Source organism: Pristiophorus japonicus, chromosome 2, assembly GCF_044704955.1.
Source record: "Pristiophorus japonicus isolate sPriJap1 chromosome 2, sPriJap1.hap1, whole genome shotgun sequence".
NCBI lineage: Eukaryota > Metazoa > Chordata > Chondrichthyes > Pristiophoridae > Pristiophorus > Pristiophorus japonicus.
The window spans coordinates 271,683,562-272,741,133 of NC_091978.1; the positions used below are offsets into that span (position 1 = coordinate 271,683,562).

Consider the following 1,057,572-nt stretch of genomic DNA (forward strand, 5'->3'; position numbering starts at 1 on the left):
GAAAAAGAAAGTTGCTTGCCCAATCACATTGAGCATGGTCGTAATGTACTACACGATGTTGCAATATTTAGTAACATGCATTTTTTTGTGTTGTGAGTCTGATATAAAGACTGGAGACTAACCCCAGGGGGTTACAGTCCTGTCAGAGTTCATTGACCAGTGTCTGTGAACTGCTGCCTTCAGGAATAGGGCAGCCTACAAATGGTCAAAAATGTTAATACTGTTGACCTCGTGCTGCCTTTTTGAGGTCTGATTGAAGTAGAATAGTAGCTCATAATTTCGAATGATACATCTATTATATATTAAAAACGGTGAGTAGTCTCAAGATTCCAACGATATCTAACTCTGGCCTCTTGTGCATCCTCCGCTTGCTTTGCTCTACCATCGGGGAATGTGCCTTCAGCTGTGCAGGCACTAATCTCTGGAATTTCCACCCCAAACCTCTCCACCCTCTCCTTTAAGATGCTCCTTAAAACCTAACTCAACAACAACTGCTTGTATTTATATTGTGCCTTTAACGTAATAAAACGTCCCAAGGCACTTCCCAGGAGTGTTATTAGACAAAACATTTGACACCGAGCCACACAAGGAGAATTTAGGGCAGATGACCAAAAGCTTGGTCAAAATGGTAGGTTTTAAGGAGCGAGTTAAAGGAGGAATGAAAGGTAGAGAGGCAGAGAGATTCAGGGAGGGAATTCCAGAGCTTAGGGCTAAGGCAGCTGAAGGCATGGCTACCAATGGTTGAGAGATTAAAATCAGGGATGCTCAATGTCATGTATGCAACCTTTATTGTGTAAGGACTTTACACTCAAGAGGATAGAATTAGAGGAGCGCAGATAGCTCGGGGGTTGTGGGGCTGGATGAGATTACAGAGATAGAAACATAGAACATAGGTGCAGGAGTAGGCCATTTCAGTACTTCATTCCTGTTTTCTCTCCATACCCCTTGATCCCTTTAGCCGTAAGGGCCACATCCAACTCCCTTTTGAATATATCTAACAAACTGGCCTCAAACTGGTAGAGAATTTCACATGCTCACAACTCTGAGTGAAGAGGTTTCTCTTCATCTCGGTCCTAAATGGATTACCTCTTATCCTTAGACTGTGACCCCAACATCGGGTACATTCTTCCTGCATCTAATCTGTCCAATCGCGTCAGAATTTGATATGTTTCTATGAGATCCCCTCTCATTCTTCTAAATTCCATTGAATATAAGCCTAGTCGATCCAGTCTTTCTTCATATGTCAGTCCTGGCATCCTGGGAATCAGCCTGGTGAACCTTCGCTGAACTCCCTCAATAGCAAATAGCACAGAGTGCAGCAGCATAGGGTGGCATTCGTGAGTTTGGTAAGTGGCTGAGTTTTAAGGGTTATTCTCTTTAACCATTTGGAGGCTGGAGTAAATTGTTAGTGGCAATTGCCAGTAGCTTCTAAGTAAGTAGCAGTTTAATTGAAAGGGAAAAGTTAAAGAGTTGGGAATCTTTCAGGTTTAGGCAGAGAAAAACAAGGTAACTCTCCAGTAGGAGGCAATTAGCAGCTAGTTAAAACCAGTTCTGTAAACGACTGACCAGTAGTGAATCATCTGACCTAGATACAGTTTAAAAAGAGGCAGCTCGTGCAGAGCACAGAGTGCAGCAGCATAGAGTGGCATTCGTGAGTTTGGTAAGTGGGTGAGTTCAGGCAAGTGGGGGTGGCAGGCGCTGTTTTGTCTTGTTTTTCCTACCAGTGCTGACACTAGAGCAGCTGATAAGGAGTGTGAGAGTAGGAGATGGAGGCCCAGAGACCAGCCCATCCTGCTGCAGACAAAGATAGAGGGGTGCGAAATCGAGAGGTGACGTCACAGCCAAGCTGCTAAGTGGTTGGCTGTTCGACTGGTAAGTATAACTCTCTTTTAGACTGCCTTTTAGATTGGTTTAATTGGCAGCGAACTACTAAGTAGCTGTTTGGTGTTTAAGTAAATTTTAGTAAGTAAATTAATTTAAAGATTAAGTCATGGCAGGAGAGCTCGGACCTGTGTCATGCTCCTCCTGTGCCATGTGGGAAATCAGTGTGCGATGTGTTCCAGCTGCAGTTCCTGACAGACCGCATGACGGCACTGAAGCTGCGGATGGACTCACTCTGGAGCATGCACGATGCTGAGAATGTTGTGGATAGCACATTTAGTGAGTTGGTCACACCGCAGGTAAGGGTTAGGACAGATAGTGAATGGGTGACCAAGAGACAAGGCAAGAGCAGGAGGGTGGTGCAGGAGTACCCTGTGGTCATCTCCCTCCAAAACAGATATACCGTTTTGGATACTGTTGGGGGAGATGACTTGCCAGGGGAAGGCACCAGCAGCCAGGTTCATGGCACCATGGGTGGCTCTGCTGCACAGAAGGGCGGGAAAAAGATGGGAGAGCTATAGTGATAGGGGACCCTATTGTAAGGGGAATAGATAGGAGTTTCTGCAGCCGCAACCGAGACTCCAGGATGGTATGTTGCCTCCCTGGTGCAAGGGTCAAGGATGTCTCGGAGCGGCTGCAGAGCATTCTGGAGAGGGAGGGTAAACAGCCGGTTGTCGTGGTACATGTAGGTATCAACGGTATAGGTAAGAAGCGGGAAGAGGTGCTACAAGCTAAATTTAGGGAGCTAGGAGTTAAATTAAAAAGTAGGACCTCAAAGGTAGTAATCTCTGGATTGCTACCAGTGCCACGTGCTAATCAGAGTAGAGGGAGCAGGATAGTTAGAATAATTACGTGGCTTGAGCAGTGGTGCAAGGGGGAGGGATTCAAATTCCTGGGACATTGGAACCAGTTCTGGGGGAAGTGGGACCTGTACAAAAGGGACGGTCTGCACTTGGGCAGGACTGGAACTGATGTCCTGGGGGTAACATTTGCTAATGCAGTTCGGGAGTGTTTAAACTAATATGGCAGGGGAATGGGAACCTATGTAGCGAGACAGGCCGAAGTAATATGGAGTCAGAAACAGATGGTAGAAAGGTAAAAAGCAATAGTGGAAGGCCGAGTAAACAAAGGCAAGAAACAAAAAGGGCCACACTACATCATAATTCTAAAAGGACAAAGGGCGTTAAAAAAACAAGCCAGAAGGCTTTGTGTCTTAATGCAAGGAGTATCCGTAACAAGGTGGATGAATTAACTGTGCAGATAGATGTTAACAGATATGGTGTGATTGGGATTACAGAGACGTGGCTCCAGGATGATCAGGGCTGGGAACTCAACATCTAGGGGTATTCAACATTCAGGAAGGATAGAATAAAAGGAAAAGGAGGTGGGGTAGCATTGCTGGTTAAAGAGGAGATTAATGCAATAGCTTGGATGATGTGGAATCTATATGGGTAGAGCTGCAGAACACCAAAGGGCAAAAAACATTAGTGGGAGTTGTGTTCAGACCTCCAAACAGTAGTAGTGATGTTGGGGAGGGCATCAAACAGGAAATTAGAGGTACATGCAATAAAGGTGCAGCAGTTATCATGGGTGACTTTAATATGCATATAGATTGGGCTAACCAAACTGGAAGCAATACGGTGAAGGAGGATTTCCTGGCGTGCATAAGGAATGATTTTCGAGACCAATATGTTGAGGAACCAACTGGGGGGGCGGGGGGCATCTTAGTCTGGGTGTTGTGTAATGAGAGAGGATTAATTAGCAATCTCGTTGTGCGAGGCCCCTTGGGGAAGAGTGACCATAATATGGTGGAATTCTACATTAGAATGGAGAATGAAACAGTTAATTCAGAGACCATGGTCCAGAACTTAAAGAAGGGTAACTTTGAAGGTATGAGGCATGAATTGGCTAGGATAGATTGGCGAATGATACTTAAGGGGTTGACAGTGGATGGGCAATGGCAGACGTTTAGAGACCGCATGGATGAACGACAACAATTGTACATCCCTGTCTGGCATAAAAATAAAAAAGGGAAGGTGGCTCAACCGTGGCTATCAAGGGAAATCAGGGATAGTATTAAAGCCAAGGAAGTGGCATACAAATTGGCCAGAAATAGCAGCCAGGGACTGGGAAAAATTTAGAACTCAGCAGAGGAGGACAAAGGGTTTGAATAGGGCAGGGAAAATAGAGTACGAGAGGAAGCTTGCAGGGAACATTAAGACGGACTGCAAAAGCTTCTATAGATATGTAAAGAGAAAAAGGTTAGTGAAGACAAACATAGGTCCCCTGCAGTCAGAATCAGGGGAAGTCATAACGAGGGACAAAGAAATGGCAGACCAATTGAACAAGTACTTTGGTTCGGTATTCACTAAGGAGGACACAAACAATCTTCCGGTTGTAAAAGGGGTCAGAAGGTCTAGTAAGAAGGAGGAACTGAGGGAAATCCTTATTAGCCGGGAAATTGTGTTGGGGAAATTGATGGGATTGAAGGCCGATAAATCCCCAGGGCCTGATGCACTGCATCCCAGAGTACGTAAGGAGGTGGCCTTGGAAATAACAGATGCATTGACAGTCATTTTCCAACATTCAATAGATTCTGGATCAGTTCCTATGGAGTGGAGGGTAGCCAATGTAACCCCACTTTTTAAAAAAGGAGGGAGAGAGAAAACAGGGAATTATAGACCGGTTAGCCTGACATTGGTAGTGGGTAAAATGATGGAATCAATTATTAAGGGTGTCATAGCAGCGCATTTGGAAAGAGGTGACATGATAGGTCCAAGTCAGCATGGATTTGTGAAAGGGAAATCATGCTTGACAAATCTTCTGGAATTTTTTGAGGATGTTTCCAGTAGAGTGGACAAGAGAGAACCAGTTGATGTGTTGTATTTGGACTTTCAGAAGGCTTTCGACAAGGTCCCACACAAGAGATTAATGTGCAAAATTAAAGCACATGGGATTGGGGGTAGTGTGCTGACATGGATTGAGAACTGGTTGGCAGACAGGAAGCAAAGAGTAGGAGTAAATGGGTACTTTTCAGAATGGCAGGCAGTGACTAGTGGGGTACCGCAAGGTTCTGTGCTGGGGCCCCAGCTGTTTACATTGTACATTAATGATTTAGACGAGGGGATTAAATGTAGTATCTCCAAATTTGCGGATGACACTAAGTTGGGTGGGAGTGTGAGCTGCGAGGAGGATGCTATGAGGCTGCAGAGTGACTTGGATAGGTTAGATGAGTGGGCAAATGATGGCAGATGAAGTATAATGTGGATAAATGTGAGGTTATCCACTTTGGTGGTAAAAACAGAGAGACAGACTATTATCTGAATGGTGACAGATTAGGAAAAGGGGAGGTGCAACGAGACCTGGGTGTCATGGTACATCAGTCATTGAAGGTTGGCGTGCAGGTACAGCAGGCGGTTAAGAAAGCAAATGGCATGTTGGCCTTCATAGCGAGGGGATTTGAGTACATGGGCAGGGAGATGTTATTACAGTTATACAGGGCCTTAGTGAGGCCACACCTGGAGTATTGTGTACAGTTTTGGTCTCCTAACTTGAGGAAGGACATTCTTGCTATTGAGGGAGTGCAGCGAAGGTTCACCAGACTGATCCCCGGGATGGCGGGACTGACATATCAAGAAAGACTGGATCAACTGGGCTTGTATTCGCTGGATTTCAGAAGAATGAGAGGGGATCAAATAGAAACGTTTAAAATTCTGACGGGTTTAAGACAGGTTAGATGCAGGAAGAATGTTCCCAATGTTGGGGAAGTCCAGAACCAGGGGTCACAGTCTAAGGATAAGGGGTATGCCATTTAGGACTGAGATGAGGAGAAACTTCTTCACCCAGAGAGTGGTGAACCTGTGGAATTCTCTACCACAGAAAGTTGTTGAGGCCAATTCACTAAATATATTCAAAAAGGAGTTCGATGTAGTCCTTACTACTAGGGGGATCAAGGGGTATGGAGAGAAAGCAGGAATGGGGTACTGAAGTTCAATGTTCAGCCATGAACTCATTGAATGGCAGTGTAGGCTCGAAGGGCCGAATGGCCTACTCCTGCACCTATTTTCTATGTTTCTATGAATGTCCTTCCTCAGATTTGGAGACCAAAACTTTACACAATATTCAAGGTGTGACCTCACCAAGGCCCTGTACAACTGTAGTAAGACCTCCCTGTTCCTATACTCAAATCCTCTCGCTATGAAGGCCAACAGGCCATTTGCTTTCTTCACCGCCTGCTGCACCTGCATGCCAACTTTCAATGACTGATGTACCATGACACCCAGATCTTGTTGTACCTCCCCTTTTACTAATCTGTCACCGTTCAGATAATAATCTGCCTTCCTGTTTTTACCACCAAAGTGGATAATCTCACATTTATCTACATTATACCACATCTGCTATGTATTTGCCCACTCATCTAACCTGTCAAAGTCACCCTGCAGCCTCTTACCATCCTCCTCACAGTTCACACTGCCACCCAGCTTAGTGTCATCTGCAAGGAATAGGGAGGGGTGAGGCCAATGACTGTTTTGAAAACAAGGATGAGAATTTTAAAATCGAGGTGTTGCTTAACTGGGAGCCAATGTAGACCATCAAGCACAGGGGTGATGAGTGAGCAGAACTTGATGCGAATTAGGACACAGGTAACCGAGTTTTTGAGGACCTCAAATTTAGGTAGGGTAGAATGTGGGAGGCCAGCCAGGAGTGCATTGGAATACTCAAGTCTAGAGATAACAAAAGCATGAATGAGGGTTTCAGCAGCAGATAATCTGAGGCAGGGGCAGAGACGGGCAATGTTACAGAGCTGAAAATAGGCGGTCTTAGTTATGGGGTGGATATGTGGTCAGAAGCTCATTTCAGGGTCAAGTATAACCCAAGGTTGCGAACAGTCTGGTTCAGCCTCAGACAGATGCTAGAGAGAGGGATGGGGTTGATGGCTAGGGAATGGAGTTTGTGGTGGAGACTGAAGACAATGGTTTCGGTCCTCCCAATCTTTAATTGGAGAAAATTTCTGCTCATCCAGTACTGGATGCCCAAGCAATCTGACAATTTAGATGCCAAGCAGTTGTTGAGACAAGTGGTGAGGCAGAGCTGGGTATCATCAGCATACATGTGGAAATTGATGCTGTGTTTTCGGATGATGTCACCGAGGGGCAGCATGTAGATGAGAAACACGAGGGGGCTAAGGATAGATCCTTGGGTGATATCAGAAGTAACAATGCGGGAGCAGGAAGAGAACCCATTGCAGGCGATTCGCTAGCTATGATTAGACAGATAAGAATGGAATCAGGCGAGTGCAGTCCCACCCAGTTGGATGACCGTGGAGAGGTGTTGGAAGAGGATCAACTGTGTCAAAGGCTGCAGACAGGTCGAGAAGGATGAGGAGGGATAGTTTGCCTTTGTCACAGTCACAAAGGATGTTATTTGTGACTTTGATGAGAGCCGCTTCGGTATTGTGGCAGGGGCAGAAACCTGCTAGGGTGATTCAAAAATGGAGTTCCGGGAAAGATGGGCAGGATTTGGGAAATGACAACACATTATGGACTTTGGAGAGAAAAAGGGAGTTTGGAGATGGGATGGTAGTTTGCAAGGGTGAAGTGGTCAAGTGTTTTTTTGAGGAGAGGTGTGAAGAAGGCAGATTTGAAGGAGAGAGTGACAGTACCTGAGGAGAGAGAACCGTTAACACAGTCAACTAACATGGGAGCCAGAAAAGGAAGTTGGGTGGTCAGCAGTTTAATGGGAATAGGATCAAGGGAGCAGGAATAAGAGATAAGAAACAGTAAGGGAAAGAAGTCACTGATGGGAATAGTCTATAGGCCCCCTAACAGTAGCTATACTGTAGGACAGAGTATAAATCAAGAAATAATGGAGGCTTGTAAGAAAGGTACGGCAATAATCATGGGCGATTTTAATCTTCATATTGATTGGACAAATCAAATTGGCAAAGGTAGCCTTGAGGAAGAGTTATTGGAGTGTATTCGGGATGGTTTCTTAGAATAATACATTGTAGAACTAACCAGGGAGCAGACTATTTTCGATCTGGTAATGTGTAATGAGACTGGATTAATTAATGATCTCATAGTGAAGAATCTATAAAGTACTATATAAATGCAAGTTGTTCTGTTGCTTCAGTAGCTGGTGCTGTAAGCGTAATGTTGCATGGCAGATTGAAAGCAATGTGGTGCCATCTAACATTGCATGGCAGCCCAAATATTTTCCTTTTTGTATATTGAGGGTAACACCAAAAATATAATGGCCGTTTCTAGCTCTGGCCACCAAGTGTCAATGTGGAGTAGCCTTAAGTTTTTGAAGCAGCAGCCATGTTGGTACAGCTATGGAAAGAAAGTTAAGAATTTTAGTTTGTAATTAAATATTACATTTCATGTAAAGTAATGTGGTCCTTTAGAGCACTCCTTGGACTGCAATCTTCCACCTTGACCTCCCACCTCTCAGAATTGATTTTCATCACATGGACCTTTGGAAGCCATCAAATGTACGCAACACATTCAAACTAAAATCCTATTGGTGGTCCCGGGCCCTCTTGAAACAATGCTCTTCCATTTGCAACCACAACACACCATCCCTTCAGAACACCATTGCAGAACACCCACCTCCCCATTCACCAGCAGCCCCCTACGAAGCAGCTTTTATGGGAGTCTCTCTCCCCGCTGAGCACCATCTTGGGCCCTGTGCTTCCAAGTAGCAGGTTCCATACCTTAGTAACACCCCATACTAACCGCTATTTCATTACTTTGGTCCACGTTTGCTACACCCCCAACCAAGCAGCCCTATCTCCCATGAACCACACCATGGAAGATTGACTACAATATAATTATACATCTGTGTGTACTTCCTGTCTGTGACACTTGACTTACTGTTGTCACAATTTCAGTCACGCTCTTTGGCAACTTTTTCCCACTTGGCTAGAGAAATGGTTTAATGCCAGAAATCAAAGGATAGGGCAAAAGGAAGTTTCTCAGACTGTAAAGATGTAGTGAGCAATGTTCCACTGGAGTCTATCTTGGGGCTGCCCAAATCACTATGTAGTTGAATGATCTAGACTTAGGAATTGAAGGAATGATATTGGCGTTTGCTGATGACACCAATTGGGAGCTATTGTCAATTGTGACAGTGATTGTAACACCAGGGATGAGGGCTTAAAGTTATGAAGAAATACTTAAGAAGTTAGAGTTTTTCGTTGGAGTAGTACAACATTGAGTGGTGACCTGATTATCTCTTCACAATTATGAAGGGTTATGATAGGGTAAATAGTAATAGGCTGCTTCCATTGGTCGGTAACAAGTGGGTATACATTTAAGATGATTACAAAAAGAATAGTAGAGGTTAGGAACAAATTCTTCACAAGGAAAGGGGCTGAAATGTGGAATTCTCTGCCACACAACTTATGTTGAAGTAAAGTACATTTTTAAAAGGGGGATTAGACAATAGCTTAAAAAAATAAATATCAAAGGGCATGGGGAGCAAGCAGGTGCAGATCCTGCTGCTGCTGGTACTCACCTTGGTCCTCATCTGAGGACCAAAGTTACACAGTGTAAGCAACACCTATGTTGATCTGCAAGATTAGAGCTTCAAAGTGCAGATCAGACCTCCGAACCTCCAAATTGTAGATGACACCTCCAAACCATGTAAAGTATCCTCCAAAGTGTGTAAAGTAACCTCTCAGTACAAGTAGTATGAACAAACCCTTTCACACAAGCAGGTAAGAAACCAGCTGTGAGTACTTATTGGCATATTTCCCTGTCTTGTCTTCAGCTCCCTCAATTGCTGCTGTGTTCTCACCTTGCTTTCACTGGTGAGTTCCAAGATGCCCGGGAAACCAATGGACTCAAAGTTAAGCTGCAAAACCCATGTTGATATCACTCTAATTAAACGATTAACATATTGAAATTGACAACCTGCCTCTCCCAAGGGGGTTGCTTATATGCAGCCTAACACATTGCAATGAAATGCAGAAGTCGGTGGTTTGAAGTCGGCTTCTCAATATGCTCATATTTTTCTGTTTTCACCCCCCATCCCCACCCAATCCCACACACTCACCCACATTAAAATTTCCCCCACATATCCAAAGATTTGTTGCAATCCTTTTAGTTTTATACATAATTTATTTTAATATGATTAACCTGTACTATCTATTTCAATATTCTGTATTAAACTATTTAGAAAAAAAGCACTGGATTCCACTTGCAAGCCATTACTCTTTTTGAAGTCAGTTCCCACCATTATTGTCTTTTTCCACATATCAGATTATCCTAATTTATTGAAATATCACTAAATGGAGGATGACATTAAAATCTCCACAAACTCCAGGAGCAGTCATTGCCCCAATTCTCTTTCAACATTAGTCCCACACCTTACCTTCCCTCTGTTACTGACCATCACAGTGTCCTCTTGGCCACAATGCTGAAATAAAAGCCACCACAAAGTAAACTTTCCAATCCAACTTTATACATATATGCATCCAATATTGCATCAAAAAATCAACTAATCACCCTTTTGCATTCCCTTCGTGAGTGTCTTGCCATTGCCTATCCTACTGATGTCACGCAGTGCTCCCTCAGTGACTATAGCATGGCTGGTGGAAGGCTGCTGACTGCAGATGGCCTTGCACGATGATCTGAAGGAGCTGGAGACTGGGAGTGTCAAATCGAGAGTGGTGGTTCTTCCTCTTCTTCACTCTCCTCTCCCTCTTCTTGGAAGAGATTGTGGAATGGGGGAGAAGTGGGAAGTGAGAAGGAGGATAATATACATATTCCTTCAACCCCGCAGCTGGCCAAGGACATATCCATGCCCCCGCCAAGAATGGCCAGGACCATCTCCCCCAAGGGGGTGAGGTGAAGCTAGGAATGTGAGGTGTGCCTCGTGTTTGGTAGAGAATGTCGGTAAGTGTGTGATCGAGGCAGGGGGGGGGGTCGTGTGTAAGGTGTGTAAGGCTACTAGTGCAATTGGTAGGAGATGGCTTTTGAAGTTGCATTCACTGACCTTGACCACTCATCTGAGGTCATGAGACTTCTTTGGGCACTGGAGCCGCGTTCTGGGGGCAACATTGCTGGCAGTGATGGCCTCGGCAATGTGATCCCCAATCCTTCCTTCTGGAGGGCCCCCTGCCCCTGTGGGTAGAGGACCTCTGTTGCAGTCTTGACACCATACACAAAGTGTGAGTGCTGCGTCCGAAACCCTGTTGAACCATTTGTGATAGTACTGAAGCACTTTTAGCATTTTTTATGTGCAGAAGGCAGTTCAGATACTGCCTTGAAAACGAACAGCCTTGCTTTAAGGAAAGGCAGCCTCGTTCCAGCGATGCTAACTTGGGCCCCCAGCAAGGCAGTCGCTAGGCTGTGCGCTCCTGTCATGTAAAGTAGCAAATTGACATGCTGCCTGTGCTTTTTGAATGGGTGTGGGCATATCTCACATCGCGGTGCCCACGCCCGTTTTCTTGCATTATCGAATTTCCCGGCCTTTATTTTTGTTAGCTACCATTTTCCATGTATTTTGTTCCCACATATCTGGTATTCTCTACAATGTACCTATCTCCAGTTGGAAGAATGAACAGTGATCTGCTCCCTAACTCTGTCAATATTGCTTTCTAACCAGACTGAGGGAGGGGTTATAAACAAAGGTTAACAGATCCCTTTTCTGTTTCTTTCCTCTTTTAGGGCAAATGCCTCTTGTACACTCAGGGCTTGCCCAGAGGACTTCAGATGAAATCCAGAATTGAACAGAAGGCGAATCAGATCAAAGTCAGGGTAGTCCGATAGAGGATGTAAATAGATAATTCGGGTACATTGATTTCCTCACTTTTCCCCCAATTTTCCTGCTTGCTTATCTCCCGAAGCCACTGTTTTCTGCTGGAGTATGGTTCCATGGGTGGCAGTTATCCTCCAGTAATTCATCCAAATGTGCGCTGGGTAAACTTTTGCAGGTTCCACACTGCCGTCAGGGCCTCCCACACAGCCAGCAGGGATCACAAAATTGCAGCATTCTGCCGGTGCATTTGTTGGTAGGTGCGTGAGGACTCACCAGCAGTGCGAGATCTTGCAAATTTTACCTGAGTAGTAACAGACTGAGCAACATGGGGGGCATCACAGTTAAGCCTGATTGTGTATTCAGTCAATACAGGATTTTCAGTGGGAATCACTGCGTAGCAGTCAGGTGGGGGGATTCGGGCTGATTTCCACCCTCCCTAGCTCAAGGGTGCTGAGGCCAGTTATCATATCCCCTACTGCTACTATGTAGCTAAGTCAGCACAGTCTGGGGATCAGACATCCTAGGCTTGAAAACTCAGTTACATGATGTTTTTACCTAGTGACTGGGGGAGCTTCAGAGGGTCCCTTTTTAAACTAGAAGTGATGCAAGCCAGTTTTCAGAATACAGGGTACAACTGAATGACTGAATGCCAGCTTCAGAAACGTTGTTCTCTTTGATAAAAGAGGGACAGCAATCTTCAGCGACCATATGATTTACCATAATTATAATTAGGGAAGTTATCCTTTGAACAATGCTTTCTCTTACTCGGTCTTAAAAAAAATGAACTCCACCTCCCAGCACTGCCGAACTGACACAATGTAATCAGTGAAAATTGGTATAATCGTGTTGACTTCTGAGATTGCTCAGCAGTGTTCTCATGACCAGAGTGTAATTCGTTTTTGATGCTGAACTGTTTTGTGTTTTAAACTCTGGACAAACTTTGTAAATGTTTATATGTTGTTTACGGGTTTTATGTTTGGTCAAGTTTTAAAATCACTTTTCTTCCCAATTTAGTTCCTCCCAAGTTGAGTAAGATCCCTGGGCCAAAAATGGACACGTGACCTGTTCAAAGTCACATGCCAATGCAAGTCTTCAGACAGCCATAGGGAGAAGCACATGAAGGATCGGAGATGGAACAGCTACTGATTTTACTTTCACTGTGGGAAGTTGCTGGCCTCTGCTCCATGCTTTCTCAATGCCATAATCAACAATATATAAAGATCCCCATTTCTAGTGTTTTTACCGCTGCAGTGATTGAAGTAGCCTCTTGAGCGAAATTTCACTCTTCGGCTTTTTTTTAGGCGGATCGGAAGTCGCTCATAATGGGGGCAGTAGTGCAGCGGTGAGCACACTAGAGGGATGGAAGTTGGGGCGAGGAGGTATAGTGGCTGCCGCTGTCAGTCATCAACGTAGCCTGCGTGATTTTAAAAGTTTGGTCCACTGGGCCACCAGGGAGAGTGTTGGCCGGGTCAGCGGCCTGGCACTCAAGAGGCCGACAAAACAAAAAACATGGCGGCAGCGCGTCCGCCCCTTTAATGGGAGCCGCACCCCCATTTCAGAAGGCCACAGAATCGCTGCACCATTTCAAAAAAGCAGCTTTTGGCACCGTCCGGCAGGAGGAAGATTTACTCGGTGGAATTTCGCCGCCGGTGGGGCAACATCGGCGGTGTGCACTCTGATGACACACTTAGGCAGCTCAGCAGCAGCGGAGCAGTCGGGATGGGAGCAGTTCACTGCTGGGATGCTGCAGGAGCAGAATTTTGATAATGGAGGCCATTACACAAAAAGTCGGCGGCCATTGCACTCCGCAGCATGACCGCCGATTTCCGGTGGTAACAGGCCTTAAGGAAAGGGGCAATTTCAGTCCCTTAACTCTCCTGCCTTCCATCCTATCACTGACCTTCACTTTTGTTCTTTCCTCCCCTCCCCCTTTCCCTGCCTCTGCACTTGCTTAAAACCCGTTACATCTCTAACGTTTACCATTTCTGATAAAAGGTCATCAACCTGAAACGTTAACTCTGCTTTTGTTTCCACAGATACTGTCTGACCTGCTGAGTATTAACAGCATTTTCTGTTTTTATTTCAGATTTCCAGTATCTGCAGTATTTTGCTTTAATATAAACTTAGGTCCCAGCAGTCTGTTGCAGCTCATTTAAGTGTTATCAAATGTATTCCCAGCTAAAACTTTTATAACAATCATTGAAAATGAATGTCATTCTTTTTGGCTGAGTGTGGCTGGGTTTTCCACAGTCTAAATTTTTATATATGGTCATGTTAAAATTAGGCAATTGTGAGAGAGAAGGAATGTATTCATTATGGTTTATAATATTTGCAGGATCACTTTCGCAGAAAGTGAAGCTGAATATTGAAACATAGAAACATAGAAAATAGGTGCAGGAGTAGGCCATTCGGCCCTTCTAGCCTGCACCGCCATTCAATGAGTTCATGGCTGAACATGCAACTTCAGTACCCCATTCCTGCTTTCTCACCATACCCCTTGATTCCCCTAGTAGTAAGGACTTCATCTAACTCCTTTTTGAATATATTTAGTGAATTGGCCTCAACAACTTTCTGTGGTAGAGAATTCCACAGGTTCACCACTCTCTGGGTGAAGAAATTCCTCCTCATCTCGGTCCTAAATGGCTTCCCCCTTATCCTTAGACTGTGACCCCTGGTTCTGGACTTCCCCAACATTGGGAACATTCTTCCTGCATCTAACCTGTCTAACCCCGTCAGAATTTTAAACGTTTCTATGAGGTCCCCTCTCATTCTTCTGAACTCCAGTGAATACAAGCCCAGTTGATCCAGTCTTTCTTGATAGGTCAGTCCCGCCATCCCGGGAATCAGTCTGGTGAACCTTCGCTGCACTCCCTCAATAGCAAGAATGTCCTTCCTCAGGTTAGAAGACCAAAACTGTACACAATACTCCAGGTGTGGCCTCACCACGGCCCTGTACAATTGTAGCAACACCTCCCTGCCCCTGTACTCAAATCCCCTCGCTATGAAGGCCAACATGCCATTTGCTTTCTTAACCGCCTGTACCTGCAAGCCAACCTTCAATGACTGATGTACCATGACACCCAGGTCTCGCTGCACCTCCCCTTTTCGTAATCTATCACCATTCAGATAATAGTCTGTCTCTCTGTTTTTACCACCAAAGTGGATAACCTCACATTTATCCACATTATACTTCATCTGCCATGCATTTGCCCACTCACCTAACCTATCCAAGTCGCTCTGCAGCCTCATAGCATCCTCCTCGCAGCTCACACTGCCACCCAACTTAGTGTCATCCGCAAATTTGGAGATACTACATTTAATCCCCTCGTCTAAATGATTAATGTACAGTGTAAACAGCTGGGGCCCCAGCACAGAACCTTGCGGTACCCCACTAGTCACTGCCTGCCATTCTGAAAAGTCCCCATTTACTCCTACTCTTTGCTTCCTGTCTGCCAACCAGTTCTCAATCCATGTCAGCATACTACCCCCAATCCCATGTGCTTTAACTTTGCACATTAATCTCTTGTGTGGGACCTTGTCGAAAGCCTTCTGAAAGTCCAAATATACCACATCAACTGGTTCTCCCTTGTCCACTCTACTGGAAACATCCTCAAAATATTCCAGAAGATTTGTCAAGCATGATTTCCCTTTCACAAATCCATGCTGACTTGGACCTATCATATTACCTCTTTCCAAATGCACTGCTATGACATCCTTAATAATTGATTCCATCATTTTACCCACTACCGATGTCAGGCTGACCGGTCTATAATTCCCTGTTTTCTCTCTCCCTCCTTTTTTAAAAAGTGGGGTTACATTGGCTACCCTCCACTCCATAGGAACTGATCCAGAGTCAATGGAATGTTGGAAAATGACTGTCAATGCATCCACTATTTCCAAGTCCACCTCCTTAAGTACTCTGGGATGCAGTCCATCAGGCCCTGGGGATTTATCGGCCTTCAATCCCATCAATTTCCCCAACACAATTTCCCGACTAATAAAGATTTCCCTCAGTTCCTCCTCCTTACTAGACCCTCGGAACCCTTTTATATCCGGAAGGTTGTTTGTGTCCTCCTCAGTGAATACCGAACCAAAGTACTTGTTCAATTGGTCCGCCATTTCTTTGTTCCCCGTTATGACTTACCCTGATTCTGACTGCAGGGGACCTACGTTTGTCTTTACTAACCTTTTTCTCTTTACATATCTATAGAAACTTTTGCAATTCTTCTTAATGTTCCCTGCAAGCTTCTTCTCGTACTCCATTTTCCCTGCCCTAATCAAACCCTTTGTCCTCCTCTGCTGAGTTCTAAATTTCTCCCAGTCCCCGGGTTCGCTGCTATTTCTGGCCAATTTGTATGCCACTTCCTTGGCTTTAATGCCATCCCTGATTTCGCTTGATAGCCACGGTTGAGCCACCTTCCCTTTTTTATTTTTATGCCAGACAGGAATGTACAATTGTTGTAGTTCATCCATGCGGTCTCTAAATGTCTGCCATTGCCCATCCACAGTCAACCCCTTTACTATCATTCGCCAATCTATCCTAGCCAATTCACTCCTCATACCTTCAAAGTTACCCTTCTTTAAGTTCTGGACCATGGTCTCTGAATTAACTGTTTCATTCTCCATCCTAATGCAGAATTCCACCATATTATGGTCACTCTTCCCCAAGGGGCCTCGCACAACGAGATTGCTAATTAATCCTCTCTCATTACACAACACCCAGTCTAAGATGGCCTCCCCCCTAGTTGGTTCCTCAACATATTGGTCTAAAAAAACCATCCCTTATGCACTCCAGGAAATCCTCCTCCACCGTTTTGCTTCCAGTTTGGTTAACCCAATCTATGTGCATATTAAAGTCACCCATTATAACTGCTGCACCTTTATTGCACGCACCCCTAATTTCATGTTTGATGCCCTCCCCAACATCACTACTACTGTTTGGAGGTCTGTACACAACTCCCACTAACGTTTTTTGCCCTTTGGTATTCTGCAGCTCTACCCATATAGATTCCACATCATCCAAGCTAATGTCCTTCCGAACTATTGCCTTAATTTGCTCCTTAACCAGCAATGCTACCCCACCTCCTTTTCCTTTTATTCTATCTTTCCTGAATGTTGAATACCCCTGGATGTTGAGTTCCCAGCCCTGATCATCCTGGAGCCACTGAGGTGCTAAACTACATAGGCACAAATCATTAACATTTAGTCATGGTTTTTTTTTTAAAAGGCTTCCATATAATTAATCATGTCATTACTTTGATTTTATTCAGCAGATCTAATGCTGAACAGGGAAAATGGGGAGAAAAATGAATCAGCTAGCTTATTTAGAAGTTTATAATAGTTCTTCACCAGTTAAAGCCCTCCTTTAATCTTAGTCATTAAGTGGTTATTTTAATTAAGCGGTTACTTTATCCTGTATTGGTAAGGCCACATTTAGAACTGGCAAGATTACATATATTGTGTGTTGTTTTTTTCTTACTTTCGAAAGAACATTGATAGATTGGAGAAGGTTCAGAGAAGAGTGACAGGACCATTTTGGCACTTAATGTGACTCTATGTTATGAAGGAGATGCACAAAACTGAACTTGTTTGTACAGGAACAGAAGGACATAATCCAGATATTTTCAATAGTGAGTAACATTAATAGTGTAGACGTAAGCAAGTTATTTAACTTGGACAGTGAACATAGCAATTGAGGAAACACATTTAAAAAAATGATAAGCCTCAAGGGAGATTAAAGATTACAGAAATTTTCTTCCACAGAGTATTAGGTACATGGGACAAACTCCCGGTAAAAAAATCTAATGGGTTATTAAATAACCCTTTAAATATAATTGGATAAATATTTGACTAGGAATTAAATTGTAGGTTATAAAGATAAGTATTGGCAGAAATTATGGAATGCTGCACAATATTTCTTGTGATTTCAGGAACCATCAAAATATTTTCTGGAGGCAGCAATTGGCTAGATTTAAATAATGTTGCTTGTAATGCTATTTTGGAGTTTCAGTCATCTGGCAATATGGACTTGTATGAACTTGTAATAAACTTGCATTTATATAAGCGCCTTTCACAACCTCAGGACATCTCAAAGTGCTTTACAATGAAGTACTTTTGAAGTGTAATCACTGTTATAAAGTAGGAAATGCAGCAGCCAATTTGTGCACAGAAAGGCTCCACAAACAGCAATGAGATAATGACCAGATATCTGATTTTGGTTTTGATTGAGGACAAACGTTGGCAAGGACAAATCTCCTGCTATGTGCCATGGGATCTTTAATGCTCACCTGAGAGGGCAGACAGGGTCATCGCATCCAAAAGATGGCATCTCCGACAGTGCAGCATTCCATCAGTACTGGATTGTGTGCTCAAGTTCTGGAGTGGTGCTTGAACCCATGACCTTCTGACTTAGATACAAGAGTGCCATCACTGAGCTGTGGCTCACACAACACTAAACATAGGGAGAAATTCAGAAGAGCATTCCCTCAGAAGTTGAGTCGAGTCCATGATTGGACAAATTGCACATATTCTTTGGAAGGAACTGGCTTGTTAAGTTAGCTGGCATTTCCATGTTCTGCGCTTGGTTATTTTGGGCTCAAAATTGGCCAGGAGTTGCTCTGTTTTTTTTGGAGCAACTTGATTTTTCTGGAGTATCTTAAAAATCCCATTTTGCACATTCAATTTGCACCAGTGTAAGTGAGTTAGTCACGATTTTTTTTAGTTTAGTTTAGTTTTTCTCAAAAGAAGGCGTTACCAGCCACCTATGCCAGTTTTGGCCATTTAGGCCACTTTGGCCAGCTAATAGTTACTCCAAATCTACTGATGCCAGCGTATGTGGCCACTTCAGAAAACCCTTACGGAGAGTTAAGAAATCAGCGCAGGTAGGTACATCGGAGCCCAGCAGAACTTAATGACTTGACTAAAGAATGTGAATAGGATCAAATGAATGTGAATAGGATGTGAATAGCTATACAAGACATCATATGACAAACTTCACAAAGTTAATTTACTATACAACAGAAGTATTCATGGAAGCTTAAACTACAAAAATAAAAGAAGTAAAAAATAGTTGAATTAAATTGCCCTAATCTCACAGCTAATTTAAACAACTATTTGTTTGCAATGATTATACTGAGCCAAAATTGAGCCCATATTATCTAAATAAAGTCTACTTCAATAAATAAGATATTCTCTCAGTGTTCCTCCGTTACTTATGTTCTTCTTTCGCAATAGTGAATAGGCTTGACAAGAGACAAAACATATTTACATAATTTTTTCAAAATATCCAAAAGTACAGGAAAATGACAAGCCATTAAGAAAGTTCAAAAATAGCTACAGTGCATAAAATTTCAAACCTGAGGTCGATCGCACCGGGACGCCACTCGGCCAGGGGCGGGCATCGGGTCCCACACACACAGCGGCTGCAGCACACACACATAGAGGCCGGGGGCGAGAAGCTACTGCACATATGCGCACACTCCACTACACATATGCAGACGTCCCGGCACTGTTTTTAGCGCAGGACGCTGGCTCTTCCCCCGACTCAACTGGCCACGCTGAGCGATGACCGAGGAGAGGCCGGACAGCGGCCAAAGTGGGAAGCGATTTTTTTTGGCGCACTTATCAATGGAGAAAAGCGTTGCATCTCCGGTAAGTGCGCCAAAAAAAGGGGTGGGCCAAATTTGAACCCATTCTTACTAAAGTTGAAGGAATTCCAGTTATGCTCAGGATATGGCACTGTGAACTTGAAATTCATTTGGGATCCAATGTCTGCCATAACATGCAGGAGAACTTCTCTCCCACCACTTAACATACATGCGGTTATGACATTTATGTTTTTGTACGTAACGTACCAACGTGCCACAAGGAACATAATCGAGCAAACCATCGGGCTGCTGAAGCAATGGTTCCGGTGCCTTGACCACTCGGAAGCAGCACGCAAGTACTCTGCGAAGCAGGTGTCCCATTTCGTGGTGTTCCCATTTTCAGTGGTGGTTAACACGCATTGCCGGTGACACTGGCAATTCTCATGGCGCACACAAATTTTTCTCCCTATACCCCTAAAAATAAATCCCAGTTCTCTGTTAGCAGTTTACATTGCTTTGTTGAGATGCGATGCTGTTTTTATTTATTCGTTCACCTATTTCTTTGGATCCCTTTGCTCTTCTACCCCATTCAGTTTCTTATTTGCTCAGGTGAAGGGGATGTTTCTATTTTTCCTACCGATTCACCTCACATTTATCTATGTTAAAGTTTATTTGCCACTTAACTGCCCAGTCTACAGGTTTTCTAATGTCTTCTTGTATTATGTTGCATTCTTCCTCAGTGTTAGCTGTACCCCCCGCTCCCCGCCCTCCCAGGTTGGTATCATCTGCAAATATTGATTGTGAGTTACTTGTTCCAAAGTTGAAATCATTAATGTAAATTATGAGTATCAGTGGTCCCAGCACTGATTCTTGTGGAATACCGCTTTCTATCTTCCTCCAATCTGAATAACTACCCATTACCCCATCTCACTGCTTTCTATTTTTTAGCCAATTTGCTACCCATTCAGCAATTTGTCCCTTGACTCCACATGCCCTAACCTTTGTCACGAGCCTTCTGTGTAGTACCTTAAAAAAGCCTTCTGAAATTCCAAGTATATGGCATCTACTGCATTACTCTTGTCTACTCTACTACCTTTTCAAAGAATTCTATCAGCTTATATAAGCATGATTCAGCCTTTTGGAATCATGATGTCTATTTTTTATTATATTTTCTGTCTCCTATCACTTCTATCACTTCCATTCCAGTATCGCTCCTATCTCTGACGTTAAGCTGACTGGTTCGCAGGTTTTGTTCTATCTTCCTTTTTATATATAGGGACAACATTAGCTGTCCCCTAGTCCTCTGGCACTATACCCTCTTCTAAGGAACTTTAATATATGTAAACTAGTGCCTCTGCTATCTCCTTCGTCAGGGCCAAAATTGCCCACTGTCTGAAACGAGGCGCACCTACTGGTTTCGATGTGTTCTGGCCATCCCATGCATTGGGTGGCTTAACTGTCAAAATTCAGCAGGTCTGTCTTTTTGTTCGAGTGGGGCGGAAGTGGCCTCATCATGGGGGTGGAAATGGAGATGGGGTGCAGTGGCCATCACGAGCAGGGGGGGAAGTGGGGGCAGGGTGGAGTATCCGAGGCTGCCAGTCATCAGTGCAGCACATGTCATCGCGCTGGCGCATCACAATGTCTCTCCCCTTCAGTTGAAAGGGAGGGCCACTGTGAACTCTGCAGCCACTTTAGTGGCAAGCACTGGGCCACCAGGGAGGATTTCAGCTGGGCCAGCGGCCTGGAAACCAAGAGGGGACAAAAAAATTTAAATGGCGGCCGCGGCAGAGCGCTCTCCCCTTTTAGGGCGCCCGGGCCGCCATGCTACAGAGAGTGTACTGACAGCAAAAGCTATTGAGAGCACTGATCGGTGGTGGTAATACTGGAAAAGGGGCAATTTCCCGAGGGGCAATTTCATGAGGGGGACCCTGCCGGTCCGTAAAGGGTTGGTGTGTGCACACCACGGCAGGAAAATGGGCGGAGCGGTCCCGGACACTGCTCCAAAAGTAAAGGAGGGCCATTCCGCGCCGCACAGTGGCCGCCGTTTTTCAGGCGGCCAGAGGCCTTATTGGAAGGGGCAATTTCGGCCACCTAATTTCCTTGAGTATGTGTGGGTGAATACCATCTGGATCTGGGGTTTTATCCTCTTCTAGTTTTCCTAGTTTGTCAATTATTTTCTCTCTTTCTATCCCAACTGTATTAATCTTTTTAAGCTCACTTTCTAGTGAAGGGTTTATTTTGTTATTTTCTTTAGTAAAAACTGATTTGAGATAGTTATTCAATATGTCTGCTATTTCTCTGTCAATATCTGTTCATTTATCTTATTCATCCTTTAGTGACCCCATTATAATTTTCCTTTTGTTATTTATGCGTCTACAGAATACTTTATTATTTCTTTTTATATTCTGTGATAATTTGATTTTGTATATTAAATATTGGGAAGACTGAAGCCATTGTCTTTGCCCTCGCCCCCTCCGCCCCCCCCCCCACCCCCACAAACTCTGTTCCCTAGCCACCAACTCCATCTCTCTTCCCAGTATCTGTCTGAGGCTGAACCACACTGTTTGCAACCTAGGTGTCATGGTTGACTCTGAAATGAGCTTCCGACCACATATCCGCGGCATAACTAAAACCGCCTATTCCCACCTCCATAACATTGCCTGTCTCCGTCCCTGCCTCAGATCATCTGCTGCTGAAACCCTCATCCATGCCTTTGTTATCTCTAGATTTGACTATTCCAACACACTCCTTGCTTGCCTCCCACATTCTACCCTACGTAACCTTTGGACATCCAAAACTCGGCAGCCTGTGTCCTAACTCACACCAAGTCCCGTTCACCCATCACCCCTGTGTTCGTTGACCTACATTGGGTCCTGGTTATGCAATGCCTCAATTTCAAAATTCTCATCCTTGTTTACAAATCACTCCATGGCCTCGCCCCTCCCTATCTTTGTAATCTCCTTCAGTCTCCCAACCTCCCACTCTCCCGAGATATCTGCATTCCTCAAATTCTGCCCTCTTGAGTATCCCTGATTATAATCGCTCAACCATCAGTGGCTATGCCTTCAGCTGCCTAGGCCCTCATCTCTTGAACTCCCTCCCTAAACCTCTCCGCCTCTGTATTCTTGTTCCTCCTTTAAGACGCTCATTAAAAGCTACCTCTTCTGCTGTAATTTCTTATATGGCTCGGTGTCAAATTTTTGTCTTATAACACTCCTGCGAAGTGCCTTGGGATGTTAAAGGTGTGATATAAATACACGTTTTTGTTGTAATTTCTTTTTGCCTTCTTGATTTTTTTTTTACTACTCTCCCAAGTTCCCTTTCATCCTCTCCTTTTATATCTAAGTACTTCTTATGTTTCTTTTTCTTTAAATTCAGTTTTCTGTTTAGTTCTTTCGGGCCGATTTTCATCAAGGCCTCTGCATGCCCAAGTGCCACCCAAAGTGCCGCCGATGGTCGCCGAGGTACCGGACGGTACTTTGGGTGGGATATTCATCGCCGAGGTCCCTCGAAGGTCGGCAGGTGGCAAATGGATGATGTATGCTGCCAATGTGAGCGGCAGTGGGCAGGAGTACCGCCGAGGATGGAGTCGGGCCTACGGAGGGTTGAAGACCTGAAAAAAAAATCATCAGTAAAAAATGTTTAAAACTACCGGAAGACCTTCAGGGGACCCCTGTGGAAAAAAATATATAAAATGTTCACTAACCTTTTTTTTCAGGTTCTTCATCCTTACCGTCAGGGACAGACTAGCCTCCTTGCAGCGGTCCACCCCCATTCTGGTGCCGACTTGCGCCCGCATCAATATGGGAGCTCGGTGGGCGGGCGCTCAGTTGCGCCACTTGCCCGTCTGCTGATGTCAGCGGGCAGTTCCTAGCAGCTCTCCCCTCCTGCCCGCTCCAGGCCATTTCCAAATACAAGAGCAATGTCGGCAGTGAGTTGATGAATTTCAGCCCCTTTATTTATCCACAGTGCCCCATAATTAGCTTGCTTATTTTGGGAATTTAGTAGAATACATTTCTCTTGAATTCTGATTACTCTTTTAAAGATTTCCCACTTTTTTTTGTCTCTTTGTTTTTCAACATTTTCACCTAATTTACCTTTTTTAGTTCCACCTTCATTTCCTCAAAATTTGCTCTTTTCCAATCTATTACCTTCGTCTTTGTCCTACTTATGTCACTCTGGATCCTAATCTTGAACCTTCCTATGTTGTGATCATTACTACCAAGATGCTCTCCTACTCTTCTCCTATTTGTTCTGGTTCATTACCAATTACAAGATCTAGCAGTGATTATTTTCTTGCTGGACTTCTTACGTACTGAGTAAGAAAGGAGTCCTATATACACTGTAAAAACTCAATTCCCTTTTCTCCTTTAGCCATTTCTTCCTGCCAGTTTATTTGGGGGTAGTTGAAATCTTCCATGATTATTATTATATGCCTGTTACTCACTTCATAGATTTTCCTACATATTTCTTCCTCCAATCCTTTTCCACTATTTGGTTATCTATAGCATGACCCTATTAGGCCCCTCGCACCTCTGTCAAGCCCAAATGGTGACTGGTGTGCAACGGCAACCACACATTAAAAAAAATCCTCGCTCAGGCATCTTCCACCCTTCAAGATGTAGTTGGGGATCTGGAATATTAGGTCCTTCATTGAAACATCTGTGAACTCATCCTTTTTTGGCATGGAAGTAAGTCATCCTCACTTTGAGGGACTGCCTATGATGATGATAGGGTGAAGAATCCCTCCTTACCTTTTAATTCAATCAATATGGATTCTGTATCTATCTTACTGCTAGTTATTTCCTTTTTTCTACTGCCATTATGTTATTTTTAACTTGTACAGCTACTTCACTTCCCTGTCTTCCTTTCCTTTCCTTTCTAATTGTGTTATATTCTGCAATAATTAGTTGCCAATCCTGTCCTATATGCAGCCATGTTTCAATTATCTCCACTATATCCGGATTCTCTCCACAAATGATTGCCTCCAGTTCATCCATTTTGTACATGGTTGTATCAACAGTTTAAATTGTTTTTATTTATTATTCCTCGCTCTGTTTTTAGTAGTTATTTTACCTTTATGCTCCATGACTTCATCGGACTTCTGGCCATTCATGTTATCCTTATTCCTTCCTTTACTCTCTTTTCCTGATTCTGTTTTACCCACAAACATTGTGAATTCTTAATCGCAACCATTATTTTTTTTTGCTCACTCACAACCAACCACAGAAAGAAGGAGATCAACATGGCTGAGGAGTTAATGGTTTATTAAATAATAAACAAGGTACTTTATATGCAGTTCAAAAGAAGAAAACAAATCTGCAAAAATAAAATAACCATAATACAGCAGGTATACAGTGCTACACATAGGTATATTCGTTATAGATGGGGTGATTCTGTGATCTGGTGCTCCCAATGAGGTGTGGCACTATCAGGCTGTGCATCCCAGGAAAACATGGGCTGTGGGTCTGTGATTTCCTGAGGTACGTTCCCTTCTTGGAGTGCTGCATCACAAAATTACTCCTACACTTTCAGAAATACCAGAATTAGTGACCAAAAATACAATCATAACTAGTTTCAAATAAAATGAACAGTTAAATAACATTATGTTGTATTGGACATATATTCAAGGCATTATATGCATTTCATTACATTTGAAGCCATCAACACTAGAACAGTTACTTTAAGCACAGCCTTTCTCTCGCAATACATCCTGGTTAGTGTGATTGTAGTTTATATATCTATTACATATAGCGAAATAATCTGGTAACAAAGAAAATCTATCACGCACTGTTGTTATAAAATGGACAACAAGGGAAACAAAGAATGCATAAATGTTAATAGTTTTACAATTGAGCATTTATCTGAAGCCGTCCATTTCATGTAGCCCTGTTGGCTGGTCAGTATGACACCAGTGAGCTATTTCAAATTAGCTCTTGCCATTTGATTGATGCCCCTACCAGCGTGATAAAGCCTACATACATATTTGAAGTCACAATACATAATAACATTCGACAGTGCATATAGTGATATACCATTTCACCCACTAATTTTAGACATATCAACAGTCAATTTGTCCATAAACTGAATACCGACAATTTCCATGTTTAAAAATAAAAGAAAAGACATCAACTAAATGTTACCAGTATGTAACTGGTATAAATACCACAGGATGCCTGTCAGTGAAACACTACTTTTGTCCCATTTGTGCCCAGTGCCTGGAGAAGCCACTTTCTAATCAGTTGCTAGCAAGGTTTCAGGGCTCAGTTCTGCCATACAAAAGTTATGTTTGACTCAGTGACATTGTATTCGCATCCACGTCCATAGGAGATAGAACATTTTTCCGATATTCCAATGTCCTACACGCCTAAGTAGTTAAGACTAACTAAACAACTAAACAGTTCTGTATGCCTCCTACTCACTCAGTGATTTCTTACAATGTGTCTGGATCTTTTCTAGAAATGTCATGGAAAACCTGATTTGGCATGAAAGAGAATATTATGTAGATACTATTTTTTTGTTTGTGATTATATACAGCTTACAAGTATGTAAAGTGGGCCAACAAAGAGCTCACTGTACTGCAAAGCTATTTGTCTGTATTCTACATGACTTACATTTTTCCAATTTATCTTTTTCCCTTTCCCCCCATTTTTCATTCACTTCCCTGATGGTAGCATAGAAGTTATGAATTATATTTCAACTGTGTTTACTAAATAGAACCAAGATACATATTTAAAGCATTTTCTTCAAAGTAAAATTAGCAAGTTATAAAAATTATCTGTTAAGGTTACAGGATATTAAAGATCACAAATAAGTACCTATTCAAAACTTGAAGAGGCTTATTTTCGATTAGACACTATTTAAACAGGCAGAGATGCACAATATAGTCATCGTTCTAAAAACTGATGAAGTCTTCACTGCATATGGCAGCTAACAAAAACCGTATAAGTAAAAAAACTCACTCAGCCATGGAAAAGTTAATTTAAAGGAGTGGTAATTATCTCAAGATAATATTTTTCATGAAATTAAAAGTACTTGTAGAACTCTTAACGTAGGGTCTGTAATTTGTAAATGCTGTATAATGAATAAATTTGCTATTATTATCAAGTCCTCAAGCTTAGAACAAATAAACACTCGTATGTATATATATGTTGACTGAATGAAGTGCGGAGAATGAAAACAAGAGCGAAAGGCAAATATCTACCAGTGTTTAGATTGTCTTTATTAATTTATATTAAACCTGACTGGGTCTAGGTGCAAAGGAAAACACAAGAGTTATTAAGGCTAAAGTATTCTATTTAAGAAAATATTGCCTGAGAGAATCTGCATGTGCTGCGCATCCCGGCATGAGTGCCAGCCTGTGTCCTCCACCGCTAACCCCCCTGAGGTTCGCAGGGTCAGTGGACAGAACCATGACTAGTGGTGTCTTTGGCAAATTTGGGGCACATCTGAGGTGAACCATCTTATTGAAGAAGCTGGAAACAGCAGCTGGAACTTTCTGGGCCGGGTAGATGCAGGGTTTCCCCCCTCAGAAAGAGGCTGCCTTTAACACTAGTGTCAGGGGCAACGTAATAGAATCATACAGCACAGACAGCCATTCAGCCCATCGTGTCTGTGAAAGAGCTATCCAATTAGACCGACGTCCTTGCTCTTTGCCCATAGCCCTACAGATTTTTCCTTTTCAAGTATATACATCTAATTTCCTTTAGAAAGTTACTATCTTCCACCACCCTTTCAGCAGTGCATTCCAGATCACAACATCTCACTGCGTGAATCATTTCCCCCCCTGGATTTTTTGTCAGTTATCTTAAATCTGTGCCCTCTGGTTACTGTTCTTCCTGTCAGTGGTCAGTGGAAACAGTTTCTCCCCATATACTTTATCAAAACCCCTTATAATTTTGAACACCTTTATTAAATCTCTCCTTAACCTTCTCTGCTTTAAATCCCACCTTCTCTAGTCTCTCCACATAACTAGTCTTTCCCTTGTCCCTGGTATCATTCTGGAAATCTCCTCTACACCTTCTCCAAGGCCTTGACATCCTTCCTGAAGTGTGGTGCATAGAATTGGATACAATACTCTAGCTGAGGCCTAACCAGTGATTTAGAAAGGTTTACTGTAATTTCTGTACTCACTGTCTCTATTTATAAAGCCAAGAATGCTTTTTGAACAACCTTATCAAGTTGTCCTGCCAGCTTCAAAGATTTTTGTACATTAAATATATATTTTTAAATGCATCCCTAAATGTCATGGATCCAGGCCTCATCCATTTTAGTGAAGCACACCTGGTGAGACCAAGCATACCTGCACCAACCCAATGCCGGGTCCTGATTATGAGCAGGGGTGAAGGAACTCCTGATTTAGGAAGACCCCAACTTGCTTATGTCGATGGCCTTGAAGAAGCAAGCAGAGTCTCCCAATCCAAATGGCCATCCTGGATACTTTGATCCATGGCTGGAACCTAATGTGCCCGCAGGAATCCACTGAAAAAGCTGTGCATTTTCTGTCCCACTGTATTTAAAATAAATTATGACTGATAATACTGTTTCCACAATGAACATTACAACATAGACAGAGGTGACTAGGATTCAGCCAATTGGTAGAGCATGTTTGTGTACCAGAATACTACTTTATGCAGTGTAGGCTTTCCTCCATGATGCAGAACAGATTTAATTCTCAGCTGAGCCACCTGGGGAAGGGTTGAGTATTTTGCCAAAAAGAAGAAAAGACAGAAGGAAAATCAGTAAATGAGTCATCCTAAATCCTTCTTGTTCTGTCCCTGGTGGCTGAATCTAGAATTGCAATTGGTGTAACCCTGGGAAGAGATTATGAACAGAATTTTCTGAGGCTCCACAGCAGCGGCCAGGCCTCACACAAAGTGAATGGCTTTTGGAAAATTGTGTGTGTGTTGCCCACAATTTTTCATTAATTAATATCAACAGATAAAAAATAATGGACAAGGCACCCACAGTTTTCCACTGAGTCACTCACTGAGTGTGAAGCCCCATCGGTGGTACGGGAACTTGGTAATTCCACGACCAGTGCCTACCTACTTGTTTTGGAATTAAATGTGACATGGAGGGGCATTTTAAAAATGATCAAAATATTCCCAAAAGAGTAAATTTTAATTGTTTACTTATAAAAATCCCGTGAAAGTATGCCGAACTATGACTTTTATTTTGTGGAGAAAGCTAGATTGTAATATTCTATTCTTCACTACAATTGAAAAAGTGGAGGAAACTTTGGGGTAGCTTTTCATCTTCCTATTAAGTATTGCCTGGGCAGAGCACAGAAAGAAAACAGTTAATGGAGCCTCCTTTTAAATTAATGGTGGAAAATGGGCTTCCTTACATGCATGTGATCCCCTTAGCCCAACTTTCCTTTCTGCGTCCGCCCAGGTGATGCTTAATGTCCAGACAGTAAAGATGAAAATCTATCCCATTGTATTTAAGTCCTGCAATGCATTCTGAGTAGGATGATGTCATTGTTACCAGCTGTAGCACACTAGTTAAAGCCATCTAGTTTCACATGGCAGCGTTCTACTTTAACAGCACTGGCTGAATTCACTAAAAGATACTTTGTGCCCTTATCTAAAATAAAAATGTGGAGATAAATCAAACATATAAACTGAATACTGACAATTTCCATGTTAAAAATAAAAGAAAAAGCATTGACTAAATGTTACCAGTATGTAACTGGTATAAATAGGTATTCGGAGCATTTTTCAGATGTTTAATTACTATCTCTCAAAGCACTTTAACTGTGTTGACATTCTCTGCTCTAACAGTAGCAAAAGCAAGATTAGCAATTCATTACAGCATCTGCCAGACAGGATTATTCTGCAAATAGATTGTTCAAACTTTGTCCATTTAATGATCATCGACATGATCAGACACATGATCCACTTGTCTACTTTTATGTATAGAATAGGACAATCGTGTGCTCCCTACTTACATAAATAAACACATTTCTGATATTCTCTCATTAAATTAGATACCACAACAAAAGAAACGTAGGGATGCGTCAGAGGAGCAGAAACTCTTAAAGCACTGAGCGATAAAGAGTGTTAAAGAATCAATTAAGACACAGCGCAGCATATTAGAGCCTCAAGACACTGCTATGGAATGGCAGGACAAGTTGATGCCTGCAATTTTAGTGTGTTGAAATTTGAAGGTTCTGCAATATAGGGATACACCAAGCAAAAGCCAAGGACCTCTGCACGGGGTAGGAAGAGCCACCTCAGGATGCTCTGTCATGCCTTCCTCTGGCTAGTTTCAAAGCTCTCCTGCCTATATAACCATCTCAATAACTTAATAAATAAGCAGCTGTGTTATATAAATTGGAATATAACTTTTTCTCATAAGTAAAAGAAATGCAGTACAGATATATATTTTTTAAATGATTCAAAATTCTGTGGACATTCGACAATGCCATGCTACTCAGAAAACATTGCAAGGAAAATAAATGGTTGGTTGTGAGAAATATACTGTTCTACAAGTTGGATTTCACCACAACAAAACAGCACAGAATTCACAACATTTTGCAAAAAACTGAGTTTACAAGTAAACCATTGAAATTTAAGATTAAAAAAAGCTAGAGTCTCCTTTACAAATCCCAAGAAACAAAGGTGCAGTTTAGTAACTTGGCTTCAGTTTCAAACTCTAATAGTATTGCAGAAAAATACTTTTATAATGAAAGTGATTTGTAATGTTTGCTTCTAGACGTTACCTCCTTGCCACTTGGGTAAGTACAACTGATTAGGGTCACCACTTCCCTTTAAAGGGCAGTTTTCATTGCCATTTGAAGGGAGTTAGACTTGTGGAAAGGGGAGGAGCTACATGGCTGACTTTTGAAATCTTTAACTTATACAATTTTTGTCTGAGAAATGCATACACATTTCAATCTATTGTGATAAAATTTGTGTTGAGGGTAATCTAATTGTTTTTTTCCTTCTTATAATGAACTTATAATTCAGATTTTATAGCACATATAATATTGATATACACTGTAGCTTCCATCTCCCAAATAGTGTTAGAATTGCAAAGGTACTGTTGTTTTGACGAGCTACAGAATCATTTTTCAACCTTTCTTTAGATATTTTCTATTTTTTATTATGTACTGCAATTCACATAAAAGACTGATTTTTAATACCATCAAAAATGAATGCACAGAATGAATGCTGCTATATAATATTTATAGTTTTGTTGCATTTAGTAAATAAAGTCTAAGTTTTATTGGAGCTATGATTGTTGTGTTGAGAATAAGTAGCTCCTCACCTCAGAGAATCTGTATGAGGCATTGGAGGAGGAAGCAGACTGCAGCAATTCATCATTCATCTTACCACAGGGCTCAGCATCCATTAATCTTACAAAGGGCTGCTATTGTAAAGTAAACAGTTTCAAAATATTCAATTATCCACAGCTTGCCATAAATGGATTTCTACTGCGTATTCAAACCAATTTTCTAGTTTTCAGTGCAAGCCGACAACTAATAACCAAAGTGCCGCAGGTGGAAACAACTGAAAGCTACGAAAAGCATACATTCTATTGTCTAACATTTACTCCACTGTAGTTTATACAACTTAATATACATCATGTGAAATACACCTTGCAGTACATACATCATTCACTGAAAATCTTCTGTAAATATTAATTAATTAATGTGCAACTTTGGACATGTGGCAACCTGTGCCATTATGATCCATTTTGGACAATTCTAAGCATACTTGTTAATGCTTTACTATTGCAACATTAGAGAAGTAAAAATTCTGGGCTTTAAAGTACAATTATAGCTCAGTTTACTACTACATCAGCTTCATTATTAAATACCAAGAGCCAAACATGACTTTTAATTGGAGATTACATGAGCATTATGGCTTAGAGGAAAATACACCACCCACACACACACACACACACACACACACACACTGAGTACTGCTGAGGTGAAGGTGACTGATTTGCATCCTGTTAATGCCATGAAACATGTAATTCTGTATATTCATCTCTCCTGACCTACTCAAAAACCCATAGCATTTGTGATGTGTACTTGTTCACAATTGCTCTTGAATTAATGATAGATGTTAAACAAAAAAAGCGCAGGTACATTGTTGGGGCTGGACCTTTGTTGTCATTAAGTGGAAACTTCAAACATCCAAAACTCATACATTTCCTCAAAAATAGACCCTGTGTAAAACAAAATGCTTGCGGATTAAACCAATAAAAGTTGGCTACAAATTATAAACCTTTACATAAGGGCTCATCAGCGTCAATGCAAAAAGTTCATCCAAGAATGACCAAATACTTGGATAAATATTTTCTGTAAATTATTTTTTTAAGTATTGCTAGTTCATTAACGTAACAATCATTAAAAAAAACTTAAGATAAACGCAGGCACTGAAAATTGAAAGCAGTTGCTCCATTAATAACGGCTCTGTAATCCAGGCTGGTGGTAAAATGTTTGCATTGTGTTTACAGATTTTGTTTCTTTCATTTTTTTAAAATTTGTTGCAGACTGAAATAAACACCAAAGCACGACTTACACACATGTATGGTGTTAGTGTTCATTTTTATATGCTCTGTAAATATAAATATTTCAAAGCAGTTATAAAGGGGTAATTTTACGAGTCCATTTTGCTAGCTGGGAGCCTCTTAATAATCAGAACATCATGGGTAGTGTGCCCGAATTTCCAATGTGTGTTGTCAGTGGGCCACCACCAGCACAGATTTGTAAAAATTATCCCCCTCCCCCTACAGACTACAGAAGTTATATTTTTTCTTTGTTGTCACTTTTAGGTAAAGTACTAAATATTTTGTAGCGAAAGGTGCAACTTTTAAAAGGATTTATAACAAATCCAATCTTTTCTGCACTAAACTGTAGGTTATGAAATCGGACGTGTAGCAGTTCTGATTTTGCACAATAAGCTGTTTCAGTATTCCTGCTGTGCTAATTGTATGCACTGATTTGAAACAAAAATAATTTATAAACTAAGCTCCTAGAATGATTTATTTTACAGTTACAATAAAGTATCTGAGCATTTCATGAGTCATTGAAAGATTTAGGCCCACATACACCTCATCACCGAATGTTGTTATCTTTTTTGTTCATTAAGGTGAGGGATGTTTGAATTGGTAAATGGAACTATTTCCCATTTTAAGCACTCAGTGTCAGCATCAAGCACTTCCAGGTCAGGTATAACATGGTTAGATGCAAAATAAAGGTTTCTTAGTACAACCTTAGTTCAATCCTTAAAAAAATAGCCACGACTGCACTGTTTTCAACACCATTCAACCTGTGGCCTCTGTCTGATAGATTGCTGGTTTTGTGCTGTGGGCCCACACCCAGTGGAAAATTTCACTTACGATGTGGACAGCCAGCAGACACAGCAACAGCATTTACTTGCATTTATATAACATATTTAACACAGTAAAACGTCCCAAGGCGCTTCACCGGAGCATTATCAAACAAAATTTGACACCAAACCACATAAGAAGATATTAGGACAGGTGACCAAAAGCTTAGTCAAAGAGATAGGTTTTAAGGAGTGTCTTAAAGGAGGTAAGAGAGGTGGCGAGGTTTAGAGAAGGAATTCCAGAGCCTGAGGCTGGGGCAGCTGAAGGCAGGGCCACCAATGGTGCAGCGATATTGGGGGTGTGCAAGACCCAGAATTGGAGGGGAGGGATGCAGATCGCAGGTTTCGGGGGGGAGCAATCGGGGGCGTGAGTTGTGTCAGCTGGCAGTAGCCTGTGGGATCGGAGTCTGGAGGGTGGGGGTTGGGGCCTGGGCGGGGGGGCAGAGATCAGGGTCGGGGGCAGGGGCGGGGGGTGGGGCGAAGATCAGATGTCGGGGTCGGGAGCAGGGCCTGAAGTTTGAGGATCTCGGGAGCGGCAGCGAAGTGCTGCTTTATAGGTAAATAACTTAGCTTTCGTGTTGCAGGCATTCTGCAGGGTTGGTTTCTCGAAGTGCAGCGAGTGCTGTCGCTGGCTGCCTCAGGACAAACCAATGTTGCTGTGGGGATCTGAAGCAGGCATTGGGCCCCTTATTTGCATATGCAAACAGCTTAATGCCTGCTTTAGGCATGGGTAAAAGCGTCTCTTGTTTGTCCTTACCCAATATCATGACACTTCCGGTTCGATGTGCACGTGCGTTTCCTGGCCGGCAATTAGGACATTGAAGAGGCTGCATAGCTCCTTGAAATATTGGTGTTGTAACCCAATTTCTAGGCCCATATATTAGTTTGGGGCAAGGGGGACATTCTGGCAAAAATAAACCCAAACATTTTCCAGGTCAATACATCATTCAAATTGGTGGGTTATTCAATGACAATTTCAAACTAAATGCAGGAGTCACTATCAGTAGAATGGGATTGGATGTTCCACCAGTGTACGGAAAAAATATATCAAACTGGACGACCTCAGTCATCATTTACAGAAACAGCAACTGGGTCCAAGCTTGGGCTGATTGCAAATAAAGCCTTACAACCAAGCAATGGTAAGCTAGCATGTAACTACCACAGACATAATGCATTACTCATTTCTATGCCGTATGTTTAAATGTAGTTGCTGTGAGTGGTATAGATGTTGCACATTTAAGAAAATGTTAGTGACATATTAATGGACACTAATCTAGGTAATTGCACATGGTGCCAGCATCTTGAGTATATGCTTGAGTATACTTGAATAAAGTGCAGTATTAACTTTGCTTCTTCTCCTGCTTCCCATCAAGCAAATTTTCCACAGGTGTCAGTGAGAAGCAGTAATTATACCCATATCCATTTCCCTAACTGATCTCAAGCTTCCTTCCTCCCAACGAGCCTATTAGCAATAATCTACTATTGTACCAGAATCATTGTTTAAGGACCTGGACCATTCATAGAGATGATAAAAAATTATTGCCATGTGGAAAATATTAAAGAGTTTTTTTTTGACCAGGATAAAATGCACTTTGGACACTAAATCCTGAGCTGCCCCTTTCCCTCCCTCCTTTGTCAAGCAGTCCTATTTTGCTATGGTTTAACTAGACAACTATTTCTTACATGTTTTCAGCAAACAACAGTCTAAGCTTAGAGCTTAATGGCTACAATACTTAGTTTTTCATGCAAGATTAGCAGAAACACAACCTCTAGGCCTGCACACATTCTGCAAACTGTTCTCATAATTAATCCGGGGATGAAATAACTTATAAGTTGTTCAAGTCGTGAGCACAGATTTTATTTTTCCTGGTAGGATTTTCATTGCTAAGGAGGACTTTCCCTGATGAAATTTATATATTTTTTCTGGTTAAAAGAGGCGTGCTTTTTTCTTCATGTCATTTCTCTTCCATAATGCAAGCCGATTAAATTCTTCTATAGTCAAACCAAACACCCGATAGAATTCCTCCGGAGACAAGTGCCGCTGGAAAAGAAAAAATATTACTGTATTTATGCCAAAAGGAGAATAAACATTTTTCTTCACAATTATTACAAATTACAAACAATAAATATAGAACAGTTCTAAATAAAACAGCAATTTTATTTAAAAACGTTCTGATGAAGGATCACATCTGTAGCATTAATCTATTACTCCCAGATATTGATTGATGTGCTGTACATTTCCAACAATTCCCATGTTTTAAGAACATAAGAAATAGGAGTAGGCCCTACGGCCCCTCGAGCCTGCTCCGCCATTCAATAAGATCATGGCTGATCATCGACCTCAACTCAACTTTCCCACTCAATTTCCATATCCCTTGATTCCCCTAGACGCCAAAAATCTATCTATCTCCACCTTGAATATATTCAGAGACTCAGCATCCACAGCCCACTGGGGCAGAGAATTACAAGATTCACAACCCTCTGAGTGAAGAAATTCCTCCTCATCTCAGTCTTAAATGGCCTGCCCCTTATCCTGAGACTGTGCCCCCTAGTTCTAGACATTGCAGCCAGGTGAAACAATCTACCCTGTCAATCCCCTTCAGAATCTTGTATGTTTCAATGAGATCACCTCTCATTCTTCTAAACTCCAGAAAGTTTAGGCCCATTCTACACAATCTCTCGTCATAAGGCAGCCCTCTCATCCCAGGAATCAATCTAGTGAACCTTTGTTGCAATACTTCCAAGGCAAATACATCCTTCCTTAGATAAGGAGACCAAAACTGTGCACAGTACTCCAGGTGTGGTCTCACCAAGGTTCTGTACTACTGCAGCAAGACTTCCTTACTCTTATACTCCAACCCCCTTGCAATAAAGGACAACATGCCATTTGCCTTCCTATTGCTTGCTGTACCTGCATGCTAGCTTTCTGTGTTTCTTACACAAGGACACCCAAATCTCTCTAAAAGCCAACATTTAAAAGTTTCTCACCATTTCAAAAATATTCTGGTTTTTTATTCTTCCTCCAAAAGTGAATAATCTCACATTTCCCAACATTATACTCCATCTGCCACCTTACTGCCCACTCACTTAGTCTATCTATATCCCTTTGCAGACGCTTTGTGTTCTCCTCACAGCTTACTGTTCCACCTAGCTTTGTATTGTTTCTATATTTGGATGTTGCTTTATATCTCTTAACATATCTGTCCAATCTGGAAATAGTTGGTAACTATTAGAGATCACTAATTTTAAACCCTTCCTGATTAAAGCTTCTCCTAAAACTACAAAAGAGGACGATCTCTCTCGCGCTCTCTACTAAAATGCATCAGTATTGTTGCTGGGTTTATTACTACATTGGTTCCAAGATATGATAGGAAAGAATAACAGTTATGCCAATATGCTTCAATATTAGTGGAAATTTTCACCTTCATCATTATAGAATCCGCTCAATTTAAAATTGAGGGTGACCCGCTCCACTAATTTACTAATAGAACTCCCTATAGGCAACTCACTGATTGGAAGGGCAGGAGATCTAGCAGAGTGGCTGCTTCTTAAAGGCAGCCTGCAGCACCTGAAAGGGAAGCTGCACTTACTGATGGTGATTGGGGTAAGTGATTTTCTAAAGCAGCAGGCAGCTTGACTTTGTCCAGAGGCCCCAGATTCTCCAATGCAGCTGTGATGGTAGTGATAGAGCAAGTGAGTAGCAGGAAGGAGGTCCCTTTCCCTTCAATGGATGACGGATGGCCAGGCAAATTAGTCAGCAGCAAAAGAGAGAGGTGGTAGAGCAAGCCAATGCTACCAGCATTGTTCCCAGGACTTGGCTGCAGTGCAGGAAGAGAGACCGCTGGGGGGGGGAGGCGGAAGAGAGGTGGAGAGATCCTGAAAAAGGAGGCTGGACTCTTGCTGTGGCCCATGTTTAATCCTTGCTTTGAACTTTTTCTAAATAATGGAAACATGCTAGCAATATACATCAGGTTGGTTAGTATCTGACTGAACGGAAGATAGGTAAACATTTTGGTATAATTCTTCATCAAAATTTACATCCAAAACTCTAACCAATTTTCCTTTATCAAATACAGACTGACATTCTGTACATTTTCAGCATAATTCGGTTGTTAAAAAAAATTTCCAGCACTAGATTCTATTTTAATCACTTGTTTTACTGATTGTTTATTGTTTCAGCTGCCAAGTAAGTTCAAGAGGACAACAGAATATGTTCAACAATAAGCTGATCTGGAGATGTGCAATAACATCTTCTGGCACAAGGCTGAATGCACAATCTCTTTGCTTTACAGTTAGGACTATTATAAACTGTCATGCTTCGGACAGGAAAATGCTACAATTTCTTTGGTTCTTAAGTAATAAAATGCAGGCTACATTCTATCACTGCCAAAAAACATGTTGTTTCATGAAAGAAATAAACTCAGTTATTCTGGCCCATATTTTCCACTTGCTGGATTTTTGGCACCCGCGCAAGTTAACGTATGATTTTTGTGTACGACCGCACCAGAAAAAAAAAAATCGGGGCTTTCACCAAAAAAATATGTGAATTTGGTGTCACGCTCTCCGAAGTTAGTCTGGGGGGCGGAGCTTCGAGTCTGCGCTAAAAACACTCTGGGCATGCGCGAAAAGCTGAAGATGCCAGGGCAACCAGAGACGCTGAAGCAAGCTGAAACCCGCTCCCCCGAAAAGACTGCTACCCCACCGCTGCCGAAAGGGTCACAAAGGACCTCACCTCCTGCTGGATGTGCGGCCATCGTTTCTCCCCCAGCTGGACCCACTGCCACCGCTCCCCCACGGCTGGATCCGCTGCCACCGCTCCCCCCCTGGCTGGACCCACTGCCACCGCTCCCCCCCTGGCTGGATCCGCGGCCACCGCTCCCCCGGTTGGATCTGCAGCTACCGCTCCCCCTCTCCCCCACTGGACCTGCTGCAATCCCGAGCCGAATGGCCCTCCTGCTCCCAAACTTCAACTTGCAGGGGGAGCGGGACTGAGCAGAGTAGGCCATTCGGCCCTGGATTGCAGCGGGTCCAGCTGGGGGAGGGAGCAGTCCTATGGCTCGGGGTTGCAGTGGGGGGGAACAGTCCTTTCGGCCCGGAAATCTTCTTCCCTTGCTCCAAAAAGAGTTCCCTGTGAAAAAAAAGTATTTTATTTTGTATTCTTATTGCCTCGCTCCTGTTCTCTTGTGCGCTGCGTCGATCCCTTAACTTCACAAATGCTTTTCTTTTGCGTTGCTTTTGGCCAGTGTGCGCTGCGCTGAAAAAAATCATGGACGGCCAAAATTGATTAAGTGCACAAAAACGGCGCCCGATTCCGTTTTGACTTAGGTCGGCTCCAAAAAATGCTATGGTAAAAAATACTGGCACACACAGTCAGCACTGATGTCCAAACGTTGGCGAAAGTTGGAAAGGGAGTATTTCACGCCAAAAAAGTTTGGACGCCAAAAAATGCGCACAATTGTGGCGAAAATAGGGGCCTATGTCTTTTTCATTTGCTAATGGCACATCTGTTCTGTGCTGCACGGTGAAGTGGTTGGAGATTGATTTAATGTGATGCCCAGAAAGCAATTAAGCAATACTGTTGCTATGAAGGCAGATTATCTCTTATGAGTTCTGCACTGTACAACACTTGGGCTAGATCATAAATACTTCATTGCTTGAATACAGTTTTTAATGTTTAATCATGAAAAAGAAGTCACAGCATTCACTTTGCCCAAACAAGACCATTTTCTCTCTAATGCTTCTCTGGAATTCTGGTGTACTGATATGGAAGCATGGCAAAAGCCAATTTGGTTATTATTAGCAATACCAGTTCAACGCTTTGCCAGATGGAGATTAATTAATTTCTTTGATTATCTGTTGTCCAGGAAGTGTTCGCTGCCAAATAACAGCCTAACAGCTATTCCCAATATACCATTGGTGAATTCCATCATATGGTCTTCATTTGACATCTGACTTTATGACCTTTTCAATATAAGATTCTGGAATTTGTTTAATTTTGGATTTTATTATTTTGGGAGAATAATTTTTTTAATTCATTCCTAGGATGTGGGTTTCGTTGACAAGGCCAGCATTTAACACCCTTCCCTAATTTCCCTTGAGAAGGTGATAGTGAGCCACCTTCTTGAACCGCGGCAGTCCGTGAGGTGAAGGTACTCCCACAGTGTTGTTAGGGAGGGAGTTGTAGGAGTTTGACCCTGTGATGATGAAGGAACAGCGATTTATTTCCAAATCAGGATGGTGTGTGACTTGGAGGGGAAATTGCAGGTGATGGTGTCCCCATGCGCCTGCAGCCCTTGTCCTTTGAGGTCGTAGAGGTCGCGGGTGTGGGAGGTGCTGTTGAAGAAGCTTTGGCAAGTTGCTGCAGTGGATCTTGTAGCTGGTACACACTGCAGCCACGGTGGAGGGAGGGAATTTTTAAGGTGGTGGATGGATGCCAATCAAGCGGGCTGCTTTGTCCTGGATGGTGTTGAGCTTCTTGAGTGTTGTTGGTGCTGCACTCATCCAGGCAAGTGGAGAGTATTCCATCACATTCCTGACTTGTGCTTTGTAGATGGTGGAAAGGCTTTGGGGAGTCAGGAGATGAGTCACTCGCCACAGAATACCCAGCCTCTGACCTGCTCTTATAACCACAGTATTTATGTGGCTGGTCCAGTTAAACTTCTGGTCAATGGTGACCTCCAGGATGTTGCTGGTGGGGGATTCATCAATGGTAACCACATTGAATGTCAAGGGGAGATGGGTAGACTTTCTGTTGTTGGGGATGGTCATTGCCTGGCACTTGTGTGGCATGAATGTTACTTGCCACTTATCAACCTAAGCCAGAATGTTGTCCAGGTCTTGCTGCATGTGGCACGGACTGCTTCATTACCCGAGGAGTTGTGAATGGAACTGAACACTGTAATCATCTGCGAACATCCCCACTTCTGACTTTATGATGGAGGGTAGGTCATTGATGAAGTAGTTGAAGATGGTTGGGCCTAGGACACTGCCCTGAGAAACTCCTGTCGGGATGTCCTGGGGCTGAGATGATTGGCCTCCAACAACCACAACCATGTTCCTTTGTGCCAAGTATAACTCTAGCCAGTAGAGAGTTTTCCCCCTGATTCCCATTGACTTCAATTTTACTTGGGCTCCTTGATGCCACAGTCAATCAAATGCTGCCTTGATGTCAAGGGCGGGTATTCTCACCTCGCCTTTGGAATTCAGCTCTTTTGTCCATGTTTGGATCAAGGCTGTAATGAGGTCTGGAGCCAAGTGGTCCTGGCTGGACCCAAACTGAGTATTAGTGAGCAGGTTATTTGTGAGTAAGTTCCGCTTTATAGCATTGCCGACGACACCTTCCATCACTTTGCTGATGATTGAGAGTAGACTGATGGGGCTGTAATTGGCCAGATTGGATTTGTCCTGCTTTTTGTGGACAGGATTTGCCCGGGTAACTTTCCACTTTGTTGGATAGATGCCAGTGTTGTAGCTGTACTGGAACAGCTTAGTTAGTGGTGTGACTAGTTCTTTCACCATCTGCCGCAAGCCCAGTCTGGCAGCTATCTCCTTCAGGACTCGGCCAGCTTGGTCAGTAGTGGTGCTACTGAGCCACTCTTGGTGATGGACAATGAAGTCCCGCACCCAAAGTATATTCTGTGCCCTTGTGTTCACCATGGAGGAGTACTGATTCATCAGCTGAGGGAGGGTAGTAGGTGGTAATCAGCAGGAAGCATCCTTGCCAATATTGGACCAGATTCCATGGGATTTCATGGGGTCCGGAGTCAGTGTTGAGGACTCCCAGAGCCACTCCTTCTCGACTGTATACCACTGTGCAGCCACCTCTGTTGGGAAGTCCAGCCAGTGAGACATGACATATCCAGGGATAGTAATGGTGGAGTCCAGGACATGAGTTGAAAGGTATGATTCTGTGAGTGTTATGTATGTAAACCTGTAAATACCATATCTAACCACAAGAGGGCTTATCCCCTGCACTTGTATCTAAGGAGGCCTCACAGGCTGGAGAGGCACTCTGCGATCTGTAATAAGGGACAGCGGTCACACCTTACTTTGAGCTTGCAGTATCTGGTCTGACTCTTTATTCAAGACATAACAACTGGCGACGAGATACAAATGACGAACTCAACCACAACAATGCAGAGAACTGTGGACCTCCTGGAGAAATTTTCAGAGGGAGATGATTGGGAAACCTTCGTGGAGCGACTCGACCAATACTTCGTGGCCAACGAGCTGGAAGGAGAAGCGAATGCTGCCAAATGAAGGGCGATCCTCCTCACCGTTTGCGAGGCACCAATGTATGGCCTCATGAAAAATCTGCTTGCTCCAGCAAAACCCACAGACAAGTCGTATGATGATTTGTGCACCCTGGTCCAGGAGCATCTAAACCCGAAGGAAAGCGTTCTGATGGCGAGGTATCGGTTCTACATGTACAAGAGGTCTGAAGGCCAAGAAGTGGCGAGCTATGTCGCCGAGCTAAGGCGCTTTGCAGGATATTGCGAAATTGAAGAACACTTGGAGCAAAGTTCTTTGTACTTGGCATTGGCCATGAAGTAATAGTTCGCTAACCCTGTAGAGTCCCCAACATTGAGTAAAGCCATAGCGATAGCCCAGGCGTTTATCGCCACCAGTGATAATACCAAACAAATTTCTCAGCACACGAGTGCTGCTGCAAGTACTGTAAACAAAGTAACGTTGTTTTCGATCAAAAGGTACAGGGCAGGACTTACACGCCTGCAGCTGCACTTCCGCAGATGACTCCGATTCCACCATCAAGGGTGGTGAATACAAGGCCATTAACACCTTTTTCGTGCTGCGGAGGTGATCATCATTTCCACTCATGCTGCTTCAAAGGATACGTTTGCAAGGACTGTGGAATAATGGCGAGCTGCAAACCCTGCTAATCCTGCAAACCACCATGTTGCAGAAGAGGACAGATCCACGGTCGATCACGACGAACCAGAGCCTCAGACCGAGGAGGCAGAGGTATATGGGATACACACATTTACCACAAAGTGTCCCCCGATAATGCTTAAGGTTGAATTAAATGGAGTCCTGGTGTCCATGGAGTTGGACACGGGCACAAGCCAGTCCATAATGAGCAAAAAGACTTTCAATAAATTGTGGTGCAGCAAGGCCTCAAGGCCAGTCCTGACTCCCATTCGTACTAAACCGAGAACGTACACAAAGGAACTGATTCCCATAATCGGCAGTGCTCTTGTAAAGGTCACCTACGATGGAGCGGTGCATGAGTTACCACTCTGGGTAGTACCGGGCGATGGCCCCACGCTGTTCAGCAGGAGCTGGCTGGGAAAGATACGCTGGAACAGGGATGATGTCCGAGCGCTTTCGTCCGTCGACGACACCTCATGTGCCCAGGTCCCCTCGCTGTTCGAACCAGGCATCGGGAAGTTCCAAGGAGCAAAAGAGCAGATCCATTTGATTCCGGGAGCTCGACCCATCCATCACAAGGCAAGAGTGGTACCTTACATGATGAGAGAGAGGGTGGAGATCGAACTGGACAGGCTGCAACGAGAGGGCATAATTTCTCCGATCAAATTCAATGAGTGGGTCAGTCCGATTGTTCCAGTCCTCAAGGGAGACGGCACCATCAGAATCAGTGGTGATTACAAAGTAACTATCAATCGTTTCTCACTGCAGGATCAATACCCGCTACCGAAGGCAGATGACCTATTTACGACGCTGACGGGAGGGAAAACGTTCACGAAGCTGGACTTGACCTCGGCCTACATGACGCAGGAGCTGGAGGAATCATCGAAAGGCCTCACCTGCATCAACACGCACAAAGGTCTCTTCGTTTACAACAGATGCCTGTTTGGGATTCGATCGGCTGTGGCGATATTCCAGAGGAACATGGAAAGCTTGCTGACGTCGGTCCCGCACACCGTGGTCTTCCAGGACAACAGCTTGGTTACAGGTCGGAACACCGTCGAGGAGGTTCTTAGTCGGCTTAATCTGTGGGGCTCAGGTTAAAACACTCGAAGTGCGTTTTCCTGGCACCTGAAGTGGAGTTCCTGGGGAGAAGAATTGCGGTGGACGGCATCAGGCCCACCGCTTCGAAGATGGAGGCAATCAAGAATGCACCGAGACCATAGAATGTGACGGAGCTGCGGTTGTTTCTAGGACTCCTGAACTATTTTGGTAACTTCTTACGGGGTCTTAGCATATTGTTAGAACCCCTGCACTCTTTATTGCGTAAAGGAGATGAATGGGTATGGGGTAAAAGCCAACAAAATGCCTTTGAGAAAGCTAGAAAGCTGTTATGTTCAAACGAATTGCTTGTGTTGTACGATCCATGTAAACGTTTGGTACTAGCATGTGATGCGTCGTCGTATGGGGTCGGGTCTGTACTGCAACAAGCTAATGAATTTGGGAAATTGCAATCATTTGCTTATGCATCCAGAAGTCTGTCTAAGGCCGAGAGAGCTGTCAGTATGATCGAAAAAGAAGTGTTAGCGTGTGTTTACAGGGTAAAGAAAATGCGTCAATATCTGTTCGGGCTCAAATTTGAATTGGAAACCGACCATAAGCCGCTTATATCCCTCTTTTCAGAAAGCAAGGGGATAAATACAAATGCATCGGCCTGCATCCAGACATGGGCGCTCACATTGTCTGCATACAATTACGCCATCTGCCATAGGCCAGGCACAGAAAACTGTGCCGATGCTCTCAGTAGGCTACCATTGCCCACCACAGGGGTGGAGATGGCACAGCCCGCAGATTTAGTCGTGGTAATGGAAGCATTCGAGTGTGAGCAATCACCTGTTACCGCCCGACAGATTAGAACCTGGACAAGCCAAGACCCCTTACTGTCCTTAGTAAAAAACTGTGTGCTCCACGGGAGTTGATCAAGTGTCCCGTTAGAGATGCAAGAGGAAATAAAGCTATATCAGCGGCGCAAAGATGAAATGTCTATACAGGCAGACTGCCTCCTATCGGGTAGTGGTGCCAAAAAAGGGCAGGGACACTTTCATCAGTGATCTTCACAGCACCCACCCAGGCATCATAATGATGAAAGCGATAGCCAGATCCCATGTGTGGTGGCCCGGTATCAATGCAGACTTAGAGTCCTGCGTGCACAAATGTAATACATGTTCACAGTTAAGCAATGCACCCAGAGAGGCACCACTAAGTTTGTGGTCCTGGCCCTCCAAACCGTGGTCCAGGGTCCATGTCGACTATGCAGGCCCATTCTTGGGAAAAATGTTCTTCGTGGTTGTAGATGCGTACTCCAAATGGATTGAATGTGTGATAATGCCGGCAAGCACGTCCGCTGCCATCATTGAAAGCCTACGGGCCTGCCTGATGTCCTTGTAAGTGACAATGGGCCGTGCTTTACCAGTGCTGAGTTCAAGGAGTTCATGACCCACAATGGGATCAAACATGTCACATCTGCCCTGTTTATATCAGCGTTCAATGGCCAGGCAGAACGAGCAGTTCAAACAATCAAGCAGAACTTGAAAAGGATAACTGAAGGCTTACTGCAGACTCGCTTATCCCGAGTCCTGCTTAGTTACCGCACAAGACCCCACTCGCTCACTGGGGTCCCTCCCGCTGAACTGCTCATGAAAAGGGCACTTAAGACAAGGTTCTCGTTAGTACACCCTGATCTATACAATCTGGTCGAGAGCAGACGGCTTCAACAGAATACATATCATGATCACGCAACTGTGTCATGCAAAATTGAGATAAATGATCCTGTATTTGTGTTGAACTATGGACAAGGTCCCAAGTGGCTTCCTGACACTGTGTTGGCCAAAGAGGGGAGTAAGGTGTTTGTGCTCAAACTTTCAAATAGACTCACCTGCAGGAAACACTTGGACCAAACCAAACTCAGATTTACGGACTATCCAGAACAACCCACAATAGACTCCACCTTTTTCGACTCTCCAACACGCACACATGTGGCAACCAACCCAGCAGTTGACCACGAAGCAGAACCCATCACCCGCAGCAGCCCAGCAGAACTCACCACCCCCAGCAACCCAGCAAGGTCAGCTGCACAGCAGCCCAGCAATGGCCCAACAAGCCACTCATTTGCACTGAGACGATGAACCACGGAAATGAAGGCCTCAGATTGACTCATATTGTAAATAGTTATACTATTGACTTTGGGGGGAGGGGGGGGAGTGTTGTTATGTATGTAAACCTGTAAATACCATGTCTAACCATCAGAGGGCTTATCCCCTGGAGTCCCAAGGGATCCCACAATCCTTTGGGAGCACCTGTATATAAGGAGGCCTCACAGGCTGGAGAGGCACTCTGAGATCTATAATAAAGGACTACGGTCACACCTTACTTTGAGCTTGCAGTATCTGGTCTCACTCTTTATTCAAGACATAACAGTGAGTATGACAATTTACAGTTATAAGGACTGAATTTTGATGGTACCAATCTAATTTAAACAAAGTTTTAAATAAAAGGTGCAGTGACTCTGATACCGGCCTCACTGTTTCTATTAATTGCTCACAAAGCTAGTTCCCAGGCATGACGTCTACATTTGAAGTTCTATAAATGACATTCTGCCCTTCAGATTGGATCGCTGTTGAAGATCAATGGCTGAGATCAAGATTTGTGATTTTTTATGGTGTGTTTATGTGGGGTAGTGCTGAAAGCTGAATATTTTATTTACTTAATTCGTAAGGTGTCAACTGTGGCTCAGTAGATAGCATTCTCACGTCTGAGAGAGATTGCGGAGAAGAGATTGCATGGAAGAGATCAACAACAACCTGTATATATATATAGCGCCTTTAACGTAGTAAAACATTCCAAGGCGCTTCATAAGTGTGTAATAAGGCACAAATTTGACACCGAACTTCATTAGGGCAGATGACCAAAAGCTTGGCCAAAGAGATTGGTTTTAAGGAGCATCTTAAAGGAGGAAAGAGAGGTGGAGAGGTTTAGAGGGGCAATTCCAGAGCTTAGGGCCTAGGCAGCTGAAGGCATGGCTACCGATGGTTGAGCGGTTATAATCAGGGAGGCTCAAGAGAGTAGAATTAGACGAGTGCAGATATGAGGGTTGTGAGGCTGGAGGAGGTTAGAGATAGGGAGGGGTGAGGCCATGAAGGGATTTGAAAATAAGGATGAGAATTTTAAAATTGAGGCGTTGCTTAACTGGGAGCCAATGTAGGTCAGCGAGCACAGGGGTGATGGGTGAACGGGACTTGGTGTGAGTTAGGTCACGGGCAGCTGAATTTTGGATGACTTCCAGTTTATGTAGGGTAGAATATAGGAGGCTGGCCAGGATTGTGTTGGAATAGTCAAGTCTAGAGGTAACAAAGGCACGGAAGAGGCAGGGGGAAGAGGGATAGCGGCGAAGAGATCATGTGGAAGAGATATCACAGGGAAGAGACCCACTCCAGAAACTTGAGCACATAATCCAGGGTGACACTTCAGTGCAGTACTGAGGTAGTACTAAACTGTCAGAGGTGTCTTTTGACTGAGAGTCTGCCCTCACAAGTGGATGTAAAAGATTCCAGGGCACTATTTGAAAAAGAGCAGGGGAGTTACCCCTGGTGTCATGGCCAACAATTATCCCTCAACCATCATCACGAAAACAGATTATCTGGTCATTATTCCATACCTGTTTGTGGGATCTTGCTGTGCACAAATTGACTGCCACATTTCCTACATTACAACAGTGACTACATTTCAAAAAGTACTTCATTGACTGTAAAGCGCTTTGGGACTTCCTAAGGTTACTAAAAGTGCTATATAAATGCAAGTCTTAAAAATTAAATTCTGATAACAGCACTAAAACTCTCTCAGCTTCAGTGTCACATACAGTTGGCTTTAAAGGGGTAACTTTACACAATGACATTCCTGGCACAGAGCTTCACTCACTGGGAATTCAGGCATATGACTTCCCCTGCACCTTCCCTTGCCCTGATTAGGCTCACATATTAGGTCTAGTCACTTTGTTGAGGTGGTGGAGGGCAGACAATACCCGTTGGAACCATATTGCAGTAAGAGTTGTCAACTTCAGGAAAGGTGGGGAGAAAATTGATGGGAAAATGTTAAATACCATCCACAGAGGTTAGCTGAATTGGAATGATAATCAAGGCTAGGCTTCAGGCTAGGTTTCTTCACCGCTGGAGTCAAACACTGTAATTTCTGGAGTTAGCAGACTACACTTTAAATTGCTGAGTACAAGCTGCAAAAAGTTTACTTCAAACAGTGCGCAAAACAACATAATGGAAGAAGATAGTTCTTCTGTTGTGAAGATTGTTGCTTAAAGAGCCCACGATTCCGTTGAATTAGACACAATCATTAACTGGCCATTTAAGTAATCTTTCAACTTAATTGTAATTAGAGTTGAGAAGCCTTTTAAAACCAATAAGTAGGACTGTTAAATTCTATGAGAAGGACTCCCAATTATAATGCAACTACCTTTATAATGAAGTGTTTATAAAGTCTTGTTAGTTACAATTATTCAAACCTAAGTATTGATATCATTACAATGAAAACTTGACCAAGCAGATACCATTATTACAGATGTTCCATTGTCCTGGACTAATCTGAAATATCAAAAGTTCAGATGGTTGAAAACTCAGAATCGGGAATGCAAAGAATTGTGACTAATTAAAACAGAATGAGTTACTTGTAGAAAGACCAACCATACATCATATCAAATTCAACAGCATAAGCACTGACACGTGATGTCACAACTGGGATTTAAGGCAACAGCTGTGAATTAAGATTCAATGAAACTCCCAAGCTGATATACATTTTCATCAAAATGCCCCAACTCTGCAATTTCCTTCTTTGTAACAAGTTCGTACAAATGTTATCCCTGCAAAATTGTGGTTGAGTGCCATGTTGATGATTAAACCACAAAATTTCACATATTACATAGTATAGATATTCTAATCATTAACTGTCTAGGACCATTGCTTGGACCAAAGTCTGGCTGTTTAAATTCAGAGCCAATTCAACATCTCCTGTCCATGCATGAGCTCCTTATTGATACTGTTTTACCCCTGTTTATGCTGGGACTATTCCTTTGGGAATTAGCAGCCCAAGCTAGCACCTGGTTAAGTATAACACAGATTGATTCTGATACGAAAGAAACAGCATGCACAGCTGGGGGTTATGTATGGTTCATTGTTGACAGCTGCCATCTTATTCCATATCTCATTCAGACAGGCTAAAAATCAAATGAGGAAGAAAAACTGACCTGCCATTTTCATTTATATTTCTCTTTGGTTCAAGAATTTAAAAAAATATATTTATATAAAGCCAAATTTTTCAATCACTTCATCTACTTTCAAGTTATTTCAGACTTTTTATGATCCATCTCTGTTCTATGCAGTGTACCAATTTACCCCAATTAAAAGTAACATTGAACGTTGCCAATGTGAACAGATTCAGTTATCAGCAACTCGAGCTCCGTGTTTTGGAGCTTGAGCGGCAGCTGGGGTCACTGCGCTGCATCCGCGAGACGGAGAGCAACGTGGATAGCATGTTTCTAGAGGCGGTCACTCCAAAGCTTAAGGGTGTGCAGGCAGAGAGGGAGTGGGTGACCGCCAGACAGAAGAGGAGGACTAGGCAGGTAGTGCAGGACTCCATTGAGTCCATCTTGCTCTCCAACCAGTACTCTGTTCTGAGTGCCGGTGGGGGTGATAGTGGCTCTGGGGAGTGCAGCTAGAGCCATGTCTATGGCACCACGGGTGGCTCAGCTGCACAGCGGGGGAGGAAGAAGAATGGAAGGGCTATAATGGTAGGGGATTCAATCGTCAGGGGAGCAGACAGGCATTTCTGAGGCCGCAGACGTGACTCCAGAATGGTATGTTGCCTCCCTGGTGCCAGGGTCAAGGATGTCACTGAGTGGCTGCAGGGAATTCTAGGGGGAGAGAATGAACAGCCAGAGGTTGTGGTCCACATCGGTACCAATGACATAGGTAGGAAAAGGGATGAGGTCCTGCAGGCAGAGATTAGGGAGCTAGGAGAGAGATTAAAAAGCAGGTCCTCAAAGGCAGTAATCTCCGGATTACTCCCAGTGCCACGAGCTAGTGAGTACAGAAATAGGAGGATAGAGCAGATGAATATGTGGCTGGAGAGATGGTGCAGGTGGGAGGGCTTTCGTTTCCTGAGGCATTGGGACTGCTTCTGGGGGAGGTGGGACCTGTACAAGTTGGACTGGTTGCACTTCAACATCCTTGCGAGGGGGTTTGCTAGTACTGTTGGGGAGCGTTTAAACTAGCTCGGCAGGGGGATGGGAACCTGAAACTAGATTGAGTAGGGAGGGGAGTAAAGCTGGAATTAGAAAACAAAAATAAAGAAAGTGAGTTTGAAGGAGAGACGAAACAAGCAGGAAAAAAGGGTAAAAAAACAAACTTAAAGGCACTTGGTCTAATTGCACGTAGCATTTGTAACAAAATAGATGAGTTGACACCACAAATTGAGACAAATGATAGTCATTACAGAGACGTGGTTGCAAGGTGACCTGGACTGGGAATTAAATATTCAGGGGTATTTGACAATCCGGAAGGACAGACAGAAAGGAAAAGGAGGTGGGGTAGCTCTATTGATAAAGGATGGAATCATTGCAATAGTAAGAAATGATATTGGCTCAAATGATCAGGATGTTGAAACAGTTTGGGTGGAGAAAAGGAACAATAAAGGGAAAAAGCCACTGGTGGGCGTGATCTATAGGCCCCCTAACAGTAGCAACTCTGTTGGTCGGAGCATAAACGAGGAAATAGTGGGGCCTTGTAAAAAAGGAACAGCAATAATCATGGATGATTTTAACCTCCATTTTGATTGGACAAATCAAATTGGTCAGGGTAGCCTCGAGGAGGAGTTCATAGAGTGCATAAGGGACGGGTTCCTTGAGCAGTATGTAACGGAACCAACCAGGGGGCAGGCTATCTTAGATCTGGTCCTGTGTAATGAGACAGGATTAATAAACAATCTCCTAGTAAAGGACCCCCTCGGAATGAGTGATCATAGCATGGTTGAATTTCAAATTCAGATGGAGGGTGAGAAAGTTGGATCTCTAACCAGTGTACTAATCTTAAATAAAGGAGACTATGAAGGTATGAGGGCAGAGATGGGTAAAGTGGACTGGGAAAATAGATTAAAATGTAGGACGGTTGATGAACAGTGGTGTACATTTAAGGAGATATTTCACAACTCTCAAGAAAAATATATTCCAATGAGGAGGAAAGGGTGTAAGAGAAAAGATAGCCATTCGAGGCAAACTAAAGAAATAAAGGATGGTATCCAATTAAAAACAAGGACATACAAAGTGGCCAAAACTAGTGGGAGGACAGAAGACTGGGAAGCTTTTAAAAGAGCGACTAAAAAATGATTAAGAAAGGGAAGATAGACTATGAAAGTAAACTAGTGCAAAATATTAAAACAGATAGCAAGAGTTTCTATAGGTATATAAAAAGGAAAAGGGTGGCTAAAGTAAATGTTGGTCCATTAGAAGACGAGACCGGGGAATTGGTAATGGGGAACATGGAGATGGCAGAAACTCTGAACAAATATTTTGTATCAGCCTTTACGGTAGAGGACACGAACAATATTCCGACAGTGGATAGTCTAAGGGCTATAGGGGGGGAGGAATTTAACACAATCACAATCACTAAGGAGCTGGTACTCAGTAAGATAATGGGATTAAAGGCAGATAAATCCCCAGGACCTGATGGCTTGCATCCTAGGGTCTTAAGAGAAGTAGCGGCAGGGATTGTGGATGCATTGGTTGTAATTTACCAAAATTTCCTGGATTCTGGGGAGGTCCCAGCAGATTGGAAAACTGCAAATGTGACGCCCCTATTAAAAAAAAAGGCAGACAAAAAGCAGGAAACTATAGACCAGTTAGCCTAACATCTGTAGTTGGGAAAATGTTGGAGTCCATTATTAAAGAAGCAGTAGCAGGACATTTGGAAAAGCAAAATTTGATCAGGCAGAGTCAGCATGGATTTATGAAGGGGAAGTCATGTTTGACAAATTTGCTGGAATTCTTTGAGGATGTAACGAACAGGGTGGATAAAGGGGATGTGGTGCATTTAGACTTCCAGAAGGCATTTGACAAGGTGCCACATAAAAGGTTACTGCACAAGATAAAAGTTCACAGGGTTGGGGGTAATATATTAGCATGGATAGAGGATTGGCTAACTAACAGAAAACAGAGAGTCGGGATAAATGGTTCATTCTCTGGTTGGCAACCAGTAACTAGTGGGGTGCACAGGGATCAGTGCTGGGACCCCAACTATTTGCAATCTATATTAACAACTTGGAAGAAGGGACTGAGTGTAGCGTAGCCAAGTTTGCTGACGATACAAAGATGGGAGGGAAAGCAATGTGTGAGGAGGATACAAAAAATCTGAAAAAGGGCATAGACAGGCTTAGTGAGTGGGCAAAAATTTGGCAGACGGAATATAATGTCGGAAAGTGTGAGGTCATGCACTTTGGCAGAAAAAAATCAAAAAGCAAGTTATTACTTAAATGGAGAAAAATTGCAAAGTGCCGCAACACAGCGGGACCTGGGGGTACTTGTGCATGAAACACAAAAGGATAGTATGCAGGTACAGCAAGTGATCAGGAAGGTCAATGGTATCTTGGCCTTTATTGCAAAGGGGATGGAGTATAAAAGCAGGGAAGTCTTGCTACAAGGTGTTGGTGAGGCCGCACCTGGAATACTGCATGCAGTTTTGGTTTCCATATTTACGAAAGGATATACTTGCTTTGGAGGCAGTTCAGAGAAAGTTCACTCGGTTGATTCCGGGGATGAGGGGGTTGACTTATGAGGAAAGGTTGAGTAGGTTGGGCCTCTACTCATTGGAATTCAGAAGAATGAGAGGTGATCTTATCGAAATGTATAAGATTATGAGGAGTCTTGACAAGGTGGATGCAGAGAAGATGTTTCCACTGATGGGGGTGACTAGAACTAGAGGGCACGATCTTAGAATAAGAGGCTGCCCATTTAAAATAGAGATGAGGAGAAATTTCTTCTCCCAGACGGTTGTAAATCTGTGGAATTCGCTGCCTCAGAGAGCTGTGGAAGCTGGGACATTAAATAAATTTAAGACAGAAATAGACAGTTTCTTAAACAATAAGGGGTTATGGGAACTGGGCGTGGAAGTGGAGTTGAGTCCATGATCAGATCAGCCATGATCTTATTGAATGGCGGAGCTGGCTCGAGGGGCCATATGGCCTATTCCTGTTCCTATTTCTTATGTTCTTAAATGCTATGAACAGCATCTGCATTTCTGAAGTCAAAGTGATTACTTTGTTAAATATCATGCCATAATTGTGAGGTGGGGGTTGAAAGAGCTAGGGCCAGTTTCCACTGTCCAGCTTATTACCTATTAATGCCAGATGTTGCATGGCCATTGGTCAGTTATCACTTTTACCCAGAGCACCCTAAAAATATTTGTGAATACATATTTTGAATATCCAGAAACATCCAGACCCTGAAACGGTTCAATAACATACAATAGTTACATAGGGTGGGAAAGTAAGTATTATCATGGTAACAAATTGAAATAGCCAAGCATAATACTGCAGCCCTGGGACTTTAACCAATAAATCAAAGGTGGCAGAATATGTAGGTCTACAGGCTTCTTTGCAATAATATCTAAGGAAAAAACATATATGTGCTGACATTACACTCTGGGATACTAGTTTGTATGTGTAATGTGTTCATGAGTTTCCCCTGTGCTATTTTAATGTGTGAAATAATTGGGTTAATGCTTTTGTTAAAATAACAGGCAAGGGAATTTCAAATGAAGTGTTCAAAAGTTAATATTCCAGAGCATAATATCAGGGCACTAATTTTTAATCAACTGAACACTGTGAACATCATGCTCTTAAATGTACTGAAAATTTGTCTCTGTAAAAATATTGCATTTCGATTGTCAGTTTTAATTGTTTATGATATCCATTCGTTACAAATTCTGGGGTTGGAGGAAGATTTGGAGGGCTTTAATCAGACATGTAAAGGATGACTCTGCTTTAGATTAATGGAAATAATGTGCACCATTTTAGATTAATAGAATTATCTTTTAATTATGAAATGATCACTCAAAAGCAATTCACAAAACTATTAAAACTTACACCTCTGTTTTTCACAGCTCCTTTGGGATATCCAGTATTCCCAACTGTTTACTTAAAAGTATTCCCTGAAAAAGCTGGTGTGAATACTGTACTCAAATTACAATTTAAAACCTTCCGGGAAAAATAATGTCAATGCTTCTTCACTCAAAGAAAACAATAACTTGATATAAATTATGGTTTTGACATTTAATCAACTGTAATCCATAGATCTTTAAATAATTATTACAAAGCACAAAATGAAAGAAGCATCAGCTGCCGAAGTGTTAATACAATAAAATCACAACAGCTTTGGCCAAATGATCTCTATTTACACTGAATAAATCCTTCTCGATCATTGTGACACTTTTCCATTTGGAATGATAAGAGCAGAAGAACTAGGAGCGGGCGTAGGCCATATGGTCCCTTGAGCTGCTCCGCCATTCAATATCATGGCTGATCTTTGACCTTAACTCCACTTTCTCGTCTGATCACCATATCCTTTGATACCCCTAGAATCCAATAATCTATCTATCGCAGCCTTGAATATACTCAACAATTCAGCACCCACTGCCCTGTGGGATAGAGAATTCCAAAGATACAGAACCCTCTGAGTGAAGAAATTCCTCTCCTCATCTCAGTCTTAAATAGCCGACCCCTTGTTCTGAGACTATGCCCTCTAGTTCTAGACTCTCCAGCCAGGGGAAACAACCTCTCAGCATCTACCTTATTAATCCCCCTCAGAATCCTATGTTTCCATGAGATCACCTCTTATTCTTCTAAACTCCAGAGTGTGTAGGCCCAATCTACTCAATATCTCCTCAAAGGACAGCCCTCTCATCGCAGGAATCAATCTAGTGAACTTTTGTTGCACTGCCTCTAAGGCAAGTATATCTTTCCTTAGATAAGGAGACCAAAACGGCCAACACCGCAGGTTTTTAGGGCCATGTGGGCAGAGGTGGCCGCGGAGGTGTCGGCCAGCACTGTGGTCGACAGAAACCCAACATAGTGCCGGAAGAAATTCAATGACCTCAAGGTGAGTACATGTTTGCACAACCCTTACATACCAGCCTCTGAGCCTCTGTCTGTGCACACTCTGCAAACCAGCACTTAACCCAGCAGGCAACCACCAAGCATCTGTACCTACTCACAATCACATCCTTATTTCACACCTACATTTACAGTTATTCAACCACGGCAGACATATCTGGACACTTACTCACACAGGTTGCTTTCTTTTGCAGGCCAAGATGGCATATAACTGAAGGGAGCAGCAGCGACTGGAGGGGTGGAGGGGGGTGGGGGGAAGCTGAACTGCGCCAGCTGACTGACTTGGAGGAGTGAGTGCTGCGACTCATTTGACCGTAGGTGGTGGGCGCAGTGGCCAGGAGAGATGTCGAGCTCGCTGGGGGCAACAATGGTATCTTTATCCCCTCTTTTCATCCCACTTCCCATTAAACCAGAAGGCCTTATCACTTTCCAGCTCCTCATACTATCTGTTTTCCTTGCTCCATTCTTGCCCCCCAGCCCTCACCTTAACACGACTCTTATGCCATTTATGCTTTGTGATGACCAGCCTGTCCTGAGCCCTCCCAACTGAGTCACGAGGGAGAAGAGGGAGAAGAGGGGGATGAGGAGGAGGAGGAGGAGGAACCAAGCTTCTCTCACCTGCAGGCACCAGCTCAGATACTGGCACTACACGGTCCTTAGAGGTTAGTTTAGAAGAGGGGTCTGCACTGTATGATGCAATGGGGCCTAGCGTGCTGCAGCACAGTCAAAGGGAAAGGGAACCTCGGGAGCCATCTCCCTGGAAGGAGAGTTTGCACACGAGTTCTGCTGCACGGGACTCAGATGTGGACCTCGATGGGGAGGCGTTCACACAAAGGGTGATGGCCATGCACTCATACATGATAAGTGCAAAGGCAAGGGTGCCAGAGAGCCTGTCAGCAGTGGTAAGGAGCGTGGTGGAGTCCACCTCCCACATTGTACTGAGCTCTGCGCACACCATGGAGCCCATCAATGCCAGTATGCAGATGATGGTGGACTCCCAGAGAGACCGTGTGGATCCAGACCTCATGACACGTGTCATGAGCGATGTGGCGGCATCCATTGCGGCACAGGCGGAAGCAACACGTCTTAGTGCTGTAATAGAATCACTGGTTGCTTGCATGGAAGCTCAGACTGCTCTCGTGTAGTCTCAGCTGCATGCCGCGCAAGCTCTGACTGCTGCCATCGCTGCTGGGTCTACCTGCTATTTTGGATGTCCCTCATTCATTCAGCTGCACGAGGCACTATATAAAGGGATACATCCAACTTGCAGGCAAGTTGATTATTGCTTTTGTACTGGCTCTTGCAGTATGAGTTCTGGGTTGCTGGAAGACACTTAAAACATTGAAGTGCGTAGGGAGTCCTGCTAGATGTTGGGAAGGCATTGGTCCTGCTGGAAGGTCTCTGAGTACACCACTTGCTTCCAGTCATGGGGGCTCTAGTGGCAGTTCCCCATAGCGCTGCAGAATGACAGGGAGATGGAGCAGCAGCACCAAAGAAGACAAGCTGCTCGCAGAGGGAGGAGAAGGACGGGGAAGAGGGCTCCTACCCACCTAGTGTCTTCAGAAAGCACTTCTCCTACCTGTACCTAAGCCATGGGCAAAGTATTCGGGGCTCCACTTCAGCAAGGAGGTGGTCACAGAACTTTGCCACCTCTTGGAACCAGATCTGTAGCCTCAGAGCAGGGCTATCCACTCTACACCTGGCTAATGACTCCCTTTAACAACCCCATCACTCGTGGCAAGCACTCATATAATTATAGCCATATTTCCACGAGAAACATCATTGAGCAATCCATCAGGGTGCTTAAGCAATGGTTGCGCAGCTTTGGCCGCTTGGGAGGATTCTTCAGTACATGCTGGAATGGGTGTCCCAATTCATGGTGGTCTGATATATCCTCCACATCATGAGGGTGCAGCCCTTGCTGTTATGTTTTCAGAAGCTCTAATAATGACTCCACGAGACAATGTGTTGTGCTTGAACTGTATTGACCTTAGTCCATTTAATGTAACTCCAGAGTGAGGATCACACATGGAGGCCTGCCTTTTATACTAGGCTTGGCACACCTGTACAGGTAACCAACAAGTCTCCCACTGCAGTGCCCCCTGGTGACACACCTTGTAATAGTACAAGCAGTAACCATGTAGGATACATGACATCACACTCCCCCAAGTCTTTAGTGCAAATCGCCTTTGCATTGAGTGTGCTCTGGACTTAGCTCTATCTGGTTGACCCTTGGAGAGTCATTTCCATCTTGGGTGAGTAGGTGGTGTTTCGTTGGCAGTAGAGTTGCTGTTTGTGCGTCCATGACCACTCCATTCTCTCCCCCCCCCCCCCCCCCACATACAGATTGTGCCGTTGGCTCATTACATTCATATACATTCAAGTCCCCCAAAAAATTTGCATTTACAGTATTGCATTCGTGGTACCATGGTGAGGTAAGTACATTTGAATGGTGAGGTACATACTTGGAATATGCTTGGAGTCAGTGCTGTGGTCAGCACCGGTGCGTGAGGACAAACTAGTGCCAGAACTGCTGGATGGTGTCCAGGTAGTCTGGTGGCGGCGCGGTGCCCAGTGCTGGCAGTGGGAACCCGGTTGGCTCGAGTTGCGTACTCTCGGGGCTTTTTCCGTTGCTTCTAGCGTCGGGCAGGTTCACAGATGCCTGTGTCCTCCCTGTCCTCTCCTTGAGCCCTGGGTCGCTGCTGCTCCCTGAGGAGCAGTCGTCTAACAGTGCACAGGGAGCTGCTGACTCACTTGCCTGGGCGTTATTTGGTTTGGGATCCTGACTGGTCCCAGTCCCATTTGGTAGAACCATTGCAGGTGACCCTTCGTTCCCGGGTGTAGCCTTGGTGGTGATAGGGTCTGGGGGCTGCGCCTTAACGCAGTTTGCTCTTTCAGGGTCGTGGTGGTTGATGCCATCGGGTGCCTGAGAGGTGGAGTCGATCGTGGGCGGGGTATCGATACCATTGCCGTTGCCCTCCTGAGATCGCTTGCTCTGCAGCTTTATATATTAGCTGCTTGTAGCCACACTCCGTGGTGCATCACTCTGGTCCCAGGGACGCAGGCTACAGCACTGGGTAGCTCGCTGGACCTGTGTGCTCCGATGGGTGTTTGCCCACTGCATAGACTGTCTGGAGTTGAAATCCTACATCGCACAAGGTTTCATTACTTATTGTAAATAACCTGTAGCTCTGATCGCAATCGCACGACTTTTCCTTGCTTATTGCATGTACACAACTCTGATCATCAATTACACATTTTACATCTGACTCACAGTTGCTGTTACATTGATTGAGAGTGTGGAACTGTCCCTTTAAGTGGTGAGTTGTGGGCCTCCTTTAAGAGAGCCTTGCTACCTTTACCCCAATCCTCTTCTTCGATTGGTGCCATGTGTTGCTCCATCAGCGCTACACCTCGTGGTCTGGCCGCCGCCATCTTTTTCTTCAGCACTTCACCTCGTGGTTTGGGCGCCATCTTTCTTCCATCCACGATGTCGACTGCTGTGATCCTTTTCTCCCTGGGTTCTGCCACCGAAGTCGCCTCTGGGTCCGATTTTCTTCCTCCGGAGTCCTGCCACTGGAGCCTGGAAGGTGCGTTCGGGTCGTTTCAGCTGGATCATCTCCGCGCAGTCTTACTGAGCGGTCTGTGCCTCGGGTGCTGTGCTGGTCTGCTCTCTGGTGCTGGATCCAACTTCAGGTGGGGGTTTGCTTTGCCTCTGAGTACGGGGGATGTCGACCGCTGGAGGGATGAAATCTTCCCAGCTCCAATGGATCTTCTCCATCCACCTTCTTCCGAGTAGCATTGGTCCATCTGAGTTAAGGGACTCGGGGGCCTGTTCACTCTCCCCTGAGAAAATTCACGTTCTACAATCCAGACTCTAAAAAGCGCCACTCTGTGCACAGTACTTGCCGGGTTTGAGTCCTGAGAATGAGTCATCTGTCTAGAGCCGCAGGTTGAGGTCATGAATGCTTGGCTCACGGAGATGGCCTTCTGCAGTGTGACTGTGGTATCCACAGACAGTAGCTTATGAAGAAGGCCGATTCCGATGACAAAGATATCCCGCAGCACCTCGGTGAGGTGGGCGCCAAAATCACACGGTGCTGCCAGCCTCCTGAGGTCTGCAGTATATTTCACAATCTCCTGGCCTTCGGGCCGTCGGTGTGTATAAAACCGGTGTCTGGCTGCGAGGATGCTCTCTTTGGGCTTGAGTTGTTCTTGGATCAGTGTTACAAGCTCCTCGTACGTCTTGGTCGTTGTCTTCGCTGGTGCCAGCAAGTCCCTGACGAGGCCATAGACAGTGGGCCCACAACTGGTTAGCAGGATAGCTCTGTGCTTATCAGCCAGTGTGGCCGGATTGTCGCCTGCCAGGTCGTTTGCTGTGAAGAAATGGTTGAGCCTCTCCACAAAGACTTCCCAATCATCACCATCTGCGAACTGCTGCAACGTGCCAAGGTTAGCCATTTTCGCGTGGAGGTCCATAATCTCGTCGCCAATTGTTATATCTTCAGATGCTCTAATAATGACTCCACGAGACAATGTGTTGTGCTTTAACTATAGTGACCTTAATCCAGTTAATGTAACTCCAGAGTGAGGATCACACATAGTGGCCTGCCTTTTATACTAGGCCTGGCACAACTGTACAGATAACCTATAAGTCTCCCACTGCAGTGCCCTTTGGTGGCATACCTTGTAATAGTACAAGCAGTAACCATGTAGGATACATGACACTTGCCATCACGGGTTCTGCGACCACATCAGGAGAAGGAGAAGGAGGAGGAGGAGGAGAAAGGGAGGAGCCAGCCTGCAAATCCACGTTCCAGATGGGCTGCCTGTGAGTGCATCATCAGACTCCACGTTTTCTGAATGAAACCTCAGATCCTCGTTACTCAACAGTTCCCCACCTGACCATTCCTCAGTCATGGAACATCACAGCGACCTCTTGGCCACAATGCTAAAATGAAAGCCATACAAAAACATTCCAAACATAATTTTAAAATAATGCAATCCAATACTACATAACAATGTCAACTTATCACCCTTGTGCATGATCTTAGTGCTTGTCTTCCATGTGCCTTTGCCTGTCCTAGTGCTTCTATGAAGCGCTACCGCAATGGTTGCAGGATGGCTGGTGGAAGGCTGCTTACTTTCAATGGGGTAGATTCCAGATGGCCTTGCGTGACGACTTTGAGCAGCTCTGGGCCTAGAAGGCCCGACTATAGATTGCACCACCTCGCATGGACGGCAGCAGTCTGGGCTAGCTGGCTGACAGGCGAAAGCAAGGGCACCGGCAGAATGGCACTAGAGGTAGTACAAATGCTGTCATCCCGAGAGAGGACAACAGGTCCGTGCGCGTGCTTCACAGAGCCACTGGCACTCCCCCGGAGCGGTGCCTTAGCAGTCCTAGTAATCTGTTGGAGGACAGATTGCTGGACTGCTATGACACCCTGCAAGCCCATTTCCACACTGGTAAAAGCAGCCACAATGGCAGCAGTCTGAGCTTGGGGAGCAGCAAGCTGAGCCTGCATGAGAGAAGTCTGAGCTGCCACTGCAGCATTCCGACGTTGGGCCACTTTTGCTTGTGCTGCAATGGAAGCTGAGACATCGTCCATCAGACCCTGCAGCCTGGTTGGGTCCACAAGTACTCTAATGGAGTTGCCCTTCTTTTCTATCCTGGAAATCATGGGCTTCAGGCTCTGCGCATAGCTCTGTGCAAGTTTGGAACCTGACTCCTCCATGCTCCTTGACAGTGACAAGAGGCTCTCTAGCAGGCCTGTTATTGCACCAAGCATTTCTGTGTGCATGCATATCACCCTTCTCCCGAAGGCTGCGTCATCGAATTGCTTAACTAAGTCCTCTGCAGCAGTACTCATGTGTGACCTCGTCCTCCAGGGAGCTGGCACCTGCGCTACCCTTTCACCCTGCCCTTGCTGCAGACATACTACGTGCAGATCCTGCCTCTATACTACCTTCTAAAGTATGCTCAGTGCCTATTTCTAAGCTGGTGTCTGCGAGCGTCAGATCAAGTGACTGTATTTATTCTTCTCCATCACTCTCCTCCTGTTTTTCCTGTACTGACTGGGAAGCTTGAGATTTTTGAGTACCTGAAAGAAGAAAGGCACAAGGGTAGGGTTGTGGTGAGGGGAGGGGCAGGGGAAAGCAAGATGTGCATGCTTGTAAGTGAGAATAGATTGTGGAATGAGGGGGAAGTGGGGTGTGAGAAGGAAATTAGTTATGAGCATAACGGCTATAAGGGGGGAGGAACTTAACACAATCACAATCACTAAGGAGGTGGTACTCAGTAAGATAATGGAACTAAAGGCAGATAAATCTCCTGGACCTGATGGCTTGCATCCTAGGGCCTTAAGAGAAGTGGCGGCAGGGATTGTGGATGCATTGGTTGTAATCTAGCAAAATTCCCTGGATTCTGGGGAGGTCCCAGCAGATTGGAAAACTGCAAATGTAACACCCCTATTTAAAAAAGGAGGCAGACAAAAAGTTTGAAACCATAGACCAGTTAGCCTAACATCTGTAGTTGAGAAAATGTTGGAGTCCATTATTAAAGAAGCAGTAGCAGGACATTTGGATAATCAAAATTTGGTCAGACAAAGTCACCATGGATTTATGAAGGGGAAGTCATGTTTGACAAATTTTCTGGAGTTCTTGGAGGATGTAACGAACAGGGTGGATAAAGGGGACCCAGTGGATGTGGTGTATTTGGACTTCCAGAAGGCATTTGACAAGGTCCCACATAAAAGGTTACTGCACAAGATAAAAGTTCACGGGATTGGGGATAATATATTAGCATGGGTAGAGGATTGGCTAACTAACAGAAAACAGAGAGTCGGGATAAATGGTTCATTCTCTGTTTAGCAACGAGTAACTAGTGGGGTGTCTCAGGGATCAGTGCTGGGACCCCAACTATTTACAATCTATATTAACGACTTGAAAGAAGGGACTGAGTGTAACGTAGCCAAGTTTGCTGACGATACAAAGATGGGAGGAAAAGCAATGTGTGAGAAGGACACAAAAAATCTGAAAAAGGACATAGACAGGTTAAGTGAGTGGCCAAAAATTTGGCAGATGGAGTATAATGTTGGAAAGTGTGAGGTCGTGCACTTTGGCAGAAAAAAATCAAAGAGCAAGTTATTATTTAAATGGAGAAAGATTGCAAAGTGCCACAGTACAGTGGGACCTGGGGTACTTGTGCATGAAACACAAAAGGGTAGTATGAAGGTACAGCAAGTGATCAAAAAGACCAATTGTATCTTGGCCGTTATTGCAAAGGGGATGGAGTATAAAAGCAGGGAAGTCTTGCTACAGCTATACAAGGTATTGGTGAGGCCACACTTGGAATACTGCGTGCAGTTTTGGCTTCCATGTTTACGAAAGGATATACTTGTTTTGGAGGCAGTTCAGAGAAGGTTCACTAGGTTGATTTCGGGGATGAGCGGGTTGACTTATGAGGAAAGATTGAGTAGATTGGGCCTCTACTCATTGGAGTTCAGAAGAATGAGAGGTAACCTTATTGAAACGTATAAGATTATGAGGGGGCTTGACAAGGTGGATGCAGAGAGGACGTTTCCACTGATGGGGGAGACTAGAATTAGAGGGCATGATCTTAGAATAAGGGGCCGCCCATTTAAAACAGCGATGAGTAGGAATTTCTTCTCTCAGAGGGTTGTAACTCTGTGGAATTTGCTGCCTCGGAGAGCTGTGGAAGCTGGGACATTGAATAAATTTAAGACAGAAATAGACAGTTTCTTAAACGAAAAGGGGTAAGGGGTTATGGGGAGCAGGCAAGGAAGTGGAGCTGAGTCCCATGATCAGATCAGCCATGATCTTATTGAATGGCGGAGCAGGCTCGAGGGCCGTATTGAAAAAATGGGAGCAGTAGTAGGTCATTCGGCCCTTCAAGTCTGCACCGTCATTCAATATGATCATGGTTGATCCTCTATCTCAACACTATATTCCTGCTTTTCCCCCATACCCCTTGATGCCTTTTGTTTCTAGAAATCTATTTCCTTCTTAAATATATTCAGTGACTTGGCCGCCACAGCCTTCTGTGGTAGAGAATTCCACAGTTCACCACCCTCTGAGTGACGAAATTTCTCCTCATCTTGGTCCTAAATTTCCTACCCTGTATCCCGAGACTGTGACCCATTGTTCTAGACTTCCCAGCCAGGGGAAACATCCTCCCCACATCCAGTCTATCCAACCCAGTCAGAATTTTATACGTTTCAATGAGATCGCCTCTCATTCTTCTAAACTCCAGTGAATACATGCCGAGTCAACCCAATCTCTCCTCATACAACAGTCCTGCCATCCCAGGAATCAGTCTGGTGAACCTTCGCTACACTCCCTCTATGGCAAGTATAACCTTTCTTAGGTAAGGAGACCAAAACTGCACACAATACTCCAGGTGCGGTCTCACCAAGGCCCTGTATAACTGTAGTAAGACATCCTTGCTCCTGTACTCAAATCCTCTTGCAATGAAGGCCAACATATCATTTGCTTTCCTAATTGCGTGCTGCATCTGCATGTTTGCTTTCAATGACTGGTGTACAAGGACATCCAGGTCCCTCTGTACACTGACACTTCCCAACACATCACCATTTAACACGGGTATACAGCACTGGTGGATACAGGTCTGTCACTAACACTGTAGTACAGTACTGGTGGGTACAGGTCCGTCACTGTATAACACTGGGGTACAGTACTGGTGGGTACAGGTCCGTCACTGTATAACATTGGGGTACAGTACTGGTGGGTACAGGTCCGTCACTGTATAACATTGGGGTACAGTACTGGTCGGTACAGGTCTGTCACTGTATAACACTGGGATACAACAAGCTCCCCCACTGGAGTGGAACTAAACTACAGAACCAGTGGGAAGCTGTTTAACCTACGCCGCCTCCAGGCCAGGTCCAAGATCACCCTAACCTCTGTCGTTGAGCTGCAGTATGCGGACGACACCTACTCCTGTTCCTATTTCTTATGTTCTTATGTCATCATCAATGGTTTTAGCCTCGCTGATCGCCACGGCCTCAGTGACAGCCCTCCAATGATATCTAGCAGTCTCGTCCAGGTGAGACAGGTTCTGCAGCCCTGCCTGTCCCCCGCCGGTTAGCTGCTGCTATCTCCTGTTATGAGCCACCTTAACCTACAAGAAAAAGGGAAGTGTGTGTGGTGTAATGTGTTTGGGTGATGTGCCTGCCATGGTCGAATAGCTGGCAGTGCATGGAAGCTGTGAGATGTGGGTGAGGCTTGCAGCAGTGGTAAAAATGTGATGGTGAAGTGAAATTATGATTGTGAGGTATGAGTCATGATTGGTAGAGATTGTTGGTAGGTGAGAGATGAAGGTATGGTGCATTGAGCAGTGTGTGAGGATAGTGGTCCTGTTGGTGGTGGGATAGGCATTTGAAGCTGCATTCACTAGCCCCGACCGCTTGTGAAAAGTCATTAAACTTCTTTTGGCACTGGATCTAGTTCCTCGGGGAAAGATTGCTTGCAGTGACCGCTTCAGGTAGCTGCTCTCGCTGTCTTCTTACAGCAAGTCCAAGGGGCGTCCTGCTCCCTGCGGATAGAGGACCTGTCTCCTCCTTTCGACCCCCTGCACTAAGGCCGCCAGTGCTGCACCCAAGAACCTAGGTGCCCTGTCTCTGCCGTGCTGAGTCATAGCTACCTTACAGTTGCCTTGACAACAATTACAATCAGGTGCTTATTTCAGAAAGCACCTCCTCTTTAATAAGTGCAGACTCAAACTGAAGGCAGACTTTAAATACAGATCACTTCCCATGAACTTGGGCCACCTGCTGAGCGTTCAGCCACTCAGCAGTGCTGGGCTGAGTGCATCAATCGTGTTAATTAGCAGGTAGCACGAATGTCGCGTGTTGTCTGCATTACTTTCAACGGTCAGATCCCTGTGCCCGTTTTAGGCCTTATGGAATTTTTAGCCCTGCATTTTTGTTGATAACGAAAATAGCTAAACAATTTGCTTCACTCATGCAAACCCGGTTGCTTCTCATTTTGATCATCACAATATTACTGATAAGCCATAATAAAAAATTATGTTCTTCAGGCCCAGACTTTCGGCTTCATTGTCGGCAATTTTCTCGGCGTTAGAGCTGGTTTTTCGCCCGGCGAAAATTTCCACGTAAGTTTTTGAATGTTATCGGCCACATCTGAAGTCGCTCGCCAAGACCAAACCGTCCATGTGCAATGGCGAGAACAACCATCAGGGCATAAGTTTGGCCTCAACTGCCGACGTCCAGATCGCTGAGAGACCCACCCTGTAAAAGCTGCTTTTACAGGGCGGTAAGGGGGGACCCTGAAAAAAAAATTAAAGGTTCTTTAATTATTTTTTTTTTAATTTTAACACGGCGATTAGGGTTAAAACTGTCTTGGGAATGGTTTGTACATGTTTGTTTTTTTTTTATTACATTTTTTTTTAAAGCTTTCCCCCCTCCCTAGGCCCAGCCGCAGCCGTAGTACTTACCGTCCATTCCGGTAACGACCGCCCATTTGCACATACCCGCCGAGAAAACCGCCGAGAATGAGTGTGCAATGTCCATTTTCTTGCCAGGCGATCAGTTCTACTTACTTTTACCTTCAAAATGGAAATTCTCGCCAGCTTTTTTCGCTGAACATTAGCGGTCCTTCTCAGCAGGCAATCGGGCATTGAGGGCCTTTATAGAAAGTCTGGCCCTCAGAGTTTTTTTATTTATATATAAGTGTGCACGTGCGTACATAAGCGTAGGTGGTAGTTTCCGGCGTTTTATTCATTTTAAATTTTAAATGAATAAAACTGATATAATTGGTCTTGAAAGTGACAAAATCTTAACTATCAGAGGAATGACAGATACTTCTTGGATGTTGTTCACTTTACATAGATTGGTGAATTGTTGTGCTTATTCGGATGAGTTGTGTTAGGGTTGAGGAGTAGAATGTTGAATTCACTTTTGGGACCCAGTGTAACTATCAAGCACACTCAGGTCAGATTTTTTTAGAGTGTAAAGCATTCTGTATGCTTTTCAATACACTGCCTTATCCCAATCTCAAAAAGACCAACACCATTGCTCCAATGTGATATATTTTCCCACTTCCATTTCAATATCTTATGTGGCCTCTGTAAGGTTGTCATATTATACTGATTAATGAACACTTTTGAAATCTGGACCACTCCTTAGTATGAACTGAATTGTGACTGCCCAAAACATTTCACATATGAGCCTCACAGCCAACAAGGGAAAGTTGTTTGTGGGTTATTTGTATGTATGAGCTGAGCCACAAATTGGAAATATAAGACAAAAAATCAATTCAGAGGGCCAGGCAAACTGGTAATATTTATTAAAGAAAGAAAGACTTGGATTTAATTAGCGCCTTTCATGACTACCGGACATCTCAAAGCGCTTTACAGCCAATGAAGTACTTTTGGAGTGTAATCACTGTTGTAATAAGAATGTAAGAACATAAGAATTAGGAGCAGCAGTAGACCTTTCGGTCCCTCGGGCCTGCTCCACCATTCAATAAGACCATGGCTGATCTTCTAATGCAACACTCCTGCACTGTCCCCATAATCCCTTGATTCCCTTAATATTCAAAAATCTATTGATCTCCGTCTTGAATATACTGAAAGACTGAGGGTTGGATTTTCGGCTTTTAAGATTTCGGGGTATTAATGATGGCGGGGCAGTTCTGATACTGCCTGGAAAATGTTTGCGCCTCATTCAGTAAAATTGGGCAGCTGGGCCCTGAGTGTGGAGCGGAGCACTAAGGGAGGCATTGCACACCTCTCTTAGGGCACTAGGGCTGGAGAGGAAAAAAAACCTGAAAAAAAAACCACCATAAACATTCCCAACACATAACTCACGCCACCACAACATAAATCGCTAAAAAAACCAATCACACTTACTTGAGGTCGACATTACTTATCTCACTGCAGCCGCTAAAGGTTAGACCGCCCGTTTTCACAGGCGTTCCCAGCAGGGCGCTCCTATGCAGCGCTATGGGTCGGGCAGGAGGCAAAATTCAAGCCGGTGTCGCAACCAGGGGCGTTGCATACCTGCTCGCCTCTTCCGAGTGTTAATGCTCCGCGCCCCGCCGAAACCAGCCCCGAAAACCCCGGCAGGGCGCTGGAAGCTGGCCACCCGCCCAGAGGAGCGTACCGCCACCATTGCCGCTCCTCTGAAGCTAAAACAGAGGCAGCCAGGATCCAAAAGTCCAGCCCTGAGCCTCCACAGTCCTCTGGGGTAGAGTATTCCAAAGATTCACCACCTTCTGAGTGAAGAACTTTCTCCTCACCTCACTCCTAAATGGCCGATCCCTTATTCTGAGACTGTGACCCCCTGGATCTAGACTCCCCAGCCAGAGGAAACACCCTCCCTGCATCTATCCTGTCAAGCCCTGTAAGATTTATATAGGTTTCAATGGGATCACCTCTCATTCTTCTAAACTCTAGAGAATATAGGCCTAGACTACTCAATCTCTCCTCATAGGACAATCCCCTCATCCCAGAATCAGTCTGGTGAACCTTCGTTGCCTCTATGGAAATATATTATTCCTTAGGTAAGGAGACCAAAACTGTACAAAATACTCCAGGTGCGATCTCACCAGGGCCCTATATAATTGCAGCAAGACATCTTTACTCTCATACTCAAATCCTCTTGTAATAAAGACCAGCATACCATTTGCTTTCTTAATTGCTTGATGTACCTGCATGTTAACTTTCAGTGATTTGTGTACAAGGACACCCAGGTCCCTCTGAACACCAACATTTCCCAATCTCTCACCATTTAAAAAATATTCTATTTTTCCTAATGTAGAAAATTGGTGTATTATACCCACAGCAAGTTTTCTGGGTAGTGGGACATGAGTTTTAGTGAAAGAGGGTTGTGCCCTATGTCTCACCTCCTTAATTTGATCTTATGCATGTGAATCCTGATTTCGTTCTTCATTAGATGCATTCAAACTCACGTCCCGGAGGACAAAGTATTAACCCACTATACCACTCATTTCCCTCATATTTTATAGTTTTTAATATCCTAAACAATGTGTAAAATTTGTCTAATCCAAATGGTTTATTGGTGGAAGAAATTGTTTAGGGGTGTGTTTGTTTCTATTTATTACTTTATGTACTACATTTAAAAACAACTTTTCATGGAGCATCGGATGAAGTTTATTGGCTACATCTAAAACTACTGCCCTCAACTATAATACAACCAACTCCAAAAAAAAATGGTAAGTGAAGACATTCCTTTAGAGGAGATCTTTTTATCAAATAGAAATTGGTTCTCTGCGTAATTAAATCAGGACCGAATTGTTTTGCATAATAAAAACAATATTACATGTCGATATATTTCCTGTGTGCCACTAAAATACATTATTTGTGCAATTCCCGACTCTTCCCTTTGAAGACTGGAAATTTTCAAGCTTTAAAAAGAGAGAAATTTGGAGTCACGTAGAGGAACAAAGTCAGAGGGAAGTGGGTCATAGGGAATAATTGCCTTTCACCAAGGTTACTCAGAAATCTTGGCATGAGGTAACTCTTTGCCTACATTTCCAAATTCTTGGCTCAGCTCCCACTTACAAATAATCCACTGAATAACAACAATGTGTGAGACAGCACAAATAAATTAGCATTTGGCTTGCAGTTGCACTGTTTTCATTTTGCTGACAATGTTTTTGAAAATAATTCAATTTTCTATCCTCTTTAGGTCCCCTATATTAGTCCTTGGCTGAGAGGGGCAATACTGCCCAGGTCTGTTCTTGAGGGGGTCACCAAAGGGTACCCAAGAATGGCTTAAGATTATCACCAGTTAGATGTTCTCTTCCTGTCTGTTGGGAGGTCTGTTGCCATCATTTACATGATTCCTAAATGCCCCAAATGTTCTCGTTCAGATTGAGAGCTGACTCACTATGGGGTAAGACTTCCTCTGTGTTTTGTGTAGTGATATCATAAACCCATTCTTCACGTGTCCAACCAAGGCAGAGCAGGAATCAATAAAGCCAATAGCTGAATGTAATGTCTGTAAGCTTGTAATGTTTGTAGCTCCACACTGTGGATGTGGACGTATTGTGTACTGCAACTGCAGAGTTAATAATAAACAGAACCAGGTAGATTCCGGAGGCTTCTGAGAGAGCTGCCTGCCATGTTAGGAGCTTTGTGTGCTTGTGCTCTGTGAAGATATCACATTTGGTGATGAGATGGGATTTTTTCGGACGATTTAAAGCTTAAATTTTGTTGGTGAAGGATTCAGCCAGCTGACAGAGAGACTTTGGAAGTTTCTGTCTTTGGAAAAAAGCTACAAAATCCGAGGTAAAATAGAGCACACGGTGTGAGCAGCTAGAGATTAAAATGGCAGGTGTAATCGGACATTTGGGGGAATATAGACACGACAGGGAATGTTTTAAAGCGTATGTGGATTGGCTAGAAATGTATTTCACTGCAAATAACATAATCAAAGTTGCAGACAATGCAGTCCAGAACCGGGCTGTGTTGGAACGTAAGAAAGCGATCTTCATATCAGAGGCGGGTCCGGCAATGTATGAAGCCCTTGTAAATCTGCTTGTGCCTGACGAGCCAAAGGACACAACGCTTAAAGAGATTTTAACGAAGCTGGAGCAGCACTATAACCCCAACCCGTTAGAAATTGCTGAAAGCTATCGTTTCGGGATTCAGATTCAAAAGGCTGATGTAGTATCAGTGATTACATCGTAGCATTAAAAAAGCTATCGATGCACTGTAATTTTGGAAACTTTCAAAACCGAGCATTACGGGATCATTTTGTGGGGTGAAAAATGATGCGATCAGAAAGAAGTTATTGACAACGGATGACTTGACTTTTGAGATTGCTTGTCAGACAGCGAGGTTGACGGGCATGGCCGAACAATATTCCCGAGAATTAAATAATGATTACGGTCGTCAGTCAACCGAGGTAAATCACCTGCAGGTTCAAAGTAAAAGACGGTGGGGGCCCAAAATCTCAGAAACTGGAAATTCTAACAGAGCGTCAAAATCGTGCTATAGGTGCCTGGGACAACACATTGCTCAAAGTTGTCCATACGTGAAGGTAGAGTGTTTCTTCTGCAGGAAGACTGGGCATCTTGCGAAGGCATGCCAACTGAAGGGTAAACCAGTTTTCAAAGCTATGAGTCCAGCGTTCAAAGCTATGAGTAGAAATCCCAAGAGACTACATAGCATGGAAGCACAACAACAGGACGAGGAGATGTTAGAGTTACATGTAATCAGGAGCACGAGGTTAACAGACAGCGATTCGGAAAGCATCAAAATCCACATAGATGTTGCGGGATTCAAGATACCAATGGAAATTGACACGGGTGCATCCGTGAGTGTAGAACTGGAGTTGTTGTACCTCGACAAATTGCATGATTTCCAACTGGAGAAATCCAAGATCAAGCTGCGAGTCTACTCGGAAGAGAAAATGCCTGTGGTAGGTTGTATCACTGTACCGGTGAAATATAAAGATCAATTTCAGAACTTGTCTCTAATAGTAGTGAAAGGAGACAAGTCTGCCTTGCTAGGAAGAAATTGGTTGAGCTCACTGAAGCTGGATTGGAGTAAGATTTTCTGTGTGGAAGCGAGATTTTCATCAAAGGATGAGGTTATCAAGAAGTATCTGAAGGTGTTCTGCGAAATGGGCAGTCCGATCCAAGGCTTCAAGACGAGTGTCAGGGTACAGAAGGACGCTGGATCGGTTTACTACAAGCCACGTTCTGTACCATATGCACTCAAGGAGAAAGTTGAGCAAGAACTCCAAAGATGAGAGACTTAGAACATTATTTGTAAGATAGATCGATGTAATTGGGCTACACCCATTGTTGTTGTACCTGAGTCCGATGGTAAGGTAAGATTGTGTGGTGATTATAAAGTAACCGTAAACCAGGTTCTAGAGGGTAATGTCCCCAATACATTGCCGAATATAGAAGATTTGTTCACAACACTGACAGGCGGTCAGATCTTCTCAAAACTGGATCTTACGAATGCCTACTTACAGCTTGAACCAGATGAGGAGTCCAAGTCATGTTTGATTATAAATACTCATCTAGGCCTATATCAATTTAATAGGCTACTGTTTGGAGTGTCTTCCGCCCCTGCCATATTCCAAGGGATGATGCACCAGATTTTGCAAGGTATTGAAGGGGTAGTATGTTATTTGGATGACATACTAATTTCAGCACCAAATAGGCAAATTCATAACATATTGAATGAAGTCCTCAAATGGCTAGAGAAGCACAGAGTATGAGTGTCTGCTCATAAGTGTGAGTTAATTAAAAACTCAGTGGAGTACTCAGGGTACCGAGAACACAAAGATGATTTACATCCAACCATGGGAAAATTGGATGCAATTAGAAATGCACCCACTCCCAGGAATGTCACTGAACTTCGTTCATTCTTGGGTCTTTTGAACTATTATGGGAAGTTCCTACCAAATTTGGCTACAGTATTACATCCACTGAATGAACTATTGAAAAAACAGGTCCATTGGAAGTGGTCCAAAGAATGCGAGACAGCATTCAAGGAGTGTAAAAGCAAATTGGTCGAGAGCACCATGTTGGTTCACTATGACATATCTAAGGAGATTAAGCTAGCATGTGATGCCTCTCAGTTTGGAGCTGGGGCAGTAATCTCTCATGTATTAAGTAGTGGGGAGGAGAGACCAATTGCTTTTGCTTCACGCACTCTCAGTGCCAGTGAGAGTACTTATGCGCAAATTGAAAGGGAAGCTTTGGCATTCATTTTTGGGGTCAAGAAGTTTCACAAATACTTGTATGGTCGTAAGTTTACCATCGCTATGGACCATAAGCCCCTAACAGCAATCCTCCATCCAAAGTCCCCAGTTCCAACATTTAGCTGCAGCCCGAATGCAGAGATGGGCTTTAATTTTGTCAGCATATACATATGATATTGAATACACATGATCAGCTGATCACACTAATGCTGATGCAATGTCTACATTGCCTTCCCCATCACAAGTTACACCCGATCGGGAAAAAGTGTTTTATTTTTCATACATTGATGAACTGCCAGTCACAGCTGAAGAGTTTGGTAGAGCAACCAAACGTGACCCAGTGATGTCAAAGGTGTATGAGTATATTGCAAATGGATGGCCAAATCAGGTAACAGATAAAGATACACATGCATTCTTCATTCGTAGGAATGAATTATCAGTCGATAAAGATTGTATCATGTGGGGTGCAAGAGTGGTTATAGCAAATAAATTCAGGTCCAAATTATTAGGAGACCTCCATGACCAGCACCTGGGAATGTGCTTGACCAAGAGTTTTGCACGCAGTTATTTATGGTGGCCAGGTCTTGATAAAGATATAGAGTACATCGTGAGTCAGTGTACGACATGTCAATCGGTAAGCAAGCAAACACCACCAGTACCATTACAGCCATGGAAATGGCCTCCCAGGGTGTGGCAAATGCTACATATTGATTTTGCTGAGTTAGAAGGACAACAATTGTTCATTGTGATTGATAGCCATTCGAAATGGGTTGAGGTGTTTCCAATGTGGAAAATAACAACAAGTAAAACATTAGACATTTTGCGAAAATTATTTTCTTCATTTGGCCTCCCTGAAGAAATTGTTTTGGATAATGGACCACAATTTCGTTCAGAAGAATTTGCACAATTCACAAGCAAAAATGGTGTGAAACATATCAAGGTTCCACCATACCATCCTGCTTCGAATGGTGCAGCAGAGCGCACTGTACAAATTGTAAAACGTGCCCTCATAAAACAAATGTTAGATCCAAATCCAAGGAAACGACAGTTGTCACTGGATCACAAGTTGGCTAATTTTTTGATTACATATCGAAATACTCTTCATACAACTACAGGTAGAATACCAGCAGAGTTGTTTCTCAAATGACAGCCACGAACCAGATTCTCGTTGTTAAAACCAAATTTGGCACAGTCCGTAGAAAAGACACAATTAAGACAGAAAGAGAATCATGATAGAGGTAGAGTAAAAGAGAGAAGTGTGAAATTAAACCAGAAGGTGAGAGTGAAGAACCATCACCATAAATGGTTAAAATGGTTACCAGGAAGAGTGGTGAAGATATGTAGTCCTCGCACATATTTGGTAAGGTTGTTTGATAATGGACAGGTTAGGTTTGTTCATATTGATCATATTTTACCTACAGACATGGAAGGAGTTGAAGGTGGGAATGATTCAATTATTTCTGACTCATCAGATAGTTTTGATACACTAGTAGCAAATCCGAAATCCAATGTACTGGAAACAAATCCAGAAGAGAATCAGAATGAAAGTCTGAGTCTGAGTCAGGAAAACAAAGAGCCTGAAGTTAGAGTGAGTTCAAATGAAAATCAAGGAAATTCCGTGGAGAAAACGTTCCAAAGGATGAGCCTCAAATGAGTTTAGATTCGACACCATGTTTGGAAGATTCTGTTCGAGAGTGAAGGTATCCTCTTCGAAACAGAAAACAAGTGGTAAAGTTAAATTTGTAAATGGGGAAAAAAAAAGTTCATATCCTCTGTTATGTATAAACATGAAAGTTATGTATGATGTTTGTTATAATAACTTTTTCAATCAGGAGGGAGAAGTGTAATGTCTGTAAGCTTGTAATGTTTGTAGCTCCATACTGTGGATGTGGACGTATTGTGTACTGCAACTGCAGAGTTAATAATAAACCAAACCAGGCAGATTCCGGAGGCTTCCGAGAGAGCTGCCTGCCATGTTAGGAGCTGTGTGTGCTTGTGCTCTGTGAATATATCACACTGAACAATATATCCAATAGAGTACAAGTTAGAGGAAGTCATGATCAAACATTCAAGCACTGAAGGTAGTGTTGAGAAGAGCCAAGAGGCTGATCCATATTCTCACAGGTCTAAGTTATAAGAAAAAACTGCTTTGAAAAGAGGAGTATGAGAGGTTATCTAATGGAAGTAAGTCTATAAAATGGATAATGGTATGCAAAAGGTAAATATGTAAAATTAAAACTAAATTGCTAGAGTTGAACAAGGGGACACAGTTTCAAATTAGTAAAAGGTCAATTTAGGAGATCAGGACGTTCAGAATGGACTCCAGGATAAGTATTGGAGCAAAAATCAATTTAGAAACTATTGGATGCTGCAGTAGGGGACCTTCAGTATTTTTTTCTAGATGATTATATTGAGATCTTGTGAAAATGAATTACAACTTTGTAACTCAAAGTGAAGAGAGGGAATCATCTCCCAGGCTTAGAATGGTGGATATGTAGCCATGTTTCGTTTGTGTTTGTCGAATTGAGATTTTCTTGTTTTTTCCTTCTGTATATACAGGTCTCTTTTGTTTCTACTTAAAGTATCTGGTTGGTTCAGTTGCTGGCATGTTTATTTCACTCCAAGATTTCAGCATATAATCTATATGGAAACTTCACTGCAATACTGAGAGAGTACTGCATTCTCAGAGGTACCATTTTTGGATGAATGCGAAACTGAAGCCCCAATTGCCTGTTCAAGTGGATAAAAAATATCCAGTGGCACTATTCGAAGAAAAGCAGGGAGTTATTCCAGTGTCCTGACCAACATTTATCCCTCAACAGAACAGATTAATAGACCAGTTATCTAATTTGATGACTGTGAACTTTGGTGTGCATAAATTACCTGCCATGTCAGAAAAGTGATTAATTGTCTGTGAAGCACTTTGAGACACGAGGATGTGAAAGGCCCTATATGAAAGCAAGTTGTTTTTTTTTCTTTCTGAAATAGCTGCTTTTTTTACTATATTGTACCAGAGGCAGGAAATTAAAAACAATCTAAATGGCTAGTCTAATCAGTTACCGAAGTACAGTGGGTACAAACATTTTAGAGATTGATTTTTCTCCAACCATATGTGAGCCAGTGTCATCTGCATTTCATTGCTGTTGATTGGTAAAGGTGAATTTTATAAATTAGCTTTTAAATAGTTGTTATCTGACAGTATTTTATAAAAGCATTAATTAAACAAACATAATTACCTGTCCCTAGTAAGGGTTATTACAATAACGGAGATAAAGCTGGAAATTAGTTTCAGTGTTCTCCTATAATGGGACCGAAATTCATCAACTCACCGCCCGCTGCGCCGACTGTCGCCGACATTCCTCGTGAAGATCTGCCCAATGCCACTTTGGAGGTGGCCTGGAGTGGCTGGGAGGGGAGAGCCGCCGGGAACTGCCCGCTGACATCAGCGGGCAGCCGACTGGCGCAACTGACCTCCCGCCCACCGAGCTCCCATATTCCTGCAGGTGGGAGTCGGCGGGACTCGGCGGCAGAGCGGGGGTGGACCTCTGCGAGGAGGCTGGTCTGCCCCCAACGGTAAGTATGAAGAACCTGAAAAAAAGGTAAGTGAACATTTAAAAAAAAAAAAAATTCCACAACTACTTACCTGGAAGGAGTCCTCTGAAGGTTTTTTTACTTTTTACTGTTGATTTTTGTTTCAGGTCTTCGACCCTCCGTGGGCCCGACTCCATCTTCGGTGGCACTCGGGCGGCAAGCCGCCGAGAATGAGACCTCCCGCACGCTGCCGCCGAGATTGGTGGTGTACGTCGTCCATTTGCTGCCCGCCGACCTTCGAGGGACCTCGGCGATGAATAACCCATCCAAAGTACCATCCGGTACCTCAGCGGCCATCGGCGGCACTTGGGCAGGTGGAGGCCTTGATGAAAATCGGCCCCAACGTGTTCAGTTTGGCTGGCTCCCAATTAGTGTGCTATTAAGAGTTTTAACTATATAGGGTAGTGTTACTCACTAACTTTTTGTTAAGAGCCACAATCCAACAAATGTTGTTTTCCAGGGTTATGAATACCTCAACATGTTGCACCACAGAGTCTGTGCCTGCAGTTCCCAAAATAATGAGCTCTTGATTTCAATCATGGCAGTGTGATCAATTGCTGTGTGGAGGCCAGGGTACTTCCACAAGGGAAGGAATAATACTGTAGGACTGAAGTTGTATTTTTAAAAGGATCCATTCACTCGCTGTAACAAAGCTGGGGTAATCTGCTTCCTAATAGTGCTCACTTGCCTCTTTTGCTGGAGGGAAAGAAAAAGAAAGGAACCAACCCTAAATTTCAGCTCGGTCAATATCCCACAGCTAGTCACATTGGGCTGAAGTTTCCCCCCCACCCTTTAAATCGGTGCATCTCACAGAGGTCCGCCGACTTCCTGGAAGAAAAAATGCACCGAAAAGATAACCTGCAATTCTGGCCGATCCTTGGGGCGTCTTCAGCCGCAGCGTGGCGCAGTAGAGTGAAAGGGGGGGGGGCGGAGCAAGCACATGCTGGCTAGAGAGAGCCGGCAGGGGGGCGGGGCTAGGGTTCAGCGTCGGTTTCAGTGCCGGCAGCATTGCGTATGCGCGATGGAACGATCGCACGTGCGCAATGGTCTATTAACATTGGCAATCGGCCATTTTTAAAGGGAAAGCTTTGAGAGTGAGTTTTGGTGCCTGCCTGCCGCTTTGAGCATTCTCCCTTGCCCCACCCACTGCCTGCCAATTTCAGCCTTCTCCCTCTCCCCCCACCGCATCTGCCGATTTCAGCCTTCTCCCTCCCTCCACTTCAGATGCCGCGTTCAGCGTTCAGCACTCCCAGCCCCACCTCCCCTGCCTGCCGCGTTTGGCGTTCTCCCTCTTCCCCCCCCCCCACCCCCCCGCCGCCTGCCGATTTCAGCCTTCTCCCTCCCTCCACTTCAGATGCCAGCACCTACCACTTGCAGCCCCCCCACCCGCAGCCTGCCACGTTGAGCATTCTTCCCCCCCTCCCTTAGGATGCCACGTTCTCCCTCCCCTATCCAAGGCCGAATGGACTCCAGCATGGACAGCCGCTGCCGACTTTATTTCAAGGTAACATTTACTTCAGTTCTTTACTTGTTAATTTAATTATTTACTTCAGTTCTTTATTTCCTATTGAATGCTTATTACTTTTTGTGCTTTGTTTGGTGCTTGGTGGTATTTTAAATGTAGTTACTTGTGCCGATTCCTTAACTCTAGGTAAGGTTTTTCTGTGCGGACAGAAGTGGCAACATACGCTGGCCTAAGTTAGTTTAGAGCAACTATTTGCTGGCCAAATGCCTAAAACAGGAGTAAGTGGCTGGGAACGCCCCCTTTTGAAAAAAAAAACGGAACTAAAAAAAACCTAACTAACTCACTTACACTGGTGGAAATTAAATGCAGAATTGCAACTAAAAAAATAGTCCAGGAAAATCAAGTTGCTTCAAAAAAAGGAGCAACTCCTGGGGAAACTTGGGTCCATTGTGATTGGAGGTCAAGAGGCACAGGTCGCAGAAACTCCACCAAAGCAGCTCTGAATTGCCCTTCGGGCTGCAGGATGCGTACTGATAGAAGACAGGGTAGATTTTCATTTTCACTACCTGAGCGGAAATCTGTCAGGGCAGATCATCCACCCCTTACAAAACCTGCCTGTTTTTTCATTCCATTCATTTCAGGTTCTGGAAAGGGTATGTGAACTGCCCTGCCAGATTACTACCCAGGTAGTGAAGATGAAAATCTACCACAATAATTTAGTTTCTAATAAAATATTACTATTAAAAAACTCTTCACTTGTATACATTTCTTTACCTTTAGTTTCGTATTCATTTTCCTTGAGTTTAAAGGTACTTGCATCATTTTCCACTGGATTGTACTTTAGAAAGTAACTCTCCAGTTTGCTCTGACTGTCATGTATGTAACCTTTATGTAATAATACTGCAATACTGTATATACGTAAGAAATGCACACCTTGACCACAGGGGGTGAACTTGTGGGAGACACTCCTCACTTAGTCATCCAGGTATATAAAGAAAGGTCCCACGCAGGGTCATCACTTCTTGGTCCTGTGAATAAAGGTTCAGGTCATGGAGTGACTTGTCCATAGAATCTGCCTCGTGTGGATTTGTGGTATTGTGTAAGGACTTTACATTGGCGACGAGAAACGGGAATCAACGACCCACGAGAATGGCCACTGGCAGATGAACGGTACTGTGTTGGAGAGGACTGGGACGATTCCATTGAGAGGCTCCAGCAGAGTTTTGTCACGAAGGACTGGCTGGGAGATGCAGCGGCCGACAAGCGAAGGACTCATCTGCTGACCAGCTGTGGACCTAAGACTTAAGCGCTCATGAAAGACCTGCTAGCACCCGCGAAGCCGGCAGACAAAACCTTTGAAGAGCTCAGCAAACTAATCGGTGAGCACCTCAAACTGGCGAGCAGCGTACACATGGCCCGACACAGATTCTATACCCACCGACGTCGGGAAGGACAGAGCATACCGGATTTCATTGCGGACCTCCGGCACTTGGCCAGCCTCTAATTTCACAGACGCCTGCAGGGGGGAGATGCTAAGGGATTTCTTTATTGAGGGCATCGGTCATGCTGGGATTTTCAGAAAGCTAATTGAAACCAAGGACTTGACCTTGGAAGCAGCGGCGTTAATAGCTCAGATTTTTATGGTGGGGGAGGAGGAAACCAAGATAATATGTGCGCGCAATTCTGCCTCCAAAGTGGCGATGGATCAGGGAGTCAATATCATAAATGCGACACAGAGCCCTGCAGGCAGGCAAGGGCAGTTCAACACACCCCAGGCAGCAATAGACCCAAGAGTAAGTCTCCAACAGAGACAATGGCAGGCTGAACGGACATTTACGCCACCCCAGCGGACAATGCGGCCCGGGATGGAGCCACTGACACCCACTAACAGGGTGCTCAAGAGCAGTCAAAGGGACAATCAGCGAGCACTGCCTTGTAACAGCTCTTTTGTTCACAACAATGGGAATCTCAGTTCATGTTGGAGGTGTGGGGGCAGACATGCTGCCAGGATTTGCAGGTTTCAACAGTTCGTCTGCAGAAATTGTAACCTCAGTGGCCATTTGGCCAGAATGTGCAGAAAGCCTGTAACCAGGCTAATATACGAAGCGGATGAACCAAATGAGGGGTCTGTGAGGCAGGATGACACTTGGGGCAAATCAATGGACGCTGAAGTTCAGCGGTTCATGTGGCAAACATTCACAGCTCATATACCAAAACGCCACCTATGATGATGAAAGTCCTTTAAACGGCATCCCTGTGCGCATGGAGCTGGACACGGGGACCAGCCAGTCACTCATGAGTGTTCAACAATTCGAAAAGCTGTGGCCACTCAAAGCCAGCAGATCCAAACTAGAACGCATTGAGACACAATTACGGACGTACACCAAAGAAATCATTCCAGTGCTAGGCAGTGCAATGTTGGCGGTCATACACAATGGATCGGTGAACCGGCTGCCGCTCTGGATTGTCCCGGGCAATGGTCCCGCACTGTTGGGGAGGAGCTGGTTAGCTGAGATGAACTGGAAATGGGGGGATGTGCACGCCATGTCATCTGTGGAGTGAAGTTCATGCTCACAGGTCCAACAGCAATTTGAGTCACTATTTCAACCTGGCGTCAGGACGTTCAAAGGTACCAAAGTAGTGATACGCATCACCCCGGATGCCAGACCAGTGCACCACAAAGCCAGAGCTCTGCCGTATGTGATGCGGGAGAAAATTGAGAGCGAGTTGGATCGGTTGCTGAGAGAGGGCATCATCTCGCCTGTTGAATTCAGCGACTGGGAGAGCCCCACCGCTCCCGTCCTAAAAGCGGATGGATCTATGGCGACTACAAGGTCACTATCAACCGGGTGTCCCTACAAGACCAATACCCGCTCTCGAGAGAAGAGGACCTTTTTACCACGCTGGCAGGTGGCAAGCTGTTCACCAAGTTGGACCTCACTTCAGCCTACATGGCCCAAGAACTGGCCGACGAATCTAAACTGCTGACCACCATCACCACGCACAAGGGACTGTTTGTTTACAAGAGGTGTCTGAGTGGCATTCGATCAGCGGCTGCAATTTTTCAAAGAAACATGGAAAGCCTTCTCAAATCCTGGAACAATCGTATTTCAGGACGAGATCCTCATCACCAGTCGTGACACCGAGGAACACCTCCACAACCTGGAGGAGGTGCTATGCCGACTGGACCGGGTAGGCCTGCGACTCAAGAAGTCTAAGCGTGTGTTTCTGGCTCCTGAGGTCGAGTTTCTGGGCAGGAGGGTTGCTGCAGATGGGATTCAGCCCACCGAATCCAAAACAGAGGCGATTCGACGAGCACCCAGGCCCTGCAACACCTCGGAGCTGCGTTCATTTCTGGGACTCTTGAACTATTTTGGGAACATGCTGCCGAACTTAAGCACATTGTTGGAGCCGCTACACGTGCTCCTGCGTAAGGGTTGTGATTGGTTTTGGGGGGACTGTCAGGAACAGGCTTTCAATTGGGCGCGCAACCTATTTTGTTCGAATAAGTTATTGACCCTGTTCGACCCCTGTAAGAAATTGGTTCTGACATGTGATGCATAGTCCTATGGGGTTGGGTGCATGTTGCAGCAGTGTAATGCTGAGGGCCAACTCCAACCTGTGGCTTTTATGCCTCCAGGTCGCTTTCTCAAGCTGAACGGGGATATGGGATGGTTGAGGAGGAAGCACTTGCATGTATCTATGGGGTGAAAAAGATACATCAGTACCTTTTTGGCAGGAGGTTCGAATTAGAAACGGACCACAAGCCGTTAACATCCCTGCTGTCAGACAGCAATGCTGTCAATGCCAATGCGTCAGCTCGCATACAGCGATGTACGCTCTCACGCTCGCTGCGTATGACTACACCATCCGGCACTGGCCCGGCACTGAAAATTGCGCTGACACGCTCAGCAGGCAGCGGAGCAAAGCGCTGAGATGGTCATGGCTGTCGATGCCTTTGACAGCGCAGGCTCCCCCATCACAGCGTGCCAGATCAAAATCTGGACCAATAGAGATCCCCTCCTATCCTTGATTAAGAAATGTATCCTGACTGAGGATTGGGCGCCCGCACACGGAGCATGCCCCGAGGAGGTCAGACCGTTTCACAGACGGATGGATGAGCTCTCCATCCAAGCCGACTGCCTACTATGGGGCAGCCGGGTATTCATGCCCCAGAGGGGCAGGGAAGCATTCATAAGGGAACTCCAAGCGAGCACCCAGGCATCGTGCTGATGAAGGCCATTGCCCGGTCACATGTTTGGTGGCTGGGAATTGATTCAGACCTGGAACACTGTGTTCGCAAATGTATGACGTGTGCCCAGCTGGGTAATGTCCCCAGGGAGGCCCCGCTCAGCCCGTGGCCCTGGCCTACCAGGCCATGGTCACGTAGACTATGCGGGCCCGTTCATGGGAAAAATGTTTCTCATTGTGGTTGATGCGTATTTGAAACGGATCGAGTGCATCATTTTGAATTTGTGCATGACATCCACCACCGTGGAGAGTCTGCGCGTGGAGTTTGTGACCCACGGCTTGCCAGACATCCTTGTTAGCAATAATGGCCCATGTTTCACAAGCTACGAATTCCGGGAGTTCATGTCGGGTAATGGCATTAACCATGTCAGGACAGCACCGTTCAAGCCGGCCTCCAACGGCCAGGCGGAACGTGCGGTCCAAATCATAAATCAAGGCATGCTCTGGATTCAAGAACCCTCCCTTCAATGCCGCCTATCGCGCCTCCTGCTGGCCTATAGGTCCCGACCGCACTCACTCACGGGGGTCCCGCCCACGGAGCTACTCATGAAATGAACACTCAAAACTCGGCTGTCCCTCATTCATCCAGTCCTATCCGACATTGTTGAGGGCAAGCGCCAGTCCCAAAATGAGTACCATGACCGAAATTCAAGGGGGAGCTGAATAGAAATTGATGACCCGAATTTGTTCTCAATCACGCTGTGGAGCCCAAATGGCTTGAGGCTACTGTAATAGACAAAGAGGGGAATAGGGTTATCGTGGTTAAACTTAACAATGGGCAGATTTGCCGCAAGCATCTGGACCAAGTCAAAAAAAGGTTCAGCATGGACACTAAGGAACCTGAGGAAAATCATGAGATGGTATTCACACCACCGCCAGTGAACGAGCAACAAGAACATTCAGCAGCATGCACAGTCCCTGCGGTCAGCCCAGACAGGCCGGAATCACCACAGGTGACAGACTCGCATACCAAGGCTCAACAACCAGAGACCTAACTGCGGCGCTCCACGAGAGAGCGCAGACCACCCGAGAGACTTAACCTATGATCCCAATAAGATGTTGAGGGGGAGGTGATGTCATGTATGTAACCTTTATGTAACAACACTGCAATACTGTATATACGTAAGAAATGCACACCTTGACCACAGGGGGTGAACTTGTGGGAGACACTCCTCACCTGGTCATCAGGTATATAATGGGAGGTCCCACGCAGGGTCATCACTTCTTGGTCTGTGAATAAAGGTTCAGGTCATGGAGTGACCTTGTCCATAGAATGTGCCTCGTTTGGATTTGTGGTATTGTGTCAGGACTTTACACTGACAACTGTTTCAGGAAACCTCAGCAAACCTTTTATACTGCTTTATGGCACAGTGCATAGTTACAGCAGCATTCTGCTGCATCTATGTATCCTGTATATTCTTCATCTCAATGTATCACACTAATATAATCATGGTGGGTTTGACAGCTTTCTGAGGAGATTCCCAACTTATTTACTAAACTCTGTACATTTTGTGCTGTTTATCATCAATGAAATTGATTATCAGCACTTTGATTTTGTTGTTACATTTTTCTCTAGTGCTCATTCTCCATTTCTCATCCTCTGCCTGCTCCATGACGACATGTAGGCCGTGATCCTTACCAATGGATCCATTACAGGCTCAATCCACATCCGGACTGGGGTCAAACTGGGCTGCGTTATCGCCCCAACCCTCTTCTCAATCTTCCTCACTGCCATGCTCCACCTCACAGTCAACAAGCTCCCCGCTGGAGTGGAACTAAACTACAGAACCAGTGGGAATCTGTTCAACCTTCGCCGCCTCCAGGCCAGATCGAAGACCACCCCAACCTCTGTCGTCAAGCTACAGTACGCGGACGACGCCTGCATCTGCGCACATACAGAGGCTGAACTCCAGGACATAGTCAACGTGGACCTTACGCTAAACATCCGTAAGACAAAGATCCTCCACCAGCCTGTCCTCACCACACATCCCTGCCTCCGAGTCATCAAGATCCACAGCGTGGCCCTGGACAACGTGGACCATTTCCCATACCTCGGGAGCCTCTTGTCAACAAGAGCAGACATTGACGACGAGATTCAACACCGCCTCCAGTGCACCAGTGCAGTCTTCGGCCGCCTGAGGGAAACAGTGTTTGAAGACCAGGCCCTCAAAACTGCCACCAAGCTCATGGTCTACAGGGCTGTAGTAATACCTGCCCTCCTGTATGGCTCAGAGACATGGAACATGTACAGTAGACATCTCAAGTCGCTGGAGAAATACCACCAATGATGCCTCTGCAAGATCCTACAAATCCCCCGGGAGGACAGACGCATCAACATTAGTGTCCTTGACCAGGCCAACATCCCCAGCATTGAAGCACTGGCCACACTTGATCAGCTCCGCTGGGCAGACCACATCGTTTGCATGCCAGACACAAGACACCCAAAGCAAGTGCTCTACTCGGAACTCCTTCATGGCAAACGAGCCAAAGGTGGGCAGAGGAAATGTTACAGGGATACCCTCAAAGTGAGACAACCCCACTGACACCTGGGAGTCCCTGGCCAAAGACGGTCCTAAGTGGAAGAAGTGCATCCGGGAGGGCGCTGAGCACCTCGAGTCTCATCGCTGAGAGCATGCAGAAATCAAGCGCAGGCAGCGGAAAGAGCGTGCGGCAAACCAGTCCCACCCACCCCTTCCCTCAACGACTATCTGTCCCACCTGTGACAGAGACTTTGGTTCTCGAATTGGATTGTTCAGCCATCTAAGAACTCATTTTAAGAGTGGAAGCAAGTCTTCCTCGATTCCGAGGGACTGCCTATGATGATGATGTGTCACACTAATATAATCATGGTGGGTTTGACAGCTTTCTGAGGAGATTCCCAACTTATTTACTAAAATCTGTACATTTTGTGTCATTTATCATCAAGCAAATTGATTATCAGCACTTTGGTTTTGGTGCTACGTTTTCCTCTAGTGCTCATTCTCCATTTCTCCCAACATGTTGAATCATACCTTGGCCTGGGGGACGGGGCAAGTTATTGCTCTCGGGCCTCTGCCAAGGTCTTTTTATAGCCAGCTAGAAGGAGGTGCACAACAGTGGATAGAGGTGACATGACAGAGAATTCACTGCATGAGCAATTATGGGTATGACCCTGTGTTCTCCTGCTTCGAGGCATGGCACATTGGAGTTCCAAACATGGTTTAACAGGTTGTACATCTTTCAAGTGGACAAATGCCCCACTGTCTTTTCTTCCCACAGCCCAATTCCTTTCAAAAGATGGCATTATTTTTATCTCATATTACCTTTTGACGTTCTTAATGCTTAAAAGAATCAAAGAACTTGGGCTGGATTTTCCGGGCCTATGCGCTCCGGGTCTCGCGCAGAGCGGCGTGAAATGGGACAGCGAGGTCTCCTGCGTCCTGTCGCGAACTTAAGGTCGGGTTTTGTGGCAGTGCTCAGCACCGCCAGGAAGAGCTGCGCTGGATGCGCAACACCTCTCGTTGTGACACCATCCGAGTTTTGACTCGAACCTGACCCATACACCAGGAATTGCACCTCGCAATGACCGCCTGGGAGACCAGAGCGGTCCAGCCATGCCGGCGGCAGTGAGGAAGGTAAAGTGCTGTAAAGCTAAGTGCGAGTGTTGGTTCTTTTCATTCTTTTAGTGATTTGTGTTGTGGTGGTATATTGGGAATTTTTTTTTTTTTTTTTTAAGGTCCCCGCACCCCCCCGCCCCACAACATCACTAAAAATGTCCATACATGTTCAGTAGCAAGAGGTTTATATTATCGGGCTGATTACAAAATAATCGCTTCCTTCGGAGGTAGTGCTGTAATACAAACAAGGCAATGTGAGTTCTTCTGGAGGCATGGAGATGCATCTCACAAGATCGACAACCAATAGAGCATCCTGACCATGGAAAACATAAACCTGCGACATTGGATATCATTGGCTGCCATTTTATTCTGGCTGCAGATGGGTTGAACACTCCACCTGCCCTTACAAGCCTGTGGGGTACATTTTTACATTGCTGTCTATTACTGCACTTTGCGTAGCATTGGGGAAAACTTCTGGCCAGAAACAAATGCCACTTTTAACCAAAGCACATTGCTGCTGGTGCTGCGAATCTGCCCCATAATCTAAATGGTGAAAGTTGAGAACACCAGTAGCCTTTCCATTTTGCACAGCCACTTCCACTCATTTTGCAGTATAAATATGCGCTCTACTCTAAGGGTAACATCATCACTTTTGAACAAAACCATGGTATTGTTAATTCAACTTGCAAGTTACTTTTTCAGGCAGTGAATGGAAATTGGCACCCAGTAAACAGATGGTGCCAGGCAAGATAATTATAATTGAACATCTGTTTTTTCTTTTGAAAGCAATTACTCTGACTGCTGAACTCAGTGACATCCAGTGTAAATTAATATCAGTTTCCTACTCATGATTTTTCTGGCTGTATGACATGTCAGCAAAGGGACAGCAAGTGGAACTGCCAGCTGTAAATTATCAAATACATTTCTGGCAACAAATAGCAGATTATAAACATTGGTATTTGCTCATCTCTTGGTAATCATTTGTATTGAATTTCTCTTGAACGTAAACCGGTGAAAATCAAGAGTGAAAAAAATCACATGAAAGCTGTAATGTTAACCTCTAGTTCGGATATTTTAGATCATTTACGTGTCAAGCTCCGGTCAAGCCTCAGAATTCAAACACAGCACAAATTTACTTGGCTGCTGCTTTGGCAATTTACCTAAATGTTGTATGATTTACTTGCAAGAGATTATCTATTTTTGACTTGGCAAAGAGGTTTTTGTGAATGCTACAGCAATGGAAATGAATTTAAAATAAATTGAATAGAGCAGTAAAATGCCCGTCAGTACCCTACATTCTCTCATAGGATGAGTTTCTGATCTCAGCCTCAGGATTAGGAGGAAGTGTCCAGTGGAGGCCAAGCAATTCTCCATAGGAGGAAGAAATTGGTGGGTTCAGGAAGGGCAGAAAATATTAAAACAATTTGCAATCCAAAGAAAATAAAAACATGAGTTAAACAGTTGTTAAACCAATGACATTATTATTAAGACAGCACTCAGTCACAAAATGTTTGAGCTTTTTAAATAACATATGGAGACAATTCTTACCAGATGTTGAGTAAGCTTATATGTCCCCTTCAACATTGTCAGCACATCGTTACCATGCCACACCTCGGTTTGGCCACAACCTTTATATCCCCACCCGTAGAATAAAACTCCATTACATTATCAACCTAGTCCTTCCATACTTTACATTATTAGAAACTGCTGCACTCGGACAAGTTTATCCCTCTGTAGATTATGTTCAAGTTGGATCAGAATCAATTTGAATTGAATGTAATGTCCCTGGTTTTATATTCAGGGATGCACAAGTTTAGATAGTGGTGGGAGTGCTATTAAATAACCAGCAACACATACAAAGAGCTTTCCTTTCCCAAAGATCGGGTAGTACACTCTATTCAGCTGTTGATGAGTCTAATAGAAATTCTGTTTCACAGCAAAGCCAGCTCTGAAATTGTGAACTGGATCTAGATTTATTATGTGAAAGGGTACAAAGCACCATTTGCATGTGGTGTGATGTCTGGAAACAGCAGCACAATTCGAGAGCAAGAAAGCAGCTCTACAGACATCTGAAGGCCAAGGTTCAACAGAAAATCCGTGACCTAAAGAACAGATGGTGGGTGGAGAAAGCACAGGAGACCCAGCAGCTAGCCGACAACCATGCTGTACGAGGATTCTTTAGCGCAGTCAAGACCACCGACGGCCCAAGCACCCAAGGTCCTACCTCAATGCTAGCCAAGGTGCTCATCAAGGACAGAGGGGCAGTCAGTGCCCGCTGGAAGGAGCACTTCGAAGATCTCCTTAACCGAGACTCAGTCTTCAACGTGAGGGTCCTCAACTCCATCCCGCAGCATCCCACCTGCCACCACCTCAGCACAACCCCAATCTGGCACGAGGTAGAAAAGGCCATCCGACAACTGAACAACAAGACATCAGGAGCAGATGGAATCCTGGCTGAAGCACTAAAACATGGCGGAGAAGCATTATTGGCGCGAATTCATGACCTCATTTCTCTTATCTGGAAGGAGGAGAGCATGCCAAGAGATCTCAGAGACGCCGAAATCATGACCATCTTCAAGAAGGGTGACAAGTCCGACTGCGATAACTACAGGGGAGTCTTCCTGCTGTCAGCCACAGGGAAAATCATCACAAGGATTCTCCTCAATTGTCTCCTCCTCGTGGCTGAAGAGCTCCAAGTCAGCATGGATTTATGAAAGGGAAATCATGCTTGACAAATCTTCTAGAATTTTTTGAGGATGTAACTAGTAGAGTGGACAAGGGAGAACTAGTGGACGTGGTGTATTTGGTCTTTCAAAAGGCTTTTGACAAGGTCCCACACAAGAGATTGGTGTGTAAAATTAAAGCACATGGTATTGGGGATAATGTACTGATGTGGATAGAGAACTGGTTGGCAGACAGGAAGCAGAGAGTCGGGATAAACGGGTCCTTTTCAGAATGGCAGGCAGTGACTAGTGGGGTGCCGCAGGGCTCAGTGCTGGGACCCCAGCTCTTTACAATATACATTAATGATTTAGATGAAGGAATTGAGTGTAATATCTCCAAGTTTGCAGATGACACTAAGCTGGGTGGCGGTGTGAGCAGTGAGGAAGACGCTAAGAGGCTGCAGGATGACTTGGACAGGTTAGGTGAGTGGGCAAATGCATGGCAGATACAGTATAATGTGGATAAATGCGAGGTTATCCACTTTGGTGGCAAAAACACGAAGGCAGAATATTATCTGAATGGCGGCAGATTAGGATAAGGGGAGGTGCAACGAGACCTGGGTGTCATGGTACATCAGTCTTTGAAAGTTGGCATGCAGGTACAGCAGGCGGTGAAGAAGGTAAATGGTATGTTGGCCTTCCTAGCTAGGGAATTTGGGTATAAGAGCTGGGAGGTCTTACTGTAGTTGTACAGGGTCTTGGTGAGGCCTCACCTGGAATATTTTGTTCAGTTTTGGTCTCCTAATCTGCGGAAGGATGTTCTTGCTATTGAGGGAGTGCAGCAAAGGTTCACCAGACTGATTCCCGGGATGGCAGGACTGACATATGAGGAGAGACTGGATCGACTGGGCCTGTATTCACTGGAGTTGAGAAGGATGAGAGGGGATCTCATAGAAACATATAAAATTCTAACGGGGCTGGACAGGTTAGATGCAGGAAGACTGTTCCCGATGTTGGGGAAGTCCAGAACCAAGGGACACAGTCTAAGGATAAAGGGTAAGCCATTTAGGACTGAGATGAGGAAAAACTTCTTCACCCAAAGAGTTGTTAACCTGTGGAATTCTCTACCGCAGAGAGTTGTTGATGCCCGTTCATTGGATATATTCAAGAGGGTGTTAGATATGGCCCTTACGGCGAAAGGGATCAAGGAGTATGGAGAGAAAGCAGGAAAGGGGTACTGAGGTGAATGATCAGCCATGATCTTATTGAATGGTGATGCAGGCTCGAAGGGCCGAATGGCCTACTCCTGCACCTATTTTTTATATTTCTATGTTTCCTCCTCGAGACGCAATGCAGATTCCGCCCACTAAGGGGCACAATGGACATGATCTTCACCGCGCGGCAAACACGAGAAATGCGGGGAACAGCACCAACATTTGTACATGGCCTTCTTTGACCTCACAAAGGCCTTCAACTCTATCAACCGTAAGGGATTATGGAGCGTCCCCCTCCGATTCGGATGCCCTCAAAAGTTTGTCACCATCCTCCGCCTGCTTCACGATGACATGCAAGCCGTGATCCTGACCAACTAATCCACCACAGACCCAATCCACGTTCAGATAGGGATCAAGCAAGGCTGTGTCATCGCAACAACGCTCTTCTCGATCTTCCTTGCTGCAATGCTCCATCTCACCCTCAGCAAGCTCCCCGCTGGAGTGGAGCTAAATTACAGGACAAACGGGAATCAGTTCAACCTCCGCTGCCTCCAGGCTAGATCCAAGGTCGTCCCATCCTCTGTCATTGAATTACAGTACGCAGATGACGCTTGTGTCTACGCACACTCGGAGGCCGATCTTCAAGCCATCGTTAACATCCTCACCGAGGCATACGAGAGCATGGGCCTTACACTAAACATCTATAAGACAAAGGTCCTCTACCAACCTGTCCCCGACACACAGCACTGTTATCAAAATCCACGACAGGGCCTTGGACAACGTGGACCATTTTCCATACCTCAGGAGCCTACTGTCAACAAGGGTAGACATCTATGACGAGGTCCAACACCACCTTCAGTGTGCCAGTGCAGCCTTTGGTCACCCGAGGAAAAGTGTGTTTAAAACCCAGGACCTCAAACCCTGCACCAAGCTCATGGTCTGCAGAGCAGTAGTGATACCCGCTCTCTTATATGGTTCAGAGACATGAACTACATATAGCAGGCACCTCAAAACACTGGAGAAGTATCACCAATGCTGCCTTTGCAAGATCCTGCAAATCCATTGGCAGGATAGGCACACCAACATCAGTGTTCTCGCTCAGGCCAACATTCCCAGCATCGAAGCATTGACCACGCTCGACCAGCTCCATTGGACGGGCCACATTATTCGCATGCCTAACATGAGACTCCCAAAACAAGCGCTCTACTCGGAGCTTCAACACTGCAAGCGAGCCCCAGGTGGGCAGAGGAAACGCTTCAGGAACACCCTCAAAGCCTCCTTGAAAAAGTGCAACATCCTCACCGACACCTGGGAATCCCTGGCCCAAGACCGCTCAAAGCGGAGGAAAAGCATCCGGGAAGGTGCTGAACACCTTGAGTCTCTTCGTCGAGAGCAAGCTGAAGCCAAGCATCGACAGCGGAAGAAGTGCGCGGCAACCGAGGCACCCCACCCACCTGTTCCTTCAACCAATATCTGCCCCACCTGTGACAGAGACTGTAGGTCCTGCGTTGGACTCTTCAGTCACCCGAGAACTCATTTTTAGTGTGGAAGCAAGTCATCCTCAACTCTGAGGAACTGCCAAAGAAGAGAAGGTGTGATTCATCAGTGAATTTGAAAGTACCAGATTGAGCTATAGGAAAAAGGTAGCTCATGATCACAAGTATGCTCAGGTAAATGAATATGTAATGATTACATGAAAGCCTCCCTTCTCTGCTGGTTGTAAGGGTCCTTAGTGAAATTGGTTTGAATAGCCTCAACTCAATTCCTCGTGTGCACGGGCCCAAAGCAGAAAACTAGCACTAATTTGACACTGATTGGCAATTTCACTGAGAGGGGCCACAAAAGTGGCTGGTGTAAGAGAGGGAAAAGTAACACATTAGTGCAGTAGTAGCTGCTCTTTCGATGTTGTTGTGGCTGAGCAGAGCTAGCTTTACTCTGCATCTAGCCATTTTATAACTGACTTGGGAGGTATGTCTGTAATAGAAAATGTTTCTGTTCCTGACCATGAATATTACTCACCTGAATGAGCACAAGAAACATACCAAAGAAAGTTTAAATTGTTCAAAATTAATGTTACCGCAACAGCATCCTTGAGCTAGCTTTTGATCTTCATCTAAAGCAAGCTAATTCATCTAATCATCTGTTCCAATGTATAATTTAGTTGCTGACTACTATTATTCTGCAATGATAACGCAACACTCTTACATTCATCAGTGTAATCTACTTTTAACTGTCATCAACACTATTTTAATTTTATTGAGACTATGTCCACAATATTAACTCCCTCACATCAGTCAGGAGAGGGCCCAGGAGAGGTGGGGCTGGTTAAAAATTTAGAAAGCACGGAACGTGACCCCAACCCACTGTATACGTGTCGGTTTCTGGGCCGGGCCGAAGCACGCTGCTCCCTCTAATGGCCCCGGCCTGCTGATGGTCTTGCCATCAGCAGGTCGGAGCCATCAGAGGTAGTAGTGTGCGGCGGCGTGCTGCTGCAGGAGGGCGACGGCTGACTGCAGTGTGGGCAGGTACAGCAGGAGCGACGAGGTTGGGGTGAAAGAGCGGCAAGAGTTCGTAGAGGGATGTGATCGGGGCCCAGAAGAGGCGAGGGACCAGGGGCAGCAGAGGCCAGCCCACACTGTGATAGGTGTGCATACTAGGTCTGTGCAACAGAGCTGGTTGCCAGTCGTTCTGGTTAATCCTTGCCATTGGACCAAGACCTAGCTCTGTCAAGCCTGTGCAATGGCCACCACTCGTTAAAAAAATCCACACACAGGCATCTTCCACCCTTCAAGATGTAGCTCAGGATCCAGAATATTAGGTCCATAGAAACACCTGTGAACTCATCCCTTTTTAGCATCCTCGTTTCGAGGGACTGCCTATGATGATGTACATGTCTGTTGCTGGTTTTATGTGGTACGGGTGTCCCATCTGCGAGAGATGGGGCACTTCATAACATGTTTAAATCAGGCTCCCAGTGCAATTGGTAGCCTGATTTAAATTTAACAGTTTAGGGATCGGGAAACCTGGCCGTAAAAGGGAGGCGGCAGCTACCGGCTTAAGAAGGTAAGTGCCTTTTACAGCACTCCTTGCGGGCCAGGAGGAGCAGAAGTGTTCCCCAGCCCCTCACATTTCAACAGTGGCTATACTCCAAAAAAACTTCATTGGCTGTAAATGGCTTTGAAATGTCTGGTGGTCATGAAAGACTTTCTTTCTTTTTATTCCTCACAGAAGCCTTCGGCCTTCTCTTTTTTCCTCTCTCTCACTCCGACTGCAATCGCCAACATCCCCTGCCCCTCAAAAGCTCCGATCTCTTGCTCCCTCCCTCCCATCACCACCACCCCCCCACAAGCCCTGATCCCTTCCTCAATCTCCCCTACCTATTGCCAGGGTTATCCCCAATGATCGCTGGCTGCGACCTCCTGCCAGCCACTTGTTTTCCTGCCCAGCAGCTGGTGAGCCTTTTAATTTGGCCAGCTGCCAGTTGAGAAACGGAAGAAAGAAATTACGAGGTCCTGCTATTAACACGGCAGGACTTTCACACCCCCAGTCTTGCTGGGTTTTCCCCACTCTACCATGCTTCCCCGCATCCTCCCCGCAAATATCTGGGCCTATGTATCACATATTATAGCCATAACTCATTTTATTCTTATTTTGCTGAGCACCTCAAAACTATGTACCTCCTTACTTCCCCCAGTCTTCCCTGCCTCCTATGATCTAAAATCAAAGCTTGGCATCAGTAAACCATAGCCTTGTCCTCTCTCCTGTTCCACCTACTGTGGTATTTCAACTACTGATGTACATAATAAAGGATCATGTGGCAAGGTCACATGAAGACAGTTTCTGTATTGGAGCCATCTTGTAGAGTGTTTGTTCGCGAAGTAGTAAGAATATATCACATTGGCGATGAGGATAGGATTTCTGGATTCCCTAGTTGAAATTTTTGTTGGTGGATGTTTCTGCCAAATGATGGAGAGACTTTGAGAGGTTCTTTGTTTTGCAGAACAGCTAAAAATCCACGGTAAATTACAAGCACACTTGGCTGAACTGTTGCCGTTGCCAGAGTCCAGATGGCTGCGCCAATGGGAATAATAGGGTGCTTGTGTGAGTTCCATCATGACCGAGAGACATTTGGAGTGTATATGGAGCTGCTAGAAATGTTTTTCACTGCGAATAATATCATCGAAGTTCCTGATGATGAAAACCGTAACTGGGTGGTTTAGAAAGAAAACGGGCTATTTTTATTTTTACTGAAGCAGGCCCCAAAGTGTATGAAACCCTGAAAATTTTTCTTGTCCCCTGGAAATTGCTGAAAGTTATCGTTTTAGAAAACAGAATCAATTGACTGATGAGAGTATCAGTGAGAACATTGGGGGCTGGATTTTTGGCACCGTCGCGCTCCGGGTGAGCGGTGTGAAGCAGGGCGGTGAGGTCTCCGTTGGGAGCTTCGGGTTGGGTTTTGCGGCGGCAGCACCGCTGGGAAGAGCCGCGCCGGGTGTGCAACGCCTCTTGTTGCAACACCAGTGCGAGTTTTGACTCGCACCCGACCTGTATGCCCTGGAGCGCGCCCCGCAATGACCGCCAGGTAAACCAGAATGGTCCAGCCATGCCGGCGGTGGTGAAATAGGTAAAGTGCAGAAAAGGTAAATGCAAGTGTTTTATTTTTTTATTTTATTTTAGCGATTTGTATTGTGGTGGCGTGGGCAATGTTTTTGTGATTCCACCCCCCACCCCCCCCACCCCATTCCCAAGGCCTCTCTCGGAGCGCTCCTAGCCCCGCGCTTTAGTTGGCGAGGTTCCCATTTTTGCGCCACGAAAGTAGAACAATGCCTTCCTTCAGGCTGCGCCACTGGCACAGGGCCCAGGTGGCAAAAATTTCTCCCCGGAGCGCAGACTTTTCCCGGCCGGTAACATTTTCGCCATGAAAACGGCAAAACTGAAAATCCAATCCAGTAGCTTTAACAAAGCTATCCATTCACTGTCATTTCAGAAACTTTCAGCACTGAGCATTGCATGACCGCTTTGTTTGTGGGATGAAGAATGAAGAAATCAGAAGAATTTTGTTGACAACTCCGAACTTGACTTTTGATTTAGCTTGTCAGACAGCTATGTCGATGGATATAGCCGACCAGTGTTCCCGAGAATTACACACCATTTCTAGTCGTCAGACAACCGAGGTGAATTGCCTGCAGGTTAAAAGTAAAAGGCAGTTGGGCCCCAAGGCCTCAGCATCTGGCCAAGTTAACAGAGCATTGAAGTCATACTATCGGTGCCTGGGACAACACATTGCTCAAAACTGTCCATATGTGAAGGCAGAGTGTTTCTTCTGCAAGAAAACTGGGCATCTTGCGAAGGCATGCCGACTGAAGAGTAAACCGATCTTCAATGCGAGAAGTAGAAATTGCCAGACACTACATGGCATTGAAGAGAAGCAACAGGACGAGGAGGTTCTGGCGATACACGTCATCAGGAGCACGAGGGTACCTAACAATGATTCGCGAAGTATCGTCATCCAAGTAGACAAAGATGGTTTACATCTAACCAAGAGAAAGCTGGATGCAATCCGAAATCCATCCACTCCCAAGAATGTCACTGAACTTTGATCATTTTTGGGTCTTTTGAATTATTATGGGGTGTTCCTACCAAATTTGGCTACAGTATTACAGCCACTGAATGAGTTGTTGAAAAAACAGGTCCTTTTGGAAGTGGTCAGAAGAATGTGACACAGCATTCAAGGAGTGTAAACGCCAATTGGTAGAGAGTACCATGTTAGTTCACTATGATGTATCTAAGGAGATCAAACTAGCATGCATCACCTCTCTGTATGGAGTTGGGGCAGTGATCGCTCATGTACTACATAGTGGGGAAGAGAGATCAATTGCTTTTGCTTCATGCACTTAGTGCCAGGAAGCATAATAATGTGCTGATCGAAAGGGAAGCTTTGGCATTGATTTTTAGGGTCAAGAAGTTCCACAAATACTTGTATGGTCGTAAGTTTACCATCGTTATTGACCATAAGCCCCTGGCAGTAATCCTACATCCAAAGTCCCCAGTTCCAACCTTAGCTGCAGTCTGAATGTAGAGATGGGCGTTGATTTTGTCAGCATATAAGTAAGATATTGCGTACAGATGATCAGCTGATCACATTAATGCTGATGCTATGTACAGGTTATCAACCCCATCTCAAGTTACACCCAATAGGGAAGAAGTGTTCTATTTTTCATACATTGATGAACTGCCAGTCACAGCTGAAGAAATTGGTAGAGCAACCAAACGTGACCTAGTTATGTCAAAGGTGCATGATTACATAATAAATGGCTGGCCAAACCAGGTATCAGAGGAAGATATTCATCCATACTTCGTTCGTAGGAATGAATTATCAGTGAATAAAGATTGTATCATTGGGGTGCAAGAGTGATTATCCCAAATAGGTTCAGGTCCAAATTGTTAGGAGAACTTCACGACCAGCACCTGGGAATTACTTGACCAAGACTTTTGCACAGAGTTACTTAAGGTGGCCAGGTTTAGATAAAGATATAGAGTATGTCATAAGTCAGTGTACACCATGTCAATCGGTAAGCATGAAACTACCATTACAGCCCTGGAAATGGCCTCCCAGGGTGTGGCTAAGGTTACATTGTAGATTTTGTTGAGCTAGAAGGACAACAATTGTTCATCGTGATTGATAGTCATTCGAAGTGGGTAGAGGTGTTTCCGATGCGGAAAATAATGTAAAACACTAGATAATTTGCGAAGAGTGTTTATTTCATATATCCTTCCAGAAGAAATTGTGTCTGATAATGGGCCACAATTTTGTTCAGAAGAATTTTCACAGTTCATGAGCAGAAACGGTGTGAAACATCCCAAGGTTCCACTGTATCACCCTGCGTCAAATGGTGCAGCAGAGCACAAAGTACAAATTGTAAAACGTACCCTCATCAAGCAAATATTGGCTCCAAATCCAAAGAAACGGCAGTTGTCATTGGACCACAAACTGGCAAATGTTCTAATTATGTAATACTCATCATACAACTACTGGCAGAACACCGGCAGAGTTGTTTCTCAAACAATAGCCACGAACCAGGACCTTGTTGTTAAAGCCAAACTTGGCACAGTCAGTAGAAGAGAAACAATGAAGACAGAAAGAGAGTCATGATAAAGGTAGAGTAAGAGAGAGAAGTGTGAAATTGAATCAGAAGGTTAGAGTGAAGAACCATCACCACATATTTGGTCAAGATGTTTGATCATGGAAAGGTTAGGTTTGTTCACATTGATCATATTTTACTGTCAGATGTGGAAGGTGTTGAAAGTTGGAATGATTTGATTATTTCTCATGAGTCAGATAGTCTTGTTACAAGTAGAGTACCAGTAGCAAATCCTACATAGGATGTTCTAGAAAGAAGTTCTAAAGAATGTCAGAATTTAAGTCTGAGTCTGAATCAGGCAGACAAACAGTCTGAAGTTGTAAAGAGTCCAAATGTAGATCAAGGGTTGCCCATGGAGAAAAACTCTCCTCAGGCTCAGGCTCAATAGAATGATTCTAAGTTCAACACGAAGTTTGTAAAGTTCTGTTCAAGAGTGAAGGTATCCTCTTTGAAACAGAAAACCAGTGGTTAAGTTTGATTTATAAATATGAAAATAAAGTTCATATCTTTTGTTGTGTATACCATGCAAGTTATGTATAATCATTATTTTGTTATGAATACTTCTTTAATAAGGAGGGAGAAATGTAATAGAACTTCCCATAGTGGACGACTGCTCCACATGGTGGACTACTATGGTAATGCAACTACTGATGTAAATAATAAAGGATCATGTGACAAAGTCATATGATGAAACATTCTGCATTGGAGCCATCTTGTAGAGTGTGTTTGTTAGTGATGTCATAAGAATATATCACAAATCTTGACGTTATTTCAAGGTGGCAAGGACCCTTCATTTAAGTTTTTAAAAAAATGACACAGACCAGCAGTGAAGCTAGCCAAAAAGCCCTTGATTGCACTGAAGCATTTAAGGTTGAAATTGGTCTTCATTGTGCTCATTTTACAGGTGTAAAATGGGCACAAAAAGGACCAATTTTTGGGTGCAACATCTAAAATTGGGTTGGGCCATTTTTCAGATGTCTAGGGTCAAAAACAGTCATTAGGTTCGTGTATATGCTAATGAAGGGTCTACTGCCTGTTTAAGGACCCTCACGAGAAATTGGAGGCCTGCTCTGCTTCGGTGCATAGATGTCGCATAGCCAGAGGCCCTCACAAAAAATGTAAGTGACTTTTCACATTTCTGTGGAGCCTGGAAGAGCAGGAGTGCTCCTGCGGCTCCACCGTACTTCCGCCAGCCGTGGTCACCCTCCCCACCCACTGATATTCCTTCCTCTCCCAAGACTTACCTGAGGGCCACTGCCATAGGCGAGCTGCCTGTGGAGGTGTGATAGATGCTGGCAGCTCACCCTGAATAGTTAGATGAAGCTTGAGGATCAATTTTTTTACAATCCTCGGGCCTCCACCTTTGGACGTAGTGATTGCTCCCTGCATCCATTTGGCACCTTATACATGGTTAAAGGAATCTCTAAGCGTTTGTCTTCCAGTTATCTATAGTTTTTACCATATTCCACATATCATTTCAATGATGTGATGGAGAGGAATGCAACACTTCTTATAACATAGAAACATAGAAAAAGAAAATAGGTGCAGGAGTAGGCCATTCGGCCCTTCGAGCCTGCACCACCATTCAATAAGATCATGGCTGATCATTCTCTCAGTAACCCTTTCCCACTTTCTTGCCATACCCCTTTAGCCATAAGGGTCATATTCAACTCCCTCCTGAATATATCCAATAAACTGGCATCAACAACTCTCTGCGGCAGGGAATTCCACAGATTAGCAACTCTCTGAGTGAAGAAGTTTCTCTTCATCTCAGTCCTAAATGGCCTGCCCCTTATTCTAAGTCTGTGTCCCCTGGTTCTGGACTTTCCCAACATCGGGAACATTCTTCCCGCATCTAACTTGTCCAGTCCTGTCAGAATCTTACACGTTTCTATGAGATCCCCTCTCATCCTTCTAAACTCCAGTGTATAAAGACCCAGTTGATCCAGTCTCTCCTCATATGTCAGTCCAGCCATCCCTGGTATCAGTTTGGTGAACCTTCGCTGCACTCCCTCAATAGCAAGAACATCCTTCCTCAGATTACGAGACCAAAACTGAACACAATATTCCAGGTGAGGTCTCACCAAGACCCTGTACAACTGCAGTAAGACCTTACTGCTCCTATATTCAAATCCCCTAGCTATGAAGGCCAACATACCATTTGCCTTCTTCACCGCCTGCTGTACCTGCATGCCAACTTTCAATGACTGATGAAACATGACACTCAAGTCTCGTTGCACCTCCCCTTTTCCTAATCTGCCGCCATTCAGATAATATTCTGCCTTCGTGTTTTTGCCACCAAAGTGGATAACCTCACATTTATCCACATTATACTGCTTCTGCCATGCATTTGCCCACTCACCTAACCTGTCCAATTCACCCTGCAGCTTAGCATCCTCCTCACGGCTCACACCGCCACCCAGTTTAGTGCCATCTGCAAACTTGGAGATATTACACTCAATTCCTTCATCTAAATCATTAATGTATATTGTAAAGAGCTGGGGTCCCAGCACTAAGCACTCCACTAGTCACTGCCTGCCACTCTGAAAAGGACCCGTTTATCCCGACTCTCTGCGTTTCCTGTCTGCCAACCAGTTCTCTATCCACGTTAGTACATTACCCCCAATACCATGTGCTTTGATTTTGCACACTAATCTCTTGTGTGGGACCTTGTCAAAAGCCTTTTGAAAATCCAAATACACCACATCCACTTGCCCACTCTCCTCAAAAAAGTCCAGAAGATTTGTCAAGCATGATTTCCCTTTCATAAATCAATGCTGACTTGGGCCGATCCTGTCACTGCTTTCCAAATGCGCTGCTATTTCATCCTTAATGATTGATTCCAACATTTTTCCCACTACTGAAGTCAGGCTAACCGGTCTATAATTAACCGTTTTCTCTCTCCCTCCTTTTTTAAAAAAGTGGTGTTACATTAGCTACCCTCCAGTCCATGGGAACTGATCCAGAGTTGATCGACTGTTGGAAAATGATCATCAATGCATCCATTATTTCTAGGGCCACTTCCTTAAGTACTCTGGGATGTAGACTATTAGGCCCCGGGGATTTAACGGCCTTCAATCCCATCAATTTCCATATTTATAACAGTTTAATCCTGGATTTCTTCTTAAAAGTTATTATTTTACGGTTGACTTTTCATTTTGCACTGTACTTATGTTTTGAAAATTAAGATTTTTAACAAACTAAATCCTAAAATAAACTAATCTTTAAAAAAAACCAAAGAAGTTTATAAAATTGAAAAGAAATAAAATATATAGGGTTGGATTTTCGGTTCTGGCCATTTGGCGGCGTTAATCATGGCGGGGCGGTAAATATAGCGCCGTATAAAAGCTTGCGTCTCCATCCAGGAAATTTGGCCAAAACTCAGTTACGTTGATCAGGGGCGCTAAATCAGGCGTTACACCTGTGCTCAGCCGCCCCAACCGAAAACCGCAGCGCAAAAACAAAAACCAACTTTATTTGCACATGTGCAGAGGTCTGCTATAGCTCCCGAGCCCAGCCAAATGTTTAGAGCGCGGCACTATATGTTTGTGCATGCGCAGTTCCAGCTGTGCATTTTGAGCAGAGCAGGAAAATGGAGGAGCAGGAAGGGTGCCAAAGAGCATGCCGCTTCTCATCCACGGCCGCTGATGCACTGATACAGGCTATAGAGAGGAGGTGGCCTGCCTTGCATTTTACTGGAGGAAGGAGGCCCGTGCCAAGGGTGTTTCGGAAGATTTGGAGGGAGATAGCACAGGAGGTCTCTGAGAAATACAGTGCCTCGAACTATGACCCAATGTCGCAAGAAGTTTAACGATCTCACGAGGGTTATCAGGGTGAATACCCTTTACATTAATGCACCCCTGTCATGGTTGCAAGATCACTCAATTTAAAGTCTTTAATGAAGCTGCCCTTTCTCTATGTGTTCCAGGCCATGGTGTGGGTTGTTGAAGCCACCAGAAAGCTGGAGGCTCAGTTCACCAGCCATGCCCTGCTTATTCAGGCGGTGCTGACCCTCTTGTCCCCTATTCATAAGAACATAAGAACATAAGAATTAGGAACAGGAGTAGGCCATCAAGCCCCTCAAGCCTGCTCCGCCATTCAACAAGATCATGGCTGGTCTGGCCGTGGACTCAGCTCCACTTACCCGCCCGCTCCCCGTAACCCTTAATTCCCTTATTGGTTAAAAATCTATCTATCTGTGATTTGAATACATTCAATGAGCTAGCCTCAACTGCTTCCTTGGGAAGAGAATTCCACAGATTCACAACCCTCTGGGAGAAGAAATTCCTTCTCAACTCGGTTTTAAATTGGCTCCCCCATATTTTGAGGCTGTGCCCCCTCGTTCTAGTCTCCCCGACCATTGGAAACAACCTCTCTGCCTCTATCTTGTCTATCCCTTTCATTATTTTAAATGTTTCCATAAGATCACCCCTCATCCTTCTGAACTCCAACGAGTAAAGACCCAGTCTACTCAATCTATCATCATAAGGTAACCCCCTCATCTCCGGAATCAGCCTAGTGGATCGTCTCTGTACCCCCTGCAAAGCTAGTATATCCTTCCTTAAGTAAGGTGACCAAAACTGCATGCAGTACTCCAGGTGCGGCCTCACCCATACCCTATACAGTTGCAGCAGGACCTCCCTGCTTTTGTACTCCATCCCTTTCGCAATGAAGGCCAACATTCCATTCGCCTTTCTGATTACCTGTTGCACCTCACCCCTCCTCGCATTAGCCTTTGACTCTTGATATGCATTTGCCAAACGTCTCGCTAAACTGCAAGCCTAGCAGGCTCTCACCTCCTCCCAGCCTTCCCACATGCTCTGTGCAGAGCCACGCAGATTATAATGCACATCTTTACACTTCCAGACAGTAGCAGCAACTCTACTATGGAAGGCAATGTGCGACACGAGGAGCTGCACACTCACTCACACCTTCTACTTGTTCTTATTGTAGGCAAAATTGACTCATAATCACCGGGAACTGCAGCGTACCAATATGGAGAGCCTGATCTTCAGGACCTCATTGAGGTGGAGCAGCGAGTGTCGGCCCTCATGGGCACTCCAGTTCGCATGGTGGCTGGTAGTGACGGTATGTGAACGGCATTTGTGATTTATGTGAGTTCCTTGACCCCTCCCGAAATCAAGTGGCCTAACAGCTTTACATATAGATGGTCAAATGCCACCTTCCTCTTATCTCCCTGCTCCTGAACCATCAACAATCGGGCGACGGGGGACATTACGAGGGAGGGGACGTCAGTGCTCACTGAGCGGGAGATGCCATCAGTCGCACCGAGTGTGAACACCACAATCTGTGGAGGAGCTTGAATTTGAGGGATTTGCGGAGCCTGAGGCTCCTGGCCTCAGTGGCTTACAGCGGATGGGGAAGTTCGGAGCCCAGCTCCCCGGAGGGTGAGTCGGCCCAGGAGTCCCGCTGAGAGACAGGTAGACATAGACCTGGACTTGGTGGCTATGTCCAGGGAGACGACGCAAATGCACTGCAAATTCCACACTTGCTGTGAGTGTGGCGGAGGCAGCCTCAAGCATTGCCTCACAGGAGCCCATCCTTGCCCGCTCACAGAGGGAGATGGGCTCAATGAACGATAGTGGAATCCCAGAGTGGATGGTGCGTGCCATGGTTGACATGGCAGCAGCAATCGCACCACAGGCCCAAGCCACGCAAGAACTTTGTTATGTGATGCAATCAGTAATTGCTGGCATGAACTCGCAGACTGCTGCATTTCAGGCTTAGTGTGCTCTGAGTCAATCTTACTGTGATGCCATGGAATCACTGCAGGCATACAATGATGTGATGTGGCGAATGCAGCGATGTGCAGCGTAATGAGAAATGCTGCATATGTCCCCCATACAGCCTGGAAGGAGCCGGAGGCATAGAAGGCCAGCGCCACAGTAACCTTCACTGCGACGGGCAGCGCAGTCCTGGTGCCGATATGAGGTTGCAGGTCTGCTTGTAGGACATGGCATATCTCTGTCAGGACTTTCTTTTTGAAGCGCAGCCCTCACACACACTGCTCCTCAGAGAGCTGGAAGAATCACACACTGCTCCTCAGAGAGCTGGAAGAATGAGCGTTGCTGCCTGCAAACCCGTGCGGGGTAAGGCCTCCTGCCCAGACATCGTCTGCCTCTCCCCATTTGTGGGCCGACATGGCCAAGAGCCCTTCTATCTTGATGCCGCCTAGCAATAGCATGAAGCATGATACGTTGGCGAACTAGTAATGTCCCCATTAAATTATTTCACTGAAGTTGTAAGGACAGTGTAATGGCAGCTAAATCTACGGCTTTAAAGTCTGAGCTTCACGCAGCATGCTGTGCGGAAACGTTACACTCAATGTGACCTCCGAATTCGGATCCTCCTCCCTCACTTTAAATACGCTGCAAACGGCGCCTAATTGACCATGGGACCACCTGGTTTTCCAGGCATGAGTTGGGCGGATGTTAAATGTGACGTTACCACCTAATTTAGCAACTGGGGCACTAGTGGGATGTTGCTCGATGACTGATGTCATGATCTGAATGAAACTACAGGGCAAGGCAGCAGCATTGTGCACTGCCACAAAACTGGCAGCAAATTTCCCGGTGGGTGCTGGAAGCTGGCTGCCCAGGCAGTAAGCATTTTGACACCCTTTACCATCCGTCTGGGGCACTAACAGAGGTGCAATCCAAACGAAAATTCAGCCCAATCTGAGTTCCAATTTCCAGAAATAAGTTTCAGTGATTTGACGGTAAAATGAACCAAAACCAAATATCTTTCTCCTCAACTGACTCTAAAAAATTGTTAAGATACTGGGTGCTAAAATTGCTGCTCAACACAGATTGCAAAGCACACAATATAGTAACAAACGCCTGTGCAACATACCTTCATCGGCTATTTTAATGAAAGTATTAACCTTTCATTATTTTAAATGGGTTAACCCTTCATTAATATAGTAGATATAAACATTGTATTGGAACTTGTTAATGTATTAGTTACTCCCTCATTTCTGCAACAAAATTGCAACTTAAATCATAGGAACATAGAAAAATAGGAACGTGAATAAGCCATTCAGCTCTTCAAGCCTGTTCTGCCATTCAATTGGATCATAGCTGATATGTATCTTAACTTCATTTGTCCACCTCTGCTCCACATCCCTTGATACCTTTACTTAACAAAATCTATTGATCTCAGTCTTGAAAATTTCAATTGACTGAGCATCCACAGCCTTTTGGGGAGAGAGTTCCAGATGTCTACTACCCCTTATTTGAAAAAGCGCTTTCTGATTTCATCCTAAATGGCCTTGATTTTAAGATTGTGCCGTCTTGTTCTGGGTTCTCCCACCAGAGGAAATAGTTTCTCAATATCTATCCTATCAAATCCTTTTATCATTTTAAACACTTTGCTTAGATCACCCCTAAACCATCTAAACTCAAAGGAATACAAACCAAGTTTATGCAACCTTCATAATTTACCCTTTTAAGCCCTGATATCATTCTGGTGAATCTGCATTGTATCTCCTCCAAGGCCAATATATCCTTTCTGAGGTTCGGTGCCAAAAATTGAACAGGGTATTTCAGACGGTATCTCACCAATGCTCTGTAAAACTGAAACATCACTTCCTCACCTTTTGAATTCCAAACCCCTTTAGATAAAGGCCAACGCTCCATTTGCCTTTTTGGTTACTTTTTGCACTTGTTCACGCGATTTTAGTGATTTGTGTATATGGGCACCTAAATCCCTTTATTCATCCACAGGTCCTAACCTCTCACCATGAAGAAAATATTGCGATTTGTTTTTCTCGGATCAAAAGTGGATGATCCCTCACTCCCTAACATTGAACTCCATCTGCCATAGTTTATTCCATTCACTTAGTCTGTCTATGTCCCTTTGTAGCTTACTGTCTGCATCTACACTTGTCTATAAAACTTTTTATTCTTTCATCCAAATCATATATATATATGGTGAAAAGCTGAGGCCCCAGTACAAATCCCTGGGGAACATCCCGCTAATCAGAGAGCATTCCCTTTATCCCTACTCTCTCCTATTTCCCAGCCAATTACCAACCCATGTCACAAGGTTGCCTCCAATTTTGTGCGTTTTCATTTTTGCCAAAAATCTCTTGTATGGAACCTTATCAAATGCCTTCTGGAAGCACAATACAATGTTCTAACACAAAAAATTTGTATTTCATTTTGGGATTAATAAAATAAATTACATTTTGGAATATTTTCAGTTGACCCTTGTGAAAAAAACAGTGGATATTTTACCAATCAGGTGTGCAGTCAAACATATAATTGGCACAAGACTGGAAGAGCAGCAGTGGAGTGTTCAAGTGCCAGATGAGAGTGCCACCTGCTGATAACACTCTATCAAACAGTCAGGCTCTTCCACTACCAAGCCAGGTTCTTCAAAATAAATATTTGTTAAATTGAGCTGACATGGACACTGGAGGAAGAAGGATGCTGTCATGTGAGGCTGCTTCTAACCCTTTAATATTTAACCCCAAATACCATGAGTAGAGATCCAGTATTTGGTTTAATTGGGGAAACATAACTAGAGAAAGGCAAAAGGTGATGGATGCATACGGCTGGCCTCCCTGCCGAGAGCTACAGCTTTCCTGATATCAATGCTGCTTGAGACTGGACTACGGTGATAGGAAATTAGACTCATTTAAATCTTGCATTAACCAGAGGCCTGGTAATGTTAACCAGAATTATCTCAATGAAGAGCCAGAATCAATAGACAAGAAAAGAGACTGCTTGTCTAAAGTTGTCTTTGTGTTTAAAAAGCTGGTTGCTCCAGCACACAGAAACAAAGAAAATAGGTGCAAGAGTAGGCCATTCGGCCCTTCGAGCCTGCACCACCATTCAATAAGATCATGGCTGATCATTCACTCAGTACCCCTTTCCTGCTTTCTCTCCATACCCCTTGATCCCTTTCGCCTTAAGGGCCATATCTAACTCCCTCTTGAATATATCCAACGAACTGGCATCAACAACTCTCTACGGTAGAGAATTCCACAGGTTAACAACTCTGAGTGAAGAAGTCTCTCCTCATCTCAGTCCTAAACGGCTTACCCCTTATCCTTAGACTATGTCCCCTGGTTCTGGACTTCCCCAACATCGGGAACATTCTTTCTGCTTCTAACCAGTCCCATCAGAATTTTATATATTTCTATGAGATCCCCTCTCATCCTTCTAAACTCCAGTGAATAAAGGCCCAGTCGATCCAGTCCTGCCATCCCGGGAATCAGTCTGGTGAACCTTCACTGCACTCCCTCAATAGCAAGAACATCCTTCCTCAGATTAGGAGACCAAAACTGAACACAATATTCCAGGTGAGGCCTCACCAAGGCCCTGTACAACTGCAGTAAGACCTCCCTGCTCCTATACTCAAATCCCCTAGCTATGAAGGCCAACATGCCATTTGCCTTCTTCACCGCCTGCTGTACCTGCATGCCAACTTTCAATGACTGATGTACCATGACACTCAGGTCTCGTTGCACCTTCCCTTTTCCGAATCTGTCGCCATTCAGATAATATTCTGCCTTCGTGTTTTTGCCACCAAAGTGGATAACCTCACATTTATCCATATTATACTCATTATGCCCACTCACCTAACCTGTCCAATTCACCCTGCAGCCTCTTAGCATCCTCCTCACAGTTCACACTGCCACTCAGCTTAGTGTCATCTGCAAACTTGGAGATATTACACTCAATTCCTTCATCTACATCATTGATGTATATTGTAAATAGCTGGGGTCCCAGCACTGAACCCTGCGGCATCCCACTAGTCACTACCTGCCATTCTGAAAAGAACCTGTTTATCCCGACTCTCTGCTTCCTGTCTGCCAACCAGTTCTCTATCCACGTCAATACATTACCCCCAGTACCATGTGCTTTGATTTTGCACACTAATCTCTTGTGTGGGACCTTGTCAAAAGCCTTTTGAAAGTCCAAATACACCACATCCACTGGTTCTCCCTTGTTCACTCTACTAGTTACATCCTCAAAAAATTCTAGATTTGTCAAGCATGATTTCCCTTTCATAAATCCATGCTGACTTGGACCGATCCTGTCACTGCTTTCCAAATGCGCTGCTATTTCATTTTTAATAATTGATTCCAACATTTTCCCCACTATCGATAGCAGGCTAATCGGTCTATCATTACCTGTTTTCTCTCTCCCTCCTTTTTTAAAAAGTGGTGTTACATTAGCTATCATCCAGTCCATAGGAACTGATCCAGAGTTGATAGACTGTTGGAAAATGATCACCAATGCATCCACTATTTCTATGGCCACTTCCTTAAGTACTATCAGGCCCTGGGGATTTATTGGCCTTCAATCCCATCAATTTCCCTAACACAATTTCCTGACTAATAAGGATTTCATCTCGCTAGACCCTCGGTCCCCTAGTATTTCCCAAAGGTTATTTGTGTCTTCCTTAGTGAAGAAAGAACCAAAGTATTTGTTCAATTGGTCTGCCATTTCTTTGTTCCTCATGATAAATCCACCTGATTCTGACTGCAAGGGACCTATGTTTGTCTTCACTAATCTTTTTCTTTTCACGTATCTATAGAAGCTTTTGTAGTCAGTTTTTATGTTCCCAGCAAGCTTCCTCTCATACTGTATTTTCCCCCTCCTAATTGAATCCTTTGTCCTCCTCTGCTGAATTCTAAATTTCTCCCAGTCCTCAGATTTGCTGCTTCTGGCCAATTTATATGCCTATTTCTTGGATTTAACACTATCCCTAATTTGCCTTGTTAGCCACGGTTGAGCCATCTTCCCAGTTTTATTTTTACTCCAGACAGGGATGTACAATTGTTGAAGTTCATCCATGTGATCTTTAAATGTCTGCCACTGTCTATCCACCGTCAACCCTTTAAGTATCATTCGCCAGTCTTTTCTAGCCAATTCACGTCTCATACCATCGAAGTTACCTTTCCTTAAGTTCAGGACCCTAGTCTCTGAATGAATATGTCACTCTCCATCTTAATAAAGAATTCTACCAGCACAGCTTGAGCACACAGCTTGGAGTCAGCGCTGGGTGAACGCAATCAGTGTGGATTGCAAGCAGAGTGGAAGATTTTGGTGATAGCAGGAATTGGTTGAGAGGACGTAGGTGGTTGAGATGTCTAACTGAAAAGGAGGAATGGAGCCACAGAACCCAAGGACTTTTTAAGTTAGTTAATAGTCTATTAAATAGAGGCATGACAGGACACCTCAGTCCCGTGAAATGCACATCTTGTGCCATGTGGGAACTCCAGGACACTTCCCGTGTCCTGGACAACCAAATGAACAGGAAGTGTTGTCAATTGGAGGAGCTCAAGCTCTGCGTTTCGGAGCTTGAGCAGCAGCTGGTGCGACTGCGGTGCATCCGTGAGACTGAGAGCTATGTGGCTAGCACATTTCAAGAGGTGGTCACCCCGCAGCATAAGAGTGTACAGGCAGAGAGGGAATGGGTGACCACCAGACAGACAAGGAGCACCAGGCAGGTAGTGCAGGAGTCCCCTGAGTGCATCTCACTCTCTAACTTGGAGAGGGCGATGGTTCCTCTAGGGAGTACAGCCAGAGCTAAGTCCACAGAACCATGGGTGGCTCAGCTGTACAGGGTGAGAGGAGGAAGATCAGGAAAGCAATAGTGATAGGGGATTCAATAGTTAGGGGAACAGACAGGCATTTCTGCGGCTGCAAATGTGATTTCAGATGGTATTATGTCTCTCTGGTGCCAGGGTCAAAGATTGCACTGAACGGCTGCAGAACATTCTGAGGGAGGAGGGTGAACAGCCAGAGGTTGTGGTCCATATCAGTATCAATGACATAGGTAGAGAGAGGGATGAGGGCCTGCAGGCAGATTTTAGGGAGCTATGAAAGAGATTAAAGAGCAGGACCTCAAAGGAAGTATTCTCCGGATTACTCCTGGTGCCACAAGCAGATGAATGCGTGGCTGGAGTGATGGTGCAGGAGGGAGGGCTTTAGATTCCTGAAACATTGGGATCGTCTCTCGGGGAGGTGGGACCTGTACAGGCCGGACAGATTGCACCTCAACAGAGCCGTGACCAATAGCCTCGCGGGTGGGGTGGGGGCGGTGGGGGTTAAGGTTTGCTAGTGCTGTTGGGGAGGATTTAAATAAATTTGGCAGGGAGATGGGCACCAGGATGTAGCATTAGAAAGGAGAAACAAGGTGCACAAAGGATTGGGAGAGACAGATAGCACTAGAGTAAGAAATAGTATGGTATTAGGTGGGGTCAGACTAAGAGAGAATACAAGAAGGTCTAAGATAGATTTACAGTGCATGTGTCTAAACACATGAAGCATGGTAAATTAGGTTGGTGAGCTGCAGGCAAACTGCCACATGGGAATTATGGGCTGGATTTTCGGTATTGATGATTTCAGGGTGTTAATCACGGCGGGACAGTACTTGTAGTGCCTGGAAAAAGTTTGCACCTCCGTCCGGAAAATTCGCCTAAAACTGAGGTTCAATGATCGGGGGCGCTGCATAAGGCGTTGCGCACCTGTGCTTGGCCGCCTCAAACAGAAAACCACGGCACCAAAAAAGCTCTAAACTCTGCGCATGCGCAGATGCACTTGAACCTTCCCGAGCCCAGGCGAAAGTTTAGGGCGCGCCAATTTCGTTGGCGCAAGCGCTGATCCACCGGCCCACTTTGTACAGAGTGCAAGATATGGCGCTGCAGGAGGGATGCCAGAGAGCACGCCACTTCTCTGCAACGGCTGCTGAGCCCCAAGTTCAGGCCATTGAGAAGGGGTGGCCTGCACTACAACTCGTGGGAGGAAGGAGGCCCATGCCAAGGGTCTTCAGGAGGATTTGGAGGGAGATAGCACTGGAGTTGTCAGCGGCAGACACGATGGCTAGAACTGCCACCCAATGCTGCAAGAAGTTTAATGACCTCACGAGGGTCATCAGGGTGAGTACCATTTACATTTATGCAGCCCTGTCATGGTTGCAAGATCACTGTCTCACACAATGCAAAGTCTTTGACGGAGCTGCCCAGGCCATGGTGTGGGTTGGTGAAGTCACCTGAAAGCTGAAGGCTTAGTTCACCAGCCATGCCCTGCACATTCAGGCGGCGCGGACCCTCTTGTCCCCTAATTATTCTCACCCCTTCTCGCGCAACCCTTCGACTCTTGGTATGCATTGGCCAAATGTCACCCTGAGCCGCAATCCTACCTGCCTCTCACCTCCTCCCAGTCTTTCCACATGCTCAGTCCACAGCCATGCCGATTATAATGAACACATTTGCACTTCCAGACAGTAGCAGCTATTCTACTATGGAAGGCACATGTGGCACAAGCGAAGCTGCATACTTATTCAACCCTTCTTTTTGCTCTTATTGTAGGCCAAGCTAGCGCATAATCGCCGAGAGCAGCAGCGGACTGGAAGCGGAGAGCCTGATGTGCAGGACCTCACGGAGATGGAGCAGTGAGTTTCGGCCCTCATGGGCACCCCCGATCGCGTGGCGGCCGGTGGCAATGCAGAGCCCCCTATGGGTAGTGATGGTATGTGAATGGCCTTTGCGATTGATGTGAGTCCCTGGTATCAAGTGGCCTGGCCTCTTTACATATAGGTGTGCAATGCCTCCTTCCTCTTGTCACCCTGGTCCCTCCCCTATTGCTAACCACACGTCTGTTGCTTTGTGCATACAGATGACCAGCCAGAAGCGCAGCAACCTTCCCACGAGCTGTTGACATCTGGGTATGGGGTAGATAACGAGGGCGGGAATGACAGTGTGCTCCCTGAGGGAGACCCCATCAGTCCCACCGAATGGGGACACAACATCGGCGGGGGGGGGTAGGGGAGATGGATGACATGTCGTTTGAGACGTTTGATGACTCTGAGGCTCCTGGCCCCAGTGGGCTACAGCAACACCGAGCAGGAGGGGAAGCTCGGAGACCAGATCCCCGGAGGGCGAACTCGGCCCAGTAGTCCTTCTCAGAGGCAGGCAGATGTGGACAAGGATTGGTGGCTATGTCCAGGGAGAACGCGGAAATGCACCGCAACGTCATGGGTGCATTGGGTAGGGTCCCGCAGAGCATCAATGCAGAGGCAGCCTCAAGCATTGCCCATGTATCTCAGGGGACTAGTGAGCACATTCCTGGCCACTCACAGAGACAGATGGGCTCCAGCAGCGATAGTGGAGTCCCAGAGGGGATAGCCCATGCCATGGGTGACGTGGCAGCACCAAGCCACGCAACAACTAGGTGATGCCATGTGATCATTGACTGTGTTCCCCACAGTCCGACGGCAAAGTGACGGTACAGAAGCAGGCCAGCAAGTTGTGCTCACACATCGTGCTCTGGATGCTGAGGCTCCACCCCATATGAGTAGCAGTGGTCCCCTGGAAATGGAAGGTGCTGTCCTTCCCCCAGTTGTCAGTATTCCGGGTCCCACCACAGCCGACCTTGCACCTAACGTGGTTCATTCCCGAGCCATCACAGACTGCTGCCGCTGATGCTGAGGCTGAGGAGTCAACAGCCTGGCCTTCCACGCCCAGAGCTGGTCCAGGGCGTCGTCGTAGGCCATCTGCACTCTCTGGCCCACACACACAGCATCTCTCAAGCAGCCTTGCTGTAGGTACTAAGGCTTCATTGAGGAGGAGCAGTAGGCATGGGAGGGGCATAAAGGGTAGGGAGGCGGAAAGGTCAGGCCAAGTCTGATTAAGGACTAGCATCACGTTTGGGACATGTACTTATAATTGTTAATCAGGCCTGTATAGGTTACACTGCTACACTTCATTGTGGTTGAGTGTGTTACAACAGTACATTGTATTTTGTTTGGTTATTTGGGGGAGGGGGGGTGGGTGGGTGGGGTTTGTTTGTTTGAGTAAAATGTTACTTTGACCGTTTGCCATTGGCGTCTTGTGTATCATTGTACACTTAACTGGAGATGCAGTATAGTATTAGGCAGTCCTTTGTGTCGAGAATGACCAGGCCATGATGGTGGCACAAAGTGCGACCAGAAGCTGCATCCCTCAGCTTCCTCCATTCAAGACAACCAATCCATTATGAGCTGCTGACATGCAGCTTTTGGTTTGGCAGCATCACCATGCTGCCTCCCCCGTGGATGGTGCCCCTCCGAGTGTGGCTGGCCATTTGGGGCCTTGCCAGGCTCCTGTTTGTCATCCTCCTCCTGTGGTGGGGCTGCAATCCCCAGTGTCAATGCCTGGCACTTCATGATGGCCAAGTTGTATAGCATGCAGCACACCACAATGAATTTCGAGACCTATTGAGGGGACGATTGAAGGCTGCCTCCAGGGCAATCCAGGCATCGGAAATGCTGCTTCAGTACCCCTATTGTCTGTTCGATGATGTTGCAGGTGGCCGCACGGCTCTCATTGTAGCGCTGCTCTGCTTCTGTGATGGGGTTGCGTTGCAGGGTCTTTAGCCAGGTGGCTAGGCCATATCCTTTGTCTCCGAGCAGCCAGCGCACCATTCCCATAGTGGCCGAAACAATTTTGAGAGTGCTCTCATGCAGGATGAAAGCATCATGTGTGCTCACTGGATAGCGTGCATTCACTGCGAGGATGCGCTCTGTGTGGTCGCATGCCAACTGCACGTTTAGAGAGTGGTATCCCTTTCAGTTTCTGAATACCTCTGCGTTGTGTAATAGTGCTCGCAAGACCACGTGTGTGCAGTCAATGGCTCCTTGAACCCTCGGGAAGCCCGCAATTCTGCCAAACCCACCTGTCCGTTCATTTTGGGTCTCCCTGCTCATTAGGAAATGTTATGAAGTCAATTCTGCGGGCGTACAGAGCATTTGTGGCGTGGCGAATGCAGCATATTGAGAGATGCTGCATATGTCTCCTGCTGCGCAGTCCTGGTGCCGATGTCAGGCTGCAGCTCTGCCTGTAGGAAATGGCATATCTCTGTCAGCACTTTCTTTTGGAAACGCAGCCTTCTCACACACTGCTCCTCAGAGAGCTGGAAGTATGAGCATTACTGTCTATAAACCCAATCGGGGTAAGGCCTTCTGCCCAGACATCTTCAGCCTCTCCCCATCCGTTGGCCGACATGGTCAAGAGCTCTTCTATCTTGATGCCGCCTAGCAATACCATGGAGTAGGATATGCTGGCGAACCAGTAAGTTCCTCATTAAATTCACTCACTGAAGTTGTAATGGCAGATAAATCTGCTGCTTTCAAGTCAGCGTGCTGTGCGGAAATGTTGCAGTCAATGTGACCTCCGATTTTGGATCCTCCTCCCTCAATTGAAACATGCGACTAAAAGCAGCTACTTGACCGTGGGATTGCCTGGTTTTTCAGGTGTCACTGGGGCGGACGTTAAATGCGGCATTAGTACCTAATTTAGCAACTGGTCCGCTAGTGGGACATTGCACGATAATTGACGTCATGATCTGAATGAAACTACAGGGCGGGGCGGTAAGTTTTTGCACCACCGGAAACCCAGAATCGAATTTCCCGCCCAGGCAGTAAAAGCTGGCCGCCCGGGTGTAAGTATTGAGACACTCTTTACCGCCACTCCGGGATGCTAACAGAGATGCAAGCCAACCAAAAATCCAGCCCAAGATCACTTGGTGATAACAAAGATCTGGCTCAAAAAAGAGCAGGATTGGATGCAAATATTCCTGGAGATAAGGTGTTCAGGAAAGGTAAGGAAGGAAAGAAAGGAGGTAGGGTGGCAGTATTGATTAAGGAGAATATTACAGTGCTGGATAGAGAGCATGTCCTGGAGGGGTCAAGGACAGAATCTATTTGTTTAGTTAAGAAGTAAGAGAGATGACATAACACTACTAGGTGTAATCTACAGGCCACCAATTAGTGGGAAGGATATAGATGATCAAATTTTCTGAGAAATTAGAGAGGTGCAAGAACTATAGAATAGTGATAATGGGGGTCTTCAACTATCCTAATATAGACTAGGATCATCATCATCATCATAGGCGGTCCCTCAAACAAGGAAGACTTGCTTCCACATAAATGGCTTACCCCTTATCCTGAGACTATGACCCCTGGTTCTGGACTTCCCCAACATTGGGAACATTCTTCCTGCATCTCAGAATTTTAAATGTTTCTATGAGATCCCCTTTCATTCTTCTGAACTCCAGTGAATACAAGCCCAGTTGATCCAGTCTTTCTTGATATGTCAGTCCCGCCATCCCGGGAATCAGTCTGGTGAACCTTCGCTGCACTCCCTCAATAGCAAGAATTTCCTTCCTCAGGTTAGGAGACCAAAACTGTACACAATACTCCAGGTGTGTCCTCACCAAGGCCCTGTACAACTGTAGTAACACCTCCCTGCCCCTGTACTCAAATCCCTTCGCTATGAAGGCCAACATGCCATTTGCTTTCTTCACCGCCTGCTGTACCTGCATGCCAACCTTCAATGACTGATGTACCATGGCACCCAGGTCTCGTTGCATCTCCCCTTTTCCTAATCTGTCACCATTCAGATAATAGTCTGTCTCTCTGTTTATACCACCAAAGTGGATAACCTCACATTTATCCACATTATACTTCATCTGCCATGCATTTGCCCACTCACCTAACCTATCCAATTCACTTTGCAGCCTCATAGCATCCTCCTCGCAGCTCACACTGCCACCCAACCTAGTGTCACCCACAAATTTGGAGATACTACATTTAATCCCCTCGTCTAAATCATTAATGTACAATGTAAACAGCTGGGGCCCCAGCACAGAACCTTGTGGTACCCCACTAGTCACTGCCTGCCATTCTGAAAAGTACCCATTTACTCCTACTCTTTGCTTCCTGTCTGCCAACCAGTTCTCAATCCATGTCAGCACCCCCAATCCCATGTGCTTTAACTTTGCACATTAATCTCTTGTGTGGGACCTTGTCGAAAGCCTTCTGAAAGTCCAAACACACCACAGCAACTGGTTCTCCCTTGTCCACTCGATTGGAAACATCCTCAAAAAATTCCAGAAGATTTGTTAAGCATGATTTCCCTTTCCCAAATCAATGCTGACTTGGACCTATCATATCACCTCTTTCCAAACGCGCTGCTATGACATCCTTAATAATTGATTCCATCATTTTACCCACTACCGATGTCAGGCTGACCGGTCTATAATTCCCTGTTTTCTCTCTCCCTCCTTTTTTAAAAAGTGGGGTTACATTGGCTACCCTCCACTCCATAGGAACTGATCCAGAGTCTATGGAATGTTGGAAAATGACTGTCAATGCATCTGCTATTTCCAAGGCCACCTCCTTAAGTACTCTGGGATGCAGTCCATCAGGCCCTGGGGATTTATCGGCCTTCAATCCCATCAATTTCCCCAACACAATTTCCTGACCAATTAGGATTTCCATCAGTTCCTCCTTCTTACTAGACCCTCTGACCCCTTTTATATCTGGAAGGTTGTTTGTGTCCTCCTTAGTGAATACCGAACCAAAGTACTCGTTCCATTGGTCTGCCATTTCTTTGTTCCCCGTTATGACTTCCCCTGATTCTGACTGCAGGGGACCTACATTTGTCTTTACTAATCTTTTTCTCTTTACATATCTATAGAAGCTTTTGCAGTCCATTTTAATGTTCCCTGCAAGCTTCCTCTTGTACTCTACTTTCCCTGCCCTAATCAAACCCTTTGTCCTCCTTTGCTGAGTTCTAAATTTCTCCCAGTCCCCGGGTTCATTGCTATTTTTGGCCAATTTGTATGCCACTTCCTTGGCTTTAATACTATCCCTGATTTCCCTTGATAGCCACGGTTGAGCCACCTTTCCTTTTTTATTTTTAAGCCAGACAAGGATGTACAATTGTTGTAGTTCATCCATGCGGTCTCTAAATGTCTGCCATTGCCCATCCACTGTCAACCCCTTAAGTATCATTCGCCAATCTATCCTAGCCAATTCACGCCTCATACCTTCAAAGTTACCCTTTTTAAGTTCTGGACCATGGTCTCTGAATTAACTGTTTCATTCTCCATCCTAATGTAGAATTCCACCTTATTATGGTCACTCTTCCCCAAGGGGCCTCGCACAACGAGATCGCTAATTAATCCTCTCTCATTACACAACACCCAGTCTAAGATGGCCTCCCCCCTAGTTGGTTCCTAGACATATTGGTCTAGAAAACCATCCCTTATGCACTCCAGGAAATCCTCCACCGTATTGCTTCCAGTTTGGTTAGCCCAATCTATATGCATATTAAAGTCATCCATGATAACTGCTGCACCTTTATTGCATGCACCCCTAATTTTCTGTTTGATGCCCTCCCCAACATCACTACAACTGTTTGGAGGTCTGTACACAACTCCCGCTAACGTTTTTTGCCCTTTGGTGTTCCGCAGCTCTACCCATGTAGATTCCACATCATCCAAGGTAATGTCCTTCCTAACTATGGCATTAAATTGAGGGGGTGGAAGATGCCTGTGCATGGATTTTCTTTAATGTGTGATGACCATTGCACATCAGCCGCCACACAGGCTTGACAGAGCTAGGCCTTTATCCAATGGCAAGGGTTAACCAGGACGACTAGAGACCTACTCTGCTGCACGGATCTAGCGCGCAAAAATATCGCAGTGTGGGCTGGCTCGTGCCCTCGGCTCTTCTGGGCCCCGAACTCTTGCCTCCCCTGGGCCCCGAACTCTCGCCTCTCCTGGGCCCTGTACCCTCATTTGCCGCACTTGCGCCATGATCTTTCGCCGCTCCTCCGCCACAAACATTTGCCGCAGCTCCGCCACAAACTCTCGCCGCACCTCCGCCACAAACTCTCGCTGCTCCTCCGCCACAAACATTTGCCGCGCCTCCACCACGATCACCCACCAAATCTCAGCCACGATCCCTCATCACTCCTCCGCCCCGATCACTTGTCGCATGCTATACTCATGCTGTATAAGAGCTGGAGTGCCGGGCCCCTGCAACATCGTGGGCCACCCTGACCTGCGAGAGGATACTACTGCAGGTCGGGAGTATAAGAGCTGGAGCGCGCCACTGCAGCTTCTAGCGCGAGCCGACACAAATGTGCGACAGCTTTGAGGTGGACGGCTGGGTGTCGTCATCAGGACCCAGGTCGCCGTTTGGAGCATGGGCAGAAGCATCGGTGGGGCCCTGGTGCAGCGGAGGAGCAGGAAGGTCATGGCGAACTTGCGACGAGTGATCAGACTAGGATAGTAATAGTATAAAGGGCAGAGAGGGGGAAGAATTTCTGCAGTGTGTTCAGGAGAACATTCTTGATCAGTACGTTTCTGGCCTAAGAGAGAGGGAGATTCTGGGGAATGAGGTGGGTCAAGTTGAGCAAGTTTCAATAGGGGAACATTTAGGGAACAGTGATCATAGTATCATAAGGTTTAATTAGCTACGGAAATGGACAGGGAGCAATCTAGAGTAAAAATACTTAATTGGAGGAAAGCCAATTTCAGTGGGTTGAGAATGGATCTGGCCCGGGTAAATTGAAATCCAAAACTGTAATCATACAATGGGCTGCCTTTAAAGAGGAGGTGGTTCGGCTATAGTCGAGGTATATTCCCATGGGGGTGAAAGATAGGGCAACCAAAGTCAGAGCTTCCTAGATGACGAAAGAGATAGAAAGTAAGATGAAGCAGAACAAGGGGCGTATGACAGAAGTCAGGTTGAGAATACGTGCGAACCAGGCTGAATATAGAAAGTTCAGAGGGGAAGTGAAAAAGGAAATAAGAGGAGAAAACAGAGATTCTGAGAATAGATTGGCAGCTAACATAAAAGGGAATCCAAAAGTCTTCTGTAAGCATATAAATAGTAAACGGGCAGTAAGAGGGGTGGGGACGATTAGGGATCAAAAAGGAGAGCTACGCATGGAAGTAGAGGGTATGGCTAAGGTACTAAATGAGTACATTGTATCTATCTTTGCCAAGGAAGAAGATGTTGCCAATGTCATAGTGAAAGAGGAGGTCGTTGAGATACAGGATGGGATAAAAATGATCAAAGTGGAGGGGCTAGAAAGGCTGGTGGTACTAAAAGTAGATAAGACACTAGGACCAGTCAGGATGCATCCTAGGATGCTGAGGGAATTAAAGGTGGATATTGCAAAGGAACTAGTTGGATACGGGGGTGGTGCCAGAGGACTGGAGAATTGCAAATGTTACACCCTTGTTCAGAAAAGAGTGTAAGGATAAACCTAGCAACCAGAGGTCAGTCAATTTAACCTCAGTCGTGGGGAAGCTTTTAGAAACGATAATCAGGTACAAAATTAATAGTCACTTGGACAAGTGTGGATTAATTAAGGAAAGTCAGCATGAATATTTAAAGGCAAATTATGTTTAACTAATTTGAACGAGTTTTTTGATGTGGTAACAGTGAGGGTTGATGAGGGCAATGCGGTTGATATGCTGTACATGGATTTCCAAATGGCGTTTGATAAAGTTGAAGTCAGCATGGATTTGTGAAAGGGAAATCATGCTTGACAAATCTTCTGGAATTTTTTGAGGATGTTTCCAGTAAAGTGGACAAGGGAGAACCAGTTGATGTGGTGTATTTGGACTTTCAGAAGGCTTTCGACAAGGTCCCACACAAGAGATTAATGTGCAAAGTTAAAGCACATGGGATTGGGGGTAGTGTGCTGACATGGATTGAGAACTGGTTGTCAGACAGGAAGCAAAGAGTAGGAGTAAATGGGGACTTTTCAGAATGGCAGGCAGTGACTAGTGGGGTACCGCAAGGTTCTGTGCTGGGGCCACAGCTGTTTACATTGTACATTAATCATTTAGACGAGGGGATTAAATGTAGTATCTCCAAATTTGCGGATGACACTAAGTTGGGTGGCAGTGTGAGCTGCGAGGAGGATGCTATGAGGCTGCAGAGCGACTTGGATAGGTTAGGTGAGTGGGCAAATGCATGGCAGATGAAGTATAATGTGGATAAATGTGAGGTTATCCACTTTGGTGGTGAAAACAGAGAGACAGACTATTATCTGAATGGTGACAGATTAGGAAAAGGGGAGGTGCAACGAGACCTGGGTGTCATGGTACATCAGTCATTGAAGGTTGGCATGCAGGTACAGCAGGCGGTTAAGAAAGCAAATGGCATGTTGGCCTTCATAGTGAGGGGATTTGAGTACAGGGGCAGGGAGGTGTTGCGACAGTTGTACAGGGCCTTGGTGAGGCCACACCTGGAGTATTGTGTACAGTTTTGGTCTCCTAACCTGAGGAAGGACATTCTTGCTATTGAGGGAGTGCAGCGAAGGTTCACCAGACTGATTCCCGGGATGGCGGGACTGACCTATCAAGAAAGATTGGATCAACTGGGCTTGTATTCACTGGAGTTCAGAAGAATGAGAGGGGACCTCATAGAAACGTTTAAAATTCTGATGGGTTTCGACAGGTTAGATGCAGGATGAATGTTCCCAATGTTGGGGAAGTCCAGAACCAGGGGACACAGTCTAAGGATAAGGGGTAAGCCATTTAGGACCGAGATGAGGAGAAACTTCTTCACCCAGAGAGTGGTGAACCTGTGGAATTCTCTACCACAAAAAGTTGTTGAGGCCAATTCACTAAATATATTCAAAAAGGAGTTAGATTAAGTCCTTACTACTAGGGGGGTCAAGGGGTATGGCGAGAAAGCAGGAATGGGGTACTGAAGTTGCATGTTCAGCCATGAACTCATTGAATGGCGGTACAGGCTAGAAGGACCGAATGGCCTACTCCTGCACCTATTTTCTATGTTTCTATGTTTCTATGAAGCTCATGGAATAAATGGAACATTAGTAGCATGGATATGAAATTGGCTAAGTAATCGGAGAATAGTGGTGAACGGTTGTTTTTCGAACTGGAGAAAGGTACACAGTGGTGTCCCCCAGGGGTCGGTACTAGGACCCCTGCTTTTCTTGATCTATAATGACTTAGACTTGGGTGTATAGGGCATAATTTCAAAATTTGCAGATGACACAAAACTTGGAAGTATAGTGAACCGTGAGGAGGATAGTGATAGACTTCAAGAGGACAGAGACAGTCTGGTGGAATGGATGGTCACATGGCAGATGGAATTTAACGCAGAAAAGTGCGAAGTGATGAGTTTTGATAGGAAGAACAAGGAGAGGCAAAATAAACTAAAGGGTACAATCCTAAAGGGGTACATGAACAGAGAGACCTGTGGGTATATGCGCACAAATTGTTGCAGGTGGCAGGGCAGGTTGAGAAAGTGGTTAAAAAAGCATATGGGATCCTGGGCTTCATAAATAGAGGCATAGAGTACAAAAGCAAGGAAGTTATGATTAACCTTTATAAACCAGTGGTCTGACTTCAACGTAAGTATTGTGTCCAATTCTGGGAACCACACTTCAGGAAAGATGTAAAGGCCTTTGCGAGAGTGCAGGAAAGATTTACAAGAATGGTTCTAGGAATAAGGGACTTCAATTACATGGATAGGCTGAAGAAGCTGGGGTTGTTCTCCTTAGATCAGAGAAGATTGAGAGGAGATCTGATAGAGATGTTCAAAATTATAAGGGATCTAGACAAAAAGATAGAGAGAAACTTTTCCCATTGGTGGAAGGGTCGAGAACCAGAGGACAGATTTAAGGTGCTTGGCAGAAGAACCAAAGGCAACATGAGGAAATACTTTTTTACTCAGCGAGTGATTAGGATCTGGAATGCACTACCTGAGAGGGTGGTGGAGGAAAATTCAATCGTGCCTTTCAAAAGGGAATTGGATAAGTAGCTGAAGGAAAAAAATTGCAGGGCTACAGGGAAAGGCCGGGGGAGTGGGACCAGCTGAAATGCTCTTGCAGAGAGCCGGCATGAACTCGACGGGCCAAATGGCCTCCTTCTGTGCTGTAACCATTCAATAATTCTATGACGTATAACAAAGAATACAATAAATGACAAATAGGTCATGATCCCGCGCGATCAGCAGAGTGCCGGGCTGATCGATTACAGGCAGGAACCCACGAAAACAGCTGCAAGAGAAAAGGTACTTTTTTTTTTTAACGTCCCTCGGCCACCTTGCCTTTAAGCAACGCCCCCAAAGCAGCTGGCCATCTGATGTATGCTTCCTGCAGCTGTCGGTGTTTTTGCCCGGCGCTGCTACAAGGGGCGGAAGGCAATTTTGGCAATCATAGGCAATCATGATCTTCGGGCAGAGGAGATCAGGGCGCAACGCCATAGCACTGCTGCAAAACTCATGTTATTGCCGTGCCCGATCACAAAATCATTGTGCCCCATTCGTGCCCCCCGAGGTGCTAACGGGAGGCACAAAGGCACTCAATTTCACCCCCCTAGACTTTCAGATAATAGAGGAGAAATAGGGAGAAGAATTAAAGGGAACATTCATAGGAACATAAGAATTAAGAGTAGGAGTAGGCCATATGACCCCTCGAGCAATAAGATCATTGACCTGAACTCCACTTTCCCGCCTGATCTCCATATTCCTTCGTTCCCTTCGAGTCCAAAAATCTATCTCAGCGTTGAATATACTCAACGATTTAGCATCCACAGCCCTCTGGGGCAGAGAATTCCAAAGGTAGTCAACCTTCCGAGTGCTGAAATTCCTCCTCATCTAGTCTTAAATGGCCGACCCTTTATCCTGAAATTATGCCCCCTAGTTCTGGACTCTCCAGTCAGGGAAAACAACCTCTCAGCATTTACCCTGTTAATCCCCCTCAGAATCTTATGTTTCAATAAGACCACCTCTCATTCTTCTAAACTCCAGGGTGTATAGGCCCAATCTACTCAAACTCTTCTCATAGAACAACCCATCATCCCAGGAATCAATCAAGGGAACCTTCATTGCACTGCCTCTAAGGCAAATATATCCTTCCTTCGGAGGTTCTTTGTATCCTCCTCACAGCTTACTTTCCCACCTAGCTTTGCATCGTCTGCAAATGTGGATACATTGCACTAGGTCTCTTCATCTAAGTCATCAATATAAATTGTAAATAGCTGAGGCCCAAGCATTGATCCTTTTGGCACCTCACTAGTTACAGCCTGCCAACCCAAAATTAGCCTGTTTATTCCTACTCTCTGTTTTCTATCTGTTAACCAATCCTCTAACACTGCTAATATATTACCCCTAACCCCATGAGCCCTTATCTTGCATAACAACCTTTTATATGACACTATATGGAATGCCTTTTGGAAATGTAAAATATACTACATCCACTGGTTCCTCTTTATCTACCCTGCTAGTTGCATTGTCAAAAAACTTTAATAAATGTGTTAAACATGATTTTCTTTTCATAAAACTATGTTGACACTGCCTAATCATGTTATGATTTTCTAAGTGCCCTGTTACCACTTCCTTAATAATGGATTCCAGCATTTTCCCGACATCTGATGTCAGGCTGACTGGCCTGTAATTCCGTTTTCTCTTGCCCTCCTTTCTTGAACAGTGGGGTTACATTTTCTACCTTCCAAAACGCTGGGACCATTATAGAATCTAGGGAATTTTGGAAGGTTACAACCAATGCATCCACTATCTTTGCAGCCACCTCTTTTAGAACCCTTGGATGTAGGCCATTGGGTCCAGGGGATTTGTCAGCTTTTAGTCCCATTAGTTTCTAAATAATTTTTTCTCTACTGATCTTAATTACTTTAAGTTCCTCACTCTCATTTACCGCTTGGTTCCTCACAAGCACCACCAGCAGCAGTATCTTGAAGGGCTTACTGTTATAATGCAGACCTTATGTGGTCCAGGTACCATTTTTTGATTATATGATCATTTAAAATGCAGTGGTTTTCTATTATTGTTACTTACAATTTTCCTTTTCTCTGAAGCAGTACGTGCCAACTGACAAAATAAATTCCCATTTATAGCTAATGAGGGAAATGGAAATGCCACTCTGTTGGAATAGAGAGGTAACCTACATTATCAGGGCAGAGTAGAGAGAATTTTACTCTGCAGCAAACCACAGCTATGCTTAAATTGGGAATGCTTCATGTAACTCTGAGTGCCAGAAGTCAGAAAGTTCCCAGCATCACTCACCTTGATGCCCAAAAAAAACAAACAAAAATTAAATTGTAGAAGAATATAATTGTGGCTTGATGAAAAGGGTCAATAATAAGTTGAAAGTAATTGTAATCTATTCAAATTTCAGAACCTTAGGGAGGAATTTTATCCCCCAGAATGGGTAAGAGGGTTGAAAATGGGAACCGTGACGATGTCTACTTCTGGTTTAATCAGGCTGGGTTGGGGGCTGAAATATATATAGCTCCACCTGTGGAACTGCAGCCAGTGCTGTTTATAATAAAGAGGGAACAGGTCACCAGACTAGAGTTCCGGAGTGTTCTGCCATTTTAAGGCTTGTGTGTGTTTGTGAGTTGTACTGAAGATATAACAATGGCGACGAGGATGGGATAATCGGGGAAAAAAAAGCTGCAATTTTTGTTGGTGGAGGATTCAGCCAACTGACAGAGAGACTTTGAGAGCTTCTCTGTTTTGATTAACAGCTACAAATCCAAGGTAATTACAAGCACACATGTCTGAAACGCCAGAGTCCAGATGGCCGCGCCTATGGGAATAATAGGGCGCTTGGGGGAGTTTCAATGTGACCGTGAAAGTTTCAGAGCGTATGTGGAGCGGCGAGAAATGTTTTTTACTGCAAATAATATCATCGAAGTCCCCAATGATGAAAACCATAACCGGGTGGTGTTAGAACAACAAAGGGCTATTTTCTTAACTGAAGCAGAGCCCAAGGTTTATGAAACCCTGAAAAATTTGTTGTGCCTGTCAAGCCAAAGGACACAACTCTTAAGCAGATTCTAAGTTAGAACAGCACTACTGCCCTGAGCCGCTGGAAATTGCTGAAAGTTATCGTTTCGGAGTTCGAGATTAGTTAACCGAAGAAAATATTGGTGAGTACATTGTAGCATTAAAAAAGCTATCTATTCACTGTAATTTCGGAAACTTTCAGGACCGAGCATTGCGTGACCACTTTGTTTGTGGGATGAAAAATGATGCGATCGGAAGAAAGTTATTGACAACTCCGAACTTGACTTTTGATTTAGCGTGCCAGACAGCTATGTCAATGAACATGGCCGATCAATATCCCCGAGAATTTCATACTATTTCCAGTCGTCAGACAACTGTCGTGAATCGCCTGCAGGTTAAAAGTAACAGGCAGTTGGGCCCCAAGGTCTCAGAAACTGGCAATGGTAACAGAGCATTGAAGTCCTGCTATCGGTGCCTGGGACAACACATTGCTCAAAGTTGTCCATATGTGAAGGCAGAGTGTTTCATCTGCAGGAAAACTGAGCACCTTGCGAAGGCATGCCGACTGAAGAGTAAACCAGCTTTCAAAGCTATAAGTAGAAATCCCCAGAGACTACATAGCATGGAAGAAAAACAACAGGACGAGGAGGTTTTAGAGCTACACATCATCAGGAGCATGACGTTAACTAACAGTGATTCGAAAAGTATCATAACCCACATAGATGTTGCAGGAACCAAAATACCCATGAAAATCGACACTGGTGCATCCGTGAGTGTAGTATCGGAATCACTATAGCTCGACAAATTGCACGATTTCCCACTGGAGAAATCCAAGATAGAGCTGTGAAGCTACTCGGGATGAGAACATTTCTGTGGTAGGTCGTATCACCGTACTGGTGAAATACAAGGTTCAATTTCAGAGCTTGCCTCTATTAGTAGTGGCAAGAGGCAAGCTTGCCTTACTAGGAAGAAATTGGTTGGGATCACTAAAGCTGGATTGGAGTGAGATTTGCATCAAAGGATGAAGTCATCAAAAATTATTCGAAGGTGTTCTGCGAAACAGGCAGTCCGATCCAAGGCTTCAAGGCGAGTATCAGGGTACAGAAAGATGCTAGATCGGTTTACTACAAGCCATGTTTCGTACCATATGTGAGTGCATATGGTACGGAACATGGCTTGCAGTAAACCGAACTGCGTGCAGTTTGGGTTTCCATATTTAGGAAAGGATATACTTGCTTTGGAGGCAGTTCAGAGAAGGTTCACTAGGTTGATTCCGGGGATGAGGGTGTTGATTTTATGAGAAAAGATTGAGTAGGTTGGGCCTCTACTCATTGGAATTTAGAAGAATGAGAGGTGATCTTTTCGAAACATGTAAGATTATGAGGGGGCTTGACAAGGTGGATGCAGAGAGGATGTTTCCACTGATAGGGGAGAGTAAAACTAGGGGGCATAATCTTAGAATAAGGGTCCACCCATTTAAAACAGAGATGAGGAGAAATTTCTTCTCTCGGAGGGTTGTAAATCTGTGCAATTCGCTGCCTCAGAGAGCTGTGGAAGCAGGGACATTGAATAAATTTAAGACAGAAATAGACAGTTTCTTAAAAAATAAGGGGATAAGGGGTTATGGGGAGCGGGCAGGGAAGTGGAGCTGAGTCCATGATCAGATCAGCCATGATCTTATTGAATGGCGGAGCAGGCTCGAGGGGCCGTATGGCTTACTCCTGTTCCTATTTCTTATGTTCTTATGTTCTTAAGGAGAAAGTTGAGCAAGAACTCAAAAGACGAGAGACTGAGAACATTACTTCTAAGATAGATCTATGTCATTGGCCGACACCCATTGTTGTTGTACCTAAGTCCGATGGTAAGGTAAGATTGTGTGGTGATTATAAAGTAACTGTAAAGCAGGTTCGAGAGGGTAATCTCCCCATTACATTGCCAAATGTAGAAGATTTGTTCACAACACTGACAGGTGGTCAGATCTTCTCAAAGTTGGATCATACAAATGCCGACTTACAACTTGTACGAGATGAGGAGTCCAAGTCATGCTTGACTATAAATACTCATCTCGGCCTATATCAATTTAATAGGCTCCCATTTGGAGTGTCTTCCGCCCCTGCCATATTCCAAGGGGTGAGGAACCAGATTTTGCAAGGTATTGAAGAGGTAGTATGTTATTTAGATGACATACTAATTTCAGCACCAAATAGGCAAATTCATAATAACATATTGAATGAAGTCCTCAAACGGCTAGAGAAGCACAGAGTACGAGTGTCTGCTCGCAAGTGTGAGTTATTTCAAAACTCTGGGGAGTACTTAGGGTACAGAGTAGACAAAGATGGTTTACATCCAACCAAGGGAAAGCTGGATGCAATCAGAAATGCACCCACTCCCAAGAATGTCACTGAACTTTGATCATTTTTGGGTCTTTTGAAATATTATGGGAAGTTCCGACCAAATTTAGCTACAGTATTACAGCCACTGAATGAACTATTGAAAAAACAGGTCCATTAGAAGTGGTCAGAAGAATGCGATACAGCATTCAAGCAGTGTAAAAGCAAATTGGTAGAGAGCATCATGTTAGTTCACTATGATGTATCTAAGGAGGTCAAGCTAGCATGTGATGCCTCTCCGTATGGAGTTGGGGCAATGATCTCTCATGTATTACATAGTGGGAGGAGATACCAACTACTTTTGCTTCATGCACTCTCAGTGCCAGTGAGTGTAATTATGCGCAAATCGAAAGGGAAGCTTTGGCATTAATTTTTGGGGTCAAGAAGTTCCACAAATATTTGTATGGTCATAAGTTCACCATCATTACAGACCATAAGCCCCTGACAGCAATCCTGCATCCAAAGTCCCAAGTTCCAACATTAGCAGCAGCCCGAATGCAGAGATGGGCTTTGATTTTGTCAGCATATACATGATATTGAATAGTGACGATCAGCTGGTCACAGTAATGCTGATGCTATGTCAAGACTGCCTTCCCCATCACAAGTTACACCTGATAGGGAAGAAGTGTACTATTTTTCATATATTGATGAACTGCCAGCCACAGCTGAAGAGATTGGTAGAGCAACCAAACGTGATCCAGTTATAGAAACATAGAAACATAGAAACATAGAAAATAGGTGCAGGGGTAGGCCATTCGGCCCTTCGAGCCTGCACCGCCATTCAATGAGTTCATGGCTGAACATGCAACTTCAGTACTCCATTCCTGCTTTCTCGCCATACCCCTTGATTCCCCCCAGTAGTAAGGACTAAATCTAACACCTTTTTGAATATTTTTAATGAATTGGCCTCAACAACTTTTTGTGGTAGAGAATTCCACAGGTTCACCACTCTCTGGGTGAAGAAGTTTCTCCTCATCTCGGTCCTGAATGGCTTACCCCTTATCCTTAGACTGTGACCCCTGATTCTGGACTTCCCCAACATTGGGAACATTCTTCCGGCATCTAACCTGTCTAAACCCGTCAGAATTTTAAACGTTTCTATGAGATCCCCTCTCATTCTTCTGAACTCCAGTGAATACAAGCCCAGTTGATCCAGTCTTTCTTGATATGTCAGTCCTGCCATCCTGGGAATCAGTCTGGTGAACCTTCGCTGCACTCGCTCAATAGCAAGAATGTCCTTCCTCAAGTTAGGAGACCAAAACTGTACACAATACTCCAGGTGTGGCCTCACCAAGGCCCTGTACAACTGTAGTAACACCTCCCTGCCCCTGTACTCAAATCCCCTCACTATGAAGGCCAACATGCCGTTTGCTTTCTTAACCGCCTGCTGTACCTGCATGCCAACCTTCAAATGACTGATGTACCATGACACCCAGGTCTCATTGCACCTCCCCTTTTCCTAATCTGTCACCATTCAAATAATAATCTGTCTCTCTGTTTTTACCACCAAAGTGGATAACGTCACATTTATCCACATTATACTTCATCTGCCATGCATTTGCCCACTCACCTAATCTATCCAAGTCACTCTGCAGCATCATAGCAACCTCCTCGCAGCTCACACTGCCACCCAACTTAGTGTCATCCGCAAATTTGGAGATACTACATTTAATCTCCTCGTCTAAATCATTAATGTACAATGTAAACAGCTGGGGCCCCAGCAGAGAACCTTGCGGTACCCCACTAGTCACTGCCTGCCATTCTGAAAAGTACCCATTTACTCCTACTCTTTGCTTCCTGTCTGCCAACCAGTTCTCAATCCACGTCAGCACACTACCCCCAATCCCATGTGCTTTAATTTTGCACATTAATCTCTTGTGTGGGACCTTGTCGAAAGCCTTCTGAAAGTCCAAATACACCACATCAACTGGTTCTCCCTTATCCACTCCACTGGAAACATCCTCAACAAATTCCAGAAGATTTGTCAAGCATGATTTCCCTTTCACAAATCCATGCTGACTTGGACCTATCATGTCACCTCTTTTCAAATGCGCTGCTATGACATCCTTAATAATTGATTCCATCATTTTACCCACTACCGATGTCAGGCTGACCGGTCTATAATTCCCTGTTTTCTCTCTCCCTCCTTTTTTAAAAAGTGGGGTTACATTGGCTACCCTCCACTCCATAGGAACTGATCCAGAGTCTATGGAATGTTGGAAAATGACTGTCAATGCATCCGCTATTTCCAAGGCCACCTCCTTAAGTACTCTGGGATGCAGTTCATCAGGCCCTGGGGATTTATCGGCCTTCAATCCTATCAATTTCCCCAACACAATTTCCCGACCAATTTGGATTTTCCTCAGTTCCTCCTTCTTACTAGACCCTCTGACCCCTTTTATATCCGGAAGGTTGTTTGTGTCCTCCTTCGTGAATACCGAACCAAAGTACTTGTTCAATTGGTCTGCCATTTCTTTGTTCCTAGTTATGACTTCCCCTGATTCTGACTGCAGAGGACCTACGTTTGTCTTTACTAACCTTTTTCTCTTTACATACCTATAGAAGCTTTTGCAGTGCATTTTAATGTTCCCTGCAAGCTTCCTCTCGTACTCTTATTTTCCGTGCCCTAATCAAACCCTTTGTCCTCCTCTGCTGAGTTCTAAATTACTCCCAGTCCCTGGGTTCGCTGCTATTTCTGGCCAATTTGTATGCCACTTCCTTGGCTTTAATACTATCCCTGATTTCCCTTGATAGCCACGGTTGAGCCACCTTCCCTTTTTTATTTTTTCGCCAGACAGGGATGTACAATTGTTGTAGTTCATCCATGCGGTCTCTAAATGTCTGCCATTGCCCATCCACTGTCAACCCCTTACGTATCATTCGCCAATCTATCCTAGCCAATTCACGCCTCATACTTTCAAAGTTACCCTTCTTTAAGTTCTGGACCATGGTCTCTGAATTAACTGTTTCATTCTCCATCCTAATGTAGAATTCCACCATGTTATGGTCACTCTTCCCCAAGGGGCCTCGCACAACGAGATTGCTAATTAATCCTCTCTCATTACACAACACCCAGTCTAAGATGGCCTCCCCCCTAGTTGGTTGCTCGACATATTGGTCTAGAAAACCATCCTTTATGCACTCCAGGAAATCCTCCTCCACCGTATTGTTTCCAGTTTGGTTAGCTCAATCTATATGCATATTAAAGTCACCCATGATAACTGCTGCACCTTTATTGCATGCACCCCTAATTTCCTGTTTGATGCCCTCCCCAACATCACTACTACTGATTGGAGGTCTGTACACAACTCCCACGAGCGTTTTCTGCCCTTTGGTATTCCGTAGCTCCACCCATACTGATTCCACATCATCCAAGCTAATGTCTTTCCTTACAATTGCATTAATTTCCTCTTTAACCAGCAACGCCACCCCGTCTCCTGTTCCTTTCTGTCTATCCTTCCTAAATGTTGAATACCCTTGGATGTTCCCAGCCTTGGTCACCCTGGAGCCATATCTCCGTGATGCCAACCACATCGTATTCGTTAATTGCTATCTGCACAGTTAATTCGTCCACCTTATTCCGAATACTCCTCGCATTGAGGCACAGAGCCTTACGTCTTGCCTTTGACCCTTTAGAATTTTGCTGTAAAGTGGCCCTTTTTGTTTTTTGCCTTGGGTTTCTCTGCCCTCCACTTTTACTCATCTCCTTTCTGTCTTTTGCTTCTGTCCCCATTTTGTTTCCCTCTGTCTCCCTGCATTGGTTCCCATCCCCCTGCCATATTAGTTTAACTCCTCCCCAACAGCACTAGCAAACACTCCCCCAAGGACATTGGTTCCGGTCCTGCCTAGGTGCAGACCATCTGGTTTGTACTGGTCCCATCTCCCCCAGAACCAGTTCCAATGTCCCAGGAATTTGAATCCCTCCCTGCTGTACCACTGCTCAAGCCACGTATTCATCTGAACTATCCTGTGATTCCTACTCTGACTAGCACATGGCACTGGTAGCAATCCCAATATTACTACTTTTGAGGTCCTACTTTTTAATTTAGCTCCTAGCTCCTTAAATTCGTCTCGTAGGACCTCATTCCATGTTTTACCTATATCGTTGGTACCAATGTGCACCACGACAACTGGATGCTCACCCTCCCTTTTCAGAATGTCCTGCACCCGCTCCGAGACATCCTTGACCCTTGCACCAGGGAGGCAACACACCATCCTTGAGTCTCGGTTGCGGCCCCAGAAACGCCTATTTATTCCCCTTACAATTGAATCCCCTATCACTATCACTCTCCCACTCTTTTTCCTGCCCTCCTGTACAGCAGAGACAGCCACGGTGCCATGAACTTGGCTGCTGCTGCCCTCCCCGATGAGTCATCCCCCTCAACAGTACTCAAAGCGGTGGATCTGTTTTGCAAAGGAGAAGTTTCTCCTCATCTCAGTCCTAAATGGCCTAGCCCTTATCCTAAGACTGTGTCCCCTGGTTCGGGACTTCCCCAAGACTATTTTGCAGGACTAACAGCCTTTTGTTGCAACAGTAACCATGGCAGACAAATGCCCTTTCATCCTCCTTGTGTTTAATTTCTTTCATGGTTTTCCCTCTCTCTATCTGTGTAACTTCATCCAGTGATGTGCAATGGGACATTTTTCCAAACGTTCAAGGCGCTATATCGATGCAAACTGCTGTTACAACTATTGAACAGTATGATAAATCAGTCGCAAAAAATGACATTTCTTCCTCCACTACTTTAAACAGATTGACACGTTTATTAAAATAGCAAAATGAATTTGTGCATTTGTTGTCAGTATCGCACAGCAGTTTCAACCCACACGTTATTCGGGGTGCCTGTAGGTGGACACTGCAACTATAAAGGGCTAGGACAAAGAGGTCATGGTCCATGTGCTACTGCTAAGTCAAGGGTAAAGTCAACACTGAGGGCAAGGGTAGGAGCATGGGCTAGGGTCAAGATCAAGGGCAGGGGCTGTGACAAGGGCTACGTCAAGGGGGCCTGTATCTGAAGCTCCCTCCCTCCAGATTTGGTCCCAGTTGACTGGCGTCTCTCTCGGTCTGTCTGTCCCCGAGGTGTTAGCCTCTCTTGCTGTCGCTCACCTGAAGGAAGCAGCTCCCCGGGCCCGTGTGCTCCCGCACGACCGTGCTGTACAATTGCCGCTCGAAGACTGGCTCGTTGTCGTTCACATCCTCGATGTGCAGCAAGACGGTGGCGGCTCCCCCAGGTCCTGGGCCACCACCACCAAGCGGATAACCTCCTGGATCTCCCGGTCCAGCCAAGCCGAAGCCACCGCCGGGCTGATGAACCCCGTCAGCGGGTCGATTTGAAAACACCGCTCGCCGCTCGCCAAGGGTGTATGATTATATTGCAAATGGCTGGCCAAACCAGGTAACAAAGATATTCATCCATTCTTCATTCGTAGGAATGAATTATCAGTCGATAAAGATTGTATCATATGGAGTTCAAGAGTGGTTATACCAAATAAATTCAGGTCCAAATTATTAGGAGACCTACATGACCAGCACCTGGAAATGTGCTTGACCAAGAGTTTTGCACGCAGTTACTTATGGTGGCCATGTCTCGATAAAGATATAGAGTACATCATCAGTTAGTGTACGACATGTCAATTGGTAAGCAAGCAACCACCATGAGTACCATTACAGCTATAGAAATGGCCTCCCAGGGTATGGCAAAGGCTACATATTGATTTTGCTGAGCTAGAAGGACAACAATTGTTCATTGTGATTGATAGCCATTCGAAGTGGGTCGAGGTGTTTCCAATATGGAAAATAATAACAAGTAAAACGTTAGACATTTTACGAAGATTATTTTCTGTATTTGGCCTCCCAGAAGAAATTGTTTCTGATAATGGATCACAATTTTGGTCAGAAGAATTTGCGCAGTTGACGAGCAAAAATGGTGTGAAACATACCAATATTCCACCGTACCATCCTGCTTCAAATGGTGCAGCAGAGTGCACAGTTCAAATTGCAAAGCGTGCCCTCATCAAACAGATGTTGAATCCAAATCTAAAGAAATGACAGTTGTCATTGGATCACAAATAGGCTAATTTTCTAGTTTCGTATCGTAATACTTCTCATACAACTACTGGTAGAACACCAGCGGAGTTGTTTCTCAAACGACAGCCACGAACCAGATTCTCGTTGTTAAAACCAAACTTGGCACAGTCCGTAGAAGAGAAACAATTAAGAAAGAAAGTGAATCATGATAGAGGTAGAGGAAAAGAGAGAAGTGTGAAATTAAATCAAAAGGTGAGAGAGAGGAACCATCACCATAAATGGTTAAAGTGGTTAGCAGGAAGAGTGGTGAAGATATGTGGTCCTCACACATATTTAGTCAAGATGTTTGATCATAGACAGGTTAGGTTTGTTCACATTGATCATATTTTACCGACAGAGATGAAAGGTGGGAATGATTCAATTATTTCTGACTCATCAGATAGTTTTGATACACCAGTAACATATGTTACATCCAATGTACTGGAAACAAGTCCAAGAGAAAGTCAGAATTTAATTCTGAGTCCGAGTCAGGCAGACAAACAGTTTGAAGTTAGAGAGAGTTCAAATGGAAATCAAGGGCATACCCCTTGGAGGAAAACTTTCCTCAGGATCAGCCTCGAATGAGTTTAAATTCGACACCATGTTTGGAAGGTTGTGTTCGAGAGTGAAGGTATCCTTTTCGAAACAGAAAACAAGTGGTTATGCTTGATTTGTAAAAATGGCAAAATAGGTCCATATCTTTTGTTATGTATAACCATGCAAGTTACATATGATGATTATTTTGTTATAATTACTTCATCATTAAGGAGGGAGAAGTGTAATATATATAGCTCCACCTGTGGACTCCTGTGGTACTGCAGCCAGTGCTGTTTATAATAGAGGGAACAGGTCACCTGACTTGAGTTCCAGATTGTTCTGCCATCTTAAGGCTTGTGTGTGTTTGTGAGTTGTACTGAAGATATAACAGGGGCGGGCGAGTAAGCTGCTCTCAAGAGGCAGGTCAGTAATTATAATATGTTAATGAGGCTGCATGGCTCAGATTTTAGCCACCATTTGGATTTAATGCCTGTGGGCCGGGTTTTCCAGGGATCTGGAAACTCAGCAGCTGAAGGATGGAGATACTAGCCGGCCACAGCAGGTAAGTGCTTTTCCAGCACTGCTTATTTGCCAGGATCAGCAGGAGTGCTTACTCCCGGTTCAAACTAAACTCCTGCGATCTGCCTCCCCCACTCCCTGTGATCATCGAACCCCCACGATCTCTATCCCTCCCCCATGACCTCTGCCCTGACCACGTTCTCTATCCCTCCCCCACGACCTCTACCCCCATCACAATCTCTGTCTCTCCCCCACGACCTCTGCCCTCACTGCGAGCTTTGCCCCCCCACCGCGATCTCTATCCCCCACCTCAATCTCTATCCCTCCCCTGCAACCTCTGCTCCACCACAATCTCTATCCCTCCCCGCGACTTCTGCCCTGACCACGATCGCTAGTCCTCCGCCACGACCTCTGCCCCCACTGCGATCTCTATCCCTCCCCGCGACTTCTGCCCCCACCGTGATCTCTATCCCTCCCCAGTGATCTCTGCCCCCAGCTCAATCTCTATCCCTCCCCCCGCAACCTCTGCTCCAACACAATCTCTATCTCTCCCCCGCGACCTCTGCCTTCACCGCGAGCTCTGCCCCCACTGCGATCTCGATCTTTCCCCGCAACCTCTGCCCCCACTTTAATCTCCATCCCTCCCCCGCAACCTCTGCTCCACCACAATTTCTATCCCTCCCTGCGACCTCTGCCCCGATCTTGATCCCTCCCCGCGACCTTTGCCCTGACCACTATCTCTATTCCTCCCTTGCGACCTCTGCCCCCACTGTGATTGCTATTCCTCCGCCACGACCTCTGCCCCCACTGCGATCTCTATCCCTCCCCGTGACTTCTGTCCCCACCGCGATCGCTATCCCTCTCCCGCGACCTCTGCCCCCACCTCAATCTCTATAGCTCCCCCGCATCCTCTGCCCTGACCACTATCTCCATCTCTACCCCACGACCTCTGCCCTCACTGCGATCTCTGCCCCCACTGCAATCTCGATCCCTCCCCGCGACCCCTGCCCCCCGACCGCGATCTCTATCCTTCCCCCGTGACCTCTGCCCCCACCTCAATCTCTATCCCTCCCCCGCAACCTCTGCTCCACCACAATCTCTATCCCCCCCCTGCGACCTCTGCCCCGACCACGATCTCTATCCCTCCCCCGCGACCCCTGCCCCCCGACCACGATCTCTATCCCTCCCCCGCGACCATGCCCCCACCACGATCTCTATTCGTCCCCCGCGACCTCTGCCCCCACCACGATCTCTATCCATCCCAGTGACCTCTATCTATTTATCAACTGTAAAATATCAGATAAATACTAATATTCCAAGACAGCTGTAAGTTCTACAGAAGAATCATTGGTGCTTGCGCAAAACATAAAAACAGATAAGTAAAAGCTTTTACCAATATATAAAATGGAAAAGAGTGACTAAAGTAAATGTTGGTCCCTTAGAAGATGAGAAGGGGGATTTAATAATGGGAAATGTGGAAATGGCTGAGACCTTAAACAATTATTTTGCTTCGGTCTTCACAGTGGAAGACACAAAAACCATGCCAAAAATTGCTGGTCACAAGAATGTGGGAAGGGAGGACCTTGAGATGATCACTATCACTCGGGGGGTAGTGCTGGACAGGCTAATGGGACTCAAGGTAGACAAGTCCCCTGGTCCTGATGAAATGCATCCCAGGGTATTAAAAGAGATGGCGGAAGTTATAGCAGATGCATTCGTTACAATCTACCAAAATTCTCTGGACTCTGGGGAGGTACCAGCGGATTGGAAAGCAGCTAATGTAACGCCTCTGTTTAAAAAAGGGGGCAGACAAAAGGCAGGTAACTATAGGCCGGTTAGTTTAACATCTGTAGTGGGGAAAATGCTTGAAGCTATCATTGAGGAAGAAATAGCTGGACAACTAGATAGGAATAGTGCAATCAGACGCAACATGGATTCATGAAGGGGAAATCATGTTTAACTAATTTACTGGAATTCTTTGAGGATATAACGAGCATGGTGAATAGAGGTGTACCCGATGGATGTGGTGTATTTAGATTTCCAAAAGGCATTCGATAAGGTGCCACACAAAAGGTTACTGCAGAAGATAAAGGTACGCGGAGTCAGAGGAAATGTATTAGCATGGATAGAGAATTGGCTGGCTAACAGAAAGCAGAGAGTCGGGATAAATGAGTCCTTTTCGGGTTGGAAATCGGTGGTTAGTGGTGTGCCACAGGGATCGGTGCTGGGACCACAATTGTTTACAATATACATAGATGACCTGGAAGAGGGGACAGAGTGTAGTGTAACAAAATTTGCAGATGGCACAAAGATTAGTGGGAAAGCGGGTTGTGTAGAGGACACAGAGAGGCTGCAAAGAGATTTAGATAGGTTAAGCGAATGGGCTAAGGTTTGGCAGATGGAATACAATGTCGTAGAATGTGAGGTCATCCACCTTGGTAAAAAAAACAGTAAAAGGGAATATTATTTGAATGGGGAGAAATTACAACATGCTGCGGTGCAGAGGGACCTGGGGGTCCTTGTGCATGAATCCCAAAAAGTTAGTTTGCAGGTGCAGCAGGTAATCAGGAAGGCGAATGGAATGTTGGCCTTCATTACGACAGGGATGGAGTACAAAAGCAGGGAGGTCATGCTGCAACTGTACAGGGTATTGGTGAGTCCGCACCTGGAGTACTGCATGCAGTTTTGGTCACCTTACTTAAGGAAGGATATACTAGCTTTGGAGGGGGTACAGAGACGATTCACTAGGCTGATTCCGGAGATGAGGGGGTTACCTTATGATGACAGATTGCATAGACTGGGTCTTTTCTCGTTGGAGTTCAGAAGGATGAGGGGTGATCTTATAGAAACATTTAAAATAATGAAAGGGATAGACAAGATAAAGGCAGAGAGGTTGTTTCCACTGGTCGGGGAGACTAGAACTAGGGGGCACAGCCTCAAAATACGGGGGAGCCAATTTAAAACCGAGTTGAGAAGGAATTTCTTCTCCCAGAGGGTTGTGAATCTGTGGAATTCTCTGCCCAAGGAAGAAGTTGAGGCTAGTTCATTGAATATATTCAAATCACAGATAGATAGATTTTTAACCAATAAGGGAATTAAGGGTTACGGGGAGCGGGCGGGTAAGTGGAGCTGAGTCCACGGCCAGATCAGCCATGATCTTGTTGAATGGCAGAGCAGGCTCGAGGGGCTAGATGGCCTACTCCTGTTCCTAATTCTTATGTTCTTATGTTCTTATGTGTTGATATAAGCTTATGAGTGCAAACTTCTATATTTGAAATACCCATCACTTACTCTGATACAAACCCATCTATCCAAAAAATAATTAATTTTTAAACTTAAATGCATTTGAAGATACACTTACAAAGTTAGAAAAAAATTGGAATAGTTTTCAGAGACAGACTAAAGCTGTCCTACTATCTTTGATGATGATGAAACCACTTATTCTATTGAAGGGACAAAAACTGCTGAATGGACAAAGGATATTTCAGGCTTTCTCGCCTGGCAGCCGGCCAGCCTCTCTAAACTAGGCGGGAAACTAAGTACAAAAATTCTAATGAGGTCTTGCTGTCAACTTTGGGTGGACCTCTGCCTTTCCTGTAATTCCGCATTTATCAGCCACTGATATTTGCCCCTGCTCCCTTCCTCCCTTAATGTCTCATTGGAGACGGAGGGGCGAAATTCACTTGCGCAAGAATGCTGGCACACCTTCCGACTTTTTGGGGCCATCACCGCCGAAATTTTTTTGCCGGTGCCCCGATCAATATTCAGCCAAAAAAGTAAAAAAATGGGTTCCTGGGCTAACGAACACCTCCAAACTGCACTTTGCAGCGGTGGTGAAGTGTTAATTGAAACGGGCTGAACATGTTGAAATTCAGCATGCTGGTAATGTGCATCTAACGAACCAGCTGCTCCCAGGCCTTCTTAAAGGTCAGGGTTTGCAGCTAGGCCCGGAGAAGGGAAGGAGTTTACTTTGAGGATGGCTGGTGTTAGAGGAGCAAAGAGGGCAAGCTGCTTTACCGATGCAGAGCTGGAGACCTTTATGCAGGGTGTCGAGGTAGGAGGAGACTGCTATATCCTGACATGGGGAGACCAACTCAGGAGGTCTTGAGTAATGCATGGAGGGAGATAGCAGAGGCGGTTCTCAGGCACCTCGATTTATCAGAGGACTCACATGCAGTGCAAGAAACGATTCCACGATATCATCCGTCTTATGCAAATGAGTCCCTCTTCTATCAACTGCTGACCTTGCATCTGTGAGCTTTTCCTTCAACGTTCTCTTATTTCCCATCCTCACTGTTTAGTCACTCAAACAGCATTTCAGTGTTCATGCCTCTATACATGTGTGTGCTGGCAATGAAGGCTCCCTTTCATCTCACACTTACAGCTGCATTTCAGGGACAAACCTTGTGCACTAATTTCTGATGCGTCATCACAGTGGTACTCACTAACCATGCTTTCTTTTACAGACCAAACTGGTTCACAGTAGAGCTAAGCAAAGGAGGACCGGTGGTGGTGAGGCAGACACGCAGGTCCTCACACCTTTGGAGGAGAGGGTTGAGGCGTCGTCGGTGGACATGGTACCTTCCCTGTGGACCAGGGTAGTGCTGACACCGATGTGGGTAAGTGAAGGCCCTCCTTTAAAGTGCTCTCTCCTTGAATGCGCCAGTGCCTACTGTTCCTTTCCTGAATGGAAGTCTGCTAGTTGCATCCACCATGCATTCATCCCCCCACCTTCCCCTCACGGCAGCCCTTCTCCTATTTATGCTTGCAGATGAGACGCTCCCTGTGGCCTGCGGTACTGGTGACGCCGATGTGGGCAGCATGGGTATGAGGCCGTCCTTGAATGCGCTCTCTACCTGAATGCACCAGCGCCTACTCAGCCTTTCCTTCTGGAAGTCTGCTATTTGTAGGCTCGATGTGTTTATCCTCCACCTCCCGTTCACGGCAGCCCTTCTCCCATTTATGCTTGCAGTGTGTTGCGTTCATACTCTATTTGTTGGTTACACGAACCCTCACCAGACAGGCATGAGGACCCTGTGGGGGCTATTCATGCCTGCTGTAAACATGCTGGTTTTGGACGCCATTTTGAGAGTTGCTATAAAGGACACTGTTAGTTACACTACTCCTGGTTCAGTTTGTCTGTTATTTACATACACAACATAATTTGGCGACGAGGATGAATCAAATTAACCTCCCTATCCCGCCCTCCCACCTTTCCTCTCCACACCCGGAGATCCTCCAATCCCGTGGCCGAGATGGATATAAAGCTTTTCTACATACATCATGGTGAGTGGGTTAGACGGCGACAACATAACACCAGCTTGCTGCCTGCAATACTTATCCACTGCCTTGGCACTGAAGGCCAACGCATCTTTGGCCAAATTGAAGACACGGAGTCCTACGACAAAGCGGTAAGCGTCCTAGAAAAATATTTTGGGCCAAAGAAAAGTATCATGTTGGAGAGATACAAATTTCGTCAAAGGGGGCAAGGGAACGGTGAACCAATCAAACAGTATATCATTTCATTAACTGAACTGGCCGCTACGTGTAACTTTGGAGCACTCACAGAGGAAATGATCAGGATCAAATTATTGAGAAAACAATGATCCCCCACATTCAGGAACGCTTGCTAATGGAGGATGACAAATTGACTTGGACAAAGCAACTAATTTGATCATCCAAATTGAATCAGCGCTTTCTGATTCAAAAGCAATCAGATCCCCTGCTCCCCCTGTGCAGCAGACTTCAGCTCCAGCCCATGTGCAAGCCGGTTGGCCAAAGCGGAAATCACAGCAGAGACCCAGGTCTAGTAATAAGCCACCCACTACAGATCGCGGACCTAACTTCCACTGCTTTAACTGTGGGGACTGTTATATATGTAAACTTGTATATACTTTGTACAGCCACCAGAGGGCTCATCTCCTGGAGTCCCAAGGGATCCCATAACCCCTTGGGAGCACAGGTACTTAAGGAGGCCTCACAAGCTGGAGAGGCACTCTGGAGACCTGCAATAAAAGACTAAGGTCACACTTTACTTTGAGCTCACAGTATCCAGTCAGACTCTTTATTCATGCATTACAACTGGTGACGAGATACAAATCACGAACCCAACGATGCAGAGAACAGTAGGCATCCTGGAGAAATTCTCGGAGGGAGATGATTGGGAAACCTTCGTGGAGTGACTCGACCAATACTTCGTGGCCAACGAGCTGGAAGGAGAAGCAAACGCTGCCAAACGAAGGGCGATTCTCCTCACCGTCTGTGGGGCACCAACTTATGGCCTCATGAAAAACCTGCTTGCTCCAGCGAAACCCACAGAGAAATCATACGATGATTTGTGCACACTGGTCCGGGAGCATCTGAACCCGAAGGAAAGCGTTCTGCTGACGAGGTACCGGTTCTACACCTACAAAAGGTCTGAAGGCCAGGAAGTGGCGAGTTGTGTCGCCGAGCTGGGACGTCTTGCAGGACATTGCGAAAATTTGAAGGACATTTGGAGCATATGCTCAGAGACTTTTTCGTATTTGGCATTGGCCATGAAGTGATACTTTGCAAACTGTTGACTGTAGAGACCCCAACTTTGAGTAAGGCCATAGCGATAGCCCAGGCGTTCATTGCCACCAGTGACAATACTAAGCAAATCTCTTAGCAAGTACTGCGAACAAAGTGATGTTGTTTTGAAATCGCAATGTACAGAGCAGGTCCCACATGCCCGCAGCTGCATGTCCGCAGATGTCATAGAGTCCACCATCAAGGATGATGAATGCAAGGCCATTAACACCTTCTTGGCGCTGCGGGGGTGATGATCATTTCCATTCATGCCGATTCAAAGAGTACGTTTGCAAGGGCTGTGGAACAATGGGACACCTCCAACGTATGTGCAGGCGAGCTGCAAATCCTGTTAATCCTGCAAACCACAATGTTGCAGAGGAGGACAGATCTACGGCAGATCATGACAAACCAGAGCCTCAGACCGAGGAGGCAGAGGTATATGGGATGCACACATTCACCACAAAGTGTCCCCCAATAAAGCTGAAGGTTGAACTAAATGGACTCCCGGTGTCAATGGAACTGGACACGGGTGCGAACCAGTCCATTATGAGCAAAAAGACTTTCGAAAAATTGTGGTACAGCAAGGACTCAAGGCCAGTCTTGACTCCAACTCGCACAAAACTGAGAACTTACACAAAAGGAACCGATTCCCGTAATCGGCAGTGCTACTGTAAAAGTCTCCTACGATGGAGCGGTGCACAAGCTAGCACTCTGGGTGGTACCGGGCAATGGTCCCACGCTGCTCGGCAGGAGCTGGCTGGGAAAGATACACAGGAACTAGGACAACATCCGAGCGCTCTCATCTGCTGATGACACTTCGTGTGCCCAGGTCTTAAACAAGTTCCCTTTGCTGTTCGAACCAGGCATCGGGAAGTTCCAAGGAGCAAAAGTGCAGATCCACCTAATTCCGGGGGCGTGACCCATCCATCACAAGGCAAGAGCAGTACAATATATGATGAGAGAAAGGGTAGAGATTGAGCTAGACCAGCTGCAAAGAGAGGGCATCATTTTGCCGATCGAATTCAACGGGTGGGCCAGTCCAATCATTCCTGTCCTCAAGGGAGACGGCACCGGCAGAATCTGTGGTGATTACAAAGTAACGGTCAATAGTTTCTCCCTGCAGGACTAATACCCACTACCAAAGGCCGACGACCTTTTTGCTACGCTGGTGGGAGAAAAGACATTCACAAAGCTGGACTTGACCTCGGCCTACATGACGCAGGAGCTGGAGGAATCATTGAAGGCCCTCACCTGCATCAACATGCACAAGGGCCTCTTCATTTCTAACAGATGCCCGTTTGGAATTCAATCAGCGGCGGTGATATTCCAGAGAAACATGGAAAGCTTACTGAAGTTAGTCCCGCGCACGGTGGTCTTCCAGGATGACATCTTGGTTACAGGTCGGGCACAAGTGAGCATCTGCAGAACCTGGAGGAGGTTCTTAGTTGACTCAACTGCGTGGGGCTCAGGTTAAAACGCTCGAAGTGCATTTTCCTGGTGCCTGAAGTGGAGTTCCTAGGGAGGAGAATCGCGGTGGCCGGCATCAGGCCCACTGATTCGAAGACGGGGGCAATCGAGAATGCACCGAGGCCACAGAACGTGGCGGAACTGCAGTTGTTTCCAGGACTCCTGAACTATTTTCAGGAGTCCTAGAACGGGTCTCAGCACACTGTTAGAACCACTGCATGCCTTACTGCGTAAAGGAGACGAATGGGTTTGGGGCAAAAGCCAAGAAAATGCCTTTGTAAAAGCTAGAAAATTGTTCTGCTCAAACAAAGTGCTTGTGTTGTATGATCCATGTAAGGTTTTGCTACTAGCATGTGATGCGTTGTCGTATGGTGTCGGGTGTGTATTGCAACAAGCTAATGATTTTGGGAAATTGCAACCAGTTGCTTATGCATCCAGGAGTCTGTCCAAGGTTGAGAGAGCCTACAGCACGATTGAAAAAGAAGCATTAGCATGTGTCTATGGGGTAAAGAAAATGGACCAATATCTGTTTGGGCTAAAATTTGAATTGGAAACTGACCATAAGCCACTGATATCCCTGTTTTCCGAGAGTAAGGGGATAAATACTAATGCATCAGCCCGCATCCAGAGATGGGCGCTCACGTTGTCCGCATACAATTACACCATCCGCCACAGGCCAGACACAGAAAACTGTGCTGATGCTCTTAGTAGGCTGCCATTGCCCACCACGTGGGTGGAAATGGTGCAGTCCGCAGATTTAGTCATGGTTATGGAAGCATTTGTGAGTGAGCAATCACCCGTCACAGCCCGACAGATTAGAACCTGGACGAGCCAGGACCCCTTACTGTCCCTAGTTAAAAACTGCGTGCTTCACGGGAGCTGGTCCAGTGTCCCAGTGGAAATGCAGGAAGAGATAAAGCCGTACCAGCGGCGCAAAGATGAAATGACTATACAGGCAGACTGCCTTCTGTGAGGAAATCGATTAGTGGTTCCCAAGAAGGGCAGAGCTTCATCAGTGACCTCCACAGTACCCACCCAGGTATTGTAATGATGAAAGCGATAGCCAGATCCCACATGTGGTGGCCCGGTATCGATGCAGACTTAGAGTCCTGCGTGCACAGATGTAACACATACTCACAGTTAAGCAATGCACCCAGGGAGGCGCCACTAAGTTTATGGTCTTGGCCCTCCAAACCGTGATCTAGGATCCATGTCAACTATGTAGGCCCGTTCTTGGGTAAAATGTTCCTTGTGGTTGTAGATGCGTACTCCAAATGAATTGAATGTGAGATAATGTCGGCAAGCACACCCGCTGCCACCACTAAAAGCCTGCGGGCCATGTTTGCCACACAAGGACTACCCAATGTTCTTGTGAGCGACAACGGGCCATGTTTTACCAGTGCCGAGTTCAAAGAATTCATGAACTGCAACGGGATCAAACATGTCACTTCTGCCACGTTCAAATCAGCATCCAATGGTCAGGCAGAAAGAGTAGTGCAAACTATCAAGCAGGGCTTGAAGAGGGTAACTGAAGGCTCACTGCAGACTCGCCTATCCCGAGTCCTGCTTAGCTACCGCAAGAGACCCCACTCGTTCACTGGGATTCCAGCTGCTGAACTGCTCATGAAAAGGGAGCTTAAGACAAGGTTCTCGTTAGTCCACCCTGATCTACATGAACAGGTAGGCGGCTTCAACAAAGTATAGATCACGATGGCGCAAATGTGTCACGCGAAATTGAAATCAATGATCCTGTATTTCTATTGAATTATGGACAAGGTCCCAAGTGGCTTCCTGGCACTGTTGTGGCCAAAGAGGGGAGGCAGGGTATTTCGGGTCAAACTTTCGAATGGACTCATTCACCGGAAACACTTGGACCAAATCAAGCTCAGATTCACGGACTATCCTGAGCAACCCACTTTGGACCCTACCTTCTTTGACCCTCCAACACCACACGTGGGATCCAACAGTTGGCCACGAAACAGAACCCATCATCCGCAGCAGCCCAGCAGGACTCACCACACCAGGCAGCCCAGAAAGGCCAGCTGCACAGCAGCCCATCGAGGGCCCAACAGACGGTTCATTAATACCAGTATCTGCACCGAGACGATCAACCAGGGAAAGAAGAGCCTCAGACCGTCTCACCTTGTAAATAGTTACACTGTTGACTTTGGGGAGGCGGGTGGGGGAGTTGGGGGGAAGTGTTGTTATATGTAAACTTGTATATCCTTTGTACAGCCACCAGAGGGCTCATCCCCTGGAATCCCAAGGGATCCCATAATCCCTTGGGAGCACAGGTACTTAAGGAGGCCTCACAGGCTGGAGAGGCACTCTGGAGACCTGCAATAAAAGACTAAGGTTACACTTTACTTTGAGCTCACAGTACCAGTCAGTCTCTTTATTCATACATTACAGGGACAAATCACATTCCGCAAAGAATCATAACTGCTCTGCACATGGGAAGAAATGCTCTGCATGTGGTAACATTAACCATTTTGCTAGTGTCTGTCGCTCATTGCAGCACATTCGACATGTGGACAACCCCAACAGTGATGAACCCAGTATGGTTTACACTGTTAGTGACATTTCACACATTGGTTCGGGCAAATTCAAGGATTGTGATGCAAACATTGATGGTCAGTATCGACGCATGACCTACGGACTATCTTCTGCACCATGCATTTCAGAAGATTGTCACTACTATGCTAGCAGGCATAGAGGGAGCCCTCAACCTGCTTGACGATATTGTCGTCCATGGACGGACAATGCAAGAACATGACCAGCGACTTCACGCAGCTATGGCTAGACTTGCTACACATAATGTCAATAGTGTACATTCGCTGCTGGCGAAATAAACGTTCTGGGCTACAGAGTCACAGCACAAGGTGTCAAGCTGACACTTGGCAACATTGACGTGATCCAGCGAATGCAGTAGGCTTACAACGTCAAAGAACTTTAATCATTCCTCGGCACTTGCAACTTCTATCTGAAGTTCGTCTTGCACTATGCGCACATTGCCAAACCACTTCACAAGTTGCTGCGTAAGGACATCCCTTGGGAATGGACAGATTCCCAGGCTCAGGCATTCACCACACTTAAGGAGAAAATCAAATCCTCTCCTATCCTCACGCACTTTGATCTGAATGCCAGTACGTACGTCACCACGGAGGCATCATGGGTGCTGCGCTTTTGCAATGAATTGATGGCCTGGAATGCCCAGTCATCATCATCATACAGTCATCATCATCATAGGCAGTCCTTCGGAATTGAGGAAGACTTGCTTCCACTCTTAAAATGAGTCCTTAGATGGCTGAACAGTCCAATACGAGAACCATAGTCCCTGTCATAGGTGGGACAGATAGTCGTTGAGGGAAGGGGTGGGTGGGACAGGTTTGCCGCATGCTCTTTCCGCTGCCTGCACTTGATTTCTGCATGCTCTCGTCAATGAGACTCAAGGTGCTCAGCGCCCTCCCGGATGCGCATCCTCCACTTAGGGCGATCTTTGGCCAGGGGTTCCCAGGTGTCAGTGGGGATGTTGCACTTTTTCAGGGAGGCTTTGTGGGTGTCCCTGTAACATTTCCTCTGCCCACCTTTGGTTCGTTTGCCATGAAGGAGTTCCGAGTAGAGCGCTTTGCTTTGGGAGTCTCGTGTCTGGCATGCGAACGATGTGGCCTACCCAGCGGAGCTGATCAAGTGTGGTCAGTGCTTCAATGCTGGGGATGTTGGCCTGGTCGAGGACATTAATGTTGATGCATCTGTCCTCCCAGGGGATTTGTAGGAACTTGCGGACACATCGTTGGTGGTATTTCTCCAGCGACTTGAGGTGTCCACTGTACATGGTCCATGTCTCTGAGCCATACAGGAGGGCGGGTATTACTACAGCCCTGTAGACCATGAGCTTGGTGGCAGTTCTAAGGGCATGATCTTCAAACACTGTTTCCCTCAGGTGGCCGAAGGCTGCATTGGTGCACTGGAGGCGGTGTTGAATCTCGTCGTCAATGTCTGCTCTTGTTGACAAGAGGCTCCCGAGGTATGGGAAATGGTTCACGTTGTCCAGAGCTGCGCCATGGATCTTGATGACTTGGAGGCAGTGATGTGCGGCGAGGACAGGCTGGTGGAGGAACTTTGCCTTATGGATGTTTACTTACGGATGCCTGCTTCACGACGACATGCAGGCCGTGATCCTTACCAACTGATCCACTACAGACCCAATCCACGTCCGGACCGGGGTCAAACAGGGCTGCGTCATCGCCCCAACCCTCTTCTCAATCTTCCTTGCTGCCATGTTCCACCTCACAGTCAACAAGCTCCCCGCTGGAGTGGAACTAAACTATAGAACCAGTGGGAACCTGTTCAACCTTCGCCATCTCCAAGCCAGGTCCAAGACACCCCAACCTCTGTCGTCAAGCTACAATACACGGACGATGCCTGCGTCTGCGCACATACAGAGGCTGAACTCCAGGACATTGTCGACGTATTTACTGAGGCATACGAAAGCATGGGCCTTACACTAAAAACCCAGTAGCCTTGGCCACTCAGACGCTCTCATCTGCAGAACATAAATACTCTACAAGGAAACGCGAAGCACTCGCTTGCATCTACGCATGTGAACGCTGACACATCTACCTCCATGGCAGAAAATTTACCCTCCGTACAGATCACCAAGCGTTAACTACGTTACTCGCTACAACTGGATCTGGGCACAGACCACTACGAATCAGCCGATGGTCAGATTGCCTTCATCAGTATGACTTTGATGTTTAGTACATCGCTGGCAGTCGCAACCAAGTAGCTGCCATGCTCAGCCATTCGGCACCCGTTTCGAATTCTGGTGCTGATTTGTTCACAGATGATATCACATATGTCACGCCGATCATCACTCAGTCCATCAGAAACCTTGTCTCCTGTGATAAACTCAAAACTGAATCACAGAGTGATGCTATGCTCCAGCACGTGTGCCACTTCCTCCAGACTGAGTGGCCGAAGCAAATTCCGGAAGAGCTGAAAACCTTCCACAGACTTCGCGATGAATTTTCCATTTGGAACGATGGCTGCCTAGCTCGTGGTGATAGAGCAGTAATTCCCAAGTCGCTTCAACAGCGCATTCTCTCACTGGCACACGATGGACACCCTGGAATTGTCCGAATTAAGCAGAGATGTCGCAATTCAGTATGGTGGCATGGGATTGACACTCGCATCGCGGAGTTTGTCTCACACTGCGAAGCATGTTGTCTGAGCGAAAAGGCCACAAGCATCCGACCAGCGCCAACGAAGCCCATTCCATGGCCACAAAGGCCATGGCAACAACTTCAGTTGGATATCTTCGGTCCAGTTGGGGCACCAGCGGTTCCTTGATGTAGTACATGACTTACATTCCAAATGGCCAGAAATCGCTACAAGTTTAGTGACCTGATCAGCGATCGTCACTATTCTGCAGCATATGTTCATGAAGTGGGGCCTCCTAGAGCTCATAATCACTGACAATGAACCACAGTTTGTGTCTGAACAGTTCACGGATTACCTTATTCGTCATGCTAGCGAGTATTGTCTTACTGCTCGGTACAATCCCTAAAGCAATGGAGGTGTGGAGCAATTAAACCGCATTATCAAAGAGGGTTTGAAAGCCAACCTTGCAGCAGGCCAAACATTCAATGAAGCGGTAAAAACCATTCCACGCACATACCGTTCGACAAAGCACTCGCTAACGGGGAAGACACCCGCTGAGCTCATGATTGGACAGAATCTTCGCTTGCTACTGGACATTCTCAGACCCCCAACCAAACCTTGTGTGAAGATAACCACACTCGCATCCCAGATTTCGGAACGCCAACGAAAAGCGAAGTCGTACACTGACACAAAACGACGCGCTCTAAGCTCCAACTGAAGAACGGAGATTGGGTCAGAGTTAAGTGCCCAAACCATAGTCATAAGCTCGCATCCTCACTTTCACCTCCAAAACAGATCGGGCGAAAGTTGAGCCCTCCCTTCTTCTTTGGCGGTCCCTCGAATCGAGGATGACTTGCTTCCATGCCAAAAAGGAATACGTTCAATGATTTCACAAGTGTTTCAATGAAGGCCCTAATATTCCAGGTCTGAGAACTGCATATTGAAGGGTGGAAGATGCCAGGGCGTGGATGTTTTAATGTGTGGTGGCCGTTGCACACCAGCCACCACATGGGCTTGACAGAGCTTGGTCTTGGTCCAATAGCAAGGGTTAACCAAGACGACTGGAGACCAGCTCTGACGCATGGACATAGTGCGCACACATATCGCAGTGTGGGCTGGCCCGCACTGCCCCTGGACCCATGCCTCTTCTGGGCCCCGATCACATCGCTGAGCAATCTCTCGCCACTCCTTCGCCCCGACCTCGCCACTCCTGCTGTACCTGCCCACACTCCAATCACCGACCTGGGTTATGGTGACATCCAATCCAGTCGCCCTCTTCACAGCCGTCGCCCTCCCAGACCAGCTTGCGCTGTACCCTGCAGTAGTATCCCGCCACGCTGCTCCCAGGCCGCCACTCGCTGCTCCCTCCAAAGCCCCGACCCGCCACTGATGCTCCCCGCCCTGAGTGAGAACATCAGCGGCAGGCCTGGGCCTCAAAAGGAGCGGCAATCAGCGGCCTGGGAGCAGCATGGCGGCCCCGACCTGCGTGGGAACATCAGCGGCAGGCTGGGGCCTTAAAAGGAGTGACGAGCGGCGGCCTGGGAGCTGCATCGTGGCCCCTACCCTCAACATCCTGGGAGTCACCATGAACTAGAAACTTAACTGGACCAGCGACATAAATACTGTGGCAACAAGAGCAGATCAGAGGCTGGGTATTCTACGGCGAGTGTCTCACCTCCTGACTCCCCAAAGTCTTTCCACCATCTACAAGGCACAAGTCAGGAGTGTGATGGAATACTCTCCACTTGCCTGAATGAGTGCAGCTCCAACAACACTCAAGAAGCTTGACATCATCCAGGACAATGCAGCCCGCTTGATTGGCACCTCATCCACCACCTTAAACATTCACTCCCTCCGCCACTAGCGTACCGTGGCTGCAGTGTGTACCATCTACAAGATGCACTGCAGCTACTCGCCAAGGCTGCTTCAGCAGCACCTCCTAAACCCACGACCTCTACCATCTAGAAGGACAAGGGCAGCAAGTAGCCCTCACACCTACAAGCTCAATGATGGAATTCGATGGAACGCTCGTAGACTGATTCCAACTCACAGGCCAACAGACCAGCAGAATGGAACAGAGGCACCATTCTGTTTCCCAACCGAAAACCTTAATCAAACATCACAAGCTCCACGCTGGTCTCAGCATATCAGAACACAGCCTGACTATCTCAAGGACTTTGACTGTTCATAGACTGTGTTTTTCAGAAGGGGGGAAAAGATGTTGTATTTTCATACTCTATTTGTTGGTTACATGAACCCTCAGTAGACAGACATTAAGACCCTGCGGGAGCTATTCACGCATGCTGTAAACATGCTGGTTTTGGATGCCATTTTTAGAGTTGCTATAAAGGACACAGTTAGTTACACTACTCCTGTTTCAGTTAGTCTGTTTATTTACGTACACAACACAGTGCTCGATGATGCACCTGGTGCCAGAATGAGTGTTGTTGTAGGCATGCTCTGCCGCTGTCCTGGGGTTCCACAATGGAGTGAATAGCCAAGTGGACAGGGGATATCCCTTGTCGCCAAGCAGCCAACCACAATCCTGATTTGGGCCAGTGACAAGGGCGGGCACACAGGTCTGGCGCAGAATGAATGAATCATGGTTGCCGCCTGGATACCCCTCAACAACTACCAGGATCGGACGCTGGTGGTCACACACAAGCTGCACATTGAGGGAGTAGAATCCCATGCAGTTGACAAAGATCTCGGGGTGGTGTTGTGGCGCCCTCAGCCTAACATATGTGCAGTCAATTGCACCCTGCACCATCGGGAACCCTGCAATGCGGGCAAATCCGGCTGCCGATCCACCTGTTTGTCCCTTGTCATCGAGAATGAGGTGTCGTTCACTCTTCTCCTGAACAGTGCATCGGTAACCTGGCGGATGGAGCAATGTGCAGAGAATTGAGAAATGTTGGAAAAAAATCTGCAGTCATAGACTGGAAAGACCCCGTAGCATAAAAGTTCAGAGTTATGGTAACCTTGGTCTCAACAGTCAGAGTGGTCCTGAGCCTTGTGTGAGGCTCCAGATCTTGGCGCAGAACATTGCAGAGCTCCATCAGTACCTCCTTTCTGAATCTCAGCCTTTGCAGACATTGCTCATCACTGAGCTCAAGGAAGGAGAACTGACATCTGCAGACTCTTTGAGGGTAGGGCCTCCTTCCTCCAGCTCTGTGTTGGCCACCTCCCATGGCAGCTCGATGATGGACATCTCCCTGCTCCTCCTCATGTTCGGGCGCCACTGCAGGGTGTTGCTGACAAGGCTCCTGGCCCAGTATGTGATTGGGGGGGTGGGTTCAGCGAACCCGACCCTCCTCCTGGACACCCTCTCCACATGCAGGTCTGCACATATCTACAGGCCCTTCTGGATGTTGGGCAGGCATGACTGCTCCCTCCCTTGCCAACTGCATCTTTGCACATTGCTGATGGCACCACCTTCTCTTGTGTGCCGCCCTGCGTCTGACAAGGTGTACAGGATGTTCCCCTGCCAACACTGATCCCATTGTGTGTTTAGGCTGCACCCCGACAAGCAGGCCTCTGGAGTACAGAATGAGGCCTACAGGCCTCCACTAATGAGTCAGAGCTCAAAGTCCGGAAAACTCTCCAAAAAATATGAAAGAGCACTCAGCAGGTTAAACAAATCCACAAAACCAACCCAAAAGGTTTGCAGCAAAAATAGCCCCATATTGCGGGAATCCTCCGTTTTCCTGCCCCAGCGGTGTCGAGTATCACGGCAAAGTGTACCGACCCAAAAAGCTGGCGGGGGCACTGACCAAAAAAACCCCTCTCTTTTTACAGATGAACATGGGTGGCGTGGCCGCGTAGCAATGGTGCCCACCCTGATGATGTCACCCCAGCCGGAAGCCCCTTACCGCGGCGGCCGTTGGCGGATTTCGCCGGAATTCCTCACCGCTGAAACCCCCCCCCCGCCCCATGCTGAATATGCGTCAAGGGGGCCAATCAACCAGAATGCATCGGTCAATCGATTTTGACAATTGGCCATCGAAAACCCGCGGTAATGGTCCTTCCCGGGGCCCTGAATTTCAGCCCTGGAGTTTTCCATTCAGAATGCCCCAAATAGATTTCAAAATGTGTAGGAAAATAGAAAGTGCAATGAGACGAATTAGTCAGAAGAGGACAGCAGTGGGCTCCACTGCAGGGAAATAACACTCAAATTCTCAGAAGCCAGGGAAACCCTAAGGGAAGTCAGGAACTAATAGATCTCCCTTTCCTTAGATTTGAGTTTAAAATGTGGTCTATTTTGGTGCACATCACTGTTAAAAGTAAAGTACAGCTTCTTATGTGTCATGTATGTACTTTTGGCATCACCAGCCACTAGATAGCATCACTGTTGGAGGCCACTGGGCTGCACGCACGTCTGTGCAGCCCAAGTATAAAAGGCCAGCCATTTTGTATATTAGTCACTTTGGGCCTCAATAAAGCAGAGCCAAGGTTATACCTCTTGGAGTTAAACAGAACTCAGTCCAACAGTTATTGCATACACAACATTATGTTTGGTCACTCTTATTGATCATGTCACTTTTTACTGGCTGGGGTATCAGATAGGCAGACATAAGCGAGAGAGATTTGACAGACCTTACATGCTGAACAGATTAGAAGGACTCATAAATGCGACTCCCAGGGAGATTGAATGAATGCAGAACTATATTTGGTACGGTATGGTCTAAAGGAACTCATTGATGCCCACAACAAATAAAAACTAGGCCGAGAAATTGGCCTTTTTAGCGCCTCCCGTTATTGCCTCCGGGGGACGATAACGGGGAGCTAGGCACTTACCGACCAGGCATGGCGAGATGATTGACTCCCGCTAAATTTGGTGGGAGTAGGACGTCATCGTCGTGACATCATCGCCGTGCGCATCACCCTGAACTCGAACTTCAGTTCCGTCCCCTACAGCATCGACAGGCGAAGACACCAGCAGCTGCAGGAGGCATTGATCGGGAGGCCGGGTGTTTCAGGGGTGAAACTTAAAGGCGAGGTGGCCGAGGTAAGTAAAAATGTTTTCCAAAATGGTGTTTATCATTTTTTGTGCTTCCTCTTCAGCCACGATCGATCAGATCAGCACTCTGCTGCAGTTCATCAGGCTGATCGGGCCAGATTGCGGCTGCCATCCGGGACCAGATAATTGTTTCCATTGCCGAGCCTGCTGTGATGGCCCTTCCTTTTAAGGGAGGGAAGGAGCCTCCAAATGTGGCAGCACTGCTCGCCCGTCTGCGTCCTGTTGTGCTCCATGAAGGAAGTGGAGTGCTTGATTGAGTGCAAACACCGAATTCTTTAAAAGTTGAAAATCATTAGCGCCTGGCTAGACTACATAAATTAGAGCTAGGCCATTCAGGAGTGAAATAAAGAAACAGTTTTGCACAATGGGTAGTGGAAATCTGCAATTCTCTCCCCCAAAAGTCTGCTAGGTCAATTGAAATTTTAAAAACTGAGATCAGCAGATTTTTGTTAGGTATGGGTATCAAGACATTTGGAACGAAGATGGCTAAATGGAGCTGAGGTACAAATAAGCCATGATCTGATTGAATGGCAGAACAGGCTAAAGGGGCACAATGGCCTACTCCTGTTCCTATGTTTTGAGGCAGATGAGGAACTGCTACCACAAGTGCACTTGATAGGCGCTAAGGAAATACACCCTCCTCCAATTTCCCCACCATCATTTTTCAAACCCACATTAGCTTTTGTAGTTCCTCCATTTACTACTTGGTACCATTGTGCCACCCTCTTACCACCACCCACAGAGGCAGATTGCTGTGGCACCCAGATTCCTGTTTGGGGTGCTACTGCCATTCCAGCTTGGTACAGCAGCAAAAGGACATTCACAGTGGGGGTAGGCACAGTAACACAATCGGAAACAAGAGAGACTTTCAAATTTTTACTTCTGGCTGACATAATGGACTACATCACTCTCAGATATTCATAGCTCATTGACAGTATAAAAATCAAGCTTCCATTAACAGTAAAATACAGCAAAATCAATCCACCTCTGGCATGGAGCTTTTACTGTACCTGCCCCTTTAATGGTGCTGCAATCTTTAAGGCCCCAAAAGTATCTGAACTTTCTATCCCCGTGGGTCTTCCACCAATAATGCACCTCCATGTGTATCCAATGCCAGCTTTCCCGCCCTCCACCTCATAGCTTTATAATGAAGTCCCTCAGGAAGATCACATGAAAAGCTGACCAGCCCGGGGGAGTGCACTTCTGGCAGACTCCACTGAATTTCCCCAGGACAATGCTTGCCCAGGAAAATCGACTTTCCTTTCTCCAATACATCTCACCACAGCATGTGATGTACACACTGTTATGACTCCCTTGTGAACATGCACCCTCTCATGAAATTCCCCTTGTTATAGTACGCATTTTGAACAGCTCACAAACAGTTATAGGCAGTAATTGTATAATACTGTTTGCTATGTAAGTTACTTTTCAATTACATTTTCTGTTGTTCATTTAAAACACCCTTTTACAGTTTTCTTGGGGCTAAAAATAACTGAAACCATAACAATTTGCTTCACAAGCTTGTCATGATGCAATGCAGATTTCTGTTCTGAATCATTGATGTACTCTATTATCAGCAACATCTGTCCGGATTTGGCTAGACAATTTTATAATGTTTCTAATCATAATCTACCTGCTAATTTGCTATTCTGTTATGCATGACAGCAGTGCTAATTAAGTGGAAATATTATTTTGAGTCGTGCTTCTGTTGATTGCTATGATTATCACAATTTAGGATTACCAAACAGAATAATATTATTAAAGAATGCACCAGTTTTTATGATAGAAAATCAGGTGGTATTATCTTTCCTGTTGAAACATAAACTGTACAACAATCAAACATGTGTGTGTCTATTTGCAAAACCAAATTTCTGATCGGTCTCCTTGGAGGACAAACGCACGCAACAGTTTGTCTGAAATGTGTAATTTGATCCTGCTGCTGGAGTAATCAAGGTCTTTGCAATGTGTAATTTGATCCATTCATTGTGACAGCCAAGCTCCTGCTTTCAGAGAACAGACAGGGCTCACCCTCCTGGGTAAGAAGCACTCACACCCCTCACACTGCCACGTGCAGAAGGGGTGAGGCCATGGAGGGAGTTTAACATGAAGATAGAATTTTAAAATCAAGGTGTTGATGGATAATGCTCCCCTAATTTTGTTTTGAGTGCGCGTTTCCTTTAACGGGCTGCGCGGCTCATACAAAGTGTCATACCTGCGCAAAATCTCAAATTCAAAAGCTGGTAAGCGCCCTGCGCAGGACCTCCAGACAGCTGCTTGGCTGCGTAGCTTAGAGGGAACATTGTTGGTGAACCACCGTAGGTCAACGAGCACAGGGGTGATGGGTGAATGAGACTTGCTGCATGTTAGGATATGTACAGCAAAATTTGGATGAGCTCACGTTCGTTCAGGGTGGAAGATGGGAGGCTGACCAGGAGAACATTGGAATAGTCGAGTCCGGCAAATAACACATAATTGTAATTTTATCCATGTTGTATGACATCATCGCCATGCACGGCGACCCCCTTTCGCCTCATGGCGGCCTCTTTCTGCCGGTCGGGCCGTTGCCCGATGCTTTCGCGGGGTCCAGGCCACGATCGTGCAGCCTGGCACTCTGTTTCGTTGCCGGACTGTGGCCACAGCACCCCACATCCCTGGTGACCCAGTGGAGGCCATCAAAGGGCCTGCAGAGCTCACAGCATCCCTTCCCTTTAACAGAAGGGGAGTGGCGGTGAAACGCATCAGCACTATGCAGAGAGGCCGCATAGCGCTCCGTGATGTGCCCGAGTAGCGGTCCCAATCTTGCCCCGAGAGGAAGTGGAACACGTGACATTGCTCTCCACTTCCTGAGAGAGGTGATAACTTCAATTTCGCTTCCGGGACGGGACTTCAGAATGTCCGGCCTCGAAAAGGTTACAGCCCCTAACCGGGGTGATACACAATTTCGACCGTTCAATTGTTAACATTTATTTATTTATTGCTCATCGCTAGTTGCTCTTGAGAGGGTGGTAATGAGCCGCTTTCTTGAACCACTGCAGTTTGGGAGGTGGGAGAGGAGAGGGCGAATGTGGTGCAGCTGTAAAGGGGATATGGATGGAAGAGCGTGATCCAGGCCTAACAGAGGGTGGGAGAACCTGATCTATCTTCCCATTTGGATCATGTTCTTGCTCTCATCTCCCCTTCCTTTAGACCTGGATCATGTTATTCCCCCTCCCCATTGTTCTCACTGTGCTCTCCACCTACCACACCCCCGCACCCCCCAGTTCCTGAGCCTCTCGCCCCCCCTCCCTCTTCAATCCCCTCTCCTTCTTCAATCCCCTCTCCCCTCAACGCCCCCACCCCCCAACCCCCTGACTTTTTCCACAAGTTGCCGAGGAAAGCGTGGCGTTGCAAGCCACAGCCACCACATTGTTTGGTTCTGCGCATGTGCGACTGGATCGAGTGAGCATGCGCAGTACCAAACGGGCCGCAGGCACAGAGGGAGGCAAAAAACGACAGGCCACTAATCACTCCGCTCAAAACATACATTTAAGCCAAGGAGATTTAAGAAAACTGCAAATTCTGAATATCTGAAATAAATTAGTGGAAATACGCAGAAGGTTAGAGAGCACCTGACAACCAAGAATAGGTTAAGAATTTTTCAGAACAGGTTTAATGATAGCCTGTCTGGCTGTTTCAGATATGGACAGACTTTTTTTTTAGTATTTTCTATCTTTTACAGCTCAACGTTTAGCACTTCACACAGTGAACCCCACACAAGGTCAAACATGAGAGAAAGATATTTAAGCAGCAAAAGTTCTAATTGCAAAAGTATTGCCACGGAAATGTCTCAATTCACCACAAACATTCTTACCTCCAGCCTGGTCCTGTCCACATCCTTTGGTAGCTTGACACGAGCTTTCATTGTAACAGCTAACATTTCGTAAGGATAAATCTGCAATAGGTAAAAGTAACTCAACAATAGGATAAATTCAACTGTACTTCTTATGTTTTCATTTCCGATGCCAAGTTTGAATCATGGGAAATCTTAAGGCCGGAAAAGATTGATCCATCTAGTCCACCTGCTTACTGTCCAATTAACCCAACATCCCACTTTCTTTCTTAATAAAAGCCAAACATTGGCTTGATGTTTTAAGAGATTGATCGAGTTTCTTCCTATTTTGTCTTTGTCAGTATTTTGCTAATAATCCTATAATTTCACTGCTTATTTTGTATCCTAGGTGCATGACTTTACACTCATCTACACTAAACTGAATCTGCCAATTATTGGCTCACCTCACCATAAAGTCTAAATCCCCATGAATGTGGTTGAGAGTCTATGGGGCCGAAATTCAGTAGCGCAAGAAAGCTAGCGCACCTATGCTTTTTTCCTCTGTACTTACCGCACGGATCCTTGATGTGGTTGGAAGAGTCATTTTCAGGAATTTGAAATTTTTTCAAAGTCCCAGAGCAAATGTGTCATAGTGGGGGCAGGCATAGACTCAAAGGCAGGCTAAATGGCTGAATATGGGTCGGACCAGGACTCCGCCACTGTCAATCAGCTGTGGAGTAGTGGTGACGTCACAGCGCATGTGCGTCACCACGCTCTCTCCCCTCTGTTAAAGGGGAGAGAATCTGTCATTTTTTATCTTCGGCCACTGTACCACCAGGGAGGGTTTCGGCCGAGCCAGAGGCCTGGTATCCAAGAGGGGGTGCCAGGCTGCCCAGGCGAACCTGGGGGCATTATTTTGCCAGCCAATTCGGAAGTTGGCAAAAATAAATGCATGCCGGCCGCAGCAGTCGGCCTCCCCTTGTTGGGCCGCCGCACTGCCGGGCCACACACGGTCATCACGGCGGGGATCGATTTATGGAGGTGAATTTTGGTCGGAAGATTAAGGTGAGGGAAAGCGGCGGTGAGCATTCTGATGAAGCGCTATCAGCGGCCATCAGCATTAGGCGGTATCGGGTCCAGGCCAAAAAATCCCCGACCTGAATTTGGGTCGGGTCGGCTAGTTGACCTCAAAGCGGCAGCCACTAGATTCCGATGCATGGTCGCCGCTAACGGACACTTTGGGTCTTTGAGACCCTGAGTTTCGCCCCCTATATGTAATGAGTTTGGGTGAGGACAGGGAACTGGAGATGTCAGAGGTGCACGAGCAGGGGGAATTTATGTGGAGGTTGAAATCACTGCGAATAAGGAAGCATTCAGTGCAGAAGCTGAGCGAGCGATGACAGCAGAGATGATTTCACTGAGGAAGGCAGCTGTGAGAGCAGCAACAATTAGATCTTTGAATGAGATGCGAGAGAAGTGGTAGAGAATGAAAAACTCAAATAGGGTGTAAATGCCAGAGGAATAAGGGGTCAGAGCAAGGTAGGAGTGCCTTGATGCTAGCAAAGCAGTTTTTGGAGGATGCAACGCGGTGGGACGTGGACCTAGGTGGGGTGGCCTCGGTAAGAGGGCGGGGGGAAAGTTATCATCAATGTGCTAGGTTTCAGTCAGGCCTAGGATATCAATGGACTTCTCCAGGATGAGGTTATGAAAATAGGTCTTGTTTGCAAGGGAGTGAAAGTTTTGCAGGGTAATAGAGAGGGGAAAGGTAGGAGACCAATTAAGTGGTTCAAAAGGGTTTGGGGAATGGAAAGAGGGATGGAAGGAAGATGGTGAGATTTACCCTCTGGAGAGTGAAATGAGCCAGCTGTACGTTGGGAAAGAAAATAATCTTTTCACATCAATTCTACAAATTGCTTTTGGTGAAAGGGTGAAAATTCAAAATTACTTGCCTTTCTTTTTTCCTATCAATGACACTTGATAACTGTTCATTAGGAATTGCAGGATGGGAGCTTAAAGATAACTTTTAATCTGATGTTCTTTCTGTCTATGTGGGGAGACACCATTTGTCCTTTATACCTCTTTGATGGGATTGCTGACATCAAGAGCTCATTGTGTGGGAATCAATAGCTTGGCTCTTGTTGTACAATCATGTTTGACAAATTTGTTGGAGTTCTTTGAGGATGTAACGAGCAGGGTGGATAAGAAGGAACCAGTGGATGTGGTGTATTTGGATTTCCAGAAGGCATTTGATAAGGTGCTACATAAAAGGTTACTGCACAAGATAAAAGTTCACGGGGTTGGGGTAATATATTAGCATGGATAGAGGATTGGCTAACTAACAGAAAACAGAGAGTCGGGATAAACGGGTCATTTCCCATTTGGCAAACAGTAACTAGTGGGGTGTTGCAGGGATCAGTGCTGGGGCCTCAACTATTTACAATCTATATTAATGACTTGGATGAAGGGACTGAATGTAATGTAGCCATGTTTGCTGACGATACAAAAATGGGTAGGAAAACAACTTGTGAGGAGGACACAGAAAATCTGCAAAGGGATATAGACAGGCTAGTGAGTGGGCAAAAATTTGGCAGATGGAGTACAATGTGGGAAAATGTGAGGTTATCCACTTTGGCAGGAAAATAGAAAAGCAAATTATAATTTAAATAGAGAAAAATTGAAATGTGCTGCAGTACAGAGGGATCTAGGGGTCCTTGCGCATGAAATACAAAAAGTTAGTATGCAGGTACAGCAAGTAATCAGGAAGGCAAATGGAATGTTGGTCTTTATTGCAAAGGGGATAGAGTATAAAAGCAGAGAAGTCCTGCTACAACTGTACAGGGTATTGGTGAGGCCACACCTAGAGTACTGCATACAATTTTGGTCTCCGGAGTTAAGGAAGGATATACTTGCATTGGAGGCTGTTCAGAAAAGGTTCACTAGGTTGATTCTGGAGATGAAGGGGTTGACTTATGAAGATAGGTTGAGTAGGTTGGGCCTATACACATTGGAGTTCAGAAGAATGAGAGGTGATCTTATCGAAACATAAAAGAAAATGAGGGGGCTCGACAAGGTGGATGCAGAGAGAATATTTCCACTCATAGGGGAAACTAAAACTAGGGGACATAGTCTCAGAATAAGGGGCCGTTGATTTAAAACTGAGATGAGGAGAAATTTGTTCTCTGAGGGTTGTAAATCTGGAATTCTCTGCCTCAGAGAGCTGTGGAGGCTGGGTCATTGAATATATTTAAGCAGAGATAGACAGATTTTTGAGTGATAAGGAAATAAAGGGTTATGGGGAGCGGGCAGGGAAGTGGAGCTGAGTCCATGATCAGATCAGCATCTTATTAAATGCAGCGCAGGCTCGCGAGGTCAAATGGCCTACTCTTGCTCCTATTTCTTATGTACCATTCTATAGCCTAGCATGCCCCATGTTAAATACTTTTACTATTCAATACAGCATTGAATAAATCATGAGGGAAGAAAGACCGAGCTCTTAACCTGGTCAGATGCAGTTGGTGGATGGAAACCGGGAATTTAAGATGAGAAGTTAACTTCTTACCTTGTATTCTGTAAAAACAAGAGCACACTTCAGTGAGATTTGAGGAATGACTTTAAAGAATTAGAACAGATTACTGAAAATTAAAATAGTTCTATTTGTAGATTATGATGTTGATACAGTATGTGAAATGATTCCTCACCTCGCATTCCCCAGCTGGTATCATGATTTGATTCAAATTCTGAAGTCTAATAGAGAGGAAATAACAAATAAATATATTGGAGCAGCTTTTATTAATGCCAAAAAGTGCTCCCTCCACTCCAATGCATGGGGCGGACAATCAGGGAAATTCAGCTCTTAGGTTTTGTTTTAGAGTTGGGTGGATGTGGTGTCATCAGCGGGGCGGAAGTGTGGGTGGGTCAGAACGGCCATTGCTCCGAGTCATCAGCACCACACTGATGATGTCAGTGCGTCGCTGATGTCAGCGTGATGCGGACATGCCACGTCGTGCTGATGCATCACAACGTCCCTCCCCTTCAGTTAAAGGGGAGGGCCGCTGTGAACTCTGCAGTTATTTTAGTGGTAAACACTGAGCCACGAGGGAGGGTTTCGGTCAGGCCAGCGGCCTGGTACCCAAGAGGCATGCCGGGCTGCCTGTTGGCGGTCCAGACGAACCCGTGGCCACCATTGTCGGGCCAACCTGGCAATCAGCCGTCAATTAAAATAAATTGGCGGCCGCAGCAGTGTACCCACCCCTTTAAGGGCGGACACGCCGCACAGCCACAAGAAGCTTCCCGCCGGGAAAAGTCGTCGGGAGCACTGAGTGGCAGCCGATCTGCTCCCACGGGGCAATTTCCCGCGGGGCAGTTTTCCACGCGGGGCGGAAAGGGGGTCGGCGCCAGATGGTGAAAGGTCGACGGGGCGGCAACATGGGCGGAGTGGTGACGTTCTCCGCCGGGAAAATCCACGAGGGCAATTTGTAAAATGGCGGCCCCTCCGCGCCGACCGAGTGGTGAGTGCTTACTGACCCGTGGCCGCCGCTGTGAGGTGGTCACGGTCTTATAGAAAGAGACAATGACGGCCCCCTTTTGTCTTTTTATTTACAAGGCTTTTTTCTTAAATTTTATTTTGGGTGCATAGATAATTCATTAAGGTTAAGGATGTCAGATGCCAGAAGCTGATTTTTTTTAAAAACATCAAGCTCCCCATGAAGTGTAAAGCTCACTTTAGTCTGGCTTGTCAATATACAATCTGTATTCATCATCATAGGCCGTCCCTCGTACGAGGATGACTTGCTTCCATGCCAAAAGGGATGAGTTCACAGATGTTTCAATGAAGGGCCCAATATTCCAGTCCTGAACCCCAATTGAAGGATGTGGATTTTTTTAATGTGTGGTGGCCGTTGCACATCGGCCACCACACAGGCTTGACAGAGCTAGGCCTTTTTGCAGTGGCAAGGGTTAATCAGGATGACTGGAGACCTGCCCTGCTGCACGGACCTAGTGTGCATTAATTCAGATTATGGGAACATTAATCTGTATTAATGTTCCAATGTCAACAGAGATGGTTAGTTTTAGAGAGTTTTAGATCTGGATTCTATGGGTTGGCACAAAGTTTGGATATAAATATGAGCAGGCTGGTGGTGAAGCAGAAAAAGCCAAACACTAGCTAACAATCTTTTGTAGACAGTGATCAGGCTTTAAGTGATTCTGTATGAAAGAAAACACCTGGGAGGATAATTTGTGGAGAGAGAAACAGAGTTAATATTTCAGGTCAATAGTGAAGGTGATTGACTTGAAACTTTAAGGGCTTGATTTTCCGGTCCTCTTCGCCCTGTAGCAGCGTGAAAGGTCTCCAGCCCCCGCCGCGATCCTTCAGTCGGGTTTTGCGGCGGCTCTGAGTAACACTGCCAGGAAGAGCTGCGCCGGGCGTGCAATGTCCCTAGTTGCGACACCGGTGTGAGTTTGAGATCCTGCCTGACCTGTCCGCCTAGACGTGCGCCCGCAATGACGCCTGGGAAGTCAGAACGATCCAGCCATACTGGCATTGGAGAGGAAGGTAATGAACTGAAATGTTACGTGCGAGTGTGTTCTTTTAATTTTTTTTGCGATTTGTGTTGTAGTGGCGTGGGCAATGTTTTGGGATTCTTTTTGTGGGTTCCTCCCCAACCACCTCCCCACCGCCCCAACCCCTCACCCCACAGGTCTCTCTCAGAGTGCTCCCAGGCCAGCACTTTAGTTTGCGAGTTTCTCATCCTTGCACCAAGAGGGTCTAGTAAGGAAGAGGAACTGAGGGAAATCTTTATTAGTCGGGAAATTGTGTTGGGGAAATTGATGGGATTGAAGGCCGATAAATCCCCAGGGCCTGATGGCCTGCATCCTAGAGTACTTAAGGAGGTGGCCTTGGAAATAGCGGATGCATTGACAGTCATTTTCCAACATTCCATTGAATCTGGATCAGTTCCTATGGAGTGGAGGGTAGCCAATGTAACCCCACTTTTTAAAAAAGGAGGGAGAGAGAAAACAGGGAATTATAGACCGGTCAGCCTGACCTCAGTAGTGGGTAAAATGATGGAATCAATTATTAAGGATGTCATAGCAGTGCATTTGGAAAATGGTGACATGATAGGTCGAAGTCAGCATGGATTTGTGAAAGGGAAATCATGCTTGACAAATCTTCTGGAATTTTTTGAGGATGTTTCCAGTAAAGTGGACAAAGGAGAACCAGTTGATGTGGTATATTTGGACTTTCAGAAGGCTTTCGACAAGGTCCCACACAAGAGATTAATGTGCAAAGTTAAAGCACATGGGATTGGGGGTAGTGTGCTGACGTGGATTGAGAACTGGTTGTCAGACAGGAAGCAAAGAGTAGGAGTAAACGGGTACTTTTCAGAATGGCAGGCAGTGACTAGTGGAGTGCCGCAAGGTTCTGTGCTGGGGCCCCAGCTGTTTACATTGTACATTAATGATTTAGACGAGGGGATTAAATGCAGTATCTCCAAATTTGCGGATGATACTAAGTTGGGTGGCAGTGTGAGCTGCGAGGAGGATGCTATTAGGCTGCAGAGTGACTTGGATAGGTTAGGTGAGTGGGCAAATGCATGGCAGATGAAGTATAATGTGGATAAATGTGAGGTTATCCACTTTGGTGGTAAAAACAGAGAGACAGACTATTATCTGAATGGTGACAGATTAGGAAAAGGGAAGGTGCAACGAGACCTGGGTGTCATGGTACATCAGTCATTGAAGGTTGGCATGCAGGTACAGCAGGCGGTTAAGAAAGCAAATGGCATGTTGGCCTTCATAGCGAGGGGATTTGAATACAGGGGCAGGGAGGTGTTGCTACAGTTGTACAGGGCCTTGGTGAGGCCACACCTGGAGTATTGTGTACAGTTTTGGTCCCCTAACTTGAGGAAGGACATTCTTGCTATTGAGGGAGTGCAGCGAAGGTTCACCAGACTGATTCCCGGGATGGCGGGACTGACCTATCAAGAAAGATTGGATCAATTGGGCTTGTATTCACTGGAGTTCAGAAGAATGAGAGGGGACCTCATAGAAACGTTTAAAATTCTGACGGGTTTAGACAGGTTAGATGCAGAAAGAATGTTCCCAATGTTGGGGAGGTCCAGAACCAGGGGTCACAGTCTGAGGATAAGGGGTAAGCCATTTAGGACCGAGATGAGGAGAAACTTCTTCACCCAGAGAGTGGTGAACCTGTGGAATTCTCTACCACAGAAAGTAGTTGAGGCCAATTCACTAAATATATTCAAAAGGGAGTTAGATGAAGTCCTTACTACTCGGGGGATCAAGGGTTATGGCGAGAAAGCAGGAAGGGGGTACTGAAGTTTCATGTTCAGCCATGAACTCATTGAATGGCGGTGCAGGCTAGAAGGGCTGAATGGCCTGCTCCTGCACCTATTTTCTATGTTTCTATGTTTCTATGAGAGGTGTACAACGCCTCCCTTAGCGCTCCGCCCCTGACGCAGGTCCCAGATGCCCAAACTTAAATACCAAGACGCAAACTATTCCTGGTCGGTAACTTTCCCACCCGCCTCCGTTTTTGCCTCGAAAACAGAAAAGCCTAAAATCCAGCCCTAACTCTCTCTCTCCACAGATGCTGCCTAACCAGCTGAGTGTTTCCAGTACGTTCTGTTATTATTTCAGATTTCCAGCATCCGCTGTATTTTGCTTTTGTGGCAGGATACTAAGGGAATCAAGGGATATGGGGATAAGTGTGGGAAGATGGAGTTGAGTTACAGGATCAGTCATGATCTTATTGAATGGTGGAGCAGGCTCGAGTGGCCGAATAGCGTATTCCTGCTCCTACATCTTATGTTCTGAGGATAATTTGTTTGGCTACACCTAGCAAGGTGCCATCTACCGTATTTACTTGACCTTCCAGACCGACCTGCCAATGACTATTTTCACAGGCTTTGGCTCAGCAGGGCCATCTGCTGCAAGGGTTCTTGCAGTTAACATGCAGCATTGGACTAGCATAGCCAATGAGACAAGGCTCAAACGTCTGGCAGAAACTGGGCTGGATGGCAGTTGAAATGAGGGCATTTCCCCCTCTGATCCCACTGCTATACCACCAATGATAACTTGCTCTCCTGAGCAGATGAGAAGGACATCCCCAAGCAGGCAGTGGTGTCCTCTTTAAATATGCTGATCAGGTCGCAATCTGAAATTTTAGTTGGAGGCCTGAGCTGGTCTCTTTAGTGGTGTGCAGTGGCTGCTGCACCTGGTTCACGCCGGAATTTGGGCATGATCCAAGTCCTAGGCTGTTATTTCTGAGGAACCACATTCCTGTACGTGTGAGGTTGTTCCATTGAGGAATGAAATAATCTTATTGTTAGAAGTCTATTGTTATTTTTCTGTTGTTTAAAAAGTACAATCATACTTGCAGGATCGTAAGATTTCTATTTTTATATTACAAACTGTTTCTATGATGGTAATTTTTTAAACAAGGATAATATATATTCCACGTTTACAGTTTACAAACTATACATACATCTCAAACTTGTGTAACAAGCAATGAAATAGCAAAGGACCCCTCTGCTTTTAGTGTTTCTTCACTATCTCATTGAAACCTGTTGTTCACTACTATTACATACAGACCAGTTATAGTCACAAGGATCATTTCAGAAAGTAAAATACAGTCAGAAATGATTGACTTGGTACCGCTCAGTCTCAGCCGTTCAATGGGTAATGGTCTCATGGGAGAGAAATTCCACTAACAGCCATCCAGTTTGCACCTGGAAAACTGAAAACCGGAGGTGGGGAGGGGGGAGGGGGCGGGGGGGGAAGCGGCCCTCGACTATTCGATTCATGATCCCTATGCTCACTTGATGCAACATTCATGATGACCTGTAAATAGGCAAACAGCCCGCTGCTGATTTTAGGATCTTGATTGTTGCAAAATGACTTCTGTTTACACTTACTTAACGGTCCCAGCATCTCAAAATAATGCATTGTGTGAGACATTTCTTGGAGACATGGTAAGGTGCCAAATAAATGCAAGTTTCTCTTTCATGCTATCCTGGTTCAACTGGCCTCATAAAATTAAAGGACTACCTGTGGAGAGCGTGAGCAGACACAAGGGCCCAGAGTTTCCTCAGAGCTGTTCCTGTTCTGCAGCCATGTACACATGTAAAAAAGTGTTCATCGCACTGATGGCGAAGTTATGGCGGTGGAGTAAGAGCAACACCGAGGAAAGGCTGGGACATGGTGTTTTCCCCAAAAACTAGGAATTTAAAAAATGAGTTAACTCATACAGACTCTCTACAGGCTGAGGAGCAGGTAACAGCTTATTTATTCCAAGGGATTGAACAGGGGATGGGAGACCCAGTAGAGGACAATGCATGAAAAATACAGGCATAAAGTAAAGCAGAATATTTGAATACTGATGAGAAAATAAATGTACAGCATTATAGTTATCTCACTGTATTAAGTTTATCAGTGTAACTATTTGTACTGCACTTTTTTTTTGACAGACAAGTGTCTGTCAAGTCCCATCTCCATGCCGTGTCTGTCAAGCTCTGACCCCCTGTCAAGCTCCGCACCCACCCCTCCTGGCCTCGAATTATTCCCTCCACATGGTGCCGAAAAGCAGGACCTGATGCCTGAGACTCCTCTCTCCCCCGCCAGACTCTCTTCGACCGCTCAGGCCCCGGCCCCGACTCTCTCCCCCACTCCGACCCAGTCCCTCTCAGGGGGCAGAGAGTAGCGGCCGAGGGGCCGAGAGGGCCTGAGAGCAGGGGTGGAAGAGAGAGAGACTGGGGGGAGAGTGAGAGAGAGGCTGGGGGAAGAGTGAGAGAGAGGCTGGGGGGGGGGAGAGTGAGAGAGGCTGGGGGGGGGAGAGTGAGAGAGAGAGAGAGAGACGGTGGGGGGGGGGGGAAAGAGACACAGGTTAGGGGGGGAAATCGGAGGGGAGAGAGGGAACACAGGGAAGATGGATCACATTCTTCTAACCCCCTATAAGGGACATTGTTGGAGTGGATGATATCCCGAAGTCACGACACTGTCACTATTCACTTCATACCCAATAAACCTGTTAACAATCCGTACACAATGCCTGCCCCATCTATGGTGGGGTGGAGAGGGGGGGGCGGGGAGAAGGATGCACTTGCGCTGGGGTAAGGCACTTTGGCTGGGGGAGGCATGCACTTGGACTGGGGATAGGGCACTTCAGCTGGGGGAGGCATGCACTTGGACTTGAACTACTTCTTTGAGAGGCGGGGGATAAAATTGGTGCAAAAGCTGAGAAAAGAACACAAGAAAAGTTTAGAGCTCTGAAATTCTGGTTGGCTCTTATGCCAAGAGTTCCCCCTTTCCCAACTCAATCGGAACCAAGTACATGTGGGAGGCGTGAGTCTCATTATGTGGGGATTGGGTGAGGGGAAGGGGTAGCTGGCCTTGCTGTCTTCTGGGGAGTTCTGTCCTCTGTCGCTTCAGGAAGGCAAAGTGGATCGAGTTATAATTTGCAAAGTCCGTGAGACCCTGGGATGGACGGTTCCAGTTACACATTCCTGTGAAAATTCAGCGAGTGGCTTATCCTCCAAGGGGACCAATCATAGACAAAGGATGGAGCATGGTGGCCATTTTTGCAGTACAAATAAGCGCATCCTAAGTTTATTGGTTGTGAAATCTTCTGGATGCTGGCATCACACCTGTGGCGCTCACCCCAGTCGAGTTTGTAGGGTTCGTGTGAGGACACCTAATTTGCATGTGACTAGAAGGTACACCCGCATGTAGCTAGAAGTGCATCTCTGGTGCATGCCTGAACAACCCAGCTGGAAAATCCGGTGTCTGGACGTTTTTATGGAAAGGTTGCCCAGGACCCCTGCAGACATTATGGAGATTTCCCTAAGCCACCTACGTAAGGGTACTGATCCTGAACTAAAAAAAAAACTAGTCGTTGGTGACTTCCGAGGCCTGCACTACCCCTTCCCCCTACCCAACCCCCACATAATGAGACCCACATCTCCCACATGTACTCAGTTCCGATTGAGTTGGGAAAGGGGGAACTCTTGGCATAGGAGCCCACCAGAATTTCAGAGCTCTAAACTTTTTTTGTGTTCTTTTCTCAACTTTTGCACCAATTTTATCCCCCTACTTCTCAAAGAAATATATATTCAGAAAAGGCCTCTATTATATATTGATCCAAATTAGATTTCGCTCTTATTCAGACATTTCAGTTGATTATTATACAACATGTGTGCTATTCCATTAACATATTAGTCATTTAAAGAAAATCTTAAACATTAAACTTCTTTACCTTGTGTGATCTATTTTTTCCATAACCAGGAAGGGAAGCCGATTTGGAATGAGGAATTCCTGTAACAAAGTAATTACGATTTAGTTAATGAGGACATATCTAATTGGTTTGATCTACATCTCAGAGGGTTAAACATTATCCTCTAATAGACATAACATTCAATGTTTTCCAGTTTAATGAATAAAACGATCAGTTTGTCAAACAACTTAAGTGGGGATTACATTGTCAATGTGCAGAATGCACTTACTTGTTTGAAAGAGTGATTCACTGCTTGATCTTTGTAGCAGTTCTCTATCAGCAGCAGGGCTTCGAGATGATGATTTAGGGTCCAGATCAAAGGAGTCAGCTGTAGCCTCCATCTCCCCCTTCAGTATCAGCCAACTTGTCCTCACCTAGGGCAAGTACAGACACATGGAAATGATTTCTACAGTCAATGATTTACTCATGGCTTGAGCAATGAGACCAAAAAACAGATGCAATCTGATGCAGTTTCTCTTGTTTTTAATTGTTACCAATGTCTGAAGCAATACCAATCTGACCTTTTAAGTAATAGTTGTATGGTTTCAGTCCAGCCGGCTCACATTCTCACATGATAATTACAGATGAGGAAAGTCATTCAGTTCATCTAAATCAGAGAGATCCTAGAGAGCCACAATTTCAATATCCAATTGTTTGCTGAAAGATTCCTGGGTTTTCACATTCACTGCCCAATCTGGAAGTTTATTCCATTTGTTGATCATTCTTTCTGAGAAGAATATTCTGACACCAGAACTGAATTTAACTTTTGTTAGCTTGAATATGTGTCCCCTAGTTCTACTCTCACAATTTAATTTGAAGTAATATTCTAGATTTACCTTTTCCATTCCATGAACTGTCTCATATACCTCTATAAACTTGCCACTCAGATCTTACTATACCAGTCTGAAAAGTCAAGTTTTTCCAGATTTTGTTCAAAGTTCAGCTCTTTGCTCAGTCTTGTGGATCCTCTCTGCACTGCCTCTAGATGTTGAATGTCACCATTACATCTCAACCAGTAGAAGATGCAATCTGACCAGAGCATGATAAGTTTGGTCATGACGTCCTCTTACTTTCATTCTACTGTTTAATCTATGTAGTTCAACATTCTATTAGCTTTGTTGATTGCTGCTCTGCATTGGTTCAACACGTTGAATGTCAAATGTATGAAGACTCCTAGTTCTCTTTCAGCTTCATCCTTGGCTATTTCAACCCCATCCTTTGAGTATGTGTATTGCTTATGTTTTCTTCCAATGCATCGTACTTTATACTTGTCTACAATAAATTTCTGCCACTTACAAATTTTATGCAACTACTTCTTTAATTTATGAGCTGCCTCTCTGTTGTGTATGCATGCCTGTTTACTGTGTGATGTCTGTAACACTGTATGATTGTTACAAGTTCCTCATAGCTCTTGGTGGTTGTCTTCTCTGGGGCTAGTAAGTCCCTGATGAGACCGTAGATGGTGGGCCCACAACTGCAAAGCAGGATGGCCCTGTGTTTGTTCGGCAGTCTGGTCGGTGTGTCCCCGTCCAGGTAGTTGGCTATGAAGAAGTGTTCCAATCTTTCCACAAAAGCATCCCAATCTTCCCCCTCCGCAAATTGCTGAAAGTTGCTGAGGTTAGACATGTTGAGCGTGTAGTTCGTGATCCCGTATTCCCGTCGCCAGTTGTGGTGTATGTAGGCACCTTTAGGAATGACTCCACGAAGCAGGGTATGGTGCTTAAACTCTGTAGACCTGGAGAGTGAACAGTTCCTGAGTGTGAACAACAAGCTGTGAGTTCCCTTTTTTACTGGGTTTCCTGCCGTGTGCAGGCAACCCTTGGGTCTCCAGCAACAGCACCCTCTAGTGTACCGGTAAGGTGTGTACAGTACAAAGGTACATTCAATGTTGCATACAGTGTTACAGACATCATACAGTAAACAGGCATGCATACACAACACTCTCCTAGTTTGGCATCATCTGAAAATTTGACCATAGAATCCTAGAAATTTACAGCACAGAAGGATGGAATTCAGCCCATCATGTCCATGCAGGCCGACAAAGAGCTATCCAGCCTAATCCCACTTTCCAGCTCTTGGTCCATAGCCTTGTACGTTACGGCACTTCAAGTGTATATCCAAGTACTTTTTAAATGCGACGAGGGTTTCTGCCTCTACCACATTTTCAGGTAGTGCGTTCCAGACTCCCAACACCCTTTGGGTGAAAAAAATTCTCCTCAATTCCCCTCTAAACCTCCTATCACTTACTTTAACCCCTGGTTATTGACCCCTCTGCTAAGGGAAATAGAAACATAGAAACATAGAAACATAGAAAATAGGTGCAGGAGTAGGCCATTCAGCCCTTCTAGCCTGCACCGCCATTCAATGAGTTCATGGCTGAACATGCAACTTCAGTACCCCATTCCTGCTTTCTCGCCATACCCCTTGATCCCCCGAGTAATAAAGACTTCATCTAACTCCCTTTTGAATATATTTAGTGAATTGGCCTCAACTACTTTCTGTGGTAGAGAACTCCACAGGTTCACCACTCTCTGGGTGAAGAAGTTTCTCCTCATCTCGGTCCTAAATGGCTTACCCCTTATCCTTAGACTGTGACCCCTGGTTCTGGACTTCCCCAACATTGGGAACATTCTTCCTGCATCTAACCTGTCTCAACCCGTCAGAATTTTAAACGTTTCTATGAGGTCCCCTCTCATTCTTCTGAACTCCAGTGAATACAAGCCCAGTTGATCCAGTCTTTCTTGATAGGTCAGTCCCACCATCCCGGGAATGAGTCTGGTGAATCTTCGCTGCACTCCCTCAAAAGCAAGAATGTCCTTCCTCAAGTTAGGAGACCAAAACTGTACACAATACTCCAAGTGTGGCCTCACCAAGGCCCTGTACAACTGTAGCAACACCTCCCTGCCCCTGTACTCAAATCCCCTCGCTATGAAGGCCAACATGCCATTTGCTTTCTTAACCGCCTGCTGTACCTGCATGTCAACCTTCAATGACTGATGTACCATGACACCCAGGTCTCGTTGCACCTCCCCTTTTCCTAATCTGTCACCATTCAGATAATAGTCTATCTCTCTGTTTTTACCACCAAAGTGGATAACCTCACATTTATCCACATTATGCTTCATCTGCCATGCATTTGCCCACTCACCTCACCTATCCAAGTCACTCTGCAGCCTCATAGCATCCTCCTCGCAGCTCACACTGCCACCCAACTTAGTGTCATCCGCAAATTTGAAGATACTACATTTAATCCCCTCGTCTAAATCATTAATGTACAATGTAAACTGCTGGGGCCCCAGCACAGAACCTTGCGGTACCCCACTAGTCACTGGCTGCCATTCTGAAAAGTACCCATTTACTCCTACTCTTTGCTTCCTGTCTGACAACCAGTTCTCAATCCACGTCAGCACACTACCCCCAATCCCATGTGCTTTAACTTTGCACATTAATCTCTTGTGTGGGACCTTGTCGAAAGCCTTCGGAAAGTCCAAATATACCACATCAACTGGTTCTCCCTTGTCCACTTTACTGGAAACATCCTCAAAAATTCCAGAAGGTTTGTCAAGCATGATTTCCCTTTCACAAATCCATGCTGACTTGGACCTATCATGTCACCATTTTCCAAATGCACTGCTATGACATCCTTAATAATTGATTCCATCATTTTACCCACTACTGAGGTCAGGCTGACCGGTCTATAATTCCCTGTTTTCTCTCTCCCTCCTTTTTTAAAAAGTGGGGTTACATTGGCTACCCTCCACTCTATAGGAACTGATCCAGTCAATGGAATGTTGGAAAATGACTGTCAATGCATCCGCTATTTCCAAGGCCACCTCCTTAAGTACTCTGGGATGCAGTCCATCAGGCCCTGGGGATTTATCGGCCTTCAATCCCATCAATTTCCCCAACACAATTTCCCGACTAATAAAGATTTCCCTCAGTTCCTCCTCCTTACTAGACCCTCTGACCCCTTTTATATCCGGAAGGTTCTTTGTGTCCTCCTTAGTGAATACCGAACCAAAGTACTTGTTCAATTGGTCTGCCATTTCTTTGTTCCCCGTTATGACTTCCCCTGATTCTGACTGCAGGGGACCTACGTTTGTCTTTACTAACCTTTTTCTCTTTACATACCGATAGAAACTTTTGCAATCCGCCTTAATGTTCCCTGCAAGCTTCTTCTCGTACTCCATTTTCCCTGCCCTAATCAAACCCTTTGTCCTCCTCTGCTGAGTTCTAAATTTCTCCCAGTCCCTGGGTTCGCTGCTATTTCTGGCCAATTTGTATGCCACTTCCTTGGCTTTAATACTATCCCTGATTTCCCTTGATAGCCACGGTTGAGCCACCTTCCCTTTTTTATTTTTACGCCAGACAGGAATGTACAATTGTTGTAGTTCATCCATGCGGCCTCTAAATGTCTGCCATTGCCCATCCACAGTCAACCCCTTAAGTATCATTCACCAATCTATTCTAGCCAATTCACGCCTCATACCTTCAACGTTACCCTTCTTTAAGTTCTGGACCATGGTCTCTGAATTAACTGTTTCATTCTCCATCCTCTTTACATACCTATAGAAACTTTTGCAATCTAGGTCCTTCCTATCCACTCTACCTAGACCCCTCAATTTGGTCTCCCTCAGCCTCCTCTGTTCTAAAGAAAACAACCCCAACCTATCCAATCTTTTCTTATAGCTAAAATTTTCCAATCCAGGCAACATCCTCGTAAATCTCCTCTCTAGTGTAATCACATCCTTCCTGTAATGTGGTGACCAGAACTGCATGCAGTTCTCTCGCTGTGGTCTAACTCGTGTTTTATACATGACAAGCATAACCTCCCTGCTCTTATATTCTATGCCTCGGCTAATAAAGGCAAGTATCCTGTGTGCCTTCTTAACCACCTGTCCTGCTACCTTCAGGAATCTGTGAACAAGCACTCCAAGGTCCCTCTATTCCTCTACACTTCTCAGTGTCCTGCTATTTATTATGTATTCTCTTGCCTTGTTAGCCCTCCCCAAATGTATTACCTCACATTTCCACAGATTGAATTCCATTTGCCACTATTCTGCCTACCTGACCAGTCCATTGCTATCTTCATGCAGTCTACAGCTTTCTCCTTCATTATCAACCACACGGCCAATTTTAGTATCATCTGCAAACTTCTTAATCATACCCCCTACAATCAAGTCCAAATCATTGTTATATATAACACAAAAAGCAAGGGACCTAGTACTGAGTCCTGTGGAACCCCATTGGAAACAGCCTTCCAATCACAAAAACACCCATTACTCTTTACTTCCTGCCTCTCAGCCAATATTGGATCCAACTTGCCACTTTGCCTTGGATCCCATGGGCTTTTACTTTTGTGACCAGTCTGCCATGCGGGACCTTGTCAAAAGCCTTGCTAAAATCCATATCTACTACATCAAATGCACTACCCTCATTGACCCTCCTTGTTATCTCCTCCAAAAATTAAATCAAGTTAGTTAGACACGACCTTCCCTTAACAAATTCATGCTGACTGTCCTTGATTAATCCGTGTCTTTCTAAATGAAGATTTATCTTGTCCCTCAGAATTTTTTCCAATAATTTCCCCACCACCGAGGTTAGGCTGATTGGCCTGTAATTACTCAGTCGATCTCTTTCTCCCCTTTTAAACAACAGTACAACGTTAGCAGTCCTGCAGTTCTCTGGCACCACACCTGTAGCCAGAGAGGATTGGAAAATGATAGTCAGAGCCTCTGCTATTTCCTCTTTTGCTTCTCTTAACAGCCTGGGATACATTTCATCCAGGCCTGGGGATTTATCCACTTTCAAAGCTGCTAAACCCCTTAATACTTCCTCTCTTACTATGTTTATTTCATCTAATATTTCACACTCCTTCCCCCCATTATTGCAATGTCTGCTTTGCCCCTCTCTTTTGTGAAAACAGATGCAAAGTTAATAACCGTACCCACGTCTTTCTCCTCCACACACAGGTTACCTTTATGGTCCCCAACAGGCCCTACTCTTTCTTTAGTTATCTTCTTGCATTGAGATTCTGAATCAAACTCATTTACATAAAATAGAAATAATAATGATCCCAACACCAAATCTTGGGGCATTCCATTCAGTACTTCCCCCACTTTGCATAACTCCTTTAAAGGGTATTCATTTTTTCTACCCAGCAGCCAATTTCTTATCCATTCCTAAGGTTTATCCCATATCCCTACAGCTTTGAGTTTAACTGATAGCAATTCAAGTGGAACTTTGTCAAATGCCTTTCGTTATTCTGGAGCTTACGTCACAGAGCTTATTACAATCCAATTGGATTGTCACTTTCTCACAGAAGTGGAAGAGGATGGTTAGGCAAGATCTTCCATCTCTGTATCCTATGTTGACTGCTGTTTACTTGGGCACTGTTGTATAAATCAAGTTTACTCCTGATAATCAATCCCATTATTTGTACAGAACAGACGGGTTTGCAGTTGCCCATGTCGATATATACCCTTTTTACATATGGGCACCACATTAGCTTGCTTCGGGCCAACTGGTACTTCCTCAGTGTCCAGCGAATCCCTAATAATGACTGTCAGTGCCTCACAAATCCCCTCACTAATGTCTCTCAGCATTCTAGGATAAATGCCATCTTTTGCAGGGATTTTTTTTGTTTCACGCCCATTTAGCCTATATAGGAATTCTATTTAATTGATATTTTATGTTCTTGCTTTTACTTGGGGTAATTCCATTTGGGGAATGCATGATGTTTATGATTTTCCTTATGAATATTTGGCGAGAAACAAAATCAGAATATTTACTATTTTGTGTTGATCCTCAAATTCAAGCCAATTTGCGCCTTTTCTCTGGCAGCTCTTTTACTATTGGAGTGCTGAAAGAATGTTTTACTCTTACATTTAGACTCCATTGATTTTTTTTCCCCAGGTCCATGTTTGTCCTTCTGATCGCCCTTTTAATCTGTATCTGCATTTTCTTATATTCAGCCGAATGAATCCATTCCTCTTTCTTCCTGCAGAATTTGTTTGTTGATCCATTTTTGCTCATGTTTGTTCAGTTTGAGCTTATTAATTCTAGGAATATATGTATCTTGCATGCTCAGCATTATTCCTTCAAGAGCATAAGAATTAGGAGTAGGAATAGGCCATTCGGCCTTTTGGGCCTGCTCCGCCATTCAATAAGATCATGGTTGAACTTCCACCTCTACTCCACTTTCCTGCACTGTCCCCATATCCCTTGATTCACTTAATATTCAAACATCTATCGATCTCTGTTTTGAATATACTCAAAGACTGAGCCTCCACAGCCCTCTGGGGTAGAGAATTCCAAAGATTCACCACCCTTTGAGTGAAGAAGTTTCTCCTCATCTCAGTCCTAATTGGCTGACCCCTTATTCTGAAACTGTGATCCCTGGTTCGAGACTCCCCAGCCAGAGGAAATATCCTCCTTGCATCTACCCTGTCAAGCCCTGTAAATATTTTGTATGTTTCAATGCGATCACCTCTCATTCTTCTAAACTCTAGAGAATATAGGCCTAGTCGACTCAATCTCTCCTCAGAGGATAATCCGCCTATCCCAGGAATCAGTCTGGTGAACCTTGAAAATAATTCACTTGTCCTCTACTGAAGTATTATTGAGCAAGCTAGCTCATTCCATTTATTTTAGTTGTTCGCTCATTTCTATGAATTTAAACCTTTTAGGGGACTAAATTGGATAGCTTCTGAAAACGAGCGCAAGGATCGCAATGCACGATTAAATCGCACTCGTTGGATGTAATGTAGGCAGGATGCCATCTTTGTTCTGCCTGCTCATTAACATGATTTCTTGTGCAACCAACAGTAAACGCACTGCTGATTGGCTGCACATATTAGCAGGGGGCCCAAAACCGATACTTGCTAGCACTACTTAAAGCTAGCCTGCACTGCTTAAAGCTACCCTGCACCTCTTAAAGCGGAGGTACATTGTGGCTGGAGCAGGTGCTGAGAGTCCTGTGGAAACTTCATCTGACCTGGAAAAGACCGAAGAATGGCTGAATGGAAGAATGAGAGAGAGTGGGCACCCAGGTTTTTCGACACTGCACTGGAGGTCTTGGTGGAGGAAGTGGAAAGGAGAAGAGACATCCTGTATTTGCAGGAGGCCAGGGCCCTCCAAGCACACGATGAAAAGGCAGTGGGAACAGATAGTCATGGAGGTCAATGGCAAGAGTCTAGCCATGAGGACCTGGATGCAGTGCTGTAAGAAGTTTAATGACCTCACACAAGTGGTCAAATTCAGTGAATGCATCTTCAAATGCCATATCCCACCAACTGCACAACTAGCCTCAGCCACTGCTCAAATCACTACACCCCCATTACTCACCTACCAGCAATCTTTATCAATCAGGACTCATACCTAACATGCATATGCGTCACCTTACCCTCACACACTTAGTACTGTTGCAAGCTCACACCCACATCTCACACTGTCAGCTATTCAATCATGACAGTCACATCACCCAAACATATTGCACCACATTCACTGACACACTTCACTCTCTCTTGCAGAAGGTAGCACACAACTGAAGACAGCAGGAACTAACTGAAGGGTGGGGGGGAGGCATGCCTGCATACTCTAACCCGCTATGGAGGATACAGTGCTGGTCTTTATTGGAACAGCCATTGCTAAAACCTTGGCCAGTGGCCATGCTGAAACCATTGAAGGTGATGGTATCCTCATACCTAATCCTCCTCCTCAAATCCCACTTCTTCCTCATCCCACAAACTCTTCTGACTCACTTGATGGTGTAAGCATGCACCTCTTACTTTCCCTCTCTTCCCCCCCCACTACAACCTCGCCTTTGGGAATCGAGGAGAAGGAGCAGGAGCAGCTTTAAGAAAATTTTTGGCCCAAGTAATTATAATAAAGTTACAAACAACAAAAGGGAAATGGATGAGGAACCCATTGTGTTTTATGTTAATTGCTTAATACTTTCAACCGATATAATTGCAATGGTGTTACATACAGAACTTTGAAATGTCTGACATGAAATGAATTTGATCAGAAATTGAATTGAAGGATCCCAGATGAGACTGATCACAGGTAGAGGGTGGCCAACAGTTGGATATGGAATAAGCAGACACTGAAGGACATGAAAGTGTTATATATGTAAACCTGTCATTACCATGTCTAACCACCAGAGGGCTTAACCCCCTGGAGTTCCAAGGGATCCCACAATCCCTTGGGAGCACCTATAAATAAGGAGGCCTCACAGGCTGGAGAGGCACTCCGAGATCTGTTATAAAGCACTACGGTCACACTTACATTGAGCTTGCAGTATCTGGTCTGACTCCTTATCCAAGACTTAACAACTGGCGACGAGATACAGATGACGAACCCCAATGCAACAATGCAGAGAACTGTGGGCATCCTGGAGAAACTTTCAGAGGGAGATGATTGGGAAACCTTCGTGGAGCGACTTGACCAATACTTAGTGGCCAACGAGCTGGAAGGAGAAGTGAATGCTGCCAAATGAAGGGCGATCCTCCTCACCATTTGCGGGGCACCAACGTATGGCCTCATGAAAAACCTGCCCGCTTCAGCTAAACCCACAGACAAGTCGTACGATGATTTGTGCACACTGGTCCGGGAGCATCTAAACCCAAAGGAAAGTGTTCTGGTGGCAAGGTATCGGTTCTACATGTACAAGAGGTCTGAAGGCCAGGAAGTGGTGAGCTACGTCGCTGAGCTAAGGCGCCTTGCAGGACATTGCGAATTTGAAGGACACTTGGAGCATATGCTCAGGGACTTCTTTGTACTTGGCATTGGCCATGAAGTAATACTTCGCAAACTTTTGACTGTAGAGACCCCAACCTTGAGTAAAGCCATAGCGATAGCCCAGGCGTTTATCTCCACCATTGACGATACCAAACAAATTTCCCAGCACACTAGTGCTGCTGCAAGTACTGTGAACAAAGTAACGTTGTTTTTGAATCGAAATGTACATGGCAGGACTTACACGCCTGTAGCTGCACATCCGCAGATGACTCAGAGTCCGCCATCAAGGGTGGTGAATACAAGGCAATTAACACCTTGTTGGCGCTGCGGGGGTAATCGTTGATTCCATTCATGCCGCTGCAAAGGATATGTTTGCAAGGGCTGTGGAACAATGGGACATCTCCAACGTATGTACAGGCGGGCTGCAAACCCTGCTAATCCTGCAAACCACCATGTTGCAGAGGTGGATCATGACGAACCAGAGCCTCAGACTGAGGAGATAGAGGTATATGGGGTGCACACATTTACCACAAAGTGTCCCCCGATAATGTTGAAGGTTGAATTAAATGGACTCCCGGTGTCCATGGAGCTGGACACAGGCGCGAGCCAGTCCATTATGAGTAAAAAGACTTTTGATAAGTTGTGGTGCAACAAGGCTTCAAGGCCAATCCTGACTCCCATTAGTACCAAACTTAGAATGTACACAAAGGAACTGATTTCCGTAATTAGCAATGCTACCATAAAGGTCTTCTACGATGGAGCAGTGCATAATTTACCACTCTGGGTAGTACCGGGCAATGGCCCCATGCTGTTCGGCAGGAGCTGGCTGGGAAAGATACGCTGGAACTGGGATGACGTCCGAGCGCTTTCATCCACCGACGACACCTCATGTGCCCAGGTCCTAAGCAAGTTCCCCTCGCTGTTTGAACCAGCCATCGGGGAATTCCAAGGAGCAAAAGTGCAGATCCATTTGATTCTGGGGGTGCGACCCATCCATCACAAGGCGAGAGCAGTACCTTACATAATGAGTGAGATGGTGGAGATCGAACTGGACAGGCTGCAACGAGAGGGCATCATTTCACCGATCGAATTCAATGAGTTGGCCAGTCCGGTTGTTCCTGTCCTCAAGGGTGACGGTACTGTCAGAATCTGTGGTGATTACAAAGTAACTATCAATCGTTTCTCACTGCAGTATCAATACTCACTACCAAAGGCAGGCGACCTATTTGCGATGCTGGCAGGAGGGAAAACGTTCACGAAGCTGGACTTGACCTCGGCCTATATGACGCAGGAGCTGAAGGAATCATCGAAAGGCCTCACCTGCATCAACACGCACAAAACTCTTTGTTTACAACAGATGCCCATTTGGAATTCGATCGGCCGCGGCGATATTCCAGAGGAACATGGGAAGCTTGCTGAAGTTGGTCCCACGCACCATGGTCTTCCAGGATGACATCTTGTTTACAGGTCGGGACACCATCAAGCACCTGCAGAATCTGGAGGAGGTTCTTAGTCGGCTTAATCGTGTGGGGCTCAGGCTAAAATGCTCGAAGTGCGTTTTCCTGGCACCTGAAGTGGAGATCTTGGGGAGAAGAATCGTGGCGGACGGCATCAGGCCTACCGATTCGAAGACGGAGGCAATCAAAAACGCACCAAGACCATGGAACGTGACGGAGTTGCGGTCATTTCTAGGACTCCTGAACTATTTTGGTAACTTCTTACGAGGTCTCAGCACATTGTTAGAACCCCTGCACTCTTTACTGCGTAAAGGAGATGAATGGGTATGGGGTAAAAGCCAAGAAAATGCCTTTGAGAAAGCTAGGAAGCGGTTATGTTCAAACAAATTGCTTGTGTTGTACGATCCATGTAAACGTTTGGTACTAGCATGTGATCCGTCATCGTACGGGGTCGGGTGTGTGTTGCAACAAGCTAATGAATTTGAGAAATTGTAACCGGTTGCTTATGCATCCAGAAGTCTGTCTAAGGCCGAGAGGGCCTACAGTATGATCGAAAAAGAAGCGTTAGCGTGTGTCTAAGGGGTAAAGAAAATGCTCGGGCTCAAATTTGAATTGGAAACCGACCATAAGCCGCTTATATCCCTCTTTTCTGAAAATAAGGGGATAAATATGAATGCATTGTCCCACATCTAGAGATGGGCGCTCACATTGTCTGCATACAATTACACCATCTGCCATAGGCCAGGCACAGAAAACTGTGCCGATGCTCTCAGTAGGCTACCATTGCCCACCACAGGGGTGGAGATGGCACAGCCTGCAGATTTAGTTATGGTAATGGAAGCATTCGAGCGTGAGCAATCACCTGTTACCACCTGACAGATTAGAACCTAGATGAGCCAGGACCCCTTACTCTCCTTAGTAAAAAACTGTGTGCTCCACGGGAGTTGGTCTAGTGTCCCGTTAGAGATGCAGGAAGAAATATAGCCGTACCAGCGGCGCAAAGATGAAATGTCTATACAGGCAGACTGCCTCCTAACAGGTAATTGGGTAGTTGTGCCAAAAAAGGGCAGGGACACTTTCATTAGTGATCTCCACAGTACCCATCCAGGCATTGTAATGATGAAAGCGATAGCCAGATCCCACGTGGTGGCCCGGTATCAATGCAGACTGTGTGCACAAATGTAATACATGTTCCCAGTTAAGCAATGCACCCAGGGAGGCACCACTAAATTTATGGTCTTGGCCCTCCAAACCGTGTTCTAGGGTTCACGTCGACTATGCAAGTCCATTCTTGGGAAAAATGCTTTTAGTAGTTGTAGATGCATATTCCAAATGGATTGAATGTGTGATAATGTCGGCAAGCACGTCCGCTGCCAACATTGAAAGCCTACGGGCCATGTTTGCCACGCACTGCCTGCCTGATGTCCTTGCAAGTGATGTGCTTTACCAGTGCCGAATTCAAGGAATTCATGACCCGCAATGGGGTCAAACATGTCACATCCTGCCCCGTTTAAGCCAACGGTCAGGCAGAACGAGCAGTTCAAACAATCAAGCAGAGCTTGAAAAGAGTAACTGAAGGCTCACTGCAGACTTGCTTATCCCGAGTTCTGCTTAGCTACCGCACAAGACCCCACTCGCTCACCAGGATCCCTCCTGCTGAACTGCTCATGAAAAGGGCACTTAAGACAAGGCTCTTGTTAGTCCACTCTGATCTACACGGACAGATAGAGGGTAGGCGGTTTCAACAGAATAAATATCATGATCGCGCAAATGTGTCACGTGAAATTGAAGTAAATGATCCTGTATTTGTGTTGAACTATGGACAAGGTCCCAAGTGGATTGCTGGCACAGTTTTGGCCAAAGAGGGGAGTAGGGTGTTTGTGGTCAAACTCGCAAATGGACTCACCTGCAGAAAACACTTGGACCAAACCAAACTCAGATTTACAGACTATCCAGAACCCAATAGACTACCTTTTTCGACCCTCCAACACACACACACAAATGGCAACCGACCCAACGGTTGACCACAAAGCAGAACCCATCGCCCGCAACAGCCCAGCAAGACTCACCATCCCAGCAGTCGAGCAAGGTCAGCTGCCCAACAAACGACTCACCAACACCAGCATTTGCACCGAGACGATCAACCAGGGAAAGGAAGGCCCCAGATCGATTCACATTGTAAATGGTTACACTATTGACTTTGGTGGGGGGGGGGGGGGGCGGGGCGGGAGTGTTGTTATGTATGTAAACCTGTAATTACCATGTCTAACCACCAGAGGGCTTATCCCCTGGAGTCCCAAGGGATCTCACAATCCCTTGGGAGCACCTGTATATAAGGAGGCCTCACAGGCTGGAGAGGCACTCTGAGATCTGTAATAAAGGACTACGGTCACACTTACTTTGAACTTGCAGTATCTAGTCTGACTCCTTATCCAAGACTTAACAGAAAGGACATACATTTATAATAAATATATACACAAATGATAAAGGCCCTAGGCTGATGTTGCAGTAGGAAACTGTGACATGGGGGAAACGTTGCTAAATCCAGAGAATGGAAATAAATATAACATTCAGGGACATTGAGTGTTCAGAAAAAACCAAGTGGACAGAGCGATGTTGAGTTCTACTTGTGCTGCAATGGAAGCTAAGACATCAGCCATCAGATGCTGCATCACGGCTGGGTCCACAAGTGCTCTAATGGAGTTGCCCATCACTTCTATGCTGGGAATCATGGGCACAAAACCCTGTGCAAGGTTGGTGCTGGACCCCACCATGCTCCTTGACGTTGCACTCAGGCTTTCTGGCAGGCCTGCCAATACACCAAGCATTTCATTGTGCATACCCATCAGCGTTCTTCAGTAGGCCGCCCCATCAAAGCCATCATCTGAGTCCTCTGCAACAGAATTCATGTGCACCCTGGTCCAGCAGGTAACTGGCACTTGTGCTATTCTTTCCTCCTGCCTGGCTGCAGGCCACTTGTGCCTGGTGTCTCACCATGTACAGATCCCGCCTCTAACCCATCATCTAAACTACATGGAGTGTCAGTATCTGAGCTGGTGGATGCAAATGTGAAATCGAATGACGGTGCTGTGTCTTCAACAACAGTGTCTTAGTGCTCTTCTATTTCATGCTCCTCCACCAGTGCCTGGCCAGGTGTTAGTTCTTGGCCATCTGGAAAGAGAAAGGCACAAGGGTAAAGTTGTGGTGAGGGTAGGGTGGCGGGGAGGTGGGGGAAGCAAGAGGTGCAGCTTGTAAATCAGAAGGGATTGTAGGATGAGGGGGAAATGGAATGCGAGAAGGAGGATTACGGATGAGGATACCGGCATCTTGTATTCTTTCAGCCCTGCCGTTTGCCACGTGTTCAGCGATGGCCCTCCTAATAATAGCCAGCACCATCTCCTCCATCAGGGGTCAGGTTGTGCAGGCTCCACTGTCTCCCGCCAGTCAGGTCCTGCTAGTGCCAATTGTCAGCCAGCTTATCCTGCAAGAGAAATATGTCAGTGAGTGTGGTACAATATGCCTGTCATGTTTGAATAGCTGACAATGTGTGCAAGCTGTGAGATGTGGGTATGAGGCTTGCAGCATTGGCAAGTGTGTGAGGGTGAGGTGAAGCTATGAATGTGAGGTATGAGTCATTTTTGGTAGAGATTGTTTGTAGGTGAATGATTCATATGTGGTGCATCAAGCAGTCTGTGAGGTTGGTGGTGCACATGGTGGGATCTGACATTTGAACATTAATTCACCGACCTTGACCACTCGTTTGAGGTCATTAAACTTCTTCCTGCTCTGCGTCCAGGTCCTCGTAGCTATACTACTGCCATTCACCTCAATGCGTATCTGGTCCTATTGGTTTTCACGCATTTGCTTGGATGGCTTCCTGGCCCCCTGTGGAAACAGGACCGCTCTCCTTGTGTTGATCTCCTGCACCAAGGCCTCCAGTGCTGCACTGGAAAACCTTGGAGCATGCTTTCTCCACTGTTGTGACATCATAGGTTTTTTCTCTTCTCTCACTTTCTTCTCCAGACAGTTGAATGAGCTGTTGTAGGCAGAATTCACCTCCCCTTTAAGAGCTACAGGCTGTTTTTAAGAAGTACAGGCTAACTTTAATTAGTGCTAGCCTCACATGAACTTGGGCCTCCTGCTGAGCGTTCAGCCACTCAGCAGCACATTCAGTGCTGGGCTGAAACTCTTTTAGAGTCTACCTGTAAAACAAAAAACATTAAACCGTGCCACCCCCCTAGATGACACAGCAGACATTTACAAGGCCCCTTTTTTTTTTCCTTTTTTGTGGTTTTTTTTTTGTGTTTTTCTTTTTCTTTCTTTTTTTTTTGGGCACTAAAATCACATTTTTCCCCAGTGCCCCTATAAAAGGGAAGGGGGACACTAAAAGCACCGGCAATTAAAACAAATTAAACTTTAAAACGTAAAATCAAATTAAAATTTGGTTGCCGGGCGTGATGATGCACTCCAGTCCCTCCGGTGCCCACCTCTCGCGGAAGGCCGCGAGCGTACCGGTGGACACCGCGTGCTCCATCTCCAAGGACACAGTGCTGGGCTGAATGCCACAATCATGGTGATCAGCTGCCTGCATTACGATGAACAGGCGTTTTCGGGAGCAAACAAAAATTTTGCCCTTTCTGTGTTTATAGGGTGCAGAGAAGACCTAAGCCATGTTCATGCAATGGACATAAAATAGGATAAATAAGTTCATTCATGTGGCTGACCCTTGCCACCTGATGATTTAGTTTTGTATGCTTCACCTGCTCAGCCTTCTGTTGTGAAGACATTGGCAATTACTGACTATGACACATTTTCAAAATAATACACACAGGATAGGTAATTTTTGTTTAAATCACCATGATAGCAAGTAAGGTTCTGCAGGAAGTCAAGCATATATTGTAAAAACCTATGTCACGTACCAATCCTGTACTTACTGAAGACACCTTGCAAAGACAAGTACTCATGGATGCACTGGAGGAAGGTGCTCTCGAGCAGGAACATGATTAGGCAGACGATCAATAGCAGTTGCATGAAGAGGAGCCAGAGGATATACATTTCCTGGTACTAGACAAACTGGTGCAAATCTCATGCCGGAGATTATCACCATTAACTACCAATTGAACAATCGTGGCATATCTTCGCTTTTCCCACTGCAAAGATGCATTTATGTATAACCCTTTTCTGCAGATGACTCCCATTCTAACGACCTCATCAATACCACTTCCAATATAACCAAAAATCATGGCCTAGGAATTGGATGTGGCCACGAAACGGGCATCGTTAAGGCCCAACGATGTTAAGCTGCGTAACTTCAAAATGGTCCAGGTAGCATGAAAAATTCGTGCTCAGTTCTCATTAACATGATTATAGCCTTGATTTCAGTGTTAAAATTGTGGCTCATTGGCTTAATCCTTAACAAGTGGACCATTAGGTCCAGTCTAATTCCCTATCACATGTGGCACAGGGTTTATGTAGTAATTAAATGGGAGGTACATTGATGCGACAGCACCTCATTGTCAAGCCACTCACAAGTTCAGCTGGAAGAAGAAGGTAGTGCAAACACATGGCAGACCGTCCGGACACGCCATGGCGCAACATCTTGCCGTCCGGAGGAGGCGGGGGTCCCCGATGGAGGGCACTCTACGCGGGAGTCCCCCAACTATTTATCGGGGACTTGGCCTGAGGGTGGTGCACGGAGCAGTCCCGTGCAACAAATTTTTAAGCCGGTTCACGGGCTCCCAGGCTGCCTGCAATTTCTGCGGTCTGGAGGAGTCCGTGTTCCATGTTTTTATGGAGTGCACGAGGTTGCAGCCCCTGTTCCACTATTTGAAGGGGCTGCTCCTGAAATTCTGGCTGCACTTCAGTCCCACTCTCCTGATCTTTGGGCACCCTGTGCGGAGGGGAGCGGGTAGGTCCGAAGGCCTCCTCGTAGGACTGCTCCTGGGCACGGCCAAGGGTGCCATCAGCCGGTCCAGGCAGCGGGCGGTCGAGGGGGTCGTTCAACCTGACTGCCTGCCTCTCTTCCGCTCTTACATCCGGTCCAGGGTGTCCTTGGAGATGGAGCACGCGGTGTCCACCGGTATGCTCGCGGCCTTCCGCGAGAGGTGGGCACCGGAGGGACTGGAGTGCATCATCACGCCCGGCAACCAAATTTTAATTTGATTTTACGTTTTAAAGTTTAATTTGTTTTAATTGCCGGTGCTTTTAGTGTCCCCCTTCCCTTTTATAGGGGGCACTGGGGAAAATTGTGATTTTAGTGCCCAAAAAAAAACCAAAAAAAAGAAAAACACATGGCAGACCGTCCGGACACGCCATGGCGCAACATCTTGCCGTCCGGAGGAGGCGGGGGTCCCCGATGGAGGGCACTCTACGCGGGAGTCCCCCAACTATTTATCGGGGACTTGGTCTGAGGGTGGTGCACGGAGCAGTCCCGTGCAACAAATTTTTAAGCCGGTTCATGGGCTCCCAGGCTGCCTGCAATTTCTGCGGTCTGGAAGATTCCGTGTTCCATGTTTTTATGGAGTGTGCGAGGTTGCAGCCCCTGTTTCATTATTTAAAGGGGCTGCTCCTCAATTTCTGGCTGCACTTCAGTCACACACTCCTGATCTTCGGGCACCCTGTGCGGAAGGGATCGGGTAGGTCCGAGGGCCTCCTCGTAGGACTGCTCCTGGGCACGGCCAAGGGTGCTATCAGCCGGTCCAGGCAGCGGGCGGTCGAGGGGGTCGTTCAACCTGACTGCCTGCCTCTCTTCCGCGCCTACATCCGGGCCAGGGTGTCCTTAGAGATGGAGCACGCGGTGTCCACCGGTACGCTCGCGGCCTTCTGCGAGAGGTGGGCGCCGGAGGGACTGGAGTGCATTGTCACCCCCGGCAACCAAATTTTAATTTGACTTTATATGTTTTAAGGTTTAATTTGTTTTAATTGCCGTGTTTTTAGTGTCCCCATCCCTTTTATAGGGGGCACTTGTATATATATCTCTGGTTTTACTGCCCCAAAAAAAAACCCCAAAAAAACACAAAAATCACAAAAAACAACACATGGCAGACTGCCTGCCTCTCTTCCGCAGCTACATCTGAGCCAGGGTGTCCCCGGAGTTGGAGCACGCGGTGTCCACCAGTACGCTCGCGGCCTTCTGCGAGAGGTGGATGTCGGAGGGACTGGAGTGTGTCATCATCCCCGGCAAGCAAATTTTAATTTGATCATTTAAGTTTAAAGTTTAATTTGTTTAAAGAGGTGCGAGAGGTCATCCTGCAAGGCTATCTCCTGTCTTCCCCACTGAAAGTCAACAACCTTCCACCAGTCATGCTGCAACCACTGGGATAGCACTTCATAATATCACTAGAACAGACAAAGACACACGGAAGACAGGTACCAAGGGAATGCACAAGGGTGATCAGTTGACTTTGTTATGTAATGTTGGATGGATTGATGTATAAAATTGGATTGGAATGTTTCTTCTGTGGTGGCTTTTAGTTCAGCATTGTGATCAAGAGGACGTTGTGATGATAAGTAACAGAGTGAAGTTAAGATGCGGGTCTATTGTTGATTGGGGAATTTGGTTTGCGTTCACTGGTACTGCAATCGCATGAGCCAATCACAAACAGCCCAGGCAGAAAGGGCCCTCCTCCCTTCCATTTCCTCCTTTTTCTTTTCCTCTTCCACTTCCTCCTCCTCCAACTCCCCCGCCCTTCCTCAGCTAGTCACCATATACCTGGTGGCAAGGACTGTGTCCTCATGATAGTGGAGCATTAAAACAGAGCACGATGAATCGTGAAACGCACTCTGGTGAGTACTGCAGGGCTCCTACAGTGCGATCCAGGCAACAGAAATGTTGTTTAAGGACAGCAATTGCCTGCTCTTTCAGATTCCATGTGGCCGCATGGTTTTTGTTATATGCATGCTGCCCACATGTGTGTGGGTTGCGCAGCAGAGTCATAAGCCAGGTGGTCAGCAGATAACCCTTGTCGCCCAGTACCCACCTCTGATTTGTCGTGGTGGATCAAAGATTGAGGAACAATGGACTGGTGCAGAATAAAAACATCATGGCAGTTGCTCGGATACTGGGCATTCACCATCATGATGTGAGAATGGTCACACACCAACTGCACGTTGAGTGGTAATCTTTGTGGTTGTGATACATCTCAGCATTTAAATGCGGCACCCGCAAAGCCACATGCATGCAGTCAATGGCGCCCTGTATTATGGGGAAGCCCGCTATCCTAGTAAAGCCATATACACGCTCCATCTGCTTCTCTCTATTGAGAGAGAAGATAATGAACTCCCCTCTCCTAGCATAAACAGAGATTTAGGTGTTCTCGTACAGGAAGCACAGAAAGTTAGCATGCAGGTACAGCAAGTAATTAGGAATGCAAATGGCATGTTGTCCTTTATTGCAAAGGGATTGAGTTCAAAAGTAAGGAAGTCTTACTACAATTGTACAGGGCTTTGGTGAGACCACACCTGGAGTACTGTGCAGAGTTTTGGTCTCCTTATCTAGGAAAGGACATACTTGTCTTAGAAGCGGTGCAACAAAGAGTTCACTAGATTGATCCCTTGGATGAAAGGATTGTCCTATGAGGAGAGATTGATTAGTGTGGGCCTATACTCTCTGGAGTTTAGAAGAATGAGAGATGATCTCATTGAAACATATAGGATTCTGAGGGAGATTGACAGGGTAGATGCTGAAAGGTTGTTTCCCCTGGCTGGAAAGTTTAGAACTAGGAGGCACAGTCTCAGAATAAGGGGTCGGCCATTTAAGACCGAGATGAGAAGGAATTTATTTACTCAGAGGGTTGTGAATCTTTGAGCTGTGGATGTTGAATCGTTGACTATATTCAAGGCTGAGATAGATAGATAGATAGATTTTTGAACTCTAGGGGAATCAAGGGATATGGAGACTGGGTGGGAAAGTGGAGTTAAGGTCAAAGATCAGCCATGATCTTATTGAATGGTGGAGCAGGCTCAAGGGCTCCTAATGCTTATGTTTTTATAAAAATCATCTGTCACCTCTCTTATGTCGCAGTGGACGGTGAACTGGGATATGTTACAGATGTAGCTTAGAAGGATCCTGAAGCGAGGAAATTCAGGGCCACTGTCTCCTTCACAGCTGCTGGCAGTGCTGCCCTTGCCCTGAGTTCTGTGAGCACCTCCTTCATAAAATGCAGATGCCACACACTCTGCTCCTGGTTCAGGCTGAGGTAAGAGAATTGCTCTCAGAAGACACAAGATGGTCCCCCTCCTCCTGCTCCTCCTCTCTTTGCAAGCAGCTTGTCCTCTTCTTTTCTGCTTTTGCTCCATCTCCGTCAGGCTGGAGGCCAAGGGGGATGACTACTGCAGCACCTATGACTGGCAGCAAGTGCTCTGACGAGAACCCTTGTAGTCAGAAGCAGGGCCTTCTCCACTCACAGCACCGCTCCCTGTTACCTCACCAACATTAAACAACTCTAGAAAGCTCCAAACGCTTCCACAAACTTTCACAGAGCCAGTAGAAAATAATCAGCAACTGACACGAGTGGTTGCTGATCCCTTTAAATATTGCTTTAAATAAATACATGTTCAGCTGTGCGAGATTAACAAGGTGTTAGTTCGAGTGTTGAAGATGAAAATAGCAGCGTTGGCGTCAAATCAATTGACATCATGATCTGTCCACTCAACGTACTTCCGGTGCATGCTCCAAACATCCACTCTACCACCTTCATCAAAATGGCATAGTTTAATTGTGCATTAGAAATTGATCCAATGAGAGTAGCCATGGGAAAGCATATTTACTTTTCAGCTGTTGTTATTAACTGTTCCAGTAAGCCATTTGTTACAGTTGAAATGTGAACCTACCCATGACATATATTTCCATGTACAGGTGTAGCATCAAGAATTTGGAGTTCCAGACTCCAGACTGATCTGTGGCAGCGTTGGCCGGAATCCGTAAAATGTTCCGGAATCCGGACCTGCCGCTGCTGCCGACCTCAGGCCCCCGCCGCTGCCTGAACTCGCCGCTGTTCACTTTGCCCCGCTCGCCGTCGCTGCCCTTACCTCGGGGCCTCCTCGCCGGCCCGCTCGAACAGCTTCTCAATGCAGCCTCGCCCGAACACCTCCTCGACGGGGCCCCGCCCGAACACATCCTACTCGCCGCGACTGGCCGGCCCGAACACCTCCTCGACGGGGACCCCCCATCCCCCTCTCTGTCATTCTGAAATCCGGAAATACCCACACCTGGGCTCGGGTGTTTCCGGATTCGTGACATCAGAAAGACGATCGAAAGTCCGGAAAAGCCTGAAATCTTGAATGGCCTTGATCCCGAAGGATCTGGATTCTTGACATTGCACCTGTATTCAAATTATCTACATCTAATTTTGCTTCTAAGCCCTGTCTGACAAGATTCATAGAAGTTTGTTCTCCACTAAAAAATTGCACGTGTGGATATAGTAGCTGACACCTTTCTAACTTAAAACAGATTGAAAACATTTATGCCTGCAATTTTCGTGAGGATTCTCCCAATCGTCCACCATAACTTTGGCTTAAGTTCAACGGAAACTCCAGAAAAATGATGGAAATGGCCATTTATGTCGTTTCTCCAAGATTTCTATTGAAATCATGACAATCGGAAGAAACTTGGCGGATAGTTTACACGGTACTTAAACTCATGCTCTAAATGTATACTTTTATGAAACACTGATCTGTCCCAAATGCAACATCAGAAGCTGGTTTTCAATTGAGCATTGAGTTGCAGGATGTACATTACATGGTGTAGAATTTCTGTGGGGAGTTCCCAATCTCCTGCCATATCTGGTGATGGAAGATCAGTAAAAATTCTGGAGAATTAGAAGAAATCGCAATTTTCCCCTTTTCTCCAAGGTTTGTGCTAATTGTCCGCCAAAGATTTCTGCGGGAGATCGATGGACCTCCATGGAAATTCCAGGTGCTTATATACCTCAAGGATGTAGGAGTAAGGCATGATACAGCACAGTGCTCCCATTGCACAAAGCTGTCTGTTGAGAGAGCTAATTTGTAGAATCTACCCCATGTTACAAAAACACATTGATACAAAAGTGATTGGATATTTAAGTTGGCTTAACCTAATTGGTCTCAGCATCCCTGGTCACTGATGATGATTATCCAGTGACATATGCTTGGCAGTAGAAAAAAGTGCTTCCCCACAAAAGGAAACACCGTCATAATTAAGTTGCTATAGCATTCTTCCCAGCGGCCTAAAGGGACGCACTTTTCTTTGCCTTTTATGGTCATTAAGAGGTACAGAGCTGGGTGGCTTAATGAATAAATGGATATCTGTCAGCACACAGAAATAATAGAAACTTACAGCATGGAAGGAGGCCATTTCAGCCCATTGTGTTTGCACCGGCTGACAAAGAGCTATACAGCCTAATCCCATTTTACAGCTCTTAGTCCGTGTTGTGTATTACTCTGGTACATTAAATGTATGATATAAGTACAATGGTGCACCAGAGAGGGCGCTGTGGTGGGAGACCTGAAAGTATCTGCACGAGGCAGTATAAAAGGCTGCCCACCACACCTGGAGGCCACTCTGGAGCTGTTCAATAAAGGACTAAGGTCACAGCAGTTAGATCAACACCAGACCGTGTGGAGTCAGTGATTTGTATGTTACACAGTCCGTAGCCTTGTAGGTTACAGCACTTCAAGTGCATATACAAGTACTTTTTAAGGGCTCATTTGCCCAAGCCCGTTTTCTGGCATATTGCCAGAATTACCCCCGTTTTTCTAGGCCAGAAATGCGCCGGAAGTATTTTACCAGTTTCCCCGATCTATCATTTGAATTTGACGCCGCGAAGCCTGTCCAGTCGCCGGGGGTGGGGGTGGGGGGCCTGCTGTCTGCGCTGAAAAAGCGATGCCGCACCTTCTGCGTATGCACGACAAAAAAAGTGCTGTTTTTGACGTCGTTGCAATGGACGCGCATGCGCAGTGCAGCTCTGAGTTGGCAATCGGCCATTTTTAAAGAGCCAGTTGTGTGTGTGAGGAGTGCTGTGTGAGAGCATTGGAAAAATCGCAGCTGCAGCAGTGCAAGATGCAACGCGGTGCAAGGACCAAAAGTTTCTTGCAGGATGAAGTGGAGGCACTAGTTACTGTGATTGAGAACAGATGGCAGGAGCTGGACACCAGCAGAGGTCACATAAAAGTTCCACCCAAAGAAATGAAGAAACGCTGGAACCAAGTTGCAGAAGATTACTGCGCAGTGGTGAACACCATGATATCTGGAAGCCAGTGTAAAAAGAAGTGGTAGGACCTTGGTCAAGTAGTTAGTGTAAGTAATAAAAACAGAAAATGCTGGAAATCTCAGCAGGTCAGGCAGCATCCATGGGGAGGAGGGGAAGGAGAGCTGGACCACGCTCTCCTGAGATGCAGGATCTAACAGATGTGCTTTTGATGATGGCAATGAGTGGGGAAAGCATTGAACTTGCGCGATCACTCCTGGACTCCATCAGTGGGGTGGGTGACGAGGTGGCGGGACTATCGGGAGATGTAACAGCAATCTCACGAGCAATGGGAAGGATGTCAGTGACCATGAAAGGAGGGAGTGTCACAGGTAGCTGATGCGCTGTTAGTGAACATCAGGGAGGGAATGTCAGAGATGCTGCAAACACTATCACTGAACATGAAGGAAGGAATGTCACAGGAAGTTGAGACAGTTTTGCTCAACATGAGGGAGGGAATGTTGCAGGTCACTGAGACACTGTCAGGGCTCATGAGGGACGGCATGTTGGAGTTAGCTACTGCAATAAGGGAACATGCACAGATCCCGCGTCCATTGACAGAATCAACTGCTACTTTCTCCTCTCCGCCCCCTCCCCACCCCCATCGAATTCATTGCAGTCTTGTGACTTCTCCTCCCCCCCCCACCCCAACTAATTGTAGTCTTGTGACTTCTCCACTTCTCCCTCCTCACCTCCCCCCTCCTCCCCTAAACTCATTGCTGATACACTCATAATAAAGGATGAAACTGAGTACTGTGAACAATGAGCAAGTGTGACCTTAGCTCCTTTAATAAGACTCCAGAGTGCAGGTACCTCATGGGTGGCCTGCTTATATACAGTGCTCCCAAGGGATGCTGGGATCCCTTGGGACTCCAACAGGTAGGCCCTCAGGTGGTGATGTGATCCAGGTTGCCAAGTGTCATGTTTGTAACCTTCACATAACTGTAACCTTTATGTAACAACACTGTATACTGTATACACCTGAGAAATGCACACCTTGACCACAGGGGGTGAACTTGTGGGAGACAATCCTCACCTGGTCATCCAGGTATATAAAGGGAGGTCCCACACAGGGTCATCACTTCTTGGTCCTGTGAATAAAGGTACAGGTCACAGAGTGACCTTGTCTCCAGTATGTGCCTCGTGTTGATTTGCTGTAGTGTAAGGACACAACACTAAGGGTTAAAAACATAACATCACTCCCTCGTAAAGTTAATAGTACACTTATTTACAAGGTGAGATGATCTGGGACTTTTCACTCTCTTGTCGATTGTCTTGGTACAAATGCCGGTGTGGGTGAGTTGCTTAGTTCTTCATTGGGCTGCTGGGCAGTCGGCCTTGCCGGGTTGCTGGGGATGGTGAGTTCGGCTTCGTGGTCGACCATGATGTCGGTTGCCACGTGTGTGTGTTGGAGGGTCGAAGTTGGTGGTGTCTTCTTCGGGTTGTTCGTAGCTGTTGGTGAACCGCAATTTGATTTGGTCCAAATGTTTTCTGTACGTTAGTCCATTGGCCAAGTTGACCTGAAACACCCTACTCCCCTCTTTGGCTATGACCGTGCCAGCGAACCATTTGGGACCATGTCCATAATTGAGCACAAACACAGCGTCATTGACCTCAATATGGCGTGACAAATTGGCGCGGTCATGGTACATGCTTTGTTGATGCCGCCTGCCCTCCACTTGATCATGGAGATCAGGGTGGACAAGAGAGAGCCTTGTTTTGAGCGCCCTTTTCATGAGCAGCTCGGCTGGGTGAATCCCGGTGAGTGAGTGGGGTCTGGTGCAGTAGCTGAGCAGCACTCGGGTCTGTAGGGCGCCTTCCGACACGCGTTTCAAGCTTTGCTTGATGGTCTGAACTGCCAGTCCTGCCTGGCCGGGCTTGAACGGGGCAGATGTGATGTGCTTGATCCCATTGCGGGTCATGAATTCCTTGAATTCAGCACTGGTGAAACACGGCCCATTGTCGTGACTAGGACATCAGGCAGGCCATGCGTGGCAAACATGACTCGTAAGCTTGCAATGGTGGCCGTGGATGCGCTTACAGACATTATTGCACATTCAATCCATTTTGAGTAAGCATCCACAACAACCAAGAACATTTTGCCTAGAAATGGGCCCACATAGTCCATCATAGGCAGTCCCTCGGAATTGAGGAAGACTTGCTTCCACTCCCTAATCAGTTCTTTGATGGCTTAACAGTCCAATACGAGAGCCACAGACTCTGTCACAGCTGGGACAGACATTCGTCGAGGGAAGAGATCGGTGGGGTTGGTTTGCCGCGCACTCCTTCCGCTGCCTGTGCCTGACCTGTTCACGCTCCTTGTGTTGAGATGTGAAGAGCTCAACGCCCTCTCGGATGTGCTTTCTCCACCTCGGGCGGTCTTCGGCCAGGGTCTCCCAGGTGTCAGTGGTGATGTTGCACTTTGGAAGGGAGGCTTTGAGGGTGTGCTTACAACGTTTTCATTGCCCTCCTTGGGTTCGTTTACCACGAAGGAGCTCCGCATAAAGCATTTGCTTAGGGAGTCTCGTATCTGGCATGTGAACTATGTCGCCTGCCCAGTGAAGCTGATCAAGTGTGGTCAGTGCTTCAATACTGGGGATGTTAGCCTGGTCGAGGACACTGATGTTGGTTCGCCTGTCCTCCCAGGGGATTTGTAGGATATTGTGGAGACATCGTTGGTGATATATCTCCAGCGACTTGGGGTGCCTTCTATACATCATCCATGCCTTAGATCCATACAGGAGGGCGGGTATTACTACAGCCCTGTAGACCATGAGCTTGGTGGTAGATTTGAGGGCCTGGTCTTTAAACACTCTTTTCCTCAGACGGCCGAAGGCTGCACTGGTATACTGGCGATGTTGAATCCCTGCATCAATGTCTGCCTTTGTTGATAAGAGGCTCCTGAGATATGGGAAATGATCCACGTTGTCGAGGGTCGCGCCATGAATCTTGATGATTGGAGGGCAGTTCTGTGCGGTGGTGACAGGCTGGTGGAGGACCTTTGTCTTACGGATGTTAAGCGTAAGGCCTATGCTTACATATGCCTCAGTGAATACATTGACTATATCCTGGAGTTCAGCCTCTGAATGTGCGCAAACGCAGGCGTCGTCCGCATACTGCAGCTCAATGACAGAGGTTGGGGTGATCTTGGACCTGGCCTGGAGACGGCGTAGGTTGAACAGCTTCCCACTAGTTCTGTAGTTTAGTTCCACTCCAGCGGAGAGCTTGTTGATTGTGAGGTGGAGCATGGCGGCGAGGAAGATTGAGAAGAGGGTTGGAGCAATGACGCAGCCCTGTTTGACCCCGGTCCGGACGTGAATTGGGTCTGTAATGGATAAGGATCATGGCCTGCATGTCATCGTGAAGCAGGCGAAGGATGTTGACAAACTTTTGGGGGCATCCGAAATGGAGGAGGACGCTCCATAGACCCTCACGGTTCACAGTGTCAAAGGCCTTTTGTAAGATCGAAAAAGGCCATATATAAGGCTCCCTCCATTTTCCCTGCAGCTGTCGCGCTGCAAAGATTATGTCTGTTTTGTCCCGTAGGGGGCGAAATCCGCAATGTGATTACGGGAGGAGCTCCTCGGCCACAGGGAGAAGTCGATTGAGGTGAACTCTAGCGACAACTTTCCCAGCGGCTGATAGCAGGGAGATTCCCTGTAATTGCCGCAGTGGGACTTGTCCCCTTTTTAAAAATGGTCACAATCACTGCATTTCTGAGATCTCCCGGCATGCTCTTCTGCCTCCAGATGAGAGAGATGAGGTCATGTATCCGCGCCAACAGTGCCTCTCCGCCATACTTTGGCGCCTCAGCAGGGATTTCATCCGCACCCGTATACTTGTTATTCTTCAGCTGTTTTATGGCTTTGCCTCCCTCGTGCAAAGTTGGAGTTTCACTGAATTGGTGGCGGGTCGCATGCTGCGGGATGGAGTCGAGAACACTCGAGTCAAAGGCAGAGTATCGATTGAGGAGATCTTCGAAGTGCTCCTTCCATCGGGCCCTGACAGGCTCGGTGTCCTTGATGAGTGCTTCCCCGTTCTTGGCCAGGAGTGGGGTGGGACCTTGGGAGTTTGGACTGTGGGTGGCCTTGACTGCCGGGAAGAATCCTCACATCGCATGGCTGTCGGCCAGTTGTTGTATCTCCTGTGCTTTCTCCATCCATCACCTGTTCTTTAGGTCCCGGGTTTTTTGTTGGACCTGAGCCTTGAGCCATCTGTAATGTTGTTTTGCAGTTCCTGAATTGGGTGGTTGTTTGAGGCTCAGAAATGCTTTGCGCTTGTGATCTATTAGTTCTTCGATCTCCTGATCATTTGCATCAAACCAGTCCTGATGTTTTCTGGTTGAATGACCAAGTGTCTCTTCACAGGCACTGGTTATAGAGGCCTGCAGGGCAGACCAAGCGCTGTGGGCATTCAGCATCTCGGGGTCATCAAGGCACGCCGGATTGGCTGTGAGGCGCTGGCTGTATAGGGCTCTCTTAGCTGGGTCTCTAAGTGCCCCAGCATTAACTTCTTTTAGAAATGGGCCCGCATAGTCCACGTGGATCCTCGACCACGGTTTGGAGGGCTACGACCACAAACTTAGCGGTGCCTCTCTGGGTGCATTGCTCAGCTGAAGCAAGTGTTGCACTGGCGCACGCATGACTCTAAATCTGAGTCGACCACCGCACATGGGATCTGGCTATGGCTTTCATCATTACAATGCCTGGGTGGGTGCTGTGCAGTTCACAAATGAACGTATCTCTGCCTTTCTCGGGCAAGACCCTGCGATTACCCCACAACAGACAGTCCGCCTGCAGGGACATTTCGTCTTTACGCCTGTGGAACGGCTTAATCGCCTCCTGCATCTCTGCTGGGACGCTAGACCAGCACCCATGGAGGACACAGTTTTTTTTTATCGTAAAGGATCCTGACTGGTCCAGGTTCTGATCTGGAGGGCCATAACGGGTGACTTTTCGTTTTCAAATGCATCCATTACCATGAGCAAGTCCGCAGGCTGTGCCATTTCCACCCCGGTGGTGGGCAATGGTAGTCGAGTGAGAGCATCAGTGCAGTTCTCTGTGTCCGGTCTGTGGCGGATTACATAGTTGTATGCCGACAGCATGAGCGCACATCTTTGGAGGCAGCCTCTTGTGAATTCCCTCATACCCAGTTGTCTCCCTTGCGCAGTAGCGCATGTAGGGGTTCTAGCAGGGTGCTTAACCCAGGTAGGAAATTACCAAAATAGTGAAGGAGTCCCAGGAACGACCGCAGCTCCGTCACGTTCTGTGGTCTCGGCAGAAGCATTGGTGTTAATCCCTTTGCTCTCCGAGTACAGCAATATGAGTGGCTTGTGGTCAGTTTTAAGCTCAAACTTGAGGCCAAACAAGTACTGGTGCATTTTTTTTAACCCCATAAACGCACGCCAGAGCCTCTTTTTCAATTATGCTGTAGGCCCTTTCGGCCTTGGACAAACTCCTGGACGCATAAGCGACCGTTGCAAAATCCCCGATTCATTAGCCTGTTGTAACACACACCCGACCCCATATGACGACGCATCACAAGCTAGCACTAATCGTTTACAAGGGTTATACAGGACAAGCAGTTTGTTTGAACATAACAGATTTCTGGCTATCTCAAAGGCAGCCTCTTGTGAATTCCCCCATACCCAGTCATCTCCCTTGTGCAATAGCACATGTAGGGGTTCTAGCAGGGTGCTTAACCCGGGTAGGAAATTACCAAAATAGTTAAGGAGTCCCAGGAACGACCACAGCTCTGTCACGTTCTGTGGTCTCAGCACGTTCTTGATGGCCTCCGTCTTGGCATCGGTGTGTCTGATGCTGTCTGCTGCGATTCTTCTTCCCAAGAACTCGACCTCTGGTGCCAGGAAAACACTCTTTGAGCATTTCAACCTGAGTCCTACGTGATCCAACTGATTAAGAACCTCTTCCAGATTCTTCAAGTGTTCAATGGTGTACCGACCTGTAACCAGTATGTCGTCCTGGAAAACCACAGTGCGAGGAACCGACTTTAGCAGGCTCTCCATGTTCCGTTGGAAGATTGCTGCGGCCGACCGAATCCCGAATGGGCATCTGTTATAGATGAACAGACCTTTGTGCGTGTTGATGCAGGTGAGGCCTTTCGAAGCCTCTTCCAGCTCCTGCGTCATGTAGGCAGAGGTCAGGTCCAACTTAGTGATCGTCTTCCCCCCAGCCAGGGTCGCAACTTTGTCGCCTGCCTTGGGTAGCGGGTACTGGTCCTGCAGCGAGAAACGGTTAATTGTTATTTTATGGTCCCCACAAATTCTGACCGTGCCGTCCTCTAAGTACCGGGACAATCGTATTGGCCCACTCGTTGAATTCCACCGGCGCGATGATGCCTTCTTGCTGCAGCCTGTCCAGTTCAACTTCCACTTTCTTGCGCATCATATACAGTACCGCCCGTGCTTTGTAGTGGATGGTCACATACCGGGAACCAGATGGTTCTGCACTTTCGCCCCCGAGAAGCTTCCAATGCCTGGCTCGAACAACGGTGGAAATCTGCTCAGAACCTGGGCACATGAGGCGTCATCGACAGACGAAAGCGCTCGGATGTTGTCCCAGTCCCAGCAGATTTTTCCCAGCCAGCTTCTGCCATTGGCACGATCCACAGCAGGAGTTTGTATACTGCTCCATCATAGGAGACTGTGACATCTGCACTGCCAATTACGGGGATTACTTCCTTGGTGTAACTCCTTAGTTTGGTTTGAATAGGGCTGAGCTTGGGCCTGTGTGCCTTGTTGCACCACAGCCTGTCGAAGGCCTTTTTACTCATTATGGACTGACTCGTACCCGTGTCCAGTTCCATAGATACTGGAATTCCATTCAGTTCAACTTTCAACATTATTGGTGGACATTTTGTGGTGAATGTGTGTACCCCATACACTTCTGCCTCCTTGGTATGAGTCTCCAATTCAGCCTGATCCACAGTGGATCGATCTTCCTCTGCAATGTGGTGGTTTGCAGGGTTTGCAGCTCACCTGCACATTCGCTGGAGATGTCCCATTGTTCTGCAGCCGTTGCACGCATAGTGCTTGAAGCGGCATTGATGGGCCCGATGATCATCTCCACAACGCCAACAAGGTGTTAACTGCCTTGAATTAATGATTCATGGCGGATTCTGGGTCATCTGAGGTCATGCAGCAGCAACGGCATGTCCGTTCTGCCATGTATATTCCCGCTCGAAAACGACTTAATTTTGTGCACAGTACTGGCCGAAACCTCTTTACTCTGCGAAATCTGTTTGGTGTTGTCGCTATTGGACATAAATGCCTGGTCTATTGTTATGGCTTTGCTTAGATTCGGAGTTTCAACATGCAACAGTTTGCGAAGGGTTACCTCATGGCCAATGCCCAGTACAAAAAGGTCTCTAAGCATTTGTTCTAGGAATCCCTCAAATTCGCAATGTCCTGCGAGGCGCCTTAGTTCGGCAACATAGCTCGTCACATCCTGGCCCTCCAACCATTGTAGAACCGATATCTCGCCATCAAAATGTTTTCCTTAGGATTTAGGTGCTCCTGGACCAGCGTACACAATTCTTCATAGGATTTAGTTGTTGGTTTTACTGTAGCTAGAATATTCTTCATGAGGCCATAGGTTGTTGCCCTGCAGACAGTAAGGAGGATCACCCTTCATTTGGCAGCATTCTCATCCCCTTCCAGCTCATTGGCCACGAAGTATTGGTCGAGTCTCTCCACGAAGGCCTCCCAATCATCCCCTTCTGAGAACTTCTCCAGGATACCAACTGTTCTTTGCATTTTTGCGCGGTTGTTCGTTACCTCATTGCCAATTGATACACTCATAATAAAGGATGAAACTGAGTATTGTGAACAATGAGCAAGTGTGACCTTAGCTCCTTTTAATAAGACTCCAGAGTGCAGGTACCTCGTGGGTGGCCTGCTTATATACAGTGCTCCCAAGGGATGCTGGGATCCCTTGGGACTCCAACAGGTAGGCCCTCTGGTGGTGGTGTGATACAGGTTGCAAGGGGTTAAATACATAACAATTGCAGTCTTCAGAAGCTTTTCGATTGGCACCTCCCTCTCTTCCCTAAACCACCACCACCCTCCCCCCACCCCGGGGCTTGTTTTCTAGCCGAGCCCTTGTGTCCGGATGTGGCGTGTAAGTAAGAAAAAAAATGAAAACTTCTGAAATCCAAAAAACTTCCATTTACTACATTGACAGGTAAAAAATAATTGAAATTTATTATTGATTTTTAGAGTGTTCTTGAATCCCTCCAAAATCTTCAATTAAATACAATGATGTCTTTCAGCAGCGATTTGTCAATGTGCGCTGCTTTCTGCTAACTCATCAGAAGGTTTTTCAGGGGCGGAAATTTTTTTGGCCAAACCGCAAAAAATTATGAAAATCGGCGCTGACATGAGGGAACATCATGTCAAAATAAACTCACCTAGAAAAATCGTAACTAGTGCAGATCGCAGTGGGAAACTTTGAAAAACATAAATATGCCAGAAAAAATGATGCCGCCAAAAAAATTGCGAAAATGACGTGAGAAAATTGAGCATTAAATGTTGAGGATTTCTGCTTCTACCACCTTCAAACCCCCTCTAAACCTCCTAAAAAAATTACTTTAAATTTATGCGCCCTGGTTGTTGATCCCTCTGCTAAGGGAAATAGGTCCTTCCTATCCATGCTATCTAGGCCGCTCATAATTTTATACACATCTAAGGTCTCCCCTCAGTCTCTTCAGTTCCAAAGAAAATAAAACCAGCCTGTCCAATCTTTCCTCAGAGCTAAAATCCTCCAGTCCAGGCAACATCCTCGTAAATATCCTCTGTAACCTCTCTAGTACAATCACATCTTTCCTGTAATGTGGTGACCAGAACTGCACGCAGTACTCTAGCTGTGGCCTAACTAGTGTTTTATACAGTTCAAGCATAACCTCCCTGCTCTTGTATTATATGCATCGGCTAATAAAGGTAAGTATGCCTTCTTAACCACCTTATCTACCTGGCCTGTTACCTTCAAAGATTTGTGGACATGCACTCCAAGATCACTTTGTTCCTCTACACTTCTCAGTGTCCTACCATTTATTGTGTATTCCCTTGCCTTGTTAGACTTCCCCAAATGCATTACCTCACACTTTGCTAGATAGAATTCCATTTGCCACTGTTCTGCCCACCTGACCAGTTCATTGATATCTTCCTGCATCTACAGCTTTCTTCTTCATTATCAACCACACGGCCAATTTTTGTATCATCTGCAAACTTTTTAATCATACCACCTATATTCAAGTCTAAATCATTGATTTATACCACAAAAAGCAAGGGATCTAGTACCGAGCCCTGCGGAACACCACTGGAAACAGCCTTCCAGTCACAAAAACACCCATGAACCATTACCCTTTGCTTCCCGCCTCTGAGCCAATTTTGAATCCAACCTGCCACTTTGCCTTGGATTCCATGGGCTTTTATTTTTGTGATCAGTCTGCCATGTGGGACCTTATCAAAAGCCTTGCTAAAATCCATATACACTACATCAACACACTACCCTTATCGGCCCTCCTTGTTACCTCCTCAAAAAATTTAATCAAGTTAGTCAGACATGACCTTCCCTTAACAAATCCATGCTTGATTAATCCATGTCTTTCTAAACAAAAACTTTTCGGTGTTGAAATTGCCCCTTTCCTTAAGGTTCTTAACACTGGAAAGCGGCGGACACTCTGCGGAGTGCAATGGCCACCGACCTTTCGTGAAATTGACGCCATTATCAAAATTCGGCTCTAGTTTTATCCCGGTGGTGACCCGTTTCTCCCCTACAGCTGCACTGCTGCCGATCCTTGTTAAGTGCTTCAGCACAGTGTGCACCACCGATCTACCCACGCGATGGCGAAATTCCGTCGTGAAAATCTTCGACCCGCCTGGCGGTGCCAAAACCTATTTTTTCCCTGTGCTCCAGTGAGGCTGAGGCTTTCTGCAATGGCGTTGCAGCTTCCCTTAAAGGGGAGGATGCACTGCTGCTGCCGCCATGTTGTTTTTGTCGGCCAATTGCCATATCGGCCCGACAATTATGCCCCCCGGGTTCAGCCGGGTTGCCAACAGGCAGCCTGGCACCCCCTCTTGGGTGCCAGGTCACTAGCCCGGCCGTAACCCTCCCTGGTGGTCCAGTGAAAGGGAGAGCCGTGGTAACGCGGTGCCATGATGCCATCATCGTGGTGGCCACTTCACACCGCCCCCAACTTCTGCCCCTCTAGTGTTGCCACCACCACATAACCACCCCCACTAAGAGTGACTTCTGGATCCGAATTTAAAAAACACAACAAAGAGCAGAATGTCGCTCTTTTCCCACTACCGAGGTTAGGCTGACTAGCCTGTAATAACTCAGTCGATCCCTTTCTCCCTTTTTAAACAATGGTACATCATTAGCAGCCCTCCAGTCCTCCAGTCCTCTGGCATCATCACACCTCTAGCCAGAGAGAATTGGAAAATGATGGCCAGTGCCTCTGCTATTTCCTCTTTTGCTTCTCTTAACAGCCTGGGTACATTTCATCTGGGCCTGGATATTTATCCACTTTCAAAGGTGCTAAACCCCTTAATAATTTCTCTCTCACTATGTTTATTTCATCTAATATTTCACACTTCTCCATGATTGCAATGTCTGCTTCGCCCCTCTCTTTTGTGAAAACAGACGCTAAATGCTCATTAATAACCATATGCACGTCTTCCGCATCCACCCACAGATTACCTTTATGGTTTTCAGTAGGCCCTACTCTTTAGTTATCCTCTTGCTCTTAATGTATTTATAAAACACATTCAGAAAGAGAAGTTTGAAACAAAAGCAATTTTGTAAAGAACCTTTGCTGTGATGAGACACAACTACACCTCTGAATGATCCGAGATGATGACGATATGCACCTGCATTGTCCATTCATAAATGGGATAACTTAATCACATCACATCACAGTTCTTCTAACAATGGTGTGATTGTTCCTTCCCATTTGGCTTGGTGAGACATAACACTGTATCTGTGCATGCCCCGAGGGGGCAGATATACACGCCGCTACTGTCAGGAATAGAAAACTTCACAAGAAAAAGGTTGTACTGACAAGCAAACAGATGAAAATGCTATCCTTAACTGTATTGGCTACTTGTGTTTCAGATAAGGAGTGAAAACCAAAGCTACAATTTAGTATTCCTTTCACTTTCACTAAGATACACTTTCAAATTGCAGCAAATACCACTATTCTACACACCAATGAAATCCTCGCAAGAATCTAGCTAACTATCCATAAATGAATGTAGCCTCTGAACTTATGCCACGGCATGCATGCATATGAATGTTTAAAGTATTGATCTTAAATTGCTCTTTCCACTATATTAACAATGATGTTATCCCTCACTTTTACTGGGTTAGTGTCTCCACTAAAATAGCGGAGAGGGCAATTTCAGACCAACATACTTTCTTACAAAAGCATGACTAAATTTCAAGGCCCTTTGATCTGCATGTCTATTACAGATGAAGGAATTTATGTATTTATATGGTGCATTTATATCGTGCCTTTCACCACCTCAGGCCATCTCAAAACCCTTTACAGCCAATTAAGTACTTTTGAAATGCAGTTACTATTGTATTGTAATATAATGTAGGGAATGTGGCAGCCGAGGTTCCACAAACAGTAATGAAAAAAATGCCCATATTATTTGTTTTAGTGATGTTGACTAAAGAAAAAATATTCCCCAGGACACCAAGGAGCACTCTGCTCTTCTTCAAATAATGTCATAGGACCTCTTACGTCCATCTGAAAAGGCAGACGGGCTTTGGTTTAACTTCAAATCTGAAAGCTGGCACCTCCGACAGTGCAGCATTGCATTAGTACTGGACTGAAATGCCAGTCTAGTTCATGTGCTCAATTCTCTGGAATAGGGTATGAACTCACAACTTTCTGGCCTAGAAATTCAGGTCATTTGCATCTCCCGTAAAGGGGTGCAAATAACTTTTTACCTGGGCGTCGCTAATGACTTCCGCTGAACTCCGTGCAAGTTTAACGGCAGCAGTAACCCGTAGCGCCCCGCTCCACTCCGCTGTGTCGGCCATGACGACGTCATCACCGTGCGCAGAGCCCTGTAATTGCCCCATCATCGATGCCAGCGACAGTTTCAGGGAACGTATACCAGGTGGCAGGCCGCTCGTGGGGCGATACTTAAAGGGAACAATGAAAAGAAATCTGCTGACTTTCTTCTGTGCTCCGTTGGTGCTTCGATCACGAGGTTCTGGCCGCGATCGATCAGCCCGGCACTCTGCTTGAGTGCCGGGCTGTTGGCATGGCACCCCGCTCAATGGCAGCCCAGGGAGGCCCATTTCTTCACTGCAGAGTTTGCAGCTTCATGCCCTTCCCTTTAATGAAGGGAAGAGCCCCTCCTACGCGGCAGTGCTACGCGGTCCGTGCATAGCGCTGTGCCTCGCTCCCGACCCATCCACCCCAGAAAGGAAGTGGAACGTGTTATTTTGTGAGCGGGGTGGGACTTCTGCACCTGTTGCAAAATCTCCCACCTCCTGGATGTTACCACCCCCAAACGGGGCGCAATGGAATTTTTCCCCCTGATTCAGAAGTGAGAGTGCTACCAAATGAGCCAAAGCTGACACCACAATGTACCTGCAATACTGTAATGATCCTCAAAGTCACTAATTGATCCATGTTACTTATGTAACACCACAGGCCAATTAAATCTCAACACTGATCTATGAAAACCATGTGATATCATGGATCAATAACATCTCCACAAGAACATATCGGAAATCATTTTTGAGATTAATACTACTCTCAGGATACGGTCAGGTCAACGTGTGCAAATAATTTATTTCGATAGTTGGTATAAGAAAGGAATTAGAATGAACATAGTGAAAACTTCACGATTTCATTTCTTACCTTTTTGCCATCTTGATCCCAATAAATATGACCTCCTTCTCCATCGTTGTCTTCACTCCAAAATCCTCTGCTTCGCCAATCACCTACTATAACACAATACTGTTAGTGTTAGCACTGAAAATTGAATAAGACTTCTAAATTCCATTTTTTTAAACTGATGACATGATATACAAGTCCCAAAATATCTGGGTGTCATTTCAGCACAGTTAGAACAGAAATCTGTAATGCTGTTTCCCAACAGCAATTAGTCTAAGCGAGATGAGTAGCAAACCAGCAAGCGATCAAGGATTGAACCAAATATTTGTTTTGCTCCACTGGCCTGTGCCCCTTGATGGATAAGCATGACATCAAACTGAAATCCTGCTGGCTTCCTGGGCTGAGTGCCCCAGTAACGCCATACTGGTGCAGGGGCCTGCCACTATTATTCATGGAATATGGGACGGAGTCAAGGCAAGGGCAAATAGATGGCACTTCTAGTGGCAAAGGTAGCCTCCAGGATTTGTACCCCAGGGTGTTTTGCGAACAGTTGTGCTCCTGGGGCCCTGTGAATGGTATTTCTTGTGAAAATCAATAAGGTGGGTATTCCATAGAAACATAGAAAATAGGTGCAGGAGTAGGCCATTCGGCCCTTCAAGCCTGCACCACCATTCAATAAGATCATGGCTGATCATTCCCTCAGTACTCCTTTCCAGCTTTCTCTCCATACCCCTTGATCCCCTTAGCCATAAGGGCTATATTTAACTCCCTCTTGAATATATCCAATGAACTGGCATCAACAACTCTCTGCAGCAGGGAATTCCACAGATTAACAACTCTCTGAGTGAAGAAGTTTCTCCTCATCTCAGGCCTAAATGGCCTACCCCTTATCCTAAGACTGTGTCCCCTGGTTCTGGACTGCCCCAACATCGGGAACATTCTACCCGCATCTAACCTGTCCCATCCCGTCAGAATCTTATATGTTTCTATGAGATCCCCTCTCATCCTTCTAAGCTCCAATGTATAAAGGCCCAGTCGATCCAGTCTCTCCTCATATGTCAGTCCAGCCATCCCGGGAATCAGTCTGGTGAACCTTCGCTGCACTCCCTCAATAGCAAGAACGTCCTTCCTCAGATTAGGAGACCAAAACTGAACACAATATTCCAGCTGAGGCCTCACCACGGCCCTGTACAACTGCCCCATAGTGGCACATATCTATGTTGTGAATTAATGAATCATTAAATGAGGTCCAAAGTTGTTGACTGCCTGCCCGATAATGAATCTGTTTACAAGATTCCCAGTTAATATACTGGTATTGTATCTGTAAAATCTTAATTGCATAAATCGGCGATGAGCCTTTTGATTTTACCCATTTTATCACTGAAACTGCAATTGTAAAAAGACCATCTGAAAAAACTCAATTATTTTGACCACTTAATTTTAAATAAATTAATTACAAATTTGTTTAAATTTTTTTTTCTACTTAACACAATCTAGATAAAAGAAACTAGGCTTCAATAAATATTATTCATAAAAAATAGCTGATCTTGCATTGAGTTCCCTACCTTAACTTACATTGTACATCATATTTGAAGAACAGCAGCATTACAGCATGAAATGTATGACACAGTTACCTTCCTGTAGTATTTTTCACAGACAAAAAGTAAGAAAAAATATTGTTTCTTTTTTTCCTGTAACTGTTTCCTCAAATTCTTTTTGTGCTGAGCTCTCTTTGGGCTTGTCTCATACTATTTTTCTCTCTTTCTCTTGTTGCCTCTCCTTTCTCCCTTTCCATATGTTTGTCTCTTTACCTTACATTTCCTACTTTCTACATTTATCTGTCCTAAATCTCAGATAGCTGCAGAAATGATCTAGGAATTGGTGCAGATGGGGATGCTGAGGTGTGCGTTATCTTATTGTAATTTTGTGAGGAACCTAGAATCCAGGGCGTGGGTTGGGATGAAAAAGGAAATTAAAGCTTGGTTTGGGTTAGGTTGGGACAGAATGGGATGAATCTGGAGCTGTAGTTCTGGCTGTGTTGTTAATGCAGTTGTACTCAGTTATGTTGACATGTTGGGGACCATTCTAGTTTGTCAATATAAACCAATTGCGTCCTGCTGTGACTCTTCTTTTCAGTTTTATAGACCCGGATAGTCAGTCATTCAAGGCTTTGCTTTCTTGCCACAAATGCAGTTCTTAATATGAGAAAAAGCACCTACTAATCAGGATCCATGGTTTATGGGGGTAATTTTCTGGTGGATCAGTGGGCACAATCGGTGGCTGGTCGGGTGGGGAAAGTCTTTTTTTTTTGACAGCGGATCAGGACCCCACTGTCAACCAGCCGCCATGCACCTTTCCCAAATGTTGGGTTTGTCAAAGTTGAGCAGAGCCAACATGCAGCGGTAGCGGAGGCAATTGAAATCATTAGTACAGCCAATTAATAATGCTTTTACCCAGCTTTTTGAATTTGACAGGCTACCCACCTGTTTCCCGCTGTGCCTAGACCTTGTCAGTGAAGCTGAGGTGGGAGGTCACTTGTCATTGTTTCAGTTGATGAGCTGACAGCTTCAAATGTCAAGTCAAAGTTCCCAGCTGATTCAGATATCTTCCCTTAGTCATTAGTTTCTCTAAACTGCATTTCCACTACCAGATTCAGAATGCTGCAAGTCTTTACACAAGTCTCCATCCAGTCTGACCTCATTACCTCTCCCTCCATTGACAGATCACTTCTGCCATCTATTCCATTAGCATCGGTGCCCTTTAAAAAAAATCTCACCTTGGTCCTCAGAATCCCACCATGATCAGCCCCAACACCAGCAGCACCAGGCAGACCAGCAGCACCAACAACAACACCAACCTTCTTCACAATCAACTGATGCTGCACAGGACACAGGTCATTAGCACCCAAACACATTGCTGCCTGGAAGGCCAGGGATGGCCTCACCATGGCCAGATTTAGTTCACTTGACACTACACATCCTGGCTGCTACATAATGAGTTAGGTTGGCACCACCCCACACCAACACCTTAAAGCATCCCTACAATGCCCAAGCCATTCTTTTTACACTCATCACCATTGCGGGGGTACCGTTATGTCTCACCATTCACTGCAACTCACTAAGAAGCCACTTCCAATGGTGCACACAAATCTGTCCAAGAACACAATAGTGAAAATAAAGATTTCAATGTTTGACATCACATTAACAGAAACTTTACATAAACATTGCTTAAAACACCCACGTGCCTACCCTTGTGTGTTGTTAGTTGGTATTAGGATGAGGGTGAGTGTGAGGGGTGGCTAGAGAGATGGGGAAGTAATAATGTAGATAGAGCAGGATAAGAACATAATGTAAGAAATAGGAGCAGAGTAGGCCACCTGCCCCCCCACCCCCCCGAGCCTGCTCCGCCATTTAATAAGAGCATGGTTGATCTGATCATGGACTCAGCTCCACTTCCCTGCCCGCTCCCCATAACCTTTTATTTCCTTATTGCTCAAACATCTGTCTATCTTCGCCTTAAATATATTCAATGACCCAGCCTCCACAGCTCTGTGAGAAGAGAATTCCATAGATTTACAACCCTCTGAGAAGAAATTCCTCCTCATCTCAGTTTTAAATGGGTGGCCCCTTATTCTGAGACTATGCCCCCTAATTTTAGTTTCCCCTATGAGTGGAAATATCCTCTCTGCATCCATCTTGTTGAGCACCCTTATTATCTTATATGTTTCGATAAGATCACCTCTCATTCTTCTGAACTCCAATGTTCAGAATGGGTGGAATGGAGGTGGAGGTGTAAGGTAAATTGGTGTGAGCAAGGATGTGCAAGAGTAGGGTAGGTAAGGCAAACTGATGGGATGTGATGAGTGGCACAGCAGGATGAGGTTGAGTGTGGCTTTGCAGTAACATTTCGTATCTACTGAGATTATTGAAGGGTTTGTGCCACTGCAGCCTGGTCCTCCTGACATCCCTGCTTGTGTCCCCCTGTGCAATCAGGCTGTGATGGTCTCCTGGGGAGGTCTCCTCCGCCCATTGGAAGGGAAGAGACCTACCTGTGTGCTGTGGAGGGAGGGAGTCATGGGAGAGCCTGGGTGCAGCCATGCACCTCTGTGCAGTCCTTGTCAGTGTCTGCAGCACCTCAATGCTGTAGAACACTAACAGCACAAATGTCAAAATAAATTTGCGCATAGTCCCTTTAAAGAAACCGGCTGATAACGTGTCAACAAATGACATCATCAGACCCACTTCCTTCAGTTGGCCGACAAATGCACTGGGCAGACTTAACAAGCCCAATCAGGGGAAAATCATTCTACACAGCGGGCTGGAGCCAGCAGCAAGACCGGGACCTGCCACCAATGTCGCCTGTCATGGACCTGCCAAGGCTGGTAAAATCCAGCCCTAAGTCTCTATCCAGAATCTGTTTGACAAGAAATATTGTTCGCTTGAAACTACTACATGCCAACTGCCTTTTTTCAAAGGATAATTGAAGCCAGAAAGACTACAATCTCAAAAGACAAAGTGACAATAACACTCTTCATGGTTCTCCTCCTCCTTGTTTTGGCAAATTTACCCTCATCAGAAAGTGAATATAAAGGTCTGTGAACATAAGTGGTGATAAAAGGCCATTAATACTGTTAAGGAACAGGTTTGTTGAATTAAGCATGCCAGAGTTTATGCTGACGTTGATGTAAATTTATAAATGCATTAATGTGCAGAGAAGGGACTGGGACTTCACTTTTTTTTGTCGAAATAAGCAGGATGCCAACATAAATGGGTTTGAGATATGCGGGTAGGACTGTATGATAAATACTGCTGTTATGTGCTGTCTATATTTAAAATTTAGAAGTAGTGGGCTGCAGTTTTGACTATGAGGCTAGAAGCTGAGAGGCATGAAATTGCTGATTAAATAAAGACAGGAGATTGTTTGTTATAGCTTTCTTTCTTGTGGCTGTTAACTTTAAAACAAATTCATACGAGTCATCAGGGTGGTGAAAAATACATCATCATTTGTTCAGTGCAGCCACACCCAGTTCCACACAATTTCCATTAATTACTACCCATAAAGTCTACCCAAGCAGGACTCATGCTGGTAAGCCAAACAAGTCATAGTCAATGTATTTACTGAGGGTACGAAAGCATAGGCCTTACGCTAAACATCCATAAGACAAAGGTCCTCCGCCAGCCTGTCCTCGCCGCACAGCTCTCCGCCCCCCCCGCCCCCCCCCCCCCCCCCCAAGTCATCAAGTTCCACGGCGCGACCCTGGACAATGTGGACCATTTCCCATACCGCGGGAGCCTCTTATCAACAAGCGCAGATACTGACGCCAAGATTCAACACCACCTCCAGTGCGCCAGCGCAGCCTTTGGCTGCTTGAGGAAAAGAGTGCTTGAAGACCAGGTCCTCAAATCCACCACCAAGCTCATGATCTACAGCGCTATAGTAATACCTGCCCTCCTGTATGGTTCAGAGACATGGACCATGTACAGTAAACACCTCAAGTCGCTGGAGAAATACCACCAACGATATCTCTGCAAGATCCTACAAATCCCCTGGGAGGACAGATGCAACAACGTTAGCGTCCTCGACCAGGCCAACATCCCTAGCATTGAAGCACTGATCACACTTGATCAGCTCCGCTGGGCAGGCCACATCATTCGCATGCCAGACATGAGGCTCCCAAAGCAAACGCTCTACTCGGAACTCCTCACGGCAAGCGAGCCAAAGGTGGGCAGAGGAAACATTACAAGTACACCCTCATAGCCTCCCTGATAAAGTGCAACATCCCCACCGACACCTGGGAGTCCCTGGCCAAAGACCGCTCTAAGTGGATGAAGTGCGTCCGGGAGGGCGCTGAGCACCTCGTGTCTCATCGCCGAGAGCATGCAGAAATCAAGCGCAGGCAGTGGAAAGAACGTGCGGCAAACCAGTCCCACTCACCCTTTCCCTCAACGACTATCTGTCCCACCTGTGACAGGGACTGTGGTTCTCATATTGGACTGTTCAGCCATCTAAGGACTCATTTTTAGAGTGGAAGCAAGTCTTCCTCGATTCCGAGGGACTGCCTATGATGATGACACTTGCTAGCAACTGCCAGTAGTGCAGACAATACTTGCTAAAAGGCTAAACACAGCTAACTAGTCTAATTTTGCTAAGGTGTAGCTTGACTAACTTTCTTTCCTACTTTCTTTAGTGGAGCCACACAGAACTGTATTTACTGTAGAAGTGGTGAATGAGGTTTTGTCAGGAGTATGATTTTACCAAATGTAAAAATAGGGACCTTCCTAAATGGCACAGGCTGTAAATAGAGCATGCTAAATGCTTGAGAAATATTGGCAGAAAATCTATTGCAAGTACTGAAAAGCTAACAGCAATCTGGTCGCAAGCCTTAGGGACAGAGGCCAGCCTGTGCACAGGAAAGTTTTCACAGGGATTTTAAAGATCATAATAGATGGGTTTATATCTAAGTTTAGAGATTTCTTTGAATATTTTTTAAATGTGCTCTTGTTACAAATTAAATTTTCAGGCCTATTTAGTCAGTAACATGGCTGCTGAAAGAAGTTGTACAAAAATTATTGAACAATTTGATTTGGCTGATTTTTGGTACTTGCTTGTTGGTGAATAGTAGCTTTGCAAAAATATTTGATTAATTTGATTGCCTCATTTTGTGTTGGGTTACTTGCCACTCAATGTCATCTTGTGCTACCTGCTTTTGTTTTATAAAACATTACGTACATTTGGTTAGGGAATAGTGTTATTGGAGCCAATCACTTTAAAGTTATACAATGCTTTTGAGGTGTAATGCTTTTGATATGAGATGCCCTTGAAGGGCCACAATTTGAAATGTGACCCTATTTGAAATGTGTGATGTTGTGAATTTGCACGAGGCACAAGACTTTTAATTATATAGACAACTGTAAACACAACAGAATAGTTATGAATGGGTGGGTGGTTTAGTAATGAGCTTTGCTTTAATAAATACATTGTGAGGGTTCTTTGTATACATGATTACAATTGCAAGTGATTGTTACTTGTATCGTACAAGCATAAATATTTACGTATCAAACATCCTATTACAACACTTCGTTTCACGTTCGAGTCTTTTCTTTGTTTCTTTCGCTAGATGTTTTGACAATGTGTTCTGGGCTTTTCTCATAGCTGAACCTTACTAATGTGGATAAATGTGAGGTTATCCACTTTGGTGGTAAAAACAGAGAGACAGACTATTATCTGAATGGTGACAGATTAGGAAAAGGGGAGGTGCAAAGAGACCTGGGTGTCATGGTACATCAGTCATTGAAGGTTGTCATGCAGGTGCAGCAGGCGGTTAAGAAAGCAAATGGCATGTTGGCCTTCATAGCAAGGGGATTTGAGTACAGGGGCAGGGAGGTGTTGCTACAGTTGTACAGGGCATTGGTGAGGCCACACCTGGAGTATTGTGTACAGTTTTGGTCTCCTAACCTGAGGAAGGACATTCTTGCTATTGAGGGAGTGCAGCGAAGGTTCACCGGACTGATTCCCGGGATGGCGGGACTGACCTATCAAGAAAGACTGGATCAACTGGGCTTGTATTCACTGGAGTTCAGAAGAATGAGAGGGGACCTCATAGAAACATTTAAAATTCTGACGGGGTTAGACAGGTTAGATGCAGGAAGAATGTTCCCAATGTTGGGGAAGTCCAGAACCAGAGGTCACAGTCTAAGGATAAGGGGTAAGCCATTTAGGACCGAGATGCGGAGGAACTTCTTCACCCAGAGAGTGGTGAACCTGTGGAATTCTCTACCACAGAAAGTTGTTGAGGCCAATTCACTAAATATATTCAAAAAGGAGTTAGATGAGGTCCTTACTACTAGGGGGATCAAGGGGTATGGCGAGAAAGCAGGAATGGGGTACTGAAGTTGAATGTTCAGCCATGAACTCATTGAATGGCGGTGCAGGCTAGAAGGGCCGAATGGCCTACTCCTGCACCTATTTTCTATGTTTCTATGTTTCTATGTTTCTAATCTACAGCCTTGATATCTTTACTGACTCTGATAATGATCTAAATTTAATAATGAACGCAGAGTAATAAACAGAAAACCTTCCTTGAGCTACTGGATCTGCCTTGCATCTTTATAAGATTCTCCCCTCATGTCTCCCAAGAAGCAGAAGAATATCACGCTAGAACTAGGGGGCATAATTCTCCAGCTCCCAGATTGGGGGCAGTAACTGCCCCGGCCGCGAAATTGCGGTTACCGCCCCTCATGCACTCCACTTCCTGTTGGGGTGGGTTCCGGGGCGCATTCATCAGTGTTACGCAGCCACTCCACGTTGCGCTGATGCGTTTCAACGCTTCGCCCCTTCGGTTAAAAGGGAGGGGTACTGCGCACTCTGCCGGGCATCTGATGGTCTCCACTGAATCACCAGGGCAGCATGATAGTGGCCCAGAGCACACAACGGACGAAGTCGGGCCAACCGGTGAGATGACAGTGCGGGGCGCTCCCCATCTCCCCTTTAACTTCTACCCCGCGAGCGGATGTTGGCTCGGTTCACGACCTGCAAGTCTGGCGCTGACACTGCTTGCAGCAGTCTTGCGGGGAGCTGGGCAATTTCCGCCACGGGGCGGAAAGGGGTCTGCATGCAGTGCTAAAGGGTCACCATGCATGGTGGTGATGTCATGCTAACGGGCGTCACAAAACAGGGCAATTTCAATCCCCTTGTTTCATGGTGTAACTGCCAAACAAATTTGATGAACAATAGATGAACAAGTGAAAAAATAACAACAATTTTTATATTCATTAAAAACCTTACATTTGCATACATGTCCTGTCCAATTTTACTATTATAAATTCCTATATTTTTAATGGCAACTATCAATGCAAACTTGTCATGCTGTATTTATATCCTTTCCCTGTGGAGGTGGTGCACTGCCACCTTTGGCAGCAGGATATAATCACAATGTGACAATTTTACATAAGGGGCTGAATTTTAATGAGGAAGGCGGGTTAGGGGCATTGTCTCCGATGTGGTCGGAAAACACGGGAGGCCTGCCGACTTTAACGGCATTGCCTGATTTGCATGTGAAGCCTCTGTTTCCCACCCGCAGCCAGCCAGATCGAGAGGCTGGCTGGCTCCGGGCGGGTAGACCTAGAGGAAGGAGGGAGGGATCTCGGGGAAGGCCTGAAAGTGTCCGGAGGAGCATGGGGTGGGGGTCTCACCAAGATCACGGGTTGTGAGAAACACGGGGGTGGGGTGGGTCTCATCAAGATTGCAGAATGGGGTTTGTCTGCAGAAGATTGGGGGCTGCGAGTAGCACGAGGAAGGCCGGAGGAGCGGGCGATGGGGGTGATTCATGGAGACATTGGAGGCCTTGGCTGGGAGGGAGGGGTTGGTGGCCTGGGGAGGAGGGGGGGGGAAATCGGAGACCCTATAGGTCAGTCTCTCCGAGCGTGGGGGGTAGGTTAGGCTGGGACCCTGGATCCAGGCGGTAGGTGTACCTTTTTGTAGCTGGTGACTTTTACAAAGTGTGTGAAGCTCGATCAGCTACAGTTAAAAACAAAATGGAGGTTAAAGAAGAGGTTTCCAGTCTCATTGCAATATTTAAATAGAGGACCCTTCACCTGACAGCAGGTTGGCTGCTTGCCCCGTTATGTCTCCTGTCCCACCTCCATTAAAAACAATTGTGGGCATGTTGTGGGCAGGTTCCGGTCGGGTTTCACATTTTTATCAATACCTACACTCACACTCCCATTTTGTTTGGTTAAAATTCCCCCCAAGCAGTGAACATTGGAATTTTCATGACAATACTTCTGAATGCCCTGGTCCAATTATTTGATGGCCTCTAACCTTACTTCATCTGAAGACCAAGTATAGGTAATTTTGACTTTGTGCGATAGTGTAAAATGGGTGATAGTGAAACCGCAGCCCGTTTTACACCTCTTCCTATTTTTATTTCCATTAATTAAGAAGTGAACAGGGCTGCAGATTTGTTATCACCTGTTTTACACTATCGCACAAAGTCAAAATTACACCCTATACTCAGTCTTGACTCCTGGGGTAACTTTCAATTTACCACTGGGTTGTAAAACATTGGTAGCGGTCAGTAGCCCATGATTGAAACCACCCAATTTTCATTAAATTTAAATCAATAAAGGTTAGGTGCAGTTTCTGTAACAATCGCCTAACTTACAATGTCAGTTTTACACTCAAGTGATAAAAATACGTGCATTTATATAGCGCCTTTCACGACCACCGGGCGTCTTAAAGCGCTTTACAGCCAATGTAGTCACTGTTGTAATGTGGGAAGTTTAAAATGATTTCCCACCTGCCTCCACCCCCCAACACAAGAGATCGACTAATACGTAATGCATTGTTTGCGATCTCTAAAATGAGATATCGTTATATATTTAACTTAACCATAAGTAGTTATTGTTTTTCTTTTAACATTATTAACAGGAAGAGGCCTTACGGCCCATCAAGCCTGCTCTTCCATTTAATAAGATCATGGCTGAACTTCTACATCAACTTCACTTTTCTGCCCTATCCCAATATCCCTTGATTTCCTTAGTGCCCTAAAATATATGGCCGACCCCTTATCCTGAGATTATGACCCCTAGTTCTAGACTCTCCAGCCAGGGGTAACAACCATTCAGCATCTACCCTGTCAAAACCTCTAAAAATGTTATATATTTCAATGAGATCACATCTCATTCTTCTAAACTCCAGGGACTATAGACCTATTTTACTCAATCTCTCCTCATAGTACAGTCCTCTCATCCCAGGAAGCTAATTGATCTGACTAGTATCAGGCTGACTGATTTGAACAATCCAAGCACATTTAATACTCCCAGAACAGTTGTTGGTACTTCATGGATTTGAATAAATTCAAAATGAGCTGCATGTCTTGCACATAACTGAACAAATAACATAGTTGTTTGTGCTTGCATTGTAGGCTCATAGACCAAACCAACTAATAGTTCTCGCAGCATTGTAATAAATCATCTGATGTAGATAATTTTTAACTCCTTATGCATTGTGACAATTAAAGGAACTACTATGAAGCTAAAAGTAGATAAAAATGCTTATCATTTGTCATATACATATTAAGAAGTCATTTTATTTAGCATGGGGTAGTTTAGGAAACTTCATAATCACTTTCAGAACCACAAGTTTTGTTATTTCAATTAATGTCACAACATTCATTTATAACAAAAAAAATTACATGTTCATAGCAGGTGGATCAACACCGGGGATAACTCCCCTGCACTTCTTCAAAATGTGCCATGAGATCTTTTACATCCACCTGAGAGAGCAGATGGGGCCTTGGTTTAACGTTTACATTCAAACGACCGCACCTCTGACACTCCCCCAGTACTGCACTGGAGTGTCAGCTAGATTTTTATGCTCAAGTCTCTGGAGTGGGACTTAACCCACAATCCTGTGACTCAGAGGCGAGGGTGAGCTACAGATAACACTATGGCAGCATGTTTCAATGTAGTTTAACCCTTACTAAAATTTGGAGAGAGTGGTATGCTCCTATAACCATCAGGAACTGCTTTTCATTGTTTGGCTGTGCACTGTCATTTTTAAAGGCTGGGGTGCTGTGAGGTCAGCTGACCTCTTGTTGCAAGAACCCTCACCAATTCTGGATCGGCAGCAGCAATATAGGAAGAGCTTGCAATAAACAAATTGCATCCAGAATTCTTTCCCAACATCTAAAGTAGAGGCTGCTATGGATTGTGGCTGTGCTTAGCTTTTGTTCAGTATTGTATTGTATATCTATAAAAAGAATCATTCTGGTTGTTTATATATTTGATAATACAGCAGGAAAATTGGCAGATGCTAATAAATAGTCTGTATTCACAACTGCTGATTAGAAAATGCCCTCTTTTAAAAAATTTGAGTTCAGAAAATATTTATTACATTTTTGTCATGTAAAAACTGAAATGCGAACAGCCTTGATATGGATCTTGATAAAGATGTGGTTTGTGTGAGAATTCTAGTGCCATCAACTGGCCATAAAGGGAAAGCAATAATGCAACTCAACCATACAAATCTTTATAGCTGCACAAGACATTAGAAGTTAGAATTTCTTGGGGGTTCTCCCAATCTTCAACATAACTTTGGTGGAAGATCAATGGAAACCTCGAACAAATGGTGGAATGTCCGGTTCTGCCATTTCTCCGGGATTTCTGCCAAATTTAAAATGAATGGAATTTCTAACCCTAGACCAACATAATGACTATTCTTCCATTGGACGGCTTGATGGAAAAAAAATAGAAGACATGTGACGGAGATTTTAAAGAAGCATATAGACGAGACATCAGCGCCTGATCTCCTGCTGTGTAACTGCAGTGGAAATTTTGCAGCAACAGCGTAAACAACCAAGCCAGGTAGGTGAAGCTCATTTTTGCCTCTGCCTCCCAAATTACCATCAGTTCCTGCTCCCTCCCACCAAACATGAGGCTGAAATCGGGAGGTGGCCGTTTTGAGTTGTCATTAAAGGGAACCTCAGCTGCAGTCATTTGTGGCTTTTGAAGCTTAAAGGCTTCTCCCTTTAATAACCTTGTGCTCTAGGTGCTGCAAAAACTTTCCTATAGCTTAAAACTGATGCTTCCTTTCACTCCTGAACCTACCCTTTAAGGCGCTGCTGCTGCCTTTCAAAATTGCCCACCCTGCCAGGTTTCGTGCCCTTCAGATGGTTGAAATGACCGTACAAAGTATGTTTTGTGCTTGTAGCTCTGCAGGTCAATGCAAGCAAGACCCAGGTATGAAAATGGTCCCATGTAGACTCCTTCAGGCCAGCAGTTCATGCCACACCTCTGCATGCCCGATCTGTGCTCAGATAAAAAGCCTTCCCTTTTTGCTTAACCTATCAAATATTTTATTCTTTCCAAAATTCCCCAGCTTCACTTCTAAAGGCCCCAAAGCTCTACTAGAATAAGGTAATCAATTCCAGAGGGGACAGATTATCTCCTCGAGTTAGAGTCGCTCTGGTGGGAGCTGGAGAATTGGAAAAAAAACATTTATTTTGGCCTGCGGGAGTTTCTATCAGTTGATTTTGAATTTACTGGATGGAAAATCCTTACCTCCATATCTGAATTCCTAATGTATTCCTGGTAGACAAAGCTCTGTCCCGGTAACATAAATTTATAAAATTATCATGCAAGATTAGAAACGAGGCAGATTTCTGATCAATGTTAACCTGATATGTGGGTGTATAAGGCCCTGTCAAGTTGCAGAGGGGGAAGCTGAATAATGAGAAGAGAGAAGCTCCATTATGCACAATGCAGAGGGTGACCCTATTGATAAGGAAGAGAAGAACCCTGTTGAAAAAGAGTCAAAATCTTGGTGAGGCAGAGGGAAAAGAGAGTCTTGATCTGGGGAGAGAAAGGAGAAAGAGACATAAACCTTGTTTTGACTCTACTGCGAGTGAGAGGGATGTTTTCTGCTGAGGCTTAGCAGGCCCACATTATAAAACAGCATATTCTTGCCACAACTACCACCACGGGAGATTCACAGGTACATATACAAACTAATGCACTGGTATAAACTTAGAGCAAATCTCCCTGTACATCACTATAAGTGAACATTGCGGAGCTGAGTTTGAGTCAGCCTGACACAGTTTGAAAACTGCCGTCATAACAGATTTGTCCAAACAATTGTCTTGACATCTTTTAAAAGACCGAAAGCTGATGTGTGTAATCTCTTGAGACCATACAAGGTTAACAACAAAAATTTACTAAGTAAATTTAAATGGCAGTCTATTTGAAAATAAGCTCCCATTTTAAAAGGTATTATACTGACAAACTAAAATACACTTTAGGATTTCTTAACTATGACAATTATTGCTTGGCAACAGTAGAAGTGAAGTTTTAGGACAAACATTCACCGTTGAGTTGCAACTGTCTCCCCACTCACTTCCAGTAAGTTGGGACAAGCCACTGACTATTCACTAAAAGAAGTACATCAGGCACTTCTGTGTTGCTTTCTATATCGTCGCAAAGATGACTGAAGAAAAGCTAGCTAAAAGTATACCATAAATGGTAAACATACCACTACAATGTAATATTGTGGGATTTTCAAATGTGCCAAAACAACTGCAGCTGTTTTTGACAAAGACCAATGTCATTGCAGTGATATTTGTGAAATGGGTTAATGGTTTCTATGCAACACTAGTTTTAAAATTTCAGAGATCAAAAAGATTCCGGAGGCTACCCCTATGCTTTATGGGCAAATATAAGAAATGTGTGGCACTGAGTCAAAGAGACCAGATTAAAGTTCCAGTTTCAATCTCTGGCCAGGCAGTGGGAGTATCAGTAGACCTCAATATTCCTGTGGTACGGAAGGTGAAAAGTAAAATGAACCAACTTGTTATCCAGAAACTCATTGAGGGTAATTTTAACTTTTATTGCCGGATGAAAAATGGGTGCTTGCAAACCGGCAACCCATTTACACCTTGCCCAATTTTCTTTTTCATCAGTGTGTGCGCGTGTGTATAATAATGGGTGAAGACAGGATCAGGCTCAGCTGTGGAGGACTAGCTGGTTAAGACCCAAAGTCCAAGCTCACTCAGGTAAGTGGCCATTTCTGTGAGATGCCAAAGGTTTTGGTCTGTGTAAGTATACAAGCCATGCTTTCAAATCAGGGAGAAAAATACAAAACTTTTGGAGGCACTTTCTTTTTTGAACACATCAGGAGCTGTTTTGTATTTTATTTATTGCAGTTCCTGTATTCTATATTTTATCTTCATTGCACACAGTTTTGTTTAAAGGTTTTTGCATAGAGCAATTTTCAGGCTATTTTTTGTGTGGACTGTCAGCATTATCAGGAATGTTCAAGGTCCAGGGAAAACTGTTTTTTGTTGTTTGCAAAGAAGATTCACGGACAATAGGGAAGCTGCTGGGTGTGTACCTGAGTTTCCCCATTAGTTTATCAATCTTCATGTGTAACTTCAATAAAATACTGTAACAAACCGTATATAATAGGAAAATAAATCACTAAAAATTGATTAAATTCCTTCAACAACAATGCTCTAGTTAACTATTGCTCAAAGTTCTGACAATTAAGGTAAAGGTGTAAGTAGAAACTTACATTTTTTGTGATAGGGGATTACACAAGGGTTTCCCCGAGTGTAACTGCAATGATTGCATTTTTACATGTAATTAAAAAAAGGACAGCTCTTAATGCATCTCTGTAAAGTCAGGTGCAGTCAGCATGGTATGTAAAAGACTACCAAGAATAGGAAAGTTGCAGAATGTTTTGAGACTGAAATTCCAATTGACATTTATGTAGTAAAATAACAATTTAAGTCCTGTGTCAGCTGTGGCTCAGTTGGTAGCACCCTCACTTCTGAGTCAAGAGGGTGTGGATTCATGACCCACGGCAAGGACTTAAATACAAAAAAAAGTCTAGGTTGACACTTCAGTGCAGTACTGAGGGGGAGGTGCTGCTCACTTAGGTGGACAAAGAAAATCCAATGGCACTATTTTGAAAAAGAGCAGGGGAGTTATACCTGGTGTACTAGCCAAAACTTTATCCCTCAATCAACATCACTAAAACTAGTTATTAACATATTGCAGTTTGTGGGAACTTGCTGTGTACAAATTGGCTGTCGCATTTCCTACATTACAACAGTGACTACACTTCAAAAAGTACTTAATTGGCTGTCCGGTGGTCGTGAAAGGCGCTATAGAAATCCAAGTCTTTATGTTTTGTGTCCTTCCAAATTACAGCACACAATGTTGAAACTTCATAATCATTCCATTATGGGTCACACCTGAACTCTATATGTACCGAATTTACATGTACTTACCAATTGAACAGTCTGATTAGGAATTTGTGCAAGAAGAATAAAACATTTAGCTCTAGATTTTGGGGCATTTACTGTCACAGTTCTAGCGATGTTTCAGTGAACAGTTTTCACTCTGGATGTTTTTGCTGAGTCGCCTTAATGCCACTCTCTCTGGAATTCCCTCCCTGAAATGCTCTGCCTCTCCAATTGCTTCCCGTCCTGAAAACCTGCTTCTGAGAGAAAAACTTTGGTCAACTCTCCTGATCTCTCCTTCTTTGACATCTCATCCATTTATCCCTGGCCTCTGTGAAGCACCTTGGGAGATTTTCTACACTAAGGTCATTGACCCCCAAAGTCCCTTGGGTCACTATGCTAGCGATTATGCCGGGATCATACCTGATGGTGCCTTCGAGAACTAACCCTGCTGGAATTTGCGGGGTCAGTAGAAGGAGACCTTATTTGCATGGATCAGGTGGCCACTACGGGTGCATCTCTGGTGCCAGCCTGCAGAAAACGAACTTCTGTCTGCCTGTTGGGGAGAGGGGAATTGTCTATGCCCCCTTTGACCCCAGCCATAGCTCTATCAGTCCCCAAGCAAAAGGGCCAATCTAGAAACGTTTTTTTTTTAAACTCACTCAGTGTACTGGCCACCACTCATCTATCAAATCCCAATCTCACAAGCAGGAACTTCTGACTTAGGGTGTACTTATCCCTTGGCCATCATTTACTTTGTAAGTGGTCGACAGAAGTTCTATTCCTTACAAGGCAGCATGGAAACATATATAGATGTGTGTGTGTGTATATGTACACACATACAAGTTGTTGTTACTTACTTCCAATATGTTTATTTTTTTTTATTCCTTTCTATTATTTAACTGTCATTTAATTCTGACATTTTAAAAAAAAGAAAACACTCCATTAGGAGGCAAAGATGAATAAACTGTTTTTAAATGGGAGCTTTTGCCAATACCAAATGTTAAGAAGTGCCCTGAACAGACTTAACAATTTTCAATGGCAAAACCCGAAATGCAATTCATTCAGGTGCCTGTGATTTAAAGCCTATTGAGTTAAGGATGCAAGAGCAATCACAAGAAATATGAGTGAATTCACTTAACAGATTGGAAATAAGATATAAATATTACAGACAAGGGTGTGTGTAAATTGTGGGATGTCAATCTCAGTAAACAGTGGACTTTCTACTTTTACAGAATTAGCCCTGATTAGGATTAAGGGGTAGAAATTCGGGAGTGCCCCAGCGCGGAAGTCCCGTCCTGACCGCGAAATTGGGGTTACCGCCTCGGAGAGAAAGTGGAGCGCACGTCCTCTCGGGGGCGAGACCAGGCCGGTAAGTGTGCAAATTTTCCAGTGCTACGCAGCCCCTCCGCAGCCTTTTGCCCATAGGATTTTACACTGCAAGGTCCTTTCAACCAACCATCCAAAAAGCACAACGCCCTCTATAGAGCAGCCGGGACCTGTGTGAACAGGGCAAGCAAATGTGTATCTTCTTAACCAATCAGATTGAAAATCATTAATGAGCAGCGCAGGTTCTGAACCAGGAAGTGTCAGTTAGAATATTTAATTCAACGTCAAATCAGATACAAAAAGCAAATTAAAGAGAGGGAAAGAAAGATTGGATTAAGAGAGAGAAAAGAGTTAGAAGGAAAAAGTTTTTTTTTTAAGGTTTTAATTAAAAAAAAATCTCCAATAACTAAAAGCTGAAAGAATAAGACTCCACACGTGTAAAAGTTAATACAGACTAACAGAGACATTAGTTTTATGCACTTCTGATTATAGGGAAGATACTTAGGCTGGAATCTTTTCCTGAGTGTTGGGTGGGTACATACAGGTAGTGAAGTGGGCCACCATCCCGAACCTTTCAGCGACCTGTTCTGCACTGTGCGTTTAACTCAATTGCATCAATTGAAAGAGTCATGCGGGTTCCCAGCCCCATTAAATGGAGTGGGTCTGCTGGTGTCACCGATGATCCGTTTTCAGTGTGAATATTTAAAGCAGCTTTGCACAAATCGTAGTTGAAGGTTGTTGTAGGAAAGTTACAAATTGCTGCATATCACTGATATTTCTGTGGGTCATTGAGTTACACAGACAGAAGTCTGTGCCAAGATTCCCTGATGCCTCCCTGAAAATGCTGGTCCAGGAAGTCAGTGCATGCAGGCAGGCTCTCTTTCCTGTGGATGTCCACAAAATATCTGACAAAGCCACTAAGAGGGCATGGCTGGAGATCGCAGGGGAGGTCAGCAGCAGGGATGTCATGAGGCGGACGTGGATCCAGTGCCGCAAAAGATTTAGTGATCTCATGAGGTCAGGAAAGATAAGTGCAATGCCACACTCACCTACATCCTGATGTGCGTGTCACCCCAACCACATTACTCTGCCTTCCCAAGCTTACTCCTGCACATCACTCCTCATACCCACCTACCTTGCAGGTGCACCAAGCCCTCTATGCAACTACTAACATCCCCATCTGATTAACCACCACTGACACTCCCCCTCATCCTAATGCAATCATAGGAAGTAACAGCACAGAAGGAAGACATTTGGCAATGTCACGCCACTCCCTCATAGTCACCTGCTACAGATATAGCTCATCCATTCTTTATACTCATTCCATCGCTCTCACTCAGTTATCTTCTTTCCCTCCTTGCAGAAGAGAGCCCAGAGGCAGCAAACGGAAGGTAACCCTCCAATATTCACCAATTTGACTCCAGCAGAGGAGGAGGCGCTTGAAATCTCTTGAGTTGTAGAGCTGCTGGCGGTGTGAGATGGTGAGAGGGGTACCTCCCAGCAACCTGGTGACAGAATTAAATCTCATACAGCTACATGGCATTCAACAGTCACTCATGGTGAGCAGCCAGTGAAATGTCATCATGTTCAAAATGGTAACATTACACATTTTTATCATAAGATTTCTAATTCATCTCTTTACTCTCGCACAGGTCCATCAAGTGCCCGCCCCTACGCCGACTGTCCAGCTGAAGGAGGAAGATGACTCTTCAGAGGGAACTCCAGTCTCTGAGGATGCACCTTCACCAGACCAATACAAACACAGCACCAACGCAGATGCATACACCTCGGTGTGTCCTGTGAGAGATAGAGTAGTGTTGTCACCTGGTGTCTCACATTTCACAAGTGAGCAAGAGCAGATGGTGGAGACAGGGACAGCAGTGGAGAACCCTCGCTGGAGGGCTGAGTTGCATGCAGATGCTGAACTTTGGGGACCATTGTGAAAGAGGATGATCTTGGAGGAGCTGCAACAATTGTGTGAGGCTCTGGCAGCTTATGCATCTGCAATGTGTGCGATTGCACTGAGAATGGAGGAGTCCATCTCCTACATGAACACCACCATCTCGCAGGAGATGGTGACGATTGAAAGGATGGCCATCTGCATGGAGCAGCAAAGGCTCCAGCCCAACGAGGACCTGCTTGCTGTGAACAACCGATCGCAGACACTCATTAGCCTCATCTCAAGGAGGGATATTAATGTAGACTTGGGCGTTCATCGCCCCACTGAAGTACAGCAAGGTGCTCTCCAGCTCCTTGCTAGCAGGGAAGTGCGGGTGGCACATGAAAGGGATGATGGTAGAAGCACTCCCACTTCTCCCCATTGCCTCCCCCTCTATCTGAGCCCCCCATGCTGCCTCAGATTTTGATGGTTGAGTCTGCCCTGCACTGTTGCAGGAGGAGCTGTCTTTTGCAGGGCCATCACAAGCTCCAAAACACAGAGGACATCTGCCAAAAGTGTCAAAGCAGTCGCAGAGGGGAAGTGAGCAGCCGGCCTCTACCACTGTTGAAGCCACAGGGATAGATAGCACCTTGTAGTAGCATGCGAAAATGAAAAAAAGACACAATTCTAGATGCACAAGTATATGCATGTGGATGTTTGTCAAAATGTTAATGTTAAATTTCAGTTACATTTATGACACACATAAATTTATTTATTTGCACAACTTGTCCATTTTTGCCTGCTAGCTAGGAAGTGGCGATTGGGGGCGGGGGGGGTGGGGTCATGTGGAGAGTGGGAGGGAGAGTTGGAACAGCATCTGGGAGCCATATGGGTGCACTGATGCAAGGTAAGGACCATTATGCGTCCATCCTAGGCCTCTCGGGCAGCAATGTGCGTTGCTGCTGGTGCCATCTCCACCTCAGGTTCCTTCTCCTCCTCCTCGTGATCCACCTATTCCTCCATCTTTTCCTCCTCCTCCTCTAAAGAGTCTGTGTGCTCTGCGCCTTGCCCCTCCTTCTGCTGCAATCCTCACTGCTACATTATGTATGCAGCACACAGCATACAATGATGCTTCTGGAGACCTTGGCTGATGTGTACTGAAGGGCTCCTCCAGATCTGTTAAAGCATCTGAAGTGCATCTTCAGCATGCCGATTGCTTGCTCTATGACACATCAGGTGGACATGTGGCTGTCATTATATCGCTCCTCGGCCTCATTACTTGGCCTCCATAAGGATGTCATCAGCCATATCATCAGTGGATAGCTCTTGTCTCCAAGCAGCCAGCCGGTAAGTCTGTTTGGAGGTGCGAAGAGATGAGGGAGGGTGGACTGGCACAGGACGAAAAGAGTTATTGCAGCTGCCAGGGAATCTGGCGCACAATCCATGATTTATTTTGATTGCAGATAAGCTGCACATTGATGGAGTTGAATCTTTGCAGTTCACCAATATTCCTGGGTGATGTGGGGGTGTCTTGATGGCCACATGTGTGCAGAAAAGTATTCCCCGCATCTATGGGAAGGCCAGCCTAAGTGACAAAGCCGAGTGGCAGCTCAGTAACACTGGCTGCATCAGTGGCAAAGTTTACATAAGTGGCTGACTTGTGAAACATGGCATCAGTCACCTGGGTGATGCATCTGTGGACGACCAACTGCGAGATCCTGCAAATGTCTGCTGCAGATCCCTGGAATGAGCCTGAGGCGAAGAAGTTGAGGGCGGTGGTGACTTTGACAGCCTCTGGTAAGGCGTGTACACTAGGTCATCTGGGCAGCAAGTCTGGTTCCAGCAAGCTACAAATGTCTGCAATGGCCTGGTGCATTGGGATTGCTGCTCAGTCATTTTTAGGAAGCTCAAAATCTGTCTGTATACCTTGTGTTGGGAGTATCGGCTCCAGTGTGGTGCTGACCCTCTATCTCCTATGGAGCATCAGGTCATTGAGGAGAAGGCTGCTGTTGAGGTTGCTGCTGCTGCTAGTATTGTGGCTGCTGCTGCTGGTGTGGCTGGCATTGTTGGTGCTGGGGCTCATCTTGGTCCGATTCTGAGGTCCAAGGTGAGACAGCATGAGCAGAACCCATGCTGATCTAATAGATAACAGGTAAAGTGGAGATCAGAGGCACACATTCTTCAGTGTTCTGATAGTGACTAGCAATGTGGTGAGAGTGGCTTCCGCGGTTGCAAAAATGACCTGCAAACTGCGAAATCATTGCACAAATGGAGTCCATTAAACAAGGAAGCAGATGTAATGTGAGCGTATTTATGTGTTTTTCCAGCTGCCACTTAATGGACTCACACAATGGCCACTGAGCTTCTGCCTCCACTTCACAGGCAAGGTTCCCGAGGTGTGTGAATCCAGTGCGTAAAAGTTAAAGCCAAAACCTGATGTTAAAAAGCCTCTTAAGGGTCTCTCAACAAGCAGTTAAGTACTTCAATGAGATCACCCGCCTCTCCAGAGCGGGTCCATGATGCGCTGGGAAATGCACCCGAGTTAAATGCGGAAGTTGGCAGGATGACAGTGCGTTCCTGACGTGCTGGTAATTTTTGCGATTTACTGCCGACCCACCCCAAATCTGCATGCTGAGCTTTGGGAAAATTCCGGTCTTACTCTGCAGTGTGCTGTAACTGTCTAGTTAATTTTTAAGTTCTGTTCTTTTAATAATTACCAATAAAGTACCACTATCTAGTTTGAACTAACTATTGATTGCTTAATGAGATTTCAAGCAGAAAACTAAAACTAAATGATAATGGTTTAAAGCTAAAATGATAGGGTAAAAATTGATTATGGTACCTTTCGGATGCATAACCAACGGTGCACGTCCAACGGGAAAGCCCAAGCCTGCTTTCTCATTGCTCACCAATTTAGTGCAGGGGTCCTCATTTACATATGTAAGGGGTTTAATGTTTCAAGCAGACACCAATGGCAGCTGTCTATGCCAATATAAAGGAACCTGTATCCCTGGTGCAGATCAGATGCAGGATGATCCTCCCCAAAATTGGTTCACCTTGTGTCAGTTTTGTCATGTATGTAACCTTCATGTAACTGTAACCTTCAAAACAACACTGCATACTGTATACACCTAAGAAATGCACACCTTGACCACAGGGGTGAACTTGTGGGAGACACTCCTCACCTGGTCCTCCAGATATATAAAGGGAGGTCCTACGCAGGGTCATCACTCCTTGGTCCTGTGAATAAAGGTTCAGGTCACAGAATGACCTTGTCTGCAGAATGGGCCTCGTGTGAATTTATAGCAGTGTGTAAGGACATTACATGTGGCGACGACAAACGGGAATCAACGACTCACGAGAATGGCCACCTGTAGCACAGAGGAACGGTACTGTGTTGGTGAGGACTGGGACGATTTCGTTGAGAGGCTCCAGCAGAGCTTTGTCACGAAGGACTGGCTGGGAGGTGCAGCAGCTGACAAGCGAAGGGCGCATCTACCTGACCAGCTGTGGACCTAAGATGTACGTGCTGATGAAAGACCTGCTTGCACCCGAGAAGCTGGCGGATAAAACCTTTGAAGAGCACAGCAAACTGATCGGTGAGCACCTCAAACCAGCGAGCAGTATACACATGGCTCAACAGCGATTCTATACATACCGACGTCGGGAAGGACAGAGCACACCGGACTTCATTGTGGACCTTCGGCGCTTGGCCAGCCTCTGTAATTTAATAGGCGCCTGCAGGGGGGAGATGTTAAGGGATTTCTTTATTGAGAGCAATGGTCATGCCGGGATTTTCAGAAAGCTAATCGAGACCAAGGACTTGACCTTGGAAGCAGCAGCGTTGATGGCTCAGACCTTCATGGCGGGGGAGGAGGAAACCAAGATAATATACGCGCGCAACTCTGCTTCCAACGTGGCGATGGATTAGGGAGTTAACATTGTAAATGCGACTCAGAACCCCGCAGGCAAGCAGGGACAATTCGACACCACCCAGGCAGCAACAGACTCTAGAATGGGTCATCAACAGAGACAATGGCAGGTTGAACGGACATTCACGCCATCACGGTGGACAATACGTCCCGGGATGAGGCCATTGACACCCATTAACAGAGTGCTCAAGAGTAATCAAAGAGACAATCAGAGAGGAATGCCTGGTAACAGCCCTTTTGTTCACAACGATCTCAGCTCATGCTGGAGGTGCGGGGGAAGACATGCTGCAAAAACCTGTAAGTTTCAACAATTTATCTGTAAAAATTGTAACTTCAGCGGACATTTAGCCAGAATGTGCAGGAAGCCCGCAGCGAGGCTAATTTACGAGGCAAATGAACCAGAAGAGGGGTCTGCAAGGCAGGTTGATGCTTGGGACAAAGCAATGGACGCTGAAGTTCAGCAGGTTCATGTGGCAAACATCCACAGCTCATAGACCAAAATGCCACCTATGATGATGAAAGTCCTATTAAACGGCATCCCAGTACGCATGGAGCTGGACACAGGGGCCAGCCAGTCACTTATGAGTGTCCAACAATTTGAGAAACTATGGCCACTCAGAACTAGCAAACCCAAACTAGAACACATTGACACGCAACTATGGACGTACAGCAAAGAGATCATCCTAGTGCTAGGCAGTGCAATGTTGGTGGTCATACATAATGGATCAGAGAACCGGCTGCCACTCTGGATTGTCCCGGGAAATGGTCCCGCGCTTTAGGGAAGGAGCTGGCTAGCTGAGATGAACTGGAAATGGGGGGATGTGCACGCCATTTTATCTGTGGAGCCAAGCTCATGCTCACAGGTCCTACAGAAATTTGAGTCACTATTTCAACCTGGTGTCAGGACTTTCAAAGGTATCAAAGTAGTAATACGCATCATCCCGGATGCCAGACCAGTGCACCACAAAGCCAGAGCTGTGCCGTATGTGATGTGGGAGAAAATTGAGAGTGAGTTGGAAAGGTTGCTAAGAGAAGGCATAATTTCGCCCGTTGAATTCAGCGACTGGGCAAGTCCCATCGTCCCTGTCCTAAAAACGGATGGCTCGGTCAGGATCTGTGGCGATTACAAGGCCACTATCAACCGAGTGTCACTACAAGACCAATACCCGCTTCCGAGAGCGGAGGATCTTTTTGCCACGCTGGCAGGCGGCAAGCTGTTCACCAAGTTGGACTTCACTTCAGCCTACATGACCTAGGAACTGGCCGAAGAATCCAAGCTACTGACTACCATCACCACGCACAAGGGGCTGTTTGTCTACAATAGGTGTCCCTTTGGCATTCGATCAGCGGCCGCTATCTTTCAAAAGAACATGGAAAGCCTGCTCAAATCCATCCCTGGAACAATCGTATTTCAGGACGACATCCTTATCACGGGTCGTGACACCGAGGAACACCTCCACAACCTGGAGGAGGTGCTACGCCGACTGGACCGGGTAGGCCTGCGACTAAAGAAGTCCTAGTGTGTGTTTTTGGCCCCAGAGGTTGAGTTTTTGGGCAGGAGGGTTGCCGCAGACGGAATCTGGCCTACCGAATCCAAAACGGAGGCGATTTGTCGTGCGCCCAGACCCGGCAACACATCGGAGTTGCGTTCATTTCTGGGACTCTTGAACTATTTCGGGAACTTTCTGCCGAACTTAAGCACATTATTGGAGCCGCTACACGTGCCCCTGCGTAAGGGTTGTGATTGGTTTTGGGGGGACTGTTAGGAATGGCTTTCAATCGGGCGTGGAACCTGCTTTGTTCTAATAAGCTGTTGACTCTGTACAACCCCTGTAAGAAATTGGTTTTGACATGTGATGCATCATCCTATGGGGTTGGGTGCATGTTGCAGCAGAGTAATGATAAGGGCCATCTCCAACCTGTGGCTTATGCCTCCAGGTCGCGCTCTCAAGCAGAACGGGGATATGGGATGGTTGAAAAGGAAGCACTCGCATGTGTCTACGGGGTGAAAAAGATGCACCAGTACCTTTTTGGCAGAAGGTTCGAGTTAGAAACGGACCACAAGCCATTAACATCCCTGTTGAGATGGTCATGGCCGTTAAAGCCTTTGACAGCACAGGCTCCCCCATCACAGCCCGCCAGATCAAAATCTGGACCAACAGAGATCCCCTCCTATCCTTGATCAAGAAATGTGTCCTGAGGTCAGACCGTTTCACAGATGGATGGATGAGCTCTCCATCCAAGCCGACTGCCTACTATGGGGCAGCCGGGTAGTCATGCCCCAGAAGGGAAGGGCAGCATTCATCAGGGAACTCCACAGCGAGCACCCAGGATCGTGCTAATGAAGGCCATTGCCCGGTCACATGTATGGTGGCCGGGAATTGACTCAGACCTGGAACACTGTGTTCGCAGGTCTGGGCAATGCCCCCAGGGAGGCCCCACTCAGCCTGTGGCCCTGGCCCACCAGGCCATGGTCATGTATTCACGTAGACTAGGCGGGCCCGTTCATGGGAAAAATGTTCCTCATTGTTGTTGATGTGTACTCGAAATGGATCGAGTGCATCATATTGAATTTGTGCACGACATCCACCACTGTGGAGAGTCTGTGTGCGGTCTTTGCGACCCACAGCTTGCCGGACATCCTGGTTAGTGACAATGGCCCGTGTTTCACTAGCTATGAATTCCGGGAGTTCATGTCGGGTAATGGCATCAAACATGTCAGAACGGCACCGTTCAAGCCGGCTTCCAATGGCCAGGTGGAAGGTGCGGTCCAAATCATAAAACAGGGCATGCTCCGGATTCAAGGACCCTCCCTTCAATGCCGCCTATCGCGCCTCCTGCTGACCTATAGGTCGCGACTGCATTCGCTCACGGGAGTCCCGCCCGCGGAACTACTCATGAAACGTACACTTAAAACTTGGCTGTCCCTCATTCATCCTGTCCTGTCAGACATTGTTGAGGGCAAGCGCCAGTCCCAAAATGAGTGCCATGACCATAACTCAAAGGGGAGATGTATAGAAATCGATGACCCGGTATTTGTTCTTAATCACGCTTTGGGGCCCAAGTGGGTTGAGGGTACTGTAATTGGCAAAGAGGGGAATAGGGTCATCGTGGTCAGACTTAACAATGGACAGATATGCCGCAAGCATCTGGACCAAGTTTAAAAAAAGGTTCAACATGGACACTGAGGAACCTGAGGAAGATCATGAGATTTTGCCCACACCACCACCAGTGAACGAGCAACAAGAGCATTCAGCAGCATGCACAGTCCCTGCGGCCAGTCCGGACAAGCCGGAATCACCACAGGTGACAGAGATGCATGCCAAGGCTCAACAACCAGAGCCCCAACTGCGGCGCTCCACGAGAGAGCGTCGACCGCCTGAAAGACTTAATCTTTGACCCCATAAGACGTTGGGGGGGGAGGTGATGTCATGTATGTAACCTTCATGTAACTGTAACCTTCATAACACTGCATACTGTATACACCTAAGAAATGCACACCTTGACCACAGGGGGTGAAACTTGTGGGAGACACTCCTCACCTGGTCATCCAGGTATATAAAGGGAGGTCCCACGCAGGGTCATCACTCCTTGGTCCTGAGAATAAAGGTTCAGGTCACAGAGTGACCTTGTCTGCAGAATGTGCCTTGTGTGAATTTATAGTAGTGTGTAAGGACATTACAAGTTTTATACCTCTAAAATGGGCGTAATGAGATCCAATTTTCACTTTTAATTATGAACTAGAATTCAATTCCAGAGTGTTCGAGCTCACTGTAACAGTACAAGAACATCTTGTAAAAAATCATAGGGGTCGAAACTGAACTTTGACAGGGGAGACATATGAGAAATGTTCACCCGTTAAAAATTCGCTTGATTTTCCATTCCATTGACTACAAGGGAAAGGAAAATCGGGCAGGGTGTATTACAGGTGGCCAATTAGGTACAGCCCTGTGCACTCCTACTGAAGTTGAAATTCACCCCATCGTCTCACATTCCTGCCATTGACTGTGATTATACTGAGCTGATGCTGCCACTATCGCAACAGTTCACAACATTCTACATCATTAGCACAATCTCACTATTTCTACCCACATATCATCCCTTAAGTGTGAGGCATTAGCAGTAACATGGACACAACTGTGTCCAAATTAAAACAACTTGCATTTAAATAGTGCCTTTAACATGGTAAAATGTCCCAAGACACTTCACAGAAGCGTAATCAGGGAAAAATTGCCACTGAGCCAAAGAAGGAGACATTAGGAGAAGTGACCAAAAATATGGTCAAAAAGGTAGGTTTTAAGGAGCATCTTAAAGGAAGAAAGAGGGGTAGAGAGGTTTAGGGAAGGAATTCCAGACCTTTGAGCTTAGATGGCTAAAAGTACAGCAACCAATACTAGGATGAAGGAAGGAGGGAAGTGCAAGAGGCCAGAGTTGGAGGAACGCGGAGTTTCCAATTATTTGTAGGGTGGGAGGAGGTTATAGAAATAGGGAAGGCTGTGCCATGCAAGGATTTGAAGACGAGGATGAACATTTTTAAATTGAGGCATTGGTGGACCGGGAGCCATAAGAACATAAGAGGATAAGAACATAATAGGAATAGGAGTAGGCCATTCAGACCCTCGAGCCTGTTCCGCCATTCAATAAGATCATGGTTAATCTTCTAACTCAACTCCACCTTCCCACCCGATCCCCATATCCTTTGATTCCCTTAATATCCAAAAATCTATCGATCACTGTCTTGAATATACTCAATAACTGAGCCTCCAAAGCGCTCTGGAGGTAGAGAATTCCAAAGATTCACCACCCTCTGAGTGAGGAAATGTCTTCTCATCTAAGTCCTAAATGGCCAACCCCTTATTCTGAGACTGTGACCCCTGGATCTAGACTCCCCAGCCAAGGGAAACATCCTCCTTGCTTCTACCCTGTCAAGAATTGTGTATGTTTCAATGAGATCACTTCTCATTCTTCTAAGCTCTAGAGAATGTAGGCCCAGTCTACTCAATCTCTCCTCATAGGACAATCCCCCCATCCCAGGAATCAGTCTGGTGAAACTTCGTTGCACTCCCTTTATGGCCAATATATCCTTCCATAGGTAAGGAGACCAAAACTTTACACAATATTCCAGATGTGGTCTCACCAGGGCCCTATATAATTGCAATAAGATTCTCAGGGCTGGATTTTCGGCTTTTCTATTTTCGGGGCGATAATGGCAGCGGGGCAGAAAAGTTAGTAGCCGGGAATAGTTTGCACTTTAGCATGTAAGTTTGGGCCTCTGGGCCCTGTGTCAGGGGGCGCAGCTCTAAGGGAGGCATTGTACAGCTTTAAACCCGGGCCGTGAGCATTCCGAGAGAGGGCTGGGGAGGGGTGGGGGCGGGGGGGAATCTAAAAAACCCCACAAAGACATTCCTAAAACATTGCTCATGCCACTGCAACACAAATCAGAGAAAGAAAATGAAAAACACTCGCATTATTTTTGTTGTACTTTATCTTCCTCTCTGCCACTGGCATGGCTGGACCGCTCTGATTTCCCAGGCGGTCATTGCAGGCATACTTCTGAGTGGACGGTTCAGGCAAGAGCGCAAACTAGTGCCAGTGTCGCAACCAGGGGTATTGTATACCTGGCGCAGCTCTTCCCGGCGGTGCTGCTCAGAGCCGCTGCAAAACCCGACCGGAGGATTGCAGAGGAATGCTGGCGAAACCCAGAACGCAAAGGACCGGAAAATCCAGCCCTTATACTCAAATCCTCTTGTAATAAAGGCCAACATACCATTTGCTTTCTTAATTGCTTGCTGTACCTGCATGTTAACTTTCACTGATCTTTCTCCATTTAAAAAATACTCTACTTTTCTATTTTTTCTACCAAAGTGGATAACTTCACATTTCTCCACATTTTTTCTATTTGCCATGTTTTTTCCCACTCACTTAGCCTGTCTATATCCTCGTGAAGCCTCTTTGCATCCTCCTCACAACTTACATTCCCACCTAGCTTTGTATCATCAGGAAACTTGGATATATTACAATTGGTCCCCTCATCCAATCCATTGATATAGATTGTGAATAGTTGAGACCCAATCATTGATCCTTGCGATACCACACTAGTTACAGTCTGCCAACCCGAAAATGACCCATTTATTCCCACTCTCTGTTTTCTGTCCATTAACCAATCCTCAATCCATGCTAGTATATTACCCCCAATCCATGAGCCTTAATTTTGTTTAATAACCTGTGTGTCACCTTATCGAATGCCTTCTGAAAATTAAAATACACCACATCCACTAGTTCCCCCATTTATTCTGCTAGTTACAACCTCAAAAAACTCAACAAATTTGTCAAACATGATTTTCCTTTCATAAATCCGTGTTGGCTCTGCCCAATCCTATTATTATTTTCTAAATGCCCTGTTATCATGTCCTTAATAATAGATTCTAGCATTTCCCTACTACTGATGTCAGGCTAACTGGTGTGTAGTTCCCTGTTATTGCTCTTCCTCCTTTCTTAAATAGTGGTGTTACGTTTGCTACCTTCAAATCCATGGGAACCATTCTAGAATCTATGGAATATGGAATTTTGGAAGATGACGATCAATGCATCCACTATCTCTAAAGCCACCTCTTTCAAAACCCTAGGATGTAGGCCATCAGGTTCAGGGGATTTATTGGCTTTCAGTCCCATTAATTTCTCCAGTACTATTTTTTTTTTACTAATACTAATTTCTTTCTGTTCCTCATTCCCTTGATTTTCAACTATTTCCAGGAGGTTTTTTGCATCTTCTTCTGCGAAGACAGACATAAAGTATTTGTTTAATTTCTCTGCCATTTCCTTATTCCCCATTATAATTTCTACTATCTCAGCCTGTTGGGGACCCACATTTACTTTCACTAATCTTTTCCTTTTTACATACCCATAAAGCCAAGCTCAGTGAGCACAGGGGTGATGGGTAAATTGGACTTGGATGGTAGGATACAAGCAGCAACATTTTGGATTACATACAGCATCCAAAATATTTCTACCATAGAGAGAATTATGAAGAAAGTGTGTGTCATTAACTATTAAAGAGGATTTTGCCATTTTAAGAACATAAGAAAGCATGGGACAAGAAAAGTCTATTTGGTTCATCGACCCTATTCCTTTTGTTGCGTATGTAAACATTACCAATATGTAAGACTTGCCACCAGGGGGCGCACCTGTGGGAGACCCAAGGTTCACCTGCACACACTGGGCAAGCAGGTATAAAAGGCAGTCTATCATGCTGCTTCCCCGCTCTGGAGTTACAATAAAGAGACCAAGGTCACAACAGTTTGAGCTTAAGATATACAGTCTTGTGGAGTTATTCTAAACGTAACAATTGGCGATGAGTAACAGATCTCGAACTTTCACGCAGTTATGGCTGCCTTTGGTATTCTTGAGAGATTTGCTGATGGTGATGATTGGGAAGCCTTCGTTGAGCGTCTTGACCAGTACTTCATGGCCAACGAGTTGCAAAAGGAAGAAACTGCGGTCAAGTGCAGGGCCAGACCTAGGATGATTCAGAGTCCGCCGTGGGGCGTGAATGCGGATCCATTAGCACCATGTTGGCGCTGCGGGGTAATCATCGAGCCCATCAATGTTGATTCAAGCACTACGTGTGCAAGGGCTGTGGAACAATGGGGCACCTCCAGCGAATGTGCAGACGTGCTGCGACTCACCACGTGGCAGAGTCGGCAGAAGATGACCGCTCCGGCGTGGATCACGCTGAACGAGTAAGAGAGGCAACTCAGCCCGAGGCTGAAGAGGAAGTGTATGGGGTACACACCTTCACCACCAAAAGCCCTCCAATAATGTTAAAAGTCAAATTAAACGGCATTCCAGTTTCCATTGAATTGGACACGGGGGCGAGTCAGTCAATTATGAACCAGAAGGCTTTTGAGGGCAACTAGGCACAAAAGCCAAAACTAAGCTCGATCTACACCAAGCTGTGCACTTACACCAAAGAGCTCATATCAGTCATTGGCACTGCGGCAGTAAAGGTATCATAGGATGGAGCTGTGCATGATTTACCACTATGGATTGTACCAGGCGATGGCCCAACGCTGTTCGGCAGAAGCTGGCTAGGAAAGATCCGATGGAACTGGAACGACATAGAAACATAGAAAATAGGTGCAGGAGTAAGCCATTTGGCCCTTTGAGCCTGCACCACCATTCAATAAGATCATAGCTGATCGTTCTCCTCAGTACCCCTTTCATGCTTCCTCTCCATACCCCTTGATCCCTTTAGCCACAAGGGCCATATCTAACTCCCTCTTGAATATATCTAATGAACTGGCATCAACAACTCTCTGCAGTAGAGAATTCCACAGGTTAACAACTCTGAGTGAATACATTTCTCCTCATCGCGGTTCTAAATGGTTTACCCCTTATCCTTAGACTGTGACCCCTGGTTCTGGACTTCCCCAACATCGGGAACATTCTTCCTGCATTTAACCTGTCCAGTCCCGTCAGAATTTTATATCTTTCTCTGAGATACCCTCTCATTCTTCTAAACTCCAGTGAATACAGGCCCAGTCGATCCAGTCTCTCCTCATATGTCAGTCCTGCCATCCCGGGAATCAGTCTGGTGAACCTTCGCTGCACTCCCTCAATAGCAAGAACGTCCTTCCTCAGATTAGGAGACCAAAACTGAACACAATATTCCAGGTGAGGCCTCACCAAGGCCCTGTACAACTACAGTAAGACCTTCCTGCTCCTATACTCAAATCCCCTAGCTATGAAGGCCAACATACCATTTGCCTTCTTCACCGCCTGCTGTGCCTGCATGCCAACTTTCAATGACTGATATACCATGACACCCAGGTCTCGTTGCACCTCCCCTTTTCCTAATCTGCCACCATTCAGATAATATTCTGCCTTCGTGTTTTTGCCTCCAAAGTGGATAACCTCACATTTATCCACATTATACTGCATCTGCCATGCATTTGCCCACTCACCTAACCTGTCCAAGTCACCCTGCAGCCTCTTAAGCATCCTCCTCACAACTCACACCACCAGCCAGCTTAGTGTCATCTGCAAACTTGGAGATATTACACTCAATTCCTTCATCTAAATCACTGATGTATATTGTAAATAGTTGGGGTCCCAGCCCTGCGGCACCCCACTAGTCACTGCCTGCCATTCTGAAAAGGACCCGTTTATCCCGACTCTTTGCTTCCTGTCTGCCAACCAGTTCTCTATCCACGTCAATACATTACTCACAATACCATGTGCTTTAATTTTGCACAACAACCTCTTGTGTGGGACCTTGTCAAAAGCTATTTGAAAGTCCAAATACACCACATCCATTGGTTCTCCCTTGTCCACACTACTAGTTACATCCTCAAAAAATTCTCGACGATTTGTCAAGCATGATTTCCCTTTCATAAATCCATGATGACTTGGACTGATCCTGTCACTGCTTTCCAAATGCGCTGCTATTTCATCTTTAATAATTGATTCCAACATTTCCCCCACTACTGATGTCAGGCTAACCGTTCTATAATTACCTGTTTTCTCTCCTTCCTTTTTAAAAAAGTGGTGTTACATTAGCTACCCTCCAGTCGATAGGAACTGATCCAGAGTCAATAGACTGTTAAAAAATGATCACCAATGCATCCACTATTTCTAGGGCCACTTCCTTAAGTACTCTGGGATGCAGACTATCAGGCCCTGGGGATTTATCTGCCTTCGATCCCATCAAAGCACTGTCTTTGGTGGATGATGCCTTATATGTCCAAGTGCCAAACAAATTCCCATCGTTATTCGAGCCAGGCATTGGCAACTTCACAGGCGCCAAAGTGCAGATCCATCTAGTCTCTGATGCATGACCAGTTCATCACAAGGCCCGAGCGGTTCCATACATGATGTGAGAGAAAGTCGAGATCGAGCTGGACAGACTTCAACGAGAGAGGATCATATCGCCAGTCGAGTTCAACGAGTGGACCAGTCCAATTGTTCCGGTGTTGAAAAGCGATGGGATGGTCAGAATCTGTGGGGACTACAAGGTAACGATCAACCGAGTCTTGTTACAGGACCAGTACCCACTACCCAAAGTGGATGACCTGTTTGCCACGCTAGCAGGGGGGAAGTCGTTCACCAAGCTGGATCTAATCTCTGCTTACATGGCACAGGAGCTGGCTGAACATTCGAAAAAATCGACGTGCATCAACACGCACAGAGGACTGTTCATATACCACAGATGTCCCTTTGGGATTCATTCGGCGGCGGCCATCTTCAGAGGAACATGAAAGGTCTGCTGAAATCGGTTCCGCGCACCGTGGTGTTCCAAGACGACATCTTGATCACTGGCCGCAACACCACCGAACACTTGCACAACCTGGAAGATGTTCTCAAGCGACTGGACAGAGTGGGACCTTGGCTGAAATGCTCCAAGTGTGTTTTCCTGGCACCAGAGATTGAATTTCTGGGGAGAAAGATTGCGGCGGACGGCATCAGACCCACGGACTCCAAGACAGAGGCCATCAAGAACGCACCCAGACCACAGAATGTGACGGAGCTGCGTTCGTTCCTGGGACTCCTCAACTATTTTGGTAACTTTGTACTGGGGTTGAGCACTTTGCTGGAACCATTGCGTTTATTGCTACACAAGGGTGATTACTGGGTTTGGGGTAAATCTCAAGAGACAGCCTTTAACAAGGCCAGAAACCTGCTATGTTCTAACAAGTTACTTGTATTATATGACCAGTATAAACATTTAGTACTAGTTTGTGATGCATCTTTGTATGGGGTCGGTTGTATGTTACAGCAAGCCAATGGGTCAGGCAAACTGCAACCGGTTCCATATGCGTCCAGAAGCTTATCTAAGGCTGAAAGAGCCTACAGTATGGTTGAAAAAGAAGCATTAGCATGCGTATACGGGGTTAAGAAAATGCACCAATACCCATTTGGGCTCCGGTTCGAGCTTGAAACCGACCACAAGCCGCTCATTTTGTTGTTGTCAGAAAGCAAAGGGATTAACACACATGCTTCGTCCTGCATCCAAAGATGGGCACTAACGTTATCTACGTATGATTATGTAATCCGCCACAGACCAGGCACTGAGAACTGTGCGGATGCCCTCAGTCTGCTACCATTGCCCACCACCGGGGTGGAAATGGCGCAACCTGCAGACTTGCTTCTTGTAATGGATGCTTTTGAGAGCGAGTGGTCACCCGTCACAGCTTGCCAGATCAGGACCTGGACTAGCCAGGACCCTGTGCTATCACTAGTAAAAAGCTGCGTCCTCAATGGGAGCTGGTCGGTGGTCCCAGGGGAATTGCAAGACGAAATTAAGCCGTTTCACCGACGCAAGGATGAAATGTCCATCCATTCGGACTGCCTCCTATGGGGGAATCATGTAATTTTGCCAAAAAAAGGCAGGGAAACGTTTATTCGCAACCTTCACAGTACCCACCTAGGCATAGTCATGATGAAGGCTATCGCCAGGTCGCACGTTTGATGGCCCGGCACAATGTAACACTTGCTCACAGTTGAGTAATGCACCAAGGGAGGCCCCACTGAGTCTGTGGTCATGGCCCTCCAAACCGTGGTCAAGGGTCCACGTAGATTTTGCTGGCCCCTTTCTAGGAAAGATGTTCCTAGTAGCAGTGGACGCTTACTCTAAATGGATTGAATGTATAATAATGTCGTCATGTACGTCCACTGCCACCATTGAAAGCCTCCTGGCCATGTTCGCCACCCATGGTTTGCCCGACGTCTTTGTTAGTGACAATGGACCAAGCTTTACCAGCTTGGAATTCAACGAGTTCATGACCCACAATGGCATCAAGCATGTCAGGTCTGCACCATTTAAGCCCGCATCCAATGATCAAGCGGAACGGGTAGTCCAAACCATCAAGCAGAGCTTGAAATGCACGACGGACGGTTTCCTGAAGACCCGGTTATCTTTGATTCTACTCAGCTACCGCACGCGACCCCACTCGCTTACTGGGGTTCCTCCTGCAGAATTGCTAATGAAGAGAGCACTCAAAACCAGGCTCTCCTTAGTCCACCCGGATCTCAATGATCATGTAGAAACCCAGCGTCACCGGCATAACATGTACCACGATCGCGCGGCTGTATCACGTGACATTGAGTTTAATGACCCTGTGTTTGTTCTTAATTATGGTCATGGTCCCAAATGGGTTGCTGGCACTGTGTTAGCCAAGGAGGGGAATAGAGTGTTTGTTATCAAACTTTTGAATGGACAATAGTGCAGAAAGCACTTGGATCAGACCAAACTGCAGTTCACTGACAACCAAGAACAGTTGGAAGAGGACATTGCCATCATTGATCCACCCACACACACCCAACCAGCAATCGACCTCGCAGTCAACCACGAGGATGAACCCACCATGCCCGACAGTCCGATCAGACTAGCCACACCGCAGTGCAGCAATGATCCGACCGACTCACCCAGGCCAAGACTTCAACTCAGGCGATCAACCCGGAACGCAGAGCCCCGGATCGCCTCAACTTTTAAATGACTTGTACATTAGACTTTAGGGGGTCGGGGTGGGGGAATGGTGTTATGTATGTAAACATTACCAATGTGTAAGACTTGCCACCATGGGGTGCACCTAAGGGAGTCCCAAGGGTCACCTGCACACACTGGGCAAGCAGGTATAAAAGGCAGTCTACCATGCTGCTTCCCCGCTCTGAAGTAACAATAAAAAGTGCAAGGTCACAACAGTTTGAGCTTAAGATGTACAGTCTTGTGGAGTTATTCTAAACATAACACCTTCTATAGACTATATACTTTGTACAGTACCAAGGGCTCCACTCCACATTTAATCTCCTGAAAGAAAATCTCTGAATAAATAGGCTCACATTCCCAAAAGTAATAAAATAACATTCTAGAATACTCATCTGCCAAAGTGCTTAAAGAGTGCAGTATCATTTTTCAAGAAAATATCATGCACAAATAATATGGCAATAATTTTTTTATATAAATTGCAGCAACATGAATTAAATTATGTCATGGTATCACATTTTGATAAAGAGAGAGAAGAATTTTCCAAACACTTTACACAGTATGATGATGCTCCTTTAACATTCACGACAATCCAAATTTCTGTTTCTGTAAACTGAACTATAGGAACATAGGTACAGGAGTAGGCCAGTTGGCCCCTTGAGCATGTTCTTTTATTCGATGAAATTATGGCTGATCTGCGACCTAACACCATATACCTGCATTTGCCTCATATCCCTTAATATCTTTGGTTAAGAAAAATCTATGGGCTGCATTTTTCACTTGTTGCTGCCTCTGTTTTCGCCCCGGAGGGGTGGCAATGGCACTGGTAAGCTCTACCAGGCAGGCTTCCAGCGCCCTGCTGGGATTTTCAGGGACGGTTTTGGCGGGGCGCAGAGCATTTCCTCCCGGAAGAGATGAGCTGGTGTGCAACACCCCTGGTTGCGACACCGGCTCGATATTTGGCTCTCGCCCGATCTGTAGCACTCCATAGAGCGCCCTCATGAGACCGCCTGTGAAAGCGGGCGGTCCGAGCTGTAGCAGCCGCAGTGAGGTAAGTAATGGCAACCTCAAGTAAGTGTGATTTGTTTTTTTATTTTATTTCTTTTGAGATTTATGCTGTGGTGGCATGAGTTATTTATTGGGAAGGTTTTTGGTGTTATTTTTTCTGGGTTTTTTTTCTCCCCAGGCCTCTCTTTGAATGCTCCGAGGTCGGCTGCTTCGCTCGGGATTTTCACATGCTCAGCCGGCCTAGCATCCTAAGAGAGGTGTGCAACGTCTCCTTTAGTGCTCCGCCCCACACTCAGGGCCCAGCTGCCGACATTTGCTGACTGAGGCACAAACTGTTCTCAGGCGCAAAACGTACCGCCCTACCACCATTACTGCTCCGAAATGGGCAAAGCCGAAAATCCAGTCCTTAAAATATTAGATTTAAAATTAACAATTGATCTAACATCAATTGCCATTTGCGGAAGAGAGATCCAAACTTCTACCAAACTTTGTGTGTAAAAGTGTTTCCTAATTTCACTCCTGTAAGGTCTGGCTCTAATTTTTGGATTATGCCCCCCAGTCCTAGATTCCCTAACCAGTGGAAATTGTTTCTTTCTATCTACCCTATGTCCCACAGTACAACAGTGACTAAACTCCAAAAGTACTTCATTGGCTGTAAAGTGCTTTGAGATTGCTGGTCGTGTAAGGCACTATATAAATGACCCGAATGCCTCATTTAACGCCCGCCCCAGAAAACGCCTGAAAAAAACAGGCGATCCCAGAGTGTGGCAGGATGTTTTGACAACACTCGGCCCTTCGAGCCAGCACCGCCATTCAATATGATCATGGATGATCATGCAACTTCAGTACCCCACTCCCGCCTTCTCTCCATACCCCCTGATCCCCTTAGCCGTAAGGGCCACATCTAACACCCTCTTGAATATATCCCAACGAACTGGACTCAACAACTTTCTGTGGTGAAAAAGTTTCTCCTCATCTCGGTCCTAAATGGCTTACCCCTTATCCTTAGACTGTGACCCCTGGCTCTGGACTTCCCCAACATCAGGAACATTCTTCCTGCATCTAACCTGTCCAATCCCGTCATAATTTTATATGTTTCGATGAGATCCCCTCTCATTCTTCTAAATTCCAGTGAGTATAAGTCTAGCTGATCCTGTTTTTCTTCATATGTCAGTTCTGTCATCCCGGGAATTATTCTGGTGAACTTTTGCTGCACTCCCTCAATAGCAAGCATGTCCTTCCTCAGATTAGGAGACCAAAACTGCACACAATACTCAAGGTGTGGCCTCACCAAGGCCCTGTACAACTGCAGTAAGACCTCCCTGTTAATTTACTCAAATCCTCTCGTTATGAAGGCCAGCATGCCATTTGCTTTCTTAACTGCCTGCTGTACCTGCATGCCTACCTTCAGTGACAGATGTACCATGACACCCAGGTCTCGTTGCACCTCCCCTTTTACTAATCTGTCACCATTCAGATAATAATCTACCTTCCTGTTTTTGCCACCAAAGTGGATAACCTCACATTTATCCACATTATACTGCATCTGCCATGCATTTGCCCTTTCACCTTACCAGTCCAAGTCACCCTGCGGCCTCTTAGTATCCTCCTCACAGCTTACACTGCCACCCAGCTTAGTGTCATCTGCAAACTTGGAGATATTACATTCAATTCCTTCGTCTAAATCATTAATGTATATTGTAAATAGTTGGGGTCCCAGCACTGAACCTTGCGGCACCCCACTAGTCACTGCTTGCCATTATGAAAAGGACCCGTTTCAACGGTTGCACACATAACGCTGCGTGAAGCTTCGACTTGCAAATTTCACTTTTATCTGCCATTACAGTGCCCTTACAACTTTAATGGGGCATTACTAGTTTGCCAGCATATTATGCTCCATGCTATTGCCAGGCGGCGTCAAGCTAGAAGAAGGGCTCTTGGCCATGTCGGCCCACAGATGAGGAGAGGCCATAGACATCCAGGCCTCACCACCATCGGGTTTACTGACACCGAAGTTCACACCTCCAGCTCTCTGTGGAGCAATGTGTGAGAAGGCTGTGCTTCCAAAAGGAAATGCTGTCAGAGATATGCCATCTCCTACAGAGAAACCGATGCCCGGACCTCTCTGGAGACAGCCTTCAATACTCTCCTCAACAGGTATCCGAATTCATTGTGGTGTGCTGCATGCTGCACAACTTGGTAATCATGAGGGGCCAGGCATTACCAGTGGGGATTGCATGCCCACCTCAGGAGGAGGAGGATGACGAAAAGGAGCCTGGCGAGGCCCCCATTGGAAAGCCACCCCATCCACGGGGGAGGCAGCGTGGAGATGATGGCGAACCAAGAGTCGCACATCGCCAGCTCATAATGGACCAGCTCTCCTAAATGGAGAAAACTGAGGGATGGAGCTAATACTGGATGTGCTTTGTGCCCCCATAAAAGCACATCTCCGGCGAGCATTGGAATGATGCACAAGACACCAATGCCACAGTTTTGCCCATTTACTGTGCTTAAATGTATCCCCATAGCAGAAAAAGATAGGTGAAGTTGTTTACGGTTTTATCTGTTTAATTTGTTATTAATAAATAATAAAATCAGGTGCACTATAGGAGATATATTCATGGCGAAAGACCATTTGCTAATTAAGTAATGCACAGTGTACACTAGTGTTAATTATAAGTCTCTGGTACAAGTCTACCACACCTTGGCTTGCAACTTTTCCATGTTGACTTTATATGGTATGGAACCTTCTGTCTGAAAATGTAACTTGTTTCAAAATGCACACATTACTTGCAACTATACCAATAGGGTGATGTCTATTTAAAAGACTAAAGATAAACATTGAACTATAAACAATAAAATGTAACCAAACACTTGAAAAGACAGGTTATTTAAATCTCATAATGTACCTTTAAAAACTAGATATCATTTTGCAGAACTTTAATTATACTTAAAAAAGCAAAATTACCCCTTTGCTCTGCTACCAGTTATCACTTGTAAATTGTTCTCTGGAATTTTTTTTCACTGAAATGAAGAGCAAAGTGATGATGGACTAAGGAATATTTAAAGAAAGTGGAACAAAAATAGTTTGACACTATGTTTATATATTATTAAATTATTTCCACTCATTCCCCCATAGTATTTTCAGTTCTTTTTCTACCACATGCCAACACTATTCCTGGTCATGAAGATCGAAAGTGACCATCACTTTGCCACTCTGTGACCATGTTATGATGAAACAGTGTTGTGATGTTTAATATCATTGGAAAGAAAAATAGCCTATTAATTATTTTCGATATGATCCTTTTTGCCAAAGCAAACCTGTCATAAGATCCTGAATATACAAGAACAAGACACTCACTTCAAATAAACTGAACAAAAATCTGCAAGTTAGGAAAATGCTGAAAAATTAATACAGGCACATATATTAATTCCAAAATATTTACTCTCAGTCAAACTCTTTACTATTACAGTATTTATTTAGCAAAATTGTTAATAGATGTATAGTTCTTATTTGTACATTTTCCAACCTGTTTGCTTTTGAGAGAATAAAAGTGGCATTATATAGTTACTGTATATGACAATACAGGGCAATAGTAAACAGCAGGATAAACACCAAAGTGAAACAGGTATTTATTTTTCCATGTGTGGCTAGATAATGTCAAGGATCAACCTATCAATCCATGGGCTAGCTCCGATTATACTGTACCCCATTTCCAGGGTCAGCCAGCAGGAGATGACAAGGGAGGAGACAACAATGTAACAATAAGAATGCTCTAAATATTGCACTGTTTATCCTGTTAGTAGTTTATCACATTAAGTGTAGAAATGATTGCGCAGTGAGCTGCAGATGACACTTTGGTGTCTTTAGCATGTTGAAATAGTTTTCATATGACAAATATTAAAAGAATATATGGTTTTATGAGCAAAGAGTGTGGTACAATTGCAGTCATTTTGAAACCCAAGTATGGCAACACCTAACCACTACTTCTTGATCTGTTTGCTCTTCTATTCGTTTGAACTAAGGGGGTGTCTTACATTATGATTATGGAGCTTGTCTCCTCACCTTTGTTTCTCAATATAAAAAAACACAATGAAAATATAATCTGATGAACGTGAAGTAGAAAGAACTAAACTGCATTTTTTCCTTTTTATTTAAGGGAAATATCACATTGAAAAGGCACAGCTCTTAAACCAGGATAACCAAAAGCTAGATATTGCTAGTTTAGTAGACAGTCCATGGAACAACATCCTCGTATTAGAATAACATGCAGAGTGGTAGTAAAGCATGAAATAAGCAGACTGTACCATGCTGCCTGTAGACAGGGGGCTTTCTATAGATGTTATCTGCTTTCCCATCAGTTTCTGAAGGAAAAAAGAAAGAGAAGCAAAGACGATTTAGCATGAAGCGAATCTGTCTGTTAAAATAAAGTATACAGAACAAAGGTGTTAGTCAGAAGCTATTTCTCTATGCACCAACAGAACCAAGGTAATTATATTCCACCCCGGTTGTATTTTATTGTTTGAAAATCCAATAGTATACTAAATTACTGCCCCTGACTTGGAAGAGTTTTGCACGAATGTACTGCGCATCACAGCCAAAATATCAAGAGACTGTTGTGATCTGTCTGGAGTCTCTGGTTTAATTTCTATAATCGCAATTGTTCAACTCAGTATGGCATTATTAAGTAAATACCTGAACACTGCAACAATACTTACATTTCACTTTGCATAAATACATGACATACTACTTACGTATGCATAAACCTCTTTTACCCGAGCTGATGACTGTACTAAAGCACACTTGTGTGTTTATTTTCAGACATATCATCTGTTGAACAGTATTCTTAAACTAAATTCACAGAAGATTTTCAGTGTTTCACTTACTTAGAACTCAGATTAAGGTTTATGCAACCATACTGTTAAATAAATGAGTTTGTGTATGTGTGTGAGAAAGTGAGAGAATACATGTGTTCATGTGTCCATTTGTGAAATGGAACTTTCTCCAACCCATGTGATAGAATGGTCTGGATTTTATCTGAAGCTGAGCAATTTTTATGTCTCTTACTACTGACCAGGGTTTCTCCCTGAACAACTTGAATGCACTGGAGCACAGTTTTGAGTTTCAGTGAACATTAAAATAATTGTTTAATGTTATTTCAGTACAGCCCTGACAACACAACCCTGCTTCAGAAATAAAGATTGAAAATACAATGTCAGAAAACTTGGACCCATACAGTGACCTGTTAAATGTGAACCATTTTTGGGTACTCGTATTTGCTTTGTAAAGCATAGATGTTAGGTAAATGGTTTCATTACTATTATATCTCCATACCAAGAGACACTAATATTGATTGAATCAGTAACAGAGGGCAAGTGAATGGTTCACATTTAACAGGTCACTGTATGGGTCCAAGTTTTCTGACATTGTATTTTCAATCTTTATTTCTGAAGCAGGGTTGTGTTGTCAGGGCTGTACTGAAATAACATGAAACAATTATTTTAGTGTTCACTGAAACTCAATACTGTGCGCCAGTGCATTTAAATTATCATAGAAACATAGAAAATAGGTGCAGGAGTAGGCCATTCGGCCCTTCGAGCCTGCACCACCATTCAATAAGATCATGGCTGATCATTCACCTCAGTACCCCTTTCTTGCTTTCTCTCCATACCCCTTGATCCTTTTAGCCATAAGGGCCACATTTAACTCCCTCTTGAATATATCCAATGAACTGGCATCAACAACTCTCTGCGGTAGGGAATTCCACAGGTTAACAACTCTCTGAGTGAAGAAGTTTCTCCTCATCTCAGTTCTAAAAGGCTTACCCCTTATCCTTAGACTGTGTCCCCTGGTTCTGGACTTCCCCAACATCGGGAACATTCTTCCATCATCTAACCTGTCCAGTCCCGTCAAAGTTTTATATGTTTTTATGAGATCCCCTCTCATCCTTCTAAACTCCAGTGAATACAGGCCCAGTCGATCCAGTCTCTCCTCATATGTCAGTCTTGCTATCCCGGGAATCAGTCTGGTGAACCTTCGCTGCACTCCCTCAATAGCAAGAACATCCTTCCTCAGATTAGATCAAAACTGAACACAATATTCCAGGTGAGGCCTCACCACGGCCCTGTACAACTGTAGTAAGACCTCCCTGCTTCTATACTCAAATCCCCTAGCTATGAAGGCCAACATACCATTTGCCTTCTTCACCGCCTGCTGTACCTGCATGCCAACTTTCAATGACTGATGTACCATGACACCCAGGTCTCGTTGCATCTCCACTTTTCCTAATCTGCCGCCATTCAGATAATATTCTACCTTCGTGTTTTTGCCACCAAAGTGGATAACCTCACATTTGTCCACATTATACTGCATCTGCCATGCATTTGCTCACTCACCTAACCTGTCCAAGTCATCCTGCAGCCTCTTAGCATCCTCCAAACAGCTCACATTGCCACCCAGCTTAGTGTCATCCGCAAACTTGGAGATATTACACTCAATTCCTTCATCTAAATCATTAATGTATATTGTAAATAGCTGGGGTCCCAGCACTGAGCCCTGCGGCACCCCACTAGTCACTGCCTGCCATTCTGAAAAGGACCCATTTATTCTGACTCTCTGCTTCCTGTCTGCCAACCAGTTCTCTATCCACATCAGTATATTACCCTCAATATCATGTGCTTTAATTTTGCACACCAATCTCTTGTGTGGGATCTTGTCAAAAGCTTTTTGAAAGTCCAAATACACCACATCCACTGGTTCTCCCTTGTCCATTCTACTAGTTACATCCTAAAAAATTTGAGATTTGTCAAGCATGATTTCCCTTTCATAAATCCATGCTGACTTGGACCGATCCTGTCACTGCTTTCCAAATGCGCTGCTATTTCATCTTTAATAATTGATTCTAACATTTTCCCCATTACTGATGTCAAGCTAATCGGGCTATAATTACCCGTTTTCTCTCTCCCTCCTTTTTTAAAAAGTGGGGTTACATTAGCTACCCTCCAGTCCATAGGAACTGATCCAGAGTCGATAGACTGTTGGAAAATAATCACCAATGCATCCACTATTTCTAGGGCCACTTCCTTAAGTACTTATCATCATCATAGGCAGTCCCTCGGCATCGAGGAAGACTTGCTTCCACTCCCAAAGTGAGTTCTTTGATGGCTGAACAGACCGATACGAGATCCACAGACCCTGTTACAGGTGGAACAAACATTCGTCGAGATAACGGGTCGGTGGGGCTGGTTTGCCATGCGCTCCTCCCGCTGTCTGTGCTTGGCCTCTTCATGCTCTTTGTGTTGAGACTCGAAGAGCTCAACACCTTCCCGGATGTACTTTCTCCACCTCGGGTGGTCTTCGGCCAGGGTCTCCCAGGTGTCAGTGGTAATGTCGCACTTTACCAGGGAGGCTTTGAGGGTGTCCTTATAACGTTTCCGCTGTCCTCCTTTGGCTCGTTTACCATGAAGGAGCTCCGCATAAAGCATTTGCTTTGGGAGTCTCGTATCTGGCATGCGAACTATGTGGCCTGCCCAGCGAAGCTGATCGAGTGTGGTCAGTGCTTCCATACTGGGGATGTTAGCCTGGTCGAGGACACTGATGTTGGTGCGCCTGTTCTCCCAGGGGATTTGCAGGATCTTGCAGAGACATCGTTGGTGATATATCTCCAGCGACTTGAGGTGCCTTCTATACATCGTCCATGCCTCAGATTCATACAGGAGGGCAGCTATTACTACAGCCCTGTAGATCATGAGTTTGGTGGTAGATTTGAGGGCCTGGTTTTCAAACACTCTTTTCCTCAGATGGCTGAAGGCTGCACTGGCGCACTGGAGGCGAGGTTGAATCTGCCTTTGTTGATAAGAGGCTCCTGAGATGTGGGAAATGGTCCACGTTGTCAAGGGCCACGCCGTGAACCTTGATGATTGGAGGGCAGTGCTGTGTGACGGGGACAGGCTAGTGGAGGACCTTTGTCTTACGGATGTTAAGAGTAAGGCCCAAACTTTCATATGCCTCAGTGAATACATTAACTATATCCTGGAATTCAGCCTCAGAATGTGCGCAGACACAGGCATCGTCTGCATACTGCAGCTCAACGACAGAGGTTGGGGTGTGCTCCAGTGCATTCAAATTATCATCATCATCATAGGCAGTCCCTCGGAATCGAGGAGGACTTGCTTCCACTCCCACGTTGTCCGGGGCCGCGCCGTGGATCTTGATGATTGGAGGGCAGTGCTGTGCGGCGGTGACAGACTAGTGGAGGACCTTTGTCTTAAGGATGTTAAGCATAAGGCCCATGCTTTCATCTGCCTCAGTGAATACATTGACTATATCCTGGAGTTCAGCCTCTGCATGTGCACAGATGCAGGCATCGTCCGCATACTGCAGCTCAATGACAGAGGTTGGGGTGATCTTGGACCTGGTCTGGAGGTGGCGTAGGTTAGACAGCTTCCCACTGGTTCTGTGGTTTAAGTCCACTCCAGCGGAGAGCTTGTTCAATGTGAGGTGGAGCATGGCGGCGAGGAAGATTGAGAAGAGGGTTGGAGCAATAAAGCGGCCCTGTTTGACCCCGGTCCGGTCGTGGATTGGGTCTGTAATGGATCCGTTGGCAAGGATTACGGCCTGCATGTCATCGTGAAGCAGGCGAAGGATGTTGACAAACTTTTGGGGGCATCCGAAACAGAGGAGGACGCTCCATAGACCCTCACGGTTCACAGTGTCAAAGGCCTTTGTAAGAATGAAAAAGGCGATGTATAAGGGCTGGCAGTACTCCCTGCATTTTTCCTGCAACTGGCGCACTGCAAAGATCATGTCTGTTGTGCCCCGTAGGGGACGAAATCCGCATTGTGATTCCGGGAGGAGCTCCTCGGCCACAGTGAGAAGACGACTGAGGAGAACTCAAGCGACGACTTTCCCAGAGGCTGAACGCAGGGAGATTCCCCTGTAGTTGCCACAGTCGGACTTGTCCCCTTTTGTAAAAATGGTCACAATCACTGCATCTCTCAGATCTCCCGGTATGCTCTCCTCCCTCCAGATGAGAGAGATGAGGTCATGTATCCACGCCAACAGTGCCTCTCCGCCATATTTTAGCGCCTCAGCAGGGATTCCATCAGCACCCGTAGCCTTGTTATTCTTAAGCTGTTTTATGGCTTTGCCTACCTCGTGCAACATTGGAGTTTCACTGAGTTGATGGTGGGTTGCATGCTGCGGGATGGAATCAAGAACACTCGAGTCAAAGGCAGAGTCTCGATTGAGGAGATCTTCAAAGTGCTCCTTCCATTGGGCCCTGACAGCCTCCTTGATGAGTGTTTCCCAGTTATTGGCCAGGAGTGGGGTGGGGCCTTGGGAGTTATATATTACAGTTTACAACTTTTCCAGGTCTGAAGCAGACAATGTCTCTATTGTCTGCTACTGGTTAAAAAGCTATTTCTATTTTCCCTTGGGTCCTTTTTCATTTTTGTATCAACCCTGCTGCCAGAATATTTTAAAATACCAACAATTAGTGGTATCTTATCGTAACAGAGGCAAAAATATGATTTTATTAATGATGATGATGTTAAAAAGTCACTGACTTCGCTGTGAATTAATGCACGGATGTGGCAATGAGATCTACAGACCTGGAAGACTCCAGTTTCAGTAACTGATTTGTGCTGATTTAACTAATCTGAACTAGGCCAATGGTAGATATTCTGTAATTGTCTCAGTATCTCCAGGATAGGCAGAGAAGAAAATTAGCCAGGCTTCCTATTCCTATTCAAAATGGCTGAAGACAGGACTGAGCTCAGCTATGATTAACCTTCCCAGTCAGAGGAGGAAGAGAAAGAAGACAGTGAAGAGGAAGAGACACCATCACTCAATCTTACACTCGCAGCCAGCAGCTCAGAGTTGACACTGCGGGTATTTTAGAGGGATCTGCAAGTGATAAGATTCCGGGCACAAGTGTGCAGAAGCCAAGGGCTGGGGTTAAAGGTAGCTCAGGTGCTACCTTGTCAGAGGGAGAGGTCACACACTAGTTCTGCTGCAGAGGACTCAGATAATGGCTACAGAACAAGGCTGAGGGATGTACACAATCAAATGTTCAATGCACTGGAAAGCCTGCTAGAAAGCCTGTGCATAATGTCAAGGGGCATGGAGGAGTCCTGCACCAACTTTGCACAGGGCTTTGCACAGAGCTTGGACCCCCCTCCTTTCCAACATGGAATGGGTGGTCACCTCCATCAGCACACCTGTGGAGTCCACCATGGTGCAGCATCCAATGACCGATCTTTCATTGCAGCACAAACGGCTTCCATCAAAGGTCTGAGTGTTGCAGTGGAAGCTGTTACCTTACAAGCTCAGACTGCTGCCATCATGGCTCTGGATGCCACTGATGAAAGGGGCTTCCAGAGAATCACAGCAGCCCATCAATCAGTTCCCCAACAGACCAGCAGGATTGCTGAGGCATCGCCCCGGAAGAATGGCAGTGGCTCCATGAAACATGAGCCTGCTGTCCTCTCTCAGGATGACAGCAGCTTGCTCTCACCCCTGTCATGCCACCAGTGCCTTGCTGTTGCCTGTCGCCTGTCAGTCAGTCAGCACCGACTGCTGCAGTCCAGTCCAAGATGATGCCGTCTGAAGCCATGCCCTCTAGAACCAGAGCTGCTCGAGGTCAGCCTCCAAAGCCACCTGTAGTCTCCTCAATTGAAAGACAGCACCTTCTACCACCCATGCTGCAGCCATTGGGGAAGCACCTTGTAGGAGCACTAGGATAGGCAAAGGCAAATTGAAGACAGGCACTATGGGAATGCACAAAGGTGATTAGTTTAAGTTTGTATGCATTATGTAATAGGTGAATTTATAAAATTGGATTGGAATGTGCATTTTCCGGTGATCTTTATTTTTGTGTTGTCGGAAAGAGGACGATGTGATGGTCAGTGATAGAGGAAAGGTAAGGAGTGTGGGATTGTTGATGAATGGGGAGGTGTGGCTGAGGTTATTAGTATCGCTCATGAATTATCTGATCACTTCGAGCCCGGGCAGAAAGGGACTGTCTCTGTTTTAGTCTCCTTTCCTCTTCCTGTTCCTCCACTTCTTCCTCCTACTCCTCACCTTCTCGCCTGTTGGATAGTGGAAAGGACTGTTCCCTCATAATGGCCAGGTTGTGCAGCATGCAGTATACTATCACAAATCTTGATACCCGCACAGCTGAATGCTGCAGGGCTCCTCCAGACAGCGGAATTATTGCTTGAGGATACCGATTATGTGCTCTATAATATTCCTTGTGGCAGCATGTTTCTCAATGTATGCCTGCTGTGCAGGTGTGTGGGGGTTCCGGACCAGAGTCAAGAGGCATGTCATGAAGGAATAACTCTTGTCGTCCAGTAGCAAGTCTTTGACTTGCCGTGGTGGGTCAAATACAGATGCCACAGAAGACTGCCGCAGAATGAAGGAATCGTGATTGCTACCAGGATACCAGGCATTGACCTGCATGATGCGCTGCCTGTGGTCACACATCAGCTGCACCACAAGCGAGTGAACCCCGTTTCGGTTCATGAAAATGTTTCACATGAGGCGCATGCAAGGCAATGTGCGTGCAATCAATGGCACCCTGCAACATGGGGAAGCCTGCATTTGTGCTCACTCTGCCTGCTTGTCTCTGGCAAGAGAGAAAAAGATAAAGGTATTTCTCTTGGTATACAGAGCCTCAGTGACCTCACTTAGGTAGCAGTGTATTGCGAGATGTTACTTATATCTCCAGCAGCAGCCTGGAAGGAGCCACAACAATATTTCCTTTAAGCTGCATGGCCATGCAGTGCTCTGGCTCTCCCGCACAGCCAGCTCACCGGCTTTTCAACGGGGAAAACTGTGCATGCGCGGTATTTTAAAGGGGACCGCGCAATCCCTTAAAGGGGCCGTGCACCCCTAAAAAATGGAAGGAAACATTGAGCTGGACATATAAAAGTTCAGAGCCATGGTCACCTTCACAGCCACAGACAATGTGGTCCTTGTCCTGCTTTCAGGCTGCAGTTGTGGCTGCATTGGTCTCTGCTGAAGTTGAGGTCAGAGAATTGTTCCCTGAAGACCCTCAGCAGATATAGCCTCTCTCCTTTCTCCCCTTCCCTCTCCTAGCAGCTTATCCTGCTCTGTGTGGCCTCTCTTCATTCATCCAATCAATTCAATTCCCGGAGGAAACCCTACCCATGTCTGGAAGCAACTTGTTTCAGCACAAGATTTTAAATAACCAAAAACTACTTCAAGACCAGCCAGCCCACTCCCTGTAGAGTATTTAAACTTTAGCCAAGTACAGGAAAGGTCCAAAAACATGTACAATTGCATCAGCAGCCAGAATAAATAATCCATCAACTAAGCTGTAAGTAATTCATGATCCCTTTACATAGTGCTGGCGGGGGAGGTCCTTCATTCTGTCTAACATTGTGTTCAGCTGTGCAATATTGACACAGCGTTGGTTGGAGTATTGAGTTTGAAAATGGCAGTGCTGGTGTCAAATCAGCATTGCACATGTTGCCAATGGTCATTAGGCATGCGCGCACAAACTTATTTACCAAGATGACGTCCTGCGCACTTCCCGTTGTAGATGCATTTTCAAAGTGGATCGAATGCACCATTTTAAACTCGAGCACAACCTCCACCACGGTGGAGAGCCTCGCAACCATGTTTGCAACGCATGGAATCCCTGACATATTGGTCAGTGACAATGGTCCGTGCTTCATCAGCGCAGAATTCCAAGACTTTATAATTGACCACGACATAAATCACATCAAGACGGCACCGTTCAAGCCGGCCTCCAACGGCCAGGCGGAGAGAGCAGTGCAAATCATTAAACAAGGCATGCTTAAAATCCAAGGTCCCAAGCTGCAGGGTCACCTGTCGCGACTGCTGCTGGCATACAGATCTCGTCCGCACTCATTGACTGGGATCCCCCCCCGCGCAACTGTTAATGAAAAGGACTTTAAAAACAAGGCTCTCATTAATCCTCCCAGATATGCACAAAATTGTTGAGGCAAAGCGCCGTAAGCTGACTGAGTACCATGACAGAAATTCGAGGGGGAGATGGAATGAGATAGGGGACAAAGTGTTTGTACTAAACTATGGTAGGGGTCCCAAATGGCTTGCAGGGACAGTAACAGGCAAGGAAGGAAACAGGCTACTGGTAGTACAAATGGACAATGGCAAAACCTGCTGGAGGCATGTAGACCAAGTCAAAAGCAGATTTACCAACAACACTGCAGAACCAGAGGCAGACTACAATGTGGAACTCGCACCACACCTGGTGGACAGACAGAGGGAACAACCTGAGGAAAGGGCAATCCCAACAGACAACCCAGGTGAGTCAACAACAATCACACCAATCGAAACAGACAGCTCAGGCGAGATATCAGCAACCACACCCAAGGAAAAAGAGACACCAAGGCAAACAACGGAACCACAACTCAGACGCTCCACGCGAGAGCGTAGACCACCTGAGAGACTGAACCTATAAAGATAATAAAACCTTGGGGGAGGGTGATGTCATGTATCTTACATTATTATATATAACTGTATCCTAACATGCTATACATGACTGTAATAAGATATGACCTGTAACTACCAGCATACCTTACCACCAGGGGTGCACTTGCAAGAGACAGGTATATAAGGACAGGTCTCAGGCAAGTGCAGCATTCCAGAGCTGTGAAATAAAGGTGCAGGTCCAGAGTGACCTTGACTTCGCTACATGCCTCGTGTGAATCTGTACTGAGGGGACAGGACTTTACAGGGTGCGAATCAACTGATCTGCTTTGTCCTGGATGGTGTCGAGCTTCTTGAGTGTTGTTGGAGCTGTACTTATCCAGGCAAGTGGAAAGTATTCCATCACACTCATGACTTGTGCCTTGTAGATGGTGGAAAATCTTTGGGGAGTTAGGAGGTGAGACACTCGCTGCAGAATACCCAGCCTCTGACTTGCTCTTGTAGCCATAGTATTTATGTGACTGATCCAGTTATATTTCTGGTCAATGGTGACCCCCAAGATGCTGATGGTAGTGATTTCAGCGATTGTAAGGCAGTTGAATGTCAAGGGGCGGTATTTAGACTCTCTCTTTTTGGAGATGGTCATTGCCTGGCACTTACGTAGCGTGAATGTTACTTGCCACTTATCATCATCATCATAGGCAGTCCCTCAGAATCGAGGAAGACTTGCTTCCACTCCCAAAGTGAGTTCTTTGATGGCTGAACAGTCCGATATGAAAGCCACAGACCCTGTTACATGTGGGACAGACATTCATCGAGGGAAGGGGTCGATGGGGCTGGTTTGCCGCGCGCTCCTTCCGCTGCATGCGCTTGGCCTCTTCATGCTCTTTGCGTTGAGACTCGAAGAGCTCAACGCCCTCCCAGATGGGCTTTCTCCACCTCGGGCGGTCTTCGGCCAGAGTCTCCCAGGTGTCAGTGGTAATGTCGCACTTTACCAGGGAGGCTTTGAGGGTGTCCTTATAACGTTTCCGCTGTCCTCCTTTGGCTCGTTTACCATGAAGGAGCTCCGCATAAAGCATTTGCTTCGGAAGTCTCGTATCTGGCATGCGAACTATGTGGCCTGCCCAGCGAAGCTGATCGAGTGTGGTCAGTGCTTCCATACTGGGGATGTTAGCCTGGTCGAGGACACTGATGTTGGTGCGCCTGTCCTCCCAGGGGATTTGCAGGATCTTGCACAGACATCGTTGGTGATATATCTCCAGCGACTTGAGGTACCTTCTATACATCGTCCATGCTTCAGATCCATGCAGGAGGGTGGGTATTACTACAGCCCTGTAGACCATGAGCTTGGTAGTAGATTTGAGGGTCTGGACTTCAAACACTCTTTTCCTCAGATGGCCGAAGGGCGCACTGGACGCGATGTTGAATCTCCGCATCAACGTCTGCCTTTGTTGATAAGAGGCTCCCGAGAAATGGGAAATTGCCACTTATCAGCCCATGCCTGAATGTCGTCCAGGTTTTACTGCATACGGGCATGGACTGCTTCATTATCTGAGGAGTTGCGAATGGAGCGAAGATCTCCACGTCTGACCTTATGATGGAAGAAAGGTCATTGATGAAGTAACTGAAGACGGTTGAGCCAAGGACAATGCTGTGAGGAACTCCTGCAGTGATGTCTTGGGGTTGTGATGATTGGCCTCCAACAACCACAACCATCTTCTTTTGTGATAGGTATGACTCCAGCCAGTGGAGATTTTTCTCCTGATTCCCATTGATTCAATTTTACTAGAGCTCCTTTATGCCACACTTGGTCAAATGCTGCATTGATGTTAAGGGCAGTCACTCTCACCTCACCTCTGGAATTCTGCTCTTTTGTCCATGTTTGGACCAATGTTGTAATGAGGTCTGGAGCATTGGTGAGCAGTTTAGTTGTGTGTAGGTGCCACTTGATAGCACTATCGATGACACCTTCCATCACTTTGCTGATGATTGAGAGTAGTCTGATGAGATGGTAATTGGCTGGATTGGATTTGTCCTGATTTTTGTGGACAGGACATAGCTGGGCAATTTTCCACAGTGTCGGGCAGATGCCAGTGTTGTAACTGTACTGGAACAGCTTGGCTAGAAGTGCGGCTAATTTTGGAGCACAAGTCTTCAGCACAACAGCAGGGATGTTGTCGGGGCCCATAGCCTTTGCTGTATCTAGTGCGCTCAGCCATTTCTTAATATGATTGGAGTGAATCGAATTGGCTGAAGACTGGCTTCTGTAATGGTGGGTCCCTCAGGAGGAGGCCGATATGGATCATCCACTCAGCACTTCTGGCTGAAGATGATTGCGACCGCTTCAGCCTTGTCTTTTGCACTCATGTACTAGGCTTCGCCATCATTGAGGATGAGGATATTCATGGATCCTCCTCCTCCTGTTAGTTGTTTAATTGTCCACCATCATTCACGATTGGATGGTGCAGGATTGCAGAGCTTAAATCTGATCCGTTGGTTGTGGGATTGCTTAGCTCTATCTAGCATGCTGCTTCCATTGTTTAGCATGTAAGTAGTCCTGTGTTGCAGTTTCCCCAAGTTGGGACTTCATTTTTAGGTACGCGTGGTGCTGCACTTAGCATGCTCATCTACACTCCTCATTGAACCAGTGTTGGTCCCCTGGCTTGATGGTAATGGTAGAGTGAGAGATATGTCAGGCCATGAGGTTACAGATTGTGGTGGATTACAATTCTACTGCTGCTGATGGCCCACAGCACATGGAAGCCCAATTTTGAGCTGCTAGATCTGTTTTGAATTTATCCCATTTAGCACAGTGGTAGTGCCACACAACACATTGAAGGATGTCCTTAGTGTGAAGATGGGACTTCGTATACGCAAGGACTGTGTGGTGGTCACTGCTACCAATGCTCTCATGGACAGATGCATCTGCAAGAGATAGAATGGTGAAGACGAGGTCAAATAGGCTTTCCCTCATGTTGGTTCTCTCACCACCTGTTGCAGGCCCAGTCTGGCAGCTATGTCCTTCAGGATTTGGCTAGTTCAGACAGTAGACCTTGTAACCGAGCCACTCTTGGTGATGGACATTGAAGTCCCCAACCCAGAGTACATTCTGTGCTCTTGCTACCCTCAGTGCTTCTGCCAAGTGGTGTTACTCAAGCACTTGGTAGCTTCAGTTGTTGAGCTTCTAATCAAGTTTCAGGATAGTTTCAGGATAGAGCTGCAATGCTAGTTATTCCCATACGGTTGTCTGAATTAGTTGAAATACATTAGCCGTCAGATAAAGCATCAAGCAGAAATTAGCTATTCTATGTAATGTCTAGTGCTACAGATTGGAGAAAATGAAGAAAAAATATGGATGACTTGACCAATCACAGAAGGCTATAGTCATAGAGATGTTTTATGTGCCAGACTGTTCTGGTCTATCATGTTGATTAAAATGCAAGATGGTGAATGATTTGTAAGATAAAAAAGTAAATAAAATGTACACATTAAATTTTTGTCATGGTTCAGTTTTATGTCTTAAAGTTTTATGTTTAAAGATTGTATTTTAGGCCCAACTTATGGTTACAGATCTGATTTGTGTATACATGCCCATATCAGTTAGGAACCATTTTATATTTACTTGCCTAGCTGATGTCATGTCTGTGTACAAGAACACACAGCTACCTCAGGACTCATAGAAAATGTTAAGAGCCTGCAGATGTAGACTGAAGTGATATCCATAAACTTTGAAACTGTATAGGCGGTACAAACAGTAGCTTATGTTGGTGAAGAACAGAATTATTAATAACCTGGGAATGATTACAAGGCAATAATCTAATTGAGGGTTTAAGTGAGCTTATAAAATCTCACGAGGAAATATTGAGACATTTATAACACCTAAGCCTTGAAATCACTTCCGAATATCTACACTGTTCAAGGCAAGACATTGTAGCCTATAACCTAATTTCTTCCTCTGTATTTCTTTTGAAATTAGCCACATACATTTGAATGAGAAATCACCAAAAAAGTATGATAAATCATCAAAAAATTTACAATCTATGCAGCCTACATATAAGAAATTCTACTAAGGAAATAAAGGATGGTATAAAATTGAAAACAATGGCATACAAAGTGGCCAAGATTAGTGGGAGGTGAGAGGATTGGGAAACTTAAAAAACTCAGCAAAGAACGACTAAAAAAATAATAGAGAGGGAAGATAGATTATGAAAGTTAACTAGCATGAAATATAAAAACAGATAGTAAGAGTTTCTACAGGTATATAAAAAGGAAAAGAGTGGCTAAGATAAATGTTGATCCCTTAAAGGATGACACTTGGGGATTAATAATGGGGAACAGGGAAATGGCAGAGACTTTGAACAAATATTTTTTATTGGTCTTCACAGTAGAAGACACTAAACACAAAACAATAGTGGATATTCAAGGGGCTATAGGGAGGGAGGAACTTAAAGCTGTTATAGAAACATAGAAACATAGAAACATAGAAAATAGGTGCATGAGTAGGCCATTCGGCCCTTCTAGCCTGCACCGCCATTCAATGAGTTCATGGCTGAACATTCAACTTCAGTACCCCATTCCTGCTTTCTCGCCATACCCCTTGATTCCCCCTAGTAGTAAGGACCTCATCTAACTCCTTTTTGAATATATTTAGTGAATTGGCCTCAACAACTTTCTGTGGTAGAGAATTCCACAGGTTCACCACTCTCTGGGTGAAGAAGTTCCTCCGCATCTCGGTCCTAAATGGCTTACCCCTTATCCTTAGACTGTGACCTCTGGTTCTGGACTTCCCCAACATTGGGAACATTCTTCCTGCATCTAACCTGTCTAACCCCGTCAGAATTTTAAATGTTTCTATGAGGTCCCCTCTCATTCTTCTGAACTCCAGTGAATACAAGCTCAGTTGATCCAGTCTTTCTTGATAGGTCAGTCCCGCCATCCCGGGAATCAGTCTGGTGAACCTTCGCTGCACTCCCTCAATAGCAAGAATGTCCTTCCTCAGGTTAGGAGACCAAAACTGTACACAATACTCCAGGTGTGGCCTCACCAATGCCCTGTACAACTGTAGCAACACCTCCCTGCCCCTGTACTCAAATCCCCTTGCTATGAAGGCCAACATGCCATTTGCTTTCTTAACCGCCTGCTGCACCTGCATGACAACCTTCAATGACTGATGTACCATGACACCCAGGTCTCTTTGCACCTCCCCTTTTCCTAATCTGTCACCATTCAGATAATAGTCTGTCTCTCTGTTTTTACCACCAAAGTGGATAACCTCACATTTATCCACATTATACTTCATCTGCCATGCATTTGCCCACTCACCTAACCTATCCAAGTCGCTCTGCAGCCTCACAGCATCCTCCTCGCAGCTCACACTGCCACCCAACTTAGTGTCATCCGCAAATTTGGAGATACTACATTTAATTCCCTCATCTAAATCATTAATGTACAGTGTAAACAGCTGGGGCCCCAGCACAGAACCTTGCGGTACCCCACTAGTCACTGCCTGCCATTCTGAAAAGTACCCATTTACTCCTACTCTTTGCTTCCTGTCTGACAACCAGTTCTCAATCCATGTCAGTACACTACCCCCAATCCCATGTGCTCTAACTTTGCACATCAATCTCTTGTGTGGGACCTTGTCGAACGCCTTCTGAAAGTCCAAATATACCACATCAACTGGTTCTCCCTTATCCACTCTACTGGAAACATCCTCAAAAAATTCCAGAAGATTTGTCAAGCATGATTTTCCTTTCACAAATCCATGCTGACTTGGACCTATCATGTCACCTCTTTCCAAATGCACTGCTATGACATCCTTAATAATTGATTCCATCATTTTACCCACTACCGATGTCAGGCTGACCGGTCTATAATTCCCTGTTTTCTCTCTCCCTCCTTTTTTAAAAAGTGGGGTTAAATTGGCTACCCTCCACTCCATAGGAACTGATCCAGAGTCAATGGAATGTTGGAAAATGACTGTCAACGCATCCACCATTTCCAAGGCCACCTCCTTAAGTACTCTGGGATGCAGTCCATCAGGCCCTGGGGATTTATCGGCCTTCAATCCCATCAATTTCCCCAACACAATTTCCCGGCTAATAAGGATTTCCCTCAGTTCCTCCTCCTTACTAGACCCCCCGACCCCTTTTATAACCGGAAGGTTGTTCGTGTCCTCCTTCGTGAATACCGAACCAAAGTACTTGTTCAATTGGTCCGCCATTTCTTTGTTCCCCGTTATGACTTCCCCTGATTCTGACTGCAGGGGACCTACGTTTGTCTTTACTAACCTTTTTCTCTTTACATATCTATAGAAACTTTTGCAATCCGTCTTAATGTTCCCTGCAAGCTTCTTCTCATACTCCATTTTCCCTGCCCTAATCAAACCCTTTGTCCTCCTCTGCTGAGTTCTAAATTTCTCCCAGTCCCCAGGTTCGCTGCTATTTCTGGCCAATTTGTATGCCACTTCCTTGGCTTTAATACTATCACTGATTTCCCTTGATAGCCACGGTTGAGCCACCTTCCCTTTTTTATTTTTATGCCAGACAGGAATGTACAATTGTTGTAGTTCATCCATGCGGTCTCTAAATGTCTGCCATTGCCCATCCACAGTCAACCCCTTAAGTATCATTCGCCAATCCATCCCAGCCAATTCACGCCTCATACCTTCAAAGTTAGCCTTCTTTAAGTTCTGGACCATGGTCTCTGAATTAACTGTTTCATTCTCCATCCCAATGCAGAATTCCACCATATTATGGTCACTCTTCCCCAAGGGGCCTCGCACAACGAGATTGCTAATTAATCCTCTCTCATTACACAACACCCAGTCTAAGATGGCCTCCCCCCTAGTTGGTTCCTCGACATATTGGTCTAAAAAACCATCCCTTATGCACTCCAGGAAATCCTCCTCCACCGTATTGCTTCCAGTTTGGTTAACCCAATCTATGTGCATATTAAAGTCACCCATTATAACTGCTGCACCTTTATTGCATGCACCCCTAATTTCATGTTTGATGCCCTCCCCAACATCACTACTACTGTTTGGAGGTCTGTACACAACTCCCACTAACTAAAGAAGTAGTACGTGGTAAAATAATGGGACTAAAGGAAGACACGTCCCCTGGACCTGATGGCCTGCATCCTAGGGTCTTAAAAGAGTGGCTGCAGAGATAGTGGATGCATTGGTTGTAATCTACCAAAATTCCCTGGATTCCGGGGCGGTCCCAGCAGATTGGAAAACCGCAAATGTAACGTGCTTATTTAAAAAAAGAGACAGACAGAAAGCAGGAAACTAAAGACCAGTTAGCCTTACATCTGTTGTTGGGAAAATGCTGGAGTTCATTATTAAGGAAGCATTGGCAGGACATTTGGAAAAGCATAATTCAGTCAAGCAGAGTCAGCATGGTTTTATGAAAGGGAAATCATGTTTGACAAATTTGCTGGAATTCTTTGAAGATGTAACGAGCAGGGTGGCTAGCGGGGAAACAGTGGATGTGGTACATTTGGATTTCCAGAAGGCATTCAATAAGGTGCCGCATAAAAGATTACTGCACAAGATAAAAGTTCATGGGGTTGGGGATAATGGGCTCAAGTTTTGGACCCCCGCTAGAACGGCGCGCATCGGAGAGGCCTGCCTAATTTATGAAACTGAAAAACGGCAAATACTTACCTCGCGATTCTCCGATAGCTGTCGGCCTGTTTGCAGCTCAGCACAGCGCAGCAGGAGCTGCTGGGGCGGACCTACAGCCCTGCACTAAAAAGAGTGCCGGCAGTTGCGTGCATGCGCAATGGAGGCTGCGCACGTGCGCAGTAGCTCCTGGCCCTCCCAGCACATCCTGTCTCCGGGCAATGACCCTATACCTGGCTGAAGGGATCTCGCCCCTATTCTGGGCTGAGTGGCCTGACTGCCCTTACCTCTTCGGTGGCGGGGCCCGCCTGACCGGCATCTCGTCAGGGGCGGGCCCTGCCCAAACTCCTCTTCGGCGGTGGGGACCGCCCAACCAGCATCTCGTCAGGGGCAAGCCCCGCCCAAACTCCTCTTTGGTGGTGGGCCATGTGAGCAGTTGGTCACAACACTCTGTGATTATCAAGCAGGCTTACACACCATTCGGAGGGAAGCGTCCTTTTGGTGTTTCGCTGCTCTACATGGGATGGGATAAGCACTATGGCTACCAGTTGTATCAGAGTGATGCCAGTGGAAACTACGGAGGGTGGAAGGGCAGCTGCATCGGGAATAACAGCACCGCTGCAGTATCTATGCTGAAACAAGACTTCAAAGAAGGAGATATGACTTTGCAGTCAGCACTTGCATTGGCAGTTAAAGTGATGAATAAGACTATGGACGTTCGCAAACTATCGGCCGAATAGGTGGAAATTGCAACGCTAACCATAGGAAATCAGAAAACGCGCATAAAGGTGCTGAAGCAGAAGGAAGTGGAGGTTTTGATTAAGTGACATGAGGCAGAAGAAGCGAAATCTGAACGTGAGAAAAAGGAGAAGGAGCAAAAAGAGAAGGACAAATAGAACTGCAAATGAATAGTTGACTGCAGGTTCTCAATTTATAGAATTGGCCGTACCAAATACCATCCAGCCTTGCTCTTCAGCAGGCTGTTGGAGGGCTCCCAGTGCTGCAGTAGGTGAATAGAAACTTTTAATTTTTTATTTATTGATTGATTTTTTATTTATTTTTAATTTTTAATTTTTTTTGGATTGATTTATTGGTTAATTTATTGATTTATTTATCATTTATTATTTATTACTCTTTATTGGTAAAACTGAAGTGTTTAATGCTTTGTAAAATCCCCTAACTTCCCTCTAACTTCGTTTTTCCCCCCATCTCTCGCTATCTGCGCCTAATTTATAAAGTGTAGGCAAGGTTTTTCTGAGCGTGCAAAAATCGACGCTTACTCTGCAATAAGTTAGTTTGGAGTAACTTTTCGCTGCCTAAACTTGCAAAACAGGCGTAAGTAGCTGGTAACGCCCCCGTTTGAAAAAAAAACTGTACTAAAACAAAACTATTCTCACTAACTAGAACTGGAGCAAACTAAATTTTTTTAGTTTCACAGGGCTCAAGTTTCCACACGCGCCTAGAACGGCGCAGTCCCGACCTGGACGCCCGTTTTTCGCGCCACAAAGTGCGCCTAAAAAAATCCTCCGTATTCTTCACCTACCTGCAGGTCCTCTGGCCCTCGGCGCAGCCAGCACGAGCTGTGGGGGGGCGGAGCCAGGTCCCTGCGCTGAAAACAGTGCCGGGACCTCTGCACATGCGCGCTACAGTGGGCACGCAAGTGCAGTAGCTCCAGGCGCCGAACTGTGTGGGAGGGGCCCGAAGCACGCAGCCCCTAGCCCTGGCCCAATGGCCTCACTGGGGCTGCGTGAATAAGGCTCCTCCCATGGCCAGCTCCTGCTTCCCCCCCCACCCCCCTCCGACCAGACCCGACACCCGCTCCCCCCCCTGCCTCCGGACCAGACTCGACACCCGCTCCCCCCCGACCCGACCCGACCCGCGCTCCTGTTCCTGCTCCCCGCCTCCCCGACTGGACCTGACCCGACCCGCGCTCCTGTTCCCGCTCCGCCCCCCCCCCCCCCGACTGGACCCGACCCGACCCGACCCGCGCTCCTGTTCCCGCTCCGCCCCCCCACCCACGACTGGACCCGATCCGACCCGCGCTCCTGTTCTCGCTCCGCCTCCCCCCCCACTCCCGACTGGACCCGACCCGACCCGCGCTCCTGTTCCCGCTCCGCCCCCACGCCCCCCTCCCGACTGGACCCGACCCGACCCGCGCTCCTGTTCCCGCCCCCCCGACTGGACCCGACCCGAGCTCCTGTTCCCGCTCCGCCCCCCCCCCCCCGACTGGACCCGACCCGACCCGACCCGCGCTCCTGTTCCCGCTCCCCGCCCCCCCGACTGGACCCGACCCGCGCTCCTGTTCCCGCTCCCCGCCCCCCCAACTGGACCCGACCCGACCCGCACTCCTGTTCCCACTCCCCGCCCCCCCGACTGGACCCGACCCGACCCGCACTCCCAACCCGACCCGACCCCCCCTCCCCCACTGGACCCGACTCCCGCTCCCGGACTGGATCCGACCTGACCTCCCTCCCTCTCTCCCCCCTCCCTCTCTCCCCCCCCTCTCTCCCCCCTCCCTCTCTCCCCCCCCTTTCTCTCCCCCCCTCTCTCCCCCCCTCCCTCTCTCTCTCTCCCCCCCTCTCTCTCCCCCCTCCCCCCCTCCCTCTCTCTCCCCCTCCCTCTCTCCCTCCCCCCTCTCTCTCTCTCTCTCTCCCCCCCTCCCCTCCCCCCCCGCAAACCGAACCGAACCTCCCCGACCCGACCCAACCCAACGCCACCTACCTGTAAATCTGGTGCTGAGGACGGGCCCTGCCCGAAGTCTCGGGCCGGCCCGTTCAGCCTTCGGTACCGAAAGGCCTGCCTGAAGCACTTTCACACAGGTAGGAAGATGGTTTATTTAATCTTTTCTTTGCTTATAAATGTTTATTCAGGTTGGATTTATTTGTATAATATTTGTATAAGTATAAATAAGGATTTATTATAGAATTTAATGACTTCTCTTCCCCCCCCCCCCTCGTTCTGGACGCCTAATTTGTAACCTGCGCCTGATTTTTTAATGTGTAGAACAGGTTTTTTCAGTTCTACAAAAATCTTCACTTGCTCCATTCTACTTTAGTTTGGAGTACGTTTTCACTGTGGAAACTTTCAAATCAGGCGTCAGTGGCCGGACACGCCCCCTTTTGAAGAAAAAATTCTGTTCCAAAGTAGAACTGTTCTACCTGACTAGAACTGCAGAAAAAAAAATGTGGAGAATTGCGATTTCTAAAATAGTCCGTTCTCCACCAGTTGCTCCTAAAAATCAGGCGCAAATCATGTGGAAACTTGGGCCCTAAGATACTCCATACTAAACTAGTTGCTCCAAAAAAAAGGAACAACTCAAGCCAAAACTTGAGCCCTACATATTAGCATGGATAGAGGATTGGCTAACTAACAGAAAACAGAGAGTCAGGGTAAATGGGTCTTTTTTTGGTTGGCAAACAGTAACTAGTGGGGTGTCACAAGGATTGGTGCTGGGGACTCAACTACTTACAATCTATATTAATGACTTGGATGAAGGGACCAAGTGTAATGTAGCTAAGTTTGCTGATGATACAAAGATGGGTGGGAAAGCAAGTTGTGAGGAAGACACAAAAAATCTGCAAAGGGATATAGACAGGCTAAGTGAGTGGGCAAAAATTAGGCAGATGGAGTATAATGTGAGAAAGTGTGAGATTATCTACTTTGGCAGAAAAAATAAAAAAGCAAATTATTATTTAAATGGAGAAAAATTACAAAATGTAGTGCAGAGGGACCTGGGGATCCTTGTACATGAAACACAAAAAGTTAGTATGCAGGTACAGCAAGCAATCAGGAAGGCAAATGGAATGTTGGCCTTTATTGCAAGGGGGATAGAGTATGAAAGCAGAGAAGTCCTGCTACAACTGTACAGGATATTGGTGAGGCCACACCTAGAGTACTGCTTACAGTTTTGGTCTCCTTATTTAAGAAAATATATACTTGCATTGGAGGCAGTTCGGAGAAGGTTCACTAGGTTGATTCCGGAGATGAGGGGGTTGACTTATGAAGATAAGTTGAGTATGTTGGACCTATACTCATTGGAGTTCAGAAGAATGAGTGGTGATCTTATTGAAACATATAAGTAATGAGTGTCTCGACAAGGTAGATGCAGAGAGGATATTTCCACTCATAGGGGAATCCAGAACTAGGAGGCATAGTTTCAGAATAAGGGGTCACCCATTCAAAACTGAGATGAGGAGGAATTTATTCTCTCAGATGGTTGTAAATCTGTGGAATTCTCTGCCCCAGAGAGCTGTGGAGGCTGGGTCATTGAATATATTTAAGGCAGAGATAGACAGATTTTTGACCGATAAGGGAATAAATGGTTATGGGGAGTGGGCAAGGAATGCTGATTCCGTGATCAGATCAGCCATGATCTTATTAAATGGCGGACCAGGCTCAAGGGGCCAAGTGGTCTACTCCTGCTCCTATTTCTTATGTTCTTAAATCACTAAGGAGATACAAGAAAAATATGTAGTATATATGAAATGTAGCTTTTGCATCACTTTTCTTTCTCTCTCATCTTGATTTGCTTTTTCTATGACCCAGATTTGTTTTCCTCGTTCCTGCAGTGATTTTATTTTGTCTCTGTATTTTAATTTTATTCTGTCTCACCTTATTGTTTAATTCTATCTGGTTTCTTTCACCTGTCTTTTGCTTCTTTTGTCTCTCTTATTGTCTTGTTTTTTTCCCCAGCTTTTTATTTAATTTTATCTATTTTGTTTTATTTGTCTCTTTCCAGTTGATATTCTCCTTGTGACTATATCCTCATGTGCCAGGATAACCCCTTGTACTGCTTCTCCAACTGTAGAGCACAGTGCAAAGAGGAACAATCAGGTCTAATGAGAATATTGGTAATTTTCAAATGCAGGCAAGGCAAATCCCTATATTACTGGAGTTTGTTATTTGCTTGCTTGTATGTTAGACTTTCTACCAAATATAGAAAACAGTGTAGATCTCTATTATTTAATAATATCACTTTGTTTTTCTGCTGGCAACACGAACAGCTACCATCAGTGCGCTTCCTGTCCATGTGTTATAATATTCACAGAAAAGGATTAATGATGGTGATATAATTATTACACGTTGCCAAGATATAATTTGCAGTTAACTATCAGGAAATTTGAACCTACTATTGAATCAAATGTTCCATTAGTGGGTCCCTAATAAATGAAAGAAAGCATGTTCTGTCCAACAGTGTATTACAGGTTTCTCAGTTGACTCATTTTAAATCAACAAAGTTGAATGCTAGAACAACTAATTTATCTTGATAATGTGTGATAGATTGAAAGTAAAGTGTTGGTTTTATTTTTAAATATTTGCTGAGCTGAACTTCCATTCTGTTTGTTCATTAAACCTGGAATGCAATGATTTAAAACAGACACAGTCAAGCAACCTGCATCTGTTGAAGGTCTGAATTATATCTAAATAATCCTGATACAAAAAAATCACAATACCAATTCACCTGAAGGGAAAAGATAGGTTAACATTAACCATGAACCATTAACATTTGAGATGGGATTCCTCACCAGAACAGAGAGATGTTTCTCATTTCAAATGTTAACTTTTTCTTTCAGGTGCTGATAGGTGTGCTGTGTATTTCCAGTAAGTTTAAAAAAAAATCTCTGTGTAAATAACTCTCCTTCAACAAATCTAAAACAATGCACATTGCATGTGTATTATGTCAAATTGACAATAATACCCCAGAAATGGTTTACAAAAATCCTGATGGTATCTACAGTTTTGAACCAGACATACAATAACTATTTCATGTTCACAATAACAATATTGTACCACGCTAGATGCACATGTGTCGCATTCCTCTCAGATATTTTAGCTGAGATCTTAAATGGTTTATTTTAAATGGGTTAATAGCTCAGTTAAAATAATGAAGAGGAATTTGGTACAAGTTAAATGATAATATTGCCAACAGTAATTTCTACCTTGTGTCACCTTTTGACACAGTCATCTACTCCATATCCTCAAAATCAAAACAATCAATACAAAATTACCATTTCAATGGCAGTGAGGTTTTGCAGAACACAAAATACTCTTGTATAAAAGCCAAAATTATAAAAGAGGCAAAGAATGTTTGTGCAAAAACCAGCAAAGCACATGCAGCATGTTCCTACCTGGTACATGGAAATGTCTAGGAGCCTGGACATAAGATTTGCTGTCTAGCTGTATGGATAAGCTGGGAGTGCTCCGACGACTTTCACTGCCTCCAAAGAGAAAAGCAAAGAAGGTAGAGAAAAGAAAGTGGGAAGCAGAGTAATATAGTTATATGCTCAGTGATAAAAGCATATAATGCCATAGTGAGATTCAAGCAGTTGCATGGTCAGTTCTTTTAAAGCCAAAAATTAATATCCAGGTTTTCAGGTGCTTGTAGAGTGAAAAACACCATCCTGCAAGAGATTTAGATTTTGATTTTGATCAGTTACTAAGAAAATGTTATTTATGCTGTATTTTGTTAATTTTTTAAAGAGAAGCCATTGCAAGTGATTCTATGGCAATGGCTAGAAAGGAACCAGGCGAGTACAGTCCCATCCAGTATCAATAATTTATTATTTTTTAATTAATTAATTATTTTTTGATAACGCTTCTGTGAAGCGTCTTGGGATGTTTTATTACGTTATATGCACTATATAAGTAAAATGTTGTTAAGGCCCTCAGGATTGGAGTTGGCAGTAAAAATCCAACATTGTCTATTTTCGTTTCTGAAAGAGTATTCTTATATTTTAAATCCAGAAGTCAGATTTATCTATGGCATTATATAAAGTTATACTAAGCAAAAGTATTGATTATTGGTAAATACTGCTTTAGGTTTTGGTCTTTAGTTTGATTTTATAATTGAGCATCATTTACCAATAATTGGAATATTTCTGATACGTTATTGCATCAGTATTTGAAGCCAGGTTACTGCAAAGAATCATAATGTTGCACATAAATACTAAAAGCCTTGGTCCATCTTCTGATAACTGGTTGCATGGCTTGACTCTCTACTAAAGTTCTGTTAAATGAAAGATTGCAAAGCTACATAAATATTTGTGCATACAATATGTCATATGCCAACTTTTATGAGGTCTGAGCATTTTAAAGCAATATAATTTAGAAAAGGAAGACATTGCAATAATCAGGGATAATCAAAGCAAAGCATCACTTTCCAAGGGTAGGAGTGTGTTTCCAAATAAAGATGTTTTACTTGACCATTTTACATATTTTACCAAACTACATACATTGTGCCAAGAAAGAAAATATTGCACATAACCTAAGTTTAGTAAAGTTATAGTATAATTTTGAAACAGAGATGAACTGTAACAATATGCAGAACAAGGAACAAGTGCACATATTCTGCGACTAGTTCGGAGCTTGTGTAGAAAGTAATCTCTGAATGTTAAATGATTTATGTGATTACCATCACCACACTATACGCCAAGAGGTATAGATTGGCTTGGATTTTGCGGTGGTAATGACGGCGAAACTATAAGTGTTCAGTGTAGGAGCGCAAGCCCACATTTCTGAAACACTTTGCTTCGGCGCGATCTGGAGATATCGAAAGAGTTAAAAGTTGGAAGATTGAAGTTTGGATTAAAACAGGATGATTGGATCAAAACAGGCTGCTAGGCGATATGGAGCCATTTAGCCATTGAAATGAGTAGCTGGTCATTTATCTGTATGTTAAGTATTTGAGTGTACCTTTGTTACTATGATCTGGTTTGTGTATAGTAGTTCAGAAAGCAGTTAGTTGTGATTTCAGGACAATGCCATTTGGATTCTACATCGTCTGCATGTTAATTGTCTAAATGTACTATGCAAAGAAACAAGAGTTCAAAGGCTTTTTTGGTATAAAGATGAGAGTTTGACATACACACATTAGACACTAGACACTGGACATTCGGAAGGTGTATGCTTCACAAGCAGCCATGGAAATCGGAGCAAGCAGAAAGTTGGCTTGTGAAGTGTTTGTGTCTCAGTAGCTTTCATACTTGGTTTGTATAGTATGAATGTCTAAATAAAAGACCTGATCCTGCCATTACCACAGCTGAGTGTGTGTGTAATTCGACGTTTCAAACAATGAAGCGAAAAAAGCAAGAAAGCTGTACAACATCCAGCGTCATCACTCCTTTGAAAATGACAGCAACTTCGGGATTCAGCGCATGCAGATAAATGTAGGAATCCAGAAGTTACTATTAGTCATTCCCTGCTCCACCACAGGTTGCACTGTGGAACTCTCCGGAGCCGGCAATCAATTCAAATCACTCTGAAATGTAGGTCCTCATGAAAACTTCCCCTATTACGCTGGAATATTGCTGCTAAACCACCACCATCCTACACCCCCCTCTCCCTCCACCACCCCGCTGAGAAAGTTGTTAAGTATGTACTGACTAAGGCCTGTTCGGGCCTTGAAAAACAAATTTTATATTTATGGCATGTCAAGTTTTTCCATTAATAAGTTAAGAATCACATCGTTTTTAACATAATAATGTTTAAGTTTGTTTATGATATTTCAGCTTCTACCTTAATCCTGTGTATATGTCCCAATCCTTATTTCGGTCTGTGTAAAATTTATCAAAAGTAAATTATAATCCATGCCTTTTACTTCCTGGTTTGCAGTCTGTGAAAATTCTTCAATGTGATTGGCTGTTTAACCTGCTTGATGACAACACTGTTGCTGGATGCTGGCAATTCGATTGATTTGGTGCCAGATTCAAACTAATGTCAGGATAGCTGAAATTCATGCAACAGAGATCGCTAATATTCTCCTGAACCAATACTGCCATTCCATCTCCTTTCTTTTCTCCCCTATCTTTCCTGAATATCATATTCCACAATATCATATTCCCATGTGACTATTTGTGCCTGCAGCTCACCAACCTTATTTACCACACTTCGTGCATTTGCATGCATGCATTGTAAACCTATCTTAGACCTTCTTGTATTCTCTTAGTCTGACCCTACTTTACCTTTTTTGGTTCATCTCAGGCCGACCTCCTGCCGATAAAGCAAGAGCTAGTCAACATACAGCCATGTTCGTGACCTTAATTTAGTGTAATTTTTATGGAAAGAAAAATACTTGCATTATTGAATAGATTTTAAAGTATCATTAGTATTCTCCTTTTTAAATTTTAAAAAAATTCTTAAAAATTTGAGTTTGCATTTAAAATCTGATATTTTGCAGGTGAAAATTTGAGAGGATGTAATGTTACAAAAAAAAATCACTAAATAGTTTTGCACACTTAACTTAATTAGTTGTTTTGGCTGATTTTGTAATTTAAAAATACCCATTTTCATTTTAATTGTATTTCTTCATACTGCACTGGGTGGAAGATGAGAGAAAACACTCTAAACCATGCCAAATTCCATCTACCTGTGCACCTAAAAAAATGCTCAGAAATAATCATGACATTCATGACATTTCAGAAATTACAGAATTGGGAAATCTGTCAATTTGCAGGAAGAAAATCAGTAGAATATGATTGTAAATAATTTTATTTACTGCCAACCATTCTTACAAATATGGCTTTTACATTTTTCTTTTGAATAAATATGAAATGAGAAAGATAATTTGTTCCATCAGGCTTGCTCTTGCCTTTTAATTTAACAGACAACCCAATAGATGTAATCTACATGAATCACTATGTTAAGGACTCTACATCTGAAAACCAAACAGTGTATGAGGAGTTTGATATAAGTTTGGAATATCATCTTTAGAGAATAAACAGCTTTAGAGGAAAATGTTTATCACTGTACTATATGTGAGCTCACATACACAACAAAGTATGAATTGGTTAATTATCGTAAAGCTTTCACTATTAACAAATGTTCTTAAAATGTTTTATGTATTATAAATGAGTAGATGTTCATGAAGCTCCATGGAGGTTTGTTATTTCAACATTTCCAATAGCTATACAATTTCATCCATTGTGATCCTTATCTTTTAGCCAAAATAGAATGTGGTGACCATGTAGAAACCGATTAAAATAAATGCCTTGTGGAAAGTTCCTAAAACCAGTGGTTATATAAAATTAAGTGTGTGCTGGATGGAATCCTTATGGGACAGTCATTGATTAAATGTTCTTCACAGAGTTTGTCAAACTTTCAGATTCATTATCTAACAAGCTTTAATCAGTTTAATCATAGAGTAAAAAACCAAGAAATTGATGGTAAACCTTTATGAATCACCAGTTAGACCTCAGCTGGTGTATTTTGTCCAATTCTGGGCACCACACTTTTGAGAGGATGTCAAAGCCTCGGAGAGGGTGCAGAGGAGATTTACCAGAATGGTACCAGGGATGAGGGACTTCAGTTATATGCATAGACTGGAGAAGTTGGGTTTGTTCTCCTAAGAGCAATGAAGATTAAGCAGAGATTTAATTAAGAGGTGTTCAGATTTGAGGGATTTTGATAAAGTAGATAGAGAGAAATTGTTTCCACTAGCGGGGGGGGCAGTAACCAGAGGAGACAAATTTAAAATAATTGGCAAAAAAGTTAGGGGGGAGTTGAGGAAATTAGTTCTTACTCAGCGAGTTGTTATGATCTGGAATTTACTGCCTTAAAGGGTGGAGGAATCAGATTCAATAGTAACTTTCAAAAGGGAAGTGGATATATACTTAAAAAAAAACAACAATAGGGATATGGGGAAAGAGCAGGTGAGTGGGACTTACTGGATAGTTCTTTCAAAGAGCTGGCACAGACACAATGGGCCAAATGAGCCCTTTCTGTGCTGTAAGATTCTATACTGTCAATATATAACAGTGGGTTAAACTACTTCTGCTCCATCAAAAAATTCATTGATATTTTAAAGGATTTTGCCTTCTATGTTATTCAAATTCTTCCAAATAACCATTTATGGTGCAAAACTAAGTATTTACATTTGAACAAGACAATCTTTCCTTGGCAGTTTTACATCCAATGAATTGACTCATAATAAAATGATGCTGCTGAAGCATAGGACTACATACACCAAATGGACATAAAGCCATTTGACACTTAACTAAAACTAAGCAAATGATGCTGCAAATATATTAACAGGCAGGTCAAATAAACACTTAAGTTTTGAGATAACAATGGCAACACTGGACACACAAAGACAATCATGACTGTTTTGATGTCAGCTATTAACATGGGACAAATTATTATGTTCCCATCAATAACATTCTTTAAGTAGTCGGAAAAAAAATGAAAAAGAATGCAATCATTATAGCATTACTGCATAATGACAAGTTTATGTTTTGATAAGTGAGATTTCAGTCTGCTTGAGGGACTAAGATTTGTAAGCATAAATGATGGATGTATCCTTTAATTTAACTTCCTGATTTGAAGGATTTCCCAAGATCAAGGACTTCCATGTTAAATTAAGCCAATGTGTTAGTAGTGCTGTTATTAACATGTTTCATATTTACTGTCATTCACAGACTGAGCACTCATGGGCATGTTTTTATATATTTTTTGCAATATTCTTTCCCATTTGCACATTGTGATGCAGCACTAATAAATTTATTTCTGCTGCATGTTTACACCATTATAGTTCACTTTTGTTTTGTGAGCAGTGCATTTGAAGTGCAAAGCAGTTTTACAGGTCTTGTACCGTACCATTTATAAAGACCACTGGCCCTAAATTCTAGAAGTCCTGTTCTGCTGGTACAGAAGTTACAATAAAAAACCATCCCAATTCCTAGGGAAAAAGGCATTTGCATACTGGCACTGTAAAGATGCATTAAAGGCACCCACCCCAATAGAGGGCCCAATAATTGGAGCAATGGCATGTAGCTCCAAGGACAGAACAAAGGCTTGAAATTGGTTCAATGATCCAGGTACATTTTTTTCCTTTTGGCTCCCAATGGAGCCTGCTGTGCTTCTGGGATTGATTATCAAAGCCTTCTCAGGATTTAGGGCTTTTCAAAATCCTCAATGATACCTCCTGTATCTGTAAAATGCCCTTTCCCTCTTCTCGTCCTTTCTGGTCTTATCTGTGGTCTCATGTTAATTGTGCAATAGTTTGCTTTATCCTTTTATTACCTCCACCCCTTCCCCATATTTTCTGTTGATTTATATGCAGATTATGACTTGTTGCTACAGCTGGTGTTAATAACACCCTTATGTAAAGAAGGACGTGCCATATTGCACTGGTGGAAAAAAAGTGCAAACCTCAATATATTAGCACCGCTGCACACTGCATTTATAAAATCATGCCCAGCATGTTACAAACGTCTGGAGCAAATTAATCAGATACTTCAAAGCAAATAATGACCAGCAGAGGTATCAACTGGTCTTTTCTACAGATAATTTGGAAATAATTTAAATCACTGGAAAATCCGGTGTGCTACAAACTTGGTGGACTGATTTCTGTGCTTAATTCTCTGATGCCTAAATGAGGCCACATGTCAAAGAGTGGAGCCTCATAAAATTTACCTGAATACAATGAGAAAAAATATTAGTTATGTCAGTTAGAAGTTTAAAATTGGGTTTCAGTAATGACTCAAATTTACTTAAAAATGTTACATGATTTTTTAAGGTTAAATATACGCAGCACTAATAGTGAAAAACAGCTCTGCAACGCTACTTTGGTTTGCCACATACCTGCTGAATTAAGTGTGTTAAAAGGACATTATGATGCAAGATACATTACATGTGCAATAATTCCTGAGACAATACTGACATCAAGTTTGCTACACAAACATGCATAGACCCTATCTCTTTGGATAGGCACAGAGTGGTACATCTTGACAAGCTCAGCACGTGCATCTTACCTTTAAAATAAGGAACATAGTTAGGTGTGAGAGTGGATGGAGGGCTGGAGTGTGTTGACAAGGAGCTGTAACTACCAGTATGCAGGGAATGAATACCAGCAGAGGTGAGCTCTGAGCAGAACAAAAAGGATGAAAGTAAAGAAAGAAAATTGTTTAAATGTATTTGGTAATAAGGATTGGTAGTGAGATTGGTTCTAATCTCCCACACCCTGCTTATATAACATTAATCCCTTTCAGATCTTCTTCTGACACATACCATTCCTTAGAGGGTGAATAAATTGATCTTACCCCTATCATCTGCCAAAACTAATACCATGGAAATGTGTGTCAGACTCTCCCTCTGTCTTCCTCCTTCCCCTGAAGAAACATCTCACCTCCATTTGATGTCTCCCCCAGTGACCCTGGCTGATATTAGGAATTGTAAAGAACTTGCATTTATATATAGCACCTCATCATGTCTCTGAATAACATTTCATGGCACTTCACAAACAATTAATTACTTTAAGGTGTAGTCACTGGTGTCTTGTAGGCAATACAACTGCAATTTTCCACACAGCATGATTCCACTAATAGCATATGAGAGGAATGACCATTTGTTAATTTTTTTTTGGTGATGATAGTTATAGAAAGGAATGTTGACCTTGACATTGAGTGAACTCCCTGCTCTCCTTTGAAAAGTGCTATAGGATCCTTAACATAACCTGAATCAATGGAACAAGCAGACAGGGCCTAGATTTAATGTTTTATCCAAAGGACGCACCTTCCACAGTGCAGAACTCAGTACTGCACTAGTGTGTCAGCCTTAGGCCCTCAAGTCCTAGATTGTGGCTTGAACTCACAATCTTATTGACTCAGAGCCAAGAGTGCTACAAGCTGACACAGTAGAGAATATGCGTTCTACCCCAATGTGACAACAATATGCTGTACTGTAAGATTGCCCTGTGATGGAAAGGATAAATTAAAGAGGATAGATATCCAAATGTATTTTGCTTTTGATACATATTCCCAGAGGAGATCGTTGTCCTGGGATTAGTTCTTAGTCTTTCTAAGAGGCTCTGAGGCTGGAACTCTGAGAAGTTAATGGGCCAGAATTCAGTGTAGCTGGCGAATGAACTACGCCTGCTGTTCGTTAGACTTGCCTTTGTCCGTTTAATATCCATGAGACTTTGTACTGGAAGAAGCTGTAAGTAGGAGAAATAAATGGTGTGCTGCCCTCTACAGGGCACCTGGGACCTGTGTGAACAGGCCAAGCAATGTTTATCTCCTTAACCAATCCGATTGAAGAATTGTTGATGAGCAGCGCAGAGTCGAAACCAGGAAGTGTCAGTTAGAATATTTAATTCAATGTTAAATCAGGTACAGAAAGCAAAATAAAGAGAGGGAAAGACAAATTGGATTAAGAGAGAGAGAAAAGAGATAGAAAGAAAAAGTTAAAAAAAATCAATTTTAAATCTCTAACAATAACTAAATGATGAAGAAATGAGACGTCACACATGTAAAAGTTAATTTTCAGAGCGAGAGAGGTTGTTTGGCAGTAATGAAGACTTACCACACCATTAAAAAAGGTACTTAGACTGAAATGGACAAGCCCTAAATTTTGTGGCAAGTTTAGTCCATATCTACGATGTAAGTACAGGAACTGTCATGCAGTTTAAGGATCAATGGCGCAACTCGGACAGCAGCTTTCGGATTTTTGCATTTAACTGCGCATCTGCAGTTGCCTGAAATTGCTGTCTGATTTTCGCATAAATAACGGTGACTACTATTAGCCTCACCGTTATTTTTAGTGTAACTTTGGGCCTAATGTGTCATCAGTACATAGGATATACGGCACAGAAACAGGCCATTCATCCCAACCAGTCCATGCCGGCAGTTATGCTCCACTCGATCCTCCTCCACTCTTTCTTCATCAAACTCTATCAGCATATCCCTCTATTCCCTTCTCCCTCATATTCCTATCTATACTCCCCTTAAATCCATCTCCCTGTGGTAGCGAGTTGCACATTCTCACCACTCTTTGGGTAAGGAAGTTTCTTCTGAATTCCCTATTAGATTTCTTGGTGACTATCTTATATTGAAGGCCTCTAGTCATACTCTAGCCCACAAGTGGAAACATTCTCTCTCTATTCACTCTTTCAAAACCTTTAATAATTTTAAATACCTTTATTAGGTCACCCCTCAGCCTTCTTTTTTCAAGAGAAAAGAGACTCAGCCTATTCATCCTTTCCTGATATGTATACCCTTGCATTTCTTGTATCATCCTTGTAAATCTTCTCTGCATCCTCTCCAGTGCGTCTATATCCTTTTTATATGGCAACCAGAACTGTACATAGTACTCCAAGTGTGGGCTAACCAAGTTTCAATACAGGTTTAGCATATCTTCCCTATTTTTTAATTCTATACCCCTAGTGCTTGGTTTATTTTTTTATGGCCTTGCTAACCTATGTTGAAAATTTTAGTGATTTGTGTATTTGTACTGTGAGATTCCTTTGTTTCTCTACCCAACCTAGACTCTCATCCTCCAAGTAATAAGTGACCTCCCTATTCTTCCTACCAAAATGTAATATTTATGTTGAACTTAATTTGCCAATTATATGCCCATTCCGCAAGTTTATTAACGTCCTCCTGTAATTTGTTCCAGCCCTCCTCAGTATTGATTATCCCCCCACAATTTGGTGTCTTCCGCAAATTTAGAAATTGTGCTTTTGATTCCAAAATCTAAATCGTTAATATAAATTATGGAGGACAGTTGGTCCAGCACTGATCCTTGTGGAACACCACTACCCACCTTCTGCCACTCTGAATAGTTACCTTTTACCTCTACTCTCTGCTTTCTTGAAGCCAGCTAGCTATCCATTCTGCTACTTGTCCCCTAACTCTGCATTCTCTGACCTTGTCCATCAGTCTATTATGGGGTACCTTATCGAAGGCTTTTTGAAAATAGATAAATTTAGATAAATTACATCTTCTGCATTACCATTGTCTACTCTACCTCTTCAAAAAGTTCAACGAGGTTGGTCAAGCAAGACTTTTCCTTTTGAAGTCCAAGCTGACTATTTATTACTATATTTCTAGTTTCTAGATGTTCTTCTATTTTCTCCTTTAGTAGGGATTTCATTATTTTTCCTACCACTGATGTTAAGCTGACTGGACTATAATTCCCTGGACATGTTCTATCCCCTTCTTAAATATAGGTATTACGTTAGTAGAATCTGCATTTCATGTTTAGGAGTGAAAGGGATTGTCTAAGTTATTTGCACTCACAAGCTCTATTTGTTTATCCGAATATACAGATGTACGTTGCCCAGTGAGATGCCACGACTAATTTATTTTGGAGCTCTTGAGTGTAACAGAGATAAGTAATATCTTGAATTTAAGTAATCTTTAATTTGTTTCAGCTTTGAATGCCTATGAAGTTAAGATGCTAATAATAGTAATTTCACACAGATTTAGTGTGCTGGAATAAGTAGAGGATATGTGACAGGACAGAGGCTGCAGCCTGTATAATACTGAGTCGTAACTGTGATCATTGGCAATAAATGCACACAGTGACATTGTTTTAAACTCAGAAATACTTTTGAGGATGGCATATTATGATGACAACATCAACTATCAAGATATTGACTGTGGCTGCCTTGGTTCTATTTGATTGTTGAGCTGAATATGCATCCTAGAAAAGTAACATTGCAATGACCACATGCAGCAAAGCTTTAGTGAATAATTGGTATCCATACAGTGTGAAAATAGCGTACCAATTTTTATCCCTGGTGCACTGTTGACGACAGAGACTAGTTCTGCTGTGATGTTCCACACAGTAAAAATAGCTAGCCAACATTTACCTTCAAGGCACACACACATAAGAACAGAAGAGCATAAAACATAGGAGCAGGGGTAGGCCATTTGACCCCTCAAGCCTGCTCCGCCATTTAATAAGATGATGGCTGATCTGATCAAGGACTCAGCTCCACTTCCCTGCACGCTCCCCATAACCCTTTATTCTCTTATCGCTCAAAAATCTGTCTATCTCCACCTTAAATATATTCAATGACCTAGCCTCCACAGCTCTCTGAAGAAAAGCCATTTGAATAATTTAGTGATAGGAAACTCTCAGATTAGATTATCCTTTGGTGCCGTCCCATTGTCGGAGGTGTCCTGCACATGTTATAAGAAAAGTGCACTCAAATTTCTTGTCCCAGACCACTTGCATGACCTATCCACACCCGAGGCATCAGCCTGTTCCCTCGTTGGATCTACCATCAAAAGGCGTGGCAGGAAACAGAAGCAGAACTGTCAGCCTTAGAGGTTTGCAGTTCACTCCTGCCCATTGGCATCAGTACCCTCTGGCTGCTACAAAGATCATCCTGGAGTTCAAATATTTTAAAGGGCTAGATTTTCGTTTCTTGGCGAAAACGTTAGTTTTACGCTAAAATTACTGTTTTCACTGTTCTACGCTTTTTGGGCCGAACTTTCAGCCTTTACATATGCACCAGGAGGCATAGCATGATGATTCGCGGCACAAACCGCGAGTTTCGGCAACTTTAGTCCGGGGCCAGAAGCGCTGCAAGAGAGACCTTGGAAAGGGGGGAGAAAAATAAAAAATAAAATTCCAAAAAACATTCACAAAACCCTTAGCCACTAAATTGCTGAAAAATAATTAAAAAATAAAAACTTTAACTTACTTTTTTGCAGGTTTTCAGACTTACCGCTGCTGGTAGGGCTGCACTGACAGGTTTGACTTGTCGATATTCTGGGCGCGGAGTACAGGTCGGGAGAGTGCCGGAGGTGCGCCAACGTGCAAACGCACCTCTCCCCGGCGGTACTTGGCCGCGCCGCCGCAAAGAGGTACCCGAGGATCCCGCCGACCGGGTTTTCGTCATGGAGGGTCAAATCGTGGTGAAAACCCAGTCGTAAACCTGCCGAAAATCCAGCCCGAAGAATCCGCTTGCCTGGCAAAATCTTCCAACTGCCTCTGGTATCTCTGTAGACCCTCCAGTTTGTGGGGTGCAAGTCCTAACAGCAAGTTTCTTCAGGCCCCCCTCCAGTTGGCGGAAGAGGAAAGTGAGGCAAACAATTAAGAACGCCCTATCCTATCTCATTACCCATCATCATCATCATAGGCAGTCCCTCGAAGCGAGGATGACTTGCTTCCATGCCAAAAAGGGATGAGTTCACAGGTGTTTCAATGAAGGACCTAATATTCCAGATGCCGAACTACATCGTGAAGGGTGGAAGATACCTGTGCGTTGATTTTTTTAACATGTGGTGGCCATTGAATACCAGCCACCACACGGGCTTGACAGAGCTAGGTCTTGGTCCAGTGGCAAGGATTACCCAAGACTAACTGGAGACCAGCTCTGCTGCACAGACCGAGCGCGCACATATATCGCAGTGTGGGCTGGCCTGTGCTGCCCCTGGGCCCTCGCGTCTTCTGGGCCCCAGATTCATGCCTCTCCTGCGCCTCGGTCACTTCCCTCTACGGATTCTTGCCGCTCCTTTGCCCCTCCTGCTGTGCCTACCCGCACTGCAATCAGCGACCTGGCTTCGTAGCCGTCACCCTCCTGCAGCAGCATGCGCTGCTCCCTGCAGTGGTATGCCGCCGCATGCTGCTCCCTCCAATGGCCCCGGTGTGCTGATGGTCTTGCAGGTCGGGACCGCACCAATTTCCGGGCCGGGCTGCCGCACACAGCTCCCTCCAGTGGCCCTGGCCGGCCACCTCATTACCATTGTTACACTGGGCCTGTGCCGATGTTAGGCACAAGCCAGTGACATAACCTCGGGATCCCCAGAGAATCCACGAGTTGTGCAATGGTGTGGCAGGGGTAAGAGACCTGGCGTAAGGGTTTCTGCCACTTTTACTCAACTGCACCTGGGAACTAAGTGTTCCTCAGGTACAAAAAGGAAGAAAATACACCCAAATAAACCAAGTTAATATGCGTAAGTCTGTGTAGACCCTGCAGGTTTATACAGCACAAATGATGAGTTAAAGGCCAACGGAAATAGGATTGTTTGAAAATAAATCTCTGCCTACCATGCAATGAAGGTAAAACTAATTCATATTCCATATTCAATCTTTTTACTTTCAAATATGACTTTCAGATGGTGAGCAAATTTGGAAACTGCTGTGTTTTGCAATTTGACTTTATGTTGAAGTGAATAAATTTGGAGTAACAAATTATTGATCCCAGAACATGTTATGAATTGGGTTCCTCAAAGACTGAGGGGGTTAAATTGGGGCAGGTATGCTGCTGCTGACAATGGACTCCATGGTGAGAGCTATCTCCCTGCCCACACCAAAGACATGGGGAGTTAAATTAGGTGGCCCCCAAAATGGCGGGCAGGAAGCGTGCTCACACTTCTGACTGCCAGTGCGCCACCCACCATATTGGGTAAGAACAAACAAGAGGCTCCTTTATCCAGGACTGAAGCAGATGTTAGGCACTTTGCATATGCAAATAGGGGGCCTGACAAATGCTTCAGGTCCCCACTGCTGCATTGGTTAACCTTGGAGCAGCAAGCAACAGCACTCACTGCACTCAGGAAAAAAAAACCTAAAAACCAACTACATAAAGAAAGCTCAGTTACTTACCACAATTACCATCCAGAAGGCTGCTGCAGCTGGCCCAGGATTCTAATTTCCAGGTACCCCGATCTCCCTCCCCCCAACCACAATCCCGCCTTCACTGACCCCCTTCCTTACCCCGACCACCAATCGGGATCACCCACTCCCGATCTCCCTCGTCGACCACCGAACATGAGCCCCACTCACCCGATCCCCACTACCTCAATCCCGAATCTCCCTTGCCACTGATCGCGATCCCCACTCTCCCAATCTCCGATCTCTCTCCCCCAATCACCGAACAGGATTCCCATTTCTCTGAACACTGATCTCCCTCTCCCCGATCGCGATCCCCATTCCCCCTCACCCGATCACTGAACACGATCCCCAATCCCCCGCCTCCTGATCCCCTTGGCCCAACTACCGATCACAATCCCCACTTCTCCCAAGTGCTGTGGCGCTAGCAGTGGCCCAAATATCCAACAACTTAATTGCGTGGCCTCCTCCCACAGTGACGTTTCTATGCCAATGAGATTATAGACCAAGTATCTGGGGCTTCTCAGACCCTACCATATTTAGCATGTGATAATTACCCTGCGCGGGCGGGGAGGGGCCATGCTCCCTAATTGCTGGCACTGAGTTCTCAATCTTACCTATGATACTGAGAGGTGCCGAGCAGAGGTTGAGTCTCCCTCATTGCTGAGAAACAGAAAACCAACATGCAAGTCCTTTGAATTGCTTTTTACACCTCCTAGTAATGGGTTGTAAAGTGGTATTGGAAGAGCCTGGAAAAAGGTTGCCATTTTGACAGTTAATTAAAATAAGTACCTTAGATGTTCCAAAATAGCAGCTCTGTAGTAAAAGCTAATTCTTTGCATGCTTCTCAGCGACTATTGCACTGAACCTATTAAAACTAGATAGCAATGAAAATCAATACTTTTGAAACGGGTGGGTTGGGGTGGGGAAAGATACTTAATTTTTTAAAATCTGAACCTCGATACCACACCACAACTCGTCCAACATCCGGGTTTAAAGGAGGCGGTATAAGGGACAGGCAGTCAACCTGCTCCCAGGAGGTGGGTTGGTAAGTTAAATATTTTAATGAAGCTGGCAGACATTGATTTAACCTTCTTTGCACACTTTACCGTGGGCGGCTGGGTCTCCCATGCCTTAGGAAAGCAAGCAGCTCAAGGGACATGAGGACAGCTTCGGGGCGAAGGAAAGTGCTTTCTCTCTGCCCTCCAAGCACCACCGTCAGACCCTTCCCCCATATAAAGACCCCCAGGGTCGGAACCTACCCCCGCCGGGGTCAGGGATCAGACCCCTCCCAGGATTGAACCCTCCCTTCTCCACCCGGGGTCAGGGATCAGACCCTCCCCCGGGATCGGACCCCACTTCCCGGGGTTTGGAATCTGAACTCCCTCCCGACCCTGAGGAACAGATATGGTAGATAAACTATTTCCGCTGGTTAGGGAGTCCAGGGGCATAGTCTAAGAATTAGAGTCAGACTTTTCAGGAGTGAAATTAAGAAACACTTCTACATTCAAGGGTGGTAGAAATTTGGAACTTTCTTCCGCAAATGGCAATTGATGCTAGATCAATTGTTAATTTTAAATCTGAGATTGATAGCTTTTTGTTCACCTAAAATACTAAAGGATATGGGCCAAAGTTGGGTATATGTAGTTAGATCGAAGATCAGCCATGATCTCACTGAATGGCGGAACAGGCTCGAGGAGCTAAATGGCCTACTCCTGTTCTTGTGTTCCCCCTGAGGTCGAGGATCGGACTTTCCTCCCCAAGGATCGTACCCACCCCACCATCCTGGAGTTGTGAATAGGACCTTCCTGCTCCTGCGGCCTGAGTTCTCCCCGCCTGACTAGAACCCAAGCCGATTAATTAGACTGACTTCCAGGCAGGAAACTTGTCAATGACAGGAGGCGCTTGCTGCGGAGTTAAAACTCAACAGCATGCGGGGAAACCCGGACTTCTGTGATTCCCATCCTAAAGCCCATCCCTGCCTATGTAACCCACCCCTGTTAATATACAGGCCTACATTTTTAATGCCTACAATGCCATGTACCAGAACATAAACAAGAAATTACATTTTAAACTAATGTATGGTAATATATATTAACTAGCCTGTGAAAAAGGTGCGGGTTCATTTTCTCTATACATTCATAGAAGCGTTCAGCACAAAAGGGAGCCATTCGGCCCATCATGCCCATGTTGGCCCTTTGAAAGAGCTGTCCAATTAGCCCAATTCCCCTGCTCTTTCCCCATAGCCCTGCAAATTTTTCCTTTTTAAGTATTTAACCAATTTTCTTTTGAAAGTTACTATTGAATCTGCTTCTTGGCAGTGCATTGCAGATCATAACAACTTGCTATGTAAAAAAAATTCTCCTCATGTTGCCTCAGGTTCATTTGCCAATCATCTTAAATCTGTGTCCTCTGGTTACCGATCCTCCTGCCATTGGAAACTGTTTCTCCTTATTTACTCCATCAAAGCCCTTCATAATTTTGAACAGCTCGACTAAATCTTCCTTTAATTTTCTCTGCTCCAAGAAGAACAATCCCAGCTTCTGTGAGGGATATTTTAACCCCCAACAATGGGGGATGGGGGCGGATGGGCAGTTAAAATAATTGATTTTTGGATCGCGACTGCAACCCGGCTCCAACGTGCCCATTTCCAGGTTTAACGGAAGATCGTTTGGATGCGTGCGAGTAACTCACTCGCCGCAGTCAGAACCTTAATTAAAGAAGGCAGGCGAATAGTTATCGCAGCAAGTAACGTCCTTATGTGATGTTAATTAACGTGATGTAAATTGAATATCACTGACTTTTAAATTTAACATCTTCAGCATGGGTTTCTCAGGGCTCAGGAAACTTGACAGTTGAAGGGAGGTGGGATGACTGAATGGAACAGGTAAGTGCCTTTCTAGCACTGCTTTTTGGCCAGGAGGAGCAGGAGTGCTTACCCCCAGCCACTCAAGCTACCCTCTAAACTACCCCGCAATCTGACCCCCTCAATTGGCTGACCCCCATCCCCTGAAGTTCGACCCCCAATATTCTACTCACCTCCCGACCTCCGATGTCGAACTCACCTCTGCCACCCCAACCTCCCCCCTTGTGTCCGACTCATTACCGCTCCGCTTTCCAGCTGCCTACCCACCAGCCAGCCAGCCAGCCTCTCAAGCTGGGCTGACTGCGGCTGGGAAACCGATTCAAAAAATTAAAATTAGGTCCGTGCTCCCAGGCTGCTAAATCTCTCCCTCCCCCACCACTTTCTTCCCGCCTCGCAGTTATTATTGGGGCCCATATATGTATTTATTTATATATCATATCTATCTATCTATCTGTATACAGATATATATATATATACTTACATACATTTCCACCAATCTTGCCCGGCCTCTCTAATCACATCACCTCAATCACAGATAAGACTATTTCAATGCATCCCTCACCAATCATATCACACTTAACCATTTCAACCAGACTTCCTCTGTGTCTGTCCCTGGATAAAACTCTCCCCCTGAGTCACTTAAATGCCACATTTAATTTCTCAACTGTCTACCTTTGGTCCTTCATTCGCCATTATACTGCTGACCACCTAACTTCCCTTTCTGGCCCCCATGTTATCTGCAATGTTCCAATTAAGCTTCACGGCCGCATAGCTGTCTGGAGCACCCACACAGTCAGTGTACCGGCTTTTAAATAGAGAAAACATGTATACACGAGAATGTGAATGGGCCGAGCAGCTCGTTAAAGGAGCCCAGCACCCAAAAGATTTAAAGGGAACATTGGTTAGCTGATATTGTTAACAGTTCCCTCTCCTCTGGTACTGTCCTCCTCCCTTTCAAATCTTCCATCGTCACCCCACTTCTCAAAAAAAACACCCTTGACCCTCTTTCCTTGCAAATTACCGTCCCATCTGCAAGTTCCCTTTCCTCTCCAAAGTCCTTCAACATGTTGACACCTCCAAAATCTGTGCCCATCTTTCCCGGAACTCCATGTTTGAATCTCTCCAATCAGGTTTCCAGCCCTGAAATACCCCTTATCAAAGTTACAAATGACATCCTATATGAATGCGACCATAGTACACTATCCTCTCCTTGTCCTTCTCTACCTGTCTACAGCCTTTGACATGGTTGACCACACCATCCTCCTCCAATGCCTCTCCTGCATTATCGAGCTGAGTGGGTCTGCCCTTACCTGTTTCCATCCTTTTCTATGCAGTAGTAGTCAGAGAATCATCAGCAATGGCTTATCTTCCTGCTCCTCTGGAGTCCCCCAAGAATCTATCCTTAGCCTCCTGCTATTTTGTATCTATATACTACATCATCTGAAAACACAATGTCAGGTTCCACATGTACGCTGATGACACCCAGATCTACCTCACCACCACCGCTGTCAACCCCTCCAGTGTCTCTAAATTGTCAGACTGCTTGTCTGACATCCAGCACTGGATGAGCAGAAATTTTTCTAATTAAATATTATGATGATCCAAGCCATTGTCCTTGGCACCAGCCACAAACTCAGTTTCCTAGCTATTGATTCCACCCCCTCCCTGGCCATTGTCTCAGGCTGAACCAGATTGTGCACAACCTCAAAGTCCTATTTCGCCTTGAGTTGAGTTTCCTCTCCTTCACCAAGACTGCCAACTTCCATTTGCAGAATATTGCCTATCTCTGCCCTTGCCTCATCCCATCTGCTGCTGAAACCTTCATCCTTCCCTTTGTTACCTCCAATCCAGTCTCGACTATTCCAATGCTCTTCTGGCTGGCCTTCCACCTACCATCCTCCATAAGCTTGAGCTAACTGAAAACCCGCACCTAGACCCATTCTTCCATTACCCCTGTGCTTGCTGACCTACATTGGCTCCCAGTCTACAAATGCCTCGATTTTAACATCCTGTGTTCCAATCCTTCATGGCCTCACCCCTTCCAATCTCTACAACTTTCTCCAGTCCTACAACTCTTAGAGAACTCTACGTTCCTCCAATTCTGGCTTCTTATCCCCGACTTCCTTCACTCCACCTTTGGCGGCCATGCCTTCAGTTGTCCCTAAGCTCTGGAATTCCCTCCCCAAACTCCTCCAATTTTCCATCTCTCTCCTCCTTTAAGATGCTCCTTAAAATCTACCTCTTTGACCAATCTTTTGGTCACCTGTTCTAATGTCTCCTTCTCTGGCTCGGTGTCAATTTCTATCTGATTACACTCCTCTTAAGCTTGGGATGTTTTACTATGTTAAAGCCACTATATAAATGCAAGTTCTTGTTGCTGTAATATTATTACTATCCTGGTAGACTCAGATAGCCCACTAAATAATGTGATCAAATTACTCACAGTTCTCAAAATATTTCAAGTAGAAAGCTTGGTGCACTTTTTTGTTTTTGCTTTTCCACAGGAGGCACTATAATAAGGGTAGTTATTACCTGGTTTATGGAAATGTTGAGGTGAGCGGGACCATGTTGGGGTGTAACGCCCATAACCAACAGACCCAAAGGATCCAGGACTGGAGGCTCTGCGCTGTCTGGGTCCTTCCTGTTCATCCTGCAATGCAAAAAAAAAGAGAGGATTCCAAAGTCATGTGCTGTTTAGCAGACATCAGTATCTTGGTTATTGGTTCAGAGCAATCAGTGACCAAAACATTAGTTTTGTTTAGGGCACCTTCGAGGAGCAAGGCAAAGATTTATCTTCACCATTTTCTGCAGTGGTCATAGTGAAACTGAATCTGTCAGTTTTATCTGAGAGTGTGCTAGATTAATTTCATAGTCGCTCAGTGGTAGCGCTTTCGCCTCTGAGTCAGAAGGTTCTGAGTTCAAGCCATGTTCCAGAGACTTGAGCACGTAATCTAAGCTGACACTCCAGTGCAGTGCTGAGGCACAAAACTCATAAGGCTCAATTTTCACCACCGAAGAGTAATGCCCGTTTTTTTGGGGGCCCAAGTACGGCAAAAGAAAATGTTCTAAATTTCCTCGTTGGATTTCTTCATTTTGGCGCATCCTAACCTGTCCTTTAGTTTTGGGGGTGGAGCCTTGATCTGCGGCAAAAAGATCAGGTTGCTACAGTAACCAGGGATACAATGCAAGCTGAGGCTGGAAAGTGAAACATACAGCCAGCTTGCAACACATTAAAAAACATTGCATCAACTTAAAAACACATTAAAATATATTGCAGCAAGTTACCTCCAATTATTAAAGTCCCCCCCTCCCCCCACCTCCACTGATGCCAGTGCCGATCCCTGCCCCTATCCCTGGCCGAAGGGCTTGCCGGTCTGCTTCCCTAGCCCACCCCGAGCCCCTTGCCAGTGCCAGTCCAGCTCCCCCACCCGCCCCCCCCACCACCTCCAACCCCGAGTGCTTCGCCGATTCTCCTTTCCCCCTCCCCCAGCCCCGAGTGCCTTGCCGGTCCTGTCCCTAACCCAGGCCGAATGGCCTCCTGGTCTGCGCCCCCGCCCCTATCCCAGGCCAAATGACCTCCTCCTTCCCAGTCCCTACACCTAACTACACCCGAAAGGCTTCCCCCCACCCCGCCTCTCTCCCCACTCCTCTCTATCTCCCCCCTCTCTGTCGCCCCCTCTCTCTCTCTCTCTCTCTCTCCCCCCTCCTCTCTCTCTCTCTCTCTCTCTCTCTCCACCCCCCCCTCTCTCTCTTCCTCCCCACCCCCCTCCCCACTCTCTCTTACCTTTCCTGCTGCTGCTGTCCAGGCATCTGCTGCATCTACTTGCGCCGATTTCTTTAATTCTCCAGAGGCCACATACACTGGCCTGAGAAGAACTGGAGTAACTCTCAGCTGGCCAAGCTTGCCTAAATGGCTAGAATTGGCGCGGGTGGCAGGTTACGCCCCCTTTGGCTGAAAAAAAAACTTACCTAAAAAAATCGTCACTGAGTTACGCTGGTGTAAATTGATTGGGGAAACTGTTTTTTTTAAAACTTAGGCCAAAAAAAGCAGCCTGCTCCAAAAAAAACGGTGCAAATCACTGGGGAAAATTGAGCCCTAGAGTGGAGAATGACAATGCTGAGGAATGGATCAGTGGGAACTCTGACTTTTTAATACCGTGCAGACCAATCGTGATTAGATCAAGTAACCACAAACACCTGCTAATCTCAATTCAGATGGCAATTTTCTGGATGTATTTATCAAACAGACCAGTTATACTGCAGTATATAGAATATTTGATACAATATGATTTTAGCACTGTATCAACACGAATTGTGTAATGAAACTTGCAAAGTCACCAAAAGCTCACTCGAGACAAAGATGGAAGACCACCTCCAAGGTGCAGTATTGTATATTTTTGGTTTTGTGTACCTTGCAATATAACTAATTAATTAATTAATATTGTAGCAACTCTATTTCTACAATTTTTAAAATAATTCTTTGAAATTTAGATGAACATTCTTTAAGACTAAAGTTTGCATGTTTGTTCATTATGTCCTCTGAAAATAAGAATATTCTATGCTTTGGGCTTCATAGCTTTTTGAAGCCTGTAAGATTATTTTCATACAACATATATTAGTAAAAAATTAAATGAAAAAAATTGATTTTTATTCCCCAATATCTGGGATCTTTACTGACAGAAATCAAAGTTCTATCACAACTATTAAACTACTGTGCATGTGCAGTTTCTTTTGTGTTACTACTGGTGCTGTGGAATCCATCTTCCCATGTAAACAGGAAGCCAATATATAGCACTGTAATTGAAATGATTATTTATAATCTAAACTGCCCATAAATTAAATTGGCTTTATTTAATCAGTTTAGGATGACATCACATCTGCCTATACTCACTGTAACTATCACTCTAAATTTGGCTAGCAGTTTAAATGGGCAATTTCACAAAACTGTCCATTTAATCTTTATTTTAAAATACTTCCTCTTATTTTGAAAGAAGAAATCTATTGACTGTATTGATAATGAATCTTGTTGACACTGATAGCACTTTCTTCACTGAATTAACCTAATAACTATTTATACACAGCTGTAAATATTTAGCATAATTTTGTTTTCAAGTTCTGTGTATTCAGAAAATACAAATCCAATAAATATAGATAGCATTTTGTCAAATCTGTCATAAGCTTTTCAAAGTGCGTCACCTACAGTGAATTTGAAATGCACTGATAATTATGTAGGCAAAGGTCACTAATGGAACAAATATAAATATATTGTGAAATGTATGATACATACATGTAAGTCATAGTAGACTGTAGGGAGTTTAAGTAACATGCCTACATTGTTATAAGTTGTCTGTGATTATTTATAGCAAACTTACATGCTACAATAAATCTTTTTGCAAATCATACCAAGAACTAAGGCCCCGATATTGGTGGCCTTAGCTCCTACTGCCGCCTGCTGTTGCCGACTGCCGCTGAGTTTTGCTGCCATTTTCCTCTCTCTGCTATTTGCCACTTGGGCTGGAGCGGGCAGGAGGGGAATACCGCCGGGAACCACCCGCTGACATCCTCTGGCGGCCAAGTAACGTAAGTGGCCTCCCGCTCGCCGAGCTGCCAGATTGGTGCGGGCGGGAGTCGGTGGGAGCTGGCAACAGCAGGGGAAGGACCGCTGTGTGGAGACTGTTCTAACCCCGACGGTAGGTATGAAGAACGGAAGAAAAAGGTTAGTGACCATATTAAAAAAAATTAGTTTACAGTGACTTACCTGGATGGGGCCCCCTGAAGATGTTCCTGTGTTTTTTGTTTCTTTGCCATGATTTTTATTTGCAGGTCTTCCACCCTCCCTAGGCCTGACTCCATCCTCGGTGGCACTTGGATGGCAAGAACCTTTGCCGCCGAGATTGAGAGCTCCTGCCCACTGCCGCCCAGATTGACGGCGTAAGTCGTAGTTTGGCTGTACCCGGGCGGTACTGCCACCTCTTTTAGAGGAATCTTCCAGGCAAAGTACCGCTCGGTCTCTCGCCGGCCATTGGCAGTCCTTTGGGCAATTCACCAATTTCAGCCCCCATGAATACTAAAGTTTTATTGATATACATTTCCAATTCACAGGGTCAAAGTTTGGCATCTAAACTAAAATCTGAATGAAAGTGTTGTAACTGTAGTTGCATTACAGTATTATACTTTGAAAGGGTCGATAACATATTTACTGTCTAATGTATGTTGTGGGTGGTTAATGAGAAATCTAAATCTTTAGTACATAGCGACTGTCAAAAAATGAATCCAGAACATGTCATCTAATTTTGACCTGTTACCTTTAAATACAGTATATGCATGGAATGTTATTGGATATTGTTTTATCAATGTGTTTGGCATTCTTTTAACACCACAATATAATATTGCTCAAGAAGTGCATTTGTGTGACCATCGATGCACTAATCCTGTTCTGTGTATCCTTTGACTTTTAAAATCTATCAAATCTATAAAGCATTCATGCAGCTGTAATTCCAAAGTAAATAAAGCACAAAAGTTTGAAACAATAATCTTTGTAAAAGCACTTCACTTGCTGCCCTAGTTTCCAACTGACCTAACACAAGGGTATATATACCCTTATTTCCATGATGAAAACCTACATCTCAAAGTATAGTCTTTTGTAATCATAGAAGCTTCTGCAAAAAGTTCAACTGACTATACCTATGTCTCATTCTATATAATCCTCATATATTTGAGCCAAAATTATTTGTTGGGACGTAGCTGACAATAGCAGTCAGGACATTTCAGGTGGACTGAATGGTTTCTTAAACCAGGAATGAAAGTGTGGTGTTGTAAAGAAAAATGAATGCATTATCACTATAGCATAATAGCATTAAATTGTGCTGTGAGGTTCAGTACCTCACTACTTTTTCTTTTAACAAATGTAAAATGTTATGAGTCCCAGACAAAAAAGTCCTATGTGCATAATGTAGTGCCTCATTAGGTTGCCAGTACATCTTGTAAATACATAGACTCTCTGGGGTAAATTTTCATCTTCACTGTCTATGTGGTACTCTGGTGGAGCAGATCACCTGCCCATTGTAGAACCTGCTCGATTTTCATTATATTGATTACCCCTCTATCTCCAGTGATGCCTTTCCACTTTCCCTTCTTTGAACAGAAAAACTAAAATCTGGTAGAAACCAACTTTACAATGAAGAAAGAGATGTGAAGTTAAATGTTTTGATCTTGCTTGATAAAACTCAACACAAAATTTTTGCAAGTGTACTTAACATTTGTACAGTGTTAAGTTAAACACTTTTCCATCTTAAGCTTCAGGTTATTGCTATAAAATAATTTTCTCTAATTTATATGACACAGAATTTCCTTGGATTGTCTGGGAGGCAACCATGTAACAGATGCAGTCAGAACAATTTACTGTTCATCGAAAAATATACAGAACGTGGTATCTGACTTGAAGAAAACCGACAAAATAACCAATGAAAATCAATGTAAATGATCTCTCACTGCTCTACATGGGTATGACTGCCAGTTATCCTATAATGGTAGAAAGCTTATCACTGCATGAGACTGGTGTCAATCATGTTTGCCTGAATAGTTAACTATTGTTAATCCAAATTTAGCCAGCACCTTGCTGGAAGTGGAACGAAAAAACATAAGAACATAAGAAATAGGAGCAGGAATAGGCCATTTGGTCCCTCGAGCCTGCACCGTCATTTAATAAGATCATGTTTGATCTGATCTTGGGCTCAACTCCACTTCCCTGCCCGATCCCCATAATTCTTCACTCCCTTATCGTTCAAAAATCTATCTATTTAAATATATTCAATGACCCAGCCTCCACAGCTCTCTGGGGCAGTGAATTCCACAGATTTACAACCTTTTGAGAGAAGAAATTCCTCCTCAGCTCAGTTCTAAATAGACGACCCTTTATTCTTAAGCTATGCCCCCTAGTTCTAGATTTCCCCATGAGTGGAAACATCTTCTCTGCATCTACCTCGTCAAGCCCCCTCATTATCTTATATGTTTCAATAAAATCACCTCTCATTCTTCTAAATTCCAATGAGTATAGGCCCAACCTGCACAACCTTTCTTCATAAGTCAACCCCTTCGTCTCAGGAATCAACCTAGTGAACCTTCTCTGAACAATGTAAGTATATCCCTCCTTAAATAAGGAGTCCAAAACTGTACGCAGTACTCTAGGTGTGGTTTCACCAATACCCTGTACAGTTGTAGCAGGACTTCCCTGATTTTATACTCCATCCCCCTTGCAATCAATAAAGGCCAATATTCCATTTGCCTTCCTGATTACTTGCTGTACCTGGATACTAACTTTTTGTGTTTCATGTACAAGGACCCCCTCGGTCCCTCTATACTGCAGCATTTTGTAATCTCTCTCTATTTAAATAATAATTTGCCTTTTTATTTTTCCTGCCAAAGTGGATAACCTCACACTTTCCCACATTATATGCCATTTGCCAAATGTTTACTCACTTAGCCTATCTATATCCCTTTGCAGATTTTATGTGTCCTCCTCACAATTTGCTTTCATCAACAAACTTGGCTACATTATACTCAGTCCCTTCATTAAGTTCATTAATATAGATTGTAAATAGTTGAGGCCCCAGCACCGATCCCTGTGGCACCCCACTAGTTACCATTTGTCAACCAGAAAAAGACCTATTTATCACAACTCTCTGTTTTCTGTTAGTTAGCCAATCTTCTATCCATGCTAATATATTACCCCCAACCCTGTGAGCTCTTACCTTGTGCAGTAACCTTTTATGTGGACCTTATCGAATGCCTTCTGGAAATCCTAATACACCATATCCACTGGTTCCCCTTAGCAACCCTGCTTGTTCCATCTTCAAAGAACTCCAGAAAATTTGTCAAACATGATTTCCCTTTCAAAAAACCATGCTGACTCTGCTTGACTGCATTATGAGTTCCCAAATGTCCTGCTACTGCTTCCTTAATAATGGACTCCAACATTTTCCCAACGGCAGATGTTAGGCTAACTGGTCTATAGTTTTCTGCTTTCTGCTTTCTGTCTCCTTTTTTAAATAGGGGCGTTACATTTGCAGTTTTCCAATCCGCTGGGACCTCTCCATACTCCAGGGAATTTTGGTAGATTGCAACCAATGCAGCCACTTCTTTTAAGACTCTAGGATGAGGTCATTAGGTCTAGGAGACTTGTCCACCTTTAGTTCCATTATTTTACCGAGTACTTTTTCTTCAGTGATAGTGATTGTATTAAGTTCCTCCTTCCCTATCGCCCCTTGATTATCCAGTATTGGGATGTTATTAGTGTCTTCTACCGATAATGCATGATGCACTCAAAATATTTATTTATACATTTAGGAGTAGAATTTCCGTGGGGATTTCAATGTCTCTTAATACAAAAGTTCCCCCCTCCCTATAGCCCCTTCATTATCTATTTTTGAGATGTTTTTAGTATCTTTTACTGTGAAGACCGATACAAAATATTTGTTCAAAGTCTCTGCCATGTCCCTGTTCCCCATTATTAATTCTCCAGTCTCATCCTCTAGGGGACCAACGTTTACTTTAGCTACCCTCTTCCATTTTATAAACCTGTAGAAGCTCTTACTATTTGTTTTTATATTTGCTAGTTTACTCACATAATCCATCTTCTCTCTCTTTGTTAATTTTTTAGTCATCCTTTGCTGGTTTTTTAAAGTTTCACAATCCTCTGGCCTTCCACTAATCTTGGCTACATTGTATGCCATTGTTTTCAATTTGATACCGTCCTTTACTTCCTTAGTTAACCACGGATGGTTCTTCCTTCTCTTAAAGTCTTTCCTTCTCACTGGAATATATATTTGTTGAGAGTTACAAAATATTTCCTTAAATGTCTGCCACTGCTCATCGACCAGCTTACACTTTAATCTATTTTACCAGTACACTTTAGCCAACTCTGCCTCCATACCTTTGTAATCGCCTTTATTTAAGATCAGGAGACTGGTTTGAAATTCAACCATGCTATGATCATTCTTTCCTAGAGGATCCTTTACTATGAGATAATTTATTAATGCTGTCTCATTACACAGTACCAGATCTAAGATAAGGGGTAAGCCATTTAGGACCGAGATGAGGAGAAACTTCTTCACTCAGAGAATTGTGAACCTGTGGAATTCTCTACCACAGAAAGTTGTTGAGGCCAGTTCATTAGATATATTCAAAAGGGAGTTAGATGTGGCCCTTATGGCTAAAGGGATCAAAGGGTATGGAGAGAAAGCAGGAATGGGGTACTGAAGTTGCATGATCAGCCATAATCATATTGAATGGTGGTGCAGGCTCAAAAGACTGAATGGCCTACTCCTGCACTTATTTTCTATGTTTCTATGTTTTTATCTTTCTAAGATAGCCTGCTCCCCGGTTGGTTCCACAATGTACTGTTCAAGGAAACCATCCTGGATACACTCCATGAATTCTTCCTCAAGGCTACCTTGGCCAATTTGATTTGTCCAATCAATATGAAGATTAAAATCACCCATGGTTATTGCCGTACCTTTCTTACAAGCCTCCATTATTTCTTGATTTATACTCTGTCCAGTATTGTAGTTACTGTTAGGGGACCTATAGACTATGCCCACCAGTGACTTCTTCCCCTTATTATTTCTTATCTCCACCCAAATTGATTCTACATCTTGATGTTCTGAGCCAATATAATTTCTCACTACTGCTCTTATCTCATCCCTTATTCACAAAGCTACCCCACCTCCTTTTCCTTTCTGTCCATCCTTCCGAATTGTCAAAGATCCCTGAATAATCTGTTCCCAGCCTTGGTCACCTTGCAACCAGAGAGAGAGGTATTAATTCAGAAGTGTTACAACAGGCTGGAAAAGACAGATGTACTAAATGGTAGTTGAAAAAAAGTTTAAAAACTATCCTAATGCACAGCAGGAACAGCTAAAAGAACCCAATTTAACTTTTCCACCCCAGGGAATGTCACATTTCATTTTACTACACATGGCAATACATACAATATCATGCACCCGTAGCTTCTCTCTGCAAAATCATACCCCAAGTACATCAATTTTCATCTTTGTCATTTGTTATTGTGCTCAAGTTTATGGGGTTGAATCCGATCGACCGCAGTAATTTTGGCGGAAGCGCTGCGGAAAACCCAGAGAAACGGCATAAAGAGTATTTATCTTGTTTCTCCGGGATTTCCACAGATCGTCTGCCACTGTTACTGCAGTTGGTCAGGAGAACACACAAGGAAATTAAAGGCATATGATATTTTTTCCAATAGGAACATAGGAACAGGAGTAGGCCATTTAGACCCTCAAGCCTGTTTGCCATTCAATGAGATCATGGCTGATTGGCGACCTAAATCCAAATACCCGCCTTTGCCCCATATCCCTTAAAACATTTGGTTAACAAAAAAATCAGATTTAAAATTAACAATTGACCTAGCATCAATTGCCATTTGCAGAAGAGAGTTCGAATCTTCTATCACCCTTTGTGTGTAGAAGTGTTTCCTAACATCACTCCTGAAAAGCCTGACCCTAATTTTTAGACTATGGGTCCGAAATTCAGTGTCCTGATTAGCCCATTACTGCCGGAATGTGGCGAACAGGCGGCAGAATCCAATGGCCGTGGATTTCTGGTCGAATGGCCGCCGCCAGCCAAATTCAACAGGGGGGTTTGCTGGCAGTCCCCACTTCCACCCTGCCGTTGCCGAGCGGCTGTAAGTGCATCATCAGTGCGCGCACCGCTGGGACCTCCCACCTGAGTCGATATTCAGGCTGAAAGATCTAATGCCCGCCGAGCGGTGCCCCAGACAGCTTTTTCTGTCGGTGCACCTTTCATTCCCTCTGTGAGCTCTGGCTGTGCAGTGGCCATTAAAGGCAAGGCCCCAATGCCGCCGCACCCATTTTTATTTTTGCAGGCCGACTTCCATGCCGGCCTGTCTATTGTGCCCCCTATTTCGGCCGGGCCGCCAACAGGCAACCTGGCATCCCTATTGGGTGCCAGGCTGCTGGCCCGGCCGAAACACTCCCTGGTGGGCCAGTGGCCGATCTTAAAGATTAGCCGATTCTCTTCCATTTAAAGGAGGGACGATATGTGGTGACGCAGATGCGTAATGACGTCACCACTCCACTGCTGAGTGACAGCAGTGGGGAATCTGTCCTGGCTCCACTTCCGCCCCTCACCAACACTTACCGCCGCACTCCCTCCCCCATTATGACCGACTTCCGATCCGCTCGAAAAAAAAAGACCAAGACCTGAATATCAATCAAGAGTCGACTTCTTCTGAGACGGCAGTAAAAGCACTTTAAAAAACGGTAAGTGCGCCAGCTTTCTGGCGGGCCTGAATTTTGGCCCCTATATCTCTTAGTCTTAGACTCCCCAACCAGCGGAAATAGTTTCTCTCTATCTACCCATTCAGATCCCCTTAATATTTTGAAAACTTCGATCAAATCTCCTCTTACCTGTCTAAATTTCAGGGAATACAACTCTAGTTTGTGTAATTTCTCCTCATAATTTAACCCTCAGAGTTCAGGTATCATTCTGGTAAATCTACGCTGTATTCCCTCCTGTGCCAATATATTCTTCCTGAGGTGTAGTACCCAGAACTGCTAACAGTACTCCAGGTGTGAACATAAGAACATAAGAATTAGGAGCAGGAGTAGGCCATACGGTCCCTCGAGTTTACTTCGCCATTCAATAAGATCATAGCTGATCTTCGACTTCAAATCCACTTACCTGCTCTATTCCCATATACCTTGGTTCCTCTCGAGTCCAGAAATCTATCTATCTCAGCCTTGCATATACTCAACGACTAAGCATCCACAGCTCTTTGGGGTAGAGAATTCCAAAAATTCACAACCCTCTGAGTGAAAAAATTCCTCCTCATATCAGTCTTAAAAGGCCTGACTATGCCCCCTGGTTGTAGACGCTCCAGCCAAGAGAAACAATTTCTCAGCATTTATCCTGTCAACCCCCTCAGAATCTTACATGTTTCAATGAGATCACCTTTCATTCTTCTAAACTCCAGAGAGTATTGGCCCAACCTACTCAATCTCTCCTCACAGGACAACCCTCTCATTCCAGGAATCAATCTAGTGAACCTTCGTTACACTGCCTCTAAGGCAAGTATATCTTTCCTTAGATAAGGAGACCATAACTGTGCACAGTACTCCAGGTGTGGTCCCACTAAAGCCCTGTGCAATTCCCTAGAGTTTAGAAGAATGAGAGGTGTTGTAATTGAAACATATAAGATTCCAAAGGGGCTTGACAGGGTTAATGCTGAGAAAATGTTGCACGGCTGCGGAATGTAGAACACAGGGTCACAATCTCAGAATATGGCATCGGCCATTTAAGACTGAGATGAGGAGAAATTTCTTCACTCTAAGGGATGTGAATCTTTGAGTTGTGGATGCTCAATCGTTGAGTAAATTCAAGACTGAGGGCGATACATTTTTGGGAACTAAGGGATATGGGGATAGTGCGGGAAGCTGGAGTTGAGATAGAAGATCACCATGAACTTGTTGAATGGCGGAGCAGGCTCGAAGGGCCAAATGACCTACTCCAGCTCCTATTACTTATTATCCCTACTCTCTGTTTTCTGTCTGTTAACCAATCTTTATCCATGCATTGGAACCGGTTCTGGGGGAGGTGGGACCAGTACAATCCGGACGGTCTGCACCTGGGCAGAATCGGAACCAATGTCCTCGGGGGAGTGTTTGCTAGTGCTGTTGGGGAGGAGTTAAACTAATATGGCAGGGGGATGGGAACCAATGCAGGGAGATAGAGGGAAACAAAAAGGAGGCAAAAACAAAAGACAGAAAGGAGATGAGGAAAAGTGGAGGGCAGAGAAACCCAAGGCAAAGAACAAAAAGGGCCATTGTACAGCAAAATTCTAAAAGGACAGAGGGTGTTAAAAAAACAAGCCTGAAGGCTTTGTGTCTTAATGCAAGGAGTATCCGCAATAAGGTGGATGAATTAACTGTGCAAATAGATGTTAACAAATATGATGTGATTGGGATTACGGAGACGTGGCTCCAGGATGAGCAGGGCTGGGAACTCAACATCCAGGGGTATTCAACATTCAGGAAGGATAGAATAAAAGGAAAAGGAGGTGGGGTAGCATTGCTGGTTAAGGAGGAGATTAAGGCAATAGTTAGGAAGGACATTAGCTTGGATGATGTGGAATCTATATGGGTAGAGCTGCAGAACACCAAAGGGCAAAAAACGTTAGTGGGAGTTGTGTACAGACCTCCAAACAGTAGTAGTGATGTTGGGGAGGGCATCAAACAGGAAATTAGGGGTGCGTGCAATAAAGGTGCAGCAGTTATAATGGGTGACTTTAATATGCACATAGATTGGGCTAACCAAACTGGAAGCAATACGGTGGAGGAGGATTTTCTGGAGTGCATAAGGGATGGTTTTTTAGACCAATATGTCGAGGAACCAACTAGGGGGGAGGCCATCTTAGACTGGGTGTTATGTAATGAGAGAGGATTAATTAGCAATCTCGTTGTGCGAGGCCCCTTGGGGAAGAGTGACCATAATATGGTGGAATTCTGCATTGGGATGGAGAATGAAACAGTTAATTCAGAGACCATGGTCCAGAACTTAAAGAAGGCTAACTTTGAAGGTATGAGGCGTGAATTGGCTGGGATGGATTGGCGAATGATACTTAAGGGGTTGACTGTGGATGGGCAATGGCAGATATTTAGAGACCGCATGGATGAACTACAACAATTGTATATTCCTGTCTGGCATAGAAATAAAAAAGGGAAGGTGGCTCAACCGTGGCTATCAAGGGAAATCAGGGATAGTATTAAAGCCAAGGAAGTGGCATACAAATTGGCCAGAAATAGCAGCGAACCTGGGGACTGGGAGAAATTTAGAACTCAGCAGAGGAGGACAAAGGGTTTGATTAGGGCAGGGAAAATGGAGTATGAGAAGAAGCTTGCAGGGAACATTAAGACGGATTGCAAAAGTTTCTATAGATATGTAAAGAGAAAAAGGTTAGTAAAGACAAACGTAGGTCCCCTGCAGTCAGAATCAGGGAAAGTCATAACGGGGAACAAAGAAATGGCGGACCAATTGAACAAGTACTTTGGTTCGGTATTCACAAAGGAGGACACAAACAACCTTCCGGTTATAAAAGGGGTTGGGGGGTCTAGTAAGGAGGAGGAACTGAGGGAAATCCTTATTAGCCGGGAAATTGTGTTGGGGAAATTGATGGGATTGAAGGCCGATAAATCCCCAGGGCCTGATGGACTGCATCCCAGAGTACTTAAGGAGGTGGCCTTGGAAATAGTGGATGCGTTGACAGTCATTTTCCAACATTCCATTGACTCTGGATCAGTTCCTATGGAGTGGAGGGTAGCCAATGTAACCCCACTTTTTAAAAAAGGAGGGAGAGAGAAAACAGGGAATTATAGACCAGTCAGCCTGACATCGGTAGTGGGTAAAATGATGGAGTCAATTATTAAGGATGTCATAGCAGTGCATTTGGAAAGAGGTGACATGATATGTCCAAGTCAGCATGGATTTGTGAAAGGGAAATCATGCTTGACAAATCTTCTGGAATTTTTTGAGGATGTTTCCAGTAGAGTGGATAAGGGAGAACCAGTTGATGTGGTATATTTGGACTTTCAGAAGGCGTTCGACAAGGTCCCACACAAGAGATTGATGTGCAAAGTTAGAGCACATGGGATTGGGGGTAGTGTACTGACATGGATTGAGAACTGGTTGTCAGACAGGAAGCAAAGAGTAGGAGTAAATGGGTACTTTTCAGAATGGCAGGCAGTGACTAGTGGGGTACCGCAAGGTTCTGTGCTGGGGCCCCAGCTGTTTACACTGTACATTAATGATTTAGATGAGGGGATTAAATGTAGTATCTCCAAATTTGCGGATGACACTAAGTTGGGTGGCAGTGTGAGCTGCGAGGAGGATGCTGTGAGGCTGCAGAGCGACTTGGATAGGTTAGGTGAGTGGGCAAATGCATGGCAGATGAAGTATAATGTGGATAAATGTGAGGTTATCCACTTTGGTGGTAAAAACAGAGAGACAGACTATTATCTGAATGGTGACAGATTAGGAAAAGGGGAGGTGCAAAGAGACCTGGGTGTCATGGTACATTAGTCATTGAAGGTTGGCATGCAGGTGCAGCAGGCGGTTAAGAAAGCAAATGGCATGTTGGCCTTCATAGCAAGGGGATTTGAGTACAGGGGCAGGGAGGTGTTGCTACAGTTGTACAGGGCATTGGTGAGGCCACACCTGGAGTATTGTGTACAGTTTTGGTCTCCTAACCTGAGGAAGGACATTCTTGCTATTGAGGGAGTGCAGCGAAGGTTCACCAGACTGATTCCCGGGATGGCGGGACTGACCTATCAAGAAAGACTGGATCAACTGGGCTTGTATTCACTGGAGTTCAGAAGAATGAGAGGGGACCTCATAGAAACATTTAAAATTTTGACGGGGTTAGACAGGTTAGATGCAGGAAGAATGTTCCCAATGTTGGGGAAGTCCAGAACCAGAGGTCACAGTCTAAGGATAAGGGGTAAGCCATTTAGGACCGAGATGCGGAGGAACTTCTTCACCCAGAGAGTGGTGAACCTGTGGAATTCTCTACCACAGAAAGTTGTTGAGGCCAATTCACTAAATATATTCAAAAAGGAATTAGATGAGGTCCTTACTACTAGGGGGATCAAGGGGTATGGCGAGAAAGCAGGAATGGGGTACTGAAGTTGAATGTTCAGCCATGAACTCATTGAATGGCGGTGCAGGCTAGAAGGGCCGAATGGCCTACTCCTGCACCTATTTTCTATGTTTCTATGTTTCTATGTAATACATTGCCCCCAACTGCACATGCCCTTATCTTACTTAACAATCTTTTAGGTGGCACCTTATCGAATGCCTTTTGGAAATCTGGTCTAACCAGGGCTTTGTACTGCTGTAGCATAACTACTACGCCCTTATATTCTAGTCTTCTAAATATAATAACCAGCATTCTATTCGCCTTTTTGATTATTTTCTGCACATGTCCATGACATTTTAATGATCTATGTACATGGACCTCCAAGTCTCTTTGGGCCTCCACTGTTTATAGTTTTTTACCATTTAATAAGTACTCTGTTCTATCCTTTTCAGGTCCAAAGTGGATGACTCACATTTGCTTACATTGAAATCCATTTGCCACAGTTTTGTCCATTTGTTTAATCTATTACTATCTTTGTAATTTTACGCTTCCACCTCCACGGTTTACAATTCCACCTTTGTGTCATTGGCAAACTTGGATATGTGGCATTCTATCCCATCATCTAATTTGCTAATAAATATGGTGAATAGTTGAGACACCAGCACAGATCCTTGCCGGACACCACTCATCACATCCTGCCAATTAGAGTACCTGTAAATTATCCATACCCTGTCTCCTGTCACTCAGCCAATTTCCTCACAAGGTCAATAATTAGCCTTCAATTCCATGAGCTTCAATTTTAGTTAACAGTTTCTTATGAGGGACTTTGTGAAATGCCTTCTGGAAGTCCATGTAAATAACATCCATAGACATTCCCCTGTCTAGTACTTTAGTCACCGCTTCAAAAAATCCAATCAGGTTCATCAGGCATGACTTACCCTTTGCACATCCATGCTGATTCTCTTTGAACAGCTGAAAATTTTCGAGATGTTCAGTCACTCTATCCTTAATGATTTTTACAGCGCGACAGCTGCAGAAAAAATGCAGGGAACAGCACCAGCCCTTATACATGGCCTTCTTCGACCTCACAAAGGTTTTTGACACTGTCAACCACGAGGGTCTATGGAGCGTCCTCCTCCATTTCGGATGCCCCCAAAAGTTTGTCACCATCCTCCTCCGCCTGCTCCACGACGACATGCGGGCCATGATCCTTACCGGCGGGTCCATTACAGACCCAGTCCACATCTGGACCAGGGTGAAACAGGGCTGTGTCATCACCCCAACCCTTTTCTCAATCTTTCTTGCTACCATGCTCCACCTCACAGTCAACAAGCTCCCCGCTGGAGTGGAACTAAATTACAGAACCAGTGGGGCCCTGTTCAACCTTTGCCGTCTCCAGGCCAGGTCCAAGACCACCCCAACGTCTGTTGTTGAGCTGTACCCGGACGATGCCTGCGCCTGCGCATAAAAAGAAGCTGAAGTCCAAGTCATAGTCAACGTATTTATGAGGCATACGAAAGCATGGGCCTTACACTAAACATCAGTAAGACAAAGGTACCCTTTGCCGTACAGCACTCCCGCCCCCACCCTGCAGTCATCAAGATCTACGTCGCGGCCCTGGTTAACGTGAACCATTTCCCATACCTCGGGAGCCTCTTATCAACAAGAGCAGACGTTGACGATGAGATTGAGCACTGCCTCCAGTGCGCCAGCGCAGCCTTTGGCCGCCTGAGGAAAAGAATGTTTGACGACCAGACCCTCAAATCTACCAACAAGCTCATGGTCTACAGGACTGTAGTAATACCCGCCCTCCTGTATGGCTCAGAGACATGGACCATGTACAGTAGACACCTCAAGTCGCTGGAGAAATACCACCAACGATGTCTCCGCAAGATCCTACAAATCCCCTGGGAGGACAGATGCACCAACGTTAGCGTCCTCGACCAGGCCAAATCCCCAGCATTGAAGCACTGACCACACTTGATCAGCTCCATTGGGCAGGCCACATCGTTCATATGCCTGACACGAGGCTCCCAAAGCAAGCGCTCTACTCGGAACTCCTTCACGGCAAGCGAGCCAAAGGTGGGCAGAGGAACCGTTACAAGGACACCCTCAAAGCCTCCCTGATGAAGTGCAATATCCCCACCGACACCTGGGAGTCCCTGGCCAAAGACATAGAAACATCGAAAATAGGTGCAGGAGTAGGCCATTCGGCCCTTCGAGCCTGCACCACTATTCAATAAGATCATGGCTGATCATTCCCTCAGTACACCTTTCCTGCTTTCTCTCCATACACCTTGATCCCCTTAGCCGTAAGGGCCATATTTAACTCCCTCTTGAATATATCCAATGAACTGGCATCAACAACTCACTGCGGCAGGGAATTCCACAGGTTAACAACTCCCTGAGCGAAGAAGTGTCTCCTCATCTCAGTCCTAAATGGCCTACTCCTTATGCTAAGACCATCCCCTGCTCCTGGACTTCCCCAACATCGGGAACAATCTACCTGCATCTAACCTGTCTCGTCCTGTCAGAATCTTGTATGTTTCTATGAGATCCCCTTTCATCCTTCTAAACTCCAATGTATGAAGGCCCAGTTGATCCAGTCTCTCCTCATATATCAGTCCAGCCATCCCGGGAATCAGTCTGGTGAACCTTCGCTGCACTCCCTCAATAGCAAGAACGTCCTTCCTCAGATTAGGAGAACAAAACTGAACACAATATTCCAGGTGAGGCCTCACCACGGCCCTGTACAACTGCAGAAAGACCTCCCTGCTCCTATACTCAAATCCCCTAGCTATGAAGGCCAACATACCATTTGCCTTCTTCACCACCTGCTGTACCTGTATGCCGACTTTCAATGACTGATGAACCATGACACCCAGGTCTCGTTGCACCTCTCCTTTTCCTAATCTGCCACCATTCAGATAATATTCTGTCTTCGTGTTTTTGCCCCCAAAGTGGATAACCTCACATTTATCCACATTATACTACATCTGCCATGCATTTGCCCACTCACCTAACCTGTCCAAGTCACCCTGCAGCCTCTTAGCATCCCCCTCACAGCTCACACCGCCACCCAGTTTAGTGTCATCTCAAACTTAGAGATATTACACTCAATTCCTTCATCCAAATCATTGATGTATATTGTAAATAGCTGGGGTCCCAGCACTGAGCCCTGCGGCACTCCACTAGTCACTGCCTGCCATTCTGAAAAGGACCCGTTTATCCCGACTCTCTGCTTCCTGTCTGCCAACCAGTTCTCTATCCATGTCAGTATATTACCCCCAATACTATGTGCTTTGATTTTGCACACCAATCTCTTGTGTGGGACCTTGTCAAAAGCCTTTTGAAAGTCCAAATACACCACAACCACTGGTTCTCCCTTGTCCACTCTACTAGTTACATCCTCAAAAAATTCCAGAAGATTTGTCAAGCATGATTTCCCCTTCATAAATCCATGCTGACTTGGACCGATCCCGTCACTGCTTTCCAAATGCGCTGCTATTTCATCCTTAATAATTGATTCCAACATTTTCCCTAAGTGGAGGAAGTGCATCCGGGAGGGCGCTGAGTACCTCGAGTCTCATCGCCGAGAGCATGCAGAAATCAAGCGCAGGCAGCGGAAAGAGCATGCGGCAAACCAGCCCCGCCCACCCTTTCCCTCAAGGACGATCTGTCCCACTGCGACAGGGACTGTGGTTCTTGTATTGGACTATTCAGCCACCTAAGGACTCATTTTTAGAGTGGAAGCAAGTCTTCCTCGATTCCGAGGGACTGTTTATGATGATGATGACCTTAATTATAGGGGGAAATTTTAATTGCAGGAACAAGTGGATTTGGGCGTGAGTGGGTGGCTAAAAGTGTTGAAATTGGCAGCGTGTTGGGAAGCCAGCTCCGACCCACCAACTTCTGCATTTAACTGCAATGCATAAAGCCTCTAAAGAGGCAGGTTGTCAATTTTATATGTTAATTGCTCATTAAGAGTGATATTAACATGGATTTTGGGATTTAATTGTGGGTGCACATGTTTCACGGGCTTCCTGGAGTTCACCAGTGAAAGCAAGGTGAGAACACAATGGCAATTGAGGGGGTTGAAGACATGATAGGTAAATATTCCAACAAGTGCTGAAAGCTCACAATTGCTTTCCTGCCGAATTGTGTGAAAGGCCTTTGCTCACAGTATTTGTGCTTAGAGGTTACTCTCACTAATTTACAGTTAGTTTTACTACTTTAGAGGTTTGTACGTCTGATCTCCACATTACAGCTGTGATCTATCTGATTAGCATGGATGCCGCTTATGCTGTTTAACTTTGGACCTCCAATGAGGATCAAGATGATCAGCAACATATACAGCACCAGCAACAGCATGAAGGACACCAGCAGTGGGAGCACCATCAGCAGCACCAGCAGGAGCCTGCTCCTCACAGACCTGCTGCTCCACAGGAGGGGAGGAACAGAGACGTGCAGCTCACAGGAGGCGATACCCGCAACACAGGTGAGCTTCCTGGACATGTCGGAACTCCACTATCTCATGAGGCTCAGGATCTTGCGTCAGGTGGTGACAGACTTTTGAAGCTTGTTGGCAGAAGACGACTGCATATTGGACCTGGTGGCAAAGTTTTACCACTGGCTATCAAAGTTACCATCGCTCTCAACTTTTTTGCCTCTGGCTGCTTCTAGGGCTCTGCCAGAGACATTTGCAGGATCTCACAGTCGGCGGCATATAAATGAATACGACAGGTGACTGATGGATTGTTTGCCAGGACCAGCAATTATGTCAACTTTGCCACTGATGATGCCAATCACAATGAGCAGCCACTCGGGTTTGTGGCTCTGGCTAGCTTCCCACAGGTGCAGGGCATTATCGACTGCACGCATGTGGCAATGAAGACACCCTCAGATCACCCAGGAGTATTCATCAACCACAAGGGCTTCCACTCCATCAATGCGCAGCTGGTTTGCAACCACAAAAAGATGTTTATACAGGTGTGCGCAAGATTCCCAGGCAGCTGCAATGATGCTTTCGTCCTGTACCAGTTCACCCTCCCTGACCTCTTCGTACACTGAAGCGAACTTACCGGCTTGCTGCTTGGAGACAAGAGATGCCCACTTCAAACATGGCTGATGGCACCTGTGAGGAACCTAACCAATGAGGCCCAGGAGCATTAGCTCGGCGATGTAGCTCGCCAGTTCCTGACCTTCAGATTGCTGGCACGTGTAGAACTGATACCTCGCCATCAACACGCTCTCCCTCGGGTTAAGATGCTCCCGAACCAGTGTACACAGCTCCTCATATGACTTATCTGTGGGTTTCACCGGAGCCAGAAGATTCTTCATGAAGCTGTAGGTTGGTGTCCCGCAGACTGTGAGGATGACCGCTCTCCTTTTTGCAGCGTTTCCTTTTCCGTCCAGCTCGTTGGCTACAAAGTACTGGTCTAGCCATTTGACATAGGCTTCCCAGTCCTCACCCTCTGAGAACTTCTCCAGGATGTCCACAGTTTGCTGCATCTTTGCGTTGGATTCGTATTCTCGTCGCCAGTTATTGTGTTCCTAACACAGATGAGGCTGCACACAGAGAGGTTAAAGTAACAGTGACCTCAGTCTTTAATAAGACAGTCCAGAGTGATGAACAGGCCTTAGGGGCCGGCTTATATACAGCGCTCCCAAGGGATGCTGGGAACCTCTGGGACTTCAGAGGATGAGCTCCCTGGTGGCGTAACATGGGAGTGCATGCTTTACAGATACACAACAGCGCCCTTCAATACATAACAGCCAGGGTCTCCAGAATGGTCGTGGTTTGCTGCGCTCTGCACAACATTGCACAGCAGCGAGGTTCAGACCTTCAGGAGGAACAAATTGCAGAGCACAGAGTCTCTTCGGAGGAGGAGGAATGTAATGCAGCCAATGTACCAGCAGCAGCACACATTGCTGACCGGAACGACCTCATTATTGCGAGTTCATTTTGCTTCCACCAGTTCATCCATCTGTCAGCCACATGCAATACCCACTCTTCCGCAATCACCACCCCACCACCCCCCCCCCACCTAACTTCACATTCTCCCAACATAAAGCAATCCTGCAAACATCAATGCATCCCTGTCACAATCCCCATTGCTCAGTGTTAATTCCTATCTTCCCATTCATCACAAGTGAATAGGCCACTTGCCAGGCAGCAGCCAAAAGTGGGCAACACAGAAAAGTAGTGTAAACAAATAATATTTATGTAGCTCAAAAATTAAACAGAAACTTAACAATCTAACATTAGGTAACACACCATGTGCATACTCTTGTGCAACTACAAATCCTTCCACTTCCTCTTGCCAGTACTTCTACGTGGTGCAACTCCTGTGGCTTGAGCAGAGGTAGAGGCAGGTTGCTCAGATGCTCTTGGCTGCCATCCTCTTTGTTTTGGAGCCCCGCCAAAGACTGCTCCACTCGGACCTGTGCAGGGGCAGACTCAGCCATCGGGTCATGAGACAGCATGTCAGGTACTGACCGAAGGTAGGACAACGGTTCAGAAGTCGAAGTGCTTTGAGCCGAGTCCCCAATTCCATGTGCCTTTTCACCATCATCCCTCTCATTGCCCAGCCACACTTCCCTGAGCTGGAGAGCACTTTACTGCAGATTAGTGGGGTGACGAATGGCCAAGACTTGGGTATCATTCATCCTATTTAAGGTGGCATTCAGAGTATGCAAGCCACTAGTGAGAGCCTGCATGCATTAATTTGATTGTCATGTTTGATGCTCCATGCAGGTCGCCACTCTTTCCATGGATGAAGACATCATTGCAAGGGGCCGAAATTCAGGATCTCGATAAGACCCGTTACTGCCGTTTGTGGCGGCCATGTGGTGGAATCCCATGGCCCGCACTTTGTGGTCAACTGGCCGCCCCAACATAAATTAGGCCCGGGAGATTTTGCGGTGGTGTGGGCCACCGCCCCACTCAATGGACTTTTGTGGCACTGTGTGGCTTGCGGCAGTGATGACGCGCTCAAAGTGCGCACCGCTGCCGCTCTGCCCCCAAATGCATTTTCAGCTTTAAAAAGCCGGCCCTTTTGCTGACAGTGTCCCCGCCAGCTTTTAGGGTTGGTGCACAGTGGGAGAGCGCTAGCTGGTGTCTTGAGAGGTTTTCTGCTGATCAAAATTTCTCGGAGCTTTTTGGCATTTAAAAATTTCTTGCAGCTTTTCGTCTTGAAAAAATTATCGGAGCTTTTTGTTCTTGAAAAAATTCATGGAGCTTTTTCTTCCACATCTCAAAAAGGGCAGCAGGATTCAGAAAAGTCTTGTTGAGTGAACATTTTTTCCCCTGTATCTAATTAGTTGTATCTGGTGGGGGTACATCTCTGCTGCAACAGAGGGTCAAGCCTCCACCCATAATTGGCTCAGTTTTGGCAGGGGAACGCCTGCTCCAAATTGTCAGAGGCAGGGAGACACGCAGGAGGAGGTGTCGCCGTCACTAATGAGTCCTCAGGCAGCGGGTAAGGGAGGCAGCAGCCATGGCTGCTCAACATGCAGAAGGGCCTGCAGGTGTCCGCAGATGTCAATGTGCAGAGGCTGGAGAGCAGGGACATGGCGTGAGAAGGACGGTGAGCTACGCTGACCCCCCTCACCAGATAGTGGGTGAGGAGCCTTGCCAGCAGGAGCCTGCGGAGGCTGTGCATCATCATGAGGAAGAGGGAGAAGGTGCTTGTAAGATAAATTTGGCATTAGGGGTACCAGCGGGACAAGGGTTAAAGTGCTGGTTCCGCAATGGCCCATAAGGAGGTAAAAGGCTCCAGAAGTTATCAATTTAACAATATTCCGACAGGATACGATGTGAGAACCTAAACAGATATTGATAAGACATTGCGAAGAGGCTCGAGGTGACTCACAGGCACCAAGGAAATGTATAACAAATTCCGACCTAATGAAGCCATTCTAGTCACGGCCTAAAGCGGTCACGAGGGTCTTTGCCTGTCAATCCAAAGTAGCACTAATAAGATAGTCCAATTAGAAAAGTAGCACTAATAAGGTAGTTCAATTAGAGAAGTAGCACTCATAAGGTAGTTCAATTAGAAATCTAGGGAGGTCTTGTCCGGGAACAGAGGGGTTTTGAAATGTATAAAAGTTGTATGATTGTGCTGTTCGGGGAGCATCTCCACTCACAGGCGACTGTGATAAGAGGTGTTCCCGGACGTTCGTAATAAAGATCGTTATACTTTGCCATCCGTCTCTGTCTGCTAACTTCGAGAATTGCTACGTGGGCTGGTGCGAGCGTCGACCCTCTATATCAGTGGGCCCGCTCGTGGGAGAGGAAGCCTTCCCATCTCCCCCTTACAGTGCTCATCCAGCTGGCATGGGAGGGGCCCAGCACTTACCTCTGCCAAGGAGGCCCTACCGTGCTAGAGTCTACCCGCGTCGATTCTTGTTTCTTCAGCTCAGCAACGAGCAATGTGTGCGGGAGGTTGAGATTCAGGAAGGACGTCATGACCGAGCTTTGCAATGTCCTGCGGCCAGATTTGGAGCCTCACACAAAGCTGAAGACAGCGCTCAACATGGAGACCAAAGTAACCATAGCGTTGAACTTTTACGCAATGGGCTCGTTCCAGTCTGCAAGTGCAGACATCTTGAACATCTCACAATTCTCCGCCCATCGTTCCATCAGGCAGGTCACCAATGCGCTGTACAAGCGAAGAGTGCAATATATCTCCTTCCCCATGACCAAGGAGAAACAGGTGGAGCGCCAGGCAGGATTTCTGCGGATTGCAGGATTCCCCAGGGTGCAGGGAGCCATCGACTGCACACATGTCGGACGGAGGGCACCACAACACCATTCCGAACTGTTTATCAGCAGAAAGGATACCACTCCCTGAATGATCAGTTGGTCACCACCAGCGAAGGATTCTGGCAGTTGATGCCATGTATCGAGGCAGCTCCCATGATGCCTTCATCCTGCGCCAGAGCAGTGTGCCCGCCCTCTTCCCCGGCCCTAATCACAACTGTGGGTGGCTGCTTGGGGATAAGGGATATCCCCTGTCCACTTGTCAGCTCACTCCACTTCAAAACTTCAGGACTGCGGCCAAGCATGCCTATAACGATGCTCATTCTGGGCCCAGGTGCATCATTGAGCACTGTACTGGCATGCTTAAACAAAGATTCCGTTGCCTTGACCGCTCTGGTGGCGCATTGCAGTGCTTGCCTGAACAGGTCTCCATCTTTGTGGTCATCTGCTGCATGCTGCATAACCTGGCTGTCATGAGTGGACAGCATCTGGAGGCCGAACCAGCAGTACCACAGCAGGTGGAGGCACAGCAGCAGGAGGAGGAGGAGGAGGAGAAGGAGGAGGAGGAGGAGGAGGAGAAGGAGGAGGAGGAGGAGCGCCTGAGCCACCCAGGAGGCGTCATCGTCATCGCAACCCTGCAAGGGAAGTCCAGACACATTTGATTGCTGCTCGATTCCGATAATTTCATCCCCACATGACCCATCAAATTCTACTTTCCATGGCCATCCCAATGAGTGCCTTGATACATCATTGTCCACCATCTCATTATACAGCAGCCCAGATATAGGTGCCAAAAAAAAGATTTAGTACATAATCAATATAACTCCAAACAACAGAACAATAAAGAGTGCAGGAACATAACATATAAACATCATTTGCCACCCTTGTGCAATTCCAAATAACCCCACTTACGCGTGCCTATCCTATTACTTCACCTCAGTGTCTCCCCTGTGGCTGCCTCTGTGAAGGCTGCTGTCTTCTCTATGTGGAAGCTGCAGATGTCCTTCTAGGACGCCTTCGAGCAGCGTTGGGCCTGGAAGGCCAGGCTAGAGACTGGTCATCACCCTCCTGGGACGGTTCAATTTGTCTTGGCTTGGGCGAGGCTATGCGTGGAGGCACTGGCAGAGTGATAGGTCTGGGGCCAGGAATGCTGTGATCCTGAGAGAGCATCATCCTGGCCCGAGGAGCCTGAGTCACTTTTCGGGGCCAGCACATTACCACCACCACCAATCTGAGGGAGGTCAAGTCGGTGCTATGGTGTGACACCGGAAGTTCCCCGTGGCCCGTGGTGGACCTAACCATGATAGCAACACTGAGGTCTCGGGGGGCATCCAGCTGAGACTGCATGAGAACAGCCAGAGCGTCAAGGCCACCAGATACAACAGCACTTCGATGCTCCATCGACTCTTGCAGAGCCGCGACCATCCTCTTCAAAGCAGCACCAATACGCTCGTTCCCTCGCACCTGTGTTGCAATGGCAGCTGCCACATCACCTACAGGTTGTAGCATCACAGCAGGATCCGCACGGACATTCTGGGAGTCCACCATCGCCTGCACACTGGCAATGATGGGTTCCGTGGAGTGCGCAGAGCTGCCAATAATGCGGGAGACGGACTCCTCCACACTCCTCGCCACTTCCGACAGGCTCTCTGGCACCCTTGCCAGTGCCCCCAACATCTGGGAATGCCTGGCCTCCACCCATGTCTCGTAAGCCGCAACATTGATGGGCTCATCTGAGTCCTCCTCAGCAGAACTCCAGTGTGGACTCGCCCCCCCCAAAAAGGTGGCACCTGAGGTTGTCGAGCCCAGTCACCATGCTGCAGCCCGCTATTTCCTGGTGCGACACCCAGTGCAGACCCCTCTACTATACTAATTACATCGGACCGCGCACACCCAGTATCTGAACTGGTGCATGTGGGTAGAAGCAGTGATGCGGTGCTCTCAGCACCATCCTTCTCTTTCTCTTCCTCATCACTGAGGTCGCCAAAAGATGGAGTGCGCTCCAGGGTGTCAGCAATGCTGGAAAATTCAGTGTTCTCAATGCTGTCAGTAAGCTCTTCTGACTGGCTTTCATCAAGGGTCTCGTGCAGGCCTGGCGACGGTCCTTCAGCAGGATCCTCTCCCTCGCCTCAGCTGCCACTCGGCCTCTCATCTGCAAGCATCAATGGGGGAAGGGCTGCTGTGAGGGGAAGGTAGGTGATTGACACATGGAGCCTGCAAGTGGCAGACTTTCAGAAGGAAAGGTAGAGTGTGAACTTTTTCTTTCAGGGAGAGATAGCATTGAAGGAAGGCCTTCACTTACCAATGCTGCCCTCATCGGCATCGCCAGTACCAGAGCCCACAGGGGGGTTCACATCTGCAAACATAAATGGGAGAAGGGCTGCTGTGAAGGGGAATTTAAGCATGGAGCCTACAAGTAGCAGACTTTCAGAGGCAACGGCACAGTAGGTTCTGCAACATTCAGGGAGCGATAGCATTAAAGTAGGGCCTTCACTTACCCTCATCGGCATCGCCAGTGCCCTGGGCCACAGTGAAGGCACCATGTCTGCCCATGATCGCCTCCATCCTCCCTCCAAGGGTGTGAGGACTTGTATGTCGGCCTCACCACCACCAGTCCTCCTTTGCTCAAAGCGATTATAAGCAAATTTGGCCTGCAAAACAAAGAATGGTTGGTTTGTAGCACCGTTATGATGCATCAGAAATGAGAGCACAAGTATGTGTCTGTGACATGCAGCTGTCAATGTGAGATGAGAGGGCCTCCATTGCAGACACACACACACACACACACATTATATATATATAGGCCTGAGCAATGAAATGCTACATCAGTGACTAAAGAGTGAAGGTGGGAAATTAGAGAAGGATGAAGGGGAGGCTTGTGGATAGAAGGTTAGCATTTGGTGGAACAGGTACTCACTTTCATCAAACAAATGATGTCGTTCATCCTTCTTTGACATTGGGTCGCTGTCCTATTATGGATGGAGGTCCTCGACACCTCTTCCACTATCTCCCTCCAGGCATTAGTAAACTGTTGGCCAGTCGATCTCCCTATATCTGGGTAGAGGGCTCGCCTCCTTCCTTCCAAACCCTGCATCAGGATCTCCAGCTTGGTATCCGAAAATCTCACAGCCCGTCTTCCCGCAACAGCACCAGACATCCTTCCACACCACTTCTTCCCTCCTCAGGGCCTAGCTGAAAACCCTGGCCTTTAAGAAGGCCAGGAAGCAGCTGGCTCGTTGGTTACCAATCACCCTAACGGTGAATTTCCCCGTGGGAATATCGCCCCAATCAACCCACCCACACCGCTGTAAACTATAAGTTTTGAGGCGGTATTAGCGCTGGAGGATTTTTTTGGGGTAAAAAAAATGAATTTGGATCCAATGGCTGCTGCAACCATTGCGTCGCGAATCGGGGATCAAAGGCCTTAACACCGTCAGCTTTCTGGCGGCACTGAATTTCGGCCCCCAAATGTCTGTGGCATCATGCCACTTATGCTTGAGATGGACTCCTCGAATTTCTCTGCAAGCATGCACGGTGCGGCTGGAACACCTGCCAGTACAAGTTTGCAGATGACACTAATCTGGGTGGCAGTGTGAGCTGTGAGGAGGATGCTAAGAGGCTGCAAGGTGACTTAGACAGGTTAGGTGAGTGGGCAAATGCATGGCAGATGCAGTATAATGTGGATAAGTGTGAGGTTATCCACTTTGGTGGCAAAAACAGGAAGCCAGATTATTATCTGAATGGTGTCAGATTATTAAAAGGGGAGGTGCAACGAGACGTGGCTGTCATGGTACATCAGTCATTGAAAGTAGGCATGCAGGTACAGCAGGCAGTAAAGAAATCAAATGGCATGTTGGCCTTCATAGCGAGAGGATGAGAGTATAGGAGCAGGGAGGTCTTGCTGCAGTTGTACAGGGCCTTGGTGAGGCCAAACCTTGAATATTCTGAACAGTTTTGGTCTCCTAATCTGAGGAAGGACATTCTTGTTATTGAGGGAGTGCAGCGAAGGTTCACCAGACTGCTTCCCGAGATGGCAGGACTGACATATGAAGAAAGAGTGGATCGACTAGGCTTATATTCACTGGAATTTAGAAGAATGAGAAGGGGATCTCATAGAAGCATATAAAATTCTGACGGGATTGGACAGGTTAGATGCAGGAAGAATGTTCCCGATGTTGGGGAAGTCCAGAACCAGGGGTCACAGTCTAAGGATAAGGGGTAAGCCATTTAGGACCAAGATGAGGAGAAACTTTTTCACCCAGAGAATTATGAACCTATGGAATTCTCTACCACAGAACGTTGTTGAGTCCAGTTTGTTGGATATATTCAAAAGGGAGTTAGATGTGGCCCTTACGGCTAAAGGGATCAGGGGGTATGGAGAGAAGGCAGGAGTGGGGTACTGAAGTTGCATGATCAGCCATGATCATATTGAATGGTGGCGCAGGCTCGAAGGGCCGAATGGCCTGCTCCTGCACCTATTTTCTATGTTTCTACATCGCATATTCTTTGCTGCTGCTCCAGAAGTATCCTCTTCACCGACGGCATCTGAGGTTCAGCATCTGTGTCCAGCTGAGCAGAGTTTGGAGCATCTTACAGCCTTAGGCTTTCCACTGCTGCCCCTGTCTCCAACATCTGCTCTTGCTTACTTGTGATGTGTGAGTCACCAAGTGAAAACACAACTAACTTCTTTACCAGTCCCACTGAAGTGTGAGTATCTGAGCTGGTGCATGGTTTGCATGAGTCCTATGATGGTGCATCTTTAGAGTGAGTGATCTCCTCTGAGGAGGAATCGTTGTCCTCCTGCACCACTTCCTGTGGGATACTTGAAGATTAAAGACATGGGACTGGATTTTAAGGAGGAAGGTAGGTTGGGCTGGGGGCACTCCGAGGCAGTCGGGAAACCCGGGAGGCCGGGATTCCCTTAGCCCCTGCCAACTTTAACAGCAGGGTCTGATTTGCATGCAAGGCCTCGGTTTCAAGCCTGTAGCAAACCAAATGGTGGGGGATGGTGTAAAGTCCTGTCCCCTCAGTGCAGATTCACACGAGGCATGTAGTGAAGTCAAGATCACTCTGGGCCTGCACCTTTATTTCACAGCTCTGGAATGCTGCACTTGCCTGAGACCTGCCCTTATACACCTGTCTCTTGCAAGTGCACCCCTGGTGGTAAGGTGTGCTGGTGGTTACAGGTCATATCTTATTACAGTCATGTGTCGCATGTTAGGATACAGTTATATATAATAATGTAAGATACATGACAGATGGTGGGGTGGTGGCGATGAAAGATCGGGGGCATCGTGGGACCGTGGGAGCTGGCGGGAAGAGATCACTTTGGAGCTGGCCTCAGGATGATCGGTGAGGGAGGAAGTGGAGAACACTTTGGGGCCAGCCATCAGAGGATCGTAGCCAGCCTCGGGATGATCACTGGTGAGGGGGGTCTCCGATCTCAGCGTTCTGTGTTAGGCAGGGACCCTGGATTCAGGAGGTAGGTGTAAAGGCACTTAACTCCTGGATGCAGCAGTCCATGCCTTGCTGCAACTGGCAGCTTTTACAAAGTGTGTGAAACCTGACCAGATGCAGTTAAAAACAAAATGGAGGTTAAAAAAAAAGAGGTCTCCTGCCTCATTATATTTAGATTGATGTCCCACCTCCTGGCAGTGGGTTGGCTGCCCACCCCCCCCCCCCCCTGTCCCGCCACCCTTAAAACCGGAAGTGTGTGGGTTTGAGTTGTGTTCGGGTCAGGAATCCGAATTTTAACAGTTTAACTACCCCCACATTCCAAGCCCATCTGTTTTGTTAGGTTAACATTCCCTCCATGAATTCGAACTGTCAAGGTAAGAATGTTTTAAATAATCATTATGTACATGATCATATTTCACTTGCTGCTGACATCAAGTCAACATGAGTCTTGTATGCCATGTGGCTGTGATATTTAATTCTGTCACCAGGTAGCTGGAAGGCCCCCATCTCCAATAGCCAAGCACACCGAGACTCCAGCGTCTCCTTCTCTGCAGCTGTCAGTTGTGAGATTGATAGAGGGCCACCTCCGGTTCTCTGCCTCTGTCTGGTGTTCTGTGCTCTCTTCTCCTGCCAGGAGGAAAGAAGAGACCTATTGTCGACAATAATGGCATGTGTTGAACAGATGGAGGCACATCATTTGTTGAGGGTGACGATGAGGGTGACCATAACATTGCATAAAAATGAGGGTGAGTATGAATGGACAGATGGGGATGTGAGGAAGTACATCGACAGAAAAGGAAGGGTGCATCTATAAGGTAAGTTGGTGTGAGGAGTGATGTGCTGGAGTAGGCTTGAGGATGGCCGAGTGAGGGGATTGGCTTGATACACAATCAGGATGTAGTTGAATGTTGCACTGTACTCACCTTTCCTGCCCTGCTTAAGTCATTAAACTGCTATCGGCACTGAATCCAGGAGTGTGGCACGCTCCTGCTGCTGCCCTCATGAGCACCACCAGCCACACCTTCCTTGTTAAAGCTGCAGACTTCTTCCTCCCATCAGTACAGGACATTACCTCCCTGCAGGCCCTTACAGCGCCCAGAATTACATCCAGGGAGGAATTCCTAAAGTGAGGCACAAACTTGGAATGCTGGGACTCCATTCTGACTGTTCCTTCTTCTGTTCTCCCACCTCCAGGGTCCATCAAATGTCATCTTTGCAGTGTCGCTTTAAATAGTGGAGTTGAAATCGACTCAGGCAATTTATCATCACGTCCGCTCAACCTAATTAGTCAGGAAATCTGGAAGTCAGATATAAATGCAATGGCTGGGTTAAAGCGCCATTGACAGATGTACTGCACTTATTTTCGGGTTTCTAATGCGCTACTGGACACACCACCACATCCCCGTCACCCTGCCCCCACCCACCATCCCCAATGTTCATCGGCAAGTAAAATTTCCCCCGTAGACTCAAATTGGTTATTTTCCATTTTTATTTTTCTCAACTAAATTATGCCAAAACATTTTACTTATTTTCAAATGTCTCCCCAATGACATTCCAGAATCTGATTTATAGCTGCCATGGCAGTTTCTCACCCACTCCTACCTGAAAATAAAATGTATCACTTAACATAAAGATTCACACATGAAAACAAATTCACAAAATATAGACTTACCCTATAAATTATGCTCTGACAACAATCCCCTTTGCAATAGCATCAGGCTTCCGGCCACACATTCTCATTCATACAAACCACAAGGAAAGCTGGTGTGAGCACTGGAAAATGTAACACTGGTGAAGTTGCTTTTCTAAGGTTGGGACTGAATGGGAAAGCTTCCCTCTGGATCTATCCCTTACAGTACCTGATCTATGAGCGCTTCATTTTGACACGGGAGCTCCGAAATTTAGTGTTAAGTGCCAAGGTGCCCACGCCTCGGATCTCTGCCACTGGTCCCATCAAAGTTTATAGGGTCAGGGCAAGGTCACTTTATTTCCCTACCATTAGTGGATGCCTGTGTCACCAGGGGTGCATTGGATGTGGCTACCATTGCAGGAAAGATAGAAATTCTGGCTGTAGATTGCTGGACTGGAGGTATGCTACCACTGCCATGCCCCCACAGGATCATGTGGGTGCCCCCTTACAAAGGGGGCTGCTTTAAAAAATGTTTTTAAAATTTCTGCACAAATCTTCAGGGATCCATGCCTCGATCTTGTCTTGAACACAGAGCTGGCTCCCAAATCCAATTATGAGTTGGCCAGTACACAAGGCATATATCTGCTGACCATACGTCATGGACTAATAAAGGTCTAGGATGAGAGGACTCCAATGCTTGGAGTCTCTGTTCCCCCAATATTATCACCTCCTTATGTTGATGAGCATGTTTGGGACAGACTTAGCTCTGTTCTAAAAGGACATCCAATAAACTTTGGTAGTAGATGAGGACTCAGTATATCCAAGTTCCAGTCTAGTTTCCAACCATTCTGGAGTCTTCCTGCTAAAGCTACAGCAAGAGTAAAGCAGAAAGAATATGTATTTTATAGTCTGGGTGCCTGAAATAGGAACATATTTATTTCCCAGTGCTAACATTTCTCACTTTGCTGAACATAAAAATGGCATAAAAAAGAAGAATCTAATCATTACCTCAGTTGGTGTTGTGTACAGCAGCCGAGGTGACTGGAAAAAGAAAGAAAGGAATAAATACATTTTATTAACTTTAAGATAAACACACACATTATCTGCAGGAATGCAGGACTGTACCAGCTGTAGACAGATGAAATAATACAACAGCTTGCTTTTTGCCAGATCCAAAACAATTGTGACAAAATAATTGATCTGGCGCAAACTGGCCTCTGTCTTAAAACAAAAGATAATCAATCAAAAAAAAGGAACCTGGTCTAAGGAAAGAAAGATGGATGACTAAACTAAGTTCTGTAGTGTAAAGTCCTGTCTCCTCAGTACAAATTCACACGAAGCATGTAGTGAAGTCAAGGTCACTCTGGACCTGCACCTTTATTTCACTGCTCTGGAATGCTGCACTTGCCTGAGACCTGTCCTTATATACCTGTTTCTTGCAAGTGCACCCCTGGTGGTAAGGTATGCTGGTGGCTACAGGTCATATCTTATTACAGTCATGTATAGCATGTTAGGATACAATTATATATAATAATGTGAGATACGTTACATCACCCTCCCCCAAGGTCTTATTGTCTTTATAAGTTCAGTCTCTCAGGTGGTCTACGCTATTGCGTGGAGCATCTGAGTTGTGGTTCAGTTGTTTGCCTTGGTGTCTGTTTTTCTTTGGGTATGGTTGAAGGTATCTCGTCTGAGCTGTCTGTTTCGATTGGTGTGATTGTTGTTGACTTGCCTGGGCTGAAAGTTGGGATTGCCCTTTCCTCAGGTTGTTCCCTCTGTCTATCCAACAGGTATGGTGCGAGTTCCACATTGTAGTCTGCCTCTGGTTCCGCAGTGTTGTTGGTAAATCTGCTTTTGACTTGGTCTACATGCCTCCGGCAGGTTTTGCCACTGTCCATTTGTACTACCAGTAGCCTGTTTCCTTCCTTGCCCGTTACTGTTTGGAACCCCTGCCATAGTTTAGTACAAACACTTTGTCCCCTATCTCATTCCATCTCCCCCTCGAATTTCTGTCATGGTACTCAGTCAGCTTACGGTGCTTTCGTGCATGTCTGGGAGGATTAATGAGAGCCTTGTTTTTAAAGTCCTTTTCATCAACAGTTGCGCGGGGGGGGGGGATCCCAGTCAGTGAGTGCGGACGAGATCTGTATGCCAGCAGCAGTCGCAACAGGCGACCCTGCAGCATGGGACCTTGGATTTTAAGCATGCCTTGTTTAATGATTTGCACTGCTCTCTCCGCCTGGCCGTTGGAGGCCAGCTTGAACGGTGCCGTCTTGACGTGATTTATGCCATGGTCAATTATAAAGTCTTGGAATTCTGCACTGTTGAAGCACGGACCATTGTCACTGACCAATATGTCAGGGATTCGGTGCATTGCAAACATAGTTGCGAGGCTCTCCACAGTGGTGGAGGTTGTGCTCGAGTTTAAAATGGTGCATTCGATCCACTTTGAAAATGCATCGACAACTACGAGGAACATTTTGCCCATAAATGGGCCCGCATAGTCTATGTGCATCCGCGACCACGGTTTGGTAGGCCAGGGCCAGGGGCTCAGTGGAGCCTCCCTGGGGGCATTGCTGAGTTGGACACAAATGGTGCACCTTCGGACGCAGAGCTCCAGTCCGCGTCAATACCAGGCCACCAGACCTGGCTATGGCCTTCATGAGAACGATCCCCGGGTGCTCGCGGTGGAGCTCCCGGACAAATGCCTCTCTGCCTCGCAGAGGCATGGCTACTCAGCTGCCCCACATCAGGCAGTCTGCTTGTAGTGATAGCTCATGCATGCGCCTGTGAAAGGGTTTTAATTCCTCGGGGCAGGCATCGCGAGCCTCTGCCCAGTCACCGGTTAGGACACATCTTTTTACTAAGGATAACATGGGGTTGCTGGCCGTCCAGGCTCTGATTTGGCGAGCCGTCATGGGCGAACCTGTGGACTCAAAGGCATTGATTGCCATGACTATCTCACAGTCCTGTTCGTCAGACCCTTCCGTGGTCGCCAGGGGTAGCTTGCTGAGCGCGTCGGCACAGTTGTCTGTGCCTGGTCTGTGCCTTATTGTGTAGTCGTAGGACGCCAGCATGAGTGCCCACCGTTGAATACGCGTCGAGGCGTCGGCGTTTATTGCCTTGCTCTCGGATAGGAGGGACGTGAGGGGCTTGTGGTCAGTTTCTAACACGAACTTGGCCCCGAAAAGGTATTGGTGCATCTTTTTGACACCGTACACGCACGCGAGCGCTTCCTTCTCTACCATTCCGTACCCACGCTCCGCCCGCGAAAGTGACCTGGAGGTATAAGCTATGGGTTGTAATTTGCCCGCACTATTGACATGTTGCAAAACGCACCCGACCCCATACGCTGACGCATCGCATGTGAGAACTAGCTTTTTATCTGGGTCAAAGAAAGTCAAAACACTGTTGGAACACAGAAGGTTGCGTGCCTTATTGAAGGCGCGTTCCTGGGCGTCCCCCCAAAACCAATCGCACCCCTTTCTGAGTAGCACGTGGAGAGGCTCCAGCACAGTGCTCAAGTTCTGTATAAAGTTCCCAAAGTAATTGAGTAGCCCGAGAAAGGCGCACAGTTCTGAGACATTCCGGGGCCTGGGTGCCAGGCGAATTGCTCTGTTTTGGATTCTGTTGGGCGGATTCCATCAGCGGCAATCCTTCTGCCCAAAAATTCAACCTCGGGTGCGAGAAACAGACACTTGGATTTCTTGACTCGTAGGCCTACCCGATCCAACCGCTTTCGTATTTCCTCCAAATTATGGAGATGGGAGTCGGTGTCCCTGCCCGTGATAAGTATGTCGTCTTGAAATACAACCGTCCCCGGGATGGACTTGAGCAGACTCTCCATGTTGCGCTGGAATATGGCAGTTGCCGACCTGATGCCGAATGGGCATCGATTGTACATGAAAAGGCCTCGATGTGTGTTGATGGTGGTGAGTAGCTTGGATTCCTCGGTCAATTCTTGCGTCATATACGCAGATGTGAGGTCTAATTTTGAAAAAAATTTACCTGCAGCCAATGTGGCAAATAAGTCCTCCGCTCTGGGCAGCGGGTACTGGTCCTGTCGGGAGACTCTGTTTATGGTAGATTTGTAGTCCCCACAGATTCGTACGGATCCATCAGGCTTCATGACTGAGACGATGGGACTTGCCCAGTCGCTAAATTCCACAGGTGATATAATGCCTTCTCGCAGAAGCCTGTCTAGTTCATGTTCAATTTTTTCTCTCATCACATAGGTTACAGCTCTGGCCTTGTGATGCACCGGTCTAGCATCCTGTGTGATGTAGATTTTGACTTTGGCCCCTTTGAAAATGCCTACACCTGGCTGAAAGTGATGTTGAAATCGCTTTATAACTGTTGAGCTGAAGGTCCGTTCCTCTAATGACATGGCATGGACATCATCCCATTTCCAGTTTAGTTTTGCCAGCCAGCTTCTCCCCAGCAGTGCTGGCGGGTCTCCGGGGACAATCCACATGTCATGTAGAATTTGAAAGGAATACCCAGGACAATGGTCTTAAACCTTGAGTATTCAAATGTTCTTATTTAAAAAAATATATATATTTATTTCCAAGTTAAAACTGCTCATCAGTTTACCATGGGATATGATGAGCTGAACTCTCAATCAGGTCATGATGTTCTCAATGTTTTCAAGAATAACCCAGATGGATCAAATGGTCTCCCTCAGCTGCACATATCTTTATGATCTTTGTAGGTTGGTAGCAGAAATATGATGTTCCATCACCTAGCTTCAGCTTCCAGCTGTCTCCACTACTCACTGCTTAAATTCGTAACATAGGGCCCAAATTTGCCCAGAAGTTGCTACATTTTTTTTGGAGCAACTTGATTTTTCTGTTGTATCTTAAAAATCCCCATTCTGCACATTTAATTTGCGCTAGTGTAGGTGAATTAGTTAGGATTTTTTTAGTTTAGTTTAGTTTTGTTCAAAAGGGGGCGTTACCAGCCATCTATGCCTGTTTTGGCCATTTAAGCCAATTTGGACAGCTAAGAGTTGCTCCAAACTTACTTAGGCCAGCATATGTGGCCACTTGTGGCCGCACAGAATACCCTTACGGAGAGTTAAGAAATCAGCGCAGGTAGCCAGAGATAGCGGGGGGGTGGGGGGGAGGGTGGCGGGGGGTGGGGGGGGAAGGGAGCAAAGAGGACCTTGCAAAGCACTAAACACCTTCTCAACAACATTCATGAAGCATAAAAACCATCAATAATAAATAAAAAATAAATAAATAAAACATAAAAAATAAAACTTAAGTCCAATTTTCTTACTCGGCCTGGGAAGTCAGCAGGCCGGGCCAGCCGGTGCAGGAGGCCACTTGGCTGGGAATAGGGGCGGGAGAACTCACCGGCAGGAGAATGCACCGACAGACAGGAGAACTCAGAGAACACACCGGCAAGAGAACGCACCGGCAAGCCCTTTGGCCAGGGCTAGGGGGCGGGAGAATGCACCAGCAAGAGAACGCACCAGCAAGCCCTTTGGCCAGGGCTAGGGATGGGAGAACGCACCAACAGGAGAACGCACCGTCAAGCCCATTCCAGCCGCGGCCGCACCAGACAGCGATAAATGGCCGATCGAAGTTTTCCACCTGCTGGCTGGCTGGCTGCTTGCTGCTCCACTTTTAACTGGCCGGCCAAGCTGGCATCCAAAGAAAGGCTCTCGGCTTGCCAGCCCCCCCCTTCCATCCAGCAACAATGACTGCCCGGCATCGAGTCCCATGCTGCAGAGGAGCGACTGCGCATGCACGACACCTCCACTGCGCATGCGTTGAGCTACTGGCACTTTTTTGAGCGCAGAGCCCTGGCTCTGCCCCCCCACTGTGACTGCCACACCACGCCAAGCACTAGGACGGCCCACAGGGCGGGGAGAATACGTGAGATATTTTTGGCGCCGTTTTGAGAGCAGAAAGTTGGTGCACCTCAGGTAAGTGCGCCGAAAAAACCGGAGGGCCAAATTTGGGTCCATAGGGTGGTGGTAGCTAATACCAGTCGCTGAACATCATAGATCTGATATTAATGTGGAGGGCAGGGGGGGGGGGGGGGGGGTGATGGCGAGGTAATGCAGTTTCAGGAGAAACCTGGAAATCTCAGGAATGCAGAGATCCTGCCAAATTTAATGGCAGGACCTCATTATCACTTTTTTTACTCTGCTTCTGGCCTGGCAGCCAACCAGATTAACAGGCAGGCCAGTTGCTGAGCAGGAAAGCCAATAGTAGAAGGGCACAGCCGGGGACTGTTGGGAATGAAGCATAGAATTGTTGCAGTGTGGAAGAAAGCCATATGCCCCATCGAGCCTGTGCTGGCTCTCTGCAAGAGCACGGCAACCAGGAAAGCCCGGGAGTTGGTGGGCGGGCACCCGACCAGGTGAGATTGTGGGGCAGAAGAGAGGTTTCACACTGGCAAACGAGAGGGAAGAAGAACTGGGAGAGATCACGTGATTTGGGGGGGGCGGGGGAGGGGGAGGCGGCAGTCAGCTAATCGCAGCAGAAGATTTACTTCAGGGGCTGGGGCGAGCACTCCGGCTTCTCCTGGCTCAAAAGCAGTGCGAAAAAAAGCTCTTACCTGCTTGATCCGTCTGCTTCAGTCTCCATTTAGCTGTCCGATTTCCCGAGCCCTGGGAAACTCAGCCAACCAGCGTTAAATTTAAATCAGCCACCCAACTGCATCGAGGGTGCCTAATTTAAATATTATGAGTTGTCCTTCCTTTTGAGAGCAGGACACAGATACGGACCGCAACCCGCCGCCGCAAAAATTGGGGCAGGCACATACATGGCGGGTTATGGTCACCTTTCGTGAATTTTTATTTTTAACTTCCCCTCCGACTCTCTCCTGCCCATCATGGTGGCAGCTGGGGTGGGGGTGGGGGGAGGGGTTTAAAATTCCCCCATATATCTACATCTCAGCCTCAGAAATGCCAAGAACTTTATGCTGAGTTGTGTGTGGTTGTCACAGAAATCATTAGACACTGAAAAAAAGTAAACTTTACTGTTTGCAATATTTTAAAGATACAAAGAGGTTTCTTGGGGTATTATTAGGTGGAATTCTAAAAGAATCACCAGATCCATCATATTGTGCAAAATGTCCTATGTAAATTTACGAAAAATGCTACCAATTCCCACAGTTGTCAGATATCCAATGAAATAAAATCTAAAATAATAATTAAAATTTCCTATTTATTTGCATACACATTGTGTGCAAAACTTGTTGGTCACTGTACTCATATGCAAAATTCAAATTTCTGTATACCTGTAAATGATACTATATTTTACATAATTTTATCATTAGCTCCGCATTAGTAAGTATTGTAGCCATATCAGATACTATATATGCAAAAACTGGCCAGATGTCTGTGCATAATTTATTCAAATTGAATAAATTCCATTTATTAAAAAAACACCTTTGATCATTCCTTATTTGGAGTGGAAAAGATTTCTCTTACAGTTCAAGAATTCCTGTTTTGACAAAAGTGCATTTTTGAAATAGTTTTATTTTTGATAGAGAAAAATAGTGGCCCACTATGCACAGATAAAACCCATAATGAATAAATCTTATCACACAAAAATATAGGTACATTTTGAGGCTACGGTGAAGTTATGCAGGTACTGAAGTCCTGCCCTGGTTTCCGCTGATAAGCCTCTTCAGCTAGTCAAGGAATGGCTTCCTAGAATTTGCAGCCACAGTGGGAAAATATGAAAAGTAGCTTCAAATCTAACTGTTTGCTTATGCAATATCTACACAAATAGCAAACAGCATCTGATCCACATACAAGAAGGACAATTTGTAGTATGTAGAATGATGAGCTAAACAAGTAATAATTCAAAAGGTACATAATGAAGAACTAATTTTAGGTAATAGTAGCACTTAGATAGAACAAAGAGACACTTTGGCCTGGATTTTTCTCTGGACAAGTAGTGAAAAGGAATGCAGTGGTAAATTTAACTACCAAACATGTGGCGCACTTTACACTATGGATGGTAACTTTCAGAGCAAAATATTCAATTAATCATTGGTCAATGTTTGGACAGAAATATAACCAACATACAAAGCAGGGGCCAGGTTGCATCAAGTAAGGTTTATCATGCCAATCCCCACAGAATTCCATTTTAACATAGTGCCTAGATTCCCTTGAAGAAAAGAGAAGCTGGTACTTTAAGGAAAGTTAGCAGATGAGATGCAAATTCATCCTTACCTCCATTGATATAGTTCTATTTTTAAAACTCATGAGACGGATATCTCTGCTGTCCCCAATTATTGTATTTAGCCCTTTCTGTGGTAAATCATCGTCACTGCAATATTACCAGCAAGAAAACTACTTTATCTACTGGTAAGCATTATCGTGAGTTAATCTCCAAAATAAGTGGCACCAAGCTGTCCAGTATAAAAATCCAGACCTCATCTTTAAATTCAAGAACTTTTGAGGATGGCTGAGTTGTTCAGTACCTCCCCCATGCTACGCCTGTCAATAGTGGAGTAATTGATATACGGTGTATAGGAGATCATGTCAGGACGATCAATATTGTAAATGGCCTTAACTTTGGGCAGAGCGGCCAAATCCTTGTAGTCAAGAATCTCATCATCCAGCTTGGCCTAAGAGAGGAAGAACAAAAGAAGGATGCAAGAGATAATGAGCAGGGAACAAAGAAAACAGAGGAACAAAAGTATATAGATAACTATTTCAAATATTGGAGCACTGATGTTTCCTTCAGGAAAGTTTAGTGTATATTTCAAAAGAAAAACTCATTGAAATGAATAGCGAAGAGTCATTTGGGTATATATCACAAACATAATTTCATACTTTACCATGTAAATCATGGCCGGTAATTTCCTTGAAGTTGCTCCCGTTCCATTCTAGTAAATTTGCTGGAAGTGTGGCAGAAGCCTTATTTATGCATGTAAACAGGATTTCACCGCACTTCTGACAAAGTTATAGCGGCAGAGTGGGAACAGTTCTGAGGAAATTCACATCCTGTGTCTCTATAGTTAATATACTCATCGAAAATTCAATATTGGAACATAGTTACAGGGTTCCATTTATTATAAATGAGGAACACATCCAGTTTAGACAAAACAAAATTGTATTTTTGAGCTGCTTTTGAATTTTATACTAAGCTTCCAGTGTCTAAAATGGTGCCAGGAGTTGTGGATGTCACTCAAATTATGACATCATAGTGTTAAGTATTTTTAAGACCGGATTGTTCTATTATTTAGCAAAGTATCAGAGCAATTTCACCATTACTGGAATGTTTTAATGATAGATGTATACAAGAAAACATACTGGGGTAGAATACCTGCAGAGGCTCCCTGATCTCCCACCAGAAGTTTGTTTGTTTATGCCGCTTCTACAAGGTTACAGTGGACAATCAGGAGAACTCCAGTGGAAATTACTGGTAACTATGTATTATTTACAGTTTTAAACAAACGCTGCTCTGAAATTACGGAAATGCTAATGTGTGCTTAATGGAACTTATCTGAAATTCTTCTACTTCAGCAAAGGCATTGACTCATTTAAAATAAATGGGTTAACATCACTATTAAATTATCTGGAAGGCAGATTAAAGATAAAGATGTTAAGCTTTGTACGCTAGTGTCACAAAGTGTAATTTAATAACATAAGAAATAGGAGCAGGAGTAGGCCATACAGCCCCTCGAGCCTGCTCCGTCATTTAATATTATTACGGCTGATCTGATCCCTGCCCGCTTCCCACAACCCCTTATCCCCTTATCGTTTAAGAAACTGTCTATTTCTGTCTTAAATTTATTCAATGTCCCAGCTTCCACAGCTCTCTCAGGCAGCGAATTCCACAGACTTACAACCCTCTGAGAGAAGAAATTTCTCCTCATCTCAGTTTTAAATCGGTGGCCCCTTATTCTAAGATTATGCCCTCTAGTTCTAGTCTCCCCTATCAGTGGAAACATCCTCTCTGCATCCACCTTGTCAAGCCCCCTCATAATCTTATACGTTTTGATAAGATCACCTCTCATTCTTCTGAATTCCAATGAGTAGAGGCCCAACCTACTCAACCTTTCCTCATAAGTCAACACCCTCATCTCCGGAATCAACCTAGTGAACCTTCTCTCAACTGCCTCCAAAACAAGTATATCCTTTCGTAAATATGGAAACCAAAACTGCATGCAGTATTCCAGGTGTGGCCTTACCAATACCCTGTATAGCTGTAGCAAGACTTCCGTGCTTTTATACTCCATCTCCTTTGCAATAAAGGCCAAGATTCCATTTGCCTTCCTGATCACTTGCTGTACCTGCATACTATCCTTTTGTGTTTCATGCACATGTACCCCCAGGTCCCGCTGTACTGCAGCACTCTGCAATCTTTCTCCATTTAAATAATAACTTACTCTTTGATTTTTTTCTTCCAAAGTGCATGACCTCACACTTTCCAACATTATACCCCATCTGCCAAATTTTTGCCCACTCACTTAGCCTGTCTATGTTTTGTGTGCCCTCCTCACACATTGCTTTTCCTTCCATCTTTGTATAATCAGAAAACTTGGCTACATTACACTCAGTCCCTTCTTCCAAGTCGTTAATATAGATTGTATATAGTTGGGGTCCCAGCACTGATCCCTGCGGCACCCCACTAGTTACTGGTTGCCAACCAGAGAATTAACCATTTATCTTGACTCTCTGTTTTCTGTTAGTTAGCCAATCCTCTATCAATGCTAATATATTACCCCCAATCCTGTGAACTTTTATCTTGTGCAGTAACCTTTTATGTGGCACCTACAGGGCTATTAACCTGGATTTCCAGCTTGTTGCTGCTTCTGTTTTCACCTGCAATGCCTCCCTTAGCACTCTGCCCCACACTCAGGGTTCAGCTGCTGAATTTTGCTGACTGAGGCGCAAACTGTTCCCGGGCGCAAACTTTACTGCCCTGCGCCATTACAGCCATAAAATGAGTAGAACCGAAAATCCAGCCCATAAGCCCTGAAATTACTTTATGTGAAACAAATATACAAAGCTTAACACATTTATCTGAAATCTATTTTCCATTATCAAAGTAGTCTGTAATCAATAAATAAACAAACATTCCAGTTGGCTTCAACTGTGTATTACATGCTTAAGGAATTAAATAATTAAAAGTAGTGCACATTTGCTGTTTTGATGAACTCCTGTTTTTCCTTCAAGGCAACCCCACCCCACCGCTTTCCCACCCCGCAGTCTAAGTCAGATAGGCAGGCAGAGAATGGCTTAGCTTGAAAACTTCTCCATCAGTGCTGCTCTTTGGATTGCCCCATTAGGAAATGTGTGTGATCCTTACATACAGGGTGCATGATTTGCTCAACCTTTAAACCTCTGGCAACTATCCAAGCTGAGATTGATGGCACTCCCTATGTGGCAAACCACACTGTTAACTACAACCAACACTTTGATTCAATTCAGATCTCTTTATTGGAAGCTAAAATTTCTGGTCCTGCAAGTACTTGGTTTACCTACCCTACCATACTCGATGTGTAGAAACATTCAAATATTGATTCATGTCAATTTTGTAAGATTTTTACAGCAGGAATATTTGAAAATGTCTAAATATTTTTGAGGCATTACAGGAGATGATATATCTAATAGTTTAAAAAAAAGTGCTGAATAAACTTACATATATTATACGGCTGGGGGACCCTGAAGTACTTGAGGCTGGAGCAGATGTGATACTCTCAGAAGAAGTGCGGGTGATCTAGAGGTAAAACAACAATACATATATAGATTACCTCAGATATCAAAATTAAAAGCTATAGCCATACCTCTAAATATCTGGAAAATCTATACCCAAAACACAATGCTTTCACTTTTCATATAAAGTAGTTCTGTGTTTCATGATTTCACCAGTGTTCAAGTTCACATCCTGACTCTGATAATTCTTTGAGGTCTCAGGATCATGTCAGTCTCAAGTCCTGATCCATTATTCTCTTATTCCAAAAATCACACTGAATATTTTATTGGTGAAGCAAGAACTTCCTAACAATACTTTTCTTCCTCCTTATTTTCTGCACATATAACTTTTGAGGTGTAATATTTATTTAAATTTGAGAACTATGAAAGTTTACAGCACAGAAAAAGGCTATTCAGTTCATCATGCTTGTGCAAGCTATTTACTAGTGCAATGGGAAACTAATTCCACTGCTCTGTATCCAAATATTATCCAATTTTTCTGTAAATTATACTACAACCTGTATCAACCACTACTTGTGGCAAAGCGCGTAAGTATGGCATCATAGTGGTCATGTTACTGGATTAGTAATCCAGAGGCCTGGACTAATGATCCAGAGTCCAAATCCCACCACAGTAGCCAGGGAATTTAAATTCAGTTTATTAAATAAATCTGGAATAAGAAGCTAGCATCAGTAATGGTGACCATAGAATTTGCACTCCATCGCCGCCCGGTTTATCGACAGTATTGGCCGTTTTGGGCGAGAACCGGGTCGGCAAAAAATTCCCTACTTGAGGCACACCGGCGGTTTCGAAGTACCGCTGGGGAGAGGACCGCCAGCGTGCAACGTCCACAGATCGCCCTGGTGCAATCTTTGGCTAAGCGGGGACCCGTAGGTAAGTATATGAAAAAAAAACACCCACGAGGATCTCTGGAGTTGGACGGTAGGTAAGTAGGTCTGCAAGAAAAAGGTAAGTGATTGGTTTTTTACTATTTATTTTCAAAATCTGTTGGGGTGATTTAATTTAAAAATGTCTTGGGAATGTTATGGAGATTTTTTAGTTAGGTTTTTTGAAAAATTATTTTAATTCTTTTTTTTAGTGTTAGGCCCAACCCGCAGCCTCAGTGTAAATTTTTTATAGATTTTAACATTTTTTGGCCATTTTCTTTAGGGGCCGCCCAATCTAGGCAAAATTGCACTTTTCCACCCAGCTGTGGGGTGTAAGGCCCACAATCGTCGCTGGGCGGATTTTAATAATTTTTCCGGGAAGTTTTCGCTGCCGATTATCTTCCCAGCCTTAGCGGTTTTTTGGGTGGCAATCAGGTGCTGGCAGGCTTTGGGGAAATTCCAGCCCCACTACTGAATTGTCGTAAAATAACATCTAGTTCACTAACTGCCTTTAGGGAAGGAAATCTGCCATTCTTACCTGGTACCTATGTGACTCTAGACCCACAGCAATGTGGTTGACTCTTATCTGTCCTCTGAAATAGTCTAGTAAGCCACTCAGTTGTACCAAAACCTGCTATAATGAAGTATACAACCCTCACCACATGGACTACAGCGGTTCAAGAAGGCAGCTCACCACCACCTCAAGGGCAAGTAGGGATGGGCAATAAATTCTGCCCTTGCCAGCAATGCCCACATCTCTTAAATGAATAAAAAAAATCTTGTGTAACGAAATTTCTCCTACTCACTCCACACATTCGTAACTAACGACCTGAATAAAGGAAATAGGCTTTCCCTATTCACCTTTTGAACATTCTCACTTCATGCTTGCATTAACTCATTGGTTTCTGCTCAAGTGAGGCTGTATATAAAGTCCATTAGTTTGCCCTCAAATTGGTTATTTGCATCTGATGCAGAGTTGATTATTGCCTTCTATTCAGTTATTCCTTGCAACCACTTACGAATCAAATATGTATGATTATTTATGTGGAACATTTTCCCCTTATGTTTATTAAGTGTTATGTGTGCACAGTTGTTTGTTGGATGCATATGGACATGTGGATGTAATTTTAATTTGCTTTCCCCTCAACCCTAAACACGATACAAAAAAAACTGTTTAGCTCAGTAACAGAGAGACTGACTGGAAGTTTTAACACTCAATAATAAACCAACACAATAAATCAGTGTGTTTAGAGCCCAACAGTACAGACTTCATTTTAGAAGCTTATAAATCAAATCTGCAATGTTGCAAAAAATAAAAATTTGCAAAAAAGCAGTTCTACTGGAATTTACTAAGAGCTATGAGATTATCTGAATTTGAACAATCATGGTAGAGTTTAAGGGGCCGAAATTGATGGCATTGCTGCCCACTGCCGCCGATTGCCGCCGACATTCCTCTGGTCGAACCACTCAGTGCCACTTTCGGCGTGGTCTGGAGCGGGTGGGAGGGGAGAGCTGCCGGAAAGCACCCGCTGACGTCAGCGGACGGCTGATGCGCGTACGTACGCCCCGCCTGCCGAGATGCCATATTCATGTGGGCGGGAGTTAGCTGGAGTCGGCGGTAGGACGCCGGTGGACTGCCGAGTGCAGGTAGCTCTGTCCTTAACGGTAAGTGTGAAGATGCTGTAAAAAAGGCTAATGAAGTTTATTTAAAATATTTCTTTACAGGTACTTACCTGGATGGGGTCCCCTGAAGGTTGTCAGATGTTTTTTGTTTTTGTTTTTGATGCTTTTTCTTTTTAGTTCTTTGACCCTCCGTGGACCCGACTCCATCCTCGACGGCACTTGGGCGGCAAGCGTCTTTGCCGGCAAGAATGAGAGCTCCTGCCCGCTGCCGTCCAGATTGGTGGCGTATGTCGCAAATTTGCCGCCCGTCAACCTTCGAGGGACCTGGGTGATGAAAACCCTGCCCAAAGAACCGTCAGGGACCTCAGCGGCCATCGACGGTCCTTTGGGCGGCACTTGGGCGGCGGAGGCCTTCATCAAATTCAGGCCCTTAAAATATTGATACTTAGGTTTTTAACTCTCCTCATGCTTCTTTCGTCTTACCTTTTGTTTTTCTTCTGCCCTGGCAGCCTGTTTACAAACTGGGTGCCAGATTGAAATACCTGCAATAAGTAAGAAACAAATAATAAAAAGTAACAGTAAACATTGGAAAAAGGATTACAAATTCTCAAATATATTTAAATAAAATAGATACTTTAGTTATTTATATTCAAATTCACATTTTTCTTTCACCTTTTATATAGTTTTCTTCATTCTGTGACTGAAGGGCCTAAAATCAATAAGGGGATATGATTGCCGGTGCTGATGAAGGGTTATGGACCTTAAACGTTAACTCTGTTTCTCTCTCCACAGATGCTATCTGACTTGCTGAGTATTTCCAACGTTTTCTGTTTTTATTAAGGGGATTAAGGTATCTGAGAAAAGCGTTAACGGTGCCAGTATAACAAATTAGCATTATGCACGAGGACTAGGGAGAATGTGTAAGCAGTAATTTTGTCTGTTTTATTGTTGGGTCCAAGATACTGCACAACGTGATGGGCTATACAAAACTGGAGGACTACAGTGTATGAGTGAAAGTATATGGTTATTATTTTCTTGGAACCTTGACTATGTTGTCACTTAATGGGAAGTAGAAACAAATAGAATGAGTTCCAATATGATAACAAAAATAAAATATTATCTGTGCATATAAAAACATTTTGGGCTAGGATGAAGGGCTTTATCAAAGATTTCTCTATATGAGATCTCTAAGTTATTAACTATATCTAATACTTTCCTCTGTGTGACTGTTCATTAACATTTTTACAAACAATATGTTCATAGATTTATCAAAACAAACTCATGGACAATAATATTAGCATCAAAGTTTAATGAAGTAAAGTTGTGGAACCTGAAAATCTGTGGCACTTCCAGCACACACCTGCAGTAATCTACCGGAAGGCTGCAGATTAGGCTGAGACCAAAATACATCAGTCTTAGCATTGCACTAGATTTTCTGGAGCCAAAAAAGGCATCAGTGTAAGAGGGGACAGGGCAGAGACTGAGGGGGAGAAATTCCCCAGCACCCCGACTGGGGGCAGTAACCGGCTCGGGGTGCGACTTCCTGCCCCCGGTGCGGGAGTCCCACCCTGGCCACAGAATTGCGGTTACCGCCCCATAGAGGAAGTGGAACGCAATCTCGCGCACTCCGATTCCTCATGGGGTGGGTCCCAGGGTGATGCATGATGGGGGCCCGGAACACGCAAGGGGCTAAGAAGTCAGGCAGACCGATGAGTCGGCAAAACCGCCAAGATAGCGGCGCGAGGCGCTTGTGATCTCCCCTTTAACTTCCGCCCCGCAAGCGGATGTCAGCCCGGTTGGTGACCTGCAAGGCTGGCGATAACACTGCTCATGGTAGCCTCGTGGAGCAAAATCCACTGCGGAGCTGAAAGGGGTCACTGCACACGCGAAGAAGGATCACCACGCACAGCAATGGCATCATCACCGGTTGCGCGGTGGCCTGGGGCAGTACCGGCGGGGCGTGGCTTTACTGTGGCAGCGCAATTTTGCGGGAGCCAGTTTTAATGTATTTGCTTCAGGGGTTCTTGCTTAAGAATTCATAGCAACACATTGTTATTAAGAACTAGTTGGTTTATTAACAAAGGTTTAATAATCACACTACACATTACCAATTTATCCACTAGGCTCACAACCGCATGCCTCATTGTGGATCCCCTAAACCCAACTGACTGGGGTTTTATTGAGTCTTGTGAGTATCATGTGACTGGCTAAGCCACTCACAATTCAACAGCTCTACAAACCTGTGAGCATACTTAGAGGTGCATACATTACACCGGTAGCCCCCCCTCCCCACCCCCGGATGAAAACTGTTTTGCGCCCCTTTAGCGCAAGTGTGCTTTCTGCTTGAGTGCCGAATCGCCGTGGCCTTGGTGGTCCAGATAGGTGACTTTTATTATGCAGAACCTGAAGAGATGGCCGTTCCCTTTAAGAGAGGGAAGGGCCTTTTGAACGTGGCAGGGCTGCACTCCCGGTGTGCAGTGTTGCTGAGGTCTCTTCCTTGCCTGCGTCCTTTTTTAAAAATTCATTCATGGGATGTGGGCATAGCTGGTAAGACCAGCATTTATTGCCCATCCCAAATTGTCCTTGAGAAGGTGATGGTTGCTGCCTTCTTGAACTGCTACAATCCTTGTGGTGATGGTACTCCCACACTGCTGTTAGGGAGGGAGTTCCAGGAATTTGACCCAACGACGATGAAGGAACGGCGATATATTTCCAAGTCAAGAAGGTGTGCGACTTGGAGGGTAACTTGGAGGTGGTGGTGTTCCCAAGCACCTGCTGCCCTTAAAGGGTTGATGATGGATAGGCAATGGCAGACATTTAAAGATCATATGGATGAACTTCAACAATTGTACATCACTGTTTGCGTAAAAATAAAACGGGGAACGTGGCTCAACCGTGGCTTACAAGGGAAATTAAAGATAGTGCTAAATCCAAGGAAGAGGTATATAAATTGGCCAAAAAAGCAGCAAATCTGAGGACTGGGAGAAATTTAAAATTCAGCAGAGGAGGACAAAAGGTTTAATTCGGAGGGGGTAAATAGAATATGAGGGTAAGCTTGCAGGGAACATAAAAACTGACTGCAAAAGCTTCTACAGATACATGAAGAGAAAAAGATTAGTGAAGACAAATGTAGGTCCCTTACAGTCAGAATCAGGTGAAGTTACAATGGGGAACAAAGAAACTGAACAAATATTTAGGTTCTGTCTTCACTAAGGAAGACACAAAAACCTTCCGGAAATACGAAGGGAATGAGGGTGTAGCGAGAAGGAGGAACTAAAGGAAATTCTTTCTTAGTCAGGAAATTGTGTTGGGGAAATTGATGGAATTGAAGGCCGATAAATCCCTAGGGCCTGATAGTCTGCATCCCAGAGTACTTAAGGAAGTGGCCCTAGAAATAGTGGATGCATTGGTGGTCATTTTCCAACATTCTATAGACTCTGGATCAGTTCCTATGGACTGGAGGGTAGCTAATGTAACCCCACTTTTTAAAAAAGGGAGAGAGAAAACAGGGAATTATAGACTGATCAGCCTGATATCGGTGGTGGGGAAAATGTTGGAATCAATTATTAAAGATGTAATAGCAGCGCATTTGGAAAGCAGTGACAGGATCGGTCCAAGTCAGCATGGATTTATGAAAGGGAAATCATGCTCGACAAATCTTCTCAAATTTTTTGAGGATGTAACTAGTAGAGTGGACAAGGGGGAGCCAGTGGATGTGGTGTATTTAGACTTTCAAAAGGCTTTTGACAAGGTCCCACATAAGAAATTAGTGTGCAAAATTAAAGCACATGGTATTGGGGGTAATGTACTGACGTGGATAGAGAACTGGTTGGCAGACAGGAAGCAGAGAGTAGGAATAAACGGGTCCTTTTCAGAAAGGCAGGCAGTGACTAGTGGGGTACCGCAAGGTTCAGTGCTGGAACCCCAGCTATTTACAATATACATTAATGATTTAGATGAAGGAATTGAATGTAATATCTCCAAGTTTGCAGATGACACTAAGCTGGGTGGCAGTGTGAGCTGTGAGGAGGATGCTAAGAGACTGCAGGGTGACTTGGACAGGTTAGGTGAGTGGGCAAATACATGGCAGATGCGGTATAATGTGGATAAATGTGAGGTTATCCACTTTGATGGTAAAAACAGGAGGGCTGATTATTATCTGAATGGTAACAGATTGATAAAGGGGGAGGTGCAACGAGACCTGGGTGTCATGGTACATCAGTCATTGAAGGTTGGCATACAGATGCAGCAGGCAGTGAAGAAGGTAAATGGTATGTTGGCCTTCATAGCGAGAGGATTCGCATATAGGAGCAGGGAGGTCTTACTACAGTTGTACAGGGCCTTGGTAAGGCCACACCTTGAATATTGTGTACAGTTTTGGTCTCCTAATCTGAGGATGGACATTCTTGCTATTGAGGGAGTGCAGCGAAGGTTCACCAGACTCCTGAGATGACAGGACTGATATATGAAGAAAGACTGGATCGACTAGGCTTGTATTCAATGGAATTTAGAAGAATGATAGGGGATCTCATAGAAACATATAAAATTCTGACGGGATTGGACAGATTAGATGCAGGAAGAATGTTCCTGATGTTGGGGAAGTTCAGAACCAGGGGTCACAGTCTAAGGATAAGGGGTAAGCCATTTAGGACCGAGATGAGGAGAAACTTCTTTACTCAGAGAGTTGTGAGCATGTGGAATTCTCTACCACAGAAAGTTGTTGGGGCCAGTTCATTAGATATATCCAAAAGGGAGTTAGATGTGGCCCTCATGACTAAAGGGATCAAGGGGTATGGAGAGAAAGCAGGAATGGGGTACTGAAATGCATGATCAGCCATGATCATGTTGAATGGTGGTGCAGGCTCGAAGGGCCGAATGGCCTACTTCTGCACCTATTTTCCATGTTTCTATGTTTCTATGTCATTCTAGGCTTTGGAGGTGGTGCCAAAGAAGCCTTGATGAGTTGCTGCAGTGCACCTTGTAGATGGTACACACTGCAGCCACGGTACGCCGGTGGTGGAGGGAGTGAATTTTTAAGGTGGTCAATGGGTTGTCAATCAAGCGGGTTGCTTTGTCCTGGATGACGTTGAGCTTCTTGAGTGTTGCTGGAGCTGCACTCATCCAGATAAGTGGAGAGTATTCTATAACATTCCTGAACTGTGCCTTGTAGATGGTGGAAAAGCTTTGGGGAGTCAGGAGGTGAGACACTCGCCGCTGAATACCCAGCTTCTGACCTGCTCTTGTTGCCACAGTGTTTATGTAGCTGGTCCAGTTAAGTTTCTGGTCAATGGTGACCCCCAGGATGTTGATGGTGGGGGATTCAGCGAAGGTAATACCGTTGAATGTAATGGGGCGATGGTTAGACTCTCGCTTGTTGGAGATAGTCATTGCCTGGCACTTGTGTGGCGCAAATGTTACTTGCCACTTATCGGCCCAAACCTGAATGTCATCCAGGTCTTGCTGCATGCAGGCATGGACTGCTTCATTATCTGTGGATTGCGAATGACACTGAACACTGTGCAATCATCTGACCTTCTGATAGAGGGAAGGTCATTGATGAAGTAGCTGAAGATGGTTGGGCCTAGGATATTGCCGTGAGGAACTTCTGCAGCAATGACCTGGAACTGTGATGATTGACCTCCAACCACCACAGCCATCTTCATTTATGCTAGGTATGACTCCAGCCAGTGGAGAGTTTTCCCTCTGATTCCCATTGACTTCAGTTTTACGAAGGCTCCTTGATGCCACACTCAGTCAAATGCTGCCTTGATGTCAAGGGCAGTCACTCTCACCTCACTTGTGGAAATCAGCTCTTTTGTCCATTTTTGGACCAAGGCTGTAATGAGGTCTGGAGCCGAGTGGTTCTTGTGGAACCCAAACTTGGCATCGATGAGCAGGTTTGTGTGAATAAGTGCCGCTTGATAGCACTGTTGACGACACCTTCCAACACTTTGCTGATTATTGAGAGTAGACTGATGGGGTGGAAATGGGCCAGATTGTATTTGTCTTGCTTTTTGTCGCCAGGACATACCTTTTCCACATTGTTGGATCGATCCCAGTGTTGTAGTTGTACTGGAACAGCTTGCTTAGAGGCACGGCTAATTCTAGTGCACTAGTCTTCAGCATGACAGCCGGAATATTGTCGGGGTCCACAGCCTTTGCTGTGTCCAGTGCACTCAGCCGTTTCTTGATATCACATGGAATGAATCGAATTGGCTGAAGACTGGCTTCTGTGATAGAAACATAAAAACATAGAAAATAGGTGCAGGAGTAGGCTATTTGGCCCTTCAAGCCTGCACCACCATTCAATATGATCATGGCTGATCATGCAACTTCAGTACCCCATTCCTGCTTTCTCTCCATACCCCTTGGTCCCTTTAGCCATAAGGGCCACATCTAACTCCCTTTTGAATATATCTAATGAACTGGCCTCAATAACTTTCTGTGGTAGAGAATTCCACAGGTTCGCAATTCTCAGTGAAGACGTTTCTCCTTATCTCGGTCCTAAATGGCTTACCCCTTATCCTTAGACTGTGACCCCTGGTTCTGGACTTCCCCAACATCGGGAACATTCTTCCTGCATCTAACCTGTCCAATCCCGTCAGAATTTTATATGTTTCCATGAGATCCCCTCTCATTCTTCTAAATTCCAGTGAATGTAAACCTAGTCTTTCTTCATATGTCAGTCCTGCCATCTTGGGATTCAGTCTTGTGAACTTTCACTGCACTCCCTCAATAGCAAGAACGTCCTTCCTCAGATTAGACCAAAACTGTACACAATATTCAAGGTGTGGCCTCGCCAAGGCCCTGTACAACTGCAGTAAGACCTCCCTGCTCCTATACTCAAATCCTCTCGCTATGAAGGCCAACATGCCATTTGCCTTCTTCACCCCCTGCTGTACCTGCATGTACCAACTTTCAATGACTGATATACCATGACACCTAGGTCTTGTTGCACCTCCCTTTTTCCTAATCTGTCACCATTCAGATAATATTCTGCCTTCTTGTTTTTGCCACCAAAGTGGATAACCTCACATTTATTTACATTATACTGCATCTGCCATGCATTTGCCCACTCACCTAACCTGTCCAAGTCACCCTGCAGCCTCTTAGAGTCCTCCTCACAGCTCACACTGCCACCCAGCTTAGTGTCATCTGTAAACTTTGGAGATATTACATTCAATTCCTTCGCCTAAATCATTAATGTATATTGTAAATAGCTGGGGTCCTAGCACTGAACCCCACTCGTCACTGCCTGCCATTCTGAAAAGGACCCATTTATTCCTACTTTTTTCTTCCTGTCTGCCAACCAGTTCTCTATCTACGTCAATACATTACCCCTAGGTAATGATAGTGGGGACCTGAGGAGGAAGCCAATATGGATTATTCACTCGGCACTTCTGGATAAAGATGGTTGCTTCAGCCTTGTCTTCTGTACTCGCGTGCAGGGCTCCGACATCATTGAGGATGGGTATATTCATGGAGCCTCCTCCTCCAGTTAGTTGTTTAATGGTCCACCACCATTCACGACTGGATGTCGCAGAACTGCAGAGCTTTGATCTGATCCGTTCATTGTGAGTTAGCTTAGCCCTGTCTCTAGCATGCTGCTTCTGCTGTTTAGCATGCATGTAGTTCTCTATTGCAGCTTCTCCAGGTTGGCACCTTATTCTTAGGTACACTTGTGCTGCTCCTGGCATGCTATTCTATACTCTTTATTGAACCAGGATTGGTTCCGTGGCTTGATGGTAATGGTAGAGTAAGGGATATGCCGGGTCATGAGTTTACAGATTGTGGTGAAATACAATTCTGCTGCTGCTGATGGCCCACAGCGCCTCATGGATGCCCAGTTTTGAGATGCTAAATCTGTTCTGAATCTATCATTTAGCATGGTGTTCATGCCATACAACATGATGGAGGGTGTCCTCAGTGTGAAGACGGGACTTCGTCTCCACAAGAACTGTGCGGCGGTGACTCCTATCAATACTGTCATGGACAGATGCATCTGCGACAGGTAGATTGGTGAGGACGAGGTCAAGTATGTTTTTCCCTCGTGTTGGTTCTCTCACCACCTGCCGCAGGCCCAGTCTGGCAGCTATATCTTTCGAGACTCAGCCAGCTCGGTCAGTAATGGTGCTACCGAGCCACTCTTCATGATGGATATTGAAGTCCCTCACCCAGAGTACATTCTGTGCCCTTGCTACTCTCAGTGCTGCTTCCAAGTGGTGTTCAACATGGAGGAGTACTGATTCATCAGCTGAGAGAGGGCGGTAGTTGGTAATCAATAGGAAATTTCCTTGCCCATGCTTGACCTGAAGCCATGAGACTTCATGGAGACCAGAGTTAATGTTAAGAATTCCCAGGGCCACTCCCTCCCGACTGTGTACCACTGTGCCACCACCTCTGGTGGATCTGTCCTGCCAGTGGGACAGGACATAACCAGCATATTCTGGTGTAGTACTTCACCCTTACACATTGAGATCTCTCTTCTCGGCTGAGTTAGCGGATATCAGCAGCAGAAATGGAAGCAGCACAATAGGCTTCACAGTACTTGGCCGAGGGAGGGAGAAACAATTTGGCTAAGGTTCCTACTGCTGACCAAAAGCCAGCCATTTTTACCGGAAAGTGCACAGCATTGCACTGACTGTAGATAGGATCAGGCTTACATGTGATGCCTCTTTCCCTCCTCCCTCTGTCAAAATGCCTACTGTATAGGTTCATGGAAGAAGAATGGCCATTTCAATTAGCTGCTACCAGCTGTGGAACCATATCCCATTATGAGTTAGACACCAAGAGAAGAGACGAGAAGAAAGTGAATTAGAAGGACAGAGGAAACAAGGGGTTGAAAGTAGGCAACAAGGGGTCTGGCTGTACTAAATGGTATATACTTCAATGCAAGGAGTATAGCGAATAAGACAGATGAGCTGAGACCACAGGTAAACACTTGGGAGTATGATATTCTAGCTATTACAGAGACATGGCTAAAAGAGGGGCAGGTATGGCAGCTCAACATTCCTGGTTACAGGATCTTCAGATGGCATAGAGAGGGGGGTAATTGATTAAAGAAACAGTGAGGAGAGATAATATGTTAGAGGGATCATGAAACGAGGCCATATGGGTCGAACTGAAAAACAAAAAAGGGGCAATCACACTGCTGGTAGTGTATTATAGACCCCCAAACAGTGAGATGGAGATAGAAGAGCAAATATGTAGGCAAATTTCTGTGAAGTGCAAAAACTATAGGTCAGTAATAGCAAGGGATTTCAACTATCCTAATATTAACTTGGACAAAATTAGTGTAAAGGGTATAGAGGAATTTCTAAAATGCATTCAAGAGAACTTTTTTAGCCAGTATGCAGCAAGCCCAACACGGGAGGGGGCAGTTCTGGATTTAGTTTTAGGGAATGAAGCTGGGAAGGTGGAAGGGGTATCAATGGGAGAGCATTTAGGTGGTAATGACTATAAATCAATTAGATTTCAGGTAGTTATGGAAAAGGACAAGGATAGACCAGCAATAGAAGTTCTAAATTGGAGAAAAGCCAACTTTGCCAAGCTGAGAGGTGATTTGGCCAGTTTGGACTGGAAAAGGCTACTTGAAGGTAAATCATTGTCAGAGCAGTGGGAGGCATTCAAGGAGGAGACCTGGAGGGTTCAGGCCAAATATGTGCCCTTAAAGAAAAAGTGTGGGACTAACAAATCTAGAGTCTCTTGGATGTCGAGGGACATACAGGGTAGGATAAATAAAAAAAGGGAGGCTTAAGACAGATATCGGGGACTAATTACTACAGAATCTCTAGAGGAGTATAGAAAATCCAGGGGTGAAATTAAAAAGGATATTAGGAAGGCAAAGAGAAAACATGAAAAATTCTTGGCAAGTAAAATCAAGGAAAACCCAAAGATGTTTTATAAATATATTAAGAGCAAGAGGATAACTAAAGAAAGGGTAGGGTCTTGTAGAGACCATGAGGGTAATCTGTGTGTGGAGGCAGAAGATGTGGGTATGGTTCTTAATGAATACTTTGCGTCTGTTTTCACAAATGAGAGGCGATGCAGACACTGCTATCGAGGAGGAGAAGTGTGAAATATCAGATGAAATAAATATAGTGAGGGAGGAGGTATTAAGGGGCTTAGCAGCTTTGAAAGTGGATAAGTCCCCAGGCCAGGATTAAATGTATCCCAGGCTGTTAAGAGAAGCAAAAGAGGAAATAGCAGAAGCTTTGACCATCATTATCCAATCCTCTCTGGCTTCAGGTGTGGTGCCAGAGGACTGGAGGACTGCTAATGTGGTACATTTGTTTAAGAAGGGAGAAAGGGATAGACCGAGTAATTACAGACCAGTCAGCCTAACCTCAGTGGTGGCAAAATTATTGGAAAAAATCCTGACCAACAGGATAAATCTTCACTTAGAAAGACACAGATTAATCAAGGACAGTCAGCACAGATTTGTTGAGGGAAGGTCATGTCTCACTAACTTGACTGAATTTTTCGAGGAGGTAACCAGGCGGGTCGATGAGGGCAAAACGTATGTAGTGTATATGGATTTTAGCAAGGCTTTTGATAAAATCCCACATGGCAAACTAGTCACGAAAGTAAAAGCCCATGGGATCCAGGGCAAAGTGGCAAATTGGATCCAAAATTGGCTCAGTGGCAGGAAGCAAAGGGAAATGGTTGATGGGTGTTTTTGTGACTGGAAGGATGTTTCCAGTTGGGTTCCGCAGGACTCAGTGCTTTTTGTGATATACATCAATGATCTAGACTTGAATATAGGGGGTATGATTAAGAAGTTTGTAGATGATATTAAAATCGGCTGTGTGATTGATAATGAAGAAGAAAGCTGCGGACTGCAGGAAGATATCAATCAACTGGTCAGGTGGGCAGAACAATGGCAACCAGAATTTAATCCAGAGAAGTGTGAGGTAATGCATTTAGGGAGGGGTAACAAGGAAAGGGAATACCACATTAAAAGGTAGGTCACTGAGAAGTGTGGAGTGCATGTCCACAGAACCCTGAAGGTAGCAGGCCAGGTAGATAAGGTGGTTAAGAAGGCATACAGAATGCTTGCCTTTATTAGTCGAGGTATAGAGTACAAGAGCGGGAGGGGGGGCGGCGGTTATGCTTGACTGTATAAAACACTGGTTAGGCCACAGCTGGAGTACTGCATGCAGTACTGGTCACTGCATTGCAGAAAGGACGTGATTACACAGAGGAGATTTACGAGAATGTTGCCGGGAGTGGAGAATCTTAGTTATGAGGACAGATTGGATAGGCTGGATTTGTTTTCCTTGGAATAGAGGAGGCTGACGGGAGACCTCATTGAGGTGTATAACATGATGAGGGGCCTAGATATAGTGGATAGTAAGGGCCTATTTCTCTTAGCACAGGGGTCAACAACCAGGGGGCATAAATTTAAAGTAATTTGTAGAAGGTTTAGAGGGGATTTGAGGGGAAAATTCTACACGCAGAGGGTTGTGGGGGTCTGGAACTCACTGCCTGAAAGGGTGGTAGGGGCAGAAACCCTCACCACATTTAAAAAGTACTTGGATGTGCACTTGAAGTGCTTAACCTGCAGCTTTATAGACCTAGAGTTGGAAAGTGGGATTAGGCTGGATAGCCTCTTGTTGGCCAGCATGGACACGATGGGCCGAAACAGCTTCCTTCCGTGCTGTAAACTTCTATGATTCTATGAAGAAAAATATAATTATTTTGATGTAGAATATATGCTTCTGTAATACACGGGGCTCAATTTTGCCCAAGGCTGTTTTCTGACGTATTTCCAGAGTTACACTGGGTTTCTAGGTCTAGAAATGCGCCAGAAAAACATGTCCAATCTTTATACTGCTATCCAGAGCCACGCAGCGTGGTCAGTCACCTCGGGGGGGTGGAGCCTGCTGTCTGTGCCGAAAAACGCAGCCAGGCCTTCTGCGCGTGCGCAGGAAAAAAAACGTACATTTTTGACGTCACTGCAACGGACGCGCATGCGCAGTATAGCTCCGAGTTGGCAATCGAAAGGCCTCCAGACCGGGACCGGGATCTCAAGCGGGCGCAGCAGCTTAAGGTAAGTGCACATTTTTGTATTTCTATTCTACGGGGTTTACAGAGAAGCGCTCCCTCCCCCACGGACCCTGGCCCTGAGTGCCTTCCCGGTCCGCTCCGCTCCCCGCCCCTAGCCCAGGTAAGTAAATCGGAGGCCATTTGGCCTGGGCTAGGGGCGGAAAGCGGAGCGGACCGGGAAGGCACTCGGGGCCAGGAGCGGGTTGGCGGGGGAGGGAAAGGACTGACCTGCAAGCCCTTCGGCCTGGGCTACGGGCGGGGAATGGAGCAGACCGGGAAGGCACTCGGGGCCAGGAGAGGCATCCCAAAAATGGCATTTCACCTATTGAATTGTATTGAACAGCGTGAAGTTCCTGTATTAACATCGTAGATGCGGACTAAACTCACCAAAAAATGTTAGGGTTTGTCCATTATAGTCTTAAGTATCCTTTTAATGGTGTGGTAAGTCTTAATTACTGCACAACAACCTCTCTGGCACTCTGGCCAAAGGGCTTACCGGTTAGTCTGCTCTCTCCCCCGCCGACCCTCTCCTGGCCCCGAGGCTTCCCGCTCCTAGCCCAGGTCGAATGGCCTCTGATTTACTTACCTGTACCGATTTCTTTAACTCTCCGCAAGGGTTTTCTCGAGAGGCCACATACGCTGGCCTAAGCAGAAATGGACTAACTATCAGCTGGCCAAAGTTCACTAAATGGCCAGAATTGGCATAGGTGGCTGGTTACGCCCCATTTGGATGAAAAAAAACGTACCTAAAACAAAGTAACTAAATGAGTTACGCTGGTGCAAATTGATTGAGGAAACTATGGATTTTAGGCCAGAAAAAGCAACCTGCTCCAAAAGAAATGCACAAATCATGGGAAAATTGAGCCCATTGTCTGCTTTTTTTAAGACTGTATAATAATTAAATGAATAGATTAATGAGCTGTGATATACAACTATGCAAATTGTCTATTTGTACTTGAAGTTGATATGAATATAATCCATGTGTTTATTTTTTATTGTAATTCCTATGCACTTCCATTATTGTGCAACTGCAATCTTCTGACAGGAATGTTGGGAGAGGATTATTTCTCCTCTCATTTGACTTTGTATAAATTTCAAAAGTTGATGCAAAATTAATAATACAGTTCATGGCTAATTCTTATGGAATTATGAAAATGGTGTAGTGCTTGTGACTATTTAACCGTAAAAATTTGTACCTCTGAAGCAGAGGTCAACGTAATGAAGAGAAATTAGGTTGGTGTAATTGGAAAGCTGCATGTACACTGATGACCCCTTTCGCATCCACACCCTTCCCTGAATGGAAGAACACAGATATCCAGTGCAGCAACAATGGGGTGCATAAGACTGGATTTATGTTTGCATATGACACAACTAAATCTAGTTCATGCCAGGCCAAAAAACACACACAAACCTGTCCAAACTTTTGATTGTGGTCTTAAATACCCAGAAAAGGAGAGACCTGCAGATTCTACTGCTAAGATGAATTGACCAGCAGGATTGAAATCATTCTCAAAATCTGAAACTGTGCTGACTAGAGTGGAGTTCATTTCTGAGTGGAAATCTCTTCCATATTCCATGAGTTATGTTTCAAAATAATTACTCCAAACTGTTGAAGCATTTTGATAATTAGGCCATTCTTATAATATCAAATGACATTTCCTTATGTCAGCTCAGTACCTTGCCCACAACAAAGACATGTGGTGTTAAATTGGGCCATGTAGTGACTGAATTTGGGTGCTATGCAGCCCAGTTTAATCCCCCATGTCTTTGTTGTGCCTCCTAAGGCATCAAAATAGTGGCCAGAAGGTGTGCACACATCTGACTGGAAGTGCACCTCCAGCCATATTGGGAAAGGACAAAAAAAAGGCATTGTTTATCTACATCTGAAGCAGGCGTTAGACCATTTGCAAATGCAAATAATGGGTCTGACATCCATTGCAAATCCTTGGTAGAATGCAGGTTTCCCTTGATCCCATCCCAGGAAAAAACAACTATAAGCATTGCGCAAATAAAACAAAGGTAAGTACTGACCATCGTCGCTCCAGGTCCCGAGTTCCAGGCATCCCCCCCACCCCCCGGCCCTCCACACCCACCCCTCGACCTGCCCCAAACCTCCAATTCTTGTCTACGGCCCTGACTCCATCTTACACCCACCCCCCCATCCCTTCATCCAAAACTGGACTCCATCTCCTGACCGACACTCCCTTCACCTCAAACAGATTTCCAGAACCCGACCCTTCACCCTGGCCTCAACTGCAAAGTGCAACAACTTAATGCAAGAATTTGAAACACCTACCATGTGCTGCCGGCTTCTGGAGCACTGTCCTTATTATGTAGTGGTCCAGGGCCCAATATCCAGGGTTCCTTGTTAATGTTCCCTCTAATTTTGGGGGGGGTGTGGCCCCTTTAAGGGGCTGTACGGCCCATTTGAACTTCTGTGCATGCGCAGTTTTTCCACTGAGAAATCAGCAAGCGTCCTGCGCGGGAGATTCAGACATCTACACAGCCGCGCGGGTAAATGGGAACATTGCGCCTCGTACCTCACCATTTGTGTGTTATGTTAACACTGTACAGGGGGGTGCGTCCAAAAATGGAGCTCTCAAATTTAACCCCATGGTCTCAAACCTAAACTCCTGGGTCCCTGATGAGGCAGTGTGGTGGGATGAGACACACGTCTGCTGAAGACAGAAGAGGCCGACACTGTTCAAAGTCCCAGAGTCATGTCATTTCACAAGGGCACAATTCTCATCGGCAGGAATTCTATATATGCCAGTGGGGTGCGGGTGGAGTGGAAATTCGGGAAGGGAGCAGAGCACGGGAACAACTTTCTTATTTAAAAAGCTGCATGTAATTTAAAGGGCTGAACAGGATATCGGAATAGAGTGAAGTGGCTGCTGCAACAGAAGGGAAAAAGGGAGCATCTAACTTTTCTGAGGCTGGTGTGGAAGTGCTGTTGTCCCAAATTATAGAACAGAGGGATGCCATTGTTGAAGTCCAGAGGACAAAGCCATTACATTCAGCAGCACAGACCACATCTAAACAGATCGTTATGGCTGTGAGTAGGATCTCTATAGCCTCAAGGACCCCTTACAGTGTTGGAAGAAGTTTAATAATCTCATTTGGTCAGCAAAGATAAGGGTCTTTTCAGAAGAACAACAGAGCAAATAGTTGAATAACAGGGAGAAGTGCATGGGTATTCCCTGACAAAAAAAATCAAGCATTGCCCTTTGGGGTAGCACATGGAACCATCACTTGTCACTACTCATGTGGTGTCTTATATCTTGTAATGTGTGCTAGCATATCAAATTCTCACTTGACACCTCCATTAGGTCACCCCTCAACCTTCTCTTTTCAAGAGAAAAGAGACACAGGCTGTTTATCCTTTCTTGTTTGGTATAAACTCGCACAGTTCTGGTTTCATCCTTGTCAATCTTTTTTGTATCCTCTCCAGTGCTTCTATATCAGTTTTATAATATGGCGACCAGAACTGTACACAGTGCTCCTAGTGCAATCTAACCAAGGTTCAATACAAGTTTAACATAACTTCTCTACACAAGTTTAGCATAACTTCTTTACCAGAATGCAACAGCCAATCAACACTATGTATTCCTCCTGCAAAAACAGACAAAATAAATGCCACGGAATGCCAGGCCACTGGACGTGGATTTGCAAACATTCAGCATTTAACACCATATAGCAATCATTGGCTTCAGCTCTTACCTGGCAGTTGGAGATGAAGATGTGAGAGTCACTGTGCCTTCAGTGGGCTTGTGATAACATGTACCTTTTCTTATTTACTGTTACTATGTATTCTTCAATCTCTCCATCAGCTACCACTTTTCTCATAAGAGATCCTTAAAGTTGCTCATTAAGACAGAATGCTGCTTATGCACACCCAAGTTAATAGATTGTTTATTCCTCCAGAAGCTCAAGCCACGAGAAAGCTGAGGAAGATGCTGAGGTGCAAAACACTGTGGTCCCCTCTAGCTCTGGCAACACTGGAGACCACTTACTCACCCCGTCATTCACCCTCTCCCTTGCACTCAGCAGCCTAAAAACAACCAGTTGAGGGGGCAAAGTTAGTGTATATGAGGAACTGACACATGGTGAGACACATAGCACCAGGATGCAAGATTTAGAGCCTGATATGGTTGAGCAGAAGCATGACATTTCAGCTCCTGGCTGCAGAGCAGAGATTTTGTCATGAAGGAAAGGATGCAAACAGAAGATCAGGCACATGTGGAGGTTCTGCTTAGCGTCTCTAAGCATGTGTGGCAGATGGCTGGTACAGCAGTGGAGTCTACTGTCCTGCTGTTTGCCAACAGTCCAGAGGGTTTTAATTCACTACATGGCAGCCTGGAGAAAATGGCAGCTGCAAGAGCATCAGTAAACCTGCCTCTGTTTCATGAGAGAGCCAGGCAAGTCAATTAGCTCAATGTGGAGGCACTGATTGAAGGACTGCAGGTCTTGGGGGAACTATCTGAAGGTGTCAATGTCAACTGGATTACAAAGTATACAGGGCAGCATCTTAGAGGAACGCTGTCTTAGGGATTTAAGGATCGTTCTGATTCCAGGCAGTCTCTTCTCCCACTGATTACCAGTAACCAGTGGAAGAGCTGGTGTGCGTGTCTCACATGATGCGTCCATTCATGGCAGCAGCACAAAATGAGCACTCCATCAGCTCCCGGAGATGCCTTCACCTCAAAAGGATCAAACTGCCATGCCTATGTTCTCTCTGTAGTGTATGTAGGCACCTTTAGTAATGACTCCACGAGGCAGGGTATGGTTCTTTAACTGTGCAGACCTGCAGTCCTTTATTAGCAGCTCCTGAGAGCTGACAACAAGCTGTGTGTTCTTTTTTATACTGGGTTACCTGCCGTGTGCAGGCAACCCCTGGGTCTCCAGCAACAGCACCCTCTAGTGTACCAGTAAGCTGTGTACAGTACAAGGGTACATTCAATGTTGCATGACAGTGTTACAGACATCACACAGTGAACAGGCATGCCTACACTACAAGACTCCCCCCTGAGCATTTTTCATATTCTAACTGTCATGACCAGGGGAGGTGATCAGTGGTGGGCTATGGGAGGTTGTGGTGAGGGTTGTGTGGTTGCCAGGTGTGACCCCTGTGCTTGAGGCTGGCCTTGTACGTTTCCCCTCCCTCACACACAGACCATGTGGGTGTCACTGTTGTGGGATCCCTCGAGGAGGTAGCCACAGCAGCAGTGGGTGGTGTGTATACACTGTGATGTGGGTAGTTGTGGGGTGGTGGGCAGGGCCACAAGACTGGGTGGGCTCCTTGTCCACCAATGGGGATGAGGGTCGGGTCATCCCAGGGTTTGCCAGGGAAGCTGGAGGGTATTGGCCTCTTGCTTCTGGTGTTGGCCCTGATGGCCAGGGACTGTAGGACTGGTCTGGTGCCGGTTGCCATTGGTGGTGGCTGGGCTGCCCATTGACCACTGTCTTGTAGTGGGTCTGCTCCCACTGCATGTATGTGGGGCATCACATTAATTCCAAAGGTCCAGGCTACATGGTCAGGTAGCCTGCTGGACCTGGGGGTCTCCCACAGGGGGATTCCATTAGCATTAGCATGCTCCCTGTAGGACCCAATGTCCTTTGGCCGTGTCCTACCGGTATACATGACACCTTGGTTCTGATCACACATAGTCGAGCCTGCATTATACATTCTAGCACTTGCATCACTTTTGGGTGTTTTGGTTTCAACAGACATAGTTACATTAGGCATTTCACAATCTCTATCATTATTGTTAAGCATAATAAACTTGTTCTTAATCTTACTTACACCTGCATTCATCTCATTAGTCACATTAGTTAAACCAGCATCACAATCCATGGTTACATTGCATACATTTTCATACTTGCACTCTTTAATTGCATCTTTAGCTTTAAAGTCCGTGTACTCAAATAGTTGGAACTTCCCCTTTAAATGTTTTTGGTTACCGGTCTCCTTTAAGGGAGCTTTCAAATCCGATTGGCCGCTCGATGTCACATGATGCTCCTCCATGTTGACTCGTGGCATGGAAGAGGCCATTTTGAATGCAGGTCTGCTGCTTGGTGTGCTGCAGCCATTTTGTGGTGCTCTTTTCTTCCACGTTCTTGTGGTGCTGCAGCCATTTTGTGGTCTTGTTGCAGGCAGGCTGTTGTGCTCTTTTCTTCCACATGCTTGTGGTGCTGCAGTCATTCTGTGGTCTTGCTGCAGGCAGGCTGTGGTGCTCTTTTCTTCCACAGCACCACTTCGCCTGATGTGGACTTGGTTCATCCAATTCCTGCCCAGCAGCGTGGGACCATCGGCAGCTACAATCCACAGGGAGAGTTTGTGCAACACGCTGCCCTGGGAGACCTGGACGTTCTCACTGCCAATGATTTGGATTTTACCTTTGGTATAGGTGAGCAGCTTTGCCTGGACAGGAGACAGTTTTGGTCGAGTGGCAGGATTCCTCCAAATTTTTTCAAAGGTCTTTTGGCTCATCACAGACTGGCTTGCCCCTGTGTCGATCTCCATGGAGACTGGGACCCCGTCGATGTCCACTTCCATCATCCACGGAGAACTTCCAGTGGAGCAGGTAAAGATTCCATACTCCTCTCCCAGGATTAGAGCAGCTTCATCTTCATCAGTGTCGGAGCCCCGGTGATTAGCCAACTCATCAAAGACACAGTGAGTACGGCTTTTTCTGCACATTCTCTGAAGTTGCCCTTTTTCTTTGCAGCCTTTGCATGCATAGTCTTTGTAGCGGCACTGGTGGGCCTTGTGGTTTCCTCCACAGCGCCAGCACGGGGCCATCCGGTTTGCCCCATGTGGCGGACTCAGGATTATGGAACTCGGGGCAGCATTTCTGCCTTTAGAAGTATCCATGCGGTGCACTGCGCTCGCCGGTTTAGAGTCCTGGGTCAGTATTCGCCTGGAGTCGCTGCCGAAACCATGTAGGCCTGGCTCACTTGAATTGCTTTCTGCAGGGTGACCATGATGTCAGCCGAGAGCAATTTGTGTAGGAGGCCTTCGTGGCCGATTCCGATGATAAATATGTCCCTTAGTGTTTCATTAAGGTGGTCGCCAAACTCACACGGTGCAGCTAGTCTTCTTAAGTGTGCAGCATACTTGGCAATTTCTTGGCCCTCAAGTCACCGGTAAGTATAGAACCGGAGCCTGGCTGTGAGGATGCTTTCTTTCGGTTTTAGTTGTTCCTGTATGATTGTTACAAGTTCCTCATAGCTCTTGGTGGTTGCCTTCTCCGGGGCTAGTAAGTCCCTGACGAGACCATAGATGGTGGGCCCACAACTGCTAAGCAGGATGGCCCTGCGTTTGTTCGGTAGTGTGGCCGGTGTGTCCCTGTCCAGGTCGTTGGCTATAAAGAAATGTTCCAATCTTTCCACAAAAGCGTCCTAATCCTCCCCCTCCGTAAATTGCTGAAAGTTGCTGAGGTTAGACATGTTGAGCGTGTAGTTCGTGATCCCGTATTCCTGTCGCCAGTTGTAGTGTATGTAGGCACCTTTAGTAATGACTCCACGAGGCAGGGTATGGTACTTTAACTGTGCAGACCTGCAGTCTTTTATTAGCAGCTCCTGAGAGCTGACAACAAGCTGTGTGTTCCTTTTTATACTGGGTTACCTACCGTGTGCAGACAATACCTGGATCTCCAGCAAAAGCACCCTCTAGTGTATCGGTAAGGTATGTACAGTACAAGGATACATTCAATGTTGCATGACATGTTACAGACATCACACAGTGAACAGGCATGCCTACACAACACTCTCCTCCTAATTTTCTTCCATTTTTCTGATCAATGACCTTTTCCTCCTTGCTAAACATTCTAATACATCTTTAGAACTTGCCTTTCATGTCCTCAAGATGCCCAAAAGCACTTCACAGTCAATGAAGTACTTTTGAAATATAGTTACTGTTGTAACATAGGCATATACAAGAAGTGCAATATAATGCAAGTTTTTGTTGATATCTTGGGGCAATTATATGGCCGAGAAATTCTGTTGTAACCCTTTTGGGGATGGTAACATCTGCGAGGTGGTACATTTTGTGCCAGGCCCTACTCTAAAAACTGGGGTTACCACCATCGAGAGGAAGTGGAGTGCAATAAAAAGGGGCGGACAGGTCGGGAGCGGGGCACAGCGCTACGCACTGGGCCATGTAGCGCTGCCACTTAGGAGGGGCTCTCCCCTTCATTAATGCTCAAACTGTCAACTCTGTGGGGCCCTACCTGGACTACCGGGGAATGGGGTTCCGTGCCACCAGCCCGATACTCAAGCGGGCTGGCAGTTTGCAGTACGGACGCCGCGTTCAAAGCGGCAATGGGCTTATTGAGCAAGTAAGTCAGCACATTTTTTATTGACCCACTCACAACCTCCCCTCTAACTTGCGCCCCGCGAACCACCTGCCACCCCATTCACGTCCCCTGAAGCTGTCGCTGTCACCGCTGTTTCAAGGGGCTGGGACCAATTTTAGTTCTGGGGCAAAAATAGGGTGCTGTGCTTGAAGATGATGTCACCATTGCTGGCGCAGCCAGTTACCGCCGCTGCTAAACTCCCACAGAATTTAGCGGGAATAGTTAGCGGCGCCACACCTGGGCGAAAAGTCATTTGCGTCCTTTGTTAGCGCCCCCCCGGGAGGCATAAATGACCCCAATTTCTCCCCCTTTGAATGTAATATCGACTGTGAGCAACACACAAGACACATACCAAATAAAAGCAATAATTGAACATGCTAATATCAGCTACATTTACCAAATGTAGAAACTGTTGTCAACAGTGATAAATTCAAAGCAAGAAAACTCTAAAAAGTTCCACAAGCAAATGAATTAAAAACCATATGGGGCATAACTGGATCTTGGTGTACCCATTTTTCAGATGGAAAATGGATGCAAAGGGATCTTATTTAGGGGGCTCACCTCCACGTCAGAAACATGTCCAATGTCATATTTTTTTTTGAAGTTACAAATAATCTTTAATAAATTTGATTACAAAGCCAAGTGTCAATCGTGCTATTCACACCGGTTAAATGTGACAAACTATTGCGTTGGATCGTTTTTTTTAGTTCATGTCAAGCACGAATTCAGATCGTTAATTTCGAACAGAGTTTTCTGGCAAACCCGTTAAGTTCTTTAAAGTAAATCGGAAGAGAATGTGGATGAAGTTCTTTAGAAAGACGAGGTGGGCGCATTTTAGAGAGCCTTTGTGATTTGTTGCATTGATTTGATCGGATTCTTGTGGTCTTCAGGTGTAAACCTTGCTGACGCGTCCGGTTTTCTTGGGCAGCAGCACTGCCTGGATGTTGGGCAGGACCCCGCCCTGGGTTATGGTCACCCCACCCAGCAGCTTGTTGAGCTCCTCGTCATTGCGAATGGCCAGCTGCAGGTGGCGGGGAATGATGCGGGTCTTCTTGTTGTCGCGGGCCACGTTGCCGGCCAGCTCAAGGATCTCGGTGGTCAGGTATTCGAGGACGGCGGCCAGGTAGACTGGGGCTCCGGCCCCCACCCGCTCGGCGTAGTGACCCTTGCGCAGCAGGCGGTGGATGCGGCCGACCGGGAACTGCAGGCCGGCCCGGGAGGAGCGGGTCTTGGACTTGGCGCGCCCTTTGCCGCCGGTTTTACTGCGACCCGACATCTCGCTCAATGACCCTCAGTGACTCTGACAGACCGGCCGCCTGAAACAGGTGTTAGACCCTTTGAATTTGTTAAAAAGGGGCCTAACGCCTCGTTAAGTTGGTTTACCCTGAACACAGCAGGCACAGGCCCACTGTTTTCAGGAGTACCTCGTCTACATGCAGCCTAACCAGCGGTCCTTAAAGTAAACAGTTGGTGGCCGTCACGAAAAAAGTAAGTGGTCCTCCCAGCTCCACATTAAAACCACGGGCTGCTGCTGGCCACTGCTTGCCATCCTCTCGAATGCCTTCCAACCCCCAGACCCACCTGTCCAGGCCATTGAATTATATAACAATTAAGTAGTTTAACTGCTCATTTAAACCTAACAGTCCAGAATTGCACTTTTCATTTTTAATACCTCTTTGAATGGTTCCTTTTCGTGCTTCTGTTTTGATTCTACTTTCTTTCAGTTAATGGTGTTCGTCCAATCACAGGGCTCAATTTTGGCCGAGCCCATTTTTTAGCGTACTTACCCGAGTTGCGCCGCTTAAATACGTCCGGAGATGCTCCGGAAAAAAATGTTCCAACTTTGAACGCTGTCTAGCCTCTTCACTGCAGCCGCGCAGCGAGGCCAGTCGCCTCGGGAGGCGGAGCCTGCGTTCTGCGCTGGAAAATGTGCCAGGATGTCTGCACATGTGCAGTGGAGAATAGTGATGGTCGCACATGTGCGGTAGTGTTGCGAGTTGGCAATCGGCCATTTGCAAGTTGATGCTATTGTAAACGGGGTTTCCACTGCACTTTTGGTGAAGTTACAGGTGCGAAGCAGGAGCAGCTCCAAGGTAACTCCTGCCTTACAGCTCTTTATAAAACTCTTTTTCTTGAAGTTTCAATTGAAATGTTTGTTACTTAAGGCTCAAGTTCATCAACACCAAAAGAGAAATACCACAGTTTGTGTCTTAAAACATCTTGCAATATTTTTTTCCATGTTTATGTGAATGGAGTGCTGTACAATGTCAAAATCTTTATAAAAGTCTTTTTCTTTAATTTAACTTGCAAGACAAATTAATGGAGTGGGTTTAAGTGCTTCCTATTTTTACTTCCAATGTGCATTTGTCCCCATTGAACCCCCGATCACCAACCCTATCCCTGCCCTATTTCAACCATGCTTCCTTTTGTAACCCGATGCCAGCCAGTTCGATCGCTCCAGCCCCTAGCCAGGCCGAGTGGCCTCCCTGTTCATTCTCCTTCCCCTAGCCCAGGCCGAATGGCCTCCCGGTGCGATCTCTGAGTTCTCCTGCCTGCTGGTGAGTTCTGTGAGTTCTCCTGTGTGCGTTCTGAGAGTCCCGGGCCGAGTGCAGAAAGGTGAATTGCAGTTTGATGCTGAAGCTAGGACTTTAATTTTTTATTTCTTATTATTTTAATTGTGCGAAGGAAGGATTGTTTTGCAAGTCTGTTCCCTAAGGCTTGGTTGGTTCAGGTCCAGGTCCTCTCTGCTTCCCGCCCCTATCCCAGGCCGAATGGCCTCCGATGTACTTACCTATGCCGATTTCTTTAATTCTCCGCAAGAGTTTTCTCAAGTGACCACATACGCTGGCCTAAGTAGAAATGGAGTAACTATAAGCTGGCCAAAGTTGCCTAAATGGCCAAAACTGGTGTATGTGGCTGGTAACGCCACCTTTTGAGAAAAAAAAACTAACCTAAAAAAAATTTAACTAAGTGAGTTACGCTGGTGCAAATTGATTGGGGAAACTGGGGATTTTTAAGTTAGGCCAGAAAAAGCAGCCTCCTGCAAAAAAAACAGAGCAACTCCTGGGGAAAATTGAGCCCATATTATCTAAGTAGGATTTGTTCAGTTAACCTGGCTTTTTGCTGTCAGAACTCTGACCATGGTACTGAGTTGATCGCCTCTGTGGTAATCATATTCATCAACAGCTTCACATGATCGTGCAGAAATATGTCGACACAAGATATTTCTCATTACGGGCAGGAAGCAAAAGTTTGAGTTTGCTTTGAGCAGCCTGATTATGCCCTAGGCACAATAAGTAACAGGCCATGATGATCTCTCAGGAATATTAGTTAGTTAGTTTTTGTACCTTGTAGATACATTTCTTCCCCTTCTGCAAACATCTCTTCGCACCTGACACATCGTGCACAGTCTGGATGGTAATGTTTTTCTCCTGCCTGAAAAGAGAAAATTAGGTGGAACAGCATCAGTTCAAAATGTTAAAGTTTTTCAGATTGGTTCAATTGTCTAATAATATTCAGAAAATACTACTAGCAGAAATTTTCTCGGGGGTTCTTGGTCGTAATTTCAGTAAACACAGTTTCCATCAATCTTCTGACTGGCCACTGTAACTTGAGAAGGAGAATCTCCCCCCCCCCCCGGAAATTGGCGGCACATGCCTAAGGGTAAATTTGAATTTTAACTTCCTTTGTGACGTGTTCAACCTCTCTGCCCCGCAACAACTCTCACATAAATTCTAGTGCTGTCTTCTATAGCGCATTACCAGTTATAAATTAAATCTGGGGACTGGGCAGTAGACCGAAGGATGGAAAATAACTTACAAATAAGAGGACAAAAAAAAAAGTTATATTTAGAGTTCAGCAAACACCTGTTGACATTTGCTCAAATCTACTGAAATATTTTTGTGATACTTCTTTGTTTTATCCACTTCTTCCAACCCTCGAAGTTTCTCAACTGATTTGATGATTATGGAGACCCTTGTTAATGTTGTGCTGTCCTTATTACTGGGAGGTACACAGAGTGTCCACCAAGACTCTCCCTCTGAGTTTCCCTCCTTCACTGTGTGGCAGTGCCTCACCTCTACTCAGTTATTCGCCAAAGCAATACAACTGGGATCAGGAGCTAACTGTAAGGGGAAAGCATAGTCTTAAGCTACTCCATGCTGCATCTTATTTCTAAAATTCCTTCCTTGATTGATTGGTAAACATACAATAGAATATTGGGGTATAATTTCATCAGAGCAGTGGATTTAGAATTTGCCACTGTGGGAAAATCTATGAATATTAAATAATTCTTACAGCTTATTCTTCATGTTATTTTCGTGTCTCTAAAATGGGATTGCATTGCCTCAGCCCTTGATCTGCCAATTTTGATATATGCAAGTGTTTTTTTTTAAAAAGAGATCTCAAATGATCCTGCTCTCTTTTGAATTCCATCCTATGTTGAATAATCAAACAAGAATAATTCCCAACAGCATATACTAATTTCCCACCGACAAGTAGCATTAGTTGTGAGCTACCAATTGGTTTCGAATATTCTCATATCTATGTCCCACTAGTTGGAAGCTACAATTGAGATTCAGAAAAACCTCAGGTTTGAGGGCAGTTGGCATCATTATCAATTCTTCAAACTACTTTCTTCCCCTAGAGTTTGTTGCTACCACCAGCAGAGATTGTATTAATTAGAAGCTGCCCTTAGCTTTATAGCCACTGAAACGAGAGGGCAGAGATTTAAGGTGATTGGCAAAAGAACCAGAGGCAACATGAGGAGAAATGTTTTTACACAACGAGTGATTAGGATTTGGAATGCACAGTTTGATAGGGTGGTGGATACCAATTCAATAGTAGCCTTCAAAAGGGAATTGGATAAATATTTGAAGGAGGAAAAAATTACAGGGATATGGGGAAAGAGCAAGGGACTGGGACTAACTGGATTGCTCTTTGAAAGGGTCGGCGTAGACTTGATGGGTTGCATGGCCTCTTTCTGTGCTGTACTATTCAATGATTCTATGAAACATTTGCCTTTGATCAAATAGTTACATACTAGAGTCCCAGTCTTTGTGAGACAAAAGCTCTGTGCCCACTTAACATGAAACAAAAAAATCTTATTCTACACACACACAATTATTGTCTGCTGCTCCGATTAATCCCTAGCAAATACAAATGCTACAGCATATGAAATGTACTTATAGCATATTTTTGAAATGTATGCTGTCATGTATTCAACTATTATTGTAACCCATGTATACGCTGACCTAAGTTGTACACCTTGAGAACATTGACCACAAGGGGGTGAACTTGTGGGAGACACTCCTAACCTGGACTTTCAGGTATAAAAGGGGAAGCTCCACCCACCTTCATCACTTGTGATCTTGGTAATAAAGATAACTGGTCACAGAGTGACCTTCTCTCAAGTATGGGCCTCAGGTGCATTTATACTGTATAGTAAGGACATATCATTGGCGACGAGAAACTGGGATTTAAACCACGCGAGCATGGCCGCCAGCAGCACAGAAGAGAGGTACTGTGTTAGTTATGATCGGGACGACTTTATTGAGAGACTACAGTAAAGTTTTGTCACGAAGGAATGGTTGGGACAGATTCGGCTGACAAACGCAGGGCTCATCTCCTGACGGTTTGTGCATCCAGAATGTACTCCCTGATGAAGGACCTTCTAGCGCCAGAGAAGCCGACGGACAAGACGTTCGAAGAGCTCAGTAAGTTGATCGGGGAACATCTTAAACCGGCGAGCAGCATGCACATGGCGAGACACCAGTTTTACACGCACCGGCGGCGAGAAGGGCAAAGCGTTCCAGACTTCGTGGCAGACCTCCGCTGACTGGCGAGCCTATGTAAGTTCCCAGATGCATGCTGAGTAGAGATGCTACAAGACTTTTTTATTGAGGGCATCGGACACGCTGGGGTTTTCAGGAAACTGATTGAGACCAAAGACTTGACCTTGGAAGCGGCGGCTCTGATAGCCCAGACATTTATCTCAGGGGAGGAAGAGACCAGAATGATGTTTAACAAAAATCTTGTCTCAAATGCGGCAAATGATCAGGGAGTCAACATTGTTAATGCGGCACACAGTTCTCTAGGCAGACAAGGGCAATTGGACATGCCCCAGCATGTAGTCGAACCCAAAGGGGGAATTCAACAGAGACAATGGCTAGCTGAATGGCGATTCATGCCATCGCAATGGACAATGCGGCCAGTAATGGGGCCATCAACACCTGTTAATGGTGTGCTTAAAGACAGTTACAGAGACAGTCAGAGACAATTGACTGGTGATGGACCTTTTGTTTCCAACAACGGGGCCTCCAGCTCATGCTGGAGGTGTGGAGGCAAACACCCAACCAGAGCTTGCAGGTATCAGCAATATACCTGCAGAAACTGCAACGTCAGTCACTTGGTGCATACGTGCAGGAAGCCTGCAGCCAGGTTGATGTACGAGGAGGACGGGCCCAATGTAAGCCCTACGAGGCCAAATGAATACTGGGGGAAATCGCTGGAAGCTGAAGTTCAGCGAGTTTATGTGGAGCACAGATACAGTTCATATACCAGGACGCCACCGGTAATGATGAAAGTGTTCCTCAATGGCATCCCAGTACTAATGGAGCTAGACACGGGGGCCAGCCAGTCCCTGATAAGTATCAAACAGTTCAACAAGTTGTGGGTGTCCAAGGCCAGGAGGCCAAAATTATTGCCGATTGACGCACAGCTACGGACATATACAAAGGACATCATTCCGGTGCTAGGCAGCGCCACGGTAGTCGTGACCCACAAAGATTCGGAGAACAGGTTGCCACTCTGGATTGTCCCGGGGGACAGTCCCGCACTACTGGGGAGGATTTGGCTTGCTGTCATGAACTGGAAATGGGGCGATGTCAATGCAATTTCTTCTGTGGAGCGAATATCATGCTCTCAGGTCCTGGACAAATTTGACTCATTATTTCAACCCAGAATCAGCACTTTCATGGGGGCCAAGGTAGTTATTCACATAAACTCAGATGCCAGGCCAGTACATCACAAGGCCAGAGCGGTGCTGTACGTGATACGAGAAAAGATAGAATGCGAATTGGACCGCCTGCTGAGGGAAGGCATCATCTTGCCAGTCGAATTTAGTGACTGGGCGAGCCCGATCATGCCGGTGCTCAAGGCAGATGGGTCGGTCAGGATACGTGGTGATTACAAGGCCACCATCAATCAGGTGTCACTCCAAGACCAGTACCCGCTACTGAGAGCGGAGGACCTCTTTGCGACGCTATCCAGAGGCAAACTTTTTTCAAAATTGGACCTGACCTCAGCTTACATGACCCAGCAGCTGGCGACTGAGTCGAAGAAGCTGACCACCATCACTACACACAAGGGGTTGTTTTGAGTACAACAGATGTCCTTTTGGGATTTGTTCGGACGCCGCGATCTTTCAGCGAAATATGGAAAGCCTCCTCAAGTCGATTCCAAGGACTGTGGTTTTTCAAGACAACATCCTTATCACGGATCGCGATACTGAAGAACACCTGCACAACCTGGACCAGGTAGGGCTGCGACTGAAAAAGGCGAAGTGCGTTTTCTTAGCTCCAGAGGTAGAATTCCTGGGGAGGAGGGTAGTAGCAGATGGGATCAGACCTACTGCGTCCAAAATGGAAGCGATCCAGAGAGCACCCAGATTCTGTAACACGATGGAGCTGCATTCGTTCCTGGGACTCCTGAACTATTTTGGTAAATTTCTTCCCAAATTGAGCACGCTGTTAGAGCCGCTACACGTGCTCCTATGCAAAGGTCGCGATTGGGTCTGGGGGGACAGCCAGGAAAGGGCTTTTGATAGAGCATGCAATTTGTTATGCTCCAACAAACTGTTAACCTTGTATGACCCGTGTAAGAAACTTGTTTTAACGTGCGATGCATCGTCCTATGGGTTCGGGTGTGTGTTGCAGCATGTGAATGCCAATGGTCAGTTACAGCCGTTAGCTTATGCCTCCAGAAGTCTGTCCCAGGTAGAAAGGGGCTATGGGATGGTAGAAAAAGAAACGCTAGCATGTGTATATGCAGTAAAAAAAATGCACCAGTACCTGCTTGGCAGGAAATTTGAGCTGGAGATAGATCACAAACCCCTAACGTCCCTTTTGGCCGACAACAAGGCCATAAATGCAAATGCATCGGCCCGCATACAGATGTGGGCACTCACGTTAGCCGCCTATGACTGCACAATTCGGCACAAACCGGGCACTGAAAACTGCGCCGATGCACTCAGCAGGCTCCCACTAGCCACCACTGAAGGGGCAACTGAGCATGATGCTGAAATGGTTATGGCTGTTGAAGTTTTCGAAAGCGAAGGCTCACCTGTGACAGCCCGTCAGATTAAAGTCTGGACCAATAAAGACCCGCTACTTTCTTTAGTTAAGAAATGTGTCCTGAATGGGGACTGGGTAGCCACGTACAGGGCATGCTCTGAGGAATTTAAACCGTTTCATAGGCGCAAGGATGAACTCTCGATTCAGGCCGATTGCCTACTGTGGGGAAACCGAGTAGTCATGCCCCAGATGGGAAGGGAGGTGTTTATCAGAGAACTTCACAATAAGCACCCGGGCATTGTCATGAAGGCGCAATTGCCAGGTCACACGTTTGGTGGCCAGGGATAGATGCAGACCTGGAACTTTGTGTTCGCAGGTGCAACACGTGTGCTCAGCGGGGCAACGCACCCAGGGAAGCCCCCCATAGCCTCTGGTCCTGGCCCGCCAAGCCATGGTCATGCATCCATGTGGATTACGCAGGTCCTTTCATGGGAAAAATGTTTTTGGTTGTAGTAGACGCCTGCTCCAAGTGGATTGAGTGTGCCATTTTAAATTCAAGCACATCCTCTGCCATGGTAGAAAGTCTACGGGCAATGTTCGCTGCCCATGGTCTACCGGACTGAATTCCAGGACTTCATGGCAGGCAATGAAATCAACCATGTCAGACCGGCACTGTTCAAGCCGGCCTCAAACGGCCAGGCGGAATGAGCAGTGCAGATAATCAAACAGTGGATGCTCAGAATCCAAGGGGGTTCCCTACAAAGTCGCTTATCACGCCTACTGTTGGCCAATAGATCCCGACCACACTCACTCACAGGGGTTCCACCCGCAGAGCTGCTAATGAAAAGGACGCTCCAAACCAGCTTATCCCTTATACACCCCACTATGAAAGAAATTGTTGAGAGCAGGCATCAGTCAAAATGTGACGACCATGACAGGAATGCGAGGGCGCGATGTATTGATGTCAATTACCCTGTTTTTGTCCTTAATTACGCTGCAGGGCCCAAATGGCTTGCAGGCACTGTGATTGCCAAAGAGGGGAATAGGGTTTTTGTAGTTAAACTTACCAATGGACAACTCTGCCGGCAACATGTAGATCAAACTAAAAGGAGGTTCAGCAACCCCATAGAAGAAGCTGGGGAAGGACACAATGTAGAGTTTACTCCACCACAGGTGACCGAACACCGGAACCAAGTGGAGGAGAGCCCAGTCATTGTGGGCAATCCGGAGAGGCCTGAGGCACCGCAAACAGCGGACACTCAGACCAGCGCCCAACAACTGGAGCCCCAACTCAGGCGCTCTACAAAGGAGCGTAAACCACCAGAGAGACTTAACCTGTGATCCCAATAAGACTTTGGGGGGGAGGTGATGTCATGTACTCAACTATCATTGTAACCCATGTATAAGCTGACCTAAGTTGTACACCTTGAGAACATTGACCACAAGTGGGTGAACTTATGGGAGACACTTCTAACCTGGACTTTCAGGTATAAAAGGGGAAGCTCCACCCACCTTCATCACTTGAGGTCTTGGTAATAAAGGTAACTGGTCACAGAGTGACCTTCTCTCAAGTATGGACCTTGTGTGCATTTATACTGTATAGTGACATATCATATGCGTATATCAACAAAAAGAAAAAATAATATACTCTTTTGTAGCTGCTTAATAAATGGCAAAAAAAAATACATCTGTAACTGCCCAACTTGAGGAAAACATAACTCTTATTTATCATTTCAAACAAACTGAAGGCACAAAAATGCTAAGTGATACTAACTGAATATCAAGGGGGATTTTCACTCTCTTCACCTGACAGAAACCAGGCATAACAGGAGTTAAGATCAAATTCAATGGAAGCTGCTGGACCAAAAGTGGAAGCCCCCCAAGGTAAGCTAAATTTTATTTTTGTGGAACCAGGAGGAGCAGCCATGCCACTCTTGGCCTCACAAAATATTTTGGGTCGCTGCTGCCCTGCAATTCACCTTCCATGTTCCCAAAGCCCTCCTGAACCAAATAATTAAAGCAAACAAAAGCAGAATGGGTAAATAGGGAGGTGGAAGGCTTTAAACTAGGAAAATGGGGGTGCAGGGTAGAGGGAGGTGGGCAGCTGGTGTGAGGGAGGGATCTAAACAAAATGAAACAAACATAAATATGAACGAAACAGGAGTATATGTGACAGACCAAACTAAATGGGGACATAAATGGCCAGGGAATACATCGAGTTGTAGACCAGGGGTGTAAAAAGATGGTTAAAAATAAAGTAAGAGGAACTGTTATCAAAAATGAGTTAAACTGGCTGTACAGCAATATGGACAGGGTCTGCAATAAAACAGGGGAACTAGAAGCAATAATACATTACGAGGAACCAGGTATGGTTGGGATTACTGAGACATGGCTACAGAAAAGTCAGGACTGGAAACTAATCATTGCAGGGTATAACATATTGAGAAATGATAGAGTGGGGAAAAGGGGAGGTGGGGTAGTTGTACTTATAAGATAATGGCAATAGAAAAAAAGTAATGCAGCCAACAGTAAGACAGAAATAGAATCCATGTGAATAGAGAAAAGAGATTAAAAAAAGGTTCAATCACAGTGGAAGTGGGAACCTAAGAACATAACAAATAGGAGCAGGAGTAGGCCATGCTGCCCTTTGAGTCTCCTCCACCATTCAGTAAGACCATGGCAGAGCTTTTATCTCAACTCCGCCTTCCAGCCCTATCCCCATATCTCTTGATTCCCTTATTATCTAAAAATCTATCGATCTCTGTCTTGAATATACTCAACGATTGAACTTCTACAGCCCTCTGGAGTAAAGAATTCCAAAAATTCGCAAACCTTTGAGTAAAGAAATATGTCCTCATCTCAGTCCTAAATGGCCAACCCCTTATTCTGAGACTGTGAACCCTGTTTCCAGACTCCCCAGCCAGGCAAGTATTTCCTTCCTTAGGTAAGGAAACCAAAACTGTACACAGTGCTCCAGGTGTGGTCTCACCAAGGCCCTTTATAATTGCAATAAAACTTATTTACTCTTACACTCCTATCATTTTGTAATAAAGGCTAACATACAATTTGCTTTCCTAATTGTTGCTGTACCTGCATGTTAATTCTCAGTGATTCATGTATAAGGGCACCCAGGTCCCCCTGAATATCAACATTTCCCAGTCTCTCATCATTTAAAAAATATTCTGCTTTTCTATTTTTCCTACCAAAGTGGACATCTTCACATTTCTCCACATTATATTCCATCTGCCATATTCTTGCCCACTCACTTAACCTGTCTATAACTCATTACAGCATTTTTACGTCCTCCTCACAACTTGCTTTCTCATCTAGCTTTGTATCAACAGCAAAGTTAGATACAGTGGTGGAAGGAAGAAAATCTGCAAACAAATTAGGAAAATGTTTAACAAACATAGATTAAAAATCATGGGGGATTTCTCAATTATCCTGAAATTAATTGACCAGAAGAGGTAGGTAAAAGGGATAAGGGAATGGAGTTCCTACAATGTGTACAGAACTTCTTTCTAACCCAGTATATAAGAAGCCCAACGAGGGAGGATTCTCTATTGGATCTGGTAATGGGGAATGAACCAGAGCAGATAAGTGAAGTAAAAGTAGAGGAATGTCGAGGCAATAGTGACCATAATATAATACGTTTTAGGATAATAATTGAGAAGGACATAAGCATGACAAAGACTAGGTAATAGATTGGTAGAAAGCTGATTTTGAGGGGCTGAGAATAAAACTTGGGAATATAAAATGGACAACAATATTGACAAACAATGATGTAGAACAGCAATGGAAAACATTAAAAACGGTATTCAGCAGAGCCCAGGAAAAATATATTCTGCTAAAAAATAAGAACAAACTAAACATTAATGTGACACCATCAATTAATAAAGATATAAAGGAAAAATTGAGGGCTAGGACAGGGACATACATTCGGGGCTAGACTTTCCACTTGGTGGCTAAGGCTGAAAAAAATGGGCCTTGTTCCAGCGATGCGGGACGTATCGCCCGTGCTGATCACTGGCTCAAGGTCCATTTTTTTTTTGCGATTTTCCACTCGGCCTTACCCCAGCGATGTCAAATGGGCGATGTGATTTCTCGGCGATCACACGATCGCCCAAAGAAAATGAAGTGAATGAAAAAAAAAGCTTCCCTAGCAACGCATTACTGCGCATGTGCAGGTTGATTTTTTTTTTCAGGTTGATGCTCTTTCCCGCGTTTTGAGGGGTCAGGGGTCTTCACACATGCTCAGAAGCTCTGTGTGGGTCTGGAAGAGAGAGAGAGAGAGAGAGAGAAAGAGAGGAGAAAGGAAGCAGGGATTTGACAAAGCCTTAATTCATATCAATTGAAAGAATGGAGGGATCTGTAGAAAGGCGAAGGGCCAAGCCCTTCAGCGAGGAGTCCAATGAGGCCCTAGTTAACAGTGTTAGCGCTAGGTGGGAGGATCTGACACGGGATGGGCATGGGAAATCTCCACCCCGTGCATATTGGAGGATTTGGGCAGAGATTGCCGACGTGGTCACGTCGGCATCTAATGAGGCGCGGACATCGGACCAGTGCTGCAAAAGATGGAACAGTCTACTGGCGGCTGCAAGGATAAGTTGAAATTTATATTTGAAATCATCCATATTTATTATTTAATGATGTATGGAAATTCTAATTAGAATCTGCAATGTTATCTCGTAATCTTTAAGCATAACTAAATAACTAAATTAGGATTAAATGATGATTACATTTATGCACCGCAACATAAATTTGAATGTTACAGTATGAAATATCTTATTCCTATGCAATGTAATACAAACTTGTAATTGAACTTGTAAATCTGTCAGTCTTAAATGTTTATTGCCAAATCCATTTGCTTATGCCGTGCAATGTTACCTTATCTATTACAGAAGAAGATGTCTATCAACCAGCGCGAGCAATGCAGGACGGGTGGGGGCTGTGCCATGTTGCAGTCTCTCACCGCCTACGAAGAGCTTGCAGTGGCCTTGGTGGGGCCAGAAAGCCGCTCGGTCACAACCCGTGGTGTGGCCGAACCCACCCTAGAGTCAGGTGAGTAATGAGAACTGTGCATTGTGCAATGTGTGAATCAATAGTAAATATTTGTTATGCAGGTAATCCTATGCAATGATACTTTAATTTGATATATAATTGAGTTATACTATTGAGATGTACTATTGATCTTCAAATGAGGTTATGTTAGGCCTGGTGACCGCTTGTGCATATGGGCTAATGGTAATGTTTTGAGTTCTTGAAAAATTGAGATGAATTGATATGAATTGTTAAACGTTGTTTATAACTTCCATTTGTCTTTCAAAGGTCAACAAGTATTACTGGAGTCAACGGACATGTCCACTGAACATTCAGGAACCTCCCAGGAGGAAGAGCCAGAGGAGGAGGCAGTGCAGACTCTTGCTGCTGCTGTGCGTGAGCAGGAGGAGGAGGAGGAGGAGGAAGAACAGGAGATTTTTTTTTTGTGGGGGTGGGGGGGGGAACAACCTGCGGCCATCTCTTTTGAGATAGATGAGGCACCGGGACCAAGCGGTGTGCAGGTGGTGACGCCAAGGCGCGTGACATTGCAGACGCCGACCCCACAGCGGTCCGCTCAGCATGATATGCACTCGCCTGCTACGGAGGACCAGATGGAGAGCTTACTATCCCTGTGCAGGGAGACAATTGCGATCGGTCGCGACCTTATCCAGGGGTTCGCGGGTTTCTCAGCCAATTGGAGCCAGGTCTCCACAACCTGGAGCGAGTTCTGCTCGCGCTTCTCCACCTAGTCTTCTGAGCAGTCACAGACTGCAAGGGAGATGTTGGAGGCAATCAGGGAGCAGACAGCTGCAACAAATGCCCTATGACATGCGTTGCTGGCTGGACATGGCGCTGCACCGCAAGGTGTCATGTCCACTTGCAGTGGGACCCCAAGCACACAAGTGAGTAGGGAGGACACAGTTCCTCCTGACTTGGAAGTAGAGCCTGAGGCTTCTGCTTCCGCTCCGTTACCTCCACCACGGCAGGAAGTCTTGCCGTCGCATTCTGCACGACGTCTTGGTGTCGGTCTGCGCAGACCAAAACGGACGGGTGGGGTGCGAACACGGGGTGGGACAGGATCTTGAGGGAAACATGGCCGTAGGTAGGGAGGGGAGAGTGCTTTTCAATAGTTCACTTGTTTCATAAATGTTCACTTGTTATTATCACTTTATTATTCTCTTATTATTGTTACTAAATTGGGCACTTGTTATCAATACTTAACTGTTGACTTGCCATTCTTACTGAAGTGGTCACTTGTTATTATTGCCTAAATGGTCACTTGTTATCATCATTGAAATGGTCACTTGTTATCATCACTTAAATGGTCACTTGTTATTATTACTTAAATGGTCACTTGTTATCATTACTTAAATGGCCACTTGTTATTAATACTTAAATGTTCAATTTCTTCTTCAAACGTTTTGGGGATTTTGAGGGAAGGGTGGGTTGGTGCGGGGGGTGGGGGGTTGGAGGGAGGGTGTTGTTCATTAGTTCTTAAAAAAAAATTTGTATCTTAATAAAAAAAAAATTTTCTACAACTTTTGTACCTACTCTTTTAGTTACATAAGCTTTACAATGTACAGTTTTTCATGCATATTTGTTTGTTTATTCTGTTTCCCTACGGAAATGAAACTTTTGATTAACTGTAACTGTAATTCAACGTTTGAATATCAACAATAATAGTTCATGCAAAGCATTCATTAATGAGCTGCTGACGCAAAAGCTTAGCGGCCGTGTGACTGCCACTGGCTACTGGTATTTGGGAAAGGTGTGGTGGTACCGGTGTTAGATCGCCAGGCTGATTAAGCTCCCCTATGTCCTCGCCCGCATCCTCTCCCACCTGTTCCTCCTCTTCATCCTCGCCGGCTGCCTCTTCTGTCTCATCTCCTTCTGGAGGTGGACCTGCAGCATGATCTGGCATTATTTGTCCTCTCTTTATAGCTAGGTTATGCAGCATGCAACACACCACAATAAACTCTGCTACCTGATCAGGGTGGTACTGGAGGCTGTCTCCGAAATGATCCTGGCATCTGAAGCGCTGCTTTAGGACTCCAATTGTCTTTTCAATGATGTTGCGAGTCGCTATGTGACTTTCATTATACCGTTTCTGTGCTTCATTGACATGATTACGCAGAGGGGTCATGAGCCAACTGGCAAGGCCATATCCTTTATCCCCCAGCATCCAACCGTGACCTTCTGGCTGATTGGCAAACAGGTCAGGGATAGCGCTTTCACGTAAGATGTGCGCATCATTGATGCTGCCAGGAAATGTAGCATTTACTGTCATAATTTTTTGATTGTGGTCGACAACAAGCTGCACATTTAGTGAATGGAACCCCTTTCTGTTATGAAACACCTCCGCATTCTTTAAGGGTGCTTTCAAGGCAATGTGCGTGCAGTCTGTTGCTCCCTGCACCTTGGGGAAGTCTCTATTCTTGAGAAACCCAAAGCCCTCTTGGTCTGTGCCTCCCTGGTCACTGGGAAGCTTATGAAGTCCATCCTGCGAGCGTAAAGGGCTTCAGCCATCTGTCAAATGCAGCGTGCTGAGAGATATGGCAGATGTTGCCAGCTGAAGCCTGAAAAGATCCCGATGCATAAAAGGCTAAGGCAGCAGTAATCTTCACCTCAACGGACAATGCGGTTCTGATGGTGTTGGAAGGTGCAGATCATCCTTGACGAGTTGACATATCTCATCGATGACCTCCTTCCAGAATCGCAGCCTCCTAAGACAAGCATTTTCAGACAAGTTCAAGTAAGATTGCTTTTCCAAGTACCTTCGTTGGCTATACGGTCTCCTCCTCTGTCTTCGTCTCCGTCTACGCATTACCGTGCCACCTCTTCGATTGATCCTTTCAGTAACCAGTGTGTGAGCAGTGGCAATTAAAGAAGGGAACGCATAGGCCCCATAATCACTATCAATAATTACTTTCACTAATTTTAATAATCTCTCTACTCGATACTCTCTGATCACTGTAGTCTGCCCTCTCTGAACTCTCTAAGCTGTACAGCAGTCAGTTTGTAAAAGCTATTTACAAAATAATTCCAATATATGAGATCTATTTAGCATAAATAAGTTGCTAATACCTATTTATATTCCCTGTCCCAAATTTCTGAGTACAATTTTCTTCAATTTTACTCTCTAAGTGACTCACAACTAATTCTCCACCATTCCTTCGAAGTTAAAGATGGCGCCCGTAGTGCCCATTTCCTTCTCTTAGGCCCTGAAAAAGCAACTATTTTTCAGCACTCTTTTGGGCCTTGCATCGGCCCAGCGAAGTGCGTGCTAGGTGCCGAAACTTGGGATGGGCCTTGTGTGGGCGATCATTTGGACGATCATCTCGGCGATCAAAGTGGAAACTTAGACACCTGTTTTTCCGGCGATGTTTTGGGCCTAGTTTCCACTTCTTGCTCAAAATGGGCGATAGAGGTCCATTTTGGGCGATAGATGGGCCATAGATGGACGATGTGAAGTGGAAAGCCTAGCCCTAAGTACATAGACAGCAGAGCAAAGCATGACAAAGGAGAACACGAAGAGACAAGGAGAGAAGTAAAAAAAAACAACAATGAAGGCAAAGAGGAACTATGAAATTAAATTATCAAGGAACATGAAACAATAAAGTAAAATATTCAACAGGCACATAAATACAAAAACAAAAGTCGGGGTGGGAATAAGGGACGGCCAGGATAAATTCACAGGCAGCGATAGCGAAACGGCAAAAATATTAAATAACTATTTTGCTTCAGTATTTACCAGGGAGACGGATCAGGTAGATATGACATCAGAAGATGAGATGAGAAATTATTTAACTGCATTTAAAATAAAAGAGGAGCAATATTAAATAAAATAATCAAACTCAAAGAGGATAAAACCCCTGTTCTGAAGGGAATGCATCCGCACATTTTAAAAGAAACCACGGAAGAGATATCAGAGGCACTATTCATTCATTTTCATAGGCAGTCCCTCGGAATCGAGGAAGACTTGCTTCCACTCCCAAAGTGAGTTCTTTGATGGCTGAACAGTCCGATACGAGAGCCACAGACCCTGTCACAGGTGGGACAGACATTCGTCGAGGGAAGGAGTCGGTGGGGCTGGTTTGCCACGCGCTCCTTCCGCTGCCTGCGCTTGGCCTCTTCACGTTCTTTGCGTTGAGACACGAAGAGCTCAATGCCCTCCCGGATGCACTTTGTCCACCTCGGGCGGTCTTCGTCCAGGGTCTCCCAAGTGTCAGTGGTGATGTCGCACTTTACTAGGGAGGCTTTGAGGGTGTCCTTATAACGTTTCTGCTGTTCTCCTTTGGCTCGTTTACCACGAAGGAGCTCTGCATAAAGCATTTGCTTCGGGAGTCTCGTATCTGGCATGCGAACTATGTGGCCTGCCCAGCGAAGCTGATCGAGTGTGGTCAGTGCTTCCATACTGGGGATGTTAGCCTGGTCACTATTACACATTTTTAATAAATAGTTAGAAAAAGGTGTAGTGCCAGAGGACTGTCAGATAGCTAACGTTATACCTATATTTAAGAAGGGATAGATCATGTCCAGGGAATTATAGACCAGTCATCTTAACATCAGTAATAGAAAAAATAATGGAATCTCTACTAAAGGAAAAAATAAATAAAACATCTAGAAAACAAAAATATAATAATGATAAGTCAACATGGATTCAAAAGGTGAAACAACGATTTACTTATACTTCTTTCTATTAAGTATACTAAATTTGCTGCTAACGATGTGGTTTCCTCGACATTGGGGAGACCAAACACAGATTAGGTGACTGCTTTGCCGAACACCTCCGCTCAGTCCGCAAGCCTCACCTGAGCTTCCGCTCACCTGTCATTTTAATTCTCCGCCCCACTCTCACTCTGATTTCTTTGTCTTCGGCCTCCTACACTGTTCCAGTGAAGTTCAACGAAAGCTCGCAGAACAGCACCACATCTTACATCTCCTCTAGACCCATTTTTTGTTTCCTTTCTTTTGCATTACCATCTCCTTTCATCTTGCACTATTACTTTTGCCATTTAATCTCTTCTGCCTTCCACCCTATCACGGACCTTCCCTTTTGATCTTTCCATCCCTTCCTCTGCCTCTCTACTAGATTAAAACCAATTACATCTCTACCTTGTTCCAGTTATGATGAAAGATCATTGACCTGAAACGTTAACTCTGTTTCTCTCTCCACAGATGCTGCCCGACCTGCTGAGTATTTCCAGCATTTTCTGTTTTTATTTCAAATTTCCAGCATCTGTAGTATTTTGATTTTGTTTCAAAAGAGAAAGTCTTGCTTGAACAATCTCGTTGAATTCTTTGAAGAGATAACAGAGAAAGTAGAAAAGGATAATGTGTTAGATGTAATGGGGCCGAAATTCAGGTCTGCCCAAACGGGGTGCAGCTACCGCTTTTTGGCTGCCATTCATCCATCATCATCATCATAGGCAGTCCCTCGGAATCGAGGAAGACTTGCTTTCACTCTTAAACTGAGTTCGTAGGTGGCTGAACAGTCCAATATGAGTGCCACAGACTCTGTCACAGGTGGGACAGATAGTCATTGAGGGAAGGGGTGGGTGGGACAGGTTTGCCACACGCTCTTTCCGCTGCCTGCGTTTGATTTCTGCATGCTTTCAGCAATGAGACTCGAGGTGCTCAGCGCCCTCCCGGATGCAATTCCTCCATTTACGGCGGTCTTTGGCCAGGGACTCCCAGGTGTCAGTGGGGATGTCGCATTTTATCAGGGAGGCTTTGTGGGTGTCCTTGGAACGCTTCCGCTGCCCACCTTTGGCTTGTTTGCCGTGAAGGAGTTCTGAGTAGACCACATGCTTTGGGAGTCTCGTGTCTGGCATGCGAACTATGTGGCCTGCCCAATGGAGCTGATCAAGTGTGATCAGTGCTTCAATGCTGGGGATGTTGGCCTGGTCGAGGATGCTAATATTGGTGCATCTGTCCTCCCAGGGGTTTTGTAGGATCTTGCAGAGACATCGTTGGTGGTATTTCTCCAGCGACTTGAGAGGTCTACTGTACATGTTCCATCTCTCTGAGCCATACAGGAGGGCAGGTATTACTACAGCCCTGTAGACCATGAGCTTGGTCATTCATCCATCATCATCATAGGCGGTCCCGCGCATTGAGGATGACTTGCTTCCGCGCCAAAAAAGGATGAGTTCACAGTGTTTCGATGAAGGACCAAATAGTGTAGGTCCGAACTATATGTTGAAGGGTGGAAGATACCTGTGCGTGGATTTTTTTAATGTGTAGTGGCCATTGCACGCCGGCCACCATTACCGCCGCAAGCCATTCGATCAAAATTCAGCGATTTATTTTTAAATGGCATTCAGTGGTGTTGCCCAGCTGGAATCGGGATTTGCAAAGGTATGCGTGGGGAGCATGGAACGGAGTTTGGACAGGCAAATTCATCTTCTGGTGATTAGTTGTTAACGAGCCAGCTGGTCCCTGGTGTTATGTCTGTAATGTACCTATGAATGACTCCACGAGGCAATGTGTTGTACTCAAACTGTAATGACCTTGGTTCTTTATTCCTAACTCCAGAGTGAGGCAGCCACATGTGGCTACCCTTTTATAAAGCCCCTGCACCAGGGCAGGAAACCTCGGTGTTCACCAGTTGCACCCTCTAGTGATGCCAGCATAGTAGATACACAGTGTAAACCTTATTGATACTACGTCAGGTAAACAAGTCTCCATCTTATGCAACTATACAGTGACTACACAGAGTATATCTATAGTCTGCACATATAACATCACTCTCCCCCAAGTCCTTTGTGCCAATTACCTTTGCACTATGTGCTCTGGCTTAGCTCCCCCAGACTTAAGTGCCAATAGTCCTTGCATCTTGGCTGTGCTTTGGCTTGGCTCTCTCCCTGTTAACCCCCAAGTCCTTTTGCCACAACGTTGGTAGTGGTTACCAGTTTGGATGGTTCGATGATGCAGTGGAGGTTCCAGTGGATTGTGGGTGTGATCCATGTCATGTATCTTACATTATTATCCAAGTGCCTGTTTCTTGCACTTGAGGTTGAATTTTTGGGCAGAAGGATTGCCGCTGATGGAATCCACCCAACAGAGTCCAAAACAGAAGCAATTCGCCTGGCATCCAGGCCCCGGAATGTCTCAGAACTGCACGCCTTTCTCAGGCTACTCAATTACTTTGGGAACTTTATGCAGAACTTAAGCATGCTGCTGGAGCCTCTCCACATGCTACTCAGGAAGGGGTGCGATTGGTTTTGGTGGGACGCCCAGGAACGTGCCTTCAATAAGGCACGCAAGCTTCTGTGTTCCAACAGTGTTTTGACTTTCTTTGATCCAGGTAAAAAGCTAGTTCTCACATGCGATGCATCAGCGTATGGGGTCGGGTGCGTTTTGCAACATGTCAATAGTGCGGGCAAATTACAACCCATAGCTTATGCCTCCAGGTCACTTTCGCGGGCGGAGCGCGGGTACGGAATGGTAGAGAAGGAGGCGCTCGTGTGCGTGTACGGTGTCAAAAAGATGCACCAATACCTTTTCGGGGCCAAGTTCACGTTAGAAACCAACCACAAGCCCCTCACGTTCCCGCCTATCCAAGAGCAAGGCAATAAACGGCAATGCCTCGGCGCGAATTCAACGGTGGGCACTCATGCTGGCGTCCTACAACTATACCATAAGGCACAGACCAAGCACAGACAACTGTGCCGACGCGCTCAGCAGGCTACCCCTGACGACCACGGAAGGGTCTGACGAAGAAGACTGTGAGATAGTCATGGCAATCAATGCCTTTGAGTCCACAGGTTTGCCCATGACGGCTCGCCAAATCAGAGCCTGGATGGCCAGCAACCCCACGTTATCCTTAGTAAAAAGATGTGTCCTAACCGGTGACTGGACAGAGGCTCGCGATGCCTGCCCCGAGGAATTAAAACCCTTTCACAGGTGCATGCATGAGCTATCACTACAAGCAGACTGCCTGATGTGGGGCAGCCGAGTAGTCATGCCTCTGCGAGGCAGAGAGGCATTTGTCCGGGAGCTCCACCGCGAGCACCCGGGGATCGTTCTCATGAAGGCCATAGCCAGATCCCACGTCTGGTGGCCTGGTATTGACGCGGACTTGGAGCTCTGCATCCGAAGGTGCACCATTTGTGCCCAACTCAGCAATGCCCCCAGGGAGACTCCACTGAGCCCTTGGCCCTGGCCTACCAAACCGTGGTCGCGGGTGCACGTAGACTATGTGGGCCCATTCATGGGCAAAATGTTCCTCGTAGTTGTAGATGCATTTTCAAAGTGGATCGAATGCACCATTTTAAACTCAAGCACAACCTCCACCACTGTGGAGAGCCTCGCAACCATGTTTGCAACGCACGGAATCCCTGACATATTGGTCAGTGACAATAGTCCGTGCTTCACCAGCGCAGAATTCCAAGACTTTATAATTGACCACGGCATAAATCACATTAAGACGGCACCGTTCAAGCCGGCCTCCAACGGCCAGGTGGAGAGAGCACTGCAAATCATTAAACAAGGCATGCTTAAAATCCAAGGTCCCACGCTGCAGGGTCGCCTGTCGTGACTGCTGCTGGCATACAGATCTCGTCCGCACTCATTGACTGGGATCCCCCGCATGCAGCTGTTGATGAAAAAGACTTTAAAAACAAGGCTCTCATTAATCCTCCCAGACATGCACGAAATCATTGAGGCAAAGCGCCATAAGCTGACTGAGTACCATGACAGAAATTCGAGGGGGAGATGGAATGAGATAGGGGACAAAGTGTTTGTACTAAACTATGGCAGGGGTCCCAAATGGCTTGCAGGGATAGTAACGGGCAAGGAAGGAAACAGGCTACTGGTAGTACAAATGGACAATGGCAAAACCTGCCGGAGGCATGTAGACCAAGTCAAAAGCAGATTTACCAACAACACTGCAGAACCAGAGGCAGACTACAATGTGGAACTCGCACCACACCTGGTGGACAGACAGAGGGAACAACCTGAGGAAAGGGCAATCCCAACAGACAGCCCAGGCGAGTCAACAACCATCACACCAATCGAAACAGACAGCCCAGGCAAGATACCAGCAACCACACCTAAAGAAAAACAGACACCAAGGGAAACAACTGAACCACAACTCAGACGCTCCACGCGAGAGCGTAGACCACCTGAGAGACTGAACCTATAAAGACAATAAGACCTTGGGGGAGGGTGATGTCATGTATCTTACATTATTATATATAACTGTATCCTAACATGCTATACATGACTGTAATAAGATATGACCTGTAACCACCAGCATACCTTACCACCAAGGGTGCACTTGCAAGAGACAGGTATATAAGGACAGGTCTCAGGCAAGTGCAGCATTCCAGAGCTGTGAAATAAAGGTGCAGGTCCAGAGTGACCTTGACTTCACTACATGCCTCGTGTGAATCTGTACTGAGGGGACAGGACTTTACAATCCATGTGTGTGTCCATGGCTATATACATCCATTTCCCCTCCCCCACCCCCCCAACCTCACAGCGAGATCATACAGCAAGCCCGTTACATTAACATACAGGATCAGACACAGTGCAAGTACAAGGAAAGAAAAAAAACCAATTTGTATCATGACACCTTGGTTCAGTGACTTACATTCGTTACGTTTTACGGTCGTGCGCCAGGATTGGGTAGATTGCATTCATGGTTCAGTCATGGTCAGTGCTGAGATAGCATTACAGGTATGTGAGGACGCTGGTTCCAGAGTACCGGATGGGATCCTAGTCGTCTGATGGCGGCACTGCGCCCCCTGCTAGCTGGGTGGGCTTGGTTCGCTCACCTTGCCAGGACTCAGGGCCTTTGCCGTTGCCTAGTAGCAGGCAGAGCCACAGATGTGTGTGGCCTCCCTGTCCTCCTTTGAGGGCAGCAGAATCTTCTATCTGCTCTCTAACAGTGTAGAGAACCTGGCTGTTCCAAGTCCCGTTTGGGGAGCTCGTTGGTTCTGACCTTTTGCTCCCGGACATGGCCGAGGTCGTGACTGGGTCTGGGGGCTGTGCAGTCTCCACCCAGGTGGTGAGCAACGGTGGCTGACTGCGTGTATTGGTGCCATTTTTGTTTCCAGGTCCGTGGCGAATAGTGCCATCGGGTGCCTGCAGCATGGGATAGACCTGGAGCAGGATATCAGGATCAGCGCCTTTACCCTCCTGAATTTGCTCTCTTGCTACCTTTGGGGACACTCTATTCCCGACATCTTGCAATAACCTTTTGTTCTTTACATTAGGAATAGTGACGACATCTCGCAACAACATTTTGTTCACAATCCTAATCGCTTCGTTACATTGATTGCCATGCAGACAATGTCTCTTTAAGTTCAGTTGGTTGCAGGCCGTTTAAAGAAGCGAACTCTGCTGGCTTTACCCCAATCAAATCCTTTGTTAGACACCTTGTGTTGATCCCTCAGCGTTGCACCTCATGGTATTGCCGCGGCCATTTTTTTTTTCAGCCACGCTGCACCTCGCTGCAGCAGAGACGCCATCTTGCCTCTGTCCTCGAGGGTGACTGCCTTGATCCTTCTCTCCCGCGATTCTGCCACAAAAGCTAGAAGAGTGCCTGTGAATTCGATCTACCTCCCCAGGAGTCCTGCCACTGGAGCCGGGAAGGTACTTTTAGGACATTCCGGTTGGATCATTGCCACGCAGTGATGATGGACGGTCTGTGCCTCAGGTGCTGCGCTGGTCTGTTCTTTGGTGCCTGGCCCAAGCAAAGGTGAGGTTTTGCTCTGCCTCTGTGCATTGGGGGACATCGATTGCTGGAGTGAAGAGGTCTTCCCATTTCTACTGGATCTTCCCCATCCACCTTCTTCCGAGTAGTGTTAGACCATCACCTGCAACAATCCACAGAGGTAACTTGTGCACCACGCCATTTTGGATTACACTTACATCCGCACTACCAAGGACTGGGATCAGCTCCATGGTGTAGGTGCGCAACTTTTCCTGTACTGGAACCAGCTCGGGTTGTTTTTCGTTCCATAGCCTCTGAAAGGCATCCTGGCTCATCACTGACTGGCTCGCTCCCGTGTCCACTTCCATGTAGACTGGAACGCCGTTTATCTCGACTTCCATCTTCACTGGAGGACAATCCGTGGTGCAGGTATACACTCCATACACTCCTTTTTGGCCTGAGCTGCCTCTCTGACCAAATCATCATACTCCCCGCTGGATTCAAAGCCATCTACTGGCTCCTCTGCTAGACGGTGAATCGTATTTCTTTTACACATACGCTGGAGGTGGCCCTTTGTGTTACAGGCTTTGCATAAGTACTCAGCAAAGCGACACTGGTGAGACCTGTGATTTCCTCCGCAACACCAGTATGGTGCTACTCGATTAGCACCACTCGGCGGACTCCGAGTTCTGGAATCCTGAGGTCTGTGCTTTCTGCCCAGGCAAAGCCACGTTCTGCAGTCTTGCTTGTGAAAGGCACCATTCTGTATACAGTACTTGCTGGGTTTGAGTCCACAGGATGAATAATTTGCTTGGTGCTGCAGGTCGAAGTCATGAACGCCTGACTGATGCTGATGGCCTTCTGCAGGTTGACTGTGGTGTCAGCAGATAATAGCTTGTGAAGGAGGCCAATTCCTATAATGATGTCTCGCAATACTTCGTTGAGGTGCGTGCCAAAATCACATGGTGCCGCAAGTCTCCTGAGGTCAGCAGCATATTTTGCAATCTCCTGGCCCTCAGGTCTGCGGTGAGTGTAGAATTTGTGCCTGGCCATGAGGATGCTCTCTTTTGGTTTTAGTTGCTCGCAAATTAGTTCAGTCAGCTCATCGTATGTCTTATCCTTGGTCTTCGTGGATGCAAGCAAGTCCCTGACGAGGCGGTAGACCTCGGGCCCACAACTGATCAGCAGTATAGCCTTGCACTTTTCCGCCGATGCGTCAGTCTCCCCTGCCCGGTCGTTTGCCACGAAATATAGCTCGAGCCTTTCCATGAAGGCATCCCAATCATCACCTTCTGCAAAGTCTTTTAGTGTGCCAAAGGTAGCCATAATATCGCGTGAAAGTCCTTATTTTCATCGCCAGTTGTTATGTCTGTAATGTACCTATGAATGACTCCATGAGGCACTGTGTCGTACTCAAACTGTACTGACCTTAGTCCTTTATTCGTAACTCCAGAATGAGGCAGCCACATGGTGGCTACTCTTTTATACAGCTCCTTCCACCAGGGCAGGAAACCCCGGTCTCCACAAGTTGCACCCTTTAGTGGTGCCAGCATAGTATATTCACAGTCTGAACCTTATTGATAGTACATCAGGTAAACAAATCTCCATCTTATGCGACTACACAGTGACTATACAGAGAGCATATCTATAGTCTGCATATATAACACCTGGCTGTCTTAAAGGCCAGGGTTTGCAGCTTGGCCCTGAGGAAGGAAGGCCTTTCAGTGAAGGCCATGGCTGCTGCATCTGTAGAAAGGACGGCAACCTGTTTCTTAGATGGCGAGCTGGAGACACTCATGCAGGCTGCGAGGGGAAGGAGGCGAGTCCTTTACCCCCATGCAGGTAAACCAACTCGGGAAGTTTTTACTAATGCCTGGATAGAGAGATCGCTGTGGAGGTCTCAGGGACCCAATGCTGGAAAAGGCTGAATGGCATCATTCCTCTGATGAAAGTGAGTACCTGTTCCACCAACTGCTGACTTTCCATCATCCTTCATCCTTCTCTCATTTCCCACCTTCAATATATAGTCACTGAAGCAGCATTTCATTGTTGAGGCCTGTATGTGTGTTGTTGCAATGGAGGCTCCCTTTCATGTCACAGTTAAAGCTGCAGTTCAGTCGCCCTTGGCTCGGGTGACTCCATGCTTGGATGCAATGGCGGAGTGAGGGGTCTGGGGCCAGGAATTGTGATCTTGAGAGAGCACATCATCAGGATCCTGGTCCGAGGAGCCTGTGTCACTCCCCGAGGACAGCACATTACCACTGGCACCAATCTGAGGGAGGTCAGGACGGCCCGAGCCAAGGGCGACTGAACTCTCCAAGGAGGGTGCTGCCCAGTCTCCTGCCGGCCCTTCCAGGGACAGAGCCAGTCGAGGACCTCCTAAAAGGACATCTGTAGTTTTTACACCTGAAAGGCAGCAGCCTTCCCAGACCCAAGAGGCAGCCACAGGGGAGACACTGCGGCATAGCAGCAGGATAGGCTTGCATAAGAAGGGTTATAAGGAGATGTACAAGGGTGAGAAATTATTATGTGTATGTTTTTTGCACCTTGCTTTATTATGTAGTCAATCTTTATTTTGTGTTCCTATATCTGGGCAGGTGTATCATTTGACGGTGAGCAATGATGTATGAAAGGACTCATTGGGATGGCCATGGAAAAGCAAAGATGAAGGGTGATATGGGTATTAACTCAGCAGAAATGAGCAGCGATGAGACGGATCTGCACTTCCCTTGCAGGGTTGGGATGTCGACATGCATCCTGGTCCTCCTCTTCCTCCTGCTGCTGTGCCTCCTCCTGAGGTGCTACTGCTGGATCGATCTCCAGCGGCTGGCCCCTCATGATTGCCAGGTTGTGAAGCATGCAGCAGATGACCAGGAGTACTGCAGCACTCCACCAGAGTGGTCCAGGCAACGGACTCTCTGGTGCTGGAATGAGCGTTGTTGTAAGCATGTTTGGCAGCAGTCCTGGGGTTGCAAAGGGGAGTCAGCAGCCAAGTGCACAGATATCCCTCGACACCTAGCAGCCATCCACAATCCTGGTTTGGGTCTGAGAACACATCAGGCACACTGCTGGGGCACAGGATGAAGGCATCGTGGCTGCTGTCTGGATACCGGGCATCAACTGCCATGATCTTGCTCTGGTGGTCACACACCAGCTGGACGTTGAGGAAGTGGAATCCCTTTCTGTTCATAAACATCTCAGCATGGGTTTGTAGCACCCTCAGTGCGACGTGTGTGCAGTCGATGGCACCTTGCACCCTGGGGAACCCCGCAATTCGCACAAATCCAGTCTGCCGCTCCACTGGCTTCTCCCTGGTCATCGGGAACGAAATGTATTGCAGTCTTCTCCTGTAGAGAGCATCTGTGATGAAGGATGGAGCGAAGAACTGATATATGTTAGATATATCTGTAGTTGCAGACTGGAAAGAGCCAGTTGCGTAAAAGTTTAGTGCAATGGTCAGTTTGGTTTCAATGCTCAGAGCTGTACTCAGCCTTGTCTGAGCCTGCAGATCTGGGTGCAGGAGCTTTCCCAGCTCCCTGAACATGTCCTTCCTGAATCAGAGCCTTCGCAGACATTGCTCATCTGTGAGCTCCATGAATGAAAACTGATGGCGGTACACCCTTGGACAGCAGAGCCATCTTCCTCCAACTCTATGCTGGGCCCCTCCTATGGCAGCTGGCTGATTGCCTTATCCCTCATCCTCTTGATGCTCCTCAGCCTCTGCAGGCTGTTGCTTGCAAGCATCTGCCTCATCGCCCACTATCTGGTGCGGGGGTGGGGTCAGCGTACCTGAACCTCCTCCTCACGCTAGCTCCTTCCTGACCAACATCTCTGCCTTGAGGTATGTGGCTATCTCCAGGCTCTGCTCTATGTTAGGTAGCCATGTCTGCTACCTCCCTTGCCCGCTGTCTCTCGTCCCGTTGCTGTTGGCGCTGCCTTCTCCTGCGTGCCTCCTTGCCACGCACAATGTGCACAAGGCGTTCCCCTGCTAACATTGAGCCTATTGCGTCTGCAGGCTCAACCCTCAATATGAGGCCTCTGTGGAGTACAGATTAAGGCCCTCAAGTCACTAGTAATCACCGCCTATGTCAAAAGGGCGAGTGAAAAACTTTTCACAAGTAAGCAAAGGTGTTCACAAGTCCGCAAAAGTGTTCACAAGTACGAAAAATTTTGATCAAAAAAATGCTGATTCAACCAAAACTGCTTTCTCCTCCGCTGGTGGTCTCAAGTAGCCCGGCACAGTGCTTTGACACAACAGGCTGCTGGGGGCACCATCAGGCAGCAGGTTGTTTTTTTTATAGTGAATATAGCTTCCAGGGTGGAGAGGCAGCGGTGCGCGCTCTGATTGTGTCATTAAGGCCACACCCACAATACCGTGGCGGAAGTGGGAGGAGTGGGGTGGAAGTGAGCACTGCTGCAGAAACCCCCGAAGACCATGTCGCTTGTGGCGGCCATTGGACCGGAAGTCAGCGGCCTCTCTACTCCGCTGCTTGGTCGCCACTTTCCGGCGGTAAGAAGCTTTTTCAAGCAGCTGAATTTTGGCCCGATATATCTAGATTTCCAAAAGGCCTTTGAAAAGGTACCACTAAATAGACTGATGAATAAGGTCGGAGCATTAGCGTCAGTGGACATAATCCAGGTCCTGTTCTGCCTGTTCCAGCTGCAGATTTTCAGGGATGTAATTTTTTAAAACAATTTAGGTGCTTTTTTTAATCTCATAATACTCCTGTGAAGTTCCTTGGGATGTTTCACTATGTTAAAGGCGCAATATAAATGCACGTTGTTGTTGTTGTTGTGCAATGTATATGTTTTTATTCTTTGTTTTAGACTATTTGCCAAAAACATTTTTGTCATAATGAGGGTGTAAAGTAGATAACAGTTTGTGATTTGATATAGCAGCACAACCAAAAGCCTAAATCGCTATTTATGCAAATAGCAACAAAAATAAAACCTTGTTCAAATTCAATTAAGCTTCTCTAGGGTAAACATGATACTGAAATTTTCAGATCAGCATTTACCCCAGAAAATTTTACTGACTTTATACAGACATTGGCTAATATTCAAACAGCTTTTGCTAATCTCTTAATTTTGCAATTGTCATCAATAACCATAAAATCTTACATTTTGGTAGATCAGCACATTCCTTATGACCTGGCACTTCCTGCAATGTTTGAAATTTGAACTACTGCTTTACTCCAGGATGTTACAGAACTACTACAACGTAAACAATATTTAAGACAGTTAAACCCAAGTTGCTTTAACGCTGGATTTAGTGGGGTGGTAGAGCTGCCAACTCCAGACATGCAGGTGTCACATGGCAAGTGGCAACCTCAAAGCAAACTTGCCATATTCAAGGGCCAAGGGTTGGGAAGCCCTAATAAAAATGGGCCTAGCATCCAGACTAAAACCAATATAAAAACATCTGGAGATACTCCTTGGTACTGTGACACGTCTACGAGCAATCTGAGTTTAGAAATTCATTATCCTGAGAAATAAGTCACAAGAAGACAGACCCACTTAGAATTACATATAAATTACAACATTGAAACGGGCCATTCAGTCCAACCAGTCCGTGCTGGTATTTAACCTCCATGTGAGCACTAAATGCAACATCACAGAACAAGAGCAGCACACTGCAACAAATCTAAATTACTCTCCTGAGAATGACTGCAGTCACAAAATACAATCTTCTGTATCTGCTTTTGATTTTAAATATTTTTTTTAATTCATTCATGGGATGTAGGCATCACTGCCAAGGCCATCATTTATTGTCCACGCCTAATTGCCCTTGCGAAAGTGGTGGTGAGCCACCTTCTTGAATTGCTGCAATCAATGTGGTGATGGTACTTCTACAGTGGTATTAGGGAGGGAGTTCAAGGATTTTATGACCCAGCGACAATAAAGGAACGGCAATATATTTCTAAGTCAGGGTGGTGTGTGACTTGGAGGGAAACCTGGATGTGGTGGTGTTTCCATGCGCCTGCTGCCCTAGTCCTTCTTGGTGGGAGAGGTCCCGGGTTTGGGAGGTGCTGCCAAAGAAGCCTAAGCGAGTTGCTGCAGTGCATATTGTAAATGGTACACACTGCATCCACGGTGCATCAGTGGTGGAGGAAGTGAATGTTTAAGGTGGTGGATGGGGTGCCAATCAAGCGGGCTGCTTGTCCTGGATGGTGTCATCAGGCAAGTGGAGAGTATTCCATCACATTCTTGACTTTTGCCTTGTAAATGGTGGAAAGGCTTGGGGAATCAGGAGGTGGGTCACTTGCCGATGAATACCCAACCTCTGACATGCTGTAGCCACCGTATTTATGTGGCTGGTCCAGTTAAGTTTCTGGTCAATGGTGACCCCCAGGATGTTGACGGTGGTGAATTTGATGATGGTACTGCCATTGAATGTCACGGGGAGGTGGTCATTGCCTAGTAGTTGTGTGGAGCGATTGTTACTTGCCACTTATCGGTCCAAGCCTGAATGTTGTCCAAGTCTTGCTGCATGTGGCATGGACCACTTCATTATCAGAGGAGTTGCAAATTGAACACTGTCCAATCAAATGCGAGCATCCCCACTTCTGATCCTATGATGAATTGAAGATAATTGATGAAGCAGCTGAAGATAGTTGGGCCTCGGGCAATTCCCTGAGAAACTCCTGCAGCAATGTCCTCATCATAGGCAGTCCCTTGAAATCGAGGAAGACTTGCTTCCACTCTAAAAGTGAGTTCTCAAGTGACTGAACAGTCCAATACGGGAACTACAGTCTCTGTCACAGGTGGGACAGACAGTCGTTGAAGGAAAGGGTGGGTGGGGAGTCTGGTTTGTCGCACGCTCCTTCCGCTTCTTGCGCTTGTTTTCTGCATACTCTCGACGATGAGACTCGAGGTGCTCAAGGCCCTCCCGGATGCTCTTCCTCCACCTAGGGCGGCCTTTGGCCAGGGACTTCCAGGTGTCAGTGGGAATATTTCACTTAATCAAGGAGGTTTTGAGGGTGTCCTTGAAAGGTTTCCTCTGCCCACCTGGGGCTCGCTTGCTTTGGGAGTCGGGCATGTGAACAATGTGCCCGCCCAATGGAGCAGGGCGAGTGTGGTCAGTGCTTCGATCCTAGGGATGTTGGCCTGATCAAGGACACTAACGTTGGTACATCTGTCCTCCCAGGGAATTTCCAGGATCTTGCAGAGACATCGTTGGTGGTATTTCTCCAGCAATTTGAGGTATTTACTGTATATGGTCCACGTATCTGAGCCAAACAGAAGAGTGGGTATCACTACAGCCCTGTAGACCATAAGCTTGGTGCCAGATTTGATGGCCTGATCTTCGAACACTCTCTTCCTCAGGCAGCCGAAGGCTGCACTGGCGCACTGGTGGCAGTGTTGAACCTCGCCGTCAATGTCTGCCCTTGCTGATAATAGGCTCCCGAGGTATGGAAAGTGGTCCACGTTGTCCAGGGCCACACAATGGATCTTGATGACTGGAGGGCAGTGCAGTGTGGTGGGGTCAGGTTGGTGGAGGACCTTTGTCTTACGGATGTTTAATGTAAGGCCTATGCTTTCATATGCCTCGGTGAAGATGTTGATGATGACTTGGAGTTCAGTGTCTGAATGCGCGCAGACGCAAGCGTCGTCCGCGTACTATAGTTTGACGACAGAGGATGGGAGCAATGTCCTGGGGCTGTGATGGTTGGCCTCCAATAACCACAACCATCTTCCTTTGTGCTAGGCACAACGCCACCCAGTGAAGAATTTCCCCCGATTCACATTGACTTCAATTTTACTAGGGCTCCTTGAAACCACACTCTTCTGCTGACACGGACAGTTTTGTTTTAAGAAAATGCAGACATTGTGCATCCTGCTGAGTGCACAGCCTGAAGATAGTCACTGGGCTATGCACTAAAATCATTTAAATTAGCAGGCGGTAGCAAATTGACATGTTGGCTGCACTTTCTAAAAGGGAAAGAGTAAATCTCGCCCGCAATGCCTCTGCACATTTTCGGGTCTTATCGAATTTCATCCCCTGCTTATTTGGGCAGCATAGCAAAAATAAATCCTTATAAGCCACTCTGGGCTCTCTCTAGCTAGCTCAGCTTGTTAAGCGAGAGAGAAGCTAATCCAAACCGACCATAAAGACAACAAGTTCAACCCCCAGTCTATGTTGAGTTAACTTTCAGTCAGAGCAGCAATAGGGGCACAACAAATGACCTTCCTGACCTTTAGAGTTGCCAACCTTCCAGGATTTCCCTGGTGTCTCCAGGAATTAAAGACTAAGGTTTTTGAGGCAGTGTCACTGTATGAATAGAGATTTTAACGGCGGACGGCAGTTGCCGCCTCCAATCGCAAACTTCAGTTTTTCTGCCTGAAGAGGGGATTGCAGCGTTAAATCAGGCGTTGCACGCTACTCTGGAGGCAGTAAGTGGGGCGGCAAGTAAGGCGGCAACATCCGGCCGGCAATCGTCATTTGTAATTGCACCACAGACATACTGTCGCCACCTAGATTCAATTGAGGTAGTGATTGGGCGCAGCACCGCCTGGTGCTTATCACCATCCTACCCACTCACTGACAGGGTGAAGATGACAAATGCAGCAACAGCTCGCCTGCATGCTCACTGCTTTTCCGACACCGCCCTCGATGCACTGTTTGATGCCCTGGAGAGGCGTTGAGAATTACGCAACAAGGAGGCTGGAAGGAGGCCACAGGCTCGAAGGCTCTGGTGAGATGTCACTGAAATAGGGTCAGCGACTGACACGGTGCCCAGGACAGTGGCCCAATGTTGGCAGAAGTGGATCAACATGACTCTGTTGCTGAGGGTGAGCATATTTTACATTAACCTGACCATGCCATGCTCTGAGCTCAATGTACAGTCTCTCCTCAATGTGAATGTGCCTGATCCCATGCTATACGTGGACGAGGCCAGATGCAAGGTTCATTTTTGCAGTCTCGCCCACTCCAATGGCCTGCATGCGCTGTTAACCTTCCTAATCCGTTGTTGAGACCCACCCCTCATCTTGTTACCTCGTCAGTCTTCATATGTATCTGGAAGACACCATCCTCACAGTAACTGTTCGGTCCTCACCCCCTCATTCAAGCATTGCCACACCAAGTACTTGCAGCGAATGGAAGTTACATTGACCTTTAAAGACCCACATGTTCTGAACTATGTAAGAACATAAGAAATAGGAGCAGGAATAAGCCATTTGGCTCCGCCATTTAATAATATCATGGCTGATCTGATCTTGGGCTCAGCTCCACTTCCCTGTCCGATGAGGGGGTTACCTTATGATGATAGATTGAGTAGACTGGGTCTTTACTCGTTGGAGTTCAGAAGGATGAGGGGTGATCTTATAGAAACATTTAAAATAATGAAAGGGATAGACAAGATAGAGGCGGAGAGGTTGTTTCCACTGGTCGGGGAGACTAGAACTAGGGGGCACAGCCTCAAAATATGGGGGAGCCAATTTAAAACCGAGTTGAGAAGGAATTTCTTCTCCCAGAGGGTTGTGAATCTGTGGAATTCTCTGCCCAAGGAAGCAGCTGAGGCTAGCTCATTGAATGTATTCAAGTCACAGATAGATAGATTTTTAACCAATAAGGGAATTAAGGGTTACGGGGAGTGGGCGGGTAAGTGGAGCTGAGTCCACAGCCAGATCAGCCATAATCTTATTGAATGGTGGAGCAGGCTCGAGGGGCTAGATGGCCTACTCCTGTTCCTAATTCTTATGTTCTATGTTCCCCATAACCCTTCACTCCCTTATTTTTCAAAAATCTGTCTATCTCCACTTTAAATATATACAATGACCCAGCCTCAACAGCTCTCTTCGCAGAGAATTCCACAGATTTATGACCATCAGAGAGAAGAAATTCCTCCTCATCTCAGTACATAATGGGCGACCCCTTATTCTGAAACTATAGCCCCTAGTTCTAGATTCCCCCACGTGTGGAAACATCCTCTCTGCATCTACCTTGTCGAGCCCCCTCAGTATCTTATAATTTTCAATAAGATCACCTCTCATTCTTCTAAACTCCAATGAGTATAGGCCCAACCTGCTTAACCTTTCTTCATAAATCAATCCCTTCATTTCAAGAATCAACCAAGTGAAACTTCTCTGAACAGCCTCCAATGCACGTATATTCCTCCTTAAATAAGTAAACCAAAACTGTAAGCAGTACTCTAGGTGCGGTCCCACCAATACCCTGTACAGTTGCAACAGGACTTCCCTGCTTTTATACTCCATCCCCCTTGCAATAAAGGCCAACATTCCATTTGCCTTCCTGATTACTTGCTGTATCTGCATACTAACTGTCATGTATTTTACATTATCATATATAACTGTATCCTAACATGCTATACATGACTGTAATAAGATATGACCTGTAACCACCAGCATACCTTACCACCAGGTGTGCACTTGCAGAGAGAGGTATATAAACAGAGGTCTCAGGCAAGTGCAGCATTCCAGATCTGGAAAATAAAGATGCAGGTCCAGAGTGACCTTGACTTCACTACATGCCTCGTGTGAATCTGTACTGAGGGGACAGGACTTTAAGTGGCGACGGGTTACGGGATTACAGAATCCACAGAATGGCGAACAACTGGTCAGATGAAAAGTACAATACGGGAGACAATTGGGAGGACTTTATAGAAAGGCTCCAGCAAAGCTTTGTAACCAAAGACTGGTTAGACGACGGTAAGGCAAACAAGAGAAGAGCCCATCTCTTGACCAGCTGTGGCTCGAAAACATACGCTTTAATGAAGGATCTGTTGGCACCCAAGAAACCAGCAAGCAAGTCGTTTGAAGAATTGAGCACACTGGTAAGAGACCACCTGAAGCCGGCGAGCAGCCTACACATGGCCAGACACAGGTTCTACAACTACAGACGCTGTGTGGGCCAGAGCATACCCGACTTCGTGGCGGAACTTCGGAGGTTGGCCAGTTTATGTGAGTTCTCCGATGAACTGAGGAGAGAAATGCTGAGAGCCTTTTCATTGAAGGAATAGGCGTATTCCAAAAGCTCATAGAGACTAAGAACCTGACCTGAGAGGCAGCAGCACTGGTTGCACAGACATTCTTGGTAGGGGAAGAAGAAATTAGGTTGATTTACAATGCAGGTACGACAACTAACGAAATAATGGAACAAGGAGTTCACAGCATTAGACAAGCTGCTACCCCCACACACAGACAAAACCGGGAGAACAGGTTTTCGACAGCAAGCAGTGGCAACAGAAGCAATGAAGGGCCACAGGAACGGCCGTTCACACCTCATCAACCCACAATGCGAGCAATCAACTACAAACTGAGAGAAGCTCAAGAGAGATCAGCCAGACGTAGGTCATTCTTTGTAAGCAGTCTGTGCTGGAGGTGTGGGGGTGAGCACTCATCAAGGGGATGTCGATTTCAGCAGGCTGTTTGCAGGAACTGTGAATATACAGGGCATTTGGCCGCATGTGCAAAAAAACGGCAGCTCGGCTGGTATACGAATCGGATGGGTGGGAAAGCGGACCAGAAGACGGTGGGGACAGTATCCAGGACACCGATGTACAGCGGGTCAACACGATCAATGGCCACTGCTCCTACGACAGGACGCCTCCAATAATGATGAAGGTCCTATTCAACGGAATATCTGTCAACATGGAGCTGGATACGGGAGCGAGTCAATCTCTCATGGGCGCTCAACAATTTGAACAACTGTGGCCGCATAAAAGAGACAGACCAAAACTCACAAGGGTCGACACCAAACTAAGGACCGATACCAAAGAAATTGTACCAGTCCTCGGCAGCGCCATGCTCTCTGTCACACACAAAGGGACAGTGAACCGACTTCCCCTGTGGATTGTCCCCAGAGACCATCCAGCACTGCTGGGGAGAAGCTGGCTGGCAAAACTAAACTGGAAATGGGATGAAGTCCATGCCATGTCATTAGAGGAACGGACCTCCTGCTCAACAGTTATAAAGCGATTTGAACATCTCTTTCAGCCAGGTGTGGGCACTTTCAAAGGGGCCAAAGTCAAAATCTACATCACACAGGATGCTACACCGGTCAATCAGAAGGCCAGAGCTGTACCCTATGTGATGAGGGAAAAGATTGAACACGAACTAGACAGGCTTCTGCGGGAAGGCATTATATCACCTGTGGAATTTAGCGACTGGGCAAGTCCCATCGTCCCAGTCATGAAGCCTGATGGATCCATATGAATCTGTGGGGACTATAAATCTACCATAAACAGAGTCTCTCTACAGGACCAGAACCCGCTGCCCAGAGCGGAGGACTTATTTGCCACATTGGCTGGAGGAAAACTTTTCTCAAAACTAGACCTCACATCTGCGTATATGACGCAAGAATTGACCGAGGAATCCAAGCTACTCACCACCATCAACACACATCGAGGCCTTTTCATGTACAATCGATGCCCATTTGGCATCAGGTCGGCAACTGCCATATTCCAGCGCAACATGGAGAGTCTGCTCAAGTCCATCCCGGTGACGGTTGTATTTCAAGACGACATACTTATCACGGGCAGGGATACAGACTCCAATCTCCGTAATTTGGAGGAAGTACTATAACGGTTGGATCGGGTAGGCCTACGAGTCAAGAAATCCAAGTGTCTGTTTCTCGCACCCGAGGTTGAATTTTTGGGCAGAAGGATTGCCGCAGATGGAATCCGCCCAACAGAGTCCAAAACAGAAGCAATTCGCCTGGCACCCAGGCCCCGGAATGTCTCAGAACTGCGTGCCTTTCTTGGGCTACTCAATTACTTTGGGAACTTTATGCAGAACTTAAGCAAACTGCTGGAGCCTCTCCACGTGTTACTCAGGAAGGGGTGCGATTGGTTTTGGGAGGACGCCCAGGAACGCGCCTTCAATAAGGCACGCAACCTTCTGTGTTCCAACAGTGTTTTGACTTTCTTTGACCCAGGTAAAAAGCTAGTTCTCACATGCGATGTGTCAGCGTATGGGATCGGGTGCGTTTTGCAACATGTCAATAGTGCGGGCAAATTACAACCCATAGCTTATGCCTCCAGGTCACTTTCGCGGGCTGGGCGCGGGTACGGAATGGTAGAGAAGGAGGCGCTCGCGTGCGTGTACGGTGTCAAAAAGATGCACCAATACCTTTTCGGGGCCAAGTTCGCGTCAGAAACCGACCATAAGCCCCTCACGTCCCTCCTATCCGAGAGCAAGGCAATAAACGCCAATTCCTCGGCGCGAATTCAACGGTGGGCACTCATGCTGGCGTCCTACGACTATACCATAAGGCACAGACCAGGCACAGACAACTGTGCCGACGCGCTCAGCAGGCTACCCCTGGCAACCACTGTGAGATAGTCATGGCAATCATTGCCTTTGAGTCCACAGGTTCGCCAATGATGGCTTGCCAAATCAGAGCCTGGATGGCCAGCGACCCCACGTTATCCTTAGTAAAAAGATGTGTCCTAACCGGTGAGGATGTGTCCTAACCATGTCCTAAGAGGCTCGCGATGCCTGCCCCGAGGAATTAAAATCCTATCACAGGCGCATGCATGAGCTATCACTACAAGCAGACTGCCTGATGTGGGGCAGTCGATTAGTCATGCCTCTGGGAGGCAGAGAGGCATTTGTCCGGGAGCTCCACCGCGAGCACCCGGGGATCGTTCTCATGAAGGCCATAGCCAGATCCCATGTCTGGTGGCCTGGTATTGACGCAGACTTGGAGCTCTGCGTCCGAAGGTGCACCATTTGTGCCCAACTCAGCAATGCCCCCAGGGAGACTCCACTGAGCCCCTGGCCCTGGCCTACCAAACCGTGGTCGCGGGTGCACGTAGACTATGCGGGCCCATTCATGGGCAAAATGTTCCCCGTAGTTGTAGATCCATTTTCAAAGTGGATCGAATGCACCATTTTAAACTCGAGCACAACCTCCACCACTGTGGAGAGCCTCGCGACCATGTTTGCAACGCACGGAATCCCTGACATATTGGTCAGTAACAATGGTCCGTGCTTCACCAGTGCAGAATTCCAAGACTTTATAATTGACCACGGCATAAATCATGTCAAGACGGCACCGTTCAAGCCGGCCTCCAACGGCCAGGCGGAGAGAGCAGTGCAAATCATTAAACAAGGCATGTTTAAAATCCAAGGTCCCATGCTGCAGGGTCGCCAGTCACTGACTGGGATCCCCCCCCGCGCGACTGTTGATGAAAAGGACTTTAAAAACACTGCGGAACCAGAGGCAGACTACAATGTGGAACTCGTACCACACCTGGTGGACAGACAGAGGGAACTACCTGAGGAAAGGGCAATCCCAACAGACAGCCCAGGCGAGTCAACAACAATCACACCAATCGAAACAGACAGCCCAGGCGAGATACCAGCAACCACACCCAAAGAAAAACAGACACCTAGGCAAACAACTGAACCACAACTCAGACGCTCCACGCAAGAGCGTAGACCACCTGAGAGACTGAACCTATAAAGACAATAAGACCTTGGGGGAGGGTGATGTCATGTATCTTACATTATTATATATAACTGTATCCTAACATGCTATACATGACTGTAATGAGATATGACCTGTAACCACCAGCATACCTTACCACCAGGGGTGCACTTGCAAGAGAGAGGTATATGAACAGAGGTCTCAGGCAAGTGCAGCATTCCAGAGCTGGAAAATAAAGGTGCAGGTCCAGAGTGACCTTGACTTCACTACATGCCTCGTGTGAATCTGTACTGAGGGACACAGTGGCCTGCAGCCATGCTATGGGAAGGGGAAAGCAGAGGGCCAGCTCCCTGGAGGGTGAATGCATGCCTGAGTAATGTTCAGCAGCACTCTGATGATGAGTCTGAATTAGAGGATCTCACAAGACAGTCATTGCAGATGTGCATTGTCAAGGGTGCCCGAGAGTGTCAATGCACTAGCTGTGAGGATGGAGGAGTCTGCCGCAACCTTTGCATTTGTGTCTCAGCAGCCCATCGAGCCCATCCTTTGTAGATACCAATGGATGTTGGATGCTTCATGTGACCATGGGGTCCCAGATATGGTGGCATGGGCTATGGCTGACGTTGCAGTAGCCATTGAGCAGCAGGCCGATGCTATGGTGGGCCTGTATACTCTCATGTCGTCAGTGTGTGGTGGCATCAATCAACTCTGTGGTGTGCTGCAGTTCTCAAACTGGGGTCTGTGGAGACTATCCAGTGGGTCCGCAAAACAATGTGAAAATGCTTACCGAGCAGGGAATTTATTTAAACTGCAATTTTTAAATAGGGCTGGTCTGGAGGTTTGGAAGTTTGGATCTCCTGCAGCAGGTCGACAGACTCCTCCAACCAATGTTAAGCAAAGATTTCACCCATTCCCACTCGAGTACCAATCCCACCCTTCCTCAGGATCTAAATACTCAGATTTCTTATTCTAACTTTAAACAAGGTAACTTTGCACAAATATATATTGGAGACTTTGCTGATAGCAAATAGCAAATAACAAAGAACATGGTTGCTTCAGATGTGTGATGTCAAACTATTTCATGTCATTGATAATCTGATCCGAACATTTAAACTCAGGAAGAAAATCCCTGACTCCTGTGAAGTGAAAGGTGAGAAATAACGATCTCTGAAACCTGACAAATTCATTTAAATATACAATGACAATAATCATACATTGCTTTCAAAAACAGCTATACAAAGGACACCAGTTAGTCACCATCTCCTTTTAGCATTGATGCAAATGTTTATTGTGAAATCAAAGTGAATAAGCACTATCCAGAATTTGTGTAGCCAGCACTGTTGTGAAATAAAATACATTTTTGGAGGTTTATTAATTTTATCATATGTCACTTGTAAAATAGGTATCTTGGCATAGTTTGTGCTTTTTTTAATCTCTGCATTTCGGGTTAGGGTTAGGTTTCTGCATTTCTTCCTTTCTGCTCCTCTGTTATACTTATTTCAAGCTCTCTTTCTAATTCCAGTACCACCCCATACACAACCGAATCTAAGTTGAGTATTGCGTACAATTCTGGGCACCCCATTATAGGAAATATATTAGAGCCATAGGAATGCTGTAGCTAGGGTTAACTAGCATAATTCTAGTTATGAAGAAAGGCTTGAAATATTCGGACATTTTTATTGGAACAGAGATTGGGGGGGAGGGAATCTAACAGAGGTTTTGAGTATTATAATTTAGATGAAGGGTCCGTGATTACTAATCCACTGAAAAGGAGTCCTTCAACCAAAAAAGTTTGGGAACCAGTAGCATAGTGGTATGTTACTGGACTAGTAATCCAGAGGCCTGGACTAATAATCCATGAGTTCAAATCCCACCATGGCAGCTGTGGAATTTAAAATCAGTTAATTAAATAAATCTGGACTAAAAAGCCAGTAATGGATTCTCGTAAAAACCCATCTTCCTTTCAGGAAGGAAATATGCCATCCTTATCTGGTCTGGCCTCTATGTGACTTCAGACCTACAGCAATGTGGTTGACTCTTAACTGCCCCTCTAAAATAGCCTAACAAGCCACTCAGTTGGAACAAACTGCTACAAGAAACAATAATAAAAATAATACTGGACTGACCACTTGGTACCGGCTTCGGCACGATAAAGGCACAACCAGCCCAGTCCTAACTAATTTGTGCCACAATTGGGAGAGCTGACCTACATACTAGTGACAGTCACACTCACAGAATCATAGCCAATGTCCCAAACTCCTCCATAACCATCCCTGGTGGCAGCACAGTGGTATATAGTCAAGGAGTCCTCAACATTGACTCTGGACTCCATGAACTCTCATGGTATCAGGTCAAACATGGGCAAGGAAACCTTCTGCTGATTACCACCTATTGCCCTCCTTCAGCTGTGGGACTAGCTGAGAGTTGGCATGGGCTCGATGGGCCGAATGGCCTTCTTCCGTGCTGTAACCATTCTATGATTCTAATCACTGTTCTATAGCCATACCACTGGTCAGTCAGGAAACTGCAACGGCAGGAATGACTTTCTGCATTCTCCTTTTCTACTGCAGTTCCCTGACTTACCAGTAGTGCCACTGTGGAGCAGTCATAACATGAAATTAAGCCCACCAACAGAAGCTTAATTGCACTAAGACAAGGTTATTTGGCCTGTCAAACCAGATCCTTCCATAGATTATGTACAATGGTGCTGGTGCCTTTAAGGCTCAGGATGCTCCGAGACTTCCACTTCTCGTTTTGGCTTGCACCTCGTAGTGTGCTCCCATGTGCATCCAGTACAAGCGCTTCCTATTTAAATTATGTCCGCCAGGTAGTTCAGGCTCTGTGGCTGTGCTCTATGCACAACGTGCCCCTGGTGTGCTATGCTCACAGTTCTTCCCGTCAGTACCGGGAGAGGAAGATCGCCCCATATCCATGGCGCAGGCTCACATTAGTAATAGCACAAGGTGAATGGTGCCAAATTGTATAATTTGGTGTCTCTTCTCCTAATATTGATAGGTTACTAGCACATGAGACACTTCCCAAGACTGTTTGTTCTATAGCACACTTGGCTGAGAAGCGAAAATATGGCAATGCGGCAGTTCTTAAACGATTGCAGCTTTCCATAAGAGAGCTGTGGTTTTGCCAGAAAAGAGAACTAATTATTCACAATGACACAGCAGAAACACATGTGCAACTTCTCTCACTTTGATTCTGAAGATTTAGTGATCGTACTGCAGGTGATGTACCAAAGGACGGTGGACAATTTAGGGCTAAAGACCATCCTCCAGGAAAGCACAGGAGCCAGGTGAATGGACAGAGATCATCTACCACCTCAGGAATGACATTGAGGTTCTTGAGAAGGTGCCCAGAAGGATAACAAGAATAATCCTAGCCTAAGATTACTGAACTATGTATAAAAACTTGAGACTTTGGGCTTGTATTTTCTGAAGAGATGTAGCATTAGAAGGGATCTGATCCAGTTATTTAAAATTATTACAGGCAAAGACAACATGCAAGTAAATAGTGTGTTTGAGGTGATGAGCTGGGTAGAACTAGGAGCCACCCTGTAGTAGGTTAAGGAATTATCGACAGATTATATGTAAAATATATGATAGGAAAATTAATCTTAACTTTTGAAGGAATATATAGAACAATTTATGTGTTTAACTCTTAAAGAATGTGGAGCAGGCTGAGAAAGCCCATAAAGTCAAACCTGTAGAAACAAACACATTCTGAGAGGCAGAGATAACACATTCAAAGAAGCCAAGAGGGGTGCAGATGCTCGGGAAGATGAAGGGATTAGCTCATATAGCAGGCAGTCTGATAAGGGTTAAACCAATGTTTAACTGAACTAAATTCCCGTCTTTCATGTTAACAGATGTTTCTGTGCTTTGTGAACTAAATGTTTCCTATGCTGTAACAAATTTGTCTCTGCCTTACATCTGTGTTATGTGTGGCAGTTAAATCACTGTCACTTCAAAAGATCCATTATAGGCCGGCCCACTAAAATCTGTATAAAGACCAGAGAGACTTTTGGATTTTTGAAGATTCTGTCTTGGGTGACTAAGAACAGAACTTCCCCTGCATGCTAGAATAAAATCGTTTTGAACCTATCTCTTTGAGTCTGTCATTGATCAAGAGCGCCAATCTATTATCTCAGTGGATCCGCTAGGGAGAAAGGAGGATTTCTCCTCAACAACCCCAATAAACTAAGAAAGCAGAGAGTGAGTTTCAATGTCCCAAGGTTTTACTTTGCTGAGACGGTGCTCAACATCCAGCATTATAATTTTATTTAAATTTTATTTCATTTCTGCCACAGTATTTGAGTGGCATCTGCACCCACTGGCGTAATATTCAGTGGAAAATGGAGAAAGTAATTTTCAGGGTTAGGGATCCATCTCAACACTTCCCAGCCCCCATTTTGTGCACCTGAAAACCACCAAAAATTGGGTGTAAAAAATATGGAAAATCCAGGCCTGTGTATTCTGAAGAGGAGGGGAGAAAAGGGGGAAAAATGGAGAAGAAGGAAAAACAGAAGAGCTGTAAAAAAATTTGTAATGCACCATATTAGTTCTTACCTCCAATACTCTGCCAGTAATGAATTTTGTGCAGCGTTCACATTTGATACCAAACTGAGAATGGTAATCAGCCTCACAGTACGGAGCCCCATCCCTGAAAAAGGGAGACATATTAATACATCACTTATAATATTACCATGCAGTATAACTTGCAACCAAAAACTTAGAGGTAATTTCTGATACTTTTCAGCTGTAATTATGGTATTTATATTAGTTGTACAAATAGTAAGAGAATTCCTCAACACGTAGGACAAGTGGTTTGGTGTGGCACAACTTCTTCCAACCCTACATCCCAGCCCATGCTAGTCATCTACTTCTCCTCTGTGAATTTTATTACATTAAAGGCACTATATAAATGCAAGTTGCTGTTGTTGACCCTTACTGAAACTTCTTAAAACTAACAGTTGGAGGATGGAAGTCTTACTTTTAATAAGGTGCGTGATTTGTGGCACCAAGTAATTTGTTATCAAATAGATCTGCTCAAAAATCAACAATATTCTGAGTGATTTTTTTTTTATAGAAAACTGTCATACAACAAAGTGTACTTCGAGCATAAAGATTAGACATGTGTAGTACCAAATCATTAGCTTTACCTATTGAGGACTTCTGTTACTATTTGCATAACTAACATTAATGACTATAATCACAACTGAAGTGTGTGCAGCAGTAAGTTCTGTCCTCAGATATGCAGAAAGCAAACTCAATATTTATATACAAGTGTGTATTAGAAGCCAGATGATTACAGTTCAAATGTACAGCAATGACCATGAAATTAGTTATCTGGTCCCTCAGACTATGTTGCAACTCTGGATCACTCTCCTACACCACCATCCCTTAGATATTTTATATTTACTAACTCACAAATATCATACATAGCTTATATCTGGTACAATAGTATTTTATATAAACTCAGGGTGGTGGCTACTGTTTACTTTTTAACAGCGGTCTCTCATTAATCTTAAAACGCTGCCCCCAACTTATTTGTCTGCATAATGACACAAATCACAGAAGTATTTCATAGTACAGTGAATATAAAGATAAAACCACTGGGCACTGCTAGAAATGGGTATGACAGCACATAATCCAGACAAAACATGATGGATTGCCATCTTTATATTCAGCCAACATTGTATTAACACAATACATCTCACAGCACTCGAATTTTAGAGTTGAATCTAGGAATTATTGTTTTACTCGATCAATATTCTTCTTTCTCATGGGCCAGTTTGCTTTCCATCACATTCAGCACTTGGGGAAGCTTTTGATGGTGCATTTGTGCATGAAGTTGCAACATTCTGATGAAAAATTATTGCACAATGTGTACTTGAAAGACTAAGTTTATATATGATTACACAGGATTACATAGTCTATACAGTACAGTACAGAAACAGGCCATTCGGCCCAACTAGTCAATGCTGGCATTTATGCTCCACTCAAGCCTTCTCCTGCCTTTCCTCATATAATTCTATCAGCATGACCTTTGATTTCCTTCTCCCTCATATGCTTATCTAACCTCCCCTTAAATGCATCTATACTATTCACTTCAAACACTCACTATGGTAGCGAGTTTCACATTCTCACCACTCAAGAAGATTCTTCTGAATTCCCTATTTGTTTTCTTGATGACTATCTTATATTGAGGCCTCTAGTTATGCTTTCCCCACAAGTGGAAACATTCCCTCTGTATCTACTCTATCAAAACCTTTCATAATTTTAAAGACCTCTATTAGGTCACCTCTTAGCCTTCTTTTTTTTTTTAAAGAGAGAAGAGACCCAGCCTGTTCATCTTTTCCTGGTAGGTATACCCTCACATTTCTGGTATTATAAATCTTCTCTGCACCCTCTCCAGTGTCTCTACATCCTTTTTATAATATGGCGACCAAAATTGTATGTAATACTCCAAGTATGGTCTAACCAAGGTTTGAAGCAAGTTTAGCTGAACTTAACTACTTTTCAATTTTATCCCTCTAGAAATAAACCCGAATGCTTGGTTTGCGTTTTATGTGCTTGTTAAACTATGTTGCTACTTTTAGCGATTTGTGCATTTGTACTCAGAGATCCTTTTGCTCCTCTACCCCATACAGACTCACAATATCCAACTAATGTGACCTTCCTATTCTTCCTACCAAACTGTAATACCTCACAGTTATCTGTGTTGAAATTAATTTGCCAATTATGTGCCCAATCTGCAAGTTTATTAATGTCTTCCTATCATCTGTTGCACTCCTCATCAGTTTTGACTATCCCCTCCAATTTGGTGTCATCCCCACAAATTTAGAAATTGTATTTTTGATTCCAAAGTCTAAATCGTTAATATAAATTGTGAACTACAGTGATCCCAGCATTGATCCTTGTGGAACACCACTTCCCACCTTCTGCCATGCTGAACAGCTACCCTTTACCCCTACTCTCTGCTTTCTGTCTCGAAGCCAGCTAGCTATCCATTCTGCTACTTGTCCCCTGACTCCGCATTCTCTGACCTTATTCATTAGTCTGCTTTGTGGTACCTTATGAAAGGTCTTTTAAAAATCTAGATAAATTACATCTACTGCATTACCTTTGTCTACTCTCTCTGTTAACTCTTCAAAAAATTCAATGAGGTTAGTCAAACAAGATTTTCCCTTTTGAAATCTATGCTGAGTATTCATTATTATATTTTTGGTTTCTAGATGTTCTTCTATTTTCTCCTTTAGTAGAGATTCCATTATTTTTCCTAATACCGATGTTAAGCTGACTGGCCTATAGTTCCCTCAACATGTTCTATCTCCTTTATTAAATATAGGTATTATGTTAGCTATCCGCCAGTCCTCTGGTTCCTCTTGTTCCAACGAATTGTTAAATATGTGTAATAATGCCTCTGCTATCTCCTCTCTAGATTCTTTTAAAATGCACGGATGTAATCTGTCCGGACCAGAGGTTTTATCCTCTTCGAGTTTGATTAGTTTATTTAATATATCTCCTCTTTTTATTTTAAATGCACTTATATCATTACTAATCTCATCATCCGATGTCATGTCCACCTATTCTATCTCCCTGGTAAATACTGAAGCAAAGCAATTATTTAATATTTCTGCCATCTCTGTATCGCTGCCTGTGGTATTATTTTGTCCATCCCTTATTGGTCCTATTCCCGACCGTCCTTTTTTATTTTATGTGCCTGTAAAATATTTTACTATTTTGTTTTATGTTCTTTGATAATTTAATTTCATAGTTCCTCTTCACCTCCCTAATTTTTTTTTTGACTTCTCTCCTAATCTCTTTGTATTCTCCCATGCTGTCCATGTACTTAATGTATGTCTCGTTCCTTATCCTCAATTTTTCTCTTATGGCTTTATTCATCCATGGTGTCTTATTAGTGTTCAGCTTATTCTTGTTTATTAGCTGAATATGTTTTTCCTGGACTTTGTTGAACAGATTGTGTCACATACTGCACATACAGCTAGAAATAAAATCTACCCGAATAACAGCACTTATAGCCGGAACCAAAATCGGTTGCTAATCCTGGAAAGATTTGAAGAGTAAGGCAATAATGCATAATTTTAGGGTGTTGGTTTTTTTTAAATTAAAAGCTCTCCAAAAAATATGATACTTGATATATTGGAAAAAAATGCTGCAAAAAAAATGAATTTTCCAAGATGAGTTATTCCCATCTTGTGTGAATAAAACTGGAAATGATCAGAGTAATATTCAACTTCACTATTTGGGCAGTAACTTGGTGGTGCTGATTACCCACCCATTGTAGATTGATTTGAATGGGATGAAAATGGGTTCTGGAATAGGTGGACAATTTGCTTCGCTAGTTTATCATCCAAGTGGTCAAGTTAAAAATTACTCCCAAAGAGTTTGATATCTCTTAGTACCATATGTTTATTTAAATGTGATTCATGTAGCCACCTCATTACTCTATCCCAAAGTTGTGCCAGTTATATAGATATATCCCCAACACCAGCTTGTGATCACAACCACCTCTAAAATTCATGCACTGTGACTATCTTCTATTTTATATTAATCTTAATCCATTATAATATATAACAAATCTGACAAAATTCTGATGAAGGGGTTATACATTTGAAACATTAACTTGTCTATTCTTTCCAGAGATGCTGACTGACCTGTTGGGTGTTTCCAGCATTTCCTGTTTGTGTTTCAAATTTACAGCACCCACAGTTTTTTTTGCTTTTTGTTCCAATTAAATACTAGTTTTGAAAACATTCACCCCTCCTCTTAGTTTATCTCCTTATTTTTGTCTTTCTTCTCATGCCATGCACCATTACCCAATCAAGGGAATAGATTTCCACTGTGTATCATGTGTAATACAACTGTAGCCATATTCTTTGTGAATGGGTCGATGATTTTATTTTTAACAAATAGCACACAGAAGAAATCTCCCAATAGGGTAATGTAGATTTTTTAAACCTTGAAGCAACATTTCACAATTTAACATTGCCAGTGCTTAAAACCAATAAGAAAGGCATGTCACTAAAATGTTCAGATGCATTCAGCTTGTTGTTTTCAGTCCTCTGACAAAGTTGCTCTGTGACGGAGTTTAAAAATGGCATGAGTTGAAATGCTTTCGAACCTTATAAATAAGGATAAGAAATGTGGATATTATCTCTTATATTTCTTGGTAGCATTTTTGCAGTTCTCTCCTAAAAGCTTTTTATGAAATAATTGTTTTTGCTGGGATTGATGGCATGGACTGCTCATTTTTCTATGGCATTATGTAGGCACTTTCCAAAGCTTGTGGAAATACATACTAAATTCAATGTCAGCACAAAAGCAGAGCAAATGATTTTTTGTGTATCTCGCATTTCCAAAAAAGTAACATTCACTGCTGCTCTTTAGAACACCAGCCATTGGCTCAGACAGGAGTATGGTAGCATAGTGTTATGTTACTGGACTAGTAATCCAGAGGATTAATGATCCAGAAAAGTGAGTTCAAATCCCACCACGGCAGTTGCAGAATTTAAAATCAGTTAAAGGATTGTCATAAAAACCCATCTCGTTCACTAATGTTCATTAAGGAAGAAAATCTGCTGCCTTACCTGATCTGGCCTATATGTGACTCCAGACCCTCAGCAATATGGTTGACTCCTAACTGCCCTCTGAAATGGCCTAATAAGGCATTCAGTTGTACTAAACTATTACAAAAAACAATAATAAGAATAAATCAGATAATAAGAATAAAATCAACCTTGGCACCGGCTTCGGACACGAATAAGGCACACCCAGTCCAGTCAACCCTGCAAAATCGTCCTCACTAACATCTGGGGACTTGTGCCAAAAATTGGGAGTGCTGTCCCACGACAGCATGACATAGCAGTAAAGTGGACAAAGGAGAACCAGTTGATGTGGTTTATTTGGACTTTCAGAAGGCTTTTGACAAGGTCCCACACAAGAGATTAATGTGCAAAGTTAAAGCACATGGGATTGGGGGTAGTGTGCTGACGTGGATTGAGAACTGGTTGGCAGACAGGAAGCAAAGAGTAGGAGTAAATGGGTACTTTTCAGAACGGCAGGCAGTGACTAGTGGGGTACCGCAAGGTTATGTGTTGGGGCCCCAGCTGTTTACATTGTACATTAATGATTTAGACGAGGGGATTAAATGTAGTATCTCCAAATTTGCGGATGACACTAAGTTGGGTGGCAGTGTGAGCTGCGAGGAGGATGCTATGAGGCTGCAGAGTGACTTGGATAGGTTAGGTGAGTGGGCAAATGCATGGCAGATGAAGTATAATGTGGATACATGTGAGGTTATCCACTTTGGTGGTAAAAACAGAGAGACAGACTATTATCTGAATGGTGACAGATTAGGAAAAGGGGAGGTGCAACGAGACCTGGGTGTCATGGTACATCAGTCATTGAAGGTTGGCATGCAGGTACAGCAGGCGGTTAAGAAAGCAAATGGCATGTTGGCCTTCATAGCGAGGGGATTTGAGTACAGGGGCAGGGAGGTGTTGCTACAGTTGTACAGGGCCTTGGTGAGGCCACACCTGGAGTATTGTGTACAGTTTTGGTCTCCTAACTTGAGGAAGGACATTCTTGCTATTGAGGGAGTGCAGCGAAGATTCACCAGACTGATTCCCGGGATGGTGGGACTGACCTATCAAGAAAGACTGGATCAACTGGGCTTGTATTCACTGGAGTTCAGAAGAATGAGAGGGGACCTCATAGAAACGTTTAAAATTCTGACGGGTTTAGACAGGTTAGATGCAGGAAGAATGTTCCCAATGTTGGGGAAGTCCAGAACCAGGGGTCACAGTCGAAGGATAAGGGGTAAGCCATTTAGGACCGAGATGAGGAGAAACTTCTTCACCCAGAGAGTGGTGAACCTGTGGAATTCTCTACCACAGAAAGTAGTTGAGGCCAACTCACTAAATATATTCAAAAGGGAGTTAGATGAAGTCCTTACTACTCGGGGGATCAAGGGGTATGGCGAGAAAGCAAGAAGGGGGTACTGAAGTTTCATGTTCAGCCATGAACTCATTGAATGGCGGTGCAGACTAGAAGGGCTGAATGGCCTGCTCCTGCACCTATTTTCTATGTTTCTATAGTCATACTCACAGAATCACACCTTTCAGCCAATGTCCCAGACTCATCCACCACCATCCCTGGGTATGTCCTATCCCACCGGCAGGACAGACCCATCAGAGGGAGTGGCTCTGGAAGTACTCAACATTGATTCATGGCTTCAGGTCAAGCATGGGCAAGAAAACCTCTTGCTGATTACCACCTACTTCCCTCCCTCAGCTGATGAATCAGTGCTCCTCCATGTTGAACACCACTTGGAAGAAGCACTGAAGGTAGCAAGGACACCTGGGTGGGGGACTTCAATGTCGTTCACCAAGAGTCACTCGGTAGCACCACTACTGACTGAGCTGGTTGAGTCCTGAATGACATAGCTGCTGGTTTGGGCTGAGGTAGGTAGTGAGAGAACCAACACGAGGGAAAAACCTATTTGATCACGTCCTCACCAATCTACCTGTCGCAGATGCATCTGTCCATGACAGTATTGATAGCCCTGACCACCGCACAGTCATTGTGGAGACGAAGTCCCATCTTCTCACTGGGGACACCCTCTATCGTGTTGTGTGGCATGACCACCATGCTAAATGGGATAGATTCAGAACAGATCAAGCAGCTCAAAACTGGCCATGCATGAGGTGCTGTGGGCCATCAGTAGCAGCAGAATTGTACACCACCACAATCTGTAACTTCATGGGCCGGCATATCCCTCACTCTACCACAACATTAATACCAGGCGACCAACCATGGTTCAATGAGGAGTGTAAAAGAGCATGCCAGGAGCAGCACCAGACATACCTAAAAATGAGGTGCCAACCTGGGGAAGCTGTAACACAAGACGACATGCATACTAAACAGCAGAAGTAACATGCTACAGACAGAGCTAAGCAATACTACAATCAACGGATCAGATCAAAACTCTGCAGTCCTTCCACATCCAGTTGTGAATGGTGGTGGACAATTAAACAACTAATGGGAGGAGGAGGCTCCATGAACAACCCCATCCTCAATGATGGCGGAACCCAGCATGCGAGTGCTAAAGACAAGGCTGAAGAATTTGCACTATCTTCAGCCAGAAGTATTGAGCAGATGATCCATCTCGGCCTCCTCCCGAGGTCCCCACCATCACAGAAGCTGGACTTCAGCTAACTTGATTCACTCCATGTGATATCAAGAAACGGCTGAGCGCATTGGATACAACGAAGGCTATGGGCCCTGACAGAATCCTGGCTGTCGTGCTGAAGAATTGTGCTCCAGAACTAGCTGTGCCTCTAGCCAAGCTGTTCCAGTACAACTATAACATGGCATCTACCCGATAATGTGGCAAACTCCACAAAATGCAGGAAAAATTGGATACCGCTCCATCAGTTTATTCTCAATCATCAGCAAAATGATGGAAGGTGTCATAAATAGTGCTATCAAGTGGCACTTATTCACGAATAATCTGCTCACTGCTGTTCAGTTTGTGTTCTGCCAGGACCACTCAGCTCCAGACCTCATTACCAAACATGGACAAAAGAGCTGAATTCCAGAGGCGAGGTGAGAGTGACATCAAGGCAGTATTTGACCAAGTGTGGGATCAGGCAGCCTCATAAAATTTAAGTCAATGGGAATCAGGCGGAAAACTCTCCACTGGTTGGAGTCATACCTAGCACAAAGGAAGATAGTTGTGGCTTTGGAGGCCATTCATCTCAGCCCCAGGACATCGCTGCAGGAGTTTCTCAGGGCAGTGTCCTTGGCCCAACCATCTTCAGCTGTTTCATCAATGACCTTCCCTCCGTCATATGGTCAGAAGTGGGGATGCTCGCTGATGATTGTACAGTGTTCAGTGCCATTCGCAACTCCTCAGATAATGAAGCAGTATGTGCCCGCATGCAGGAATACCTGGATGACATTCAGGCTTGGGTTGATAAGTGGCAAGTAACATTAGCGCCACACAAGTGCCAGGCAGTGACTATATCCAACAAGCGAGAGTCTAACCACCGTCCCTTGACATGCAACGGCATTACCATTGCCAAATCACCCGTCAGCAACATCCTGGGCATCACCATTGACCAGAAATATAACTGGACCAGTCACATAAATAATGTGGCTACAGGAGAAGGTCAAAGGCTGGGTATTCTGCGGCAAGTCTCTCACCTCCTGACTCCCCAAAGCCTTTTCACCAAACTACAAGGCATAAGTCCGGAATGTGATGGAATACTTTCCACTTGCCTGAATGAGTGTAGCTCCAACAACACTCAAGAGGCTCGACACCATCCAGGGCAAAGCAGCCCGCTTGACTGGCACCCCGTCCACCACCTTAAACTTTCACTTCCTCCACCACCGGCGCACCGTGCCTGCAGTGTGTACCATTTACAAGATGCACTACAGCTACTCGCCAAGGCTTCTTTGACAGCACCTCCAAAATCCACGAGCTCTACCACCTAGAAAGACAAGGGCAGCAGGCACATGGGAACACCAGCACCTCCAAGTTCCCCTCCAAGTCACACAATATCCAGACTTGGAAATATATCGCGTTTCTTATTTGCTGCTGGGTCAAAATCCTGGAACTCCCTCCTTAATAGCACTGTGGGAGTACCTTCACCTCACCAATTGCAGCAGTTCAAGAAGGCGGCTCACCACCACCTTCTCATGGGCAATTAGGGATGGCCAATAAATGCTGGCCTTGCCAGTGACACCCACATCCCAGAATGAAAAACAAAACATACAGGCAGCAGTGGAAAAAGATTGATGGTCACCTTGATTGTTACAGTAAAATATTAGGGCTAAAAATCCAGACAGAGGCTTCCTTCAGTCGAACGCCATTGACCCAAAATTTTTTTGCAAAAGTACCTGGTGGTCCCGGAGGCGCCTTCGATTCCGGTCAGAGGCCTTTTTTCAATGTGCAGTATACAGGAAGAGGACTTCCCCGTACGCACGAAAAAGCTGGAGTCACGTTGGCCTGGACCACCAATCACCCTGCAGTATTCTCATTGATAATAATGGGAACTCCGTTTCTCCGAGTTCCCATTATTATCAATGAGAATAAACTCCTAAGGCAAGAAACAGAACATAATAAATAAATAAAACACCTCACATATTTAAAATTAATTGAAATTAAAGTTAATTATATGTTTTAGAGAAAAAAGTATTTTTAGAATGATTTTTTAATGTATTTTAATACGGTTTAAAATAAACTTACCTTAATGGACAGAGTTTTTAACATAAAAATGTGATTTTAAATTGAATTTTTCTATGTTTTAAAACTCTTACTCTGGTAAAAGTAGGCCATGCACCTGCTTTCACCAGGCATAAGAGTTTGAAGGACATTCGTTGGGCAAGAAATAACCCAATCTCACCCATGCAAATGTCCTTCCTGCGCATTGCGCCCAAAAACTAGCTTTTTGTGAGACCTTGCCGGATCCATCCGCACTTCGTACAGACCTGGCCAGGCCAGAATTTCAACCTCAATAAAATCTGACCCTGATCTGACACATCTTTGATTACTGATGATGTCTCATTATAAACATTTCAGCATGCAGTAGCCACTCTTTTTCTAATTATTTTCCAAGTCTACAAATGATTAATGTTGATATGCAAAAGAGGGTACTTTTGTTGACTATGGTAATTTAGAAACACCTATTTAAAAAAAAAAATTCTTCAATTTATGCTGAAAAATAATCAGCCTGTCAAAATACTTTTATCCATCAGGTCACAATAGTAATCCAAGGATGTTTCTATGGGAGACAAACCCTTCAGCACAGCAGGGTCATTTGAGGTTCATTTTTCAACCAGCTAATTAGTAGTCATAACTAATTCAACTGTATGGTTTAGTCATCAATCATTAAGGTTTTTATGACACAATTAAAAATTCAACCATGATGTAGAGTATTTGGATATACTGCTCTGTAATTTTATAAAAAATTCTAATTACACTGTACCAGGAGGCAATACAAGGAATGTTTTTTTTGGGGGGGAGGGGGTGGGGGGCGATTAAAATGCAACTTCCCTTTCCAATGACATTTGTACCCCCAAAGTTAAATTTTATCCCCAATAAAATTTGATTCCAAACAGACTCCTTCAAAACATTGGTCCAGAGTAATGAAGCACCAACATAAAATATACACCATTTCCCCCCCACACACATCAATGACCATATCTTTGGAAAAACTATTCTTTCTCTAACTTCTAATTTTGTAAATATTGAAATGAGAAGAATGGACTTTATCTCTTCTATTTCTTGGTGACATTTTTAAAAGCCTTTACTAAAAGCTTTTATGGAATGCTTTACCATGCTGGGATTAATGGCATGAACTGTTACTTTTTTTCAGCTCTTATGGTTCACTGTCCAAAGCTTGCAGAAATATATACTCGAGTAAATTCAACCTCAGTGCAGGGCAAATTTTTTTGGGGGGTATGAACATGCTTTGTGCTAGCTCCACTAAATATTAAATCAAATCCACTATGTGTCAATAATTTTGTCATTAGAAATGTTTCATGTCTTCATGCACCGAGACAGAAATTGCTCAATTCACTTTTCTACCAGAAAATAATTTGTAAGGTATTGTCATCTTAACCTTTACAGTATTTACATTTACCTAGAATTTCTGTGGGGATCCACCTGTTCTTAAAAGGACATAAGAAATAGGAGCAGGAGTAGATCATTTGGCCCCTCGAGCCTGCTCTACCATTCAATAAGGTCATGGCTGATCGGATCATTAACTCAACTCCACTTCCCTGCCCGCTCCCCATAACCCTTGACTCATTTATCGTTCAAAAATCTGTCTATCTCACCTTAAATATATTCAATGACCCAGCCTCCACAGCTCTCTGGGTAGAGAATTCCAAAGATTCACAACCCTCCTCATTAATCATTAAGGTTTATATGACACAATTAAAAATTCGATCATGATGTAGAGTATTTGGATATACTGCTCTGTAATTTGATTAAAAATTCTAATTACACTGTACCAGGAGGCAATACAAATAATGTTTTTTTTGGGGGGCGGGGGGGGGGGGGTGGTTGGGATGTGGTTAAAATTCCTCCTCATTTCTGTTTTAAATGGGCAACCCTTTATTCTGAAACTATGCCCCCTAGTTCTCAATTCTCTCTGTATTTACCCTATCAAGCACCCTCAGAATCTTATATGTTTCAATAAGATCACCTCTCATTCTTCTAAACTCCAGTGAGTATAGGCCCAATCTGCTCAACCTTCATAAGACAACCCCTTCATAGAAACATAGAAAATAGGTGCAGGAGTAGGCCATTCGGCCCTTCGAGCCTGCACCGCCATTCGATGAGTTCATGGCTGAACATGCAACTTCAGTACCCCATTCCTGCTTTCTCGCCATACCGCTTGATCCCCCTAGTAGTAAGGACTACATCTAACTCCTTTTTGAATATATTTAGTGAATTGGCCTCAACAACTTTCTGTGGTAGAGAATTCCCCAGGTTCACCACTCTCTGGGTGAAGAAGTTTCTCCTCATCTCAGTCCTAAATGGCTTACCCCTTATCCTTAGACTGTGACCCTTGGTTCTGGACTTCCCCAACATTGGGAACATTCTTCCTGCATCTAACCTGTCTAAACCCGTCAGAATTTTAAATGTTTCTATGAGATCCCCTCTCATTCTTCTGAACTCCAGTGAATACAAGCCCAGTTGATCCAGTCTTTCTTGATATGTCAGCCCCGCCATCCTGGGAATCAGTCTGGTGAACCTTCGCTGCACTCTCTCAATAGCAAGAATGTCCTTCCTCAAGTTAGGAGACCAAAACTGTACACAATACTCCAGGTGTGGCCTCACCAAGGCCCTGTACAACTATAGTAACACCTCCCTGCCCCGTACTCAAATCCCGTCGCTATGAAGGCCAACGTGCCATTTGCTTTCTTAACCGCCTGCTGTACCTGCATGCCAACCTTCAATGACTGATGTACCATGACACCCAGGTCTCGTTGCACCTCCCCTTTTCCTAATCTGTCACCATTCAGATAATAGTCTGTCTCTCTGTTTTTACCACCAAAGTGGATAACCTCACATTTATCCACATTATACTTCATCTGCCATGCATTTGCCCACTCACCTAACCTATCCAAATCACTCTGCAGCCTCATAGCATCCTCCTCGCAGCTCACACTGCCACCCAACTTAGTGTCATCCGCAAATTTGGAGATAACTACATTTAATCCCATCTTCTAAATCATTAAATCATCTCAGGAATCAACCTCGTGAACCTTCTCTGAATTGCATCCGATGCAAGTAAATCCCTCCTTAAATAAGGAGACCAAAACTGTACGCAGTAACTCCAGGTGTGGTCTTACCAATGCCCTGTACAATTGTAGCAGGACTTGCCTACTTTTATACTCCAACCTCCTTGCAATAAAGGGCAACATTCCAGTTGCTGTCCTGATTACTTGCTGTACCTACATACTAACTTTTTGTGTTTCATGTACAAGGATCCCCAGATCACTATTTACCACAGCATTTTGTAGTCTCTCTCCATTTAAATAATAATTTGCTTTTTTATTTTTCCTACCAAAGGGATAACCTCACATTTTCCCACATTATACTCCATCTGCCAAATTTTTTGCCACTCATTTAGCCTATCTGTATTCCTTCATAGAATCTTTGCATCCTCCTCACAACTTGCTTTCCTACCTATCTTTGTATCATCAGCAACCTTGGCTACATTACACTCGGCCCTTCATCCAAGTTATTAATATAGATTGTAAATAGTTGAGGCCCCAGCACTGATCCCTGTGGCACCCCACTAGTTACAATTTGTCAACCTGAAAATAACCCATTTATCCCGACTCTTTGTTTTCCATTAGTTAGCCAATCCTCTATCCATGCTAATATATTACCCCCAAACCCGTGAGCTCTTATCTTGTGCAGTAACCTTTTATGTGGCACTTTATCGAATGCTTTCTGGAAATCCAAATGCACGACATCTACTGGTACCCCTTTATCCACTCTGTTCGTTACATCCTCAAAGAACGCCAGCAAATTTGTCAAACATGATTTACCTTTCATAAAACCATGCTGACTGCTTGATTGCATTATGATTTTCTAAATGTCCTGCTACTGCTTCCTTAATAATGGACTCCAGCATTTTCCCAATGACAGATGTTAGGCTAACTGATCCATAGTTTCCTGCTTTCTGTCTCCCTCCTTGCTTGAATAGGGGCATTATATTTGTGCTTTTCCAATCCGCTGGAATTCTCCAGAATCTAGGAAATGTTGGAAAATTACAACCAATGCATCCACTATCTCTGCAGCTACTTCTTTCAAGATCTTAGGATGCAGACCATTTGGTCCAGTGGACTTGTCCATCTTTAGTCTTATTAGTTTATCTAGTACTTTTTCTCTATTGATAGTGATTGTTTTAAGCTCCCCCCTCCCAATAGCCCCTTGATTATCAATTATTGGGATGCTTTTAGTGTCTTCTTCCGTGATGACCGATACAAAATATTTGTTCAAAGTCTCTGCCATTTTCCCGTTTCCCATTATTTATTCCCCAGTCTCATCCTCTAAGGGACCAATGTTTACTTTAGCTACTCTCTTCCTTTTCATATACCTGTAGAAGCTCTTACTGTCTGTTTTTATATTTCTTGCTAGTTACTCACAGAAACTATGTTCTTTCTCTTTATTATTTTTTAAGCCATCCTTTGTTGGTTCCTAAAAATTTCCCAATACTCTGGCTTCCACTATTCTTCACAACATTGTATGCCTTTGTTTTCAATTTGATATCATCCTTTACTTCCTTAGTTAGCCACTGATGATTCATCCTTCTCTGAGTCTTTCTTCCTCACTGGAATCTATCTTTGCTGAGAGTTATGAAATATCTCCTAAATGTTAAACTTCTTAAATATCTCCTGCTGCAACTTTGACAGAAGATTGGCAGAACTGGAGAAATGGTGTAATTGGCTAAAAATATCCATATATGCTGTTTCTACAGGGATTCCATCAATCTCCCAAGAAAGACTTCAAAATTCTCATGCTTGTTTTCAAATCCCTCCATGGCGTCACCCATCCCTATCTCTGTAATCTCCTTCAGCCCCACAACCCCTTGAGATATCGGCACTCCTCTAATTCTGCCCTCTTGAGCATCCCTGATTATAATCGCTCAACCATTGATGGCCGTGCTTTCTGTTGCCTCGGCCTCAAGCTCTAGAATTCCTGCCTAAACCTCTCTGTCTCTCTACCTCTCTTTCCTCCTTTAAGACTTTCCTTAAAACCTACCCCTTTGACCAAACATTTAATCACCTGCCCTAATTTCTCCTTGTGGGGCTCGGTGTCAATTTTTTTGTCTCATAATACTCCTGTGAAACACCTTGGGACGTTTTACTATGTTGGAGGCACTATATAAATACAAGTTGTTGTTGCCGAAAGTTACAATGGGAAATTGGGAGAACCACATGCAAGTTCCCATTCCCACCCCCTCCATGTCGAAGTCCAGACTTTCTGCTTTAAAACTAAAATGTAGTTTGTGGTTTCTCAAGACATGGAGGTAACTTTCAACTTTGTTGGGAGTGTAAAACGGGTGCTATCAAATTTACCACCTGTTATTCACCTCGGCCATTTTCTTTTCTACTGAAGTCAGTGGAAAGGAAATTTGGGCAGGCGTATAACGGGTTGCCGACTTGATACCGCCAGTTTTACGGCTCCAGTGAAGTTGATATTTACCTCCATTGTCCCTGCATTCTTTATATAAACTGTACTTACTTGCAGATATACTCAGCAGATAGGGCTTTCCCACAAGTGTGACACTTAAAACAGCCCAGGTGCCATTGCTTGTCCAGAGCTACCAAGGATTGTCCATTTTTAATTTCCAGGGCACAGCCTCCACACTCTGCAAAAATAGCAGAATTAAATGAGTTCATTCAATTTCTGGTAAAAAATATATCAGAATTCTATAATCTAGTTATAACAGACATATACATATAAAGAACATTTCATGAATGAAAACTAAAGCAATTTACTATAGTAGAACATCACATAGTCATTTTCATGGTGTAGCAGAGCCGGAGCACAGCTTTGCTCTTCCATCCATTAATCATTACTGGCAATGTACTCTCTTGTTTGTTAATAATAGTTAACTACTCAATATCCAAATTAGATGTTTTGATTGCTGGTTTATATTGGTCCCCAAGGGTATGTTAATAATGAATGATAGTTTATTTGCTCTTCACACACGGAGCAATTGATAAGGGAATTTTCTAGGCAAGGTCAATTCTTCCTTGGTTGATGAACTTTTTCCAAATATTCTAGTACTTAAAATGACATCACCTCTAGAAGGTAAATGCTGCCTTTGCTTAATAACTTTTCAATCGCCAGTGACACATTCTCCTCATCTGGAAGTTCAACTTCATCTGATTAACTGAGCTGATTAAAAGGTCTAGAAATTTGGGGGTTTAGCGCCACCTGTTACCACCAGATTCGAGCAGTAAAGTAGTGGCCGCTGTTCTTCCACCCACTCCGGGTCCCTCAGCAGCCGCCATTTCCGGATATCTGCACTCGCTAGAGATATGTAGATTATGCAGATTGTGACGTCAGTGACTTGATACCTGATCTGCGAGCTTTAACTTCGCCGCTGTACCTATGGCATGCCTTAAGTGCGACAAGCTGAGCAAGCGTTGATAAGCAGGAAGTAAGCTGCAGCAGCATGATTTAATGGGATCATCAGCAACAACTTGCATCTGACGTGTTTTTGCAGTTTGACCGGCTCTGTGCAACTATCTGCAACTCCAACAGCTTTATAAACTTCTTTCAAGGTTGGGAGTATTGTTGCAAATGGAGAACGCCTTCATTCTTATTTAATGGTTTCTGCTCATAACACTTGCTCGCAGTCATGGAAGTTCTACTGGCAGTCCCTCTCGTGTTCGAGTATCTTCGGGAAAGGGAGCAGAGGCAGTGAAGAAGATGAGAAGATGTGTGCAGAAGGAAGAGGACGGGGGTCAGAAGGGCTTTCGACAGGTGGCCTTACCACGGGTCTTCTGAGAGAACTTCTCTTATATCCACTTAAACGAGGAGCAGTTTATTAGGAGGCTCCGCATCAGCAAGCAGGTGGTCACAGAACTCTGCCACCTCCTGCACCCAGACATTGCTGCTCGAGACCAGGGCAACCATGGCTCTCCCAGTGGCAGTCAAGATCACCGTGGCCCTCAATTTCATCAACAGCGGATCCTTCTAGTCTGCAGCAGGAAACATAGGTAACATCTGCCAGTTAGCCATCCATCGCTGCATCTGGGATGTCACTGAGGCTCTCTACACCTGGAGAAGGGACTTAGGGAGCAAAATCCGGTAGCGGCCCATTGGAGGCGGTAACTTTTAACGTTTTGAAAATTTAATGCCCGGCGAAATACCTTGCAAATTTGTGGGAAATTGGGCATTTTCAGCCCAGGAGTGAAGGGCGGGTAAATGAGGTTCTAATGGCCTCAGACGGGTGCTGCAGGGGTGCTATTGACAGAGAGTTACCCAATTTCAGCTGACTTGCATTAAGCAATCAGCCTTCAATCCTTGCCTCCAGCTCAATCTAGCTCTTAAAGGAGTGGTAATTTCAACTGCTGCTGCTCATTTTCAGTATTGCTGCACTTGAGTCAGATATCTCAGCAACTGCGACCTTTGTGCAATGCCTGGTGTGAATCTTGCTTCAAGGGAGAGCACCACACGGGAGACATTGGCAGGAGAGAAGGAGGGAGTCTCCACAGGTTTTTAGCGCCATATGGCGAGAGGTGGCCGAGGAGGTGTCAGCCAGCATAGTGGTAGACAGAACCCTCATATAGTGCCGAATGAAATTGAACCACCTCAGTTGGGTGATGAAGGTGAGTAAAAGCTACCACACCTCCTGCATACCAGCCTCTGAACCACTGTCTGCACATTGTGCAAAACAGCACTTCCACACCACTCAACCACCAGGCATCTGCAGCTACTCACATCACATCCTCATCTCATGCCTTGCCTACATTCACAGCTATTCCCACCAGGGTAGGCATATCTTCCACATACATAGTTGGACTCTTACTCACATTATTAAACCGTGTGGTGCTCTCCCTTGAAGCAGGCCAAAATGGCACATAACAGGAGGGAGCAGCAGCGGACTGGAGATGGGGAACCTGAACTCCGCGAGCTAAGAGACCTTAAGGAGCGAGTGCTGCGGCTCATTGGCCCGCAGGTGGTGGGTGCCGTGCCCAGCGGAGACGTCGACCCCACTTGAGGCAACAACGGTATCTTTATTCCCTCTCCTTTTGTCATCCCACATCCTCCTCACATTAGAAAGCTTTCTCACTTTCCAGCTCCTGATACGGTCTGTATTCCTTGCTCCATCCCTGTCCCACTGTGCTCACCTTAATGTGAGTCTTGTGCCATTTATGCTTTCAGATAATCAGCCAGCAGATGTGGAGCCCCCCCCACTCCAACACAGTCAAGAGGAAGAGGAAGAGAAGGAGGAGGAGCCGAGCACTGCAGGCAATGGTGGACTTCCAGAGATCGTGCGGATCCAGACCTCATGACGAGTGTCATAGGTGATGTCGCAGCTTCCATTGCAGCACAGGCGGAAACAACGCAATGTCTTGGTCCTGTGATGCAGAGCATGATTGGTGCTATCGAGTCTCAGACTGCTTTCATGCAACCTCAGCTGGATGCCACGCGTGCTCTGACTGCTGCCATCACTGCTGGGTCCACCACAGTCCACTGGTAATCTCAGTGTCACAGCAGCCCACGAAACTGTGCTCCGGGGGAGTGAAGCAGGAACCTGCTGTCCTCTCTCACACTGAGAGCATTCCTGAGCCCACTGTTACATATGTAATAAAGGTTCAAACTGAGTACTGTTTAACTAAGCAAGGTACAACCTTGGCTCTGCTTTATTTGGGCCCAAAGAGCCTGACTCTCAAAATGGCTGGCCTTTTATACCTGAGCAGCACCATGTGCATGCTGCTTAGTGGCCTCCAACAATGACGCCATCTGGTGGCTACAAACAGAATGTATATCCATGACACCCACTATTCCCACTCCGCCATTGCACTTGTCGAAGCCTGTCACCCAGCCAGCCCGGACTGCCATCACCCAGCTTGAGGAGGTGCAGTCTACAACCGAGCCTTCCAGGCCCAGAGCTGATCGAGGGCGTCCTGCAAGGGCATCTGGCCCTGACACATAGCAGCCTTTCACCAGCCGTGCTGCAGCCACATTGGACACATTGTGGAGGAGCACGAGAATAGCTAAAGCAAAGAGGGGATATAAGAAAATGCACTTGGGTGATTCTTAAATATATTATCATACAGCTTATTGTTGTTATGTCAATTTTGATTGGAATGTTTCATCTTTGCTGTTGTCTCTCATTTCAGCTTTGGGGCTTTGGTATGGAAGGGCAAATTGATGTGGTGATGGGGAAGTCCAGAGGAACCGGGTAGTGGGATGGAATTCATTGAAACTGACGTCTGACGAGACGGTTGTGGGCCGCCCTTGCAGAATCACGATTGACTGGCTGCCTCCTCCGTCGCTGTTGTTGCTGTTCCTGCTCCTCCTCCTTGTCCTCCCCCTCCTGATCCTCAGGTGGTGCAGCTATGCCTTTTGGCAATGGCTGTGCCCTCATGATGGCCAGATTGTGCAGCATGCAGCAACGAATAGAGACAACCGCTCAGGCGAGTACTGGAGGATTCCTCCCAAGCGGAGCCATTGATTGAGCACTCCAATGGTCAGCTCAATGATATTCCTAGTGGCAGCATTGTTGTCATTGTATGAGAGCTGGGCAGGGTGCTGGTGTTGCGGAGGGGAGTCATGAGCCAGGTGAAAAGTGGATAGCTCTTGTCTCCAAGCAGTCAGCCGCAAGCTTAATGTGGTGGCTGGAAGAGATCTGGTGCAAGATGAAGGCATCGTGGCTGCTGCCAGGATAGCGGGCATTGACGGTGAGGATTCTGTGTGTGTGGTCGCACACTAACTACACAGTGAGTGGTAACCATTGCGGTTATGGAATACCTTTGGATTGTGGTGCCCGCAAAGCGACGTGGGTGCAGTCAATGTCACCCTGCGCCATGGGAAAGCCCACTAATTTGATGAAGCCATATGCACACTCGTGCTGTTTCTCTCTGGTCATCGGGAAGGAGATGAAGCCCCTCCTCCTTCTGAACAGAGCATCTGTCACCTCACGGATGGCAAACTGGGAGATGTTGGAGATGTCTCCTGTTGCACCCTGGAAGGATCCATTGGCATAGAAATTGAGCGCGGTGGTGACCTTGACTGCGACTGAGAAGGCTGTCCTCACCCTGGTCTGAGGCTCGAGGTCTGGTTGCAGCAGATAGCAGAGCTCTGTGATCACGTCCTTGCTGTGAAACACAGCCTTCGAATATGCTTCTCCTCAGTGAAATTGATATAGGAGAACTGCTGCCGGAATACTGGGAAGGTAAAGTCTCCCATTGCCAGCACTGTTGGGCCTTCTCCCTCCGGTCACATTTTACTGCCTTCCTCCCTGCCTTTCTCCCTATCCTGCTCCCTGTCTTTCTCTCTGCCGAAGTAGCCTCCGATGGTGATGTTGCAGCAGGAGGTCGAGTGCCAACACAGCCCCCATGAAACACTATAATTCTTGTCATTTCAAATATGCCCTCAATGAAACAAGGGAATAGTTAGGAGGCAGAACAGTCCTTGAAGTTAAAATCGCTAAAATCTCTCCACCAGCCATGCTGCCTATGTGTTAGCAAGCTGCACAGAGTGTGGCCGACAAAAATTGTTAGTTAGGATGGCGCATTTAAATAGCGCTCTTCCAGCCGCCTCCCGACTGCAACTCGACAGCTGAAGCTGTCGTTGTCAGCGCCAGGTGGTAAGTGAGAGTGCGAATTCGAATTTCTCTTCCGGGGCGGTAATGGGGCATTGCGCACGGCGATGCCATGTGCAGCTGAGTGGGGCGCTACCGGCAGGAGTGAGATGCTACCCTTAGTGCCTCCCGCACTAATGGAAGGCACACAGGAGTCCAATTTCGGCCCCTACATTTTCTTCCCTCTGAGCAGAGAGAAGCTGGACGAGTGTGCATGTGGCTTTGCCAGGATAGCGGACTCACCCATGGTGCAGGATTCCATCGACCACGCCCACGTGGCCTTGCGGGCGCTGTATAACATCCTGAGATCTTGTGTAACCGCAAAGGCTACCGCTCACTTAATGAGCAGTTGGTGTACACCACGCTCAGCGATTCCTGATGGTAAATGCTCGCTATCCTGGCAACAGCCATGATGCCATCATCCTGCATAAGTCTGGTGTGCCAGCAATCTTCCAGCTACCACATAAAACTTGAGGGTGGCTGCACGGACACCAGGGCTATCCACTCTACACCTGGCTGATGATTCCCCTCTGCAACCCGACCACTCATGCATTGCACTCATATAATGAATCCACGAGGAACATCATCGAGCAAAGCATGAAGCAACTATTCCACTGCCTTGACCACTTGGAATGAGTCCTCCAGTACTCGGCAGAGCAGGTGTCCAATTTCATGGTGGTCTGCTGCATGCTTCACAATGTGACCATCATGAAGGTGCAGCCCTTGCCACCAGGGATTGTGGGACCACCTCAGGAAAAGGATGACGGAGAGGAGGAGGGGGAGGAAGTTGAAGAAGAGGACGAGGAGTAAAGGAGGAGGCAGGCAACCCAACTCCCTTTCAAATGGGCTGTCTATGAACGCCTCATCAGAATCCGATTCCAATGAATTAAACCCCAGATCCCCGTTGCTCTCCAAAGTCCCATCATACAATTCCTCTGTCACGGAATATCAGTGTCCTCTTGGGCACAAACATGGAAACATAGAAACATAGAAAATAGCTGAAATGAGAGCCATCGCAAAAGATTCCAAACAAAATTAATAAATTCATCCAAAATTAATTGTCACATACGATATGAACTAATTGCCCTTGTGCAATCCCTTAGTGCCTGTTGTTCGGGTGTCCTTTCCTGATCTAGTCATCATCATCATCATAGGCAGTCCCGCGGAATTGAGGAAGACTTGCTTCCACTTTTAACATGAGTTCTTAGGTGGCTGTACAGTCTAATACGAGAACCACAGTCCCTGTCACAGGTGGGACAGATAGTCGTTGAGGGAAGGGGTGGGTGGGGCTGGTTTGCCTCACATTCTTTCTGCTGCCTGCGCTTGATTTCTGCATGCTCTCGGCGATGAGACTCGAGGGGCTCAGTCCCCTCCCGGATGCACTTCCTCCACTTAGGGCGGTCCTTGGCCAAGGACTCCTAGGTATCAGTGGGGATGTTGCACTTTAGCAGGGAGGCTTTGAGGGTGTCCTTGTAACGTTTCCACTGCCCACCTTTGGTTCATTTGCTGTGAAGAAGTTCCAAGTAGAGCGCTTGCTTTGGGAGTCTCGTGTCTGGCATGCGAACTATATGGCCTGCCCAGCGGAGCTGATCAAGTGTGGTCAGTGCTTCAATGCTGGGGATGTTGGCCTGGTCGAGGACGCTAACGTTGTTGTGTCTGTCCTCCCAGGAGATTTGTAGGATCTTGCGGAGATATCGTTGGTGGTATTTCTCCAGCGACTTGAGGTGTCTACTGTACATGGTTCATGTTTCTGAGCCATACAGGAGGACGGGTATTACTACAGCCCTGTAGACCATGAGCTTGGTAGCAGTTTTGAGGGACTGGTCTTCAAACACTCTTTTCCTCAGGCGGCCGAAGGTTGCACTGGCGCACTGGAGGCGATGTTGAATCTCGTCGTCAATGCTTGCTCTTGTTGATAGGAGGCTCCCGAGATAAGGGAAGTGATCCATGTTGTCCAGGGCCGCGCCGTGGATCTTGATGACTGGGGAGCAATGTTGTACGGCGAGGAAAGGCTGGTGAAGGACCTTTGTCTCACTGATGTTTAGTTGTACTGATCTAGTACTCCTATGAAGTGCTCCCCCAGTGGCTGCAGCATGGCTGGTGGAAGGCTGCTGAGTTTCCATGGAGAAGACTTCAGATGGTCTTGCAAGATGACCTCGACCAGCTGTGGACCGAGAAGGGCCGGCTGTAGACTGCACCACCTCGGCATGGGTGGCAGTAGTCTGGGCTGACTGGCTTACAGGCAATTGTGGAGTGACAGTAGTGGGAACAGGAATGCTGCCATCCTGAGAGAGGACAGCTGGGTCCTGCTCCACTGACCAACTGTCATTCCTCCAGTGCAGTGCCTCTGTATTCCTAGCAATCTGTTGGAGGACAGATTGCTGGACTGCTGCAACACCCTGCAAGCCCTGGTCAACACTGGTAAACCCAGCCACGATGGCAGCAGTCTGAGCTTGGGTGGCAGCAAGCTGAGACTTCATGAGAGCAATCTGCACTTCCGCTGCAGCACTAACACGTTGGGTCGCTTCCGCCTGTGTTGCAATGACGGCCGCGCCATCACCTGTCACACACAGCATCCTGTCTGGGTCGACACAGTCCCTGCGTGAGTGTAACATCATTTCCAGCCTGCAAGTCCTGGGATCCAAGAACTGCACAAAACCCCATGCAATGTTCAAGGTAGACTCCTCCACGCTCCTTGACATTGCCAAGATACTCTCTGGCATGCTTGCCATTGCATCTAGCAATTTGGTGTGCATGCCCATCACCCTTCTTCTGACGGCTACCCCATCATGGTCCTCATGATTCCTGATACTCGCTCTCTGGGGAGCTCGCCCCCAAGCTACCCTTTCCCCCTGGTCTAGCTGTAGCCCAACCTGTGCCCGGTGCCTCACCCTGTGCAAATCCAACTTCTACACTAAACTCTAAAGTATGTGCAGTGCCAGTTGTTGAGCTACTGACTGCAAATGACAGATGCAGTGACGCTGTATCTTTTTCTCACCCCTCACCCGCCTGTATCAGCTCGGGGACAGGCTGCTCGGGTGCTTGTTCTCGATTAGCTGAAAGCAGAAAGGCACAAGAGTTGGGTTAATGGTGAGGGAGCATGGGGGAGGCAAGATATGCATAGATACAGCATCAGCAGCTTGAAAGTGAGAAGAGATTGTGGGATGAGGAGTAAGCGGGATGTGGGAAGAAGGATTAAAGGGCTTCAACTTTGGCGATTGCCATGACCTCCATGATCTGCCGCCCAATGATATCCAGCACTGTCTTCTCCAGGTTGGTGAGGTCCTGGATGGCAGCTTGCCCCCAGCTGTCTGGTGCTGCTCCCTCCTGTTATGCGTGACCTTGGCCTGCAAGGGAAAGGGAAGTGTGTGAGTGAGCGTGGTGCAATGGATTTGGCTGATGTGCCTGCCATAGTTGAATCGTTGCCAGTGTATGCAAGGTGAGAGATATGGGCGTGAGTGTTGCAGCAGAGGTAAGGTTGTGAGGGTGAAGTGAAGCTATGATTGTGAGGTCTGAGTGGTGATAGGTGGAGATTGTTGGTAGGTGAGTATGGAGGTGTAGTGTATTGAGCAGTGTGTGAGGCTTGTGCACAGATGGTGATATATGGCATTTGCTGAAGCCATCACTCACCTTGTCTTCACTCACCTTGACTAGCCGTGTGAAGTCATTAAACTTCTTTCGGCACTGGATGGCCGACCTGGGGACCACAGTGCTGGCCGTCATGTAGGCGGCTATCTGCTGCCAGAGCCTTCGAGATGTATATGGCGAAGGCTTCCTGCCAGTCAGCAGAAAGAGGACAGCCCGCCTCCTCTCCACGGCCATGCCCAGTGACTCAAGAGCTGTGTCTGAGAATCTTCGTGTTCTCCCCCTGTCCTGAGGCTTAACCATATGCTTCCACGGCCGTCTTCTTCCATGAAGTTGTAAATGGATTGATAATGAGGTGCTGAGGCATCAATGCACCTCCTCTTTAGTACTGAATAAAGCCTGTGCCAAACATGACTGACAATTAGACTGGACCCAATATTGGCCCACCTATTGAGCGGTAAGCCAATGAGCAGTGCTTTTAGCGTTGATATCATGACTACAGTCATGTTAATGAGGATTGAGCACAAATTTTGTATGCTAACTACACCATTTGTATCTGGCACAGCTTAACATTGTTGGACCATAATACTGCCTGTTTTGTGGCCATACCCAATTTCTAGACTCTCGGATCTCCCCCCAAGTTTTAGAGGCTGAATCATACAAATCGCTCCAAGCGATTCTATTTGAGTGGAGACTTTTCACATTATCTTCAAATGTGCCTTTACCTAGCTTCAGAATCATATGATGAATCATATCTCCCTGATTACTCTTTTTACAATCTGATAGACCACTTGAATTTCATAATATTTTCTTCCGTGAACCATAGGAAAACCCATTCTGGAGCCATGGCAGAGCCTTCCCGAGGAGGAATTACAGCCTTTAAGGTAACTATTTACAGTTGCCTATGGAAAGGTCACCTTAAGATCCTACATCAGACAAATTTCACCCTAGCTACATGCCATAGAAATGCATCGGAGAGTGTAGTGTATGTATATAAGGTCTGCCCACCACCAGGGGACACTACCGTCGGGGGTCCTAGGGTCATAGGTACACTCGTGTTGGGCCCGGTATATAACCTGAACTTCACCTTTATATCTTCACTTCTGGAAGCCATTAAAGACTGACCAGGTTGCCCTAGTCACTGGCTCACATTACGAAGTTCATTGTTTATTTCATACATGAAACTGGCGACAAGGCAAATACGGACCCACGCAAAAGTATGGCGAGCAGAGCATGATCGAGTACTGTTGGAATTCTTGAGAGATTAAATGAGGGAGAGGACTGGGGAGATTTCACGGATCGTCTTGACCTGTATTTCGTGGCAAACGACGTAAACAAAGACAAGGATGCAGAGAAGTGCAGGACAGTTCTTCTCACCATCTGTAGCCCCACGATCTATGCACTCATCAAGAATCTGCTCTCACCCACTCTTCCTACAGAAAAGGATTACAAAGAATTGTGTGCTCTAGTTCGGGAACACCTTAAACCCACGGAAGGAATCCTCGTATCCAGATATCGCTTCTATACGCACATTCATCCAGAAGGCCAGAACGTAGCAGTATTTGTTGCTGACCTGAAATGTCTTGCAGGGCCTTGCAAATTTGGGCCTGTGTTGGAATACATGCTGCGTGACTTTTTCGTGATTGGGGTCAACCACGAAGCGATCTTAAGTAAGCTGCTGGCTGCGGAGACGCCGGACCTCAGCAAAGTCTTCACCATCGCCCAGGCTTGCATGTCCACGCAGAAAAGCATGAAGCAGGTATCGCGACAAAACAGGAACTCCACGGCAAGTACTGTGTACAAAATTGTATCGACGGCCGGCAGAGCTGCACATGGCAGGGCCTACTCCACTGCGTCTGCAAGACCAGGAGCCGCTCAAAGCCCGCCATTGGGTGCAAATCCGAGCTCAATGTGTTTGCCCCCACAACGCCATCACTGATCCCATCAGTGGCGCTTCAGACGGTATGTATGCAGAGGGTGTGCGAAGATGGGGTATCTTCAGCGGACGTGTCCACAGCAGAGCAAGCGAGTTGCAACACACCATGTGGATGATGATCAATTCAGCGTGGATCTGGCGATGCAGCCCGAGGCATTTGCGAGCTCCAAGGAGGAAGTGTAAAGCTTACGTGTGTTCCTAACAAAGAGCCAACCGATAATGGTGGAGGTTAAGTTACTAACAAAGAGCCAACCGATAATGATGGAGGTAAAATTAAACAGCGTGCCAGTATCCATGGAATTAGACACGGGTGTGAGTCAATCGATAATGAGCCAGAGGACTTTCAAAAAGCTGTGGGAGACCAAGGCAGAGAGACCCAAACTGAGTCTGATAAATGCGAAGTTGTGTACCTACACCAACGAGCTCAGACCAGTGATCAGTAGTGCAGCAGTAAGAGTGTCGTATGAGGGAGCGGTTCATGATCTACCATTATGGATTATCCCGGGCAATGGCCCATTGTTATTCGGCAGGAGTTGGCTTGAGAAAATAAAATGGAAATAGTACGATATCAAAGCTTTGTCATCGGCGGATAATGATTTGTGTGCTCAAGTGCTGAGCAAATTTCCCTCGCTGTTTGAACCGGGAATTGGCAGCTTCAAGGGAGCCAAGGTGCAGATTCACCTAGGCCCAGATGCAAGGTCCATCCATCACAAAGCCAGGGTGGTCCCGCACATAATGAGAGAAAAGGTCAAGCTTGAATTGGACAGGCTACAACGTGAGGGGGTCATCTCACCAGTCGAATTTAATGAATGGACCAGCCCCATTGTTCCGGTGTTAAAGAGCGACGGCGCAGTCAGGATTTGTGGAGACTACAAGGTCACGATCAACCAAGTTTCGAAACAAGATCAGTACCCGTTACTGAAAGCTGATGACCTGTTTGCAATGCTAGCCGGGGGTAAATAGTTCACTAAATTGGATCTAACGTCGGCCGACATGACACAGGAACTGGTTGAAGCATCAAAGAAACTTAGGTGCATCAGCATGCACAAAGGACTGTTTATTTACAACAGGTGCCCTTTTGGTATTCGTTCGGCAGCAGCCATATTTCAGAGAAACATGGAGAACCTTTTGAAATCCGTCCCCAGGATCGTGGTATTCCAAGACGACATCCTAGTCACAGGTCGTGACACTGCCGAGCACCTGCACAATCTGGAATAGGTTCAGCACCGTTTGGACACAGTGGGACTCAGGCTGAAATGTTCGAAGTACGTTTTCATGGCTCCAGAGGTCAAATTTCTTGGATGAAAGATTGCTGCAGACGGAATCAGGCCTACAGATGCGAAAACAGAGACCATCAAAAATGCGCCCGGGCCCCAGAATGTGACGGAGCTGCATTCGTTTCTGGGTCTTCTCAACTACTTCGGTAACTTCTTACCCAAATTGAGCACAGTATTAGAGCCTTTGCACAAACTGCTCAGGAAAGGAGACGACTGGGAGTGGGGTGAACTTCAAGGCAGAGCCTTTGAGAAGGCTAGAAATCTGTTGTGTTCCCACAAACTACTGGTACTGTATGACTCATGCAAGCGTCTAGTTTTGGCCTGTGATGCGTCGTCCTATGGGGTCGACTGCGTACTCCAGCAAGCCAATGAGTCAGGCAAACTACAACCAGTTGCATATGCGTCTCGAAGGCTGTCAAAGGCGGAAAGAGCGTACAGCATGGTAGAGAAAGAGGCTTTAGCATGTGTTTATGGGGTAAAAAAATGCACCAGTACCTGTTTGGACTTCGCTTCGAGCTGGAAACCGAGCACAAGCCATTTATATCATTGTTCTCAGAACATAAAGGTATCAATACCAACGCGTCATCCCGCATCCAGAGGTGGGCACTGATATTAACTGCCTATGATTATCTCATTCGTCATAGACCAGGCACCGACAACTGCGCTGATGCATTGAGCCGATTACTGCTCCCAAACCAGAGGTGGAAACGCCAATGCCCGCAGAGTTACTCATGGTCATGGATGCCTTTGAGAGTGAAGGGTCGCCTGTCACTGCTCAACAAGTTAAGACCTGGACCAACCAGTATCCGACCCTATCGGTTGTAAAACGTTGTGTTCTTAACGGGGACTGGTTGACCATCCCCAAGGAAATGGGTGATGAAACCAAACCGTACAGCCATCGTAAAGATGAACTTTCCATCTAGGGTCCAACTGTTTACTGTGGGGTAATCGTGTTGTAATGCCCAAGAAAGGCAGGGCGAGAGTTGTATGGAAGTTACATAGTACGCATCCCGGTATTGTCATGATGAAGACCATTGCCACGTCCCATGTTTGGTGGCCTGGCATTGACTCGGACTTAGATTCATGCGTGCATCAGTGCAGCACTTGCATGCAGTTAAGCAATGCCCCAAAGGAAGCTCCGCTCAATCTGTGGTCATGGCCATCCAAACCGTGGTCTAGAATCCACATCGACTTTGCGGGTCCCTTCCTCGGTAAAATGTTTTTTGTGGTGGTGGATGCATACTTCAAATGGATAGAATGTGTGATCATGTCATCCAGCACTTCCACTGCCACCATTGAGAACCTGAGAGCCATGTTTGCTACACATGGACTGCCAGACGTCGTTGTCAGCGACAACGGACCGTGTTTCATGAGCCTGGAGTTTCAAGTGTTCATGAAACGTAACGGCATAAAACACGTGAGGTCAGCCCCGTTCAAACCCGCATCCAATGGTCAAGCGGAGCGAGCAGTTCAAATCATCAAGCAGAGCCTGAAACGCGTAACTCACGGTTCCTTGCAGACACGTCTGTCACGCATATTGCTCAGTTACAGGACAAGGCCACACATGCTCACCGGGGTCCCGTCTGCGGAACTTTTGATGAAGCGAGGCCTCAAAACCAGGCTCTCTCTAGTCCATCCTGACCTTAACGATCATGTCGAAACCCGACGTCAACGCCAGCAGTGGTATCACGACCGCACCGCAGTGTCACGCGACATATCTGTAAATGTGTATGTACTTAACCATGGTCAAGGGCCCAAGTGGCTCCCGGGCAATGTTACGGATAAGGAGGGTAACCGGGTGTATATGGTTAAGCTCAAGAATGGACAGATGTGCAGGAAACACATTGATCAAATCAAGCAATGACACACTGACGAACTGGAACAGTTTGAATAAGACATCGCGAGCTCAGACGACCAACCAACTCACGTCCAGCCATCAGAAGAACCCACTGTGATCAACGGGCAGCCCCAAGTCGTGAGAGACACGGAAAGCACTGGGATTGTACTGAGACGGTAAACCAGAGAGCGAAGGGCTCCGGACCGTCTGAACTTGTAATATGGACTTGTGCCAAGAACTGGGGGAGGAATAATGTAATGTATGCACATAAGGTCTGCCCACCACCAGGGGGCACTACCGTCGGAGGTCCTAGGGTCATAGGTACACTCGTGCTGGACCCGGTATATAACCTGAACTTCACCTTTGTATCTTCACTTCTGGAAGCCATTAAAGACTGATCAGGTTACACCTAGTCACTGGCTCACAGTACAGAGTTCATTGTATCATTTCATACACCACAGAGAGGATGCCTGAAAGTGGATTTCCCATCTTTTTGTCATGTCCAGATGTTCAGAGATATAAAGATTAAACCCTGAAATAGAATAAATAAATGATGGACTTTGATGTTCTGCTAAGTTTGGGGGTGGGGTGGATTGAACCCAATGTTGAATATAAATATTCCACATAGATTGTAGGACATCTCTATGAAATAGACTGGATACCCCCTGACTTTGGAGAACTTCAAGAGCAATAACATAAATTTATACAGTGATTTTAATGCAAGAAAACATCCCAAACCAAAAAAAGGTCAATGTCCTTAGCAGTGCATTTCGAAAGCAGTGACAGGATCAGTCCAAATCAGCATGGATTTATGAAGGGGAAATCATGCTTGATCAATCTTCTAGAATTTTTTGAGGATGTAACTAGTAGAGTGGACAAGGGAAAACCAGTGGATGTGGTGTATTTGGACTTTCAAAAGGCTTTTGACAAGGTCCCACACAAGAGATTGGTGTGCAAAATTAAAGCACATGGTATTGGGAGTAATGTATTGACGTGGATAGAGAACTGGTTGGCAGACAGGAAGCAGAGAGTCGGGATGGCAGGCAGTGACTAGTGGGGTGCTGCAGGGCTCAGTGCAAGGACCCCAGCTATTTACAGTATACATCAATGATTTAGATGAAGGAATTGAGTGTAATATCTCCAAGTTTGCAGATAACACTAAGCTGGGTGGCGGTGTGAGCTATGAGGAGGATGCTAAGAGGCTGCAGGGTGACTTGGACAGATTAGGTGAGTGGGCAAATGCATGGCAGATGCAGTATAATGTGGATAAATGTGAGGTTATCCACTTTGGTGGCAAAAACACGAAGGCAGATTATCTGAATGGTGGCAGATTAGGAAAAGGGGAGGTGCAACGAGACCTGGTGTCATGGTACATCAGTCATTGAAAGTTGGCATGCAGGTACAGCAGGCGGTGAAGATGGCAAGTGGCATGTTAGCCTTCGTAGCTAGGGGATTTGAGTATATGAGCAGGGAGGTCTTACTGCAGTTGTACAGGGTCTTGGTGAGGCCTCACCTGGAATATTGTGTTCAGTTTTGGTCTCCTAATCTGAGGAAGGGCGTTCTTGCTATTGAGGGAGTGCAGCGAAGGTTCACCAGACTGATTCCCAGGATGGCAGGACTGACATATGAGAAGAGACTAGATTGACTGGGCCTGTATTCACTGGAGTATAGAAGGATGAGAGGGGATTTCATAGAAACATATAAAATTCTGACAGGACTGGGCAGGTTAGATGCAGATAGAATGTTCCTGATGCTGGGGAAGTCCAGAATCAGGGCACATAGGATAAGGGGTAAGCCATTTAGGACCGAGATAAGGAGAAACTTCTTCGCTCAGAGAGTTGTTAACCTGTGGAATTCTCTACCGCAGAGAGTTATTGATGCCAGTTCGTTGGATATATTCAAGAGGGAGTTCGATATGGCCCTTGCGGCTAAAGGGATAAAGGGGTATGGAGAGAAAGCAGGAAAGGGGTACTGAGGTGACTGATAAGCCATGATCTTATTGAATGGTGGTGCAGGCTCGAAGGGCCGAATGGCCTACTCCTGCACCTATTTTCTATGTTTCTAAGGCAGTTAATGGGAATAAATGCCAAGCAAGCGAGAGGGATAAATTAGGAAATTGTGGAAAGCTTGGCTATAGAGATGTGTTGTGAAAGGATTTTTAAAGGTTGAAAGAAGATAGAGACGAGAAGAAGACGAGAGAGAGTGAAGATCAATGTGTAGCTGCCAAGATGCACCTGTCTGCGACCTCTGGCACTGATTCTGCCAAAGTTCACAGGGCCAAGGGATGCCCCTTAATTAATATGCCAATGTCAAGAAGCCATTCCACCAGGGGCACATGTAGGGCAGCCGCCTTCTCCCCAGATCAGATAATTTGGGTGTGCAGACCACATCCCTCTGGTTCACTACACCATCATTCTGCAGCCTGGCACACCTGGCCACCGTGTCAGCTGAGACTCAGTGGGTAACATCCTTGCCTCTGAGTCAGAAGTTCAAGTCCTACTACAGGGACTTGAGCACAAAAAAAATCTAAGCTGACACTTCAGTGCAGTCGTGAGAGAGCGCTGCACTATTGGAGGTACTGATTTTCAGATGAGACGTTAAACCGAGGCTCCATCTACCCTCTCAGGTGGACATAAAAGATCCGATGGCACTATTTTGAAGAAGAGTGGGGGAGTTATCCCTAGTGTCCTGGCCAATATTTATCCCTCAATCCACATTACTAAAACAGACCATTTGGTCAATATCACAATACTGTTTGTGGGAGCTTGCTGTGCGCAAATTGGCTGCCGCATTTCCTACACCAATGACCACACTTCAAAAAATGTACTTCATTGGTCGTAAAGCACTGTGGGATGACAAGTGGTCGTGAAAGGCACTACCTGTATATAAATGCAATTCTTTCTGCAGGCATACTGATTGCTGATAATCCACCTGCTGATTGAAATCGACATCATTGGAATTCCTGGCATTGGGAGTCACTGCCCCTGATCTCACTCATTCCTACATTAATGGCCTTCTTTGAGGCAGGCAAAGCTCCATCCTTACAAGACCCATAGAATCCTTGACGCGAGCTTGGGTTCCATTGTATCTGGCTACCAATCTCATGTTTCCGGTGTGCTCCTCTCAGAGTTACAAATTTGGATCCACTGGAAGGTCTGTGAATTTTTGACTCCTCTGCCACATGTTCTTTTTACTGTCTGATATGTTAATATGTACTCTTAATTTAATATTCAACGTAGGATGGACCTGCTTGGTCATTGAAGGGTACTCATTCTGGTGTTAATTTTTGTTAATATATTGTAGTTATATAAAAAAGGAACTTCATTACCATGTTTGTAAATATCTTTGCACATTTGTAAGATTTGTTGTGTAGAAATGTGCAACTTTGGAAGCAACTGTACAGGCATGGCAAATGGGTGTCAATTACTCCAATTGAATTAATGGTGTCTGTTGTTAAAATCAAAGTAGGATGGCCACAGGTGGTAGTTAACTTGCCATGCTCCCACTGTTGCAGCAAAGTTAGTTGACATTGTAATAGAAGGTTACCACAGAGATGTGGGCTGTGGAGACAAATCTTTGAGGCTGTTGTTTCTGTACTAATGTTGTATGTCTTTCTCTTCCTCCCTTCCCCACCCCAACAACCATAGCTGAAAAATCAAGCAACTTGAAAACTGTTGATCTGATAACAGCATAATAAGAAATAAGTGCAGTTGCAGTTAGTTCCCTATAAGATTTATAGTAGGAAATAACTTGCATTTATCATCATCATAGGCAGTCCCTTGGGATCGAGGAAGACTTGCTTCCACTCTTAAAAATGAGTTCTAATATGTGAACCACAGTTCCTGTCACAGGTGGGACAGACAGTCGTTGAGGAAAAGGATGGGTGGGATTGTTTTTTACCGCACACTCTTTCCACTGCCTGCGCTTGGTTTCTGCATGCTCTCGGCGATGAGACACGAGGTGCTCAGCGCCCTCCCAGATGCACTTACTCCACTTAGGGCGGTCTTTGGCCAGGGTTTCCCAGGTGTCGGTGGAGATGTTGCACTTTATCAAGGAGGCCTTGAGGGTTTCCTTGAAACGTTTCCTCTGCCCACCTTTTGCTCGTTTGCTGTGAAGGAGTTCTGAGTAGAGCGCTTGCTTTGGGAATCTCGTGCCATGCATGCGAACAATGTGGCCTACCCAGCGGAGCTGATCGAGTGTGGTCAGTGCTTCAATGCTGGGGATGTTGGCCCGGTTGAGGACGCTAATGTTGGTGCATTTGTCCTTCCAGGGGATTTGCAGGATCTTGCGGAGACATCGTTGGTGGTATTTCTCCAGTGACTTGAAGTATCTACTGTACATGGTCCATGTCTCTGAGCCATACAGGAGGGCGGGTATTACTACAGCCCTGTAGACTATGAGCTTGGTGGCAGATTTGAGGGCCTGGTCTTCGAACACTCTTTTCCTCAGGCGGCCGAAGGCTGCACTGGCACACTGGAGGCAGTGTTGAATCTCGTCGTCAATGTCTGCCCTTGTTGATAAGAGGCTCCCGAGGTATGGGAAATGGTCCACGTTGTCCAGCGCCGCACCGTGGATCTTGATGACTAGAAGGCAGTGCTGCGCAGCGGGGACAGGTTGGTGGAACACCTTTGTCTTACGGATGTTTAGTATAAGGCCCATGCTTTCGTATACCTCAGTGAATATGTAACTTTGACTTGGAGTTCAGCCTCTGTGTGTGCCATCATCCGGGTACTGTAGCTTGACGACAGAGGTTGGGGTGGTCTTGGATCTGGCCTGGGGACGACGAAGGTTGAACAGGTTCCAACTGGTTCTGTAGTTTAGCTGCACTCCAGCGGGGCGCTTGTTGAGTGTGACGAGGAGCATGACAGCGAGGAAGATTGAGAAGAGGGTTGGCGCGATGATGCAGCCCTGCTTGACCCCGGTCCAGACGTGGATTGGGTCTGTAATGGATCCGTTGATAAAGATCACGGCCTGCATGTCGTCGTGCAGCAGGCGAAGGATGGTGACGTACTTTTGGGGGCATTTGAAACGGTGGAGGACGCTCCATGGACCCTAGCGGTTGACAGTGTCAAAGGCCTTTGTAAGGTCGAAGAAGGCCATGTATAAGGGCTGCCGCTGTTCCCTGCATTTTTCCTGCAGCTGTTTTGCTGCAAAAATCATGTCCGTTGTGCCCTGTAGGGGATGAATTCCACACTGCCACTCCGGGAGGAGCTCCTCAGCCACAGGGAGAAGATGGTTGAGGAGGACTCTAGCGACGACTTTCCCAGTGGCTAATAGCAGGGAGATTCCTCTGTAGTTGCTGCAGTCGGACCTGTCCCCATTTTTAAAGATGGTCATGATCACTGCATCTCTAAGATCTCCTGACATATTCTCCTCCCTCCAGATGAGAGGGATGAGATCACTAATACCCAGTAATTTCCATGAGGGTTTCCTGAATTTCAGTGAAAACCCAGAGAAATGGTATAAATGACCAGTTCTGTTGTTTCTCCAGGTTTACGCCGATGTTACAGAAAGAGACATTGGAATCCCCACGGAAATTCTACTCCTAAATGTATAAATAAATATTTTCAGTGCAAGATGCATTATCGGTGGAAGGCACTAAAAATATCCCAATAGTGAATAATCAAGGGGCGATAGGGAAGGAGGAACTTAATACAATCACTATCACTAAAGTAGTATACTCGGTAAAATAATGGGACTAAAGGCGGACAAGTCCCCGGGACCTGATGGCTTGCATCCAAGGGTCTTAAAAGAAGTGGCAGAGATAGTGGATGTATTGGTTGTAATCTACCAAAGTTCCTTTGATTCTGGGGAGGTCCCAGCAGATTGGAAAACCACAAATGTAACCCCGCTATTCAAAAAAGGAGGCACACAGAAAGCAAGAAACTATAAACCAGTTTAGCTTAACATTTGTCATTGGGAAAATGCTGATGTCCATTATTAAGGAAGTAGTAGCAGGACATTTGAAAAAGCATGATTCAATCAAGCAGAGTCAACATGGTTTATGAAAGAGAAATCATGTTTGACAAATTTGCTTGAGTTCTTTGAGGATGTAACGAGCAGGGTGGATAAAGGGGAGCCAGTGGATATGGTGTATTTGGATTTCCAGAAGGCATTCGATAAGGCGCCACATAAAAGGTTACTGCATAAGATAAAAGTTCACAGGGTTGGGGGTAATATATTAGCATGGATAGAGGATGGGCTAACTAACAGAAAACAGAGAATCGGGATAAATTGGTTATTTTCCGGTTGGCAAACAGTAGCTAGTGGGGTGCCGCAGGGATCGATGCTGGGGCATCAACTATTTACAATCTATATTAATGACTTGGATGAAGGGACTGAGTGTAATGCAGCCAAGTTTGCTGATGATGCAAAGATGGGTGGGAGAACAAATTGTGAGGAGGACACAAGGAATCTGCAAAGGAATTAAGTGAGTGGGCAAAAATTTGGCAGATGGAGTATAATGTGGGAAAATGTGAGGTTATTCACTTTGGCAGAAAAAATAGAAAAGCAAATTATAATTTAAATGGAGAAAAAGTGCAAAGTGCTGCAGTACAGAGGGACCTGGAGGTCCTTGTGCATGAAACACAAAAAGATACAGCAAGTAATCAGGAAGGCAAATGGAATGTTGGCCTTTATTGCAAGGGAGATAGAGTATAAAAACAGAGAAGTTCTGCTACAACTGTACAGAGTATTGGTGAGGCCACACCTAGAGTACTGCGTACAGTTTTGGTCTCTGTATTTAAAGAAGGATATATTTGCATTGGAGGCTGTTCAGAGAAGGTTCACTAGGTTGATTCCGGAGATGAGGGGGTTGACTTATGAAGGTAGGTTGAGTAAGTTGGGCCGATACTCATTGGAGTTCAGAAGAATGAGAGGTGATCTTATTGAAACATATGAGATAATGAAGGGGCTCGACAAGGTGGATGCAAAGAGGATATTTCCACTCATAGGGGAAACTAAAACTAGAGGTCATAGTCTCAGAATAAGGGGCCACCCATTTAAAACTGAGATAAGGAGGAATTTCTTCTCTCAGAGGGTTGTAAATCTGTGGAATTCTCTGCCCCAGAGAGCTATGGAGGCTGGGTCATTTAATACATTTAAGGCAAAGATAGACAAATTTTTGAGTGATATGGGAATAAAGGGTTATGGGGAGCAGGCGGGGAAGTGGAGCTGAGTCCATGATCAGATCATGATCTTATTAAATGGTGGAGCAGGCTCGAGGGGCCAAATGGCCTACTCCTTCTCCTATTTCTCATGTTATGTTCTAACATAGAGCTATCGATTCGAATCCAATTTGTAAATATCTTTCCTTGTACCCGTTTAATATGTTTCCTCTTCATCAATCCCATGTTTTATCTATCACAAGTTCAATATACAAAAATTATGACAATTATCATGGATCACCAAAGAAAATGAATTATTGAGATGATAGCAAGATCTAGGAGGTGGCATCTCAAACAAATTACTGTCGTAATGTTTTCAATTTCCATACTGTCAAAAGGCATACTTGTTCAGACCTACTATCAGTCATTCTCACAAATAATCTGTGACATAATTAGACATAGATTGTGCCAGTCATGTAAAACAGAGTGCGATTCATTTTTACAGCAATTTCAATCTCAATTTGCTAGTGGTTACTATTTCTATAATTAAGGTATGATCCGTCCCTACCCAATGACACTTACTTGTCATTTATTTAACACTGGATGTTAGTGTCTGTAAAGGGATTCTGTGATTTCTCACATCATAGGCAGCATGCAGGTTGGCACAGTGATATTCATATTGCTCAGTGCTGGGGATGTTGGCCTGGTCGAGGATGCTAATGTTGGTGTGTCTGTCCTCCCAGGGGATTTGTAGGATCTTGCGGAGACATCGTTGGTGGTATTTCTTCAGCAACTTGAGGTGTCTACTGTACATGGTCCATGTCTCTGAGCCATACAGGAGGGCGGGTATTACTACGACCCTGTACACCATGAGCTTGGTGATAGTTTTGAGGGCCTGGTCTCCAAACACTCTTTTCCTCAGGCAGACGAAGGCTGCACTGGTGCACTGGAGGCGGTGTTGGATCTCGTCGTCAATGCCTGCTCTTGTTGATAGGAGGCTCCTGAGATAAGGGAAGTGGTCCACGTTGTCCAGGGCCGCACCATGGATCTTGATGACTGGGGGCAGTGCTGTGCGGCAAAGACAGGTTGGTGGAGGACCTTGTCCTACTGATGTTTAGCGTAAGGCCCATGCCTTCGTACGCCTCAGTAAATACGTCGACTATGTCCTGGAGTTCAGCCTCTGTGTGCACAGACGCAGGTGTCGTCCGCGTACTATAGCTCGACGACATAGTTCGCATGCCAGAAACGACACTCCCAAGGCAAGCCCTCTACTCGGAACTCCTTCACGGCAAACGAGCCAAAGGTGGGCAATGGAAACGTTACAAGGACACCCTCAAATCCTCCCTGATAAAGTGCGACATCCCCACTGATACTTGGGAGTCCCTGGTCAAAGATCGCCCTAAGTGGAGGAAGTGCATCCGGGAGGGCACTGAACTCCTCGAGTCTCGTCGCCGAGAGCATGCAGAAATCAAGCGCAGGCAGCGGAAGGAGCGTGCTGCAAACCACTCCCCGCCCACCCTTTCCTTTAACCACTGTCTGTCGCACCTGTGACAGAGATTGTGGTTCTCGTATTGGACTGTACAGCCACCTAAGAACTCATGCTAAGAGTGTCATGTATTTAACTGTCATTGTAACCCATGTATAAACTGACTAGTTGTACACTGTGAGAACACTTGTGGGAGACACTCCTAACCTGGTCTTTCAGGTATAAAAGGGGAAGCTCACCCACTTTCATCACTCCAGTGCTGGAATCACAGAGTGACCTTCTCTCAAGCATGGGCCTCGTGTGCATTTGTACTGTATAGTAAGGACATATCATTGGCGACGAGGATGGGACTTAAACCACGTGAGCATGGCCACTAGCAGCACAGACGAGAGGTACTGTGTTGGTGATGATTGGGACGACTTTATTGAGAGACTACAGCAAAGCTTTGTCACTAAGGAATGGCTGGGACAGGATTCGGCCGACAAACGCAGGGCTCATCTCCTGACGGTTTGTGGGTCCAGGACATACTACCTGATGAAGGACCTTCTAGTGCCAGAGAAGGTGGCGGACAAGACTTTTGAAGAGCTCCGTAAGTTGATCGGGGAACACTTTAAACTGGCGAGCAGCATGCACATGGCGAGACACCGGTTTTATATGCACCGGCGGTGAGAAAGGCAAAGCGTTCCAGACTTCGCGGCAGACCTCTGACAACTGGAGAGCCTATGTAAGTTCTCAGATGCATGCAGAGCGGAGATGCTGTAAGACTTTTTTATTGAGGGCATCGGGCACGCTGGGGTTTTCAGGAAACTGATCGAGACCAAAGACTTGACCCTGGAAACAGTGGCTTTGGTGGCCCAGACATTTATCTCAGGGGAGGAAGGGATCAGAATGATGTTTGACAAAACTCTTGGTTTAAATGCAGCAAATGGACAGGGAGTCAACATTGTTAATGCGGCACACAGTTCCCCAGCCAGACAGTGGCAATCGGACATGCCCGAGCATGTAGTCGAATCCAAAGGGGAAATTCAACAGAGACAATGGCTAGCTGAACGGCGATTCACGCCATCGCAAGGGACAATGCGGCCAGTAATGGGGCCATCAACACCTGTTGATGGTGTGCTTAAATAAAATTACACAGACAGTCAGAGACGATCGACTGGTAATGGGCCTTTTGTTTCCAACAACGGCTCATGTTGGAAGTGTGGAGGCAAACACACAGCCAGAGCTTGCAGGTATCAGCAATACACCTGCAGAAATTGCAACGTCAGCGGTCACTTGGCACGTATGTGCAGGAAGCCTGCAGCCAGGTTGATGTACGAGGAGGACGGGGACGATGTAAGCCCTACGGGGTTAAATGGACACTGGGGGAAATCGCTGGAAGCTGAAATTCAGCGAGTTCATGTGGAGCACATGTACAGTTCATACACCAGGATGCCACCAATAATGATGAAAGTGCTCCTCAATGGCATCCCAGTATCAATGGAGCTAGACATAGGGGCCAGCCAGTCCCTGATGAGTATCAAACAGTTCGACAAGTTGTGGGTGTCCAAGGCCAGGAGGCCAAAATTATTGCCAATTGATGCACAGCTATGGACATACACAAAGGAGATCATTCCGGTGCTAGGCAGCGCCACGGTAGTCGTGACCCACAAAGATTCGGAGAACAGGTTGCCACTCTGAATTGTTCCGGGGGACGGTCCCGCACTGCTGGGGAGGAGTTGGCCGGCTGTCATGAACTGGAAATGGGGCGATGTCAATTAAATTTCTTCTGTGGAGCGAATATCATGCTCACAGATCCTGGACAAATTTGACTCACTATTTCAGCCCGGCAGTGGCATTTTCATGGGGACCAAGGTAGTGATTCACATAAACCCGGACGCCAGGCCAGTACACCACAAGGACAGAACGGTGCCGTACGTGATGCGGGAAAAGATAGAAGGCGAATTGGACCGCCTGCTGAGGGAAGGCATCATCTCGCCAGTCGAATTCAGTGACTGGGCGAGCCCGATTTTATGGGTCGATCAGGATATGTGGTGATTACAAGGCCACCATCAATCGGGTGTCACTCCAAGACCAGTACCCGCTACTGAGAGCGGAGACCTCTTTGCGACGCTATCCAGTGGCAAACTTTTTTCAAAATTGGACCTGACCTCAGCTTACATGACCCAGGAGCTGACGAGTGAGTCGAAGAAGCTGACCACCATCACGACACACAAGGGGTTGTTTGAGTACAACAGATGTCCGTTTGGGATTCGCTCGGCCGCCGCGATCTTTCAACGCAATATGGAAAGCCTCCAAGTTGATTCCAAGGACAGTACTTTTTCAAGACGACATCCTCATCACGGGTTGTGATACTGAAGAACACCTCCGCAACCTGGAGGAGGTGCTACGCAGACTGGACCGGGTAGGTCTGCGACTGAAAAAGGTGAAGTGCGTCTTCCTAGCACCAGAGGTAGAATTCCTGGGGATGAGGGTAGCAGCAGACGGGATCAGACCTTCTGTGTCCAAAACACAAGTGATCCAGAGAGTACCCAGGCCCCGTAACACGACGGAGCTGCGTTCGTTCCTCAGGCTCCTGAACTATTTGGTAACTTTCTTCCCAAATTGAGCACGCCGTTAGAGCCGCTACATGTGCTCCTACGCAAAGGTCGTGAATGGGTCTGGGGGGACATCCAGTAAAGGGCTTTTGATATAGCACAAAATTTGTTATGCTCCAACAATCTGTTAACGCTATATGACCCATGAAAGAAACTTGTTTTAACATGCGACGCGTCATCCTATGGTGTCAGGTGTGTGTTGCAGCATGTTAATGCCAAGGGTCAGTTACAACCGGTAGCTTATGCCTCCAGAAGTCTGTCCCAGGCAGAACGGGTCTACGGGATGGTAGAAAAGGAAGCGCTTGCGTGTGTATATGCTGTAAAAAAAATGCACCAGTATCTGTTCGGCAGGAAATTTGAGCTGGAGACGGATCACAAACCCCTACCGTCCCTTTTGGCCGACAACAAGACCATAAATGCAAATGCATCGGCCCGCATACAGAGGTGGGCACTCACGTTAGCCGCCTATGACGATACAATTCGGCACAGACCGTGCACTGAAAACTGCGCCGATGCACTCAGCAGGCTCCCACTAGCCACAACCGAGGGGGCAACCGAGCATGCTGCTGAGATGGTCATGGCTGTGGAAGCTTTCGAAAGCGAAGGCTTACCCGTGACAGCCGGTCAGATCAAAGTCTGAATGTTCAGCCATGAACTCATTGAATGGCGGTGCAGGCTAGAAGGGCCGAATGGCCTACTCCTGCACCTATTTTCTATGTTTCTATGTTTCTAAATAGAGACCCGCTACTGTCTTTAGTCAAGAAATGTGGCCTTAATAGGGACTGGGCAGCCACATACGGGGCATGCCCTGAGGGATTCAAACCATTTCACAGGTGCAAGGAGGAACTCTCGATTCAGGCCGATTGCCTACTATGGGGAAACCGAGTAGTTATGCCCCAGATGGGCAGAGCGATGTTCATCAGAGAACTCCACAATGAGCACCCGGGCATTGTCATAATGAAGGCAATTGCCAGGTCACACGTTTGGTGGCCAGGGATAGATGCAGACCTGGAACTTTGTGTTCGCAGGTGCAACACATGCGCCCAGCTGGACAATGCGCCCAGGGAAGCCCCCCTTAGCCCCTGGTCTTGGCCCGCCAAACCATGGTCATGCATCCATGTGGACTATGCAGGTCCTTTCATGGGAAAAATGTTTTTGTTTGTAGTAGACGCCTACTCCAAATGAATCGAGTGTGACATTCTCAATTCAAGCACATCATCTGCCACGGTAGAAAGTTTACAGGCAATGTTCGCCGCCCATGGTCTACCTGATGTCTTGGCCAGTGACAATGACCCGTGCTTTACAAGCATTGAATTCCAGGATTTCATGGCAGGAAATGGTATCAACCATGTTAGAACGGCACCGTTCAAGCCGGCCTCAAATGGCCAGACTGAACGAGCAGTGCAGATAACCAAACAGGCGATTCTCAGAATCCAAGGGGGTTCCCTACAAAGCCGCTTATCACGCCTCCTGTTGCCCAATAGATCCCGACCACACTCAGTCACAGGGGTCCCACCCGCAGAGCTGCTAATGAAAAGGATGCTCAAAACCAGGTTATCCCTTATACACCCCACTATGAAAGAAATTGTTGAGAGCAGGCGCCAGTCACAATGTGACTACCACGACGGGAATGCGAGGGCACGATGTATTGATGTCAATGACCCTATCTTGGTTCTCAACTACGCTGCAGGGCCTAAATGGCTAGCAGGCACTGTGATTGCCAAAGAGGGGAATAGGATTCTGGTAGTTAAACTTACCAGTGGACAAATCTGCCGCAAACACGTGGATCAACAAAAAGGAGATTCAGCAACCCCATAGAAGAAGCAGAGGAAGAACACGATGTAGAGTTCATTCCTCCACAGGTGGCCGAACACCGGAACCAAGTTGAGGAGAGCCCAGTCACTGTGGGCAATCCGGACAGGCCTGAGGCACCGCAAACAGCAGACACTCAGGCCAGCGCCCAACAACCGGAGCCTCAACTCAGGCGCTCTACAAGGGAGCGTAAACCACCAGAGAGACTTAACCTGTGATCCCAATAAGACTTTGGGGGGGGGAGGTGATGTCATGTATTTAACTGTCATTGTAACCCATGTATAAACTGACTAGTTGTACACTTTGAGAACACTGATCACTTGGTGGTGAACTTGTGGGAGACACTCCTTACCTGGTCTTTCAGGTGTAAAAGGGGATGCTCCACCCACCTTCATCACTTCAGTGCTGGAATAAAAGTTGCTGGTCACAGAGTGACCTTCTCTCAAGCATGGGCCTCGTGTGTATTTGTACTGTATAGTAAGGACATATCAAAGAGTGGAAGCAAGTCTTCCTTGATTCCGAGGAACTGCCTATGATGATTTTGATGATGATGATTTATATTGTTAATTCAAAAGCCAAACAGACACAACCTGGGTGACTGCAGTCCTGGAGCATCTGCATTCATCAAAGGCGTACAAGTAGTTCCATGATGGTACTTTGCAGTAATCTCAAGATACCACTGGAATTTTACAGCTGATCTATCTGTTCAACAAGATCCCACTACTTGTATTGTTGTATATGTGAAACTTGCCAGTGCATAGGCTGCTCCTATTTGGGTTTTTTTCAATATTTAAAATATTCCACAGGGGTACCTCACCAAGAATATCTGCATTTAAGGATGTATTTTAAATGTTGCAAAATGAAGATAAATGACCAATGAAAAATAAGTAACTGGACATAAGCTGATCTTCAGAATTCTGTTGTTGATGTTTAGAGGCAATCAAAGATACTTACTTCGAGGAGAATGTGCTGGCACATATTTAGGACTGGAGTTCAGAGGCTGAGAGCACTTTTGGCAAACGCATTCCTTCCCATTAAAAGTCACACGGTCCCCAGGAGGGAAGGGCTGTCTATAGAGTAAAAAAAATACACGCTTTCAGTACAGTTTTACAACGCTAAATTCAATTTAAGTATTAACATTCATTAGAATCCCCCATGACAACAGTCAATTACAAATCTTGTCATCCAACCCTTCATAATTCTTGCATTGAAGATTCTTTTTCCGAACAGATCATCTTTTCACTTCGGAAGTTAACTTGGAGATCCTGGGACTGGGTTCTGGGCCACCCAATCTTATGGGAACAATGGACGCAATCACTGAGGTGGACCTAGAAGACAAATGCCTGCACCCCAATGAGGAAGGACTGGCTCATACCTTACAAACTCCTAAAATTTCACTTGACCATGACAGATGAGTACTGGCAGAACTGTGATTAAAAGGTAATCCTCTCCCAAACATTTTGCTCCTACCCCAAATTCCAGCTGTTCTGGACCAAGGTCTCAGAGGTCACCAAAGCCATTACAGCACTTACCATTCCCCTAATCCCAGGTCCATGTTTACTTGTCAACAGTTCCCATTCAATTTTGCTATGTCAACATCACAATGTAGTTCCAGCCACTGGAAACAATTTACAATGGGATTCCGCATTTATAATTTATAATTTGAAAGCCATATTTATCTCATTGAAACATATAAAATTCTTACAGGGCTTGACAGGGTAGATGTTGGGAGGATGTTTTCCCTTGGCTGGAGAGTCTAGAACTAAGGGTCTCAGTCTCAGAATAAGGGGTCGGCCATTTAGGACTGGGATAAGGAGAAATTTCGTCACTCATACGGTGGTGATTATTTGGAATTCTCTACCCCAAAGGGCTGTGGAGGCTCAGTCGTTTAGTTTAGTCAAATCAGAGATTGATAGATTTTTGGATTTTAAGGAAATCAAGGAATATGGGGACAGTGCGGGAAAGGGGAGTTGAGGTAAAAGATCATCCATGATCTTATTGAATGGCGGAGCAGACTCGAAGGGCTGAATGGCCTCATCGTGCTCATATTTCTTATATTGTTATATGTAAACATTTTACTACCATGGTTTATTGATGAACCAATCGAGTCACTCAAATGCTTTTTGAAAAAATTACAACTGCTATTTTTACCTCAATAACTGAAATATGTAACGTTCAAAATATGGCTTGCATTAAAAATAAAATGACGTATTTCATAAGAATGTGATAAAATTTCAGTTTTGCTTGACTGTCTCAGCCTGTCTCAGAAGCTTGGGCTCAGAAAAGGGATGAAGTCGGCAGAGCAGCTATGCAGCCTGCCCAAGATCAATGCCGGGAAGCACAAACCATTTTCAGCCTCCTTTAACTGCGAGCAGTTTGGGAGCCTCAGACAGGCTGGCAGTTGACCAAAGTCTCTTGTCGGCCCATGGAGAGCACCTCTGCTCCTTCTGGCTCCACAAAAATAATAAAAAAAACATTCTGCCGTTTATGATTGACCTCTAGAAGTGCCTTCAAGACCATCGGTTAGGCCACACAAAGTCTGGTACAAATGGGTGGAGTTTGCACAGTGCACCCTTGGCCCATTTCTATCTGTAAATCATAAACAGGGTCTTACAACCAGTGTGGGACACCGATTTGCATATTTAAGCAATCTCCCATTGGAAATAGGAATGAGGCAACTCACCCACTAAGGGCCTGCCTGAAAATTACATCAGGTGAGTCTTCGGCATTAATTGGGTGTCCCCTTCCCTCGCCTTTCAACTGCTGGCCATCTATTTTCAGCTGAGAAATAAGTAGCCGGCAGTTGAAAATCATCCCAATATATTTGTCTAAAGCAGTCTCAACTAAAAGCAGATTCTGCAATCTGAGCATGTGTAATATGTACAATTTCCCAGTAAGATAGTCAAATTAGACAATGCTTCTCTTTGAGTTTCTAACAAAACCTATTGGTTGTTTGTTAAAATTAGCGAGGTAACAAATTTCAAAGCCAAGAATTTCTTCAGGTACAATTTATGTTGGGTATTTTCAAAATAGAGAAGCTGTGTCTATTATGTCTGTAATGTACTTATGAATGATTCCATGAGGCAATGTGTTGTACTCAAACTGTAGAGACCTTGGTCCTTTATTTGTAACTCCAGAGTGAGGCAGCCGCATGGTGGCTCCCCTTTTATACAGCCCCTGCCACCAGGACAGGAAACCCTGGTCTCCACCAGTTGCACCCTCTAGTGGTGCCAGCATAGTCTATACACAGTGTAAACCTTATTGACAGTACATTAGGTAAACAAATCTCCATCTTATGCAACTATACAGTGACTGTATAGCAAGTTTATCCATAGTCTGCATATATAAGAGTCAGCATGAGAGAAAAACGTACATTGTATTTATTGCACACCTGCTGCAGATTGAGTTAGTATTTGAATTATACTCTGTATACTTTAGAAAGCATATTAAGCTGAGAGAGATAATGGGAGTAAAATTCAACTTTGGCGAGGCGCAAAACAGGCGGTAGCGGATCGGCTGCCCGTTATCGACCCCCGCCTATTGAATGATGTCTTCGCAAGATCCTACAATTCCCTGGGAGGACAGACGCACCAACATTAGCGTCCTCATCCAGGCCAACATCCGCAGCATTGAAGTACTGACCACACTTGATCAGCTCCGCTGATAAGGCCACATAGTTCGCATGCCAGACACGAGACTCCCAAAGCAAGTGCTCGATTCGGAACTGCTTCATGGCAAACGAGCCAAAGGTGGGCAACGGAAACGTTACAAGGACACCCTCAAAGCCTCCCTGATAAAGTGCAACATCCCCACCGACACCTGGGAATCCCTGGCCAAAGACCGTCCTAAGTGAAGGAAGTGCATCCGGGAGAGCGCTGAGCACTTCGAGTCTCATCGACGAGAGCATGCAGAAATCAAGCGTAGGCAGTGGAAAGAGCATGTGGCAAATCTGTTCCACCCTCCCTTACCCTCAACGACTATCTGTCCCACCTGTGACAGGGACTGTGGCTCTTGTATTGGACTGTTCAGCCACCTAATGACTCATTTTAAGAGGGAAGCAAGTCTTCCTCGATTCCAAAGGACTGCCTATGATGATGAGGGCAGGGTGTAGAACAGGCAGCAAATCCACCACCGCTCATTTTGTGTCCCTGCTAAATTTCTATAGATTTTGATAGCAGACCCTCCAAACCTGCCCTCTGTGCACTGGCAAAATGCAGGGCAGAGGGACAGCTAGAAACAAACACAAAAGCTATTATTTTAAGGGACTAACTATTTGTACTGCACTTTTTTTGACAAAAAAGCGTCTGTCGAGCACCCCACCCTTCCCGCCCGCCCCCCGCCTGTACTGCACTTTTTTGACAGACACCCCATCAAGTTCCGTCCCTCGCTCCCGGCCCAATCATTCCATGCACATGGTGCCGAGAATCAGCACCTGGGGCTCCGATTCTCTCCCCCCTCCTGCCGGCCTGGGCCTGGTGGCGGCGGGAGGGGGCCGATAGTGGTGGGAGGGGGCTGATGGTAGTGTGCCTGGACCCGATGACGGTGGGAGGGGGAGGGTGGGCCTGGGTCTGATGGTGGCAGGAGGGGGCTGATGGCGCCGGGCCTGGGCATGGTGAGAGAAAGCCTGGGAGGGCAGGGAAAAGAGATAGAGGCGCAAGTGGGGCCCCGAATCGGAAGTGGGACCCTGTGACCAATCTGACCACATTGTTGCTCCATGGGTTCTTCGACCGAGCTACTGCTCCTCCGCAAGCCTGCTCCTCCGAACGACCGACCGCCGACCGGGTCTCCTGCGGCGCTGCGAGTCCCGAGCAGTGGTGGTGGCAGTGGGAGAGCGGTGGTGGTGGCGGGTGGCGGGTGGCTGTGGCGGGGAGAGAGGCTGATGGGGCAGAGTGAGAGGCTGGGGGTGCAGAGTGAGAGGCTGGGGGGGTGCAGACTGAGAGGCTGGGGGGGGAAGAGTGAGAGGCTGGTGGGGCAGAGTGAGAGGCTGGGGGTGCAGAGTGAGAGGCTGTGGGGGGGGGGCAGACTGAGAGGCTGGGGGGGGGAAGAGTGAGAGGCTGGTGGGGCAGAGTGAGAGGCTGGGGGTGCAGAGTGAGAGGCTGTGGGGGGGGCAGACTGAGAGGCTGGGGGGGGGGGCAGAGTGAGAGGCTGGGGGTGCAGAGTGAGAGGCTGTGGGGGGGGCAGACTGAGAGGCTGGGGGGGCAGAGTGAGAGGCTGGGGGGGCAGAGTGAGAGGCTGGGAGGGGGCAGAGTGAGAGGCTGTGGGGGGGCAGAGTGAGAGGCTGTGGGGGGGCAGAGTGAGAGGCTGGGGGGGGCAGAGTGAGAGGCTGGGAGGGGGCAGAGTGAGAGGCTGGGGGCTGCAGAGTGAGAGGCTGGGGGGGGGCAGACTGAGAGGCTGGGGGGGCAGAGTGAGAGGCTGGGGGGGCAGAGTGAGAGGCTGGGGGGGGCAGAGTGAGAGGCTGGGGGGGGCAAAGTGAGAGGCTGGGGGGTGGAGAGGGAGGCTGGGGGGTGGAGAGGGAGGCTGGGGGGTGGAGAGGGAGGCTGGGGGGTGGAGAGGGAGGCTGGGGGTTGGAGAGAGAGGCTGGGGGGTGGAGAGAGAGGCTGGTGGGGAAAGGAAGACTGGGGAAGAGAGAGGCGGGGGGGAGGAAAGAGAGGCTGGGGGGGTGGGGGAAGAAAGGCTGGAGGGGGAGCGAGAGAGACGTAGAAACATAGAAAATAAGTGCAGGAGCAGGCCATTCAGCCCTTCGAGCCTGCACCACCATTCAATATGATCATGGCTGATCATGCAACTTCACTCCTGCCTTCTCTCCATACTCCCTGATCCCTTTAGCAGTAAGGATTACATCTAACTCCCTTTTGAATATATCCAACGAACTGGACTCAACAACTTTCTGTGTAGAGAATTCCATAGGTTCACAATTCTCTGGGTGAAAAAGATTCTCCTCATCTCAGTCCTAAATGGCTTACCCCTTATCCTTAGACTGTGACCCCTGGTTCTGGACTTCCCCAACATTGGGAACATTCTTCCTGCATCTAACCTGTCCAATCCCGTCAGAATTTTATATGCTTCTATGAGATCCCCTCTCATTCTTCTAAATTCCAGTGAATATAAGCCTAGTCGATCCAGTCTTTCTTCATATGTAAGTCCTGCCATCCCGGGAATCAGTCTGGTGAACCTTCGCTGCACTCCCTCAATAGCAAGAATGTCCTTCCTCAGATTAGGAGACCAAAACTGCACACAATACTCAAGGTGTGGTCTCACCAAGGCCCTGTACATCTGCAGTAAGACCTCCCTGCTCAAATCCTCTCACTATGAAGACCAACATGCCATTTGTTTTCTTTACTGCCTGCTGTACCTGCATGCCTACTTTCAATGACTGATGTACCATGACACCCAGGTCTCGTTGCACCTCCCCTTTTCCTAATCTGTCATCATTCAGATAATAGTCTGTCTCTCTGCATGAGCAGGAGTTCGGCGGCAAGAGGCTGCAGCCAGGAAGCCATGGGAACTGTCTCCAACAGTCAGTGGGATGAGGGTTCTTAAGATCAGGAATTAGGAGGGGAGGTTTCACTGCAATCGGAGGGAGACCAGAGCTGGGGGGAGCACTCCTGCTCCTTCTGGCCCACAAGAACTTATGACAGAAGTAATTTTGAAAAACTCACAGTGGTTTGTTCTGGCCAGACGGTGCCTCCTGCCATGGTTCTGCTGTCGGGCTCCAGACACAGCAGGACTCCCTCAGACTTTTTGTTAAGATCACATTGTGGCATCGATGACACTATTGGGCAGCAACGTTTGCATTTAAAGTAGGCCCTGAAAGCTGCCGAAGACGAAATGGTGCTGGGTGGGAACAGAGTGGCCTCTTGACTCGGTCTTAATTTAACATCTCCCACACACCATTCTTACTGGGCGAGGGGGGTTAAAATTGAGGTCAAGGATACACATCCAGGATTCAAGAACAAAATACCAAATGCAATGTTTGCCAAGATGTCAGAGACCTATGCTGCCAGACCTAAAAGACATCCCCCACCCAGTTCTATAAGACCTGGGATGCTCCTCCGGCCCATGCCTTCCCCTCCCCCTCATTACCAACAGGTGCGAGAGATCCACCAGTGAACCAAAACTCACATTCCACTCTCAAGCTATAGATTCCTCTTTCACAATACTGCCTGAACTGAGCTTCCTCTTCACAGTGTTTCAAATCTCCAGGACCCTCTGCCCAGTTCTACCAAAGATAAGAACTGTCATGTATGTAACCTTCATGTAACTGTAACCATCATGTAACAACACTGCATACTATATACACTTAAGAAATGCACACCTTGACCATAGGGGGTGAACTTGTGGGAGACACTCCTAGCCTGGTCTTACAGGTATAAAAGGGGAAGCTCCACCCACCTTCAGCACTTCTTGGTCCTGTGAATAAAGGTTAGATCACAGAGTGACTTTGTCTGCAGTATGTGCCTTGCGTGAATTTATAGTAGTGTGCAAGGACACAACATTTTGCCGACGAGAAACGGGAATCAACGACTCACGAGAATGGCCACTGGTAGCACAGAGGAACGGTACTGTGTTGGTGAGGACTGGGACGATTTCATTCAGAGGCTCCAGCAGAGCTTTGTCACGAAGGACTGGCTGGGAGAGGCAACGGCTGACAAGCGAAGGGCGCATCTACTAACCAGCTGTGGACCTAAGACGTACGCGCTGATGAAAGATCTGCTCACACCCGAGAAGCCGGCGGACAAAACCTTCGAGGAGTTCAGCAAACTGATCGATGAGCACCTCAAAACCGGTGAGTAGTATACACATGGCCCGACACCGATTTTATATACACCGACGTCGGGAAGGACAGAGCATACTGGACTTTGTTGCGGACCTTCGGCGCTTGGCCTGCTTCTGTAATTTAACAGACGCCTGCAGGGGGGAGATGTTACGGGATTTCTTCATTGCGAGCATTGGGCTTGCCGGGATTTTCAGAAAGCTAATTGAGACCAAGGACTTGACCTTGGAAGCGGCAGCGCTGATGGCTCAGACCTTCATGGCGGGGCAGGAGGAAACCAAGATAATAAACACGTGCAATTCTGCTACCAACGTGGCGATGAAGCAGGGAGTTAACATAGTAAACGTGACTCAGAACCCCGCAGGCAGGCAAGGGCAATTTGACACCACCCAGGCAGTAACAGACTCTAGAGTGGGTCATCAACAGAGACAATGGCAGGTTGAATGGACAATTACACCATTACACGTCCCGGGATGGGGCCATTGACAGAGTAATCAAAGAGACAATCAGAGAGGAATGCCTGGTAACAGCCCATTTTGTTCACAACAATCTCAGCTCATGCTGGAGGTGCGGGGGCAGACAAGCTGCAAAAACCTGCAGGTTCCAACAATTCATCTGTAGAAATTGTAACTTCAGTGGACATTTAGTCAGAATGTGCAGGAAGCCCGCAGCGAGGCTAATTTATGAGGCAGATGAACCACAAGAGGGGTCTGCAAGGCAGGGTGATGCTTGGGATACAGCAATGGACGCTGAAGTTCAGCAAATTCAGGTGGCAAACATCCACAGCTCATATACAAAAACGTCACCTGTGATGATGAAAGTCCGATTAACCGGCATCCCGGTACGCATGGAGCTGGACACAGGGGCCAGCCAGTCACTTATGAGTGTCCAAAAATTCGAGAAACTATGGCCACTCAGAGCTAGCAGGCCCAAACTAGAACGCATTGACACGCAATTACGGACGTACACCAAAGAGATCATCCCAGTGCTAGGCAGTGCAATGTTGGTGGTCACACATAATGGATCAGAGAACTGGCTGCCACTCTGGATTGTCCCGGGAAATGGTCCCGCGCTTTTGGGGAGGAGCTGGCTAGCCAAGATGAACTGGAAATGGGGGGGATGTGCACGCCTGTGGAGCGAAGTTCATGCTCACAGGTCCTACAGAAATTTGTGTCACTATTTCAACCTGGTGTCGGGACTTTCAAAGGTACCGAAGTTGTGATACGCATCACCCCGGACGCCAGACCAGTGCACCATAAAGCCAGAGTTGTGCCGTATGTGATGCGGGAGAAAATTGAGAGTGAGTTGGACAGGTTGCTAAGAGAGGGCATAATTTCACCCGTTGAATTCAGCGACTGGGCAAGCCCCATCGTCCCTATCCTAAAAACGGATGGCTCAATCAGGATCTGTGGCGACTACAAGGCCACTATCAACCGAGTGTCACTACAAGACCAATACCCGCTCCCGAGAGCGGAGGATCTTTTTGCCACGCTGGCAGCTGGCAAGCTGTTCACCAAGTTGGACCTCACTTCAGCCTACATGACCCAGGAACTGGCCGAAGAATCCAAGCTACTGACCACCATCACCACGCACAAGGGGCTGTTTGTCTACAACAGGTGTCTGTTTGGCATTTGTTCAACAGCCGCTATCTTTCAAAGGAATATGGAAAGCCAGATCAAATCCATCCCTGGAACAATCGTATTTCAGGACAACATTCTTATCATGCGTTGGGACACCGAGGAACACCTCCATAACCTGAAGGAGGTGCTACGCTGACTGGACTGGGTAGGCCTGCGACTAAAGAAGTCCAAGTGTGTGTTTTTGGTCCCAGAGGTCGAGTTTTAGGGCAGGAGGGTTGCCGCAGACGGCATCCGGCCTACCGAATCCAAAACGGAGGCAATTCGTTGTGCGCCCAGGCCCGGCAACACATCGGAGTTGCGTTCATTTCTGGAACTCTTGAAGTATTTCAGGAACTTTTTGCCGAACTTAAGCACATTGTTGGAGCCACTACATGTGCTCCTGCGTAAGGGTTGCGATTGGCTTTGGGGGGACTATCAGTAACGGGCTTTCAATCGGGCGCGGAACCTGCTTTGTTCTAATAAGCTATTGACCCTGTACAACCCCTGTAAGAAATTGGTTTTGGCATGTGATGCATCATCTTATGGGGTTGGGAGCGTGTTGCAGCAGAGTAATGCTGATGGCCAACTCCAACCTGTGGCTTATGCCTCCATGTCGCTCTCCCAAGCAGAAAGGGGATATGGGATGGTTGAAAAGGAAGCACTCGCATGTGTCTACGGGGTGAAAAAGATGCACCAGTATCTTTTTGGCAGAAGGTTCGAGTTAGAAACAGGCCACAAGCCGTTAACATCCCTGTTGTCAGACAGCAAAGCTGTCAATGCCAATGCGTCAGCTCGCATACAGCGATGGGCTCTCACGCTGGCTGCATATGACTACACCATACGTCACCGGCCAGGCACCGAAAATTGCGCTGACGCGCTCAGCAAGCTTCCACTGGCCACAACTGAGGGGGCAGCGGAGCAAAGCGCTGAGATGGTCATGGCTGCCGATGCTTTTGGCAGCGCAGGCTCCCACATCACAGTCCGCTAGATAAAAATCTGGACCAACAGAGATCCCCTCCTCTCCTTGATTAAGAAATGTATCCTGACTGGGGATTGGGCGCCTGCACACGGAGCATGCCCTGAGGAGGTCAGACAGTTTCACAGATAGATGGATGAACTCTCCATCCAAGCCGACTGCCTATTATGGGGCAGCCGGGTAGTCATGCCCCAGAAGGGAAGGGAAGCATTCAGCAGGGAACTCCACACCAGCACCCAGGCATCGTACTAATGAAGGCCATTGCTCGGTCACATGTATGGTGGCCGGGAATTGACTCAGACCTGGAACACTGTGTTCGCAGGTGCACGACGTGTGCCCAGCTGGGCAATGCCCCCAGGGAGGCCCCACTCAGCCCGTGGCCCTGGCCCACCAGGCCATATATTCAAAAAGGAGTTAGATGTAGTCCTTACTACTAGGGGGATCAAGGGGTATGGCGAGAAAGCAGGAATGGGGTACTGAAGTTGCATGTTCAGCCATGAACTCATTGAATGGCAGTGCAGGCTCGAAGGGCCGAATGGCCTACTCCTGCACCTATTTTCTATGTTTCTATGTTACTCAAACCAAGAATCATACACGATGTCATCGTCAACAAAGAAAGGAACCATGCCAAACAAGCACAATACTACAAAAGAGGTGCTACAGCACTTCTTATGCTGCAGGAAGGAGAAACAGTGAGACTCAAACAAACGTGAGAAAGCAAAGAGTGGCAAAAGGCTCAGGTTCAGAAACAAGTCGGCATTCAGTCGTATCAGGTCACTACAGAAGATGGCCATGAGTATCGCAGAAATAGGAAACATCTGAGAAAGAGCGCTGAGACAGTCATCGAAACTCCAGAGATCTCAGTGACACCCACACACGATCCACTGACTACACAGCCAACTAACACGCGAAACAGCACTTCAACGACAACACGTGAAAACAGGGATATGTTGCCTGATATTTCCCCCAAAGCACTGATAAAGGGATTAAAGCAATCAGTGCACAGAACACCACTGAAACAACCAGTTTGAGGCGAAGCAACAGAATCCGCACAACACTAAAATACCTGGAAAACTATGTACAGAAATAAGAAATCATGGACACTGGACACTTGGATAAAGAATTAAAAAGACAAGAATTTTGTTGTTTGTTAAACTTGCAGTTGTTTAATATCTGTATCCATAAGAAGTTAACTACCCATTTATATTGAAGCTAACTTTAATTCATTTTTGTTTCTTATGAAAGGAAAGGTGTAACGAGATAATGTATACTGTCCTCGAGCTAGGAGGTATCGATATAATGTATAGCGCCCTCTAGCTAGGAGGTATAGGGAGCTGTATTGAGAGAGAGGGTCTTTGAAGGAACGGCATCTTAAGCTCCACATGGCTCTCTCAGATCTCTCAAATAAATAGAGTGTTCAAGAGACTATAAAATACAGGGCATACGCAACAGAAGGCATGGCCACCAATGGGTCAGCAATTATAATCAAGGAATGCTCTAGAGGGCAGAATTCGAGGAGCGCAGACATCGTAAGGGGAGTGGGGGGGGGGGGGGGGATGGGGCTGGAGGAGATTATAGAGACTTTGAAACATCGTCTTTTATGTCATTGTTCAGTCCTGACCAGTAAATGGATCCTTTGGCACATCGAAGAGTGCTCTCGACGCCAGTGTGAACAGCATGAAGTTGCTGACGAATGTCGGATCTCGGGAATTTTGGTATGACACAGCGATAACCTTTGAAGACTATGCCATCCTGTGTTGTGAGTTCGTCACGAACTTTGAAGTATGCATACGTTTCAGGCGAGCATTAATGTTTCGTTTCTGGCCATCCCGTTGTGACCAATTGTATAACCAGTTGTAGTGTGGAATCGCTTGCAGTTGTGCGTTGTATGGTAGTCAGTCCTTGTTTGGAGAATGGGAGAAAGTCCACCATGTTCCACTGCAATTTTTGTCTGTGGTCTCTCCATGTTTTTGAGGTATGCACACGAGAAGGTGTCTGCTAGATACATTTCTTTTCCTGGTTGATACTTTATTTCGACTTCATTGGTTGAGCCGAATGAGCAGATGTTGTAGTCGCTTGGGTGCTGCAGATAATGGCTTATGGTTTGTCCATAGCGTGATCTTGCGACGGTATACATATTGATGGTTTTGTTCCATTCCGAAGACTTAAGCAAGCAGCTCCTTTTCGATTTGAGAGTATCGCGTTTCTGCTGGAGTGAGCACTCGGCTTGTGTACGCGATTGGTTGTCCCTGTTCCAGAAGGACAAACCCAAGACCATTGCTCGAAGCATCTCCTTGACCTTCGGTTGCAAGTTTGTAGTCAAAGTGCCTGAGCATCGGAGAATCTGTCACGCATTGTTTGATAGTTTCAAAAGCTGCGTCTTGTTCTTCAGTCCATTTCCAGACCATGTCTTTAGGAGTAAGCCTTTGCAGAGGCTCGCTGAGGTCTGAAAGATCTGGCAAGAATTTTGCAAGGTACTTTGTCATGCCGACAAATCATTGTACACCTGCGACATCCTGTGGTTTCTGCTTTTCGTTGATTGTGACCACTTTGCTTGGGTCGGCTTTGAGTCTATCACTAGACAGTATGTGTCCCATGTATTTCACTTGGGAGCTCTTGTATTCGAACTTATCGATGTTTCGGTCTCTGCATCGCTGCATGAATTTGCGTAAGTTTGCGTCATGATTGTGATTGGCCTCTTTAAGTGTCTCACTTCGTCCAGTGATCAAGTTATCATCTGCAATCTTGTAGCCTCCATCTAGACCCTTGAGGTACTGCTCTAAATTCTGATGGCAGATTTCCGGGTCAGGACTGATGCCAAATGGCATTCTATTATATCGATATCGTCCCCATGGAGTCTGGAGGGTCGTGAGGTAGGAGGACTCTGTGTCTAGTTCACATTGCAGGAAATCCTCCTTGCAGTCTGCTTTAGTGAAGACCTTTACATTTGACCTCTGTGGCAAGATGTCATTCGTCATAGGAAGTGGATAGTGTCCACGTTTCAGGGCATTGTTTCGATGTTAAGGGTCGATACACACTCATATCTTTCCATTTGGTTTTTGTACAGTCACTAGATTGGATACCCAGTCCGTCGGTTCAACCACTTTCGTGATGATTTGTCGATTTTCCAAACGATCGAGTTAATCTTTGAGTGTTTATTTGATCGTTATTGGCACCCGTCTGGGTGGCATTGTAGCTCGTGCCGCTGATTCATTAAGTTCAAAGTGAACTGTCCCTGGCATTTGTCCAAGTCCCTTAAACACATCCGGATATGCATTGTTGACATCAATTTTTGACACTAGCAAGACGTTTGCCTTGCTCGTAGTTTGTGATTCATTTACCACTGCGATATTCTGATGCAACACTTTTCAGTTGTAGCTGTTAAGCAGTGCGTGAAACAATCAGTGGTGCATTTGGCCCTCAATGATGATCACAAAGGGCACAATGTACTTTTGCTTGTTCTTTGTATTTTCCAGTGGCACATTACAACCACTGAAATGGTTGTCATATAGTGACAGTATTGTCTTAGATTATTTTATCTTTAAGACTTTAGGTAAGTATCTAAGAGGTAGCACATTGTATGTGGCCCCACAATCTATTTTGCATTTTTAACATTTGATGGAGAAAGTAGCCATAATCTTGTTAGGATACTTTCTGTCAGCTTTATCCTTGATTGTGCGATCAACTTTACCAAGCATCTTTACAGTCTATTAAAAATTAGAATCTTAACTCTCTTCATATAGTGCATAAACTTTTGGCTTGCCCTTATATTTAGGGTTATGTGTAGACTTCTGCCTCGATCCACTCTGCACTTTTGAGAAAAGTGATTTAGTTTGCTGCAACTTGAGCAGGTCTTCCCATATGCTGGGTGTTATGTATTTAACCCTTGTATTACACCTGACCACCAGAGGGCCCACTTGTTGGAGTCCCAAGGGATCCCAGCATCCCTTGGGAGCACAGTATTTAAGCAAGCCACCCAAGAGGTACCTGCACTCTGGAACCTTAATAAAGGAGCTAAGGTCACACTTGCTCATTACACACAGTACTCAGTCTCACCATTTATTGTGAGTATAACAATTGGCGACAAAATAACGAACAATCACACGAAAATGCAAAGAACAGTCGGCATCCTGGAGAAGTTCTCCAAAGGGGACGGTTGGGAGGCCTTCGTGGAGAGACTCGGCCAATACTTTGTGGTCAACCAGCTGGAATGGGACGAGAATGCCACCAAACGAAGGACTATCCTCCTAACTGTCTGTGGGGCAACAACCTATGGCCTCATGAAGAATCTCCTGGCCCCGGCAAAACCAACAGTGAAATCCTACAAAGAATTGTGTACGCCGGTCCGGGAGCACCCAAATCCTAAGGAAAGTGTTTTAATGGCGAGATATCGGTTCTACACCTGTCAACGATCGGAGGGCCAGGAAGTGGCGAGCTACGTCGCCGAACTAAGGCGCCTCGCAGGACATTGTGAGTTTGAGGGATTTCTAGAACAAATGATCAGAGAGTTTTTTGTACTGGGCATCGGACATGAGCCAATCCTTCGCAAACTGTTGACTGTAGAAACTCCGAATCTAAGTAAAGCCATAACGATTGCCCAGGCATTTATGTCCACCAGCGACAACACCAAGCAGATTTCACAGAACAAAGACGTTTCGGCCAGTACTGTGCATAAAGTAATGTTGGTTTTGAGCAGAAATGTACACGGCAGAAAGTACATGCCGGCTGCTGTGGCCCGTCCTCAATTGACCCAGAGTCCGCCATCATCTATTAATGCAAGGCAGTTAACATCCTGTTGGCGCTGCGAAGGTGATCATCAGCCCCACCAATGCCTCTTTAGGCATTATGTGTGCAATGGTTGCAGAACAATGGGACACCTTCAACGAATGTGCAGGCGAGCTGCAAACCCTGCAAACCACCACGTTGCAGACAAAGATCGATCCACAGTGGATCAGACTGAGTTGGAAACTTGTACGGAGGAGGCAGAAGTGTACGCTGTACACATGGTCACAACGAAATGCCCACCAATAATGTTGAAAGTTGAACTGAATGGCATTCCAGTAGCTATGGAGCTGGACACGGGAGCAAGTCAGTCCATAATGAGTAAAAAGGCCTTCGACAGGCTGTGGGGAAAGAAGGCACACAGGCCCAAGCTCAGCCCCATTCACACTAAACAAAGGACTTACACCAAGGAACTAATCCCTGTAATTGGCAGTGCAGAAGTCAAAGTCTCCTATGATGGAGCAATACACGAACTCTCGCTGTGGATTGTGTCAGGGGATGGCCCCACGTTGTTTGGCAGAAGCTGGCTGGGGAAAATCCACTGGAACTGGGATGACATCTGAGCGCTTTCGTCCGTCGACGACGCCTCATGTCCAAGTTCTAAGTACGTTCCCATCATTATTTGAGCCAGGCATTGGAAGCTTCTCGGGGGCGAAAGTGCAGATCCATTTGGTTCCCGATATGCGACCCATCCACCACAAAACTTGGGCGGTACCGTATATGATGCGTTGAAAAGTGGAAATTGAGCTGGATAGGCTGCAACGTGAAGGCATCATCGCACCGGTGGAATTCAACGACTGGGCCAGTCCGATTGTTCTGGTACTCAAGGAGGATGGTACGGTTAGAATTTGTGGGGACTATAAAGTAACGATCAACCGTTTTTCGCTGCAAGACCAGTACCCGCAACCCAAGGCAGACGACCTATTTACGTCCCTGGCTGGAGGGAAGATATTCACCAAGCTGGACCTGACCTCAGCCTACATAACGCAGATGCTGGAGGAGTCTTCGAAAGGCCTCACCTGCATCAACATGCACAAAGGACTGTTTATCTACAACCGGTGCCTGTTCAGGATTCGGTCGGCCGCGGCGATCTTCCAGCGGAACAGAGAGCCTGCTAAAGTCGGTTCCTTGCACAGTGGTCTTCCAGGATGACATATTGGTGACAGGTCGGGATACCATGGAACACTTGAAGAATCTGAAGGAGGTTCTTAGTCGGTTGGATCGCGTGGGGCTCCTAGTATGTTTTCCTGGCACAGGACATCGAATTCCTAGGAAGGAGAATCGCAGCAGATGTCATCAGACCCACCGACGCCAAGATGGAGGCCATCAAGAACGCGCCGCGACCACAGAACATGACGGAGCTACGGTCGTTCCTGGGACTCCTTAACTATTTCGGTAATTTCCTAACTGGGTTAAGTACCCTGCTAGAACCCCTACATGCGCTACTGTGCAAGAAGGATGACTGGGTATGGGGGAATTCACAAAAGGCTGCCTTTAAGAAAGCCAGAAATTTATTGTGTTCTAACAAACTGCTTGTCCTGTATAACACATGTAAACGATTAGTGTTAGCTTGCGATGCATCGTCATACAGGGTCGGGTGTGTGTTACAACTGGCTAATGATTCGGGGATTTTGCAACCGGTTGCAAATGCATCCAGGAGTTTGTCCAAGGCCGAAAGGGCTTACAGCATGGTTGAAAAAGAGGCTCTGGCGAGCATTTACGGGGTAAAATAAATGCACCAATACTTATTTGGCCTCAGTTCGAGCTTGAAACTGACCACAAGCCGCTCATATCGCTGTTCTCTGAGAGCAAAGGGATTAATACCAATGCTTCTGGCCGCATCCAAAGATGGGCGCTCACGTTGTCGGCATACAACTATGTAATCCGCCACAGATCGGGCACAGAGAACTGCGCAGATGCTCTCAGTCGGTTACCATTGCCCACCACTGAAGTGAAAATGGAACAGCCAGCGGATTTGCTCATGGTCATGGAGGCATTTGAAAATGAGAAGTCCCCCATTATAGCCTGCCAGATCAGGACCTGGACCAGCCAGCATCCTTTACTGTCTTTGCTAAAAAACTGTGTCCTCCATGGGAGCTGGTCCAGTGTCCCAGTGGAGATGCAGGAAGCGGTTAAGCCGTTCCTCAGACGCAAAGACGAGTTGTCTCTGCAGGCGGACTGTCTTTTGTGGCCCAAGAAAGGCAGAGACACATTTATTTGCAAACTGCACAACACCCACCCAGGCATCGTAATGATTAAAGCCATACCCAGGTCTCACGTGTGGTCGTGGCCTGGCATCGACTCAGATTTCGAGTCATGCATGTGCCAATGCAACACTTGCTCTCAGTTGAGCAATGCACCCAGAGAGGCACCGCTAAGTTTGTGGTCGTGGCCATCCAAACCGTGGTCGCGTATCCATGTAGACTATGCGGGCCCATTCCTAGGCAAAATGTTTTTGGTTGTCATGGACGCTTACTCGAAATGGATTGAATCTGCAATAATGTCTGTAAGCACATCCACAGCTACCATTGAAAGCCTACGAGCCATGTTTGCCACGCACGGCTTGCCTGATGTCCTAGTCAGCGACAATGGGCCATGCTTCACCAATGTTGAATTCAAGGAATTCATGACCCGTAACGGGATCAAACATGTCACATCTGCCCCGTTCAAGCCCGTATCCAACGGCCAGGCAGAACGGGCAACTCAGACCATCAAGCAAAGCTTGAAACGTGTGTCGGAAGGCTCCCTGCAGACCCGGTTGTCCCGAGTGCTGCTCAGCTACCGCACCAGACCCCACTCACTCACCGGGATTCCCCCAGCTGAGCTGCTCATGAAAAGGGCGCTTAAAACAAGGCTCTCTCTTGTCCACCCTGATCTCCATGATCACGTGGAGGGCAAGCGGCATCAACAAAGTGTGTACCATGACCGCGCAAATTTGTCACGCAATATTGAGATCAATGATTCTGTGTTTGTGCTCAATTACGAACATGGTCCCAAATGGCTCACTGGCACGGTCACAGCCAAAGAGGGGAGTAGGGTGTTTCAGGTCAAAGTGACCGATGGGCAAACGCACAGAAAACATTTGGACCAAATCAAATTGCGGTTCACCAATAGCTACGAACAACCTGAAGAGGACACCACCAATTTTGACCTTCCAACACACACACAAGTGGCAACTGACATCATAGTTGACCACGAAACCGAACTCATCATCCCCAGCAGCCTGGCAACAGCCCAGTGAAGAACTGACCAACCCACCCACACCAGCATTTGTACCGAGATGATCGACAAGGGAGCGCAAAGCCCCAGATCTTCTCACCTTGTAAATAAGTGTACTGTTGCCTTCATGGGGGAGTGATGTTATGTATTTAACTCTTTGTAACTTGCATTACACCTGACCACCAGAGGGCCTACCAGTTGGAGTCCCAAGGGATCCCAGCATCCCTTGGGAGCACAGTATATAAGCAGGCCACCCACAAGGTACTTGCATTCTGGAACCTTAATAAAGGAGCTAAGGTCACACTTGCTCATTACACACAGTACTCAGTCTCACCATTTATTATGAGTATAACACTGGGCAATTAGTTTTTGACAGCTCATGCCTTTTGCCACAATATCTTCAATTGTTTGTGAACTCTTTGTGAATTCTTTCTTTATGGGTTGGGGTTTCTGTCTGATAGCTTTGACATCTTCAGAGTCTGTTTTACTGAGATTCATGGATTTAATTTGCACAACTGTGACCTCTGTCGCTTTACAGAGTATCATACATTTATCGAGTGTTAGGCTTGATTCTTGCAACAGCCTCTTACGCAAAGTGTTATCAGATATTCCGCAGACTATGCGGTCTCTCTTGAAATCATCCCTCAAATTCCCGAAATCACATGACAATGCTAGCTCTCTCACTTTCACGAGATATCTGTCAAACCGCTCGTCCCCTTGTACACAGTTGTTAAACTGGTACCGTTCATAGATGATGTTGGTTTTACCTTTACAGTGCTCTTCCCAGAGCTTCAAAATAATCTCAATTTCTTGCTCGACTTCCTCGGATTTGTAGGGAAGATTATTGTGGATAACTAGGGCATCGCTGCCAATGGCAGTGATAAACGTTGCAACCCTAACTCTCTCTGGTTTTTCCACAATATTCGTGATAATTTCATAGCTGTCCCACAGCTGTTTGAATTTTTTCCAGTTGGCTTTCAAATCGCCAGTCACCTGCAGTGGAGGTGGGAGAGGAATGTGCGCGGGAGTTGGCACCGTGGTGGTCATGATAGCTCGCTACAGTTTTGAACTTTGAGTTTGTCACATATCTGTGTACAGTTCAAATACCCAGAGGACTAGAACAAGTCTAATAGTAAAATATCGGGCCATGTAATTGTAGAAATACTTTTTCAATCAAGGCTCTACAATAACTTATGCCACTTTAAGTTTACTTTACTAATGCCTCTAGATTATTTTACAAGCTTATGACTATTTATCACCCTTCACAGATCCACGCGCGATGTGTCGGAAGCACACTCTGCACTGCACTGCTTAATGTCAATTTTGATCAGCTTGAAAAAGTTTTCCAATATTTTGGTGATAGATGCATTCAACGAATGATCGGAAGTCTCCGCTTCTGACACCATGGGCTGGAATTTCCAATGGCTTACCACCCAGTTTCTGGGCAGTATTGGCCATTGTGGCCGCTAATCAGGTAAGCGGAAAATTCCCTACCTGAGTTACACCGGTGGTTTCGAGGTACTGCTGGGGAGCAGACCACCGGCGGCACGGTCCTGAGATCACCGTGGCGTGATATTTGGGTCAGCAATGACCCGTAGGTGAGTATGAAAAAAAAACGCCCACGCAGATCAGCGGAGCTAGGCTGTAGGTGAGTAGCTCTGCAAGAAAAAGATTAGTAATTGTTTTTTTACTAATTATTTTAAAAATCTGTTGTGATTATTTAGTTTAAAAGGGTCTTGGGAATGTTTTTTTTGATTTTTTAAGCTGATGTTTTAAAAAAATATATTTTTATTGTTTTTCTGCTGCTAGGCCCAACTTACAGCCTCGGGGTAAATTTTTATTGATTTTTAAAATTTATCGCTCATTTTGTTTAGGAACTGCCCATTTGACCCTAAATTGCACTTTTTCACCCAGAATGGGGGTACAACACCCATGTTTTTCGTTTGGCGGATTATTTTTTTGGAGGGGGGAAGTTTTCGCTGGTGATAATCTTCCCAATCGCAGTCTGGTGGGTGGCAATCGGCCACTGGCGGGCTGATAGGAAATTCTAGCCCCATGTATTTTATAGTCTCTTGAACACTTTTAGTTCAACTTAACTCTATTTATTTTGGAGATCTCAGACAGCCATGTGGAGCTTAAGATGGCGTTCCTTCACTGACCCTCTCTCTCAATACAGGTCCCTATACCTCCTAGCTAGAGGGCGCTATACATTATATTGATACCTCCTAGCTGGAGGGTGCTAAACATTATCTCGTTACAGGCCCCAAACTCTGGAACTCCCTGCCTAAACCTTTCCATCTCTCTTTCCTCCTTCAAGACGCTTCTTAAAACATATCTCTTTGACCAGTCACCTGCGCTAAGTTCTACTTATGCGGCTCGGTATCAAAGTTTTATCGCATAATACTCCTGGTAAGCGCCTTGGGACATTTCACTATGTTAAAGGCGCTATATAAATGTAAGTTGTTGTTGCTGTAACTTTGGTGGAATGTTGGCAGAAACCCTGTAGAAATGGCTTATCTGGCTATTTACGCAGTTTCTCCGGGCTTCCTGCCGACTTTCCACTGAAGTTATAGCAGCAATGCTGTAGAACCCCATGGAAATTCTACTCCAGATGTCCAAGTCCAACTAATACATAGTGCATACCATTTTGCGGTTTATTCTCAGTTTTAAAACTAGAAAAGGATAAAAATTAAACACATAGGTAAATGAATATATGGCTAATTAATTTATGATTTTCACAGAATAGACAGAGCAGTGGAAATAAAACCCCATAGCACCAGCAAAAATTGCATAATACCATTTAATGAAATGTGGAATTTGCCTTATTCACTCACTGTCAATCAGTTGTCTCCTCCTACATGGCATAAACATTTCTATTGTTATACAACATTGAATCCTCTGACTCACACTAGGAATAATGCCATTAGCTAGTAATACATTAAAACTAATTAGAATTGAGTGAGATTTCACAGTTCAGTTAACCCAAAACAAATTAGTTAGATGCACATTTTTAATAAAAGCAAATGGAGATTTATTTTTATTTATTTTTCAGATAATTGTTAAATCACTGAAATAATGCTGATCTTTTAGAATAAATCATCATCACATAGACCTCTGCCAAACAGATTAGAAATGAGAATGATTTTTAAAGCAAGTTTTGAAATAGCAATATGCCTTTCTCAAGGTCTTTGCTAGAAATTAGAAATTATACATTGAAAAGAAGTTATCCTATTTCAGTTTCTGTCATTGTTATTGGTTGCACGGACCTGCCTTCACATTCCTAATTTGAAACAAATCTCATTCCCTTCCAACCATTTTCTTCCACTTTCTTGACTGCAGCAGTCTCTATCTGCCATTAAACTGACCGTGAGACTTTCAGTTCTGCACAGGGATTATTTAGGGCTGAATTTGATCACATTAATGAGCCACATCATTGATGTGATAAGGTCACTTGTCAATAGTACATTGTAGAGGGAAAATTAAAAATGTAACAGGAATAAAGTATGTGGCACTTTCTGAAATAAATATCAACCCTCTCCAGTGAAATACTAGGCCAGTACACTAATTTGTATTAATTTCTGAAGCCAGCTGTTACATTCTGCCTGTGCTGGCTTCATCAGTTATTACACTTGGAAAGGGCAATAAAAGCAATAAATCTTTCTATATGTGTTACTTAAAAGTATGCAAAGACATTGCAGTAATCTGCATCAATGTCATCCTTCTCGAGTAGCTCCACAATTGATGTGCACACTAGGAGCCCAAGTTTCCACACGATAAAAAACGGGCGCCCCGCCGAGCTGGGCACCCGTTTTTCGCGCCGTAAACGGCGCCGGAAAAAAAACATGTGATTCTGGAGCGCCCTGCAGCTCCATGTCTGCTTGGCGCGGCGCCCAGGGGGGCGGAGCCTACCACTCGTGCCGATTTTGTAAGTGGGAGAGGGCTGGTACCATTTAAATTAGTTTTTTTCCTGCCGGCAACCCTGCGCTTGCGCGTTGGAGCGTTCGCGCACGCGCAGTGTGAAGGAAACATTGGCACTCGGCCATTTTTGTAGTTCTTTGAGCGGTTTAATTTTTGAACATTTTTTAATAAAAGCACATTGCCATCAGCACTGAGGCTTCTTGCAGCAGTGAGAAGGCTGCAGGAAGCCTCAGAAGTTGAGGCAGCCGTTTCCCGACGGCCTCCCCCCACTGCCGTCGGGAATGGCTGCCTCAACTTCTGAGGCTTCCTGCAGCCTTCTCACTGTCTCCTCCCCCCCCGCCCGCCGTCGGGAACGGCTTCCTCCCCCGCCGCTGCGTTCGGTCGGTCAGTCGGTCGGGCCCGCACTCCCGCCCGCCGTCTGGAATGGCTTCCTCCCCCGCCGCTGTGTTTGGTCGGTCGGACCCGCACTCCCTCCCTCCCTCCCTCCCTCCCGCCCGCCGGCCGTCTGGAACGGTTTCCTCCCCCCCTGCTGCATTCGGTCGGTCGGTCGGGCCCGCATTCCCTCCCTCTCTCCCCCCCGCCCGCCCGCCGTCTGGAATGACTTCCTCCCCCCCGGTTGCGGTCGGTCGGTCGGGCCCGCATTCCCTCCCTCTCTCCCCCCCGCCCGCCCGCCGTCTGGAACGGCTTCCTCCCCCCCCGTTACGGTCGGTCGGTCGGGCCCGCATTCCCTCCCTCCCGCCCGCCCGCCGTCTGGAACGGCTTCCTCCCCCCCCCGTTGCGGTCGGTCGATCGGGCCCGCACTCTCTCCCTCTCTCCCCCCCGCCCGCCCGCCGTCTGGAACGGCTACCTCAACTTGTGAGGCTTCCTGCAGCATTCTCCCTGGCTGAAGCACTTTCACACAGGTAGGAACATGGTTTATTTAATCTTTTCTTTGCTTATAAATTTTTATTCAGGTTGGATTTATTTGTATAATATTTGTGGAAGTATAAATAAGGATTTATTATAGAATTTAATGACTTCCCTTCCCCCCCTCCCCCCCCCCCCACCTCGTTCTGGACGCCTAATTTGTAACCTGCGCCTGATTTTTTAATGTGTAGACAAGGTTTTTTCAGTTCTACAAAAATCTTCACTTGCTCCATTCTAAGTTAGTTTGGAGTACGTTTTCACTGTGGAAACTTTGAAATCAGGCGTCAGTGGCCGGACACGTCCCCTTTTGAAGAAAAAATTCTGTTCCAAATTGAAACTGTTCTAACTGACTAGAACTGCAGAAAAAGAAAATGTGGAGAATTGCGATTTCTAAGATAATCCGTTCTCCACCAGTTGCTCCTAAAAATCAGGCACAAATCATGTGGAAACTTGGGCCCTAGATATTGAAATAAAGAAGCTTGCTGTCTCCTTGTAGCTTTCCACTGATAAATAAATGATGAGATGTCATTATTTTACTTGTGCATACAACAGATGAATAAAAACTACAAAAGAGCAATGATCAGCACAGTACAGGAGAGCAGAATTTCTGCTATTTCCCCAAGGCACTATTTGCAGAAAGAGGACTTCTACAGGGAAGAAATCATTGTCTTCTCTAACAAGCTCTGATACTAAGATATGCTAAGCTACTCAGACTGACAAAATTGTTACTCAGACTGGGAAAAGGTAGGAAGAGGTGTTCCACAGGAATCGGTTGTTCACAATTTATATTAACAATTTAGACTCGGGAATTGGAAGTATAATTTCAAAATTTGCCGAACTGAGAACAACTACTTATCGGGAAAGGCTGGACAGCTGGGGCTCTTTTCTCTAGAAAGATGAAGGCTGAGGGGTGACCTGATAGAGGTCTTTAAGATAATGAAAGGGTTTGATAGGAGAGATGTATAGAACATTTTTCCACTTGTGGTGGAGTCCAAAACTAATGGTCATGAATATAAGATAGTCACAAATAAATCCAACAAGAAATTTAGAAGAAACTTTTTTATTCAAAGGATGATGAGAATGTCGAACGTGCTACAATAAGGAATAGTTGAGGCAAACAGCATAGTTGCATTTAAAGGGAAGCTAGATACGCACATGAAGGAGAAAAGAATAGATGGATATGCTAATAAAGTTAGATGAAAGGAGTGGGAGGAGCCTTGTGTGGAGCATAAACATCATCATAGACCAGTTGGGCCAAATGGCACGTTTCTGTGCTGTAGACTTGGTGCAAGAACGGGTCTGTGCCCAAGTGCACTAGATGACCTGGTTACTACAAATATTGGTAAATCTGTCGGGTAAAGGAACCCATCTGATTTTCTGATATTCACTGCACCTAGCCAATTTAGCGTGCCTGGGCACAGTGAATATCATGTTTTGAATGATGCTACGTCAGGAGTGTGGGCTGTACTCTCATATCTGCTCTGGCACTACACAGTCACTCAAGATAATGTATAAAATTCCACAAGCCCCTCAACTGGAAGTTAAAATATCTGTCGTAGATGAAGGTGACACTGAGTTCTCAATACCAAATATACTGGCATCTTGCTAGTCCGCGACTGTATATGCTTGTAGATAAGTAAGCTTATGTACTTTTCCTAAACTTGCTAAACTTGCCTTCACAGATACTGGGCCTGAAATTCCTATGGATGGGGGGGACATAAGCTGCAATTATGCCTGGTGTGGTGCAGAATATAGACCAGCAACTAGGATTCCATCATATTTGGATTGGACTTTTAAATTCCAGTCCGCTGGGGAAGAACCTATGAGTGGAGGTGCTACGAGGAACTCCCCAGGCTAAGCCAAGAATTTCCTCACTTTATAAGAACATAAGAAACAGGAGCAGGAGTAGGCCACCTGGCCCCTCGAGCCTACTCCGCCAATAAGATCATGGCTGATCCGATCATGGACTCAGCTCCACTTCCCTGCCCGCTCCCCATAACCCTTTATTCCCTATCGCTCAAAAATCTGTCTATCTCCACCTTAAATATAATCAATGACCCGCCTCCATAGCTCCACAGGGCAGAGAATTCCATAGATTTACAACTCAGAAGAAATTCCTCCTCACCTCAGTTTTAAATGGGCGACCCCTTATCCTGAGACTGTCCCCTAGGTTTAGTTTCCCCTATGAGTGGAAATATCCTCTCTGCATCCACCTTGTCGAGCCCCCTCATTATCTTATATATTTTGATCAGATCACCTCTCATTCTTCTGAACTCCAATAAGTATAGGCCCAACCTACTCAACCTATCTTCATAAGTCAACCATCTCCGGAATCAACCAAGTGAACCTTCTCTGAACAGCCTCCAATGCAAGTATATCCTTCCTTAAATATGAAGACCAAAACTGTATGCAGTACTCCAAATGTAGCCTCACCAATACCCTGTACAGTTGGAGCAGGACTTCTCTGCTTTTATACTCTTTCCCCCTTGCAATAAAGGCCAACATTCCATTTGCCTTCCTGATTACTTGCTGTACCTGCATACTCACTTACTGTGTTTCATGCACAAGGACTTATAGGTCCCTCTGTATTGTAGCACGTTGCAATTTTTCTCCATTTAAATTATAATTTGCTTTTTTATTTTTTCTGCCAAAGTGGATAACCTCACATTTTCCCACATATATTCTATCTGCCAGAACTTTTGCCCACTCACTTAGCCTGTCTATATTCCTTTGCAGATTTTTTGTGTCCTCCTCACAACTTGCTTTCCCACCCATCTTTGTATCATCAACAAACTTGGCTACATTACACTCAGTCCCTTCATCCAAGTAATTAATATAGATTGTGAATAGCACCGATCCCTGTGGCACCCCTCTAGTTACTGTTTGCCAACCGGAAAATGACCCATTTATGCCGACTCTCTGTTTTCTGTTAGTTAGCCAATCCTCTAACCATGCTAATATATTGCCCCCAACCCCGTGAACTTTTATCTTGTGCAGTAACCTTTTATGTGGCACCTTATTGAATGCCTTCTGGAAATCCAAATATATCACATCTACTGGTTCCCCCTTATCCACCCTGCTCGTTACATCCTCAAAGAACTCGAGCAAATTTGTCAAACATGATTTCCCTTTCATAAAATTATGCTGACTCTGCTTGATTGAATTATAGGCCTCAGCAGAAGTCCCTTTGAGGTCTTCTAAAAGCCCGAACCTTTACTGGAGTAAGGTAATTGATTCCCTCCACTTATAGTGGCTCCAGTGGGAGTCAAAGGATTTAAAAAAAAATGGCCCTGATGGTCCAGGAGTTATGGAGATTCGCGGTCCTGGGCCTCTCCAGGTACCCTCAGGTAGAGGCCCACGTATCCCAGGGGCACATGCATTTTGTAAGAGTCCCTGGGATCATGTGAGTCAGCCCAACCAACAATAGAAAGGAATCCCCATTCATGATTATGGGGCTTCCATATGTACGGAAACCCCATAAGCATGAATGGGAATCGGAATCCCCCCCAAAATAAATAAAACATTACATATTTAAATTTAATTTAAGTGCAATTTAATTTAATGTTTAAAACAAAAATGTGATTTTTTTGAAAAATAAATTTAAAGGAGCAAAATTGCCCCTTTTTATAGCCCAGTGGCAGCCACCAAAGGGCCTGTAGAGTGTGCAGCAGCTCTCTCCGTAAAGGGAAGTGGGGGTGTCACGCATTAGTGCTACATGGAGTATCTGCATAGCGCTTGACTCAGTGCCACATTACCCCCACGAGATCGTGGCGGAGGTGCGGTGGCGAGTGTTTTGTGGCGGAGGAGCAGTGAGAGATCTTGTCAGAGGTATGCCGAATGTTTGTGGCGGAGGAGCAGCGAGAGATCGTGGCGGATGTTCGGCAAATGAGGGTATGGGGCCCAAAAGAGTCGATGGCCCAGGGGCAGCACGGGCCAGCCCACACTACGATATGTGCGCGCACTAGGTCCATGCAACAGAGCAGGTCTCCTTCGTCCTGGTTAACCCTTGCCACTGGATAAAGATCTGGCTCTTTATCCCGTGTGGTGGCAGATGTGCAATGGTCACCACACATTAAAAAAATCCACGCACAGGCATCTTCCACCCCTGGCGTTCAGGACTGGAATATCGGGTCCTCATTGAAACACTTGTGAACTCATGTGGAAGCAAGTCATCCTCGTTCGAGGGACCGCCTATGATGATGATGAGCCCCCCAGGACCTACCACTACAGGAAGCGATGCACCGGAGATCGTGCTCTGCTTCCTTGGTAGGCCTAATTCAACGTCGGAGCTGGGTCTTCTGCACTGGGCAATAACATTTCCGGCCCGGGAAGGTTACTGTCCCCAATCAGGGCGTGGGGTAATTTTGCCCCCTAAATGTTTTAAAGGGGCTAAAAATATTGTGTAAATGTATAAATGATGGATAAAAATGTATTTGTAAGTTTTTTAAACTCTTACAATGATAAAAGCTTGAACCAGGCGTAAGAATTTCACGGGCATTTGCTGGGCAGACGTTGGACAAATAGCCCAACTCTCCGATCGCGAATGCCCTTTTCCCGAGGATGTGTTGGATCTGTCAAGAAAATTCTTGACAGATTGCAAGTTCCGTGCTTTCACGCAGGAGCTTCACGCACGGAAATCCGAAATTTGCGTGGTCTTTATGGGTGCGTGCGTACCTTGTATGCGCCCGTAGGTTCCGCAAATTACGGCCCGATGCTTTGCTTTAGTCTCTGGAGGGCTCCACTCTGCCTTAGAAGAGTGAATTGGCTCAGACTGGGGTCGCCACTGCTGATGCACCCTTGCAAGTGACCCACCCAGGAAATGTAAATAACTTTTCCTCAGAATTTGGAATGGGGTCTCCAGGCATGAAAGCGGGTACTTGGGGGTTCCACTCTGTGGCTGAACAGGATCCAAGAAAGTTCCTCGCTACTGTTTGTTATTTGAGCCTGTTTCCCATTCTACAGGACTCTAAGATTTTGCTAGGAGTCCTTCGCTGAGTGGCAAGTTGAGAGATTACAGCCAGAATTTTACCGGCGCTCAGAGGGCGGGTTCGGAGGCATGCCTGCTGTCAAAATATGATGATGTGTCATCAAATGACTTCATCAGCACTGCTTCCTTTTATTTGGCCGGGAACCTCGCAAGGTTGGCTCAACTAGCCCCATCAACGTAAATTCTTTTTACAGAGTGGGATGGTGCCGGGAGCGGGGTCGTAACCAGCCACTTACCTCGGCCATACTGTGCCTGCCTTGATAGGTGAAATCGCGGCCTACAGATGCAAATACCTCCAATTGACATTGTAAAGTTGTGTTAACATGTTAGTCTAATCATTACATTTTGAATATTTGATTGACTAGAAAGTTGATTTTTAAAGTAAGTTTTCAGACAATGATAGCCTTTAAAAAAAAACTGCATCCACTTCCAAAATGAAGGCTGTGAGCAGAAAACTGCTAAGTAAAAGTTTAAAACTTAATTATGACCCATAACGTTCTGTCACTCAAGTCGGTGAACATTGTTGAATTCAACGAAACCCTTATACAGAAAAAAAAATCCCAGCCAGGCATCGTGCTCTTCCAATGTTGGAAGAGCATTTTCCTCAGGAAGCTTCAATGGAATCAGGAAATCATACATGCACCCTCATGATCGTCAAGACGTCATTAAAACATATTGCTGAATATCCCTTCATTTTATGCTTCCTATAGAATAGAATAATGTGGCAGAAGGAGGCCAGGAGGTGAGCATCCACCTGGGTGTGGGTAGGGTTGGTGGAAAGAGGACTTGGGTAGAGGCACTGCAGGAAATTCCTGGCGGTCTAAAGCTGTCCAGTAGAAAATACGATGCTGGATACCTATAATGTAGATGAGGATGTGCAATGCTTCGGCACTGTGCAGCAAGCTTCTTTGTACTTGCAAGGACAGCTTTTATTATGAGACCCACTCTCTGGAATGCTGACCTGATGTAAATCAATTTAAAACCAAGACCAAAGGTCATTTGGAGAAGGTGATGCAATGGCCTTTTAGCTGAGCTTAAAAAAACAAGGCCATTGTAAGGAATTTAGGGGAAGACCCAAGGCCTAATCCCCTGCAACCAAACTCAGCAACTCTACATCTCCTGCAGCCTTCACATCATTGTATGTGTTATCTGTGAGTATCACATCTTCTAATAAAATCTTCAAAACTAAGACTTTGTATTTAGAACTTTAATTCCTGGCACAGACCAACAGCCCCAAGCTGGTTTCTCTAACAGTAGTAATTAACATTAAGAAAAGACAAGTGGTAGTTATAGAGAATTCTATTATCAGATGGTTAAGTAGCCTTTTCGACAGCTGAGACTGGGAGTCTTGATTTGTCTTTTACTTTCCAGGTGCCAGGATAAGGGACATTACAGAGCAGGTGGAGAAGATTTTAGAATTGGAGCAACCTGAAGGGAAGGAGTGGAGGGAGTATGAAAGAAGACTGGTGGTCCTCATAAAAGGAAAATAACAGAGCTAGAATTTCCAAAAAATCCGCCAGCGCCAGATTGCTGGCCAAAATACCATGCAGATTTTTAAATTAGCACTGGTCAAAAATTCCACAAAATAAGGAAAAGATTCCGCCCGGCGAAAAAAAATAGACCTTACTCCCCGATTCTTGGGCGGTTCTTAAAAAAAATGGGCGGTAATTACTAAAATTTAGACCGAGTCTGCGGATTGGGCCTAGTAGGGGGAAAACACAAAAAATATTTTTTCCAAAAAACATAAAATAAAAAAATCAGAAAACTTTTGCATGACCCTTTTCCTACAGTCTAGCGACTCTGGATCAGTTCCTATGGACTGGAGGGTAGCTACTATAACACCACTGTTTAAAAAAAGAGGGAGAGAGAAAACGGGTAATTATAGACCAGTTAGCCTGACATCAGTAGTGGGGAAAATGTTGGAATCAATTATTAAAGTTGAAATAGCAGCGCATTTGGAAAGCAGTGACAGGATCAGTCCAAGTTAGCATGGATTTATGAAAGGGAAATCATGCTTGACAAATCTTCTGGAATTTTTTGAGGATGTAACTAGTAGAGTGGACAAGGGAGAACCAATGGATGTGGTGTATTTGGACTTTCAAAAGGCTTTTGACAAGGTCCCACACAAGAGATTGGTGTGCAAAATCAAAGCACATGGTATTGGAGGTAATGTACTGACGTGGATAGAGAACTGGTTGGCAGACAGGATGCAGATAGTTGGGATAAACGAGTGCTTTTCAGAATGGCAGACAGGGACTAGTGGAGTACCGCAGGGCTCAGTGCTGGGACACCAGCTCTTCACAATATACATCAATGATTTAGATAAAGGAATTGAGTGTAATATCTCCAAGTTTGCAGATGACACTAAACTGGGTGGCGGTGTGAGCTGTGAGGAGGATGCTAAGAGGCTGCAGGGTGACTTGGACAGGTTAGGTGAGTGGGCAAATGCATGGCAGATGCAGTATAATGTGGATAAGTGTGAGGTTATCCACTTTGGGGGCAAAAACACGAAGGCAGAATATTATCAGAATGGCGGCAGGAAAGGAGGAGATGCAATGAGACCTGTCTGTCATGGTTCATCAGTCATTGAAAGTTGGCATGCAGGTACAGCAGGTGGTGAAGAAGGCAAATGGTATGTTGGCCTTCATAGCTAGGGGATTTGAGTATAGGAGCAGTTGTACAGGGCCTTGGTGAGGCCTCACCTGGAATATTGTGTTCAGTTTTGGCCTCCTAATCTGAGGAAGGATGTTCTTGCTATTGAGGGAGTGCAGCGAAGGGTTCACCAGACTGATTCCCGGGATGACGGGACTGACATATGAGGAGAGGCTGGATCAACTGGGCCTTTATACACTGGAGTTTAGAAGGATGAGAGGCGATCTCATAGAAACTTACAAGATTCTGACGGGACTGGACAGGTTAGATGCGGGAAGAATGTCCCCGATGATGGGGAAGTCCAGAGCCAGGGGATACAGTCTTAGGATAAGGGGTAGGCCATTTAGGACTGAGATGAGGAGGAACTTCTTCACTCAGAGAATTGTTAACCTGTGGAATTCCTTACCGCAGAGAGTTGTTGATGTCAGTTCATTGGATATATTCAAGAGGGAGTTAGATATGGTCCTTACGGAATCAAGGTGTATGGAGAGAAAGCAGGAAAGGGGTACTGAGGAAATTATCAGCCATGATCTTATTGAATGGTGGTGCAGGCTCGAAGGGCCGAATGGCCTACTCCTGCACCTATTTTCAATATTTCTATGTTTCACCTGAATCACTATAAAGAATTTAAAAATAATTATTAAACCCATTAACATATCTTTATTTGCAGGGCTACTTACCTGCCACCCAGCACCTCCCAGCTACGGCTGCTTCTCGTGGGCGTTTTTTTGCTACTTACCTACAGTTCACCGCTGAGTCAAAAATCGGGCGATAGCAGTCTTTGGACGGGGTGGTCTGCTCCCCAGCGGTATTTCGAAACCGCCGGCGGAATTCTTTATGGAAATTTTCGCCAACCCAGTTTTCGCTCAAACTGACCAATACCGCCAAGAAACCGGGCGGAGATGCAGTGCAACTTCTAGCCCAAAGCCTTTTATCAGCAATTAAAAACAAAAAAATAGTTAAATATGGTCGGATCTTTTCGTGTAAAAGGAGTCATCTTGAATTTAAGATTTAGGGAATAGCAGTGATACTCAATAAGTATTCTGCATCAGTTTTTACAGATGAAGGTAAAAGTAGGAATAACAGTACAGCATTGAAAGAGTACTCATGGAGATAAATAATCAAAAGTATATTGCATTAAAAGTGTGACTAAAAATAAAAAAGCCACCAGGTCAAGATGGTATACGTGATGAGAAAAATATGGAACGACGTTGAAATAGAGACAGCAGAGGTACTATCTTTGAAAAAAAATTGTGCCAAAGGCCTGGCAAATTATACACCCCTGTTCAAAAATGGTAAAAGGGGTGAACAAGGAAATTGTAGGCAGATTAGTCTTTCCTTGGTCATGGGTAAACCTCGAACGGGTAATTTTCTGACTTTGCACTGCCGGTGGAGAGCCTCAGCTGCTGGTTGCACATATTGTAATCTTTGGGCAAGCACTACACACAATTTGCCAATCTTTATGGTGGCAGAAGCAGTTCATTGTACAGAAATGTAAAATACATAGTACACTTTGGGATAAAGACCAGTGAAAGGTATTCCACCCTAATTAAAAGTGGAGGAACAGCAAGATCTAAGGGTACAGTAAAGCCTCCCTGATAAAGTGCAACATCCCCACGAACACCTGGGAGTCCCTGACCAAAGATCATCCTAAGTGGAGGAAGTGCATCCGGGAGGGCGCTGAGCTCCTCGAGTCTCGTCACCGAGAGCATGCACAGGCAGCGGAAAGAGCGTGCAGAAAACCAGACTCACCACCACCTTTTCCTTCAAGCACGGTCTGTCTCACCTGTGACAGAGACCGTGATTCTTGTATTGGACTGTACAGCCACCTAAGAACTCATGCTAAGAGTGGAAGCAAGTCTTCCTCGATTCCGAGGGACTGCCTATGATGATGATGATGCCCATGTAGCGATGGAACTCCTTGATAGCACAATGTGAGATGGCACTGCTCACATCATCTTGACCAACTCCATCCCCTCAGCTATAAACTGAAATGTTGTCCTCTACTTGCAGATGGTGAGTCGGACAGCACCGAGCAATGCGCACCATCTACCTCTGGCACACAAAGGAGTGTGACCCCAACGTCTCCCACCTTGACGTTGTCACCAGCCCAAGACAGTGCTCCTTCCTCCACCTTCCCCCCCCACTGCAAGATCACCTATATCCACTGTGCCCACTTCTGCCGCCCAGAGTCAGGAAGACCAGGAGGGAGAGGAGGGAGAAGGGCCCGTGTTGGAACCAATTGAGCTACAGGAGCTGGAAGAGGAGGACACCAGCCTCCTGACATGTATGCCACCTGTCCGGAGAGCCTCGGTGTTGGGATCCGAATTCATGGGCTTTGAACCGGATGAACCAGCAACAAGTGGCAGGTGTAGAGGCCGTCGCGTTTACCCAACCAAGTCGCATGCACCCACACAGACCCAAGAATCACCTGAGGATGCAGGACAGCTCACGTCTATTCAGGAGATAGTCCAGCTGTCGAGGACCAACACTGACCTAGGTCACGATCTGCTGCAGACCATCACTGGGATAGCTGCCAGTGCAACCTTTGCTCAGCATGGACAGCATGGAGCAGTTCATTATTGTGGTGGAGCGCACCACCAAGAGCCCTCCTATCATGCTGAAATGTGGCATTCCGGTATCAATGGAGTTGGACACGGGGGCGAGTCAGTCAATTATGAGCCAGAAGGCTTTTGAGAAACTGTGGGGCAACAAGGCACAAAGGCCCAAACTGAGCCTGATTCAGACAAAGCTGCGCACCGACACCAAAGAGCTCATACCAGTCATTGGCAGTGCGGCAGTTAAGGTATCGTGCGATGGAGTTGTGCATGATTTATCACTGTGGATTATACCAGGCGATGGCCCAACGCAACTCGACTGAAGCTGGCTGGGAAAGATTCGATGGAACTGGGATGACATCAAAACACTATCTTCAGTGGATGATGCCTCGTGCACCCAAGTGCTGAGCAAGTTTCCATCACTGTTTGAATCAGGCATCGGCAACTTCACAGGCGTCAAGGTGCAGATCCATCTAGTCCCCAATGCAAGGCCCGTTCATCACAAGTCTCGAGCGGTTCCATATATGATGAGGGCAAAAGTCGAGATCGAACTAGACAGACTTCAACGAGAGAAATCATATCGCCAGTTGAGTTCAACGAGTGGGCCAGTCGAATTGTTCCGATATTGAAAAGCGATGGCACGGTCAGAATTTGCGGAGACTGTAAGGTACCGATCAACCGAGTCTCGTTACAAGACCAGTACCCGCTACCCAAGGCAGATGACCTGTTCGTAACGTTAGCCGGGGGGGGGGGGGGGGAAATGTCATTCACCAAGTTGGATCTAACCTCTGCTTACATGACACAGGAGCTTCGAAAAATTGACGTGCATCAACACACACAAAGGACTGTTTATATACCACAGGTGCCCTTTTGGGATTCGCTCGGCTGCTGTCATCTTCCAGAGGAATATGGAGAGTCTGCTGAAATTGGTTCCGCGCACCGTTGTGCTTCAAAAAGACATCCTGATCACCGGTCATGACACCACCGAACACCTGCACAACCTGGAAGAGGTTCTAAGTCGACTAGACAGAGTGGGACTCAGGCTGAAACGCTCCGTGTGTTTTCCTGGTGCCAGAGGTCGAATTTTTGGGGAGAAAGATTGCGGCAGATGGCATCAGACCCACGGACTCAAAGGCAGAGGCCATCAAGAATGCACTTAGACCACAGAATGTGATGGAGCTATGGTCGTTCCTGGGACTCCTCCACTATCTACCCGGGTTAATCACTTTGTTGGAACCGTTGCACATGTTGCTATGTAAGGGTGATGACTAGGTTTGGGGTAAATCTCAAGAGTCATCCTTCGAGAAGGCCAGAAACTTACTTTGTTCTAATAAGTTACTTGTACTGTATGACCTGTGTAAACGATTAGAGCTAGCTTGTGATGCATCTTCGTACCGGGTCGGCTGTGTGTTACAGCAAACTAACGTATCGGGCAAACTTCAACCGGTTGCATATGCTTCTAGAAGTTTATCGAAGGCTGAAAGGGCCGATAGTATGGTCGAGAAAGTGGCGTTAGCATGTGTATATGTGGTTAAGAAAATGCAGCAATACCTATTTGGACTTCGGTTTGAGCTTGAAACTGACCACAAACCGCTCATTTTGCTGTTTTCAGAAAGCAAAGGTATAAACACCAATGCTTCGTCCCGCATCCAAAGATGGGCGCTAACATTGTCCGCCTATGACTATGTTATCCACCACAGACCAGGCACAGAGAATTGTGCTGATGCCCTCAGTCGGCTACCATTGCCCACTACCGGGGTGGAAATGGCGCAGCCCGCAGACTTGCTTCTGGTCATGGATGCTTTTGAGAGTGAGAGGTCACCCGTCACTGCTTGCCAGATCAGGACCTGGACCAGCCAGAATCCTGTGCTGTCACTTGTAAAAAGCTGCATCCTCAATGGGAGCTGTTCGGCCGTTCTCGGGGAAATGCAAGATGAAGTTAAGTCGTTTCACCGATGCAAAGATGAAAAGTCCACCCAGTCCGATTGTCTCTTATGGGGTAATCGCGTGGTTTTGCCAAAAAAAGGCAAGGAAACGTTTATATGCGACCTACACAATACCCACCCAGGCATAGTCATGATGAAGGCTATAGCCAGGTCGCATGTTTGGTGGCCCGGCATTGACTCGGACTTAGAGTCATGCGTACACCAGTGCAACATGTGCTCACAATTGAGCAATGCACCAAGGGAGGCTCCATTGAGTCTATGGCCATGGCCCTCCAAACCGTGGTCCAGGATCCACGTAGATTTTGCTGGTCCCTTTCTCGGAAAGATGTTTTTAGTTGTAGTGGATGCTTACTGTAAATGGACTGGATGCGTAATCATGCCATCCAGCACATCCACTGCCACCATTGAAAGCCTCCGGGCTATGTTCGCCACCTATGGCTTGCCCAACGTCCTTGTCAGTGACAATGGACTGTGTTTCACCAGCTCAGAATTCAACGAGTTTATGACCCACAATGGCATCAAGCATGTCAGATCGGCCCCGTTTAAGCCCGCATCCAACGGTCAAGCGGAACAGGCAGTCCAAACTATCAAGCAGAGCTTGAAACGCATGACGGAAGGCTCCTTGCAGACCCGCTTATCTCGAGTTCTGCTCAGCTTCTGGACGCGACCCCACTCGTTCACTGAAGTTCCCCCTGCAGAATTGTTAATGAAGAGAGCACTCAAAACCAGGCTCTCCCTAGTCCACCCGGATCTAAACATAGAAACATATAAAATAGGTGCAGGAGTAGGCCATTCGGCTCTTCGAGCCTGCACCGCCATTCAATAAGATCATGGCTGATCACTCCCTCAATACCTCAAATGATCACGTGTAAACCCGGCGTTACCGGCAAAACATGTATCACGATCGCGCGGCTGTATCGCGTGACATTGATGTAAATGACCCTGTGTTTGTCCTTAATTACGGTCATGGTCCTAAATGGGTTGCTGGCACTGTTTTGGCCAAGGAGGGGAATAGAGTGTTTATAGTCAAACTATTGAATGGACAAACGTACAGAAAGCATTTGGATCAGACCAAACTGTGGTTCACAGAAACCAGGAACAACCTAAAGAGGACATCACCATCATCGATCCACCAACACACACCCACCAGCAATTGACCTCGCTGTCAATCAAGAGGATGAACCCACCATTCCCAACAGTCCTGTCAGATCAGCCGCGCCGCAGTGCAGCAATGGTCCAACCAACTCACCCATGCCAGAATGTGAACTCAAATGATCAACTGGGGAGCGTAGGGCCCCGGATCATCTCAACTTGTAAATAATTTGTATCAAAGTCTTTGGTGGGGAGTGATGTTATGTAGGTAAACATTGTAACTGTGTAAGGCTTGCCACCAGAGGGTGCAACTGTTGGAGGCCCAAGGGTCACCTGTACACCTCGTGCAAGGGAGTATAAAAGACTGCCTGCCATGATGCTTAGGCACTCTGGAGTTGTATTAAAGAGACTACGGTCACATCAGTTTTAGCTCACAGTACTCGGTCTTGTGGAGTTATTCCATACTTAACAGTTAATGTTATAATGTTCAGTCACTTTTGGAATGCTGCACTTTTAAATACAGTCACATTGTTCACTCACTTTTGGTCAGTGTCTCATTTTGACATAATGTGTGGTTCCTTCTGCGAAAAACACAGCTCTCCCTCAGGTGTTCTGCTGTATGAGGAATATCTTGGCCTCCACACATGATTCCACTGTTTCATGGGTCTTGCGATCAGGCCATCTGGACACGACAAGTAAGGGTGACCAATGCAGGAAGGCTTCCATTCAATGAGAGTTGAACTACTTGCAGGGCTTGAAGCACTGACCACACTTGATCAGCTCCGCTGGGCAGATTACATTGTCCGCATGCCAGACACGAGACTCCCAAAGCAAGTGCTCTACTCGGAACTCCTTCACGGCAAATGAGCCAAAGGTGGGCAGAGGAAACATTACAAGGACACCCCAAAGCCTCCCTGATAAAGTGCAACATCCTCACCGACACCTGGGAGTCACTGGCCTAAGTGGAGGAAGTACATCCGGGAGGGTGCTGAGCACATCGAGTCTCATCGCCAAGAGCATGCAGAAATCAAGCGCAGGCAGCAGAAAGAGCATGCGGCAAATCTGTCCCACCCTCCCTTACCCTCAACGACTATCTGTCCCACCTGTGACAGGTCCTGTGGCTCTCGTATCGGTCTTTTCAGCCACCTCAGGACTCATTTCAAGAGTGGAAGCAAGTCTTCCTCGATTCCGAGGGACTGCCTATGATGATGATGATGATGACGATGATGATGACTTGCAGGGCCCACATTAAGGCTTGCACTTCACCCCACTTTTTCAGACGCCAAAGATCACATAGTGTCACCCCTGAGATGACATGTGCATCAGTGACATTGCAGTCCATTATATGTATTTTTCCATCTTCCCTTCCTCATGTCATGCTGTTCTCACTACCACATGCAGCAAGCTACCAGAGTTTTACATCTTCCAACTTTCACTTATTTACTCTGATATAAGCTCATACCATCTACGCAGTCACAGTCTGTGACTAAATATGATCCGCCTGAAATGGTCTCAAACTCTTGTAGGGCATCTCCAGTGATCCTTTACCATCTATTGCTACACATTGGCGCCTCCTCTACCACACCTTCCCTTCATCAGGGTAATGTGGATTTACATACCTCTACTCTTTCTGTGCGGGTTAAGGTCCATCGCATTACTATTTCTGTGCCACTGATAATGCTGCAGCATGTGCACGAAACCCGGGATGTGAAGCGCTGCAGCACTCTGAGCCATTGTTCCTGCTGCCCGACTCACAGCCAGCTGAGACCAGCTTTTTGTCAGTGGTCCTTCTGGCGGATGGCAGGGCGATCTTAGTTAATTTTGCCTGAGGAATATCCCGGATTTCCAGCTTCTAGCACGGGCGGGCAGCAGCAAGTAGTGCCGGTGAAACCTCCGCGAGGAATCTCCCGGCGGGCAGCACCTGGATGGCAGATGGGCGGGACCGGAGGAATCGGCTAAAAGAAAATTATTTCCGGTGGAACCTCGGCGGCTGTGGGCCAAACCTCGACCAAGTTCGGGCCCATAGAATGGTTACAGCACAGAAGGAGGTAACTTGGCCCGTTGATCCTGTGCCGGCTCTCTGCAGGAGCACTTCAGCTAGTCCCATTCCTCCGCCCTTTCCCCGTAGCCCTGCAATTTTTAGAATAAGCTATAAAAAGGCAAATTGAAATTTGAGTTTTATATTTAGGAGGGGGTGGGGGCAACAAAAATGTACCGGTTCTGTCTTGTAGCTGTCCCTTTACGTTTATTCGGGCAGAACACATGAACAGCTTGAAAAGCTGATGCATTGTTCCAGCCTAAAGAAAAAATTGCATTTATATATAGTACTTTTTGAAGTGTAGTCACTGTTGTAATAAGAACATAAGAAATAGGAGCAGGAGTAGGCCATCTGGCCCCTCGAGCCTGCTCCGCCATTTAATAAGATCATGGCTGATCTGATCATGAACTCAGCTCCGCTTCCTGCCCGCTCCCCATAACCCTTTATTCCCTTATCGATCAAAAATCTGCCTGAAATAAATTCAACGACTCAGCCTCCACAGCTCTCTGGGGCAGAGAATTCCATAGGAAACATGGCAGCCAATTCGCGCACAGCAAGCTCCCACAAACAGCAATGCAATAATGACCTGATAATCTGTTTTAGTGATGTTGATTGAGGAGTAAATATTGGCTAGGATGCCATGAATAGCTCTCCTGCTCTTCTTCAAAATAATGCCATAGGATCTTTCATGTCCACCTGAGAGAGCAGTTGGGGCCTTAGTTTAACAAATCCTCAGTACTGCACTGGAGTGTCAGCATAGATTTTTGTGCTCAAGTCTCTGGAGTGGGATTTGAACCAACAATCTTCAGACTCAAAGGGCAAGGGTGCTAGCCACTGAGCCACAGTTGCCTATTATGGGTATATATGCTGAAAAGGTTGTCCTTCTTGTTTGCATGGTTACAGGCTTGAGCGAGGAGTCATTACATTTCAAATAAATAAATATATATATCTATATATATATATTTATAATATATATGTATACAGACCAGCATTTGTTTTGTTGTGATTATGACAGCCAGATATTTTTGAATGTGGTTGGCAGTTATAAAGATCTAGAAAGCTCTGTTCGCTGTTTGTGGGGGATAAAAAGAGTGAACAAAGGAGGTCATTCAAGTGAGGCTGAATTGAATGGACTGAAATCTTAATAGAAAGCCATGGTCGACCAGCTAGCTCCCCTGGTTAGTAAACAAAAGTAAACTACATGTATAAAAATTAGTTGGAAAACAGTTTAGTGTAAGGATTGCAATCTTTTATTGTTTTTTTTAAGGAGATAGTTAATAGAATTTTTACTGAAAATATATACAGATTCTATTATTTTACATATTTGTTTGTTTAATATATGTTTGCTTAATAAGTTAAACCAGAACTAATATCTAATTATTTAGATATTATAAGATCTAATACTATGCTCCATCACTAATCGAGGACTGGGGAGGGTTCCAGTGGAGACATACTTTAAAAAATCAGTACTTTAAAAAATTCATAGAAGGTTTTTATATTTGTTACCCCAGCACAGGACCCTCAGACTCGCTTATGAGAATGATCGAAGATATCAGAGCTAAGTCATCATCATCATCAAAAAACCTAAAGTAAAGAAGGTTGGAAATACCCCAAAAATATAATGAGGGAAAAACAGAAAATGCTCAAAATACTCAGCAGATCAGGTAGTATTTGTGGAGAGAGAAATAGAGTTAACATTTCAAATCTATGACCTTTCCTCAGAACTAGAAGATGTTGGAGATTAACAGTTTTTAAGCATATACGGAGCCAAGGAATAAGTGGAGGGGAAAGGGGGGGGGAGGGAGAGAAAAGAGCAAAGGAGAACGTATGTGATAGGGTGGAGGGCAGGAGTGTTTAAATGACAAAAGGGAAGATGGTGCAAAGCAGAAGAGGTGGTAATAGGATAAATAAAGAAACAAAAATGGGGCCAGAGGAGTGTAAATGGTTACAGAAATAGCAGAGGATGAGGGAAGCAATGGAAAATCTGGAAGGAGGAGAAGGCTCCTGTTATGTATGCAAACCTGTAAATACCATGTCTAACCGCCAGAGGGCATATCCCCTGGAGTCCCAAGAGATCCCACAATCCCTTGGGAGCACTTGTATCTAAGGAGGCCTCACAGGCTGGAGAGGCACTCTGAGATCTGTAATAAGGGACTGTGGTCACACCTTACTTTGAGCTTGCAGTATCTGGTCTGACTCTTTATTCAAGACATAACTGGTGACGAGATTCAATTGACGAACTCCACTGCAACAATGCAGAGAACTGTGGGCATCCTGGAGAAATTTTCAAAGGGAGATGATTGGGAAACCTTCGTGGAGCGACTCGACCAATACTTCGTGTCCAACGAGCTCGAAGGAGAAGCGAATGCTGCCAAATGAAGGGCGATCCTCCTCACCGTTTGTGGGACACCAACGTATGGCCTCATGAAAAATCTGCTCGCTCCAGCGAAACTCACAGACAAGTCGTACGATGAGTTGTGCACACTGGTCCGGGAGCATCTAAACCCGAAGGAAACCATTCTGATGGCGAGGTATCAGTTCTACACGTACAAGAGGTCTGAAGGCCAGGACGTGGCAAGCTATGTCGCCGAGCTAAGGCGCCTTGCAGAACATTGCAAATTTGAAGAACACTTGGAGCACATGCTCAGGGACTTCTTTGTACTTGGCATTGGCCAAGTAATACTTCGCAAACTTTTGACTGTAGAGACCCCAACCTTGAGTAAATCCATAGCGATAGCCCAGGCGTTTATCGCCACCAGTGACAATACCAAACAAATTTCTCAGCACACGAGTGCTGCTGCAAATACTGTGAACAAAGTAACATTGTTTTCAAATTGAAATGTACAGAGCAGGGACTTACATGCCTGCAGCTGCATGTCCGCAGATGACTCAGAGTCCACCATCAAGGGTGGTGAATACAAGTCCATTTACACCTTGTTGGCGCTGCGGGGGTGATCATCGTTTCCATTCATGCTGCATCAAAGGATACGTTTGCAAGGGCTGTGGAACAATGGGACACCTCCAACGTATGCGCAGACGAGCTGCAAACCCTGTTAATCCTACAAACCACCATGTTGCAGAGGAGGACAGATCCACGGTGGATCACGATGAACCAGAGCCTCAGACCGAGGAGGCAGAGGTATATGGGGTGCACACATTTACGACAAAGTGTCCCCCGATAATGCTGAAGGTTGAATTAAATAGACTCCCGGTGTCCATGGAGCTGGGCATGGGTGCAAGCCAGTCCATAATGAGCAAATTGTGGTGCAGCAATGCCTCACGGCCAGTCCTGACTCCCATTCGTACTAAACTGAGACCTTACACAAAGGAATTGATTCCCGTAATCGGCGGTGCTACCGTAAAGATCTCCTACAATGGAGCAGTGCACGAGTTACCACTCTGGGTGGTACCGGGCGATGGCTCCACGATGTTCGGCAGGAGCTGGCTTGGAAAGATATGCTGGAACTGGGACGATGTCCGAGTGCTTTCGTCCGTCGACGATACCTCATGTGCCCAGGTCCTAAGCAAGTTCCCCTTGCTGTTCAAACCAGGCATCGGGAAGTTCCAAGGAGCAAAAGTGCAGATCCATTTGGTTTCAGGGGCGCGACCCATCCATCACAAGGCGAGAGCGGTACCTTACATGATGACAGAAAGGGTGGAGATTGAACTGGACAGGCTGCAACGAGAAGGCATCATTTCGCCAATCGAATTCAATGAGTGGGCCAGTCCGATTGTTCCAGTCCTCAAGGGAGACGGCACCGTCAGAATCTGTGGTGATTATAAAGTAACTATCAATTGTTTCACACTGCAGGATCAATACCTGCTACCGAAGGCAGATGACCTATTTGCGACGCTGGCGGGAGGGAAATTGTTCACAAAGCTGGACTTGACCTCGGCCTACATGACGCAGGAGCTGGAGGAATCATCGAAAGGCCTCACCTGCATCAACACACACAAAGGTCTCTTCATTTACAACAGATGCCCGTTTGGGATTCGATCAACCGCGGCGATATTCCAGAGGAACATAGAAAGCTTGCTGAAGTTGGTCCCATGCACCGTGATCATCCAGGATGACATCTTGGTCACAGATTGGGACACCATCAAGTACCTGCAGAACCTGGAGCTTCTTAGTCGGCTTAATCGTGTGGGGCTCAGGCTAAATTGCTCGAAGTGCATTTTCCTGGCACCTGAAGTGGAGTTCCTGGGGAGAAGAATCGCAGCGGACAGCATTAGGCCCACCGATTCGAAGACGGAAGCAATCAAGAACGCACCGAGACCACAGATCGTGACGGAGCTGCGGTCGTTTCTAGGACTCCTGCACTATTTTGGTAACTTCTTACCAGGTCTTAGCACATTGTTAGAACCCCTGCACTCTTTACTGCGTAAAGGAGATGAATGGGTATGGGGTAAAAGCCAATAAAATGCCTTTGAGAAAGCTAGGAAGCTGTTATGCTCAAACAAATTGCTTGTGTTGTACGATCCATGTAAATGTTTGGTACTAGCATGTGATGCATCGCCATATGGGGTCAGGTGTGTATTGCAACAAGCCAATGAATTTGGGAAATTGCAACCTATTGCTTATGCATCCAGAAGCCTGTCTAAGGCCGAGAGTATGATTGAAAAAGAAGCGTTAGCGTGTGTTTACGGGGTAAAGAAAATGCATCAATATCTGTTTGGGCTCAAATTTGAATTGGAAACCGATCATAAGCTGCTTATATCCCTCTTTTCTGAAAGCAAGGGAATAAATATGAATGCATCGGCCCAGATCCAGAGATGGGCGCTCACGTTGTCCGCATACAACTACGCCATCTGCCATAGGCCTGGCACAGAAAACTGTGCCAATGCTCTCAGTAGGCTGCCATTGCCCACCACAGGGTGGAGATGGCACAGCCCGCAGATTTAGTCATGGTAATGGAAGCAGTCAAGAGTGAGCAATCACGTTACCGTCCGACAGATTAGAACCTGGACAAGCCAGGACCCCTTACTGTCCTTCGTAAAAAAACTATGTGCTCCATGGGAGTTGGTCTAGTGTCCCGTTAGAGATGCAGGAGGAAATAAAGCCGTACCAGCAGTGCAAAGATGAAATGTCTATACAGGCGGACTGCCTTCTATGGGGTGATCGGGTAGTGTTGCCAAAAAAGGGTAGGGACACTTTCATCAGTGATCTCCACAGCACCCACCCAGGCATCGTAATGATGAAAGCGATTGCCAGATCCCACGTATGGTGGCCCGGTGTCGATGCAGACTTAGAGTCCTGCATGCACAAATGTAATACATGTTCACAGTTAAGCAATGCACCCAGGGAGGCGCCACTAAGTTTATGGTCTTGGCCTTCCAAACCGTGGTCCAGGGTCCATGTCGACTATGCAGGCCCATTCTTGGGAAAAATGTTCTTAGTGGTTGTAGATGCGTACTCCAAATGGATTTAATGCATGATAATGTCAGCAAGCACGTCCGCTGCCACCACTGAAAGCCGACGGGCCATGATTGCCATGCACGGTTTGCGTGATGTCCTTGTAAATGACAATGGGCCATGCTTTACCAGTGCCGAGTTCAAGGAGTTCATGACCCGCAATGGGATCAAACATGTCACATCTGCCCCGCTTAAACCAGCGTCCAACGGTCAGGCAGAACGAGCAGTTCAAACAGTTGTGTTCCTAACACAGATGAGACTGCACACAGGGAGGTTAAAGTAACAGTGACCTCAGTCTTTATTAAGACACTCCAGAGTGAGTAACAGGCCTGAGGAGCCGCTTATATACAGTGCTCCCAAGGGATGCTGGGATCCCCTGGGACTTCACGGGATGCGCTCCCTGGTGGCGTAACATGGGAGTGCATACTTTGCAGATACACAACATCACTCCCCCCTGCCCCCAAAGTCAAAGTGAAAACTATTTACAAGGTGAGGTGGTCGGGAGCCTTTCACTCCCTGGTGGACCGCCTCGGTACAAATGTCTGTTCTGGTGTGTTGGATGTGCCCTTGCTCGGCTGGCGTGTTGTTGGCCCTGCAGGGTTGCTGGGTGAGCCTGGCGTTGCTGGGCTGTTGGGTGTGATGGATTAGATTTCCTGGTCCGGTGTGGTGTCGTTGATCCTTTGGGTGTGTGTTGTGGGCTCAAAAAAGGTGGTGTCTGCTGTGGGTTGTTCAGGGTAGTCTGTGAACAGCAGCCTCATTTGGTCTAGGTGCTTTCTGCAAATTTGTCCATTGTCCAGTTTGACTACAAGCACCCTAGTCCCTTCTTTAGCTATCGCCGTGCCCGCGACCCACTTGGGACCATGTCCATAGTTTAGCACATACACAGGGTCATTCAGATCAATTTCCCGTGACACAGTGACGCGACCATCGTTTACATTTTGTTGCTGCTGCTTACTCTCTACCTGATCATGCAGGTTGGGGTGAACCAGCGAGAGTCTGGTTTTAAGTGTCCTTTTCATGAGTAGCTCAGCCGGGGGCACCCCTGTGAGCGAGTGGGGTCTCATGCGGTAGCTGAGCAGTACTCGGGACAGGCGGGTTTGGAGTGAGCCTTCTGTGACTCGTTTGAGGCTCTGTTTGGTTGTTTGTACTGCCCGCTCTGCCTGTCCATTGGAGGCTGGTTTAAACAGGGCTGAGGTGACATGTTTGGTCCCATTGCGGATCATGAATTCTTTAAATTCAGCACTGGTGAAACATGGGCCGTTCATTGTCACTGACCAGTATGTCAGGCAGGCCGTGGGTGGCAAACATGGCCCTCAGGCTTTCAATGGTGGCGGTGGCGGTGCTTCCCGACATTATTTCACATTCAACCATTTTGAAAAAGCATCCATCACCACCAGGAACATTTTACCGAGAAACGGGCCCGCATAGTCGACATGGATCCTCGACCATGGTCTGGAGGGACAGGACCACAAACTTAGCGGTGCCTCTCTGGGCACGTTGCTCGACTGAGCACACACACAGCATTGCCGTACACAGGACTCTAAGTCAGAGTCGATACCGGGCCACCACACATGTGATCTGGCTATCGCTTTCATCATTACTATACCCGGGTGTGTGCTGTGGAGATCCGAGATAAACGTCTCTCTGCCCTTTTTGGGTAGCAGTACACAGTTACCCCACAACAGGCAGTCTGCTTGAATGGACAGCTCGTCCTTTCGCCGCTGGAATAGCTTGATTAGCTTTTACATTTCAACGGGGATGCTGGCCCAGCTCCCATGCAGTACACAGTTTTTTACCAGGGACAGCAGAGTATCTTGGCTGGTCCAAGTCCTAATCTGGCAGGCCATGACAGTTGATTTATCATTTTCAAACGCTTCCATGACCATCAACAAGTCTGCAGGCTGCGCCACCATCAACAAGTTTGAAGGCTGTGCCATTTCCACCTCCGTGGTGGGCAATGGTAGCCGACTGAGAGCATCCGCACCGTTCTCGGTGCCTGGCCTGTGGCGGATGGTATAGTTATACGCTAATAGCGCGTGTGCCCACCTTTGTATGCGGGCTGAGGCATCAGTATTTATCCCCTTGTTTTCAGCGAACAGGAATGTGAGGGGCTAGTGATCGGTTTCCAGCTCAAGTTTGAGGCCACACAGGTACTGATGCATTTTCTTTACCCCGAACACACATGCTAATGCCTCTTTCTCAATCATGCTGTAGGCCCTCTCAGCCTTAGACAAGCTCCTGGAAGCATAGGCGACAGGTTGCAACTTCCCCGCAACAATAGCTTACTGTAATACACACCCGATTCCATATGACGACGCATCACATGTTAGCACGAGTCTTTTACACGGATTATACAATACAAGCAGCTTGTTGGTGCATAAAATGTTTCTGGCTTTCTCAAAAGCAATTACTTGTTTTTTTTTCCCCATACCCAGTTCTCACCTTTACGCAATAACACATGTAGGGGCTCTAAGAGGGTGCTTAACCCCAGTCGGAAGTTACCAAAATAGCTGAGGAGTCTCAGGCACAATCGTAGCTTCATGACGTTCTGTGGCCTGGGCACGTTCCTGATAGCCTCTATCTTGGCATCTGTGGGCCGAATGCTGTCCGCCGCGATCTTTCTCCCCAAAAACTCCACTTCTGTTGCCATGAAGATACATTTCAAACTCTTCAGCCGCAGCCCTACGCGATCCAGTCGTTGGAGGACCTCCTCCAGGTTTTGTAGGTGTTCGACGGTGTCCCGACTAGTGACCAATATGTCGTCCTTATCGCTGCAGCCGACCGAATTCCAAACAAGCATCTGTTGTAGATGAACAGTCCCTCGTGCGTGTTGATGCAGGTGAGGCCCTTCGAAGACTCCTCCAGCTCCTGCGTCATGTAGGCCGAAGTCAGGTCGAGCTTGGTGAATGTCTTGCCTCCTGCCAGCGTCGCAAATAGGTCGTCTGCCTTAGGTAGCGGGTGTTGGTCCTGTAGCGAGAAACGATTAATAGTTAATTTATAATCACCGCAAATCCTGACCGTGCCATCACTTTTGAGTACTGGAACAATCGGGCTGGTCCACTTGCTGAATTCCACTAGGGAGATGATGCCCTCGCGTTGCAGCCTGTCCAGCACGATTTCCACTTTCTCCCTCATCATGTGAGGTATCGCTCGCACTTTGTGGTGAATGGGTCGTGCCTCTGGGACCAAGTGGATCCGCACCTTCACCCTGGAAAAGTTTCCAATGCCTGGCTCAAAAAGGGAAGGAAATTTATTAAGAACCTGGGTACATGAGGCCTCATCGACATGTGATAGCGCTTGGATGTCATTCCAGTTCCAGCGGATTTTGCCCAGTCAGCTCCTTCCAAGCAGTGAGGGGCCATCGCCCGGGACAATCCAGAGTGGCAGTTCCATGCAACGTGCCCTCGTAGGTGACCTTGACCATGGCGCTGCCCAGGGCAGTGATAAGCTCTTTGGTGAACGTTCTCAGTTTCATGTGGATGGGGTTCAGGGCTGGTCTGAGTGCCTTGTTGCACCACAATCTCTCAAACATCTTTTTACTCATGATGGATTGGCTTGCGCCAGTGTCCAGTTCCATGGCTACGGGTAAGCCATTCAATTTTAGATTTAGCATTATAGGTGGACATTTCGTCGAAAATGTGTGCACTCCATGGACTTCAGCATCTGCCTCCTCTCTCTGAGGCTCAAAATTGCTTTGATCCACCATTGACTGATCTTCCTCTGCCACGTGGTGGTTAGCATGTTTTGCAGAGCATGCAGCTCGTCTGCAAGCTCATTGGAGGTGCCCCAATGTTCCACAGCTCTTGCAAACATACCCTTTGAAGCGGCATGAATAGGCTGAATGGAAGCCTCCACAATGCCAACAAGGTGTGAATTGTCTTGCATTCATCCTTTGTTGCAGACTCTGAATCATCTGGGTCACCTGAGGCCTGCTGGCAGTTGCAGACTTGTGGTTTCTGCCCTGTACATTTCTGCTCGCAAACACAGTTCCAGTTAATTTATGAACATTGCTAGCACTTGTGTGCTGAGAGATTTGTTTGGTGTTATCACTGGTGGACATAAACGCTTGTGCTATCGCAATGGCCTTACCGATATTCGGTGTCTCTACAGTCAAAAGTTTTCGTAGGATGGTCTCGTGGCCAATGCCCAGTACAAAGAAGTCTCTGAGCATTTGCTCCAGGTAGCCATCAAACTCATATTGTCCTGCAAGTCGCCTTAGCTCGGCGACATAGCTCACCACTTCCTGACCTTCAGATCGCGGGTACATATAGAACCGATACCTCGCCATCAGCACACTTTCCCTCGGGTTAAGATGCTCCTGAACCAGTGAACACAGCTCCTCATACGACTTATCTGTGGGTTTCACCAGAGGCAGAAGATTCTTCATGAGGCTGTAGGTCGATGCCCCGCAAATCGTGAGGAGGACCGCTCTCCTTTTTGCAGCACTTCCTTCTCCGTCCAGCTCGTTGGCTACAAAGTACTGGTCTAACCATTCGACATAGGCTTCCCAGTCCTCACCCTCCGAGAACGACTCCAGGATGCCCACAGTTTGCTGCATCTTTGAGTTGGATTCGTGTACTCGTCGCCAGTTGTTGTGTTCCTAACACAGATGAGACTGCACACAGGGAGGTTAAAGTAACAGTGACCTCAGTCTTTATTAAGACACTCCAGAGTGAGTAACAGGCCTTAGGCCGGCTTATATACTGTGCTCCCAAGAGATGCTGGGATGCCTTGAGTCTTCAGGGTGGAGGAACATGGGAGTGCATGCTTTACAGATACACAACACAAACAATCAAGCAGAGCTTGAAAAGGATAACTGAAGGCTCACTGCAGACTCGCTTATCCTGAGTCCTGCTTAGTTACCGCACAAGACCCCACTCGCTCACTGGGTCCCTCCCGCTGAACTGCTCATGAAAAGGGCACTTAAGACAAAGCTCTCGTTAGTACGCCCTGATCTACATGAACAGGTGGAGAGCAGGCGGCTTCAACAGAATACATATCATGATCGCACAAATGTGTCACACAAAATTGAGATAATGACCCTGTATTTGTGTTGAACTATGGATAAAGTCCCAAGTGGCTTTCTGGCACTGTTTTGGCCAAAGAGGGGAGTAGGGTGTTTGTGTTCAAATTCTCAAATGGACTCACTTGCAGGAAACACTTGGACCAAACCAAACTCAGATTTACGGACTATCCAGAACAACCCACAATAGACTCCACCTTTTTCGACCCTCCAACACACACACAAGTGGCAATCGACCCAGCGGTTGACCACGAAGCAGAACCCATCACCTGTAGCAGCCCAGCAGGACTCACCACCCCCAGCAGCCCAGCAAGGCCAGCTGCGCAGCAGCCCAGCAAACCACTCACCAAAACCAGCATTTGCACCGAGATGATTAACCATGGAAAGGAAGGCCCCAGATCGACTTACATTGTAAATAGTTACACTGCTGACTTGGGGGGGGGGGAATTGTTGTTATGTATGTAAACCTGGAAATACCATGACTAACCACCAGAGGGCTTATCCCCTGGAGTCCCAAGGGATCCCACAATCTCTTGGGAGCACCAGTATATAAGGAGGCTTCATAGGCTGGAGAGGCACTCTGAGATCTGTAATAAAGGACTTTATTTGAGCTTACAGTATCTAGTCTGACTCTTTATTCAAGACATAACAGCTCCCGTGGCCCAGGAATGTGATAGAGAAAGGATCCCAGGGTGCGAGTAAACCATGAACAATGAGGGGAGCGGGGAGCGGGGGGTGGGGAGGGTCGGCATGGATCAAGGATTATCACTCGAAAAATGAAGGGTGATGTTAGAAAAAAAATGTTCACATGGAGGGGAGTCATTGAAATATAAATAGGAGAAAATGAGATGACAAATTCAGAGGCTGGTGGGTTGGAAGACCTGACAAGGTGAGCCTTGTTTTTTGAGAGAGCAGGGGAAGATGTGAGAGCAGAGGCCCAGGAAATATAACATTCACAGTCAAGGTTCTGTTGACTACTGTGGAAGGGAATCTTCAGGTCCCTGTCTAAGATTGGAGTACTCTCAAAACATTAAATGATCCTTTTGCTTTATAGACAATGACAGGCCTGTTGTGTATTCCTAGCATTTTGTTTATATTTCAGATACAATCACAGAAATTTATAATACAGAAGGAGGCAATCCAGTCCACTGGATCATTGAAAGAGCTATCAACTTAGTTTAATTTCCAATCTATTTATTGTTTTCTATTTATTTCTAATAATGTCTTATTTCTCAATTTCTTCTCACTTTTCTTGCCTTTATTTCGGCTTCAGCTTTACCAGTAAATTGCTTTTCTCTGATCATTTCTGGTATTTTTAGATACTTCTTTCTTTCTGAATTTGGTCGGCAGGCTTTCATTTCTAACCTAATGGCTACTGATGGGGACCAAAGTGATCTCCTTTGTGTTTTTTTCCAATATTTGTAATTGTCCATAAAAAAAAGTTTGTTGATCTTGTGTGTTATTTTTATTTGGCCAAAATGCACCTGAACAAGAGAAAACGGGACAGCAGAGAGTACCGATACAAACTTCTGCTGATCTACATGGATACATCCTCACTCTACTCAGGACTGGTGCATGATAACCTGGGGAGGAGAACATTGATATGCTTTCCACAGTGGTCTAAATAGCATGAGTTGTAAACAAACAAAATTGGAATCCTTTCCTTCCACCGTTCCTCCCTCAATCTAGTGTCATGGGAAGAAGCATGACATCTTTGAAAATAACAGTCACTTCCATTATGAAATCTTTACTATTCTAAATTCTGCAATAATAGTTTGATCCAGAAACAAACTCAGACTTCAGCCATTAATAAAAGTGGCTGAAACACATATTTTGTTAATAAAAGACTGACTTACTTATTAGAAACTAAAAACCAAATCGTCCATAAGATACAGGCAGACAGAATGGGTATATGAAGCACATTGTATTTATACTACTGGGATTGTCATCACTGCTCGCAGCTATCAATAATTCCTGGAACTGCAAAAGCAATCTGCCATTCTGCAATAATTCTATGTGACTTATCCAAGAAATACTTTTCCCTCCTAGTTTATTTTGTTGAAAACTCTTACGCTGGCATTTTCTGTTTTAAAGAGAACAGTTTTAGCCATTGATTTAGGTGTCAGTCTTGGCTCAGTGGTAGTTCTCTATCCTTTCAGTCAGAAAGTTGTGGGTTCAAGCTCCTCTCCAGAAACTTGAGCAAATAATCCAGCTGGCACTTGAATACAGCACTGAGGGAGCACTGTACTGTCTGAAGTACATCTTTCAGATGAGACTTTAAAACCAAGCCTTCTCAGGTGGATATTTTAGATCCCACAACACTATACGAAGAGCAGGGGAGTTATCCTGGTGTCCTGATTCTCGGATGATCCTGGATGTATGTGAGGACAATACCAAACTGTTCTTCACCATAAACTGCCTGCTTTGATTTCCTTTTCCTGCCCCCTTTATCCTAACTTCAAACACCGTGTGAGGACTCAGATTTTTTGTTTCCTATATTGAGGGCTCGCAGTCGGATGCCTTAGCATTCTCCATCACTGTTGCCTCCCCTGGCCTCCATCAAGTATCTCCTTACCTCAGATCCAATTAGACAGCAATCTGGCTAATCTCCCCCATGAGATCCACCTCCTGCTCCCTGAACCTCATCTTGACCCAGTTACTTGCCACTCTATTACCTTTGTGCAACCCAATATACAATGGCATCCTAGACCCTTCCAATTCCATAGGCAGTGTTGATCCCATTCAACGATGATATCATCACCCCCACCCCACCCTATTTATTTCTTCAGTGCACAGGAGATAACTAAATATTAATATTGTTTGCTGAATTTGGAAAGTCTGATTTACAGGCCACAGCATGGGGACAAAAACAGATGGCATCAGGAATCATTGAAGCATAGAAATTACAGCACGAGGCTGCCATTGGGTAATGGTGTCAGCTCTTCAATGGGAGATATTTGCCCCAATCCCATTTCTCCATATTTGTTTATATTAATCCTGTTCAAATACTTATCCCATTCTCTTTTAAATTACATTAGAGCCTCTGCAGCCAATACACACGAGCTGCAGAGCAAGGGTTCTCAGCAGGGCAACGGCACCGGTATTGATACCCTGCCCCTGATCGGCTCCACCTCTCAGGCACCCGATGGCACCAACCGCCACCAGCCTGAAAGAGCAAACTGTGCTAAGGCACAGCCCCCAGACCCCATCGCCACCAAGGCCATACCCGGAAATGAAGGGTCACCCACTACAGTCCCCCAAAGGGGACCAGGACCATCCAGGAACCCAAACCAAACAATGCCCAGGCTAGCAAGTCAGCAGTTTCCTGTGCACTGCTAGACGACAGCTCCACAGGGATCAGCAGCGACCCAGGGTGCAAAGAAAAGACAGGGAGGTCACAGGCATCTGTGAACCTGCCCAATGCTATGAACTTACCCAGAACCAGGCACCCGCAAATGCTGCAGCAGGAAAGAATCAGGAACAATTTAAATCTATGTTCCTGACCCAACTCCACTCTTTAGTTAAAACCACCCTGGGCATAGCCGTGAGGCCCGCATATCAGTGGACAGATATAGAGATCAGCACTCAAAAGAGCCTGGGAGATGGTAAAAGACCAGTTAAAGGTGAAGTCACCACCCACTGCAAAGAAACCAGTGTCCGCAGTGGAGGGATCTAGGTACTACCCCTTTAAGAGACAGTGCTTTTATTGTAAGGAGGTGGGCCACCTCGCAAAAGACTGCAGCAGACCCAGTCAGGCACCGGACCACAGTGCAACGCATAGATACCTCCCAAGGGACGAACCCGAACCCTCTGGGATTGAACAGCAGTTCGCTCAGTTAGTTGCACTTCTAAAGAAGGACGAATCCAAGCCCTCTGGGATAGATCAACAATTGGACCAGTTGATCACACTCATGAAACCCTAAATTGTCACGGGGAGCATGCAAAATCATTTGATGGAATCACCAATCCACCCTATGAAGGGGTCCGGCCCCGAAAGATTGGTCAGAAGTGAGGTTCCGACGTGATGGGAGTGGGAGACCAGTAGTCCTTGTCATCTTAAAAGGGGGCAGGCAGCAATTATGCTTATCAATACTGGCTCAGCCGGTATCCTGAACGCCATGCAGCGGTGCGCAAGGGTTGTATGGCCCTTAAAGGGTTTAATGGTGACACAACCACCGAGTATACAGAGAAGGCCTCTGAACTTCAGTTGGGAGGCCTCAGCTGCAAGGTCCCAGCGCCGATGCTGATGACCACCCCCGACGAAAGGGGAACTTTAGGGACTGATGTGTTAGATCAGTATGGCAGTAATAGATTACACTCAGGAATGTGTTTGGATGGGATTGAGAAATAATGCAAGAGTGATAGAAATTTCATATACTCACTCAGTTTTTGCTATTAAAAAGCCATTTGAGTATGACCCTCCGGGAACCAAAATGAAGCTGTGGCAAAACTAATTCAGGAACATCTAGCGGTGTTCGCATGTGCAAGCATGACTGTGGAAAAATGGCAGGTGAAGAGTCTATTGAGGGACCCCTCCCACTCATTCACTAAACAGTACCCCATCCCAAGGGAGAGTTACCCTTACATCTGAGACACCATAAGATCCCTAGTCGAGCAGGGTGTTGTTAGGACAGGAACTTTCACGAACAATTCACCCACATGGCTGTTTAACAAGCCTGATAGCAGCTGGCGACTGACTATTGATTACAGAAAGTTAAATTCTGTAACACCAGCCTGTTCATCGGTAGTAAGAGAAGCTCCCACCATATTATCTCAAATTCGTGCTGGTTCCAAGTACTCCTCGACCCTCGACATCGCCAATGGATTCTGGAATATCCCTGTTAAAAGGGAAGACCAGTACAAATTCGCGTTTACATTTGAGGACCAGAACTATACCTGGACATGCCTGCCTCAGGGATTCCACAATATCCCCACGATCTTCCACAAAAGAATGGCTGTAGTTTTAAAAGATTTTTCCCACACTCCCTGCTTGTTACAGTATGTAGACGATCTAATGCTGGTAACCAACAGCATGGAGGACGATCTGTTCCTTTTGTGCGAACTGTTGACATTGTTGGCTCAGGTGGGACTAAAGACGAATCCCCGCAAGCTTCAATTGGTAAAAGAATGGGTCACCTTTCTAGGCGTGCCCATTTCTCCAGAGGGATCGTCCCCCAACTCTCACAAGCTGGAGATAATACAGCAACTGCCATTCCCCACTTCCAAAGCAGCCCTACGATCATTTTTGGGTTTGGTGGGGTAACAAAGGAACCTTATCCCAGGCTTTAGAGAGCGCAAAGCCCCTGTATGATTTGATAAAACTGCAGGGTGATGACATACTCCTGGCATGGACTGATACTCACATCCAGTCCGTGGCTAAATTAAAAACTGCAGTGATACAGGCCGCATGACTGATTCCTCCGGATCCCACGCAGCCATTTTATTTGGAGGTCGGGGCCACAGAACAAAGCCTCACTGAAGTTATGTGCCAAACGCGAGCTAATCGACTACAGTCCATTGCATGTGCGTCTCCAATCCTACAGGGGGCAGATAAAATTTATACCGCATGCGAGTGCCACATGCTGGCGGTCTTCTGGATGGCACATTACTTTACCTTTATTACTGGATTACAGGCAACAATCCTGCACATCGGGCACACACCTCTAAAACTACTTATGAAACCTGGAGATTCAATAGTTTCCTCGCAGTGCCTCAGCAAATGGACATTGGAATTTATGGAAAGAGACATTGATACCATTTCCAAACCCACCACATTGCTGCCACAATTTCTGATCTATGAGGGGGACCCACATGAATATTCATTACACCTGATTAACTTTGAGACCCATCCTGTGCAGAGAGAGCCCATACTCAGGGAGCCCCAGATGTCTACATCGATGAGTCCTCATATCACATCGAGGGATTCCCCCCACACCGGGTACGCTGTGGTATTGCCAGAAAGAACCATCCAACAAAGATGCAACAGACAGTCCTCACAATATGCAGAAATTACCGCATTTCTAACCACTGTGAAGGAAACCTCAGATAGACCCGTGAATATTTGGTCCGATAGTGACTATGCTATAAACACCATGTTCTCCTTGCCCCTATACCACAAAAATGACTATTGTACGATAGACGGTAAGGCCCTGGTCCATGGGCCCTGGGTACGCCTGCTCTGGTCATACCTTAAACAGCGATCCCAGCCCTGCTTCATAGGAAAGGTAGCAGCTCATAGAAAAGGGGGTCCACATAGTGAGGGAAATTCCAGAACAGACAGAGCAGCCAAGGACGCTGCGATTGATGGGGAGATAGAGAATATAGTTGTAGAGCCCTGCAATGCTGTTAGCAAGACCTCCCCAACAGATCTAAAATCCCTGCAGCAGCAATACTGGCCATATGCCATTTTAAGTGCCTGGCACGAGGAAGGCAGACCCCTTCCTCAACCAACAGCCTGTGCTCCCAATACCATACCAGCCATTGCCCCTGACTCAGCCGAGCAGTTGCTAATATTCAAAAGAAAGCCAAACGCCTGCGCGGTGGTGTGTGTTCCACCAGAGGTGGGTCAGGAACTGCTCTCCCTCTTTCACTCCCACCCCACAGCAGCGCACTATTCGGCCCTGGTAACCTTCTATAAGGTAGCATCCACAGCTTGGTGGCCTTCCATGAGTGAAACAATCAACCAATATGTGGCACAATGCCTTCCGTGCCTGCAGCACAATCCTCCTGCATGCACTAACTGAGCCTTGCTTCAAAGCGCCCACCTCAAGGGCCATGGACTCACCTCCAGATAGACTTCACTGGGCTACTTCCACAGGCACAAGGCAACTTTCAGCATGTCCTAGTGGTGGTGGAACAATTCACTAAATGGATTGAAGCATTCCCTTGCCACTCCAACACCGCAATCATGGCAGCCATGATTCATGTGTTTTGTAGGTGGGGAGTACCAGTACAAGTGGACAGTGTTCAAGTTTCGCAATTTACTGGTAAAATGTTTGCCCACCTGCAGGAAATGTTGGGGATAAAACACAAACTACATATTGCTCACCATCCCGTCATCCAGAGGGGTCGAAAGGGGGAACAGGACCTTCAAGTTAATGTTAAAAAAATTGTGCGCGGACCACCCCATTCAATGGGCTAACATGCTGCCAATGTGCTTACAGGTCCACACCTCATAAAACAACAGGAATCCCTCCATATCAGGCCATGATGGGGAGACTCATGAGACCGCCAGGCCAACTAACACTAACAGGTATGAGTCCCCTGACAATGAAATCATGTAGTTCCAAGTAGCTGGAACAAGTGGTAGATCACACCGATCAGATGAATCGATTTGTGGCCACAAAATTGAGGAAGTCAAAAAAATAAATTAAAAGGTACTTTGACAAGAAAGTACATCCCTTTGAATATCAGATGGGGGACTCCGTAATGCTTCCAAATTATGGGGAAAAAAAAGCATGCCTTTGAGCCAAGGTGGTGGGGACCGCATACAATTATAGATCGATTGACCCCTGCAGTTTATTTGATTCAGTTACCGGGGGAAAAGGGTGTTAAGTACAAGAAATGGTATCACATTAATCAGCTAAAAACTGCCAAAGAGTAAACACGACACTGATCTTGTTTCCCACAGGTCATGATATGGATCCGTATGATTGTCGGGATGATACTGGCCACGACCAAAGCCGAGGGAAGATAGAGAAGCGGTAGCTGCAGCATGACTTATGATTATCATGGATATGCTTTAAGTGGCGATGGTGCACTGGAAATACCGGAAGGGGAGGGTCTCCACTGGAGGTGTTATTGTACTATAGTGAATCCCCTACATGTGGCGCCATGTGGGAACTGAATCAGGCCATCCACTTTCCTCTCTCTAAGTTTAAAATCCATTCTACAGCAGTCATCCACCTCACAGAAACAATAAATACAGATGAGACAGAACAGCGCCATAAACAGCAGAGCTATACAAAAGCTAGGAGTCAGCCCATGGTGGAAAACAGTGTATAATATAGGACAACCTATGGCTCAGAACCCCGTCAATATTTATGATATGCGAGCCCTGAGGCAATAAACCAAATGAGGAGTCAACAAGGATATTTCCCCCCCAAGGTGGGGAGTTTGTAATAGTAAAAGTGTATATTAATGATAAAATTGATTGGGTGTGTATGTATAAATGTTGAAAGTGCAGATATACAGACAGGCTGCGGTTTGAACTCAAAAACTCAAGTTCATGTCTTCTCTAGCTCGGCAGATCTTAAGGAACAAAAGAAGTATGGCTTTGAAACCCATCGAAACTCACCAAACTAGAAAAGATGTTAATTGGAAAGCAATTAACCTAATCAAGGAATGGCACCAGCTCTCCAGCCAATCACATGTGAGGAAAGCCAATAAAAGACTGCCCTAAAACTAAGACCCATTCCTGGGGCTTTCTGAGAAACAATGGACTTAAGGGAGATAAAAATCCAAGCGCAAGGCCACTCTCTCTCTCTTCAATCTTTTTCGATGACCACACGGCAAATCAAGAAACCTCCCTCCACAGAACCAGAAGCAAAGAAGAACGTTGTGTGCTTTGTCTTGACTCAGAGGGAAGTATAAGTCTTTATAAATCTGTAACTCATTATTGTAACATTACTGTACCTGTTGTAATCAAGTAGAGTCCATAGGATACTAATCGACTGCTGTTTGTCCAATAGGCTATGTGCATGTGTGTGTGTTTTAATAAACATTCCAAATTGTTTTAAAAGAATTGGTCTTGCTGTTAATTTAATGCTAGAGATTTAGAAATCTTACAGTAGTCAGCAGTATCTGACAGTCAACACACACAAAGGTTTATATTCATACACCAAGTTGCCTTATGGTATCAAGTCCTCACCAAGGATATTTTAGGCTACCATGGATCAGATCTTACAGGGAATAAATCACTGTTTGTCACCGGCATTGAGAAGGAAAACCTGGAAATCTGACGGTTCAATGACCATAACCTGAAGCTGAAGAAGAGTAAATGGCCTAGAAATCCTGGCCTCCCCGGGTCCGTACGAAGTTTCTACGGATCCTGGAAGGCATCAGAAAAGCCGGTTTTCAGCGCACAATGGATGTGCTGAAAACCGGCTTTTCCGATCTGTCAAGCTGGAGCTTGACAAATCTCACACATATCGGGAGCGAGAATATTTGCAAGGGCAAGATTGCAGTATTTACCCATATCTTGCCCAGCAAATATCCACAAAATTCTTGCGCCTGATAAAAGCAGGCATGTAGCCTACTTTTACAGGCATAAGAGTTTAAAAACATACAAAAATCTAATTAAATTAAATTTAAAAAGCACATATTTTTAAAAACCCTGCCCACCATGATACATTTATTTTTAACTATAATTTTAAAAACTTTTTAAAAACTAGGAAAAAAAATTTTCTCTCATATTTATTAACTTTAATTTCAATTAAATTTAATTATGTGAGGTGTGTTTTTTTATTTTTTATTACATGTGTTTAGTGTGTTTGTTTTTTTCCCCATTAATAGCAATGAGAACTCGTAGATACGGAGTTCTCATTGCTATCAATGAGAAAGCTGTGGAATACAGTACCTGACTGGCTGAGCAGTCACACCCGTGGGAACCTGGAGGACGGGAGCGCGCTTCGCAGCGCAGGAAGAGAAGGCCTCCCCACCGGAATCGTAGGCTCCTCCCGGACCACCAGATAAATTCGTAGAAATTTTTCAGGTCGGAGGCATCTGCCCGTGGGAAGCCTCCGACTGCAATTTCTGGGCCAATGTGTTTTCATACAGCATGAGATGGTTTATCTAGGATTGCGGGAAGATGAAAATCCAGTTAAGGAGAAAGTGCAAGCCATCATGGTGGCTCTGGAGCCAAAAAATGTTATTGAATTATGATCCTTTTTAGGCATGGTCCAATCTTATCCTCATTTCCTTCCTGGACTAGCAACGGTGCTCGCACCACTCCATTATTTATTAAAGAAAGGTGTGCATTGGATACGGGACAAAGAGCAACACATAAAGGCGGCGCTTAAGCAGTAGTGCTCGTCTCGTCTTGTCCATTATAATCTGACTCGTGAACTAAGACTAACATGTAATGCCTCTGGGTATGGTGTGAGAACAGTGATCAGCCATGTTATGAATGATGGGCAGGAAAAAACAGTTGCCCTTGCATCACATACGCTCAACCAAAGCCAACAAAATTATGCCCAGATTGAGAAATAGGCTTTGGCAATTATATTTGGTATTAAAAAGATTCACGCTAGTAACCGATCACAAACCGTTACTAGCTATCCTAGATCCAAAGGGGGAAATTCCATCTTTGGCGGCTTCCAGGTTGCAAAGATGGGTGATTTTATTGTCTCAGTATGATTACAAAATCGAGTATCGTACGTTGAAGCAGAATGCAGTGGCAGATGCCCTTTCAAGGTTGCCCCATGAAGATTCTGAAATTGGCCACGAACATTCAATCTTTACTCTAGATGTCATTGGTAAGGACTTTCCAGTCACCATCACTGTCAACCGCGAGGGTCTATGGAGCGTCCTCCTCCGTTTCAGATCCCCCAAAAGTTCGTCACCATCCTCCATCTGCTCCACGACGACAAGCAGGCCGTGATCCTTACCAACGGATCCACCACAGACCTAATCCATGTCCGGATCAGGGTCAAACAGGGCTGCGTCTTCGCCCCAACCATCTTCTCAATCTTTCTCGCCGCGGTGCTCCACCTCACCACAAGCTCACCGCTGGAGTGGAACTAAACTAAAGAACCAGTGGGAACCTGTTCAACCTGCGCCGTCTCCAAGCCAGATCCAAGACCATCCCAACTTCTGTCATCGAGCTACAGTAAGCGGACGACGCCTGCGTCTGCGCACATACAGAGGCTGAACTCCAGGACATAGTCAATGTATTTACTGAGGCATACGAAAGCATGGGCCTTACGATAAACATCCGTAAGACAAAGGTCCTCCACCAGCCTGTCCTCACCGCACAGCACTGCCCCCCCATCATCAAGATCCACGGTGCGGCCCTGGACACCGTGGACCACTTCCCATATCTCGGGAGCCTCCTATCAACAAGAGCAGGAATCGATGACGAGATCCAACACCACCTCCAGTGCGCCAGTGCAGCATTTCAGCTGCCTGAGGAAAAGAGTGTTTGAAGACCAGGCCCTCAAAACTGCCACCAAGCTCATGGTCTACGGGGCTGTAGTAATACCTGCCCTCATGTATGGCTCAGCGACATGGACCATGTACAGTAGACACCTCAAGTTGCTGGAGAAACATCACCAACGATGTCTCCGCCCTACAAATCCTCTGGGAGGACAGGCGCACCAACATCAGCATCCTCATTCAGGCTAACATCCCCAGCATTGAAGCACTGACCACACTCGATCAGCTCCGCTGGGCAGGCCACATAGTCCGCATGCCAGACACGAGACTCCCAAAGCAAGTGCTCTACTCGGAGCTCCTTCACGGCAAACAAGCCAAAGGTGGGCAGCGGAAACGCTACAAGGACGTACCCGATAAAGTGCGACATCCCCACTGACATCTTGGAGTCCCTGGCCCAAGAACGCCTTAAGTGGAGGAAGTGCATCCGAGAGGGTGCTGAGCACCTCGAGTCTCAACGCCAAGAGCATGCAGAAATCAAGCGCAGGCAGCGTGCGAACCAGTCCCACCCACCCCTCCCCTCAACGACTATCTGTCGCACCTGTGACAGAGTCTGTGATTCTCGTATTGGACTGTTCAGCCACCAAAGAACTCACTTCAGGAGTGGAAGCAAGTCTTCCTTGATCCCGAGGGACTGCCTATGATGATAATGATGATATTGCAGAGCACACACAGAAAGATGCCACGTTGCAGCTGGCCTATGAGCACACCCTGCGAGGGTGGTCTGAAGATCAGATGCATTTAGATGAGGGGATAAAGCCTTTTTATCATCGTTGCCATGAATTATCATGTGAGCAGGAATGTCTAAAATGGTGCCTGAGAGTAGTCATTCCCAATGGACTACGGGTCAAAGTCTTGACGGAACTTCACAGAAAGCATACTGGCATCGTAGGCATGAAAGCGGTGGCCCGAAGTTTTGTTTATTGGCCTGGGTTGGACAAAGACTTAGAAGTTTTAGTAGGTAAGTGTACTACCTGTCAAGACTGCAGGACCATGCCAGCTAAAACGCATCTGCAAACATGGACTTGGCCAACAAGACCATTCCAAAGAATACATACTGATTTTTGCGATGGGGCAGTGATAATTTTCTAATTCTAATCGATAGCCATTCAAAATGGCTGGAAGTACTGCATATGGGATCATTTACGACTGCAGAATACTTTTTATTTAGATATTTTTTCCCAAATAATACAACTTTCCATTTAGCATTTTGTTCTTACACTACAAGGTGTCACTTTAAACATATGTACAATTGGTGAACATTATCTGAGAAATTAAATTAATATTTTACCAAGAATCTAAATGTACATATATAGATATAACATAGCTGTTTATTGACAGATGTTCATATTTTAATCAGTATGGATAAAATTAATTCAATAAAATTCAGTGATCAAATGAAGAATTGCATTACTGGAACATAGAATCGGTGAGAAATTCAAGAACAAATGTGATGCTTATGGTTAATAACCTTTCATATTATAAGCAGCAAATAGTATCCCATGTGCCAACATATATGAAGGAAAAATATACCTGTCTCTGTATATTTTGTTATTAACACTGGGATTACAGCTGCTATAACCAATCTAGCTTTCTCTACTCTCTTGCAGAGAGTGGACCTTTGGAGAGTGGCTGAAGCACAGATCTACAGGCATTAGCCACCTTCTGCCTTGCCCTGAAATTCCATCGGGCTTCTCCTGATCTCCCACAATAACTTGGGCAGAAGCGCAGAATTCTCAGAGAATATAAGTACAGGAGCAAGCTCCTTGAGCTTGTTCACCTTATATTTAGATCATGGTGATCTCATTGGAACATATAAAATTCTGGTGAAATTGCGCTGCATTACTTCCGAGGGAAATGCATAAATGTCTGAAAATAGTTGTTTACACGATTTCCCTTGTGTTTGCTGCCAATCTCCCTCCGAAGTTATGCTGAGAGATCAGGAAAACCCTCACAGAACATCCAGGCCCTTGTTTCTAAGATGAATGAACAACAGAGGAGGTTCTGAAGGATTAAGAGAAATAAAATCATAAGGATCAAGATGGAAATTCAATGGCCATTGCAAGTTAGTCACTGCGGGTACAGCATCATCATGGGGCATAAACTCAGGATTATCATTAGACAAACAAAGTGGGGGGGGGGGAAGGGGAGGGATAAAATATTTTTTTTCACACAGCAGTTGGGGTTTCTGCCACTGGCATGTCCAACTGTGTTTCTCTAAACTTTTGTATCTTCCACTATAAAGTATGAACACTACAATTAAACTGCCTAAATTCTCCAGTACCTATTTGGTATAAATAAGACAAACTCGTGTTGCTATTTTCTGGGCTTTATTCATTACCTTGTATAAGGAAACCAAGTGTGCATACATTTACATTCAACTGTATGCATTAGGACAATTCTGTGAAAAGAAGTTTTTTTTCTGATTATTGAATAGCAACATGACTTGAATGGAGGAGTCTAGCTTAGTTTGGGATTTTCAGGGATGCCAAACACAATCTATAGAACAGCTCTTCAACTTAATGTAGCATTGGAAGCAAGCAGGATTGATCAAATCTTCCATTTCAAAAGCTCCAGAAAGTTACTCCAGAAAGTATGCCTCTTTAGATCTGGAATTCTTTTTCCGGACTGCTTGTGGAAGAACTTAAACCGATTTTTGCATCTTCCATTTTTTCTGGCACCCGAATAGAATCTTCATCTTCTTCGCTTGTCAATTGATCAAGGATATCATATGCCAGTTTATATATCTCCTCATTTTCATGCAGTTGTAATTGTTCAATCATTTGCAAACCTCCACTCTCTTCAATCTGCTTTGCTATCAGTTCTGTCTTATCATTTGCTGTATTCAGGATATTACTTAACCCATCCAGTATCACTATAATTATCTGAGGGTCCAACATTGTAAGCAGCCTGCAGAATGGAACAACTACATTCTGTTCAATCAGATAGTTAATCTGATCTTTCCTGCCACAATTAGCGAGATTGGCTATAACCCAAGCAGTTTCTTTCTGTGTAACATAATCCCCATTTTCCATGAGGTTTATAATCATAGGAACAAGGTTAGCATTAATCACTGCCTGTTCCTGCTGCTGGTTCCCAGCAGTGACATTGGAGAGAAACCATACAGCATCCTTATTGAGTTTCACATTAGGATGAGTTAGCAATGCTGGAAAATGAGAAAGAGCTCCACAGTTCAGGACTACTTGTGCTTGTTCATCAGTACCAGTTACAATATTTCCTACGGCTCGCAATGACACAGTCTGAATATTGGCATCCTGATGGCCAAAAAAAGGAATCAGATGAGGAACTATTCCTGAATCTATAACCATCTGGATCTGGTCATCTTCAGCATCTGTTATGTGGGACAAGGCCAAAACAGTATCTATTATGACATTAATATCATTGTGGTGAACAAGAACATACAGAGCTGGAAGAATCTCTTGAATAGTTTCTTTTGGCAAGGGAGGGTCTTTCTGACGGCAGAGATTGACAATTACCCATGTGACAGTGCGAAGGAAAGTAAGAGGGACTGAAGCACTGACAAAAGAAAGCACGAGCTTTATCACCCCTAGGCTAATGACATAATCTCTACATTTCGGTCCATCAGCTATTACGTTGCCTAAAGCCAAAAGTGCTTGTTCACACACATCCTGATATGGGCAGCTTAGCAGTCTTAACAAAAGAGGGACAGCGTTTGATTTAATCACAGCCTCTGTGTGTTCCGAAGGACCGTAAGCAATGTTTGCTAAAGCCCATACTGCTTCTAACTGCAATGGAGGATTGTTGTCCTGTTCTAGACAGTGCATAAGAATTGGAAAAATGCCAGAGTTGATTAAATCACCTATTGGAGGAGCATAATCACCGGACACCAACTCTCTAGCAGCTTGCACTCCACTGAGTTGAATTTCCGGGTTATCGCTAGTTGCATTTTTTACTATTTCTTCTAATGATGCATTTTGCACTTTGATATCACCATCAGGATCAGTTTCTTCATTTCCTACTAGTACATTCCTTCGCTTTAAGTAGTGTTCATCCCTTTTGATTTTTCTTAGTTCAACAACAATCTCATTTTGTTGTCGTCTCACAGTCTCCAGATCCCGCCCTTTTTTCTTGAAATTCTTTATCCTTTGATTATCCAACTTAATGTTATCTGCCATATCCATTTGCTTCTTGCAAAAAAAGGTTTTGTATTTAAAAGAAAAGTTCAAGATTCAATGACTGCAGATCTCTTGTCCAACGTTTCCTCACCTTTATACACAGGAATGGACCACTCATTATAACTTTTAAATGGACTAGATCTGAATTACAAATTTTCTAAGACCATATTACTATGAGGATTGCAAAAACACAGTGCCTGTTTACACGCCGGGCTCCCTTTTACTTACTATCTGTGACTGAGTCCATCCAGTATGTCATCACACCAGTATTATGACACAGCCCAAATTAAACTTCCCAGCCAATCAAATTTCAATATTCAAATGAGGTGTCAGTAAATAAATGTAGTCAATAAATACAGGAAATGCTGGAAATACTCGTCAGATCAGGCAGCATCTGTGGAGAAAGAAGCAAAGTTAATGTTTCAGGTCGATGACCTTTCATCAGAACTGGAAAAAGTTAGAGATGTAACAGGCAGGGAAAGGGGGAGGGAAGGAAAGAACAAAAGGGAAGATCAGTGATCGGGTAGAAGGCAGGAGAGATTAAATGTCAAAAGATATGATGGTGCCTTGCATTCATTCTTCTTCCCACTCCCACCTCGTCCTAACACACTGTTCCAATGAAGCTCAACGGTATCTCGAGGAACAGCACCTCATCTTTCGATTAGGGACTCTACAACCTTTCTGACTCAACAGTGATTTCAACAACTTCCGATCATAAACACTGTTCCTATTTTTCCCAGACAGCAGGTGCTGGTAATGATTCTGCTGTTGCCATTTACACCACCTCTAAATCCATCTTTTGTTTCTTTACTTGACCCATTACCATCCTCTTTTGCCTTGCACCATCATCCCTTTTGTCTTTTAATCTTTCCTGCCTTCCACCCTATCACAGATCTTCCCTTTTGTTCTTTTCCCCCCTCTCTCTTTCCCTGTCTCAGTATTTACTTAAAACATGTTATATATTTAACTTTTTCCAGTTCTGATGATAGGTCATCAACATGTCACGTTAACGTTGTTTGTCTGTCCACAAATGCGGCCAGACCTGCTGAGTATTTTCAACATTTTCTGTTTTTATTTCAGATTTCCAGCATCTGCATTATTCTGTTTTTAAATTTAGTTAATACTCTATCAATATGACCAATAACAAGCAAGCAGTTCGTCCAAGAAATGTATGTAGATATCTTGTTTACATTACAAAGCCAGATTGGTAATTATCTCAGAGTGGCAGATTTTCTCACTGCTATCCTGCCTGAAATCAGGTGGGATAGCAGAGGAAAAAGGGGCAAAGTGGGCAGTGAGGCCTAACATTGCATTGTTGCCCCAACCTCAATTTTTCTCAACCCCTGTCCCTGCCAGGACTGCCACTGCCCATCCCTTCCCCGCCCCCGCCACTGGCGAAGGGAGGGCAGGGCTGGGTTAACTGCCTATTTCCCTCACATCCACACCCTCTGCTCCCCAGGACTGCCAGGTGAAATCTGACATTTGGCCCAAGGTAACAGATAACAAAGTAAAAATAAAATGCGTTAATAGTTCACAATCTGCTCCCCCATTTCTGAAACTGCTTTAACTGTTTTAAGCACACAAATTAAATGTGAACAGGAACTAGTTATGAATTACTTAAGAGTTTATTTCAGGGCTCCCATTATCAGAGTTTGTGATATCAGGTTCAATTTTGCCCAAGCCCGTTTCTTGGCATTTTGCCAGTGTTACGCCCATTTTTCTAGGCCAGAAATATGCCGGAAATATTTTGTCAATATTTCCCCGATCTATGGGCTAGACTTTCCATTATTGTGCAGATCGCCCAAAAATGGGCGTTATTTCCAGGGTTGGCATTTATTATGGGTTTTGAGATCGCCGGACTAGCGCCCATTTTCGAAACCCCTAGTTTCCAGTTTATAAAATGGGCGTTAGCGGGAACGATGTGAAATGCGTGTTAGCGGTCATTTTTTTTTCTTCTGCTGTAAAATGTCGGCGTCCATAGCAACGGTCTTTTCCCGCATTTCAGAAGGTCAGGGGTCATCAATACATGCGCAGAAGAGGAGAGAGAGAGAGAGAGAGCAGAGAGGAACAGAAAGCGTGTGTGGGTTTATTGTCTGGTTCTTTGTTGTTTGTTTGGCTGTTGTGGGAGGTAATAAAGATTTTTGTGAGCAGTAAGAAGAAATTAAAGCACCAAGAAATTAGTTTGGTAACACAGAAACATCGGCAAAAAAAAATAACATGGAAGGCATGGAGGAGGCGAGACAGCACGATGTGGAGGGGGAGGAGGCTGGTGAGAGGAAGTGGAGTTGGGAGGATGAAGATGAGCTAGGAGATTCTACGATGAGGCAAATGCTGCCCTCCTGCAGGAGGTGGAGTCACATCGGTGTCAATTGACCTGGAGTGGGCGTGAGAAGCCCAGCCTGAAGATTTACCAGAAAATTTGGACCAAGAAAGCTGAGGTGGTCTCATCGGTGACACACGAGGCATGTGAGGACAAGTGCTGGAATGACCTTATCGGCTCTGGCAGAGTAAGTATTACATTTATTTATATATTTATATAATTGGAATTGTAAGTGTAATGAGTAAATAAATTCAGATCTGATGTATTGCAGTTAGACCAGGAATGTTTTACTCAAAGTCTACGCTTACGGTGTACGTCTTTAGGTTAATAATCATAATAATTATAACATCAGTCGGTTATGGGTTGTATCAGTATCTGTGACAGTAGCTAGCAATGATCTTATGCCATGTCGTGCTGTTGTTACCTTTTGCAGAAGAAGCTTTCGAAGAATAGGACCAAGCAGTGGCGCACGGGTGGCGGCCCACCAGTCATCAGCGAGCTGACCGACCTTGAGGAGCGGGCGCTGACACTAGTGGGGATCCACCCCCGGTCAGCCACGCATGCAGCAACAGAACCAGATGTGATGCCACGTAAATAAAGTAAACACGCAATGGTGTAGACCCAATAGATGCCACGCCCACTCATATACGAACAATTGATGAAAGTGTTATCTCATTAATGATGGATTCATGAAAATCATTGTAATGCAGAATTTGGTTATATTCATTAAATGTGATGTCTGTGATTATTTTGAAAGTGGTAGTACTGTCCTCGTGCATATGCTGTGTGTAGCGTTTGAATCACCCTGTGACCCTAGCACCCCCTTCTCCTCTAGCAACATCATTTATGTTTTGCAGCTCAGCTAACAGCGCAGTCACAGGCAACCCCACCGAGGCAAGGTGCGAATCCGGCGGTGGCGGCGGTGTGGGATCGTCATTCTGGTGGTGAGGAGCCCTGAATCTCGCCCGTTGAGCTGCAGGGTGCCCTCTCCACTGATGACAGTGAGGAGATTGAGGAGCCTGCAGCAACAAGCTCCATCATGTCAACTACAGTGTCAACTACACTGATGACATTTAGTGCTCTTGTGGCCGTGTCCTCCTCCACCTTGGAGGTAATGGGCCCAAGCACTTTGCCGCAGGGCACTCCAAGTGTCTCCATGCCGGCGCCAACCCCGCGGAGGTTGGTTCGACGTAGCAGGACTGCTGCATGAGCGACAGATCTAAGTGGGGAAATGGTTCACTCGTCCAGGAGGAGTGTTGACTTAGGTCAGCAGATCCTCCAGACAATGGGGGGCATATCCTAACAGCTGGCTACCATATCCGCGACCATGACATAAGAACATAAGAACATAAGAATTAGGAACAGGAGTAGGCCATCTAGCCCCTCGAGCCTGCTCCGCCATTCAACAAGATCATGGCTGATCTGGCCGTGGACTCAGCTCCACTTACCCGCCCGCTCCCCGTAACCCTTAATTCCCTTATTGGTTAAAAATCTATCTATCTGTGATTTGAATACATTCAATGAGCTAGCCTCAACTGCTTCCCTGGGCAGAGAATTCCACAGATTCACAACCCTCTGGGAGAAGAAATTCCTTCTCAACTCGCTTTTAAATTGGCTCCCCCGTATTTTGAGGCTGTGCCCCCTAGTTCTAGTCTCCCCGACCAGTGGAAACAACCTCTCTGCCTCTATCTTGTCTATCCCTTTCATTATTTTAAATGTTTTTATAAGATCACCCCTCATCCTTCTGAACTCCAACGAGTAAAGACCCAGTCTACTCAATCTATCATAAGGTAACCCCCTCATCTCCGGAATCAGCCTAGTGAATCGTCTCTGTACCCCCTCCAAAGCTAGTATATCCTTCCTTAAGTAAGGTGACCAAAATAGTACGCAGTACTCCAGGTGCGGCCTCACCAATACCATATACAGTTGCAGCAGGACCTCCCTGCTTTTGTACTCCATCCCTCTCGCAATGAAGGCCAACATTCCATTCGCCTTCCTGATTACCTGCTGCACCTGCAAACTAACTTTTTGGGATTCATGCACAAGGACTCAAAAAGAGTTTCATGCACAAGGACCCCCAGGTCCCTCTGCACCGCAGCATGTTGTAATTTCTCCCCATTCAAATAATATTCCCTTTTACTGTTTTTTTTTCCAAGGTGGATGACCTCACACTTTCCGACATTGTATTCCACCTACCAAACCTTAGCCCATTCGCTGAACCTATCTAAATCTCTTTGCAGCCTCTCTGTGTCCTCTACACAACCCGCTTTCCAATAATCTTTGTGTCATCTGCAAATTTTGTTACACTACACTCTGTCCCCTCTTCCAGGTCATCTATGTATATTGTAAACAGTTGTGGTCCTAGCACCGATCCCTGTGGCACACCACTAACCACCGATTTCCAACCCGAAAAGGACCCATTTATCCCGACTCTCTGCTTTCTGTTAGCCAGCCAATTCTCGATCCATGCTAATACATTTCCTCTGACTCCGCGTACCTTTATCTTCTGCAGTAACATTTTGTGTGGCACCTTATCGAATGCCTTTTGGAAATCTAAATACACCACATCCATCGGTACACCTCTATCCACAATGCTCGTTATATCCTCAAAGAATTCCAGTAAATTAGTTAAACATGATTTCCCCTTCATGAATCCATGTTGCATCTGCTTGATTGCACTATTCCTATCTAGATGTCCCGCTATTTCTTCTTTAATGATAGCTTCAAGCATTTTCCTAACTACAGATGTTAAACTAACCGGCCTATAGTTAACTGCCTTTTGTCTGCCCCCTTTTTTAAACAGAGGCGTTACATTAACTGCTTTCTAATCCGTTGGTAACTCCCCAGAGTCCAGAGAATTTTGGTAGATTATAACGAATGCATCTGCTATAACTTCCGCCATCTCTTTTAATACCCTGGGATGCATTTCATCAGGACCAGGGGACTTGTCTACCTTGAGTCCCATTAGCCTGTCCAGCACTACCCCCCTAGTGATAGTGATTATCTCAAAGTCCTTCCTTCCCACATTCCCGTGACCAGCAATTTTTGGCATGGTTTTTTGTCTTCCACTGTGAAGACCGAAGCAAAATAATTGTTTAAGGTCTCAGCCATTTCCACATTTCCCATTATTAAATCCCCCTTCTCATCTTCTAAGGACCAACATTTACTTTAGTCATTCTTTTCCGTTTTATATATCTGTAAAAGCTTTTACTATCTGTTTTTATGTTTTGCGCAAGTTTACTTTCGTAATCTATCTTTCCTTTCTTTATTGCTTTCTTAGTCATTCTTTGCTGTCGTTTAAAATGTTCCCAATCTTCTAGTTTCCCACTAACCTTGGCCACCTTATACGCATTGGTTTTTAATTTGATACTTTCCTTTATTTCCTTGGTTATCTACGGCTGGTTATCCCTTCTCTTACCGCCCTTCTTTTTCACTGGAATATATTTTTGTTCAGCACTATGAAAGAGCTCCACTGTTCCTCAATTGTGCCACCGTTTAGTCTGTGTTTCCAGTCTACTTTAGCCAACTCTGCCCTCATCCCACTGTAGTCCCCTTTGTTTAATCATAGTATGCTCGTTTGAGACACTACTTCCTCACCCTCAATCTGTATTACAAATTCAACCATACTGTGATCACTCATTCCGAGAGGATCTTTTACTAGGAGATCGTTTATTATTCCTGACTCATTACACAGGACCAGATCTAAGATCGCTTGCTCCCTTGTAGGTTCTGTGTATGTGCTGTGGATAGCGATGGCCCTGGAGGTGATAGCCAGGAACACTGGGGCCACAGGGCTACCAGTGCTCCCAGAACGCGGCACTGAACCCCAAGTTGCCGCAGCCCCATTGCCATCGACACATGCGAGCCAGGAGTAAGCTTTTGCTTCTGGCACGGAGGACGTTCCCTTCTTGGGACCGTCCTCTGCAGCATCAGGCCAACGGGCGGATCTGTTGACATCCCACCCCAATAAAGCAGCACCTGAGGAGCAGTGTAGCAAGGTGGCTTGGAGTCAGGAGGGGAAGGGGTAGAGGTGGGAAGAAGCGGGGGGCGGGGGGGGCGATGGAGGGGAAGGAAAGTGAGGTGCATGGCCGCAGGAGTTTTAGTTGTGAGAGTATTGATGTTGTTGTTGTTGCTATTGAATATATGTTGGGAGGTTTGGGGGAAGGGGAGTACCTTGTTTTTTTGCATTTGTGTTCTCTGTGGTTGAAGTCTTGTTGGAAATGTTAAAAATGTAATAGATGATATAAATGTTCTAAATTTGTTGTGGGGTGGGGAGGGGGTGGGGTGGGATGTTTTGTACAGTTATCAGTATGATTTTATATGCATATTATCATTAAATTTATTTTATTTAACATAATATTGTTGTGCATTTTCTCAGATAAGACCGCTTCTCCCTGTAAGTGCGTCGGGTGTAAGTTCTCGTCCTCCTCCTCAGTTTGTCACCTCTTTGATTGGGCACATAATGCTCTTCAAAATACCTTCTGCCATCTCTAGTCTGCAGCATGTGTGTAGTCATCAAGACAGGCTGAGGAATTACAGGCCCCATTACAATAACTGTCAGTATTAGACCTATTGTTCACAAACAATAAATTTACCTACTAAAACAAATAAAATAAATTAAAATCATCCACAGTATGATAATAGGTTTGTTCAGATGTTCAAATCACCTTAAAATAACTCCAGATTACATCAAACCTCCCCAGAAGTTGAAGCATCCTTTTATATGAAGAGTCCTCAGATTTACAGCAAGGCATCCATACTGCTGGGTTAAGTTCAGATGAGAGCAACTTTTTCTCAGCGTTTATTTCGGTGAGCAATATTTTCGACAATATGTGTGCGAGATGCCGAAAGTAACACTCGGCGATATTATGGGCGTTAGTTTCCATTTTTCTGACGTTTACAGCAGAAAAAAATGGATGGGTGGTATTATTGGGGCCAAGTTTCGGCCTGAGTTGCTCCTGTTTTTTGGAGCAACTGGTTTAGAATGGAATATCTTAGAAATTTGAAATCTCGGCATTTAGTTTGCTCCAGTTCTAGTCAGTTAGAACAGTTTCACTTTGGAACAGAATTTTTTTTTCAAAAGGAGACGTGTCCGGCCACTTACGCCTGTTTTCAAAGTTTAGGCAGTGAAAACTTACTCCAAACTAACTTAGAATGGAGTAAGTGAAGATTTTTGTATGTTCGAAAAAACCTTGTCTACACTTTAGAAAATCAGGCGTAGGTTACAAATTAGGCATAGGGAATGGGGGTGGGGGGGGGGGGGTTTAAAGGGAAGTTTACAAACATTAAACACTTCAGTTTTACAAATAAAGAGCCATCATGAATAATAAATTATAAATACATCAATAAATCAACCAATAATTCAATCAAAAAAAATTAATAAAAAATAAAACAAATTTTAAAAATCAAGAAATAAAACATTTTCTACTTACCGACTGCAGCACCGGGAGTCCTCCAACAGCGTGCTGGGATGGCCCCCCTAGTGTGTCTCTGTCAGTGTCTATCTCTCTGTTTGTGTGTGTGTCTCACTCTCTGTCTGTCAGTGTCTGTGTTTCTGACAGCGAGGGGAGGGGAAGAAGGGGGGTGGGAGAGGGAGGGGGAGAAAGGGGGGTGGGAGAGGGAGAAGGGGAAAGGGGGTGGTAGGGGGAGAAGGGGGAAGAGGGGTTGGAGGGGGAGAAGGGGAAAGGGGGGTGGGAGGGGGAGAAGGGGGAAGGGGGGTTGGGGTGGGGGAGAAGGGGGGTTGGGGGGAGGGGGAGAAGGGGGTGGGGGGAAGGGGCAGAATGGGGTGGGAGGGAAAGAAGGGGGGTGGGGGGAGGGGGAGAAGGGGGATTGGGGGGAGGGGAAGAAGGGTGTGGTGGGGGGAGGGGGAGAAGTGGGATGGGCAGGGGAGGGGGAGAAGGGGGGTGGGGGGGAGAGGGGGAGGAAGGAGGTAGAGGGGGGTGGGGTGGTGGGGGAGAGGGGGTGGGGTGGTGGGAGAGGAGGGGGGTCGGGTGGTGGGGGAGGAGGTGGGGGAGGAGGAGGAGGAGGTGGGGGAGGAGGAGGGGGTGGCAGGACGAGGGGGTGGGGGGGAGGAGGAGAGGGGACGTGGGGGGGGAGGAGGAGGAGGGCGTGGGAGGGTGGGAGAAGGTGGGTGGAGGAGAAGGGGGGGGAAAAAGGAGAGGGGGGAAGAGGGGGAGAAGGGAGAGAGGATGGAGGGAGGGAAGGAGAGAGGAGGGAGGGAGGGAGAGAGGAGGGAGTGGGGAGGGAGGGAGAGAGGAGGGAGGGGGGGGAGGGAGAGAGGGGGGGGAAGGGAGAGGAGGAGGCTGAACGGCCGGGCCCAAGACTTCGGGCTGGATTTACAGGTAGGTGGCGTCGGATCTCGGGGGGGGGGGGTCGCGGAGCTGCGGGGGGGGGGAAGAGTCGCGGAGGTCCAGGGGGTGCAGGGGAGGGGGAGTCACGGAGGTCTGGGAGTGGGGTAGAGTCGCGGGAGGGGGTGGGGAAAACAGAGCTGCGGAGGTCTGGGGAGGAGGGGGGAGCGGAGGTCGGGTCGCCGGTGAGGGGCGGAGGTCGGGTTGCCGTGGGGGGCGGCGGGGGGGGGGAGAGCGGGGATCGGGTGGGAGGAGCCTTATTCCCGCCGGAGAATAGGTACGTTTTTTTTCGGCGCACTTTCTGGCGCAAAAAACGGGCGTCCAGGTCCGGCTGCGGCGTTTTAGGCACGGCCCGAAACTTGAGCCCATTAATTCTCGGCGTTAATTAAGTGCTGAAAGTAACGCTGGGTGATAAGTGAACGATAAATGGGACTAAGTTTCCATTTTTTTCCTAAATGTGCGATATCTGGGCATTATACCTCGTCTCAGCATTAAAATGGATGTTAAGTAGGCGGAAGCTGTTATGTCTGTAGATGCTCTGATAATGACGCCACGAGACAAAGTATTGCACTTGAACTGTAGTGACCTAAATCCGTTTAATATAACTCCAGAGTGCACATACCACATGGTGGACTCCCTTTTATACCTGGGTACCTGTGGTGTACAGGTGACCCCTGGGCCTCCACCAGTTGTACCCTCTGGTGGTGCCAGCATAGTGTATACAGTGTGAACCTTGTTGATGGTACCTCTGGTAAACAAGTCTCCATCTTATGCAACTATACGACTACACAGAGAATATCTATAGTATGCATATATAACATCACTCTTCCTCAAGTCTTTTGTGCCAATAGTCCTTGCACCTTGGCTGTGCTTTGGCTTGGCTCTCTCCCTTATTGCCATAACGTTGGGTAGTGGCTACTGTTGTGTATGGAGAGTCAGACTGAACACTGTGAACTCAAAGTAAAGTGTGACCTTAGTCTTTCATTGCGGTCTCCAGAGTGCCTCTCCAACCTGTGAAGCCTCCTTAAATACCTGTGCTCCCAAGGGATTATGGGATCCCTTGGGACTCCAGGGGATGAGCCCTCTGTTGGCTGTACAGAGTAAATACAAGTCCACATATATAACAACACACCCCCCGCCAAAGTCAATACTGTAACTATTTACAATGTGAGTTGATCTGGGACCCGTCTTGCCCTGGTTGATCGTCTCTGTAAAGTCCTTACACAATACCACAAATCCACACGAGGCACATTCTATGGACAAGGTCACTCCATGACCTGAACCTTTATTTACAGGACCAAGAAATGATGACCCTGCGTGAGACCTCCCTTTATATACCTGGGTGACCAGGTGAGGAGTGTCTCCCACAAGTTCACCCTCTGTGGTCAAGGTGTGCATTTCTTACATATATACAGTATTGCAGTGTTGTTACATAAAGGTTACATACATGACAGTCTCAGTGTGAAAGCTGGTGTTGTTGAATCATTTATTGGGCCCTCCCTGGGCTTGCTGGGCTGCCTGGTGTGTTGGGCTCTGTAGGGCTGCTGTGGATGATGGGTTCTGCTTCGTGGTCAACCATCGTGCCGGTTGCCACTGGTGTGTATGTTGGAGGATCAAAAAAGGTAGGATCCAAGGTGGGTTGCTCAGGATAATCTGTGAATCTGAATTTGATTTGGTCCAAGTGTTTCCGGTGAATGAGTCCATTTGAAAGATTGACCCGAAACACCCTGCTTCCCTCTTTGGCCACGACAGTACCGAGAAGCCACTTGGGACCTTGTCCATAATTTAAAACAAATACAGGATCATTGATTTCAATCTCGCGTGACACATTTGCGCTATCATGATATGCACTTTGTTGAAGCCGCCTACTCTTTACCTGTTCACGGAGACCCAAGAACGGGCTTGCATAGTCGACGTGTACCCGAGACCACGGTTTGGAGGGCCAAGACCATAAACTTAGCGGCGCCTCCCTGGGTATATTGCTTAACTGCGAGCATGTATTACATCTGTGAACGCAGGACTCTAAGTCCGCATCGATACCGGGCTACCACAAGTGGGATCTGGCTATCGCTTTCATCATTACGATGCCTGGGTGGGTACTGTGGAGGTCATTGATGAAGGTGTCACTGCCCTTCTTGGGGACCACGACTCAATTGCCCCACAGAAGGCAGTCTGCCTGTATAGACATTTCATCTTTGCGCCGCTGGAACGGCTTTATCTCTTCCTGCATTTCCACTGGGACACTGGACCAGCTCCCGTGAAGCACACAGCTTTTGACTAGAGATAATAAGGACCTGGTTTGTCCAGGTTTTGATCTGCCGGGCAGTGACGGGTGATTGCTCACTCTCAAATGCTTCCATAACCATGGCTAGATCTACAGGCTGTGCCATTTTCACCCCCGTGGTGGGCAATGGCAGCCTACTGAGAGCATCGGCGCAGTTTTCTGTGCCTGGCCTTTGGCGAATGGCGTAGTTGTATGCGGACAACATGAGCGCCCATCTCTGGATGTGGGCCGATGCATTGGTATTTATCCCTTTACTCTCGGAAAACAGGGATATAAGTGGCTTATGGTTAGTTTCCAATTCAAATTTTAGCCAAAACAGGTATTGATGCATTTTCTTCACCCCATTGACACATGCTAACGCATCTTTTTCAATCATGCTGTAGGCTCTCTCAGCCTTGGTCAGACTCCTGGATGCATAAGCAACCAGTTGCAGTTTCCCGAAATCATTAGCTTGTTGCAATACACACCCGACGCCATATGACGATGCATCACATACTAGTCCCAAACACTTAAATGGATCATACAACACAAGCAATTTGTTTGAGCATAACAATTTTCTCGCTTTTACAAAGGCATTTTCTTGGCTTTTGCCCCAAACTCATTCGCCCCCTTTTCTTAGTAAGACATGTAGTGGTTCTACCAGTGTGCTGAGACTCGGTAAGAAGTTACCAAAGTAGTTCAAGAGTCCCAGAAATGACCGTAGATCCGTCACATTCTGTGGCCTCAGTGCATTCTCGATTGCCTCCATCTTCGTGTTGGTGGGCCTGATGCCGTCTGCTGCAATCTTCCTTACCAAGAACTCCACTTCAGGTGCCAGGAAAACGCACTTCGAGTGCTTTAACCTGTGCCCCACACGGTTGGGTCGACTAAGAACCTCCTCCAGATTCTGCAGGTGCTCGACTGTGTTCCGACCTGTGACCAAGATGTCGTCCTGGAAGACCACGGTGTGCGGGACCGACTTCAGTAAACTTTCTATGTTTCTCTGGAATATTGCCGCCACTGATCGGATTCCAAACGGGCATCTGTTATAAACAAAAAGACCTTTGTGCGTGTTGATGCAGGTGACGGCCTTCGATGATTCCTCCAGTTCCTGCATCATGTAGGCTGAAGTCAGATCCAGCTTTGTGAACGTCCTTCCTCCCGCCAGCGTTGCAAAGAGGTTGTCGGCCTTTGGTAGTGGGTATTGGTCCTGCAGGGAGAAACGATTGATAGTAATTTGTAATCGCCACAGATTCTGATGATGCCGTCTCCCTTGAGGACTGGGACAATAGGACTGGCCCACTCGCTGAACCTGATCGGTGAAATGATGCCCTCTCGTTGCAGCCGGTCCAGTTCAATCTCTACCCTTTCTCTCATCATGTACGGTACTGCTCTCGCCTTGTGATGGATGGGTCGCGCTCCCTGAATTAGGTGGATCTGCAATTTTGCTCCTTGGAATTTCCCAAAACCTGGTTCGAACAGCGAAAGAAATTTGTTTAAGACCTGGGCACACAACATGTCGTCAGCGGGCGATAGTGCTCGAACGTCGTCCCAGTTCCAGCGTATCTTTCTCAGCCAGCTCCTGCCGAGCAGTGTGGGACCATTGCTGGGTACCACCCAGAGTGGAGCTTGTGCACTGCTCCATCGTAGGAGACCTTTACCGTAGCACTGTCGATTACAGGAATCAGTTTTTTCGTGTAAGTTCTTAGTTTCGTGCGGACTGGAGTTAAGACTGGCCTTGAGGCCTTGTTGCACCACAACCTTTCGAAAGTCTTTTTGCCCATGATGGACTGGCTCGCGCCCGTGTCCAGCCCCATTGACACCGGGAGTCCATTTAGTTCAACATTCACCATTATCGGGGGACAATTCGTGGTGAATGTGTGCACCACATGTATCTCTGCCTCCTCTATCTGAGGCTCTGGTTCGTCGTGCTTCTCATGGATCTGTCCTCCCTCTGCAACATGGTGGTTTACAGGTTTAACAGGGTTAGCAGCTCGCCTGCACACTTGTTGTAGGTATCCCATTGTTCCACAGACTTTGCAAACGTACTCTTTGAATCGGCATGAATGGAAATGATGATCACCCCTGCAGCGCCAACAAGGTGTTAATGGCCTTGCATTCATCACCCTTGATGATGGACTCTTAGTCATCTGCGGACGTGCAGCTGCAGGTAAGTGTGACCTGCCCTGTACGTTGCGATTCGAAAACATCATCACTTTTTTCACAGTACTTGTAGCAGCACTTCTGTGCTGAGAGATTTGCTTTGTATTGTCACTGGTGGCAATGAATGCCTGGGCTATCACTATGGCCTTACTCAAGGTTGGGGTCTCTACAGTCAAAGGTTTGCAATGTATGGTTTCGTGGCCAGAATTAGGTGGATCTGCACTTTTGCTCCTTGGAATTTCTCGATGCTTGGTTCGAACAGTGAAGGAAATTTGTTTAAGGCCTGGGCACACGAAGTGTCGTCGTCATCCCAGTTCCAGCGTATCTTTCTTAGCCAGCTCCTGCCGAGCAGCATGGGACCATCGCTGGGTACCACCCGGAGTGATAGCTTGTGCACCGCTCCATTGTAGGAGACCTTTATGGTAGCACTGCCGATTACAGCAATCAGTTCTTTCGTGCAAGTTCTTAGTTTCGTGCGAACTGGAGTTAAGACTGGCCTTGATGTCTTGTTGCACCACAACCTTTTGAAAGTCTTTTTGCCCATGATGGACTGGCTCACGCCTATGTCCAGCTCCATTGACACCATGAGTCCATTTAGTTCAACATTCAGCATTATCGGGAGACAATTCATGGTGAATATGTACACCCCATGTACCTCTGCCTCCTCCGTCTGAGGCTCTGGTTCGTCGTGATCCTCCATGAATCTGTCCTCCTCTGCAACATTGTGGTTTGCAGGTTTAACAGGCTTTGCAACTTGCCTGCACACTCGTTGGAGATGCCCCATTGTTCCACAGCCCTTGTAAACATACCTTTGAATCGGCATGAATGGAAACGATGATCACCCCGCAGCGCCAACAAGGTGTTAATGGCCTTGCATTCATCACCCTTGATGGTGGTCTCTGAGTCATCTGTGGAAGTCAGCTGCAGGTATGTGTGACCTGCCCTGTACGTTACGATTCGAAAACAACATCACTTTGTTCACAGTACTTGTAGCAGCGGTTGTGGGCTGAGAGATTTGCTTCGCATTGTCACTAGTGGCAATGAACACCTGGGCTATCGCTATGGCCTTACTCAAGGTTGGGGTCTCTACAGTCAAAAGTTTGCAAAGTATGGTTTCGTGGCCAATGCCAAGTACGAACTGTTCTTCAAATTCGCAATGTCCTTCGAATATTAGCTCAGCGACATAACTCGCCACTCCCTGGCCTTCAGACCTTTTGTAGGTGTAGAACCGGTACCTTGCCATCAGAACGCTTTCCTTCGGATTCAAATGCTCTCTGAACATGTGTGCACAAATCGTTGTATGATATCTCTATGGGTTTTGCTGGAGTGGGCAGATTCTTCATGAGGCCATACATTGGTGCCCCACAGACGGTGAGGAGGATTGCCCTTCATTTGGCAGCGCTCTCTTCCCCATCTAGCTCATTGCCCACAAAGTATTAGTCAAGTCGTTCCAGAAAAGTTTCCCAATCATCTCCCTCCGAAAATTTCTCCAGGGTGCCCACAGTTCTCTGCATCTTTGGGTTCGCTATCTGTATCTCATCACCAGTTGTTGTGTATGGAGAAAGAGTCAGACTGAACACTGTGAACTCAAAGTAAAGTATGACCGTGGTCTTTTATTGCAGGTCTCCAGAGTGCCTCTCCAACCTGTGAAGCCTCCTCAAATACCTGTGCTCCCAAGGGATTATGGGATCCCTTGGGACTCCAGGGGATGAGCCCTCTGTTGGCTGTACAGAGTAAATACAAGTCCACATATATAACAGTGACCAGATGTTTTGAGATGCAGTGGGACTTCAGTGGGTTCTGGGTGTAATGCATATGTGTGTCCATGGCTACATGCATACATTTTCCCCCCCACATGTAGATCATGCCAGTGGCTCATCACATTCTTATACATTCAAGTCCAGAAAAGGAAATTTGCATTTACATCATTGCACTTGTGGTACAGTTGTGAGGCAAGTACATTTGATTGGTGAGATACATTGATGGTATATCTTTGGGATCAGTGTTGGGTGCGTGAAGACGAGCTAGTATAAGAGCTGCTGGATGGTGTCCAGGCAACTTGGTGGCACGTTGCCGGGTGCTGGCAGTGGGAACACGGTTGGCTCGAGTTGCCTGCTCTCGGTGCCTTTGTCATTGCTCCTAGCATCAGGCAGATTCATAGATGCCTGTAACCTCCCTGTCCTCTCCTTACACCCTGGGTCGCTGCTGCTCCCAGAGGAGCAGTCGTCTAGCAGTGCACAGGGAACTGCTAACTCGCTTGCCTGGGCGTTATTTGGTTTGGGATCCTGGCCAGTCCCGGTCCCAAGTGGGAGAACCACTGTGGGTGACCCCTCGCTCCCGGGCATAGCCTTGGCGGCGATGGGGTCTGGGGACTGCGCCTTAGCACAGTTTGATCTTTCAGGCTCGTGGCGGTTGGTGCCATCGGGTGCCTGAGAGGTGGAGCCGATCAGGGGCAGGGTATCGATACCGGTGCCGTTGCCCGCCTGAGATTGCTTGTTCTGCAGCTTGTCTATTTTAGCTGCTTCTGGCCACACTCCGTGGTGCATCACCTTGGTCCCAGGGGCGCAGGCTACACCATCAGCTAGCCCGCTGGAGCTGTGTGCTTCTGATGGGTGTTTGCCCGCTACATAAGAGCAGTGGAAGGAAGGTAGTGCAGGGATTCCCTGCGGTCACCCCCCTGCAAAACAGATACACCACTTTGGGTACTGTTGAGGGGGATGACTCATCAGGGGAGGGCAGCAGCAGCCAAGTCCATGGCACCATGGGTGGCTCTGCTGCACAGGAGGGCAGGAAAAAGAGTGGGTGAGCTATAGTGATAGGGAATCCTTTTGTAAGGGGAATAGATAGACGTTTCTGCGGCCGCAACCGAGATTCCAGGATAGTATGGTGCCTCCCTGGTGCAAGGGGGAGGGTAAGCATCCAGTTGTTATGGTGCATGCAGGTACCAACGATATAGGTAAAACACGGGATGAGGTCCTGCAAGACGAATTTAGGGAGCTATGAGTTAAATTAAAAAGTAGGACCTCAAAAGTAGTAATCTCAGGATTGCTACCAGTGCCACGTGCTAGTCAGAGTAGGAATTGCAGGATAGCTCAGATGAATACATGGCTTGAGGAATGGTGCAGAAGAAAGGGATTCAAATTCCTGGGACATTGGAACCGGTTCTGGGGGAGGTGGGACCAGTACAAACCGGACGATCTGCACCTGGGCAGGATCGGAACCAATGTCCTCGGGGGAGTGTTTGCTAGTGCTGTTGGGGAGGGGTTAAACTAATATGGCAGGGGGATGGGAACCTATGCAGGGAGACAGAGGGAAGTAGAATGGGGGCAGAAGCAAAAGATAGAAAGAAGAAAAGTAAAAGTGGAGGGCAGAGAAACATAAAAAGCAAAAAGGGCCACATTACAGCAAAATCCTAAAGGGGGAAAGGGTGTTAAAAAGACAAGCCTGAAGCCTGAAGGCTCTGTGCCTCAATGCGAGGAGTATTTGGAATAAGGTGGACGAATTAACTGCGCAGATAGCAGTTAACGGATATGATGTAATTGGCATCACGGAGACATGGCTCCAAGGTGACCAAGGCTGGGAACTCAGGAAGGATAGACAGAAAGGAAAAGGAGGTGGAGTGGCATTGCTGGTTAAAGAGGAAATTAATGCAATAGTAAGGAAGGACATTAGCTTGGATGATGTGGAATCTGTATGGGTGGAATACCAAAGGGCAGAAAATACGAGTGGGAGTTGTGTACAGACCACCAAACAGTAGTAATGAGGATGGGGACAACATCAAACAAGAAATTAGGGATGCGTGCAATAAAGGTACAGCAGTTATCATGGGCGACTTTAATCTACATATTGACTGGGCTAACCAAACTGGTAGCAATGCGATGGAGGAGGATTTCCTGGGGTGTTTTAGGGGTGGTTTTCTCGACCAATATGTCGAGGAACCAACTAGAGGGCTGGCCATCCTAGACTGGGTGATGTGTAATGAGAAAGGACTAATTAACAATCTTGTTGTGCGAGGTCCCTTGGGGAAGAGAGTGACCATAATATGGTAGAATTCTTTATTAAGATGGAGAGTGACACAGTTAATTCAGAGACAAGGAGCCTGAACTTGGGGAAAGGTAACTTCGATGGTATGAGACGTGACCTGGCTAGAATAGATTGGCGAGTGATACTTAAAGGGTCGATGGTAGCTAGGCAATGGCAAACATTTAAAGATCACATGGATGAACTTCAACAATTGTACATCCCTGTATGGAGTAAAAATAAAACGGGGAAGGTGACTCAACCGTGGCTAACAAGGGAAATTAAGGATAGTGTTAAATCCAACGAAGAGGCATATAAATTGGCCAGAAAAAGCATCAAACCTGAGGACTGGGAGAAATTTAGAATTCAGCAGAGGAGGACAAAGGGTTTAATTAGGAGGGGGAAAATAGAGTATGAGAGGATGCTTGCTGGGATCATAAAAACTGACTGCAAAAGCTTCGATAGATATGTGGAGAGAAAAAGATTAATGAAGACAAACGTAGGTACCTTGCAGTCAGATTCATGTGCATTAATAATGGGGAACAAAGAAGTTGCAGACCAGTTGAACAAATACTTTGGTTCTGTCTTCACTAAGGATGACACAAATAACCTTCCGGAAATACGAGGGGACCGAGGGTCTAGTGAGAAGGAGGAACTGAAGGAAATCCTTATTAGGTGGAAAATTGTGTTCGGGAAATTGATGGGATTGAAGGCCGATAAATCCCCAGAGCCTGATAATCTGCATCCCAGAGTACTTAAGGAAGTGGCCATAGAAATAGTGGATGCATTGGTGATCATTTTCCAACAGTCTATCAACTCTGGATCAATTCCTATGGAATGGAGGGTAGCTAATGTAACACCACTTTTTAAAACAGGAGGGAGAGAGAAAATGGGTAATTATAGATCAGTTAGGCTGACATCAGTAGTGGGGAAAATGTTGGAATCAATCATTAAGGATGAAATAGCAGCGCATTTGGAAAGCAGTGACAGGATCGGTCCAAGTCAGCATGGATTTATGAAAAGGAAATCATGCTTGATGAATCTTCTGGACTTTTTTGAGGATGTAACGAGCAGAATAGTCAAGGGAGAACCAGTGGATGTGGTGTATTTGGACTTTCAAAAGGATTTTGACAAGGTCCCACACAAGAGATTGGTGTGCAAAATCAAAGCACATGGTATTAGGGGCACATGGATAGAGAACTGGTTGGTAGACAGGAAACAGAGTCGGGATAAACGGGTCCTTTTCAAAATGGCAGGCAGTGACTAGTGGAGTGCCGCAGGGCTCAGTGCTGGGACCCCAGCTATTTACAATATATATTAATGATTTAGATGAAGGAATTGAGTGTAATATCTCCAAGTTTGCAAATGACACGAAACTGGGTGGCGGTGTGAGCCGTGAGGAGGACGCTAAGAGGCTGCAGGGTGACTTGGACAGGTTAGGTGAGTGGGCAAATGCATGGCAGATGCAGTATAATGTGGATAAATGTGAGGTTATCCACTTTGGGGGCAAAAACACGAAGGCAGAATATTATCTGAATGGCGGCAGATTAGGAAAAGGGGAGGTACAACGAGACTTGGGTGTCATGGTTCATCAGTCATTGAAAGTTGGCATACAGGTACAGCAGGCAGTGAAGAAGGCAAATAGTATGTTGGCCTTCATAGCTAGAGGATTTGAGTATAGGAGCAGGGAGATCTTACTGCTGTTGTACAGGGCCTTGGTGAGACCTCACCTGGAATATTGTGTTTAGCTTTGGTCTCCTAATCTGAGGAAGGACGTTCTTGTTATTGAAGGAGTGCAGCGAAGGTTCACCAGACTGATCCCAGGGATGGCTGAACTGACATATGAGGAGAGACTGGATCAACTGGGTCTTTATACACTGGAGTTTAGAAGGATGAGAGGGGATCTCATAGAAACGTATAAGATGCTGACAGGACTGGACAGGTTAGATGCGGGAAGAATGTTCCTGATGTTGGGAAAGTCCAGAACCAGGGGACACAGTCTTAGGATAAGGGGTAGGCCATTTAGGACTGAGATGAGGAGAAACTTCTTCACTCAGAGAGTTGTTAACCTGTGGAATTCCCTGCCGCAGAGAGTTGTTGATGCTAGTTCATTGGATATATTCAAGAGGGAGTTAGATATGGCCCTTACGGCTAAAGGGATCAAGGGGTATGGAGAGAAAGCAAAAAAAGGGGTACTGAAGGAATGATCAACCATGACTTGCTGGTGCCGATAAAGACCCATCTGCAAAAATAATTACTGGCTGCTGTCACTTTCATAGCTGCTAGAGATCAGTTAAATCGGTCACTAGCAGTCTTTTAAAATTGTTATTCAAGATTGCACAGACCTCAGCCAGCTGAACCTTTGTATACATAGCACCTCTGACAGATCTAGACACACATTTTCCCTAAAACGGGTGGGTTTGGAGCGTCGGGGCAGTTAAACGGCTGGATTTTTGGCTTTTTGCATTTTCACCCATTTCCAGGCGCAATTCGCGCAGAGCCAAAAATTTAGCGGCAAAAATTTAGAGTGAGAAACTTTCGCCAAATGAAAGTTCACGGGGAACTTAATGTCAACTCCGGTGTTGCACCACACACTTTGTGCACAAGAGCCGAAAGTTCCGGCGCTAAAAAAAAAATCGGCTGTTCTGCGCATGCGCAATTTTTTCTTCCTTCCCTCGCTTCTGGTTTGATCTCCAGTCGCAAACATTAATGCAGCGCACGGCCGTACGTATGCGCAATACAACCGGGGCTGGATCAGCCATTTTACATTTGGATTTTAATGATAGAGGATGACGATTCTAGACAGCATGCCAGGCGATTCAGCCACAAGGCTAATAACTAATGGGGGCTGTGGAAGGTAGATGGCAGGAGTTGCATCTTGGGGTGGATCTAGACCACTGCCATCAATATTTAAAAGGATTTGGAGGGAAATTGCTGAGGTGGTCTCTGCCTCAGACACTGTGATCAGGACTGGCACACAGTGCCGAAAGAAGTTTAATGATCTGACAAAGATCGTCAAAGTGAGTACAATTTTAATTCATGCACTCCTTCATTACTTCAATTATAAATCTGGCACTCTATTTGTTCTCTTGCTATTGGTGCCTCTCAACACTCTGTTGGGGGGGTGCCTCCCAAAATGCATGACAAATAGGTAGGTTTAATTTGGCACCCTATTTGCCATGAATGATCTTTGCACATTATTAAGATTGCTTTCTGAGATCTCATAAGATGGCTTCCCACTTCGATATCCTCCTGATGAACCACGTGCAACTTCCAAAGCAATTAAACAGAGGACTGTATTACATTCAGACAGTATGGTATAAGTGCTTTGGTGGCTATCTGTGCCACAAGAGCAAATGGACCCTCTTATAACCATTCCCATTTTGGATATATTCAAGAGGGAGTTAGATATGGCCCTTATGGCTAAAGGGATCAAGGGGCATGGAGAGAAAGCAGGAAAGGGGTACTGAGGGAATGATCAGCCATGATCTTATTGAATGGCGGTGCAGGCTCGAAGGGCCGAATGGCCTACTCCTGCACCTATTTTCTATGTTTCTATGTTTCTATGTTTCATCTTTGGAGGCCAAGAAGTCTCCTAATCACCACAAGCAGGTGCGCACAGGTGGCGGTCCACTTCTGCCCCTGCCACTCAAAAACATCGAGGAGAGAGTGGCAGGCCTCATCGGCATCACTGGTCAGGCAGCTGACCCCCGTTTGGATACTGAGGGTAAGTCCTGCACACACCCTGGCCTGGGTTGGGGCAATGTCATGCAGTGCCTCTGGACTAGGATTGGGGCAATGTCCTGCACATTCCCTGGGATAGGTTGAGGCAATATCCTGCAGTGCTCTGAACCAGGTTGGGGCAATGTCCTGCACATTCCCTAGGCTGGGTTGGGGCAATGTCATGCAGTGTCTCTGGACTAGATATAATAGAGTAGCTGCAGTCCTTCAAATGAGCCTGTGCTTTGCGACCTTCCTCATGTCACCGTGCCCCCTCCCCTGCTGTTAACCACTTGTCTGTTGCTTCCAGATGACCAATCATAGGTACAGCATCCCTCAAGGGACCACTCCACGTCAGGCTATCATCTGGTGGAGGAGGAAGAGGAGGAGGATACTGACGAGCCGACTCCGGCACAGCATCAATCCATCCCTGTTCTACCACCGGCACTCAGCTCCTCTGAGGATGACGTAACGTTCTCGGGGTCTGACAACTCCAAGGCTCCTGGGACCAGTGGCATGCAGCAACGCAGTGTTGGGGTTGAATCCCGCATGACAGCTCTCCGGAGGGTGAGTCGGCAAAGTCGGTGTGCTGACAGGCAGCCAGACGTGGAACTGGACATGGTGAGAATGTCCAGGGAGAGCATCCAGGTCAGCCGTCAGCTCCTTGATGTCATGGGTAGGATTCCCATGAGCATTGACAATCTGAAAGCGACCATTACGGAGGTAGGGTCGCAGATTGTCCGTGCGAGCTGTGGGACCTGTGAGGCCATCAATGCCCACACGAAGCTGGTGGCCTCCAGCAGTGACAGTGGAGTCCTGGAGAGTGTGGCGCGAACCCTTGCAGTATATGGCACATCACAGGCACAAGCTCTGGTTCAGCTTGAGCAGGTGATGCAGTCCATGCCTGCCGCCATACTCTCTGTGTTCCCCACTGTCACACCCAAACCACCTGTGACGCCGATGTAGAGACTAGCCAGTCAGAAATCGGGCCTTCCACACCACGAGCTGGTCCAGTGTGTCCCCAGACGGATTCTCCATTGTCTCTCCCCCAATGCAGCAGCGCTCTGGCAGCCTTGCTGCACACCATCTTGGTGCCACTTTGAGTAGGAGCAGCAGGCAAGTAAGGATGATAAGGGGAAGCGGGGCAAAAGCCGGTGGGAAAAAAATAGTTGATGCTGGAAGCATTGTATGTTTAATGTTACAGTATTATGTTACAGATTATATTGAAGTATCACATTTTGTTGATAATGTTGACTGATCACACTGCTGGATGCAGCTAATTATTTTATGTTATTACAGTTTCACAATGAAGGTTACAAAGTTTACAATGTTACAATGTTTAACAAAACTTTTTGTTCACCTTAACCATTCCTGTGTCGTGTCTCATTTGCAGAATAAGAGGGGGAATAGTCAACATGGTGGGATAGATAGGCCAGGCAACGCTCAAACGCGCCGTTCACTCTTCAAGTAAAGCGTTCAATTATGAACTGCTGAGGTAAGGCTTTTTCTGTGGCGAAATCTCCACGATACCTCCCCTGTAGTTGTGGTGCTGGTGGTGGCATGGGTTCCTCGCCAGACTCCTCTTCCTCATCTTCCTCATCCTCCCCCCCCTCCTTTCTTCGGAGGTGGTCCTGCAATCCCCATTGGCAATTCCTGTCCCTTCATGATGGCTAAATTGTGTAGCATGCAGCATACCACAATGAACTCAGATGCCTGCTGAGGGAAGTATTGCAAGCTGCCTCCAGAGTGGTCCAGGCATCGGAAATGCTGCTTGAGCACTCCAATTGTCTGTTCGACGATGTTGCGTGTGGCTACATGGCTCTTATTATAGTGATGCTCGGCTTCTGTCTGAGGGTTCTGGAGGGGGGTCATGAGCCAGGTGGCGAGGCCGTAATCTTTGTCCCCGAGCATCCAGCTCTGGCCTTGTGGTTGACACTGGAACATGCGTGAGACACTGCTCTCATGCAAGATGAAAGCACCGTGGATGCTCCCTGGATATTGAGCATTGATTGCCATAATGCACAGATTATGGTCGCAGATGATCTGTACGTTCATGGAGTGGAATCCCTTTCAGTTTCGGAAAACCTCAGCATTCTGTAAAGCTGCTCGCAGGTCGATGTGCGTACAGTCAAGGACACCTTGACCCTCGGGGAAGCTAGCAAATCATCCAAAACCTACAGCCCTCTCATTTTGGGTCTCCCTTGTCCCTGGGAAGTTTATGAAGTCCATCCTGTGTGCGTACAGTGCAGTAGTCACCTGGCAAATGCAGCAATGTATAGCGTACCGCGAGATGGAGCATATGTCTCCCGCTGATGCCTGAAAAGAGCCGAAGGCATAGAAGGCAAGTGCTACAGTCACCTTCACCTCGATAGGCAGTGCAGTCCTGTTGTTGCTGGTAGGCTGTAGTTCTGCCTGTATGAGCTGGCATATCTCTGTGCCCACTTCTTTTTGGAAGCGCAGCCTTTTAACACACTGTGCCTCAGAGAGCTGCAGGTATGAGCGATGTTCCCTGTAAACTCATGGGGAGTAAGGCTTCCTCCCCATAAGTCTGTGACCTCTTCAATTATGTTGCAAATGATCAACAATAAGCCTTCTTCCAGTTTGAAGTCATATGAATATAGCAGCCAGGATTACTGGCTCCCGACCTATCATGGCGCCCATCTTTTAAAATGTCCTTAAATGTCCTTTATAAAACAAACTAGAAACTCACATAAACTTCACAATCAAAAGTATGTAGTAATGAAGCGTTTTTCTCCCAATCCTTTTAATCACTCACAATTGCGACTTTCTCCTCCATTTTCTACATGGCGCCGTTAGCGCCTGGTGCACCCTGGGTTCGTCTGGTTTTTCTGGGCGGGTTCTCGGGCGCACGCTAAATTGGGCGAAATGCTCGAAAGCTCTGCCCGGGGCGCGAGCATGACGATTTACGACATCCGAACGGTCAAAACAGCGATCGGGCAGGTAAGGTTTAGCACCACCACAAAACCATTGGCGAAAGTTCCGCCTGGGCACAAAATCTTGTGCAGCTCATTTCACGCTCCAAAAAAATCATTTTTGTGTCCTGCCGAGGCGCTAAATGTGGTGCAACTCAGCCGAAAATCCAGCCAAAGTGCTAAAAATGGGGTTCCTGATCCTGCCTCCAACCTGCCCACTTCCGGTTTTGCTGGAGCCGGGCCGTGGGTGGATGACCAAGGGTGCGGTACCGTAATTTGAATATTGGGTACTGTAATTTGAATATTGTAATGAGGCTGGATATCTCTTTTCCCCCCTCCAATTTGTGTTTAACTGCCTGTGGACAGGTTTCACACAATTCGGGAAATCTGGCAGTTAAATAGGCCGGGACTGCTGCACCAGGAGGTAAGTGGTTTTGCACCTACCTCCTGGATCCAGGGTCCCTGCCTACCTCACCCCCAGCGTTCAGAACCCCTCCCGCCCCCCCCCCCCCCCCGAATGAGGCTTCCGATCACCCCCACAGACCTGCCCCTGCCCCCCAATGATGATGATGAGTCTGGCAACGATTCACTGGTGGCCAACCCTGATTCTCTCTTACCCTCCCCCCTACCTATCCCCGGCAGACACCCACCTGCCTTCACGATCCTTGACACCTGATGATCCTCTTCCCCACCGCAACCTCCCTCCAATCTCTGACCCCAGCCAATCCTCTCTGCTCCTGTCCCGATCCCCAACCAATTGCCGACCCACCTCACCCCCGATCCCTATCCTGGACCAGCCCCTTGCTTCTGAGGTCTACCTGCCCGCAGCCAGCCAGCCTCCCAATCTGGCTGGCTGCGGGTGGGAATCCGAGGCCTCACATTCAAATCAGGCCCTGCGGGAAACCCGGCCTCCCACCCATCTTGGAGGACCCCCAACCCCAACCTCCTCCCTTGAGAAAATTCCGGCCAGTAATAGAAACATACATAAAACGACCACCAGGAAAAGACCTACTGGTCCATGCAGTCTATCCCATACAGTTGTGATGCCTTGAGCTGGGGTCTGAGCCTCACTGCTCAGGCCAACATATGGCCTACATCATCACTCTTTTGCCAGCAGAACATCCAGAGTGGAACTTCAGAACTTATGCTTCTATCACTCAATCTTCTACTTGCTCATTCTTTCCACGGACCTCAATCTGTGAAATGTGTTAACCTCCCTCACCTTTTTACTGTAATCTACATGTTTTTAAAATCCAATTTTGGTGCCCTCCAAATTACTATCTTCACCCGTACAGTTATCAACCTGGTGGTGCAAGTATGAGCCTTGGTCCTTCATCTTTGTTTCTTAATTTTTAAAAATTGCAATGAGGTAACATTTTATGACTAGTGTGTCTAAAGTGGCATGTGTCATCAAATCTAGCAGCATCTGCAAGGCATGGAGTGGAGATATAAAAAAATGTGGATTAGTTCATCCATGGGGAAGATTCTGTTTGCAGCAGGGTGGAAGGATACAGCCTGGAGCAGAGAACAAACATGAGAAATCTATGTTTTGTAATTTTATGGAACTTGAACTCAAAAGATTCACCATCTCTGGGATAAGTCATGGAGAAAAACCATCTCCACAGATGTGAAATAACAATGCCAAATTGACATTACAGAGCTATGTGATATATGACAAATGAGGCTGACCGAACAGTTCACAGAAACAACAAAATCATGAGTGGGTTCCGGTCAGCTTCAGTGAACAAGTAGAACCTCCACTTTTTTTGCATGCTTAATGCCCACTTAACGCCCATTTTACCGCTGAAATGACGTCTAACACCCAGATATCGCCCATTTAGCCACAAAATGGAAAATGATGGGCATTTTTCAGAAACTTATCGCCGAGCATTACTTTCCCCATGTGCTTAACGCCGGGAAAAAGATTACCGCCCGCCCATTTTTTCTGGGCGGAATTATCAGAATGGGCAAAATCAACGCCTAATATCGCCCAGCGTTAATTTCCGCACTGATTTAACGTCGAGATTCAATAATACCGCCCGCCCACTTTTTTTTGTCGCAAAGAGCACATTTACTGAAACTAGCGGCCATGAGATCGCCCAGCGTCACTTTCACTACCTCGCACACTTATCACCCACAATATCGCTCGCCCAAAAAAATGCCCAGAAAAAGTGAAATTAACCGGAACTAATCACAGCGTTATGGACACCATGTTCTACATAACATGTCACATCCTTTAAAAGGCTGCTGTGCCTCGGATGTACTCTGGAGGTCATTGGAATTGATGTGAACATCTGTACAAACATCTTGACCATACTGTGACCGATTGGAATTGAATAGGTGTCTTTGTTGGGACATTCATTGTTTGGGACCAATCGGTGGAAAACAGAGAGCTACTGCAATGGGGCCTGTCATTTCTCAGCCTCTCTTGGTGACCAATTATATGCAACAGACTCTAGATTGCTGAAGCTATGCTCCACAGCATTATGTGCCCAATGTAAGACGTGCCAGACTGATGAGGAGGACCAGACGTTACACCCCCCGCAAGTACAGGGAGAAGCAGTCTAACCTCGACTTGCCCGACACCACCTGCCTTCGGAGACTGCGCTCCACAAAGAAGTTATCACTGAGGTATGCCAGCTGATGAGGGGAGATCTGCAACCTGCCAGCACCATCAGTACTGCACTGACTGTTGAGGTCAAAGTCACTGCGGCACTGTTGTTCTACACCTCGGGTTCTTTTCAGGCCACAGCTGGCGACATTTGTGGGCTTTCTCAGCATGTCACACATTGCTGCATTAAACAGATCGCAGGAGGGACTTGATCAGCTTCCCTCTGACCAGGGAGGCACAGAGTGAGAGGGCTCTAGGATTCTCCAGAATTGCAAACTTCCCCAAGGTGCAGGGAGCAATAGACTGTATGCACATCGCGATGTGGGCACCTTTTCAGGATGCAGAGGTTTTCAGAAACCACAAGGGATTCCACTCCCTGAATGTCCAACTTGTTGTCGACCACCAGCAAATTATACTGCCAGTGAATGCTCAATTTCCGGGTAGCATCCATGATTCTCACATCCTGCGTGAGAGCACTGTATCTGACTTGCTTAACAATCAGCCACAAGGTCAATGCTGAATCCTTGGTGACAAAGGATATGGCCTCACCACTTGGCTGATGACGCCCCTGCGTGACACCCACACCGAAGCCGAGAGGTGATACAACGAGCGCCACAGAGCCACTCGCAATATCCTGGAGAAATATCCTTAAGCAGCACTTTAGATGCCTGGACCACTCAGGAGATGACCTCCAATACCACCCTGAGCAGGTAGCTCAATTTGTGGTGGTGTGCTCCATGCTGCGCAACTTGGCTATCAGGAGGGGACAAGAATTGCCTGATGAGTCTGACAGTCCACCTCACCAGAGAGAGGAAGAAGAGGCATACGCTGACATCAGCCCAAACAATCAGGCTGATGCTGAAGCCATGCCCCCACCTCCCTGTACACTGCATGAAAGGGCCCGTGGTGGCATGACAGCTGCAAGAGCCTTACGTCAGGAGCTCATCAATGATCGCTTTGCCTGAAAGAACGTTAGTGTTATTTACAAGGCTGGCACACTGGTGGTTGTGCAGGTCATACATCAATGGTGGGCATCACCTTGGTGACAGTTAAAGTTTAAGTTGACTGAAGTTCAGTGTCATTATACCCTTTGATGTTAAGGAATCACCAGCGTGTAACGGTGCAGCTATCTGAGCCAATGCGCAACAAGGTTCTGTTAAATAAAAAACATTTAAACCGAACAGTTGTCCAGTTGTCTGAAATCATCAGTATTTCTGTAAAAAAACAACCCTTCACCCCCCCCACCCCGCACCCTCCCCGCCCCCGCTTCCCCTTCCCACTTCTATCCCTTCCCTTTCCCCTCCTGACTCCAAGCCGTCTGACCGAGGAACTCCTCAGGCGATGCTTCATTGGGGTGGGGGGGGGGGGGGAATGACGGCCGAACCGCTACTTGGATGGATACAGGAGAGGACGGTCCCAAGGTGGGAACGTGCTCCGAACCAGAAGCAAGATGTGGCTCCTGGCTCTTATGTGTGGTTGGCAATGGGGGTGCGGCACCTTGGGGTGAGTGCCGTGCTCCGGGACCACTGGGAGCCCTCTGCCACCAGTGTTTCTAGCTACCAGCTCCAGGGCCTCCACCATCCCTTCCATGTTACATCTTACTTGTTGGACAAATACTCGGTGCCAACTATGTTCTTGGTGCTTACTAGGCTTTTTGCTGCTGGTGAATCTCCCTCGTGCCTCCCACAACAGCCAAACAAGCACACGCCTCAGCCACACACGCTTTCAGTCCTTCTCAGCTCCCTCTCTCTCTCTATCTCCTCTTCTGCGCATATCATGATGATCCTTGACCTCCTGAATTGCGAGAATCGAGCGTTACCATGCCGTTGTTAAGGACGGCGACACTTTACGGCAGAAGGGCAGCGAGATTTAACGCTACCGCCCATTTCATATCGCTCACGGTAACGCCCATTTTCAAAAATGGAGACTAGGTGCTTTGCGAATGGGCGAGAAGCCGGTGACCTGAAAACCCTTTTTTACCACCCACGCCGGAAATAATGCCCATTTTTGGGCGATTAGCACAAAAGTGGAAAATGTAGCCCATGATATCTATCACATAACAGCTGCCATGTTAGGTTCTAATTATGAAGTAACAGAAAGTTTTCAACTAACAATTTTGTGATTATTTTTGTCGCTTGTGAAAATTAGTTGAAGCTGTTTCATGATGTTACTTTGTCACAGTAAGATCAGATTTATGCAAATATAAGGGCAAATTCCATGCTCCCAACAGGGAGTGGCGCTTGTTGGGAGTACATGGTGGGAAATTGTGGATGCAAAGCCAGAGATTTTCCATCCAGTCAGAGATAACTGCAACTAGGGCAGAAAGCTCATGAAATTGAGATTGGCAATTGGTGAGAGCATAGAAAAGCCTGGATTAATTTCAGTGGCAAGACACACAGTCCCCATAATTTAATACATCTTTGAAGAACCCTAATTCAGCAAGTGATGGTTAATTCTTCATGTAAATTTCTACACACAACAAACAAAATTCCAAACAAGGGCACTCCCTGGGAGAGCGTTCCACATAATGACAGATATATTATGTGTGTACTGTTTGGATTGGTGTAGAATGTGGGATAGTCACAGTGGCTCTTGGGGTCCTACTGCAATAATGGCGGTCTGATGCTCGACCTGGGTCCAGTTGCAAAATGTCACCTTCGAGGCCACCTCTACCCTCCTTTTGATGTTTTTTCTATTGCTTTATAGGAAACGAAATACCATGAGAAAACAACCTCTTCCATTTTCAAATCTGACCACTGGGAGCCTATTAACAGGCCTCACAATGATGGCATACAAAAAGTAAAAGAAAAATTCTGAAAGCAAAATGTCACTGACTAACAACAATTACAAACCTGACTGCTTGTAAATGTTGGCGAGAGGTGGGACAGTGTCGGAGCGGCCTATAAAAGGCCCAGCGGGAGCTCGAGAGTCAGCGGCAGTTGGCGAGAGGTGGGAGCAGTGTCGGAGCGGCCCATAAAAGGCCCAGCGGGAGCTCGAGAGTCAGCGGCAGTTGGCGAGAGGTGGGAGCAGTGTCGGAGCGGCCTATAAAGGCCCAGCGGGAGCTCGAGAGTCAGCGGCAGTTGGTGAGAGGTGGGAGCAGTGTCGGAGCGGCCTATAAAGGCCCAGTGGGAGCTCGAGAGTCAGCGGCAGTTGGCGAGAGGTGGGAGCAGTGTCGGAGCGGCCTATAAAGGCCCAGCGGGAGCTCGAGAGTCAGCGGCAGTTGGCGAGAGGTGGGAGCAGTGTTGGAGCGGCCTATAAAGGCGTACTTGTGCAGCTGCAGCAGGAGAGAAAGCAAAAAAGAAGTAGAAAGGAATCAAAAGGTGACGTCACAGCCAATGGGGTAAGTGATTGGCTGGTGATTGGTGAGTAGCTTTTCTTTTTATTTTTATATCAGTAAGTAAACTGTAGCATTGTTATTACCAATTTAAGGGTATCTAAGGGTTAAGGCATGGCAGGAGAGATCGGTCACGTGATATGCTCCTCCTGTGTCATGTGGGAACTCAGGGATGCTTCCAGTGTCCCTGACGACTACATGTGTAAGAAGTGTATCCGCCTCCATCTCCTGATGGACCGCGTTGCGGAATTGGAGCTGAGGGTGGATTCAGTCTGGAGCATCCACGATGCTGAGAATTACATAAGTGCCACGTGTAGTGAGTTGGTCTTACCGCATGAGAAGGATCCACAGCCAGCTAGGGAATGGAAGACCAGCAGGAAGAGTAGTACAAAGAAGGTAGTGCAGGGGTCCCATCTGGTCATCCCCCTGCAAAACAGATACACTACTTTGAGTGCTGTTGAGGGAGATGACTCATTAGGGAAGAGCAACAGCAGCCAAGTTCATGGCACCGTGGCTGGCTCTGTTGTACAGGAAGGCATAAAAAAGAGTGGGAGAGTGATAGTGATAGGGGATTCAATCATAAGGGGAATAGATAGGCGTTTCTGCGGCCGCAATCGAGAGTCCAGGATGGTATGATGCCTCCCTGGTGCAAGGGTCAAGGATGTCTCCGAGTGAGTGCAGGACATTCTGAAAAGGGAGGGAGAACAGCCAGTTGTCGTGGTGCACATTGGTACCAACGACATAGATAAAAAAAGGGATAAGGTCCTACGAGACGAATTTAAGGAGCTAGGAGTTAAATTAAAAAGTAGGACCTCAAAAGTAGTAATCTCGGGATTCCTACCAGTGCCACGTGCTAGTCAGAGTAGGAATCGCAGGATAGCACAGATGAATACGTGGCTTGAGCAGTAGTGCAGCAGGGAGGGATTCAAATTCGTGGGGCATTGGAACAGGTTCTGGGGGAGGTGGGACCAGTACAAACCGGACGGTCTGCACTTGGGCAGGAATGGAACCAATGTCCTCGGGGGAGTGTTTTCTAGTGCTGTTGGTGAGGAGTTAAACTAATATGGCAGGGGGATGGGAACCAATACAGGGAGACAGAGGGAAACAAAAAGGAGACAAAAACAAAAGACAGAAAAGAGATGAGTAAAAGTGGAGGGCAGAGAAACCAAAGGCAAGAAACAAAAAGGGCCACTGAATATAAAAGGGCTGCAGGAGGGGTAAAAACTAAAAATCATGGTTTAAAAACTAGGATGAAAACACTCTACCTAAATGCACGCAGCATTAGAAATAAAGTAAACGAGTTGACGGCACAAATCATTACAAATGGGTATGATTTGGTGGCCATTACAGAGACATGGTTGCAAGGTGGCCAGGACTGGGAATTAAATGTACAGGGGTATCTGACGATTCGGAAAGATAGGCAGGAAGGGAAGGGAGGTGGGGTAGCTCTGTTAATAAGGGATGATATCAGGGCAGTTGTGAGGGATGATATTGGCTCCAATGAACAAAATGTTGAATCATTATGGGTGGAGATTAGACATAGTAAGGGGAAAAAGTCACTGGTCAGCGTAGTTTATAGGCCCCCAAATAATAACGTCATGGTGGGGCGGGCAATAATCAAAGGAATAATGGAGGCATGTGATAAAGGAACGGCAGTAGTTATGGGGGGTTTTAACCTACATATCGATTGGTCAAATCAAATCGCAGGGGGTAGCCTGGAGGAGGAATTCATAGAATGCATACGGGATTGTTTCTTCGAACAGTATGTAACAGAGCCTACAAGGGAGCAAGCCATTTTGGATCTGGTCCTGTGTAACGAGACAGGAAAAATAAACGATCTCCTCGTAAAAGATCCTCTCGGAATGAGTGATCACAATATGGTTGAATTTGGAATACAGATTGAGGATGAGGAAGTTGTGTCAGAAACGAGAGTACTATGCTTAAACAAAGGGGACTACAGTGGGATGAGGACAGAGTTGGCTAAAGTAGACTGGAAACAAGGACTAAACGGTGGCACAATTGAGGAACAGTGGAGGACTTTTAAGGAGCTCTTTCATAATGCGCAACAAAAATATATTCCAGTGAAAAAGAAGGGCGGCAAGAGAAGAGATAACCAGCCGTGGATAACCAAGGAAATAAAGGAAAGTATCAAATCAAAGACCAATGCGTATAAGGTGGCCAAGGTTAGTGGGAAACTAGAGGATTGGGAAGATTTTAAGCAACAGCAAAGAATGACTAAAAAAGCAATAAAGAAAGGGAAGATAGATTATGAAGGTAAACTTGCGCAAAACATAAAAACAGATAGTAAAAGCTTTTACAGATATATAAAACAGAAAAGAGTGACTAAAGTAAATGTTGATCCCTTAGAAGATGAAAAGGGGGATTTAATAATGGGAAATGTGGAAATGGCTGAGAACTTAAACAATTATTTTGCTTCCGTCTTCACAGTGGAAGACACAAAAACCATGCCAAAAATTGCTGGTCATAGGAATGTGGGAAGGGAGGTCCTTGAGATGATCACTATCACTAGGGAGGTAGTGCTGGACAGACTAATGGGATTGAAGGTAGACAAGTCCCCTGGTCCTGATGAAATGCATCCCAGGGTATTAAAAGAGATGGTGGAAGTTCTAGCAGATGCATTCGTTATAATCTACCAAAATTCTCTGGACTCTGGGGAGGTACCAGCGGATTGGAGAGCAGCTAATGTAACGCCTCTGTTTAAAAAAGGGGGCAGGCAAAAGGCAGGTAACGATAGGCCGGTTAGTTTAACATCTGTAGTGGGGAAAATGCTTGAAACTATCATTAAGGAAGAAATAGCGGGACATCTGGATAGGAATAGTGCAATCAAGCAGACGCAGCATGGATTCATGAAAGGGAAATCATGTTTAACTAACTTACTGGAATTCTTTGAGGATATAACGAGCATGGTGGATAGAGGTGTACCAATGGATGTGGTGTATTTAGATTTCCAAAAGGCATTCGATAAGGTGCCACACAAAAGGTTACTGCAGAAGATAAAGGTACGTGGAGTCAGAGGAAATGTATTAGCATGGATAGAGAATTGGCTGGCGAACAGAAAGCAGAGAGTCGGGATAAATGGGTTCTTTTCCGGTTGGAAGTCAGTGGTTAGTGGTGTGCCACAGGAATCAGTGCTGGGACCACAACTGTTTACAATATACATAGATGACCTAGAGGAGGGGACAGAGTGTAGTGTAACAAAATTTGCAGATGACACTAAGATTAGTGGGAAAGCGTGTTGTGTAGAGGACACAGAGAGGCTACAAGGAGATTTGGATAGGTTAAGCGAATGGGCTAAGGTTTGGCAGATGGAATACAATGTCGGAAAGTGTGAGGTCATCCACCTTGGGAAAAAAACAGTAAAAGGGAATATAATTTGAATGGGGAGAAATTACAACATGCTGTGGTGCAGAGGGACCTGGGGGTTCTTAAAAGGTTAGTTTGCAGGTGCAGCAGGTAATCAGGAAGGCAAATGGAATGTTGGCCTTCATTGCGAAAGGGATGGAGTACAAAAGCAGGGAGGTGTTGCTGCAACTGTATAAGGTAAGGAGTACTGCATGCAGTTTTGGTCACCTTACTTAAGGAAGGATATACTAGCTTTGGAAGGGGTACAGAGACGATTCACTAGGCTGATTCGAGAAATGAGGGGGTTAACTTATGATGATAGATTGAGTAGACTGGGTCTTTACTCCTTGGAGTTCAGAAGGATAGAAACATAGAAACATAGAAAATAGGTGCAGGAGTAGGCCATTCAGCCCTTCGAGCCTGCACCGCCATTCAATGAGTTCATGGCTGAACATGCAACCTCAGTACCCCATTCCTGCTTTCTCGCCATACCCCTTGATCCCCCTAGTAGTAAGGACTACATCTAACTCCTTTTTGAATATATTTAGTGAATTGGCCTCAACAACTTTCTGTGGTAGAGAATTCCACAGGTTCACCACTCTCTGGGTGAAGAAGTTTCTCCTCATCTCGGTCCTAAATGGCTTACCCCTTATCCTTAGACTGTGACCCCTGGTTCTGGACCTCCCCAACATTGGGAACATTCTTCCTGCATCTAACCTGTCTAAACCCGTCAGAATTTTAAACGTTTCTATGAGATCCCCTCTCATTCTTCTGAACTCCAGTGAATGCAAGCCCAGTTGATCCAGTCTTTCTTGATATGTCAGTCCCGCCATCCCGGGAATCAGTCTGGTGAACCTTCGCTGCACTCCCTCAATAGCAAGAATGTCCTTCCTCAAGTTAGGAGACCAAAACTGTACACAATACTCCAGGTGTGGCATCACCAAGGCCCTGTACAACTGTAGTTAATGAGGGGTGATCTTATAGAAACATTTAAAATAATGAAAGGGATAGACAAGATAGAGGCAGAGAGGTTGTTTCCATTGGTGGGGGAGACTGGAACTCGGAGGCACAGCCTCAAAATACAGAGGAGCCAATTTAAAACCGAGTTGAGAAAAAAGTTCTTCTCCCAGAGGGTTGTGAATCTGTGGAATTTTCTCCCCAAGGAAGCAGTTGAGGCTGGCTCATTGAATGTTTTCAAGTCAAAGATAGATAGATTTTTAAGCAATAAGGGAATTAAGGGTTACGGGGAGAGGGCGGGTAAGTGGAGCTGAGTCCACGACCAGATCAGCCATGATCTTATTGAATGGCGGAGCAGGCTCGAGGGGCTAGATGGCCTACTCCTGTTCCTAATTCTTATGTTCTTATGTTCTTATGTTATTACAGCTTGGCCAGTTCTAATGCAGACAGTGAAGTTCACAGCCTTATGTACATTGTCACCACCTTACAGATGACAGTTTGTTGCCTAGAAACCACAAAAACATGGCATAGAAATTCTAAACAGTGAATCAAATGATTCAGGCAACTAGCGGTCGAAAAATTTAGATTGATTATTGTTGTCTGATGATGCTATGACTTATGACCTATATTTACTGCAACAAATTCTTCGTGGCTATGTTTTTATGTCTGTGTATAAAATCTCACATGTTTATGCTACAAGTTGCTCACATCTTATTTGGGCCTGTAAAAGAATGGTACAACACTAAAATCAATTATATACAATGTAATGTATAACCTAAAATCAAACTCCAAAATAGAACCTTGCGATACCCTACTGGTTAATTAGAAACCTTTATTTATATATATCACAAACATATGTTGATATGTAATCACAAATATCAATCTACAAAGATTTGTGTACTGCTGAATAAGTCATGAATTTATGTCTTCCATGAATTAAAACTGCAATTGTATATACACACACAATATTGTAAAAATAAATGCAGTGTGTTAAAGACTTAACTCGACCCTACGGTTCCAATAACATACAGCTCAATTATAGCTCAGTGATTATGGCAGTCTTCAATCCTACCTTTGGTGCGAGTGAGCTAGAACCAATGGAGACTAGGCTGGGCCCGGAAGTGCAAAGAGAGGGGGCGGGGGAAGGGGGGAGGGGGAACAGGGAGGGACTAGGTCAGTTCCTGCACCCCTGGTCTTCTTCAGAACTTAGCGTTTGGTGGGCACAGGTACATCTGGTGAGTCCTGGTGTACCAACTGACACGGGACAAAAGTGGGGCCCAGCTGGATGACCAGGCAGAAAACATGGGGTAATCATAGGGATACTTGGCATCCTCCCCATTCCCCCACCCAGGAATCTTCAACCAGGCTTTTCAATCTCTTTGCCCAGTTATCGGTAGAGGTATCCCAGATATGGTCATACCCCGCCAAACACATTCAAATTGTAGGAATTTCCCTGACTTCGCAAACTTTGGCAGGGTCACCAGCAGATGTCCAGAGTTGGTGCATCTTAGTACTTGTGCCGAGTTGTACCGATTCACAGATTTATGGGGCCTTTGTAATTATAAACTGAACCCTCTACAGGCCTTTGCATTTACATAATTCTCTAAGAATGTCTTTCCTTACCTGCAAACAGCACAAACAAAGCACTTCGGATGGTAGGTTTTGCCCAGAGCGGAAACCACTTCGCCCTCTATAAATTCATTACAGCTGAAGCAGCGTGTTCCATACAGTCTCTGATAGTCAGAAGTGCAGATGTATTCCCCTTGTCTCACAAAAAATCCACCCTCGGCCAAGTCACATCCACATACTGGAACAAAAACATAAAAATAGATGAGACTGAATCCAAGTTTTAGGCTTATATTTAAAACTATCCTGAGCTTTTATTTTCTCCAGTGGTGATGTGTTATGAAAGAGAGGGCCGGTACACAGGAATGAAATCTGACAGAAAACAGGGTGAGTGCATATGGACCTGATGGCCTATTCTCATCCTAGATACATCATGTAACAATCAGCATAAGTGAGGTAACTGAATACACGAATGGTTGTTTCAGGAATGGCTGTTGTCATACCTTCAATTTATAATATTGATATATAATATGCCCCCTATTTCTGCTTTCATAGACCAAAGAAATTAGTTGAAACTGCTTTGTGATGCCAATTTATTTTTTAATTTCCTATGGGGCCGATTTTCATCAAGGTCTCTGCCCGCCCAAGTGCCGCCGAAAGTGCCGCCGATGACTGCCAACTCCCGCTCGTAGGAATCTGGGTACTCGGCGGGCAGGAGATCAGTTGCACCACTCGGCCATCCGCTGACGTCAACGGGCAGTTCCAGCGGCTCTTCCCTCCCGTCCGCTCCAGGCCACCTCAAAAGCGGCACTGGACAGATCAAGAAGAGCAATGTCGGCGGGAGTGGGTGGTAGTCGACGGCAGGGGGCGGTGAGTGATGAATTTCAGTCCCTATGAATTGAAATTGATTTTTTATTTCCACTCCTAGTTCCCCACAGAAATGTTAAACAAACAGACATCCACAAGATATGATCAATATTTCTGCATCCGAGGCCAAAATGCCAGCCCCTTTAAAGTGTGTAAATCCAAAAAGGCAGAATTTCACTTGGTGGTAATGGGGATTATACCACTAGGTATATGTTCTGGAAGTAAAATAGACTGGGAAAAATTGGATAACCAGTGATAGTAGCATTTCCACCAACCAAAAACATGAAAATAATATTCCACAGAACACATTACTATTGTTCCTTTTATTTTCACAATCAATGAGGGAAAACAAAACAAACTTCATTATATCACAGGCTCTGATATATTAGCATATAATACAGCAAGCATCTTCTTTATAATTTAAATGCAGATGAGAGCGTGTTTTAGTTTAACATTCGTGAATGATTAAGAAAATAGCAAGACTGGCTCTACAGGTCTCAGTAGGAGGAATTCACTAATTGTGCATTATTAATGTAATTAACTCTATCCTGAATATTTTACACCCAAGACATGATAACCTGTGAAAGGAAGTCAAGAGTATCAGTGTTAGAATTCTAAAGTAAAAATGCCTAAAGAGGTCGCTAAAGAAAAGTAACATCACAATGTCATGGAAAAAATAAAAAAAGTCAACAGGAGATAAAGGAAAGTCCTTTCGCTGAGAAAGAGATCAAATGTTATGTACTAAACAAATGTATTACATACACAAAACCCGGTCGCATATGTGTCACCGTGGAGTTAATTCTTTCTCAAATAGTGCAAAGTTTGTTTACATGGCAAAGACCTCAGTTGCATTTTTGACGGTTACAAATTTTGGGTCTACACTTGATATTCTCTTGGGTTCGGTTCACCAGTCTCTCCTGTAAGTTGATCCTGCATCCTTTACGATCAGGTGTTTACCTTTACTTTCCAAAATCTAGTCATTTACTGTGATCCAGGGGTGTAACAATGAAACCCCTTGTAATATGACCTTGATACTGTACTTTTGCAGGTGCTATCGCATGCCCTTGTCCAATCTTTGGAAGCCTAATTAACACTTTAGTGAGACAATGTCAAATATAAATCAACAGGCTGATTTATATTACAAACAATAACAGAGGGGGTAATTTTCAAGTCGACTACCTGCTGGTAAACTGATTTCAAATTCTACAACAGGAGGTCGATGTGCTCTGCCAGATTACAACCCAGATGGTGGAGGTGAAATTATCCCTAGAGTGACATTTAAACGCGTTCTTACTTTAATTCAACTTACTTCCATAGCACTCTTTGTAACATAGAAAATAACAAAATGCACACCTCTCCGATGACCTCTAAAAAGAAAAGAAAGACTTGCATTTATATAGCGCCTATCACGACCACCGGACATCTCAAAGCACTTTACAGCCAATGAAATACTTTTGGAGTGTAGTCACTGTTGTAATCTACTGAGATTATTACTCTACTGCTGAGAAGGACAGCAACATCAATGGGATAGATTTAGCGGGGGTCAGCGGGTGGAATCAGAGGCGGGTTGGGTTGGTGGGAAAGTGTTTTTTTCCCCCAGCAGGTCGGGACCACGCTGTTAACCCACCGCCACGCGCCTTTACCAAATATCAATATGTTAGTGCTGAGCAGACTCAACATGCAGAGGTGGGGGAGGCAATTAAAATCATTAGTGGCTTGTTTACAGCCACTTAATGTTTTTTTCCCAGCTTTTTGAATTTGACGGGTCACCCACCAGTTTCCCGCTGTGCCTAGACCTTGTCTGTGAAGCTGAGGTGGGAGTTCAGTGGCCACTGAATCAGCTGATGAGCTGACAGCTTCAAATGTCAAGTTAAAGTTTGCAGCGATTGAGAAAAGGGAAAGATGGGTGTAGGTGCAAGGTAAGTTGGTGTGAGTAAGGATGTGCAGGAGTAGGGTAAGGAAAGCAGAGTGATGGAATGAGAGACACCACTGGATGAGGTTGAGTGTGGCTTTGTACTAACATTTTGTGATCGACTGAGATAATTGAAACGTTTGTGGCACCGCACCCAGGTCCCCCTGACCATAACCCTGTTTGTGCCCTCCTCTGTAATGTGCAACCAAGCTGTGTTGATCTCCTAGGGTGGTCTCTTCTGCCCATAAGCATATGGAGGGAGTCATGGGAAAGCCTGGGTTCAGTCCTGCACCTCTGTGCAGTGCTTGTCAATGTTTGCAGCACCTCAATGCTGTAGAACACTGACAGCACTATTGTCAAAATAAATTTGGCCATGGTCCCTTTAAGGAAACCAGCTGATGACGTGTCATCAAACGACGTCACCAGACCCGCTTCCTCTAATTGGCTGGGAAACTTGCTGGGTGAGCTTTACAAGCCCAATCACGGTAAACTCATTTTGGAAGCCAGGATGGAGATAGCAGCGGGGTCGGAACCCGCCACCAACGTCGTCCGTCACAGACCAGACGAGGGTTCATAAAATCCAGCCCAATGTGTGAGAACATCATAACCTCCAATCCCTTCCAAGTAACATATCATCCTTACTTTTGCTGTTTCTTCCTCATCACTGGGTCAATATCCTGTAATTTCCTATCTAATACCACTGTTTTTTCCACAACTCAAAAATTGGCCTTAAATATCTATATGTCATAGCTGTGTTTTACTTTGATAATATAGATGTAAAGGTGGTGAAATTCCACTGCTTGAGGAGTGGGAAAAAAATGCACACAGAAAATATGTGGTAAAATTAACAATCCCATAATTTTCTCAGCATGGTTTAATGACAACATCTGATTTGCATTATGACATTTGTGCTTTTGACCGCATCATATGGGACGAACAGAACCTCAGAATGATACAATGTTACAAAGATCACACACAATAAGAATGGTTTCAGTGGCACGGGAGATTGTGGGTAATCAGCATCACCATTGCAGCCTCGATGTTTCTGGTATTAGAAAATGCTACAGCGACAGTTCAATTGGATATGGGAAGAAGCACTACCCACAGTTAAAGCACCATCAAAACTTCTCTCTGACTGAAAACCATGTGTTGACACTATCTCTAACATGCTCCTTGGTTAATGACATAAACTCTAAATTATCCAAAACTCAACCTATTGCTCACACATCAGTTGCAACATCTGAAGCTGCACCCGCACCATACCACCTCACACACCCGGAACCCGCCATCTCCTACCATACAAACAATTTTCTTTCCCTCAACGGTTCTTGACACAATTAATGCCAACACCTCTAACATCCACCCACACTGGATCCAACAACAAAAAGGTCTCTATTTCACCTCTAACCTCCCATTTTCCATTACAACCCTACCCATCTTCCGATTGCATCAACACTGTTGTGGTCGTGTCAACTTTCTGATTCCTTCTGAATTCCAGACACATCTACACAATCTTCTCCTAGCTGCATCCTCCCCATGCTGAAAGAAAGCCTCATCTCTAGGTTTCCCACTCTATCTAATTCATTTCCAGAATCTCATGTCTGTGTTTTACACCTGTGCATTTTCTTCAGTTGCTCGTGGGCAGCCTTCTGGTTCTCAACACGTCTCACGTGACAACTGCTAGAACAAAACTGTTATGTATGCAACCCTATGTATCCAGTATTATACCACCACCAGAGGGTGTACCTGTTGGAGTCCCAAGGAAATCCCAGCACCCCTTGGGAGCACTATATATAAGCAGGCCTCCCATGCTGTACAAACACTCTGGAGTTAGAATAAAGGAACTAAGGTCACACTTACTCACATCAACAGTACTCAGTTACATTATTTTATTATGAACATAACTGGCGACGAGATAATGAACCATCACGCGAAATTGCAGAGAACTGTTGGTATCCTGGAGAAATTCTCAGAAGAGGAAGATTGCGAGGCCTTCGTGGAGCAACTCGACCAATACTTCATGGCCAACGAGCTGGAAGGGGACGAAAACGCTGCCAAACGAAGGGCGATCCTCCTCACCGTCTGCGGGGCAACAACCTATGGCCGCATGAAGAATCTTCTCACTCCTGTGAAACCAACAGCCAAATCATATGAAGAACTGTGTACGCTGGTCCGGGAGCACCTAAATCCGAAGAAGAGTGTTCTGATGGCAAAGTATCAATTTTACACATGTCAACGGTCTGAAGGCCAGGAAGTGGCAAACTACATCGCCGAAATAAGGTGCCTTGCAGGACATTGTGAATTCAATGGATTCCTGGAGCAAATGATAAGAGACTTTTTCATGCTTAGCATTCGCCATGAGGTTATCCTTCGCAAACTATTGACTGTTGAAACACCGAACCTGAGCAAAGCCACAATGATAGCCCAGGCATTCATGTCCACCAGCGATAACACCAAACACATTTTGCAGCATAAAGAGGCTTCGGCAAGTACTGTACACAAAGTAACGTCGTTTTCAGGCAGGAATGCATATGGCAGAATGTACATGCCTGCAGCTACACGACCTGAGATGACCCAGAGTCCACCATCAAACGTTAATGCGAGGCAGTTAACACCTTGGTGGCGCTGTGGAGGTGATCATCGAATCCATCAATGCCGCTTCAAACACTATGCGTGCAAAGGCTGTGGAACAATGGGACACCTTCAGCGAGCGTGCAGACGAGCTGCAAACCCTGCCAATCACCACATTGCAGAGGAAGACCGATCCATGGCGAATCAAACTGAACTAGAGACTCAAATCGAGGAGGCAGAAATGTACGGGGTACACACCTTCACCACGAAATGTCCACCGATCATGCTCAAATGGAATTCCAGTATCCATGGAACTAGACACGGGTGCGAGCCAATCTATCATGAGCAAAAAGGCCTTTGACAGGCTGTGGCGCAACAAGGCACACAGATCCAAGCTGAGCCCTATTCACACCAAGCTAACAACTTACACTAAAGAGCTGATCCCTGTAATTGGCAGCGCAGCAGTAAAAGTCTACTATGATGGAGCAATGCAAAACTACCACTATGGATTGTACCAGGAGATGGTCCCACACTGTTCGGCAGAAGCTGGCTGGGAAAAATCCACTGAAACTGGGACGACACCCGAGCGCTCTCGTCCGTTGACGATGCCTCATGTGCCCAGGTTTTGAGCAAGTTTCCGTCGTTATTTGAGCCAGGCATCGGAAGTTTCTCTGGGGCGAAGGTGCAGATCCACCTGGTTCCCCATCCACCACAAGGCACGGGCGGTGCCATATATGATGCGAGAGAAAGTGGAGATCGAGCTGGACAGGCTGCAACGAGAAGGCATTATCGCTCCGTTGGAGTTCAACGAGTGGGCCAGTCCGATTGTTCCTGTCCTCAAGGGCGATGGCACGGTCAGAATTTGTGGGGACTATAAAGTAACGATGAACCATTTTTCGCTGCAGGACCAGTACCCGCTACCCAAGGCAGACGACCTATTTGCGATGCTGACATGAGGGAAGACGTTCACCAAGTTGGACCTGACCTCGGCCTACATGACGCAGGAGCTGGTGGAATCTTCGAAAGGCCTCACCTGCATCAACACGCACAAAGATCTGTTCATCTACAATAGATGCCAGTTTGGGATTCGATCAGCCGCGGCTGTTTTTTAAAAGGAACATGGAGAGCCTGCTAAAATCGGTCCCACGCACCATGGTTTTCCAGGACGACATATTGATCACAGGTCAGGACACCATCAAACACTTGAAGAACCTGGAAGAAGTTCTAAGTCGGCTAGGTGGTGTGGGACTCAGGTTGAATTGCTCGAAGTGTGTTTTCCTGGCGGCAGAAGTTGAATTCTTAGGGAGAAGAATCGCGGCAGACAGCATCAGGCCCACCGATGCCAAGATGGAGGCCATCAAGAACGCGCCGAGACCACAGAACGTGATGGAGCTGCGGTCGTTTCTGGCACTCCTCAATTATTTTGGTAATTTCCTACCCGGGTTAAGCATCTTGCTAGAACCTTTACATGTGTTGCTACGCAAGGGAGATGACTGGGTATGGGGGAAATCACAAGAGGCTGCTTTTGAGAAAGACAGAAATCTGTTATGTTCCAACAAACTGCTTGTTCTGTATGACCCATATTAACGTTTAGTGCTAGCTTGCGATGCGTCTTCGTATGGGGTCGGGTGTGTATTACAATAAGCAAACGAATCGGGAATATTGCAACCGGTCGCCTATGCGTCCAGCAGTTTGTCCAAGGCCGAAAGGGCCTTCAGCATGATTGAAAAAGAAGCTCTGGCATGCGTTTACGGGGTAAAAAAAATGCACCAGTATCTGTTTGGTCTCAAGTTTGAGTTAGAAACTGATCATAAGCCGCTCATTTTGCTATTCCCAGAGAGCAAAGGGATTAATACCAAGACACTTCTCGCATCCAAAGATGGCCGCTCATGCTGTCTGCTTATAACTATGTAATCCGCCACAGACCAGGCACAGAGAACTGCGCTGATGCTCTCAGTCGGCTACCATTGCCCACCACTGGGGTGGAAATGGCACAGCCTGCAGATTTGCTGTTGGTGATGGATGCATTTGAAAACGAAAAGTCACCCGTTACGGGTGACCAGCCAGGACCCTTTACTGTCCCTTGTAAAAAACTGTGTCCTCCATGGAAGCTGGTCCAGCATCCCAGCGGAGATACAGGAAGAGATCAAGCCGTTCCAGCGGCGCAAATACAAAATGTCCATACAGGCGGACTGTCTTTTGTGAGGTAATCACGTGGTTTTGCCTAAGAAAGGCAGGGAAACGTTGATATGCGGCCTACACAGTACCCACCCAGGCACAGTAATGATGAAAGCTGTAGCCAGATCCCATGTGTGGTGGCCCGGCATCGACTCAGATTTGAAGTCCTGCGTGCACCAATGCAACACTTGCTCTCAACTGAGCAATGCCCCCAGGGAGGCACCGCTAAGTTTGTGGTCATGGCCCTCCAAACCGTGGTCTAGGATCCACGTCGACTTTGCTGGCCCGTTTCTCGGCAATATGTTTTTGGTTGTTGTGGATGCTTATTCAAAATGGATTGAATGTGTAATAATGTTTGTGAGCACGTCCACTGCTACCATCAAAAGCCTACGAGCCATGTTTGCCACGCACAGCCTGCCTGATGTCCTTGTCAGCAACAATGGGCCGTGTTTCACCAGTGCTGAATTCAAGGAATTCATGACCCGCAATGGGAACAAGCATGTCACATCTGCCCCATTCAAGCCCGCATCCAACAGCCATGCAGAACAAGCAGTTCAAACCATCAAGCAAAGCTTGAAACGCGTGTTGGAAGGCTCCCTGCAGACCCGACTGTCCCGAGTCCTGCTCAGCTACCACACCAGACCCCACTCAGTCACCGGGGTTTCCCCAGCCAAGCTGCTCATGAAAAGGACGCTCAAAACAAGGCTCTCTCTTGTACACCCTGATCTCCATGATCATGTCGAGTTCAGGCGGTATCAACAAAGCATGTACCATGATCGCGCAAATTTGTCACACGATATTGAAGTCAATGACCCTGTATTTGTACTCAACTATGGACATGGTCCCAAATGGCTTGCTGGCACTGTCATAGCCAAAGAAGGGAGTAGGGTGTTTCAGGTCAAACTCCCAAATGGACTAACTTGCAGAAAGCATTTGGACCAAACCAACCTCCGATTCACAGACAGCCACGAGCAACCCGAAGAGGACACCAGCAACTTCGACCCTCCGACACACACACACAAGTGGCAACCGACATCACGGTTGACCACAAAGCTGAACTCACCATCCCCAGCAGCCCAGTGAAGAACCAACCTACTCACCTACACCTGCATTTGTACCGAGACGATCGACTAGGGAGCGAAAGGCCCTAGATCGTCTCAGCCTGTAAAAAAGTGTATTATTGACTTTGGGAGGGAGTGATGTTGTGTATGCAACCCCATGTAACCAGTATTATACCGCCACCAGAGGGCGTACCTGTTGGAGTCCCAAGGGATCCCAGCATCCCTTGGGAGCACTGTATATAAGCAGGTCTTCCATGCTGTACGAATACTCTGGAGTTAGAATAAAGGAACTAAGGTCACACTTACTCACATCTACAGTACTCAGTTACATTACTTTATTATGAACGTAACAAAAACCATGAACAAAGACACTGAACGACAGGGGACCCAAACTTTACAAGAACATTTGCAAACTGCAGGCAAGTGCCATGTGAACAGACGTTGCAGTATCAGATGTCACATGATCAAACCTCTTTATCTGCATTGTCACCTTTAATGAATAGAATGAGTGTTTTGCACTGCATCAGACACAGTTGCAGTCAACTTCAGCGCCACTAGAATTGATTTATAGAACTATACCTTAAGTTTGCACAACATATCGGGGCAGAAATTGCCCCTTTTGTTAAGGCCTCTTAGCACCTCAAATCAGCGACCATGCTGCGGAGTACAGTGGCCACCGAGTTCTCATTAAATGGCCGCCGAGATCGCTATTGCCTTGCTGTGGTTTTGCAGCAGTCTGAATCACCGCACCTCTTGCTGCCCCCCCACTTCCGCAGCAGTAACGGACAGCACTCCTAAGTGCGTCATCACTGCGCGCACTGCCGAGCTCCCGGGCTGGAAGCCCCATTGCCTTTCAAAAGTCGTCCGACCGCTTGGCGGTGCCAAGAGTTCTTTTTTTCGGGTGGTGCATAGTTACTGATGCACACCGCTGGAGTGCCTTCAAGATTTGGTGATTTCATTGGATTTTGTGTCGGCGACTTTTTTGCGATGTTTGACTCGCAGTGCAAGGCTACAGCGTGCACTGCTTTGCGAGTGCTGGAGGCGCCTTCCACTTGCAGAACAGGGAGGTGAGTTTAAGGAGGCTGCGTTTGTGGAGGGCTTTGAGGTGGGGGCTGTGCTGGCAGGCCAACGCCTCCTGCGCATTATGCCTGCCGTCGAGGCATGGGGGCAAAGTGGCACCGGGGGCAACAGCTGCAGAGGCAGTGGGCAAGGGCCGCAGGCATCATTGTGGACCTGCAGAGAGGGCCAGGGAGATGACCACAGAAGCTAAGAGAGGGGCCACACGAAGGCCCTCAGCAAGGCTGTCCCCTCAGGAGGAGAGTCAGATCTGCTGACACCCCCTCACCAGATAATGTGCAAGCAGCCCAGAGGGCAGCCTGCAGTGGAGTCAGATGCTGGGCAGCAGTAGCCTGCAGAGGTAGAGGAGGCAGAAGAGCAGCAGGGAGCAGCCAATGAGCCACCTCACATAGCAAGACAGCCACACAGACATGGGGGTGAGAGGCTATATCGCAGAAGGGTTTTCGACCATCAATTCTCATACACTGATATGAATGACGATCAGTGCCAGCACAAAGTGAGATTCAGGAAGGACACCATTACTGGGCTTTAGAATCTCCTGCAGCCAGAATTGGAGCCACAGACGTGGATGAGGACAGCCCTGAGCGTGGCATCGAAGGTGACTATCGCCTTCAACTTTTATTCGTTCCAAGCTGCCACTGCAGACATCTGCAACATCTCACAGTTTGCGGCTTACACATCGATACGGGAGGTCACAGATGCTCTGTATAGGATGAGCGTCGACTACAGCTCCTTCCCCATGACCAGGGACAAGCAATTGGAGTGCCAGACTGCATTCATGCGCATTGCATGCTTCCCAGGGTCCAGGAGGTCACTGACTGCAACCATATAGCTCTCAGGGCACCACACCAGGCTGCAGAGCAATTAAGAAACCGCAAGGGCTTCCTATCCCTCAATGTACAACGCATTTGCGACCACAACCACAAGATTCTGCAAGTGGATGCCTAGTACCCTGGCAGCACCCACGACTCTTTCGTACTGCGCCAGAGTGGTGTGCCACGCCTCTTCACTGGACATTACGGCTGGCTCCTGGGTGACGCGTTGAGCACTTGGCTCATCACTCCTCTGCGCAACCGTAGAACTGATGGGCAGATTGCGTACAATGAGAGTCTGACGGCCACCAAGACCATCATCGAGCACACTATTGGCATTGTGAAATAGAGATTCCGTTGCCTGAGGGTGTGCTCCACAACCTTCACCTTCATGAGGGCGCAGCCATTGAAAGACGATGCAGCGGTGGCACCTGTGGAGGAGGAGGAGGCCCATGAAGAGGAGGAGGAGCAGGATGCAGGAGGCCAACGACGCAGGAGGCCGTGCGTTGCTATCGTGACCCTGCAAGGGAAGCACCATGCCAGCTCATAGTTGCCCGGTTCACATAAGTCAATGCCCACTTAAGCCTGCATCTGGCCCTTTCCATGGGCCAACCTGTGAGCCTGCTCACACATCATTCCCACACACTGAAATGAGAAGCCTGATCAAAAATTCCAAACATTAAATAAAGATTTATTACAACCCAAACAATGGGTTTCCAAAACACTCACATGATTAATTATGACCCTAGCTCAACTCCTTATTACCCCTTTTACGCAGACCTATCCTTGCAGCACGCCACGGTGTCTCCCCTGTGGCTGCCTCATGGCTTTGGGAAGGCTGCTGTTTGTCTGTGGAGGAAGCTACAGATGTCCTTCTCGGATGCCCTCGACCAGCTCTAGCTCTGGAAGGACCGGCTGAAGACTGGGCCGCATCCTCCTGTGCGTCTTCAGTCGGAAGTGGCTGGAGTGAAGCCATGGTTGGCAGCAATTGCGGAGTGGCAGCTCTTGGCTCAGGTCTGCTGTGAACCAGAGAGGCATCATCAGTGTCCTGGTCCGAGGAGCCAGCGCCACTCCCCAGGGCAGCACCCCACCTCCCCCACCAAGCTGCTGGAGCACAGGCCGGCAGGGTGTGGTGGCACCGCAAGGCCCCTGGTGGACCCAGCCACAATGGCAGCAGTCAGATGTCGCGTGCCTTGTTGTCCAGAGTGTATGAGAGCATTCTGAGCTTCTAGGGCAGTGGCCACGCTGTGCAAAGAAAGGTCAAAATGTACTCAAGACACAGCTGAAAAACCTGCCCTTTAAGAAGACTGGGGGCAGCTGCATCACTAGCATGATGGTTTGCATCAAATGGCTAGGAGGGGAATTTCGCGGTGCAAACTCCACTCCACTGAAAGCAGCACTTACCACTGGGAATTAACACTCCACTCCGTTTCATGCCCGAAAAAGGGAAATTTCTATCTTAATAACACCCCATCCATATCAGCGGTAACAGAAGCTCAAATTTGTGCGTGCATCCCGTTTCGGGCGGGGGGCAATTTCTACCCCATATAGTTTCTGAACTATTACCAAATGCTGGAGAAGAGTGTCAGAAACATGGTTATGGATCTGAGGCATGGACGATGTATAGAAGGCACCTCAAGTCGCTGGAGATATATCACCAACGATGACTCCGCAAGATCCTGCGAATCCCCTGGGAGGACAGGCGCATCAACATCACTGTCCTCGACCAGGTTAACATCCCCAGTATTTAAGCACTGACCACACTCGATCAGCTTCGCTGAGCAGGCCACATGGTTCACATGCCAGATACAAGACTCCTTAAGCAAATGCTTTATGTGGAGCTCCTTCATGGTAAACAAGCCAAAGGAGGACAGCGGAAACATTATAAGGACACCCTCAAAGCCTCCCTGGTAAAGTGCGACACATCACCACTGACACCTGGGAGACCCCGGCCGAAGACCGCCCGAGATGGAGAAAGTACATCCGGGAGGTTGTTAAAACATAGAAACATAGAAAATAGGTGCAGGAGCAGGTCATTCAGCCCTTCTAGCCTGCACCACCATTCAATGAGTTCATGGCTGAACATGCAACTTCAGTACCCCCTTCCTGCTTTCACGCCATACCCCTTGATCCCCGAGTTGTAAGGACTTCATCTAACTCCCTTTTGAATATATTTAGTGAATTGGCCTCAACTACTTTCTGTGGTAGAGAATTCCACAGGTTCACCACTCTCTGGGTGAAGAAGTTTCTCCTTATCTCGGTCCTAAATGGCTTACCCCTTATCCTTAGACTGTGACCTCTGGTTCTGGACTTCCCCAACATTGGGAACATTCTTCCTGCATCCAACCTGTCCAAACCCATCAGAATTTTAAACGTTTCTGAGGTCCCCTCTCACTCTTCTGAACTCCAGTGAATACAAGCCCAGTTGATCCAGTCTTTCTTGATAGGTCAGTCCCACCATCCCGGGAATCAGTCTGGTGAATCTTCGCTGCACTCCCTCAATAGCAACAATGTCCTTCCTCAAGTTAGGAGACCAAAACTGTACACAATACTCCAGGTGTGGCCTCACCAAGGCCCTGTACAACTGTAGCAACACCTCCCTGCCCCTGTACTCAAATCCCCTCGCTATGAAGGCCAACATGCCATTTGCTTTCTTAACCGCCTGCTGTACCTGCATGCCAACCTTCAATGACTGATGTACCATGACACCCAGGTCTCGTTGCACCTTCCCTTTTCCTAATCTGTCACCATTCAGATAATAGTCTGTCTCTCTGTTTTTACCACCAAAGTGGATAACCTCACATTTATTCACATTATACTTCATCTGCCACGCATTTGCCCACTCACCTAACCTATCCAAGTCACTCTGCAGCCTCATAGCATCCTCCTCGCAGCTCACACTGCCACCCAACTAAGTGTCATCCGCAAATTTGGAGATACTACATTTAATCCCCTCGTCTAAATCATTAATGTACAATGTAAACAACTGGGGCCCCACCACAGAACCCTGCGGTACCCCACTAGTCACTGCCTGCCATTCTGAAAAGTACCCATTTACTCCTACTCTTTGCTTCCTGTCTGACAACCAGTTCTCAATCCACGTCAGCACACTACCCCCAATCCCATGTGCTTTAACTTTGCACATTAATCTCCTGTGTGGGACCTTGTCGAAAGCCTTCTGAAAGTCCAAATATACCACATCAACTGGTACTCCTTTGTCCACTTTATTGGAAACATCCTCAAAAAATTCCAGAAGATTTGTCAAGCATGATCTCCCTTTCACAAATCCATGCTGACTTGGACCTATCATGTCACCATTTTCCAAATGCGCTGCTATGACATCCTTAATAATTGATTCCATCATTTTACCCACTACTGAGGTCAGGCTGACCGGTCTATAATTCCCTGCTTTCTCTCTCCCTCCTTTTTTAAAAATTGGGGTTACATTGGCTACCCTCCACTCGATAAGAACTGATCCAGAGTCAATGGAATGTTGGAAAATGACTGTCAATGCATCCGCTATTTCCAAGGCCACCTCCTTAAGTACTCTGGGATGCAGTCCATCAGGCCCTGGGGATTTATCGGCCTTCAATCCCATCAATTTCCCCAACACAATTTCCCGACTAATAAAGATTTCCCTCAGTTCCTCCTCCTTACTAGACCCTCTGACCACTTTTATATCCGGAAGGTTGTTTGTGTCCTCCTTAGTGAATACCGAACCAAAGTACTTGTTCAATTGGTCCGCCATTTCTTTGTTCCCCGTTATGACTTCCCCTGATTCTGACTGCAGGGGACCTACGTTTGTCTTTACTAACCTTTTTCTCTTTACATACCTATAGAAACTTTTGCAATCCGCTTTAATGTTCCCTGCAAGCTTCTTCTCGTACTCCATTTTCCCTGCCCTAATCAAACCCTTTGTCCTCCTCTGCTGAGTTCTAAATTTCTCCCAGTCCCCAGGTTCGCTGCTATTTCTGGCCAATTTGTATGCCATTTCCTTGGCTTTAATACTATCCCTGATTTCCCTAGATAGCCACGGTTGAGCCACCTTCCCTTTTTTATTTTTACGCCAGACAGGAATGTACAATTGTTGTAATTCATCCATGCAGTCTCTAAATGTCTGCCATTGCCCATCCACAGTCAACCCCTTAAGTATCATTAGCCAATCTATCTTAGCCAATTCATGCCTCATACCTTCAAAGTTACCCTTCTTTAAGTTCTGGACCATGGTCTCTGAATTAACTGTTTCATTCTCCATCCTAATGCAGAATTCCACCATATTATGGTCACTCTTCCGCAAGGGGCCTCGCACAATGAGATTGCTAATTAATCCTCTCTCATTACACAACACCCAGTCTAAGATGGCCTCCCCCCTAGTTGGTTCCTCGACATATTGGTCTAGAAAACCATCCCTTATGCACTCCAGGAAATCCTCTTCCATCGTATTGCCTCCAGTTTGGCTGGCCCAATCTATGTGCATATTAAAGTCACCCATTATAACTGCTGCACCTTTATTGCATGCACTCCTAATTTCCTGTTTGATGCCCTCCCCAACATCACTACTACTGTTTGGAGGTCTGTACACAACTCCCACTAACGATTTTTGCCCTTTAGTGTTCTGCAGCTCTACCCATATAGATTCCACATCATTCAAGCTAATGTCTTTCCTAACTATTGCATTAATCTCCTCTTTAACCAGCAATGCTACCCCACCTCCTTTTCCTTTTATTCTATCCTTCCTGAATGTTGAATACCCCTGGATGTTGAGTTCCCAGCCCTGATCATCCTGGAGCCACGTCTCCGTAATCCCAATCACATCATATTTGTTAACATCTATTTGCACAGTTAATTCATCCACCTTATTGCGGATACTCCTTGCATTGAGACACAAAGCCTTCAGGCTTGCTTTTTTAACACCCTTTGTCCTTTTAGAATTTTGCTGTACAGTGGCCCTTTTTGTTCTTTGCCTTGGGTTTCTCTGCCCTCCACTTTTCCTCATTTCCTTTCTGTCTTTTGCTTTTGCCTCATTTTTGTCTCCCTCTGTCTCCCTGCATAGGTTCCCATCCCCTGCAATATTAGTTTAACTCCTCCCCAACAGCACTAGCAAACACTCCCCCTAGGACATTGGTTCCGGTCCTGCCCAGGTGCAGACCGTCCGGTTTGTACTGGTCCCACCTCCCCCAGAACCGGTTCCAATGCCCCAAGAATTTGAATCCCTCCCTGCTGCACCACTGCTCAAGCCATGTATTCATCTGCGCTATCCTGTGATTCCTACTCTGACTAGCACGTGGCCCTGGTAGCAATCCTGAGATTACTACTTTTGAGGTCCTACTTTTTAATTTAGCTCCTAGCTCCTTAAATTCTTTTCGTAGGACCTCATCCCTTTTTTTACCTATGTCGTTGGTACCAATGTGCACCACGACAACTGGCTGTTCTCCCTCCCATTTCAGAATGTCCTGCACCCGCTCCGAGACATCCTTGACCCTTGCACCAGGGAGGCAACATACCATCCTGGAGTCTCGGTTGCGTCCGCAGAAACGCCTATCTATTCCCCTCACCATCGAATCCCCTATCACTATTGAGTCTCACGCAAAGAGCATGAAGAGGCCAAGTGCAGGCAGCGGAAGGAGCGCGGGCAAACCAGCCCCACCGACCCCTTCCCTCAACAAATGTCTGTCCCACCTGTAACAGAGTCTGTGGCTCTCGTATTGGACTGTTCAGCCATCAAAGAACTCATTTTGGGAGTGGAAGCAAGTCCTCCTCAATTCCGAGGGACTGCCTATGATGATGATGATTTAAAGAACAAGTTTTGGAGGCCTAATTTGATCAGCATTATGGAGGAATACATTTATAATTGTATTAAAGTACCATGTTTTAATACATGCTCCAAACATTACTGTGAGTCAAATAGTCTAACATAAAATAAGAAATAATTCTGCTTTTTAAGCATCAATTAATGGAAAATGTACACATTTCCAACAGAATTACTAATGTCTTGCATTGCATTAATTACTCTAATTTCAACCCAGAGTTCACATGGTCTGTGGAATTGCACATGCTTCTTTTACCATAAACTATGGGTACAGCATCAACTCTATTGCTGGACATGTTGGAAGAGGAGGAGCAGAAACAGCAGGAGATCATATCCAAAGGCATAGGATACTTTACAGAATCGGTATTACTCAAGGCTCCAAGAATACCATCTATATGTCAGCTACCAAGTCCTCAGCGATCACCAGTGTGTAAGAAGGCTGCAATTCAGCAAGGGTGCCATCTCTTACATGCATCAGCTCTACAATCAGACCTGCAGCCAAGAAACAACATCCAGATGGCACTCTCAGTGAAAGTTAAAGTGATCACTGCATAAACCTCTAACAGTCCTTCCAGGCATCAGCTGGAGAAATTATTCAGATCAGTTCATCACACCATCAGAGCTAAATTATGCTCTTGTTCAGCACACTTGTGTATCATCATCGTAGGCAGTCCCTCGAAACAAGGATGACTTGCTTCCACACCAAAAAGGGATGAGTTCACAGGTGTTTCAATGAAGGACCTAATATTCCAGATCTCAAACTACATCTTGAAGGGTGGAAGATGCTTGTGCGTGGATTTTTTTTACGTGTGGTGGCCATTGCACACCAGCCACCACACGGGCTTGACAGAGCTAGGTCTTGGTCCAGTGGCAAGGATTACCCAAGACAACTGGAGACCGGCTCTGCTGCACGGGCCTAGTGCGCACACATATCGCAGTGTGGGCTGGCCCATGCTGCCCCTGGGCCACGCCTCTTTTGGCCCCGAACTCACGCCTCTCCCGGGTCCCAATCACAGCCCTCTACATTCTCTCACCACTCCTTCGCCCCGACCTCGCCGCTCCTGCTATACCTGCCCACGCTCCAATCACCGACCTAGACCTTGATGGCATCCCTCTTTGCTGCCATCACCCCCCTGCACCAGCTCGCGCTGTACCTTGAAGTGCTGCCCATGGCCGCCGCTCGCCGCTCTTTTTATGGCCCCGACCTGCCGCTGATGGTCTCTCGCAGGTCAGGGCTGCCACGCTGTCTTTAAGACCCTCCTTTTGTATACAGAGTTCAACAATATCATGCAGCAGCAGTTGGACCAGCAAACATTTTTTTCTGAAGTGTATTAGGCACCATTAATTGGATGCAAATCACTGTTCATACACAGTACTACAATACCAGCTTAACATACGGATAATTATCTGACTGCAGTTGCAAACTATGTATGCAACTGTTTATTTTCCAGACAGTATTCACAAAACACACATCGAAATAGAAAACAGATTATGTGGGAAGCTCTTTCGAGACATAAGCTACCAACTCAAGCTCAGCTGTTGACACCTTTTTACGGAAGCCTCATTTCCATCAGGAAAAGGTTATAATGATGTACATTCTAGTGAAACAAATGTCACAGGACTATTAAAGCAAAGTTTCTGATGGCTTGCATTATGAGCCATTGAGTGGTATGTTGCATGCTATAGAATAATACTATTGAATACTACAAACGCATGTTTGGTGAGGATAAACAGCAGCAGCAGGACAGGATTCACGAAGTAGATGAGGATAACATTGACCTTCCTGCAGAGAACCAGGCAATGGCAGAGCCTTCACATCTGAAGTTGGAGTCTTATCAGTGAATTTTCCACTGAAAACCCAGCCATGGTTCTTATTGCACATTCAATTACAGAAGTCACCAATACATAAATATGTGATCTCCTGCTCTGTTGTTCAATGACAAAATAATGATGCGCGTTAAAAGCAATAATAACTCACAAGTGCAATGTTAATCATATTGACAATGCTTTTTTTTTTACTGTGCTGTGTGAATGTCACTATTGTGGTGCATTGCAGTACAGCACTGTGCTGTATCTGCTACGCCACTTCTATATACAGTAAGGATGTATATAGAAGTGGCATAGGTGCACTGGAGGCGGTGTTGGATCTCATCGTCAATGCCTGCTCTTGTTGATAGGAGGCTCCCGAGATACGGGAAGTGGTTCACGTTGTCCAGGGCCGTGCCGTGGATCTTTATGACTGGGGGGCAGTGCTGTGCGGTGAGCACGGGCTGGTGAAGAATCATTGTCTTACTGATGTTTAGTGTAAGGCCCATGCTTTCATGCCCATGCCTTCGGCCGCCTGAGAAAAAGAGTGTTTGAAGGCCTGGTCCTGGTCTACAGCCCTCCTGTATGGCTCAGAAATATGGACCAAGTCGCTGGAGAAATACCACCAACGATGTCTGCGCAAGATCCTACAAATCCCCTGGGAGGACAAGTGCACCAACATCAGCACCAACATCCAGGCCAGCATCCCCAGCATTGAAGCACTGACCACACTTGATCAGCTCCGCTGGGCAGGCCACATAGTTCGCATGCCAGACATGAGATTCCCAAAGCAAGCGCTCTACTCAGAACTCCTTTACGGCAAAGGTGGGCAGGGCAAACGTTACAAGGACACCCTCAAAGCCTCCCTGATAAAGTGCAACATCCCCACTGACACCTGGGAGTCCCTGGCCCTAAGTGGAGGAAGTGCATCCAGGAGGGCGCTGAGCACCTCGAGTCTCGTCGCTGAGATCATGCAGAAATCAATTTAAGGTTGCGGAAAGAGCGTGTGGCAAACCAGTCCCACCCAGCCCTTCCGTCAACGACTAGCTGTCCTACCTGTGACAGAGACTGTGGTTCTCGTATTGGACGGTACAGCCACCTAAGAACTCATGTTAAGAGTGGAAGCAAGTCTTCCTCAATTCCGAGGGACTGCCTTAGATGATGATGATGTAGAAGTGGAGCAGCAGATATAGCTTAGTGCCATACTGTGTGCAGCACAAGGGCTCTGCACAGCAATGCATCACAATAATGACATTCACAATGACAATAATGATATTCAGCAATTTTCCCACTATACACACTGGACAATTTAAAGTGGCACTGCTCTTACGACTGAATAAGACTGCAGCAAATCACTATTGAAGCTGCAACCCCACACCACGTGGCGGTGATTAAGTACACCAGGTAATAGGACACTAACAAGAGAAAAAGATTAATGAAGACAAATGTAGGTCCCTTACAGTCAGAACCAGGTGAATTTATACTGGGGAACAAAGAAATGGCAGACCAAATGAACAAATACTTTGGTTCTGTCTTCACGAAGGAAGACACAAATAACCTTCCAGAAGTACTAGGGACCAAGGGTCGAGCGAGAAGGAGGAACTGTAGGAAATCCTTATTAGTTAGCAAATTGTGTTGGGAAAATTGATGGATTGAAGGCCGATAAATCCCTGGGGACTGATAGTCTGCATCCCAGAGAACTTAAGGAAGTGGCCCTAGAAATAGTGGATGCATTGGTGGTCATTTTCCAACATTCTATAGTCTCTGGATCAGTTCCTATGGACTGGAGGGTAGCTAATGTAACCCCACTTTTTAAAAAAGGAGGGAGAGAAAACAGGGAATTATAGACCGGTTAGCCTGACTTCGGCAGTGGGGAAAATGTTGGAATCAATTATTAAAGATGTAATAGCAGCGCATTTGGAAAGCAGTGACAGGATCGGTCCTAGTCAGCATGGATTTATGAAAGGGAAATCATGCTTGACAAATCTTCTGGAATTTTTTGAAGATGTAACTAGTAGAGTGGACAAGGGGGAGCCAGTGGATGTGGTGTATTTAGACTTTCAAAAGGCTTTGACAAGGTCCAACACAAGAGATTAGTGTGCAAAATTAAAGCACATGGTATTGGGGGTAATGTATTGACGTGGATAGAGAATTGGTTGGCAGACAGGAAGCAAAGAGTAGGAATAAATGGGTCCTTTTCAGAATGGCAGGCAGTGACTAGTGGGGTACTGCAAGGTTCAGTGCTGGGACCCCAGCTATTTACAATATACATTAATGATAATTTAGATGAAGGAATTGAATGTAATATCTCCAAGTTTTCAGATGACACTAAGCTGGGTGGCAGTGTGAGCTGTGAAGAGGATGCTAAGAGGCTGCAGGGTGACTTGGACAGGTTAGGTGCATGGGCAAATACATGGCAGATGCGGTATAATGTAGATAAATGTGAGGTTATCCACTTTGGTGGTAAAAGCAGGAAGGCAGATTATTATCTGAATGGTGACAGATTAGTAAAAGGGGAGGTGCAATGAGACCTGGGTGTCATGGTACATCAGTCATTGAAAGTTGGCATACAGGTACAGCAGGCGGTGAAGGCAGCAAATGGCATGTTGGCTTTCATAGCAATAGGATTTGAATATAGGAGCAAGGAGATTTTACTACAGCTGAACAGGGCTTTGGTGAAGCCACACCTTGAATATTGGGTACAGTTTTGATCTCCTAATCTGAGGAAGGACACTCTTGCTATTGAGGGAGTGCAGCAAAGGTTCACCAGACTGATGCCCGGGATGACAGGACTAACATATGAAGAAAGACTGAATCGACTAGGCTTATATTCACTGGAATTTAGAAGAATGAGAGGGAATCTCATAGAAACATATAAAATTCTGATGGGATTGGAGAGGTTAGATGCGGGAAGAATGTTCCTAATGTTGGGGAAGTCCAGAACCAAGGGTCACAGTCTAAGGATAAGTGGTAGGCCATTTAGGACTGAGATGAGGAGAAACATCTGCACTCAGAGTGTTATGAGCATGTGGAATTCTCTACCATAGAAAGTTGTTGAGGCCAGTTCGTTCGATATATTCAAAAGGGAGTTAGATGTGACCCTTATGGCTAAAGGGATCAAGGGGTATGGAGAGAAAGCAGGAATGGATTGCTGAAGTGCATGATCAGCCATGATCATGTTGAATGGCGGTGCGGACTCAAAGGGCCGAATGGCCTACTCCTGCGCCTATTTTCTACGTTTCTATGTTATTTACTTATTCAACATTTTGTTACTGCGGTCAGTGCTGCCGAGTGCAAGTTGCAACCCAACACCAGTTAGAGGTGATTAATTATGCAAAGGAATTGCACCTTAACAAGGTGTGAACTACTGAGTAAACACTGTTTTTTCCAAAACACATGGCGCTCTTAAGACAACTTTGACTATAATATGTGAAAACGTTAGCGCCTTTTGGCTGATTTCAACATGGACATGGTTATTTGTACTGCCAAAATGGCCACCATGCTCCACCCTTTATCTATGATTGGTCTCCTTGGAGGATAAGCCACACGCTGAAGTTTCACTGGAATGTGTAACTGGATATACCCATCCCAAGGTTGCACTGACTTTGCAAATTGTAACTCAGTCAATTTTGACTTCCTGAAGTGACAGAGGACAGAGCTCCCCAGAAGACAGCAATGGCCAGCTAAGATGCCTTACCCCAGTCCACGTGCCTGCCTCCCCCAGCCGAAGTGCCTTATCCCAGTCTAGTTGCATGCCTCCCCCAGCCAAAGTGCCTTACCCCAGTCCAAGTGCATCCCTCCTCCAGCCAAATTGCTTCTTTACATCAGCGCAAGTGCATGACCTTCCCTGCCCTCCCCATCCCACCATAGATTGGGCATTGTATACGAATTGTTAGCAGGTTTATTGGGTATGAAGTGAATATTGAGTGTCTGAATTCTGGATTTCATCCACTCCAACCTATTTCCCTTGTAGGGGGTTGGAAGAATGTGATCTGTCTTCTCTGAGTTCCTTCTCTTCCCTCCAATCCCCCCGCTCACCTGTGTCTCTCCCCACCGCCCCCCGTCTCACTCCCCAGCCTCTCTCTCTCCCTTCCCCCCCCACCAACCCCAGCTTCTCCCTCTCTCCACCCCCTCCCCCCCAGTCTCCCTCTCCTTCCCCCAGTCTTTCTCTCTCTTCTACCCTCCTCTCGGCTCCCCGCCGCTTCTCTGCCCACTGGAATGAGGTCCAGACTGAAAAATTTCCGACCTGAATTTAGTTCGGGTCGACCTGTTGACCCCAAAGTGGCGGCCATTCAATTTTTAGGAAGGCTGAGGCAAACGGGCCTTAACGAGTCTCTTTGAGACCCTGAATTTCGGCCCAATGGGCTCTTCCTGCCATTCTTTAAAAATATATGCTATGACTGAATGAGGAGAACCATTGCTTTGAGAATGTTTCAAAGGACAATTATTTCCAAATAAGCCATACAATTGATAAAACACAAATTCTAAACATTAAGGGGCCGAAATTGCCCTGGTTTTCACCTCCCATTAGCGCCTCCAGGGGCTCTAACGGGACGCGAAACTGTTTTCGCCCAGTAGGCGGGCGCACTACCGGCTCCCGTGAAATTTTGCGGGAGTTAGTGGAGGCGCTACCACAGTAGTGCCGCGCCCCGCCCGTAGTGCCCAGGGCCGCCGCACAACCGCGATGACGGCATTGCCATGTGCGACGACCACCTTCGCGCCTTGCAGCGCCTTTTTGCCCTGCAGTAAATATTGGCTAGCGCCCCACGAGGCTGCCACAAGCAGTGTCAACGTCAGCCTCGTGGGTCACGAACCAGCTCGACATCCGCTCGCAGTTAGGAGAGGTGGGGAGCGCTGCGCATTGCCATTTTGTAGGTTTGGCCAACTCATTGGTCAGCTCATCTTGGTCCTCGGTTGCGTGGTCCGGGCCGCCATCGTGGTGCAGCCCGGCACTCTGCGGTCTCGGGCACCACGTCGCCCTGGTGGCCCAGAGGAGGCCATTAGAGACCGTACAAACTCCCCTTTAACGGAAGTGGAAGGACATTTGAAATGAGTCAGCGCTACGCGGCTGGAGAATGCACCTAATTAGTGCCCCAACAGGAAGTGGTGCACGTGACATTGTGTTCCACTTCCTGTGAGGGGCGGTAACCACAATTTTGTGGCTGGGGCGGGACTGCAACGTTGGGTGCAGGAAGTCCCGCCACGACTTGGTTACCACCCTCAAACGGAGCGCTGTGGAATTCCACCCCCGAAGAGTCCACATCCTATACTGCCTCCCATTCAATGATCTCTAGTATGGTGCTCTCAAAGTATGAGGGGATTCTGGTGACATGACTTGGCATCTGTTCATATACACTTTTGCCTGCTCAATACTGACCTTTTTCTGCAAAGAACAGAACAGCATGAATTGCAGAAGAGAGTATATGGCTAACCATAATGGAATATCTCCCCAGCTGCAGATAATAAATCAGAGATTCCTTTCACATAATTAAAGAACAAGCTGTCTCATGTCTGTTGGCCTGTGTGTATTTATGGTCTGCATTTCTCCCTGTGAAACAACCTTTACCTTTCCCTTGTGCAGCACTTGGAGAACATTGGTCTTTTCCCATGCAGTGAAGTAAATAACTAAACACCGAATCCAGACAAGGGCATTTCACTCATGAGAGACTGTTGCATTACAACTGACTTACACCAAGTTATAGATCACTTTACCTTTGTGAAAGAGCACCAAGTTGACTTCAGAGTGAAATAATTTATACTCTTGAGCTCCAACAAAGATTGATACCTTAACCCCTACTCCCTCTTCCACCCAACACTGAGATGACTTGTTGGCATTTGCTATTCCAGATAGAATACACATTCCGGCCATTTACACTACAATAGTGACATCATAATTGTTAAAGATGTTAGAGTGAAATATGATTCATCAATGGAATGGAGTACATTGTTAGATTAACATACAATACAAAAGCAAAATACTGCAGATGCTGTAAATCTGAAATATAAACAGAAAATGCTGGAAATACTCAAGTCAGGCACCATCTGTGGAGAGAGAAACAATATCATGTGATGTTGGCACGGAAAAGGACCCAAAACTGCATAAAGCTCATCAATAAACCTACCCTTGACTTCTCTACAAAATACCGCTGCATCTTCAACCTCCTTTTTCTCTCCAAAGTCCTTGAAATGTGCTGTCACCTCCCAAATCCGTGCCCATGTTTCCCAGAACTCCATGTTTCAAACCCTCCAATCAGGTTTCCAGCTCCTGCCACAGTATTAAACAGCCCTTATCAAAGTTGCAAATTATATCCTCTGTGACTGTGGCTATTGTAAACCATCTCTCATCATCCTTCTTGATCTGTCTTCAGTGTTTGACATGGTTTACCGCACCATTCTTGTTATGTATGTAACCCTTGGCAACCTGTATCACATCACCTCCAGAGGGCCTACTTGTTGGAGTCCCAAGGGATCTTAGCATCCTTGGGAGCACTGTACATAAGCAGGTCTCCCACACTTTACCAGCAGTCTGGAGTCTAATTAAAGGAGCTAAGATCACACTTACTCATTGCATACAGGACTCAGTTTCATCCTTTATTATGAGTATAATAATAGGTGACGAGGTAGTGAACAACCGCGTGAAAATGCAAAGAACTGTTGTTATCCTGGAGAAATTCTTAGAAGGGGATGATTGGGAGGCCTTCGTGGAGAGACTTGACCAATACTACTTGGCCAACGAGCTGGAAGGGGACAAGAACACTGCCAAACGAAGGGCGATCCGCCTTACCGTCTGTGAGGCAACAAGCTTTGGCCTCATCAAGAATCTTCTAGCTCCGGTGAAACCAACAACCAAATCCCATGAAGAATTATGTACGCTGGTCCAGGAGCACCTAAATCTGAAGGAAAGCGTTTTGATGGCGAGGTATCGGTTCTACACGTGTCAACGGTCGGAGGACCAGGAAGTGGCGAGCTACGTCGCCGAACTAAGGTGCCTTGCAGGACATTGTGAATTCGATGGATTCCTTGAACAAATGCGAAGAGACTTTTTTGTGCTTGGCATTGGCCATAAGGTAATCCTTCGCAAACTATTGACTGTTGAAACACCAAATTTGAGCAAAGCCATAATGATAGCCCAGGCATTTATGTCCACCAACGATAACATCAAACAAATTTCGCAGCATAAAGAAGTTTTGGCTAGTACTGTGCACAAAATAACATCGTTTTCAAGCAGGAATATACATGGCAGAACATACACGCCGGCTGCTGCACGACCTCAGATGACCCAGAGTCGGCCATCAACCGTTAATGCGAGGCAGTTAACACCTTGTTGGCGTTGTAGAGGTGATCATAGGGTCCATCAATGCTACTTCAAACGTGTGCAACGACTGCAGAACAATGGGACACCTCCAGTGAATGTGCAGGCGAGCTGCAAACCCTGCAAACCACTACGTTGCAGGGGAAGATCGATCCATGGTGGATCAGGCTGAACTAGAGACTCAAACCGAGGAGGCAGAAATGTACGAGGTACACACCTTCACCACGGAATGTCCACCGATTATGTTAAAAGTTGAATTGAAAGGAATTCCTGTATCCATGGAACTGAACACGGGCGTGAGTCAATCTATAATGAGCAAAAAGGCCTTCTACAGGCTGTGGTTCAACAAGGCACACAGGCCCAAGCTCAGCCCCATTCACACCAAGTTAGGAACTTACACCAAAGAACTGATCCCTGTAATTGGCAGCGCAGAAGTAAAAGTCTCCTATGATGGAGCAGTGCACGAACTCCCACTATGGACCCTGCCAGGGGATGGCCTCACAATGTTCGGCAGAAGCTGGCTGGGTAAAATCTGCTGGAACTGTGACGGCATCTGAGTGCTTTTGTCCGTTGACGACGCCTCACGTGCCCAGGTTCTGAGCAGATTCCCATCGTTGTTCAAGCCAGGCACTGGAAGTTTCTCGAGGGCGAAGGTACAGACCCACTTGGTTCCCGGTACACGACCCATCCACCACCGTATATGATGCGAGAGAAAGTGGAAATTGAGCTGGACAGGCTGCAGTGAGAAGGCATCAGCGCGCCAATGGAATTCAACGAGTGGGCCAGTCCGATTGTTCCGGTACTCAAAGGTGACGGCACGGTCAGGATTTGTGGGGACTATAAAGTAACGATTAACCGTTTTTTGCTACAGGACCAGTACCCGCTAACCAAGGCAGACGACCTATTTTTGACCCTGGCTGGAGGGAAGACGTTCACCAAGTTGGACCTGACCTCGGCCTACATGACACAGGAGCTGGAGGAATCGTTGAAAGGCCTCACCTGCATCAACACGCACAAAGGTCTGTTCATCTATAACAAATGCCCATTTGGGATTCGTTCGGCCATTTTCCAACGGAACATGGAGAGCCTGCTAAAGTCAGTTCCACGCACCGTGGTTTTCCAGGACGACATACTGGTCACTGGTTGGGACACCATCGAACACTTGACGAATCTAGAAGAGGTTCTAAGTCGGCTAGATCGCGTGAGACTCAGGTTGAAACGCTCGAAGTGTGTTTTCCTGGCGCCAGAGGTCAAGTTGTTGGGACGAAGAATCGCAGCAGACGGCATCAGAGCCACCGACGCCAAGACCACAGAACGTGACTGAGCTGCGGTCATTCCTGGGACTCCTCAACTATTTCGGTCATTTCCTGCCCGGGTTAAGCACCTTGCTAGAACCCCTACACGTGCTACTGCGCAAGAGAGACGACTGGGTATGGGGGAATTCACAAGAGGCTGCCTTTGAGAAAGCCAGAAATCTGTTATGTTCAAACAAACTGCTTGTTCTGTATAACCCATGTAAATGATTAGTGCTAGCTTGCGATGTGTCGTATTGCACCAGTATTTGTTGGTCTCAAGTTTGAGCAAGCAACTGATCATAAGCCGCTCATATCGCTATTCTCAGAGAGCAAAGGGATTAACACCAATGCCTCTGCCCAAAGATGGGCACTCACACTGTCGGCATACAACTATGTAATCCGCCACAGACCGGGCACAGAGAACGGCGCTGATGCTCTCAGTCGGCTATCATTGCCCACCACCGGGGTGGAAATGGCACAGCCTGCAGACTTGCTCATGGTGATGCATGCATTCGAAAACGAAAAGTCACCCGTTACGGCCCGTCAGATCAGGACCTGGACCAGCCAGGATCCTTTACTGTACCTGGTAAAAAAAACTGTGTCCTCCATGGGAGCTGGTCCAGCATCCCAGCGGAGATGCAGGAAGAGATTAAGCCATTCCACAGGCGCAAAGACGAAATGTCCTTACAGGCAGACTGTCTTTTGTGGGGTAATTGCGTGGTCTTGCCCAAGAAAGGCAGAGAAATGTTCATACGCGACCTACACAGCACCCACCCAGGCATAGTAATGATAAAAGCCATAGCCAGATCCCATGTGTACTGGCCCAGCATCGACTCAGATTTAGAGTCATGCGTGCGCCAATATAGCACTTGCTCTCAACTGAGCAATGCACCCAGAGAGGCACCGCTAAGTTTGAGGTCGTGGCCCTCCAAACTGTGGTCTAGGATCCACATTGACTTTGCGGGCCCATTTCTAGGAAAAATTTTCTTGGTTGTTGTGGATGCTTATTCAAAATGGATTGAATGTGTAATAATGTCTGTAAGCACATCCACCGCCACCATCGAAAGCCTACGAGCCATCTTTGCCACACACGGCCTGCCTGATGTCCTTGTCGGTGACAATGGGCCATGTTTCACCAGTGCTGAATTCAAAGAATTCATGACCCGTAATGGGATCAAGCACATCACATCTGCCCCGTTCAAGCCCGCATCCAACGGCCAGGCAGAACGGGCAGTTCAAACCATCAAGCAAAGCTTGAAACGCGTCTCGGAAGGCTCCCTGTAGACCCAACTGTCCCGAGTTCTGCTCAGCTACCGCACCAGACCCCACTCACTCACTGGGGTTCCCCAGCTGAGCTGCTCATGAAAAGGGCGCTCAAAACAAGGCTCTCTCTTGCCCACCCTGATCTCCATGATTACGTCAAGGGCAGGCGACATCAACAAAGCACGTATCATGATCGCGCAAACTTGTCATGCGATATTGAGGTCAATGACCCTGTGTTTGTACTCAATTATGGACATGGTCCCAAATGGCTTGCTGGCACGGTCATAGCCAAAGAAGGGAGTAGGGTGTTTCAGGTCAAATTGGCCAATGGACTAACGTGCAGAAAGCATTTGGACCAAACCAAATTGCGGTTCACTAACAGCTATGAGCAACCCGAAGAGGACACCACCAACTTCGACCCTCCAACACACACACAAGTTGCAACTGACATCATGCTTGACCACGAAGCCAAACTCACCATCCCCAGCAGCCCGGCAAGGCCAGCTGCCCAGCAGCTCAGTGAAGAACCAACCAACTCACCCACACCTGCATTTGTACCGAGACGATCGACAAGGGAGCGAAAAGCCCCAGATCATCTCACCCTGTAAACAAGTGTACTATGGGGTAGCCTTGAGGAGGAATTCATAGAATGCATACGAGATTGTTTCTTAGAACAGTATGTTACAGAACCTACAAGGGAGCAAGCTATCGTAGATCTGGTCCTGTGTAATGAGACAGGAATAATAAACGATCTCCTAGTAAAAGATCCTCTCGGAATGAGTGATCACATAGAAACATAGAAAATAGGTGCAGGAGTAGGCCATTCGGCCCTTCTAGCCTGCACCGCCATTCAATGAGTTCATGGCTGAACATGCAACTTCAGTACCCCATTTCTGCTTTCTCACCATACCCCTTGATTCCCCTAGTAGTAAGGACTTCATCTAACTCCTTTTTGAATATATTTAGTGAATTGGCCTCAACAACTTTCTGTGGTAGAGAATTCCACAGGTTCACCACTCTCTGGGTGAAGAAATTCCTCCTCATCTCGGTCCTAAATGCCTTCCCCCTTATCCTTAGACTGTGTCCCCTGGTTCTGGACTTCCCCAACATTGGGAACATTCTTCCTGCATCTAACCTGTCTAACCCCGTCAGAATTTTAAACGTTTCTATGTGTTTCTATAACACAGAAATAGTCAGTTTCTTAAACGATAAGGGCTTATGGGGAGCGGGCGGGTAAGTGGAGCTGAGTCCACGGCCAGATCAGCCATGATCTTGTTGAATGGCGGAGCAAGCTCGAGGGGCTAGATGGCCTACTCCTGTTTCTAATTCTTATGTTCTTATGTTCTTATTATGAGCATAATAATTCTCCTCCAACATCTCTCCTCCATCGTCCAGCTGGGTGGACTGCCCTCACCTAGTGCCATTTTTATCTACCCAGTCGTAGCCAGAAATTCACCTGTAATTCTCTTCCTGCTCCCGCACTGTTAACTCTGGAGTCCCCCTAAGGCTCTATCCTAGGCTCCCTCCTATTTTTCATCTACATTCTGCCACTCAGCGATAGCATCCAAAAACATGCCAGGTTCCATAAGTATGTTTGCGATGCCCACCTCTCCCTCACTATCACCTCTCTTGACCCCAACAATATCTCTGATGTGTCACATTGCTTGTCTAACATCCAGTACTGGATGAGCAGAAATTTCCTCCAACAAAATATTGGGAAGACCAAAACCATTGCCTTCGGTCCCCGCCACTAACTCTGCTCCCTAGCCGCTGACTCCATCCCTCTGCCAGGCAACTGCTTGACGCTGAACCAGACCGTTTGCAAATGTGGTGTCCTATTTGACCATGAGATAAGTTTCTGACCATATTTCCGCTCCATCACTAAGACCGCCTACTTCCACTTCTGTAACATTGCCCGACTCTACCCCTGCCTCAGCTCATCTGCTGCTGAAACCCTCATACATGCCTTCGTTACCTCTAGACTTGGCTTTTCCAATTCTCTCCTGGATGACCTCCCATCTTCCACTACACATAGGACTCAATTTTCCCCAGTGATTTGTGCCGTTTTTTTTGGAGCAGGCTGCTTTTTTTGGCCTCAGTTAAAAAATCACAGTTTCCCCAATCAATTTGCACCAGTGTAACTCAGTTCGTTATGATTTTTTTAGATACATTTTTTTTCAGCCAAAGGGGGCGTAAACTGCCATGCGTGCCAATTCTGGCCATTTAGGCAAGTTTGGCCAACTGAGAGTTACTCCAGTTCTGCTTAGGCCAGCGTATGTGGCCTCTGCAGAAAAACCTCTGGAGAGTTAAAGAAATCGGCGCAGGTAAGGAAATCGATGCAGGTAAGTGCATCAGATGCTCGGCCACAGCAACAGAAAAGTTAAGAGAGAGGGGGAGAGAGAGGTGGCAGGAGAGAGAGAAGTGGGGAGGGAGAGGGGGTGGGGGGAAGCCTTTCGGGTGTAGTTAGGTGAAGGGACTGGGAGGGAGGAGGCCATTAGGGACTGGGACTGGCAAGGTACTTGGGGCTGGGGGGTGGCGGAGGGGGGACAGGAGCTGGAGCTGGACCAGCACCGTCAAGGGACTTGGGCCAGGTAGGCAAGCAGACTGGCAAGCACGTCGGCCAGGGCTATGGGTGGGATAGCGGAACGGCAAGGCACTCAGGGCCAAGGTCGGGTCGGGGAATGGACTGGCAAGCCCTTCGGCCAGGACTAGAGGCGGGGGAGCGGACCAGCAAGGCACTCAGCCAGGACTAGGGGCGGGGGACCAGGACTGGCAAGGCACTTGGGGCTGGCAGGGGGTGAGGGGGAGCTGGAGCTGGAGCTGGACCTGCACCGGCAAGGGGCTCGGGGTGGGCTAGGCAAGCAGACTGACAAGCCCTTCGGCCAGAGCTAGGGGTGGGATAGCGGGACCAGCTTTAATAATGCTGCAATATATTTTAATGTGTTTTTAAGTTGATGTAATGTGTTTTCATGTGTTGGGAGCTGGCTGTATGTTTCACTTTGCAGCCTCAGCTCACATTGTGTCCCTGGTTACCATGGCAATCCGATCTTTTTGGCGTAGATCAAGGCTCCACCCCCAAAATTAAAGGACAGGTTCGGCCACGCCAAAATGAAGAAATCCAACGGGGAAACTTAGAACATTTATTTTTCGCCGTACTTGGGCCCCCAAAAAACGGGCATAACTCTTCAAGTACGCCATTTGGGGAAAATTGAGCCCCATAAATTTGTGCTCAACCAAAACTCTGCTGCCTGTATTTTACCTTACCCCAAATCTTGTCCACCATCACCTGTTCTTACTGACCTCCATTGGCACCTAGTCCAACTGCGCCTCAATTTTAAAATCCTCATCCTTGTTTTCAAATCCCTCCATAGCCTTGCCCCGCCCCATCTCTGTAATCTTCTCGAGCTCTACAAGGCTTCGAGATCTCTGCACTCTTCCAGTTCTGGCATATTGCGCATTCCCGATTTTAATCGCTCCACCACTGGCAGCCGTGCTTACAGCTGCCTAGGCCCTAAGCTCTTGAAAGCCCTCCCTAAATCTCTCTGACTCTCACTATCCTCTATTAAGATGCTCCTTAAAACTTGCCTCTTTGATCGAGTCTGTTGTGATATCTCCTTCTTCGGTGTCAACATTAAAAAAAAATTGATCTCGCTCTTGTTAAGCGCCTTATTATGTTTTATTATGTTAAAGGCGCTACATAAATGTAAATTGTTGTAGTTTCAGTGAACTATGGCACTATTTGAAAAATCGCAGTATGAATCAGCACCTTCAGGAAAATAGGAAAGAAAAGTGGAAAAAAAAGACTGTAAAATATTATAAATTAATGCCACTTGCACTCAAATGTTAACAGTCCAAATTCAGAAGTCTGTCAGTAATTATAACTTAAGGCCTGGAAAATAGCTGCTTTTTTCCAAATTAAATTTAGTCCTTTTGCTCTTTGTCAGCATAGAATAGGAATAGGAAGTAAACATCTGAATAATACAAAATAAGGTATTTTTAGATACAATATAAGGACAGGTGCTTATAACCAACACTGAATCTATCCTCCATCAACAACAAAATGTAGCAGATTAAACCTCTTAAATATGGTTCTAAATTAAGACTGGTTCAACAAGAGCCAAATAATAATCCACACTGTATGCACTACTTGGCTCGGCTGCAGAAGGTTTTGCTGTTGCATCTTAGTAAGATAAGACCAAGATTCCAAGGGAAAAGAACAAAAACTCACAAAGAAAATCAAAGTACAACCACACCAAATCCATAATCTAATGAACTCAAGCACGTTTTTATTATGGGTTAGTTTCAGCTATGACAAAAGAATTACCAGTATACCAGAACACACAATCAAATGCACATTTGTCAATTAAGAAATCATTTAAATGTTCTTAAATGTCACTAACAGAAAGGAACTATCTGGCTATAGATCTTAATCAGATAATAGAGTGGAACAGGAGTGAGCCTAATGAAGTGGAGCAAGTACGTCATCAAAAAGTAGGGGAACACTTGGGAAATAGAACCACAATTAAATTAGGTTCAGTATCAGAATAGAGAAGGAAAAAGAAACATCGAGGACAAGAATAGTTGATTCGAAAAAAGCAAATTTTAGTAAGATAAATGGAGGGAAAATTGGCACTTAGAACCATAAATCAGCAATATAAAACAAAGTTGTTCATTCTATTGCTGCATTGTGTGATTTTTCCAGATGAGCTTATCAATAATTATTCCCATTTCCTTGCTGAGTATCCCAACATGAACATACGAGAAAGAGTGTGAATGATATAGATTTCCGTGAAGGAAATAATGGGATATGTGTGGAAGATTGGGGTTCCATAGATGGATGGGCAAATTTGAAATTAAACAAAAATTAGTGCAGATAATAAAAAAGCAGGGCAGGATAAATTATAGGAAAGCTACAAAAAGGAAGATTAGAATGGCCAATAAGGATAAATGCTTTCTATCAGTAATTAGAAGAAAATCAAGATCTGAGTTGAGGTAAGGCCACTAAGCAGTTTTAGACGTCTGGTGGTCGTGAAAGGTGCTATATAAATGCAAGTCTTTCTTTCTTTCTTTAAGATGTAAACAACAACTTGTATTTATATAGCGTCTTTAACGTAGTGAAATGTCCCAAGGCGCTTCACAGGCGTATTATGAGGTAAAAAATTTGACACCGAGCTGCATAAGTAGAAATTAGCACAGGTGATCAAATGCTTGGTCAAAGAGGTAGGTTTTAAGGAGGGTCCTGAAGGAGGGAAAAGAAATAGAGAGGCAGAGAGGTTTAGAAAGAGAGTTCCAGAGCTTGGGGCCTAGGCAACAGAAGGCACGGCCACCGATGGTTGAGCGATTGTATAGTATTCACCTCAAAGCACTGGAGAAGTACGACCAATGCTGCCTCCGCAAAATCCTGCAAATCCATTGGCAAGATAGGCGTGCCAACGTCAGTGTTCTCTATCAGGCCAACATCCCAGCATCGAAGCACTGACCACGCTCAATCAGCTCCGATGGGCGGGCATGCCTGATACAAGACTCCTGAAACAGGCACTCTACTCCGAGTCCGTCACAGTAAGCAAGCCCCAGGAGGGCAGAGAAAACACTTCAACGACACCCTCAGAGCCTCCTCGAAAAAATCTAACATTCCCACTGACTCTTGGGAATCCCTGGCCCATGACTGCTCAAAGTGGAGAAGAAGTATTCGGGAAGGCACCGAACACTTTGAGTCTCTTCGTTGGGATCACGCGGAAGTCAAGTATAAACAATGGAAGGAGCGTACGGCAAACCAAGCACCCCACCTACCCGTCCCTTCAACCACCACCTGCCCCACCCATGACAGAATCTGTAGATCCTGCATTGGACTCATCAGCCACCTTAGAATTTATGCGAGTGTGGAAGCAAGTCATCCTCGATCCCGAGGAAGTGCTTAAGAAGATAATCAGGGATGCTCAAGAGGGCCGAATTGGAGGAGCGCAGACATCTCGGGGGGGGTTAGGCGGCTGGAGGAGATTACAGACATAGGGAGGGATTTTAAAATAAGGATGAGAATTTTGAAGTTGAGGCGTTGCTTAACTGGAAGCCAATGTAGGTCAGCAAACACAGGATGATGGGTGAGCAGGACTTGGTGCGAGTTAGCACGTGGGCAACCAAGTTTTGGATCACTTGTAATTTATGTAGGGTAGAATGTGGGGGGCTAGCCAGGAGTGCATTGGAAAAGTCAAGTCTAGAGGTAACAAAGACATGGATGAGGGCTTCAGCAGCCGATGAGCTGAGGCAAGGACGGAGATGGGCAATGTAACAGAAGTGAAAATAGGCAGTCTTAGTTATGCTGCGGATGTGTGGACGGAAACTCATTTCAGGGTCAAATATGACACCAAGGTTGCGAACAGTCTGGTTCAACCTCAGACAGAAGTTGGTGAGAGGGATGGAGTCAGTGGCTAGGGAACGAAGTTTGTGGTGGGGACAAAAAACAATGGCTTCGGTCTTCCCAATCTTCAAATGGAGAAAATTTCTGCTCATCCAGTCAGACAAGCAGTCTGACAATTTAGAGACCGTGGAGGGGTCAAGAATGGTAGTGAGGTAGAGCTGGGTATCATCAGCATACATGTGGAAACTGATGCTGTGTTTTCGGATGATGTTGCCAAGGGGCAACATAAGAAATAGGAGCAGGAGTAAGCATTTGGCCCCTCGAGCCTGCTCCGCCATTAAATAAGATCATGGCTCATCTGATCTTGGCCTCAACTCTACTTTCCTGCCTGCTCCCCATACCCTTGACTCCTCTATTGTTCAAAAATCTGTACATCTCTACCTAAAATATATTCAATGACCCAGCCCCCACAGCTCTCTAGGGTAGAGAATTCCAAAGATTCATGACCCTCTGAGAGAAGAAATTCCTCCTCATCACCCTTTTCTGAAACTATGCCCCCTAGTTCTAGATTCCCCCATGAGGGAAAACATTCTACATACGAACATAAGAAATAGGAGCAGGAGTAGGCAATAAGGCCCCTCGAGCCTGCTCCGCCATTCAATAAGATCATGGCTGATCTGATCATGGACTCACTCCACTTCCCTGCCTGCTCCCCATAACCCCTTATCCATTCTCTGCATTTACCCCGTCAATCCGCCTCAGAATCTTATACGTTTCAATAAGATCTACTCTCATTCTTCTGAACTCCAATGAGTATAGGCCCAACCTGCTCAACCTTTCTTCATAAGGCAACCGCTTCATCTCGTCAAACTTCTCTGAACTGCCTCCAATGCAAGTATATCCCTTCTTAAATAAGGAGACCAAAACTGTACGCAGTACTCCAGGTGTGGTCTCACCAACGCCATGTACAGTTGTAGCAAGACTTCCCTACTTTTACACTCCATCCCCCTTGCAATAAAAGATAACATTCTATTTGCCTTCCTAATTATTTTCTGTACCTGCATGCTAACTTTTTGTGTTTCATGTACAAGGGCCCCTGGATCCCTCTGTACTGCAGCATTTTGTCGTCTCCATTTAAGTAATAATTTTATTTTTTATTCTTCCTACCAAAGTGGATAACCTCACATTCTCCCACATTACACTCCATCTACTAAATGTTTGCTCACTTCCTGAACCTATCTATAACGCTTTGCAGATTTTTTGTGTCCTCCTCAAAACTTGCTTTACCACCTATCTTTGTAACATCAGCAAATTTGGCTAAAGTACACTCGGTCCCTTCATTCAAGCCATTAATATAGATTGTAAATAGTTGAGGCCCCAGCACTGATCCCTGTGGTACCCAGCTAGTTACAATTTGACAACCTGAAAATAACCCATTTATCCCGACTCTCTGTTTTCTGTTAGTTAGCCAATCTTTTATCCATGCTAATATATTACCCCCAACCCTGTGAGCTGTTATCTTAACAGAGAAATATAGAAAATAGGTGCAGCAGTAGGCCATTCGGCCCTTCGAGCCTGCACCACCATTCAATAAATTCATGGCTGATCATTCACCTCTGTACCCCTTTCCTGCTTTCTCTCCATAACCCTTGATCCCTTGAGCCCTAAGGGACAAATCTAACTTACTCTTGAATATATCCAATGAACTGGCTACAACAACTCTCTGCGGTTGGGAATTCCACAGGTTAACAACTCTCTGAGTGAAGAAGTTTCGCCTCATCTCAGTCCTAAATGGCTTACCCCTTATCCTTAGACAGTGTACCCTGGTTCTGGACCTCCCCAACATCGGGAACATTCTACCTGCATCTAACCTGTCCAGTCCCGTCAGAATTTTATATGTCTCTATGAGATCCCCTCTCATCCTTCTAAACTCCAGTGAATAAAGACCCAGTCGACCCAGTCTCTCCTCATATGTCAGTCCAGCCATCCCGGGAATCAGTCTGGTGAACCTGCGCTGCACTCCTCAATAGCAAGAACGTCCTTCCTCAGATTAGGAGACCAAAACTCAACACAATATTCCATGTGAGGCCTCACCAAGGCCCTGTACAACTGCAGTAAGACCGCCCTGCTCCTATACTCAAAACCCCTAGCTATGAAGGCTAACATACCATTTGCCTTCTTCATCGCCTGCTGCACCTGCATGCCAACTTTCAATGACTGATGTACCATGACACCCAGGTCCCATTGCACCTCCCCTTTTCCTAATCTGCCGCCATTCAGATAATATTCTGCCTTCCTGTTTTTGCCACCAAAGTGGATAACCTCACACTTATCCACATTATACTGCATCTGCCATGCATTTGCCCACTCACCTAACCTGTCCAAGTCACCTGCAGCCTCTTAGCATCCTCCTCACAGCTCACACCGCCACCCAGTTTAGTGTCATCTGTAAACTTGGAGATATTACACTCAATTTCTTCATCTAAATCATTAATGTATATTGTAAATAGCTGGGGTCCCAGCACTGAGCTCTGCGGCATCCCACTAGTCACTGCCTGCCATTCTGGAAAAGACTCGTTTATCCCGACTCTCTGCTTCCTGTCTGCCAACCAGTTCTCTATCCACGTCAGTACATTATCCCCAATACTATATGCTTTAATTTTGCACACCAATCTCTTGTGTGGGACCTTGTCAAAAGCCTTTTGAAAGTCCAAATACACCACATCCACTGGTTCTCCCTTGTCAGTTACATCCTCAAAAAATTCTAGAAGATTTGTCAAGCATGATTTCCCTTTCATAAATCCATGTTGACTTGGGCCGATCCTGTCACTGCTTTCCAAATGTGCTGTTATTTCATCTTTAATAATTGATTCCAACAGTTTTTCCACTACTGATGTCAGGCTAACTGGTGTATAATTACCCGTTTTCTCTCTCCTCCTTTTTTAAAAAGTGGTGTTACATTACCTACCCTCCAGTCCAGAGGAACTGATCCAGAGTCGATAGACTGTTGGAAAATGATCATCAATGCATCCACTATTTCTAGGGCCACTTTCTTAAGTACTCTGGGATGCAGACTATCAGGCCCTGGGGATTTATCGGCCTTCAATCCCATCAATTTCCCTAACACAATTTCCCACCTAATAAGGATATCCTTCAGTTTCTCCTTCTCACTAGATCCTTGGTCCCCTAGTACTTCCGGAAGGTTATTTGTGTCTTCCTTCGTGAAGTCAGAACCAAAGTATTTGTTCAACTGGTCTGCCATTTCTTTGTTCCCCATTATAAATTCACCTGAATCTGACTGCAAGGGACCTACGTTTGTCTTCATTAATCTTTTTCTCTTCACATATCTATAGAAGCCTTTGCAGTCAGTTTTTATGTTCCCGGCAAGCTTCCTCTAACATTCTATCTTCCACTTCCTAATTCAACCCTTTGTCCTCCTCTGCTGATTTCTAAATTTCTCCCGGTCCTCAGGTTTGCTGCTTTTACTGGCCAATTTATATACCGCTTCCTTGGATTTAACACTATCCTTAATTTCCCTTATTAACCACGGTTGAGCCACCTTCCCCGTTTTATTTTTACTCCAGACAGAGATGCACAATTGTTAAAGTTCATCCATGCGATCTTTAAATGTTTGCCATTGTCTCTCCACCGTCAACCCTCTAAGTATCATTTGCCAGTCTATTCTAGCCAATTCACGTCTCATACCATCAAAGTTACCTTTCCTTAAGTTCAGGACCCTAGTCTCTGAATTAACTGTGTCACTCTCCATCTTAAGGAATTCTACCATATTATGGTCACACTTCCTCAAGAGACCTCAAACAACAAGATTGCTAATTAGTCTTTCTCATTTTACATCACCCAGTCTAGGATGGCCAGCCCTCTAGTTGGTTCCTTGACATATTGGTCCAGAAAACCATTCCTAATACACTCCAGGAAATCCTTCTCCACCGTATTGCTACCAGTTTGGTTAGCCCAATCTATATGTAGATTAAAGTTGCCCATGATAACAGCTGTACCTTTATTGCATACATCCCTAATTTCTTGTTTGATGCTGTCCCCAACCTCACTACTACTGTTTGGTGGTCTGTACACAACTCTCACTAGCGTTTTCTGCCCTTTGGTATTCCGCAGCTCCACCCATACAGATTCCACATCATCCAAGCTAATGTCCAGTAACCTTTTATGTGGCACCTTATCAAATGCCTTTTGGAAATCCAACCACACTACATCTACTGGTTCCACTTGATCCACCCTAATGTCCTGCTACTACTTCCTTAATAATGGACTCCAACAGTTTCCCAATGACAGATGTAAGGCTAACTGGTCTATAGTTTCCTGCTTTTTGTCTCCCTCCTTTCTTGAATAGAGTTGTTACATTTGCAGTTTTCCAATCTGCTGGGACCTCTCCAGAATCCAGGGAATTTTCTTAGTTCACAACCAATGCATCCATTATCTCTGCAGTCACTTCTTTTAAGACATTAAAAGGACTTGTCCACCTTTAGTCCCATTAGCTTGCCTAGTACTTTTTTTCTAGTGATAGTGATTGTTTGAAGTTCTCCCCTCCCTGTAGCCCCTTGATTATCTATTATTATTGGGATGCTTTTAGTGTCGTCTACCATGAAGACTGATACAAAATATTTGTTCAAAGTCTCTGCCCCGTTTCCCATTATTAATACCCCAGTCTCATCCTCTAAGGGATCAAACTTTACTTTATCTAATCTCTTCCTTTTTATATACCCATTGAAGCTCTTACTGTCTGTTTTATATTTCTTGCTAATTTACTCTCATAATCTATCATCTCTCTCTATTTTTTTTAAGTAATCTTTTTCTGGTTTCTACAAATTTCGCAATCCTCTAGCCTATCACTAATTGTATGCCTTTGTTTTTAATTTGATACCATCCTTAACTTCCTTCGTTAGCCACGGATGGTTCACCCTTCCTGTAGAGTCTTTCTTTCTCACTGGAATATATCTTTTTTGAGAGTTATGAAATATCTCCTTAAATGTCTGCCACTGCTTAGTGTCTTACCCTTTAATCTGTTTTCCCAGTGCACGTTAGCCAACTCTGTCTTCATACCTTTGTAATTGCCTTTATTTAAGTTCAGGACACTGGTTTGAGACCCAAGTTTCTCACCCTCAAACTGAATTTCAAATTCGAACATGCTGTGATTACTCTTCCCTTGAGGATCCTTTACTATGAGATTGTTAATTAATCCTATCTCATTACACATTAGCAATCTAAAATAGCCTGCTCTCTGCTTGGTTCAACAATGAATTGCTCTAAGAAACGATCCCGAATCCATCTTATGAACTCAGCCTCAGGGCTAACTTTGCCAATTGTCTTTGTCCAATCTATATGAAGATTAAAATCACCCATGATTATTGCTGTACCTTTCTTACAAGCCTCCATTATTTCTTGATTTATACTCTGTCCTACAGTGTAGTTACTGTTAGGGGGCCTATAGACTACTCCCACCAATGACTTCTTTTCCTTATTATTTCTTATCTCCACCCAAATTGATTCTACATCTTGATCTTCTGAGCCAATATCATTTCTCACTACTGCACTGATCTCATCCTTTATTAATGGCGCTACCCCACCTCATTTTCCTTTCTGCCTACCCTTCCGAAATGTCAAATACCCCTGAATATTCAGTTCCTAGCCTATGTCACCTTGCAACCAAGTCTCTGTAATGGCTACATCATAGCCATTTATTTCTATTTTTTGCCGTCAACTCATCTATCTTGTTATGAATACTGCGTGCATTCAGATAAAGAGCTTTTAATTTTGTCTTTTCACCATTTTTCCCAACTCTGACTGTACTTTCTGGTGCACTCTTATGTTTATACGCTCTGTCCCTTCCTGTCACACTTCGGTTATCATTACCCCTATCGCTACCCTGCACTATTGCCTTCTCCTTTCCCGTTGACTTTTTAAATTTCCCCTCACCTGAACCCTTACCCCCACTATTTAGTTTAAAGCCCAATCTACAGCTCGAGTTATTCGATTTGCCAGGACATTGGTCCCAGCATGGTTTAAGTGAACCTGCAAATGAGAAATTGGAGGGGCCCAAGGATAGATCCTTGGGGGACACCAGAGGTAACGATGCAGGGGCAGGAAGAGAAGCCATTGCAGGTGATTCTCTGGCTACGACTAGATAGATAAGAATGGAACCAGGCAAGTGCAGTCCCACCCAGCTGGATGATGGTGGAGAGGCATTGGAGAAGGATAGAGTGGTCAACCATGTCAAAATCTGCAGACAGGTCAAGAAGGGCAAGGAGGGATATAGTTTGCCTTTGTCATAGTCACAAAGGATGTTATTTGTGACTTTGGTGAGAGTTTTGATGAAGAGGGTAACCTTGTAGTGAAGACTGAAGAAATGGCAGAGATACTAAATAAGTACTGTGCCACAATTTTCAGAGAAGGTGAATATTGGGATTATAGAGCCACCTGAGATGGTTGTTGTATAATCATACAGTTAGTGGAGATTATTATTCAAAGAGAAACGGTAATAAAGAAGATGCTGGTAGACAAATTATGGTAGACAAATCAGAGGGGCTCAATGGTGTAGGAATTCAGCGAAAACATTGACAGCAAAAGCATAAACTTTTGGACTTTAAGTTTTGGAACTTGGCTGTTATTGCACAAGGGCAGACAGCAATGATGTGGGACAGGTCCAAACCTGTCCCACAGGAATACATATCAGGAATCAATAGCTGAACTGGCAGGAAGATGATTGATGGACAGGCCCTTTGTCATGTAATCAGTGAGAGATCAAGAAGATTGGTCGGTGCTCAAGACACAAAGGAAGCTTTTCGACCACCCAGACTGGGTGGAGCCTTATTGAGGAAACAGCCCATTAACAAAGAAACAGGCCGAAGACATTTTTTTTTGCTCTTTTAATACTGCCTCAGAACAGTTGAACTTTCGGCATGAGAAGGAGCATTTTGCAGGTATAAGAGTGGCAGGTGTCGGCTGCCATCTCTCTCTCTCCCTCTCCTCTTCAACGCTTACTCACTTCGTTCAACGCACAAGGACTGAGCACTCCGGCTGGGACGGAGAGAAGAAACACCATCTACGAGCAAGGAGAGCCTTGCTATTTTGACTGGGAAGCTGACCTTGAGACTGGACGTGAATACCACAGATTGGTACAGAACCAGAAAATACGCCTCATCGGAAGAAGCAGCGAGTAAGCCAGAGGGGTAATTGGGAAGCATTTATCCCAGTCCACACATCTTTAAGACCACCGCATTGTGTGAAGGATTGTTGTGTGTCCCAACCAAGCGTTAGGGGTTTAGTGCGGAGGTTTTTGCAAGGATCATAAGCGTACGCACAATTCTGTTGGACAGATTCGGTGGTGCACTTTTGAATCCGAGCAGGGGCGTTTTAGTCATGGGTACTTGCGTTAGGGGCCTGTTCAGATGTGTGTTGTACTGTGTTTGTTTGTTTTACATCACCAGGGTGTGTTTTACTGTGTGCAGGTCCGTGCTTTAACTTGAACAAAAGCATTGAGACAGTTGAAACTGAAAGATCTGACTATAACTGTGTATTTCTGTTCACCACTATAATTCCCGTGTCTAGAACTGTTGCAAGGAGGGTGATTCAAAACCACCAAGAGAAAAACCCACTTACAATGGTTTAGATTGTAAGACTTTGAGCAGGTTAGTAAAATGTATTGATACAAAGGCTGGTTAGAATGTGGAATTCTCTGCCATAAACCAATGTTAAGATCATAAGTATTTTTTTAAGAATCAGGAAAAAGAATATTAAACAGTATGGGGACAAGGAGAGCAGAATTTGACGAGTAGGCTTGTGTGGAAAATAGCACCAGGGCACATTCGATGGGCTGAATGGACTGTTTCATGCTGGAACCATCGATTAATTTATAATTGTTGAAACATCCCAGGTTTGATCTTTGATCTAAGTTCTACGTCACCACCACCTCTCTTGATCCCTCCACTATAACTGATTTTTGCTCTGCTTGTTCAATATTCAGTACTGGATGAGCAGAAATTTCCTTCAACTATACATTGGGAAGACCGAAGTCATTGTCTTCAGTCCCCACCACAAACTCTGTTCCCTAGCCACCAAATCCATCTCTCTGCCTGGCAACTGACTGAGGCTGAACCAGACAGTTTGCAACCTTGGTGTCCTATTTGACCCCAAGAGGAGCTTCTTACCACATATCCGCTCCATCACTAACTCTCATCTTTGTTTTCAAATACCTCCATGGCCTCGGTCCTCTCTATCTCTATCATCCTCCAACCCAACAACCCTCCACAATCTCTGTGCTCCTCCAATTCTGGCCTGTTGTACATCCCCGATTTTAATCGCTCCACCACTGGCAGTTGTGCTTTCAGCTGCCTAGGCCCTAACCTCTGAAATTCCCTCTTCAAATCTCTGCACCTCTCTATCTCTCTCTTCCTTTAAGGCGCTTCTACCTCTTTGACCAAGCTTAAGAGTATAAGAACATACGAATCAGGAGCAGGAGTAGGCCATACGGCCCTTCGAGCCTGCTCCACCATTCAATAAGATCATGGATGATCTTCGACCTCAACTTCTCTTTACTGCCCGATCCCTATATTCTTTGATTCCCCTAGAGACCAAAAATCTAACTCTATCAGCCTTGAATATACTCAATGATTCAGCTTCCACACCTTTTTGGGGTAGAGAATTTCCCTAATCCTGAGACTATGCCCCCGAGTTCTCGGCTCTCCAGCGAGGGGAAACAATCTCTCAGCACCTACCGTCAATCTCCCTCAAAATCTTATATGATGCAATAAGATCACCTCTCTTCTAAACTCCTGAGCGTATCAGCCCAATCTACTCAATCTCTCCTCATAGGACAACCCTCTCACCCCAAGGGTCAAGCTCATGAACCTTTATTGCACCGCTTCTAAGGTATGTATGTCCTTTCTCAGATACGGAGACTGAAACTATGCACAATACTCCAGGTGTGGTCTCACCAAAGCCCTGTACAATTGCAGGAAGACTTCCTTACTATTGTACTCCAAACCCCTTGCAATAAAGGCCAACAGGCCATTTGCCTTTCTAATTGCTTGCTGTACCTGCATGCTAACTTTCTAGGGGCAAAATTGCCCTGCGGCACAATTGGGGGCGGCAACCTGCTGGGACCAGGACTTCTTGCGCCCGGCGCAGAAGTCCTGCATCGGCCGCTAAACTGGACTTACCACCCCTCAAAGGAAGTGCAGCGCAATCTCGCGAGCTCCACTTCCTTTAGGGGTGGAACCAGCAGCTCTAACAGGGTAATACGCTTTAATGTCACTCCCCTTCGCTTAAAGGGGAGGGCCGCTGCCCACTCTGCAAGACCTCCACTAGACCACCAGGGCAGAGTGGTACCGGGCCTCCAGCCCGGCACCCAAAACGGTGTGCCAGGCTGCACGATGGTGGTCCAGACCAGGCAAAAATACAGGTAAGGAAGCTGATCCAAGAGTCGGCAAAAAAGATGGCGGCACGGGGCGCTGACCACTTCCCCTTTAACTTTCGCATCGTGAGCGGATGTCAGCCAACTTCTCGACCCGCGAAGCTGGCGCCAACACCTGCTTGCGCCAGCATCGCCACAATTTCCCCGGCAGAGCTGTAAGGGGTCGGCATGTGCCGCTGAGGCGTCGCCGATTGCGCGTCTGCCCGGGACGTTACCCAAAATTTTGCCCACTCTGCGTTTCCTGTACGATAATACCAAAACTCCAACATTTAATAGCTTCTCACCATTTTAAAAAAATGCTGTTTTTCTATTCTTCCTACCAAAGTGAATAACCTCACATTATACTCCATCTGCCACCTTATTGTCCATTCAATTAACCTGTCTATATCCCTTTTCAGGCTCTTTGTGTCCTCCTCACAGCTTACTTTCCCACCTAGCTTTGTATCATCAGCAAACTTGGATACATTGCACTCGGTACCTTCATCTAAGTCATTAATATAGATTGTAAATAGCTGAGGTTGAAGCATCGATCCATGCGGCACTCCACTAGTTATAGCTTGCCAACCTGAAAATGAACCGTAATCCCTACTCTCTGCTTTCTGTCCGTTAACCAATCCTCTATCCATGCTAATATATTTCCCCCAACCCCATGAGCCCTTGGGGCCAAAATTGATGGCCTTACCGCCCACTGCCGCCGACTGCCGCCGACAGTCCTCCTCGAGTTGCGCCCAGTGCCGGTTTCGATTTGGGCTGGAGCAGGTGGGAGGGGAGAATTGCCGGGAACCGCCCGCTGGTGGCCTAGTGGCGTAAGTGGACTCCCGCCCGCCAAGATGCCATATCGATGCGGGCAGGAGTCAACGCCAGAACGGGGGTGGACCGCTACCAGGAGGCTGGTCTGTCCCCGATGGTAGATATGAAGAGCTGAAAAAAAAGGATAGTAAACAATTAAAAAAACATTTCTTTACAGCGACTTACCTTGATGGGGTCCCCTGAAAGATTTTCGGTGTTTTTAAAAAAAATGCTTTTTATTTGCAGGTCTTCGACCCTCCGTGAGGCCGACTCCATCCTCAGCGGCACTTGGGGCGGCAAGTGCCTTTGCCGCCGAGAATGAGAGCTCCTGCCCGCTGCCACCCAGATTGACAGCGTAGGTCCCTCTTTTGCCGCTGGCTGCCCTGTCAAGGACCTTTTTGCTGAATACCCCGCCCAGAGTACCATCAGGTATCTCGCCGGCCATCGGCAGTTCTTTAGGCGGCAGTTGGGTGGCTCTTGCCCTTCATCAATTTCAGCCCCTTTATCTTGCATAGCAACCTTTTATCTGGCACCAAATCGAATGCCTTTTGGAAATCCAAATATACTACATCCACTAGTTCCCCTTTATCTACCCTGCTAGTTACATCCTCAAAAAACTCTAAAAAATTTGTTAAACATGATTTCCCTTTCATAAAACTATGTTGACCCTACCTAATCATATTATGATTTTCTCAGTGCTCTGTCACCACTTCCTTATTAACGGATTCCAACATTTTCCCAACAACTGATATCAGATTAACTGGCCTGTAGTTCCCTGTTTTCTCTCTCCCTCCTTTCTTGAATAGCGGGGTTACATTTGCTACCTACCAATCCGCTGGGACCGTTCTTGAATCTAAGTAATTTTGGAAGATCACAACCAATGCATCCACCTTTTTTAGAACCCTTGGATGTAGGTCATCCTCGGGGATTTGTCGGCTTTTAGTCCCATTAGTTCCTCTAGTACTTTTTTTCTACTGATATTAATTACATTAAATTCCTCACTCTTATTAGTTTCTTGGTTCCCCACTGTTTTGGTATGCTTTTTGTGTCTTCTGTGAAGCCAGATACAAAATATTTGTTTAAAGTATCTGCCATTTCCTTATTTCTCTTTATAATTTCACCTGTCTCAGCCTCTAAGGGAATAACATTTACTTTTGCTATTGTCTTCCTTTTTGCATACTTGTAGCAGCTCTTATAATCTATTTTCATATTTCTTGTTAGCTTACTCTCATTGTATTTTCTCCCTTTTTATCAATGTTTTGGTCATTTATGCCACTGTATCACTCTCAATAAGTTAAATATACTTTACAGACTAGCAAAACCAGCACTATCCTTCCTCTTACAGCACACATGTCTATACCGCAGCTTGGAGACCCCCCATTACTCACTGGCTAACCGAAAAACTAGGGATTGTTTTGGGTTTTCAGGGATTGGCAAATTGAGCTGCCAATCAAAGCTGCTACCTTGGATCAAAACCCATCATTCAATGTGCCTGCATGACCTGTTCAGCTAAGAATCCACACTGTGCTCAGTGAAGAGAAGCTATTCTAACATTACATCCAATTTTCTTTCTGGAGTGTGTTAACAAATCTCATTGTTACAAACTGATATGGTAAGCAAGGTGCATAATTCTGTTAGCCACATTGTCTCATCCAAGCCACTGGGTCCATTACATATTCAAAGATAGGCTGGAATTTCCATTACCAGGGAGGGTTGATATGGCAGCTCAGAACTGCTTACTTCTTTTCATCCCGCTCCTCAGAACAACTTTCCCTTAATGGCACCTATTAAGGCAGGCCTGCGCATTACCCAACCCTATTAAATGTGGTGGGTCTAATGACATCATCAATGGGCAGGGAGGTGTTGCTACAATTGTACAGGGCCTTGGTGAGGCCACACCTGGAGTATTGTGTACAGTTTTGGTCTCCTAACCTGAGGAAGGACATTCTTGCTATTGAGGGAGTGCAGCGAAGGTTCACCAGACTGATTCCCGGGATGGCGGGACTGACCTATCAAGAAAGACTGGATCAACTAGGCTTGTATTCACTGGAGTTCAGAAGAATGAGAGGGGACCTCATAGAAACGTTTAAAATTCTGACGGGGTTAGACAGGTTAGATGCAGGAAGAATGTTCCCAATGTTGGGGCAGTCTTGGCCACATTGCATTTTGAAGGTTCATTGAGGAGTGTGTAGGCAGTCCATAATCACCATCTGGTTACTGCTGAGCCTTGCACAGATGGCTTCACAGAGACAGTGGACTGCACCCAGATTCTCAGATGACTCCATACATATTCTTGTCAACAGAGTCAGAGCACGCAGGGAAGTCCTTTTCCCTTTTGATGGCTGCAAGAGACGTTCCCAGGAAACTAAAAGAGCTTGGCTGCAAATTGCAGAGGAGGTCACAAGCAGGGATGTGGTCAGCAGGACCTGGGTGCAGTGCCGGAAACGCTTCATTGATCTTATGAGATCAGGAAATGTGAGTTCAAAGCCACACTCAACTTCATCCTGCTGTGCGTGTCATCACATCCCCATCACTCTGCCTTCCCAAGCATACTCTTGCATATCATGACTCACATCAACATGCCTTGCATGGCCATCCATCCCTCTCTCTATCTACATACTCACATCCCAAGCTGACTAATCACCCCTCACCTTAATGCAATAATACCAACTAACAACACACAAGACCACTTTGCATTGGTACCACACTCCCTCATAGTCATCTTCTAAAGATGTAACCCACACATTCATTACATTCATACCATCACTCTCACTCAAACATCTCTTCTTTCCCTCCTTGCAGGAGCAGAGCCCAAAATAAGTGGGTGAGGAAGAAAATTGAAGGAGGCCTTCCATCATTTGCCACGTTGACTCCAGCAGAGGAGGTCGCCCTGGAGGTGTCAGGAGTTGTAGAGCAGCTGGCGGTGGGAGATGGCGAGAACGGGACCTCGCAGCAACCTGGTGACAGAATTACATCTTGTATTGCCACATGGCATAGAGCAATCACTCATATGGGGACTGATGTCAGCAGCCAGTGAATGTTCATCATGTGCATAATGGTATCATTACCCATTCTTGATATAACACTTCTAAATCATCTCTACTCTCTCACAGGTCCATCAAGAGCACCCCGCACTGTCCAGAAGGAAGAGGAAGATGACCCCTCAGAGGAGCCTCCAGCCTCTGAGGGTGCACCAAGCACCAACGCATATCTCAGTCAGTCCTGCGCGAGTTGGAGTTGTGTTGTCACCGCGTGTCTCACAAATCACAATCGAGCAAGAGGAGATGGTGGAGACAGGGACAGCAGTGCCACCCGGAGGGCGCAGGACACTCCCAGCTCTGCTCAGCTGTGTGCAGATGCTTAGCTTCGGGATCCATTGAGGAAGAGGGTGATCCTGGAGGTGCAGCAAGAAGTGCAGGAGGCTCCGACAGGTTTTGTGACCACGATGGCTGCAAATAATGCAGATAATGAAGGAGTTCATCTCCAACATGTGCACCACCATGTCGTAGGCGATGGCAACTGTAGGCTCTTCCATGGAAATGTTAGCCACCTGCATGGAGCAGTTAATGTGCCACTCACATGAGCACATGCTATCTATGGGGAACAGATTGCAGAGGCTCATAGACCTTTTCTCTAGGAGGGATGTCAACGTAGACTTGGGTCCTCATGGCCCCACTGATGAGCTAGCAAGGAAGTGCGGATGGCCCATGAGAGGGATGATGGTGAGAGGGGACATGGAAGTGGGGGCTCCTCTCAAAGCTCTCCCACTTCTCCCCCATTGCCTCACCCTCAATCAGAGCCCCAGATGCCTTCTCGGATCGCGATGGCCGAGTCAGTCCCTGCATATTTGCAGGACGAGCAGACTTTTCCGGGGCCATCAGAGGCTCCAAAACACAGAGGGCGTCAGCCAAAAGTGTCTATGTAGTCGCAGCCGGGATGTGAGCAGGCTGCCTCTACTTCTGCTGAAACCACAGGAGTTGCATCTATGTAGAAAATGACACAGAAGTAGAATCACCAGGGTAAGCTCATGTTTAAAGAACTGTTTCTGTTAAGGTTCCGTTACTCTTATGTCACATATAAAACTATTTATTTTCACCACTTTTCATGGCCATTTTTGTCTGCTACTTTAGAAGTGGCTTAGCTGGAGTTGGAGTGAATGGTGAGACATAACGTTACTTCCAGCAATGGGGGGTCAGTGTGAAAGGAATGGCTTGGTCATTGTAGGGATGCTTTATGGCATTGTGGGGGTGTGGGGGGGGGGGTGGAGGGAAACCTATCACAGCATGTGATAGCCATATGGGTGCAATGCAGGAATTTAAGTAAATCTGGCCATGATTAGTCCATCCTTGGCCTCCCATGCATCAATGTGCTCAGATACTGCTGGCATATGGACCTCAGGCACCTCCTATTCCTCCTTGTTTTCAAGCTGATGAGGAGAAGGTTGTTGGTGCTGTTGCTGCTGCTGCTAGTTTTGGGGCTCATCCTGGTCCGATTCTGAGGGTGAGACAGTATAAATGACACCCATGCTGATGTAATAGATGGCAGGTCAAGTAAAGATTCAGAGGACCAATCCGTCAATGGTGTGATTGTTAGTAACAATGGGTCCAAGTTTCCACACGATAAAAAACGGGCGCCCCTCCGAGCTGGGCGCCCGTTTTTCGCGTCACAAAGTGCGCCTAAAAAAACCCTTGGTATTCTCCACCTCCCTGCAGGTCCTCTGGCCCTCGGCGCGGTGCAGCAGGAGCTGTAGGGGGCGGAGCTAGGACCCTGCGCCGAAAACAGTGCCGGGAGCTCTGCACATGCGCGCTACAGTGGGCATGCAAGTGCAGTAGCTCCAGGCGCCCGAAACTGTGTGGGAGGGGCCCGAAGCACGCAGCCCCTAGCCCTGGCCGAATGGCCTCACTGGGGCTGCGTGAATAAGGCTCCTCCCACGGCCAGCTCCTGCTTCCTGCCGACTCCCGCTCCTGCTTCCCCCCCCGACCGGACCGGACCCGACTCGACCCGCCTGTCGCTGCCGCTCCTGCTTCCGCCGCCCCCCCGCCCCTCCACCCACCGACCGGACCCGACTCGACCTGTCTGCGTCTGCCGCTGCCGCTCCCGCTCCCACCCGACTCGACCCGACTCTACTCCCGCCCCGGACTGGATCTGACCTGACCTCCCCCTCCCCGACCTGACCTCCCCCTCCCCCTCCCCGACCAGACCTCCCCCTCCCCGACCTGACCTCCCTGATCTGACCTCCCTCCCCGACCTCTCTCCCTCCCTCCCCCTCCCTCTCTCCCTCCCTCCCCCTCCCTCTCTCCCTCCCTCCCCCTCCCGCCGACCCGAACCGAACCTCTCTCCCCGACCCGACCCAACGCCACCTACCTCGGGCCCGGCCCGTTCAGCCTTCGGTCCCGACGGCAAACCGCTTCCTAAAGGCCTGCCTGAAGAACTTTCACACAGGTAGGAACATGGTTTATTTAATCTTTTCTTTGTGTAGATTTTTTAATGTGTAGAACAGGTTTTTTCAGTTCTACAAAAATCTTCACTTGCTCCATTCTAAGTTAGTTTGGAGTACGTTTTCACTGTGGAAACTTTGAAATTAGGCATCAGTGGCCGGACACGCCCCCTTTTGAAAAACAAATTCTGTTCCAAAGTAGAACTGTTCTACCTGACCAGAACTACAGAAAAAAAAAAGTGGAGAATTGCGATTTCTAAGACAGTCCGTTCTTCACCAGTTGCTCCTAAAAATCAGGCGCAAATCATGTGGAAACTTGGGCCCATAGAGGTGAGAGTGGCTTCCGAATTTGCAGAAAAGACTTGTAAACTGTAGACTCTGAAATCTGTGCTCTAAATGCAGTCAACAAGAGCCTTTCCCTTAGACAAGTATTTATTGTGCTTTCCATGCACAGTAATGACTTCGATCAATGGCCACTGAGCTTCTGCCTCAGCTTGACATATGTTGTTCATGAGCTGCGTGATTCTCATGGTCACACAGTGAAAAGGTCTGGTTAAAAGCACTGTTCAGGGTCTGACAAGGTATTAATGAGGTAAATCAGGGCACCCACCTTTGCCATTTGGGTCCGTGTTGCACTGTCAAAGGCGCATGGAGAATGGATTACGGCATGTTCCCGACCATTTATTGCGAATTTTACTCTCCAAATGGCTTCAATTCCGCACAGGCAGCATGAAAATTTATGCCATAATTTCTGTGTTGTGTGTATTTAACTAATGTATGCCAAATTGAATGGTTTCAGCTACTGTGTGCACTGTTTTTCTAATATATTTTCTTGTGGGAACTGTATGGAATGTAGTTAGTAAAATGGTTTGGAAAATTATTTTTTATCTTTGGGATCTGTGTTTTAATTCAGACCGACAGAATCATAGAATTTTATAGAAACATAGAAATTGGTGCAGGAGTAGGCCATTCGCCCCTTCGAGCCTGCACCACCCTTCAATAAGATCATGGCTGATCATTCACTCAGTACCCCTTTCCTGCTTTCTCTCCATACCCGTGGATCCCTTTAGCCCTAAGGGCCTTATCTAACTCCCTCTTGAATATATCTAATGAACTGGCATCAACAACTCTTTGCGGTAGAGAATTCCAGAGGTTAACAACTCTCTGAGTGAAGAAGTTTCTCCTCATCTCGGTCCTAAATGGCTTACTCCTTATCCTTAGACTGTGACCCCTGGTTCTGGACTTCCCCAACATTGGGAACATTCTTCCTGCATCTAACCTGTCCAGTCCCATAAGAATTTTATGTGTTTCTATGAGATCCCATCTCATTCTTCTAAACTCCAGTGAATACAGGCCCAGTTGATCCAGTCTCTCCTCATATGTCAGTCCCGCTATCCCGGGAATCATCCTGGTGAACCTTCGCTGCACTCTCTCAATAGCAAGAACATCCTTCCTCAGATTAGGAGAACAAAACTGAACACAATATTCCAGGTGAGGCCTCACCAAGGCCCTGTACAACTGCATTAAGACCTCCCTGCTCCTATACTCAAATACCCTAGTTATGAAAGCCAACATGCCATTTGCCTTCTTCACCGCCTGCTGTTCCTGCATGCCAACTTTCAGTGAATGATTACTATGACACTCAGGTCTCGTTGCACCTCTCCTTTTACTAATCTGCCGCCATTCAGATAATATTCTGCTTTCATGTTTTTGCCACCAAAGTGGATAACCTCACATTTATCCACATTATACTGCATCTGCCGTACATTTGCCCACTCACCTAACCTGTCCAAGACATCCTGAAGCCTCTTAGCATACTCCTCACAGCTCACACCACCACCCAGCTTAGTGTCATCTGCAAACATGGAGATATTACACTCAATTCCGTCATCTAAATCATCGATGTATATAGTAAATAGCTGGGGTGCCAGCACTGTGCCCTGCGGCACCCCACTAGTCACTGCCTGCCATTCTGAGAAGGACCCGTTTATTCCTACTCTCTGCTTCCTGTCTGCCAACCAGTTCTCTATCTACGTCAATACCATGTGCTTTAATTTTGCACATTAATCTCTTGTGTGGGAACTTGTCAAAAGCCTTTTAAAAGTCCAAATACACCACATCCACTGGTTCTCCCATGTCCACTCTACTAGTTACATCCTCAAAAATTTCCAGAAGATTTGTCAAGCATGATTTCCCTTTCATAAATCCATGCTGACTTGGACTGATCCTGTCACTGCTTTCCAAATGCGTTGCTATTTCATCTTTAATAATTGATTCCAACATTTTCCCCACTACTGATGTCAGGCTAACTGGTCTATAATTCCCCGTTTTCTCTATCCCTTCTTTTTAAAAAAGTGGTATTACATTAGCTACCCTCCAGTCCATAGGAACTGATCCAGAGTCGATAGACTGTTGGAAAATGATTACCAATGCATCCACTATTTCTAGGGCCACTTTCTTAAGTACTCTGGGATGCAGATTATCAGGCCCTGGGGATTTACTGGCCTTCAATCCCATCAATTTCCCTAACACAATTTCCCACTTACTAAGGATTTCCTTCGATTCCTCCTTCTCACTAGATCCTCTGTCCCCTAGTATTTCCGGAAAGTTATATGTGTCTTCCTTTGTGAAGACAGAACCAAAATATTTGTTCAATTGGTCTGCTATTTCTTTGTTCCCCATTATAAATTCACCTGATTCTGACTGCAAGGGACCTACATTTGTCTTCACTAATCTTTTTCTCTTCACATATCTATAGAAGCTTTTGCAGTCAGTTTTTATGTTCCCAGCAAGCTTCCTCTCATACTCTATTTCTCCCCTCCTAATTAAACCCTTTGTCCTTCTCTGCTGAATTCTAAATTTCTCTCAGTTCTCAAGTTTGCTGCTTTTTCTGGCCAATTTATATGCCTCTTCCTTGGATTTAACACGATGCCTAATTTCCCTTGTTAGCCACGGTTGAGCCACCTTCCCCATTTTATTTTTTTTACAGACAGTGATGTACAATTGTTGAAGTTCATCCATGTGATCTTTAAATGTTTGCCATTGCCTATCCACCATCAACCCTTTAAGTATCATTCGCCAGTCTATTCTAGCCAATTCACGTCTCATACCATCGAAGTTACCTTTCCTTAAGTTCAGGACCGTAGTCTCTGAATTAACACTGTCACTCTCCATCTCAATAAAGAATTCTACCATATTATGGTCACTCTGCCCCAATGGGCCTCACACAATAAGATTACTAATTAGTCCTTTCTCATTACACATCACCCAGTCTAGGATGACCAGCCCTCTAGTTGGTTCTCGACATATTGGTCTAGAAAACCATCCCTAATACACTCCAGGAAATCCTCCTCCACTGTATTGCTACCAATTTGGTTAGCCCAATCTATATGTAGATTAAAGTCACCCATGATAACTGCTGTACCTTTATTGCACGCATCTCTAATTTCTTGTTTAATGCTGTCCCCAACCTCACTACTCCTGTTTGATGGTCTGTTCACAACTCCCACTAGCGTTTTCTGCCCTTTGGTATTCCGCAGCTGTACCCATACAGATTCCACATCATCCAAGCTAATGTCCTTCCTTACTATTGAGCTAATTTCCTTGTTAACCAGCACTCCACCTCCTTTTCCTTTCTGTCGATCCTTCCTGAATGTTGAATACCCGTGGATGTTGAGTTCCCAGCCTTGGTCACCCTGGAGCCATGTCTCTGTAATCCCAATGATATCATATTCATTAATAGCTGCCTGCTCAGTTAGTTCGTCCACCTTATTACGAATACTCCTTGTATTGAGGCACAGAGCCTTCAGGCTTGTCTTTTTAACACACTTTGACCCTTTAGAATTTTGCTGTAATGTGGCCCTTTTTGATTTTTGCCTTGGGTTTCTCAGCCCTCCACTTTTACTTTTCTTCTTTCTATCTTTTGCTTCTGGCCCCATTTTACTTCCCTCTGTCTCCCTGCATAGGTTCCAATCCCCCTGCCATATTAGTTTAACCCTCCCCAACAGCACTAGCAAACACTCCCCCTAGGACATTGGTTCCAGTCCTGCCCAGGTGCAGACCATTAGGTTTGTACTGGCCCCGCCTCCCACAGAACCGGTTCCAATGTCCCAGGAATTTGAATCCCTCCTTCCTGCACCACTCCTCAAGCCACATATTCATATTAGCTATCCTGCCGTTCCTACTCTGACTAGCACGTGGCACTGATAGCAATCCTGAGATTACTACCTTTGAGGTCCTACTTTTTAATTTAGCTCCTAAAGCTCCCTAAACTCAGCTTGTAGGACCTCATCCAATTTTTTACCTATATCGTTGATACCGCTATGTAGAATAGAAGGAGGCCATTCGGCTCATCGCACCTGTGCGGACTCGTTGAACGAGCTGGCCAATTTAATCCCACACCCCAGCATTTTCCTCAATACACTGTAAATTAGTCCTCTTCAAGTACACGTCCAACTGCCTTCTAAACGTTTCTATTGAATCTGATTCCACCACCTTTCAAGTAATGCATTCCTGATCTTAACAACCCTGTGTGTGAAGACATTTCTCTTCATTTCCCCTCTAGTTCTTTTGCCAATTATATTAAGTTTATGACCTCTAGTCACCGACCTAGTTGCCAGAGGAAATTGTTTTTCCCTACTTGCTCTATTAAATGCCCTCATATTTTTTAATACCTCTATTAGATTGCCACTTAACCTTCTCTGCTCTAAGGAGAACAATCCCAGCTTCTCCAATCTCTCCACATAACTGAATTTCCTGTTATCATCCTGGTAAACCTCCTCTGTGCCCTCTCTTGACATCCTTCCTAAAGTGTGGTGCCCAGAATTGTACACAATACTCCAGTTGAGGCTAACCAGAGATTTGTAAAAGTTTAGCATGCCTTCGTTGCTTTTATATGCTATTCCCATATTTAAAGCCAAGTATTCCATGCGCTTTCTTAACCGCCTCATCAACTTGTCCTGCCACCTTCAAAGATTAGTGAATATGCACACCCATGTCCCTCTGTTCTTGTACCCCTCTCAAAATAGTACCCTTTAGATTATATTGGCTCGCCATGTTGTTTCTCCCAAAGTGCATCATGGAATCATAGAATGGTTACAGCACAGGAGGAGGCCATTCAGCCCATGCCAGCTCTCTGAAAGAACACTTCGGCTAGTTCCACTGCCCTGCCCTTTCCCTGCAACTCTGCAATTTTTTTTCCTTCAGGTATTTCTTCAATTCCTTTTTGAAAGCCACGATTGAATCTGCCTCCATCACCCTTTCAGTCAGTGCATTCCAGATCCTAACCACTTGCTGCGTGAAAAGGTTTTTCCTCATGTCGCCTTTGGTTCCTCTGCCAATCATCTTAAATCTGTGTCGTCTGGTTCTTGACCCTTCTGCCAATGGGAACAGTTTCTCTCTATCTACTCTGTCCAGACTGCTCATGATTTTGAGCACTATCAAATCTCCTCTCAATGTTCTCTGCTCTATCCACATAACTGAAGTCTCTCATCCCTGGAATCATTCTTGTAAATCTTTTCTGCACCCTCTCTCAGGCCTTCACATCCTTCCTAAAGTGTAGTGCTCAGAATTTGACACAATACTCACATTGAGGTCGGACCAGTGTTTTATAAAGCTTTTGTACACCTCTCTTTGTGAAGCCCAGGATCCCATATGCTTTTTTAACCGCTTTCTCAACCTGCCCTGCCACCTTCAATGACTTCTGCACATATACTCCCAGGTCTCTATGTTCATGCACCCCCTTTAGAATTGTACCCCTTAGTTTATATTGCCTCTCCTCTTCTGCTTCCAAAATGCAACACTTTGCACTTTTCTGCGTTAAATTACATCTGCCACATATCCACCCATTCCACCAGCCTGTCTATGTCCTCTTGAAGTCTATCAAATCCTCCTCACTATTCATTATACTTCCAAGTTTTGTGTCATCTGCAAATTTAGAAATTGTGCCCTGTACACCCAAGTCCAAGTCATTAATATATATCAAGAAAAGCAGTGATTCTAGTACTGACCCCTGGGGAACACCACTGTATACCTTCCTTCAGTCTAAAAAGCAACCGTTCACCACTACGCTCTGTTTCCGATCACTTAGTCAGTTTCGTATCCATGCTGCCACTGTCCTTTTCATTCCATGGGCTTCAACTTTGCTGGCAAGCCCATTATGTGGCACTTTATGCAAGTTCATGTACACCACATCAACCCTCTCTATTACCTCATCAAAAAACTGAGTCAAGTTAGTTAAACACAATTTGCCTTTAATGAATCCATGTGGACTTTCCTTAATTAATCTGCACTTGTCCAAATTACTTCTGTCCCATATTAGCGTTTCTACACTACCGAGGTAAAACTGACTGGCCTGTAGTTGCCGAGTTTATCCTTATACGCTTTTTTGAACAAGGGTGTCCAGCTTTTACCGGCCAGCGGGCAAATTTGGCTCATGGTTTGCGGCAGCGCAAAAACTAATGCCTCATTAAACATCTGCCCTGGTAATCGTCTGAAAAAACAGGCATTCCCAGGATGCAGCAGGTGGTATTGGCGACATATTTAAATGGCGAGAGGAGGATCCTACATCACAGGTCACATTAACTGCAACGGTTGTTCACAGCAAGCTGTGTGAAGCTCTGACTTGAAAGCGACAGTTTTATTTGCCATTACAGTGTCCTTACAAGGTCAATGAGAGAATTTAATGGGGGCAATACTAATTCACCTAGGGGCCACTATGACTTTGGCAACATCTTCGTCCTTGGTAAAGACAGATGCAAAGCACTCATTTAGAACCTCAGCCATGCCCTCTCCCTCCATGCGTTGGTCTCTTCTTTGGTCCCTAATCGGCCCCTCCCCTCCTCTTACGACCCGTTTACTACTGACGTGCCCAAATTTCCCCAGCCATCTAGAGCGGCGTGGTTAGCCGTGATACGCCAATTCTATGGGGCAAAAAACACGGCAAAATTTTACCTCCTACTTTGGCCGTTCCTTCGTTCTGTTCCCGTGGCGTGGCGCTGCAGGGCCTGCAGGGGGCGGAGCTTTGGCCGCGCTCGCTTAGCGCAGTCTGCGGGGGGCGGGGCTTAGGCCCAATGTCTCCTCGAGTGCCGGCAGGGGGACGCATGTCCGTTTCCGTGTGCGCGCATGAAGCTTGGCAATTGGCCAATTAAAGGGAGAGCATCCTCAGTGCCTCAGCAGCATTGGCAATGGACCATATATAAAGGTAAAGTGTGAATAGTGATTTTTGGATGGCTGAGGGAGTGGAAAGGAGTGCTGCATTGGTGGAAGAAAGGTGAGAACGGTTATTTTTCAAGATTACCTGAGTGTAAGTCCAATACACCAATAACGCAAGAGCTTGCAACAAGAACAAAGAATTTTCTCCATGAGGAAGTGGAGAAACTAGTCACTGTCATTGAGGACAAATGGCTGGAGCTGGATATCAGTAAGAATGGTCCCACAAAAGTTCCATCAAAGAAATGAGAAGACGATGGAACCTAGTTGCAGAAGAATATTCCGCAGGGGTGAATGCCGCAAGATCTGGAAGCCAATGCAAAAAGAAATGGCAGGACATTGGTCAAGTAGTGAGTGTAAGTAATATCTTCATCTTTCAATGGAATTGCAATTGTAAATGTGACCATCTGCATTTGTCTCACCCATCAGAAGCGCACCATGTGTAAAAAGTTATATTTTCATCTTTGCAGAAGAAATTGGCTTACAACAAAAGGGAAAGACTTGGAACAGGAGGAGGGCCGCCAAATCTGCACCAATTATCACCCCTGGAACAGAGGGTTGCTGCATCGCTGAGTCGCATCTGCAGGAAAAGAATCAACTCTGCACAAGCTGGACCCACATGCGAGGGTGAGGGTGAGTCATTAAAATGCATCGTCGCCCTTCAAATCAACCTGCTGACTGGTCTGCTATGCGTCAGGCTACTCATACAACCCATCCTGCCCCCTCCTGTGCTGCTAACCATTTGACTGTTCTGTTGTATTTTGCAGAAGACAACAACAATCCTGAACATCCTGAAGATCCACCAGAAGATCCAGATGCGTGCACTCCAGACCAAGGTGTTGGGGGGAGGGGTCCATGGAAATATGTTTACGGGAGAATGCTGATCGTGATATGGATCAGTCCATAGTACAGGGCATCACACTGCCAGAAACCTCCATGACCTCCGCGGCGACATTTCATGGTTTCACACCTTCCGAGGTTGCGGGTCCCAGTGGTGTTGGTGAAATGCATGTTGGAACACCCAGTGCCGCACCGTCCCAGCCTGTGCCTCGCACTGGAGGGGTGCCACTAGGTAGACCCACTGCGAGGGGAAGGAGAAGCCGACCAGTGTCTCCTGAGATGCAGCCTTCATCAGATGTTAATCAGGTGATGTCATTGGGTGAAGAAACCAATACCCTTACAAGATCACTCGTGGTGACCATCAGTGGGGTGCGTGATGAGGTGGTGACACTGTCGGGAGAAATATCAGCACTGAGACGGGAACTGAGGGTGGCCATTTCAGAGGGTGTGCAAACGATGGCAGATGCCATGAGGGAGTTAGCTGCTGAAATAAGGGCACAAAGGCCGGATACTCAATTGCCACTCCCACTTCAATCTACGCACCAGCCACCGGTGAGACCCAATCTGGGCTCCCAACACCCTCACCACCATCACCGACCCTATGAGGAAGTGCACTTTCCCCGAGATGTGGGTGAGAGATAGGTGCAGCCTTTCTTTGCTGTTGTTCTTGTTGTTGTTGAAGTGCATTGTAAACTTTCCAATAAAATATTTTTTGCATTAAAACTGAATCATGTTCCATTATCACCACACAACATTTAGGAACAACTGTAAAAAAAAAAACATCCCTCACCCCTACAGTCATGCATGCCTGCCGCCCCTAGCCCTGTACGAAGGGCTAGCCGGTGCATTCTGCAGTCGGTAAGGCAGGACTGCTCTATTTTCGGTAGCTGATTTATCTTTCATTTATTTTTTGATGATGTTGTGAAGATATTGTGCTGAAGTTGTTTTGATGTTGTGCTGATGCTGTAAAGGTGTTTAGTGCTTTAGAATCCTCTAACTCACCTTCCCCACCCCCATCTCTGGTTACCCATGCTGATTTCTTAAATGTAGGTAATGTTTTTCTGTGCCTACAAAAATGGCCACATACACTGCCTAAGTTAATTTGGAGTAACTTTTACCTGGCCAAATTTGCTTCTATGGCCAAAACAGATGTGAGTGGCTGGTCACGCCCCTTTTTGGAGAAAAACACCTAAAAAAAACCTAACTAACTGATTTACACTGGAGCATGTTAAATGGGGAAATTTGCGATTTTTAAGTTACTCCAAAAAAAGCTACTTACTCCAAAAAAAGCGGGGCAACTCCTGGGGAAATTTGAGCCACATATGCCTATAGTAGACTTTTGGATTCCCTTTTACATTAGCTAAAAGTCTATTCTCATACTCTCTCTTTGTCCCTCTTACTTCTTTTTTCACTTCCCCTTTGAACCTTCTATATTCAGCCTGGTTCTCACTAGTATTCTCAACCTGACATCTGTCATACGCACCATTTTTCTGCTTCATCTTACTCTCTATCTCTTTTGTCATCCAGGGAGCTCTGAATTTGGTTGGCTTACCTTTCTCCCTTGTGGGAATATATATTCACTGTACCCAAAACATCTCTTTTTTCAAGGCAGCCCATTATTCGATTATAGTTTTGCCTGCCAAACTTTAATTCCAATTTACCCGGGCCAGATCCATTCTCAACCCACTGAAATTGGTCATCGTCCAATTAAGTATTTTTACTCTAGATTTCTCCCTGTCCTTTTCCATAGCTAATATAAACCAAATCATACTATAATCATTGTTCCCTAAATGTTCTCCTACTGACACTTGCTCTACATGACCCACCTCATTCCCCAGAACCAGATCCAGCAATGCTTCCTTCCTTGTTGGGCCGGGAATGTACAAGAAAGTTCTCTTGAACACGCTTCAGAAATTCTTTCCCCTCTCTGCCCTTTACACTATTACTACTCCTGTCTATATTAGGATGTTGGAGTTCCCAAATCACTTCACACTTGGCCATATTAAATTGTATCTGCCATGTGTCCATCCATTTCATCGGTCTGTGTAGGGGATGAAAGTTTCCTCCATCTGATTTGCTGAAAGCTTCTGATGAAATGAAATAATGAAATGAAATCAACCCTTACTTTGACCACATCAAAAATGTTACTATCTGACAGTGACTTTTATTCTCACAATTAGAACACCCAGTGTATTTCACAAACATGCAAGCATCCTTTATGTACTCATCTGGCACTTCACGGAACTGACTTCATTCAAGGCATCTCAGCAACAAAATGCTTCAGTGTGCCATCAATGTTTTTCTCAATAAACCCATATGTTGACCACTATTCAATGGAATTCAAACATCAACAGACTGAGTCAAACATCTGTATGTGTCCTGCAGAGTGACCTGGGAGTGCTTTATCTTCAGTTGTCAGATGAAATGGTTTCACCCCTGAAGGTTGCACGTCTAACAATTAATATTGTTTAAAAATTGTGGATCCAACCAATGACACAAAATATTTGGTTGTAAGTATTTCATAATAATGTTGGCCTTTTTAAGATAAGTCTAAATACACTTTGCAGACTCTAAAAGCAAAGGTCAAAATACGAGCTGAACAAGTGACAAGTACGTTATGTATTGGCTAAAAAACACAGATTACAAATAGTTTTTTTCCCCCCCACAGTACTGAGTTTATACTTTCTCAATTATTGGCAAGTTTATGCTTGAAAATGATGCACCTAATTTTTCATTACCAGCTAAAAACTGTCAGCAGCACATCATACAAGCTACTGTGCATACCAAAACAGTGGGGAACTGAGTTTGGCAGATATTGTAGGCCCTATGAATGGATATCATTTAACTAAATTCTCTGTATCATAGGAACCTTGCATAAAGGTTGTAACTATGTGGGTTGGGGAAGGCAGAAAATCAGGCAAGCATGCAGCCCTTAAAGAGTTGCTGCTTGAAATTAACGGGATGTGGCCATTTAAAGGATAATGGAAAATTCTATGGGCTGGATATTCGGCTTGGTTGTGCCTTAGTTTGTGCCCCAGAGGGACGGTGAATGGTGTTTCTAGGCGGAACGCTGGGCGTTCAGTTTTTACTGCCCAGCCAGCAAATTCGTCTCATGATTTGCGGCGGTGCAAAAACTTACCGCCCCCCCCCCCCCACCCTTTAGTTTCACTGAGATCATGATGTCAATCATCGTGCAATGCTCTGCTAGCGTCACAGATGCAAATTTCGGCCCTAACGCCTCATTAAATGCCCATCCCAGAAAACGTCTGAAAAAACAGGCATTCCCAGAGTGCAGCAGGCAGTATTGATGGCGTATTTAAATGGAGGGTGGAGGATCCTACATCGCAGGTCACAATGACTGCAACGGTTGCGCACAGCATGCTGTGTTGAAAGCGGCAGTTTTATTTGCCATTAGTGTCCTTACAAGGTCAGTGAGAGAGTTTAATGGGGGAAATACTAGTTCGCCAGCACATCATGCTGCATGCTATTGCCAGGCGGTGTCAAACTAGAAGAAGGGCTTCTGGCCATGTCAGGCCACGGATGAGGAGAGGCCAAAGATGTCTGGGGAGGAAGCCTTACTCCGCATGGGTATACAAACTCCAACGCTGCCAGCTCTCTGAGGATCAGTGTGTGAGAAGGCTGCACTTCTGAAAGGACGTGCTGACAGAGATATGTCTCTGCTCCTGCAGACAGACCTACAACCTACTAGTGCCAACAGGACTGCACTGCCCATCGCAGTGAAGGTGATTGTGGCGCTTGCCTTCTATGCCTCTGGCTCCTTCCAGGCAGCAGCAGGGGACATATGCAATATCTCTCAATACACTAAACATTGCTGCATTCGGCATGTTACAAAGACTCTGTACGCCTGCAGAATGGACTTCAAAGTTCCCAATGAATAGGGACATCCAGAATGAACAGTCATGTGAGTTTGGCAGAATTGCAGGCTTCCCAAGGGTTCAAGGAGCCATTGACTGTCCACACGTGGCCTTGTAAGCACCATTCAACAGTGCAGTTATTCAGAAACCGAAAGGGATAGCACTCCCTAAACATCCAGCTGGTGGGTGACCACACGCAGCCCATCCTCGCAGTTAATGCCCGCTATCCAGGGAGCGTACATGATGCTTTTATCTTGTGCGCAAGCAGTGTCTCACAAATGTTTCAGCAACAAATGGAAGGGCACGGCTGGCTGATCGAGGACAAAGGATATGGCCCAGCCCCGGCTCATGACCCACCTCCGCAACCGCACCACAGAAGCAGAGCAGCGCTACAATGAGAGCCATGCAGCCACTCACAACATCATCGAACAGACAAGCGGGGTGCTCAAGCAGCGATTCCGATGCCTCGATCGCTCTGAAGGCAGCCTTCAATACTCCCCTCAACAGGTTTCCGAATTCATTGTGATGTGCTGCATGCTGCACAACTTGGCCATCATGAGTGACCAGGCATTGCCAGTGGGGATTGCAGGCCCAACTCAGGAGGAGGAGGATGACGAAAAGCAGCCTGGCGATCCACCGATTGCACAGCCACCCCATCCCTGGGAGATGCTGCCGATGCAAGAGCCACATGTCACCAGCTCATAATGGACCGGTTTGCTTGAATGGAGGAAGCTGAGGGATGCATCTAATACTGACCATGCTATATGCGATCATAAAGGCACATCTACGCTGAGCTTTGGCATAATACACACAACACCAACGGCAAAGGGTCAAAGTGACATTTTTATCAAAACAAGTAACAAACAATATCCCCTCAACAACACCAAACGATACAATAAACCAACAAAAGCAAACAAAACAATAAACAGCGTTCTGCTTCAAGTCACCGAAGAACAAGTTTACTTCTCAAAAACAACTATTTATAAGCATCCTCATTAGATAGTAATGCATCTGCACAAGATTGTGCTAACCCTTAATGGGACTTGCCCTGATATTCCCCCGCCACCCCCCCCTTCCCTACAACCCCCTCCCATGCCTGCTGCTCCTCCTCAATGAGGCCTCAGTGCCTACAGCTAGGCTGCTTGAGGGCTAGTGTGTTAGGGGGGCAGACAATGCAGACAGCGTATGACGACACCCTAGAACAGCTCTGGCCCTGGAAAGCCCAGCTATGGACTGCTGCGGCTGACCATCGGCAGAAGCCATCTCTGATGGCTATGGTGTGGACCACGTAAGGTGCATGGTGGGAGAGTCAGTGGTGGGAGCCGGAATGCTGTCATCCTTTCCATTTTCTGGGAACCACTCACACTCAGACGGGGCTGGGTCTCAGCATCCAGAGCATGATGTGTGACCACAACTTACTGGCCTGCTTCGGCACCGTCACTTTCCCGTTAGACAGTGGGGCTGACAGAGAGGATAGCACCAGTCAGCAACCACATGACATCACAAAGCTGAAGCATAGCTTGTGCCTGCGATGCGATCACTACTGCAACATGATCAATGCCATGCGCCACACATTCTAGCACCCCACTATCGCTGCTAGAGGCTACCTGCCTCTGAGTGGGCAGGAATAGTCTCGCTAGAGTCCTGAGTTGCAGGGACAATGAGTGAGGTGGCCTACGCAATACTCACAGCAAGTTTGTCTATGCTCTCGGGATCCTACCCGATGCACCCATGAGCTCACGGTGCATCTGTGTGTTCTCCCTGAACATTGCCACCAAGTCCAGGTCCACAGTCTTTAGCAGAATTACTGTGCCAACTCACCCTCCGGGGAGCTGGCCTCTGGGCGTTGTTGTAGGCCACTTGGGCCAGAAGCCTCAAAATCCTCAAACCCCGGGAAATCCCCTTCTTCCTCAGATGTAGAGTCAGCAGCCAGGAAGGCTGCTGGGATGTGAGCTTCAGGCAGCACACTTTCATCCCCTCCTTCATCATCTCCCCCGTGGCCAGATGTAGATGGCTCCTGAGGAGAGTTTTGCGCTGGCGGCTGGTCATCTGCAAGCAGAAAACACATGTGTGGTTAAGCAGCAGGGTAAGGGGCAGGATGATAGGAGGAAGTTGGCATTGGACAAGTACATGTAAAGGGGCTAGGCCACTTCATATTAGTGGTCAATGAAGTCACATCAGTCGCGTGCTCCATTTACATACCCTCACTACCCGAAGGGAGCTCGGCAACGCCCCCAGCCACTGTCCGAACTGGGGTATCCATGAGGGCCGAGATTCGTTGTTCCACATCCATTAGGCTCAGGCTGTCTTCCTCCTGTACGTCGCTGCTCCTGTCTCTTGTGAGAGAGCTTGGCCTGCAATAAAAATAATAAGAAGGGTTCAGTAAGGGTCCACCTCCTGTTGTGCCACATATGCCTTCCATAGTTAAATAGCTGCCATTGTGTGGATGTGCAAATGTCTTCACTTCAATCTGTGGCTGTTGACTGAGATTTTTCAAAGATTGTGAGGAGGTAAGAGGCAGGTAGCTTGGCAGCTCACGGCAATGTTTATGAAATGCAAATCAGCAGTGGGAGTGGAGTGCAAGGAGACTTGACAATGATTAGGGTACAAGACGGTATGTGCATACTGAATGCAGAGGCAATGGCGGGAGAAGTGAGCCTTCAGCTTTCTGCTGCATTCTACAATCCACACCATGGCCTTCAACACATTGAGAAGGGGCAGTTCCATCAAAGACTTAACAGTGTGTGAGACATTGATCTTGGAAGCATGGCAGGCCTACATAAATGTGAAGGGTACTCACCCTGATGACCCTCGTGCGGTCGTTGAACCAGCATTGTGTGCCAGTTGTGGCCATCGTGTCTGCAGCTGACACCTCCTGTGCCATCTCCCGCTAGATTCTCTTGAAAATGCTGGGCAATGGCCTCCCTCCCCCAACCAGATGGAGTGCAAACCACCTCCTTTCAATGGCCTGCACTAAGGTCTCTGCAGAGAATCTTCTGGCACGCTGCATGTCCTCTTGTTGTGCCATCTCTGCCGACGTCTCAGAAGTGGGCCAGGTCATCTACACATGCGTGCAGGAAGCTTCCGCCATGCCCTAAACTATCAACTGCAGCTGGCGATATTGAAATGTGTCTGGGCATGCATCCTTTTTTAACGCTGTGATTTTTGGCTGGGGCGCACAAAGTTCCTTGTGTAACGCCTGATTTAGCGTCCCCGATCATGGAACTTAATTTTTTGCCGAAAAATGCAGATAAGGGTGCAAACTATTTCCAGGCAGTTTCAGGACCACCCTGCCACCATTAACGCCCCAAAACCAGTAAAGTTGAAAATCCAGCCCTATGTATATTAAGCAGAAAGTAACATTTTCTTTCAGAAACAAGAGCTAATGACACTGTGTGGTTAATATGCTCAAGCATGCAATATATTATAAAAGGAGGTTCCTGCTCTTAATTAGGAATGATATTCATTCACTGTAATCTGGATCTTCAAAATAAATAACACATTTTAAACCTTGTCTGTAAAGTATATAATATTCCAGTTTTATGTGGGGGTTTAATTCAATTTTTAGGCCAGTACTGATTATATAAAATATAGCTTCTGCTTTATATAGTTACTATAGTTTGTTCTGTTAAAAATAGATTTATTGGGAATTAGGCACTGCTTAGCATACATAGGAAATACTTAGGTTCTTCAAAACAACATGGCGAAGCACTGCATGCTAAATTCACTGGCTAGGCTAAATTGCTTCACTTTTATGAATGTGTGTCATTAATCAGTAGTTATTCCTCTTTATATTGCCATAAAATTCTGAAGCATTACAATTAACTACTTACTTACTGACCAACCACAGCAATGATTATCTCATAATGTGCGATGTAGTGATTCTTTGGTATGTTGCAATGCAAGTCTCTTATCACATTACGCAGACTGACTTTCTACAAAGTTATTTATACCATAACAGATGGTTTCAGTCTTGTAAACAACAGGCTCCCCTATTATATCCTACTGATACCAGCCGATTGAAATTCCAGATAAATCCATCACAACAGCTCAAAGTAGACGCTTCCAAATCTGATTTTAACCATTCTGAAAACACTGTGGAACATATGAACATAAGAAATAGGAGCAGGAGTAGGCCATTTGGCCCCTCGAGCCTGCTCCGCCATTTAATAAGATCATTAGCTGGAAGCAGGTTAGCTGTAATTATACATGAGATGTTTCACCATCTACAGAATCATAACATACTTTTTTGTGGCATTCACATCTGAAGCTACAATTTACCCTTTTGTTAATCATATTTCTTTCAGAGTAAGAAATGCTTCCATTTACCCTTCTTTTCTCTCCAGGTTCTGTCAGGCCATGCATTTCATTTATCTGTGAGGCTGAGGAAGCAACATATTGCAGACTCTGACAATGTTCTAATCTGGTGAACAATGTGGAAGAACATGTAAACATATATGTGGTTTGACAATGACTCCCTCTTTGATATTTCTTCTCTTCCTGGCTTCCATTTAATGCTTTACCTATGCAGAAAGCCTTAGATTTGAATTCAATGAAGTGGGGCAGGTCTGATTAATCCAGCATACTGTACCACCAAAGAGCCTTATTAATTCTAAGTTAATGAAAAATGCATTTTACTGATACCTGTTTTTAAAAAGGATATAATAGTTAAGAGAAACTATTTTCCTGTTACAGTGGGCCCAAATTTGGCCTTCCCATTTTTTCGAAGCACTCACGTGAGATGCGCCGACTTCCGATGATCAAAACAGCGTCAAAAAGATGTCCCGGGATTCTGGCCCCTCTGCCGACTCTCCCGGGGCTTGGCGCAGTGTGGTGGGTCCATTGGGGGGGGCGGAGCTAGGGCCCTGCACCTAAAAGAGTGCCGGCAGCTGTCCACATGCGCAGTAGAGCGTTCGCGCATGTGCAATAGCTCCTCCCATGATTGTGATGATGCGTGCCTGCAGCGAGGGACCCAATGCATCCTGCCCCTAACCTGGGCCGAGTGGCCTGCCGCTGCCTTCCTGCGCTGAGGGCAACAAGAAACATGTTGGTGCAGGGACTTTGATTGGGGGGGGGGGGAAGGAGGAGAGTTTTGATCTGAGGGGGGAGGAGAGGAGAGTTTTAATGGGTGGGGGGGCGGAAAGGAGGAGAGTTTTGATCCAGGAGGGAAGAGAGAGGAGAGTTTTGATTGGGGGCGGGGGAGAGAAGAGAGGAGAGTTTTGATTGGGGGGGGGGAGAGAATAGAGGAGAGTTTTGATGGGGTGGGAGGGAGATAAGAGAGGAGAGTTTTGATGGGGCGGGAGGGGGGAAGAGAAGAGAGGAGAGTTTTGATGGGGGGGGAGGTGGGGGAAGAGAGGAGAGTTTTGAGGGGGGGGGGGAAGGGAGTGATACCTGTGTAGCCAGTAATTTTAATGAGCTTTCTCAAGACTTTCCTTAACCCTGTTGATGAAAATACTTTCCTACGAGCAGGAGGTACTCCTATATTTTATTTGGATATTTTGAAAAAATTATGTAAATATGTTTTGTCTCTTTACTTCTTTTATTTTTGTAGTTTAAGCTTTCATGAATACTTCTATTGTATAGTAAATAACTTTGCGAAGTTTGTCAGTCCTGTATAGCTGTTTGATCCTATTCACATTCTTTAGTCAAGTCATTAAGTACCTACCTGCGCTGATTTCTTAACTCTCTGCTAGGGTTTTCTTTGCGGTCACAAGTGGCCACATACGCTGGCTTAAGTTAGTTCAGAGCAGCAGTTGGTGAGAGGGGAGCGAACTATAAAAGGCCCAGCGGGAGATCGAGAGCCAGCGGCAGTTGGTGAGACGCGGGAGCGGCCTATAAAAGGCCCAGCGGGAGATCGAGAGCCAGCGGCAGTTGGTGAGAGGGGAGCAACCTATAAAAGGCCCAGCGGGAGATCGAGAGCCAGCGGCAGTTGGTGAGAGGGGAGCGACCTATAAAAGGCCCAGCGGGAGATCGAGAGCCAGCGGCAGTTGGTGAGACGCGGGAGCGGCCTATAAAAGGCCCAGCGGGAGATCGAGAGCCAGCGGCAGTTGGTGAGAGGGGAGCGACCTATAAAAGGCCCAGCGGGAGATCGAGAGCCAGCAGCAGATGGTGAGAGGGGAGCGACCTATAAAAGGCCCAGCGGGAGATCGAGAGCCAGCGGCAGTTGGTGAGACGCGGGAGCGGCCTATAAAAGGCCCAGCGGGAGATTGAGAGCCAGCGGCAGTTGGTGAGACGCGGGAGCGGCCTATAAAAGGCCCAGCGGGAGATCGAGAGCCAGCGGCAGTTGGTGAGAGGGGAGCGACCTATAAAAGGCCCAGCGGGAGATCGAGAGCCAGCGGCAGTTGGTGAGACGCGGGAGCGGCCTATAAAAGGCCCAGCGGGAGATCGAGAGCCAGCGGCAGTTGGTGAGACGCGGGAGCGGCCTATAAAAGGCCCAGCGGGAGATCGAGAGCCAGCGGCAGTTGGTGAGAGGGGAGCGACCTATAAAAGGCCCAGTGGGAGATCGAGAGCCAGCAGCAGTTGGTGAGAGGGGAGCGACCTATAAAAGGCCCAGTGGGAGATCGAGAGCCAGCGGCAGTTGGTGAGACGCGGGAGCGGCCTATAAAAGGCCCAGCGGGAGATCGAGAGCCAGCGGCAGTTGGTGAGAGGGGAGCGACCTATAAAAGGCCCAGCGGGAGATCGAGAGCCAGCAGCAGTTGGTGAGAGGGGAGCGACCTATAAAAGGCCCAGCGGGAGATCGAGAGCCAGCGGCAGTTGGTGAGACGCGGGAGCGGCCTATAAAAGGCCCAGCGGGAGATCGAGAGCCAGCGGCAGTTGGTGAGACGCGGGAGCGGCCTATAAAAGGCCCAGCGGGAGATCGAGAGCCAGCGGCAGTTGGTGAGACGCGGGAGCGGCCTATAAAAGGCCCAGCGGGAGATCGAGAGCCAGCGGCAGTTGGTGAGAGGGGAGCGACCTATAAAAGGCCCAGCGGGAGATCGAGAGCCAGCAGCAGTTGGTGAGAGGGGAGCGACCTATAAAAGGCCCAGCGGGAGATCGAGAGCCAGCGGCAGTTGGTGAGACGCGGGAGCGGCCTATAAAAGGCCCAGCGGGAGATCGAGAGCCAGCGGCAGTTGGTGAGACGCGGGAGCGGCCTATAAAAGGCCCAGCGGGAGATCGAGAGCCAGCGGCAGTTGGTGAGAGGGGAGCGACCTATAAAAGGCCCAGCGGGAGGTCGAGAGCCAGCGGCAGTTGGTGAGAGGGGAGCGACCTATAAAAGGCCCAGCGGGAGATCGAGAGCCAGTGGCAGTTGGTGAGACGCGGGAGCGGCCTATAAAAGGCCCAGCGGGAGATCGAGAGCCAGCGGCAGTTGGTGAGAGGGGAGCGACCTATAAAAGGCCCAGCGGGAGATCGAGAGCCAGCAGCAGTTGGTGAGACGCGGGAGCGGCCTATAAAAGGCCCAGCGGGAGATCGAGAGCCAGCGGCAGTTGGTGAGAGGGGAGCGGCCTATAAAAGGCCAGCGGGAGATCGAGAGCCAGCGGCAGTTGGTGAGAGGGGAGTGACCTATCAAAAGGCAGCTACAGCGGGAGAGAAAGCAAAATAGAAGTAGAAAGTAATCAAAAAGTGACGTCACAGCCAATGGGGTAAGTGATTGGCTGGTGATTGGTGAGTAGCTTTTCTTTTATTTTTTATATCAGTAAGTGAACTGTAACATTGTTATTACCAATTTAAGGGTATCTAAGGTTAAGACATGGCAGGAGAGCTCGGCCATGTGATATGCTCCTCCTGTACCATGTGGGAACTCGGGGACACTTCCGGTGTCCCTGGGTGCTACGTGTGTGGGAAGTGTATCCGCCTCGAGCTCTTGACGGTCCGCGTTGCGGAATTGGAGCTGAGGGTGTATTCACTCTGGAGCATCCACGATGCTGAGAATGACGTGAGTATCACGTGTAGTGAGTTGGTCTTACCGCAGGAGAAGGGTCCACAGCCAGATAGGGAATGGAAGACCAGCAGGAAGAGCAGTGCAAGAAAGATAGTGCAGGGGTCCCCTGTGGTCATCCCCCTGCAAAACAGATACACTGCTTTGAGTACTGTTGGGGAGGATGACTCATCAGGGGAGGGCAGCAGCAGCCAAGTTCATGGCACCGTAGGTGGCTCTGCTGCAAAGGAGGGCAGGAAAAAGATTGGGAGCGCGATAGTGATAGGTGATTCGATGGTGAGGGGAATAGATAGGCGTTTCTGCGGACGCAACCGAGACTCCAGGTATGTTGCCTCCCTGGTGCAAGGGTCAAGGATGTCTCGGAGCGGGTGCAGGACATTCTGAAATGGGAGGGAGAACAGCCAGTTGTCGTGGTGCACATTGGTACCAACGACATAGGTAAAAAAAGGGATGAGGTCCTACGAAAAGAATTTAAGGAGCTAGGAGCTAAATTAAAAAGTAGGACCTCAAAAGTAGTAATCTCGGAATTGCTACCAGTGCCACGTGCTAGTCAGAGTAGGAAGCGCAGGATAGCGCAGATGAATACATGGCTTGAGCAGTGGTGCAGCAGGGAGGGATTCAAATTCTTGGGGCATTGGAACTGGTTCTGGGGGAGGTGGGACCAGTACAAACCGGACGGTCTGCACCTGGGCAGGACCGGAACCAATGTCCTAGGGGGAGTGTTTACTAGTGCTGTTGGGGAGGAGTTAAACTAATATTGCAGGGGGTTGGGAACCAGAGAGACAGAGGGAGACAAAAATGAGGCAAAAGCAAAAGACAGAAAGGAGATGAGGAAAAGTGGAGGGCAGAGAAACCCAAGGCAAAGAACAAAAAGGGCCACTGTACAGCAAAATTCTAAAAGGACAAAGGGTGTTAAAAAAGCAAGCCTGAAGGCTTTGTGTCTTAATGCAAGGAGTATCCGCAATAAGGTGGATGAATTAACTGTGCAAATAGATGTTAACAAATATGATGTGATTGGGATTACGGAGACGTGGCTCCAGGATGATCAGGGCTGGGAACTCAACATCCGGGGGTATTCAACATTCAGGAAGGATAGAATAAAAGGAAAAGGAGGTGGGGTAGCATTGCTGGTTAAAGAGGAGATTAATGCAATAGTTAGGAAAGACATTAGCTTGGATGATGTGGAATCTATATGGGTAGAGCTGCAGAACACTAAAGGGCAAAAATTGTTAGTGGGAGTTGTGTACAGACCTCCAAACAGTAGTAGTGATGTTGGGGAGGGCATCAAACAAGAAATTAGGAGTGCATGCAATAAAGGTGCAGCAGTTATAATGGGTGACTTTAATATGCACATAGATTGGGCCAGCCAAACTGGATGCAATACGATGGAAGAGGATTTCCTGGAGTGCATAAGGGATGGTTTTCTAGACCAATATGTCGAGGAACCAACTAGGGGGGAGGCCATCTTAGACTGGGTGTTGTGTAATGAGAGAGGATTAATTAGCAATCTCATTGTGCGAGGCCCCTTGGGGAAGAGTGACCATAATATGGTGGAATTCTGCATTAGGATGGAGAATGAAACAGTTAATTCAGAGACCATGGTCCAGAACTTAAAGAAGGGTAACTTTGAAGGTATGAGGCATGAATTGGCTAAGATAGATTGGCTAATGATACTTAAGGGGTTGACTATGGATGGGCAATGGCAGACATTTGGAGACTGCATGGATGAATTACAACAATTGTACATTCCTGTCTGGCGTAAAAATAAAAAAGGGAAGGTGGCTCAACCGTGGCTATCTAGGGAAATCAGGGATAGTATTAAAGCCAAGGAAATGGCATACAAATTGGCCAGAAATAGCAGCGAACCTGGGGACTGGGAGAAATTTAGAACTCAGCAGAGGAGGACAAAGGGTTTGATTAGGGCAGGGAAAATGGAGTACGAGAAGAAGCTTGCAGGGGACATTAAGGCGGATTGCAAAGGTTTCTATAGGTATGTAAAGAGAAAAAGGTTAGTAAAGACAAACATAGGTCCCCTGCAGTCAGAATCAGGGGAAGTCATAACGGGGAACAAAGAAATGGAAGACCAATTGAACAAGTACTTTGGTTCAGTATTCACTAAGGAGGACACAAACAACCTTCCGGATATAAAAGTGCTCAGAGGGTCTAGTAAGGAGGAGGAACTGAGGGAAATCTTTATTAGTCGGGAAATTGTGTTGGGGAAATTGATGGGATTGAAGGCCGATAAATCCCCAGGGCCTGATGGACTGCATCCCAGAGTACTTAAGGAGGTGGCCTTGGAAATAGCGGATGCATTGACAGTCATTTTCCAACATTCCATTGACTCTGGATCAGTTCTTATCGAGTGGAGGGTAGCCAATGTAACCCCACTTTTTAAAAAAGGAGGGAGAGAGAAAGCAGGGAATTATAGACCGGTCAGCCTGACCTCAGTAGTGGGTAAAATGATGGAATCAATTATTAAGGATGTCATAGCAGCGCATTTGGAAAATGGTGACATGATAGGTCCAAGTCAGCATGGATTTGTGAAAGGGAGATCATGCTTGACAAATCTTCTGGAATTTTTTGAGGATGTTTCCAATAAAGTGGACAAAGGAGTACCAGTTGATGTGGTATATTTGGACTTTCAGAAGGCTTTCGACAAGGTCCCACACAGGAGATTAATGTGCAAAGTTAAAGCACATGGGATTGGGGGTAGTGTGCTGATGTGGATTGAGAACTGGTTGTCAGACAGGAAGCAAAGAGTAGGAGTAAATGGGTACTTTTCGGAATGGCAGGCAGTGACTAGTGGAGTACCGCAGGGTTCTGTGCTGGGGCCCCAGCTGTTTACATTGTACATTAGTGATTTAGACGAGGGGATTAAATGTAGTATCTCCAAATTTGCGGATGACACTAAGTTGGGTGGCAGTGTGAGCTGCGAGGAGGATGCTATGAGGCTGCAGAGTGACTTGGATAGGTTAGGTGAGTGGGCAAATGCGTGGCAGATGAAGTATAATGTGGATAAATGTGAGGTTATCCACTTTGGTGGTAAAAACAGAGAGACAGACTATTATCTGAATGGTGACAGATTAGGAAAAGGGAAGATGCAACGAGACCTGGGTGTCATGGTACATCAGTCATTGAAGGTTGGCATGCAGGTACAGCTGGCGGTTAAGAAAGCAAATGGCATGTTGGCCTTCATAGCGAGGGGATTTGAGTACAGGGGCAGGGAGGTGTTGCTACAGTTGTACAGGGCCTTGGTGAGGCCACACCTGGAGTATTGTGTACAGTTTTGGTCTCCTAACTTGAGGAAGGACATTCTTGCTATTGAGGGAGTGCAGCGAAGATTCACCAGACTGATTCCCGGGATGGTGGGACTGACCTATCAAGAAAGACTGGATCAACTGGGCTTGTATTCACTGGAGTTCAGAAGAGTGAGAGGGGACCTCATGGAAACGTTTAAAATTCTGACGGGTTTGGACAGGTTAGATGCAGGAAGAATGTTCCCAATGTTGGGGAAGTCCAGAACCAGAGGTCACAGTCTAAGGATAAGGGGTAAGCCATTTAGGACCGAGATAAGGAGAAACTTCTTCACCCAGAGAGTGGTGAACCTGTGGAATTCTCTACCACAGAAAGTAGTTGAGGCCAATTCACTAAATATATTCAAAAGGGAGTTAGATGAAGTCCTTACTACTCGGGGGATCAAGGGGTATGGCGTGAAAGCAGGAAGGGGGTACTGAAGTTGCATGTTCAGCCATGAACTTGTTGAATGGCGGTGCAGGCTAGAAGGGCTGAATGGCCTGCTCCTGCACCTATTTTCTATGTTTCTATGTTTCTATGTTTCTAACTATTAGCTGCCCAAACTGGCTTAAATGGCCAAAACGGGCGTAGGTGGCTGGTAATGCCCCCTTTTGAAAAAAAAACTAGAATAAAAAAAATCCTAACTAACTCACTTACACTGGCGCAAATTAAATGTGCAGAAAGGGGATTGTTAAGATACTCCAGAAAAATTAAGTTGCTTCAAAAAAAATGATGTAACTCCTGGGCACATTTGGGCCCAATAGGAAGGCAGCGGGCCGCCGATGAGCCAGGGATAGGGTCAGCGCGCTTCGGGCCTGTCCCACACAGCCTGCAGAGCACATTCACAGATTCTGGGGACAAGGAGCTACTGCGCATGTGCGCACACTCTAGCGTGCATGTGCAGAGGTCCCAGCACTGTTTTCAGCGCGGGACCTGGCTCTGCCCTCGAATCCAATTGCCACGCTGCGCTACCATTGAGGAGAGGCTAGGGAGCGGCCAAACTCGGCCTAAAGATTTTTGGTGCCCTTGTTCTTCTACAAAAGCAGCACACCTCTGGTGAATGCGCCAGAAATTTGTACTGGCCAAATTTGGGCCCATAAAAACTATTTTTTCATAAAAAATGATGAGCATAAGAATACAAGCAATTTTAATATTCACCCAGCCACAGAGCACAGATATTGATCTGCATCTTTGTTTTATACCATATATTATAATGAGATTGCTCGAACGTACTCGGCTTGTGTTGATTTAAGCCATTTTAAAGCTCTGAAAAATCAAGAGCAACAAAAGAAAAATAACCTGCACATGTATGATTTACCCAACATTTGGAATCACTGAATAACTATGTCACTTTTAAGTTATGTTGTAATCTCTAAATATTAGATAAACTAGGTTATCCATATCCAGGACATACAATTGTGTAATGTAACAACTATTTTTGTACTGTTTTGCACTTTGCACTTGTGTAACCACAATATTTCATGTTCATCTGTGAAACAATGCAAGAGATATTCCTCCTTACAACGCTAACATAATCACAATATCATAAGCTAGAAATAGATGAAGAAATTCATTCTACCCACCTTAGCACATGCATTCAGAATTTTAAAAATTACATTTCCCCATGACATCATCCTTCTGGAGTTTCCACTATACTTCCCAGTGGAACACCTCTTCTTTCTTCAGGGTTTGCAAAGTTCTTTTCTTTTCGGATTTTATTCCTGACTGACTTATTGATCTAATTAAGGTTACATATTTTTAATCTATCCTTTCAAATCTTCAGTTTGCCTTTGTCCTGGATGTTCCTCAGTATGCCAAATATGTTCTACTCATCTCCTACTGGAGTAAGCCAATTAGCTTTTAGTGAAAATGCAGGTTGGAATTTTCCAATACTACTACATTTTCCAAACATTCCCCACAGCAACACAGTTTCTATATGAATTCCGGCTATGTGCAAATTATGTTAATTGGGAACAGTTTACTGAAAATTTACATTTACTCTTGATTTTATATTTCTAAATCAGATTCAGTTAACATTACTGCAGTTGTTTCATCAACATTTCCAGATACCAGCCTTGGTGATGTGACATCATGGCAATGGGGATTTGTGATTCATTGTTATTTGGAGAAGTTTATCATCCAGCCAGCATTTTGCTGCTGGTTCAGATTTCTATTTTGTCTTGAATGCTAATAGTATTATAGATTTCAGCCTCTTAACTACTGCTTAGTTATATCAGGTTACTGACACCAGAAAAGTTGTGTGATGATTGTAAATTTAGATGGATTTAATTGAAAAGTAGAGAGGTTATGCTAAACTTGTATCAAATCTTAGTTAGATCACACTTGGAGTACTGTGTACAATTCTGGTTGCCATTTTACTGAAAGGATATAGAAGCACTGGAGAGGGTGCAAAAAAGATTTACAAGGATGATACCAGAAATGTGAGGCTACACTTATCAGGAAAGGATGAACAGGCTGGGTCTTTTTTTCTCTTGAAAAGAGAAGGCCGAGGGTTGACCTAATGGAGGTCTTTAAAATTATGAAAGATTTTGATGAGTAGATACAGAGATATAGAGAGTGTTTCTACTTGTGGGGAAGAGCAAAACTAGAAGCCATCAGTACGAGATAGTCACCAAGAAATCAAATAGGGAATTCAGAAGGAACTTCTTTACCCAGAGAGTGGTGAGAATGTAGAACACACGACCACAGGCAGTGGTTGAAGCAAATAGTATAGATGCATTTAAGGGGAAACCAGTTAAGCATATGAGGGAGAAGAAACAGAGGGTTAAGCTGATAAGGAAAGATTGGAGGAGGCTCAAGTAGAGCATAAACTTCGGCATGGACTGATTAGGCAGAATGGCCTGTATCTGTGCTGTATATCCTATGTAATCCTATGTAACTAATTTCCCTAGAGGGACAGTGATGACGGGGTAAGAATAGGAATTAACCACCCATTGAAATGTTAGACTGCTATTTTATAGTAAGGCCTGAAAAGACTTGCTGCTAAGCTGTTTTCCCCATCTATCACTTTATCTGGAATAGTTTTGAATGGGATGAAAATTATATTAATGAAATGGAATATTAATACTTAATATTTTTAGTATGATTGTTGGATTACTTGTATAAATAACAATATTGCCCAATATGGTACTGAACTATACCACCAGGAGAGTCTCAGGCTTGACACCTGGTCTGTGATAAATTAGCTAATCTCAAGGAGATGGTTGGTGGGTGTTCTACAATTACCCTCAATTCACCTAGAGGGGAAAAATCAGCTAGCATTCTCACTTCAGATTGCTACCCAGTGATCTGTTAGAAAATTAGAATGAATGTGTGCATGTGTACTTCAGGGGAAGTCAGTATTATGCTCATCTGTTTTGTCCCCCCACCCCCCACACTCTCTCTCAGGGCCAAATAGCCTGCTTACATTCACCGTCTATAAGAACATAAGAACATAAGAATTAGGAACAGGAGTAGGCCATCTAGCCCCTCGAGCCTGCTCCACCATTCAAAAAGATCATGGCTGATCTGGCCATGGACTCAGCTCCACTTACCCGCCCGCTCCCCATAACCCTTAATTCCCTTATTGGTTAAAAATGTATCTATCTGTGATTTGAATACATTCAATGAGCTAGCCTCAACTGCTTCCCTGGGCAGAGAATTCCACAGATTCACAACCCTCTGGGAGAAGAAATTCCTTCTCAACTCAGTTTTAAATTGGCTCCCCCGTATTTTGAGGCTGTGCCCCCTAGTTCTAGTCTCCCCGACTAGTGGAAACAACCTCTCTGCCTCTATCTTGTCTATCCCTTTCATTATTTTAAATGTTTCTATCAGATCACCCCTCATCCTTCTGAACTCCAACGAGTAAAGACTCAGTCTACTCAATCTATCATCATAAGGTAACCCCCTCATCTCCGGAATCAGCCTAGTGAATCGTCTCTGTACCCCCTCCAAAGCTAGTATATCCTTCTTTAAGTAAGGTGACCAAAACTGCACGCAGTACTCCAGGTGCGGCCTCACCAATACCCTGTACAGTTACAGCAGGACCTCCCTGCTTTTGTACTCCATCCCTCTTGCAATGAAGGTCAACATTCCATTCGCCTTCCTGATTACCTGCTGTACCTGCAAACTAACTTTTTGGGATTCATGCACAAGGACCCCCAGGTCCTTCTGCACCGCAGCATGTTGTAATTTCTCTCCATTCAAATAATATTCCCTTTTACTGTTTTTTTTTCCAAGGTGGATGACCTCACATAAAGAATGATCACTTGTACTTAACAGCTGAGCTGTACTCTTGCATGACTAGTGATTCCAGGAAAGGAATAAAAAAAAGTTTGAAGAAAAAAAAACTTGTTCTTTTGCATTGTTAAAATATAGTGGAAGCTTTTAATTTGATTCCTTAAATGGTATATCAGCTATAGAGTATTTTCTGGAAAACTATGGACAAAATATATTTTCTAGATTTGTTGGTTTGATCCGTAGGAAAGAGCAGTATGTGGTCTTAGATGCAGTACATTATCTAATCTCATTATTGTTCCTTTGCATAGTGAATACTTTCAAGCTGAATTGGAAACGAAAATTGAAATTGATCCAAATGCTATCCCTTGCATTAGAGAAAGCAAGGATGATAACATTTTGTTACATAGGATAAACATATTTCAGACAATAGGAAAAATTCAATCAAATTTAATTAAAAATAATTTTTCAAAGCCTTAGTCACAGTATTTGTTGATGTGACCCTTTGGCTTAGTGTTAGCATTCCTGCCTGAGTCAGAAGATGCAGCATTTGAAACCTGCTCCAGGCAGTCCTCGAGTGGAGACTGGCACTCTGGCTTGACATCCAGTGCGATACATCAGGAAGGTGTGAGTGGCCAACTCAAATCATATGGATTGCGAGAGCCATTAATATGCCTCCCGCTATATAGGATTAACCACTATCACTGGTATAAAAAATGGTTACAGCCATAGAAGTATTTACATCGTAGCCTGTCAGACTATTAATCAGCCTGTGATTCCTTCCATTACTTCATATTATTCTCCAAAAGAGCGTGAAGATACAAATGATGATGATGACATAATTTGTTGCTATAACCATTTGAGGTTCCTGCATATATTGCAAGATTGAAGTTAACTACATATTTAGTTGCATCTTTGATCTACGTGTGCTATCTATGTTGAGGGCAACCAGTGTTGGGGAACAGAACATTCCTCTACTTTGCACCTAATGACAGTATCAAATGCTCCTCGGTCTGGCACAGCATGGGGTGGATGCATTACAGATTCAGTCTATGTTTTGTATCAATGTACCTGAACCCCAGTCTCAATGAGAACCCCCTACAGTACCAGGGTGACATTTCTATTTTCCAGAATGTTCAACTTTCTACGTTGATTTGAACAGCATTATAAATGTATTCGTCAAAACAACTGCCAGCTAAAATAAAAGAAAATGTAACTCTGATGGGAGTCATTCTGGTAATAATTGGTGTTTTATTAATATTTCTTAAAGGTACAACCAAAGCATCTTGTTGCTGATTTCTGTTGCATTTAATAAAATAAACAAGATAAAATAAACAAATCAATAAATTAAGATGAACCTCTGCTTAAGACTTCTCTGAGTGAGACTGCTAAATTACGACTGTCACAAAATTGTGAAAGCAGTTTTGTGCTGTAGCCTGAAGTCCATGGAAAAGCGGATTAAGACTGCTTAAATTCATTTCACTAAGGACTCGGAACAGCTGCGAGATACCAGAATAAAGAGGCTTTCATCCAATGTGTCTGGACTAGATTTGAGCAAGGTGAGGCCTCCAAACCCACCAAACCACCTAATTCCTTCACTTCATTAACATTCACAGTTAATAAAGTTAAAATTAATTATTTTAACTACTTTACCCTCTACAGTCTATCTGTTTTTGATTACAATTGCATGTTTCTCTTCTCATTCTTCAGAGTTATTTAGTTCTTGCAACTGAAGATAGCATCATGTAATAGGATATTTTGTCAGCCTGTTTTAATGTTTCGATGTAGCTATGGCAATTCATCAAACACATTTTTTAACAGCTCTGAGAAGTGTACATGCTCTGAATTGTTTTATGATGTTCTATCTGGCTAACATTGGAATGTTACCAAGAATGCTGGCATCACACATTTTATGACCGCACCCATACATTGCAGGTTAGGATATATTGCCATGGCAGTAAAGAATTATTGCTTTTGGAAAATATTAATCTAGTACAACTGATTTCCATCCCCAGTTTAAAACTTCATTTGAATATGTAAATTTTTCACCAGCAATAATCAGCTATTTTAACACGTAGGAATAAGAAATACTGAAAAGGACATCCTGGCCAACCATATACAACTCAGACCCAAATTACTTTAAATCATATTATTAACACCACCCGCTCCCCCACCCCCAGCCTCAACATCTTATAAAACCTGCCTAATTTTTATTTGTTTTTCTCACAACTCATTCTCAGAACTTACAAAATCAGGCATGACCCAATAATTCATGTCCTCATTAGTTCATTTCATGCACAAGGGCAGGAAGCTATGAGCATTTGTCCAAATCCCGCAGCAAACATGATTTTATCTAGAAATCACTAATGACAAGTAAAATATTTGAAAGTTATTGTGTTAAAAAATTACAATATCTTTTGCAGTTCTCTATTGGACAAAGTCCCAATAAATATATTATGAAATATATCAAACCCCTAAGTATCACTGAAATTTTGAAAGTAGTATGATTTAAAAAAAAATCTATTACATTTTTTTAATCTATTGAAACTAAGCTCCATAGTCTAAATTTTCTCCATATCCCATCAAAAATTGTGGCAGAAATTGTGGAAAAAGAGAGCAGTGAAGCCTACCACCACCCTGACCTTGATTTGCCTCCTCCTGCACCTACTGGAATTGCCACTAGCTGCCCTTTCCCTGCTTGCTGTATATAAATGTGTCGATCCAATAATATTTCCCTCCTGCCCACCCTGTTACCACCACTCAAAAGGACTGACTGATGGAAGGTGATAGTACATAGGAACATAAAAACATAGGAGCAGGAGTAGCCCATTTCGCCTCTCGAGGCTGCTCCTCCATTCAATAAGATCATGGTTGATCTGATCTTGGCCTCAACTGCACTTCCCTGCCTGCTCCCCATAACCCTCGACTCCCTTATCGTTCAAACGTAGTAGGCCCAGGCTAATTGTGATAGTGCTCCCAAAGTGCAGCAAAGCAGAGATGGATTGGTAGAGGTCTACACTCCCTCCAATCATGCTCTCAATCACTTACTGGTCAGAATCTGCTAATGCCTTCAAGGCTGCAGGAAGTAAACATCAGAATAATGCAAAACAAGGTATTTTTAGATACAATACAGCAATACAGTAACAGATGCTTATAGCCAACAGAATCTATCCTCCATCAACAATAAAAACATAGCGGAGTAAATCTCTTTGTAAGACGAAGTCTGACAAAACGATCATTAGATCGTAGTTATATATGGTTCTAAATTAAGACTGGGAACCAAATAAAAATCCACATGGTATGCAACCCTTGGCTCAACTGCAGAAGGTTTTCTTGTTGTATCTTAGTAAGATGAGATCAATATTCCAAGGGAAAAGAACAAAAACTCAAGGAAAATCAAAGTACAACCACACCGAATTCATAATCTAATGGAAGTAATGAACTCAAGCACATTTTTATGATGGTTTAGTTTCAACTATGACAAAAGAATTACCAGTGTACTAGAACATACAATCAAATGCATATTTGACAATTATGAAATAATATATATTTTCTTAAATGTCATTAACAGAAAGGGGCTATCGGGTTTTAGATCTTAATCAGATGGAATTGTAGTGAGCCTAATGAAGTGGAGCAGGTAGATCACCAAAAAGCAGGGGACACTTGGTAAGTAGAATCATAAATCAGCAATTAAAATATTTAACAATGAGAAAGAAAGAGTGTAAATGAAATTGATTTCAGTGAGGAAAAATAGGGATGTCTATGGAAAATTGGGGTTCCATGGATGAATGGGCAAAATTGAAATTGAACAAAAATTAGTGCAGATAATGAAAAAGCAGGGCAGGGCAGGATAAATATATAGGAAATCTACAAAAAGAAAGATTAGAATGGCCAAGAGGGAGAAAAACGTTCTATCAATAATCAGAGGAAAATCAAGATATTGGTGGGGGTAAAGCCACTAGGATGTCAAGGAGGTAAACTTGTAGTGAAGACTGAAGAAATGGCAGAAATACTAAATAAATACTTTGCTTCAATTTTCAGAGGGAAGCTGAATATTGGGATTATAGAACCATCTGAGGTGGTTGTTGTACAGTTAGTGGAGATTATTCAAAGAGAAACAGTAATAAATAAGATGCACAAATTATGGCAGACAAATCAGAGGGGCTCAATGGTTTACATTGTAAGAGTTTGAACAGGTTAGTAAAATGCATTGATAATCAGGGGGGGCTGGGGGGGTGGGGGGCAGTACTGTGTGGCGGGGGCAGGTTGGTAGCGAACCTTTCTCTTACAGATGTTTAATGGGAGGCCCGTACACTCGTATGCTTCGATTAAGGTGTTGACGATGGTTTGGAGTTCGACCTCTGAGTGTACGCAAACGCAAGCATCATCTGCATACTGTAATTCAATGACAGAGGATGGGAAGACCTTGGATCTGGGCTGGAGGCTACGGAGGTTGTTCTATGGATTAACTCCACTCCAGCGGGGAGCTTATTGAGAGTGAGATGGAGTATTGCAGCAGAGAGGATCGAGAAGAGCGTTGGTGGGTTGGTGCTGCTCCCTGCATTTTTCTTGAATTTGACTATGTACAGCAGGCATCTCAAAGTACTGGAGAAGTATCACCAATGCTACCTCTGCAAGATCCTGCAAACCCATTGGCAGGATAGGTGCACCAATGTCAGTGTTCTCGCTCAGGCCAACATCCCCAGCATTGAAACATTGACCACGCTCGATTAACTACGATGGATGGGCCACATCGTCCGCATGCCCGATACTAGACTCCCAAAACAAGCGTTTTACTCAGAGCTCTGACATGGCAAGCGAGTTCCAGGTGGGCAGAGGAAATGCTTCAAGGACACCCTCAAAGCCTCCTTGAAAAAGTGCAACATCCCCACTGACAGCTGGGAATCATTGGCTGCTCAAAAAGTGGAGGAGAAGCATCCGGGAAGGCACTGAACACCTCGTGTTTCTTCGCTGGGAGTGCGCGGAAGCCAAGCGCAAACAGCAGAAGGAGCACATGGCACCCCACCCACCCGTCCCTTCAACCACCGTCTGCCCCATCTGTGACAGAGACTGTAGGTTCCGCATTGGACTCATCAGTCACCTGAGAACTCACATCAGTGTGGAAGCAAGTCATCCTCGACTTCAAGGGACTGCCTAAGAAGAAGAAAATGTATTGATACAAAGGATGGTTAGAATGTAGAATTCTCTGCCACAAACCAATGTTGAGGTCATAAGTATTTTGAAAAGAGAATCAGGAAAAGAATATTAAACGGTATGAGGACAAGAAGAGCGGAATTTGACTAGTAGGCTTATGTGGAAAATAGTACCAGTGCACACTTGATGGGCCAAATGGACTATTTCCTGCTGTAACCATCTATGAACTTATAATTGCTGAATGGATAAACGCACCATGTGGTTGATACTGAGCTATACAGATCAGAAGGTCCCAGGTTTGATCATTGATCCAAGTTATAAGTTTGGCAATCTCTGCAGGGCAGTACTGACATTACAATTGGCTTCATAAGAACAACATAAGAATTAGGAACAGGAGTAGGCCATCTAGCCCCTCGAGCCTGCTCCGCCATTCAATAAGATCATGGCTGATCTGGCCGTGGACTCAGCTCCACTTACCCGCCCTCTCCCGTAACCCTTAATTCCCTTATTGGTTAAAAATCTATCTATCTGTGACTTGAATACATTCAATGAGCTAGCCTCAGCTGCTTCCTTGAGCAGAGAATTCCACAGATTCACAACCCTCTGGGAGAAGAAATTCCTTCTCAACTCGGTTTTAAATTGGCTCCCCCGTATTTTGAGGCTGTGCCCCCTAGTTCTAGTCTCCCCTACCAGTGGAAACAACCTCTCTGCCTCTATCTTGTCTATCCCTTTCAGTGCTTCAGTGCTAAAAGGGGGTAAATCAGTGTGATTTGTGCTCTTGACCACTGCTGGAAAATGTAGTTTATCAGGCGAAGAAAGATTGAGGCTTGGCTCTAATGCAGCCTGCATTACAGTCATTTAGAGGGGGCTTCCTACTCTGTGGGAGGAAACAGTTATTAGTGACTCAGAAGAGGCTCAGGCAATTTACATCAGCAGTTGCCATGGGGGCTTGTGGTTGTTTTCCTTCATTTCATTCTAATAAGCTATATTGTAAAAGGGAGTGGGATGGCACAGCACTCAACATAGTAAAACACTAACTGCAATCTCCATCAAGTGCTGAAGCAGCAAAACTATTTTTATCCAAAATTAAAAACCTAGCGATAATATAAATCTGTCCCTTAAGTCTAATAATGCCTAAACAGCAGCTCAAGAATCAGTAGCAGCATAGTTTTATGGGGGAAATTTGTTCCTAATCTGCATATGGAGCTATTTGAAGAAATCTAAGTACAAAGCCCTCTGAGACTCATTTGGATACACTTTACATTGCTATGCCCTCATCAGGCACAGTCAGGTACAGATACCAGAAAAGTCCTTGACCAGAAAGTTCCTTGGAGTTGCTCCTGCTCCTCCATCGTAAATTTGCCGAAGTGCAGCAATAACCCCGTTTACGCATGCAAACAAGGTTTGCACCAGCGTAATTAAGGTGGCAGAGTGGGAGAAGCTCCCAGGAAATTGCTGGCCATAGAGGACGTTTAAGTGCAGTACTTTTCAGGAACAGATTGAGAGCAAAAGATTAGCGTTAATTTTTGCTCTACATTGTACCTGTTTTAAGGGTTCTATTATTAGCAGGCAGAGAAAAATCAGCACTCAAATTTCTATGGCACCAATTTTTTTTCGAAAGATCCTGATTCTAGCCATGCTGGGTTCTGTCTCAGAAACATTGGCCAGAATTTTCACCTTTGCGGCAGGTTGGGTGCATACGGGCGGCGTAGCAGGTCCAAAACGCAATGTTCTGAGCAACACGTTGCTCAGAGTGACTTTCACTTAATGGCACCAATTGAAGGAGTCATGCACGTTTCCTGGCCTATTAAATGATGCAGATCTGATGACGTCATCGATGACTGGTTTCCAGTGCCCATATTTAAAGCAGACTTAACATAGAAACATAGAAAATAGGTGCAGGAGTAGGCCATTTCACCCTTCGAGCCTGCGCCACCTTTCAATAAGATCATGGCTGATCATTCCCTCAGTACTCCTTTCCTGCTTCTCTCCATACCCCTTTCTCCCTTTAGCCATAAGGGCCATATCTAACTCCCTCTTGAATATATCCAATGAACTGGCATCAACAACTCTCTGCGGTAGGGAATTCCACAGGATAACAACTCTCTGAGTGAAGAAGTTTCTCCTCATCTCAGTCCTAAATGGCCTATCACTTATCCTAAGACTGTGTCCCATGGTTCTGGACTTCCTCATCATCGGGAACATTCTTCTCGCATCTAATCTGTCCAGCCCCGTCAGAAACTTGTAAGTTTCTATGAGATCCCCTCTCATCCTTCTAAACTCCAGTGTATAAAGGCCCAGTTGATCCAGTCTCTCCTCATATGTCAGTCCAGCCAACCCGGGAATCGGTCTGGTGAAACTTCGCTGCACTCCCTCAATAGCAAGAACATCCTTCCTCAGATTAAGAGACCAAAACTGAACACAATATTCCAGGTGAGGCCTCACCAAGGCCCTTACAACTGCAGTAAGACCTCTCTGCTCCTGGACTCAAATCCCCTAGCTATGAAGGCCAACATACCATTTGCCTTCTTCACCGCCTGCTGTACCTGCATGCCAACTTTCAATGACTGATGAACCATGACACCCAGGTCTCGCTGCACCTCCCCCTTTCCTAATCTACCGCCATTCAGATAATATTCTGCCTTTGTGTTTTTGCCCCCAAAGTGGATAACCTCACATTTATCCATATTATACTGCATCTGCCATGCATTTGCCCACTCACCTAACATGTTCAAGTCACCCTGCAGCATTTTAGCGTCCTCCTCACAGCTCACACCGCCACCCAGTTTAGTGTCATCTGCAAACTTGGAGATATTACACTCAATTCCTTCATCCAAATCATTAATGTATATTGAAAAGAGCTGGGGTCCCAGCACTGAGCCCTGCGGTACTCCACTAGTCACTGCCTGCCATTCTGAAAAGGACCCGTTTATCCCGACTCTCTGCTTCCTGTCTGCCAACTAGTTCTCTATTCACGTCAGTACATTACCCCCAATACCATGTGCTTTGATTTTGCACACAAATCTCTTGTGTGGTTGTCAAAAGACTTTTGAAAGTCCAAATACACCACATCCACTGATTCTCCCTGGTCCACTGTACTAGTTACATCCTCAAAAAATTCCAGAAGATTTGTTAAGCATGATTTCCCTTTCATAAATCCATGCTGACTTGGACCGATCCTGTCACTACTTTCCAAATGCGCTGCTGTTTCATCTTTAATAATTGATTCCAACATTTTTCCCACGACTAATATCTGGCTAACTGGTCTATAATTACCCGTTTTCTCTCTCCCTCCTTTTTTAAACAGTGTTGTTATATTAGCTACCCTCCAGTCCATAGGAACTGATCCAGAGTCGCTAGACGGTTGGAAAATGATCACCAATGCTTCCACTATTTCTATGGCCACTTCCTTAAGTACTCTGAGATGCAGACTATCAAGGCCCGGGGATTTATCAGCCTTCAATCCCATCAATTTCCCTAACACAATTTCCCACTATATAAGGATATATCCTTCAGTTCATCCTTCTCACTAGACCCTCGATCCCCTAGTATTTCCAGAAGCTTATTTGTGTCTTCCTTCGTGAAAACAGAACCAAAGTATTTGTTTAATTGGTCTGCCATTTCTTTGTTCCCCATTATAAATTCACCTGAATCTGACTACAAGGGACCTATGTTTGTTTTCACTAATCTTTTTCTCTTCACATATCTATAGAAGCCTTGCAGTCAACTCACTTGAATGTTCCCAGAGGAAGTTGGAAGGTGTGAAAGAAAGGCCACAGTCGAGATAAAACTTTTGAAACAAGCATAGCCAAAGGTAAAGAAAAGGCTGCACCCCAGTTCTCTGATTCTTTGTTGCATTCTCTTGTGGAGTCTGTCAGAGCTCGCAGGGAGATCCCATTCCCTGCTGACAGGCAAAGGAGATCCACAAGCAGCAAAGTGAGCCTGACTGGATATTACTAAGGAGGTCAGCAGCAGGGATGTGGTCGGGAGGACCTGGATACAGTGCAGGAAGCGCTTCAATGATCTCATGAGGTCAGGAAAGGTGAGTGCACTGCCACACACAGTCTCATCCTGAAGTGCCTCTCAACACAGCCCCATCAGTTTGCCTTTCCAACCCTACTCCTGCACATCATTACTCACACTAACATGCCTTACTCGTCCACCCATCCCTCTCTTTCTATGTACATACTCACATCCCCATCTGATTAACCGCCCCTCACACTCACACTAATCCTAATGCAATCATAGCAAGTAACACCACAGAAGAAGGCCATTTGGCATTGGCACCCCACTCCTTCATAGTCACACTTTACAGCTGTAACCCATCCATTCCTTACACTCATTCCATCACTCTCACTCAAACTGCTCTTCTTTTCCTCCTTGCAGGAGAAGAGAGCCCACAACAGAGAGAGGGAGAGAACCGGAGAGTGGCCCTCCAGTAATTACACAATTCACAGCAGCAGAGGAGGCAGCTCCGGAAATTTCAGGAGCTCGAGAGATGCTGGTGGTGGGAGACAGAGAGGGGTACATCCCAGCAACTTGGTGACAGAATCACATCTCATAAAGCCACATGACGTACAACAGTCATCCATATGATGTGAGCAGCCAGTGAAATGTCATCATGTGCATATTGTTAATGTTACACATTCTTATTAGATCACTTCTAATTCATCTCTTTACTCCCCCACTGTCCAGCTGGAGGAGGAAGATGACTCCTCAGTGGAATTTCCAGCCTCTGAGGGTGCAGCGTCAGCAGAACCAAGCGCACCCAGCACAAGCGTAGATACGCACACCTCGGTGGGCCCTTTGCGCCATAGAGTAGAGTTGTTACCTGGTGTCTCAGAATTCGCAAGTGAGCAAGAGCAGGTGGTGTTGATGGGACAGCAGTGGAGACACTTTGCCAGTGGGCGCAGGACACTCCAAGCCCTGCTGAGCTGCTTGCAGACTCTGAGCCTCGGGAGCCATCAAGAAAGAGGGGGATCGTGGAGATGCAGCAACAATTGCAAGAGGCTCTGGCATCTTTTGCAGCTGCAATATCTGCAAATGTTTAGCGAATAAATGAATCTATCTCCAACATGAGCACTGCCATGTTGCAGGCTATGGCGACGATGTGCTACTCCATGGAAAGGATGGCCACCTGCATGGAGCAGCAAATGCACTAGTCACACGAGCACATGATTGCTGTGGACAACAGATGGCAGACGCTCATAGACCTCATCTCGAGGAGGGATGTAAACATAAACTTGGGCATTCATCGCCCCATTACTGTACAGCAAGGTGTTCTCCAGCTCTTAGCTAGCAGGGAAGCGCAGGTGGCCCATGAGAGGCATGATGGTGAGAAGGGACATGGAAGTGGGGACTCTTCTCAAAGCGCTCCCACTTCTCCCCCGCTACTTCCCTCAGTTAGAGTCCCCAGATGCGTCCTCGGATCATGATGGCCAAGCCTGTCCCTGCACAGTCATAGGAGGAGCCATAACATGCTCCAAAACACAGAGGACGTCTGCGAAAAGTGTCTACACAGTCGCAAAAGGGAAGTGAGCGGCCTGCAACTACCTCTCTTGAAGCCACAGGGATTGCACCTCATAGAAGCACTCGCAAAGGAAAAATGGCATAAAAGTAGATGTACAAGTGTATGCACATGGGTGTATGAAAAAATATTAGTGCTAAGTTTCAGTTGTTTTGATTGTACACACAAATGTTTTTCTTTGCACCACTTTTGGGTCTTGTCCATTTTTGCCTCAAACCTTGGAAGTGGCTTTGGCACTAGACTGAATGGCGACACATTATTTAACCTCGAGCATTGGAATTTTGGGTGAGAGCAATGTATTGGTCATTGTTGTCATGTATGCAAACTCTATGTATTCGCTATGTAACCACCTGAGGGTGCTGCTGTTGGAGGCCCCAGGGTTTTCCTGCCCAGGTGTGCAGCGGCATATACAAGGCGGTCAGCCATGCTTCCCCTCACTTTACAGTCGTATTAAATGGACTGAAGTCACACAACTCTTACTCACAGTACAAGGCCTTGTGGAGTTATTCGATGGTAATTGGAGACATAATAATTGTAGGGATGTTTATGGTATTGTTGGGGGGCAGGGACGGCAACCTTAGTATAGCATGTGGCAGCCAAGTGGTTAAATTGGAGCAAGTTAAGTAAATCTGGCCATGATGAGGCCATCTCGGGCTTCCCAGGCAGCAATATGCACCACTGCTGGTGATATCTGCATCTCAGCTTCCTCCTTCTCTTCCACCTGCTCGGCCTCCTCCTCCTCTGAAGAGTCTGTGTGCTCTAAAGAGCACCATGCTCCTCCTTCAGCTTCAATCCTCACTGTTGCACTATGTTGTGCAGCGCACAGCATACAATGATGATTCTGAAGACCCTGGCTGGTGCGTACTGAAGGGCTCCTCCAGATTCCTTGAGCAGTATGTAACGGAACCAACCAGGGGTCAGGCTATCTTAGATCTGGTCCTGTGTAATAAGACAGGATTAATAAACAATCTCCTCATAAAGGATCCCCTCGGAATGAGTGATCAGAGCATGGTTGAATTTCAAATTCAGATGGAGGGTGAGAAAGTTGGATCTCTAACCAGTGTACTAAGCTTAAATAAAGGAGACTATGAAGGTATGAGGGCAGAATTGGGTAAAGTGGACTGGGAAAATAGATTAAAGTGTAGGACAGTTGATGAACAGTGGTGTACATTTAAGGAGATATTTCATAACTCTCAAGAAAAATATATTCCAGTGAGGAGGAAAGGGTGTAAGAGAAAAGATAGCCATCCGTGGCTAACTAAAGAAATAAAGGACGGTATCGAATTAAAAACAGGGGCATACAAAGTGGCCAAAACTAGTGGGAGGACAGAAGACTGGGAAGCTTTTAAAAGCAGGCAAAGAACGACTAAAAAAATGATGAAGAAAGGGACGATAGACTATGAAAGTAAACTAGCACAAAATATAAAAACAGATAGCAAGAGTTTCTATAGGTATATAAAAAGAAAAAGAGTGGCTAAAGTAAATGTTGGTCCTTGAGAGGACGAGACTGGGGAATTAGTAATGGGGAACATGGAGATGGCAGAAACTCTGAACAAATATTTTATATCAGTCTTTACGGGAGAGGACACTAGAATTGTACCAACAGTGGATAGTCAAGGGGCTATAGGGAGGAGGAGGAACTTAACACAATCAAAATCACTAAGGAGGTGGTACTCAGTAAAATAATGGTACTAAAGGCAGATAAATCCTCTGGACCTGATGGCTTGCATCCTCGGGTCTTAAGAGAAGTAGTGCAGGGATTATGCGTGCATTGGTTGTAATTTACCAAAATTCCCTGGATTCTGGGGAGTTCCCAGCAGATTGGAAAACTGCAAATATAACGCCCCTATTTAAAAAAGGAGGCAGACAAAAAGCAGGAAACTATAGACTAGTTAGCCTAACATCTGTGGTTGGGAAAATGTTGGAGTTCATTATTAAAGAAGCAGTAACAGGACATTTGGAAAAGCAAAATTCAGCCAGACAGAGTCAGCATGGATTTATGAAGGGGAAGTCATGTTTGACAAATTTGCTGGAGCTCTGGATACAAACATAGAAACATAGAAACATAGAAATTTACAGTGCAGAAAAAAGCCATTTCGGCCCATCGTGTCTGCGCCAGACGACAAAGAGCCGCATGGCCCTTCATCAGCAGTCCTGAAGGTTACATACAAACCCATGAACAATAACGGAAAGGCTAAGAGCACCCAATCTGGGAAAATTCCTCTCCGACCCATCCAGGCGATCGAAACTAGTCCAGGAGATCACCCTGGCCGTATTCTATTCCCTGCAGTACTTACTATTATATCTGCGCCGACCAACAAAAGGTCATCTAGTCTAATCCAAATTACCAGCTCAAGGTCCATAACCCTGCAGGTTACGGCACTTTAATTGTCCATCCAACCATCTCTTAAAAGTGGTGAGGGTTTCTGCATCCACCACTCTTCCAGGCAGTGATTTCCAGATCCCCAAAACCCTCTGTGTAAAGAAGACCCCCCTCAAATCCCTTCTAAACTTTCTACCGACCACCTTAAAACTATGCCCACTCGTAATAGCTCCCTCCACCAATGGAAATAGACTCTTACTATCCACTATGTCCAGGCCCTACACCTCGATGAGGTCTCCTCTCAACCTCCTCTGTTCCAATGAGAACAAACCCAGCCTATATAATCTGCCCTCATAACTAAGATTCTGCATTCCAGGCAGCATCCTAGTAAATCTCCTCTGCACCCTCTCGAGTGCAATCACGTCCTTCCTATAATAAGGCGACCAGAACTGCACGCAGTACTCCAGCTGTGGCCGAACCAAAGTATTATACAATTTAAGTATAATCTCCCTGCTCTTATATTCTATGTCTTGGCCAATAAAGGCAAGCATTCCGTATGCCTTCTTAACCACCTTATCCACCTGGCCTGCTACTTTCAGGGATCTGTGGACAAGCACTCCAAGGTCCCTTTGTTCATCTACTCTATTAAGAGGCCTACTGCTTAATGTGTATACCCTTTCCTTATTAGCCCTCCCAAAATGCATTATCTCACACTTCTCGGAATTAAATTCCATTTGCCACTACTCTGCCCACCTGACCAGTAGATTGATATCCTCCTGCACCCATGACTTTCCTCTTCGTTATCAACCACACAGCCAATTTTAGTGTCATCTGCAAACTTCTTAATCATACTTCCTATATTCAAATCTAAATCGCTGATATATACCATGAAAAGCAAGGGTCCCAGTACTGAGTCCTGCGGAACAGGGTGGATAAAGGGGGATCAGTGGATGTGGTGCATTTGTACTTCCAGAAGGAATGTGACAAGGTGCCACATAAAAGGTTACTGCACAAGATAAAAGTTCATGGGGTTGGGGGCAATATATTAGAATGGCTAACTAACAGAGAACAGAGAGTCGGGATAAATGGTTCATTCTCTGGTTGGCAACCAGTAACTAGTGGGTGCCGCAGGGATCAGTGCTGGGACCCCAACTAGTTACAATCTATATTAACGACTTGGAAGAAGGGACTGAGTGTAACGTAGCCAAGTTTGCTGACGATTAAGACACTCCAGATGGGAGGAAAAGTAATGAGGAGGACACAAAAAATCTGCAAAAGGACATAGACAGGCTGAGCGAGAGGGCAAAAATTTGGTAGATGGAGTATCATGTCGGAAAGTGTGAAGTCATGCACTTGGAAAGAAAAAAAATCAAAGAGCAAGTTATTATTTAAATGGAGAAAGATTGCAAAGTGCAGCAGTGCAGTGGGACCTCAGGGTACTTGTGCATGAAACACAAAAGGATAGTACACAGGTACAGCAAGTGATCAGGAAGGCCAAAGGTATCTGGGCCTTTATTGCAAAGAGGATGGAGTATAAAAGCAGGGAAGTCTTGCTACAGCTATACATGGTATTGGTGAGGCCACACCTGGAATACTGCGTGCAGTTTTGGTTTCCATATTTACGAAAGGATATACTTGCTTTGGAGTCAGTTCAGAGAAGGTTCACTAGGTTGATTCCGGGGATAAGGGGTTTGACTTATGAGGAAAGGTAGAGTAGGTTGGGCCTCTACTCATTGGAATTCAGAAGAATGAGAGGTGATCTTATCGAAATGTATAAGATTATGAGGGAGCTTGACAAGGTGGATGCAGAGAGGATGTTTCCACTGATGGGGGAGACTAGAACTGTTATGTATCTGTAAAGCATGCACTCCCATGTTCCGCCACCAGTGAGTGCATCCACTGAAGTCCCAAGTAATCCCAGCATCCCTTGGGAGCACTGTATATAAGCCGGCCACTAAGGCCTGTTACTCACTCTGGAGTGTCTTAATAAAGACCGAGGTCACTGTTACGTTAACCTCCCTGTGTACAGTCTCATCTGTGTTCAGAACACAATAACTGGCGACGAGTATACAAATCCAACGCAAAGATGCAGCAAACTCTGGGCATCCTGGAGAAGTTCTCGGAGGGTGAGGACTGGGAATTCTATGTCGAACGGCTAGACCAGTACTTTGTAGCCAACGAACGGACAAGGAAGCGCTGCAAAAAGGAGAGCGGTCCTCCTCACGGTCTGCGGGGCACTGACCTACAGCCTCATGAAGAATCTTCTGGCTCCGGTGAAACCCACAGATAAGTCGTATGAGGAGCTGTGTACACTGGTTCGGGAGCATCTTAACCCAAGGAAGAGCGTGCTGATGGCGAGGTATCAGTTCCACACATGCCAGGTATCTGAAGGTCAGTAAATGGTGAGCTACGTCGCCGAGCTAAGGCGACTTGCCGGACAATGTGAGTTTGATGGCTACCTGGAGCAAATGCTCAGAGTCTTTTTTGTACTGGGCATTGGCCACGAGATCATTCTATGAAAACTTTTGACTGTAGAGACACCGACTCTCAGTAAGGCCATTGCGATAGCACAGGCGTTTATGTCCACCAGTGATAACACCCAACAAATCTCTCAGCACACAAGTACTAGCAATGTTCAAAAATTAACTTGAACTGTGTTTTCGAGTAGAAATGTGCAGGGCAGAAACCACGAGTCTGCAACCGACAGCAGGCCTCAGGTGACCCAGATGACTCAGAGTCCGCAATAAAGGATGAATGCAAGGCAATTCACAACTTGTTGGCATTGTGGAGGCTTCAATTCAGCCTATTCATGCCGCTTCAAAGGGTATGTTTGCAAGAGCTGTGGAACAATGGGGCACCTCCAAAGAGCTTGCAGACGAGCTGGAAGCTCTGCAAAACCTGCTAACCACAGAGGAAGATCGGTCCATGGTGGATCAAAGCAATTTCAAGCTTCAGAGAGAGGAGGCAGATGCTGAAGTACACGGGGTGCACACATTTTCGATGAAATGTCCACCAATAATGCTAAATGTACAATTGAATGGCTTACCCGTAGCCATGGAACTGGACACTGGCGCTGGCTAATCCATCATGAGTAAAAAGATGTTTGAGAGACTGTGGTGCAACAAGGCACTCAGACCAGCCCTGAGCCACATCCACACGAAACTGAGAACGTACATCAAAGAGCTTATCACTGTCCTGGGCAGCGTCATGGTCAAGGTCGCCTACGAGGGTATGGTGCATAAACTGCCACTCTGGATTGTCCCGGGCGATGGCCCCATACTGTTTGGAAAGAGCTGGCTGGGCAAATTCTGCTGGAACTGGGATGACATCCGAGTGCTATCACATGTGAATGAGGCCTCATGTACCCAGGTTCTTAACAAATTTCCTTCCTTTTTTGAGCCAGGCATTGGAAACTTTTCCGGGGCGAAGGTGCGGATCCAATTGGTCCCAGAGGCATGACCCATTCACCACAAGGCGCAAGCGGTACCTCACATGATGAGGGAGAGAGTGGAAATCGAGCTGGACAGGTTGCAATGCTAGGGCATAATTTCCCCAGTGGAATTCAGCGAGTGGGCCAGCCCGATTGTTCCAGTACTCAAAAGTGATGGCACGGTCAGGATTTGCAGCGATTATAAAGTAACTATTAATCGTTTCTCGCTACAGGACCAGTACCCACTACCTAAGGCAGACGACCGATTTGCGACGCTGGCAGGAGGCAAGACGTTCACCAAGCTCGACCTGACTTCGGCCTACATGGTGCAGGAGCTGGAGGAGTCTTCGAAGGGCCTCACCTGCATCAACACGCGCAAGGGACTGTTCATCTACAACAGATGCCCGTTTGGAATTCGGTCAGCTGCAGCGATCTTCCAGAGAAACATGGAGAGCCTACTTAAGTCAGTACCATGCACGGTGGTTTTTCAGGATGACATATTGGTCACAGGTCGGGACACCGTCGAGCACCTACAAAACCTTTAGGAGGTCCTCCAGCGACTGGATGACGTAGGGCTGCGGCTGAAGAGGTCGAAATGCATCTTCATGGCAACAGAAGTGGAGTTTTTTGGGAGAAAGATCACGGCGGATGACATTCGGCCCACAGACACCAAGACAGAGGCTATCAGGAACGCGCCCAGGCCACAGAACGTCACGGAGCTGCGGTCATTCCTGGGACTCCTCAACTATTTTGGTAACTTCCTATCGGGGTTATTGCGTAAAGGTGAGAACTGGGTATGGGGAAAAAAACAAGTAATTGCTTTTGAGAAAGCCAGAAACATTTTATGCTCCAACAAGCTGCTTGTACTGTATAACCCGTGTAAAAGACTTGTGCTAGCATGTGATGTGTCGTCGTATGGAGTCGGGTATGTATTACAACAAGCTAACGTTGCGGGGAAGTTGCAACCTGTCGCCTATGGCTCCAGAGCTTGTCTAAGGCCGAGAGGGCCTACAGCATGATTGAGAAAGAGGCATTAGCGTGTGTGTTCGGGGTAAAGAAAATGCATCAGTACCTGTTTGGCCTCAAATTTGAGCTGGAAACCGATCACACGCCCCTCATATCCCTGTTCGCTGAAAACAAGGGGATAAATACTAATGCCTCAGCCTGCATACAAAGGTGGGCACTCACGCTATCAGCGTTTAACTATACCATCCTCCACAGGCCAGGCACCGAGAACTGTGCGGATGCTCTCAGTCGGCTACCATTGCCCACCACGGGGGTGGAAATGGCGCAGCCTGCAAACTTGTTGATGGTGGCGCAGCCCGCAGACTTGTTGATGGTCCTGGAAGCGTTTGAAAATGATAAATCACCTGTCACGGCCCGCCGGCTTAGGACTTGGACCAGCCAAGATCCTCTGCTGTCCCTAGTAAAAAACTGTGTACTGCATGGGAGCTGGGCCAGCATCCCCGTTGAAATGCAAGAGCTAATCAAGCCGTTCCAGCGGCAAAAGGACAAGCTGTCCATTCAGGCAGACTGCCTGTTGTGGGGTAACCACGTGGTGCTACCCAAAAAAGGCAGGGAGACATTCATCTCGGATCTCCACAGCACACACCCGGGTATAGTAATAATGAAAGCAATAGCCAGATCCCACGTGTGGTATCGACTCTGACTTAGAGTCCTGTGTACGGCAATGCAGCATGTGTGCTCAGTTGAGCAATGCGCCCAGAGAGGCACCACTAAGTTTGTGGTCCTGGCCCTCCAGACCATGGTCAATGATCCATGTCCTCTATGCGGGCCCGTTTCTCGGTAAAATGTTCCTGGTGGTGGTGGATACTTTTTCAAAATGGATTGAATGTGAAATCATGTCGGGAAGCACCGCCACCGCCACTATTGAAAGCCTGAAGGCCATGTTTGCCACCCACAGCCTGCCTGACATACTGGTCAGTGACAACGGGCCATGTTTCACCAGTGCCGAATTTAAAGAATTCATGATCCGCAATGGGATCAAACATGTCACCTCGGCCCCGTTTAAACCAGCCTCCAATGGGCAGGCAGAGCGGGCAGTACAAACCATCAAACAGAGCCTTAAACGAGTTACAGAAGGCTCATTCCAAACCCGCCTGTCCCGAGTACTACTTAGCTACCGCACGAGACTCCACTCGCTCACAGGGGTGCCCCCAGCTGAGCTACTCATGAAAAGGACACTTAAAACCAGACTCTCGCTGGTTCACCCCAACCTGCATGATCAGGTAGAGAGCAGGCAGCAGCAACAAAATGTAAATGATGTTCGTGCCATTGTGTCACGGGAAATTGATCTGAATGACCCTGTGTATGTGCTAAACTATGGACATTATCTCAAGTGGATTGCGGGCACGTTGATAGCTAAAGAAGGGAGTAGGGTGTTTGTAGTCAAACTAGACAATGGACAAATTTGCAGAAAGCACCTGGACCAAACGAGGCTACGGTTCACAGACTGCCCTGAACAACCCACAGCAGACACCACCTTTTTCGAGCCCACAACACACACCCAAAGGATCAACGACACCACCCCGGACCAGGAAATTGAACCCATCACGCCCAACAAGGCCAGGCTCACCCAGCAACCTTGCAGGGCCAACAACACGCCAGCCCAGCGAGGGCACAGCCAACACACCAGAACAGACATTTGTACCGAGGCGATCCACCAGGGAAAGAAAGGCTCCCGACCGCCTCACCTCGTAAATAGTTTTCACTTTGACTTTGGGGGCGGAATGATGTCTATCTGTAAAGCATGCACTCCCATGTCTTGCCACCAGGGAGTGCATCCCCTGAAGTCCCAAGGGATCCCAGCATCCCTTGGGAGCACTGTATATAAGCCGGCCCCTAAGGCCTGTTCCTTACTTTGGAGTGTCTTAATAAAGACTGAGGTCACTGTTACTTTAACCTCCCTGTCTGCAGTCTCATCTGTGTTAGGAACACAAGAAGAACTAGAGGGCATGATCTTAGAATAAGGGGTCACCCATTTAAAACAGAGATGAGGAGAAATTTCTTCTCTCAGATTGTTGTAAATCTGTGGAATTCGCTGTCTCAGAAAGCTGTGCACGCTGGGACATTGGATAAATTTAAGACAGAAATAGACAGTTTCTTAAACGATAAAGGGATAAGGAGTTATGGGGAGCGGGCGGGGAAGTGGAGATGAGTCCATGATCAGATCAGCCATGATCATACTAAATGGCGGAGCAGGCTCAAGGGGCCGTATGGCCTACTCCTGTTCCTAGTTCTTATGTTCTTATCTGTCAAAGCATCTGAAGTGAATCTTCAGCATGTCTATTGCTTGTTCTATGGCATATCTGGTGGAAATGTGGCTTTCATTATAACATTCCTTGGCCACAGTACTTGGCCTCCTTAGGGCTGTCATGAGCCGCATCTTCAGTGGATAGCCCTTGTTTCAAAGCAGCCAGCCGGTAAGTCTGTTTGGAGGTGCAAAGAGCTGATGGAGGATGGACTGGTGCAGCACGAAAGAGCCATGACAGTTGGCAGGTAATCTCCTGCACACATGCATAATCATCTTTTTATGGTTGCAGACACTGAGTGAGTGAAAGCCTTTGTAGTTCACAAGCACTCCTGGGTGATGATTGGGTGCCTTGATAGCCACATGTGTGCAGTCGATAACACCCTGCATCTGTGGGAAGCCAGTCAGAGCTGCAAAGCTGAGCACGCGTTCAGTAACACTGGCTTCATCAGTGGAAAAGGTGATATAATTGGCTGACTTGTGCATCGGTCACCTGGGTGATGCATCCGTGGGTGTCCGACTGTGAGATCCCGCAAATGTCTGCTGCAGGTCACTGGAAGGAGCCTGAGGCGAAGAGGTTGAGGGCAGTGGTGACTTTGACAGCCACTGGTAAGGAGTGTCCACCAGATCCTCTCAGCAGCAGGTCTTGATCCAGCAAGCTACAAATGTCTGTGACAACCTGGCGCGATAGCCTGAGCCTCCTGAAGCACTGCTGCTTGGTCATGTTTCGGAAGCTTATCCTCTGCCTGAATACCCTGTGTTGGGAGTATCACCTCCGACATGATGCAGCGCTGTGCTGACCCCCTGTCTTCTGTGAAGCATCAGGTCGTTGAGGAGAAGGCTGCTGATGTGGTTGCTGCTGGTGTGGCTGTTGTTATTGGTGGTGGGGCTCATCTTGGTCCGATTCTGAGGACCAAGGTAAGACAGTATTACTGGCACCCATGCTAATGTTCTGGATGAAACAGGTCAAGTAACGATCAGATGGCCAATCCATCAATGTTCTGATAGTGACTAGCAATGTGGTGAGAGTGGCTTCCGAGGTTGCAGAAATGACCTGCAAACTCTGAAAACTTTAAAATCTGTACACAAAATGGGGTCATCAAGAGCCTTTCCCTTAGGCAACTAAAGAGGTGTAAGGTGTGTGTATTAATCTGGTATTCCCAGCTGTCAATTAAAGCCCTCGCACAATGGCCACTGAACTTCTGCCTTCCCTTCACAGGCGAGGTTCCCGAGCTGCGTGCTTTCCGTGCTCATGTCATTAAATTCAGAAGCTGCAGTTATAAACCCTGAAAGAGTCTGATAACAAGCAAGTTTAATTAGGTCGCCTACCTCTCCCAATCAGGTCCATGGTGTGCTGGCAAACCCGCCAGAGTTAAAAACATGAGGAGGTGGGATGATGGCGGGTTCCCGCTGCCTATTTTTGCAATTATTACAGCCGACACGACAACGGGAAAACTCCGGCCATTGTTTTTGCCAATAATGAAAAAGGAAAAATTTAATGTAGCCAAGGCTTTACTTTAAATTTTAGCTGAAGGAAGAATCAATGATTCAAAGCATTTGTATCAGATTTGGTTCAGTTTCTGAAAGAAGCCAGTCATTCATTGCTGCTTTAGTTGAGGAAATTGCCACTGTGCAAATTAAATGCAGCAAATCTGAGAAAGGTAACCAATGAAATGCAGCATGGTGAACAACCTTATTTCTCTAATATAACCGGAATGATTATCTGTTAGCTGACATTTGAGACCAATTCCTGAAATTATCAAATGTGAATTCTTTCCTATTTCTGATTCTTAATTATTCCAAAATCTTCACATAATAATTGTTATATTTTAATGCTCCTCTGTTTTAAACTGTTGAAAATGACCATCAAAACAGTTGTGGATAGTTTCCAAGATTCTGTTGTTTCTTCTTCTTATAATTCTCTCAAGACTAAGTAATTGGTATGCAATTAATTTACATAATATGAGCAGACTTGGGAAATGTATTAGTTTCTGTGCATATTATTGGAAACTGAGAAGCAACGTTGGGACATTACTAAGATGGGGCTAGCTTGTTGGAATGATGCTTAAATTATCACAGATGTCTGGTTATTGTGAAGCTAACTTCGAATGCTGCTTTTTTCCTGTTAATCATTGAGAATGCACTAATTATGCTAATGCTTGTGTTGAGTTACATTAGTTGATGTATCATTTATTCAGTTTTCTGAGATCAAAGATGATAGGTTTGTCAGTGCCTACTACTGCAAAATTCAAGTTGAGTTAATTGTATTCGATATATTCAACTGTATGCAGGTTTTGAAAGACACATGCTGACCAACTGAGGTAAGTAAGTCCAGCAGAATTTGTTTTAACACTTCATTTGAATATAAATTCGCTTGACCATGCAGATTTTCAATTTTGTACGCCTTTGGAACATTTTTCTCTTGGGTTACTGAATGCTATAATCAAGCATTTCCTGTTCAGACCTAACACAACCTGATGTCAAATACAACTCTCTCTACTCTGTCTCAAAAATGTTCTAGTTATAGTGATTATTTTGTACCACTGCAGATGGTCTTACCTTTGCAGTTACACAAAATATGTAATATAATTTTAGCCAAACCAGAGTGAGTTCATTTACACAAAGTCTCGCACTGCTTTGTTTTCACACCAAATAAAGTAAGAAAGAAAGACTTGGATTTATATAGCGCCTTTCACAACCACTGGACGTCTCAAAGCGCTTTACAGCCAATTAAGTACTTTGGAATGTAGTCACAGTTGTAATGTAGGAAACGCGGCAGCCAATTTGCGCACAAGCAAGAAAATAATGGTCCAGAAATTGCAGTCAATGGCTTCCCACGGGTGGATGCCTCCGGCCTGAAAAATTTCTACGAATATACCTGGTGGTCCCGGAGGAGCTTGGGATTCCGCTGAGGAGCGAGGTGCGCTCCCGTCCTCCAGGTTCACATGCAGAAGGTGCAACCAATCAGGGACAGTCTTCCACAGCTTTCTCATTAATAGCAATGAGAACTCTGTATCTACGAGTTAGTTCTCATTGCTATTAATGAGAAAAACAAACACACTGAACACCATAATAAAAAATAAAAAACACACCACATAATTAAAATTAATTGAAATTAAAGTTAATTAATGCCTTCGAAAAAAAATATATTTTTCCGATTTTTAAAAAGGTTTTGTAATTAGGGTTAAAAATAAACTTACCTTCATGGGCAGGGTTTTTAACAATAAAATATATTTTTAAAATTTAATTTAATTATATTTTTGTATGTTTTAAAACTCTTACACCTGTAAAAGTAGGTTATGCGCTTGCTTTTATCAGGCGCAAGAGTTTTGAAGAAATTTGCTGGGCAAAATATGGGTAAATCCCGCAATCTTGCCCTTGCAAATGTCCTCGCTCCCGAGATGCGTGCGATCTGTCAAGCTTCACAGAGCGGAAAAGCCAGATTTCAGCGCATGCGCATTGTGCGCTGAAAACTGGCTTTTGCGATGCCTTCCCGGGTCCGTACAGACCTGGGAAGGCCGGGATTTCCAGGCCAATATAAAGAAAATGTTAAAAGTAAAGTCCAAACTTTTATCAGTATTTAAAATTTCACTAGTGTATGTGTTCAAATGTTCACACACAGTGATTTTGATTGATTTTTGAATGATACAGAGCCAAGTAGTTCAACATGCTACCTCTCAAAGCTTTCTTGAGCAATACCTGTTGTAAAACTACAGTGTTAATTTCAAACTGAAAACTGCATCCCTCATGGTTCCAGTTTGAACTTTTTCACTTTGCACACCACAGGGACGATTTTTGTCTGCCTGTTGCCCCATTTTTCAGTACAAATGGAGCAGGAGCAAAATGAAAATCATTAAAAAAATTGCTAACTTACATTTCCTGTTGTAACTTTTTGGCGGACCTTGATTTAGGTGGCAAGTGGTCCCACTCGAAACTAGCAGGGCTCTAATTAATGTATTAAAATTAGGTTCCTATGATGCTGTTAGGACCCAAACACAATTTTTCTGTCAAGCAATGCTACCATCGGTGCTTCCTCAACCCACCCACATATTATCAACGGGACAGGTCAGGAGGTGTCCATTTACAGTGCTAGTTAAAAGGATCATAAGTTACTGTTGGGTAAATCTGGAAGTAGCTGACTTTTTCTTCATTATTATTGGGACTTTTAAGCCTTAAAAGCTTGCTTAATTTTGATTTTTTTCTGCTTGTGTGCTCTTCACATTTTCCTGCCACTTCAGTCTGCTGCTCCGTTGACCCCCCCTGTAATGTATTTGCTTCATGGGTTCTTTCCTTAAGAATTCATAGCAACACATTGCTATTAAGAACTAGTTGGTTTATTAACAAAGGTTTAACAATCACACTACACATTACACATTACCAGTTCATCCACTAAGCTCACAACTGCATACCTCATCGTGGGTGATCTAAACCTAACTGACTGGGGTTTTATTGAATCTTGTGAACATCACGTGACTGGCTAAGCCCTCACAATGCAACAGCTCGACAAACCTGAGAGTATACTCGCAGGTGCATGCATTACACCTTCCTTCTGATCTTTTCAGCCCTTACCTATAAGCTGCTACTGCAAGTCAATTTCAGTCTCTACTCTGTCAGATTTCCCATCCACCTAAATGGTCAGCTGCCTATAAGCAGCGCAACCAGCGCTGGCAGCTGGTCTCCTGCATTTAACTGAGGCCCGCTCATGAAAATTGATCGGGCCTCCTGCCATCAACAGGTGAGTGGTGCAGACCCCCCACCCACTGCCTGTCCAATGTATGCCAGAAACAAAAATCAACCCCCACAAGTCCTAATCGGTTCTCCAATTTAGACTGCCAATTGGCTTCAAATTGTGAGCAACTTTTGCAAGCCCATATCTGCATGAACTGGGCTAAGATTGGCCAACTCAATTTATAAAGACTTTCAATCCCTCAGTCTGAGTTAGATTTCAACCCAGGGCCAGAATTGTGGGGGCGGTGTCCTAGCGTAGTGTGTAGCCCATTTTTTCAATTCTGTTGCTCAATTTTTAAACTCAGTTCCAGTTCATGTATGGAGCTGATTTTGAATCTGGTTAAAAGTGGAAAAGTATTTTTGACAACAGAATTGAACAATATAAATATTTTAATCTATGTTTTTGGTACTTGTGTAATCTGATAAATAGTTGGATTAATTATTATATTTTCAGATAACCTTTGTGTCATCAAAAGAACCATGAGGCAAACATTACCTGCAGAGCAGTCCTTATTGAAGGATGTCAATGTGCAACTGGAAACAATTTGCAGTAATATCTTCTCTCTATAATTTCAGATCAAAGGGATTTTACAAACTAATTCCTCTATCTCCCTTCTCACAGCTATTCAAGTCAAAGAAATATAATTAACAACTTTAATTGGTCAACTGATTTCTCAAATACTCCCTTCCCTGAACTCTACCTTTCATAACCGTAAACTAATTTAGAACTCTGTGACGTGTGTCCACTGTGGCACAAAGTCCAACACATTCATCATCACCATTCATCCTCCCTCAGCTCCAACGGTTCCGTGTCCCAGGAAAAAGATTTCAAAATGCTTATTCTTGTTTTCAAATCTCTCCATTGCATTGTCCTACCCTGTTTGGGAAACCTCCATCCCATACAGCCTAGCTGATACTCCCCATTCCTCTGATTCTGGATTATTGCTGGTGCCCTACCCCTATAACTACACCACTGGAAGCTGATCTTTGAACCATTATGCTCCTCTGATATGGAATCAATTTTACTTCTCTATCTCTCTCCCTGCCTTCAAAAATCTGCTCAAAATCTACCCATTGATCTCTTTTTCTCCCTTCACTGCCAAATTCCTCCATTTCCTATGTGGATTCTATCACTCCCCTTGAAAAATGCTCTGAGTCATTCTTCTAGATAAGGCGTGCTCATAAATGTAAGTTGTGTTGCTGAATATGCAAAATAATCAACTCATGCTTTTAAACTACACAACCTTCACATTGATTTATTTTATTTTCCATTATATGATTACTTAAATTGCAGCTTTAACTTCAGATATATTGGCTGTTTTAGGTATTTAATATTGATAATGGTATGTGGTTATATATTCCCAGAACTAGGGAGTTTATTTTGGGAATTCATTTGAATGGAGTCAACTAAGACAAGTAATCATGTGCCCAGGATTTTGCTGTGACATTATTGCATTGAAGAAGAGGATAACATTTCTGTTTTTATATCTTGTAAGAGGGTGGAGAAATACAGACAGATTGCATATAAAACTCGCTTATAAATGATAGAAAATGGCCGTATAACATTGAAGTGGGACAGTAGGTCACACTGGACACATAATCAGACACGGATAAAGGGTTGAATGTGAACGTGCAAAAGCCAGGTTGGTGAAGCAGCAGTACAGCTGTGAGTTATCCCTGCAGGGTTGCAGTGACAAAATAGGCACCACTCGCCTGCAATAACAGGATGGATGGGGGGCCCCTCTGGTCAAGGTGCGAGAGATAAGATAACATTCCAATGTGCTAATGCACTCGCGAGACACAGTGAGGTTTGTGGAAAAGTACTGGAGACAAGCGTGGTAACCTTTGCTTTGAGTGACAAGGGTTTTGACCATTCAAATCAATGTGTGTCTCGTGTATTGAATGTCCGGCTATTATAGGCCTAGCAACTGTATAAAAACCCTGTGTTTTCTTTGTTCAAGGAGAGCGAGTGAGGACAGCTCAGCAATAGGTTGACTGCAGACTCGATTCTCCCTTGCAAGCAAAGTAAACTCTGTCTTAGGCTGCTAAGGCAGAGCTTATCCTGCAAATGCCGGAATAAAAGATCGTTTTGAACCTGTCTCTGGAGTATGTCATCGATTGGGCGTCGATCCTCTATTTCAGTGGGTCTGCTTGGGAGAGAGGAAGATTTCTCCACAACATATCCGCTGTGAATACAGTGCATTTTCCTAAACTCATTTTAATCCTTAAAACTATCCTAAAAAAGCCCCAAAACATTACTTCACAAAGGAGGTCAGCATGAATTAAAGTGCATTTTTAATTTAGTTCAGATGGAAAAAAAGTTTCAACTAATCAAAAATTACATAATAACTGGTGTTAGACGGATCCTTGATATGTGAAAAAGCATTGAATCAAAGAACAAAATTACCTTTGCAAGTGAAGCAACTGATGTGGAAGAACTTGTTTTGCACCCGCAGGGCCTCTCCTTTACAGGGTTTCCCACACTTATGGCACAGGACCCCAACACCAGATGGCTTTCCCAGGGGACTGTGCATAGCCATGTGCTGTGACACTTTAATAAAAACAGATCAGAAAAACAAATCAGGCAATGGTTATTTCTCAACACTACCTAATGGGAGAGGCAATGGGCCCACATATTGACTCCATTTTTATTAGTTCAGTCGGCGTACTCATGTGAATAAATCAACAATAATTTAATGATACACTGAGATAGTTTAGCAGACTGTAAGACAGGCAGTGGCATGCTGTAATTACCAATACCAAAACATGCATTGCTGCCTATTTTAGCAAGTTACACTAAGTGTACAGATAAACATTCGGTTTCATGTACAACATCTATAACCTACTTTCTATAGGATTAAACAACATCATTGCATCTGATTACGATGTACATGGCTCCAGATAACCTTGAAAACCAATGACCTTCATGGGTGGGATGGTCTTCGCTCGACAAGTTGTGAGAAGCTAACCAGTGTTCTTGTTGGCGAGCTGATTGGTTTTAGCTAGTACCCTTGTGCATATTTGGCATGACTTTTGTTAACCTATAATTAAACCCTTTGGACTTAAATAAGTGGGGTATATCCCATCAGGGAGAGACAGTATAATCAATATGTGGCAAAACAGAAATTCTACTTGATCAATAGCTTGATTTGGAGGCTATTAAGCTTGTTGACAGATTTCCATGCATAACAAAATAATATGTATCTAGACAAGAGGTTGCGTGTTAAGGGAATTTACTTATTTTCTCTAATTTGTTAACAGTACCAAGCACTCCCAAGTCATATATAGCATAGATGTAATACAATTCAGCACTGCCAAGTCAGATATAGCATTGATTGAGGTTTCCTCAAGGACATTAGTAAACCTGTTGAGTTATTTCAACAATCCGTCAGCTTCATGTTTACTTTTACTGATACCATCTTTTTATTCCAGGTTTATTTTTAAACTGAATTCAAATTCATAAATTGCCATTGTAGGATTTGAACTCACTTCTCTGGATTATTAATCCAGGTCTCTGGATTACTACTCCAGCAACATAAGGAAAATCATGAGGATGTTTACCCTCCAAACATTGCCTCATTGATTTGCTCCTGCAAATTGACTGTTGTTCTGATGTCTCCTGTGGTAGCTTAGAATGAGTCAGGGCTGTGACGACTTTAACCACCACTAGAGATTGTCTGCAGGTCAAATTCCAGACAACAGAATAATTCTGTCACTTCTACCCTGGTGAAATGCAACCTGTGAAGACTATTTTCCGTGGACTTTTCCAGGTCGATTACCTCGGCCAGCATAAGTAGCTACAATGGAATAGCGAATGCAGGCAGCCTGCCTCTGGCATAATTGAACCTGCCCCTTTTTTCAGCATCTTCTCCTGGAAATAATTTAAAAAGAAAACCCCAAAGGAGTTACCATATACTTATGCTTAATTGTAGTAATCAAAAATCTTGCTACCACGAATCAGAGAAAAATATACAGAAACCCACAAAAATTAAGAAATTCAGCTGTCAAAACTCAAACCTTAAAGTCCACAACCAAAAATATTCCTGTGAAAAATTTAACAGTCACTTGCTGTCAGGTCAGAATGTGTGTGACCATCATTTGTGCACTCTTTCAGAGCTCAAAGCACTGCCTGTGAGAAAAAAAAATCAGGAAATTGTGCTATCACTCACCATGTTATCAGAATCTATTTTATATTGAAATTAAATTCTCACACATTTCATGCAAGAGTGTTTTAAGTCGGCCAGAAGGTTGTGTTATGCATAAATTGGGTGGGGATCAGTGAAAGGCATTCCCTAGCTTCCACTCATACATTCTGCACCAGTGGGGTTAAACATGTTAGCTGGAAAATACACCCCAAGATGCACTCCCCTTCACGCACCCTAATTTGAAGCTAGTTACTATTGGGGCAGAATTTATAGTCAGTATGACGGTGTACTCTCAGAGCATGCACTAAATCCCGAACATGTAATCTGTCAAGTTCCAACTCAAGTTCCTCAGTTAACAGTCAAGGACCCAGTCACCTTTTGATGTGACTTTTGGAAACCGTTCTCTGAAGAAGCTAATTTTCAGTCAGACGGTAGTATTTCCGTCTGCAACTAAATGGGCTAGAGGTTCGGGGTTTTAGCAATTTCGCCCGTTTTGTGCGATAATCGCGGCGTAATCTTTTTTTTTTAGCACCGAGGTATCGTTATTGCCGGACCTAGCAAAATTCGCCAAACGGTGACCGGCGATAACGATAGCGCTAAATCCGGAGTTACACAACTGAATTTGTGCGCAGGAACAGAAATTTGCGATTGAAAAAAAATGGGCCCTTCTGCGCATGCGCGAATTCTTTTTTTCCGATTTTTTTTTTTGCCTTTGTTTTTTCTCCCACGTTTCTGGTCTGCTGTCAGGGAGTGCCCACGCATGCACAGTATACCCAGGGCTGAATCAGCCATTTACAGATAACAGGCACGATGAAAGGAGGGGGCAACAGGCAGAGAGCGAGGAAGTTCAGTAATGAGGCGAACGAAGCCCTTATCACAGCTGTGGAGAGGAGATGGGGGATTTAAATAGGAAGGGTGCAAGGAAACACCTCCCAGCAGTTTATAGGCGTCTTTGGACCAGCATATGTGAGGAGGTGTCTTTCATGGATGACATCAGAAGGACCCACACCCAGTGTTGAAAGAGGTTCAATGACCATTGCAGGATCGTCAGAGTAAGTAATATTTTTATTGATGCACTCCTTCATTACTTAAATTATAAATCTGACACATGTTGGTATAGGGAGGCTTAGTGTTGCACTGTATTTGCCATGAATGCTCATTACTCATTATTTTCTGAAATCTTAAAAGATGTTTCTGCATTTTGATGTCCCCTGCAAAACAGATACACTGCTTTGGGTACTGTTGAGGGGGATGACTCATCAGGAGAGAGTAGTAGCAGCCAAGTTCATGGCATGGTGGGTGGCACTGCTGCACAGGAGGGAAGGAAAAAGAGTGGGAGAGCTATAGTGGTAGGGCATTCTATTGTAAGGGGAATAGATAGACGTTTCTGCGGTCGCAACCGAGATTGCAGGATGGTATGTTGCCTCCCTGGTGCAAGGGTCAAGGATGTCTCGGAGCGGCTGCAGGGCATTTTGAAGGGGGAGGGTGAACAGCCAGTTGTCGTGGTGCATATAGGTAAAAAATGGGATGAGGTCCTACAAGATGAATTTAGGGAGCTAGGAGCTAAATTAAAAAGTGGGACCTCAAAAGTATTAATCTCAGGATTGCTACCAGTGCCATGTGCTCGTCAGAGTAGGAATTGCAGGATAGCTAAGGTGAATACGTGGCTTGAGGAGTGGTGCAGAAGGGAGGGATTCAAATTCCTGGGACATTTGAACCGGTTCTGGGGGAGGTGGGACCAATACAAACCAGATGGTCTGCACCTGGGCAAGACTGGAACCAATGTCCTAAGGGGAATGTTTGCTAGTGCTGTTCGGGAGGAGTTAAACTAATATGGCAGGGGGATGGGAACCTATGCAGGGAGGCAGAGGGAAGTAGAATGAGGGAAGAAGCAAAAGATAGAAAGAAGAAAAGTAAAAGCGGAGGGCAGAGAAACAAAAGACAAAAAGCAAAAAGGGCCACATTACAGCAAAATTGTAAAGGGGCAAAGTGTGTTAAAAAAACAAGCCTGAAGGCTCTGTGCCTCAATGCGAGGAGTATTCGGAGTAAAGTGGACGAATTAACTGCGCAGATAGCAGTTAACGGGTATGATGTAATTGGCATCATGGAGACATGGCTCCAGGGTGACCAAGGCTGGGAACTCAACATCCAGGGTTGTTCAACATTTAGGAAGGATAGACAGAAAGGAAAAGGAGATAGGGTGGCATTGCTGGTTAAAGAGAAAATTAATGCAATAGTAAGGAAGGACATTAGCTTGGATGATGTGGAATCAGTATGGGTGTAGCTACGGAATACCAAAGGGCAGAAAGCATTAGTGGGAGTTGTGTACAGACCACCAAACAGTAGTAGTGAGGTTGGGGACAGCATCAAACAAGTAATTAGGGATGCGTGCAATAAAGTTACAGCAATTATCATGAGCGACTTTAATCTACGTATTGGTAGGGCTAACCAAACTGGTAGCAATGCGGTGGAGGAGGATTTCCTGGAGTGTATTAGGGATGGTTTTCTAGACCAAAATGTCAAGGAACCAACTAGAGGGCTGGCCATCCTCGACTGGGTGATGTGTAATGAGAAAGGGCTAATTAGCAATCTTGTTGTGCGAGGCCCCTTGGGGAAGAGTGACCATAATATGGTAGAATTCTTTATTAAGATGGAGAGTGACACAGTTAATTCAGAGACGAGGGTTCTGAACTTAAGGAAAGGTAACTTCGATGGTATGAGACGTGAATTGGCCAGAATACACTGGCAAGTGATACTTAAAAGGGTTAATGGTGGATAGGCAATGGCAAACATTTAAAGATCACATGGATGAACTTCAACAATTGTACATCCCTGTCTGGAGTAAAAATAAAATGTGGAAGGTAGCTCAACCGTGGCTAACAAGGAAAACTAAGGATAGTATTAAATCCAAGGAAGAGACATATAAATTGGCCAGAAAAAGCAGCAAACCTGAGGACTGGGAGAATTTTATAATACAGCAGAGGAGGACAAAGGGTTTAATTAGGAGGGGAAAAATAGAGTATGAGAGGAAGCTTGCTGGGAACATAAAAACTGACTGCAAAAGCTTCTATAGATATGTGAAGATAAAAAGATTAGTGAAACCAAACATAGGTCCCTTGCAGTCAGATTCAGGTGAATTTATAATGGGGAACAAAGAAATGGCAACCAGTTAAACAAATACTTTGCTTCTGTCTTCACGAAGGAAGACACAAATAACCTTCCGGAAATACTAGGGGGCCGAGGGTCTAGTGAGAAGGAGGAACTGAAGGAAATCCTTATTTGGCGGGAAATGGTGTTAGGGAAATTGACGGGATTGAAGGCCGATAAATCCCTGGGGCCAGATGGTCTGCATCCCAGAGTACTTAAGGAAGTAGCCCTCGAAATAGTGATCATTTTCCAACAGTCTATCGACTCTGGATCAGTTCCTATGGACTAGAGGGTAGCTAATGTAACACCACTTTTTAAGAAAGGAGGGAGAGAGAAAACGGGTAATTATAGATCGGTTAGCCTGACATCGATAGTGGGGAAAACGTTGGAATCAATTATTAAAGTTGAAATAGCAGCACATTTAGAAAGCAGTGATGGGGTCGGTCCAAGTCAGCATGGATTTATGAAAGGGAAATCCTGCTTGACAAATCTTCTGGAATTTTTTGAGGATGTAACTGGTAGAGTGGACAAGGGAAAACCAGTGGATGTGGTGTATTTGGACTTTCAAAAGGCTTTTGACAAGGTCCCACACAAGAGATTGGTGTGCAAAATTAAAGCACACAGTATTGGGGGTAGTGTACTGATGTGGATAGAGAACTGGTTGGCAGACAGGAAGCAGAGAGTCGGGATAAACGGGTCCATTTCAGAATGGCAGGCAGCGACTAATGGGGTGCTGCAGGGCTCAGTGCTGGAACCCCAGCTATTTACAATGTACACTAATGATTTGGATGAGGAAATTGAGTGTAATATCTCCAAGTTTGCAGATGACACTAAGCTGGGTGGCGGTGTGAGCTGTGAGGAGGACGCTAAAAGGCTGCAGGGTGACTTGGACAGATTAGGTTTGTGGGCAAACGTGTGGCAGATGCAGTATAATGTGGATAAATGTGAGGTTATCCACTTTGGTGGCAAAAACAGGAAGACAGATTATTATCTGAATGGCGGAAGATTAGGAAAAGGGGAGGTGCAACGAGACCTGGGTGTCATGGTACATCAGTCATTGAAAGTTGGCATGCAGGTACAGCAGGTGGTGAAGGCGGGAAATGGTATGTTTGCCTTCATAGCTAGGGGATTTGAATATAGGAGCAGGGAGGTCTTACTGCAATTGTACAGGGCCTTAGTGAGGCCTCACCTGGAATATTGTGTTCAGTTTTGGTCTCCTAATCTGAGGAAGGACATTCTTGCTATTGAGGGAGTGCAGCGAAGGTTCACCAGACTGATTCCCGGGATGGCAGGACTGACATATGAGGAGAGACTTGATCGACTGGGCCTGTATTCACTGGAGTTTAGAAAGATGAGAGGGGATCTAATAGAAACATATAAAATTCTGACGGGACTGGACAGGTTAGAGGCAGGAAGAATGTTCCCGATGTTGGGGAAGTCCAGAATCAGGGGACATAATCTAAGGATAAGGGGTAAGCCATTTAGGACTGAGATGAGGAGAAACTTCTTCACTCAGAAAGTTGTTAACCTGTGGAATTCCCTACCACAGAGAGTTGTTGATGCCAGTCCATTGGATATATTCAAGAGGGAGTTAGATATGGCCTTTACGGCTAAAGGGATCAAGGGGTATGAAGAGAAAGAAGGAAAGGGGTACTGAGGTGAATGATCAGCCATGATCTTATTGAATGGTGGTGCAGGCTCGAAGGGCCGAATGGCCTACTCCTGCACCTATTTTCTATGTTTCTATGTTCCCTGATGAACCACATGCAACTTCCAGGGCCATTAAACAGAGGACTGTATTAAATGCATACAGTATGGTATAAGTGCTTTGATGGCTATCTGTGTGTGCCACAAGAGCAGAAGGGCCCTCTGGTAACCATTCCCATTGTCATCTTTGCAGGAAAAGTTGTCCTACAACCGCCGAGAGCAGTGACGGACAGGCCGTGGTACACGCTGAATGATGCCTCTGACAAACCTGGAGGAGAATGTGACAGGTCTGATCGGTGCCTCAGGGAGGTCAACTACCCATGGGGCTGCTGAGCCCCTGTTCGGAACTCAGGGTGAGTCTTGCAAAATCCTCCGGCTCGATTGAGGCAATGTGATTTAGTGACTGTGGACTAGGGTTCGGGCAATGTGATGCAGTGTCTCTCGACTACATATAATGCAGTAGCGGCGGTCCTGCAAATGAGCCTGTGCTATGTGACCTTACTTATGTCACCCTGCCACCAACCACTCTTCTGTTGTTTTCTATTTCCAGATGAGGAGTCTGATGCGCTACATCCTCGAATGGAAACCTCCGCCTCAGTCTGTCATGTGGGGGTGGAGGAGGGGGATGAGGGCGATGCCCCAATGAGGAATCTGCACGGGAGGACCAAACTGAGCAACCTATTCCAGGGGGTGGGGGGTGCGGGGAGAGCGATGCAATCGACACCTCTTTTTGCTGCGGCCACTAGCTCGAGCGAGGGAGAAACATTCTCGGGCTTTGAGCCATCTGAGACCCCGGGTAAAAGTGGTGTTTCTGCAACACATCACTGGGGTTGAACCCTGCATGACGTCTCTCCGGAGGGTGAGTCGGCAAAGCCTGTCTGCTGACAGACAGACAGATGCACACCTGGACATGGTGGGACTGTCGAGGGAGAGCATCCAGCTCACCCGACAGCTCCTGGAGGTCTTGGGTAGTATTTCTACAAGCAATGCGGCACTATCCGCGGACATGCGGGAGGGCATATCGCAGATTGTCGGTGCAAGCCACGAAATCACCGAGGCTGTCAATACCCACGTGCAATTGATAGTCTTGATCTTTGGTACTACAGTCCCCAGTGTCACACCCAGACCGACATCACCTGTGAGTGGTGAGGCCGAGCAACAGCCTTGCCACTTAGAAGCCGGGCCTTCCATACCCTGAGCTTCTCCATGGGATTCATACATTGCCATCCCCCTTTAACAGCAGTACTCTGGCTGCCTTGCTGCACGATGTCTTGCTACCACCTTGGGTAGGGTCATGGCGCGAGGGAGCGGGGTTATGTGCGTAGAGTCAGTGGCAACCTGAACCTTGGGTGTTATGTATGAATAAAGAGTCTGACTGGATACTGTGAGCTCAAAGTAAAGTGTGACCTTAGTCTTTTATTGTAGGTCTCCAGAGTGCCTCTTCAGCCTGTGAGGCCTCCTTAAGTACCAGTGCTCCCAAGGGATTGTGCGATCCCTTGGGACTCCAGGGGATGAGCCCTCTCGTGGCTACACAAGGTATATACAGGTTTACACATATATAACAACACTCACTCCCTCCCGCCCCCCCCCCCCCCCCCGCAAAGTCAATAGTGTAACTATTTACAAGGTGAGTCGATTTGGGGCCTTTCTTTCCCTGGTTGATTGTCTCGGTGCAAATGCTGGTTTTGGTGAATCATTTGTTGGGCCCTCGCTGGCCTTGCTGGGTTGCCTGGTGTGGTGAGTCCTGCTGGGCTGCTGCAGGTGATGGGTTCTGCTTCGTGGTCAACCGCAGTGTCAGTTGTCACTGGTGTGTATGTTGGAGGGTCAAAGAAGATAGGGTCCAATGCGGGTTGCTCTGGATAATCCGTGAATCTGAGTTTGATTTGGTCCAAATGTTTCCGGGGGGTGAGTCCATTTGAAAGTATGACCTGAAACATCCTACTTCCCTCTTTGGCCACAACAGTATTGGGAAGCCACTTAGGACCTTGTCCATAGTTGAACACAAATACAGGATCATTGATTTCAGTTTCGCGTGACACATTTGCGCTTCATGATATGTACTTTGTTGAAGCTGCCTGCTCTCTACATGTTCATGTAGATCAGGATGGACTAACGAGAGCCTTGTCTTAAGTGCCCTTTTCATGAGCAGTTCAGCAGATGGAATCCCAGTGAGTGAGTGGGGTCTCGTGAGGTAGCTAAGCAGGACTCGGGATAGGCGAGTCTGCATTGAGCCTTCAGTTACCTTCTTCAAGCTCTGCTTGATGGTTTGCACTGCTCTCTCTGCCTGACCATTGGATGCTGGTTTGAATGGGGCAGATGTAACATGTTTGATTCCATTGCGGGTCATGAACTCTTTGAATGCGGCACTGGAGACTCATGGCCCATTGTCACTCACAACGACATCAGGCAGGCCGTGCATGGCAAACATGCCCCGCAGGCTTTCAATGGTGGCAGCGGACGTGTTTGCCGACATTATATCACATTCAATCCATTTGGAGTACGCATCTACAACCACTAGGAACATTTTACCCAAAAACGGGCCTGCATAGTCGACGTGGATCCTGGACCATGGTTTGGAGGGCCAATACCATAAACTTAGTGGTGCCTCCCTGGGTGCATTGCTTAACTGCGAGCATGTGTTACATTTGTGCGCGCATGACTCGAATTCCGCATCGATATCGGGCTACCACAAGTGGGATCTGGCTATCGCTTTCATCATTACAATGCCTGGGTGAGTACTGTGGAGATCACTGATGAAAGTGTCCCTGCCCTTCTTGGAGACCACTACCCAATTACCACACAGAAGGCAGTTTTTGCCTGTATAGACATTTCATCTTTGCGCCACTGGTACGGCTTTCTCTCTTCCTGCATTTCCAACAGGACACTGGACCAGCTCCCGTGAAGCAAACAATTTTTTACTAAGGACAGTAAAGGGTCCTGGCTCATCCAGGTTCTAATCTGTCGGGCTGTGACGGGTGATTGCTCACTTTCGAATGCCTCCATTACCCGTGGTGGGCAATGGCTGCCTACTGAGAGCTTCGGCACAGTTTTCTGTGCCTGGCCTGTGGCGGATGGCATAATTGTATGCGGACAACCTGAGCGCCCATCTCTGGATGTGGGCCGATGCATTCGTATTTATTTCCTTACTTTCGGAAAAAAGGAATATCAGTGGCTTATGGTCAGTTTCCAGTTCAAATTTGAGCCCAAACAGATATTGATGCATTTTCTTTACCCCATAAACACACACTAACGCTTCTTTTTTAATCTTTCTGTAGGCTCTCTCAGCATAAGACAGACTTCTGGATGCAATTTCCCAGATTCATTAGCTTGTTGCAATACACACCCAGTCCCATACGATGACGCATCACATGCTAGTTCCAAACGCTTACATGGATCATACAACACAAGCAATTTGTTTGAGCATAACAATTTTCCAGCTTTTACAAAGGCATTTTCTTGGCTTTTACCCCATACCCATTCGTCTCCTTTATGCAGTAAAGCATGCAGTGGTTCTAACAGTGTGCTGAGATCCAGTAAGAAGTTACCAAAGTAGTTAAGGAGTCCTAGAAACGACCACAGCTCCGTCACATTCTGTGGCCTCGGTGCGTTCTCAATTGCCTCCATCTTTGAATCGGTGGACTTGATGCCATCCGCTGCGATTCTTCTCCCCAGGAACTCCACTTCAGGCGCCAGGAAAATGCACTTCGAGCATTTTAACCTGAGCCCCATGCGGTTGAGTCGACTAAGAACCTCCTCCAGGTTCTGCAAATGCTCGACTGTGTCCCGACCTGTAACCAAGATGTCGTCCTGGAAGACCACCATGCACGGGACCGACTTCAGTAAGCTTTCCATGTTTCTCTAGAATATCGCTGCGGCTGATCGAATTCCAAACGGGCAACTGTTGTAAATGAAGAGCCCTTTGTGCGTGTTGATGCAGATGAAGCCCTTCGATGATTCCTCCAGCTCCTGCGTCATGTAGGCCGAGGTCAAGTCCAGCTTCGTGAACGTCTTTCCTCCCGCCAGCATCGCAAATAGGTCGTCTGCCTTGGGTAGAGGGTATTGATCCTGCAGGGAGAAACGATTGATAGTTACTTTGTAATCGCCACAGATTCTAACGGTGCCATCTCCCTTGAGGACTGGCCCACTCGTTGAATTCGATCGGCGAAATGATGCCCTCTCGTTGCAGCTAGATCTCCACCCTCTCTCTCATCATGTACGGTACTGCTCTCGCCTTGTGATGGATGGGTCGTGCTCCCGGAATCAAATGGATCTGCACTTTTGCTCTTTGGAACTTCCCGATGCCTGGTTCGAACAGCGAGGGGAACTTGTTTAAGACCTGGTGTCGTCAATGGACGAGAGCGCTCGGACGTCGTCTCAGTTCCGGCGTATCTTTCCCAGCCAGCTCCTGCCGAGCAGCGTGGGACCATCGGCCGCTACCACCCAGAGTGGTAGCTTGTGCACCGCTCCATCGTAGGAGACCTTTACAGTAGCACTGCCGATTACGGGAATCAGTTCCTTTGTGTAAGTTCTCAGTTTAGTGCGAATGGGAGTCAGGACTGGCCTTGAGGCCTTGCTGCACAACAATTTATCGAAAGTCTTTTTGCTCATTAATGGACTGGCTCTCGCCTGTGTTCAGCTCCATTGACACTGGGAGTCCATTTAATTCAACTTTTAGCATTATCGGGGGACACTTTGGGGTAAATGTGTGCACCCCATATACCTCTGCCTCCTCGGTCTGAGGTCGTGGTTTGTCATGATCCACCGTGGATCAGTCCTCCTCTGCAACATGGTGGTTTGCAGGATTAGCAGGGTTTGCAGCAGCATGAATGGATACGAGGATCACCCCCGCAGCACCAACAAGGTGTTAATGGCTTTGCATTCATCACCCTTGATGGTGGACTCAGACATCTGCAGACGTGCAGCTGCAGGCATGTGGGGCCTGCCTGTACATTGCGATTTGAAAACAATATAACTTTGTTCACAGTACTTGTAGCAGCACGCGTGTGCTGAGAGATTTGCTTAGTATTGTCAATGGTGGCAATGAACACCTGGGCTATCGCAATGGCTTTACTCAAATTTGGGGTCTCTACAGTCAAAAGTTTCCGAAGTATCACTTCATGGCCAATGCCAATTACGAAGAAGTCCCTGAGGATGTGCTCCAAATGTCCTTCAAATTCGCAATGTCCTGCATAGCATCACAGCTCGGCGACATAGCTCGCCACTTCCTGGCCTTCAGACCTTTTGTAGGTGTAGAACCGGTACCTTTCCATCAGATCGCTTTCCTTCGGGTTCAGGTGCTCCCGGACCAGTGTGCACAAATCATTGTATGATTTCTCTGTGGGTTTTGCTGGAGCAAGCAGATTTTTCATGAGGCCATACGTTGGTGCCTCGTAGGCAGTGAGGAGAATCACCCTTCGTTTGTCAGCGTTCACTTCTCCTTCCAGCTCGTTGACCACGTAGTATTGGTTGAGTCGCTCCACGAAGGTTAACCAATCGTCTCCCTCCGAAAATTTCTCCAGGATGTCCATTGTTCTCTGCATCATTGGGTTCGTCATATGTATCTCATCGGCAGTTGTTATGTATGAATAAAGAGTCTGACTAGATACTGTGAGCTCAAAGTAAAGTGTGACCTTAGTCTTTTATTGCAGGTCTCCAGAGTGTCTCTCCAGCCTGTGAGGCCTCCTTAAGTACCAGTGCTCCCAAGGGATTGTGAGATCCCTTAGGACTCCAGGGGATGAGCCCTCTGGTGGCTACACAAGGTTTACACATATATTACATTGGGGAAGTTAGCAATTCGTCCAAAGCCTATAGCCCTCTCATTCTGTCCCTCTTTTGTCACTGGGAACTTTATAAAGTCCATACTGCATGCGGACAGTGCAGTAGTCGCCTGGCGAATGCAGCGATATGTAGTGAACTGCAAGATGGAGCAGATGTCCCTTGCTGATGCCTGAAAGGAGCCAGAGGCATAGAAGGCAAGTGCTGCGTTACCTTCACCTCGACGGGCAGTGCAGTCCTATTGCTGCTGGTAGTCTGTTGGTCTGCCTTTATGAGCTGGCATATCTTTGTGACCACCTCTTTTTGGAAGTGTAGCCTCAAAGAGCTGCAGGTATGAGTGCTGTTCCCTGTAAACTTATGGGGGGGGGGGCGGGTAAGGCCTCCTCCCCCTACGTCTGTGAGCTCTTCGATTACGCTCAAAATGCTCATCAATAAGCCTTCTTCCAGCTCGAACCTGCAAACAAAAAGCAGCCAGGAATAATGGCTGACATGGTATAGTCCCCATTTTTTTTTTAGGTGTCCTTAAATGTCCTTTAAAACGAACTTAACTCACATAAAACTTAATAGTATAAAACGCAGCCTTCCTTGTCAAAATCCTTTTCTGCACTGAACTTGTGCTCCGTTTTCAAGATGGCACTGTTAGCGCGGGTGCCCCTTGGGTCCCACTGTTTTTTCTGGGCAGGTTTTCGAGCGGGTGATAAAACGGGCGATATTGCCGAATTTACTGCCTGGGGCGAGAGTGCAACATTGTATGCTGATTGACGTGATAAAAATGCTTAAAAAAAAATCAGGCGGGCGATAACTTGTAGCGCCGGCGCAAGACCACTGTGCGACTCATTTATCACCGAAAAAAATATTTAGCGCTTTGCCCTGGCGGTAAAATGGTCGCAAACCTGTCTAATTTCTAGCCCTAGATCTCTTAGTGATCTGTTGAAGAATACACCTTTCAGTACAGTACTTCGCTTTTATTTTGGATTTCTTCCACAGCATTTTCTATAACATACAAACTCAGTTTTTGGTATCTTCTAAAAAGAACTTACACTAGCATTCAAGGAAACACTAACATTCACAATTCCACAAGTGGGTGCATCCTGTGGCTAAAGCTCAGAAGCACACATCACAACAAATATAGTTAATAACTCTAATTTAAGCTGACAATTTTATAAGCTATGTTTCAATGTCTCTCTAATTGATATGTAGCCATCATATTGAATTATAGTCAACCTACATAAACATAATTTCTGAAGAGTTAGCAATTTTAACTGTAGATTATTTTCTTTTTGTTGTTCTTGTTTAGCCTTTTTACATCTACCACTGCTCCCATGTGTCACCCTTTAACTGGGAAGCTAGAACAGTTTAGCTCACTGCCTTCTCCATAGATGCTGTCAATACTGCTTCATGATTGAACAGCAGTAATTCTGTTCTTGCAAAGTGGGCTGGTCTTTTCTGTCATCTTTTCCCAACTCACTGAAGTGCTCTATCCAACAGCTTTCCTTTCTTTCCAACAGCTGATCCAAGAGGAAACAATGGCAGGCATGTTGAAACATTAAACAGAGCTGGGATACTGCGCCTACTTAACGGAAGCCCAATCCCTTGCTTGAAAGTAAGGCCTACAGCCAGGTGGGAATAGGATGCTAGCGCCCCAAAAATGGTGGGCAATAATGTAGCCACAATAATATTTACTGGAGTCTACCGCTGGGTCACCGGTGTAGCTTCCAGAGTCAGGTGGTGGACTCATTTAAAATGGACCCCAATTGTCATTTTTGCACTAACCCAGTCGGATCATGCCCTTGTGCATGCTTCGCCCAGAATTAGGTGGCTGTCCACCCCTATAGTTCTTACAAAGAAAGATAGCAAGAAATGAGAAGTTTGATAGTGATGGAATTCATCTTGTGAACATGTAAATTAAATTTAAATTAGGACTATAAAAATTGAAGGGGCCGAAATTGCCCCTTTGCACTTGCAGTGCCAGATAGCGCCGCCAGCCAGCGATAATGGAACTTTAATGAGTTAGCGCGCGGGCTCGACAGCCACATCAATGAGTGGATTTGCTCCCAGGGCTCCACCAGTAAAATGTGGTTTGCGCCGCGCTCCGCGATTAGCGCACCGCTGCAGCGCATGCACGGCGATGACGTAATCGCCATGCGCACCAACCCCTTATCACCGCACGCCGACTCATTTCTGCTCTTCGTGGGAAATTGCTCCGTGGGACGCGAGGTCGGCGATAGTGCTGAGCGCGGTGCTGAGCGTAGCACTCCGAGAGTGCCGTTAACACAATAACAACTTTTTTAAACCACAAAGATCCTAAATTCACGCCGGTTCAAATTATGCACTGCAAACCCAGCACGGGGCAAATTCGGCCCCGAAGCATTTTTGTCCGACTTATACATGCTGTATGAACACTGTAGCATTCCATATTTCCAGTACAATATATTCACTGAGCAAAAGCAATAAATAATTGTAAAATAAAGGGTTTACACGCAACACTGCATCAAATTAATATATTGCTCAATTTAGAGTAATATAATTCTACATTAGTTTATTTAAATTTAATTACAATTTAGATATTGTAAATATATTTTTAATTAATAATTAAAGAAGCAATTCCCACTATCATCCAAATAAGCTGCAGTGCCGAAGGCAACAGTAGCTTATCGCATCTTTCACTGCACCATGTTAGTTGGAAAGGGAATGTGCAGCTGCAGTCTGCCTGACCGGCAAAATGTTATCCCTGATGAGCAATAGTACTCTGCAAATAAATTAATGTCAGGTCAGCAGTGGGAAATCTTCTAATATGAGATCAGAATTTATAGAATAAATATATTTCACTAAGGGGAAAAGTAAATGCATCGAAGTAAAAGTGCTGATTTTTTATAAGGGATGCAAGTTGTGCATGTGGGGTCGAGGAGGATGGTAAACTATCTGGACCTCTGCATCATGAGGCCCCGGAGATTTTAACTACAGTTGCATGGATTGGTTTGCAGGAATGCATGAATTAAAGCAGGACAATTGTTTTCATGTTCTTTTATTTCTATGTCTAGGCAAGGTCTAGGTCTTTCCAAAGGCCTCAACAGAATTCTCTCCCACACCTGCCCTCGCCCCCACCCCGACCAGAATTTAAACAGGTATTAAGAATGAAACGAGTCCCAGCAGAGGCAGGTTCTGTCCTAAATAGAGAACTGATTTCACAAAGCAAAATATTAAATCTGAAAAGTTATAGGGGTTCACCAGAGCAGTAATCTGGAGGAACGGATCACTGGGCTGATATAGAACCCGGCAGTTTTCGACCCATTGATTTCAGATCATCACCCAGGCGGTGAAGGTGAAAGTAATTCCCAGTAAGTGGTGTGTGCCAGACCCAGTTGGCCTGGATACAGGTCAGGAATAAGAAGGTAAGCTATTGGGCAGCTTTCACTGCCAAGTACCTGCCCTGAGTATGCATGACAAAAAAAGGACACTCATAACCATTTTGTGCTGAACCATCCTAAGCGTTAATAAAAGCTTATCCTGTACAGTCCTACCATTAAAGAAATAGCCCACTGAATGGTTGCTAGGGATCTCCAAACTGAAGTGTGGGACAAATACAAGCAGCAATTTATACAACATGAACAGGAGTGAGACAGAAATCTTAGAAGGGGCTTGACACAGGGGGGCTAGATTTTCCACCAACTGATTCTAGCTCAGGAAATCTCTCCAAACCAAACTAGCCTCATGATGCATGTTCTATTTGTATAAGACATGATTTACTGAAGGATGAGTATGTCATTCTATTTGCTACCTGAATTTGCAAAATCTGGGCCTGGAAAGAGAGATTCACATTGCAGCCTGTGTGCTTGAGCAAATCAGCACCATACATCACACCGTGGCAAAATGCATTTCTTTCCTGTGTTGAGTTTTTTAAAAAAAACTTGTATTCTTCTAATGCAAGGGATTAAAACCAAAAGCTAGTTCAATGCTTCATCCCACCACTAATTTCTAGACATTTGTCTGTGAACAAAGCCATGAGAGAATTACCACTAGTTATTAGTTATGAAACTAGGAGTTTTGCTAGAATGTCTCAATTTATATTTAACAGCTTGCATTGCCATGCCAATTTTAGTTATTTTTGAGTTTGGTTACTACATTTTCAAAGCAATGAGCCACACTGGTGTTGATCCCATTACAAAGTCTGTCACTAAAAATGACAGAGACAGGAAAAAACTGAAGTGATGAGGACCCAGACTAATTAAGATAGATATCAAGAAATGCACGGACTAAGACTCTGATAAGTATTACCGTGAGTGTTTACAATATTTCCTCCCTCTTCCATTGCACTGCCCACAATAATAGAAGTTTGTGCCATACAGATGTGGGATTAGTTTTCTGCCCATTGACTATGAATGGGTGGTTTGAAACATGACCAGGTACAAAATGTGCATGACACCAATTCTAGCTTAAAAAGACCTACGGCCAAAGGCTGCCACAAGCTGTAACATCATGAAAAAAAAGAGACTCGTTCTGCTTTATGGGTCAAATCAACATGCCCTTTAACATGTCTACAAGATTACTTTCATCCCCAGAATATAGAGTATTACTTTACGAGAGAAGGATATTCACTTCCTGACCATTGATTCAATCCTTTTAACATTTAGTGTGCCAAGGATCCGGATCCTTAAATTAGAAAAAACACAGCACTATTTGCTAACAGCACTGATACTGGGCAAAGAACTCAGAGGATATACTTGTGTTTTCCCATAAAATCGATGCAAGACCATATGGGAAGGTCTTAGAAACATAGAAAATAGGTGCAGGAGTAGGCCATTAGGCCCTTCAAGCCTACACCACCATTCAATATCATGGCTGATCATTCACCTCAGTACCCCTTTCCTGTTTTCTCTCCATACCCCTTGATCCCTTTAGCCGTAAGGGCCATATCAAACTCCCTCTTGAATATATCCAATGAACTGTCATCAACAACTCTCTGCGGTAGGGAATTCCACAGGTTAACAACTCTCGGAGTGAAGAAGTTTCTTCTCATCTCAGTCCTAGATGGCTTACCACTTATCCTTAGACTGTGTCCCCTGGTTCTGGACTTCCCCAACATCGGGAACATTCTTCCTGCATCTAACCTGTCCAGTCTCATCAGAATTTTATATGTTTCTATGAGATCCCCTCTCATCCTTCTAAACTCCAGTGAATACAGGCCCAGCCAATCCAGTCGCTCCTCATATGTCAGTCCTGCCATCCCGGGAATCAGTCTGGTGAACCTTTGCTGCACTTGCTTCCTTTTTCAGATTAGGAGACCAAAACTGAACACAATATTCCAGATGAGGCCTCACCAATGCCCTGTACAACTGCAATAAGACCTCCCTGCTCCTATACCCATATCCCCTAGCTATGAAGGCCAACATACCATTTGCCTTCTTCACCGTCTGCTGTACCTGCATGTCAAACTTCAATGACTGATCTACCATGACACCCAGATCTCGTTGCACCTCCCCTTTTCCTAATCTGTCACCATTCAGATAATATTCTGCTTTCGTGTTTTTGCCACCAAAGTGGATAACCTCACACTTATCCACATTATACTGCATCTGCCATGCATTTGCCCACTCACCTAACCTGTCCAAGTCACCCTGCAGCCTCTTAGCATCCTCCTCACAGCTCACACCGCCACCCAGCTTAGTGTCATCTGCAAACTTTGAGATATTACATTCAATTCCTTCATCTAAATCATTAATGTATATTGTAAATATCTGGAGTCCCAGCACTGAGCCCTGCGGCACCCCATTGGTCATTGTCTGCCATTCTGTAAAGGACCCGTTGATCCCGACTCTCTGCTTCCTGTCTGCCAAACAGTTCTCTATCCACATCAGTACATTACCCCCAATACCATGTGCTTTGATTTTGTACACCAATCTCTTGGGTGGGACCTTGTCAAAAGCCTTTTGAAAGTCCAAATACACCAATTCCACTGGTTTTCCCTTGTTTCCCACTACTAGTTACATCCTCAAGAAATTCCAGAAGGTTTGTCAAACATGATTTCCCTTTCATAAATCCATGCTGACTTGGACCGATCCTGTCACTGTTTTGCAAATGTGCTGCTATTTCATCTTTAATAATTGATTCCCCACTACTGATGTCAGGCTAACCGGTCTATAATTACCAATTTTCTCTCTCCCTCCTTTTTTAAAAAAAAGTGGTGTTACATTAGCTCCCCTCCAGTCCATAGGAACTGATCCAGAGTTGATAGACTGTTGGAAAATGATCACCAATGCATCCACTATTTCTAGGGCCACTTCCTTAAATACTCTGAGATGCAGACTATCGGGCCCCAGTGATTTATCGGCCTTCAATCCCATCAATTTCCCTAACACAATTTCCCACCTAGTAAGGATTTCCTTCAGTTCCTCCTTCTCACTAGGTCCCCTAATATTTCCGGAAGGTTATTTGTGTCTTCCTTTGTGAAGACAGAACCAAAGTATTTGTTCAACTGGTCTGCCATTTCTTTGTTCCCCATTAAAAATTCACCTGAATCTGACTGCAAGGGACCTACGTTTGTTTTCACTAATCTTTTTCTCTTCACATATCTAAAGAAGCTTTTGCAGTCAGTTTTTATGTTCCCAGCAAGCTTCCTCTCATACTCTATTTTCCCCCTCCTAATTAAACCCTTTGTCCTCCTCTGCTGTATTACAAAATTCTCCCAGTCCTCAGGTTTGCTGCTTTTTCTGGCTAATTTATATGCCTCTTCCTTGGATTTAACACTATCCTTAATTTCCCTTGTTAGCCACGGTTGAGCCACCTTCCCCGTTTTATTTTTACTCCAGACAGGGATGTACAATTGTTGAAGTTCATCCATGTGATCTTTAAATGTTTGCCATTGCCAATCCACCGTCAACCCTCTAATTATCATTTGCCAGTCTATTCTAGCCAATTCATGTCTCATACCATCAAAGTTACCTTTCCTTAAGTTCAGGGACCCTAGTCTCTGAATTAACTGTGTCACTCTCCATCTTAATAAAGAATTGTACCATATTATGGTCACTCTTCCCCAAGGGGCCTTGCACAACAAGATTGCTAATTAGTCTTTTCTCATTACACATCACCCAGTCTAGGATGGCCAGCCCTCTAGTTGGATCCTCAACATAGTGGTCTAGAAAATCATTCCGAATACACTCCAGGAAATCCTCCTCCACCGTATTGCTACCAGTCCAATCTATATGTATATTAAAGTCGCCCATGATAACTGCTGTACCTTTATTGCACGCATCCCTAATTTCTTGTTTGATGCTGTCCCCAACCTCACTACTACTGTTTGGTGGTCTGTACACAACTCCCACTAGCGTTTTCGTTTTCTGCCTTTTGGTATTCCGCAGCTCCACCCATACAGATTCCACATCATCCAAGCTAATGTCCTTCCTTACTATTGGGTTAATTTCCTCTTTACCCAGCAATGCTACCCCATCTCCTTTTCCTTTCTTTCTATCCTTCCTGAATGTTGAATACCCCTGGATGTTGAGTTTCCAGCCTTGGACACCCTGGAGCCATGTCTCCGTGATGCCAATTATATCATATTCATTAATTGCTGCCTGTGCAGTTAATTCGTCCACCTTATTACGAATACTCCTCGCACTGAGGCACAGAGCCTTCAGGCTTGTCTTTTTAACACACTTTGCCCCTTTAGAATTTTACTGTCATGTGGCCCTTTTTGATTTTCACCTTGGGTTTCTCTGCCTTCCACTTTTACTTTTCTCCGCAGGACAATATGTCAAGGAATGTAGCATTTAGAAGTCTCAGTCTATGAAACAATGACATACCTAGGGGGAAAAATTGCCCCGCGCCCGGTTTGCGGTGCATAATTTGAATTATATGATAGTTTCGCGGCGCGGCGGGAAATGACGCCATCAGCGTGCGTGTGCCGCAAACTATTTTCTGCTCCAAGCCCTGGGGGCAATTTCGGGGGTGGGTGCTCTGGCCTCCGCGCCCATGCGTTAATGCATCTGCACCCCATTAGCGCCTCCCACAGGCGCTAATGGGCCTTTCACAGAGGGGAAATTTCGGCCCCTTAATGTCTTAAACAAGCCCCAAACTACATAGAAAACAAGTAAAATGGGACATATCAGGTTTCAAGGTTTTCAGAAGCAATCTATAAGGAGAATTGTACAAAATTTTATGTTAGCTCAATAGAACAAAATCTAAGCCTGCATATAATTGAAGAGGACTTACTGTGATTGAAAGGCTGTATTAGAGGGAGCAGTATGGGCGGCCCAGCCCAGCCCGGCCCAGCCCAGCCCGGCCCGGAAATCGGCGCGGTCGTGGCCTGGAAGACCATCAGCAGACCGGGGCCATCAGAGGGAGCAGTGTGCGGCAGCGTACCACTGGAGGAGGGCAACAGCTGCGAAGTCAGGTCGCTGACTGCGGTGTGGGCAGTCACAGCAGGAGAGATGAAGAAGCGGCAGAGTTTGCAGCAGGAAGTGACCGGGGCCCAGGAGAGGAGTGAGTCTGGGGCCCAGAAGAGGCGAGGGCCCGGGCAGCACGGGCCAGCCCACACTGCTATACGTGTGCGCGCTCGGTCCGTACACCAGAGCTGGTCTCGTTGTCTGGGGTAATCCTTGCCACTGGACCAAGACCTAGCTCTGTCAAGCCCGCGTGGTGGCTGGTGTGCAATGGCCACCACACGTTAAAAAAAAATCCAAGCACAAGCATCTTCCACCCTCCAAGATGTAGTTCGGGATCTGGAATATTAGGCCCTTCATTGAAACACTGTCAACTCATTCCTTTTTTGGCGTGGAAGCAAGTCATCCTCGCATTGAGGGACTACCTATGATGATAAGTTGTTGCCCTCAATCCAATAAAATATAACAGCCTGGAAAACACACTGAACAATATTATTGTAGGAACACAACACGTTCTTATCAATTTCCTTTACCTACTTTAAGTGTTCTTACTACAATATTGTTGAGCATAATTTTCAGACTCATTTGAAATAGCTACAAAGCTTTAATAAAATGTATCAGCTAAAAAATTCAGTGACCGATCTACCTAGCCTAGAAATATACAATAATCACATGAAGTTGTATCAAATTTGATTTCATTTCCAGAATTAATTTATTATATTGGATGTACAATGTACTTCCCTTATAATATACAGCCATTTAAAATATGTACTACACAACAGTTCTGTACAAATCTCATGATCTCATGGGAGATAGCTGACATCCATCACTATCTCCGCCCACCAAGCACCCAACCCCCATGATGCCCACACCAGTAAAAAAAATTTTTATGGGAAGCAAAATAATGTTGGTTCCACAAACTCTGACTATATGCTGTAAATGACATCATAAGCTGTAATGTGTTTCAAGGATATAGCTTGTGGTTTACATCTGAACCACTATGTATTATGGCCTTGCAACACACGCCATTCAATTACTTATCTAATATATAATACCAGTATCATTCAAATGTCCAGCCCTCTCCAAAACTTAAAAAAGCCAGCCCCATAAATCATTTTTACAACCATTTTGATCACAATACTGCTGTTCCTGTATTAGTCAAACAAAGACAAAAACAGGACGCAGCGAAAGCAATAAAACACACTTAGATACACATAAGTTATTCAGCAAAACAACCTTTTCCTCGAACATGAAAATCCTATGGTATCATTGTATGATATAGATATATTTACTATGCAATATTCTACCGGTTTCTTCAGGCATAGCAGCAGTTGACTTCAATTCAGTCACGTCAGCTACAGATATACAGTTCCATTAAATGGGCCTCCGATCCATCTAGACATACGGCCCGTACTTCGGTGCCCACTCATTTACAGCATGGGCTTTGCTGCAGCTGAGAAGTGAAACTCTGTTACTGGATATTCCTCCAGATAGTTCAAGAATGGCAGTCGGAGATCATATGACTGCAGAAGCTCCCCGAGACAAAACAGGCTGTGTTATTGCAGGCTGTTAATATTAATAGAACTTCCTCCCCCATCCTGCTCCTCGATGAATATGAGCATCTTCAGGGCATCTGACTGAAGACCACATTTTCAGCCCAAAGCAGATACAGGCTGCAAGACATATTAATGACGGACACAGGGAATGTATTCAGTGTCATCATACAGGACAAAGAAGCATTCTAGGCAGAGGAGATCCCGCTCTAGTTGGCTGGACATTAATTTCTTTGATCAACATTCTTGTGTACAATTCTAGTTATTCCAAGCCACTTGATTTGTGCAGCATATTGATGAGTCTGCACAAAGCTCCATGGATTAGTAGAATATAAACTGTGCGACCACTTGGGAAATGAGGAATATCTGTCCTCCCAAAAATATTGGCATAGGTCATGATGCCCCTCTCCTATTCCAAATTCTGGTGTTCCCCTTGATATTCCCCTCAACTATTTATGCATACTTGTGCCCGTAATATTTTTTAAACACTGGATTCTAAGAACTCCCCCTATAGGAAGGGCACCATCTGGTGCGATACTAAACTAATCAGACTAGAGGCTGTCAACTTTGATTACTGGTCCCTGCTGCATTTTCTGACCAAAGCTGGGAAGCCATTTGAAGCAAAACAACTCCCCTCAGCATTCTTGGACTAGGAAGGGGGAAAGCAGCAGAGTTTCCTGTTTGTCGCTATCAAGTGAAAATGGTGGCAAATGTATTACATGGTTGCAAATTGAGAATACAATTAGGCACAGCTACAATGACTTCCATGGGAAATAGCTTTCTGCCATTTACTATTCAGGCTGGATTTTCAGTTTTTTAGATTTCGGGGCATTAATCGCGGCGGAGTGTAGAATTTTGTGCCTGAAAGTAGTTTGCATTTTTTTCTGGAAATTTCGGCAAAAGAGTCATCTGGAGGAGTGTTGGCATGAGCCAAAACTTTCAGCATTAAAGGAGGTGGCCATTTTGTGCATGCGCATTGAATTTTTTTTTTTCTTTTTCGATCGCAAACACTAATGCAGGACGCGGCACCTTCCTGCGCGCATGCACATAAAAACCAACCCACTTCAGCTACTTCTACTGAGATGGAGGATCAGGAGGGAAGGCAGCGTGCCAGGCGCTTCAGCCATGAGGCAAGTGAGGCCTTAGTTCATACAGTGGAGAGACAGTGGATCTCACTCCATCTTGCTGGGGGAGCCAGACCATTGCCTCCTGTGTTTAAGAGAATATGGAGGGAAATAGCGCACAGGAGGTGTACTGTGCCCAGGACTGGCACACATTGCCGCAAAAAGGTCAACGACCTTATGAGGGTCGTCAGGGTGAGTACCATTTGCATCTATGTATAACTCCATAACTTCTAACATTAATTTCACATACTATGTGAAGTTTGTCATGCATATGGTCCCTCTCAACACTCTGTGGGATAGCTATCACAATGTATAAAAAAGGTGAATGCTTACTTCAGCACCCATTGGCTTTTAATGATCCATGCACATTAACTCTATCATTCACATCGTCCCTCGCAATACACTCCAACTGCTATGTCTTTCTGAAAGATCACTTTCAGCCCCCATGTTAGATGCCTCAAACCTGCGAACAAATACTGACGAAGCACATGCAACATCCAAACAGATTGAATGGAAGTAGCAATAACATTCACACAGTATCACCTATTGTACTCTGACAGGCATATGTGCCACAACAGCAGAGAAACCCTGTCTGAACTGCTATACTCATAATAAATAGTGAGACTGAGTACTGTGTGTAACGAGCAAGTGTGACCTTAGCTCCTTTATTAAGGTTCCAGAGTGCAGGTACCTCGTGGGTGGCCTGCTTATATACTGTGCTCCCTAGGGATGCTCGAATCCCTTGGGACTCCAACAGGTGGGCCCTCTGGTGGTCAGGTGTAATGCAAGTTATAAAGGGTTAAATACATAACATGAACCCTTCCTATTTTTCTCTTTGCTGTCCAAACACTTCCATAAATGGGATAAGAACCAATCCCGTTCATGGATGTGGAGGAGAGGGTCTCGGCCCTAATCGGAGTCCCAGCTCGGGCAGTTGCCGGGGGCGATGCTGAGCCCCCTTCGGGTAGTGACAGTATGTAAATAGAGCTCATGATTCAAGATGCTGCATTGAGAGATATTATGGAGTTGCGGTAGCGCTTCAAATGAACACGTGCAATGCCACCTTCCTCATGTCACCCTGTCCCCTCCCCTGCTGCTAACCACTCCTCTGTTGTTTTCTACTTCCAGATGACCAACCAGAGGCGCCGAATCCCTCGAGGGAGGCCACCACATCAGGACATGGTGGAGACCACGAGGGAGGGAAGGAGATTGCTCCTGCGGAACATCACAGCCCACTAATTGCCCCATCGGGACTAAGTTCATTTGCGCAAAACGCTGACTTCTCAGGGTTATGAGGAGTTGGAGGCTCCTGGTCCCAGTGGCGTACAGTGCCGGGGTGGAATCTCGCAGGCCAGCTGTCCGGAGGGTGAGTCGGCAAAGTTGCTCTGTTCAAAGACAGGCAGACGTGGAACTGGACCTGATGGAAATGGACAGGGAAACCACAGGAATGCACCGTGAGCTGATGGATGCATTAGGATGGATCCCAGCAAGCATCGATAAGCTCAATGAGTGTTGCGGAGGCAGTGTCGCAGATTGTCGTTGCGAGTTGTGAGTCCAGCGAGGCCATTGTTGCCCACACACGGAGGCTGGTGGCCTCCAGCAGTGACAGTAGAGTTCCAGAGTTTGTGGCGTGTGCCATTTATGCCGCAAACTCGGGCACATCACAGGCACAAGCTTTGCTGCAGCTTGAGCAAGTGATGCAGTCCATGTCTGCCTCCATACTATTTACATTCCCCACTGTCTAATGGGGAAGTGACGGTGCCAAAGCAGGCCAGCAAGGTGTGGGGAGACATCGTGCTCCAGTTGCTAAGGCCCAGCCCTGTCGCAGAGTCAGGTAGGGAACATACCATGCATGGAGGTGTCATTCCTTAGGATGACAGCATTCCAGATCCACCACTCACTCGCCAACCATGCTCCATATACGGTTGACACCCCAGCCACCTGTGACGCCGATGATGAGGCGGCCCAGTTCAAAGCCAGGTCTTCCAGGCCAAGAGCTGGTCCAGGCTGTCTTGAGAAGGCATCTGCATTGTCTGGCCCCCCCCAAAACAACAGCCCTCTAGCAGCCTTGCTGTATGCCCTGAGGACTCAGTGAGGAGGAGCAGCAAGTATAGGAGGGAGTTGAAGGGCAGGGGGAGGAAATGTCTAGCAAAGATCCATTAAGGGCTGGCAACGCTTCATTGCCAGTAATGTCTGCACCTGTGTGTTAAGTCACTTTTTGTTCCCTGCAGGAAGCAGTCTTGTGGGAAATCACTTTTTGTTCACTGCAGGGAGCAGTATTGTGTTAATTTACATAGTATTTAAGGATTATATAGTTTGGGACTTTTGGGTTGTTTGGAGGGGGTGCGGGGGGAGAAATTGTTAATGTTGGATCTTGATAAACATGTTTGTTTGACCTTTGCCATTGGTGTCTTGTGTCTCATTGCAGAATCAAATGTAGAATAGCCTGCATGGTGGCATAGGGTAGTGAGTCAAAGCTGCAACCCCATCTTCCCCCTTCAACCAAACCAATCAATGATGAGCTGCCGACATAAGGCTCTTGCTGCGGCCACATCTCCGCGCTGCCTCCCCTGTGGGTTGTAGTGGATGCGCAATGGGTTCCTCGCCAGGCTCCTCTTCTTCGTCCTCCTGAGATGGTCCTGCAATTCCCATTGGCAATGCCTGTCTCCTCATGATGGCTAAGTTGTGTAGCATGCAGCAGATGACAATGAACTCGGAGGCTGCCTCCAGAGCAGTCCAGGTACGGAAGCATAGCTTCAGCACGCCAACTGTCTGTTCGATGATACTGTAGGCGGTTACATCACTCTCATTATAGCGCTGCTTGTCTTCTGTGTTAGGGTTCTGGAGGTCATGAGCCAGGTGGCCAGGCCATATCCTTTGTCCCTGATCAGCCAGCTCTGACCTGCAAAATGAAAGCATCATGTGTGCTCCCTGGATAGTGGACATTGTTATGTAATGATGTGTGTATCGTCCCAGTACCTTAAATGTAATGTAAGTACTATGCCACACCACAGAGGGCGCTGCGGTGGGAAACCCTGGTAGTGCCTGTAACAAGGACTATATAAGGGTGGCCACCACACCTAGGAGGCACTCTGGAGCTGAACAATAAAGGGCGAAGGTCACAGCAGTTAGACTTACACCAGACCGTGTGGAGTCAGTGATTTGTGTGCTACATACACCACATTGGCAACGAGGAAGCGGACGAACTCCACGCAACCATGGCTACTCTGGGCTCGCTAAAGGATTTTACCGTGGGCAATGATTGGGAGGCCTTTACGGAAAGGCTCGAGTACTACTTCACAGCAAATGACCTGACGGAGGATACATACGCAATGAGAGAGAAGCGTAAGGCGACATTGCTCTCCAGTTGTGGAGATGAGGTTTACTGTCTCGTCAGGAATTTGCTGGCACCTGGGAGCACCAGGGACAAGTCATACGAGGAGCTGACTGAACTCATTCGTGACCAGTTGAAACCGAAGGAGAGCATCCTCATGGCCAGATACAAATTTTACCATCACTGCAAACCTGAGGGCCAGGATGTCACCAAATATGCTGCGGACCTCAGGAGACTCGCGGCGCCGTGTGATTTTGGGGCACACCTTGATGAGGCTTTGCGGGATGTTTTCATTATGGGGATTGGCCACGAGGGCCTCCTTCACAAGCTGCTGGCCACGGAATCCACAGTCACTCTGACAAAGGCCATCGCCATCAGCCGGGCACATATGACCTCGACTTGCAGCACCAAGCAAATAATCCACACAGTCTCGAACCCGACAGGCACTGTCCACAGGATAGCGCCCACCACGGACAAAACTGCAGAACGTGGCTCTGCCCGGGGCAGAGAGCACGGACCTCGGGATCCTGGAGCTCAGAGTCCGCTGAGGGGGGCCAATCAAGCAGCACCATGCTGGCGTTGTGGAGGAAGCCATGGGGCTCACCGGTGCAGGTTTGCAGAGTACACGTGCAATACCTGCCACGTTAAAGGCCACCTTCAGCGTATGTGTAAAAGAGATCAGACTCACCATGTGGCTGAGGAGATGGGGGATGATCCACTGTTCAGTGAGGAGCAGGTAGAAGAAGATGATGTGCTTGGACTGTATACGTGCACCGACGATTCGCCCCAGTGATAAGGGAAGTAAGAATCAACGGAGTCCCAGTGAGTATGGAAGTGGACACAGGCTCGGGTCCGTCGTTGATGAGTCGGAGAACTTTTGATAAACTGTGGATTAACCCAGCTGCACGACCCAAGCTGGTCCCGGTCACGGCGAAACTGCGTACCTACACCAGGGAACTAATACCTGTTCTCGGCAGAGCGATGGTGCAGGTATCCCACGCGGACGAGACGCATGCTTTACCTCTGTGGGTCATTGCAGGCGATGGGCCGACACTCCTCGGCCGGAGGTGGATGGGGACGGTCCGTGGGAGCTGGGAAGACTTCACCACTCCACAGGCTGCTGCTCCCCAGGGTGCTGCCGTGCCCCGGGTCCCCAGAGAGCAGCGCCGACCGAGCTGGAGCTGCAGCCTCAATCCACCCACAGGCAAGTCCCAGGCCCGGACCTCACACAGAGACCCTGCAGCCTCAGCCCCCACAGGCAAGCAGCCCTGCACAGAGGGGCCTAGTGGGGGGGGAGTGAGCTGGCGGGGCGTTGCGGGCGGGGTGCTGAAGGATCCAGGGGCCGGCGGTCGTTGGGCGGGCCCCCCCCGAGGAGCTGGTAGCGTCGGGCGGCCATGGCAGCCGCGGGGGAGGCGGCAAGTGCGGCCGCTGGAGAGGCCACGATGGCCGCAGGAGAGGCGACAGGTCAGGTGGCAGCGGAGGCTGCGACGGCGGAGGGCATTCGGAGCGGCAGAGAAGAAGAAGAAGGCGGCGGCATCGTGTCAGAGCTGCAGAGCATCAAAGATGGCGGCGCCCAAGGAGAAGCCTCGTGGAATCCTCCTGCATCAAAGATGGCGCCTTAAAGAAGAAATGCACCCGGGAGTCTTAAAAGGGCCTTACAAAGAGGTGGTCCCCACAAAGGACTTCTGTTAGGCAGAGCGAATCTAAAATGAGCAATGTTAATGTGAGATAGTGAATTTATAATAAGAATTACCTTTTTTATGTTGAATGGCCAATGTATTTGTGTAAAATAATGGATGAAGTACAATTAATGATAACGGCTAACAAGGAAACCAAGGTTCCGCTACCAGTTAATGTACCAGATAATATGGACCATACTAACGCACTGTCTATGCCCACCTGCCTTCCGTTGGACAAGCGTGATGTTATGTAATGATGTGTGTATCGTTGTCCTGCGTCCAGGTTGGGGGGGGGGGAAGGTGATGTTATGTAATGATGTGTGTATCATCCCAGTACCTTAAATGTAATGTAAGTACTATGCCACACCACAGAAGGCGCTGCGGTGGGAAACCCTGGTAGTGCCTGTAACAAGGACTATATAAGGGTGACCACCACACCTGGGAGGCACTCTGGAGCTGAACAATAAAGGACGAAGGTCACAGCAGTTAGACTCACACCAGACCGTGTGGAGTCAGTGATTTGTGTGCTACATACACCACAGACATTGACTGTAAGGATGCGCTGTGTGATCGCAGACCAGTTGTACGTTTAGGGAGTGGTATCCCTTTCTGTTTCTGTAGACCTCTGCATTATGTGATGGTGCTTACGAGGTGGCATGTGTACAGTCAATGGCACCTTGAACCTTGGGGAAGCCTGTAAATTGTCTAAAACCTAGATCATTGGGAACTTTATGAAGTCCATTCTGCAGGCATACAGAGCCCTTGAAACCTGGAGAATGCAGCAATGTGCAGCATGCTGAGAGATGCTGCATATGTCCCCTGCAGCTGCCTGGAAGGAGCCGGAGGCATAGAAAGCCATCGCCACAGTCATCTTCACCTCGACGGGCAGCGCAGTCCTGTTGTTGCTGGTAGACTGTAGGTCTGCCTGTATGAATTGGCATATCTCTGTCAGCACTTCTTTTTATTAGTGCAGCCTTCTAACGCACTGTGCATCAGAGATGTGGAGGTATGAGCAATGTTCCCTGCAAACCCATGGGGGTAAGGCCTCCTCCCCAAACATCTGCAACCTCTTTGAATCTGGGGCCCAATATGGCCAAGAACCCTTCTTCCAGCTTGAAGACGTCTGCCAATAGCAACCAACATGATACGCGGGTGAACTAGTATTGCCCCTATTGAAATCTCTCACTGACCTTGTAAGCAAAGTGTCATGGGTTATTAAATTGCCGTTTGCAACTCGCGGCCTCACGCAGTGTTCTGTGCGCAATCGTAGCAGTCACTGACAACTGCAATATAAGATCCTCCAGCCTCCGTTTAATTATGCCACCAGTAATGCCTGCTGCACCCTGGGACTGCCTGTTATTTTCAGGCGTTTCCTGGGGCGGGCGTTAAATGAGGCGTTAGGGCCGAATGTTTCTTTCGGGGCGCTAGCGCAGCCTTGCACGACGATTTAAGTCATACTGACAGAGAAAACGAAGGGCGGGGTGATAAGTTTTTGCGCTGCCGCAAAACCATTTGCAAAACTTCCGGCTGGACGCTAACTCCTGGACGCCCTGTTTCACACCCAGAAACATCACTTACCTCCCTGCCTGGGCGCAAAACAAGGCACAAAAGAGCAGAAAATCCAACCCCAAGAATTGCCACTTGTAGGAGGTATTGAAGGACAGCTGGTGCCTGTGGAACTGTGACCTATTTAACCTTAACACAGTACATGGTATGTTGCCTACTTGGTGCCAGGGTGAGGGACATCTCAAACTGTCTTGAAAGGATATTGAAGAGGGAGGGCAGGATCCAGTCGTTGTGGTCCATGTTGGGACCAGCAACAAAGGGAAGAGTAGGCAAAAGGTCCTGTTTGGGAAGCTAAATTAAAGAACAGGACCTCAAGGGTTATAATCTCTGGATTATTACCTGAGCCACGTGCAAATTGGCAAGGAATAAACTGATTAGGGAAGTGAACACATGGCTAAAGGAGTGGTGTGGGAAAGATGGGTTCCATTTCATGGGGCACTGACACCAGTATTGGGACAGAAAGGAACTGTAGTATTGGGATGGGCTCCACCTGAACTGGTCTGGGACCAAGGTCCAAGCGGAAAGGATAGATAGGGTGATCACAAGGACTTTAAACCATTAAATTGGGCCGGGGGTGGCGGGGGAGGTGAGGAAAGAGGGCTCAGGTGGAAATTGTAGTTAAAATAGTAGTTCAAAAACAAACAAAGGGGAAGAAAGTAGAGTATCAGTCAGAAATTGTGCTTTAGGCATTACAGGTAAAGGGAAAACTAGAAGATGTAAAGTGATTAAACCCGGTGAGATAAATAAGAACATTAGAACTGAAGGACAGGCTAGGGTGTGTGGTCCAAATAAGCGTTCTTTATACAAATTGAACATACTGCAGGCGCAAATTCAAATTGGAGGGTATGACATGGGAGCCATTACTGAGACATGGCTGCAAGACAGTCAGGATTAGGAACTAAATATACCAGGTTATAAGGTCTACAGGAAAGATAGGAAAAATGGCAGGGGGGGGGGGGCGGTGGGGGTGGAGAGTAGCCTTAATGATTAAGGATGAAATCACTTAAATGATGAGAGGATATAACGAGAGGTAAGCAGGTAGTGAATTAAAAAATAAGAAAGAGTTTAAGACTATAGTGGGAATTATGTATAGGCCCCCTGGTAATAGCTGTGAAGTGCTAGATTGTATAAATGCAGAGATTAGACAAGCAGTAAAGGAAGAGTGGTTTTAATGGGGGATTTTAACTTTCATTTCGATTGGGCTAAGCAGACTAACACCTGTCAGAAGTGTAGTGAATTTCTTGTGTGCCCGGGATAGTTTTCGACAACAATATGTCCAAGAGTCAATAAGGGAGCATGCCATATTAGATTTAGTAATGAGTAATGAGCCAGATTTAGTTAATAGCCTAAAAGTGTTTGAACATTTACCCAATAGCGATCATAACATGATCGAGTTCAACGTAGTATTGGAAAGTGAGAAACGCGAAACAGCTACTAAGATTCTAAAATGGAGTTCTGACGAAGGGTCACCGACCTGAAACGTTAACCCTGCTTTCTGTCCACTGAAGCTGCCTGAGCCGCTGAGATTTCCAGCATTTTCTGTTTTTATTCCAGATTCCAGCCTCCGCAGTATTTTGCTTTTGTACTAAGATTCTAGATTGTAGATCAGTTGTTAATTTTATATTGGAGATTGATAATACCTTTGGTTAACAAAAAGTTAAGGGATATGGACCAAAGGTGGACATATGGAGTTAGGTCACAGATCAGACATGATCTCATTGAATGGTGGAAGTGGCTTGAGAGGCTCAATAGCCTACATCTGTTCCTATTGTAATATATTTGCTTCATGGGTTCTTGCTTAAGAATTCATAGCAACACATTGCTATTAAGAACTAGTTGGTTTATTAACAAAGGTTTAACAATCACACTACACATTATGGGGCCAAAATTTCCCCTCTCCTTAAGGCCTGTTACCACCGCAAATTGGCGGCCACACTGCGGAGTGGAGTGGCCACCGACTTTTCGTGGAATGGCTGCTGCTAGCCCAAAATTGCCCTCCTGAGTTTTCCCAGCGGTGCCCTGATCCCCCATCTATGGCTCCGCTGCTGCTGATCCGTCTTAAGCGCGTCATCACCATGCGTACCACCGATCTAACCCCCGGCGGCGACAATCCCCTCCCAAAAACTTCGGCCCGCCTGCCGGTGCCAAAACAGACTTTTTCCCAGTGGTCCAGTGAGGCTGTGGCCTTCTGCAATAGCGGTGTGGCTTCACTTAAAGGGGAGGATGCAGTGCTGCTGCCGCCATGTTAGTTATTGTTGGCCGATGCTATGTCGGCTCGACAAATACGCCCCTGGGTTTGGCCGGGCCGCCAACAGGCTGACCTGGCTGAAACCCTCCCTGGTGGTCCAGTGGCCTGAAGTTTAAAAATCACGAAGGTTCTTTAAGTGCAGGGGAGAGCCATGGTGACGTAATGCTGTGATGACATCATCGCGATGGTGACTCGGCTCTGCACCCTACTTCCACCCCTCAGTTGCTGCCACCACCGCGTCTTTGCCCCTCAAGTGTAGTCACTGCCTCCATTAAGACCAACTTCCGGATCAAAACAAAAAAAAAACAAAGAGCCGCGCAAGAGTCGACCAGAACTGCAGCTGTGGTAAAAACCATTGAAACGGGGCGGGGGGCAATTTCTACCCCAACCAGTTCATCCACCAGACTCACAACTGAATACCTCATCATGGATGACCTAGACCCAACTGACTGGGATTTTATTGAGTCTTGTAAACATCAAGTGACTGGCTAAGCCACCCTCAATGCAACAGGTCTACAACTATTTTGTTGTCAACATTAATCAAGTACTCCCTGATTAAAGGGGAGGGGGAGGGGGGAGGGCACACTCCAAAACTTTTTCAAGTGCCCCCTTTTTTTTTTGATGGCACCAAAACACAAATTATACCAGTGCCCCTTGGCTAAAAGGGTGGGGGTGGGGACTAAAACCAACAAACTTAAACAAACTAATCTTTAGACATGGTTCAAATTAAAATGTGGTTGTCGTGGGCGATGATACACTCCAGTCCCTCCGGCGCCCACCTCTCGCAGAAGGCCGTGAGCGTATCGCTGGACACCGCGTGCTCCAGCTCCAGCGACACCTTGGCTCGGATGTAACCGCAAAAGAAAGGCAGGCAGTCGGGCTGAACGATCCACTCGACCGCCCGCTGCCTGGACCGGCTGATGGCCCCCTTGGCCATGCCCAGGAGCAGTCCTAGGAGGAGGCCTTCCGACCTGCCCACTCCCCTCTGCACAGGGTGCCCAAAGATCAGGAGTGTGGGACTGAAGTGCAACCAGAATTTGAGGAGCAGCCCCGTCAAATATTGGAAGAGGGGCAGCAACCTCACTCACACAACATACACATTGAACACGGACTCTTCTACACTGCAGAAATTACAGGCGGCCTGGGAGCCCGTGAACCGACTTAAAAACTTATTGCACGAGATTGCTCCGTGCCACACCCTCCAGGCCAAGTCCCCAATAAATAGAGGGAGGACTCCCGCATAGAGAGCACTCCATTGGGGGCAACAGGTATACAACTATTTTAGTTGAAGACAATTAAATCAAGTGCCCCCTGATTAAAGGGGAGGGACACTCATAACACTTTCAAACAAGTGCCCCCTTGGTTTTTTTTGAGGGCACTAAAACACAAATTATACAAGCGCCCCCTGGCTAAAAGGAAGGGGAGGACATGAAAACTGGCACAATAAACAAATTAAACTTCAGACATTTAAAATCAAATTAAAATTTGGTTGCCAGTGATGATGATGCACTCCAGTCCCTCCGGCGCACAGCTCTCGCGGAAGGCCGCGAGCATACCGGTGGACACAGCGTGCTCCATCTCCAGAGATACCCTGGCTGAGATGTAAGCGCTGAAGAGAGACCCCCTCAACCGCCCGCTGCCTGGACCGGCTGATGGCCCCCTTGGCCGTGCCCAGGAGCAGTCCTACGAGGAGGCCTTCGGACCTACCCGCTCCCCTCCGCACAGGGTGCCCAACGATCAGGAGTGTGGGACTGAAGTGCAACCAGAATTTGAGGAGCAGCCTCTTTAAATAAATGGAACAGGGGCTGCAACCTCGCACATTCCATAAAAACATGGAACACGGACTCCTCCAGACCGCAGAAATTGCAGTAGGCCTGGGAGCCCGTGAACCGGCTTAAAAATTTATTGCACGGGACTGCTCCGTGCACCACCCTCCAGGCCAAGTCCCCAATAAATAGAGGGAAGTCGCCCGCGTACAGAGGTCTCCATTGGGGGCAACAAGTATACAAACCCGTGAGCATACTCACAGGTGCATACATTAAACCTATGTTCTTAAGTAACATTTGGGGCTGGAAATTGCCCTCCTTCGAGGCGATAACGGGCCTTAAAAACGGAGGCAATTTCGGCCCCTTGGAGTCTTCAAGAAAGGAGGGAGAGAACTGGGAGGAAGAAGGAAACAGTAGAGATTCAATCGTGCTTGTTCATGTGGGTCCATGGACCACATAAAATTGGTGCTGACAGCTCATTATTATGTGTCAGGTATGTAGCCAACACTACCTCAGCTGATTATTGGTTGGGGAGCGGGGTACGGTGGGAAATTGTTTCTCTCTTACGACATTTAAAAAGGCAGTCAGAACCTTTTCAAGGGGAGGTGTACTGTGGCTGCAGACAACAGAGAATATTTCTAAGGCGAAGAATGGGTGTAAGAGGTCCAGAGAGGACACCCAGGTACCACAACACAACATTGGTTCAGCCGCTGTACAGGTGAAGGGAGACCCTGTTCCATAGAAAATAGGTGCAAGAGTAGGCCATTCAGCCCTTTGAGCCTGCACCACCATTCAATAAGATCATGGCTGATCGTTCACGTCAGTACCCCTTTCCTGCTTTCTCTCCATTGCCCTTGATCCCTTTAGCTGTAAGGGCCATATTTAACTCCCTCTTGAACATATCCAATGAACTGGCATCAACAACTCTCTGCGTAAGGGAGTTCCACAGGTTAACAACTCTCTGAGTGAAGATGTTTCTCCTTATCTCGGTCCTAAATGGCTTACCCCTTATCCTTGGACTGTGACCCCTGATTCTGGACTTCCCCAATATCGGGAACATTCTTCCTGTATCTAACCTGTCCAGTTCCGTCAGAATTTTATATGTTTCTATGAGATCCCCTCTCATCCTTCTAAACTCCAGTGAATACAGGTCCAGTCGATCCAGTCTCTCTTCATATGTCAGTCCTGCCAGCCCGGGAATCAATCTGGTGAACCTTCGCTGTACTCCCTCAATAGCAAGAACATCCTTCCTCAGATTAGGAGACCAAAACTGAACACAATATTCCAGGTGAGGCCTCAACAAGGCCCTGTACGATTGCAGTAAGATCTCCCTGCTCCTATACTCAAATCCCCTAGCTATGAAAGCCAACAAACCATTTGCCTTCTTCACCGCCTGCTGTACCTGCATGCCAACTTTCAATGACTGATGTACCATGACACCCAGGTCCCGTTGCACCTCCCCTTTTCCTAATCTGCCGCCATTCAGATAATATTCTGCCTTCGTATTTAACCTCACATTTATCCATATTATACTGCATCTGCCATGCATTTGTCCACTCACCTAACCTGTCCAAGTCACCCTGCAGCCTCTTAGCGTCCTCCTCACAGCCCACACCACCACCCAGCTTAGTGTCATCTGCAAAATTGCCGATATTACACTCAATTCCTTCATCTAAACCATTAATGTATATTGTAAATAGCTGGGGTCCCAGCACTGAACCCTGCGGCACCCCACTGATCACTGCCTGCCATTCTGAAAAGGACCCGTTTATTCCTACTCTTTGCTTTCTGTCTGCCAGTTCTCTATCCACATCAGTACATTACCCCTAATATCATGTGCTTTAATTTTGCGTTATAATCTCTTGTGTGGGACCTTGTCAAAAGCCTTTTGAAAGTCCAAATATACCACATCCACTGGTTCTCCCTTGTCCATTCTACTAGTTACATCCTCAAAAAATTCCAGAAGATTTGTCAAGCATGATTTTTCTTTCATAAATCCATGCTGACTTGGACTGATCCTGTCACTGCTTTCCAAATGCGGTGCTATTTCATCTTTAATTGATTCCAACATTTTCCCCACTACTGATGTCAGGTTAACCGGTGTATAATTACCTGTTTTCTCTCTCCCTCCTTTTTTAAAAAGTGGTGTTACATTAGTTACCCTCCAGTCCATAAGAACTGATCCAGAGTCGATAGACTGTTGAAAAATGATCACCAATGCACCACTATTTCTAGGGCCACTTCCTTAAGTACTCTGGGATGCAGACTATCAGGCCCTGGGGATTTATCAGACTTCAATCCCATCAATTTCCCTAACACAATTTCCCACCTAAAGGATTTCCTTCGGTTCCTCCTTCTCACTAAACCCTCAGTCCCCCAGTATTTCCAGGAGGTTATTTGTGTCTTCCTTCGTAAAGACAGAACCAATGTATTTGTTCAACTGGTCTGCCATTTCTTTGTTCCCCATTATAAATTCACCTGAATCTGGCTGCAAGGGATCAATGTTTGTCTTCACTAATCTTTTTCTCTTCACATATCTATCGAAGCTTTTGCAGTCAGTTTTTATGTTCCCAGCAAGCATCCTCTCATACTCTATTTTCTCTTTCCTAATTGAATTCTTTGTCCTCCTCTGCTGAATTATAAAGTTCTCCCAGTCCTCAGGTTTGCTGCTTTTTCTGGCCAATTTATATGCCTCTTCCTTCGATTTAACATTTCCCTTGTTAGCCACGGTTGTGCCACCTTCCCCGTTTTATTTTTACTCCAGACAGGGATGTACAATTATTGAAGTTCATCCATGTGATCTTTAAATGTTTGCCATTGTCTATCCACCGTCAACTCTTTAAGTATCATTCGCCAGTCTGTTCTAGCCAATTCACGTCTCATACCATCGAAGTTACCTTTCCTTAAGTTCAGGACCCTAGTCTCTGAATTAACTGTGTCACTCTCCATCTTAATAAAGAATTCTGCCATATTATGGTCACTCTTCCCCAAGGGGCCTCGCACAACAAGATTGCTAATTAGTCCTTTCTCATTACACATCACCCAGTCTAGAATGGCCAGCCCTCTAGTTGGTTCCTCGACATATTGGTCCAGAAAACCATCCCTAATACACTCCAGGAAATCCTCCTCCACTGCATTGCTATCAGTTTGGTTAGCCCAATCAATATGTAGATTAAAGTCGCCCATGATAACTGCTGTACGTTTATTGCACGCATCCCTAATTACTTGTTTGATGCTGTCCCCAACCTCACTACTACTGTTTGGTGGTCTGTACACAACTCCCACTAGCATTTTCTTCCCTTTCGGTATTCCGTAGCTCCACCCATACCGATTCCACTAGGGGTTGGGGTGAGGTGGGAGCGGGAGGCAGAAAGTGCTTCAAGCAACACCTCAGAAGAAAGTGGGATGAAGCAGCTGAGTAGATCAATACCAGGAATGGCTTCAAAGTATGGCTTCAATGGCGAAAAAAGTTTAATGATGTGAATAAAGTTAAGTCTCACTTCAATTATTCTCTCCTCACACCTGCCCCAGCTGCAGCATCATTACTCACAATGCTCCCCTCCCTCACTTCTCTTCACTCTCCTACAATCACTGCAGTACACTTCACTCCAACTCCTACTCACATACTTATTCACCTCCTACTCTCACCACGATTGCAACCCGCACTTTCCCACAACTCACATGTTGCACACATCTGCATTATTCCATCATGACAGCCACATTCTCAAAACAGCTTACAAGGATGTCACTAAGACATTCCCTTTCTTCTCGTAGAAGGTGGTCACGCACAACCCGTAGCTTGTATTCCCTGGAGCTTAGAAGGTTGATGGGTGATCTAATCATTGTGTTTAAAAAGAAACAGGGATTTGATAGGGTACACGCACAGAAATTATTTCCTCTGGCGTGGGAAATCCAGAACAAGAGGGCTTAGAGTCTTGAGCACAAAATCTAGGCTGGGACTCCAGTGCAGTACTGAGGGAGTGCTGCACTGTTGAAGATGCCATCTTAGTAATGAAACCTTAAACCAAGGCCCTGTCTGCCCTCTCAGGTAGACGTAAAAGATCCTACTGGTACTATTTTGTAGAAGAGCAGCGGAGTTATCCTTGGTGTCCTGGCCAATATTCATCATAGGCAGTCCCTCGGAATCGAGGAAGACTTGCTTCCACTCTTAGTGAGTTTTTTGGTGGCTGAACAGTCCAATACGAGAGCCACAGACTCTGTCACAAGTGGGACAGATAGTCATTGAGGGAAAGGGTGGGTGGGACTGGTTTGTGGCATGCTCTCTCCGCTGCCTGCACTTGATTTCTGCTTGCTCTCGGCGATTCCTCCACTTAAGGCAGTCTTTGGCCAGGGACTCCCAGGTATCAGTGGGGATGTTGCACTTTATCAGGGAGGCTTTGAGGGTGTCCTTGTAACATTTACGCTGTCCACCTTTGGCTCATTTGCCGTGAAGGAGTTCCGAGTAGAACGCTTGCTTTGGGAGTCTCATGTCTGGCATGCGAACAATGTGGCCTGTGTAAGATTCCAAAATTTGTGGAAACCCCCCAGTGTTTGGACTCACTGAAAAGGAAATTCGATTTGGGACTATTAAGCAGAAAGCTTGGGATCCTAAAATGCCCATGAAAGAAATTTACGAGTTTTAATCAAGTTTGGGATTTTTAGAAGGTGCATGTTGGGTCTGTGGGAAAAGGGCTGCAAGAAAAGGGGTGGGTTCAACCTCTGAAAAGCCAGTTTGGATATTGGAGCCAATCAAATTGTCTGGGGAACTGTTTACCCTCAAAGCCTGCCCTCTAGAAGACATTTACATTTCAACAGTTTCAATCCAAGCACAAAACCCATCCAACACATGCATTATGCTAATCATCTTTCCGGCCTGCATAGAAAGCTCGGACCCAGGCAGACAACTCGACACCAGAAACTAACTTTAACAATTGCGACTCGAAACCAAAGGATAATTTCAACAATTGACAAGAGCTCGTCAGCTCAGAAAAGTCTATCAACGCCAGATTAAAAACACTTAATCAAGTTTCAGTTAGCTGGGCAGCAAAACTTAAACAAAAGAAACGTTAGATTTGGCGCAAAGATTAAGGAGCCTCTCAGAGTATAATTAAGGGCCTATCGTACCAAGAGAACTATCTCTATTCTGACCAAACACTTCGGAACAACAAGATCGAGAGAACATGGTGAAAAAACGCAGGAAGAAACATCGCAACATCGGAGAAAAGGACTTTAAGAAAACCAATCAGTGGAACAGTTTTCCGCTCTACAAGTTGTGCCTAGACTATTCAGCAGCAGAGGTCTTCTACCATGTCCAGGGTTTGGCAAGGCAAACCGGCTACAACCAAAGAACCCCATTGTTGAGAACCTTTTTGTAAGATTTTAGTGTTTTATTGGAGTGTATTTGTTTTATTTGCTTTCTTGAATAAAACCTATGCTTTCTTTGTACAAAACAGTTGTCTGCTGTATTTTATCACACCCTGATTAATAAATCCAAGCTCAAGAAACAGGGAGTGGGAGTGACTCGCAACCGCTCTTGGTCAGGAAGGCAAGCTGATAGACCCACCACCCCCTACATCTGCCTAGCGAAGCTGATCAAGTGTGGTCAGTGCTTCAATGCTGGGGATGTTGGTCTGGACGAAGACGCTGATATTGGTGCGTCTGTCCTCCCAGGGGATTTGTAGGATCTTGTGGAGACATCGTTGGTGGTATTTCTCCAGCAAATTGAGGTGTCTACTGTACATGGTCCATGAGCAATACAGGAGGATGGATATTACTACAGCCCTGTAGACCATGAGCTTGGTGGCAGTTTTGAGGGTCTGATCTTCAAACACTCTTTTCCTCAGGCGGCCGAAGGCTGCACTGGCGCATTGGAGGCGGTGTTGGATCTCGTCATCAATGCCTGCTCTTGTTGATAGCAGGTTTCCGAGATATGGGAAGTGATCCACATGATCCACGGTGTGGCCCTGGACATTGATGATGGGGGTAGGGGGGGGGCGCAGAGGCATGGGGGAGTGCTGTGCGGCGAGGACAGGCTGGTGGAGGAACTTTGACTTGCGGATGTTTAGCGTAAGGCCATGCTTTCGTACGCCTCAGTAAATATATCGACTGTCCTGGAGTTCAGGCTTTGTATGTGCGCAGACGCAGGTATCGTCCACTTACTGTAGCTCGATGACAAATTAACGCTCAACTAAAATCACTAAAAACAGATTATCCTGTCATTATCACATTGTTGTTTGTGAGACCTTGCTGTGCACGTATTGGCTGCCTGGGATGATCCGAGGTCGTGAAAGGCGCTTTATATATACACAAGTCTTTCTTTCTTTCTTTCATCTTAAAATTAGAGCTAACCCATTTAAAAGTGAAATCAGGACTTTTTCACGCAAAGGGTGGTGTAAATCTGGAACTTGCTTCTCAAAAGGCTGTGGTTGCTGGGCCAATTGTAATTTTTAAGACTAAGATAAACAGATTTTTGTTAGGTAAGTGTGTCAAGGGATATGGAACAATGGCAGGTAAATGGAGTTCAGGTACAGATCAGCCATGCTCCAGAAGAAGCTTGAAGGGCTGAATGACCAAGAGCCTTGCCACTGCTACCGGAAATAACAATGTTCCTATGTAACTATTATGCATGTATGGAATAGAGTTGTTGAGAGTAATTTTTTTTGTTCTGTATTTGGTGTTGGTGTTAATATTTGTAGTCAAGTGAGGGCAAGACCCATAAGGCAGGACTGATAGAAGGCAATCAGATGTTGGTATTAAGGACAGTAGTGATAATGATTGCAGGACTGCTGGTGTATTGGGAATGGGAGAATGGTTCAGGTGAAGCAATCTTGGAGGAGTTGCTCTCAGAGCTCTGGCAGCTAGGAACACTGGTGGTCATGCTCTACATTCTGCTCTTTCTTCTCCTCCTCCACTTCTTTCTACCCAGGTGGTGGTAAATCATCAGCAAAGTGATGGAAGGGGTCGTCGACAGTTATCAATAATCTACTCACCGATATTTAGTTTGGGGTCTGTCAGGAGCACTCGGCTCCAGACCTCATTACAGTCTTAATCTAAACATGGACAAAAGAGCTGAATTCCAGGAATGAGGTGAGAGTGACTGCCCTTGACAACAAGGCAGCATTTGAACAAGTGTGACATCAAGGAGCCCTCATAAAAGTGAAGTCAGTGGAATCAGGGGAAAAATTCTGCACTGGCTAGAATCATACCTAGCACAAAGGAAGATGGTGGTAGTTGTTGGAGGACTCAGTCCCAGGACATCGCTACAGAGGTTCCTCAGGGCAGTGTCCTAGGCTCAGCCATCTTCAGATGCTTTATCAATGACCTTCCCTCCAACATAAAGTTAGAAGTGGGGATGTTCATTGATGATTGCACAGTGTTCAGTTCCATTCACAACTCCTCAGATAATGAAGCAGTCCATGCCTGCATGCAGCAAGATCTGGGCGACATTCAGGTTGGCCGATGAGTGACAAGTAACATTCGCGCCACACAAGTGCTCGGCAATGACTATTTCCAACAAGAATCTAATTGATATACAATGGCATTACCATTGCCAAATCCCCCACCATCAACATTCTGGGGTCACCACTGACCAGAAACTTAACCAGCCACATAAATACTGTGGCTATAAGAGAAGGTCAGAAGATGGGAATTCTGTGGTGAGTGACTCTCCTCCTGACTCCCCAAAGTCATTCCACCATCAACAAGGCACATGTCAAAAGTGTGATGGAATATGCTCCACTTGCCTGGATGAGTACAGCTCCAACCAACACTCAAGAAGCTTGAAACCATCCAGAACAAAGCAGCCCGCTTGATTGGCACCCCATCTGCCACCTTAAACCTTCACTCCCTCCACCAGCGGCAGTATGCATCCTCTAAAAGATGCACTGCAACAACTCAACAAGGCGTCTTCAACATCACCTCCCAATCTTCTGACCTCTACCCCCTAGATGGACATGGGCATGGGAACACCATCACCTCCAAGTCACCCATCATCCTGACTTGGAAATATACTGCCATTCCTTCATCACCACTGGGTCAAAATTATGGAACTTTCTACCTAACAACACTGGGAGGACCTTCACCACACAAACTGCAGCAGTTCAATCAGGCGGCTCATCACCACCTTCTCAAGCAATTTCGGATGGGCAATAAATGCTGGCCTTGCCAGAGACGCCCACATCCTGTGAATGAATGAAAAAGGGCTGGTTCCTCCGTATAGTGAAGTTATGAAGCATACATTACCTGCCACAAATCTGGTAACAGAGTCAGGGCTGTATTGCAAAGTTCCTTACGAATGGTACAGGCAGCAGAAGGTTTGCTTGACCACTCCAATGATCTGATGAGTGGTATTTCTAGTGGCGGCATGGCTCTTGCTGTAGGCCAGCTCTGCGCCTGTGCCCACATTCCTGACGGGAGTCACAAGTCATATCTGGAAGGGATATCCCTTGTCGCCAAGTAGTCAGCCTACGATTCGACAGCCTACATGGAATAATGGCAGCAGAGAAGACTGGTGCAGGATAAATGAATCATGACTGCTGCAAGCACAGACCTGCATAATGCGCTGCCTCTGATCGCAAATAAGCTGCATATTTAGGGAGTGCTATCCCTTTCTATGGAAAAAGCTGCAGGCTGATAATGAGGAGCACAAAAGGCAATGTGGGTGCAATCTATGACACCTTGGACCCTGAGGAAGTCTGGAAGTCTGCAATGTGGACGAATTCTTGTGCGCTCTCGTCCTGTTTCGCTCTATCCATAGAGAATCTGATGTACACCTCCTGGTGTAGAGAGCCTCGGACACCTCCCTGATACACCTCTCTGCAAAATCTAAGATAATGGGCCGAAAATTCCGGCCTCGCCAGGTCCGTACAACGTGCGCACGGATCCGGCAAGGCTTCGCAAAAGCCGGTTTTCGGGGTGCGATGCGCACGCGCTGAAAACCAGCTTTTCCAATCTGTCAAGATTTCTCTTGACAGATCCTCCGCATCCCTGGGAGAAGGACATCCGTGCAGGAGGAATTGGGCTATTTGCCAAACTCATGCCCAGCGAATCTCCTTCAAACTTTTATGCCTGGTAAAAGCAGGTGCATAGCTTACTTTTACCAGCGTAAGAGTTTTAAAACATATAAAAATTAAATTTAAACACTCATTTTTATATTAAAAGCCTCGTCCATTAAGGTAAGTTTATTTTTAATACTGTTAAAACGCTAAAAAAAAATTCCAAAAATATATATATTTTTTCTAAAACATTTAATTACATTTAATTTCAATTAATTTTAAATATGTGAGGTGTTTTATTTATTTATTATGCTGTGTTTCGGTGTTTTAGGGTTTTTTCTCATTGATAGTAATGGGAGTCTGTAGAAACAGAGCTCTTATTTTTATCAATGAGAATACTGCATAGTGATTGGTGGTCCAGGCCCACGACTCCAGCTTGTATGAACGTACCTGAAAGGCATCTTCCCAGGCCTCCGACTGGAATCTCTACATTCCTCCAGGACCACCAGGTACTTTTGTAGATTTTTTTCGGGTCAGAGGCATTCATACGGCTGTAATTTTCCCCCTGCTATTGATGTCACCTGTTGAAACCTGGAATGATTCTGTGGCTTAAAAGTTAGGTGACCTTGAAATCCACAAACATTGCTGTCCATGTCCTAGTTTCAGGCTCCAGGTGCGACTGCAACAAGTGACATAACTTGGTGACAGCCCCCTTGTTGAAGCAAAAGTACCTCCCGTCCGTCATCCAGTCCCAAAGACAGACCTACCAGACCATGCGTGACTCTTTCCTAATTAGGCAAAACACTGCAGCACCAACACAAAGTTGTAACCAGAAGTCAGAATTCACTGAATGACTGAGCTAGCTCCAGCATTTAAGTGGTTCTCCATCAAGAACAGCAGTGAGATTAGAGAAACTGCAGATTTCTAGTTTCTTGCTCTTATAACTGCTAAATAATAAGAAACCAAGCATAAGGTAAACATATGGTGCTGATAACAAATGATCAGTACCGCACACACACAAGGCAGCCCCAACTAATTATCTTTTATATGGCAACGATTCTTCACAGCAAAAGACATATAGCCCAGCAAGAATGAGAGCCTTAGGGAAAAGATGGGGGGGAAAAATAACAAAACAAAAATATCACCCTTTAAAAGAGCAACTTCGTGGACAATATTATGTGGGTGTTCAAAGTATAGTGGGATATATTTCCATCTTCACTACCTAGGTAGTAAAATGGCAGAGCGAAACGTCCCCCCACCCCCCCTCCAATCTTGTAGAATGTGCTCAATTTTCATTCGATTGTTGAAAATTTACTCCATTATCTAATTAAACGTTATGTGCAAAATTTCCTCCACTACTATAATTATGCAAGCCGAGACTTCCATCTGCTCCAACAATTTAAACCTCTAACAATGCCGCAAACAATGGAACGACCTTGTGGGATCCGCAAGAGTAAGTATTACATTGATTTACATGTACTTATATATTTATATAATTTGATTTGTAACAGTCATGAGTGACTATCAGCAGATGTGAGGTCTTGCACTTTTACCGGGAATGTTTTACTCAAAGCCTGCGGTCACGATGTACGTCTTTAGGTAAAGAATGATAATTAGCATAATAATCATGATTACATCTGTCGGTTATGTGTTGTATCAGTCTCTGTGACAGTACCTAGCAGTGATATCACGCAATAATCTCATGCCATGTTGTCCTGTCACCTTTTACAGAAGAAGCTGTCGATGATGAGGTCCGTGCAGAGGCGAATGGGTGGGGGGGGGGGACCACCAGTCCCCAGCGACTCGCACTCATGGGGAAGCACCCCCGGACAGCCACGGACGCATCTGCAGACCCTGAAGTGATGCCACGTGAGTAAAGCTTACACCATTGCATCATGTAAAGTCTATAGTTGCCACGCCCACTCATATCCGAACAATCATATATGATCGATGATTTCTAAAGTTGACATAGAAATAATGCTGGCCTAATGAAAACCATTGCAATGCACAATGAGTTGATGGGCATGAAATGTGATGTCTGTGATGATTCTGATAGCGGTGGTGCTTTTGTCGTGCATATGTTGTGTGTAGCGCTTGACTCACCTTGTGACCCTAGCATCCCCTTCTCCTCTAATAAGCTCATTTGTGTTTTGCAGCTCAGCCAGCATCGTGGCCCCAGGCAAGACCACAGAAGCCAGAAGGTGGGGACGCGGGGCAGGAGTCGGCAGATGATCCTACTACACCTGGTGCTGCAGTGCTCCGATTCTCGCCCGTCAATCCGCTGGGTCTGTTCTCCACGGATGAGAGCGCAGACTTCGAAGAACCTGCATCACCATGCTCAAAAGTCATTCCACCCCATCTACTGGTCCTCCGGTTATTCACACCTCCACTCTGGAGGTACCAGCCCCAAGCACCTCTCCACAGGGCACCCCCATTTGTCCCCAGAATGGTGCCGACCCCGTGGAGGCCTCGTGGATGCAGCAGGTCTGTTCCACGAGTGCGACATGAGAGCAGAGAGATGGTACAGTTGTCCAGGAGGACTGTAGACATTGGTGACCAGCTCATCGAAGGATTGGGGGGCATATCCCGACAGCTGGCCACTATGACTGAGTACATTCCATGCATGGCGGAGGCCCTGGATGCGATAGCCAGAAACACTGCTGCCACAGGCCTCCCAGTGGTCCCCGAGCACGGCACTCCACCCCTAGGTTCCGCACCACCACTGCGAACGACAGATGAGAGCAAGGTCCAAGATCCTGCTTCTACATCAGAGAATGTTGCCCCCTTGGCACCCACCTGCTCCCGTACCTGTGCAACCACCGCATCTGCCTACATCCCCCCCAATGAGGCACCACCTGAGGAGTTCCTTGGCCAGGCGCCGTGGAGCGAGGACGGGAAGGGGTAGAGGTGGGGAGAAGAAGGGGAGGGGGGAAAGAAAGTGAGGTGCATGTGCGCAGGTGATGGCTGTGTTATATCTCCATCTGGGTGTATGCAATGTGTTGCAATGTATGGGGGCTGGGGACCATGCTCCTGCTTTGCCTTTGTATTCTATGTTGCTGGACATGTTGAACATGTGATTTATGTCAATGGTGGAAAAAGTGGTGTGTGGGCAGGGGTTGGGTGTTACTGGCTGTGATACTTATGATTTCAGACCAATGTTGGTATTAAATTTTTGTTTTGAACATAACCTTGTTGCGCATTGTCTCAGATAACTGGACCGTTACACACTGGTGATTCCTTACAATGAAAAAGTTAAATACAACTTAACATCAATCAACTTAAACTTTAACTGGCACCAAGGTGATGGGCACCACTGATATGTGAGCTGCACACACACAGCAGTGTGTCAGCGTTGTCACTCACATCAGCGCTCTTTCAGGCAAATCGTTCAGATATCAGCTCCTCACGTAAGAGTGGGATTTAACAAATGCTAGCCACAACACTGCTGTTCGTTCCGGTTAGTTCCACTTTTTGTGGACTGTTTTTTGGGTAAGCGATATTGTGGGCGCTATGTGTGTGAGGTGGTGAAATTGACGCTGGGCTATCTCATGGCCGCTAGTTTGGGTAAATATGCTCTTTACAACAAAAAACAGTGGGCGGGTGTTAATATTGAATTGCGGCGTTAATTCCATGTGGAAAGTAACACTGGGCGATATTATGGGCATTGATTTCGCCCATTCTGCTGATTCCGCCCAAAAAAGTGGGCGGGCGGGAATATTTTTTCCCTGTGTTAAGCACATGGGGAAAGTAACGCTCGGAGATAAGTTTTCTAAAAATGCCTGTCAGTTTCCATTTTGTGCCAAAATGGGCAATATATGGGCGTTACACGTCATTTCAGCGGTAAAATGGGCATTAAGTGCATGTTAAGCATGAAAAAAAAGTGGAGGTTCTAGCCCTTTGTCCTTGTAGAATTGTAGCAAAGATCAAAAAAATTTAACACTACTGTCCATTTTATATCGCTCGCGGTAACGCCCATTTTCAAAAATGGAAACTAGGTGTTTTGAGAATGGGCGAGAAGCCGGCGATCTGAAAACCCTTTTTTTACCGCCCACGCCGGAAATATCGCCCAACCACAAAAGTGGAGGTTCTAGCCCAAGGGCTTTTAAATATTGCACTTAGGTGCCAGCACCAATGGGTCACCCACCTCAGGTGGTGGTGGATGGGGAATTCACGGTGGTATTTCGCTAAAGCATAAGTGCAGTCCCGCCAAATCATTTTGTCAGAATAAACAGTTGTATATTTTGAAAAATACTCCTCTCCCAGAGGTCATTAGCAACTCTGAATGTCAGGGATGCACAGTCATGTTATCTGCCTGCTCTCAATTCCAGCAAACTTTTGTAACAGGAGGGAAAAGGAGTGGGAACACAGCATAACCAGGTCCTGCCCCAAAATCCACCCCAACCTGTGTTTCACTGCAACGGGATGCAGGTACAGCAAGTGATCAGGAAGGCCAATGGAATCTTAGCTTTTATTGCAAAGGGGATGGAGAATAATAGCAGGGAAGTCTTGCTACAGTTATACAGGGTATTGGTGAGTCCACAGCTGGAATACTGCATGCAGTTTTGGTTTCCATATTTATGAAAAGATATATTTGCTTTGGAGGCAGTTCAGAGAAGGTTCACTAGATTTTGGAGATGGGGGGGTTGACTTATGAGGAAAGGTTGAGTAGATTATGTCTCTACTCATTGGAATTCAGAAGAATGAGGGGTGATCTTATCGAAAAGTATAAGATTATGAGGGTGCTTGACAGGGTGGATGCAGAGAGGATGTTTCCACTGATGGGGGAGGCTAGAACTAGAGGGCATAATCTTAGAATAAGGGGCCGCCCATTTAAAACAGAGATGAGGAGAAATTTCTTCTCTCAGAGGGTTGTAAATCTGTGGAATTCGCTGCCTCAGAGAACTGTGGAAGAAGGGGCATTGAATAAATTTAAGACAGAAATAGACAGTTTCTTAAACGATAAGGGGATAAGGAGTTATGGGGAGCGGTCAGGAAAGTGGAGCTGAGTCCATGATCAGATCAGCCATGATCTTATTGAATGGCGGAGTGGGCTCGAGGGGCCATGTGGCCTATTCCTGTTCCTATTTCTTATGTTCTTATATTGTTATGGGAGAGAAAATTCAGGCCTACATTTCCTGAGCAGTTTTGAGATTTTAACCTAAATTTTCATTGTATCTATCTTTTAATCATTGTTTCAAAGAAAGTATCACTTTGGATCTTGAATTTATTATTCCTTTTCACTATAGCCCCAATTTCCCACATCAGGCAAAAATGCAGCTGTATTGAAACTGAAAAACAGGTGCAATGCAGAGAAAATGGGTGCTAATCCTTTGCTTCCGTTTTGCTCATGAATACGATTGCACTCAAACTTTCTCATGGCTTTTCTGATGTCTGCATCTGACTGTGCTGTGGAGGATGCAGCAATGTAGATTACATGCAAATGAATGTCAGAGGACTTCACACCTAATTTCCTCGAATAGATCCTGTATAAGCTCCCTTCACAAAAATTTTGGATAACTGATTCCGAAGTTGCTGCTTATAGACGGTCACTCTTAAGGCACAGGCCGTTACTTTCATTATTTCTGACTTTTTGAACACAACACAATTTTGTTGGTTCAGGATTTGTTACATTTAGGCCTTGTTCAGTACATAGTCACTAAGCTCTGCCACCACCCCTCCTTCCTTTTGCAATTAGGGATGGGCAATAAAGGCTGGCCTTGCCAGCATCGCCTACATACTGCAACAAATAAAAAAAAACTGGCTCCAGTGCCCAAAGAAGCTTCATGACCCGAGACCACTGGTCAAGGTCGGTGAATTCATCTTCAAAAGCCATCTCCTACCAACTGCACCACTAGCCGCGTTCACTGCACGACTCCCCCCACCCACTCACCTACCAACAATCTGTACCAAACACGAGGCACATCTCCCATTCCTAGCCTCACCTCAGCCCCTTGGAGGAGATGGTGTTGGACATTCTTGGAAGGGCCATGGCTAGCCGTTGGCCAGTGGCGGGGCTGAAAGGATACAAAATGCTGGTATCCTCATACATTATCATCCTTCTCGCATGCACCTCTTGCTTTCCCGCCCTCCCGTCATCACAACTCCACCCTTGTGGCTTCCCCATTTTACATACCCAGCCAGTGGGTTACCAAGAAGTGAGAGAGGAGAGTGAAGAAGAAGAAACACCGTCACTCTATTTGACATGCCCAGCCATCAACTCCTCAAGGTCGACCTGCAAGCCATTTGCAGTGTCCCTCACAAAGTCAGCAGCCTTCCAACAGCCATGCTGCAGCCACTGGGGTAGCGCTGCATGACAGCAGTAGGATAGGTAAAGGCACACACAAGGCAGTTACTATGAGAATGCGTATGGGTCACTCGTTGATTAGTGATGTCATATTGGATGGATAGATGTATAATGTTGGATTGGAAAGTTTGCTTTGTGGTGGCATTTATTTCAGCATTGTGACCAAGACAACACTTTGAATGGAGGTAAGGCGTGGGACAAATGTAGAATGGGGAATTGGAGTTGTGCTCACTGGTACTGCAGGCGGATGATTCGATTCCAAATATCCTGGCCAGAAAGGGGCCATCTCGGTTGCATCCTTCCTTCTGTTAACTCCTCTTCTGCCGTCTTCCTCTTCCTTCTGCAAGCAGATCCTGGAAATCTGAAATAAAAGCAGCAAGTGCTGGAAATACTCAGGTCAGGCAGCATCTCAAGCTGAGACAAGAAATCTGTTTCTCTCTCCATAGATGCTGCCAGATCTGCTGAATATTTCCAGCATTTTCTGTCTTCTCAGATGCCTTCCTTTCCCATTTGAGACCTTACAAGCATCCAGCAGCACTTCCTGCACACTTTTAAAATGTATTACACCAAGTCATTCAATAAAATATAAAAAATCCAGACCAGAAGCTTAAATGCAAACTTACCTGAAAGATGTTGCAAGAATAAAAGTGTTTATTAATGATTAGAATTGATTCTGTGTATGTATAAATGATAAAAGTGTAGATTATACAGAAAGGCCTGTTTGTGTTGAAACAAAATGAAAGCCCACAGGTTGCCAGCATGGATTGAGTTTTGAAAGAAACAAAATGGAAGCCTACAGATCTGCTGCATGGGTTGTGTATTGGAAAGCCATTTAAACTAATCAATGGCTGAGCCACGCCAGATAGCTACATGTGTGAGGAGAGCCAATAAGGAACTGCCCTGGAACCAAGGATAATCCGGAGGCTTTTTTGAGGGACAATGGCTTTGAGAAGTATAAAGAACTCAGGAAAATACTTTTCTCTCTCTTCTCTCTGCTGAACATACGGCATAAGATCTCCCGCTGAAGACCAGCTAAAACAGCGAGCCGTGTGTTCAAACCAGCCAGCCAAAGGGAATCAACGTATATCACTCTTTATTATAACCTCATTGTATCTGTTGTAACTAAGGTGGATGTGCATGTGTGTGTGTTTTTTTTCATAAATTGTTCCAATTGTTTCAGAAGAGTTGTTTCACTGTCAAATTTAATGCCAGAGATTTAGAAATCTTACAATGTGCATGTCCCTTTAAGATGTACTGTCAGCTCTCTTTTCAGAGCGAGCTTAGAAGCCAGTGCTAAACTCAGCACAAAGCTCCAAGTTCGCAGAGTGTGGTGTCAAGTTGGCTGATGTCATGGTCTCCAGATTTGCATGTCCATGGCCAGCGTTAACTGCAGCGCTATGGCCCTCACCAAAATGGCGGCCGAAGACCCGCGCCAGAGAAGGATGTTAGAGCCGTGGCCGCCATGTTTTTAGGAAACCAGTGGTTCTAAGTAGCAAAATTCTAAAGGGACAAAGTGTGTTAAAAAGACAAGCCTGAAGGCTGTGTGCCTCAATGCGAGGAGTATTCATAATAAGGTGGACGAATTAACGCCACAGTCACCTATTATCGAATATGATATAATTGGGATTACGGAAACATGACTCCAGGGTGACCAAGGCTGGGAACTCAACATCCAGGGGTATTCAACATTCAGGAAGGATAGACAGAAAGAAAAAGGAGATGGGTGGTATTGCTGGTTAAAGAGGAAATTAACGCAATAGTAAGGAAAGACATTAGCTTGGATGATGTGGAATCTGTATGGGTAGAGCTGCAGAATACCAAAGGGCAGAAAACGCTAGTGGGAGTTATATACAGACCACCAAACAGTAGTAGTGAGGTTTGGGGACAGCATCAAACAAGAAATTAGGGATGCGTACAATAAAGGTGCAGCAGTTATCATGGGCGACTTTAATATACATATAGATTGGGCTCACCAAACTGGTAGCAATACGGTGGAGGAGGATTTCCTGGAGTGTATTAGGGATGGTTTTCTAGACCAATATGGCGAGGATCCAACTAGAGGGCTGGCCATCCTAGACTGGGTGATTTGGATGAGAAAGGATTAATTAGCAATCTTGTTGTGCGAGGCCCCTTGGGGAAGAGTGACCATAATCTGATAGAATTCTTTATTAAGAAAGAGAGTGACACAGTTAATTCGGAGAGTAGGGTCCTGAACTTAAGGAAAGGTAACTACGATGGTATGAGACGTGAATTGGCTAGAATAGACTGGCAAATGATACTTAAAGGGTTGACGGTGGATAGGCAATGGCAAACATTTAAAGATCACATGGATGAACTTCAATAATTGTACATCCCTGTCTGGAGTAAAAAATAAAACGGGGAAGGTGGCTCAACCGTGGCTAACATGGGAAATTAAGGATAGTGTTAAATCCAGGGAAGAGACATATAAAATGACCAGAAAAAGCAGCAAACCTGAGGACTGGGAGAAATTTAGAATTCAGCAGAGGAGGACAAAGGGTTTAATTAGGAGGGGCAAAATTGAGTACGAGAGGAAGCTTGCTGGGAACATAAAAACTGAATGCAAAAGCTTCTAGAGATATGTGAGGAGGAAAAGATTAGTGAAGACAAATGTAGGTCTCTTGCAGTCAGAATCAGGTGAATTTATAATGGGGAACAAAGAAATGGCACACCAATTGAACAAATACTTTGGTTCTGTCTTCACGAAGGATAACACAAAAAACCTTCCGGAAATACGAGGGGACCAAGGGTCTAGTGAAAAGGAGGAATTGAAGGAAATCCTTATTAGTCAGGAGATAGTGTTAGGGAAATTGATGGGATTGAAGGCCGATAAATCCCCAGGGGCCTGATGCTTTGCATCCCAGAGTACTTAAGGAAGTGGCCTTAGAAATAGTGGATGCATTGGTGATCATTTTCTAACAGTCTATCGACTCTGGATCAGTTCCTATGGACTGGAGGGTAGCTAAGGTAACACCACTTTTTAAAAAAGCAGGGAGAGAGAAAACAGAGAATTATAGACCGGTTAACCTGGCATCAGTAGTGGGGAAAATGTTGGAATCAATAATTAACGATGAAATAGCAGCGCATTTGGAAAGCAGTGACAGGATCAGTCCAAGTTAGCATGGATTTAAGAAAGGGAAATCATGCTTGACAAATCTTCTGGAAATTTTTGAGGATGTAACGAGTAGAGTGGACAATGAAGAACTAGTGGATGTGGTGTATTTGGACTTCTAAAAGGCTTTTGACAAGGTCCAACACAAGAGATTGGTGTGCAAAATTAAAGCACATGGGATTGGGGGTAATTTATTGATGTGGATAGAGAACTGGTTGGCAGACAGGAAGCAGAGAGTCGGGATAAACTGGTCCTTTTCAGAATGGCAGGCAGTGACTAGTGAGGTGCCGCAGGGCTCAGTGCTGGGACTCCAGCTAATTACAATATACATCAATGATTTAGATGAAGGAATTGAGTGTAATATCTCCGTGTTTGCAGATGACACTAAGCTGGATGGTGGTGTGAGCTGTGAGGAGGATGCTAAGAAATGCAGGATGACTTGGACAGGTTAGGTGAGTGGGCAAATGCATGGCAGATGCAGTATAATGTGGATAAATGTGAGGTTATTCACTTTGGGGGCAAAAACATGAAGGCAGAATATTATCTGAATGGTGGCAGATTAGGAAAAGGGGAGGTGCAATGAGACCTGGGTGACATGGTACATCAGTCATTGAAAGTTGGCATTCAGGAACAGCAGGCGTGAAGAAAGCAAATGGCATGTAGGCCTTCATAGCTTGGGGATTTGAGTATAGGAGCAGGGAGGTCTTGCTGCAGTTGTACAGGGCCTTGGTGAGGCCTCACCTGGAATATTGTGTTGTCTTTGGTCTCCTAATCTGAGGAAGAATGTTCTTGCTATTGAGGCAGTGCAGCGAAGGTTCACCAGACTGATTCTCGGGATGGCAGAACTGACATATGAGGAGAGACTGGATCAACAGGGCCTGTATTCACTGAAGTTTAGAAGGATGAGAGGGGATCTCAGAAACATATAAAATTCTGACGGTACTGGACAGGTTAGATGCAGGAAGAATGTTCCCGATGTTGGGGATGTCAAGAACCAGGGGTCACAGTCTATGGATAAGGCGTAAGCCATTTAGGACTGAGATGAGGAGAAATGTCTTCACTCAGAGTTGTTAATCTGTGGAATTCTCTACCGCAGAGAGTTGTTGATGCCAGTTCATTAGATATATGCAAGAGGGAGTTAGAGGCCCTTACGGCTAAAGGGATCAAGGGGTATGGAGAGAAAGCAGGAACAAATTACTGAGGTGAATGATCAGCCATGGTCTTATTGAATGGTGGTGCAGGCTCGAAGGGCTGAATGGCCTACTCCTGCACCTATTTTCTATGTTTCTATGTTTCTAGCCGAATTAATCCCCCCCATCTGTTGCCGGAAAGCACCAGGAGAGGAAGATCTGCACTTCAGGGGATTAAAATAGAAGCATATTGTATATGTTTTATATTTTGTTTGGTGCAAGATATAAAAAGTTATTATCTATCTAAGCACCTGTGCAGTTTAACGATTTAGATACTTTTGGTATAAATTGTTTTGGATCAATGTATTTTGCTGTTACACTTGTGTTGAGACTTATGTATAAGTTGTTCAGAATGCAGAACATGCTCGCTGATGTTTAAGAATACTGTCATTAAATAGGATAATTGCCTATGTTTAATTAATTCTAAAATTAAACGTTGTATAAATTCTGTTTGTGTAAAGTAACTTTTGGGTGCATCGCTATGTACTCATCTTGAAATGATGGTATCAGACGCTGACTTATATACTGTTATATATTAATGCTTGGGGGTCACCAGACACCAGAGGGCGCCACGGTTGGAGGTCATCGGCTATACACATGTGGCATGTATGCTTGGTCACCTGTATATAAGCTGGGTGTCTTTGTCACGTTGGCACTCTTGGGCTGGAATAAAGATGGATCAGGTTGCACCTGAGTGAGTTTATAGTAACCAGACCCTTGAGTCATTACAATTGGCGATGAGGTAATTTAAGAACCTTCGCATGAACAATGGGCACTGTTGGAATCTTGGAGAGATTCGTGGAGGGCGAGGATTGGGCAGATTTTGTCGACTGCCTGGATCAGTATTTTGTGGCCAATGGCATGGAGGCAGTTAAACGGCCTATGCAGTTAAATGCAGGGCAGTTCTCCTCACCGTTTGTGGTCCGAAAATTTACGGCCCCATGAAGAATCTTCTCTCGCCTGTACGTCCGGCGGAAAAAGGGTACGAGGAATTGTGTACGTTGGTGGGTAACCATCTGAAGCCAAAAGAGGGGATCATCATATCACACTACCGTTTCCACACGCATGTTCATGCTGAGGGCCAGGACGTGTGGGGATTTGTCACCGGCCTGCGATGTCTTGCTGAGCCGTGTAAGTTCAGGAGCATGCTGGAAGACATGCTGCCTGATAGGCATCAGCCATTATGCGATCCTCAGGAAGCTGTTGGCTGCAGAGAGACGCTGGATTTGAAAAAGGCCATCGCGACTGCCCAGGCATGCATGACGACGGATGATAATATGAGGCAGATATTATCGACAATTCGGAGTTCCACGGCAAGTACTGTAAACAAGATGGCGTAATCTTTGGGCAGAGCTGCTTATGCGAAACCTGCCGCTGCTCAGAGCCCGCCAACTGGTTCGATCCAGATTTCACCCTGTTGGCGTTGTGGGAGCAATCATTAGCCCCATCAGTGTCAGTTTGGACAATACTCATGCAATGGATGTTCGAAAGTGGGGCATCTTCACAGGATGTGTCCACAACGGAGCAAGCGTGGTGCGGCTCACCACATGGCTGATGAGGACCAGTTCAGTGATGGCCCACATACACAACCAGAGGAGGAAGTGAATGGACTGTATTCATTCCTGAGCAAGAGCCAGCCGATAGTCGTTAATGTGAAACTGAAAGGTGTGCCTGTATCAATAGAGCTGGACACGGGTGCGAGCCAGTCAATAATGAGCCAAAGGACATTCGACAAGCTGTGGGACACTAAGGTTGCGAAACCGAAGCTGAGTCCAGTCAATGCTAGGTTGCGTACATACACTAAGGAACTCATACCGGTGCTCGGCAGTGCAGCAATCGAGGTGTCATATGACGGTATGGTTCACGAGCTACCATTATGGATCGTCCCAGGTAATGGTCCAATACTGTTCGGCAGGAATTGGCTCGAGAAAATCAATCTGAACTGGAATGATGTGAAGATGTCCTCGGTGGATGATACTTTGTGTGCTCAAGTATTGAAAAAGTTTCCTTCTTTGTTTGAACCGGGCATTGGTAATTTTACAGGAACCAAGGTGCAGATTCACTTGGACTCCAATGCAAGACCTGTCTGTCACAAAGCTCGGTCTGTTCCATACATGATGAGGGAGAAGGTTGAAATTGAGCTTGAAAGACTCCAGCGTGAAGGGATCATATTACCGGTCGAGTTTAACGAGTGGGCTAGACCCATTGTTCCTGTGTTGAAGAGTGATGGCACTATCAGGATTTGTGGAGACTACAAGGTTACGATTAACCTATTTTCGAAACATGATCAGTATCCGTTACCGAGGGCTGATGACCTGTTCGCCATGCTAGCTGGTGGAAAGTCATTCACGAAACTGGATCTCACATCGGCTTATATGACCCAGGAGCTTGTCGACACTTCAAAGAAACTCACCTGCATCAACACCCATAAAGGACTATTCATCTACAACAGATGTCCTTTTGGGATTCATTTGGCTGCAGCCATATTTCAGAGGAATATGGAGAGTTTACTGAAGTCCATTCCTAGAACTGTCATGTTTCAAGATGACATTCTGGTCACAGCTCGCGACACTGCTGGACATCTGAACAATCTTGAAGAAGTCCCTACAGCGTCTGGACAAAGTGGGACTCAGGCTGAAATGCTCGAAGTGTGTATTCATGGCACCTGAAATCGAATCCCTTGGGAGGAAGATTGTTGCTGATGGCATCAGGCCCACTGATTCGAAAACTGAGGACATCAAAAATGCACCCAGGCCTTAGAATGTGACAGAGCTGCATTCATTCCTTGGGCTACTCAACTACTTTGGTAATTTCTTACGCAGATTGAGCACTTGACTGCATGTGTTACTAAGAAAAGGCGACAACTGGGTTTGGGGTGCGTCTCAAGATAGAGCCTTTGAGAAAGCCAAGAATCTGCTATGTTCAAACAAGTTGCTTGTTCATTATGATCTGTGTAAGCATCTTGCATTGGCCTGTGATGCTTCAGCATATGGGGTTGGCTACGTACTCCAACAAGCAAATGAATCGGGCAAGCTACAACCTGTTGCGTATGCTTCGAGATGTCTGTCTAAAGCGGAAAGAGTTTACAGTATGGTAGAGAAAGAGGCTGTGGCCTGTGTGTATGGGGTAAAAAAAATGCACCGGTACCTGTTTGGCCTTCGTGTTGAACTAGAAACCGATCACAAGCCACTCATTTTATTGTTTGTGGAAAACAAAGGTATTAATACCAGTGCATCGTCCCGCATTCAAAGGTGGCTGCTGACATTGTCTGCTTATGATTACGTCATCTGTCATAGAGCTGATACTGAGAATTGTGCCGATGCACTGAGTCGTCTTCCCTTACCCATAACTGAGATGGAGACGCCTCAACCTGCAGATCTACTGTTAGTAATGGATGCTTTTGAGAGTGAAGGAACCCCTGTCACTGCTCAACAAGTTAGGATCTGGACCAGCCATGACCCTATTTTATCGGTTGTGAAACGGTGTGTACTCAGTGGTGATTGGTCTGCCATACCTATGGAGATGCGTGAGGAGACAAAACCTTACAACTGTCGCAAGGATGAGCTGTCCATTCAGTCAGACTGTTTACTGTGGGGTAATCGTGTAATCATGCCTAAGAAAGGTAGAGAAAAATATGTACATGAACTTCATGGCACTCATCTTGGTACTGTCATGATAAAATCCCATTGCTAGGTCTCATGCATGGTGGCCTGGAATTGACTCTGATCTGGAATCATAGGTGCATCAGTGCAATACTTGCATGCAGTTAAGTAAAGTACCAGCGGAATCCCCGCTGAGTCTTTGGTCGTGGCCATCCAAACCATGGTCGAGGATCCACATTGATCTTGCAGGTCCGATCCTAGGAAAGATGTGTTTTGTCATAGTAGATGCATATTCTAAGTGGATAGAGTGTGTTATTATGTCATCCAGTACATCTACAACTACCATTGAGAGCCTTCGTATCATGTTTGCTAATCATTGTTGCCTGACATTGTTGTGAGCGACAACGGATCTTGCTTCACAAGTCTTGAGTTCCAGGAGTTCATGAAATTCAATGGCATCAGACATGTGAGATCAGCTCCATTCAAGCCTGCTTCTAATGGTGAAGCAGAGCATGCCGTTCAAACGATCAAGCAAAGTATGAAACGTGTAACTCAGGGCTCACTGCAGAGACGGTTGTCATGTATATTGCTTAGTTACAGGTCAAGACCTCACAAGCTTACTGGGGTTCCTCCTGCTGAACTAATGATGAAGAGAAATCTCAAGACCAGGCTTTCTCTTGTTCATCCTGATTTGAATGATCGTGTTGAAAACAGACGTCAAAGTCAGCAATGGCGTCATGATCGTGTTGCCGTGTCACATGATTTCTCGGTCAACGATCCGGTTTATATACTGAACTATGGTCAAGGTCCAAAGTGGATCGCCGGCACTGTTACAGCCAAGGAGAGTAACAGAGTGTTTATTGTCATGCTCAAGAATGGGCAAACTTGCAGGAAACACGTTGACCAGGTTAAACTGCGGCACACGGATGAACTGGAACCGAATGAGGAAACATAGAAACATAGAAATTAGGTGCAGGAGTAGGCCATTCGGCCCTTCAAGCCTGCACCTCCATTCAATAAGATCATGGCTGATCATTCAACCTCAGTACCCCTTTCCTGCTTTCTCTCCATACCCCTTGATCCCTTTGGCCGTAAGGGAAGATGCAGTCAGTGACCAACCAACCATTGTTCACTCATCAGAGGACTCTGCTGACATTACTGACTCTGAACCTTCAGTCTCTGATGTGGCCATGACCACTCCCATCAGATCGGTTACTCAGCCCTCAGTCTCAATGGACTCAGAACACTCGCCCAGAGCCAAAGTTGAACTGAGATGGTCAACTCATGAGAGGAAAGCCCCAGACCATCTTAATTTGTAAAAAGACTGTTGTTATGGTTTTAAAAGGGGGATGTTATGTATTAATGCTTGGGGGTCACCAGACACCAGAGGGTGCTGTGGTCGGAGGTTATCAGGCTGTACGCATGTGGCATGTATGCTTGGTCACCTATATATAAGCTGGGTATCTTTGTCACGCTGCACTCTTGGGCTGGAATAAAGATGGATCAGGTTGCACCTGAGCGAGTTTACAGTAACCAGACTCTTGAGTCATTACATATACCAGTGCAAACAGTCTAGTTAAGCCTCTCCAGAATTTACAATACCTTCTGTCTTCAACCAGGCCCCACATATCTTACTGATCTAGGACTAATATATATTAACAGCAAAATAAATTGCATTGAAAAGAATCAAAAGAGGTTTGGCATTTTAAAATTGTGTTATCTCACATCACATGCTTACATTGAACAAGAAAAAATATGCTTGCAACAAAAATGACGACAGATGGTTATGGGAAGGAAGAAACTAAACTTTTGAACCTAATATTAAAAATATTATGGTGATAATCTGCCAATAATACTCACTCGTCCCTAAAAATATCCTGTAAATTTTTACATGCAAGATTGATGTGTATTTTAGGACGAACATTAACTTTGAACAATTCCTACATGACCTTGTTCTGCTGTTATGAATAAAATTTTAATTTTATTTCAATCATTTTTTTAAAATTCTACAGCATATTATATACCTAAATAGGACAATTTCAAAATCTCACAATGACTTCTAAATTATATTTGATAATTTGTGGATCTCTACTCTGCTGAAGCATTTATCAATGGTAAAGTAAGGTTTATTTAAAAATAAAACAGGCATTTTGCTGATTATTCAATTCTAGTCAGTTCAATTATAATTTAAGATGCAACCAGAAATGTTCTACTTTGTCTCTTGCTTAAGATTAGCTAAATATATAAGCCTATGCATCCGAATACTACAAACCAAAACACTCTCTTATGTAGTTAATGAATAAAATATGCAATATTATACCAACCTATAGTCTCTAGGAAAGCATAAAGATAAATATTCTGCACTTCAATGAGGCTGTGCACTGACCACAAAATTGTGCAGCCAAATCTCACATCCTCTGACTTCATCCTTTAAACCCCACTGAGCTCAGAAGGCTGAGTCTTCCATTAGATTAATGTTATACTCAGCCTACACCATGATCCTGTGGAAACTGGATGAAATACTACTTCTGCTTCTCTGAATGCTTAGAATATAACAAAGGGCTAAATAACTCGGTCACACTGAGTAGAGTCCAGTAGGTAAGAAGCATTTAGCCTTCTTTCAACATATGTGATATATAGTTATTACTGCAACTGCTCAGAATGGTTTAAAAACATAATATGAAATAGTTCTGTTTAAATCAAGCTGGTATTTATATATTATTTTAAAATGTCTTCATTGAAGAATCAGTATGTTATTATTAGATTACAGAGGTGTGGATGTAAGGTGATAGATATTTTGTAAGCTTAAGAGAACCTGATGAGGTAACAATTCCAGAAGGAATTATGCATGGGTGAATGCTCAATAAAATTGAAGGGATCAAGAGAACGTAGCACAAGAAAGGTAAGATATGAAGAGAGTTTGGGGCAGTTGATTATAGCTTCTACAGGTTTGTACTTAACTATAAATATAATGGGAGGGAGGGATAAGGGAGTGGATTCATTCCACAACTCTGAAATATCTATTTTTGGACCTAAAACTAGACCTTCCAATAAACTTCTACAACAAATAATGTAACTAGTTCTTTGTTCATTTATGTTTTGATCTAAACCGTGATCACTTAAATCAGATGAAGTACACTTGTAAAAGTGAATTTTAAAGAACTGTGGGAGAAGAGTCTTTATATAAACAGGCTTACAATTTAGTTACACAGAATGCACGGAGGATTTCTTGCCTTCTCTTCCTTCCCCATGTTTGCATTTTTAAGTTTCAGCTGTATCTGGTTCAATTTTGTATTTGTATGTACTTAAAGCGCATTATTTGATTGGTTAGATCTCTGACCATCGTTCCATATGCAGTACCAACAGATATACAACATGCTGCAGAAAATATCACAAACCCACAAAAAAACATTGAACAAAAAAATGCCTAAATGAGAGTTTCATTTGCAGCTTTGAATAGAAAGCTTGTGATACACATCTTTTCATGAATAACAAGTCCTACAAATTTGGAAAAACTAACTTGCAATTGGCCATTCAGAGAGAAACAAAAATGTCTGGAATATTAGTTTCTCTTTGCGTGTGAAGCGTCTTGCCTCTGCTCATCACTTCCCCACAATATCACAAAAATCTTTCTAGAGCGTTCAATACAACAACAACTTGCATTTAAATAGCGCCTTTAACGTAGTAAAACATTCCAAGGTGCTTTAACAGGAGCGTTATAAAACAAAATTTGACAGCGAGCCACATAAGGAGATATTAGTACAAATGACCAAAAGCTTGGTTGAAGAGACCATTTTTAAGGGGCATTGTAAAGGAGGAGAGGTGGTGAGATGGAGAAATTTGGGGAGAAAATTCCAGGCCTTGGGGCTTAGGCAGCTGAAGGCACAGCCGCCAATGGTGGAGCATTGCAAATCAGGACTGTGCAAGAGGCCAGACTTGGAGGAATGCAGAGATCTCGAAGGGTTGTAGCACAGGAGAAGGTTACAGAGATAGGGTGGTCATGCTATGCTCCTCTAACATCTCTCCTGTTACCCAGCTCTATAGATCTGCTCTTCCACAGTTCCATTCCCACTTATCTGAATTTAGCCAGCAGATCTCCAGTTATGGCTTCTCTTCCCTCCTGGACACCATCACCTCTGGAGACTGCCAAAGGTACTACACTTGGTCCCTTCCTCTTCCTCATCTACATACTGCCCCTCAGTAGCATCACCTGCAGTCACAATGTCATCTTCCATATGAATGCAGGTAACATTCACCCCTTTTGATACGTCAATCGCTTGTGTTCTGTCAGAATGCTTGTCTGGCATAGGCCCAGATTTTGCACTCAGCGGCGAATGAATGGCATTACACTTATATTTGCCCATGGACTTTCTACGGGCTTTTGCACTGGAACTTGTGGTGATTAGAAATCTAAAACAGGGGATCTGGGACCTTTGTGAACAGAGCAAACAATGGTGTATCTCCGTAACCAGATTGAAGAATTGTTACTGAGACATGCAAGGCTGAATTTTTACCTTGGAGTATTGACGGTTCTGGGGGCGCCGTGGATTACATTGGGAACCCGAATGTTGAAGAGGCGCATTCTACATTGGCTTTTTAACGAAACCAATGCAATTTAATCAGACGTTCGGGTTCCCCAACCAATTAACTGGAGCAGATCTGATGATGTCACAGATGACTCTATTTCAGCTGATCTATTTAAAGGAGCAATGCAGAGATTCATTTGAAGGTGGTGGAAGACAGGTTGTGGGAATAGTGAGTTGGTTGTGTTGTATAAAATTGGTAACGGTCTAACCTGAAATATGCAGGCGAAAAGATAGAAAGCAACCCAAAATTCAGTGATGCCTCCTTGGATATATTACTCTAAGGAGTTAGAGCCCGCAGAGATATCCTCTTCCCTGCTGATGGGAGGAAGAGGCCAGCTGGCCAGACTGCATGGCTGGAGATTGCTGAAGAAGTGAGCAGCAGGAGTGTTGTTGGCAGGATCTGAATACAGTGTCGGAAACGCTGTAACAACCTTGTGAGATCAGGAAAGGCGAGTACAATGTCACATTGCCCTACATCCTGATGTGCATGTCACCGAACCCCCTCACTCTGCCTTCCCAAGTCTACTCCTGCACATCACTCCTCACACCAACCTACCTTGCAGGTGCACCCATTCCTCACTGTCTAGGCACTTACTCACATCCTCATCTGACCATCCACCGGGGACACTCACCCTCATCTTAATGCAAAGTTGTGCCTTTTCCTCAGTCTCAACTGATGTTGCTCATCCATCATTTCCACTCATTCCATGACTCTCACTCAAAGGTCTCTTGTTTCCCTCCTTACAGGAGGAGAGTACAGAACACCCAGAAGAGGCAGCGAACCAGTGGTGGCCCTTCAGTCATCACACCGCTCACTTCATCAGAGAAGGAGGTCCTGGAGCTGAGCCATGGTGCAGAGCTGCTGGCAGTGGGAGATGGAGAGAGGGGGAACTCGCAGCTACCTGGTGACAGAGTTAAATATCAGACAGCCGCATGGCATGCAACAGTCACTCATGTTAACTTGATGTCAGCAGCCAGTAAAATATGATCATGTGCATAATGGTAACTTAAAACAATCTAATCATAACCGTTCTAATTCATGTCATTACTCTTCCACAGGCCCATCAAGTCGCCCTGCCCCCCACCTCCACTGCCAGTCAGAGGAAGATGACGACTCCTCAGAGGAGGTCGCGGACTCTGAAGGTGCACCATCACACGCCCCATGCAGACTAAGCACCGGTGCAGATACACACACCTCAGTGGGTCCAGTAAGCAAGTAGTGTTGTCACCTGGTGTCTCACACATCACATGAGCGAGAGCAGGTGGTGGAGACAGGGACAGCGGCGGAGAGTCCTCGTCGGAGGACACATGATGCTCCAAGCAGCTGGACGAAGATGCGGAACCTCGGGGTCCATCGACAAAGCGGATGTTTCTTGAGGAGCAAAAAAAAACGCAGGCGGCTCTGGCAGCTTTTCCAGCCGCGATGTGCTCGATTGTAGGGAGAATGGAGTAGTCCATCTCCAGCATGACCAGCATGATGTCACAGGCCATGGGCATGTGTTCATCCATGGAAAGGGTGACCACCTGCATGGAGCATCAAACATGGCATTCCAACTAGTGCATGCTTGCTCTGATCAACAGCGTGCAGACTCTGAAAGCAGCCATTATCTAGGATGGGTAGAAACCTAGACTTGACTGTTCATCACCCCACTGATGTGCAGCAAAGTGCTCTCCAGCTCCTTGCTAGCAGGGAAGTATGGGTGGGCCATGAGAGGGATGATGGTGAGAGGGGACATGGAAATGGGGACTCTGCTCAAAGAACTTCCACTTCTCCCCCATTGCCCCTTCCTCAATCAGAGCTCCACATGGTGCCATGTGTCCCGATGGCCGAGTCTGTCCCTGCACAGGTGTAGAAGGAGCATTCCTTGGCAGGGCCCTCACAGGCTCCAAAACCCAAAGGACGCCTGCAAAAGTATCTAAACAGTCAGAGCAGAGAAGTGAGCAGCCAGCCTCTATCTTTGCTGAAACCACAGGGATTGCACAGTGTAGGAGTTGTAAGGAAGAGAAAGATGAGACAATTGTTGTTGCACAAGGATATGCACATGGGTGTGTTATAAAATGTTAGATGGTTAAGTTTCTGCTTTTAGAGCTACATAAAATTATTTTTTGCACCACTTTCCCATCTTGACCATTTTTGCCTGCTGCTTGGCAAGTGGCCTTGTCAGTTGGAGTGAATGGTAAGACATTACTTAACCTCGAGCAATGGGTGTGTGCGACAGGAATGGTTTGGTAATTTTAGGACTACTTTGTGCTGGTGGCGGTGGGTGGCAGTTGGTTCAGCATCTGGGTGTCATATGGGTGCACTGGTGCAACTTATCTAAATCGTGCCATTATGTGGCCATCCTGGGCTTCCCAGGCAGCAATGTGCGCTGCTGCTGGTGCCATGTCCACTTCAGATTCCTCCTCCTCCTAGGGTTCCTCCTGCTCCTCCTCTTCATTCTCCTCCTCCTCCTCCTCCGAAGAGGCTCTGTGCCTTGCTCTTCCTGCAGATCCGACCTTCACTGCTGCGCTATGCTGTATAGAGCATACCTCAGTCACTCTGGAGACCTTCGCTGGTGTGTTTTGAAAGACTCCTCCAGAGCTGTCCAGGCATTGGATGCATCCTGATTGCTTGCTCTATTACACATCCCATCGTCATTTGGTTTTGATTGTAGCGCTCTTCGGCCTCAGTGCTTGGCCTCCTCAAGGGCGTCATCAGCCATATCTTCAGTGGATAGCCCTTCTCTCCAAGCAACCAGCCGATGGGTCTGGTCGGAGGTGCGAAGAGCTGAAGGAGGGTGGACTGACCATTCTGTCTTTTAGTCGTAACTTTCTGCAGCCTAACTAAGAAGATCAAAGTGATTATCTTTGGCCTCTACCATAAACAGTGCTCCCTTGCCTCCGACTCTATCCCCTTCATTAATCAAGATGGTTCACCTTCTTGATGTCCTGTTCAACCTTGACCTAAATTTCAGACACATTTCCTCTCCGTCACAAAGACAGTATCCTTCCACCTCCGCAACCAGATCTGCCTTTTCGCTGATGAAACCCTTATGCATGAGATTACATATATTACATGACATAGTATTTATAGCTCACAAGCCATTCGACCCAACAGGTCCATACGAGCTTCCTCCCACTATTCTTCATCGAATCCCATCAACATATCCTTCCATTCCTTTCTCCCTCTGTGCCACATAGGTACAAGTTGTTGTTGCTGATGCGGCCATAAGTACTGAAGATAGGTTCAGCCATAAAGGATTGGATATTATCAACCTCGGCGGGTCCGGAGCAGGTGACGCCCTTGGCAAATCCCAACACCACAGCTATGTCGATCCTGGCCTCGGACATGATTTTACAATAATGGGGCTTGTTAAGCCCACCCTGCGAGATTCCCAGCCAATTAAAAGAAAGCAGGTCTGATGTCATCTGATGATGCGTCATCAGCCGGTTTCCTTAAAGAGACCATGGCCACGGTAAGCGGGGTCCCACCTGCGGAACTTTTGATGGAGAGTCCTCAAAACCAGGCTCTCTTTAGTCCATCCTGACCGTAACGATCATGTCGAAACTCGACATCAACGCCAGCAGTGGTATCACGACCGCGCCACAGTGTCATGCAACCTATCTGTAAATGACCCAGTGTGTGTACTTAACCATGGTCAAGGGCCCAAGTGGCTTCCGAGGAAGGTTACGGATAAGGAGGGTAACCGGGTGTATATGGTTAAGCTCAAGAATGTGCAGATGTGCAGGAAACACATTGATCAAATCAAGCTAAGACACACTGACGAACCGGAACAGTTGGAAGAAGACACCGCGAGCTTAGACGATCAACCAACTCACGTCCAGCCATCAGAAGAACCCACTGTGATCAACGCCCAGCCCCAAATTGTGAGAGACTCGGAAAACACTGGGATTGTACTGAGACCGGCAACCAGGGAGCAAAGGGCTCCGGACCGTCTGAACTTGTAATATGGACTTGTGCCAAGAACTGGTGGGGGGGGGGGGGGGGGGAGGATGTAATGTATGTACATAAGGTCTACCCACCACTAGGGGGCATTACCATCAGAGGTCCTAGAGTCATAGATACACTCATGCTGGGCCCGGTATATAACCTGAACTTCACCTTTGTATCTTCACTTCTGGAAGCCATTAAAAACTGAGCAGGTTATACCGAGTCACTGGCTCACAGTACGGAGTTCATTGTATCATTTCATACACCACAAGTTCTTAGGATATCTGTACAGTCCAATACGAGAACCACAGTCTCTGTTACAGGTGGCAGATCGTCGCTGAGGGAAGGGGTGGGTGGGACAGGTTTGCTGTGCGCTCTTTCTGCTGCCTGCGCTTGATTTCTGCATGCACTCAGTGACGAGACTCGAGGTGCTCAGCGCCCTCCCGGATGCGCTTCCTCCACTTAGGGTGGTCTTTGGCCAAGGTTTCCCAGGTGTCAGTGGAGATGTTGCACTTTATCAGGGAGGCTTTGAGGGTGTCCTTGTAATGTTTCTGCTGCCCATCTTTGGCTCGTTTGCCTGAAGGAGTTCAGAATAGAGCGCTTGCTTTGGGAGTCTCATGTCTGGTATGCGAACTATGTGGCCTGCCCAGTGGAGCTGATCAAGTGTGGTCAATGCTTCGATGCTGGGGATGTTGGCCAGGGTGAGGATGCTAATGTTGGTGTGTCTGTCCTCCCAGGGGATTTGTAGGATCTTGTGGAGATATAGTTGGTGGTATTTCTCCAGCGACTTGAGCTGTCTACTGTACATGGTTCATGTTTCTGAGCCATACAGGAGGGTGGATATCATTACAGTCCTGTAGACCATGAGCTTGGTGGCAGTTTTGAGGGCCTGGTCTTCAAACACTCTTTTCCTCAGGCAGCCGAAGACTGCACTGGCGCACTGGAGGCGGTGTTGGATCTCGTCATCAATGCCTGCTCTTGTTGATAGGAGGCTCCCAAGATATGGGAAGTGATCCATGTTGTCCAGGGCCACGCCGTGGATCTTGATGACTGGGGATCAGTGCTGTGTGGTAAGGACAGGCTGGTGGAGGACCTTTGTCTTGCTGATGTTTAGCGTGAGGCCCATGCTTTCGTATGCCTCAGTAAATACGCTGACTATGTCTTGGAGTTCAGCCTCTGTATGTGCGCAGATGCAGGTATCGTCCGCGTACTGTAGCTCGACGACAGAGGTTGGGGCGGTCTTGGACCTGGCCTGGAGATGGTGGAGGTTGAACAGGTTCCCACTGGTTCTGTAGTTTAGTTCCACTGCAGCGGGGAGCTTGTCGACTGAGGTGGAGCATGGCAGCGAAGAAGATTGAGAAGGGTTGGGGCGATGACGCAGCCCTGTTTGATCCCGGTCCGGATGTGGATTGGGTCTGTGATGGATCTGTTGGTAATGATCACAACCTGCATGTCGTCATGGAGAAGGTCTTAAAGGTGCCTTCTGAGAAGATTTTGTGCTTCGACTAGTTTTCAAGCATGTCATACAGGGGCACAACAGCCTTTCTGATTTGGGGGTAAAGGGACCGATGTTCAGCAAGGCCTCCGCTCACCCAAGTGCCGCTGAGATACCAGATGATACTTTGGGCAGGATATTCATGAAGAAAGTCCCGTAAAGGTCGGCGGGCAGCAAATGGAAGATGTACACCGCCAATCTGCGCGGCAGCAGGCGGGAGGTCCCATTCTTGGCGGCAGAGGCCCCGCCCAAATGCCACCGAGGATGGAGTCAGGCCCACGAAGGGTCGAAGAGCTGAAAAAAAAACAACAGCAAAAAATAAAAATAGTATCCGAAGACCTTCAGGGAACCCCATCAAGGTAAGTCGCTGCTGAAAAAAAATATTAAAATGTTCACTTATCTTTTTTTCAAGTTCTTCATACTCACCGTCAGGGACAGACCAGCCTCCAGCCAGCGATCCACCCCCGAGTCCCTCCGACTCCCGCCCACAGGAATCTGAGAACTCGACAGGCGGCAGCTCAGTTGCGCCACTCGGCCATCTGCTGACGTCAGCGGACAGTTCCCACGGCTCTCCCCTCCCGCCCGCTCCAGGCCACCCCGAAAGTGGCACTGGGCGGATGTTGCAGAGGAATGTTGGCGGCAGTAGCGGGCAGTGGGTTCTGAAAATCGGCCCCAAAGTGTTTGAAACCACCTTGCTTCTGTACAGCTGTATTGAATTCAAAGATTCATAAAAGATATGACACTCATCATATAAACTACAAGGGCAAGTTATTGCAGCTGAAGTCCTGATGAACTTAATTTACAGCAAAAGTGTCCACATAGCTGGGTCTAGTTATGGGCACACTATCATTTCAGGTTCAGAAGGCTGGATTTGGCATGGAATAGTTCAGAAGCATCAGTGTTGAAATTGCTTTCTCAGGATTTAGTAGTTATTTTTGGACACCAGATCCTGGTGCAGACGTTGGTACCTTGGATGAGGTCGACAGGAGGGAGGGGTTGTGTTCTCCAGAGTGCTTTGCTGGCTTGCTTTACTTGCAGTCTCTGAATTCAATCTGAAAAGGATTGGTATCTCAGTTGTTTCCAGAATTACAAAAAAGAGGTAGAATCATGATCTGACTAGCCAAATCCTGTGACTTCTTAGTCTCAGCTATCTCCAATTTAATGATAACAGACAGCCTTTGGGCCCTTTCACATTTTATGATGTTCTGAAATTTCACACGGCTCTTACACAAACTGAGGTCACGGTTGACAAGAAGTCATTGTTGGAAACATGCATAGCAGTCTGAAATAGAGATGTTTCTTTTCTTGTAATCAATGGTGAACTTGAAACCATGTAAAATACAGAAAGCTAAATTAACTAACTGATTCATAATAGTTATGAAACAAATTTTTCAGCTAAAAAAGGTAAAAAAAAACAGCTGCACTGTTGTATGAAAAACTTCCCTTGTGACAGAGCAAGATTCAGTGTGACTGTAACTGAATAGGAAGAATAAGGAAGATAGCCATTTATAGCTGCCGTAGTATCAGTGCAAGCAAGAGAAGATCACGTGATTCTGTACATAAGACTTCTTAAACAAATATCCATCTGATTCTTTTCCTGTACAGTGTAATGGTTTACAATAAACCTAATAAAAACAGAAAATGCTGAAGATTCAAAGCAGGTTCATCAGCATCTGAAGAGATAAGCTGCACTGTAGTCTTCAAAGGCGGCCCTTTTTCTAATAAAGCAATTAAGTTACTGAACATTAAAACAGCAAAATTGCACACAGCTATGTTCACTTTTTTCCAATCATTGCGTATAGTTAATAAACAAGAAAATGTAGTCTGGTAACATTTGTTATTTTGCAGCAATTATCACCACAGACCTTAAAGGAATGAAGATGTAATGCAAAATTAATGAATGGAAAATTGACTACCCTGGCATCTTGCCAAAATCTCTCATTTGCACTCCTAGAAGCACCAATTTATAAAATCTCCATAGATTATCAGAAGAACACCCAAGAGACCGCTATTCTTGTATAGTGCCCTGGGATCTTTAGCATCCACTTAAACCACTGGGAACATGGCACCTCCATTGCTACATTGGAATGGCAAACTAAATTATGTATTCAGGAAAAGAGGAAAATATTTCTTACCACATAACAGGTGATGAGTTATATTTTATAAATATACAGTTTATTTAAATGGTACAACACCCCTCTAGTTATAACAATGTACCTGCCAACTCATTGAGCAATGCCATGTGAGATCTGCTGATTGAAAATAATATTTGTACACACCAATAGGTTTATTCTTAAAATTGATTTTTGTGTTTCTTTAAACAATTATGCTTTCATAAATAATTTGTGAAAGTCACAGCTGTCCCTGAAAATATATATTTTTTAAAACTCTTTCGAATTCTATCTTTTCCAGACCCAAGTGAACCGAGTAACAAAAAGGAAGCATCTTTGTCTATAACGTATCATACCATTGTGATTCTGTTTCTTTTTGATACACATGGAGTTAAAAATCAAAGAAAGTGGTCCAGCTTGTTTTGATAAAATAGCCACAGAATATGAACATTGTGCCTGGCAGGTAAGGAGCAAAGCAATTCAAATACAAGCACCTTGTGGGTTTTATTTCTTTACATGTTTGACTGGCAGCTCTTTCTCAGTTTAAGGGATACATGTGTAAATTTTCTTTGTCCCATCAATTTTTTTAAAAGTATTTCACAGCTTTAATTGTTAAAATTAAGTATATCTGTTTGAATTCATGAAATAAATTTAGAGGGCACAAAATTCGACTCCTTAGCGCACAGATTTTCCGGCACTACAAGTGCTGTTTAGGCTCCAAAATGGCGCTCGTGCTGCGCACGCACCTCTCATGCAAGCCATGTCGGACACCATATTGGAGAGGGTGCTAGTGCGCGCACGGGGAGCGTCCAACAGGAAGCATGCAATGTAGGCAGATCATGATGTCAATCAGCGTCTATCACTGATTTGACGCCAGTATTGCCATTTTGGACTCAGCCCTCCAGCTAATGGTCTCTCTTAAATACGCACAACTGAACACACGTTCAGCAGCAGGAAGGACCCCCCACCAGTACTATTTAGAGGGATAGTCAACTACTTACCGGTTAGTTGCTGATTGATTTCTACTGGCTCTTGCTGCAATTGTAGAAGTGTTTGGTGATTTCTAGAGTTCTTTAAAATTGTTAAAGTCTGCAGGGAATGGTGTGACATGTGCTGATGGACTTGGACCTGCCTTCAAGGCTTCTGCACTAACCACTTGCTCCCAGTCATGGCTGCAGTAGTAGGCATTTCCCTTGGAATACAGCATGACTGGGAGAATGACCAGAGCGCAGAGCAGGGCAAGCTGCCAAAAGAGAAAAGAGGGGATGGGGAGAAGGGCTCTCAGCAGGAGGCCATGTCTGCCCAGGGTGTTCAGGGAGCAATTCTCTTACCTGAACCTCAGTAAGGAAGTGTGAGAGACACACCTGCACTTCACTATGGACTTTCACACTGAAATCTGCCAACTGCTGCAGCCACAACTGCAACCGCAGAGCAGGGCAAGAACTGCATTGCTAGTGGCTCTGAAGGTGACTGTGGCCATGAACTTTTATGCATCGGGCTCCTTCCAGGCTGGAGCATGCAATTTTTGCAATATCTTGTAGTTTGCCGTCTACTGTTGCATATGGGAGATTACTGAGGCTCTTTATTCAAAGAGAGCTAACTAAATTTAATTCTGTCTTGCCAGAGACCAGCTGGCGGAGCAAGCATACTGCTTCATGAGGGTGTATGGTGCCACTCACTGCACGTACTTCACTTTGCGACTGCCGCATGTCAACTCTGGGATGTACCATAATGGAAAGGAATTCCACTCCCACAACATCCAGATGTTGTGTGGCCATGCACAGCTTCACCATCATCATAGGCAGTCCCTCAGAATCGAGGAAGACTTGCTTCCACTCTTAAAATGAGTCCTTAGGTGGCTGAACAGTCCAATATGAGAACCACAATCCCTGTCACAGGTGGGACAGAGAGTCGTTGTGGGAAAGGGTGGGTGGGACAGGTTTGCCGCATGCTCTTTCTGCTGCCTGCGCTTGATTTCTGCACGCTCTCGGCAATGAGACTCGAGGTGCTCAGCGCCCTCCCGGATGCACTTCCTCCACTTAGGGCGGTCTTTGGCCAAGAACTCGCAGCTGTCAGTGGGGATATTGCACTTTATCAGGGAGGCTTGGAGAGTGTCCTTGTAACGTTTCCGCTGCCCAGCTTTGGCTCGTTTGTCATGAAGAAGTTCCGAGTAGAGCGCTTGCTTTGGGAATCTCGTGTCTGGCATGCGAACAATGGGGCCTGCCCAGCGGAGCTGATCAAGTGTGGTCAATGCTTCAGTGCTGAGGATGCTAATGTTGGTGCGTCTATCCTCCCAGAGGATTTGTAGGATCTTGCTGAGACATCATTGGTGGTATTTCTCGAGCAACTTGAGGTGTCTACTGTACATGTGCAACATATCATGCAAGTCAATGCCCGGTATCCTGGCAGTCATGGTGCCTTTATTTTGTGGCAGTCTGCTATGCCATCTGCATTTAAGCCACCATGGCAAACCAAAGGGTAGCTTCTGGGGCACGAGGGCTATCCGCTGATGACATGGTCATGACTCCAGTGCAAACCACGCACACATGGGTAGCACGCATACACTGAATGTCTTGCTGGCACACAAAATATCATAGAGCAGACTATTGGTGTGATGAAAAAATGCATCTGCTGCCTGGACAACTCAAGATGAGCCCTGCAGTGTGGATGGCAAGATTTGTGGTAGCCTGCTGTATGCTGCACAATCTCGCCATCATGAGGGCACAGCGCTTGCCACCAGCTATACAGTGAGCCACTGAGGAACAGGAGGAGGAGCAGAAGGTTGAGGAGGAAGGGAGGAGGCAGCAAGCTGAACTTACATAACAAAAGGCTGAGCTTCCACTGCAGCACCCAAATGTTGGGAGGCTGCTGCTTGTGCTGCAATGGAAGCTGAGACATTGGCCTTCAGACACTACATCATGGTTGGGTCCACAAGTGTGTGAGCGGAGTGTGCCACCTCTTCCACGCAGAAAAGGTTGGACTCCTGCGCAAAGCCTTGTGCCAAGTTGGTGCTGGACTCCTCCATGAGAAAAGATGCCACATAAAAGATTACTGCACAAGATAAACGTTCACGGGGTTGGGGGTAATATATTAGCATGGATAGAGGATTGGCTAACTAACAAAAAACAGAGAGTCAGGATAAATGGTTCATTCTCTGGTTGGCATCCAGTAACTCGTGAGGTGCTGCAGGGATCAGTGCTGGGACCCCAACTATTTACAATCTATAGTAATGACATGGAAGAAGGGACTGAGTGTAACGTAGCCAAGTTTGCTGATGATACAAAGATGGGAGGAAAAGCAATGTGTGAGGAGGACACAAAAAATATGCAAAAGGACATAGACAGGCTAAGTGAGTGGGCAAAAATTTGGCAGATGGAGTATAATGTTGGATAGTGTGAGGTCATGCACTTTGGCAGAAAAAAAATCAAAGAGCAAGTTATTATTTAAATGGAGAAAGATTGTAAAGTGCCGCAGTACAGCAGGACCTGGGGGCACTTGTGCATGAAACACAAAAGGATAGTATGCAGGTACAGCAAGTGATCAGGAAGGCCAATGGTATCTTGGCCTTTATTGCAAAGGGGATGGAGTATAAAAGCAGGGAAGTCTTGCTACGGCTACACAAGGTATTGGTGAGGCCACACCTGGAATGCTGCATGCAGTTTTGGTTTCCATATTTATGAAAGTATATCCTTTCTTTGGAAGCAGTTCAGAGAAGGTTCACTAGGTTGATTCCAGGGATGAGTGGTTTGACTTATGAGGAAAGGTTGAGTAGGTTGGGCCTCGAATGCATTGGAATTCAGAAGAATGAGAGGTGATCTTATCGAAACATAAGATTATGAGAGGGCTTGACAAGGTGGATGCAGAGAGGATATTTCCACTGATGGGGGAGACTAGAACTAGAGGGCATGATCTTAGAATAAGGGGCCGCCCATTTAAAACTGAGATGAGGAGAAATTTCTTCTCTGAGGGCTGTAAATCTGAGGAATTCGCTGCCTTAGAGATCTGTGGAAGCTGGGATATTGAATAAATTTAACACAGAAATAGTCAGTTTCTTAAACGATAAGGGCTTATGGGGAGTGGGCGGGGAAGTGGAGCTGAGTCCATGATCAGATCAGCCATGATCTTATTGAATGGCGGAGCAGGCTCGAGGGGCCGTATGGCCAACTCCTGTTCCTATTTCTTATGTCCTTATGTGTCTTACCATTGCACACAGGCTTTCTGGCAGGCCTGACAGTATACCAAACATTTAATTGTGCACCACCCTTCAGCCTTCTTCTGTAGCCTGCCCCATCAAAGTGCTTATCTGAGTCCCCTGCCAAATAACTCATGTCACCTTTTGATTTCTTTCTACTTCTATTTTGCTTTCTCTCCCCGCTGCAGCCGCACAAGCTGGGCCTTTTGTAGGCCTGGGACGCTGCCGCTCCGCCTCTCCACGCACCTCCCACTGGGCCTCCCCGACTAACACTGGCCTTTTGTAGGCCTGGGACGCTGCCGCTCTGCCTCTCGGCCTCTCGACCTCCCGCTGGGCCTCCCCGACTCATGCTGGACTTTTGTAGGCCTGGGACGCTGCCGCTCTGCCTCTCGGCCTCTCGAACTCCCGCTGGGCCTCCCCGACTCATGCTGGACTTTTGTAGGACTGGGACGCTGCCGCTCCGCCTCTCGGCCTCCCTGACGACTACATCTGCAGGAAGTGTATCCGCCTCCAGCTCCTGACAGACCGCGTTGCAGAATTGGAGCTGAAGGTGAATTCACTCTGGAGCATCCACGATGATTAGCATGTGTAGCGAGTTGGTCTTACCGCAGGTAAAGGGTCCACAGCTAGATAGGGAATGGAAGACCAACAGGAAGAGCAGTGCAAGGAAGGTAGTGCAGGGGTCCCCTGCGGGCATCCCCTTGCAAAACAGATACACCGCTTTGAGTACTGTTGAGGGGGATGATGCATCAGGGGAGGGCAGCAGCAGCCAAGTTCATGGCACCATGGCTGGCTCTGCTGCACAGGAGGGCAGGAAAAAGAGTGGGAGAGCGCTAGTGATAGGGGATTCAATTGTAAGGGGAATAGATAGGCGTTTCTGCGGCCGCAACCGAGACTCCAGGATGGTATGTTGCCTCCCTGGTGCAAGGGTCAAGGATGTCTCGGAGCGGGAGCACGACATTCTGAAAAGGGAGGGTGAACAGCCAGTTGTCGTGGTGCACATTGGTACCAACGATATAGGTGAAAAATGGGATCAAGTCCTACGAGACGAGTTTAAGGAGCTAGCAGCTAAAGTAAAAAGTAGGACCTCAAAAGTAGTAATCTCAGGATTGCTACCAGTGCCACGTGCTAGTCAGAGTACGAATCGCAGGATAGCTCAGATGAACACGTGGCTTGAGCAGTGGTGCAGCAGGGAGGGATTCAAATTCCTGGGGCATTGGAACCGGTTCTGGGGGAGGTGAGACCAGTACAAACCGGATGGTCTGCACCTAGACAGGACCGGAACCAATGTTTGCTAGTGCTGTTGGGGAGGAGTGTTCGCTAGTGCTATTGTGGAGGAGTTAAACTAATATGGCAGGGGAATGGGAACCAATGCAGGAAGACAGAGGGAAACAAAATGGAGACAGAAACAAAATACAGAAAGGAGATGAGTAAAAGTGGAGGGCAGAGAAACCCAAGGCAAAAAACAAAAAGGGCCACTTTGCGGCAAAAAACAAAAAGGGCCACTTTGCAGCAAAATTCTAAAGGGTCAAAGTGTGTTAAAAAGGCAAGCCTGAAGGCTCTGTGCCTCAAAGCGAGGAGTATTCGGAATAAGCTGGACGAATTAACTGTGCAGATAGCAGTTAACGGATACGATGTGGTTGGCATCACGGAGACATGACTCCAGGGTGACCAAGGCTGGGAACTCAACATCCAAGGGTATTCAACATTTAGGAAGTGTCATGTATTCAACCAGCATTGTAACCCATGTATAAACTGACCTAAGTTGTACACCGTGAGAACACTGACCACTAGGTGGGAGACACTCCTAACCTGAACCTTCAGGTATAAAAGGGGAAGCTCCACCCACCTTCATCACTTGAGTGCTAAGGAATAAAGGACAGGTCACAGACTGACCTTCTCTCAAGCATGGGCCTCGTGTGCATTTAAACTGTGTTGTAAGGACGTATCAAAAAGGATAGACAGAAATGAAAAGGAGGCGGGTGGCGTTGCTGGTTAAAGAGGAAATTAATGCAATTGTAAGGAAAGACATTAGCTTGGATGATGTGGAATCGGTATGGTGGAGCTACGGAATACCAAAAGGCAGAAAACACTAGTGGGAGTTGTGTACAGACCTCCAAACAGTAGTAGTGATGTTGGGGAGAGCATCAAACCGGAAATTAGGGGTGCATGCAATAAAGGTGCAGCAGTTATCATGGGTGACTTTAATATGCTTATAGATTGGGCTAACCAAACTGGAAACAATACGGTGAAGGAGGATTTCCTGGAGTGCAAAAGGGGTGGTTTTCTCAACCAATATGTTGAGGAACTAACTAGGGGGGAGGCCATCGTAGACTGGGTGTTGTGGAATGAGAGGGGATTAATTAGCTATCTCGTTGTGCGAGGCCCCTTGGGGAAGAGTGACCATAATATGGTGGAATTCTACTTTAGGATGAGGATCGAACTGGTTAATTCAGAGACCATGGTCCAGAACTTAAAGAAGGGTAACTTTGAAGGTATGAGGCATGAATTGGCTAGGATAGATTGGCGAATTATACTTAAGGGCTTGACTGTGGATGGGCAATGGCAGACATTTAGAGACCGCATGGATGAACTACAACAATTGTACATCCCTGTCTGGCGTAAAAATAAAAAAGGGAAGGTGGCTCAACCGTGGCTATCAAGGGAAATCAGGGATAGTATTAAAGCCAAGGAAGTGGCATACAAATTGGCCAGAAATAGTAGCGAACCCGGAGACTGGGAGAAATTTAGAACTCATCAGAGGAGGACAAAGGGTTTGATTAGGACAGGGAAAATAGAGTACGAGAGGAAGCTTACAGGGAACATTAAAATGGACTGCAAAAGCTTCTATAGATATGTAAAGAGAAAAAGGTTAGTAAAGACAAACGTAGGTCCCTTGCAGTCAGAATCAGGGGAAGTCATAATGGGGAACAAAGAAATGGCAGACCAATTGAACAAGTACTTTGGTTCGGTATTCACTAAGGAGGACACAAACAACCTTCTGGATATAAAAGGGGTCAGATGGTCTAGTAAGAAGGAGGAACTGAGGGAAATCCTTATTAGTCGGGAAATTGAGTTGGGGAAATTGATGGGATTGAAGGCCGATAAATCTCCAGGGCCTGATGGACTGCATCCCAGAGTACTTAAGTTGGTGGCCTTGGAAATAACGGATGTATTGACAGTCATTTTCCAACATTCCATAGACTCTGGATCAGTTCCTATCGAGTGGAGGGTAGCCAATGTAACTCCACTATTTAAAAAAGGAGAGAGAAAACAGGGAATTATAGACCGGTCAGCCTGACATCGGTAGTGGGTAAAATAATGGAATCAATTATTAAGGATGTCATAGCAGCGCATTTGGAAAGAGGCGACATGATAGGTCCAAGTCAGCATAGATTTGTGAAAGGGAAATCTTCTGGAATTTTTTGAGGATGTTTCCAGTTGAGTGGACAAGGGGGAACCAGCTGATGTGGTGTATTTGGACTTTCAGAAGGCTTTCGACAAGGTCCCACACAAGAGATTAATGTGCAAAGTTAAAGCACATGGGATTGGGGGTAGTGTGCTGACATGAATTGAGAACTGGTTGGCAGACAGGAAGCAAAGAGTAGGAGTAAATGGGTACTTTTCAGAATGGCAGGCAGTGACTAGTTGGGTACTGCAAGGTTCTGTGCTGGGGCCCCAGCTGTTTATATTGTACATTAATGATTTAGACGAGGGGATTAAAAGTAGTATCTCCAAGTTTGCGGATGACACTAAGTTGGGTGGCAGTGTGAGCTGCGAGGAGGATGCTATGAGGCTGCAGAGTGACTTGGCTAGGTTAGGTGAGTGGACAAATGCATGGCAGATGAAGTATAATGTGGATAAGTGTGAGGTTATCCACTTTGGTTGTAAAAACAGAGAGACAGACTATTATCTGAATGGTGACAGATTAGGAAAAGGGGAGGTGCAACAAGACCTGGGTGTCATGGTACATCAGTCAGTGAAGGTTGGCATACAGGTACTGCAGGCGGTTAAGAAATCAAATGGCATGTTGGCCTTCATAGCGAGGGGATTTGAGTACAGGGGCAGGGAGGTGTTACTACAGTTGTACAGGGCCTTGGTGAGGCCACACCTGGAGTATTGTGTACAGTTTTGGTCTCCTAACTTGAGGAAGGACATTCTTGCTATTGAGGGAGTGCAGCGAAGGTTCACCAGACTGATTCCCAGGATGGCGGGACTGACATATCAAGAAAGACTGGATCAACTGGGATTGTATTCACTGGAGTTCAGAAGAATGAGAGGGGATCTCATAGAAACGTTTAAAATTCTGACAGGTTAGATGCAGGAAGAATGTTCCCAATGTTGGGGAAGTCCAGAACCAGGGGTCACAGTCTAAGGATAAGGGGTAAGCCATTTAGGACCGAGATGAGGAGAAACTTCTTCACCCAGTGAGTGGTGAACCTGTGGAATTTTCTACCACAGAAAGTTGTTGAGGCCAATTCACTAAATATATTAAAAAAGGAGTTCGATGTAGTCCTTACTACTAGGGGGATCAAGGGGTATGGCGAGAAAGCAGGAATGGGGTACTGAAGTTGCATGTTCAGCCATGAACTCATAGAATGGCGGTGCAGGCCCGACGGGCCGAATGGCCTACTCCTGCACCTATTTTCTAAGTTTCTATGTGACCTCGCCTTCTGGGGAGCTGGCACCTGCGCTACCCATGACCCCAGCCTTGGCTGCCAGCCACTCATGTTCAGCCAGCCTCTAAGCTGTCCTCAGTGTCAGTATCTGAACTGATGGCTACAAGTGTGAAGTGAGTGAGTATTTCTCCTTCATCACTGTCTTCCTGCTCTTCCACTTCTTGCTCCTCCAACACTGCCTGGACAGGTTTCGGTTCCTCGGTATCTGCAGGAGAAAGGCAAAATGGTAGGGTTGCGATGGGGGGTCGGGGGGGGGGGGGGGAAGGGGGGAAGCCAAGAGGTGCATGCTTGCACCATCTGCTGTTTGTAAATCAGAAGATATTGTGGGATGGGGGAAGTCGGATATGAGAAGGAGGATTAGGTTTGAAGATACCTTCATCACCGATGGTTTCAGCCCGCCACTGGCCAGGGCCTCATCAATGGCTGCTCGAATGATGGTGACCACCATCTCCTCTATCAGGGTAAAGACATGTAGCTGTAACTGTTCCCCGCCAGTTAACTTCTGCTACCTCCTGTTTTGCGCCAACTTGTCGTGCAAGAGATATGATGGTGAGTGTGGTGCAATCTGATTGGGTTATGTGGCTGTCATTGTTGACAGCTGGCAGTGTGTGTGAGATGTGGATGTGCGGCTTACAGCAGTGATAAGTGTGTGAGGGTGATGTGAAGCTATGAATGTGAGGTATGAGTCGTGATTGATCGAGATTGTTGGCAGATAAGTGATTGGGGGTGTGGTGCATTGAGCAGTGTGACGCTAGTGCTGCAGTTGGTGGGATATGGCATTTGAAGATGAATTCACTGACCTTGACCATTCGTGTGTGATCATTGAACTTCTTGTGGCACTGCATCCATGTCCTCAGGGCTTGACGTCCAGCATTGACCGCCATGGCTATCTGCTCCCACTGCCTTCGCACAAGTTGTCTGGAAGGCCTCCTGTGGATAGAGTACCACTCTCCTCTTCTCCACATCCTCCACCAAGGTATCCAGTGCAGCGTCAAAGAATCTTGGAGCATGCTCTCTCTCCCCTGTTGTGCCATAATTTAGCCTTCTTCCTGCTCAGACTCTTCCACAAACAGCTCCAGCACCAGATCCAGCCAGAATACACCTCCCTTTTAAGAGGTGCAGGCTGGCTTTAAGTGGTACTAGCCTTGCACAAACTTAAGCCCCCTGCTGAGTCATGTAGCTACTCAGCAGCATATTTTATCCTGGCTACAGGCAGCATGAAGTTGCCTTGCTGCCGGCATTGGAAGGAACGAGCGTGGGTTAGTATTGCATTGTGATCCCCTCACCCAGTTTCGGGGGCTATCTAATTTAGCCCCCAGACATCCAGCAAAAATCCAACAACCATACAAGTTTAGTATTTACATTGTGGTTAATGTGTTATGGCTTCTGTTCACTTGTCCATTGTTTAATAAATCTTGGCAAATTTTAGCTCAAGCCATGGGTTGGTAATGTATTTATTCTACTGCCCTCTGATGTCAACGAAGATCACGGGAGAGCATGTAATAAGGACATAAGAGACTTTGACCCCTGGTTCTCGACTCCCCAGCTCGTAGAAACATCCTCCCTACATCTTCCCTGTCAAGCTCTGTAAGAATTTTGTATGTTTCAATGAGAATATAGGCCGAGTCTACTCATTCTCTCCTCATAGGACAATCCTCCCATCATAAAAACCAGTCTAGTGAACCGTCATTGCACTCCCTCTATGGCAAGTATATCCTTCCTTAGGTAAGGAGACCAAAGCTGTAGATAATACTCCAGGTGTGATCTCACCAGGGCCCTAAATAATTGCAGCAAGACATCTTATAAGAGCATAAGAAATAGGAGCTGGAGTAGGCCATTTGGCCTTTCACACTTGCTCTGCCATTCAACAAGAACATGGCTGATCTTCTACCTCAACTCCACCTTCCCACAATATCTCCATATCCCTTAATTCCCTTTGTTCCCAAAAATGTATCAACCTCTGTCTTGAATATACTCAACGGTGAGCATCCACAGCTCTCTGGGGCAGAATATTCCAAAGATTCACAACCCTTTGAGTGAAGAAATTTTTCCTCCATCAGTCCTAAATGGACGACCTTTTATTTTGAGACTGTGACCCTGTGTTCTAAATTCCCCAGTCAGAGGAAACATCTTCTCAGCATTAACCCTGTCATGCCCCTTAAGAATGTTATACGTTTCAATTAGATCACCTCTCATTCTTCTAAACTCTAGGGAATATAGGCCTAGTCTACTCAATCTCCCCTCATAGGGCAATCCCCTCATCCCAGGAACCAGTAAGCTAAAATAGAATGAAGAGGATTCTTTGTTCACCAACACAGGTCAGAGAGAGTGAGGGCAAGGGACTGGGTTGATGTCCTGAACCTGAGAAAAAAATGTAAGGACCCAAAGCCTAACCATGACATGTAGGGACAAATGTATTAATTCTGATTTATGATGATGTCCAACTGACTATAAAGTTTAAAATACATTCCTTACATGATTTAAAGTCATATAATATTTGCTTGATGCATTAGGTCTTGGGAGAGCTAACAAAAAGGCTTACATGTAAACTGCTATTTCAAAGAGCTGGATATTACATGAGGTATTTTATCATTCTGTATCACTAACTCAACAATCTGTGAGCATCTGCATTAATTTGGTTCATTACTGAAAGGCAGTTACAGGAAAAAAAGCAGCAGCACCAGCAGAGGGCTAAAAAACAACTCCTTTAAATATAAAAATACCTGCACAGGTAGATGAGGATTAAATACAGGAAGCCAATCTTAAAGATCAGATGATTAACAAAGTGCTTCAGCTTTGCTCTTATACTTTATGACATTTTCTGAATCCTCATGATTGAATTACTACTTTGTAATTCACTCCCATTCAGTAGCCTTCATGTGCTTATTCAACAATAATATTATTCTTAAGTTGAGACAAGTCGGCTTTTTTCTGGTTCTGTAATATAAAGTTCCATTGTTCACATGCATAATCCACAATCTTAACTACTAAATGCCAACCTTTGTCCTTCCATGAACTATCCTCAGTAGCAGGAAATCAACTCACCTGCATCATTAATCCTTTTTCCTTCTTGTGCACGGTTTGCAACATTCAAATGCTTTGTTTATATCAGAGGAAGGTACAACTAGTTTGTTAGGTTAGCGGCGGTGCCTATTCAGTGACAAGAGAGTAATGGTGCAATGGAGTAAGACTGGAAACTAGCTCATGTAGTTCATATTTTCTAAAATGGGGACAAATCTAAGCCAGAGAACTACAGGCCTAGCAGCCTAGCATCCATTATTGGGATGTCTGGAGTGGAAGCAAGTCTTCCTCGATTCCAAGGGACTGCCTATGATGATGGGTAAGAGATGCCCTTTATGATCACTGGAAAAGGGAAGGGGCCATCAGAAATTTTTAACATGGATTCTGGAAAGATTTGCTCTGCAAATTTGATAATAGTTTTTTTTAGGAAGTCACTAGGTTAGTGGATAAAGAAAATCAAGACGACATTATCTACCTGAACTTTCAGAAAGCCTTTGATAATATATCTCACACTAGGTTACTTCACAAGATAGTTTCTTATCAGTAGGATTTTGAAACACTGGATTAGGAATTGGCTCCAATCCTGTAGCCAAAGGTTTGTAGTTAATAGATGTGGTTCAGCCTGGAGGCATGTTATTATTGGTGTCCTCCAGGAATCAGTCAGCCTCCACAGTTCTGGGGCAGAGAATTCCACAGGTTTACAACCCACTGAGAGAAGAAATGCCTCCTTGTCTCAGTTTTAAATGGGCGGCCCCTTATTCTGAAACTATGCCCCCTTGTTCTAGATTCCTCCACGAGGGGAAACATCCTCTCTGCATCTACCTTGTTGAGCCCCCTCAGTATCTTATATGTTTCAATAAGATCACCTCTCATTCTTCTAAACTCCAATGAGTACAGGCCCTACCTACTCGGCCTTTCCTCATAAGTCAACCCCTTCTTCTCAGGAATCAATCTCGTGAACCTTCTCTAAACCAGGAATCAGTCCTGGAGGACAACAATAACAGGTGAGCAATCAATTGCAAAAAGATTTAAATGTGCTAGGGGAGTGGGCCACACTGTGGGCAAATGGTATTTAATTAAGATAAACGTAGTGTCATGCATGTTGGTTGAGCCAACACAGAATACACACATCATTTGCAGGGAACAACACAGAAATTGAAGAAAAAAATGTTATTGTGCACAAATCACTGAAGGTTGAAGACCAATGCAGAGAAACTGTAGCTAAGCCTAACAGGGTATTGGGTTGTATTGTTGGGCAATGGCATCGGGAAGTTTTAGTCATGAAGCAAAAAATATAAAAACAGAGTAAAAGTTTCTACAGGTGTATAAAAAGGAAGAGAGTAGCTAAAATAAATGTTGGTCCCTTAGAGGATGAAGACTGGGAAATTAATAATGGGGAACAGGACTTTGAACAAACATTTTGTAGCGGTTTTCAAGGTAGAAGACACTAAACACATCCCAATAATGGATAATCAAGGGGCTATTGGGAGGGGGGATCTTAAAACAATCACTATCACTAAAGAAAAAGTACTCGGTAAAATAATGGGACTAAAGGTGGACAAGTCCCCTGGACCTGATGGCATGCATCCTAGGATTTTAAAAGAAGTGGCTGCAAAGATAGTGGATGCATTAGTTGTAATCTACCAAAATTCCCTGGATTCTGGGGACGTCTCAGTGGATTGGAAAACCGCAAATGTAACGCCCTATTTAAAAAAGGAGTTAGACAGAAAGCAGGAAACTATAGACCAGTTAGCCTAACATCTATCATTGGGAAAATGCTGGAGTCCATTATTAAGGAAGCAGTAGCAAGACATTTGGAAAAGCATAATAGTCAAGCAGAGTCAGCATGATTTTATGAAAGGGAAATCATGTTTGACAAATTTGCTGGAGCTCTTGGAGGATGTAACGAGCAGGGTGGATAAAGGGGAACCAGTGGATGTGGTGTATTTGGATTTCCAGAAGGTATTCGATGAGGTGTCACATAAAAGATTACTATACAAGATAAAAGTTCATGGGGTTGGGGGTAATATATTAGCATGGATAGCGGATTGGCTAACCAACAGAAAACAAAGTCAGGATAAATGGATAATTTTCCGGTTGGCAAACAGTAATTAGTGAGGTGTCACAGGGATCAGTGCTGAGGCCTCAACTATTTACAATTTATATTAATGACTTGGATGAAGGGACCGAGTGTAATGTAGCCAAGTTTGCTGATGATACAAAGGTGGGTGGGAAAGCAAGTTGTGAGGACATAACAAATCTGCAAAGGGATATAGACAGGCTAAGTGAGTGGGCAAAAATTTGGCAGATGGAGCATAATGTAGGGGAAAGTGTGAGGTTATCCACTTTGGCAGGAAAAATAAAAAAGCAAATTATTTAAATAGAGTGAAATTACAAAATGCAGCAATACAGAGGGACCTAGGGGTCCTTGTGCATGAAACACAAAAGGTTAGTATGCAGGAACAGCAAGTAATCAGGAAGGCAAATGGAATTTTGGCCTTTATTGCAAAGGGGATGGAGTATAAAAGCTGAGAAGTCCTGCTACAACTGTACAGGGTATTGGTGAGGCCACACCTAGAGTAATGTGTACAGTTTTGGTCTCCTTATTTAAGGAGGGATATACTTGCATTGGAGACAGTTCAGAGAAGGTTCACGAGGTTGATTCTTGAGAAGAAGGGGTTGACTTATGAGGAAAGGTCAAGTAGGTAGGGTCTATACTCATTGGAGTTCAGAAGAATGAGAGGTGATCTTATTGAAACATAAGATACTGAGGGGGCTCGACAAGGTAGATGCAGAGAGGATGTTTCCCCTCGTGGGAGAATCTAGAACTAGGGGGCATAGTTTCAGAATAAGGGGCCGCCCATTTAAAACTGAGACAAGGAGGAATTTCTTCTCTCAGTGGGTTGTAAATCTGTGGAATGCTCTGCCCCAGAGAGCTGTGGAGCTAGGTCATTGAATATATTTAAAATGGAGATAGACAGATTTTTGAGTGATAAGAGAATGAAGGGGTAAGGGAAGTGGAGCTGAGTCCAAGATCAGATCAGCCATGATCTTATTGAATGGCGGGGTAGGCTCGAGGGGTCAAATGGCCTACTCCTGCTCCAATTTTATATGTTCTAATGATGCTCCAGCCACCATGGTGTGGGACAGGTTTGATGGAGCAGTTGGTCTTTTCCTACTCATCAATTTTGTATGTTCATATGTTCATTCCTCTACTAGCTCCAAAGTGACACCTGAGAGGTGATATATTTTATAATTAGTGGGAGCACCACAAAGGGTCTGCCAATAAATCTATCTCATTCATTGATGGGCCAAAAAATAAATCAGACCCAAAAATAGCTAGCTTTAACCTGTCATATTATTACATAATTGGAAAATATTCCATTTGGATGCAAATTCATCCATCAAGGATTTACTTTCCTTTGTATAAAACAGCATTACAAAAGGCATAAGGCAAATAGGACATGGTTGAATTTGCTTCTGAAGCCACCACAGTTTATATTGGCTGCAGTGAAGTCAAAACCTGTATTTTCTGCTGCAACTCTCCAAAAGATTATTTTGTTTAAATTAGTTGTTTGCAATCATTTACAGTAGAAAACAATAGTAAATCATATTGTTTATCTGAATCCAGCTTGCCACTACAAATGAGATATTAAAAAAAATTCAAAATTTGAATTAAGGCAGACATTTATTTTTGGGGGAAGAAAATAGATCACAAGTGAAAATCGAGCAATAACAAATTTACAGGCCATTTTATATGCCACCCATTTTCTTGTTCATGACAGTTAATGAGAAAGTGAATTGGGCAGGGTATAAAATGGGCTACCGACTGACTATTGCCCATTTTGTGCCATTGCCTAAGTCAAATTTCCCGCCCAAGGTCTGCTAGCTAAGACAATATCTGAGCGATCCATATCAGTAAAGTCCTAGTTCAATCACTGTTCTGTGCTGAGTTCATTGATTCTGGTGGGATGATGGTAGGGATGTTACAAATTACCTCAAATTTTGAATTAGGGTGGGTTCCCACTCCTGACAGCCATCCAGTAACCCCATTAAACCCATCTCCTTCACCCTATCATTTAAGTCAAGGGTCCATTTAGCCCTCTTCACCCCTATACGTATGTTGCTGTAGATACGGTGTCCATTTAATCCCAAATGAATAAGAAATGTGACATTACTCTTTCATTGATTAAAATTAGACCACCTTTGTTGTGTGTGGTGAGAGCCTATTGCACAAGTTAATACCTCTAATGCCTTGAAATTGTACTCAAGCCCCAATTTTAACCTGGGACGAGAGGCAAAGAAGGGGTCGGCACCCTCACTCGCCGGAATTTGGCCCAGGCCATTTTAACTCCCAGGCCTCATTAACATACCCCAGCTCTCACCCGACCCCAGCATGACTGGCAAAGGGTCAATGAGCTGGAGTGGACAAAACGTACGAGGGATCTGTGAGAATAGGTCGCAACAGTCCATTAAGTGGGTCAGGAGGGGATTGGGAAGTAATTGCAGTCAGGGAGACAGGATAGCTCAGGGTAGGGGAGGCACGCCTGCTCCTCTTGGCCCTCAGAGAAACATTCAGAAAATTAAAAATTTGTACTTACCTGGGCCTCTTCTCGCCCTGGAGCTTTCTCACACCTGCTTCCCTGGGTCTGATCCAATGTTAAAATGTCGGTGCCTGAATGATGTCAACTGTCCCTGACTTTTGCACGTCAATAAGGCCCTCGCCTGCCTGGGGTGAGGGCCTTGCACGCTGCCCAAAACCCACCTGCTAAAATGGCACGGGCAGAAGTATGGTGAGTTCCTTGCTGCTGAAATTTTAAACCCCTGTGCATTTCGTTCTCGCCAAGTGCGGAAGGTTAAAATTGGCCCTTTAATGTATTTGTATGAAATACCTTTGTCTGCTGTTTTAACATTAGCATTGAAATGTTTATTTTAAATGGGTCAATGTTTCTGTTAAAGTACACTAATATTCAGATACTTTACTTCTTCAAACTATGGTTTGAGGTAGTTACTCTTCAAGTCCAAGTTTTTTTCCTTATAGTTATGCTTCCTAGTTCTCCCTTTCTGGTTCAACACAAAAAAAATTTTCACATTCACCTTACCAATTTATGATTTAAAGACAAGTAACACCTTAGCCTCCATTTTCAGGAAGAATTAATTTATGTCACAGTTTCTCTTAGCAGCTGATTCAACAGATATGGTGATGTGATGGTTATGGAATGGAAATAGCAATCTAGAGGTTGAATGTTCAAATCCCAATAGGGCAAGTTGTAAAACTAATTTCAATAAATCTGATAATTTGTGGGCTAGCACCAGAAAAGTGAACATGAAAGCTCCCAGCCTGTCATTAATTCCCATTTGGTTCATTAATGTCATTCAGAAAAAGGAGCCTGCCATCCTACCCAATGTGAGCCATTGAGTGCTGACTCTCAATACCCTCAGAAATGGCCTAGAAAGCAAATCAGTTGTTTAAAAAATTCCACAAAACACAATCAGGGTAACTAATGATGAGCAGTAAAAGTAGTTTTGCTGTGTCACAAATATCCCGAGAACAAATTAAAAAAAACCTTCTAACAAGTATTTAAACACTAAAATGCAGCAACAGCAGCAAGAATTTTATATAACTACCTAATGTCATATTTATTAAGCCAATATAATATGTCAAATTATTTTCAATTTCAGGGACTGATATTATTCCTTGTTTGCAAAATTCAACTAAATAATGAATGAATGTGTTAAAAAATATGCTTTGTAAAACAACAGGAAGTAATCCATCAACAGCACATGAGCAATGAAGATCGGATTACCTATTCAATATCCAGCATGCTGATTCATCAAGAGGAAAATTTCAATCTCTTTGAAATAACTTTACCAAGAGACAAAAATAAGCTGAACAATCCCTCTTCATTCCTTGTTTATGATCAGTTGAATAAAATTAAGCCGAACTGAACAGACATAGGATATCGTGTTCACATAGTACAGTAGAACCTCAGACTAAGAGACATACTACAACTGGAACATTGTTCAACTCTAAATGAAAGTAACTCTGAAATGTCAGAGCTTTTAAATGTAAAGCTAAAATTACAAAAACAATTGACAGGAGCAAAATTCTCAATTTTATTTCTGTAATATTACATGCTGTTAGCAACAGTAATGAACACTTATCAAGGAAACATGTTACATACTGTAACAAATGTACAATAAAGTAACTTTAGACATACTGTAAAAGTTTAAGATGAATTAAAAATATGAGGAGAGTGAAATCTGATTTCAACGGTAGCGTAACACATACAAAAGTTGGGGATGGTTAATATCATTCAGATACGGACATTATTTTAACCCCAGGGCAAGCATCTCAAGGGTTGCTTCCAACCCCATATCCGCTCCATTATCAAGACCACCTACTTCCACCTCCAGAACATCACCTGTCTCTGCCCCTGCCTCAGCTCATCTCCTACTGAAACACTGATCCATGCCTTTGTTACCTCGAGGCTTGACTATTTCAATGCTCTCCTGGCTGGCTTCCCATCCTTCACCCTCTGTAAATCTGAGCTCATCAAAAACTCTGGTGCCCATATCTTAGCTCGCACCAAGTCCCGTTCACCCTTCCTCCCTGTGTTCATGGACCTACACTGGCTTCCGATCCAGCAGTGCATTGATTTATAAATTTTCATCCTCATTTTCAATTCCTCTATGATTGCACCCCTCCACATCTCTGCACTCCTCCAATTCTGGCCTCTTGCGCATCACTGATTTTAATCACTCCACCATTGGCGGCCGTGCCTTCAGCTCCCTAGGCCCTAAGCTGTGGAATTTGTTCCCCAAGTCTCTCCACCTCTGTACCTCTCTCCTCTCCTTTAAGACGCTCCTTAAAACCTACCTCTTTGACCAAGCTTTTGGTCATCTGTCCCAATAGCTCATGTGGCTCGGTGTCAAATTTTGCTCGATAATGCTCCTGTGAAATACCGTGGGACACTTTACTACATTAAAGGCGCTATATAAATACAAGTTGTTGCTGATATTGATAAATCACACAAGTTTCACTCTCATGGTTTAGGAAATCATTGCTATGTTATACCTTATAACCTTATAATATACCCCATACCCCAAGCAATTTGCTATTTTCCATTTACATGACTTCACTAAACAGTAATGTATCTGACTAGATAAACGTGCATAGCAAAGAAGTTTTTTTAAAAAAGATTCCTCATGCATGTGTGAATAATTTGCATACTTAGAAAATACCTAGTTACACACTTTGAAAAGTATACTATTGGCTTGTATGCTGCTCAAGTCTTTCTAAATTTGGATATGCTGTAGAGAGACAATTAATAAATTAGTCAAATCTCTGTAGCATACAAATAGAGATACAACGCTCCACTTCTTTTAGGCTGCCCATAGCTGAATTGTCACCAATGCGTGCATAATATAACCTGAGAGCTCCAATAGCTAAGATGTACTGGAGGATTCCTTGAGTATTCCACAATATTAAATAACTTCATTTCAAAGATTGAGAATTAATACATAACGGCCCAATTTTACATGGCATCGGTGCATGTTCAAACTTAGTATGCACGGACCTCTGTAATCATGCCTGGGCAACCAAATTTGAATTTGACGGGTTTAAGGTTCACAAAGTTTTATTTGTTAACTTGTCAGTTCTAGCCCCTTTACTAAGGTGGCACTCGGCTTTATAATTTAATTAAAATAGTTATAATCATGCCTGACGACACAGATGTGAAAAACAAATGGGGTTTGGATGCATCTGCTCCACTTTATCTCATAAGAAATTGGAGCAGTAGTCCATATGGCCCCACGCACCTGCTTCGCCATTCAATAAGATCATGGCTGATCATCAACTTCAACTCCACTTTCCAGTCTAATCACTATATCTCTTGATTCCCCTAGACTCCAAAAATCTTTCTATCTCAGCCTTGAATGTATTCAGAAACTGAGCATCCACAGCTCTCTGGGACAGAGAATTCCAAAGATTCACAACCCTCTGCGTGAAGAAATTCCTCCTCATCTCTGTCTTAAATGGCCTACCTCTTATCCGGAGGCTGTGCCCACTAGTTCTAGACACTCCAGCTGGGGGAAACAACCTCTCAGCATCTACCCTGTCAATTCTCTTCAGAATCTTGTATATTTCAATGAAATCACCTCTTATTCTTCTAAACTCCAGAGAGTATAGGCCCATTCTACACAATCTCTCATCATAAGACAGCCCTCTCATCCAAGGAATCAATCTAGTGAACCTTCGTTGCACTGCCTCCAAGGCAAGTATATCCTTCCTTCGATAAGGAGACCAAAACTGTGCACAGTACTCCAGGTGTGGTCTCACCAAGGTCCTGTACAATTGCACCAAGACTCCCTTACTTTTATACTCCAACACCCTTGCAATAAAGGCCAACATGCCATTTGCCTTCCTTATTGCTTGCAGTACCTGCATGCTAGCTTTCTGTGTTTCTTGCACAAGGACACCCAAATCTCTCTGAACACCAACATTTAAAGGTTTCTCCATTTAAAAAAAATTCTGTTTTTCTATTCTTCCTACCAAAGTGAATAACCTCACGTTTTCCTACATTATACTCCATCTGCCACCTTACTGCCCATTCACTTAGTCTATATATCCCTTTGCAGACACTGTATTCCCTTCACAGCTTACTGTCCCACCTAGCTTTGTATCATCAGCAAACTTGGACATATTACACTCAGTCCCGTCATCTAGGTCATTAATATAGATTGTAAATAGCTGAGGCCTCAACACTTACCCTTGCCGCACCCCACTAATTACAGCCTGCCAACCTGAAAAAGACCCATTTATCTCTACTCTCTGTTTACTGTCCATTAACCAATCCGCTTTCCATGCTAATACATTACTTCCAATCCCATAATCCCTTATTTGTGTAATAACCTTTTATGTGGCGCCTTATTGAATGCCTTTTGAAAATCCAAATATACTACATCCACTGGTTCCCTTTTGTCTATCCTGCAAGTTACATCCTCTCCTCCTGCTCGGTCATCTACCATGTTAACAGCTAATGATCTTTAACTAGCCACTAAGTGATGCTGTACATTGGACACCTGGACCTAGAAATTAATCTGGGCCTGTTTAGACTCCTATGGAGTCAGAGCAACACCACTGCTCCTCCTGGCTCAACATTAACCATATTTTTCTAAACAAGTTGAATGAAGATGCAGCAGTTGTATCTTCACCAAAAGTTTAATCAGTTATTCAGTTCTTAAGATATAAATTAGTTGTATGGAATTTGTAAATCGAATTCACTACTACTTTTGCAATATTGGCATTAGCATCAGAAGGTCTGGGCCATCGGTGTGGCAATCCCTACCAGCACTAGTATGCTTCTATATATTACTATGTAGTACATGCACAGTATGTTTATAATTCAATTGGAACTTCACATTACTGCAGTTAGAGTCACATGGTTCACTGCCAGAGGTGTGCTGTCCATCTGAACCAAGACTTATTTAACTTAACTTTAATACTGAATTATAACATTTCTACAATAGTTTCATAAAAAGTTTGAGAAACAGAAACAAAAATACTCCAAATAGCTTTCTACCGGCTAATCATCAACAAATTAATGTAAACCAATCTGGGACCTTTATTACACATTCTAGACAAGAGGGTCTTCAGAAGGTTAAGGTGCAAATGAGCTTTCGTAAATTGATGACATCTGCCTTCTTCAATTTGTTTAACTCCTTAATTTTAACCACATAGCAGCAGAAATGAGTCAAATAGAACAGTGAATAACATTTATGGTTTGATTTTAATCAACCCTAGTACAGATAAACAAGGATTATTGTTTGGGTCAGCAGAAAAACAAAACTATGCTGACAATCGTAATGTTATCTGATGAAGGTGTGTTATAAATTTAGATTTTATCTTTTTCAAATGAATGTTTTTCTATTTTGCTTATATCTAAGATGACTTTGACCATATTACTGTGCCTCTTTAGGACTCTTGTGTTGCTGTTCTGCTGTGAAAACATTCTTCGCTGGTGGCTTTCATTATACATTAAATACACCTTCTTCCAGATAGTTGTTTGAAAATTTTAATAGTTCTATTGACGTTTCAACTGCTTCTGAGTTCATTGTCAGGTGCTTCAATAACACATTCTGACTCAGTTTCAAAAGTCCTCAGTCGCTTGGTTTGAAAGCTTTTAATCAAAGACAGAAGAAACTCTATGCTAAATGGACCATTCAGTTGTATGATCGTTACCCTCGTCATTGCTTGGATGCACTTATCAAATGAGACTTACTACTGTGCTTTTTAAGTCAATGACCAAACTAACCCATTCAGCACACTTCAGGTTAATTGATTTTTCAAATTTTTTAAATCACATGCAAAGTTAAAACAAGTATAAAGAAGAACATAAAATATTGACGTGAAAAGAAGCCTAATTAGTTTGCCTCCTTAAGCCCCAAAACAGTACTCTCTGATAAGTGTCTTGGTACAAGCCACTGTAACTCAATTCCTTATTGAAACAGGAATTTGTCCATTCCATTTTTGAAAGCTACAGTACAGAACAGATGTTGGGTACACTATCCTTTCCTCAGAGCAGTACTTCGCTTACAATATAACAAATATTCAACGAAGACTGACTTCAAGGACCATCGCAATGTACCTTATTGCAAGGACTAACCAAGAGCTTGGCTGTGGTTGAGCATTCTCCACAGTATTAGGACTAATTTGGGAGAAATGAAGGTTGTCAATGGACTGTTTCCGAAGCACTTCACTGATAAAGACTTGCCAACTGATTCTATATCAGTATTATTCTGTTATAGCTGATAACACGGTCCCTTATTAATATAAATTGGGCTTTATAAGCCATGTCAATCCACTACAGTTTTTAAAACTTTAACTTAATACAAGGATGTTTATTTCTGTGTGTGTGTGTGTGTGTGTACATGAATGTGCACAAGATTGGGGGGGGGGGGGGGCAGTGAGGGGGATGAAATCAATGGAAAGAAAAATCAGGTGGGTGTGGAGCAGGTGGCTGACCCTTTAATATTAGTTCAATTTTCAAAAGAAAACTTGAGTCATACTTACCCCTGTTTAGTTTTTGTTTTCAATAAGCATGATTCATAGCCTGAGATACACAGTCAAATGGACATTTGTGATTCTAACAAAGAGAGTGCAAGGCAGCTCATATTATATTCCATGAGCTTATGAACCATTTAAGAATTTTTAGTGAAGGGTCTGCCACTCCAAGAAGTATTGAACAGAAGATAAATCTATGCAATGTCTTTGTTTGATAGAGTTCTTCGATCAAATATGAGAGATTTCTTTTGATGGTCCTTTGCCTTAGTTCAGGTTTCAAAGCAAAGGAGTAGGTAGAACTGTTGCCCCATAACTAGGTTTGTAAATTAATCTCCGCTCGCAAGGCATTTGAATGAACTGGGGCTGAGGCTGTTGGGAAATACTCCGTGAATGCCTGATTTTGTGTACAAACTCTTACTCGCAGGTGTGTCCTACGAATTCTGAAAATGATTGAAGTGTCAAGACATTACTACATAATCGAGACAAAACTGTATTTGTCATTTTTATTTGAGAATCTTCTTCGTCTTCTTAGATAGTCCCTCGGAGTCGAGGATGACTTGTTTCCGCAATAAAAATGAGTTCTCAGATGACTGATGAGTCTCCGTCACAGGTGAGGCAGACAGTGATTGAAGGGACGGGTGGGTGGGGTGCTTGGGTTGCCGTGCACACCTTCCGCTGTCGATGCTTGGTTTCAGCTTGCTCCCAGCAATGAGACTCGAGGTGTTCAGCGCCTTCCCGGATGCTTTTCCTCCACTTTGAGCGGTCTTGGGCCAGGGATTCCCAGATGTTGGTGGGGATGTTGTACTTTTTCCAAGGAGGCTTTGAGGGTCCTTGAAGCATTCCTTCGACCCATCTGGGGCTCGCTTGCCATGTCAAAGCTCCGAGTAGAGCACTTGTTTTAGGAGTCTTGTGTCAGGCATTGTATTGGGCATGCAGACGATGTGACCCATCCAACAGAGCTGTTCAAGCGTAGTCAATGCTGGGGTTGTTGGCCTGAGCGAGAACACTGAAGTTGGTGTGCTTATCCTGCCAATGGATTTGCAGGATCTTGTGGAGGCAGCATTGGTGCTACTTCTCCAGTGTTTTGAGGTGCCTGCTGTACATAGTCCGTGTCTCTGAAGCATATAGGTGGGCGAGAATCATTACTGCTCTGTAGACCATGGGCTTGGTGCCAGGTTTGAGGTCCTGGTCTTCGAACACTCTCTTCCTCAGGCGTAAATCAAGCTTAACAAAAATGCAAGCTTAGAACTTTCATCTTTGTCCATTTCAGGCTCACAACAAATTCTATGATGTTGAGCTTTGCAACAAAATTATGAGATGGAACAAGCTGCTTCTGAAACACAAAAACCAGGGCTTTCCTGGTCTCTTTATCTATTTTGTAAATCAAACTATTCATTCTTTAGTTAGTTATTCAATATAGTCATCCAATGCTGTATTCTTCAGTTTTTAACTTTAATAGAAGCTGAGAATTTTCCAAAAAGCCTTATCCTATACTGCAAGTTAAAAATAAAAACAATGTAAATATTGTCAATTTATTTTCATACAGCTAGGGACATACTCTCATTAAAAATGTACAAATTCAGTCTTCTCTTTCTCAGCAGTTGGCCAGTGTTGTCTTTGAACAGGAAGTGATCTACGACTCGAAAGCTCCATCAAGATTAGAAGTCTAGTTGTTTCTACAGAAGCATTGGAACAATTAGCTGATGCAGCACATCCATTTAAGCCATGAAATCCAAACAGCCACTCATTTACTAATCTATAGGTCTCAGCACAGGATGACATAGTTTTATGCTTACTGGGTTTTTATTCGTCTCCTGACAGACCTTCACCCTCTCCCAACTCTGAAACACACAATAATTAGCAAAAAAGCAATAGATTCAGGGCCCGAATTTGGCCAACGCCTCCGCCCGCCCAAGTGCCGCCGATGGCCCTGACGGTACTTTCGGCGGGATATTCATGAAGAAGGTCCCTCGAAGGTTGGCGGGCAGCAAATGAGGGACTTACGCAGTCTATCTGCGTGGCAGCCGGCGGGAGCTCCCATTCTTGGTGGCAGAGGCGTTTGCCGCCCAAGTGCCGCCGAAGATGGTGTCGGGCCCACGGAGGGTCGAAGACCTAAAAATAAAAATCAGTAACAAAAAAATTTAAAAAACTATCGGAAGACCTTCAGGGGACCCCATCAAGGTAAGTCACTGTTCACTAACCTTTTTTCAACTAGCTTCATACTTACTGTCGGGGACAGACCAGCCTCCTTGCAGCAGTCCACCCCCGTTCTGCCGCCGACTCCCGCCCACATCAATATGGGAGCTCGGCAGGCGGGAGGTCAGTTGCACCACTCAGCCGTCCGCTGACATCAGCGGGCAGTTCCCGGCGGCTCTCCCCTCCCACCCGCTCCAGTCCACCTCCAAACTGGCACTCGGCGGATCTGCAACAGTAGTGTCAGTGGCAGTGGGCAGCAGCGAGCGGTGAGTTGATGAATTTCGGCCCCTCAGACCTCTGTTGCCATACTTGGCTCACTGTGCAACTGATACTGTTTTGTAGTCTGTATTGCAAAACTGGCTCCACTTCTGAGGCGTCACACTAACATTGTTCAAAAACAATGTACACTAAAGTCTGGAAACAGTTTGTGCTGCTACCTTCATATGGCTAACAGCTGTGCACGTAATAATTTATTGAATAATTTAAATTCCCTGGCTGAGGTGAATTCTTTCAGGAAAGTATGTTACAGTTTGATAAGTCACCATTGTTCATAAAGTACTTCATGTTTATTTTTTTTTAAACAGCTGGTTAGTGTAATTCCTGTTTTCATACCTTGTTGTTTTATATCTACCCAGTCATTTCGCCCCTCCCCACTAATTTCCCTCCTTTCTTTTCCCCTTTTAAAAAAGGAAAGACTTGCATTTATATAGCATTAGTCACAACCACTAGACACCCCAAAGCATATTACAGTAGGAAACGCGACAGCCAATTTGTGCACAGCAAGCTGCCACAATCAGCAATGTGATAATGACCAGATAATCTGATTTTAGTGTTGTTTATTGAGATAAATATTGGCTAGGACACCCGGGACAACTCCCCTGCTTATCTTCGAAATAGTACCATATGATCTTTTACGTCCACCTGAGAGAGCAGATGGAGCCTCGGTTTAATGTCTCATTCGTAAGATGGCACCTTCAACATTGGCTCCTTGCTAAGATACGATTTCACAGTCCTAGATGCTCTTTGGTACCTTCCCAAGTGGTCACTTTTCACTTGTGAGGCTATTCAGTGAGTGTTGGCAAGCTATTCTATCACAGAGGGCATCACAGCAAAAATCCAATCGAGTCCTTATCTGACATCCATACACATGCACTTGAATCAGGATCCACTGGCAATGGACCAATTTTCTTGGCAAATATTCCCATATCTAACCATTGTAATGCCCCATATCCTGGTTGAGGTAAGCTAACTCAGCACAGGCTAGTGATCAAACAAGGGACCTTCCTCAACTCAGCAACTCACTATTTCAATGGATTGAATCACCAAGGACCCCTATTCATACTGGTTACAAATAATCAATTTACAAATCTTATAAGATGTAAAATAATCAGGCTAAAAAGGAAAAGCTGCCCAAATTAGTCACATTTTGTTTTGATTATGAGATTCCAGGGAGTAGTATATCGTCTTCACCACCAGGCGGATGCTTATTCCATTGAAATCCTTTATCTTGTCTGCAGAAGGTGAAAATGACTGATTATTTAAATGAAAAGTAGTGAGTGGAATTTATATCAAAGATTTAGCATCCAATGTTGAAACTCTCAAGAGGACATCAGCTCTATTTCAGCATCTTCCACAAGATTGCTTCACAAAAGGAGCCAACTAAAATTCACACGAGGATAAATTATGATTTCTCTCATCAACCAACTTCACACACACCTTGAGACTGCAGGAAAGAATGAGGGCATTGACTATGTTAGTGGTGTTGTGCAATTTCCCTTACACCACCTGAAAAATGTCATAATATTCATGCCTCACAATATCAGGTAGCCCAAGTAAAATTTGCCAAACAGGCTGACAATAATCAATCTGTTGTAATAAAGAAAGAACTTGCATTTATATGGTGTTATTTACATCCTCAAGACATCCGAACACACTTCACAGCCAAGGAATTACTTTTGATATGTAGTGACTTTTGTTTTGTAGGCAAATGCAGGAGTCAATTTGGACAAAACAAGCTCCCACGAACAACAAATTCAATGAATCTGTTTTGGTGGTGCTGGTTGAGAAATAAATATTGGCCAGGCAACTGGGAGAACTGCTGTATTCTTCATGTTGTCCCAAACGATCCTTTGGACTGGATTTTCGGCTTTGATGTTTTTGGGGCAATAATGGCAGCGGGCAGGAAAGTTAGCACCCGGGAATAGTTTGCGCCTCAGTAATTAAGTTTGGGCAGCTGGGCCCTGCACCAGGGGGTGCAACGCTAAGGGAGGCGCTGTACACCTCTCCTGGGCGTTAGCATGGGAAACTTCCGAGCTAAAGAGCTGAGCCGGGAGCACTCCGAGACACACCTGGGGGGGGCGGTGAAACCTAAAAGAAAACAAAAATATTCCCAAAACATTGCCCATGCCACCACAGCACAAATCACGAAAAGAATTAATAGAAAATAAACAATCACACTTACCTTAAGAGTCCATTAGTCAGCTCTCCGCTGACTGGAGGGTTGGACCGCGCTGATTTCCCAGGTAGTCAGTGCAAGGCACGCTTTCCGGCAGACAGGTCAGGCAGTCAAAACTCATGCCACCGACGCAACCCGGGCCGTTGCACACTGGGTGCAGCTCTTCCAGGCGGTGCTGCTTCGTGCACCGCAAAACTGGACCCGAGGATCGCTGCAGGGCGCTAGAGGCTGACCGCCCGACCAAAACACATCACCGCTGCCACTGCCGCCACTCCGGGGCGAAAAACGTAGCGGAGAAGCCCCGAAAATCTAACCCAAGATGCCCATTCTTCAACCAGTCACCCTTTTCCATGAATCACCATTCAAATCTCCTCAAATTTACTACTGGCCAACTGATAATTTATCAATGATCTTCCCTCAATTATAAAGTGGGGATGGTCACTGATGATGGCACAGTGTTCAGTTCCATTCACAACTCCTCAGATAATAAAACAGTACATGCCTGCATGCAGCAAGACTTGGACAACATTCAGGTTTGGGCTGAGAAGTGGCAAGTAATATTCATACCACACAAGTGTCAGGCAATGACTATCTTGAACAAGAGAAAGTCTTGAAGGTTGGCATGCAGGTGCAGCAGGCGGTTAAGAAAGCAAATGGCATGTTGGCCTTCATAGCAAGGGGATTTGAGTACAGGGGCAGGGAGGTGTTACTACAATTGTACAGGGCCTTGGTGAGGCCACACCTGGAGTATTGTGCACAGTTTTGGTCTCCTAACCTGAGGAAGGACATTCTTGCTATTGAGGGAGTGCAGCGAAGGTTCACCAGACTGATTCCCGGGATGGCGGGACTGACCTATCAAGAAAGACTGGATCAACTGGGCTTGTATTCACTGGAGTTCAGAAGAATGAGAGGGGACCTCATAGAAACATATAAAATTCTGACGGGGTTAGACAGGTTAGATGCAGGAAGAATGTTCCCAATGTTGGGGAAGTCCAGAACCAGGGGTCACAGTCTAAGGATAAGGGGTAAGCCATTTAGGACCGAGATGCGGAGGAACCTCTTCACCCAGAGAGTGGTGAACCTGTGGAATTCTCTACCACAGAAAGTTGTTGAGGCCAATTCACTAAATATATTCAAAAAGGAGTTAGATGAGGTCCTTACTGCTAGGGGGATCAAGGGGTATGGCGAGAAAGCAGGAATGGGGTACTGAAGTTGAATGTTCAGCCATGAACTCATTGAATGGCGGTGCAGGCTAGAAGGGCCGAATGGCCTACTCCTGCACCTATTTTCTATGTTTCTATGTTAAGCAACTCCCCTCGACAATCAATGGTATTGCCATCGGCGAATCTGTAGTGTATGGAGAAAGAGTCAGGCTGTACACAGTGAGCTCAAAGTAAAGTGTGACCGTAGTCTTTTATTGCAGGTCTCCAGAGTGCCCCTCCAACCTGTGAAGCCTTCTTAAATACCTGTGCTCCCAAGGGACTATGGGATCCCTTGGGACTCTGGGGAATGAGCCCTCTGGTGGCTATGCAGAGTAAATGCAAGTCCACATATATAAGAACATTCTACCCAGTCAATAGTGTAACTATTTATAATGTGAGTCGATCTGGGGTCCTTCTTGCCCTGGTTGATCGTCTCGGTGTGAAACCTGGAGTTGTTGAATCATTTCTTGGGCCTTCGCTGGGCTGCTGTGCAGCTGGCCTTGCTGAGCTGCCTGGTGTGATGGGCCCTGCAGGGCTGCTGTGGATGATGGGTTCTGCTTCGTGGTCAACCGTGGTGCCGGTTGCCACTGGGGTGTGTGTTGGGGGATCAAAAAAGGTAGAGTCCAAGGTGGGTTGCTCAGGGTAGTCCATGAATCTGAGTTTGATTTGGTCCAAGTGTTTCCAGTGAATGAGTCCATTTGAAAGTTTGGCCCGAAACACCCTGCTCCCCTCTTTGGCCACGACAGTGCCAGGAAGCCACTTGGGACCTTGTCCATAATTTTATACAAATACAGGATCATTGATTTCAATCTCGTGTGCCACATTTGCGCTGTCATGGTATGCACTTTGTTGAAGCCGCCTGCTCTCTACCTGTTCATGTAGATCAGGGTGAACTAACGAGAGCCTTGTATTAAGTGCTCTTTTCATGAGCAGTTCAGCAGGTGGGATCCCAGTGAGTGAGTGTGGTCTCGTGCGGTAGCTAAGCAGGACTCGGGATAGGCGAGTCTGCAGTGAGCCTTCAGTTATCCTCTTCAAGCCTTGCTTAATGGTTTGCACTGCTCTCTCTGCCTGACCATTGGACGCTGGTTTAAATGGGGCAGATGTGACATGTTTGATCCCGTTACGGGTCATGAATTCTTTGAACTCAGCACTGGTAAAACATGGCCCGTTGTCGCTCACCAGGACATCGGGTAAGCCGTGTGTGGCAAACATGGCCCGCAGGCTTTCATTGGTGGCAGCGGATGTGCTAGCCGACATTATCTCACATTCAATCCACTTGGAGTACGCGTCTATAACCACAAGGAACAATTTACCCAAGAATGGGCCTGCATAGTCGACGTGTACCCGAGATCATGGTTTGGAGGGCCAAGACCATATACTTAGTGGCGCTTCCCTGGCTACATTGCTTAACTGTGAGCATGTATTACATCTGTGAACACAGGACTCTTAGTCTGCATCAATGGGCCACCACACGTGGGATCTGACTATCGCTTTCATCATTACTATGCCTGGGTGGGTACTGTGGAGGTTATTGATGAAGGTGTCTCTGCCCTTCTTGGGGATCACTACTCCATTGCCCCACAGAAGGCAGTCTGCCTGTATAGACATTTCATCTTTGCGCCGCTGGAACGGCTTTATTTCTTCCTGCATTTCCACTGGGACATTGGACCAGCTCCTGTGAAGCATACAGCTTTTGACTAGAGATAATAAGGGCTCCTGGCTTGTCCAGGTTTTGATCTGCTGGGCAGTGACGGGTGATTGCTCACTCTCAAATGCTTCCACAACCATGACTTGATCTGCGGCTGCACCATTTCCACCCCTGTGGTGGGCAATGGCAGCCTATTGAGAGCATCGGCGCAGTTTTCTGTGCCTGGCCTGAGGCAGATGGCGTAGTTGCATGCGGACAATGTGAGTGCCCATCTCGGAATGCGGGCCGATGCATTGTTATTTGTCCCTTTACTCTCGGAAAACAAGGATATAAATGGCTTCTAGTCAGTTTCCAATTCGAATTTTAGTCCAAACAGGTATTGATACATTTTCTTTACCCCACAGACACACCCTAACGCTTCTTTTTCAATCATGCTGTAGGCTCTCTCGGCCTTAGACAGACTCCTGGATTCATAAGCAACTGGTTGCAGTTTCCTGAAATCATTAGCTTGTTGCAATACATACCCGACGCCATATGACGATGCATCACATGCTAGTACCAAACGCTTACATGGATCATATAACTCTTGCAATTTGTTTGAGCATAACAATTTTCTCGCTTTTACAAAGGCATTTTCTTGGCTTTTGACCCAAACCCAATCGCCCCCTTTTCACAGTAAAACATGTAGTGCTTCTAGCTGGGTGCTGAGACCCGGTAAGAAGTTACCAAAGTAGTTCAAGAGTCCTAGAAACGACCGCAGCTCCGTCACGTTCTGTGGCCTTGGTGCGTTCTCGATTGCTTCCGTCTTCGCGTTGGTGGGCCCGATGCTGTCCGCCGCATTCCTCCTTCCCAGAAACTCCACTTCAGGCATCAGGAAAACGCACTTCGAGCGTTTTAATCTGAGCCCCATGCGACTGAGTCGACTGAGAACTTCCTCCAGGTTCTGCAGGTGTTCGACTGTGTTCCGACCTGTGACCAAGATGTCGTCCTGGAAGACCATGGTGTGCGGGACTGACTTCAGTAAACTTTCCATGTTTCTCTGGAATATCGCCGCCGCTGATCGGCTTCCAAACGGACATCTGTTATAAACAAAAAGACCTTTGTGCGTGTTGATGCAGGTGTGGGCCTTCAATGATTCCTCCAGTTCTTGCATCATGTAGGCTGAAGTCAGATCCAGCTTCGTGAACGTCGTTCCTCCCGTCAGCATTGCAAAGAGGTCGTCGGCCTTTGGTAGTATGTATTGGTCCTGCAGGGAGAAACGATTGATAGTTACTTTGTAATCGCCACAGATTCTGACGGTGCCGTCTCCCTTGAGGACTGGGACAATAGGACTGGCCCACTCGCTGAACTCGATTGGTGAAATTATGCCCTCTTGTTGCAGCTGGTCCTGCTCAATCTCTACCCTTTCTCTCATCATGTACAGTACTGTTCTCGCCTTGTGATGGATGGGTCGCGCCCCCGGAATTGGGTGGATCTGCACTAATGCTCCTTGGAATTTCCCGATGCCTAGTTCGAACAGAGAGGGAAATTTGTTTAAGACCTGGGCACACAAAGTGTCATCAGCGGGCGATAACACTCGGACGTCGTCCCAGTTCCAGCGTATCTTTCCCAGCCAGCTCCTGCAGAGCAGCATGGGACCATCGCCCAGTACCACCCAGAGTGGTAGCTTGTGCATCGCTCCATCGTAGGAGACCTTTATGGTAGCACTGCCGATTCTTTAGTGTAAGTTCTTAGTCTTGTGCGAAGTGGAGTTAAGACTGCTTTTGAGGCCTTGTTGCACCACAAACTTTCGAAAGTCTTTTTACCCATGGTGGACTGGCTCGTACCCGTGTCCAGCTTCATTGACACCAGGAGTCCATTTACTTCAACATTCAGCATTATCGGGTGACAATTCATGGTGAATGTGTGCACCTCATGTACCTCTGCCTCCTCTATCTGGTTCGTAGTGATCCTCCATGGATCTGTCCTCCTCTGCAACGTGGTGGTTTGCAGGTTTAACAGGCTTAGCAGCTCGTCTGCACACTCATTAGAGGTGTCCCATTGTTCCACAGCCCTTGCAAACGTATCCTTTGAATCGGCATGAATGGAAACGATGATCACTCCCGCAGCACCAACAAGGTGTTAATGGTCTTGCATTCATCACCCTTGATGGTGGACTCAGACATCTGCGGACGTGCAGCTGCAGGCATGTGTGACCTGCCCTGTACGTTATGATTCGAAAACAACATCACTTTGTTCACAGTACTTGTAGCAGCACTTGTGTGCTGAGAGATTTGCTTAGTATTGTCACTGGTGGCAATGAACACCTGGGCTATCGCTGTGGCCTTACTCAAGGTTGGGGTCTCTACAGTTAAAAGCTTGCGAAGTATGGTTCCGTGGCCAATGCCAAGTACAATAAAGTCTGAGCATGTGCTCCAAATGTCCTTCAAATTCGCAATGTCCTGCAAGGCGTCTCAGCTCAGCGACATAACTTGCCACTTCCTGGCCTTCAGACCTTTTGTCGGTGTAGAACCAGCACCTCGCCATCAGAACGCTTTCCTTCGGGTTCAAATGCTCTCGAACCAGTGTGCACAAATCGTCATACGATTTCTCTGTGGGTTTCGCTGGAGTGAGCAGATTCTTCATGAGGCCATACGTTGGTGCCCCACAGACAGTGAGGAGGATCGCTCTCCATTTGGCAGCGCTCTCTTCCTCATCTAGCTCGTTGGCCACAAAGTATTGGTCGAGTCACTCCACAAAAGTTTCCCAATCATCTCCCTCCGAACATTTCTCCAGGATGCCCACTGTTCTCTGCATCTTTGGGTTCGCTATCTTTATCTCGTCGCCAGTTGTAGTGTAAGGAGAAAGAGTCAGACTGAACACTGTGAGGTCAAAGTAAAGTGTGACCGTAGTCTTTTATTGCAGGTCTCCTGAGTGCCTCTCCAACCTGTGAAGTCTTCTTAAATACCTGTGCTCCCAAGGGATTATGGAATCCCTTGGGACTCCGGGGAATGAGCCCTCTGGTGGCTGTAGAGTAAATAGAAGTACACATATATAATAGAATCCCCCACCATCAACATCCTGAGGGACACCATTGACCAAAAACTTAACAGAAACAGTCACATAAATACTGTGGCTACAAGAGCAGGTCAGAGGCTGGGTATTCTGCAGCGAGTGACTCATCTGCTAACTCCCCAAAGCATTTCCACCATCTGCAAGGCACAAGTCAAGAGTGTGATGGAATATTCTCCAGTTGCCCGGATGCAATCTACTGGTTAGGTGGGCAGAGCAGCGGCAAATAGAATTTAATTCGGAGAAGTATGAGGTAATGCATTTTGGGAGGGCTAATAAGGAAAGTGTATACACATTAAGCGGTAGGCACTTAATAGTGTAGATGAGCAAAGGGACGTTGGAGTGCTTGTCCACAGATCCCTGAAAGTAGCAGGCCAGGTGGATAAAGTGGTTAAGAAGGCATATGGAATGCTTGCCTTTATTGGCCGAGGCATAGAATATAAGAGCAGGGAGGTTATGCTTAAATAGTTTAATACTCTGGTTAGGCCACAGCTGGAGTATTGCATGCAATTCTGGTTGTCATATTATAGGAAGGACGTAAATGCACTAGAGAGGGTGACAGAGGAGATTTACGAGGATGCAGCCTGGAATGGAGAATCTTAGCGATGAGGACAGATTGGATAGGTTGGGTTTGCTCATTGGAATAGAGGAGGTTGAGAGACCTCATTAAGGTGTACAAAATTTTGAGGGGCCTGGATATAGTGGATAGCAAAGGCCTATTTCCATTGGTGGAGGGGTCAATTATGAGAGGGCATAATTTTAAGGTGGTTGGTGGAAGGTTCAGAGGGTTGTGGGCGTCTGGAACTCACTGCCTGGAAAGGTGGTGGATGCAGAAACCCTCATCACATTTAAAAGGTGCTTGGATGGGCACTTAAAGTGCCATAACCTGTAGGGTTATGGACCTAGAGCTGGTAATTGGGATTAGACTGGATCATCATCATCATAGGCAGTCCCTCGGAATTGAGGAAGACTTGCTTCCACTCTTAGCATGAGTTCTTAGGTGACTATACAGTCCAATACGAGAACCACAGTCTCTGTCACAGGTGGGACAGATAATGTTGAAGGAAAGGGTGGGCGGGGAGTCTAGTTTGCCGCATGCTCCTTCCGCTGCCTGCGCTTGATTCCTGCATGCTCTCGGCGATGAGACTCGAGAAGCTCAGCGCCCTCTTGGATGCACTTCCTCCACTTAGGGCGGTCTTTGGCCAGGGACTCCCAGGTGTCAGTGGGGATGTCGCACTTTATCAGGGAGGCTTTGAGGGTTCCTTGTAACAATTCCGCTGCTCACCTTTGGCTCGTTTGCCGTGGACCAGTTCAGAGTATAGCGCTTGCTTTGGGAGTCTCGTGTCTGGCATGCGAGCTATGTGGCCTGCCCAGTGGATCAAGTGTGGTCAGTGCTTCAATGCTGGGGATGTTGGCCTGGACGAGGACGCTAACGATGGTGCATCTGTCCTCCCAGCGGATTTGTAGGATCTTGTGTAGACATCGTTGGTGGTATTTCTCCAGCGACTTGATGTGTCTACTGTACATGGTCCATGTCTCTGAGCCATACAGGAGGGTGGGTATTACTACAGCTCTGTAGACCATGAGCTTGGTGACAGTTTTGAGGGCCTGGTCTTCAAACACTCTTTTCCTCAAGCAACTGAAGGCTGCACTGGCACACTGCAGGTGGTGTTGCATCTCCTCGTCAATGCCTGCTCTTGTTGATAGGAGGCTCCTGAGATAAGCGAAGTGGTCCACGTTGTCCAGTGCCGCGCCGTGGATCTTAATGACTGGGGGGCAGTGCTGTGCGACGAGGACAGGCTGGTGGAGGACCTTTGTCTTACTGATGTTTAGCATAAGGCCGATGTTCAGTAAATACATCGACTATATCTTGGAGTTCAGCCTCTGTGTGCACAGACGTAGGCGTCGTCTGCATACTGTAGCTCGACGACAGAGGTTGGGGTGGTCTTGGACCTGGACTGGAGATGGCGAAGGTTGAACAGGTTCCCACTGGTTCTGTAGTTTAGTTCCACTCCAGCTTGTTGACTGAGGTGGAGCATGGCAGCGATAGACTGGATAACCTCTTGTTGGCTGGCACAGATATGATGGTAACTACTGCAGGGAATCGAATACGGCTAAGGTGATCTCATGGACTAGTTTTGATCATCTGGATGGGTCGGAGAGCAAATTTTCCCAGATTTTCTTTCCCCCAATTGGCCTGGGTTTTAAATCTGTTTTTTGCCTCTCCCAGGGGATCACATGGCTCCGGTTGGGGTAGAGTGTAGAATATTTCAGTGTAAGGGGTGTCACAATTGTATGGAGTGGACTGGTTGGGCTGGGTGCTCTTTACCTTTCTGCTATTGTTCATAAGTTTATATGTAACCTTCAGGGATGTTGACCGAGGGCCGTGCAGCTCTTTGTTGGCTGCGCGGACATGATGGGCCGAAATAGTCTCCTTCTATGCTGTAAATCTCTATGTTTCTATGATCTGAGGCAGGGGCGGAGCCGGCTATGTTACGGAGGTGGAAATAGGCGGTCTTAGTTATGGAGCAGATATTTGGTCGGAAGCTCATTTCAGGGTCATTTCAAGGTTGCAAACAATTGGTTCAGCCTCAGACAGATGCTAAGGAGAGGGATTAAGTCGGTGGCTAGGGAACAGAGTTTGTGGTGGCGACAATAGCTCTGGTCTTCCCAATATTTTACGTGGAGGAAATTTCTGCTCATCCAGAATTGGATGTTGGATAAGCAGCCTGACAATTTAGACAGTGGAGGGGTCAAGAGAAGTGGTGGTAAGGTAGAGCTGGGTGTCGTCAGTGTACATGTGGAAACTGATACTGTGTTTTCAGATAATGTCGCGAGGGGAAAGATGTAGAGGGAAAATAAGATGGGGCCAAGGATAGATCCTTGGAGGTCACCAGAGGCAACGATGCAGGAGCAAGGCAAGAAGCTACGTGTCTAACTGTGCCCTCAGCTCATCTATCTTATTCACTAGACTCCTTGCATTAAAGTAAAAACCATTAAGTACTGCCAAACTCCTTTGTTGTCTATTTTCTAGCCTTTGTTTCCTATGCCTTCCAAACTCACAAATTTTCTGCCTCCATTTCCAGCTTCGCTTCTCTCCCTTCTGAATCTATGCTCGAGTTTCCATCGCCCTGCAAAGCTAGTTTAAACCCTCTCCAACAACATAAGCAAATACACCACCACCCCCAACCACTAGGATATTGGTACTGCCCCCGTTGAGGTGCAACCTATCCAGCTTTTGCAGGTCCCACCTCCCCCAGAATCAGTCTCAATGTCCCAGGAATCTAAAGCCCTCCCTCCTGCACAATCTCTCCAGCCATACATTCATCTGCTCTATCCTCCTAATTCCATACTCAATCTGGAGATTATTACCTTTGAGGTCCTGCTTATTAAACTCTTTCCTAGTTCCCTAAAGTTTTCCTGCAGGACCTCATCCCTCTTTCTACCTATGTCATTGGTACCGATATGGACCACAACCTCTGGCTGTTCACCCTCTCCCCTCAGAATGTCCTGCAACCACTCAGCGACATCCTTGACTCTAGCACCAGGGAGGCAACGTATCATCCTGGAGTCACATCTGGGCTGCAGAAACGCTTGTCTGTTGCCCTAACTATTGAATCCCCCATCATTATTGCAGTCCTGACCTTCTTCCTCCTGTTCCACTCAGGTTTTCCAGGCATGGATGCAGCCTAGCAAGTGGTCCCCACCCAAAAAATAAGGCTTTTTTTGGTTTGATGTGGAGACAGGAGGAGCAGGAGACTTACCTTTGGGTCGCTAATAGTGAGACAAGCGGCCCAACATTGATCTTTGTAAAATGGTCAAGCTCCTGTGGAGTTGTCACAGGTGCCAGCAACTCATCCAAATAATGTTAATGAGGCCCGAAGCCCAATTTCGGGTGAGCATCGAGCCTCCCATTGGGATGCGTGCTCTGTTTACAGCATCCATTTCAGTCCCCAAAATATGCCAAAGGGAATTTCCAACCCACAAATTTTATTTTCTACTACTCCAAAACATTCTGATTGTCAAAGTTTACCTTTTGTTCTTTTAAAGCCACATTATCTATTTTACACAAAGCATGTTTTCAACATAGATTTATAGATAGATTGGAGTTTAGAAGAATGAGAGGTGACCTTATTGAAACATAAGATTCTGAGGAGGCTCGACAAGGTAGATGCAGAGAGGATGTTTTCCCTCGTGGGGAAATCTAGAACTAGGGGGCATAGTTTAAGAATAAGGGGCCGCCCATTTAGAACTGAGATAAGGAGGAATTTCTTCTCTCAGAGAGCTGTAAATCTGTGGAATTTTCTGCCCCAGAGAGCTGTGGAGGCTGGGTCATTGAATATATTCAATGTAGAGATAGACAGATTCTTGAGCGATAAGGGAGTCAAGGGTTATTGGGAGCGGGCGGGGAAGTGGAGCTGAGCCCAAGATCAGATCAGCCATGATCTTATTAAATTGCAGAGCAGGTTCGAGGGGCCAAATGGCCTACTCCTGGCTCCTATTTCTTATGTTCTTATATCCATGTAAGCAATAATATACAGCTAGATATTGGTTTAGTTTGCCATTGTTATTTTCTGTGCCTCTATTCTCCATTTTAGAACTGGTGCCTTAGTACATAGCTGATTTCATCATGGACACATGTAGTTTAAAATTGCAAGCAACATATAAAATGAAAGAGCATTGATTTTTTAATGCATTTGCTGCTAAAATAGTTTCCACAATATGTTTATCCTTTGGAGTGTTATACATTGGAACTATGTGGAATATTTTCCTTTAGAATGTTAAACCAAAGGAGTATTATCCATTCGTTTATTATAAGATAAATATTAAAATTATATTAAAAATCTGAATTTTAAAAATGTTACGTTTGTGCAGGACTAACAATATTCAATGTGCGGAGTGTAGGGTCTACTAAATTTAGAATTAATTCTTAGATCAGATTTATGCATTTATCTGGATAAAGCTCAATGTGAAAAAGAAATTTGAAGGAAAACAGTGAAATCAACAATAATCTGAAGAATCTTTTTATATATGCTAATTGATTCAGAGATTTTACATTTATATTTTGTTTGGACTCATTGGGCCTAAAATTGTGGTCGGAGGCTTCCTTTGGACGAACGCCACCGACCCGACAATTTTAATGAAAATACTTGGTGGTCCCGGAGGCGCCCTCGATTCTAGTCGGAGGCCTTCATTTCATGCATAGCATATAGGGAGATAACTTCCCCATACGTACGAAAATGCTGGAGTCATGTGGCCCTGGACAACCAATCACTCTGTAGTATTCTCATTGATAACAATAGGAATTCCGTTTTTATGAATTCCCATTACTATCAATGAGAAAACCCTCCAAAAACAAGAAACACAATAAAAAAAACACTTCACATATTTAAAATTAATTGAAATTAAAGTTAATTAAATGTTTTAGAAATTTTTTTTTGTAATTTTTTTTTGTTGTTTTAATATGGTTTAAAATAAACTTATCTTAATGAACTGGGTGTTTAACGTAAAAATGTATGTCCAAATTTAATTTTTATATGTTTTAAAACACATGTGCCTGCTTTTACCAGGCGTAAAAGTTTGAAGGACATTCGCTGGGCATGAGTTGGGCAAATAGCCCAATCTCTCCGATGCAGATGTCCCTCTCCCGGGGATGCGGAAGATCTGTCAAGACAAATTTTGACAGATCGGAAAAGCCAGTTTTCGGTGCATGCGCATCGCGCCCCGAAAGCCGGCTTTTGCAAGGCCTCACCGGGTTCGTGTGCATTTCGTACGGACCAGGTGAGGCCGGAATTTTAGCCTCAATATGTTGCATTTTTTAAAATTTCTATTTGGGAAATCTGCGATACCGGCTAGGCCACACTTATTGTCATCCCTGGTTGCCCTGAGAAGGTGGTGGTTCTCCTTGAATCCCTGTAATCTTTGTGCTTCCAGGATGGTGTTAGATATAGAATTCCACGATATTGACCAAACAATGATAAAGAAAAGGTAATGTCTGTCCAAGTCAGGACAGTGTGCGCCTTGGAGGGGAAATTGTAAGTGATACTGTTCCCACCCCATTGCTGCTCGTCCTTCGTAGTAGTAGTCACAGGGGAGGGATATACTGTCAAAGTAACCTTTGTGAGTTGCGACAATGCACCTGTCGATCACAAATATTACAACCAGAGTGCATATAATGTGATATGAAATAAAAGCATGCAAATTAAATGAATAGATCATCTGTTCAATCTATAATACGCAATGAGAAGACCCTTCCAAGATCTCATAGTACCAGTGGGGCCTTGCTAATAGACAGAAAATCGCAAGTAAAGCACCTATGTTTTTCCGGTAAGTGACCTACTGTGTGCAGCACAGGCCCTCGAAAAATTCCGTTCATTGTATTGCAACAGTTTTACAATATACATGGGATACTGAAGAATTCACTTTTTCAGGGAGGACAGGGTGGAAAACATCCTCACTGACCGTGGTTCTGAGAAATTCTAACCTGGGCAGTTATGATGTTTAGGAGCCTCTTACTCCATAGGATGGATGTGACATAAAATAAAGTCAGCACTCCGTGTTTCTATGATTTTAGAATCTGGGAAAATCTGAATTTGCAAATGGCTTTCAACCAGCGGTGTCTCTGGGGTACTTTGGATAAAGGCCCTTTTGTAATATGGCTGCATTGCAAACACAAGGGCCGAGATTTCGCTCACCTCGGCATGTCCGATGCAGCCGGTGGCAGGTTGTGGCCCCGCTGCTGGCTGCATCCTACTACCTAAAATTAACTTACTTTAATTAAGCTTGTTAAGCCCACCCAATGCGTTTCCCGGCTCAATTAGATGGAGCGTGTCTGGTGACATAATTCATGATGCATTGGCATGCAGGTACAGCAGGCGGTTAAGAAAGCAAATGGCATGTTGGCCTTCATAGCGAGGGGATTTGAGTACAGGGGCAGGGAGGTGTTGCTACAGTTGTACAGGGCCTTGGTGAGGCCACACCTGGAGTATTGTGTACAGTTTTGGTCTCCTAACTTGAGGAAGGACATTCTTGCTATTGAGGGAGTGCAGCGAAAGTTCACCAGACTGATTCCCGGGATGGTGGGACTGACCTATCAAGAAAGACTGGATCAACTGGGTTTGTATTCACTGGAGTTCAGAAGAATGAGAGGGGACCTCATAGAAACGTTTAAAATTCTGACGGGTTTAGACAGGTTGGATGCAGGAAGAATGTTCCCAATGTTGGGGAAGTCCAGAACCAGGGGTCACAGTCTAAGGATAAGGGGTAAGCCATTTAGGACCGAGATGAGGAGAAACTTCTTCACCCAGAGAGTGGTGAACCTGTGGAATTCTCTACCACAGAAAGTAGTTGAGGCCAATTCACTAAATATATTCAAAAGGGAGTTAGATGAAGTCCTTACTACTAGGGGGATCAAGGGGTATGGCGAGAAAGCAGGAAGGGGGTACTGAATTTGCGTGTTCAGCCATGAACTCATTGAATGGCGGTGCAGGCTAAAAGGGCCGAATGGCCTACTCCTGCACCTATTTTCTATGCTTCTATGTTTCTATGTCTTAAGCCAGTTTCCTTAAAGGGACCTTGTCCACCTTACTTTTGATGTTTGTGCTGACAATCGCTGCATAGAGGTGTAGGGCTGCTCCCAGGTTCTCCCAAGATTCCCTCCATATGCTTATGGAGGGAGTGATAGCACCCAGGGAGGTTCTCTTCCCTTCTTATGGGCTAATAAGACCTCCCCAGGAGACCACGACAGCCTGCTTGCACATTGCAGAGTAGGTCACAAGCAGGGATGTCATCAGGAGGACCAGGCTGTAGTGGCGCAAGTCTAGAGGAGTCCGTGTTCCACATTTATGTTGAATGTGTGAGGTTGCAGCCCCTCTTCCAATATTGGAAGCGGCTGCTCCTCAAATTCTGGTTGCACTTCAGTCCCACACTCCTGGTCTTTGGCCACCCTGTGCGGAGGGGAGCGAGCAGGTCGGAAGGCCTCCTCGTAGGACTGCTCCTGGCATCGGCCCAGGCAGCAGGTGGTCGAGGGGGTCATTCAGCGTGACTGCCTGCCTCTCTTCCGCGGTTACATCCGAGACAGGGTGCCCCTGGTGATGGAGCATGCGGTGTCCACCGGTATACTTGCGGCCTTTCGCGAGAGTTAGGCGCCAGAGGGACTGGAGTGCATCATCATCCCCGGCAACCAAATTTTGATCCAGTTGACTGTCCAAAGTTTAATTTGTTTAAGTTTGTTGATTTTAGCACCCCCACCCCCCCCCGCATTAATCAGGGGGCACGTGATTTAATGTTTTATTGTTTTACAGATACAACAAAATAGTTGTAGTGGCGTGTAATGTCTGTAAGCTTGTAATGTTGCAGCTCCACACCGTGGATGTGGACGTATTGTGTTACTGCAACTAAAGGTGAATAAATGAGTCAGCTGTCCAGAAGCTTCCGGAACTTCTGAGATGCAGTCTGCCATTACAGAAAGCTGTATGTGCTGTGCTCTGAATATATCACATTTGGTGATGAGATGGAAATTTTCAGATGATATAAAGCTGAAATTTTGTTGGTGAAGGATTCAGCCAGCCGACAGAGAGATTTTGGAAGCTTCTCTGTCTTTGGAAATAGCTACAAAATCCGAGGTAAAAACCGAGCACACTGTCTGCACTGCAGAGACAAAATGGCGGCACCCATAGGAGTAATGGGACACCAAGGTGAATATAAACGTGACCAGGAAAGGTTTAAGGCGTATGTGGACTGGCTACAAATGTATTTCACTGCAAATAATATAATCGAAGTTCCAGAGAATGCTGATCAGAACCGAGCTGTGTTGGAATGTAAGAGAGTGATTTTCTTATCTGAAGCGGGTCCGGAGTTGTATGAAACCCTGATAAATCTGCTTGTGCCTGACGAGCGAAAGGTCACAATGTTTCAAGATTTTAACGAAGCTGGAGCAGTACTACAACCTCAAACCGTTAGAAATTGCTGAAAGCTATCGTTTCGGTATACAAAATCAAAAGACTGATGAAAATATCAGTGAATACAATGTAGCATTAAAAAAGCTATCTATTCACTGTAATTTCAGAAACTTCCAAAACCAAGCATTCCAGGACCGTTTTGTTTGTGGAATGAAAAATGATGCGACCAGAAGAAAGTTATTAATGACGGATGACTTGACCCTTGAAATTGCTTGTCAGACAGCAAGGTCGATGGGCATGGCCAACCAATATTCCCGTCAATTTCATAATAATTACAGTCATCAGTCAACCGAGATGAATCGCCTGCAGATTCAAAGTAAAAGGTGGTGGGGGCCCAAAGTCTCAGAAACTGGAAATTCTAACAGAGCACCAAAGTCATGCTATAGGTGCCTGGGACAACACATTGCTCAAAGTTGTCCATATGTGAAAGCAGAGGGTTTCTTCTGCAGAAAGACTGGGCATCTTGCGAAGGCATACCGACTGAAGGGTAAACCAGCTTTCAAAGCAGAGTCCAGTTTTCAAAGCTATGAGTAGAAATCCCCAGAGACTACACAGTATGGAAGAACAACAACAGGACGAGGATATGTTAGAGTTACACATCATCAGGAGCACGAGGTTAACGGACAGTGATTCAAAAAGTATCAAAATCCACATAGAGGTTGCGGGATTCAAGATACCAATGGAATTCGACACGGGTGCATCCGTGAGTGTAGTACCAGAGTTGCTATCCCTCGACAAATTACGTGATTTCCCATTGGAGAAATCCAAGATGGAGCTGCGAGGCTACTCAGGAGAGAACATTCCTGTGGTAGGTCGTATCACCGTACCAGTGAAGTACAAGGATCAATTTCAGAACTTGCCTCAAATAGTGGTGAAAGGAGACAAACCTGCCTTACGAGGAAGAAATTGGTTGAGATCACTGAAGCTGGATTGGAATGAGATTTTCCGTGTTGAAATGAGATTTGCATCAACGGATGATGTTATCAAGAGTTATCTGAAGGTGTTCTGTGAAACGGGCAGTCCGATCCAAGGCTTCAAGGCAAGTGTCAGGGTACAGAAGGACGCTAGATCGGTTTACTGCAAGCCACGTTCCGTACCATATGCACTCACAGAGAAAGTTGAGCAAGAACTCAAAAGACTAGTGACTGAGAACATTATTTGTAAGATAGATCGATGTAATTGGGCTACAGCCATTGTTGTTGTACCCAAGTCTAATGGTAAGGTAAGATTGTGTAGTGATTATAAAGTAACCGTAAACCAAGTTCGAGAGGGTAATGTCTCCAATACATTGCTGAATATAGAAGGTTTGTTCACAACACTGACAGGTGGTCAGATTTTCTCAAAACTGGATATTACGAAAGCCTACTTACAGCTTGAACTAGATGAGAAGTCCAAGTCATGCTTGACTATAAATACTCATCTAGGCTTATATCAATTTAATACGCTGTCGTTTGGAGTGTCTTCTGCCCCTGCCATATTCCAAGGGGTGATGAACCAGATTTTGTAAGGTATTGAAGGGGTAGTATGTTATTTGGATGACATACTAATTTCAGCACCAAATAGGCAAATTCATAATAACATATTTAATTAAGTCCTCAAACGGCTAGAGAAGCACAGAGTATGAGTTTCTGCTCGTAAGTGTGAGTTATTTCAAAACTCAATGGAGTACTTAGGGTACAGAGTAGATAAAAATAGTTTACATCCAACCATGGGAAAGCTGGATGCAATCAGAAATGCACCCACTCCCAGGAATGTCACTGAACTTCGATCATTTTTGGGTCTTTTGAACTGTTATGGGAAGTTCCTACCAAATTTGGCTACAGTATTACATCCATTGAATGAACTATTGAAAAAACAGGTCCATTGGAAGTGGTCAAAAGAATGCGATACAGCATTCAAGGAGTGTAAAAGCGAATTGGTAGAGAGCACCATGTTAGTTCACGATGACGTATCGAAGGAGATTAAGCTAGCATGTGATGCCTCTCCATATGGAGTTGGGGCAATAATCTCTCATGAATTACGTAGTGGGGAGGAGAGACCAATTGCTTTTGCTTCACGCACTCTCAGTGCCAGGGAGAGTAATTATGCGCAAATCGAAAGGGAAGCTTTGGTATTAATTTTTGGGGTCAAGAAGTTTCACAAATACTTGTATGGTCGTAAGTTTACCATCGTTATGGACCATAAGCCCTTAACAGAAATCCTCCATCCAAAGTCCCCAGTTTTAACATTAGCTGCAGCCTGAATGCAGAGATGGGCTTTGATTTGTCACTATATACATATGATATTGAATACAGCTGATCAGCTGATCACAGTAATGTTGATGCTATGTCTAGATTGCCTTCCCTATCACAAGTTACACCCGATAAGGAAGAAGTGTTTTATTTTTCATACATTGATGAACTGCCAGTCACAGCTGAAGAGATTGGTAGAGCAACCAAACATGACCCAGTGATGTCAAAGGTGTATAATTATATTACAAATGGATGGCCAAACGAGGTAACAGACAAAGATATTCATCCATTCTTCATTCGTAAGAATGAATTATCAGTTGATAAAGATTGCATCATGTGGGGTGCAAGAGTGGTTATACCAAATAAATTCAGGTCCAAATTATTAGGAGACCTCCATGACCAGCACCTGGGAATGTGCTTGACCAAGAGTTTTGCACGCAGTTATTTATGGTGGCCAGATCTTGATAAAGATAGAGTACATCGTGGGTCAGTGTACGACATGTCAATCGGTAAGCAAGCAACCACCACCAGTACCATTACAGTCATGGAAATGGCCTCCCAGGGTGTGGCAAAGGCTACATATTGATTTTGCTGAGCTAGAAGGACAACAATTGTTCATTGTGATTGATAGCCATTCGAAGTGGGTCGAGGTGTTTTCAATGTGGAAAACAACAAGTAAAACTTTAGACATTTTACGAAGTTTATTTTCTTTATTTGGCCTCCCAGAAGAAATTGTTTCGAAATTTAATGGACCACAATTCCGTTCAGAAGAATTTGCATAGCTGACGAGCAAAAATGGCGTGAAACATACCAAGGTTCCAGCATACCTCCCTGCTTCGAATGGTGCAGCAGAGCGCACTATACAAATTGTAAAATATGCCCTTATAAAACAAATGTTAGATCCAAATCCAAAGAAACGACAGTTGTCATTGGATCACGAATTGGCTAATTTTCTAATGACATATCGTAATACTCCTCATACAACTACTGGTAGAACACCAGCAGAATTGTTCCTAAAATGACAACCACGAATCAGATTCTTGTTGTTAAAACCAAATTTGGCACAATCCGTAGAGGAGACACAATTAAGACAGAAAAGAGAATCATGACAGAGGTAGAGTAAAAGAGAGAAGTGTGAAATTAAATCAGAAGGTGAGAGTGAAGAACCATCACTATAAATGGTTAAAGTGGTTACTAGGAAGAGTGGTGAAGATATGTGGTCCTCGCACATATTTGCTCAAGATCTTTAATCATGGACAGGTTAGGTTTGTTCACATTGATCATATTTTACCTACAGACATAGAAGGAGTTGAAGGTGGGAATGATTCAATTATTTCTGACTCAGAGTTTTGATACACCAGTAGCAAATCCTACATCTAATGTACTGGAAACAAAATCAGAATTTAAGTCCAAGTCTGAGTCAGAGAAACAAACAGTCTGAAGTTAGAGCGAGCTCAAATGAAAATCAAGGAAATCCCTTGGGGAAAAACATTCCTCAGGATGAGCCTCGAATGAGTTTAAATTCGCCACCATATTTGGAAGGTTCTGTTTGAGAGCAAAGGTATCCTCTTCGAAACAGAAAACAAGTGGTTAAGTTAAATTTGTAAATATGGCAAAATAAGTCCATATCCTTTGTTATGTATAACCATGCAAGTTATGTATGATGTTTGTTGTAATAACTTCTTCATTAAGGAGGGAGAAGTGTAATGTCTGTAAGCTTGTAATGTTGTAGCGCCACACTGTGGATGTGGACGTATTGTGTTACTGCAACTAAAGGTGAATAAATGAGTCAGCTGACCAGAAGCTTCCGGAACTTCTGAGATGCAGTCTGCCATTACAGAAAGCTGTGTGTGCTGTGCTCTGTGAATATATCACATTTGGCGATGAGATGGGACTTTTCAGATGATATAAAGCTGAAATTTTGTTGGTGAAGGATTCAGCCAGCCGACAGAGAGATTTTGGAAGCTTCTCTGTCTTTGGATTTTTATCTGGCTCACCCCCATCAGTCCTCTGTTGCTCTAAACGGTTGTGAGATACCTTCGCCGGCAAAGCAAATAAGACTTGCTGAGTAGCAGTGTCATGAGGCCTTGGCAATAAGTGCAAGTGTAGGTCCATTATATGCAGATGTAACTGTGACATGAAAGGGAGCCTCCATTGTGGGAATGGGATATGGACCTCAGCAATCAAATGTTGCTTCAGTTACTATATAGTGAAGGTGAGAAATCCTGGTCGCTGTTTTGGAGCGTGGGCAGGAACATCGGCTGGACCTGGGAACAGAGGAGTGGAAAGGTCGGGGCGGATGAGCGGCGAGTGTTTGTGGCGAGATACGATAAATGTTTATGGTAGAGGAGCAGCGGGAGATTGTGGCGGAGGTGCGACAGATGAGGGTACGGGACCCAGAAGAGCTGAGGGCCTAGGGGCAGCACAGGCAAGCCCACACTGCAATGTGTGTGCGCGTTAGGTCCGTGCAGCAGAGCAGGTCTCCCGTCGTTTTGGTTAATCCTTGCCATTGGACCAAGACCTAGCTCTGTCAAGCCAGTTTGGTGGCTGGTGTGCAACAGTCACCACACGTTAAAAAAAATTCATGCACAGGCATCTTCCACCCCCTCAACTGGAGTTCAGGACTGGAACATTGGGTCCTTCATCGAAACACCTGTGAACTTGTGGAAGCAAGTCATCCTTGTTCGAGGATATGCCTATGATGATGAGGAAAGGTGAGAAATAAGAGAAAGTGAAGGAGAGGATTGCTTGCAGATGGAAGGTAAGGAGTTGGGAGAACATGTACTCACTTTTGTCAGTCGAATTATGCCTTTGAGCCTTTTGTGGCATTGGGTGGCAGTGCGGTCATGAATGGAGGGCCCCGAGACTTCCTCAGCGATCTCTCTCCAGGCATTAACAAACACATCGCGAGTCAGTCTGCCTGTGTTGGGGTAAAGAACGTGCCTTCTTCCCTCCACAGCTTCGATCAGGATCTCGAGTTCGACATCAGAGAATCTGCTGGCCCTCCTTGCTCCTCCTGGATTTGCCATACCTTCACAAGCAACTGATTCAGTGCTCAGGGCCTAACTGCAAAACCTGCCCTTTAAGGCGGCCAGGGAGTAGGTGGCTCATTAGAAGTAAAATCGGCAACAGCTGAATTTTGCGGCCCAATCGGCCACTCCGCACCCACACCGCTGAAAACAGCCCATTCCTGCTGCCAATACCGCTCCGCTCTTTTTTCCCAGTAAAAATGCTGAAATTCCCTCTAATGGCCGTCGCATCGATTACGACGGTAATGAATGGTAAAAAGTGGTAGGTGCGCCTTGTTTCGGGTGGTGGGCAATTTCGGCCACCAGATGTGGTCTCACCAGGGCCCTATATAATATGTGAGCAGGTCTCCAGTCATCCTGGTTAGCCTTTGCTACTGGATAAAGACCTTGATCTGTCAAGCCCATGTGGTGGCTGATGTGCAATGGTCACCATACATTAAAAAAATCCACACAAAGGCAGACTGGAATATCGGGTCCTTCATTGAAACATCTGTGAACTCATGTGGAAGCAAGTCATCCTCGTTCGAGGGACCACCTATGATGATGATATAATTGCAGTAAGGCATCTTTAGGCTTATACTCAAATCCTCTTATACTTTATAGTATATTTCAAGTTGTCAATTAATCAGCTGATTCAATGGCCATTCAACTCCTGCCTCAGGTTAACAGACATAGTCTACGTGGGCGAGCTGTTAAGGTTAAAACCATTATTAAGGTTCTGTCAACAAACCAATACTTGCTTTAATTTGGTCGCCCATCTCTGTGGGTCAGGTCTGATCCAAGATCACAGACCACCATTGGGAAAAGCACGTTGTGGCGAGATGAAAAATAAATAACATTTCCCATGCAACCCGCCATTGATCCCGCCCTCTGACCCCCCGGAAAATTCTGGCCAAGTTGTCTGACTGGCAGCTAGAGAACTCTCTTTGATCAAATAGGAACTTGTACCAATCTTACTGAGATGAGGCAGACACATAATATAAGTTCCTCTTTTACTGAGTGTCTAGAATTATTACATCAAAACAAATAGTTACCTGGAACATTCATATATGGTTTACTGTGATGCATGCCTGTTAAGAACAATTGTTAAAGGGTAGCTTTTGCATCAAAGAAAGGACACCCATATAATCCAGTGATCATCTCATGGTCACCATCCTTCTTTGTTGTTTATCCTTCAAGGGGAGTGAAAATAGGAGCTCCAGGAACTATCTCCTTCCGTGATTGCCATCAGAGATGAGTGCAAAGAACTCAGTAAAAAGTACTGCAAGGATTTCAGACTGTGTGTTTTCTTGTTTTTAAGATAAACAGACCAGTTCATATGTTGTGTAGGTTTGGTCATTGTACCATATTAATAGCTTGTTTTGTTTTCATATGTTATTTCACCTGTAACTAAATTTGACTAATAGTTTTAGCCTATATAAGCATTGGTCTAGCAGTAAGCTCTGGCAAGCAATTCAGGGTTATTAAAGCTGATCATACTAACTCTTGCATGGTGGCGAGTAAAGACATAGGTTTCAGTTCATAAGGGACTCAGCTTGCTTATAGAATAATTAGCCCTGCCGAACTTGAGAAAAATTATTTCTAGAAAAGCCTAAACTGTAACTCCTTAGTTCCCAAAATACTTAACATGGAGATAATTACTGCTCAATGTGCCTATTCTCCAAGTAGTTGCCAACAAAATTAGTTACTTCAGTACAATTTTCTATTTCCATCAGTGAGGAAATTGGAAAACAAATTGTGAAACTAGAAAAAATGTAATTTGTGATTGATCTGAAAATAGATCAAATAGACCAATGGAAGGAATGTGAGCCAATGAGCTGAGTTGATGGAAATTGGCAGTGTCCTTGCACTTCACCATTTTATTCAGTATATGGGGTTTCCATTAATCCTTAAATTATGATTATTTGCAAATCAAATTGATAAGATGCACCTGAAACAAACACTCACAAATAATAATGCAAATTAAGAAGGCATATGGAATGCTTGCCTTTATTGGTAGAGGCATAGAATACAAGAGCAGGGAGGTTATGCTTAAATTGTATAATACACTGGTTAGGCCACAGCTGGAATATTGAGTGCAGTGCTGGTCACCATATTATAGGAAGGACGTGATTGCACTGGAGAGGGTGCAGAGGAGCTTTACAAGGATGCAGTCTGGAATGGAGAATCTTAACTATGAGGGCAGATTGGATAGGCTGGGTTTGTTCTCTTTGGAACAGAGGAGGCTGAGAGGAGACCTCATTGAGGTGTATAAAATTTTGAGGGGCTTGGATATAGTGGATAGCAAGGGCCTATTTCCCATGGTGCAAGGGTCAATTACGATGGTGGTTGGTGAAAGATTTAGAGGGGATTTGAAGGAATGTTTCTTCACACAGAGGGTTGTGGGAGTCTGGAACTCACTGCCTGGAAAGTTGGTAGAGGTAAAAACCCTCACCACATTTAAAAGGTACTTGGATAGGCACTTGAAGAGCCATAACCTGCAGGGTTACAGACCTAGAGCTATTAAGTGGGATTAGACTGGATCATAGGCGGTCTCTCAAACAAGGATGACTTGCTTCCATGAGAGCTCACAGATGTTTCAATGAAGGACCCGATGTTTCAGTCCTGAATTCCAGTTGAGGGGGTGGAAGATGCTTGTGCATGATTGTTGGCTGACGCAGATACAATGGTAAGTACTTCAGGGAATCTAATACGGCTAGGGTGATCTCCTGGACTAGTTTCAATCACCTGGATGGGTCGGAGAGGAATTTTCCCAATTTTCTTTCCCTAATTGATCTGGGTTTTTAAATCTGTTTTTTGCCGCTCTCAGGAGATTGCATGGCTCCGGGTGGAGTGGAGTGTAAAATGTTGTGATACGTGGGGTATCGCAGTTGTGGACGGCGGACTGGTTGAGCTGGGTGCTGTTTACCTTTCCGCCATTGTTCATTGTTAATAGGTTTATATGTAACCTTCAGGGCTGCTGACCGAGGGCCATGTGGCTCTTTCTTGGCCGGGCAGACACAATGGGCCAAAATGACAACCTTCTGTGCTGTAGATTTCTGTTTCTAAATAGCATAGATGCATTTAAGGGGAAGCGAGATAAACATATGAGGGAGAAAGGAATAGAAGGTTATGATGATAGAATTAGATGAAGAGGGGTAGGAGGAGGCTCTGTGGAGCATAAACATTAGCATGGATCTGTTGGGTCGAATGGCCTGTTTCTAAGCTGTAGATTCTATATCATTCTATGAAATATAATCTGGAAATAGAATCGCCAGAAAAATGTGCATGGCTATGGGGAAAGAACAGGGGAGTGAGACTAATTGAATAGCTCTTTCAAAGAGTCAACACAGGCACGATGGGCCAAGTAGCCTCCTTCTGTGCTGTATGATTCTACCAGAATTCCTGATGTTAAAATGAAGCATGCATCCTAAAAATAAACAAATGGGGCCTTATTTAAGCAGAATTATTGATCTTGCCATGAGAAAGAGCAGAATGTCAAACTAGGTTGCATTATTTAACCTGTAACATCACAAATATAAATAAATAACATGTACACAGTTATGTTAATTGACTTTTATTCTCGTTAGATGCCAAAATGCAAAGACACACGGAAACAAACCAAATAGTTTTATTACTGCGACAGAGGAATATGTGCAAATAACTTACTTGCTTAAAAGAACATTAAAAGTCAAAGAACTCAGTATATTATCCCAAAGATTTGCAAATTAATATGCCTAAAACTGTTCAAAATTAATTTTTTAAAGCATTTTACTGCAGTAAAATTCTCAGTTCACCACCATACAGGTTTTGTCAATCTCACTTAATTTGGTTGAAATTGGTAGACACACCTGTACATATTTGTTGGAATATAAAATACATGTTGGAATATAACCATATGTTTTAATATGAATCTACGGTTGTGACCACTATATTCCACTCCCTAACTTTTACCCTTTAATTAGCAACGCAAACATAGAATCACAGTTCTTTAGACCATAGTCAACTGTGGAAACCTTTCTGTCAATTATTCCAGCAGATAGTCACTGTACAGCAACCTAACAAAGTATGAGATTTTTGATGAAAACGCTTCACAGATGCTTACACGTAGATCTGTGATTAGATAGCATTCAGCTGTTTATTGTTGATGCCAATCAATCTCTCAAAAGAGCATTGTCCTCCCACTGGACATAGTGAAGAGATGAGCGATTGCAAGAACAGCTTGGAATAGTTCAAGCTCAGTTCGCAATAATGATGGCAGTACCTAACATAGTGATATCTGTAACACTCATTAATATGTTAACCCTCAGCTATTTAAGGAAATAAATGTCAATAAATTAGACCTCAAAGGCTGTTGGACTTCAAAGAAATAATCTCCAACTTGGACTTAAATAATGTATTACACTTTAAAACACCTTGAACCATCCAAAAACATACTTGGATATCAGTAGTGAATGCAAATTAGAATCTTGATTCAACAACCGACAATTGGAAAACTCACTTCAAGCAGCAAAACAGCGTATTATTTATGTAAAGAAGAGTCTTAATAATGGTACCATAATATATTAAACCAAAATAGCATGATTGAAGTTAGGCTATGAATCCTTCTTAATCTTTTCAGAACTATAATACTAGAGTTTAAACATGCAATTTATTATAAAAGGATCCTCTCCGTGAGGATTGCACTGAGTAAACCCTTCAATAATACTATTATTGAAAGGATTATTCAAGAACAGGCATCATGATGATGTGCTTACTTTGGAGCTGCAATGCCCTGCAGCACAAACTGGTCTGGTGTGGGTTTATGTTCATAACTCCCCAGACAAATTTTCAATCGGAGCCATGCCATCCCACCGAAGAAAGGTAGGAAATTTCTTCCCAAAGATGACAATCAGATGGCCAGCTACCTTGCGTTGCTCTCATGCACCTCAATATGACCAGTTATAGAATAGCGGTTGGGCAAGTCTAGAAGCTAATTGACTATTTTCCTTTCGCAGCTGAGAGAATGCAGAGAGATAACAGCAGCCGACTTTCAGTGGTGGACATGTCTGCGCAAGTGATTTGTTTACATTGAGATATTTAGGTTTAAGAGTAGAAATTCCTGATAAAGTCTTTCAATAGGAGTGTTTAATTTATTTACAGTCTACCTTAATTTTACCTTGTTCTTTGGGCCTTGAAAGGAACTGTATTGTCTTTAAAAATTGCCCTACCATTTGAAAACTTTGAGGGGTGAGATATCCAATATTAGTTGGAGTGTGCTGTGTATTTTGTAATCACTATGTTGGACAACTTATAAAACCTATTACAAAAAATACTGACAATATGTGATTATTTCTTTTTGACACCATGGAGATTTAACTTCTCAAGATACATCATTACCAGGAGTGTTGTAACCCATCTTATCAACCATATTGTTGGTCACATCAGCAACACTCCCACCAGGGCTTGACATTGTTCCTTTTTATTTTTCCTTCTGTAAAGCACTTTCTGGTGTTTTTCTACATTAAATGTGATATAGAAAAGCAAGTTATTGCTTTTGTTTTAGTTTCAGGATGATCTCACACAAAAGCACAAATAATGTAGGGAATCCCCCTGAAGTAACCTACTCGGGTGAAGTATATTTCCTATTCACAGTTATTTGTAAAGGTTAACAACTTGTGGCTTTGCTATAGAGGCCCCTGAGACTTTAGCACAGATTTGAAAAATGCATGCTATCGGTGGATCGAAGATAATGTGCCATATTTGTGAAATCGTCCCTTTTGTTCATTAAGGTTATGTGGCTTCTCTCACAATGACTCAGCAGTTACTTCAGTAATTAGCTGAACCATATAAGACCAGGATGATTCCCAGTTCAAACTCTGGTGAGTGCCCAGGAGAGACGAGGGCCCAGGGGAAGCACACTGCGATATGTGTGTGCACTAGGTCCGTGCAGCAGAGCTGGTCTCCAGGAGTCTTGGTTAATCGTTCCCACTGGACCAAGACCAAGCTCTGTCAAGCCCGTGTGGTGGCTAGTGTGCAACGGTCACCACACGTTTAAAAAAAAAACCACGCACGGGTATCTTCCACCCTTCAAAATGTAATTAGCGACCTGGAATATCAGGTCCTTCATTGAAATACCTGTGAACTCATTCCTTTTTGGTGTGGAAGCAAGTCATCCTCGATACGAGGGACCACCTAAGAAGTAGTAGTAATATTAATAAAGGAGGGCGGAGGAGATGGCACCTGAGGTAGCCTTGAGTCATTTGGCTTGTGCTAGTGTTAAGGAAGACATAAAGATTTGGTAATTGAAGTAATCTCCAGTTAACAGGATTGTGGTAAGAGGATGTATCAAGAATGTAGCAAATAAAATAATTGTTCTGAAGTAAAAATACTCTTCAGCACAAGACAGCTCTACAACTAGTAAGTGTATTTTCCTGTTGTGAAACAGTGCCTGTCAGAGTGCATAATCACATCATACAGAAACAGCTGCATTCAATTTTTTCACTGATATCAACACTGCAGTCATCCAGCAAAGTATGTGGCACATGGAACTCGGATACTGCCTTTAAATTCCCTGCCAGTTTATGCTGAAATATTGTTGAAATGAGATGTGCATGAAGATGGATCTTTGAACGGTAATCTTACATCCCTGCAAAAACCCAGAGTACACTATTAAGCAGTGTTTATATTGCCAAGTTTCCTTCATAATGGAGTCCATATCAGATTCATCTGGTACAATGCGACAATGGAAACAGGTTATATCTTCTCTGAATAAGTAAAATATGATGCAAGTGATGACTATTTTTAAGCCCTCTCTGTATATGCAATTTCAAGAGCATAGTTAGCATCTGGGGATGCAACCTGAACACAGAGGTCATCTAAATAGGAAATCTGATAGAAATGATAATGATCACACATCTGTTACATTAATCTACAGAATACATCTTCTATTTCAACAATTTGGAGAGCTCACTTTCTTTATTTTAATATATACAAAATCTCCTCTTTTAGATCGTCTCATGCTGCTCCAAATGATAGAGCAAACAGGTGTCCTACTCCCAAAATACTGCAGCTTTCTAACTGGACCATAAGAGGTGCGCGAGAGGAAGAGCTCCGGATGACTGGGCCCAGGACCTCTGTGCCCTTCACTAATGATCTAGTCAAAAGATGGAACGCTTCTTTGTGTGGGGGTGTTGGGGGCTAATTGTAAGTGGCAGCGTGAAGTAGAAACTGGTCCCGGAACATGGAGTAAACGGGGGAAGAGAGAAGTCATTCTCGGGCTGTGTGTGTACAGGTGAACAGTGGAAACAAAGCCAGGCAGTAAGGATGTGGGGAGTTATACAAAGAGCATCTATTGCTGGCACCAGGTAAGTACTTGAAGTAATTAAAATAAATATGATGTTTTCTTCACCTGAGGCACAAGGAACAGTGCAGCTAGCTCCTTCTCTCAGACTGTAGGTACATTTTCACACACAGAGCGCAAAGACACAGACAATCTCAAACAGCAGAAGTAGTAAGTCCCACACTAATCCCAAAATTCCACAGGCATATTTTCAATCTAACATTCAAACGGAGCAAGACAGACAGACGTCGTTTCCATTTCACCCCATCTCAGCACCACTGATGCGTAAATACATAAATCACAGTCAAAATCACACACACTATCAGATTGAAAGGCACTGTATCAATCTGTGAGGAAGACAACATTAATAAACTTGCAGAATATTCACGTAATTGGCAAATTAATTTCAATATAGATAAGTGTGCGGTGTTACATATTGGTAGGAAGAATAAGGAGACCACATACTGCTTGGATAAAAAAAGTCTAAATGGGGTAGAGGATCAAAGGAATCTAGGGATACAGATACACAAATCGTGACGAAGGTTAATGAGGCCAAAAAAAAGGATAGAATTGAAAAGCAGGGAAGTTACCTTAAAGAGAGAAAAACTTGGATTTATATAGCGCCTTTCAAGACCACCGGACATCTCAAAGCGCTTTACAGCCAATTTACGCATAGCAAGCTCCCACAAACAGCAATGAGATAATGACCAGATAATTTATTTTTGTGATTTTGGTTGTGGGACAAATGTTGGCCCAGACACCGGAGAGATCTTCCAAACTTTTCTCTGAAATAATACCATGGAATATGTGACGTCCACCTGAGAGCACGTCGGGACCTCGGCTTAACATCTCAGCTGAAAAATGGCACCTCCGACGGTGCTGCACCTCCCTCAGTACTACGCTGAAGTGTCAGTCTGGATTTTGTACTCAAGTCTCTGGAGTGAACCCACAACATTCTGTTCCAGAGGTGAGAGTGCTACCCACTGAGCCAAGGTGACACTTCCTTGCTCCCTCCCTGTACTTTTTAATATCTTTCTTCAAATGTTTATCTAATTCCCTATAAAATGCTATGATTGAAGAGATCTGGTCTTTGAAACCAAATCAATATACTGTGAATTATTCATAAAATGTCACAAAGTATCTTTAAAAGACAATTATGAATGATCCAATTTGAAATATATTCAAATGCTTGTGGATATTAATATTTAATTTCCAGTTATGTCATTAATATGAATGTTATTTAAAGCGAACAAGAGAATATGCTGCATCTTTTCTTTGATTACACCTCTGTGAAGTGCCTTGGGACATTTTTTTTATATTAAATGTGCCAAATGAAAGCAAGTTGTTGTTTTAATCCATCCTCCAAATTCTAAATAAAACTTATTGAAATCAAAAGCAGAAAATGAAAGGTAAAGTAAAGCAATCATATATAGTTTTCTTTTCCCGATTTGTTTTGTATTAGGCTCTAAAATAATGATACAAAAAGAAATAAAATCATAAATGCAAAAACACTGGAATTGTACAAGACACTGTGGGCTGAAATTACCCTCCGCCCAAAATGGGGTGCACCTACTGTTTTTTTTATGTTTTTCTCTGCGCCAGTTGATGGGATGGAGATACTGGAGAAATTCAGCAATTAGGTTTTTTTTTCTCCATGGTGCAATGTTCCAGTCGAGTGTGGGGCGGACGTGACCTCGCAGCGGGTCTGCTGCCCCGATCAGTCATCAGCTCCACACTGACATGACGCGACATCTCTCCCCTTCAGTTAAAGGAGGGCCGCTGCAAACTCTGCAGATATTTTAGTTAAGTCCACTGGACCACCAGTTAGAGTTTCGGCCGGGCCAGCAGCCTGGCTTACAAGAGGCGGTGCCAGGCTGCCTGTTGGCGGCCCTGCCGAACCATGGGGCATAACTGTCGGGCCGGCCTCGCAGTCAACCGATAAAAACAATAAGATGCCGGCCGCGGCATTGCGCCCTCCTCTTTAAGAGCGGCCGCGCCGCCATTTCCCATAGAGTACACCAACGGGGCACCGGCCAACGGAGGGGCCTCTCCTGCGGGGCAATTTCTGCCAAGGGGCATTTTTGCAAGGGCAATTTCACGAGGGGGTCCCTCCAGTCGGAAAGGGGTCAGCACGTGCACGCCACAATGGGAAAATGGGCGGAGCGTTCCCGAATATCGCTCCGCTCCTGAGGTAGGGCAATTTCTAAAATGGTGGCCCCTCCACGGAGAGTCGCCGGCCATTCCGTGCCGCCCCGGGGCCGCTGCTTTCCAGCGGCCAGAGGCCTCATCAGAAGGAGCAATTTCGGCCCCTGTTTGTTTAGTCAGCTTTTTCTTTCATAGCAGTTATAACATTTTAATAGTCTGTGCCAAAAGTCTCAAAAATGCTTGTCACTTTTATAAAGAGATGATAAAATATCCACTTATTGTCACTTTACCTGATGATATTTGAATTTTACAATTCAGATAAAACCCTTCTCATACAGTTACATCATCACATGTACACAGCAAAAATAAGAGAGAGAAGGTATGAAAGCCAACATTCACTATATTCTTTATAGGCATATCTCTCTAAAAGGAGAACTCAGTGAAAACCCAATTTAAAAAAAATTGTTTTAAAAATAATCACAAAGCATTTGGAGATTGAATAGGGAGATCTTCTGTGGCAGATTTCTTCGATCACAGATATACTACAGATATGGTCTCAGACTGCTACCGGTAGAACATAACCCTTAGCAAGACAGACTGAAGTTATATTATCATGAGCATCTTGCTGCAAATCACATTGAACTCAGTAACAAAAGATCACTATGCATGTTGCTTGGAAGCATGCACATACTTGCGTTCCATGGAGAATTAACTTTTAACATCAGGAGAAAATGGGAGTCTTGAGTCCCTGTTTTTTCTTATATTAAAAATACCCAAGAGTAATCTTACAAAGTCTCTTCGAGGTCCAGTGAACCAGCTCAGCACTTTAAAATATCAAAATCAAAATATGATAGGATTAACTATTGGAGGTTTTCTCACTCCTGTTTTAGTACACTTGGAGGCCAGAGCGCTGATATACTTTGGTTCTGCCTTCACGAAGGAAGACACAAATAACCTTTCGGAAATACTAGGGGACCGAGGGTCTAGTGAGAAGGAGGAACTGAAGGAAATCCTTATTAGGTGGGAAATTGATGGGATTGAAGGCCAATAAATCCCCAGGGCCTTATAGGCTGCATCCCAGAGTACTTAAGGAAGTGGCCCTAAAAATAGTGGAGGCATTGGTGATCATTGACCAACAGTCTATCGACTCTGGATTAGCTCCTATGGACTGCAGGGTAGCTAACGTAACACCACTATTTAAAAAAGGAGAGAGAGAAAACAGGTAATTATAGACCGGTTAGCCTGACATCAGTAGTGGGGAAAATGTTGGAATCAATTAGTAAAGATGAAATAGCAGCGCATTTGGAAAGCAGTGACAGGATCGGTCCAAGTTAGCATGGCTTTATGAAAGGGAAATCATGCTTGACAAATCTTCTGGAAATTTTTTGAGGATGTAACTAGTAGAGTGGACAAGGGAGAACCAGTGGATGTGGTGTATTTGGACTTTCAAAAGGCTTTTGACAAGGTCCCACACAAGAGATTGGTGTGCAAAATTAAAGCACATGGTATTGGGGGTAATGTACTGACGTGGATAGAGAACTGGTTGGCAGACAGGAAGCAGAGAGTCAGCATAAATGGGTCCCTTTCAGAATGGCAGGCAGTGACTAGTGGGGTGCCGCAGGGCTCAGTGCTGGGACCCCAGCTCTTTAAAATATACATTAATGATTTAGATGAAAGAATTGAGTGTAATATCTCCAAGTTTGCAGATGACACTAAACTGGGTGGCGGTGTGAGCTGTGAGGAGGATGCTAAGAGGCTGTAGGGTGACTTGGACAGGTTAGGTGAATGGGCAAATGCATGGCAGATGCAGTATAATGTGGATAAATGTGAGGTTATCCATTTTGGGGGCAAAAACACAAAGGTAGAATATTATCTGAATGGCAGCAGATTAGGAAAAGGGGAGGTGCAACGAGACCTGGGTGTCATGGTTCATCAGTCATTGAAAGTTGGCATGCAGGTACAGCAGGTGGTGAAGAAGGCAAATGGTATGTTGGCCTTCATAGCTAGAGGATTTGAGTATAGGAGCAGGGGGGGTCTTACTGCAGTTGTACAGGGCCTTGGTGAGGCCTCACGTGGAATAGTGTGTTCAGTTTTGGTCTCCTAATCTGAGGAAGGACGTTCTTGCTATTGAGGGAGCGCAGCGAAGGTTCACCAGGATGATTCCCAGGATGGCAGGACTGACATATGAGGAGAGACTGGATCTACTGGGCCTGTAGTCACTGGAGTTTAGATAAATGAGAGGGGATCTCATAGAAACATAAAATTCTGACGGGACTGGACAGATTAGATGCAGGAAGAATGTTTCCGATGTTGGGGGAAGTCCAGAACCAGGGGACACAGTCTAAGGATAAGGGGTAAGCCATTTAAGACTGAGATGAGGAGAAACTTCTTCACTCAGAGAGTTGTTAACCTGTGGAATTCCCTACCGCAGAGAGTTGTTGATGCCAGTTCATTGGATATTGGATTCAAGAGGGAGTTAGATGTGGCCCTTACGGCTAAAGGGATCAAGGGGTATGGAGAGAAAGCAGGAAAGGGGTACTGAGGTGAATGATCTGCCATGATCTTATTGAATGGTGGTGCAGGCTCTTCGGGCCGAATGGCCTACTCCTGCACCTATTTTCTATGTTTCTATTGCAATTTTCATTTTCATATACACCTAAAACTGCCTTGCATCAACATGAAAGTGGCAATTAATCTCAGTTGGCCAATCAAACTTAAAAAAAGAGGGGTAGAGTTTCCACTAGATTGCACTGTTTTTTTCAGCACAATTCACCCGAAATCGGCCAAACCAGTGTAAAAGATTGAGGAATTTCAAGCGCATGTTATATCCAGCACAAACTGAGTTCCATGATTTTTTATGTTGGTTTCAAAAACATTGGCCCTGAAATTCCAGCCTTCCCGGGTCCGTATGGAACTGGGAAGCCACCGCAAAAGCTCGTTTTCCAATCCGTCAAGTTTCTGGCTTGACAGATCGCACGCATCTTCGGGAGAAGGACATTCCCACGGCAGAGATTGGGCTATTTGCCCATCTCTTGTCCTGCGAATGTCCTTAAAACTCTTGCACCTGGTAAAAGCAGGCTCATATGCTGGTAAAAGTAGGCTAAGAGTTTTAAAACATATAAAAATAAAATTTAAAAATACACATATTATGTTTAAAAACCCTGCCCACTCAAGTAATTTTATTTTAAAGTATAATTAAAACTTTTAAGTAAAAAATCAGTGAATATTTTTTTTCAATAACATTTCTATCAACTTTAATTTCTATAATGTATTTATGTGAGATGTTTTTGTTTATTTTTTATGTAGTGTTTGGGTGTTTGGGAGTGTTTCTCATTCAATGTAATAGGAGTTTCGGACTTACAAAACTCCTATTACTATGAATGAATATACTTTACTGTGATTGGGTGTCGAGGCTCACGTGACTACTACAGATGTCCCACATGAACGCGTTCCGTTGCACAAGAGGAGGCCTCGAGTTCGGAATCTCTGGTGAGCGTTTGACCAAAAGGTAAGTGCGCATCTTTTCTCCTATTTTTAGTCGAACGCTCGCGGGAAGAAACAACTGGGATTTCAGGGCCATTGTGCTGGAAGCTGGACCCGCCCACAAATTTGGCCACACTCCCGATCGAATTAATGAATATGGCGAAGTTCTGCCAATTGCAGTCCTTCGAGGAGGCGCTTCAAATTAAGCCTTCTTTTTAGGCGCAAATCCACTAGTAGGCATGTTTTAAAAGTTTTTAAATATTAAAAAATACTTTAATTTACTAAGAGACTGACTAGTGTACACTAAGGAAATCCGGTTACTCACAGGTGTTAGATTTGACACTCTTCTTACAAATGCTTATTTTTTGTAATAATGCCATTTTCAGCTGTATTAATAAAACTGAACTGCTTACCGCTTATAATACATCAAGGAATATTGTTTAATAAAAGGGGAAAAAGAAACAATTATGTTCTAAAACGCTGTCTGATTGCACTGGTTCATGGAAGATTATGCAAATGACTTTGAGCAGAAACTTGAATCATAACTTCCCTTCAGAAAACCAACGCAATTTTATGCACAATTTGCGCCCAGATTGCTGATTGCGCTCAAAGCAAAAACTCTACCCCTCTGAACCTATACTTCTGAATTAACATTCTCCTGTCTTGGATGTATCAGATTATAGATATGCAAAGATGTCATGTAACTAATACACCATCTTTGTAACAGCAGTATTAATTCTTAATGTGGTGTGAAAGAGAGGGATTTATTTAGCAGACACATGATAAAGCTGAGCTCGTGTTAGATGTGTCAACGTCTAAAAGTAGTCACTGTGCATATTGTATTGCTACGTTCCTATCTATATTTAGATTTAATCAAACTTTCACAGTGGTCTCGATGGTCACTCAAAGAATTACTAATATGCATTTTAATAGGGAAACAAACTGCAGGGTGGGGCCCAAAGAGAGTGCAATGTAACGCACACCCACACATAATCCTAGACATGCTGCTGGTGTGATTTGCAACTGGTCCTTCGCGGGACTGTAACAAACGAAATTGACTTTTTTTTGAAGTGCAACAAACCTGAAAACACGTCAATTTGCTTCAGTATCCTGTGCGCTTTAGTTACCTAAAGTACACCTCAGTATTTCCAGTAACTACATTGTAAGTTCGCATGACTCCAACCATTAAAATGTCTCAGACCATTACAATTTTTACTGTAAAAAAATATTTGCCAAACGAATCACTTGTTTTATAAAATGTGATTGCATTAACAGTAGTTGAAGTATATATTCATGTTAGTCCACTGCCATTGACGCCAATACTATTGCAGTACAGCCACGTCTATTAACATTAAACCTACACTATCCGTAAAATAAAAATCGCATTAAATAATTGTATTTAATAAAGCATTCTACTCACCGCTAGTGCTCATTTCGATCCGATGTATTGAGATCGCAAATAGACTCAACGAATCTAATACTTATAAGCTTAACCCTGCGGATAGGGGTGTTGCACACAAATCAACCTGTTGTTATTCAATGCGCAAAAATAACATGCGCATGTATGTTTTAAAAAACAGCGTTTGAAAATAGGTTCTAATTAAAACTGTTCGCCTAACCAATACAGATAAATATCGGAGCAGTACTTTTGTCTGTTTTTTATGCAATACAACTGCTTCTCCTTGGTTGCGATTTGTCGCCCTGCAGCAGCAGCCGGTGAGTGATGAGCGCGAGCCGCTGTCAGTCAGTGAAATGCGGCTCTGGTCCTCACGCTCTCCTCCCTGTCTCTGTCTCTGTCCCTGAGCGCGAGCCGCAGCTACCGCCGCAGCGCCAGCTCAGCGCGCGCCCTCCCACCCACACACGCGCAGCCGCGCGCACGCACGCAGCGGCGACAGCTGCTCACGCGCCACGTCGGGAGGTGGAGTCGCGCGCGATGTCAAGCGAACCGAGGAATGACTGGAGGCCGTTGTTTACACAGTCAGAGCTGTAGAACTAGATATCGGGAGCTAATATAAAGGGAGAGGAAAGAAATGTTTATATGCGTTTAAGTATCATCATCGGCAGTCCCTCAAAGCGAGGACCATTTGCTTCCACGCCAAAAAGGGATGAGTTCACAGCCGTTTCAATGAAGGACCTAAAATTCCAGGTCCAGAAGTACAACTTGGAGGGTGGAAGATGCCTGTGCTTGGATTTTTTTTAACGTGTGGTGGCCGTTGCACACAAGCCACCACACGGGCCTGACAGAGCTAGGCCTTGGTCCAGTGGCAAGGATTATCCAAGACGACTGGAGACCAACTCTGCTGCACAGGCCTAGTGCGCACACATATCGCAGAGTGGGCTGGCTCGTGCCGCCCCTGGGTCCTCACCTCTTCTCGGCCCCAGACTCACGCCTCTCCTGGGCCCCGGTCACATCCTTCTACAAACTCTTGCCGCTCCTTCACCCCTCCTGCTGTGCCTGTCTGCATACAGATGGATGCACACAGACAATATATATAGTGGCCATATTATACCGCCTTTGAAATACACCGCCAAGTTCAGGATTTCCGTGTGTGCTGAATCCCGAACTTGCTTAATTAAAACCTATTTTCAAACGCTGTTTTTTAAAACATTATATATGCACATGTATAATGTACGCCTTGACAGATTAGCCAGCCACACTGCCTTGGAACTCCAGACAAAACTCTTACAGTTACTGAAAGCAATCATAGGAGCCTGTTTCACATCGTAAAAGAAGATCTCCAATTGAAAATTCACCACTTTACAATTCCCCGATACCAAGACAAACACCGTTTACAATCTTATCAATCGATTTGATTGGAGAATAATTATAAAAACAGAAAATGCTGCAAATACTCAGCAACTCAGGCAGCATTTGTGGAGAGAGAATCAGAGGCCCTGAATTCGCAGCCCCAATAGGGAAAACGAACTCCAACGGTAATCTCCTCCTGACGAAATGCTTAGAACATGGCTGTGTCATAACCAACACCTTGTTCCGTCAGAAAGACAAGTACAAGTCTTCATGGCAACACCCTCGATCCAAGCACTGGCATCTGCTAGACTACGTCATCGTCCAAGCGAGGGACTGCAAGAATGTGCCCATCACCTGTGCCATGACAGGAGCTGACGACTGCTGGATGGACCACCACCTAATCCGCTCGGTCCATCAATGTTGCTCAAAAATAGAGGCGGCAACAGAAACAGAGTGCTGGAGCACTCAAAGAAAGCGCTATTCAGCCAGCACCTCACTAACAACCTGGCGACTCACAGTGATCCAGAGACACAGGGTGCTCACAGCGCCTGGTCTGCCCTCAAGGCCTCCATATTTAAGATCTGAGAGGAGACGTTTGGTCACTCGACCAGGAAACACCAAGACTGGTTCGTCGAGAACAACCAGGAGATCCAGGAGTTAATAAGCTGAAAGCACATAGAAACATAGAAAATAGGTGCAGGGATAGGCCATTCGACCCTTCGAGCCTGAGCTTGAGGCTGCCCTCATTCATTCCCCCCCCCACCCCACCCTCACACACAGACCATGAGGGTGTCACTGTTGGAGTATTCCTCAGTGGTGGAGCCAGTGCAATGGGTAAGGTACATACACTGTAGAGTGGGTAAGTGGTAGTGTTTGGTGGTGGGCAGGGCCACAGGGCTGTGTGGGCTCCTTGTCCTCCATTGGTAGTGGAAGTCTGGTCATCCCAGAAAAGCTGGAGGGTACTGGCCTCTCGCTCCCCGTGTTGGCCCTGGTGGCCAGGGGGTGTAGGGCTGATCTGGGGCAGGTTGCCAGTAGTGGTGGCTGTGCTGCCCATTGACCACTGTCCCTGCAGTGTGTCTGCTCCCACTGGGTGTGTGTGTGTGAGCCCTTCCTGGGGTATCACATTTGTCCCAAAAGCCCAGACTACATGGTCAGGTAGCTCGCTGGACCTGGGGGTTTCCCACGGGGGGAGACCTCTGGCATTTACATTGTACCTGTAGCAGCCGGTGTCCTTTAACAGTCTACTTTCTGCATACATGACACATTGGCTCTGATCACAGATAGTCGATTCTACACAGTTATCTCTCTTTACATTATCACTTTTAGCACTTGCAACACTTTGTTGTGTATCGGTGTCTCCATACAGGGTTACATTTGTCATATTAAAATTTCTAGCATCATCATTTAACAGTACAAACGTGTTGCGAACATCACTTTCACAAGCATTCATTACATTTTTCTCATTAGTTAATCCGGCATCACAATTCAACGTTACATTTGCATACCTGCATTCGCTTACTGCACTTTTTAACTTTAAAGTCCTTGGCATCGCTATGCCTAGAGTGAAACTGTTCCCTTAATTTCTTTGGGTTACTGGTCTCCTTTAAGGGGGCCTTCCAATCCGGTTCGCCGCTCGGTGCCACGTGTCACTTCTTCAACACTGCTGCTCATGGTCTGGTTGCGGCCATTTTGATTTTAGGTTCTTCGCCTCGTGGTGCGACTGCCATCTTCTCGCTCTTCTCGAGGTAGGCTGTGGTGATCTTTTTCTTCTCAGGTTCGGCCACAGACATCGGTAATCCACCTTTTCCACCGATCTTCTTCCCTCGGAGTCCTGCCACGGCCCGGAAGATGAGGTCTGGACGTTCGAGTTGGGTGATCTCGCCACGGTGTTGTGCAGTTGTCGCCCCGCAGTCGAGCTGGACGGTAGGATTTCTAGGTGCTGCAATGGATCCAAGTTCAGGGCTGCGTGGGATGTCGATCGCTGGGGCCCGGAGCCATCATCGCTTCGACCGAATTGGACCTGCTTCATCCAACTTCTTCCCAGCAGCATTGGACCATCGCCGGCAACAATCCACAAGTGGAGCTTATTCATTGCGCCACCCTGGGAGACCTGGATGTCCACGCTGCCAACAACCGGGATGGTGCCTTTGGTGTAGGTGAGCAGCTTTGCCTGAATAGGAGACAGCTTTGGTCATTCGGCGGGAGTGTTCCAAAGTTTTTCGAAGTCATCTGGCTCATTAAAGACTGGCTTGCCCCGTGTCGATTTCCATCGAAACTGGAACTCCGTTGATGTCCACTTCCATCTTCCACGTGGAACTCTCGGTGGAGCAGGTATAAATTCTGGGGTTGAGCAGCTTCGTCTTCATCAGTGTTGGAGCCCAGGTGATCAACCAACTCTTCAGCGACGCAATGAGTAAAGTTTTTTCTGCACATTCTCTGAAGGTGACCTTTCGCGTTGCAGCCTTTGCAGGTATAGTCTTTGTAGCGGCACTGGTGGGCCCTGTGGTTTCGTCCACAGCACCAGCACGGGGCTAGCCGGTTGGCCCTATGTGGCGGACTCAGGGTTGCGGGACTCGGGGCAGCATTTCTGCCTTTGAAAGTCGCCGTTCTGTCCACTGCACTCGTCGGTTTAAAGTCCTGGGTATGGGTCATCATTCATTCGCAGACCGAAATCATGAAGGCCTGGCTCACTTTGATTGCCTTCTGCAGGGTGACTGTGATGTCCGCAGAGAGCAGTTTGTGGAGGAGGCCCTCATGGCCAATCCTAGGAACAATAATGTCCCTTCGTGCTTCTGTGAGGTGATTGCCAAAATCACACGGTGCAGCCAACCTTCTTAAATCTGCAGCATACTTAGCAATTTCTTGGCCTTCGGGGCGCTGGTGAGTGTAAAACCGGTGCCTGGCTGTGAGGATGCTTTCTTTGGGATTCAGTTGCTCTTGTATTAAGGCTACGAGCTCCCCATAGCTCTTGGTTGTTGTCTTTGCTGGGGCTAGCAGGTCCCTGACGAGGCCGTGGATAGTGGGCCCACAACTACTAAGCAGGATGACCCTGCGCTTGTTTGCCAGTGTGGCCCCATCCAGGTCGTTGGTGATGAAGAAGTGTTCTAACCTTTCCACAAAGGCGTCCCAATCTTCCCCATCGGTGAATTGTTGTAAGTTGCTGAGATTAGACATGTCGTGCGCGGAATTCGTGATCTCGTCACCAATTATTGTGTATGTAGGCACTCTGTTAATGACCCCACGAGGCAGGGGTATGGCACTTGAACTGTACAGACTGTAGTCCTTTATTGTAGCTCCTAGAGTGAGGACACCAAGAGGTGAACTCCCTTTTATACTGGGTTACCTGCAGTGTACAGGTGACCCTTGGGTCTCCAGCAGCAACATCCTCTGGTGTACAGTTAAGGTATATATAGGTCTAGTGTTACAGTACATCATTACATCATTGGCGTGCATACATAACACTCTTAAACATGACGGGGCTGAAATTGCGGTCGGAAGCTTCCCACGGGCAATTGCCTCCGATCTAAAACATTTCTACAAAATTACCTGGTGGTCCGGGAGGAGCCTGCGATTCTGTTGGGGAGGCCTTCTCTTCCCGCGCTGCGAAGCGCGCTCCCGTCCTCCAGGTTCCTCGCAGAAGATACAGTCACGTGTGACTGCTCAGCCAATCAGGTACTGTATTGCACAGCTTTCCCATTAATGACAATGAGAACTCCGTATCTACGAGTTCACATTGCTATTAATGGGAAAAAAAAACATACACACTAATAAAAAATAAAAAACAGACCTCACATAATTAAAATTAATTGAAATTAAAGTTAATAAATGCCTTAGAAAAAAACAATATTTTTCCAATTTTTTTAAAGTTTTGTAATTCGGGTTATAAATGAACTTACCTTAGTGGGCAGAGTTTTTAACAATAAAATGTGTTTATTTAATTTAATTTTATTATATTTGTATATGTTTTTAAACACTTATGCCTGTAAAAGTAGGCTATGCGCTGGCTTTTTCAGGCGCAAGAATTTTGAGGACATTTGCTGGGCAAGATATGGGTAAATACTGCAATCTTGCCCAAGTAAATGTCCTCGCTCCGAGATGCTCCAGCTCGACAGATCGGAAAAGCCGGTTTTCAGCGCATGCGCATTGTGCGCTGAAAACTGGCTTTTCCGATATCTTCCGGGGTCCGTAGAAACTTCATACAGACCCGGGGAGGCTGGTATTTCTGACCTGAAACATCAGTAACAGTCTTTATCAAGGAGCAGTCCAGGTTCAGCTGTCTGGGGGCGAAATTCGGTAACGCCCCATTTGCGTCCTGTTAGTGCCCCGGAGAGGAAGTGGAGCGTGTTTTTTTCCTCTCCACTTCCTCTCGGGGGCAGTGACACCAATTTCACGAGCGGGGCAGGACTTCCGCGCCTGGCACAGGAAGTCCCACACCCAAACGGAGCACTACGCAATTTCCCAATCATAGAGTTATGGTGGCTCTGCACTTAGCCGACCACTCCCACTGCGCCTCTCTGTAGGGAATTTGACTCAACTTCAATTGGATACAACGATACTTTATTTAAGACTTAAACATAGAAACATAGAAAATAGGTGCAGGAGTAGGCCATTTGGCCCTTCGAGCCTGCACCACCATTCAATAAGATCATGGCTGATCATTCCCTCAGTACCCCTTTCCTGCTTTCTCTCCATACCCCTTGATCCCCTAAGCCGTAAGGGCCATATCTAACTCCCTCTTGAATATATCCAATGAACTGGCATCAACAACTCTCTGCAGTAAGGAATTCCACAGGTTAACAACTCTCCGAGTGAAGAAGTTTCTCCTCATCTCAGTCTTAAATGGCCTACCCCTTATCCTAAGACTGTGTCCCCCTGGTTCTGGCCTTCCCCAACATCGGGGACATTCTTCCCGCATCTAACCTGTCCAGTCCAATTCAGAATTTTATATGTTCTATGAGATCCCCTCTCATCGTTCTAAACTCCAGTGAATAAAGGCCCAGTTGATCTAGTCTCTCCTCATATGACAGTCCAGCCATCCATGGAATCAGTCTGGTGAACCTTCGCTGCATTCCCTCAATTGCAAGAACATCCTTCCTCATGTTAGGAGACCAAAACTGAACACTATATTCCAGTGAAGCCTCACTAAGGCCCTGTACAACTGCAGTAAGACCTCCCTGCTCCTATACTCAAATCCCCTAGCTATGAAGGCCAACATACCATTTGCCTTCTTCACCGCCTGCTGTACCTGCATGCCAACTTTCAATGACTGATGAACCATGACACCCAGGTCTCGTTGAACCTCCCCTTTTCATAATTGCCGCCATTCAGATAACATTCTGCCTTCGTGTTTTTTCCTCCAAAATGGATAACCTCACATTTATCCACATTATACTGCATCTGCCATGCATTTGCCCACTCACCTAACCTGTCCAAGTCACCCTGCAGCCTCTTAGCATCCTCCTCACAGTTCACACTGCCACCCAGCTTAGTGTCATCTGCAAACTTGGAGATATTACATTCAATTCCTTCGTCCAGATCATTAGTGTATATTGTAAAGAGCTGGGATCCCAGCACTGAGCCCTGCGGCACTCCACTAATCACTGCCTGCCATTCTGAAAAGGACCCATTTATCCCGACTCTCTGCTTCCTGTCTGACTTGTAAAACTTAGCACATTACAGTACATGAATGATAATTGACAGAACCAAGCAGAAAGTATATCACCAGCTCTGTCCTGGATAGAAGTGTGCCTCTTACTTGGTAGCTATGTCCCCTTTCTCGTGGATGTTTGCAATCGCTCCTCATCTCAGGATTCTTCTACACTAAGCAGCCTTAAGCGCTTATCCTTTACTCACCAGAAAACAGAACTGCACATAGCCTCATCCTTTGAGTAGGTATTAATTCGAGTTTTCTTTTCTCACTATTTGACCAGTCATGGTGGACAGATGAAGAAGAATATGGATGAGAATGATAAAGGATGGGTCAAATGGAAGGTATGAAGAAACTTCACACAAAATAGTTGTCAAACTGGAAACAAGGAAACACTGACTCAAGTTTTTAACATAGCAGTGATTGGCCAGGAGAACAGGAGCTGTCGTTTCCACGAGACTGTGTTAAGGCATTGCGCTCTGTTGATACTCATGGAGTAACTACTCCAATGCTCTCCTGGGCAGTCTCCCATTTTTCCACCCTCCATAAACTTGAACTCATCCAAAACTCTGCAGCCCATCTGGTCCCGTTCACCCATCATTCCATCTGCTCGCTGACCTACATTGGCTCCCAGTCTGGCACGCCTCAATTTTAAAATTCTCATCTTCATTTTCGAATCCCTACATGGCCTCACCCCTCCCTAGCGCTGTAACCTCTTCCAGCCATACAGCTCTTGGAGATCTCTGGAATTTTAGCCTTCCTACATATCCATGATTTTAATGACTCACCATTGTTGGCCGTGCTTCAGCTGCCTAGGCACTCCGCACAGGAATTCCCTCCCTAAACCTCTCTGCCTCTCTACCTGTCTCTCTTACTTTTAAGATGCACCTTAAAGCCTACCTCTCATCTGTTCTAATATCTCCTTATGTGACTCGGTGTCAAATTTTGTTTGATAATTGCTCCTGTGAAGCGCCTTGGGGCGTTTTACTACATTAAAGGCTTTGTATAAATGCAAGTTGTTGTTAAATTACTAATGGCAATGACATGCTTTATTGTAATTTGACTCTGTTAAGGAATCACTGTTACCTCCAAGCACTTCAGCAAAGCAATGAAGAAGGAAGGCCTGGTTTATTTCAACTCTGATTCTCCTAATGTGCTGAATGAGCTGGATGCAACAAAAGCTTACATCATAAGTGGCTTGGTGGACCATAATCACCACGAGGTACTCTGCGCATCTTCCACACTAAAACTATTGGGCTCAACTTTCCCCAATTATTTGCGCCGTTTTTTTGGCATGCACCGTTTTTTTTTTGAGTAAATTAAAATCTCCAAGTTTCCCCAAACTTTCTACGCTAGCGTAATTCACTGTTTATTTTAGCTAGTGTAAATAAGCCAGTTTATTTTAGACTACGATTTTTTTATCTCATTGAGGGCATAACCTGCCACCTGCGCCAATTCTTGCTATTTATGTAAGTTTGGCGAACTACGATTTTTCTTGAGATGGCGTATGTATCCGTTCTGAAAAACCTTCTGGGCAGTTAACAAAATCAGGGCAGGTAAGAGAATCCTCACAGAAGATCCAGTTTCATGGCCGGGACAGCAGCGGCAGGGAGGGCGAATGAGTGGGTAATTAATACCTCTTTTATTTACAGGTTCTGTACTACAACTCCATTACCGTAACAGTCTCCTTTTTGTCTTTAATCTCAAATTCACTTTAATCTGGGGCTTTTGGTCTGGTCTGTCCACCCTTTCGGCTTGGGCTAGGAGCGGTACCGGCTCCGGTGGAGAGGAAGGCCTTTCGGCCTGGGATAGGAGCGGCCCCGGCTCTGGAGGGGAGGGAGGTCTCCTGGCCTGGGCTAGGAGTGGAACCGGCTCCGGGGGAGAGGAAGGCCTTTCGGCTTAGGCTAGGAGCAGCACCGGCTCCTGGAGGGAGAGAGGCCTTTCGGCCTGGGCTAGAAGTGGCATCGGGTAGCAGCAGGGGTGGGAGGGGAGGGGTCTTTCCAATTCAGTTTACAGGATAGCCTTTTGGCACAAAGACGCCTTAATATTTTCATGTTGGTAAGCTGCAAGGTGCTTGTGTAGGTTGCTGGGAGTTGGCCAGAATGTCTTGTATGTTTCACTTTCCAGCCTCAGCCCACAATGTGTCCCTCGTTACCGTGGCAACCCGATCTTTTTGGCGCACATCTTAGGTTCCACCCACAGAGCTTAAGGACAATGTGCGCCGGGCCACAATTATAAGTTAAAACGGGGAAACTTTCAACTAGTTTTTTTGGCGTAGTCGGGTCCCCGAAAAATGGGTGTAACTCTTCAAATACGCAAAAAAACAGCATTAGGGAAAAGAAACACGGTATCTTGCTCACCATTTCACATTTTTTAATCAACAGCAGATTAGAAAACTGCAAATATAACGCCTCTATTTAAAAAAGGAGGCAGACAAGAAGCAGGAAACTATAGACCAGTTAGCCTAACATCTGTAGTTGGGAAAATGTTAGAGTCCATTATTAAAAAAGCAGTAGCAGGACATTTGGATAAGCAAAATTTGGTCAGGCAGAGTCAGCATGGATTTATGAAGGAGAAGTCATGTTTGACAAATTTGCTGGAGTTCTTTGAGGATGTAACGAATAGGGTGGATAAAGGGGAACCAGTGGATGTGGTGCATTTGGACTTCCAGAAGGCATTTGACAAGGTGCCACATAAAAAGGTTACTGCACAAGATAAAAGGTCACGGGGTTGGGGGTAATATATTAGCATGGATAGAGGATTGGCTAACTAACAGAGAACAGAGAGTTGTGATAAATGGTTTATTCTCTGGTTGGCAACCAGTAACTAATGGGGTGCCGCAGGGATCAGTGCTGGGACCCCAACTATTTACAATCTACATTAATGACTTGGAAGAAGGGACTGAGTGTAACGTAGCCAAGTTTGCTGACAATACAAAGATGGGAGGAAAAGCAATGTGTGAGGAGGACATAAAAAATCTGCAAAAGGACATAGACAGACTAAGTGAGTGGGCAAAAATTTGGCAGATGGAGTATAATGTTGGAAAGTGTGAGGTCATGTACTTCGGCAGAAAAAAATCAAAGAGCAAGTTATTATTTAAATGGAGAAAGATTGCAAAGTGCCGCAGTACAGCGGGACCTGGGGGTACTTGTGCATGAAACACAAAAGGATAGTACACAGGTACAGCAAGTGATCAGGAAGGCCAATGGTAACTTGGCCATTATTGCAAAGGGGATGGAGTATAAAAGCAGGGAAGTCTTGCTACAGCTATACAAGGTATTGGTGAGGCCACACCTGGAATACTGCATGCAGTTTTGGTTTCCATATTTACGAAAGGATATACTTGCTTTGGGGGCAGTTCAGAGAAGGTTCACTAGGTTGATTTTGGGGAATGTGGGGTTGACTTATGAGGAAAGGTTGAATAGGTTGGGCCTCTACTCATTGGAAGTCAGGTGATCTTATCGAAACGTATAAGATTATGAGGGGGCTTGGCAAGGTGGATGCAGAGAGGATGTTTCCACTGATGGGGGAGACTAGAATTAGAGGGCATGCCTTAGAATAAGGGGCCGCCCATTTAAAACAGAGATGAGGAGAAATCTCTTCTCTCAGAGGGTTGTAAATCTGTGGAATTCACTGCCTCAGAGAGATGTGGAAGCTGGGACATTGAATACATTTAAGACAGAAATAGACAGTTTCTTAAAAGATAGGGGGATAAGGGGTTATGGGGAGCGGGCGGGGAAATGGAGCTGAGTCCATGATCAGATCAGTCATGATCTTATTGAATGGCGGAGCAGGCTCGAGGGGCCGTATGGCCTACGCCTGTTCCTATTTCTTATGTTCTTATAAGCTTGGGAGCAAAAATATCCTTGACATGAAAGTATCGCTACAAATTTTCTTCCAAAAAAACAAATAGAGGCATAGAGTATAAAAACAAGGACAATATGCTAAATCTTTATAAATCACTATCTAGGCCTCAGCTAGAGTATTGCGTTCAATTCTGGAAAGATGCTAAGGCCTTGGAGCGGGTGCAGAGGAGACTTATGGTACCAGAGATGTGGGACTTAAGTTATGTGGAAAGATTAGAGAAGCTGGAATTGTTCTTCTTGGAGCAGAGAAGGTTAAGAGAAGATTTAATAGCGGCATCCAAAATCACGTTCTTCCAACCCCGTGGTGCGTGCAAATTCGGTGCATGTGTTACAAGAGACATCGTTGGGTGGACGAAATCCAGAAGTGATGACACTGTCACTATTCACTTCACACCCAATAAACCTGTAAACAATCCGCACACAATACCCCATCTATGGGGACGGGGGTAAGGTCATGCACTTGCACTGGGTTAAGGGACTTCGGCTGGGGCAGGGATGCATCCGTGCTGGGTTAAGGGACTTTGGCTGGAACTTGGTGGCTTTTGGGGAGATCTATCTTCTGTGGCTTCTGAAGTCAAAATGGATCAAATTACAAATTGGAAAGTCAGTCAGAATTTGGGCTGGGCGGTTCCAATTACAAGTTTCAGGGTGTGGCTTATCCTCTAAGGGACCAATCAGCAATAGGCCAAGTTATATTGGAGAGCCAGTCACAGACAAGGCAGCCATTTTGGCAGAACAAATAGACGCATCCGTAGGCGGACTGTGGGGTTGCCTATATAATGCGAGCTCCGAGCAAAGTTTCCTTCAATCTGTGCCGGATGGAACGAGACAATGCCTGACGAAAAGAAAACAGTTACCGCCAAGAAAGGCGCCAAGAAAGTAATCAAGAAAACACCACCGAAGGGTAGCAAGAAGCGCAGAAAGTCGAGGAAGGAGAGTTACTCCATCTACATGTACAAAGTGATGAAGCAGGTTCACCCTGACACCGGCATCTCCCCCAAGGCCATGGGCATCATGAACTTGTTTGTGAACGATATTTTCGAGCGCATCGCAGGTGAGGTTTCCTGCTTGGCCCATTACAACAAGCGCACACCATCAGCTCCAGGGAGATCCAGACCGCCGTGCGCCTGCTGCTGCCCGGGGAGCTAGCCTAACGCACCATGTCAGAAGGGATAAAGGCGGTGACCAAATACACCAGCTTCAAGTAAAATTCCACGCGGTCCTGAAAGAACAAACCTCTTTTAAGAGCCACCCACAACCCCTCTAAAAGAGCTGCACAAACACATCACCCTTTAGACTCAAATCACTGTAATTATTTCCTGAACAAGTGTGTTTGAGAAGCTTTGCAGTCCCAGCTGTAGATTTAGTTTTGAATTCTCAGATAAGCAGCTTTGCTATCTGGTTCGACCTTAGCTTCGCTATTGAATTTCCTGCCCAGTAAACTACAAACATGGTCCTTGGATGCTCTTTTCCCTTTACTCTCAGAACCGTTCATTTACAGTGCCTGCCGAATTAAGAGCTTGTTTAGGGGGTGAGACTCAGATTTTAGTCACACATTCTCTCTCAAGCCCTTTTCATGTTTTTAAAAATTCCAGTTGCAGGTCAATCCGTTTTTTAACCTGAGACACCCCGCAGTGTAACAACCTAGAAGGAAGTTCTTACAGAGACCAGAACGGGGGTAATTTGAACACTCTGTCCCTCTTCTCTTTTCACAGAAGGACTCCCAGTTTTGGTCTCACTCCTGCCTGTGCGGAGGATCGATCGATAATATATGAAACCTCACTTTTACAAAGATTTAGCTGCAATGTGTCCTGTTACAGAATCAGTGGGGATTGATTCCCGCCCGTTACAGACAGTTTGAAATAGAAGCTGAATTTAATCCCAATTGTAAGAGCCTCCCATTTGCAAGGGAAATATGCCATAAGACAAAAGGAAATAAAACCTCTTTGTAAACCTTTGGCTAATGGTAAATTTATTAACATAATCTGCTCTTTTAAAAATTATTGGCGGGGTTTTTGAAATTAAAAGTCGTCAGAGGTCTGACTATTGAGGACAATAATTTCCACCTTCGTTCCATTGGTGGGCTAAACAGACTGTGATTGGTAATCAGAAAAGACCAATGAAAATCACCACAGACCGACCAATCACAAGTTCGCTCCCTGCATTCCTCCAGAAGGTATAAGAAAGGCAGATGTGGGAGGAGTTTCTCATTCTTTCTTTGAACGTAAGGATTGTGGAAATGTCTGGAAGAGGAAAAAGTGGTGGTAAAGCTCAGGCCAAGGCCAAGTCTCGTTTCTCCCGGGTCAGACTACAGTTCCATGTAGGCCGTGTTCACAGGCTCCTGCGAAAGGGCAACTACGCTTAGCATATGGGTGCCGGAGCTCCGGTCTACATGACTGCTATGCTCGAATGTCTGACCGCTGAAATCCTGGAGCTGGCCGGCAATGCGGCCCACGACAACAAGAAGACCCGCATCATCACCAGACACCTGCAGCTGGCCATCCGCAATAACGAGGAGCTCAACAAGCTGCTGGGCGAGGCGACCATCGCTCAGGCCGGGTCGTGCCTAATATCCAGGCTCTGCTGCTGCCCAAGAAAACCACCAGTGCGTTCAAGAGCAAGTAAAGCGGACAAGATTTAATCTAATAACCCAGAGGCTCTTTTCAGAGCCACCCACAATATCTATGAAAGGGCTGCTTACTGTTCTATGGATCACAATTATCCCACATCTAATTTAACATAAAATCTCTGCAATTAAGCTGGGAGTTTTCTGATCAGAAATGAGCCTCAGACAATCTCAGTTATAAACATGTCGAATATGTAGAAATCCAGATGGCCAAACACTGCAGTGGATATTCAGATTAGTGACTCAATATAGAGAGGGACAGGCTTTGGAGAAAAACAAAACAGAGAGAATCTGAATGTGAGATGGGCTGTCATTTGAACACGTTGTTAGGAGAGCCGAATATGAACGGATGTTAAGAACCGAGTATAAAGGGAATGAGTGGTTGATGGGCTCACCGTCTCTCATTGGAGCAATAATTCCGTCGGGAGAAGTCATCATAGGCAGTCCTTCAGAATTGAGGATGATTTGCTTCCACTCTAAAAGTGAGTTCTCAGGTGACTGAAGAGTCCAATGCGGGACCGACAGTCTCTTGTCACAGGTGGGGCAGACAATGGTTGAAGGAAATGGTGGTCGGGGAGCCTGGGTTGACGCACGCTCCTTCCGCTGTCTACTCTTGGTTTCTGCTTGTTCTCGGCGGTCGGACTCAAGCTGCTCAGCGCCCTCCTGGATGCTCTTCCTCCACTTTGGGCGATCGTGGGCCAGGAATTCCCAGGAGTCGGTGGAGATGCTGCACTTTATCACGGAGGCTTTGAGGGTGTCCATCTGGGGTTCGCTTGCCATGTCGAAGCTCCGCATAGAGCGCTTGCTTTGGGAGTTTCGTGTCGGGCATGCAGACAATGTGGCCCGCCCAACGGAGCTGATCATGCATGGTCAATGCTTTGATGCTGGGGATGTTGGCCTGAGCGAGGACACTGACCTTAGTGCGTCCAACCTAACAATGGATTTGCAGGATCTTGCGGAAGCAGCGCTGGTGGTACTTCTCCAGCGTTTTGAGGTGACTGTTGTATATCGTCCACATCTCTGAGCCATATAGGAGAGCGGGTATCACTCCTGCCCTGTAGACCATAAGCTTAGTGCTGGATTTGAAGCCTTGGTCTTCAAACACTCTCTTCCTCAGGCACCAAGTGGAGAAGTATATACATCCTGAATACTGATCCATATAGACTTTTACGCTTTTATTCTGCATACAAGATGGAACCAGAATTACAGATCTGGATAATTTAAAATATTCCAAATACTAACTTAAGTTCCCACCTGTCCCCACATTAAAAGAGTTGGTTTTAAAGGCAAAATTCAGTCTTCAGACATCTCGTTCACTCTCTTTCTCTCTCTCTCTCAAATCTATCCCATTATGTGGAGTGGGATCAATTTACTATCAAATCTCTCACTTATAGATTCCGACCCACAAGGGACAGGTGCAGTCAATGGGCATCTCACTAACATTTAAACCTCAATCATACCCGCAGATATTCAATGCCTGCACTTTATAAACCCCCAGTTACTCAGAACTAAGAACTCAGAAATCAACAGTAACACTACAAGACCTGCATGGTGTGTGCACAGTACAGTTTGCCTGGCGCCGGTCGCAGCTCTTTCCTTTGCTGATTTGGTGGCTTTGAAAAGAGCCACTGTTGCACTTGGTGCTAAAGCTTCGACCCCGGGCAGGGGGAGTCTAGGCGTGCTCCCTGCGGATGCAGCGGGTCAGCTGGATGTCTTTGGGCATGATGGTGACTTGCTTGGTATGGATGGCGCACAGATTGGTGTCCTCAAAGAGCTCCACCAGGTAAGCCTCGCTGTCCTCCTGCAGGGCCATGACGGCCGAGGTCTGGAAGCGCAGGTTGGTCTTGAAGTCCTGAGCGATCTCCCGCACCAGGCGCTGGAAAGGCAATTTGCGGATCAGCAGCTCGGTGGATTTCTGGTCGTGGCAGATCTCCCTCAGAGCCACGGTGCTGAGTCTGTAGCAACGAGGCTTCTTCACTCTGCCTGTGGCTGGAGCACTCTTCCAGGCCGCTTTGGTCGCCAGCTGTTTGCGAGGAGCTTTCCCTCTGGTCGATTTGCGCGCTGTCTGCTTGGTCCTGGTCATTTTCTGAACAGATCTCAGCACAATCTGCAACACACAAACTCTGAATGAGGCATTTGCCGCAGGTCTTTATTTTTAAACGGAGTGACTATTTGTCCTAACTCTCGCTTCGGGGGACGCATGCGCAGAAGCAAAGGTTAGGACAAATAATCACCAACTCCTCCCCCCCGCCCCCCCACTCCGGGCAATTTACACTAACCCTTTTCTGTGAATGCGTCCTCCTCATTCATTCCTGTTCATTCGCAAGCCACCAAGCTCTGAGCGGACGCGGGCTCCTTGGGGGCGGTAAGCCCAATATAGCTTGCGGGGCAGAACTTCCACATTTGACGCAGGAACTCCCGCCTCGTGGCTGTTACGGGTGGTACCGAATTTCGTCCTGTTTAACCGTTGTTTGGAGGTTTTGCTTTGTACGGAAAATGATCCAAAAGCAAGTCTTTTGATTTGGCCTCATAAAACTTGCATTTGCCTCTTGTATCTCGCATGACACTTAAGTCGCTGTAAGTTCAGAGAAATATTTTTGGACAGCATATTTGATTGATTTAAAATATTTTAAACAGGATTGCTAGTTGTTTCTATGTAATTGACTCTACTGGAACTTGTAAATCATTGTGTTATAGTTGTTGGAATTTAAAATTGCAATGCCTGCAATCAGTGCCAGCTTTCATATTGGTAACTTTAGTTGCTTTGGGTTCGTCTAATGAATTCTGTCTAGATTATTGCACAGTGCTATTCCTAATTGCTTTACAAAGTCACTGACTAGGTTGAAAATGTCAGTTTATTCCCCCAGATTGAATGTGTCTTCTATGAATGTGCCCTTTGTACATAATAAATATAAACAAGAATGCATCTGATTCAAAAACTAATCCAGTCTCTTGCAGTATTTCTATTATTACAGGTGCTCACATTTAATGTAAATTGCTAACATGCTTTTAACAGAAAGACTTGCATTTATATATCGCCTTTCCCGACCTCATTATATCCCAAAGCGCTTTACAGTCAATGAAGTACTTTTGAAATGTATTCCCTGTTGGAATGTTGTTTATGGGAGCTTGCTGTGTGCAAATTGGCTGCCGTCCTTACATAAGAACATAAGAAATAGGAGCAGGAGTAGGCTAGCTGGCCCCTCGAACCTGCTCCGCCATTCAATAAGATCATGGTTGATCTGATCATGGACTCAGCTCCACTTCCCTGCCTGCTCCCCATTACCCTTTATTCCCCTAACGCTCAAAAATCTGTCTATCTCCACCTTAAATATATTCAATGACTCAGCCTCCACAACTCTCTGGGGCAGAGAATTCCATAGATTTACAACCCTCTGAGAGAAGAAATTCCTCCTCATCTCAGTTTTAAATGGGCGGCCCCTTATTCTGAGACTAGGTCCCCTAGTTTTAGTTTCCCCTATGAGTGGAAATATCCTCTCTGCATCCACCTTGTCGAGCCCCCTCATTATCTTGTATGTTTCGATAAGATCAACTCTCATTCTTCAGAACTCCAATGAATATCGGCCCAACCTACTCTGCCTATCTTTATAAGTCAACCCCCTCATCTCTGGAATCAACCTAGTGAACCTTCTCTGAACAGCGTCCAATGCAAGTATATCTTTCCTTAAGTACGGAGACCAAAACTGTAAGCAGTATTCCAGGTGTGGCCTCATCAATATCCTGTATAGTTGTAGCAGGACTACTCTGCTTTTATACTCTATCCCCCTTGAAATAAGGGCCAACATTCCATTTGCCTTCCTGATTTTGCTGCACCAACATACTCACTTTTTGTGTTTCATGCACAAGGACCCCCAGGTCCCTCTGAACTGCAGCACTTTGCAATTTTTCTCCATTTAAATTATAATTTGCTTTTCTATTATTTCTGCTAAAGTGGATAACCTCACATTTTCCCACATTATACTCCATCTGCCAAATTTTTGCCCACTCACTTAGCCTGTCTATATCCCTTTGCAGATTTTTTGTGTCCTCCTCACAATTTGCTTTCCCACCCATCTTTGTATCATCAGCAAACTTGGCTACATTACACTTGGTCCCTTCATCCAAGTCATTAATATAGATTGTAAATAGTTGAGGTCCCAGCACCGATCCCTGCGGCATCCCACTAGTTACTCTTTGCCAACCAGAAAATTACCCATTTATCTTGACTGTTTTCTGTTAGTTAGCCAATCCTCTATCCATGCTAATATATTACCCCCAACCCCGTGAACTTTTACCTTGTGCAGTAACCTTTTATGTGGCACCTTATCGAATGTCTTCTGGAAATCTAAATTCACCACATCCACTGGTTCCCCCTTATTCGCCCTGCTCGTCACATCCTCAAACAACTTCAGCAAATTTGTCAAACATGATTTCCCTTTCATAAAACCATGCTGACTCCGCTTGATTGAATTATGCTTTTCCAAATGTCCCGCTACTGCTTCCTTAATAATGGACTTCAGCCTTTTCCTAACGACAGATGTTAAGCTAACTGGTCTATAGTTTCCTGCTTTTTGTCTGCCTCCTTTTTTAAATAGGGGCATTACATTTGTGGTTTTCCAATCCGCTAGGACCGCCCTAGAATCCAGGGAATTTTTGGTAGATTACAACCAATGCAGCCACTATCTCTACAGCCATTTCTTTTAAGATCCTAAGATGTAAACCATCAGGTTCAGGGGACTTAACCGGCTTTAGTCCCATTATTTTACCAAGTACTACTTCTTGATAGTGATTGTATTAAGTTCTTCCCTCCCAATAGCCTCTTGATTATCCACTATTGGGATGTTTTTAGTGTCTTCTACCGTGAAGACCGATACAAAATTTTTATTCAATGTCCCTGTTCTCCATTATTAATTCCACAGTCTCATCACCTAGGAGACCAACATTTACTTTAGCCACTCTTTTCCTTTTTATGTACCTGTAGTAACTCTTACTATCTGTTTTTATATTCCGTGCTAGTTTACTTTCATAATCTATCTTCCCTCTCTGTCATTTTTTTAGTCATTCTTTTCTGGCTTTTAAAAGTTTCCCAATCCTCTGGCCTCCTACTAGGCTTGGCCACATTGTATGCCCTTGTTTTCACCTTGATACCATCCCTTATTTCCTTAGTTAGCCATGGATGGTTATCCCTTCTCTTACAGTCTTTCCTTCTGATTTGGATATATTTTTGACGCGAGTTATGAAATATCTCCTTAAATGTCTGCCACTGCTCATCAACCGTCCTATACTTTAATCTATTTTCCTATGTTACAACAGTGACTACACTTCAAAATTACTTCATTGACTGTAAAGCGCCTTGAGACATCCGGTGGACATTGTTGAGTTTCAGGGTCTGTGATAAGGGGTAAGCCATTTAGGACCGAGATGAGGAGAAACTTCTTCACCCAGAGAGTGGTGAACCTGTGGAATTCTCTACCACAGAAAGTAGTTGAGACCAATTCACTAAATATATTCAAAAGGGAGTTAGATGAAGTCCTTATTACTCGGGGGATCAAGGGGTATGGTGAGAAAGCAGGAAGGGGGTAGTGAAGTTGCATGTTCAGCCATGAACTCATTGAATGGCGGTGCAGGCTAGAAGGGCTGAATGGCCTACTCCTGCACCTATTTTCTATGTTTCTATGTTTCTATGTTTGTCGAGTCTGAACAGCATGGCAGAAACCGTAAACTTGCAACGTGGGGATGGTCCTGGGAACTCCCATCAAATCATTCCCTGTTTCACCACAAACAGTATGGCCAACTATGCAATCACATTATTAATTTTTGAGTAATATTGTAATATTTTAGAGGTGGCCATTTCAGGGTTCTACAAAGTGATGAGTGTGTTTCACATTCCCTGTTGGATTCAATCAATGTTAATTTTAATAAGAAATCTTAGACTCACATCAGGCAAACAAATGAATAATTTTCTTCTCTCACATCAGCATGTAGAACTACCACCTTGTATGCCCAGGATCCCAAAAGTAAACATTACAAAAGTAGTGCTGACTATCTGAAGGGATACTTCACTTGACTGGAGTAACTTTTGGTCTGCCTCCTCTAAATATTAACAGTGAACTTGGAGATTTTGCTTACAATACCAGTGTTCCTGCCACTGGTATATATTAAAAATTGGACCCTGAAAATGATTTCTAGGATACCCTATTTACACCCTCTGTTTCTTACCATATATCCATCTTACACATTTTTACCCCTCATCTCTGACTGCTTGGGCTCAATTTTCCCCAAGTCCGTTTTCTGGCATATTGCCAGAGTTATGCCAGGTTTTCTAGGCCAGAAATGTGGCAGAAATATTTTGCCAAAGTTTCCCTGATCTATAATTCGAATTTGGCGCCGCGCAGCGTGTCCAGTCATCTCAGGCTGCTGTCTGCGCGGGAAAAAAGTTACGTTTTTGACGTCGTTCCAATGGACGCGCATGCTCAGTACAGCTCGGATTTCGCAATCAGCCATTTTTAAAGAGCCAGTTGTGTGTGTGTGTGTGAGAAGGAGTGCTGTGAGAGCATTGGAAAATCACAGCTGGAGCAATGCAAGATGCAACGTGGAGCAAGGACCAAGAATTTCTTACTGGAAGAAGTGGAGGCATTAATTACTGTGATTGAGAACAGATGGCAGGAGCTGGATACCAGCAGAGGTCACATAAATGTTCCACGAAAAGAAATGAAGAAACGCTGGAACCAAGTTGCAGAAGATTACTGCGCAGTGGTGAACACCACGAGATCTGGAAGCCAGTGTAAAAGGAAATGGCAGAACCTTGGTCAAGTAGTTAGTGTAAGTAATATTTTCATTTATTCAATGCAATTGTAAATGTGACCAGCTGTATATGTCCCACCCAGCAGAAAGACATCCTCTATAAAAAGTTGCATTTTCATCTTTGCAGAGGAAGGTGGCACATAACAAAAGGGAAAGAACTCGAACAGGAGGAGGCCCGGCAAATCTGCACCCACTGACACCCTTGGAAGAGAGGGTTGCTGCTTTGATGGGTACTGCCTGGAAAAAAGCAATCAGTACTGCATAAGCTGGGCCCACACTCAAGGGAGAGGATAAGTCCTGCAAATTCATCGAAGCCCTTCAAATCAACCTGCTGCCTGGTCTGTGATGTGTGAGCCTACTTCTGTTATCTTTTGCAGAACTGGAGGCCAACCCAGACAATGCAGAAGAAGATTCAGACGAGGATGAGCCTGAAGAGGAGAACATCTTCCAATCCAACCCTCCAGACCAAGAACATGGGGGGAAGGGGGAGGGGTTGGAGCTGGATGAAACTCCCACTGTTGTACTGAATATGGAGGAAGTGCTGCTCATGGAGGTGCCAGCCCCTTCTGTGACTAGTGGTTTGAATATTGGGACATTCCATGGTTTCCCACCTTCCGAGGTTGCAGGTCCCAGTGATGTAGTGCAGCAAGGCACACCCAGGGCCCCACCTTCTCAGGCTGTGGGTTCCAGTGGTGTGGTGCGAGCCACATCCCTGGGGAGGAGGGAAAGGAGAGCTCTCCTGAGATGCAGGATGTAACAGATGTGATTCAGATGATGACATTGAGTGGAAAGAGCACTGACCTTACCCGATCACTCCTGGACACCATCAGTGGGGTGAGTGATGAGGTAGCGGGACTGTCAGGAGAAGTAACAACACTCTCATGAGAAATGGGAATGATATCCGGGACCATCAGTGAGGGAATAGTGGCCATGAGGGAGAGAATGTCAGAGGTAGTGCAAACCAGGTCACTGGCCATGAGGGAGGGAACGTTGCAGGCCACTGAGACACTATCAGGGTGCATGAGGGATGGCATGTTGGAGTTAGCTGCTGCAATAAGGGAACACGCCTAGGCCCCGCGCCCATTGACAGAATTAACTGCCACTCCCACTGCAATCCCCACACCAGCCTCTGAAGAGCCCAAAGCCGGGCCCTCCAACTTGCCGCCTGGGCCCTCCAACTTGCCGCCTGATGCTGAAGCCCCCCCACCCTCAAGACGTGCGCAGTACCTGAGATGTTAGAAGGAATAAGTTTGGTACCAAGCCCAGGACACTGCGCCACCGCCTGCGGGCAGAGGCGGTGGAGAGTCCAAGATCAAGTGCAGCGGCTGGTCTTCGAATAAGGGGGATGAGAGATGGGTGCAGCCTTTCTTTGCTGCTGCTGTTGTTGATATTATTGTTACTGTTGTAACTTCTCAAATTAAAAGTTTTTTGTAAGTCATGTAAATTTACAAGTTTATAAGTGACCTTAAAGTAAAGTTTAATACAAGAATAATTTTATTAAAGTTAAGTTAAGTACATTGTAAACTTTTGAATAAAATATATTTTACATTAAAACTGAAATATGTTCCAATAACACAACACAACATTACGGAACAGCTCCAAACAATAAACATGTCCATGCGGAATAGTTGTCGCTGAGTCCTCAGGCATCAGTAAAGTGTTCACGGATGAGCTGCTGGCGCAAGGCTCGAGCAATAGTTAAAGGAGCATGATGGCCCGCCTTCCTCTGCTGTCGTGCTCCGGCCTCAGGCACTTGCATGCCTTCCTCATCCTCGTCATCCTGCTTCTCCTCCTGCATCTTCCACATCATTATCATCAGCCACTCTCACCGCAGGTGGGAATCCACTACCAAGTGCTGTTGCCTCATGATGGCTAAGTTATGCAGCATGCAGCACACAACAATGAACTGACCGACAGCCTCAGCGGAGTACAGCAAGTAAAGCCTCTGGAATGGTCCGGGCATCGGAAATGCTGTTTCAATATGCCAATGGTCCTCTCAATGATGCTGTGCGTCGCAATGTGTGACATGTTGTACTGACAGTCAGCTTCCATCCGGGTTACGCTTAGGGGCGTCATGAGCCAGATCGCGAGGCCATATCCTTCGTCTCCCAGTAGTCAGCTCTGCCCTTCTGGCTGCTGCTCAAACATGGCAGATATAATGCTGTTGCGTAGGATGAATGCATCATGGGTGCTGCCAGGGTATCTTGCATCAACTGACATGATGCGATGCATGTCATCACACACAAGCTGCACATTAATGAAGTGGAAGCCTTTTCTATTCCTGTACATCTTGGAATCCTGCAAAGGTGCTCGCAAGGCGATGTGGGTACAATCAATGCAGCCCTATATCTTTGGGAAGCCAACAATCCTGGAGAAGCCCACATCCCTGTCATGGATTGCTTGGGCGGTCATGGGGATCTTGATGAATTCATTCCTCTGTGCATACAGTGCAGCCATGACCTGGTGAATGGAGACATGTGTTTCATGCTGAGAGATGGCGCACACATCCCCAGTTACAGCTTGAAAAGATCCGGAGGCATAGAATGAAAGTGCAGCTGTAACCTTCAGTTTAACTGACAAAGCAGTCCTCCTAACGCTTCTCGGCTGCAGGTCTGCTTTCACCAACTCACAGATCTCATGGACAACTTATTTGCGGAATCGCAGCCTTCTGACACAGTCTGCATCACTCAGATGCAGGTACGAACATCTGTCTCAATATACCTGTTAAGTATGGAAGAATTCCACAAGACTGAGTACTGTGAGCTAAAACTGATGTGGCCTTAGTCTCTTTAATACAACTCCAGAGTGCCTAAGCAGAATGGCAGACAACCTTTTATACGCCCTTGCACGAGGTGTGCACGTGACCCTTGGGCCTCCAACAGTTGCGCCCTCTGGTGGCAAGTCTTACACAGTTACAATGTTTACATAAATAACATCACTCCCCCCCCCCAAGTCTTAGATACAAATTATTTACAAGTTGAGACAATCCGGGGCCATACGATCCCTGGTTGATCGTCTGAGTTCAAACTCTGGCTTGGGTGAGTTGGTCGGACCATTGCTGCACTGCGGCGCGGCTGGTCTGAAAGGTCTGTTGGGAATGGTGGGTTTACCCTCTTGATTGACAGCGAGATTGATTGCTGGTTGGGTATGTGTTGGTGGATCGATGATGGTGATGTCCTCTTCAGGTTGTTCCTGGCTGTCGGTGAACAGCAGTTTGGTCTGATCCAAATGCTTTCTGCACGTTTGTCCATTCAGTAGTTTGACTATAAACACTCTATTCCCCTCCTTGGCCAAGACAGTGCCAGCGACCCATTTAGGACCATGACCGTAATTAAGGACAAACATAGGGTCGTTAACATCGATGTCACGCGATACAGCCGTGCGATCGTGGTACATGTTTTGCCGGTGACGCTGGGTTTCCACATGATCATTTAGATCTGGGTGGACTAGGGAGAGCCTGGTTTTGAATGCTCTCTTCATTAACAATTCTGCAGGGGGAACCCCAGTGACCGACTGGGGTCGCGTCCAGGAGCTGAGCAGAACCCGAGATAAGCAGGTCTGCAAGGAGCCTTCCGTCACACGTTTCAAGTTTTGCTTGATAGTTTAGACTGCCCGTTCCGCTTGACCGTTGGATACGGGCTTAAACCGGGCAGACCTGACATGCTTGATGCATTGCGGGTCATAAACTCATTGAATTCCGAGCTGGTGAAACACGGTCCATTGTCACTGACAAGGACGTTGGGCAAGTCATGGATGGTGAACGTAGCTCGGAGGCTTTCAATGGTGGCAGTGGATGTGCTGGATGACATGATTACACATTCAATCCATTTAGAGTAAGCGTCCACAACAACTAAAAACATCTTTCCGAGAAAGGGGCCAGCAAAATCTATGTGGATCCTGGACCACGGTTTGGAGGGCCATGACCACAGACTCAATGGAGCCTCCATTGGTGCATTGCTCAATTGTGAGCACATGTTGCACTGGTGTACGCATGACTCTAAGCCCGAGTTAATGCCGGGCCACCAAACATGAGACCTGGCTATAGCCTTCATCATGACTATGCCTGGGTGGGTATTGTGTAGGTCATGTATAAACGTTTCCCTACCTTTTATTGGCAAAACCATGCGATTACCCCATAAGAGACAATCCGACTGGATGGACATTTCATCTTTGCGTTGGTGAAATGGCTTAATTTTATCTTGCATTTTCCCGGAAACATCTGACCAGTTCCCATTGAGGATGCTACTTTTTACAAGTGATAGCACAGGATCCTGGCTGGTCCAGCTCCTGATCTGGCGAGCCATGACGATGATCCTTCGCTCTCAAAAGCATCCATGACCAGAAGCAAGTCTGCGGGCTGCGCCATTTCCACCCCGGTAGTGGGCAATGGTAGTTCTCCATGCGGATAACATAGTCATAGGCGGATAATGTTAGTGCCCATCTTTGGATGTGGGACGAAGCATTGGCGTTTATACCTTTGCTCTCTGAAAACAGCGAAATGAGTGGTTTGTGGTCGGTTTCAAGTTCAAACCGAAGTCCAAATAGGTATTGGTGCATTTTCTTAACTCCATATACACATGCTAATGCCTCTTTCTCGACCATACTATAGGCTCTTTCAGCCTTAGACAGACTTCAAGACGCGCGTGCAACCGGTTGGAGGTTGCCCAATAAATTGGTTTGCTGTAACACACAGCCGACCCCGTACGAAGATGCATCACAAGCTAGTACTAAGCGTTTACAGGGTCATACAGTACAAGTAACTTATTAGAACAAAGTAGGTTTCTGGCCTTCTCAAAGCTGTCTCTTGAGATTTACCCCAAACCCAGTCGTCACCCTTGCGTAGCAATAAATGCAACGGTTCCAGCAAAGTGCTTAACCCGGGTAGAAAGTTACCAAAATAGTTGAGGAGTCCCAGGAACGAATGCGGCTCCATCACATTCTGTGGTCGAGGTGCATTCTTGATAGCCTCTGTCTCTTTGAGTCCGTGGGTCTGATGCCGTCTGCCGCAATCTTTCTCCCCAAAAATTCGATCTCTGGCGCCAGGAAATCACACTTGGAGCATTTCAGCCTGAGTCTCACTCTTTCTAGTCGACTTAGAACCTCTTCCAGGTTGTGCAGGTGTTTGGTGGTGTCATGACCGGTGATCAGGATGTTGTCTTGAAACACAACGGTGCGCGGAACCGATTTCAGCAAACACTCCATGCTCCTCTAGAAGATGGCAGCAGCCAAGCGAATCCCAAAAGGGCACCTGTGGTATATACATAGAAACATCAAAAATAGGTGCAGGAGTAGGCCATTCGGCCCTTCGAGCCTGCAGCACAATTCAATATGATCATGGCTTGTACCATGGCTTGTAAACAGTCCTTTGTGCGTGTTGATGCATGTCAATCTTTTCGAAGATTCAGCCAGCTCCTGTGTCATGTAGGCGGAGGTTAGGTCCAACTTGGTGAATGACTTCTCCCCCGCTAATGTTGCGAACAGGTCATCTGCCTTGGGTAGCGGGTACTGGTCTTGTAATGAGACTCGGTTGATCGTTACCTTGTAGTCTCCGCAGATTCTGACCGTGCCATCGCTTTTCAACACTGGAACAATCGGACTGGCCCACTCTTTGAACTCGACTGGCGATATGATTCTCGTTGAAGTCTGTCCAGTTCGATCTCGACTTTCTCCCTCATCATATATGGAACCGCTCGAGCCTTATGATGAACGGGCCTTGCATCAGGGACTAGATGGATCTGCACCTTGGCTCCTGTGAAGTTGCCGATGCCTGGTTCAAATAGCGACGGAAACTTACTCAGCACTTGGGTGCATGAGGCATCATCCATTGAAGATAATGCTTTGATGTCGTCCCAGTTCTATCGAATCTTTCCCAGCCAGCTTCTGCCGAATAGCATTGGGCCATTGCCTGGTACAATCCACAGTGATAAATCATGCACAGCTCCATCGTACGATACCTTAACTGCCGCACTGCCAATGACTGGTATGAGCTCTTTGGTGTAGGTGCGTAGCTTTGTCTGAATCGGGCTCAGTTTGGGCCTTTGTGCCTTGTTGCCTCACAGTTTCTCAAAAGCCTTCTGGCTCATAATTGACTGACTCGCCCCCGTGTCCAACTCCATTGATACCGGAATACCGTTCAATTTGACTTTCAGCATGATAGGAGGGCTCTTGGTGGTGACCACTTCTTCCTCTTGAGGTTGAGTTGCCTCTCTTGTTTTTCTGCGTGATCCGCGCCGGATAGTTCATCCTCTGCTGACTCTGCCACATGGTGAGTCGCAGCACTCTTGCACATTCGCTGGCGATGCCCCATTGTTTCGCAGCCTTTGCATCTGTAGTGCTTGAATCGACATTGATGGACTCAATGATTACCCCCGCAGTGCCAACATGGTACTAATAGATTTGCATTCACGCCCGATGGCGGACTCTGAGACATCCTAGGTCTTGCAGCTGCAGACGTGTTGGCCCTGGCATTTGCAGTTCTGCCTGCTAGTGACGTTATTTTATGCACAGTACTTGCCAGTGAGCTTCGATGTTGGGAAGATATCTGTCTGGTATTATCACTCATGGATATGAATGCCTGGGCTATCATGATGGCCTTGCTCAGGTCAGTAGCTTGCAAAGAATGACCTTGTGGCCGATACCAAGCACAAAAAAGTCCCACAGCATTTCCCCCCAAAATCCAGCAAATTTGCAAGTTTCCGCACGGCGTCTCAAGTCGGCGACATAACTCACCACGTCCTGGCCCTCGGAGTGGTGGCGTGTGTAGAAGCGATACCTGGCCATTGAGGCGCTCTCCTTCGGCTTGAGGTGGTTCCAAACCAGCATACACAACTTTGTATATGTTTTCTCCGCTGGTTTCTCCGGTGCTAGTAGATTCTTGATGAGGCCATATATTGTGGACCCACACACGGTGAGGAGAATCGCCCTGCGCTTGATCACTTTATCATCCCCATCCAGCTCATTGGCCATGAAGTACTGTCGAGACGCTCAACGAAGACTTCCCAATCAACACCCTCGACAAATCTTTCTAAAATACCAATGGCAGCCATGACCGTGTGAAAGTTCGTAATCTGTTTCTCGTCGCCAATTGTTAAGTATGGAAGAGCTCCACAAGACTGAGTACTGTGAGCTAAAACTGATGTGACCTTAGACTCTTTAATACAACTCCAGAGTGCCTAAGCAGCATGGCAGACAATCTTTTATACTCCCTTGCATGAGATGTGCAGGTGACCCTTGGGCCTCCAACAGTTGCGGCCTCTGGTGGCAAGTCTTTACACAGTTACAATGTTTACATACATAACAATACCCGAGGTGGGTAAGGCCTCCTGCCCTGCGGGCTCTGATGTTCTTGATGCGCTGACGTCGAATCAATTGTCTCCTACGTAGCACCATGATGCAGAAGGCTCGCACAAGGTATGGCATTTTCAGTATTGCCCCCATACTTAAAGTTAAACTTTCAAAGAAGCTCAAAATGGCTGGAAAGTAGGCAGCACAGGTTTGCAGTTCTCTCTCTCCCCAAGGTCTGTATGGATGGACCACACCCAAAGGTCTTGTGACCTCTCCTCTTTTCCCCGCCGCCCCCCCCCCCCTTGAGTCCTGTGACCTCTCTCCTGCCCCAGGCTACAAGCCGTAAAATCGGCTATCTCCCTCCCCAGGCTACAAGCCGAAAGATCGGCTATCTCTCTCCCTCCCCGGGCTACAAGCCGTAAGATCAGCTTTCTCTCTCTCCACTTCTCTCACCGCCCCCCTCCCCCAGCTTGTTTTGTAACCGAACCCCGAGCCGCTGTGTCCGGATGCGAGGCCGATTCTGCCGGCCAAACCTACAACCCTCCAGGCTTTCTTCAAGATGTTCGCTGGTGGCGTGTGAGTGAGTAAAAAAATGAGAAAACTTGTGAAATCCAACAAATTTACACTTCTACGTTGACAGGTAAAAAAAAATTGAACTTTATTATTGATCTTGATAGTGTTCTTGACTCCCTCCAAAATCTTCGATTTAAAAACAATGGCGTCTTCCAGCGCGGATTTGTGAATGTGCGATGTTTTGTTAACTCACCAGAAGTTTTTTGTGAGTAGCCAGATACGCCAACGTAATAGAAAACAATGTTGGCCAAACTGCGAACAATTGAAAAAAAAACTCGTGCAGACATGACGTAAAAAAAAACTGGCCTAGAAAAATTGTATCTAAGTCAGTTATGCCGGCGCAGATCACAGGGGGAAGGTTTGAAAAAAATAAATATGCCAAAAATTTGACTCAATACGCCAAAAAAAGCAGCCTACTGACAAAAAGTGGCGCTAATCACTGGCGAAAATTGAGCCCCTTATTTCAGCCTTTAATCATCAATGTGGAACCTTGACAAATGCTTTCTGAAATACAAGTGAATGTCAGAAATAGAGAGATGATTGATATATTAAATAATTATTCTGCTTCAATATTTACCAGGGAGATAGAACAAATGGACATGACATTGGATGATGAGATTAGTAATGAGATAAGTACTTTTAAAATAAAAAGAGGGGGTCCATTAAATAAACTAATCAAACTCAGAGAAGATAAAACCCCTAGTCCGGATGGATTGCATCCCCACATTTTGAGGAGCCTAGATAGAGTGGATAGGAAGAGGGGTCAATAACCAGGGGACATAGGGCTCAATTTTCCACATGGGTGATTTTTAGCGCAATTGAAGAGATACATCCGATTTTTTTGTGGCCCGACTGTGCTAGAAAAAAAATGCCGCGTTCCACCAGTACTAACTTTGAATTTGGCGCAGTGCACATTGGCCTTAAGTTCTGTGGGTGGAGCTTAAGGCCTGCGCCAAAAACTGATGTTGCTTGGGTAACGAGGGATGTTCTGAAGGGCTGAGGCTGGGAATGGAAACTGACGAAGGGCTGAGGCTGGGCTGGAAATGGAAAAAGACGCCGCTGCTATCCCGGGCCAAAAGGACCCTCGCCGGTGCACTCCTATCCCGGGTCGAATGGCCTCCCACCCCCAGGTGCGAGTGCTGCTCCTATTCCGGGCCGAAAGGTCCCCCACCCCAGGTGCCGGTGCCGCTGCTATCCCGGGCTGGAAGGCCTCCCACCCCAGGTGCCGCTGCTGCTGCTATCCCAGGCCGAAAGGCACCCACCAAAAAAAAATTCCCGTTTTGCGCATGTTGGGTGTGTTGTGCTATGCACTTCCAGAGTTGCTTATGAGTATAAAAATCGGAGCTGCTGCAATATGGATCATGGGACAAAGACCAGGAATTTTCAAGCAGATGAAACTGAGGCCCCAGTTTCCATCATTGAGAGCAGATGGCACGAGCTTCAGAACAAAGGTCCAGTTAAAGTAAAGCCCAGAGAAATGAACAAACTTGGGACAAAGTTGCCGATGATTTCTCTGCAATGGTGACCACCCTGACGACCAGCAGGCATTTCAAAAAGATGTGGCAGGACCTAGGCCAAATAGTTTCTGGAAGTAATATTTTAATTTATGCACTGGAATTACAGCAGATCCCTTCTCTTAAAAAGTTCTATTTTCATCTTTGCAGAGGAAGGTGGCGCACATAAACAGTGAGCGAACAAAAACTGGCGGAGGTTCGGCAAACGTGCACCCACTGACACCGCTGGAAGCGAGGATCGCTGGTATGATTGGTGCTGGCTCTAGAAGGTCAACAACCGGTGCACAAGCTGGGCCCAGCCTACAGAGAGAGGGTAAGTCCTCATTCATCACAGTCCTTCAAATGAGCATGCGCTGTGTGAGCCTACTCATGTCATCCTGCCCCCTCCTCTGCTGCTAACCGATTGTCTGCTCTGTTATATTTTGCAGAAGTTGCGTCCATCTCTGAGGAATCACAAACCACTGCCACAGAAGAACAATCATTCGCAGAGGAGCCTGACCAGGATGAAGTCTTTCATGCAGAACTTCCACAGGAAGATCAGGACGAGGATGAGCAGGAGGATCAGGGGAAGCGGGAAGGCCCCAATGTTGAGACTGACACTGCAGCTGAAGGAGGTGGTGCCGCACTTGGATGTGCCAACCCCTTTCCAGACTGCTACGAGCGAGGGGACATTTCATGCTGTCCCACAGTCCGAGGTTGCGGGTCCCAGTGGGTTGCAGCGAGCCACACCCAGGGTGAGGAGGGGAAGGAGAGCTCGAAAGCGCTCTCCTGAAATGCAGGATCCAACAGACGTGGTTCAGCTCATGGCAATGAGTGGGGAGGGCATTGAGCTTACCCAATCACTCCTGGACACCATGGGTGGGGTGGGTCATGAGATAGCGGGATTGTCGTCAGAAGTAACGACACTCTCGGGAGAAATGGGAACACTATCGCAACACATTAGGGAAGGAATGTCGGAGGCAGCTGATACGCTGTCGGGGCAGATTAGGGAGGGACTGTCGGAGGTAGGTGATACACTGCTGGGGCAGCTTGGGGAGGGAATATCAGAGTTAGCTGCTGCAATAAGGGAACACGCCACGCTCTCATTGGCCCGTGGTGAATGACGGATTCAACTGGTGACACTCGCACTCCAATTCCCAGACTAACCTCAGGTGGTGTGCTGGTGCATCCACAGTCCGAGGAAGAGGCTGAGGAGTCCTGAGCCGGGCCTGCCACAATGCCGTCTCTTAGGGCCAACACCCACCAACAACAACATCGCTGTCCACGAGATGCTTGAAAAAAGCAACTTGGTTCCAGCAGGAGAAGGCCTGCGTCACCGGCCAAGGGTAGAGGCAGCAAGGGCAAGTGCGGATTCGTGCGGTCTTAGAATAAGGGGGAAGAGAGATGGCTGTAGCTAAAGTTTGTTTGCTGCTGTTGTTGTTGTTACGGTTGTTATGTTATTATTATTTAACTGATCTTAATTTAAAAGTTTAAAGTTTTTAAGTCATGTAACTTGAAAAGCAAGTGATCTTAATGTAAAAGTTTAAAGTTTGTAACAAAATATTTTTATCAAGGTTAAGTACAAGTGTACAAATGTTTAATAAACCGTAATTCTTTTTTCAATTAAACCACAATCATGAATATTATTCTTTAAATTAGCAGTCAACCAACATTTGGTGACATTATTCTTTAAATTAACACAACAGTCAACCAACATGGTAAATGATCAAACGTGCCACTCAGCCTTCATGCAGCAAAGCGTTCAAGGATTAGCTGCTGATGCAAGGCTCTTACAATAGCTATAGGTACACGAGAGACCCCTCCTCCGCCGTCGTCTTGCTGGTTGAGGTGGTGGCATGGCTTCCTCCTGCTGCTGCTGCTCCTCCTCCTTGTCAGCCTGCTCGTTGTCTTCCTCATCCCCTGTCGCCTGAGGTTGCTCTTCAATTTCCAGTGCTTGTTGCCTCATGATCACTAAGTTGTGCAGCATGCAGCACACGACAGGGAACTGACTGACCATCTCAAGGGCATATTGCAGGTAGCCTCCAGAATGGTCCAGGCATCGGAAACGCTGCTTTATTATTCCAGTTGTCCTCTCAATGATGCTGCGTGTGGTTATGTGGGACATGTTGTACCGACGCTCGGCTTCTGTACGAGGATGGCGGGACTGACATATCAAGAAAGACTGGATCAACTGGGCTTGTATTCACTGGAGTTCAGAAGAATGAGAGGGGATCTCATAGAAACGTTTAAAATTCTGACGGGTTTAGACAGGTTAGATGCAGGAAGAATGTTCCCAATGTTGGGGAAGTCCAGAACCAGGGGTCACAGCTAAGGATAAGGGGTAAGCTATTTAGGACCGAGATAAGGAAAAACTTCTTCACCCAGGGAGTGGTGAACCTGTGGAATTCTCTACCACAGGAAGTTGTTGAAGCCAGTTCACTAAATATATTCAAAAAGGAGTTAGATGTAGTCCTTACTACTAGGGGGATCAAGGGGTATGGCGAGAAAGCAGGAATGGGGTACTGAAGTTGCATGTTCAGCCATGAACTCATTGAATGGTGGTGCAGGCTCGAAGGGCCGAATTGCCTACTCCTGCACCTATTTTCCATGTTTCTATTGCGTATGGTGGACATGAGCCAGGTGGCGAGCCCGTAACCCTTGTCCCCCCAGCAACCGGCTCTGCCCTTCTGGCTGCTGCTGAAAAATGGCAGATATAGCGCTCTCGTGTAAGACGAACGCATCATGGGTGCTCCCTGGACATCTGGCATCAACTGCCATGATACAATGCATGTCGTCGCAGACCAGTTGCACATTTAGTGAGTGGAACCCTTTCCTGTTCCTGTGAACCTCTGAATCATTCAAAGGTGCTCGCAAGGCGATGTGGGTACAGTCCATCACACCCTGCACCTTGGGGAAGCCAGCAATCCTCAAGAAACCCACAGCCCTGTCACATATTGCCTGAGTAGTTATAGAAACTTGATGTGGTTGTCCCTGGGGGCATACAGAGCAGTCATGACTAGACAAATGCAGCTATGTGTCGCATGCCGCAAGGTGCAGCATACGTCCCCAGTTGAAGCCTGGAATGAACCGGAGGCATAGAAGGCATATGCTGCAGTCACCTTGACCTCTATGGGTAGTGCAGTCCTCCCGCTTCTAGGCTGCACGTCTGCCCTGATCAGTTGGCAGATCTCGGTGATCACCTCCTTCCGAAAGCGCAACCTGCAAATGCAGTCTGCCTCACTCAGGTGCAGGTATGAACGCTTCTCACTGATTCGGGTAAGGCCTCCTCGCCATCATTCTTCGAGCTCTCTGGTTCCTGAGATATTGTTGTCTTATTAATCTTCTCCTTTGCATAGCCATGCTGCAAAACACTCTTACTACACGAGGCATTGCTCGGATTACCCCCGTTGTTTCTTCTTAGTTGTAAATGAAATGAAACTACTTACACAAAGCACTCACACCTTTTCCCTCTCCCTGCAAAAGGTTGACGCCATAATCCACGGACCACACCCTGGTCTCTCCATGTGCATCACTAGGCTCGGTTTCTATGGTGACGCGACGTTCAAGGCAGAGATTTGGGGCACACACAGCACAAAATATACGGGATAACATGAAGACTGGGGGCAATATTCACTATTTGTTGGTAGCTCTGCAACAAACTCCCTCTCTGATGGTCACCGGGCTCGAGGCACGGAGCGCAGGCCAGCAGAATCGCTGGCCAAAAGGCCCTCCCCCCCCCCCCCCGCCCCCCACCCCGGCGCCACCTTCATCCCGGGCTGAAAGGACCCCCCTGCTCCCGGTGCCGCTGTCATTCCAGGTCGAATGGCCTGCCCCACCCTGGTGCCAATGTCATCTCGGGCTGAATGCCCCCTGCCCCTCGCTGGTGCTGTGTCTTCAGCTCAGCTAAAACAGTGGCGTTTTCTCTCCGCCGATTTTCCCTTCTCTGCGCCGATTTCCTTAAGCGTAGGGAAGATTTTTCAAAAAGATGCCGTGCGCCGTTTTAGAAAAAAATCATACTTGGCCAGAAGTGGCGCACCCGGCAGGTTCCGCCCCTAGTGATGTCAAAAAATTGAGAACTAAAAAAATTAGACGTACCTACTTTAGAAAGGCGCAGAAACTTTGGCGAAACTTGCAGATTTTAATCTGCTCAAAAAAAATGCATCGTACGCCAAAAAAAATGACGCAGAATGGTGGCAAAAATTCAGCCTATTGATTTAAATTAGTTTGTAGAAGGATTAGAGGGGAGATGAGGAAAACAAATTTCACCCAGAGGTTGGTAGGGACCTAGAACTCACTGCCAGAAAGGGTAGTAGAGGCAGCAACCCTCATCACATTTAAAAAGTATTTCGATATGCACTTGAAGAGTCGTTGCCTACAAGGCTACGGATCGACTGCTTGAAGATGGGCCTAGGTTGGGTAGCTCTTTTTCGACCAACACAGACTACGGATCGAATGGCCTCCTTCTGTGTCATAGTTTTCTATGATTCCGTATTTGCAGAAACGAGCCACCAGGTGGTGCAATATTATCATTTTAGATTAACTTAAAATGCGACACAAAATTTTAGATCTACCATTTTTTTCTCAGTAACCAAAATTTCTAATGTCCAAAATAAGGGTTTAAACAAAATAAAAATTTGGAAAATTGCCTATTTCATAATAACATGGTTAAATTTATCCATTGAATTGTCTCGTATCCTTTAATTTCTTCACTGCAGTTTTAAAGGTGTCAGCCTTGGCTCAATGGTAGAACTCTTACCTCTGAGTACAGTTTTGGTCTCCGTATTTAAGAATGGATATACTTGCATTGGAGGCTGTTCAGAGAAGGTTCACTAGGTTGATTCCGAAGATGAGGGGGTTGACTTATGAGGATAGGTTGAATAGATTAGGCCTATACACGTTGGAGTTCAGAAGAATGAGAGGTGATCTTATTGAAACTTATAAGATAATAAGGGGCTTGACAAGGTGGATGCAGAGAGGATATTTCCACTCATAGGGGAAACTAAAACTAGGGGATATAGTCTTAGAATAAGGGGCCGCCCATTTAAAACTGAGATGAGGAGAAATTTCTTCTCTCAGAGGGTTGTAAATCTGTGGATTTCTCTGCCCCAGAGAGCTGTGGAGGCTGGGTCATTGAATATATTTAAGGTGGAGATAGACAGATTTTTGAGCGATAAGGGAGTAAAGGGTTATGGGGAGTGGGTAGGGAAGTGGAGCTGAGTCCATGATCAGATCAGACATGATCTTATTGAATGGCGGAGCAGGCTCGAGGGGCCAAATGGCCTACTCCTGCTCCTATTTCTAATGTTCTTATGTTCTAACAGACGGGTAAGAGAGTGACCATATTCTCTGATTTTGATGAGCTAATTGGCAGCTCGTTTTACATCATTCACGATTTTTATTTCCATTGTCGATTCGCTATCGACCGTTTTACACTATCGCACAGTCAAAATTCCACCCCGCCCCCAATGTGCAACACCACATGATATTGGCTAGTATATTTACGTGTTACAATTAAACTCTTACAAAAAATCTTAGCCTTACTTCCTTGGTGGGACCAATCCCTAGAAAATAAGTCCTTATATCAAAATGTCACTGTTGTTGCTCACAGGATTATACCTCACACCTTCTCAACATATTTACCAGACCATCCAATTCAGTGCTGATTTCCAATTTAAGCTAAATTACTCTCATTACATTCCCTTCTCTCCTCACAGTAGATCTTACCAAACTTGCACATCCCCAACCTCTCTTTTTTTCTCAAAGTTCCTTGAATGTGTAATCACATCCCTGCACACCTTTCTTAAAACTGCCTATTTGAATCCCTCCAATGATTTCAATCTTTAGCTCAACTTCTCTGGCCCCTCACCTTTGAATGCATACCATGTTAACAGATATGATGTGATTGAGATTACAGAGACGTGGCTCCAGGATGATCAGGGCTGGGAACTCGACATCCAAGGGTATTCAACATTCAGGAAGGATAGAATAAAAGGAAAAGGAGGTGGAGTAGCATTGCTGGTTAAAGAGGAGATTAATGCAATAGTTAGGAAGGACATTAGCTTGGATGATGTGGAATCTATATGGGTAGAGCTGCAGAACACCAAAGGGCAAAAAACGTGAGTGGGAGTTGTGTACAGACCTCCAAACAGTAGTAGTGATGTTGGGGAGGGCATCAAACAGGAAATTAGAGGTGCATGCAATAAAGGTGCAGCAGTTATCATGGGTGACTTTAATATGCATATAGATTGGGCTAACGAAACTGGAAGCAATACGGTGGAGGAGGATTTCCTGGCGTGCATAAGGGATGGTTTTCTAGACCAATATGTCGAGGAACCAACTAGGGGGGAGGCCATCTTAGACTGGGTGTTGTGTAATGAGAGGATCAATTAGCAATCTCGTTGTGCGAGGCCCCTTGGGGAAGACTGACCATAATATGGTGGAATTCTACATTAGGATAGAGAATGAAATAGTTAATTCAGAGACCATAGTTCAGAACTTAAAGAAGGGTAATTTTGAAGGTATGAGGCGTGAATTAGCTAGGATAGATTGGCGAATGATACTTAAGGGGTTGACAGTGGATGGGCAATGGCAGACATTTAGAGACCGCATGGATGAACTACAACAATTGTACATCCCTGTCTGGCGTAAAAATAAAAAAGGGAAGGTGGCTCAACCGTGGCTATCAAGGGAAATCAGGGATAGTATTAAAGCCAAGGAAGTGGCATACAAATTGGCCAGAAATAGCAGCGAACCCGGGGACTGGGAGAAATTTAGAACTCATCAGAGGAGGACAAAGGGTTTGATTAGGGCAGGGAAAATAGACTACGAGAGGAAGCTTGCAGGGACCATTAAGACGGACTGCAAAAGCTTCTATAGATATGGAAAGAGAAAAAGGTTAGTAAAGACAAATGTAGGTCCCCTGCAGTCAGAATCGGGGAAGTCATAATGGGGAACAAAGAAATGGCAGACCAATTGAACAAGTACTTTGGTTCGGTATTCACTAAGGAGGACACAAACAACCTTCTGGATATAAAAGGGGTCAGAGGGTCTAATAGGGAGGAGGAACTGAGGGAAATCCTTATTAGTTGGGAAATTGTGTTGGGGAAATTGATGGGATTGAAGGCCGATAAATTCCCAGGGCCTGATGGACTGCATCCCAGAGTACTTAAGGAGGTGGCCTTGGAAATAGCGGATGCATTGACAGTCATTTTCCAACATTCCATAGACTCTGGATCAGTTCCTATGGAGTGGAGGGTAGCCAATGTAACCCCACTTTTTAAAAAAGGAGGAAGAGAGAAAACAGGGAATTATAGACCGGTCAGCCTGACATCGGTAGTGGGTAAAATGATGGAATCAATTATTAAGGATGTCATAGCAGCACATTTGGAAAGAGGTGACATGATAGGTCCAAGTCAGCATGGATTTGTGAAAGGGAAATCATGCTTGACAAATCTTCTGAAATTTTTTGAGGATGTTTCCAATAGAGTGGACAAGGGAGAACCAGTTGATGTGGTGTATTTGGTCTTTCAGAAGGCTTTCGACAAGGTCCCACACAAGAGATTAATGTGCAAAGTTAAAGCACATGGGATTGGGGGTAGTGTGCTAACGTGGACTGAGAACTGGTTGGCAGACAGGAAGCAAAGTGTAGGAGTAAATGGGTACTTTTCAGAGTGGCAGGCAGTGACTAGTGGGGTACCGCAAGATTCTGTGCTGGGGCCCCAGCTGTTTACATTATACATTAATGATTTAGACGAGGGGATTAAATGTAGTATCTCCAAATTTGCGGATGACACTAAGTTGGATGGCAGTGTGAGCTGCGAGGAGGATGCTATGAGGCTGCAGATTGATTTGGATAGGTTAGGTGAGTGGGCAAATGCATGGCAGATGAAGTATAATGTGGATAAATGTGAGGTTATCCACTTTGGTTGTAAAAACAGAGAGACAGACTATTATCTGAATGATGACAGATTAGGAAAATGGGAGGTGCAACGATACCTCGGTGTCATGGTACATCAGTCAGTGAAGGTTGGCATGTAGGTACAGCAGGCGGTTAAGAAAGCAAATGGCATGTTGGCCTTCATAGGGAGGGGATTTGAGTACAGGGGCAGGGAGGTGTTACTACAGTTGTATAGGGCCTTGGTGAGGCCACACCTGGAGTATTGTGTACAGTTTTGGTCTCCTAACTTGAGGAAGGACATTCTTGCTATTGAAGGAGTGCAGCGAAGGTTGACCAGACTGATTCCCGGGATGGCGGGATTGACATATCAAGAAAGACTGGATCAACTGGGCTTGTATTCACTGGAGTTCAGAAGAATGAGAGGGGACCTCATAGAAACATATAAAATTCTGACGGGGTTTAGACAGGTTAGATGCAGGAAGAATGTTCCCAATGTTGGGGAAGTCCAGAACCAGGGGTCACAGTCTAAGAATAAGGGGTAAGCCATTTAGGACCGAGATGAGGAGAAACTTCTTCACCCAGAGAGTGGTGAACCTGTGGAATTCTCTACCACAGGAAGTTGTTGAGGCCAATTCACTAAATATATTCAAAAAGGAGTCCTTACTACTAGGGGGATCAAGGGGTATGGCGCGAAAGCAGGAATGGGGTACTGAAGTTGCATGTTCAGCTATGAACTCATTGAATGGTGGTGCAGTCTCGAAGGGCTGAATGGCCTACTCCTGCACCTATTTTGTATGTTTCTCTGTTTCTATCCTGTGCTCTGTTCAACTCACTATCGATATAAACCCTTGTATTCATATCCTAGATCAACCTGTCAACCTCGACATATACCCGTGGTCTTGCACTCCTACAAGACTACATCGGACCACTTCCTCATCCTTAAGATCCACAATCCCTACCTTTCATCAATCCCACTGCATTCACCTTCAGCTCTCGGAAAATCTCTTCCTTAGATTCCCTTATGACTTCTGTTGTGTATGGAGAAAGAGTCAGACTGAACACTGTGAGCTCAAAGTAGAGTGTGACCTTAGTCTTTTATTGCAGGTCTCCAGAGTGCCTCTCCAACCTGTGAAGCCTCTTTAAATACCTGTGCTCCATGGATTATGGGAACCCTTGGGATTGCAGGGGATGAGCCCTCTGGTGGCTGTACAGAGTAAATACAAGTCCACATATATAACAACACTCCCCCCAAAAGTCAATAGTATAACTATTTACAATGTGAGTCGATTAGGGCTCTTCTTGCCCTGGTTGATCATCTCGGTGTGAAAGCTGGTGTTGTTGAATCATTTGTTGGGCCCTCGCTGGGCTGCTGTGCAGCTGGCCTTGCTGGGCTGCCTGGTATGTTGGGCTCTGCTGGGCTGCTGTGGATGATGGGTTCTGCTTCGTGGTCAACCATGGTGCCAGTTGCAACTGGTGTGCATTTTGGGGGATCAAAAAAGGTAGGGTCCAAGGTGGGTTGCTCAGGATAGTCCATGAATCTGAGTTTGATTTGGTCCAAGTGTTTCCGGTGAATGAGTCCATTTGAAAGTTTGACCCAAAACACCCTGCTTCCCTCTTTGGACACGACAGTGCCGGGAAGCCACTTGGGACCTTGTCCATAATTTAAGACAAATACAGGATCATTGATTTCAATCTCGCATGACACATTTGCGCTATCATGGTATGCACTTTGTTGAAGCCGCCTGCTCTCTACCTACTCATGTAGATCAGGGTGAACTAACGAGAGCCTTGTCTTAAGTGCTCTTTTCATGAGCAGTTCAGCAGGTGGGATCCCAGTGAGTGAGTGGGGTCTCGTGCTGTAGCTAAGCAGGACTCTGGATAGGCGAGTCTGCAGTGAAACTTCATTTACCCTCTTCAGGCCTTGCTTGATGGTTTGCACTGCTCTCTCTGCCTGACCATTGGACGCTGGTTTAAACGGGGCAGATGTGACATGTTTGATCCCGTTACGGGTCATGAATTTTTTGAACTCAGCACTGGTAAAACATTGCCCTTTGTCGCTCACCAGGACATCGGGTAGGCTGTGTGTGGCAAACATGGCCCGCAGGCTTTCAGTAGTGGCAGCGGACGTGCTAGCCTACATTATCTTAGATTCAATCCACTTGGAGTACGCGTCTACAATCACAAGGAACATTTTACCCAAGAACGGCTCTGCATAGTCGACGTGTACCCTAGTCCACGGTTTGGAGGACCAAGACCATAAACTTAGCGGCGCCTCCCTGGGTATATTGCTTAACTGCGAGCATGTATTACATCTGTGAACGCAGGACTCTAAGTCCGCATCGATACCGGGCCACCACACTTGGGCTCTGGCTATCGCTTTCATCATTGCGATGCCTGGGTGGGTACTGTGGAGGTCATTGATGAAGGTGTCTCTGCCTTTCTTGGGGACTACTACTCGATTGCCCCACAGAAGGCAGTCTGCCTGTATCGACATTTCATCTTTGCGCCACTGGAACTGTAAAGTCCTTACTCTACAGTATGAAACCACATGAGGCACATTCTGGGGACAAGGTCACTCTGTGACCTTAACTCTTTATTCACAGGACTCCAAAAACGATGACCCTGCGTGGGACCTCCCTTTTTATACCTGTGTGATCAGGTAAGGCAGGTCTCCCACAAGTTCACCCCCTATGATCAAGGTGTGCATCTAGGTTGAGTGTATACAGTAATACAGTGGTGTTACATTGTGGTTACATACATGACATCACCTCCGCCCCCCCCCCCCCCACCCAAAGTCTTATTGGGATCATAGGTTTAGTCTTTCAGGTGGCAGTTGGGGCTCTGGTTGTTGGACACTGACGTGAGTGTCTGTCACCTGTCGTGATTCTGGCCTGTCCGGGCTGACCGCCGGGACTGTGCATTCTTCTGATTGCTCTTGTTGCTCGTTCACTGGCGGTGTTGTGAGCTCCATCTCATGGTCTTCTTCAAGTTCCTCCGTGTCGATGCCAAACCTTTTTTTTACTTGGTCCAGATGCTTACTGCATATCTGACCATTGTTGAGTTTTACCACGACGACCCTATTCCCCTCTTTGTCAATTACTGTGCCCTCAAGCCATTTGTGCCCCATGGTGTGATTGAGGACGAATACAGGATCATTTATTTCTATACATCTCCCCCTCGAATTACGGTCATGGTACTCGTTTTGTGACTTGCGCTTGCCCTCAACTATGTCGGTCAGGACTGGGTGAATGAGGGACAACCGAGTTTTGAGTGTCAGTTTCATTAGTAGCTCTGCGGGCGGGACCCCCGTGAGCGAGTGCGGTCGGGATCTATAGGCCAGCAGGAGACGCGATAGGCGGCATTGTAGGGAGGGTCCTTGAATTCTGAGCATACCTTGCTTAATGATTTGGACTGCACGTTCCGCCTGGCCATTGGAGGCCGGCTTGAACGGCACCGTCCTGACGTGGTTGATGCCATTGCCCGACATAAACTCCCGGAATTCGTAGCTTGTGAAACATGGGCCATTATCACTAACTAGGATGTCCGGCAAGCCATGGGTTGCAAAGATCGCATGTATGCTTTCCATGGTGGTGGATGACGTGCATGAATTCAGAATGATGCACTCGATCCATTTCGACTACGCATCTACCACAATAAGGAACATCTTACCCAAGAACGGGCCCGCGTAGTCAACATGAATGCGTGACCATGGCCTGGTGGGCCAGGGCCACGGGCTGAGCGAGGCTTCCCTGCAGGCATTACCCAGCTGGGCACATGTCGTGCACCTGCAAACACAGTGTTACAGGTCTGAATCAATTCCAGGCCACCAAACGTGTTACCGGGCAATGGTCTTCATCAGCACAATGCTTGAGTGCTCGCTGTGAAGTTCCCTGATGAATGCCTCCCTGCCCTTCTGGGGCATAACTACCCGGCTGCCCCATAGTAGACAGTCGGCTTGGATGGAGACCTCATCCATCCATCTGTGAAACGGTCTGACCTCCTCAGGGCATGCTCCGTGTGTGGGCGCCCAATCCCCAGTCAGGACACATTTCTTAATCAGTGATTGGAGGGGATCTCTGTCCAGATTTTGATTTGGTGGGCTGTGATGGGGGAGCCTGCGCTGTCAAAGGCATTGACAGCCATGACCATCTCGGCGCTTTGCTCCGCTGCCCCCTCAGTGGTGGCCAGTGGAAGCCTGCTGAGCGCGTCAGCGCAATTTTCAGTGCTGGGCCGGTGCCGGATGGAGTAGTCATAAGCAGCCAGCGTGAGAGCCCATCGCTGTATGCGGGCTGATGCATTGGTATTGATAGCCTTGCTGTCTGACAACAGGGATGTTAATAGCTTGTGGTTCGTTCAAATTCAAACTTCCTACCAAAGAGGTACTGATGCATTTTTTTTACACCATAGACACATGCAAGCGCTTCCTTCTCGACCATCCCATATCCCCGTTCTGCTTGAGAGAGCGACCTGGAGGCATAAGCCACAGTTTGCAGTTGACCCTCAGCATTGCCCTGCTGCAACACGCACCCAACCCCATAGGACGATGCATCACATGTCAGAACCAATTTTTTACAGGGATCATACAGGGTCAACAAATTGTTTGAACAAAGTAGGTTTTGCGCCCGATCAAAAGCCCGTTCCTGACAGTCCCCCCAAAACCAATCGCAACCCTTACGCAGGAGCACGTGTAGCGGCTCCAACAACGTGCTCAAGTTCGGCAGAAAGTTCCCGAAATAGTTCAACAGTCCCAGGAATGAACGCAACTCCGATGTGTTGCAGGGCCTGGGTGCTCATCGAATCGCCTCTGTTTTGGATTCGGTGGGCCGAATCCCATCTGCAGCAACCCTTCCGCCCAGAAACTCAACCTCAGGAGCTAAGAACACACATTTAGACTTCTTGAGTCGCAGGCCTACCTGGTCCAGTTGGCGTAGCACCTCCTCCAGATTGTGGAGATGTTCCTCGGTGTCTCAACCTGTGATGAGGATGTCGTCCTGGAATACGATCGTTCCAGGAATAGATTTAAGCAGGCTTTCCATGTTTCGTTGAAAAATCGCACCGCTGATCGAATGCCAAATGGGCAGCTGTTATAAACGAACAGTCCCTTGTGCGTGGTGATGGTGGTCAGTTATTCAGATTCGTCGGCCAGTTCCTGGGTCATATAGGCTGAAGTGAGGTCCAACTTGGTGAACAGCTTGTCACGTGCCAGCGTGGTGAAGCGGTCCTCCGCTTTAGGGAGCGGATATTGATCTTGTAGGGACACCCGACTGATGGTGGCCTTGTAGTCGCCACAGATCCTGACAGAGCCATCCGCTTTTAGGACGGGAACGATGGGGCTCGCCTAGTCGCTGAATTCAACAGGCAAGATGATGCCCTCTCTCAACAGCCGGTCCAATTCGCTCTCGATCTTTTCCCGCATCAGATACCGCACCGCTCTGGCTTTGTGGTGCACTGACCTGGCGTCTGCTGATGTGTATCACTACTTTAGTGCCTTTGAAAGTCCCGATGCCAGGTTGGAATAGTGAATCGAATTGTTGTAGGACTTGTGAGCACGAACTTCGCTCCACAGATGACATTGCGTGAACATCCCCCCATTTCCAGTTCATCTCAGCTAACCAGCTCCTCCCCAACAGTGCGGGACCATTGCCCGGGGCAATCCAGAGCAGCAGCCGATTCACTAACCCATTGTGTGTGAGAGCCAACATTGCACTGCCGAGCACCGGAATGATTTCTTTAGTGTAAGTCCGTAATTGTGTCTCAATACGTGCTAATTTGGGTCCACTGGCTTTAAGTGGCCATAGCTTCTCAAATTCCTGAATGCCCATGAGTGGCTGGCTGGCCCCAATGTCGAGCTCCATGCGTACTGGGATACCGTTTAATAAAACCCTCATCATCATTGGTGGTGTTTTTGTGTATGAACTGTGAATATTCGCCACATGGACCCGCTGAACCTCAGCGTCCATCGATTTGCCCCAAAAGTCATCCTGCCTCAAAGAACCCTCTTCTGGTCCATCCGCCTCATATATTAGTCTGGTTGCAGACTTCCTGCACATTCGAGCTAAGTGGCCACTGAGATTGCAGTTCCTGCAGACAAACCGTTGAAATCTGCCAGATCTAGCTGAGTGTCTTCCCCCACACCTCCAGCATGAGTTAAAGTTTCCATTGTTGGGAACAAAGGGACTATGGCCAGACATTCCGCGCTGACTGTCCCTTTGACTACTCTTAAGTACCCTATTAGTGGGTGTCAGTGGCCCCATCCCGGGCCGCATTGTCCACTGTGATGGCGTGAATGTCCATTCAACCTGCCATTGTCTCTGTTGAAGTCCTACTCTGGGGTCTATTGCTGCCTGGGGAGTGTCGGACTACCCCTGCCTGCCTGCGGGGCTCTGAGTCGCATTGATGATGTTGACTCCCTGATCCATCGCCGCGTTAGAGGCAAAATTGTGCGCGTATACTATTTTCGTCTCTTCCTCCCCCGCCATGAAAGTTTGACCTATCAACGCCGCCGCTTCCAAGGTCAAATCCTTGGTCTCAATTAATTTGCGGAAAATTCCCGCATGACCGATGCCCTCGATAAAGAAGTCCCTTAGCATCTCCCCCCTGCAGGCGTCTGTGAACTTACAGAGGCTGGCCAAACACTGGAGGTCTGTTACGAAGTCCGGTATGCTCTGTCCTTCACGACGTCGGTGGGTGTAGAATCTGTGTCAGACCATATGTATGCTACTCGCCGGTTTGAGGTGCTCCCCGATCAATTTGCTAAGTTCTTCAAAGGTTTTGTCCGCCGGCTTTTCGGGTGCTAGTAAGTCCTTCATGAGCGTGTAAGTCTTTGGTCCGCAGCTGGTCAAAAGATGAGCCCTTCACTTGTCGGCCGCTGCATCCCCCAAGCATTCTTTCGTAATGAAGCTTTGCTGAAGCCTCTCGACAAAAATCATCCCAGTCTTCCCCAACACAGTACCGTTCCTCTGTGCTACCGGTGGCCATTCTCGTGAGTCGTGAATTCCCATTCCTCGTCGCCAATGTAAAGTCCTTATTCTACAGTATGAAACCACACGAGGCATATTCTGGGGACAAGGTCACTCTGTGACCTTAACTCTTTATTCACAGGACTCCAAAAATTATGACCCTGCGAGGGACCTCCCTTTTTACACGTGTGTGATCAGGTAAGGCAGGTCTCCCACAAGTTCACCCCCTGTGGTCAAGGTGTGCATCTAGGTTGAGTGTATACAGTAATACAGTGGTGTTACATTGTGGTTACATACATGACAGGAACGGCTTTATCTCTTCCTGCATTTCCAGTGGGACACTGGACCAGCTCCCATGAAACACATTGCTTTTGACTAGAGATAATAAGGGGTCCTGGCTTGTCCAGGTTTTGATCTGCCGGGCAGTGACGGTTTATTGCTCACTCTCAAATGCTTCCATAACCATGGCTAGATGTGTGGGCTGCGCTATTTCCACCCCCGTGGTGGGCAATGGCAGCCTACTGAGAGCACCAGCGCAGTTTTCTGTGTCTGGCCTGTGGCGGATGGCGTAATTGTTTGCGGACAAAGTGAGTGCCCATCTCTGAATGCAGGCCGATGCGTTCGTATTTATGCCTTTACTCTCGGAAAAGAGGGATGTGTGTCAGTTTCCAATTTGAATTTTAGCCCAAACAGGTATTGATGCATTTTCTTTACTCCATAGACACACACTAACGCTTCTTTTTCAATCATGCTGTAGGCTCTCTCAGCCTTAGACAGACTCCTGGATGCATAAGCAACCAGTTGCAGTTTCCCGAAATCATTAGTTTGTTGCAATACACACCCGACCCCATACGACGACGCATCAAATGCTAGTACCAAACGCTTACATGGATCATACAACACAAGCAATTTATTTGAGCATAACTATTTTCTCGCTTTTACAAAGGCATTTTCTTGGCTTTTGTCTGAAACCCATTCGCCCCCTTTTCGTAGTAAGACATGTAGTGGTTCTAGCAGTGTGCTGAGACCCGGTAGAAGTAGTTCAAGAGTCCCAGAAACGACCGCAGCTCCATCACGTTCTGTGCCTCGGTGCATTCCCGATTGCCTCCGTCTTCGAGTTGGTGGGCCTGATGCCGTCCGCCGCAATGCTCCTTCCCAAGAACTCCACTTCAGGCACCAGGAAAACACACTTCGAGCATTTTAAGCTGAGCCCCACGCAGTTGAGTCGACTAAGAACCTCCTCTAGGTTCTGCAGGTGCTCGACTGTGTTCCGACCTGTGACCAAGATGTCGTCCTGGCAGACCACGGTGTGCGGGACCGACTTCAGTAAACTTTCCATGTTTCTCTGGAATATCGCCGCCGATGATCGGATTCCAAATGGGAATCTGTTATAAACAAAAAGACCCTTGTACGTGTTGATGCTGGTGAGGGACTTCGATGATTCCTCCAGTTCCTGCGTCATGTAGGCTGAAGTCAGATCCAGCTTCGTGAACGTCTTTCCTCTCGCCAGTGTTGCAAAGAGCTCGTCAGTCTTTGGTAGTGTATATTGGTCCTGCAGGGAGAAATGATTGATAGTTACTTTGTAATTGCCACAGATTCTGACGGTGCTGTCTTCCTTGAGGACTGGGACAGTAGGACTCGATCAGTGAAATGATGCCCTCTCGTTGCAGCCAGTCTAGCTCGATCTCTATCCTTTCTCTCATCATGTACGGTACTGCTCTTGCTTTGTGATGGATGGGTCGCGCCCCCTGAATTAGGTGGATCTGCACTTTTGCTCCTTGTAATTTCCTGATGCCTGGTTCGAACAGCGATGGAAATTTTTTTAAGACCTGGGTACACAAAATGTCGTCAGCGGGCGATAGCGCTCGGATGTCATCCTAGTTCCAGCGTGTCTTTCCCAGCCAGCTCCTGCCGAGCAGCATGGGATCATCGCCGGGTACCACCCAGAGTGGTAGCTTGTGCACCGCTCCATCGTAGGAGACCTTTACATAGAACTGCTAATTACAGGAATCAGTTCTTTCATGTAAGTTCTTAGTTTCGTGCGAACTGGAGTTAAGATTGGCCTTGAGGCCTTGATGCACCATAACCTTTTGAAAGTCTTTTTGCCCATGACGGACTAGCTTGCGCCCGTGTCCAGCTCCATTGACACCGGGAGTCCATTTAATTCAACATTCAGCATTATCGGGGGACAATTCGTGGTGAATGTGTGTACCCCATTTACCTCTGCCTCCTCTATCTGAGGCTCTGGTTCGTCGTGATCCTCCATGGATCTGTCCTCCTCTGCAACATGGTGGTTTGCAGGTTTAACAGGCTTAGCAGCTCGCCTGCACACTTGTTGGAGGTGTCCCATTGTTCCACAGTCCTTGCAAATGTACTCTTTGAATCGGCATGAATGGAAATGATGATCACCCCCGCAGCGCCAACAAGGTGTTAATGGCCTTGCATTCATCACCCTTGATGGTGGACTCTGAGTCATCTGCGGATCTGCAGCTGCAGGTATGTGTGACCTGCCCTGTATGTTACAATTCGAAAACAACATCACTTTGTTCACAGTACTTGTAGCAGCACTTGTGTGCTGAGAGATTTGCTTCGTATTGTCACTGGTGGCAATGAACGCCTGGGCTATCGCTATGGCCTGACTCAAGATTGGGGTCTCTACAGTCAAAAGTTTGCGAAGTATGGTTTCGTGGCCAATGCCAAGTACGAAAAAGTCTCTGAGCATGTGCTCCAAATGTCCTTCAAATTCGCAATGTCCTGCAAGGCATCTTAGCTCAGCGAAATAACTCGCCACTTCCTGGCCTTCAGACCTTTTGTAGGTGTAGAACCGGTACCTCACCATCAGAACGCTTTCCTTCATATTCAAATGCTCTCGGACCAGAGTGCACAAATCGTCGTACGATTTCTCCGTGGGTTTCGCTGGAGTGAGCAGATTCTTCATGAGGCCATACATTGGTGCCCCACAGACAGTGAGGAGGATCACCCTTCGTTTGGCAGTGCTCTCTTCCCCATCTAGCTCATTGGTCATACAAAGTATTGGTCGAGTCACTCCACAAAAGTTTCCCAATTATCTCCTTCCGAAAATTTCTCCAGGATGCCCACTGTTCTCTGCATCTTTGGGTTCGCTATCTGTATCTCGTCGCCAGTTGTTGTGTATGGAGAAAGAGTCAGACTGAACACTGTGAGCTCAAAGTAAAGTGTGACCTTAGTCTTTTATTGCAGGTCTCCAGAGTGGCTCTCCAACCTGTGAAGTCTCCTTAAATACCTATGCTCCCGAGGGATTATGGAATCCCTTGGGACTCCAGGAGATGAGACCTCTGGTGGCTATGCAGAGTAAATACAAGTCCACATATATAACAACTTCATCCTGAAATTCTCTAATCCATTGCCTTTGGTCTGTCAGTTGTTATGACAGGTCCGCTGATGTCTACTTGCTTAACCATTCCCTTACATATATCTACAATGCTTTTCTTCCCAGTATAATAATCACTGTTGCTCATGTCCATCTCTACCTGTGCAACTGCCCCCATCTTTATTCCCTCAAGTCAGAGAGGTGCAAACTGAAATGTACATGTCGCATAACCCTCCTAACTATCCATCGTCAGATCTGACTTGATCACATGTACTGCGTCCTCTTCAACCCAAACTGCCCACTATTCCAGGATCAACCTTGAGGACAAGGATAGACCCTGGCTCCTTTTTAACATGACCATCCACCTCCTTAAATCATTATTCAGCAGCCTTTCCATCCTCACTTCAAGCATCAAGTGTGAGGAGCTCATGGATCTTTTTGTCACCAAGATCGAGACCATTCATGCAGCTGACTCCATTGCATCCTGCAGTTCCTCTCATCCCCAGAACCAAGTTCTCCCATCTCACACCTACTCTAGTCCAGAAGCCTTTGTTTCTACAGTTTCCCCCCACCTTTCCCCTGCTCTCGCAAGGCCAGTATTATCTATGAGACCCATCTTCTGCTTTTTCAATCACTTTTCCGCTCCACTCCTGACAACTGAGCTCCGCTTCCTGACATATGTGCTAGCTGACATTGTAAATGGTTGCCTTTTCTCAGGCACTTTCCTCTAACCCTCAAAAAATCCACGCATGACCTCTCCATCCTTGACAACACTTGCCCATCCTAGACCTAATGTTTTTCTCCAAATGCCATGAATGTGTTGTAACATCTTTGCTCCAAGCACAACTCTTCAAAAAAAAAGCTTACTTGAATCTCTCCAGTCTAGCTTCAGCTTTCACATTAGCACCAAAAAAGTCTTAACCAAAGTCACAAGCAATAACCTCTGTGATTATGTCTTTGGTACATTATCGCTCCTCGTCCTTCTTGACTTCTCTGCAGCCTTCAACATGGTTGACCAGGCTACTCTCCTCCAATACCTCTTCTCATTGCCCAGCTCTGTGGGACTGTCTTCACATGGTTCTAGTCCAACCTATCTGAACATAGCCAGCATAAATTCAGCAATGGCTTTCTTCCCTCGTTCAACATTTCACTCAAGCCCCAATGGTTTTTGTCAGGCCACTTACTTGATATCCAGAGTGAATGGCCTGTATTTTCTCAGACTAGGTTTTCCACCACAGGACTTAACGATGTGATATAAGTACAAGTTACTGTTGTTCTTATTGCAGTTGTGTCATAATTGGCTACTACTGCTTTGGTGCCATTAACAATATCTGATTCATGCAAATCTCTAACTTAAAAGATATAAATTCACCAGAGTTCATGGGCAGATCATAATTTACGAGATAATGGGCTTGAATTTAACTTCGCGACGCGCTGGGAGCAGGGGTATCCATTATCTCATGAGAAACCCGGAAGTAAGTGCAATGCATCTGTCAGTGGCTTTTTAAAACCAACCACTGCATTACCATATCACATCTGGGTTTCCCAACTATTTAGCATGAGCAGGCATGATGAAGACCTGCATGAGTCGATTTCAACTGCAGTATTTAAAGGCACACTCTAAACATGCAATTTGGTGGCGTTTGGAGTGGGGAGTACAATAAAAGGAATTAACAGAATGGAGTATAGACATTCAAAGGATGCACCTCGTTTTAGTGACGCCTCCCTGGATATGCTGTAAGGGCCCACATGGAGATGCTCTTCCCGACTGATGGGAGGAAGAAGCCTGCAGATGAAACAAGGAAAGTGTGGCTGGTGGTTGGTCATGTGGTCAACAACTGGAGTGTGGTGCAATGCTTGTGGATTCAGTGCCGAAAGCGGTTTAATGACCTAAGCAGGACAGGAAATGTGAGTACAATGACACATTCCACTACATCCTGATGTTGGCATCATCCTAACTCCCTCACTCGGCCTTCACAAGCCTACTATTGCTAAAATCACTCCTCGCATCAACTTTCCTTGCGGGTACACCCATCCCTCTCTGTCTATGCACTTTCTCACATCCCGGTCTGTCCATCCACCATTAACACTCACCCTCATCCTTATGCAATGTCATGTCTCCCCCTCATAGTCACCCACAACAAATACTCTCCATCCAGCCATTGAACACATGCCATTACTCTCACTTATAGGTACCTTCTTTCCCTCCTCGCAGGAGAAGAGAGCACAGAACACGAGGGAGAAACAGAGGTGGCTCTCCAGCCATTTCGTAACTGACAGCTGCAGAAGAGGAGGCACTGGAGATCAATGGAGTCTTGGCATGCCTGGCCATTAGAAATGGGGATATGGGGGCCTCCTTGGTGACAGAATTAAATATCAGACAGCCACATGGCATACAACACTCACTCGTGTTGACTTGATGTCAGCAGCCAATGAAATATGATCATGTGCATAATGATCACATTGACAGGTCTCATTCATGTCTTTAATCTTCCACAGGGCCTTCAAGCATCCTGCAGGAGGTGGTTCAGGAGGATAGATGCACCAATGTTAGTGTCCTCGATCAGGCCAACAACCCCAGCATCGAAGCACTGACCACACTTGGCCACATTTTTCTCATGCCTGACACAAGACTCCCAAAGCAAGCGCTCTACTCGGAACTCCTACATGGCAAGTGAGCCCCAGTTGGGCAGAGGAAATGTTTCAAGGACACCCTCGAAGCCTCCTTGATAAAATGCAACATCCCCACCGACACCTGGGAGTCCCTGGCCAAAGACTGCCCTAAGTAGAGGAAGAGCTTTCGGGAGGGCGCTGAGCACCTCGAGTCTCGTCGCCAAGAGCATGCAGAAAACAAGCGCAGGCAGCGCAAGGAGCATGCGGCAACCGGACTCCCCACCCACCCTTTCCTTCAACAACTGTCTGTCCCACCTGTGACAGAGTCTGTAATTCCCGTATTGGACTGTTTCGTCACTTAAGAACTCACTTTTAGAGTGGAAGCAAGTCTTCCTCGATTTCAAGAGACTGCCTATGATGATGGTTCAGGAGGATGATGGTGACTTCTCAGAGGTCAGTCTCTCTGAGGGTGCACCATCAACACATTCATGCAGACCATGCATCAGCTCAGATACTCACATTTTGGTGGTGGCAGGGAGAGCAGACGGTGAATCCGCCATAATATCACTAATAAATATCCCATTAAATGTTGGATTAGGTGTAACTGGGATTTTGACTGCTAAACAAACGTTATGCCCCTGAAAATGTATTTTCATTTTGTGGAATGTCAATTTTCTCCATTATGATAAAAATTACAATTTTTAAGAAACTCTAAAACAAAATCAGATTTTACCGTAGACCCATGTGAGAACCCCAATCTTTGTTGTGCTCTCTGTAACATTTTTAAAAAATCAGGATAAAAGCAGCTTCTCATTTCCTGGTTCCCGGTCTGTGAGAATTCTGTAACGTGATTGGCTGCTTAGACAGTTGGTCGATGTCACAGTAGACCGCACTAGGGAATTTCTATTATATACTGAAATCAATTACGCATTTAAAAGGCAAACTTCTCACCATTATTTGTTTGCACCACTTTCCCAACTTGCCCATTTTTGATTTCTGGCTGGAAAATGGCCTTTTCACTTATCATGAATGGTAAGACATGAATTGATGCCGAGCAAAGGAGGGCTGTGAAAGGGAGGCTTAGTTGCTTGCTTGGTGTTATTGTCATTGGGGTGGGGTGGGGGTGGTGGGGGGAAGTGTCACTACCAGATCTGTCCAGGCACCTGAAGGGCACCTTCAGCATGCTGGTGGCTTGCTCACTGACGCATCTGACTGTTGTATGGCTTTCATTGTAGTGCTCCTGGGCCTTATTGGTTGGGTTTCTCACAGGTGCCATCAGCCACATTTGAAGTGGGTATCTCTTGTCTCCAATCAGCCAGCCGATAACTCTGTATTGAGCTGCGAAGATATCTGGGAGGGTGGACTGCCGCAGAACGAAAGCATCATGGCTGCTGCCTGGGAATCTTGCGCACACCTACATAAACATCTTTTTGTGGTTGCACACCAGCTGCATATTAATGGACTGGAAGCCCTTGCGGTTGATGAATACTCGTGGGTGATCTGGGGTGCTCAAATTGTCATATGCATGCAGTCGATGACACTCTGCACCAAGAGGAGCCAGCCAGAGCTGCAAACCTGAGCGCTTGCTCATTCTGACTGGCTTCATCGCAGCAAACGTGTATATAATTGCTAGCCCTGGAAAACAAGCCATCAGTCACCTGTTCTATGCATTAATGGGACGCTGACTGCGAGATCCTACAAATCTCTTCAGCAGAGCTGTGGAAGGATCCAGAGGAAAAGAAGTTGAGGGTGGTGGTGACTTTCACAGCCACTGGTAAAGCACCAGGCCCAGCTGACTTCACATGTCTGCCAGCACCTGACACGACGTCCTGAGCCTCCTGAGACACTGGTGTTCTGACATGTCTAGTAAGTTTATCCTCTGTCTGTAGACCCTGTGTGCTGGGTAAGGCCTCCTGCAAACTGCACCTCTCTGCTGATCCCCTCTCTCCTGTGGAGCTGCAGATCTGTGAGCAGCAGGCTGTTGCTGCTTCTGCTGCTCCTGCTGCTGCTGGTCCTATTGGTGATGCTCTTGGTCCTATTGGTGCTGCTCCTGGTGCTGCTTCTGGTCCTGTTGCTCCTACTCCGGCTGCTCCTGATCCTGTTGGTGCTGTTGCTGTTGGTGCTGCTCCTGGTGCTGTTGGTGCTGCTCCTGGTGCTGTTGATGCTGTTCCTGGTGCTGTTGGTGCTGCTCCTGGTGCTGTTGATGTTGTTCCTGGTGCTGTTGGTGCTGCTCCTGGTGCTATTGATGCTGTTCCTGGTGCTGTTGGTGCTGCTCCTGGTGCTGTTAATGCTGTTCCTGGTGTTGTTGGTGCTGCTCATGGTCCTGTTGCTGCTGGTGCTGTTGGTGCTGCTCCTGGTGCTGTTGGTGCTGCTCCTGGTCCTGTTGGTGATGCTCCTGGTGTTGTTCGTGATGCTCCTGTTCCTACTGCTCCTGCTCTTGCTGTTCCTGGTCCTGCTGCTCCTGATCATGTTGGTAATGCTCCTAGTCCAGTTTTTGCTGGTGCTGGTGCTGTTTCTGCTGGTCCTGTTCCTGCTGGTGCCGGTTGTAGTCTATGTTGGCACCTTTAGTAATGGCTCCACGAGGTAGGGTATGATACTTAAACTGTATAGACCTGTAATCCTTTATTTGCAGCTCCTGAGTGCTGACAACAAGCTGTAGTTCCTTTTTATACTGGGTTAACTGCAGTGTGCAGGTAACCCTTAGGTCTCCAGCAGCAGCACCCTCTGGTGTACAGATAAGGTGTGTACAGTGTAAGGGTACATTCAGTGTTGCATTACAGTGTTTCAGACATCACACAGTAAACAGGCATGCATACCGCCATGCCACCAGTGAGCACGGAGGAGCATCACATGACACCGAGCGGCCAATCAGATTTGAAAGCTCCCTTAAAGGAGACGGGTAACCAAAGACATTTAAAGGGGAAGTTTCAACTATTTGAGTACACGGACTTTAAAGCTAAAGATGCGATTAAAGGGTGCTAGTATGAAAATTTATGCAATGTAACAATGACTTGTGATGCTGGTTTAACTAATGTGACTAATTATATGAATGCAGGTGTCAGTAAGGTTAAGAACAAGTTTATTATGCTTAACAGTAATGATAGAGATTGTGAAATGCCTAATGTAACCATGCCTGGTGAAACCAGGACACCCAAAAGTGATGCAAATGCTAGAATGTATAATGCAGGCTTGACTATGTGTGATCAGAGCCAAGGTGTCATGTATACCGGTAGGACACTGCCTAAGGACATTGGGTCCTACAGGGACCATGCTGATGCCAATGGAATCCCCCTGTGGGAGACCCCCAGGTCCAGCAGGCTACCTGACCATGTAGCCTGGACCTTTGGAACAAATGTGATGCCCCTTGCAGGACACACACACATCCAGTGGGAGCAGACCCACCACAGGAACAGTGGTCAATGGGCAGCCCAGCCACCACCAATGGCAACCTGCACCAGACCAGCCCTACAACCGCTGGCCACCAGGGCCAACACCAGGAGCATGAGGCCAATACCCTCCAGCTTCCCTGGCAAACCCTGGGATGACCTGACCCTCATCCCAATTGGTGGACAAGGAGCCCACTCAGTCTTGTGGCCCTGCCCACCACCCCACAACTACCCACACCACAGTGTATACACACCACCCACTGCTGCTGTGGCTACCTCCCCGAGGGATCCCACAACAGTGACACCCACTGTGAAGGAGGGGAAACGTACGAGGCCAGCCTCAAGCACAGATTTCACACCTGGCAACCACACAACCATCACTACAACCTACCACTGATCACCTCCCCTGATCATGACAATAAGGATATGAGAAATGCTTAGGGGGGGAATGTTGTTGTGTATGCATGCCTGTTTACTGTGTGATGTCTGAAACACTGTTATGCAACACTGAATGTACCCTTACATTGTACACACCTTATCTGTACACCAGAGGGTGCTGCTGCTGGAGACCTAAGGGTTACTTGGTAACCCAGTATAAAAAGGAACTCACAGCTTGTTGTCAGCACTCAGGAGCTGCAAATAAAGGACTACAGGTCTGTACAGTTTAAGTATCATACCCTGCCTTGTGGAGTCATTACTAAAGGTGCCTACATACACTACACTAGTCATCTTGGTCCTCATCTGAGGTCCAATCTATCACAGCATAAGGGACACCCATGCCAATCTGATAGATCAGAGCTCCAAACTGCAGATCAGATGTACAAACCTCCAAAGTGTAGATGACACCTCTAAAGTTGTAAAATTAACCTCCAAATTACAAAAGCAAGCTCTCATCACAAGTACTGTGAACAAAGCCTTTCACACAAACAGGAAAGAAAGCAGCTCTGAGGTGTCAGTACTTATTGACATATTTTCCCGTCATGTCTTCAGCCCTTTCAATTGTTGTCGTGTTCTCGCCTTGCTTTCGTTGGCGAGTTCCGGCAAATCTGTAGACCCATAGTTAAATTCCAAAAACCATTTTAATATTGCTCTAAATGAGTGATTAACATATTGAAATTGACAACCTGCCTCTCCCAAGGGTGTTGCGTGCTGCATCCTAACGTTCTGGAGTTAAATGTGGAAGTTGGCAGGTTGGAGCCGGCTTCCCGTGCACTCGCATTTTTCCAAGATTTAACCCCCACCTGCATTCAAACCCATGCATCACCTACTTTAGAATTCCCCCCAATGGTTCTAAAAATCCGTGTGCAGAGGGTGCTTGCCAGCATAGGGACCGAAATGTACCCGGTCGCAACCTCCACCACCACCCTCACCAAAATTAACGAGGTCATGGGGAGGTCAAAGATTGAAATACCTCTGGTGTGCTGAAGTCGTATGTGGGCGCCCCTCCACCCACTATCACCAAAGAGACTAGAAAGTCTTCCAAAAGCTGTAGATTTATGGGTCCACCTCTCAGATTAAACATTGGGGGTAATGTTCACCACCAATAGCAGATCCGTTGCCCGTTGATGTCAACGGAAAGGGAAATCCGGTGAGTTGGATAACGGGTGGCCGATTTGTTACCGTCTACCTGCGGTTAAAGTTAAAATCTACCCCTAGGTGTCATTCAGCGTATTTATGGAGAGGCAATTTAAATCATTGGAGAAAAAAACTGGCTGCCCAAATCTTCGCTCCCCATGTGCACTGATGAGCTTGGAGATGTGCCTCCGGAGGCTCGGGCTGCAGGAACTACCCAAATAGGAAGCCCCACTGCTCTCCTTATGATGATGGCCTTATAAGAGAGCCCCCTCTCCCACAGGGTCATCCCAGAAAGTTTGCTGCTGGGAAGAGACCCAGCATAACTGGGTCTTGGCCTAGTTTCCAGCTGTTCTGGCAGACTGCTGTCAAAGTTGCTGGAACAGTTGTGGATTTTCGAGGCTAACAAGCTTTACTCCCTTTTTTTGAACTAAAATAATGTCATGGGCCTAGTGACAGAAATAAATGCTACACGATCATCAGAGTTATTATACTAAAAGCTGTTCAGATTGTGAACCTTGGATATTTCTGTGTTGGTCAATTTCAATGATAACTTTCCTTTGGACATTTGGCTAGATCGAGTACAAAATTACTTTTTCCAGAAAAAGATGAAGAAAATGATATTTGAAGTAATACCGTGGAATCTGGAATAACTATGTGAGCAGTGATCAAAATGTAATCTACAATGGTCACTGGGTATCAGGGAATATATGTTTTTTTATAAATAAATTAAACAAAAATACAGATCATGAATAAACTGTTGACAGAACCAGAATAAATGGAGAAGAAAACGCCATTGTTAAGGCTGAATTCAAATAAAATGTTTATTATTTGAACCAGGAGGAAATGTGCAAATGAGCCAATTTATTTGAAATAATGACCCTGAAATCCCGTTTTCTTCTTCCCGCGAGCGTTCGACTAAAAATAGGAGAAAAGATGCGCACTTACCTTTTGGTCGACGTTCACCAGAGATCTCGGACTCAAGGCCTCCTCTTCTTGCGCAATGGATCGCGTTCATGTTGGGACGTCCATAGGAGTCACGTGGGCCTGGACACCCAATCACGGTTAAGTATTTTCTCATTCATAATAATAGGAGTTTCGTAAGTCTGAAACTCCTATTACCATGAATGAGAATACCCCCCAAACACCCAAACACTACATAAAAATAATCAAAAAACACCTCACATAAATAAATTATTGAAATTAAAGTCGATAGAAATGTTTTTGAAAAAAAATATTTGCCGATTTTAAAAAAAAATGTAATCATGGTTTAAAATAAAATTACCTGAGTGGACAGGGTTTTTAACATAAATATATATTTTTAAATTTTGCTTTTATATGTTTTTGATATGTTTTAATACTCTTACGCTAGTAAAAGTAGGTTATGCGCTTGCTTTTACCAGGTGCAAGAGTTTTAAGGATATTCGCAGGGCAAGAGATGGGGGGAGGTGGGACCAGTACAACCGGACGGTTTGCTCCTGGGCAGGACCAGAACCAATGTCCTCGGGGGGAGTGTTTGCGAGTGCTGTTGGGGAGGGTTTAAACGAATATGGCAGGAGGATGGGAATCTATGCAGGGAGACAGATAGAAGTAAAATGGAGGCAGAAGCAAAATGTAGAAAGGAGATAAGGGAAGGTGGAGGGCAGGGAAATCAAAGACAAAAATCAAAAAGGGCCACATTACAACATAATTCTAAAACGACGAAGAGTGTTAAATAAACAAGCCTGAAGGCTCTATGTCTCAATGCGAGGAACATTCGTAATAAGGTGGATGAATTAACTGCGCAGATAGCTGTTAACGGATATGATGTAATGGGGATTACAGAGACATGGCTCCAGGGTGACCAAGGCTGGGAGCTCAACATCCAGGGGTATTCAATATTCAGGAAGGATAGACAGAAAGGAAAAGGAGGTGGGGTAGCGTTGCTGGTTAAAAAGGAGATTAACGCAATAGTAAGGAAGGACATTAGCTTGGATGATGTGGAATCTGTATGGGTAGAGCTGCGGAACACCAAAGGGCAGAAAACGCTGCAGTGGTAGTGAGGTTGGTGATGGCATCAAACAGGAAATTAGGGATGCGTGCAATAAAGATACAGCAGTTATCATGGGTGACTTTAATCTACATATTGATTGGGCTAACCAAACTGCTAACAATACGGTGGAGGAGGATTTCCTGGAGTGTATAAGGAATGGTTTTCTAGACCAATATGTCAAGGAACCAACTAGAGAGCAGGCCATCCTAGACTTGGCCTTGTGTAATGAGAGAGGATTAATTGGCAATTTTGTTGTGCGAGGCCCCTTGGGGAAGAGTGACCATAATATGGTAGAATTCTTCATTAAGATGGAGAGGGACACAGTTAATTCAGAGACTAGGGTCCTGAACTTAAAGAAAGGTAACTTCGATAGTATGAGACGTGAATTGGCTAGGATTGACTGGCGAATGATACTTAAAAGGTTAACAGTAGATAGGCAATGGCAGATATTTAAAGATCACATGGATGAACTTCAACAATTGTACATCCCTGCCTGGCATAAAAATAAAACAGGAAAGGTGGCTCAACCATGGCTAACAAGGGAAATTAGGGATAGTGATAAATCCAAGGAAGAGGCATATAAATTGGCCAGAAAAAGCAGCAAACCTGAGGACTGGGAGAAATTTAGAATTCAGCAGAGGAGGACAAAGGGTTTAATTAGGAAGGGGAAAATAGAGTATGAGAGGAAGCTGACTGCAAAAGCTTCTATAGATATGTGAAGAGGAAACGATTAGTGAAGACAAATGTAAGTCCCTTGCAGTCAGAATCAGGTGAATTTATAATGGGGAACAAAGAAATGGCAGACCAATTGAACTTTGGTTCTGTCTTCACTAAGGAAAACACAAATAACCTTCCAGAAATACTAGGGGACCGAGGGTCTAGCGAGCAGGAGGAACTGAAGGAAATCCTTATTAGTCAGGAAATTGTGTTAGGGAAATTGATGGGATTGAAGGTCGATAAATCCCCAGGGCCTGATAGTCTGCATCCCAGAGTACTTAAGGAAGTGGCCCCAGAAATAGTGGATGCATTGGTGGTCATTTTCCAACATTCTATAGACTCTGGTCAGTTCCTATGGATTGGAGGGTAGCTAATGTAACCCCACTTTTAAAAAAAAGGAGGGTGAGAGAAAATAGGGAATTATAGAACCTGACATCGGCAGTGGGGAAAATGTTGGAATCAATTATTAAAGACATAATAGCAGCGCATTTGGAAAGCAGTGACAGGATTGGTCCAAGTCAGCATGGATTTATGAAAGGGAAATGGTGCTTGATAAATCTTCTGGAATTTTTTGAGGATCTAACTAGTAGAGTGGACAAGGGAGAACCAGTGAATGTAGTTTATTTGGACTTTCAAAAGTGGGTGGCAGTGTGAGCTGTGAGGAGGATGCTAAGAGGCTGCAGGTTGACTTGGATAGGTTAGGTGAGTGGGCAAATGCATGGCAGATGCAGTACAATGTAGATAAATGTGAGGTTATCCACTTTGGTGGCATAAACAGGGATGCAGAATATTTTGTGAATAGTGACAGATTAGTAAAAGGGGAGGTGCAACGAAACCTGGGTGTCATGGTACATCAGTCATTGAAAGTTGGCATGCAGGTACAGCAGGCGGTGAAGAAGGCAAATGGCATGTTGGCCTTCATAGCGAGAGGATTTGAGTATAAGAGCAGGGAGGTCTTACTGCAGTTGTACAGTGCCTTGGTGAGGCCACACCTTGAATATTGTGTACAGTTTTCGTCTCCTAATCTGAGGAAGGACATTCTTGCTATTGAGGGAGTGCAGCGAAGGTTCATCAGACTGATTCCCGGGATGGCAGGACTGACATATGAAGAAAGACTGGATCGACTAGGCTTATATTCACTGGAATTTAGAAGAATGAGAGGGGTTCTCATAGAAACATATAAAATTCTGACGGGATTGGACAGGTTAGATGCAGGAAGAATGTTCCCGATGTTGGGGAAGTCCAGAATCAGGGGTCACAGTCTAAGAATAAGGAGCAAGCCATTTAGGACCGAGATGAGGAGAAACTTCTTCACTCAGAGAATTGTGAACCTGTGGAATTCTCTACCACAAAAAGTTGTTGAGGCCAGTTCGTTTGATATATTCAAAAGCAAGTTAGATGTGGCCCTTACAGCTAAAGGGTTCAAGGGGTATGGAGAGAAAGCAGGAATGGGGTACTGAAGTTGCTTGATCAGCCATGATCATATTGAATGGTGGTGCAGGCTCGAAGGGCCGAAGGGCCTACTCCTGCATCTATTTTCTATGTTTCTATGTCTATGGTTCTATGTCCTTCTCCCGAGATGCATACGATCTGTCAAGCCAGAAACTTGACAGATTGGAAAAGCCAGTTTTCGGCGCATGCGTATTGCGCGCCGAAAACCGGCTTCTGCGATGCCTTCCTGAGTTCGTACACACTCCGTACGGAACTGGGGATGCCGCGATTTCAGGGCCAATGTAAGAAACAGAGGAACTATAGAGGCTGGGTGGTCACACAGAATGCTCAGCTTCAAGAAAAGTGAAACTCTGCAATGCACCATGTGACTTATAATAGTCCATGCTGCAGATTGAGTTAATGAAATGAGAGGTGAAATTAGGACAGTATTGTGCAGTGGTACTGAGGGAAATAGAGCTATTGGTAAGAATCATGATATATACTGATACTGAGAGCAAGTCTGTGCACTTACATAGTTTGAAAATGCAATTGGCATACTGGTGGTGAGAAAAAATGATTTTCCCTGTGGACAATCGATTTTCCCACCCAAGACAAAAGAGCTACAATGCATCATCAAACACTACTCATTTGTCATAGTATTAGTTGCGATATATGAACCAACGGTCACTTTCAAGACAGCCTGAAGTAACATACACCCCCTCAAAAAAACAAGGCTCTAAAAGTCTTGCCTAATTCATAATCTCATTTGGCAAGAGGGACCGACATGGCTATGTTTTCAACTTTCTACAGAGAAAGCCAGTAGCTGCAGTTCATGTTGCAGCCAAGCAGAACCCTATTTACATTGTGGTGTTTTACATAGATGTCCCCAGGCAGCTCACCTCACAGATCGTGCCATGCATCACCGACCCTGGGTAAGTCCTTAAAGGTGACTAGAAAATGGGGACAACCGGGAAGAGTCCCGGGAAGGGTAGCGATTGGGAGGGAGGGTAGTGGTGATCAGGAGGGTAGCAGTGATCGGGAGGGAGGGTGGCGGCAATGATCGGAGAAAGAATGGCAGTGGCAATCGGAGAGAGGGCGAGCAGTGGCCGGTAGCGGCTCGCAGTTTTAATGGGCTCAATTTTGCCCAAGCCCGTTTTCTGGCATTTTGCCAGAGTTATGCTCGTTTTTCTAGGCCAGAAATATTTTGCCAAAGTTTTCCCGATATATAATTCAAATTTGGCGCCGCGCAGCATGTCCAGTTGCCTGCTGTCTGCGCTGAAAAAACGATATTGCACCTTCTGCGCATGCACGACAAAAAAAGTGACATTTTTGATGTTATTTCAATGGACGCACATGTGCAGTACAGCTCCAGGTTGTCAATCGGCCATTTTTAAACAGCCAGGAGTGTGTGTGAGAGCAATGGAAAAATCTGATCTGCAGCAATATAAGATGCAACGCGGTGCAAAGACCAAGAATTTCTTACAGGATGAAGTGGAGGCACTGGTTACTATGATTGGGACCAGATGGCAGGAGCTGGACACCAGCAGAGGTCACATAACAGTACCACCCAAAGAAATGAAGAAACGCTGGAACCAAGTTGCAGAAGATTACATCATCATCATAGGCAGTCCCTCGGAATCGAGGAAGACTTGCTTCCACTCCTGAAGTGAGTTCTTTGGTGGCTGAACAGTCCAATACGAGAGCCACAGACTCTGACACAGGTGGGACAGATAGTCATTGAGGGAAGGGGTGGGTGGGACTGGTTTGCCGCACGCTCTTTCCGCTGTGGAGTTTAGTTCCACTCCAGCGGGGGGCTTGTTGACTGTGAGGTGGAGCATGGTGGCGCGAAAGATTGAGAAGAAGGTTGGGGCTATGACGCAGCCCTGTTTGACCCCGGTCCGGACGTGGATTAGGTCTGTGATGGATCCGTTGGTAAGGATCGCGGCCTGCATGTTGTTGTGGAGCAGGCGGAGGATGGTACGAACTTTTGGGGGCATCTGAAATGGAGGAGGATGCTCCATAGACCTTCGTGGTTGACAGTGTCAAAGGCCTTTGTAAGGTCGAAGAAGGCCATGTATAAAAGCTGCCGCTGTTCCCTGCATTTTTCCTGTAGCTGTTGCGCTGCAAAAATCATGTCCATTGTGCCCCATAGGGGACGAAATCCACACTGTGACTCCGGGAGGAGCTCCTTGGCCACAGGAAGAAGACAGTTGAGAAGGACTCTAGCGACGACTTTCCCAGTGGCTGATAGCAGGGAGATTCCTCTGTAGTTGCCACCGTCCTCTTTTTTTAAAGATGGTCACGATTACTGCATCTCTGAGATCCCCCAGCATGCTCTCCTCCCTCCAGATGAGAGAGATGAGGTTGTGTATTCGCGCCAGTAGTCCCTCCCCGCCATATTTCAATGCCTCAGCAGGGATTCTGTCTGTAGCTGTAGCCTTGTTGCTTTTAAACTGTCTTATAGCTTTTTCTACCTCGTGCAGTGTTGGGGTCTCACTGAGGCGGTGACGGGTAGCATGCTGCAGGATGGAGTCGAGAACACTCGAGTCAAAGGCAGAGTCTCGATTGAGGAGATCTTTGAAGTGCTCCTTCCAGCGGGCCCTGACTGCCTCAGTGTCCTTGATGAGTGTTTCCCCGTTCTTGGCCAGCAGTGGGGTGGGGCCTTGGGTGTTTGGCCCTTAGATGGCCTTGACTGCGATGAAGAATCCTCGCACATCATGGTTGCCGGCCAGCTGCTGTATCTCCTGTGCTTTCTCCATCCACCACCTGTTCTTTAGGTCCCGGGTTTTTTGTTGGACCTCAGCCTTGAGCCGTCTGTAATGCTGCTTTGCTGCTCCCGCGTTGGGTTATTGCTCAAGGCTCAGAAATGCCCAGCGCTTGCGATCTATTAGCTCTTGGATCTCCTGATCATTCTCATCAAACCAGTCCTGGTGTTTCCTGGTCGAGTAACCGAGTGTCTCTTTGCAGGCACTGGTTATGGAGGCCTGTGGGCAGTCTGCGGGGTGGCCTCCATGAGATCTGGAGGCCAGTGTAAAAAGAAGTGGCAGGACCTTGGTCAAGTAGTTAGTGTAAGTAATATTTTCATTTATTCAATGCAATTGCAATTGTAAATGTGACCAGCTGTATATGTCTCACCCAGCAGAAAGACACCCTCTCTAAAAAGTTGCATTTTCATTTTTGCAAAGGAAGGTGGCACATAATAAAAGGGAAAGAACGAAGAGGAGGAGGCCCGGCAAATCTGCAGCTACTGACACCATTGGAAGAGAGGGTCGCTGCTTTGATGAGTCCTGCCTGGAGAAAAGCAATCACCACTGCATAAGCTGGGCCCACACTCGATGGAGAGGGTAAATCCTGCAAATTCCACAGTCTGGTTTTGCTAAATGTTAAGTACTGCGTGGGCTAGCCCTGCTTCCTGCTCCTGGAGATGTCTCCGTCAGTTACGCTTCATTTGATGCAATGTGCTATCATTCATCGTGGTCCTTCAAATTAGCCTGCTGCCTGCGCTGTGTGAGCCTACTCATGCCACCTCTGATGTGAACCATTTGTCTGTGTTCTGTAATATTTTGCAGAACTTGTGGCCGACCCAAACGATGCAGAAGAAAATTCAGATGGGAACAAGCCTGAAGAGGAGAACATCTTCCAATCCCACCCTCCTGACCAAGAGCATGTGGGTGAGGGGGAGAGGGAGTGGATGGAGATGGATGAAGCCCCCACTGTTTTACTGACTTTGGTGGAGGTGCAGGTGCCGCCCATTGAGGTGCCAGCCCTTTCTGTGACAAATGGTTTGAGTGTTGGTGGAAAATTCCATGGTTGCCTAACTTCCAAGGCTGCGGGTCCCAGTATTGGAGTGGTATGGTGCAGCAAGGCACACCCAGGGCCCCACCATCCGAGGCTGTGGGTTCCAGTGGTGTGGTATAGCGAGGCACACACAGGGCCCCACCTTCCAAAGCTGCGGGTTCCAGTGTTGAGGTGCGAGCTACACCCGTGGGAAGGAGGGAAAGGAGAGCTCGACCGCGCTCTCCTGAGGTGTAGGATCTAACAGATGTGGTTCAGATGATGACATTGAATGGGGAGAGCATTGACCTTACCCGATCACTCCTGGGGTGAGTGATGAGGTAGCGGGACTGTCGGGAGAAGTAACAGCAATGACATTAGAAATGGGAACGATGTCTGGGATCATCACTGAGGGAATAGTGATCATGAGGGAGGGAATGTCAGAGTAGCTGATGCGCTGTCAGTGACCATCAGGGAGGGAATGTCAGAGATCGTGTAAATACTGTCATTGACCATGAGGGAGGAAATGTCACAGGAAGTTGAGACAGTTTTGCTCAACATGAGGGAGGGAATGTTGCAGGTCATTGAGACACTGTCAGGGCGCATGAGGGACGGCATGTTGGAGTTAGCTGCTGCAATAATGGAACACACTCAGATTCCGTGTCCATTGACAGAATCAACTGCCACTCCCACTCCAATCCCCACACCAGCCTCTGAAGAGCCACAAGCCGGGCCCTCCACATTGAGGTCTGTGGCCCCCCCCCCGCTTCCCGCCCATTCAACAGATGCGCACTACCTGAGATCTTAGAAAGAATAAGCTTGGTATCAACCCCAGAAACCCCATCTGTGGGCAGGGGTGGTGGAATCACCAAGAACAAGCGTGGCGGGCGATCTTAGAATAAGGTGGAGGAGAGATGGGTGCAGCCTTTCTTTGCTGCAGTTGTTGTTATTGTTGTTGTTATTATTGTTGTTACTGTTGTAGCTGTTGTTCTCAAATTAAAAGATTTTTGTAAGTTATGTAAATTTACAAGTTTAAAGTTAGTAAATGATCTTAACGTTTTTAAGTGATCTTGGAGTTTATGGGCCCAAGTTTCCACATGATTCGCGCCTGATTTTTAGGAGCAACTGGTGGAGAACGGACTATTTTAGAAATCGCAGTTCTCCACATTTTTTTTTCTGCAGTTCTAGTCAGGTAGAACAGTTCTAGTTTAGAACAGAATTTTTTCTTCAAAAGGGGGCGTGTCCGGCCACTGACGCCTGATTTGAAAGTTTCCACAGTGAAAATGTACTCCAAACTAAAGTAGAATGGCGCCAGTGAAGATTTTTGTAGAACTGAAAAAACCTGTTCTACACATTAAAAAATCAGGCGCAGATTACAAATTAGGCGTCCAGAACAATGTGGGGGGGAAGGGAACTCATAAAATTCGACAATAAATCCTTATTTATACTTCTACAAATATTATACAAATAAATCCAACCTGAATAAACATTTATAAGCCAAGAAAAAATTAAATAAACCATCTTCCTACCTGTGTGAAAGTGCTTCAGCCAGGGAGAATTCTGCAGCTGTTCATGCCGCTGAGCGAGAGAGGGAGGGAGAGAGAGAGAGGGAGGGAGAGAGAGAAGGGGAGAGGGAGAGAGGGAGAGAGGGAGGGAGGGAGAGGGAGAGGGGAGGGAGGGAGAGAGGGGGGGGGAGAGGGGGGTGGAGGGGGGGGAAGAGTGAGGGGGGGGGTCGGGGAGCGGGTGTCGGGTCGGGGGGGGGGCGGGTGTCGGGTCGGGGGGGGAGCGGGTGTCGGGGGGGAGCGGGTGTCAGGTCGGGGGGGGGAGCGGGTGTCGGGTCGGGGGGGGGAGCGGGTGTCGGGTCGGGGGAGGGAGCGGGTGTCGGGTCGGGGGGAGCGGGTGTCGGGTCGGGGGGGGAGCGGGTCTCGGGTCGGGGCGGGGGGGGAGCGGGTGTCGGGTCGGAGGGGGGGAAGCGGGCCTCGGGTCAGGTCGGGGCGGAGGGGATCGGGTCGGGGCGGGGGGGGGGAGCGGGTCTCGGGGGGGGGAACGGGTCTCGGGTCTCGGTCGGGGCGGGGGAGAGCGGGTCTCAGGTGACGGGGCGGGGGGGGGGAGAGCGGGTGTCAGGTCAGGGCGGGGGGGGGGAGCGGGTGTCGGGTTGGGTCGGGGTGGGGCGGGGGGGGGAGCGGGTGTCGGGTCGGGTCTGGTCGGCGGAGCAGGAGCTGGCTGTGGGAGGAGCTTCATTCACGCAGCCCCAGTGAGGCCATTGGGCCAGGGCTAGGGGCTGCGTGCTTCGGGCCCCTCCCACACAGTTCGGCGCCTGGAGCTACTGCACTTGCGTGCCGACTGTAGCGCACATGTGCAGAGGTCCCGGCACTGTTTTTAGCGCCGGGACCTGGCTCCGCCCCCCCCACAGCTCGTGCTGGCTGCGCCGAGTGCCACAGGACCTGTAAGTCGGTGGAGAATACCGAGGATTTTTTTAGGCGCCGTTTTAGGCGCGAAAAACGGGCGCCCAGCTCGGAGGGGCGCCCGTTTTTTTTCTTGTGGAAACTTGGGCCCTATAAGTGATCTTAAAGTTTGTAAGTGATCGTAACTGAAAACTTTAAAGTTTGATACAAAAATAATTTTATTAAAGTTATGTTAAGTACAAAAAACTATTTGTTAAACTTTTGAATAAAATATATTTTACATTAACTCTGAATCATTTTCATTATTTGTTCCATTATTAACACAACTTTTGAAGTAAACAAGAATCATTTCCATCATTTGTTCCATTATCGCAACACAACATTATGGAACAGGTTCAAACAGTAAACATGGTCCATGTGGAATAGTTGTCGATGTGCCTTCAGGCAGCAAACGTTCACGGATGAGCTGATGGCGCAAGGCTCAAGCAATCGTTAAAGGGGCATGATAGCCCGCCCTCCTCCGCCGTCATGCTTCTCGTTTAGGTACTTCATGGCTTCCTCATCCTCATCCTCGTCCTCCCACTCGTCATCTGCATCTTCCTCATCATTATCATTGTTATGTAATGATGTGTGTATCGTCCCAGTACTTTAAATGTAATGTAAGCACTATGCTACACCACAGAGGGCGCTGTGGTGGGAAACCTGGAAGTACCTAGAACAGGCACTATATAAGGCTGACCACCACACCTGAGAAGCACCCTGGAGCTGAACAATAAAGGACGAAGGTCACAGCAGTTAGACTTATACCAGACCGTGTGGAGTCAGTGATTTGTGTGCTAGCTATACCACATTGGCAACTAGGAAGCGGACGAACTCCACGCAACCATGGCTACTCTGGGCTCGCTAAAGGATTCTACCATGGGCAATGATTGGGAGGCCTTCACAGAAAGGCTCGAGTACTACTTCACAGCAAACGACCTGACGGAGGACACGGACGCAATGAGAGATAAGCGTAAGGCGATATTGCTCTCCAGTTGTGGCGATGAGGTTTACTGTCTCGTCAGGGATTTTCTGGCACCCGGGAGCACCAGGGACAAGTCATACGAGGAGCTGACTGAACTCATTCTTGACCAGTTGAAACCAAAGGAGAGCATCCTCATGGCCAGATACAAATGTTACCATCACTGCAGACCTGAGGGCCAGGATATCACCAAATATGCTGCGGACCTCAAGAGACTCGTGGCGCCGTGTGATTTTGGCGCACACCTTGACGAGGCTTTGCGGGATGTTTTCGTTATGGGGATTGGCCACCAGGGTCTCCTTCACAAGCTGCTAGCCACGGAACCCACAGTCACTCTGACAAAGGCCATTGCCATCAGCCGGACACATATGACCTCGACTTGCAGCACCAAGCAAATAATCCACACAGTCTCGAACCCGGCAGGCACTGTCCACAGGATAGCGCCCACCACGGACAAAACTGCAGAACGTGGCTCTGCCCAGGGCAGAGAGCACGGACCTCAGGGTCCTGGATCTCAGAGTCTGCTGAGGGGGGCCAATCAAGCAGCACCATGCTGGCGTTGTGGAGGAAACCATGAGGCTCACCGGTGCAGGTTTGCGGAGTACACGTGCAATACCTGCCACGTTAAAGGTCACCTTCAGCGTATGTGTAAAAGAAATCGGACTCACCATGTGGCTGAGGAGATGGGGAATGATCTACTGTTCAGCGAGGAGCAGGTAAAAGAAGATGAGGTGTTTGGACTGCACACGTGTGCTGATGATTCGCCCCCAGTGATAATGGAAGTAAAAATCAACGGAGTCCCAGTGAGTATGGAAGTGGACACGGGCTCGGATCCGTCGTTGATGAGTTGAAGAACTTTTGATGAACTGTGGCTTAACCCAGCTGCATGACCCAAGCTGGTCCCGGTCACGGTGTAGCTGCGTACCTACACCAGGGAACTAATACCTGTTCTTGGCAGAGCGATGGTGCAGGTATCCCACGGGGACGAGACGCATGGTTTACCTTTGTGGGTCGTTGCAGGTGATGGGCCGACACTCCTCGGCCGGAGGTGGATGGGGACGGTCTGTGGGAGGTGGGAAGACTTCATCACTCCACAGGCTGCTGCTCCCCGGGGTGCTGCCGTGCCCCGGGTCCCCAGAGAGCAGCGCCGACCGAGCTGGAGCTGCAGCCTCAATCAACCCCCACAGGCAAGCCCCAGGCCCGGACCTCAAGCCACAGAGATCCTGCAGCCTCAGCCCCCACAGGCAAGCAGCCAGCAGCCCTGCAGAGAGGGGCCTAGTGGGGGGGGGGGGGGGGGAGCCGGCGGGGTGCGAGGGATCCAGGATGGCCGGCGGATCGGAAGAGCCTCGCCGAGGAAGTTGCCGTTGGGCGGACCCCGCCGAGGAGCTGTTAGCGTCGGGTGGCGGCAGCAGCTGGAGGCCGGCAGTCACGGCGGCCGCATGGGAGGCCACTACGGAGGCCACGGGGGAGGCGGCAAGTGCGGCCGCTGGAGAGGCCACGATGGCTGCAGGAGAGGCAGCAAGTCACGTGGCAGCGGAGGGGAGCGGAGGCTGCGACGGCGGAGGGCATCCAGAGTGGCGGAGAAGAAGATTGCGGCGGCATCGTGTTCAGAGCAGCAGAGCATCAAAGATGGTGGCGCCCAAGGAGAAGCCTCGTGGAATCCTCCTGCATCAAAGATGGCACCTTAAAAAGGAAATGCACCCGGGAGTCTTAAAAGGGCCTTACCAAGAGGTGGTCCCCACAAAGGACTTCTGTAAGGCAGAGCGAGTCTAAAATGAGCTATGTTAATGTGAAATGGCGAATTTATAATAAGAATTAATTTTTTATGTTGAATGGCCACTGTATTTGTGTAAAATAATGGATGAAGTACAATTAATGATAAGGGCTAACAAGGAAATCAAGGATCCGTTACCAGTCAATAACTAGTTAATGTACCAGATAATATGTACCACACTAACGCGCTGTCCATGCCTACCTGCCTTCCGTTGGACAAGTGTGATGTTATGTAATGATGTGTGTATAGTTGTCCTGCGTCCTGGTGGGGGGCGGGGGTGTTGGGGAAGGTGATGTTATGTGATGATGTGTGTGTCGTCCCAGTACCTTAAATGTAATGTAAGCACTATGCCACACCACAGAGGGCACTGTGGTGTGAAACCTGGAAGTACCTAGAACAGCACTATATAAGGCTGACCACCACACCTGAGAAGCACTCTGGAGCTGAACAATAAAGGACGAAGGTCACAGCAGTTAGAATTATACCAGACCGTGTGGAGTCAGTGATTTGTGTGCTAGATACACCACAATCATCACCCTACGTGCCCTGATATTCCTTATGGGGATGACGTCAAATCCATTGTCTCCTACGTAGCACCATCATGCAGAAGGCTCGCACAAGGTATGGCATTGTCAGTATTGCCCCCATAGTTAAATTTTACCTTTGCAAGAAGCTCAAAACAGCAGGAAGGCAGGCAGGACAGATTCTTTGTTCTCTCTCCCCAAGGCCTGTATGGATGGACCACACCCAGGTCTTCTGACTTCTCCTCCCCTTCTCCCCCCCCCCTCCCCCAACTCATTGCAGTCTTGTGACTTCTCCCTTTCTCCCCCCCTCCCCAACTCATTGCAGTCTTGTGAATTCTCCTGTTCTCCCACTCTCCCCCAAACTTATTACAGTCTTGTGCCAGTGCAGCAGCCTTCCGATCGCTGACTCCCTCCCCGGGCTCAGTGCAGAAGCCTTCCTATCGCCATCTCTCCCCCCGGGCTCAGTGCAGCAGCCTCCCCATCACCACCTCCCTCACCGAGCTCAGTGCAGAAGCCTTCCGATTACCACCTCTCTCCCACCCCCAGTCCCCCACCCCCGTCCATCCCCCCCACCCCGGCCCTGGGCTTGTTTACCACCCAAGCCCCTGTGTCCGGGCACGGGGCCGATTCTGACGGCTGATGCTACGACCCCCGCACCAGCCCTGCTTGAAGACGTTCGGTGATGGCGTGTGAGTAAAAAAAATTAAAACTTCAGAAATCCAAGAAACTTCCATGTACTCCGTTTAAAGGTAAATCAAAGTTGAACTTTATTATGGATATTTCAAGTATTAGAGACTCCCTTCAAAAACTTCGATGAAAAACAATGGCGTCTTTCAGCGCCAATTTTTCAATGTGCGCTGCTTTCTGTTAACTCACCAGAAGGTTTTTTGGGAGGGGCCAGATACGCCGACCTAGGATAAAACATTTTTGGGGAAACTGCAATAAATACTGAAAACTGGTGCAGATATGACGTCAAAAAAACCTAACGTAGAAAAATCGTAACTAAAGCAGTTACACCGGCACAAATTCCAGGGGGATACTTTGAATTATAAGCCAGAAAAAATGGCGCGTGCCAAAAAAATGGCGCAAATGACCCAAGAAAATTGAGCCCAATATGAGGTCAGTAGGAGCACTCCTGCTCCTCCTGGTTCCGCATTCAGCAAGCATTTTTAACAAACTTACCTTTTTGGTGGCGGCCTGCAAGGGTCTCTTTAAGCCAGCTAGCTGAGGGCAAACCAATATTGCAGAAGGGGCTTCAAACAGGCGTGAGACTCCTTTATTGCATATGCAAAGGAACGCCTTTTTTTGGCAATACCAATATGGCAGGCAGCACACTTCCGGCTCGTAATGAGCGTGCACTTCCTGCCCGCCATAATGGAAGGCTTAGGCACGCATTTAGTGCCCAAGAAAAAGGTGCGGTGTCATTAAATCTTTAATCCTAAATGTTTAGAGAGCAGGGAAAGAAAAATCTCTGCTCCGTAGACATTTTAATTAAGATAAGGCGGTATAAAAAGTGAATTCCGTGGGGCTGATTCTCCTGGCTTCCCTCTGCCCTGGTGCCTGAAGTGTGTTGTGCCTGTCCAGGCTGAGGAGTGACTGAATTTCCTCTCCTGGGCCAGGGGCACCCCAGCAGAGGCCTGGCAGGACCTCGTCAGAGGGAAGGGAGATTAGGCCTGCAGCTACAGTCCTGGCCTCCAGCCTGGAGCCTTCTGACTGCTGCTGGAAGTCTAATCCTCATTGGGGGAAAAGTCAGTAAATTACCCCTTTTAGTGTATTTGCTATTTCTCAGTTACTTTATATCATTTCACCTTTGAGATTTTTCAGTGGCCACAGCCTCCAGCATTGCCTACTTTTTATCTGCATGTTGCAAATATATTTATAGAAATGAATGCCATTTCATTTCATTTTCCTTGCTATCTTAACTTAATTTTCTATTTTAATTGTGCTGACCAGTTTTGCCCTGGTTTTATATTTGTCTTGCATCACCCTACCCTCTGTAACTTTGTGCTTTCCAAACTTCTATTTGGAACCCCCCAAACAATGGTGTCAATGTCCTATGGTAAAAGGGGGGGGTGGGGAGAGAAATTTAGTTTTGTCCCTTTTGGGGGTGGTAACCAAAGAGGGGGGGGGGGCACAATATCGTGCACTCTACTTCCCTTTGGGGCTGGTTCGGGGGCGCTGCAGGAACATATTACAGAGAGTTAAGTGGCCTCTCCACGTAGTGCTGAAGTGTTTCAACACCCCTCCCCTTCCATTAAAGAGGAGGGACGTTGCCTTCACTGGGCCACCAGTGCTAAGGGGTGCCGTGGTCACATGATGGTGGCCCAGACCCCAAGAAAGGAGCGGCATTGGCCCAACCAGTGAATCGGGAAAAAAAAACAAGATGGTGGCGCGCACTGTAATGCACTTCCCCTTTAAGGTTTGCCCTGCAATGGGTCACCGGCTCGGTTTGCGACCAGCAAGGCTGGCAAGGGCATTGGCAATTTCGGCTACGGGGTGAAAAGTGTTTGCCGCGCACGGCGATGACGTCATTGCCGGAGGTGCAGCAGCCCGGGGTACTACCGGCGGGGGTACAACACTACCATGTTTGCGCCTTCGCTAACTCCTGCGCAATTTTGTGGGAGCACGGTAGCACCCCCCACCCCCTCCCAGAGGCGCTAGCAGTAGGCACAGAAGAGGGGAATTCCGGCCCCCCCATATTCCTAAAAGGAAACTCAGCTTAAGCTTTTTGAAAATATTATTTACAGGTTGTATAATAACAATGAACTTTAAAATCCCAAAAGTTTAAATACCGGTAAATACTGATACTTGCACGTGCCTCAAAATTAGTAAACATTTTCATTTATTCAATACCCCTGCAGGAAATATAATAACGGTTGTACTTATTTGCATTATATTTATAGTGTCCATAAAATATCACAAGTACGAACTAGAATATTAAATTGCAGTACATTGTTACAAATTTGGCATTTATGTTACTTATTTATCCAGCATACACATGCCCTTGACAAATGTGGACAAAACTAGCAAAGCAAATACTGAAATAGAGATGAATTAATCATTAGTAATGTTTTTTTGCAATATCTGATGTAATCCTGGGTACAAAATACACACTAAATGGTTTTAAATCCATCAATAAAATGAAATAATTCAACTTCAAACAATTTCATGAAACAAATAAGCAATTATCCTATTTCTATATTTAACAGATTATTGCTTAATTCTTTTAAGATGCCTTGAAAAAGATGGTAAATGGGATTCTATTTGAGGCACACACATCCTCTGTGTTCTACAACACACGTTTGGCGAGCCATTTTAATTGCTGGTCGCCCAGTTCTTGCCTGAAAATGTGCAGTTGGCAGTTGCAAATCAGGGGGGCAACTTGGCCATCCCATGATGCTCAAGGCCCGTCTGATACAATTTTCAGGTGGACCTATGAGTGGGTCAGCAGCCCACACACCTGTTTCTAGCTGGAAAAATAAAGAAAGAACTTGCATTCATGAAGCACCTTTCATGACCTCAGGACTTTCCAAAGCACTTTACAGCCAATTAAATACTTTTAACATGTAGCCACTGTTGTAATGTTGGAAACATGGCAGTTAATTCGCGAACAGCAAGATCCGATGAACCATCATCATTGGCAGTCCCTCGGAATCGAGGAAGACTTGCTTCCACTCTGAGCATGAGTTCTTAGGTGGCTGTACAGTCCAAAACGAGAATCACAGTCCTTGTCACAGGTCGGACAGACGGTGGTTGAAGGAAAGGGTGGACAGGGATTCTGGTTTGCCGCACGCTCTTTCCGCTGCCGGCAATTAATTTCTGCATGCTGTCGGCGACGACACTCAAGGAGCTCAGCGCCCTCCCGGATGCACTTCCTCCACTTAGGGCGATCTTTGGTCAGGGACTCCCAGGTGTCAGTGGGGGATGCCATAGAGGGAATGCAACATAAGTTTACCAGACTGATTACTGGGATGGAGGGGATTGTCCTCTGAGGAGAAATTGAGCAGACTAGGCCTATATTCTCTAGAGTTTAGAAGAATGATAGGTGATTGTTGTGTATGGAGAAATAGTCAGACTAAACACTGTGAGCTCAAAGTAAGGTGTGACCTTAGTCTTTTATTGCAGGTCTCCAGAGTGCCTCTCCAACCTGTGAAGCCTCCTTAAATACCTGTGTTCCCAGAGAATTATGGGATCCCTTGGGACTCCAGGAGATGAGCCCTCGGGTGGCTGTACAGAGTAAATACAAGTCCACATACATAACAACACTCCCCCCCCCCCAAAGTCAATAGTGTAACTATTTACAATGTGAGTCGATCTGAGGCCCTTCTTGCCCTGCTTGATGTCTCGGTGTGAAAGCTGGTGTTGTTGAATCATTGTTGGTCCCTCGCTGAGCTGCTGTGCAGCTGGCCTTGCCTGGTGTGATGGGCCCTGCAAGGCTGCTGTGGATGATGGGTTCTGCTTCATGGTCAACCACTGGTGTATATGTTGGGGAATAAAAAAAGGTAAGGTCCAGGTGGGTTGGTCAGGACAGTCCGTGAATCTGAGTTTGATTTGGTCCAAGTGTTTCCGGTGAATGAGTCCATTTGAAAGTTTGACCGGAAACACCCTGCTCCCCTCTTTGGGCACAACAGTGCCGGAAAGCCACTTGGGACCTTGTCCATAATTTAACACAAATACAGGATCATTGATTTCAATCTCACATGACACATTTGCGCTATCATGATATGCACTTTGTTGAAGCTGCCTGCTCTCTACTTACTCATGTAGATCAGGGTGAACTAACGAGAGCTTTGTCTTAAGTGCTCTTTTCAAGAGCAGTTCAGCAGGTGGATCCCAGTGAGTGAGTGGGGTCTTGTGCGGTAGCTAAACAGGACTCAGGATAGGTGAGTCTGCAATGAGCCTTCAGTTACCCTCTTCAAGCCTTGCTTGATGGTTTGCACTGCTCTCTCTGCCTGACCATTGGACGCTGGTTTAACCGGGGCAGATGTGACATGTTTGAACCCGTTACGGGTCATGAATTCTTTGAACTCAGCACTGGTAAAACATGGCCCGTTGTCGCTCACCAAGACATTGGGTAAGCCGTGTGTGGCAAACATGGCCCGCAGGCTTTCAGTAGTGGCAGCGGACATGCTAGCCGACATTATCTCACATTCAATCCACTTGGAGTGTGCGTCTACAATCACAAGGAACATTTTACCCAAGAACAGGCCTGCATAGTCGAAGTGTACCCTAGACCACGGTTTGGAGGGCCAAGACTATAAATTTAGCGGCGCCTCCCTGGGTACATTGCTTAACTGCGAGCATGTATTACATCTGTGAACGCAGGACTCTAAGTCCACATCGAAATCGGGCCACCACACGTGGGATCTGGCTATTGCTTTCATCATTACGATGCCTGGGTGGGTACTGTGGAGGTCATTGATGAAGGCGTCTCTGCCCTTCTTGGGGACCACTACTCGATTGCCCCACAGAAGGCAGTCTGCCTGTATAGACCTTTCATCTTTGCGCCACTGGAATGGCTTTATCTCTTCCTGCATTTCCACTGGGACACTGGACCAGCTCCCGTGAAGCACACAGCTTTTGACTAGAGATAATAAGGGGTCCTGGCTTGTCCTGGTTTTGATCTGCCGGGCATCAAGGGGTGATTGCTCACTCTCAAATGCTTCCATAAGCATGGCTAGATCTGCGGGCTGCGCCATTTCCACCCCTGTGGTGGGCAATGGCAGCCTACTGAGAGCATCAGTGCAGTTTTCTGTGCTTGGCCTGTGGCGGATGGCGTAGTTGTATGCGGACAACGTGAGCGCCCATCTCTGAATGCGGGCCGATGCGTTCGTATTTATCCCTTTACTCTCAGAAAACAGGGATATAAATGACTTATGGTCAGTTTCCAAATCGAATTTTAGCCCAAACAGGTATTGATGCATTCTCTTTACCCCATAGACACACGGTAACACTTCTTTTTCAATCATGCTGTAGGCTCTCTCAGACTTAGACAGACTCCTGGATGCATAAGTAACCAGTTGCACATTCCCAAAAATCATTAGCTTGTTGCAATACACATCCGACGCAATATGACGATGCATCACATGCCAGTACCAAACGCTTACATGGATCATACAACACAAACAATTTGTTTGAGCATAACAATTTTATAGCTTTTACAAAGGCGTTTTCTTTGCTTTTTCCCCAAACCTATTCACCCCCTTTTCATAGTAAGACATGTAGTGGTTCTAGCAGTGTGCTGAGACCCGGCAAAAAGTTACCAAAGTAGTTCAAGAGTCCCAGAAACGATCGCAGCTCTGTCACGTTCTGTGGCTTCGGTGTCTTTTCGATTGCCTCTGCCTTCGCGTTGGCGGGCTTGATGCCATCCACCACAATCCTCCTTCCCAAGAACTCCACTTCAGGCACCAGGAAAATGCACTTCGAGCATTTTAGCCTGAGCCCCACGCGGTTGAGTCGACTAAGAACCTCCTCCAGGTTCTGCAGATGCTCGACTGTGATCCGACCTGTGACCAAGATGTCATCCTTGAAGACCACAGTGTGCGGGACCGACTTCACTAAACTTTCCATGTTTCTGTGGAATATCGCCGCCTCTGATCGGATTCCAAACGGGCATCTGTTATAAACAAAGAGACCTTTGTGCGTGTTGATGCAGGTGAGGGTCTTCGATGATCCCTCCAGTTCCTGCGTCATGAAGCCTGAAGTCAGATCTTGCTTCGTGAACGTCTTTTCTCCCGCCAGCGTTGCAAAGAGGTCATCGGCCTTTGGTAGTGGGTATTGGTCCTGCAGGGAGAAACGATTGATATTTACTTTGTAATCGTCACAGATTCTGATGGTGCCGTCTCCCTTGAGGACTGGGACAATAGGACTGGCTCACTCGCGGAACTCGATCGGTGAACTGATGCCCTCTCGTTGCAGCCGGCCTAGCTCGATCTCTAGCCTTTCTCTCATCGTGTATGGTATTGCTCTCGCCTTGAGATGGATGGGTCGCGCCCCCAGAATTAGGTGGATCTGCACTTTTGCTCCTTGGAATTTCCCGATGCTTGGTTTGAACAGCGAAGGAAATTTGTTTAAGACCTGGGCACACGAAGTGTTGTCGTCATCCCAGTTCCAGCATATCTTTCCTAGCCAGCTCCTGCCGAGCAGCGTGGGACCATCGCCGGGTACCACCCAGAGTGATAGCTTGTGCACCGCTCCATCTTAGGAGACCTTTATGGTACCACTGCCGATTACAGCAATCAGTTCTTTCGTGTAAATTCTTAGTTTCGTGTGAACTGGAGTTAAGCCTGGCCTTGATGCCTTGTTGCACCACAACCTTTTGAAAGTCTTTTTGCCCATGATGGACTGGCTCACGCCTATGTCCAGCTCCATTGACACCGTGAGTCCATTTAGTTCAACATTCAGCATTATCGGGGGACAATTCATGATGAATGTGTACACCCCATGTACCTCTGCCTCCTCTGTCTGAGGCTCTGGTTCGTCATGATCCTCCATGGATCTGTCCTCCTCTGCAACATTGTGGGTTGCAGATTTAACAGGCTTTGCAACTTGCCTGCACACTCGTTGGAGATGCCCCATTGTTCCACAGCCCTTGTAAACATACCCTTTGAATCGGCATGAATGGAAACGATGATCACCCCCGCAGCGCCAACAAGGTGTTAATGGCCTTGCATTCATCACCCTTGATGGTGGTCTCTGAGTCATCTGCGGAAGTGCAGCTGCAGGTATGTGTGACCTGTACGTTACGATTCGAAAACAACATCACTTTGTTCACAGTACTTGTAGCAGCGGTTGTGTGCTGAGAGATTTGCTTCGCATTGTCACTGGTGACAATGAATGCCTGGGCTATCGCTATGGCCTTACTCAAGGTTGAGGTCTCTACAGTCAAAAGTTTGCGAAGTATGGTTCGTGGCCAATGACAAGTATGAAAAAGTCTCTGAGCATGTGCTCCAAATGTCCTTCAAATTCGCAATGACCTTCGAATATTAGCTCGGCGACATAACTCGCCACTCCCTGGCCTTCAGACCTTTTGTAGGTGTAGAATCGGTACCTCGCCATCAGAACACTTTTCTTCGGGTTTAAATGCTCTCGGACCAGTGTGCACAAATTGTCGTATGATTTTTCTGTGGGTTTCGCTGGAGAGAGCAGATTCTTCATGAGGCCATACGTTGGTGCCCCACAGACGGTGAGGAGGATCGCCCTTCGTTTGGCAGCGCTCTCTTCCCCATCTAGCTCGTTGACCACGAAGTATTGGTCGAGTCGCTCCACAGAGGTTTCCCAATCATCACCCTCTGAGAATTTCTCCAGGATGCCCACTGTTCTCTGCATCTTTGGGTTCGCTATCTGTATCTCGTCAGTTGTTGTGTATGGAGAAAGAGTCAGACTGAACACTGAGCTCAAAGTAAAGTGTGACCTTAGTCTTTTATTGCAGGTCTCCAGAGTGCCTCTCCAACCTGTGAAGCCTCCTTAAATACCTGTGCTCCCAAGGGATTATGGGATCCCTTGGGACTCCAGGGGATGAGCCCTCTGATGGCTGTACAGAGTAAATACAAGTCCACATATTTAACAGTGATCTCATTGAAACAAAGAAAATTCTTACAGGGCTTGACAGCGTAGATACTGGGAGGATGTTTCCTCTAGCTGGGGAGTTTAGAACCAGGAGTCACAATCTCAAAATAAGCGGTCGGCCATTTAGGACTGAGATAAGGAGAAACTGCTTCACTCAGAGGGTGGTGAATCTTTGGAATTCTCTACCCCAGAGGGCTGTGGAGGCTCAGGAGCTGAATTTGGTCGCCACTCATTTCTCGGCAGCCCCAGGCGGCACCTACCTTTTTGCCGCCCACTGCCACTGGGTCCCGTCAGGAGCTGCTATTAGCTCCGTTGTGTGAGCAGTAGCGGCAGGCAGCCGCTGTTGCCGGGTAGGAGTGGGTGGGAATGGGAGTAAGTGAGAGTGTGCAGCCGGCATCATCAGTGTGCGGCAGTTGGAGGCCTCTCCAATCAGGGATCTTCGGAGGGCCTCCAATGCACATGCACGAGATTTTTTTTTGTAGCTTTTCTCTTCGGACATGCCATCATTCCGGGGCTGATTGCTGAACTGCGCATGCGCATAAAGGCACACCACTTTGTTCCACCTGTGAGTGTGAGAGGGGAGAGGAGAGAGTTGGCATTTGAGAGAAGAGAGGTGGCATTTGAGAGGAGAGAGTTGGAGGTTGGAGAGGAGAGAGTTGGAGGTTGGAGAGGACAGAGTTGGAGGTTGGAGAGGACAGAGTTGGAGGTTGGAGATGGGGCAGTTGGAGAAATTGAGACCCACAACCTGTTGAGCACCCATTCGTTTCATCATTGACAATGAGTGGCCAGAAATCTGCAATGAAAACTGCCAAAGCCAGGCCCAGAGCTCCATGGCTTAATGAGGAGGAATTAGAGGAGCTAGTAACAGAGGTGGAGCGCAGGTACAAAGACCTCACCCGGGATTGTCGTGGCAAGCGCCTACCACCCCAATACCAACGCATTTGGAGGGAGATCGCTGAGATTGCGTCCGCAATGGGTAACTTTGAGCGGGATGGGGAACATTGGAACGATTTGGTGGCGGCAGCAAGAGTGATTAAAAATGTATTCGTGTGGGGGGTGTTATGTATGCATACCAATGATGTAATGATGTACTGTAACACTAGATCTGTATATACCTTACCTGTACACCAGAGGGTGCTACTGCTGGAGACCTAAGGGTCACCTGTACACTGCAGGTAACCCAGTATAAAAGGGAGCTCACCTCTTGGTGTCCTCACTCTCGGAACTGCAATAAAGGACTACAGTCGGTACAGTTCAAGTGCCATACCCCTGCCTCATGGAGTCATTAACCGAGTGCCTACATACACAATAGCGGGCATCAGCCAAGGGGCTAAAGGCTGCAATATTTCTTTGTGCAGCAGAAAAATGAATCCAAGCCTGCATGGGACAGGAGGGGGACCTGCAGAGGTGGTCGAATTGAGCAGGCTGGACGAGTGTGCCCACCGCTGTGCAACCACAAAGGTTGATGCCGATCCGATGCTACAACATGGTAAGGTTATACTAATCTGTGGTCTGAGCCATGCTCATGGCATGAAAGGTCATGCAATGTTAAGGCACTCACGGTTTACCAAACATTGGTGTGCCCGTGTAGAGATGCAACTCCTTGCTGGCAGAATGTGAGATGGCACAGCTCACATCTCAGCTTGAGCAGCACCACAACCCCCACCCCCCCCTACAGACTGAAATGTCATCCTCTACTTGCAGATGTTGACACCAACAGCAAGGATCAAGGCACACCATTGACCTCTGACCTTCAGAGAAGCCGTCAGACCCCGACGTCCCACGCCAACGTCACCCCACCCCCCCCCCCCACCCCGGCCCAAGTAGCAGATCCCTCCTCTGCTCCCCCCGCCCCCCCCAACCCACCCCGAGATCACCCATTTCCACGGCTCCAACCTCCGTCACCCTGAGCCACAAAGAAGAGGAGAGAGAGGAGGGAGAAGGGCCCATCTTTGAGCCCCTTGAGCTCCAGGAGTAGGAACAGGATGACAGTTTCCTCCTGCCATGTGAGCCAGGTGTCAGCAGAACCTCGGCGTCAGCCTCAGAGTTCCTGGTGTTTGGAATGGACTCCACACTTGCAGGCTCAACCAAGTGTAGAAGCCATGGCGCGAAGGCAGGCAAGGTGCCAGAACCCACCAGGAGTGAGTATCCATCTGAGGATTCACCATAGCTCTCTGCAATTCTGGAGATGGTCCAGCTATCACAGACAAGCGTGCTGATGGGTCACGAGATGCTCCAGACCATGACTAGGATAGCTGCCAGCATGGCCACCTTCACCCAGCAGCATGATGACAGATCTCATCACTGTGATGGAGCGCACAACCGAGAGCGTTGAGGCGATGAGGCAAGAGATAGCTTTTGGATGCGAAGTGCAAGCCCCTGAGCCCACACCCTCAAGGCAGCCAGATCCAGTGGAGCAGGAGATCCCGGCGCCTTTGATCACACCCCCGCCTTCTCACCAAGACGCACATGTCTGCAGACATCCCGCTGCCCTCCTGCACAAGTCCGTCAACCAGAGTCATTGAGGGGCAGGGGAACGGGATGCCATGGTGTAGATGGGGTGAGGAAGAGTAGCTTGGGCATGGCTTCAAGGTGGGAGGTGGGGGGGGGCGTGGAGGAGAGGTGGTCGTGCTAGGTAGAGGGGTGGGTGTTGGTGGTGTAAATGTTTGTAAATGTAATAATGTTATGTAACCTTTGTTATTGTGCACTTGTAAATACACTCACATTGTTGACTCTCTCTTAGTGAATGTCTGATTTTAACATCATGTGTGGTGCCTTGTGATAAACCCGCACCTGTCCCTCAGGTCATCTGCTTTATCAGAAATATCTTCCCATCCACATATGACCACACTGTATAATGGGTAGGATCATCAGGACAACGCAACACGCTTTATGTGCTGCGAGGGGTATTCGATGTGTCAGATTTATTACATTTATCAGAATAGACTTATATCCATCACCACAACAAGGCACGCTGGGTACAGGTCTTTTGTGATGAATCAGAACAGATTTTATGAAGTAGTTTCTTTGCAGTACAAAGAAAGACACATTAACATGGCGATAGTGACAGTCTAGTCGTTGAAACCTCAACGGTAGGCCATTGATTCACCACGGCGCTTGTCTCTTGCTGTGTTCTATTGACCGTAGTCCTTCCTCAGTTTGGTCTGTAATCGCGCTGCCCCTAAAGTTGAATAGCTGTAACTTTATAATCTTTTCCTCCCATACAAATGTTGTCAGAGTCTCAGGCTTACAATAGATCATTCTAACCCTAACCCAATCACCCTCTATGTGATATGTAGTGCTTCCCTGAGAACTTCTTGAAGGACTGTGTCACAGAATTAATTAATTCTATCAGCTTGGATGGACAAAATGTGACTTTTCACTTATTCATAATTATTTTGCCTTCGCCATTCGGCTTCTCAATGAAAGTCTTTCAGCAAGGTCAAAGAAGAAAGTTTCCATCAGCCTAGACACATTTCAGTCGCTTTAATCACATCCAAATTAAAAATCAGCAATAAAGCAAAGCAACATCCACCTAACTTTTTTCCAGCAGTCCCACTCGTGATGGTCCAGCATCTGCACCATAGCCACGATGTGCAGCGCTGCAGCACTCGGAGACCTTCTCCCTGCCGCCCGACTCACAGCCAGGTCAGACCTGCTTTTTGCGAGCGGTCCTTCTGGTGGGAGGCAGGTTGATCTGAGGCCAGCATCCCTGATCAAAATGTCTGATTTGGAGCATCTGGCAAGGGTGGGCGGCATGATGTCACGCGGCGGACCCCTCCGTGACCAATCTTGCGTCGGGTGGAACCTGGACCACAGATGGGCGGTTCCGGAGGAATCGCCCAAAAAACATACATTTCCAGTGGATCCTCGGTGGCTGCAGGCGCAACCTGCACCAAATTAGGCCCCAATGTCTTTGAGTATATTCAAGACAGGAATCGCTAAATTTTTGAATATCAAGGGAATCAATGGATATGGGGACAGTGCAGGAAAGTGGAGGTGAGGTAGGTCAGCCATGATCTTATTGAATGGCAGAGCAGGTTCGAGGGGCCGAATGGCCTACTCCTGCTCCTAATTCGTTTGTTCTTATGCTCTTAATAGAGGAGTAGAGTACGAAAGCAAATACCTTTATAAAATGCTGGTTAGGCCTCAACTGGAGTATTGTGTTCAATTCTGGGCACCACACTTTAGGAAGGATGTCTAGGCCTTAGCGAGGATGTAGAAGAGATTTGCTAAAATGGTACCAGTATTGAAGGACTTTAGCTATGTGGAGAGACTGGAGATGCTGGGGTTGTTCTTCTTAGAGCAGAGAAGGTTAAGAGATGATTTGACAGAAGTGTTTAAAATTATGAACAGTTTTGATAGAATAAATAAAAAGAAACTATTTCCAGTGGCAAAACTATTTCCAGTGGTAACCAGAAGACACAGATTTAAGATGATTGGCAGAAGAACCAGAGGCGACATGAGGAAACATTTTTTAACACAGCGAGTTGTGATCTGGAATGCACTGCCTGAAAGGGTGGTGGAAGCAGATTCAATGGTAACTTTCAAAAGATACTTGAAGGAGGAAAAAAATGACAATGTAATGGGAAAAGAGCAGGAAGTGGGATTAATTGGATAGCTCTACCAAAGAACCAGCACAGGTATGATGGACTTAATGGCCTCCTTCTATGCTGTATCATTCTATGATTCAATTAATTTGTTTTTTTATTCATTCTCGGGATGCAGGCGTCTCCGGCAAGCCTGCCATTTAGTGCCCATCCCTAGCTGCCCTGATATAGTGGTTGTGATACAACTGAATGGACTAGAGTTGACTGGAGTCAACCATATAGGTGTGGGACTGGAGTCACATACAGGCCAGACAGGGTAAGGATGGCAGGTTTTCCTTCGTAAAGCACATCATGAACCAGTTGGGTTTTTAAAACAATCTGATAGCTTCATGATCATTTTTACTGATACCAGCTTTATTTTTTTAAATTTCCATATAAAACTGAATTCAAATGTTCAAACTGCCATGATGGGATTTGAACTCATGTTCTTTGAATTATTGATGTCCCTCTTCAGCACAGCAACACCAAGGCACAGCTATGTGCTACTCCTGGGAAGATATTTTTGTGCAGGACCAGCAATAAGGCAGTGCCTCAAACTGCAGCGGAAAACGCAGTCAGAATAGTATCAGTGCAGTTCATGCAGCTATTTACTATTTGCTAATGGTACTAAGTTGCTGCCACTTGAAATAGTTCCATGCTGTTCTGAAGCTTCCAGGGCTCGGAATGACTCTGCTCACATTGTGAGATGGGTTTCAGAACATCAGCACCATCTGGGAAACAATTTTATTGTTATTCGTTCCAGGATGTGGGCATCGCTGGCAAGGCCAGGATTTATTGCCCATCCCTAATTGCCCTTGAGAAGGTAGTGGTGAGCTGCCTTCTTGAACCGTTGCAATCCGTGTGGTGAAGGAACTCCCACAGTGTTAGGGAAGGAGTTCCAGGATTTTGACCCAGCGTTGATGAAGGTACAGCAATATATTTCCAAATCAGCATGATGTGTAACTTTCAGGGGAACTTACAGGTGATGGAGGTCCCACGTGCCTGCTGCCCTTATCCTTTCAGGTGGTAGAGGTCGCGGGTTTGGGAAGTGCTGCCGAAGAAGCCTTGGCGAGTTGCTACAGTGCATCCTACCCTCTAGCATGTTTGTCTGAATCAACAACTCTCACCTGCCAGAATGACGGCCACATGTAATAACAACTGTAGCCACCAAAATTCTCAAAGAATCTGGTGACCATTTTGAAACTGGGCTGATAAATTCCACACTATATAAGGGTTTACCATTCTCTTGTGTCTATCTATCTGGATAAGAGAATTCCTATGGTTGTAAAAATATTTAGTCCCTGACTGACTAATAGAAGAATTAAAGGTGATGGGCCGTGAATTGCGGTCTCGCCGGGTGCATACAATGGGCACACGCACCCGAAGAGGCCTCACAACTGCTGGTTCTCAGCGCGCGATGTGCATCCCCGGGAGAAGGACATTCGCGCACAGAGATTTGGGCTATTTGCCCAACACTTGCCCAGTGACTGTCCTTCAAACTCTCACACCTAGCCTGCTTTTACCAGCATAAGAGTTTTAGAAGATAGAGGGGCCAAAATTGCCCCCTTTTTTAAGAGCAGTTACTGGGGCGGACTCTCCGATGATCGGGACTTTGCCCTCCTGATTTTTTTGAAGTGAAGAAGGTATCCGCCCACTCCTGTGCGAATGGCAGTAGTGACGTCATTAGATCGTGACATCCTGGTCCCCGCCTGGAAGCGACTTTGCCTTCAAAGAATCAAACTACTGCTTGTCAGTGCCCCCAACACCTTTACGCAGCGGGAAACTGCCAGTGGCTGGGTGACACATCCACCCTTAAAAGGGAGTGTGCACCACCGTGGCTGCCATTTTATTTTAATTGTTGGCCAACTCTGCAATCAGCCCGACAATGGCAGCAACAGGTTCGGCCGTGCCGCCAACAGATAGCCCGGCAACCCCTCTTGGGTGCCAGCCCACTGGCCTGGCCGAAGTCCTCCCTGGTAGCCCAGTGGGAGGAGTGAAGGGGATGGACATTGCTAAGCATCAGCGCGATGCGACATGTCTGCGTCGCGCTGTTGTGCTCAGAGCGGCGCTGATGACACCACCCGCATTCCAACCTGCTCCCGACTCGCTTTTGCCCCTCTGCCACCCCAAACACCGTTCCAATGATTTTTCAGAAGAAAAAAAGGCAATTTCCCTCTATTTCCTGCCCCATCGATTCGGGTGGTAAATCATCAAATAATTTTACACTCTATTCCTTCATCCAAATCGTTAATGTATATTGTAAAGAGCTGGGGTCCCAGCACTGAGCCATGCGGCACTCCACTAGTAACTGCCTGCCATTCTGAAAATGACCCGTTTATCCCGACTCTCTGCATCCTGTCTGCCAACCAGTTCTCTATCCACGTCAGTACATTACCCCCAATACCATGCACTTTGATTTTGTACACCAATCTCTTGTGCGGGACCTTGTCAAAAGCCTTTTGAAAGTCCAAATACACCACAAAGGGAGTTAGATGTGGCCCTTATGGCTAAAGGGATCAAGGGGTATGGAAAGAAAGCAGGAATGGGGTACTGAAGTTGCATGATCAGCCATGATCATATTGAATGCTGGTGCAGGCTCGAAGGGCCGAATGGCCTACTCCTGCACCTATTTTCTATGTTTCTATATTTCATGGTCATCATTCTGAGGGGGCTTGACAGGGTAGATGCAGAGTGGCTGTTTCCCCTCGTGGCGGAATCTAAAACTAGGGGGCATAGTTTCAGAAAAGCGGTCGCCCATTTAAAATGGAAATGAGGAGGAATTCCTTTCTCAGAGGGTTGTGAATCTTTGGAATTCTCTATCCAAGCGATCTATGGAGGCTGAGTCACTGAATATACTTAAGGTGGAGATAAACAGATTTTTGAACGATAAGGGAGTCAAGGGTTACGGGAAGTAGGCAGGGAAGTGGAGTTGAGGCTAAGATCAGAACAGCCTCGATCTTATTGAATGGCGGAGCAGGCTCGAGGGGCCAAATGGCCTACTCCTGCTCCCATTTCTTATGCTCTTATGTGCTTCAAAGGCGCCAGCTACACAGATTGGATATGGCCAATGTGGGTCGAGGTCTGAAGAGATGCCGCAGACCTTGGGGCAGGAGGTCTTAACCCCCCCGCCCCCAGGGTTTACCTTGATATGCCCGAGGAGCAGTGCATAAGAAGGCTGAGGTTCCGCAAGGAGATGGTCACTGTCATGTATGTATGCTTGGGGTTACTAGCCACCGGGTTGCGCCACTGTCGGAGGTCATTGGGCTGTACGCATGTGTACGCGGCCCAGGTCTAAAAGTCAAGCGATCATGTAATGTAATCACTTTTGGGCCCTAATAAAGCAGAGCCAGGTTTGTACCTGTGTTAGTTTACAGTATTCACTCTACCAAGTTATTACATACATAACATTTGGCGACGAGCTAACTTAAGAAGTTTCGCATGCAAAAATGAGCACATTTGGAATTCTGGAGAGATTCGTGGAGGGAGAGGACTGGGCAGATTTTGTAGCTCGCCTGGACCAGTACTTCGTGGCCAACAAAATGGAGAAACCCACTGACGCAGTTAGGCGCAGGGCAGTCTTCCTCATGGTTTACGGTCCGAAAATCTACGGACTCGTAAAGAATCTTCTCTCACCTGCAAGTCCAACAGACAAGGACTATGAGGAATTGTGTGCTCTGGTACGTGAGCATCTCAAACCAGAAGAAGGCATCATCATCTCACGATATCGATTCTACATGCACATTCGTTCTGAGGGCCAGGATGTGTCAGAATTCGTTGTCGACCTGAGACGTCGAGCTGGACCGTGTATGTTTGAAAACATGTTGGGAGACATGCTGCGGGACTTCTTTATAATCGGCATCAACCAGGTGATCCTGCGTAAACTACTAGTGGTGGAGACGCTGGATTTGAGCAAGGGCATCACGATTGCCCAGGCATGCATGATGACGGACAAAAACTTAAAGCAGTTATCATCAAAAAATCAGAACTCGGCAAGTACTGCAAACAAGATTTTATCATCGTTTGGCAGAGCTGCATATGGCAGGGCCTACACGACTGCATATGCAAAACCTGTGGCTGCCCAAAGTCAGCCAACAGGAATGAATCCGATTTCACCGTGTTAGCTTTGTGTGGGAAATCATCGGCCTCATCAGTGTTGGTTTAAATAGTACATTTGTAAAGGCTGTTCGAGACTGGGACATCTCCAGCGCATGTGTCCGCAACTGAGCAAGCGTGCTGCGACTCATCACGTGGAGGATGATAACCAGTATAGCGTGGATCCGGATGTGCAATCCAAGATACCAGAGGAGGAAGTGTATGGACTGTATTCGTTCCAAACAAAGAGCCAACCGATAATGATTAATGTGAAACTTAATGGTGTGCCGGTACCGATGGAATTGGACACGGGTGCGAGTCAATCAATAATGAGCCAGAGGACATTCGACAAGCTGTGGGATACTAAGGTTGTGAGGGCTAAGCTGAGTCCAGTCAATGCCAAGTTGCGTACGTACACTAAAGAACTCATAACAGTGATGGGCAGTGCAGTAGTCAAGGTGTTGTATGATGGTAAGGTTCATGATTTACCATTATGGATTGTTCCAGGCAATGGTCCAATGCTATTCGGCAGGAATTGGCGAGAAAAAATCAAATGGAATTGGAACGATATCAAAGCATTATTGTCAGAGGATGATACTCCATGTGCTCAAGTGCTGAGCAAGTTCCCCTCACTGTTGAAAACGAGGCATCAGCAATTTCATGGGAGCCAAGGTGCAGATCCACGTGGACTCGGATGCAAGACCCATCCATCATAAAACTTGAGTGGTTCTGTGTCTGATGGGGGTGAAGGTCAAAATTTAACTGGACAGACTCCAGCGTGAAGGGGTCATATCACCGGTCGAATTTAATGAACTGGCCAGCCACATTGTTCATGTGTTGAAGAGTGATGGCACTGTCAGAATGTGTGGAGACTACAAGGTTACGATCTACCGAGTTTCGAAACAGGATCAATACTTGTTACCGTAGGCTGATGACCTGTTTGCAACGCTAGCCGGAGGGAAGTCGTTCATAAAACTGGATCTGACGATGGCCGACATGACACAGGAGCTGGTCGAGACATCGAATCCCTGGGTCCTGATAGTCTGCATTCCAGAGTACTTAAGGAAGTGGCCCTAGAAATAGTGGATGCATTGGTGATCATTTTCCAACAATCTATCGACTCTGGATCAGTTCCTATGGACTGGAGGGTAGCTAATGTAACGCCACTTTTTAAAAAAGGAGGGAGAGAGAAAGCGGGTAATTATAGACCAGTTAGCCTGACATCAGTAGTGGTGAAAATGTTGGAATTAATCATTAAGGATGAAATAGCAGCCCATTTGGAAAGCAGTGACAGCATCGGACCGAGTCAGCATGGATTTATGAAAGGGAAATCATGCTTGACGAATCTTCTGGAATTTTTTGAGGATGTAACTAGTGGAGTGGACAAGGGAGAACCAGTGGATGTGGTGTATTTGGACTTTCAAAAGGCTCTTGACAAGGTCCTGGTGTACAAAATCAAAGTGCATGGTATTGGGGGTAATGTACTGACGTGGATAGAGAACTGGTTGGCAGACAGGAAGCAGAGAGTCGGGATAAACGGGTAATTTTCAGAATGGCAGGCAGTTACTAGTGGGGTGCCGCAGGGCTCAGTGCTGGGACCCCAGCTCTTTACAAAAACATTAACGACTTGGATGAAGGAATAGAGTGTAATATCTCCAAGTTTGCGGTTGACACTACATTGGGTGGCGGTGTGAGCTGTGAGGAGGACGCTAAGAGGCTGCAGGGTGATTTGGACAGATTATGTGAGTGGGCAAATACCTGGCAGATGCAGTATAATGTGGATAAATGTGAGGTTATCCATTTTGGGGGCTAAAGCACGAAGGCAGAATATTATCTGAATGGCGGCAGACTAGAAAAAGAGGAGGTGCAACGAGGTAAAGAAGGCAAATGGTATGTTGGCCTTCATAGCTAGGGGATTTGAATATAGGAGCAGGGAGGTCTTACTGCAGTTGTACAGGGCCTTAGTGAGGCCTCACCTGGAATATTGTGTTCAGTTTTGGTCTCCTAGTCTGAGGAAGGACATTCTTGCTATTGAGGGAGTGCAGCGAAGGTTCACCAGACTGATTCCAGGGATGGCTGGGCTGTCATATGAGGAGAGACTGGATCAACAGTGCCTTTATTCACTGGCGTTTAGAAGGATGAGAGGGATCTCATAGAAACATATAAGATTCTGATGGGACTGGACAGGTTAGATGCGGGAAGAATGTTCGCAATGTTGGGGAAGTCCAGAACCAGGGGACATAGTCTTAGGATAAGGGGTAGGCCATTTAGGACTGAGATGAGGAGAAACTTCTTCACTCAGAGAGTTGTTGACCTGTGGAATTTCCTGCCGCAGAGAGTTGTTGATGCCAGTTCATTGGATATATTCAAGAGGGAGTCAGTTATGGCCCTTACGGTTAAGGGGATCAAGGGGTATGGCGAGAAAACAGGAAAGGGGTACTGAAGGAATGATCAGCCATGATCTTATTGAATGGCGGTGCAGGCTCGAAGGGCCTACTCCTGCATCTATTTTCTATGTTTCTATGTTTCTATAATGGACTGTTTATCTACAACAGGTGTTCTTTCAGAATTCGCTTGGCTGCAGCCATATTTCAGAGGAACATGGAGAGTCTACTTGAGTCCGTCCCTAGAACTGTCATGTCCCAAGATGACATCCTGGTCACAGGTCGTGACACCGTCAAACGTCTGAACCACCTGGAAGAGGTTCTACATCATCTGGACAAAGTGGGACTCAGACTGAAAGGTTCAAAGTACGTCTTCATGGCACCGGAAATCGAATTTCTGGGGAGTAAATTGCTGCGGACGGCATCAGGCTTACATATTCAAAAACCAAGGCCAACAAAAATGCACCCAAGCCTCAGAATGTGACGGAACTGCATTCGTTCCTTGGTCGACTCAACTACTTTGGTCATTTCCTACCTAGATTGAGCACTTCATTCGAACCACTGCACATACTGCTAAGAAAAGGCGACAACTGGCTTTGGACTGGGTCTCAAGATAGAGCTGTTGAGAAAGCTACTAATCTGCTTTGCTCTAACAAGCTGCTGGTACATTATGATCCGTGTAAGCGTCTAGTATTGGCCTGTGATGCTTCGTCATATGGAGTTGGTTGCATGCTCCAACAAGCTAATGAGTCGAGTAAACTACAACCTGTTGCGTATGCTTCCAAAAGTTTGTCAAATGCAGAAAGAGTCTACAGCAGGGTAGAAAAAGAAGCATTAGCCTATGGTGTGTATGGGGTAAAAAAGATGCATCAGTATCTGTTTGGTCTTTGGTTTGAACTGGAAACAGATCACAAGCCACTCATTTCATTGTTTTCAGAAAACAAAGGTATTAATACCAATGCATCGTCCTGCATCCAGAGGTGGGCGCTGACATTATCTGCCTATGATTATGTCATTCGCCATAGAACTGGCACTGAGAATTGTGCCAATGCACTGAGCCATCTGCTGTTGCCCACACCGGAGGTGGAGACGCCACAACCTGCAGACCTACTGTTAGTTATGGATGCTTTTGAAAGTGAAGGAACCCCTGCCATGGCTCAACAAGTTAAGACCTGGACCAGCCATGACCCGATATTATCGGTTGTGAAACGTTATGTCCTTTGTGGTGATTGGTCTGCCATACCCAAGCAAATGGATGATGAGACTAAACCTTACAACCGTTGCAAAGATGAACTATCCATTCAGTCAGATTGTTTACTGTGGGGTAATCGTGTTGTTATGCCTAAGAAAGGCAGAGAGAAGTTTGTACATGATCTACATAACACTCATCCCGGTATTGTCATGATGAAAGCCATTGCCAGGTCTATGTATGTTGGCCTGGAATTGACTCTGATCTGGAATCATGTGTGCATCAGTGTAACACTTGCATGCAGCTAAGTAAAGCACCAGTGGAATTGCCACTGAGTCTGTGGTCATGGCCATCTAAACCTTGGTCCAGGATCCACACCGACTTTGCAGGTCCCTTCCTGGGAAAGATGTTTTTAGTTGTGGTGGATGCATATCCCAAGTGGATAGAGTGTATAATCACGTCACCCAGTACATCCACAACTATCATTGAGAGCCTTTGTGTCATGTTTGCCACTCATGGTCTGCCCGACATTGTTATAAGCGACAACGGATCTAGCTTCACTAGTCTGGAGTTTCAAGAGTTCATTAAACTCAATGGTATCAAACATGTGAGGTCAGCACCATTCAAACCCGCATCTAATGTTCAAGAAGAGCGTGCTGTCCAAACTATCAAGCAGAGTATGAAACGTGTAACTCAAGGTTCACTGCAGACTTGCTTGTCATGCATATTGCTTAGTTACAGGACAAAACCCCACATGTTTACCGGGGTCCCCCCTGCTGAACTTGATGAAGCTCTGTCTTGTCCACCCTGACTTGAACGATCATGTTGAATACAGTCGTCAAAGTCAGCAGTGGTATCATGACTGCGCTGCTGTGTCACGTGACATTTCTGTTAACAATCCTGTGTATGTACTAAGTTATGTTCAAGGTCCCAAGTGGATCGTCGGTACTGTTACGGCCAAGGAGGGTAACAGAGTGTTTATCGTCAAGCTCAAGAATGGGCAAACATGCAGGAAACATGTTGATCAGATAAAGCTGCAGCACATGGATGAACCGGAAGTCTGAGGAAGACACAATCAGTGACCAACCAACCTACCCTCAGTCATCAGAGGACTCCGCTGTCATCAATAAATCTGGACTTTCAATCCCTGACATGGTCATTGCCAATCCCATCAGATCGGCTACCCAGCCCCCAATCATAACAGACTCAGAACGCTCGCCCAAAGTTGGAATTGAACTGAGACGATCAACTCGGGAGTGGAAAGCCCCAGACCGTCTCAATTTGTAAAAAAACTGTTACTAATATCTTAAAGGGGTATATTGTCATGTATGTATGCTTGGGGTTACTAGCCACCAGGTGGCGTCACTGTCGGAGGTCATTGGGCAGTACGCATGTGTGTGCGGCCCAGGTATAAAAGGCAAGCCTTCGTAATGTAATCACTTTTGGGGCCGAATAAAGCAGAGCCAGGTTTGTACCTGTGTTAGTTTACAGTATTCAGTCTATCGAGTTATCATATACATAAGTCACGGAGCTCTGCACACATATGCATAAGTCACGGAGGTCTACACACAGACCTCAAAGCTGAAATCGGCAGCAGGACCTCACTGTCAGAGTTAGTGAAAATGACAGTGGCGCTCTATTTCTACGCCACCTGGTCCTTCCATGCTCCCGTATGCGATATATGCAACATTTCGCAGTTTGCAGTACATTGCTGCATTCGCCAGGTGATCAATGCTCTCCACAGCCGATGAATGGTCAACATAAAGTTCACCATGTTCAGGGAGAACCAGGATCAGCACTCCTGTGGCGTCGCCAGGATAGCGGGCTTCCCCATGATTCAGGGACCCATTGATCGTACGCATGTGGCATCGTGGGCTCCGCCCCATAGTGGAGAGGTGTTTCACAATCGCAAGGGCTACCACTCCCTCAACGTCCAATTGGGGTGCGACCACAGGCAGATGATCCTCACTGTGAATGCCCGCTAGCCTAGCAGCTGCCATGATTCCTTCATCCTGAGGGAGAGCAGTGTGCCATGACTGTTCCAGAGTGGAGTGTAACGCCTGATTTACCGAACCAATCTCTTCCTCAGGCGCTAACACTGAATTTCACGGTTGGCGGCGGTAATTACCATCAGCTAGTAAAATTTCCGAACAGGCGGTGTTACTGCCTCTAAATGGGCGATACTGAATTTCCACCCCATAGACTTTGGAATCAAAAATACAATTTCTAAATTTGTGGATGACACCAAATTGGGGAGGGGGTGGGTGGGGGGGTGGGAGGGGTTAGTCAATACTGAGGAGGACTGCAACAAATTACAGGAGGACATTAATAAACTTGCAGAATGGGGATATAATTGGCAAATGAAGCTTAACACAGATAAATGTGAGGTATTGCATTTTGGTAGGAAAAATAGGGAAGTCACTTATTACTTGGAGGGTGCGAGTCTAGGTGCGGTAGAGGAACAAAGGGATCTTGGAGTATAAATAAATAAATCACTAAAAGTTGCGACACAAGGTTAGCAAGGCCGTAAAAAAAGCAAACGAAGCACGAGGGTTCATTTCCAAAGGTATAGGGCTCAATTTTCCCCAGTGATTTGCACTGTTTTTTTGGAGCAGGCTGCTTTTTTTGGCCTAAGTTTAAAAAACCATAGTTTCCTCAATCAATTCGCACCGGCGTAACTCAGTTAGTTACGATTTTTTTAGGTTAGTTTTTTTTTCAGCCAAAGTGGGTGTAACCTGCCACCCCCACCAAGAGAGAGAGAGAGAGACCGGGCGGCCATTTTTTGTGATGTTGGGCAGGGGAGCGGACTGGCAGGTAAGTTGCTGCAATATATTTTAATGTGTTTTTAAATTGGTGCAATGTGTTTTAATGTGTTGCGAGCTGGATGTATGTTTACTTGGCAGCCTCAGCTCGCATTGTGTCCCTAGTTACCATGGCATCCCAATCTTTTTTGCATAGATAAAGGCTCCACCCCCAAAACTAAAGGACAGGTTAGGGCATGCCAAAATGAAGAAATCCAATGGGGAAACATAGAACTTTTTTTTTTGGCGTAATTAGGCCTCCAAAAAACGGGCATAACTCTTTAAGTACGCCAAAAAAAAGCTTTGGGAAAAATTGAGCCGATAGAATTAAAAATTTGGAAGTTATGCTGAACCTGTTTCAAACCTTGGTTAAACCATACTGAGAGGCCGAAATTAGTCGTCCGTCCAGTTCTCCGCGGTATGCCGGTGGTATGTCGTTTCATACCGCCGGGTACTGCTGGGGCCGAGTGGGCGCAGTTTTCGTCACTTTTTTCTCGGTGGTATGCCAAGCGGAGTGCAGTGGGCAGAGCAGAGTGCAGCCAGCGGTATGCGAACGGTGAGTCCTTTTCACTCGGGAACCTTCAGGTCCCGAGTTCTGTGCACATGCATGCTGGTGCGAAGCGCCGCCCCCCGAGAGACACAGACCAGAATCGACATGGACTGCTGGTCTGAGAGCGATGTGCATGTAAGTGGAGGGGGGGGGGGGAGCGGGGATACCTTCTTGGGGGGAGATTGCTTCTTGGGGAGATTGCTTCTTGCGGGGAGATCGCTACTTGGGGAGGAGATCGCTGTGGGGGGGGAAACAGATCGCTGTGAGGGGGATAGATCGCTGTGAGGGAGGACAGATCGCTGTTGGGGGGGGGGGGAAGAGATTGGGGGTATGACAGATAAAAATGTTTTCACAGGTGAAGATGCATACCGCCAATTGAAGATCGACTTAAAACCCCCTTTTCCACGGCGGTCTGCAGAGTCGGTGGTATGTCGGTGATAAGTCATCAATTTTGCAATTTTGGGCAGTATGTCGGCAGTGTGCATGGGCGGATGGTATGCATACCGTCGCTGATGAATTTCCCGCCGGGCGGTATGTGGGCAGTACGTTGGTATTTTTCGATCAATTTCGCGATTTTGAGTGGTATGTTGGCAGTCCGCGGGCGGTATGTCCACCAATTTCGGGCTCTTAGAGTGCTGCATACAGTTCTGGTTGCCAGATTATAAAAAAGATATAGAGGCACTGGAGAAGGTGCAGGGAAGATTTACAAAGATGATATCAGAAATGTGAGGGTATATTTATCAGGAAAGAATGAACAGGCTGGGTCTCTTTGACCTTGAAAAAGGAAAGCTGAGGGGGTGACCTAATAGAGGTCTTTAAAACTATGAAAAGTTTTGATACAGTGGATACAGAGTGAATGTTTCCACTTGTGGGGAAGAGCATAACTATAGGCCATCAATATAAGATAGTCACCGATAAATCCAATAGGGAATTCAGAAGAAATTTCTTTACCCAAAGAGTGGTGAGAATGTGCAACTCACTACCACAGGGAGTGGTTGAAAAGAATAATATCGAGGCATTTAAGGGGAGGCTAAACAAGCATATGAGGGAGAAGGGAATAGAGAGTAACGCTGATAGATTTAGATGAGGAATGATGGGAGTAGAATGATATGGAGCATAAACGTCGGCTGAATGGCCTGTTTCTGTGCCATATATCCTATGTAATCATATATAAATACATATAGAGTTACACTGGGGGCAATTTCCCTGGATACTTTAGGGGCTAAAGAGCCTCCGAGGATGGTTAAGTTTAGCCTGTGTTTAGCTCAAGATGCCATCTTTGTAAAGGAATTGAAGTGCACACTAGGAGTGGCTGCACAGAGGATCATTATGGAGCTCATTGACAACTTTCCAAACTTGTTGTAGAAATTAAACGCATTCTAGGCCGAGCCTGAGGAAAGTTTTAATCCAAGGGAAACCCTTGACCTACATTTGGACTCTTTACAACTTCGTACTGTTTGTCTGCCTGACTCAGACTCAGACTTAAAATATGACTTTCTCTTGGACTTGTTTCTAGTACATCTGATGTAGGATTTGCTACTTGTACCGTACTTGTAACAAGACTATCTGACTCATCAGAAATAATAGAATTATTCCAACATTCAACTTCTCCACATCTGACGGTAAAATATGATCACTGTGAACAAGACTAACCTTTCCATGGTCAAACATGACCAAATATGTACGAAGGCCACATATCTTCACTATTCTTCCTGGTAACCACTTTAACAATTTATGGTGATGGTTCTTCACTCCAATGGTATGTTGGCCTTCATCGCTTCTGATTCAATTTCACACTTCTCTCTCTTACTCTACCTCTATTACGACTCTCTTTAGAAACATAGAAAATAGGTGCAGAGTAGGCTGTTCAGCCCTTCGAGCCCGCACCACCATTGAATAAGATCATGATGATCATTCCCTCAGTATCCCTTTCCTGTTTTCTATCCATACCCCTTGATCCCCTTAACGTAAGGGCCATATCTAACTCCCTCTTGAATATATCCAATGAACTGGAATCAACAACTCTGCGGCAGGAAATTCCACAGGTTAACAACTCTCTGAGTGAAGAAGTTTCTCCTCATCTCAGTCCTAAATGGCCTACCCCTTATCCTAAGACTGTGTCCCCTGGTTCTGGACTTCCCCAACATCGGAAACATTCTTCCTGCATCTAACCTGTCCAGTCCCATCAGAATTTTACATGTTTCTATGAGATCCCCTCTCATCCTAAACTCTAGTGTATAAAGGCACAGTTGATCCACTCCCTCCTCATATGTCAGACCAGCCATCCCGGGAATCAGTTTAGTGAACCTTCGCTGCACTCCCTCAATAGCAAGAACGTCCTTCCTCAGACTAGGAGACCAAAACTGAACACAATATTCCAGGTGAGGCCTCACCAAGGCACTGTACAACTGCAGTAAGACCTCCCTGCTCCTATACTCAAATCCCCTAGCTATGAAGGCCAACATACCATTTGCCTTCTTTACCGCCTGCTATACCTGCATGCCAACTTTCAATGACTGATGTACCATGACACCCAGGTCTCGTTGCACCTCCCCTTTTCCTAATCTGTCGCCATTCAGATAATATTCTGCCTTCGTGTTTTTGCCACCAAAGTGGATAACCTCACATTTATCCACATTATACTGCATCTGCCATGCATTTGCCCACTCACCTAACCTGTCCAAGTCACCCTGCAGCCTCTTAGCATCCTCCTCACAGCTCACACCGCCACCCAGTTTAGTGCCATCTGCAAACTTGGAGATACTACACTCAATTCCTTCATCTAAATCATTCATGTATATAGTGAAGAGCTGTGATCCCAGCACTGAGCCCTGTAGCACTCTACTAGTCACTGCCTGCCATTCTGAAAAGGACCCGTTTATCCCAACTCTCTGCTTACTGTCTGCCAACCAGTTTTCTATCCACATCAGTACATTACCCCCAATACCATGTGCCTTAATTTTGCACACTAATCTCTTGTGTGGGACCTTGTCACAAGCCTTTTGAAAGTCCAAATACACCACATGAACTGGTTCTCCCTTGTCCACTCTACTAGTTACATCCTCAAAAAATTCCAGAAGATTTGTCAAGCATAATTTCCCTTTCATAAATCCATGCTGACTTGGACCAATCCTGTCACTGCTTTCCAAATGTGTTGCTATTTCATCCTTAATAATTGATTCCAACACTTTCCCACTACTGATGTCAGACTAACCGGTCTATAATTACCCGTTTTCTCTCTCCCTCCCTTTTTAAAAAGTGGTGTTACATTAGCTACCATCCAGTCCATAGGAACTGATCCAGAGTTGATATTGGAAAATGATCACCAATGCATCCACTATTTCTAGGGCCACTTCCTTAAATACTCTGGGATGCAGACTATCAGGACCCAGGGATTTAGCGAGCTTCAATCCCATCAATTTCCCTAAAACAATTTCCTGCCTAATAAAGATATCCTTCAGTTCCTCCTTCTAACTAGACCCTCGGTCCCCTAGTACTTCCGGAAGGTTATTTGTGTATTCCTTCGTAAAGACAGAACCAAAGTATTTGTTCAATTGGTCTGTCATTTCTTTGTTCCCCATTATAAATTCACCTGAATCCGACTGCAAGGGACCTATGTTTGTCTTCACTAATCTTTTTCTCTTCACATATCTATAAAAGCTTTTGCAGTCAGTTTTTATGTTCCCGGCAAGCTTCCTCTTGTACTCTATTTTCCCCCTCTTAATTAAACCCTTTGTCCTCCTATGCTGAATTCTAAATTTCTCCCAGTCTTCAGGTTTGCTGCTTTTTCTGGCCAATTTATATGCCTCTTCCTTGGATTTAACACTATCCTTAATTTCCCTTGTTAGCCACGGTTGAGCCACCTTCCCCATTTTATTTTTACTCCAGACAGGGATGTCCAATTGCTGAAGTTCATCCATGTGATCTTTAAATGTTTGCCATTGCCTATCCACCATCAACCCTTTAAGTATCATTTGCCAGTCTATTCTAGCCAATTCACGCCTCAAACCATCGAAGTTACCTTTCCTTAAGTTCAGGACCTAGTTTCTGAATTAACTGTGTCACTCTCCATCTTAATAAAGAATTCTACCATATTATGGTCACTCTTCCCCAAGGGGCCTTGCACAACAAGATTGCTAATTAGTCCTTTCTCATTATACATCACCCAGTCTAGGATGGCCAGCTCTCTAGTTGGTTCCTCGACATATTGTTCTAGAAAACCATCCCTAATACACTCCAGGAAAACCTCCTCCATCGCATTGCTACCAGTTTCGTTAGCCCAATCTATATGTAAATTAAAGTCAACCATGATAACTGCTGTACCTTTATTGCACGCATCCCTTATTTCTTGTTTGATGCTGTCCCCAACCTCACTACTACTGTTTGGTGGTCTGTACACAACTCCCACTAGTTTTTTCTGCCCTTTGGTATTCCGCAGCTCCACCCATACCGATTCCACATCATCCAAGCTAATGTCCTTCCTTACTATTGCATTCATTTCCTCTTTAATCAGCAATGCCACCCCGCCTCCTTTTCCTTTCTGTCTATCCTTCCTAAATGTTGAGTACCCCTGGATGTTGAGTTCCCAGCCTTGGTCACCCTGGAGCCATGTCTCAGTGATGCCAATTACATCATAACCGTTAACTGCTATCTGCGCAGTTAATGCGAACACCTTATTCCGAATACTCATCGCGTTGATGCACAGAGCCTTTAGGCTTGTCTTTCTAACACTCTTTGCCCCTTTAGAATTTTGCTGTAATGTGGCCCTTTTTGCTTTTTGCCTTAGGTTTCTCTGCCCTCCACTTTTACTTTTCTTTCTATCTTTTGCTACTGCCCCCATTCTACTTCCCTCTGTCTCCCTGCATAGGTTTCCATCCCCCTGCCATATTAGTTTAACTCCTCCCCAACAGCACTAGCAAACACTCCCCCTAGGATACTGGTTCCAGTTCTGCCCAGGTGCAGATCGTCCGGTTTGTATTGGTCCCACCTCCCCCAGAACCGGTTCCAATGTCCCAGGAATTTGAATCCCTCCCTTCTGCACCACTCCTCAAGCCACGTTTTCATCTTAGCTATCCTGCGATTTCTACTTTGACTAGCATGTGGCACTGGTAGCAATCCTGAGCTTACTATTTTTGAGGTCCTACTTTTTAATTTAGCTCCTAGCTCCCTAAATTCGTCTCGTAGGACCTCATCCCGTTTTTTTACCTATATCGTTGGTACCTATATGCAGCACGACAACTGGCTGTTCACCCTCCCTTTTCAAAATGTCCTGCACCCGCTCCGAGACATCCTTGACCCTTGCACCAGGGAGGCAACATACCATCATGGAGTCATGGTTGCGGCCGCAGAAATGCCTAACTATTCCCCTTACAATAGAATCCCCTACCACTACAGTTCTCCCACTCTTTTTCCTGCCCTCCTGTGCAGCAGAGCCAGCCACGGTGCCATGAACTTGGCTGCTGCTCCTCTCCCCTGATGAGAAATTCCCATCAACAGTACCCAAAGCGGTGTATCTGTTTAGCAGGGGGATGACCGCAGGGGACCCCTGCACTACATTCCTTTCACTGCTCTTCCTGTTGGTCACCCATTCCCTATCTGGCTGTGTACCCTTTACCTGCGGTAAGATCAACTCACTAAACATGCTGTTCACATCTTCCTCAGCATCGTGGATGCTCCAGAGTAAATCCACCCACAGCTCCAGTGCCGCAATGCGGTCTGTCAGGAGCTGCAGGCGGATGTACTTCCCGCACACGTCGTCGTCAGGGACCCTGGAAGTGTCCCTGACTTCCCACATATTACAGGAGGAGCATAACTCGTGTCCGAGCTCTCCTGCCAGGACTTAACCCTTAGATTAACTTAATTTGGCAACAACAATGCTAAAAGGTTACTTACTGATAAAGAAAAGAAAAACTACTCACCAATCACCAGCCAATCACTTACCCCTTTGGCTATGATGCCACCTTACGATTTCTTTCTACTTCTTTTTTGCCTTCTCTCCCAGCTGCAGCTGCACCGGCTGGCCTTTTGTAGGCCGCTCGTCTCCCGAACTCCCACTTCTCGATGCTCCCCGGACTGCTTGCTGACGGGCCTTTTGTAGGCCGCTCGCCTCCCGAACTCCCGCCTTTCGGCGCTCCCCAGACTGCTCGCTGACGGGCCTTTTGTAGGCCGCTCGCCTCCTAAACTTCCGCCTCTCGACGCTCTTCTACTATCTGTGCCAAGTTCGGCTTTAACAACGAGAACCTGGTTTGAGAAACAACTTTGCTTTGCTGCTCTTCTACCAGTAGTTGTATGGGGAGTATTATGATAAGTAATCAGAAAATTTGCTAGTTTGTGGTCCAATGACAATTGCCATTTCCTTGGATTTGGATCCAACATTTGCTTGATGAGAGAACATTTTACAATTTGTACTGTGCGCTCTGCTGCACCTTTTGAAGCAGGGTGGTACAGTGGAACTTTGGCATGAACTGTGCAAATTCTTCTGAGCAAAATTGCGGCCCATTATCAGACACAATTTCTTTTGGGAGGCCATATGAAACATACCAAAGTTCCACCGTACCACCCTGCTTCAAAAGGTGCAGCAGAGCGCACAGTACAAATTGTAAAATGTTTTTACTCATGAACTGTGCAAATTCTTCTGAACAAAATTGCAGCCCATTATCAGATACAATTTCTTTTGGGAGGCCAAATGAAACATACCAAAGTTCCACCATACCACCCTGCTTCAAAAGGTGCAGCAGAGCACACAGTACAAATTGTAAAATGTTTTTACTCATGAACTGTGCAAATTCTTCTGAACAAAATTGCGGCCCATTATCAGACACAATTTCTTTTGGGAGGCCATATGAAGAAAACAATCTTCGCAAATTGTCTAGTGTTTTACTTGTTATTTTCCGCATCGCAAACAGCTCTACCCATTTCGAGTGATTATCAGTCGCAATGAACAGTTGTCTTTCTAGCTCAGCAAAATCTACATGTAACCTTTGCCACACCTTGGGGGGCGATTTCCATGTCTGTAATGGTACTGATGGTGGTTTCTTGCTTATCGATTGACATGTTGTACACTGACTGACGATGTACTCTGTCTGTTTATCTAAACCTGGCCACCATAAGTAACCAAGCACATTCCCAGATGCTGGTCATGAAGATCTCCTAACAATTTGGACTTGAACTTATTTGGAATTACTACTCTTGTACCCCACATGATACAATCTTTATCCACTGACAATTCATTCTTACGAATGAAGTATGGATGAATATCTTCCTCTAAAACCTGGTTTGGCTAGCCATTTGCTATGTAATCATACATCTTTGACATAACTTGGTCACGTTTGGTTGCTCTACTAATCTCTTCAGCTGTGAATGGCAATTCATCAATGTATGAAAAATAGAACACTTCTTACCCATTGGGTATAACTAGTGATGGGGATGGCAACATGGACATAGCATCAGCATTATTTGGATCTACCTTAGAGATAATGTTCTGAATTTCTAGTCTGTTGAGTTCTTGTTCAACTTTCCCCTTGAGTGCATATGGTACGGGATGTGTCTTGCATTAAACTGGTCTAGCATCCTTCTGTATCCTGACACTTGCCTTGAAGCCTTGGATCGGACTGACTGTTTCATAGAACACCTTCGGATACTTCTTGATGGTATCATCCTTTGATGCAAATCTCATTTCAACACGTAAAATCTCACTCCAATCCAGCTTCAGTGATCCCAACCAAATTCTTCCGAGTAAGGCAGGCTTGTCTCCTGCCACTACTATTAGAGGCAAGCTCTGAATTTGATCCTTGTATTTCATCGGTACAGTGATACAACCTACCGCAGGAATGTTCTCTCCCAAGTAGCCTCGCAGCTCTATCTTGGATTTCGCTAATGGCCCCAAGGTCTCATGGGTGCACCAGTATCGATTTCCATGGGTATCTTGGTTCCTGCAACATATACGTGGATGATGATACTTTTTGAATGGCTGTTAGTTAACCTCATGCTCCTGATGATGTGTAGCTCTAAAACCTCTTGTTGTTTTTCTTCCAAGTCTCTGGGGATTTCTACTTATAGCTTTAAAAGTTGGTTTACTCTTCAGTCGGCATGCCTTCGCAAGATGCCCAGTTTTCCTGCAGATGAAACACTCTGCCTTTACATATGGACAACTTTGAGCAATATGTTGTCCCAGGCACCAATAGCATGACTTCAATGCTCTGTTACCCTTGCCAGTTGCTGAGACCTTGGGGCCCAATTGCCTTTTGCTTTTAACCTGCAGGCGATTCACCTCGGTTGTCTGATGACTGGAAATGGTACGAAATTCTCAGAAATATTGGTCGGCCATGTCCATTGACATAGCTGTCTGACAAGCTAAATCAAAAGTCAAGTTAGGAGTTGTCAATAACTTTCTTGATTGTTTCATTTTTTCATCCCACAAACAAAGCGGTCATGCAATGCTTGGTCCTGAAAGTTTCTGAAATTCCAGTGGATAGCTTTTTTACTGCTACAATGTACTCACTGATACTGTAGGATCTGGCCGGTGCCAACATCAGTGTGTGTATGGGCCAGAAGGATTTTTCGACTTTTAAAATGGATCTGTACCCTTTTAAAATGGAGATGCACATGGGCTGCGTTTTAAAATGGAGTTTGGATTTTTGGACTTTAAAAGGACTGATTTTTGGTTTCTGTGAAGCATAGCAGGAGCTGTCTGTCTATTGGCTTGCCATGAGACCAGTCTCAATGCTGACGTCATGAAAGGCAGGGGCCTTTTCATTTCGAACTTTGTGTGATTTGTGGAAAAACACCTTCTATCCATGGGGCCGGGATGTCTGGATGGACAATGAGATATGCAGGCCAAATATAACACCTCTGGACTCTTTCAATGAAGGAACAGTCAAGAACTCAACAGTTAGCACTTCGGGAACTGCTCATCTACAGAAATGGCCCACCATTGTTTTCATCAAGATGACCAATCCAGGACAGGACCAGTAAGACCAACTAGCATCTCTGCGACCATGGTAACCAGGAATCGGCCAGCCAGTTTCATGTATTGTACGGGGTATAAATCTGCTGAACTTTGGTGATTCAGCGCTTACTTTTCTCGACTATCTGGAACGGGGTTCCTCGCGTGACTATGTGTCCGTCAACTCTCCAGGAATGTCCAAAGTGAGTACCGCCTGAACGTAACTCTATCGTGCTCAACAAAAATATATTCCAGTGAAAAAGAAGGGCGGTAAGAGAAGGGATAACCAGCCGTGGATAACGAAGGAAATAAAGGAGAGTATCAAATTAAAAACCAATGCATGTAAGGTGGCCAAGGTTTGTGGGAAACTAGAAGATTGGGAAAATTTTAAACGACAGCAAAGAATGACTAAGAAAGCAATAAAGAAAGGAAAGATAGATTACGAAAGTAAACTTGCGCAAAACATAAAAACAGATAGTAAAAGCTTTTACCGATATATAAAACGGAAGAGTGACTAAAGTAAATGTTGGTCCCTTAGAAGATGAGAAGGGGGATTTAATAATGGGAAATGTGGAAATGGCTGAGACCTTAAACAATTATTTTGCTTCGGTCTTCACAGTGGAAGACACAAAAACCATGCCAAAAATTGCTGGTGACGGGAATGTGGTAAGGGAGGACCTTGAGACAATCACTATCACTCGGGGGGTAGTGCTGGACAGGCTAATGGATCTCAAGGTAGACAAGTCCCCTGGTCCTGATGAAATGCATCCCAGGGTATTAAAAGAGATGGTGGAAGTTATAGCAGATGCATTCGTTATAATCTACCAAAATTCTCTGGACTCTGGGGAGGTACCAGCGGATTGGAAAGCAGCTAATGTAACGCCTCTGTTTAAAAAAGGGGGCAGACAAAAGACAGGTAACTATAGGCCGGTTAGTTTAACATCTGTAGTGGGGAAAATGCTTGAAGCTATCATTAAGGAAGAAATAGCGGGACATCTAGATAGGAATAGTGCATTCAAGGAGACGCAACATGGATTCATGAAGGGGAAATCATGTTTAACTAATTTACTGGAATTCTTTGAGGATATAACGAGCATGGTGGATAGAGGTGCACCGATAGATGTGGTGTATTTAGATTTCCAAAAGGCATTCGATAAGGTGCCACACAAAAGGTTACTGCAGAAGATAAAGGTACACGGAGTCAGAGGAAATGTATTAGCATGGATCGAGAATTGGCTGGCTAACAGAAAGCAGAGAGTTGGGATAAATGGGTCCTTTTTGGGTTGGAAATCGGTGCCACAGGGATCGGTGCTGGGACCACAACTGTTTACAATATACATAGACGACCTGGAAGAGGGGACAGAGTGTAGTGTAACAAAATTTGCAGATGACACAAAGATTAGTGGGAAAGCGGGTTGTGTAGAGGACACAGAGAGGCTGCAAAGAGAATTAGATAGGTTAAGCGAATGGGCTAAGGTTTGGCAGATGGAATACAATGTCGGAAAATGTGAGGTCATCCACCTTGGAAAAAAAAACAGTAAAAGGGAATATTATTTGAATGGGGAGAAATTACAACATGCTGCGGTGCAGAGGGACCTGGGGATCCTTGTGCATGAATCCCAAAAAGTTAGTTTGCAGGTGCAGCAGGTAATCAGGAAGGCGAATGGAATGTTGGCCTTCATTGCGAGAGGGATGGAGTACAAAAGCAGGGAGGTCTTGCTGCAACTGTACAGGGTATTGGTGAGGCCGCACCTGGAGTACTGTGTGCAGTTTTGGTCACCTTACTTAAGGAAGGATATACTAGCTTTGGAGGGGGTACAGAGACAATTCACTCGGCTGATTCCGGAGATGAGGGGGTTACCTTGTTGGAGTTCAGAAGGATGAGGGGTAATCTTATAGAAACATTTAAAATAATGAAAGGGATAGACAAGATAAAGGCAGAGAGGTTGTTTCCACTGGTCGGGGAGACTAGAATTAGGGGGCACAGCCTCGAAATACGGGGGAGCCAATTTAAAACCGAGTTGAGAAGGAATTTCTTCTCCCAGAGGGTTTTGAATCTGTGGAATTCTCTGCCCAAGGAAGCAGTTGAGGCTAGCTCATTGAATGTATTCAAATCACAGATAGATAGATTTTTAACCAATAAGGGAATTAAGAGTTATGGGGAGCGGGCAGGTAAGTGGAGCTGAGTCCACGGCCAGATCAGCCATGATCTTGTTGAGTGGCGGAGCAGGCTCGAGAGGCTAGATGGCCTACTCCTGTTCCTAATTCTTATGTTCTAGGCCTCATCGCATGCCTCTGTTAGACACGGTTTTGTCTTTAGAGTTGAACGGACCCGGGACCGTGTGAATCAACGACAAGGGCTGGTAATTATATCCAGCATATACCTCTGGAAATCCCTAAGACCGCCGGCATGTTTGGCTACTGAGGAACTGTAAGTGTCCAAGACACAGGCTAACTCATGTGTGTGTGAGGAGGCTTCCAAGTGTGGGTTCTGACCAAACCAGGAGAAGGGTTCAATTAGAAGGGTTTCTATTATCTCGGCTTTGATTCTGGGAAGGGGGTTGGTTCGGTGTAACTTACAGAATGGGTATTTAGTCTAAGGTTTTACTCTTTAAGCCATAAGCGAGAGGAGTAGGGGTTGTCATTTTGTGAGTGTAATAAAAGGAATCGATCTTTGACCAACCTGAACCATTTCATTTTGTCTGAGTCAATTATAATCTATCCATTGTAACTCCTTGGGTCCAAACTTGGGGGTTGTGGGGCTTGTGGTTTGCAATATAATTCGGAAGACCAACCGGGTGGCATCGGCTCACGGCCGGGTTACACAGTAATACTGCTGGGGACGATGCGCATCGGCCATAGGAGAAGACCTATCTGGTCTCTCTCTCTCTCTGTGGCATTACCTGCTAATCGACGGGCTAGGCAGGAACTATTGTCAAAAGCCCCTACTGTCCAAAGGGAAATAACCCAAACTGGAGAGTTGTAAAGCACGGATCAACTCAAGGGAGAGTCATAGAGTCACAGGGCACACAAAACATCCTACAATACTTTTGTCAGTTAACTGATCTTGTATTCCGAAATGATAACTTTCTGCAATTTCCAGGGGCTCAGGACTGTAATGCTGTTCTAATTTAGTTAGAATTTGCTTAAGTGACATGTCCTTTGGTTTGACAGGCACAATCATATTATTCAGGTTTCATACACCTCGGGCCCTGCTTCAGTTAAGAAAATAGCCCATTTTCTATCCAAAGCCACCCGGTTATGATTTTCATCATCAAGGATTTCAATGATTCTATTTGCAGTGAAAAACATTCCTAGCTGCTCCACATACACTCCGAAACTTTCATGGTCATGTTGAAACTCCCCCAAGCTCCCTATTATTCCCATAAGCACAGCCATCTGGATTCTGGCAGTTCAGCCAAGTGTGCTTGTAATTTACCTTGGATTTTTAGCTGTTAATCAAAACAGAGAAGCTCTCAAAGTCTCTCTGTCAGTTGGCTGAATCATCCACCAATAAAAAATTTCAGCTGGGCTATCCAATTATCCCAATCTTCATTGCCAATGTTATGTTTTCGGTACGACCTCACAAACACACACAGGCTCGAAGATGGCTGGTAACTTCAGGAAGCCAGTTAGGTGACTCCCTCTTTATTGTTGTAAAGCCACAGTAGTCCACTGGTGGAGTTATATATATATATTACAGGCACATGAAGGTTTTGCAATGTTTGGAAGAGTTGTTGGGTGTTAATGACCTCACCTTTAATTTCCCTGCAGTGTGGGTGGGGATTTCCAGGTTCCCCTCCCCCAGCACAGGCGGCAGGTGGTGAGGCCCCGGGACCTACCACTCCTCTCCACCCCCCCCACCCCCACTTCCACCCCGGGGATCCTGACCCCTGTAGTTTGACAGTTTAACAGTCACCTGCCTTTTGAAAACCGCTTTGGAATGTTCGTTCGAAAATGAACATTCCAAAAGGGCGGAGCAATGGAACATGGGGATTGTCCACGTCATCAGTGCAGCATGTTGCAATGGAAACGGAAGGGATAAACAGAACCTTCTCTCCCCTCACATCCCCCCTTCCTTTACGGCCTCCTTCTTCCTTCCTCTTTTCCTCTTCTTTTCCTCCTCTTGCATTTATGTAGCGCCTTTCACAACCTCAGGAAATCCCAATGCGCTTTTGAGTTATTGAAGTACTTTTGAAGTGTAGTCACTGTTGTAATGTGGGAAACACGACAGCCAATTTGCGCACAGCAAGCTCCCACAAACAGTAATGTGATAACGACCAGTTAATCTGTTTTTAGTGGTGTTGGTTGAGGGCTAAGTATTAGCCAGAACACTGGGGATAACTCTTCTGCTGTGCTTCGAATGATGCCATAGATTCTTTTACGTCCACCTGAGAGAGCAGACGGTTTAAAGTCCGATCCAAAAGACGCCAACACCGACAGTGCAGTACTCTCTCAGTACTGCACTGGAGTGTCAGCCAAGATTTTTGTGCTCAAGTCTCTGGAGTGAGACAGGAACCCACAACCTTCTGACTCAGATGCAAGAGTGCTACCAACTCTTGGCTGGCGCTTGAGGATCGAATTTTGCGATTGCTGCTCATTTGTGTGTGAAAACTCGAATCCGTGTCCTCGATTTTCTGCCTTTTTCTAATATCCTAAGGTAGATGCCCCCTGCTGCATGGGAAAACAAGCAGGGAGGCAACGGCCTCTATATCTTCCAGCAGTACATCTCTTTTCAGCCATGATGTGGAAACAAAAGTACACCACTGAATGTACTTGGACCACCAATAATTACAAACAAATGCCTCCTGCATAATGAAGCTATTCAAATGCTAACTCTTAGCCCTAAAATACAAAAGCACTGACTATTTTCAATTAGAACTTATAGCTCGCCGTTCATTACACATAGGGGCCGAAATTGCCCTCAGTGGGAAATTGGGGCGGGCACTTTGATTTATCCAGAAATTTACCGCCCGATGGGAGTCAGAGTGAAGAGCCGGAAAATTGTGCTCTTCAACTCTGACACCGCCTCCCAGCACTTTGGGGCGCTATATGAGGCGGTGTAGGGACGGGTTCAGGTCGGCAGCGGGGCGGTGTCCAGTGAGGCGGTGATGACATCTGCGCAAGGCGGATGTGCCGCATCACGCTAACACGACACAACATCCCTCCACTTCACTTAAAGTGGAGGGACGCTGTGAGGCCTACGTGGAGCCCACTGGGGAGGTGTTCGGTCTGGCCAATGGCGCGGCACCCAAGTTGGGGTGCCGGGCCGACCAGCGGCCGACAATTAAAACAAAATGGTAGCCCTGGCGGTGCGAGTTCCTCATTCTAACCACTCTCTGGGTAAAGTAGTCTCTCCTGAATTCCCTATTGGATTTATTAGTGGCCATCTTGTATTTGCGTCCTCTAGTTCTCATTTCTCCCACAGATGAAAGCATCTTCTCTACATCTAACCTATCAAACCTCTAGTTTCCTTTTCTCATTAGATGTATTTGACCAGTCATGGTGGACATTTGAAGAAGAATACAGATGAGAATGACAACAAATGGGTCAAATGGAAGGTACAAAGAAACTTCACATAAAATAGTTGTCAAACTGGAAATAAGGAAACACTGACATAGCAGTGATTGGTCAGGTGATCAAAAGCGGTTGTTTCTGTGGGACTATGTGTTAAGACATTGCGCTCTGTTGATACTCATGGAGCAACTACTCCAATGCTCTCCTGGGCAGCCTCCCATCTTTCCACCCTCCATAAACTTGAACTCATCCAAAACTCTGCTGCCCATCTGGTCCCATTCACCCATCACTCCCTGTGCTCGTTGGCCTAATTGGCTCTCAGTCTGGCTATGTCTCGATTTTAAAATTCTCATCCTCGTTTTCAAATCCTTGCATGGCCTCGCCCATCCCTGTCCCCATAACCTCTTCCAGCCATACAACCCTTGGGATCCTGCAATTCTAGCCTTCTACGCATCCATGATTTTAATGGCCCACCATTGTCGGCCGTTCCTTGAACTGCTCAGACCTTCCGCACTGGAATTCCCTCCCTAAAGCTCTCCGCCTCTCTAACTGTCTCTCCTTTTAAGATGCTCCTTAAAACCTACCTCTCATCTGTTCTATTATCTCCTTATGTGGTTTGGTGTCAAATTTTGTTTTATAATCGCTCATGTGAAGCGCCTTGGGTACGTTTTACTACATTAAAGGCGTTGTATAAATGTAAGTTGTTGTTAGATTACTAATAGCAATGACATGGTTTATTGTAATTTGACTTTGTTAAGGAATCACTGTTACCTCCAAACGCTTCAGTGAAGCAATGAAGAAGGAAGGCCTGGTTTATTTCAACTCTGATTCTCCTAATGTGCTGAATGAGCAGGATGGCTTGGTGGATCATAATCACCACAAGGTACTCTGCGCATTTTCCACACTAAAACTATTGTTCGGTGATTAGCGATAACTGAGGGATTGCAGCCGTTATCCTTTAATGGCACAATATAAATTCAACTTGTTGTTGAAGGTCGCTCAATGCAGCTGCAGTCCCATGAAAACAAAATTTAAGTGCGTTGAAAAAATGGATTCAACATTATTTATCTTGACTTTTCCATGGCTGCCATTTCAGGGTCTAACGTACAATAACGCACTGGAGTTGGAAATCGCACATGCCCAGCTTCCTCTTGGAAATGATGTGAAATTGGATAGTGGCAAAATATTGGCTGTAAATCACGGTAAGTACTATAATGAGCCAAGGTTTCTCCTGTGATAAAGACATGTGGTTCAACTGCAATTTTTAATATACAGCTCATATGTTTCATGCAGTTTAAATGCCATGGTACAAATAAATTGACATTTTTATAAATTAGTTTTATTTGAAAAATGAGATTGATGCAACATTTTAAGTGCTCCGAAAACTGTTGTGCGGAAGGCTGATGTTTAACAGAGTGGGGTCGAAATTTAATGATTCCATTTTTGAGGCGGTGTCACCGTCTGAATGGAGATTTTAACGCCAGGTGGCAGTTGCCGCCTCCAACTGCGAAATTCAGTTTTGCCACCTGAAAAGGGGATTGCAGCATTAAATCAGGCATTGCACGCTACTCTGGAGACGGTAAGCGGCAGTAAGTGGGGCGACAACTGAGGCGGAAACATCCATGCGGCCATCATCATTTGTAGCTGTGCCACAGACATACTGCTGCCACCTGGATTCAATTGAGGTGGTGATTGGGCGCAGCACCACCTCGTGCGTATACTCGCTCCCTACATACTCACTCACAGGGTCAAGATGGCAGATGGATGCAGCAGCAGCTCACCAGCACGTTCACCGCTTCTCGGATGTTGTCCTCAATGCACTGCTTGATGCCCTGGAGAGGCATTGAGAATTAATGAGGATGGAGGCTGGAAGGAGGCCACAGGCCCAAACATCTTGAAGGCTCTGTTGGGAGGTCGCAGAAATAGTGTCAACGACTGACACTGTGCCCAGGACAGCGACCCAATGTCGACAGAAGTGGACCAATATGACTCTGTTGCTGAGGATGAGTATATTTTACATTAACCTGAGCATGCCATGCTCTGAGCTCAATGTGCAGTCTCTCCTCAATGTGAATATGTCTGACTCTATGCTCTACGTGTGTCAGGGGCAGATGCAAGGCTCACATTTGCAACCTCACCCACTCCAAGGGCCTGCATGCGCTGTTAACCTTCCTACTCCATTGTGGAGACCCACCCCTCATCTTGTGACCTCCTCAGTCTTCATATGCATCTGTTACTATTACGTAATTGCCCCCTCATTCAAGCATTGCCACATCAAGTACTTGCAACTAATGTAAGTTACATCGACCTTTAAAGACTCTCATACACTAACATGTTCTGAACTATGTAAGGCACTTCGGACAGACGGATCGAAAAGCACTAACTCTGATGTTCTCTTTAATCTTACAGGCCAAGCTCGCACAGATCAAAACATACCAGATTCAGACCAGAGGAGGGGATTCTGAGGTGCAACCCCTAACTGCGGTGGAGGAATGCATCTCAGCCTTGATGGGCGCACAAGTTGGTGCGGTGGCAGTGGCTGAGGCCGAGCCCCCTCAGAAAAGTGCAGCCTCTGGCAGGCCACTTAGCCCTGACACCACAATCCCTCACCACTTTCCAGGAGACTGGCATTTGCGAACGCCTTTCCCAGTACTGCTCCCCTCCTCTGCAGGTAACCACTCTTCTCTGGATTTCAGTAGATGACTCAGACGGCCAGGGACCTGCATGTCACCCTTCCACTGCGGTGACAGTGGAGAGGAGGAGGAGGAGGCAGAGGACACCTCTCTGAACGTGACAAAGGATCCAGTGTCTCAGAGAGCAGGGCCTGCAGGTGTTTTAACATAGAAACATAGAAACATAGAAAATAGGTGCAGGAGTAGGCCATTCGGCCCTTCTAGCCTGCACCGCCATTCAATGAGTTCATGGCTGAACATGCAACTTCAGTACCCCATTCCTGCTTTCTCGCCATACCCCTTGATCCCCCTAGTAGTAAGGACTTCATCTAAATCCCTTTTGAATATATTTAGTGAATTGGCCTCAACTACTTTCTGTGGTAGAGAATTCCACAGGTTCACCACTCTCTGGGTGAAGAAGTTTCTCCTCATCTCGGTCCTAAATGGCTTGCCCCTTATCCTTAGACTGTGACCCCTGGTTCTGGACTTCCCCAACATTGGGAACATTCTTCCTGCATCTAACCTGTCTAAACCCTTCAGAATTTTAAATGTTTCTATGAGGTCCGCTCTCAGTCTTCTGAACTCCAGTGAATACAAGCCCAGTTGATCCAGTCTTTCTTGATAGGTCAGTCCCACCATCCCGGGAATCAGTCTGGTGAATCTTCGCTGCACTCCCTCAATAGCAAGAATGTCCTTCCTCAAGTTAGGAGACCAAAACTGTACACAATACTCCAGGTGTGGCCTCACCAAGGCCCTGTACAACTGTAGCAACACCCCCCTGCCCTTGTACTCAAATCCCCTCGCTATGAAGGCCAACATGCCATTTGCTTTCTTAACCACCTGCTGTACCTGCATGCCAACCTTCAATGACTGATGTACCATGACACCCAGGTCTCGTTGCACCTCCCCTTTTCCTAATCTGTCACCATTCAGATAATAGTCTGTCTCTCTGTTTTTACAACCAAAGTGGATAACCTCACATTTATCCACATTATACTTCATCTGCCATGCATTTGCCCAATCACCTAACCTATCCAAGTCACTCTGCAGCCTCATAGCATCCTCCTCGCAGCTCACACTCCCACCCAACTTAGTGTCATCCGCAAATTTGTAGATACTACATTTAATCCCCTCATCTAAATCATTAATGTACAATGTAAACAGCTGGGGCCCCAGCACAGAACCTTGCGGTACCCCACTAGTCACTGCCTGCCATTCTGAAAAGTACCCATTTACTCCTACTCTTTGCTTCCTGTCTGACAACCAGTTCTCAATCCACGTCAGCACACTACCCCCAATCCCATGTGCTTTAACTTTGCACATTAATCTCTTGTGTGGGACCTTGTCGAAAGCCTTCTGAAAGTCCAAATATACCACATCAACTGGTTCTCCCTTGTCCACTTTACTGGAAACATCCTCAAAAAATTCCAGAAGATTTGTCAAGCATGATTTCCCTTTCACAAATCCATGCTGACTTGGACCTATCATGTCACCTCTTTCCAAATGCGCTGCTATGACATCCTTAATAATTGATTCCATCATTTTACCCACTACTGAGGTCAGGCTGACCGGTCTATAATTCCCTGTTTTCTCTCTCCCTCCTTTTTTAAAAAGTGGGGTTACATTGGCTACCCTCCACTCGATAGGAACTGATTCAGAGTCAATGGAATGTTGGAAAATGACTGTCAATGCATCCGCTATTTCCAAGGTCACCTCCTTAAGTACTCTGGGATGCAGTCCATCTGGCCCTGGGGATTTATTGGCCTTCAATCCCATCAATTTCCCCAACACAATTTCCCGACTAATAAAGATTTCCCTCAGTTCCTCCTCCTTACTAGACCCTCTGACCCCTTTTATATCCGGAAGGTTGTTTGTGTCCTCCTTAGTGAATACCGAACCAAAGTACTTGTTCAATTGGTCTACCATTTCTTTGTTCCCCATTAAGGCTTCCCCTGATTCTGACTGCAGGGGACCTATGTTTGTCTTTACTAACCTTTTTCTCTTTACATATCTATAGAAACTTTTGCAATCCGCCTTAATGTTCCCTGCAAGCTTCTTCTCGTACTCCATTTTCCCTGCCCTAATCAAACCCTTTGTCCTCCTCTGCTGAGTTCTAAATTTCTCCCAGTCCCCGGGTTCGCTGCTATTTCTGGCCAATTTGTATGCCACTTCCTTGGCTTTAATACTATCCCTGATTTCCCTTGATAGCCACGGTTGAGCCACCTTCCCTTTTTTATTTTTACGCCAGACAGGAATGTACAATTGTTGCAGTTCATCCATGCGGTCTCTAAATGTCTGCCATTGCCCATCCACAGTCAACCCCTTAAGTATCATTCGCCAATCTATCCTAGCCAATTCACGCCTCATACCTTCAAAGTTACCCTTCTTTAAGTTCTGGACCATGGTCTCTGAATTAACTGTTTCATTCTCCATCCTAATGCAGTATTCCACCATATTATGGTCACTCTTCCCCAAGGGGCCTCGCACAATGAGATTGCTAATTAATCCTCTCTCATTACACAACACCCAGTCTAAGATGGCCTCCCCCCTAGTTGGTTCCTCGACATATTGATCTAGAAAACCATCCCTTATGCACTCCAGTAAATCCTCCTCCACCGTTTTGCGGAAGGTGTGGTTGGGGAGATGGAGCTGGGTGATGCTCCGGGACCCAGCTTCCTGGAGGGTGAGTGCGTGCTTGAGTGATGCTCAGCAGCACTCTGATGATGAGCCCGAATTAGAGGATCTCGCAAGATGGTCATTGCAGATGCACAGCGATCTGCTGGGTATATTGTCAAGGGTGCCCGAAATTGTCGATGCACTAGCTGTGATGATGAAGGAGTCCACCCCAACCTTTGGATTTGTATCTCAGCAGCTCATCGAGCCCATCCTTGGAAGATACCATCGGATGTTGGATGTTTCAAGGGATCCTGGGGTCCCAGACATGGTGGCATGAGCTTTGGCTGACGTGGCAGTAGCCATTGAGTAGCCATGGTAGGCCTGCATACTCTCATGTCGTCAGTGCGTGGTGGCATCAATCTGCTCTGTGGTGTGCTGCAGTCGCAGTCTGCCCTGATGCAGAGCCAACTTGAATCCATGCAGGCACTGACTGCTGCCATCGTGTCTGGGGTCCCATCAGTTGCACGGAGAACTAACGTTGGTGAAGCACGACAGCAATCTGTGTTCAGACAGATAACTCCAAATGCTGAGGCTCTGCCCCAGGGGAGTAGCAGCATGTCGGGCCTACTGGAAGGTTATGTCCTCTCTCAGGACGACATCACTCTGCCCTTGCCCCTGCCGCCCTCTGAACCCCATCCACTACAGAGTGCTGCCACCCATGCTGAGATAATGCAGTCCGCAGCTCGGCCTTTCAGGTCCACTATATTGTAACATCTCCAAAATAATGGCCCTGAAATTCCGATTTGGCTTTCCCGCGGGCATTTTAGGAAAAAAATCCGCACTTACCTTAAGCTGCTGCCCACGTCCGCACTTCCGAGCCTATGGCCTGAGCTGACTGCGATTCGCAGCGTGTGCACATGGAGGACGTGCACATGCTGGAGCTGGCATCACATGGCTCTGGGCAGCCAATCAGGTAAGGTATCATCATAATAGGCGTTCCGCAGGATCCTAAACTCCTATTATTATGATTGTGATCGAGCCCGAAACACCCAAAACACAGCCCCAAACACTAATTATAAAATAGAAAATAATTACATTACATTCATTTAAATTAAAGTTATTAATGTATTAAAAAAAATAGTTTCCTGATTTTTTAAAAAAGTTTTTTAAAATAAACTTACCGTTGTGGGGAGGGTTTTTAATGATAATATATGTTTCAATAACTTTATTTTTAGATGTTTTTGTGTTTTATAAAACACTTTTAAAACAATCGGAAATTTACACTTACAAATGTCCTCGCTCCCGATCTGGCTACGATCTGAGAAAGCCAATATTTTCAGTTTAGCTAAATGTGACATATTTGTGCAGAAGCTACCTTGAATATTGGGCACCAGTTTTATGGACAGCTTTAGACGTCACATGATAAAATGTCACTTCTTCAAACCTTCAAGAATATGTCCAATCAGAGTTGGCAACTTAACCTACACTATAGGGATGGCATTGGCAGTGGCAGTCAAGGTCACACTCACCACCCCACCCCCTTAATTTTCCTGCTTCTGCCACCTCCAGTTTGGCATAAAGATCATTTATATAATCACTCAGACACTCATTTTCTGTTGATGCTATAACTTCAGCAGTTAGACACCAGCTAGTATAATAGTGGATAGTGGAAGGACATATATTGTATTTAAAGTATAAATCATTTAATTGCAGTCTTACAACTTGCAGCGACCTGAGATGTTCAGAAATCAAACTCTAACCATCTTGGTTGAGGTTGCTCATCACTTATGGGAGGTTCTATGTTCATGGTAAGAGTGCTGCAGCTATTGCCTCTTGTAAATTCATTTTACCAAGCTAAGATAGTCTTAACCTTCCTTTGGTAGGATGCTTCCTCAATATCACAGTCAAATGTTTATATTTTTTGCAACCTGCTCCAAGGATGTAATTCAGAATTTAAACGCCTGCTTTATTCCCACAGTACCTCGGTCTCAGGAAGATCACCCATCGTCTTCCTTCAAGGCATTTGGTCTATTTTAAAGGATTACTAATTGAGGCAATCTCATCCACAGTCAGTCTTTATTCATTTGGGAGTGTAGGTGCGCTTCACCTTATTCTGCTTTCACCTAGGAGATAGTTCAAGTTCAACACTGCTTCACCTGCTGGTCCAAAATTTGCTGGAGTGTGGGCTCTCGCGGAGTGCCTCATGATTGGATTTTATTTCCCCCTCACCTTTCAGCTTGAAAAAGATTTACACCAGAAATTGCTGGAAGTGCGAGGCGATAGCAAGGTCAACGGGACATCTGGAACCTTGGTGAATGACAGAACCAGCAGTCTATTACCTTAAGAGAAAGAAACAGAAGAAATGACAGCAGAAAATACAATGAATTAGAGATAAATTAGATACAGAAAGAAAAATAAAGAGGGAAAGAAAGATTGGATTAAAATAGAAACAGACAGAAAGGAAAAGTAAGATTTTTTTTAATTTAAAAGCCTCTCGCAACAATACACTATCTACAGGCCTGAGACAACAGTTTCAATTGTTCCCTTTCTCGGTCTCCGAGGTGGAGTGGCACTGCAGGTCCATAAGCAGTTCACAGCAAACTAATTAGAAACAATATTTCTCCTACAGGTCCTGGAGAAACCATCATAATCATCATCATAGGCAATCCCTCGAAATCGAGGAAGACTTGCTTCCACTCTAAAAGTGACTTCTCAGGTGGCTGTACAGTCCAATATAGGAAATACAGTCTCTGTCACAGGTGGGACAGACAGTCGCTGAAGGAATGGGTGGGTGAGGAGCCTGGCCTGCCGCACAGTCCCTCCACTGTCCGCAGCTCCTGCACGCTCTTGACGATGAGACTCGAGGTCCTCAGTGCCCTCCCTGATGTTTTTCCTCCACTTAGGGTGGTCTTGGGCCAGGATTTCCCAGGTGCCAGTGGAGATATTGCACCACGTCAAGGAGGCTTTGAGGGTGTCCTTGAAACATTTCCTCTGCCCACCCGGGGCTCGCTTGCCGTGAAGGAGTTCTGAATAGAGCGCTTGCTTTGGGAGACTCGTATCAGGCACGCAGACGACATGGCCTGCCCAATAGAGCTGGTCGAGTGTGGTTAGTGCTTCGATGCTGGGGATGTTGGCCTGATCGAGAACACTGACATTGGTGCGTCTATCCTCCCAGTGGATTTTCAGGATCTTGCAGAGGCAGCGCTGGTGGTACTTCTCCAGCGATTTGAAGTGTCTACTGTATATGGTCCATGTCTGTGAGTATAGGAAGGCGGGTATCACCATTGCCCTGCAGACCATAAGCCAGATTTGAGGTCCTGGTCTTCAAACACTCTCTTTCTCAGGCGACTGAAGACTGCGCCGGCACACTGGAGGCAGTGTTGGACCTCGTCATCGATGTCTGCACTTGCTGATAGTAGGCTCCCGAGATATGGAAAATGGTCCACGTGGGGGACTATAGAGCATTCTCTTCCGTTTCGGCTGCCCCCCAAAAGTATGTCGCCATCCTCTGCCTGCTCCAAAATGAAATGCAAGCCGTGATCCTGACCAACGGATCCACCACAGACCCAATCCACGTCCGGACTGGGATCAAGCAGGACTGTGACATAGCGCCAATGCTTTTCTTGATCTTCCTCACTGCAATGCTCCATCATCATCATAGGCAGCCCCTCAAAATCGAGGAAGACTTGCTTCCACTCTAAAAGTGAGTTCTTAGGTGACCGAACAGCCCAATACGGGAATTACAGTCTCTGTCACATGTGGGACAGACAGTCGTTGAAGGAAAGGGTGGGTGGGACTGGTTTGCCGCATGCTCCTTCCGCTGCCTGGGCTTGTTTTCTACATGTTCTCGGCGACGAGACTCAAGGTGCTCAGTGCACTCCTGGATGCTCGTCCTCCACTTAGGGCGGTCTTTGGCCAGAGACTCCCAGGTGTCAGTGGGGATGTTGCATTTTATCAAGGAGGCTTTGAGGGTGTCCTTGAAATATTTTCTCTGCCCACCTGGGGCTCGCTTGCCATGTAGGAGTTCCGAGTAGAGTGCTTGCTTTGGGAGTCTTGTGTCAGGCATGCGAACAATGTGGCCTGCCTAACGGAACTGATCGAGTGTGGTCAGTGCTTCGATGCTGGGAATGTTGGCCTGATCGAGGACGCTAACGTTGGTGCATCTGTCCTCCCAGATGCAATGCTCCATCTCACTCTCAACAAGCTCCCCGCTAGAGTGGAACTAAACTATAGAACCAATGGGAACCCGTTCAACATTTATTGCCTGGAGAAACACCCTTAAATTCAAATTAATTTTACTTCAGATAAGTTAAACCAGACAAGACATCTGTTTCAAATGAATAGATTAGCAGGTCCTAGTGCACAATTTGCAATTAATTTAAGAAACATGTATTAGAGTCCTAATTGATTTGGCAATTACAGGAAGTACAATGTTACCAATAGTTTTCTAGAAACTTGCAAGTCAGGTCTGGTGAGTCTAACAAAAATACTACACTGCCACTTTGTGTAAAATGTAGCCGAACACACAGTCCAATTTAATGTACCCAAGGGCACATTTTCATACACATTCTGCTGCTCAGTATAATTGTGTAGGCCTTCAATAAGAGAGACTCTAAAGAAACCAGATAGTCATCTAATTTTCAACGAGGATAAGCTCATCATCATTACTTGGTTATCACCACTATTCCTTCCTCCAGCACAATAGTTGCTCTGATCAAAACCCTCGAATCTTAATTACGAATTGAAGACTACTATATATCCAAGGTAAACTAGACAGAAGAAGGAAAGAGGTGAAGTTGGAAGGATGTTGTGTTTGGTGCATGACTTGCACATGAACATGTGCAGACAAAATACATTTGCTTAATTAGATCATTTTATAAAGTGTTTTATTTCTTAATCTGAAAGAGTATTAGAACCCACTGACCACAGTATTTATGGTTATCAATTTAAAAATATCCCAAATGTTAACAACTCTGTGAGCAAATACACATTTGAATATACAATCCATACAGGACCACTATCCAGGGCCCCAAATACTCCTTCCAGGTGAAACAGCGATTTACTTGTACTTTGTTCAATTTAGTATACTGCATTTGCTGCTCATGATGTGGTCCCCTCTACATTGGGGAGACCAAGCATAGATTGGGTGACCACTTTGCAGAGCACTTCTGTTCAGTCCGCAAGTGTAACCCTGAGCTTCCAGTCGCCTGTCACTTTAATTTTCCACTGCATTCCCACTCTGATTTCTCTGTCCTCGGTCTCCTACACTGTTCCAACGAAGCTCAACGCAAGCTTGAGGAACAGCACCTCATCTTTCAGTTAGACACTTTCTGGACTCAACATCGAGTTCAAAAATTTCAGAGCGTAACTGCTGCCAACCTTTGGCTCCCCCCTCCCCCGCACCCCTCAGAGCCTGTTTCTTTTTTTCTCTCCTTGTCTCTAATGGCAGTTGGTCATTATCCCATCATACACACACTATCTTGACTAATGTTTTTCTAGCATTACCATTTGAATTTGGGCCATCATCCCTTTTGTCTCTCTAATCTCTCCAACCTATCACAGACCTTCCCTTTTGTCCTTTCTTCCCCTCCCCCTTTCAGTGCTTGTAAAGAATCTGTTCTTTTCGAACACTCTCCAGTTCTGACGAAGGGTCATTGACCCGAAACGTTAACTCTGCTTCCTCTCCACAGATGCTGCCTGACCTGCTGAGATTTCCAGCATTTTCTGTTTTTATTCCATACAGGATTTGGATATACAATCCATCCAATCTACTCAATCTCTCCTCATACGACAACCCTCTCATTCCAGGAATTAATCTAGTAAATGTTCATTGCACCGCCTCTAAGGCAAGTATATCCTTCCTCAGATAAGAAGATCAAAACTGTGCACAGTACTCTAGGTGTGGTCTCACCAACACCCTGTTAGGAAGTTCTTATTTTATTGTATAGATTTCTATGCTTGACATAGATATTGAAATCATTCATATTTCAGAATCATTATATTTTTGGTTCAATTATATATATGTTTGAAGAATTGTGGATGTGTCTGGAAATCTTTACTTCAAAGAAAGCTAACAGAAGTGCAAGTTACAATGATTAAGGGCTAGAAATTCATTATAGCCCAGGAATGGGCAGTATCATTAGAAACATTTGAGAATTAGCTAATGCTTTAGACTGCATGCAAAATTCATTCTCATTGCTCAAAGAAATGATTGAAGCGCTAATTCAAGTCTTAAAGGCCTAGCTCATTGGCATTACACTCAAAGGGTGGACCAATATCGGATACAGTCTAATCATTGCCACAGGATTTTCCCAGTACCTAAATGGGAAGTTCATTGATACTGCACCACCTCAGTCTCAGCATTGCTGGCTGTGCAGCTGGTGCAGCAAGCAGAAGCACGAGGAGAAGGAGCTGGAGGACTGAAGCAGATGTGCTCATGGCAGAGCCATCTCAGTCGGGTGGTCAGGGTGATTGAATGCTTCAACAAATGCTACATACCACCATTTGTACCACAGTCTTCACACACTGCCCAATGCACCACACCCCCAGCACTCACCCACCAACAATCTCTATCTACCAACACTCACACCCACATCTCACACCTTGCGCACAATTACAGCTATTCAACTATGGCAGGCAGAAGGTTCATTAGTTGTTGGAATGAATAGGATATGTGTGATATGTTTATGCATAAATTTATTAATGGTGTTTGCAATATTTTGTGGTCTTTCTCATTTCACCTTTGCACCCAGGAGGATGCTGTGACACAGTGAAAGTATGATGGGGATGTGGTTAGCAAAAGGGATCTGGGTTTTAAGTCATCTTGGTGTGAGGTTGGAGGTCTGTTTGGAGAGGGTGGCAGAGTTTTCTGACTACCACCTTGATGAAGTGGAGCCGTTTAATACACTGCTCGTCGCTTAATTGAAGGTAGGAGAAGTTCTGTCGAAATAACCTCGGAATGTAAGGCCTCCTGGTGTGAGCCCTGATGGCCCTCCTCATCCCTCTGCACACATATTCCCATATTTCTTGCTGCCTATGCTCCCTCCGCCACAGATCCTGGAAGCGAGGTGGCATGCCAGTAAAGCCCCCATTAATGTTGGCAAGTGTAGAAGTTTGAATCTTTTAACAATAAATGTAACTACTTTGTAGTTGCCAGAAGACTACTGATACAAAGGAAACTTGAAATTACTCAATACTCTTCTGTGTGAAACTGACAACAAATCACTGAAACTAACCTGGTCTAAGAGCTGGAAGTGATTAATGCTGATGGCTTTAAATAACGTCACTGGAGCCAGCTTCCTGGAGCTGCAAGGCAGCTCTCCCTGTCGCTGTCTGGTCAAGGCACTAAGATAAGTGGTGACGATGAATTTTTCAGATCGGGCGGCCAGTGAGCGTTGAAGTCCCTGGCGGTACCTCATACCGGCGGTCCAACGGTGGGGCCGGATTTGCCGTGTGTTGCTGGATTTGCCTCGCCCTTGCGCTATTGCATCAGTGCTCCGTTAGCACCATCTGCTGCCGCTAGTGGGAGGCGCTAAGGTACTGAATTTTTTCCCTCTAAGAGTTTAAAAGATTAATGTTGGAAGAGGACTGGCGTTCTTTAGAATTCTAGTATTTTATCAGATGAAAGGTTTTATTTCACATCCTAATTGAGTGATATGGTATGTTGTTTTGCAATTTGATCTCATAAAATAGAGAAAGTTTTATAATAAAATAAAACCCGACTGAATTTGCTGTGCCAGAAAACCAGAATGTGGTTTGTTTCTTATACAGAAACTTTTATAATCTATTTAAAGACATTGTCCTCGATTTTAATGATACCGCACTCAGGCCTGACTTAAAATTACAGTCGGATCTCAATGATGTAATCGGGTCACAACATGTATATGTAACGAAGGACCCTGTTGGCTCCGGGAGCGTGTTGTTGCTGCCTACTCAGTAGAGCAGGTTAAAATTGCAGATGTTGCAATCATGGTGGCTTTCGGACATGCAAGAACCAATGTGATTTTAACTGCCCACCCGCCAGGATTCTGCTGAGCGAGTAGGGTTAAAATTGTTCTTACAAAAGGTAAAATCCATTATGGATTTACGCATAGTATTTGTTACACTTTTGTAGTTGCCACCATTATGGGCTTCATATTACCTGTACTATTATATGTAAGTTTTTTTGGTCTGTAAATCTTTGATTTGGTCTGTAAATCTCTTGTTGTAATATCTTCAATATTGTGAAGAGAGATTGATAGCATAGAGACTGTAAGAAGATTACTACAAGTGGTTTGATTATTAATCCCTCAGGTATGCAATTCTGTGATGGCAGAATATAGAAAAGGTACAGCTTCCAGATCATAGGGAAAAGGTGCATTTATAGAAACTATTATTAAAGCATTTGAGAATCCCCTCCCCCCCACAAAATGGTAATGCTTAGAAGTAATTTTGTCCAAAGAGCTTAAAAGGTTCCAAATCTTAATTATGCAAGGTTTCCAATCTATGTTTGGAATTCAAGGCAACATTTTGCCATCTGTTCCATGACACTAGCAAAAGCGACCAGAGCCAAGGATGGATAAAGCTTTGTTTACCAGAATACGTCAGGACTGCCAGAAATGCCAACACCAATTATAGTTGTCAATCTGGTATGAAGTCCATTAAGGTTTGCGTTATGTAGAGTAAACCTAAGCACTTATCTCCTTTTCCCTTTTCTTTAACAGTATAAATCAACATTATAAGCAGTTGTGTGCACCAATTGCTGATTTTGTTTTATAAAAGTCACATTAAATGTTTTTTAGATGGTTACAAATTCTGTTATTAAAAAATGACACTCCTGAGTCAAATAAACCCAAGGTCGGCTTAATGGATATTTTATCCCAGCCATCATAGCCAATGGCATTTTGATAGTTACATTCATTTATCGTCACGGCACAGCTCCAGAAGCTCTATACCCTTCAAGACTACTTATGGAGACTTCATTCCTTTTTTTTGTAGAACGTTTTTTGTTAATAGGATTCTAATGGTGTACATTTTTAGAACAGAAGGCATGGCCAAAACATTATCTGACAAAATGATGTGTCTACCAGGATGATAGAAGGCGAACTAGCTGGACCTTGTCTTTTTTTGTCCAGCAATTCCTATGTTTCTATCTAAAATATGCCAAGCATATAAATGGACAGTGGTCTCAGAATGAGAAGCTCATAAAATGTGTCCTTCTACATATATCCTCATGCTCTCAGTTGAATTTGTTGAAGAATGGTTATGACTCTAGCTTCAGTGAATGCTTATAAAAATGTAACAAAGCGATTCAGTCAATGTGCAGACAGATATTAAGCACTTTCTAAAGGCGATATTTTCTAATGACCTATAAAGTGCATTCCACAGCTCATGTGAACTAACAGTAACAGGTTAAGCTTCAGAATTTCATTTATAAGAAAAGTATGAGTTTCATTTTAAAGGAGTGATATCCAGGATAAATGAATTGTAATATTGGAATGTAGTTACCAGAATAAAATGCCACGATATTTCAAAAGCAAAAGATACTGCAGATACTGGAAATCTGAAGTAAAACCAGAAAATACTGGAACTACTCAGCAGGTCAGGCAACATCTGTTGAGAGAGAAACAGAGTTAAAAGGCACAATTTTCCCCAGTGATTTGCAGCATTATTTTTGAGAAGGCTGTTTTTTTTTGGCCTAAGTTAAAAAACCACAGTTTCCCCAATCAATTTGCAGCAGCGTAACTCAGTTAGTTATGATTATTTTAGGTTAGTTTTTTTTTCAGCGAAAGGGGGCGTAACCTGTCACCCGCGCCAATTCTGGCCATTTAGGCAAGTTTGGCCAGCTGAGTGTTACTCCAATTCTGCTTAGGCCAGCGTATGTGGCCTCTGCAGAAAAACCTTCTGAAGAGTTATAAAAACTGGCGCAAATAAGTGTAGCAGATGCCCAGACACAGAGAGAGAGAGAGAGAGAGAGAGAGAGAGCGAGAGAGAGAGAAAGAGATCGAGAGAGAAATCGAGATCGGGACCCATTTCCTGGGATGTCGGGCGGGGGAGCGGACTGGCAGATAAGTTGTTGCAATATATTTTAATGTGTTTTTAAATTGATGCTATTGTGTTCCTAACACAGATGAGACTGCACACAGGGAGGTTAAAATAACAGTGACATCAGTCTTTATTAAGACACTCCAGAGTGTGGAACAGGCCTTAGGGGCCGACTTATATACAGTACTCCCAAGAAATGCTGGGATCCCTTGGGACTTCAGGGGATGCGCTCCCTGGTGGCGGAATATGGGAGTGTATGCTTTACAGATACACAACATCACTCCCCCGCAAAGTCAAAGTGAAAACTAGTTACAAGGTGAGGCGGTTGGGAGCATTTCTTTCCCTGGTGGACCGCCTCGGTACAAATGTCTGTTCTGGTGTGTTGGCAGTGCCCTCGCTGGGCTGGCGTGTTGTTGGCCCTGCAGGGCTGCTGGGTGAGACTCACCTTGCTGGGCTGTTGGGCATTATGGGTTCAATTTCCTGGTCTGGGGTGGTGTTGTTGATCCTTTGGGTGTGTGTTGTCGGCTCGAAAAAGGTGGTATCTCATGAGGCTTGTTCAGGGCAGTCTGTGAACCGCAGCCTTGTTTGGTCCAGGCAAATTTCTGCAAATTTGTCCATTGTCTTGTTTGACTACAAACACCCTACTCCCTTCTTTAGCTATCAACGTGCCCGCGATCCACTTGGGAGCATGTCCATAGTTTAGCAAATACACAGGGTCATTCAGATCAATTTCCCATGACACAGTGGCGCGACCATCGTTTACATTTTGTTGCTGCCGCCTGCTCTGTACCTGATCATGCAGGTTGGGGTGGACCAGCGAGAATCTGGTTATAAGTGTCCTTTTCATGAGTAGCTCAGCCGGGGGCACCCCTGTGAGCGAGTGGGGTCTCGTGCAGTAGCTGAGCAGTACTCGGGACAGGCGGGTTTGGAGTGAGCCTTCTGTGACTTGTTTAAGGATCTGTTTGATTGTTTGTACTGCCCACTCTGCCTGTCCATTGGAGACTGGTTTAAACGGGGCCGAGGTGACATGTTTGATCCCATTGCGGGTCATGAATTCTTTAAATTTGACACTGGTGAAACATGGCCCGTTGTCACTGATCAGTATGTCAGGCAGATTGTGGGTGGCAAACGTGGCCCTCAGACTTTCAATGGTGGCAGTAGCGGTGCTTCCCGACATTATTTCACATTCAATCCATTTTGAAAAAGCATCCACCACCACCAGGAACATTTTACCGAGAAATGGGCCTGCATAGTCGATATGGATCATCGACCATGGTTTGGAGGGCCAGGACCACAAACTTAGTGGTGCCTCTCTGGGCGCGTTGCTCAACTGAGCACACATGCGGCATTGCCGTACACAGGACTCTAAGTCAGAGTCAAAACCGGGCCACCACACGTGGGATCTGGCTATCGCTTTCATCATTACTATACCCGGGTGTGTGCTGTGGAGATCCGAGATGAACTTCTCCCTGCCCTTTTTGGGTAGCACTATGCGGGTACCCCACAACAGGCAGTCTGCCTGAATGGAGAGCTCGTCCTTTTGCCGCTGGAACGGCTTGATTGGCTCTTGCATTTCAACGGGAATGCTGGCCCAGTTCCCATGCAGTACACAGTTTTTTACTAGGGACAGCAGAGGATCTTGGCTGGTCCAAGTCCTAATCTGGCGGGCCGTGACAGGTGATTTATCATTTTCAAATGCTTCCATGACCATCAACAAGTCTGCGGGCTGCGCCACTATCAACAAGTTTGCAGGCTGCGCCATTTCCACCCCCGTGATGGGCAATGGTAGCCGACTGAGAGCATCCGCACAGTTCTCGGTGCCTGGCCTGTGGCGGATGATATAGTTATACACTGATAGCGCGAGTGCCCACCTTTGTATGCGGGCTGAGGCATTAGTATTTATCCCCTTGTTTTCAGCGAACAGGGATATGAGGAGCTTGTGATCGGTTTCCAGCTCAAATTTGAGGCCAAACAGGTACTGATGCATTTTCTTTACCCCGAACACACATGATAATGCCTCTTTATCAATCATGCTGTAGGCCCTCTCAGCCTTAGACAAGCTCCTGGAGGCATAGGCGACAGGTTGCAACTTCCCTGCAACGTTAGCTTGTTGTAATACACACCCGACTCCGTACGACGATGCATCACATGCTAACACAAGTGTTTTACAAGGGTTATACAATACAAGCAGCTTGTTGGAGCATAAAATGTTTCTGGTTTTCTCAAAAGCACTGACTTGCTTTTTTCCCCATACCCAGTTCTTACCTTTATGCACTAACACATGTAGGGGCTCTAAGAGGGTGCTTAACCCCGGTAAGAAGTTACCAAAATAGTTGAGGAGTCCCAGGTCCTCAACTCTGTGATGTTCTGTGGCCTGGGCGCATTCCTGATAGCCTCTGTCTTGGCGTCTGTGGGCTGAATGCCATCCGCCATGATCTTTCTCCCCAAAAACTCCACTTCTGTTGCCATGAAGACTCATTTTGACCTCTTCAGCCACAGCCCTACGCGATCCAGTCGCTAGAGGACCTCCTCCAGGTTTTGTAGGTGCTCGACGGTGTCCCGACCCGTGACCAATATGTCTTTCTGAAAAAACACCATGCGTGGTACCGACTTGAATAGGCTCTCCATGTTTCTCTGGAAGATCGCAGCAGCCGACCAAATTCCAAACGGGCATCTGTTGTAGATGAATAGTCCCATATGCATGTTAATGCAGGTGAGGCCCTTCGAAGACTCCTCCAGCTCCTGCGTCATGTAGGCCGAAGTCAGGTCGAGCTTGGTGAATGTCTTGCCTCCTGCCAGCGTCGCAAATAGGACGTCTGCCTTAGGTAGAGGGTATTGGTCCTGTAGCGAGAAACGATTAATAGTTACTTTATAATCACCGCAAATCCTGACCGTGCCATCACTTTTGAGTACTGGAACAATCGGGCTGGCCCACTCGCTGAATTCCACTGTGGAGATGATGCCCTCGCATTGCAGCCTGTCCAGCTCGATTTCCACTCTCTCCCTCATCATGTGAGGTACCGCTCGCGCCTTGTGGTGAAAGGGCCGTGCCTCTGGAACCAAGTGGATCCGCACCTTCGCCCCGGAAAAGTTTCCAATGCCTTGCTCAAAAAGGGAAGGAAATTTGTTAAGAACCTGGGTACATGAGGCCTCATCGACATGTGATAGCTCTCGGATGTCATCCCAGTTCCAGCGGATTTTGCCAAGCCAGCTCCTTCCAAGCAGTGTGGGGCCATCGCCTGGGACAATCCATAGTGGCAGTTCATGCACCGTGCCCTCGTAGGTGACCTTGACCATGGCGCTGCCCAGGACAGTGATGAGCTCTTTGGTGTACATTCTCAGTTTCATGTGGATGGGACTCAGGGCTGGTCTGAGTGCCTTCTTGCACCACAGTCTATCAAACATCTTTTTACTCATGATGGATTGGCTAGCGCCAGTATTCAATTCCATGGATACGGGTAAGCCATTCAATTTTACACTTAGCATTATAGGTGGACATTTCATCGAAAATGTGGGCACCCCCTGTACTTCAACACCTGCATCCTCTCTCTGAGGCTTGAAATTGCTTTGATCTACCATGGACTGATCTTCCTCTGCCACGTGGTCGTTAGCAGGTTTTGCAGAGCTTGCAGCTCATCTGCAAGATCATTGGAGGCGCCCCGTTGTTCCACAGCTCTTGCAAACATACCCTTTGAAGTGGCTGAATGGAAGTCTCCTCAACGCCAACAAGGTGTGAATTGCCTTGCATTCATCTTTTGTTGCAGACTCTGAGTCATCTGGGTCACCTGAGGCTTGCTGGCAGTTGCAGACTTTTGGTTTTTGCCCTGTACATTTCTGCTCGCAAACACAGTTCCAGTTATTTTATGAACATTGCTAGCACTTGTGAGCCGAGAGATTTGTTTGGTGTTATCACTGGTGGACATAAACACCTGCGCTATCTCAAAGGCCTTACAAAGGGTCGGTGTCTCTACAGTTAAATGTTTTCGTAAGATGGTCTCGTGGCCAATGACCAGTAAAAAAAAGTCTCTGAGGATCTGCTCCAGGTAGCCATCAAGCTCACATTGTCCTCCAAGTCGCCTTATCTCGGAGACATAGCTCGCCACTTCCTGACCTTCAGATCGCTGGCACGTGTAGAACCGATACCTTGCCATCAGCCCACTCTCCCTCAGGTTAAGATGCTCCCGAACCAGTGTACACAGCTCCTCATACGACTTATCTGTGGGTTTCACTGAAGCCAGAAGATTCTTCATGAGGCTGTAGGTCAGTGCCCCGCAGACCGTGAGGAGGACTGCTCTCCTTTTTGCAGCACTTCCTTCTCCTTCCAGCTCGTTGGCTACAAAGTACTCGTCTAGCCATTCGACATAGGCTTCCCAGTCTTCACCCTCTGAGAACTTCTCCAGGATGTCCACAGTTTGCTGCATCTTTGCGTTGGATTCGTATACTTGTTGCCAGTTATTGTGTTCCTAACACAGATGAGACTACACACAGGGAGGTTAAAGTAACAGTGACCTCAGTCTTTATTAAGACACTCCAGAGTGAGGAACAGGCCTTAGTGGCCGGCTTATATACAGTGTTCCCAAGGGATGCTGGGATCCCTTGGGACTTGAGGGGATGTGCCCCCTGGTGGCGGAATATAGGAGTGCATGCTTTACAGATACACAACAGATGCAATGTGTTTTAATGTGTTGCGAGCTGGCTGTATGTTTCACTTGGCAGCCTCAGCTTGCATTGTGTCCCTGGTCACTGTGGCAACCCAATCATTTTGGCGCAGATCAAGGCTTCACCCCCAAAACTAAAAGACAGGTTAGGCCATGCCAAAATGAAGAAAACCAATGGGGAAACTTCGAACATTTTTTTTGGCATACTTAGGCCCCCAAAAAACGGGTGTAACTCTTCAAATACTCCAATAAAAAGCTTTGGGGAAAATTGAGCCCAAAGTTTCGTCTGTTAACCTTTTTACACTTGTCTATTTTTTCCACAAACACTACCTGACCTGCAAAGTGTTCCCAGCATTTTCTGTTTTTGTTCATGCATTCATGTTCATTATAAAATTAGGTCTATTCTATATTGAAAATACATTTCTGTGTTGATTGTAGATAACCAATATTCACCCCTGTTATTTTATAGTAGAAAATGCAGTAGGGATAATTTTATGAGTTGAAACATTTGTGGACAGTGTGCATTCAGATTTCTGATATGAGCTTCTGCTCGCTGAGCTCCTTGCCAGCAGTGCAGACTCATAAAATTATACAGAAGTTACAACATGGAAACAGGCCATTCGGCTCAACCAGTCCATGTCAGCATTTACTCTCCAAGCAAGCAAATATAGTTCTTACCTGTTCCCATATCCCTTCAACCACTTTTCCTTTATCCACCAATCCAATTTAATCTTGAATATTGGCATGATTTCTTTCTCAACCACTCATGCTGGAAGTGAATTCCACAGCCTCAAAACTGTAAAGAAGTTACACCTGCCCTCTGCTCTAAAATTCTTACATTTAATCTTGTATCAATGGCCATTCGTACTTGACCCCTCAACTACTGGATACAGTCTGCTTCTATCGACCCTGTCCCATCCTTTGTGAATATTTATGTAGATTAATACAGCTGTGGCCTCCAGAGCAGAATGTGAACACCAAAGTGATACTGAAGTAAATGTTGTGATTTAGCACTCCTGGCACAGAATCTTGCTTGATGAGAGAGAGAGAGCAGATGGGATAACTCGGCACCGATGTCAGTATGTTCTTATTCATGGCCCTCCTGAATTTCCAATTGTCAAAATTAATAGCTAAAAATCTGCCGTTCCAATGAATGGGGCTGCATGCCAAGAGTTCTAACTCTTAAATTTACCTCATTGTCTTTGCACAGGCCTCCTTTTGTGTATTACAAGGTGTACCATGTGACCAAACTTTGCACTGCTGCTACTAATTTGTTCTTCAATCAAATTTTTGCAAAGAAGAAATGGAACCATGAAGGAGAAATGCTTTAATGATGTTAAAAGTGTGGAAATATTAAATTAAAAATACCTCACATAGCACAAGTTAATGCAAAAGCAGCTGAATATCTCTTAAGGATTAACAAATTGTTTAAGATTTGCAGTCCAGCAGAGGCAATTCCCAAGTCTAGGGATTACTCTAACTTGGACAGCAATTTCCTCACATCACAAAGACTCAACCCAAATGCCAATATACTGCATGGAGCTGCAATATTCATCTGTGATTTTGCCTGTAATAAAAAGTAATTATAAATAAATATATTTGGTCCTTAATTTGATGATGCAGAAATTGCAGTCGGAGAATGCCTCTGACCTGAAAAATTTCTATGAACTTACCTGGTGATCTGGGAGTTTCGGAGACATGTGGTCCTGGGCCTCTACGCAAAGACCTGTGTAGAGGCCCATGTATCCCAAGGACGTAGGTGCTTCGCATTCACACTTGTAGTGAGTTCCGTATATACGGAATCACCATAAGTGTGAATGGGAATACCCCCAAAAATATACAAACACTTACAATAATTTTTTTTTAAATCACATACTTAAAATGAATCAAAATTGAATTTAATTAATTTTTTAAAACAAAAATGTTATTTTTTGAAAATAAATTTACTTATTTTAAAAGGGCTAAAAATAAACTTATCTTATTTCATAGGTTTTTAAATGTTTAAATGATTGAAAAAATTGTATTTTTCTGACCTTTAAAAGTCTTACGCTGATAAAAGCAGGCCTTAGGGCTTAGGCTTGCTTTTATCAGTCATAAGAATTTCACGGGCATTCACTTGGCAGGTTGGCAAATAGCCCAACTCTCTGCCTGTGGAGGCCCTTTACTTCCGGATGCGTATGATCTGTCAAGAGGATTCTTGACAGATCGCAAGTTCCGGGTTTAGGCGCCTCGTATGCGCCAGTAAGGGCCGCGAATTCAGGGCCAATATTTCTCTGTCTGCAGTACTAACAATATTTGTAACTTGTGTTAATTGGCTATTACATAACTGAAATGCCACACAAGTCCCAGTGCAATGTTATATTTATCCAATTCTTGGACTAACCATCACTGAGATGCATAAATATGCATGTTATGTGTATAAATATATTGTTTAAAGATCCATGTGGTATTCATTATTAATGCTGAAAGTTTCCGTTCATCTTTTTATATATACTTTAAAATCAGGTGAATTATTATAGTTTAAAAAAAAAAGTCTTTGCTTCTGTAACAGCAACAACTTACTGTTCTTCCTGCACAGTAGAACCGTCTTCTTCATTAACTTTGGCTTTACAGCTAGGCAGCAGCGAGAAAGGGCTATACAGTTCTGTGGGGTTGCTGGCTTCCCCCAAGATACAGGGTGCCATCGTCACATTGAAGGTACATAGGGAACACCCTCTTATCTATCTGAACAGGATGCCACTCTCTGAATATGCAGGTAGTTTGTGACACCGCTCAGTGGATCTTTCATGTCACTACCCAGTATGCAGGGAGCCGTCATGATGTCTTCTTCCTGCAGCATTTGCCACTGCTTAATCTCTTTAGGGAAGAAAACTATAAAAACAGATGGCTACTGGACGACAAGGCATGACTCTGCTCCCATGACTGATGACCCCATTCGGACTATCCCGAGCACAAGCACAGTAGCAGTAAAATGAGGCCCATGCAGCTACCAGGCTGGTGATTGAATGTACCATTGGATTGCTGAAAGTGCTCTTTCAATGCCTGGACAGAGCAGATGGATGCCTACAGTATGCAGAAAGGGTGTCCAGAATTATCATCGCCTTCTGTACCTTTCACAATGTTGCCATCAGAGAGTAGATATTCTCCAAAGTCTTCACTTCTTGAGTCAGTCTACCTGGAAACCACAGGCTGACCTTCTCCACTTGCCAAAAAAGAGATATTTTCTCAAACCACTATCCACTATCACACATAGCAGTTCAAAAGTCCACTTTGTCTTGGCGTGACTTTTCCAATAATCATCACCTGAGTGAATTAGTCAGTGCTCCCTTTCCTGTATGACTGTTACTTCATGAATACTAACACACAAGATAAATACACTGTTCTGCAGTGCTGGGAGTGAGTGAGTTGGCAGTCACTCTGGGCACCAGTGCCACCTCCCTCCAGGTGGCACAACTCTCATTCCTAGCCAGCTTGGTGGAGTACATGCCCAGGGGTTTGTGCCTACTTGCTTCAATCTCATCCAAGAAGTTCTGGGCTCTTCTCATGGTTGTAGCACTTTCCTGCTGCCCTCTGGACATAATGACAGTTCACTGGTCATAATGCTGCCAAAACATAATCAAGATATTGGTGAGAAATGCATTGCAGTAATTTGAGAGAGAAATGAAAGCGAGAAGCAGTGATTGGGATTTACCTGCTTGTCTCCAAGTGTTCTCCTGAAGAGTGCAGGCTGAACAGCACCTTTAAAAGACTGTACAAAAAATTCCTGGAGGCTCAGCTGCTTACACCCATTTTATATAGGCTTTAAAGGTGCAACAGTGGTGTAAATCACATTGAAGAAATTCTCGGCATATGTGTTTCATTTGCAACATTCTTCATCTCCAGGGAACCTTCAGCCTGTTTATCTGTACAGCAACATTAAATATTAAAATTTCATGTCTATTAACAGGTGCAGATAATACTTGCATGTTAGATCACACTTAGCTTGCTGCTATAATTATAAACCTCAAACTTAATACAAAAAGCTTTTGGTGGACCATATAGAAATCATTTAAAAACATCCATTTAAAAAGAGTCGAAAAAGCTTTTGCTTTCATTTACTATTACATTCTAGGCAGTGTCTCTACAATCTACATCTTTACAAATAATTGAATGACAAGTATGTACAGGATAATGCATGTGAGAAGAGGGCAATGAATGCATACAAGTAGAGATGAGCAAACTGGCAAAGGTCTAGAGACCCCTGAGCCGAAATTGCCCTTCACCAGAAAGGGGGCGCAAGCACCGCAGTTTAGTGTCCTTTAGCGCCGAGATGGATGGGTGGTGTTAAGAGGGAAATTTCGCTTTTTCGGGCCCAAAACGCAGTGGAGTGGTCATGACTGGCATAATGGGCTGGTTTCAGCGGTGTGGCAGCGGAGTGGCATTTGGACTGTGCAATTCTGCTCCTAATCATTTGATCCTAACAATGCAGCTGCTCCTTGGCCTTCTAAAGGGCAGGTTTCGCAGCTGTGTCATGACTTCACTCTCACTTGCATCAGAGGAGATGGCTACAAGGAAGTTTGAGGACGGTCAGCTGCTTCAGCGACCTGGAGCTAGAAATTCTAATGGAAGTTGTGGAGGGAAGGAAATGACTACTCTTCCCTGAAAGTGGTGGGAGACCAAGTAGGAGCATCAGGAAATTGTGTTATGGAAATTGATGGGATTGAAAGCCATTAAATCCCCAGGTCCTGATAGTCTGCATCCCAGAGTACATAAGGAAGTGGCCCTAGAAATAGTGGATGCATTGGTGATCATTTTCCAACAGTCTATCGACTCTGGATCAGTTCCTATGGACTGGAGGGTAGCTAATGTAACACCACTTTTAATAAAAGTGGGAGGGAAAAATGGGGAATTATGGACTGGTTAGCCTGACATTGGTAGTGGGGAAAATGTTGGAATCAATTAATAAAGATGAAATAGCAGCGCATTTGGAAAGCAGTGACAGGATCAGTCCAAGTCAGCATGGAATTATGAAAGGGAAATCATGCTTGACAAATCTTCTAGAATTTTTTGAGGATGTAACTAGTAGAGTAGACAAGGGAGAACCAGTGGATGTGGTGTATTTGGACTTTCAAAAGGCTTTTGACAAGGTCCCACACAAGAGATTAGTGTGCAAAATTAAGGCACATGGTATTGGGGGTAATGTATTAACATGAATAGAGAACTGGTTGGCAGACACGGAAGCAGAGAGTCGGGATAAACGGGTCCTTTTCAGAATGGCAGGCAGCGACTAATGGGGTGCCGCAGGGTTCAGTGCTGGGACCCCAGCTATTTACAATATACATCAATGATTTAGATGAAAGAATTGAGTGTAATATCTCCAAGTTTGCAGATGACACTAAGCTGGGTGGTGGTGTGAGCTGTGAGGGGAATGCTGAGAGGCTGTAGGGTGACTTGGACAGGTTAGGTGAGTGGGCAAATGCATGGCAGATGCAGTATAATGTGGATAAATGTGAGGTTATCCACTTTAGTGGCAAAAACAGGAAGGCAGAATATTATCTGAATGGCGACAGATTAGGAAAAGGGGAGGTGCAACGAGACCTGGGTGTCATGGTACATCAGTCATTGAAAGTTGGCATGCAGGTACATCAGGTGGTGAAGAAGGCAAATGGCATGTTGGCCTTCATAGCTAGGGGATTTGAGTATCGGAACAGGGAGGTCTTACTGCAGTTGTACAGGGCCTTGGTGAGGCCTCACCTGGAATATTATGTTCAGTTTTGGTCTCCTAATCTGAGGAAGGATGATCTTGCTATTGAGGGAGTGCAGTGAAGGTTCACCAGACTGATTCCCGGGATGGCAGGACTGACATAAGAGGAGAGACTGGATCGACTGGGCCTGTATTCACTGGAGTTTAGAAGAATGAGAGGGGATCTCATAGAAACATATAAAATTCTGACGGGATTAGACAGGTTAGAGGCAGGAAGAATGTTCCTGATACTGGGGAAGTCCAGAACCAGGGGTCACAGTCTAAGGATAAACAGTAGGCCATTTAGGACCGAGCTGAGGAGAAACTTCTTCACCCAGAGAGTTGTTAACCTGTGGAATTCTCGACCGCAGAAAGTTGTTGAGGCCAATTCGTTAGATATATACAAGAGGGAGTTCGATATGGCCCTTACGGCTAAAGGGATCTAGGGATATGGAGAGAAAGCAGGAAAGGGGTACTGAGTGAATGATCAGCCATGATCTTATTGAATGGTGGTGCAAGCTCGAAGGGCTGAATAGCTTACTCCTGCACCTATTTTCTATGTTTCTATGTCTTCACAGATGCCTGGAGGGAGATTGCGGAGAAGGTTTCGAGGACCTCAATTCACCAGCGCTCCCCCAACCAATGCAAGAAAAGGCTAACTGACTTTACTTGAGTGATGAAAGTGAGTACATCTTCCTCCAATTCCTCACATTACATGTGCCCAACTCTCTTTCGCCTTAACTTCTTTCTCACCAACACTACATAGTAGCTGAAGTAGCTGTTGATTGCTAGGCTTGTATGTGTGCACACTCACAATGGAAGATCCATTGCAACTGAGATTCACAGCTGAATGTAAGCGACCCAGACTTACACTCATTGCTGAGGCCTCTGGAACCTGCCAATTACCAACTCTTCATTGCTTTGCAGGCCAAGGTGGTGCACAACCGTGCTGAAGAACAAGCCACGGGTGGTAGCGAGTTGTCAAATGTCCAGCTCACTGATCTGGAGGAGAGGGTGCAACAGCTAGTGGGCGCACACGGTGGACTCCCTGTGGCTTCTGCTTGCTCTGATAGCGTTGTGGGCAGCATGGGTAAATGAAAGCCTTTGTATAATGCCATCTCTCCCTCACAGTGCAATGGCCTCCCTGGCTATTGCTTATGCTTGTGTACAAGCTGCTTGCTGCATGGTGGAATGCAGCACCTCACCCTCACGGCACCCCTTCTCCCTTTAATGATTGCAGATGAGACCCCGAGTGTAAGCCAGGTGGCTGCTGATGGCTCTGATGATGCTAGGTGTATGATTCCAGATGATACCTGAGTGTCATCATGAGCAAGACAAACACCCTTGATGCGACTGGCAGCCACAGTCAGGAGGAGACACTTGATGCCCTGAATGATCTTGGTGGCATGTCAGATGAGGGAGATAGAGAGGGGGAGAGCTCTGGCAGTGACAGTGCGTCATTGCTTCATACAGTCCCACGCACCAGCTCAAATACTGGGAGTCTGCGGTCGGGGTAACATAGATTTAGGAGACGGGTCTGCATTGGGTGAAGCACCGGTGCTGTTATGTATGAATAAAGAGTCTGACTGGATACTGTGAGCTTAAAGTAAAATGTGACCTTGGTCTTTTATTGCAGGTCTCCAGAGTGCCTCTCCAGCCTGTGAGGCCTCCTTAAGTACCTGTGCTCCCAAGGGATTGTGGGATCCCTTGGAACTCCAGGGGATGAGCCCTCTGGTGGCTGTACAAGGTATATATAAGTTTACATATATTAAAACACTACCCCCCCCCAAAGTCAACAGTATAACAATTTACAAGCTGAGTCGATCTGGGGCCTTTCTGTCCCTGTCTCGGTGCAAATGTTGGTTTTGGTGAATCGTTCGTTGGGCCCTCGCTGGGCTGCTGTGCAGCTGGCCTTGCTGGGCTGCATGGTGTGGTGAGTCCTGCTGGACTGCTGTGGGTGATGGGTTCTGCTTCATGGCCAGCTGTGGTTTCGGTTGTCACTGGTGTGTATGTTGGGGAGTCAAAAAAGGTAAGGTCCAAAGTGGGTTGCTCAGGATAGTCCGTGAATCTGAGTTTGATTAGGTCCAAGTGTTTCTGGTGAATGAGTCCATTTGAAAGTTTGACCCAAAACACCCTGCTCCCCTCTTTGGCCACAATGCTGCCGGGAAGCCACTTTGACCTTGTCCATAATTCAATACAAATACAGGATCACTGATTTCAATTTCGCGTGACACATTTGCGCTATCATGATATGCACTTTGTTGAAGCCGCCTGCTCTCTACCTGTTAATGTAGATCAGGGTGAACTAACGACAGCCTTATCTTAAGTGCCCTTTTCATGAGCAGTTCAGGAGGTGGAATCCCAGTGAGCGAGTGGGGTCTCGTGCGGTAGCTAAGCAGGACTCGGAATAGACGAGTCTGCAGTGAGCCTTCAGTTACCCTCTTCAAACACTGCTTGATGGTTTGGACTGCTCTCTCTGCCTGACCATTGGATACTGGTTTGAACGGCGCAGATGTAACATGTTTAATCCCATTACGGATCATGAACTCTTTGAACTCAGCACTGGTAAAACATGGCCCATTTGTCGCTCACAAGGACATCAGGTAGTCCGTGCGTGGCAAACATGACCCGCAGGCTTTCAGTGGTGGCAGCGGATGTGCTTGCTGATATTATCTCACATTCAATCCATTTGGAGCACGCATCTACAAGGAACATTTTACTCAAACACAGGCCTGCACAGTTGACATGGACCCTGGACCACGGTTTGGAGGGTCAAGACCATAACCTTTGTGGCACCTCCCTGGGTACATTGCTTAAATGCGAGCACGTGTTACATCTGTGCACGCAGGACTCTAAGTCTGCATCGATACCTGGCTACCACACGTGGGATCTGGCTATCACTTTCATCATTAGGATGCCTGGATGGGTACTGTGGAGGCCACTAATGAAAGTTTCTCTGCCCTTCTTGGGGACCACTACCTGATTACCCTAGAGAAGGCAGTCTGCCTGTGTAGACATTTGATCTTTGCGCCGCTGGTACGGCTTTACCTCTTCCTGCATTTCCACTGGGACACTGGACCAGCTCCCATGAAGCACACAATTTTTTACTAGGGACAGTAAGGGGTCTTGGCTTGTCCAGGTTCTAAATCTGTTGGGCTGCGATGGGTGATTGCTCACTCTTGAATGCTTCCGTAACCATGACTAAATCTGCGGGCTGTGCCATTTCCACCCCCCATGGTGGACAACGGCAACCTACTGAGAGCATCGGCACAGTTTTCTGTGCCTGGCCTGTGGTGGATGGCATAGTTGTATGCGGACAATGTGAGCGCCCATCTCTGGATGCGGGCCGATGCATTCATATTTATCCCCTTACTCTCGGAAAACAGGGATATTAGTGGCTTATGGTCAGTTTCCAATTCAAATTTTAGCCAAAACAGATATTGATGCATTTTCTTTACCCCATAGACACACGCTAACACTCCTTTTTCAATCATGCTGTAGGCTCTCAGCCATGGACAGACTCCTGGATGCATAAGCAACCGGTTGCAATTTCCCAAAATCATTAGCTTGTTGCAATACACACCCGACACCGTACGATGACGCATCACATGATAGTACCAAACGCTTACATGGATCATACGACACAAGGAATTTGTTTGAGCATAACAGTTTTCTAGCTTTTACAAAGGCATTTTCTTGGCTGTTGCCCCAAACCCATTCAGCACCTTTACGCAGTAAGGCATGCAGTGGTTCTAACAGTGTGCTGAGACCCGGTAAGAAGTTACCAAAGTAGTTCAGCAGTCCTAGAAACGACCGCAGCTCCTTCATGTTCTGTGGCCTCGGTGCATTCTCGATTGCCTCCATCTTCGAATCGGTGGGCCCAATACTGTCTGCCGCGATTCATCTCCCGAGGAACTCCACTTCAGGCGCCAGGAAAACTCACTTCGAGCATTTTAACCTGAGCCCCATGTGGTTGAGTCAACTAAGAACCTCCTCCAGGTTCTGCAGATGCTCGACTGTGTCCCGACCTATAACCAAGATGTCGTCCTGGAAGACCAGTGTGTGGGACCGACTTCAGTAAGCTTTCCATGTTTCTCTGGAATATCGCCGCGGCTGATCGAATTCCAAACGGACATCTGTTATAAATGAAGAGACTTTTGTGCATGTTGATGCAGGTGCGGCCCTTCGATGATTCCTCAAGCTCCTGCGTCATGTAGGCCGAGCTCAAGTCCAGCTTCGTGAACGTCTTTCCTCCCGCCAGCGTAGCAAAAAGGTCTTCAGCTTTTGGTAGTGGGTATTGATCCGGCAGGGAGAAACGATTGATAGGTACTTTGTAATCGCCACCGATTCTGACAGTGCCATCTCCCATGAGGACTGGAACAATCGGTCTGGCCTACTCGTTGAATTAGATCGGCGAAACGATGCCCTCTCTTTGCAGCTAGTCTAGCTCGATTTCTACCCTTTCTCTCATCATGTACGGTACTGCTCTCACCTTGTGATGGATGGGTCCCGCCCCCGGAATTAGGCAGATCTGCACTTTTGCTCCTTGGAACTTCCAGATGCCTGGTTCGAACAGCGAAGGGAACGTTTTTAAGACCTGGGCACACAAAGTGTCGTCAGCCGATGAGAGCGCTCGGACGTCGTCTCAGTTCCAGCGTATATTTCCCAGTCAGCCCCTGCCGAGCAGCGTGGGACCATCGCCCGGTACCACCCAGAGTGGTAGCTTGTGCACCGCTCCATCATAGGAGACCTTCACAGTAGCACTGCCGATTACGAGTGTAAGTTCTCAGTTTCGTGCGAATGGGAGTCAAGACTGGCCTTGAGGCCTTGTTGCACCATAATTTTTCGAAAGTCCAGCTCCATTGACAACGGGAGTCCATTTAGTTCAACCTTCAGCATTATCGGGGGCACTTTGTGGTAAATGTGTGCACCGCATATACCTCTGCCTCCTCGGTCTGAGGCTCTGGTTCATCATGATCCACTGTGGACCTGTCCTCCTCTGCAACATGGTGGTTTGCAGGATTAACAGGGTTTGTAGCTCGCCTGCACATACATTGAATATGTCCCATTGTTCCACAGCCCTTACAAATATACCCTTTGACGCGGCATGAATGGAAACGATGATCACCCCCACAGCGCCAACAAGTGTTTATGGCCTTGCATTTATCACCCTTGATGGTGGACTCTGAGACATCTGCAGATGTGCATCTACAGGCATGTGGGGCCTGCTCTGTACGTTGCGATTTGAAAACTGTTATGTATGGAGAAAGAATCAGACTGAACACTGTGAGCTCAAAGTAAAGTCTTTTATTGCAGGTCTCCAGAATGCCTCTCCAACTTGTGAGACCTCCTTAAATACTTGTGCTCCCAAGGGATTATGGGATCTCTTGGGACTCCAGGGGATGAGCCCTCTGATAGCTGTACAGAGTAAATACAAGTTTACATATATAACAACACACCCCCCCCGCCAAAGTCAATAGTGTGACTATTTACAATGTGAGTCGATAAGGGGGCCTTCTTGCCCAGGTGGATCATCTCGGTGTGAAAGCTGGTATTGTTGAATCATTTGTTGGGCCCTCGCTGGGCTGCTACGCAGCTGGCCTTGCTGGGCTGCCTGGTGTGTTGGGTCCTGCTGGGCTGCTGTGGATGATGGGTTCTGCTTTGTGGTCAACCGTGGTGCCGGTTGCCACTGGTGTGTGTGTTGGGGGATCAAAAAAGGTAGGGTCCAAGGTGGGTTGCTCAGGATAGAGCGTGAATCTGAGTTTGATTTGGTCCAAGTGTTTCCGGTGAATGAGTCCATTTGAAAGTTTGACCCGAAACACCCTGCTCCCCTCTTTGGCCATGACTGTGCTGGGAAGCCACTTGGGACCTTGTCCATAATTCAATACAAATCCAGGATCATTGATTTCAATCTCGTGTGTCACGTTTGCGCTATCATGGTATGTACTTTGTTGAAGCCACGTGCTCTCTACCTATTCATGTAGATCAGGGTGAACTAACGAGAGCCTTGTCTTAAGTGCTCTTTTCATGAGCAGTTCAGCAGGTGGGATCCCAGTGAGCGAGTGGGGTCTCGTGCGGGAGCTAAGCAGAACTCGGGATAGGCGAGTCTGCAGCGAGCCTTCAATTACCCTCTTCAAGCCTTGCTTGATGGTTTGCACTGCACTCTCTGCCTGACCATTGGATGCTGGTTTAAATGGGGCAGATGTGACATGTTTGATCCCGTTATGCGTCATGAATTCTTTCAACTCAGCACTGGTAAAACATGGCCTGTTGTCGCTCACCAGAACATCGGTTAGGCCGTGTGTGGCAAACATGGCCCGCAGGCTTTCAGTAGAGGCAGCGGACGTGCTAGCCGACATTACCTCACATTCAATCCACTTGGCGTACGCATCTACAACCACAAGGAACATTTTACCCAAGAACCGGCCTGCATAGTCAACGTGTACCCTAGACCACGGTTTGGAGGGCCAAAACCATAAACTTAGCAGCGCCTCACTGGGTACATTGGTTATCTGCGAGCATGTATTACATCTGTGACCGCAGGACTCTAAGTCCGCATCGATACCGGGCCACCACGTGTGGGATCTAGCTATCGCTTTCATCATTACGATGCCTGGGTGGGTACTGTGGAGGTCATTGATGAAAGTGTCTCTGCCCTTCTTGGGAACCACTACTCGATTGCCCCACAGAAGGTAGTCTGCCTGTATGGACATTTCATCTTTGCGCCGCTGGAACTGCTTTATCTCTTCCTGCATTTCCACTGGGACGCTGGACCAGCTCCCATGAAGCAAACAGCTTTTGACTCGGGATAATAAGGGGTCCTGGCTCATCCAGGTTTTGATCTGCCGGGCAGTGCCGGGCATGGCTAAATCTGCGGGCTGCGCCATTTCCACCCCTGTGGTGGGCAATGTTAGTCTACTGAGAGCATCGGCGCTGTTTCTGTGCCTGGCCTGTGGCGGATGGCATAGTTGTGTGCGGACAACGTGAGCGCCCATCTCTGGATGTGGGCCGATGCATTGGTATTTATCCCTTTACTCTCGGAAAACAGGGATATGAGTGGCTTATGGTCAGTTTCCAATTCGAATTTTAGCCCAAACAGATATTGATGCATTTTCTTTACCCCATAGACACACGCTAACGCTTCTTTTTCAGTCATACTGTAGGCTCTCAGCCATGGACAGACTTCCGGATGCATAAGCAACCGGTTGCAATTTCCCCAAATCATTAGCTTGTTGCAATACACACCTGACACCGTACGACGACATATCACATGATAATACTAAACGCTTACATGGATCATACAACACAAGCAATTTGTTTCAGCATAACAATTTTCTAGCTTTTACAAAGGCATTTTCTTGGCTTTTGCACCAAACCCATTCGTCCCCGTTTCATAGTAAGACATGCAATGGTTGTAACAGTGTGCTGAGAGCCGGTAAGAAGTTACCAAGGTAGTTCAGGAATCACAGAAATGACCGCAGCTCCATCATGTTCTGTGGCCTCGGTGCATTCCCGATTGCCTCCGTCTTCGCGTTGGTGGGCCTGATGCCGTCCGCCGCAATGCTCCTTCCCAAGAACTCCACTTCAGGCACCAGGAAAACACACTTCGAGCATTTTAAGCTGAGCCCCACGCGGTTGAGTCGACTAAGAACCTCCTCCAGGTACTGCAGATGCTCGGCTGTGTTCTGACCTGTGACCAAGATGTCGTCCTGTAAGACCATGGTGTGCGTGACCGACTTCAGTAAGCTTTCCATGTTTCTTTGGAATATCGCCGCCGCTGATCGAATTCCAAACGGGCATCTGTTATAAATAAAAAGACCTCTGTGCGTGTTGATGCAGGTGAGGCCCTTTGATGATTCCTCCAGTTCCTGCATCATGTAGCAAGAAGTTAGATCCAGCTTTGTGAACATCTTTCCTCCCGCAAGCATTGCAAAAATGTCATCGGCCTTTGGTAGTGGGTATTGGTCCTTCAGGGACAAACGATTGATAGTTACTTTGTAATCGCCACAGATTCTGACGGTGCCTTCTCCATTGAGGACAGGAATGATCGGGCTGGCCCACTCGTTGAACCCGGTTGGTAAAATGATGCTCTCTCGTTGCAGCTGGTCTAGCTCAATCTCTACCCTTTCTCTCATCATGTACGGTACTGCCTTCGCCTTGGGATGGATGGGTCCGCCCCCGGAATTAGGCGGATCTTCACTTTTGCTCCTTGGAATTTTCCAATGCCTGGTTCGAACATCGAACGGAATTTGTTTAAGATCTGGGCACACGAAGTGTCATCAGCTGGCGATAGAGTTCAGACATCGTCCCAGTTCCAACGTATCTTTCCCAGCCAGCTCCTGCCAAGCAGCGTGGGACCATCGCCCGGTACCACCCAGAGTGGTAGCTTGTGCACCGCTCCATCGTAGGAGACCTTTACGGTAGCACTGCCAATTACAGGAATCAGTTCTTTCGTGTAAGTTCTTAGTTTCATACGAATTGGAGTTAAGACTGGCCTTGTTGCCACAGTCTTTCGAAAGTCTTTTTGCCCATGATGGACTGGCTCGTGCCCGTCTCCAGTTCCATTGACACCGGGAGTCCATTTAGTTCAACATTCAATATTATCGGGGGATAATTCATGGTGAATGTGTGCACCCCAGGCACCTCTGCCTCCTCGGTCTGAGGCTCTGGTTTGTCGTGATCTGCCATGGATTTGTCCTCCTCTGCAACATGGTGGTTTGCAGGTTTAACAGGATTAGCAGCTGGCCTGCATATACGTTGGAGGTGTCCCATTGTTCCACAGCCCTTGCAAACATACCCTTTGAATCGGCATGAATGGAAACGATGATCACCCCCGCAGCGCCAACAAGGTGTTAATGGCCTTGCATTCATCACCCTTGATGGTGGACACTGAGACATCTGTGGAAGTGCAGCTGCAGGCATGTGTGACCTGCCCTGTATGTTCCAATTCGAAAACAACATTACTTTGTTCACAGTACTTGTAGCAGCACTTGTGTGCTGAGAGATTTGCTTAGTATTGTCACTAGTGGCAATGAACGCCTGGGCTATCGCTATGGCCTTACTCAATGTTGGGGTCTCTAAAGACAAACGTATGTGAAGTATGGTTTCATGGCAAATGCCAAGTACGAAAAAGTCTCTGAGCATGTGCTCCATATGTCCTTCAAATTCGCAATGTCCTGCAAGGCATCTTAGCTCGGCGACATAACTCACCACTTCCTGACCTTCAGACCTTTTGTAGGTGTAGAACCGGTACCTCGCCGACAGAACGCTTTCCTTCAGGTTCAAATGCTCTCAGACCAGTGTGCACAAATCATCATACGATTTCTCCTTGGGTTTCGCTGAAGTGAGCAGATTCTTCATGAGGCCATACGTTGGTGCCCCACAGATGGTGAGGAGGATCTCCCTTCGTTTGGCAGCATTCTCTTCCCCATCTAGCTCATTCACCATGAAGTATTCGTCGAGTTGGTCCACAAAAATTTCCCAATCATCTCCCTCCGAGAATTTCTCCAGGATGCCCACTGTTCTCTGAATCTTTGGGTTCGCTATCTGTATCTCGTCACCAGTTGTTATGTATGGGGAAAGTGTCAGACTGAATACTGTGAGCTCAAAGTAAAGTGTGACCTTCATCTTTTATTGCAGGTCTCCACAGTGTCTCTCGAACCTGCGAGGCCTCCTTAAATACCTGTGCTCCCAAGGGATTATGGGATCCCTTGGGACTCCAGCGGATGAGCCCTCTGGTTGCTGTACAGAGTAAATACAAGTTTACATATATAACAAAAATAACATCACTTTGTTCACAGTACTTGTAGCAGCACTCGTGTGCTGAGAGATTTGCTTAGTATTGTCACTGGTGGCAATGAATGCCGAGGCTATCGCTATGGCCTTACTCAAGGTTGGGGTCTCTATAGTCAAAAATTTGTGAAGTATCACTTCATGGCCAATGCCAAGTACGAAAAAGTCTCTGAGCATGTGCTCCAAATGCTCTTCAAATTCGCAATGTTCTGCAAGGCGTCTTAGCTCGGCGACTTAACTCGCCACTTTCCGGCCTTCAGACCTTTTGTAGGTGTAGAACCGGTATCTCGCCATCAGAACGCTTTCCTTCAGGTTTGGATGTTCCCGGAGTAGTGTGCACAAATCATCGTACGATTTCTCTGTGGGTTTCGCTGGAGCAAGCAAATTTCTCATGAGGCCATACGTTGGTGCCCCGCAGACGGTGAGGAGAATCGCCCTTCGTTTGGCAGCGTTCGCTTCTCCTTCCAGCTCGTTGGCCATGAAGAACTGGTCAGTTTGCTCCACGAAGGTCTCCCAATCATTTCCCTCCGAGAATTTCTCCAGGATGCCCACTGTTCTCTGCATCGTTGGGTTCGTCATCTGTATCTCGTCGCCAGTTGTTATATATGACTGAAGAATCTGACTGGATACTGTGAGCTTAAAGTAAAGTGTGACCTTGGTCTTTTATTGCATGTCTCCAGAGTGCCTCTCCAGCCTGTGAGGCCTTCTTAAGTACCTGTGCTCCCAAGGGATTGTGGGATCCCTTGGGACTCCAAGGGATGAGCCCTCTGGTGGCTGTACAAGATATGTACAAGTTTACACATATAACAGGGGCCTAGCGGCTTGGTGAACGGCAAAGAGAACCTCGGGTCCCATCTCTCCTGGGGGGCGCATGCACAGCCGAGTCCTGCTGAGGAGGACACTGACGAGTCCATCAATGTTAGGGCTTATGAACAAAGGGTGAAAGCCATACAATCGGAGCTCTTGGCAGCAATGCAAAGGGTGCCCGAGAGGCTATCGCAAGTTGTCAGGAACGTCCACCACCCGCATTGTGGACAGCTCTACGCACACCATGAGGAGCATCATTGCCAGTGTGGAGACGATGGTGGAATCCCAGAGTGAGTGTGCAGATCCAGCTGCGATGACATGTCTCTTGGCCGAGGTGACAGCTGCCATTGCAGTACAGGTGCAAGGGAAGGAGCATGGCTGTGCTTCTTTGGACAGGATGGCCACTGCCCTGGAAGCTGAGAATGCTCTCATGCACTCTGGCCAACAATGCACGGAGCGTCTGACTGCTGTCATCCCTGATGGCTTCCAGAGTGTGGCTACTCTCAAGCAGTCTCAGCTGGACGCTACTCGAGATCTGACTGCTGCCATTGTGGTTGGTTCCACCACAGTCCACCGGGGACCTAACAGTGCCACCCCACTCCGCCGACCAGTTCTCCAGCAGCTTGGTGGGGGAGGTGGCCTGCTGCCTGGGGGTGGCGCTGGCTCCTCGAACCAGGATACTGATGTTGGCACTCCGGTCCACACCAGCCCTGAGCCGAGACCTGCCACTCCGCAATTGTTGCTGTCAATGGATTCTCCCCGGCCACTTCCGACTGAAGGTGCAGAGAAGGATGCGGTCCAGTCTGCAGCCGGCCCTTCCAGGGCCAGAGCTGGCCGAGGGCTTCCGAGAAGGAGATCTGTAGCTTCCTCTGCAGAGAAACAGCAGCCTTCCCAAAGCCATGAAGCAGCCACAAGGGAGACACTGTGGCGTAGTGTAAGGATAGGTCTACGTAAGAGGGGTAATTAGGAGTTGCACAAGGGTGATAATGAATTATCTGAATGTTTTGGAAACCCATTGTTTGGGTTCTCTCATTTTACTGTGCAGGTTTTTACTGCATTTTACTGTACTGTGTGTGTGAGAGGGCTCACAGGTTGGCCCATCAACATGGCCAGATGCAGATTCAACTGGACATTTAGTTATGTGAACTACGCAGATATGAGACGACATTATGCTTCCCTTGCAGGGTCACGATGGCGACGCCGCCTCCTGCATGGCTGCCCACCCGCATTCTGCTCCTTCTCCTCCTCCTCCACAGGTGCCACTGCTGCCTCATCCTCCAATGGATGTACCCTCTTGATGGCCAGGTTGTGGAGCATGTAGCGCACCACCACAAATATGGAGAGATGCTCAGACGGGTACTGCAGCACACCCCCTGAGTGGTCCTGGCAATGGAACCTCTGTTTGAGAATCCCAATTGTGTGCTCGATGATGGTCCTGATGACTGTCAGATTCTCATTATACGCATGCTGCACAACATTTCTCAGGTTGTGCAGAGGATTCATAAGCCAAGTGCTCAGTGCGTAGCCCTTGTCACCGAGGAGCCAGCCGCAGTCTTCATTGAGACCAGTGAAGAGGCGTGGCACACGGTTTTGGCGCAGTATGAAAGAATCGTGGCTGCTGCCAGGAAACCGGCCTTCCACTTGTATAATCTTGCGGTTGTGGTCGCAAATGAGTTGAACATTGAGGGAGACGAAGCCCTTGCGGTTTCCGAATTGCTCGGGAGTTTGTTGGGGTGCCCTGAGACTGACATGCGTGCAATCAATGATCCCCTTAACCTTGCACAGGAATGCAGTCTGCCATTCCAACTGCTTGTCCCTGTTCATAGGGGATGAGATGTAATCGGCTCTCCTCCTATAGAGAGCATCTGTAACCTCCCGTGTCGATGTATAGGCTGAAAACTGCAAGATGTTGCACATGTCCGCAGTGGCAGCTTGGAAAGACCCAGTCGCATAAAAGTTCAGGGTGATAGTCACCTTGAATGCGACGCTTAGGGCTGTCCTCACCCATGTTTGCAGCTCCAATTCTGCCTGCAGGAGATTGCAGAGCTCCGTCACTACGTCCTTGCGGAATCTTAGTCTGATCATCATTCATATCCCTCTATGAGAATTGGTGGTGGAAGATCCTTTGTCGATATGGCTTGGCGCCCCCACGTCTATGCAGCCGTTTTGGTCTCCGCCGTGTCTCATTGTGTTCTCTCTGCTGCTCTGCAGGCTCCTCCACCTCTGCCCAGCATGCCACCATTGCAGGCTGCCTCCTGTCCTGCTGGCCCAGTATCTAGTGCGGGGAGTTCGCGTAGCTCGCTCTCCTCCTTCGGGGATGCTCTTGCTGAGGGCCTTCCTGTGGCAGCTCTCTTGCCTCCACTCTGACGCCATCTCCCTGGTCCTCTCCATGCTGGGCCGCAATGATACCTATCGCCCTTGCCCGCTGCCTCTGCAGCCGTTGCCCCCGGCACCGCTTTCTCCTGCATGCCTTGGCGACACGCACAATGTGCAGGAGGCGTTGTCCTGCCAGCACCGCCCCCATTTCAAAGCCCTCCCCAAGCCCAGCCTCCTCAAAGTCGCCACCCTGTTCTGCAGGTGAAGGCACCTCTAGTTCTCGCAAACCAGCATGCACTGTATCCTTGCACTGCTTCTCAAACAACAGAAAAAAGTCGCCGACGCAAAATCAACATACAGCAACACACCTTTAAGGCACTCTGGCGGTGTGCATTAGGAACTATGCATCACCCGAAAAAAACAACTCTTGGCACCGCCGAGCGGTTGGACGACTTTTATAGCGGAATGTTGCTTCCGGTCCGGGATCTCGGTGGTGCGCGCAGTGATGACGCACTTAGGAGTGCTGGCCAGCACCGCTGCAGAAGTGGGGGATGAAACGGTGCGGTGATGCTCAACACTGGGAAACCGCGGCAGGGCAATTGGGCGAGCGGCGGTCATTCCATGAAAAGTCGGTGGCCACTCCACTCCACAGCAGCGTGGCCGCCGATTTCCAATGGTAACAGGCCTTAAGGGAAGGGGCAATTTTGCACCCCCCCCCCCCATCTTTTTGACCAAACATAGACTGACTCAGGTAATTTCAGAGTATAATTGGGAATGTCTGGGACCTTATGCATGTCCAGCTATTCACTTGGAAATAATTTTTACAATGTCCAAAGGAAATCATAACTTTGTATGAACTAGCTTTGAATTTGGATTCATGCATATCCCTTTAGGACATGGATATTTATGAAATAACCACTGCCTCAGAACAGATGTGTGGAGAAGTTTGGAGCTTTAATAAATTTGATAGCACTTTGGGCTCAATATACACCAATGCCGCTTTTTTGCATATTTGAAGAGTTACGCCTGTTTTTCTGGGGACGGACTACGCCAAAAAAAAACTTGAAAGTTTCCCCAATGTAATTCTTGCAATTGGCACCGCACAGCCTATCCTTTAGCTTTGGGGGGTGGAGCCTAAGATCTACGCCGAAAAAAGGAGGCACCCCTTCTGCACATGCGCAAAAAAAAAAATGACGTTTTCTACGTGACTGGCATGGGTGCGCATGCCCAGTACATCTCCTGGTCTATGTTCAGCCATTTTTAAGGAGCCAGTTGTGTGTGAAAACATTTCTTTTGAGTGTAAAAAATCGGAACTTCAATATGCAACGCGGCTCAAGGACCAAGAATTTCTCACAGGACGAAGTGGAGGCCCTGTTTACTATAATTGAGGCCAGATGGCATGCGCTGGACACCAGCAGAGGTCAAGTAAAAGTTACACCAAAAGAAATGAAGAAACGCTGAAATCAACTTTCACAAGATTACTGTGCAATGGTGACCACCCCCGTGCCAATGCAAAAAGAAGTGGCAGGACCTTGATCAAGCAGTAGGTGTAAGTAATATTTTCATTTATTCACTGGAATTGTAAATGTGACCAGCTGTATGTCCCAACCAGCAGAAATACACCTCTGTTGTGTATAACTCTCTAAAATGTTATACGCAACAACAGAAAGAGAACTCTTAACAGGAGGAGGCCTGGCAAATCTGCACCCACTGACACCCGTGGAAGAGGGGGTCGCTGCTTTAATGGGTCCTGACTGGAGAAAAGCAACCACCACTGCACAAGCTGGGCCCACACTCTAGAGAGAGGGTAAATCCTGCAAATTTCACAGTCTGACTTTGCTAAATGTTAAGCACTGCGCTGGCTAGCCATACTTCGATTCATGGGGATGTCTCTGTCAGCTACGCTTCGGTTGATGCAATGTACTATCATTCATCGTGGTCCTGCAAATGAACCTGATGCCTGTGCTGTGTGAGCCTGCTCTGCCCCCTCCTCTGCTGCTAACTTTTTGTCTGTTATGTTATATTTTGCAGAACTTGAGGCCAACCCCGACGAGGCTGAAGCCGATACAGAAGAAGATTCAGACGCTGACGGGCCTGAAGAGGAGAACATCTTCCAATCCAACCTTGCAGACCAAGAGCATGGGGGTGAGGGGGAGAGGGAGGGATGGGATGAATCTCCCACTGTTGTACTCACTCTGGAGAAGGTGCCGTTGCCACCCATTGAGGTGCCAGTCCCTTTCCTGAGTGGTGCGAGTTTTGGGACATTACCTGGTTTCACACTTTCCGAGGTTGTGGGTTCCAGTATGGTGCAGCGAGCCACACCCAAGGCCTCACCGTCCGAGGCTGCGGGTCCCAGTGGGGTGCAGCAAGCCATACCCAGGGTGAGGAGGGGAAGGAGAGCTCACCAGCGCTCCGCTGAGATATAACAGATGTGGTTCAAATGGTCACAAATATGTGGGGAGAGCATTGCCCTAACGCGATCACTCCTGGACACTATCGGTGGGGTGGGTGATGAGGTATCGGGACTATCGGAAGAAGTAACAACACTCTCGCGAGAAATGGGAACACTGTCTGCGCACATTAGGGATGGAATGTCGCAGGTAGCTGATACACTGTTGGTGAACATAAGGGAGGGAATATAGCAGGTAGCCGATACAATATCGGCGCACATGAGGGAGGGGATGTCACAGGTAGTTGAGATGCTGTCGGGGCACATGAGGGAGGGAATGTCGCAGGTAACTGCTGCAATAAGGGAATACACCAAGACCCCGCGGCAATTGACGGAATCAACTGCCACTCTCACTCCAAGCCCTAGACTAACCTCCACATTACTGCCTGCCCATGTCCCCAAAAAGAAGTGCCCGTTACCCGAGATGCTCAAAAGAATAAGCTTGGTACCAACCCGAGAAATGCTGCGCCACTGCCAGCGGGCGGGAGTGGAGTCACCAAGACCAAGCGCAGCTGGCGGTCTTAGAATAAGGTGGAGGAGAGATGGGTGCAGCCTTTGATTGCTGCTGCTGTTGCTGTTGTTGTTGACCCGCCACAGGTGTTGCTCCGGCCACTAATTTGTCCCCAGGCACGAATTATATTAGAAACCGCCTGAGACAGAATCCAGGGGAATGCAGTTCACACGTGGATATTTCCTGCAAGACCATCAGCAGGCCGGGGCCATTAGAGGGAGCAGCGTGCAGCACCATGCCACTTCAGAGAGCAGCGTGTGCTGCTGCAGGAGGGCGATGGCTGATTGCAGTGTGGGCAGATACAGCAGGAGCAGCGAGGTCGGGACGAAGGAGCAGCAAGAGTTTGTAGTGGGATGTGATTGGGGCCCAGGAGAGGCAAGAGTTTGGGGCCGAGTAGAGGCAAGGGCCCTGGGGCAGCATGGGCCAGCCCTCACTGCGATATCTGTGCGCACTAGGTCCGTGCAGCAGAGCTGGTCTCTAGTCGTCTTGGTTAATCCTTGCCACTGGACCAAGACCTAGCTCTGTCATGCCCGTGTAGTGGCTGGTGTGCAATGGCCACCAAATGTTAAAAAATCCAAGCACAGGCATCTTCCACCCTTCAACATGTAGGTCGGGACCTGGAATATTAGGTCCTTCATTGAAACACCTGTGAACTCATCCCTTTTTGTCATGGAAGCAAGTCATCCTCGTTTCGAGGGACTGCCTATGATGATGATGTTGTTGTTATTGTTGTTATTATTTTGTTGTTACTGTTGTTCTCATGTTATTGTTATTTAACTGCTCTCAAATTAAAAGCATTTTGTAAGTGATGTAAATTTACAAGTTTAAAAGTTTGTAAGTGATCTTAACTGAATAGTTTAAAGTTTGATGTAAGGATATTTTTATTAAAGTTAAGTTAAGTACAAACAAGTGTTAAAATGTTGAACAAAATATATATTTTAAATTATAACTGAATCATTTACATTATTTGCTCCATTATTAGCACAACTTTTTGAACTAAAGAAGAATCATATACATTATTTGTTCGATTATTAACACAATACAACATTACGGAACAGGTCTAAACAGTAAACATGGTCCATTTTGAATAGTTGCCACTGAGCCTTCAGGCAGCAAAGCGTTCATGGATGAATTGCTGACACAAGGCTCCAGCAATCGTTAAAGGGGAATGAAGGCCCGCCCTCCTCTGCCATCGTGCTCTGGATTCAGGTAGTTGCATGGCTTCCTTGTCCTCCTCGTCGTCCTTCTCTTCCTCGTCATCTGCATCTTCCTCCTCATCATTAGCCACTCTCACCTCAGGTGGGTCTTCTATTACCACCTGCTGCTGCCTCATGATGGCTAAGTTGTGTAGCATGCAGCAGACAAAAGTGAACTGACCGACAATCTCAGGGGAGTATTGCAAGTAGCCTCTGGAATGGTCCAGGCATCGGAAACTCTGCTTCAAGATGCCAATGGTCCTCTCTATTATGCTGTGCGTCGCAATGTGCGACATGTTGCATTCTCGCTCAGCTTCCGTCCGGGTTCTGCGTAGGGGCGGCATTATAAGCCAGGTGGCAAGGCTGTATCCTTTGTCTCCCAGCAGCCAGCTCTGCCCTTCTGGCTGCTGCTGAAACATGGCAGATATAGCGCTCTTGCGTAGGATGAAAGCATCATGGGTGCTCCCAGGGTATCTCCCATGATGCGATGCATGTCATCACAAACGAGCTGCACATTCATCGAGTGAAAGCCTTTTCTGTTCCTGTACCTCTCGGAATCCTCCAAAGGTGCTCGCAAGGCGATGTGGGTACAATCAATGCAGCCCTGTACCTTTGGGAAGCCAGAAATCCTGGAGAAGCCCAAGCCCTGTCACGCACTGCCTGGGCAGTTATGGGGAACTTTATGTAGTAATTCCTCCGGGCAGATAGTGCAGCAGTTACCTGCCAAATGCAGATAGGTGTTGCATGTTGAGAAATAACGCACACATCCCCAGTTGTGGCCTGGAATGATCCAGATGCATAAAATGAAAGTCCAGCTGTAACCTTTACTTCAACTGACAAAGCAGTCCTCCTGATGCTTCTAGGGTGCAGGTCTGCTTTTATTAACTCACAGATCTCGGTTACAACTTATTTGCAGAAACGCAGCCTTCTCACACAGTCTGCCTCACTCAGGTGCAGGTTTGAATGTTTATCTTGATATACCCGATGTGGGTAAGGCCTCCTGCACATCACCTTATGTGCTCTGAGGTTCCTCAGGTGATGCTGATCAATCAACCTTCTCCTTCGCAGCATCATCATGCAGAAGGCTTGCATGAGGTACGGCATTGTCCCCCAATATTGCCCCCATAATTAAATTGTAGCTTTGCAACAACCTCCAAACACTTGGACAAAGCACGCACACCTCTTCTTCCCTCTCTCTCTCCAAGGTGGATGCCCTAGTATGGACCACACCCTGGTCTGCACATGCGCATGCGCTTACAATGGGACACTAGGCATTCAATGAAGACATTTAGGGCAACAAAGTGTAATGCAATTCTTGAATTTGTGATTTTTTTCAAAGTACCACCCCACAACCGAATCTCTCCTCACTGGGCTCGAGGGTCATAATGGGGGCCGGCAGAATCGTTCCCTCGCCCAAACACAGGGCTCAGGGCTTCCACCGCCGTCCCCCTGCCCCATGGGCTTGTTTTGAAACTGAGCCCCGAGGTCCTGCGTCCGGACGAGGGAGCGATTCTGCTGGCTGACGCTCCAACCTTCGAGCCCGGTGAGGAGAGGTTCGGTGGTGGGGTGGTACTTTGAAAAAAGTTGCATTACACTTCCAATTTCTCCCTTTAGACTTACAAAAAATGAAGATTTCTGATGCATATTCTCTGCCTTCTTCACTCCCTCCAAAACTTCGGCTAAAAATAATGGCGTCTTTCTGTGCCGATTTTGTAATGTGCGCTGATTTTTGTTAAGTGCCCAGAAGGTTTTTTGGGAGTGGTCACATACGCCGTCGTAGGAGAAATGTAAATTGGCCAAAATTGCTTAAATGTCAAAAACTGGCAAAAAAATCGTAGCCTAAAAAAAAATTGTACCTAAGTGAATTACACTGGTGCAGAAACCTTGGGGAAACTTGAAGATATTTATTTACTTCAGAAAAAAAGTGCATGCCAAAAAAATGGCGCAGATAATAGGGAAAAATTGAGCCCAGTATATTTAGTACATTATGTTATGTATCGATGTGTGTATCGTCCTGTGTCCTGGGGGGGAAGTGAGATGTTATGTATTGATGTGTGTATCGTCCTGGTACCTTAAATGTATAATAAGCACAATGGTACACCACAGAGGGCGCTGTGGTGGGAGACCTGAAAGTACCTGCAAGAGGCAGTATAAAAAGCTGACCACCACACCTGAGAGTCACTCTGGAGCTGTTCAATAAAGGACGAAGGTCACAGCAGTTAGATTAACACCAGACCGTGTGGAGTCAGTGATTTGTGTGCTACATACACCACACATTACAAATCAGAAAATGTAAGTTTTCAACTATGCACATAGAATGTATCTCTATCCTAGCTGCATAGACTTTTTTTTTGAACAACCATTTGAAACTAAACTTTAAATCAAGTGCCCCTTTTGGTGAAGACACTAGAACCTATAAATTTAGAAATTATCTGGGAACTTTGCCAATCAAATTAAAATTCTGTTCCTGGGGGTGATGATGCACTCCAATCCCTTTGGTGCTCACCTCTCGCGGAAAGCCATGAGTGTATCGGTGGACACCGTGTGCCCCATCTCCAGGGCCATTCTGGCGTGCAACATAGACTTTTATCCTGGCCAGATTGTTGGTAGGTGAGTGACTGGTTGGGGGGGTGGGGCGGGGGTCGTGCATTGAGCAGTGTGTGAAGCAATTGGTAGGAGACAGCTTTCACTGACTTTGAGCACTGGTCTGAGGTCATGAAGCTTCTTTGGGCATGGGAGCCAGGTTGTGGGGGTGACCCTGCTGGCAGTGATGGCCTCAGTGATCTGGTCACACATCCTTCCTTTTGGGGAGACCTCCTGGGCCCGATGGGTAGAGGGCCTGTCTTGCAGTGTTGAACCCCTGCACAAAGCTGGAGTGCTGTGTGCGAGACACTGGGTGCCCCTTCTTTAGCTTGCCGAGCCATTTGTATTAGTGCTGAAGCACTGTTCCCATTTCTTTGTAGATGTGGAAGGCAATTCAGCTTTAAGGGCTGAAGACTCCTACTTGGGAATTCTTTTTAATGTTATTTGTTTTTCAGAAGGCAATTGAGCTGTAAGGGCTAAAAATTGCCTATGTTGACATGATTTATTTTTCATTTCAGAAGACATTTCCCCTTTAAGAGAATAAATGAACTGCTTTCTGAAACGACAGCCTTGCTTTAAGAGAAGGCTGTTCTTTCTGCAATGTATTACAGCTACGCTACGTTGGGGCCTCCTGCCCGGATGAATGCCACCAGAATGGTATGACACAGTAAGTTAGTACTGGGCGCCCGCCAGTGCCACCATTTTTGGTGGCTGTTAACATCGGCCCGCGGTAGCACCAGCAAGTTTTACCTATATCAAATTTCTAGGCCGAACTATCGAGTGGCTGACTGCTGGAACGACTAAACTGGCCGCACTAAAGCACTGACAGGGATCCAGGCCAGCTGCGGGCTGTGGGCACCAAATAGGCACCTGATGCAGATCGCCAGTTCCTGGCTATCGCAATATTGGGTTAATCCAAAGGCTAATCCAGCTGGCAGCATGGCAAGTCCGGGGAGGCGGTGATCACGGGGAATTAATTAATTAATCAACTGTTTACTAAACATAGAAAACATAGAAAATAGGTGCAGGAGTAGGCCATTCGGCCCTTCGAGCCTGCACCGCTGTAGTGTGTGTTTTACTAAGGGTTAGTATTCTGTGGGATTGGTGGAACTAAAAATAAAACTTAATTAATTAATTAAATACATTAAGATGGCAGGATAGGTGATGTGTCAGTGTTGCAACATGTAGGAGCTGGTGGACCCCATTGAGGTCCACTTTGGCCACGTCTGTGGTAATTGCAGCTGAAGGAACTTCGGCTCCGCATTGATGAGCTAGAGTCCAAGCTGCAGAGACTGTGACACATCAGGGAGAGGGAGAGTTACCTGGACACTGTGTTCGAGGGGGTAGTCACACTCCTTCGGTTAACTAACTCAGATTTGGCTAGCGGTCAAGGACAGAAGGGTGTGACTACGAGTGAGGAAGGTATGGGAATCCAGGACATAGTGATGGAGGAGCCTCGGCACTTGCTCTTGTCCAACAGTTTCGAGGCTCTTACTCCCTGTATGGATGAGAGCAGGTACTGCAGGGAGGACAGCAAACTGACCACAGCACCGTGGTACAGGGGGCCATTCAAGTGGGGGGTATAAAAAAAAAACATTGTAGTAGTAGGGGACAGTATCATTAGGGGGATAGATACTGTTCTCTGCAGCCGTGAGCGTGAGTACCGAAGGCTGTGTTGCCTGCCTGGTGCCAGGGTTAAGGACATCTCCTCAGGGCTGGAGAGGAACTTGAAGTGGGAGGGGGTAGATCCAGTTGTCGTGGTCCACATGGGTACCAACGACATAGATAGGACAGACAAGAAGGTTCTGCTAAGGGATTCTGAGCAGCTAGGGGCCAAATTAAAAAGCAGAACCACAAAGGTAATAATCTCTGAATTACTACCCAAGCCACGAGCAAATTTACATTGGTTAAATAAGATCAGAGAGCTAAATTCTTGCTCAAGGACTGCTGCGGGAGAAATGGGTTTTGGTTCCTGGGGCACTGGCACCAGTACTGGGCTAAGATGTATCTGATCCGTTGGGACGGACTCCACTTGGAACGTGCTGAGGCTAGGGTCCTCGCAAACCAAATAACTAGGGCTGCAGAGAGAGCTTTAAACTAATTAGTGTGGGGGTGGGTTCAGATGAGCAGAAACCTAAATGCTCAAAGAACATGGTGAAGACAATAGAACAGGGTAGCATTGGGGAAAACGAAAAGAGCGTGACAGGAAGGGACATAATCTATAAACATGAGTGTCTCAGAAACTGGGGCCATAGCAGGAGAAAATGGTAAGAAAACACATGTAAAAGCTCTTTATCTGAATGCACGCAGCATTCATAACAAATTAGATGAGCTGTTGGCACAAACAGTTACAAATGAGTATGATCTCGTAGCCATTACAAAGACATGGTTGCAAGGTGACCAAGACTGGGAACTAAACATTCAAGGGTACTTGACAATTCAGAAGGTCAGATAGAAAGGAAAAGGAGGTGTGGTATCATCATCATAGGCAGTCCCTTGAAATCGAGGAAGACATGCTTCCACTCTAAACGTGAGTTTTTAGGTGACTGAACAGTCCAATACGGGAATTACAGTCTCTGTCACAGGTGGGATAGACAGTCGTTGAAGGAAAGGGTGGGTGGGACTGGTTTGCCGCATGCTCCTTCTGCTGCCTGCGCTTGTTCTTTGCATGCTCTCAGAGATGAAACTCGAGGTGCTCAGTGCCCTCCCGGATGCACTTCCTTCACTTAGGGTGGTCCTTGGCCAGGGACTCCCAGGTATTGGTGGGGATGTTGCATTTTATCAAGGAGGCTTTGAGGCTGCCTTTGAAACGTTTCTTCTGCCCACATTGGGCTGGCTTGCCATGTGGGAGTTCCGAGTAGAGCGCTTGCTTTGGGAGTCTTGTGTCAGGCATGCGAACAATGTGGCCCGCCCAACGGAGCTGGTTGAGTGTGGTCAGCGCTTTGATGCTAGAGATATTGGACTGATTAAGGATGCGAACGTTGGTGCGTCTGTCTTCCCAGGGGATTTGCAGGATCTTGCGGAGACATCGTTGGTGGTATTTCTCCAGTGATTTGAGGTGTCTACTGAATATGGTCCACGTCTCTGAGCCATACAGGAGGGCGGGTATTACTACAGCTCTGTAGACCATGTGCTTGGTGGCTGATTTGAGGGCCTGATCTTCGAAAACTCTTTTCCTCAGGCGGCCGAAGGCTGCGCTGGTGCACTGGAGGCGGTGTTGAACCTCGTCGTCGATGTCTGCCTTGCTGATAATAGGCTCCTGAGGTATGGAACTACAATACGCAGGCAGCAAGGGTTGGGACAGTCTTGGATCTGGTATGGAGATGATGAAGGTTGAACAGGTTCCCACTGGTTCTCTAATTTAGTTCCACTCCACCGGGTAGCTTGTTGAGTGTGAGGTGAGGCATTGCAGCAAGGAAGATTGAGAAGAGTGTTGGCACCATAGGTTAAAATGTAGGACAGTTGATGTACAGTGGTGTATATTTAAGGAGACATTGCATAACTCTCAGGAAAAATATATTCCAGTGAGGACGAAAGGGTGTAAAAGAAAAGGTAGCCATCTGTGGCTAACTAAAGAAATAAAGGATGGTATCCAATTAAAAACAAGGGCATACAAAGTGGCCAAAACTACTGGGAGGACAGACGATTGGGAAGCTTTTAAAAGCCAGCAAAGAATGACTAAAAAAATGATTAAGAAAGGGAAGAAAGACTATGAAAGTAAACTAGCATGAAATATAAAAACAGATAGCAAGAGCTTCTACGGGTATATAAAAAGGAAAAGTGTGGCTAAGGTAAATGTTGGTTCCTTAGAGGACGAGACCAGGGAATTAGTGATGGGGAACATGGAGATGGTAGAAATGCCAAAAAAATATTTTGTATCAATCTTTACAGTAAAGGTCACTAAAAATATCCCAACAGTGGATAGTCAAGGAGCTATAGTGGGGAGGAACTTAATACAATTACAATCGCTAAGGAGCTGGTACTCAGTTAGATAATGGGACTAAAGGCGGACAAATTCCTTGGACCTGATGGCTTGCATCCTAGGGTCTTAAGAGAAGTAGAATTGGTTGTAATTTCCCAAACTTCCATGGATTCTGGGGCGGTCCCAGCAGATTGGAAAACTGCAAATATAACGCCCCTTTAAGGGATATAGGGTTAGAAGCTCCACTTTTGTGCTTATCGCTCACAAATGGGCGATATTTCCGGCATGGGCGTAAAAAAGGGTTTTCAGATTGCCGGCTTCTCGCCCATTCTCAAAGCACCTAGTCTCCATTTTTGAAAATGGGCGTTACCGCGAACGATCTGAAATGGGCGTTAGCGTAAAATTTTTCTGACCTTCTGCTGTAAAGTGCCGCCGTTCTGAGCAACAGCATGGCAACGCTCGATTCCCATGATTCAGGAGGTCAAGGGTCATCATGACATGCATTGAAGAGACAGAGAGAGAGAGGGAGCTCAGAGGCACTGAAAGCGTTTGTGGCTGTGGTGTGTGCTTGTCTGGCTGTTGCAGGAGGCATGAGGAAGATTCACCAGTAGCAAAAAGCCTGCTAAGCACCAAGAATATAGTTGGCACTGAGTTTTTGTCCAACAAATAAGATATAACATGGAAGGGATGGTGGAGGCCCTGGAGCTGGTAGCCAGGAACACTGGTGGCAGAGGGCTCCCAGTGGTCCCGGAGCATGGCACTGCAACCCAAGGTGCCGCACCCCCATTGCCAACCACACATGAGAGCCAGCAGTGACATCTTGCTTCTGGCTTGGAGCATGTTCCCACCTCGGGACCATCCTCTCCCGTATCCGTTCAAGCAGCATTTCGGCCGTCACCTCCCCCGCCCCCCGCCAATGAAGCATCGCCTGAGGAGCTCCTCAGCCAGGCGGCTTGGAGTCAGAAGGGGAGGGGGAAGGGGAAAAAGGGGAAGGGGAAGGGTTAGAGGTGGGGAGGAGAAGCGGGGGGCGGGGGGGGGCGTGGAGGGAAGGATTGGTTTTTACAGATATACTGATGAATTCAGACTAATGTTTAAATGTTTTTTATTTAAGAAAACGTGGTAGCACATTGGCTCAGATAGCTGCACCTTTACACACTGGTGATTCCTTAACATCAAAGGGTATTATGACACTTAACTTCAATCAACTTAAACTTTAACTGTCACCAAGGTGATGCCCACCATTGATGTATGACCTGAACACCCAGCAGTGTGTCAGCCTTGTAACTAACACTAACATTCTTTCAGGCAAAGCGATCATTGATGAGCTCCTGACGTAAGGCTCTTGCAGCTATCATGCCACCACGGGCCCTTTCATGCGGTCTACGGGGGGGTGGGGGCATGGCTTCAGCATCAGCCTGATTGTCTGGGCCGATGTCAGCATCTGCCTCCTTGTCCTCCTCTTCCTCTCTCTGGTAAGGTGAATTGTCAGACTCATCAGGCAGTTCTTGTTCCCTCCTGATAGCCAAGTTGTGCAGCATGGAGCACACCACCACGAATTGAGCTACCTGCTCAGGGTGGTATTGGAGCTCACCTCCTGAGTGGTCCAGGCATCTAAAGCGCTGCTTCAGCGCTTCAATGGTTTTCACCACGATATTGCGAATTGCTCTGTGGCTCTCGATGTATCGCCTCTCGGCTTCGGTGTGGGTGTCACGCAGGGGGGTCATCAGCCAGGTGGCTTTGTCACCAAGCATCCAGCATTGTCCTTGTGGCTCATTGTTAAACAAGTCAGATACAGTGCTCTCATGCAGGATGTGAGCATCATGGATGCTGTCCGGAAATTGAGCATTCACTACCAGTATAATTTGCTGGTGGTCAACAATGAGTTGGACATTCAGGGAGTGGAATCCCTTGCAGTTCCTGAAAACCTCTGCATTTTGAAAAGATGCCCGCATCAGGATGTGCGTACAGTCTATTGCTCCCTGCACCTTGGCGAAGTTTGCAATTCTGAAGAATCCTAGAGCCCTCTCGCTCTGTGCCTCCCTGGTCATAGAGAAGCTGATCATTCCCTCCTGTGTGTGTACAGGGCTTCAGTGACCTGTCTAATGTAATGATGTGTGGCATGCTGAGAAAGTCTGCAAATGTTTCCAGCTGTGGCCTGAAAAGAACCCGAGGCGTAGAACATTAGTGCCGCGGTGACTTTGATCTCGACGGACAGTGCAGTACTGATGGTGCTGGCAGGCTGCAGATCAGCTCTTATCAGCTGGCATACCTCAGTGATGACCTCTTCTTGGAAGCGCATTCTTCGAAGGCAGGTGGTGTCAGGCAATCGAGGTAAGAATGCTTCTCCTTGTACTTGCGGGGGGTGTAACGCCTGGTCCTCCTCATCAGTCTGTCACGTCTAACATTAGGCACATAATGCAGTGGAGCGTACCTTTGGTGATCTCGCGTCTGTTGCATGTAATTGGTTACCAAGAGAGGGTGAGCAAGGACAGGCCCAATTGCAGTAGCTCTCTGTTTTCCACCAATTGGTCACAAACAATGATTGTCCCGACGAAGACACCTATTCATTTCCAATTGGTCACAGTATGGTCAAGATGTTTGGAGAGATATTCACATCAACTCCAACGACCTGCAGAATACATTTGAACTCTGCTGAAGTTGAAGCACAGCAGCCTTTTAAAGGACGCGACATGTGATCTAGAACATGGCGTCCATAACGCTGTGATTAGTTCCGGTTAGTTCCACTTTTTCTGGACGAGCGATATTGTGGGCGTTATGTGTGCGAGATGGTGAAATTGACGCTGGGCGTTGTCATGGCTGCTAGTTTTGGTAAAAATATGCTCTTTATGACAAAAAAAAGTTGGCGGGCAGTATTATTGAATCTCAGCGTTAAATCAGTGCGGAAATTAATGCTGGGTGATATTATGGGCGTTGATTTTACCCATTCGGCTGAATCCGACCAAAAAAACTGGGCGGGTAGTAATATTTTTTCACAACGTTAAACACATGGGGAAAGTAACGCTCGGCGATAAGTTTCCTAAAAATGCCCGTCAGTTTCTACTTTGTGCCAAAATGGGCAAAAACGTCATTTCAGCGGTAAAATGGGCGTTAAGTGGGCATTAAGCATGCAAAAAAAGTGGGGGTTCTAGCCGATAGCGTTGTAGCAGGCAAAAAACAGACAGATAGGTGGTCACTAACAGGTATGCTGAAGGTAGTCTGACGTATGGTCCAGTTTATCGGGCTTATCATATTCGGATGGTCTAAGGAATCGGTGAAGTTCCTCTTCCTTACGGTATGGATTTTAATTGCCTATTGACAGATTGTATGTAACACTTGCTTATGTATGTAAAGCACACTTATAACACTTAAAGCCTGATGGTTAATGAACCATCCTTAATCTTAGCAACACATAACAAAGACAGTAGAGGTCAGCAGTTAAGATACATAACATTTTGACTAGAGTTCTCTCGGGGAAGAGATAAGAAAGCCAATGTTTGGGAACAGAGTTACTTCACATATCATGGGGAACTAAGGCCAAGTTCACATCACTGAACAACACAATTGACATATGACGGGGGATGGACAGTTGGGAAACACCACTCAGAGCCAGTCTGATAAGAGACGATGAATCAATGTAACTTCGCTGATAAGCAGTAAACCAACTGGTGCTTTTGTGGGAGAGGCACACATTTCAGTTTGTCGTATAATTGTGGGTGAGAACCATTGTTCTGGGAAGGTTCATGTTTGAACTCTTTCCTTGCATATGTTCGAATAAACCAAAGGTTTTGTCTGAGTGATTCTGTGGTCATTATACGACCGGGCAGGTGTCAACTCCTTATATCAGGGAGTCCACCTTGAAGGAGGGAAGTCTTCTTTTAACCCCTACAGCCCCTATTTAAAAAAGGAGGCAGACAAAAAGCAGGAAACTATAGACCAGTTAGCTTAACATCTGTGGTTGGGAAAATGTTGGAGCCCATTCTTAAAGAAGCAGTAACAGGACATTTGGAAAAGCATAATTCAGTCAGGCAGAGTCAGCATGGATTTATGAAAGGGAAGTCATGTTTGACAAACTCGCTGGAATTCTTTGAGGATGTAACGAGCAGGATGTATAAAGGGGAATCAGTGGATGTGGTGTATTTGACAAGGTGCCATATAAAAGGTTACTGCACAAGATAAAAGTTCATGGGGTTGGGGGTAATATATTAACATGGATAGAGGATTGGTTAACTAACAGAAAACAGAGAGTCGGGATAAATGGTTCATTCTTGGGTTGGCAATCAGTAACTAGTGGGGTGTCGCATGGATCAGTGCTGGGACCCCAACTATTTACAATCTATATTAATGACTTGGAAGAAGGAACCGACTGTAACGTAGCCAAGTTTGCTGACAATATATCATGTATGTACATGCTGTTTGTAGCCATCAGATGGTGTCATTGTTGGAGGCCACTGAGCATCACACACATGGTGCTACTCGGGTATAAAAGGCCAGCCATTTTGTGAGTCGTGCAATTTGGGTCGTAATAAAGCAGAGCCAAGGGTGTACCTTGTTCAGATAAACAGTACTCAGTTTGTACCTTTATTGCATACATAACATTTGGCGACGAGAATACAAGAACCTTTGTTTGCAAAAGGAGCATGATTAGATTTTTAGAGCGATTCATGGAGGGAGAAGATTGGGAAGACTTTGTGAGCCATTTGAACCAGTACTTCGTGGCCAACAACATGAAGGGGGTCGACGATGCAGATCGGCGCCGGGCCGTGTTCCTCACTGTGTGTGGTTCAAAGATTTACAGTCTGATAAAGAATCTACTCATACCTAGTGATCCAACAGAGAAAATGTATGAGGAGTTGTGTACATTGGTACGGGAGCATCTCAAGCCAGATGATGGCATCATTATCTCGAGATACAGGTTTTATATACACATTCGATTGAAGGGCCAGAGTGCGGCGGAATTTGTTGCCGACCTGAGACATCTAGAGGGATCGTGCAAGTTCGGGATGGTGTAGGTAGACATGCTGCGGGACTTCTTCGTTATCGGTATCAACCACGAGGTGATCCTGCGCAAACTTCTGGTGGTGGAGGAGTTGAAATTAAAAAGGGCCATCCAGATCACTCAATCATGTATGACGACGGACAGGAGTTTAAAGCAAATATCGGTAAAGAACTGAACCTTGGCAAGTATTGTAAATGCGATTGATTTGGCATTCGGCAGAGCGGCACATGGCAGGGCCTAACCGGCTACGTTCACAAAACTTGTGGCTGGCCAAAGTCTGCCAGCGGGAATGTATCCGACTTCTCCGTGTTGTGGGTGAAATTATCGGCACCAGCAGTGCTAATTTAAGCAATATAGTTGTAAAGGCTGTCTGAGAGTGGGGCATCTCCAGCGCAAGTGTCCACAGCTGAGCAAGCGATCTGCGACACACCACGTGGAGGGTGAGAGTCAGATTAGCGTGGATCCGGATACGCAATCCGAGATGCCAGAGGAGGAAGTGTATGGACTGTATTCTTTCATAACCAAGAGTAAACCAATTTTGATTAATGTGAAGTTTAACGGGATACCGGTATCGATGGAACTAGACACAGGGGCGAGTCAATCGATCATGAACGAGAGGGCATTTAATAAGCTGTGGTATACTAAGACTGTGACTCCCAGGCTGAGCCCTGTTAACGCCAAGCTGCACATGTATACCAAAGAACTGATAAAGATGATTGGCAGTGCACAAATGAATATGTCGTATAACGGTGCAGTTCACGAGTTACTGCTGTGGATTGTTCCAGGCAATGGCCCAACGCTGCTCGGCAGGAGCTGGTTGGAGAAAATCAGGTGCGATTGGGACGACATAAAGGCGTTGTCGTCGGAGGAAGATACATGTTTTGAGCTAGTTCCCCTCGCTGTTCGAACCGGATATTGCCGTATATGATGAGGGAGCAGGTCGAAATTTAACTGGACAGACTCTAGCGAGAAGGGATCATATCACTGGTCGAATTTAATGAATGGGCCAGCCCCATTGTTCCTGTGCTGAAAAGTGATGGCACAGTCAGAATCTGTGGAGACTACAAGGCTACAATCAACAGGGTTTCAAAACAAGATCAGTACCCATTACCGAAGACTGATGACTTGTTTGCGACGCTAGCCAGAGGGAAGTCGTTCACAAAACTGGACTTGACGTCGGCCTATATGATACAGGAGTTGGTCGAGACATCGAAGAGACTTATGTGCATTAACACACACAAAGGACTGTTTATTTGCCGCAGGTGCCCATTTGGAATTTGCTCGGCTGCAGCAATATTCCAGAGGAATATGGAAAGTCTACTGAAGTCCGTTCCCAGAACCGTTGTGTTCCAAGATGACATCCTGATCACCGGTCATGACTCCAAGGAACATCTGAACAACCTGGAAGAGGTTCAACTGCGTTTGGAAAGAGTAGGACTCAGACTTAAACACTCAAAGTGCGTCTTCATGGCACCGGAAGTCGAATTCCTCGGGAGGAAAATCGCCGCTGATGGCATCAGACCTATTGACGTGAAAACCAAAGCCATCAGGACGCAGAACGTGATGGAGCTGCGTTCGTTCCTGGGTCTACTCAACTACTTTGGTAACTTCCTATATAAATTGAGCACCTGACTTGAACCACTGCACATGCTATTGAGAAAAGGCAACAACTGGGTATGGGGCGCATTGCAAGACAGAGCTTTCGAGAAAGCCACCAATCTGCTTTACGCGAACCAGCTGCTGGCACATTATGATCCATGTAATCATCATATGGAATTGGTTGCGTGTTACAACAAGCCACTGAGTCGGGGAAACTTCAACCTGTCGTGTATACATCCAAAAGTTTGTCTAAAGCAGAAAGAGCCTACAGTATGGTAGAAAAAGAAGCTTTAGCGTGTGTGTACGGTGTTAAAATGATGCATCAATACCTGTACGGTCTGAGGTTCAAATTAGAGACCGATCACAAACCGCTCATTTTGTTGTTTTCCGAGAGCAAAAGTATCAATACCAACGCTTCATCCTACATCCAAAGGTGGGCGCTGACATTATCTGCATATGATTATGGGACTGGGAGAAATTTAGAACTCAGCAGAGGAGGACAAAGGGTTTGATTAGGGCAGGGAAAATAGAGTACGAGAGGAAGCTTGCAGGGAACATTAAGACGGACTGCAAAAGCTTCTTTAGATATGTAAAGAGAAATAGGTTAGTAAAGACAGACGTAGGTCCCCTGCAGTCAGAATCAGGGAAAGTCATAATGGGGAACAAAGAAATGGCAGACCAATTGTACAGGGCATTGGTGAGGCCACATCTGGAGTTTTGGTCTCCTAACTTGAGGAAGGACATTCTTTCTATTGAGGGAGTGCAGCGAAGGTTCACCAAACTGATTCCTGGGATGGCGGGACTGACATATCAAGAAAGACTGGATCAGCTGGGCTTGTATTCACTGGAGTTCAGAAGAATGAGAGGGGATCTCATAAAAACGTTTAAAATTCTGACGGGTTTAGACAGGTTAGATGCAGGAAGAATATTCCCAATGTTGGGGAAGTCCAGAACCAGGGGTCACAGTCTAAGGATAAGGGGTAAGCCATTTAGGACCGAGATGAGGAGAAAATTCTTCACCCAGAGAGTGGTGAACCTGTGGAATTCTCTACCACAGGAAGTTATTGAGGCCAATTCACTAAATATATTCAAAAAGGAGTTAGATGTAGTCCTTACTACTCGGGGGATCAAGGGGTATGGCGAGAAAGCAGGAATAGGGTACTGAAGTTGCATGTTCAGCCATGAACTCATTGAATGGCGGTGCAGGCTCGAAGGGCCAAATGGCTCACTCCTGTATCTATTTTCGAAAAAAAAAAATCACCACAGACCTGGCACAGAGAATTGTGCCGTTGCTTTGAGCCGGTTGCCGTTGCCCACAACGGAGGTGGAAACACCACAACCGGCAGATTTAATGTTAATCATGGATGTTCTTGAGAGCGAAGATACCCCTGTCACGGCTCAACAAGTTAAGACTGTTGTGTATCTGTAAAGCATGTATCCCCATGCTCCGCCACCAAGGAGCTCATTCCCTGAAGTCCCAAGGAATCCCAGCATCCCTTGGGAGCACTATATAAAAGCTGGCCCCTAAGACCTGCTACTCACTCTGGAGTGTCTTATTAAAGACTGAGGTCACTGTTACTTTAACCTCCCTGTGTGCCGCCTCATCTGTGTTAGGAACACAATAACTGGCGACGAGAATATGAATCCAACGCAAAGATGCAGCAAACTGTGGGCATCCTGGAGAAGTTCTGGGAGGGTGAGGACTGGAAAGCCTATGTTGAATGGCTAGAACAGTGAGCTGGACGGAGAAGGAAGCGCTGCAAAAGCAGAGCGGTCCTCCTCACAGTCTGCGGGGCACTGACCTACAGCCTCATGAAGAATCTTCTGGCTCCGGTGAAACCCATAGATAAGTTGTATGAGGAGCTGTGTACACTGGTTCGGGAGCATCTTAACCTGAGGGGGAGCGTGCTGATGGCGAGGTATCGGTTCTACACATGCCAGCGATCTGAAGGTCAGGAAGTGGCGAGCTACGTCGCCGAGCTAAGGTGACTTGCAGGACAATGTGAGTTTGATGGCTACCTGGAGCAAATGCTCAGAGACTTTTTTGTACTGGGCATTGGCCATGAGACCATCCTACGAAAACTTTTGACTGTAGAGACACCGACCCTCAGTAAGGCCATTGCGATAGCACAGGCGTTTATGTCCACCGGTGATAACACCAAACAAATCTCTCAGCACACAAGCAACGTTCATAAATTAACTGGAACTGTGTTTGCGAGCAGAAATGTACAGGGCAGAACCCACGAATCTGCAACTGCCAGCAGGCCTCAGGTGACCCAGATGACTCAGAGTCCCAACAAAGGATGAATGCAAGGCAATTCACACCTTGTTGGCGTTGTGGAGGCTTCCATCCAGCCTATTCATGCCGCTTCAAAGGGTATGGTTGCAAGAGGTGTGGAACAATGGGGCACCTCCAACAAGCTTGCAAATGAGCTGCAAGCTTTGCAAAACCTGCTAGCCACCACGTAGCAGAGGAAGATCGATCCATGGTGGATCAAAGCAATTTCGAGCCTCAGAGAGAGGAGGCAGATGCTAAAGTACATGGGGTGCACACATTTTCGATGAAATGTCCACCTATAATGCTAAACGTAAAATTGAATGGCTTACCCGAAGCCATGGAACTGGACACTGGCGCTAGCCAATCCATCATGAGTAAAAAGATGTTTGAGAGACTGTGGTACAACAAGGCATTTCGACGAGCCCTGAGCCCCATCCACACGAAACTGAGAACGTACACAAAAAAGCTTATCACTGTCCTGGGCAGCGCCATGGTCAAGGTCACCTACGAGGGCACGGTGCACAAACTGCCACTCTGGATTGTCCCGGGCGATGGCCTCACACTGCTTGGAAGGAGCTGGCTGGGCAAAATCCGCTGGACCTGGTATGACATCCAAGCGCTATCACATGTCGATGAGGCCTCATGTACCCAGCTTCTTAACAAATTTCCTTCCCTTTTTGAGCCAGGCATTGGAAACTTTTAAGGGGCAAAGGTGCGCGTCCACTTGGTCCCAGAGGCACGACCCATTCACCACAAGGCTAGAGCGGTACCTCACATGATGAGGAAGAGAGTGGAAATCGAGCTGGACAGGCTGCAACGTGAGGGCATCATCTCTCCAGTGGAATTCAGCAAGTGGGCCACCCCGATTGTTCCAGTACACAAAAGTGATGGCACGGTCAGGATTTGCGGCGATTATAAAGTAACTATTAATCGTTTCTCACTACAGGACCAATACCCGCTACCTAAGGCAGACGACCTATTTGCGACGCTGGCAGGAGGCAAGACATTCACCAAGCTTAACCTGACTTCGGCCTACACGACGCAGGAGCTGGAGGAGTCTTCGAAGGGCCTCACCTGCATCAACACGCACAAGGGACTGTTCATCTACAACAGATGCCCATTTGAAATTCGGTCGGCTGCAGCGATCGTCCAGAGAAACATGGAGAGCCCACTCAAGTCGGTACCACACACAGTGGTTTTTCCGGATGACATATTGGTCATGGGTCGGGACACTGCCGAGCACCTACAAAACTTGGAGGAGGTCCTCCAGCAACTGGATCGCGTAGGCCTGCGGCTGAAGAGGTCGAAATGCATCTTCATGGCAACAGAAGTGGAGATTTTGGGGAGAAAAATCGCGGCAGACGGCATTCGGCCCACAGACGCCAAGACAGAGGCTATCAAGAACGCACCCAGGCCACAGAATGTCACAGAGCTGCGGTCGTTCCCGGAACTCCTCAACTATTTTGGTAACTTCCTACCGGGGTTAAGCACCCTTTTAGAGCCTCTACATGTGTTATTGCGCACAGGTGAGAAATGGGTATGAGGAAAAATCCAAGTCATTGCTTTTGAGAATGCCAGAAACATTTTGTGCTCCAACAAGTTGCTTGTATTGTATAACCCGTGTAAAAGACTTGTGCTAGCATGTGGCGCGTCGTTGTACGGAGTCGGGTGTGTATTACAACAAGCTAACATTGCGGGGAAGTTGCTTTCGCCTATGCTTCCAGGAGCTTGTCTAAGGCCGAGAGGGCCAATAGCATGATTGAGAAAGAAGCATTAGCGTGTGTTTTCGGGGTAAAGAAAATGCATCAGTACCTGTTTGGCCTCAAATTTGAGCTGGAAACTGATCACAAGCCCCTCACATCCCTGTTCGCTGAAAACAAGGGGATAAATACTAATGCCTCAGCCCACATACAAAGGTGGGCACTCGCCCTATCAGCGTATAACTATACCATCCGCCACAGGCCAGGCACCGAGAACTGTGCGGATGCTCTCAGTCGGCTGCCATTGCCTACCATGGGGGTGGAAATGGCACAGCCAGCAAACTTGTTGATGGCGGTACAGTCCGCAGACTTGTTGATGGTCATGGAAGCATTTGAAAATGATAAATCACCTGTCACGGCCCACCAGATTAGGACTTGGACCAGCCAAGTTCATCTGCTGTCCCTAATAAAAAAACTGTGTACTGCATGGGAGTTGGGCCAGCATCCCTGTTGAAATGCAAGAGCCAATCAAACCATTCCAATGGCGAAAGGACGAGCTGTCCATTCAGGCAGACTGCCTGTTGTGGGGTAACCGTATAGTGCTACCAAAAAAGGGCAGGGAGACATTCATTTCGGATCTCCACCACACACACCCGGGTATAGTAATGATGAAAGTGATAGCCAGATCCCACGTGTGGTGGCCCGGTATCGACCCTGACTTAGAGTCCTGTGTACGGCGATGCAGCGTATGTGCTCAGTTGAGCAACGCACCCAGAGAGGCACCACTAAGTTTCCTTACCATGGTCGAGGATCCATGTCGACTATGCAGGCCCGTTTCCTGTTGTGGTGGATGCTTTTTCAAAATGGATTGAATGTGAAATAATGTCAGGAAGCACCGCCACCGCCACCATTGAAAGCCTGAGGACCATGTTTGCCACCCACAGCCTGCCTGACATACTGATCAGTGACAACGGGCCATGTTTCACCAGTGCCGAATTTAAAGAATTCATGACCCGCAATGGGATCAAACATGTCACCTCGGCCCCGTTTAAGCCAGCCTCTAATGGGCAGGCAGAGCGGGCAGTACAAACAATCAAACAGAGCCTTAAATGAGTCACAGAAGGCTCACTCCAAACCCGCCTGTCCCGAGTACTGCTCAGCTACCGCACGAGACCCCACTCGCTCACAGGGGTGCCCCCGGCTGAGCTACTCATGAAAAGAACACTTAAAACCAGACTCTCGCTGGTTTACCCCAACATACATGATCAGATAGAGAGCAGGCGGCAGCAACAAAATGTAAACGATGGTCGCGTCACTGTGTCACAGGAAATTGATCTGAATGACCCTGTGTATGTGCTAAACTATGGACATTATCCCAAGTGGATCGCGGGCACGGTGATAGCTAAAGAAGGGAATAGGGTGTTTGTAATTAAACTAGACAATGGACAAATTTGCAAAAAGCACCTGGACCAAACACAGACTGCCCTGAACAATCCACAGCACACCACCTTTTTCGAACCCACAACACACACCCAAAGGATCAACGACACCACCCCGGACCAGGAAATCGAACCTATCACGCCCAACAGCCCAGCAAGGTCAGGCTCACCTAGTAGCCCTGCAGGGCCAACAACACGCCAGCCCAGCGAGGGCACAGCCAACAAATCAAAACAAACATTTGTACCGAGGCAGTCCACCAGGGAAAGAAAGGCTCCCGACCGCCTCACCTTGTAAATAGTTTTCACTTTGACTTTGTCAGGGGGAGTGATGTTGTGTATCTGTAAAGCATGCACTCCCATGTTTTGCCACCAGGGAGCTCATCCCCTGAAGTCCCAAGGGATCTCAGCATCCCTTGGGAGCACTATATATAAGCTGGCCCCAAAGGCCTGTTCCTCACTCTGGAGTGTCTTATTAAAGACTGAGGTCACTGTTACTTTAACCTCCCTGTGTGCAGCCTCATCTGTGTTAGGAACACAATAAAGACCTAGACCAGCCAGGACCCGATATTATCAGTGGTAAATGGTTGCTTCCACAAAGGGAATTGGTCTGCCATACCTAAGCAAATTTTCGAGGAGGCCAAGCCGTATATTCATCGCAAGGACGAACTGTCTATTCAAGCAGATTGCATATTGTGGGGTAATCGTGTTGTAATGCCTAAGAAAGGTAGAGAGAAGATTGTGCATGAGTTAGACAGCACACATCCTGGTATAGTGATGATGAAGACCATCGCCAGGTCCCACGTATGGTGGCCAGGAATTGATTCTGAGCTGGAAGCATGAGTGCATCAGTGCAACACCTGCATGCAGCTCAGCAAAGCACCAGCAGAATTGCCACTGAGTCTGTGGTCATGGTCATCCAAACCTTGGTCCAGGATCCATGTAGATTTTGCAGGTCTCTTCCTGGGCAAGATGTTTTTAGTGTTGGTGGATGCTTATTCAAAGTGGATAGAATGCATAATCATATCATTCAGTACGTCCACGCAACCATAGAGAATCTCAATGTCATGTTTGCGACACAGGTCTGCCTGATATAGTGGTGAGTGACAATGGATCGTGCTTCACCAGTCAAGAGTTTCAGGAGTTTGTAAAACTTAATGGCATAAAACATCTAAGGTCAGCACCGTTCAAGCCTGCATCCAACGGGCAAGCAGAACGTGCAGTACAAATTATCAAGCCAAGCATGAGAAGAGTAACCCAAGGGTCACTGCAGATCCGCTTGTCTTGCATTTTGCTGAGTTACAGGACAAGACCCCACACACTCACAGGGATCTCACCTGCTGAACTCATGATGAAAAGAAGTCTTAAGACCAATTTATTTCTTGTACACCCGGATTTAAGTGTGAGGTTATCCACTTTGGTGCAAAAACAGGAAGGCAGAATATTATCTGAATGGTGACAGATTAGGAAAAGGGGAGGTGCAACGAGACCTGGGTGTCATGGTACATCAGTCATTGAAAGTTGGCATGCAGGTACAGCAGGCGGTGAAGAAGGCAAATGGTATGTTGGCTTTCATAGCTAGGGGATTTGAGTATAGGAGCAGGGAGGTCTTACTGCAGTTGTACAGGGCCTTGGTGAGGCCACACCTTGAATATTGTGTACAGTTTTGGTCTCCTAATCTGAGAAAGGACATTCTTGCTATTGAGGGCGTACTGCGAAAGTTCATCAGACTGATTCCCGGGATGGCAGGACTGACATATGAAGAAAGACTGGATCGACTAGGCTTATATTCACTGGAATTTAGAAGAATGCGAGGGGATCTCATAGAAACATATACAATTCTGATGGGACTGGACAGGTTAGATGCAGGAAGAATGTTCCCAATGTTGGGGAACCAGAGGTCACAGTCTAACGATAAGGGGTAAGCCATATAAGACCGAGATGAGGAGAAACTTCTTCACTCCGAGAATTGTGAACCTGTGGCATTCTCTACCACAGAAAGTTGTTCAGGCCAGCTCGTTAGATATATTCAAAAGGGAGTTAGATGTGGCCCTTGTGGCTAAAGGGATCAAGGAGTATGGAGAAAAAGCAGGAATGGGGTACTGACGTTGCATGATCAGCCATGATCATATGGAATGGTGGTGTAGGCTCGAAGGACAGAATGGCCTACTCCTGCACCTATTTTCTATGTTTCTATGTTGAATACAGAAGACAGAGTCAACAAGGGTACCACAATCGTGCATCTGTTTCACGTGAGAGTTCTGTGAATGATCCTGTATATGTGCTGAATTATGGATCACTGGTACGGTCATGTCCAAGGAGGGCAAAAGAGTATTTGTTATTAAGCTCAAGAATGGGCAAACTTGCAGGAAACATATGCATCAAACAAAGCCGAGACACACAGCCAGAGCAGTCGGACGAAGAAACCGTCGACGACCAACCAACCTACCAGCAGCCTTCAGTGGACTCAAGGGTCATCAGTGAACCCGGAATTTCCATCCTGGACTTGTTCAATAAAAATCGACTTGCAATTCCTGACATGGCCACTGCCACCCCCAACAAGTCAGCCATCCAGCCACCAGTGACAACAGACTCCGAACATTCACCCAAGGCCAGAATTGAACTGAGACGGTCAACCTGGGAGCGTAAAGCACTGGACCATTTCAACCTGTGAAAGACTGTGATAAGGTCTCAGAGGAGGGTATTGTCATGTATGTACATGCTGTTTGTTGCCACCAGATGGTGTCATTGTTGGAGGCCACTGAGCAGCACGCACATTGTGCTGCTCAGGTATAAAAGGCCAGCCATTTTGTGAGTCGTGCACTTTGGGCCGTAATAAAGCAGAGCCAAGGGTGTACCTTGTTCAATTAAACAGTACTCAGTTTGTACCTTTATTGCATGCATAACACAATGCAAAGATAGTAGGAAAAGCAATGTGTGAGGAGGACACAAAAAATCTGCAAAAGGACATAGACAGGCTCAGTGATTGGGCAAAAATTTGGCAGATGGAGTATAATGTTGGAAAGTGTGAGGTGATGCATTTTGGCAGAAAAAATCGAAGAGCAAATTATTATTAAATTGGAGAAAAATTGCTAAGTGCTGCAGTACAGTGGGACCTGAGGGTGCTGGTGCATGAAACACAAAAAGTTTGTACGCAGGTACAGCAAGTGATCAGGAAGCCCATTGGAATCTTGGCCTTTATTGCAAAGGGGACCGAGTATAAAAGCAGGGAAGTCTTGCCACAGTTATACAGGGTACTGGTGAGGCCACACCTAGAATACTGCACACAGTTTGATTTCCATACTTGCTTTGGAGGCTGTTCAGAGAAGGTTCACTAGGTTGATTCCGGAGATGAGGGGGTTGACTTACGAGAAAAGCTTGAGTAGGTTGGGCCTCTACTCATTGAAATTAAGAAGAATGAGAGGTGATCTTATTGAAACGTATAAGATTATGAGGGGCCTTGACAAGGTGGATGCAGAGAGGATGTTTCCACTGATAGAGGAGAATAGAACTAGGGGGCATAAACTTAGAATAAGGGGCCGCCCATTTAAAACTGAGATGAGGAGGAATTTCTTCTCTCAGAGGGTTGTAAATCTGTGGAATTTTCTGCCTCAGAGAGCTGTGGAAGCTGGGACGTTGAATAAATTTAAGACAGAGATAGACAGTTTCTTAACCGATAAGGGAATAAGGGGTTATGGGGAGCGGGCAGAGAAGTGGACCTGAGTCCATGATCAGATCAGATGTCATCTTATTGAGGGGCCGTATGCAGGCTCGAGGGGCCGTATGACCTACTCCTGCTCCTAGTTGTTATATTCTTATGTAAGGGGACGAATCCAGGGTGGCAGCAACTTATTATTTTAGTTGGAACCAGCAGGAGCACACCTGGTCCTCCAGGAGCCACAAAAATAATTTTAAATGTAACGCTTTTGGTTCTCTTTGACAATGCTGCCAGGCAAAACTGGGCAGAGTGTGCATGGTGAACGTTCCATTCAGTTGTCTCCCAAATTGCAACTATGTGCGTCGCAAGATCCAATTTGCATTTTAAAAGAGCCTATCCTCTGAAACAGGAGTAATTCCATGAGTGCAAAACTAATATGAACGACAAAGTAAACGTATGTGAAACCGTATGAGTAAAATAACTGAAGCCCTGTTAATCATTGTTGCTGAAATGCACTTAATTTAAAATCAATTATTAAACTTATTTTCAGTCACTGGTCATAATCAATTTGTACTTTATAAATATTACACAACCTTCATTAATAAAACTGTCATGGCAGAAAATCAGTGCTGCAAAAACTACGGTTCCAAGTTTCCACCGACCCTTAGAATGTCGCACCTCCGTGAGGTGCGCCAAGTTTCTGGAACAAAAAACATGCCTAATCCTTACCGTGGTATTCTCCACGCTCATCAGGCCTCCTTCGGACTTGGCATAGTGCATCAGAACCAGCGGGGGGTGGAGCTATGGACGTGCTGTGTCAACACAGCCGGCAGCGGGGCGGGGCTCGGGCCCAGTGTGTCTCTGAGTGTCGGCAGCAATGCACATGCGGGTTGGAGCATGCGCACATGTGCAATGGCTCACAAACATTGGCAATCGGCCATCTTTAAAGGTACAGGCTGCAAAGTGATTTTTGGGTGCGTGGAAAGGTGGAAAGCCTTCTACTTGATTTTTTGTGCCTGAAGGAGTGCTGTTAGCAGTATTGTGGAAGAAATCAGCTGCTGGAATCAGTGAGTGCTCTGTGTTGCTGCTAAACTTCCAGAAGGAGTGCTACATAGGTGCATGAAAAGTAAGGACTGTGTGTTTTGAAAAATCACTGAGTGTCAATTCAATACAGCAATGCAACACCGTGCACCAAGAACGAAGAATTTCTTGCATGACGAAGTGGAGATACGAGTTAATGTCATTGAGAACAGATGGCAGGAGCTGGATACCAGCAACAGAGGTCAACAAAAGTGCCACCCAAAGAAATGAAGAAACGCTACAACCAAGTTGCAGAAGATTACTGCGCAGTGGTATGCACTGGAAGCCAGTGTAAAAAGAAATGGTACGACCTTGGTCAAGTAGTTAGTGTAAGTAATATTTTCATTTTTCAATGGAATTGCCATTGTAAATGTGACCATCTGTATATATCCCACCCTGCAGAAAGACACCCTCTCGAAAAAGTTATATTTTAATCTTTGCAGAAGAAATTGGCCCACAACAAAAGGGAAAGAACTTGAACAGGAGGAGGCCCGCCAAATCTGCAAAAATTGACACCCTTGGATAACAGGGTTGCTGTTTTGATGAGTCGTACCTGGAGAAAAGCAATCAGTACCGCACAAGCTGGGTCCACACGCGAGGGCGAGTGTAAGTTCTGAAAATGCATCGTAGCCTTTCAAATCAACCTGCTGCCTGGCCTGCTACGTGTGAGACTACTCATGCCACCCATCCTGTCCCCTCCTGTGCTGCTAACCATTTGACTGTTCTGTTATATTTTGCAGAACATGATGCCAATCCTGAAGATCTTGAAGATGCAGAAGAAGATTCAGATGCGGACGATCCAGATCAAGGCTGGGGGTGGGAGGAGGGGGTCATGGATATGTGTTCAGCGGAGAATGTTGATCTTAATATGGATCAGTCCATATTACAGGACCTCAGTTTTCCAAACACTTGCATGGGTTCTGGTCCGATGTTCCATGGTTTCGTCAACTCCACATCCTTGTTTAGTGGTTTAAGTTCTGATGTGAAATTCCATGGTTTTACAGATTCCGAGTTTGCGGGTCCCAAGTGGTGGTGGTGGTGGAATGTAAGTTCTAACACCCAGTGCCCCACTGTCAGAGTTTGCAGGTCCCAGTGGTGGTGATGGTGGAATGCAGGTTCTAACACCCAGTGCCCCACTGTCAGAGGTTGCGGGTCCCAGTGGTGGTGGTGGAATGCAGCTTGTAACAGCCAGTGCCCCACTGTCAGAGGTTGCAGGTCCCAGTGGTGGTAGTGGTGGTGGAATGCAGCTTGGAAGACCCAGGGCCCCACCGTCCCAGCATGCGCCTCCCACTTGAGGGGTGCCATGAGGCAGAGCCAGGCCGAGGGTAAGAATAATCTTACCACAGCCTCCTGAGATGCAGTGTCCAACAGATGTGGTTGAGGTTATGGCATTGGGTGTGGAGACCAATAACCTTACCCGATCACACGTGCACACCATCAGTGCGGTGGGTGATGAGGTAAACAGAGAAACATAGAAACATAGAAAGTAGGTGCAGGAGTAGGCCATTCGGCCCTTCGAGCCTTCACCACCATTCAATAAGGTCATGGCTGATCATTTACCTCAATACCCCTTTCCCACTTTCTCTCCATACTCCTTGATCCCTTTAGCCATAAGGGCCATAACTAACTCCCTCTTGAATATATCCAATGAACTGGCATCAACAACTCTCTGCAGTAGAGAATTCCACAGGTTAACAACTCTCTGAGTGAAGCAGTTTCTCCTCATCTCGGTCCAAAATGGCTTACCGCTTATCCTTAGACTGTGACCCTTGGTTCTGGACTTCTCCAAAATCAGGAACATTCTTCCTGCATCTAACCTGTCCAGTCCTGTCAAAATTTTATATGTTTCTATGAGATCCCCTCTCATTATTCTAAACTCTAGTGATTACAGGCCTCTTCTCATATGTCAGTCTTGCCATCCCGGAAATCAGTCTGGCTAACCTTCGCTGCACTCCCTTAATAGCAAGAATGTCCTTCCTCAGATTTGGAGACCAAAACGCAACAGAATATTCCAGGTGAGGCTTCACCAATGCCCTGTACAACTGCAGTAAGACCTCCCTGCTCCGATACTCAAATCCCCTAGCTATGAAGGCCAACATGTCATTTGCCTTCTTCACCACCTGCTGTACCTGCATGCCAACTTTCAATGATTGATGTACTATGACACCCAGGTCTCGTTGCACCTCCCCGTTTCCTAATCTGTCGCCATTCAGATAATATTCTGCCTTCCTGTCATTTGCCTTCTTCACCACCTGCTGTACCTGCATGCCAACTTTCAATGATTGATGTACCATGACACCCAGGTCTCGTTGCACCTCCCCGTTTCCTAATCTGTCGCCATTCAGATAATATTCTGCCTTCCTGTTTTTGCCCACCAAAGTGGATAACTTTCATTTATCCACATTATATTGCATCTGCCATGCATTTGCCCACTCACCTAACCTGTCCAAGTCACCATGAAGCCTCTTAGCATCCTCCTCACAGCTCATACCGCCACCCAGCTTAGTGTCATCTGCAACTTGGAGATATTACACTCAATTCCTTCATCTAAATCATTGATGTATATTGTAAATAGCTGGAGTCCCAGCACTGAGCCCTGCGGCACTCCACTAGTCATTGCCTGCCATTCTGAAAAGGACCCGTTTATCCCGACTCTCTGCTTCCTGTCTGGCAATGAGTTCTCTATCCACGTCAATACATTTCACCCAATACCATGAGCTTTAATTTTGCATACCAATCTCTTGTGTGGGATCTTGTCAAAAGCCTTTTGAAAGTCCAAATACACCACATCCACTGGTTCTCCCTTGTCCACTCTACTAGTTACATCCTCAAAAAATTCTAGAAGATTTGTCAAGCATGATTTCCCTTTCATAAATCCATGCTGACTTGGACTGATCCTGTCACTGCTTTCCAAATGCGTTGCTATTTCACCTTTAATAATTGATTCCAACATTTTCCCCACTACTGATGTCAGGCTAACCGGTCTATAATTATCCGTTTTCTTTCTCCCTCCTTTTTTAAAAAGTGGTGTTACATTAGCTACCCTCCAGTCCATAGGAACTGATCCAGAGTCGATAGACTGTTGGAAAATGATCACCAATGCATCCACTATTTCTAGGGCCACTTCCTTAAGTACTCTGGGATGCAGTTTATCAGGCTGTAGGGATTTATTGGACTTCAATTTCCCTAACACAATTTCCTGACGAATAAGGATTTCCTTCAGTTCTTCCTTCTCGCTAGACCCTCGATCCACTAGTATTTCCGAAAGGTTATTTGTGTCTTCCTTCGTGAAGCCAGCACCAAAGTATTTGTTCAATTGGTCTGACATTTCTTTGTTCCCCATTATAAATTCTGACTACAAGGGACCTATGTTTGTCTTCACTAATCTTTTTCTCTTCACATATCAATAGAAGCTTTTGCAGTCAGTTTTATGTTCCGAGCAGGCTTCCTCTCATACTCTATTTTCCCCCTCCTAATTAAACCCTTTGTCCTCATCTGCTGAATTGTAAATTTTTCCCAGTCCTCAGGTTTGCTTCTTTTTCTGGCCAATTTATATGCCTCTTCCTTGGATTTGACATTATTCCTAATTTCCCTTGTTCGGCACTTTTGAGCCACCTTCCCCGTTTTAGTTTTTACTCCAGACAGGGATGTACAATTATTGAAGTTCATCCATGTGATCTTTAAATGTCTGCCATTGCCTATCCACCGTCAACCCTTTAAGTATCACTCACCAGTCTATTCTAGCCAATTCACGTCTCATACCTTTGAAGTTATCTTTCCTTAAGTTCAGGACACTCGTCTCTGAATTAACTTTCCATCTTAATAAAGAATTCTACCATATTATGGTCACTCTTCACCAAGGGGCCTCGCACAACAAGATTGCTAATTAGTCCTTTTTCATTACACATCATCCAGTCTAGGATGGCCAGCCCTCTAGTTGCTTCCTTGACATATTAGTCTGGAAAACCATCCCTAATACATACCAGGAAATCCTCCTCCACTGTATTGCTACCCGTTTGGCTAGCCCAATCTATATGTAGATTAAAGTCTCCCATGAAAACTGCTGTACCTTTATTGCACGCATCCCGAATTTCTTGTTTGATGCTATCCCCAACCCTCACTACTACTGTTTGGTGGTCTGTACAAAACTCCCACTAGCGTTTTCTGCCCTTTGGTATTCCGCAGCTCTACCCATACAGATTCCACATCATACAAGCTAATGTCCTTCCTTACTATTGCATTAATTTCCCCTTTAACCAACAATGCTACCCCACCTCTTTTTCCTTTCTGTCTATCCTTCCTGAATGTTGAATACCTCTGGATGTTGAGTTTCCAGCCTTGGTCACCCTGGAGCCATATCTCCGTAATCCCAATCATATCATATTCATTGATAGCTGCCTGCGCAGTTAATTCATCCACCTTATTCTGAATACTCCTCGCATTGAGGCACAGAGCCTTCAGGTTTGTCTTTTTAACACACTTTGTCCCTTTAGAATTTTGCTGTAATGTGGCCCTTTTTGATTTTTGCCTTTGGTTTCTCTGCCCTCCACTTTTACTTTTCTTCTTTCTGTCTTTTGCTTCTGCCCCCATTTTACTTCCCTCTGTCTCCCTGCATAGTTCCCATCCCCCTGTCATATTAGTTTAACCCTTCCCCAACAGCACTAGCAAACACTCCTCCAAGGACATTGGTTCCAGTCCTGCCTAGGTGCAGACCGTCTGGTTTGTACTGGTCCCACCTCCCCCAGAACTGGTTCCAATGTCCCAGGAATTTTAATCCATCCCTCCTGCACCACTCCTCAAGCCACATATTCATCATAGCTATCCTGCTATTTCTACTCTGACTAGCACGTGGCACTGGTAGAAATCCTGAGATTACTACCTTTGAGGTCCTGCTTTTTATTTTAACTCCTAGCTTCCTAAATTCGTCTTGTAGGACCTCATCCCGTTTTTTACCTATATCGTTGGTACCTATATGCACCATGACAACTGGCTGTTCACCCTGCCCCTCCAAAATGTCCTGCAGCCACTCTGAGACATCCTTGACCCTTGCACCAGAGAGGCAACATACCATCCTGGAGTCTCGATTGCGGCCGCTGAAACGCCTATCTATTCCACTTGCAATAGAATCCCCTACCACTATAGCTCCCCCACTCTTTTTCCTGCCCTCCTGTGCAGCAGAGCCACCCATGGTGCCATGAACTTGGCTGCTGCTGCCCTCCCCTAATGAGTCATCCCTCCCAACAGCACCCAAGGTGGTGTATCTGTTTTGGAGGGGGATGACCGCAGGGGACCCCTGCACTACCTTCCTTCCGCTGCTCTGCCTGATGGTCACCCATTCCCTATCTGCCGGAGTAACCTTTAACTACGGTGTGACCAACTCACTAAACGTGCTATTCACGATATCCTCAGTATCGCGGATGCTCCAGAGTGAATCCATGCACAGCTCCAGAGCTGCAATGCAGTCCGTCAAGAGCTGCAGCTGCATGCATTTCCTGCACACATAGTAGTCAGGGACACTGGGAACGTCCCTGACCTCCCACAAGGCACAGGAGGAGCGTGACACGGGTCTGGGCTCTCCTGCCAAGACTTAATCCTTAGATTAACTTAATTTGGCAACAATGTCAAAGGTTACCTACTGATAAGGAAATAAAAAGAAGAAAAAGGATTAATTACTCACCAATCCACCAGCCAATCACTTATCCACTTGGCTGTGATGTCACCCTTCGATTTCTTTCTACTTCTTTGTTTTACCTCCATCCTCTGCACCAGCTGGTCTCCTCGACTGCCGCCGCTCCCACTCGCTGGCGCCTCCCCAGTGTAGTCCCGCGCCGCTCCTCTCGCGATGCTGGCCCCTTGGGACTGCCGGGAGAAATAGCAGTGATGACATGGGAAATGAAGGAGGGAAAGTCAGAGGGAGTGCAAACAACAGCACAGGTCGTCAGGGATCACATGCAAGTGATGACACAGGCCATCAGGGAGGGGCTGGGTGAGGAAGCTGCTGCAATAAGGGCACACAGCCCGGCCAATTAAATGCCACCCCCATGAAGAAGTGCACATTCACCGAGATGAGGATGAGAGATGGGTGCAGCCTTTCTTTGCTGCTGTTGTTGTTGTTTTTGATGTTACTATTGTTACTGTTTTCAAATTGAAATTGTTTTGTAAGTTTTGTAACTTTACAACTTTATAAATGATCTTAGAGTTTTTAAATGATCTTAGAGTGTAAATGCTCTCATATTTTGTAAGTTATTTAAATTTACAGCTAAAAAGTGATGTTAAACTTTTTAAGTGATCTTAGAGTGTAAATGTTCTCACATTTTATAAATTATTTAAATGTACAACTAAAGAGTGATCTTGAAAGTTTAAGTGATCGTAGAGTGTAAGTTTTTTTAAATTGATATTGTTTTGTAAGTTTTGTAACTTTACAAGTTTATAAGTGATCTTAAAGTTTATAAGTGATCTTAAAGAGTCATATTAAAGTAAAGTTTTATACAAGAATTATTTTATTACACTAAAGTGTAGTACATTGTAAACGTTTCAACAAAATATATTTACATTAAAACTGAATCATGTCCATTAACACAACACAACATTTAGGAACAACTGCAAAAAATAAACATGTCCATGCGAAACAGTTGTCACTGAGACCTCAAGCATCAGTGAAGCGTTCACGGTGCTTGGATCCCGCCCCTAGCCCCTGGCCGAACGGCTCGAAAAGGCACTGCTGCGTGTGCTGCTGGAGGGCTTCCGGTGCTCGGATCCTGCCCCTAGCCCCTGGCCGAACGGCCCGAACGGATAGGCGCTGCGTACTGCAGTAGGTGAGGTAGGAACTTGAAATGTTTTATTTATTTATCATTTATTATTGATGATAGTTCTTTATTGTTAAAAGTGAAGTGCTTAATGCTTTGTAAAATCCTCTAACTTCCTTTCCAACCTCCTATCTCTGGCTACCTGCGCCTGATTTCTAAAATGTCCGCAAGGTTTTTCTGAGCGTACAAAAGTGGACACATACGCTGGCCTAAGTTAGTTTGGAGTAACTTTTCGCTGTCTAGAAACATAGAAACATGGAAAATAGGTGCAGGAGTAGGCCATTCGGCCCTTCAAGCCTGCACCACCATTCGATAAGATCATGGCTGATCATTCCCTCAGTACCTCTTTCCTGCTTTCTCTCCATACCCCTTGATACCCTTAGCCATAAAGGCCATATCTAACTCCCTCTTGAATATATCCAATAAACTCTGCGGCAGGGAATTCCACAGGTTAATAACTCTCTGAGTGAAGAAGTTTCTCCTCATCTCAGTCCTAAATGGCCTACCCCTTATCCTAAGACTGTGTCCCCTGGTTCTGGACTTCCTCATCATCGGGAACAATCTACCCACATCTAACCTGTCCCGTCCCGTCAGAATCTTGTATGTTTCTATGAGATCCCCTCTCATCCTTCTAAACTCCAATGTATAAAGGCCCAGTTGATCAAGTCTCTCCTCATATGTCAGTCCAACCATCCTGGGAATCAGTCTGGTGAACCTTCACTGCACTCACTCAATAGCAAGAACATCCTTCCTCAGATTAGGAGACCAAAACTGAACACAATATTCCAGATGAGGCCTCACCAAGGCCCTGTACAACTGCAGTAAGACCTCCCTGCTCCTCTACTCAAATTCCCTAGCTATGAAGGCCAACATACCATTTGCCTTCTTTACCGCCTGCTGTACCTCTATGCCAACTTTCAATGACTGATGAACCATGACACCCAGGTCTCGTTGCATAATTCCCCTTTTTCTAATCTGCCACCATTCAGATAATATCCTGTCTTTGCATTTTTGCCTCCAAAGTGGATAACCTCACATTTATCCACATTATACTGCATCTGCCATGCATTTGCCCACTCACCTAACCTGTCCAAGTCACCCTGCAGCTACTTAGCGTCCCCCTCACAACTCACACCGCCACCCAGTTTAGTGTCATGTGCAAACTTGGAGAGATTACACTCAATTCCTTCATCCAAATCATTGATGTATATTGTAAAGAGCTGGGCTCCCAGCACTGAGCCCTCCGGCACTCTACTAGTCACTGCCTGCCATTCTGAAAAGGACCCGTTTATCCTGACTTTCTGCTTCCTGTCAGCCAACCAGTTCTCTATCCACGTCAGCATATTACCCCCAATACCATGTGCTTTGATTTTGCACACCAATCTCTTGTGTGGAACCTTGTCAAAAGCCTTTTGAAAGTCCAAATGCTCCACATCCACTGGTTCTCCCTTGTCCACTCTACTAGTTACATCCTCAAAAAATTCCAGAAGATTTGTCAAGCATGATTTCCCCTTCATAAATCCATGCTGACTTGGACCAATCCTGTCACTGCTTTCCAAATGCGCTGCTATTTCATCCTTAATAATTGATTCCAACATTTTCCCCACCACTGATGTCAGGTTAGCCAGTCTATAATTACCCGTTTTCTCTCTCCCTCCCTTTTAAAAAAATGGTGTTACATTAGCTACCCTCCAGTCCATAGGAACTGATTCCGAGTCGATGGACTGTTGGAAAATGATCACCAATGCATCCACTATTTCTAGGGCCACTTCCTTAAGTACTCTGAAGACTATTAGGCCCCGGGGATTTATCGGCCTTCAATCCCATCAATTTCCCTAACACAATTTCCCGTCTAATAAGGATATCCTTCAGTTCCTCCTTCTCACTAGACCCTCGGTCCCCTTCTACTTCCGGAAGGTTATTTGTGTATTCCTTCGTAAAGACAGAACCAAAGTATTTGTTCAATTGGTCTGCCATTTCTTTGTTCTCCATTATAAATTCACCTGAATCCGACTGCAAGGGACCTATGTTTGTCTCCACTAATCTGTTTCTCTTCACATATCTATAGAAGCTTTTGCAGTCAGTTTTTATGTTCACGGCAAGCTTCTTCTCGTATTCTATTTTCCCCCTCTTAATTAAACCATTTTTCCTCCTCTGCTGAATTCTAAATTTCTCCCAGTCCTCAGGTTCGCTGCTTTTTCTGTCCAATTTATATGCCTCTTCCTTGAATTTAAGGAGTGCGAACAGCGGCAGTCCGGGGAGCGTCGAGCGGCCTATAAAGGCCAGCCGGTGCAGCTGCAGCAGGGAGGCAAAAAAGAAGTAGAAAGAAATCGAAAGGTGATGTCACAGCCAAGGGGGTAAGTGATTGGCTGGTGATTGGTAAGTAGCTTTTCTTTTTTCTTTTCCTTATCACTAAGTAACCTTTTAGCATTGTTGTTGCCAAATTAGGTTAATCTAAGGGTTATGGCAGGAAAGCTCGGACACATGTTATGCTCCTCCTGTACTATGTGGGAAGTCAGGCTTCCGGTGTCCCTGACGACTACGTGTGCGGGAAGTGCATCCGCCTGCAGATCCTGACAGACCGCATTGCGGCACTGGAGCTGCGGGTGGATTCACTTTGGAGCATCCACGATGCTGAGAATGACGTGAATAGCACGTTTAGTGAGTTGGTCACACCGCAGGTATAGGGTACACAGCCAGATGCTAAATGGGTGACCAACAGGAAGAGCAGTGCAAGGAAGGTAGAGCAAGGGTCCCCTACGGTCATCCCCCTACAAACCAGATACACCGCTTTGGGTACTGTTGAGAGGGATGACTCATCAGGGGAAGGCAGCAGCAGACAAGTTCATGGCACCGTGGGTGGCTCTGCTGCACAGGAGGGCAGGAAAAAGAGTGGGAGAGCGATAGTGATAGAGGATGCAATTGTAAGGGGAATAGACAGGCATTTCTGTGGCCACAACCGAGACTCCAGGATGGTATGTTGCCTCCCTGGCGCACGGGTCAAGGATGTCTCGGAGCGGGTGCAGAACATTCGAAAAAGGGAGGGTGAACAGCCAGTTGTCGTGGTGCATATAGGTACCAATGATATAGGTAAATAATGAGATGAGGTCCTACAAGACGAATTTAGACGAAGAGCTAAATTTAAAAGTAGGACCTCAAAAGTAGTAATCTCAGGATTGCTACCAGTGCCACGTGCTAGTCAGAGTAGGAATCGCAGGATACCTCAGATGAATACATGGCTTGAGGAGTGGTGCAGAAGGGAGGGATTCAAATTCCTGGGACATTGGAACCAGTTCTGGGGGAGGTGGGACCAGTACAAATCAGACGGTCTGCACCTGGTCAGGACCGTAACCAATGTCCGAGTGGGGGTGTTTGCTAGTGCTGTTGGGGAGGAGTTAAACTAATATGGCAGGGGGATGGGAACCTATGCAGGGAGGCAGAAGGAAATAAAAGGGAGACAGAGGCAAAAGATACAAAGGAAAATAGTAAAAGTGGAGAGCGGAGAAACCCAAGGCAAAAAACAAAAAGGGCCACATTACAACAAAATTCTAAAGGGGCAAAGTGTGTCAAAAAGACAAGCCTGAAGGCTCTGTGCCTCAATGCGAGGAGTATTCGAAATAAGGTGGACTAATTAACTGCGCAGATAGCAGTTAATGGATATGATGTAATTGGCATCACAGAGACATGGCTCCAGGGTGACCAAGGCTGGGAACTCAACATCCAGGGGTATTCAACATTTAGGAAGGATAGACAGAAGGGAAAAGGAGGTGGGGTGACGTTGCTGGTTAAGGAGGAAATTAATGCAATAGTAAGGAAGGACATTGGCTTGGATGATGTGGAATCGGTATAGGTGGAGCTACGGAATACCAAAGGGCAGAAAACGCTAGTGGGAGTTGTGTACAGACCACCAAAGAGTAGTAGTGAGGTTGGGGACAGCATCAAACAAGAAATAAGGGATGTGTGCAATAAAGGAACAGCAGTTATCATGGGCGACTTTAATTTACATATAGATTGGGCTAGCCAAACTGGTAGCAATGCGGTGGAGGAGGATTTCCTGGAGCGTATTAGGGATGGTTTTCTTGACCAATATGTCAAGGAACCAACTAGAGAGCTGGCCATCCTAGACTGGGTGATGTGTAATGAGAAGGGACTAATTAGCAATCTTGTTGTGCGAGGCCTCTTGGGGAAGAGTGACAATAATATGGTAGAATTCTTTATTAAAATGGAGAGTTAATTCACAAACTAGGATCCTAAACGTAAGGAAAGTAAACTTCGATAGCATGAGGAGTGAATTGGCTAGAATAGACTGGCAAATGATACTTTAAGGGTTGATGGTGGATCGGCAATGGCAAACATTTATAGATCACATGAATGAACTTCAACAATTGCACAACCCTGTCTGGAATAAAAATAAAAAAGGGAAGATGGCTCAACCGTGGCTAACAAGGGAAATTAAGGATAGTGTTAGATCCAAGGAAGAGGCATATACATTGACCAGAAAAAGCAGCAAACCTGAGGACTGGGAGAAATTTAGAATTCAGCCAAGGAGGACAAAAGGTCGAATTAGGAGGGGGAAAATAGAGTACGAGAGGAAGCTTGCCGGGAACTTAAAAACTGACTGCAAATTCTTCTTTAGATATGTGAAGAGAAAAAGATTAGTGAAGACAAACGTAGGTTCCTTGCAGTCGGACTCAGGGGAATTTATAATGGGGAACAAAGAAATGGCAGGCCAATTGAACAAATACTTTGGTTCTGTCTTCATGAAGGAAGAAACAAATAACCTTCCGGATGTACTAGGGGACCGAGGGTCTAGTGAGAAGAAGGAACTGAAGTGTATCCTTATTAGGCGGAAAATTGTGTTGGGGAAATTGATGGGATTGAAGGCTGATAAATCCCCGGGGCCTGATTGTCTGCATCCCAGAGTACTTAAGGAAGTGGCCCTAGAAATCGTGAATGCATTGGTGATCATTTTCCAACAGTCTATCAACTCTGGATGAATGCCTATGGACTGGAGAGTAGCTAATGTAACACCGCTTTTTAAAAAAGGAGGGAGAGAGAAAACGGGTAATTATAGATCGGTTAGCCTGAAATCAGTAGTGGGGAAAATGTTGGAATCAATTATTAAGGATGAAATAGCAGCGCATTTGGAAAGCAGTGACCGGATCGGTCCAAGTCAGCATGGATTTATGAAAGAGAAATCATGCTTGACAAATCTTTTGGAATTTTCTGAGGATGTAGCTAGTAGAGTGGACAAGAGAGAACCAGTGGATGTGGTTTATTTGGACTTTGACAAGGTCCCACATAAGAGATTGGTGTGCAAAATCAAGGCACATGGTATTGGGAGTAATGTACTGACGTGGATAGAGAATTAGTTGGCAGACAGGAAGCGGAGAGTCGGGATAAACGGGTCCTTTTCGTAATAGGAGGCAGTGACTAGTGGAGTGCCGCAGGGCTCGGTGCTGGGACCCCAGCTCTTTACAATATACATTAATGATTTGGATGAAGGAATCTCCAAGTTTGCAGATGACACTAAACTGGGTGGCGGTGTGAGCTGTGAGGAGGACGTTGAGAGGCTGCAGCGTGATTTGGACAGGTTAGGTGAGTGGGCAAATGCATGGCAGATGCAGTATAATGTGGATAAATATGAGGTTATCCACTTTGGGGGCAAAAACACGAAGGCAGAATATTTTCTGAATGGCGGCAGATTAGGAAAAGGGGAGGTGCAACGAGACTTGGGTGTCATGATTCATCAGTCACTGAAAGTTGGCATACAGGTACAGCAGGCGGTAAAGAAGGCAAATGGCATGTTGGCCTTCATAGCTAGGGGATTTGAATATAGGAGCAGGGAGGTCTTACTACAATTGTACAGGGCCTTGGTGAGGCCTCACCTGGACTATTGTGTTCAGTTTTGGTCTCCTAAATTGAAGGACATTCTTGTTATTGAGGGAGTGCAGCGAAGGTTCACCAGTCTGATTCCAGGGATGGCTGGACTGACGCATGAGGAAATACTGGAGCAACTGGGCCTTTATACACTGGAGTTTAGAAGGATGAGAGGGGATCTCATATAAACCTATAAGGTACTGACGGGACTCGACAGATTAGATGCGGGAAGAATGTTCCCGATGTTAGGGAAGTCCAGAACCAGGGGACACAGTCTTAGGATAAGGGGTAAGACATTTAGGACTGAGATGAGGTGAAACATCTTCACTCAGAGAGTTGTTAACCTGTGGAATACCCTACCGCAGAGAGTTGTTGATGCCAGTTCATTGGATATATTCAAGAGGGAGTTAGATATAGCCCTTACGGCTAACGGGATCAAGGGGTATAGAGAGAAAGCAGGAAAGGGGTACTGAGGTGAATGATCAGCCATGATCTTATTGAATGGTGGTGCAGGCTCGAAGGGCCGAATGGCCTGCTCCTGCACCTATTTTCTATATTAACACTATCCTTAATTTCCCTTGTTAGCCATGATTGAGCCACCTTCCCCGTTTTATTTTTACTCCAGACAGGGATGTACAATTGCTGAAGTTCATCCATGTGATCTTTAAATGTTTGCCATTGCCGATCCACCGTCAACCCTTAAAGTATCATTTGCCAGTCTATTCTAGCCAATCACGCCTCAAACCATCGAAGTTACCTTTCCTTAAGTTCAGGACCCTAGTTTCTGAATTAACTGTGTCGTTCTCCATCCTAATAAAGAATTCTACCATGTTATGGTCACTCTTCCCCAAGGGGTCTCGCACAACAAGATTGCTAATTAGTCTTTTCTTATTACACATCACCCAGTCTAGGATGGCCAGCTCCCTGGTTGTTCCTCGACATAATACACTCCAGGAAATCCTCTTCCACCGCATTGCGACCAGTTTGGTTAGCCCAATCAATATATAGATTAAAGTCACCCATGATAACTGATGTACCTTTATTGCATGCATCCCTAATTTCTTGTTTGATGCTGTCCCCAACCTTACTACTACTGTTTGGTGGTCAGTACACAACTCCCACTAGCGTTATCTGCCCCTTGGTATTCCGCAGCTCCACCCATACCAATTCCACATCATCCAAGCTAATGTCCTTTCTTACTATTGCATTAATTTCCTCTTTAACCAGCAATGCCACCCCGCCTCCTTTTCCTTTCTGTCTATCCTTCCTAAATGTTGAATACCCCTGGATGTTGAGTTCCCAGACTTGGTCACCCTGGAGCCATATCTCCGTGATGCCAATTTCATCATACCCGTTAACTGCTATCTACACACTTAATTCGTCCACCTTATTCTGAATACTCCTTGCATTGAAGCACAGAGCCTTCAGGCTTGTCTTTCTAACATACTTTGCCCATTTAGAATTTTGCTGTAATGTGGCTCTTTTTGCTTTTTGCCTTAGGTTTCTCTGCCCTCCACTTTTATTTTTCTTCTTTCTATCTTTTGCTTCTGCCCCCATTCTACTTCCCTCTGTCTCCCTGCATAGGTTCCCATCCCCCTGCCATATTAGTTTAACTGCTCCCAAACAGCACTAGCAAATACTCGCCCTAGGACATTGGATCTGGTCCTGCCCAGGTGCAGACCGTCCGGTTTGTACTGGTCCCACCTCTCCCAGAACTGGTTCCAATGTTCCAGGAATTTGAATCCCTCCCTGCTGCACCACTCCTCAAGCCACGTATTCCTCTGAGCTATCCTGCGATTCCTACTTTGACTAGCACGTGGCACTGGTAGCAATCCTGAGATTCCTACTTTTGACGCTTCCGGTGTCCCTGACGTCTACGTGTGCGGGAAATGTATCCGGCTGCAGCTCCTGATGGACCGCATTGCTGCACTGCAGCTGTGGTTGGACTCACTCTGGAGCATGCACGATGCTGAGAATGACGTGAATAGCATGTTTAGTGAGTTGGTTTTATGACTGGAAAAGGGTACACAGCCAGATAGGGAATGGATGACCAACAGGAAGAGCAGTGCGAGGAAGCTAGTACAGGGGTCCCCTGCGGTCATCCCCCTGCAAAACAGATACACCGCTTTGGGTACTGTTGCGGGGGATGACTCACCAGGGGAGGGCAGCAGCAGCCAAATTCAAGGCACCATGGGTGGCTCTGCTGCACAGAAGGGCAGGAAAAAGAGTGGGAGAGTTATAGTGATAGGGGATAAACTTGCTTAAATGGACAAAACAGGCATAAGTGGCTGGTAACACCCTCTTTTGAAAAAAAAACTGAACTGAAAAGAAACTGAACTAACTCACTGAAATTGGAGCAAACTAAATGTGGAGAATTGCGATTTTTAGGATACTCCAAAAAAAAACTAGTTGCTCCAAAATAATAGGAGCAACTCCTGTGGAAACTTGGGCCCTACTTCACTACTTCACCTTTGTGATAAAGGCAGAATGTTTAACTTGGATAGATTGTTTCTAATGTCATTGGTTCCAGTACATACGTGGTACATTCTGTCAATAAGTCATAATTAAAGCACAGTAATGTATTAATTCTATGTTAGTGACCTTTTCACTTTTACCTCATGTTTATTTTCTCGCAATCAATTACTTATTACCCTAACAGACATTTTTTTGATATTTGGATGGATAAAAAAGTCTAATTACTCAATGTTGGCTGTCTTGTGCTTTGACAGTATTTCTGCCTTTGCTGTGCATCTATGACACAGCCTAGCATGGATTTGCAATGCAAATTATTTTGTGATAACATTATTTATTATACACGACTACTCTCTATTATCATAGGACTCAGTTATGAGAAAAGGCTGGAGAAATCCAGACCGTTTATCCATGAAAGGAAGTTACTGAGAGGACATCTCACTAAGGTATAGAAGTTACTAAAGAGTATAGAAAAGACAAATCTGGAGAATGACTTCAAATTAAACAGTAACTGAAGACAAAATACAATTCAAACTAGAAAAAGCCAAATTTAGGATTGATGTTGGGAAGCTTTTCTTCATACATGTGATTGACACAGGGAATGAATTTCTGGGTAAAGTAGTGATGGCAAAACACCCTGGAATCATTTAAGTGATGGGGGACTGTTATTTTTTTTCTTGGATGAATGAGCTAGTATAAGCCAAATGTGCTTCTCCCATATCTATTTTGTTATGTATAACTCAAATATAATTTGAAAATGCTACTTTATGTTATTCTACATTTCTCTCCACATATTGGGCTCAACTTTCTGCGGTCATTTGCGCCATTTTCTTGGCGTGCGCCATTTTTTTTGGTGTATTCATTTTTTTCAAAGTTTCCCCCTGCGATCTGCGCCTGCTTAACTGACATAGTTACAATTTTTCTAGGCCAATTTTTTTTTTACGTCATGTCTGCGCCAGTTTTTATGATTTTTCGCAGTTTTGCCAAAATTTATTCCTCCTCGGTTGGCGTAACTGGCCACTCCTGAAAAATCTTCTGGGCACTTAAGAAAACCAGTGCACATTGACAAATCTGAGCTGAAAAACGCCATTGTTTTTAATCGAAGATTTTGGAGGGAGTTAAGAACACTAAAAATCAATAATAAAGTTCCAAATTTTTTACCTGTCAATGTAGTAAATGGAAGTTTGTTGGATTTCAGAAGTTTTCTCTTTTTTTTTACTTACTCGCACGCCACCACCGAATGTCTTAAAGCAGGGCTGGAGAGTTGTAGCTTTGTAGTTGTAGCCCGGACACAGGGGCTCGGGGCTCAGCTGGAAAATAAGCTTGGGGGGACGGGGAGGAGAGAGAGAGAGCGAGGTGCCGATTGGAAGGCTTGTGCAGATTGAGCCCGGGGAGCGACATGCCGATTGGAAACTTTCTGCACTGAGCCAGGGGAGTGAGGTGCCAATCGGAAGGCTTCTTACGACTGCAATGAGTAGGGCAAGGGGGGTGGGGTGGGGGCGGGGAGGAGAGAGAGAAGGGGAGAAGTCACAAGACTGCAATTAGTTAAGTGGGGGGGGAGAGAGGAGAAGTCACAAGACCTTTACGGACCTTAGTAGGGAGAACTGTGAACCTGTCCTGCCTGCTTTCCTGCCGCTCTGACCTTCTTTCAAAGGTAAAATTTAAGTATGGGAGCAATACTGACAATGCCATACCTTGTGTGAGCCTGCAGCATCATGGTGCTATGATGATTCGACGTCATCGCGTCAGAAACATCAGAGCCCATAGGGTACTGGGCAAGAAGCCTTACCCACCTCGGGTATATCGAGACAGGCATTCGTACCTCCACCTGAGTGATGCAGACTGTATCAGAAGGCTACGTTTCCACAAATAAGTTGTAACTGAGATCTGTGAGTTGGTCAAAGCAGACCTGCAACCTAGAAGCATCAGGAGGATTGCTTTGTCAGTTGAAGTGAAGGTTACAGCTGTACTTTCATTCTATGCCTCCAGCTCATTTCAAGCTACAACTAGGAATGTGTGCATTGAAGGGTTAATAGCGTTAGTGCGAAATTGCTGTGCTTTAGAAAATGTACTGTATGACAGAATGAGATAAGCAATTGCGAAAAGGTCACAAGACGCTGAGCAAGAAAGAAACCAACCACACCAGACGCTGGCTGAAGATAAGGAAGTAAGCCAGACAAAGACGAAAAGAAACTCGTTGTGTAGACACTTTTGCAATACCAGATGTAGAAGCAGCGACATGTGACCTTTGCGGTATACGTCTTTAAATACTCATTTTTTGTAACCACAAATTGAGTTGTTGCCTGGTTGAGGGACCTACATACAACTCCCCTGGTACTTTGTATTAATAAACTGTGTGTGTTTTCAACTCTCTAATGTAGTCTCGGAGATTTATTTCTTCCTCGGGGTTTTCCCCCAACAGCGCCATCTCTCAACATGCAACACGTGTCTGCATTCAACAGGTACAGCTGCACTGTATGCGTGGAGGAATGACTTCATCAAGTTCCCCATGACCGCCCAAACAATGCATGCCAGGGCTGTGGGTTTCTCCAGGATTGCTGGCTTCCCAAAGGTACAGGGCTGCATTGATTGTACCCACATCGCCTTGCGAGCAACTTTGGAGGATTCCGAGATGTACAGGAACAGAAAAGGCTTCCACTCCATTGATGTACAGCTCGTGTGTGACAACATGCATTGTATCATGTCAGTCGCTGCAAGATACCCTGGGAGCACCCATGATGCATTCATACTATGCAACAGCATTATATCTGCCATGGTTCAGCAGCAGCCAGAAGGGCAGAGCTGGCTACTGGGAGATAAAGGGACGGCCTCGCCATCTGGCTCATGATGCCCCTACGTGTAATCCGGGCGGAAGTTGACCATGAATATATGTCACACATTGCGATGCACAGCATCATAGAGAGGACCATTGGCATCTTGAAACAGCGTTTCCGATGCCTGGATCATTCCGGAAGCTACTTGCTGTACTCCCCTGAGATTGTCGGTCAGTTCGCTGTTATGTGCTGCATGCTGCATAACTTAGCCATCATGAGGCAGCAGTAGCTGGTCGTGAAGATGCACCTGAGGTAAGAGTGGCTGATGATAATGATGTAGAAGATGCAGATGATGATCAGGAGGAGGACGACGAAGATGAGGAAGGCATGTAAGTGCCTGAAGTCAGAGCACAACAGCGGAGGAGGGCGGGCTATCGTGCCCCTTTAATGATTGCTCAAGCCTTGCGCTAGCAGCTCATCCGTGAATGCTTTACTGCTGCCGGAGGGCTCAGCGACAAATGTTCCACATGGACCATGTTTACTGTTTGGAACCGTTTTGTAATGTTGTATTGTGTTAATGGAACAAGTGATGGAAATTATTCTTGTTTACTTCAAAAGTTGTTTTAATAATCGAACAAATAATGGAAATGATTCTTCTTGAGTTCTAAAGTTGTGTGAAGAATGGAATAAAGAATGGAAATGATTCAGTTTTAGTTTAAAATATATTTTATTCAAAAGTTTAACAAACAGTTCTTTCGTACTTAACTTTAATAAAATTATTCTTCCATCAAACTTTACTTTAAGATCACTCTTTAAGATCACTTAAAAACTTTAAAATCACTGACAAACTTTTAAACTTGTAAATTTACATAACTTACAAAAAACTTTTAATTTGAGAACAGTTGCAACAGTAACAACAATAATAACAACAACAACAACAACAACAGCAGCAGCAAAGGGAGGCTGCGTTCATCTATCACTCTTCCATCTTATTCTAAGACCGCCCGTTGTGCTTGGTCTTGGACCTTCCACCACCCCTGCCCGCAGGCAGTGGTGCAGTGTTTCTTGGCTTGGTACCAAGCTTATCCTTTCTAAGATCTTGTGTACTGCACACCTGCTTGGGGGGGGGGGGTATGGGAGCGTGGGCGTCAGCAGCAGGTGGCAAGTTGGAGGGCCCAGGCGGCAAATTGGAGGGCCCAGGCGGCAAGTTGGAGGGCCCAGGCGGCAAGTTGGAGGGCCCAGGCGGCAAATTGGAGGGCCCAGGCGGCAAGTTGGAGGGCCCAGGCGGCAATGTGGAGGGCCCAGGCGGCAATGTGGAGGGTCCGGCTTTGGGCTCTTCAGAGGCTGGTGTGGGGATTGGAGTGGGAGTGTCAGTTGATTCTGTCAATGGGCGCGGGGTCTGGACGTGTTCCCTTATTGCAGCAGCTAACTCCAACATGCCATCCCTCATGCACCCTGACAGTGTCTCAAGAACCTGCAACATTCCCTCCGTTAAGTTGAGCAAAATTGTCTCAACTACCTGCAACATTCCCTCCCTCATGGTCAGTGACAGTGTTTGCACTATCTCTGACATTCCCTCCCTGATGGTCACTGACAGCGCAGCAGCTACCCCTGACATTCCCTCCCTCATGGTCAGTGACAGTGTTTGCACTATCTCTGACATTCCCTCCCTGATGGTCACTGACAGCGCAGCAGCTACCCCTGACATTCCCTCCCTCATGATCACTATTCCCTTACTGATGGTCCCGGACATCGTTTCCATTTCTCATGTCATTGCTGTTACTTCTCCCGACAGTCCCACTACCTCGTCACTCACCCCACTGATGGCGTCCAGGAGTGATCGGGTAAGGTCAATGCTCTCCGCACTCAATGACATCATCTGAACCATATCTGTTAGGCTCTGCACCTCAGGAGAGCATGGTTCAGCTCTGGGTGTATCTGGCAGCACCCCACCACTGGGACCTGCAACCTCGGAAGGTGGGGACCTGGGTGTGCCTCGCTGCACCACACCACTGAGACCCGCAGCCTCGGACATTCGGAAACCATGGAATGTCTGTCCAGCACTCAAACCACTAGTTATGGAAGGGGCTGTCACCGCAATGAGCCATACCTCCTCCAAAGTCAGTAAAACAGTGGGGACTTCATCCAGCTCTATCCCCTCCCCCGCCCCCTCACCCCCATGTTCTTGGTCTGGAGGATTGGATTCGAAGATATTATCCTGTTCAGGCTGGTCCTCATCTGAATTTTCTTCTACATCGGGGTCGGCCTCAAGTTCTGCAAAATATAACAGAAAACAGATAACTGGTTAGCAGCAGAGGAGGGGGCAGGGTGGGTGGCATGAATAGGCTCACACAGCGCAGGCCAGGCAGTAGGCTGATTTGAAGGATGATGATGTGTTATATATGTAAACCTGTATATACCTTGTATAGCCACCAGAGGGCTCATCTCCTGGAGTCCCAAGGGATCCCACAATCCCTTGGGAGCACAGGTACTTAAGGAGGCCTCACAGACTGGAGATCCACTCTGGAGACCTGCAGTAAAAGACTAAGGTCACACTTTACTTTGAGCTCATAGTATCCAGTCAGAATCTTTATTCATACATAACAACTGGTGACGAGATACAGATGACGAACCCAGCGATGCAGAGAACAGTGGACATCCTGGAGAAATTCTCGGAGGGAGATGATTGGGAAAACTTCGTGGAGCGATTCGACCAATACTTCGTGGCCAACGAGCTGGTAGGAAAAGCAAACGCTACCAAATGAAGGGCGATTCTCCTCACTGTCTGCGGGGCACCAACTTATGGCCTCATGAAAAATCTGCTCGCCATAGCGAAAACCACAGAGAAATCTTACGATGATTTGTGCACACTGGTCCGGGAGCATCTGAACCCAAAGGAAAGTGTTCTGATGGTGAGGTATCGGTTCTACACCTACAAAAGGTCTGAAGGCCAGGAAGTGGCGAGTTATGTCGCCGAGCTAAAACGCCTTGCAGGACATTGCAAATTTGAAGGACATTTGGAGCACATGCTCAGACACTTTATCATACTTGGCATTGGCCATGAAGTGATACTTCGCAAACTTTTGACTGCAGAGACCCCAACTTTGAATAAAGCCATAGCGATAGCCCAGGCGTTCATGACCACCAGCGACAACACTAAGAAAATCTCTCAGCACACGAGTGCTGCTACAAGTACTGTGAACAAAGTGATGTTATTTTTAAATCACAACGTACAGGGCAGGCCCCACATGCCTGCAGCTGCACATCCACTGATTTCTCAGAGTCCACCATCAAGGGTGATGAATGCAAGGCCATTAACACCTTGTTGGCACTGCGGGGGTGATCATCATTTCAAATCATGCTGCTTCAAAGGGTACATTTGCAAGGACTCTGGAACAATGGGACACCTTCAACGTATGTGCAGGCGAGCTGCAAACCCTGCTAATTCTGCAAACCACCATGTTGCAGAGGAGGACAGATCCACGGCAGATCACGATGAACCAGAGTCTCAGCCCGAGGAGGCAGAGGTATATGGGGTGTACACATGTACCTCAAAGTGACCCCCGATAATGCTGAAGGTTGAATTGCCAAATGGGCTCCCGGTGTCAATGGAGCTGGACACGGGCGCGAGCTAGTCCATTATGAGCAAAAAGACTTTTGATAAATTGTGGTGCAGCAAGGATTCAAGGCCAGTCTTGACTCCCATTCACTCGAAACTGAAAACTTACACAAAGGAACTGAGCCCTGTAATTGGCAATGCAGAAGTCAAAGTCTCCTATGATGGAGCAGTGCACAAGCTACCACTCTGGGTGGTACCGGGCGATGGTTCCACGCTGCTCGGCAGGAGCTGGCTGGGAAAGATACGCTGGAACTGGGACGACGTCCGAGCACTCCCGTCCACTGACAACACTTCATGTGCCCAGGTCTTAAACAAGTTCCCCTCGCTGTTCGAACCAGGCATCGGGAAGTTCCAAGGAGCAAAAGTGCCGATCCACCTAATTCCGGGGGCGCGACCCATCCATCACAAGGTGAGAGCAGTACGTACATGATGAGAGAAAGGATAGAGATTGAGCTAGACTGGTTGCAATGAGAGGGCATCATTTTGCCGATCAAATTCAACAAGTGGGCCAGTCCGATTATTCCAGTCCTCAAGGGAGACGGCACTGTCAGAATCTGTGGTGATTACAAAGTAACTATCAATCGTTTTTCCCTGCAGGATCAATACCCACTTCCAAAGGCTGACGACCTATTTGTGATGCTGGCGGGAGGAAAGACGTTCATGAAGCTGTACTTGACCTCGGCCTACATGATGCAGGAGCTTGAGGAATCATCAAAGGGCCTCACCTGCATCAACACGCAAAAAATTAATGCATTTTGGCAGGTTTTTTTCTGTCTACTAATTTGATTTATTTCTTGGAAAATAAATGTATTTCTTCATTTGTAACAGATGCCCGTTTGGAATTCGATCAGCCGCGGCGATATTCTAGAGAAAAGTGGAAAGCTTACTGAAGTCAGTCCCGCGCACGGTGATCTTGCAGGACCACATTTTGGTTACAGATCGGGACACAGTCGAGCATCTACAGAACCTGGACCAGGTTCTTAGTTGACTCAACTGCGTGGGGCTCAGGTTAAAACACTCAAAGTGCGTTTTCCTGGTGCCTGCTGTGAGTTCCTGGGGAGAAGAATCGCGGTGGACAGCATCAGGCCCACTGATTCGAAGACTGAGGCAATCGAGAATGCACCGAGGCCACAGAACGTGACGGAGCTGCGGTCGTTTCTTGGACTGCTGAACTACTTTGGTAACTTCTTACCGGGTCTCAGCACATTGTGAGAACCACTACCTTACTGCGTAAAGGAGACGAATGGGTATGGGGCAAAAGCCAAGAAAATGCCTTTGTAAAAGCTAGCAAATTGTTATGCTCAAACAAATTGCTTGTGTTGTATGATCCATGTAAGAGTTTGGTACTAGCATGTGATGCGTCGTTGTACGACGTCGGGTGTGTATTGCAACAAGCGAATGAATCTGGGAAATTGCAATTGGTTGCTTATGCATCCAGATGTCTGTCTAAGGCTGAGAGACCCTACAGCATGATTGAAGAAGAAGCATTAGCATGTGTCTATGGGATAAAGAAAATGCATTAATATCTGTTTGGGCTAAAATTTGAATTGGAAACTGACCATAAGCCACTGATATCCCTGTTTTCCGAGAGTAAGGGGATGAATACTAATGCATCGGCCCGCATCCAGAGATGGGCGCTCACGTTGTCCGCATATAACTATGCCATCCGTCACAGGCCAGGCACAGAAAACTGTGCGGATGCTCTCAGTAGGCTGCCATTGCCCACCACGGGGGTGGAAATGGCGCAGCCCGCAGATTTACTCATGGAAGCATTCAAGAGTGAGCAATCACCCATCACAGCCTGACAGATTAGAACCTGGATGACCCAGGACCCCTTATTGTCCCTAGTAAAAACTTGTGCGCTTCACAGGAGCTGGTCCAGTGTCCCAGTGGAAATGCAGAAAGAGATAAAGCTGTACCGGCAGCGCAAAGATGAAATGTCTATACAGCCAGACTGCCTTCTGTGGGGTAATCGGGTAGTGGTCCCCAAGAAGGACAGAGATACCTTCATCAATGACCTCCACAGTACCCACCCAGGCATCATAATGATGAAAGCGATAGCCAGATCCCATGTGTGGTGGCCCGGTATCGATGCGGACTTAGAGTCCTGCGTGCACAAATGTAACACATGCTCGCAGTTAAACAATGCACCCAGGGAGTCGCCACTAAGTTGATGGTCTTGGCCCTTCAAACCGTAGTCCAGGGCCCATGTCGACTATGCAGGCCCATTTTTGGGTAAAATGTTCCTTGTGTTTGTAGATGCATACTCCAAATGGATTAAATGTGAGATAATGTCGGCAAGCATGTCCACTGCCACTACTGAAAGCCTGCGGTCCATGTTTGCCACACACGGCCTGCCTGATGTCCTTGTGAGCGACAACGGGCCATGTTTCACCAGTGCCGAGTTCAAAGAGTTCATGACCTGTAATGGGATCAAACATGTTACATCTGTCCCATTCAAACCAGCATCCAATGGTCAGGCAGAGAGAGCAGTGCAAACTATCAAGCAGGGCTTGAAGAGGGTAACTGAAGGCTCACTGCATAATCACCTATCCCAAGTCCTGCTTAGCTACCGCACGAGACCCCACTCGCTCACTGGGATTCCACCTGCTGAACTGCTCATGAAAAAAGTACTTAAGACAAGGCTCTCGTTAGTTCACCCCAATCTACACAAACAGGTAGAGAGCAGGCGGCTTCAACAAAGTACATATCATGATAGCGCAAATGTGTCACGCAAAATTGAAATCAATGATCCTGTATTTGTGTTGAACTATGGACAAGGTGCCAAGTGACTTCCCGGCACTATTGTGGCCAAAGAGGGGAGCTGGGTGTTTCGGGTCAAACTTTCAAATGGACTAATTCACCAGAAACACTTGGACCAAATCAAACTCAGAGTCACGGACTATCCTGAGCAACCCACTTTGGATCCTACCTTTTTTGAACACCCAACATACACACCAGTGGCAACCGACACCGCGGTTGGCCACGAAGCATCACCCGCAGCAGCCCAGCAGGACTCACCACACCAGGCAGTCCAGCGCGGGCCCAACAAACGATTCACCAAAACCAGCATTTGCACTGAGACGATCAACCAGGGAAAGAAAGGCCCCTGATCGACTCACCTTGTAAATAGTTACACCGTTGACTTTGGGGGGAGTGTTGTTATATATGTAAACTTGTATATACCTTGTATAGCCACCAGAGTGCTCACCCCTGGAGTCCCAAATAATCCCACATTCCCTTGGGAGCACAGGTACTTAAAGAGGCCTCACAGGCTGGAGATCCACTCTGAAGACCTGCAATAAAAGACTAAGGTCTCACTTTAGTTTGAGCTTACAGTATCCAGTCAGACTCTTTATTCATACACAACACGATGAGTAATAGCACGTTGCATCAACTGAAGCGTAGCTGATGGAGACATTCCCTAGAATCGAAGCATAACTAGCCCACGCAGTATTTAACATTTAGCAAAGCCAGACTGTGGAATTTGTAGGCCTTACCCTCTCCCTCAAGTGTGGGCCCAGCTTGTGCAGTTGTGATTGCTTTTCTCCAGGCAGGACCCATCAAAGCGGCGACCCTCTCTTCCGAGGGTGAGAATGAGTGCAGATTTTCCGGGCCTTCTTCTGTTCGGGTTCTTTCTTGTTTGTTGTGTGCCACTTTCCTCTGCAAAAATGAAAACATTACTTTTTAGAGAGGGTGTCTTTCTACTGGGTGGGACATATACAGCTGGTCAAATTTGCAATTGCAATTGCATTGAATAAATGAAAATATTACTTACATTAACTACTTGACCAAGGTCCTGCCAATTCTTTTTACACTGGCCTCCAGATCTCGTGGCGGTCACCATTGCACAGTAATCTTCTGCAACTTAGTTCCAGCGTTTCTTCATTTCTTTAATTATGTGACCTCTGCTGGTGTCCAGCTCCTGCTATCTGTTCTAAATCACAGAAACTAGTGCCTCCACTTCTTCCTGTAAAAAATTCTTGGTCCTTGCACCGCATTGCATCTTGTACTGCTGCAGCTCTAATTTTTCCAATGCTCTCACACAGCACTCCTTCGCACACACACAACTGGCTCTTTAAAAATGGCTGATTGCCAACTCGGAGCTGTACTGTGCATGCTCGTCCATTGCAACAACATCAGAAAAGTTATTTTTTTTCCACGCATGTGTCATGTATGTAACCTTCATGTAACTGTAACCTTCATGTAACAACACTGTACACTGTATACACCTAAGAAATGCACACCTTGACCACAGCGGGTGAACTTGTGGGAGACACTCCTCATCTGGTCATCCAGGTATATAAAGGGAGGTCCCACGCAGGGTCATCACTCCTTGGTCCTGTGAATAAAGGTACAGGTCACAGAGTGACCTTGTCTCCAGTATGTGCCTCGTGTTGATTTGCAGTAGAGTGTAAGGATACAACAGCATGTGCAGAAGGTCGTTCAGAGCAGACAGCAGGCTCCCCGTTCCGAGGCGACTGGACATGCTGCACGGCGCCAAAGTTGAATTATAGATCAAGGAAACTTTGGCAACTTATTTCTGGCTCATTTCTGGCCTAGAAAAACGGGCATAGCTCTGGCAATATGCCAGAGCACAGGCTTGGGCAAAATTGAGCCCAAAGTCTCCAGTTACAGTTTCAATTTATATTGAATTCTGGTAAGGAACAAAATAGTCTATTATATATTAAAAGTTGTGAGTGATCTCATGATTCTAAAGAAACACAGGACCAGGAGTGGACTGTTCAGCAACTCAAGCCTGTTCCACCATTCAGTGAGATCATGGCTGATCTAAACTCCATCCATCAGCTTTGGCTCCATATCCTTTTATACCCTTGATTAATCAATCTGAGATTTAAAATTATTAATTGAGCTAGCAGATACTGCTTTTAGTGGTGCAGAATGCCACACATCTACTATCTTTTGCATGAAAAAGCATTCTTTCCTGAATGGCCTGGCTCTGATTTTAAGGTTATATCTCCTTGTCCTAGAGTCCTCCACCAGCGGAAAAAGTTTCTCTCTATCTAGCCTATCAAGTCCTTTCAAAATCCTAAAAACCTCAATCAAATCACCCCTCAAGATTCTATGTTCTATGGAATACAAGCCTAGTTTATGTAACCTCCCTTCATAATCTCAGCCTTGGAGCTCTGCTAACATTCTGGTGAATTTGCACTACACTCTTTCAATGGTCAATGTCATGTATGCAACCTTCATACAACTGTAACCTTCATACAACTGTAACCTTCATGCAACCACACTGTACACTGTATATATGTCCTGGAAATGCACACCTTGACCACAGGGGGTGAACTTGTGGGAGACACTCCTCACCTGGGCACTCAGGTACTTAAAGGGAGGCCCACACAGGGTCATCACTTCTTGGTCCTGGGAATAAAGAAAGGTCACGCAGTGACCGTGTCTGCAGTACATGCCTCATGTGATTCAGTAGCAAGGTGCAGGGACACCACATTTGGCGACGAGAAACAGGAATCACCGAACCACGAGGATGGCCACCGGTAGCACAGAGGAATGCTACTGTGTGGGTGAGGACTGGGACGATTTCGTTGAGAGACTCCAGCAGAGTTTTGTCATGAAGGACTGGCTGGGAGCGGCAGCGGCTGACAAGCGGAGGGCGCATCTACTGACCAGCTGCGGACCAAAGACGTATGCGCTGATGAAAGACCTGCTCGCACCTGAGAAGCCGGCGGACAAGTCCTTCGAAGAGCTCAGCCAGCATCTCAAACTGGCGAGTAGCGTACACATGGCCCGGCACCGGTTCTACACACACCGGCGTCGGGAGGGACAAAACATCTCCGTCTTCGTTGCGGACCTGCGGCGCTTGGCCAGTCTCTGTAAGTTCACAGACGCCTGCAGGGGGGAGATGTTAAGGGATTTCTTCATTGAGGGCATTAGCCATGCCGGGATTTTCAGGAAGCTCATAGAGACCAAGGACTTGACTTTAGAAAGGGCGGCGTTGATAGCTCAGACCTTCATGACAGGGAAAGAGGAGACCAAGCTAATTTATGCACGCAGCTCTGGTTCCAATGTGGCGATGGACCAGGGAGTTAACATTGTGAACACGGCTCAGGACCCCACAGGCAGGCAAGGGTATTTTGAAACTGGCCAGGCAGCAACAGATGCTAAGGTGGGCCTGCAACAGGGACAATGGAAAGGGGATCGGCAATTCACGCCATCTCGAGGAACAATGCGTCCCGTGATGGGACCATTGACACCCACTATCAGAGTGCTTAGAAACAACCAAAGGGACAATCGGAGAGGAATGCCTTGTAACAGTCCTTTTGTTAACAACAATCACAGCTCATGCTGGAGGTGTGGGGGTAGACATACTGTGAAAATCTGCAGGTTCCAGCAATTTATCTGTATGAATTGCAACATCAGTGGACACTTGGCCAGAATGTGCAGGAAGGCTGTAGCGAGGCTAATCTATTAGACAGAGGAACCAGACGAGGGGTCTGCAATGCAGGATGATGCTTGGGGCAAAGTCATGGATGCTGAAGTTCAGTGGGTTCATGTGGCTGACATCCACAGCTCATATACCAAAACGCCACCCAAGATGATGAAAGTTTTATTGAATGGCATCCCGTTACACATGGAGCTGGACACAGGAGCCAGCCAGTCCCTTATGAGCTCCCAACAATTTGAGAGACTATGGCCACACAGAGCTAGAGGCCAAAACTGGAACACATTGGCACGCAGCTACGGGCTACACCAAAGAGATCATCCCAGTGCTAGGCAGTGCAAACTTGTTGGTAACACATAATGGGTCAGAGAACTGGCTGCCACTCTGGATTGTCCCGGGAATCGGCCCCGCACTTTTGGGGAGGAGCTGGCTAGTTGAGATGAACTGGAAATGGGGGGATGTGCATGCTATTTCATCTGTGGAGCGAAGCTCATGCTCACAGGTCCTACAGAAATTCGGGGCACTGTTTCAACCTGGTGTCGGGAGGTTCAAGGGCACCAAAGTAGTGATACGCATCACCCTGGACGCCAGATCAGTGCACCACAAAGCCAGAGCAGTGCCGTATGTGATGCGTGAGAAAATTGAAAGTGAATTGGACAGGCTGCTCAGAGAGGGCATAATCTCAGCAGTTGAATTCAGTGACTGGGCAAGCCCCATCGTTCCTGTTCTCAAAGCGGATGGCTCGGTCAGGATTTGTGGCGACTACAAGGCCACCATCAACCAAGTGATACTGCATGACCAATACCCGCTTCCGAGAGTGGAGGACCTTTTTGCCATGCTGGGCAGGTGGCAAGCTGTTCACCAAGTTGGACCTCACTTCGGCCTACATGACTCAGGAACTGGCTGAAGAATTGAAGCTTCTGACCACCATCACGACGCACAAGGGGCTATTTATCTACAACAGGTGTCCGTTTGGCATTCGTTCGGCGGCTGCTATCTTTCAGAGGAACATGGAAAGCTTGCTTAAATCCATTCCTGGAACGATCGTATTCCAAGACGACATCCTAATAACGGGTCGAGACACCGAGGAACACCTCCAAAACCTGGGGGAGGTGCTACGCCGACTGGACCGGGTAGGCTTGCGGTTGAAAAAGCCCAAGTGTGTGTTTTTGGCCCCAGAGGTCGAGTTTTTGGGCAGGAGAGTTGCCGCAGACGGGATCCGGCCCACCGAAGCTAAAACGGAGTTGCTCCGCCGGGCGCCCAGGCCCGGCAACACATCAGAGTTGCGATCATTCCTGGGACTTTTGAACTATTTCGGGAACTTTTTGCCGAACTTAAGCACATTGTTGGAGCCGTTACACGTGCTCTTGCGTGAAGGTTGTGAATGGTTTTGGGGGGATGGTCAAGAACGGGCTTTCAATAGAGCGTGGAACCTCCTTTGTTCTGAAAAACTGTTGACCTTGTATTACCTCTGTAAAAACTGGTTTTAACGTGTGATGCATCATCCTATGGGATTGGGTGCGTGTTGCAGCAGAGTAATGATGATGGCCAACTCCAACTGGTGGCTTGTGCCTCCAGGTCGCTCTCCCAGGCAGAGCGTGGATACGGCATGGTCGAGAAGGAAGCACTCGCTTGTGTTTACGGTGTGAAAAAGATGCACCAGTACCTTTTTGGTAGGCGGTTCGAGCTAGTAACGGACTACAAGCCGTTAACATCTCTGTTGTCCGACAGCAAAGCTGTCAATGCCAATGCATCAACTCGCATACAGCGATGGGCTCTCACACTGGCTGCGTATGATTACACCATACGGCACTGGCCAGGCACCGAGAATTGCGCTGACGCACTCAGCAGGCTCCCACTGGCCAACACAGCGGGGACGTCGGAGCAAAGCACTGAGATGGTCATGGCCGTTGAGGCTTTTGACACCACAGGCTCCCCTACCACAGCCCGCCAGATCAAAATCTGGACCAACAGAGACCCCCTCCTGTCCATGATAAAGAAATGTGTTCTGACTGGGGATTGGGCGCCCGCACACGGGGCATGACCCGAGCAGGTCAGATCGTTTCACAGACGGATGGATGAGCTCTCCATCCAAGCCAACTGCCTACTATGGGGCAGCCGGGTAGTCATGCCCCAGAAAGGAAGGGAAGCATTCATCAGGGAACTCCACAGCGAGCACCCTGTCATCGTGCTAATGAAGGTCATTGCCCGGTCACATGTATGGTGGCCGGGAATTGACTCAGACCTGGAACACTGGGTTCGCAGATGCACGATGTGTGCCCAGCTGGGCAATGCCCCCAGGGAGGCCCCCTTCAGTCCGTGGCCCTGGCCCACCAGGCCATGGTCACGCGTTCACGTAGACTATGCGGGAAAAATGTGCCTGATCGTTGTCGATGCATACTCAAAATGGATCGAATGCATCATATTAAACTCGTGCACGACATCCATCACAGTGGAGAGTCTGCACACGGTTTTCTCGACCCACGGCTTGCCGGACATTCTGGTCAGCGGCAATGGCCCGTGCTTCACCAGCTATGAATTCCAGGAGTTTATGTCAGGTAATGGCATCTATGTTTCTATGGGGTACTGAAGTTGAATGTTCAGCCATGAACTCATTGAATGGCGGTGCAGGCTAGAAGGGCCGAATGGCCTACTCCTGCACCTATTTTCTATGTTTCAAGCACGTCTGGACAGCGCCATTCAAGCCGGCTTCCAATGGCCAGGCAGAACGTGCGGTCCAAGTCATAAAACAGGGCATGCTCCGTATCCAAGGACCCTCCCTTCAGCACCTCCTATCGCGCCTCCTGCTGGCCTACAGGTCCCGCCCGCATTCGCTCACGGGAGTCCCGCCAGCGGAACTACTCATGAAACGCACGCTTAAAACGCGGCTGTCCCTCATTCATCCAGCCCTGGCAGACATTGTTGAGGGCAAGCGTCAGTCCCAAACCAAGTGCCATGATCGAAACGCAAGGGGGAGGTGTATAGAAATTGATGACCCGGTATTTGTTCTTGACCATGCTTTGGGACCCAAGTGGCTTGAGGGCACTGTAATTGACAAAGAGGGGAATAGGGTCATAGTGATCAGACTCAACAATGGGCAGATATGCCGCAAACACTTGGACCAAGTAAAGAAAAGGTTCAGCATAGATACTGAGGAACCTGAGGAACACCACTGCCAGTATATGAGCAACAAGGACATTCACCAACATGCACAGTCCCTGTGACCAGCCCGGACAGGCCGGAATCACCTCAGGTGACAGAGATGCATGCCAAGACTCAGCCACCAGAGCCTCAACTGCGGTGGTCCATGAGAGAGCGTCGACCACCTGAAAGACTTAACCTTTGACACAAAAAGACGTGAGGGGGGAGGTGATGTCATGTATACAACCTTCATTCAACTGTAACCTTCATGTAACTGTAACCTTCATGCAACCACACTGTACACTGTATATACGTCCTGGAAATGCACATCTTGACCACAGGGGGTGAACTTGTGGGAGACACTCCTCAGCTGGGCACTCAGGTACTTAAAGGGAGGTCCCCCGCAGGGTCATCACTTCTTGGTCCTGGGAATAAAGAAAAGTCACGCAGTGACCGTGTCTGCAGTACCTGCCTTGTGTAATTCAGTAGCAAGGTGCAGGGACACCACAGTCAATATATCCTTTCTGAAGGTACGGTGCCCAGATGTGGTCTTACCAGGGCTTTGTATAGCTGCAGCAAAGCTTCCTCCCCTTTATATTCTCACTCGCTAGTTATAAAGGCTAGCATTCCATCAGCATTTGTGATTATTTTTTGGACCTATATATTTTAGTGATATGTATACATAGACCCCTAAATATTTTTGGACCTCCACTGTTCCTAGCTTTTCACCATTTAAATAATATTCAGATTTAACCTTTTTTGGTAAAGATATTGCACTCATATTTAAGTGTAATGTTTACGTGACCAATTTATTACAATGTGGCCATATCTAATGTTGCATGGCACCCCCTAGCTGAACATACAGGAAACCCTACTATCAGCCTTTGAAGTAAAAATTAACCCCCATTGAGAAAGATTTTGCCCCTCAAATCTCTTCATCCCCTGCCCCCCTGCACACTAAGCAAGTTTGTGGCCTCCAACGCCTCATCACCAGTAAGAAATAATGTGCCCCTCGATTGCCCCCAAACTGAGTACCCCATCCACTTTGAGAAAGATTTTGGTTCCCACCTGCTTCTCCCCCAAAAAAGATTTCATCCACTCTCCCGAGCAACAAGATTTTTGCCTTTTTCTCCCCAATGAAGAAGATTTTGAACTCTTTAACCATCTCTACATTTCCCATAATAATCTATCTGCTGGCTTCTCATCCACCCCTCCCCAACACCCCCGCCTAACTGGCTACAGCTGCCCCTCACAGGCTAACCATACCATTCTTCATCTTTAGTAGTATCGAGGATGACCTGCTTCCACACCAAAAAGGGATAAGGTCACACGTGTTTCACTGAGGGACCTGATATTCCACGCCTCGAACTACATATTGAAGGGTGGAAGATGCCTGTGCGTGGATTCTTTTAACATGGGGTGGCTGTTCCACACCAGCCACCATACGGGCTTGACAGAGCTAGGTCTTGATCCAGTGGCAAGGATTAACCAAGATGACTGAGATCAAACTCTGCTACGCGGTCCTAGTGTGTCCACATATTCCTATTGTCCATAGACCACAGTGTGGACTAGCCCGTGCTGCTCCTGGGCCCTTGCCACTTCTGGGCCCCGAAACCTTGTCTCTCCTGGGACCCGATCACGTTGCTGCTCTTCGCTCCTCTGCCCCGGTCATTCGCCGCACCTCCTCCACGATCATCTTTACTTTTACAGTAACCCCCTTCCCCAACTGTACTTCCTGTCCAACCCCCACTCCCAACCCCTGGCTATATTTATCCTATTCCAATGGCTGGCTGTTCCATGCCTCAATCGCCCTTCCTCTGCACTTCTTTCTCCTCTCCTCTCCTCTCCTCTCCTCTCCTCTCCTCACCCCTCCTCTCCTCTCCTCTCCTCTCCCTTTTGCCTCCCCCTCCTCTGTCCTCATACTCTATTCCCTCCTTTCCTATTATCTTCTACCTCGTCTCCCACTGCTTTACCCCTGCCCACCTCTCATCACTGCTCCCTTTCTTCTTTCCACTTTCCACTTTCCCTCTTCCCCTTTCCCTCCTCTTCCCTTCACTCCTCTCCAGCCTTGCCTTCTATCCACTTCCCCTCGTTTCATTCTCTGCCTCCTCCTCCCCTTCCCCAACATTGATTACATTTTCCAACACCCTCGTACCCTACTTGACCTGAAAAATTCAAATTTTATCTAATTACCCGTGTGCAGCGCCACAGAAATGAACTGTTTTCATATAAAAGTGAAAAATTGATGTGGTTATTCTCTGAGTTAGGCTCCAGCAATGCAGTAGTGGCACTCTGATACTACACATTTGCTACCAATGTGACCAAATCTTGGCAAGACACTGTCACCAGAAAGACTGTATAACAACAACATAAACAATGTTGCTTCAGTTTGGGTACTGCAGATTTCTTGCTTTAATTGAGTGTAAGAGCAAAAACTGTTCTGTGTACGAAAGAAGCATTGGAAAAATAAAATCTGTATCTAAGCAAGCTGTCCCTCTTGGGACACCTTGATTATTTGTTTTATATTTAATGCATACATTTATTGCGGTAGTACTCCCAAAGTACTGTGAAGTATTTCAATTATGTAACTAGGTTGCCATCTACTGTGTGAGAGAAAAATGGCAGCACAGTGCTTTGACAGTGTATTAACAGCATCTGCGCCAACCTACAAAACTCAGAAAAGCTAATGAACAACTTCAAAAAAAGTTGACAAATCAAAAACTACCAGACAGCTGAAACAGCTCAATAAAGGCCAATGACCAAGGTCACTGCTTCAAGGTGACTGAATCAGTTTATTTTTTTTTGTTAGATTGGATTTCAGGAGATTTATTCATATTTTAGGATCACATTCTGCAATTCAGTTTGTTTTTCTGCAAAAACTGAAACCCAATAGCGTCAGATATAGGATACAAAAATAAATAGTTACAGTGGGAGTGCAGTAGGACATGCATTTGACATGACTGAAGCTGCAGCTATTCTCAATATTCCACCAGTTGTACTATATATGGAAATGAACACATAAGTTGAATTTTTGCAGTGATAGATTTAGAAATCTTTGAACAGGGAATGAACTCTTGTGGTGCAAAATGTATTTTCTAGGGGCGGTTGGGGGATTTCCTTCAAAGAGATACTGATTTTTGAACTTTTTTTGGTTCACTTTCCAATATCGTGATACTTTCCTAGCCTGCTTTCATGAATCTGGTGGGAACCCTTCGATCTACCCTCCTGCTGAATGGTGACCACTGTGAACCTGGGTCCAGTACCAGTAACATGGCTAGAGTCATCGAACACAATGATGCTTTCTCTCAGGCTAGTATGACATGCCAGGTCTACTGCCAACCCCCTCGGTATAGAAAACAACACCCACTGAGAGGGAGCAGTTGATGATGTCTGCAAACACTGGGCTGAGGAGAAGTAGCTCAAAGGTCAGAAACTGGGTTCAGATGAACAGGTAGTGGGTTCTACAAAGGGATGAGGGTGGGGAAGGGAGGTAGAGGAATTGGAGTCTCGCCAATACATACATATATTCAGATTACTATGCTTGACTTTATAGTCTAACATTTCCTGTTGGTGATTTTAGCAGCTGACTGCTTAATGTGTTCATGTGACATTACTCTGTCTTCTATTTTATTGAAGCTGGTAGGTTGTATATTTTACTTTACACATTGATGCATTTGCTAAATAAACAGATTGAGGAATGTCATATAAACACGTTAAGCATTTCAGTTAGAAATTGGACCTCGTTGTAATTGGGCACAAGGAGGATACAATGAGGAACAATTTTAAGGATAAACATGTGGCCGAGCAAGCTGACGTCACCAAAAAGGTAACCTTTTTTTTAAAAGGTTTGGTCTGGAGCAGGGTTCCCATTTGGCTCTACAGCACTCCCAACGGCCGCTGACAGCCCACGTTGGCACCCCCTTCCATTCTCCTCCACCTTCCCAGAACTTTCCATCAGGCCGTTGCCGCTGAGGCAAGTGGCCCGACATTCACCCTTATTAAATGAGAGAGCTGCCTATCAAAGGCGCAACAGGCACCAGCAACTTGCACAAATAATGTTAATGAGGCTTGAAGCCCAATATTGTACATGCTTTCGGCATCCTGATTGGGACACGCGCTCCGTGTGCGGCACCCATTTCAGGCCCGTAAACAGTCTTCAAAGAATTTCTGCCCCCTTGTCTGCTAATATTGCCAAAAGTAATTTCTAAACTATAAGGTGGAACAGAATATTCTGAATTACAGTTACAGCTTATCTGGGCCATCGGACAAGGAACACATCAAAATATTTTAATTCTGTAATGTCTTTCTTTTCTTTTTGTTCTTTCAGGACAACATAGTTTTACTTGGAGCTGGTGTTTTTGGTCACCACCGTCGTCCCTTCCAACACGGCGTGCTTGGCCAGCTCCCCGGGCAGCAGCAGGCACACAGCGGCCTGGATCTCCCGGGAGCTGATGGTGAAGCGCTTGTTGTAATGGGACAGGCGGGAAGCCTCATCCGTGATGCGCTCGAAAATATCATTCACACACAAGGTCATGATGCCCATGGCCTTGGAGGAGATGCCGGTGTCGGGGTGAACCTGTCATGTATCCAGACATGTTTACTGCTTGTACTATTACATGATGTGCCACCAGAGGGCACTACTATGGGAAACTTGTACACCAGCTGTATAGTCACTAAGGTATGCCACCAGAGGGCACTGCAGTGGGAGACTTGTAGGTTACCTGTACAGGTGTGCCAGGCCTAGTATAAAAGGCAGGCCACCATGTGTGATCCTCACTCTGGAGTTATAGTAAATGGACTAAGATCACTACAGTTCACGTGCAATACATTGCCATGTGGAGTCAGTATCAGAGCATCCAAAGACATAACAATTGGTGACGAGATTATGGACTTTCACGCGAAAATGGCTCACCTTGGTACGTTGCAGCAGTTCGCCGATGGTGATGATTGCGACGCCTTTGCAGAGCGGCTCGACCATTTCTTCACAGCAAACGACCTGGCAGGTGATAATCCGGCCACACTGGCTGATAAGCGCAGAGCTATCCTGCTAACCAGTTGTGGGCCCACCGTCTATGGCCTCGTCAGGGACTTGCTGTCACCAGCGAAGACAACGACCATGATATACGAGGAGCTTGTAACGTTGATCTCAACTCAAGCCCAAAGAAAGCATCCTCACAGCCAGCCACCGGTTTTATACCCACTGACGGCCTGAAGGCCAGGAAATCGCGAAATATGCTGCAGACCTCAGGAGGCTGGCGGCACCGTGTGATTTCGGCAACCACCTCACCAAAGCTCTGCGGGATATCTTTCACATTGGAATCGGCCACGAGGGCCTTCTTCACAGGCTACTACCTGTGGATACCACAGTCACACTGCAGAAGGCCATCACCATGAGCCAGGCATTCATGACCTCGACCTGCGGCTCGAGGAGGATGACTCATCCTCAGGATTCAAACCCGGGAAGTACTCGACACAGATTGCCGCCTTTTAGAGGCTGGACTGTAGAACGTGAATTTCCTCAGGAGAGAGCGAACAGGCCCCCGAGTCCCTTAACTCAGAGTCCGCCGAGGGGGGCTAATCGAGTAGCATCATGCTGGCATTGCAGAGGGAATCACAGGGCTCACCAGTGCCGTTTTAAGGACGATGTGTGTAAAGGCTGCAGCACAAAGGGCCATTCCAGCGAATGTGTAAAAGAAATATGACTCACTGTGTTGATGAATAGTCTGCAGATGGCCATGAATCCAACGCGGATTATGAAGTGATAGAGAGGCAGCTCAGCCCCATGATGAGGTGTATGGTATGTTTACCTGCACCACAGAATGTTCCCCGTTGAGGATGGAAGTTGAGATAAATGGTGTTCCAGTCTTCATGAAAGTGGACACGGGGGCGAGCCAGTCAGTGATGAATCAAGAAGCCTTTGAGAGGCTATGGGATAATCAAGCTGAACGACCGAAGTTGGTCCCGGTTCAGGCAAAGCTGCGCACCTACACCAATGAACCTATCCCAGTCGTTGATAGTGCGGATGTAAAGGTACTCCATGATGGCACGGTGCACAGTTACCACTGTGGATTGTTGCAGGTGATGGACTAACGCTACTCGGAAGAAGATGGATGGAGAAGATCCATTGGAGCTGGGAAGATTTCATCCCTCCAACGATCGACGTCCCCCGTGCTCAGAGGCAAAGCAAGCCTCCACCTGTGGTTGGATCCGGCACCAGAGAGCAGACCAGCACAGCACCCGAGGCACAGACCGCTCAGCACGACTGCGCGGAGATGATCCAGCTGAGACGACCCGAATGCACCTTCCAGGCTCCAGTGGCAGGACTCCAGAGGAAGTAAATCAGATCCAAAGGCAACTTCCCAGCCTTGGTGGCAAAACCCGGGGAGAAGAGGATCACAGCAGTCGACATCGTGGATGGAAGAAAGATATGCCTGATACGCTCATAATAAAGGCTGAAACTGAGTACTGTGAGCAATGAGTAAGTGTGACCTTAGCTCCTTTAATAAGACTCCAGAGTGCAGGTACCTCGTGGGTGGTCTGCTTATGTACAGTGCTTCCTCCAGCTCCTGCGTCATGTAGGCCGAGGTCAGGTCCAACTTGGTGAACGTCTTCCCTCCAGCCAGGGTCGCAAATAGGGCGTCTGCTTTGGGTAGCGGGTACTGGTCCTGTAGCGGGTACTGGTCCTGAAAAATGGTTAATCGTTACTTTATAGTCCCCACAAATTCTGACCGTGCCGTCACCTTTAAGTGCCAGGACAATCAGACTGGCCCACTCGCTAAATTCCACTGGCGCAATGATGCCTTCTCACTGCAGACTGTCCAGTTCAATTTCCACTTTCTCTCGCATCATATACGGTACCGCCCGTGCCTTGTGATGGATGGGTCGCGTACCGGGAACCAAATGGATCTGCACTTTCGTCCCCGAGAAGCTTCCAATGCCTGGCTTGAACAACGATGGAAATCTGGTCAGAACCTGGGCACATGAGGCGTCGTCGACGGACGAAAGCGCTCGGATGTCGTCCCAGTTCCAGCGGATTTTTCCCAGCCAGCTTCTGCCAAACAGTGTGGGGCCATCCCCGGCACAATCCACAGTGGGAGTTTGTGCACTGCTCCATCATAGGAGACTTTGACTTCTGCATTGCCAATTACAGGGATTAGTTCCTTGGTGTAAGTCCTTAGCTTGGTGTGAATGGGGCTGAGCTTGGGCCTGTATGCCTTGTTGCACCGCAGCCTGTCAAAGGCCTTTTTGCTCATTATGGACTGACTCGCACCCGTGTCCAGTTCCATGGATACTGAATTCCATTCAGTTCAACTTTCAACATTATTGGTGGACATTCCGTGGTGAATGTGTGTACCCCGTACACTTCTGCCTCCTCGGTACGAGTCTCCAATTCAGCCTGATCCACAGTGGATCGATCTTCCTCTGCAACGTGGTGGTTTGCAGGCTTTGCATGTTTTGTAGCTCGCCTGCACACTCACTGGAGGTGTCCCATTGTTCTGCAGCCATTGCACGCATAGTGCTTGAAGCGGCATTGATGAGCCCGATGATCACCTCCACAACGTTAACAGGGTGTTAACTGCCCGCATTAACGATTGATGGCGGACTCTGGGTCATCTGAGGTCATGCAGCAGCCGGCGTGTATGTTCTGCCATGTATATTCCTGCTCACAAACAATGTTACTTTATGCACAGTACTGGCCGAAACGTCTTTATGCTGCGAAATTTGCTTGGTGTTGTCGCTGGTGGACATAAATGCCGGGGCTATCGTTATGGCTTTGCTCAGATTCGGAGTTTCAACAGTCAATAGTTGGCGAAGGATTAGCTCATGGCCAATGCCAAGCACAAAAAAGTGTCTCAGCATTCGTTCTAGGAATACATCAAATTCGCAATGTCCTGCGAGGCGCCTTAGTTCAGCGACGTGGCCTTCAGACCATTGACACGTGTAGAACCGATACCTCGCCATCAAAACGCTTTCTTTAGGATTTAGGTGCTCCCGGACTAAGCGTACACAATTCTTCATAGGATTTAGTTGTTGGTTTTACCGGAGTTACAAGATTCTTCATGAGGTCAAAGGTTGTTGCCCCACAGACGATAAGGAGGATTGCCCTTTGTTTGGCAGCGTTCTCATCCCCTTCCAGCTCGTTGGCCATGAAGTATTGGTCGAGTCTCTCCACGAAGGCCTCCCAATTGTCGCCTTCTGAGAACTTCTCCAGGATACCAACTGTTCTTTGCACGGTTGTTTATTATCTCTTCGCCAATTGATACGCTCATAATAGAAACATAGAAACATAGAAAATAGGTGCAGGAGTAGGCCATTCAGCCCTTCGAGCCTGCACTGCCATTCAATGAGTTCATGGCTGAGCATGCAACTTCAGTACCTCATTCCTGCTTTCTCGCCATACCTCTTGATCCCCCTAGTAGTAAGGACTACATCTAACTCCTTTTTGAATATATTTAGTGAATTGGCCTCAACAACTTTCTGTGGTAGAGAATTCCACAGGTTCACCACTCTCTGGGTGAAGAAGTTTCTCCTCATCTCGGTCCTAAACGGTCATAAAGGATGAAACTGAGTACTGTGAGCAATGAGTAAGTGTGACCTTAGCTCCTTTAATAAGACTCCAGAGTGGTTGGTCTGCTTATATACTGTGCTCCCAAGGGATGCTGGGATCCCTTTGGACTCCAACAGGTAGGCCCTCTGGTGGTGATGTGATACAGGTTACCAAGGGTTAAATACATAACAGCGCCCAAACCACGAGGTGAAGCGCTGATGAAAAAGATGGTGGCGGCCAGACCACGAGGTGCAGCGCTGATGGAGCAACATGTGGTACCAAGCAAAGAAGAGGATTGGGGTAAAGATAGCAAGGCTTTCTTAAAGGAGGCCAACAACCCACCACACTTAAAGGGACAGATCCACATTCTCAATCAATGTAATAGCAACTGTGAGTTAAATGTAAAGCTTTTAATTGATGATCAGAGTTTTATACATGTAATAAGCAAAGAAAAGTTGTGCGATTGCGATCGGAGCTACAGTTTATCTACAATGAGTAATGAAATGTTGTGCGATGTAGGATTTCAACTGCATTCAGTTAATGTAGCGGGCAAACATCCATCGGGATCACACAAGTCCAGCAAGCTACCCAATGCTGTAGCCTGCATCCCTGGGACCAGAGTGATGCACCACGGAGTGTTGCCACAAGCAGCTAATATAGACAAGCTGCAGAGCAAACGATCTCAGGAGGGAAACGGCACTGGTATCGATACCCTGCCCCTGATTGGCTCCACCTCTCAGGCACCCGATGGCACCAACTGCCACGAGCCTGAAAGAGCAAACCACGCTAAGGCGCAGCCCCCAGACCCTATTTCCACCAAGGCTACACCTGGGAACGAAGGGTCACCTGCAACAGTTCTCCCAAATGGGACCGGGACCAGCCAGGATCTCAAACCAAATAACGCCCAGGCAAGCGAGTCAGCAGTTCCCTGTGCACTGCCAGATGACTGCTCCCTAGGAGCAGCAGCAACCCGGGGCGCAAGGAAAGGACAGGGAGGTCACAGGCATCTGTGAACCTGCCTGAAGCTAGGAGCAACGGCAAAGGCCCCGAGAGCAGGCAACTTGAGCCAACCGGGTTCCCACTGCCAGCACTGGGCACCGCACCACCACCAGACTACCTGGACACCATCCAACTGTTCTGGTACTAATTTGTCCTCACGCACCGGTGCTGACACCAGTACTGATTCCAAATATGTACCAAGAATGTACCTCACCAGTCAAATGTACTTGCCTAACAACTGTACCACAGATGTAATGATGTAAATGCATTTTTTTTTTCTGGACTTGAATGTATATGAATGTAATGAGCCACCCACATAATCTATATGTGGGGGTGGGGGGGGAGGGGAGAGAACGGAGTGATCATGGACTCACAAAGAGAAACCACCAGCACCTCTATTGCCAACGAAACACCACCTACTCACCCAAGATGGAAACGACCCCTCCAGGGGTCAACCAGATAGAGCTAAGCCCAGTGCACAGTCAATGCATGAAGGTGATTTGCATTAAGGACTTGGGGGAGAGTGATGTCATGTTTCCAGACATGTTTACTGCTTGTACTATTACATATGATGTGCCACCAGAAGGCTCTACTATGGGAAACTTGTACATTAGCTGTATGGTCACTAAGGTGTGCCACCAGAGGGCACTGCAGTGGGAAACTTGTAGGTTACCTGTACAGCACAGCAGGATGCATTGGAGCCATCGAGTCTGCACCAGCTCTTTCACAGAGCAATCCAGTTAGTCCCACTCCACCGCTCATTCCCCATATCCCTGCAATTTTTTCTGCTTCAAGTATTTAGAATTATTCATTTAAGAGTTTGGTTAGGAACATGATTCAGACTGCAGCTACATTTTAAACTTGTTTTGTAACCTGACTAGATTAAAGGGTTTGCCTTTAAACTAAAAATGTTTTTTAATTTTGTCATAAGCCTTAGGGCTCAACTTTCCCCAGTCATTTGCGCCGTTTTTTTGCCGCGCGCAGTTTTTTGGGTTGTATTTATTTTTTCCAAATTTCCCCCTGACTTAGTTACAATTTTTCTAGGACAGTTTTTTTTAATGTCATATGGGGCACATCTCTGTGCTGGTTTTTATAATGTTTCGCAGTTTGGCCAACATTTTTTCCTCCTAGATCGGCGTATCTGGCCACTGCCAAAAAACCTTCTGGGCACTTAAGGAAACTAGCGCACATTGATAAATCGGCGCTGAAAGGTGCCATTGTTTTTAAATTGAAGATTTTGAAGGGAGTCAAGAACTCTAAAAAAATAAATGATAAAGTTCAACTATTTTTACCTGTCAATGTAGTAAATGTAAATTTGTTGGATTTCAAAAGTTTTCTCATTTGTTTACTCACTCACACACCACCACCGAACATCTTGAAGCAGGGCTGAAGGGTCGTAATTTTGGCCGGCAGAATCAGCCCCATGCCCAGACACAGGGGCTCAGGGCTCAGCTGGAAAACAAGCCATGGGTTGGGGTGGGAGTAGGGGGGAGGAGAAGTAGAGAGCGAGGTGCCAATCCGAAGGCTGCGAGCCCGGGGAGCGAGGTGCCGATCGGAAGCCTTCTGCACTGAGGCCGGGGAGCGAGGTGCCAATCGGAAGGCTTCTGAACACTGCAATGCGTGCGGGTGGGGGGAGGGGGTGGGTGAGGAGAGAGAAGGGGAGAAGTCACATGACTGCAATTAGTTAAGCGGGGGTAGAGAGGAGAAGTCACAAGACCTTGGGTGTGGTCCATTCATACAGACCTTGGGGAGAGAGAGAACTGCGAACCTGTCCTGCCTGCTTTCCTGCCATTTTGAGCTTCTTTCAAAGGTTAAATTTAAGTATGGGGGCAATACTGACAATGCCATACCTTGTGCGAGCCTTCTGCAACATGGTGCTATGTAGGAGACAATTGATTCGATGTCATCGCATCAGGAACATCAGAGCCCGTAGAGTGCTGGGCAGGCGGCCTTACCCACCTTGGGTATATCGAGACAGGCATTCGTACCTCCACCTGAATGATGCAGACTGTGTCAGAAGGCTGTGTTTCCACAAAGAAGCTGTAACTGAGATCTGTGAGTTGGTCAAAGCAGACCTGCAACCTAGCAGCAACAGGAGGACTGCTTTGTCAGTTGAAGTGAAGGTTACAGCTGCACTTTCATTCTATGCCTCCGGCTCATTTCAAGCTACAACTGGGGATGTGTGCACCATCCCTCAACATGCAACACATGTCTGCATTCGCCAGATGACAGCTGTACTGTATGCATGGAGGAATGACCATAAAGTTCCCCATGACTGGCCAAGTGATCCATGACAGGGCTGTGGGCTTCTCCAGGATTGCTGGCTTCCCAACGGTACAGGGCTGCATTGATTGTACCCACATTGCTTTGCGAGCACCTTTGGAGGATTCCGAGATGTACAGGAACAAAAGAGGCTTCCACTCCATTAATGTACAGCTCATGTGTGATGACATGCATCATATCAGGTCAATCTCTGCAAGATACCCTGGGAGCACCCATGATGTGTTTATCCTACGCGACAGCATTATATCTGCCATGTTTCAGCAGTAGCAGCCAGAAGGGCAGAGCTGGCTACAGAGCTGGAAGACAAAGGGTACGGCCTTGCCACCTGGCTCATGACGCCCCTATGCATAACCCGGATGGAAGCTGACCGTGAATACAACATGTCGCACATTGCAACACGCAGCATCATAGAGAGGACCATTGGCATCTTGAAACGACGTTTCCGATGCCTGGACCATTCCGGAGGCTACTTGCTGCACTCCCCTGAGATTGTCGGTCAGTTCACTGTTATGTGCTGCATGCTGCATAACTTAGCCATCATGAGGCAGCAGCAGCTTATAGGAGAAGACCCACCTGCAATGTGAGGGGCTGATGATAATGATATGGAAGATGCAGATAACGAGCAGGAGGAGGACGACGAGGATGAGGAAGCCATGCAAGTGCTTGAGGCCGGAGCACGACGGCGGAGGAGGGTGGGCTATCGTGCCCCTTTAACGATTGCTTGAGCTTTGCGCCAGCAGCTCATCCGTGAATACTTTACTGATGCCTGAGGGCTCAGCGACAACTATTCTACATGGACCATGTTTATTGCTTGGAGCTGTTCTGAAATGTTGTGTTGTGTTAATGGAACAAATAATGGAAATGATTTAGTTTTAATGTAAAATATATTTTATTCAAAAGTTTAACAAACAGTTCTTTTGTAATTAACTTAACTTTAATAAAATTATTACTTTAAAATCACTCTTTAAGATCACTTACAAAATTTTAAACTTGTAAATTTACATAACTTACAAAAAACTTTTAATTTGAGAACAATTACAACAGTAACAGCAGTAATAAGAACACCACCAACAAAAACAACAACTGCAAAGAAAGGCTGCACCCACCCATCTCTCCTCGACCTTATTCTAAGACCACCCGCTGCGCTTGGTCTTGGACTCCCCACCACCCCTGCCCACAGGCGGTGGCGCAGTGTTTCGGGACTTGGTACCAAGCTTATTCTTTCTAAGATCTTGGGTACTGCATACCTGTTGCGGGGGGGGCGGGCGGGGGGCATCGGCAGCAGGTGGCAAGTTGGATGGCCCAGGCGGCAAGTTGGAGGGCCCGGCTTTGGGGTCTTCAGAGGCTGGTGTGGGGATTGGAGTGCGAGTGACAGTTGATTCTGTCAATAGGCACGCAGGCTGGGCGTGTTCCCTTATTGCAGCAGCTAACTCCAACATGCTGTCTCTCATGCACCCTGACAGTGTCTGCACTATCTCTGACATTCCCTCCCCCATGGCCACTATTCCCTCACTGATGGTGCCGAACATCGTTCCCATTTTTCGTGTCATTGCTGTTACTTCTCCTGACAGTCCTGCTACCTTATCACTCACCCCACCGATGGCGTCCAGGAGTGATTGGGTAAGGTCAATGCTCTCTGCACTCAATGACATCATCTGAACCACATCTCTTAGATCCTACACCTCAGGAGAGCACAGTCGCGCTCTCCTTCCCCTCCACCCCATGGGTGTGCCTCGCTGCACCCCACCACTGAGACCCGCAGCCTGGGATGGTGGGGCCCTGGGTGTGCCTCACTGCACCACACCACTGGGTCCCGCAACCTCGGAAGGTGGGGCCCTCGGTGTGCCCTCGCTGTACCCCATCACTGGAGCCCGCAATCTGGGAAGATGGGGCCCTGGGTGTGCCTGGTTGCACCCCACCACTGGGACCCGCAACCTCGGAAGGTGTGAAATCATGGAATGTCCCACCAACACTCAAACCACTAGTCATGGAAGGGGCTGTCACCTCCATGAGCGACACCTCATCCAAAGTCAGTACAACAGTGGGAGCTTCATCCAGCTCCATCCCCTCCCCCTCACCCTCCTGTTCTTGGTCTGGAGGGTTGGATTGGAAGATGTTCCCCTCTTCAGGCTCGTCAGTGTCTGAATCTCCTTCTGTATCGTCAGGGTTGGCCTCAAGTTCTGCAAAATATAACAGAACACAGACAAATGGTTAGCAGCAGAGGAGGGGGCAGGGTGGGTGACATGAATAGGTTCACACATCACAGGCCAGGCAGCAGGCTGATTTGAAGGACCACGATGAATTTGCATGACTTACCCTCTCCCTCGAGTGTGGGCCCAGCTTGTGCAGTGGTGATTGCTTTTATCCAAGCAGGACCCATCAAAACAGCAACCCTCTCTTCCAAGAGTGTCAGTTGGTGCAGATTTGCCGGGCCTCCTCCTGTTCGAGTTCTTTCCCTTTTATTATGTGCCACCTTCCTCTGCAAAGATGAAACATAGAAACATAGAAAATAGGTGCAGGAGTAGGCCCTTCGAGCCAGCACCACCATTCAATAGGATCATGGCTGATCATTCACCTCAGTACCCCTTTCCTGCTTTCTCTCCATACCCCTTGATCCCTTTAGCTGTAAGGGCTATATCTAACTCCCTCTTAAATATATCCAACGAACTGGCATCAACAACTCTCTGCGGTAGAGAATTCCTTAGGTTAACAACTCTCTGAGTGAAGAAGTTTCTCCTCATCTCAGTTCTAAATGGCTTACCCCTTACCCTTAGACTGTGTCCCCTGGTTCTGGACTTCCCCAACATCGGGAACATTCTTCCTGCATCTAACCTGTCCAGTCCCGTCAGAATTTTATATGTTTCTATGAGATCCCCTCTCATTCTTCTAAACTCCAGTGAATACAGGCCCAGTCGATCCAGTCTCTCCTCATATGTCAGTCCTGCCATCCCGGGAATCAGTCTGGTGAGCCTTCGTTGCACTCCCTCAATAGCAAGAACGTCCTTCCTCAGAATAGACCAATATTCCAGGTGAATATTCCAGATGATATTCCAGACAATATTCCAGATGAAAGCCTAACTTTTTAAAGGGGGTGTCTTTCTGCTGGGTGGGATATACAGATCATTACATTTACAATTGCAATTGCATTGAATAAATGAAAATATTACATACACTAACTGTCATGTATGCATGTTAATGTATGTACTGTAATACTAGACCACTGAACGTACCTTCACCCTGTATACACTATACCTGTACCACCAGAGGGTGCTGCTGCAGAGACCTAATGGTCACCTGTACACTGCAGGTAACCAAGTATAAAAGGAAGCTCACCTCTTGGTTTCCTCACTCTAGGAGCTGCAATAAAGGACTAAGGTCACTAAAGTTCAAGTACTATACCCTTACCTCGTGGAGTCATTATTAGAGTGCTTGCATATACTACAACTGGTGACGAGGTTACGAATTTCCACGCACAATATGTCTAACCTAAGCAACTTCCAACAATTCACTGATGGAGAAGATTGGAATGCCTTTGTGGAAAGGCTAGAACACTTTTACATCATGGTTGGGGACTCACTGATCTCGCTGACGAACAAGCGCAGAGCCATCCTGCTCAGCAGTTGTGGGCCCACTATCTATGGCCTCGTCGGGGACCTATTAGCTCCAGCGAAGACAACAACCAAGACCTATGCGGAGCTCGTAACTTTATTACAAGAACAACTTAAACCTAAAGAGAGCATCCTCACAGCCAAACACTGGTTCGACACCACCGGCGGCCCGAAGGCCAAGAAATTGCTAAATAGGCTGCAGACCTCAGACGATTGGCTGCACTGCGTGATTTTGGTGACCACCTCACCGAAGCACTGAGGGACATCTTCGTTATTGGAATCGGCCACGAGGGCCTCCTCCACAGGCTACTGTCTGCGGACACCACGGTCACCCTGCAGAAGGCAATCAACGTCAGCCAGGCCTTCATGATTTCGGTCTGCAACTCCAAACGGATGATGACTCACACCCAGGACTCTAACCCGACGAGTACAGTGAACCGACTGGTGACTTTCAGAGGCAAGACTGCTGCCCCGAGGCCCGCAACCCTGAGTTTACCACATGGGGCCAACCGGCTAGCTGCGTGTTGGCGCTGTGGAGGAAACCACAGGGCCCACCAGTGCCGATACAAAGACTATATCTGCAAAGGCTGAAAAACTAAAGGTCACCTTCAGTGAATGTGTAGAAAATGTTTTATTCACCGAGTCGCTGGAAGAGTTGGCCGATCACCTGGACTCCAGCGCTGATGAAGACAAAGCTGCTTAGCCCCTGGAAGAGGAGTACAGAATATATACCTGCTCCACTGAGAGTTCCCCGTGGAAAATGGAAGTGGAAACCAACGAGGTTCCAGTCTCGATAGAGATTGACACAGGGGCGAGCCAGTCGTTGATGAATCAGACGGCCTTTGAGAGACTCTGGGAGAATCCTGCCAAACGACCCAAAATGTCCCCAATCCAGGCAAAGCTGCTCACCTACACAAAAGGCACCATCCCAGTCGTTGACAGCGTGGAGGTCCAGGTATCCCATGGCGGTGCGATGCACAAGCTTCCCCTGTGGATCGTTGCCGGTGATGGTCCAACGCTGCTGGGAAGAAGTTGGACGAAGCAAGTCCAAATCTGTCGGAGCGACAAAGGCCTCCGGGCCCCGGCGATCAACATCCTAAGTGGCCCCAAACTTGGATCCATCGCAGCACCTGAAAATGCTACCGTCCGACTCGACTGAGTGGCGACGACCCAGACTGCACAACTCAAAGGCGAGATGATCTAACCTGAACAACCAGACCTCATCTTCTGGGCTCCAGTGGCAGGACTCTGAGCGAAAAAGATCGGCGCAGAAGGTAGATTCCCGGCATCCGTGGCAGAACCTGGGTAGAAAAGGATCACCGCAGCCTACCTCGTGGCGAGAGAGAAGATGGCGCCCGCACCACAAGGTGAAGCACCTGGGATCAAGATGGCCACGACCAGACGAGGAGTAGCGTTGAGGGAGCAACACGTGTCACCGAGCGGCAAACTAGATTGGGGTAAAGATTGCAAGGCCCTCTTAAAGGAGACCAGCAACCCAGAACAATTAAAGGGACAATTCCACTCTTGGCACAGTGATGCCGGTGATATTAAAGATAAAAGTGAAAATAATGAAAGCAGGTATATAAATGTCCTGTTGAATGTTGATGCCGGTAATGCTAACGTGACAAATGTAACCTTTGTAAGTGACAAACGTGAAAGTATATAGAAGTATAACAATGTCAAAGTAGCTAGTTGCGATCGGAGCCAATGAATCATGTATGCCAATGATAGAATGAGAAATGATACCGGGTTCTACATGTATAATGACAATGCCAAAGGGAACCCCCCATGGGAAACACCCAGGTCCAGCAGGCTACCTGATCATGTAGCCTGCGCTTCCGGGACCAATGTGAATCCCCAAGAAGGGTTCACACACACCCACTGGGAGCATACAAAGTGCAGGGACAGCAGTCAATGGGCAGCACAGTCACCACCCCTGGCAACCTGCCCCAGATAGGCCCTACCCCACCAGCCACCAGGGCCAGCACCGAGAACAAGAGGCCAGTACCCTCCAGCTTTCCTGGCGGCACCTGGGATGACCAGACTTCCACCACCAATAGAGGACAAGGAGCCACACCACCCTGTGTCCCTGCCCACCACTAAACGTCACCACCTACCCATTCTACAATGTATGTACCTTACCCATAACACTTGCTCCACCTCTGCGGAATCCTCCAACAGTGACACCCACATGGTCTATGTATGGGGGGCGGGGAATGGATGTGTGCAGCCACGAGCACAGGGATCACACCCGGCACCACCACACAACCCTCACCATAACCTCCCACCATCCACTACTGATCACTTCCCCATGTCATGGCATGTATGAATGTTATTGTATGTACTGTAACACTAGACCACTGAATGTACCTTCACCCTGTATACACTATATCGGTACCACCGGAGGGTGCTGCTGCTGGAGACCTAAGGGTCATCTGTACACTGCAGGTAACCACGTATAAAAGGGAGCTCGCCTCTTGGTGTCCTCACTCTAGGAGCTGCAATAAAGGACTAAGGTCACTACAGTTCAAATACTATACCCTTACCTCGTGGAGTCATTATTAGAGTGCTTGCATATACTACACTAACTATTTGACCAAGGCCTTGCCACTTCTTTTTACACTGGCCTCCAGGTCTCGCGGCGGTCACCATTGCACAGTAATCTTCTGCAGCTTGGTTCCAGCGTTTCTTCATTTCTTTGGGTGGAACTTTTATGTGGCTTCTACAGGTGTCCAGCTCCTGCTATCTGTTCTCAATCACAGTAACTGGTGCCTCCACTTCTTCCTGCAAGAAATTCTTGGTCCTTGCACCGCTTTGCACCTTGTATTGCTGCAGCTGAGATTTTTCCAATGCTCTCACACAGCACTCAACATTCTCACACACACAACTGACTCTTTAAAAATGGCCGATTGCCAACTCAGAGCTGTATTGCGCATACACATCCATTGCAACGACGTCAGAAACATATCTTTTTTTCCCTCGCATGCGCAGAATCTGCGGCACCGTTTTTTGGCACTGACAGCAGGTTCCACCCCCCGAGGTGACTGGACATGCTGCACAGCACCAAATTCGAATTATACATCGGGGAAACTTTGGCAACTTATTTCCGGTGCATTTCTGGCAAAGAAAAACGGGCGTAACTCTGGCACTACAGCAGAAAATGGGCTTGGGCAAAATTGAGCCCATAAAGTGCTAAATAAAGCTAATTTATTACAAGAACTGTACTGAAACTGTTGAGAATTCAATTTAGTAGATTTTTAATTGCTATACGAGCATTTTTAGCAGCTAATTAATCAGCCCTGATACATAAATTTTACCATTTAGGAAAGTGTAATCAAAATTCTGTAAATTGCAGCCATTTCTCCTCTCACATATTGTACATGTTGGACAATTCCAGTCATAGGCAGTTGTTGAGCAAAGGGCACAATTTTATTATCACTGTTTTAAGCAATACTATAATTTATGTCTTATAAAAAGACTTAAAATACCCAACAGCCTGCAATTCTTACCATTACACTGCAGCACTAATAAAAGTTATCAGTTAACTGGAAGTTCACTTTAGAGATATTGGGGCCGAATAGCCGCTGGGTGGGCGTTCCGCGCCAGTCACGGAACTCCTGCCCCGCGATCTATATTCAGCTTACTGCCCCCAAGAGCAAGTGGAGCGCAAAATATCATACTCCACTTGATCAGTGGGGCAGAAGCGGGGCGTGACCAGGGCAGAAGGACTCCGCGAAGGGTGCAGCGCTAGGAGGTCAGACGTGTAGCCACGTAGACAGGGCCCTCCCCTTCATTAAAGGGGAGAATCAAGCTGCCGATTCTGCAGGCGGAAAACGGGGCCATCCCTCAACCACCAGGGTGCGGGGTGCATGGCAGCAGCCCGGCATACAGGCGGAGTGCTGGGCTGCAAAATTGCAGTACAGACCCTGCAATCAAGAAGGAAGAAGGCCGCGACCAGTAAGTCGCCCATTTTTTAATAAATTGCCCACTTCCTCTATCATTTTCACCCCGAAAGTGGCCTACAGCCTAGGGCACAATTGAATTTTCGCTCTGGGCAAAAACGGGTCGCTGCGCATGGTGATAAGTTTGACATTGCTGGCGGAGTGGGGTGCTACCAGTTGGAACGGGGCACCACTGGTTACTGTCGACCCTAAACTCCCACGGAATTTTACAGGAGTCGGTAGCCACGCGCGCCCGGGCGAAAGGTCATTTGTGCCCCATTTATCGCAAATGCCCTGAATTTCTCCCCCATTGAGGTCTAGACATGCCACAATTTGTGCTACCAAAAGCTACTTTATTCAATACTACTGCAATACAATTATCGGTATTACCACCAAAGATAAAACTACAGAAACCTGCTGTCAGGAATTTCGGTGCCACAGCTGTTGGTTGTAATTAACTTAACACAGCACAACAGACTCTAACTTTGGTTGTTAAAGTAGTCTGTCACAACAGTATGGTTCTGCCACACAACTTGCTGTGTATTGTCCTGGAAGCCGCAGCAGTCCTTTGCAACTACCTTGCCAAAGTGACCATTCTTCACTGGTGAGTTCAGAGATCAAGTTTTGGCATGCTATTCAAACATGGATGGTATCACAGGTGGGCATAATCATATTTTCACTCAATGTCGAGACAAGCTGGCCATATTTTTAATCTGGAGGCAGGTCGGGAGCAGGGGTGGGGGACTAGAACGGGTTTCCCACCAGCTCTGCCGAATTTAACGGAAGGGCCTGATAAGCATTTCAAAGCTCTGTTTCTCACTTGTATCCAGCCAGATGGAGTGGCTAGCTAGGTGGTGGCGGGTAGGCCTGCGACATTAGGCCACAAAGAGGAAGGAATAGGGATCAGGTGGAGGTTGGTCGGGGGCCGGAGGAGCTTCGGGTTGGGGGCAGAAGAAAAGAGAGAGGTTCGGGCCTGTCAGAGGAGCATTGGGGTCATCGGGTGTGGGGGGCTGGGGTGGAAAAGAGGTTCGGGGCTGGCCCGGAGGAGAATCGGTAGATATACCTTAGCTTAGCAGTGGCCTGTTAATCAAAATCTATAGTGGCCTGTCAATTAAAATTACACATAAGATGGCTCCTTTGCCAAGTAGTGTAATCCCCCATATAGCAAAGCTGCTTTTAACAAAGCAGCCTGACCTGCCTGGCATTCTTCCACTGGTCCCCTTAGAGCTTTGAAAAAGCTTTTAGTGGTGATAAGAGAAATAGCAAAGTGCATGAGTTTAGGAAGAGTGTTCCTCAGTGTAGGGCCAATATGGCTGCTGGCCAGCTACAGAGTAGAAGGAGGGAAGAACACATAGGAGACCAGTGTCAGAAGAACTGCAGACTCATGCTGGCACATTGGGTTAAATTAAATTGCAGAGTTAAGGTTGCGAGAGGCGATGATGAGATTTGTAAAGATGAGGTTTTTTTTAGGAAAAGGAAGCAATTGAGTTCAGTGAGGACAGGGATGATAGACAAATGGAAAGTGATTTCAATATTGAATGGGTTGGAGTTTATTTGGGCTGGAGCTCAGGGGGCTGGCAAGGAGAGCAATGGAGAAATTTGTTTTGTAGGTGACAAAGCCATGAATGAGAGTTTCAGTGACATTTGGAGTGAGGTAAGGGTAGTAGCAGATGATAAAGTGGAAGGAATAATATGCCATTTTGGTGATGGATTAAACATGGGGAGGATAAATCTTCATCTTCACTGCATGGGCCTCCATTTGGCAGAGCAGTTTGCCCGCTCGTTAAAGAACCCACTTGATTTTCATTCCATTGATTTTAAAATGAATGCATAGGTGGCACAGCTAAAAATTTATACTGTGGTTTGACCTACAGTTCAGGGTTGAACAGGACACAAAGGTTAGCTATGGGTTGAGCCAGTTAAACACCATTCAGTTCCAATATTTTATAAATCTTTTATAGCCCATTTATCATTTAGATAAGAGCTCAAATTGTTAAGAGTTAAGGCTTTTCCACAATATTTTTGTCTTGTGCTCAAGGTAACAATGTGGTTACCATAAGCACATAGTGTCTCCTATTAACTGAAGCCTGTGTCATTACGCATGCATTATTTGGGCTATTGTGCCATAACCCCTAACTGTAGTGGATGATCCAATCCTCAGTTCATTTACAGAGTTCAAGGTCTCCTGCTGGAACTAAAGCTGAGTGGCCAGATCTATGTTTGATACCATGGGATGTTACACACATTTCCTTGACATAAATAAATATATATTAATATTTCAAATTAGCTGGTCTCTGTAAACTAGAGAGGGGTAAATTGGCATCTTAGTACAGGAACCTGCCAATACAATTGGCAGCAATTTTTAATTTAGTTTGTTTCTGACTAAGGATTAAAAAAATTGGGACAAATGTTTACAATTGAAAACGCTGTCAAGTCTGATTGTGCAGCCAGTTATGCATATTGGTCACCTTCACTACAGAAGAATGGGACCTTCCCAGAAACATGATTAAATTGGATTTACCCTAAATGGTTAAGATCACATAATACAAAATACATAAATCTGCCCATTTTGTTACAAACATCCTGAGCCTTCAATAGCTGAGTTAGTAAATATACAATCTAGAAAAGTAGATATCTAGAGGTTCAGAGTTTGCAGATTTAATCTTAGATGCTGATGAGTTAGCTGATCTTACCTGGGGTTGCATTAGAGGTGCGATATTTGGCCTTAACATCCATGAGCTACAGATGAAAATTTCAGCCAGGATTCCTACTTCGATCCAGTCTCTCTCTTCGGCAGCCCCCCAGAGTCGAGGATGACTTGCTTCCGCACTAAAATTAGTTCCAAGGTGACTGATGAGACCAATGCGGGATCTACAGTCTCTGTCACAGGTGGGGCAGATGGTGGTTGAAGGGACAGCTGGGTGGGGTGCTTGATTTGTCATACGTTCCTTCCGCTGTTTGTACTTGGCTTCCACGTGCTCCCGACAAAGGGACTTAAAGTGTTCGGCGCCTTCTTGAATGCTTTGAGCGGTCTTGGCCCAGAGATACCCAAGAGCCGGTAGGGATGTTATATTTTTTCAAGGAGGCTTTGAGGTGTCCTTGAAGCGTTTTCTCTGCCCTCCTGGGACTCGCTTGCCGTGACGTAGCTTGGAGTAGAGTGCTTGTTTCGGGAGTTTGGTATCGGGCATGTGGACAATGTGACCCATCTATCAGAGCTGATCAAGCATGGTCAATGCCTCAATGCTGGGGATGTTGGCCTGAGAGAGAACACTAATGTTGGTGCACCTATCCTGCCAGTGATTTTGCAGGATTTTGCGGAGGCAGCGTGAGTGGTACTTCTCCAGTACTTTGCGGTGCCTACTGTACATAGTCCATGTCTCTGAAGCATATCGGAGGGCGGGTGTCACTACTGCTCTATAGTCCATGAGCTTGGTGCCAGGCTTGAAATCCTGGTATTCTAACACTCCTCAGGTGACCGAAGGCTGCACTGGCACATTGAAGGCGGTGTTGGACTTCGTCATCAATGTCTGTCCTTGCTGATAGTAGACTCCCAAGGTATGGGAAGTGGTCCACATTGTCCAAGGTTTTGTCATGATTCTTGATAATCAGGGAGCAGTATTGTGTGGCGGGGGCAGGTTGGTAGAGAATCTTTGTGTTACGGATTTTTAATGTAAGGCCCAGACTTTCGTACACTTCAGTAAGGTGTTGACAATGGTTTGGAGTGCGGCCTCCAAGTGTGCACAAACGCAAGCGTCGCTTGCATACTGCAAAAGTTAGTATGCAGGTACAGCAAGTAATCAGGAAAGCAAATGGAATGTTGGCCTTTATTGCAAGATGGATAGAGTATAAAAGCAGAGAAGTCCTACTACAACTGTACAAGGTTTCGATGAGGCCACACCTGGAGTACTGCGTAGCTTGGTCTCCATATTTAAGCAAGGATATACTTGCATTGGAGGCTGTTCAGAGAAGGTTCACTAGGTTGATTCCAGAAATGAGTGGGTTGACTTATGAGGATAGGTTGAGTAGGTTAGGCCTATACACATTGGAGTTTAGAAGAATGAGAGGTGATCTTATAAGATAATGAGGGGACTCGACAAGGTAGATGCAGATAGGATATTTCCACTCATACGGGAAACTAAAACTAGGAGACATAGTCTTAGAATAAGGGGCTGCCCATTTAAACTGAGATGAGGAGAAATTTATTCTCTCAGAGGGTTGTAAATCTATGGAATTCTCTGCCCCAGAGAGCTGTGGAGGCTGGGTCATTGATTATATTTAAGACGGAGATAGACAGATTTTTGAGCGATAAGTGAGTAAAGGGTTATGGAGAGCAGGCAGGGCAGTAGAGCTGAATACATGATCAGATCAGCCATGATCTTATTGATTGGCGGAGCAGGCTCGAGGGGCCAAATAGCCTACTCCTGCTCCTATTTCTTATGTTCTTATGGATCTGGACTGGAGCCGACAGAGGTTGAACAATTTCCTGCTTGTCCTGTAGATTAACTCCACTCCAACGGGGAACTTGTTAAAGGTGAGATGAAGCATTGCAGTGAGGAAGATTGAGAAGAGCGTTGGTGTGATGACACAGCCTTGCTTGAGCCTGGTCTGCACTTGTATTGGGTCTGTGGTTCATCCGTTAGTAAGAATCACGGCTTGCATGTCATCGTGAAGCAGACGGAGGATGGTGACAAATCTTTGAGGACAGCTGAATTTGAGAAGGACACTCCATAATCCTTCATGGTTGACAGAGTTGAAGGCCTTTGTGAGGTCAAAGAAAGCCATGTACAGAGGTTAATGCTGCTCCCTACATTTTTCTTGGATTTGTCGTGCTGTGAAGATCATATCCGTTGTGCACCTTAGTGGGTGCAACTCTGGGAAGAGCTCTTCAGCCACTGGGAGGAGACAGTTGAGGAAGATCTTGTAATGATTTTGTTATGACTTTAGGATGCTCTGATAATGACTCCAGGAGGCAATATGTTATACTTGAACTGTCGTGACCTTAATTCTTTATTGATAACTCCAGAGTAAGGATCACACATGGTGGCCTGCCTTTTATACTAGGCCAGGCACACCTGTACAGGTAACCTACAAGTCTCCCACTGCAGTGCCCTCTGCTGACACACCTTGTAATAGTAATAGCAGTAACCATGCAGGATACATGACATCACTCTCTCCCAAGCCTTTGGTGCAAATTGCCTCTTCATTGACTGTGCTCTGGACTTAGGTCTATCTGGTTGACCCTTTGCGGGTCGTTTCTATCTTGGGTGAGTGGTTGGTGTTTCGTTGGCAGTAGAGTGCTGGTGGTTTCTGTTTGTGTGTCCATGACCACTCCATTCTGTCCCCACAACCCCTCCCACCCCTCCCACATATAGATTATGCCGGAGGCTCATTACATTCATATACATTCAAGCCCAGAAAAAAAATGTGCATTAACATCATTACATTTGTGGTTCAGTTGATCAGCCATGATCTTATTGAATGGTGGTGCAGGCTCGAAGGGCCGAATGGCCTACTCCTGCACCTATTTTCTACGTTTCTATGTTTCTATGTGAGGCAAGTAGATTTGACTGGTGAGATACATTCTTGATACGTACTAGGAATCGGTGCAGGTGTCAGCACTGGTGCATAAGGACAAGCTAGTTCCAGAACTGCTGGATGGTGTCCAGGTAGTCTGGTGATGGCGCGGTGCCCAATGCTGGCAATAGGAACCCCGTTGGCTCGAATTGCCTGCTCTCAGGGCTTTTGCCATTGCTCCTAGCATAGGGCAGATGCCTGTGACCTTCCTGTCCTTTCCTTGCGCCCTGGGTCGCTGTTGCTCCCTGAGGAGCCGTTGTCTAGCAGTGCACAGGGAACTGCTGACTCACTTGCCTGGGTGTTGTTTGGGATCCTGGCTGGTCCCGGTCCCATTTGGGAGAGCTGTTGTGGGTGACCCTTCGTTCCCGGGTATGGCCTTGGTGGCGATAGGTCTGGGGGCTGCGTCTTGGCACAGTTTATTCTTGCATGGCGGTTGGTGCCCTTGGGTGCCTGTGCGGTGGAGCCGAACAGGGGCAGGGTATCGATACTGGTGCCGTTGCCCTCCTGAGATTGCTTGCTCTGCAGCTCGTATGTATTGGTTGCTTCTGGCCACACTCCATGGTGCATAACTCTGGTCCCAGGGACGCAGGCTACTACATTGGGTAGCTCACTGGACCAGTGTGCTCCCGATGGGTGTCCGCTGCATTGACTGAATGCAGTTGAAATCCTACATTGCACAATGTTTCATTACTCATTATAAATAACCAGTAGCTCCGATCGCGATCATGCGCCTTTTCTTTGCTTATTGCATGTACACAGCGCTGATCATCAGTTACACATCTTACATCTAACTCACAGTTGCTATTTCATTGAGACTTTTCTTTGCTTATTGCATGTACACAATTCTGATCATCAATGGCACATTTTACATCTAACTCACAGTTGCTCTTACATTGACTGAAAATGTGGGACTGTCCCTTTAAGTGTGGTGGGTTGCAGGTCTCCTTTAAGAGATCCATCAGCGTTGCACCTCGTGGTCTGGCCGCCGCCATCTTTTTCTTCAGCGCATCACCTTGTGGTTTGGGCGCCATCTTTCCTCCATCCACGATGTCGACTGCGGTGATCCTCTTCTGCCACCGAAGCTGGGAAGTCTCCTTTGGATCGATTTTCTTCCTCCGGAGTCCTGCCACTGGAGCCCGGAAGATGCGTTCGGGTCGTCTCAGCTGGGTCATTTCCACGCAGTCGTGCTGAGCAGTCTGTGCCTCGGGTGCTGTGCTGCTCTGCTTTCTGGTGCCGGGTCCACCCTCAGGTGAGGGCTTGCTTTGCCTCTGAGCGCGGAGGACATCGATCGCTGGAGGGATGAAGTCTTCGCAACTCCAATGGATCTTCTCCATCCATCTTCTTCCAAGTAGCGTTGGTCCATCACCTGAAACAATGCACAGAGGTAACTTGTGCACCGTGCCATCATGGAGTACACTACCAACAACTGGGATAAGTTCATCGGTGTAGGTGCACAGCTTTGCCTCAACTGGGACCAACTTGGATCATTCAGCCTGATTGTCCCATAGCCTCTCAAAGGCTTCTTGATTCATTACTGACTGGCTCGCCCCCGTGTCCACGTCCATGAAGACTGGAATGCCAATTATTTCGACTTCCATCCTCAATGGAGCACAGGTAAACATGCTGTATACCTCACCGTGGGGCTGAGCTGCCTCTCTGCCTATCGTTTCATAATCCACGCTGGATTCATGGCCATCTTCCAACTCTTCATCTACACAGTGAGTCATATTTCTTTTACACATTCACTGGAAGTGGCCCTTTGTGCTGCAGCCTTTACACACATAGTCTTTAAAGCGGCACTGGTGAGCCCTGTGATTCCCTCCACAACGCCAGCATGGAGCTATTCGATTAGCACCCCCCTCAGCGGACTCTGAGTTAAGGGATTCGGGGGGCTGTTTTCTCTTCCCTGAGAAGGTTCACGTTCTACAGTCCAGCCTCTAAAAGGTGCCACTGTGTATAGTACTTGCCGGGTTTGAATCCTGAGGATGAGTCATCTGCCTAGAGCCACAGGTCGAGGTCATGAATGCTTGGCTCACGGAGATGGCCTTCTGCAGTGTGACTGTGGTATCCGCAGACAGTAGCTTATGAAGAAGGCCCTCATAGCCGATTCCAATGATAAAGATGTCCCGCAGCGCTTCGGTGAGGTGGTTGCCGAAATCACACGATGCCGCCAGCCTCCTGAGGTCTGCACCATATTTCGCGATTTCCTGGCCTTCGGGCCGTCGGTGGGTGTAAAACCAGTGTCTGGCTGTGAGGATGCTCCTTTTGGGCTTGAGTTGCTCATGGATCAGGGTTACAAGCTCCTCGTACGTCTTGGTCGTTGTCTTCGCTGGTGCCAGCAAGTCCCTGACGAGGCCATAGACAGTGGGCCCACAACTGGTTAGCAGGATAGCTCTGCGCTTATCAGCCAGTGTGGCCGGATTGTCGCCTGTCAGGTCGTTTGCAGTGAAGAAGTCGAGCCTCTCCACAAAGGCGTCCCAATCATCACCATCGGCAAACTGCTGCAACGTACCAAGGGTAGCCATTTTCGTGTGAAAGTCCGTTATCTGGTGGCCAATTGTTATGTCTTTAGATGCTCTGATAATGACTCCACGAGGCAATGTGTTGTACTTGAACTGTAGTGATCTTAGTCCTTTATTGATAACTCCAGAGTGAGGATCACACATGATGTCCTGCCTTTTATATTAGGCCAGGCACACCTGTACAGGTAACCTGCAAGTCTCCCACTGCGGTGCCCTCTGGTGGCACACCTTGTAATAGTACTAGCAATAACAATGTAGGATACTTGACAGATCTTCCCTGCAACAGACAGCAGAGAAACCCCTCTGTAATTACCACAATTGGACTTGTCACCTTTCTTGAAGATGGTCACGATTATGGCGTCTCTGAAATCCCCTGGCATATTCTCCTCCTTCCAGTAGTCCTTGCTGGGTAGTGCACTTTTGTAAGTGTCAGTTGAAGATAGGATTATGTTTGGTCTTAATGCACATCATGGTTGAATAGCCCAGACCACACTCACTGTTTATGCTGAACCCTTGTACAATGGTCACTTGGGTGGGATAATGGACAACGGCTTATATCTATGCACCTGTGAATTCAGAAGAGGGAAGATAGGAACAAAAATTATAGGACCCTTCACACTGAACCATTTGACAGCTGTTGATGAATAATCCTATTTGGATGAGTCTGCTATCCTTACTAAGAATACAGCTCTCCGTTTCTAATTTCTTTATTAAGTATGCACTATAGTTCCCTTGGAATCTATAGATGGAGTTCAAAACAATTGCTTTTAATGAATAATAGCAAAAAACGTATATCCAAGATAATAAATGTATTTCTGTAGAAAGCACAGACTAAAATATTTAAATCAGTGTTAGCTGGATCAGCCATCAGATGTCATTGAACTTTGTTCATTCTCTTTTGGCAATGGTATTACTGGATTGCTGGTTGTGTCTGGCACCACTTTAATTCTTTTTCAAAAAGAAATTAATTAAAATAAAAGCTTTACCAGATGAACAAGTTCACAATGCAATAAATATAGCAGCTTGCCATATCATCTGGTATTTTCAGAACTGTTCCTGACGGTTCCCAGAACTGAGCAATCTGAAAAAAGTCCATTGTTTTCTATCATGGTGGACTGATTCTCTGGAGTAGAGATCAACTAGGGGAGCAAAATTCAGGTACTTTGTGCATCCCATTCGCGCCCGTAGGGGCGCTAACAAGGTGCAAATGAGTTTTCACCCAGGCCCAGCGAAAACAGCACCTCCCGCTAAGTTGGGCAGGGGGGATTGCGGTGGCGCTAACAGGTAGTGCCCCGCTCGGTGACGTCATTGCCGTGCACAGCGTCCTGTTATCACCCCGGAAGCTAAATTCAGTCGCATCCCCTGTCTTGCCACCTGGCACTGACAACGACCGCTTAAGCTTTCAAGTTTCAGTTGGGAGTCGGCTATAGGTGCACCATTTAAAGGTGCCATCTTTAGAAAAAATTTTAGTCGCCCATTACTGTTTGCAGCTTACTACCAGATATGCAGACAGGCTATTTCACAGATTGAGCGATTTTCAATTGAAGGAGTGTTCTTGCTGTTAAACATTCCTATCTTTCATTGAGGGCAGATTTGAAACAACAGCATTTATATCGTATCATGGGGGCTGTGTTGGCACTCGACTCCTGCTCCAATGTCACCATCGGTGGCAACTTAGGCAGAGAGAAAGGCAGGAAGAAAGGCTGAGAGAAAGGCAGAGAGAAAGCCAGGGGGAAAGGCAGAGAGAAAGGCAGGGAGAAAGGCAGGGAGAAAGGCAGAGAGAAAGGCAGAGAGAAAGGCAGGGGGAAAGGCAGAGAGAAAAGCAGGGGGAAAGGCAGAGAAAAAGGCAGAGAGAAAGGCAGGGGGAAAGGCAGAGAGAAAGGCAGAGAGAAAGGCAGAGGAAAGGCAGGGGAAAGGCAAGGCAGAGAGAAAGGCAGAGAGAAAGGCAGGGAGAAAGGCAGGAAGAAAGGCAGGGAGAAAGGCAGGAAGAAAGGCAGAGAGAAAGGCAGGGGGAAAGGCAGGGAGAAAGGCAGGAAGAAAGGCAGAGAGAAAGGCAGGGGGAAAGGCAGAGAGAAAGGCAGAGAGAAAGGCAGGGGGAAAGGCAGAGAGAAAGGCAGGGGGAAAGGCAGGGGGAAAGGCAGAGAGAAAGGCAGGGGGAAAGGCAGGGAGAAAGGCAGAGAGAAAGGCAGAGAGAAAGGCAGAGGAAAGGCAGGGGAAAGGCAAGGCAGAGAGAAAGGCAGGGAGAAAGGCAGGGAGAAAGGCAGGGAGAACGACAGCAAAATGTGACCAGAGGGAGGATGCTCAACAGGGCTGTCAACAGGAGACGTTACCCTCCAGCAGTCGTTCTAAATCAATTTAACTGAGGAACAGTGTGTTCAAAAGCAGTGCTTCAGCAAGAATGTCATCACAGAACTCTGCCATCTCCTGCAACCAGAAGTCGAGCCTCAGACCAGGGTGAGGACGACTCTCTCAGTGGCAGTCAAGGTCATCGTCGCGCTCAATTTCTATGCCAGTGGATACTTCCAGTGTGCAATAGGAGACATCTCCAACATCTCCCAGTTTGCTGTCCATTGCTCCATCTGCAAAGTCACAGATGCTCTGTACAGAAGAAGGGAATACATTTCCTTCCCCATGATCAGAGAGAAGCAGCTGCAGCGTGCATGTGACTTTGCCAGGATAGCGGGCTTCCCCATGGTGCAGGGTGCCATTGACTGCACCCACGCGCTTTGCGGGCAGCGCATCACAATTCTGAAGTATTCCATAACCACAAAGGCTATCACTCATTAAAGGTGCAGTTGGTGTGCGATCATACACGCTGAATCCTCATCTTCAATGCCCGCTATCTGGCCAGCAGCCACGATGTATTCATCCTGCGCTAGACCGATGTGTCAGCTCTCGTCCAGCCACCACATCAAGCTTGCGACTGGCTGATTGAAGACAAGGGCTATCCGCACTCCACCTGGCTCATGAATCCCCTCCACAACCCCAACAATCCTGCCCAGCACTCATACAATGAGAGCCATGCTGCCACCAGGAACATAATTCAGCAGACCATTGGAGTGCTCAAGCAATGGTTCCGCTGCCTTGATCGATTGAGCGGGTGTTCCTCTTCGTCATCATCTGCTGCATGCTGCACAACTTGTCCATCATGAAGGCGCAGCCATTGTCACCAGCCATAGCCACAGCACCTCAGGAGGAGGAGCAGAAGGAGGAGTAAGGGGAGGAGGAGGAGGAACAGCAACAGCAGCTATGGAGAGGGCAGGCAAACAATTGCAATTCTGTAAGGGCAGTCCGTGACCATCTCATCAGACTTCGGTTCCGGTGAATTCCATCCCACTTCCCCATTCCTCTGCATGTACCCATCATCACATCAATTTGGCCTTCCATACCATTGCCCCAAAATTAAAATGAGAGATACAACCAAAGATGAAACATTGCAATTAAGATGTCAATAATATTTAAGAGTATCATTAACAACAAATATATTTAACAATCACCCATGTGCATTTCCTTATATCTCCTCTTAACACTCGATTTCACTATTTTACAGCTCCTCCGCAGCATGGCTGATGGAAGGCTGCTGTGTGTCAGGGCCAGAGACTACAGATAGCCTTGCAGAACACACTCATCCAGCTCTGGGCCTGGAAGGCCCGGCTGTAGGCTGCACCACCTCAGGTTGGGCGGCGGCAGTCTGGGCTGGCTGGGTGACAGAAAGCTACAAGTGCAATGGCAGAGTGGCAGTGGTGGGATCAGGAATGCTGTCATCCTGAGAGAGGACAGCAGGTTCCTGCTCCACTGACCCAGTGCCACTCCCCAGAGAGGCACCTCAGCATCCCCACCAATCTGATGGAGCACAGATTGGTGGCCTGCTGCGATACCGTGAGATCCCCGGTGGACTGTAGTGGACCCAGTGGCGATGGCAGCAGTAAGAGCTTGCATGGCATCCAGCTGAGACTGCATGAGAACAGTCTGAGACTCAATGCCAGCACTCACTGACTGGATGACAGCACCAAGATGTTACGTTACTTCTGCCTATGCTGCAATGGAAGCTGCCATATCCCCTATGACACGCGTCATGAGGTCTGGATCCGCATGGTCTCTCTGGAAGCCCACCATCGTCAGCAGACTGGAAATGATGGGCTCCATGGTATGTGCAGAGCTCTGTACAATGTTGGAGGCGGACGCCTCCATGCTCCGTACCACTGCCGACAAGCTCTCGGGCACCCTTGCCATTGCACCTATCATGTCGGAGTGCATGGCCATCATCCTTTGTGGGAATACCTCCCCATCGAGGTCCTCATCTAAGTCCTGTGCAGCAGAACATGCGTACGAACTCTCTCTCCGGGGAGCTGGCTTCCAAGGTACCTTTTCCCCTTGACCTTGCTGCAGTCCGCTAGGCCCCAGTGCATCACCCAGTGCGGACCCCCCTGCTCAGTTAACCTCTAAGGACGTAGTGCCAGTCTCTGAGCTGGTGCCTGCGGGTAAGAGATGCATTGACGCAGTGCTCGGGTCCTCCCCCTCCTCTTCTCCCTCCTTAGCATGATGGGTGGGCTCAGGTACAGGCTGCACACCTGCTTGCTGATTATCTGAAAGCATAAATGGCACGACTCACATTAAGGTGAGGGCAGGGGGGCAGGACTGAAGCAAGGAAGGCAGAAAGTACCAGGAGCTGGAAAGTGATAAAGCCTTCTGGTGTGACGGGGAAATGGTATGAGAAAAGGAGAGGGGATAAAAATACCTTTGTTGCCTCCAGCGGCGTTGACGTCTCCGTCGGCCATTGTGCCCACCACCTGTGGCCCAATGAGCCACAGCACTCACTCCTCCAAGTCAGAGAACTCCTGCAGTTGAGGTTCACCCCCGCCAGTCTTCTGCTGCTCCTTCCTATTTATGTGCCACCTTGGCCTGAAAAAGAAAGGAACTTGTGTGAGTAGGAGTCCAGCAATGTATGTGGGAGATATACAGCACCAAGACGTTGTGTTGAATAGCTGTGAATGTAGGCAAGGCGTGAGTTGAGGATGTGAGTTTGAGTAACTGCACATGTTTGGTGGTTGAATGGTGGGGGAATGATGGTTTGCTCAGTGTGCACAGACAGAGGTTCAGAGGCTGGTATGTAGAAGGTGTGGAAGCTTGTACTCACCTTGACCACCCAACTGAGATCATTGAACTTCTTTTGGCACTGTATCAAGGTTTAATCGACTATAGTGCTGGTTGACACCTCCTCGGCCACTTCTCTCCACATCGCCCTGAACACCTGTTGCCATGGCCTCCTTCCAGATGCAGTGAACAGTGAATCCCTCCTTCTCTCCACTGCCCCTACCAATGCCTCTAATGCTACATTATTGAAGCATCTGGCCCTCTCCGTTGCAGCAGGATTTCCAGCAGCCATCCCAGAAAGTTGTTTCAGTAGCTCACAGGTCTCCCTCAAATGCACCAATGCTGAAAATGAGCAGGTGCAGCTTGATATAACCTCACCTTTAAGAGCTGGAATCAGCCAATGTCAAGGATTGAAGGATATTTGCTGAATACAAGTCACCTGAAATTGGGTAGCGCTCTGCTATTATCGCCCTTGCAGCACCCCACTGATATCATTAGTGCCTCATTTACCGTCCCCTTCATTTCCGGGTGCTAAAGCCCAATTTAGCAGAAGTTGGCAATTGTTTGTGCCTGGTGCTAACTTTTCAAACATTTAAAAGTTAATGCCCCAAATGGGGCACTAATAAATTTATTCCCCCTTAAGATCTTTCTAATTTTTACAAACATCGCTATCAGGCAAGGCAACCTAAATAATTCTGAAGACTGCTGACTTTCAAGAACATATTGGAGACGATTTTTGTCTTCGTAGCGGACTGTTTCGGGGTGCTACTGGGATAACAGAGGTTAGCAAATCCAACAGAAATCAGTTCCACTAGACTGCCATGGTTAAAAGCCCTGTTTGATCTTTTGATCAGGCCTGGGGCTGGTGTCTGATGAAATTTGCTGAAATTTGCCTCTTGTGCGCTTTCCATAAGCACCTACAGGGGGCTAATGGGGCGCAAATCTGTTCTCGCCTGGGCTATCGCCTCCAGCAAAATTAGCCTCAATTTTTGCAAGGCACTACCGGGTAGCCCTCCGCTCCTGCCAGTAGCATCCCACTCAGGTGCGCCCGGCAATGATGACATTGTTGTCGTGTGCATGGCCCCATTACCGCCTCAACATAAATTCGGCCTCTTCCCCTCAGTTACCACCTGCCACGGACAACTGCTTCAGCTGTCGAGTTTCAGACAGATGTCGGCTGGAGAAGTGCTATTTAAAGGCGCCATTTTGTCAAACAATTTTATGTCGCCCATTATTATTTCCAGCTTACTGACAGATAGGCAGAGTGCCTGTTGCAAAAATTGTAGTGCTTTTGACCTCAAGAACTGATCTGGCTCTTAAGCATTGCTTTGTTTAATTCAGGATAGGTTTGACTCCCCAACATTTCTCTTGTTTCATGGGAGCTATGTTGGCACTTGTCCTCCTGCTCCGATGTCACCATTGGAGGTTACTTAGGCGGAGACAAAGGCGAAGATAAAGGCAGAGAGAAAGACAGGGAAAAAGAGAGGCAGCAAAACAAGGAGAAAGACAGGGAGCAAGACAAGGAGAAAGGCAAAGAAAGAGAGAGGCAGAAAGACAGGTACAAGGACAGCAAGATGTGACCAGAGGGAGAATGCACATTGGGCCTGGCAACAGAAGAACTTATCCTCCCAGTGTATTCCAGCAGCAATTCTCCCACATCAATTTCATTGACAAAAAGTGTGTTCAAAGACTGCGCTTCAGCAAGGACGTGGTCACAGAGCTCTGCCATCTCCTGCAACCAGACCTTGAGCCTCAGACCGGGGTGAGGACAACTCTCCCAGTGGCAGTCAAGATCACCATCACACTCAATTTCTACTCCAATATATCCTTCCAGAGAACAACAGGAGACATCTCCAACCATCTCCCAGTTTGCCGTCTGTCATGTATGTATGCTTGGGGTTACTAGCCACCAGGTGGCGCCACGGTCAGAGGTCATAGGGTTGTACGCACATGTGTGTGGCCCAGGTATAAAGTGCATGCCATCAAGTAATGTAATCACTTTGGGCCCTAATAAAGCAGAGCGAGATTTGTAGCTGTGTTAGTTTACAGTATTCAATTTATCGAGTTATTACATACAAAATATTTGGCGACGAGGTAACTTAAGAAACTTCGCATGCAAAAATGAGCAGAATTGGAATTCTGGAGAGATTTGTGGAGAGAGAGGACTGGACAGATTTTGTAGCTCACCTGGACCAGTACTTTGTAGCCGACAAAATGGAGGAACCCACTGACGCAGTTAGGCGCAGGGCGGTCTTCCTCACAGTTTGCGGTCCGAAAATCTATGGACTCATAAAGAATCTTCTCTCGTCTGCAAGTCCAATGGACAAGGACTATGAGGAATTGTGTGCTCTGGTATGTGACCATCTCAAAGCAGAAGAAGGCATCATCATCATCTCACAATATTAATTCTACAAGCACGTTCGTTCTAAGGGCCAGGATGTGTCGGAATTCGTTGCCGACCTAAGATGTCCAGCTGGACCATGTAAGTTCAAAAACGCGTTGGGAGACATGCTGCGGGACCTCTTTGTAATCGGCATCAACCACAAGGTGATCCTGTGTAAGCTACTGGCGGCGGAGACGCTGGATTTGAGCAAGGCCATCACAATTGCCCAAGCATGCATGACGACGGACAAAAACTTAAAGCAGATATCATCGAAAAATCGGAACTTGGCAAGTACTGTAAACAAGATTGTATCATCGTTTGGCAGAGCTGCATATGGCACAGCCTTCTTGACTGCGAATGCGAGACCTGTGGCTGCCCAAAGTCCGCCAATGGGAATTAATCCGATTTCACCATATTGGCATTGTGGGGGCAATCATCAGCCTCATCAGTGTCGGTTTAAACAGTATATTTGTAAAAGCTGTTCGAGACTGGGGCATCTCCAGCGCATGTGTCCGCAACTGAGCAAGTGTGCTGCAATACACCACGTGGAGGATGATGGCCAGCATAACGCGGATCCGGATATATAATCCAAGATACCAGAGGAGGAAGTGTATGGATTGTATTCGTTCCTAACAAAGAGCCAACCGATAATGATTAATGTGAAACTTAACGGTGTGCTGGTACCGATGGAATTGGACATGGGTGTGAGTCAATCAATAATGAGCCAGAGGACATTCGACAAGCTGTGGGATACTAAGGCTGTGAGGCCGAAGCTGAGTCCAGTCAAGTTGCGTACATACACTAAAGAATTCATAACAGTGATTGGCAGTGCAGTAGTCAAGGTGTCGTATAATGGTGTGTTTCATGATTCACTGTTATGGGTTGGCTAGTTGATTGGTGAGTATTTTTTCTCTTTTTCTCTTTCTTTTTCTTTTTTTTTTCTTATCAGTAGGAAACCTTTGGCATTGTTGCCAAATTAAGTTAATCTAAGGATTAAGTCATGGCAGGAGAGCCCAGAGCCATGTCATGCTCCTCCTGTGCTATGTAGGAAGTTAGGAACACTTCCAGTGTCCCTGGCTACTATGTTTGCGGGAAATGTGTCCAGCTGCAGCTCCTGTCATACCACATTGCGGCACTGGAGCTACTCATGGATTCACTCTGGAGCATCAGCGATGCTGAGGACGTCATGGATAGCCTGTTTAGTGAGCTGGTCACACCGCAGGTAAAGATTACACAGGCAGAGAGGGAATGTGTGACCATCAGGAAGAGCAGGGGAAGGAAGGTAGTGTAGGGGTACCCTGCGGTCACCTCCTCCAGGATACTATTGAGGGAGGTGGCTCATCAGGTGAAGGCAGCAGCATCCAAGTTCATGGCACCAGGAGTGTCTCTGCTGCACAGGAGGGCAGGAAAAAGAGTGGGAGAGTGATAATTGTTGTGTATTTGTAAAGCATGCACTCCCATGTTTCGCCACCAGGGAGAGCATCCCCTGTAATCCCAAGGGATCCCAGCATCCCTTGGGAGCACTGTATAAAAGCTGGCCCCAAAGGCCTGTTCCTCACTCTGGAGTGCCTGAATAAAGACTGAGGTCACTGTTACTTTAACCTCCCTGCGTGCAGTCTCATCTGTGTTAAGAACACAATAACTGGCGATGAGTGCACAAATCCAACGCAAAGATGCAGCAAACTGTGGGCATCCTGGAGAAGTTCTCGGAGGGTGAGGACTGGTAAGCCTATGTCGAACGGCTAGACTAGTACTTTGTAGCCAGTGAGCTGGATGGAGAAGAAAGCGCTGCAAAAAGGAGAGCGGTCCCATCACGGTCTGCAGGGCACCGACCTACAGCCTCATGAAGAATCTTCTGGCTCCGGTGAAACCCACAGATAAGTGGTATGAGGAGTTATGTACACTGGTTCGGGAGCATCTTAACCCGAGGGAGAGCGTGCTGACGGCGAGGTATCGGTTCTACACGTGCCAGCGATCTGAAGGTCAGGAAGTGATGAGCTATGTTGCCGAGCTAAGGCGACTTGCAGGACAATGTGAGTTTGATGACTACCTGGAGCAGATGCTCAGAGTCTTTTGTGTACTGGGCATTGGCCACGAGACCATCCTCCGAAAACTTTTGACTGTAGAGACACCGACCCTCAGTAAGGCCATTGCGATAGCACAGGCGTTTATGTCCACCAGTGATAACACCAAACAAATCTCTCAGCACGCAAGTGCTAGCAATGTTCATAAATTAACTGGAACTGTGTTTGCGAGCAGAAATGTACAGGGCAGAAACCACGAGTCTGCAACTGCCAGCAGGCCTCAGGTGACCCAGTTGACTCAGAGTCCGCAACAAAGGATGAATGCAAAGCAATTCACACCTTGTTGGCGTTGTGGGGGCTTCCATTCAGCCTATTCATGCCACTTCAAAGGGTATGTTTGCAAGAGCTGTGGAACAATGGGGCACTTCCAACAAGCTTGCTGATGAGCTGCAAGCTCTGCAAAACTTACTAACCACCACGTGGCAGAGGAAGATCAGTCCATGGTGGATCAAAGCAATTTCGAGCCTCAGAGAGAGGAGGCAGATGCTGAAGTACATAGGGTGCACACATTTTTGATGAAATATCCACCTATAATGCTAAATGTAAAATTGAATGGCTTACCCGTAGCCATGGAACTGGACACTGGCGCTAGCCAATCCATCATGAATAAAAAGATGTTTGAGAGACTGTGGTGTAACAAGGCACTCAGACCAGCCCTGAGCCCCATCCACACGAAACTAAGAACGTACACCAAAGAGCTCATCACTGTCCTGGGCAGCGCCATGGTCAAGGTCACCTACGAGGGCACGGTGCACAAACTGCCACTCTGGATTGTCCGGGGCGATGGCCCCACACTGCTTGGAAGGAGCTGGCTGGGCAAAATCCGCTGGAACTTGGATGACATCCGAGCGCTATCACATGTCGATGAGTCCTCATGTACTCAGGTTCTTAACAAATTTCCTTCCCTTTTTGAGCCAGGCATTGGAAACTTTTCAGGGGTGAAGGTACGGATCCACCTGGTCCAAAAGGCACGACCCATTCACCACAAGGTGCGAGCGGTACCTCACATGATGAGGGAGAGAGTGGAAATCGAGCTGGACAGGCTGCAACACGAGGGCATCATCTCCCCAGTGGAATTCAGCGAGTGGGCCAGCCCGATTGTTCCAGTACACAAAAGTGATGGCACGGTCAGGATTTGCGGCGATTATAAAGTAACTATTAATCGTTTCTCGCTACAGGACCAATACCCGCTACCTAAGGCAGACGACCTATTTGCAACGCTGGCAGGAGGCACGACATTCACCAAGCATGCCCTGACTTCGGCCTACATGACGCAGGAGCTGGAGGAGTCTTCGAAGGGCCTCACCTGCATCAACACGCACAAGGGACTGTTCATCTACAACAGATGCCTGTTTGGAATTCGGTCGGCTGCAGCGATCTTCCAGAGAAACATGGAGAGCCTACTCAAGTCGGTACCACGCATGGTGGTTTTTCAGGACGACATATTGGTCATGGGTCGGGACACCGTCGAGCACCTACAAAACCTGGAGGAGATTCTCCAGCGACTGGATCGCGTAGGGTTGCGGCTGAAGAGGTCGAAGTGCATCTTCATGGCAACAGAAATTGAGTTTTGGGGAGAAAGATTACGGCGGACGGCATTCGGCCCACAGACGCCAAGACAGAGGGTATCAGGAATGCACCCAGGCCACAGAACGTCACAGAGCTGCGGTCGTTCCTGGGACTCCTCAACTATTTTGGTAACTTCCTCCCGGTGTTAAGCACCCTCTTAGAGCCCCTACATGTGTTATTGCGTAAAGGTGAGAACTGGGTATGGGGAAAAAAACCAAGTAATTGCTTTTGAGAAAGCCAGAAACATTTTATGCTCCAACAAGCTGCTTGTATTGTATAACCCATGCAAAAGACTTGTGCTAGCATGTGATGCATCGTCGTACGGAGACGGGTGTGTATTACAACAAGCTAACATTGCGGGGAAGTTGCTACCTGTCGCCTATGCCTCCAGGAGCTTGTCTAAGGCCAAGAGGGCCTACAGCATGATTGAGAAAGAGGCATTAGCGTGTGTGTTCGGGGTAAAGAAAATGCATCAGTACCTGTTTGAGCTGGAAACTGATCACAAGCCCCTCATCTCCCTGTTCGTTGAAAACAAGGGAATAAATACTAATGCCTCAGCCCGCATACAAAGGTGGGTACTCGTGCTATCAGCGTATAACTATACCATCCGCCACAGGCCAGGCACCGAGAACTGTGCGGATGCTCTCAGGCGGCCACCATTGCCCACCACGGGGGTGGAAATGGCACAGCCTGCAAACTTGTTGATGGTGACACAGCCTGCAGACTTGTTGATGGTCATGGAAGCATTTGAAAATGATAAATCACCTGTCATGGCCCGCCAGATTAGGACTTGGACCAGCCAAGATCCTCTGCTGTCCCTAGTAAAAAACTGTGTACTGCATGGGAGCTGGGCCAGCATCCCTGTTGAAATGCAAGAGCTCATCAAGCCGTTCCAGCGGCGAAAGGACGAGCTCTCCATTCAGGCAGACTGCCTGTTGTGGGGTACCCGTGTAGTGCTACCCAAAAAGGGCAGGATCTCCACAACACACACCACACACCCGGGTATAGTAATGATGAAAACGATAGCCAAATCCCACGTGTCGTGGCCCGGTATCGACTCTGACTTAGAGTCCTGTATACGACAATGCTGTGTGTGTGCTCAGTCGAGCAACGTGCCCAGAGAGGCACCACTAAGTTTGTGGTCCTGGCCCTCCAGACCATGGTCGAGGATCTATGTTGACTATGCGGGCCCGTTTCTCGGTAAAATGTTCCTGGTGGTGGTGGATGCTTTTTCAAACTGGATTGAATGTGAAATAATGTCAGGAAGCACCGCCACCGCCACCATTGAAAGCCTGAGGGCCATGTTTGCCACCCACAGCCTGCCTGACATACTGGTCAGTGACAACGGGCCATGTCTTACCAGTGCCGAATTTAAAGAATTCATGACCCGCAATGGGATCAAACATGTCACCTCGGCCCCGTTTAAACCAGCCTCCAATGGGCAGGCAGAGCGGGCAGTACAAACAATCAAACAGAGCCTTAAACGAGTCACAGAAGGCTCACTCCAAACCCGCCTGTCCCGAGTACTGCTCAGCTACCGCATGAGACCCCACTCACTCACAGGGGTGGCCCCGGCTGAGCTACTCATGAAAAGGACACTTAAAACCAGACCCTCGCTGGTTCACCCCAACCTGCATGATCAGGTAGAGAGCAGGCGGCAGCAACAAAATATAAATGATGGTTGCGTCACTGTGTCACGGGAAATTGATCTAAATGACCCTGTGTATGTTTGTTTTCGGATTGAACTGGAAACAGTTCACAAGCCACTTATTTCACTGATTTTGGAAAACAAAGATATCAATACCAATGCATCGTCCCGCATCCAGAGGTGGGTGCTGACATTATCTGCCTATGATTATGTCATTCGCCATAGAACTGGCACCGAGAATTGTGCCGATGCACTGAACCGTCTGCCGTTGCCCACACCGAAGTTGGAGACGCTACAACCTGAAGACTTACTGTTAGTTATGGATGCTTTTGAAAGCGAAGGAACCCCTGTCATGGCTCAACAAGTTAAGACCTGGACCAGCCTGGAGCCAATATTATCGGTTGTGAAACATGGTGTTCTTCGTGGTGATTGGTCTGCCATACCCAAGCAATGGGTGATGAGACCAAACCTTAGAACCGTCGCAAAGACAAACTATCCATTCAGTCAGATTGTTTACTGTGGTGTAATCGTGTTGCTATGCCTAAGAAAGACAGAGAGAAATTTGTTTATGATCTACACAGCACTCATCCCGGTATTGTCATGATGAAAGCCACTACCAGGTCTCATGTATGGTGGTCTGGAATTGACTCTGATCTGGAATCTTCTGTGCATCAGTGCAACACTTGCATGCAACTAAGTAAAACACCAGTGGAATCGCCGCTGAGTCTGGTTGTGGCCATCTAAACCATGGTCCAGGATCCACACCGACTTTGCAGGTCCCGTCCTGGGAAAGATGTTTTTAATTGTGGTGGATGCATATTCCAAGTGGATAGAGTGTATAATCATGTCATCCAGTACATCCACAGCTACCATTGAGAGCCTTCGTGTCATGTTTGCCACTCATGGTCTGCCCGACATTGTTGTGAGCGACAACGGACCTTGCTTCACTAGTCTGGAGTTTCAAGAGTTCATGAAACTCAATGGTATCAAACATGTGAGGTCAGCACCACTCAAATGGTCAAGCAGAGCATGCTGTCCAAACCATCAAGCAGAGTATGAAACGTGTAACTCAAGGTTCACTGCAGACTCGCTTATCATGCATATTGCTTAGTTACAGGATAAGACCCCACATGCTTACCAGGGTCCCCCCCTGCTGAACTATTGATGAAGAGAGGTCTCAAGACCAAGCTCTCGCTTGTCCACCCTGACTTGAACGATCATGTTGAATACAGACGTCAAAGTCAGCAGTGGTATCATGATCACGCTGCTGTGTCACGCAACATTTCTGTTAATGATCCTGTGTATGTACTAAATTATGGTCAAGGTCCCAAGTGGATCGGCGGTTCTGTTCCAGCCAAGGAGGGTAACAGAGTGTTTATCGTCAAGCTCAAGAATGGGCAAACATGCAGGAAACATGTTGATCAGATAAAGCTGCGGCACACGGATGAACCGGAACAGTCTGAGGAAGACACAATCAGTGACCAACCAAGGTGGAACTGAGTTGAACTGAGATAATCAACTCAGGAGCGGAAAGCCCCGGACCATCTCAATTTATAAAAAGACTGTTACTAATATCTTAAAAGGGGATATTGTCATGTATGTAAGCTTGGGGTTACTAGCTACTAGGTGGCACCACTATCGGAGGTCATTGGGCTGCACGCACGTGTGTGCAGCCCAGGTATAAAAGGCAAGCCATCATGTAATGTAATCACTTTGGGCCCTAATAAAGCAGAGCCAGGTTTGTACCTGTGTTAGTTCACAGTATTCAGTCTATCACCATCCATTGCTCCATCCGCAAGGTCACAGATGTTCTCTACTAAGGAGAAGGGATTACATTTCCTTCCCCATGACCAGAGAGAAGCAGCACGAATATGCATGTGGATTCATCAGGATAGTGGGCTTCCCCATGATGCAGGGCACCATTGACTGCACCCACATCGCTTTGCGGATACATCACAATCCTGAGATCGTCTGCAACTTCAAAGGCTACCACTCACTGAATGTGCAGTTGGTGTGCGACCACACACATAGAATCCTCACCGTCAATGCCCACTATTCTGGCAGCAGCCATGATGCCTTCATCCTGCGCCAGATCGGTGTGCCAGCTCTGTGCCAACCCCCACATCAAGCTCACGGCTGGCTGCTCGGAGACAAGGACTATCCGCTCTCCACCTGGCTCATGACTCGCCTTCGCAACCCCAATACTCCTGCCCAGCTCTCATACAATGAGGGCCATGCTGCCACCAGGAACATCATTGAGCAGACCATCGGAGTGCTCAAGCAATGGTTCCGCTGCCTTGATCGCTTGGGAGGAGTCCTTCAGTACTCGCCAGAGCGGGTGTACCGATTAGTCATCATCTACTGCTTGTAGCACAATCTGGCCATCATGAGGTTACAGCCATTGCCACCAGGCATAGCTGCATCACTTTAGGATGAGCAGGAGAACCAGCTGGAGGATCAGGAAGAGAAGCAACAGCAGGAGGACGAGGAGGAGCAAGAGCAACAACACCAGTGATGGAAGAGGCAGCGACTCCATCGCAATCCTGTAAGGGAGGTCCGCGACTGTCTCATCAGAGCTCGTTTCCACTAATTTCCATTCCACTTCCCGGCTCCTCTGGATGTCCCCAGCACCACATCAATCACATCAATTTGCTCTTCCATTCTAAAGCCCAAAAACTGAAATGAGAGACAACAGCAAACATTAAACATTCCAATCAAAATTTATGAAAGAACAATAAAATGTATAATTGTGTATTTATGAATCACCCTTGTGTATTTCCTTATATCCCCCCTTTCCTTTATGTATTCTACTCCTCCTCTGCAGTGTGGCTGCAGCATGGCTGGTGGAAGGCTGCTATGTGTCAGGGCCAGAGACTACAGATGGCCTTGTAGGACACTCTTGAGCAGCTCTGGGCCCGGCTGTCGACTGCACCAACTCAGGCTGGCTGGCGGCAGTCTGGCCTGGCTGGGTGACAGGCAATGACAAGTGCAATGGCGGAATACAGTGGTGGGATCATGAATGATCTCATCATGAGAGAGGGCAGCAGGTTCCTGCTCCACTGACCCAGTGCCACTCCCCCGGGACAGCACCTCAGCATCCCCACCAATCTGCCCCAGGACAGATTGGTGGGCTGCTGCAACACTGTGAGATCCCTAGTGGATTGTAGTGGACCCAATGGCAACAGCAGCAGTCAGAGCTTGCGTGGCATCCAGCAGAGACTGCACAAGAGCATTCTGAGCCTCGATGTCACCAGTCATTGACTGCATGTCAGCAGTCAGACCATGTGTGGCATGCAGCTGAGACTACATGAGAGCAGTCTGAGCTTCCATGCTGCCAACTACTGAATGCTTAACCGCACCAAAACATTGCGTTACTTCCACATGTGCTGCAATGGAAGCTGCCACATTGCCCATGACATGCATCAAGAGGTCTGGATCCGTACGGTCTGTCTGGGAGTCCACCATCATCTATAGACTGGCATTGATGAGCTCCATGGTATACGCAGAGCTCGATGCAATGTTGGAGGCGCCATGTTCCTTACCACTACCGAGAGGCTCTCGGGCAACCTTGCCATTGCACCTATCATGTCGGAGTACACACCCTTTGTAGTGAACACTTCCCTATCGAGATCCTCATCTGAGTCCTGTGGAGCAGAATTTGCGTGCGCGTTCTCCCTCTGGGGAGATGGCTCCTGAGGTTTCCTTTCCTCTTGACCGCTAGGCCCCGGTGCATCACCCAGTGCAGACCCCTCTACTAACCTAATTTCTAAATATCCGCGTAGTGCCAGTATCTGGGCTAGTGTCTGAGGTGAGAGAAGCAGTGATGTATTGCTTGGCTCCTCTTCCTCCTCCCTCTCCTCCTCCACCTCCTCCTCCCCCTCCTCCTCTTCTTCGCCCTCGTGACTCTGTTGGGGGCTCAGGGACAGGCTCATCATCTGCTGGCTGTTTATCTGAAAGCATAAATAGCACAAGAGTCATGTTAAGGTGAGGGCAGGGGGGACAGGAATGGAGCAAGGAAGGCAGACAGTATGAGGAGCTGGAAAGTGATCAGGCCTTCTGGATTAACGGGGAAGTGGGATAAGAAGAGGAAATAATGATACCATTGTTGCCCTCAGCGAGATCGACGTCTCCACCAGCCATGGTGCCCACCACCTGCGGGCCAATGAGCCGCAGCACTCACTCCTCTCGGTCACTCAACCCGCGCAGTTCAGCTTCCCTCCTCCAGTCTGCTGCGGCTCCCTCCTGTTATGTGCCACCTTGGCCTGCAAAATAAAGGAACTTGCGTGAGTAAGAGTCCAGCTATGTATGTGCCAATTTTGCCAGCCGTGGTTGAATAGCTGTGAATGTAGGCAAGGTGTGAAATGAGGATATGACTGTATGTAGATAGAGATGTTTGATGGTTGCCTATTGGATTAAGTGCTGGTTTGCAGAGGCTCAGAGGCTGGTACATATATCGGGAACGGTAGCATCGTGGTTATGTTACTAGACTAGTAATCCAAAAGCCTCAACAAATGATCCAAAGATGTGAGTTCAAATCCCACCATGGCAACTGGGGAATTTCAATTCAGTTAATTAAATAAATCTGGAATAAAAAGCTAATATCAGTAATGGTGACCATGAAACTATTTGTCGTAAAAACCCATCTGGTTCACTAATGTCCTTTAGGGAAGGAAATCTGCCTTCCTTACCTGATCTAGCCTGTATGTGACAGCAATGTGGTTGACTCTTAACTGCCCTCTGAAATGGCCTAGCAAGCCATTCAGTTGTACTCAGCCACTATGAAAAACAATAATAATAATAATTAAAAAAATGGGCCTACCACCTGGCATCGACCTCAGCATCGGCTACGGACATGACAACAGCACACCCAGCCCAGTCGACCCTGCAAACTCCTCCTCACCAACATCTGGGGACTTGTACCAAAATTTGAGCAGCCTGACATAGTCATACTTACAGAATCATACCATTCAGCCAATGTCCCAGACTCCTCCATCAACATCCCTGCGGATGAACTGTCCCACCGGTTTTATCTCTTAATACTCCTGTGAAGCGCCTTGGGATGTTTTACTATGTTAAAGGCGCTAGATAAATACAAGTTTTGTTGTCGAATCAAGAGGAAAACTCTCCACTGGCTGGAGTCATACCTAGCACAAAGAAAAATAGTTGTGGTGGTTGGAGGTCAATCATCAAAGCCCCAGCTGCAGGAGATCCTCAGAGCAGTGTTCTAGGCCCAACCCTCTTCAGCTGCTTCATCAATGATCTTCCCTCCAGCATAAGATCAAAAGTGGGGATGTTTGCTTATGTCTACACAATGTTCAGTGCCATTCGCAACTCTTCAGATAATGGAGCAGTCCATGTCCACATGCAGCAACACCTTGATGACATTTAGGCTTGGGCTGATAAGTGGCAAGCTACAGAAGTGCCAGGCAATGACTATCTCCAACAAACGAGAGTCTAACCACCACCCCTTGACATTTAGCGGCATTACCATCGCAGATTCCCCATCATCAACATCCTGGGGGTTACCACTGACCAGAAACTTAACTGAACCAGCCACATAAATAATGTGGCAACAAGAGCAGATCAGAGGCTGTGTATTCTGTGGCTGAGCAGATCAGAGGCTGGGTATTCTGCAGCGAGTGTCTCTCTTCCTGATTCCCGAAAGCCTTTCCACCATCTACAAGGCACAAGTCAGGAGTGTGATGGAATACTTGACACCATCCAGAACAAAGCAGCCCGCTTGATTGGCACCCCATCCACCACCATAAACATTCACTCCCTCCATAACCGGCTTACCGTGGCTGCAGTGTGCACCATCGACAAGATGCACTGCAGCAACTCGCCAAGGCTTCTTTGGCAGCACCTCCCAAACCCGCAACCTTTAGCACCTAGAAGGACAAGGGCAGCAGGTGCATGGTAACACCACCACCACCTCCACGATTCCCTCCAAGCCACACACCATCCTGACTTGGAAGTATATCGCCGTTCCTTCATTGTCGCTGGATCAAAATCCTGGAACTCCCTCCCTAACAACTGTGGAATTAACTTCACCACACGGACTGCAGGGATTCAAGAATGTGGCTCACCACCATCTTCTCAAGGTGAATTAGGGATGGGCAATAAATGCTGGCCTTGCCAGCTATGCCACATCCCATGAACGAATAAAAAAAAAGTTGTGGAAACTTGTACTCACCTTGACCACCCGACTGAGGTTGTTGAAATTTTTCTGGCACTGTGTTGGAGTTCTGTTGACCATGGTGCTGGCCGACACCTCCATGGCCACCTCTCCCCACATGGCCCTAAAAGGCTGCGGCATTGGCCTTTTCCCAGATGGAGGGAAGAGTGTACCTTCCTTCTCTTCACTGCCCCAACCAAAGTGTCCAATGCCACCCCATTGAAGCGAGTGGCCCTTGTAGCTGGATTTGGATCAGCCATGTTCAAAGTTGCTGTGAGCGAAGTCCAGCAATGATGATAATGAACAGGTGCGTCCCCTTTAAGAACTGGGATGACATCCCCTTTAAGAACTGGAATGAGCTAGAGGCTGCTGATTGCTGAATGAAAGTCACCTGAAATTGGGTAGAGTTCTGGCAATAGTGCTGCAGCAGTGCCCCACTGAGACCATTAATGCCTCAGATACTGCCCCCTTCCTTCCTGAGGTGAAAACGCCCAATTTTCCAGAAGTTTGAAGCCCATCTCGCCGGGCGCTAACTTTCCAAAACGTTAAAAGTTAGAGTCCCAAATGGGACGCTACCGAATTTTGCCCCCAAAATCTTTCTAATTTTTCCAAACATCACTGTCAGGCAAAGCAACTTAAATAATTCTGAAGACAATTGACTTTCCAGAACATATTGGAACAATTTTTGTCTTCGTAGTGTCCTGTTTTGGGGTGCTAGTGAGACAACAGAGATTAGCAAATCCAACATAAATCAATTCCACTGGACTCCCGTGGTTTAAGGCCCCATTTGATCTTCTGGTCAGGCCTGGGGCTGGCGTTTGAATCTCCTACCCGAGGCAGGTGATATGCAAAAAGAGGTAGGGAAAGCTACCACGATATTTACTGACCCATATGTGTGCTGAACAGTGTCTCCAAAACGGCAGTGAGAACAAGCAGGAAAAAAGTTCTGTGCCGCCCTACAGGTTGGCAGGAGTGGAGCGGAGCGGAGGGGGGGTGGGGGGCGGCAGTGGGGGTTTGGGGAGGGGCTTTAAAAGGTCCACACACTTTACTGTAAGTGCATTAAGCCTTTTAAAGACTTTACTTATAGCTTTTCTTCCTCCCAGTTGGCACTTAGGATTTCATGAGCCTTTATGCCAGTTGCAGTTAATTATTTATTTTATCACTGCTCTCCCTTTATTGGCAACAACAGGTTTGCCACCAGGAAGCCTTTGAGTTGACATGTTCAGAGGATATAGGAACCAGCAGCAGAATGCTAGGCAGTACAGGCAGCCCAAGAGGAGCTGTGAGTCATCCCATATGCACCCAAGTGTAAACATCTGCAGAGCGAGGTAGAAAACCTCACTTTGTTAGATGTTAATGGAGTCTCCTCATTCCCTTTGATGGTTGTATCAGCAGACCCCCTGTGCCATCACAATGAGATGTGAATGCCTGTCTATCCCTTATGCTGGAAGATTCTTCAGAAGCATTCCAATCACAGCATGTCATGCTTTACATGGTATTAGAACATAAGAAAATAATAAACAGGAGCAGAAGTAGGCCATTCGGCACCTCGAACCAATTCAATAACCCTCCGCAATTCAATGAGATCATTGCTGATCTTCTACCTCAACTCCACTTTCCTGCACTGTACCCATATACCTTGATTCCCTTAATATCGATCTTTGTCTTGAATATACTCAAAGACTGAGCCTCCACAGCCCTCTGGGGTAGAGAATTCCAAAGATTTACCACTCTTTGAGTGAAGTTTCTCCTCATCTCAGTCCTAAATGGCTGACCTCTTATTCTGAAACAGTGACCCCTGGTTCTAGATTCCTTAGCCAGAGGAAACATCCTCCCTGAATCTATCCTGTCAAGCCTCGTAAGAATTTTGTATGTTTCAATGAGATCACCTCTCATTCTTCTAAACTCTAGGGAATATAGGCCTCATAGGACAATCCCCCCATCCCAGGAATCAGTCTGGTGAACCTTCATTGCACTCCCTCAATGGCAAGTATATCCTTCCTTAGATAAGGAGACTAAAACTGTACACAATACTCTAGGTGTGGTCTCACCAGGGCCCTAGATAATTGCAGTAAGACGTCTTTACTCTTATACTCAAATTCTCTTGTAATAATGGCCAACATACCATTCGCTTTCTTAATTGCTTGTTGTACCTGCATGTTAACTTTTAGTGATTCATGTGCAAGGACAGCCAGGACCCTCTGAACATCAACATTTCCCAATCTCTCAGCATTTAAGAATATTCTGCTTTTCTATTTTCCTACCAAAGTGGATAACTTCACATTTCTCCATATTACATTCTATTTGCCATGTTCTTGCCCACTCACTTAGCCTGCCTATATCCCCTTGAAGCCTCTTTGCATCCTCCTTACAATTTATATTCCCACCTAGCTTTGTATCACCAGCAAACTTGGATGTATTACATTTAGTCCCCTTATCTAAATCATTGATATAGATTGTGAATAGCTGCAGCCCAAGCACCGATCCTTGCGGCACCCCACTAGTTACAGACTGCCAACCCGAAGACGACCAGTTTATTCCTACTCTGTTTTCTGTCTATTAACAATCCTCAATCCATGCTAATATATTACCCCCAATCCCATGAGCGTTAATTTTGTTTAAAATCTCTTGTGTGGCAACTTATCGAATGCCTTCTGAAAATCCAAAAACACCACATCCACTGTCCCCGCCCCCCCTTATCTATTCTGTTAGTTACAATCTCAAAAAACTCTAACAGATTTATCAAACATGATTTGCCTTTTATAAATCCATGTTGATGCTGCCCAATCCTATTATTATTTTCTAAGTGCCCTGTTACCACATCCTTAATATTAGATTCTAGCATTTTCCCTACTACTTATGTCAGGCTAACTGGTCTGTAGTTCTCCGTTTTCATTCTCCCTCCTTTCTTAAATAGCGGGGTTGCATTAGCTATCTTCCAATATGCGTTCTAAAATCTATGGAATTTTGGAAGATGACATCCAATGCATCCACTATCTCTATAGCCACCTCTTTCAAAACCCTAGGTTATAGACCATCAGGTCCAGGTGATGTATCGGCTTTCAGTCCCATTACTATTCTCCTGTACTATTTTTGTACTAATACTGATTTCTTTCAGTTCTTCATTCTCGTTAGATCCTTGGTTCTCCACTATTTGCGGAAGGTTTTTCATGTCATCTTCCATGAAGACAGACACAAAAGGGCAGAAATTCAGCGCCGCCTGAAATGGGTCGCAGCTACCGCTTTTGATGTGTTTTCACCGCCATTGTGGATGAGGTGGCCTCCTGTGCGAAATTCAGCTCTTTGTCATTTTGTTTAGAGCGGATTGCAAGTCGGTCATAATGGGGGCGGAAGTGTGGCGGTGAGCACTCTAGAGGGTCAGAAGTGAAGGCTGGACAGAGTCTCCGCCGCTGTCAGTTATGAGTCTGGTGTTGATGACGTTCTGGTGCATGTGCGTCACCACATCTCTCCCCTTCACTTAAAGGGGAGAGCCGCTGCGAACTCTGCAATTCTTTTAGTTAGGTCCACTGGGCCACCAAGGAGGGTTTCGGCCGGGCCAGCGGCCTGGCACCCATGAGGGGGAGCCAGGCTGCCTGTTAGCGGCCCAGCCGAACCCGGGGACATAATTGTCGGGCCGCCCTGGCAGTCGGCCGACAAAAAAAATAAAATGGCAACCGAGGCACTGCCCCCTCCCCTTGAATGGCCACCGCACAGCCAAGTGCAGTGTCAGAAAAAGCTGTCGGGGGCACCGCTCGGTGGCTCGAATATTTTTGTAGCTGAATTTCGGTGGCGGTATGGGAGACCGGCGGTGCGCTCTTTGATGACGCACTTAGGAGGGTTCGGCAGAAGCGGGGCAGAAATGGGGACCACCGGAAAAAGCACCGAGCTGAATTTAGCTGGCGGCGGCCATTGGACTCCATTGGCCACTCGACTCCGCCACTTTCCGACAGTAAGAGGCCTTTTTGGGAGGCTGCTTTTCGGTCCCAAAATATTTGTTTACTTTCTGTTCCATTTCCTTATTCCCCATTATAATTTCTCCTGTCTCAGCCTGCAGGGACCCATATTTACTTTTGCTAATAATTTCCTTTTTACATACCTATAGAAGCTTTTACATTCTGTTTTTATGTCTCTCGCTAGTTTACTCTCATTCTATTTTCTCTTTCTTCATCAATTTTTTGGTCCTCCTTTGCTGAATTCTGAAATCCTCCCAATCCTCAGGCTTACTGCTCTTTTTGGTAACATTATAAGCCTCTTCCTTTGATTGTATAATATCTTTAACTTCTCTTGTTAGCCACGGTTGGACCACTTTTCCTGTGGTATTTTTGTGCCTTAAAGGAATGTATGTTTGTTGTAAATTATGTATTAATTCTTTAAATGCTAGGCATTGTTTGTCTACTATCATACCTTTTAATCTAGTTTCCCAATTTACCTTAGCTAACTCTCCCCTCATACCTTTGTAGTTTTCTTTGTTTAGATTTAAGACTCTAGTTTTGGATTTAACTAAATCCCTTTCAAACTTAATGTAAAATTCTATCATATTCTGGTCACTCTTCCCTAAGGCCCCCTTTACTACAAGGTTATTAATTAACCTTTCTCATTGAACAATACTAGATCTAAACTAACCTGTTCTCTAGTTGGTTCCTCGACATACTGATCTAGAAAACCATCTTGTATACAATCCATGAATTCGTCCTCCACACTATTACTGCAAATTTGGTTTGTCCAGTCTATATATAGATTAAAGTCCCCCGTGAATACTGTATTACCCTTGTTACATGCACCTCTAATTTCCTGATTTGTACTGTGCCCTACATTACCAATACTGTTTGGGGGCCTATAAACAACTCCCACCAATGTTTTCTGCCCCTTGCTGTTTCTTAGCTCCACCCAAACTGATTCTATTTCTTGATTTTCCAGGCTAAGATCCTTTCCCTCTAATGTCTTTATCCCATCTTTTATTATCAGGGTTACCCCTCCTCCTTTTCCATTTTCCCAACTCTTCTAAAAGTTAAGTATCCTGGAATATTTAGTTCCCAACTGTGGTAACTTTGCAACCACATCTCCATAATGGCTATTTGATCAAACCTATTAATTTCTATCTGCGCTATTAATTCATCTATTTTGTTGCGAATGCTTCGCGCATTCAGATATAGTGCCTTTAGCTTTGACTTTTTTTCTATTTTTCCCTGTCACCTTGGTCATTAATGCTCTATTACCTTTGGTACTCTCTCTGCCCCTTCCTAATCCACTCTGCTTATTTTTACCCAAAACTCTGCTCTGCTCTAGAGCCTTGGCATTTCTCTTGCTGTTTTAAAAGTTACTCTTTCCTGAATCCTCCAACTCCGCTTCATTAGTTTAAAGCCTTGTCTACTGCCCTAGTTATTCCATTAACCAGGACACTGGTTCCCATCCGGTTCAAGTGGAGCCCGTCCCAACGGAACAACTCCTTCTTTCTCCAGTACTGATGTCAGTGTCCCATGAAGCAAAACCGCTGCCTCCGACACACTCTTTGAACCACGCATTTAACTTTCTAATCTGCTTATCCCTATACCAATTGACGTATGGCTCAGGTAACAATCCAGGGATTATTACCTTTGAGGTTCTGCTTTTTAATTTGGACCCCACTCCTCAAAATCTTTCAGCAGAACCTCATTCCTAATTCTACATATATCATTGGTTCCTACATATGTAGAACTAGGAATGAGGAATTGCATGAAAAGAGGCATGGCAGGTTGATCAGGAGTCATTGGTGGCACTTGCCAAGATATCACCAACTTTTTCTGTGGAACGTGAATCAGCAGAGGGAAAGATGCCAAGCTCTGTCATCTGCTGCAAGAACAGTACAAGCTACCCTGCAATATAGAGCTTGCACATGTGCGGGACAGTAACAACAGCAACTTGCATTTATATACCACCTTTAATGTAGTAAAACGTCTTTAGCCTTTCACAGGAGCATTATCAAACAAGCTTTGACACCAAGCTACATAAGGATATATTAGGACAGGTGACCTTAGGTCCTAGGCAGCTGAAGACACAGCCTCCAGTGGTGTAGGAATGGAAATGCGCAAGAGGCAAAAATTGGAGATGCGCAGGGACCTCAGAAGGTTGCAGGACTGGAGGAGGAATCAGAGATATGGAGGGGAAAAGCCATGAAGGAATTTGAAAACAAGGATGAGAATTTAAAAAATTGAGTTATTGCCGGACTGGGGAGTCAATGTAAGCCAGAAGGTGATGGTTGAACGGGACTTGATGTGAGTTAGGATGTGGGCAGCAGAGTTTTGGACGAGCTCACGTTTATGGAGGGTGCAAGGTGGGAGGCTGACCAGGAGAGCATTGAAATAGGCAAGTCTAGAGGTAACAAATGCATGGGTGACGGTTTCAACAGTAGGTAGGCTGAGGCAGGGGCAGAGATGGGTAATGTTACGGTGGAAGTAGCCAGTCTTGGTGATGGAGAGAATAAGGGGTCAGCAGTGGCCTAAAACTTGGCTACACCTTCTTGCGGGCATGCTTCTGTGCAAACCTATGGGATGCCATTGTAGAGTAGTACAGAGGAAACTTTTCCTCGTAAGCATCTCATGCAGCGTCATTTCTAATTCAGAAGCCATCAAAGAGGAGGCAATCTGCTGGGGTTCGCTGTCACTTGGCTGTAGACTTATGCCTGAATCTAGGGGTCCCTTTCTCTTCATCCTGACCTGTCACTTCTTAATCCCATACCCATCAGCCTTGGCAATGGTCGCTGATAGGTTGAGATGTCTTTCAATGCTCACCAGAAACTTTCTAAATTTTGTCACCCTCCTTGTGACACTCCCCTTTAATTGTCCCATACCTTTAAATTTGACTTACATGCAATCTCCTTCTCCTACCAGTGGTATAATTCCTAGAATCACCCAAGTTTGCCCTTGGAGTTATAAATAATTATACAAATAAGGTTAGATCAGAAAATTGAGTGTATCAGCTTTGGGTTTCAGGCAGGTCTTAAAGCAGTGCAAATTAAATTAGAACTGTTCTACACCTAAAGTCAAAACTCAACCTGTTATGTTCAGAATAACTCCACAAGACTGTACACTGTAAGCTCAAACTGTTGTGACCTTGGTCTCTTTAATGTAACTCCAGAGTGAGGAAGCAGCATGGTAGACTGCCTTTTATACCTGCTTGTCCGGGGTGCGCAGGTGACCCTTGGGTCTCCAATAGGTGCGCCCCCTGGTGGCAAGTCTTACACACTAGTAAAGTTTGCATACATAACATCACTAACTTCCAAAGTCTTAGATACAAGTTATTTACAAATTGAGGCGATCCAGGGCTCTACGTTCCCGGGTTGATCGCCTGAGTTGAAGTCCTGGTATGGGTGAGTTGGTCGGATCCTCATGGTTGACAGCGAGGTCGGTTGCTGGTTGGGTGTGTGTTGGTGGATCAATGATGGTAATGTCCTCTGCAAACTGTTCTTGGTTGTCAGTGAATCGCAGTTTGGTCTGATCCAAATGCTTTCTCCATATTTGTCCATTCAAAAGTTTGACAACAAACACTCTGTTCCCCTCCTTGGCTAAAACAGTGCCAGAAACCCATTTGGTTCCATGACCATAATTAAGAACAAACACAGGGTCATTAACCTCAATGTCACATGATACAGCCACGCGATTGTGGTACATGTTATGCCGGTGATGCCAGATTTCTACATGATCATTGAGATCCAGGTGGACTAAGAAGAGCCTGGTTTTGAGTGCTTTCTTCATTAACAATTCTGCAGGGGGAACACCAGTAAGCGAGTGGGGTCGTGTCCGGTAGCTGAGCAGAACCCGAGATAACCGGGTCTGTAGGGAACTGTCCATCACGCGTTTCAAGCTCTGCTTAATAGTTTGGACTGCCCGTTCCGCTTGACCATTGGATGCGGGCTTAAACAGGGCAGACCTGACATGCTGATGCCATTGCAGGTCATGAACTCGTTGAATTCTGAGCTGGTAAAACATGGTCCATTGTCACTAACAAGGACTTCGGGCAAACCATGAGTTATGAACATGGCCCAGAGGCTTTCAATGGTGGCAGTGGACGTACATGATGACATTATTATACATTCAATCCATTTAGAGTAAGCGTCCACTGCTACTAGGAACATCTTTCCAAGAAAGTGACCTGCGAAATCTACGTGGACCCTGGAACATGGTTTGGAGGGCCATGACCACAGGCTCAGTGGGGCCTCCCTTGGTGCATTGCTCAACTGTGAGCAAGTGTTACATTGGTGTACGCATGACTCCAATTCCGAGTTTATGCCGGGCCACCAAATTCGTCTTGCATTTCCCCAGGAACAGCCGACCAGCTCCCATTGAGGACGCAGCTTTTTACTAGTGATAGCACAGGGTCCTGGCTAATCCAGGTCCTGATCTGGCGAGCCATGACGGGTGACCCCTCGCTCTCAAAAGGATCCAGGATCCATTATAAGAAGCAAGTCTGTGGGTTGCGCCATTTCCACCCCAGTGGTGGGCAATGGTAGCCGACTGAGGGCAGCCGCACAGTTCTCAGTGCTTGGTCTGTGGCGGATTACATAGTCACACGCAGATAATGTTAGTGCCCATCTTTGGATGCGGGACGAAGCATTGGTGTTAATACCTTTGCTTTCTGAGAATAGCGAAATGAACGGTTTGTGGTCGGTTTCGAACTCGAACCGGAGTCCAAATAGGTATTGGTGCATTTTCTTAACCCTGTATACGCATGCTAATGCTTCTTTCTCAACCCTACTATAGGCTGTTTCAGCCTTAGATAAACTTCTGGATGCATATGCAACCGGTTGCAGTTTGCCTGACACATTGGCTTGCTGTAACACACAACCGACCCCGTACGAAGATACATCACAAGCTAGTACTAAACGTTTACACGGGTCATACAAGACAAGTAACTTGTTAGAACATAGCTGGTTTCTGGCCTTATTAAAGGCTGTCTCTTGAGTTTTATCCCAAACCCAGTCGTCACCCTTGTGTAGCAATAAATACAAAGGTTCCAGGAAAGTACTCAACCCCGGTAGAAAGTTACCAAAATAGTTGAGGAGTCCCAGGAATGAACGCAGCTTCATCACATTCTGTGGCCTGGGTGCATTCTTGATGGCCTCCGTCTTGCAGTCTGTGGGTCTGATGCCGTCCGCTGCAATCTTTCTCCCCAAAAATTCGACCTCTGGCAGAAGGAAAACACACTTGGAGCGTTTCAGCCTGAGTCCCATTCTGTCCAGTCACTTTAGAACCTCTTCCTGGTTGTGCAAGTGTTCGGTGGTGTTGCGACCAGTGATCAGGATGTCATCTTGAAAGGTGAGCGGAACCGATTTCAGCAGACTCTCCATGTACCTCTGGAAGATGGCCGCAGCCGAGCAAATCCCAAAAGGGCATCTGTGGTATATGAACAGTCCTTTGAGCGTGTTGATGCGCGACAATTTTTTCGAAGGTTCAGCCAGCTCCTGTGTCATGTAAGCAGAGGTTAGATCCAGCTTGGTGAATGACTTCCCCCCTGCTTGCATTGTGAACAGATCATCCACTTTGGGTAGTGGGTACTGGTCCTGTAACAAGACTCGGTTGATCGATATCTTGTAGTCCCCGCAGATTCTGACCGTCCCATCGCTTTTCAGCACTGGAACAATTGGACTGGCCCACTCGTTGAATTCGACTGGTGATATGATTCCCTCTCGTTGAAGTCTGTCCAGCTCTATCTCGACTTTCTCTCGCATCATATATGGAACCGCTCGGGCCTTGTGATGAACGGGCCATGCATCAGGGACTAGATGGCTCTGCACTTTGGCACCTGTGAAGTTGCAGATGCCTGGCTCAAATAATGATGGGAATTTGTTTAGTACTTGGGCGCATGAGGCTTCATCCACCGAAGACAATGCTTTGATATTGTCCCAGTTCCATCAGATCTTTCCAAGCCAGCTTCTGCCGAACAGTGTTGGGCCATCGCCTGGTATAATCCATAGTGATAAATCATACACAGTTCCATCGTATGATACCTTCACTGCTGCACTGCCAATGACTGGTATGAGCTCTTTGGTGTAAGTGTGCAGCTTTGTGTGAATCGGGCTTAGTTTTGGCCTTTGTGCCTTGTTGCCCCACTGTAAAGTCCTTACTCTACAGTATGAAACCACACGAGGCACATTCTGGGGACAAGGTCACTCTGTGACCTTAACTCTTTATTCACAGGACTCCAAAGACGATGACTCTGCGTGGGACCTCCCTTTTTATACCTCTGTGATCAGGTAAGGAATGTCTCCCACAAGTTCATCCCTTGTGGTCAAGGTGTGCATCTAGGTTGAGTGTATACAGTAATACAGTGGTGTTACATTGTGGTTACATACATGACATCACCTCCCCCCCCCCCCCCCAAAGTCTTATTGAGATCATAGGTTTAGTCTTTCAGGTGGTCTCTGCTCTCTCGTGGAGCGCTGTAGTTGGGGCTCTGGTTGTTGAACACCTACGTGAGTGTCTGTCACCTGTGGTGATTCCGGCCTGTCCGGGCTGACCTTGGGAATGTGCATTATTCTGATTACTCTTGTTGCTCGTTCACTGGCGGTGTTGTGAGCTCCATCTCATGGTCTTCTTCAGGTTCCTCCGTGTTGATGCTGAACCTTTTTTTTACTTGGTCCAGATGCTTACGCCATATCTGACCATTGTTGAGTTTTACCAAGATGACCCTATTCCCTTCTTTGTCAATTACAGTGCCTCAAAAGCCCGTTCCTGACAGTCCCCCCAAAACCAATCACAACCCTTATGCAGGAGCACGTGTAGCAGCTCCAACAATGTGCTCAAGTTCGGCAGAAAGTTCCTGAAATAGTTCAACAGTCCCAGGAATGAACGCAACTCCGATTTGTTGCAGGGCCTGGGTGCTCGTCGAATCGCCTCTATTTTGGATTCGGTGGGCTGAATCCCATCTGCAGCAACCCTCCTGCCCAGAACCTCAACCCCAGGAGCTAAGAACACACATTTAGACTTCTTGAGTCACAGACCTACCTGGTCCAGTTGGTGTAGCACCTCCTCCAGGTTGTGGAGGTGTTCCTCGGTGTCTTGACCCGTGATGGGGATGTCGTCCTGTAATACGATCATTCTAGGAATGGATTTAAGCAGGCTTTCTATGTTTCATTGAAAAATCGCGGCCGCTGATCGAATGCCAAACGGGCACCTGTTATAAACAAACAGTCCCTTGTGTGTGGTGATGGTGGTCAGTAGTTTAGATTCGTCGGCCAGTTCCTGGGTTATATAGGCTGAAGTGAGGTCCAACTTGGTGAACAGCTTGGCGCCTGCTAGCGTGGCGAAGAGGTCCTCCGCTCTCAGGAGCAGGTATTGATCTTGTAGGGACACCCGATTGATGGTGGCCTTGTATTCGCCACAGATCCTGACAGAGCCATCCACTTTTAGGACGGGACTGATGGGGCTCACCCAGTCACTGAATTCAACAGGCGAGATGATGCCCTCTTTCAACAGCCGTCCAATTTGCTCTCGATCTTTTCCTGCATTACATACGGCACCACTCTGGCTTTGTGGTGCACTGGCCTGGCGTCCGGGGTGATGTGTATCACTACTTTAGTGCCTTTGAAAGTCCCGACGCCAGGTTGGAATAGTGAATCAAATTGTTGTAGGACTTGTGAGCACGAACTTCGCTCCACAGATGACATTGCGTGAACATCCTCCCATTTCCAGTTCATCTCGGCTAACCAGCTCCTCCCCAACAGTGCGGGACCATTGCCATGGACAATTCAGAGCAGCAGCCGATTCACTAACCCATTGTGTGTAACAGTCAACATTGCACTGCCTAGCACCGGAATGATTTCTTTAGTGTAAGTCCGTAATTGTGTCTCAATACGTGCTAAGTTGGGTCTACTGGCTTTAAGTGGCCATAGCTTCTCAAATTGCTGAATGCCCATGAGTGACTGACTGGCCCCAGTGGTCAGCTCCATGCGTACTGGGATACCGTTTAATAAAACCCTCATCATCATTGGTGGTGTTTTGGTGTGTGAATTGTGAATATTCGCCACATGGACTCGCTGAACCTCAGCATCCATTGATTTGCCCCAAAAGTCATCCTGCCTCAAAGAACCCTCTTCTGGTCCATCTGCCTCATATATTAGTCTGGTTGCAGACTTCCTGCACATTTGAGCTAAGTGGCCACTGAGATTGCAGTTCCTGCAGACAAACTGTTGAAATCTGCAAGATCTAGCTGAGTGTTTTCCCCCACACCTCCAGCATGAGTTAAAGTTCCCATTGTTGGGAACAAAGGGACTATGGCCAGGCATTCCGCGCTGACTGTCCCTTTGACTGCTCTTAATACCCTATTAGTGGGTGTCAATGGCCCCATCCCGGGCCGCATTGTCCACTGTGATGGCGTGAATGTCCGTTCAGCCTGCCATTGTCTCTGTTGAAGTCCTACTCTGGGGTCTATTGCTGCCTGGGGAGTGTCGGACTGCCCTTGCCTGCCTGTAGGGCTCCGAGTCGCATTGATGATGTTGACTCCCTGATCCATCGCCGTGTTAGAGGCAGAATTGCGCGCGTATATTATTTTCATCTCTTCCTCCCCCGCCATGAAATTTTGAGCTATCAACACCGTCGCTTCCAAGGTCAAATCCTTGATCTCAATTAATTTGCGGAAAATTCCCGCATGACCGATGCCCTCGATAAAGAAGTCCCTTAGCATCTCCCCCCTGCAGGCTTCTGTGAACTTACAAAGGCTGGCCAAACGCCGGAGGTCCGCTACGAAGTCCGGTATGCTCTGTCCTTCACGACGTCGGTGGGTGTAGAATCTGTATCGGGCCATATGTATGCTACTCGCCGGTTTGAAGTGCTCCCCGATCAATTTGCTAAGTTCTTCAAAGGTTTTGTCCGCTGGCTTTTCGGGTGCTAGTAAGTCCTTCATGAGCACGTAAGTCTTTGGTCCACAGCTGGTCAAAAGATGAGCCCTTCGCTTGTCGACCGCTGCAGCCCCCAGCCATTCTTTCGTAATGAAGCTTTGCTGAAGCCTCTCGACAAAATCGTCCCAGTCTTCCCCAACACAGTACCGTTCCTCTGTGCTACCAGTGGTCATTCTCGTGGGTCGTGAATTCCCGTTTCTCGTTGCCAATGTAAAGTCCTTACTCGACAGTATGAAACCACACGAGGCACATTCTGGGGACAAGGTCACTCTGTGACCTTAACTCTTTATTCACAGGACTCCAAAGACGATGACCCTGTGTGGGACCTCCCTTTTTATACCTGTGTGATCAGGTAAAGAGTGTCTCCCACAAGTTCACCGCTTGTGGTCAAGGTGTACATCTAGGTTAAGTGTATACAGTAATACAGTGGTGTTACATTGTGGTTACGTACATGGGACTGTGAGGAATGGGCTTTTGATCGGGCGTGAAACCTACTTTGTTCAAACAAGTTGTTGACCCTGTACAACCCCTGTAAAAAATTGTTTCTGACATGTGATGCATCGTCCTATGCGATTGGGTGCGTGTTGCAGCAGGGCAATGCTGAGGGTCAACTACAACCTGTGGCTTATGCCTCCAGATCACTCTCTTAAGCTGAACGGGGATATGGGATGGTCAAGAAGGAAGTGCTTGCATGTGTCTATGATGTAAAAAAGCCTTTCTCAAAAGCCTTCTGGCTCATAATTGACTGACTCACCCCCGTGTCCAATTCCATGGAAACTGGAATGCCACTTAATTTGATTTTCAACATTATCGGTGGGCTTTTGGTGGTGAAGGTGTGTACCCCATACACTTCCTCTTCAGCCTCAGGTTGAGTTGCCTCTTTTACTTGTTCAGCGTAATCTGCACCGGATTGGCCATCTTCTGCCATCTCTGCCACTTGGTGAGTCGCAGTACATTTGCACATTCACTGGAGGTGCCCCATTGTCTTACAGCCCTTGCACACATAGTGCTTGAATCGACATTGATGGTCTCTATGATCGCCCCTGCAGCTCCAACATGGTGTTAATGGATTCGCATTCATGCCCCACAGTGGACTAGGTCTGGCCTCTGCAGGTGTTCAGGCCCTGCCATGTACAGTAGTTGGGCAAATCGTCCAACTTTGCACCAGTGAAAGTGATTTTCTAATGGGTCAAAGGATGTGTCCAAGCGAAACTTGACATCACAAGTTGAGGGTTTTCGTGCATGCGCAGCTGTGTGTACGCTATCGAAAGCACTGCAATTTCAGGCCCAATAGGCATCATACTCTCTGCCTGCCTGTCTGTCACTCTTTTTTCTGTTTTCATAATTTTGAAAAGCACAGTTTTATTTTTTTCATCTCTTCCTTTCTCTCCAATTAAAATTATTCTTTAAATTAAATATCTTCATTCATTCCCTTCTTCTTTTTGTTGGTGTGCTCTTAATGCACCCATTCATTTTCTCATCTGTACAGTTATCTGCTACATTAACATATAATTATAACAAAAATTAAATAACATTTCTCTACATCTCCCATTTTCTCTTCCTGCACAACATGTTCTGTACATTGTCATTTCATTTGGCTCAGAGACAGACGCAATCTATAAACATGAACATCCTGCCTGTGTAGTGATAAGAAGACCCATTGTTCTGAACAACATAATTTTCACACCAGATAAAGCAGGCAAAAAAGAATAAAAATACCTTTTAACATTTTATTTTCTTTCATAACAAAAATGAAAGCTGAAGGTCTCCCCCACCCCGCCCCTGCCCCCCACTGAAATAAGAGTAACAGATATTCAATATCTAAAAAAGGACTGACATTATGGGCTAGACTTTCCACTTTTGTGCAGATCGCCCAAAAATGGGCATTATTTCCAGCGTTGGCGGTAATATGGGTTTTGAGATCGCCGGATTATCGCCCATTTTCAAAACCCCAACTTTCCATTTTGTAAAATGGGCGTTACCACGAGCGATCTGAAATGGGCGTTAGCGTAAAATTTTTGACCTTCTGCCGTAAAGTGTCGCTGTCCATAGCAACGGCATGGCAACGGTCGTTTCCCGTGTTCAGGAGGTCAGGGGTCATCATTGCATGCACAGAAGAGGAGAGAGAGAAGGAGCAGAGAGGAACTGAAAGCATGTGTGGGAGTGTTGTGTGCTTGTCTGGCTGTTGTGGGAGGCAGGAGGGAGATTTACCAGCAGCAAAAAGACTGCTGAGCACAAAGAACGTAGTTGCCACCAAGGTTTTGTTGAAAAAATAAAATTTTAAATGGAAGGGATGGAGGAGACGACAGCATGCTGTGGAGACTGAGAACGCTGGTGAAAGCAGTGAGGTGGGAGAGGATTAATTGGGAGGATGCAAACAAGTGAGGAGATTCTCCGATGAGGCAATGGCCTCCCTCCTGCAGGAGGTGGAGTCACACTGGGGTCAATTGACCCAGGGTGGGCGTGGGAAGCCTACCCCAAAGATCTACCAGAGGATATGGGCTGACATAGCCAAGGTGGTCTCGTCGGCAACCAACGAGTTGCGTGAGGGCAACCAGTGCCGCAACGCTGGAACGATCTTGTCAGATCCGCCAGAGTAAGTATTACATTTATTTACATGTACTTATATATTTATATAATTTGATTTGTAAATGTAAAGATTGATTAAAATCAGATGTGATGTCTTGCACTAAAACCGGGAATGTTTTACTCAAAGCCTGCATTTACGGTGTATGTCTTTAGGTAAAGAATGATAATTATCATAATAATCATGATTTCATCTGTCAGTTATGTGTTGCATCAGTCTCTGTGACAGTACCTAGCAATGATCTGACACAATGATCTCATGCCATGTCGTGCTGGTGTTATCTTTTACAGAGGAAGCTTTTGAAGAATAGGGCCAAGCAGAGGCGAATGGGTGGTGGGTCACCAGTCATCATCGAGCTCACCGACATCGAGGAGCGGGTGCTGACACTAGTGGGGAGCCACCCCCGGTCGGCCATGCATGCAGCAGCAGAGCCTGATGTGATGCCACGTGAGTGAAGTATACACTATTGCGTGATGTAAAGTCAATAGATGCCACACCCACTCATATCCGAATAATAATATATGATAGATGATTGATAAAAGTGTTCTCTAAATAATGATGACCTCATGAGAATCATTGCAATGCAGAATTTGGTCATGATCATGAAATGTGATGTCTGTGTTGATTTTGATAGTGGTGGTGCTTTTGTTGTGCATATGCTGTGTGTAGCGTTGAGATCACCTTGTGACCCTCGCACCCGTTCTCCTCTAATAACCTCATTTATATTTTGTAGCTCAGCCAGCAGCGCGGCCCCGTGCAACATCACCAAGCCCCAAGAAGGTGGGGGTGCGGGGCCGGAGTCGCTGGATGATCGTGCATCTGGTGCTGAGGAGCCCCGATTCTCACCTCTGGAGCTGCTGGGTGCCTTCTCCATGGATGAGAATGCGGACTTCGAGGAGCCTGCATCGCCAAGCTCCATAATGCAGTTGACACCCATGATATCTAGTGCTCCTGCGGCCAATCCCTCCTCCACCGTGGAGGTACCGGGCCCAAGCACCTTGCCGCAGGGCACCCGAGATGTCTCCAGGACGGCGCTGACCACGCAGAGGTTGGATCGACACAGCAGGTCTGCTCCACGAGCGGCAGATCTGAACGGGCACATGGTACACTTGTCCGGGAGGAGTGTTGACATAGGTCAGCAGATCCTACAGACAATGGGGGCATATCCCAACAGATGACCAGCATGTCAGCCACCATGACCGAGTATGTGCTGCGGATAGCGGAGGCCCTGGAGATGATAGCCAGGAACACTGGTAGCAGAGGCTTCCCAATGGTCCTGGAATACGGCACTACACCTCAATTTGCCGCACCCCCATTGCCAACGACACATGTGAGCCAGGAGGAAGATCTTGCTTCTGGCTTGGAGCACGTTTCCACCTCGGGACCGTCCTCTCCTGTATCCGTCCAAACAGCAGTTCTGCCATCATCCCCCCGAATGAAGCAGCGCCTGAGGAGATCCTCAGCAGGCGGCTTGGAGTCAGGAGGGGAAGAGGAAGCGGTAGAGGTGGGGAAGAGAAGCGGGGGGCGGGGGAGGAAGAAAAGTGAGGTGCATGGCCACAGGTGTTGTCTTGGTCACAGTATTTTAATGTTGTTGCTGCTATTTTGTTGGGAGGTTTGGGGGAAGGGAGGAGGGGAGCACCTTGTTTTTTTGCATTTGTGTTCTATGTTTATGAAGTGTTTTGGAAATGAAACATTTAATGAATTATATAAATATTATAAATTTGTTGCGGGGTGGGGTAGGGTGTTTTTTTTACAGTTATAATTATGATTTCATACAAATGTTCTCATTAATGTTTTTTATTTAACATAACCTTGTTGCGCATTGTCTCAGATAGCTGCACCATTACACAATACTGATTCCTTAACATAAAAGGGGATAATTAAAATCAACTTAAACTTTAACTGTCACCAAGGTAATGCACACCATTCATGTATGAGCAGGTCTTGCAACTTTGTAAATACCACCAATGTTATTTCAAGCAAAGCGCTCATTGATGAGCTGTTGACATAAGAGTCTTGCAGCTATGTGCCCTTTCCTGCAGCCTAGAGGGGGGCGGGGGCATGGTTTCATTGTCAGCCTGATTGTCTGGCCCGAGGTGAGCGTCCACATCCTTGTCCTCCTCTTCCTCTCTCTCCTGAGGTGGATCGGCACTGCCTTCTGCCAATTCTTGTCCCCATCCAAGTTGTGCAGCATGCAGCACACCACCATGAATTGAGCTACCTGCTCAGGGTGGTATTGGAGCTTGCCTCCTGAGTGGTCCAGGCATCTAAAGCACTGCTTAAGCACTCCAATGTTATTATTGACAATATTGCGTGTGGCTTTGTGGCTCTCGTTGTATCGCTTCTCGGCTTCTGTGTGGGTGTTACCCAGGGGGGGTCATCAGCCAGGTGGTGAGGCCATATCCTTTGGCATCCAGCATTGACCTTGTGGCTGACTGGTAAACATGTCAGATACAGCGCTCTCATGCAGGATGTGAACATCATGGATACTGCCTGGAAATTTTACATTTACTGCCATTATAATTTGCTGGTGGTCGATAAAGAGTTGAACATTCAGGGAGTGGAATCCCTTTTGGTTCCAAAAAACCTCTGCATTCTGAAAAGATGCCTGCATGGCGATGTGTGTACAGTCTATTGCTCCCTGCACCTTGGAGAATCCTAGAGCCCTCTCAGTCTGTGCCTCCCTGGTCATAGGGAAGCTGATAAAGTCCATCCTGCATTCAGTGACCTGGCGAATGCGGCAATGTGTCATGCTGAGATATAGCACAAATGTCACCAGCTGAGGCCTGAAAAGAACCCGATGCGTAGAAGGCAAGTGCCGCAGTGACCTTGACCATGACGGATAGTGCGGTCCTGATGGTGCTGGCAGGCTGCACATCTACCCTAGTGAGCTGGCATATCTCATTGATAACCTCTTTCCGGAAGCGTAGTCTCCTAAGACACGTGTTATCAGACAAGTTTAGGCAAGACCGCTTCTCCCTGTAAGTGCGTGGGGTGTAAGGTCTCATCCTCCTCAGCAGTCTGGCACGTCTTTGATTGGGCACATAATGCTGTTGAATATGGCTTCTCCCATCTCTAGTCTGCAGCATGTGCGTACTCATCAAGACAGGCTGAGAAATCACAGGCCCCATTACAATAACTATCAGTATTATACCTATTGTTCACAAACAATAAATTTACCTACTAAGACACCTAAAATAACTTCAAATCGTCCACAGTATAAGATGTTTGTTCAGATGTTCAAATCACCTCAAAAGAGTTCCAGAGTACATCAAAACTCCCCAGAAGTTGAAGCAGCCTTTTATATGAACCGACCTCCGATTTACAAAATGGCGTCCATACCACTAGGTTTAGTTCAGGTGAAAGCAACTTTTTCTCAGCGGGTTTTTCAGTGAGCGATATTTTTGGCGATATTTGGGCGAGGTGCCGAAAGTAACACTCGGCGATATTATGGGCGTTAGTTTCGGCCATTCTGATCTTTGCGACAAAAAAAGTGGGCGGGCGGTATTATTAAATCTCGGCATTAATTACATGCCAAAAGTAACGTTCGGCAATATAATGGGCGTTGGTTTTGCCCATTCTGATCTTTACGCCCAAAAAAAGTGGGCGGGCGGTATTATTATTTCTCAGCATTAATTACATGCCGAAAGTAACGCTGGACGATAAGTAAGCAATAAGTGGGCGTTAGTTTCCATTTTGTGCCTAAATGGGCGATATCTGGACGTTATACCTTGTCTCAGTGTTAAAATTGACTTTAAGTGGCCAGTATCGATGCAAAAAAAGTGGAACGTCTAGCCCTATGAAGTATCAACAATTTCCCTACAATCTAATTTGAAAAATGTGGTACATTTAATTCATTAAAATAAATTACAGCAGTTTCTTTTGGCATGGGGAGGCCTCGCATGGGCTGACAGAGGGCTGGAGTTTTTTGTGTGGGCCCAGGCAGAGCACTCCTGATCCTCCTGGCCCATAAAAATAAAAGTTAAGAATTGTACTGAGTTGTACCTGAAAATTGCAATCGGAGTCCTACAACCAGCATAGGACCCGAATTTAAGGCATATTTAAGCAACCTCACACTGGAACAAGGCAGGCGTGCTGCTGATCCTTTTAGAGATTGGCCTGAAAATTGCATGAGCGGTTCTTGGGCATCAATGGGGTGTCCAAGGTGTTTCCCCCCACCCCAGGTCGATGACCTTTCGTCAGAACTGCTTCTTCTCCACAGATGCTGCCTGACCTGTTGAGATTTCCAGCATTTTCTGTTTTTATTCCAGATTCCAGCATCCGCAGTATTTTTCTTTTGTATTAGTCACAGTACAGTCAGCAGTGGCCTCAAACCTTCCTCCCGCTCATTTCAGGGATGCTACAATGCTGACTTAAAAGAATGGTGCCATGGAGTGCAAACAATATCAACAACAATTTGCATGTATACAACGACTTTAACATAGAAAAATGTCCCAAGGTGCTTCACAAAAGCATGAGAAAGAAACAGATGCAAAGCCAAAGGAGGAGAGTTTAGGAGAGAGAACAAAAAGTTTAGTGACCAAAGAGGTGGGTTTTAAGGAGGGTCTTAAAGGAGAAGAGGGAGGTGTCAAGGAGGGGGGGAGAGGTTTAGGGAGGAGAGTGGGAGGAGGAGGTTAGCGGGGGGCAGAGTCCCAGACACTGGGACCTAGGCTACAGAAGGCAGGTCCACCAATGGTGGGGCAAAGGAAAGGGGGATGGAGTCGGAGCAATAGACCATGTGGTGGGGGTGGGAGTTGTGGGGCTGGAGGAGGTTAGAAAAGAAAGGGATGAGTTGATGAGGAGGTTTATACACAAGTGGGGTAATTTTCAGCATGGCAATAGTATTAAATGGGTGGTATTGGATCAGTCGCCTGTCATACATCTCTCAGGATTTGCATTCCCATTGAAAACAATCAAAATTACTTTTAAATTTGAGATGTTGGGTAACTAGAAGTTCAGCAATGACATGAGTGATGGACAAATGGGACTTGGTGCGGGATAGGGTATGAGCAACAGAGTTTTGGATGAGCTGATGTTTATACAAGGTGGAAGATGGGAGGCTGGCTAGGAGAGCATTGGAATAGTTGAATCTGTAGGTGGCAAAGGCATTGTTGAGGGTTTCAGCGGCAGCTGGGTTGCGATAGGGATGGAGGCGGGTGATGTTACAGAAATGAAAGTACATGAGCCCCGATATTGGTGGCCTTACCGCCCACTGCCACATGCTGCCGTTGAGTTTTGCTGCCGGTTTCCTCTCTCTCCCAGTTTCCACTTGGGCTGGAGCGGCCGGGAGAGGAGCACCGCTGGGAACTGCCCACTGACGTCCTCTGGCGGCCAAGTCGCGTAAGTGACCCCCCCCCCCCCGCCCGCCGAGCTGCCAGGTTGGTGCGGGCGGGAGTTGGCGCCAGCAGGGGGAAGGACCACTGCGTGGAGGCTGGTCTAACCCCGACGGTAGGTATGAAGACCTGAAACAAAAGGTTAGTGAACATCTTTAAAACATTTTTTTACAGCGACTTACCTGGACGAGGTCCCCTGAAGGTGTTTCGGTGTTTTTTTTTAATAGCGTTTTTTACTTTTCAGCATTCCCCCCTCCCTGGGCCCAACTCCATCCTTGGCAGCACTTGGGCGGTAAGCTCATTTGCTGCCGAGATTGAGAGCTCCCGTCCGCTACCTCCCAGATTGACGGCATAAGCTGTTATTTTGCCACCAGTCGGTACCGCTACCTCTTTTAGAGCAATCTTTCAGGCAAAGTACTGCCCGGTCTCTCGGCGGTCATCGGTGGTCTTTTGACCTTGAAGCTCATGAAAATCGGGGCCATGGTCTTTATGATGGAACAGATACAGGGGAAAAGCTTAGCTTGCGGTCGAAAAAGTCCACCCTTTTTGCAATCATTTCACACCTTTACTTCAACAGTCATCCAATGGGGTCAGATGTTGGGCTCCTCAGTCATGTTCCTCCAGACCCATGCCTGCTTATTAGGTTACTTTTCCTTGCATTTCTGTCAGTCACTTAGCTTTCTTGTCCTTCAGCCTTGACAAAAGCTGCCAATGGATTTAGATAGCCTTTGAGCCTTTCCAAAGATTTGTCCCCATATTTTACCACTTCCACATCCCTTCAAACTTCACCTATGAGCAAATGTTGTCATTCACTGCTAATGTGCTCTCCTCACCGGGGTACTGCAAATATTTACGCAAATAGCCAATGAAAATTGAGTGCCATTACTTTTCTTGTAAGATTTGCACTGACTGAATTGTGCTATTTTTCTAGGTTCATCTAAATTTAATGGGCTGGGCAAGCAGGGGGTGTGGGACAATTGCCTCGAAATTGGAGCTCATTTCAAATTGGGGCCAGGAAGTTGGACCTATAGCAGTATAAATTGGAAGGGTTATTTTGGCCTTATACTTGCTGTCAGAAATTGGAACTGAGTGGCTTCCACCCCCACAGTGCAACCCTAAAATGTATCTCCCTGAGGTACGAGGAAGTTGCTGGCTCCACTTTACAGATCCTCCCATCCAAAGGGGCAGCCTTGCAACTTCTAGCTCTTCTGGAGCAGGCATCCAACTAGCAAAATTCTGGAAATGATGTGGAACTTTTTATAACATCATTACACTTAATTTGTATTGGATTTAAATGCTTCCACCCCACTCTGTTTTGCCACAGGTTAAACACATTTTCATTTTTATTAATTGGGTGAAAAACAGGCGAGAGCGAATACGCAACCCATTTTGCAGCTCTCCCAATCGAGAATGACGTAAAACAGGCTGCGGATTCGCTATCACCAGTTTTTTGCTCAGTGATAAAAGGTAAAATTACCCCCAATATGTGGTAAACAGGGCATTGGCCAGAGGAAAATCGATCCCAGGGTCTTAAGTTCCCCTATGTATTAGAGTAACTCCACCATTCATGTTGCACACAGGTGTAACTCTTTTTGGGACAAAAATAAACATTAAATCGAGTGCCCCCCGATCTGGGGGACACTCCAAACATTTTTCAAGGTCCTTTTTTGTGTTATTTTTTTGTTTTATTTTGTATTTTTTTGTAGTTTTTTGGGGGGGGTTTTTTGGGCACTAAAATCATACTTTTTACAAGTGCCCCCTATAAAAGGGGAGGGGGACACTAAAACCGGCATTTAAAACAAATTAAACTTTAAAACATATAAAATCAAATTAAAATTTGGTTGCCGGGGGTTATAATGCACTCCAGTCCCTCCGGCGCCCACCTCTCGCTGAAGGTCGCGAGCGTACCGGTGGACACCGCGTGCTCCATCTCTAAGGACACCCTGGCCCGGATGTAGGCGCAGAAGAGAGGCAGGCAGTCAGGCTGAACGACCCCCTTGACCGCCTGCTGCCCGGACTGGCTGATGGCACCCTTGGCCGTGCCCAGGAGCAGTCCTACGAGGAGGCCCTCGGACCTACCCGCTCCCCTCCGCACAGGGTGCCCAAAGATCAGGAGTGTGGGACTGAAGTGCAGCCACAAATTGAGGAGCAGCCCCTTTAAATAATAAAACAGGGGCTGCAACCTCGCACACTCCATAAAAACATGGAACATGGACTCTTCCAGACCGCAGAAATTGCAGGCGGCCTGGGAGCCCGTGAACTGGCTTAAAAATTTGTTGCACGGCACTGCTCCGTGCACCACCCTCCAGCAAGTCCCAAATAAATAGTGAGAGGACTCCCGCATAGAGTGCACTCCATCGGGGACCCCCGCCTCCTCCGGATGGCAAGATGGTACACCATGGCGTGTCCGGACGGCAGACGAGGATGGCAAGGTTGAGAGTGTGCAGGAGCAGCCCGTACAGGAAACCCCTCCGCGCAGAACTGAAAGGCACGGAAGGGATTTCCCCGAGGCAGCTCAAGTTGTGAGGCACCGGCTCCCGAGGGAGGTTCCAGGGTTTGGCGCCGATGAGGAATTCCGTCCAGATGGGGGTCAGTTTGGACAGGATCTCCCCATGAGCCTCCTCGACACACCTAACGGAGTCAAGGCCCAGAGCTGTTTTTAGCGACTCGATGGCATCGGCCGCGCGGCGGTCGTCGGCCGAATTTAGGCGCCGTGCCAGCGTGTCTGGCGCCATCCAGCCCGCTCCTCCGCCATCGAGCAGGTCCCTGGTCACCTCGCCAGCCACAGCCCTCTCGTCCGACTGCCACCTAAAACCTCGGTCGTGGAGGTACGGATTCCTGAGCAGCGGCTCCTGCAGGACAGCCGCCACTCCAGCCGGTGGAGAGCTGCGCTTGGTGGAGACTTTGTTCCAGACCCTGGTGAGTTCCTGGTAAAAGACAGGCAGCCCCTGGATGGCGGTCCTGACGCCCCCCAAGCTCACAAACAGGAGCTGCGTGTCGTAGTTGAGGCTGTGCTGCTGGCGGCGCACACAGGTGTAAACCTACATAGAGAATTCCAGTTGTAGAAGATCAGCAATTTGTTCTTTGATTGTGTGGTGGCAGTGCTTTCCGAGGAATATATCGGTCAAATCATTGACACAGACTTCTTAAGCTTTTCCGCCAAACCTGAGTGCTTAGTGCTCGAGCATTCCTGTCAGCAGAAAACTGCAGAAAACAATTCCTAACAGGAACAGGAAATGCTGACAGCTTTCCCCGGCATGATACTGAACCATTTATAAACAAACAGATAGCACTCTTACCAGTTGTTTTTTTCAACGTAATAGAGTGTGAAGTTTAACAGTCTTGGAAAGGTTCAGAATATGCGTCTAATGCTATAAGATATGGGGCGATTGTAATCCCCTCCCCACCCGATGGCAACAGTGTGGTGGGTGGGTGGGGTTGCACAAAGCTCCTACCCGCCACTATTTTTACTTGCCTGAATTCAGGCACAGAAATGCCAGCCTCCCTAGAGGAGCAAGCTCCTAATTGATAAGGTAGTGTTGTGTCCTGATGAAGTCATCAGTCAACGTATTTACTGAGGCGTACATCCATAAGACAAAGGTCCTTCACCAACCTGTCCACGCCGCACAGCACTGCCCCCCAGTCATCAAAATCCACGGCACGGCCCTGGACAACGTGGACCATTTCCCATACCTCGGGAGCCTCTTATCAACAAGAGCAGACATTGATGACGAGATTCAACACCGCCTCCAGTGTGCCAGTGCAGCCTTCGGCCACCTGAGGAAAAGAGTGTTTGAAGACCAGGCCCTCAAATCTGCCACCAAGCTCATGGTCTACAGGGCTGTAGTAATAGCCGCCCTCCTGTATGGCTCAGAGACATGGACCCTGTACCGTAGACACCTCAAGTTGCTGGAGAAATATCACCAACGATGTCTCTGCAAGATGCTACAAGTCCCTTGGGAGGACAGACGCACCAACGTTAGCGTCCTCGACCAGGCCAATATCCCCAACATTGAAGCACTTGATCAGCTCTGTTGGACGGGCCACATAGTTCACATGCCAGCCACGAGACTCCCAAAGCAAGCGCTCTACTCGGAACTCCTTTACGGTAAACGAGCCCCAGGTGGGCAGAGGAAACGTTACAGGGACAACCTCAAAGCCTCCCTGATAAAGTGCAACATCCCCACTGACACCTGGGAGTCCCTGGCCAAAGACCGCCCTAAGTGGAGGATGTGTACCCGGGAGGGCGCTGAGCACCTCGAGTCTCATCGCCGAGAGCATGCAGAAATCAAGCGCAGGCAGCGGAAAGAGCGTGCGGCAAACCAGTCCCACTCATCCTTTCCCACAACGACTATCTGTCCCACCTGTGACAGGGACTGTGGTTTTTCGTATTGGACTGTTCAGCCACCTAAGGACTCATTTTTAGAGTGGAAGCAAGTCTTCCTCAATTCCAAGGGACTGCCTATGATGATGACTATTTTAACCACAGGCCTGACTAAGAACCGCACGGTCTGCAGCCCACCAGAAAAAGCAGGTGGCAGCAAGGATCCAGACCACTGGAGATCCAACTAAATGTGACTTAATTTTATTTAAAGGTTCCTTGTGGGCCAGAAGGAGCAGCAGTTCACCTCCAACAACAAAAACTTGTATTTCGATCGCACCTTTAATGCAGTAAAACATCCCAAGGCGCTTCACAGGAGCGTTATCAAACTTAATTTGACAGAGTCACATAAGGAGAAATTAGGGCAGGTGACCTGAAGCTTGGTCAAAGAGGTAGGTTTTAAGGATCGTCTTAAAGGAGGAAAAAGAGATAGCAAGGCAGAGAGGTTTAGGGAGGGAATTCCAGAGATTAGGGCCGAGGCAACAGAAGGCACAGCCACCAATGGTTGAGCGATTAGAATCAGAGGGCAGAATTAAAGGAGCGCAGATATCTTGGAGAGTTGTGCAGCTGGCGGAGATTACAGAGATAGGGAGGGACAAGGCCATGGAGGGATTTGAAAATAAGGATGAGAATTTTTAAATCGAGGCGTTGCTCAACCAGAAGCCAAAGTAGGTCAGCAAGCAAAGGGGTGATGCGTGAACGGGATTTGGTGCGAGTTAGGCTATAGGCAGCCGAGTTTTGGATCACTTCAAGTTTATGGAGGGTAGAACGTGGAGGCCGGCCAGGAGTGCATTGGAATAGTCATGTCTAGAGCTAACAAAGGCGTGGATGAGGGTTTCAGTAGTGAATGAGCTGAGGTAGGGGCAGAGTTGTGTGATGTTACGGAGATGGAAATAGGCGGACTTAGTGATGGTGCAGATATGTGGTCGAAAGCTCATCTCGGGATCAAATATCACACTAAGGTTATGAACAGTTTTGTTCAGCCTCAGACAAATGCTAGGGCGAGGGATAAAGTTGATGACAAGGAAATCGAGTTTGTGGCGGGGACCAAAGACAATGGCCGCGATTTTGCCTACCAAGGCAGGCAGCATCTGTAGCGGGATCCGAACCCGCTGCTGGCTCCAGCCTGCTCTGTAGAAGTGATTACGTTGATTGGGCTTGGTAAGGCCGCCCTACGAGGTTTCCAGCCAATTAAAAATGAAAGTGGTCAGTCTACGGTTATTTCTCGAGGTTTTCGAGGCCTCGCCATAGGGTCCAAATACGTAAGGGTTTTTACTTTGCAGTAACTGGTGCCAAATCGGCCCTGCCATCCTTGCAGTGCTACAGGTTGGTTTTCCGCAGAGACCGGTGCCAATAGGTCTCTCACAGCTATCCAATCTGCTGTTTATGATTTAACACCCGTTTATAGCAAGCACACCAACCCTGTTCTTATGCTCGGGCGAAAAGAGTTACAACGGATTGCCTTGTAGTGAGACACGGACCAACGTCTCAAGTTCAAAATCACACAAGGTTTATTACAACAGATCAACACCTCCATTCCACTCGCCAGATGCTTGTGAAGTAGAACCACACAGTACATTAATACCCAGTAAAACAGTGCACTTCCCTTGCTAACCTTACAACAGACCAAGCCTTCCCTTGGGCTAAACCCTCCCGAGACCCACCTAACTCTAAATCCCCTCTGGTTTGGTTAGGGCACACTGATACCCCCTCACATACTTACGTAGATCGGTTGGTGAGCATGCAACTATCGAGTTCTTACCCAATCTGCCCTTCCTTGCTCGCTGGTCCTTCCTCAGCAGTTCGACTCCATGGCACCGAGCTTGGCTGAAGCATGCGAGATCCAGATTGAAGTTTAAGTCTGTCGGGTTGGAGAAGCAAGGCTTCACTCTCGGTCCTTATCCTCCAGGGGTGGGCAAACGTGCCTTCATGTCGGATGTGAGAGAACAAAGGATCGAGCTTCCAAAATGCTCGACAGTTATACTCCCGTAATCTACAATTCTGGCTGGGTTTGGATGGTTCTGTTGCCTCAGGGAACGTTTCCATGGCTTCTTCAGGTCTTATTTTGCGCTATCAGGGATGTACTGGGGTCTGAACAAAGTCAGCCAATCAATGGCTGAAGACTTCCCAAGTGACTGTTAAATGGCTCATCAGTCCTGATTGTTGGATCATTGTGGAGACAATGCAGGCGTCGGTCTTGTCCTAGCACCTTGCTCTCTTCCCTAGACAACCTAGCTCCACACACAAGAGTCCCTTGGCCTTCCTAAGAGCACCCAGCTCTGACGCCACTGGCCGCTGGCAGGCCAGTGTTCAAATTAACATTTGAACAGACCCAGTTTCTCTGATCAGTTTCTGTGGGAGAGATCCACCTCGACGTGTTTCTCCCAGCAACATGTTTCTTCCTAATCCAGACCAGCCATCTTGTGTCACTGTATTTCAAAAGTCCTTTTCAGAGTGTACAGCTAACAGGAATATAAACACTACAGTCCAGAGTTGACTTTGTCGACTTACAAACGGAAGTGGGTCTGATGACGTCACTTGATGACACGTCATGAGCCAGTTTCCTTAAAGGAACATGTACAAATAAATTTTGACAGTTGTGCTGTCAGTGATCTACAGCAAACCTTTCAATGATCTCAGTCGATCACGAACAGTTAATGCAAAGCCACACTCAACCTCATCCTGCTGTGCCACTCATCACATCCCCATCACTCTGCCTTCCCTACATTCCTGCACATCCTTACTCACATGAACTTACCTTGCATCTCCAGCCATCCCTCTTTCTCTAGCTACATTATCACTTCCCCATCTTACTAGCCACCCCTCACACCAGTGTCCTAAGCTTAAATAAAGGAGACTACAAAAGTATGAAGGCAGAGTTGGCTAAAGTGAACTGGGAAACAGATTAAACTGTAAGATGGTTGATGAGCAGTGGCGGACCTGTAAGGAGATATTTCATAACTCTCAACAAAGTTATATTCCAATGAGAAGGAAAGACTTTAAGCAAACGGATAACCATCCGTGGCTAACTAAGGAAATAAGGATGGTAGCAAATTGAAAACAATGGCATACAAAGATTAGTGGGATGCCAGAGGATTGGGAAACTTTTAAAAATCAGCAAAGAACGACTAAAAAAATAATAAAGAGAAGGAAGATAGATTCTGAAAGTAAACTAGCAAGAAATATAAAAACAGACAGTAAGAGTTTCTACAGGCATATAAAAAGGAAGAGAGTGGCTAAAGTAAATGTTGGTCCCTTAGAGGATGAGATTGGGAAATTAGTAATGGAGAACAGGAAATGGCAGAGACTTTGAACAAGTATTTTAGATCGTTCTTCATGGTAGAAGACACTAAAAAATCCCAATAATGGGTAATCAAGGGGCTATAGGGAGGGAGGATCTTAATACAATCACTGTCACTAAAGAAGAAGAGGTAAAATAATGGAACTAAAGGTGGACAAGTCCCCTGGACCTGATGGCTTGCATCCTTGGGTCTTAAAGGAATTGGCTGCAGAGATAGTGGATGCATTGGTTGTAATCTACCAAAATTCCCTGGATTCTGGGGGGGTCCCAGTGGATTGGAAAACCGCAATTGTAAAGCCCCTATTTAAAAAAGGAGCCAGACAAAAAGCAGGAAACTATAGCCTAACATCTGTCATTGGGAAAATGCTGAAGTCCATTATTAAGAAAGCAGTAGCAGGACATTTGGAAAAGCAGAATTTAGTCAAGCAGAGTCAGCACAGTTTTGTGAAAGAGAAATCATGTTTGACAACTTTGCTGAATTTCTTTGAGGATGTAACGAGTAGGGTGGATAAGGGGGAACCAGTAGATGTAGTGTATTTGGATTTCCAGAAGGCATTTGATAAGATGCCACATAAAAGGTTACTGCACAAGATGAAAGTTCATGGAATTGGGGGTCATATATCAGCATGGATAGAGGATTGGCTAACAGAAAACAGAGAGTCGGGATAAATGGGTCATTTTCCGGTTGGCAAACAGTAACTAGTGGGTGCCACAGAGATCGGTGCTGGGGCCTCAACTATTTACAATCTATATTAATGACTTGGATGGAGGGACCGAGTGTAATGTAGCCAAGTTTGCTGATGTTACAAAGATGGGTGGGAAAGCAAATTGTGAGGAGGACACAAAAAATCTGCAAAGGGATATTGACAGGCAAAGTGAGCGGACAAAAGTTTGGCAGATGGAGTATAATCTGGGAAAGTGTGAGGTTATCCACTTTGGCAGAAAAAATAAAAAAGCAAATTATTATTTAAATGGAGAAAAATTACAAAATGTTGCCGTACAGAGGGACCTATGGGTCCTTATGCATGAAACACAAAAAGTTAGTATGCAGGTACAGCAAGGAATCAGGAAGGCAAATGGAATGTTGGCCTTTATTGCAAGGGGGATGGAGTATAAAAGCAGAAAAATCCTGCTACAACTGTACAAGGTATTGGTGAGGCCACTCTTAGAGTACTGCATCCAGTTTTGGTCTCCGTATTTAAGGAGGGATATACTTGCATTGGAGGCAGTTCAGAGAAGGTTCACTCGGTTGATTCCTGAGGTGAAGGGGCTGACTTATGAAGAAAGATTGAGCAGGTTATCCCTGTAGTCATTGGAGTTCCGAAGACCGAAGAGATGACCTATTGAGACATATAAGATAATGAGGGGGCTCAACAAGGTAGATGCAGATTGGATGTTTCCACTCATGGGGGAATCTAGAACTAGGGAGCATAGTTTTAGAATAAGGGGCTGCCCATTTAAAACTGAGATGATGAGGAATTTCTTCTCTCAGAGGGTTGGAAATCTGTGGAATTCTCTGCCCCAGAGAGCTGTGGAGGCTGGATTATTGAATATATTTAAGGTGGAGAGAGACATATTTTTGAGTGATAAGGGAGTAAAGGGTTATGGGGATTGGGCAGGGAAGTGGAGCTGAGCCGATGATCAGATCAACCATGATCTTATTGAATGGCGGAGCAGACTCGAGGGGCCAAATGGCCTACTCCTGCTCTTATTTCTTATGTTCTTATGTTCTCTCCCTCATTCTAGTGCAAGCATACCAACTAACAACTCACAAGGGTAGGCACGTGGGTTTTTTTTTACCAATTTTCATGTAAAATTTCTGTTAACATGCTGTCAAACATTGAAATCTTTATTTTCAACACTTTGCCTTCTTGGACAGATTTGTGTGCACATTTGGAAGTAGCTTAGTGAGTTGCAGTGAATGGAGAGACATAATGGTACCCCTCCACAATGGTGATGGGTGTGAAAGGAATGGCTTGGGCATTGTAGGAATGCTTTATGGTGTTGATGTACGGTGGGGCCAACATGGTGCATCATGTGGCAGCCAGTGTGTACAGCATCAATCGAACTAAATTTGGCCATGGTGAGGCCATCCCTGGCCTCTCAGGCAGCAATGTGGTCGGGTGCTGATGCCCTCTGTCCTATGCAGCATCAGTTGATTACGGAGAAGGTTGGTGGTATTGTTGGTGCTGCTGGTGTACCTGGCACTGCTGGTGCTGGGGCTGATCATGGGATTCTGAGGACCAAGATGAGATAGTTTTGAGGGCACTGATGCCGATGTAATAGATGATAGGTGAACTTGAGATGACAGAAGTGATCTGTCAATGGCGAGAGAGGTTGTTTCAATCAGTTGACACTGGATAGAGAGATTGCTCCAAAGTCTTGCAACCTGCAAAAAGGTCAATGTACCTTCCAAATGCAGTAAGCAAGAATTTCTGATCTTGGGAAGTGAACAAATGTGAGATGGGAGCTTGTATAGCACACTTGCAGCTGCCAGGTAAAGAAATGAATTAATGTTGACACAACATCTGATGTTCTTACCTGACATGATCCCCGAGCAGTGGGAACCATGTAGAAAACCTCGAAATTTGGTAAGTTGAGCTCACAATTGTCTTTAATAGCCTTTTAACAAGGTCTTTAAACACCTTAATTGCCTCCCTCGCCACTGTGTGATGGGTCTATTCAGTGTTGACAGACCCGACAGCTGATAAAGTAGCATGGAGGTGGGTTGACAATGGGATCCTGACCCATTGTCAATCATTTCAAATTTAATAGCTGACCCGCCTCCAATCCTGTCCTCTGAGCGCTGGCAAAATTCCGGCCAATGGCTTTGGTCTTCCCAATATTTAATTGGAGGAAATTTCTGCTCATCCAGTATTGGATGTTGGACAAGCAGTCTGACAATTTAGATACAATGGGCCCAAGTTTGCCCCCCCTCCCCCGGTTAAAATGACGCACCTCCATGAGGTGCGGCGACTTTCTACATTAAAAATGGCGCCGAAAACTTACCTAGGAATTCTCCCCGCTCCTTGGAATGTAGCAGGCCTTGGTGTGGCACAGCACAAGCAGTGGGAGGCGGAGCCAGGTCCCAGCACTGAAAACAGTGACGGGACCTCTGCGCATGCGCGCTAGAGTGTGCGTGCATGTGTAGTAGCTCCTTGCCCCCACAATCTCTGCGTGTGCTCCGCAGGCTGTGTGGGACGGGCTTGAAGCATGCCGCCTCTAGCCCTGGCCGAATAGGCTCCCTCATCGGCGACCAGATTAGCTACAAAGTACTTGAGGGTTGGCCATTAAGATATTTTATCAGCATGCTGGCAGAAATCCTCTGTGACAGTTGCTAGAGTACATAGTTCTTGAATGTGCATAATATTTGTCTAACATAAATGCTGACTCCAAAATAAAACCCCAAAATCAAGCAAGTCATACTGTTGGGTTATAATATTTTCAGATAATTGATGAGAGTTAAAAATGGAATTGGAATAAAACTAATCTAGATCATAAATATGTAAATCTATCTCAACGGCTTCACGTTTAAGAAGAAAAGTTACATTGCTCTGGATAAATTAAATTCCCCTCCCCATGAACATTTTTTTTAACATTACAAACCAGAAGCTGCATCTGCTCATATACAGCAAATATTTTTTTTAAAACAAAGCTTTATTGTTAGATCTTGGGAGAGGTACTGTAAGCCAAATCCAACAGCAAAGCCTTTCAGACTGGAACTAAAGACCAAATAAGACAAACAACAAACACAGAGATTTAGAGTATAAAATTCTAAAAAAATAAATAGTTTAAATGTCATATAAAACATTCGTGTAACCTTTTGATAAAGGTGCCTTTGTTGGCGCAAGAATACCATATAAAAACATTCTGCAAGGAAATAAAACACACTGTGCTTCAATGGATAGAATAAACCTGCTCATCAAAATGTCCTTCGGAAAACTCTTATTTACAGGACTTGCTATAATGTATTTGCTAGTTTACCAATCCATTTTTAATCTAGTTGTTTAGTGCTTTGTAAGTCTTGGTACTAGGTGCGGGTCCTCTCAGCTTCCTTGTATTTTTTATTCGTTATTGAATGCTTATTTTTGTGCTTTTTTAGTGCTTGGTGCTTTAAATGTACTGTTCTGTTTAGTTCTTTATGCTTTAAATGTACTTATGTTTCTTTAATGTTGTTGTGAAGGTGTTTAGTGCTTTTCAAGGTCCTCTCACCTCCCTTCGCCCCTGCTATCTCTGGCTACCTGCACTGATTTCTTAACTGATCGCAAGGTTTTTCTGTGCGGTCACAAGTGGCCACATACGCTGGCCTAAGTTAGTTTGGAGTAACTTTTAGCTGGCTAAACTGGTTTAAATGGCCAAAACAGGCGTAAATGACTGGTAACGCCCCATTTTGAAAAGAAAACGAAACTAAAAAAAAACCTAACTAACTCACTTACACTGGAGCAAATTAAATGGGCAGAATTACGATTTTTAAGATACTCCAAGAAAATCTAGTTGCTCCAAAAAAAACGGAGCAACTCCTGGGGAAACTTGTGCCCAATGAAGGGACCAAGAGAGGTGGAGCTGAAGTAGAGCTGGGTGTTGTCAGCTGTGTTTTCAGATGATGCCGCCGAGAGGCAGCATGTAGATGAGAAATAGGAAGGGGCCAAGGATAGATCCTTTGGGGACACCAGAAGGTAATGGTGCAGGAGTGGGAAGTGATGCCAATGCAGGTTATGATTAGATAGATAAGAATGGAACCAGGCAAGTGCAGTCCCACCCAGCTGGATGACGATGGAGAGTATTGGAAGAGGACCATATCAAAGACTGCAAACAGATCAAGAAGGATGAGAAGGGATAGTTTACCTTCGGCACAGTCACATAGGATATCATTTGTGACTTTGAGAAGAGCCATTTCAGTGCTGTGGCAGGGTGGAAACCTGATTGGAGGTATTCATAGAAGAGTTCCCGGAAAGATAGGTGCTGATTTGGGAGACGACAACACGTTCAAGGACTTTGGAAAGGAAAGGACAGTTGGAGATGGGATGGTATTTTCCAAGGATGGAGAGAGTACTCTAGCTTAACCTAACCATTGCCTTGTGCAAATTTATCATAACCACTTTGCTCTTGGACTGTATGCTTATATTTTTAAAGTCCAAGATGTCTTTGGCCTTTTTATGACTTAATCTTGCTTCATTAACACGGTTAAGGAATTATGCGTTTGCACCTTTAGGTTCTGCCACATTCTTCAACAGTTTTCCAATGAGATGATACTCCCATTTCTTATTTTTCTCCCAAAATGCATAACTTCATACTTCTTCACAATAAATTGCATCTGCCACCTCCTTGCCCACTCTGTTCTTTTGAGGGCCGTTGGAATCATCTTTTTTATTTGCCATCCTCAACTTTTGTCTTGTCAGCGAATTTTGATAATTGTGCTCCCTACATCCAAATCATCTGTGTAAATTGAGAACAAAAGTGGAGACAGCTTTTACCCTTGGTGTAGACTACTTCCAACCCTTCTCCAACCTGAGCAACACTCATTAATTGCAACATTTTGTTTCCTGTCTCACAACCAACTTTCTACCCATGCTTCTTACATTTTTTGTTATACCAAATGGCTGAATTTTTGTAAGATGCCTCCTACTGGGTATCCAGTGATGTGAATAATGCTCTGCTATTGACTATTAAAGTTAAAGCACATCACTCCACTCTGGTGCAAAAAGATTACAGGGGATATGAGGTCCGTTTGAAGAAGTACTGAGTGATGCTGAACGTATATTGGCTTAGTCAGACAGCATCTATGGAGAGAGAAACAGAGTTAACGTTTCAGATCAATGACCCTTTGTCAAAACGATTTCTGACAAAGGGTCATCGACCTGAAACATTAACTCTGTTCCTCTCCTCACAGATGCTGCCTGACCCGCTGAGATTTCCAGCATTTTCTGTTTTTATTTCAGATTTCAGCATTCACAGTATTTTGCTTATATTGCACAGCTTGATTTTAACCCGTTTGAGAGTAGGAGGCAAGAAGAGAGACAGTTACAAGAGTGAGGGACAATTTTATATTATTTTACTGCCCGATAGCTAGTCATACAATATTGTGATCCATAACAACAAGATCCCTCGCACCTGTGCGATCTCCCCCACATGCGTTTTCTTCTATCATCTGGAAGGTGTACTGACAAATACCCTAATAAGGTGAGGATAATTATAAACCATGGAAAAATAACAAAAATTGCCACTCTATCCTTGTTAACAGGCTAATTTCATTTTACTGGCTTGCCATCCTTAAAATTTATACTGAACTTTTTCTTATAAAACATAAATGCTCATATCTCAGCCATGGGACTGTCAACTTCTCAGTGGCTAATTAGACAGTAAGACCTCTCGGCTTTACTGGCTCTTAAATTCAAATTTGAGCAGACTGACTTTCCTTTCCAGCTCGAGAAGGTCAAAAACTTGACTTCTGGATCTCCCCTTGATGTAAGGGTCATGGCAGCACATTTCCTGGTTATCAAGAATTCCTGCTGAGCTCTGTAAATTGAAGCAATTCTACTGTTATAGGTGTGTGCATGTCTTAAAATGTACTGCCAAACTCTATTGACTCAAACTGTTGTGACATGCAACAAATACAATTCCATTAGTTAATTTGCCTGGTCCTATTTAGTTGATCTAATACATATTCCAGATAGGAATATGTATTATATAGATAGCTCCATATGGACAGAATTTAACTGAATAGCTTTCAATGCAGTATATGTTTAACATAATATAAATGAACCCAAAATCTTTCCTAGGCCAAGGAGACAGAAATCTTGATAAACACTAACACAGGTTTTAAAACTCTGTACAGTGTAGAAGAAAGATAAAAAGTTCCACAGGTTTGATATAAGAGAGATTCTGACAAAGATAAGTTGGAGTTGAGATAAGGATCACCAATTGGATGTCAAAACATTGGCATGGACAATGTATACAGAAATAGTGTTCAAGTTTTGGATGGATTTGGGCTTTATCGAATGTTGAGAGTTCGAGGGGGGAACAAGAATGGAAAGAGGAAGCAGAGTTTCTTGGAGGTAGCTTTAGTAATGGAGCGTATGTCGGTTTGTTAGGAAAATTGAAACCCATGGGATCAAAGGGACAGTAGCAGCATGGACACCAAATTGGCTAAGGGATAGAAAACTGAGAGTTGTGGTGAATGGCTGTTTTTTGAACTTGATTGAGGTACACAGTGGTGTTCCCCAAGGTTCAGTACTAGGATCACTGCTGTTTTTGATATACATTAATGACTTGGACTGGGGGGTACAGGGCGCAATTTTTAAATTTGCAGATAACATGAGAGTGTGAGGTGATATATTTTTGTAGGAAGAATGAAGAGAGACAATACAAGCACAATGATGCAATTCTAAAGAGGGTGCAAGAACAGAGAGACTTGGGGATGTTTGTGCACAAATATTTGAAGGTGGCAGATGGGTCCCAGTGAAGGGAGTGAAGGGTTATGGGGAACGGGCAGGAAAGTGGAGCTGAGCCTAAGATCAGATCAGCCATGATCTTATTAAATGGCGGAGCAAGCTTGAGGGGCCAAATGGCCTACTCCTGCTCCTATTTCTTATGTTCTTATGTTAACACAGCAGCTAATAAAGCTTGTGGGATCCTCTGCTTTATAAATAGATGCATAGAGTAAAAAAGCCAGGAAATTATGCTAAATCTATATGAAACACTAGTTCAGCCCCAGCTGGAGTATTGACCTGTAATTTGCAGTCAGCGGCGAAGCAAAAGTGCTCATCGCTGGCCCCAAAGAAAGCTGCCTACAGTGACCTCGCAGCCTCTGTGGTGAAAAGTTTGCCTTTCTCGACACACAATTCAGTGTAACACTGTGTAATGGGGATTGCCAGCGAAGAGGTGCGGCAACGTTAACAAGCTGTCTAAGCAGCCAATCACATTGAAGAATTCTCACAGACAGCAAACCAGGAAATGAAAAGCCAGACTTTTAAAAAATGCTACAGAGAGCAAAATAAAGATTGGGACTTTCACATGAGGATTAAAGAAGAAGCTGAAATATCATGAACAAATTTTAAGAAAATGTAAAGTTTTTTAAAAATAGTAATGTTTATCATAATGGTGAAATTTGACACTCTAGAAATATAAAGATTAGTTTTTCAGGGCCAGAATGTTTAATCAATATGCTGTAAAAAAAACCCCAGTTATACCTATTCCAACAGGGCTTAACATTTAATGGGGTATTTAACAGCGATATTAGCACGAAAAAGCCCAAGTTTTCATCAGTTTCACTGATTTCACTGATTGCGGGCTATGGGGTGTGGTTGGGGGGGGGGGTGCGCGGGGGGGTACAGCACAGCTAGTGTCAGAGCAGTGAATGACTAACCGCAACTTCAGGATTTCCACATTTCGATGCGCATGCGCTAAATCCTGAAGTTGCGTCAATTTCAAAGGGGTAATTATGGCGAATGATGACTGCTCGCGTCATTACCTGCCGTAAAATTCGGGTCATTGTGTCCAATTCTGGGGGCTACACTTTAGGAAGGAGGTGAATGCTTGGGAGAGCCTACAGATTTACTAGAATGCTTCCAGTGATGAGGGATTATAGTTACGTGGATAGACAGGAGTAGAGTAGTCTACTCCTTAGAGTAGAGAAGGCCAAGAGGAGATTTGATAGAAGTGATTAAAATCTAGACGGATTTGGATAGAGTAAATAAAGAGAAACTGTTTCCAATGGTTGAAGGGTCGATAACCAAAGAGGACAGCTTTAAGGTGATTGGCAAAAGAACCAGAGCTGACAGGAGGTAAAACTTTTTTATGCAAGGAGCTTGCTCGGGTAGTAGCTTTCAAAAGGGAATTGGATAAATACTTGAAGGAGAAAAAAATGCAGGGATACAGAGAAAGAGCGGGGGAGTGGGTCTAACTGGATTGCTCTTCAAAAGAGCTGGAACAGACTTGATGGGCTGAATGGCCTCCTTCTGTGCTGTACTATTTTATGGTTCTGTGATTCTATGATATAGATTACATGATAAAAAATAGTGCTGGAACCTGATGTTGGAGAAGTATTCTACGTATTAAATAGCTTTGAACCTAGAGATTACCCTCAAAAATTAAATTGTTATTTGCCTTATTACCCATCCTGTGCAATCAAAGGCATAGCTTACCAGTGCAAGCTGCATACCTTAAACTGGAGAGATCTGCATCCAATATCACTTCTCAATAAAACTAAGGTACAGTCTTTATGTTTTTTTAACATTAATTCTCAGGATGTGGGCATTACTGGCAAGGTGGGCATTTATTGCCCATCCTTATAGTCCTTAAGAACATAAGAACATAAGAAATAAGAGCAGGAGTAGGCCATATGGCCCCTCGAGCCTGCTCCACCATTTAATAAGATCATGGTTGATCCAATCATGGATTCAGGTCCATTTCCCTGCCCGCTTCCCATAACCCGTTATTCCCTTATCGGTTAAGAAACTGTCTATCTCTGGTTAAATTTATTTAATGTCCCAGCTTCCACAGCTCTCTGAGGCAGCGAATTCCACAGATTTACAACCCTCTGAGAGAAAAAATTTCACCTCATCTCAGTTTTAAATGGGCGACCCCTTATTTTAAGATTATGCCCCTAGTATCCATAATCAGTGGAAACATCTTCTCTGCATCCATCTTGTCAAGCCCCCTCATAATCTTATACGTTTTGATAAGATTACCTCTCATTCTTCTGAATTCCAATGAGCAGAGGCCCAACCTACTCAACTTTTCCTCATAAGTCAACCCCCTCATTTCTGGAATCAACCTAGTGAACCTTCTCTGAACTGCCTCCAAAGCAATTATATCCTTTCTTAAATATGGAAACCAGAACTGTACACAGTATTCCAGGTATGGCCTCACCAATACCCTATATAACTGAAGCAAGACTTCCTTGCTTTTATACTCCATCCCCTTTGCAATAAAGGCCAAGTTTCCATTGGCCTTCCTGATCACTTGCTGTACCTGCAAACTAACCTTTTATGTTTCATGCACCAGGACCCCCAGGTCCAACTGTATTGCAGCACTTTGCAATTTTTCTGCATTTAAATAATAACTTGCTCTTTGATTTTTTTTGCCAAAGTGTATGACCTCACACTTTTCAACATTATACTTCATCTTCCAAAATGTTGCTGACTCACTTAGCCTGTCTATGTCCTTTTGCAGGTTTTTTGTGTCTTCCTCACACATTGCTTTTCCTCCCATCTTTGTAACATCAGCAAACTTGGCTACGTTACACTCAGTCCCTTCATCCAAGTCGTTAATATAGATTGTAAATAGCTGGGGTCCCAGCACTGATCCCTGCGGCACCTCACTAGTTACTGATTGCCAACCCAAGAATGAACCATTTATCCCGACTCTCTGTTTTCTGTCAGTTAGCCATTTCTCTATTCATGCTAATATATTACCCCCAACCCCGTGAACTTTTAAGAAGATGGTGATAGCCATTCTTTTTGATCTGCGGCTAGTAGTTTGATACAACTCAGTGGCTTGCTATGCCACTTCGGAGGACAGTTAAGAGTCAACCACATTAGTGTGGGACTGGGTAACACATTCGTGCACCAGTTCGGTTTTCATGATAATCTGATAACCCTGGTCACTTTTACTGGTACCAGCAATTATTTCTAGATTCAGTACCTACTATCCTACTTCTTAGGTTACA

At 46.0% G+C, this 1,057,572-nt stretch overlaps 5 protein-coding genes and 1 pseudogene across 17 annotated transcripts; 1 reads left to right on the plus strand and 5 right to left on the minus strand.

The window, feature by feature from the left end:
- Positions 1–24,482: 24,482 nt before the first annotated feature.
- Positions 24,483–767,563, minus strand: ablim2 (actin binding LIM protein family, member 2). 13 transcript variants are annotated; one of them, XM_070871382.1, is made up of 20 exons: positions 657,769–657,827; positions 635,735–635,878; positions 531,594–531,777; positions 432,683–432,798; positions 405,013–405,139; positions 389,784–389,877; positions 350,165–350,252; positions 326,896–326,954; positions 323,850–323,927; positions 320,680–320,826; positions 313,240–313,272; positions 282,247–282,364; positions 270,257–270,367; positions 263,639–263,728; positions 240,748–240,804; positions 200,096–200,181; positions 164,000–164,144; positions 163,753–163,811; positions 152,523–152,603; positions 24,483–24,755 (listed from the first exon to the last, which is right to left on the minus strand). In XM_070871382.1, the coding sequence occupies exons 1-20, from the start codon at positions 657,797–657,799 to the stop codon at positions 24,750–24,752; spliced, it is 1,854 nt and encodes a 617-aa protein (XP_070727483.1). In that variant the 5' UTR covers positions 657,800–657,827; the 3' UTR covers positions 24,483–24,749. The 13 variants fall into 13 exon arrangements, with proteins under 13 accessions (XP_070727483.1, XP_070727481.1, XP_070727480.1 ...); XM_070871380.1 differs by lacking the exons at positions 24,483–24,755; positions 657,769–657,827 and adding exons at positions 29,797–34,619; positions 767,166–767,563; XM_070871379.1 differs by lacking the exon at positions 24,483–24,755 and adding an exon at positions 29,797–34,619 and having other exon boundaries at positions 657,784–657,850.
- Positions 347,571–348,093, minus strand: LOC139233823 (histone H2A-like). The gene has a single exon (XM_070864387.1). The coding sequence runs from the start codon at positions 348,091–348,093 to the stop codon at positions 347,704–347,706; it is 390 nt and encodes a 129-aa protein (XP_070720488.1). The 3' UTR covers positions 347,571–347,703.
- On the minus strand, positions 494,234–495,939 carry LOC139233830 (importin subunit alpha-3 pseudogene; annotated as a pseudogene).
- On the plus strand, positions 765,702–798,355 carry LOC139246151 (uncharacterized). The gene is made up of 5 exons (XM_070871391.1): positions 765,702–765,770; positions 774,425–774,485; positions 775,215–775,363; positions 796,959–797,121; positions 797,237–798,355. Exons 2-5 carry the CDS (start codon positions 774,470–774,472, stop codon positions 797,578–797,580), a joined length of 672 nt encoding a protein of 223 aa, XP_070727492.1. The 5' UTR covers positions 765,702–765,770; positions 774,425–774,469; the 3' UTR covers positions 797,581–798,355.
- On the minus strand, positions 782,306–782,716 carry LOC139233837 (histone H3, embryonic-like). Its single transcript, XM_070864410.1, has one exon. The coding sequence runs from the start codon at positions 782,714–782,716 to the stop codon at positions 782,306–782,308; it is 411 nt and encodes a 136-aa protein (XP_070720511.1).
- Positions 798,356–912,332: 113,977 nt separating the features above from the next.
- Positions 912,333–913,250, minus strand: LOC139230346 (putative nuclease HARBI1). Its single transcript, XM_070862176.1, has one exon. The coding sequence runs from the start codon at positions 913,248–913,250 to the stop codon at positions 912,333–912,335; it is 918 nt and encodes a 305-aa protein (XP_070718277.1).
- Between the last annotated feature and the right edge of the window lie 144,322 nt (positions 913,251–1,057,572).

Coding starts and splice junctions, on each gene's coding strand:
- LOC139233823 (XM_070864387.1), bottom strand. CDS start 348,093: ATGTCGGGTCGCAGTAAAACCGGCGGCAAAGGGCGCGCCAAGTCCAAG.
- ablim2 (XM_070871377.1), bottom strand. CDS start 657,799: ATGCCTGAAGAAACCGGTAGAATATTGCATA. Junction 323,928..326,895: donor GGGCAGAAGAAAAACAAAAG/GTAAGACGAAAG, acceptor TTTTACCTCTAG/ATCACCCGCACTTCTTCTGA. Junction 164,145..200,095: donor GGGATCAAGATGGCAAAAAG/GTAAGAAATGAA, acceptor TACTTGCCCTAG/GTGAGGACAAGTTGGCTGAT.
- LOC139246151 (XM_070871391.1), top strand. Junction 775,364..796,958: donor TGGACCATAATCACCACGAG/GTACTCTGCGCA, acceptor TCATCTTTGCAG/AGGAAGGTGGCGCACATAAA. Junction 797,122..797,236: donor GCCCAGCCTACAGAGAGAGG/GTAAGTCCTCAT, acceptor TATATTTTGCAG/AAGTTGCGTCCATCTCTGAG.
- LOC139233837 (XM_070864410.1), bottom strand. CDS start 782,716: ATGACCAGGACCAAGCAGACAGCGCGCAAATCGACCAGAGGGAAAGCT.
- LOC139230346 (XM_070862176.1), bottom strand. CDS start 913,250: ATGATCAGACTAAGATTCCGCAAGGACGTAGTGACGGAGCTCTGCAAT.